The 1,107,105-nt window shown below is 40.9% G+C and overlaps 15 protein-coding genes and 5 long non-coding RNA genes across 67 annotated transcripts; 8 read left to right on the top strand and 12 right to left on the bottom strand.

The window, feature by feature from the left end:
- Positions 1-56,979: 56,979 nt before the first annotated feature.
- Positions 56,980-77,961, bottom strand: DNAJC15 (DnaJ heat shock protein family (Hsp40) member C15). 7 transcript variants are annotated; one of them, XR_008211678.1, is made up of 8 exons: positions 77,296-77,769; positions 71,878-71,929; positions 69,902-69,975; positions 64,362-64,438; positions 60,298-60,368; positions 58,943-59,124; positions 58,034-58,206; positions 56,980-57,267 (listed from the first exon to the last, which is right to left on the bottom strand). XR_008211678.1 is itself a non-coding variant. In XM_052705748.1 (6 exons), exons 1-6 carry the CDS (start codon positions 77,918-77,920, stop codon positions 57,197-57,199), a joined length of 447 nt encoding a protein of 148 aa, XP_052561708.1. In that variant the 5' UTR covers positions 77,921-77,961; the 3' UTR covers positions 56,980-57,196. The 7 variants fall into 7 exon arrangements, 5 of the variants coding, with proteins under 5 accessions (XP_052561708.1, XP_052561707.1, XP_052561705.1 ...); XR_008211679.1 differs by lacking the exon at positions 58,943-59,124 and having other exon boundaries at positions 77,296-77,755; XM_052705748.1 differs by lacking the exons at positions 58,034-58,206; positions 58,943-59,124; positions 77,296-77,769 and adding an exon at positions 77,819-77,961.
- An 11,964-nt stretch (positions 77,962-89,925) lies between these two features.
- On the top strand, positions 89,926-137,106 carry EPSTI1 (epithelial stromal interaction 1). The gene is made up of 13 exons (XM_052705641.1): positions 89,926-90,156; positions 90,410-90,528; positions 100,840-100,898; positions 102,472-102,555; positions 106,189-106,262; positions 106,993-107,076; positions 111,660-111,733; positions 122,046-122,139; positions 125,892-125,975; positions 128,811-128,884; positions 129,866-129,971; positions 134,916-134,956; positions 136,515-137,106. The coding sequence occupies exons 1-12, from the start codon at positions 90,061-90,063 to the stop codon at positions 134,934-134,936; spliced, it is 969 nt and encodes a 322-aa protein (XP_052561601.1). The 5' UTR covers positions 89,926-90,060; the 3' UTR covers positions 134,937-134,956; positions 136,515-137,106.
- A 66,960-nt stretch (positions 137,107-204,066) lies between these two features.
- On the top strand, positions 204,067-209,418 carry LOC128092116 (snaclec bothroinsularin subunit beta-like). The gene is made up of 5 exons (XM_052705651.1): positions 204,067-204,124; positions 205,786-206,000; positions 207,625-207,756; positions 208,758-208,893; positions 209,168-209,418. The coding sequence occupies exons 1-5, from the start codon at positions 204,067-204,069 to the stop codon at positions 209,248-209,250; spliced, it is 624 nt and encodes a 207-aa protein (XP_052561611.1). The 3' UTR covers positions 209,251-209,418.
- Positions 209,419-270,472: 61,054 nt separating this feature from the next.
- Positions 270,473-298,320, bottom strand: TNFSF11 (TNF superfamily member 11). Of its 3 annotated transcripts, XM_052705645.1 has the most exons (6): positions 291,978-292,258; positions 286,470-286,582; positions 284,197-284,364; positions 276,971-277,016; positions 276,787-276,885; positions 270,473-272,142 (listed from the first exon to the last, which is right to left on the bottom strand). In XM_052705645.1, exons 2-6 carry the CDS (start codon positions 286,479-286,481, stop codon positions 271,721-271,723), a joined length of 747 nt encoding a protein of 248 aa, XP_052561605.1. In that variant the 5' UTR covers positions 286,482-286,582; positions 291,978-292,258; the 3' UTR covers positions 270,473-271,720. The 3 variants fall into 3 exon arrangements, with proteins under 3 accessions (XP_052561605.1, XP_052561604.1, XP_052561603.1); XM_052705644.1 differs by lacking the exons at positions 286,470-286,582; positions 291,978-292,258 and adding an exon at positions 298,096-298,320; XM_052705643.1 differs by lacking the exon at positions 286,470-286,582.
- A 67,735-nt stretch (positions 298,321-366,055) lies between these two features.
- Positions 366,056-414,449, bottom strand: AKAP11 (A-kinase anchoring protein 11). 4 transcript variants are annotated; one of them, XM_052705554.1, is made up of 12 exons: positions 414,334-414,449; positions 401,379-401,486; positions 395,714-395,830; positions 390,571-390,618; positions 389,903-390,037; positions 388,311-388,575; positions 383,239-387,889; positions 381,264-381,419; positions 376,417-376,500; positions 375,640-375,686; positions 375,223-375,383; positions 366,056-371,034 (listed from the first exon to the last, which is right to left on the bottom strand). In XM_052705554.1, exons 2-12 carry the CDS (start codon positions 401,436-401,438, stop codon positions 370,888-370,890), a joined length of 5,871 nt encoding a protein of 1,956 aa, XP_052561514.1. In that variant the 5' UTR covers positions 401,439-401,486; positions 414,334-414,449; the 3' UTR covers positions 366,056-370,887. The 4 variants fall into 4 exon arrangements, with proteins under 4 accessions (XP_052561514.1, XP_052561513.1, XP_052561515.1 ...); XM_052705553.1 differs by lacking the exon at positions 414,334-414,449 and adding an exon at positions 405,297-405,442; XM_052705555.1 differs by lacking the exon at positions 414,334-414,449 and adding an exon at positions 404,187-404,267.
- A 6,312-nt stretch (positions 414,450-420,761) lies between these two features.
- Positions 420,762-588,089, bottom strand: DGKH (diacylglycerol kinase eta). Of its 4 annotated transcripts, XM_052705559.1 has the most exons (31): positions 587,964-588,089; positions 582,315-582,500; positions 504,388-504,498; positions 502,193-502,273; positions 483,647-483,751; positions 483,199-483,331; positions 475,876-475,982; positions 474,667-474,792; positions 473,442-473,544; positions 471,624-471,786; positions 469,235-469,343; positions 468,798-468,937; positions 466,982-467,069; positions 464,041-464,126; positions 462,878-462,977; positions 460,613-460,889; positions 460,036-460,164; positions 457,522-457,656; positions 456,342-456,459; positions 455,342-455,452; positions 455,109-455,205; positions 452,203-452,310; positions 449,690-449,803; positions 449,266-449,400; positions 448,140-448,306; positions 445,945-446,050; positions 443,817-443,909; positions 439,413-439,532; positions 438,947-439,055; positions 437,400-437,530; positions 420,762-431,939 (listed from the first exon to the last, which is right to left on the bottom strand). In XM_052705559.1, the coding sequence occupies exons 1-31, from the start codon at positions 588,018-588,020 to the stop codon at positions 431,850-431,852; spliced, it is 3,735 nt and encodes a 1,244-aa protein (XP_052561519.1). In that variant the 5' UTR covers positions 588,021-588,089; the 3' UTR covers positions 420,762-431,849. The 4 variants fall into 4 exon arrangements, with proteins under 4 accessions (XP_052561519.1, XP_052561520.1, XP_052561521.1 ...); XM_052705560.1 differs by lacking the exon at positions 437,400-437,530; XM_052705561.1 differs by lacking the exons at positions 502,193-502,273; positions 504,388-504,498; positions 582,315-582,500; positions 587,964-588,089 and having other exon boundaries at positions 483,199-483,300; positions 483,647-483,757.
- On the bottom strand, positions 542,489-909,119 carry NAA16 (N-alpha-acetyltransferase 16, NatA auxiliary subunit). Of its 9 annotated transcripts, none has more exons than XM_052705573.1 (20): positions 908,813-909,114; positions 897,121-897,205; positions 894,305-894,409; positions 889,860-890,017; positions 888,425-888,559; positions 881,718-881,871; positions 880,533-880,652; positions 878,088-878,183; positions 874,617-874,723; positions 855,438-855,510; positions 855,037-855,206; positions 854,476-854,628; positions 852,469-852,597; positions 851,718-851,931; positions 849,559-849,752; positions 848,785-848,893; positions 848,129-848,242; positions 846,605-846,748; positions 845,450-845,547; positions 843,466-845,224 (listed from the first exon to the last, which is right to left on the bottom strand). In XM_052705573.1, exons 1-20 carry the CDS (start codon positions 908,864-908,866, stop codon positions 845,024-845,026), a joined length of 2,613 nt encoding a protein of 870 aa, XP_052561533.1. In that variant the 5' UTR covers positions 908,867-909,114; the 3' UTR covers positions 843,466-845,023. The 9 variants fall into 9 exon arrangements, 8 of the variants coding, with proteins under 8 accessions (XP_052561539.1, XP_052561533.1, XP_052561534.1 ...); XM_052705574.1 differs by having other exon boundaries at positions 848,144-848,242; positions 908,813-909,113; XM_052705575.1 differs by lacking the exon at positions 878,088-878,183.
- Positions 582,894-586,368, top strand: LOC128092122 (uncharacterized). 2 transcript variants are annotated; one of them, XR_008211634.1, is made up of 3 exons: positions 582,894-583,662; positions 585,251-585,391; positions 585,931-586,368. It is a non-coding gene; the product is annotated as an uncharacterized LOC128092122 (long non-coding RNA). The 2 variants fall into 2 exon arrangements; XR_008211633.1 differs by lacking the exon at positions 582,894-583,662 and adding an exon at positions 583,689-584,002.
- Positions 588,029-596,441, top strand: LOC128092121 (uncharacterized). Of its 2 annotated transcripts, none has more exons than XR_008211632.1 (2): positions 588,029-594,208; positions 595,174-596,441. It is a non-coding gene; the product is annotated as an uncharacterized LOC128092121 (long non-coding RNA). The 2 variants fall into 2 exon arrangements; XR_008211631.1 differs by having other exon boundaries at positions 588,029-594,243.
- Positions 600,555-603,765, bottom strand: LOC128092140 (uncharacterized). The gene is made up of 3 exons (XR_008211655.1): positions 603,715-603,765; positions 602,927-603,070; positions 600,555-600,635 (listed from the first exon to the last, which is right to left on the bottom strand). It is a non-coding gene; the product is annotated as an uncharacterized LOC128092140 (long non-coding RNA).
- Positions 604,044-613,654, bottom strand: LOC128092141 (uncharacterized). Its single transcript, XR_008211656.1, has 3 exons — positions 613,297-613,654; positions 604,906-604,969; positions 604,044-604,082 (listed from the first exon to the last, which is right to left on the bottom strand). It is a non-coding gene; the product is annotated as an uncharacterized LOC128092141 (long non-coding RNA).
- LOC128092126 (uncharacterized) lies at positions 616,358-623,351 on the bottom strand. Of its 2 annotated transcripts, XR_008211639.1 has the most exons (5): positions 623,016-623,351; positions 620,368-620,448; positions 619,081-619,185; positions 618,067-618,216; positions 616,358-617,252 (listed from the first exon to the last, which is right to left on the bottom strand). It is a non-coding gene; the product is annotated as an uncharacterized LOC128092126 (long non-coding RNA). The 2 variants fall into 2 exon arrangements; XR_008211638.1 differs by lacking the exons at positions 619,081-619,185; positions 620,368-620,448 and having other exon boundaries at positions 616,358-616,807; positions 623,016-623,341.
- VWA8 (von Willebrand factor A domain containing 8) lies at positions 622,403-797,367 on the top strand. Of its 3 annotated transcripts, XM_052705550.1 has the most exons (46): positions 622,403-622,811; positions 630,356-630,397; positions 632,941-633,018; positions 644,868-644,998; positions 646,760-646,870; positions 658,525-658,692; positions 660,613-660,777; positions 661,177-661,226; positions 661,563-661,671; positions 664,918-665,022; positions 669,790-669,921; positions 671,805-671,939; positions 672,020-672,097; positions 681,021-681,181; positions 681,796-681,909; positions 689,307-689,475; positions 689,816-689,893; positions 693,326-693,441; positions 694,161-694,267; positions 695,610-695,716; positions 698,774-698,845; positions 707,203-707,279; positions 721,500-721,575; positions 722,237-722,372; positions 723,467-723,586; positions 725,451-725,656; positions 734,903-735,054; positions 739,293-739,401; positions 740,313-740,451; positions 741,964-742,166; positions 749,310-749,426; positions 750,083-750,147; positions 750,248-750,373; positions 750,712-750,821; positions 752,811-752,965; positions 754,402-754,603; positions 760,325-760,406; positions 761,299-761,503; positions 774,130-774,238; positions 775,020-775,176; positions 777,822-777,930; positions 783,557-783,682; positions 785,106-785,264; positions 793,549-793,647; positions 794,726-794,964; positions 796,898-797,367. In XM_052705550.1, the coding sequence occupies exons 1-46, from the start codon at positions 622,418-622,420 to the stop codon at positions 797,004-797,006; spliced, it is 6,009 nt and encodes a 2,002-aa protein (XP_052561510.1). In that variant the 5' UTR covers positions 622,403-622,417; the 3' UTR covers positions 797,007-797,367. The 3 variants fall into 3 exon arrangements, with proteins under 3 accessions (XP_052561510.1, XP_052561511.1, XP_052561512.1); XM_052705551.1 differs by lacking the exon at positions 630,356-630,397; XM_052705552.1 differs by lacking the exons at positions 622,403-622,811; positions 630,356-630,397; positions 632,941-633,018; positions 644,868-644,998 and adding an exon at positions 645,401-645,745.
- Positions 819,808-831,958, bottom strand: RGCC (regulator of cell cycle). Its single transcript, XM_052705652.1, has 5 exons — positions 831,835-831,958; positions 831,537-831,734; positions 823,480-823,587; positions 822,272-822,334; positions 819,808-821,152 (listed from the first exon to the last, which is right to left on the bottom strand). Exons 1-5 carry the CDS (start codon positions 831,869-831,871, stop codon positions 821,145-821,147), a joined length of 414 nt encoding a protein of 137 aa, XP_052561612.1. The 5' UTR covers positions 831,872-831,958; the 3' UTR covers positions 819,808-821,144.
- Positions 908,692-926,250, top strand: MTRF1 (mitochondrial translation release factor 1). Of its 6 annotated transcripts, XM_052705617.1 has the most exons (11): positions 913,778-913,972; positions 914,857-914,900; positions 916,077-916,574; positions 919,910-920,001; positions 920,863-920,944; positions 921,187-921,294; positions 921,386-921,558; positions 922,971-923,088; positions 924,163-924,299; positions 925,582-925,680; positions 926,026-926,250. In XM_052705617.1, the coding sequence occupies exons 3-11, from the start codon at positions 916,139-916,141 to the stop codon at positions 926,146-926,148; spliced, it is 1,368 nt and encodes a 455-aa protein (XP_052561577.1). In that variant the 5' UTR covers positions 913,778-913,972; positions 914,857-914,900; positions 916,077-916,138; the 3' UTR covers positions 926,149-926,250. The 6 variants fall into 6 exon arrangements, with proteins under 6 accessions (XP_052561576.1, XP_052561580.1, XP_052561577.1 ...); XM_052705616.1 differs by lacking the exons at positions 913,778-913,972; positions 914,857-914,900 and adding an exon at positions 908,692-908,830; XM_052705619.1 differs by lacking the exon at positions 914,857-914,900 and having other exon boundaries at positions 916,116-916,574.
- A 4,382-nt stretch (positions 926,251-930,632) lies between these two features.
- WBP4 (WW domain binding protein 4) lies at positions 930,633-952,833 on the bottom strand. 6 transcript variants are annotated; one of them, XM_052705624.1, is made up of 10 exons: positions 952,720-952,833; positions 947,114-947,186; positions 945,572-945,634; positions 945,355-945,478; positions 944,370-944,585; positions 943,430-943,485; positions 940,694-940,760; positions 938,477-938,631; positions 937,052-937,284; positions 930,633-934,772 (listed from the first exon to the last, which is right to left on the bottom strand). In XM_052705624.1, coding segments are annotated over exons 1-10 (1,197 nt in total). In that variant the 5' UTR covers positions 952,722-952,833; the 3' UTR covers positions 930,633-934,564. The 6 variants fall into 6 exon arrangements, with proteins under 6 accessions (XP_052561584.1, XP_052561585.1, XP_052561586.1 ...); XM_052705625.1 differs by having other exon boundaries at positions 937,052-937,281; XM_052705626.1 differs by lacking the exon at positions 945,572-945,634.
- On the top strand, positions 952,819-1,038,555 carry ELF1 (E74 like ETS transcription factor 1). Of its 10 annotated transcripts, none has more exons than XM_052705598.1 (10): positions 997,218-997,463; positions 997,670-997,725; positions 997,853-998,152; positions 1,007,400-1,007,574; positions 1,014,701-1,014,808; positions 1,015,491-1,015,655; positions 1,020,581-1,020,664; positions 1,023,721-1,023,913; positions 1,025,014-1,025,481; positions 1,036,876-1,038,555. In XM_052705598.1, the coding sequence occupies exons 3-10, from the start codon at positions 998,081-998,083 to the stop codon at positions 1,037,489-1,037,491; spliced, it is 1,881 nt and encodes a 626-aa protein (XP_052561558.1). In that variant the 5' UTR covers positions 997,218-997,463; positions 997,670-997,725; positions 997,853-998,080; the 3' UTR covers positions 1,037,492-1,038,555. The 10 variants fall into 10 exon arrangements, with proteins under 10 accessions (XP_052561561.1, XP_052561562.1, XP_052561563.1 ...); XM_052705599.1 differs by having other exon boundaries at positions 997,670-997,748; XM_052705605.1 differs by having other exon boundaries at positions 997,218-997,467.
- Positions 1,038,556-1,040,163: 1,608 nt separating this feature from the next.
- Positions 1,040,164-1,063,581, top strand: SUGT1 (SGT1 homolog, MIS12 kinetochore complex assembly cochaperone). Its single transcript, XM_052705640.1, has 13 exons — positions 1,040,164-1,040,293; positions 1,040,369-1,040,414; positions 1,043,475-1,043,565; positions 1,044,252-1,044,321; positions 1,044,701-1,044,771; positions 1,047,953-1,048,006; positions 1,049,265-1,049,281; positions 1,050,135-1,050,169; positions 1,050,769-1,050,865; positions 1,051,871-1,051,978; positions 1,061,666-1,061,756; positions 1,062,300-1,062,481; positions 1,063,050-1,063,581. The coding sequence occupies exons 1-13, from the start codon at positions 1,040,262-1,040,264 to the stop codon at positions 1,063,149-1,063,151; spliced, it is 996 nt and encodes a 331-aa protein (XP_052561600.1). The 5' UTR covers positions 1,040,164-1,040,261; the 3' UTR covers positions 1,063,152-1,063,581.
- Positions 1,063,582-1,067,995: 4,414 nt separating this feature from the next.
- Positions 1,067,996-1,080,209, bottom strand: CNMD (chondromodulin). Its single transcript, XM_052664793.1, has 7 exons — positions 1,080,138-1,080,209; positions 1,079,160-1,079,297; positions 1,076,926-1,077,066; positions 1,075,005-1,075,118; positions 1,073,231-1,073,384; positions 1,072,152-1,072,360; positions 1,067,996-1,069,797 (listed from the first exon to the last, which is right to left on the bottom strand). The coding sequence occupies exons 1-7, from the start codon at positions 1,080,207-1,080,209 to the stop codon at positions 1,069,582-1,069,584; spliced, it is 1,044 nt and encodes a 347-aa protein (XP_052520753.1). The 3' UTR covers positions 1,067,996-1,069,581.
- Positions 1,080,210-1,097,530: 17,321 nt separating this feature from the next.
- Positions 1,097,531-1,101,753, bottom strand: PCDH8 (protocadherin 8). Of its 2 annotated transcripts, none has more exons than XM_052705570.1 (3): positions 1,099,279-1,101,753; positions 1,098,954-1,099,164; positions 1,097,531-1,098,548 (listed from the first exon to the last, which is right to left on the bottom strand). In XM_052705570.1, the coding sequence occupies exons 1-3, from the start codon at positions 1,101,688-1,101,690 to the stop codon at positions 1,098,175-1,098,177; spliced, it is 2,997 nt and encodes a 998-aa protein (XP_052561530.1). In that variant the 5' UTR covers positions 1,101,691-1,101,753; the 3' UTR covers positions 1,097,531-1,098,174. The 2 variants fall into 2 exon arrangements, with proteins under 2 accessions (XP_052561530.1, XP_052561531.1); XM_052705571.1 differs by having other exon boundaries at positions 1,098,954-1,099,161.
- Positions 1,101,754-1,107,105: the final 5,352 nt, after the last annotated feature.

Here is a 1,107,105-nt window from a genome sequence, read left to right as displayed (position 1 = left end):
CATACAGGCTGGATGGAATGGTCCTTGAAAGCAGTCCTGTGGAGAAGGACCTGGGGGTCCTGATAGATGAAAAACTTAATATGAGCCAACAGTGTGCTCTTGTGGCTTGGAGGGCAAATGGTATCCTGGGGTCCATCAAAAGAGGGGTGGCCAGCAGGGACAGGGAGGTGATTGTCCCACTCTACTCTGCTCTTGTGAGGCCCCATCTGGAATACTGCGTCCAAGTGTGGAGCTCGCAGTACAAAAAAGACAGGGAGCTATTGGAGAGGGTTCAGAGGAGGGCCATTAGGATGATCAGGGGACTGGAGCACCTCCCCTATGAGGACAGGCTGAGGGAGCTGGGCTTGTTCAGCATGGCAAAAAGAAGGCTTCGGGGTGACCTCATTACAGCCTTTCAGTACCTAAAGGGAGCCTGCAGAGGGGAGGGGAATCAGCTCTTTGAAAGGGTTGATACATGTAGGATGAGGGGAAATGGTTTTAAGTTGAGGGAGGGGAGTTTTAGGTCGGACATCAGGGGAAAGTTCTTTACCCAGAGAGTGGTGAGGTGCTGGAACAGGCTGCCCAGAGAGGTTGTGGATGCCCCGTCCTTGGAGGTGTTCAAGGCCAGGTTGGATGGGGTCCTGGGCAGCCTGGTTTACCATTAAACATGGAGGTTGGTGGCCCTGCATGTGGCAGGGGGGTTGGAGATTCATGATCCTTGAGGTCCCTTCCAACCCTGGCCGTTCTGTGATTCTGTGAAAACAAAACAAAAAACAACCCAATTCCTATATGAGAGTTGCTATATTTATAAATTAACCCTCAGGTGTATTTCTGTTTTCATCACTGCTCCTTACTGAATACAGCTGATTAGTTTGTTTCTGTCTGGGGAGGAGGCCGGAAAACTTGTACACTCTGCAGATCTGGCTGCTGACGTTAGAAGCTGACTTGCATTTCACAGGGGGAGACACGCTATGCTTGTGAGAGGAATGGGAGAGAAGCTACAGAGAGCCATAAAATTGGATTAAAGATAGAGACTGGAAGGATTTTGTTAGAATCTGGCACTCAAAAAAAAAAAAAAGACAAATCCCAGAACATCCCAGAAGCTTCTCATAAAGCAAAAGAGGAAGCAGGGAAGAAAAAGAGATTAAAAAAAAATAATAATTAAAGTCGTAGTACAAATCATTGTAAGTAGTTGGGGTATTGCATGAACAAAGGTCTCTGAGTTTCCTAACTTGATTCTGTCCACAGAGTCTGAGTCTTTTAGAAAAAGAACCTTCCTAACTTGTCCTGCTGCCAGCTCTAACCCAAGAATGAGCCACTCTAATCGTACAGTTCAGTGGCAGAGGAGCCCTCATGCAAGAAAAACCCACAGCTCTGCCTGTGCAGTTCACTAGTTGATAAAGCATGAGAACACTAACAGAAAACTTTCCTTGTCCTTAATGACTCAGTGAGGAGATACATTGCTTGTGGAAAGCAAAGATTTGCTGGACAGTCAGAACTTAATTCAGAATCCCATTTCTGACCCCCACCCCCCCACTCTGACCATCACTCCTATGGAATTTGTCACTTAGTTTGATAGGGACAACAAAACTAAAATCTTATTTGAGCAGAACGTACGTTGTTGTCTTCAGAAGACCGATGGTTAACATCGTGCCACCAGTCCAAAGCTGATTTATCTAATAATTGCCAGGCAGGAATGGCTTTATGGGAGGACAGTAGAAGCCTGCTTTGCAATGAAACATACTGATAGAAAAGGAAGCCAGATGGTGTCTCAAAAGCAGATTTCTGAAATGAATTTCCTATCCTTACATGTTCTTGACTTTAAAACCAGACTTTCTATTTGTCCTCAGGACAAGACAGGGAAAGTGTCTAATGTTCCAGCAGAGAACTATGGAAGTTACCTGCCATTTCATTTCCATCCCTATAACATCTTTGCCTCACCTGTGCAAACTGCAAATGAAAGTGACATCTGCAGAATGCACATTTGACCATGACTTGAGGCCACAGAACTTCTGCTCATTCAAAGTTTACTTTCAGAGCTGGATTTGAACTTTTAGTGTATGAAATGGATCCTTATTGTTCTAGTGCAGACATACCCAGTGAGTGAGAAAGGGAAGGCAGCCTTCCTTGAGGTGCAAATGAAGAAACGTCCCCTGCTGACCCATTCTTCCCACTTCACAAAAAGCATAGAAGATCTGGAACTGCAGAGCTTGCAAAGTGGTTCATCTTATTAGAAAGAAGGCAAAAGATCTCACGTTCTGTTCACACATAGTGTTTTGAGTGAACTTTAAGTCTATAGCAAACACTTTAGTTTATAGCTGTGGATGCTCTTAAAACAAAGGTTAGTATGGGGAATTGGAGCAGCTCTGAGATAAAATGTGTTATCGTTTATGAGAACTTCACTTTTTCCTCTTTGAAGGGGTTTCAGAGTGGAGGTTCAGGTTTCTGTTTTTAATGTTTACAGTCAAGAGTAGGAATAACATTGGAATTACAGCCTTTCTTTGTGTTTGTTGTTGTTGTTTTTTGTGGTCTGTGCAGTTAAAAATTTTGAAGCAAAACAGGGACGTGTGCATCCAGGTGAAAAGGAACTCTGTGCTGCTTTGGGAAGAGAACGGTTGCTTTTTTGCAGCAATTAAACAGTGTGATGGTCAGAAGTTGACTGACGTATGTCGATCACGCAACCAGTGAGGAAATTACCCTTTCAAGAGGGATGAGAATACATTTTCTGACATTCACAGACATGATAAAAACAGTGGAGGTAAAAGAGCTGGATCTGTTCAAAGAGCTCTAGTCAAAAAGTTGACTAGTGATGTCACTGCCATACACTGCTGTGCAGAGATCACTGTGCCAATGCAACTTTGGCTACAGAAAACATAACAGCTGTATTTGTATGTCCTCTCTATATCTTGGTGCTCTCTGCTTACTGTTCCTAGTCGAGTAATATGGTAGCATTGGGTGCCTCCTTCTGGACTTCCTTCACCATGGTTTCTTCTTCTGAACAGTTGAATTTGAAATGGTTCCACCATCGTTCCTGTCAGCAATAAGATGTAGTTTCAATAGAAGATTGTAAGTTATCTGCTGCAGCAGCGCATGGGTATTAACTAAAAAGGAGAACCTTAGACACCTTTTCACCTTTTCCTAAATTCACTAAATAGCTTCATTTGCTGATTTCCAAAGTAGATGGAGCAACAAAAAGGTTTCCAGAAATAGGGTTTCAGCTGATAGTTCAGACCTGTTTGAACTTATATCTGTCTCAGGTTCCCCTACTCAAGCACGCAGCAATACTCAGAGGAAAGCAAAAGCTGTTCCAGAGTTCAAGTCACGTGTGTAATTCAAAGCTTGGTGAAGGTTGCAAAAAGGTCCCTTGCGGGCAATCCCAAGATCAATGCTACTGTTCTTCTGTGTAACTAATCTAAAATAAGGTTTTCATTAACTCTTTTTACTTGATGCATTGTGAAACAAACTGAATGAGAATGTTTGGGCTGGCAAACAAAGCTACATGAAATCCCACATGAGCCCAGCTAAACAGCGCACATCAAGAGCTGAGTAACAAAGAAAATAACACTTGGTGTGTGAAGTCTCAGCTTTGCAGCTAAGCAGACGATTGGCAAGTTTAAGGCCATACATGAGTAGCAGGACTTATATCCCATTAAAGATGCTGGGAAATTGTCACTTTGAGCGTGTGTCATAGAAGTATCATGTACTACTAAAAAGTTGTTAATCACAAATGCATTACTCAGCAATGCACAGACTTGAGCTGGGTCATAGGCCCTTTCTGAACCACTGAGCATCTGAGAGTTGTCACTAAAGAAATGCAGAAGAACCATTGACTGTGTGACTGAAACTGATATCAACATTACTCAGCAATGCTCCTAAGCCAGGCAAATGGGTGCATGTTTCCTACCAAGAATTTGCTTTTAAATTCTCAACCATTTACACCAGGATTTTAACCAGAGTGAGGACAGAGGGTGCAAGATGTAAAATATTTTAGTCACTAAAATACACTGAAAATCACAGAATATACTGTGTTTGGAAGTACTTGCCACTTTGTGCTATAGCCCAGAGGACGGATACTAATTTTGCTTGTCCAGGTGAATACTTCATAGGCTGAAGTGCTGGATAAGCATGTTGTCTCAGTGCCCTGTTTTCTGTCACTTTGTGTAAGGCTTTATCCATGCAGCTTGTTTTGAGGATACCTGACTGACTGATCCCTCTGCTGCAGCCATAAGGAGATTGGAAAAGGAAAAACGTCGATCAATGCATGTAATATAAAACATGTAATGACAATCTCATATGTGGTGCAAATTTATATGTAAATGGCAAATTATACAATTTACAGAGAAGGAATGAGTGATTGCAACTGGCACCCCACAAAGATTTAAATAAATGCATAGTGTGAATTGGTCTTGAAAGAGGAAAGGCTACCTACTCAGAGTAATTTAGTCCTCACAGACAAAAAGCCATCTAAAAGCTATTGAAATTTTAGTTCAAATATGAGAAATAAGAAACCCAAGCTATCGTGCTTTACTAAGACTGTGGATTACCTGTTCCTAATGTCAGGCACTAACATTACTGCAACATGTCAGTTCAAGACAGCAAGGTGGGACTCAAGGCACCTGCTGAATGACTGGTTTAGGGAGGTAGCTAGAAAGCCTTAATCTGGTGTTTAGGCAGGTAGGGGCAGAACATCCTTCATTCAGCAGATCCTTTGTGGACAGGGCTGGACCTCCCCTTCATAGTCAACCACACTGGGAGATGTGGAATAGCTCCCATGTTTCAGTCAAGATACTGTGTTTTTCACACATCAAAGCAAGGTGTGCGACATTACAATTAGCGATAGATCACAGAAGATAGTAGATCTTGGCACATCATCTTCTCCAAGCCTTTCAGTTTTAGTGCAGTGAGAGAATTGTCAATAAATATTGCCCCTTTAGACCACCCTGTAGACAGTGGTGAAGAACACAATTGCAATTGCCTGGGGTGCTCCTAAATCTGCAGAGCACCACCATGCTGTTTCTTCTCCCCTAAATGGGTGCTGCTCCCTGAAGGCATCTGTCAGCAGAGAAAGCTGCCACAGCCAACAGACATAAGCAGTGATTTATTGATGACTCTTCCAGAAGAGGCAATTCACACAAAGGTCGTGGCACTGCAGACAAAGCAAATAGCTTGCTGTGAATATTAATTACATGAGGGCTGCTTCAGAAGTAATGCCTCCTATTTTATTATATTGGTCAGTGTTGTTAGAGGTGGATGTTGGTGGTATGGCAATAGAGGTTGAGCCTTCTCACCCGTATTCCATTACACTTTGTTGTTGTAGGATAAGTGGCAGCAGAGGGGTATTGTGAGAAAATGTTGTCTGACGTGGAAGCACGGGTGAAGCAATGGTGTGTCATTGAATTTCTCCGTATGGAAAAAATGGTACCTGCTCACATTTATTGACACTTACTGAACATTTATGGAGACCAGACAGTGGATGTGAGCACAGTGAGGTTATGGGTGGTGCAATTCAGCAGTGGTGACAGCAACAGTGGGTCACCTCCACTGGTACAGAGTTTCACAAGCACAGCACAATTGTTCATGTTCATTGCTAGTGAAAATCCATAGCTAATGGCAGTGACTGTGTTGAAAAAGACTGTTCTGTAGTTTAGAATTTTCTCTATCAAATAGTGTTATTAACCTTTTAGTATCTGTTGTGGTTTCCATGGAAATAATTAGAAGGCATTACTTTTTGGAGAGGAGAGGAGAGGAGAGGAGAGGAGAGGAGAGGAGAGGAGAGGAGAGGAGAGGAGAGGAGAGGAGAGGGGAAATGTGTATTTCTCCTACTGAATATTTATTGAATGATCAGAACCAGGGGAAATGCATTTGAGAGGATGTGAGTGGGAGAATAATTCCTTCTTACTAAGGAAAACTGTCTATCAATCCATGTAGTACAATAAAGACAAATTCACGTGTAAAAGGTAACCTGTCCAATTTACAAAGAGGTAGGGAAAAAGCAGTTAAAAATTTAACTTTCTTCTCCTTTCCTTAACGCTACCTAAAATACAAAATGCATGAGCAAAAACAGTAATGCATACCAGATCAGAAATCCATTAATTTAAATTACAGTGTTTTAGCAGAAACTAACTTTGTCTACAAAAACTTCACAAACTAATTTTCAGATACATGAGTTTTTGTTTGGTTTGCCTACATGTTTTCTGATGTCTGTGCCAAAAAAAGTATATTCCTGTTCTTGCACTGAAATGTAACATTGGCACGTGTTAAAATGCTTCGTTTTTATGGGCTTAAGCATGCTCTCTCTGTGCTTTTTGTAGATTCATACATATTAGACACACATCTTTGGGTTTTAATTATAAAATTAATGTAGACAGGAACCAGAAATAAAGCTGACAAATCTAATTTAGAAAGTAACTCAATATCATCTCAGGATCTCTGAGGAGGAAAAGGAGAAAAAAAAAATGTCCAGGGGGTTACAGGAATTTTTCTGAAGGGACAAATTAAAAAGTAAACAAACAAAAAAGCTGATCAGATTAATGGAGGAGAATTTCCCCAGTGTCAAATTCCATATTTATCACCAGCCAGGAGAATGTGATAGTATTTTAAACATGAAATGACTTTTCGTACTGCTCCCAACCCCAGACACTTAGGGGAAAAAGCTATATAGATCTACATCGTAAATGCATCTTAGAAGAAAATAGTTTCTAAAAATAGTCCTTTAATGACCTTATGCAGTGCTGTATTAGTTCAGAGCACAGAAACTCCCTCCCATTCCCTAGATTTAATCTAGAACTTTTCTTTCAAAATGATTGACCCTTCCAAGGTATTGACAAAAAGAGAAGATTGCTGTAATATAAAGCAGGGAAAATGTTTAAGTGACACAGTCAGGCTGAGACCATGTTGGTGTGGAAGGGACGTAGGTAACTTTTATGTCCTGTGGGAAAAAATGTCACAGATACACAGAGATTATCTTGAGCATACAAAACAAAAAAAACTGACAGAAGAAAAGGCAATCCCTGCCAGCACTTGGTTGTTCGGTCAGGAGGAGGTCAGAAAATACAAAGGAACCTTGAGAGAATAACATCATTTTCTAAACAGAAATCTGAATTCAACTGAATTCAAACTGTGATCTAGGGAGGCTTTTTTTGTTGTTCTTTTCTTTTTCTTTTTTTTCCCTAATTCAGTTGAAGTTTTGTGCTCCTGTGTCCTCCCAGAGAACAATGTGCGATTGGGATCCACGCACACATCCATGCCCCTAGGACAGTGTTTCATCTGTTGAGGAGAAGCTTCCTGCTGATGTGCTGCCAAAAGGAGTAATCACATCTTCCTAAGGCAGGCTGAAGATTAATATATCAAGAGACACGGTCTGGAACAACATCATGGCCTGCAGTATCAGATGCAGAGAGGCTTCAGTCACTTCTGTTCTACTCAATCATCACAGCAAAAGGTTGCTGTGCTTTTCCCAACAATACACAAGCACAGGGATGACCTGTCCCTTTGAGGGTAAGGAGGCCTTCTAACCAATATCAGCGGTGTCATCCCAGCAAATGCAGTCTGATCAATGGCTGTGATTGCAATAAGTCTGAACGTAACTAGACGTGGTGGATCAATATTGTTACACGAGCTGGTTGCACTAACTTCACTGCCAAGTTACTGCCTCCTAATTAGGTTGATCACAAGCAAACCATTATCAATACATTTATTTGAACCAGTCCATAAGTACATGATTGTGTGTTTCCCTTTCTCAAAAAAACAATACACAATCAATTGTAAAACAAACAGTTCTGTTTCAGTTCAATACATTCAAATATGAGGGCCAAATCTCCAGAGTTGCTGTTATCTTTTCCCATTGACCTCACTGGAGAAACCAATAAAAAAAGGCATCGATAGCCTACGCCAACATGGTCTGCAGGGCTCTTCAGCTAGTCAAATGTAGATCCCTGCCTTAAGGAAATGCATGCACTCCTACATCCAGCCAGCTGAGGGGCTCCCCAGGCTCCAACTTAGTCATCCTCATCATAGACACCTGTGAGCTCATTTGCAGCGGATTTAATTTAAGTTAATGTAAACCATATCTGCATTCCAGATCCAAGGTAGAATTCAAGGCCCAGAATTCCTGTTTTGTTCTGCAGTCTATAATAATACTAATTTTAACCCACAGCAGAAAAGAAAAAAGTACTGTGAGTTTCTTGTAGATTTTGGACAATGAGCCTTGATTTCTCAATCACTTCTGTATCTTAAACAGGATAACCATGAGTTGAGTACAAACATTTTTGGGTTCAAAGATGCAAAACTTTTACTAATCTTGTGAAAGCTTTCATTTGGAAGTTGAATTTATGCAAGTGTGTGTTAATAACTTAGCATCTTAAAGAGAGGATGGCAGCTTGTGGCCTAATACTTTGAACCAATTTAAAAATTCCTATGTAGAGAATAGTCCACAATCAAGAGGACATTTCAACAGCAGGGAGCAGTCTTTGGGAGACAAAGAGATGTTTAATATCTTTCCACAATATTGACATTTTCCTGCATATTTTTCTGCATAAAGTGAAGTGGCAATCAAAACTCAAATGGGTCTAAATCAAACAAATACCAAAATCACGTGGTAAAACACAATCTACATAGTCTCATAGTCCTTCATTTATTTATTTTTTTACTGTAATTATTGAAGGTAAAATCTTGCCTTACTCTGGGATGTTTTCAGAAAAAGGAATAAGGAGAAAAAACATATTTAAAGGTGAAACCTTTGTATAATAAAGTATTTTCCTGATTAGAAGAAATCTTATTTTTAAAACCATGATTGTGGGGGCAAAGGGAAATGTAAAGGCAATTCTGATACTTACATGAACGCTATTTTCCTGTCATGCATTCCCACACCTCACAAGGTTTTTGCTAAGCACTGTAGAAGTTATTATGGGATAGGGGACAATTGGTATTACCACTATAAAAACTTCCCCTAAGTTGTTCCCAGCATGAATCAGAAGTATAAATTGCCGTGCCTAAGTGGGAGAGGTAAGAAATAGACTGTTCCCACTGGAAAGATAAGCGATTGGAAATGAGCCCAAAAATTTGTGTTTAGGAGTCTCAGAGCTGGAATACTGCTACAGTGGATTACCAGGGAAACCAGAAATGTGCAGGAACCAGAGCCTAAACATCTGACTGTGTTTGCCAGGCATATATTTTGGAGAGAGATGCAGTGTGCATAAAGAGCTCAGATTTACTTTGCAGCACATCTCAATAAAGAGATATTTTCTCCTAAGTTGCTGTAGGACATAATTTCTCTCTGGTTGAACCTTTGATTTCATAAAAGTAGTGTGCTCTTGTGTGCATCCAATGACCCTGAGTTGCAACAAACAGCAGCTTATCTTTGCCTACCTGAATGTTCTGGTGTACTGAAAGAGGGAGAAAGGAAGCATCTGTGCCAATTTAACTCCTCGAACTTATTCTTTGTGGCACAGGGCCCTCTACATGCTATCTTCTGCCCAGAGATGGAGCAGCCACCCTATATTTCCTTTCAAAAACATTGCCTATGCAACAACTTCCTTGCAGCATGCAGTTATAGCAACAGAATCCTTCTTGCCATCTCCTCCTTTCCATCTTTCCATGCTCTTCCTTTCCATTATTCCATGTTCTCCCCTCCTCCCCCCAAAAAATCTTGCTACAGCTTGCTTAAAATCCCTGGTACATCTTTTGGGTTCTTCAGTTGGCCTTCAGTCCTACTTTCAAGTTTTTTCCCCTTCACATAAAAGAATGGGAAATACATTTAAGTGAAGGATCTCAAAAAAAAGAACACCAAGGACTACTCCTTAGCAGTTCCCTTGTGAGCCCATAGAGCTTCTTAGGGAACTCAAAAGAGTTCCACAGACCCTCTGTGGAGCTCCATAGTCTCCCCATAAAGCTGCAGAGTGACCCCATAACAGTTCCATTATGACCCCTTAGAGCTCCATGGTGTTGCCCTAGAGCTCCATAGAGACCCCGTAGAGCTCCATGGTGACCCCAAAACAGTTCCATTACGACCCCATGGAGCTCCATAGTAATCCCTGAGCTGTTCCATTGTGACCCCATAACAGTTCCCTTGTGACCCCATGGAGCTTCTTAGGGACCTCAGAACAGTTCCATAGACACCCTATGGAGTTCCATAGAGACCCCATAGAGCTTCACAGTGACCCCATAATACTTCCCTTGTGACCCCATAGAGCTTCTTAGGGACCTCAGAACAGTTCCATAGACACCCCACGGAGATCCATAGTGACCCCATAGAGCTGCCTAGTGACCCCATAATAGTTCCCTTGTGACCCCATAGAGCTCCCTAGGTTCCACATAACAGATCTATTATGACTTCAAAGAGCTCCATAGTGACCCCAAAACAGTTCCATTATGACCCCAAGGAGCTCCACGGTGATCCCATGAAAGTTCCCTTGTTACCCCATAACAGTTCCTTTATGACCATAGGAGTTCCATAGTGATGCCATAGAGCTGCACAGTGACACAATAGAGCTCCATAGTGACCCCATAACAGTTCCCTTGTGACCCCATTAAAGTTCCATTCTGTCCCCGGAGGAGCTCCATAGTGACACCATGGAAGTTTCATTGTAAACCCATAATGGTTCCATTATGACCCCATAGAACTTCATAGTGACCGCATGACTGTTCCATTCTGACCCCATGAGAGTTCCATAGTGACCCCATAAGAGTTCCATTGTTACCCCATGGAGCTCAGTAGGTTCCACGTAACAGATTTATTATGACTCCGTAAGCACCACAGTGACCCCATAGAGCTCCATAGTGAGCGTTTAGAGCTCCATACTAAACCTATAGAGGTCCATTGTGACCCCATTAAAGTTCCATTCTGTCCCCAGAAGAGCTGCACAGTGACACCATAAAAGTTTTATTGTAACCCTATAACGGTTCCATTATGACATTTAGGGCTTCATAGTGACCCCAGAACAGTTCCATTATGACCCCATAAGAGCTCCATAGTAATCTTTGAGCTGTTCCATAGTTAGCGCATAAAAGTTCCATTGTGACCCCATAGAGCTCCGTAGGTTCCACATAATAGATCTATTATGACCCCACAGAGTACCATAGTGACCCCATAAAGCTCCATAGTGACCCCATAAAAGTTCCATTGTTACCCTTTAACGGCTTCTTTATGACCATATAGAGCTCCGTAGTGACCCCACAGAGCTCCATGGTGACTGCATTCATGTTCTATTCTTACCCCATAACAGCTCCATTATGACCATAAAAGCTCCATAGTGGCCCCATAACAGTTCCATACTGACCCCATGGAACTTTATATTGACCCCGTTGGAGCTCCATATTTACCCCGTAGAGCTCCACAGTGACCCCATAACAGCTCCATAGTGACAACGCATTGTGACCCCAAAACAGTTCCATACTGACCCCACTGAGCTTGATAGTGACCCCACAACAGTTCCGATAGGAGCCCATAGAGCTCAGGAGCTAGCGGGGCTCATCAATAGAGCTTTAAACTAATTATGACGGGGAAAAGGGACAGTACAGGCCTCACAAGAGAAGAGCCTAGGGGAACGATTTTAGAGCTGGGAGTGAGGCAGATGACTCAGCTCAAGTGCATCCAATGCAACGCAGCATGAGCAACAAGCAGGAGGAACTGGAAGCGATTGTGCACCAGGCTAACTATGATCTAGCTGCTGTTACTGAAACATGGTGGGACTGCTCCCATGACTGGAGTGTTGAGATCGATGGCTATAAGCTCTTCAGAAGGGATAGACAAGGAAGGAAGGGTGGTGGTGTGGCCCTTTATATTAAAGACTGTTTTGATGTTGAAGAGCTTGAGATTGCAAATGATAAAGTGGAGCGTCTATGGGTGAGGATCAGGGGAAAGGCCTGTAGGGGAGACATCGTAGTTGGGGTCTGTTATAGACTGCCGAATCAGGATGAGGAGATGGACGAGGCGTTCTACGAGCAGCTTGCGGAAGTCGTGCGATCGCCAGCACTCATTCTTGTGGGGGATTTCAACTTCCCTGATGTATGTTGGAAATATAATATGACTCAAAAGAAGCAGTCCAAGAGGTTTCTAGAGTGTGTGGAAGATAGCTTCCTTACACAGCTGGTACGAGAGCCTACCAGGGGTGGTGCCCTGCTTGACCTGCTCTTTGCTAACAGAGAAGGACTGGTAGGTGATGTGAAGGTTGGAGACTGTCTAGGGCAGAGTGACCATGAAATTGTAGAGTTCTCTATTCTTGGAGATGTCAGAAGGGTGACTACCAAAAGTGCTATCTTGAACTTCAAGAGAGCAGACTTTAACCTGTTCAGGACGCTCGTAGCACGGGTCCCTTGGGAGTTGCTCCTTTAGAGTAAAGGGGTCCAGGAAGCCTGGACGCTCCTCAAGGTGGAAATCTTAAAGGCGCAAAAACAGGCTGTCCCTGAATACCGTAAGGTGAGCCGTCGGGGGAGAAGACCGGTGTGGATGAGCCGGGAATTGCTGTCAAGACGCAGGAAGAAAAAGAGAGTCTATGTCCTCTGGAAGAGGGGACAGGCTACTAGGGGAGATTACAAGGAAGTTGCTAAGGTATACAGGGAGGAAGTCCGAAAGGTGAAAGCCCATCTTGAACTTAGATTGGCCACTGCAGTAAAGGAGAATAAAGAAGTCCTTTTACAAATATATCAATGGCAAGAGAAGAACTAAGGATAATCTCTATCCTTTAATTGATGTGGCGGGGAATGTGACCACGGAAGACAAGGAGAAGGCTGAGGTCCTCAACATCTTCTTTACATCTGCCTTTAATAGTCAGACCAGTTATCTTCAGGGCACTTTGTGCCCTGATCTGGATATCTGGGCTAATACGCAGAATGTTCCCTCGGAGATTGAGGTGAAGGATGTTAGGGAGCTCCTCCTCCATCTGGACAGTCACAAGTCCATGGGACCGGATGGGCTTCATCCTAGGGTGCTGAGGGAGTTGGCAGGGGTGATTGCTAAGCCGCTCTCGGCTGTCTACCAGCGCTCCTGGTTGTCTGGAGAGGTTCCAGAGGATTGGAGGCTTGCTGATGTGACTCCCATCTACAAGAAGGGCCGTAAGGAGGATCCAGAAACTACAGGCCTGTCAGCCTGACATCAGTGCCAGGGAAGGTCATTGAACAAATCCTCCTGGGAGAGATCACACGGCTCGTGTGCAACGTCCACGGGATCAGGCCCAGCCAGCATGGGTTCATGAAAGGCAGGTCGTGTTTGACCAACCTAATCTCTTTCTACGACTAGGTGACCAGACTGGTAGATGAGGGAAAGGCAGTTGATGTAGTCTACCTAGACTTCAGCAAAGCCTTTGACATGGTCTCACACAGTATCCTTCTGCGGAAACTGGCTGCCCGTGGCTTGGACAGTTTTACCCTCCGTTGGATAAGGAACTGGCTGGAGGGCCGTGCTCAATGGGTGGTGGTCAATGGAGTGAAGTCTAGCTGGAGACCTGTTTCAAGTGGTGTCCCCCAGGGGTCAGTGCTGGGGCCCATCCTCTTTAATATCTTCATTGATGCCTTAGATGAAGGAATTGAGTGTACTCTGAGTAAGTTTGCAGACGACACCAAGTTGGGAGGTAGTGTCGATCTGCCTGAGGGCAGGGAGGCCCTGCAGAGGGATCTGGATAAGCTGGATCGCTGGGCCGAGGTGAATGGGATGAGGTTTAACAAGACCAAGTGCTGGGTCCTGCACTTTGGCCACAACAACCCCATGCAGCGCTACAGGCTTGGGGATGGGTGGCTTGATGACTGTGAAGAGGAAAGGGACCTGGGGGTGTTGGTTGATGCTCGGCTGAACATGAGCCAACAGTGTGCCCAGGTGGCCAAGAGGGCCAGCGGTATCCTGGCCTGCATTAGAAATAGTATGGCCAGCAGGAGCAGGGAGGTGATTGTCCCCCTGTACTCTGCTCTGGTGAGGCCGCACCTTGAGTACTGTGTTCAGTTTTGGGCCCCTCACTACAAGAAAGACATTGAGGTTCTGGAACATGTCCAGAGAAGGGCAATGAAACTGGTAAGGGATCTGCAGCACAAGTCTTATGAGGAGCCGCTGAGGGAGCTGGGATTGTTCAGTCTGGAGAAGAGGAGGCTCAGGGGAGACCTCACTGCACTTTACAACTTCCTGAAGGGAGGTTGTGATATAAAAGGGTCTGGCCTCTTCTCCCAGGCAAATTGTAGGACCCAAGGAAATGGCCAGAAGTTGTACCAGAGGAGGTTTAGGTTGGACATCAGGAGAAACTTTTTCTTTCAGAGTGTGGTCAGGCACTGGAATGGCTGCCCAGGGATGTGGTGGAGTCGCCGTCCCTGGTGGTGTTCAAAGGCGTCTGGATGAGGAGCTAAGAAATATGGTTTAGTAGCTTGTGGTACTAATAGGAATGGGAGGGTGGTTGGACAAGATGATCTTGCAGGTCGTTTCCAACCTTGCGATTCTGTGATTCTGTGACTATGGAGCTCTAAGGGGTCATAATGGAAGTGTTATGGGGTCGCTCTGCAGCTCTATGGGGACACTATGGAGCTCTATGGGGCCACTACGGAGCTCTATGGTGTCACTATGGAGCTCTTATGGTCATAATGGAGCTGTTATGGGGTAAGAATAGAACATGAATGCAATCACCATGGAGCTCTGTGGGGTCACTACGGAGCTCTATATGGTCATAAAGAAGCCGTTAAAGGGTAACAATGGAACTTTTATGGGGTCACTATGGAGCTTTATGGGGTCACTATGGTACTCTGTGGGGTCATAATAGATCTATTATGTGGAACCTACAGAGCTCTATGGGGTCACAAGGGAACTGTGATGGGGACACAATGGGACAGCTCACCTCATGGAGTCATAATGGAACTGTTCTGGGGTCACCATGGAGTACTATGGGGTCTCTATGGAACTCTAAGGCAACACTATGGAGCTCTAAGGCGTCATAATGGAACTGTTACGGGGTCACTCTACAGCTCTATGGGGACACTAAGGAGCTCCACGGGGGATCTGTGGAACTCTTTTGAGGTCCCTAAGAAGCTCTATGGGCTCACAAGGGAACTGCTAAGGAGTCACATGTAGCTCTATGGGCTCCTATCGGAACTGCTGTGGGGTCACTATCAAGCTCAGTGGGGTCAGTATGGAACTGTTTTGGGGTCACTATGCAGCTGTATGGTGTCACTATGGAGCTCTTATGGTGTCACTATGGAGCTCTTATGGGGTCACTATGGAGCTCCAACGGGGTCAATATAAAGTTCCATGGGGTCAGTACGGAACTGTTATGGGGCCACTATGGACCTCTATGGCGTCACTATGGAGCTCTTATGGTCATAATGGAGCTGTTATGGGGTAAGAATAGAACATGAATGGGGTCACCATGGAGCTCTGTAGGGTCACTGTGGAGCTCCGTGGGGTCGCTATGGAGCACGATATGGTCATAAAGAAGCTGTGAAGGGGTAACAATGGAACTTTTATGGGGTCACTGTGGAGCTTTATGGGGTCACTATGGTACTCTGTGAGGTCATAATAGATCTATTATGTGGAACCTACGGAGCTCAATGGGCTCACAGTGGAACTGTTATAGGATGACTATGGAGCTCCATGGGGTCATAATGGAACTGTTTTGGGGTCACTATGGAGCTCTTTGAGGTCATAATAGATCGGTTATGTGGACCATTTACGTGGTCACAAGGGAACAGTTTTCGGGTCACTAGGCAGATCTATGGGGTCACTATGGATCTGTTCTCAGGTCCCAAAGCAGCTCCATGGGGTCACAGAGGAACTGTGATGGGCACACAATGGAACAGCTCAGGGATTAATCTGGGGCTCCATGGGGTCATAATGGAACTGTTTTGGGGTCACTATGGAGCTCTATGGAGTCTCTATGAAACTCTAGGGCAACAATATGGAGCTCTACGGGGTCATAATGGAACTGTTATGGGGACACTCTGCAGCTCTATGGGGACACTAAGGAGCTCCACGGGGGGTCTGTGGAACTCTTTTGAGTTCCCTAAGAAGCTCTATGGGCTCAAAAGGGAACTGCTAAGGAGTCACATGAAGCTCTATGGGCTCCTGTTGGAACTGTTGTGGGGTCACTATCAAGATCATTGGGGTCAGGATGGAAATGTTATGGGGTCAATATGGGGCTCGACAGGGTCACCATGGAGCTGTTATGTGGTCACAATATTCCTGTTAAAGGAGCACCATTGACCTCCATGCAGTCTCCAAAGAATTATTATTCGGTGGCTAAGAAGGTCAATGGGATCAGTGTGGAACTGTTTTGGGGTCACTGTGCAGCTGTATGGTGTCACTATGCAGCTCCATGGGGTCATATTGGAGCTCTAACGGGGTCAGTATAAAGTTCCTTCATGGAGGCCCGGCTGAGGATTCCCAGTGTGCTCTGGATGCCTCCCAGCGTGCTGCAGCACTCACAGGACCTCCCCGTGCACTCCGGGGGACGCTGCATGACCCCACTGGGACGTAGGTTCCCGCTCCAAATGTGCTCTCTCCCCTGGGGCATGGCTGTCTCTAGACACTTCACAGCCACCGATGCCTCTTTTATCCCTGGCCCACCGCCCTTCCTCCCGCCTAGGAACATGCCCCCAGTCCCCGAACAGCAGCGCTGTCCTGCACCAATGCCTTTAGTGCTGCCACTGTCCCGGACGCACTGCCACCACAATGACACAGGCTGTAGAAATGATGATGTTATTAATTTAATGACTGATGGAAAATGGAGGTGATGATCTGGGAGAGGTTGGTGTCCACCCAGTGGAAGATGTTGTTGTCATCGCAGGTGCCTTCAGCGCCACCTTTGGTCCCCATTTGACCCACAGGCTGCCAGATGGACAGAAGCGCCTTGTGGAAATCACTCTGTTCCCGTTCTGAAGCTGAGGCCGTTTATTCCGTTCCCTGGAAATGACACGGCATGTGCTCAGAGAAAGGGATGCAGGCTCGTTTGGCAGAGCATCGCCCTGCAGGGCTCTGATTCTTGCGCCGCTTTTCCAGCATCACAGGACAGCTCGGGGCAGCCCGTAGGGCTCACGGCACCTCCGGCAGGCCCCGTTTTGCATGGGAGTCTCGGCTGGGTGTCAGCCCTACAGCCGGGCAAGTCTCTGGGGAGAGCTGATGGACCTCTGGAGGTCTGCTTTTCTTGGAAGCCCTCACAGACCAGACCTTTGCGGTTCCCTGCTCCCACCCTCAGTCCCTTCTGTGCAGTATGAATCCCGAGCGCTTACCTGTGCCTAACGTCTCCACAAATCTCTGCAGAACTGGTAGGCAAGATTCCCCAGCCGGAACATACACCAGTCTCCCACAAAATCCACAACGATCCAGGCTGCTGGGTATTGGTTAAGGAAGACCAAGAGCTTTCTCAGAGTGTCAGACACGCTGAAGGCCTTTTGCTGGGTGCGCGGGGACTGCTGCTTTGGGCCCACTTGATCAACAGACTCGCTGACCCTGTTTGGGACCCATCTGGGGTGTGGAGAAAGGTGAATCCAGAACGGCCAGATGGAGGCACGGTGCTCAGCCTTAACGGGCAGCCTCTTCTCAGGACGCACGACATTTTTGTCTCCATTCTGAGGACAGGTGTTTAGTCCAATCCAGCAGAGCCAGTTGGAGCGCTGGCCCTTGGTCTCAACGGAGCTCTGCTCCTCGTGAAAGACCTTGTTCTTCTTCCCGTCCTCGGTCTTGGTGGAGCAAGACGTTAGTCCAAGCCTGCAGAGCCAGTAGGAGGGCTGGCTCTTGGACTTAACAAGACGCTGCTCTTCATGAGGGACCTGGTCTTTCTTGCTGTCCTCGATCTTGGTGGAGCAGGACATTAGTCCAAGCCTGCAGAGCCAGTAGGAGGGCTGGCTCTTGGACTTTACAAGACGCTGCTCCTCATGAAGGACCTGGTCTTTCTTGCTGTCCTCGATCTTGGTGGAGCAGGACGTTAGTCCAAGCCTGCAGAGCCAGTAGGAGGGCTGGCTCTTGGCCTCAAACAGGCTCTGCTCCTTGGGAAGTACCTGGTCTTTCTTCCCGTCCTCTGTGTTGGTGGAGCAGGACGTTAGTCCAAACCAGCAGAGCCAGTATGAGGGCTGGCTCTTGGACTTAACAAGACGCTGCTCCTCATGAAGGACCTGGTCTTTCTTCCTGTCCTCGATCGTGGTGGAGCAGGACGTTCGTCCAAACCAGCAGAGCCAGTAGGAGGGCTGGCTCTTGGACTCAGTCGGACGCTGCTCCTCATGAAGGACCTGGTTTTTCTTCCCATCCGCAATCTTTGTAGGGCAGGTGGGTAGGCCAAACCAGCAGAGCCAGTTGGAGGGCTGGCTCTTGGTGTCAGTAGGTCCGTCCTCCTCGTGAAGGACGTGCCTTTTGTTCCCATCCTCGATCTTGGTGGGGCAGGTGGTTAGACCAAACCAGGAGAGCCAGCTGGAGGGCTGGCACTCGGTCTCAAAGGGATGCTGCTCCTCGGGATGGAGCAGCTTTTTGTCCCAATTCCCAACCCAGCTGAGGCAGCTGGACGTGTCAGGAATCAGAGACGTGAAAGCAAGTAAGATGAGGAAGAGAGTCAGGCTGAGCTTCATCCTGCTCTCTCCCAAGGACCGCTCTCAACACACAAGTGGCTGTCACCCAGAGCAGAGCTCCAGCAGTGACCACCAGGACGGAGCGAGTGCTCCAAGTGTCTGAGCTGGGGGAGGCCGCCAGCGTGACTTGATAAAGACTGATGTCACGCCGCGCCCTGTGATGTCACAATGCCTTTCCCCGGTGCGGGTGCAGCCGTGCACCCAGCTCGGGGCTGGGGACCCTACACCCAAATCCCGTCTCCCTGTTCCACCTCCCCTTTTGGCAATCCGTCTGCACTCTGCCATTTTCATGAGCACACGAGGTCATAGAATCACAGAATCATAGCGCGGCCTGGGTTGAGAAGGCCCACAGTGATCCCCTAGTTTCAAGCCACCAGGCAGCCCAGAGCCACATCCAGCCTGGCCTTGAATGCCTGCAGGCATGGGGCATCCACAGCCTCCTTGGGCAACCGGTTCCAGTGTGTCACCACGCTCTGTGTGAAAAACTTTCTCCTACTATCTAACCTAAACCTCTCCTGTCTCAGTTTGAAACCATTTCCCCTTGTCCTATCACTGTCCACTCTTGTAAACAGACGTAAACAGAGGTCCGGTGCTCCTCTCCCATCCTTTTGACCCCTTCACTCCAACAGCAATGAATACTGGATTAATTTCCTTTGTTTATATGTCGGAAAGAAAATAAAACAATAGACCGAGAGATTGGAACCTTTGCTTTGACACCTCCCGTAGCAGCGTCCGTATTTGTCTTCTCCTCCTTGGCAGCACAGTGTTCTCCCTGATGCAGAATCACAGAATTGTGGGGGCTGGAAGGGACCTCTCGAGATGATCGAGTCCAACCTTTTTGCCAAAGCAGGCTCCGTAGACCAGGTTGCACAGGTTGGCGTCCAGGCAGGTCTCGAACATCTCCAGACAAGGAGACTCCACAGCCTCCTTTGGCAGGAGTTGCAGTGCCCTCTCCCCCTCGCCGTGAAGACGTTCTTCTGCACGTCTGTGCAGAACTTCCTACTTTGGCCATTGTCCTATCACCACGCACGGCGGAAAAGAGCTTGGCCTTGTATTTTGGCCGCCGTCACCTTAGATAGAGACATTGATCAGGTCCCCTCTGAGTCTTCTTTTCTCAAGGCTGAACAGACCCAGGTCGCTCAGCCTTTCCTCGTAAGAGAGGTGCTCCAGGCCCTTTATCATCTTTGTGGCCCTCCGCTGGACTCTTTCCAGGAGATCGCGGCCTTTTCTTGTGCCGGGGAGCCCAGAACCGGACGCAATACTCCTGGTGAGGCCTGACCAGGGCAGAGTAGAGGGAGAGGATCGCCTCCCTTGACCTGCTGGCCACGCTCCTTGTAATGCCCTGTAGGATCCCACTGGCCTTCTTGGCCACCAGGGCACCCTGCTGGCTCATGGCCAGCCTGTTGTCCACCTGGAGCCCCAGGTTCCTCACCTCAGAGCTCCTCTCCAGCAGGTCGGGTCCCAGCCTGTACTGATACTTGCGGTCATTCCTTCCAAGGTGCAAGACTCTGTGCTAGCTTTTGGAAAACCTCATCTGTTTTCTTAATCTTGCATTCTGCTGTCATACTCAGAAAATTAGTATTTTCTCCCTTAGCTCGTTCCCGTTGTTTTGTTGTTAGGCCCATCTCCCTACCTTTTCACCACCTCTCTTGCCCCTTTCCTGGTTCGTGGGTTCGTTTGTCCCTCCACCCCATTAGTCACAGCACTGGGCTGCACCGGGCTGGAGCCGAGACACCGCGCCAGTGCCCCAAAGTCCCGTTTGACAGCCCACAGGCTTCTCTCAGCGACTTCATGGCTGCCGGCCTGAGCTACCAGTCAGCAGTAATAAGCAGAGGGACGAAACGGACCAGGCAGTCTGAGCCGCCGTGCCGCAGGGCCTCCCTCCCGTCCCCAGCGGATCTTGCTGCGGTGCTTTGCCGCCGTTTTCCCTTTCTGGGAAGGCTCCCTTGGTGCGAGCCTCCTCTGTGAAGGTGATGCGCACGGGATCCTGGCAGAACTGGCCCGGCTGAGGATTCCCAGTGTGCTCTGGATGCCTCCCAGCGTGCTGCAGCACTCACAGGACCTCCCCGTGCACTCCGGGGGACGCTGCATGACCCCACTGGGACGTAGGTTCCCGCTCCAAATGTGCTCTCTCCCCTGGGGCATGGCTGTCTCTAGACACTTCACAGCCACCGATGCCTCTTTTATCCCTGGCCCACCGCCCTTCCTCCCGCCTAGGAACATGCCCCCAGTCCCCGAACAGCAGCGCTGTCCTGCACCAATGCCTTTAGTGCTGCCACTGTCCCGGACGCACTGCCACCACAATGACACAGGCTGTAGAAATGATGATGTTATTAATTTAATGACTGATGGAAAATGGAGGTGATGATCTGGGAGAGGTTGGTGTCCACCCAGTGGAAGATGTTGTTGTCATCGCAGGTGCCTTCAGCGCCACCTTTGGTCCCCATTTGACCCACAGGCTGCCAGATGGACAGAAGCGCCTTGTGGAAATCACTCTGTTCCCGTTCTGAAGCTGAGGCCGTTTGTTCCGTTCCCTGGAAATGACACGGCATGTGCTCAGAGAAAGGGATGCAGGCTCGTTTGGCAGAGCATCGCCCTGCAGGGCTCTGATTCTTGCGCCGCTTTTCCAGCATCACAGGACAGCTCGGGGCAGCCCGTAGGGCTCACGGCACCTCCGGCAGGCCCCGTTTTGCATGGGAGTCTCGGCTGGGTGTCAGCCCTACAGCCGGGCAAGTCTCTGGGGAGAGCTGATGGACCTCTGGAGGTCTGCTTTTCTTGGAAGCCCTCACAGACCAGACCTTTGCGGTTCCCTGCTCCCACCCTCAGTCCCTTCTGTGCAGTATGAATCCCGAGCGCTTACCTGTGCCTAACGTCTCCACAAATCTCTGCAGAACTGGTAGGCAAGATTCCCCAGCCGGAACATACACCAGTCTCCCACAAAATCCACAACGATCCAGGCTGCTGGGTATTGGTTAAGGAAGACCAAGAGCTTTCTCAGAGTGTCAGACACGCTGAAGGCCTTTTGCTGGGTGCGCGGGGACTGCTGCTTTGAGCCCACTTGATCAACAGACTCGCTGACCCTGTTTGGGACCCATCTGGGGTGTGGAGAAAGGTGAATCCAGAACGGCCAGATGGAGGCACGGTGCTCAGCCTTAACGGGCAGCCTCTTCTCAGGACGCACGACATTTTTGTCTCCATTCTGAGGACAGGTGTTTAGTCCAATCCAGCAGAGCCAGTTGGAGCGCTGGCCCTTGGTCTCAACGGAGCTCTGCTCCTCGTGAAAGACCTTGTTCTTCTTCCCGTCCTCGGTCTTGGTGGAGCAAGACGTTAGTCCAAGCCTGCAGAGCCAGTAGGAGGGCTGGCTCTTGGACTTAACAAGACGCTGCTCTTCATGAGGGACCTGGTCTTTCTTGCTGTCCTCGATCTTGGTGGAGCAGGACATTAGTCCAAGCCTGCAGAGCCAGTAGGAGGGCTGGCTCTTGGACTTTACAAGACGCTGCTCCTCATGAAGGACCTGGTCTTTCTTGCTGTCCTCGATCTTGGTGGAGCAGGACGTTAGTCCAAGCCTGCAGAGCCAGTAGGAGGGCTGGCTCTTGGCCTCAAACAGGCTCTGCTCCTTGGGAAGTACCTGGTCTTTCTTCCCGTCCTCTGTGTTGGTGGAGCAGGACGTTAGTCCAAACCAGCAGAGCCAGTATGAGGGCTGGCTCTTGGACTTAACAAGACGCTGCTCCTCATGAAGGACCTGGTCTTTCTTCCTGTCCTCGATCGTGGTGGAGCAGGACGTTCGTCCAAACCAGCAGAGCCAGTAGGAGGGCTGGCTCTTGGACTCAGTCGGACGCTGCTCCTCATGAAGGACCTGGTTTTTCTTCCCATCCGCAATCTTTGTAGGGCAGGTGGGTAGGCCAAACCAGCAGAGCCAGTTGGAGGGCTGGCTCTTGGTGTCAGTAGGTCCGTCCTCCTCGTGAAGGACGTGCCTTTTGTTCCCATCCTCGATCTTGGTGGGGCAGGTGGTTAGACCAAACCAGGAGAGCCAGCTGGAGGGCTGGCACTCGGTCTCAAAGGGATGCTGCTCCTCGGGATGGAGCAGCTTTTTGTCCCAATTCCCAACCCAGCTGAGGCAGCTGGACGTGTCAGGAATCAGAGACGTGAAAGCAAGTAAGATGAGGAAGAGAGTCAGGCTGAGCTTCATCCTGCTCTCTCCCAAGGACCGCTCTCAACACACAAGTGGCTGTCACCCAGAGCAGAGCTCCAGCAGTGACCACCAGGACGGAGCGAGTGCTCCAAGTGTCTGAGCTGGGGGAGGCCGCCAGCGTGACTTGATAAAGACTGATGTCACGCCGCGCCCTGTGATGTCACAATGCCTTTCCCCGGTGCGGGTGCAGCCGTGCACCCAGCTCGGGGCTGGGGACCCTACACCCAAATCCCGTCTCCCTGTTCCACCTCCCCTTTTGGCAATCCGTCTGCACTCTGCCATTTTCATGAGCACACGAGGTCATAGAATCACAGAATCATAGCGCGGCCTGGGTTGAGAAGGCCCACAGTGATCCCCTAGTTTCAAGCCACCAGGCAGCCCAGAGCCACATCCAGCCTGGCCTTGAATGCCTGCAGGCATGGGGCATCCACAGCCTCCTTGGGCAACCGGTTCCAGTGTGTCACCACGCTCTGTGTGAAAAACTTTCTCCTACTATCTAACCTAAACCTCTCCTGTCTCAGTTTGAAACCATTTCCCCTTGTCCTATCACTGTCCACTCTTGTAAACAGACGTAAACAGAGGTCCGGTGCTCCTCTCCCATCCTTTTGACCCCTTCACTCCAACAGCAATGAATACTGGATTAATTTCCTTTGTTTATATGTCGGAAAGAAAATAAAACAATAGACCGAGAGATTGGAACCTTTGCTTTGACACCTCCCGTAGCAGCGTCCGTATTTGTCTTCTCCTCCTTGGCAGCACAGTGTTCTCCCTGATGCAGAATCACAGAATTGTGGGGGCTGGAAGGGACCTCTCGAGATGATCGAGTCCAACCTTTTTGCCAAAGCAGGCTCCGTAGACCAGGTTGCACAGGTTGGCGTCCAGGCAGGTCTCGAACATCTCCAGACAAGGAGACTCCACAGCCTCCTTTGGCAGGAGTTGCAGTGCCCTCTCCCCCTCGCCGTGAAGACGTTCTTCTGCACGTCTGTGCAGAACTTCCTACTTTGGCCATTGTCCTATCACCACGCACGGCGGAAAAGAGCTTGGCCTTGTATTTTGGCCGCCGTCACCTTAGATAGAGACATTGATCAGGTCCCCTCTGAGTCTTCTTTTCTCAAGGCTGAACAGACCCAGGTCGCTCAGCCTTTCCTCGTAAGAGAGGTGCTCCAGGCCCTTTATCATCTTTGTGGCCCTCCGCTGGACTCTTTCCAGGAGATCGCGGCCTTTTCTTGTGCCGGGGAGCCCAGAACCGGACGCAATACTCCTGGTGAGGCCTGACCAGGGCAGAGTAGAGGGAGAGGATCGCCTCCCTTGACCTGCTGGCCACGCTCCTTGTAATGCCCTGTAGGATCCCACTGGCCTTCTTGGCCACCAGGGCACCCTGCTGGCTCATGGCCAGCCTGTTGTCCACCTGGAGCCCCAGGTTCCTCACCTCAGAGCTCCTCTCCAGCAGGTCGGGTCCCAGCCTGTACTGATACTTGCGGTCATTCCTTCCAAGGTGCAAGACTCTGTGCTAGCTTTTGGAAAACCTCATCTGTTTTCTTAATCTTGCATTCTGCTGTCATACTCAGAAAATTAGTATTTTCTCCCTTAGCTCGTTCCCGTTGTTTTGTTGTTAGGCCCATCTCCCTACCTTTTCACCACCTCTCTTGCCCCTTTCCTGGTTCGTGGGTTCGTTTGTCCCTCCACCCCATTAGTCACAGCACTGGGCTGCACCGGGCTGGAGCCGAGACACCGCGCCAGTGCCCCAAAGTCCCGTTTGACAGCCCACAGGCTTCTCTCAGCGACTTCATGGCTGCCGGCCTGAGCTACCAGTCAGCAGTAATAAGCAGAGGGACGAAACGGACCAGGCAGTCTGAGCCGCCGTGCCGCAGGGCCTCCCTCCCGTCCCCAGCGGATCTTGCTGCGGTGCTTTGCCGCCGTTTTCCCTTTCTGGGAAGGCTCCCTTGGTGCGAGCCTCCTCTGTGAAGGTGATGCGCACGGGATCCTGGCAGAACTGGCCCGGCTGAGGATTCCCAGTGTGCTCTGGATGCCTCCCAGCGTGCTGCAGCACTCACAGGACCTCCCCGTGCACTCCGGGGGACGCTGCATGACCCCACTGGGACGTAGGTTCCCGCTCCAAATGTGCTCTCTCCCCTGGGGCATGGCTGTCTCTAGACACTTCACAGCCACCGATGCCTCTTTTATCCCTGGCCCACCGCCCTTCCTCCCGCCTAGGAACATGCCCCCAGTCCCCGAACAGCAGCGCTGTCCTGCACCAATGCCTTTAGTGCTGCCACTGTCCCGGACGCACTGCCACCACAATGACACAGGCTGTAGAAATGATGATGTTATTAATTTAATGACTGATGGAAAATGGAGGTGATGATCTGGGAGAGGTTGGTGTCCACCCAGTGGAAGATGTTGTTGTCATCGCAGGTGCCTTCAGCGCCACCTTTGGTCCCCATTTGACCCACAGGCTGCCAGATGGACAGAAGCGCCTTGTGGAAATCACTCTGTTCCCGTTCTGAAGCTGAGGCCGTTTGTTCCGTTCCCTGGAAATGACACGGCATGTGCTCAGAGAAAGGGATGCAGGCTCGTTTGGCAGAGCATCGCCCTGCAGGGCTCTGATTCTTGCGCCGCTTTTCCAGCATCACAGGACAGCTCGGGGCAGCCCGTAGGGCTCACGGCACCTCCGGCAGGCCCCGTTTTGCATGGGAGTCTCGGCTGGGTGTCAGCCCTACAGCCGGGCAAGTCTCTGGGGAGAGCTGATGGACCTCTGGAGGTCTGCTTTTCTTGGAAGCCCTCACAGACCAGACCTTTGCGGTTCCCTGCTCCCACCCTCAGTCCCTTCTGTGCAGTATGAATCCCGAGCGCTTACCTGTGCCTAACGTCTCCACAAATCTCTGCAGAACTGGTAGGCAAGATTCCCCAGCCGGAACATACACCAGTCTCCCACAAAATCCACAACGATCCAGGCTGCTGGGTATTGGTTAAGGAAGACCAAGAGCTTTCTCAGAGTGTCAGACACGCTGAAGGCCTTTTGCTGGGTGCGCGGGGACTGCTGCTTTGGGCCCACTTGATCAACAGACTCGCTGACCCTGTTTGGGACCCATCTGGGGTGTGGAGAAAGGTGAATCCAGAACGGCCAGATGGAGGCACGGTGCTCAGCCTTAACGGGCAGCCTCTTCTCAGGACGCACGACATTTTTGTCTCCATTCTGAGGACAGGTGTTTAGTCCAATCCAGCAGAGCCAGTTGGAGCGCTGGCCCTTGGTCTCAACGGGGCTCTGCTCCTCGTGAAAGACCTTGTTCTTCTTCCCGTCCTCGGTCTTGGTGGAGCAAGACGTTAGTCCAAGCCTGCAGAGCCAGTAGGAGGGCTGGCTCTTGGACTTAACAAGACGCTGCTCCTCATGAGGGACCTGGTCTTTCTTGCTGTCCTCGATCTTGGTGGAGCAGGACGTTAGTCCAAGCCTGCAGAGCCAGTAGGAGGGCTGGCTCTTGGACTTTACAAGACGCTGCTCCTCATGAAGGACCTGGTCTTTCTTGCTGTCCTCGATCTTGGTGGAGCAGGACGTTAGTCCAAGCCTGCAGAGCCAGTAGGAGGGCTGGCTCTTGGCCTCAAACAGGCTCTGCTCCTTGGGAAGTACCTGGTCTTTCTTCCCGTCCTCTGTGTTGGTGGAGCAGGACGTTAGTCCAAACCAGCAGAGCCAGTATGAGGGCTGGCTCTTGGACTTAACAAGACGCTGCTCCTCATGAAGGACCTGGTCTTTCTTCCTGTCCTCGATCGTGGTGGAGCCGGACGTTCGTCCAAACCAGCAGAGCCAGTAGGAGGGCTGGCTCTTGGACTCAGTCGGACGCTGCTCCTCATGAAGGACCTGGTTTTTCTTCCCATCCGCAATCTTTGTAGGGCAGGTGGGTAGGCCAAACCAGCAGAGCCAGTTGGAGGGCTGGCTCTTGGTGTCAGTAGGTCCGTCCTCCTCGTGAAGGACGTGCCTTTTGTTCCCATCCTCGATCTTGGTGGGGCAGGTGGTTAGACCAAACCAGGAGAGCCAGCTGGAGGGCTGGCACTCGGTCTCAAAGGGATGCTGCTCCTCGGGATGGAGCAGCTTTTTGTCCCAATTCCCAACCCAGCTGAGGCAGCTGGACGTGTCAGGAATCAGAGACGTGAAAGCAAGTAAGATGAGGAAGAGAGTCAGGCTGAGCTTCATCCTGCTCTCTCCCAAGGACCGCTCTCAACACACAAGTGGCTGTCACCCAGAGCAGAGCTCCAGCAGTGACCACCAGGACGGAGCGAGTGCTCCAAGTGTCTGAGCTGGGGGAGGCCGCCAGCGTGACTTGATAAAGACTGATGTCACGCCGCGCCCTGTGATGTCACAATGCCTTTCCCCGGTGCGGGTGCAGCCGTGCACCCAGCTCGGGGCTGGGGACCCTACACCCAAATCCCGTCTCCCTGTTCCACCTCCCCTTTTGGCAATCCGTCTGCACTCTGCCATTTTCATGAGCACACGAGGTCATAGAATCACAGAATCATAGCGCGGCCTGGGTTGAGAAGGCCCACAGTGATCCCCTAGTTTCAAGCCACCAGGCAGCCCAGAGCCACATCCAGCCTGGCCTTGAATGCCTGCAGGCATGGGGCATCCACAGCCTCCTTGGGCAACCGGTTCCAGTGTGTCACCACGCTCTGTGTGAAAAACTTTCTCCTACTATCTAACCTAAACCTCTCCTGTCTCAGTTTGAAACCATTTCCCCTTGTCCTATCACTGTCCACTCTTGTAAACAGACGTAAACAGAGGTCCGGTGCTCCTCTCCCATCCTTTTGACCCCTTCACTCCAACAGCAATGAATACTGGATTAATTTCCTTTGTTTATATGTCGGAAAGAAAATAAAACAATAGACCGAGAGATTGGAACCTTTGCTTTGACACCTCCCGTAGCAGCGTCCGTATTTGTCTTCTCCTCCTTGGCAGCACAGTGTTCTCCCTGATGCAGAATCACAGAATTGTGGGGGCTGGAAGGGACCTCTCGAGATGATCGAGTCCAACCTTTTTGCCAAAGCAGGCTCCGTAGACCAGGTTGCACAGGTTGGCGTCCAGGCAGGTCTCGAACATCTCCAGACAAGGAGACTCCACAGCCTCCTTTGGCAGGAGTTGCAGTGCCCTCTCCCCCTCGCCGTGAAGACGTTCTTCTGCACGTCTGTGCAGAACTTCCTACTTTGGCCATTGTCCTATCACCACGCACGGCGGAAAAGAGCTTGGCCTTGTATTTTGGCCGCCGTCACCTTAGATAGAGACATTGATCAGGTCCCCTCTGAGTCTTCTTTTCTCAAGGCTGAACAGACCCAGGTCGCTCAGCCTTTCCTCGTAAGAGAGGTGCTCCAGGCCCTTTATCATCTTTGTGGCCCTCCGCTGGACTCTTTCCAGGAGATCGCGGCCTTTTCTTGTGCCGGGGAGCCCAGAACCGGACGCAATACTCCTGGTGAGGCCTGACCAGGGCAGAGTAGAGGGAGAGGATCGCCTCCCTTGACCTGCTGGCCACGCTCCTTGTAATGCCCTGTAGGATCCCACTGGCCTTCTTGGCCACCAGGGCACCCTGCTGGCTCATGGCCAGCCTGTTGTCCACCTGGAGCCCCAGGTTCCTCACCTCAGAGCTCCTCTCCAGCAGGTCGGGTCCCAGCCTGTACTGATACTTGCGGTCATTCCTTCCAAGGTGCAAGACTCTGTGCTAGCTTTTGGAAAACCTCATCTGTTTTCTTAATCTTGCATTCTGCTGTCATACTCAGAAAATTAGTATTTTCTCCCTTAGCTCGTTCCCGTTGTTTTGTTGTTAGGCCCATCTCCCTACCTTTTCACCACCTCTCTTGCCCCTTTCCTGGTTCGTGGGTTCGTTTGTCCCTCCACCCCATTAGTCACAGCACTGGGCTGCACCGGGCTGGAGCCGAGACACCGCGCCAGTGCCCCAAAGTCCCGTTTGACAGCCCACAGGCTTCTCTCAGCGACTTCATGGCTGCCGGCCTGAGCTACCAGTCAGCAGTAATAAGCAGAGGGACGAAACGGACCAGGCAGTCTGAGCCGCCGTGCCGCAGGGCCTCCCTCCCGTCCCCAGCGGATCTTGCTGCGGTGCTTTGCCGCCGTTTTCCCTTTCTGGGAAGGCTCCCTTGGTGCGAGCCTCCTCTGTGAAGGTGATGCGCACGGGATCCTGGCAGAACTGGCCCGGCTGAGGATTCCCAGTGTGCTCTGGATGCCTCCCAGCGTGCTGCAGCACTCACAGGACCTCCCCGTGCACTCCGGGGGACGCTGCATGACCCCACTGGGACGTAGGTTCCCGCTCCAAATGTGCTCTCTCCCCTGGGGCATGGCTGTCTCTAGACACTTCACAGCCACCGATGCCTCTTTTATCCCTGGCCCACCGCCCTTCCTCCCGCCTAGGAACATGCCCCCAGTCCCCGAACAGCAGCGCTGTCCTGCACCAATGCCTTTAGTGCTGCCACTGTCCCGGACGCACTGCCACCACAATGACACAGGCTGTAGAAATGATGATGTTATTAATTTAATGACTGATGGAAAATGGAGGTGATGATCTGGGAGAGGTTGGTGTCCACCCAGTGGAAGATGTTGTTGTCATCGCAGGTGCCTTCAGCGCCACCTTTGGTCCCCATTTGACCCACAGGCTGCCAGATGGACAGAAGCGCCTTGTGGAAATCACTCTGTTCCCGTTCTGAAGCTGAGGCCGTTTGTTCCGTTCCCTGGAAATGACACGGCATGTGCTCAGAGAAAGGGATGCAGGCTCGTTTGGCAGAGCATCGCCCTGCAGGGCTCTGATTCTTGCGCCGCTTTTCCAGCATCACAGGACAGCTCGGGGCAGCCCGTAGGGCTCACGGCACCTCCGGCAGGCCCCGTTTTGCATGGGAGTCTCGGCTGGGTGTCAGCCCTACAGCCGGGCAAGTCTCTGGGGAGAGCTGATGGACCTCTGGAGGTCTGCTTTTCTTGGAAGCCCTCACAGACCAGACCTTTGCGGTTCCCTGCTCCCACCCTCAGTCCCTTCTGTGCAGTATGAATCCCGAGCGCTTACCTGTGCCTAACGTCTCCACAAATCTCTGCAGAACTGGTAGGCAAGATTCCCCAGCCGGAACATACACCAGTCTCCCACAAAATCCACAACGATCCAGGCTGCTGGGTATTGGTTAAGGAAGACCAAGAGCTTTCTCAGAGTGTCAGACACGCTGAAGGCCTTTTGCTGGGTGCGCGGGGACTGCTGCTTTGAGCCCACTTGATCAACAGACTCGCTGACCCTGTTTGGGACCCATCTGGGGTGTGGAGAAAGGTGAATCCAGAACGGCCAGATGGAGGCACGGTGCTCAGCCTTAACGGGCAGCCTCTTCTCAGGACGCACGACATTTTTGTCTCCATTCTGAGGACAGGTGTTTAGTCCAATCCAGCAGAGCCAGTTGGAGCGCTGGCCCTTGGTCTCAACGGAGCTCTGCTCCTCGTGAAAGACCTTGTTCTTCTTCCCGTCCTCGGTCTTGGTGGAGCAAGACGTTAGTCCAAGCCTGCAGAGCCAGTAGGAGGGCTGGCTCTTGGACTTAACAAGACGCTGCTCCTCATGAGGGACCTGGTCTTTCTTGCTGTCCTCGATCTTGGTGGAGCAGGACGTTAGTCCAAGCCTGCAGAGCCAGTAGGAGGGCTGGCTCTTGGACTTTACAAGACGCTGCTCCTCATGAAGGACCTGGTCTTTCTTGCTGTCCTCGATCTTGGTGGAGCAGGACGTTAGTCCAAGCCTGCAGAGCCAGTAGGAGGGCTGGCTCTTGGCCTCAAACAGGCTCTGCTCCTTGGGAAGTACCTGGTCTTTCTTCCCGTCCTCTGTGTTGGTGGAGCAGGACGTTAGTCCAAACCAGCAGAGCCAGTATGAGGGCTGGCTCTTGGACTTAACAAGACGCTGCTCCTCATGAAGGACCTGGTCTTTCTTCCTGTCCTCGATCGTGGTGGAGCAGGACGTTCGTCCAAACCAGCAGAGCCAGTAGGAGGGCTGGCTCTTGGACTCAGTCGGACGCTGCTCCTCATGAAGGACCTGGTTTTTCTTCCCATCCGCAATCTTTGTAGGGCAGGTGGGTAGGCCAAACCAGCAGAGCCAGTTGGAGGGCTGGCTCTTGGTGTCAGTAGGTCCGTCCTCCTCGTGAAGGACGTGCCTTTTGTTCCCATCCTCGATCTTGGTGGGGCAGGTGGTTAGACCAAACCAGGAGAGCCAGCTGGAGGGCTGGCACTCGGTCTCAAAGGGATGCTGCTCCTCGGGATGGAGCAGCTTTTTGTCCCAATTCCCAACCCAGCTGAGGCAGCTGGACGTGTCAGGAATCAGAGACGTGAAAGCAAGTAAGATGAGGAAGAGAGTCAGGCTGAGCTTCATCCTGCTCTCTCCCAAGGACCGCTCTCAACACACAAGTGGCTGTCACCCAGAGCAGAGCTCCAGCAGTGACCACCAGGACGGAGCGAGTGCTCCAAGTGTCTGAGCTGGGGGAGGCCGCCAGCGTGACTTGATAAAGACTGATGTCACGCCGCGCCCTGTGATGTCACAATGCCTTTCCCCGGTGCGGGTGCAGCCGTGCACCCAGCTCGGGGCTGGGGACCCTACACCCAAATCCCGTCTCCCTGTTCCACCTCCCCTTTTGGCAATCCGTCTGCACTCTGCCATTTTCATGAGCACACGAGGTCATAGAATCACAGAATCATAGCGCGGCCTGGGTTGAGAAGGCCCACAGTGATCCCCTAGTTTCAAGCCACCAGGCAGCCCAGAGCCACATCCAGCCTGGCCTTGAATGCCTGCAGGCATGGGGCATCCACAGCCTCCTTGGGCAACCGGTTCCAGTGTGTCACCACGCTCTGTGTGAAAAACTTTCTCCTACTATCTAACCTAAACCTCTCCTGTCTCAGTTTGAAACCATTTCCCCTTGTCCTATCACTGTCCACTCTTGTAAACAGACGTAAACAGAGGTCCGGTGCTCCTCTCCCATCCTTTTGACCCCTTCACTCCAACAGCAATGAATACTGGATTAATTTCCTTTGTTTATATGTCGGAAAGAAAATAAAACAATAGACCGAGAGATTGGAACCTTTGCTTTGACACCTCCCGTAGCAGCGTCCGTATTTGTCTTCTCCTCCTTGGCAGCACAGTGTTCTCCCTGATGCAGAATCACAGAATTGTGGGGGCTGGAAGGGACCTCTCGAGATGATCGAGTCCAACCTTTTTGCCAAAGCAGGCTCCGTAGACCAGGTTGCACAGGTTGGCGTCCAGGCAGGTCTCGAACATCTCCAGACAAGGAGACTCCACAGCCTCCTTTGGCAGGAGTTGCAGTGCCCTCTCCCCCTCGCCGTGAAGACGTTCTTCTGCACGTCTGTGCAGAACTTCCTACTTTGGCCATTGTCCTATCACCACGCACGGCGGAAAAGAGCTTGGCCTTGTATTTTGGCCGCCGTCACCTTAGATAGAGACATTGATCAGGTCCCCTCTGAGTCTTCTTTTCTCAAGGCTGAACAGACCCAGGTCGCTCAGCCTTTCCTCGTAAGAGAGGTGCTCCAGGCCCTTTATCATCTTTGTGGCCCTCCGCTGGACTCTTTCCAGGAGATCGCGGCCTTTTCTTGTGCCGGGGAGCCCAGAACCGGACGCAATACTCCTGGTGAGGCCTGACCAGGGCAGAGTAGAGGGAGAGGATCGCCTCCCTTGACCTGCTGGCCACGCTCCTTGTAATGCCCTGTAGGATCCCACTGGCCTTCTTGGCCACCAGGGCACCCTGCTGGCTCATGGCCAGCCTGTTGTCCACCTGGAGCCCCAGGTTCCTCACCTCAGAGCTCCTCTCCAGCAGGTCGGGTCCCAGCCTGTACTGATACTTGCGGTCATTCCTTCCAAGGTGCAAGACTCTGTGCTAGCTTTTGGAAAACCTCATCTGTTTTCTTAATCTTGCATTCTGCTGTCATACTCAGAAAATTAGTATTTTCTCCCTTAGCTCGTTCCCGTTGTTTTGTTGTTAGGCCCATCTCCCTACCTTTTCACCACCTCTCTTGCCCCTTTCCTGGTTCGTGGGTTCGTTTGTCCCTCCACCCCATTAGTCACAGCACTGGGCTGCACCGGGCTGGAGCCGAGACACCGCGCCAGTGCCCCAAAGTCCCGTTTGACAGCCCACAGGCTTCTCTCAGCGACTTCATGGCTGCCGGCCTGAGCTACCAGTCAGCAGTAATAAGCAGAGGGACGAAACGGACCAGGCAGTCTGAGCCGCCGTGCCGCAGGGCCTCCCTCCCGTCCCCAGCGGATCTTGCTGCGGTGCTTTGCCGCCGTTTTCCCTTTCTGGGAAGGCTCCCTTGGTGCGAGCCTCCTCTGTGAAGGTGATGCGCACGGGATCCTGGCAGAACTGGCCCGGCTGAGGATTCCCAGTGTGCTCTGGATGCCTCCCAGCGTGCTGCAGCACTCACAGGACCTCCCCGTGCACTCCGGGGGACGCTGCATGACCCCACTGGGACGTAGGTTCCCGCTCCAAATGTGCTCTCTCCCCTGGGGCATGGCTGTCTCTAGACACTTCACAGCCACCGATGCCTCTTTTATCCCTGGCCCACCGCCCTTCCTCCCGCCTAGGAACATGCCCCCAGTCCCCGAACAGCAGCGCTGTCCTGCACCAATGCCTTTAGTGCTGCCACTGTCCCGGACGCACTGCCACCACAATGACACAGGCTGTAGAAATGATGATGTTATTAATTTAATGACTGATGGAAAATGGAGGTGATGATCTGGGAGAGGTTGGTGTCCACCCAGTGGAAGATGTTGTTGTCATCGCAGGTGCCTTCAGCGCCACCTTTGGTCCCCATTTGACCCACAGGCTGCCAGATGGACAGAAGCGCCTTGTGGAAATCACTCTGTTCCCGTTCTGAAGCTGAGGCCGTTTGTTCCGTTCCCTGGAAATGACACGGCATGTGCTCAGAGAAAGGGATGCAGGCTCGTTTGGCAGAGCATCGCCCTGCAGGGCTCTGATTCTTGCGCCGCTTTTCCAGCATCACAGGACAGCTCGGGGCAGCCCGTAGGGCTCACGGCACCTCCGGCAGGCCCCGTTTTGCATGGGAGTCTCGGCTGGGTGTCAGCCCTACAGCCGGGCAAGTCTCTGGGGAGAGCTGATGGACCTCTGGAGGTCTGCTTTTCTTGGAAGCCCTCACAGACCAGACCTTTGCGATTCCCTGCTCCCACCCTCAGTCCCTTCTGTGCAGTATGAATCCCGAGCGCTTACCTGTGCCTAACGTCTCCACAAATCTCTGCAGAACTGGTAGGCAAGATTCCCCAGCCGGAACATACACCAGTCTCCCACAAAATCCACAACGATCCAGGCTGCTGGGTATTGGTTAAGGAAGACCAAGAGCTTTCTCAGAGTGTCAGACACGCTGAAGGCCTTTTGCTGGGTGCGCGGGGACTGCTGCTTTGGGCCCACTTGATCAACAGACTCGCTGACCCTGTTTGGGACCCATCTGGGGTGTGGAGAAAGGTGAATCCAGAACGGCCAGATGGAGGCACGGTGCTCAGCCTTAACGGGCAGCCTCTTCTCAGGACGCACGACATTTTTGTCTCCATTCTGAGGACAGGTGTTTAGTCCAATCCAGCAGAGCCAGTTGGAGCGCTGGCCCTTGGTCTCAACGGGGCTCTGCTCCTCGTGAAAGACCTTGTTCTTCTTCCCGTCCTCGATCTTGGTGGAGCAGGACGTTAGTCCAAGCCTGCAGAGCCAGTAGGAGGGCTGGCTCTTGGACTTTACAAGACGCTGCTCCTCATGAAGGACCTGGTCTTTCTTGCTGTCCTCGATCTTGGTGGAGCAGGACGTTAGTCCAAGCCTGCAGAGCCAGTAGGAGGGCTGGCTCTTGGCCTCAAACAGGCTCTGCTCCTTGGGAAGTACCTGGTCTTTCTTCCCGTCCTCTGTGTTGGTGGAGCAGGACGTTAGTCCAAACCAGCAGAGCCAGTATGAGGGCTGGCTCTTGGACTTAACAAGACGCTGCTCCTCATGAAGGACCTGGTCTTTCTTCCTGTCCTCGATCGTGGTGGAGCAGGACGTTCGTCCAAACCAGCAGAGCCAGTAGGAGGGCTGGCTCTTGGACTCAGTCGGACGCTGCTCCTCATGAAGGACCTGGTTTTTCTTCCCATCCGCAATCTTTGTAGGGCAGGTGGGTAGGCCAAACCAGCAGAGCCAGTTGGAGGGCTGGCTCTTGGTGTCAGTAGGTCCGTCCTCCTCGTGAAGGACGTGCCTTTTGTTCCCATCCTCGATCTTGGTGGGGCAGGTGGTTAGACCAAACCAGGAGAGCCAGCTGGAGGGCTGGCACTCGGTCTCAAAGGGATGCTGCTCCTCGGGATGGAGCAGCTTTTTGTCCCAATTCCCAACCCAGCTGAGGCAGCTGGACGTGTCAGGAATCAGAGACGTGAAAGCAAGTAAGATGAGGAAGAGAGTCAGGCTGAGCTTCATCCTGCTCTCTCCCAAGGACCGCTCTCAACACACAAGTGGCTGTCACCCAGAGCAGAGCTCCAGCAGTGACCACCAGGACAGAGCGAGTGCTCCAAGTGTCTGAGCTGGGGGAGGCCGCCAGCGTGACTTGATAAAGACTGATGTCACGCCGCGCCCTGTGATGTCACAATGCCTTTCCCCGGTGCGGGTGCAGCCGTGCACCCAGCTCGGGGCTGGGGACCCTACACCCAAATCCCGTCTCCCTGTTCCACCTCCCCTTTTGGCAATCCGTCTGCACTCTGCCATTTTCATGAGCACACGAGGTCATAGAATCACAGAATCATAGCGCGGCCTGGGTTGAGAAGGCCCACAGTGATCCCCTAGTTTCAAGCCACCAGGCAGCCCAGAGCCACATCCAGCCTGGCCTTGAATGCCTGCAGGCATGGGGCATCCACAGCCTCCTTGGGCAACCGGTTCCAGTGTGTCACCACGCTCTGTGTGAAAAACTTTCTCCTACTATCTAACCTAAACCTCTCCTGTCTCCTGTTACTTGCAGTTATTCCTTTCAACGTGCTAGGCTCTATACTTGTTTTTTGTCTCTAGACTTAAGAATTAAATTTATTTTTCTCCTTTAATCCCTAACTTTATCCTTTTCTTTCTTTTTTTTTTTTTTTTTTTTTTGTTTAACTAGTATGCATCTCTCTCCTGCTGTGTTCTTCCACCTTCTGGAAAGGGCAAACGTCTCCGTGGTACAGTTTTTGCCCAGGGACCAGGATCCACTTGGTGGGTGATGCAGAAGAATGGGGATGTCCATTGTGTACCACAAGGAAATTTGATGCCGGGGGAGTGTAGTTAGTAATTCTATCTGTATGTATATAGCCATGTGTGTGTAATGCATTTTAATCATTTTTTGTTTGTTTGTATATATGTATATATATTTTAAGCATGATGTAACAATGTAGAATAAGGGGTGGAATGTCATGGTTCTATGTTTTTTTGTTTTGGATTTCAGTATTCCACATCAAAACATCATGTAGTGTACAGGGCATTAAAGTGTTAATGCTCCAATTCCAAGTACCTATCCCTGTACATTACAGCAGTCACGGGATCTGGCCCTTCCCCGTGGGGGGCGCTCTCTTGCTGCCTTGCAGTGGGTGCTGGAGGTGCTTTCCTTTCTGTTCCAAGCTTTTCAGGTTTGACTCAGTCTCGGGAACTCTCTCTCTCATCTTGTCTGATTTATTAATCTCAATTTCAATTAAATTGTATCTATTGTGTTATCTTGTATTCCAATATTATAGTAAAATAAGTTTTCCTCCATAAATTGTTGCTGCTGTTTTTTTCCTCCCTTCCTTCCTTCCTTCCCATTTTTGTGAGACTGGGTTGGGGGGGGAGGGCAGAGGCCTGTTGCTCCTGTCACGGACATAGATTGATCTGATTAACTCCGTGACACCCAATAAAAGTTCCATTGTTACCCCTTAACAGCTTCTTTATGACCATATAGTGCTCCGTAGTGACCCCACAGAGCTCCATAGTGACCCTACAGAGCTCCATGGTGACCCCATTCATGTTCTATTCTTACCCCATAACAGCTCCATTATGACCATAAGAGCTCCATAGTGACCCCACAGAGCTCCGTAGTGACCCCACAGAGCTCCATGGTGACCCCATTCATATTCTATTCTTACCCCATAACAGCTCCATTATGACCATAAGAGCTCCATAGTGACCCCACGGAGCTCCACAGTGACCCTACAGAGCTCCATGGTGACCCCATTCATGTTCTATTCTTACCCCATAACAGCTCCATTATGACCATAAGAGCTCCATCATGACGCCATAGAGCTCCATAGTGGCCCCATAACAGTTCTATACTGACCCCATGGAACTTTATATTGACCCCGTTGGAGCTCCATAGTGACCCCATAAGAGCTCCATAGTGACACCATACAGCTGCACAGTGACCCCAAAACAGTTCCATACTGACTCCACAACAGTTCCTCTAGGAGCCCATAGAGCTTCATGTGACTCCTTAGCAGTTCCCTTGTGAGCCCATAGAGCTTCTTAGGGACCTCAAAAGAGTTCCACAGACCCCCCGTGGAGCTCCTTAGTGTCCCCATAGAGCTGCAGAGTGACCCCATAACAGTTCCATTATGACCCCTTAGAGCTCCATGGTGTTGCCCTAGAGTTTCATAGAGACCCCGTAGAGCTCCATGGTGACCCCAAAACAGTTCCATTATGATCCCATGGAGCCCCAGATTAATCCCTGAGCTGTTCCATTGTGTCCCCATCACAGTTCCCTTGTGACCCCATGGAGCTTCTTAGGGACCTGGGAACAGTTCCCTAGACACCCCATGGAGTTCCATAGAGACCCCATAGAGCTGCCTAGTGACCCGAAAACAGTTCCCTTGTTACCCCATATTGTTTCTTAGGGACCTCAGAACAGTTCCATAGACACCCCATGGAGATGGATTAAATCTGGCGAAGGGGATAAAGGATAATATAAAGGCTTTTTTAAGTACTTCAACAGTAAAAGGAAGACTAGGGAGAATGTGGCTCCCCTGCTAAGTGACGGAGGTGTTCTGGTAACGGGGGATGCTGAGAAGGCGGAGATACTGAATGCTTTCTTTGCTTCTGTCTTCTGTGAAAAAAGCTCCCCCTCGGAAATCCAAGACCCTGGAGATTAGTGCGAGGGTCTGGAGAATGGAAGACCTCTCTTCTGTCATGGAAAAAGTGCTCCGAGAGCACCTAGGCAACACCAATGTTCACAAATCCATGGGACCCGATGGGATGCATCCACGGGTGCTGAGGGAGCTGGCAGAGGGGATTGCTGAACCACTTTCTGTCATCTTTGAGAGGTCTTGGAGGACGGGGGAGGTGCCTTAAGTCTGGGGGATAGCCAATGTCACTCTGGTCTTCAAAAAGGGCAAGAAGGAAGATCCAGGCAATTACAGGCCAGTCAGCCTCACCTCTGTCCCTGGAAAGGTGATGGAACAGCTGGTGCTGGATGTCATCTCCAGACAACTGGAAGAAAAGGAGGTTATCAGGAGTAGTCAGCACGGGTTCACCAGGGGGAGGTCGTGCTTGACCAACCTGGTAGCCTTCTATGATGTTGTCTCTGGCTGGGTTGATGGGGGGAGAGCAGTGGATGTAGTCTACCTTGATTTCAGCAGGGCATCTGATACTGTCCCCCACGACATCCTTATAACAAAGTTGAGGAAGTGTGGGATAGAAGAGTGGACAGTGAGGTGGGTTGAGAACTGGCTGACTGGCAGAGCACAGAGGGTCGTCGTTGGTGGTGCAGAGTCCGGTTGGAGGCCAGCGGTGTTCCTCAGAGGTCGGTGCTGGGTCCGGTCTTGTTCAATATCTTCATCAGTGACCTTGATGAGGGGATAGTGGCCACCCTCAGCAAGTTTGCTGATGATACGAAGTTGGGAGGATTGGCTGACATGCCTGAAGGCTGTGCTGCCATTCAGCAAGACCTAGACAGGCTGGAGAGCTGGGCAGAAAAAAACCGGATGAGGTTTATCAAAAGCAAGTGTAGAGTCTTGCATCTAGGGAGGAATAATTGCATGCACCAGTACAGGTTGGGGGATGAGCTGCTGGAGAGGAGCTCTGCGGAAAGGGACCTGGGTGTCCTGGTGGATGACAGGTTGGCCATGAGCCAGCAGTGTGCCCTTGTGGCCAAGAGGGCCAATGGCATCCTGGAGCGCATTAAAAAGAGTGTGGCCAGCAGGTCGAGGGAGGTGATCCTCCCCCTCTACTCTGCCCTGCTGAGGCCTCATCTGGAGCACTGCATCCAGTTCTGGGCTCCCCAGTACAAAAAAGTCAGGGATCTCTTGGAAAGAGTCCAGCGGAGGGCCACAAAGATGGTGAAGGGCCTGGAGCATCTCTCCTATGAGGAAAGGCTGAGTGAAATGGGTCTGTTCAGCCTTGAGAAAAGAAGACTGAGAGGGGACCTGATCCAGGTCTATAAATATCTAAGGTGTGGGGGGCAGAATGGCGAGGCCAGACTGTTTTCAGTGGTGAGTGGAGACAGGACAAGGGGAAACGGCTGGAAACTGCAGCATAGGAAGTTCTGCACAAACATGCGCAAGAACTTCTTTACAGTGAGGGTGACAGGGGGGTTGGACACGATGATCTCTGGAGGTCCCTTCCAACCCCTACAATTCTGTGATTCTGTGACTGAGACGTGGCCTCAACATGCATGCAAACCCATACAAATGTGCACACACAACTTCTCTGCAAGGTCTCCCATCAATGCAGAATTTGCCCTAATTCTGAGGAGCTCACTTCTAGCCCTCCTCCACACTCACACATACTCTAATGCACTCCTGCTTGTATGAATCCACCCTCTCCCACACTGACATATATATTCTCTCTCTCTTTCACCGCTCTGTTTGCCTCTGAGCTAAATTACTCTACTGTGGAAATTGCCATCAGCAGTTTTCACCCTTTGCTGCTCTTCTAAGGAGTGATGCAGTCAACATATGCAATTATCTACTTGATATCTTTTGAGATATCTTCCAACTATTTGCACCCACGTGTTACAGGGCAGCATTGTTTCTAAGGACTTCAGTGTACTTAGAACATGGGCAGGAGTGAATGAGATTCCACTTTTGTGATAATTAGGCTCAAATTGATGTTTTGGAGATTAAACTGGTCCTATTAGAAGGTCTCTGCCTAGCTGCCAAGCACCCACTTGTTAAGTCACATGTGATGCACATTTGCATTTTATAGAGAGGTTAGTTCCGAGGTTGGAGCATTGTCCTAAGAGCTGGAGGCAGTCTCAGACCTTGGTACTGTCGCTAAGGGAACAGATGTCCTTCTGGGATTTTTTGCTAAGTCTGTAACACCATCCAGCTGCTTCTTCCCATCCACGGAGCTCATGGCAAACAGTGAGATGAGTGGGGTGAATGCTTGGAGGCTGCTCCACTGAAGTCAGTTGGGTTATCTTAATTCCTGATACATCCCACAAGGACACTGCATTGTTCCTGGGTCAGACACATGAAAGGTGATGTGACCTATTTTCCTTGTAAGTCTGAAAGGAAGTGAGGAAGTCCCAGTTAAGGCATGGCTTGAGTTTGTCCTCACTTACTGACTTTCCCAGGCCATGAGAAGAGTCTTTTAACTTTTCTGCATCTCAGTTTCTCAGTTATAACAAAACAGCACTTTCTTCAACATGAAGACATTTTGAGGAAAACACATGAAAGACTGTGAACGCTGTCACAATAGAGTAACAGGGGACATACAAGTGCCCAAGAGTGTTTCTTCTTTTTGTTTTTTTTTTTCACATATGAAAATTAGAAACAGGCTAAAATGCTTACATTTAGGATGGAGAGGAGACTGCTGTTAGGTTTGCTTATTTCTGGAGCTCTGACATGCTGTAGAACTGGTTGATGTAAGAATGACACTGTGCTCTATACAGTTTGCTGATGGGCCTAAGCATTCAGTGGATAAAGAAAGAACAGTAGGAATAATCCATTTCTCACCTATGGACACATCAAGAAAGCAGGAATTTAGGTAAACAATAGAAAAGTTACCAATTGTCAGTACCTGCACCTCCATGGATCAAATGAAAGGTTGGGTTGCCACGAACAGCTTTCTGTTCATGAGAAATGCAAGAGGTGTTGCAGTGACATCTCCATCATGGAGGCAGTGCAGTGGGAGGAGGGTCGGGAGGAAAAGGAGCATCCCACCTGTGATATCTCAGTGTCAGCTGAGTCTGCAGGTCTGCACTTCCAAACAAAGCCTGGGAAGGGGCCAAGATGGAAAATCTCCATCACAGTTTGTGCTTATTCCAAGCACAAGGGTTCAGGGCAGAGATACCCGTGTGAAGAAGGAATACAGAATCCCTTCTGCTTGGAAGAATCTGAGGGCTTCTCTCTCCTCCCTGTTCTGTCCTACCAGCCCTAACCCAGCTGAACTGGGGCTTCCCATGCAGGCTGCTAGTAGCAGAGTTGTCTTCTGTTTTACTATGTCTTGTACAGGAATCTGTAACTTTGCAGCAGCATTCATGTGACATGCAGCAAATACACCTTTTCTGCTGAATATTTTCCTCTTCAACACATTTTCTTTCTTTTGCAAAGGAGCACACAGAATGCTTCTAAGGCATCAGGTTTGCTACACAGGATTTTCTTCACTGCCTCCATCCCAAAGCATTTCACACTGGTAAAAATTATGGGGCTGCGTACAGTGAAATTCAAGGAAAGCTGTTGCAGAGCATCACTGCACAGTGTGAGTGGGAGAGGGAAGGAGGAGTCAGTCATGAGCCCAGCAACTGAAAGAGAAATAAATTAAGAGTCATAAAACAAATTGCCATTCAAAACTCCCCTTCCACAGCAAGGCCATTACTGTAGATTCTGACAGCTTTACAAAATGAGTATAATTTGGGAACAGTCCTGAGGATACATCTCTGCTCCTGTCCTGTGGCACGTATTAGATCTCTTCTGTAACCATGCTCTGAAATCCAGCAGAGCGCAGGAGTGGGGAATTCATAAAGATAATGAGAACAGCCGTAGTTCAGAGCAGATGAACAAAAAAACCAGAAAGGAATGTCGGGTTTGGTTGGTTTCCAAAGCAAAGCACTTTGCCAGTGGCTATCCCACTGGAAGCCCATTGCCTGATGCCTCATTTCATAGTGTGTAGGTGTATTGTTGTTGGTACACATGTGCCTCATTGCAGTATCCCATAGATATCCCAGGATATATACGGGTACCCTACTGTCTGGGCATGCAGACCTCTGGCTCTGTTTGGTGGGACAACCATCCTATGAACAATCCGTGTTTCTGCATTCAGGAGCCACTGCTTGGATGCACGAGTTTTCAGGGGTGTCCACCTGCTGACAGATGAGGTAACATCTGGATGAGCTGTGCAGAACATCACTGCAGCAGCATGGAACGTCCCTGCTTATACTGAGGGCAGAGAGCCCTAAAGGAGGAAAGCAAACTGAACTGTAAAACACGTGCTGGGAAACACACACACTATGCTTTTTACTGTCTACTTGCAGATATCAAGGCTGGCTTAGGGACCCCCTGTATCTGTCTGGTTCAAAATGTATGAAGATTGCAGCAGCCCAAAACCATACGTTAACAGCTGTCTAGGTGATTCCCTCACAAAGAGTTCCTGTTTGCTACTGCCAGTGGTGCAGCACAATATAACTCTGTAAAAACATTTTTTTTTTTAATCTTGATTGCACTTGCATATAAAAAAAAAAAGTACACACAAAGTACTAATCATTTCATTTTGCATGAAGAAACTGGCAGTGCTAAGAACAAAATGGAAAAGAGTGGCACTGCAAAAAAAATAGAATGTCTGTGCCGTTAAGTGCTTTCAGAACAAAAGGAGCACACTTCTGTTTACTGACCTTAATCAGACCTTTGTCTTCGAACAGCTCTAGAGACACTGAGCACACAAAACATGGGGTATGCCTCTCATCAAAGCTCGTTTCTTCTGGCTAGCTTCTCACTGAGAAGCTCTGCTCTGCCACAGTCAGGAAAAAGGAAAACACGAAAAGAAAAACTGTAATAACAGTTAGATAATCCTCTTTCTCCTTCAAAAGAAATCTCTTCAGAATAAGATTTTTTTCCTCTCTCACATGATCTTGCTTTATATATATGCATCTCCCCCTCCGCTTCCCACATACCCTGTTGCTGGTTTTGTGTGCTCACCATCTTGGATTGCCATTACTTGTTCTCTCCCCAAAACACTGTGGGTACCAGCAGTGCTGTGATAATAATCTTAGGCCCCATCAGTAACTATGACAGATACAACTTGAGTTCAAAAAATTAACTGCATATTGAAGATACATACACAAAACACAGTGGCACCTAACAAAAAATGATGACTTCTAGAGAGCTGTTCCTGGATTCATTGGATGCAATGGGTGTCCTTCCAGAATTACTGCATCTCCCCATTGCCGTGACACATTTGTACAGACACACAGCTTTTGTGCCCTGTGCCACTTGTGGTGCTTGCTGTATAGCTGCTGCCCCTATCTGCACGGTGTGAAGATGAGGAATGGAAGAACTTCTTCACTCAATCCAGTGGTAATTTTGAATACTTTTATTGTCTTTGCTGTGTACTGGATAACAGAAACGTTTTAAGAATGTATGTTCCTCTGTATCCATCTGTGACAGCAAGGTGTTCTTGAACAACTAAGATCCTTACTCACTCACTGGCTTGATGTCCAGGCTCTTATCCATTTCTCCAATAGATTAAAATACAAAGTCACTTGGGTCTTGAAGCAGGTAACTCACAAATTCAGATGCTGTATCTGAATCTTTGATGCCTCTAGTGCAGCTGTCAGCATGATGACAATTCACTGAAAGCGTGCTTAAAATTAAGGTTCTCCTTTGAAGGGTTGCTGCTGTGTCTTAAGCACACTGTCTTCAGAGTGGAGAACAGATCCTAGGACATTTCATCTTTTTCCTTGACATGTGACATATTCTGTGGGACTTTTCAAAGACATGCAAGAGCTGGGCTTGAATCTTTCTGCAAGGGAAGGGAGCTACACACAAAAAAAGTAAGGTACACTTCCTCTTTCGTTTTGAAACACATCTACACCATGCAGGTGCAAGGTTGTTTGTCGGGATTAACAGATGAAGGTGGGAGGCTACTCCTCTTTCCACTGGTGAGCTGGTGCTGATTCTGACTGCACCTGGATGCATCCTCTCCAGCACTGGAGACCTTCAGTGATGGAAACCTGCTGCATGCAGCCTCCTTGTTCCTGTGGTAGCAGGGTAGAGTTTTCTAGGATCCTCCTTCGGATCGTCTCAGGGCCATTCATCATGTCCATATTGTAGGGACAGATCTTTGCTCACAAGAGTAGCCCTCTGGTATTCTCAGTGCATTGCACAGACTATTATGTCATAGAATCATTAAGGTTGGAAAAAGACTTCTAAGATTATCTAGTCCAGCCACCAACCCATCACCAGCATGCCCTTTAAACATGTCCTTCCTGACCATGTGCCTTGCCTGAAAAGGAAGAGCACTCCTTTTGAGTGTGATATAACCCAGTCTTCTCTAGCAGCTAGTGTAATTTTTGTCTTCCTTCAAACATCCACGTCAGCTGATGCCTGTAAGTCTTTTAATTAACTAACAACAGGCTCTGGTTTAATGACTGGTGACCTGAGAATATTAAAATGCATGTTGGAAAAGGGTATGTTGCAATATTTTGTCACCAAGGGTTTTATGATAGACATTTCCAGAGAGTAACTGAGTCTCCCACAGCCTTTATCAGTGGAATCATACCTGTTCTTTATATTCCTAAAGCTATGCTAACACATACTCACAACTCCCCACCTAGGAGTTTCTGATGATGTCGAACATGAGAGACTTTCTCATAGTCCAGGAAGGCATGTATGTGGATGGTTTTACTGCTTCTGGGTGCCATAACTGCACCAATCTCAGATTTCTTTCCAAAATGTAAAATCATCTTAGCAGGATAGCATATTTAGAAGCCATGCCACACAGAGTAATTAGAAGTTTACAACAAAAATTTCAGCCCATTTCTAATCCCAGACATGCTGTAGTCTCTGATCATAAAACATCATTTCTTCCCTTTCTCTCTAGTTTGACAACTACAGTGAGTTTTTGAATTTGGAAAGCCACTTCCTTTCCTCCTAGTCCTAAATCTTGCAAATGAAAGATATAGTTTGCTCCTCCACCTGAACAGCTCTGTATGAAAGGATGAGGAGATTAAAATTCACACATTGATAATTTTTAACCCGAAGTCTCGAAAGAACTGCAGAATAGATTTTAGGGAGCAGGGGAGGGAAGGCTCTGGGGGATGATATTTCCTCAAGATTCATCTTAACAGCTGCAATTAACTTTCTCAATACCCTCTTGGATAAAAGTTATCAGATAAGAGATCAAGAGAGAGAACATGATTTAGCTGTAGCATGTCTTGATTTACAATCCGTTTTCCCTGATCCGAGTTCATTTTGTGCAACTCCTGTGTCATGTTCTTCTCTTGCAGAGATGGAAGAAAGAGTTTAAGTCAAAATAGATAAGTGTAGAGCCTCCGGAGGCGAAAATGAAATGTTTCTTAATAGCATTTTTATGGCACTCCCAGGATATCTCCATATCCTACAGTGCTATTATGATGGGAATTTCATCAGCTTTCCTCAAAAAAAAAAAAAAATAAAAAAATAAAAAAATAAAAATAAAAGGTTTGGTGACGTATAAAAATGCATAATGCAGCAATTTAAACTAGCTAAAAAAATGTTTGGTTCAAGTTTCCTGGATTTCAGCCCTGGCTGAGAAAAAGTGGTGATAGGATGCAGAAGAGAAAGAGGGGATTAGAAACAACCTTCCTTATTCTTCTCTTGTTGCTCGTTTTTCCCACCACTCCCTGACTTTCAAAATGAACCTGAGGATGCTTCTATTCATAAGCCTTGGCTGCGCAGAGGTCTTATTTTAGTGAGTGAGAGACCTCTCCTTGGTCATGCTTCCAGGTCAGGATTATTAATGGTCCCAGCCTCAGCCCTTTAATTGTTTCCCCTCCCAGTCATGCGTTTTTCAGACTTTCTTCAGCTACTGCATGCTCAGTGCATATTAAGTGACGAGAACACACAATCAAGGCACACGCCTTGCAACTGCTGTTTATACTCAAGGATTTAAAACTGGTAACCGAGGAGGTTAATGTTATTCTGGGGAGATAACACTCGTTGCTATGGAGCAGACATCTCCTGTCACTCACCGTCGGGAAGATGGCGCCTGTGTTATGAACGCTTGACAGTATTTTTGCTTTCAAGATTAGCAGTAGTCATTATTCCAGTGCAGATTCCTGTACAGATGCTGCGTGTTGAAATAGGCTCCTTTCTGTCTTCTTGATGGGCTAAACATACCCGTAGCAATAGCAGGTTTTTAAAACCTGAAGAAACAATGGAAAGCAGCAAGATCTTGCATCCGAAGATAACATTCTTGCAGCATAAAGTAGTAGGAAATTTAATTTTTTTTTTTTTAATTTAATGTACATTACCATTTGGAGCATATCCTGGAAATCCGTCAGCTTTCTGAACTACATAAAATTTCATTAGGCCTGATCTGCTGCTCACAACTTCACGATCTGCACTTCCTTCTGAAATTTGCTCAGGCAGTAACCCACAAGAAATCGGTTGTTTTCAGCAGTTTATGACTTGTTATTTAACAGTTAACAGAATGTCAGTTTATTTGGGTAACAACCAATACTGAAAGGTTTATTTGCCATCGTAAACCATAATCAAACGTTTGTATCATTACTACAAGATGCAACAATGGGCCACTGCACTGGGAAATTGTTTAGCAGCTACACACATTTGCACTGAAGACTACATATGGAGTTATTTCACCCTACAGGTCAAATGTAGAGAGAAACCAGTCACTTCAGTGCATCATATTCAGCCAATTGGTAAAGCCCAATGCCAGAAAGATAACACTGAAGTAATTTCCAGTGATTTCCTAAATTCTGGTCAACAAAAAGGTACCTGTAGGACATAGACAATGCAGAAGATTGCATTTTCTTCATCACAGCATCAGACCAGAGGCCAACACCTTTTGCCTTCTTAGATGCTGCAGCTATTTTGCTGCAGCAAAGTACTATACTGCACTGACAGATTAAACATCAAGGTTTTCTACTTTTTCTATCAGGAAACTGGCCACAAAATTCATAATTGAGATGTTTAGAAAAGTTTGAAAAACTTGCATGCTGACTGGAATAGGCTTCCAATGACAGCACACGTTTTCCAACAGCATATCAGTTCTCCATCTTAAACCATTATTGTGGGCCAAGTCTGCAGCAGAAATAAGTGAGTAATTCACAGTGAATAATTCAAGTGTTCAAATTAGTTTCTATTTCAGCTCTCAAAATACATCTGCAAGCAGACTCCAATTTCCTTTCTTCTATTTATTTCACTACTGCTTTTTTTTTACTCCATATTGTACAAGTAGTTACTGCAGAACATTTGAGCTGAGTTTAATCACAATAGCTCTTCTGTTGCCACTATCTCAGTAGATATATATTTGCACAATTCTTGCAAATGCTGTTATGAATAGTAAAAATATATATATTTCTTTTAACTTGTTCCTGGCTGCAAAGTTCATTTTTCTAGGAAAATGTACTAGGAAAACTTTCACTAAGAACAACCACCATACAGGGAGGAAAAACTGATGAAAAACTTTAAACTTTTAAGCACTTAAGAAGAGATCTTTATGATACTGTGATTTATTTTTAAATTTATGATTAGCGGTGTTCATTCACCTCTTCTCTTCAGAGCTGATTGGAATTTCTGGCAGAAAGCTTTAACTCATTTTCCTCCTTCTTTCCAACATTATGAAACAAATTAATTCTTAATAAAACTCGGTGAATTTAAGGGCATTATAGTAGATTACTTTGGCACTATTTTTCTTGTTTCAAGTGCTTACGCTTTTTATACAGTCAAGAGTGATGGTTGCTGGGTTTCATCATCTGCATTCAAATGAAGTGTAAGAGATGCTTTAACTCTCATCTGATTTTTGTGGTTTTCACTTTCTGTAACTTGGAATGGCTTATTAGGATTTCCGGGTATATGCAGCTGTGGCCACAATGCTTAACCAGAAACAGATTTTTTAAATGCATTTCTACAAAGAGCCCAGCAGCGTAGCGTTGAAAAGAAAATGGAAAAGATGCCTCCACTTTGAAGCATGGTTCACTTTGTCAATCTCTTTTGAAGGGAGAGGGGAATTTCCCTTAAAAAAAATCTGAAAACAAACACTTATTTTTGCTTCCCTCTTAAGCCTAGAAATAATACGTGAGATGAAAGAAAGTCCTCAGGACAGAAAAGCTCTAACACAAACCCAGCACCTCGTCATGTTCAGCCTCCCTTCCAGGCTCTTCAGAATCCTCTTCAGCCCTAGGCGGCGGTGGCAGAAGTGCTGCACTGAGGCTGAGGCAATGCTGTCTGCCAGGCAGAGGCATTAGCAATTTGCTGGTGGCAGAAAACAAAACAAAAAACCCTGAAAACGAAAGCTGAGTATTTCATAAAGCAACAAAAGGAAGGCAGCGTGCTTTTTACTAGGCTGTATCGGTATAGCTGTAGGCTACCAGGTGACGAGCATTTAGACCTGTTTGATGCTTTTTCACAAATACAAGCAGGTATACAAAAGGGGGGTTCAGAGGTTGACAGAACAGCCACATTCTTCCACTTACTTTTATTTGCTGAACTGAAACTAGACATTTGCAATCAGAATCACTATCATCCTCTGCTGGACTGATACAGTAGAGGAATATGTTGAATTAGTGGTAGCTTTTCCAGGTGTGATAGTTATTTAAGTGAAAGGATGCTTCTGTATTTGTGAAGTCATTTCCTCTCCTTGTTTTTAGAAAACACCGAGTCATTCCAAAAATGGAAAGCGTTTCTTATTCACACTTTCTGAATTTCAGGGAATACTATAAATTAACAGCGTTGCATTTTTCCTCCTATCTGTAAGAGAATCAAGGAATATCCCGAGTTGGAAGGCCCCCGCAAGGGCCAATGAGCTCAACAGCTGGATCCACACAGAACTACCCAAAATTCAAATCCCGTGTCTGAGATTGTTGTCCAAACACTTTATGAACTCCAGCAATTTGGGGCCATGACCACTGCCCTAGGGAGCCCGTGCTGGGGCACAGTGTCACTTAAAATAGTTTTTTTCTTCTTTGGTTTAGAAACACAGGGCTGGCAGCTGACATCATTAAGAGCTATTGAATCATTCTGATTTCAACTTCTAAATTGGGCTTCAAATCTAGGCTTGAATTTTTACTAAGGACTATTGCTAGGACCAGCTTGTAGCAGAAGACTCATGTTCAGGGCTGTAAAGGCATGGAATCATAGAGTTGTTTGAGTTGTCAGGGACCCTGAAAGGTCATCCAGTCCAACGCCCCTCAGTGAGCAGGGACACCTACAGCTGGATCAGATGGTTAGAGCCACATCCATCCTGACCTTGAGTGTCTTTGGGAACAGGGCATCCATCACCTCTCAGGGCAACCTGTGCCAGTACCACAAGACTCTAATCTTAAAAAAAAACCATCTTTTCCTTATATTGAATCTAAATCTCTCCTCTTTTAGTTTGAAACCATTTTTTCCTGTCCTGTCACAACAGACACTGCTAAAGACTCTGTCTTCTTTCATATATCCCCGCAGTAGATACTGAAAGGTTGTTTTCAGGTCTCTCCACAGCCATCTCCAGGCTGAACAGCCCCAGCTCTCTCAGCCTGTCTTTGTAGGAGAGCTGTTCCATCCCTTGGATCATTTTTGTGGCCCTCCTCTGGACATGCTCTAAGAAACAGGTCCATGTTTCTCCTGTATGGAGGACTCCACAACTGGATGCAGTACTCCAGGTGAGGCCTTACCAGTGAAGAGTAGAGGGGCAGGATCACCTCCCATGACTGGTTGGCCACACTGCTTTTGATGTGGACCAGGATAAGGTTGGGCTGTCATTTGTTTATAAATTCAGCATCCTCACCTCTGGGGCATTCACTAGGCAGCAAGGACACCTCAACGCACTGGGCGTCTTCCACTTCCTTGCTATTTCTGAACAGCCTCTTGAGATAAAACTTCAACAATATGGAACAAAATGTCATGTCTTCCCTACCTCCACTCCCAAACCAACAAAAACAGAGCATTTGCAGCTAAGCTTCAGCTCGAATAAACAGGTCAGCTTTTCAAAGCACTGGCTGCTCAGCACCTAGCACTGCAGTAGCATAAGCTAATTTATATTCTGTAGGGTTACTTAAACTCTCAAGTGTTAAGCTGAAGTGTCAGACAGGTCCCAGCGGGGTAAGTCTCTACAGTGCTTGGGGGTACTTCTTAGAAAGAGAGCTTCATACCTTATTCAGGTTTATTTTGTGTCCTCCCTCCCTCCTTTCCTTCCTTCTTTCCTTTCAGAACTGAAAGAAGTAATAGTTATCGCTGCTGACACTCAAAATGTTTTTAGAATTGGAGCCCAGTGAAACTAGAAGGGAATTCATATCCATTGTATTAGCTCCTGAAAATCCAGGCATTGTGAGACTGCAGTGGGGTCACCTTTAAAGCTTTGCTCAGCTTCAGCTCCAGCAACCCAGCTTTCATTGCAGACCATGAAGTCAAGGACTGCCTGAACCTTTGCGTTGGCCTTTCTTTGTCCAGATTTTGGAAGAAGCTCTTTAAACGAATAGAAAAAGCCCTGGCAAAGTTTAGTGTTTTGAAGTCTGACCCCTCCTTGCAGTTCTCCCTTTTGCTACCACGTTAACCTTTGCAGTCATTCTTCATTTTTAGCTTTGCTGTATGGCTTTTGTAAGGTACTACTCTGGGTTTTGTCACTCCAGGACTTCAGCTGGACATAAAGAGACACACGTCTGTTGCTCTGGTGGATGGACTCAAGGCAGGAGAGAGATCATACCCCAGCCAAACTGTGGTAAATTACTGACTAAAAGCACATACGTCAGATTGCGATTGGATTTGTGGATCTTACATGTGCCATAGTCAAAAGCTGCTCATTTCCAGCACCTGCGTGTGTGTGCTCCTCTAAATTAACATCAGAGATCATGCAGTTTGGTTTCATTGAAATTGCAGCCCCATCCCAAGCCCTAGCACAGGCGGGAATTACATGCAAGCCAAGGGGGATCTCAGGAGCTACTATTTTGAACTAATATAACAAGTCATGCTACCACAACCAGTGTCCACAGAAAAATACGATAGCAATTCCTAGATGCTCAGGAAAAGGTAAGTCATTTCCATTCCAATCTCAGCGTCTGGTAGAGCCAAAGGAGTTTAGGTTCACATCTTCCAAGCCATATCACTAGGAAAGGAAAATGGAGGGGGTAAGAGAGCCCTTTCCTATGTAACTCTCAGCCTTTGGTAATCTCATCAACTTGCTAACCAGCTTTACATATGCACCTTCAGTGCTTAGCAGCAGAAAGATTCACAAGTGTGAGGAAGGGAAAAAATACCAAAAATAGATCACATTTATAGATTCCAGGCAGACTCCTGTACCAAAATGGAAGCATGGATAAAGTGTCCAGAAGCTTAGGAGAAAAAAAAAAGAAAAAAAAAATTCCCTCTGGCTTGCTGAAAAAGAGTATTGAGGACTCTTCATTACAGTGTAATCCTTCCTTCCATCCCCCAAAACATTTTAAGCTATCTTCTCTGTTCATGATTGCCTTTACATTGTCATTGACATTGCGTTGTGTTAAGTCAGTCTCTAATATTAGATGCAATTAGGATACGTGACATTGAAATCGTGCTTAAAGTAAGATTCCACTTGAAGGAGTCACCTTAGATCTCTGCCTTTGTAGGGCTGTTTATTGCTTTTGTGATTGTGCTATCAAGTATTCTTTGTATACAAGTACCAAGGTGCTAACAGCCACATCCAAAATAGATAAAAAGAGCTGAACATTTGAGTAACTTGCATTCTGATGTCTGCAATCAAACTTGTACTCCAGAAACCCTTCCACAGCTGCTCCCCCACCTCAGCTTCAAAGTGCACTATTTCTTTTTTTTGTTTGTTTGTTTTAACCTCTGATTTCTCAAAACTATGTTATGTCTCTGCACATAGCAAGGAAAAAGTCTGTTAGTGCTAACTACCACAGTGCCCAACAAACATCCAGAAACTTGGAAATTAGATGATATGGATGATACGGAGCCAAAGTAGTTCTGGAGCCACCAGCAGACACGCTGGTACCTCTCCTGTTAAGTCCAGTGGTTTTAAGGTTTAAATTAAGAGATGTTTGGTGGATTTATTTCTGAATTTGCCACTAATGTTTTTTTCCAGACTCATAAATCTGGACCACAGCCTGTTCTTCCAAACACTGAATAAAGTCTTTGTAGTCAGACTGTGCCATGGGTGACACTGGCAAGTGCTTTTTGTCTGAGTGAATGCCTGTACCACTGTCTACCTCACCAAAGCAATGCACAAGTGCAGCTCATTGGTTATTAACCCTGCTAGGACTGGGACCCAGCCAACTCAGGGTTAAAAGCATGACAGCAATACAGTAAACAAGTTTAGAAGGAGAAAAAAAAAAAGGAGCAACAAAAATAGGATGTGACAAGTGCTTATTTACGTAGGCAGTTTTCAGGAGCTGAACTGCACTTCTATACATAAATGCACTGTACCTTTAGCAAAACCTTACTCCTGAATAGCTAATAAGTTCTATTTAAGTGCTTCCACCAATGAACTGACAGACTTTAGTTTCTGTGAAACCATTTTCGTTATCCTTCTGCCCCAAAAAGTTGGAGGTAGCTGGAGTCATTTTGGTGCACCTCCTGCAGGCTTATGAATTATTGAAGACAAAACGTAAACTGGCCGCACCAAGAAAAAGGCCAACAGCAAATGCATTTCCTTTATTACCAAGATTGCTTGAAGGGTCTTGGAAATACCTGCAGATTGTGTACTTAGCAAAAGGAGTGGTGGAAGAGACCTCACCTGACTCAACAAAGGCTGAAATCTCTAATTGTGGACTGTCAGCATATGGAGGTGCCAACTGTGCGCGTAAGCAACATGCAGATGTTGCTCTGTGGCACAGCACCAGGCTTCCAGCTCGCTCTCTCAAGTATTTCAGGCCCCACAGAATCCATTTGCTGCTAAAAGCGATGTTGGTTGGTGGTTAAATAATGTTCTCAGATCAGTAGAAGGTAACAAATAGAAGCTTGATTCCATTTGGCAGAAGAAAATGACTGGTCACGAGCAGTGTCCCCCTATAGGGGTGGCTATTGGGGCTGGCCCTGTTTAATATCTTTATTGATGACGTGGAGGAAAGGATAGAGTGCACATTCAGTAAATTTGCAGATGACATCAAGTTGGCTGAAAGTGTCAATCTGCCTGAGGGAAGGACAGCTGTTCTGGATAGGCTGGATCACTGGTCTGAGGCTAATAGGATGAAGTTCAGCAAGACCAAGTGCCAAGTCCTGCATTTTGGCCACAACCTCAAGCAATGCTAGAGGCTTGGGCAGAGTGGCTGGAATACTGTGTGGAAGAAATGGACCTAGGGGTGTTGGTCGATGCTCGGCTGAATGTGAGCCAGCATGTGCCCAGGTGGCCAAGAAGGCCAATGGCATCCTGGCTTAGGATCTCCACACCAATTCCAATGGTCAGGAAAAACCACTATATCCAGACCGAGGCCTTATGTGATGCTTAAATTATGTCTCTGTTCCAGAAGGATTCATTCTGGAGAGGAAGTTTACTATTATTTAAAATTGGAGTTTATGACATGTAATATCTGCTATAGTTAAAAAACAAAAATAAACAAACAAAAAACCTAATTAACCTCTCCTTGTATAAGTTAGTATACAAATAAGGAAGCTGTAACAGCACAGTAGGTGGTTTTAATGTCACATCAAGTTGTTCAGCGTTTATTGTGCACCATGACTACCCCTAGAAAATCTTAAGCATGTTAATGGGATGAAGCTAACAAGTGATATTCTCATTCTAAATATAGTGTTGTGATTTCTTAGTATTAAAGGAAATAGGTTTATTATTATCCTGGATAATAATTCAAGTTACTCATCAGAGAGGAGTCTCTCACCTCACGGTTTGTGGGTCACCAACAGTCATTAAGGCTGTCCTAAAATTCCCTTTCTCCTATTTGGTGCCCAGAACAAGAAAACAAACTTATAAAATGGAAGAAAATGCAAACAACCTATTTTAAATGTAGTTGAAGTTTTAATTATTTGCAAATCAAAGTTACTTGGGCAACATGCCAAGAAGCTCTAGTTTTGTTTTCGTTAGAACCTTGCAGAAGTACAGTGCGAGAAGTGCCACAATTTCTGTGAAAGACTTAATTACATGAAGTATGTGCTTGCTTTAGAGCTAAATTGGGTATAACTGAAATAAAAAGTGAAAATTTGAGATGTTTTGGGTGATGCCTTCTATTTACTTGTTTGGCTTCTTTATGCAACTATACCCATTAAAGATAAAAGCGACTCAGTTTCTCAGCTTCTAATTGTAATAGCCTGATTAGGAAAATGCAAGGAAAATATTTTATAAAATGCACTCCGCTGTGGAATGGAGCTCAGTTCCTCAGAAAATCTTGAAAAGTGATATCTGCATAAGCAAGTTTGTCTATATGTACATGTACGTACACATTCATTCTGCTTCTTGACAACAAATGTTGCAATTACATAATCTAAAAATCCCAGGATTGTGCTGTCATTGCTGATTCTTGGAAACCTATACCTATAAATTTGCTGTTGATAACCAATGGAGAATGTACCACAATTCAACTAAGTAGTTCTGGAGGCTGTAGATGGAAATTTAGTGCCAGCCCACTGTGCTGCTTGTCAAGGATGGAAAGACAAACAGACCAAGAATGTGAATTAAAGGAAAGACCCTAAAGCCCAACATGCAGAAAATCACACTCCTGAGGAAACTGATGATATCATCTGTGATAAGCTGTGCTGACACTACCTGATTTTTTACACTGTCTCAGGGGTGTGGACTAGTCTCACCAGTCTGCTTCTTGGAGGCTTTTTGCTTCTTCCAGAACTACAGAACTACAGCAGGAAACAGAGCAAATGCCATCATCTCCTTGGCCCAGCCTTACCACCAGCCTCATCTGAGTACCAGGACAGATGTGAGGATTTTCACACCAAGGCTGAAGGACGTTATCTTGTACAGCACTCTACAACCAGACCAGGCTTCTTAGGGAACCTAAGACACCAGGTACCAAATCTGCAGATTAAAGGATATGACTGTTAAGATGGAAACAGTTCTATGTCTTCGAAGCAGTAACAATTTAAATATACAGGAGTAACAATCTTTGCCTCTACAATTTCCAAAGAGAATAAGCAACAATTTTATGAACTGTGCCCTTGTGTCCACATGTTCTGATTGTACCCAAGACCCATTTTAGGACAGCAGAGTTTTTGCAAGCTGCACTTTTGCAGTCAGATGATCAAATGTCATCCAGTCTTTTTGTGAACCTATGTCTAAGTCTGCTGAGATGAGGGCAAGCTCCCAAGGAATAAGAGAAAAACTAGGCAGGTGAGCAAGCTGCTCATCACATCACTAGAAATCACCTGCAGCAATGCCAAACTAATGCATTCAGTCCTCTCTCACTTCCAGTGTAAGGAGAAAGCTAACTGGGAACTCCCAGGCTGGTTGTAAGGTACAGATGAACACCTTCTGAACATTAAAACACACTAAAAATTATTTTACTTGTTGCTGAAATTATGGATGGACATTTGCATCAGAATAAATCAATTTCTACGCTGTTCTCTTACACTGAGGATTTTCGCATCTGACAAATAAATAAAGTAGTTTCCAGAGGCAAAACGTTTGTGAAGTTAGATGAATATGCTGCCAAAGAAATAGTATCTGTTTTTCCCAGTCCAGTTGAGGACTAAAGTACCAAACAGGTGCTGTTCTGCATGGCAGTCTGCGTGAGCGTTCTCCAAAGACAATCCTTAGCCAGCACAATTTGCAACTGGTGACAACAAATTGAACAGTATTTACATGATTTGCTTGACTACATCTTTCCATTTGCTGTCCTGTCTTCATCCTCCCAAGCATCATTTAGTAGACAAAACATAAGCTTTGCCAGTGAACAGACAAGGAAAGAATTAGTTGCTTCCATAGATTCCTACTTATGCTATTGCACATATGATGTTAGAGAACTAGGCACACAACTATTATGCTTTTACAAGCACTGCTCATTAGCTTCACTCATTTCATGGCATTTTCCAGATATATGAATAGCCAAAGTTAATTTGTCAAATTTGTTAATTTGTCATAAGACTCAAAAGAGGACAAAAACTAAAAACATATTCCCTATAAAGATATAGAAAGTTGATTTGTAAGAAAAGAACTAGATTAGCAATCTCCAGTGCTCTGGTTTCAACTGATACTTTAGCTCCCTATACTTCATTTTACCCAACAAAAAGAAAGGCAATCACATGAAAACAACAGCTTGTCAGTTCAAAATTATTAGGAGGAATATTGTGGCTACCTGACACAGACATCAGTTTTCGTTTTGGGCAATGACTCAGATCACACACAGGTTCCACTTCAGAAAATGAGGGATAACTCCACCATCCCAATTCTCTCCTCCCACAATGACAGCCCTCATAGTTTCTTGTTTGTTTTTTTTCCTGCTCATACACAAGTCCTTTTTATTACAGCATTAGTTAAGCAACACAAGTGTGTATGCCCACTACCAAGCAGGATTCTCCACGCATCCTTTTTTGCTTTATCCAGTCTGTTAGTCAGGAAAATGACACTGCAGGTCAGGAAGTCTCTACATCACCCATATTTAGTATTTTCAATCAGAGCCAAATTAAATTTTGTTATCTCTCCCTAATACAAGGAAATTGTGACAAAATGGGAATTATATGATATATTAAAAACAAAACAACAGAAAACCATCATATTCTTTTGTCCTTTCAAGGAAATAACCAAACATGGCTACCTACAACTGGGTGATGTGAGAAGTAACGTAGACCTAACTTGGAAAGTCTACACAAAGCAATAAGCAAAGAAACTGCCATTAAGGGTTTCAGCCACGTTTGCTCCCTGCTGTATCAATCACACCCCAGGCACACGTGGCTAACTTATCTAATAAACAGATTACAAAAACCCATCTGACCCCACACCATGTGGACATGCTTTCTTCACTTCCACTGTATGGAAGGTGATACTGAAAAGTTGCCATGTGAGTCTGCCATCACCCCATGCACTGACTAAATGCGCTATTACACATTTTCTGACAATTATCATCTTCATTAATGAAGGTAAAGTCTATCCAAGACACATTCAATTTTTCAACTCCCAAGTTTCACAAAAGAACTACTTCTGAAGAAAAACATTTTAAGAGAATTCTCTAAGCTTGTAATGTGTCAGAATTCAGTAAAAATGCACTAAAATTGAGACACAGCTGTAAAAGAATCCAGTTTGTTTTTAAATAGTCTTAAATCTTTAATTTCAACAATAAATATAAACATCCAGTGCACTGTTAACCAACTGTGCAGAACAAGTACATATGAAAGCTGTTGCACACTGTATCTGTTGAACCTTCCAGAGAAAGATGCATAAGAAGTGGGGTGTTTTTGTGTGTGTTTTCTGCTGGTTTGTTTTGTTTTGTTTTTCTGCGATGCAAGTCTTAGGATTTCAGTTTTTGGTACTGGATTCCAGCAAGTCTTTTGCTTCATTTATTTTTGTTGCTAAGTAAGGAGATCCACCTGGGAAGAAAAAAAGGCAGAGAAATACCATTTACATGTTTTTGCAGAGCACCAAACAACTTCACTTACAGCATCCCTTTATCATTCACTTTTATTAGCTTTTCCTTCCTAAACAGATGTTTTTCATACAGAAGATTAAAATGTGGCAACGACATAAAGCAAACTAATTGATAAGGTAGCATGAAGAATGTAAACAAAACTGAAGTTGCTTAAGAATAAAGCTAAGCAATTTGTCTTGGAAAGAAGTCTGAGATCTAAAAGCATTTCACACTGGTGTGATTTAGATTTGTACTGCAGCATTACTGCAAATGTATGCAAGGTCAGCTGTCTCAAACACTCATCTAAAGCTGATAGCTATTATGTCAACCCACCTCAAAAACTAAGAGGCAACATTTTATAAATAATTTTGACAAAATCATCAAGCATGTGCACGCATACTCCAAGCCTCTCCTCCTCTAGACACCCAGAATTACCAGGCAGAAACTGTCACATTAAAGCTATTTAAACATGGTACGCCTTCTAACTTCTAGTCCTGAACACTGTTCATTGCTTTACGCTCCATCTAACAATTTGATTACAGTTCAGTGGTCTTTTTGTGTTTGTTTTTTAACTCTCCCCTTGAGTGCCAACCATCTGCCTGCAGTCACTGACAACAGCATTACAAGGTCTGTATCAGTAGCTTACCACTTACAGGCATGCACCTATATATCTTCATTTCTTTTTTACATAAAAACGTGATTGCAGCAATACTACTCAGCACACTAACCAGCCTTTTCCAAGGGGGCTGCTCAATCGTAACTCTTCATTCATCACAGAAGACAGTGATAGAAGACACACAGAAGAACTAGCACTAAACGCTCGTAAACACAAAGACTTCTTCAGGTCACTTTTGCAGGAATCCAAATCATTCTAAAGTCAGTTCATAGCCTAATAAAACAGCTGGAAAAAATAACGGAGTTCAGCTGTCTTGTTCATGCTCTGTTTTGCTTGAATGCAGTCCTAATAGCAAAGACATGTGAGGAAAGTGAGGCAGGGCAAGGACAGAAAATTGTCTACTACACTGAGTACTGCTTCTTTCAAAACCCTGACAAGAAGATAAAACAGTAAGGACTATAAGCTGCAATAAACTATGTATCCCAAGTAATTTTCAACTTTGCCTTCAGTTTCTACATTACTAGAGTGGATCTTAAAGTAAATTCAATTCAGTGAGAAGTGTTTTTACTATGTTCACATCCTGAAACACCCTCAAGTGCCATATTAATTTTGCAGCCCTCCAATGAGAGAAAATTCAATCTCATGATTGCTTAAGTGTTTGTTTATAATTAAAGCAAGTCCAAAAGGCTCATCTCTTCCTCTGTTTCTGTTAGCAAGCATTCTTTCACAGAATAAATAATACATATAAAAAATAACATACAGTATATCAATATAAAAACACTTTCAAACTGAACTGTGCAAAGGTTAATGAGCAACCATTCTAGTACTGCTCACCAGGGATGTTCTTATGCAAACTTCTATTAGTGATTTATTTCTAATCACGGTTTCTTCATTGTTTTGAATCTCAGGTAATACGAGTAACTTTTCAAATCTGTATTTATTGATCTTTCTTCTACCAACGCCAGCTGGTAGAATTACATTCTAATGTTGGATATTGCTTTTAAAAGCACATCTGTGCTACCAGAGCCAGAAGAAATGAAGTTGAAAACATAACCAAGCAAATCTCTCTGCAATGCCACATGTTCAAGATTGTTCTAGGTCTGAACTCTGCAGCTGAAGACATTAGACAACACTTCTCTCTTTGGCCATGACAGAAGAGCTGCAGGGGCAGCATGGAGGCACAAATCCCTTCACCTGGTGCTCCTGCAGAGAAAATGCTCCATCTTAATAGCACACAGGAGGGCTCACTACATCATCAAAAACTACACTGTGCCTAGCTGCAGGTGCATTAAGCTGTAAGAACTGGCCCCAAAAATGATCTTCGTAAGAGGAACAACTGCTTTTTTTAGGGGCAACTCAACATCCACATGGAACTTCACTACTCTGGCTCAATGGCTGCTACAAGAAAACTTTGAAATTCATCACAGAAAACTTGTGACCTCTTAGATACTCTAGTGGTTAAGAGGTCTCTGGCCATAATAATAAACCAGAAAAATCTGCATATATTTTAATGTATGTGTGTGTAACTTCTATTATTACAAAAGTGTAAAAAACAGAAGTGTGACATCAAATAAGCAGGAAAACTTTGAATTAAACCCAAGTGGTAAAGACAGTAAAACAGCATCCACTAAACACTTCACCCAGCCAGTGGTCAGTTACTTTTTCCATTCTTTTAAGATGGGGTAGAAGCAGGGAACCCTGCAATTCTCTCAAAAAGATACAAAAACCCCATGATTTTGCCTTTTGACTTCTGAAATACAGCGTAACTCTTCACCATCTGTTATTTTAAAGTAGAAACAGCAATGAACATATGGGCTTTCTTTCTCAAGCAGCTGTAGTGTAGTTAAAGTTATAATAATAGCCTTTCTATAAGACAAATTTACATTAAAAAACCTGACTAGTAAAGCAACAGTGCCCAGCTTTACATTTTTTTTCCAAGTGAATTCAAGGAAATCCGAAATTATGCAGAAAGTCCAAATTATTTTCCCACAGAAAGTTACCTTCCTCCACGTGAGTGGTCTGTCTCATTTCAAAACAGGAACGGGAGTTTAAGAAAAATATCACAGCTCATTTGTTTCATACTTTGGAGGAAGTTGGTTTTTGGGTTTTTGTTTGTTTGTTTTGTTTTTCCTATGTGTGTGGACCACTGGTAGTCCTACCTGAAGCAGCACCTTAAGAAAACCTTAAAGAATCTGGTTAAAGCTGTAGTTCATAAAGCCTGGAAATCAGCCTGCTTTATCTGATGCACAGAAGCTTAAGTCTATAAATAAACTTCACACAGCACGGTTATTTATATAATCAGTAAACTGAAAGGATCTCATTTAGGGCTCTTCCTTTCCAGCTTTGATTAAAACAAAGAAATAAATAAATATTTACCTTTATCAGGATGATTCAAGATCATGATTCTTCTATGGGCTGCTCTGATTTTGGCCTTGTCAGCAGATGGACTGCAAAAATAAATTGAAGTGCTTACCATAAATTCCACTGCATTCAGGCTATAAATTAGCGGTTTATACTGGCTTCAAAAATAATTAAAACTTGAGATTTTCCCCATCTTGTGGACAAAACGTAAAACTGCATCTTTGAGGAAGCAACACCAACAAAGGGATGTAAGTCACACCGAGGACATTTTTAAAAAGCCTTTGTATTTGACACGTGCAAACATCCTTCTGTTCCTGTTGATTTGTTTCTTTTTCCTTCAAACTCAATAAACCCACAGCCATTTAAAATACATAATTTGGAGGAAAAAAAGGGCTCTGCAATACAGATGGTTGGTATTCTTATCATCAAATGCAGAAAATACATCTTCGCTCCCAGAAAACAGGTATTTATACGACCAATGACAAAACATCAAATATTTAATATTATCATATTTTGTTCTACTGTAAATATTTTTATAGTTGCTATAAATACTTTCTGTTGGGGCCTAGGAAAAAAACAACTATCTGTTATTTTTTGCAAAGCTGTTCAACGTGTTGCATTCAGGGACATGTTGATTTACAAGAGCTACATAATGTTGTTTCCTTCAATGACAGATACATAAAATATGTACTCCAACTAAATTAAATATGTACCTTACCAGACAAACAACCACTTATGGATGCAATATACCGGCACAGTAGGCTCTGGTATGCAAAAGGACAGTTGGAATGACTTGTTTTTTTGTAATTTGTTAGCACACAGAAATGAAGCAGTGTTTTCCACTTCTTCATCAGAAATTACTCACTTCATTTTTCTGTAGGTAGAGTTTGAATGCAAGATATCAGCCTAACTCCCACAGTAAACAACCCCTCATTATTTCACTATCACAGGGAAATGAGGGTATGTTACAAAAATACTTCATAGAACATTTCAAAAGATGTAAAAAACTGCAAAGAAAGAACATTTCAATTGAACAGAGGAAGAATTAACCAGAAGCTTTGAACTATAAACTATAAAAAATGATTTCTTATCAGATAGCTAGAAATAAAATATACCCATATTTTTATTTGTAAATCAGCTGTTTAATAGTATTTTCTCATTGTAACAATAAAACCTGAATATAATAAAGCATTACTTCGAAATTCAGATGGGCAACATTTACCTGGAAAAGTTGCAGCTGCCTATTATGGAAAATCAAGCAGTTTTGTCCTAACAAGCAACTGCAAAGATTCTTTTTTATATAATTTTGATTAGTTAATGACATACTGCTCATCTGGCTCTAAAGACTGCTCTTTAAAACCTTAAATGGCATCATAAAAAAATACCTTCATGTCAAAATCATGCTCTTGTTGAACTGGTACAACCTCACAACCTGAGCCATCTGCGTCCTTGCTGATGGGCTTCTGTCAGCCTCTTCTTAGAGGCTGCCCAGCTCCTCCTGAACATCAGCCCTGCCTTCAGATGCATTGACCATTTCCACAAATGACAGACCTTTCAGTCAGAGGAATGTTGGTGAGGCTGGAAGGGACCATGGTGGTGGGGAGCAGGCTCATCAAAAGCCATAGTGAGGGGCTTGGAACCTGGCTTGTGAGGAGAGTTATCACACCCTTCAGAAATTTAGCATTAGCAATTTTATAGTAGTAAACCATTATTCTTAGCACATCTGTATTTTGCTACTGTAAAGCATTTTTGGTTTAGGTTTAGGAAAAAAACTTAATATTTTCACTTCCCATGTTATCTCAGACACTCCCCCATATTTCGTACCAACACTTCCTCCTACTGAACGTGCAGTTGTTAAAATTAATGCAGGTTGTATTGAATTTCAGCCACCTGTTCTTCACAGAATAAAACTTAAGATTTGGAAGAGAATAGATTTAGACTAATTATTAGAAAGAAATTCTTTACTATGAGGGTGGTGAGACACTGCAACAGGTTGCCCAGTGAGGCTGTGGATGCCCCCTCCCTGGAAGCATTCAAGGCCAGGCTGGATGGGGCTTTGAGCAACCTGGTCTGAAGGGAGGTGTTCCTGCTTACAGCAGGGGGATGGAACTACATGGTCTTAAAGGTGCCTTCCAACACAAACCATTCTGTGATTCTATGATTTGTTAACATTTTTAGTACCACGCTCTTTAGCTTTGGACACCTTTTTCTGCCAAAACCCTTGCAATTTTTGAATATGGTTATTACAGAAGAACATCTGGAATATGTAAAAAGTCAATGTACTTGACATTAAAAAGCCACCATTATATCATCAGAGGATCACAGAATGGCTTGGGTTGGAAGGAATCTCAAGGATCATCAAGTTCCAGTACCCCTGTTGCACACAGGGTTGCCATCCACTACATCAAGTACTAAATCAAGTTGCCCCATTCAAACGTTCACCTTTATCATGTCTCACGGTTATTACTTACAGAGCGTCCATACATATACCTGAAATAATGAATAAAGCCCCTGCTTAAAAATTTAGTATGACTTGGAGGTGATGACAAGACAACAAAGGATAGAATAATAAGATCAATCTCTAGACAACCTAGTTCTGGAGCCTGGCAGCTTTCATAACACTTTTAACACTCTTGGGTTATTTTGGTGGCCCTTCTACACATACACTATAGTAAACTGAGTTAGAATTGCCAGTAAGAGTTCTTTTCAAGCAGTGTGAGAACTTCCCATAAAGATATTAGCCACGCAGCTACACAATTAAAGGTTCAACCCTTCAAACATTAAGGACTTTAGTTGTATCTGATTATGAATGCTAATTGAAAGACTGAGCCCAAACACATCAAGCAGTGTCACTGTTCAGACTCAAGCTATTAAGATAAAAAATTAACAGGGGACTGATTACAGATAAGGGTAAATTTCAGACATGTACATGAGAGTGTTCAGGGTAAGCTGTAAACACACTTTAATGAGCTGCAGTGTGCTGCTACTCTGGAACATGACAGAATGTGCCCTTCCAAAGTAAGTGAAAATATTAATATCAACTCATAGGCCCGAGGATAAATTTCTGTATAACATTCCTATAAATCTGCTGTTCTATGTGCAAGCATGACATATTTGAAGGAAATGTGTGCGACCTGGTGTAGGGAACCTGCTTTGGCAGAGGGGTTGGCCTCGATGATCTCTAGAGGTCCCTTCCAACCCCTACAATTCTGTGATTCTGTGAAAATGTTATCATTTATTTTACAGATTCTTAAAATGAATGCCACATCTGCATATTTCCATTATGTCAGAAGCAAACATAATCTTGTTTGGCTGCTATTTCTAAGCCCCAGTTTTCACCACCTAACTTCCGGAGAGAATTCAAACCATCCTCCTTATTTTTTCCTCATCTTAAAATTAAGAACTAATCTAACTGAGAAAATCCACCACCTCAGGTCAGATCCGCTCTTCTCAGCTGGAGAGCCCTCAAACTCACCATTTGTTTTACAGAAAACACTAAGACATGTGCTACTGTTGGCCATCCATGTTTCTGAAAAATTTCTACTCAAAAATCTATTGATTCTGCAGCTTGGAAATAATTTCCTATACCCAATCAAAATGACAAGTCTCTCAATGCTTGGAATACGCTGCAACTCTTTTAATCCATACAAATCAAAGAGTATAGAAAGGAAAAAATGCATTGTATGAAAAAAAAAAAAAAAAAAAAAGCAAAATTGATCTGTTTTCCTTCTTCATCAGTATAATCTACAGTATTGCTCATTTCAAGGTTTTTATTGGAAACCAAGGCATGTGATTGCACTAATTAGCACAGTATGTGCTATTCTGACTATTTTAAGAGCACCAATTCTCCACTGCAGTATGTTACCAAACCTTCAAGCCAAACACGAGTCACATGTTCTATTAGTATTTTATTGTTTGCTTTCTAGCTTAAGCAGAATATTAAAATGGTTTATAAGCCATTACAAGCCTTTGGAAAGAAAAAAAGAAAGATTTTGGCTGGACTATTCTACGTTCTTGCAATATGCATTTTCTTCATTCCATACTCACCAAACAAAACCATATTAATGCAGCACGCTTACCTTACACCTAAAATAAGACTTGCTTCACGCCTACTCATTTTCTGCTCAAATCCTCCTTTATAGTATAATGAAAGACTCTAGAAAGAAAAAAGGCAAAACAAGCAATAATTAGTTTCATGTACGAGGTGCCATGACCTAAATCATAATTATTCCACCCCACTGAGAGCCTAACATTCATCTGTAACTTACTTTGGAGACATGGAACGAGTAGAAAACAGATAATATGAAAGGACTTCTCCTGGGTGTTAACACATACAAAAGCCAACCTAAAAATAGCTATGTGTGTTTTTACCATCTTCTAGTGCTAATCGGAGGTATTAATAGCTACAATCATTAAAATCCTGCCTTCAGGCAAAACAGTCCAGAATCAAAGTACATGCTAGTATAAAGTGATACCACTGTACGTGTTCGTGAGGGCAGGGAAGAGAAAGGGAAAAAGTGGTTAAAAATAGCTTTGGTGGCACTGAAATGGAAAATGGCAAGAGTGATTATGTTCTGGCATCCAAGAATTAGCAAGTGGTGACTTTAGTCACTGTTTGAACAGGAAAGGAAGAATAGAGACCAGAGATTAGGCTGAAAGTGTATTTGCCAATTATAAATACATCTTTAAATTAAAAAATAACATAAAATAAAGTTAATGAACAATTTTTAATGGTTAGCAACGATCTCCTAAATGCAAATCTTTCTTAGAGAAGAATAAGGGAGTAGTCCATTGCTACTCCCTAATAATAGTCTAAGATGCAAAATTTCCAGTGGCAACAGATGTAGCTCCAAAATGTAGCCTTTGGGAACTGGCACACAGAAATTACTGGACAAGATGGAAGTTTTTTTCTCAATGCAAACATGGGTAGGGGAAAAATAAGCCATCATAAGGAAGTCTAGTCTGAGAAGAGTTGAGACTATTTTTAAATGTTCCTTTTACCCCCAAGCAAAAGTGTGCCTGGCCCTTAATAAAACACTTTTCTCACTAGCTACTAAATATATCCATTCATATCCAGTGAGAATTTTGCATTGCATTTATACAAACTCAAGTAATATCAAAAGCTTTAAAGCATTTACAAGGGTCTCTCTATGATGCCGAAGCAAAGTGCTTAAGGTCAGGAACAACATTCACCCAAAAGCTTCAGAAATAATCAGGAATTGCTACCAATACAGAATGTCTCTGAAGGCAGCAATTCCCCAGAGATTTGTTGTAGTTTGCTACGGTCTGAAGCAAATCTTATTTTTCTTCTTTTCACCCCTGCAAATCATACATGAGATAATCATCTCTGTAATAATTCAGCTACCGTCAAAACTGATCTGACTGCAAACACATTGCACCTACAACAAAAATCTGTTGAGGAACTACTGCTACAGTTGCAGAGTAAAACAAAGCACATCTGTAATAGTACTCAGTAACAGCACAGGCTAGAGCATGGAATACTCAGGGAACGCAAATGGTTTCTCCAGTCCTCCAAGAGGAAACAATTTGGTGATTAAATGACCACCAGGTAATGTCCTTGAAGAGGTAAAACTGCCCAGAAATTTGCAAGGATACTGAACAATTACTACAACCAGGAGAGAAAAGGACGCCTAAATGCCTTGTGAAGTGTTTCCCAGAGCTTCTTCCAACAATCTTAAATACAGATAGATTTCTGAAAAGGTTAATTCCTCTCTGCTCTTCATGCATAGCACACAGCTCTAAAATAAGAGGACACTCTTGGTTCCCTCTTCATGTAGAGAAGAACAATATTTGAATTCTCTCTTAACAAAGTTCCTCTCTGTTCTTGGTAGATATCACTTAAATAGCTCATTTGATATCACGGAATAAGGAGGAATGGCTATAGGCTTAAATTCAGAAATACTTTTTCATGTTTGTAAAGCACTCGTCCTTGAAATTGTTCTAACTTCAGGAAGCTTTCATTCGCTTCGCTTTCAAGAGGAATGAAATAAGAAATTATGGTTTTTTTATGTCCTTTGGCAAATAAACAAATACGAACTTTCGAAGTCAGCCAGGGGAAGTGGTCAACAAAAAACATTTTCTTCTCAGAAGTGAAGCACAGGATAAGGATAATGAATTTCTTACATTAAGATCTTGATCTTCAACAGAATTTAAAGCAAAAATAATTTAGATGTAAAGTCATTGTTCCCCTTGGTTAGAATAGGGGGAAGAAACATCAAGTCTTCATTTTAGGAAATATCTCAGCAAATTTCTAGGTCCAAAATAAAGCAACTTTTCCACGCTATTCAAATTAAAATTGAGAAAAACATGACTTAATTTCTAGTAATGACTGCAGTGAAAAGAAACCACATTCAGATATTTTTCTGCTACAACTTCCTGATTTGCACACAGTTCCAGACACTATTATTTAACTCTGGCTATTGCAAAGAATTTTTGTACTGGAAAAATCATTAGAATGAGCTCTGCATTTCTTGCCATTGCAGAGGGGCAGGGGAGCTACCATTTAATTTGCCTCATTTCCGTGTATGCTGTCACTGTTTAGCAACTTATGTAAGCAAATACTGCTATTTAAAGGGTAAGGGGGAAACAGAAAATGTCTGGACTTGCTCAGCAGATGTGTATTCATTCTTGCAAATTTTAGCATTAGGCAGCCAGCTAAGAAAATCCTGACATCTTCACGATACTTTTTATGGCACAATACAGCAGAGGAGTGACTGTTTCCATGCAAGATAAGTGATATTTGCAACTGAAACCAGACATCACGTCATATTACATAAAGTGGTATTTGTTTCTGATAACCTGTGTGTTGTTTCACTACTGACATGATCAACTGAAGAAGGTAAACAATGCTGGAAGAAAAAAACAAATGCATGTACACACAAAATGAAAGACACGACAAAACACCTATTTAGAAGCTGTGCTATCATGTAATAGTAAAACTTGCTGATATCAACTTTAACTTCCTTAACTTCACTTGGAGAAAAAAAAAAGTAAGATGGACTAGATATTGTAAGAGATGATTGCAACTGTTAGCTCTTAATTCAGAGATCTGTGCATCTGAGCAGAAACAGATCAAATAACAAAAACTGAGTACAAACGTCTCCAGCAAAGCATTAAGAGAGCCTTTCTTCTGGAACTTGGAATTTTCAGGACTGTTGAATTTGGAGTTTTTAACAATTTTGCCTAGAACTGTTGTGGCTGTGGTTGAATTCTAAATACCATTGATTCAACAAAGAAAGGTATAGGTATTAAAATAAAAGGGGAAATAAAAACTAGGAAGTAAGAAATTAGTGTTATGATTGACAGCATTAAGGTCTGTCTGAGGAGAAAAAACAAATGACTGCTGTGACTACGTAACTCCACAGAGAACCAAAACCAAAACTGGAGTTAGTGGCACCAGTAACAAAATCGGGTTCAAGATAAAACTAATTTAGAAAAAGAAGTATTTCTCCAAAAATCAGCAGCATAATGACTAAGTTACAACAGCATTTATTCTTCATCATTAAGAAGTCTATCAATTTAACAGGCGTAAGTTAAAACTGAATGAGAGGTAGGAATTCAGAGCAAAATGTTACTTACTTGCTCTTATTTGCTGTTTTTGGTTATAACTGTTGACTGTGCATGTTAGTTATTTAGCTAAGTAAATAGTGTCAGATACTCAAGATCCAGCAAGTAGACATTTTAAATGTTCACTTCATAATTGCTCAACTTGACCTCATGTAAGTAATTTATTAGTGAGCAGGAGGAAAGGATAAACAGCATCACACTGTGAAACTGCAACTAACAAGAGCTGAAAGCAAGGAAGAAAAAAAAAGTTACTGCAAACAGGAAGAGAGAGTAGGAGCTTACAGAGAGAACCAGTTAGCTTTTAAACAGGCAGCTCGCTTCACAGTCTTCCTAAAAAGGGTGTGATGAGGGACAGAGTTTGATTCTGGAAAGCTAAGGTAAGCACTGAAAAACATAGTGACCAAGTGAGGAACCTTCAAGCACTACAGTGAAGTAGCACTAAGCCCAGACACTGACTGTCACAAATGATTCTTTCTCCTGTAAACATCAGCAGAAGTACTGACTGCTTGATTTTCACTGTCAGCACAGTTTAGAGAACACTATATTGTAAAGAGACATGATGAAACTGCTATCCCACAGTTTATATATAAGCAGCTTCAAATTCCCCCAAACAAAATCACGTGATGCTGCTAAAAGAAGTCTGGAAAATAAATACTTACCCAGGATCTTGGTATATAGAATTTTCACTTTGTATTGTTTTAGTGACAAATGACCAATAGGAAATAACTGATTGCTAAGGGAAAAAAGCATATTCCAAGAAGGTTGACCCGCAGAGTTACAGAACAGACAACCTTTGCTGAGAATTACACAAGAGTCTTAAATGTGAATTTTGATTGTAGAAGAAATAAAAAATTGTCATTACCCTCACAAATATAAAGTTAACAAATATATGTAGGAAGTGGTAAACCAAAAATAAGTTTTTACTCTATCTAGCAGATCTCATGTCTTCTGCTGTTCGCTGTATTTTCAAGTTCAGTAACAGAATATTCTGCTGGAGAGAAACATAGAACTCTGGCCTTCAAGGCAGGATATAAAGGCAGAAATAGATTCAGCTCCACAGACTAGGAACACTGAGAATTCAGAATCTCCTGTTAGTGAATTCTGCAGTACCTTGAAAGTCATCAAGGAAAACAGACTTGTAGTGAGACTGGCTCAGCCAGCAAAATGGTTCAGAGGGGTACAGTCTCCTAGAAACAGACACCTCTCTATGCAGTAGTATGTCATATTTCCATATGTTAAAGAGTCAGTGCCTGAATTCTTACATGCAAATGTCTAAATTTAGATTCTTTAGCCTGTATCTAACAAACGGATAGATGTGTTGGAGTAAAACTTCTGGAGAGGGAAGATGAAGATTGAAGCACTCTCTACTCTGAAGCCACATACCCTTATTGCTTGCTACTTCAAGCCTTTAAGTCAGACTGTATCCACATCACATAAAAGCAATTTAATTCACAGTACCTAAAGTCCCCCCTGTTGTTTTGGCAGGCAACATGGGAACCTCTCCAAAACTGATTTTAGAAAGGGAAAAACGAAATTGCTGTTGGTCTCACAGTAGCAATGCAGTACAGGGACAGGGAGTGAAAACTGATCCAGGAACACTCTAGGGAACCTGCTTTGGTAGGGAGGTTGTACTAGATGATCTCCAGGCATCCCTTCCAATCCCTGTGATTCTGTAACACCATATCTGGCTCATACACACTGCAACTGAGAATAAGTTTGGAACTGCCCCAAGAAAAAGACAACCAATGTGCAAAGAGATGGAAGTGCTTGTTTTCTTGTTCACATGTGAGTTGCAAACAGAGAAAACAAGCTCCTCTATCCTCTTGCAACCCATCCTGGAAGTTTATTAGATCATCTTAAAAATATACGAAATAAATGACAGAACATACAGAATAAGGAGTACTCCAATCCAGGGAAAAAAAATAAAAACTAAATCTAGCTGGCATTTGTGATATTCAACATAAAATGACTTCCTTCTAAATATTTGACATATAAATAGATTTAGCTGGTATCAAGTAACCTCCAAACTTACAGAAGTTGAAATCTTTTTTGCTGTCTCTGTAATTGCCTGCCCCAATGGCTTCCAAAGGTGGAATGCATAACGACCTGAAAAAAATGAAGTCAAAGGAACCATAAGTGCCATTTAAACACACACGTACACAAAATGTCTGACATCTGTTCATTAACTTGAAGCAGAAAGAATTTTGGGTTATAAAACAAAATTATTCTTCACTGTTCACCTTCTCATTCCGTTTATTTTCTGTATGGTACCTTTGCACTTTACTGCTTTTCAAGATATTCCCTCAATGTCTGGTTTTGAATCCTGCCCAGCAGAAGCCCTGGGTAGAAGTCCTGTGACAAACTTGCAGAGGTTTACATTTTTCAGTCTTCATACTGAGAGTGTGTGGGGAGGTAATGCACATAATATAAAAACATAGCCATGGTCTGCAAACATCCATTGTGTTTGTGCACAAAATAAATAAGATTTAAATGCATTTCAATATGACAAATGAAGTTATCAGCATTGTGAACTTTAAGATACAGTGCAGTAAGAACATTAGCTTTGGATATGCATTATTTATTAAATAACATTCAAAGGTTATGTCTTCCAAAAAAATATATATCTACATACTACATGTATCTTGATGTAATGTTGTATGCTCAATCACATATTTCGTACATTCTACATTTTATTTTCTTACAAAGAGAAGACCTGATGGGATTCAGAGACATTCAACTCTCAAATGGCAGTGAACATCTATAGCTAAGAAAGGGTACATGAATCTATATTAGACTTTGTTCTCTGAAGCACAAAGAAGGTCTACCAACTTCAGAATCAAAATTTGTACTGTTACTGGTAGCCTTCCCTGTAGGTTCTAACCCTCCAATTTTTGTTTTGATTAATTATTCATTAGGAATGTAATTTGTTATTAAATGTAATGGGAAAAAACATTTTTATAAGACATGGCTCTCCCTGACTCAAAGAACATCTTGCTTTCAGTCTTAAAATAAAGGATATCTCTGTAAGTTATTGTAGCCATCTACGTCTGTCTTTGCTAACACAGAAGTCAAAACCCCTGTTGGAGTACCATTGCTGAAAAGCTGTCATGTATTAATGACATATTACCTCACCTTCTTAAAGCTTACAATTACCATTTCATTGCTAGTGGTCACTACTAATTCAGCTTAACCAGCAGAAGAAATTCCACTTCTACTGTCTTCTGTTTCTGTATGAGGATATAGACATGAACTGGCTTCTTAATAGATGTGTACCACCAAATATCTTGCCTCTCCTTCCACTAATTAAAATAAAACAGCTGCACTCACAAAATACCTGCTGACTTTTTTTGCATTAGGATGAATCTATATGCATATGTACTTGGCGCATGCATTTGCACACAGCTGAGCACGGCTGAGTTTACATCCTGAAAGTAATGGAAATTGATTCGTGTATTTCAAAACTAGAAGAGACCACACTTATCCCATCTGAATAAATCAGCATGTAAATCACATTAAGCCCACGACCTGTGTTCAGAAAAACAAATCCAGACACAGAGTTCAGGGAACAAACAAGGTACTACAGGAACAGGTTAATATGATGTATAACCGTAACTGCTAAAATCTTTCATTCCACCCTGTTTGAATTTGTCAAGCACCACCTTCACAGCACTAGATCCTGCTGTACTCTTCTGTAATAAGGAGCCTCACCTTGCAACACCCTTTTATATGTGCATCATATAGCATAATCCTTTTGCACTATATTTTGCAGACAGAGAGCATGCAGAACCTTTTCACTGCTGCCCACAAAACAAGTTTCTCTAGCAGTGACTTTTTCAAAAAGAATTTTGGAAAACGTACCAAGGATTCTGAAGTGATGGGAACTGCAAAGGGACATGATTCTCCACAACAGCCACTTCCCAAGCGGTTTTCATAAAAACTTCATTAACCTCATTGGAAACAGCAGTAGGCAGATAAGTGGATCCACAGTCAGCTGGTAATTTAGCTTACCTGCAAATGCAACAGTTGCCACACCGAGTCCAACTGCTATCATAGATCTGGCCTAAAGCAAGAAAATAGGAATCAGAATGAATTGCACATTCTCATTTGGAATATATGCATCTTTAACAGTAAGTATTTTTGATGTCTGCTGTGGACATTTAATATATAATTTATATGAAATATAAAGTATGTATCTTTTTTCCAAAGGCTACATCAAATCTTATAGCACTGCCTCATTAACCTATGGCAGTGCTTCGGGTTTAAGTTGGATTAGCAAATCAGTGAATAAACACTAACAAAGTAACACCCAGTATGAAATAAAAAACACATGGCAGGCTCTGCTCAGGATTACTGGAATTTTTATGCAAAGACCATTTCAACGCAATCTGAAACAACGTTCACCGTAAAAGAAAGTATTAGTTTATCACAAAACCACGGGGAACAAAACAGTCCCATCCCACAGCTGCAGCCACAAACATTAGTGTCTTCCATTGTTCATCCCTTGACTCATGGAAGCCACAGTCAGACACAGAGCCTGGTAATCTCTTCTCATTATTTACTGTCAACCACTGTCTGAATGCTTAAATTACAGTATAAATATTTGTATGACAGTTTTCAGACAGTTTTCGTTATTGGCTTAAATTTGCTGTAGGTCTAAAAGTCTTAAATTTGTTTTAAGTGTCTTGCAACCAGACCCACAAAAAGATTTGAACATCTGATTCAGTAGTAACTCCTAACTCCTGCTAACTCAAAAATCCCAAATAGGGTGGGTATATTTTTCTCTGTGACGCCCTGAAGGTCTGGAAACTTACGAAGGACCATTGGAAATATCTCCTTGAGATGTTGAACAAGAAGCCTCTAAATGATATGCAGCCAAACTGACTTCTCAACCATTTCCAGAATTCAAGGATGAAGAACATTGCAAGCCTGAGTGTCTGGTGTATGGTACTATCTATCCATATCTGATAGTTTAATAACACCTTGAACTTCTCCCCAGGAAGCAAGAGAAATCAGATTAGGCCTGTTTAACTGGATTTCAAAACAAACACCAGTGAATATGTTTTTATCACCAGATTCATTCTCCTCTGGATGGCTTTCTGCTCTGCATTTAACCAATAGCTCATTCACAGATTTTCTGCCAACAAATCTGAGAGCGGAACTGCATGCCCAAATTTTGATGTGCCCCAAAAAGTAGATTTAGTGTCACATAGCTACAGTGGCTAAAACTCTTGTACTCAATCTCATTCCCAGGCAGAGTAAGGGAAGAGTTGAGAAATAGGGATTTTTAAGCTTTCTAGAGCTGCATAGGGGCTAGAGCACAGGTCAACAATCTTTCCTGCACTCAGGTGGCTATGCAAAATGGCGGCATTTCCACCACAGCCAGCAGCTCCTGTCTGGCTGTGAAGGAAGGTGACAGTCACTGCTGCCTGTAGCATTGAGCTCAGAACAGAAGCAGCAGCAGATAGAGATAGGACCATGAGGAATGGTTTTAAACTGAGACAGGGGAGGTTTAGGTTAGATAGCAGGATGAATTTTTTCACTCAGAGGGTGGTGATGCACTGGAACAGGTTGCCCAAGGAGGCTGTGGATGCCCCATCCCTGGAGGCATTCAAGGCCAGGCTGGATGTGGCTCTGGGCAGCCTGGTCTGCTGGTTGGTGACCCTGCACATAGCAGGGGGGTTGAAACCAGATGATCATTGTGGTCCTTTTCAACCCAGGCCATTCTACAATTGGGCTATGCTGACCACGAGCATAACACAGTATTGCAATTGCTGAGAGGCTTCTGGTATGAAAAAAAGAAAACAACAAAACTCTACACACGCTGGGAGTGGAGCTCCAAAGTTAAGACTGAAGGAGTTTTGCCCAGAGGTGCTTTAAAGTCACCTCTCTATTCTATTTTATCATAGACTGAAGTCCTGATATTAGCATTCATGCCTGGATGTAAGCATGTAAAAATAATGCAGTAGTTTAATATCTGTTCTTCCTTCCACTTGCACAGTTTCCCTTCCTCTTCAGGCCATGAGAAATAAAAGTATGCTACCTCAGATGGTAAAGGAAATAAAACAGTGAAGCACACTGTTCATCTCTTCATTAAAGTTTTCTACTTCTTCACACAGATCAGTTTTCGCAGGCTCTCAGTATTCAAATATGAAAACTCGATGAGATTCTTCTAAACCCTCTGTTTAAAGACTAACCCACAACAGCCACAATGCTTCTGGAAATACCAAAACTCTAAAGAAATTATGTATTATTCTGTTCTGTGGCTTGTGATCACGGATTTACGTGCAGTAGAGACTTTCCTTGACTCATTCAGACTGACTGTGAGAATCTTTTACTAAGTGTTTACAGTCAATTAAGAGCCCAACAACGTGTGAAATAGATCATATTGGAAAAAAAAAAAATATTTATTAGCCTGTGCTTGTCAAAATTTATTCTTGCCTTGCCACCAAAAGGTAGATTATGTCAGCTTCAGTACCTTGTCAGTTTACAACAAGGTACACTGCCACTGGTAAGAGACACCTCATCACAGCTAAAGGCAGAACGTTGACGTAAGGCTAATAAATGATACTTGGACTCCATCAGCTCTGCACAGAAGTTGCTTAAGTGTTTTTGCAGAGTGGTCTGTAAGCAGTGTAGATTCCCTGAGCACCGTGTCCACTGGGCTATATTATTTCAGCCTCAGTGGAATGCACAAGCAGTTACAGGAAAGCTAGTGAAAAACAGCACTTAAAAAAAACATAAGTGTTATAGTAGTTCTAGGATAGGAGTGCTAAGAAGGATCAGCAGCAATCTGAAGACCAGGCAGAAAAGTAGCTAACGTGATGGGGTGATCAAGCCACAGAGCCATGAGAGACTGCCCATGTTTACAGTGAGATAAAACTATCCAAAAAGCTGAGAAACATCAAAATAGAGCAACATCCCTTATTTATGTTAGCAGCAGGTTAGAAAAGAGTCACTTGCTATGTATTAGCCACAATGGTAACTTGTCACCTCAAAGCATCCTGAATGTTTGTTATAGTGTTATACTGAATACAGTGTGAAACTGAATTTAAATCAATAGAACCAAGATTGCACAGTTCATCTTTTACTACCACAGAGTCTCTTTTTAAGCTAATGGTAACTTCACTTATGGTGAAGTCCAGTCTGTCCCAGTTTTCTTTTCCATGCTCACTTAACTCAGATGATTATTTAGAAGGAGAAATCAAGGTTAGTCTGGAACTTCAAAATATACAGCAGCAAATTTTATTGTTACGACCATAAAGCTTTAATTACAGGCTCTCTTCTCATCAATATGAAAGGAAAGCAACTCGCTCTCGCATCTACCACCACCATGAGCTTTTTGACCTACACTGCTTTAACATGCATGCTATTTCATATTCAAAGGCTCAAAATATTAATAAACACTCACTGACTTCAACTATGGCAGAATTGACTTTTTTGGAGGGAGGGTGAAGGTGATTTAAAATTTTTTAAATATGTAGGTTTATACAAGAAAATATTCCTTAAGATCCAAGAGGGGAAAATGAAGAAATAGAAGATTAAAAAGCAACATCTGTCCCTTTCTTTATTCAGTGAATCAGCTCCCAAAGGTTAGTCATCAATCCTGTGCTATTGCTGATCTCAGTCTTTTATTATGAAGTTCAGTTTTAGTAACAAACCCTCTAAGATACAGATAACAGTAAAACTAAGTTTTGCTAAATCTGCAAAGTTTTGTTTTTTTCATCTTTAGAGAAATGTCTGTAAGGAAATACATCCACAAGACTTACCAGAGTATTTGGTAAACAAAAGAAGATAAAGCATATTGACAGACAGTATGTCTAAAGGTATATACCAGACACCACTTCATAGAGAGGTCCAAGAACTAATCCTTTAATATGTAAGTTTCCTGTAGCCTTAATCTTTTTAAGCAGAAGAAACTGGGAAGAGTAAGATATTCCTAATCCACAGCACTCTGCTTTACAACTCTCTTCTATAAAGTAGAAAAAAAGAAGTTATAAAAGGCAATTTCAAATGCATAATTCTAAAATTTCAGCACAACACTGTTACATCTAACAACAAGCTACAAGAACAAACTTCATAGTCATTAAAACATACCTGCCTGCACAAGATTTGGATTTTATACTCTGGTTCTTCTACTGCAGTCAGTGGAAACACCCTCCTTGGTCAAACAAAAAGTATTCTGCTTCCCTAATAACTAGATTTAAGATATACTGCTAGGGCTCTATACTTTTTTAGGGCCACAGACAGCTATAGTGAAATGGAATAAAAAGCATGTAGAAAAACAATTATTTGTTCTGATGGACTGGACAGCAGTTTGTTAGCAGTCCATGGTTAATTGTGAATAGGTAAAAATAGGGATGTATGTACCTGAAATAAGTAAATGCACAAATGTAATATGCTTAACTAGAAACTTCGTTATAAAAACATGTTTGTTTTTTAAACAGCTGTATGTATGCTGCTAAAAATTAGAACTCACAAGGATATTAACCAAGCATGCAGAACTATTTCCAAGGCTTTTCTCCCTTATTTAAACATTCTAAACCTCAAACACATGACTGCATCTGGCGTGGAAGTTACAAGAAGGTTGCTATTCCCCAGAAGAGTAGCTACAGTACTAGAAGGCTTCAGAGTTTATTAGAAGGTTTCAGAGCAAACCACCTAATTAGCTGTATATGGAGCTGGATGCACTGGGATTATATTATAAACTACCTGCAACAGATTTGATTTCATAACTTAATGCTTTCTGTCCATTCTCACCTCCCTATGAAGTTTATTTTCCAATAATAAATTAAAACTAGTTTCAGCTAAAAGCTCATCTCCATACACACCCAATTTTCATGTCTATTTACTTCATTTATTTTATAGTAACTTTCTGGTTTTTCATATGAAACTACTACAAACTTAAAAGTTTCTGACAATTTTTCACAGGGGACTCTACCAGAGCAGTAGATTCACTAGCAGAAGTGTTAATGCCAGGCATTCAACCAGCCTTCCTGGATATGTATTCATGATTAATGAATTCTTACAGCTGTCCTCACGGACTCTATGCCTTCACTGTTGTTTTTCTGTCACTCCAAACTTCTGAATGCTTCAGTAAAACAAGTATAGTTATCATCCTGCACAACTTAAAAGCAAAATTCAGTTCGGGAACAGAGCCGTTTCAGCCCTGAAGGTGACGTTTGTTATCCCATTTCATCTCTGCAACCATACCCTGTTACTCTGTAGCAAGATGAGGTATACTGGGCTTACATAGCAAGCCTGTGGGTAGCTGGGGAGCTGCAGCAGTGTCTTCTTGTGAACTCAGCAGCAACAGCCCCATGTCAGATTACTTAGAAGAGATGAAGTCATTTAAATTAATTTATGTTCCCATCTTTTGACAGTAGTCTCTAACCACCACAGAGATGCTACATCTCTACCCATACTAACCATAGATGAGCAGGTATGGCTGTATGTAAAAGAATGTAGTATCTCTACAGCGTCTGGAGCCTCATGGATGGACTTCCTTCCCTTTTTGCTACGTGGCTCATAATTACTGCTGCTCATAATCTCTGAAAAACCCCAGTTGTGAACCCCAACGCTGGTCCTCGCTCAGCTTCTCCCAGATGACGAGCTGCCAGGAGAGAGGGACTTTTTTCGCTGAGACTTCCACAGAACCAGCAGAAATTAGAGCCTGCTCTAATAGAACTCACGCAGTGTGGAAGGGTTTGACATCCCCCGTCTCCCTACGGTAGGGAAGCACAACTTCAGATTTCCCGTGGCTGACAGAACGTCACGTTTAACCCCGCGTTAAACGGGAACAGACTGCGATCCCACCAGGCATGGCCTTGGGCGAGGGGCCAACACCGCTATCCCTGCCCGTGGCGGATGCCGGCCCCGGGGGAACAACGCTGTGAGGGCAGAGCTCACTGCTCTGCCGCCCTGCCGCCTGCCCGGCTCTCAGCGCGCTCACCAGTCTCCGGTCCAGCTCGGTTTGGCCCTTGCCGGCGCCCGTAGGGCCCCTAGCGTACTCGGCGTAGCGCAACGCTTCAGAGGAAGCCCCGGCTCCATCCATGATGGCGGGCGTGACGGCAGCGCTACGGGCCGTACAGAGGGACAAAGCAGCTGAGGAGGCGAAAGGCAAAGCGCCGCCCCCCCGCGCCGCTCAGCTCTGACCCCGCCTCGCGAAGGCGGAGAGTGGGCGGGCGGTACCACAGCGTTTTGTGGGGGGAGGGGGAAACGGTCACCGACGTGACTCGGCCTTCTGGGCTTTGTCGTCGCCTCCCGGGGTTACTGTGAGGATTACTCGCCTCCGACTGTGGTGACTCCCTCCTCATTGAGGGCAGGCGGTTAGATGGACGGGGGATAGTGAGGAGGGCTGGGGATGTGTGTCCTTTTGTCCTCACGGCTTGTATTTTTTGCACCTTACTTGATGTCCGTGTATAGAATCGTAGAACCATAGAATGGCTTGGGTTGGAAGGGACCCCAAGGAGCATCAAGTCCTAACATTCTCGCCACAGCCAGAGCCATCAACCTCCATATCTAATACTAGAACATGTTGCCCATGCCCCCGCCCAACCTGTCCTTGAACACCTCCAGGGACAGGCATCCACAACCTCTCTGGACAGCCTGTTCCAGCACCTCACCACTCTCGTATAAAGAACTTTCCTCTTGCACCCAATCTAAACCTTCCCTGTTGAAGTTTAAAACCATTCCCCCTTGTCCTATCACTATCTACCAGAGTAAAAATTTTATTCTCCTCCTCTTTATGATCCCCTTTTAAATACTGGAAGGCTGCAATGAGGTCTCACAACCTTCTCTAGGCTGAACAAGCCCAACTCCCTGAGCCCTTGTAGAATTCATAGGTAGGTGCTCCAGCCCTCTGATCATCTTTGTGACCTTCCTCTGGGCAGTATCCAACAGCTCCACACCTTTCCTGTACCGGAGGCCTCAGCATGTGACAATGCATTATGATTTCCTGAAAATGCTGCCTGTTGGGATCAAGGTTCATCCTACTGAAGATTTCCAAGTGTTACCTCAAATGCAGTCGTTGGCAGTCGCCATTAGTCCTATATCACTAATTGCAAAATGTTCCATCTCTTCTCAGTAATACAGCATAACTGCTCTTCCTTTGCCCTTCATCTAAGAGGTTTGCCATATGTCTTAACTGGTGGCACTGGAGTTGAATTGTCTGGGGACACTGGGACACAACAAAAAGAATTACTCTCTTTATCTCCTGTTTCAGAGAGTGATTTTTTCTTCCAAGACATCATTCTGAGCACGTATCACAGTTCTGTACATACGATTGATACTTACCAATCTTCTGTAACATTGAAAGGCAACTGCTTTAATTCAACTTTAAGTATCTTCATAAAGTACAGCTATTAGCTCAAAGATGAGTTGACCATATATAGCATTTAATTAATCTTTGGCAGATGTCTAAATTTTACTTGATACAGCACAAAAGCCATTGGAAGTTGTACGATGATCCATCTGGCAAGAAATAAATACCTTCTTACTTCTTCATCCAACATGCAACATTACTATACATGATTAATATTTTATATTTGCAGTGGAATTGAATTTCTTGTAATCTTGAAACCTATTTTCAAGTCCATGAAAATATCCCCAACTCATCATTTTTTGTTCATTCATTTGCATAGAAGTAATGCAGAATAGCATGTCACTTACTACTTTTCAATAGCACGCTCAGAAACTGAAAATACTTTTTTTTTCTCCTTTATTCTCCTTTCTTGCATAGTATAGCAACTTGCTCAGAAAATCTGTGTCTCTCCTAATGAGTTAATGTTCTTTGTCGAAAGATAGTCATCTCTAAAAGAATAAACTTTGTGTTTATTTTGGGGACAAAGCTGAAATGGTAGGAAATAAAAAGAAGCCAAATAAATAAGAGTAGGAGAAAGTAAGAAGCAAATCTCTAAAGTGAAAGATTGTAGAAAATCTTTCCTTTTTTTTTGGTTTCAGTTTCTGCAGAAGTTTTTTTCTTTTTGTATCAAAAAAGTATTCAGACATAAAAGTAGCCCCCTTGAATCCACTGGTTCAGTGATAGTTATGATAGTTATTCATTTTTACTACTGTGTGTGATTAGCTGGGTAAAGGTAAGAAATAGGTGTGGGTGGCTCTGAAAAAGCCTCGCTGCTTCGAAAAGTTCAGTGAACAAGCAACAGCAATGGAAAACAAAACAAAACAAAACAAACACAGCATCAACAATAATGAATTTAAACACTGCTTTGTAGTTTTGAAACTCCTCCCTTCCCCCCCGCCCCTCCCCCCCCGCCCCTCCCCCCCCCTCAAAAAAAAGCCAAATTAGTTTATAAGGGTTCTCATATGCAGGTATACAACTGTAATCTACAAGCGCTAAGTGGTACCATGTTTATTCCCTCTCTCAGATATTATGCATATTGTTAGGATTCCTCCCTCTGAGCCTTCTCAAGGCTAAAAATTCTCAGCTCTGTGAAGCGAGGCCCCTAAACCAGATGTTCCAGTTTCTTCATTATCTTTGTGGCCTTTTTCTGGATTCACTCCAATATGTTCATATTTCTTTTGTACTAGGGAGTCCAGCACTGAACTAACGCCCACCTCAGAGATGTGATCTCATTAGGGATGAACAGACAGGAAGATTCACCTCCCTTGGCAACACTGGCCCTCATGCATCCTAGCAGGCTGTCATCCTACTTTGCTGCAAGGGTGCATTGCTGGCTTATGTTCAACTTGTCTTCCAGGAATTATTTGCTTGGCCACCCTCCCTGGGTTGGGATGAAGTTTACTGACCTGCATTTCCTCAGATCCCTCTCTTTGAAACCTGGGCATTAGTTTTATTTTTCTTCCATCTGCTGCTCTTGCCTGATTTCTGAATGTTGGGCTGGATTGTTCTTAAGCTTTAGAAAGTGATCCTTGAGAATCAAACAGCTCTACTAGACTCTTCAGTTCTGTATCTCAAGGGATCCTGCAAGGCAGATCTCTAAGATTCCTATAAACAGACTGAAGCCTGCTTTCTTTAAGTCCATGATTGTGACCCTGCTAATTGCACTGACATCTCCATGCAACCATCTCCACTGCAACCTTTGTACCCCTTGATACAAGAAAGACAGGGAGCTGTTGGAGAGGGTCCAGAGGAGGTCCACAAAGATGATCAGGGGACTGGAGCACCTCCCCCACAAAGGCTGAGGGAGCTGGGCTTGTTCAGCCTGAAGAAAAGAAGGCTGTGGGATGACCTCATTGCAGCCTTTCAGTACCTAAAGGGAGCCTACAAACAGGAGGGGAATCAACTCTTTGAAAGGGCAGATAATGGCAGGACAAGGGGAAATGGTTTTAAGTTGAAGCAGGGAAGATTTAGATTGGATGTCAGGGGGAAGTTGTTCACTGTGAGAGTGGTGAGGTGCTGGCACAGGCTGCCCAGAGAAGTTGTGGATGCCCCGTCCCTGGAGGTGTTCAAGGCCAGGTTGGATGGGGCCCTGGGCAGCCTGGTGTAAGATAAATGTGGAGGTTGGTGGTTCTGGCTGTGGTGGGGGGTTGGAGCTTGATGATCCTTGGTGTCCCTTCCAATCCAAGCCATTCTGTGATTCTATGATTCTATGACAAAATTTTCTCCATTTGTAAGCATCAGGTCCAGCAGAGCATCTCCCCTTTTCAACTCCTTGATCACCTCTGCAAGGACAGCATCATCAATACACCCCAGTAACATCACTCATCATTGAAATGGTAGCAGAATTTGGCCTTTAAAGACTCTGGGCCACTCTGTAGCCTATCTAAACATCTCTAGCAAATCTAGATGGAAAACATTTATCTGAATGTCTTCCTCATATCACCAGCTATGCTAGTATTATCACTTTCTGAATAGAGACTCAAGAAGAATATAGATTAAGCAGAGACAACCAGCTAATCAACACAAGGAAAACAAATCTTTTGCTGGGAGTGAAAGAAGTCATTTCCTCCTGAAGCAAAGAGGGGAGAAATGAAAGCTGCTGAGTCTTTGATGATGGTTTTCTAACCTAAGCTCCTCACAGCACAGCACAGCTATGTGCTATGCTATGCATAGGGTGATACTGGTAGAGGCAAATTGTTGGTATTTTAATGTAAACCTAAACACCAATATATTCCAGCTTTTTTTTCTTTTTTGCTATGAATGTGTAGCAATATTGTCCATATATGTATACCATTTAAGTTAGTTGCTTATTTCTCCTGTAAATGACTTTCCTAAACAGTCTGCATTACAGTACTCCATTGCAGTCAGGATCAATGTTGACAAGAGTCTCTGGCAGGAATTAAGAAGAATCAAGAAACCAGATCAAAGTTTGCAAAATTGATACCAAGCATTTTGCTTCTATTCTTTACTACTGAGAATTTCCAAAGTACCTGCAAGTGTAGCAGCTGACCAGTGACATTAGAATGGCAAGGACTGAAGTTTCATGCTGAAGATTAAAGTTTCTGAGGTCATGCAGAGAAGGGAGTATAATTGCAAGTTATCAAGAAAATCATAAGGCGTATCATATAAAATTGGTAGAGCCAATACCTAAGCCTTCCTGAATTGTCATGTGCATACAAATGAATAAAGAATAAATCTTTCCAGCCACAGCAGCAGGATTAGGAGTTGGAAGAGTTCATTGCTCCTAAATGCATTGGTATGTTTCTTCAATTACCGTAATACACCATAAAAGCAAAAAAAGGCTCGAGCTAATTCCTTTAAGTAACATATTCTGAAACATTAAACAATAAAGAATGTAATGTTCTCTCTAGATAACATAATAATTGTCTGTGTGACACCTTTGGTTGACTAGGTACCACAGGGAAGTACATTATGCAAAATCCTAAGCTGGAACTAATCATGGCCTTCAGGAATTGTAAGAGTACAATTATTCCTTGAAGAAGTGGTGGAGAAGACGGCGTGTATGGCAAAAGGCTTTGTGAATAGTGTTAAAATAATTTATGTACAAGTGGGTCTCCTCTTTAAAAAACTGCTAAGAAAAATATATATCTATGAATTGTAAAACAGTTACGTTAATATTGCCAGACCTCTCAAGGATTCTTCCTCCTGACCACAGTGCTGCAGAGTTAGGTGTAAGAGCCCTTTGTTTCTGATAGCATTTGTGTTGTTTACCAGTTGATTTTGTAATTGTCTTTTCCAACAGATTTGACAGAGGCAGGCATTTTTTTAATGGTATAAAACACTCATTTATAGTCCTGATGGTTTTTATAACATCAGACCTTTAAAATAGCCCTGCTTTATTATTTAGTATTCTTTTTATAACAATAAAGATATGCACGGCTCTCTCCAGGCATAAGAATACCCTACATGTAATATGTAGCAATAATTTTCAGGCACTACTTCAAGACCTTAATATAGCAAGTTCTGGATATCAGCTCAATTATGTTTTCAATTTCTACTTCCTTTTACTGAAGTAGTATTACAGAGGTCATTTTGAAAGTAATGCCTCTTATTTATTCCCATGGAAACTACAGCAGATACAAAGAGCACAGTAACACTGTTTGATAGAGCAAATTCTCAGATGCAAAATATTATTTTTCAACATAGTCACCATCATTATCCAATTCACATGGATAAGATGATCACAATTCTAATCATTTCATAATGTGACAGCTGTGCATCTAGAACGTGGCTTGTCCTTCACACTGCTGTCACCACTGCTGAAACACACTGCCTCACTGTGCTCACATCCTCTTTTTGGTCTCTGTAAAAATTCAGCAAGCTTCAGCGAATATAAATAGGCATCAGTCTTTTCTGCAGGGAGAAATTCAGTGACATGCTTTGCTTCTCACAAGAACAGAGTAGAGGGGTGATTCTGCCCCTCTTTTACTCTTGTGAGACCTCATCTGGAGTACTGCATCCAGTTCTGGGGCCCCCAACACAAGAAAGATGTGGAGTTGTTGGAGCAGGTCCAGTGCAGGGCCATGAAGATGATCAGAGAACTAGAGCACCTCTCCTACAAGGACAGGCTGAGAGCTGGGCTTTTCAGCCTGGAAAAGAGAAGGCTCTGAGAGGGGGGGACACCTTTTAGCAGCCTTCGAGTAGCTGAAGGAGGCCTACAGGAAAGCTGTGGAGGGATTTTTTATAAGAGCAAGTAGTGACAGGACCAGGGAAAATGGTTTTAAAGTGGAAGAAGGTAGATCTAGACTAGATATTAAGAAGAAATTCTTTACTATAAGGGTGACACTGGAACAGGGTGCCCAGAGAGGTTGTGGATGCCCCCTCCTTGGAGTTGTGCAAGACCAGGCTGGATGGGGCTTTGAGCAACCTGGTCTAGAGGGAGGTGTCCCTGCCTACAGCAGGGGGTTGGAACAAGGTGATCTTAAAGGTATCTTTCAACGCGAACCATTCTGTGATTCTATGATTCATATGCACTTTCATGTCAGACTCCATTTTGTCAGACTGCCCATCTGCTGCCATCTGTCACGTGGCAGCAAAATGTAATGGAATATGGGTGGGAAGGTTCAGCCTCTATTGCTATACCACCAACATCTGCCTCTGACATTTTGGGCCAACATAATAAAATAGAAGGCATTCCTTTCGGAGCAGCTCTGATAGATAAGAGATAGATGGACTTGCTCTAGTACTGGAGGATACTTCAGGGAAAGCAAGGGACAATTTCCTATCAGAGAGTGGAAGATATGTTTTGATAGGTGCTTTCCATTTCAGCTTTTAGCAGTAAAATGGGAAGCGTGTGCAGCATTTTACATCACCTAAATAGATTACCCAAAACAGACACACACACGTCAAAGCAAATGACATTCTTTTTGCTGGGCATGACAAATTCCAGTGCTAGATCCAAACAAGAATAAACCTTGGCCCAATGTAACATTTTGCCCTCTTTCTGGGGCTCTCTCTCCAGGGAACAGTGGAATTTCACTTCTCAGCATCCTGAGCTGTAACAATTAGTGCTATAAACCTTGCAGAACACACTGTCCTCGCAACTGAACAATCTTGCTCCTCACAGAACGTGTTATGTGAAGTGCATAAAACTGCATCCCAAAACCAATGTGATACTACAGCATTCATTCATATTAATATTTTATGGCTTTGGTCTACAGTGAGCTCAAGTATTTTGCTTGCCATAAACGTGTTTCAGTTCAAGTATTTTAGAAGTAGGGCTGAATATTACTATGTTTTTTAGTTTTAAGGTTTTCCATTTGTGACTAATGGTACAAGAAGCTGGAGCACTCAGCCAGCAGAAACCTTGGTAAAGTAAAAAATGCATAGTTAAAAATCCAATTTCCAATTTGCCACCACAGTATAAAAACACTATATGCAATGCTGATTATAGATATGTTTCTGTGGGTATTTGCCATTCCTTTGTCACATCCCTAAAATATAGAACGATATTCCCAGTGATCAATTGCACATAGGTGCTGTGTAGTGCATTTGGCTGCGTGCTGTTTATACTTAACCAAAACATCCAGGTGAAAATATATGTTTGTGAACCCCCAAGCTCTGTATTCAGCTGTAGGAGTAAGTATTTCAGCTGACAGCAAAAGCAAAAGCAATACCACTTGCTGACTTGGGAAAAAAAAAATAGGTGAGCTGGGCTGTAGTAAATCCAGCCTGTGCTGTCGATCATTCTCAGTAGTCCCCTGCAATTGGAAGCTTTTCTTCCAACTTTAGGCTTCTACTCTCTCTGGATTAAATGAAGATCTTAACTCTAAAAGTGCCTATGGTTGTGAGGAAAAAAAAAAAAAAAGACCTTAAAATAGAAAAGCTTTAAATCTGGAAACCAACAATGAAGTAATGAAGAATAAATAGTTGTTTGAAGGGAAGGAGTAGTAGGAACCTGACACAGTTATAAATATTTCTTTTATTTTTCCTTTTTAATACTATTTGTTTTGTAAGTTTTATCTTATCTGGCATTCCTCAAAAAGGATGAAGCTGCTGACCAGGATTGTGAGTATTCTTTATAGAGAGAAAGGATCACTGATATCTCTCATTTTTGGTGTAGTTTGTGGTACTGCTTAAATGCATATAATGGTTCAACACAGAATGTTCCACTGTAGAAATTATCTTGTTGTATTATTGTAATTTCACAACAAGCATAGTTGAGGGAATGAATGTGGTGATTCTTAATGTTTTACATCTCCACTGAAGAAATTTCTCAATTTAAAAGAGATCATTTTCTATCAGAGAGTTTTCTCCTGCAAAGTAGGAAAAAAATGCTAATAGCTGAAGGAAACAGCTTTACAGAAAAAAAAGAAAAAATACAAAATGTTTTTTAGTCATGGTAAATACTAGGAAGCTTATGTAGATTTACTCTCTATTCTTCTGCTCCCTAGAAGGTTCTCATTTTAGTAATCCTTCCTTTCCCTGTTTGCTATCAAGACACTTCTATGCTATTTTTACGCAATTTATGTTAAAAAGTAAAGATGAAAACAAGAAAAGAACGACTCTTTTTGCCCTTCTTTGTTAATTAAGTGCAGTCAGATCATGTGTGCTTGGCTCTGGTGTAAACCATATGCTCTCAAGCCTTCTGTAACTGCCTAAAGACTCTAAAAAGTAAACAGACATTTTCTCTGCCTATTATCAATGGGAGTGCTGTGAAAAGTTGGAGAGAGAAAGCTGATAAAGAAAATTCTGAGAACACTCAGCAGATGGGGTCACAGAGACCTGTTCCAGAATGATACAGAAGTTAGTGAAAGACCTGGCCAGGCCTTGCCATCAAAGGAAACTGCTATCAAAAACCATCGAAGACAGACTGGGAAGTGACCACTATTCACACTTAATTGGCTGATTTTGCTAATGATATTGTATAAGGATTGTCCTACTGTTAGAAGATTGATCAACCATTTGAAGAAGACTGAAGTATTCTGTTTCTTCTAGAATCCAGAAAGCTCAGTAAGTGGAGGTTGGTCATTCATCTGTAAATGCTGCGTGACCAGTAGACTTGGCCTCTATATTTCCCATGGGCAGGATATGCAAAGTGAGAATCTGAAAGAACCAAAAAACAGCAGATGTGACAGAAAGGAAAAGCTACTCTCACTCTGTACCTACTGCAGTTTGTTACTCTGCTGATTATCTACTGATATATCCTGAAAGGACAGCTGACTGAGAGTAAGCCTATAATGGAGAAGGTGCTTCCCAGAGGGAGCGCAGCGTGTGAATGAGGCCACATCAGAGCATGCACAGCCCTAAAGGGATTGCAGCCCATGGAAGATGCAGAAGGGAACATAGGAAACTTGTGAGAAACACAGAATGGCAGAGAGAAACTGCTATGCACAGACCCTGACCTCTTATCTCACTGAATGCACTAGATGTTACCTGCAATAATAAGGAGTGTGGAGAGGTGTGCAGCACAAAGGATTAAGTAGAGACTAGAACAGGAGACAAGAGGACTGTGAAAATTGGAGGAAAAGTGTTTTCTCAAAGCGCTTAAATGTTTTTCTTGGTTTTCCAGTACTCAAATTAGTAATTAAATACTGATGCTAATTAGCAACAAATGAAGTTAAATTCCCCAAGTCAACTCCGTTTTGACTGCAACAATAGCTGATAAGTGTTTCATTTGTCTTTCCTTTGACAAATGAGTTTTCTTCTTTTCCTATTCTCTCCTCTGTCCCTTTAGCAAGGAGGTATCAAGTCGCCCTCCTTGCCCAATTCACTGTAGCATATGACCCAATTAGGGGAATCAGACACCTATAAACATAAACAGTGGAATGTAATGGGCAGCCAGTATTTCTTGGGTCTAGAAAAAATGTAGATGCTCTGTTAAAATTCATACAGAGAATCTGGGAAGGCTACAGGTTTTAGAATGCTGAATGCATTGGCATTCTGATATTCAGGAAGCATGGACTTTTTAGCTTTTATTTATTATCTATAATGCCAAATAAAAGAAGGCCAGAGACTGATACCTTTCCTAAGTCCAGCTATCATGGACATGCTCATATATAGGCCATGTAAGTTTAGCCTTCTCTAGCCTAGAAGGAGCCTACTGGAGTCAGTAGTTCATACTGGAGTCTGTACTCCAGCTCTGAGTGTCCTGAGAGCCCCAGGTGATACTGCTGTGACACTAAAACTTTATTTAGAGAGATGTTTCATCTCAATATGTCTGAAATAGCATGAGGGATGTATTGTGACCCATTAAATGTTCAAGTAGCATGAGGATGCAAGGGCAACTGACTCATGTGACTGAGATGCTGAGATTGGTGGGATGGTGTTGGAGGACTGTGTGGGATGGAGAAATCTAAACCTGGTACCATCATATCTATACAGACTTTGTCTATATAATATATACACACTATAATATCCCTCCTATACAGGGAGTTGTGATGTGTGAACCATCCTCAGAGTCATAGCTAGTTTGCATTGTCCAATACAGAAGAGATAAACTTCCACTGAAACTATGTGAGCAATTTTGGTTCTAGCACTTGGGTTCATTTTATGTCCCTTGCTTTTTGACCAATATACATGTAACCTGTTTAGATTCTGTAGTTATTGCTTGCAGGCAAAACTTTCTCAATGAGGGTCAGAAGATTCAGCAGCAGTGTGTGTTAATTATGATCAATTTTGGTAATTAAATTTGTGTTGTTAAGTCGTAAATCTGCATGGATTAAGAAAAATCCAGATGTTAGATCGGGATTTTTACTAACTAGGATGCTTGTAGACACACTTGTTATCCCACAAATCTTTGCAGTCCTCAGACATGACTTTCCAAACACTTGCTCTGCACCTCATGTGCTTACTCCACAGTCCTACACAGGGACTATTCCTGATGCTTATTTTCATTTGCAGTACCCTGTACAAAAAACAAACAAATGAAAACAAAAACAAACAAACAAACAAATATATATAAGGAGGGGAACCTGGGAACCTGGGTTAAGAAATCTTCCTCAGGGCCTGCATTTAGCTGTACCTGGCAGCACACATGAAGCAGAATAAGCAAGTCTCCAGCCTCCTGACAACCTGAACACCTTCCTGTACGACTAGGGGGATAATTCAAGTTCTCAGCTGCCTTATACCTAGTTTCCCAGTCACTATCCAGGCTGAAATATTTGTGTTCTCCAGAGAGACTTGAAAAGAATAAATCCACACAACTATTCTGAGGCTATGAAGTCCTTTGCTCTTATAGCAATTCCTGAAGTCATCTGGCAGAAGAGACGCTCTTTCCCAGACCAGTGTGGAACATCTTGAAACCTTCTTAATGTTGGCTGTTGGCAATAATAGAAGTTTCACAGCTAAGACCCAGCAATGTTTTACAGATCGGACTTACCTGTCTACAGTATACAGCTTTTAACAACGTGGAGGAAGAAGGACTGTGCCCTCCTCTGGTCTCTCAATTTCCAAAGCAGGACGGCTGTGTCAGCAACCACGGTAAATAATGACCCAGGCATGTGTAAGGGCAACTAGCATCTACCCCCCATCTGTGCCAGATCTGTGACTCACTGTATGGCATTTTATCTTGCTACTCTGTAAGCATGTGTGACCTATAAAACCTTGACAGTTTGGGCAGACAGAAAACCTGGTCACAGAACCGGTTTTTTTAGTGCAGCTTGAGGACAAAAAGTGGCAGCATCTGCATGTATGGAACTGCTGCCAAACATCTTTATTTTATTTTATTTTTATTAGGGTTGGTTCTAGTTTTCACCAGTACTTCAGATTCCACTGTACCTCATCTGATTCATACAACATATTCTAATGGGATCTGCATTTATACCTAAAAGGATTGTATATTTGTTCTTATTTCATGGCTTATAATTAGAAAGGCTAAAGTAAAATCTTCTGACTAAGCAGAACTGAAAGACAGCACTGGAGTCTTGTACAATCATTGCCTTTGGATTTATCAGTTAGATTTTAGTTTCACTTTTGTCTTCCTACATAAAATCCTGCAAAATTTAAGTCAACAAAAAACCTAGGGTTGTTCCCTTGTCTCAGAGGGAATTTGAAGAGCTGGGGTAAAAAAATCATTGTAAATATGGCTATCAGCCAGACTTCCCCTTACTTATGATGAAACAGTCTATTCAAAGATTGCACAGAATCTTACTTGTCTGTTTTATTTGCACAAATCAGTTTTTCAGTCAGCCAGTGACTCCACCTCTAGGCTTACACAGTGCCATGGTTTAGATGATGAAATCAATGTTCAGCTGGAGATCATGCAGAAAGTCCACCAAGGGGTGGGACTTATGAGGAACTGAAACTGAAATAAAGGAACTCTGTTTAGATCTTTGCCCTAGCCTTAGCTGCAGTCCTCCTTTCTGACAAGGATGTCTGGAGTCAGAGGATGGACGGAAGGCAGGTCATATGGGACGGCAGGAGGTACAGGACTACGGCCACTTCCAGCACCCCATTTAGGACAAGAGGTAATGGTCTTAAATTGCACCAGGGGAGGTTAAAGTTTAATATTAGGAAAAAAAAATTCTTATCAGAAAGAGGTATTGGCATAAGTTGCCGAGCGAGGTGGTGGAATCAGCATCTCTGGAGGTGTTCAAGAAACGTATAGATATGACTCTGAGGGACATGGATTAGTGGGCATGGAGGTGATGGATTAATGATTAGACTAGATGATCTTAGTAGTTTTTTCCAACCTTAATGATTCTATGATTTCCCCCTCAGGGTTACCTCAGGGATAAAAGCAATCAAACAGAGGAGGCTGGAAATTCCCGGCAGCTGATGAGGTCTGGAGGAGAGCAAAAGAACCAACCATCAACTTATCAACAACAGCAAGAGCAGCAGTAAGTAGAAAGGAACCTAGCTGGTACGGAGGTGTTGTTTGCATTGGGTGCCTGTTCTCTACCTTACTCAAAGTGTACGCCCATAAATGAGAAATTCTTCATAGAGAGCCTGTGAAAGGGACTGAACACATAAGCAACATGTTCTGCTGCTCCTGGAGAAGCCCACTTATGAGCAATGCTTTCTGATTGGGACCTGAGGTCTTCTAACAGGTTTTATGATATTATGGTTTACCTCTGGGGCTGCTTGAATGCGATGTGTGTGCTGATAGCATTGGCAATACACGTAACAGCAGCAGCTGGTTCTGTATATCTGATATTACTGTACATGGCATCTGTTTCTTGGAATCTTTGTCTAACTAGAATTTCAAATCCGGTTTTACTTTCCTGTTTTCTCTCCACTAATATTTCATCCTGGAAGTCTCAAAATACTTCTTTTTGGCTGAGGAGATGGATGTAGGCTCTGTTCCAGCACTGATCTGAATGCAATCCAAGATACAGAACAGCTTCTCTTCTAACAACTTCATGCTGACAAAAGTAAAACCAAAGCTTCATTTCATTTTTACTGGCATCTGTGTTCCGTCCATCTCTTTTGTGTGTGTGTGTATGTGTGACAATCTCTGATACCTAGTATAAGCATTAATTTACAGATATAGTACAGAATAGAAATTGTCAGTACCATGTGTACTTTGTGAACATGTGCTTAGCCGACTAAAAGTAATTATTTACACTTCTTTTTCCCCAAACAGCTTTTTCTAAGCTGTTAGTAACCATGCTTGTAGTGCTATTATTATGCACTGAGTTTGCTTAGCTTGCTTTTTCCCCCAGTCTTTCAAACTGCAGCTGGTGGAAACTGGCTCCACCTTCTAAAAGCTATTTCAGTTTCCTTTCCTGTCTTTCTGGAAGAAGAAGGTGGAGCCAGGCTTTGCAAAAGCTGTCTGCCTGCTGATCATGAGCTTCAATCAGAAGCTTTCCATGGTAACCTGTGGCGGTCTACTAGGTAGTAATGATACATGGACGATTAAGAGCTAAGCTGCTATGAAATTCTTGGGCATTTTAACACATTACTTTCTGCAAAGTAAACCACCTTTCCTGAATTACAGCCTATATTTATTTTGTGCCACTTCCAAGCATGAAAGTTTCTGTCTTGCCTTTCTTCACATTGCTGTATATCCATAGTACAGTGAGAGCACCTTAGCTACTAGTCCTATATTTTCTTTCTTTCCTTCTGTCTTCCTTTTTCTCCCCCCTTCCTTTTTTTTCCTTACCTTCCTTTCATTCCTTTCATTCCTTTCATTCCTTTCATTCCTTTCATTTCTTCCTTCCTTCCTTCCTGTCCTCCCTTCTGTTTTTCTTTTTCCTGAGGGTGGTGAGTGGAAGTTTTTCCGTGGGCATATCTGTTTTTGCCCAAAATTTGGTCTAGTGTACAACCCTGTGGTAAAAGTTAGATATGTGCTTAATCATTTGGTTAGACTGAGCTCCTTGATAGATCAAATATATTCATATAGATTATGACCAAATGATGGACTCCTCTATAAAACCAGATAAGCTCTTGGGGAAGAATAATTAAAGCCTGTTTCCTGTTTTGTCTTTACATGATGCTTCCAGAGAGAAAACTGCTGCATATTTACTACAAGCATTGCACAAATATTTTTCACTATATGATATGAAAGATTCTCTCTGTGTCTTCATAAGATGAAAGAAAGAATTCATTCTAAAACAGGAATGTACAAATCAAAGTCTGCAATAGTACGAAGGTATTGAGAAAGAGGAAAGAGAAAAAGGCAGGATCAAAGACAATACAAGAGGGAAACAAACACTTAAAAAAGGGTACAAGACTAGGGTTTCTTATCTACAGTTGGGGAGAAGAGCAACAAATTGAGTGAAGGGACTAGAAAATAAGACCTACGAGGAGAAGCTATGGAGATTATTTAGTCTGGAGAAAAAGAGGCTGAGGGGGTCCCTATCAATCTTTACAGCTACCTGAAAGGAGGTAGCAAACAGGCTGTTGGTCTCTGTTCTCAAGTAACAAGTGACAGGACACAAGGTAGTGTCCTCGAGTTGAAACAGGGGTGGTTTAGACTGGAAGTCAGGAAGAATTTCTTCATGGAGAGGGTGGTTAGGCATTGGAATAGGCTGCACAGGGTTGTGGTGCAACCCCTATCCCTGGGTGTATTTAAGAGGCACGGATGTGGCAGTAGGGGACATATATGGTGTAGTTAGTGGGATTTGGTAGGTCAAACAGGTAGTTGGGTTTGATCTTGAAGGTCTTTTCCAACCTACAAGATTCTACAATTCTATGAATGAGATGAAGCTGGATGAAATTAGTAGAAGGTATTGGAAATGCTGAAGCTGACGAGGAGAGACCTCTATTCTTGAAACAAAAACTATAACGTTCATTTTTATTTATTTGTTATTGCTAGTTATATTGCAAGATTTCAGATTAAAATGTCATTCCGGTAATGGCAAAGCTGACTTATCCTGTTGTCACTCAGTCCCTTTGAAAATTAGCCTTGAAACTAAATTACTAACACACTCTCAGAGTAGTCCAGGCTTTTATGCTTTGGGATAGCAAAGAGTTGAACAGAGAAGTTTCAAAGCTTATGTTGTAGGATATCAGCAGAAGAAAAGATCCTTCTAGCATTAACCTTGAAGGCTTTCTGAAATATGTGTAGTAGAGGAAACATGAAGGGCAGAAGAAAGATAACTCTTTGCCAAGAAGTGGCTCTATTCCAATTGATGTGTTGCTCACTGTGTTTTGGAAACAGCCAGAATCTGCTTTTGTTGCCAAAAGAGGAGTCTGAGCCTCTGTCGAAGCTTGTGAGTGACTAGGTTGGGTATGTTGTTTTCCATGAGATGGCTTGGGCTGTGCTTCTGAGTGCTTGGAAGTGAGGAAACACCTTAGTAGTGTTTTAGTGTGGGATTAGGTGATGTTTCATGAAAATTGGACTCATGAAATACATGTGGGACGTAGAATGTTAAAGCCTCACCAAGTAGCTGAGATTCAAATGACTCATTCAAAAAAAGTGCGAGATGGGCAACTGGTATTAGATGGTAATTCTTCTCTTGCTTTAGAAAAGCCCTTGTATAATAAGCTCTTGTATACGGCTGGAAGGTGATAATAAAGTGGTTCTAATTAAGTTATGAAAAATACTTGTTCAAATGAAAAACTGAAATGAAGCTTTGCACATTGGTTCCTCCAGTACTGAACAGGATATGGTTTCAGGCTATGGAGAAAAAGACCATGATGACAAGTGCTTGAATCTGCTTATAATAATATGCTTGCATTTAAGTTACTTCACTTTGTCTGCTAAGTACCATGAAATTAACTCGTAGAAAGTGATTTCCCAAATTATCCCTGTTCATATCTATTCAGAAACAAATGTCTGCACTGAAGAAAAGGTGGAGGAAATTGGGGAAATTAGAAGCTGAACAATAGCTAGCATTTGAAAAAAAAAAATTTGATGGTCCCTGCCCCCACACAGGAACAGCATCCTGTCCTTGGCATCTTTAAACCTGGAAATGATATTGGTTCTGGTAAAATATATTTATTAAAAAAAAATCAAATTCAAAGTAATAGAATGTGGAGATATATTGCCATACAGCTGCTAATAGCCCTTTATCCACCGATGTGAAAGGAGAACTGTTACTAGAATGCTAACTTGAAAAATTTTATTCTATGACTGCAGAAGCCAAATCCATCAGGGCTTTTTTTTCCTTCTCTTTCTAATCTTCATTGTGAATTGAAAAAAAAAAAATCTATAATGTAGTACTTCTCAATCTTTTGCTCATAGTGTGCCTGTCCTTAGCAGTTCTTTTGAAAAAATTTATTTTCTTTCACAATATGGAATTTCTTCTTTTAACAACTCAAAATTAGTCTACTAAACTGGTGGAGGACTCTTCTCAACATTCTTCTTTTACCCATTGGTGGGAGTTGCAGGTGTATAATCTGAATTAGAAACAATTTTGTTTAGAATTCATCACTGCATTTGCTGCATGGAAAAAAGTCTCCCATTTCTATGTAGCCAGCCTTATCTTCAGCCAAGTGTTCAAGGCTGAGGCCAAGTAGGAGAATAACTGCAGTAAGATTTGGAGCTTGCTGTTCTGATCATGTGTGTAGGGCAGTGAGGAAGTCCTCCTAACTTTATATTAGAAGATGTTCTAGGAAGAGCTTAATTTGTGCCAGATTTAACATCCATCACTTGATGAAGAGTTGTGGTAAGACAACTAACACATGGTCAGGGGCAATAAATGGACAACAGGTATGGTACTGAAAGGGAGAGGAAGAGAAAGAATATGATTCTGTGAATATTGTTGAAAATAAAGTGGCGGAGTGGAGGTGAGCATTCCACTGGTTTAGCTCTTAATCTTCCTCTGGTAGAGTCTGACCTGCTCAGCTCTCCAGACATGCTGGCTAACACAAGAAGTGGCACGTGGACACTTCTGCTGTGGTTTGCTCATCTTGGCATTGATGTTTCCATGTCCAGTGCCTGGCCTGTTTTAGTAGGGATGCTCTGTTTTGAATTTCCAGGTGCTCCAGCTGGCTCTGGCATGCTTGCCACAATCCTGGCACTGCACTGCACTAAGGCAACTGAATGGATTTGGGATCTGCAGATGGCATAAACAGAATCCAACTTCATGAACTTTTTGGGCTCCAGTGCTCTCTTTTCTATTTATGTGGGTTGGAAACAACCTTCAAGATTCCCAAGTCCAACTATCAGCCTGACCTACTGAATCCCATCACTAAGCTACGTCCCTTACTGCCATGTTCACACACCTCTTAAATACATACAGGGATAGAGCTGCACCATCTCCTTGGGCAGCCTGATCTAATGCTTGACCACTCTCTCAGAGAAGAAATTCTTCCTAATGTCCAATCTAAGCCACCCCTGGAACAATACGAGGCTGTTACTTCACATCCTATAACTTGTTACCTGAGAACAGGGTCCAACAGCTTCTTCACTGCTAGCTCCTTTCAGGTAATTGTAGAAAGCAATGAGATCTTACCTCAGCCTCCTCCAGACAAAACATCTTCAGTTTCCTCAGCTGCTCCTCATAGATCTTGTTTTCTAGTCTCCTCACCCGATTCATTGCTCAGCCTCACAGTCACAACAGTGTATCTGTGTTGTTTTAATCTGCCCACGAGTGTATGCACACAACAAAGCTGTGCTGCAAGCCAAGTCTAGGCTGAGAGCTACACTTTGGCTGCCTGGCTTGATTCATTGCTGTGACAATTTCCTTGCAGCTTTAGAAGGTGGCTGAGGTAGTCTTGCAGCACTGATGGTTTTGCTGCACCAAATGGGTTGATGGTGAAGCACCTGCGTTCTTCCTGCGATGCTGTTATATGCCAAGCAAGCTGCTGAGTCTAAGCTCCATCTTCACTCTTAGAAGTTCAGTTCTGAGTTTTAGTTCTACTCTTTGGACCAGGAAGTTCTCAGCTCGTGGGTATTACAGTTTTATATATACATGCATGTCTGTAGTTTTAGCGCTTATTTCTGACTCAAGCCTTCTCTTTAATCTTTCCCTGCTTCTTTTTTCCTTCCCATGTATTCCCAGGGCAGGTTCACTTCTGCAGGATATAACCTTTTGTTTTATCCTTAGGCCTCACTATGTCAAAAATGGTGTTTTAATGTTAGCTTTAGCTAAACAGAGGGACCAGATGCAGAACTGAGTTATCCTAACTCAGTAAGCTTCCAGACATCAGCTGAGCAGCAGCTCAATCCTAGCCTGTGGCAACCACAGGACCAAACCCATGGATACAAATTTTTGGTGATAAGCATTTTCTGCTAAGGCAATTTATTTTCAGTCTCTCATACTAAGAGTGCTAGGATTACTCAGGCAGTGTATAATGTTAAGCCTCGGTAATTCACTTTTGCTTCTGAGCTGTAAACTGGTAAGATTCTATTGCTAATAAAATTGGAAAGCCAGAAACCCAAACCTACACATGACAGCTGTACAACTCCTGAGCACCAAGCATGTTACACAACAAATCTGTTGCTGGGGCTGCTGGTTATCATTAGCATCTGGCTGCCCATGTACTGCAAATCACAAATACTAACAGCACAGTTTTTGTCTGCTTGATGGCGTTTGGTGTTCTTGTAGCCTACTGATTTTGCAGCTCCTGTGGTGTTTAGCAGAATATGGCTGTTCCATGAGATATAGCATGGGAACAGGCTTCCCAAGAGGTGGTTGAGTCACCATCCCTGAATGTGTTTAAAAACCATTTGGATGTGGTTCTCAGAGACATGATTTAGTGGAGGGTTGTTAGGATAGTATGGTTAGGTTGCTTTTGGACTTGATGACCTTGAAGATCTTTTCCAACCTGAGCAATTCTATGATTCTATAGTTCTACAGGAGCATCGATGAGAAAGTCTTTGTCTTTGAGGAAGACTGTGATTGTCCTTGGGCAATTTGTTCCTTTTTTTCCTCTAAAAGTCTGTTATTTTTAATATACTATTTGATGTAGTACTTCATCTATACCTTTCCCATAGTAAGTTAAGCATATATATAAAGCACATGTGTTATGGAAAGAGGAAAAGATATGCTCAGAAATGCCCATACAACATGTGAGAGTACATGTCTACATGCCTATGTATTTTTCCCTTGTGATACTTTCTTCACCAATTGCTGAATATAAAGGATCCTTTTCCTTTCAGTAGTTCATATGCAGATAACTGTGCTGGCTCCTTTGAGTCCTTCCTCCAGGCTGAACTTGCCCATTTTTTCCCCAAGCTTTATTCATTTGTGTTGCTCTCCCCTATGCACTCCTTGGTTTCTGGCTCTTAGTGAATGCAGGCAGCATATTGCCCAGCAGAGCGAAATATTTAGCTTTCAACTTTGTGGTATTCGTGTACTGATGCACCAGCAGTATGAAACTCAGTGGAACTGGAAATAGTTTATAACAGCCATTACTTTTTTGTAACTCTTTAAACTATTTCACACTTCATTTGGAAGGTTCCCCCGTGGTAGCTGGAGTGGGCTTGAGGAAAAACTGAAGAGCACAGCTCTGCAAAAAGCATTATTGTTGATCTGCAGTTCTCATGCATTTGTTCAACTTTAGAAACAATCGATTTTATACAAACCTAAAGGAAGGTAGAGCAGAGGCTTCTGTGGTCTGCGCCCTGAAAATATTGGAGACTTAGTCCTTAGGCAGTGTAAATTAAATGTCTTGAGTTACCCATCAGTTTATGAATTTAAGACTGCAGACATAGTGTTCTCTGTGTTGATGACAATTCCAACTGTAAACTATCCTGGCAAATTTTCTGTGTATGATTCTCCTGGCTGAAAGATTTTTCTGTCTATTTGTATATACTATTAAATAGATAATGATCTTTTCATACTCTGCACTGTCTTACTGGGTTATAACTTTTTAAAATTTTAATATTTGCTCAGTCTGAGTCAATACGTTCCCCTTTTCTGTGGAGAAAATAAACCAAAAAAACTCTTATCAAGATAAATATCACCTATAAAGGTAGAAGAGGATTTCTCTTTTATGAATACCTGGTCAGTACGTTCTTCCCATCCCCAGTGACTTCCATATTTTTATTTATCAAACAGTCATACCTCAAAGATAAACTTAAGCCATAGAACAGTAAGAACCAGCATTTGGGAACTGAGAAGTTGAATTCTCTGACATCTTTTCTGCTAGTGGATTATGTAGGACTTCATAACTAACATTCTAACTCTTCCTTCCCCTGATCCCAATACCCAAAGTTATCTATCTTTCCAGAGAGACAAAAGTGAATACTATCAAATTAGATAGGATTAGCAATGCTATGTTCTTTTTTCTTTTTTTTCTTTTTTTTTTTTTAACTTGGACTTAAACAGAATGTGTCATTTAAATACTAGATTTTAAATACTAGAATACAGAAATTTGATATTCTGCTCTTCCTTCCCTTCCCTTCCCTTCCCTTCCCTTCCCTTCCCTTCCCTTCCCTTCCCTTCCCTTCCCTTCCCTTCCCTTCCCTTCCCTTCCCTTCCCTTCCCTTCCCTTCCCTTCCCTAAAAGGAGACTTGAAATCTTCATTTTGTTTGAACTTTCTTTTTTGTTCCAGTAACATGGAAATGAAATGGGTCTTTAAACAAGCACTTTTAACCACAGTGGCTCTTACTTTGCTCTTTGGAAAACAGAGCTGAGCTTTTTCTTTCAGTAAGTGTAGTTGCTGCTCTCACCTCCATCTCTTTCATAAACTGATTAATCTTTACTGTATTTCATGTGCCATCCTTCTGAACTCCTGGATAATGGCCATGTTCTGATATCAGAAAAGTGGCCTCCTGGTCTTGAAGCCTTCCAGCCAAAAAGCAGAAGCAGACAAAGGAAATGAATCATTGCATAAAGGCTTGATTTGATGTCATAATTCTTAAACATGTGCAGACACACAGAGTTGTTGTCTCTTTAATTGGATTTCTTATGTAGAAAAAAAATCTGTTTAAGGTATCAAAGTACATGTGATGACATAAAAACTCTACTGGGCTTTTGTGCTGCAAATCAGTTGGATGTCTTAAATGTGCTGATGTATTTTTGGAGGAAAAGTATGTAGTCTTGTAACTGAACAATTCCGGCCATTTTTTTCAGTGGCAAAGAGAGAACACTGTGAATGTTATGTACATTATTTTGTGTATGAACTGGAGAGAAATGTGGTGTTAATACTAGAAACAACTGAGAAAAAAGCTCGAAGCACTAAAAAATCTTGAATCTGATAAAGTGTATAACAGTTTGCGTGGGTAATTTAAGGTAAATTCTGTAAGCTGCTATTCAGTCAAACAAAGGGAAATCTGAAAAAACCATCATAACGTTATTTAAGTAACAGTTGATTTTGTACAATGAATGCTGTAGGGGTCCTCTGCATGTCTGCAGCTCAGTGGAGATGCCAGTATTGGCCTCACTGGCACCAGAGTAAGTTGGAAAGCAGGGAAGGGACCACATTAAACGGCACCATTTGAAGCTCACAGCTCAATCTTTACTAATTTAATCTCATAAATTAAATTAATCCGCATCATCCTAGAGCAAGTCTTCAAAGAAAAAGAAGTAACTGGATATAAATACTTTCCTCCCCAAACTCTGAATTACAGTGATATGACAGCGGACAGCTTTTGCCCTTTGATCTCTGCATGATTTTCATTCCTGTTTGTAGCCTGTGTCTCAGACCTCCTTCTCTCATTACTTTTCCAGAGCCAACTGAGCTCTCTCTGCTTCCTACCTTGTCCTCTAGCCACCCCCTGTGGCCCTTTTCTCTTTTAAAGAACTTGGTCTTCATCCCTTATTATTCTTTGTTTTCTGCCCTTTTTTCTTCTGCTTTCCTCATGATGGCATGAAATAAAATACCAGTGCAGAGAAAACCATGCTGAATACTGTAGAGATGTGAGTACTCCACGTACTCTGCTACATGGAGCAACCACTGTTCCGTGCATGCCTGGTGAATCTGCACTCTTGAGGTTTTGCTTTTGCTGAACTGGAGCACTGGCAGTGTAAACTTCTGTCCACACAATATACTGTGTAGATAAAAAACATTTCCTCCAAGTGGAACTGACATGCTTTCATCACTCATTTGATCACCTCCAGTCTCTAATACACTCCAAAGCCTGTCCTGTTTCTTTGTTGTCACATTAGATTGATAGCTCTTTGAGTCAGCAACTGTGTTTTGAATTCAGCCTAACGAAACAGGCCCTCTGCCCTTGTTCAGTGAGTTACACCTTAGCTATGACAGTAAAATAAATATGCCCAAGGAATTCCTGGTGCCAGACAAACACAAGTCTGACAAGAAAACTGAGGCTTGATCTGGCAGCAAGTCACCTAAGACCATGACAAAGAACAGGACTTTGTGCACACCTTTAACAACTCTTGGACAGACTGCCTAAATCCGTGAGATCCCAAGTACTTTTGAGGTATGGGATGTGGCAGCCAACACAAATGTTCTTCCCTGCAGACTGTAGTCTTCCTCTGTGCTTGAGCAACCTGTGCTGGAAGGCGCTGATTGCCATGCTGGGGAAGTAGTCCTCTGAAGAACTTCTTAGCTTGAGGAAGTGGTTTGGTTGGTAATGGCTAAGATCTGAAGTCTGCAGTTTATAGTGAGACTTAAATAAGAAAAGTAAAAATTATGCTAAAACTTCCTGAAAATGTTATCTTTGGTATTTGCTGTTAACTCCAAGTATATTCTTGAAGAGCTGAATCAAAGCAAGCCCTGGTGTTGGTATGATGTTGTTTGCTTCAAAAGCAGAGCACCAATCTCAGTGACCAAGGAAACCCCTTACAGTACAGTTGTTGTTTTTTTTTTTGTAAACAAAAATAATAAAAGAATGTTTTCTTTCATTCTAGTTTCAACTCATATGTCTTAATAACTCCGAATGAAAGCAGAAGAAATCGGTTGCAGCAAAGTAAGTTGAGTTGTCTCATGCATTGTGTCTACTTGAATAAGTTGTGTGCTTTATTGCCCTTGCAACTTTTATCCCCAACTTTTCAATTATTTTTGTGTGTGCAGCTGTGAATGTGAAGTCAAGATTATGAGCATCTTCCTGTAGGCTTTTCTTAAGATTAAAGTCTCATCTGACTCAACTGCATGCAAAGTAGGGCTTCTTCAGGAAGAGGTTTTTGGTAATAGCAGTGCTGTAGAGCTACTCAAACTGACTTGTACAATTCTCATCTGGAATTAGATCAAAACAACATTAGCAGGATTGAATTTAGCTTTGAAGACTCGTTAGGTTATAGGGAGGAAGAATCAAAATATATGTATGAAATATTTTTGAAAGCATTCTAATATAGAAGCTAAAGGAACAAGAACCATGCTATCTGTTGATTCTTGAATTCTTGTTTAAATTAGATGAAATGTGTTAAAAAGCTTTCATTGGCCAAAGTTGCAACAAAAGAGCCATGAAAGAAATTCCATGTGCAGACCTGACCAAACACTGCAGTCTTGCACTCCTCACTGTTTATTTGTGCAGAATATGACAGCTAGGGAGTGTCAGTCAGCACTCCTCACATTTTGAGCCCTCGAGGAAATAATGCAATTAAAGCATTTCTTCTTAAACATTGTGAGTTTGCCAGAAGTGATTTATTGGCAGGGCTTCCTTTCATTGCAAGAAAGAAAATGAGCTTCCCCTGAATGAAAACATAACCCCCTGGAAGGAGAAATTAAAGCAGATCATCTTAGGACTGACTTTAAGAGCATAGGTACTGTTGCTTTAATAAAGGTCTGCTTTTACTTTGTGCTGCCAGTGTGCAAGGTCTCAAGCATGCAGAATTCTTCTACCTTAGGGAGTAGTAGAAAATGAGGCCTCACTGAATCCATCTGTACCTACGGCCTTGTTTTAGAGGTAGAATGAGAAGCTGGTGTCAGTCTTGGGCTCTTTAGAGACCTGCCCATGGCCTGGCTTTATCCTTTTAGAGCATTTGTTTGCTGTAGCTTGGCATTAGAAAATATAGTTCATGTTGTTAATAGGACTGAGCAACTGAGGTACTACTCTGAAATACAGATCTTATTTCCATAGCCTTTTTGGGCTTTACTGTTAAAGGAAATTGCCTTTTTCTCTGTCAGTTGATTCTGTACAGCAATTTAATCAACCAGCCATCCCATAGGGCTGACTCCACAAGCCTCCAAACGCTACCAGCTGCACTGACTACGTTCCCACTGACTAGACTGGGAGCTTGCCACTCAGCTTGCTTGTGGACACCTATCTTGACATGTCTTAGTTTGTAACTGAACCATGCATGCTTCCCATTCTTATTTAAGAAACATGATTGGGAAGGAAAAAGTTTTTACCGTATGGTCTTGAGTTAGCAAAAATTTTGCTTCTCCGGTAATTTTGTAACATGCTGCAGGGCTGTCTGCATTCCTTGAGAACAAGAGTGACTGTCCTGGATGAGTTGTAATTGCTCCACGCAGCTAATGCTATCTGCTTTTTAGGATGGCTTCTAACTTCTTTGTATTTGGGTTTTTTTGTACCCACTCAGTTGCTAAGAAAGAACTAGATGACCTGGAGCAGTGGAAGGAAAAGCACAGGCCAGGACCAATTAAGTTGGCTCCACAGAGACTGGGTAAGTTATTACAAATTGCAAAATCAATACTTTTTTTTTTTTCCTGTATAATATATATACCATACATGTATGTCCTTTAGCACGTAAGACATCTTTCACTGTTTTTCTCACATGCTGCTAATTAATGAGATTCAGTGTCAATAAGGGTTGATTTGAGCCTGCTAACTGCTCTCTGTACTTTTTGATGGTCATGGCAATGAAGATGCTTCTGAAGCAAAACAGCATGGAATGTCACTCAAAAAATCTGTCAACATTATTGTAGAAAATCTGTGCTTGATTTTGGGGAAAAAAGGAGATTGACGAGCCTGCCTGCTGGGAACATTGTCTGGTTGATGTCTTGGGGGTGATGCACATATGGCATTAGCATGCAGGTGGACAGCATTTGCTGGAGACCCTCTGGTTATCCATAAAAAATACTCTCTTGGGTTTAGGGCCAATGCGCGTGCTGGCTCCTGAGGAGGCAAAACTGATCCCTGCAGTTTCAGGCTTTTGCAGGCTGCATGTGCACAAAGCTCTCTATTACTGATTTTATTTAAAATAACTACAGAGGTAGGTAAGTGAAAAACAGGATAAAAAGCTGTATGAACTTAGGTCATCTGAATTGAAATGATGCATTTCGTACAACAACCAACTACTTTTTTTCTTGACATGTGAGAGGAACTGTAGTAGATCTTTTTGATTGTAAACACTATAAAGCATTTAATATAGTCCTTTCTGGCAATTAGTTTTTTTTTAACGAATTAAACAACTCACCCCCAGTCTTCTACATGGAATAAGACAGCAGGGTGTGCTGAAGCAGGAAGATTAATAGAAATGCTTTTCAAGTATCTGTGTTCAGACCTATCTTCTCGTAATATCTTTATTTAACGTCTTTAGCATAAAAAGTAGAAGTGGGTTGATGAAATTTACTGACAAGATAAAACTTGAAAGCATCATTTGCACAGAACATGGTGAGGAGTTGGGCAGAAAAAAGGGATGACCTTGAAGGCCTCCCCTAGTAGAAATGGGACAACATTCATTGTGATAAAGTGAATGATTACAGTGATGCCTTTATCAGTTTTGTAACCATAGAGCTCTTCTTCCTTCTCTTGGCTGTCGTAGGGGATTTTGAGAAGTGCAGTACTGACAGACCATTGTCTGGCTTGGCTTCCTGGGAATTAGGTGTGTTCTTTGCCATGCTACCTAAGATCAGTTCAGTGTGATTTTCTGCATGCAAACGTTGATATGAGGTAGGAGTTGAAGAAATTTGAACTGATTCCACAGCACAGTTTTTTTTTCTGTGATCAAGATGACATTAGTCCCACATTTAGTTTACCCTGCAGTGTGAGTCCCAGCTGGCAGTGAGAAGCCTACCTTGCAGGTTGGTGTCATGCTGTGTTCCTCATGCAGTCATGTGGCCAGATGTGGACTTCAGTAATGCATAACAGCTGCTTCCTACCTGTGAGCAATTCCTAGAATATATGTTTGCATCCCAAGAGGACCACAAAGCTTATTGCTGAGGAAAGAGAAATCTGAAAAAAAGAGAGTCTATGTGTAATGTCTGTTCAGAAAGTGTGCAGATTGGCTGTGTGACAGGGGACACAGCAGAAAAGCTTCAGTGGCTAAGGATGTGGGGAGTATTAACTTCCTCTGATTTTACCACATTTGAAAATATTCTGGTGAAAGAAAGCAAAAGGCTTCTGAAAGACTTCAAGGAGGCTATATGAGCTCTTCAGTCACTGTCTAGCTGTCACTTAGAAAGACCCTTAGAGACTGAGACACATGCATTACATTCAGTGCCTCTGGAAAGAGGTAAGGTGCAAAGATTATTAGATGTTAGGATTCCCAGAGGAACAAATCTGGAACAGAGGGGAGCTCAGGGAAAGAAGGAAAAAAAAAGAGTAGCATCTCTAATTTCACAACTGCAGGTACTCATTAAGGTAAAAAATTATGTTATTTACTCAAAGTTATAATACTCATCTAGTTGAAATCACCAGAGTTCTTAAAGTTCAAGTTTCTTAATATTCATGCTTTCCATAGGGAAATAAGTATTCTGGAGTTCACCTGTGTAGTATTTGACTGGCAAACTTTAATGTGCCGTGAAGGGATGAGAGCAATGTGTGATGCAAGTGCTGTCCTCTTCCACAAGCAGTAAGTGGAGAAGGAGATTATGCCTAATAAATGCAATTGCCTCTTCTCCCATTATACAAAGCCAATCATAACATATTCTGACTTCAGTGTCAGAATATGCAGTGTCAGAATATTGCAGTCAAACCAACTTAAAGGAATTAAACTTGTCTGAAAGGCTGTAGGCAATGGCTGATAATCGTAGGTATTTATTTAGAGCTGATGCCCAGCAGTATATGCAGAACCACACAATGAATACAAGTGTGTTTAATGTTGCCAATAACAGGTGAGAAAGAAAGAAATACCGAGCATCCAGAAGATTTCAGAATTTGTATAATAGCAATTTTATTTCCTGTACCTGGGGATGAAACATTCCACAATGGCAACTGTATGCTTGTTGCTACTGTAAGCTTGTTGCTTGCATTCTGCATGGAAAGTCTTTCTAGAATGTGCACTTGTATGTAGTGTGTTGTATGCATAGGAATGTTTCCACACTTAAGGAGTGTGATCTCCCATTTATTGAAATTTACAAGAGCACGTAAGTGGAGAACATTTCTTCTAGTCTGGGATGATCCGTTCTGAAGGATCTAGTGTGGTTTTCTTAATGTTTCAGGACAGATTCTATTGTATTAATAGTTACATAGTGGGGAATTTCACAGGAAATCAGTAAGTGAAAGTACAGCCCTCCATCTCAGAATGAGATGGGGTCTGCTTTTGTTTTTTTTTGTTGTTTGTTTCCAGCAACCTAGGGAATAAATTACTGGCTTTCCTAAAGCAAGAAAATCCTTTGAAAAATAATAAACCAGAATAACTGAAACAAAATCACTCCATCCATCCTTTATGCTTTATCAATTTCTATTTGTTTATTTGTTTGTTTTTAATTTTATAATTGAAGACTGAACATCATGACTAGAGGTCTAGATGCTCTCAGAAGAGAGCACATGCCTTTGGAAAGAGCACCTTCTGTTAAGAACTTATGAATATCAGGTCTGTAAGTAAAGGTTTTGATTTCCATTTTGAAAAGGGGATTCTTCTTCAAGCCCCAAGACATTGCTGAGATATTCAAATGATAGCATCCCATTGCAGTTGTCAGAATCTCCATGCCCCTAAATATGATAAGGAAGAATCTTTTTGGCAATAGAGTTTCTGACTCTATATGCATGCGTGACAAACTGCACAAAGGTGGGGTGAGGCTGAAAATCAAGACTCATCTGCAAAGCAGAAGATAGATCTTCTGCAAGTCAAATAGTTTTTCAGTAAACTGATCATACCTAGAAGGATATATTTGCTAGTAGAGTGGATGACACAGTGGATGCTCTGCAAATAACAAGCTTGTGCTTTTGACGGATGGCTAAAATGATCAAAAAGGTCTCCTGCCTGTTCTCTTTAATGTCAGACAGTGCCTGTAATTATGAAAAATGTTCTGTATATGCATACATTCAATCTGTTATGTTGCTCTGCTCTGAAATGATTGACATTTTAGCTTTAAATACTCATGCAAAATGCAATTTGTACTTTGTTTTTAAGGTGGAAAAGAATCAGAGGCTCAAGCAAGGCAAAAACAGCAAATGATGTTCACACAATCTAAATACCAACAAAAGGTCAGTGAGAATAAATTTGTTTGTTTACTTTAAGAATTAAAAAAAAGCTTTTCATGAGCTGTTTCATATGACTATAAAATTACAGCTACTCAACAAAAGAAAGTCATGAAACCTAAAGAAAGCTGCAGAAAACTAGAAACAATTGATCTGCACGAAAGAAAATGAGAAGTCTGTCCATAAATATGTAGCAAGCCATATCACAGATCATATCTAAAATGATAACCTGTACAATTGCAAAGCCACTTGCTTACCCCACTGTATCTTCCAGCATGTTGCCTGCAATTTCACTTGATTTCAATTAATCAATGCATCTCCCCCAGTCAGTGCTGTAAGTACATAGTAGTTCCTGTTATAAAAGTTATAAATGCTTGAAAGTTACCAGTCATCTGTGTATTCCTTTCATGGATGACCATTTATCAGTGCCAGATTTCTCAGCCTTCCTAAAACCAATATTTGAAGTAATGGTTGCATGGTCTGTCTTATTCAGTGTCTTATTTTAAGAAAAAATTCTGGAAACTTTGATTGAGCACTTTGGAAAGTGTTTCTGGAAACTCTGATCTAGTATTAAATGTGGAGGCTGGTGGCCCTTCCTACGGCAGGGGGTTGGAGCTGGATGATCCCTGAGGTCCCTTCCAATCCAAGCCATTCTATGATTCTATGAATCATGAGAGTCAAGTTACCTTATGTTTTCTTTATATGTTAAATATTTTTTTATGTTTACATCACATAGCACAAGAGAGAAGAATATATGAAAGCAAGAAAAGCAGCTGAAGAAGCCGAAATCCTGAAAAAGAAAGCAATTCAGAGAGAAAAGGTAAAACATAGTTACTAGAGAGTTGGAACCATATAACATATGCTCATTAAATGAAATGATGGGTCCTGTATAGCATCATGCAGTTAGAAAATCCAGTCCTTTTCTTAGTAGCTCAATGAAGAATATTTGAGCTAATGTTCTTTTGGGTCTTTGACTTCCTTTAGCTCTTCAGAAACTCAGCCATTTGGTTGCACTCAACCTGAGGAGTTAGAGAGCACTAGGGTCAGGATAAGTGTTGTGAATATTGATACAGCTTATAAAATGGATTTTAGCATGAACTTTCTCTGCAAGATTTGGCTGTGGCAGGTGGCACATAGTAATCCTTAATTGCCTGCTGTACATATAGGAAGAATAGAGTAAAATTCATCCTGTCATGGTGGGAAATGCATTCAAAGCATGAAAAGGTCATTACATAACTACACTGTGCTGAGCACTCCCTGAAATGCTGACACCTCTCCAGCCTATGTAGATTGCACATTCTGGTGCATTACTAAAATGTAAGATCACTTTTACTGCTAGTATTGGCCATATATTGACACTAGTGACTGCTCACTTCCAATTCTTCAGTTTTATTTACGTTTCTTTGTCTCTGAGTAATTCCCACAATGATTTATTGTCTTGTGCTCTATAAGCCTGTGGAAAAATTCATTCATTACTCCTTGGTGGAGTCCAAGTAGCACTTGGTTGAAAATGTAACATGGAATTTAAATGAAAAAGAGGAGAAGCATGGTACTGATTGTACAGTAGTAATGAGGGAAAGGGAGATTTCAGGTTTGCAAAACAATAAAAATGATATTCTGTGTGGAAGCTGAAGGCTGAGAGTTAATTCCCAAATCATCACTACTAGATTTTGTGCAAGGAGGTACATAAACAAAAATAACCTGAATTGCCTCTGGATGAGGCTCACTCTGTTCCCAGTCTTTTTGTGGTCAGTATTAGTTTTTGGTAATAAGCCCATACACAATAACTCTCATGGGCAATAAGTAGTAACATCTGAAAATGTCATTACCAGTTACCAGTTCATGTATAGCTCCAGAAGCAATGGCAATAGCAATGGTAGAATGGGGATTCGTTATATTTTATTCAGCTATTAAATATATGTTGTTTGCCCATGGGCACTGGACAAGAAGAATGTTGCAAGACTGCAATAATTTGTAGTTATATCTAGAAAATATATTGATGTATCTGTTTTCTTTTCATGCTCTTTAATTTCTTACCTTCACATCCACAGATTATAAAATCTTTATAGATGTTGTAGACAGTAAAACTGTAACTATCAGTTTCTTCTAAAGGAAAGTGCACATCTTTGCCAAACAAACTGTTTAATTTGAACAAATAAACTTACACCCACAAAGCAAGCAAACAAAACTAAGAAGCATGAAATGTCACCATTAACCTTAATTTGTGTATTTGGATTGTCTTCTACAACAGTGATTGAACTGATGACATAATAGTATTTGACTGATGAAATTAGTATATTCCTTCTTAGAATATACTAGTATATTAAAAAGTCAACTTTGTATAAGAGAAGTATGCTAGAAAATCATTAAAAGGTGTTGATTTGGCTATTTGACCCTGCCTCCTGATAAAAGGCTCCAGAGACCTACATATGACAGAAAGTGAATTTTAAACAGCTGGTTCTATAGGCACTATAGGCTTCCAAGAGCAAGTCTTTCTGCAATTCCACAAACCTTCTTCTTGCTGGCCAGTCTTTTTGCTCAACAAAAAACAGTCTGAAAGTAGACAGCGACTAAATGACTTTATTGACAAAGACCCTGAAACTTTCACAACTGGAAAGCTACTTTGCCACCAAACTCAAGCGGTGAAGCCCTACGGACTTAGAGCTGTTTGTGTCATTGCTTAAATACTTGTTTTGCACAGAAAAGCAACGTCTATTCTTCTTTTATCTGTGTGATAAAAAATGAGCATCTGCCAAAGCAGTATTCAAATGTGGAAGGTCTGTGTGACTGTGTGCAAGAGTTCACCTGCCTGTCCTTGGAATTATTTAATTGTCCATGAGGTTAGTTGCTGGAATAACGTTTGGCATTGACTTTGTCTCTCTCCAGCTCCCAGACAGAATATGGATCCTTCCCTCACCATTTTATATTCCATAGGACTAGCCTGTGTGAAATCTGCAAATCTCTGTGTGTAGCAGTGAGTGGAATTCAGGATCGCTTGTGCAGGCATCATCAGGCATCTCATCCTGCAACTGGTTTGATTTGTCTACAGGCTAACCCCAGACTGCATAAATTTGGCTTTCCTTTACCCTTAAGTTAGAGAGCTCTCAGAAATAATTTTACAGAGAGTTTGTAATGTTAGCAAGGGAGTTTCTGTTTCTGTATTTTTCCCTTGTGCTGAGATGTGTGTCTGATCTTCAGAAAATAGGAATACAGGAGAAGCAACATAATTTGCTCATCAGCAGCAGGCATCTGCAGTTTGGTATCTTTTTTTAGCCTTCACATGACAGATCTTGACCAGATTGAGCCATAACTTCCTTTGAGTCTTTTGGATGAAAGAACTTGTCAGAGTTCCCAAAAAAACAAACAAGTGGTTGAGATTTGGTTCCTTGGTTTTTAAACTTCATGTATTTCTGCTGTACATCAAACAGTTTAACTTCAGTGTGCTGCACATTTTTATTTCATTTCATTCAATCTATGTTCCTGTTATCCTGCCTTTGGCATTTCCTCTATATATTTTAAATGTTGGCAACATATGAAAAGATTAGAAGATTTGAAGTGAAAATGCTCAGTGTAGTTTTACCACATGGAACTTTCTCACTTTTGCACTTACATTACATAGTAACAGTTCTGCCATCTTTAGAACCTGTCCTATTTATAACATACTGTAATTTAATTTTATTCTTTATCAAATCATGTGCTCTTTAATTTGGCTTTATTAATCATCATGGATGGCCTTTTTCAGGAATTTGTTAAAACCAGGCACTTTACAGACCTTCTGCTAGTGCTTTTCAACATGTTTACCTTCAATATCACAGCTGTTTCATGCTTGGCTTTGTTTCTGAAAGTTGTGCCAAATGTGGAGTGCTTTGGCAACCTCTACTGATAGATTGTCATTAGTTAGAGAATGTTGCAATCTCATTTCCCATCATTTGTATGTGTCCTAAACAAGGGTCTCAGGGTAAACTTCCACATTAGGAAGCAATTGCACCACCATTTTAATATGCTGGAATTTTCTTCAGGCCACATTTCGATGGGAAGGAAATTTCCTTTTTTTTTTTTTTTTTTTAAATGTAGTGGGAGTTGAGGGTGATACTGTGATACTTGAAAGGATTACATTTGTCCAAGTTAATAACAGTTTTCTATTAAAAGCTGGAGCAGTGATTTTTGGATTTGAGCTTTAAGGGAGGCTTGCAATATGATGGCGGGTCTTGTGTCGAATGCTCTTTCAGGCATAAAGGTATCAGCTTTCATGATTGAGTAGTGATTGAGCAAAGCATGGAAACTATCAGTGCTGCTGTGAGGGTGTCTCTTACTGGCCAATAATGCCTGTGAATTTTTGTCTTTTTTTTCTTCCCTTGTTGAGTTGCACATATAAGTGGGAGTCTTTTGCCTGAAAATGATACATCTCTGACTGGGGAGTTAGGAGCAAAGATGTTCATTCCTTGAACACTGTCAGAATTTACCCAGTTTGTGGAGTGATATGCTTTACACCTAATGCTCCTCACAGAACTCTCCTTGCAACTTCTCACCAACCACAAAGTGGGATCTTGTCCTCATAGTGTATCAGAATTAAAGTCGTGGCTTAGCACTTATGATTTGTTGCTTTTAATACCCAGAACTGTCTTTTGGCTGCTCTCCCACTGGACCTATCTACAGTCTAAAAAGATGTCAAAAAAGAATTTATTTGCCTCCTTTTGACTGAAATTTCACGAGCTACATACTGCTGCTTCTGAGGAGGAGTTCAAGTTGCCCTTCCATTGGAAAATGTTCAGTTTTATATTGAAGGACCTGATTTCTATTGTGATATTTAGATTTTCCCAGGACTATCGTGTGTCAATATTTTCATTGACTCTTCCACTGCATGTGGTACCTGAGGTGGAATAACACTGGATAAGCAAGCATAAACTCTCATTCTCATCAACCTTAGCCTTTACTCAAATTGGCCAGTATGTGATGCTCCTGAAGGCCATATGTCTATGATCTTGAATCATTGTAATTCCAGTACTGCAGGATTATTATCACTTTTTGTGTTCTGATTCTCATACTCTACCTTCTCACTTCTCACTGGAACCAGCATTTCATCAGTCATTGGAAGAGATGGTCCTAACAACAGCACAAGAGCTGAGAAGCTGTGAGGCCCCTGATGAGGGCACACCTGCCTGTCAGGACTATGGTGTATTTTTCTGTTTGATTCTGGTCTTTTGATGAACTTACTAGGAGTTATTTGTCTGGTCATGTTTGAATACTTTAAAATTTGGGGTGGAGTCACTTGTGTACCCAATCACTGCTGAATTTTTTATAATCAAGTATTTTTAGAATCAAGTATTGAAATACTTGAAAAAATCAGTTTGTTTCTTTCTGACTAGAAATCTCAAATATATTTTCTTTTTCATAATGCTGTAGGCAGAGAGACTTGAAGTTAAAAAAAGGCAACAAGAAATGCAAAGAAGAGAGATGTTCCTTGAAGATCAATTTCAGTAAGTGAAATTTGAAAGCTCCTCCTTAAATTCCCTCATTTGCTTATTCTTTTAATTTGGGAGATTTGGGCTAGTTTGTTAGTTTGTTTGTTTGTTTTCTTTTGGATAGACTGAGGATTAAGGGTTTGGCTTCTGTTGTTTTTTCCACTTTTTTGAACTGAAATATTCCAAGCCTACTACATACCTTAATCTGTGAGCTCTGGTTCAGTAAATTTCCCTTAGCTTCTCAAAATATACATTTTCAAATGAAAACTGTAGGACTTAGTGTTTTCTTTCTCTAACTGAGTCAATATGTGATCATTCAATCCAAGACTAATTAACCAAACAGTATCTACATACCCACCCATGTATTTTAGTGACTAGTAAGGAAATCTAATCCACATGGGAAAAAATGAGAACTTCCTATATTTAGCATAGTTCTCCTACAGCTTAGTGCAGAGATATGTTGTGAAAATCTGTTTCCCAATAATCTCTCCTTAATGTAAGAATTAGATACAGCTTAACTCTTTATAATTAATTCTATTGGCAGTAAGGTTCCTGCCTTGTTGGTTCATTCTGCTCTATCTATTTATTTTTAACTGATCCAAACCAACTCTATCACATAATTAACACACCATGCTCTTCAGTCACCTTTACCTTTTTTATCTTCTACTCCTAAAATTACTCACGTTTGTTTCTAGCATGATTGATTGCTCTTTCCTCCTCTGTGACCTTTGGAGGAACAACTTTTGTCCCATGCTAGAAGCTCCAGTTCCTTCATCATTTGCCGAGCCTCTAATCTACAGATGTTTTGGAGCTTTCTCACTGACCACTTTATTGACATCTTTATTTTATTTCTTCCTGTTTATCTTCAGGTAGGGCACTTTCCTAAAATATATTGCCAGTGTTTGTCTACTGGTATTTTGCAGTTTGTCCCTTCTCACAGTATGGATTTCCCCTCAGCACACCTTCATTTATCAGGATCTGTACTCAGCTCTGGTGAGGCTGCACCTCGAGTATTGCGTTCAGTTTTGTGCCTCTCACTGCAAGAAAGACATTGAGGCCCTGGAGTGCATCCAGAGAGAGCAAGGAAGCCGTGAGGGGTCTGGAGCACAAGTCTTATGAGGAGTGGCTGAAGGAGCTGGGAATGTTCAGTCTGGAGAAGAGGAGGCTCAGGAAAGACCTTACTGCTCTCTATAACTGCCTGAAGGGAGGTTGTAGTGAGCTGGGGGTCGGCCTCTTCTCTAGCGTAACTGGTGATAGAACTAGAGGGAATGACCTGAAGGTGTGCTAGGGGAGATTTAGGCTTGACAATAGGAAATACCACTTCTCTGAAAGAGTGGTCAGGCACTGGAATGGGCTGCCCAGGGAGCTGGTGGAGTCACCAACCCTGGAGGTGTTCAAGGAACATTTGGATTTTGTGTTGAGGGACAGGGCTTAGTGAGAACTGTTGGTGATGGGTGGATGGTTGGACTGGATGATCTAGTATGTTTTTCCCAGCCTCAGTCATTCTATGATTCTATGACTTCTGAAGACCATGCACAGCTTTGTATCTCTGTTCCTTTATAAACACCTTCATGCTTTTTAAGCCTAACCCAACCACAAACTCATCAGATCTTTCAGTACAGAATCCTCAATTTTGAGACTCTTTTCTATGGGGATTGTGAGGGTTCTTATCTTCTCATTTAGCCTGTTTTTTGCCTTACGTCTTACTCAATTGCAAATGGAGATATATCCCTTCCTTTCTCTCATCTTCCCCGTCTGTAACTTTTTGTTCCTTATGGTGAAAATAATTCTGCTGGGATGCTTTTTCTGTTGCAAGTAAGCTTGGTCTTGTCAAAAGCAATCTCAAATGATACATCTTCATGTTGCCCATTAGTCTCCAGGTGGCGTAGGGGCTTACACTGACAAGGCACTGGCTGGCAACTTTCTGTCCACTGATGTAAGAGAATCTCATGAGCCTTCAGCTGGAGCTGTCCCAGGAAACTAAACTGACTGATACTTTTGATGTTAAAAAAGGAGTGTGTGCTGCCTTGCAGCACAGCTTGTGTCTGACTATAAAAAGATTATTTGTATACACTGGTTATTAAACTTATATCAGGAGAGTCAATATGGATTTGGATGTAGATATGGAAAGAGGTGAGCTGAAAGCCTACCTACAGTTAATGCAATTTCGGTTAACCAAAAACCTTTCATATTGTAGAGAATAGTATTACTGCCTTCAGTGGTCTAATTAAATCCTCTGGGGGGCAGAGAAAGGAGGGTCTTGGGCAGTGGATTAACCATCAGATATTGTTGAGGTCATATTGCTAAAATACGTTTCTGTTTTGGAATACAGTATCCTGTAGTAACAGGAAAATGCTGTGTGACATCTTGGATCTTGTAAAGTAACTCCATTTATAAACTGCTAGTTATTAGAGACATGTCTGCAGAGAAATGTTAAAGCAGTTGTTGCTTTTGCATACTTTGCAAAATAGAGAGATTCATTACTTCCATCATTTGAGAATTATGTCATTTGAGAATTATATCAGTATGTCTAGCAGCAAAACAAACAAATATGAGGTTGTGCCCCTTTCCTCGCTATCTCTTCTAGGAATAGTTTGATCTCCTTCCCTGCTTGCTCAGAAAGGGGCAAGGAGGGTCATGGGCTGCATATAAAGCAATGACCTCTGCAAAGTCATGGCCTGTGGAGCCATTTCAAAAGGTAAGCTGCCTTATTAGTCTGTCTTCTGTAAGCACTGTAGCAGCAACATCACTGTTTCCTGAGGAGATCAATGCCTAGCAGTGGTCTCATTAGCTGGGAAACCTTTTGAATTGATCAGCACATTCAGTTGTGTCTTCATACGCAGGGTACAGCCAAATGAGTCCCTCTCTGGTATGCAGTGCTACTTCTATTTGATTTGGAAAAGCAGTTAAGGTTCTTGTGTCATTAACATACTCTACCAAGAAAGTATGATACTGGCCAGAAGTTCCTTTTTCAGATGAAATTCCTGTCACTATTAAAAACACGAATTTCTTAGTGAAATGCCCTCTCAAAGAGTAATGTGAAATGAGCAAATGCCAAAAAGAAAAACTGCCCACAGCCTTGTCCCTGCCTGCAAAATACAGGTATTTCCTATCTCCTGAAACCTTTCTTAGCTTCCTTATGTAAAACTGGCCCTTGAAAGTCAGCTGTATGTGTTATTACAGTTGCTTGATGAAGTGTTGGTATCTTGTGAGAATGAGGTCTGGGCACACATGCAGAGTATTATGGAAAAACTGCAAGTCTCACCCTGTTGAGATCAGCAGCTCCTATGTCTCAGGTGAATGCAGGCTCTATCAGGCAACTAAACTGGATAAAACTCACAAAGTATGTCCTAAAGTAGCTTTGTATAAAAAGTCTGAGCTACATGCAGGAGCAGACTTCGGTCTGAGGAGCTGCTGCACAGAAAGACTGCTATGGTTGGTGCTTAAAGAAGAGAAGAACTTGAGGGACTTTTTGGTCATAGCATTGCTTAGTTCTGCCTCTCTGCAGGATATCTCACCACAAGGTTTTAGCACAACTCTCATATGGTGCTTTTGCTTAATTTGGATTTGATTTGCCAGAAGCTGTGGTGTTGGGTGTACACCACCACAAATCTAATACTGATTTATGTAAAGAGAAAAGCAGTCTAGTGCATATGGTTTTGTTAATGGCACGATGGCCTTTGTATCGCTTCATCCTTCTCTTTGTTACATGCTTATCTCCCTGTTTTTATGAAGGTTGTACTCCTGTTGAAATTTCTGGCACTGTTGCACTCTGGTACATGTGTGCACTTGATATACACAGAATTTGGAGCTGGAAACACAGTTTGCCACAGTACCTCTGAGTGCATATTTCCAAACATAGTGCAGGAGTTTCACCAAACCAAGCTGATATACACTTGCCTGCCAAAGCAGTTTTCTCCAAAGTCATAAAATGCAAGAAAATAAAATCTGAATCAAAGCAGAATTTTTATTTATTTCTCTATTTTTACAGGATAAATACTCATGTCCTTGCCAGTTTTCAGTCCTCTATGATGTGTGGTTCAAACAGCAGGCTGGTAACAAATTTTCCCCACAGAAGTGCAAATGTAAACCTGACCAGACTTTTAATATAGGTTGCTAAAGAGAGTGAAAGAGGGCTCACACAAAAAGGTTTGCAGCCTTGAGAATCTTTTGTTTGCTCTTTTCCACCACAATGGTCTCCGTTTTGTTCATTTGCTCCTGATTATTTTAAGCATTGTCAATTATTTAGCTAACAGGCAGAAAACTAGGCTTTTATAGACATCTAAAGGGACTCTCCTGAGTGTAATAATGAAGGCAGTTTATTGAATGCCTGTGAGGTTGCTTTCTAATTGTATACATTAATCTGCCCATGCAAGCTGGCTGAAAATATAGAAGCAGATTGCACATACAGATGGAGCACACAGAATGGAAGATCTATGCAATAGACTTATACAAAACTGCATTTTCCTTAAAACTGGATTTATGCTTATTGCCTCAGATAATAAATGGAAGTTGATGTCTAAAATAACTTCCAAGAACATTGGATGAGTTGGTGGGAGGAAAGAATAGCTTAGCAGTATTATTTCATTCAGTCAGGAAAACAAAAAAAAAGCAAGTAGCTTGACAGGAAAAATTAGTTTTGGGTGTGAGTGGGAAGTGATGAAAATAATTCTGCTGAGAAAGTTCCTATTTTTTTTTAAATTATTTTTATACTTTCTTGAATGTGCCACATTTTTTGTCCTTATCCCCTAAAAGGGGAACTCATGCCCAAGGACTTTGGCTAATAGCCAAAGGTATCTCACTTTTGATCACTGTTATTAGGTTTGTGCAAGTCCTGCTTGGCAAACTTGTACATTACTCCCAGTGAATTCAGTGAATACTTCTTGAAACTTGATATGTAGCTTTTGGAAGAAGCTGGGCTGGAAAGCAAGTGAACAACATAATCAGAGGATGGCCCTTCTTCCCACTAAATGACAATGGGGAAGAGCCATCTATATCATGCAGGAATTTAATGGGTTAGTCATTTCACACTGTAGACATTCATCATGTACCTAACTTCCAGCAGAATAGAATCCCCCTCCACACACTCGCACTAAAACATGTTCATCAACTCATGCTGACAACTTTGCACATAGCTGACATTTACTTTCACTTCTGTCATAGAATCATAGAATGGTTTGGGCTGGGAAGAACCTTTAAGATCATCAAGTTCCAGCCCCTTGCTATAGTCAGGGACACCTCCCTCTAGACCAGGCTGCTCAAAGCCCCATCCAGCCTGGCCTTGAATGCTTCCAGGGAGGGGGCATCCACAGCCTCTCTGGGCAACCTGTTCCAGTGTCTCACCACCATCACAGTAAAGAATTTCTTCCTTATATCTAATCTAAATCTACCCTCTTCCAGCTTAAAGCTATTTCCCCTTGCCTGTTGCTACATGCCCTTAGAAAAGATCTCTTCCCCAGCTTTCCTGTAGGTCTGCTTCAGGTGCTGGAAGTCCACTATAAGGTTCCCCAGAGCCTTCTCTTCTCCAGGCTGAAGAGCCCCAGCTCTCTAAGCCTGTCCTCATAGGTGAGGTGCTCCAGCCTTCTGATCATCTTTGTGTCTTTCCTCCTGACCTGCTCCAACAGCTGTGTCCTTGTGTAATGCTGGAGATCCTGTAGCTTAAGTAAATAAAGAGCTTAGGAGCTATCTTGTTTTCAATAGTAATAAGTGTCCATTATCTTTTAAGAATTGTCAAGAGGTATAAGTTGATTTATGATACACAGAACAATATTGAACTGTTTTTTAAAGCACTGGCATTAAAGTTGGTGTATTTTACTATATCCTGGCATTTCAATATCCATCAATTGTAGCAAAACAATTAACTGCCTCTGGTTTCATTGGGAGGCAGTAATGAAATTACAAGAAGCCCTGTTTAATTGATACATTTTTAATGTTAGTCTGTAAAACAAGCTTAAAGCCAATAACTTTATTTGCAGCTAGAAAAAATATTTTTTTTCTTCATTATAAAAGAAAGTAACTCTCATCAGTGACAAGCTTAGCAAGAAATGGTGTGTAATTCTTATGTGGATGAAGACACTGGGGCCTGCATCCATATTCTCATTCATGTCCCCCAAGGTGAATGCTTTTCAGGACTGCTTCTTTCATGCCTCATCCCTGGAGGAGTTCAAGCCAGGTTGGATGGGGCCCTGGGCAGCCAGATCAAGTGGGTAGCAAACCTGCCTACAATAGGGGGAATGAAACTTGATGATCTTTATGGTCCCTTCCAAGCCAGACCATTCTAAAATTCTGTGATTCTCTTTGCCTTGTATGTATGATGTGAATTAAGATCCAAATAGACAGCAGTGAGATCCCACTTGGCATACTGCATTGAGATGTAGGGCCTCAACATAAGAAAGACGTAGACCTGTTGGAGCAGGTCCAGAGGAGGGACACAAAGATAATCAGAGGACTGGAACACACCTTTCCTATGAAGAGAGCCTGAGAGAGTTGAGGTTGTTCAGCTTGCAGAAGAGGAAGCTCTGTGGAGACCTTGTAGCGGCCTTCCAGTACCTAAATGGGACCTATAAGAAAACTGGATAGGTATTTTTTATCAGTGAGTGTAGTGACAGAACAGGGGATGATTTAGATTAGATGTTAGATAGAAATTCTTCACTGCGGAGGTGATGAGGCATTAGAACACACTGCCCAGAGAAGCTGTGAATGCCCCATCACTGGAAGTGTTCAAGGCCAGATTGGATAGGGCTTGAGTGATCTGATCTACTAGGAGGTGTCCCTGCCCATGACATTGGGCTTGGAATTGTATGGTCTTTAAGGTCCCATCTAAGCCAAGGCACTGTGTAATTCCATGAGTAGTTACGGCCCAAGTGATACAAGAAGTTAAAGTCCTTATTCTGCACATCCTTTCATCCACAATGAGATCAGTGTAGGTCTTCAGATTTTCCACAGTTGCCTTGCTGGAGTCAATTGCAGAACTTTTTGCTTCCCTCCCGTCAAGACTGGGGACCTTGTCAGAGCACGGGAGCTCTTTCCTAGGCCAGAGGAACCTAGGCTTACTCAGACTTTTAGAACCTTGTCTTCTCTTGCCTCATCCCAGTGGGAATGTGGACAGCATTTGCATTTAGTCACCAAAAATATTAAATCCAAGTAGATTCCCTGATTAGATGTAGTTTTTGAGTACAGAGCATACTCCTTTAAGTCCCTAAATTACACCATTCTCAGTGGAACACCTAGCAGATTCATGTTTCTGCGTTTTATATTCATTTGTTGCACTTCAAATACAAGTTTTTAAGTAACAGCTTGTAAAAAATGTGCAATTAAAGACTCTGCTTGAAGAACAGTTGTGAAAAGTAAAGCATTATAGCTAAGGGCCCACGGAAAGCATCTACAATATGAACTGACTTCATGGTCATGCACTGTCCCCTCCTAACATGCTAATCAAAGATCCTGGCAAGAGAGTCATTATTTTTCCATGACAGCTCTTAAGAGTTTTTCAACCCCCAATCTTGACAGTGCTTCACTCCACCACAGCTGCATCTCTACTAATATATTTAACACTGTCAATCACTGTCACTTTTGAGGCCAACAGGGCTAAGAATGCCTGCTGCCATTGCTAGCAAACTTTTTTACTTCCCAGAATGGGGCAATTGCATCCAAAGAGTCTAATGGGAGATATTTATGGTTAATATTCGTTCCTGGACAGCAGCCAGGATTTCTCTGGGAAAGTGCTATATTGAACGGGTCAAAACTATGCCAGGAACTGTTACCACAATACAGATGGCTGAGTTCCCATTGCTAAGAGTATTGCCTGATGCTATTAAACCAGTATGAGCGTAACCTATTTTAATGAGCGTAGTAAAAGTCTTGTTCCCAACTGTGTAACAAGGAACAGGACCACAGAGGAACACAAAATAAGAACACCTCAGCTTAACTAGTGCTTCGAATTAGTGCTCTTCCCTCCAACCTAATGCTTAGGGGCATTAGGAGCTCAGATTAGCAGCCTGTAAGGAGGATATCATCTTCTTGCTTTGTCTAAATTTTGTATTTCCTTCTGCCTAATTATTTTTTGAAGGATACCATTAGGCTGTTGTATAAGGATTAATTTTTGTTAAATTAAACTTTTCTTTCCTGAAAACTGACCATTTTAGAAGACCACATTTTACTAGTATTTTTGATTAGCCTCTAAAGTTTTAGCAAGCGAGAGTGAGATGTTGCTCCACCTATTCAAATGTGAAACACCTCTAGACATTTTGATGTACTGATTTCCTTCTGGAGATAATGCTTTCCTCTCTGGAACATTAATTGAACTGTCATATCTCTGACTTCCCCCTTTCTCTGCAGCATGGCTTACACTAGACTTTGCATTATTATGGCTTTAGGATGGATATTATGAAAAATACATTTCAGACAACGCTTTGACAGTCTAGCAACGCAAGATGCTCTGCTTGGTTTCCATAGAGATGATACACTGTGAATTACCCTATATGACTGTCTTTATTAAGTTAGTCTCCAGTCGTGTTTGGGAACCTGAATCCATTTCTTTTGATAGGAAAATTTTAAAGCTGTGTAACTTCATGTGATGCAGTACACAAAGCAGAACACATTCTTGCTGCAATACTCAATTTGCTTCCACTTTAGTAATCATCTTTTCTAATACTGAAACTGAGTTTGCTCTACATGTGTACGCGTACTGATCTGGAAAGGGCAATGTCTTTTGCTCTCCATTTCCTTTTTATGCAATTACTGAGAACTTTCACATACCCCCAGGTCATTTTTTTGGCCATCCACAAGGAATTAGGACATCCAACTATACCCCCAGTGGCCAGGTACTTCTTTTCAGAGCTACAACCTTCTCATTGTCCAGATTTTCTCTAGGAGTTGCTAGTCTTTCTAGCATAGAAATAAATTGATATTTTATTATAGGTAGAGAAATATAAAGTCTGCAATGTAAAGCTTCAGTTTCCCCATATTCCGTGTAACCTCACCACTCTACCCCTTACCTTACTTGGAAAAAAAAAAAGTGTCTTGTTAAATCTTGAGTAAGAGGAGACTGTTAATTCATTTAACTCTGATGTAGAGGTGCTTTGTAGATCAGGGAATTTTGGGTTTCACTTGGTTCTTTCTGTATTCTGTCTTGGTTAAGATCTATCATAACTTGCCCGGTAGTGAAGGAGAGGGAGTGAACTGTGAATGGTGAAATTCTGAAAGCGTGGCTTGCCACAGCTTGAGCAAGCACTCTGTACTTACATAGGTAACATGTTTTTATATCTATAGAGTAGCACAGAAGAACTTGTGGGCTCTTTTGCTTTTTCTGCACTTCTCTTCCATATACCCTCTGACCAGCAGTCTGTTTCTGCAGTTAGTCATTGTCACTGTTTGACAGACAAAGCTTTTTCTCCAAGGTTAAATAGATGTCTTTCCTATTGGCATCTTCTTCCCCACAGAGCTAGTTGGCTGCCCTGTTAGTAAAGTAAATCCTTGTGTTGAATCCCCCTTGAACTACCTTAATGCTTTCCAAAGATGTATACAGAAATAAAATTGGCTCTTTCCTCTCACTCTGTTCTTTTGATTGAACAGAAACTTCAGTAGATATGCCTGGGTCTACAGGTTAAGAAACTGATTTCAGATCATGTCGCCACAACTCCTGCTTTTAGCATTTATGTTGTTCTTTGTGACTTTGTTTGACTCTGTTGGTTGAATCTGTGAGATAGCAGGTGATATCTTGAAAATATGGTTTATAAAGGATGCAATTGTAAAAAAAAATTGCCCTTGCCAGAATAAGAAATTATAGTGTTGTGCAGTATTTTTTAACTAAAGATACATTTGTGCTTATTTTGCAATGCTACAAAATTGCTCAAAGTCTTTCTACTGGATTAATTAATCTGTTGTAAGGGTGTATTTTATTAACAATGAAGGAAAATGGCCTAAAATAATATTTTAAATTACTTATCTGAGATTTAGGGATTTGGTAGAAAGGTTAGCAACTATTCAGTGAAGCAGTTGCGTTCTGATGAAGTCCAATGGTTTGTGAGTCTGTATTTTAGGAGCTTTGCCATGCTGAAAGAAAGCATAACCTCTGTGGACCCCAAATATGCAAATGACAGTAACTATTTGCTTAAAAATCTCCGCAGCCGATGTTTTATCCACAATGTAGGTTCTGTTTCTCTGTCCCCTTTTATTGTCTGTCCCTGTAGCCTTTTGTTCCATTTGTGATATTTTTCAGTAGTCACATGATGAAATGTCTAGGCTAGATTCTGAGGGTGGTATAAAAATGCTGTATTTATTCTTATGGAAGCACTAACAATTCTATTTGGATTGGATTTCTTTGTAGCAAAACCAATGAATTATTGAACAGATTGGACTTGGGTTTGCCAAAGAATGATTCCTGTCAGACTGCTAATTGTGGCCCAGAATCAACAGCATGGGTAAGCAAAACCATGGAATGTGCAATATTTTTCTGTCAACTTTCCAGGTGCTGTCAATAGTGTGATATTAGAATATTATAATTGAGTTTAATTGCCTATACATAACTCAGCGAATACCAAGGAGTCTTTCTGGGTGAACTGCCTGTGTTGTCTGTGATATACTGGCAGAGTATCTGACATAGTAGGATACTGCCTTTATTACTTGCAGTTCCCCTCCTGATAAATATGAGCCAGATTTATATTCTGTGTTCAGATCAGAATCTTAAATGTGCTGCGTACCCATCAGTTGGAGGCAAGCTTTTATGGAATCCCAACTAGTACCTGTCAGCAGATGCTTTGCTGCATTGAAAATCTAGTCAGAAGAGAAGCTTATTTCTCATTGCATCCTAAAAGTGATTTTGTAGACTGCTTGGGGACTTTGTCCCAGTTTGAATGAGCCTCTTAAGTATCAATGTAATTAGGGAATAGATAAAATATTGCAAAAGTTTCATTATTCTAATTGCCTCAAAAAGCCTTTTGCACTTCTGATTATTCTCTCCATGTCTAACCAAGCATTCCTACTGATATGAAAACTTACACTGAGGAATATTAATCCTGAAGACAGAAATCTCCCCTTTGTAACTTGGGGATGACAATGTAGGCAGAAATTATTGTTATGAACAACAGTCCTGAGTCAGCAGAAAACTGGAAACATCTAATCTGGGTGACAGATACAACCTTGAACACCAACAGCTGTGTAAGAAAATTAAAAATTTTCCTGTATATTTCCTCAGAAGCCTTGGAAATGTGCAAGACCCTCCTTACAGAGAAATTGCTCTGAACAGAATATATGACAGTCCTGTCTTGCCCCTAGTATCTCTTTCTGATTTTCAATTGCTTGAAAAGGGAAGGCGTTACTGAAAGAAGGTTGCTTTCCCCTTTGATTCCTCAGGTCATTTTTTGTCTCTGATAAGCATGAAGAAATCTTAACATGTGAGCAGTGTTGTAACTTTAAGAAGACAACTTCTTTCCAGCAGTGCTGTGTCCGCTAGATTTAATTGTAACACAGTGCCTTTCAGGCTATGTTTTGTAGTCCTGAGTAGACAAGCAATACAGAGGACTATGGGAAGGAAGAAAAGATGTATTGAAACAGTATCTAGTTGCCTCTGAAGCATGCTATGCTCCGAATGGTGAGGAGCTAGGTCTTTGGTAGAGAAGATAGGCTCAACAGACTTCTGTATGCTGTGAGCAGGGAACTATGAACATAAGCGAGCTCATAGCCCCAGTATTGACTTGGATTTCAACATTTTGGTGAGATGTCTGTGTGTAGGTGGGTGGATACCTAAGGTAACACTGAATTCTCTCAGGTAGTCCTACCTTTAACCTTCGCCATTTATTTCACTTACATACTTGTCTCTTTCTCACTGCAGTTTTGGAGGAGTTTCTTAATAAATTATGCCAAATTATTTAAGTTCAACTTTTGCTTAGCCAGTATCCAAGCAGATAGGATACATAGTATTTCTATACTGTTCTTTATTAATACCAGCTTATATTATGCACGTGTGATCCTGAGGAAGATACGCCTGGTCTTTTCCAACCTTAGTGATGTCATGATTCTATCATTCTGTGACAAGGGAGAATGGTTTTAAAATCAAAGAGGGGAGATTTAGATTAGATATTGAGGAAATTTTTCACTGAGAGGGTGATGAGATACTGGAACACTTTGTCCAGGGATGCTGTGGATGCCTCATCCCTGAAGGCATTCAGGGCCAGGTTGGATTGGGCCCTAGGCAGCCTGATCTAGTGCCTGATTTTATGGCTGGCAACCTTACCCATGGCAAAGGGTTGCAAGAGGTTGGAAATAGATCATCTTTAAGATCCCTTCCAATTCAAGCCATTCTATGATTCTATGTCTTTTTTTGCAGCAGTCTTTCTATAGCTCTGTGAATCAATTTATCATTTGCATATAATGCATTTAGTAAGAAGTCTTTTTAACCAACTTGGATGAGATGCAGACTATATATAGGCATACGCAGAACCTCTGTGCTCTTTGTAAAGAATCTGAAGCACATAACCAATAAATTGTTATCTAAATGAACTTGGCATAGTATCAAAAGGCTAAACCTCCAGGGAGTCTTGTACTCTTAATTTTGATGTTATCTTTTATTTTTCCTTTGTCTAGAGTAACTAAACCATTCTGGAACAATATAATTGAAACAGGGAAGTGCGATAAGACTTGGAAGTGCATGATAAGAATGTTAAGGAGCAGGGGGTTTATGCATATTCATATAGGTTTTTTTATTATTTAAAGTTAATGCACTAAAACAAATCTGAGACAATGTTATGTTGATTGAATTCTTTTTCCCATGCAGGACTTATTTGTTCATGATACTAATTCAGTACATCTAGTTCAAATAGCAGTGTCAAACATTACTTGATGCATGTGAACAAATTTGACTTTTTTGGGGTGACTCTGTCATTGGTGGCTTTTTTGGCCCACTTAATTAATTAAGCTCATAATTAATTTTAATCCTGTCTTCAAAGTGTTACCAGTCCGGTATAGAGTCTTATTGTCTTTCAGCTTGATTAACATACACTCCACACAATTCTCCAAGCCGTTAGAGAGAGTAATGAATAATATTGGACCCAGAATGAGTCTCCCTGGACACATGTAACAACTCCTCCTGGCTCAAAATTGAGCTATTAATAATTGCTTTCTCTATTCAGTCTTTTTAGCAAATTATGTGCCTGCCGTTTTAATGGTGTCATTCTGCACACATACATCAAGTTTCAAGAACACCGTGTAGACCTGCAACAAATTCTTCACTAAAGTCAAACCTGCACATTTCTTGTTTTAAATTATATTGGCTCATTATTTAGTGTGCTATGCTCTGTACCTGCTTGAGGACTTTACAGTATAAGTTCCTAAGGATCCTATAAAATCCTAATGGTATGCTGGCCCTTTGAAGACAACTGTAATTTGTAAAAGACCAGAGCTAGTTACTGTAATGGAAACAGGTGAATACTTTCATTGTGATGTCTAGTTTCAGATTTTCTCTTGCCTGACTCCCAACTAAGAAAGCAGTCCTCATCTCTGAGCTTCTCTTGCCCTACCACCACACGTTCCTTTCCAATATTTATATGGAAACAATCATAGAATCACAGAATTCTTAAGGTTGGAAAGGACCTCTGAGATCATCTACTCCAGCCATCAACCCATCACTACCATGTCCACTAAACTTTGATCCTCAGTGCAGCATCTACTTGAAAATCTCCAGGAGAGGTGACTCTTCCGCCTCCCTGTTCTAAAACATTACCACTCTTTCTGAGAAGGAATTTTTCCTACTCCAACCTGAACCTCTACTAGTGTTCCCTCTGCTACCAGGCCTCCCTTCTGTTTTGTTATATTAGTAATGCTTCCAGTGCTTTTCTGTCTTCCCACAACATCCCATCTCACTGTCTTATATCCTGATTGCATTTTTCAGTTACTCAGAATATCTTTATGTATGCCACTGGAACAAGCAATAAAATGTGCTGTGGCTGCTTAGTTGTAATGTGCAGGTGAACATTCAGCTAAATGGAATGCCTGAAAAGTTTTAAGCCACTCCTTGGTTAAACACTAGTCTTCAAACTCATCAGTTTTTTTAATAACTGTAATCCTTCGAACAGTTCTGATTTGTTAATTACTTGTAAGTAGAATTGAGAATAAGGTTTGGCATGTTGATCCTCCCTATACCCACACCAGTATGTCTATGTTTTCTATTGAACAACAGGCTAGAAGCTGTATATACAAGCGAGCTCTTCGAGAGGATGAAAACAGAAGATTGGAGGAAATGAAGCAAGAACAACGGAGGAAGGTAATTATACATTAACAGTTTACATATTGTGTCATTTTTGCATGCTGTGTGATCAAGTAAATGCATTGATTACTTGTAGCCTATGCACAGGGCTTCTCTTTAGGGAAAATGATGTAGTCACTGTTATCAAATGTTGTGAGAGAGATGAGCCAAGTTGTAAAATTTGGACAGACAGAAGTATCTTCTGGGCTCATGGCTATTTGCATCTGGATGAGTAGCTCCTGCTTGCCTCTCCATTTGAACAGTTGCACAAAGCATTTTTTTTGGATTGTGGTGACCAAAATTTCATAGACTAAGGCAACCAGTCTTTCAGGTGGAAGTAACCTTACTGATATATTCACGATCTCAGATTCTGAATATGTTCTTTATAGAGAAACAGTCTGTGTGCCCTGCTGTCTCAAACAAGTATGTGGAAGAACTCAGATTTGCTATCAAGTCTGTGCTCTTCTATGTTCCTTTGCTAACCACATAAATGGAGGGTTTTTATTTGTCCAATTGTACTGTAATTACAACTCCATCTTCTGCATAAGCAACATGCATTGCCTGTAAGGCATGTCAACCACTGCCATCCCTCTGGCATAGTTTTGGGTACTAGATTTATGTAAAGATAATCTCCACAAAGCATAGTTATTACACTGCAGTAAGTTCTTTACCTAGGTCTAACTGTGCAAGTGTGCAGAAGGCAGCATTAACTACAGATCATTTAAAAATACATTAGCAAATAGAACCACAGAATGGTCTAGTTTGGAAGGGTCCTCACCAAGGTTCTTGGATTCTATGATTTTTGGGGGTCTCTTCCAACACAAACCATTCTATGATTCTGTTCACTAATACACTCCCAACCATGGGCAGGGACACTTCCCATGAGATCAGGTTCTTTATTTAGCTTGGTTCGAGGGTATTGTATAGAGCTTTAGATGTCATACTGATTTCTGTAGGACAGCAAGAAAATGTGGACTGCTTCTAGGGCTGCTCTGTCTTGGTACACAACACCATGTGCTCCTTGCATTCAGCATTGCTGCTACATCCTGCACAGAGTGATGTGCTGTGTATAAACCCACTGTAAATAATATGTATTTTAAAGGCTCCAGTAATTGTCCCTCCAATTTATGTTGGCTTATTTCTACTTCAAACTAATATTTATTAAAGTAATTGTGAATTCTGTCCTGTGTGCAAGCTCCTAGTATAGCACAGCTATAAAATGTATAGGTATTGTCAGTTGCTTTTTTTTTTCCTCTCTTCAGAACAGGTTTTAGTATGTATTGCTTGATTTAAAAATATTCAGTACACTTTGAACACAGCATCACATACACGCAGTATATTTCAGAACATTACTCCAAGAGAGGACTCAGCATATTGGAAAGTCAGATACTGGGTTTTAATTTTCAGGTTGAATAGTTATTTAAAACAGTGAAAATAAAGGTTGGCTTTTTTATTTCTTAATCCTGTTTCTTCTTTTAGGGCTAGACAAATATTGATACACAACACATTCACAGTTATTGATTTTCTTCATACATTTATTGCATAGTTTTTATTTAATGTTCCATTTAAATTGATTTTTTTTTTATTTTTTTTTTTTTTTACATTTGTAGTTCCATTCTGTTACTGAAGCTTTTATCTAACCACTTCATTTTGTTTTACTTCCTATTCCTACAGTTTTTATGGAAAATATGAAGTATGAGTCTGTTCCCATCCGTCCCCCCTTTGCCCTACAAGCCAAATTCTCTGCAGAAAAAATCTTCATCTTCAGTCCTTGAGCACATTACAGGGATCAAGAGGCAGACAAACAAGGAAACATGCAATGTTTCCTTAGCAGGTCTAGCTAGAATTGTATAAGCAAACTCTGCTCTTCAGAGAAGTCCCTTTGAGACTGTTTATGTACCTTAAAACTATATAATGTAGGGACTGTAGGCTTCAACATTAGGGCTTGCACATGCTTTCACCACACCAGTAGGTACTGTTTGTCCTTTCCTCACTGTCATAGAATCACAGAATCATAGAATCACAAGGTTGGAAACGACCTGCAAGATCATCTGGTCCAACCATCCTCCCATCACCTCTGCTACCACAAGCACTAAACCAAATCTCACAGCTCCTCATCCAGACGCCTCTTGAACACTGCCAGGGGCGGCGACTCCACCACCTCCGTGGGCAGCCATTCCAGTGCCTGACCACTCTCTGAGAGAAAAAGTCCTTCCTCACATCTAACCTAAACCTTCTGTGATACAACTTGGGACCATTTCCTCAGGTCCTGTTTGTTGCCTGGGAGAAGATGCCAAACCCCTCCTCATTACAACCACCTTTCAGGAAGTTGTAGAATGCAATGAGGTCTCCTCTGAGCCTCCTTTATTCTCCAGACTAGGAGACTGAAGGGACTAGGAAGTTTCTTCACAATACTTTGGAGGGCAGAGGAGCTATGGGCATGCTATTGTTTGGGCAGGGTGCTGCATGCCTCTGCCTTGCTCTGCGTTGACAGATGGAGCTGATGTGTACTGGCTGTGCAGAGGGACTGTTTATCTGGAAGAAGGGGGACTTTGCTAGAGGGACAGAGCTTGCATGCAGGCTGGTGTACTCAAATGTTGGACTGGAGCTGTCTGAATTCACATATCTAATCCTATGCAGTGCTGTACAGAAAAATGAGGTCTGTTCTGAGCTCAGTGCTGCCACATAAGCAAATAAAACGCTACTGGATGAAGTTGCAGAAATTACCCGTGGCTCTAGTTGACATTAACTCCATGTGGAATTAGTTGGATTTTCAACATTGCCATGTTAACTAAAAATAAGTTTTGGGGTTTGTTTGTTTGTTTGTTTGCTTTTCTTTTTTGTCATCCCCAGGCTCAATTAATGGAATCAAAACAAAAGCAGAAGGAAGAAGCCAGGATAAGAGCACATCAAGATGAACAGAGGAGGTATGATGCAAAATCTCAGAATATACATTACTTTACTTTCTATCTGGAATGAGACTCAAAATTGCAAGCATACATGCTTAAGAAGACTATTGCATTGAAGATCCCTGTTATAGCCTCTGGTTTAACTTTGTCTTCAGATAAACCACTAATATCCACCATTACAGCTGCTCACAGTAATGTGTGCCCCAGAGTGCTTCTTTCACTTTATTTATCAGCACAGGGTACAGCACAGGGTAGGAACTATTAGCAGATTCAAGACAATTTAAAGACAGCTGGAGAAAAGTATGTGTAAAATATTATGTGCAGCTATTCATTCAACTGGTTTGCTCTTCTCCTTCTGTCTGGATCGCAGTCTCCAACTAAGAATACTGCTGGGAACTCTACCTGTTCTCCCAGTCCCTTCAACATCTTCACAAGGAACGCAAAGTCTTTTAAAATATTTTATAATTTCCTAATTGCAGCTTCCTATGACCTGCCTTGAAAGAGCACAATCAGATGGTAGTCTTCCAGCTTTATCATACTTGGTAGCCTCTTCCTGATGTCCTGAATGTGAGCCCTGAAGGCAGTACAAGAAAATGCTAGAGGTGCTTTCTGACAGCTTGGCTATATTAGTAACAAGCTTAAGTGGATGTTTCATTAGGGAATCTCTACTTAGAGAAACTTGTTTAAATGAAGGCTGAAAGACTACGTAGGGTGATCAAGTGAGTGGTATGCAGGATGACTTTTTACTCCATTTTTCATAGCAATAGATGTATGCTTTTTAATCATGATGGATTGATTGCAGGATAAGAATGCACCTGGTGAACTGAAAATGGAAGGCATCCTATCTCATGACAGGCTGTGGTTGTTCAGCACTTGAAAAGTATAGAACGATGTATATTTAACTGAGAATAGGGAAAGCACCTTAGAGAATGCTACATTTCAAAAGTTTGAGCTCCTCAGCTACCTTCAATCACTGTTCATTTTTCTTTCTACTTCAAGAGTAAATAATGCTTTTCTGGACCGACTTCAGAAGAAAACACAATCTAATAACATCAGCCAACCTGGATATTCTGGGAGTCTGGACTACTGCAGTGATGGTGCCTGGGTAAGTTTTTTGAGTACAGAGCACTAAAGCAATATGATTGTTTAAAAATTGACTTTTTTTCCATATACTGTTATGTGTCTGTGCACAGTTAGCCTGCATGACAGTCCAGGTTGGCTGCCAGCTACAGCAGCTTTCAAAAAGAAATCCTGTCTTAAATATAATCTGTTCAAATGGGAAGAGGAAGTAACAGCTGTTCTTGCAGCAGAGTTTGGTTGCTTTTCATGGAAGGTAGTACAAGGATCCAAATCCAACATACTTCCTGAAGTTCAGAACAAGAGTAGTGAAATTGTATGGTTTTTTTTTTTAACATCTTTAAATGAGATCTATAAATTCATATTAACATGTTTGGAAAGGCTGTAAACATTTTAATATGATATTGAAAATGGAGGTGGAAAATGCCATGAGAAGTATAGCTGTTCATTCCTTCCTGAATAAACTTATGGCAAGGAAGGAAGACCTGACCATACCCAGTTTAAGTAGGTCGCTCGGAAAGTAATACCTCCTATTTATTTCCATGGAATCTACAACAGATACAAAGAACACAATAACACTACTTGATAGAGCAAATTCTCAGCTACAAAACACTGTTTTTTCAACACAGTCACCACCATAGCTGTGCATTTTCACCAGCAACGAACAAGAGTCTGCATATTGTGCTTGTAAAACTGAGCACCACTGGAGATGACCCACTGTTTCATAGTTGCTTTGATGATGTTGTTGCTAGGAAAATGTTGCCCGTGCAGGTCATCTCTCATCAGCTCAAACAGATGGAAATCAGAAGGCACAAATCCAGACTATACAGTGGGTGTAGTGGTACAGTCCAGCCAAGATTGGCAACGATCTTCAAAATGATATGGGACCTGGCATTACTGAGTTGCAAGAGAAAGTTTGTTTTCTTTGTTCTGACTCTAGAAGTTTGAGCCTTCATCTTAGTCAGCGTTGTGATGTAATGGTCAGAGTTGGTGCAGTTATTTCCATTATGGAAATTTCTATTGGGATGAAATTCCATTGGTGAGAGGACAAAAGTGTAGAAATTAAAAATTGCAAAGACTGAGTAGCAAAATGATACAAGTCTAAATAAATTTAGTGAATATGGCTTTACAGAGGAAACTACCTAGCTTGAGATGGACTGTTCAGTGTGGATTTGTTTCTTGGAAGATGAATGCTACAAAACCTTGGTTTCAAGCATCTACAAAGTCAAAGCATGACAGAGAAGCAGTTAGTTTTGCTCCTAGAGATTTCCAGATACTGAAACTGGAAAAGGAGCCTCTTATTCACTAAAAGCTATGGGCAAGCTTGGTGGAGGGCTCAGAAACCTCAGACTGAAGCCAGAACTGTGCAGAGCAGTTCTCTTGATCTTGCTGAGAGTGGACAGCATCTGTGAGCTCAGTCTCCTGTTGTGTCTGATGGTAGTTGCTGGAAGAACCAGTTGTCTAGGGTCTTGGCTCATGCTGGAAAACTGAACCATAGATATCCAGGCATAGTAAAAGAGTATGAATAAGAGAGTACTCTGTATAGCAGGCCTGAGTGATTTTTTTGAAAATAGCAGTGTTAGTCTTCAGGTAGGACAGAAGCAAATAATGCCTAGAAAGGGGCAAAAAGTAAAGTCTGCTGGATGGTGCCTGCTTAGCCAAGGGTGGAAATTGTTCTTTTTATTTTAGTTTGTATCCTTTATCACAATTTGTAAACTGTTTCATGGTAAAATAAAGTCTGTAACAGCCAACAGCTCCAATCTCTGAACTGCAGCATCTCCATCCATCCACTGTCCCTGCTGAAAGCTTCTCTGGGTATAGAAGGAATGAGGTTGTACCTTTAGTGCTTTACCAAATGTGCTATTCCCCAAGATGCGTGGCAGTACCACTGCACTAGTGCACTCAGCCCAGGCATAGTTTTAATAGCAGACAGCTCTGAAAAGTCTACAGCCAATCTATTTTTTTTTTTTTAATGTGTTTTAATATGTATGCATCAACATAATTACAACAAATCCCTATATAAAGAAGTAATAGATTTCCTACTCTGCATGTTTACTGAATAGTTCCCAAGGAGCCTGCCTTATGTTGGGTAGCACTTAGATTATGTGTTTTTCATATATACCTCACTATGAAATGTTCAGAAGACTGAACAAAGTACGGAAAGAATAAAGTACTTAAGAAGATGCCATAAAGGAGAAGAATTAAAATAAGTATTGGTAACAAGAGCAAGAATCTCTTTTAGACAGGCTGGAGGCTGCAACCTCAGTGTCTTTGATTATATCCAGGCTCTTCTCCCTTCTCTTGGGATTTTAAGCAAAAAGAGCTGAACTCCAAAGGTGCCTTACAAATCATTGCCTGAAACATGGTGTTTTGCATTACAAAAGAGCTAACTGAAGCAGTTCAGATTATAAACTAAGATGAAAAGAAAAGAAAAAGGTTCCCAAAGTTAAGACCTGCAGGTAAGTTTTGAGCCTGCTCCTTCTTTGTAGTGGCACCTAAGAGGAAATATTTGTTCTTTCCTGCTTCTTTTTTCCTGACTGAGCTCTTCACAGTCACAACAGCTCCATGCTTACAGAAGCTGAATGTTGTGCCATTGTTGATGTAACTGCTATATTTTTCATTATTACTTCTATTAGCCTGGTTTCCTATGGAAATGGCTTTTTTGTGATCACTCTGTATACATGTAGTTAGGTCTCCAACCTGCTGGCCAATCTTGACTGAATTTGAAAAGAGTGTAAAAGTCTCACAGATAATTCAGTTTATTTGCATTTTGTGAAAAACAGTGGCTGGTTGTAGCAGTGTTTGAACAGTGGATATCAGGACTGGCGTGGAAAGAGAGGAGAGGGTAAATTTATTGTTGTATGTTTGTCCAGGAGAGAAGAGAGCAGTTGCTGTGCCCTGTTGTTCGCTAGTTGTTAACAAATTAATTTTTGTTATTCCTCTGCCTTCCAGACAGATTTTGTTTTATTAGGAATATTTTGATGTTGTTATTTCACGAAGTATTTTCATGAAAGTAGTTCTTTTCTCACCTTTTGGTTATAAATATCAAGGTGCTCTCCGGGTGGTTGCGTGTTTTGCTTTTTTAATGAGAAGCCAAATTAATGTTTCCACTTCTTTGTGTTGAGCTACTGCACCTTTGGGAAAATCTTGAGTCTTCCTGTATGCTATCAGGAGAATATTGATGTCTTTTGTGCAGCCATTGACTCTAACATAAGTATAAACCTTTTAGGATAGGAGAGGAAAAGATAATGTTTGTCATTTCAACATCAAAGTTTAATCAATAAGATTGAGTCCTTACTCAGCTGGGGCATATAACTGAGGCAATATCTGTTCACTGTGGTGGCATAAATGAACAGTTTTACTTAAATATGAAAACACTTCTATTTTTACAAAAGAATAACTAAAACAGTGACATGTTTTTATATTTACTCCCTTGAGATTTTTCCTTGCTCGAGCACTGCGGCATTTGCAGAGGCCAAGTGCTAATGCATGGCAGGCCTGTAACAGAGCCCTTGTTTGTTTTTTGAGTAGAAAGTGAGCAATGTGAAGGACTCTTTTGTCTACTCTGTTAATGGAGATAGTTCACATGGTGAGTAGATGAAATTTATGTGCCTGCTCTTCTTTAATGAAGTACTGGATGTCATGCTGGAACTCTCTAAGCTCTAGTAAACTCAGAATCTAGAAGACAATGTGACGTATTGCACACTCCTGTTCCATGTCTCTTATAAACCCCATGTCAGGCATATGAGTGAGAAATGCTCTCTCACATGCTGACTCTACTCCTTTAGTTGATACATTAATATAGATATTTAGAAGGGGAAACAACTGTGGCCTGAATACATAGGTGCAGGGCAACGGGACATTCTCTTCCTTTCCCTTACAGAGAACAGAAATTCGATAGATGCTGGACAGAAATAACACAGCTTGAATATACAACTGTTTTAAATGAACATGGTTTGTGGATTAGCACTTGTTTTGTTTCTTCCAACGTGCTCCATGGGAGCATCACTCTAGAGTGTCAAGATTTATGGTATTTGCTACCAATCTGAGAGCATGTTGTTGTGGGGGGTTTCACACCAGTGGGCAACTCAGATTTGCCAAACTACTCTCTCACTCCCCCTCTGCAAAAGAACAAGGGGAGAAAATCTGGTGAAAAAAGACACAAGGGTTGAGATAAGGATAATATTTGCCAATTACTAGAATGCGCAAAACAAACTCAACATATGGAGATAAATGTAATTACTACCTATTGCCAGCAGGCTTGCCATAATGATTAAATATCTTTTTACAAAGAAAAGTTTGCTAATTTAGATTTAGCCTGGTTAGTCTATATGCAGTATGTTTCAGAAAGATTATTTGATTTTTCTCCTAAAACTATTTTTTGTTGTGATAGTTGTTGAGAGTAATATGCTAATCTTTCCAAGCAGAATGATGAAGGAAAATAAAAAACTGTTCAGCAGAAGCATCATCTGAGGGACCTAAGATGAGTAAGTCCAGGTAGATGAGTTAATGACCTGCCTCTGACAAAGCAGTCAATCAGCGTAATCTGATGTGTTCTGTCTGGCTCGACTTTGAGCTCAATCATTCTTTCTTTTGAAAATTTCATCCTGAAAGAGATTATTGGGAGTCTAGGGAGGAGCAAAAGAAACTTCTCGCTCTTTCAAATTGTGTGAGACTGAGAAAGGATCAAGGCATCTAAGATACTTAGAACACTTTTAGATTGACTTGTTTAAGCAAAACCAAGCTTATCTTCGAAGTCAGTACATCCCACTATTCATATGTAGTTCAAATCAAATAAATATTTATTACTGGAACTGGGATCTTCTTACGTAAGAACTTACACTATATTTTAAATAGAGTTTTAAAAGACAGCAAAGGATACCAAGTAATCAGGAAAGACCCACGTAACCTTAGTTCCTAACATAAGTGTCTCATTCTACTATACTGTACTAATGCATTTTTATTCATCTAGGGGTCAGACTACTTGGAATAAAGGATTAATGTTGCCAGAAGGTAAGAATACAAGATTTGTTAGTTGTCAGTACTAATGCTGGTATTAATTTAGATTCATATTTGCTGTTTCATTGTGAAGGCTTTTGTAGTTTAATTCTCAAGTATTATGAGAGGGCATCTTAAAATAATGGCTTTCCAACTGTGTGCATGGAGCTATGCAATGGTGCATACCAAATCTGAAACTTGTTCCTTCATAAAGAACTGCAGAACATGTATTTCAAGTCAAAGGAAGCACTGATGCCATTGAAAGTGTTTGCTCAGGATATTTAGTGCCAAAACCTCAATAAAGTCACATTCTCTGTGTTGTGGACTGTGAGTGGATAAAACTCGGCAGCTGAGGAATATGGTTGGAAATGCAGAAGGTGATTCTGCAACGTAATTATGATTGTAAGTGAAAGACAGTGAAAGGGAAAGGCTTTGTTTTGGGCTGCTTCTTCCTGCTGTTTCCCATGCATGAAAATGGAGATTGTTAGTATCAATAAAGACTGTCAGTGAAACACCAGTATTGCATCAAAGAAATGACCTTTACACAAACCTCAGTGCATGTATGTACTTTTCTGAAAGGGGTTCCATACCCTTATTCCCAGTTCTGATTTAAAGACTTGTGCAAAGCCTTCACTTGTAGTCTTGAGGACTTCTAAGGCAAGGTACTGGCATATGGCACTCGAATTACCTTTGAACTTTGTTTGAAAGCTAGAACTTTGAAAGAGGAATTAAAAAATGAAATAAACTTTTAAAAACCACTTGCTTTTAGCCCTTCTTAAATGTGGAGGTTGGTGGCCCTGCATGTGGCAGGGGGGTTGGAGATTCATGATCCTTCAGGTCCCTTCCAACCCTGGCCATTCTGTGATTCCATGATTCTTCTGTGCAAGGACTGTTCTTAATTTCCTGTACAATTTCTTCCTCATTTTCCACTCCAACACTATTTTAGTGTTTTCGTAGCAGGGTTGTATCCTAAAAATAGTATCTAAATAATGCAATTGGCTTCACATGAGTCATCTTTTCAGTTTTCAGTTGAGGAGTAAAATTGTTATTAAAAAGTAACTTAAATTCAGCATGGAAATTACAATCAATAGATAAATTCAGTTCCCCACAGGGGAAAAAATGACCATCTCTGGCAGCCCACAATACTGTTAGGTTTTGGAAACTGTGGACAGCTGAAGGAGTCGGACATATTGAGTTCTTTGTTGTTTTACACAATATCTACAGTACCAATTATATATTTACATATGAAGTGTAAAAGAATTATGGACGGATGTACTTATTAAATCTTTATTTTAATGTTTTGAAAACACATTTCAGCTTGCTACGTTAATATGTTGCTCAAAGAGTTATTAATACGTCTGCAGATAATTGGGATGTTTTGTGAATTTAATTTACAAAAAAGGTAGAAATCCTTTCATGAGTGCTTTACAGAATTAAAAGCTAAAACCTGTCAGAAAAAAAAAATGGAGACTTTATTTTCCAGTGGACTTAATCCTAGGCTAGTATGACTTTGATTTTTTTTATTTTGCTGCAAAAGATAATTTTTAATTCTGTTTTCTTCCTCTTGTTACAGAATACTAGAGAAACATTCTCTTTTATCTGGCTTTGGCCAAATGACCTTATAAAAGCTCCAAGAAAGCCCTCTTTTATCCGTGTGATTTTTTTCCTAGCCTGATTGCATCTTCACACCCGCTTTGTGAGTAATCTGCAGAGACTGGTTTCTAGCTGTCATTATTCACACATATTTGAGGCAACTGGTTATGAAATTCCTAATTAATTTTTAATAAGTGAATGTGTCTTTTTTTTCCCCCTTCTTAAATTGTTTTGCCTTTTGCAGATTGCAATTATGCTAGCCTTTAGGATCTCACAAAAAGAAGATGTTGCAGAAGCTGCAGAAATATCTGCGTTTACTTTTTTACTGTACCCAGCCACAAATTTCCAGTGACTTGAACAGCAGAAAAAATAATAGTGCTCTCTTGTGGGAGCAAAGTGCTGCTTTTTTGTTGATGTTGCTTTTTGTATTTTGGGGGTTTTGTGGGACTTTTTAATGTATGTTAAACAGTAGAGAGTCAAGGAGAAGCAAGTGTGTGTATTATAGATGGGCTATTTTGAAAATGTGTTTAGAAAAGTACAACATTAAAGAAATAAAACTTTAATACTGGAAACTTTTACACTGCATTCAATATTTTACGCATCATTTTTTCACTTTCCCTATTTTACCTTGTTAACTTCTGTTACACGAATGGGGAGAAGTATTACAATCTCTAGTTATCTCTAGTTTCTTACTCTTCTTTTCTCTCTAGTCTAATGGAACTTTATTTCCATATTCTTGTTTTTGCAAACAGCAACATTTTAATGTTTTCTGAAAGTCAGACTCACGACCTAGATAGTCCTGATGAAAAAGAAGGATCCACAGTGTGTTAGATGGGCCATGCAGACAAGAAGCATCCACTGCATTTACAAGTACATTTTATGCAAAATTAAAAGTTTCCCAAGCAATATTTTTTTCAGTATTCAGGCATGCCACACACACTGGTTTTCCATAGCCCTTGCAACATGGAAATTTCATAATGCATCACTTGAAGTTTTCTTCTGAACCTGTGATGTTGCTGTGTTTTCTTTCTCCTTTGGGATTCTCTGTTGTTGCCCTTGGTTATCTCTGCCTCAGGGAATTACTCTACCCTCTCATACTACTAGTTAGCTGATGTTGATTCAAAGTGCAGGTTTCCCTAATGTTCTGCAGTTTAGCCTTTTTTCAGGTACCTGACACTGGAAACTTCCTTAGAAAAACTTCTGCATACCTAAAGAATGGTTCTCAATTGCAAATGGTACTTCTCCCTGCTATTGGACTTCTGCTTTGAAAATTGAATTCACATCTCACTCCCAAGTACATCCTTCGTCAGTTGTTAGCTCTAGGGCTAGATGGTTGTAGAGTAGGATATATGCATGCACATATATTTTAAAGGACATGCCTCTGCTTAAATCAGATCCTTGTTGTCTGATTAGACTAATATTTATAAGTGGTCTTGTTGAAGTAGTGAACCTGCAGCCTTTCCACACTTGGAGTACCACAGCCCTAGATCTGATTGAGAATTGCTGAGGAAGTCACTGTGGTCACTGAGAAGTTAAAATTCAGTGTGATTATGTTGCTATGTTTCTGTTTCTGAAGAGAAAGAAGAACTTTTTATTCATCTGCTACTTTCACATTCAGGAACAGTAATGGCAAGTCACCTTGTGTAACCTCTTCCATTAAGCTTGTCTGCTTTCTTATGGCTGTCTTCAGAGAAGAAGCTGGATCACAAACTGCGTACCTTATCCAGCATTTCAGTCTCTTATTTGAAATGATATCTACAAACTTTAGCTATAATTTCAGACATTAACTGTTCCAGCTCTTTTTAATGACAAAGTATCTCAATTTTCCCTCTTCTATCTTTCTGAACAAAACAGACAGATCTGTAGGAAGAGTGAAATGTCTTTGACAGCCATGGCCTACAATGGAAATATAAGAAATTACATTTATCCTCAAATTGATATTAACAAGATACCTGGAATCTGCAATTCTTATCCTGTTGGACGGCTTTCGGTATCTCAGAAGTAACACCTTCCCACACATACATCCTAACAAAAACAAATCTGGAAAGTAAATATCTTTTTAAAGGGGTTATAATGAAACAAGAGACTCTAGGCTGGAAAAATGGCACCATGTCAGTCAAGAGTTAGGAAGTAATAGCTGGGTGTGTTTGCTATCAATCTGTCGGAATAAGTCTTTGGTAAAGATTTCAGATGAAAACACTAGATTGTTCTAGTTACAACGTACACTGACAAAATTAATTATCTGTTATGCAGTACAGTAGAAATAAAAGTTATTAGTTTGTAGCAGACAGTAGAAGGTTTTTGTTTGTTTGTTTTGAAAATTGTTGTTGCCTGAAGATAATCTGCACTTTGTTTGATAAATCAGCCTTCCAACAGAGAATGGTGTGATGTTGGAAGTTACAAGATACACTTGCTTTTTCCATGCTGAGACAAATTTATTCAAACAGAATGACTAAACCATTACAATCAGCTGTTCTAAAATTCAATACAAGCTGACAGCAAGATTCCTATGTTTAGATTTTATGGTCTGTCTAAATCAGAAATTACCTTCCCATGAAGAAATGCAATGATTATTTAAGGACCTACAGGACTGATTCTCCGTTTAAGTTTCTAAAAGTTGTTCCAGTGTCCCAGCTGGTAAAAGTATCTACCTGACTCCTAGTTGACACTTGCCAAATTTCAATATTTCATTATTGAATTTTCTTACACAGCTGCCTAGTGCATTAAAGCATTTCCTGTTGTTAGGACTCTGATTTTTTCAGTGTGCACTGAAGTAGGACAGCTTCATTCAACCTTCAGTCTTTGTTCAGCTTTTATTCTAGGATTTGCTATTAAGTGTATCTTTTTGTTTTGAAACTGAGGCAGAGTATTACTCTCTGCTAGAGAGGGAATTAATCTGTAGATTACATCTTATGGTACTCAGTGTTCAAATCACACCTCTTCTTGAATAAATCAAGATCTCTTCTTGGAGAATATCTCAACCATCAGGCCCTTTAGTGTAGTTCTCAGCATTTGTGTTGTGATGTCTTCTTTTTTACATGAAAAAAATAGAAATTCACAGGAAGTTAGAAGACACATGGCCTATCCCAAGAGCTAGATGTTCCTGCTCTTCCCCACGCCACCACTCTGCTCTTCCCTGAGAGCTCCCTTCTCAGTGTTTTATACTTCCACATATTTTTGTCTTCTTGAGAACAAGCTGTCTGGCAGAAATCTCTTTTCCTCCTTCTGTTATGTTTTCCTTCTCCTTTCTCTTCAGTCAAGCCACCTCTCTTGTTAAATCTCTACTTCACCAGATGATTAAATAAGATTCTTCTTTAGCACTCTTGACTCTAGTTACCAGCGGACTCTCTTCACTACACTTTGTCCAAGAACAAATGGACAAAATATGATTGCTGTTTTCTGATTCACGTTATTATTTTATTTTTAATTCTGTCATCATTCCTTTCCCAGAGGCAGGTGCTTTTTCCCGACTCCTCCCTATGTACTCTACTTGTCCCTTCCCCTTCCATCTTGGTATGAGATTGTGTTAGAACATTACCAGCAGAGGTGATCACTCCTCTCTACTCAACAGAGGTGGGACACATCTGGGCTGCTGGAATCTTCAGTAAAAGAAAGACTTACTGAAGTGAGCACAGCAAAGGTCCAAGAAAATGATGGAGAGACTGGAGCATCTTTTATAGGAGGAAAGGCTGAGAGCTGGAAACGTTCAGCCAGGAGAAGAAAAGGCTCAGAGGAATCTTAGCACTGTGTGTAAGTATTGGAAAAAGAGGAGTAAAGAAGACTAGAGGAGAGCTCTTCTCAATGTGCTCAGTGTCAGGATGGGAGATAATGGGCACAAGTTAATCTACAGAAAATTTTACCCGAACAAAAACCAAAAAAACCCACATTTTTAATGTTGGAGTGATCAAATACTGTCACAGTTTGCCCATACAGGCTGTTGAGTTCCCTCCTTGGAGAAATTCGAAATATAGTTGGACAGTCTCAAGAAACTTCATTTAGTAACCGCACTGAGCAGGGGGATTTAAACTAGTTCAGCTCCAAATGATCTCACCTCTCCTATGACTCTGTAAGCTCTTAATTTGTCCATAGCTATTTTCATCTTCTGCATTCCTTTCTTTCCTCATTCCTCATTTTCCACTTGCAACTCATGAACAAAGGAAGAGCTCTGTCATTCTGCAGAGATAATGAAAAAACACCCAAATTAATTTTAACTGCTACCAACATTATTTCATTTTTTCTATCTTATTTAAAGCAATTCTGCATTTCTGAAATTTCTTAATGGTTTCTGTCCCTGCAGTGGATTGAATCAGTATGTCATATTATTTCTTTTGGGCTAAATTTTGGAGTCAACACTTATTCTTCAGCCTCCTTTCTTGTCAGGAACATTCAGTCCTGATCCTCTCCAGTTCTGCACATGGAGGCTCTCCTTTCACTGGGCACTTCTGGGTAGCTTTGCAAAGCCATGGATGCCAGCTTTAGTGCATTAGAGATCTGAACCGCTCATTTTTCTCTCTCACCTGTGGAGGAGGACTCCTTAAGACCCTCACATTACCTGGAATAAACTATTTTTCTTATCCTAGTCTTAAATGAGCCTTCTCAGCAATCCTTGGCATGAGCTCCGTGGGTACTGGCAATGTTGGTATGGTGAGAACTTCACTGTAGCTGGGACTGTATAGTAAAGCAAGCATGAAGATGAGAGTAAATTCGCTTGAGTCCGTACAGTTTCTCATTAAAGGCTTTCCAAATTTCACATCAATGTAGGGATCTTATCTGAACTCTCCAGTCTGTTCTAATTTTAAAAAAGATGGTGTTTTCTTTTTTTCTTGCCAACATTAATTCATTTTTTCTTTCACTTACAGCCCACGTTCCCCATTTCTAGCTGTTTGATCATTGTACCTAGCTCTTTAATTAAAAGAACATAAGCCCAGATTCTTCCACAGTCTGGACATGTCTATAAAAGCCATCTTTATTTCTCATTCATTTAGTGCCAACCGCAGCCTTTACCACAAATTTATCTTGCCTTTGTTCCCAACCCATGAATTCACTAAACTAAATTTGGATAGAAAACTATACCAGAAATGTTCCTTTTTGAAAGATCATTCTTGTTTAATATTTTAAAATCTCGCTAATAAATTTTTAATTTGCTTACCTACATTCTGAATTCTGAATAGTCCTTTTTAATGAGAAAATGATATGGCCTTATGCAACTGCTGTGTTAAAAAAAAAAATCACATCTTGTCAGATTGGAAATCTCACAAAAACTGAATCTGATTTCTGTTTAATGTTTAATCTTTAATTAAGCCATGTTTCTGGCATCAATTATGCTTCTCACTGTTAATTCTTTATTGAGCATCTACATACATTGTGCCCTCCTGAAATTTTGTCTTGGGTAAGCATTGAATTGACAAAGCTATACTTACATTTTCAGCACATTCTCCATTTGAAATATTGAAATATTTGTTTCCTGTCTTCTCTGTTCAATCTTCTGAACAGTCACCATATCTCAGAGGACATAGTCAGTATCCTGCTTTGAAAATAGCAGTTTAACAATCTCATCAGTCAATACTTCTGCAGCCGAATGTTCCAAGTTTTCTACTTTACTAAAGGAATAAAAAATATATATTTCCTAATTCTAAATGGGAAATAGCCATCTGTCACTTTCCAATAAATATATAATAATTTATTTTATTACCAAAAATGAGGATTTTGCACTCTTGCTTCCTCTGTGTTGCCATGTTTACTGTTGAGATAATCTGTGGAGATGTCAGAGTTCCTTTGCTGGTGCTTTTTGTCTTAGGTTCTTTGGTCATTGCATGAAGTAGGGTGTTTCCCTTGAGATAAGCACTGAGCTGCAGTAGCCCTCAGTAATGACTGTGGCCCCTTAACTGGAGACTGTTTTAGACTTCCATGGAAAGGTTTTGAGAGAGAGGAGAGAGACTTGGAAAAAAAAACATCCCTGCAGCCACCAAGATCAGTGGAGAAGGAGATCAGGAGGTGCTCCAGACATGGAGCCAAGCTTCCTGCACTCCAGGAGAGGCCTATGGAGGTGCACGCTGTCCCTCTGCAGCCCATGGGCACCACACTGAGCAGATCATAGAGTCATAGAGTGGCCTGGGTTGAAAAGGACCACAATGATCATCTAGTTTCAACCCTCCTTCTATCTCTCTGTGCATCCGTGGAGAAGCTAGAAGTGGAGAAGCAACAGTGGATGAGGCCCGAAGGAGGCACAGCCCATGGATACCCTGCAGGAGCAGTTTGGGGCCTCAGTGAAACCAAGACATATTACAAAGCCAATGATTCCCAAAACCTCCTGTGTTACGTATGTTCCCAGAGGATGTGTTTGCACAAGCCGTGGTACATGGCCGGTGACCATCTGATAAGCTGAGTATCTCACGTTTGTACAATTTGATCCTAACAACAGATAAGCTTTTAGCATCAACCCTCCGTATCTGCTGTACCAAGGAAAAGGTTAGACCCTTGTTTGCAAAAGTAAAAACAAAGTTACAATAAAGGTGTGTCCCTAACACCAAAGCTGTCTTCCTGTGGTCACTTCAGAGCTTCAAGGAGCACCATGGCCCAGCAGCCGGGAGGAAAACAGTCAGTACTACTGTTCATGAACATCCTCTCTCTTACAGCCAAAAGTTTTCTCATTTACTCATTCCAATACCTTCACTGGGAAAAAAAGGCATCTCCCACCTTGAGAACCTACAATTCTATCCTTAATGCAAGGTACCCTATGCTATTAGTTTTGTTCAGCTCCTGGGGGGGAGCAAACTCTATTGCTATTGATGCACTCTCTTTTTTAAAAATTATGTAAAAGGGTGCTTGTGTCTTAATTTGTATTTGATTTGTTGATCTGCTCAGTAAAGCAGGGACTTCAGCCTTCAATCCCAGGAGTTGCACTGCTTATTCGTATACTTGACCCAGCCCCACTTAAATAAATCAAAAAGACTTGATACATTGAACTAATCAGGATCTTTTAAAGAGGAATAAATTAAACAGACTGAAACTGCAAAGCTGTAAAACATAGGGTAGATTCTTAGGTAAATTCCACCTTTTCTCTCCAATTTCTTTTACCCTGAATAAAATGGAGAGGAAAAAAACCAACAAACTCTTTTTCACTTCCTCCAGAGGGAAAGAAAGGTTGAAGTCTAACAACTAGATAGACTGGAGAATTTTGGGTATTACCCTTTTTTTATGTGACTTTTCAGAAGTTCTGCCTTACCTTGTCATACTGAATCAATTCTGATGAATTATCTGTTCTCTTGAACTTTTATGCTTTCTGTATGTGAGATCAAAACTCTAAGTGCCAATTGCATTACTCTTCAAATCAATGTCTCTCTTAGCTCTCCTTTAAAAAAAAAAAGTGTATGAAGTTGATTCATTTTTCTGCTTCTTCTGGTTAATCTGGGAAAATGCATTGCTTGCTCTTTGTACCCCAGCAATTGTCTCCAGGCAGTAGGAAACACTGGAATTGAAGTAAGTTAAACTGATATGAAAGAAACTCAATCATACAATAGTTGAATAAATAGATTACAAGTGATTCCTGCCTTAGAAGTTGCAGCTCCTGTTGACTTTGAGTAGGACAGGCAGCACCTGGGGCTTCAGAAAGTTACCTCTCAGGTGTTGTCACAAAGTAGACATGCAAAATGGACATCTTTTATGACTTTGGAGATGTGGGCACATAAACAAGTATCAAAACCATGCCACTATGTCAAGATTTTGCAAAACTGATTCACAGGAGAAATCTTTTTGTTTTTTGCTTGTTAAAATTGAATTTTCAGTTTAACGTAGGTAACAGGACTTTTTATAGCAATCTCCTCATGTTGTGAGGCAGAACAAACTGAAAAGGCAGGTAGAACACAAACATGGAATTGGTACAAATTGAATTCGTATTAGGTTTGTGATTTGCATGTGGAGAGGAAAAGAGAAGACAAATCCTACAGATCACCAAGTTCTATAAAAGCAGTGTGTATTACGTCCTTAAGAGCATCTTCACTGAGAGAAGATTTGGTTTCCTACACTTCAGCTGTATGATGAATGGATCTATGGAGCCTTCTGGTAGGGGACTTTTCACACCCAAGATGGACCAGCCTCTCAGAAGGTCTTTCTTTGCTCACTTTAGAGAGAAGTCCAGTGACCACCACGATATTACAAATTTACAGTTGATGTGAATCCCAAACAGAAGAGACTATACACCAAGAAAAGTGATTTATTTGCAGTATATTCCCATAGTATCAACTATAAATCCTGGGGCCTTTTACAAATTTTGCTTTCTCAAACAAGCACAGGGTTTTTCCACAGAGTTACAGTACCTACACTCCACACTTCACTCTGCCAGTTATCACAGATCAGCCTTCAAGGCAAATACGAGAATCACAACTTAAAGTAGAGCTCGCAGTGCTCATTGGTATTGCTTAGCACAACATCCTGCAACCAGCTGAAATGAATCATTGATATTAGTGACAGTGTAGCTTAAGGGTTATTAAAGGGTCAACTGAGTAGAAGCCCATTGTTTCAGCACACAATGCTGTGCATCATTATTCATTAGAGACCTGAGAACATTTTGTTTGAACAGACCAAGCAGAGGGTAAGGGAAAAAGGGATGTAGTATATGAACACAGTGATCACTGGCGAACAACAAGCTAAATCTCCTATGTGATTATTTAATTATTTCATTATTTCAGAGTTAATTAGAGCGGATTAGCTAAACAAAGGAAATATGGGAAAGTGGAGGAAATCCTGGAGTAGAATGAGGATGACTGATGTGGAGAAAACAACAGCACGGGAAAGGCAGAAGCCTGAAGCTGAAGTGAAGTGGTTGTGTGGACAGTATGTGAGCAGCCAGCCAGCTCTAAAGCTTCTCTGGCCCCAGGAAGGTGTCATCATCCTAGAACTGACCTCCACATACTTTGAGTTGTAGAAAGAAATTACTCCGTGGACCAAATGCATTAAAAGAAATGTTCAGGTTATTGTGGTTGTGCTGAAGTTGGAGAAGCACCATCCAGCTGAGTAAGTGGGACTCTGCCAAAGTGACAATTTTGTTTGGCCTGCAGAGATGTCTCTGACACATCTCAGTTACCAGGTATCTTGTCAGGGTCATGCTGGAGAAGACGATGTACACAGACTTTATCATCTCGCAATAACTGAAAGTATTTCTTACCACTGAGCCACCTTTCTTCACTCCAGGCCAGGCATCTGTTTGAAGGAGATGATAACAGTCATAAATATCCACTGCCAGTACTGAGGTTTATGTCACTTGATAGACTATTTCATCCTAAAGGTGATATAGACTACACAGAGCTCTAAGATACCTTGAATCTGACAGCATTTTAAATAAATATATATGTGGTCAGATCGTCATGAGGGGTAAATCAGCATAGCCTCAGTGGAATTGGGTCCTTTAAACTCTACACGAATTATATATCTCAGTGCCAGCAATCCTCAGCAGCTGGGTTGCATCTGACACGAAGGAACCACACACCTGGCTCCAGTTGGGCTGGGGGAATCTGCAGCCACCCTTTTGGCTTATTGGGCTGGCAACAGACTTGATCCAGTGCATCCTTTTGGGAATCATAGGATCATAGAATCATAGAATATCTTGGACTGGAAGGGACCCCAGGGAGAATCAAGTTTCAACCCCCCTGCCACAGGCAGGGCCACTAACCTCCAGATCTGGCACTAGACCAGACTGCCCAGGGCCCCATCCAACCTGTCCTTGCACACCTCCATGGATAGGGCATCCACAGGCCCTCTGGACAGCCTGCTTCAGCACCTCACCACTCATAGTAAAGAACTTTCCCTTGATATCCAACCTAAATCTTCCCTCCTTGAGCTTAAAACCTTTCCCCCTTGTCTTATCACTATCTACCCGAGTAAAGAGTGGATTGACCCCCTTTTCATAATCCCCTTTTACATACTGGAAGGCTGCAATGAGGTCTCCTCACAGCCTTCTCTTCTCCTGACTGAATAGGCCAAGCTCCCTCAGCCTGACTTTGTAGGGGAGGTGCTCCAGGATCCTCTTTGTGGCCCTCTGAACTCTCTCCAACAACTCCACGTTTCCTGTATTGGGGGTCCCTGACATAGACGAAATACTCCAAAAGAAGGCTCACAAGGGCAGAGTAGAGAGGGACAATCACCTCCCTGTCCCTGCTGGCCACCCCTCTTCTGATGGAGCCCGGGATACCATTGGCCTTCCGAGCTGTAAGAGAACACTGCTGGCTCATGTTCAGTTTTTCATCCTCCAGGACCCCCAGGTCCTTCTCCACAGAGATACTCTCAAGGAGCTCTTCTCCCAGTCTTTATACGTATCTGGGGTTACTCCTACCCAAGTGCAAAACCTTGCAATTTGCTGTGTTGAACCTCTTGAGGTTCATGCAGGACCACCATTTGAGTTTGCTGGAACCCTTCTGGATGGCTTCCCTTCCTTCTAATGTGTGAACTGCCCCACTCAGCTTGGTGTCATTGGTTAACTTGCTGAGGGTGCGCTCAAGCCCATCACCAGTGTCATTGATGAAGGTGTTGAAGAGCACTGCTCCCAAAACAGATCCCTGGAGGACGTCGCTCATCACCAGCCTCCACCTGTACATACTGCCGTTCAATATAATCTTCTGTCTACAGCCTTCCAGCCAATTCCTTATCCACTGAATAGTCCACTCCTCAGACCTGTACCTCTCCAATTTAGTGATAAGGATTTGGTGGGGTTCCATGTCAAAGGCCTTGCATAAGTCCAGGTTGATGACACTGGTCACCTTCCCTTTGTCCACCAATGCCGTCACCCCATCATAGAAGGCCACCAGATTGGTCAGGCATGACCTGCTGGCTGTCTCGGGTCACCTGCTTAACCTTCATGTACCTTAACATGTCTTCTAGGAGGATCTGTTCCAGGATCTACCCAGACACAGAGGTGAGGGTCACTGGCCTGTAATTCCCCAGGTCCCATTTCCTTTCTTTCTTGTAAATGGGAGTGATATTTCCTTTTTTTCCAGTCCCTGGGGACTTTACCTGATAGCCATGACTTTTCAAATATGATGGAGAGTGGCTCAGCAATCACATTAGCCATCTCCTTTATGACTTGAGTGTCCTTTATGAGGCTAGGATGCATGTCATCCAGCCCCATAGATTTGTACACATTCATTCTCATGAGGCAGTCTCAGACTTGCTGCCTCCTTACAGCAGGGGGGATTTACTCTCCCACTTCCTGCCGAGAGGCCCAGGGATGTGAGCTTCAGGGACATGAGAAATACAAGAATCCTGGATGCCAGTGAGGACTGAGGCTAAAAAATTCATTTAGTACCTCAGTTTTCTCTGTATCTGTCATAGCCAGTTTTCCTTTCTCATTTACCAAGGGAAGTTTGCTCTCTGTGGCTTGCCTCTTCTGGCCAATGTAGTTATAGAATCCCTCCTTGTTGTTTTTAACATTCCTTGCCAAGTTCAGTTCCATCTGTGCCTTGGCTTTTCTAATCCCCTCTCCTCACACTTCCTAGACACACCAACTGTGCATCTGGTGTGGGTACCAGAGCCAAAGCTGTTGTTGCGCACACCACTGAAGGAGATAATGGAGATGCCCAGCAGGGTCAGTGATCTGCCAAGCCATTGCCTGATCTCAGTTACAGCTAAAGCCCACAGAGGAAGACAACCCACTCACTGTGTTTAATTGCAGAAGGACATTAACTGCAGAGCTATGGAGCCAAATATTTGGCTGTTACATACAACCCTTCCACATGTCAGGGAAAAAGGCCAGCAGCTCTGAATGCTAATGGCTCCCAGCAGTGAAGAGTTACTCTTTTCCTCAGACATTTCCTTGCTAATGACCTATGAACTGTTTTCCCACTACAGTAAGGTACAGTTCACCTGTTAAAGGTGATACTCTGTTCCAAGACTTAGCTAAAGACATCCAAAACATATTTTATTCAGTGGTTTCCCCAAGCTCCCAGCAAATGGTTAATCATTCATTTATCAAAGGTTGCATTCCTCAAGTGTTAAGGGGCTGGTAGAAGTCTGCTATAAAGCTTTATGATGAGCTTCTATACCAAATATCTGTCAGTCTCACTTTCACACGTGTGCGGATCAGACCCAGCCTGCTGCAGAGTGCCCATGTCTGTCTCTTGGAATAGATCACACTGGTATTTATTAATCCACTTTGTTCAGCTCTGCCACTGAGGTCAGCACTGCAGCACTGGTTGTACGCGCTCAGTTCTTCCACTTCTTATTGAGTGATGATTACATCTGTGCAGCAGGGACTGGTGAGTCATCAAAGGGTATAAATTCCAGGCTCTGTTTAAATGTTAAAAAGGTGGTAAATGTGTGATATATGAACTGCTGAAATCTTCTACAGTTGGGAAAGCGGTATGCTATAAACAGAATTTATTTTATATATATATATATATATTTTAGTATTCTGCAGATAAATATCACAAGAAGCAGCATTCATATTGTGCTGTAATTAAAGTGAATGTTGCAACAGTGCCTGCCCCCAGGCTGATAATAATGGCCCTGGAAACAGGTGAGGAAAATAAAAGTTAATGAAACTGGACCAGAGCTAAGAGATGTCACAAAACTGACTTTATTCCATATGTGCACAAGTTCCATTTAGAAATATTTAACAGCAAGTGTATAACCATTATTACAGTCATAAATTCATCTTTGCTGACGGTGAATGGTTCATTACTGGTTGCTGAGGCTTTAACACCAAGAACACAGCTTGTCAAAATCTTTCAGCTCAGAGACAACAATTGTTTTCAGAGATTACAGTGACCAATTTAATACAAGAGGCCTTTAAATACAGCCCTGCCTTCTGAGGGGCAGCTTTTTGGTGGAAGCACAGGTCTTTGTAACCCCATGGGCTCCCCCAAAGCAGGGAAGAGCCTGTGCCATCAGTGAGCCTATGGCTTTGGAATTAGGTCTTCTGCCAGCCCACTCTGCCATTGGGGTAGCTAGAAGGCATCCATATGTCAGGAAACCGAGCCAATCAGGGAGCACTGAATGCTTCTGCCTCTGCTCTTTAAAAAAGGAAAAAAAGAAAAAAAAAACAGCTATTGATTGACTCTTTAGGGCAGAGATTTAACATCAGTTCTTAGTTTGATCTGCAGCACAAGGACCTGGTTGTCTTTGTTCTGGCGCTCTGCAGAAATGCAAGACCAACAGCGTATGGAAGTTTAACCTCAGCTGAAGCAAGGAGCAGCTTTGTGTTGAAATTGTGACAGGGAGGCACCAGATGCATAACCTAGGAAACCTGCTTCCAAACACCTGTATCTTGGGATAAAAGCCATCCGGGAACAGTATCATGAGAAACAAACAAAAAGAAAGAAAAAACAAGCAACCAATTTGATTATATTATTAGACTGCAAAACATCCAGAATAATGAAATAATCAGATTTTTGTGTTTTGTGGTTTGAGTAAAATGCTTAGAAGAAACAAGTGTTCTTCCAACCTACTAATAGAATGAGAAGGAGATCAGGAAGAAGAATATTAAATTTGTCAAGGAAGTTCTAGTAAGAAACAAAGAAATGAAAGTTAAGAACACAAAGGAAAGAAAAAGGAGCCAGTGTAAACAACTAAATAGAGATGAAAATTAAGTGCCCTTCAAGCCCTTAATAACAATAGCTATGAGCAGGATGGCTCAGAGCTTTTGCATGACTTTTCTGTATCCCTGGGAGATAAAACTTTATTCCGAAGCCTATCTTTGGAGATCTTATAAAACGCTTTTAGTGTAACTAAAAGAAGTTGGTCAAAAAAGCCCATATACTTTCACAAGGCATCTCTTCATCTTGTTTTACTTACACACAGCACCAACTAGCAGAATTGCAGTTTTTTACTAAGTTCTGTGATGCAGGTTAAAATGCTGTAGAAAGCTTTACAAAATCATCTGTATGACTTACAGGAGGACAAAGGACAAAGAAAGGAGAAAAAACATATCTGGCAGAGATAGGAGCAGTATTTATATTGGCAGCAAAGAATTGGTACCCAATATAATTTGGAAACCATACCACTAAGCAGAAAAAAGGCAACAGTGAGATTTTCCTTTATGAGTGAAACTTAATGTCCTCGTCTGCTTTTACCAGTTTGACGATATATGGTTCAACTTTATTGCAGAATAAGAGGGAGCAAGCTACTGTTTTTAATAAAATATATTGACATGCACAAATCCCAGTCCCATGACAAGAATTATCCCCGGTTCTTCACTCCATTACAGAAATGTGGAAGAAGGAAGAGATGGAGCTGCTTTGCTATTGCTCAGCTAAGCATCTGTACAGGCAAAAGTGAGAACTATAAGGCATGAAATAGATGATACACCACCAGGAAAACAAATCTCCTATCCTCACCGTAAAACAGAGAAAGATGAGATAAAAGAACTCACTGTTTTAACATGACTGCAGTAAGCTGAAAGTCACTGTAAGTAAATGATATTAAGCGCTAGCCCTAGGTATGTTTTTTCTCTGTAAGAAATGAGACGGGGAACAGAGCTCCTAACTGATTACTGCTTGTTACATACATATTACTCTGATTGTGCACAATACTCATCTCAGTTAAATTCTTTCATAGAAAAAATAAACAAATTGCTTTCCTGACCTATTACTTGAAGAGCTTTTCATCACTGAGGGCATTTTTATTTTGTTAATGCCGGGATTCATAGTAATTCAAACTTAAATTTTATGCTTCTCTGAAACCTTAATTTTATCTCTTTCCACCTGGACTACTGATAGAATTTACCTGCTTCTAAAACCAGGATAGGTAGCTCTCATATTGTCACTCTTGTCTCCTTCTCGTGTAGTAAAAAAGTGAATCTGTTGGGCAGTGAATTTTATCCGAAGATGAGTTTCCAATGCAAACTAGTCTAAATGCTTTCTGGAATACCATGTCTTTTGTTGGTTCTGGAAAGAGTCTCCTGTGATTAGCTAAGCTTGGATGTCCACTGCTAAACAGTGACAGCAGGCAGACATGGATCCATTGAAAATCCTGCGACCTTGATATTTCTCTTCTGTTTATGTGCCAATGGAGAATGATGAAAATGCATCAGAAATGTCAGCAGTATCTAGCAGTCCAGATGCTCCTAGTCCTCTCAGGTCCTCTGTTTTGTCTTCAGTGGGAGCAAGTAGATGACTCCATACTGCTATCCATAAAAGTGAGATTAAGCTTTAGGAAACCTAACTTTGTGAAAATCAAGATGCCTGCTTGGGGTTAGAAAAGGATTTTGTGTGTGTGTGCAGTAATACAAAAATAAAGACAAGCAATGACATTACTTGAGAAGTTGGGTGTATTCATATGTGTGCTTTTGTTAGATTTGATAGGATACAATGGCCATGTCACATCAGGGAAGAGCTTTGCTCAATAGGATCATATCTGTAGAGCAATACAGTTGCTGATCTTGCTATGCTTATTTCAGGAGGTTAGACTACAGGCCTTACAGACTGACAGCCCATTCGTGATTGGAGCATGCTGGAGATACTACAAGAGTGCCTCCTGCATTTTAGCTTCATCACAAAAGAACATGCTCCAAAACCATTATGAAATGTGAGCGGACGTGTGGTGAATGGCACACAGAGATTTGTTTCAAAAGTACAATGCTGATCTGAATTAAAACACTCATGTAAACTCACCCAGAGTTTCAATTGCACTGAAAATCTCAACATCTTGAAAAAAATGTTCATGCAGAGTCAGAATGAAGAGCCAAAGCTTTTTCTTCCTTTTCCTTTGAATTGCAGTTCAACAGTATTTTATGTCAGAAACACTGCGAATGATTTGTTCTTTTTGTAATGATGAAATGAGCTCCCTGGAATTACAGAAGCGGAATATCAAGGCTTCTCAACTGACAGAGCACAGAGGATTCCTTGGAACTAGTAATGGGAATGTGGTCAAGACATCAGATAAATTTCAGGGATGAGTTTCACCACACAAAGAAAGACCACAGCAAATCCTCGAGGCAAGATTTTTCAATGTGCGCTGAAAATTCTCAAATTAATTATTTAAACACTGACAAAGACATCTCTTTAGAAATACAGAACGGAGCCCTAAGAAACAAGACAGTTGTCTTAAACAGCAAGAAGTTCAAGAAGACCTTGTCTGTGTTGGGTAAACAGCAAAGCATTATCCCCTCGAGATGTCCTTATAACTCCTGAGTGGCTGGCTCCTCATGGGGAGACTGATGGATGCCTTGCATAGAGGTGTGGGGAGGTGTTACCACCTCTGTGTCTAGCATTGGAAAAGATGTCATGGATATCTTGTCTGATTGTGGAGTTACTGCGTTTGAGAAAATGAGATTTAAAAAGGTCAAAGCTCAGAGGAACAAAATGTGATAGGCATAAAGTCTGAAAAATTTATTCGTAACAGGCTGATGGTTTACCCTCTTGATTGTTTGTTGAGGAGCTGAGGTGGTGAACTAGTACCCGTTCAACAAGCCCTTTCATAAGGAGAATGTACGTGTGAGCCATCTGGTAAAGTATAAAAAAGAACCAAGGACTAAACATTAGGAAAATTGAAAAAATCACACTGCCAGGGATAGAAGAAAGAAAGGGATAGCCATGATGAAAAAATAAGGAGAAAGAGCCAGCAAATATTGCAAGTCAAGAGCTTTCCCCCTAGTTCCAAAATAATACCTTTGAGGAAAGTTGTGCTCTCAGGAACATGTCTTCTCTGTGTACTCTTCCTTCAAGGTGCTAGCAGATTTCAGGCCTTTTGCCTGTAAGTCACTGTCTCAGATTGATGCCTATTGGAGTAATGCAGAAGAAGGAAATGACAGGACAAATGTGTAAGCTTTCCATCATTTTAAGTCATTATGCATAAGCAAATGGACCTCTAAAAAGAACTATTTCTCACTTCACTGAGGAAAGCAGGATTGGTCTTAAAACAGTAAAAAGTGTTGGGCTAATATTAACAAATTTATATTTGTAGATATTTTATACATGGCAATGCCAACTGGGAGGATTTGGGGCATGACCGATAAATTCCCAGTTCAAACTGCAGCCATCTAATAGAAGTCATAACCCCATAAGTTAGAAAATATAGCCTCGATAACATTACAAATGTTTGCTCTAGATGAGGGAGCACATTGTTCAATGTCATCTTGGGGTTGCTGCTTGTATATAGGAGTTCACATGATCCTGGGTTCCGTACATTTAGGAGTTATTTCAGAAAACTATGATCAACTGGGTTATGTTTGCTGCATTTCTGTAGGAATGTTAATGTGGAAGAAACAGTTGTATGGACTGGAAAACAGCAGATAACCTAAACCATAGCTGTTCTTTGATAGGTGCTCCTTGCCTTCCAAATCCCTGCATTCCTCAGACAAGCGCATGGCAGGGAAATGCTGTGGTGACTCGTAATTCAGTTTCCTTTTAATGTATTCTCTCATACTGATTTACGAACTGGGGATAACTCTCCCTCTCCACAGAAGTTTACACAGCCTTAAGCACCGCGAACAATGCAGAAGAAATAATAAAAAAAACATTAATAAACTCTGCGGGCAGACATTCTACTGTGTTCAGCCTGGCTATAATATACAGCACTCCTGCTCTTGTGCTGTGTGAATAAGTAACGTTAATGCGTGCAGTCTGTATCTAAAAATTCATTAGGGCTTGAGTTAGAACTGCCATATTTTCACATCCCAAAGCAAGCCTTAAATACTCGAGACAATTTTCATTCCTTTTTTTTTTTTTTTCCTTAAAAAACCAAACAAAAACCTCACAACCTGTTTTCCATTCTCTTCCTTTATTTGCGTGTGCATAGAGAAATCACACCTGCTCTCTCACGTGAGTAAATCTGTTGGCACAGTGAGATCACTTTTGAGAGCATTGGGACAACTGGTGCAAAGAAAAGCAAATCTGACATCATTTCAATAATTGTATGACATTACAGCTGCTCTCCTCCTTTGCCTTTTTTGCATCTCCGCAAGCTTGGAGCTCCCTTCCTCAATTATCCTTGCCAGAGAGCTGACTGCCATCTAGTGATCCCTTTAACCACCTTATTCCCTATTGTCACTTTACAATATGCTTGTCTTACAGCTCCAATCTTTTAGTTTATAGCCTGCCCTCTTTCTCTTTTTCCCTTGTGTTATGAGCAATATCAATTATAAAGCTTTGAAACGCAGCCTACCAATCCCAGCAAAGGACAAACTAAATGTGATATTAAGTCATAATTTTAGTCCGCCTAATTTTTTTCCCCTTCCTTCTGTATTTTATAGAAAGGATATTGGATTTCTGCGTTTCACTATAACCTTGCTGTCAAATAAAATCCCTCAGCAAGCAGAAGGTTCTTTAACCCACCAGCAACGAGCCATCGTCTATGGTTGAATATATTTAGCACTTTAATATGCCCATTTACCCTGGTACATGCTAGCCGTGCTTTTTGGCTCTTTCTCTAAGTGACTCGGTGCAGCTGCCTCTGCGCTGAGGGAACAGACCGAGCTCAACTGTTTCCAGCATCCTGCCAAAAAAAAACCCGCTCGGAGCAAAATCTAATGGCTTTGTGCTGCAGAAGGACATATCCTCGCTGCACAGCACCTTAAATGCCAGCCGTCCCCCAGCAGGAACTTCCCCCGGCAGCAACAAAATGAGACGCTGTATGAAGAAACACTGTCTTTTTCGGAGCTGTTTAGTCACCTACTCCAAATTAGATGCAAACTGTCCTTAATTCATTAACATCTGAGCAAGGCTCAGAGGCGGAAAAGAGCTCTCTAACTGCTGAGAATCATGATAATTAATTTCTGAGTCCAATCCAATTAAAAAAGAACTTCAAAGGGACTCAGGCAGGGAAATCTGAGCTGTAAGTTATTTGAAATGTGAGGTATTCAACTCCCTCCCCATACAGTCCCAGATATTTTCACTTAAGCAAGTGAAGCTCTTCCTGTCTCTTTGTGTGTCTGTTTGGAAATGTGTGGAAAAGGAGAAGGAAGATGGCAAATATTTTACAGTGACAGGCAAACAGGGTATTCTCCAGACTGACAGGTAAGCGGCCTACGTAAAAATAAAGCAACTGTGAGACTAATGTTGAGCTGGCAACTTTTTCTGTGTATCAGAATAGCAATCATATTGCAGAGACAGGTGCTTGAAAACACTAGAGAAATCACTGTGATTTATTCAGTGCATTCAGGGAATCCCAGACATGCGCTGATCCTGGAAAAAAAGCTAAAAGCTTAATTTTTCAGTGAGCAGAGAAAGAAGGGAGAATTTGTCTGAAAACCACGAGGACTCTAGAAAATGCAAATAAGCATCAAGATGTTATGAATAAATCTCTTACAGGCACAACTATCATTCACTCTAATATTAACCAGCTAAATGTGCAATTCAACGCACTGTGGCCTGGAGGAGCTGCATTGAGCATCTGGCTCAGCTTGGTAGACTCATAGAATCATAAAATCCTTGGAGTTGGAAGAGAACTTTAAAGCTCATCTAGTCCAACTCCCCTGCAATGAACAGGAACATCCTCAGCTAGGCAGGTCTGGGATTGAGGAAGACAACACAACTAGCTTTGAAAATGTCTCAGGTGAGATCCATCATTTCCTTTCTCTTAGAGCAGATGACTTCCCAGAAGAACTGAAGATACAAACAAGGGCAGACAGTGGGAAACAGTGCACCTGGAAAGCATTTTGCAAATGACCTGGATTCAATTTCAGCCTCTGCATTGTTCTCTTGATAGATCAAAGACAGTCACTACGGTTTCCCTGCCTTAGTTTTCCCATCTGGGAGAAAGGAGAGCTGTGACAGCCTTGGTTAAGCACCTTGAGGCTCATCAAGGACAAATGCTCTTTGAAAACTGTTTCCCGTGTCTAGAGCATACACCAAAGATGTCTACAATAAGGGTAGTGTCAGGCCTGCAGGTCGTGATCATGTCCCTAGCTCAATTCCAAACAACCTTCAAAACTCCTTCCTAAAAGCCAGACACGTGGGGTGAGCCATACACCTCCTATTTCCATAGAAGCACCTACTTTGATGGCAGTATGTCTGCAAAAGCCACAGTCAAAGGATTATGCTCTGAATAAGGCAACCTCTCATGCTAAGCATTTGCAATGCTCGCAAAAAAAGCCTTCATACTGAGTAATTTTCTGCTAAACATAGCAGCGAATAGTGGAGATGTTTCAATCCGGCTGTGGAGGCAGGTGGCTTCACAATAATCAGTCACATTCTTCTCTCTTCGCAGAAATCAATTCATTTCCGCACTACGTCTCCGTGTTGGTCTTATTGATTAGCAAACAACACAGCCTGGAGAAACCATTCCTGGCCAAGTGAAATTGTCAGTAACAGTCAGAAGAATACACCATGAAAATGGACTACACAAGAGAAGGGCCCAAGCAATGCAGAAAGTAGAGGATCCAGCAGACAATTTGATGTGTCCGTGACCCTTTCAATGTATGAGGCTACAGCCACACTACAAAGCCCAGGGCTGCAAGGAAAGCTTCTGTAGTGAGGTATGAGTTGTAGAAACCCAAGGGTTGTGCACCTTGGAGAAGGGCTCTCATACCTATGAGTACTCGAGAGGCTTTGAAAATGCTGGTGTCCACAGGTTTTAATGAAGGAATTTCCTCCTTTGAAACAATAGCCAATACTCCCCCGTGCTTCTGAGAAAGCACCAGAAATTGAAGGGTCACATCAATCGTTTCATGCTTCTTCCAGTGATGATGTTGTAGATTTCTCCTAGCATACAGGCACATTTTGTGACTCACTTGTCTTAGAATCATTGAGTCATACAGAAGTTTGAATTGGAAGGGTCCCTTAACAGCTATCTAGTCCAACTCTCCTGCAATGAATAGGGACACCTACAGCCAGGTGCTCAGAGCCCTTTTCAGCCTGACCTTGAGTGCCCCAGGGATGGGGCATCCACCACTTCTAGGGTCGACCTGTGCCAGTGCCTCAATAACCTTATCATAAAAAAAAAATTAAAAAAATTCTTGTATCCAATCTAAAGCTCCCCATATCCATTGCAAATCTTTGGGCTGTAAAATGTTTGTCTTGAGAAGTTTATTGTTCACTCAATACTTAATTGCTGCACCAGGATGCATTCGAAGGAAAGTACATGCAATTTTTTATTATCAATTGGGTGGTTCTGTTTTTCTTTAGGAAACAAGCAAACAAAATATTTCCTGATGTGTTTCAGTTATCCATCGATCCTTTGGCAAAAATAGAGCAAAAGTTAAGAATTATATGGCTGTTATATAATACACATACAGTTTTATTGTAGAATTGCTTTTGTCCCTTTATGTTTCTGATTAGCTTGTTGGGCAGATGGAAATTAAGCCATAAAGTATAAGTTTCTTTACATGATATTTCATTTCTGGGAGAAATGAGAATGGAAATGTACAGGCTGGGGGCACTGCAATTCATCTTCCTGCTATCCAGAAATGAAATGAAATGTCACATACAGCTGCCCTAGCCCTCCACAGGTTATTTCACTCTAATGTTTCAGTAAACCACGTTATTTAAAGGTACTCCAAAACTTTAACCAATGTCACTTCACACAGCTTCTGTGTGACCCCTTTCATTATCACACAGGTGAAAGCTCTCTGCTTTCCCTCTCAGATTCATAGAATCATGGAATCACAGAATGGCCTGGATTGGAAGGGACATCAAAGACCATCGAAGTCACCACTCACTGAATCAGGTTGCCCAGGGCTCCATCCAACCTGGCGTTGAATGCCTCCAGGCATGGAGATTCCACAGTTAAGTCTGCTTAACTATCTCATCATCTAACCCAGCACCAAATGGTCAACAGCGTGTACTCTCATGGTTTATAAAGTAGTCTGAAATGTTCTCTCTGTGCCAGGGGTACATTAAGAGTCCTGCCTGTTGCACATCTTTGAGCTGGTGTCTAACCAACCACAGCATGACCATACTGTGAGAAATCAAATCAATTCTCTGGTCAGTACTTATGTTCTCTCTTACTTAATTTTCCTTTTTATTTCACAGAATCACAGAGTGGCCTGGGTTGAAAAGGACCACAATGCTCATCCAGTTTCAACCCCCCTGCTATGTGCAGGGTCACCAACCAGCAGACCAGGCTGCCCAGAGCCACATCCAGCCTGGCCTTGAATGCCTCCAGGGATGGGGCATCCACAGCCTCCTTGGGCAACCTGTTCCAGTGCATCACCACCCTCTGGGTGAAAAAATTCCTCCTAATATCTAACCTAAAGCTCCCCTGTCTCAGTTTAAAACCATTCCCCCTTGTCCTATCACTGTCCACCCTTGTAAACATCCATTCCCCCTCCTGTTATATGTTTCCTTCAAATATTGGAAAGACACAATGAGGAAAAGAGTCTTCTCTTTTCCAAAAAGAGCCTTCTCTTTTCCAAGCTAAACAAGCCCAGTTCCCTCAACCTTTCTTCACAGGAGAAGTGCTCCAGCTCTCTGATCATCTTAGTGGTCCTCCTCTGGACCCTTTCCAAGAGCTCTGCATCATTCTTGTCCTGGGGGCTCCAGGCCTCACCACAATACTCCTATGGGGCCTCACCAAGAACTACCAATTAGTAAGACAGAGTAGAAAGGCAGTAAGTCACTTAAAATATCCTATAACTTTAAAAATACCTACTTAAAATGCAGTTTCATAAGTAGCTCATTTATTCTCTTGCAGCCACCTTTGCTTTTTTTCTCCACTGAAAGAGAACATTTTCTTTTCATGGCCACTGGGATGCCAGCAGGGGGTTGACTTCAATGAAAGTTACATTTAGCCATAAATTTAGATGTGGTGCCAAACTGTCATGATTAAAGAATTATATCACTTTGGGTCTTAAGAGGTGAACAGAAATATTATTAAAAAAAAATGGCATTGCACTGCAGAGCGATTCAAAATTTCCTCATATGTATTGTTAGCAGTCACCTCAGTCATTTTTTCCTAGATATAAATTTTTCTCCCTTAATGGATTCATTGCATTGCTGGTCCATTTCTAGTCTCCTTCATGGGATCAGACCAAAGACTCCTGCAGTCTTCAGGGCTCCATCACTTCTCATCATGGGATGCCCCATCCCGAGAGGTTTTCAGGGTCAGATTGGGTGGGGTCCTGGGAAGCCTGGTCTAGTATTAAATGTGGAGGTTGATGGCCCTGCATGTGGCCAGGGGGTTGGAGATTTGTGATCCTCGAGGTCCCTTCCAACCCTGGCCATTCTGTGATTCTGTGTGATTCATCAGCAGGTGCTGAGCAGAGTGGGTTGCAAGCTGACCTGATGGTTCTTGTGCAAGGGAACCAACAGAAGTTCTGTCACTAGCTGAGGAGCAGAACCTGCTGATATGAGGGGGGAAGACAGATTTTTTTTTATCATAAGGGTTCTCAGAACTAATTTCTAAACATTTACAGCCTCAACTTGTGCCAGGGGAGGTTTAGGCTGGTTATCATTGGATAGCACTGGAATAGGCTCCCCAGGGAGGTGGTTGAGTCACCATCCCTGAATGTGTTTAAAAACCGTTTGGATGTGGTGCTCAGGGACATGATTTAGCAGAGGGTTGTTAGGGTAGTATGGTTAGGTTGCAGGTGGACTTGATGATCTTTAAGGTCTTTTCCAACCTGAGCAGATCTATGATTCTATGATTTTTAGTCTGCAGAGCAGCTTCTCCTCTTTTCAGAAGAATATACATACATATATAAATATATATATAACCATAAATCAAAAATAGCTTTTTTTTTTTTTTTTTTTTTTTTTTTTTTTAAGAAACAAACAAAAATCTGCAGTCACATTTTAGGAATCTACTGAGCTTTCACCAATATAGTTAAAGGTTCAAAATAATGTGAGTTTTACTGCAGAAGAATTTTTGTCTTTCTGGATGGATGACTGAATGTGGCTTAATCTTTTGGTTGTTTATTATATTGTGTCTAGTACATACATTTGTGTTTGTGTTATCTTGATTCTTCTGTATCCATGGTTTCTTATACTGTCCTCATTTTCCTTACTACCATCATTACTTAACCTTTGGATACCATTGCCCACCCAAGATTGAGGTGCAGTAGGACAGTTATCACAGGCAAGAGAGTCTCTGTTTGGGGAATCTGACCTTAATTTATTTATCACTGGCCTAACCAAACATTCAGAAGCCAGTCTGGGTATTGAGAAAGAAATATTTGTTTTGTTTTTTTTTTTTAATTTACATTAACATCTGTCAGAATTTATCTTCTCCCTTCCCCAGATTCATGTTACCTCAGACCATGTCCCTCAGAGTGTCCCTGCTGCAGCATGGATCACTCATGACTGCAGTCCATCAAGGGTGTCCCTCTGCTGGCATGATGTCTGTAGCCTTCCTGATCTCATTTATTTTCTCTGTCACACAACAGTTAATTTCTCCATTGTTGTTAACGTGTATCTCAAAGGAGACTGCAAATGATTTCAGCAGTCACGCAGTGGGCCATCACTTCCTCAGCACTGGCTCCTTCATAGGATAGTCCACAGCATGTTCCCTACCCTGAAAGGTGTGAAGATTGCAAGCTCCACCATGATCCCTTCAATTCAGATATTTAAAATGAGATTATAAAGGTTAACATGTGAAAAACAGTCTGAATATAGGATCATTACTCCAGCCAATTGCTTTCTCCAGCCAAGGCTGTGTGCCAGAAACATAGGCTGGGGAACTGTGATGTGTGCTTGGCAGTGAAGAGACCTGCACTCAGCCTTGTTTTTGTGATACACAAGAAATAGGGCAATAGTTTTGGTTCTTGTAGGGTCAAAGCATTAAGCCTACATCTTCAATTATTCATTAGGTGGGGAATTATGAGACATTTTCTAGGTTTGCAGTGAATGCTCTGAAATGAATAGAGCTGGAATTGATATGACTAATGTTCATCTAGCACCTTTGTTTACCATATCTACCTAGGTTGCTCTGAACGTAATGCCTCATATATTTCCATGGAAGCTACAACAGATACGAAGAGCTCAATAACACTATTTGATAGAGCAAATTCTCAGCTACAAAACACTAGTTTTCAACATAGTAATCACTATTAACTATGCATTATCATCAGCAGTGCACAAGCTCTGCACCAGCAGAGGTGACCCACTGTTTCACAGCTGCTAAGACTGTGTAATTGCTGTGTAATTGCTAAATGCTGCTTTTGCAGTCTATCTTCCATTGGCCCAAACAGAAATCAGAGGACACCAAATCCAGACTGAGCAGTAGGTGTTGTAGGAATGTCCAGCCAAGCTTGTCAATGTGCTCAACAGTCTCAACAGCCCCATAGTGATATGGGACCTGACATTGTTTCACAATAGAGAAGTTGTCATCTTCTCTAGCCTTACTCTGGAAGTTTGACCATCCAACTTAGTATTATGATGTAGCGATCAGAGTTGATGGTTTGTCTGTGTTCCAGGAGATCCAAAGGGATCACCCTTTTCCTATCTCAAAAGACTGTGTACATCATTTTACCTGCTGAGGGCTGCATCTTGAACTTGTTTCTTGATGGAGAATTCACATGTTGTCACTCTACAGATTGCAGTTTTGACTCCAGCTCATATTGGTGACATCAGATCTTGTCACTGGTATTATGTGATCCAAGAAACTGTTACCTTCAGTCTCATATTAGTTCATTAGGTCCTGACAAATCTACATACAGTGTTAGTGTTCTTCCTGCGTAAGAACTCATGGGAGTCACTTGACCCAGACTTCATGGTATTCCAAAGTTGCTACGATCATTTCCAATGAAAATTGAAACCAGTATTCACTCCGTACACAGTTCCCTACTTGTAACCCACCAACTTACATGAATGAGCTGATCAAGACGTTTTTCATTTCAGCTGTGTGACATTTATGCATGGCTGTTCAGAACATGTCTTGTCTTGCATGTTGCTGTTGCCCCTGCTGAACCACACCACCCACCACCTCGCTGTGTTCACATCTACTATTAGGTCTCCATGAACACTCAGCAAGTGTTGGTGAATGCCAGTGGGTGCAATTTTTTCTCTATGGAGGAGTTCAATGACACACCTTTCCTCCATACACATTTCCACGTCAGGCACCATTTTGTCAGACTGTCCCTCTGCTGCCATCTGTTGCACAGCAACAGAATGTAATGGAATACTGGTGGGAAGCTTCAACCACTACTGCCAAACCGCCAACATCCTCCTCTGATATCATGCGCCAATTCAATAAAATAGGAGGCATTACTTCTGGAGCAGCAGTTAAACACTGTGTGCTTGGCCAATTGCCCAACAGAAGAAGAAGGTAACAAACAGGGCTCTTCAGGGCTTTAGCCATGGATATGATCTTAAAGTCTTTCTGTTGAAAATGCTGTTTTCTGATCATAGCTCCTGTGTGAGTATGCTCCCAGGAGTCCCCACAGCTCAGTAGAGAACAGAATCATAGTATCATAGAATTGCTCAGGTTGGAAAACACCTTCAAGATCAACAGCTGTGGTCTTTGATATTTCTCACTTTGCAGGTAGGTGGAAGTGATATAATGAATCTGCAATGTGCTCTTGGTATGTCCCTCTATACTATATATACCCCTATCACAATTCCCCACATGCTGTTAAACCATAATTCATGATGCATACTGGCTTGTTTCAGTACTGGTCTCATGCCAGCAAGTAGCACTTCTTGGGCACAGTAAACATCCTTACTTGAATATATTCATCCTGTACTTTACATAATAATAATGTCTTCTGCCTTAATATCTTTGAAATCTGTCCTGTATTGGTGTCTTCAGCCCATGGAGTCTTAACGACCCAGGTATTAAGGGCATTTGGCAACAGCTTCTTCATATCAGACATTCTTATGCTTGGAAGTATTATACTGGCAGCATCATTCTGATTCAAGTAGCAGAGACATCAATTTCTTCTTTCTTTTAATTTTTTTTCTTCTCTGAGCAAGTCCTTTGCTTGTGCCCCTTGGAAAATGAGCTGCTCACTGGTTTGCATCACAGATGCTCCATGCTGGAGTCCCAGACTTCAGCTGTAGCTGCTCCACAGAACTGTAACACTGCAAAAGTGATGTTGACTTGGAATTTCCTTCCATCTTACAGATGCTGTTCCCTCAGTCTCCCCCAGTCATTGTGTGTTTACCATATAAATGGCTCTTGGCCTTCTGACATGATGTGTTCATCCGTGGATGGCAAACCTTTTAGATACTGGCAGCAAATTTAGCTTAAAAAGTACCCCGACTCTCTAATTACTGATGGTGCCAAGACTAATCTCTGTGAGTGTCAATTTTGGCAACAAGGCCAAGGACTTATTTCTTTCCTAATTTGAATTTTAGATCTGTTCTTTACCTCTCAATCCAATCTTGTCTATTTAGTCCTGTTCCCCTGATACTTAACTGTATGCTGAAGAATCCCACTCTCTTCACGGTCTGAGTCAAGACAGGGAGACCTAATCACTGTTAAAATCCTGATCTTGGGGGAGTTACATTTCTTCTTTTCAAGCTGAATCTGATGATGTGGTGAACTTGATCTCTGCTCCCTATTGAGAGGAAACACATTTTGCATTATCTTACCTGTTGTCATGATGTGTCTGTTGTGACCATACAATGTGCAGAAAACTACAGACTTTCAGTAGAAGGAGACTGTAGGCAACACATGCCTGAGAATTACGTGTATCATAGACAACTGACCTTTCTTATTTTTCTCTCTATGCTACAGAGTTTTGCACTGTTATTTCCTACCTACGTTGCAATAAATGTGTGAGAATTAATTGGTAAATGTTTGCAAAATACTACAGACATAAAGCTTCTAGATAAATACTAACTATTATTTTAATTTGAATTAATAACAATAATAGAACTAGATTGAGAGTCTTCCAGGACTATAATGCTCATTTTCAGATGCAGACCTTAAACTGACCTGCATATTTAGCAAGTTACAGCTACACAGTGTAGATAATTAAAAATAAATTACTATCAAGGTTCTAAAAGTAATTGAAAATCATGTTAATAAATTCAGAAGAAAAAAAAGCCCAATGCAAAAAAAAGAAACAACAATAAAATAGCTAAGCGAGACAGCCCAGGAATTTCTGAATAAATGCAGAGCATTGAAGGCTACAGGATGTAGAACAAACCTGTAATTCTCCAAACACCACTGGCAATTTGCATTGCTTGCCTAAAGACCTGACCTCTTAAGAAATGGAGCACAATCAAATGTGGCCAGGTGTGTCTAGCAGGAAGCAAGATGTAACCACCTCTTGGGACAAAATAGAGAGCAAAATATGATGACAGCAGTCAGCAGGTACACCAGGTCATGCTCTATTTGAGTTAAGAGCTGTTGGAAGCTGAAAAAGGCCTTAATTGTGTTCTGTTTCACAGAATCAGAAGTGCTCACATGGTTGATTGTATCAACTCCCACACGCTATAGACAAAGCCTATAGATAAATCTACCCTTTCTATATCTCAAGCAAGGACCCTCCATCCTGAAAGCTCAAATTTTACCATCTGAGCTTAAATCAGGCATAGCTGATGAAGTATGGGTCACATATGTGGACAATGAGGTGGACTACCTGAACTGTCTGAACATCCAGGCCCAGAGGATTGCCATCAGTGACATGAAGTCCTACTGAATGTCAGTCTCTAGTGATGTGTCCAAAGAGTTGATAATAGTCTTCAACATCTTCATTAATGACCTGGTGATGGGACTGAGTGCACACCTAGCAAATTTGCAGATGTCACAAAACTGAGGAGGAGTGATTGGTACACTAAAGTGTTATACTGCTTTCCAAAGGGACCCCTACAGGCTGGAGAAATGGGCTGACAGGAGCCTGATTATCTTCATAATTTCCATAATGTTCATTTCTTCATGAAACACCAGCTCCTACCCCTCGGGACGATCAAAGCTAGGTAGCAGTACAGGCTTGGGGTCAGCTGGCTGCAAAACAGCTTGGCAAAAAAGAATTTTGAGATGTTGGTCAGCAGCAAGCTGACTGTGATTGCTGCAAGCAATGTGTCCTTGCAGCAAAAAAAAAAAAAACAACAACAAAACAACAGCCTCCTAAGATGCATTGCCAGCAGATTGAGAGAGGTGAACCTTCTTTTCTACCCAGCACTGGGGGGACCACACCTGAAGTGCTACATTCAGTTCTGGGCTTTTTGGTGCAAGACAGATGTGGGCATATGGGAGCAAGTCCAGCGAAGTGTCATGAAGATGATGAAAGAACTAGAGCAACTCTCTTATAAGAGAGGTCAGATTTGGAACTGTTCCAATTGGAGAAGACTCTGGGGGTTCTTGTCCATGTGCATAAATACCTGAGTAAAGAAGTAAAGAAGATGGAATCAGACTATTTTTCCTTTTTCTTTTTTTCTTTTTTTCTTTTTTTTTTTTCTCAGTCAAAAGGCAGAGGCTGCCAAACTACAGCTTTCTTCACAGCTCTACACATGCTGTTAAAGGAAGATGCTCAGCTAGAGTGTTAAAGCAGGGGTTCTGCCACTAGATTCAGGATGCAAAGTCTGCAAGTTTTTAGGATTAGTGTGACATAGCATTTTGTTATTCAGCATCTTGTTGGCACTACCAAACGCCAGCAGGAAAATATCTCAAGGTCAGAATGAACTATATCAATCAGATGCAGGAAGAATGAATAAGGAAGAACGAGAGTTAAAATCTTCAACATTGTCTTTGAATGCTTAATAGCTTATTTGGGCTAGCCTTTTGAATTCACAAAGCAGGATAGGAAGTAACAGCCTAGGTACTGCTTGCCTTGTAGAAACGGGTGGTCACTACACTGTCACTGGGTTAAGACCCCAAGAGAAGTTTCCAGATTTTGTTAGAAGAGAGATAACCCTGGACAGGAAGAAAAGATCAGGTACCATACTCAAAAGAAGGCAGAGGTCAAGAAGAGGAGGGATCAAAGAAAAAAAAATCAATATACCCAGTTGTATCAAGGAGATAAAGAAGACAGCATGGTAGGAAAAAAAAATAATCTACTACTTTGGACTAGGTGCTAAGGGAGAAGAAAAATATCAAAGCATCACTCTGTGATGAGGCAGAGATACCAGTACTCCTGCAGCTGTGGATCAGCTACTACAGGGAAGAGAACAAGAAGAGAATGTCTCAGTAGGAAGAAGTGAAAGGAGGTGTTTGGTGATGAAGAGCAGTGCTCAGAAGGTTGGTTTCTCAGTAACTGGAACTGTATGCCAGTCCCACATTAGCGTATCTGTGGTGCCACAGGTACCACTAAAAATTTCTTTCCTCATTTCCTATTTTAGTGGCTTCAGCAGTGCATGAATTATTATTAAGAACAGTGGTGTGATTGCTCGTCATCTGCACAAAGTCCGCTATCCAACTCTTTTCTAATTCCTGCTAGGTTGTTTTACTCCCTAAGCTTGTCAGCCAAGAACTGCTGCACTAACTGTCAGCAAAATGAGAGCCTTGACTGTTCATGGTTTAATCAATAATAGATTTAGGAGATGAAGTCGCCCGTGCTCTTCATTTTTGAATCTCAAGCCCCATCTGCTGCTCACTCACTGATTTGGTCTCTCTCCTGTGAATGCCTCTCTGATGATCTACTGTTGTTTACTCCTAATAAAATACTTGCCACTCAAGAATCCAGTCAAGTACATACTTTTACAGTCTTACCAATTATAGAAAGCATTGGCATTGCCACCATGCACTCTCTTTTGCATAGTAAATGCTGAATGAATGTTTATTTTAGAGCATTTTTCAGCTGAAAAAAAATCCTCAGGCAGAGATTATCTGGATGAGGAAACCCTCCCTCTTCATCTAGTATTTAACTTTCTGCTCATTAATAAGATATAAACTAATCTGCACTTCTAGAAAGTATGTGTGCATAATAGAGTTATTTGCACAGTCCACTGCACTCATGGTCTACAGAACTGGGCCAGAAACAAGACCAAGGACCCACATACACTTCATTTGCTGTCTTTTCTACTCTAGTGCCACAGCTGCATATAGAGTACATACACGAGTATGTGAAGCAGCTCTCATGGCTTTCCTTAGGAACAGCTGGCAGCAGACTATTAATATAGATGCTCCAGTGCTGAAAATTAGGAAGACCCATGGAGTCACATAGGTTGCTGACTCCTATCACCCTATCTGCAAAGCATCTGACTGCTGCTTCTCTCCATAGTGGGCTAAAACTGATCCAGCTGCACCAACTGCTCTCTGGTGAGTGCTGTAATTGCAAACCTCAAACCTACTTCATGCAATGTATTTCCAAAAAAAAAGAAAAAAGAAAAAAGTAAAAGGAAAAAAGAAAAAAGAAAAAAAAGAAAACAAAAACAAAAAAAAAAAACAAAACCAAAAAAAACCCCAAAAAACAGTGATGCCACCATCCAGGCAGATCTTAGAAACAATGCATCCCACTAAGGGCAAGGTAGGAAATCTAAGGAGCTTGGTCGCAGGAGTTTTGCAAGAATCTTCCAATAGTATTTCAGCATGTTGTTATCCCCAGATCAAAGTGGAAACATTCTGCAAAATCTGTTGTCTTGCTGAATCAACAAACTCTCTCCCCAGAATACTAAACTAATACATAGTTTGCACTGAAATATGGAAAGTGTTCATGAGATGCAGACGTGGGGCACCTTCAGTCAGTGGGCCTTGCACACACTGCTAACTCATACGGGGATCAGGCCCAGCCAGCATGGGTTCATGAAAGGCAGGTTTTACTTCATCAGTCTGATCTGCTTCTATATTTGAAAGTCTGGTGGATGAGGGAAAGGCTGTTGGTGTGGTCTACCTAGACTTTAGCAAAGCCTTTGACACTGTCTCCCACAGTATTCTCCTGCAGAAGCTGGTAGCTCGTGGCTTGGACAGGTGCAACTCTTTGCTGGATAAACAGAGGACCAGGCCCAGAGAGTGATGGTGAATGGAGTTAAATCCAGCTGGCAACTGGTCACAAGTGAGGCTTCCCAAGGATTGGTATTGGGGCCTGTCCTCTTGAACTTGTTTATTGATGATCTGGTCAAGGGGATTGAGTGCACCCTCAGTAAGCTTGCAGATGACACCAAGCTGGGAGGAACTGTCGATCTGCTTGGGGCAGGAAGGCTCTACAGAGGGATCTGGACAGGCTGGATGGCTGGACTGAGGCCAATGGGATAAGGTTCAATAAGACCAAGTGCCAGGTCCTGCACTTAGGCCACAACAACCCCAGTCTGCTACAGGCTTGGGGCAGAGTGGCTGGAAGACTGTGTGGAAGAAATGGACAGGGGAGTGCTGGTTGCTGATTGTCTGAACAGCAGCCAGCAGTGTGCCCTGTTAGTCAAAAAGATCAATGGCATCCTAGCTTGTATAAGAAATAACGTTGCCAATAGGAGCCAGGAGGCAATTGTCCCCTGGTACCCAGCTCTGATGAGACTGCAACTTGAGAACCATGTTCAGGTTTGGGCCCCTCACTCCAAGAGGCCCTAGAGTGTATCCAGAGAAGGGCAACAAAGCTGTGAAGGGTTTGGAGCACAATTCTTATGGGGAGAAGCTGAGGGAATTGGTATTGTTCAGTCTAGAGAAGAGAGGCTCGGGGGAGACCTTAAAGCTCTCTATAGCTACCTGAAAAGAGATGGTGAGGTGGGCATTGGTCTCTTCTTCCACATAACTAGCAATAGGACTTAGAGGGAATGGCCTCAGATTTTGCGAGGGGAGGTTCCAGTTGGGTATTAAGGAAAAATTATTCTCCAAAAGAATGGTCAGGCACTGGAATGGGTTGTCCAGGACACAGGTTGAATCACCATCCCTGGGAGTGTTCAAGAAGTATTTAGCTGTTGTACTAAGGGACATGGTATAGTGGAGAAATATTGGTGGTGGGTGGACAGTTGGACTGGATGATCTTGGAGATGTTTTCCAATATTGGTGGTGCCATGATACTAGGATTCTACGCTACTTCATTTCATGCCTGCTGTGGGTGGATCGTTTGTTTTAATGGTATTCTTCTGAGGCAATACTGAGGTGCACTGATAGAAGAGTGCACTCTTTTGCAAACATCTCAGGACGACCCTTGTCCAAACACAGTTCTGTGAGTAACTCTAGAGGACAATCTATTATCTCCAAAGTTGCTCAGTGAAACTCTGCTCATCCAAGAGAGCATTTGTATTGCTTTTACAATATTGGTCCTGTTAAGGGAAAACAGCTTCTGTGTGTGGACTTGAAAATTGAACTCAGTGTCCTAAGTGAAATTGATGCTCGCTGGAAGACCTTCTTGCTGCAGCTGTGAAGAGAAGCTTTTTTTAGCCATCTTTATCTTTTCCTCCCTTGAATGCTGTGTGTTGCTACTCAGTCACTGCTAATTGCAGCATATTGGCATGAATATTAGATGATGATTTGGAGATGCTTAGCACCTCAGGAAAAATAATTGCAGCATGACCTCAGATTTAAGCCACCACCTTATTCTTATGCATGACAGCATCTTTATTCTGTATTTTTTAATAAGGCTAACACCTTATTTCCTCCATTTCATTAACTGGAGCCTGCTGTGTGAATGAGATTGGATATTTTTTTCCTAAGTCCAACAGATTGCTCATCCATCTCTTCAGTGTGCATGCCCTCATTTTGTAGCATTTTAGATTCCACCAAACATGATTACCTGGAGAAAGTGAAGGGAAACTCTGTTTCTGTTGACAGATTTCATTGCCCACGACAGGAAAGACAATGGCTTAGCTCTCCATTTTGCCACATCAGATTTTCTGGCAGCTGCTGATGTAATAGAAGAGCTGTACTTGGACCCTTTAATTTACATTCCCTGATCATCCTTTTCCCCTTACAGAACTTAAGGTACAGCAGCAGTTGTGTTTGTGGAAAATTACACACCATTATGTTTCTTCTGGTTTAACTATCCCATTGGACTGTATTGCATCCCCACAGCATGGGGTGTATTAAAAACAAAACAAACAATAACAAAAAAATCAACAATAATAACAGCCCTGCAACATGGCTCATGCATTGCCAAAACAAACAAATACAGAGAATGCTGAACACAAACAGTTAATTGCCATTTGCTGGTACGTGCCTATACTGGATACAGGTGAAACAGAAGTATCTGAACTAAATCTGATTGTAATATAACAGTGTTCTATTAAGTGTAATACAACAAACTTCCAATAAAATTTTCCGTAAGAGGTCTGTCTTTGTGTCTCTTACATTTCTGTATATCACTAATTGAAATCAAACACAATTCCTTTTCCCCTAACACATACCTGAATTGAAAGATGCGATTGGAATCGGATGCATTTTTATATACGCATCATTTATTCACTAAAGAAAATCATGATCTGGAAGGCCAATACTTGAATTCCTGCCAAAATCCATTCTCTAATGAATGATATCAATCAGATTTATTTTGTTTTTTTATTGGTTTTGGTGAGACATTAATTCTAACAATTGTTACAACTGGAAAATTCAAAGTATTTCAAAATTAGAAATGCATACAGTGTAGTATAGTATAATACAACATAACATAGAATGGTATAGTATAGCTTAACATAGCACAGTATAATATAGTACAGTTATATGCAGCAGATGTGTGGTGACATTCTTCTAGCTGTTTTTAAGACTAAATTCAGTTTAATTTGATTTTTATAATATAAGAAAAATGCACAAAGCAAAAATGAAGTTTCTCGTTTGCAGTTGAAACAAAAGGATTTCCTTCACTTGAAATGTGCTTTCCTAATTATATTTTTGTTTTGCCACCAGTCTAAAAATAAATAAACAGTGCTTTTAGCAAGACCACAGATTGATGCACGTTCACTTCATGGTATTTCTGGAATGGACTGTGAGATAGAGGGTGCTTTGCAGTGTCCTCTGTCAAAGGCAAGGGAAGCAGTGCAGAGAGGACAGCTACCTTAGTGCAGGTGTGCTGCTGCAAGCAAGAACTTTGTTTAATTCTTGAAGCTCCTCCTTGCTACTAGGAAGCAATATGTGCATGCTCTGTAATTCAGCCTTCTGGAGAAAACTATCTGCCACTGCAATCAGTCCAGTTGTAGAAAGGGACTGGCAGCATCTAATAACAGTACCTGTGCTAGCACACAAGGGAAAGAGGGATTAAATGTGTGATGGGTCCCAGGACCACCATGATACCTGCCAGTAATTTCAGGTAAATTAAGAAGGGTCCCCAGACTCCTGAACTCCAGTTCTGGTAGCTAGGAGATAAGATGGAGGCTGCAGAAAGTGACAGCAGTGACGAAATGGATGTCTTACTGACACAGACTGCTGGACAAAGATGAGGGATGGTTTCAGTCTGGCATTCTCCTGCTGTGTAATAGCCCTGGCATTGGCAGGATCCCATTGCAGAATATTGTCCCACTTCAGCATGCAAGTCTTTATTTCAGCTTTCCCAGGAAAGTGCTAAGTCACACTAGTGGTTTTTCTAAGCGCAGAGATTATTTTGTGTCAAACTATTGGGGCTCAAGAGAATTTTTCTGAGCAAAGACTGCAATTGCTGCTGCTGCGTTTATGAGGGAAAAGACACAGAGGAAACTTATCTAAGACTTTATTGTCAGATTTGTCCGGGTACAAGCCAAGGGATTTACACTGAAGAAAGATATGGGTTTTTTTTTCACAGTACATCCTCTATTGGGCACCTTATTTGCGCTCTGTCCTTGCAGTGTTTTCCAGCACACGGACAGCCCAAGGAGATTATCTCAAATGTGTACAGAACCGCAAGGGGTACCACTGGGAGAATGTGTGATTTCCAGACAAATCAGCTCACTTTTGTACATGGTTAGCTTCATTCTTGTTTACTGATGCTTTGGACAGTCAAGGTAATGCACAGACTTTACAGTTAACTGAAGATGAGTGATAGATCATTTTAAGTATCCCTCTGCTAAACAAGAACCCTGCACAGTTTCTGTGCTGTCATCCTCTAAATCTTCAAGACCACTGAGATGGTCCCCTTGGATCTGGATGATGGCTTACATATTTGTTTGAATGTTCTTTCCTAAATCGTGAAGATCACACACTGTAGAATTGTAGTCAGTGGGGAAATTGGTACTATTTATCTAGCATTACAGTAGGCAAGGCCTGGCTCTGTGAGCTAAAACCCATACACCAGCTCTACACAACCATGGCATGTTTTTTTCTTCTTCCTTATTTTTTATTTTTTAACACTTGTAGATTTCTTTGCCCCTGAAAAGCTTTTCAAACAAATTCATATGTTTTCTAAAGGAAAACCAGGCGGGCATTCATGTATACTGCTCCTGATTATCTTCTTCTGTTTGCAACTCATCGTTTCTGGAGAATAAAATTTGGTCAGTGCCAGAATACCAGTTATTATTTCTTCCACCCTCCTTAACTTCATGCCTGACCTCAGATAATATCATTTTGTCCAAAAGGTGGCACTGCATCTTTGAGCATGTACTGAAATTGCTCTGGTGCAGAAGAGGTCTTCCATATAAATAAGAAGAGCTGTTTTGAAGATCAAGTAAATATTTCCACTAGATTTTCAACAATGGATCCTTTCAAAAGTAAGTCCCTCATGTTTTTAAAAATTTAAAGCTTTGATAAAAACAAAAGCTTGACCTTGAATTTTCTGACATAGAATTTTAATGTCATAGCTAAAAGCAGTTTCTCCAGCCAAGCACATCCAGGTAAGAGATAGCTCCTGTTTGGAAATCTCCTTTAAGAAAAGTGGTAATTTTGAGCTTCTAGAAGAGCCCAATCCCTTCTAGGGAAATTTTAGTCCCTTCTGGATGTTCTCCTTCACACTTACCATCTGTGCCATGCTGAGATATAAGCTTGGCTTTAACATAAAAGGTAAAAAACAGTTACTTAAGACAGCCTTTTCTCCTCAAGTTGCCAAGTACCAGCTGCAGCTTGCACAGTTTTTTAGGACCTAGATAGTCTTAGATGTTTGTTGTCAGGAATATAGAAATAACCTTTCCACAACACTCCCCACAAAGCAATTGGACTTGACATCAAACCTAAATGGCATGTCCAAACTGAGCTTCTTTGCTGTTCTACAGTGTCCTTCTCTCAGTTCTCTGATACAACATGGATGGTAGAACCACCACTACCACACTTTACAGCCTTTTGCCAGATTTCCCACAAGGATTTTTTTGACCACTTCTTTATCTCCTTGTTTTTCTAGGTCTTTCTGAGACCTGGATCAAGGCACTTGTCTATTTCTCTCCATCTCTATTTCTCTTTTCTCTTACTTCTCTTTGGAAATCTAACTTCTTGATTCTTCTCTACTTTCCAGAGATTCAGCTTCCTTTTCCCTGGAGTTTGGGTTTTTTTTTGTCACCTTGTTTCAAGTTGTCTCTTCTTTAGGAGACCAGACTTCAGTTTACATGTTGACAGGCAGGCTGACTCTAGTATTTCACTCCTTGAATTTAAATTTCTCTACTGCTGTAGGCTTTCAATTCTTCTACTGATTGCCAGAGTTGCTATCTCTAGTTTCCACTGTCTTTCCACATCCTTCAGTCACTTCTTGCTTTTCTTCCTTATATTTCATTCTTTCCTGTCTTACAAGCACTTGAATGAATTTCAGTCTCCTGGCATGTTCTTTAATCTGTTGTTGTTGGTTTTTTTTTTCTGTCAAGAAGTGTTCAACCCTGATCCCTCCCCGCCTCCTTTCCTGTGATGTTTTTTATTGCTTTATATCTGACTGCAGCCAGTGTGTATCCTTCTATCCTCCATATTTTTTTTCTCTTCTGGCTTTGTTGCTATCATCTTATTACCACTTACAACCCAGTAGAGCAAGAAAACTTATGCAAGGCTAGTTCAATTTCAGGAAGCTATGCTCTACAATTGGAAAGGAAATTGAACTTCTTCAAAGCCTGAAGAATCTCCGTTTTTATATCTGAGGTTGATCCATGCCAGAGGTCCCTAAATTAGAACCCAGCTCTTACCAAACTTTTAAAACAAGCTTGAACTTAAGATGTGTTTCAATAGTATTTACAGGCTATAGGACAGAATTTGAAGCTACACGTATCTTTGTAAGTATTTTATCTTATCTTGTGTTCCTGACAGACTGGCCAAATGAATAATGTAAAATACAGTAATGGTGAGAGTTGCCTAGCTACTTACACATACCGAGAAATATATATGGGCTGTGTAATATGCACTGCTAATCAAAGGTTTATTTTTGAGAATCTACTGTAGCTGGAAAACCTCTTATTATTATTATTAATTTAATCAGCTTCACATTTCACTTTTTCTCTTGTGAGAGGTAACAGTGTTGCGTAAAAGTATCTTTTCCAGTAAAATGATTTTTTAACAATTTGGCCATGATACAAAACCAGATTCCCACCAGAGAAGATTTTTATCTCTAAGCGTATTGCAGCCAATTTCCTTCCTAATTAATACCATATCCACCTCCAAATTCCATTTCAGCTCTCAAATGAAAACTGATGAGGCAGTCAACCACAAATAAGCACAATACACCACTTGCAGTTCAATACACACCAGCGTAGTGCATTACTGAAACTGATTCATGTTTTTATGCTCCTTGGATCTGTCTTGTTTCTAGTTTGTTACTACGATAGCTCAGAATTACACTCAAATAAACATTGAGGACGTTTGATGTAAGAATCAAGCTGTTGTATATGTCAAAAAGAAAGTGGACAAATAGTATGTTTTCTAAGGATTAGAAGTAGGGCCAAGTGGTGATATGCTTGAAAGGAAGACAGCAGCAGCTGGATCAAAAGAAGGTGCATAGACCATGTGAGGTCTTCCCTGGTGTGTTGCACTGTTTGCAGCATCACTCCTGAGGCATCATACACAACTGCAAGTCAATCCAGATGCAAATGGACCCTGCAAAAGAGGGCTTGAAATGACTGTCACCAGGCTGAATGGTAGCACCATGTCTCTGATAGGCTGAGGTGATGACTTTTCTCACACTAATTCTACCAGAGCTACCAGCCAGTGTAATCAGTTCTGCCTGTGGTACTGGTGTTTGCAACGTATTCATTTAACCTTGAAAATGAAACAATGGTAGGTCCTTGCTGGCCATCTTGTAAGACTCTTCTTGAGATCTAACATCAGTGATGTGACAATTAGTATGTTTAAATATTCTGACCACCCTCTTCCAAAGCATATATAAAACGTAAGTGTGTGTAGTGCAATCCTTCTTTTTCCTGGGTGGAGACTGTGTGAAATTATACTCTATCTCCCAGGAAAACAAACGCATTTACCAGATGAACCCAGACCATCAAAATCTGAAAGACAAGAGAGCACTCTGCATTGGTTACCAAACCCATATTCATGAAAATTAACTGCTGCTGTTTCAGTGTAGCACTACGTTTTCTCACCTTGCCTTCCTACAAAAATAATAGAGGAGAAATCCTGTAGGGTATGTTTTCCAGTTGAGAGGATATTTAGAAAATGACACAGAGAAGAAAGTGTCTAAGCTAAATATTGGCAATAGTCTTTTAAAGTAACCGCAGCAACTATGGATGTGTTTCCTTCTGCTGGGGCTTATCCACCAAGCACAGCTGTTGGTTGGTAAATAAAAAGAATCCTTTCATGTAGATGAAAATGCTCTGACTCTAGTGTTTCTAAATCTATTTTCCTAGGTTTAGCAAAGTTTACTTTAAGGGGCAGCTCCTTCTTTAGGGATTTCTCAGTAAATAATGTATTATGCATATTTTGCTGGAGGTATTCTCAAAGCTGTCTGCAAAAGATGCTACAATGCTCCAGAAATAGGAGGAAGCCCAGCCAGAGTAACTGTATGACAAAAAAACTGCCTTAACATTAGCTCTAACTGAATAAGCAGATTAGCAGGTACAATAATAGGGGAAATTGGTGTGGTGGGCATAGTAGATCCCACACTCCTTGCAGACCTCTTTCTCCTAGTACCAAAGGATAGAAACTTCCTTTAGAAAGACCAGTCATTTTTGAGCTTTAACATTTGTGGCTATTACTATTACTACTACTACTACTACTACTACTACTACTACTACTACTAGTGTACAAACAAACATGGTTCTTGTAATGGACATGACTTAAAGACCTGTGGACTTGTGTCCCACAGCAGTTCTTCTTTCTGCAGTGGTGTTAATCCTGATTCATTCAGATGAAAAGATAGAATCAGCACATTTTGGTTTTTTGCCTGAGAGCTCTCCACAGAGCAGAGTGCTAATAATGCCACCATTATTATTATTAATGCCATCTACTGGAGAGCATTGTTTAGGGACCACAGGCAAGCTGGAGTAATAATGTCTTACACAAACTTGTATACCTGATATATTATCATCCTGTAGGAAATTTTAAATAAATAAATAATATCAGGAATACAAATTGACTGGCTTTTGCATGGGTTTGGGAAATGAGCCTGAATACCTTGCTCCAAACAAGCCTTGAGTCATGTTTGTCCTACATTCTTCCTTAAATATATCTGAAGGCATAATGTAGCTAACCTTTTACAGGGGGACATCAGAAAGAGCTGGATCCAAATTATGGGTGGTGAGAAGGCTAGACATTTTTTGCTACATTTCCTCTTGATTTTCATTTGAATGGAAAATAACTTTCACAAAGTTTGCAAGGCTGCTCAATGCATCTGCCATTCATGTGTTGCTGACAAGCCCTTTTGTGTTACCATTGATAGACTAATCTTTCAGACATCAATTTTTCAAATTTAGCAACAATTTACCCTAAGGATATATGTTAGGATAAGGATATATGTTAACTTCCTCTATTTAAAAATAATATGACCAATTTAGTAGATAGATCAACTTCTATCTAAAAATGCACAGCTTCTAAATACTACCTCCTAGTGAATATATTTTCATTTTCTCAGTCTTCTTATCCCTACATTTCTTCTTTTTTTTTCTTTTTTTCTTTTTTTCCTTTTTCATTCTAATTTGGAGGAGGATGCTTTTGTCCTGTGTCACTGTAAAATCTTTCCAGATACTTAAGGAACATGTTCTACTTTCATAAAATGGAGGAAGTTGCTGTTAGAGAGGTCTCTGCCACAGCTACAAGTTCTTATTATATTTTCCCTGGAGAGTAAATGAACTGTAAAGACCACTGCAGTTTTTAGTGTTACACTTCTCTAGGGACCTATCCGATCTTGACTTCATCAGAGGTTGATTTCAATCAGATTTAAATGTGTGGCTGACACGGAGTTAACTTGCATCAGCCTGGAGGTCAGGAGGCACATTCTCCCTGCCTATGTAGTTCATTATATTCTAGCTCTGGTGAATAATGCCTATACCCTTACAATTTATTTCACTATACATTAGAAATCAACAGCACTGCCAAAATAAAACTTGACTGTGTGCTCTCCTTGACTATGGAGCATTTTAGCTGCTAAAAATAATATGTTGCAGCTTGAGAAAGAAAAATTCATGATGTTATTGCAGCCAGACTGTCTAGACTACCTAATAAGATGGAGGTTGTTCTGGGATGGCCTTATATTCTTTTTAATATTGACTATTTGTTTCAGTGATTGCTTTGTTGTAGATATTGGCGATGCTATTTTCATTTCAGGTTGGTAATGGTTTTTGTTTTTTTTTTTTTGAGGGATGAAAAACAGTGTAGATTTCCTATCTATAATAATTGCTCTATAAATATTAGTCTTCTCAGTTCACTTAAGCCTGAGTATGAAAATGTTTTGAACACTTTCTGCCCCCAGAAAATAATGTGATGTGAGTTCCAAGCAGTGACATCAGGGATGACAAGTGATTGTTTAATATTCAAAGCTTTGAACTGGCTAGTCCTCCTTATACACAAGTCAATGTGAATTCCACGCATGAAGGCTTTAAAGGATCAAGTTTGTAGTTTGTAGAGCACTAAAAAGCCAGAGCTCTTTTTTAAAATACCACGGCACATGTGGTCATCAGCACAATGACTCTGCACTGTTTAGGCCATACTTTTTTCTTGACTCCGTGCTAAACGTCTTGTTCTTCCTGAAGAACAACTACCCTCTGAAGAGTGGGATATCTGGCCTTTATTCTGTGAGGGACAAAATACTGTGAGTCTCTTTCAAGCCCACATTGCTTTACAGCAGGCCTTGTGTTTCTTCAGCAAAGGTGTCCTTTTTGTGCTATTTGCACCATGCCAGAAAGAAAGGTGGATCTTAGTAGACTGACTAGTTTGTACAAATACCTTCTGCAGTCAACAATAGTTTACTACCAGGTGAATACAGATAGTGTCTCGTTCTAGATAAGGACTGTTGTGAGTAGTCAGGTGCCTGCTTAATTTGCCCTGTAGATATGACACTGCAACAGTAATTCCTGTTACCTTCCCTCTTTTTACTTTTCATTGTCTTCTTGTTGTTCTGTTGAAGGCACTTGTGTTCACCACAGTATTCTTATATTATTTGAAGGAATTTGCTTAGATGTATGTGGACAAGGGAGTTCAAGAGCTTGACATGGAATTTAGGCAGAATCTAGTGTCACAACTCGATTCTCAATACCTCATCATATTCCCAAGAAAACTGGCAATATATTCGCCTTAAGCTCTATTTCTGCATATGATCTGGTCTGCACCCCTATGATCTCAGTCAGAATAAGCAGTTATTCAAAACCATGGTTTGAACTGGAAGAAGATCTGGAGTATGCATCTATTTTTGTCCAGCAGTTCAGTGGCAAGAGGAGTCAGACTTTCTCAGGAGTGAGATACTCAAGATGGGATCCTAGGACGTTTTCACCTTCAGCTTCTGACTGCATCCCAGGAGAACATCCTAAGCACCAGTGAATGGCTGCTCTACAACCGAAGCATCCTGCTCTCCCCAGTATGCAGCAAAGTACTTTGCAAAATATAATGTAGTTCCATGGATTCAGAAGGAATGAGCACAGAATCATAGAAAAAATGGATTGGGAGAGGCCTTGCCTACCTGTCTACTCCAGCCACCTAGCCTAAGGAAGGATATTCTGACTTTTCAATTGCTCTACTGACCTTTCTGGATAGAGACTGCCAGTCTTCACTAGGCGATCCACGCCAGAGCTTCTCCATACATAGATTTACTAGGTTTTTCCCGTTATTCTTGCTTCTGCTATTCATTATGGGAAGAGAGAACAGATTATTCTCTTCTTTCTCAAAGTGTTTGCAGAATGTTGTCATGTCCCTAATCAAACTTGTTCCAAGTTAAACAATCCCAAGTCATTCAGTTTTTTCTAAAGATCATAATTTCAAAATCTCTTTCTTGTAGAGTAACTCCAGCTTGTCTTTCTGACACCCAGAAATAAACAGCACATCAGATGAACTCTTCTAAAAAGTGGAACAAAATAGTACGTCTTGAAAGCTGTTCTCCTGCATGTGAAACCTTATCTGATGTCTGCCACTTTTATAATGGGAAAATGATGTTGAGTTCAGCTTATAATACTCAATGACAATGCCAGTACCTTTGTATTTCAGTTGTTAGAATTGTAGTTTTGAAGTGATTGAGACTATCCCAACAGAACATGATTTATCTTGCACTGCAGAACGGTCTTGAAGTACATGACATGCTTTCCTTCGGAATGAGAGTAAACTGGAAGACGCTCCTCAAGTCTGCTCTTGCTATTTACTGCTGATGGGTGGTCTGTCCGTAAGACTGAGTAAAGCTAAACTGAAGTAAACCCTTTAAATGTAAACCCAAGACTCCGGATCCTCAGATTGCTGTTACACACCCCTGCTTGCTTACACAGACCCCTTAACTTTCAAAACTTCTCTTAAACAAGTGCTCCTTTCTGACTGTACTACATATGTATAATGGATTACTTTTATCTTAGTGCCATATCTTGCATTTTTCCACTTTTGATTTTACTTGACATCTGCATTTCTGAAGTTCTCTTCAGATTCTAGATGTGTCCTGCAATGCATTTGATGTCCTTCTTGTCTTCAGGCCATCTTCAAATTTAATAATCGTATTTTCTCTTCTATCATTTGGGTCATTAATTAAAATATCAAGTAGAGTGAGATCCAAGACAGATCCCTCTGGCACCCCATTTAGCATCTCTTTCCATCTTAACAGTGAACTACTGGAAATATTCTCAGAAATTTTGTCCCGTGCTGTAGAATTTCTGATAAAGAAATAAAGAAATAAAAGAAATAAGAATGTCAGATGAGGCAGTGTTAAAATCAAAATATGTTGAAGATAAGTGCTTCATCTCTAACTCTGTAGAAGTTAGATTGATTTAATACAGTCCAGTTGTGATGAATTCCAGTAGGCTATTATTTATCTCCTTACTGTCCTTCAGATATTTATAGAGAATTTAGCTGATTATTTGTTCTAGATTTCTTCCAGGAACTGATGTTGACTGATCTTTTACTCATATATGTATAGACACTGTGCTTGCCGTGTGTTACTATTTTCTGGTACATTATTTGACCTCTCTGAGTTCTCAAGGTTTAAATTCTCTAATCGTAAATAAACCAGGGATTGCAAACTTGCACTGAGACCAAGTTGCACAGCACTACTAATGCCCACATGATTAAACCTTCTCCCAGTACCCCAAAAAATATTTTTGCATTCAAAATTCCTCTTATCCAGGTAATTCCTCATCTGCGTCCATCTGGTAAAATATTAATTAGGAAAGAGCAAAAATTATGCCAGAGATCTTTTACTAATAAGCACTTGGGATGATCCTAGACAATGTGTCAGTCCATACCCAGTCTTTTTTTTTTTTAATTACAGCTATAATTTGATATAGTATAAAATGCTCACCGATCCCTCTGAGAAGGCTTCAACCACTTTAGCTTGATCATAACAACAACAATGATCAGTTCAGTGTTTTGGACACTGGCACAGGATGCATAACCCATTTTATCCCCATAAGAACTGCAGTAGCTGTGTGACAAATGGACAAAGATGTTTTTTCAAAGATGTAAGAGAGAGAAAAATGCCAGCTTGTGCAAATTTAGTTTAATTTAGGCATCTAACTTATTATCCCTTTCTCTGCACTCGCTCCATAAAGAATGTTTCCTTTCTGTTCACTGCATCTACTTTTTCTTCTATTGTGTTGCTTACTTATTTGCCCTCATTTTCTAATGCCCTTGTTGTGACTCTGTAATAGTCTCTGGTAGCCATTTAAGCTCAGGCCTTCTTCTTGGTTATCATATTGTTACATTATGCAAGAATCATTATTCCATCCTGACTTAAAGACAGAACTTCTAGCTGCTACATAATGCATGTACAGATTCAATGCATTTCTAATGCTGAGAATTTTTTTCCTTTCCCATTGTTCATATAACCAGAAATATTCTGTGGAAAAACTAAAAATAAATCTTCACCCAGCAGAGTATGGTTTATAATGTTCTCTTGATATGGGCATTATCTCAGATTTAGCTCAGCTCACTTCGTATGGGAGACAGAGAGAGACTCAGCTCTAATTTAATATCTCTGAGATTGATCTGAGCTGTTTGCAGTTTCAGTCACACATAATAAGGTGAAGGTACAGTGTCTGGATGTCTGGCTGAGCTTTTGTGCTGTGCTTATCATGGTAACGTATCTGAGCTGTCTTGAAAAAATGTATATTATGAAAAGCCAGCAAAAATTAATAATGACCTTCCAATATTATTAACCTAACCTGATTCCTTTGTACTTGACACCATTCATTTTCATTCCTTTAACACTGTGTTTCCCCATTCTACAGTCCAAAAAATTACCAGAGTAAGCTCTTCTCAAGGATTGAATGGAAGGCTCTGTCAGGTATCTTTCTGACAGACAGAGACTGGAGTTTAGAGGAGGGCAGCACTTGTGTGTTTGCATCATGGGTTTTGGAGCTAGAAGGGAAAACACTGAAGAATGACCATCAATAGCAGTAGAGTAATTACAGCTGCAGTGCTAAATTTCTCCCTTATGAGTTCTTATCAAAGGTCATAGGCCCAACTAAGGCACATGCAAAATAAAGATGAGGTGGTTGGTGGTAAGCAACATGACTTCATCGAGGGCAAAGGCCAAGATATGCCTGACAAATTTGGTGGCTTTTTATGACCAAGTTACATTGTCAGTGGGTAATCATCTACCTGGGCTTGTGCAAAAGATTTAACAGTGTCCCACATGATGTGCTGCTTGCCAAATTGGAGAAAAATGGATTTGATGGATGGACAAGTCGCTGGATAAGGAATTGGCTGAGTGGTCACACTCAGAAAGTTGCGGTCAATGGCTTAGTGCCCAAGCGGAGACAGGTGACTCAGGGATTGGTGCTGGGACCAGTGTTATTTAACATCTTTGTAGGCAGCAGGGACAGTGGGATTGAGTGTACTGTCAGGAAGTTTGCAGATGACACCAAGCTGACTGGTTCAGTTGAAATGCTAGAGGGAAGGGATGCTATCCAGAGGGACCTGGACAATCTTGAGGGGAGGGCCCATGCCAACCTTATGGAGTTCAACAAGCAAGGTCTTGCACCTGTGTTGGGGCAATCCTAAGCACAGATATAGGTTGAGCAGAGAACAACTTGAGAACAGCCCTGAGGAGAAGATTTGGGAGTGCCCGTTGATGAAAGATTCAATATGAGCAAGCAGTGTGGGCTTGCAGCCCAGAAGGCCAACCGTATCCTAGATTGCATCAGGGAAAGTGTGACCAGCAGATTGAGGAAGGTGATTCTCCCCTCTACTCTGCTCTCGTGAGACTCCACCTGGAGTACTGCGTCCAGATCTGGGGCTCCCCACACAAGAAGGACAAGGAGCTTTTAGAGCAAATCCAGAGGAGAGCCACGAAGATGATCAGAGGGCTGGAGCACCTCACCTATGAGGACAGTCTGAGTGAGCTTGGGCTGTTCAGTGTGGAGAAGAGAAGGCTCTGGGAGGACCTTATAGCAGCCTTCAGAAGGAGGCCTACAGGAAAGCTGAAGAGAGATTTTTCTATGGACATGTAGCAACAGGACAAAGGGAAATGGTTTTAAACTGGTGGAGGGTAGATTTAGGCTAGATATTAGGAAGAAATTCTTTACCGTGAGGGTAATGAGACACTGGAACAGGTTGCCAACAGAGGTTGTGAATGCTCCCTCCCTGGAGACGTTCAAGGCCAGGCTGGATGGGGCTTTGAGCAACCTGGTCTGAAGGGAGGTGTCCGTGTCTATAGCGGGGGGTTGAAACTAGATGATCTTAAAGGTCTCTTCCAACTCAAACCATTCTATGATTTATTCTGTGATTCTATTTGGAATGATGTAATCAAAAATCATAAGTAACTTCTGATACGCTCAAACTATGCAATTCAGCCCAATGCTTTGAATCCTGAATTAGCTCTGGAAGCAGCGCCATTAAACTGCCATGTCATTCTGCCCAAGATCCTTAGTCTTCTTGAGAGGCAGATCTAATTATCCTGGGCTACTAGCAGTAGCCTAGTGCAGCCACAGCACTTCTGGGATGAAGGTTTGGCATCTGCTGACATTGAGTTAGACTGGTCAGCTGGGGGGTAGCTTCGAATTGTCCTCCCAATGCCTCATAGCACACTGAAGGTATGTCTTAGAGCTGTCTGTCAAAGCAGACCCCAGTCACAGAGGAACAGAGTGGGAGGACTTGTAAGCATCAAGCTGTAAAACTCTGTAGTTTCTCAGCTACGTGCTCACCTTCCAGGACAGGGAGAATGCAACGCAAGGATCTTTCATTTTCTTGTCCTCGTCTTGCACCAAGCCAGTGTACTCTGCCTATAGCTTCCTTGGCCCCATGGGGACCTTTCTTTTCTCAGGTCATGCACTCTTCACTCTCAGTATTGTCATACGCTGCAGGAGACAGTAAATAAACATTAATTAAACTTTTCAGTATACCGTGACTGTATCAACACCACTCTTCTGGAGAGCTGCCTGCTCAACCAGGACCAGCCCGGATACCCTGCTCATGCTTGTACAGTCAGCAGTACCAGTAATATCCATTCCACCTTTATTTCATCTGGGGTTTCAAAGAAATCTTGCTCAGCCTGGAGAAGAGAAGGCTGCGGGGTGACCTCATTGCAGCCTATCAATACCTGAAGGGAACCTACACCCAGGAGGGGAGTAAACTCTTCAAAAGGGCTGACAACAGCAGGACTAGGGGAAATGGATCCAAGTTGAAGGAGGAAAGATTTAGGTTGGATGTTAGGGGGAAGTTCTTTACAAGGAGAGTAGTTAGGCCCTGGAACGGGCTGCCCAGGGAGGTTGTGGATGCCCCGTCCTTGGACGTGTTCAAGGCCAGGTTGGACGGGGTCCTGGGCAACCTGATCTGAATGTGTATGTTTGGTGGCCCTGCTAGGCAGGGGGGTTGGAACTACATGATCCTTGAGGTCCCTTCCAACCCGGGTGATTCTGTGATTCTGTGAAATCAAGATCATCAAAGATGACAACAACCAGTTCAGATTTAAAGCATAAGAATCTAACCCATCCTGAGCAAGTTCACAATCCAAAACTCAGTATTGTATAACATCCTTGCATTCCATTCAGACACATTTGAAATATAGAACCATCTGAAGACAGCTTCACAATGTTTCCAGGACGAGGACTGTTTGCTCATCTCTGCACAGTGTTTGGCAGAAAAGGACTCTGAGACTTTGGGGTGCCCTGAAGTACAAAAGAGTGATGGCACTTAAGGGATGGACTGGTCAAAGCCAGGAGCATTTCTACAGTTCTATGTTTCCCAACAAAATCAGTAAACTGTGCTGAACTCAGTGGAAACTCCTCTTGGGGAATCTTGACTCATCTACGTGAAGACAGTGCTCTCAGTCAAGCCCTGACACATTCATGGTTAGACAGACATCATTCCAATAGTGGTCTGCCACTGTGTTTTCCGTTCTATAAAATAAACCGTGCAATTTACTATTTCTTTTCTCCTTTTCAATTTTTGTAATCTAGAAGAACAATAAGCGCATATATTGCTTTTATGAGGGAAAGTTCTGAGAACCTGGCAGCTTGCCTGTTCCCCTCATTTGTTTGTGTTCAGGAACAGACAGGGTATTTTGCTTCAGCAAAAGAGCAAACAGAATTCTGTCCCTCTGAAATCAATTGCAGAGCGGTGCAGGAAAGAGCCAGAGTGTGGTGAGGTCTTCAGGAGGGACAGGGGATAATAAATCACCTCATTATTTCTTGTTTCTCATTGCAGCCAGAGTCAGGAGGAGCATGTCTAATCTCCTTACTGTGTGGTAGTGCTTATGTGTGGGTGTGGGAAGGGTAAACAATGCTCAGTCCCTATTCTGTCAGATTTGTTCTTGCTGTGTAACATCTCCTGCTTGGAGCAGAACTCTAGCGCCTTCATGACACTGGGGAGAGAGTGTGGGATCTAGATGGATTTCGGAGGGAAAGAACAGACACTGAGCCTTGGGAGAAGAGGCAGATGGCAGATGGATAAAGGAAAGATGGGAGATGGCAAATGTGATTTTGGGGCTTGTTACTCTATGTGTGACAAGAGACCCTGGGGCTGCCTAACTAATCACAGGATCGTTTTTCATTTCTGCTAAGGCTCTGTCTGTTGTGGTCTCTAATAACACCTCATCTCTTCTTTCCCCAAAATGCCACTCCAGGTTCTGCTACTGGATTTCAGTGAAGTTGATGATTTTTTTGTCTCTCCTTCCTTAGCTCTCCCAGCCAAGCTCTTTTACCTTTCTTCAATTTCTACTGCCCCTTTGTTTCAGCATGGTTCCTTCACTCGTTGTATAGAAACGAGTTAAAGAATCTTCCCTTAGCTCTTTTAAAATCATACCGATGTACATACAGTTGTATTAAACAGTGCTATAGTGAATTTAGGCTTATGTGATGGGCTCCCAGGAGTAGCCCCCCCTCCAACTCCATTTTTTCCAGCGGTATTATGCATAGATTAGCATCCTACCTGCTCCAAGGAGGTCTAGGAGAATCCAAATGCTCACATTAACTACTGTTGTCAGAAGCTTCCTGGGAAAGGACTTTGGTTTCTTTGTTTGAATAGATGGATGTTTGTTTTTAACATAAGGCTGAATTAGGAGTTTCCTCTTCATGCTATCCCTTGAGTAGCCTCACTAGAACGGCTTGCATCAACAGTTTTATTCTGCTGTAAGAAAGTAGTTCTCCATTCACCTCTTCTTTTAGGATCAGTGAATCTGCTTGTACACATCCAGGACAGAACTGGGGCTAGGTTGACCTGGCTGTGTTCAAAGGAGAGATTGTTCATTGCTACTTTCAATTCTTGGCTGCATCACCACCTATATCTTCATATGAATGCCTATAAAGCAAGTAGGAATGGAAGTGGTTTGAGAAGGTGAAGTGCTGTTTTGAATTTTTGCCTCTATGGCTAAGCTACCTCAGGGATGTCAATTCACAGCTAAAACTGCAGGAGGATTTTCTTTACCTCCAGAGCTAGAAAGTCAACCACTCGCATATTGCATCTGGCAGGGGGGTTGGAGATTCATGATCCTTGAGGTCCCTTCCAACCCTGGCCATTCTGTGATTCTGTGAAGGAACATGCGCCAGTTAGGAAGTGTTGGTGGAACTGCTGTGTTTTCCTCCCTTGGGATTTACCTACAGTTGCCTGGTTAAGGCTTATCTGCACTGATGTCCAAAATAAAGACCTGATCAGGCTTTAAATCAGGCATGTTTGACTGACAAGCCGTGGGCTGCACGTGGCCCAGCTTAGTTTGCACTATGGCCCATGTTGCCTGCATCACATCATCATGGTGTCAGCTCTGTCCCCCAGGGACATGGGGCAGGCACAGTGCAGTGCTGCCAAATAATATCTCAGTGTGCTTAATTTGCAAGGAAATTGTGTCTGTTTTCAAAGATTACAATCTGAAAAAAACTTTATATGCAGAAACATGCTGCAAAATAGATACATATCAAGGAATGCTTTGCAAAGACACAGTAGTGGGACTGGAAAAAATCTATCACCTCAACAGTATATTTTTTTTCAAGTTAAACCTGAAAGAGACTATTATAAAAGCTTGTTACATGATAGTAGATCTGATTGTAAAAAAACTAAAATCATTTCCTGGTGGTGAGTTTGTTAAGCAATGTATGGAAAGCAAGGAAGATGTAACGAGTACTGATTATATATATGTATATATATATATATATACATATATATATACATTTTTCTGAAACCAGTTTGTATCACCAAACTATAGCCAGATGAACTGAAGTAACAGGAAAAAACTATCATAAAAAAATTTGGAGAGTAAAGCTGCTAATTTCAAATTTTTTGCTTTGGTGACAGATGAAAGTACGGATGCTACAGTTATGGTTCTGCTTGCTATTTTCATTAGAGTATTGATAACGAGTATAATGTCACTGAAGAAATGGCTTCTTTGGTGCCAATGAAGGACACAACTAAATCTCTTGATTTGGATGAAGCAATAAAAAAAAATACATTACATTGATTTTCTTTAACCTTTGTCAATGTGTCTGGTATAGCTACTGATAGTGCCCTGCTGATGGTTAGCAAAAAAAAAAAAAAAGTTATAAAGTTAATAGAATAATTAAATTAATAGAATATGACGCAGTTACCACAGGTAATTCCCATCTGATGAAATATCACTGCATCAGACATCAAGAAAATTTATGTGCAACAACTTTAAAATAGGTAATATCGTACAAATAATAAAAAAAAATTGTGGATTTCTAAAAGCCAGGAGACTGAATGATTGCCAATTTTAGGAATACCTTACAAGTATTGTAATGGATGCTGATTATGGGTCATCAGTTACTTTTCTGAAGGAAGGTGGCTAAGCTAGGGCAAAATGTTAAAAAATACTTTATGATTTGCAAAAGGAAATCGATGAAAATTGAAAATTGAAATCAAAATGAAATTTTCTGGATTCAAAAGAAAAATTTGTGCCAGAATGTGACAATTAAAAATGGCTCACAGATTTTGCATTTTTGGTGGATTTCACAGCTCATTTAAATGAGTTAAACATGGGTCTTCAGGGTGAAAATCACCTTATATATGCTATGTTTCAGATAAGAACAGTATTTGAAACAAAACTTAAATTACGACAAGTTCAAGTGTGGCAAATAATTTTAAACATTTTGTTATGCTGGTTGAACACAGTCCTGTGATTAGTGAAAAATATGCAGCCATGCTTTACATTTTGATACAGGAATTTGAGAATAGGCTTCAAGATTTCCAAAAAAAGCCATTATTTTTTTGTATATTTGCAACTCCATTTTCACTTGTCATAAATACGTTACCTGCAAATTTTCACATGGAATGTACAGAGTTGCAATCAGATGTTCAACTCAAGGAAAAAATTGGCTGTGTCTCTTTACCGGAGAAAAATATCCCTCTTCACAGTCACACCTTATTCATGTCATCAGTTTTTGGCTGTACATTTGTGAATAAACATTGTCAAAGATGAAGCACAGGAAGAGTAATATTTTATCGAAAACCTAAAGAATGCACTGGGAGTGGCAACCACTGCCATCAAATCACCCTGATGCATTTGTTTCACAAAAACAAGGTCAGTCATCCCACCAGTTATATGTTATTGTTGCTCTCTGTTTTGGTTTGGTTTGGTTTTTTACATTTTAATAAAAATACATAAAAAATAAGTTTTATTACTTATGTTCATTAAATGTATTACATATTTTATATGCAGCCATAGGCAATACCTGTTCTCCCACTGCAGCCCAGGCAAATCAAAAGGTTGGACAACCGTGCTTTAGATGAATCAATCCAAGTGCCAGTAGCAGATTAGCTGTGATATTTTAGATTTCCTTAGAGCCAGCTCTCTACCTTACTCTTCTTTTTTAATAACTCTGGTAATGATAAGAAGGGAAGAAAGCTTTTTCAGATTCACTCACTCAAGGAACAGCTGTTACCACCAACAATCTTAACAAAATTGCAGCAACCAAAACCTGTGAGTCACTTCCTTCATCTCCTTTAACTCAGAATTAGTTTCACGAATGAATTCATTAGCTCTCTCGCAGTACAGCAAACATCCTCCTGTAAAAGGGAGCAGCTGGGATAAGAAAACATATAGTTCTCATAATGCTAAAAGCAGAAGAGGTCTACAAGGCAGAGACCAGGTTTCCTTTAATGCTTGAGAACTGTTTTACACAACATAACTGTTACTGGAAATATCTTGATTGCATGATGATCTCTATATCAAAATTAAGAGTTGCTACTAAAAACTACAAACCATTTCCTAAGACAGTGTTTTAGAATGCAGACAGATCTGGCCCTTTTTCCTTTTAGAAGCATAATCATAGACCATATTCAGACCATCTACCATGGCACCTAAGCTAGACTGAGATTATACCTGTTAAGACATCCATTATTGTCAGAAGAGCAATGCATGACCCAGGGACACTAGGCAGGGCTGCCACATCCTTTGCAACCAGTAGAGGTAAGAATTTAACAAATGCCCAAAGTGACTATCCATCATAGACAGTGTAAATGTAGGCTTCAGTCCACCAAGCACATAATGAATCAATCTCCAACAACAGGTTACTAATTCAAACTCAGTCACTCTTACCTTGAAGACCAAGATTGCATTTGGCACTTGTGTCCTTCATGATTTTCATTACAACTTGGCCAAAAGCAGTTGCTGCTGACTCTGAAATTGGTGACTGTGGCCAGGTAAGGTGATGAACAAGCATGCAATCCATCAGACATGGGAGAAGCTGTTAATGCCTGCTGTAGTACATGCTGTGCATGTGACATAAGCTCTGCATGAAGCTGTTGTTGTACTACCTAAAGTGAAAAGCAAAGATCATCCTGGACCCCACAGTACAATTTCAGCTTTAATAGTGATGCCCAGATCAAACAGACACAGCTGAATCACTATACAACCATTTGATGTGAAGATTTCAAAACTGCCTCCTCTCATTTTTGCTAAATTCACAAAGCTGCTCATAAAGTTTGTGCTATATTAATGTTACAATGCAGCAGATTGGACAATAATTGCTTTAATATATGAAGCATTTGTCACTACTTTTTATTCTGCTTCATTTTCTTATTTTTTTAAATGTTCCCTTTATTATCAGATCTTCTGCTGGCTTTGATAACTTCAAGAAGGTCTGGTTTATAGGTTCTTCATCTTAAATCATCCATTTTCTCATTTTTCTGAGTGCTGACTAAAGACTTTCCTTTACATTTACTCAAATTTTTATGAGTTTTTAAAATGCCCTTTTTAAAAAAGAAGAGTTTTCTAAAATAAAATGAAATTATTGCCTGCTGCTCCTGCTGGATTGAAACAGTAGTTTCATTGAAACATATTATCCAGTTTAATTGCTTTATTTCAATGCACATTACTGGTTCTCGTGTGGATACCGTGGATCTGATTCGCTACTGCAATCCTTGTGTCAGAGAGGTATGCCACTGTGACTGAGGATGCCTCATGGATCTGTTCACCCTTACCTTTGTCATCTTACAGATCTTACAGATTTACTGAATTATTTTGGAAACAAAGAGCATGAATTCATATGGGGTATTTGTACAGTGCTCATCTGTGCTATGGAGAGGAGAGAGGTTGTTTATTTTTGGTAAACAAAAAGGTGCCACTTGTGAGTTTCTTTATAGAGCAGCATCCTCTCTGGTGATGTTTGCATCTCATCCTTATGGCTTGGGAGCTGTGCTGGAAGCTTATACTCACGACCAAGGGACTAGAAGAGCATTAAAAGGATAGCCCTAAGTGTCTCAGGAACTCTCCTTTTACAGAGTTAGGAAGGTCTGTACCCTCACACCTTACCAGGTTGCACAACTTTCTTTGATATGTGACTGGCATATCAGCAGGGACAGAGCCATGTTCACATTCTGCAGCACCACGTCCTACAAGGTTTGGCTGACAGAAGCTTTCTTGGACCATAGATACCTGCACTAATATACTGTGACCACTTAACTGAAATCTAAAGCATGATGCCACTCAATTACTATATTAACTAGTTCCATATACCAAATAGCTATAGCTATGTTTAACTGGGCTCTACTGAACAACATGTTGTACTGAAATAGTAAAATTTTATTATAGGAATGTTATGCCATGCTTGACAAAGTTTCAGCGTAAGATCCATTAATGCTTCTTGTTAATATTCATTTTTATGTATGTCCAACATAGTCAGCAAGAGAGAAAGTTTGTCAGAATGAATCCATTCTGTGCAACACATTAGATTTTGGAGTGTAGAAAATAATCTATGACAGAGGACAGTAATGTTTTTTTTAATACTATCTACTTTCAAGTCTCTATCTAATAGCTTAGACTGTACTCTCCCAAAGACCTGGCACAAAATATCCAGATGGAGGCTGGTGTTGGGTTGCTGCCTCACACAGTTCTGCTCCACATGATATTTATTATTCCCACAATTTTTCTGTCCCTAGACAAAACATTTCTTCCTCTCTTTAATCATCTCCTCAGGGACCAAGAATTATACATGAAGTAAGTCCGGGATTATTATTTCATGAGGTCACATAGTAGTAGAAAAACTCTTCTGTGTCTTCAGAAGGCATTGGAGACTGTGTATGCAGACTGGCAGAGTGCTGCTCGTTGAAATAAATTTCACTGAGGAATCATTGCATTAAGGAAATTTCCAAGAGTATCTTGACACCTAAATCTATTTGTGAAACAGTAAAAGGATTAAACTACAAAATATAATCTGGTCATATCCAGATGTCTCTTCCCACACACAGCTGATTTTTGCTCTAGCTGTAATTACTTTCTCCCTTCCTAGTGTGAAACTCAGAATAAAGTAATCCCATGTTATATTATAAAAAACTTCTCTGCTGTGTCACTGATGACAGAATATGAGTACTGCTATTCATTTGCCATACCTGCCCAGAGATGGCTGGACTGCAATGGTGAAGGGATTTTATTTACATCCACTCACACAGTATATCATGTGATACCCTGGTATCATAGAATATCCTTTGCAGCAGACCTTTGGACACTCTCTGATAGTCTTGTGTCTTCATGTTGTGGCATCCAGACCTGCACCCAGTACTGAAAGTGAGGCCACATAGCACAGAGCAGAGGGGACAACCCTACCCCTCACCCCATGGCAGTGCTTGGCCTGCTGCACCTCAGGGCATGGTTGGCCCTTCTGGCTGCCAGGGCACACTGCTGACTCACATTCAACCTGCTCTCAACAAAATCGTAACATACATGTTTGCAGAAGATGAATTTGCTTAGCGCTAATTTTGTTTGCTTATTTATGGGGGAGAGGATTTTACTCCTGCATGAGAATTTGGCCCTGAATTAAGAGTGACCCGAAGCCTTTCAGGACACAAATCCCACTGGCGTACCACCCAAACCAGTTGGGAGAGATCTCTGTCTCCGGTCACAACGCGTATTTGGCTCCTTTCTCATGTGCCTCTTCCTGCCAGGCTTTGTGGAAAAGGACAATTGAGGCTTGCAGGGACATGATTGCTGTAAACCATGAAAGTAATGGATTTTTTGAGGAGGATGGAAGGTGTGTTGCCAAAGCACATGGAGGTGAAAGAAGACTTTCTGCTGCTATGATTTACTAGATGGCTGGGTTAATGTGGATGATGCACACTGTGAGGTAGTCACCATATATTTTAATTAATAACTAGGCCACCTAAATCTTTGCAGATGGGTGGGGTTTTTTTAGATTTGAGTAAACGAATAAACACAGCTTTGAGGCTGAAGCCCAACTTTTTCAAGCGCAGTTCAGGGCTGGCAAGGAAAGCTTCCATTTCTGATTAGTGATAAATCTAATTGTGAAGGAATGGCTGACTTTCAGAGCTGGGATTGTGTTACAAGCCATCTGAGGGTAGGACTCAGTCTAAATGAGCTTGATACAATGATTTATTTACAACAACTCTGATACTTTTAGCAATCCATTATAATTGTACAGAGATTTCATTATCCCTTACAAGTCTGTGATTCTTTCAAGTGCTGGAGAGACGCAGAGCAAGCCCATGGAGAGGGGAGCCTTCAGAAGGTCCCATTCTGCAAGGAGCTGAACAGCCTGCACTCCTCGCCAGCCAATATTCAGCTCTTCCCCTCTGTGAGTTATTCAAGTCAGTAGAATTAAATTAAATTAATTTTATTTGGGATCTAATAAAGAAAGGTAGTTAATTTCTGTCAGATAATTAAAATAAATCACTAATTGAATCAAAGTCAATGTAAGTAAATATTTTTATTAGGTTGTTAGCACAGTGTCTGGAGGTATTCCTGTACGTGCTCCCAGATATCTTGGTTTTGGGGGGAGGAGCAGATACAAAATTAATTAAAATTGTTAAGAGCTTATTTTTTCCTCTGGGAACTGTTTATTTTTCATTTTAAAAAGCTGGGCCTCATTTTCAACCCAGTCTTATACATTTCTTGAGAGAAAATCATATGCACAAGCTTTGTCATGTCAAGCCCCAAATGGCTCATTTTCTCTGTATCATAGCAGTATATCATGCAGTGTTCTTCTGCATCAGCTAAGCTATGAGGTGGGAATACACCTCACAAGTCAAAAGATTTTCCTTGGAAAACTGAGGTTTTGGGTTTATTTTTAGTTTAAGCCCCATTTTTATCTGAAAATAATACAGATGGAAAATTTTGACTAGCTGTAGCTGTGTAAGTTCATTTTTCTGAAAAGATGCCATGAGAAAAGGTGCCATTTAGTGCCATCAGCCCTTAGGTACATCCTCCTCATTGTTCAACAACAATATAGCCATCAGCAGTATTGTCTTTGCTTCACTTCAACACATTTCTGCCAGAAACATGTATACCTCATCCTGTTTCATTTGTCTATTGAGGGTACTTGCTAACTGAGAGATAAGGTTTGAAATCTCACCTAAGTATCACATTCCTTTGCTTCATAATCATCCCAATGCACCCTCCCTGGAGGCATCCAAGGGCAGGCTGGATGTGGCTCTGGGAAGCCTAATCTGGTGGTTGGTGACACTGCACATAGAAGGGGGGTTGAAATTAGATGATCATTGTGGTCTTTTTCAACCCAGGCCATTCTATGATTTATGATTAGACAGGCTGTTTTATTGTTCAAGGTGTTCAGGCACTTGGTAACATCACTGAGGCTTCAGAAGCAGGATGGAGATTCCTAATTGTTCTATGTTTTTAGTCCTTTTTTTTAATTTTCTTTTTCTTTTTTTAAAGGTAATCAAAAGACTCCAGGGGAATGGTGCAGCAGAACAGTTAATACATCTCTCTCCCTGCCAAGCCTAAGTAGACTTGCTGACACACACTGAAGACCTTGAAATGAGAGCAAATAGAACAAAGTATTGCTACTGCTACAGATGACTGGGGGAGCTGAGAGAAAGCAAAAACACTAATCTTGTCCAAGTCATTTCCCTTCCAAACAGGAACAAAACTGGTCAGCAAAACACCCAGTAAGTTTGCAGAGTGGAGTATTTCAGATGTGGTGCACGCAGTGGTGCTCTTCATTCCACATTAAAGTTTGGAAATTTGGCAAAGCCTTTTGGTTTTGGGCACATCACTACATCAGGTGCTTTTGAAAATCCCAGCTTAAATCATCAGCATGGCCAGATGGGAGCAGTTTCATGTTGTCTTTGTAAGCCATTTCTGGTCTACTCTTGTAACAAACCTGTTCCCTTTTGCTCATATAAACACACAGTTTAGAAACAGCAATCCAGATTCTATTTGTTTATTTATTTATTTAAGCTGGGGTGTTTTTTAATTATTTAACATGGATCTAAAGGACAAGAATTCACCATGTTCACCTGGTAGCACTTAACCTATACGAGTTCCTAGATGATGGTAGAACAGAGAAAAATAATACAGTTAATACTATTAAGATTACATTCACCAGAGGCAGAATAACCCAACAGAAAGTGATGATCAGAAAGAATTTAGCAGCTGTCAGACATATCTTTACCTCAGATTTCTGTGTCTGTACAATCTGTCTTCTCATTTAGAGCCAGCTGAATTCTTCAATTGAGACATCTTTCTAGATGAGACTTTGCTGGGGGATTTCTCACGAGCTTAGTCCAGGAAGGAGGTATAAAACTTGACTTCTTGGGTAATGTGACTTGGATGACAGGTGGGGGAATATGGAAATTAATCTGTCATCAGATAAATATGCATGTCCTGTGATTGCTGCTGCCCAAGTGGATTGCGAGACCACATGCCCCTAGAACTGCTGCAGAGGTGGGAGCATGTACTGAAGAAGGCTCCTGTAGTGCACTAAAGCCAGCATAGCCACACACACACAGCAGCACTGCTCACAGCAGAAGTCTGTAAGGCCAACTGACCAATTCACCAAGTTTGAATGATGGAGTCTGAAGATACCGTACTCAATTAAAATCTGGAGCTGTTGAGCCTTCTGCTAACAGCCAGCATCTCCTAGTGATGTGGCACTACTCTTGCCATGATTCACGAGAGTAGTAGCAGACTTGTCTAAAATATCAAAGATATGGGCTCAGCTAGGAGAACTAAATGGGCAACATTCCGCATCTCTCTCTTTCTTTCGGTGCACTGTAGACCAACATTCCCTCCTAGAAATCTAAGTAGTGCAACCAGTGTTAGTATTGTCCTAAAGTAATCTTTAATTGTGTGAGACCTAACCATCCCTGGGTGATATCCAATTCTTCAGTATTAGGTAAACTCATGTTATGCATGTTATTGCATGTCTCCAAGAAGGTTCAGCTGACAGTGTTCTCTCAGGAAAAGGTTGCAACGCTACTGTAATGGTTCCTGGAAGACCAAGATTCATAATTTTCATTGAGCTACAGAGCATGGAGAAAAAAGACATAAAGGCATAGGCAACATGGCTATGGAGCAAGTGGATGGACAGGACAAATAGCCCATCTGTGCATTTACTCTCCAGCTGTCTGCATTTAACTTTTCTATGGTTAGTGACAGTGGAAGGGCACAAGAACTTTCACCGTGAAGAAATTCATGTGAAAAGCTGGAAGCACAAAGTCTGGACCTGTTGGTGCTGTCATAATTTCCATCAAGAAGGGTACAGTTCAATAGTCATAAGGTTCCACAAGGCCTTCCTATCCCGTGTGCATTTGTGTGTGCGTATGTGGTGACTACACAGCCCATAAACCTCCTCTCCAACTCCAGCTTTACACTCTAGGCTCCAATAGCTTTCGGTTAGTGATGTACTTAGCAGTGCCAGCAGGCACTTACCCAGTGAGCTCTGTTGCTGGAGACTGAGCACATGGTGGTGGTACACTGTTTTCCCCATAGTCCTGCTATCATTAAGTTTCATGGTGCTGTAGAGATAACACTTCTGCCTTCTTCGCTTCAGATCCTGTCAGAGAAAGGCAGCACACTGCAATCTGTGAACAGTAGGACCAAATTTGCATCTGATTCAAAAGTAATTTCACATGGCTTTGAATGGGATTTTTCTTTCATATTTTTTTCTTCTTTCACTGTTCTCTTGCAGCGGGGTTTTATTAAATGAAGCAGAGAATAAAAACAAGAAAGAAAAATACAGAGTAAAGGATATATTGGAACACTTTTAACCATTTAAAAAATCACTAAGAGCATGTTTCCATGACACAATCCTGGTTAGAGATCCCCTTTGTTAGCTCCAAAATGATGGGCACTTTGAGGTGGCAGATGGCAGCAGGCCAAAAGATAGCAGCTCCATTCACAGTGTATAGTCATGCCAGCATAGCTCATCACTGGCTGGGGACTACAAGTCCAAGAATGAGGACAGGAGGAAGAAGACTTTAAAGTATTTTTGCCATGTTTTGTTGATCTCAGTAAAGCTAGTAAAGCTGAGTATTCCTTAAATTCGGTTGTTGACTTCTACAAGCATGAACAATAATGAGTGAGGCTTACAGTAGTTGGGAACGCTAGCTTGGGAAGCATGCACAGATTTATAAATACTCTGTTAGTCTTGAACACTGAGCACAGACAGCAAAGATGGAAAAGGAGGAGAGGGAGATTGAATTACGCCAATAAAACCCGCCAGCTGGAAAACCCCAAGGAATGTATAGAGATTGCTTGGAGTCGGAAATGAGTTAATTAAAAGATACAGCAGAAGTAATAAGATAATGAAGGGATGAGTTCATCTCATTTTTGCATATGAAAAAAAAATAGGCAAGTAGGTGAAAGAGGAAAGGAGGACTTCTAGAAGGGGCAGGGATCAGCATGTATCTACTCCATTCCAGCAGCAAGGCCCTGCTAGACCTGAGGAATCACAATGGCACCAAGAGATGCCTACCTCCAGTAGTATACCATACCTCCTTCCTGACCACATCCAGTACTTGGGCTACGACCAAAAAGTACACAGTTCTCCCATTTACACTGCATTCAAATCTCTTCCATCTTCTGCCCTTTCTCTAAGTCTCACCCTCAGATTTTCATCTGAGTTGAGACTGACGGCTCTGCAGCCAACAAAGAAATGCAGTTATGCCCAGACTGGGAAAGAGAAAGAGAGTTGACCAGGCTACACAGTTAACTGGGGAAGTGAGCCAGATCAGAGTGATGGCTGTTGTGGTTTGACCTGCCAGCCCAAAGCATCCATCTGTGACTGGCCATCTGTGTTTGATCCTGCAAGCACAGAGCACTTCATTTTCCTCAGATCTGTTGTTATTTTGCCCCCTCTTCCCTTTGTGTTTGCCTATGACTGGCCACAAATGGGGAAAGCAGCACATCAGAAGTAATAGTGGCCTCTTGTTTGATATGCTCTTTGACCAGGTGGAAATATCTATTCACCAGCATGGAGGGCTGCACAGGATTACTTCATAGAATCAAAGAATGGCTTAGGATAGAAGGGACCTTAAAGATCATCGAGCTCCAACCCCCCTGCTGTGGCAGTTGCCACCCACTGGCTGGCTGCCCAGGGCCCCATCCAACCTGACCTTGAATGCCTCCAGGGATGGAGCATATCTCAGTACGTTTGGCTACCAAAAGCTTTCAGCCTACAAACCAGGGAAAAATAACCTTATTGTGAAGTGTGATGTGTCTTACTATTATTTTTTATTTGGTGTAATCCAGCTATCACATGACTGAACTTTGGAAAGACTTCCTTACTGCATGGTAGTCAAGGATGGTACAGTCTCTGGAACTAACACCCCAATTTAGCCCCATTTGTCTGATGTCAAATAGCAGCAAGGTCCTAATAACAGCCTAACGTCTTTCAACTCATATATTTTCTCATAATCAACACAAGGGTCATGTAAATGGTCAAAAAGAGAAGATCAGCTCTATTTCAGATTGAAGTAAAAACTGATAGGGATGGAAGGAGGTGGGAAACAACTGCTGAAGAGAAAAAGGTGGTGAAATGCCTGTCCCTCCTTAAAATGAGACAGAGAAGAAAACAGGACCATGTACACCAGGAACAGGGTCTGATCGTCTGGGAAAAGAAGAACATAAACTCACTAAAAGTAGCACTGTGAAAATGCTTTATCCTATAAGTTACTGACTGCAACCCGTTAAGAACCACCAAAAACCACCATAGGACAGTCTCAGTTCTTAATTCCTTCTAATCCTCTAATTTTGTGGTACTGAGTTGAAAAGAATCATAGTTTGCACCCTAGAGGAAGCTTACAACAGTTTTCAGAGAATACACTAATTTCAATCCAACTAGCAATCTCAGATGCAGATTATGTCATCCTTATTTATTTATACCACCTTTCCCATGGGGAACTGAAGTATGGGAAAGCACCAGCTCCTTATAACAGCATCTGGCAGGATATGGCAGGACATAGCGCAAATACAGTGAGAGATGACAGAAAGGTCTCTGAGGGCAGAGGTAGCTTTCTTACTTGAACAAACAGACAAAGCTGCTTGCTTTGAGCTTTGGACCATCAAATTCTGACATCTCAAATTGTATTAAACCATCTTGTTTGGAAACAAAAAGGGCAATATGGACATAGAGGTCACTGCAGAAGAGAGCAGGAAGCTGCATTTTGAGGAGGAATATAAAGAAACGGGAAGCCACGGAGGCTGGAAAGGCAGAGAGGAAAGCTGGGTCCATTTAACTGAGGTTATCCTACCTGATTTCAGCTCAGTGGGCAGTAAGAGCTCCTTGTGACACTTATATCAAATACTGCCCACAGAGAAATGCTCTGATGAGCATTTCTCCCCTATTTCTTTGTTAGTGAAACTCCTGCTAATGAGACATTACTGCTTAATGCACAAAGCCTGCTGTGTTTGACTACACAGCCACTGGAGTTGGTAACATTAAATTCACAGTGCTGTGCTTTGAGTTACCATGCAGAATGAAAGACTTCGTATATAAAAGAAACTCTATTCATTTTTGACTCACCCTTCACTTTTCTACGGGAGAAAGTATTAATATTAAATTTCATTTCCCCCAGGAACAGTATCATTTCCATTCTGCTGACACACATCCTAGCAACACAGGAGCAGGGGGAGAGAAAAGGAGAGTAGGGGAAGATAGAAAGTGTGACAGAGAGCTCTGGGAACTGATCTAAGTGTTTTGCACAACCTCAGCCATTGCATTGCTGTTTCGGTTGACCACATCTTTGCTGTTTTGCAATGCAGCTGACTGCTCTGACTCTCCCAGTGAAACCCCTGCTCAGCCTTCAAAACTATCTCTGTGTAGATTCATGGGACTGCTGAGAGTTAAACTGCAAATGAGTAGCATCATGCATCCTAACATCGGCCAGTGGTTTTGGGAAACAGAATATGTCCATGCTATGAGAACCAGACAGCAAAGAGGTATCTTCATAAAGGCCGTAAGATTCCAGCTAAGTCCTATGAAAATTCTTTGTAATTCAAGCAAACCAGCTTCATCTTTGAATGATGAAGCTGAAGTAGAGGGAAGAAGTTTCAGATACGTTTTAACGCAGTGGCCAGCTGGTTTATATCAGGGGTTGTGGGCTGTGAAGATCTTGAAAATTTGAAAAGCACATTTTTAGGTGTGACCCTTGAATTCCTGTAACCTTGGATTAGCATTTAAGAGTTATTTCCAACTCAGAGGATTTTATGATTCTGTATAAATTTAGCACAGATATACTATCAAACGAAAAAACGAGACACTAACTTTCCAATAAGTAAGATATTCATAGAAATCAAATGCTAAATTCACAACCTGAAATCTTATTACTGATAATTTCCTTGAGTCAAGAGAACAGCATATAAAGCATGGCTTACATACCTGCATGAACATTTGGAATACAGCTGTTCACGAGGACTATTTGTCAAAAAGATCCAGCAAATAGTACAAGGTAATGAATGTTTAGGGCATGATCACAGTTAATTCATTTACTACTTAAGAATAAAACAAAAAAATGTGATGAAATCTATCAGCATTTGTAGGAGTTATGCATATAGCTGTAGCAAAGAGACTACTGCTTTGTATAAATAACTTCTTTAATATTTAATATTTTATGGAGAGAGTGGATATAAAAATCTGGTCACTTTTTTCCTCTCATACCATAGGATTAGCACAATAATCCTCATCCACAACTGGTCATCATCAAAGACAGAATATATATTACATTGTATTCCTAGCAAGATGAAGCAGCTTTCTGAAGTCAAGTGCAGTTTTGCAGTCAGTACATAAAAAGTTCACCTAAAAAAGTGTTTCCCAATGTGTTTTTAGATCTCATTCTCTTGAGAGAGTTGAGATACCAACTGTACTGAGTGATGAGGCTGAGTGTGGGCTTCCAACAGAGCATTCCAAGAAGCTGCTGGTGTTTGTGGAGCAAGCTCATGAAAACCAACCACGTCACCATTCTAAGAAAGACCTGGATTCCAGCCTGTGGTGTCCATGGAGAATGTCCTCATTGAAATATATTCCACATCTGACAAAGAGTGAAGAACAATTTTAAGGAATGGATTTTTCTGGGCCTAACAGTGGTAAGGCCTGTATTTATGTAGAGGAAGAATGGAGGTCATTTCAACCTCTTTACTAAATATTTGGATTTTATGTAAGTGCATCAGTGCAAATGTGTACTATGCGTCAGGGCTTTTTTTCAGCCACTAGGGAAGATATTTGTTGTACATGAGGATGTTTGAACTGGATTAAAGAAATGGGTAGGAGCCTATGTAAATTTAATAGAGCTTGAAAAGCTTCTCAGCATTGTACCATACAATATTGTTTTACCAGCAGAGCTCAATACCCGCCTTATGTAAAAATACTCCCGCAGGGATAGTTCATGCAAAGTCCCCATTAGGTATTGCCCTGCAGCCAACACAGGGATGAACTGGTACCTGTTCACAAGAGAGCACAAACAGAGCACATGCACACAATTGCTTAAGTGATACTTCCATTCGCACACCTGTCTAGCCACAGAAAACATGTTTACGCACTGGCTAAAGATGCCAAGGCTGATTGCCCTGGTTTTGTCCAGTGATGGTATTTCCACAGAAGCCTCTCAGCCCCTCACTGATTGAGGCACAGCCCCACCGCCTCTGGTGCTGAGATAGGAATTCGCCCTGAGGACCCATGTGACTTCTCACTTAATTGCCCAGATTAAGGGTGTGTTTCAGATTAAGGCCCTAATACACACAGACATTTCAATCAGTGTACACAAAGTATGGTGAGAATCAGATCCCACCCACTCATGTTTGAGGGAAAATACTCCCACAGCAAAAGCTGTCGGGGATAATACTGGAGGTGGTTTCATTTACCAGAGCAAAGAACCATGCTAGCAAAAGCTGCCATAATATAAATACCTCAAAGACAAAGATTTCTCCCCTAAAGAGAAGAGGAGGAAGGAATTAAAGGGAAGAACACACATCCATAAACTGGTATCTTCTTTTCACCATTTTTTCTTAGAACCACCCCAGCTTATCGGCAAAGGTGGTGGGTTTAAATACTCATTTTTAATATCTCTGCATAGCTGTTTTGTATCTTTATGTCTGTATATTTATGCTCATGTAAGTTTACAAATATGCATGCGTGTTCATAGGAGTGTGTACATTATATGAAAATATATTTATACATACCTGCCACTTTCTGTTTTACAGAGGTATCATTCTCATATGTTATCTGCTCCTTACACCTTCTCTATCTCTTTAGCACTACGGATGTAACTTTTCCATGCAATAGGTGTGATTTCAATTTCACAATAGGCATGGTTTCAATCTTCTTTACTCAATTGTCAATCCAGAGCCACCACAACAACTGAAATGAAATCACTCTATGGGTTTTTTATAGCCTAGTGAAGGTCAAAATATGTGCAAACTGGGACTATCTTTGATTTGCTCTGTGTAGGAGTTACTAACCAAATGATTTGTGTTAACTCAATCTGAGGTCCATCAAAATCTCTCTATTTCTCATAGCAATGGCATTTCAGTTCTTTTTGTCCGTACACTGAATGAATGAAGTCCAACCTTCTGCTGCTGCTTTCAGCCCTGCGTCAATTCTGTCCTTATTTGTTTCATCCTTGCTTGTATACACTGCAGTAGCTCTGGAGGTGTTTTTTTGATTCTGCCAAAGCAACTGTGTGACACCTTCCCTACAAGTTATCCCTGACAAATGCCAGGGCTGTTTTACTTTCCGTTCATTCTCCTGCATTCTGCTCATATGCTTCAGAGCTGATTTACTAAAACAAGAAATGTGAAAATTGGTTTTAAAAAAAAAAAATAAAGAGAGAAGATGGATAATAATTTCTTCATGTGTGCGCTAAAGCAAATGAGAAACAGGACAATTTGGAAAGAGAAAATCTATGCTGAAAAATGGGGGGAAAATCTAACAAAAAAACTGATTCTGATCTGAAATTCTGATTGGTGAGCTGAGCAACATTCTGAAGTGATGCAGAGGTAGTGACTTTGCCATAAATGGTGTAAGCAAAGGAGCAGGAAATGCACTACCAGAGTAGGCAGAAAGAAGTAAGGATAAGGTGGATTGAGAGGGAGAATTTACAGCAGGAAGGAGTCAGAAGAATTATAGAATCACAAACTTATAGAATGGTTTGGGTCAGAAGGGACCTTAAAGCCTATCTAGTTCCAACCCCCCTGCTGTAGACATAAGCAGGACTGCCACCCACCAGCTCAAGCTGCCAAGGCCTCATCCAACCTGGCCTGGAATGCCTCCACTGATGGAGCACCCACTGCTTCTCTGGGCAGTCTGCCTCACCACCCTGGGACTAAAATATTTTCTCCTAATACCTACATCTCCCCTCTTTTAGTTTAAAACCATTCCACCTTATCCTATCACTGTTAGAATGTAAAAAAAAAAAAAATCTTTCCTGATTGTAAACTCCCTTTAAATACTAAAAGGCCATAATGAGGTGTCCTCAGAACTTTCTGTTCTCTGGGCTGAACAGTCTCATCTTTCTCATCTCATACGAAAGATGCTTCAGTCAATTTTTCATCACTGTGGCTATTTGCTAGACTCACTCTACTACATTTATATTTATCTCGTACTGGAGAGCCGAGCACTAGAACTAAACAGAGAAGAATTATTACTTCCCTCAATCTGCTAGCTATCTTTTTCCTAATGCAACCCAGGAGGCTATTGTCCTTGTTTTTTAAAGTGCGTGGCTGTCTCATGGTCAGCTTGTTGTCCACCAGCTCCTTCTTCAAAGAGCTGCTTTCTAGTTAGTTGGCTCCCAGCCCGCACTGGTGTCTGGGGTTAGTCCTCACCAGAGACAGGACTTGGTATTTGCACTGTTGAACTCCATGAGCTGCCTGTTTACCCATTTCTCCAGTCCGTTGAGATCCCTCTGAAGGGCAGCACAACCATTTGGCATGTCAACTACTCCTCCTAGTTTTAAATCATCTGCGGAGTTATGGATGGTACACTGTGTTCCATCACAAAGGGCATTAACTAAGATCTTAGCAAGGATTGGCAGCAGTATTGACCCCAGGGACATACACTGCAGGTCACTTGCTGAGCTTTTTCATGCTGGCCACAATGCTATAGGCCCTGCAGTTCTCAGTCCACCTCATGTGCATGCTCTCCCCAGTGCAGTGAAATACACCGCTGCAAGTCTCTTTCATGAGGTGGCAGATCTTTCCTGCTTCCACCAGTGTTTAAGTACCACACTGACCACCTTCTGCTCTTTACAGGTCACAGGCAGGAGGATCACCAGGTCTCCTGACAATGACCCATCTGTTTCTATTTTTCCTTTTTGGAGCCTTAGCTCTCTCTGGCTCAGAAGGTGAGTTTAACGTGATTTGGTTGTATGTATGTATAACATTGTAAATATACATATACATATATATATGTATGTATGTATATAGACATAAAACCTGTCTCCTTGCTTCAACTTTTTGCCTCTGTTGCCAGAACAGGCTTACTTCACAGTCATTAAGGCTGAAGATCTGAGATAGTTTTCTAGATGTAAAATGAGTTTAGTGTCATCTTGACCTTTTCAAAAAAGTACTCAGGAAAAACAGAAGTTAGAGCCATTGCATGTGACCTTGCCACAGTGCAAGCTTCTCTCTTGCAAAGCTCTGCAAACTGTCATTAGTTCCTTGATTTATCTGTCCAGACCAGGTCCTGTGGTTTATCTGACTCTCTCACTCAAACCCAGAAGCCAAGCTCTTTCCACGGCAGGGACTCCCTGCACAGGGATGGGTTACTTTGAAGGTCACAGAGAATGCCAAGAGAAGGTGGAGACTTTCCCTGTGTGTTGCTGAAGTTCTACACAAGGAGAAATGTATGACTGCTAGCCAAGTCAGAGCCAATTGTGCAATCACCTTGGCTTGGCTAGGCTGTGGTGGCATGGCACTATATCAGGGCAAAAGACATGCCCACTGTTTTGTGCCCTGTTGTGTCTTAGAGGAGAAAGACTGCAACATGCTAGGTATTCTGAGAAGGCATGAGCAGCACCTTAGCAAATCTCAGTGCTTGGGATGGCCAGAAATCCAAAAGCACTCAGAGAGTGCTGAAACAGTAATGCTGTGAATCTCCTTTCAGGAAGCAGAAAAGAGGATACGGGAGGAAAATATTTGACATACCTTCCTTTTTCTTTTTTTTTTTTTTTTTTTTTTTCGGTCTGGACTTGTGCCAAGCACATCTGTCCAAAGAGAGGAGAAATGTGGTTTCCACAAGATGAAACTTTGAATGGATACAAGTAGTTTCTAAGCAGACCTGCTCTATAATTGTAGAGGAAATTACAAGCTGTGGTTTGGGGAGAGAAATCAATGATATTTTGTAAGTTGAACCCAACTCTGCTGACTACTCACCAATAAGGAAACTGGAAAGAAATCAATTCCAAGAACTTTCAACAAAATCCATCTTAATTCAGGTCTGACAGATGTATTTTGTTCTCTTCTAAAGCAGTGTGATGAACCAGCCTGAAATCCCTATTACTTTTGCAGAGATAGGCTCTCTCTAGCAAAGAGAGACTAATATACTACAATTCCAGCCAGGCAAGCCACATGCTGATGACTCTTGGGAATCCACAGAGTCTTGCACACCTTTCAGAGCTGGCCTGCTGAACCTGCTGCTTTGTTTCCAGGGGACAGATCCACAAATGTGATGCATTGCACCACACACTGGAATAGATTGCTAAAGTACTGCTGCACCCACTGGACTCTGTAACGACAACAGCAAGTTAATTCTGCTTGTAACCTCAATGGCATCTGAATCCTAAATTAGTGCCCTTCATGTACTGATGTTTTACATTTCTTATTAAAAAAAAAAAAAAAAGGAAAAAAATTGTCTGGGTGCCCTTCGTTTTGTAGTTTCACTTTAGTGGACATGCCTGTGAGATGTTGAACTGGGGTTAGTCGATTCAAGAGGTTACAGGGAAATAATACTTTCTTTTCTGGAAAGATGAGCGAGACTTCTGAGTTTATTCTGTGTTTCTTTCAGGTGCTGGCAACTCCACAGGCAAGCATCGCAATGCTCGGTTCTTGTTTGACTTTTTTGACAAACTTAAGCCTGAACATAACATAATTCCTAACCCGTCTCAACAAGACTCATCTGCAAAGCGGGTCTGTCGAAGTCGATGCCAGAAAGGCTGGATTCGTTACGAAGGCTACTGTTACATGTTTATTCAAGAGAGAATGACATGGCTGGAAGCTGAGGTACTCGGTTGCTCAAAATGGGAGCGTTTATCGTTTCCTCTCTGCTTCCCACAGTTATTTTTTGTGCCTAACTCTTTTTTCCTCCCTTTCTGCTGCTTCTGTCATGTACCAGTGTTGACCAAAAGTACCTGATATTCATACCAGTGTCCTGATGAGACTGGTTATACTCTGCTTCACAAAATAACAGACTTCTACAATTAACCACCTCCTGCTTGGAACACAGACCTGGAGTTGCCATTTCTCCTCTCTTTCTGTATCCCTTTCGAGTTTTTTGAGCTTGGGGTCTATTTTCCTCAAGCCCTAAAATGAAGCATCTATAATAATAGAATGATAGAAGTTAGAAAAGACCTCTAATATCTAGTCCAACCATCCACTTACCACCTACGCTGCCCACTAAACTATGTCCCTCAATGTCATGTCTACACATTTCTTTAAGACCTCCAGGGATGGTGACTCCACCACTTCCCTGGGCACTCTGGGAAAAAAATACACCAGTGAAGAGAAGATGGGGGGATTCTTGGGGATCGCTGATTGTAAGAGGACACCAAACTTACAAGTTATATTTGAGATGGTTCACCCCCTGCTTTTCTTGTGGCGCACAGCTTCATATGTCCTGGCTTTGGCCTTTGACTGATTCATCAAATCCCTTTTCCACTTTGTGATACTTCCTAAAAGACATTCTGACTTCATTTTGCTGCCTGTTTGGATGAAATCAAGTGAGCCCTATAACTTGAAGCCCTGCACTTGATGCTGTATTTTGAAAACTAAACCAAACATTTCCATAAAAGTTTTGGTTGTATTACTCTTAAACCCTGTCTACAAGAGTGCATGCAGTTTAAATGCCTCAGGATGAAGAGAAGAAAACTCTTCTCAGATTTTTCCTCTGAGCCTAAACACCAGCTACAGTGCTCTTGCTTCAAGGTGCAGAAAAAGGTATCCTTCTTTATCAAATGCAAATCAAGCTTTTTGAGTTGAGTTTAGAGAAACTCAAGAATGGAGCAGTGTTCCTGCCTACTCCGTTTCCCATCTGGCTGAGGACATGAGGAAGAAATGTAATAAATAGAATCCATTTTGACCAGCTACTCCAAAATTTCCATTTCTTCTCATCAGTCTTTCTGCATTTATTTTCATTGTACAGTGCATTTTGCCTGAGTTTAGCTATCAAAAATGTGGAGGTACCTATGCTGTGTTGCTCAGTAAACTCTGCCCAGTGATAGCCACTTCATTCTATCTCCCTTCAGTTTCTTTCTTGCAGTTTGGAGAGCAATTTTCACTGACTGTACAAAAAGCCTATACAACTGGTTGCACTACAGACACTACTCACTTGGTTCCTGCTGTTCAGTCCTTTACTTTTACTGAGCATTTCTTCTCTCCATTCCTCTCTTTTTCTCTCTTTGATTTCTCATATTTGAGACTGCAAACTTTCGATGGATTTCCCTGCCACTTCCCATTTTCACTCCTCTTAGATTTCCCTTTCTTGGACTTTCTCTTATTGCCTGTCCCTTTCCATCTCCTAATCATTCATTCTACATTTTTAGCTTGCCCACTCCTTATTCAGAAATCTTGTCATGACAAAGCTGTAGCCATTTTTTATTTTCCGTGTTTCACTCTTTCTACTGTACAGAAAACGTGTTCGGCTATAAGTGCAGGAGGTCACCTAACCAGCATCACCAGCGCAGAACAGAATGAATTCCTTCGTAAGCTTTCTCAGGGACAACAGAATACCCAGTTCTGGACAGGGGGAACTTACCAAAAGGCAAGTATGCCAGGACCAGAAGTGAAAATGAACATCAGTCAAAAGAACTTTAGGACTCAACTGATAAATCTATTATTAAATTTTTTATTTTTTTATTTTTTTCAAGTGGAGATCTTCCCTTTTTTGCCATAGAAAATAATTTCAGTCTCATTGAAACTAAAAGAAGTATTAAATACTTCTGTTATATTCTTTCAATGATTTCAGAAGATGGGAAAAGATAGGAGTTGAAGGGAAAAAATGTTGAAGGGATAAACTCTCATTAACATCATATTCCAATTAAATTCCACCTGAAGAAGAAGAGCTGAGGTACAAATCTCATAGAAGAGGATGGATGGTGGGTACTAATTTCTCTACTTAATCTCAGTTTAGCAGAATACCAGGTCAGTAGACTCAACTTGGTTCTATAAATGAATGTATTCATTCAGATTCTTATAATGAATTTGTTCAGAATGTCCTCCCACCAGTGTTCCAGCCAATGAATCTACCAGTGCTTTTGCTGATATGATGAATTTAAAATTAGCATTTTAGAGTGGCAAAAGCAAGTGAATTTCAGATTTGTAAGTGCCTTTTAGAAGTAGAAACTCAATTCCGTAAGTTTCAGCATGCAACAGGGTGCATGAGTGACCCGTGTGTCCATCCCGAGTGTCTCAAAATCTGAATGTCACCTACCTGCAATGAATTACTCATGAGTGCTATTGTCTGCTCTGAATAACAAATATATTCAAGAAAATTACAATTTATTTGAGGACAATTCACGAACAGAGTATGAGGTGAAATTAATCTAATACGGAATTAAAAATGAATTATTCATGCTGTTCTACAGAACAGTGATATCCCCACAAGCAATAACTCTTTCAGCAACCGTAAGGAGGAAAGTCTCCACTCAGTCCTTTTTCCATATCAGTAAATATGTAACTGTAACAACATCCGAACAACTTTCAGAATTTAAAAGCAACCTGAATTCCCATTAGATTTCTGAAGAATTTCTTTTTTGTCTGCAGGGTTCATTGTTGAGATGGAGTGATGGATCTCTAATAACCTTTGTCCAGAGGCCTCTGTCATCTATTTTCCATGCCATTGGAGGACTAATTAACAACCTGTTTAACATAAAACTTTGCCTGATGGTCAACATTGGAGGTAAGGAAAACTGGAATGATTTATGATTCCTGTAGTTTACTTTGATCTTGAACTTCTGACATTTCAGTGGGATAACTCTTTCCAATATAAGAAAGAAAACACCATCTTATTAAAATATTGCACAAACCTGCAATGTATGTACTATGGAAACACAAATTAAAACAAAAGGAGATTTGCAGAGACTAAGCTGAGATTGAATGATTTCATGTCAGGAGTGAAATGGTTCTCTATCACATCTGATTTTCCTTTGTGATCGCCCTTTGTCTTTTTCCAGGAGGGGCTCAATGGGAAAGCTCCCCTTGCAGCCAGAGGCTGCCATTCATCTGCACTTACAGACCAAGCCTTGTCCACCCTTAACCTATCACTGAACCACTGATGAAACCTGACTGGCTGAAACGGCATTTGGAATTGAGTTCACCTGAAATACATTAGTGCAGAAAAATCTTTTGCATGGAAAAATCAAGGTCTTATACTAAAAAAGAAGAGGTGTTATAGCGAGTGACATTTCTGTTCTGTTTGCGTTATCGTGGTGATGTTCCTGCAGACTATCTTTATAATGATCTTATAAAAATAAATTCTGATTTTATTTGAATGCTTGATGAAATCAGAGTACCGTTTAGCTTTTCCACAGGGTGTTCAAGAATATTCATAAGAGCTCTTTAATTATTAAATAATTACCAATCATGCATAAAAACTTCATTCATTTCACCATTTAATCATGCCAAGTAATACATTTTAAATCCTAGATATTTTTATTTTCTTCGTGTCAGATAGATCCAAGTAAAATAAATTGAATGTTTTTAATATTTCAGTAGATAAATGACTAGTTCAAGAAATAGGAATAGTTACAAGATGAGGCCCAAATCACAGGGTGTGATTAGTGATTCTCCTGGAAAAATGGTACACATGAGTGTACCATTGGGCCCAGGACGTAGTGCATCACTTGTGAACTGAATAGGGTGGCACCCCATTAAATGAAACAAAACCGTGCTCTCATGGTTAGAGTTTTCTAAGCTCTCAATATGATCTACTGTGTGTTTCCCTGCAGAGAGGGACTTGGGGGTCCTGGTGGACAAGAAGGTGGACACGAGCTGGCAATGTGCGCTTGCAGTCCAGAAGGCCAACTTTGTTCTGGGCTGCATTAACAAAGGGGTGGCCAGCATGGAGAGGGAGGTGCTTGTCCCCCTCTACTCGGCTCTTGTGAGGCCCCATCTGCAGTACTGCATCCAGGCCTGGGGTACCCAGCACAGGAAGGACGTGGAGCTCTTAGAGGGGGTCCAGAGGAGGGCACTAAGATGATCAGAGGGCTGGAGCATCTCTACTGTGAGGAAAGGTTGAGGGAACTGGGCTTGTTTAGCTTAGAGAAGAGAAGGCTCCAGGGAGACCTCATTGTGGCCTTCCAGTCCTTGAAGGGAGCATATAAACAGGAGGGGGAATGGCTGTTTGCGAGGCTGTTTGCGAGGACAGTGATAGCACAAGGGGGAATGGTTTTAAACTGAGACAGGGGAGGTTTAGGTTAGATATTAGGAGGAAGTTTTTCACCCAGAGGGTGGTGATGCACTGGAACAGGTTGCCCAAGGAGGCTGTGGATGCCCCATCCCTGGAGGCATTCAAGGCCAGGCTGGATGTGGCTCTGGGCAGCCTGGTCTGCTGGTTGGTGACCCTGCACATAGCAGGGGGTTGAAACTACATGATCATTGTGGTCCTTTTCAATCCAGGCCATTCTATGATTCTATGATTACCTAAGGCAAATTTATTCATTTTCCCTTTCTTAGTTGTAAGTAACTCTATTGCTGACTTCATCAGCTAGTAGCAAGCTCCTATTTCAAAATACTTTCCCTCACTACCTAAAAATATAAAGGAAAAAAGTTTGGGCCAGGAGTGCTTACTTGGCCCATTGAGGTGATAGCAAATCACCTCATCAGTTAGGGAGAATGAGAATGGTAGTCATTTCAGTCATCTCATTATCACTGAAGAATAGTTATGGAGATAAAAACAGCAGCTTCTCTACTTGTGCATTCCCTCCCTATGAGGCTGGTATCAGATTTACTCATGTAGAGTACGCTGAAAATGTGGGCATGACAGAAGAGAGTGCACCAAGGGTTTTCTGAGGATTGGACTGAACTGCTGCTAGAGAAGTAAACATCTAACATGGGTGCACAGATACAGTTCCTTTCCACCCCTGCAAGGGACTGCAGATTCAATATCTGCAGAAATAGTCATGGGAAGACTAAGGAAATATATACCTGTCTTACAAGGTCACTGCACAGTGTGGCCAGCGGTGTTCAGACAGTAAGGCAGTACAGGCCACAAGCCTGCTGTGCCATGGGAATACAGGTCAGAAACACAGAAAATATGCTCCTGTAGTAAAACAGAGGTCTATGCCACCTAGAAACTATAAATATATTAATCAGGATATGATTTTTACTAATTTGTCTTCAACCCAAATATGTACGAGGGTGGTGTAACTAACAGCAGAATAGAAGTATTTTGTAACACTCATGACACATAAGATCCAATATACATGCATTTTACTTCAGTACGTAAGGAACATGACTAATTAAGATGGGTATAGTTGCAGGTAGCAGTCTATGTAACAATTTTTTCCATGCAGAGAATAAGCACGATGGGCTGCAAATCACAGATCACAGAATCACAGAATCACAGAATCACCCGGGTTGGAAGGGACCTCAAGGATCATGTAGTTCCAACCCCCCTGCCTAGCAGGGCCACCAAACACACACATTCAGATCAGGTTGCCCAGGACCCCGTCCAACCTGGCCTTGAACACGTCCAAGGACGGGGCATCCACAACCTCCCTGGGCAGCCCGTTCCAGGGCCTAACCACTCTCCTTGTAAAGAACTTCCCCCTAACATCCAACCTAAATCTTCCCTCCTTCAACTTGGATCCATTTCCCCTAGTCCTGCTGTTGTCAGCCCTTTTGAAGAGTTTACTCCCCTCCTGGGTGTAGGTTCCCTTCAGGTATTGATAGGCTGCAATGAGGTCACCCCGCAGCCTTCTCTTCTCCAGGCTGAACAAGCCCAATTCCCTCAGCCTGTCCTCATAGGGGAGGTGCTCCAGCCCCCTGATCATTTTAGTCGCCCTCCTCTGGACCCTTTCCAAAATCTCCATGTCTTTCTTGTACTGAGGGCTCCACACCTGGACACAGTACTCCAGATGGGGCCTCACAAGAGCCGAGTAGAGAGGGACAATCACCTCCCTCTCCCTGCTGACCACCCCTCTCCTGATGGAGCCCAGGATCCCATTTGCCTTTCGAGCTGCCAGAGCGCACTGCTGGCTCATGTTCAGTCTCTCGTCCATCAGGACCCCCAGGTCCTTCTCTGCCGAGCTGCTCTCAAGGACCACTCCTCCCAGCCTGTACGGGTGCCTGGGATTCTTCTGGCCCAAATGCAAAACCTTGCACTTTGCCGTGTTGAACCTCATTAGGTTCACCCGAGCCCAGCCCTCCAGCCTGTCGAGGTCCCTCTGAATGGCATCCCTTCCTTCCACCGTATGAACCGCACCACTCAGCTTGGTGTCGTCAGCAAACTTGCTGAGGGTGCACTCAATTCCCTCATCGATGTCATTAATAAAGATGTTAAAGAGCACCGGTCCCAAGACAGACCCTTGGGGGACACCACTTGTTACCGGCCTCCACTTGGACATAGAGCCATTGACCACCACCCTCTGTCTGTGGCCTTTCAACCAGTTTTTTATCCATCGGGTCGTCCACCCATCAAATCCACTTCCCTCCAATTTGGAGATGAGGATGTGGTGGGGGACCATGTCAAAGGCCTTGCTCAGGTCCAGGTAAATGACATCGGTCGCCTTCCCTTCGTCCACCAATGCCGTCACTCCATCATAGAAGGCCACAAGATTAGTCAGGCATGACCTTCCCTTGGTGAAGCCGTGCTGGCTGTCTCGGATCACATGCTCATTCTTTATGTGGTCGAGCATGTTGTCCAGGATGATCTGTTCCATGATCTTCCCAGGCACGGAGGTGAGACTCACCGGCCTGTAGTTCCCCGGGTCCTCCCTGCTCCCCTTCTTGTATATGGGAGTGACGTGACCCTTCCTCCAGTCATCCGGGACCTCATCTGACAGCCATGACTTCTCAAATATGATGGAGAGCGGCTCGGCAACCACCTCAGCCAGCTCCTTCAGGACCCTGGGATGCACGCCATCTGGCCCCATAGATTTGTATTCATTCAGTCTAAGGAGGCACTCTCGTGGACATTCAGTGGACATTCTGCCAAACACGTAGGAACCATGACTGTCAAAACTGAAAACATCTAGAAGAGTTAAGTCCTCCACTTTTGGGAGGGGAAATAGCATAAAATCATCAGGCATCAATAAGAAATACCAGAGAAGAAAGAAGACAAGCACACTTGATTACTGTCTCAATCGCCCCAGTGTTGGTGACTGAGGATAACCAAGAACCATGGGAATCTACTTATCAACTGTATGGCATCTCTCTGTAGTGCCATGTCCTCACAGCTGGCTGTGACTGTTAAAGACAGTTCTGTGCACAAAGTGATGATGATGAACATGCGTGGAATTAGCCACGACACAAAAGATGTTGATGATGAATGAATATAGCAGATACTGGAGTTTTAAAGTACCCTGATTTGTCAGTGCTCCCACGCTCTGATAGATATTTTTCAAAATGCAAAGACTTCCCACAGTAAAGGGATGAGAATGAAAAGATTGGAGATTTTGTAAGGTAATTTCTGTATCTTCAGCATCAATACGAACAATAACACAGCCTCCGTAGCCTAATCTGCATTCAGCAGGTCACTGACAAACCGATTTAAACAGAAGCCATTACTTCAGTTAAATTCCTAATAATGTTTGTTCACACCAGAGAAGCCTTATCTCTGTTAGCAGTACCTCACAATGTAGCCTATCAGTGGACAAGGTCAGCAGAAATAGCAAGTCCTTAAACAATGAACTTGAGTCTTGCCCCTGGAATGAACACCTATTGATCTTAAATCACTTTCTAAGAGCATGCAACTCCTTTCAGTCAGTCTGTCTCCTCCCAGAACACGTTTCAGCAACAACTGTCCAGTACCTGTGGGTATCAAAAGATGAAGAAAAACTCCTGGGGGGAGTGCTCGCACCATTAGGCACTTGAATGCTTTCAGAAATATGACCCCCAGACAGACTTGTAAACTTGAAAATGTTCCCACATCCTATTTATTTATGAACAAAAAGCTTCTATTTTCAGGCAATAAACTGAGCATCCTCCCTAAGCTGTACATGTTTGGGAATACTATTTATTAATTCATTTTTAAAAAGCAATTAATTATCGTGTTCCCAAGCTGATACGAAGGAATCTGTTTATGTGCCATGACCATGAATTCGAATAATTTTATTTATTTTTTTATATTATGGTGATTCCTAACAGCCAGAAGAAGGAAGGAAACTTCATTATCCTAGGTGCTTTTCAGGAAGGCTTTCAAGAAGGCATGGACTCTTGTTCTCAAAGTTTATAACTTAATTTATGGAAAAAGAGCATTAAGGCTGATGAAGGAGAAATGTTCTAACAAAGATGTGAGACAATTTGCCTTTCTTGTTTTCTGCGCTTGCTTATGAAGCTCATGACCCTTTTTCAAAATGTCTGGGCTGTTCATTGTTGTGTAGCAAAACGCAGTATGGAGAAAGGAAGAGGAGCACCATTCCCTGCAGAAGACACATTTGATTGACTATTCATTAAATTCCCTCCTTGTACACTGTTAGAATTGACTCTGTTAGAATAGAACAGCCTAGAAGGCCTCGCCAAACCATCTGAACTTTGTGGTAGCCCTGTGTGAATGTTTTATTGCTGACAGTCAATCACTCTACACACTTTGCTTAACTTGTGGGTTCTTTTCCCTCAGGCAATAGATGACATTAGATTGCTGTCTTGTTAACACAGTTTTCTGAGCTATGCAAACTAAAGCTTAGTCCTGATTTGTGCAAGCAGTTACCACAACAAGAAAGCTAAAGGGATAAATGTGAGCAATTAGGCATAAGGTTTTTTCTTGTGATGGAATGGTCCAGAATGACAGACCATAACATGGTTGGGAAAGAAAATTTCAAGTATTCTTTGTATTTGATTGGCAAAAATGCCACTGAATTGGTATTCTAAGCCATCCTTCAGCACACAGCTAACTATGGCTGGACTTGTAACTTCACACTTAAGTCAAGATTCAATATCAGTATGAGAAGATACCAAATAACAGTAAAAGGCACAAAATTCAAAATTAACAAAAGGAAGTTGTTCTTCATATAGCATAATTTTTTGGCAAAGGATGTTTCAGATCCACAAAAAGTAAGCAGATTCCAAGGAAGATTGAAAACATTTGAGACATCAACAAACCTTGATCAGGTTCAGAAAGTCCCGAAAATTTAAAGACACTGAAGGCTGGGAAAGTGTTAAGAGGAAAACATTAGAATTACTTGCCTCCTCTTGTGTTCTTTCCTAAACCTCCACTCCTCAACATTGTAGGAAATAGAATACTAGACCTAAAGAACATTTAGTTTGACCTGCCACTCTCTCATTACATTATATATTCCTAAGAAATGTACAAAGATTTTATTTATATATATAAAAATATATATAATAATATATATATTTTTGTGTGTGTGTGTGTGCTTTTGGAGACAAAAGCCTAGCTCTTTCTGTGAACACATATATAACTGCCTTATTTCACATACAATCATATATGCAGGCTAGATGTCTCTGTAGATACATGCATAAAGTTAAAGACCATCCTTGGATCATAGCAACAACAACAAAAAAAAAAGTAATTTTTTCTGCTGGGTGAGAGCTCTGCCTTCCACTATTGAATGTTAAGGTAAATGCCATAGAATTTTAATAAAAAGCCCACCCGAGTCCACAAATGACACAGATCAAATGCACCTAATCCTGTAGAACCATGCCAAAAGGATGAAAAATCACTTGAATAGTTCTTTCTGCATTTATCCGGTAGGAAATACATAAAATCGTGCTTTTCTTCTTCTAAAGCAAGAAATCCATTTCTGTAGATATGGTTGGTTGCACTGAAGAGGAAAAAGAGGAATAAAAAAGGAAAAAAGGAAAAAAAAGGTAAGTTAATTCAGCTTCCAGACTACTACAGTATACAACAAAACCCTCAAGAGACTCTAACAATTTTTTTCTTGCTTCTAGGTGATGATTAACATAATGCTCCAAATACACCAAGGGCTAATAAAACACCCTATACGATACACACATACTGGAGAGAATTCACCATTCCTCAAAAGTCTTTAAAGTGCTGCCAGAAGCTCTTTCTGGGAAGCAGTAGTTTTTCTCTTGAAATGTTATGTTCTCCTTACAGAGGGGATACCTTTTATAATAAAATTATTGTTATTATTAAAAGGGATACTTTTTAAAATAAAATTAAATAAAAATATAGATAGATGGATCAATATATAAATAGATGGATAGATAGATAGATAACAAATACAGCTTGAACAGTATAGCACCTTCACTGAAGTATCAGTAGCACAAAAATAAAATACTTTCCTGAAAACAATGCTTATTCTTGCTGGACAGGATCTGTGTTATAACAGAGAAATATCTCTTCCAAGATGGTCCAAAGGAAGAGAGGACTGGAAAAACAGACGCAAGGAGACTCCTGTTCATAACTGCACACAAGAAAGACTAGACACCATTCACCTGGGAATTGTACTAGCAGAATCTCACAGATTTTTTTCTTTTACTGTAAGGAAGAATCATAGAATCATACAATTAGCAAGGTTGGAAAAGACCTAAAAGATCATCCAGTCCAACCACCCACCTATCACCAATAGTTCTCACTAAACCATGTCCATCAGTACAACATCTAAATGTTCCTTGAACACCTCCAGGATCAGTGACTACACCACCTCCCTTGGCAGCTCATTCCAGTGCCTGACCATTCTATCAGAAAAGTAGTATTTCCTAACGTCCAGCCTGAATCTCCTCTGATGCAATGTGAGGCCATTTATCACTAGTTACACAAAAGAAAAGGACGACTCCCAGCTCACAACAACCTCCCTTTAGGTAGTTATAGAGAGCGATGAAGTCTCCCCTGTGTCTCCTCTTCTCCAGACTGAGCAATCCTGCTCCCTCAACCTGTTTCCCATAAGACCCTCACAACTTCATTGCCCTTCTCTGGACACACTTCAGGGCCTCAATGTCTTTCTTGCAGTGAGGGGCCAAAAACTGACCATGGTACTCATTGTGTGGTTTCAATACTGCTGAGTACAGAGGTACAATTACTTCCCTGTTCCTGCTAGCAACACTATTTCTTATACAAAGAAGATGATCTACATTTGTGTAAAAGGTTGATATGATAGCAAGGCTATTCTGAGCCACCTCTCCAGGGCTTGCTATGCTGAGCTATCACAAAAGTGTTTTCCATTCTTGCTAAATCTCTGCTGCACTATGTGGGCACCACGGTGAGTCTGAGTGGCCAGAGATCAAGACCTTCTTAAATGGATCACTAGGATCACTGATGACATTAAGAACAAAAGATTTATCTCCTCCCCATCTTGCTAGATGAGCAAGATTTAGCAGTATCTCTAGTATTGGCAAGACTGAGAAATTTAATTTAGAAATGAGAGATGAATCATTCATGAAAATATTATATCTCATGAATTCAGATTTGTAGATCAGCTCCATTCCTCTGTGTCTGTTTCTCTCAACATCATTATCAGAGTTGATGATCTACAGGCTGGTAGTGCTTTGAGAGACCAAGATAGTTAAACACAGCTCCACTGGGCCAAGTTCTATGCAAACAAAAGAACAAATTGGTGGGATTCATTTCCTTGACCCTAGGCATCTACATTGCTGTCATCTATGGAGAGTTGTCCTCATCTACCTCCTTAGGCCTTGGAAAGCAATTGTCATATTCAGGGAGAAATTTCACTGGTCACTGTCAGCCAACTCTTCTGGGGTGAAGTGGATCACAGCTAGGAGTATCCATTTCTCTGCAAAGTCAGTGAACAGAGTTCAGCAAGGCAGAAATTCTTGACAGGAGGCAGAAGACAATGTGCCATTACAAATTAGTGCTTTGGAAGATGCCAAGCCTTTTGGTAAAGACACAAAGCCCTCAAATTGTTCACTTTTCTGACCTCCCCTAAGCAGCTTAATGAATCTGAAATTTCTGCATTGTGCTTTACTTCTGAATATCATAGAGAATATCTGCAACCCAACACTCCTATCTCACCATAATCACAATCTGTGTTTTTCATTCCATACCCACATATCTTCCTCCAAGCTCATCAATTGTGTGTTTAGCTAGTTTTGCTTTTCCTGGTTTAAGCACAATACTAGATTAAAAAAGCAAGGTTCATTTATTGAATGGGTGAAGATGACCAGCAGGATCGGTCTTTGCGTACCCAGAAGATGCTTTCCTTATGTAACAGTGTCCCCAGAATCAGCATCTCAGGTATGGCAGCACCAATTACTAATTACTAGCAGAAATGTTAAGGTTCAGATTGTGTGCTGATTCAGACAAAATGTACTAGTTAGTATCTATTTAGTTAGCTCTACATATACAGCAATGGCAGCTGAAAAGATGTGTCGCACCTTGAGTTTCGGGAGCCTTCACCACAGGTAACCAAATTTTATTATAATGTAGATTTCTGGATTTCTTGGAAAAGTTCTTAATGTAGGACACATTTTTTCATTACTCATCGCCATATCTAAGAAAGAGAGGGTAGAAAGAACTTGAAGAATAAATATTTTAATATATGAAACAAGGAATTATTAATACTCTGCTTCTCATGCAGAATATAAAGTGTATATATAATTTCCAGGAGGAGCTGATTGATGATGCAGCTCAGCTAGAAACTTTCTTCATTAGGTGGAGGCAGACAGGCAATGCATGTGAAGTCACATTGGGCCACTCAGGCCAGGCAACACATGAGGCTTCCTTGGAAAAAAAAATGGGAGAGGAGAGGTAAGGAAGGCTCAAACAGTGCTTTCATTCACTGGTGTGGATTTTGCCTCAGAGACTGATCACTCAGCATGGGAGCCTCCTTTATTTTTATTTTAGTCCAACATAAATTGTATGTAGGCTCCTTAGCTGTCAAGGGCTGGTTTTTTTTTTTCAGTTTGCCAGACTCTTCTTCACAGAGGAAAACAGATACGGAGCCTAAAACTAGCCAACAAGTCTTTGTTTTTCATCTGTAGTACTCAACAGTATCTAGTTGGTCTACAAAAAGCCAACCAAACAAATAGCTAACTAAATAAAAAGGATGCTCAATCCCTAGAGACACACGAGGTCAGGCTGGATGGGGCTCTGAGCAACCTAATTTAGCTGTAGGTGTCCCTGTTCATTGCAGAGGAGCTGGGCTAGATGACCTTTAAAGGTCCCCTCCAACTCAAACAATTCTACGATTCTATGATTAAGAACTATAGAAGTCTGAAAAGAGACATGAAAAAAGTGTTTTTTCTTCTGTTTAGCTTTCCAGAAAGCCTTGATAGACTAAAAAGACTTGATACAAAGAGCCATCTTGCAGGCAGGATGTCCGTTTGTTCCAGTTCATTTTTCTTCTTATTGAGAGAAGAGCCTCTGTTTGGTTGTTTGTTTTTCGTTGTTGTTGTTTTTCCTTTTTCTTTGCTGTGGTTGTTGTTTGTTGGTTGGTTTGTCTTTTTGCTTTTTTTCTTTTTGACATATTACTTTGTAGTGAATTTTCTGGGCTGAAAATACCGCATAAGATAGGGTCCCAGGCTCCAAGTTACACTAATAAAAAGTGACAATCTAGAAAGCCTCTTTTGAAGTCTTCTGTATTGTAACAGGGTAGTGTCTACATAACATGAAATGGGGAGAGCTTATTTCTGTGCAGATTTTCTGTAAATTCTTTCTGTCTAAAACAAAGAGTCAGATAGAGATTTGATATTAATTAATATATCCTAAAACATATAATAAGCAGTTTAGATTCTGCACGCTCATGAAAAGGAAATTGCTTGCCACTTATAAAAACCCTTTCCCTGCCATAAATAGGGCTGTTTGTACTCGAGTCGAGGCTTGAGGCATGAACACAGCTATATCAAGATAAGGAGTGGGAATCAGATTTGTACCCTAAAATTGTACTTGCAGATGAAGCAGGGCAGTGATGTGAGCTGCCAAAAGATGAAACGCCTTCTGCATGCACATACCCTATCACTTCATCACAATCTGGGCTTCAGGCTTAGAAAAAAACACTAAAAAATAAAACCACAAATAGAAAAAGAAATCTCTGGAGTTTTTGCAAAAGCCTGTGCTGGGCTTTCACTCTGGACTTTTGTTTTTTGTTACAGGCAAAACAATGAGTCATCTTTAAAAGCTGTTAATTGATTGGGTTGGGACCATGTGACCCATTAGCATCGTGAGCAGTTTTAATGTATTTTACAGCAAGCAAACAAAAAGAGAAAGAGATAAATTTGCAATAGAGTTAACAGGAGAGTCGTGTTTATCCATTAAAAAAAAGACACAACATTCAAGCAGTCGGCCTAAAATGCCCTCTTCTTTAATATTTAGGTTTTCTGTACTACACATTCAAAAGATCTTGGTATTCCTTTAAAGAAGAAGAGACTCGTCTAGACAGATAAATTGAATATAAACAACACAAGCTCAGAATGGATAAAATACAGCTCAGCCAAACCTGCCACAAGGTTTAGTTGCCCTTTGCAATCATTTTTTTTTTTTTCATTTAAACTGAAACTTTCCTTTTTCTACATCTGCTTCAGGCTATTCTTTTTGCATACATACTATTTCATTGACCAAAGAATAATATTTTTCTCTGAATGGGGCTGGGCAGAGGATGCTGATTTCTTTGCGTGGCTCCTCAAGTTGATTTTGGGCAACTATACTGTAGGTGCTCATACTTGACAGAGAGGCCTCCTCCTGCTCAAAGACTTGCCCTGTGCTGTTGAGATTACCTGTGATGCCCAGGCACCCAAGGAGAGACAGCCAGCAGGAAACAGGTCACAGATTGAAAAGAGAGTCTGAAATGTCGCATGGAAAACTTGGGGGAAGAAGGGACAGAGTTTATTTGGTGCTATAGATACTGTCTGGATCTCAACCCAACCACCTGTGTTACCAACTGTTCATTCCCCCCCTGGTTCTCTTAAGATGACCTCTCTCTAGGACAAATTTACAGTGATGGAGGGATATACCACACAGCAAGGGACAAACCAGGTAGGGAAGGACATAGAGTTTTCACTCAAATCACTTCTTCATTCAATATATAGTGTTTCCACAGCTCTAGTGCTATTGCCATGTCCTTCATAATCCCTGTGATATGAGAAATGGCATTGGTTCACTATTCAAGATCAAGACATATGGTAGAGAGGGGATTAAATAGCAAAGAATATCCATGGATTCGGAGATTTCTTATCTGTGACACCCTGTGATCTGCCACTTTCTCCCTTCAAAGTGCAGCTGCTGGTGGTGTGTACCCACAGCTGTGAACTCTCAAGTATTCTGCAAATCAGACGGGAAGCTCAAGTTGGGCTCTCAAAAGACAAAAATTACATGACAAAGCAGCACTTCAATGGCCTGCCTAGACTTGCTAAGAGGTTTACACTCTGCACCCCCTTCTGCACAGAGAACTCAAGATAGATGCTCTAGTTTCTGTGGTGTCACCCTCAGTACTATTTGAAGACACATTATTTATGGTCTCACAAGGAGTCCTTGTTATAGTATTTCATGGTTGATTGGCAATAAACATGGTTGGCTCTGTGATTAATTTCTCTAGAGCACTTGTCAGACACCTGAACTGGGAGCTGGCTCCTTGCTCCCTATTTACATGCCCAGATCCAAAGCGGTTCAAACGCACCATGACCTACAGGTGATTCCAGAGCCATGGCTGATCTGCTAATATATAAAGATAGATCACTCTCAGATTCTGGGTGACACTTTCCAGGCAGATAAATTCATTAGAGTACTCTGCCTTGCAAAACCACCTCATCCACTAAGCCACAGAACAAATTCTGAAATATCAAATGAAGTGTGACAGCTCTGCTCACACAAGAATACACTGTTATCTCAGGTGAATAAACTGAAAATCTAATGTCTTTCAAAAGGCCTCTTGTGCCATGATGCAATCCAGCACAAAGCCTAACCTACTTAGGTGAAGTACTTGGAGGGGCTAAGGACAGAAACAAATAGTAGGATGTAACTAAACAGTTCTCTCTCTACAGATGGAATAATTCAAAAATGCATAGTTAATCTTCTTTCCCGTTTAAATGTGTTGAAATTATTTTATTTGCTGCATGAAAGGGATATTGATCCAAACATTAGTTATAGCCTAGTTCTCCTTTAGAAACCCACGAGAAGTTCAGTGTTATATCTTAAGCACAGAGTTAAACTGGTACAGAGTTACACCCTTAATCTTTACTTTTGTTTTGGCCTCTATTATTACTTTAAACAGATGGGAACAGAATATTTTCCTCCAATAATCTACCAAAGATTATTGAGTTAAGTCTGAAGAAACCAAAAAAAAAAAAGGGATTTGAATAAGTCATACAATGCTCAGAGAAGTATGCATACAGAATTTGAGTTTAGGTTTCAAATTATTCACTTCTTAACAGGGAGGAATTAGAAGCCCTTCACACAAAAACCAGTGAATTAGCGCTGCTGAGAAGCAGAGGTCAAGCCTGAAGGAGGGCCAGGAGGTAACTAGATGAAACCTTCAGAGCATTTAATGGTAAATACAGCTGAACAAAACCTCTGTAGTGAAAACCTAAACCAAGAAGGTAACTCAGCAGAATTTAGATTTCCTTATACTTGGCCAGTATTCTCCAAAACATCTACCCGGGTTTGGAGACTGTCTCACAACTTTGGGTTGTGGCTTGAGTCAACCAGTGCTGAGTTTCAGCCGAACAGTCTTATTTATAGTTTCCGGCAGACGCAAAGCCAAATTCAGTGGTTTTGCAAGGTTTCCATCTGAAAGCTGGCAAAAAAAACCCCAAAAAACAAAAAACAAACAAACAAACAAAAAGTCAATTTCAGCTGATTTTTGCTTTGGGTTTTTGGGGCAGAGGATAGGAGAGGGAACGTTCATTCAAAAATTGAAGTAATGAACAAAAATAAGTCTACGAACCTCACCATCCAAAGCTACAAAAGGTTGACATAGAGCCTGGGAACAGAAACCACGGCGATTTTCCTGTCTCCCATGGTAAGCAGTGTCTGTGTGGTGAGTGCTAGTGCTGTTGGAAAATGTCTGAGAGGAGCTCCATAAACAGGGGGTGGAATGAGTGGACAAGAAGCCAACTGATTGCTGCTGGCTGGATCCTGTCCTCCTGCATTAAGAAGCTCTTCTGTAAAATCACCAGCTCACCAATCAGCAGCAGCAAGAGCTTTTACAGCCTGCACCTCTCAGCCGAAATCCCAAAGCATGCCAAGAAGAAGCCATGTGGTCTTCTCAGTGGTTAGAATAAAAATATGGGAAGCCTGGAAGTACCAAGCCACTGACTCAGAGTGTGACTGTAAGAAAGTCACTCCACCTTCTTGTGCTTCAGTCATAAAGTCCAAATTAGCTTAAAAAGTAGAAATCACTAAAAAAAGTACCCACTCTGACTAACCTATTTGTTGAATCATCACACATGTGATGTCTCCAGGAGCTTTCTTAGCACATGAAGCACCTTCCAAAATGAATAATCACCCAAGATTTAGACACTGGAAAAGATAATCTTTTGAAAATACACTAGAAAATGTCCAAATGCATAATCTATGGGAGGAAACTTGACCCAGAAATCCAAATGCCGTTTTTCAAATGAATATCTTGAGTGATCATTTTTTTTTACTACTGCTCATTTTAACTGGATTATTTTCTATTTCAGTGTCATTGTAAAGGGGAGGGAAGAAAACAGACCAAAATGAGAAATTACTAAAATCCACTTGCTGAAGATGTCAAGATGTGCCGTTTTTTTTTTTCCCTTTTCTGCAGTTAGAGGGAAAGACATCTAAGCTGGGTTATATTATAATGAGTTTATCTTACATTTCTGTACTGAAGGTACACAGCAATTCAGCAAGCATTAAAAACACTTCAGAAAAACTTTAGTGAAAAAAATTATGTAAATTGGAGCTATTCACACAGAATAATGGCATGAATAGAAAATACATCTAAGGTGTTAAGCTTGTTCTCCTCTGTTCTCAGAAGTATTCTCCCAGAGCCTTGACTCTCTCTCATGTAATGTACAAAGAAATGGGGATGCACACACACACAATATATAGCACAGAAAATGAAAAGGCTGAGAACTGGATTCTGAGCCCTGAACACCAAGACCTTTTGGGATGGCTTTAGCTTACGAGGAACTCAGACACAAAAGATAACTGTGGTGGGCTGAGGAGCAGGCAGACTCCTTGTGGATAAGTGCTGTAGCATGTCTGGTCCTTCCTATGATAGCCTGCTATTACAAACAAAAGTACATGACCACTCCAAGGTGCCATGCCTGTTCATTATCAGTCCATTACACCAAAGAGTGCAAACACATGCAGAACTCTCATGTGCTCTCTCTCACTTCATTCCTTTGACCAGAAATTAATAATGATAAATTTGAGATGGTGCTGAACAAAAAAAGTTTTCATTTGATATAAAAATATAATCACTCTCAAGGAAGCTGGTTACAGCACTGATCAATGAATATAATTGTACTGTGTGGCTGTCAGTCAGGAAGATTATTCAGGGAAAAGAGCAAAAAAGAAATCTCAATTTATTTCTGTATGGATGAAATGTACCAAAACATACTGTACTGCCTGCACTACTGGAACTATGCGTGCTAGTTGAATACACTGTGCTGCCAAAGGGTTAATGACTCACTCCATTAAAATATAGATCTCAGCTGATTCAGATGGAAAAGATATCTGGATGTCATCTAGTCCAATCTCTGATCACTTGATTGCATGAATAAGGGTTATCTCTGAATTAAGGTCACACTCTCCAACTGTGCTTCATGTAATCTTCAAGGATAGAGATTGCACAGCTTCACTGGGCAACTTTTTCCATCTCTTCATCGTGTTGTTAAATCTCTTTTCCCTTGTGCTAAGCTGGAATTTCCCTTTTTGTAACTTGTGTTTGTTGCTCCTTGCCTTTGCACCACTGCAAAATATTTGGCAGGGATCATCACATCCCTGACTAGGTAGGCACTGGCAGTTTGATATTAGCTTCCTCCAAAACCAACTCTTCCCCAGGATGAACAAGTCAAGTTCCTTCACACTGTCCTCATACATGTTATGCCACAGTCCCCAGCCATCCTAGTATCTCCCAGATTCATTTCGTTTTGTCAGCAATCTTGCAAGCAGGGGCCCAATCATCATCAACACTGAAACATGGGAAGATTTAGATTGAAAGAGATGGGACTGTGTGGGTCCTGCTTTAGATTGAAAGAGATGGGACTGTGTGGGTCCTGCTTTCTGCAGCAATAACATGTGGTCAACTGATGTCACTGCTGCTTTTGCTTGTTTGATGGTGTCAGTCTAACGAAGTCTGAGAAACCTTATCCTAGGGAAACTTTTAAAATGTACCCTTATCCCACAAAGTCCTGCAGCTGCTCAAAACCTCCCTGCCTTCATATGCATGCCAGAACACAAGTGGTAGGATCTTCAAATCTAAAGATTTTAGCAGCATACATTTTACCCTGTAGGACCATTTGTAGCTCACTTATGCTAGCAGCACTGGCCTCTTTGCACTGCCTGGCTTCTGCCCAGGACAGTGTTACTGGAAGACAGTGGGTATACTAACTGTGCCTTATGAAGTGGCCAAGGGGCAACTGAATGCAATAGAATGTATACCACGTTCCTTTGCCCTTCCAAATTGTAGGGCAGGCTGGGAAGTAGTCTGGTCCCCTGAGTATTTCTGCTTCCATTTACCTCAGCAAAAAGACATAGCAGAAGGAAATACTTGGTTGAGCACACAGCCAAGCAAGCAGCTCAGCTGGACCTTTCTCCTGACAGGAGCAGAACATCTAGAACTGAACTAAAAGTGCAGATAAAGCAAGGAGCTGCAGCCGCCATGAAGCCTCCCATCAGCTCCTCTGCTGTGAGCTGAGCAAACCAAGGGACCTCAGCTGCTTCATCTTCCCCTCCAGACCCTTCACTATCTCTGTAGCCCTCCTTTGGACATGGTGAGACCCAGCATCACAAAACAGTGCACGTGCCTTGCACCCGTAATGCTAAAACCATTTTCAATCAGCCTTTTTTTTCCAGGGCAAGGTTTCCTACAGCACCTTATGCTGGCATTAATGCAGATCTTAGCTGCCCAAGAAGTACAAAGTGCTTGCACACAGCAATCTTGCCCTATGTATTTATTTAGTAGATCTTATATTTGGTAAAAAGATAGAAGTGCCAAGGGGAGAAAGTGCTGTGCAGCATAACTCTTGGAAATAGCTGGATTCCAATTACTGTAATTATATCTTTCAAAGGTAAGGTATGAAAATTATCACTTAAACAAGGGAACAAGGAAAGCAGAGAGAATGGCACCTTCTTTTTCATCTTATCTTTGTCTCCATGCCATTGTAGTGAATTGCCATGATTACATTTTGTTAAAATCTATTCATTTTTCTCACCGCTCTCTGAAGATGTAAGGCTGGCTGAACAAAGCAGGGTTATCAACCCAAATTCAATTTCACAAACTCTTAAAGGGAAATATTTATGAAAATGCAGACTTCAGAAAGGTGTGATTCCTGTCTAACTTTCCTTTACGTCTTTGATAAGTGCATGAACAAGAGCAAATACTTCAGTGCCAGGATTCTTTTTGCTTTTGGGTCATTGATTTTTGCGTAGCAGAACTAAGGATGTAAAAATCCTCCAGAGGAAGGAAGTTTTGTTTCACAAAACAAGCCCTCTTCTCCAGTTCTCCTCCCATAGGACCTGGTGGCCACTGTCTGATGGGGTTCCCATTTGGACATGCAAATGGTTGAGGGAGGAAAACTAACCCCACGGTCCTGTTTATATCCTCACTATTGAATCTATTTTCCTGATATCACAGATGGATAACCTGCAGGTTGGGAGGAGGCAAATGAAGAGGTTACATGATTTGAGGAGGTCTCAGAAAGAGGTGCTGACAGGAGAACTGGAACACTGTGCGCTCAGGGCAAATGGGTACCCAGTCCCTGATCAGCCTGGAGATATCTAAGTCAGAGAGCCTTGAAGAGGAATGTGCTCACTCCTCCTGCACTGCAAATGATTTTCCATCCATTCAACGTTCTCTGCAAGAAGTGGGATGAGGCCAGACCAGAGGGCATCCTTAACCCCACTCTTGACTGGGCCAGACCAGGTGGTGAGGGAAAGATGAGAGAGGGTCCTCTGCTGATGTATGGTGAGTAGGGAAAGCACTGTTTGTAATGCCACTAAAGCCTATGAGAACATGTCATTTGTATGTTCCCAAATCCTCCATATTAATTCTGGGGTATTTGCAACTACACGTAACCTGATATGGAAATTGGATTGAACTGAGAACAGATGTAGTAAGAAAGCTGTTTTGTTGTGTGAAACCATCTCTACTATATTATTCATACTCTTCTCACTCCAGTGAAATCACTGCAAAGAAAAGGCTTAGTGAGTTAAGACAGCTATATGGATTCAGCTTCCTAATGCAAAGAATTCACAGAACTAGCAATGACAAAGACAGAAGCAAGGCTCTTACTGCTTTGGACTTTGATGGAACAATTTGATGACTGATTCTCAGCCTCTTTTTGAGGTAGAAATTTGTAGTCACAAATGCTGCATTTCAAGATAGCCTCACTTAAACTACACAGCACTGAACTCTCCTTGGAACTTCTTAAATTAATGACAGAAGAATTTAGCAGAGCTTTTTCTTTCCCCTTTTTAAACTGTGCAAAATGTTATATTAGTGCTTTTAGAACAAAAATGCAATTTAACAATTCAAAGTGTGAGCACTTAGCTTCTCCAGTAATGTCAGACAGCTTCTACCTACACCAGGTCAGGGTAATAGAGGTGAAAGATGAAGAAATGCAGATAAATGCTCGGTTATAAGCTAATGACTTGATGTTAAAATAAATGAAAGTTTATATGCAATGGTTAGAATTCATGATAAGAAATGAAGTACATATTTCAACCAGCTATTTGAACAACTTTAGTATGGATTGAGCAGGTTCTCTTTTGCAGTCTTTAAAGAAAGGGCATCTGTCTTTTGTTGAAAGCTATGTTTCAGCACAGCAAGGAATGACGACTTTGACAGAGAAATCTTTAAGTTAAAAATTCTGCTCTTTGTTTGCTGGAACTCAGACTCAAAGATAATTCAGGTACCTTCCAGCCTTTCCAGTCTCTGAATCTTTGCATATGTATGCACAGAATATCTAAAGCTCTCCATCTAGTGGCAGTTGTGAACAGTCTTGTCTTACTCCTTGTATGGCCTACCTTCAGTAAGATAGCATACAATTATTGCATGTGCATATATAGATATGATACAGCACTGCCCATACAGGGCTCACTCAACTACAGTGTCTTTGCCAGATGCTTTCTTCTTGCTGTGATAGGAGCAGATACAGCCCTTTCCTAACACTAATGATAATTACAAGGGAAAAAATAAAAACAAAAAAAAAATCCATCACTTTCCTTACAGCATTCTCAATCTACAGTGCCTTTCCTTTCAGATAAGCAACTTCTCTAAAATTAATATGGGCACCCAGACCCTGGAGTCAGCGCAGGGGAGATGATGGGACACAGCAAAGTGGGGATGAGAGGACCTCCAAAATATTCTCATCCACTGTCAGGATGTGTGTCTCTAAAAACACCTTCATAAGGAGCAATGGTACATATGAGGTGAGAAGAAGAAGGCTGAAGAGTAACAAAAAGCACTTCTCATTCAAACTCTCCTGTGTGTTCACTATAAAGCAAACAAAACCTTTCCACAGTTCCACCATGGTCTCTGAGCTGGTAAGTGCTAGGTCTGGGAACAAATCAGAGAGTGTAGGACTAACATTGCCCCTCATACTTGTTTCCAAAGTGGATTTATACATAGGTGGAGTGTAGCTCTAATTGGTGACCAAAGCTAAGAGTGCTTCCTGCTCTCACAGGAATTACTTGCTTCAGGCACCTGACAAATGTGGCACACACAGCATTACTCTTCACTCTTCCATTCCAGCAGATCTCGTGCTGGAGTGGGTAGGAAACAGTTCCAAACAAGGGGCAAAAGTCCCTGCAAATCCATCTGCAGTCACATGGGCTTTCAGCCAATCTTTATGCAGCTGACTGTTGGCTGGTTTGCAGATTTTCCAGATGTTTGACTGAATTTATTTTTTCCCTCTGCTCTCCAGCCGATGGATGTGCATGCCTGCCAGATGGTCTCAAGCTGGGGCTGGTTAACTTGCCTTTCTCTCTGTTGTTTCTCCAGCAATTAAATCGCCATCTTCTAATCTCTCTTTTCTAAACTCAGTTGTCTTGTGCTTTTTCACATAATCTCATGTCACCTTTATACGCCCCATCACCAGCCTGATGCATAACTGTCTGATATACAACAGCAGCAAAGAAATCTCTTGTGTATGTCAAGGAGCACAATGCAGCCCCTTCTATGCCTTCATTCAGATGCAGAGGGAGCAAAGCCTGACAACTCCGAACAAGGAGAGTTTCTCCATGCTACAGGTGAGATCTATCTACTCAAAATGTTCCCAAATCCACTGTCAAATCAGTGACATGAGCAGGGAAGAGAGAAGCTGTCACTCTGAAAGATCTAACCTATGAGATGAGCAACAACTCTCATGGATTTCCCTGCATTGCTTCTGTTTTTTTTGTGTTTGTGTTCCTTTACATTGACCCTAAAGGGAGACCATATTCCTTTATGCCTGCTTTTGGGCAAATAATCTCAACCTAGTCAAAAACTAGAATGCAGGAACTTTGATCAAAATATTCAGGAAAGATCTCTGGGTGAAAGACTGGTAGATTTCTGCATGCAAAGTTTTTGGTGTGTTCTGGGCAGTAAAATGAAAAAATTTATTCAATGTATTTAGTCTTTTGGCATTTTGTAATTGAAAATCAGTATTTTGTGCTTTCCATAAAAATACTGTCTACAACAATACAAAGTATAGAAACCTATGCTTAAGAACTTAAAGACTCTAAACTTAAGAATGATAAAGAAGCAATAGGACTTCAGATACTGTTTTTAAGTGGAAGAAACAGAAATACTGGGGCAACGTCAACTCAAAGTTACTTGTCTTTTCCTCAACACAAAAAAAAAAAAAAACAAACAGATCATAAATAGGACAAGAGAAGAAATTCATGCAGGTTATTTCAAACAGTTGCCCCGCTCCTCCCTTTCTATTCCTAGAGAAAAATAACAGCTCCTGAGGCAACAACATTTGGATATCCTAAAAAAGGATCACAAGTTACCCTTTACAGAAGTGTGTAGAGTGCATAAACAGGACATAGTTCAGTAGATGGAGGTGACTTTTTGGTGTCCTCAGTCTCTCCCACAGTAAATGCCTAGGCTTTAGGATGGCTATGTGTCTCCACGTTTCTACTCTGATGAAGCAGAAAAGAAGTGATGCTGCCGAGCGGTATTGTCTCCGCACACACACAGTCCTTCCCTTTGAGCTACAAGCACATGCACAAGCAGCAGATAGCTGCTGAGAATCTTATGCAAAACTCACGTTGGCTGCCTGCTGATCCGCTTCCGCTCCCTTTAAACTCAACAGAAAAATTCCCCTCAACTCACTGACCTCCTCCATATGCGTCTCTTGGGTGGCCTTTGTTTTCTTGTTAACTCAGGGGGTTCCCTGGTCATCTTCACTAAGACCCATGGCGGCAACGTTCACTTTTGGTCTTGGAGTTTACAAGAGCTAATAGTAACGCAGATGCTTTCTACAATAAAGAAATGAAATATCAAGCATTTGAGGGGAAGGAAGGAAAGAAGGAAGAGGACCCCTTTAGGTCTTTCAGTTAAATTGGGTGTTTGTTGCTCAGTTTTTCTCCAGGTCTTTCCACCGTCATTTTTTATTTTATTTTACTTTCTCAGTTATTCTGGAGAATCTCTATACATATGTTGCTCATTGACCCTCAAAATATGAGAAGTTAATTTCAATCTGTGAATTAATAAGTTGTTAAAAAAACAAAAAACAAAAAACAAAAAACAACTTTGAAAAAGAGCATTTGTTTTCTTACAGCATCTGTTAGAAACCATCAAGGAAGGAAAAAAATGCCTGGAAGCCTAAAGAGGAAGGGAAGAGGTATAACTATGCCAAATTAGAAAGATTTTGGGGGATAAAAAGAAGTAAACAAATGAAGTTCTCAACTGGCAGGGGATGAGCCAAAAACTTAGGGAAGGCAAAGACAAGTTCTTTATTATGAGAGTGGAGAGGTGCTGGAACAGGCTGCCCAGAGAGGTTGTGGATGCCTCGTCCCTGGAGGTGTTCAAGGCCAGGTTGGATGGGGCCCTGGGCAGCCTGGTTTAGCATTAAACGTGGAGGTTGGTGGCTCTGCATGTGGCAGGGGGGTTGGAGATTCATGATCCTTGAGGTCCCTTCCAACCTTGGCCATTCTGTAATCCGGTGGAAATTCAGCTGTGAAAGTTTATGTGTCAGTTTTAAATGGGGTTGTTCTTCTAAATGTAAAATGTGAAAACAGCTGATTAATTTTACACACAGGTAAATTGATAATGCATAGTAGAAAAAAACTTCAGTTTGCAAATCTGAGTCAGCCCACCAGACGATAAAGAATTTTTGTGGGAAACAAGTGATTGAAAATGGTAATTGTACATGAAAGCAGCTCGTGCGTCTATAAGAAAAAGATAAACATTTACCAAGTGGCCTCTTGAAGCAGACAAACAAAATGTTACTGAGTCAGGCAATATCATAGCGGAAAAGTGTTTGATGTTTTGCTGGCATCTAATAATAGGTCCAATGCCCACCAGTGAAAACCTTTTTACAGTGCTTTGAATATTGGCTGAACATATGGATGGTCTGTGCTCACCTGGGAAAAGGTAGAGTCCCTTCAGGGATGGTATTGTAAAAATAAATAGGAGCAAAAGCTTAGAGTCTAATAAGACATTCTGGACTTTTTTCATACTGGGAATCTCACCACAAAAAGAGCAATTAAAAATATTTATTCAAGCACCTCCCTCTGGATATTGAAACATGAAGGGTTCATTATTCAGTGTTGTAATTTCAGCAAGAGAGGACAATTTAAAGGGAGTGAAAAAATTAATTTTGACACAAATGCAAGATCATTCCCTGACTAGATAATAGTTGTGCGCATGGGAGGGGGAAAAAAAAGACTACTAACTGCATTTGAATCTTCATTGGAAATTAAAAGAAAATAGGATAATGGGCACAGTTTGAATGAGAAACTATCCAAGACTGCAGTGGGCAATTCAATAGAGTTTTTGGTTCAGACAACAAAGCAAACTGAGAAAGGAGTTTGTCTTCAGCGTTGCCATATTAATTCCAGCAGATTACAGAAACTGTTACTGGAAGAAAAAAATAAGGGGCAGTTAGCAATCCCTTACAGTTCTGAAGACACTGAGCCCCTGAAACAGCTCTTATCTTGTGTTGCTTGACCATGACAGTCTGACAACCCAGCATTGCAGGCAGTACCTTGATCCTGGGAACTAAGCACCACATGAGCTGAGACTACTGGAATTTTTAGTTCCAAAAGACTAAAGCTGCTTCATAGAATAGAATCAACACAGAAACATATGAGTTAGAAGAGACCTTAAAAGTCACATAGACCAACTTCTCTGCAATGAACAGGGACACCCGTCTCCAGATCAAGGTGCTCAGAGCCCTGTACAGCCTGAGCTTGAATGAAAGCAAGCTTCTTCAAAGAGATGCCAAAGTCACTTGTTCATCCAAAGAATAAGAAGGCTCCTGGTCCCTGTTCCAGTTGGATCTGTGGGAGGAGACTGTAGCAAACAAACCACTGAAACCTATAGAATACTCTTCTTGAGGAAATGTGAGAAATTACAAGATCCTCCCAAATGTACAAATTTTTAAAAGAATGCTTAATCATTACAGGTGGATTCAGTTGCTTGAACACTGGTGTCCAGGGTCATTTTAGACTCATCACAGAACCAGACACTTCTGCACATGGCTAGCAGATATATCACAGGAACATCTCTCCTTCTTTGCAGCCACAGGAGGACAACAAGCATTGTATATAGACACCTGGTGTGCATGTTTGGACAAGTGAACTCACACTAGTTCTCCATCTGCACACCTGTGGATAAGTTTGATCAATGCTATAAGATAGGAGAAAACCAACAGTTGCTAACAATGTCTGCATGTAAACGATCAGAAAATGAAGTTTTATAACTCAGCAGTGCAGGATCTCAGCTTTCACTTTATTTTATTTTCCTCAGAGCTGCCTTTGAACACCCAGAGTAGAAATGTACTAACTCACAGAGATGTTCATTGATTTCAACATGCTGAGAACTAAGTCCCCTGTACAGCTGTGTGTGTTTTGTGCTTCACATCATTATATAGACAGGTATGAGTTAAAGAACAGAGTCTATTTTGGCCAGGGGGGGGAGGAAAGGAAAAAAAATCTTAACTAAATTTTGCTATACTATAGTAACAATCCTGCAAGCTTCTGTTGTTTGAGCTGGAGATTCCCCAGACGGCAAAGAGGCTTGAGTTCTCCATCTGGGTGTACTTAGAATGCACGTCAATGCTCCATTCACCAACAGATTGAGGTTTTCAAACTTTGCTTGTTCTGTCTGCCTCAGTTCTGTGCATTACCTTTTTGACTTTCTGAAGAGCAATCAAAGAGAATGAAAAAAACTTGTTCCTGGAGTGATCATAGTTGTGATGAATACACCATTTCACCTGGTGTTAAGCTCCAGGCACTTTTTAAAACACACATACAAAACCAATAAAAAGTGGTCAATGTCTTAAAATATGGAAAAAGAAAAAAGCATTTTAATCTATGATTAGTTTTAATCTATGATTAGTTTTTAATCTAATCTCATCTGTATCATGGTCAAAGTTATAAGACAATTGAGAGTTGAACTGTTCATCCAGTAGTTCACTGAAGATTGAGTTTTATGAAAAAAAATCTTCACAGAAAAAATTGCTAAATATTTGTAATCTATCTGTGCTGTAGGAATTTCAAAGGTATTTTCAAAATCCTTTGTAAAAATACATAATTTGATACAGTTTTACTGACAGTAAGGTGTAGGTATGGTTTTCTGGAGGTTTGTTTTCCAATTGCTCGTAATCTTTCTGTTATCTCAGTAACACTCAAGGATCTTTTCCTGTGCCAACAGGTGAAAGCAGTCTCTGAGTGGAAGGATAGAAACAGGAACATATTGAAGAAATCCTTCTAAACATTACCCCTGCCAGAGATTTGCCAGATAACTTCAGCAAATTATATGTTATGAACAGTTACTTTTATTACAGTAACATGCAAAGGCACTAAGCAGGTTGAGAACCTGATGGCATAAACTGCTAGTAAAAATAACACAGCAAAATCTTTTTTTGACCCCAAGAACTTATGGTCTTGCTGGGAAAGCGAGGAAGCTCTCTGGTTCAAGGAAACATTCATCTTTTAACCATCCTACATAAAAAGTGGGTGGAAATTGCATTTTAGAGAAGGAAAGATTTGGGTTATGGGCAAAGTCCTGAAGTAAGGACTGAGCAGAATATTTTGGTGGAAATGCTTATCCAAATTTTTTCATACTATCATGAATTCACCAAGTGCCCCGAAAGATAGTGCCAAATATCATACTCAGTCTTATCAAAGCTTGGCTTTCTTTCTCTGAGACTAATAATCTCTGAGTCACTTGAATCACCTTATTTCAGCTTCCATTATTCAGAACATCACTCCTGTTTCTTCTTCTAAATAACAGCTTTGTTTTCGATGCTATTGATTATATTATATTGCAATGCTCTGTTTGGGCCTGTAATTGCAAAATCACATCTCTGTCTCTTATTGTGTCTCTTATTGTGTTAGCAGCTCTAATTGTAAGTGCAGGAATAGAAGAATGCAGTTCAATGAATTAAAAAATTACTGAAAGCACCTTTATGAGAAAAAAAAAGAACAGCTTTGTTAATCTCATAAATATCAAGCATCATTAGGAAGATGAATACAAAAACATATGCAACATGAAAAAATTGGAATGGATCAAAAATGTAGATTCGAACATCCTCATTAACAAGGATTAAAACCTCTTCCTTTTACTGAATAGTTGAAGAATCCATTCAGTTCATGAATCTGGGTTTGGGTTGATTCTCTGCCCCCAAAATCCTGACCCTTGTATCTTTCTAAGTGAATACTGTGCCGTCTGTATTCCAACTCAAGATATATCTTACTTTCTCCTGCCAAAACTTCACAGTCTTGGCTGAAGTACTTTATTCACCAGTTTGGAAGGAGAAAAAAAAAAATACACCATTCTACGTGACTGAATAAACTTATAACCTGCTACACAAACCACCAAGGAAATAAATAGGGTTTCAGACCTCAATTCTAAGAAAGCGTTCATGCTTATGCAAACAGTACCTGCCTCAATGTGTATGTCAGGGAGTGTTTAAGGCACTCTTCTTGGAGATGGAATTAGCAGATTTAAACCTGTCAGACAATAAATGTATTTCTATTTAGATATACCACAACTTGGGAGAGTGCCGTCACCATTGATCAAGTATGGTGCTAATAACTACCTCTGAGCTTTTTTTGTAGATGAGATTTTGAATTGCTTTGTCTTTTATTAAAAACAACATGAAATAATTTTATTTGTATGAAGCAAAATGAAATAATTTTATTTGTATGAAGCACTGCTTTTTTTTTGCCTCTTTTTCCTTCCCCATCACCCATCCCACATTCTGTTTTAACAGTAAAAACCAGAAGCTTGCTTTTCAGTGTTATGTTAATCAGCTAAGATTCTTGATTTGGGTTTTGGAACAAACTAATTATTCACTCAGATTTTGTCTACACTGGATGAAGCCTTCAGCCTGCGCTGGGACTGGTACATGGTGCCACGGCTGCAGAACAGGGATCTCCTCAGGGAATTCTGGAATAGGGCAGACTTTCTTCCACCATTCTACCTATTTTTTTAGATATTTCCTCGTTGTTTGCTATTTATAACCAAGCAGCTTTCTGTTGCTTGATAAAAACCTGAGTAGGACACTCTTCACAATGCTGATTGAAAAGTATTTGAAGCAGAAGCTACATGGGCTCTCAGCATTGGAGGGAGGGAGGGAAGTGTTTGCTAATCGTTGTGGACTTCTATATAGGGCCAATTTCATTCATTGTGTAGAACAAAATACAACAGAGGAAGACTGCATACCAAATACATTTATTAAATTCTCAGATAACAATTTGCAGTATGTTTTGGTGAAATCTTCCCATTCTGCCCAATATATATGAAGTTCTTCAAAAAACAAGACAGGAAAAGCTGACCTCACTACAGTAAGCAGACTAAACCAGTTATACTTAGTCTCGTTGGTGTTTATAAGAGGTTTTTGCTGGCTTCCTCCCTGGCTGGCTATAATTGGCACAAACAATTTCCTTCTTTGAGAGCAGCTGTCACTGGTACAGTTTCTCTTAGGGCCAGGAATGGAATAAAGCATTTCTCCTCTTGAAGCATAATCCACAGCGCAGAGGCCTATAAACAAAAGGTAATGATAACCAGCCATTTATCAAATTGTGGCAAAGCGATTCATGGGCTGCCTCAAGAATTAGTTTTAAGCCTAAGTATAATTAGCAGCTTCAGTCTTTTCCACAGTCAAATGAAATCTAACTGCTGGAATAACTTTTCAAATATTCAGGCAATTGTCTTATTTCCTTAACTTACGTTCATAGTGCTGAGGTAAAAATCGTTCCACCAACCCTACCAATTATTCTTCACTGTGAATTCTAGTAAACAACCTTGTAAACAGCTAACTTCACAGATGTGCCTGTCCATACTAGAAAGTAGATCAAAGTAGTTTTTAAAATAACATGACAGTGAAAGTAGTGTTGCAATTCAGCACATTTTATAACTTGTAAGCCCCAAAGGGACACTGTGAGCAAGATATGCTATAGAAGAGAGAACGAAGAACCAGATGAGATATGATGAGCTGATTATCCATCTTGGTATTGTGGACAAGTAGACAAAGTAATTCATTTTAAATGATATTATCAACATTGATTTCTGAACAAACTACTTTTCGTCTCCCCACCATTTCTACTGGAAATTGGCTCCAGGATCCCATCGCTCTTCCATTAAGAAATTTTGCAACTTGAATTTATTCCTGTCCAATTTAGGACAGAACATTTGGAGGCTGTCTGTAAGTTTCTGAATTAGTAAAGAGAGGTTTTTGCAAGCGTTTCTTTAGAGGTCAGGTTTTACTTGCCATTCAGACTCTTAAAATCTTTGGGCCAAGCCACAAAGACTTACATTGCATTTTTCACAGGTCCTATTCTGCTAACATTGCTACATTCCCTTAGATGAAATTGGAAGAAGATATCTCTCTATTAAAGTACTCAAAATTTAGTATAGGAAACCTTAAAATATTTGTTTGGCCAATGAAAACAGTATAGCACTGATTTACGCAATTTCATACAGAACAAAACCTGCAATTAAAATTTTAACATTAGGAGGTAAATATGTTTTACATCATCTAAAAGAAAGTGCATATAATAACAATGCTGAAATTTAAAATTTCATAGTTTAATTACCTATGAAATAGACCATAAACTTAATGAAATATAAAATCAGGTTAATGAGTTAATAAGGATAAAAATTAAACAAGATATATATATTTACTTAGTATATATGTTTGCTTAATGTGAATTTTTTTTATATATATAGCAAGTTCACATATAAGGATGGTAATAATTAAATGCTAAACGTTATAATAAAAATCATTCTGAAGAACATTTGGGGTTTTTACATCCTATCCCAATGATTGCTGTTGTTTGAAGTAGCTGTTTGAGCCAAAAAAGCCCCACATGCGTCATTCATGATGTCTTTACCAATGTTTGGCCCAAATGCAGGTATTTTTACGTAACTAACAACTGTCTATTTAGTGGTCTTTCTAAAAACAGGACCTACATAAAATTTGTACAAGTGCATTGCCACCTCTAAAGTATCACAAAAATGTAAACGTTTTAAGCCCAACAGATGATTTGCCAGGCTTAACTTGGACCTCAAATGTTTGTAGATATAGACATAGTTTATAATTGAGGAACAGTATTTACCAATGGTCAAAGGCAAGGCAATGACCAGAGAAACAAATGGCAATAATTTTGGTTAATTATCCACGATGAATGAGAAGAGCAGCCAAAAAGAACATTCCAGTGCAAAGCAAAACCAGCATAGGAGTAACCACCAACATGTGGTAATTAATTGTTAAAAAAAAAAAAGAGAGTGAGAGAAAAAAAAAATAACCTAGATTGTAAGAACTCTACAGCTTCAACTTTGTTTCTGTTGTTATTCACAGAACAAGGCATTCATTATTTTTAAATTTCATAAAAGGCAAAAAATAAAACAAAAAAAAGAAACCATGGAATATTTCTTGAACCATAGAATGGCTTGTGTTGGATGCCAGTTCTAGTTCCAAAAGGTCAGGCTGCCCAAGACCTCCATACAACCGAGTCATGAATGCCTCCAGGGATGGAGCATGCACTGCTTCTTGATAAACATATGTCAGTTCCTCACCACCCTCTGAGTAAAGAATTTCTTCTTGATATCTAATGTAATTTCCCCTCTTTCAGTCTAAAGCCATTCCTCCTTGTCCTATCACTACTAGATCATGTAAAAAGTTGATCCCCTCCTGTTTATAAGCTCTTTAAAAGTACTGGAAGGCTGTAATGAGGTCTTCCTGGAGCCTTTTCTTCTCCAAGAGAAACAAGGCCAACTCTCTCAAAAAATCCCCAATATGTGATAATATATTGTACTGGAATGTTTAGAAGATGGCAAAGATGGTTGACGGTAAGTTTCTAATAGAGGTTAGAAGTCATATCACAAATATATGAGCTATCAGTAAGGTCACTATTTCTCACTATGTTGAAAACACAGAAATAAGATTTGACTTTTGCAATAAAATAGCCAAACTGACTCTGATATGCCTGTAAATAATATGCAATTAATAACAGTTTGGGCATTAACTGACCTATCTATAGACTTTTTGGAGCTTTTCTCAGGGTGATATCTTTGAAATCCATTGATTATCTTGATTTTCCAGGCCAAGAAAGATGTGAGTGCAAGAATGTTAAACAAATTAGAACCATTAATCAATATTTGTTTAATTAAACAATTAAACAATAGAACAAATTAGGATTTTGTTCTATAAGCGTGACTTTTTTTTTGGTAATAAAGAACTTTAGCTCTTGATCTCTTCTCACAAACAGAATTTGCAAAGATTTCTGGAATCCTGGGCAGGGTTGACTAACAAAAGTTTTTAATTCCAAACAAATCTCATGGTTAAATCATTTTATGTCAACACTGTTCCTTTGATGTTCATTGTACTTTTAACTCACTCCTGAAGAAAAACTATATTCCTCATTTTCCTTCAGTAAACTAGTCAAATGCAGTCTTCAATCCTTACTAATGGTAAAATTTTTGTGAGATTTCACTGAGCATTTTAGTAGCCCTTCTTGATTTTATTTAATCCCCCTTGTTTTGAATGTAGCTAATCTCAATTAAAACACAGAAATGGCAGCAGAACTTGTAAAATAACTTCAGAATTTAACCTCTGCAAAGAACATTTTGCATATCATACTCAAGGATGCATTTCTCTTTTTCTTAGCCATATCATAGCGCTTACTTTCGGGACGCAGCTTCAGAATCAGACTCCAAAATCTAGGTGTCTGTATGTATGTGCACCTATATTGCAGACAGTTATTCATCTCATCCTTAAATGAATCTCTGAAGACTCAACTTTCTGTAATAATTTGATCTGTGTCAACTATTGGAGGTTTAGCTATCCAGCTCACACTAGGCATATACACTGTAGATGCTTAGATTTAGGTATCTCAGTCTGTGCCCACATTGTATACCACTTAACTGGTTAATACTTTGAGGTCTTTTACAAAATCATAGAACTGTACAAGTTATAGAATAATTCTGTCTAGAAGAGACTTTAGGAGGTCGTTTGTCCTACCTTCTGCTCAAAATAGAACCTATTTTGAACTGTTATTTGAGCTATTAGAGCACTTCAGACTGCACAGGGCCTTTTCAACCATATTTTCTTCATTTCTAACTGATGAGGTTCTATTTGAGACCAGAAATTCCTGTTATTAGTACCAAAGCGGTGACCTTCACTTTTGTACTTCCAAAGGCAATTCAATTTCTATTTCACCATTTCTATTTCCTTGTATTTCTTCTGGATGACATCCCAGTCTTTCCCTTTGTAGTGCATTCCCAGATTCAATTTCTCTTTGAACTAAAATATAAGTTTCCAATAAATATCCTATCTTCACCCCAAAAATCAAGTCATGAATTCACCACAAGCCTTGCTAAGTTTTTCATTACTTCCTTAAATTTGCTTTGTTTTATCTTCCAACTCTCTATTTTACCATTTATTCAACTGCCAGATTAAGGAGCCTTTGAGAAGCAACTCCCTTTTGAAAACATACATCAATACAGCATATGATGTTATATGTAAATGTAGCATATGATGTCATGTTTTGCAAACAGAAATTCAGTTTGTTGTTATACCACCACTCATTGGAAAGCAACACTTTGAGGTGGTAGCAGTGATCGGGGCTCATTTATCCAGCTACAGCTGAAGAGTGGTCACTCAGTAGGGCATCTCTTGAGCTTTCCTTCACGCTTAATGAACTTCTCTTGTGAAGACAAATTCTTGGACAACAGATGTCATAGCAATGTATATCACTGCAAAAAGTGTCAACAATGATGAATGGTTTGGATGGAAAGATTCATAGTACAAGTCAGAAGGAGTAAACACAAGCATGTAGATTGCTTAAACAACATCTAAGAGAGTCTGCTCTGAAGTTTCATCTGGTTTCTTCCAGTTGCATTGGCTGAATGGCTTTTCTGTGGCAAGCTGGGCCCAAAATAGCCTTTAATATAATGACATTTTTGCTTTTCTGGCAAATGTTTACATATGCAACAATAAAGTATGTGTGCAGGCAGTGACTGGGAGAGATGCAAGAACGACTGTATTTTTCTATTACTGCTTTCACTTACAGCTTTGTTTCAATCAATTCAGGGCTCTGAGGGCACTATCCAGACCTGACTGTTCCTGCTCACCTTCAGAGAACGTCACATCCTGTCCAGGCTGCCATGTTGGACCCAGGGCCAAAAAAGGGAAAAAGGGGAAAAGAATAGAGAGACAGGACTAAAAACAAAATAGCAGCAATGATCTGAGGAGAAAAAAAAAAATAGTTTATTAAATGAGATGTTGGAATGCAAGATCACACATTATAATACAATATAATTAGAATTAAAGTTAATAAATCTAATTAAATGAGAAAGTGTCCAAGAGCCAAAGGCCTTCCTCTAATGCTGTTATCACATCTGCAACAGAGACAAGCCAGACAATAGAAAGGGGCCATCAGGTGACCTACAAAGGCCTTTTATCTTCTCCCCTTCCTCCCTTCCTCCCTTCCTCCCTCCCTCCCTCCCTTCCTCCCTCCCTCCCTTCCTCCCTTCCTCCCTCCCTTCCTCCCTTCCTTCCTTTCCATCTTTCCATCTTTTTCTTCCTTTTCTTCTTTCTTTTTCCTTTTCTTCTTCTCCTTCTTTCTCTTTCTCTTTTCTTCCTATTCATTTTTCCTTTTTTTTTTCTTTTCCTTTTATTTATTTTTTTTCTTTATTCTTTTTCTTTTCTTTATTTCTCTTTTGTTTCCTTCTGACTAATTATGCTGAAATCTGCCCTGACAGGTTGTCTGAAGGGGCACTGAGCCATATCCAATTCAGGATCTTACACAGCAGTGGTGTGGCCACAAGTCTCAAGTACCATATGAACATTGAGTACATGTTCAGTCTGTGCCCCTCGAAAGACATCAAGACCTGGAGCACGCCCATAGAAGGGAAACAAAGCTGTGGGGGATCTGGAGCACAAGTCTTATGAGGAGCAGTTAAGTCTGGAGGAGGCTAAGGGGAGACCTCTTTGCTCTCTACAAGTCTCTGAAAGAAGGTTTTGGTGAGGTGGGAGTTTGTCTCTTCTCTGGTGTAAAAGCGATAGAACTAGATGGAATGGCCTCAAGTTGTGCCAGGGGAGGTTCAGGTTGTATATTAGGAAATTATTCTCCAAAGGAGTGGTAGGTGCTGGAACAAGCTGCCCAGGAAAGTGATTGCATCACTACCCTCAGAAGTATTAAATAAACATTTAGATCTTGTAGAGAAATATTGGTGGTAGGTGGATGGTTGGCATAGAGGATCTTGGATGTCTATTCCAATCTTGATGATTCTATGATATCTTCTTCCAGGGGGTTCACTCCATGACAGAGTCATTGGAAGGCAGAAGCTTACATAGCTCTCATTTGTTCAAAGACTGTCTCACGTGGTCCTGGAGACAGTTCTTCCATGATAAAGAAAAACTTGCCTTTATTAGGAATAAACTGTTATCAACTATATTCTATGGCTTACCTACACAGGCAGTGATTTGTATTTTGACACTTTAGATAAATATGACAAGGTGTTTTTCCATCTGAACCATCTAATTTCTCATCTAATAAGCAATTTTCTGCCACGTTTTTAAATAGGTCTCCAACTGAAAACATTCTCCTTTGTCAGCAAATCATGCAGCATCTGCTTGGTAATATACTTTCCCCTGCTCCATGATCCAGATCAGCAAATGAAACAAATTTTTTAAAACATCAATTTTCTGTCTTCTCAGAAAAAGAAAAGAAAAGAAAAAATGGAAAGGGAAAGGGAAAGAGAGAGGGAAAGGGAGAGGGGAAGAAAAGAAAAGAAAAGAAAAGAAAAGAAAAGAAAAGAAAAGAAAAGAAAAGAAAAGAAAAGAAAAGAAAAGAAAAGAAAAGAAAAGAAAAGAAAAGAAAAGAAAAGAAAAGAAAAGAAAAGAAAAGAAAAGAAAAGAAAAGAAAAGAAAAGAAAAGAAAAGAAAAGAAAAGAAATCCTTCTTCAGTGCTATGTTCTCTGCCTCCCAGATGCATCAGTCATTCCCCCTATTGAATACCAAGGTGCTCTGACTGGTAGGTGACCTGAGAGGAAACTTTTTTGCTTAGAAGAGCAAAAAGAGTTTAAGAACTCTGGAACAGGCTGGCCTTGTTTGCTGCATAGAACTGGCAAGCCTGAGGAGCGAGCCAGTTCCACTCATCACAGGGAGTGCAAAAAATCCACCATACCCAGTGGATGTGAGCCAATCCAGCTGCACTGCCATTCCCTGTGACCCAAACATGCCTGTTCGTACAACCCACAAGGGTCCCATCATAGGGAAAGAAGATTCCAAAAGCGCTCTTGCCCTCTTGAATGCACTTGAAGCAGTTGGACTAACAGGGGGATTCAGAGATTCTGCAATAGTCACATTTTGTCTTCCTAAAAAAATTCTGTTTGGAACAAAACTGTGGAAATTCCCGCACATGAGCTCTTGTTGGTATGTATGGAGAACACAGTGTATCCACAGATGGATTTACACGCATTAAGAATGGGTAAAAATGCAATCCTTTCCTGTATGTGACTGTGATATCTCGGAAATGAAAAGACTGCTTGAACCATCAGACCACCCTACTGCAAGAGACAGCTATGCCTTAACACTACGCTATACACAGAGCTGGCCAATGACTCATGGAAGGGAAAAGTTTCAGCAAGAGGAGTCATCAGGAGCCACACAACCTAGGTTATCTTGATTTATCTTGCATGAGAAGTGTGGGTGTTTGGAGGAATCCCCTGGTCCCTTCTTGTCCCTGCCTGCAGAAACTCTGTCTGCATCGTGTTTCTGTACATCTATCTTAATTACAGCATTTGCCTTAGAGGTTTACATTTCCAAAGCTGCATTCCCAAGACAAAGGTGATAGGCTTCTCTATTTTCTTCTAATCAAGAGCTGAGTCATTCCCTTACAAAGCCCACAGGCTGCATTTGCTACTAATGCCATTGCTCAAAGCCTTACAGTTTCACCAAAAGAGTGCAGACCCAGTTCTGAAAAAATAGCTGTGATTCTTGCATGTCTCTATTTAAATTAACTTGATTCAGCTGTCACATCATTTCTTATGCAAATTTTTCACGTGCAGATCCTTAAGTCCAGGTCCAAGGAGACATGTAAAGGACTAGAGAGAATTATTTCCTATATATCTACAAATTTTCCACCCCCCACAAAAAATAGTATTTTCAATTCAGCATTCAGAACTGTGTATTCAGTAAAAACAAAGGTATTGACCTCACTGGAAAGGTAGGAAGAGACAGAAAATGAAAACTGAATCCCAAATACACACACAGTTATTGCTCACTTCCTCAAAGAATCTTGTCTTCCAACTTTGCCTGAAAAATAGGTTGAGATAAATATCTGAATTTCTTTTTATTGTATCAATAATTTTCATTTGGATATATCTCTTCCCTAGCATAAATCCCAAGCACTACTTGAAAGCAATCTACTCCTCGTCTTGATTTCACAAAAAAGCTATTTTACTGCTGTTTATACACCAGTGAAATGAGGTTTACATCCCAGTGCTATCAGTGTTCCTTTTATATCACAGATGTACATAGAACAAACTTCCTAGTCAACTGCCATTTCTAAAAAGTTTATTACTGAAATTTCAGTCAAATATCATTTCTCCTCATACTTGCCAAGCCCATTTCACTTGGATAACATTTATCTGATACACAGATAGGGGCAAGATGTTTCTGTTATTCACTGAGATAACCAATTCCTCAATTTCTGCTGACAAGGTTGTTTTTCAACTTCTCTGACCCAAAAAGCTGATAAATTTACTAGAAATATAAAACAAGACACAACACCCATGATTAGTAACTGTAACTATGCAAAACATTAATTCTTTTTATTTCTATTTCTAAAGCCTAGAAAAACAGTAGGTGGTGAAACTGCATCTTCTATATTTTATACTGGATATAGTAAAGTAGTAATGTTGTAAGTTGTGTAGTATCAATTTTCTCCTGAATGTTGCATGTAATAAATGGACAGAAACTAACAATTTTTTTGCCTTGGGAATACGTGCTTTGTACTAAATTTTCTGGCAGTTTTAAGATAGTCTCTATAATTAGTGGTCTAATTTTGTTCTGCAGAAATGGCTTTACCCACCCAAGTAGGAACACAAAACTCATATTTGTGAACTCAAATTGGCTGAATGTGTGTCCTCAAACAAACGTGCTGTGAATCTGCTGCATACTTACTATTAAGTGTGGCAGAACCTGAAACTACAGTCAACAAACACTGGAACATTAGTTTGGGGGCAAAACAGGTGAGGCTATGGAACAAACTAGTATGAAAACTTAGAACTTCTTACGCCAGCTCCCATTAAGGTCCTCTGAGCTTGACTAAGTTCTCCCAGGAGACCTGAGAGTAGTCAGAAAAGTGTTCAGTGTCAATGTGCCACCCTATACAGGTGTTAATATTTGGTGTCATGATTTCATCATTGTCTGAGCCTAATACCTTGAGGCCACACATGAACGAAGCCTATGAATCCCCATGAGCCAAGGACCCTACAAAATACCAGACAGAATAGACTACTGATAATTTCATTCATGACCCTCACATACACTTGCACCACAAACATTCACCTCTGGTATTTATGGTCTTGGTTTCTGTGTTCTGTCTGCTTCCGTGTTTTATAAGCTGCCTACCAGTACAACTTAAATGCTGTACTCTTTATTTTACAATTGCCCACTCCTGTATCAAAGGTAGTCCAGTCAGCGTTTCAAATTATGTGTGAATGACCATGGCTGACTTCCACATACACTGTAGTCTCTAATAGCACCATGAGAGGCTTAGATTGGACACTGGAGGTGTTTAAGAGAAGTTTGAACAATCACAAAGTACGTCATGGTTTTGTGATGGGACTTGGTAGACCAGGCTAACAGTTGGATTTGATGATCAAGAATTGGGTCCTGCACTTGGGCCACATTAACCCCAGGCAATGTTACAGGCTTGGGGATGAGTGGCTAGATAACTATGAAGAGGAAAGGGACCTGGGGGTTTTGGTTGATGCTCGGCTGAACAGTGTGCCCAGGTGGCCAAGAAGACCAGTGGCATCCTGGCCTGCATTAGAAATAGTGTGGCCAGCAGGAGCAGGGAGGTGATCATCCCTCTGTACTCAGCACTGGTGAAGGTGCACCTTGAGTACTGTGCTCAGTTTTGGGCCCGTCATTACAAGAAAGACACTGAGTCCCTGGAACGTGTTCAGAGAAGGGCAACGAAACTGGTGAGGTGTCTGAAGCACAAGTCTTATGAGGAGCAGATGAGGGAGCTGGGATTGTTCAGTCTGCAGAAGAGGAGGCTCAGGGGAGACCTCACTGCACTCTACAACTTCCTGAAGGGAGGCTGGGATGAGGAGGGGTTTGGCCTCTTCTTCCAGGCAACAAACAGGACCCAAGGAACTGGCCGCAAGTTGTACCAGGGGAGGTTTAGGTTAGATATAAGGAAGAACTTTTTCTCTCAGAGTGGTCAGGCACTGGAATGGCTGCCCAGGGAGGTGGTGGAGTCGCCATCCCTGGCAGTGTTCAAGAGGCATCTGGATGAGGAGCTATGAGATTTGGTTTAGAGGCTTGTGGCAGCAATGGTGATGGGAGGACGGTTGGACTAGATGATCTTGTAGGTCCCTTCCAACCTTGAAATTCTATCATTCTGTGATTCTATCTCAGCTGTCTTTTCCAACCAAGATGGTTCCAACATTTGATGAATCTATGCCTCTTGCAATGTTCCATAGGGAAGCACAGAGCAGTCACATACTGAATGTGGGGGAGTTATGAACACTTCTGATAAAATACTTTGGTTTTCCTCTTGTCTGCAATCTTTCATGCTATTTTTTCTAAATGTAAGTAGAAGTAAAAAATAGCAATTATTATTATCATAATTAGTAGCACATTTCTTAAATTGAGGGTACTTTGAACTATAGGAAAACAAAAACCATGAAACAGGTAAAATTTTATTTAAAACTCACAAAACAAGTGAATCTCATTTCTTAAAATGCTTGCTTTTGACCTAAAAGCACAGTCAAGTTTAACTCAGCAAATTTCTACAGAATAATTATATATCACTAAATACTGATGTTTTTGATGAAAACTAACTCAATGTGAACTGTAGCAGAACAAATTGTGTCACTATAACTGTAACTTAATGGAACACTGCAGAATATGGACAAACTTTTCTGATCATTGCTTAATTTATCAAAATCATACCATTTACAGCACACTCTAAATGAGGAAAAAGAATTTGCAAGAATGTTGTAGAGATAATTATAAAAAGCACCAGAGCAATGAGTAAGTAAAAGACTAAGTCACAAGAGAAGTATTATTAGCCCCACTATAAAACTGGGATTTCAATGATTTTATCAGCTATCTGCTTGGGAGATGATGGAGGGAAGTGAGGGTTAGATGGAAGGGGTGGTTAGGTGAAGAGAAGGATACAGAACGTGAGTGAAAATGGCTTTGTAACTGGTGGGTATCATCATCTGTGTTGTTTTCTCCTTGAGTTATGGTACAATTACTGTATATGTAGGCATTTTTAATTGGAAGCTTGAGAGGCAATTAAGCAAATGAACAACTGAAACCAAAGGGTCTAAAAATAAAAGAAAGGTTAACAAATTGGCTCTGAAGTAAATAGCACTCATCATTTGTGCAGTATTTTACATTTTCGAAGCATTGTACAAACATTGGCTAATGAAGCGTGGGCGTTTGTTGTTTTTTTTTTATTCTCTCAAGTTAAAGAAATTAAAGTATCCACAAATGAGCAGGACCAAAAGGAATAGTGCACCTACCAAAGGTTATACAGTACAGTAGCTGACAGCTTGATAGATATGTGAACAATACAAACCTACAGAACCCCATTTATCTGGGCATTACCAGCTGCATTAGCTCTGTTCTTCTGCAGGTCCTCCCTCTCAATCAGGCACAGCACTGTGCTGGAACCAACTATTGCTGAAGCACTACACAGTGCACCAAAAGAGTTGCAGACCAAGGAGTGGCACAGGTTGCAAAAAGAACCCACAACAACCACACTGACAGCATTGTTCTTTCCTCTACTTAACTCAACCACAATCCAGGCAAGAATAGCAGAATCATGGAGTGAAAATCACTCTGAAGCCTAAGGCTGATGGAATTCACTTGCTAAGGGAACATCCATGTTCTTGGATGTTAATTTTATGCTTAAAAGTATTAAAATAAAAATGCATAAGCCATTGTGGGAATGGGGAAAGAAACATTTGCTGGTGAAAGCCCTTATCATAAGATGATTTTGCAAGGGTTCCTTCCAGTCTCACAAACCATTCAGTTTCAGCTGTAAAATGACCCAGTTTTAATCCTCCTTGTTTTTCCCTCCCAGAAAAGAACTTCCCACAGTACTAAGCTTTAGCATATCACCATCCTGTGAGCTTGATAAATGAAAATGCAGTAGTGGTTTCTCTGCTTCAAACTGAGACCGGTGTCTCATGAACTCATGGCCAGCATGAATTAGGTATGCCAAGAGAGCAAACCTACTAAACCTGACTGCTCAGTGTATTGGTACAGTCATGCCTTATGGATTCCAAAGGATCAGACCAATCTCACACTCAGCTGAGATAGTAGCACACCTGAAATGCTCTTCAATAGGATTTTAATGTACTGAAAAAACACAAGCACTTATGTCCTCACTTTTGTGGAGTAGCTTGGGTACTTGTGCCTTTCTTCCACCAAGGTAGCATTTGAAGCACCTAAGTGCCTTTTTAGGATCTTGGCATGAATGTTAGAGGTGGCATTAAAAGCACATAGGAGTTTTACACAGCCTGGATGGTCAAGCTCCTAGTCCTCGGTGGCAAATGTGTTCTGAGTCATGAAGGATGGATCACGGAAGGAGATGCTGAAAACTTACAAGTCGTTCTGTAACTGTGTAGAGTTTGCTGCTGCAAAGTATACATTTTCAAGTGTTTCCAGAACTACAGAAGTCTTGCAGCTGGTTCTGAGTCATTCTGAGCACTAGAAAAGGTGATGAACATTATAGGAAATGATCTCCAGTTACTTCTAAATATTATTCTGGAATGGAAACTTCTGTGAGCTATTTGCTCTGGGAGGTATTTTGTGGTTATTACATTCATTTCTGTTCCATTTTTACAGAAATCTGCTGCCTCCTCCTGCCCAGGATTTTTCAGTGACAGGCACAGCTGCACCCCATGAAGACCATCCAAACTATCTCTTAAAGGAAGACAGTAAACAAAGCAACAAACTGATGCTCATTCTGCAGATGTTGAAGATAGCTGCTCATGCTGGCACACAGTGGGGTTCTTGCTCCTTATGCTACTGAGCATTCACCAAAACTCTCACAAATTAGGGACTGTATCACCTAAGAGAATGAGCCCCAGTTACGATGAATTGAGCCAGCAGATCCACGTAGCAGAATCACTACCATTTGCTGGCTGCTGTCAGTTCTCCTGTCTGTCTCAAATGGTTCCAGAAGGATGATGATCTGTTCCTGAAGTGATGTGTTATCTTGGCTGTTCAGCTAAGGGATGATACAATATGAACACATGAGTTCTTTCTGGTGTTGAAGAATGGTGCAGCTGAGACACATAGGCAGGGCTACCTGCTCACAGTAGCACTGAACACACAGTGCACTGAACACCAATCTTGCAAATTTTCAAGGAAAATTTTCTTAACTCTGACTTCTATTCTGTTACAGCCTACATTCTCAAAGGAAAAAGTAGAAGCTCCCTGACTTTAGGCCTTTAAGCCTTAATTGCTGAATAAAACTTAACAGAATAGTCTGTAGTGAGCAGCTTTTCTTTGGCAAGAAGACAGGCTCATCATAAGGGCTTGCCCTCTTGTGCATCTATGATTTCTGACAGATTACAGTTAGCCAAGTAATTAAAGTAAAGAAAGGAGCTTAAATTGGGAACCAGAAACTGTAAGAAAGGAGAATGAATATAAACACTGCAGACTATATTAAAGGATTACAGCAAAAAGAAAAAAAAATGCCTCTGGAGGATTAAAGTGTTAAGCATTAGTTAAATAGCTGAGAGAGAGAGAACACAGTCTAATATCTCTTTTTTCCTTCTTCTTTTTCTTTTTAATCCAGGTTTAGCAGCAATTTTTGGATGTCTGATGCCCCAGCGTGTGAAAATTGGATGCATTTTTTTGAGATAAATTTCCCCAGCAGGGATGAGATCTAGGGAGGGAGTTCTGCAACTTTCCACCACCAGACAGCTACTAAGTACATTGGTGGAGGTCTTTCTCGATGCAGGTGTTATGTCTTGCTTGGCTGAGAGAGAACAGTTGCAGGAAAGATGGTTGTGTTATCTGGCTCAAGGTCAGCAGCAATAAGTACTACTGTTTACTTTGAGGGGGTAAAAGTGGCACAAAACAATGATTCCTTTCAGTATCTGGTGTCCACAGGAAAAAAAAAAAAAAAGAAAAAAGAGCCATAAAAGAAAGAAACATAGAAGATTTGTCCACAAGTGAAGCATAGATTTAACAGAGGGCACTCTGTATGCCTCTGTGGAGTGGTAACCTGAAAAAAGATGGATTTCATCAGAAAGCAATTTAGGAGCACAGCTGATTTACAAGGTGAGTCACTGAAGCACATACTCTAAAAGAAGGCAGAGCCCAGTAAAAATTGAGTACACGTAGCAAACCACACACCAGGCCTGCTTTGGCTTCATCCGTGCTGGCTCCACTCCCAGGCCTGGCCTATAAACCAAGCCTGTCCCAGAGAAAGCTAAGGTTCCTCTCAGGCTTGGCAATGGCTGAGGCAAGATTTTAGCGTAGATTCAACTGATGTATATCAAACTGTTTGCACTCTGTGCCTTTATCAGTTGAGCGAGGAGAAGAGGCCAAGCTGAGATTCTGTGTTTAAATGTAATTTAGCCTGTCAAGCAAGAGTGCTCCCCGGCTGGGGGTGTGTAAATGGGAATCAAAGCGCTTGTTGTGAAACAGCAAGGTCTATGATTCCCCTCTCCAATGTTCATGCCCTCACTCCAGCTCTGTTACAGACCCTGTGGCAACAAGAGAGCCTCAGTGGGGAGAAAGCAAAAGATCACAGAGCCACAGAATCTTAAAATCATAGAACATCCTGAGCTGAAAGGGATCTGTAAGGATCATCGAGTCCAATCCTGGCTCCACACAGCACCACTTAAAAATCAAACCCTGTGTCTGAGAGTATTGTCCAAACACTCCTTGAACTCCAGCAGCTCATGCTGTGCCCACAGCCCTGGGCAGGCTGTTCCATGCCCACCGCCCCCCAGTGCAGACCCTGTCCCCAGCCTCCAGCTGCCCTCCCCTGTCTCAGCTCCATGCCATTCCCTCAGGCCCTGTCGCTGTCACACAGAGCAGAGTTCAGCACTGTCCCTCCATTCCCTGTGAGGAGCTGCAGTCACAATCAGGCCTCCCCTCAGCTCCACTGCTCTGGGCTGTGCAAACAAGGATGCTTCAGCTGCTCCTCACATGTTCCCCTGTAGATACTTCACCATCTTTGTAGCCCTTTGAGGCCAGCAATGCCATATTGATGCATCCCAAGATGCATCCCTGCATCATGGCATGAGAAGGCATTTATCAGCACCTGGATCTTGCCTCCTTTCTTGTTCCTTTCCAGCTGACACCTATCAACCAGCAAGGTTGCCTGCCTGTTCAGTTGCATAACTCCAAATTCAGCCACCTCCAGCAGTTTTTCTCATACTGATCCCCTTGTTTGCTGTCCTGGGGAGGGAGATTTGCTCCCTTGCAGGCACGGGAAAGGCAGCAGTGACACAGCAGCCACCTCTGCACATCCTGCTCACAGCAACCTACCTACGCTACCCCTACAAAAAAAATCATTCCAAGAAAAGCGCCTTCTTAAATTGTGGTGATATGGGTGATTTTAAGCTGTCACCACACTGCCGCACAGATCTTCTCTCTGTGGCTGAAGTTTTCAGTACCGTCTTTCACTTCCTGTTAGTACTGATTCTTGTGGCTCCAGCTCTGTATTACTTTGAAAATTTGCCCGTATGTATCTCCTAAGATCTATCAGCTCAGTTTACCGACACAATCAAATCTTTACTGCTTTCAACGCTGCAGAGCCAATATAGCTAAACAGCAAGTTATGTCTTCTTCTTGCAGCATCATCAAAATTGCCAGCCAAAGTTTGGTTTCTGATGCTTTATTACTGCCAATGAAGATGAACAAAGCCAAAAAAAAAAAAAAAAACAAAAAAAAAAAACACCAAATTTTGTACCAGAGCAGAGAATGAGCATCTGAGAGCAATCTGAATTGGATAAAGTAGAGCCAATATGATGCTTTCTCATTTGAACTCTATGATGGACTAAATTCTCAAACTGTCAGTATTATGATCATAAATTTTGGTACCCATGGCAGTTAATGGCTATTAGTTAAGAGCAATTAAGACCAGTTAATAGGCAGTTTATCCCAGCATGTCTCACGTTTCATCTTGAGTGTATTTAATTGAAAACACAAATAATCACGATGACACTTTTTGCTTGCCAAAGCCATGTGCCCCAACAGTGGGTACAAACTGTATGTAAACAATGTGGGGCAGCATAATAAAGATTTGTTTTTAAAAGTCCTAGTCTAAAAATAAAAAAGAAAACAGATGTTCAATACCAAATGCACACAATACAAGGACCCTTGGAAATGAAGCCTGAAGCATCTAACCTAGAGTCACAGAATAGTCCAAGTTGGAAGGGACCTGTAAGGATCATCAAGTCCAACTTCTGGCACCAAACAGGACCACCCAAAAATCAGACCATATGTCTGGGAGCATTGTCCAGATGCTTCTTGAACTCCAGCAGCTTAGGACAATGACAACTTCCTTGCCTCAAGGTTAGAAGAAAACTGGGCTTTGAGGCAGAGGGTTCACCTGTCTCTGCTGTTGGAGAGTGTCCAGAGGAGGGCCATAAAGATGATCAGGGGACTGGAGCACCTCCCCTACGAAGACAGGCTGAGGGAGCTGTGCTTGTTCAGCCTGGAAAAAAGAAGGCTGCGGGATGATCTCATTGCAGCCTTTCAGTACCTAAAGGGAGTCTACAAACAGGAGGGGAATCAACTCTTTGAAAGGGTAGATAACAGCAGGACAAGGGGAAATGGTTTTAAGTTGAGGGAGGGAAGATTTAGGTTGGATGTCACGGGGAAATTCTTTACTATGAGAGTGGTGAGGTGCTGGAACAGGTTGCCCAGAGAGGTTGTGGATGCCCCATCCCTAGAGGTATTCAAGGCCAGATTGGATGGGGCCCTGGGCAGCCTGGTCTACTATTAAATGTGGAGATTGGTGGCCCTGCGTGTGGCAGGGGGGTTGGAGATTCATGATCCTTGAGGTCCATTCCAACCCTGGCTATTCTGTGATTCTGTGATTCTGTGTTGTAAGCTTGGCTAATTGCCCTCAGCCTACAAAGCAACAGCAACACAGATTTTCCCTGCTTCTGTCTGCACTGATCAAGTCATCCTCCTTATGATCCAGAACAGGATGTGGGAGGCCTAGGCCTGTGGGAGGCTCTGGCAAGAGATAACAGCAGTAGGATTTGTCTTCCCATCAGGCGTCCATGGCTTAGTACCCTTCAATTCTAGGTAGCAGCCACAAGTAATGTAACATAGAGCTGGATGGGGAAAATCAAAAGTCAAAAGCCACTGTAGCCATCTGTTGTGTATTCTTCTACCTGAAGTTTGTTACTGTGGAAATGGCAGGATATCAGTGCTGGGTGAAGCGAATCCTGTGCTGCAATTGTGAAGACCTTTGATTTAATAAAATAAGACATTATGGTCATTGTAATTATCGTTATTATTGTCATTATTATTGTATGTACAGCACATCTTCCTTCCTTTTAAAGGCCTGCAGAAACCTGACAGCTGATATGTGGATTAATGTTGTCATTTGCTATGGTTACCAGCAAACCTTTTATTAAAGTCATTGCTGCAAGTTAAACTGTTTCCACATTCTCACTTGTTTTATGGCTGCAGCAAGCTGTTAAGGTAGGACTTGGCATTTGTCTGTTGAAACAAAAATGTGGGCAACTGGTTCATTGTCGGTTATGCTGTTTGGTGTACTTTCTTTTTTCAGCACTTCAGATAATGCATAAGCAGGTTTGTGCTAACTCTTAGGGCCCTTCAATAGGTAACACTGGTTCTGATCCACTTCTTGTCAACCATTCTTTTTCTTTTCAAGTAGTTTAAGCACGTTCTTCAACAAACAGATATTAAATGAAATGTATGCAATCTAAACATGTAAGTTGAAAGTAAAGGGATGGAAATAAAAGGGCAACTGCATTGCAGTTATAAAATTAAGCCATGTCAGTGTGCCCATTTCCACTAAAATATTGCGCGTTAAAGGTTACCAGAAAGGCCACATTGCAGCAATAGTTTGATTTGTGCCTCTGTTCTCTATACGGTATATAAGTCCTGTCTTCATTTTGTCAGCCAATATGCTAGTCTAAAAGAAGGTATGCAATTAAGAATGAGAAAAGCACAAATAAACAGTGCCATCTTTTGGGCACTGCTTAAATTCCACAATTATTAAATTCCAGATATACGTAATGTGTGAATACTATATAGGAATCCACATATACACCCCATCTTTGTTACAAGTGACCTTAGTGTATTACCTTTACCACTTCTTCATAGGTAGCCACAGGGACTCAAATTGGTAGATGACCTGTTTTCCCCTGTGGCATCCCGGGATCCTGCAGCACAGGGTGCAACACGATGTTTGCTACTGAGGCTGCCTCATGGCGCCTCCATGGTTGGATATAAATCCTGTGAAGAAGTGGATGGATGAATGGGTATTCCTTGTGAATTTCTGTGTTTTGAAACTCAGGGAATAGGAGAATAATGTGAAAATGTGGTGTTCTTGTTTCTCATATAGGCAGAAGAGAGCTCTGTGCTCTCTTCTGATATAACATGAAGTCCAGTGGATTACATGTAATATTGTACTCTGGGACAGGTTTCAAGCTCAAAGAGGGAGATTTAGATTGGACCCAAGGAAGTATTTTACAATAAGGATGGTGACACACAGGAATAGGTTGCCCAGAGAGGTAGTGGTCGCTCTATCCTTTGAGACATTCAAGGTCAGCCTGGATAGGGCTCTGAGCACCTGATTTACCTGTAGATGACCCTGTTCTTTGCAGAGGAGTTGGACAAGACATTTGAAAGTCCCTTCAATCTCAAATGATTCTATGATTCTGTGAATTTCTGAATGCCACAACAAATGCCAAAGCCATATAGAGGTTCTCAGGTGTTTCCTGGTTCTATGTTCGCTCAGCTAGGAGTTAGGCCATGAAAGCTCCTCTGAGAATCTAATTCTACCTTGAAAGGAAACTGACTGTTGAGTCACGCTTTACTAACAAAGTAGCTACAGAAAGAGTTTATGCAAGGCTAGGGGCTAATTACAGAATGTTAGTAAAGTGTTGCACTTACCAGGAATACATGTGTTACAGCAGTCACCACCATAGTAGCAGACAGTATCATGGCTGTCAACACAGTGGATTATAATGAAGGACTAAGCAGTTCCTGAAACACTGAGTAGCTAAATGGACAGAATGGGACTGTATAAGGAGATAAGGCACCTGTACCTCTGCTCCAGTGTAAAAGCAAAATAGTAATTTGTACCTGACTTAGGCAGAGTGCATTTTTTCTCCAGCTTTGATCAAGTTTGTGTTTAGTCCTGAATAACATGACATTTCAGAGACTTAATACTCAGTGTTTCCACGTAACTTCAGTACACTGTGAAGACCAGAAGGCAGAGCCCTAACAAATCCTTCCCTGGTCTCATTTCCTGGAGATAAATCCTTCAGTGATGTACAGGTACTGGCATTCAATTGAGTCCTGTCCCAGACTCCACCAGGATGAGTGCAAACATTATGACACAATATTCAAAGACAGAAATTGTCTTACATTTGAAACAGTAAATGATGCAGTTAGGTGCTGCAGGAATACAGATAGGCAGAAAAAGCATGAGCTCCCAAAGCAAAGAAAAACAAATTATTTTGTGGCACAGATTTTGAAAGATGTTTAGGCTCCTAAATCTTAAGAAATCAGTCAGGGTTGAGTTATCTGTGATGTTCAGCTGTACAAAATTCCACGTGGCTCTTCATCTGCTGTCTCTGTATTCTCTCCTCTTCTTTCTTTTCCTTGTACAGATCTATGATGGACATGTTCTTGTACTCTTATGTTACCAGCTAAAGGTACTATTATTTAACGTCTCTCTCAGGAAGACCAACACAGAAAGAAATAATCTAAGAGAAGGAGAATTAGACTACAAAGCAACATAACTTGGACAAGGATCCAAAACTGAAAGAGTTTCTCTCCAATTTTGACATCTCTAGATCCCCACTGCAATTCTTTACCTGATCTGTGACATAAGTGACGTGTCACTCATCAGGTTATGGAGAATGCCTTAGCTTTCTCTATCTAACGCTGTTCTGCTTTTGGTTTTTCTTTTTAAAGTTCCCAGCTGCTGAATTTGTTAATATTTTCCCAATAGCAGGGAGAATTTTGAAGACGTATGTGCTGTCCTTATTTCTGTAAACTTAATATGCTCTGTTTACTCGGAAGAGTTTGGCAGCAGTAGCCACAGCCCAGTTGCGTATGTCACACAGCGCACGTTGCAGAGAGATCAGCATACAGATACATCTACTCTGCTTACCAAGCATATTGTTTGCTGCTTTACAAACTGTGAAAGGCTTGATTAAATTCAGATACTGTGTGTTTGCCAACCTGGCTTGAGGTCACAGTGGTGGAATCAAAATCTCATTAGAACTGAACTGTACACTGAAGAATAAATCACTGTCTTTCTTCAGCTGCAGACTCTTCACATCTGATGTGCATTGTTTCTGTGTGCAGTGCCTTTTGTTTGGATTGGTCCTTGGTAATAAAGACTGTATCCAGTTGCCTTCTGGTGGCCAAAAGATATTGTTTGACACTGTATAGTTCAAATATATTTCAGGTTGTTCTCATCTATATTGTTGCTATGGTAAAGGCACAGAATCAGCAAGGATGCAACAATGGGGGTCTGCTACACATTTCTTGGTCAAGAGGAAGCAGTGAGTGACACCTTAATAAAGCAACTGCATGAAGAATCCTTGTGTCTGGCCCATGCTCTCAAGGGGAATTTTACCTACTCCAGCCTCTGCTGAAAGGGAAGCATGGTGGGGCTTAGGCAAGCCAGGAGGTTTCTGGGATGTACTGAGGGCAAATTTTATACAGGCACTGTATACAACAACATCTTTGAGAGATTCTCTCCACAAAGAGTTGTTGCTTCAGTTGATTATGTTAACCTTATATCAATAATACAGAGGCAGCTGGAACTATTTTAGTTAGAAAATAATGCTGTTCTCACAAAAAGGCCTTTTTCCATGAGAAAATTTTCAGTTTTGCTCAAAATCATTTTGATTTTCTGTCAAGCAAATGGAGCAGACAGCAGTCCAGCTGCTGACTTGGAAAGCTCTTTCAGCTTTCATGGTGGCAAAAAGACAAATGGACAAAGGCCTGGTGAAGGGGAAGCTAAAGGCCACATACAGACTACTCCAAGATATATGCTATTGTCTGGCCAGAAAAATCCTACAGAGACTTCTGAGCCCTTTCTGCTTTTTTTTTTTGCCACTGCTGAAGGCAATCTCCCTTTTTCTGGGGAATTCCACAGCAGTCCATTTTCCCTTGCCCTCAGCAACTCATCACCATGCCTAGGGAATCATTTAACTGTCTTGGAAGGTGGGGTGACCCCAGAAATGCAGGATCCATCCAGGGTATCACAAGTTGTTCTCACTGAGAACAAACAGGTCCATCTGGATAGCTCTGGGTAGGTGCTTAAGATTCCTAACTGGATGTATCTAAAAATTTGGTATGTAACCGTTAATGTCAAAGTGACCGCAGAGATTCCTTGTGCCAACAGGAAGATACCTCCACAGGGAGCTTCTTTTTACCTTTTACTGTGGGTTCAGTCCCCAGTCAGGATATCAGTTGTCTCTACTGACCATCAGAAGAGACTAGATGGATAATTAAATGTATTAGTCTCATTTGGATGGCTGAAAGAGAGGTGGTCTCAATACTGAGTTGGCATCTTACAACACTTTTCACTCTGTTAAAATACACCTTATTTTATGAGGACAGCCCAAGGCCTCTCTGCCTCTCCACAATTCCTCTTACATCTCTTGATCTTGTTTATGCCTTTACAAAGGATTAAAGCAATATTTCAGAACTCTAACCCTCATGGGAGTAGTACTCAAAAGACCAGGAACAGTTATGTCCTGCTGGTGGTGGTCCATTTTATCTATCCACTTAGTGATAGCATTCTTTTGGCATCTGTAGTGTTGAATCATTTATTAAGTCTTTGTAGTTAGACAACACAAGAACCTTCTTGGACCCTTTGTGTTACTTTGGTTCCAGGGAACCGAAATGAACATTTAGGTTAGAAGCAAAATTTTTCATTTGCCATTATACGTCTACAGAATATGCAGAAGCATATATGTAGCTATGTATATTTCATCATAAACCTACTCTATAGTTTACCTTGATACCTCTGCTTTTCAGCTTTTAGATGAAAGCTAAAAGTGACAATTTGGGGAAATAACCCATGTGCATATCTACACGTTTACTAGGAGAATTAAAATGAATAACTTCTCATCACATCTGTGGTGATTTCAAGGACTGGAAAGCACATGATGAATACTAGCATGTGCTGAGGTTATACCAGGTAACAGCATCACTTGAAATTTTACCAGATAACCCATTTCCTGCTTTGGATATGTATTATGTATTTCAAGTGAAGAGGAAATTCTAGGTAGCTCAGCTGCCTTGCTGTGCTGTATAACTCCAACCTGCCAATGGCTGATTTCTAGCACAATTTTAGCCCTGTGTATTTTGGCTCAGAGTGAGATAACAGCGTAGGTCTTGGTTAATGCAGATACTTCCTTTGGTTCCGCTACTGCAACCAAATCAGATACTGCAAATATCTCAGTATCTATCCCTTGTCTGATGAGAAGTAGCTGCCAGTGCATGAAGAAAGGGAAGGTCCCTAAATTTGTGCCCTTTATAACACACCAAATTTGAAGAACATGGTGCATGTGGGAATGAGATCAATAGGAAACAGGACAATGCCTAGATCTTGGAAGTATTCAGAGCCTGCAGCCAAAACAAGCTTTGGTGGGGGCAAGTAAGGTGCTCAGCAGGTGTAAAAGAAGTCATTGTAGCAAAGCTCATGTTTGTGCCAAATGGATGTATGGCTCCCATGGAGCAGGAAAGGGTAGTGGCTGCAGAGATTCCCCTACACAAAAAAAAACCCAACAATCTGTTGCCATACCATCAAAGAGAATTTCAAGGCCTCAGGAGAGGTCTGAGCACACCAACCAGGGGCAGCAGGTGCAGTACTGTTTGCAGGAGAACGTGGCCCCATTTTCTCTCTTCACAGCAGCCATCCCACTGTTGCTCATTCTCCCTCACAGACAGTATTTGGGATGCCTCCAATTCTACAGAGCAGGCAGAAAGACTTGGTGGAGAAAAGCTTAGTCTGGGTTTTTCTGAGCTACTGAAGGCATTTTAGTTCTCAGCTCTCAGCAAAATGAGCAGCTAAACCCCCGAGTTCAGGTTCTAAAACTTCAGCCAGATTGTGCATTGCTGTTGTTATTCTGTACTCAGATACATTTGACCAGGCATATTCATTATGATTCTAAACAATTAGCGTCCCAGTTACTGTTTGCTGCGACACCGAGGAAGGATGTAGTGGGAATGCTAAGAACATGCAGATAGAAACTATTTCTTGCACAGAAATCTCTGCTCACAGGAATCAGAGATGTCAAAGTGTCAAAAGAGTTAGTTTTGGTCAGTTGATTCCATGGACGTGGTGGGCATCTGAGGCTGCTTTTCCCGTTAATGAGTCTGAAGAGCCCATTGAGTATTCTCACTTTAGCTGTATAATTTCCAAGAGGTACCTCTTTGCTTGATGTTGTGAGGTTTATTAGCACTAAGATGATTTGTTGATGATTTTAGAAAGTGATGTTCTAAATGTCTTCTCTGACCCCTGAAAACTCAAGTGATTTCTGAGTTTGGCACAGAAAACCTCCCCATTACTTATGTAATTTATAGGAATGAACCCAGAAAAGACTGTGTCAAACATTCCTGCTCACAAAACTTTAAATGACTCAGTAGCAGTTCAAACCACATCAATGTTTGCAGCATCAATTATTTTGAAAGGGAAATACATTTCCATTTTCATGAGGCGGAGGAAGATAAAGTGATGTTTTATGAACTTTCTCTTATGTGTCAAGCTGGCTCGGTTGAATTTTGGATAGCACTTAAACACGTCGGGGCTTTTCCAGGAAATGATAATTTACAAGCTTTTGAAACTCATACTCCCCCTCTTCACTAGTCAGAAAGTATGACCTAGTTTATGTTTCAGCATGAAGATGTGACCTAGTTTTACAGGTAGCCTGCACCCATTGTGCTCAGCTCAGCATTGAAAAATTTGGAAAACTCTTCATGAAAAGTGAGCTGGACTGTCTCTTTGAATCATTACTCCTTTTTATCTGGCCCCTGAAAAGGTAACAGTACTGCCTAATTTAGAAAGCTCAGGACATTAAAAAAAAAAAAAAAAAAAGACATCCTTGACTTGTTCTCTCAGCAACGCTTCTTGATCTAGCTCCAATGATTGCAAAAAATCCAACCTGATCTCCTTCTATGATCTAGCGACTCGCCTGGTGGTTGAGGGAAAAGCTGTTGATGCAGCCTACCTTGACTTCAGCACAGTTTTCGACACTGCCTCCCACCGTATTCTCCTGGAGAAACTGGCTGCCTGTGGCTTGGACAGGTACACTCTTGGCTGGATAAAGAACTGGCTAAATGGCCATGTCCACAGGATGGTGGTGAATGGAGTTAAATCCAGCTGGTGACTGGTCTGGAGTGGTGTTCCTCAGGGGTCGGTGCTGGGGCCTGTCCTCTTCAATATCTTCATTGATGACCTGGATGAGGGCATTGAGAGCACCCTCAGTAAATTCGCAGAAGACATGAAGTTTGCTAGAAGAGTTGATTTGACTGGGGGTAGCAAGGCCCTACATAGGGATGTGGATAGGTTGGATTGCTAAGTTGAGGCCAACAGGAAGGGTTCAACAAGACCAAGTGCCAGGTCCTGCACTTAGGCCACTGCAACCCCAGGCAACGCTACAGGCTTGGGGATGAGTGGCTGGAAGACTGTGTAGAGGAAACAGACCAGGGGATGTTGATTGATGCTCAGCTGAACATGAGCCAGCAGTGTGCCCAGGTGGCCAAGAAGGCCAATGGCATCCTGGCTTGTATCAGAGAGAAAGCAGCCAGCAGGAGCAGGGAGGTGATCATCCTTCTGCACCAGTACCCTCTGCACTGGTGAGGACGCACCTTGAGTACTGTGTCCAGTTTTGGGATCCTCACTGCAAGAAAGACATTGAGGTCCTGGAGCATGTTTAGAGAAGGGCAACAAAACTGTGAGGGATCTGGAGCACAGGCCTTATGAGGAGCAGCAGAGGGAGTTAGTATTATTTAGTCTGGAGAAGAGGAGGCTCAGGGGAGACCTCATTGCTCTCTGTAACTACCTGAAGGGAGGTTGTAATGAGCTGAGGGTCGGCCTCTTCTCTTGTGTAACTAGTGATAGGACCAGAGGGAATCACCTCAAGTTGTACTGGGGAGGATTCAGACTGGATGTTAGGAAATACTTCTTTTCCAAAAGGGTGGTCTGACGCTGCAATGGGCTGCCCAGGGAGGTGGTGGAGTCACAAATCTGGAGCTGTTCAGGGAGAATTTAGACATTGTGTTGAGGGACATGGTTTAGTGAGAACTACTGGTGATAGGCGAACAGCTGACTGGATGATCTCGAAGGTCTTTTCGAACCTTGGTGATTCTATGATTCTATGAAAATGTTTGGAGGCTCTGCTGTACATCTCCAGAAAGGATGATCACTGGAGGACCAGTGATCAAGGCCATTTCAACTTTGAATCCAGGGTGCAGTTGCCCAGTGGAGGAGCACAGGAACAGAGAATGGCTGCTGCTGCCAGTAAGGGGCAACACAGGAGAAACACAGTGGATGCATAAGTAAAACACAGCTGTCATTTTTCCTCCTCACACAAAGTATGAAATTACCGAGGAAAACGGTCCTTGTCTGTTCTACTTCATGGCACCTTTAAACACAGAGTAAATGCAAAAAGAGCCTGGACTTGTTAGTGGGCTTGGTATTATTATGATCCTTGGAGACTCTTTCAACCCAAGCCATTCTGTGACTCTATGATTACAGTAATACAGTAAAAGTCTTACTTCCTGTAGGACAAACAGAAGAGTGCTTTCCTCATCTATACCTGAGACAGGTGAGATTTGCTCAGGTGGGCCCAGTGCTAATTAGAAAAGTTTGCTAGAAAACCTTTAGGAGCAAAGACAGACAATGACAATATTTCTAGAGCAGAAATGGTCAGGTGGGTTTTCTGGGTGCACTTTTCCACTCAAATATTTTTATTCTAGTGAATTATGTCAATTCTAGCAAAAGAATCAGAACCTTAATGAACATATCCTGTAGCAGATACCACCTGAGAAATCTCCATGAGATCACTTATTAATTTTCCAGATTTTTCAGTGCACTAGATAAGGATTTGTCTTAAACAGTGCAAATAATGGAGAGCACTGTTTATCATCACACCCAGGCTGGTGAACAAGAAAATAAACAATATTGGAGAGGGAAGTTTTAAAAGTATTGCCTAACCAAGGAAGGAAATAAAATGGAGTTTTCTTTGTGTGGAAAGATGTATGTGGTCACAACCATGGCTTTGGAGCCATGAATCAGAATGTTAAAAAGACATTTCCAGGCTGAACCAACAGCTAGATCAGCAACCTGATCTAGCTGTAGGTGTTCCTGCTTATTGCAGGGGTATTGGACTAGATGGTCTTTAAGGTCCCTTCCAACTCAAATGAATCTAAAAATTCTTGAAATTCTTGACTCAGAAGGTGCTGAGGCACTGGCAAAGAGAAGCTGTGGGTGCCCCATCCCTGGAGGCACTCAAGGCCATGTTGGATGGGGCCCTGGGAAGCCTGAGCTGGTGGATGGCAGCCCTTCCCACAGCAGGGAGTTGGAACTGGATCAGCTTTGAGGATCCTTCCAACGTGAACCATTCAGTGATCTAATAAACAGCTCACTTCTATGGCAGAAGACACATCAAAGTGCACTGCACTGAAGTATAGCAGTGATGTATAATGTGAGCCTTCAGAGGCATGTGCTCAGTTAATTTTCCTCCTAACAAAAGATAAGTGACCTACAAACATGAGTGCTGCGGGGATTCATGGTGATGGTTATGTGTCATCTCTTTTGCACGCAAATAGGAACGGATTAGATGAACAAAGTGTTGCAAGGGTTACTTAAACCACCTAAAACTAGGTCACATTCAGAAATTCAAAGAAAACTTCTGAGTTTACTGATACATTTTTAGCAAGCAACACTCTTCCGAGTATGCAGGAGATATGACAATATGAGAAATACCAGTATTCTGTTCAGCTTGGTCTTTTTTCACTTTAAAATTACACCTGTAATGAACTTTTGGGTAAAGGTTATAGAATGTGAAGCAAATGCAGAGCAAGGGGTTTGTTTGTACCCAAACTTGGCTGCCTGTTTCCATGGCCTGAAGCAGCGTTATGCTCAGTGTCACCTTCAGTCCCCTTTTAGCCTCTGTGAAAACCCGGCTGGCATGTGCAAGGCTCCATGTCCAGTCCAAGCTACTGACTCCAAACAATAGACCACGATGAAAGATAGCTCATCGGTAACCATCGGGCAGCATCAGCTGTAATTACTTTGAAAGGAGGAGCTGGTATTAAACCCATGGTACATTCTTGGTGTTGGTCCTTATTTTAGTGGCTCTTACAGTCTGTTATTTTTTCCTCCCTCTAATGGCCAAGAGGGAGAGGAGATCCTGCCCTGGCAGCAGGAACTTGCTCCAGCAGACTCTTTGGTAACGGGCCCATTCCCATTGTTGATTCAGACTGTCTCATGTTGGGAGAAAAACCCACACTCGTAGGCCTTTTTTGCCTCTGTCAGAACTTAGATTACTTTTCATTGAATGTGTTTGCAGCCTATAGCAGCCATAAAGGCCATCTGGGAGTTTGGCAGAGGGCAGCAGATGCTGACTGGAGCCTCCTCTGCTCTCCGTCTTTCAGTTTCACAAGTGCCAGTGATACCTGGGCAAAACCAAAGAAAATAAAACAAAAAAGCCTCCCTAACACTAACGCTGAATTTGTGCTTGAGTTATGTCTTACAAAATTTGCACAAGCACATACGGTAAGGCAACATGGAAGCCCCTGGAAATCAGGTGTTACCTGTGTTCCCTCCAAGTTAGGATGGAGCAACCAGGTACTCCTGTTCCTGACTGCCAGGCAGGGATGTTGGAAAGAGATGTGTTGTGTTGGACATTGGTAAGCAAAGACAGCGTTGCCTATTCAGTTGTTAGTAATGTTGCCAAAGTCACTTGGCACTGTCCTTTTAACACAGACAACAGAAATGCCAAAAAGAATTATAAACACCGTGGCAGATCTCTCGAGAGGCACAAAAGAAAAATATGACACCACTGAGCAAAATAAAGGGCAATATTATTCCCTGTTACAAGTAGACTACATATGTTTGAAATAGATGCAGCTAGTGAAACTAGCTAGAAGAAGCACCACTTGCGTTGCTGCTAAGTTTTAAAGCAGTTTACACAGCACAGAGTGACAAACACCAGTACACACCGAAATAGCTACCTTTCAAAAAGGCTTAAAAAGAAATTGTCATATGTAATACTAATCTTATTGCTGTCAGCAGAAAAAAAAACGTCCTCTGGTTTCAAAGTGAGATGCTAAGCCCTTTCTTACCGTACAATATTAACTGAGATTAATGAAACTGAATGAATTGTAACAAGCAATTTATGTATTTGGGGGGAATTTTTCGCATTCAGCAAGTCTCACAGCACAGCTGGGCCAATAGAGTTCTCAATTATCTCTTTTTATGCGAGCTGCTTTGTTTCACAATCTCACACATCAGCAAAATCCTGCAGATATACAGATGGCATATACCAGGGAACAAGAGCAAACTTGAGGAAATTTGTTTGGATGTTTCCAATTAAATCATGGGAGCATTTCTGTTCGGCGTTTTTAAAAACGTCTTTTTAAAAAGATGTTTTTTAAATGTCACTTTAAACAAAGCTGAAAAAGTAAAAATAGCCACTTAGCAAAGCAGAAGCAGAATAAAGCACTGCTAATCCACAGGAAGCAAAACACAGGAGTGCAGTTCAAGGCAATCAATTTAGTGTAAACTAATTTAGTGCATTACTTTTTATATTTATAACAAAGCTAATTAGGTTTCAGTAAAGTGACCTTTTCTTATTCATAGGGTATAACAGCCCTTTTAGAGTTGAGATGAAATTCGGAGAAGTGGTGATTCAACAGTACAGTTATAGGTGACAATAGATGGTAGAACAGACAGCTGTTTCAGGGATTAGTAAGCAAACTAAAAATGCTTTCTGCTGCCAGATTATTCCCGAATACAACGTTCTCTATTGAGGGTGATAAATCAAGAAGGCAAGAGTTAGGCCTGGACCTCCATTGCCCACCTGGGCTTGTTTTAGCAATCTCACCAGGTCTTGACCTGTTCTGAGGAGTTCTCCCCACCGAGCCCTATGGTATATTCTCAATTCCATGAAATCAAGAGATAACTTTGTGGATTGAAGTACTGCTCTTGCATTATTTCAAGCTGTTTCAGCTCAGAGACACAGAACAAAAGTGCTCAATGGGGAATCCTATAGAGTCTTGGTAGGACTTGGTAGCATCTTTCAAGTACTAGTGGGGACTGGCTTAAGTTGCAAGGTTGTTCTCTATTCAGTGTCTCCTAATTCCAATCCCCCTCCATTTAGCAGGACAGAAATCATAAAATCACTGAATGGCTTACATTACAAAGGACCTTGAAGACCATCCAGTTCCAACCCCTTGCTGTGGGCAGTGTCATTTGCTGCCCAGGGCCCCATCCAAGTCATTCTTGAATGCCTGCAGGGATGGGGCATCCACAGCTTCTCTGGACACCCTTGCCAGCACCTCACTGCCCTTTGAGCAAAGAATTTCTCCACAACGCATAAACTAAATCTCCCCTCTTTCAGTTTAAAGGCATTTCCCCTTGTCCTATCATTATCAGACCTTGTAAAAAGTCAGTCCCCTCCTGCTTATAAGCTCCCTTCAAGTGCTGGAAGGCCACAATGAGGTCACCCAGGAGCCTGAACAAGCCCAACTGCAAATAGGGCTAGCCTGTCTTCATAGGGAGAGGTGCTCCAGCGCTCAGATCATCTTCATGCCCTGCTCTGGACCCACTCCAACAGCTCCACAGCCTTCTTGTGCGAGAGACCCCAGGTCTGATTGCAGTACGACAGATGGAGCCTCACAAGAGCTGAGTAGAAGGGGACAATCACCTCCCTCTCCCTGATGGCTACCCCTCTTTGATGCAGCCCAGGATACTGCTGGTCTTCTGGGCTGTAAGAACAACATCACTATCCTATTGGTCTTTCTACAGCAAAGATTTGGAGTTGTGATGAACAAACAATCATTAAACCGGAAGGACTTTTTTTTTTTCTTGAAGTTTCATTCGTGCATGTAATATTGCGCAGCAGAGCAGTTGAGTGACACTAACATTGCTGCAGGAAACCAGGAAACTGGTTTAAACCCAAAAAGCAGATCATCTGGGAGATATTTATACAAAAAGGAAAGACAATCTGCAAATAACTGTTTAGTGCCCAGAGAGCAAAATTAGTATGGACAGGTTTTGCCTGTTGCTAGACATTGGTTGCTCTGGATATCAGCAGGGTGGAGAACATACACTTCACTCAGTCTGATGACTACTAAAGAGTAGGTTAAAACCTTTCAAATTGATGGGACATGAGCTAAAAGCATTCAGTACAAAGGAATACGTACACTTCCCAAATAATTACCTTCTGTGCAGACTGTGGCTGTGTCTCAAGTGCTCCAACATTCATACTCTGTGGGGCAGGGGATGCTGTTTGTGAATCCACTCCTTACAGGGTAGGGGCTCCCAGAATTGCCCATCAGAGCAATTACTCACACCTGGCAGTGCAGTTTTTTTGGGCACTATTGGAGCCCAGTACCTATAGAGTGAGGCAGCAGCTCCGTCGCGGCTATAAAGATATGAGAGCACCTGAAATGTGAGTTCAGCTGCCAAAAAAGGATTCTGGCATCCTCTGCTAAATGAACAACTGGGGATCTCTCATGCGGTGAATGCATCGAGAACCAGAAGGTTAGAAAAATGAAAGGAATCTATCATTTTGTGACTTGCAGCTTGTAAGGAGTGGAAAGTAATTGGAGTCTGTGCTTGTCTTCTGTCAGAGCTAAATGTGAATGGTTTGGAGTTTAGTGATGTGCAGTCTGGGGAGAAGCTGCACCTCTCACAGGAGGGGAAAATATTGCATATGGTCACATTTGTGAAGTTTTTTTTTTATTGGAGACTAATTTTGTAATGGAAATGTAAAAGTATGTGATGATTGTTTGGAGTCTTCTGAATCTGAGACATCAAACCATGTTCATTTGCTGTCTGAAGATATAGCAAAGCCACCTGTAAGAGGGCAAAGGAGAGGAATGCTTTGATCTGACCTACAGCTACTACCACCAGGAAAAAGAGCAGTAAGCCAATGAGTGGGGTGAGCAGAATGCCTACAGCTGGAAGGAGCCAGAGAAAGAAAAAGATAAACAGAAAAGGAAACACTCACTGGTTCGAGAGTTTGGGGAGGGATGGGAAGGAGTCCCCAAGCACCAAAATAAGCAGTTGTAAGCCCATCTATGAAAATCTACTTTTTCAGCAAGAATACAAGAAAAGCATACTTAGGAGGAAGTTTTTCACACGAGGGGAGGGTGACACACTGGAACAGGTTGCCCAAGGAGGCTGTGGATACCCCATCCCTGGAGGCATTCAAGGCCAGGCTGGATGTGGCTCTGGGCAGCCTGGTCTGGTGGTTGGCGACCTGCACATAGCAGGGGGTTGGAACTCGATGATCATTGTGGTCCTTTTCAACCCAGGCCATTCTATGATTCTATGATTAATATGAATGATTACATGCAAATACACATAATTCCAGATAAACTATTTCCAAGTATGATTTTTCTAACTTGGAATTTCAGCAAACTATCATTCTCTACCTACAGACCAATATCATTTTTTGAAGATTATAAACTGAAGGTCCCCTTTACTTTTCTTAACCAAGACGACATTATCTTCTCAGTGTAACTCTCTTCATTAATTTATTAGCCAACTCTCTTTGTTAACTGTGTCCCAACAAAGCAATTATTATAAATGAAGCAGACAAACAAACTGCCACTTCTGGAGAAGGCTTGATTGAGCAGGTGGTTCTACTTTCTATGCTTAAACACACAGGCTGCCTTAAATATCCTGTTCAAGCTTTCCAACCTGGGGCTGCTGAGATATAAAAAGCAAAATCAAACATTACTAGTAGCATTACACTGAAATTCATGTTTTGTTTTAAACAAACGTAAGAGGCAGAAGGACCAAGCAAGATGTGCAGATTAGGACCTCCATACAATGCTACAGGCTTGGGAAAGGCTAGAAAGCTATGTGGAGGAAAAGGATCTGAGGCTGTTAGCTGACAGCTGCCTGAACATGAGCCAGCAGTGTGCCCAGGTGGCCAAAAAGGCCAATGGCATCCTTGCTTATATAAGAAACAGTGCAGCCAACAGCAGCAGGGAGGTGATCCGTACCCCGTAACCCTCTATGCTCAGCGCTGGTGAGGCCACACCTCAAATACTGTGTTCAGTTTTGGGCCCCTCATCACAAAAAAGATAGAGGCAGAGAAGGGCAATGAAGCTGGAGAAGAGTCTGGTGCACAAGTCTTATGGGCAGTGGATGAGGGAACTGGGATTGTTCAGTCTGGAGGATGAGGGGAACCATCATTCTCTACAGTGGCCCGAATGGAGGTTGTGGTTAGGTGGGGGTCAACCTCTTCCCCCAGGTAATAGTGATAGGACTAGAGGGAACTGCCTCAACTTGTGCCAGAGGAGGCTCAGGTTGGATACTGGGAAAAATTTCTTCTCAGGAGTGGGGATGTATTGGAACAAGCTGCCCAGTGGAGTGATTGACTGTCCTGTCTCTGAAGGTGTTCAAGAAACACGCAGCTGTGGCACTGAGGGACACAGCGTAGTGAGCAATAGTAGCCCAATCATCAACCAACCACTAAATGACTTCAGTGGTCTTTTCCAACTTCAATTCTATGATTTCCTATTTGCTTATTATTTTGTAGAGAGCACAGCCAGAACAGTGATTCTAATTACAGTTCCTAATTACAATTCCATGGTAGTGCACGCAGCCCCTTGAGGAGTACTTTGTCCCATCCTTCCCACCTGGTTCACAACACAGCTAGACAATTTGCATTCCAAGGACACTTAACTCAAAAAGAAAAAAAAAAATCATTTAGGTCCCAAAGTCATCACACAATGGAAATTTAAAGCCCCATACTGCATTGTAAATTTTATGCACCTGCAATATTACTAATCAGCACTGATGTGCCACAGAGAAGCTTCTTGGAGAGTGACCTGTAGCTCTTAAAAATTTGAAAGAAAAGGCTTTAATTCTTCTGTAAGTTCTGGCTTTGAACTGGTAACTGTATGGTGTGAAACAAAATCGAATCCATCGTTTCCAGTTATATTTCCAACACCTGATCTTACCCTGCTTGAAAGTGATAGATGCATGTGCCAAAGTTTACAATCAAATCAAGAATCCATAGAATTTGGTGCAATTCTCAAAATAGTTGACTTGTGCTTCAGTTTTCTTAAGGAGTCATACCATACCCAGCCTGCATATTATGAAGAAAACTATTAAAGCTGTACATGAAATACAAAAGCACAGAGAAATAAAGAAACCACACAGATTTTTTTTCTTAGAAATATATTTTGTAAGAAAACAATATTAACATTAAAAAGAAATGTTTATTACATTATTACATACACAGTATAAAATAATTGCTTGAATTCAAATCCATTAATTATAAAAAAAAAAAAAAGTCTGAGGATTTGTATGAAGCCTCATTTCTTACAGACGAGCCTTTTGCCTTCTGTGATTCCTACTGCATTGAGGAGCAGTAGGCTTTCCCATCATCCTAAGAGTACCCAAACACTCCTAAATCCTCTCTCATCCCCTCCTCACCAACTGTTGTTCCCTGCCTACATGTGCCCTCAACATCACTGGTAGTATTTGCAGCTCAACCCCTACATTCCCCATACCCACCCTCAGATTCCTACCACCTACCATTTTTAGCCAAGCAACTATACAAGAAACAACACACGTAGCGGCTAGCTAGAAGTTTCCCCATATTAAATTGTTGGCTAATATGAACAGTGGCCAGCCACTGACAAATAATGTAAAATGGCTGAGTTTTTCTCAGCTGTCAGTTCTCACAAAAATCCTGTAAGATTCCCTCTTAACACTGCCATTCATCCGCCACATCTGGCAGAAAGGCACAGAGTTTCAAAAGCTACAAGGGGAGAAAAGGACAGGCAATGCAATGACATAAGCTTCACTTTTTCAGGAAACTAGGCTAAAAAAAAAAATATGTCATTACAGAATTTGTAACTTGCAGAGTTTATTGTAGGAAAACTTGCCTGCTTAGGAACTATAAATACCCCCAATATATTTCTGTGGCTTTTTTTTTTTTAATGTCATGCCAGCTTCATAATGTTAATTACCCTCCAGGTTGGAAAGACACCCAGTGACCAGCATTCTGGTGTGACTACTCTTGATTTTGGTGTGAAATTCCCTCCTCTCCTCCCAGTAATACTGACAAGTTTAACAGAAATCTATTAAGTTAAAAAGAACAAAGATATATTACATTTGCTAATTGCAAACAACCTCTTTTAGCTGCAGTTTTTCCCATTGGGATTAAAAAGTGCACTAGTTTAACATGTCTGTACATTAAAAACAGTATAAAACATTAAATATACAAACAGCAAGAGAATTTAAATATCTCGTATCAAATACTATAGGACAATATAATTTACATTTTTTTTTCTTTACACAAAACATTACACCTGAAATATAACTTTAGATATTACAGAATATAAAAATACATATTTTTTTTTGTCTAAAAAATGTCTTTGCAGGTTCTGGCACAATGTAATACTTTAAAGGCATACTGTACTTTGGCAATCTGTATTTGCAATTAGCTGTGCAACAATAAGAATGACCTGTAATTAACCTTTTAGAACTGCAAGGCCAGATGATCTTCCTCCTTCCTGGAATAGCCCTTTTTAGTCAGATAAAAACTTAATTTGAACTGTTTAGGTGTTGTACAACTCATTTCTGCCAGGGCTTGAAAGCTCCAACCTTAATCCAGCAAAGCAAGAACCTGCTTAACTAAACATGTGAAAAACCACATCAAATGCAATGGAATTAGTCATACGTTCACAATCTTTGCTGTCTCAGGGTCAGAACACCCAGCCCCAAGCAAATCTGAGCACCAAACTCAATCTGGAAGCCAGTTTCTGCCCTGCCCTGTTTGTGCCAACACTTGCAAGAGTAGCACAGGCTATAAAGTACAGTCAGGGTGTGGAAACAGAGTAATATTAATTGCTCTACTTTCAGTTAAATCAATGTAAAATCGTAATTCTACCAAAGCCAATGGAAACATAGGAAGTAAAATTAGCATAACACTGAATCAGGAGATCAATATTATTATATCCTTGATTTATGGAACTGTTGCTAGAATCAGCACAGGGCAAAACATGTCTTTAGAGATATATGTTTTATACAGATACAATTGCGTTGCAAAAGATTTTCATCTCTGTCTTCAAGTTGTGTCTGGACCACAAACCCCCACCCCCCTAAAATTTCAGTACACTTAGAAGATTCAGTCTAAATCCCTTACTTTAAATGCCCCAAAGTAAGTTGCTTCTTGTGATGAATCCAGTAACAATGGGTTTGATACCTGGATACTTATCATATCGCCAGTTTTTAATTTTAAAAATCCTCCAATGTTTACAGAATAAAAATGAAACTCTGAATTCCCTGACCAGTATTTGGTGCTTCCTCCCTTCATCAACACATCAGAGCGCCTTATTTTAAGGTTTGTCTTAGTCATGTACACCATCAGCTGAAGCCCTCTTTTAGTCAGATTTCCTGAAGTTTCATGATGCCTAAAACAAATGTTGGCATAAAGGTAGTAAAATCCATCTTGATTAACAACCAGCTTCCCATCACTGAACGTCATATTTGATAAGTTTGCCTGGCCTTTGTCATGATGCCAAGATGTAAGGTTCACTTTGCGAGTTCCTGAAGAGAGGGGGGGAAAAAAATTATTATTTATAAATATTTCACAAAGCTCAACATTTAAAAACCAAAACCTCTTTTTTTTTTTTTTAATTAACAGTAATAGAAAAGCTTTGTTCTAGACAGCCTGCCTTTCATTGCTTGAGGAAGTTGTGGATGCCCCATCCTTGGATGCATTCAAGGCCAGGCTGGATGTGGCTCTGGGCAGCCTGGTCTGCTGGTTGGTGACCCTGCCTGTGGCAGGGGGTTTGAAACTAGATGATCATTGTGGTCCTTTTCAACCCAGGATTCTATGATGATTCCAGCTAGAAACAATGAATTGATATTCCACATTTAGAGAACAAATCCCCCTCAAATTACCTTAAGCTGGAGAGCCACAAATTAGGAAAGATGATAACCACTGTAATTTCTCCCTCTCTCTCCACATAGCATCACATACATGAGAATCTAAATATACAGTTACTGTTTGATTACCAAAAACAATTAACAGAGCACATCTAAGCAAGCATTACTGAACTACTACATATATAACTCTCTTCTACTCTGCCTCCACGATGAGAGGCTGGTCAACAAGTCCCTTAACTGTTGAAGTGACTGAATGCTCTGTAAAGAGAGTGAAAGAGTAGCTGAGACACTAGAAATGTTTGACTTAGCATTCAGTGACAGTATAGAGCTGACAACTTCACATGAACAGGTGCAAATGTCTTCCAGGAACTCTGGTCTGAAAGGCACCTCCTGTTTGCTGTCCTCAAGTAGCCACACTTGTAAGAGGTTTCAAGTTGGTCAAGTCTCAGAGGTCATTTCATTTAGATCCTACTGAGCTAAGAGATGTCTTGAGGGATTCAGGAGGAGCATTCCTTTCAAACATCATCACATTTGACACCTCAGTTTGGTTTTAGTGTCAGTGTTAAGCAGCAGACTGCAACACCAGCCCAGGCAGCATGGCTACTTCGGCATATGTATTGTGCAGAGACACTGCTCTAATGAGGAACACCTCCCATAGTATAAACCTCACATTCCCTTGCACCTCCTCAGTTCCAGCACCATTCTATTAGCACCCACCTCAGCTCTCAGGAAAAAAAAAAAAAAAAACAGAAACAGGCAATAGGAGGTGTAGAAGATCCATGGACATGTCCACACAGAGGAACACCAGCACCATTCTGGGGAAGACACACAGGCCCTGACTCTTCCTGAGATGCACCACGGAATGGAACAGCCACTACAACTTACTATTCATTCACAAGACATGTAATGCACAGCACAACAGATAGAAGTTGGACAACTTGTTCTCCTAACCACTACTAACCTCCAAACAAAAACCATTTCTGTTTAAACCATAGCAGCAGTTTAAACCATAGCATGCACAGGCATCAGTGAACCGTAAATCTTTGGCTCCCAGTGCATCTACCTGCCTGATAGGAACATTCAGTACCCTATCTTCTCCACATCAAACCAAAGCAATCTATTTCCACTCAAGTTTCCAAGGCCACTTGGTGTGCTCCAAGCATGTACCCAGGCACACCCAGAGAACTGCCAGTGCTCACAAGCATCCTGGGAAACAGCCTCAGGTACATTTGATTAAAGACATTTCCTGGATTTGTTTGTGCATAAATAAGAGAGGGTAAGGAGAGACAGGGGAATTTGAGAGCTACGAGTCTAATTGCCAAGGACAAGTGACTTTTGCGTGCGAATGCAATACTTTAATGGCAGTCCAGAGTAAAAAAAAAAAAGACAACCTTCCAGTATCCCTCCACAAAAAATTCTGCAAAGCACAGGCTTTAATAGCAGAACATAAACAGCTGTTCCCCTATGGCTCCCGTGCAGCCAAGTAGAAATTATCCAAACAAATTCATACAGAGATAAGCCTTATTCCGTGTGGTACTTCTAAAGAATTCTGGAATCAATCAACTAAGTCTCTTATCCTGGAATTATTCAGCTGCAAGAGAATGCTGAGGAAATGGTACTAGAGCCCATCTCAGAAGATCTACTGATAGCTGAAGAAGTTTTGTAGGACTTCTTTTACACAGTGTTAAGCCTATCAGAAAAACTACCCCAAGAAACTTGGGCTACCCTGAAAATGAGGAAGATAGGTCAGAAATTAGGGCCTACATTACTGGAAAAGGACAGACGTACATCAGAGATCTGAACAGGAATGTATACATTCGACCAAGCAGAAAGGCATGCCAGCATACTGTGACTGACTGCTGGCACACCAATAAGTTTACATGCAGATTTCATTTACCTGCCAGTAAACTTTTTAGTTGCCAGACTCGACAACTAAGTAGCAATTCTAAAGAAGTCCTCAGGGAAAATGCATGATTTGCTGAAAGGGGAAGATGGAAAATAGGTGCCTTAGTCACTTGCATTTGTGATGCTGAAGGCAACTATGGGTGAAATTTGGTTCACACTCCAGTGCTGAGAGCAACACATATCATTCATCCACGGTTAGGTGGAAAGGCAGACCAAGACATGATGGAGGATGACCTTGTCTACTGATGTAATTAGACTTGCTTTGAGCAGGAGATCAGTATGGATGACCTCTAGAAGCCTCTTTCAACCTAGATTAAAATGCTAAGACTATGTTAACCAAGGTAGATGGATGTTTTGCAACAATTCAGAGCTCTAAGAGGCTCAGCACAGCCAGTGACAGAGCACAAAGATGCATGCAATTTTTAAGCAGGCTCTCAGGACTTCAGGGAATAACACACCCAAATCTGGAGACACCAAAATAAATATCCCAAAACACAGGCAGAGGAGAAAACCAGGGTGTACAAATGCCAAGTCAGCTGTGACTGAAACTCTAAAACATAATAATCCCATGTTATGGGACAGTCAGAATTGCTGTAACACAGTATGTTTTGAGACAAAACTTACAATGGAGCCATGGAAAAATAACAAGACAAGTTACGTTGACAGAAAAGGCAGAAGTCAAAGATAATAACTAAGGTAACCTTCCAGACAAGGTAGCAAGCATTAAAAAAGATAATTTACAGTCTTTCTGGTTACTCAAAAAAAAATCTAGACAACATCTGAGATGTCAGCAGGCATGAACTGAACCTAACATAATTGAGTTCCAGTAGAATTAATTAGTAAGAAAGATGATGATGGAAGGGCAACGGAAGAACAAAACACAGTATTTATTACTCCTCTTCACTGCAGCAGCATTCAGGTATAAATAAAGCCTGAGGAAAGAGCTAAAGTTCTGTCTACTCTGAAAAACCTTTTCTGGAGGCAAGCAGTAGTGAAGCCAAACCTGTAGCTGTAAATAGCTCAAAATACTACACTGTTTCCTTAGACAGTTAAAGGTACCAATTCACATCCCAAATGATATATTTAACATTTACATCTATTTACATTTGTGCTCTTCTCCTTTAAACTGTGACTAATTTCTATAATCAATTTATAAACCAAAATTCACTGTTGTCCTTTTAAAACTTAGGTAAGGCTTAAAGTAAGCTCTTGGAAAAAGTAACCAGCAAGTAACTAGCTTTAGCCTAAGGCAACACACATTAAAAAATACATGCTGCAAACAAAACCACCATGGCTTCTGCAGTCAAATGATGGGTGGGACACCAAGATCTAAGAAGGGTTATTTCCACTCCCTTCCCTGACATTCCTCAACTGCAAAAGTCCATCTGGGGTTTTTAGTTATTGTGAACCAGGTGGATGGAACACATTCAGTGCTTATTTATGGTGGGTGTTCACTTGCAGGCTACTCAACCCTGTCTGATGGTTACAAATCTGATTCTTTTTCCTGACATTGCTCATTCTGGGTCACTGATGACAACAAAGAACTTAAAATGCTGAAAACCAATCTGCTAAGACTCACAGATGGCATAAAATAATTTAGAAGACATGTAGGGCGAGGAAACGTGGGAACAAAATAGAAATTTGCAGTCAAAGAAAACAGGGTAGGGAAAAACAAAACCTAGTGACCCACAAGCAAATCCTTCATCCTTAATTTCTGTCATGAACCTCTATGCCACCCAATTAAGTGGGTAGTGATAAGTGATAAGACAGCAAAGTGCCTTACAATCAGTAGAAGGTTCGTGGTTCCAGCTATCTATAAGGATGCAGTACCTCACTGATGCAATGCTCACAGCATCAGCAGAAGCTGTCCTCATGATTAATGTCTGGCAACACTCCTCCAACCAAAGGACACAACCCATGTGCCAGATGAGCTCAACTCATTGCACTGGCAAGGGGTCGACTTGCTCAAAGGAGAAACAAAGTAGTTTTACTACTGGCACTATATTTCTAAGAGCTCCTACAGCTTGTGCTGAAAAAAGAAAACAGAGAACAAGAGCAATGCTTCTCCTGCCCTAATGCTAGTTAATTACCTAGAAAGTTAATGCAGCAATGCACATCAGTACAAGTAAAATCAAAATCTAGGCTCCCCATTTATTAAGCTCTAGATTTGAGCAGTGAAAACGCACTTGGAGGGAGAAAGAATCCTATCCTTCCAGGCAAAAAGCTGACTCCTTCAGCTTCCTCTGTTGTCTCCAGAGTAGACTGCTGAAAATCTCAGGTTTCAGGCCTCAGAGCTTCCCCTTTGGTTTGGTTGCATAAAGGAGAAGAGCAACGCACTTAACAAAAAGTAATTGAGTTCATTTATGGTAGCATTAGAAGTATTCACTTTAAACTTACCAGTTGGAATATTCTTATCATCAATAATGAGATGGGCAAAAGGTTGCTTCTCTGGCTTATTTCTCCTGTACAGTTCCATTCCTATTGCCTCCATTGCAGCTGGAATAAAAAGACTTTCATTACATCAGAAAAAAAATAAGCTTAGAATTAAAATCTTATTTCTCATTCATAAACCAACACCTACCTTTTTCTGGTCTTGGTGGCTCTTTTCCCAAAATACGCTGGACTTCCTAAAATGAGAAAAATAGATTGCTTTGATGTTGTCTTTTTTTCCTCTAATATTATGCATTGCAGTTTGTACAATTAGAACACAGTATCATAGGAATGCTGGCTTGCAAGATCACCGCACCATTTATTGGAAGAGCGATTAGAGGATTTACATTTACAACTATTTCCACTTATGGAACTTGAAACGTTTCACTAAATATAATGTAACAATGATTGCTAAGAACATATCCCATAAAACCACAGAGCTTATGAATTGACTTAATTACTCGCAGTTGAAAGGTAATGAAAGAGGCAGCTCTGCATCCAGACTAGTATGTAATCACACCGCTGAGAAAAGCTAAGCACTGCATTTCATTGATGATGAGGTAAATGAAACCTCCACCCTTTATGCTTGACCACTAACAGGAGAGGTTTCAAGACCAGTAGGTTTCGCAGCCAAGTCTCACTTACAACAAGGTACACAGAAATTGAAGAATTAAGCATTTTTCACATTTGTACTGGGCCAAGTTGACTGGGTGCCAGAGTCTGGAAGTGCACATTCTCTAAAATTGCAGATTAATTTTAACATGAATGAAGTCCATGTAACCCAAAACCAAGAACAGCAGAAAATATCAGGCACCACAGAAAGCCTTGCTTTCAACAATCCACCCCTGCTTTCTCCTTGAGAAAACCTACAGCAGTTTTCAAAAATCTAAACAAGCTCTTGTTAGAAGCTTTGCACTGCTAGGTTTATTCCTCAGTACTGTCCCATTTCCCCATGACTCTTCCTATTTGTTTCCTACAAAATAAGGATAATATTCTTTGCTATTGAGACTACCCCATACCATGCAACCACCATGAAGAGGCTTAGTAGAAGGAAACATTTTACTGCAGACAAAAGCAAATCATATTCTTACCACTGAAACCTGTGTGGTCCTGTGTACTGTCTTTGTCTCCTGTACTGTTGGTTATCTAATTCAAAACCACGTATATATAATACACCTCAGATTTGACCAGATCTGCAACATTCCATGTATTCTCTATCACTGCCGTGCTCTAGAATTTGAAACGTTGCTTTGAAAACACCTGAAGTTCTGCTTTTATGTAATTTTAAAGTCACCATGATATCTGTAACAGCTCTGCTGTACCCTTTCTCCTTTCAGTAGGTGTCTAAATGTTAAACCAAAATGGAAAGCCACAGCAGCATGGAAGTTGTAGTATGACTATCAAAGCATACTACCTCAGCAGAGATATGCTGATTTTGTAGATATGAATCATTAAAAATGCTTTTTGCTGTAGAGACAAGAAGAAAAGCAGAAGAATCGCAACTTCAGAAGCAGCAAAACCCACATCCATCTTCCCCCACTTAGATTCACTTCCCCTCTCCGAGCTTCTTACTGCAACATCAGTTCTAGCAGCAAAGCTCAATTCTAGGAGCTGTGCACCAGCATCAGCCTCTAACCACACCTGATCTCTAACTTCTAACGAAGTAGTAAGAAGAAAAAAATCACAAGTACTAAGGTGATAAAAGTCATAGAATCAAAGAATGGCTTAGGTTGGAAAGGATCTTAAAGATCATTCAGATCAAATCCCATGCCAAGAACAGGGTGGTCACTCACTAGGTCAGGCTACCCAGATCCCTATCCAACCTGGCCTTGGAATGCTTCCAGAGATGGAGCATCCACAGCCTCTCCAGGCAACCTGATTCAGTGCCTCACCTCTGAATATGGAATTTCCTGTAATATCTATCCTAAATTTCCTATCTTTTAAAGCCATTCTCCTCTTGGGACTTGTGCTCTTCAGCATCTTTATCAACAAGACAGTGGGCTCAAGCATACCCTCAGAAAGTCTGCTGATGACATCAAGCTGAGTGGTGCAGTTACCACAGCAGAAGGAAGCCATCCAGAGGGACCTGGACAGGCTTAAAAAGTTGTCACAAGAAAACCTAATGAGGTTCAACAAGGCCAAGTGCAAGGTGTTGCACTTCAGTCAAGGCATTCCTAGACTTTGAGAAGAACTCCTTGAGATCAGCCCCACAGAGAAGGATTTAATGATCCTGGTAGACGAGAAACTGGAAATGTGTTGACAGGATGCCCTTTCAGCCTGGAAAGACAGCAGTATCCTAGGCTGCATCAAAAGAAGGGTAGCCAGCAGGGCAAGGGAGATGATTGCTCCCATCTACTGCACCCTTTTAAGACCTCATCTGGAGAAAATAGGATAAAAGATGTGAGATAGACTAGACTCTCAGACATTACAGCTCTATAACTCCCCCCAAACCTTCCCCAGAAAGGGAAGACTTCTTTGTTTTCTTCCTTTCTTAATGGAGACGTTTTGAGTGTGGAATCTACTTAAGGATCCTTTATTTCTAGGAGATGTGATAATGCACTTGTCTGGAGAGATTGTCGTACAGATTCGAGAAGACATATTTTAATCTTCTAGTATCTAAAATAGTACTAAATGAAATCCCATACCTGATAACTGCATAGCCCTTGAAGTCCCTGAATTGGGCAGTTGCTATCTTTCTTGCAACCAATTTTTTTTTTTTTCTTAGGAACTTAAGAGTTCTGTTTCTGCATGTTTCCAAAGATGCTCTGGCTTGAGCAGCTGGTGCTTCTACCCTCTGAGACCTTGCAGTCTGACTCAGCGTATCTTCCATGCAGAAAGGCTGCAGTCCTCACAAAATGTAGTATGAGCTTTTTTTTTTTTTAACTAGTGGTGGTTTTTTTTCATCTGCAATATTACTACTTGGTGAGCAGAACAGCTACCTAGGAAGATACAACTCCACTGTCTTCCTCATCTTGATGGTTTTCAATCTACCTATCACTCTCTTCCTACTTAGGAGCAACTCTGTCACCAAGCTGCAGACTGGACTTGACAGGAACACTCTTGTACTCTTCTTGAATCTAGGCTAATATGCAATGAAAGATGCAAGCATCATCTTGGAATACAGGAAGTTCCATATGAACAAGAACAAAAACTTCTTTAATTTGAGAGTGACAGAACACTAGAAAAAATTGCACAGAAACATCTTAAAAATCTCCTCTGGGCTATTAGAAACCCATCTGGATGCTTTTCTTTGCAAACTACTCTAGTCTCTACTACTCACCATGCATTAGCAGGGAGTTTGGACTAGATGACCTCCTGAGGACCCTTCCAAACCCTACAAATTCCGTGATCATGGCAAAAAAAAGGGGAGAGAAGAATGAGCCCAACATTAATACACTTAAGAACCACCTGAGTCTGGCTCATGTTGAATGAATCTTTTGTGTGCCTTTCAGTGGATTACCAATAGTTAGCCTGTGACCAGAAAACAAATATCCTCCATCAGCAGATTTCTCCAAACCCTGCACTAGTGCCAAGCTTTTTACTTAATTCTGAGCAGCCCCACAAAATTCTAAAATTTTTTCTCTCCAGTTGACTAGGAGTCCAGAAAGAAACTGGGAGAAATGCAGGCACTAGTTAATAAAGAACAAGGATGGAGTTGTGGGTTTCCTCATGAAGAATATATACTTCAAAATTGTTCTTGACTTTCAAAAAAATTTTTTATGGTTCCAAGACACCTGCCTTACACAACCTGCCATAGAAGAACTAAACCTGTACTTGCTTTTCTGATCCTGAAAGACGTAAGGACTGTGCTATCTGAATGTCTACAGATGCCCTCTTAGTGAGCACCTGAATGCCTTTAAGTACCTCATACTTTCTCACAGTGCATACTACCATTAAGAAAGCAGAAACAGCTCAACAAATCTTGTAACTAAGACATAACTGAATGAGCATGAGAACTCTTGACAAAATATTACCAGAGATTCTCTCAAGACTTTGAACCACACAGCAAAGCGTGCTACCAAGCAGTTATTTTTAGAACAAGTGTTTGTAAAACACTCACACCACACATCATCTTCCAATAAGCTGCACTTGTACACCTTTGCGTCATTTGCTCACTGCCCACCGTGTCAACTCTGCTGGTCTGCTTCCCATATCCCAACCTCTTTCATACAATCACTGTGCAAACAACATGCAAGCCGTCTGTCAAATAAAAAATACTTATTCCTTACTTCAAAAAAAATTGTAAGGCCATCAGGGAGCTGCAAACCTTCCGAATTTTGAAAGCTAAAACCATGCTGTAAGCGTCTGAAGTGTCTGGAGCCGCTCTCTCCTCATGCAAAACAGGATGCAGGTTTTAAGCCTCAAGCAACTATCAGACCTATTACCACACCAGCATGTGAGGTCTTCAAAACACAAGTCACAGAATGGCTTGGGTTGGAAGGGACCTTGAGGACCATCAATCTCCAACCTCCCTGCCACAGGTCCTCCCACCAGTTATGTCCAAGGTTGGACCAGGCTACATGAGAACAAGTGAATTGTGAATGGTTTTTTTTCTTCCTCTTTGATTATACAGTATCTCATGATCTACTCTGAGTAGCTACAAGTGGCCTTTTGAGACCAACCACAGGAGACCCTTAATATATTCACAAATTGAGGAAGTTGTGACTAAGGCTAAGGCTCCTTTAGGTGGGTGTTTCTTTTTCTTTTCTCAGTGTTTCAAGTTCAGTTAATATCAAGAAGTAGTATCTTGTCAGAAACTCAGAGGAAGAAAGCTAATCAGAAAGGAAGTGAAATAGAAAGTAAATATTCTTCAGAAGATGGAAATTAGCACTGCAGTGTCTATTCAAATGAGTACTCTACTGCCTGCAGGAAAAAAAGGCATGTAAAAGGTTGTAGTATGGAAATTGAAATTTTGTCAACTTAAAAACAGTCACCCATAAAACCTTCAGTTTGTCCCTAACCACATGCACTTGAAATGTCTGCTAAAAATATATATCTCTTTATAAGTTCTGCCCTGGAGGTCTACCAACAAAGTGCTTTTTTGCCATGGAGGGGACTAGTTTATGCCTGTACTCCCCAAGAAGCTAAAAGCTGGGAAGATAGCCAAAAAAAAGACACTCATGAACTGACCCAATATATGTTTGTAGTCTTTTCTACTTCAGACACATAATAGACTTCATAAGAAATGTGGTTAGTGCATCTGGGTTGCCAAAGGGTTTTTAGGGTTATATACAAAAAAAAAAAAAAAAAGAGCAAACAAAGACTAGGAAAGCATATTATTTGTCTGCTTGAAAGTTTATATGCAATAATATTGAATGTGCATTTTCTACTGAGTAAGCTGCTCCCTAAACAGCTTCTTTTTTCTGGAATGTTTTTTTCAGGAGACATTTCTAGATCTGACCTTGCAAAAAAAACTACACGGTTTTTTTGTAAGAGTATTGGCAACATGAATCTCTGCTTTAAACACTCGTCTACAGGTGTACAAACAAAACAGATGAGAATCAGTGTAGTAAGCTAAAAGCTGTAACCAGACTATAAAATTAAGCAAAAAAAAAAAAGTTGTCTCTTTTCATTTCCTGAACAGTTTGAATTGCAAAAGTCAAACAAAGAAAAAAAAAATCACACAACTATTGAAGTGCTCCACTTCAGTCACCTAATATACTGCCAATGCAAATAAGGATACTTGTTCTTAAAACACAGGTTAGATTCTCCTTCAGGAAAGTGAACTAAATAGAGAAAATAGGAAACATTTTTCCAGTCACATAGGCTACATTCTCACACAAAGGACTAGCCATACTGGAGATAACATTCAGCTACACCTCTGCCTTTCACTATAGCAGAACCAATGAAAGGCATAGCTTACAGAACACCACCAAGGATAATTCTGTTTTAACATTTCTTTCATTTCTGAAGTAAAAATAGAGAAGATGCAAATGCAACCCCAGGCAAACATTTGCCCATCTTTATTTTTCTGTCATCAATGTGTGATGACAAAGCATCCAGAACACTGACCCAGCTACTTAATACATTCTGTTGCATTCAAGAATTCCAGCCCGATTACTTTGGCAGAGAAAACCTTATTGTTCTCGAACTAATGGTCATTGACCAAAAAAAAATTATCCTACTCACTACTTATCTTGGCCACTGACATTGCAGCATTTAACCTCTATGCTGGAAGGCAGGATATGCAGCCTCCACTGAAGTCAATTTTTTTGTTGAGTAACCAGCAGCAAATGACCAGAACACAGAGCTTCCCATTCACTTACAGTAACAAGCTCCTTACTGCCAAGGGAACTGCTTGAAACAGCACTTTAGCATCAGTGCACAGAAAATAAAAGTAGGGGTAGAGTCTGAGTCTCAAAAATGCTGAAAGAATGAACAAATCCTACGAGCTAATCCATTTTTTCTGAGTTTTTAAAGAAAGTGGCATGCACCCATCCTCCTTAAAGTTTTGTTCTGAAGAAGATCTATCACTCGTGGTACTCTATTAAAAGGAAACATCCACAACTAAAGCAGTGTATAACTAACTCAAGTACACTCTGTAAAGTGCATGAGTTCAGCTCAAATCTAATAGAGTATTCTTTATGAAAAAACTGACAGTCATGCAGATGTGTGAAAGTAACAGACCAGGTAAACCAGGAAAACCAAGAATTGTAGCACTTCAGCTTCTTAAATAGCCTACAATAGCCCTACTGCAATAAGAGGTGACTGTGTTAGAGTCAGCTCTCCTAGTTTTTTTTATTAAGGCAAATCTACTTTTATTATTTGAGTTTGGGAAACACTGTCATTCTCTCCTGCTGGGCAGAACCTGCCTACTTATCACAGTATGGCAAAGCAGCTCTTTCATCACCAGGGGAATGTCTGCACGCAATGACTGGGCAAGTGAGCAAAAAAAGGAAAGGAGATACCCCTTCATTCTGAGTAGGCAAAATTATTGCACTCCAGAAAGTTTAAGAAACAAGAGCAAATGAGAACACATACTGTCCTTTCCATCTTCCAGACAATATTTTGCTTGCAAATATTCTTGGCTTGGAGAATCCTCTCAGGAAGAGTCAGGAAGATCAGGTTGGGTGGAAAAAAAAAAGAAGTGGAACTGCCCTTCTTAACAACTACCACACAGACTCCCCCCCAAAAGTCAGAATGGCCAATCAACTGTGATTAGTTTCCTCAGTGTGCATTCAAGACTTTCTCTAGCAAAACTAAAACCTGTTTGAATTGGTTAACCAGCAACAGGTTCATAAGTAAATACATTAGGATCTCACACACAGCATCAGATATCAATCAAATAAAGCAGTCTTACCTCTGTACGCAGAAGATGGACACTGTGCTAGATTTACCAAGAGTACAAAATAAAGGAAAGCATTATCTGCCACTTACCTTCTGCACAGCTCTTTGGAGAGCCTGCTTCATCCTTCTGCATGATTCTGGCATTAACTTTACCTCTTGATTTTCAAAGGGCATGTCTTGCATGTCTATACTCTCTTGAGATCTGAAAAGCATTCTGACACAGTGTGCATCTTCTTTTGAAATTCTACTAGGGTCCATCTGAAACAAAAATATAAGATAGCCAAAGTTTAAACAGTCTGTTCTATAAGCAATAAGAACATTTAAGTCAGGCAGGATTTCCAAACATCCAAAATTCTGGCAATTAGTTCTGTTTATCATCTAACATTTCATTCTAAGAAATGAAGAGAGAAAATGCTTCCCATAGGAAGGTTTACTTCATCCAACAGTCATGTAAGATAGAAGAACAGATTATCTTTCGGAGCGACTCAGCTTATTAGCTTAGACTGGATCCTTGACTTTTCTAAGGTTAAAGAATAGCCCTATCTTTAGAATAAAAATCAATAATAATGAATTCCATGTTTAGTTTAGACCACTGAATGCAACATCAAAATTACTTTAGCAGGCAACATTCACAGCCATCTTCTCTTCAATACCAGTTTGTAAGATGACACACAGATGTCAAGAGCAGCAACCTATGGAATGTATGTGCAATATCTAACTCATCCTTTCCAAGAGGAGAAAGAAGTACAGAAGCCAGCTACCAAAAACTTTTGCAGGCAAGATGTATTGCTGCACGAAGCACTTGCTGAGATGTTACAAATTCAGGAAGATCAAAAGACAATAAAACTACTACAAAATACCTCTATTGGACAAAGTTTAGTAAATCTGAAATAACTGCAAGATGCTTTTAGCAATTAATTTCTGTAACTGAATCAAATATACTTTTAAACTGTGAGTTCAATGCTCCTGAGTCTTACCAGTTAGATGACTGAGAAAGATATTCCAAGGATCAAGACTGTGCCTTGGCAGAGTTCAACTGCACAAACTTTATTAAAGCCATTTCATCCTTTCTCCCCCTTTCCATATACCTTACACTTAAGAGATATTAAGCATTTTCTTTCACAGATAGCTTAAGGCTTTCAGTAATTGGTCTTGGCATGCATCCTGCTTTCACATCAGAAGGGTTTGCACAGTCTAAACTTGCTCTGAGGTCTCTAATTGTATCTGCCAGTCTAATAAGAACGTATAGAACCATAGAATCACAGAATGGCCTGGATTGAAAAGGACCACAATGATCACAGAATGGCCTGGATTGGAAGGGACCTCAAGGATCATGAATCTCCAACCCCCTTGCCACACGCAGGGCCACCAACCTCCACATTTAATAACAGACCAGGCTGCCCAGGGCCCCATCCAACCTGGCCTTGAACACCTCCAGGGATGGGGCATCCACAACCTCTCTGGGCAGCCTGTTCCAGCACCTCACCACTCTCATAGTAAAGAACATCCCCCTGACATCCAGCCTAAGTCTTCCCTCCCTCAACTTAAAACCATTTCCCCTTGTCCTGCTGTTATCTACCCTTTCAAAGAGTTGATTCTACTGTTTTCCGCAATATATGAGCAAAACAATTTACAGCTAAGAATCACAATATTGCAAATAATCATGATGAGGGAATATTATCCATTAAGGATAACATCAAACCAGTGATCACTTCCCTTTAACACAGCACTGAACAAAGCAGAGCTTCAAAAGGAGCTTTTGCAGAATGCAAAACATCCAGAATGAATCAGATTTGTTGTATCAGTTGTTCACATGAACAGGGATTGAATTTCCTAATCCACCCCCAAAAAAAGGAACTGACTTAAAACCATAAGGTGGGATTACAAAGGTAAACTTGAGTCGACAGCATGCAGTCTATCCAACATGCACACATTGCAGAGAAATTTGTTGCACAGGCAGCAACATTCAGAGCAAATTGCCTTCTCTATCACCATCCGCTCACTGAATGCTTCACAAGAGCTGTTTGCCCATTCATTCAAATCAATGCCAGCCTCCATGAGATCATTTAGCTGTCTCACTTATCCCTGCAGATTGGGAAATGAACAGGTCAGTAAAGGCTCCCCTGAAGATCAGCAGTTGCCACAGCTTTGAATACAGTGGTTGAGATGAGTTACACAATGGCCTGGAGGCCTTAACATCTTCCTGGGGTGGCCTGATACAGCTGAATACGAAAGAAAATCTGCTATTACTCTATTATAGAGTTGCTATTACAACTCTACTGAGCACTAACAACTAAGAAAGCAGCTGGTGCAGCCCCATTAACTGTTCAAGTAGATCTAAAAGAGCATCTCTGGGCCCTCACCTTCTTCACCATGAAATCCTGCTTCTGATTCTCAATCTTCTCTTTAAACCAGTACCAGGGATGATTTCCTGCTGATCTAGTTTCCTGAAGGATGAGCACCCAGAAGCCACTTCCTGCAAGTGTCAGAAAAGCATCAGAGCCAATACAGGCACAGGCATGAAGGAGCAGGTAGGCAGCATGAGCTTCAATGACCGTACAAGTGCAACCTAAAACTCTCTCTCCCCATAGGCTCCACAAGTATCCAGAAGCTGAGAGATTCAACTACAAATGGAGCAGGGAGAGGGAAAAAACAGCAGCACACAATGACCACCATCAGCTGTTAAAAGGCAGTCAATGCAGAATGATCTGGGTTGGACAGTAACATAGACAGGTGCAGTCCCTTCTTTGAAGCATGACCAACTTCTAACTTAGGGCAGGCTGTTTGAAGCCTTGCTTAAGTAAAGCTTTATGGCACCTCCCCATTCAATCTCTTCAGGCAAAGTGCTCTACAATTTAACCTCTTGTATTGTGTAAAGCTATAAAACAATGTGCAGCCGAAATTCTCCTTACTGGAGTTTATAGACTGTGCCTCTTGGTTTTGCTGTGCACTTATGGAGACCCTAGCTTCACCATTTATACAACCCCACTTCAGGTAGCCAGAAACAGTGGGTAGACTCCATCTCAGTCTATTCTTTAGGTTGAAAGAATCCAGTTCCACATTTGTGATATGCAACAGCCCCTCCTTATTGCAGTGGTCATCTGATAGACTCTATCCAGTTTGTTGATATGTCACCTATTCACTACTCCAGATGTATCCTCTTCTATTGGTATTATCAAAGACCTGAGGGAATCAGTGCCTTCAACATAATGTTGATATCTAAGTCTTCTCCATTCCACACACACCACTGGACAGCAGAGAGAGCCATAACAGATAACTGACAGCAGAGAGAATCATAGAACTGCTCAGGTTGGAAAAGACCTTGAAGACCATCAAGTCCAAGTGCAAAATAACCATACTACCCTAATTCTAACAACCCACCACTAAATCACTTTTTATACTCACTTTCATCAGTAATACTACTGGTAAGAAACTATTACAACACTTTCTGGATGCATTTAAACACATCTTCTGAAAAGTAGGCAAGAAAACTAGGTTTTAAAGAAGAGATTATGAAAGATCATTTGTCATTAAGGGCATGAACATCCATCATGACATACTGCAGATAGCACAGACATCCAGCTATCACCCATTAGTAATTAAATATGCCTCACAATGCTGCCAGGCTAGCAGTAGCAAGTGCAGAGGCACTTATTCAGATCATAGCTTATCTGCTGAAGGCTTGAGAAAGAAAAACCAACATCTCTGCACCTTCAGTTACAAGACTGAAGGCTTAATGGAAACACTGATGGCTTCGGCATCCTATTTTGAAGCTGTGTAACCCACCCTGATGAACCACAAGCATCCAGAAATTTTGTGCCTGATAAGGCAAAGCTCTGATCATGGAACTAGCTAATCTACCTGCAAGTCCTTGAACATTTTCAAAGAATACTCAAGTCTTCACAACTTAACCATGGAAATTAGCTTGCTATTCTGAACAGATACTCTCAGCAAGCCTGCCACTGAGCTGCCATAGATGTGAACAGCAATACCGAGCACCAAAACCATTGCTGTGGACAACAAGCAACAACAACAAACAAAACTTTCAAGCACACATTCTGAGGAGATATTCCAAAGACTCAAAATGAAATACTGGAATGGTCTACAGAGAGCAGCTTGCCAGCTCACAAGGAACATGAGGGCAGCCCTTGAACAGAGATCTTCAGCACAGAGACCTAAAGATGTCAAACTTGGAAGCATCAAGACACCATCAACAGTATTGGAGAAAGCTTTATGACATGTTAAGGAAGCTCAATATCCTAAATATATTACCCTCTTTAAAGAGAACATCCATTATTTTAACCATGCTAGTATTTGTATGCCCATCTACTGTGTCTGACCTTGAAATGAGATCTCATTCAATGCCCTGCGATACCAACATTTCCCAGGATCTCTAATCATTTTAATTGCACCTCTAAACTCCTTTCAGGTCAATCAAGGCAGTCAAAACAGTAAAAATAAACTCCAATACTGCGGGTGAGACCAGAAGAATTTCTAGAATTAAGAGCCAATTTTATAGCAAAAGTCCACTTCGTTTTCAAAGACAATACAATCCAACCAATCTAATAAGTGAAATATTGCCTTTTTTTTTCCAACAGTACCACATTCTGTACTTTCTCCTTAAAATAAGCCATTTATACTGTCCTTGTTTTCATAACTTAAACCAACTTCCAGTTTAATCATATCAGTTTACACTTCATTATTTTTCTTAACTACCAAGAAAAGGTTCTTCCAGGCTTCCAGAAAGTGCTGGTGACCTCTAGCAAGTGGTTTGCTGTTAGTCACTGCCAACAGATTTTAGATGAAGCCTGAAAGAAGACTGTTTAAAAACACTGCAGCAGAAGTCAGAATACCACAGATGTATGAAATGGTAAAAAAAAATCTGCTTTCCAGATCCCCATTTATCTAAACGTGAATGGTGCAGCAGAATGCTTAACATTTGTACAGACCACTTTCCCAAATGGAGAAAAATAAATAAGCTCAGAATTCCAGGTTAAACTACAAGAGCTTGACACCCGACCTCCAAATCTAGCTTTGAGCGCTTCCAGCTTGTTTCAGGGCCCACTGGTTCAGTCAGCATTAAACCCAGTTCGTATCACTGTACGACCTAAGTACAGTAAGGAAATAGATCAGCATGAAAAACATAGAAGAGCTTCTGAAGACTATTCATTGCTTGGTGACAAAGTAAGTTACGTAAAACACACGGCGCTCCCACCTTGTGCTGTGCCCAAGTCTCCATCATCTCCAGCTGTATGGACTATCTAACTAAATTTTGACTGCGTTCTCATTGACCATGAGCAAACATTTCTCACAAAGCGTCATCAAAAATAAATACCAGGAGCAACACATTTTGTCAGCGTTTAATTCCCTGGGTTCAGAACTTTGCACAAGATGCTCCAAAAAAGAAAAGCCTTTATCTTTTTACAGTTCAGAATGTCACTGTTGGAATATTGGCAGCATTCAACCCCTAGCTTTTTCTTTTTTAAGCAAATATACCAGCTCCTTGTCTCATTCACCGTTGGGCTACGTTATTTCTTGGCCACAAACATGTTTACTCATGAAAATCTGGTGTCAGCCTTAGTTTTGTGTCTTGTGAAATTCCAAATGCTCAAGCCACAACATAAACAAAACTAAGGAAAAACCAAAACCTCAATCATTGTCTCAGCTCATATTGTGTCATGATCCGGCCCAAATGATTTTATGCAAATGAAAATAAAGAAGTGTATGGTAAAACTGAGTCAGAGTTTACTCAGCCTCTTAGAGTTTTATGTATAAGTCACATTTAATCATATAAATTCTCACTATGAACCTACAAAGTCAAATCTTGCTAATTCACATTTGGTTAGCCCACCAACCCATTCATATCTTATGAAGCACTACTTCTACTATTAACTTTCCATTATTTTTTAATCAAATACACCACAGTACTTTAGTTCTGTTATTAAAAAAGTGCAAATTTAGATAATTAAATTTAAGAGCAGATAGATTAATGCAATTAAATTTGACAGCACATTTTTCAAAACTAAGCAGATAGTGCCCCATACAAATAAAACAACTGGCAAGGCAGTTAAATAAGAATCCTCCAAGATCTATAGCACTTTCTCTGCCATCTGTGTTATTACACAGTAAGAAATTGAACAAATATAGATTATCATATCTTATTATTGTGAATCACCCACTTCAAAAGTATGCTTATTAGTCTATTTTTCAGTGGTGGCAAAGACTTTTTTTTTTTTACCATTAGAAAGTTTGCAGGCAAGGTTTCAGTCAAGTCTACATCTAGCTACATCTTTGAGTCTGTTCAGAACTTCACGTTTTCAAATGATCTCATCCAACAACACTACTCCAAACTTATAAGAACCCAAAAGTGGAAAGAGACTGCCAAAAGCAGAATTACACTAGACTATGTAAATTTTAAAATAAAGGAAGCAAAACAAGCATAGTCTTTATGGTATGAAAATTCTTTTTACACTTTGTTGGGCATGTGTGAAGCACTGACACAAACCTATTCGAAAGAATCCAGAATAAGGGCAGCGAGGGGAGAAAGAGAGCAGGAATACAGGGATTCAAAAAGTGTACTTGTGTTAATTATTTTGATTGCAATGGCTCACTAGTATACCAATGTGAAGCTGTGCATTTCCATGAGCCACGTTTTGAAAAAGATGTCTCTGCAAGTTCACGCAGATCTGGAGTGAAAAGCACTTTGCCATGAACTGAAGTAGGCATTAATTTGTGACACTGTCAGGTAAACAAGTAGCTGTAAGCTACTTTACTACAAGTTCCATGAATTAAATGTCACTCTTTTGAAGTGTACGGGATATGATCAATAAGTACCATACTACTGCTCCAAGAGCACATACATTTTGCTTTTGTAAAAGCAGCAAATAAAGGCATAGCAGGTAATGAATATGAGTTAGTCCACATAATAAATGACCAGCATTGTCATTATCTATTTGACAACTGTTCATCTGCTTAAGTGGAGACACGCTCGTGCAACAGCTACTTTCAGAGTGCACTTTGTTAAGAAATCCAGCCTGCCTTCGCCACATCAAGATCAAGCACTTCTACCTAGAAAGTCAACCGGAAGAAACAGGTTTTCACTCCCACTAACTTCAAACAGAAAGCACAAAACAACACCAGCAATAATTCTACGAAGGCCACCAGACCTGCGTTAGCAGAACAAGTGAACAACTGATGAGAAGCCAAGCAGGCATCCACAACCTGGCCCCCAGAAGCAAACATCCTGCAGCCCCCCATTTCCTCTGTGGAGGCCAAGTAGCACAGGGCAAGGGGATGCAGGCAGCCAGCCCAGCTGTTTCCAAGAAGTGGGCTCCTTTACTGTCCAAAACCCAAACCACTCAGCAGCTCTCCACCCTGCAGCAGCATCTCCCTGTGCCCTCTGAGAGGCCGCTTACCTCTGAAACAGACCTGCAGCCTGGCTGTGCTCACATACAGGCACGCAGGGGATCCCACTCCTAGGTGTCTCAGCCCAAGCTAAGAGCTACACCATCCCAGATGTGCTTCTGTTTGCTATCCGCCTCTAAGAAGCTTCTCGCACTGGTGAATCCTGTATGACAGCCGAAGGCCTCAGGAAATCTCCAACCAAAAAGTGATCATCAATAACCAAAGCCTCCCCATGGGCTGGAAGGGAAGCCTTCACAAGCAAAGCTCTCCCAGGGCTGGATGGAGGGGAAGCACAGAGCTGCCATCCACCCTGAGAACGCCTCACACCTACCCACACAACTCTACGCACCCCACCTTTAGCTGAGGTCACCGGGTCAACACACCGCCTCTCTAAGAACCAGACCAAGTCTCTGCCTTCGCTTTACTGCCATCATTCGTATTCTCAGCGAGCCAGAGGCGCCGCTTACCTGAGCTCGGAAATAGAGGAAGAGGGCGACGCTGCAGACCACCTGTCCCAGCCCCAACAGGACGAGGGCGGCCAGAAGCGAGCGCGAGGCGGGCGGCGGGTGCGGGTGTGGCGGCAGCGGAGGCGCTGGCGGCGGCGGCGGGGCGCTCTCGTGGGCGGTGCCGCTGCCCACCTCCTCGGAGCCGCGCAAGTATTTGGTGTAGTCTCGGCTGGCGCGCCGCATGGCGCCGCGGGCACTCCGCTGGGTCGGCTCCACACACGGCTCCACGGAGCACCCCGGCCTCGGCAAACAACCCCGCCGCCCCGGGCCGGGAAGCTCTTATAAACTGGGCGGCCAATCAGCCCCAGGCGGTGCGACCCGCCCTCCCGCCACCGCCGCCGCCGCCGCCACCCTTCCTCACCGCCCCCTTCCCTCCCTAAGCTCGCTATGTACCCGCCCCAACACGGACCCGCGGTCGGTCTCTCTGATGGTCTGTTTGCCCAGTTCAGTGCGTGGAGCAAAGGGCTGTCAGCTTCTACAGTGTCTTAATTCATCCTCCAACAAGGCCAGGTTAAAACGAAACCAAACTGTGTTGGCTCGCTCTGTCCAAAACAGACAAGGAAGTCCTGAAGTTCTCATAATCCTTTTAGAGGTGCTTGTTGTAAAGGGTCTTCAGATACAAGGGCTGCTCCAAAAGTTACTGTGTTATGATGGCCCTCGATGCCAAATGTTGGTAGTGTGGAAGTAGAGGTTGAACCTTCCCACCAATATTCCGTTCTGTTTTGTTGCCGTGTGACAGATGGCAGCGGAGGGGCACTGACAAAATGGTGCCTGACATGGAAACGCAGATGAAGCAGAGGCATGACTCTGAATTCCTCCATGCAAAAGAAATGGCACCCACTGACATTCATGAACGCTTGCTGAGCGCTTACGCAGAGCAAACGTTGGATGTGAGCACTGTGAGGCAGTGGATGGTGCGTTTCAGCTGAGGAGCTGAGGAGCGTGGCATGCAGGCTGTTACTCACAGCTGGCAAAAAAATGCACAGCTAATGGTGGTGACCACATTGAAAAATAACGTTCTATAGCTGAGAATTTGCTCTACCAAATAGTGTTAGTGTGCTCGTTGTATCAGTTGTAGTTTCCATAAAAATACATAGAAGGTACTGCTTTTGGAGCGAGCTACATGTATTTACAGCCCTGTGGCTGGACATAAAAGCAAGTGATTTAAAGTGCAGATCAGGCATTGGTGAACATGGAAGACTAACATAGATCCATGTAAGTCATTCATACTGATAAAAAACAACACAACAACAAAAAAAGCCAGGTTATTTTTTGGCTCTTGCTACATGACAGAATATCCTGTTTAGGGCTGCATGTTAAGAAACTGTGAAACTTCACCTCCGGAAGCAGACATGATTACATGCTCCAAGAAATTAAAGAAAACTGTCCGAAATATACTAAACCACCAAGCAACAAATTACTATCAAAATAAGCTGACATCATTTAACACTGTGTTAAATATTGCAGTAAAAATTACTTCACCAACGATGAGACACATCTGAGAAATGATGGTGACAGCACCTGTTTCCCAACATCACCCCCCCAGGAAGTCATGGAGCAATAGCCCAACCTTGAGTGGCCTCCTCTATCTCTTCTATCTCTTCTTTCCAAATGCTTACACTTCTGGTCAGAAACATTGCTAGCGTTGTGGTCTGTAGGACCACATGAGAAAATGTTTCTCTACGTGTGTCTCAAAGAACTTCCCTGAAAACAAAAGAAAGAACCTATCATCTCCTGGAAAATGACTTTTAAAATAATCTTCAAATTATGCTCCTCTAGACAGCCCATACTGGATGAATGTTGTCTTTGTCTATATTAACTGTTGTTTTGGTTTTTGTTCTTAGTGAGAGGAAATAATAGTGAATTATTATATTTTTTTTTATTTGTACCTTTTTTTTTTTTTTTTAAGAGTCTGTGTTGTTTTTAAGATCCAGTTGCCAATTAGTAAATGGCTGATAAAGTAGAAGTCAGAATAACATGAGTAAAGATGATAGACTATTTTTTTCATGTTTTTCATATGTGAAAGAACTCAGGAAACTTTTCACTTTGGAGCTCAGGTCTCTTCCTAATGAAGAAGAAAAATACTAATTGCTTCTGTTACCACCTTAAGACTTTCATGTGGTTTTCCAGATTATTACAGGAGGAAACTCAAGGAGACTTTGACTGAGAAGCTGTGAGGATCTTCTGACACCAGAGAATCATAGAATGGCCTGGGTTGGAAAGGACCATAGTGATCATCTAGTTTAAAACCCCTGCTGTGTGTAGGGTCGCCAACCACTAGACTAGACTGCCCAGAGCCACAACCTCCTTGGGCAACCTGTTCCAGTGTGACACCACCCACTGTGTGAAAAACTTCCTCCTAATATCTTTAAGTGGATCGTTGCATATGAAAACAGCTTTCTTCAAAAGCACTTCTCCAGGATCACTGTGTCATAATCTTCTTACCAGCACCATGTTTTGTGTTATCATCATAAGCATGCTACAATGGGAAGGTGACTTGGAGTGACAGCAGCCTTCTAACTGTCACAGATATTAATGTCATCTATTTCTTCATCCGCAATGAGTTCATCCTCACCAAACTACAGATGCAAGTGGAAGGAACAAAGTGCTTGTGTCCAAACACGAGGATATCAGGCTATTCATGAGTCACCTCAAGAAAAAGACTTTAAATAACCATCCCACCAAAACAGTGTGGGTTCCTAGGATACACAAAGATACATAGATGACATCTGGACCGAAAACTTGGATTCCCTCATTGATTTCTGCCACAAATTTAACAGCCAGAATTGTCCATCAAACTATCTCTGGAAAACTCTTACATCAGCATCAACTTTCTAGACACCACGGTCAACATAAAAAATAGCAACCTACAAACTACCATATGCAGAAAATCCACAGACCAACACACCTCCTTCCACAAACCAACAGCTATCCAAAACAAAGCAGAAAAACTGTGATATAGTACCAGCCCACAAACATCACCTCATTTGCTCTGAGGAGAACATTCGTAGCACACCCTCAGAAGGCAAAAGCAACAGCTGATGTTCATCCAATAGTGACACTCCTCTGTGATTGCATATTTGAAGAAGCCACCTAAGCCCTCTACAAACTTACTACAATACAGAGAAAATCCCTCACTGGTTATCATGCACCACAATGTGCAAGAAATATATACTGGAAAATATTAACAATCTGCAACTTATATTTTAAGAAAATCATACCTCTAAATGATTTTTCCTAAAACCATCCCCCTTTTCCTTCCAGCAACACTCAGCATCATCAGCTCCAACACTAAGAAAATTTTTGGCAGACCAACATGCACTGGCTAGAACTAGATGACTCCAGAAAATCAGGTCCAAATTTTGCCACAACCTATATAATAAATGCCTGCTACGCCAGAGCTGCCAACATCCATAGATCCTGCATATGCACATCCTGTGATGCATTGTGTGATGCATTCAGTGCTCTCAGGAAGCTGTGGCTGAAACCACACTACCACTGGGTTCTACGTAATTAGGATAGAACAGTGACACTAGTTGGAAAGTAATCTTCCCAAAACAAGTATGGGCATCTCCAAACTTGCTGGCCTGACTCTGAAAGATTAAAGGTAGGCCAGAGAACAAAAGTTTGTAACTCTGTTGGATACCAGATATTATATCAGATGAATTCAAGACAGGCCTGTGATTTTCTCTGTGTTTCAAGACTCAGTGATCTTCATGAGGAATTTCCTACCACTTTCTCTGGTCATCTAAATTTCTGTCACCTCCTGAAGCCTTAGGAGAGCCAGGATCACCTTCCACACCTAAAATAACAAACACTTTTCTCTCAGATGTCTAACTGATTAACACAGTTAAGGGCAATTCAGAGCAATCAGCTAGAAATACCTTCACCTTTTCTCTGTTTCGGACCCAACAGGTTGTTCATCCACCTGAAAGCGTGTATGCTTTACCTAATACCTGCTTTACCCAACTGTATATATTGACCTAATAAAAAATATTTTCTTCCTAAAAAAAAGAAAAAAAAGAAAAGTTGTTTTCTTTGAATAGCAACATGAGGAAAAGCTCCTGTGCCTAAAGCCCTGGCTCTGTAACGCAGGTTCTTGAACACTGAACAGAAAGTAGCTCTGCTATTGTCTGCAAAATCCTTGAGTTGCAGGAGATTTGATTATAAATACCTGTTGTGATAAGACTGCTTAACTGTCAAAATTTCTTTATCATTTTGCTTTGAAGCAAAACAGGAAGTACAATGTTTACATAAAAGACTGTGTTGAAAGTAGGTTCTCACTGCAAAGTTGAAAGTCTTGACAAATCTGCAAGTCAAAGTAAAACAATGAAAAAATACCATGTTTTAGTTTAGTTTGTTCTGCTTCAAAATAAGGAGAACCACTAAAAAAAATTCTCACAGCCTACAATTCCAGTAAGGCAACATTTATTATCTCAAGAGAGACTATAACTGAAATATTCCATTTTAGTAAATCAGTAAGTGCATCCTTCTGACTGCAAAATTTTTTCAGCAGGCATTGTTAAATCAGAGTTGTACTCTTCCAGCAGCTAGCTTTTATTCTGTGGAAAGACGTTCACCATTTTCTTCTTTGCTGGTTGGAATATTGCTGGCAAAATGTTTCATCAGCCAAAGGCTGTTCTGGATGTAACAGAAATATTTCATTTGAGCATGTTTTAGACAGTAGAATCATAGAATGGCTTAGGTTGGAGGGACATTAAAAATCATCTAGCTCCAACCCCCTGCCATCAGCACAGCTGCTACCCACAGCATCCCTCCAACCTGGCCTTGAATACCTCCAAGGATGGGGCACTCACAACCTCCCTGGGCAACCTTTTCAAGCACCTCACCACCCTCTCATTAAAAAATTTCTTCCTAACATCTAACCTAAGTCTCCCCTCTTTTAAAGTCATTCCCCCTTGTTGTATCACCATCAGACCATGTAAAAGGTCAGTCCCCTCTTGCTGGTAAGCTTCATTCAAGTACTGGAAAGCCACAGTGGGATCTCCCTGGAACTTTCTCTTTTCCCAACTAAACAAGCCCAACTGCCAATCTGACCAGCAGGTCCTTGCTCAGCCATGTTGGTCTCCTTCTTTGCCTAATTTCTTATTCTGGAAGATAGAGTACACTTGTGTCCTCAGAAAGGCATCCTTTTAGTGCTGCCAGCCCTGTTTTGTTCCTCTGTCCCTAAGGACAGTTTCCCAGGGGATCTCATCCAGCAGTATCTGCGTGGTTGAAATCTCCCATCAGGATGAGAGCCTGTGAGCACAATGCCTCTTGCAGCTGAAGCTAGAAGGCCTCCTCAGCAGGCTCCCCTTGATCAGGTTGCCTGTAGCAGACTTCAACCATCAAGTGTTTTTTATTGATCCGTTCCCTAATTTTAACTCACAAGATCTTGACCTGTTTCTCAGAGGCACCTCTGAGACCTGTGGCTCCTGATCCCTTCAGCAGATTCCCAAGTGATATCAAGTCTTTTTTGATAATTTTGATTTTCCTAGTTGCAGCCTCTTTTTTTTTTGTTTAGTTTTTTGTTTGTTTTAAAGTCCAGGAGTGGATACTAGTCCTCCAGCTTTATCATACCTGATATTTTGAATGCAGGCCCCTGGCAGACAGCAAGCCTCTACAGAGAGGTTATCCAGGCTGCAGATGGGTGCCTAAGTGCCTCTCAGCACGGTCTCCCATTACCGAGTTCCTTCGCCTTTTTTATTGTGGCACTGGTTGTGACTCAGGTTCTCAGTTGAACCTTCTTAATGTGGTTGCCCTTTTTGGTTTTAAACCATCACACCCGCTTCTCTTTCCATCCCCAGAGGTTTACGGGGGTACTCTGGGGCCAAGGGGGAGGTTTATTCTTCTGCCCTGAGCAGAGACGAGGTTACAGTCTCCCTCATCCTGCACGTGTTTACCCTCTGTCAGGTTGGAAACCTTCTTATCTTTTTCCCCTTGCTGGGACCAAGGACAGGGCTGACAGTCACCTCATGATACCAGGCATCGGTCTCTCCCTCTGCCTTCTGGATTCATCTCAGTCTGATGACTTCCCCTTACAGACTGGTCAGCTGCTTAAAAAGATCATCATGCTTACCTCAGTCCCTCCAGTGACTTCCAGATTCTAGAGCTCCCCACAACCAGAGGTCCGGGCATCTCTTGCTCATCAGAAGATCCATCTGGGAGCATGTGTCAGCCCACAGAGGTTGTGGCCCCTCAGCCCAGCTGTTGTGGCTGGTAAATACCACATTAGTTTTCAGTAGGGTGCCTCAGCCCCAGTTTCCTAGACAAGAGAAGTAGCCAGCCTAACGCCTTCCCTTTCTGAATTGCTGTGCAAACTGACTCGTTGCTTTAGGAGGAAATGAAATTCCACAGCCTCAGAAACTGTAATGAAATGAAGTAACATTTTATTTTTTTTCTTTTACTTCTCCGATTGCTCTGGACAGTGATATTGTGGGTGACAAAGCTGCCCAGGGCAAGGCTTTGGAAGTGGATTAACTTTAAGGTCCCTTCCAACACAAGTCGTTCTATGGTTCTATGACTCTATACAGTGCTGAATATAAGTAAATGTATAAATGTAAAAAGGAGGGTGACAAAATATGACCAGTGGCCTAGAATGCCTCACTGAAAACTTCTGCTTTTATTTAGAACTGTCTGCTAGAAAAGGCTGGGAAACAGCAATTGATATGACAGGAAATAGTTGTTATATTTCAAAACAGTGGAAAAATGTATTAAAACGTCCTTTAAGTTTCCCAGTGAATTGCTGTTCTGCTTCTTTCTAATCTGGTAGATTTGACAAGGTCATAAAAATGAAGCTGATTTTGAAATCTCAACAGAACTAGTATTAATGTCTCATATTACTATGATAAGTTTCATATTATTATGGAAAAAATCTCAAATTAAGGTAATGAAATATATATTTTTTCCTGCTCAGGAAAAATTACTTAAAATTAATTTAGAACAATGTTCTTTCACTGTTTTGGAGGTCAGTAAAAAGATGTGTTGCAAAATACTGGGCAATAAGTAAGAATCAGAATGCCAGGAATTGGAAGGTACCTCAAAAGATCATCTAGTCCAATCCCCCTGCCAGAGCAGGAACACCTGTATTAGGTCCAACAGAATCACAGAATGACTGGGTCTGGAAGGGAGAATGTCAGAGACTGGAAGGGAGAAGAGTTGCTGTCAGTCTACATCAGGTAAAAACAACAACAGAAAAACACGGTGGTTATCAATAGTTATAGCCTGCAGAGGTTGTTAAAAAGCTCAGATAAATTGACAAATATATTTTCAGGATTTTCACAGGTGGTGGACCAGGCATCCCCAGTCTCCAGGCTTGAAGTCACATCATATTAATTTCCACCATTTATTTCTTCACTGTATAGCCTTTACACGCAGGACTGTATCAACTCAAGGTTTCTTGTGCAGAAAAGGAACCTTTTGCATATGTAAACAGAAATGTTCTGCCAGATGTGCAGAAACATTTCTGAACAGAGTCCTTTTGAGGCACTTTTGAGGCTGTCATATCACATCTCTACATCGTGCTGAAGTTCCAAATATCCTCAGTTAGAAAAGATTTGTGACTGAGAGACAGGTGACATGTAAAGCTGTGAGTCCCTGATGCTTCATGAGGTGTCAGAGAGGAAGTCCATCCTGGGGTTATAATCCATCCCAGGAGAGCAGTCACTGAAGCCACTGTGGTCAGAGGAGCTCCATGTTGGAGAAAGTCACTCTGGGTCAAACTATACATTCTAAGTGTTTCAATTTTGATTTTCTAAATAAAACAAAATTAATAGATTAAATCAGTTGCAGAAAAAGTATGTTCAATTAAACCATGTTGTCAGAATTAGATGACTATTGTCTTTCTAGTTTCACAGAGCAGCCTTTCCTTCTCCATGACTTTATGATGAAATGAATGTAGCCCTAAGCTTTTATTAAGACATTCTACCCAAGCTTTATTATTTCAATCTACAATCCAGTTAGAAGCTGTATAATTTTGAATTCTTGTGCCCATCCTCTGAGAAGCAACTACATGTCTACTGCTTTCAGTACTGCCCAGAAATGTTGGAATTACTTCGATGCCAAGGAGAAACCAGTGGCTGGCATTATTATAAATTCAGATTTAGTTAAGATACATGCAATTGAAAACAAATCATTTGTTGATAGCGTTAGAGCAGAGTGTCTGTTTTCTCACACAGGAGAATGAGAGCAGCAGCACTGAGTCAGATGGAGATCCATTGAGCTCACAGTTGTCTGTGTGGGTGGCAGCTGCTACAGAATAGGAGCTGCAATATCCAGCTGTGGAGAGCCATGTGGCTAGCCCAAGCCCTGCTCTTTGGAAACCAGATTGCAGTTCCCTGGGGACTGTACTCCACTTTGTTAATCAAGTGGAGTCTGGAGCTCCAGCTACTGCACTGGCATTTCATAGACTGAGACTCTTGAATTGGATGGAAAAACAGTACCAGGATCATTTCCTAGTACCTCCTGTATTTCACCATCCATGGTGACAGGGGTTAAAATACTTGAGTAACTCATTCAATATCCTGACTCTCATGCTGCCCAAGAAACCAACAGCTGCAAATTCAATTGTGAGTAAATCCTGCTAAGGCAAGAGAATATGTTCTGCTTTCAGAAGTAATAGTGGCCAACAGCGTACGCCTAGGAAAAAAATAAAAGAGCAGGGCAGGCATGTAATTAGACTTCCCAGTACACTTGAGCAGCTTGTGGCTCAGAGCTGCCCTAAGCCTGTGGTGATGTTTTTTATGTTTAAGGCTGTGCCTGAAGATGCCTGAGGATTGTGATGGCGTGTGGACATGTGATGGAGCCTTGGTGGGAGCTGAGTCTTGGATGGGGCACAGGCAAGTGGCCGTGACACAATAAGAAAAGACAAAACACAACAGTAATTACAACAGAGAATATGAATCAGAATCTGCCAGAGACCTAGCAGTGACTGTGGCTCACAAGAGGGACACAGAGTACCAGATGATGTAGCAAAGATCCCTCAGAGATCATACTGAACAGAGAATACCTGGAAACATGAAGAACTGGCTGAAGAGACACAGGGCCAGTGCGAGTCTAAACCTCTAGAGGTCCAGTCAATGTGGAAGCTTTTTCTTAATTTGTAATATGCCATTGTTAATACTATATATAAAGTGGGGATTTGAAAAGAAATCAGCTGAAATAAATTGTCTACTTGATGTAGATCAATTTTTGTCTTACAAAAGAAGCGTGGCATTCCTCGGGCATGTGCAAGGAAGAGAAAAGGTTCTGCCCCTGCCCTTTTCACTTCCCAATTTAGACAGTTTTCTCATCTAATCCCATCAGATTTCACAAACTACACTCGTTCTACCCATCCCACTGGCACCACCATCTGTATGGTGTTCTTCTCTCCCACCACTGGCATCTGTAGGTGGTCTTTGAGCACTACACTGGGTTTGACAAGCAACAGCCATTTGGAGGAGATGCTGGACACTCCCACAGGCACTTGATCTTATCTATTGGGTCATAAACTAGAACACTCCACAGGATGTGGGAGATTTGCCTTTACATTCTTCTTTTGCCAGTGGGATCCAAGCCCACACATATTCCAGAATCCCCAGGAAGAATCCTAACCACATATCTGTGTGCTGTCTGAGGAATGTACTCTCCCACTTTTCATGGCAGTATTAAGAATTTGGAAGTGGAAGAGAAAAGGGAGAAAGAGAATATTTGTCTGTGTGTGTATAAGTGTTCCTATATATAACATAATTTGCCTCTGATAATATCTCTTTCTCTGAGGCATCTGTATTCATCTCTCACTTCCTCTTTTATCCATATATTTCAGTGGTTGGTGCATGAGAAAAGAGCCTACGGATACAATACCACAGAAAGGCACAGAAGCACGTTCCTCTTCCCTGGAGAATGGCACAGACATCATGCTATTCTAGCTTTTGCCCAGTCTCACCTGAGCTGAGTTGCTTGGAATAACTAGAAGAACATCAATTCTTTGTTAGTTGGGAATTTGGTCTTAATTGTAGCTCGAAATGTTTGCTGTATAGATGAGAGGAGAGCAAAGGATGTCGTGCATTTTGATTTTAGCAGAGTTTTTGAACTGTCTGCTATAACATCCTTGTAGATAAGCTTAGCAAGTGTGGGATAGATGAGTGGACAGTGAGGTGGATTGAGAACTGGCTGACTGGCAAAGCTCAGAGGGTTGTGATCATCAGTGCAGAGTCTAGCTGGAGGTCTGTAGATAGTGGTTGCCCCAGTGGCTAGTACTGGATCTTGTTCAAAATGTTCATCAGTGAGCTGGATGAGAGGATGGAATGCACCCTCATCAAATTTGCTGATGATATGAAGCTGGAAGGAGTGCTGACACATCAGAAGACTGTGCTGCCCTTTACCAAGGCCTGGACAGGCTGGAGAGTTGGGTGGAGGGGATGCCAGAAAGGAAAAAGAGCTCATTTAAATTAAAGGATTACAGATAAATAAATGAGTATAAACTAACAAGGAACATATTTAAGCAGGAAATCAAAAGAAAGGTTTTAAACAGTGATGTTCTGAAAAAACCTATCAGAATCAAGGGAGCACTTCTTTAGAAACTTACCTAGATAGACTTTACTCCATTTGTGAAAATAATTATTTAAGCATTTTATTTCGAAACATTCCTACAATAGCAGGGTTTGCCTTGGGTAAGATGTCTATTCCAACCCTTCTGTCGTGTTGAATTCTTCTGGATATCAAAGACTACCTAATCCTTAAAGGGAAGATACTCCTCTGCTAATGTAAGACACACAGCAGACTTACTTGATTTCTGTCTTAGGGGAGCAAAGTGTGTGGATCTACACAATAAAACTGTACTTTATACAAATTTTAAAAGTATAGGAGGAAAAAATTTGAACCAAGGCTCAACATCTAAGCATTGTTACTAACATGAATAGAGAGGTTTAGAGGCAGAAATTACAACACAAGTTCACAATTCAAGCTCTGCACAGCTTTCTTCCCTTGGAGACTAACACTTATTCTGCCTGTAAATGGCACAGAACTGAATCCAACAAAGAAAAGAAGGGCTTACAAATTGTGGCAGTAAAAGGCCAACATCTGTGGCAAGACTTCCAGGTTAATGATCTTGCAAATTAGGAAGGGAGTCTGGAAAGGAGGACAGATGGAATTCTGTGCCATACAAATATGCTGGCATTGGACCCAAGATGTATTGTGTGTCCTTGGACTGTATATGCAGGTGATGTTTTTATCTTGCTCTTACAGAGCAGTGTCTTTCATGGAATCATAGAATGGCCTGAGTTGAAAAGGACCACAATGATCATCTAATTTCAACCCTCCTGCTATGTGCAGGGTTGACAGCCACCAGACCAGGCTGCCCAGAGCCACATCCAGCCTGGCCTTGAATGCCTCCAGGCATGGGGCATCCACAGCCTCCTTGGGCAACCTGTTCCAGTGCGTCACCACCATCTTCGTGAAAAACTTCCTCCTAATATCTAACCTAAACCTCTTCTTTCTCAGTTTAAAACCATTCCTCCTTGTCCTATCATTATCCACACTTGTAAACAGCCATTCCTTCTCCTGCTTATATGCTCCCTTCAAGTACTGGAAGGCCACAATGAGGTCTCCCTGGAGCCTTCTCTTCTCCAAGCTAAACAAGACCAGTTCCCTCAACTTCTCCTTGTAAAAGAGGTGCTCCAGCCTTCTGATCATCTTAGTGGCTCTCCCCTGGGCTTCTGGACTGCAGGCAGACACTGCTGGCTCATGTCCAGCTTCTCGTCCACCAGGACACCCAAGTCCTTCTCCTCAGGGCTGCTTTCAAGATCTTCCCCGAGTTTGTATAAAAACCTGGGATTGTCCCGACCCAAGTGCAGCACCCTGCTCTTGGCCTTATTGAATCTCATCAGGTTTTCATGGGCCCATTTCTTCAGCCTGTCCAGGTCCCTCTGGATGGCTTCCCTTCCTTCCAGTGTATCGACTGCACCACTCAGCTTGGTGTTATCCACAACCTTGTGGAGCTGAGGGTGCACTCGATGCCATCATCTATGTCATTGATGAAGATGTTGAAGAGCATCGGTCCCAAGAGCGACCCCTGAGGGACACCGCTTGTGACTGGCCTCCACCCTGACACAGAACCATTGATCACAACCCTTTGACTATATCTAGCCAGCCAATTCCTAGTCCATTGAACAGTCCATCCTTCAAATCCACACCTCTCCAATTTAAAGAGAAGGGTGTGGTGAGGGACCATGTCGAAGGCTTTGCAGAAGTCCAGGTAGATGATATCCACTGTCCTTCCCCCATTCACCAAAGCTATCATTCTATCATAGAAGGACACCAGATTGGTCAGGCATGATTTGCCCTTGGTTAAGCCATGCTGGTTGTCTCGAATCACCTTTTTATTTCGTATGTGCCTTAACATAGCTTCTAGGAGGATCTGTGCCATGATGTTCCCAGGCACAGAGGTCAGGGTCACCAGCCTGTGGATCCCCAGGTCTTCCTCTCTCCCTTTCTTAAAAATGGGAGAACGTTTTCCTTTTTCCAATCACTAGGGACTTCACCAGACAGCCATGATTTTTCAAATATGATGGAGAGCAACTCGGCAACCACATCAGCCATCTCTTTCAGAACCCTAGGATGGATATCATCTGGCCGCATGGATTTAAACACATTCAATTTCATGAGGAGGCCTCAGACTTGTTCCACTGTTACAGTGGGACAGAAACCACTCCCCACACCCTCACCTAGAGGCTCATGGTCCTGGCAGACACAGGAAGCCTGACCACCACTGTACATTTCCCTCTTTTCCCTCAGTTTAAGCTGCAGGTCCTTGCACAGCTATGACAGTCACCTGCCTTCTCTGCTCAACTTCTTCTGCTGGGGGATGGAGAACCATTGCACTCTCAGAAGGGTGTCCTTAAAGAGCTGCCAACATTGTTCTGTGCCTATTCCCTTAAGGACAGTTTCCCAGAGGATTCCACTCAACAGTTCCTTGAGCAGCTGTAAGTTTGCTCTCCTAAAGCACAGGGTCCTAGCTCTGCATTTGTCAGACCCTCATTGCCCTCTTTCAAGATCACAAATTCCACCAAGGCATGGTCACTAAGCCCAGGCTGCCTCCAATCTTAACCTCTCTACTGTTCTCTTCTGCATTAGGGAGCACCAGCTCCAGTAAGGTTGGTCCATCTATTACCTGGACCGGGAAGATATCCTTGACAGACTCCAGGAATCTCCTGGATTGTCTGCCATCCTCCATGGCGCTATCCCAGCAGATATTGGGGTGGTTGAAATCCCCCATCAGGACAAGAGCCCATGAGCACGACACCTCCTGCAGCTGAAGCAAGAAGGCCTCGTCAACAGGCTCCCACTGATCAGGTGGCCTGTAGCAGACCCCAACCACTAGGTGCCCTTTAGTGGACTGATCCTTGATTTTTACTCACAAGCTCTTGACCTGATCGTAGCTGCTCCTCAGACACAGCTCTTCACAAACTATCCACTTCCTAACATAGAGGGCAACTCCGCCACTCCTCCTACTCTGACTATCCCTTCTGAAGAGCCTATAGTCCTCAATCATGGGATTCATCCCACAATGTTTCCATGATAGCAATTAAGTCATACTTTCCCAATTGGTCCATGGTTTATAGCTCCTCCTGTTTATTTCCCATGTTGTACCCATTGGTATAGAGGCCACTTCAGCTTAACTATTGGCCTTGTTGCTTTCTTGGAGGAGCCCTCCCTAGTACTTCCAGGACAAGTCTGGGGTTTTCCCTTGCTGCATCCCATGGTGACAGCATTCCTACATGCTTCTCTGTCACCCAGTGCACCCCCTTCCCCCACCATATCTAGTTGAAAGCCCTTTTTCTCTTTCCCCAAGATATAGGCAAAATCTTAACTAACCTAGTTCTTTGACTTCCTTTTTTCTCTTCAGACATCTTTTGATGGAAAAAAAAAAAAAACAACCCACTTTGGTCCAAGGTTTGCTTCTAGTTACAAGACTCACCATTAATTAAATGGCAGTTTTTCAATCCCATCGCCACATTTATGGACAGCAGAGTTCAAGAAGTTCATGAACTGGTTCCCCACAGTTATCTTGAACATGAACTCACTGTTTAGTCAATGGCTTAGAAAAACAAGGCTGGACAGCTGGTCTCTGTGCTACTTACCACAGTCTCAGGGCAGGGACAGAGGAAATTTAGAGAATATTTCCAAACACAGTCTGCCAGATTATTCAAATCTACAACATATCCACAAAGATGTTTGCTATTATTTGCTCTCGAATTTAGCATACACTGTAATATGCCCTATTTTATGAGGTGTGAAGGCTGACATCTGAAATGGTTGCTCTGTCCTAGCCTGATATCCAGTTGCTACATCTGGCTGTGTCTTGTAGTCTGGGGAAGTGCCCTACCGCAAGGACTTGACCCGCAGAGGATGGTGAGACAGATGAAGCTAGATAATCTTTTTTATGTCCATGAGGGTCAGTCTTTCAACACCAAGAACTAAAACAAATAAACAGAAGTGGGACACACTGTAATTAATGGCTCCAGAACACAATAAATCCGAACAGCTTCTTTTTTTTTGAACTGTGGCTCACTTCAGGCTAATACAGAAGTTTAGAGGTGGAAAAAGAAACATGACTCAGTCATTTCTTTCTTTTCTTTTTCTTTTCTTTTAATTATTGAATTGGATCCATCTGACAGAACCACTTTCAAACTAAATATGCACATGGATCACTCTCCACATATGTATGTATGCACGTCTGTGCAAGTCATTTGATAGGCATCTTCCTCTTCCAGCATTTCCTCACCTAAAGTAAACACTGTCTCCTCACGCTATAACTGGAGAGCAGCATTTTCAAGGACTTACATACCCAATACAATTTAATCCTGCTTGGGTGTTTTGATCTAAACTGATTTTTGTTTTTAAGTCCTTAAGTGTGAGCCTGAAGGAAGAGATGGAACGCATCTGCAAAGACTATTTTCAGTGTATTTCCAGATTCACACACACATCCACTGCAGGTCTGTAATATGACAAGATTTGTCTTATGGGAAACTAAAGATGAGTTCAAAATCTCATAAATCTTCCTTATCATAAAACTCCGAATCTCACTGTGGTGCATTCAGTTCACTTTTTAATTTGTTAAACACATCAGGCCCAATTCAAAGCACTGAAGCAAATGAAATATTTTCATTTAGAGACAAACTGCCTTCTCTCACACCGCACCTCTGACACCCCAAGGCATCGTCTTCACTCCTCCTCTTTGGTTTAGCTCTGGGGAGAGAAGAGAGGACCAAGGCAAGATGACCAGGATGAAATCCCTGAGGAAGTCCATCATGTGTGCAGGCTTCATGCCTGATGTCTGTTTAGATCAACCCAGTGATTCAGCACTCTCACTGCTATATATATACTGTTCATTTTGAGGAAGAGCTTCCACTTAAATATCATATCTTGAGGCTAGCTCTTTTTTACTACATTTTTAGAAGCTGATTTGGAAGTAGTCTGTCTCTTCTCATTACAAACATTCAGACAGGACCTTTCTGTAAGACACATTCAATCTCTCTTATCCTTTTCTTTTTTTGTTCTTGTTCCCCTTATTTTGAAGTACTCCACACATGTGGACTGTCAGTGTGCCAGCCCTTGTTGCAAATAGCACGCTGTCCTTCTGTGCCCTGGGCCTCCTGGTTGGTCTGGGAAATGCAGTGTGCTAGGAGTTTCTGGCCTCCTTTGGGGTTAGGTATGATGGTCTCCGTTGTGCGTAAGCAAGTGGTTTCAATCTTTAATTGCAATGGGGAAGTGGTCAGACAACATACAGTCCTGGCAGGATAATGGTAAAATGTCTTGGAGGAAAACCAGAAAATAACAAATACATTACATATGAAATGAATATGTATTTCTAACATAACCTGGAAAATGTGTAACATATAGGAAAGCAAAATACACAGTTATTTTTCTTTGTGATGCTTGCTTGATGCTTGAGCACTGTCTCATGCTATTCCTTTTTTCCTCCTTATAGAAATTAAAGTGGACTAAACATTTTATTCTCACCTCATAATTTCACAATTCCAAACACTTATTCTGAAGAAATGGATGTGGGTTTTGACTGTAACTACGAATTTGCAGTGAGCTGTCAGTCATCAGAAGTGAGGCATGGAATTACAGGATTCTGCTGTTCTATGCAATAGGAAGAATTGCTTAATCACAGCAAAACCTGTGAATTAGACAACTCACCTCTTCCAGAGAGACAAAAAATCTTTCTCAATATCAGCTACATCCTTCTCAGATATGTTTTACTTTACTCACTTTACAGAGGATTAAGCAGAGACATGGAAAACTTAGCAGCTCTATGTCTCTCTGTAATTCAACATGACAGCTGGGAATTACTCCCAGGAATCTTGTTTCCCTTGCTTTCTTACAACCACTTTAGTGATTCTCTTGAAGACATGCTAGCTTGGATAAAATTTAGCTCACGCTCCGAGTCTTGTTTGTGAAGCTGATCATCTGAATAAACAGCAGTCATCAGGCACATCCCCAAAGGAAAAAAAGGATTGATCCCCAAGGGACTGATTTTGTGTGGGTATGGATGGATGCTGATTTCAGTTTGTATCCACAATCACTTTACACTCACAGACATTAGGGTGACAGGATATTGTATGTATAAGTTAATGCAGATAATAGCACTGAAGACCTCGGTGTCCATTTCTCAGCTCTTCTCCATGCACCTCTAAGTACATTCCTAAGCACATGAACATTTTGGTACAGACTGAGGAACTGGGGCATGGTCACTTCAGAGCGGTCAGGAGACACTCTCAAATTTACAAAAAAGCGAGGGGATGAGATCACAGAAGGTCATGGAGTCATAGAATCACAAGGTTGGAAAGGACATACAAGATCATCTAATCCAACCATCCTCCTCTATGCACTATCATCCACTAAGCTACTAAACTGTATCTCGTAGCTCCTCATCCAGATGCCTCTTGAACACCACCAGGAACGGCAACTCCGCCACCTCCCTGGGCAGCCATTCCAGTGCCTGACCACTCTCTGAGAGAAAAGGTTTTTCCTCATGTCTAATGTAATCTCCTCTGGTGCAACTTGTGGCCATTTCCTTGGGTCCTGTTTGTTGCCTGGGAGAAGAGGCTGACTCCTTCCTCATCCCAGCCTCCCTTCAGGAAGCTGTAGAGTATGATGAGGTCTCCCCTGAGCCTGCTCTGCAGGTCTCTGCTGCAAAATCCCATACACATTGGGCAGTACTGTCTGCTCTTAGCCAGTGTAGGAGCATTAACGCTATGCCAATGCTATCTCAATACAATGCATCAAGAGCATGTATGCAAATACTAATAAAGCATCAAGACACTAGTTAACCCTCTGAAGTGAAACACATAAGCCTTGTCATTGTCCCACTCCTATCACATGTGGGGTTTTTTGCCTTTGAAAGAGTGGAACTCATAAACACACATGAAAAATTGTACGTCCATGGGAAGCACCGCTGGTTTAGATCTTCCCTGGCTATGTAATAAATCCTCTGTCTTGTTCAGTAAAAGCCAAAGCCTATCACTGGTTTTATGTGGGAAATGCACAAATAATAGTAACACCTACTTGGTTCCAGTCCAAAATGAAATATTGTTTGGAAGATAAGTCTTTAAGACTCTTTACAAAAGCAGAAACGATTCCTTTATTGCCATAGAATATATGCACAGAAGAAAAGCTCTAGGCTACAGCCTTGTTCAGCAAGAAATGTATTAGCTTACATCACCTGAGACGTAGTGGCAGTAATTCTTAGAGAGCTGGTGAAGATCTTCTCCTAAATCATTTCTTACTCAGAAATGAGGCAGTTGGTATCTGGTGCCAGTGGGACTGTGGAGTTGTCTTGCACGTCTATAGGACACGTGTTACCCCCATCTATCTTGATTCTAGTGCACTTGTGTGGATGATGTTTGTAGCTGAAAAAATACTATTAAAAAAAAAAAAAAAAAAAAAAAAAAACAAAAACTGTGTCTATGCCAGTTGCCTGTTTAGCTTTGACAACAAGCACAGCAAATCCTGGTGCACCCGTCAGTGCTCCTGATTTACTCCAAGAGAAGCTGGAGTAAGCAGCTTTCCCTATTTAGCCTGGCACTGGAAAAAGGGTTTTTCTTCTACACTTCCTACAAGTCAACACTAAGATATTGTGTGACCTGGAACCCCTGGAAACAGCTACTGCAGGACAGTTTTGGGGCTTTCTGTATGCACCTACAATTTATGATTCACTTGAAGTACACAAATTTGTTAGCAACTCAGTCACCACTGAGTGAAATAGAGAAGAAATACCCTTCCAAAATTTATTAGGCTTCTTACTGCCAGTCCAAATGATTTTGCTGATATTAAAGATCTTGTAGCTGGAGGCTTCACTCAGTCTGACCGAAGAGTGGCCAATGAATGTATTGTAAATGTGGGTGATGTTTTCTGTATGTTTTATGAGGGAGAGGTGAGCAGAGGAGAGATGAGGAGAGCTGAGCAAACATGAGGAGAGAGAAAGGAAGGAGAGATTGTTATGTTACTCGGGATTCTATTTCTGAATTAAATAAAGAGCATTTCAATGCATATTCTTCTAGAAAAACTATGTACTGGGGAGAAAAAAAGAGTATTTATACTGAGGACCCTGTTTCAGTTGTTCATAATCAGAGCTCTCTTTTCTCACATAGGTTTAACCAAGGACTGTACATAAAAATAACTTGGGGAAATGTCACTGCCATTTTTCAATACATTAGAATGGTTTCAGATGGCTGGAGAAAACTGCAAAGACATTTTCCACTCAAGATGACATTCAGAGCTCTGAAGCATAAGTGAAAACATCAAATTGGTTTGTGCAGTTTCCATTTGCTCTTTTCGCTTGCTTGCAGTACACTATTTTCAGTATTAGACCTCAATACCTGGGGAGTGAGTTATCACGAAACAAGCATAGCTCTCCATTCTGATAAAAGTTTCCCAAAGGTTGAGTGTTGTTCACTGTAAAACTCTGTTAAAACTTAAGTTTCTGGAATGTTTTTTAGAGGTTCCATCATATGATGCAGTGTACTGATAAGTATAGGTGTTACTATAATGTTTTTGAGGGAAGAGTTAGACTAAGCCTGATATTAACCAAGCTCTGCAAGGAAAGTCAAAGTATAAAAAATACTTAAAAATCATAAAAGTAAAGAGAGTGAGTAATTAATATTCTCTGATACATTTTTAATCTCCAAAATGCAGATAACTGACAGCATCCCCCAGGTGTTTTAGAACTCTTCAACAAAGTCGTGCTAGTAGGGGAATATCTTCTTAGTTGGTTTCCCAACCATTTGACCAAAAGAGTGTATGAAAATAATCCTGATAGAAAAATCTAAAGGAAAACTTGAGGTAAAGACATTCACATCATGTTTTATTGGTTTAGTTCTTTGCAACTCTATTTCCTGTTCTGTGATCAATTGCTTACCCTCTTACTAGATTAACATAATTTTCATTACTTACCTTCTCTAGTAAAAACAAAAGCAGTGTGGTAGGAGCAGACAATCTTGCAATACAACTCCAGGAGTCGGTTTAAAAATAGCTGACATCAAGGAGAGATTGTGCAGAGAGAAATTATTTTCCAAGAACAAACTATCACTCTGTGGACAAAAAGAGGGTGGTAAGAATACAGCTGATTGCCTAAAATCCTCATATATAGATTCCTAAAATCCTCATATATGATTTTGCTGGCTTATATGGCAACAGGGAGAAATCAGCGTTGTCTACAGTAGACCACGCAAGCACAGCCAAATACCCAGAGAATGATACATGAAGCCAACTACTCAAGCTGCAATATTCTGGTTCTCCAAATGGAGTAAATGCCAAGTTAGATCTCTGAAATCTGCTTCATTAACACCTTCTCAGTCATGTCTCATTCACTTGAACTCATAAACTGTGATAGTTTCAATACCTAAGTAAGGCAGCTCTACCAAGAAACATGATTATGATCCAGTCTCAATACCAACATCTCTGGAATCTGGTTTTAGATATGTTGCAACAAATAAGAAAGAATTCAAAAGAATAAAAGGTGCAAAGATCAAGAGAAAATAAATGAGATTTTGAGACTGAGATTTTGCACAAAACATCCTTGTGACCTAATCCTAAATTTGGGGATGTATTTGGTTTGTTTTTCTGACCTAAGCAGATCTTGCTCACCAGTTCAAGCTGTAACATTCTAATTTAGCTTCTTAACACTCAGTACTCCTTTAGTTCTCCAGGTTGAAACTGTTGATGAGTGGATTACCTTACATTTGACTCTTTAAAAACATAACCTACTCAAAAACATTCAGTTTGGACATGCTCAGTAACATATTGGTAGCTGGCAGCCAAGAAATCTTCTCTCACTACAGATGTTTCAGTAAAGGGATTTTCCCTGCAATTATGTTGAATTACCCACAAACTCAGTTTCTCCCTTAGTTCAAATTGCAGAAGCCCATGTACTGGATCAAAATGTTACAGCCTCTCAAATTCACATTGCACAATACCGCCAAGCTCTGGAACTTCAATCTTTTCAATTTGCTTGTTTAAAGTTCTAGGAAGGAGATACATAAATGTAGTAAGAGTACAAAAAGATGGCAAAGAAAGTTAGGAAATGTAATATGTTTGTATATAGTTATGATACTTCCTGCATATATCAGATTCATATACTATTTCACATACTATTTTGCAGAGAGATTTTTTAATATTTATTTTCTAGCAAACCTTATTTGAAGATAGAAATGCTTTGGGAAGGCATCAAAGAATTGAGTGTGGTACAGAACCGGCCAAACTCTATCTTCAAAGCCTCAAGCAATTCAAGAATGGCTCCCACAATGAAAGTATGTCCTGTGACCCCTTGGGATTGGGCAGAAATGAGCACCTTCAAGTCTTTTTATCCCCAGAACAATGTGTGTGGGGGGTCCTTTGGGTCACCGCTGTGCCCCCAGCCTAACGCGTGGTAAGGTGCACGATCCCTGAATATCTCCTAGCCCCAAACTCCTAGAGGTCCTGATCTGTCTGTCTTTCTAAGGTCTGTGGTCCTGGTCTGTCTATCTTTCTAGTGTCTGTGGTGAACATCCTGCGGCTGTCAACCTGATGAAGTTTTGGTGTGTGGTTCTGCGTGGGGTCAGGAGTGTCAGCAAACCCCGCTGTAACGCTTGTGCGGCTACAGCAGCAGTGCAGTCAAGGATAACTTGCTGCCCCCACATCGTGACACAGCTGATTACAATAGGAACTTTCACTTTTTTATGATGTTGCTGCAGTGCCCATTTGTGTAGTTGTCCAGCTTGTCAGCTTGCAGGTGAGCTGAAGGAAGCACTCAGAACCAAGCAACCTGGCCAAGATTTCTGACTTTATCTGCCATAGTCCAACATCTCCATATGCGAAAAAAGCCTCAAGGTATCAGTGATAAATGTCTGCAGAAGCCCTAGCTCCTTCACAGGCAAGAGATGCAATGATTTCCCAGCTGCAATACTGAAGGATGAGACAGCCTGGAGCTGCACGCCTGCATCAGCATGGCCAGCAATCAATGCTGGCTCCCACCAGCTCTCTTTTCTCCTATAGAATGGAAGTTGGGTTATCAGCAGCTACAACAGGACGTGCAGACTTCATAGCCCCCAAACAACAGCACAGGACTCATGTTCCATCCCTAACAAGGGTCATCAAAAAGCAAAGATTCCCAATAAAAGGGAATGCATAGTCGTAAAGGATTGTAGGACGGTTTCTGGAACAGCAGTCTTAAAGCTAGCACTAACTCCTGTGCATGGGATTGAAGAGGTTGACTATCTGCTGCATGAAGTCCATGAGTAGAAATTTCTTTTTAAAACATGAATTTTTGTCATTTTCAACATTATTTTTGAACTCTGCCATTTTTTCTTTCTTGGCCTTTGGTGTCTGAGAGGAGTTAGGGGTGAAATGTGAATTTGTTGGTGAATTCTGGAGGTTGTAATGACCAACTTAAATATTTTTCATTATCAGTGGCTTACTTCTTCACTTAAGTGGCTGAAAGTCCTTCTCCTTTTATGTTTTCTACTATATTTTACTTGAAATCAATATAAAGATGGGTTTTGTTTTTACCAATTCTCCTAACACTCATTTTTTTCTCTCAGCATATGTTTTTTCCAAGTGATATGTGATCCCAAGAGAAGAGAGATGAATGGCAAAGGGGAATATATATTCCCATGGCCAGGGGGATAGGATGAAAAACTGAGTGAGGAAAAGAAAAAAAAGTGGAGAATGAGAGTGATAGCATTTGTTTTCTCAGATGAAAAGCTACTGCCCTTTGAGACTGCTTAATGTATTTATCTTTTAGGGAAAGAAAAGAATTCCCACTAGATAGACTGAAAATTTGACAAAGGTCTGAGAAATAGGATCTTCTCAGGCTTTGTCTGTAGGTGGGTAAAGTCATAATAGCTCTGTTTTTCTTGGTTTTCTTTACATGAGAAAAACTGAGTAAGAATGCCTTACTATGCATAATTGTAAGGATATTCATTTCTCTAAGACTTTTTACACTGCATCTCAGTCAACTGAAAGGTCAATTTAGTTATTCTTCCCTCCCTCACTTCCTATACTAAGGAGAAAAAAAAAAACACCAAAACATGTAGACAGGTCTTTCAGATTTCAATGAAAATAACAGATGTTACCCATCAAAACAGCTTCTACCCAGAGCAAGGATGACATAACTACAAAGAGACTGAGATTTTCCTTCCAATAGACAGAGCTCTATCTCAGACAGAGCCAGGCAGCACTCTGCTTGAGAGAAACTGTCATAATTTCACTGTAGAACATCCTCTGCTTTCAGACAAAGGAAACTTTTGATCTAATTGCATCTAGCTAGTTATCATATAGACGATGGAACTTATTGATTGCAAAACTCATCCCACTCAGCATTTGTTTGAGATGGAACATGCAGAGCATATTGTTTTGGTCAGAAGTAGTTTCTGAATTCTTTCCATGTTGCCTGATCCTTCTGCTGGGAAGACCACCAATCATTTGGGTGGGCTCTGAGATAAACCTTTATTTCCCAGTATAATTAAATTCAGGGCATGAAGTTGTTGTAACGCAACCACAAAAGCAGTTGAGTTTACCAACTAGAACCTCTTCTCTGGTGGCTTAGAAGTAGTAACAGCATAACACAAAGAAAGCACACATGGTTTAACAAGGATTTGGTTTCTGCCCTAAATCAGGGAGTAGCTGAGAAGATTGACACTTCACATATGTACCAGACTGCAGGTCAGGCATGGATACAGTGCAGTAGGGATCTCAAATTCAGTCTGACTGAAACTAAGCTCCTGCTCAGCAACACTAGAGCACAACAAAGAAAGGTTGAACAGACTTGCATACTGATCTTGGTCCATTGGCACAAGGCTCATAAGGTAGATGTCAGAATCAAAGAATGACACAGGGCAGAGAAAGTATGGCTCATCCCTGGGTGGGATCTCAGCTGGGTGTGCACCCACAAGGAGCAGCTCATTCATGGAAGCTGGGATGCTTTTGACTGCTCTTATGCTCCATTACTGTAACCATCCACAGAGGGAAATATATTTAATAAGAAGCATTCAACTACAGGATGTGGAGGACACATACTGTGCTTCCAACGACACTCAGACCCATTGTCTCTAGGTCAGAAGAGAGCAATGAATGGTACAAGAACTACAAAAGATATTCAATTTTAGTTAATTAATGGAGTTGAACACTTGAGAAAAAATCTAGCTCTGATTGGACATGCTCAGCGTGCTTGCATTTGGTTTCAAGATTATCAAAACCAAAGTCTTGCTACTTCAGGCTGTTATGATAATAAGGAGATACAAGACCAGCCATGAGAAACAGCTTTTGCCTGTGTTAAAAGGCATCATCAGTGCTAACTTTTTTTCCAGCTGACAGATCGTGACAACTTTTTCGCCCTCAGTGAGCTCCTTGCTCGTTTGGGTGCTGGAGGGTACTGCAGTGCTCTGCCTGTGGCCCTAAGCAGGGCAGATCCCAGCAAAAGTCACTGCAGTGACTGAGCAGCTTCCAGTAATGGGGCTTTACACACGAGGGTTTGGTTTGCAGGGATAATGCTGTGGCTTTTTTACATTGTCTTGGAATATGCAGAGCTGCTGTGTGTTACAAGTACTTCTCAAGAGACCTGTTAGCTACTTTTTAATATTTCAACCTCTGACCTGTGTGTTAATGTGTTGTTAAAATTGGAGAAGTCATTCACCCTTACTCAGCAGTTTAACTCTATGTGTGTGTTCCAAATCCTGCTTGCTGCCTTTATTGACCCGCATAATAAATTTAATACTTCTCCTCTTGCTGAATGCTATTATTGCCAAGTCCCAGGCATGCAATCTTCAGCCCCACTGATGATGCATAAGCCAGAAAGAGACATAGTTTGTTTTTTGTTTTTTGTTTTTTGTCCAGGACAGAAGATGAAAAGGAGTCAGGTAACAAAATGAGGGGTAAGAATGAAATGTTAATCTGGTTCAGTAATCCTGTCAGTACAGCTTGGAAGAATGCTTGTTCTTAGCCTGTCTCTGGCAATGAGAATTATTTGTTCACCATCAGCATAATATCTGCCCATCCCTTGCTTGTTTAATACTGTATTTGAATGTCTGTTTATTTATTCTTTCCAGCTTTGTCCACGGAAGCCGGAAACAGACCTATTCCTTGGTCTGGAGTTAGACCATACTAATTTCTGCTGAAGTGTGGCCAGAGGTACTAACTTGTTTTAGAGCATTTAATTTTAACTGTAAGCTTAAGATGAGCAGAGTTGTCCTAGAGAAAATGACAGATAACCAAAAAAAATAAATAAATAGGGAGAGAGAAGGAGAAATAGCAGAAGAATGGATGGAAAGATTTAGAGCTTTTTCATCAATGGAAAAAGTAGAGATTTTCTTACATCATACAGAGAACACTAATTTGAGAAGGATGGGTTCAGTAATAAGAAACAAAATTAATATAAGAAGTTAGCACATGCTTGTACATGCAACTTAGTACCAATTCTCATCTTCAAATTAATTAAGGTTATTTTTATTTATTTATCTATCTATCTATCTATTTATTTATTTATTTTAGGATGAACACAAAACTACTTCAACATCAGCTTAAGTCTTTCAGCAGAGTATAGAAAGTTGAAGTTTGGGAGTTTGGAGCTGGCAATAGAGATAACGCTTGGACCAGGTCAAGGTCAAGACAATGCTGTCACCCCAAGGGCAGGGAGGACCAGTGCTAAAGGGGCAGAAGTTTGAAAAGTCTTGCATGGATATGCTTGCATGGCATTCAGCACATCAGAGGTTTCTACACATCGTGGCTCAGCAGCATGCATGCCTTTCTGGGACTCTATCAGAGACAGCTGTGAGGAGAACATTGCTTCAGGCAGCTGTTGTCTTTGCCTATGTCTGAAATTAGGCCTGTCCTGCTAAACTGGACATAGCTGGAATCACACCAGAAATGAATCAGCACGAATCTCATTTATCCTCACTGAATACACTCATGGACACCTCTCCCATCTTGTTTTGAGAAATGTGTTTTGGGACTGATTCTCTACCAGCCTGCAGTGATCCATATGTGTTCCCTGTGATCTCTTTGACCTCTGCACTGGTTTGTGAACCATGTCTAGCTGGGACGAACTGTTTTGTTGGGATTTTGTGTGGTTAATTTTTGGTGGGTTGGATTTTAGCTATCTGATCTTCCTGAATCTACTTGATACACATTCACACTCATTAGTGCCAGCAAAGGAAGTAGTTGGGAAGGGATGTTCAGCAAGAGGAGAACTGGACCACATCATTTTCAACTCAAATGAGCTTCAGTTGTTACAGAACCACAGTGTGAGAGCTGTGGTCCAGGAGAAAGCTCTGAGAAGGCTCATGCTTGCATCACCCTCTCCGATTAAATTATCTAGCTGCAAATCTAATCTAATGAGAGAAGTGCTTGCTTAGAGATTATTATGACAAGGCACAACTTTTAAACAACTAATTTCATGCCATGCTCAGCTACAGCGGTAAGAACCTCAAATAACTCTCAGGGTTTCATTTCCTCTGTGTGGTCATGGATTTTCCAGACGAGCTCAGCACCTTTGCGTGCAGACCATTCAAGCAGTCCCATGGCATGAAAATCCCACAGCAGTGATTGACATTGTCAGCTCCCTCAAGTTCAGCTCCCATTTGTACCAATGTTGATTTGAGGTGTTGTTTGTAAACAGTATGTGAGTACTCCAGCTCGCTGTGTCCTTGCATAAACCAGCAGCATAATCGCACACTACAGACAAGTAATGAGTATTGAGTCATCGTAGTACAGCTGCTGCTGTAAAAACATTGTGAGCTTAGATGAATAGCCTGTGGGAGACAGCCATACTACCTTCTGACCGTACGGTTTTGACAATAATAAACGAAAAATATTGGGATATCCTGTGTAAATGTGGATATTTGCTCTCAGACGCGAGTGAATGCAATCACTCACTCCATTCCCTTCATGAGGAATTGCACAAACTGTGTCATTTGTTGATACTGCTTGAAGGGCTGGGGAGTTTTGCTCCTTCAGATCAAATCTTGTGCATAGGAATTTTTCTGTGCAGGTACATACCTTATTATTAAGAATAAATCTACTGGAAAGTGCTATTATTGATTATGGATATTCTTGTGAACTTGAGACATTCCCAAATGGCAACATTTGCTTCTGCAAACCTTGAGAAATGGAAGTATTAGCAAAAACAATAGCACCAGGCTTAAAGCAGTAGGTGCTGGCCTTGAAAAACTGATTCATTTTAATCACCAAAGTATGCCAGATTTTGGATCTTGATCCAGATCCCAGGATATCAGATGGGCATCTGCCTACTCCCTATTCTCAACTGTTGCACAGTAAAAGGAGTAGCACGTCCTCCACTGTTGGCAAGCTGGAGTTTATTGCTAAGCCAGGCAGCACAGAAGTGAAATCGTTTCAGTCATAGAATCATAGAATGGAAGGGACCTTTAAAGCTCACCTAGTCCAACTGCCCTGTGATGAACAGGGACACCTACAGCTAGATCAGGTGCTTAGAGCCCCATCCAGTCTGACCTTGAGTGTCTCCAGGAATGGAGCATCCAACACCTCTGTGGGCAAATTTTCAGTGTCACCACCAGGATGTTGACCTCTCATGCATTCCAGCTTCATTCTGGCACCAAGAGGAGCCTGTATGTCTGGAGAGAACACTTCCACCTCCATGGATGGGACTGAGCACAGCAGGCTCTGCCTCTGAAGAAGGTGTCACAGTTGTCCCCCTAAAGTCTGAAAGTGGTGGCTTGCTGCAAGGAGGAAATGGTCGGAGGAAGCAGAAAACTTTGGGTCAGTGGCTCGTTGCTGGGTGGAGGCTGATGTGTAGGAAGGGGTGATGTTGGTGAAAAACATTTTCCCACTCCTCAGCAGGGAAGTTTCCAGCTAATAAAAGTCATGTTAAGGAAAGTAGCTAGATGGTTCATGTCTCTGGAAGTGTTCTTGGGAATGAGGAATATTTTGCCCTCCCCTTCTGAAGAGCGTAGATGTCCATTGTCCTATTTGCTTCAGGAAAGGGTTCTGTGCTCCCTTGGTGATTTCTTGACGCTGATCCTGATGAAGGTATCAGACATGCCAGCTGCCTGACTAACCTTGTGGGTCTCCCTACAGTAATGAACTCCACCATCCTACTGAGACTTAAGTGTACCATAGGCAGGGGATTGGATATGGCAGCAAAACATAACCATGTTCTCCAGGATGCTGCAGTTTCAACCAAGCAGAAGCAAATCCAGATCCTTCCAATGCTAAGATGGACAGAAGGTTTGTTGGCTTCCATGTTCCTTTGCCTGCCATGGAGCATGACCTAGGAAGTTAAAAATCAGATTCAAAGCCTAGACTTGATCTTCAGTTAGTGAGCTCTAGGCAGTTAGGTGCCTTGACTGTGTTTTGTTTTCTTTACAACTAGGTGCATCAATGAAATAATGCTCTGCACAAGGAGAATTCACACAATATGTTGAGATATTTAATCTGGCACGTTCCAGTTTGCTACCAGGCTAAAAGATGAAGGCATCCTAACAAAGATAATGTGCAGGTGGAAAAATTGTTAAGAAAAAAACAGTCTATCCTTAAAAATACTGTAATACAATGATGCACTGCAGTGATGAGAGAAATCTTTACGTTTTCTGTATTACCAAAGAAGTGGAAAGAGAATCGTAAAGAAGACAAATCTGATCTATCTGCTATCTTATCTCTTGTTTGGAAACAAAATTTCACATTGTGTTTTGGATATGTGTCATCTCAAAAGCTCTAAGCCTCAAGCACAGGCAAGAAATAGGTACACAGATTTTAAGCTGGGTCAAATTCAGGCGTTTTTTTCACTTTCTCTCACTTGTTTGAAGATTAGCTGGCTAAGCAAAACGCTTCTGTATCTCTGGGTAACAAAACGGAGCCTGGCTTTTCTTCAAGGCTGTGGGTGTTTGCTGTTGGTTGTAGTGACACATTCTTGTACATTTCAAGGGGAAAATGTCTTAGTGTGGGATTGTCAGAAAGGGTTTAGAACCCACTGCTGCTGTGCATGATAATATTTTCTTCTCCATTTCATTTTCACTGTGCAGCAAAATTGTTGTTCTGCTCTAATTTGCTAATGAACAGAGCACTGCCATCTTGTGTCCTATTTAGCAAGCACAATTATTTTGTTAAATATTTTGAAGGGAGAGAATAAATGCTATAGAATCATAGAATAATAGAATTGACCGAGTTGGAAGGGATCCTTAAAGGCCATCCAGTCCAACTCCCCTTCAAAGAACAGGGACACCTACAGCTAAATCAGGGTGCTTTCAGCTCCATCCAGCTTGACGTGAATGTCTCCACGGATGGAACACCCAGCTCTTCTTTGGGCAACCTGTTCCAGTGCTCCACTACCTTTATCATAAACAGCCTTTTACTTATATCCAGTCTAAATCTGCCCTCTTTTAGTATGAAACTGTTTTCCCTTGGCCTATCCCAACAGACCCTGCTTAAGAGTTTGTCCCTTTCTTACTTATAGCCCACCTTCAGATACTGAAAGACTGCTAATCTTCATGTTAACCTCTGAGGAAGGGCATTAACTCATGAGCAGGACAGCACTTGCTGTATTATGATCTTATGGGACACCTCTGAGTATCCACGAAGATGATGCCTGAAAATTACATTCCACCTCCATAACTGTGCCTCTGTTCACATTTGTGATCTTTTGGTGTATGGACCTAAAAATGTAACAAATCAGTCTAAATTTAAATTGTAATATAATTTTGAAACCCGATCTGTATAACTTCAATATATACATTCAGATTTGAAGCTTTCTTCCTACCTTTTTTTTTCTAAAGGGGACAGAGAATATCATTATCATGGTAGCTTCACAAGCTGGAGCCTCTCAGTCTCTCTGTAAACTCATAGACCACTTTTGTAGACTGTGAACTCAAAATCCATCAGTTATTCCTGAAGTATATTGACTCATGGGCTTGATGGTAGAAAGGTATTTCTGTGAAGATATCCTAGACCCAAATGTAACAGCTCTTTCTTACAGGTATTAATTCCAGGACTGGCTTTTGGACTCTTCGTGAGGTAACAGATGTGAAATAGCATCGTTTGAAACACTCCAAGATGAAACCAGGAACCAAGGATTGCTTAGCATGGTTCTCCAGAACAGGAAGAGATGCTAATTCTGCCTTTCTGTATAAAAATCTTAGTGTCTTAAAAAGAGAGAGAAAAAGAAAAAACAGTCTGCTTTGCAAACTCCTGTTCTCTAATGAGGAAGTGTCAATATAATAGGATCAAGGCATACCTACATATCAGTGTTGTTAGAAAAGTCAAAACATATTAATTAGTATCAAGAATACCAATCTTGTTAGTTACTTTTGTTAGTTTCTTTTCTCCAAGAGTCACTGAGAGTGCCAGTATGTCTACAGAAGTGTAGATAAAAGTATAGAAAGAAAGAGTACTGGTGAGAAGCCACTTCAGAATATCATAATTAAAGAAAAACTGGGCAATTCAACAATGTGTCAGAGAGATGGGGTTTAAACTGGAAACAAACCAACCAAACAAACCAAATCAAAAGAACAACAACAAACAGAACGTCTGGGAACTTAACCTTCCCTGTACAACTTCTGTTTGGCATCATGAGCAATGTCATCTTTAGCAAAGCCATCAAGGCCAATTTATTATCTACCGTATTGTTTTGCTTTTGTAATATATTAAAGGACATCATGAGAGTAACTAAGCTGGAGTACTATGAAGAGCTTCCCCAGCCCTTAAAACTGAAGCCACTGCTTGAGGCTATCTAGATGGACCCTAATTAGGACTAGCAAAAGTCAAGCCTATCAGCCTATATAGACCCTGGCTATTCCTCTCCAGAGGCTTCAAGGAAGAGCTTGACCTCTATGAGTCAGTGGAAGATGAGAGCTGAGAGACATTACTGTACAACCCTCATCTCCACAGCAGTAAAACACGGGCCAAAAGTAATTCAAAATGGGGAGACAGGGCCACCTCTGACTGGTGCTTCAGGTGGTGTCTTGAGCATTACAAGGAATTAAGGCCATCGTTTTAAAACCTGTTAATCGCCCACAGCCCGGACTGGTAATGGCTTCATCCAAGACAACAACATCTCTTGCCTCTTGCCAGGAATAAAGTGTGTGTCACTTGACGATGAGGGACTTTTCCTCTGACTCAACATCTAAGGGAAAATCTTCAGTGACCAAGGCCCCCTGCTTACAGTCTCTGGATCCAAGAGCTGCCCTCACACCCTTCCTTCTCCCATCTTTTATGGTTGTGCTTAGGCTCCTGAGGACTTAGGCTACAAAATTGTGCTTAGGCTACAAAATCCAAATCATCACCGTGGTCCATGTCCAAGAACAAGAAACCTAGTCTTTAAGTGGAAATTAGGAAGATGGAGGGAGCTCCCCACATTCACCAAGCAGTCCTTCTCCCAGTCTCTGGAGTAAGAGAAGATATGATTGGGTTTAAATATGTATTGCAAGGAAATCAGCCCTGAAGAAATCACTACAGGGCTTTGTCATACTCTTTGTTATACTTCTTATAGTTTAAATGTGCATTGCCTGCAGGATTCTCCTGCAGTGTGAATTTGTAACTGGCAGTTAGGCAAAGGACAGTCCAGCCTACAATTCCATCCTTTGTTCTTGGAAGCAGCCTAGTAAAGCAATGCCAACATGATCGCAGAATGGCTTCTTGTCCTCCATTGAGCCTCCAGTTCTTCCCATTGCTTCAGAAATTCGCCATGTCTCATGAAAACAATTTATGTGATGTCCATGCTTATGTACTTGAACAGGTTTCCCAAAGAATTTGTGAATGTTCCATCCCTGGAGGCAATCAAAGTCTGGTTTGATGGAGCCTTGGGCAGCCTGTTCTGGTGGGTGGCAGCCCTGCTCATGGCAGGCAGTTGGAACTGGATGGGATTTAAAGTCCCTTCCAAACCAACATATTCTGTGATTCTATGATACTGTGTATAGGTAACGGGAGATAGGGAGAGAGAGATATTCACTCCTGCAAAAGATTGATGGTATGAACATTAGTAAGTCTTGTTGTTCTCTACAGTTTTATTTCTTCTTCTGTAAAATGGACTTAATTACACCATTTTTTTAAGGAATATTGAAAACTGCATCTGAGAAGTACCACATGTAAGAGCTAGAAATTATTAACAATCTCTGGTCAAAAAAGTGGAAATTAATTGCTTAGCTAGAAAGTATCATGAGTAGTTTTATTAATGTTTGTAAAGCACTTTGAGGCACTGACATGCACTGTGGAAATAGTATTGTATAAACATGCTATTATTAAATGACCACTCTACTCTGGGAAATGGCATGGGAGTGGTTTTCCATATTTGTTGTGACTCAGTGATTCCAGGTAAAACACATTCATTTCACAAGTTAAAAAAAGAGAGTATGTCTAACTGTCAGCTCTGTCAACACATCGTAGCCAAGCCACGTTGACCTGGCTTGCTGATTAACGCCAACAGCGGTAATGCTACCAGCCAAACACTCTTAGCTGTTGGTTTCCATCCTGTTCCCCAGGATTCCATGTGAGTATGTGAGGACTCTGCTTGGAGACAAAGGGCTGTAGAGAAAGGGTGACAGCCATTGCTTATTTAATGTTGTTATTGATGATCTCTCACCCCGAGAGCCTCCACCTCTCTTTCCCCACACTAGGCTGTTTAAGCACAGTTTCTACATACTAAAAACCTGACACGTTTATTATGATTATTAAATGCAGCATGACTACATTCAAGTAGAGAACAGGTAGTTTCAGTAAGAAATGCTGTTTTCACATTTTCACATCATCACTTTATAGAGTGCAATTTAAAGTATTTAATTATACCATTATTATTTGTCAAAATACCAAAGCCAATTCATCTCCTCCCTGGCATACCAACCCATCAAAACGTCACTTTTGTGTTTTTTTTAGAGTGGCTTCTAATCACCGATATTTAGCACTAATAATTATGCTTCTTCATTTGCAAAGTAGCTAAGCTTTGTAAAGCATGATGCATGAAGCAGTTTTACAAACTGTTTTTCCAGTTCTGAATTTCTGAGCAAGACTGATACATCATGATCCCCTTGCATGACTTCTGGTGGTTTCGTGAAAAGCATCAAGAGGGAAAAGCACTGTTGTATTGTATTTCTACTGTGTTTGGTTTATGGCCCATGTGGGCTCCAACACACCCAGAAGCAAGCTGAAGCTGGCCTTGTGGCCATCAGCACCACTCTGAATATGGCTTATGGAAAAGTTCCATTTTATTTCACACTTGCAATAACATTATCTTTTGCTTGTTTTTTTTTTTTTGTGTGTGTGTGTATGTGTTAGCTGAAAAGCCTATGTTTTGACTTTTCCCATCATTGTAGGAGCAATGGCTTGAATTTTCAGTCATGAGACAGAAAAGAAATAACAAATTCAAGGCTTTCTTTCTAAATTGCACCTACCCAACATTTTTATAAGCATTTTCACAAATCTGCGTAATTGATTTTGTGATTTTGTAAACAATTTTACTAATTGCTACCACTCAGTTTTTATCCAGACTGAACTCTCTACAAGGACATTTTCAAATCCTAGAAGCAAATTTTCTCTACCAGGGTGTACACAAAAATTGTGGATATGTGTAAGATGCATCAAATATATTCCCTTTCTCACTGGTCCATAGTAAATCCCACAAAACCAAGAGCCACAGAAAACTTTTTTTTGCAAGGTGCTCTGACTCCAAAACACTGGATTGCATAATCATATGTCCAAGTAATTACCTATGGACTGATTGCAGCCAACTCATGTCAGATTTTTATGAAGTTTCCAGCAGCCTTCAGTCTCCAAATCATGGTTGCTTGTCAATGTACAACAAACAGAAACTTGATCGCGTGAGTTCATTTGTGAATCAAAACCTACTCAAGCTGGAAAAGGCATAATACCTAGTGCAGGGCATAACTGTTATCTTGTTATTTGCAGGAGTCAAGATACTGTCCATCCAGTAAGTATTAAAAATGCCAGAAATGTACTGTCTTTCTAATGCCAACATGGCAGTTTTTGGAAAAGGATCATTACTGAATGGCTGTATATTTTACTAGCAGAACCACCAGAACTCATATCTCATTACACTGAGTTCTGTTGTGATTATAAAAACAAGCTTGTCTGTGATAGTGGTAAAATCCCCACAAGCTTTCTAATGGAACTAATTCTGGATGTAGAATTAATTTGACAGCCAAGTAAACTCAGCTGATTAGGAGGGAAGGACTTCTAAGCTCATGGGGTTAAAAGGAGTAGGCTAGCATAATTCAGTTTTACTTAGTTAATGAGAACTGCATTCAAAAAAAAAAAAAAAGCCCTAAACTAATTCTTATGTACTGATTGAGGTAACTTTGAAACCCTATCAAGAAGGAATATTTTATCACACATGTCAAACTGAGGTGCCTGCCAAGCCGGGCAGGATAGATCCAACTGAAAATATATTAAGAAGGCATTTTTAAAAAGACATTTACTTGTGCAAATTTACTCTCTTGGTCTGTGCTGAGGACTAACCATGCCCACCTGAAAGATGGAACCTGGTGATCCTTGTAACTTCTGCAAGATGCTCGAGATTTCTTACTTGTGCTGATACAAATGGAAGGAGTCCCAGATTCCTGTGGACAGCCTGATGGTATCAGAGAGTAAAACCCCTGCCAGATGACAACCCTGAGCAAGAGAATTAGACCCAGCTCAGAGCTGACATCCACTTTCATAACATGTGGTTAACACATGACAAGAAGGTGATTGTATATTCAGAATCACTTTATTGTGTCAGTGCACGTTTGATTTTCTGCGATGGAGGTTTTGCCCTTGCTGACTATTGCAAACAGGGCAAACATTAAATTAGACATGGCGATGAGCCAGCTTACAGCAGGGAGCACAGCTATATGTGGCAGCCTCTGAGATCATACAGACACATAATCATCCTTGTCCCATGGATGGAGCTGATGCCAGCCCAGGCTCACAAGTGGACTCAATGCCTGAAGTGCAGGCAAGACATTTCTAGAATCACTTATCCAAAATGAAGATGTCATCACATTCAAATGAAGCAAACTGTGAAATACTGATATTGAAAAAGATTGAGCACTTTACCAAAGCAGAAGGAAACTTTTCTTGGAGAAATCATCCTTTCACAAAACCATATATGCTGAAAATTATACTTACCAGTTAGAATCCTTTATTTTTCTTAAAAGACTGCATATAGAACATATATCCATCTTGGTGACACACCGCATTACATAGAGAAAAGTCAGACATAGTGGTGGTTATCTTGTGGACAATTCCTCATTTCTCTTGGAAGTGTCTCAGAGATGAAGTAACAGTAACCACAGTGAAAAAAAGTCAAATAAACAACACAGTATTATGGCAACTGATTACATCTTGTTTGGAAAAAAAAAAAATAAAAATTAATGGTTCTGTTCTGTCTTCTTTTTTCTTTTTCTTTGCCCTAACTTGAACATATATTTTCCCCCAATCTCCATCTCCCCCAGTCTTCCTGCTGGGATTCGTGTGCGAAGCAAAAATAGCTAAATTAACTATACGGTATGGTTCCCACCGGAGATCAAAAATATGGGATATACACTGTTTTCAAGGCTGCTAGTCAAGTAGTGCATTCAACTGTGAAATTAAATATGGCCCTGGGGATTCCTTTTTTGGTCATACAGAGCAGTAGGGTAAATTCCAATATACAAAATGTAGTATTCACAGCAGGAGGATCACAGAGTCAATAGTTTACACAAATTAATGGTCATTCAAGTTAAAAAAAAAAAAAAAAGATTATCATAATCATATGATTATGAGTTTTTTCTCCTGTACTTCCCAGTCTGTTTTTGCTTCCAATTTTTCTTTATATTGACAAAATATAAGGGGAGGTGGAAAAAAAAGAAAACATTTTTAGAATCATAGAATCTCTTTTGATGCAGCCCAGGATAATGTTGGCCTTCCAGGCACAAGAGCACGCTGCTTGCTCACATCCAGCTTTTTATTCAGCAGAAGCCCCAAGTCCTTCTCCATATGACTGCTCTCAATGAGTTCTTCTCCTAGTCTGTAACACACCTGGGATTGCCCCAACTCAAGCCCAACAATTTGCACTTGGCTTTGTTGAATTTCATTAGATTCATATGGGCCCCCTTTTCAGAGTTATCCAGTCCCTTCTAATATTTTCCCTTCTTTCTATTGTGTCATCTGTGTCACTTAGCTTAACGTCAAGTTGCTGAGGGTACACTCGATCCCATTGTCTGTTGTTGAGAAAGATGATGAAGAGCACCTTCCCCAAGACAGGTCCCTGGTGGACACCTCTTTGTCTTGCGTGTGCCTTAAGATAGCTTCCAGGAGGATCTGTTCCACGATCTTCCGAGGTGCAGATGTGAGGCTCATAGGCATGTAGTTTCCTTGATCTTCCTTTCTAAGGGAGAAAGATGTTCTTAGGAAACATTAAAAATTCTTAGGGAATATCAAAAATTAAATCAGACCAAGAATGAAATCATGCTTGTAGAGAGCCAAGTAAATATTAAAATCAAGGCTAAATACTGCATACAACTACATATTACTTGACCTCAAGCACACATTGGCTTCTGAACTCCTGTAGTTTATAGACACATATAAAAATAATCACTCTAAAACTATTTAAGTTGGAATGAAGAAGATCTATTTTAGAGTACTTTGTAAAGGATACAGTTCTGGAAGCTACACTTCATTGCAGTTAGGTCAGTCCTACAGTCCTGATTAAACACTTCCCATGATTACAAAGCAGCATGACACAAATCAAGAGTCCATTTTTTAATATTGCACTTCAAACCATCAAACCAGAAAGTAAATAAAGCTAAACTGCACTGAAAATCATAGAATCTGGGACAATTGATTGTGAAACATTCATATCACAAGTTAACACTGAATTACACCATAACTCTGCTAGCTTCAGTTTCTGGAAGTGCAGAAGGTATGGTTTTGTGGCAAGAGTTCTGCCTAAGTTCTATGCGATGGAAGTAGACATAACCTCCTACCTACAATGAGAAGACGGGAAGGGGAGGGGAGGGATGGGAGGGGAGGGGAGTGGAGTGGAGTGGAGGGGAGTGGAGGGGAGGGAAAGGAAAAGAAAAGAAAAGAAAAGAAAAGAAAAGAAAAGAAAAGAAAAGAAAAGAAAAGAAAAGAAAAGAAAAGAAAAGAAAAGAAAAGAAAAGAAAAGAAAAGAAAAGAAAAGAAAAGAAAAGAAAAGAAAAGAAAAGAAAAGAAAAGAAAAGAAAAGAAAAGAAAAGAAAAGAAAAGAAAAGAAAAGAAAAGAAAAGGAAGCTACATTTTTAGTTAATCACTTTAGAATGTCAACAACTTAAATAAATTATTGGAATGCTTTCTGACATTTATGCTTAAATCAAATTTCACTTAGAGCAGCAGATTTCTGTATTACTAATATTTTGCTACAGGGTTGGCCACTAAACCAATGGCTGCTTTCCAGCAGACCCCTCACTCTGCCACAAATTGCACAACAACTCAAGCAAACATAAATAATGCATCTGGAGATATATGACATATTTAAAACCAGCAATCAAAGAGAGTACAATGGGGAGCCAAAAACACTGGTACAGGCTCTATGACATGATATAGCATGGACCCTTTGCCCCTGAATACAATCTTCTTGGGACACGCTGGAAAACCTCACTGGGCCAGTACTTTGTTCCTGATTGTCCTCGGCAGGGATCCAGATTTAACCATGCTGGCTTTGGTCAGAGAGATGACTGAGGGAATGAGGGAAGATGGACAAATTCATCCATTGGTCCGAAGGTCAAAAACATCTGCTGGAGTCATGGAGTTGTTGGTTGGCCAAGTCCACAGATAGGAAGCCCCTCTGGGAATCAGTACCCAGCTCTTTCTAGTTTTGAGGGTAGCCCTTTGGAGACCACAGTGTTTTGCTACCTAGGGGCTGCAGAATGTGAAAGCAACCAAGAAATCCTTCTATCTATTAGTGCAACATGACACGGATAAAATGCTCTTCAGGCAAATCAGATAGGTATTAAAATGTGGAACACCTTAAAGAAATCTGTGGGGCAGCACATAGCCCAAAAGCTGAGCTCACACTCAAAATTTAAAGGTTTCAAGTGTGCAAGGATTGGCAGTGCATGTGTGTGAGGAGATGTGGATGTGGATACAGGAGTGCTGAGCAGCAGCCTGTGTGGCAGACAAATTAATTGCAACAGCCTTTTCTAGACTAGCAAGACTGTAGAAGATAGAAAATCAAGAATAAATAGGGGAATAGCTCCTGTGTCAGCAATCTGAAGATGCTGTGTCATTAATGCCACATTTCCTTATCCCTGACACTTGCTAAGTGTTTGAGGTAGTGATTTTTGGTAACAGTATGATGCTAGTTTCATTTGTGTGGTTCACATCATCAGGTTTTAGAAAAACTGAATGACACTGAATTAACCTGCTATTCCACATAATTCTGGATTAAAAAATTCATAGAAATGCCTCAGTTTTCACCTCGTAGATAAGCATGATATTAAAAAGCAAAACACGAAACAATTAAAATAATGATCCCAAAGCTACAGCCTGTGACTCTATATCAAACATTACAAGTTTAGCTTCACTCTGATGACTAAGGAGTTGCAATAAACATTGTCCTTGTGGTTTAAGTACAATTTCCTAGCAGTCTGCTTTATCTGAGTCATCACTAACACTTGGCAGTAGAGACCAGTCCCCAGTCCAAAGACCATCAAAATCAGTGGGAATCTTTCTGCTGAATTACTTAGTTTTGGATGGGACCTAATACTGTTGCAGTGTAATTAATAGAAAGACTTAAAAGTTGTCTCCTTTCATTCCAAAACCCCAGGTATAGAGATGTTTTCTTATAGTTATCATTGTAATTGCTGAAGTATTGGAGGTTAGAAACCCCATTATCACTTGGGAAATGCATAGGGAGACATGAGATAAGAACATCATAACTCGCCTGTAAAAGTGACATTGTGAAAATTTCATCTAAAATCTGTATTTTCATCATGTGTATAAAAGTTACAGGCTTTAAACAAATATCCCTTACTAGTTGGTTCATTATCATTGGATTACAAGTCAAAGAAATGCCAAAACTGCCAGAGATTTTCTGAGTTTTCCATAGGACTAGTTGTGAAGAGCTTGGTCATCTTCTGCTTCTCTTGTCATTCAAATGTGAGATCCTAAGTGAACAGACTGGTATCCATGTGCTCAGAGTTATGGATTATCATCAACCACTCGTCATCTCCCTGTGCCTGCATTTTCACTTGTGTAAAAGTTGGACCACTGCTTATTATCACGGAAGGAGAAGTTAAATGAAAAATTCTTTGTGACTTTTTGAACGTTTTTTACAGAAGAACTTTCAGAATTAGAAGATACTATTCTGTTTGATGTATTGTCTCACACTATGACATAAGTAGCTATATTGATTCACCCAGAAAGTATTAGAAGAAGAGTTATGGATTCTTATTACACATCTATTTAATGGAGGAGACAGAAGATGGGAAGTATGATTTGTCTTCAACAAATTTAATATTTGGCTAACTAATATACGGAGAAACAATCATATTTTAGTAAGCTCATTGGCTAGATATTTAAACAGTAAGCTATTAATTCAACAGCAATTTTTAAGTTACTGTCCATCATATTTCTTTCAGATGTCTCCTAAGAATTATAGTGTTGAATCCTAAAATATTTATTGAAGCAACGCTATGTTTTGCCTGGGTAACAGCTCAGTAATGACTTCAGCATATAATTCATATTATTTAAGTCATATGCAACATCCTTATTTTAAGCAGTAAGTCAGCTCCTTCAAAACTGTAACAACATTGTGTTGTATAACCTTGTGGTAGGAATAGAAGCAGTTTTTGTTTGAAGCTACTATTTAAAATTTCACCATAGAAAGAGAAAGTAGTAATTTATCCATGGAAATAAGATGTTTCTGGATATTACAAAATAACCATTATTTATGGTTAACTGTATCCAGAACCTTTTCTAAACTTGATGTGAACTTGTAGAATTCTTGCATGAAATGGCTTTAGTCAATCTTTTATAAGATCTGTAGCTATAATCAGTGGAAAATAGAGTAACTGGAGACCAATATTTAGTACCAGTAGGATGTACTCTGTCTCTTACTGTTTATCATTTATGTTTGCAATGCCTCAGCAACAGCTGCTTACAATGAAGATACTGATTGCATTCTTGAGAAGAGAGTCTTTTAAATTGTAATACTGGGCTTACAGGCAGCCAGATAATTGAAGAATTGGATGAAGATTAAAGAAGAGGTTTCAGTTGTGATATACAATTATTAAGAAACTCTGTGCAAGTCAAAGGCACAGAAAAGTTACCATCAACATTATCTTTCAAGTACTGAAAGAAGATCATCTGCACCTTTGTTGTATCAAAATCAGAGCTCAAATCTTTTTTTAATTCAGGATGAGAATTTAGGCACAAATGAGATGCTTCTTTTGTCTGCAAAGGCCTCTGAAGGCACCATTCGATGCTATGAGCAGGAATGGATGCATTATTTTTAAGTGTGTGCATGCGCGTCTTTTTCTTGGGCCCAGATTAAAAATAAATCAATCCAGATGCTGTTGACAGGTAAGTCAATAATACAAGGAAAGAAAAATTTTCCTGAAAATAAAAAAAAAAAAAAAAGGTGGGAGATTACATCAGGCTTTCATTTTTAACATGACCATGATTTCATCACTTTGTGGTTGGCTAGACAGATCGTTAACATTTTGGGTAATTAACACTGTTTTTGTCACTTTGTGAAATTGTTTGCAAATCTATATTTACATAATTGCTTCTCCAAACTGCAGCAGAATCTGGCAAAAGCATGCGTCATGGGAGGAGTTGTTTTTAGACCTGCTCATTGTCTAACCTCTCTGATTGCAGAGAAATACAAGGTTTTACCTTCATCATCATAATGAGCTGACCCATGTTATGTTTTTTACATGCTTGAAAGCAACTAGTTTCTGTTTCCTAGTAACCAATCTTAAGCTTTAGAACTGATACACATATGGCAGAAGAGATTTCTCTGAGCTTCAAAATAACATTCATATGAATATTTATCTGCTTATAACAGTAAAAGTATACCTATGTAATGTCAATGGACTGAGCCAATAATCCTGGCCACACTAATATCTACCCGTGTGGCATTACATCAAGGTCAAGATCAAGGTACTAATTGTTTGCGTAGCTTTACTTGCTCTCATAATGAATGCATTTTTATTCAAAGAGACACACTCAGTGTGTGGAACCATGTACTTAGCCACCTCATGGCCTGGAGACAAGTGCTCTGAAGCCCTGGATCCCACAGTGAGACTGCTGATATGGAAGCCTTTGGAAGATCAAAGTTATCTTGTCTACAAAATTGCCCATAGAGTTTCTTATTACGGTTGTGAGCTTTTCACATTTGCCTTTTAAAACCTATTGTGAATGTTGAAATCATGTTCTCCTTTCAGTCCTAATGTTTTTTTTTGAACTGTAGAAAGGAAATTCCTACTGCTTTCTATGTGGACAGAATATTCCTACTGTTCCTACTGTTTCTATGTGGACAGAATATTAAAATGGGAGGAAATAGACACACACACACACACACACAAAAATAAAAGGCATTTAAAAGAAAGGAAAAAAATAAACATATTTTCATGTTTTCAGCCTAACCAAAGTTAACCCACCTGCATGAGTCACTGATGAGCCCATTGCGTATCTAATCATATCTCAGCCTTACAAATCCCTGGCAGTCTTTCCAGTGCCACTACAGAAGACACACAAAGCTTCTTAGTAGACAACTATGTTTTAATTGCTGCTTTCTCTTTTGTGGCAGTTCGCCATAGATCTACCTTTACCCAAGACAGTTTTCAAAGTATGGAAATAAAATCTCCAATTACTCTGAGGAAAGCAAGACATTTGTTGGTGTTCCTCTGCCATAAGAGCGCTTTCCCACCACTCTTATACATCTTTTTCTGGCATTCCTGGAAAGTCTGATATGAGCACAGATTATCAGATTGACCACAGATAATCAGACTCAGCTCAGCCTGCTTGCCCTGCTCCTCCTGTATGAAAAATAACATATGAACGGGTGTACAGGAAAACAGGAAGCATCTGAATAGCTGTCACATTGATATTAAACGTTTTCTCCATCACCAGATGCTGGGGCCCCAGAATAAAGGCCGCTGAGGGGGTAAACTACACATGTGTTTGTTTATTTGTTCAACGTGTTCAATTTATGTCAGCTGCTCAGAGAGCTTTCTCAAACTACTTAAGCAATATTCAGCCTGCTTCCCGCAACTAGTCCCATGGCCGGCACTGATGCAGGCATGTATCAGAAATCTGCCTTAAAACAGCAAGCCAAGTAAATAATTACGGTTTGCTAAAAATTACAGAGCAACTCTTCTTCTAAGCCTTATCATTCCTCATCTGCCTTCTTCTGGCTTCATCTGGGAAGAAAAGGCCAAGAAGACGGACAAGGAAAGGGGCTTCTATTTTCAGGGGCATGAATCAACCATTTTTGGGCCCTTCTAATAAGTGCACTTCAGGTAAAAACAGTTTCAGTGTCTTCTTTGCAGCTGGTCACTGCGCATTCCTGACAAGCACGTGGCCACTTGACATGGAAAATGGGAGATTAAAAACTAAAGATGCCAAAACACACCAGAAGAAGAAATGCGATTGGAAGAAATACGTTAATACAAATGTTTCACTAAGGGCTCAAACCTATTGCCCACACTTAGATATTTAGAGGCATTTGAGGTCCCCTCCAGTCTCCTGCCCAGTCTTCATCTGCTGGGCCACAGCTCCCTGCAGGCTTTGTGTTCTCAGCCCCCCTGGATGTCTCAGACACCACAGGGCATCTATGTTTAGGCAGCTGAATCCCTAAGCCACAAGTGTTTGATATTCAGGTCCAGACTGTAGACATCTAAATATATTTTCTAAATGTGAGCGTCTTCATGTGATCCAGGTGTCTGAGCTCTCTTTATAGACGGTGGAGACTAGTCAATAGGGTTAGAGTAGTCTGGAAGCTATTCTGATCTCCCTAAAGCAGACCCCATGTCTGGCCAACTGAACAGCCCGCATAACCGCATGGATCGATCACACCAGCTCGTTTTTAACATGACAACAGCTTGACTTTGGTTGACCAGTCAGTGCTTAGACTGGAGGTCTAATTGTCTACAAGAACTGAATCCCACCCCGAAAATCCAAATGGTTGCTGTGAGCAACTGTTAACTGCAAGAAACCACACAGTCTTTACTGAATTTCAGAGACATCGACTGTGAAGATTTGGGCCTTTCGTGAGGTCTCCGTACCTACTGTCTGAGAGTTATATACCTGAATGACTTTCTCACATGCCACAGAAGTAAAGCCTGGCAAGAAGTTGTTCTTCTGTACGGAGGAACAAAGCAGCTGTGATGGGACAAGGTATCCATTTTCTACTGAAAGATCCTCAGGCCAAACCAGGCCAACAGAAAGCAACCAGGAGTCTTCACTTGCCATTAACAAAGGGTGATAGAAACAGAACTGCCAATTAACATTATTCTCTTTACAAAAATTTTAAATACCTCCAAGATGTTTTAAAAGAAATTAAACGTTATGGAGAACTCCGTCCAAGTTTTCCATTTAATGACTCCATTTTCCAAAGTTCCTCAAAGGCACTGCTGTCTTCTGTGCTGCTGTAAAAAGATGTATTGAAGTTCTACTAACATCGCAATTAAAGTCCTTTGGATATATTTAATGGGTTATGAAAGCAAACTGTTACTGGGTGTTATCATAGTGCTTGTTTACACAAGGACCAGATAAGCTCCTTCTTCACTCTCCTCCCATTGTTCTGCTGTGTCTGAAAGACTCATTTTGTAAAGTTTGAGATACATTCGAAAACCAGAAGTTGAATTATTCGCCCGTAATCATAAAGTGGAAAATGACTATCACAAATTGAAAGAAATTCAAACCATCTTCTCCTGTGCTCCCAGCTGTGGGACAAGTTCTCCATGTTCAACAAGAGTAGCAGGTGGCTTTAACAGCATCTGAACAGAAAAAAAAAAAGAAAAAGAAAAAAAAGAAGGGGGAAATAAAAAGAAAATGTCCCCCTCTGCTCCTCCACTGCCATGCGGCGTGAAGACCTGATATTGGATCTTACAAGACAAGATGGTCAGAGCCTGCCATTGAATGTGCACAGAACGGAGTAAGTAACCTGTGAGAATGTTTTTTCTTCATTTTCCTTACTCGTTTATATAATTTGCATATTGATGTTGTCACTTGAAACTTGAATTGTGAATGCTAACATGCAGCACCTACGTATGAACAATAAAAATAGACTAAACAATACAAAAAAGCTTCTGAAATTTCTTCACCACTCAAAGGGAAAACATTTTTGCACCTAGGGGAGTAAAATAAATATGTTTATTTAAAATTTATATATATATATTTAGAAAGTTTCTTAGACACTGGTTCTGGGTTTGCCTTCCTTCACTCTGTTAGTTTTTTGTCTTGTGAATTTCATCTCTTCTGCAGAACTTAATGCGCTTTTGTCTTAACTTGATGATATTCCTGATTACTTAATCTGTTTTTTATTTTCTTTTTTATTTTGTTTTTTAAAGTGAGGTACCTTTAATGGAAAGATTGCAATTATTGTTTTCTAATAGGGAAAGGAACTTAGGAATGTTATTTACTTGTTCTACTTCACTTGAAAGTACCTTAATCTTCACATTTGAAAATATAGCACTCACAGATAAAAAAAAGTCTTAAGAATCCAATAGAACATGCTATGCAGACTGGACTATGGCTAATACACCAGCGCAATAAATTCTAATAATGCTTCTACTGTTCAATCTTTTTGCTAACATATGCAAAATATATATATATATATATATATAAGTGAGATGGAAAATGGTCCCTAAACCAGCTTGACAATATGATTTGCCCAATTATTCCAGAACAGATTTGTTTGATGTGCATTCACACTTCTTCAAAACTATGCCCACACATAGAGTCTCATGGCCTTTAGATGGGTTGCTTGGTCTTTTATTTCTCATAAGAAATAATCTAGCCTATTAGAAGGGATTATTTCAAATGGTGCCTGTTTGAAAAAGACCTTTTTGCTTGAGTAAGGTGCTCCTGACAGAGGTGACTTGGGCGCAGAAGAAGAACTGGCCCACTCTCCCATTGCCAATGCAGTGCTGGAATGCCTTTGTACTTGATAGCACACAGATACAGTACAGAAAAATTCTGCACAAACTGCAGAATTTTTTTTTCTTTACTCTGTTTTCCAACAGCACATGTAAAAGCATCAGATTTTAGGAGTATCTGTACTATGACACTGTTTTGTCTTTCATTTGTCAGGTTGGGACTGCAGACAGGACATGAACTTCCACCACCATTCACTGGAGGAGTACACAGCTAGGCTCTCAAACAGGCAAGAGTAACAATTTATTTTTTTTCAACCTTTTTTTGCCTTTTGACCAAAGTAAAGAAAGTGCTGTTCTTCCTCGGAGTCCAGAAGAATAGCCCGTGTTCTTCAAGCTCATCCAAATTACTTGTTCAGTCAGTACTGAAGCAGCTCAATGAATGAATGAAGCCCCCAGTGAAAAAAAAAAGGTATATGATAGTTTATGGCACTGAATATTTAAGTAATTAATATTTATTATGATACTGCAATTCATCCAACATATGGTTTCCAAAACTGTCCATTTCAGCGTTAGTTCTGAATATGCATGCAGCATTCAGTAAGGCAAACATTGAAGCATTGGTATTAAACTGAAAGATGAAAGTGTACCCTGCATACTATTTTTCTTCTGTTTGAACATCCTACATATTCTTATTGACTGTTTACAGTGCTGAATTTCTGACAATGGACTACATAGGTCTGCTTTGCCATAATCACAATTAAATCATAGAATCATAGAATGGCCTGGGTTGAAAAGGACCACAATGATCATCTGGTTTCAACCCCCTGCTATGTGCAGGGTCACCAACCAGCAGACCAGGCTGCCCAGAGCCACATCCAGCCTGGCCTTGAATGCCTCCAGGGATGGGGCATCCACAGCCTCCTTGGGCAACCTGTTCCAGTGCATCACCACCCTCTGTGTGAAAAACTTCCTCCTAATATCTAATCTAAAGCTCCGTTGTCTCAGTTTAAAACCACTTCTCCTCTCTGTGGGATACATTTTCCTATCAACAGAGAGGCCTTTCATTCATCCTAGGAAGTACTGATAATTATTTCAGTTAGATAGTTTTTTAGTCATGCTTAAACCTATCAGAAGGATCAGATAATGAGCAGGAAAGGAAACAAGATTTGAGTAATCTAAGCAAAGTTTTACGTATATTGGTTAAAAATGCATCATTTTAAATTAAAAAAAATAATAAAATTAAAAACAAATCATTTGAAGCACCTCTGCTAATAGTTTGCTGTCTGGTTTGAGGCAGTTTAACCTTAAGGTGTGGTAGGCTCTGAAAACTTACTGTGACTCACTGAGTAATAACCAGCTACAACATATAACATCAGCCTACACGCAATTTTCCAACCTCATTCTATAAATCTCTCACTTGAAAAGAAAAATAAAACAATTATCTCATTTAGTCTGTTTTTGATTTTTATTACAAAAAAGTAGTGCCCTAAAGGAATATTACTCTTTCTTAAAACCGTATTAAAATAGTAAATAAAATTGAAAATATATCCTTGAAAAATTTCACTTGAATATCTACAATCTAAAATGCATTTAATTATTTTAAGTTATTTATAACATCTGCAATATAACATGCAAGTACATACAGCTTAGAAAAAGAAATTAGTTCTGTTATTATGGACCAAAAAAAAAAAAAAAAAAAAAAAGTGGACACATTTCCAAAAACAAACAAGAAGAAACAAATATGAAAAAAATATATTATTTTCATCCTTCCAAGTTGGATAAGTTTTATATCAAGTCCTCATGTGAATAATCTTTGTTCACAGAAATACACTTTGTAAGTCCAAATCAAGGACCAAATGAAGAATGCTATGAGTACTCAATGCCCCCAACACACCCAAGTTTTCTTTTCCCAAATGAAAAACCAAATGTATGGGGAGTGAGAATGTAGAAGAGGAAAGCCAACACCTCACTCCAAAATGGAGTCAGGAGGTGGTTGTGTGCACACCTGGATTTGGGAACTGCAGGATGATCCTAGAGTTCAAGACTCATCTCCATGCACAAATACACACGTTGCTGAACAAGTATGGAAATCAAGTCTGGCTACAGCCACAAGTGTTTTCTGCTTACCAGAATGCAATCACACAGGCGTGACTTCCAGGATATGAGCTTTTCTTCTGCACCTGCTCCAAATGCCTTTGCTGTGACAAGGTTGTTTATAAGCAACCATCACACTTACCGTAAAGTATGAATCTAACTTTGCCTTTCTCTGTGACTACTGCAAAATGCACTTATTTTTAAAGTCTTCAGCCTGTAACACACTGTGGGATTCTTTAGCCCCTTTCCTGATGCCAGGGTGAACGCATCCATTTCCAGTTCTCACTCTTGTATCTCTCCTCTTCCATCACTCTATTCAGACCTATTCTAGATGAACAGGTGTGGTAAAAGACCTTCCAGATAAGGGGCATCCCTCTCTCGGCTTGGCATTCTTGTCTGACAAGACTTTGATTCCTCTGTTGGATGATTTTTTCTGCCAGATTAGACCAAATGGAAGGAATTAATTAGTGGCAGAAAAAAAAAAAAAAAAAAGAGAGAGTTCTCCACAAAGTTTAAGTTCTTTTTAAAAAATAGGAGATTTTAAAGTCCAACACCAACTACCTAATTTTGGTAGGAAGCATGAGGTTACTCCAAAGAGAAGAGGCAATGAACCATGTATTTGTGGCATTCAGATTGGTGATACAATCCTGTAACTCCAAAACAGGAATAATTCCCTCTGCCAAAAGCTACAGAATGATGTGCAATCCAGACTGCAGATGGAGGTGCACAGGCAGAGCAAAATTCTGATCATTTCTACACCATTGTACACAGAGTATCCAGGTAAGGTGCTGTAGGGTCCTACCACTTTTTAGAAAGGTGTATAATAACAAAGTTTGTCTATGTACAGAAGGATATTACACACCCTACGTTGTTACAGCGATCCTTTTAGAATAAACATTGTTAGGTTGTTTTTTTCTTTTTCCAAAATCACCAGGGCTTTTCCAGCTGTGTGTTAAAAGCACGAGTGAAATGACATGCCTAATTCAACAAAATAAGCAGTACCCTTTGTAAGTGTGATCCTGGTGACTGCATGTGCAGAACCCCTAAAGTAGCTGAGAGGCCACAAAGGCAGTCAGCCTACCCCTGTAATTACTTCAACAACACAAGCACATTCTGTGCAAATGGAATTCTGTCCTTTGGTATTTACTTTGTGAGTGCTTAACAATAAAAGAAACGCAGAGACAGAAAACACGCTAGTTTTCCAATCCTGTGGGATGATTTGTATGAGGGTTTGAAGATTGGGCCCCAAATGCAAGTAACAATGTTCTGTTCTGCTTTGTTTTTAAATTAAAAAAAAAAAATCAACTCTACATTTATAGCTGGCACGGGGTTTTGCACTCTGCAGCATCTCACACAAATTTTGCCTGTGGCCCATCTCGAACGCCCACAGGGCCAGAAACACTGTAATTACCCAGCCCGCGTGATGCAGCATGTCTTCCTCTGCCAAGGGGTAGATGTCTCCTCCATACAGTCCTTTCCTGGCTCTATATTCTGCATGCAGTAAAGCCCATGCAGTAGGAATACAACTGGCCAATCCAATAGGAAAGCAATCAATTTGGATGACTTGCATGCTCATAATTTCCCAGGCATACCTAATATAAAGCTTACCAAAATACTGTGAGAAACAAAACTAATCCATTCCCATATATATCTATAAAATCCATGATTTGTGTTTGCTAGAGGCAAGATCACCACATAAACCGCACAATCATTTATGACAGTATTAAAATAAAGCTATTACACATTAAAAATAATTAAAAATTAAACCACTCAAGACTGCGTAAGATAATTAAATACGTTACCAAAACAAAAATTGCTTTGACAAAACATGGTGAGCTCCAAGGATTTTACAGAAGTGATCACAAGAACGGGAAATATGTCCCCAGCAGTCCCCCTTTCTTGAGCCAAAGAAAATACAGACACCAACAAATTGGAGCTACAATACAAAATCAAGAAATATAGAGAAGCCCATGTAAATATTTACTGCTGGCTTTGAAGAACAGCCCTTAGAGATGGCTATTAAACAGCAAAAAGTCTGCCCAAAAGTCCCTTGAGTCTGAATTCTCTAACTCAGCAGGCAAGATTTCCAGTTCAAGAACGTAAACATTTTTAAGCGTAGTTAAAATACCAGTGGTTATATATTTATTTTGATAAATGCCATGCAATTATTGCTTACAACATTAATAAATGCACAGCTAAAAAGGAATGCCCATAATTAAAACTGGGCAGCAGGCCACTTGGTATCACTTGGTGTGTAGCATTAGCTATGCAATTCACACGGGGCCTCACTGTCCACATGGACGCATTCTATTTAAGCATTTCAAACTATTCTTTGTCCAAATTTAATGAATTTAATTTAATGAAACACTAGGAAGAGCTGAAGAGTGAGTAATGTTATAGGCATATGTTTACATTACTAGCAATGGATGCTAAGTACATCTACTCAATCTCAGTAGCAAAGCGATGAGATTATTTTTTGCACATCATTTTAAATTTGTGAGACTCAAGCTACAAAATATTAAGTGAAATTAACAGGTATAGCAGCAAAAAATAGCGACCAAGAAGTGTTTGCAAAAAAATTGAGAATAATTATACCACGTTCATTTGTGTGGGCACAAATGTATGTTAGCATGTGGATGTGGCACTAAGGGAGATGAGTAGGGGGCTTGGTGGTGATGGGCTGATGGGCTGGACTAGATGATCTTAGAGGTCTTCTTCAATCTGAATGATTCTGGGATTCTATGGCAGAAAATGCCCAGCTTAGGTATATGCACTGTTACACCTCTGCTACATCTGCAAAGATGATTTTTTCAAATAAGGAATTGCTTTACGAAGAAACTATAAACATTTTTTTCACAGTTTTGAAATGTTATCTTGTTTGGTTCTTTTTTTCTTTCTTGAAATGGCATCTTTCTTTGAAAAGCCAGAGAGAAACTTGTGATTTTTTAGTGAGTAAAAAGAGTGTGTACTGTATGAAACATTTTAATAGATGCCAAATTATTCATTTATTCGGAAGTTTGTGTTTGAGTGGCAAGCAAAAAAAGAGCAAGAACAAAAGTGCCATCCTTTGCCCAAACTTCCTTTAGATGCACATTTATTTGTCAAATACTTGTTTTGAAAAGCTGTCCCCAGATCCCATCCAAGTGGCATTGTGGCTCAAGGGTTCCTAGAAGTAAGAGATAACAAAACACTCCTTAGATCACCCGGTTCATCTCACTGCTAATGTCAGACAAAATAACAACAAAATAACAACCCTTACTGCCAGGAAGTTTTCCTTCCCAGCTACCAAGGGCATTTGCTTCCACTGTTTCACTCTATTACATCTGCGTTGCACAGTGTTTTCAATTATCCTTTCCTTTTCTGACCTTCCACCTGCCCATGGTGACACTGTAGTCATGCTACTCTCAGTGTACCATGCACTGGGCTCTCCTTGGTCAAACAATTCTCCCATTAACCTCAGGCAATCAAGAATCACGACGCTGGACCCCAAAATAACAACAGCCCTAAATATATAAACAAAAAATATATATGCATTTGAGTTATTCACATTTTCAGGCTTTTGAGGTTCACAGTCTAAAACGTGTTTTCTAGCGGGCTTTTTTTGCATGTTTGTTTCTTACCTTTATGTTAGTGAGAGCTTCTTGCCTTCATTTGTCTAAAGGATTAGAGTTCTAAGTGAAGAATACATACATTTAAAGATCAGCAAAATGGTGGTCAGTTTTGGAGTAGCTTACCCTTTTGGTGCATGGCCTTCAATACTTCTGGTGATAATGAGAAATAATACCCTGACAGACAACAGGACCGAGTTCATGACTACTTCCATAGACTTACTCCATTCCTCTGCATTTCCAAGACACACAGTTGTTGTGAACCTGATTTCCCCACAGTTTCATCTGAGGAAGGACAGAGAAGGTGGCTGCTGACCTGCTGTGGGAGGCACAGACCCGCTCCTTCTCTATGAAGTTCAGATTTCTCCAAGCCAGAGGGGTCATCTGTGCCCGTGTCTGCCCCATCCTGAGCTCTGCACTGGTTGCCAGTCTCTAGACCATAACCAACCACCTCTCATTTTGAAGGAAGACTTTTATTTTCCCGCGGAATGGAAACAATTGAAACCTCAGAAGTTGCCACACAGTGAATTTCTCCAGCAGTTCTGCTCACATGGGAGTTTTCAAAGAGCCTTTAATAGTCTTGAATCCAAAAATATTCCCTGAATTCTGATTTTTATCCGCAATGGTCAATGGTTTCCATGAACTGCAGTGTAGGGGTGAGTCTGTCCATAGAAAGATCACTGCCTGCATTCCCAAACCTTTGAAGGAAGAACTGAAGGAGCCGCCTCTGAGGAGGGTTGCCATCTCTGCTAGTTTCCAACCAATAGAAATCTTATCCCACTCTCTCAGTTACGATGACTCTTTTCTGCTTTTCTGTGAGCATTTCCAACGCGGGTGGGGAAACGCCAAGACGAAACCATGGCTGGGTGCTGTTTTGATCCAGGAATAGCAGCTCGGTGGCAGAAAAAAAGGAACAGAGAGGAGACAGGGAAGTAGCTGGGTAAGAAATGAGGACTGTTGGGGATGTGAGAAGCAAGGAAAGTGAGAGTGCAAGGGAAAGCGTTTGGAGCTCTGACTAGAAGCAAGAGGAACGGCTTGGTAGAGACAACGCAGCCACAGGAACAGAGGAAGAGCGATGTAGGAAGAAATGATAGATTTACAGTCATAATTACTAGCCGTGAATAAGATCATCTTTCCTAGAGAGCTGATGAGATGGCCAGACCAGTGTGGATGTGTTTCCCAAGCCGTCCGTAGGAAGGCAGAACAGCAACGGGACATTTTTGGCCATTTACTTCTAATACCTTACATTTTTAGCTCATAATCTGAATATCTGCAGGAGGTAACAAGGTGATAACAAGACTGAGGATGCCTAAATAGCAGTTTTGGTCTATTTAGAATACCTGTATGCTCACTGCACTTCAGGGGAGCCCTCAAGTGTCGCAGCTGGAAATGTTTCTGAGCCAGGAAAGACAGAGGGAAAACACATTTCCCTTAGAGGAGGAAAATGTATGTATCTCAGACTCTTATAACTACCACGTGAGTCCTTGGATGGGATGCTACGGGTTCCTAGGGTCCAGAAAAGTGCTATCATAAAATACAACGTTCATGTATAAAGGGCTAATCCAGATAGAATGAAGGATCGTACTGCACTGAAAGAAGAAAACTTTCATCGTAACAGAAATGTGAGTACCAATAAAATACTACCGTGCACAGGAAAAGCCTTCTGTGATTGGTTTTTCACCTGGGAATTTCTTTCAGTCAAGAGAGTGACCACCAAGGCTCGAGTAATGATTCTTTGCTATTCCCCACCTTCTGCTAGAAGGGATTGAATCAAGCTAGGAAATTGCACTTCCTTGCATCAGAAAACCTCACATACTGAGATGTCAGAGCGCAACAGAAAACCCTGAATTGCACAAATTGCACAAAGCCACAAGTGGCCCTACTGCGTTTTGTGTTTTTACTACAATGGATTAATACATATTTCTTTCCTGTTCTGCATTATCTTAAAAAAAATAATAATAATACTAGCTTGTTCACTTATGTGACTGGAGGGAATGATCTTGATTTCACTCTCGACAAAATTTGAAGGGAAATAATAGCATAGAGCATGAAGTCAAGCAGCAATATCCTTCTCAAGCATGTCCTTTTCTTCACCTGTGGTTGAAGAAAGAAGTGCAAGAGCCAGAATTTTCCCCATTTTTTTTTTGTAATTTGTCCCTTGTGGCATTCTCAGGATCTAATAACTCAAGGCAATGCAGGGTGATCACAGGAAATACTCCCAACAAAGGTGACTAATTGTGCTTAACTGATGGTGTGCTCAAAGCTTTTAGAAACGATGCAGTGTGACTCATCGTTAGGAGATGGGAGACTTCTCCCCTCTTGGTATATTGGTTGTTATTCTGCAATTTGATTTATGCACCTATGTTTCTAACACTAGGAATTGCCCAAGCAATGGAAGGACTTTAAAGATGCCTTTCTGAACCTTTTGTCCTGTATTAGGAAGCAGGTCCAGTTAGATGAAATCACAACATTTTTCAAAGAGTGGAATTTCTACTCCTAAGTATATGGAAAAACAACTCTGTGAGAGCACATGCTCACTCTTCTTATATTACATATAAAACTATGAATAAGTGTATATGCCACTGAGTCAAGGAGACACTCTTAACAAAGAGCTGTGTTGCTGTTTTTTTAACATTATTTTTCAAAGCTAAATCACACTTTAAGTGAAATGAATTCCCTTGATTATTTTTTTTTTCCAGAATAATCTAAAAAAAAAAAAAAAAAAAGAAGGGAGGAGGAAAATTAATGTGCAGAGTGGTGCGTATTCATCTTCATATGCAAAAAAACCTATTCTTGGCATTCTTAGGTAGGCTGAGAACACATCTTAGCAACAAAGTTCAGATTTATCAGCCAACCCTATAAATTCATGGTCATGAGACAAGGCTGTTTCTGAAGAATATGGAAGAATATGGAAGATGAGTCCCAGCTCAGCAGATACCACACCTCAGTGTCACAAGTGTAGGTCTGGGCTTTTTAAAGCAGCATTGAGTCCCACAACTCCTGACTCAGATCCCTCTGATCAACCAGGGTGCTTCTGGAAACCCCACCCAAAGCCTCCACCCTAAGTTCCTTTCAATAGGATGTTGTTCTTTTAAATCCTGGAAGTGCAGAAGTCACTTCAAGCTATTCCTTCATATATGCAGAACTCAGAAGTGCATCAGACAATGTTTTCAAGTGTGGTGGCAGCCTTAGCCAGTCATTAAGATACGGTTACATCCTTCAGCTGTACATCAGCTCTGGTACTACCAGATCACTCAGCCATTGGAAAGTAGAAACACTGCTAGCAAACTGTTCCACACATGCACTCAGCACTCATAATCATGCTCTTCTTGCTATTATTCATGTAACATCTAATCCACCCAATGACCAATTGGCTCATCCACATGGCACATCTTACTGTTAGCAAAGTTTATAGGGCGAGGGCTGCTTCTGCTCCCCACATGTACTGCACACACAGAAAAATGAGGTCCTGTTTTGATAGCTGCTGCTGAATGTTACAAATAATAGCAAAAATATAACTGCTGCTACTATTTGACGTGACCTATTTCCAGATAGGAAATGGTCTATCATAGAGTAATTGGGAAGATAACCCATTATTAACTCCTGTCTCCTAAACTTCCAAGAAGACTGATTATATGGTTCACCCTGAAACACTGCAATTTCACTAACATATTTGTTGGAGGCAATTATAATCTATACAGTAATTCATAGATCCTGGACTACAATAGTTTTTAAGTGGAGGAAATGGCTCGTATGCCCCAATCTCAAATGAAATGTGACACTATTATATCTTCCGAGGTTACCAACAAATCTCTTTCTCCTGGGTAAACAAAGAAAATCATGAGGAGGAGAGAAAAAGAAAATATTTTGAGAACTTGTGTGCCCAGATACTCTCTGCCAACAGCTGTGCAGACACTGGGGCTGACTTGTTGCCAGAGTCAGCACTCTTGCTAAAAGTCTCACGTTCTGCAGGCAGCAGCCTCACAGTAAAAAAGGAAAAAATGCTTTTCTTCTTTGCCTCCTTCAGCAGATGACCCCAGCCTGCAAGGCAGCCAACCCAAGTGTTTGCAACAGCAATCTGTAAAGCTTTCACTCATTAAGGACTTTGCCAGAGCTTTATTCCATGACCTGAATGAACTGTCTGACTGACTGACTCTTCCCGGACTGAGAAGGTTGAGATGGAGAGATGACACTCTCTCTGTTATACCGTTGGCAAAATGAGTGTTCTTCACTTCTCAGCCAGACAAGGATGCAATGAGAATGGCTACAAGACACCCAGCAGTGAGCCAGGAGGTGACGTTCCACTGACACAGCAGGCAATGCACCACACTGCAACGGGCAGAGAGGGTCCTGATACTGCATCAAGAGACACTTCACTGAAGTTAATGCCCAAGGAAGCCAAGCGTACTGACTTTTTGCTTTAGACACAACAGGAGGCTAAGAATCTGAGAGCAGGAGTGGCAGTAGAGTCTGACCCATTCCTTCCTCTCAGCTGTGCACTCTGCTGCATGGTGGCAGCTTCTGCAAGAATACTCTGGGATGCTGCATGAGCTATTTTGCATGAACCCTCACCAGGCTTCATGGTTATATTTCTGTCCTCTCCCACATCAGTATCTCTATCCTTGGCTTTCATGGCCCTAGCTGTTCAACAGCACTGATGAGGAGGGCTGGGACAGCAGCAGTGCAGCCCTAAGTGGCAGCAAGCCAAAAGAAAGAAGCCTGCCTAGCACAGGTCCTAGGAGAGAAGCTGGCCCTCAGGAAAGGATTTAAGGCTCTGGACTCCAAGCAGGTGGAGCAGTCAGTGCAACCAGTTGATACATGCTTGTTGAGATAACCAGGGTTTGAGTATTATTACTCCATGGAGTTCATTGCCACCGCTGATGGATGGTCTGTTGGCTTAGTCATTCACCCCACCCCTTCTGTTCATGTAATTGGAAAGAACACTGATTTATAAATAAAACACTATTAGGAGTGGGACAGGTCTAAGATACTCTCAGCCTTTCCTCCTTACTGGGTAACTGGTTCCCCAAACGTTATGCTTGCTCCCTGACCCCAGATAATCCCATAACACAGAATGTTCAGAATGTCCATCTCAGGGCCTGGGCCAAAAGCTTGCAGGCATCTAAATCCCTTACTGCTTCCAACTCTGAATGCCTCCCCAGTGAGGAGGCCTCCTCCTTCCCAAGGCTTAAATCTCCAGCTGATGGGAAACTAGCAGTCCCTGCTAGTGAGCCACAGAGGGGGAGGAGGGAATGCATGAAGAGATTATGGCTGTTGCCTGGTGGAAAGAGATAGAAAATGCTCCTCTTTCTCCACAGGGTAGATAGTTCCCCAAATGCATCAAATAAATAAAAGCCAAGCAAATCCTTTTGTCATGCCTCTTTCTGCCTGTCCTCAGAAAGACAAGCCATGTGAGCACTGTGGGGCAGAGTCTGCTAAGAGGAAGCAGGGGAGGATGTGATGCACCGCAGAAAGGCCAGCAGTTTGAGGTTGTTAAGATACACACCCCTGACATCAGTTCCTTGCAGAAAATGACAGCCAAAACACCAAGGTACCTAAGAAGTAATTGAGAGAAACTAGAAGGTCCTCAAAATAACATAAGCATTGCCTCTAATAATATTATACTGAGGAAATCCATTATCGTATTTCCAGTTTGTTTTTCAGGGTCAGAGGGGACATGGTGCTATATATTGTGAACTACAGGTTGTAATGTAGTGACAGTGTGGGTCACCACTGGAGTTTGTCACACTGTCCCCTTCAGATTATTTTAACTGGAGTGTACTCACCAAGTATAAGAATTTGTTGGTAGTTCTAGGAAAGCTTCAGCTTATAAGCATATCATCTCTGCCCAAAAGATAAGTAGGTGTTTATAGCACAACAGTTACCATACCCTCCTTTCTCGCTTGCTTTCAGAGATGGAGAAATGGATACTGAGTGTGCCCTGCATCTTGTCTGACTTTAGGTTGCTGCTGTGTAGCAGTCAGCCTCCTACCGCAGCCACCCACCCTGCCTTTCTGACCTACTTTGCAGATGACCAAGATGAATATCTCCATAAAACTGCTTCTTCATTGACCATAAAAGGAATCACTGGTGATGAAGGCACCTAAGATCTGCTAATAGGAAATTTGCCTCGAGAGACCAAGACTTAACTGTTCAAAAGTTTGGTGGTATCTGTTCCCAGTTACGCAATTTATAGATGATAAAAACTGAGAAATTTCAGTGGCTGTGCTACAAATCCGCTCAGGCCACACACAGTGGTAGAAGAGGGAAACTCTTGGTGATGGTAAACCATGCTGGTAGAAGGGAAACGCACTTGTAGGGAAAGCCAGAATGGCGCAATGTTGCTGCTTAAAAGAAGGCAGAGAAAGCACGGGGAAGATGGATCTTCTCCATCACAGAGTCATAGAATTATTTGAGTCAGAAGAGACATTTAAAGGTCATCTAGTCCAACTCCCTTGCAGTGAACAGGGACACCTACAGCTCGATCAAGTGCTCAGAGCCCGTCCAGTCTGATGTTGAATGTATCCAGGGATGGAATTTTCACCTCTCCGGGCAACCTGTGCCAGTGCCTCGTTATCTTTACTGAAAAAAAATTTTCCTTATACACAATATAAATCTCCCCTCTTTTCATTTGAACTCTTTTCCCCTTGTTCTATCACAACAGATCCTCTTAAAGGATCTGTCCCCTTCCTTCTTACAGCCCCCCTTTAGATACTGAAAGGCCGCTCTCAGGTCTCCTCAGAGACCTTCTCTTCTCCAGGCTGAACAGTCCCAGCTCTTTCAGCCCATCCCTGTAGGAGAGGTGTTCCATCCCTGGGATTATTTTTGTGACCCTCCTCTGGATGTGCTCCAACAGGTTCACGTATCTCCTGTATTGTGGATGCCACATCTGGACTCAGGACTCCAGGTCAGGTTTCACCAGCACAGAGCAGTGGGACACCTCTTTCTGTCATCAGTTTTGGAAGAACTGAATCCAAGGAAGTGCTTTTCAAGAAAAGTATCTCTCTGTCATCTCGGCTGTAAAAGATGTGCAGAAACTGTCTTGTTGCCATATAGGCCTTACCATCTTCCTGGGCAAATGTCCAAGCCACTTGCCAGTAAGCAGTCAGCAAAAAACAAGGCAAGAGAGGGGAGCAGAAAGATGTAGATAAACCCTAGCTGTGGAATAATAAGGAAAGAGATTTGTAAGATGACTGTGATGGGGTATGATCAGTGATGCCCTTCAAAGCTGTGCAGTGTTTTGACAGCTCAAGCTGTCTTCTGAACACAGCACAGCTGAATAATAACAATAACTGTATAGCTATTTACTTCTTAAAATACACACAGCATACACTTCTCATTTTACTCTTGAGAAAACTAGAAATAGAGTGAACTCAGAAACTCCCTTATGTTTGTCTGGTAGAAATGTCCATGCTGGCTCTGCCACCTGCAGCCTGAATTAAAAGGCAGGGCAGAGAGATTTTAGAGGTACAGGTACACAAAAATAAGTGAAGCAATGCAAAGAAGATTCTGTATATTCAGTCATAATACAGACTTAAGAAGTTACGGGCCCAGAGGCAGAACCTAAAGAGAGCAGCCTGCTGAGCACCTGGCCAGAAAAGCTCTGTCACTGCCTTCTGACAACTTGCAAACAATCTCCCAAATGATTGCGCTCCCAAATGGCTGCTGAAGTGCTGCCAGCAGCTGTGGTTTGACGGTTGGATCTAAACATAGTTTGTTTTCTTCAAGTCCTTGTCCTTAGAATCAGGTTATTATCTAAGAATTTCACCTCCTTTCATTTGAAAGACCTTACGATTGCAGTGAGCGTGGGGGGAACTGTGAGGGAATAGAGAGAAAGAAAAGGATGTAGTATAAATAATTTGACAACATGAACTTTAAATATGAAAAAAGAGCAATCCAGAATAAATTATTTGGGAAGTCTTATGATTTTTAAGCCAGAGTCTGACAGGAGTTTGAGGACATGAGGCTACTAGCAACAAGCACGTTTACTAGGAACGTGACATTTCCCAAATTTCTGCCCATCTCCACTACTTGCTTTCAATCTAAGTAAGTTTGTGTGATAATGCAGCTTGGCTGGCTTCAAGTGAAGGCAGAGTGGGATGGGGCAGGATAGGAACTGAGATACCTGGAAACAGAGTGTGATGTTAGCTCATGTCAAAGAGGCCTCGTGCAGCTCAGCTTTGGGATGCAGCATTGCGCTCCTCTGAACCCCCTGGTGCCTGCCTGTAGCTGTTTTGGAATAGAAGTTTCTTGGCATGGGTGGGATATGTTGCAATGTGAAAAAACAGCAGCAGTGTGTTTAATGGTTACCTAAGCAATCTGTTCTTCTATCCATCTGGTTTATTGATAGCTGCCTCCAAGCGTATAAATCCCTTGTTTGCCATTCAAAGCCTCAAAGAAAATAATAACCCTACTCTCTCTCCTGCAGACTTTGTCGCTTTATGCACTGAATGGACATCAGTATCTCAAATGGGCTATCTGTCTTCATAACTGTGTTTCATTGGCAGCTCCACCCGATGCATAAGGAGTAAGAGTTCACACCTTGCCTTAAAAATCCCTACTTGAAAGTTTCTGAGAAATGTTAAAAACTCTGCCTGGCTGTTGGCTTGGATTCCTGTTCTGCTAACAGCAACTTTGCTCTTGCCACGCTACTGGAAGCTTACATTTGTCAGTCCAAAGGTGCTGTTTCTCTTTTGGAACCTCCCTACCCTCCCCATCTCTGACTCCTGTATAGAAGTAAAATGCAGCCCAACTACATGAGGGCATTTGGCCAACACAAAATGCTGCCCATTTAATTTAAAACCATCTGCAAGCACGCTTTGCTGAGGCAAATTGGATTCTTTTCAATTATTTTTCCTAGATGAATTTCCCAGCTGCTAGTCAAAGGAGCCAAGGGTCTGCAAAGAGCTAGAGCCAGCATAAGACATTGTTTGAGGATGCCAAGGTGGGATTTGCAGGAAGGGCAGCAGAGTGCTGGGAGCCAATCCTGACCATGAGATGCCAGCTTTGCAATTAAACAAGCACTCCCCATCCACATGCACCAGTTGTGCATGTCAGCCAGCCTTTTGCTCCAGCAGCTGCCTGGGAATTCCTTTCAGGTGCTTTGAACAGGGGATCTCAGTCTCATCCTTCCACCCTGCTCCTTCTCACAGCCTCAGCCTTTCTCTGTGACTCACATCCCTTCCAAATGTAAATGGGATATTCTTTCAAATTCCAAATGCTGTATGAGGGCTGTGATAGGAAACACTTGCTGCCTGCGATACTGAAGAAATGTTTTCCCCTGACAATTTATCTGCACTACTGTACCCCCAGGTACATCTCTGCTGGTAAATAGGGTGGGCTCAAGGTTGTTCTGTCAGCCTGAAGACAAGAGGCAAAGCACAATTTATCTCTGTGTGAATCACTCTTCCATCCCACAACAGCACATGTTTTTCCATAGTGTCTGTTAGTAACAGACCGTTGCCCACACCACCCTGCAAACAGTGCCAGGGCAGAATGAGTTACATGGCACAGGTGTAGCAAATAGAAAGAACCCAGGTGCCATTTTAAAGCTTTTTTTTCCTTTTGATTTCTACTTTGCCAATAGCTGGTGATGAAAACGAATGCCTAGAATGGTTAGATGGTTGGATTAGATCATCTTAGTGGTCTTTTCCAATCTTAATGATTCTATGGTTCTGTGAAATAGTAAAAGACTCCACACAAAAGCAGTAGATCTTTCCCCGTGGGTTTGTTAATTTCTGTAACTAACCACATGTGGTAATCAGAAACAACAAACTTTTTAAAGTCATTACTGCTCTGTTCAGTAAAGGTGTGAAAATCACTGTTTTTTTCCATTCCCAAGCACGCACTGAGGAAGGAGGCAGATGTATGTCTAGGCTCAGCTAAGAGCATGAACTCAGTCACAGGCTGAGCGGTTGAAGGCTGAAGCTGAGGTCGAAACAAGACCTTCCACTCTTGGTCAAGGAGGCAGAAGTATGGCTAAGCTCTCTTGTGGTGTGTGATGGCACATGTCATAGAATCCTGAAGGCTGAAAAGACCAAAACTCCAAACGTGTCCACGCCATGCAAGATGAGACAGGTCAATGTATGCTGCGATGGTTGCTCGTAGGAGGCACAGGTTGGGATGCAGCTGCTAGTCCTGGGCACCTGTGCCTGTTATCATTTTACTCTTGTGATAAAATGTGTATTTATGAACATTCCCTGATTGTCTGAGTGAAAAATATGTATCAAGGCTTCAATATGATATTCAATTACAGCTACTAGTGCTATTAATGATGTTGGTGAAGGGCCCAGAGCTGGAGAAGATAGTAGGAACACTGCTATTTGGCTACTGTAATTACTCCCAATAGCTGTAAATCTATGCACTATTTTGTGGACAGCACAATATACTTGATGACATTCTACAAAATAAATAAAATAGAGACAGTGAATATTCCCATGAGGCAGAAAATCTAGGAAGCAAATGGAAAAACGAAATAACAAGAAATAAAAAAGTATAGTTGGGAACCATGGAGGCTCCACAGAGAAGGGAAAAGAGAAAGGAGGAGAGGAGAAATGAGGGGAATCTTTCTTCAGACGTAGCCAAAATATTGGCCACTCTGAGCATTAACTCTGTGGAAGAGCAAGATGTTGTGTTTCCTTTGTAGGGGAATAAGAAAGAAACACATCAGTTCTACTTCTGTATTCCTGTTTTAATTTTCATCTGGTTGAGATCCATAAAAAATCCAAAACACTCTCATATTGTTGAAAGCCTAGAAATGCCTCTGGAGTAAGACACATCTCCCAGCTACCATTTAACGTACTGAATAACCTTTTCATCAGCTCTCAGTTTAGTGAGTTTAAAAAACATATTTACTTGAGCCCTGGCATTAGCAGGTGTCTGCCTGCATCAGAGATTTAATGCGTTGGAGTTAAAACGCACCAATAAGTAATAGACTTTCATTGTCCACGCTTCCAAGTAACAGGGTTTGCTCGTATTTAGAAAACATCCTCATATAGCATAAACTTTTTTGGAGAGTTTTCTATTAAAAAAAAAAAAAAAAGAAAAAAAAAAAAAGAATAGGTTATTTATATATAAACCTTGAACCAAATGGTCTCTGAAAGAAAACAAAGAGTCCAATAGACAGCTTGCCTAAGCAAAGAGATGAGCTGCAAGCAACTGCCTGTCCTGATAACATGCCAGGACTTACTGTGCACTGCGGGTCAGAAAACAGGAGACACGGGGAGGATGTCGTGTACCGCAGACAGGGCACGGGGTTTTTAGTGGTTAAGATGACAACAAACGCGCACCTCTGTCATCAGCCCCTAGTAGAGAGCTATATCCATGGAGAAATTTAGAGAAACCAAAAAGGTCCTCACAAACTACTGAGGTTTTGTTTTTTGAATAATGATAATGTACTGAGGAAATCCATTATCCTATTTATGGTTAGTTGTTCAGACTCTCGGCCAACAGTGCACCATACTCTGTGAATATATGCATTCTAATGACATGACAGGGCAGGACGCAGATGTTACGGGTTTGTCACACAGTCCTGCATGGTTTGGCTTAACCAGCATATAATCACCAAGCAACTTTAACGACTGCCAGGCCAGCATCTCCTAACTGCTGCAATGCGATTGTGAAGGACAACTAGAGAGGGGAGTAAGAGGAAAAGATGGAGGGAAGTGTTTGTGGGACCAGTCCAAGGAACAAAAAAACTGACATAAAAAAATTCAAGTTGAAATCATGTAGCAATTTCATATGGAACTGCAACTGATTTGACTGATACAAGAGTTAAAGAACAGTCTTAACTCAAATGATGCCGAAGACAGCCCGCCACATTTTCCTAGGGCTGGCCAGTCAACAGGAGACCTGATAGGTTAGGTTTATCCCTTCGTCTCTTCCCAGAAGAACTTCTGAGGTACAGATGAGTTCATAAATCATTGTTCTTATCCTTATTTCCTCGTTTGCTTTTGCAGCCAATGTGCTGGCATAGTACAGCAGGGATTTGCTTGTGTTTGGGGATGAGTTTTGCAACATTTCAGTGTTGGGTTCACATCTCTTTTGTACAGTTTACTGTCTTATTGGATAAATGAAGTAAAGCCAGGAGCCTACATGGAGATTTGAGATCCAGATGGCTTGTGTCCTCCTCTACCAATCTAAGGCCCCTTTAGAGAAGATCTGCCCTGGAGACAAGCTCCGAGAGAAGTCCAAAGCAGTGCTGGAGAGAAAACCTACCCTTCAGCACTGTGGATGACTAGTTCTCAGTGCTTAAGCTCATTCCCCAGCCCTTTTTTAATTGGCAGTGCAGAGGTACCCTTAGATTCCTTCCATGATCTATGGAAACAGTCAGGAAGAACCAGAAACTGATTCCAAGTTTGGGAAAGTTGCCCGTTCCTCTTACATACACGCCTCTTTCTATTTGGAACAGTGAGAACAGAGGGCTTGGTGACAAAATCCTCTTGCAAATCTGGTCATTTATGATAAAAAGGAACAAGCTGAGATTGCTGTGGGTTTGTAAAATTCTTTTTTCACAAATATTTGAAGAGCCATTGCATATTTATGAAGATGTTGAAAAGTCAATAACATTTCAAGCTTCAACATTTCAACATTTAAGCTCTGGCACATATTAGCTTATCTGAAATTTCCACCATAATATTTATATTATTTGTTATTATCATCTGGTTCAAAGCATTTCTAATCAGGAAAGGAAGCATTTTTGTGTGATTTTGGTGTCAAAGCATATACTGTGAGTAGGAAAAATAATCAGTTTGTCATCAACATTCAAGCAGAAATGTCTTTGTACACACAGTTTCAATGGTACTTACGACCAGAAGGAATTTCTGTCTAGTGAGAAAACTACATATGTCCAAATCTCTGCCCTTTCAACTGGGGAAAGAACTGTGAAAACTGTCTTAATGAAATTACAGCTCACACACCCATCTATACTATCAGATCAGCTTGTAGCCACAGACATCTGTCCTGAATCTCACAGAGAAGACAAACTGTGATGTGCCATGAGCCTTGAATGGCAGCTGGAAAGCTCCACCCTTTGAAAACAACGAGGTTCTAAGAACAAAAATAATCCTCTCAGCATTGCAGAGGTCTGATGAATGAACACCACCATTAATTTAATCAAATTGCTTTCCTTTGGCTTCTGTCAAGCAGCCTACCAAATCATCCTGATTTTTCCTAATCTGAAGCAACAGAAGTTATGTCCTGATGGAAACACTTCAGAAAAAAAAAAAAAAAAAAATTCAACCATTTTCCTGTGGTAAATTTTGATTTCTACAAGAACCACATTTTCCATTTGGAAGGTAGAATTTCCAAGCAACTCTTAACTATGGCCAACAAACAAATCCGTAATCACCAGGAACTGCTGGCTAGCAAATGGAAAGAAATCTCAGGTTCAAAACAAACACTGTGGCTTTGCAACTTTTTGCAGTTTCATTATAGGCATCATGATAACTAACCTTATCCCCCAGCACCAAACAGCATGAATTCATTCACTGTCTCAAAGTCTTACAGAGAAAACAAAAATGTGAGCTCAACCACCGGCAAGCAAATAAAACCAACAAAAAATACATTATTTGTACGTCTCTTGGTTTTGACTGGTTGGGGTCCTGACTCATAAGTGTCGAAAGTCTGGGGTTGCCAAAACTGCTTTTGTTTGTCACTAATAATCACTCATTCCAAGGAACATGTGGTTTACTGCTTCATGCCAGGCCTCCAATGCTTAGGGACTGAGGTTCCTTGGTGAGACAACCTCTCAACAGCTCCAAGACATGTTCTTCCGCATTATCGGAATACTTTATTATTTTTTTAAGCATAAAATGTAAAACAAATAGGTCTTTCCCTTGATAGATACTATGATTTTTATTTTATTTTTTTTAAGAATAACTTCGTTAGCCACAGAAGTTTTGCAATATTTCAAGACCACTGATAACTGAGCAGGATGGAAAAGAACACACGTACATCCAGTCTGCTGGCTGTTTGTTTTTAATTACTTTCTCTGCTATGGCTAGAAACTCCTGTAATTGTCCTCTTGGTGGAAATAAAGTGAAGCAGTTGGCCTTTTCTATCAAAATACTTAGCTGAGTCATAAGGGTTAGGGAAAAAGTAACACAGGATGAGCTGACAGTTGTACTGAATCGAGCTGCTGACCACAACTTCGAGTGCAACCATCCAGGCAACTCCTTATCCACTGAGTGGTTCATTCATCAAATCCACTTTGGAGACAAGGATGTCATATGGAACAGCATTCAATATGTTGGCCATAATCAGTGTCCATTCTCTCCCAATTTCATATCACTGCAAATCTCTTACAAGACTGAGCACCAGAGCCAAAGGGACAAATTTCCTTTAAACATGGGGATTCATCCCCACTAACATAAAATTACTACTATGTAAACATCAACATATGATATAGTGATACAGACTCCTTTACAGTCAAAAGAAAGGAATAACCTTCCCAAATCATTTGATCTATTTTCAAATGCCTACATTACAGTAAGGCAGATTCTTCTTCTTCTTCTTCACGTACTAGTTTATGGAACTTATGGTAGGTAATTCATTCCAACTGCCACATTCCTCCAGTAAGGTGAATCTCTTCTTCCATGCCTATCTTCAGCATTTCATCTTCACTAAGATCTTGGTTTGAAGCTAGGAATTTTCTATCAGAGTAGGGGTTTTACAGTCAGAATATCAGCTATAGCCCAAATCTCTGCTATAGTTCTGTATCAAAGAGGGAAGGGCTCCAAAACCCTACCAAATTCACTAGGGAGGTTGGATCCTGCTTTTCACATACCCACTGCTTGATATGTCTACCGACTACTGGTCCTGTCTCATCTAGATGGGCTTTAAACCTCCAAGATCCTGCAGTCTCAGAGGTGGTCCTTATTGGCACACTGTAAGGTAAAACTAGACTTTCCATTTTTAACAAAGGCTCATCTACTTGTACAATATCCCAAGATTCATGGAGTGAGCACTACAAATAACAAATATGAGCAATTTGACTCTTAACTCCACAAAGTGGAAACTTCCCTAAAGACAGGGACTGTCTTGGCCACTCTTCTAGGCATGCTTAAGCAATTTTACATCTCCATTTAAAGTGTTTTGGAAAAAAATATATAAACAGCTGTAATATGTGCTGCCAAAAGGGGGTCTCCAGCCTACTTCTGAAAACATAACTTAAATGTCAATGCCCCTTCCTTCTAGCAAAAATATCTTAGCCTGACTATTCATCTGGCTGGAGCTTTACTGTTACCAGCTATGTCAATGTGAAATTCTTTTGAGAAAAAAAAATCTATCAGCACATCATGAGTTTTAGGCTCTCTTCCCTTCAGAAATTCATTGCAGCAGTTTTTGATGGGAATGCTTGCATGAAGGGAAACCCTGGCAGATCATCTTGCTCATCAACGTCTCAAGTTGTTTTCATACCTGAGGATAAATGCTAAACTGACAGAGTTAGTCAGCAGAGTGCTTTTGGATAATGGGATAATGCCATTTTTAACAATGAACTGTGCATGCCTCTATAATGTCAAATACTGGTTTTTATACACACACTAAAGACATTGTTCCGGATGTACCTGAAAAGCAATTACGAAGTGCTGTAAAAGTAGCCTCAAGCAGAAGAAAAAGATTCTGTCTACACAAATGTACTGCTCCAAAATTCTGCCAATGAATTTCTCAGCCCCATAAAATAAATCTAATGGTACCTCTGTGTGTTTATTTCCGGCTAAGGACTTCAAAAGAGACAACAATCCAGTAAATAGACATTGCTTTTTTTCCTCAGGGTTATTACCCACTAATGTAATGAAGTTGCCACTTTCTAAACATGCTTTCATTTTGAGAAACACACAACTATTTCACTTTTCTCCATTACACGTGTGAAATACTGGAAGAAATGTCAAATATTTCCAAAATTTCTGCAGAAAATTATCTCACTGTTAATCAGTATTTACACCGAATTTCTTCATGTCAAACATACATGAGTTGTCTTGTCAGATGCACTGACATTTAAGGAAGTTTGGGATAAAAATATCAAGATATTGAGCTGAATACAAGAATGCTGACTTACGATTCAGAGAATGACAAGCTGCATCAGTTCCATTCTGTTCTTGGCAACAGTCAGTAATAAAAGGAGTCATCTTCCCACAGGATTTTAGTACTTCCAAAAATCTTCCTTTATTTATGTAATGCTATCAATCTTCAAAGATTTTCCAACAACTAAGAATGCTGTGACAGCTTAAATGACTGCCTAACTAAAAATCAGTACTAAAATGTTCAGTAACCAATTTTGGCTTTAAAATATGTAGACTACAACCGTTTGTGATGTCTGCTCAAACACATCTCCTCAAATAACTCTAAAGCTTTGTGCAAGCTTGGAAATTCTGTGTAACTTCTTCTCTCCATCTGAAAAAAATCTGACAAAATCTGAAAGTGGTGACCCTGCACACATTCCCTGAAGAGCTGAAAACTGTGAGCTCCCAATCTCCCAGCTGCAGAGTTTATATCCTAAAGTTAATGACACAGAACCGTGTTTACACCATGCACATCTTCAACTGGGCTTAAGCTTATGTCTTTACACATTCATAGCAATTCTGTACCTAAATAAGCATAAGCCTATGCTAATGACAAATTTGAAGAACAAACAGAACACATAAAAGTAAGGGAGGTGATGCCTAGCTTGATGATAATACTATTTGTCATAATACAATTTATACGTTCACCTTCAAAAGTCCGTTACTACTATGGCGTTTCACCAGGCCTGTAGGTTTATCTTAAAGTCTTTGTCTTGACTTTTGTTTCTGGTTCTGCAAACGGTAACATTTATTTTGTTATTTGCCCCATGGCTGGAGGTGTGTGTGTACAAGTTAAAAGATCCATGCTTTTCAATGAAGAGTCATTATCTAACATTGCACCTTACAGCAAAACTACCTGATTACATTTCTGTGTTACAACTGGCCTATTGTTTGCAATCACTTACATTTCCACAGCTCCAACACCTTTTTGTTGTTCCAGTAATCTCTGCCTTTTTGGTGACCCATATCCCTGCAATTTGCCAATTGAAAGCCATATCGGGTGCGTCACTGGAGCCTGTGGGTAACCTCATCCCCCTCACAGCAAACTGCTCTTCTCACCCCATGCAAAACAAACCAAACAGGAAAATCCCCTTTGCAGAAACCCACCTGTGTCATCTTCACAGCTGGGTAAACCTGCGTTTTCTTTCAAGGCTGGCATTGAGATCACCTTAGGCATAGCATTCTCAGTAATTTCCTATAATCTGAAGTTGCTGCTGTTACTGTGGTGAAGAAAAGGAAGGCAGGATTTTAAAGCACAGGAAGGACTGTAAACTTTATAATCAGTTGTGACCCAAGGCTTTACTGTCATTTACAGAGCAGAGTGATTAAAAGAACATGCAGAAGCAGGTAAAGAACTAAAAGTGAGTCAGTATTAAGAAAATATATGGTCCCTGAATATTGCACAAGGGATTTTGCTGAGGCTGAGTCTCTCTGATGCTGCTTTGGCACAGAAATTTTCTTCAAGTTCCAGCAGGCTGTTTATAGCAAGGGGTGGGAGGTGGGCAGAAGACAGAGAAGACTACTTTAGGCTGCCCAGGTACTGACAATAAAGATGGTTCTTCCTCAAAGATAAAAGTTTGTTTGGATTTGAGAGGAAAGGCTTGCTTGTTTAGATGTCAAAAAGCATAACGTCCAGGGCTGTGTATTCATCCTTAGTGTAAGAGATACATACATTTGAATCTTTCTACCTATTAAGCAACCACAATTCTGAGGAAAAATCTGAGTACAGACAATGTTTCTGTAGCATTTTGGAGTCTTAATTGTGAGCAATTCTTCTCCTGAAATGGTTTTTGTAATGGCCAGCGAATGGTGCAAAGCTCAAAAGCTGAAGCAAAAGAATTGGTATAAAACCATCATACAAGTTACAGAGGTACAGAAAAAGAAAGTAATTAAGAAAATAAAAAGTAGACCGGATGTACTCACTCATCACTAGACACGTTACATGATTAATCACTTGTCCTCGTTGTAACAGCGAAGCCAGGAAATCCACAAAACCTCAGTATGTATGTAATAGTGCATTTCTAGCTAACAAATTACAGCTATCAAGCTACAGAAAGAAGCATGCACTACATTTACTATAATTTAACACACTGGCCTTCCCTGAAAACCTGGCAAAGTCTGCAAAGATGCAAGCCCGTAGCATCAAGCTGTATATTTCAATGAGGGTAAAAATTCTAGTGTATAGCATTCGCATGAGATTTGGCTAGAAGACCAAGATGGCTCCGGGCAATTTGAGCAAAGTAGTTAATTGCAAAGGTGCTTACGATGATCCAGCTAAGCCAATGCATCCATTGCTAACCATAAAAACAGAGCAAATGTTATAAACAGGTTGTGGTGGCGTTACCTGGAGCCAAAGCACAAGCCTGGCTGCGTTTCATCTCAAACCACTGACCAGTCCTTGTGTTGTTTGGAAAGTATGGCTGACATCCGACTGCAGGCCGCCCTGTGAGGTTCACCAAACCACCAGCACTAAAGTGGTTACGTTGCTTTCTTCAAGACATTTTTGTGGCTTTCTTGGCAACACAGTGCTTGCCAGGTGAGTAGCTTAGCTGGGATGGTTTTATCTCTTTGCCACCATTTCTTTCAGAAGCACATTTCTTGTGCTTCAGTACCACTTCAGCCCCCCCCCTTCCTCTCAACCCTGTATAAAATACATGAAGAACCATTCTCTAAAGGGGCTGCAAGCATTAAAATAAATTTTCAGCCTAACTAGGAGCATTTTTAGTCTGAACTCCCTTACAACAAGCAGGAAATATCACCTCATTATTTATATAAATCTACTTACAGTACTTTTTATTTGAAACATAACTACCATTTCCACCATTTAAGGTGCAATTCTGTGGCAATTCATAGTGAATAATGTCTTAATAGGAGAAGATCACAATCCTGAAATGCTTTTTTCAGCTCTTCACAAGAAGCGGTTAATTAGCTATTGAATTAACTACGTGCACCTCAATTAATCCATGACCGGCTCCTAACATGCCTGTTAACAACCATCATCTGTTGCTAACAGGTTCTCTTGGTGCTTCATCAGTCAAATTCAGCTCAGGAAGAGACTACTTCATGTGAGGAAGAGGAGACTATTCCTATCAGCTCCCTGCACAAAGGGCTGTAGGTAATGGTCAATTTCCCAGAGATCAAAACTAGGAAGAGTGAGACAGGAGACTTACTCAGAAGATCTTTCAGGGCCCCATGTCGGAGCTGTGTAGGGAAATCCCTCATTCTGTACAAAGCATAGTCTGACAGACATTGTTCCTCATGGCTTAGTAATCTTTATTGCCCTCGTTTTTATGCCAGTGTTATGCCCTTGGAAGAACTACTCAAAGAAGGATAATGTATGGAACCTCACATCCTCTCATTTCTTGTGTTGTCTTTGGAAATTCCTAGACTTCCTGGCCATGTAGTCAGCGTTTGTGCTACCTTGGGGGTAATTCATCATCTAGGACAGTGAGAGACGTGTCCCATCCTTATCAACCACCACAGAAACATTTCAAAAAATGAGTCAGGTACTTGTCCTGACAATGATATCAGCTTCAAAATTTGGAGGGTTTTTCCATACATTACCTGTTTGGGGTTGCCTTTGACTGATTTATGTGTTTGCCAAAAAAGGCAAATAATCTTCAAGTTTTATTAAAAAAGAGAATATACTGAAATTGTAAAATACTCATTGGTTTGGGGGGGACCCTTTAGGAGCAGCATTCAAGCCAAGTTGGAGAAGGGAGGAATTGCAGAAGACGAGTCCCAGGGTACTTTGTGTGATCACAGCAAGGCACAGTCTCCAATGAAAGATTTACTTTGGGAAGGAATGGAGAAGGGCCGACCCTTGTACTACGTGCAATGAAATCACAAACAAGAAATAAGGGAAACTTTGAAACCTTTACTCTTTTCAACATCCCAAGATATTGAAATTGCCATTATAAAAACTGACGTTGCATTTAAGACATGACTGTGTTTGAACACTAAACTTGCAAAGAGAAGCCTGTTGGTATGAAATTAATTTATGTTCAGATCAACTGAGATGCCAGAGAATGATCACAGGTCATATCTCTTTGTAAATAACAAAGATACAAATCGTACCCTTGTTAATTAGATACAATTAAATGAGCTTTAGCTACAGTACACTTCCAATCTTGTCAGCTAAAAAAGGCTGATGTTTTAAGAAAGAAAATTAAAAATGAATGGTGGTAACAAACAACTTTTTCATTGCTGACATGTATTCAGATTAAGGGTTATATCTCTAATTAATCTTGAATACTCACCCCATGTAATCTAAATGACTGCGGAAATGAGGACTTTTCTTCATACCTAAATTTCCTCTTTAACAGTAATGGAAGCTAAAACACAAAGAAAAACAAAATAAGACAAATTTTAAATGCAAGATGGGTATACACCATAAACAGCTGCATTCCAATACTGCAGGAAGAAAAAAAATCTCACAGAATAACTTAAAACAGAAATTACCATTAATCCTTTTCTAAAACCATGTCTCCAAGAGCCTCTCAGAAGCACTTTGATCATACTGATGAAGGCCATCCAGACTCCTTGGGGAATTTCCAACACCCACCTCTTTCATTTTCTCAGGCAGTCACAGGAAAAGAGGTTTTGGGCGAAGATGCCAGCATGTACGAGGCGAGTCAGGATGTCTCAGGCATTACCCTTTCATGACTCTGACCACTCTGCTGACTATCTTCACATGGTACTTCACAGGATTAAGTTGCCTTGAGTTTCAAAGCTCCTAAACTAACAGCATCAAAAAATGAGTATTTTCTGTTGCTACAGTAATATTATCCAAGCAGTCCCACAACTAGTAAGTAGAGACTTCTGTCATGACCAGGCCTTTCAACTCCAATACACTCAGTAAGCTCTCAATCTTTTCTGATATATATATATATATATATATATATATATATATATATATATATATATCACTTCACATTCTACATAGATTTCTGTTTAACAGGACACTTGAGTACTGGGAATTCTCTAACCAATTTGTGATGGGCTTCTTCCACAGTCTGTTTTCCCATAGACTTACGTTCACGTTTCCAAAAGAAACACCATTCATCTCTTCTAAATTTCTGACATCCAGGGTATGGAGGTTCTTTGTTCCATTTCTGTTCGCATCACGTTAGCACTGTTGCAGCAATATGAGTAGTATGACTGATTTCGTATGCTTAATTAGCCCAGTTACAACATCTGCACATAGTACAAAATTAGAGGGCAGTAATTGTAAAGGTACATTCTTCCCATAACCAGACACATCAAGAATCACATCCACTGTTTGTAATTAAATACTATCACTTAAATTTGAGACCTGATGTAGGTGGGCGAGACAACTGTCAGCTTTCCAGAAGAATGCATTCTGCCATGTATCTGGAAGTTGTTGTTATGCAGCAAAGCAAATATGCATCCATACCCATAATGTAGTACACCAGACTTACATTATATTATGCTCGAGTATCAGCTTAAAAGTTACTTTCAGATCAGCATAAAATCCAAGGGTTTTGCAAGCAACAAGTTGGGTTCCAAACCAAAGCAACCACAGATTACTTTCCTACAGGAGTGAAAAACTCAGCCAAAAGCAAGTTTAGTTCTTCTTCACTGCTTGATGATTTCTGGTAGGCAGCTTTATTCCATAACCTCTCAACTACGACTTCCCTTGCTTGTTTTTAACCACTTCCGCCAGCCAAGAATAAGAAGGCCAGAAGTCACATCAGGACAGCTGAGTAGGGTCAGGAAAAAATCTGAACAGCCCTAGTACTGGTTGGAGAAGGGTCGGAAAACAGTAGAAACCAGCTACAGCCACAAGGAAAGTGTGGGAGGAGACTTAGAGCAATAAGAGGAGAAAACTGCAAAAAATAAGACTGGCAACAAATGGGCTACTTGGGCAGATGGAATAAAAAATATATTACCTTGCTTTTGCATCCTGGATATTTGTCTTATTCCTGTCCAAAACATTAAACCTGTGTTTCTCTTTTGACCATTCTCAAATAAAAACAAAAAAACATAGTCTCTCGCATCCACGCACAGCTCCTTACAGGCCTAGAAGCAGCTGCAGTCACTTTTGGAGGACTGGAGGAGACAGGATAGGCTACATGTTTTGACTATGCAAAGGTCTCCATTTCAGTCACTGTAGTTCTTGGGGAAAGATGCTGCATGGCCATGAAGCAAAGAGCCAGCACCTTGATTACAGACATGGCCCTGTGCTTGTCACTGTTAGTTCCCCTACCCCAAGCAGAAACATATCTGTTGGTTGGCCTTAACACCAACTAAAGAGACATTTGATTAACCTGGAGTTCAGTAAGTAGTCAGTAAGGTTAGTGATGAGTGCACATTTCTTTGGCTTTGGCATCACTGGCTTTCCATAGGCACTTTCCAGTCAGAGGCTTGGGGCAGTAACCAGCAAGGAATTAATTCAGGAATTCAGTCACATTAAAAGCTCAAGTCATGGAGTTAGAAGAAAGTAGAAGCAAAGGATTGGGAGATGGGAGCAGCACACGTTGGGCAAAAACTACAGAATAGCTGGAGATGCAATGCTCTATTTAATACACCAAGGTTAAGCAAAGTGCACGGATACTGTTCTGTGGTTGAATAAAGCCAGCCAGAGCAAGACTGCTGAAAGCAAGCAAAATAAAGTCTAGGCAGGAAGAAAAAGAGCAAGCTAATCTTCAAGATGATTCTTTCTCTTCACAAAAATCTGTTTTTATTTCCAAATTTGCCACCCACCTTTTTCCTTTATTTTTTCAATCCTTTTGTCTGCATAGTATTTTACAAACAAGTTAAACATTTACTTGATCAGTTAATACGCATTTTCTAGAAGGTAACTGACTCGTTAGCCAAACTCAAACATCTTTCACACAGATACAGTAATGAAATAAGATAATTTTTTTTTTTTTTTTTGAATAAATCATATAGACACTGAAGAAATCAACTCTAAAAAAAACATTGCAAAAATACAGACTCATGTAAAGCTGGGCATGCTTACTTTAAAGGTAACTTCAGCAAAAAAAACCCCAAAATATATTCTTGAAATGAAATGCTACTGAAATTGTTAGATTTGTAAGATATAAATACAAAACAAACTCCTGTCATCTATTTGCAATAATAGCATCTCTAGAACTTAGAAACCATATCAGTGCACAACAAGTTTGGCCAGCATTTTAATTTTAGGGTACTTAAAAATTTATTCTTTGGTGAGTTTCACAACATATCAAAATGTTTAAATGCTTTCAATAAGCCCACGAAAACTCGTGTTCCACGCATTTTCATCAGCAGCACATTCTTGCATTAAGAAGACTTCAAAGCTGGCTGTTACTCTGGTTCCTCAGAAACTGTGCGTGTGCCAAGACCATCCTCAACCCACATGGAATTATCAGGCCATGCTTCCTGACCTAGCTTTCAGGCTAGATGACACAGACTGGTTATTCATTCAGCTTACATGGAGATATTACAGTTCATTTCTTGCTTAATATCTCCTAACAGAATTCATGCAATGATATACTTTATGTGACTGGAACTTCGGGCTTAGCTCTCAACCCAAAAGACAGCAGAATGGTGCTCTCGAATTCTTTGCAGAGAGCAATTCAATCCTGTAAGAATGATGCCATCTCCTGCTGCATTAGCACTGTTGACTATGCCATTCAAGCACCCTCACACAACACGGAGTAGGACCAATCTTAGCTCTGTAAACTGAAAAGTAACATTGAATGAACTCACAAGAAATGACAGCTCTCTCAAAGCCAGTGAAACGTGTTTTATTTTAAGCCACTGCTAAAACAAGGACAAATTTAGTGCAACCTGGAGCTTATAATCTGAAAACTGAATATAGTTCAATTATTAAAATGGCAAAACTCATCACCGTTATACGAGACCTTCATATTCATTGAGTACAGTTACATAAACACTTATAGTTATTCAAACTGCTTTTGGTGTACAATTGCATCACTAACTGGGCTGCGAATTATCTTAACACTGCACAAATAAGCAGCAGTTCCAGCAAATTATAATAAATTTTAGTATTAAATACTATTCAGACATTACAACAGAACAAAGACCCTCTAAAACTACGACTCCAGCTATACAACAGGAATGTACAAAGATGGTATAAAATAAAGTGACTACAGTGGCTGGGCTCTGTACTTGTCTCTTCAGAGCTAAAGTACTTGACAGTCAAATGCTTGACAGCAGTGGCTCTTGTTGAAAAGCCACTAATTCTTACGTTAAAATCAGTCCCAAATCTTGTCTTTTTCTTTGCAGGTCACCTCTGTAAAGCTAGTTTTTTCCGCTGGTGACAGTGTTTATATTTACTATGTTCCCATCTCCAACAGGATGCAACTCCTAATAGAAAAGGTCCTAGATAAAGTAACATTAAAAAACATAACGTTTAAAATCTGGTACCGTTCTGGGGAGACCTGATCAGTCTCGGAATGTGGGTTGTTAGATTTACGTTTTGGTTGTGTTTTTTTTTTTTAATATTATTTTTTTCTTCAAGTTTACACAGTCGTTTTAAACTCAAGAAGAAAAATACTATGCAAATCACATTCAAATTCGTGGCGTTGACTCATTTTTCACATCCTCAATTTGAAACAGTAGGTCTTCTTTAATTTTAGCATACGGGTTTGGTTTTTGTATGTACTTATGTATTATTTATGTACCCCGCTCCAAATGCTTACATTTGTTTTAAATATGGACACTTTTAATTGTTAATTTATAGAGGGATTATTTTCTCTTTTCTTTTTTTTTTCCTCCCTATGGTATCTCACAAAACATGAAAGCACTTCCATTTTTCAGAACACCACATGTATTTATGTAGCATTTAAGAGAGGGTGCTTTCTGGAATGGTGACAAGAGGGTGCTTTCTGGAATGGTGACATCATTGTGTGTATATATATATATATTTATATATATACATACACACACAATATATATATATGAAGAATATATATATATTCTTCAATTTAAAATTACATTACTGAGTTTCCCATGCAGAAAAATCTGCAAGATGAAACAAACTATATTTCATTGCACATTTGTCTGCTTTAAATGGGCCAAAACGTAGTCCTCTGTATTGTTAGTTTTCACTTACACTTCCGTATTCGTGGTCAGGAGTTTTAAATAAACTCAGTAACAGCATTATATAAGACTCACTGCAGAAAACAACAACTACATATATATCACAAGTAATGTAACAGACAGCACCAGTTAGATATAATCAAAGGAAGAATTCTGCATCAGCTATTAAAATGATTAAATAATAAATTTGCAAGGCTGGTTTGATTTCAATTTCAGTAAAAGGAAAAAAAAAAAGAGCATCCAGAATGCAAATTCAAAACAACTTGTGTAGAAAACTGTGTTTTTACTTTTTTTAAAATTAAAAATGAAGTGTTTTGTAACTTTTCTCCTTGTGTTAATTTGGAAATTGTTCCTTTCCTTGCAGACTAATAAATCAATGCCATCCTTAACATCAGTCAATGAAGCAATGCACTGCATCCGATCCCCTTTGAAACAGACTTAATTTATAGCACAACTGCTGTTCACTTGACTTCTTGAATAGTTGGAAGCTTTGGGAGCTGCATAAACTCTTAATCTTGCATTAAATTTTTTTTTTAAATCATCAATTTTATAAAAGCCAACATACCAAACTGATGAGTTTCCTGTTTTCCTGGATTTTTTTTTCCCCTGTTCTGTGTGTTGAAGTCTACCAACAGGTCTGCACATGTACAACATCTTCAATATCATTTTCAGCTTGGTTTTAGATGTGCTGAAACACTGTACTAGCATTATTGTATCCTCATGTCCTGAAAATTCACTTCTACAGGAATACCAAAAGCCAGAGCAAATTTAGTTCTCAGGCATTGGTTTTTGTGTTTTATTTTCTTGACATTTTAATTTTGCAAGTTCATTATTGCTTTGTTGAAAGGAGGATGTTATGGCCACAGAATGGTTCAAAACTTTTGTCTGGAATGAACCTGAAAGTCAATGTTCTCCAAGTCTGAAAAAAAGAAAGGAAAATGGGGAGAGAGGAAGAACACAAAAATAGAAAGAAAAAATCATATAGCCCTTCACATGTATTCATTACTAGGCCATCTCCCACATAAAGAAATTATAATAGTTTTTTTCTCCCCTCTTTGCATTCTAGAGAAAGCTGACTCCTGTAACTTAGCACTGTATTACCTATAATGGAGCCAAAGAGCCTGTAGTATTTTTTTTGGTCTTTGTCATACGGCACATACAGACCTTTCAGTCAGCGAAATGATGCGGCACATGAGGTAATAAACTCTGAGAATAACACCACTTTAAGTTAACAATAAAAATTTATGCTGTAAATTCATATAAGTGAGATCTAATACATAATATAGATACATCAACATATCTAGCTATGTGTGCATGCACATGTGTGAACACACACATGCATATATAAACCTAACTCAGTTTGAAAGGTAATCTTTGAGATCCAAGACAGGGTCCCTTTTGAAAACCAGATGACAGATGAAAAATAAACTAAACCAGGTCTCTGTAAAAAGATCTATGCTGACTAGTGGAATGCCTTCCTGACACACAAAGACACTGCAAGAAAAGTGGTCTTACCAGTGTGACACTTTATAGCAATTTAGGACACGAGGAATCAGAATTGTACATATTGCACTATAACTCATGAACAGGTTTAAAGACATCCATTGCTTTTCATTTGGGATCACACCCTGAAATGCACGACATACCAACAGTGTATTTTTCCTTGAGAAAGCCATTAAGATTCTTTTGTTCACCCAAACTAAGTGAAACACCACGATTTGCTTTCAAGTGATATGAATGTTGAGGTGGCAGCCTTGTAATTACTACCAAGTGCCTTTTTCTAAAAAAGAATGCATAAAAACAAAAAAGCAAACCCCAAAAGCATTCTCATACGACAGGATATGTAAAGATCCAGACTTTCCTTCTGACAAAAAGGCAAGTCAGCAGTACTGGTAAGAAACATGATTAGATTGCTAAAAAGACTTGATTAAAAGTGCCTTTAAAAAAAATATTCAGCAAAGGTAGTTAAAAAAAAAATGAAAAATCAATTTGCAATAAATTTCTCCTTTATATTTTAATGAGTTTTCCATGCTAACACTTAAGTGCTCAGCAAGTAACAAAATTCTCTTTATTACTGAAAAGAAAACTCATGTATGGAAGGTAAGAAGTAAAGAATTAGACTGGTCAAAAAGATGGCCACAATTCTCAGAGAAAAAAAAAAAAGATTCCATTTGCTACTCTGTATGTGAGACTCTCCCAGCTTTGGCTTGAATTAATTTTCTTCACAGAGGTTTGTATGGTGCTATGTTTTGGACTTGTGATAAAAATAATATTGACAACACATTGATATTTTAGTTGCTGCAGAGCAGTGCTAACAGAGCTGTGGCCATTTCAGCTTCTGAAGATGACCTGCCAGCGAGGAGCAAAGGGGCACAAGATGCTGATCAGGGACATAGCCAGGACAGCTAATACATTAACCAAAGAGATATTCCACACCATGCAGTGTTATGCTCAGCAATGGAAGATGGAATGGCAGGGAGGGTGGCATTTGGTGTTTTCTTGCCAAGCACCCATTACGTATGAGAGAGCCCTGACTTTGCTTTGCTTGCAAGGGCAGCTTTTGCCGCAGCTGTCTTTATCTCAAGCCATGACTTCTTAACACTTTCACCTTTCCAAGTTACTTTGCTGTCACACTGTGAGGGGCAGTGAGCAAGCAGCTGTCTATTAGATTTAAACCATAACAAAGACTAACATACAAATTCTTCAGACATGAAATCAATGTTATACAAGTATTTTGGTACAAGAAACTTCAGTAAGAAATTTAGCAATTTAAACTTGACTGGCAAACTTTAAGAAACTCTGCCTCATTTTTAAGAAGTTATGCTCAGCTGCTCAGACTGTCCTTCTACCTGAACTTACCAGCTCTATAATCAACAAAAGGAAACAAGTATTTGCACTTCAATTTCAGAGCAGACTCTCACATCTTTGAAAATTCAAATTGAGAAAGGCAGCTATGAAGGCAGACTTCAGTAACGGTCTGCCTGGGCAAGTCCATTTTCCTCCTGATATTTCTGCCCTTGTGCACCTAACACTTGATCAAGAATGACAATTCTTCTGGAAAATCCTGCTGCAGACTATGAGAAGAGGTTTTTCCAGAACACAAGTGTTCATAGTCCCACCGTGAATACAGAACAAGCACAAATGGGAAAGAGCCATCCTGGTGCAGTGGGAAACTTCAATGTCATGCCTGAGACTGTCTGCTCTGAACTACTATCATAGACAAGGTACTTTTTCATAACTATCTCAACGGTCTGAACACAGCAGTAAATACAAGTTATGCATGGGTGGACAGTGCTGATTATGGACTGAATAAACATATCATGTGCACAGCATCACAAAGCACAGCACAGATACTTTGACTTTCACCTCAGTCTTTTAAATGCTGACAATTACTTGAACATTCATTAATTGAATTTTACATTATTTATCTACGTTCTTCCTAGCTCCTTTTGAAAGGGGAATGAAGCGAGGAGTGGTGCATCTTTGGACTTTTTCAGACATTATCCAGGAGCCACCCAACCAAAGACTTATTAAAGGCTTGTTCTCCATCGGATGCCTTCTCTAGCATTTCACAGTACTTCAACACTGCTTGCAAGAGATCTCCCACTTTCCAATCTCTTTCACGCAGTCTTCTGGAAAGCTAAAGGGGATATGGGAGAAACACAAAACAAAATATTTTGACCAGCACATCCTGATTAACAGTTACAGAAGTTATTCTTGAAACATTAGCTCATAAGAGATCAGTTGTAACAAGTTCATCATTATTCCCACATCTACAAAAACAAAAACTTCCTCAAGGATCAAGCGCTTTTCACAACAGTTTCTTCTGGAGGGAGTGACATTTTCAAATGATCTGGTGCCATAGGTATGAAGGCTGTGGTTCATCAAGACTGCAGAAAACAGGAAATTCCGAACACAAGGTTAAGACATTTGCCACCCCTCCCATGCCAATAACGCACATAAAAAAAGACAAAACTCAGTCTTAATAAAAGGATGTGGATTTTCCTTTCACAACATATAGTGTGGTTTGGGTGGCACAGATGCTACCCTCAACGGAAACAGCGCCTTCAGAGTTAGGAAATTATAGCATCTTGGAGAAGAGGAAAAGGTGAAGATCAGTGTAGCTGAAAACATTTTTTTTCATCCGGGAGCCCAAGCAAGAAATTTCCTTTGCCTACATGTCAAGATTAGCTAAATATGGAAGAATGCCTACCCCTAAGATGCAGTGAATTTGTCAGCTTGCCCAGAACTAAGAAATCTTTACTTTAAAAAAATATATATTCTTGGTGGCTTTCAGCATAACCGCCAATGCTGCGTTTAACAACAACAATTTAGACATACACTTCACGTATCTCCTGGAGCCACAGAATTTTACTGCTCTCTTACTGCTCTCTATTAAGTTTTAAAAAGTCATTCAGCAAAATATCTTCACGGTTACCAAATTAAAAATTTATAGAGGTTTTTTCTTTTTTTTTTTTTTTTTTTTCTCTGTGACCTGTCAAACTGAAGTATGAAAATTCTAGGAAAAAAAAAAAAAGAAAAGTGAGACAACTTTTCCCTATTTCTTCACCTAAGCGTGATGTTCAGACTGCAAAGAGACAGGTGATAGAACTGTCAGGCAGAGTGTGAATGCTGAACATTTCAGTCTGCATTTTCAGCTGTAATCAGCCCAGCACTAAAAACCTGTACAAAACAGTTAACTTCTGAGTACAGGTTATCTTGAATGAGCAGAACATATACTGAATGCAGAAATTTCTTCAGTTTAAAAAAATAAACTAACACATTCTACATAAGAGGGAGACAGAACTCTGAAGTTATTTCCATGAATTATTTGTAAATTTTAAAATACAGCACAGCAAACAAGAGTTTTATGGGCTACAAGAGGCAATTTTGTAAATGGTTTATAAAAGAAGGATAATTTTTCTTACGCCAGAGAGAAGTTTGGCTGAAGTCCAAAGATGTACTTAGGCAAATACAGTTTAAAGTTTCTGTCTAAGGAAAAATACATCATCACACTAAATATGAGAGCTGTCACCTAGCTTTGCTTATCTTTGTGTTTTAATTGAGTTCAAAGTTCAATCCCATATTTTCTTTATGACTGCTGCTTCCTACTGTCACACATGAGAATGAACTGAGTTGATTCAATACAGACACCAGAAATCATAGAACAGTTAGATATGCTCTGATTAAAAATTATATGCTTTTTTTTTTTTTTTTTTTAATCAAGGCACTTGCACATCCATGCTGTCAGACCTTCTTGAATTTTTTTCCCCCAAGATTTGTCTAATTCACTAGCCTCTCATTATAGCAGCTAACGTATTTTGTTTCATATACAGGTAATCAACTTTTCTGCCTTGCTGAGTATAGTGTGAACTCTCAAGAGTTCATATCCAGTTTCAGCTAGTAACTACCAGCATATAGCAGGCATGGTATATTTTTATCTTTTATACAGCCACAAAACATCAGTGGCTTATTATCCTGCTCTGATCAGCTAACATTTGCCTCTCCTCCCTTCCTGAAACTTCCAACTGCTTAAAGTGAAAATTACTGTTTTCAGTGTGATTTTAAAAGCCCAGGTTTATTCCTTATGTAACTGTGGTACCTTACCAAAGTAGCTCTGAGATTATCAAAACCACAGAGCTGACTTCGAGATTATACATAGAGGTCAATTTAGTTGGGGAAGACATCTGAAAGCAGAAGTCAGTTTAGTTTTCTGCTGGGCTACAGTGCCCTCTGGAGGTGCATCTAGTTCTACCAGTGACAGAACAGAGAATGACTATTTCCAATTTAAGAACCTCAGTTTGGGCCAGATCGTCAACATCAGCCTGAGACTAAGTACAAGACTTCTTGTACTGTACTGCTAAATATCTCGTTTCTATCCAATATAATCCTGAAAGAACACAGGGGCTTTTCAGAAGAACATTCTTATGACATTTACAAGTATCCTTCTAGAAAGGTTTCGTTCTCTGAACTTATAAATTGACAATTAAAAACAAATCGATTTCAAAAACTACGTGTCCTAATCTTTCCTATACTGGACAATTCAAAAAGAGACAATGCTCAGAGTTCTGTATTTTCGTTCCAAACCTAAGAAACAGAGAAGGATGCTGAGTCTGGCTGACGTAACAGGTGACATTCTGGGTTTGGCAATTAGACACAAACCGGACACAAGTCTGTAGATTGACAGCATTACTGAGAAAAGAGACAGAATAAAAACAGGTAACCCTTCCCTGACGAAAGGAAAAACAGTGTTTCAGTTGATCTTAACATAACTACATTTAGAGAACTAATGATGAATATGTAAAACCTAGTGCTTTTAAATAATCAATGATTATTTGCTTTTAAATCATTGATTATTTAAAAGCAAACAAATGTTTTCAGCATTGCATGATGATCGTTTGTCTGAAGATGTTGTAATTTTATCTTTTGGTGTCAGCTAAGTATCACTTGTCAGGAAGCAAAATTTTTACTACAAAAAGACACATTAGACAGTTATTTTCCACAGCACTTTTCTCATCATATTCTCTTAATAGCTATAATATATCTCTTATGCATCTCTAGGCATCAGTTTAAAGATAGCACTGCAACTTTAGCCTCTAGCCAAGTAAAAAGCCTGCAAAAGAAGTAAGAGGAAGAGACACAGAATCACAGAATGCCCATGGGTTGAAAAGGACCACAATGATCATCTAGATTCAACCCTCCTGCTATGTGCAGGGTTGCCAAACACTGGACCAGGCTGCTCAGAGCCACATCTGCCATCTTTTCTTTTTGTTGCTGTTCCACGTGGTATGTTACCATGTAAGGTACAGGACAAAGACATGGAAAATAAGATAACCACCAACACTCGTGGATCTCACCACTACTCTGCCTGTGTTTGCAATGTCATAGCTCACGTTGGTCAAGAATGGATAGATCTTCAGCAAAAGCTATGCAGTAAGTCAGAACAATAGCCACTAAAGCAAAGCTCATTCACATCAAGGAACTAAGTAAATCAACTGGATATAGCTAAAAACAGTTTCTTGGTCGAAAATTAAAAAAAAAAAAAATAGATCATGTAATAAATGCTGGATTATCGAATGCAGTTTAGTGTGTAATCACATGAAGTAAAAAAAAAAAAGATTTTATCAAAATAAAAAGTTTCTGCTGCATTTGTGATGTAAATATCCTCAAGTCATTAGATACACCAAACATTTGTCCCTCCCCTATGAGACGTGCTTTACTGAAGCCTCTCCTATTAAATTCAGCTTTCTCTGTAGTCACATCAATCTCTAAAACCAAAACAGCCACATTCAATGCCTTTTCTTAACAGTTTTGATTGCAGTTGCTTCCAAAAAAAAAATAAAAAAAAAAAAATCTAAACTTCATAACTTAATTCTGATAAGAAAATGTGCATTTGCTGGCATAAAAACTTGAGGATGAACATCACGCTATAACCTTAGAAAACTACTTGCACAAGCAAGTTCTCAAAAATGAGATTTAGTTTGCATACAATTAAACACTACATTTAAAAATGTACATTTAAAAAGTACATTTTTCACTGAACTGAAACTGTACCTTTCTTTGGAATAAGCCGAGTAAAACGACTCGTGAGACAAGGTAACTCAGCTTTGATTAATGCACTGTTATTCACTGTACATGCACAGACTAAACAGCCTGTACCACTTTGAGCAATCAGGATTTAAATAATGATTTTTCTTGCCAGCAAATATCTCTTTATTAGTGGGTGGAAAAGTAGAAAAGGCTGATATAGCAAATAAAAATAAAGCAAACCCCACAAATCTCATCACATTCTTCCCTCTCCCGAAGTCCACCAAGCTCAACAACTTACTAAGACAAATTCCCTTGTAGCAGTGTCGTGGAAGTGCAGATCAGCCACCTCTGTTTCAGAAGCTGCTAGCCACTGGAGTGCTGCTCTGAGCTGGGGGTCCACTAGATTTGGTTCCAGGTCAATATTTAATATGGCTAAAGTCTTTTTTACTTGCTCCAAACCTAATGTTAAAAAAAAAAATATATAGACATTAAATGAATTCATTTTTTTTCTTCAAGTTGAGTACAGAAAAAGAATAATGGTAACTTGCATTTTCTCAACCTCATAGAGAAAGACCAAAACACAGAAGGTAGCGAGTTAATAACCTTTTGTACCTTGCTCAGACTGAACAGGGATAACAGGGTTATTTAGCAGATTGCAAAAGCAAAGAATTAACACAAAAATAAGTACAGCAATAATTTCTGGAATCGAGATTACCTTCTACACCATCCTTGGAATCCTCATCTTTGTCTTCTGTTCCATCACTGTATTTTAAAAGTGTAACAAAAATATTAAAACAATATACACAGAAGAAATATAGTCAATCCTAAGACTGCATTGAAGATCAAACAGCAAAGACAGGAAGATCATAGAAGATTTAAGAAAAGACAATGAAAAGCTTTGCTTCTCACACCATTTCATGTTGGAAATGTATCTGTCATCAAGTTCATCAGATTTACTCTTAGGAGAAGAGAGAAAAGGCAAGAAACTTGTAAAGAGATCTTTTAAAATAGGATGAAAACTAGTTAATATTGAAGAGGACAGGTTTGCTTCATATGCAAAAAAAAAAGTTGAGATATCTTATATCACATGTATGAACAGCTATAGATTATGCAGAGCTGCATGTTAAATTTTCTACAAATATCATTTACCAAGAAATTTTGAAAGTTTCCACAAGCTAAATGAGAAACAGAAATCCTGTAGGAAGCAAGCTCTAGTACAAAAGTAAATCTAAAGACTTGTGAACCGCAAGCAAGAACATGCATAAGTGGGACCTTTCATTTTGCAAGCAGAGCACATTCACCAGTTTAGCACAGCAAAGTTTAACCATTCAGTGTGGATTAATTAATGAAAGAAATCATACTGTGATTAGGCGTGAAAAGAGCAAATAACATAAAAGCATTAAAAAAGTGCCATATTCTTACTTTCCAAAATGATGATTACATGCATTAATTATAAGGATCCCATCTGGTTTATATTCTCAACTCAACCAACCTGTCTGATGTTGGAAAGGATAAATTCTCCTCATACATATCCCCTTCTAAACCAAGACTGCTCCAGCTACTGCTGTTACCATTACTGCCAGGAGAAGAAGAGAACACAGCTGAACTAGAGAAGAACAATAGCTCAATCTTGAACCTTGGTTTTCCTCAGAGCTGTTTTGTCAAGGCATTTAACACAAGAACACTGAAACTTCCTAAATATGCTTACTGGAATAGAGTACAGACATGACTGTCAGAAACATTCAGAGCAACGATTTGTGTTATAATGCAAAACTGGCAAACTTCTGTATACAGGTGAAAGTATTAATTTGTACTCATTAATTTTCCAGATCAGTGCTAATAGTAATTCTGTCTTTAGGCCAAACCAGATTATTTGTCACTTACACAAGCTCAAAAATTTCAGTGATTACATGCTGGAATCTGGATTACAAATACAATGTTTGCTTAAAAGCTAACTAAAAGTTCATAAAATTATACACTGTGGAGACAATTGCACAAATTAATTCCTCTCCTCTCATTCCAAAAGCTCATCCAGCTGTTGGAGTTCACTGCTGAAACAGAATTCTCAGGGGAAAAAAAAAATAAAAATGAGAAAAGCTTTTTTTTTTTAAAATAAATTCTGAATACTGATCTCCAGCTTGCTTTTTATAAGAGGAAATAAGACAAAAAAATTAACTCACAGTTCACAAACAGTGCATTTTTTCCATGACTATGTTCAGTGTGAAGAACTGAAACAACTGAGGGTGTCCTTACACTGATATGTTTTAGGCACTACTGTTAGCAACTCGTTAGCTTTGTGTTTGCATGTAAGATTCAGTTTTCCAATGTCACACCTCTCCTAGAGCATGTCTGGAAGCTTTCTAAGAATAGAATTTCAAGACAATCAGTACCCTGAGAAGCCTGAATTACTTACTACAGATGGCAGAACAAGCCATGAAGCATTTTAGAGAACTACTACTGCAAGAAAATGCACACAGTCACAGAATGGCCAGGGTTGGAAAGGACCTCAAGGATCATGAACCTCCAACCCTGCCTACTGCAGCTCTTCAGCTAAGTTTTGTGGGACTGCTAAAGCTCTTTTCCACGTATTTTGCTGACAACAAATAGTAAAATTTAAAACAATAAATGGTGAAAGGGAACATTTCAAGAGGCAGATATTGATCTCTTTCAAGAAGCTGTCAGTAACAGCATCACCTATCAGTGTCCTTTGCTTCTCAGTGTGGGTGCATTTAAGCACTTTTAAGTATTTAATTTCCACACTGTAATGGCAGGTTAGCAAGCTTGCAGTATGAACACATACTAACTGAGGGAAAAAAAAAAATTAGAGCAGAAGCTTTCAAATAAATCAAAGCAGCCCTAGAGTTGCAAATAAACCTATTAAAATGCACAAATGGAGAGAAAAAAAAAAAAAAAAAAAAAAAAAGCACCAAAGGCAGTTACCAAGATGTTTCAATTACCTGTTAGATTTGGATAGGAGATGCAAATCTGGTCAAGAACATTTTTCAAGCTACTGTTTGAGGCTATCACTGAACAGATTAAGTGTTAATATTAACCTCGGTTCTGAATTACATAGATAGAAACGAGATTTTAAACAGTCTACTGGTATCAACACACTGTGCTCAGTCTCTTTGAAAACTGTAGCTGGTTAACATAAGTGGAAGTAAAAGCTGCCCCAGTTCTCAGACTAAAGGGAAAACTGTTCACAACCTAATTGAACGGCCTCATGCATAGCACTGTTCTGCTAAGATACGTTTATATATTTTACAGGTCAATCTGGGTCTGAAGATACAGTATGTTCAATGTAGTTAACCATGTGATTATAACATCATAGCAACATAAAAGATGGTTTGGTTTGTTTGGTTTTTGTTTTGGTAATGTGACCTTTAGTTCAGCATCTTAAAACATAGTCAGTCTCAAAAATAAAGATCTGCAATGACAGAACAAGCAATAAACAGAAAAAGGCATTATAAATGCTTCCATAAGGCTTCATGCTGCCCCTCAACACAAATCACCGTAAGAATTACCAGAAAGAAAAGCTGTTTATACATATGTCATATCATGTATATAGGAACTGTATCATCCTGCTTCAAGATTTTGTATTACACACACAATATAGTCAAAGGCAGGAGGCTTCTGTTCTGAAGTATAACCTCATCTGAAAGCTCTGATCCACATTCTGGAAAACTCTATGCCTATACCTGTAAATGATCTAGAGAAAAAGCCTAATACTACTGTATTTCTAAACTTAAGCTGCCAGCGTTAAAAAATGCAAAGCAAACAGTATGAACACTCCCCTGAGTAACTCACTTTACCAAGGCCACAGAAGAACTTTAATTGGCATTTCCATTCAAATAAAACTACACAGACTGTGCTTTGATAATTCTTTCCAACCTTGCCTTGCTCCCCTGCTTACAGCTAGCTTAATCCTCTGTAAGTACTGAAACACAGTTTTTATATTGACCTGAGATCATGCAGGAAGAGAGAATGTACCTTGTCAAAAGAGCTTCTATGAAAAAAAATGTCAGTTTTTTCCCACCCTGAAACATGTTACAAGTTGCCTCCTGTTGTTTTCTAAGGAGTCTGATCCTGTGTTCTGCAACTTTAAGCCACCCCCAATGGAATTTCCAGGCTTACTATCAATATAATTTCCAAATTGTTGGCTAAAAGAATCTCAAATATCAGTTTCCATCAAATACTGCCAACAAGCTGGAAAGGGCTTCTGCTCCCTGCAAGAAAAACTTCCTTACTACTCCCAGTTACCCGAATAACTACTCCCTGTATTACCCAATTGTAAGTACTGACACAACAAAATGGCCCAGTAATACCTACTACTTCAAGAAAGGCACAAAGCACAAAGAAGACAAAGAAGGGAGCTTCTCACATATAAGAAAGCCATGCATATTAAGAAATGTTCCCTTTGTCAAGGGAGCAAAGCTACTTGAAGTGTATTATAGAATCATAGAATCCTTAGAGTCTGAAGGGAGCTCTGATGGCCAATCTAGTCCAACTCCCCTGAAGTGAACACCGACATACATTGCTAGACCACAGGTTACCCAGGCCTCTGGGTATTAATTCACGTGCTTCAAATTGGCACTGACATGGCTTACACATAATTAGAGCAATATTTTTAAAATAGATAGACCTAACCACACACACAAAAAAACCCAAAACATTAGAGAAAACCCTACACTTTAAGCTACTGTAATTGCATGATGATGCTCTATAATTGAATGACATTCTTTTGTCATATTAAACAGTCTATGTTGAATATATATATATATGCAAAAGCAATAAATCCTCTGTGCCACGTAACTCCTTATTTCCTAGGATTGAGATACCACTGTTTAATACCATTATTACTGAAGCTTGTTCTGTGATAGAACCCCCCTCCTCACATCTTTTTGCTCACAGCCACAACCCCCAATCCTTTCACATCCACCTGCCAGAACTCAACAGCACAAACACATACAGGTGCCTTTAACAATCCACAGCTGGTCCTGTAAAGCTAGGTGGGCAATTTGTGCATGTCTGTTTCTTCTGTCAACACCTTGCCATCTAAATTATGTCTCCTCTCCCCTGAGTCACATGCTGATTTAGGTCATTCCTCCTCTAATGAACAAAGTGTCTCTAAAATTGCACAAAGTACTTTCTTTCCATTTAAAGCTGTCTTGGGAATGACAGTAAAAACACCATGGGCATAACAGGTTCAGACTTTACATCTTATTTTTCTCCGGCATCAATTAACTCCTATTTTATTCACTGTTTGTAACTGCCAATATGCTGATTCTTCTTTTCTTATATTCCAAATTCCACCATGGAAGTCAAATTTATTTCCACTCATTCAACAGATGATGCATTATTAAAATATCTTTCAGGCAATATTTACTTCCATAGATTTTGTTGTACGAGTAAGAAATTGTAGCATTGGTTTGATTAAAATATTTGCTTAAGCCAGACATGGAAAAAAAAACCTACAGCTTTTTGATCAGTTTCAATTTGGTACCAAACAATCTATGTGCACATTACATGAGTATAAAAAAAAACAAAAACAACACCCATTTCTGCTGTTTTTCATCTGAAGCCTTGAACATTCTACGTAAGTGAATGCAAAACTAAGCTAACTCCTCATATCTTGCCTATAAAGAAGCTGGGGCCACAACTCACTATAATTTTCTCTGGCAACAGAAACGTTGCAGATGTTTAAAATTCCTGTTTTAATTTAGCTGGCTATCAATCAGCCACTGGAATTTCAGCATGAAGCTCTGTGGAAAAAGTTACTATCCTAAACAGGCAAGTTCCTGTACTGCACACCTGTAAGTTCCTGGTTAGTAACACAGGAATACACAAGCAGCATCAGTAAGAATAGCTGATAAATTCAACCCCTAAAAACAGCTGTTTAAAGCTCCTCGTGCAAATGAAGCACATTTGTTCTTCTCAAGAATAAATGAATTTACAGAAAACATATTAATTTTTAATTGCAGAGCTAAATAAACACTACTTTCAAACTGTATTTTACACATGCTATTTTTAAATATCTGCATCTTTTACAAATATTTAAATCATACATACAGAGTGTTACTTGATGCAACTGTAATGCAAGTGACAAAGTAAACAACCTATTTTGCACTTAAGGTATTACAAATATTTGTGAACAAAATATTTTGTAGGAAAACATCAATTCAAAATACAACATTAGAGCCACTTCAACATGAACCACATTGCTTACTGAAGACAAAATAAGCTTCTTTCCCCCATCTCCCCACAGAAAACATGCACTTGATACCACGTTTCTTCATGCCAAGGTAACAGTAATAACTGTGCTAACATATTTATAGTTACCTGTCACTGAGATGAAGAAAACTGCTGCTCTCATCAGGATGTTCATCTTCAAAACTTAAATTTGACCAGCTGCCAGTGCTATCATCACCAATACTAAGGCTCATCTGCTGGCTAACAACAGATTCAACAGAGTGAAATCCTTCTCTTCCAACAGTGCTAAAGAAAAAATTAAAGACAAAAACATCACTGCGTTTCACGTCAAATATGTTTAAATTCATTTACAACAATTTAACACTTATTTCAAGGATATTAATTTCCAATTTCTCAAAAAAAATGGAGCAACCAAATGAATCTGACAGAGGGAATGGCACAAATAATTCTCTCATTCAGAAGACTGTTTGCTATAAAGCATAGCATTACTGTCTATGCATTTTAGTTTATAGACTATAGATCAAGATATAGTTTTCAAGCAGAAGAATTGACATTTTTGAAATTGTTCAACACAGGACACTTTGGCTATTTCCCCTCCCTTACTTTCATTACTGGCAATGCTTCACTCCAGAAAGCACGAGTACTTTTAGGCAAAAACATAGCTTAGAATTGGAATCATAATCCACCCCAACAATAATAAAAGATGAATTTCCCCCCTAGATCTATTCACCAGTGCTAGCAGCCATTCCTTTCACCACACAATGAAGATCTCAAGAGACATACATTAGATGATGCTGTAAGAAGCATTTGAACATTTTTTGTCACGTTAAAATTTTAATATCTCCATGCTGTCATAGACAAAAAATAGTAAAATCCTTAATTTTGCATTTCTAACCAGAAATTTCAATGAACTTTTTTAGAAGCAATTAAAAAAGTCTCAGCTCTGATGCTGTAGGCATCACACAGAATGGCCCGGGTTGGAAGGGACTTCAAGGATCATGAATCTCCCTGATCACAGGCAGGGCCATCGACCTCCATATTTAATACTAGACCAGTAAAAACATGAGAAGAATATAATCATGTTACTTTTTTGTTTGTCACATACAGATTAAGGATCCAGCCCCATTGGTACAGAGTCACGACACACAATTTCTACACTGCTGGAGTTTTTAGTTACATGCCTTCATTGAAAGGCCGTACAAATTAAAACAGAGCTTATGGTTTTCTGCAAACGTTCCCCCCAGCTATCACCTCCAAAACCAAAGAACTTCCCCTGATGTTTATGGGGCAGAAGCTAATCTGCATGTGACACCAAACCCTGAAGAAAGGAATTCAGACCCACAGCAGCCGTAAGCCACACTAAGGTCTCTTTAATTACTTGTCGTGATGCCCTTCTAGAAACCAGGAAAATAAATGATTTGGCATTGCAAACAGCTGCTCCTTGCCCTAAAGTTATGGTGGCACTATTCCCTATCCACAGGCTTACTTAAAGAAACAGTAAAATTGCCTTTGCTAAGTATACAAAAATCTGAACCTCTGTTCTTTGCCTACTGTATCACTATTTTACAGAATAAACTGGTATCTTGTAAGAGGTTCTTTTCTTCCAATAATAAGGATGCTATCACAACATTCTTAAGTAAAATAAACTCTTCATTCTATCAAGTACTGGCTGATCTGGATGCTACCAGATGTGCCTGCTGACAATCAAAAATAAGTTACTTGTATTTTTCAATACAGAAAAGGAAATACAAGAAGGGAACAAATTAGAATTATTTCACGGCTCAAGCATGAATAAACCCTGAAGGGCCTCCTGTAGGTAAAAATAATAGTATTTCAAGTTGAAATAGTAAGCTCCAAATATAAAGCCACCTACTGGAACACATGCACACTGAAACATGCACAAATATGTTTCAAGCTCCCACAGGTGGAAAAATGCTTGGTTTTTTTGTTAAGAATCATTTGTATACCAGTATACGAATAAAACAAAGTACTCAGAACATAAAATTTGTATTTCAACAATGATAAAAAACTTCTAAACACATTAATGTTTGTATTAACAGTCCTCATTCTTCTGGCACAGACTGCAACAAAAGAGAATTATTACCTTATGTTAACTGCCTGACTGATATTAGTCATAGCTGATGTCATTATTTCAGTAGTAAGGCTTTCAGCAAAACTGACTCCATCTTGTCCAATACCACTGTCAGCTGCCACACTTGCATAACTCAGCTCTCCCTCTGCTTTTTCGACAGACGCAGCAACCACCTTATCAGAGAACATTGTCTTCTGTTCTACATCAACATGAATTTTAGGAATATCAAGCTGAAAGACTCTTGGTTTTTGGCAGACACTGTCCAACCTACAATGAAGAAAATGCCTCACTGGAATAGAAGAATCTTGCAGAGGTAAGTGATGAGACACGCTTTCTGTACAGTAATGATGTTCCTTCATACTGCAGCATCTACAGACAGTTCCAGAAAAAGGAGACAGTTTCTCAGTATATGAAAGCCTATCCCCATTTTTTCTGTTTTCAGCAACCTGGAGACCAGCAGATTCTAAACCCATTTCTAGAGTATCATCTGCTACTTTTCTAGCATACTGTTCTATAGCTTGAATTATGCTTTCACTGTAACTATTTTCATTCAAACTGCCCGTGCTATGATACAGTTTATGATTTGGGGAGAAAGGTAGAAGTGTCCTAGGAAATCTTGTTCTAATAAGATCCCCTGCAATTTCCTCAAATTCAGTCTTTTTATATAGACAGGAATCTGTCAGAGATTTTGGCAAACACGCTCCTGATAGTTTCAATTTCTTTCTGACATCATGCGTTATGCTGCAAGCAAGAGATTCTGAAAAGTGCAACAATTCCATGCATTCTGTTCTCTGCATGCTGATACCTCTTTCATGAGTTTGGTCTGCACAGTGATGAATGCCACTTTTCACTTGCTGTACTGCATCTTTATTCACTGTTTTGGTAAGTTCTAGTTTACCATTCATCGGTGCGCTTTGCCCAGGAAATATCTTTCTGTTGCATCTCAATTTAGTTTTCCTAGCAGCTTGCCGTAGGCCTGATTTGATAGCCCTGTAAGCAAGCCTGCTGGCATACTGATCCATTAACAGTTCGGCGTTGCCACCTTCTCTTTTCAAAACATGAATTATATGATCTGCATATTCATCAGTCACGCTTTCACAGCTAGGGTACTTAGATGTCAAACCTATCATGCCTGGACCTTGTGGTAAAGAAAGTACAGATGAATCTCTCTCACCAGGACACTGGTCCTGCACTTGGCCACATTCCTCCTTTGAACTATGATCCTTATCACCTTTTCTCAGATAAAGGCAATCCACTTGGCAGTTAACACGTTTCAACTTTAACAGTTTACAGTGCCTTGATTTCACCATTTTCTTGGCTTCACTGATGACTTTTCCTGCCATATCACCTGCATAATTCCATAAAGAACTGCATGTCTCTTCTGGGGTACTTACAGATGCAGTATATCCACAGTTTTTGTTTTGCATACTCAAATGAACCTGTCTATCAGCTTCTCTTTCATTTGTTTTAGCATCTAAATGGGAAGCTGCCATTTCAGTTGCTATTGAAATTATATGACTAGCTAAGTAATCTGCATACTGAACAGTTTTTTCTGAACGTTCTTCCTTCTCAATGATCATTTCAGAATGATCTTCATCTTCACTACTTTCAACTTCTTCAGAAAGTGATCGCATGAGTTTCAGCATAAATTCCTCATTTTCCAAAGAGTCATGTTCAATTTCAGATGAACCTGCAACAGATGGACTGTAAGGTGTAGATGGTGGTGTTGCAGGTGCAAATTCCTTTGCTAATTCTCCCTTGAGTTTCTTAGACAGTTTTCGTAGGTTTCTTTCAGAACTAGCTTGACGTGGTACTAAAGGAGTTGGTGGGGGGGTGTCAGGTGTTAAACTGTTATTTCCATCTTTGATACTTGACTTATCAACCATCTGCAAAGCATCTTCACTGCCAGACATCACTGATGAAAAGCTATTTGTGTGCAGAAAACAATCAGCTTGCCTGTAAGTCAAGGGTCCTGACGATGGTTTTTGACTCTCGTGTTTTGTTGAGGGCTTGTTTAAGTACGTCATCGAGCAGCTTCCTGCCTCAGTCACGTCCTCTAGAACACGCCTAGCTAAAGTCACAGTGGAGCAAGGTGGTGGTGATTTTGAACATCTGTATCCTTTTTGTTCCTGCCAACAATCTCTAGATTCTGAAAAACACTGAACAGAATTAGTTGGAGTAAGCAATTTACATGGATTATTCAAAGGCATCTGTTGTTCAACAATTACGGAAACATTACTTTGTTTCTCAGCCTCTTGCTTCTTTATTACACATTGCTCTCTTCCACTGATATCTGCATGAGTCTGTGAGCCCACATTACATGATAAATTTTCACTAGCGTTGCGTAACACAGTTTTACTCTCATCCACAGATTGTTTCATGATGTACTTGGCCAGGTGATCCGCAAACACATTCTTGGGGAAATCTTCACCGCTATATTGCACATAAGGTTTCTTATCTACTACTTTTCTTGTTAAAAGACCTGTATACTCTTCCACTGCTTTTGTTACTCTAGATGAGGATATGGTCTCATAAGCTTCATTTACTATCATATCTACCATAGTCCCAGAGAAACTATTAATGTTTTTTGACCCATTTGTTAATTCCGAGTTACTCCTCATTCCAGATCTGTTATTTGTTTGTTTAGTATCATTCTGGTTATGTAAGAGTGACGGATTATTTTCAACACTTTGATTGTGATCCGAAGTCAGGTATATATTCCTGAAGGAAGAGATTTCCTCCTCTCTTTTTCTGCTTGTGAAGAATGGATGACTGCAGCCTTTGTATACTTTCATACTGTCATCAGAAATTGGAGCAGTGCATACTTTTGCTTTACAAGTATCAGAGGAAGCTTGATAATGACAAAGAGCTCTTCCAGCTAAGGGAACAGGTATTGAACTTACAACACCAGAGGTACAAAATAGAGCTTGATGTACTGTATATTCCTTCTTGCAATCTTGGGTTGGATTCTGTCCTACCCTATCATTAAAATTAGGAAGAACTGTGGAGGTCTGTGTTGATTCTAGCATACTTTCTGCACTCACATATTTAACATTGTCCATGGAAACACTAATGGCTGCTTGCGTTGTGAAGGTGACATCAACCTGAGATAGTTCAATAAAAGCCTCCTGAATGACAGACTCAGACAGATCTCTGGCATAGGATCTTACCACTTTATCTTCATAAGAAAATGAAGAAAGCTGTGCAGATGTAGGAGTCGATGGATAGGAAAACTGGCATACTTCCATGATTCCTTCAAACACAAGTTCTTCAGCAAGGTCTGCTGCAAATCTAGCAACAGTATTGGTAAACATCTGTTTTTTTACATGTCGCAGTTCTTTCAAAGCACCAGTTATAGCTTCACTCACCAAAAAGCTTGCTAGCCCATTAATAGCACGCTCCTTCAGGGAGATTGCTCTACGTCTTCCAATTTCATAGAAAGCCATTTGAAAGACTGAAGATGTCAACCTAGCAGCCAAATGACAAAGTGCATTGGTACATGAAGAAACACCTTTCTGCAGGTCCTTAAATGCACTGCCCAAACTTTTTTCAACCAAGTCAGTTGCAAATTTTTGAATGCTATCTCTAATCATTGATGACTTATGTTGAGATTTTGCTTGTTTATCTGGCTCCTTGCCAGTTTTCTTTCTGAGATCTGCAGCTTGATCATCATCTTCTTTCAAAGCAATCCTGTTGCATCTGGAATCATTTCCTCCAAGTTCTGACGAACAGTCAGATTGAAAAACAGAACCCAATATTTCAAATGAAACAGTATCAGCATATTCTGAATAAGTATTATAAAGTGCATCGTGGTGGTTTTGACTCGTCTCATCTCCACCAAGACTGATACGACATAAACATTCAGAAGAACCACAGCCTCCTAGTGGGCTGAATGCTGACGACCTAATAGGGCTGAACAAGCCTCCATTCTCTTCCCCTGATGTTTTAACTGGGCGAGGGGAATCTGGGACATCAAAGACACTGCTATATGGTGATTCTGGTTTACGAGGAGTTGGTTTCTTTACATTGGCCGGAAGAGTAGGACGATCAAACTTGAATTTCTGAGGATTCATTGTAATGTTAGCAGAACACAAATGTTCATGGGCAGTCCTCCTTTTCTGAGAGAGATTCCCTAAGATGGGATCCCTAATAACTTTAACAGATTTTTCTAGGGCTTGTTCTAGTTCATCAAACTGATCAAAACTATCAAAAAATTCACTAACTTCTGAGTCTGAATCCTCAATACCGTCTTTCACTACTGGAATTTTTGGCAGCTGGAGTTTTGCCTTCAAGCTTTTTTGATACCCTTCTTCATCTAAGAAGATAATGGGGCTTGGGCTGGAACAATTTGACTCAGAAGATTCAGCTGGAGAAGAGGAAAACAACGTTTTACATAAAAAATTTACACCTTGATCAGAAGGGTTATATGGCTTATAGAAACTCTTTTGTATCCAAGGATCAGAAATTGAAGTTGTAACTGAATTTTTTACTGAGGACAGTTCCTTAAGTCTCAAAACATCAAACAAAGCAGAAGATCTAGCAGATGATGACTTTTGACATCCAGAACCCAAACGGATCTTCGAGTCCACAGCTTCTGAACACCGACCAGGGATGGTCTGTGAAGCGGCATCTCGATGGCTTCGAGAAGTAGAGTTGCATGGCCCTAAGGAAGAAAAAATAGTTGCTACTTCAAAAACAAGAATTTACACAGAGCAACAGATTTGAACAGCAATGCCTGGACTTGCTTTGTTGCAATATAGTAGCTTACTTTCTTAATTAAAGCGACATTACATTTTTTCCCAAAGCCCCACTATACAACTCCCTGAAATTTATGAATTTGTGTATTTTTTTTTAAGCACATAAAGTAGAAGATTCTGTTTTACCAGCATCTGACGTGAAGATTAGAATCTCTGGTTTATGACTTAATAAGCTGTTGTGAAAAGAACAGCAACAAATTGCATTTAAAGTAGTATAATATCACTTCACAAAAAAACATCACTACTCATTACTTACACTTCTTTTCTTATGAAATCCTGACAGCTTAAACATCAGTTAACAATTTCTATAACTCTGCAAGCACTTACCAACACTTTGCATCTTTGAAGGCTCATCTTCATCTAACTGCTCAAAAGCAGTGACAAAATCATCTTCAATTGAAGAAACTGACTGATTAGTGTCATCATCTTCTGCCCGGGACGTCTCTGTTTGAGGTTTTTGCAGTGAGTTTATTTCAACTGTGTGTCTTACACCCATGGTATACTTGCTCAGCAAGGTAAATACATAATCCGCTTTGATCTTTGGGAATGAAGGAGCCAGTCGCATCACACAAAGCACTTCAGGAAGTTGGCTCTTGAAAAAGAGAAAAAAGAAAACAAAAAAAGTCTTGGAATAATCTCAACTGTTGGGAACGACAAAGGATTCCTTCAACATATTGTTGTGGTTTAATCTGGCAGGTGGCTAAGCACCACACAGTTGTTTGCTCACTCCCACTATTTCCCAGTGGGACAGGGGAGAGAATCAGGAGGGAAAAAAAAGTAGAACTCATGGATTGAGATAAAGCTATTTACTGAGATAAAGAAAAGGAAACAGATGATACTTTTTGTATATAAATATAAAAGTATATGTATGCATACTTACAAACATACATATATATGAATGCATATAACAAGTGCTAAGCAACCAATTGCTCAGCACCCCTTGTGCAGCAGAAGCACACGAGATAAACTCCCGCTCCCTTCATAACTCCTTCTACATGATTTGATATGGTATGGAATACCCTTTTGGCCAGTCAGCTGTCCTAATTCTGCTCCCTCACAGCAGCTTGGGCCCTTCGCTGAGAATGGCCTTAGCTCTGTACAACACTGCTTATCAGCAACTATAAACATCACTGTGTTATCAACACTGCCTTTCTCCTAGAACCAAAACATAGCATCACACCAGATACTCTGAAGAAAATAATTGTGTCCCAGATGAAACTGACATATATTTTAATCAACAATAAGCAATTCAGAATTTTTTTTTAAAGAAAATAAATGTGTAAAGCAATAGTTACAATTACTTATCCATTTTAACGACTTCTCCATTTGAGTACATTTTTACAATAAAACAAAAAAGGCTGTAAAATACAATTCTGACATGTTCTCATGAAACTATTTGAAAAACACAATTTTAAAGCCTGTTTATATTGAACAGTATTTCAACTAATAGGATATTTATTTCCTCAAGATTTTATAATGCAACTTGACTTAAGATGCAAGTCAATATAACTAAAAGCTTTTTGCTTTGACAGCAAACTTGTAACTGGAGAAGAACCCACTGACTTTTATGAGGACCCGATATTCTCATAATTTCTTGGCATCTCTGTTTCAATGAAGAGAGTTTGCAGAGGATAGAAGCCATATTTGAGCAGAGCTGAGATAGGCAATTTGACAAGTTTCATCTTCTTTCCAAATTGGCAGTGAATGAGACAGCAATTGAGCAGAAGGATGCGATCAGCACCATAGTATTTACACTAATAATATTTTCTAACACTCATTTTAAACAAAAAATGCAGATATACAGAACACTAATACTACCATGATCCCAAAATAAAACAAGCTGCAGTATTACCAAACTCTTTAAGAGGCCAAATATAAAGCTTCTGTGCATCAGACATGCAAGACAACAAAAGAATTACCTGGTTTTTCATGACACAGGATCTTGTCAAGGTTTTCTTTACATCTTTTAGAAAAATAACCTCATTTTCTTTTAGTTTGCACAACTGAAGCGATTTCAGAACATCTGGAAGTTCTACAGAAACAGCTGACAGCTCCTGGTTTTAACATAGGAAAAAATTGAGAATACAAAGCGAGAAAAATAAAAGTGAATGAAAATGAACAGTTGTTGTTTGTTGCTTCATTTTAAATCCAACAGCTCCTTCAACAGCTGCTAATTTTGATAAAATTTCTCTTTTTACCCCTTATTTATTAACCCATTTACTCTCTCAAGCTCTAGTATAAAGCTCAATTCCACTAGTAATTTAATAATACAATAATTCAATCCATACATCTAACCCGCTCTTCCAAAGAATTTCCACTGTTTCTCATGAAACAGAAGAGGGTTAAAGGTTACAGAGGAGAATCTTGGAAGCACTGAAAAGCAACTGCACATTGTACAAGGTATGCAACTACAGACAAAAGACTTAGCCAATGATGGTCCTCAGTGGACCTCCAGATGCTCTTAGAGGACTAAGTAAACATATTTCAAACATCAAAATTCCTCTGTCCAAAAATCTACGTAGTACTTACAAGAAATAACCAGTGCTGAAAAACTTTGGATTTTCCAGTCTAGATAGACATACTATACCTGCAAATGAGCAGTACCCATCTCTTCAGCAAAACCTATGAATGTAATCTGTAGAATAAAAACAAGAACATACTGAAATTCAGAAAATAACTCTGTAGTTTTCTGTAAAACTGTTAGCTTGTAACATTTCTACCATAAATCTTCATTCTGCCACAACAAAACTCACACGTTAGGGTAGCACAGCTTGCCTAAAAAATACTGCATATGCACATAGTAACGCTATGGTATTTGACTTTTGAAAGACCAGATCAGACTGAGGTAAACATACAACTTGTAAAACCCACTAAGTTCATTTCTTTCTAGGGTCTATTTGCTTGCTGAAATTTAGCAACACATATACATCCCATTAAGTCTGTTAAAATAAAGATGATTTTGCAAAGACCAGTGCTTCAAGCTGGACACGTATAAACCAGTTCTCATCTGAAATCTGTCCATGCTAACAAACTATGACACGTTTGGATATTCTGAAGAGATCACGACGCTAACACAGACAATTTACCAAGTAAATTGATTAGCCTTAGGCCAAAACACAGCAGATGACTTAAGCTGTGTGTCTGCATGCCATACCCAAGTAGACAGACCCTCTAAAGTAAAAGGATTAGAGCATTCAAGCACTAAGAAGGTCTTGTAAGGCTCAAGAACCTGCTATATGTCTGAAACGTCAACTATATTATGGGTTTGGGGACTTGTGGACAGGGGTATTTTATTGCTTTCTGCTATTCTGCTTACAGGCATCTCATTTCATTCAAGGCTAAAAGATCAAAGGCATTAAGTATTTTGTCTTATCTTCATTCTTTGGCATCAGCTTATGATCTACTTTACATTCAACTATGAAAATTTTGTTTCAGATGTCAGATCTTCTCATTTTCATTTAATATTTCCCTAATGAAAAATCAGTTGGATAACTGCATGCTACTAAAAATACACAGCTTTTATTTTCAAAACAAGGTTGTAAGAACTGGAGCACAAATATTAACACATCCATTGATGTGAGAAGAGTATTAGGAAGCTGCTAGGCTAAGGGATGGGGTCAGGAAAGCCACAGCCCAGCATGAACTAAACTTGGCAGGAGGTGCCAAGAAGAAGAAAGGATTCTACAGATACCTCAACCAGAAAAGGAAGGTCCAGGAAGATGTATTCCCCCTAGTGAGTGATACAGGCAAGGTGGGTAACAACAGACAAGGAGAAGGCTGAGGTACTTTTTGTCATGGTCTTCTCTGATAATTGCCCATCACACAGCCCTAAAATGTTTGGTTTGGAAGGAGGAAACAGGGGAAGTAACGTCCCTCCCACTGTAAGCAAAGATCATGTTTGTGACAACCTGAGGAACCTGAACATCCACAAGTCTACGGGTTCCAATGAGATGCATCCCAGAGTCCTGAGGAAATTAGCTGATGTAGTCACCAAGCCACTCACAATGATATTTGAATAATCATGGCAATAAGGTGAAGACACTGATGAGTGGAAAAAGGCAGCATCGCACCCATTTTTAAGAAGGGTAAAAAGGATGACCCTGGAAACCACCAACCTGTCAGTCTCACCTTTGTCCTGGGAAAGATCACAGAGCAAATCCTTCTAGAAGCTATGCTAAAGCACAAGGAAGACAGGGGGGTGATATGGGAAAACCAGCATGGCTTCACCAAGTGTAAATCCTGCTTGACCAAACTAACAGCCTTTTACGATAGTGCTATTGCATGAACAGACAAGGGAAGAGCTGCCAATGTCACCTGCTTGGACTTCAGTAAGGCCTTTGACATGGTAACCTACAACATCCCCCTCTCCAGATTGGAAAAATATGGATTTAATGGGTGTACTGTTCGAGGGATGAAGAACTGGCTACAGGATCAAGCCCAGAGAGTGGTGGCCAATAATTCAATGTCTGGATGGAGATCAGTGATGAGTACTGTCCCACAGGAGTCAGTGCCTGGACTGATACTCTTCAATCTTGATCAGTGAGACTAACAATGAAGTTGAGTGCAGCCTCGGCAAAGTTTGCTGATGACACCAAACTGTGGGGTGCAGTCAACACACCAGAGGGTCAGAATGCCATTCAGAGGGACTAGACAGGCTCAAGCAGTGGGCCCAGGTGAACCTCATGCAGTTCAGCAAATCCAAATGCAATACCTTGCACCTGGGTCAAGGCAACCTCTCCTACCAATACAAACTGGGGGAGGATGAAAGGACTCAGTAAAGTCCTGCCAAAAAAGACCGTGATGAAAGGAAAGCTGAACACGAGTAAACAGTGTGCCCTTATAGCCCACAAGGCCAAACATATCCTGGGCTGCATCAAAAGAAGTGTGGCCAGCAGGGCAAGGAAGGTGATCCTGCCCCTCTACTCTGTGCTGGTGAGGCCTCACGTGGAGTACTGCATTCAGATGTAGAGTCCTCAGTACAGGAGAGACATGGACATGCTGGAGCATATCAGGAGGAGGGCCACAAAAATGATCCCAGGGATGGACCACCTCTCTTATGAGGACAGCCTGAAAGAGCTAGGACTTTCAGCCTCAGAAAAGGCTCTGAAGCGGACTGGTAGCAGCCATTCAATGTCTAAAGGGGAGGTACAGGAAAGAAGGGGACAGACTCTTTAGCAGAGTCTGTGATGATGGAACAAAGAAAAACGGTTTCAAACTTAAAGAGGGTAGATCTAGGTTCTATATAAGTAAAACCTTCTACAGGGAGGGTGGTGAAGCACAGGAACAGGTTGCCTAGAGATGTGGTTGATATCCCATCCCTGGAGACACTCAAGGTCAGCCTGGATGGGGTCTGAACTCCTGATCTAGCTGTAGGTGTCCCTGTTCATTGCAAGGGAGTTGGACTAGATGACCTCTAGAGGTCCCTTCCAACTCTACAGATTCTATGATTCCCTGTTTGGGGTTGAAGTTGATGCGGCTGGGATTCAATTATGTCAGAGCACTATGCAATTGAGTGAGTGATTTTTAAGTATTCGGGTCACAGTTCACATTAAGACTGTGCTAGTGAGATGCTTCTCATGCCTAAAACCAGCAAAGAACAATTCTGTTTATAATCACTTATTAACTGGATCAGCAACTTACCTGTGCATACAGAGAAACTGTGAAAGAGCTATAAAAATAAATGGCTAAAAAACAATTGTTTTGTACTGCAGCTGAGTTTTGAATGAGCACACATAGGAACAAAAAACCTTTTAAACTGAAATCATGTTAAAATATTAAGAATTCTGACTTATTTCAGGTAGTATCATGCAACTACACTGGCCTCCCACAAAAATCTTCCTGTTTGCATCCACTTATCTTTATCTCAATTACAACAAAATCTTAAATTAACTCTTTTGCAGTAGCATTCTAAATGGCTCTTAGCAAATCACAGTTCTCTAGCATCATGTTCTCTGTGCTATTAAATGATCCTTTTTCAGTGATGTACCCTTAAGCTCCTACATCTTTTTTAAGCATACAGTATCTGAAGATACTTTCAATTCCAACACCTCATCTGCACAACACCTACTGTATGAACAGAAGAAGAGGCCTAGCAGTTTAAAGGCTTGGAGGGAAAACATTTCTCTGAAGAACATTTTGGGAGGCTTTAGTGTTTGCTGAAGTTAGGATGTTTTTTTTAGTGGGCGTATGCTCTTTTGTCTTCCTACAGGTCCTTTCCTCTTCCTCAAAAATAACGATTATGAACCTTTTCCTCTCCCAAAGAATACTTTGCCATCAAAGAAACAGCTGAGTCTACTAATTTCTGTCTCAATTACAACCTCTAGATTTATTATGCTCAATCTCCAGTTTTCACAAAAAAATTAATACCTTTAAGACCTGAAACTAGTACAGATGTTTAAAATGCTGGTGGTTAGGCTGGAAATCCTTCCAGAAGGACTGACAATCAGTAACAGAAGCCTTTCCTTTAGTGTATGTAACACTGTATTTGAAGCTTACCAGAATCCACAGACAGAGATAAGCTCAATTGAAATGGCATAGGAAACCTAAATAAAATGTTTTTAATTTTAAGCAATTGTCTTCACAGACCTAGGAACTTGTTTTTTTTAACATTATTCTGTAAATAGATGTCTTACCCTGTACACTTGAATGAAGAAAAAAAAAAAACAAACACCTGTTTTGTGTTTCTTCCATCAACTCTTACATTTCAACCAGAAAGCTTTCACTTGCTTGAGCTAATAAGGAAATTACATATCATAGTAAGCTATCTTTCTCCCTAGGGACCATCATTGACCATCATTCTAATTGTTGCCAGGTATTTGCTTAAAAAAAAAAAAAAAAAAAGAAGGAAAGTCCAAACACCCTTGGGGTTGTCCAGGTGATCCTAGCTCATTTTCTGCTGGCCCTACAGTCTGCTTCTTTTCCTCCTCCTACTCCTTATCCAATTACTATCCTTCCTTAATAGTTTCCTAAGTCTTTTATTGCTTCATTTTCCCTTCTTTCAGCTTTTCTTCCTAATCAGTTCAGGTCTTGCTGCCCTCCTATAAGGCTCCTTGTCAGGCCTGTCAACTGCTCAGTAGTCTTCTACAGCTCTTAAGAGATACACATTACATAGTGCTTCTTACCTTTTTGGTTTCTATTTGGAGAAATTGATCTTAAATTTTGTAACTCAAACAGATCTAGTTGTCTTCACAGCTCAAAGTTTAATTTACTGAGATACTTCTGAATTCTCTCTGAGTCTACTCTTTCTCCCCCCCCCCCCATCACCAGACTTGGTTCAGCTTTTGGCCCATATGTATTCATGTCACAGAAGTCCTGATCTGCAGTGCTGGAGCTTTACCTTTTAACGCTGAGCACTAGGAAATATAAGCAGTCCACTAGCTTTCATCTTCAGACTTGGACCAAAATGCTACTTCATTAGGGTACTATCCGTACAACTTGAACACAGGAATGCTCACAAATGCTTAGCATCCAGTCACACCATTCCTACAAAACTTACCTACATGTCTTGTTATTTAGTTTCACAACTCCTACAAAGCAGAGAAACATCATCTTGAAATGTTACAGTTATTTTCAGGACTTCAAGGACTGAATACAAGAATAGCAACATGGGGCAAGGAATTAATTGTCAGTAAGTTGCAACACTGTTCACATTTACTATCCTGCATGCTACAAGATAGATCATCTTACATCATAACCAAAAAACATACATAAAAGATTAGGTTATGCCAAACCTCAATGAAGTTATCTTGCTCTTCCCAACTTAAACATTCTTCTGCTGATACACTGCATAACTCTTTTCTGCTGTGCAGCAGTGACTTCATAGAGTGCAGTACACCTTCACCAAAGCTCTGAAAAACAATGGGGAAAAAAAAAGACAAGAAGTTATTTTCAGTTTTGAAGAGGCTTTTCTAGGCCCCTCCTTAATTTCCTTATTCTAAGCACTGTTTCAAACATTGGGCAACCTGTTCCAGTGCATCACCACCCTCTGCGTGAAAAACTTCCTCCTAAAAGATCCTAAACTTTCTCCTAAAAGATCCTAAGATCAAAGAAAGTGCAGATTTGGGAAAAAAAGAAAGATGAATCCAAGAAGAAATTTGAAGGTCCACCCACTCTGTTCATCAGAGCTTGTATACAGAACTTTTCCATCAGGTTTTCCTTAAAAAGCATGAAAAGCTAATTTAGCCATGAAATATTAGAGAGATGGCTTCAGCAGTCACAAGGAAAGAAAACAAGCCAAAGGGAAAAAAAGAAACCCTCTACATATCTTCTTTTCCTATCCTATAAAAATTAAAGAACTTAATTCCTTGTAATTATTTCTTGTAATATTTTCTCCTTTTGGCTTTTAAAATTGCTGTCCCCTAGCAAGAGAAAAGGTTAAGAAGTAAAAATGAGATTATGATTTGGTTATGCATTGTTGACCCAGTTATTTATTCTGCCCTGTTACAAATTAAGTGAGAAATGCATCAAATTTAAGCTATTTCAAATCTGCACAGCTTCTTAAACAACAGCAGAAGTACCAGAGAACCAAATTTAGTCAGGGAAAGCTTTGCATTTCTCACAATCCCACAGCAAAAATAATCCCTTTATGGTAAAAGCTGACGTTACTTACCATAATTAAGGCTCTGGAAAGAGCTGTTTTTCTTAAAAACAATGGTGTTAAGTACTAATACACTGGAAGCCCAACTGATACCATCAGTATCACCATACTTGTGCTCATAACAATATAAAATTAGGAAAGCATTTTTAAACTACTAAGACAGAAACAAAATTCAGGACCCCTGAAATAACCAAAACAGATTTCAAAATGTTAGCAAGCAAGGCTGGGATTACTAGACTTACAGCGAAGGCCAAGTAATATTGAAGCAGTCAAATCAGCCACATCTATGGAAAAGTAAGAACCAGTAACTGAAACATTTTGACATGCATTTAGGGCACCTTGGAGGTCATTCAAATAATCTCTACTTACATCTTTAACTTTGTACCCACGTATTTAATTGCAGTTACTGTAATACATATGAATCTTTATACTTCCCAAGGTATGCAAACAATGTTTCTGATCCTCCAGATCATCCAGATTTACAGGTGGCTGCAATGCTGATACTGCTGACAGGCTCTCCCCCAGCAGATTTAGAAGCAGACTCTCACCCATCCATCTAACAGAAAAAGTCACTTGAGCAGTCAAATCAGCTTGATGAAATAGCTCATTTTCTGCTTATACAACAATTTAATCAGTCTCAGCACTCAAAAGTAAGTAATAAAAAAGTCAGACAATATGACCTGGAAATTCCCTGCAACCCAACAATGACCCAGTCTGATAAAAACTGAAAATTATCCTCTGCTTCTTAGAGTAGGTAATTATTACACACTTCATATATACATATTTTTTTCCTTAGTTTAATATCCTGTAAGAAAACACAGGATAGACAACGAGAAAAAAAGGTATGGTGTTAAGAGTTACTGTAGTTTAAGTTAGAAAATTCAGGATTTTGGAGAATACTGGGTGTAAGAGAGCAAGAAAGAAATGTGCAATAATAAGAAAAAGATCTCCCTCAAGTCTGGTAGAACTGTCATAAAAGGCTATATGAAGGCCTGGCAGTATAGGTTTCTGTTTTTTCAGAAGGTAATAGGTATGGGCTGGCAACACAATAACCAGTGTCCTCATAACTTATCTTGAAACTGAGGTCAAGTATCATCAATATTAATTATTATTATTAAAAAAAAAAGAGTAAAGGTACAGATGAAATCTGATAATACGAAGTGAGCAGGTATCATTGATTGAGACAAGAGCAGCACATACAGGAAGCTCAAAGTGAGAGCAGTATAAAATGCAAACATATGAAGTGCAAGGTTACAGCCTTTAAAACTAATAGCAAGCTTTTAAATAGAACTGTGAAGTCACATCTGGGAAACAAGAGATGTGGCTCCGCCTCTTCGTCACGACAGTGAAGCAAACAATCAGGATGATGCAGCACTGAAAATAGCAAACATGACCCCAGTAAGCATCCTTTAGCAGGATAACTGACATAGTTTGAGTGGCTGAGTGCATCCTCTGTAATTGCAGGTACCATATCATCCTCATGTAGAAAGAAGATTAACTCACAACAAGCACAGATGAAGGATAATCACTGAACACAGAGGCTTTCATACAAAAGCAGACTAAACCTTTAGCTTGCAGTTTCCAAAAAAAAACAAGACTAACAGAGAACATATCTACAACTGTAAATGCATCACAAAGGTGAACATCAGCCAAAGGGAAAAGAACAAGCTGAAGAATAATGATACCTGTGAACAAACAGGTATAAGTTTGGTGTGAGTAGTGGAATTCCTAAGATTTGGAATCATCAAAGCAGTATGCTTCAAAAAGACTTGAAATCTGCAGTAAGGCTTTTTGTTGTGTTTTGTTTTGTGGGGTTTTGTTTTAATTTCCCCTCATTAACTGCGAGACTACATTTGATAGCCTTATTTCTATTATCAAAATCATGCTTTCGACAGAGACTTCACTTCAGAGAAAACTTCCAACCCAACAGGCAATGAAAGCAAGCTTTCTCAACCACACCAAATTAAATTGAAAACTGAAAAGCAGCACGTCCTCAAGATCAGCAGATCAATGTAGGTAAGGACAAGAGGTCATCTTCAACAGAAGGATATTGTTTGTTTTTGTAAACAGTACAACCACTAACAATATACTTCTACATACTGACAAGAGAAACAAAAGAAAACTACTTGATAGGTCCATATACTCCTTCCTCAGATGCCTGACAGGAAAGTCTGCTTTAAGAATGTGTTTGGAATCTGCACTAAGTCAAAGTAGCAGAAAAGAAAAATACCCTAAAAAGCATGCAGAGCAAAACTGACCTGAACAATGAAAATCCTCACCACTCTTCCAGCTCAAAAGAATCATTTGAAGTTTTGCATTGCTCCCTTTGTAGCCAGCAAACCAAGGAGTCATTAGTTACAGATCCTGCACTGTAGAAAAAACTGCACACTACTTAGTCTAATGAACTAAATAACTGCTTTCTAACATTTCAAACAACCTACAAACCTGCAAGACGTTTGCAATACTGGAGAAAACTGCTTTTGGAAAACTAGCAGAAGGAGATTTCCATGATCAATAACAGTACCTGAAAAACTCTCACTTCTTCCACTGCTGACTGAAAAATCAAGTCCAAAGCAGGCAGATCACGTTTACTCTGCACTTAGGTATCAGGAGACTTCTTCCTGATTTCACATAAAATCAGGAAAACTAAATAAAATAAACTGAATATTCTCAAATCATTTTGTGAAAGTGGAAACTTCTGCTTTAAATGCAAATGCCACAACCATGCAGAGCAACATTTTCATTTGAAGTATTACAAAGACAGGAATCAGACTGCAAGCTGAGAACCAGCAGAAGACAGTCTAGTGGTTGATGACCTTGCACACAGCAGGGGATCGAAACTAGGTGATCATTATGATCCTTTTCAACTCAGGCCATTCTGTGATTCTATGAAATATACTGTCATCCTGATCAGACCACTGCCTGGGTCTGTGAAAAAGAACTGAAGAGACAAACTAAAACTTGTTATCCCCCAGGGAAAAATCAAGAGGAAGCAGCTAGAGATAAAAACATCAGAGTTCAGCTGCATGGGAATGTAGAATTCTGCAAGACACCTAAGAACTCGTGTTGCTAGAATCACACAGTCCAGAATGCTTAATGGCAATTAACAGAGCAATTCACAAAACTAGTACTTCAGACGACCATTCCAATCAGAGAAGAATCACTGTAATCATTAAAAAGATGTTTCTGCAGTGCAAAGGCCAAAAAAACTATGGGATTTTTGTCTGACTTTGGTTTTATGTTATGTGTGGGGTTTTTTTCTTAGTTGAAGGAAGAAATTGTCAGGTTGGATGCTAGGGAAAACCTCTCTGAAAGAATAGTCAGGCTGGAATGGGCTGCACAGGAAGGTGGTGGAATCATCGTCCCTGGAGGTATTCAAGAAACATTTAAATGTGGTACTAAAGGACAAGGTTCAGTGGGGAAATACTGGTGATAGCTGGATGGTTGGACTGGATGATCTTAGAGGGCTTTTCCAACTTTGGTAATTCTATGATAAAAACAAATAGGAAATCAACAACATCCTCTAAAAGGCACTTTATGATGAAGTTAAGGATGTAAAGTGACCTGAATGCTGTTAAACAACTTTATTTTAACTTTACATAAGCCAAGAAAAATTGTATACATCATGTCTTAAAGCTAAAAGATAACCCATAATTATAAACTGCTTAATACAAAGCAATTATCATTCTGAATTTGAAACTGATTAACTGCCTGGCACTCACATCATGCACATCCTTGCTCTCAGGCTGTTTCTATAGGATCTATGATGCATATACTGTCTCCTTAAGAAAGAAAAATGTGTTTTATGGAATAAAAGTAATGCAATTTCTAGGCAACAAAACTATTCCTTCCTTAATTTCCCCTCTTCAACGCTGCATACATTTGTAAGTCAGGCAGGAATCAGGGAAGACCCAGGAAAAAACTCATCTGCATTGGACTATTGTGAGAAATACGGAGTCATGGAATAGCTCAGGTTGGAACAGACCTTTAAGATTATCTGATTCCAACCCCCTGCTATAGGCAGGGACACCTCCCTCTAGACCAGACTGCTTAGAGCCCCATCCAGCCTGGCCTTGAATGCTTTTAGGGAGGGGACATCCACAGCCTCACTGGTAACTGGATAAATCAGCTTATTACTTCAGGGTAAACTTCAATGTAATATTTTCACTTGAGGAAGCTGCAGTTTATTTCTCCAAACTGAGGGGAAAAAAATTGAAAAGAATAAATAATTTTTTTTCCAAATGTGTTATCTTTCACAAGTGCTTAAACAGACTATTTTTCACCAAAGCACTGCCCAGAAATTCATGTAAACCTCAGAATAAGCCAGATTAAAAAAAAAAAATCTAAAAATATTGCAGTAAAACCTAACACAGACTTCATTGGGCAGTTGTCACTGACTGCTATATATTTCATACATGTAAATTTGAATGTGTGCTTAAAATAAAAAAGTTGTTCTCCACAAACAAGGCAAAATTTAACATTCAAGTACATCACTTTCATTGTATACACATCAAAACTGAAAAGGAAGAGAGGAAAAAAAGCATGCACAACCCTTCTCTACAGTATTTTGTCTCCCAGGCTGGACTCTGCTGGGATAAATAAGCCAATGCATAAAGCAAGGGCAGTTTTATGCCTCCTTGAAACATCAGCCTGCCAAAATTAAAACTTACAAAAAAAAAAAAAAAAAAAAGGAGGGGAGAAACTCACCATCTAAACCTAAAAGTTTACTTAGTTCATCATCAGACTGCTGCACTAAGGATTGAAAAATCTATGAAATTATTATTATTAAATATAATTACCTTTTTCACTGATATTCTTGGTTTCATTCGACTGCCCTGAGCCCTTGTGTAGATATCCATGATTTTATCAATCTTAGTATTCGATGGCACAAGTCAGCTCAAAGATACCTACAAAAACATTCATAGATTAATTTTCTTTCCCCAATTTGTTAGCATACGTTCTGAAAACACAAGTAGACAAAGCAAGAACTGATAGAAAATACAATAGTTTCAAACTAAGACTAAGCAGCACACTGTCCAGACTGCTGTCCCTGCAAAAGAAAAAAAAAAAGAGCTGCCTTAACATAAAACACTGCACAAAATGTAAAATTAAAAAATGAGAACAGCCCACACATTACAGTCAGTTCCAACACAGTTATTTAACTAGATTTCAATGCTGCACTGGTGGAAAAAAAATGTTGTATTAAGTATTGTTCCACTGTTGTTGATACTGGGGTGAGGTGTACCAGCAGATTCCTGGACCATGCAATGTATTTCATCTTTTTTTCCATGGTCAAACAACACAGGCTATCCAAAACATAAGCTATCCAAAATATACTAAAGAGCAAATGCATGTAAAATTGACTGCAAAATAAAAATAATAATTAAGAAAGCAAAAAAAAAAAAAAAAAGTCCACAACCACAGCAAGCACAGGTTTTCTTTGCAGGGCTGACCAGCTTGGTTTTCTTGATCTCATCTCAAGCACATCTTTAGTCTTTTTACAGAAACAAGCACAGGTTTGTTCTTGAGGACATGTAATGTAAGTAAGAAGAGCAGTACTGACATGTGATCATTATGGTTTTCACCTTCTCTCCACTGTCAACAACTGTAAAAGCTTCCTCAAACATATAACAATGAAGAGCACCCGTATATATTCACATTCCACCTTAATTTCTGCTTTCTTTTGTAAAGATGAACTTGCCTAAACCTTCCACAAAAAAGAAGTTACACTCAAACTGCAACACAATAACAAGAAAGAAGAAAAAAAAAAAAACCTCACTTGTTCCTGCTGCTCTATCTTAATTGGCTAACCCGTTTGGTTAATCTCATCATGCCAGGGAAATACTCTTATACACATCCTTGTCCTCACAACAGCCGTCTGTGGGAAAGCTGGTCTCACACTGGGCTGAAGACCAGCAAGCCATACGAGCTCTGACGCTCTGCCATATGAGGACTGATGCTTACAACAGTTTTAACAAAGCCCAACAGAAAAATCACAAGGATGACTCTATAACCATGCAAGTTTCAGCACTATCTACTCATATAGAGCAGCCTACAGGTACACTATCTTTGGGCAACAGGTTAAGTATTTTCCTGTGGCATCAGCTAGCAAATGCTGAGACCTAAGCACCTGAACTAAGCCACTTGCAGTGTCATCCACCTCATGGAAGCAACGGCTTTGTAAATCACAGCACTAAGATGTGGAAAGATGCTGAGGACCAACCGTAGTGCTTTACCCCTGACTCAACACCACAGCCATTCTATCTTGTCTGCACCCTGTCCTTCACTATCAGTACCATACAGGTTCTCCTCATCACCTGGGGTATGTCACAGCTCCGTGTCATTCATTTCCACTTGTCCAAGAATATAACATAAAGCTGAAAACATAAAGCTGAAGATGTATAAAATTATTTTGTTGGCTAAAGTACCCAAACTTAAGAACTAACCAGAAAGGAAGTGAAAACACTGACAAACAAAACAGTCTGGAAATAGTTGGTATCTTGAGAAAACAAGATGCTTCTTTCTCTTTTCTAATGATTTGCCACTTTCACTAACTGGGTTGGCAGTCTTGAAAAAGTCTATAAAAATGACAAGCTGTCTCAACCATAGCTACATTCACACTAAGCAGAGGGGGGTAAATGCATCTGTCAGGTCTCAAAATTAGTAAAAAGATCAGCTCAGAAAGAGTGGTGAAGCAGTGGCACAGGCTGCAGTCACTGTCCCTGGAAGAGTTCCAAGAAGCATGCAGATGTGGCACTGAGGGACATGGTTAGTGGGCATGGTGGGGACGGGTGGATAGCTGGACTAGATGACCTTAGGGGCCTTTTGCAATCTTAATTTTATGATTCTATGTTACTCCCCAAGCACCAATATCTTCTCAAAGAAGCATTCGTTCTTTTAAAGAGCTTGACCAGAGAATACCTAGCTCAAGAGGTATTGTTTTCAGATTACAAACATGCCAAATGAGGCATCAGATTAAATCAGATTAAATTATTATTCCAGACTGAGTAACACATTCTATCACTACACTTTTTCAACTAAAGAATCCATGGACAACGAAATTTTATGGGGGATGAACTAAGGTGGCAAAATTCAAAATTCAGGCCTCAAAAAAATCACCCTGCCTGCAAATCAAGAAATTCACCCACACTGAACCAATTCTCAATATACTTAATTTTTCGATAATCACTTAGATACTGGTAATGTTTATTGCTAGATTAAAAACTGAAAACTACTGCTTTAACATGGGAGTTGGACCAGGTGATCTCCAGAGGTCCCCTCCAGCCCCAACAACTCTGATTTTGTGAAAGGCTGCCTGCACAAATCTGAAATCATTCATAAATAGGAAGTGATGTAAGGTAATTAGCATTACATGACAGATAGCATGACAGATGAACACGTTACATTAACTGTGATTTTGCTATCGCTGATTGTTTCCAGATACAGCAGAATTTGTATGCAGACTTGAAAAGAAGGATTTGGGGGTGACAGTTGATGAGAAGCTCTATACGAGCCAGCAATGCACACAGAAGGCCAACTGTATCCGGAGTCGCAGCAGGAGAGCGAGGGAGGTGATTCTGCCTCTCTATGTTCTCATGAGACCCCACCTGGAGTACTGTGTCCAGTTCTGGATCTCCTGACACAAGAAGGACGTGGAGCTGTTGGATCAGGTCCAGAGGAGGGCCACAAAGGGCTGGAGCACCTCACCAATGAGGACGGACTGAGAGAGCTGGGGCTGTTCAGCCTGGAGAAGAGAAGGCCCTGGAAGGACCCTATAATGGTCTTCCAGTACCTGAAGGGGGCCTACAGAAAACACGGGGAGGAGCTTTTAATAAGAGTGGGTAACAAAAGGACAAGGGGAAACAGTTTGAAACTGGCAGAGGGCGGATTTAGATTAGATATTAGAAAAAATTCTTGACTGTGAGGGTGGCGAGACTCTGGAACACGTTTGCCAGGTGAGGTTGTGGATGCCCCCTACCTGAAAGCCTTCAAGTCCAGGCTGGATGGGGCTTTGAGTAACCTAGTCCAGAGGGAGGTGTCCCTGTCTTCAGCAGGGGGTTGGAAGCAGATAATCTTAAAGGTCCTTTCCAACTCAAACCTTTGTATGATTTCTCTCCCTAACTGACTCTGATAACATCTCAGAGCCTCATTAAGAATCATAACACCAAAGCAACCGTTCACAACTATGTGATTCCATTTGATACCAAGGAAAACCAGAAAGACAAGAAAAAAAAAAAAAAAAAAAGAAAAAAAAAGCAGCAGCTACTTTGACTTTTTTTTTTTTTTTAATATGTATATAAAGCCCCTCAAAAGAGTCAAGGAAGTAAACAAGCCACATTCCTCCTAAATCTCAGGGCTGGGAAGAAGAGATCGAGGGGCCGCTTTTCGTAAGCCCACCGTATTACAGCCAGGCGCTTCCAGCAGCCACAGCGCAATCCCCGCAGAGCTGCCCGCGAGCCCTGCGCCACCCCCTTTGCAGGCCTCCCCGCCGCCCCCCGCTCCGTTACCGGGCTCTCCCCAGCCGCCGCGCCGCCTCAGGCCACGCAAAGAGCCGCCGGCTCTCCCCCTCCCTCAGGGCAGGGCCGGAGCATCCTCCGGGAGGGAAGGAAGGAGCCACCTGTGGCGGCTACCGGGCCGGGAGGCGGCGCCCCGGCCTCAGTGCAGCCCGCCGGAAGCGGTAGGCCCTGTCTCTCTGCAGAACAGCGGGCGGCCCGTACCTGAGCGCTGTCCTCAGCGTCCGCCGCCCGCCGCCATTTCTCCTCCTGGAGCAGCGGAGCAGCCGCCGCCTATCCAGTCGCCGCCAACCCAGCGCACCGCACCGCAGCGCCCTGCCGCCGCCACGCCACGCCCCCGGCGCGCGCCGTTCTCGCGACGCTTCCCTCTCCGCCTCCGGAGGCGGGCGGGAGTCACGTGACTCTTTCCGCCGCGCTCCCCCTCTTCCCGCCGTTTGTCCCGGCGCGCTCCTCGCCTGTTGTGTGGGATGGGGTGCTGCCCCCCCCAATCCCGGGTGTGAGGGAGTAGACCTGTGTGGTGAGTCGTTCCTGCTCTCTGTCTGGATTGACGCCTGCTTTGCCTTCCAGTGCGCTGGCTGGCTCAGCAGGTTAGAGGACTCAGACAGAAATTTCAGACCCTTTTGTGTTTTCAGACAAAACACCTGTGCCCTTCCTCGTCCCTGTTAAACATAGTAATGTTGCCAAAAGCCACAGTACCTCAAGCGTGTCATTTACCCCATCGCATACGCTTTTTCAAGTCCTCATTAGCTGTAATGTGCATCTGACCTGAGGCCTAGAATCCATCCTGTTTTCTTACTAATTTCATGAGCCTTTCCACATGATTCCATTTCAGCTTCTTCAGTCACTAACCTGCCACACAGATGAGGAAGTTCATTGAATAATATACACCAAATAGGCCAAGTGGCTCACTGTCCTTGCTTCCCCACCTCCCCTGCGCCCCCCATCCCCACCTCCCCAAATAAACAGACTTTCAGATTCCAGATAGGTCTTAGAATCGCAGAACCAAGATCATCTAGCCCATCCCACCATGGTCACTGACCATGTCCCTCTGTGCCACATCCACATGTGTATGGTTCTTGAACACCTGCAGGGATGGTGACTCCACCACCTCCCTGGGCAGCCTTTGCCAGTGCCTAACCGCTCATTCTGAGAAGAAATGTTGCCTAATATCCAACCTGAAGTCTTCCTGAGATGTGGCATACCAGAGTGAAATTAGCTAACTGGGGCAAAAAAAGATTCCTCCTCTTCCCAGGGACTACAAGTCCCTACCGGGTGAGAAAAACTAAGTGAATAATTGAATCAAATTTAACTGGTTTGACATCATTTCTGTGCCCAGTGAGACCATCCTGTTATGGAAACACATTCATCTGAGAAGAAAACACTTCAGTTTTCATTTAAAAAAAACCCTAAAACGTCTGTAAGAGGCTTTTGTTGTTACATGCAGACTTTTGCCAAAACAAAGTAGATCTGGAAGCAATGTAAACATGACAAAGCATGCTTTAAAAACAAATCTGAGCCTTTTATTCCCTTTGTTCTATAATTCCCAGTAGACCATTCAGAATAATGAGTTCCTATGGCTTCCTGCCAAAGCCTTGGAAAAAAATCAGATTTTATCCTTGTCAGGAACCTATGTAACATAGCCCACAGCACATCATTGTTTGTCAAAAAATATGTTTATTGTGCAATGATAAAAATGGAGATGGCTTTGAGATTCCGAATTGTTTCACATAACTTTTTTCACAACTTTTAAGTACTGTGTATGCACAAGAAACTTGGATGGTCAGCCAACGTTGCTTAAAATGTGTATTAAAGATGGAGAAAGAGTGTATCAGTTTTGGAGCTCTAGTATTTTATGCCTTTTACACTGTGCAGTTCCGTTTTCCAGGGCTGTGTCTCTGTCTGTGACCTGTGCCATTGCCCCAACTGAGAAGAGAAGGATTGTGGCCTTCCAATACTTGAAGGGAACATATAAACATCAGGGGGAACGGCTGTTTATGAGGATGGATAGTGATAGGACAAGGGGAAATTGTTTTAAACTGAGACAGGGGAGGCTTATGTTGGATGTTAGGAAGAAGTTTTTCACTCAGAGGGTGGTGAAGCACTGAAACAGGTTGCCTAGTGAGGTTGTGGATGCTCCATCCCTGGAGGCTGGATGTGCACTGGGCAGCTTGGTCTAGTGGCAGGGGTGTCAGTCTGTGTATGGGGTCAGAGTGAGCAGAGCCAGGGTCAGCCACAGCCCCAGGAAAGCATAAGGCCAGGCAGGACTTCAGCCCTCAGGTTAGGATCACACCCCATGAAATCATCAGATGGAGCTGGCTGGAGATGGCTGTGCACTTGCAATGTCTTTTCTGCTCTTTCTGTATCAAAAATGTGTATCTGCAAAATGTTTTTGTGAGAAGCATTACCTGGCTTTGATATTACACTGAGTCACAATCTGCACCTGCCTTGTAAGCTTGACATTTTCAGGATCGCTGGCTTGGAGCAACATTTTGAAAGATTGTCTTGGACTGACTTAGTCATTTTGCTAAGGTATTCCATGCCACTGTTGTAACAGGAAATAAAAAACTAGTTGGAGATTTTATGGCAGCTTTCCATCCATTTTCTTTCTAGTCTCTTAATAAGACTTTTTTCCTCTCTACATGAAACCTACAGAGTTGCATAATTCTGTGTGTTTGTTTTTATTTATGATACTACCTCTGAAAAATGTCCCTCTATAATTAAGGCTTTTTTAAGGCCAGAAAAAACTTGAAATTACATCCCATAAAGTACACTGATGGAATCTGTAATAATACGGATCCCTTCCTCAAAGGCAGATAATTTATAGTCTTCCTATTCTATTCCTACCTTGGACTGGAGACAGCATGCACTTCTTGTCTGAAAACCTGGGTAAGCCTTGTCATTGATACCTTTACTGTACTCTGAAAGGATCTGCCATACTTGATATTATTTTTTCTCAAACAAACAAACAAAAAAAACCACCAAAAACTTTTGGTGGCTCATCCATTTATAACATCAGCTTCTGCCTCTCAGCTCTGCTACCTGCATTTACATCTGCACTGTTTCTGAACCGTGCCAGCATGAACATTTGTGAAATCAAGCAGTAAATGAGATTGAACTGGGAAGACCAGAAAACAACCTGCTTTCCTTCCAACTTGCTGATTCAGTTCACCAACATAATCTGTGTGTCAGCATGACACTGGGGATAGCATAGACACAACTGAGAACAGAAACAGCTTCAATTGGCTTGCTCTGCCACCAAGCACGTACTCATGTGTTGACTTCTGTTGCCATTTAAGCCCTGCTCACTGTCTCCTTGAAAACACTCTTGTCTCACCTACCCACAACAAAACTGGAACTTTTCATCTGAATGCTTTATTTCATTAGTCATCCTGTCAGGAATCTTACACATATGCTAAACCATGACATTTGTCTCTGACAACTGCCTCGTTTATGGCATTATGGCATAGTGTTTTCTTTAGACTGTTTCTCTAATCTGCTGTTTCCAGTGATATGTTTGAGCATCAATTTTTATTTGCGTGCTTGTGGATATTTTATCTTTTTTCTTCTTTTAAGTGAAACTAATTATCTTTGTATATACATAAAACTGTGTTGCTTTCTTATTATTTTTTCTTTCCCGAGAGTTTTGTCTATAACCTATATAAATCATCTTCCAAAACAATATACTTAAAAGTAGTAATCCACAAACTATATTCAGAATTGAATGCTCAGTTCATCAGTTACGTCCTGCTGACAAACATGTTCCCACAGGCAACTTCTTAGGCCTTTTGATACAAAATGGGAAGTGTCACAATATAAGTTTATAAAAAGGAGCACTGTGCTGCACAGAGACTGTTTCAGATGCTCCGAGATTCTTATCCAACACAGTGGAACATGTTGTGGAGTCACATCCTTTCTGTACATTGTGTTTTCTTTAGAGGATGCGATAACACCGTCATTATGTTACACAAGAGTGTACAATAATAACTAGAGCTAGTTAGGAAGTAAAATTTTTATTCTACAGGAAATTCCAGCTTGTCAATATTTTGTTTCATCAAGCACAGGAACAAAATGCATTGGCTTTGCAGCCTTTCTGGCAAAAATGGAACAATCTATTTCTTTGCCAGCTGTCATGCCTGGGGAGCCAAGAAACCAACTGAGCTGTGGGCACATTGCCAGGGGGAGGGAGGGCAGAGAGGGGGGATCAGCTCCGCCAGTCAGCTGAGCTAAAGTAAACAGCCAGCTTGGTTGGGTTGCTGGCCAGCTGCCACAGCCATATCACAGCTTTGGCTTCTGTCAAAAGTTTTGATGGAACCACTACTAGCTAACATTTCCACTGCCAATCTGCTCAATTGGAAAATGTTCAAACAGCCTCCAGATAACTGACTACTGTCAGAAAAGGAGTGCAACTATCCTTCACTTTGGATTACTTATGGATTTCTTCAACTTTGTCTTGTGATTTGTGCACCTCCCCCATCGCACAAGAATGTGAGCTTATGAATGAGTGTGACTTGATGAATGATGAAGTGACTTGAAATGAATGATTTTTTTCCTTAGGGAAGTGATGGTGCTCAAGCCCTTGAGGGATTATTCAGGGTGTTCTTTGTTGCTACATTTGTAGTTAAAATTATTTGAATAATATTGCATGCTAAGAGTACCTACTAATGACTGTTTTTGTATACCTGCTAACCAGAAGATACTGCTACTATGGACAGCCCACTATGAGATTGAGACAAACTCTTCTGACTGTTGTCAGAAACAGGCTGACTCATTGTCTTCTGACTGTTTTTATGGGTGGAACTAAGTTAGGATGAATCTGCTAAAATGCAATAATGGGGAACGTATATCTTCTGAGCTAGGTAAAAGATCATGATCTTTATGCTGTACTGGATGACTGGTAATGTCGAGGTCAGCACTAATATAGGAGGTGTTGATGCTCCCTTCATCTTCAGAACTAGCAGTACTTAAGCGTTACTTTTGCTGAAGATAATCATAGAATCAAAGAATGGTTTGGGTTGGAAAGGACCTTTAAGATCATCTAGTTCCAACCCCCCGCTGTAGGCAGGGACACCTCTCTTTAGACCAGCTTGCTCACAGCCCCATCCAGCCTGGCCTTGAATCCTTCCAGGGAGGGTGTATCCATAGCCTCTCTGGGTAACCTGTTCCAGTGTCTCACCACCCTCACAGTCAATAATTTCTTCCTAATATCTAGTCTAAATCTACCCTCTGCCAGTTTAAAACCATTTTCTCTCATTCTATCAGTACAAGCTCATATAAAATGCACGCTTCCATCATTCCTGCAGGCCCCTTCAGGTGCTGGATGGTCCCCCCCCCAGAGCCTTCTCTTCTTTAGGCTGAAGAGCCGCTGCACTCTCAGTCTGTCCTCATTGGCTCCAGCCCTCTGATTGTCTTCATGGCCTGATCATCTCTGTGGTGGCCCCAAGCCACCTATTTGAGACACGTATGTAATTTCTGTTTCAGGATAAATCTTTTTAAGTTTCTGCAAGAAATCTCTCAGTTTTTTCCAACCACTTGTTGCACATACTTGCTGCTTAAAGTCCAGAGATGTAACAGACTCTTGTATCCCCTCATTCATTCATCTGCAGTGTTGATGCTACAGCAATCTTGGTGAATCCCACTCTGTTACCATCTGGATTCCAAATTATTTTTATTGTGGTTGCTTTGCCTTACATTGACCTTACTCTTTTGTATGTGGGCTCACTTTATTGCTGCTTTTATAGCATATTTTTAAACTGGAAATAATATGCACTGAGAATCTTTTCCCACATTAAAAATAGTCTTAAGTACAATTTGTGGGGTACTACTTTCTTCACTCCTGGTGGAGTTATACAGTTTACTGTGCACTGCTGCAGTATGTCTGAAAATGTGCTCTTTCTCTCAGATGATACAGTAAGTTCAGCACATGTTTAAGGTTTAGGTCAATCTCAGTATGTCCATTTGGATTTCCCACACACAACACGCATTTTATATCCCATACACAAATATCTGCTCTTTTGTGTCACGTCTTTCTGACTGATTATTAAATTCCTCAATTTTGTCACATACTTTGGAATACTTTCTATTTCATCCCTGATTCAGTATATATTAAAAAAGAAACACTCTTTAAAAACCAGTGCATTTTAATGCATTTTTCTGTCAAAATATTGAAGGAAAACTACCAAATTCTACACTGCTTGGTGGCATCTTTGCAGCAATAATAGAATTAGAATTGTGGAATCATAGAATGGCCTGGGTTTGAAAAGATCCACAGTGATCATGTAGTTTCAACCCCCTGCTATGTGCAGGGTTGCCAACCAGCAGACCAGGCTGCCCAGAGCCACATCCAGCCTGGCCTTGAATGCCTCCAGGGATGGGGCATCCACAGCCTCCTTGGGCAACCTGTTCCAGTGCATCACCACCCTCTGAGTGAAAAACTTCCTCCTAATACCTAACCTAAACCTCCCCTGTCTCAGTTTAAAACCATTCCCCCTTGTCCTATCACAGCTCACTCTCATAAACAGCCATTTCCCCTTCTTTCAAATATTGGAAGACCACAATATGATCTCCCTGGAGCTTTCTCTTCTGCAAAATTATCATTAGCTTCTCAAATAAGTATACTCACTCTCTCTCTCTCTCTCTCTATCTCTCTATCTCTCTCTATATATATATATCCCTAGAAGTCTTTTGTCTCAGAAAGAAAACTATTATCCCAGCTGCTGCTATTGTGCAGAATAGCCACTCTCTACAGCTGTGTTCCAAGAACCTCTTTACAAATCGCTGTTTGGAGACTGAACATCTTGTCTAGAATGAGTCAAAGAACAGAAATGCCTGTAAGATATTCTGTGAGTTCTGCCCTACTACAGTAAGATTTCTCAGTAACTGTTTCTGAGCGATCTTTACTGAAGGCTATCTGTCATTTTCCCAATGATGATTTCTCAGGAAAATTCCTGAGCTCAGAAATGCTACATTTACACAGCCTATTTAGAACCAATTTAATTTTTCAGCTGTTGCAGAGGCAAGAAATGACAAATGTAAATAAGCAGTCTGAAACATATCTTCAGAATACATCTAGTTTATCTACAGATTTACAGTGATAGTTATTCCACACGCTCCTGATTTCTAAATACACCTTTATTATATGCACTAACTGTGTGCTGAAATGTTTATGGAATACAAGGTCTGGGTCTGTTGGGCCAGTGGACAGGGTAAACATAAACCCAACTCTACCCAACTCTAAATAAGAATGATTTAAAAAACCTCTGCAAGAAATATGCTTAATGATCACAGTAATGTCTGTAATGTCCTCTAGACAAGTCAAGGTGCAACTTGAAGAAAACCAAATGCAGCAATTTCTAGAAAAAGCAACTCCATCATTTGGCTTCAACAAGTAAAACTGCAGGGGAATGGAACAGACTGTGGCTTCTAATAACAAGCTTCTCCATATTTCTGCGTTGCTAAAATATGATATGCAGTAAATGCAGTCTGGAAAGCTAGTGTAGTAACTTACTTTTAAAATAGCAGGTTGAAGTAATCAAAATACATTTGAAAGTCCCAGATCACCCGTGTTTACTGATGCAACCATGGAGGTAGACTGGAATGGCTGACAGTGATGATGTGTGCTTTAATTGCACTCTGAGAAACTAAGAACTGCAGAACAGTTAATTCCATGAACATATAAGGCCATGGGAACCTATTCTTAAAGCTCAGATGACTGTGACAGCAAATTGTGTTTCTCAAGATTGAAAAATAGCATAAAACAATCGTGATAGGATAAGGGGGACAACGATAGTTATAGGACAAGGGGGACTGGTCTTAAACTGAGACAGGGGAGGTTTAGGTTAGATATTAAGAGGAAGTTTTTCACACAGTGGAAGTAATGGAGAGTGTCTTGTTTTCATTAAGATGAGGAGTTCCAAGGAGGCTTTTGACTTTTAGTGTGGGTGTATTCTATTTCTATTCAGGATAGATAGTGCTGCGCAGTGCAGGTATGGGAGATGTGTCAGAGCTAGGACTGCTGCTGAAGAGAGACAGTATCAACAGATCATTATGGCCCCCCGGGCTTCAGAAGCATTGAAAAATCAGAAAGTAAATTTAAAGCTACTGCAAATGGCACCCTCCCCCTTCTGTACTACAAAGTACTTCTTAGGTGCTTCCCAAACAATGTTCCTTACACCAATCCTGAAGCAATGCTGTATGGCTTTTTGTGAACTATGTCTTGATTTATTAGAAAGAAAAACCTAAGTGAAAACATTCACGTGCTCCTTGTACATAAAGGATCGCTATCTTTTAGACTATATTCGTTACACAAAATCTGACATTCAGCTGAAGTGTAACCATGCACACCTCTCTTTATTCAACCACCTGTCACTATGGATGATTCAAAACTACATCAAAAGTACAGTTCTTCAAACAAGACAAAGAACTGAGGAGCACTGATACAGAGGTTATATCCATCCATGCACAAACGCTTTTAGTAGGGACAAGGTATTCTGTCAGTATCTTCTATCAATACCTTGACAAAAGACATATCTCCTTTGAAGTAGCTGACAAGCAGCTGCACAACATACGCATACAGTAGTATATAGTACGATTTTTTACTCTATAAACATCAGAATTTTTCCATAGTTTTTTAAATTTATGACCTAAAACAGCTCAGATTTACCCTCCTATTAAATTCCTTATCGCAGCAGGAATACCATCATGCTGGTCTAACAGTCCAGCCTGTATTCCATCTTTAGCAGTACTAAACAAAAGATGCGTTAATGAGGGGGCAAAAAAAGCCCATTATCTGATTCAGACCAAGTATAGGAAACGTTTATTTTTAACTTCTGATGCTTAATAATTTTCTGAAGTTTTATAGTCTGAGACACAGGATTTCTGTAGGTGTTGCTGATACGGATCTGATCCCCTAAACAGCATTATGATTTATTTGGTTTGGTTTTAAGTAAAATTTCTGCAGTTCTTAGAAAGCCAGCTATGACAGACTGCTGATCTTTGACACAATGGAAGCAAAGCTGTACCTGAAAGGCTGAACCTGTGCAAAAAGAAAAAGAAAAAAAAAAATAAAAAGAAAAAAGAGAGAAAATGTTGTCAAATGCTCTGGCAGCCATGCAGTGCTGACAGTCAAATGCAAAGTCAGCCATGCTGAGTTTGGCTGTGCTATACCATGTGCAGGGCTGAACTGTTCCGTATTTACAGTCACTACATAGGCACAAAACAAACATACAAACAGACAACACCTCACCTCTCAACTGGGATGACAGAGAGAATTTTGCTAAGGTGGAGAATATCTATCCAGTGCAAAGTGCAGACAGGACTGACCATCGCCCAGAATTTAGGCACGCTCTGAAAAGTGCTGTAGACCTTGAATGGCTACAGGTGGTTGGTTTTTCTGCTTTTGTCCCACTGGGAGGAGGAAGAAGAGCTCCTTTAGAAAGCTGGCAGAAAGTCTCTCCTGGGATACTGGTTACATCAATAGCTATCATCAGGAACTAATCAGGCAGCTACAAAATTAGCCAGCACCATTTCAAGCGAGGCTGTTTGACTTTCTTTGGTGATGTCACGTTCCAGTATGGAAACAGCTTAGCTCATGTTTTTTTAATAGCACTTGTTAAAGGAGTGGGGTTTTTTCTCTCTTGTGATAGCTGCATGATGGCATTCTGGAGAAGGAGAAGTTGCTGGTGTTTCTAACTAAAGCTGATTTAATTCAATTAACCCAGAGGATCCCTATCACACTGCTGTGGTCACTGCCTGTTCTTGACCATGTTAGGGAGTTACAGTAGTTGGCAAAGAGGTCTGACAGAAAACAGTGCTGGAGCTGAGTGAGCAGCAGAGAGCAAGGCAAGGAACAGGCAAGATCAGCTGATGCGAAGTCACAGTCTGAAATTTCTGCTTTTTAGCTTTCATTATAACATAACTCATAGTATGGATTGAATAGTAGCAAGCAGCTTTGTGCTTTAAGGGGAGTGCAGATGAGGGAACAAGTTGCTATAGGTTTTTACCTGTGATGTAGCTCTGTAAGCGCTAGGTGGCCTACTTTGAAAGGAAATTGGAAATCCCTTCTGGTTCAGTATGTAACAAAGGATTAAAAGTGTAATTTGCTCAAGTTGTGTAAGTGTTTTATACATAATGTTATTCTGTGAGGAATTCGGGGAGTATCAATTGTCATTTATTACAGTGCAGTGGAATCACAGGACATTGTACTCACCTCATAAATATTAGAGGTGATTTATCAGGTTGTTTAGACATCAGATCAAGTTAATAAATGAAAATATCTGCATGCAGGCTCTTGCTGTCCCTTAGTTTAAACTTCTTCCGTACTTACTGTGACAGATGCAGAGTTACAATTGCTCAGCTGATGTGGTATCCTATGTGGTGATCATAAACAAGAGACATTTGGGGCAGTATTTTCAACTTAACAAAAGGCACAGCAGTTAAAGACGGATTCTGTACACTACAACACAATCATCTGAGTTTCCAGAAGTTAATTTCCTCATCCCTGGGCTCCATCCCATAAAAAATCTTGGACTTTCTCTAAAAACGCAGTCATAGACTCGCAGGTAGTGTGGTGTTGGATGCCCTCAAAGCTACTGAGAGGAAAGGCAGAGTGGAAGGCGGTGTTACCAACAGCCTTTTTGTTTCAGTGTTATTTTTTACAATCAAAAGGGGAAGATGGGAGAAAACGTAAAGATGAGATTCAGAATTCTGGCAGCTTAACATCCTCATTTTTGTCTGTTTAATATGGGAGATAGGAAGCTACCCGCAACTGCAGCGGGTATGTTAACAATAAGTAAAATGTCATGTAACACCTTTCCAGTGATGGTTCCTGTGGTTTGTTCCAGGCAGATCTCTTCCATCAACCCAGAACCAATTAAAGGATCAGGCTCCCACAAGTCACAAAGCAACTATGTCTACTGAGGATCTTAAATTAATGAATATCTTCTCTCTTTCCACTTCGCCAGGGGTTGATTTGAATATCAAAAGCTAGTTACTAGGTTAAGCTTTGTAAAAGAAACACTAAGTTTGGTGTTCCGGACTTTTCTCCATGTAATCCATCAAGAGAAAATATCTTGAATAAAATCTCAGATCGACCGGCCATCTCAGAACCCACAGGACACTGAATCTTACTTTCAAAATACATGCATTTCAAAATGGAATTTACTTCTGGTAAATAAGACATAACCCACTGTTTATTTTACTGGCAAATAATATGGGTTAATAATTTAATCTCTATTTAAGAAATACCACTTCATCAAACCTTAATTGAGCTTAGTCAGCCATTAATTATGGTTCTTATTGACTGAGAAATAAATGGTGGTGGATCTTCCTGACATAATTAATATTTACAGTATTTTTGAGGAATTTAGGCTCATTTGCCCAGGCTGCCCTATCTACGGTGTTTGGAAAATTTAATTAATATTCCTATCAATATTTTAAATAGGCTCAAGAACCTGGAATCACAGAGTAATCATTTTCATGGCTGAGTGGCCACAGGGAGATGCAATTATATTGAAAATTTCATACTGAAGACATTTGATTTGTAAAGCACTATTTATCTTCCTAATACAACCTGGGGAGGGCTTTACACTGAAACTGTAGAATTTACACTGTTCATTTCTAGATGCTGTGGTGAAGCAGGACTGGCACAAGTACTGTCTACTCCATCTCCCCTTGCTTAACTGATTCTTTAATAAACTCTTCAAGAAACATATTTGATTTTAATTCACATCTAACTCATTCAGTTATTTTCTGTAATAAATAAGATCAAAAATGACATGTTTGACCTTAACTGCCACCAGGAAAAACAATTTCAGGTCTGAACTGGATTTTATGAGGCAGTCAATGCTGTTTGGTGTTATCCCATCTCTTACGTCAAGTATTCCGTGTGTGTAAACATTTCCTTGGATTTATGGCACTCTCCTCTAGACCTGAAATCTGGATCAAATGAGGATTAGATCCCAGAACCCCCCTGCCCCTCTCAGTGCTTTTAAAAGCTGGGAAAATCTATAAGGCACTATCTAGCTAGAAAGCATTACCCACCAAGCTCTTTTTGCAGATAAATAAAAAGTGAAATTACTATGCTTAAATTTGCAGCTTCCCCCACTCCATACAAGCTGCGTTTCAGGAGTAGCTCCATGGAATCTTCAGCCACTCTTGAATTTTCTATCATTTCACTCACCTGAAAATATTCACCTAGTGATTCTCATTGACTGAACCCATGGGGTTAGGTGAACAGCTGGGAAGTAAGTCATCAAGAGTAAGTTAAAAGCACATATTCTGGTGTCAGAGAAGCAGCTGTTTGCAGACTTCAGTACAAAAGCTTGCTGACTTGACCTTCAGAGACCTGAATGCTTCCATAGAGGGACAGTTTTGGCAGCATGTGAGAAAACACGCTGCTTGTTAAGCAGTTACAACATTAGCAGGCTTTTACCAGGGACAGTGTGTGAGGGATTCAGAGGTGTTAAATGTGTGATTTTTAATTAATGAACAGAATTACTCAGAGGACAGCACGACTGCCAGGAGGATGTATATCTGCTGTTACACTAAATAATCAGAAGATTGTTTTGTTTTGTTTTGTTTTGTTTTGTTTTGTTTTCAATGAAATTGAATAAAGGAAATTGCACTTTGCAAACTTTAATTGAGAAATGACAGCAGGCTGAGAACAACTGAAAAGCTCTGAGACATGGAAGAGGAAAATAGCAGCTAAAGGGCACGGTGGAGACATGGGATCAGGCAGTATGTGCAAGCACAGCTCTATGCTGCTGACAGATGAGGGAAATAATATAAAGTAAAGCCCCAGCAGAAATCCTGCTGCTTCAATACGGAAGTGCAGCTGCCACATTCTAGGATGTCCCATTTCATCACTGTGAAATCTATCCATATCTCCCCCTATAAAAAGAAATATGCATTTCCTTGTAGATCCCCTTAGTTCCTGTTCAGAAGAAGAGAACACTGATCAGCTGCTGCTCTCACTCATGTGTTGTGCATTCCGCTGGGAAAGAAAATATTGCACCTCCTTTGTGCTGTAATGCTTGACATGCAAATTTGATCTGTGAAGCCTTCCTGCCATTAGGTGACTGGGGTGAACAAGGTCCTACTTACCATGGGTAATTTTATTTCCTAAAAGTATGCCAACAAATATGATCAGAACTGCAATTACGTAGTTCAAAAACCACCAGTAATTACTCCAGAAGAAACAGTACAAACAAGTAGTTAATTACTCAACCAGTTTGGGTTAACAGCACACTCCGTCATCTGTTTCCAGGACATGGGAACACAAACACAATAAACACAAACTTCCAGTGGCTTGATTGGCATCATCTTGAATTAGTTTTGTTCCTTCTTTTTACCACATACACGTATGTGAAAAGCCAACAAGACTAACAAGAAGTGAGGGAGTTGCTCAAAATGCCACCAGTTTCAATTTTCCTCCTGTATTTTGTCTCTCCGTGCCTACTTAACCTTTTTAAATAGAATCACTGAGGTTGGGAAAGACCTTAAGATCATGAAGTCCAATCATCAACTGTTACTAACAAGAACACCACAAAACCACATCACCAACTTCCATTTCAACATATCTTAGGGACAGTAATTTTGCCACTTCCCTGGGCAGACTGTTTCAATGTCTAACCACTCCTTCTGTGAAAAAAATCTTCCAAATGTCCAATCTAATCCTCTCGTGACACAACTTGAGGCTGCTGCCCTGCATCCTGTCACTTGTCATCTGACAGTGGAGACCAACTTTCTCCTTGCTGCAGCCTCCTGTCGGGTAGCTGTAGAGAGCGATGAGATCTCCCTCATTATCTCCAGGCCAAACCACCTTAGGTCCCTCAGCCACTCCTCAGAGATCTTGTTTCTTAGCTCTTTCATCAGTTTTGTTGCTCTTTGCACTTAGGCAAATTACTGTCCTTGTAGTGAATGGTCCCAAAATGAACACAGTGCTCAAGGTGCGGCCTCACCAAGTGCCATGTACAAGTGCCATGTTCCATGATGCTGTTGGCCACACTCTTTCTGATGCAGACCAGGAGGTCATTGGCCTTTTTGGCCACCAGTGTACACTGTTGGCTCATGTTCCGTTGGCTATTGACCAGTAGTACCTCCAGCTCCTATTCTGCAGGGCGATCTTCCAGCCACTCTTCCCCAAGCCTGTATAACTGCATGGGATTGCTGTGGTCCAAGCTGTCCGTTACATGCTATGTGATGGCAGTCATGATGATCTGCTTCATGACCTTTGCTGGCACTGAGGGGATCTCTCTTCAGTTTCTTCTTCCTACATGACTCTTTTTGATAAACTGAACAGGCAAGAATTCCTGTACACTTTCTTCTAGGGGTTTCATGCATTCAGGAGATCGAATATGAACTCTTTCATGACTCCCATCTCTTGTTTTCAGATTTTAATGAGTTCTGTCATGGGAGTTAAAAGTTAACAATTTCAAAGTCTTTATCATCAAGAATTCACTGTCACTGGCATTAATGAAATGATTACATGGCACAACAACTAAAATATATGCTGAAGTATGAAGCTCACCCATTTAACTAGGATTTTTTTTTAACTATCTGACACAAGGACACAAGCCAGCAGTGTGTGTTTGCAGCCAAAAAGGCCAGTCATGGCCTTTTGATGGGCTCCATCAAAAGAGGGGTTGTCAGCAGAGTTAGGGAGGGGATTATCTCCCTCTGTTCTGCCCTTGTGGGGCTCTATCTGGAGTCCTGCATCCAGGCCTGGGGCCCCAGCACAAGATGGATGCAGAGCTGCTGGAGTGGGTCCAGAGGAGGTCACATGGATAATCAGAGGGCTGGAGCATCTCTCCTATGAAGAAAGGTTTTTCAGCTTGGAGAAAAGAAGGCTCTGGGGAGACCTTATTGCTGCCTTCTGGTACTTAAAGGGAGCTCAAAAACAGGTGGAAGACCAACTTTTTGCATGGTCTACATTAAAGAAATGGAATACACACAAGAAGCGCTCAGAATTAAAGTACAGGCTTCAGTGCTACAAGATTTGTAAGCACCTGGAATTCACTGTGCATTAAAACTTCCAGCTCTGACCTTTAAACAATCCAGATTATCCATAAACATGCCTCTCACACATGCATTCACGTCAGGACAACAGGATCTCAGCTCCAGGACTTGCCCCAAACAACCAGCTTAAGCTCACGTACGCTGGACTTCGTCTTCTGCCATCCACCATCACAGTTACTCTCACGTCATGCCTTGAGCTAAGTGCTAACCTAATAGCTTACTGACCCACAACATGGTAGTTGATCGTTGCCTGCAGAATCACCTTCTGTCTTCAGGTCTTAGCATGGAATAAGCTCCAGTGACTGTTTACCTGGATTGGTGTTACAGAGGTTCAGCATACACCGCTGGGGAAAATGTGTTTGCTTTACTGCTGCTGACCTTGGAGAAATGGGCACTACTGTATATTATGTTTTAATGGCTGTTGTTACTATGGATGCAAATGTAAGTCTATTTTTACATTTAATATGGTGTATGCCAGCAAGACCTAGCGGAAGATCCGTGCAAATGTAAACACCTACATGCAGAGTGACCTACTTACAAGTTACATGTGGCCTTGCACGTAGCCATATAAAGTGTTTTCAAAGGCTGCATTCAAAGCCTGCAATTTAAAACAATTTCAGTGCAGCATGTGGCAGACTGAACAGAAATGATGCTTGGTAGTCATTCATCCACATTTTATTTAGTTTTAACATACACAGTTTTTTCTTTTAAATTACAAAGGCTTACATTGTGCCAAGAAATTACTTTTGTATTGATTTCAGTGGGGAATTTTGTTTTAGATTTGATGACGTCGTTGCTGGCCCACATTTTGAGCGGATAACATTTAAAATTCAGTGTAATGATCAAGGATCTCCATCAATTTCCAGACACAGAAAGAATTCAAAGACTTACGTACATTGAATGCATTCTGTTTATTTGAGAAGGAAGATCTCGTATGAGTGCCCAATATGGAAGGCATCTTTTATCATGTACAATAAAATCAACCATTGCTTCCAGCAGAATACAAAAATACACATCTCAGTGACTTCCATACAATAATAAATATGTAATCATGCATCCAACAATAAAAAGGCACGGAAAACTGGTCACTTAGTAGTCATAAAAATTACTAACTATATTAACAAAGCCACCCAAATTATCTGTACAAGGAAATGTAACAATATATTCCAAAGGTGAAAACACATAAAACATCTTTAAAATAGTATATGCAATAAATACCTCAATTGTTTTTATATATTAAAAATAAAACTGTGCCATTGTAAACAGTATGTAAACAAACAAAATTCACTGTTCCTTACCATTATTACAAGTAAATAAAGCCGAAAGTTACACCCCTGCTCTGTTAGATATACTTAATTGGCAAGTTTTGTCAGGCAGTTTAAAGTTTTACTCTTTTCTGCAGCAAACAGAGCCCGCTATGTGTGTAATTGCAGCGCCATAGCAATTGCTAAGCTTCAAAACTGACTACTCAGAATGTAGTAGGTCATCAAATAGTCAGAGCTGAAACCAGAAAAAAAGCAATCTTTGCAGTGTTGTGGACGAAATTATTTATGCTACATAGAACAGCGTCAGTAAAACTTAGCCACTTGTATACCACTGCTCTTCTATAGGCATCCGGGGCTGTACCAAGTGGTGAGCATCCCCCCTCCCACAGGCAGAGAAAGAGAGGCACACAGAGGTAACCCACCTGCCCCAGTCCTCAGCACATGAAGCCAAAAGCAGAACCTGTGGCCCTCGACTGCCCACCCTCCTCATTCCCTCTGATATCCTGTACCCATCACGGCCCTTCTGACAAATAACACTGAGCCCTGAAACCCATTCCTGATTAGAATTACAGAAAGACAAAGAGCATGCAAAAGGAAAGCTGTCAGCTCACTTGAGCACCCACCTGCTCCCACTAATGCCCATGTCAGATTGACATTAGCACAGCAGTGAGCCCAGGCAGAGCCCTGTGCATCCTCCAGGAGCTCACTGCTTGCCACCACTGCTGCTTCTTTTGGAATTTCTATAGCTAACAAACTCCCAGAAAGTTCAACCAGCTTCCTTCCACATTAGCAACAGGATGAGTGTGAATTGAAATATTATCCTTTCTTAAACAAAGATATAGAAAAAGATGCCTGGGAGTGGTGGGTGTTCTGTACAGAGGTCTTCAGAATGAGTCTTACAGGGTAATACGATAAAATATTGATAATGTTGTTGGTAAATACATCATTTTACAAATCCTGCTCTGTCCTTGGGATGACTCCCTATGATGATAGGTAAGAGGAAGTTTTAGAAGGAAATTTTTCACACAGAGGGTGGTGAAGCACTGGAACAGGTTGCCCAAGGAGGCTGTGGATGCCCCATTCCTGGAGGCATTCAAGGCCAGGCTGGATGTGGCTCTGGGCAGCCTGGTCCAGTGGTTGGTGCCCTGCACTCAGCAGGGGGGTTGAAACCAGATGATCATTGTGGTCCTTTTCAACCCAGGCCATTCTATGATTCTGTGATTACCAACTTACCTGTCCTGGACACATATTTTTCAGTGCATGACAGCTCTTGTTTGAAAACAATATTTTTAGCCTTAGACAAAGAAATGAATTTGTGTTTATGCAGCTGTTTCACAGCCTTCCGTCTTTCTACTGGAGGAATAAACTCATAGCATCCACAATTAAAAAATACCCTGTAAAGGGATTTAGGAAGCACTGCATTACAGTAATTTTCCTCCCTGCCACTGCTGAAGAACTGATCCTTCTGTCTCTAAACAAGCCATTTCTCTAATATCAAGCAGTTGTCTGATTTACTCTCCTACTTAATATTTGCATAATTTTATTCACTTGTGAAACATTACAAGAGTCATCCTTCAGACTAGCTCTGAAGTTACCTCCACATCTCAAGAAGTTTAAAGCTGTACAGAATATAAAGGATGTTTTCAGATAAGGAACTTTTGGATAAGGTACTTAAAGTGACTCACTCCAGGTCTACAGAGCCAGGCGAGCTGTAGGAAATCAGTAGGTGTAGAAAAGAGAAGGGACATCTTTCTATTCACCAATAAATATTTCTTCATTTTCGCTTACCACACTACATGCCAACTTTGTAGAGAGGTGTGAAACACGATCTACTTTTAGAAGATTCCGTATTAAATCTTACAAAAGGTCTTTTAGAAGCAATTTTCATAGACATATTCAAGGACCAGAACAATGAAAAAGTCTGTACATTCGATGAGGCATATATTCCCACGTGTTGTATTTCGCAGGTTCTCTAGAAAAATCCAAACAGCAACTGCAAATTTCACATTGGGAAAAATAAATACATTTCACTCATTCCAAAACAAATAATAATAATATCACAGTAGGAAAACAGCCAGTAAACAACGGATTCAGAGGGGTTTAATCTTGGCCGCTGTGAGATCGATGGGAGTTTTGGCAAGGATTTGTACAAAGCCAAAATTTCACCCAGAATCTTGTACAATTCTTCAGCTGACAACAACCATAGACATCCTGCCACACTGCTGTATAAGTTAAATATTAACAAGCGTCTGTAAACATCCTGCCATTCATCTCATATAAAAAATATTATCATAAAAACAATGCAGCATCTCAAGCATTGTATACATTTAAGTTTTTTGGCTCTGCACACAAGCTGGTGTCCTTACATTGGGCAAAACCAGGGTGTATATATATATATATATATATATGTACAAGTGTGCATGCACACACACACACACTACTAACTACATACTGCATATATACAGGCATGCACATACAATACTGGCAAGAGAACAACATTCATAGGTACAGCATTCAGAAATTCATCACTGATCAATCTGAAGACAACTTTCACATGAGGAACAACTTCTACCTACCCAAATCTGGAGGTTTACATATAAATGCTAAAACAAAGAAGGACTAAAGTGCTGTTTGAAGCCAAGCGCGTGCATTAAGTGCCAACAGATCCGTGGCCTTACTCTGCATATTTGCAAAAACAACAAATCTCCTTGTAGAGTGAACGGGACCAAGTGAAAATGAACAGTAGAAGCTACAGAGTGTGCTGGTAGGACCAGATGACCTCCGCTGGTCACTTTCAAGCTAAATCACCCAGTGAGCCTGTGATTGTTTTTTATTTATCTAAAACAGAGCAAATTACGTTGAATATTTTCCCTTCCTCATTGGTATTTCTTTAAAATAGGTGGAAAAGTTGCATTTCAGCTTTTTGCTTCAGAACTTAATTCAAACCCAAACATATGAGTTGTGCATAAGATGACAGTGTTGCATTTCTGAATGCAGTGCATTCTGCACCACTTGCCTGTGTGCTTTATGCAGTCACTCATGCAAATAAGTGAATGCTATTACAGTATTGGCTCACCCCTGTATCATGAATACAAGCTGAATGCTCACTGAAGAGAAAAGCCTGGCTAAAAAGAGCACCTCTCTAACACACTTAGAAGAAATCAGCTACCTTTTCTACATGCCAAAACACACACTGCAAACAAATTCATGCAATTCAGTAGCATTCCTCGTTTAAAGATACCATCTCTGTACATACTAGGGAAACTTTCTATCTTTTCGGAGCAAAGAATAATAACGGATGTATTCTGAAAAAATAACCATCAGTGGAGAGCTATAACTAAGTGCTGACTTAGCTTCTGGATTTTACTGGTGTTTAAGACATTATTTGTTTATTAAGATAGTTGATGTGTATCTAAGTTACAAATCAGGAGGTTTTTTGGGAGGTATAAAGGGTGTGCCATAGATATTCAGCAGCTGCTAGTATAAGATGTCATTAAATTACTTGGGTGTGAGGACAGTGATGAAAAAACATCAAATCTCTGTTGCAAAGATCAGGCTCTCTTCTCCTCCTGCAAGTCCCCAATGGTTTGTACTCTTTATGTACAAACAACATTTGCAGCACATCTAATCTGCTGTGAATCCTGCCCTACGATGAGAAAAAGGCCCTACTGACATACAAACAGCAGCAAATTAAATTACTGGCTATGTGTTTGGCAGCTCTAGGGAAGCCCCTCTTTTAGGATTCAAAGGACAGGATAGAACACAGCGCCTGACGGAGGGAAATATTTCAAGGCAAGTTCGGAAACTGCCCTTTTTCCTGCTTGACAGGAAAAATGGTAATTTTGTCCTAAATGGATGATGGTGTTTTCCTAAGTGCACATTTTAAATACACAGAAATCTAAGTGAGGAAGTAGGTCCACAAGTGACAGATGCCTGTAGAAAATCCAGTCAAGTCTGACTAAGCAGTATAGCGGTCCTTTTCAACCCAGGCCATTCGGTGATTCTATGATTCTAAAAACAATCATTTTAATGTCACTGTTAGGTTATTAATTAATAACTAAACAGTTTTCCAATCTAATTAGTTGTTTCAAAGTAGAACTCCCTGGGTTAATTCCCTTTAAATCTTCACAGTAGGCATTTGGGGCACTGTAGAGGTTTGTATTTATTAACAAAAAAAAATAAAAAATCAAATGGCTTAGCACTTTGTATCATACTGCTTTTCCTTTCATTATCTTTTCAAATGCAGCTTTCGGTGGAGATTGCAAGTGTGTAACTTGGAGGATTTTAGGCCCCATGGGTTCAAAATCTGATCCAGGTGCTTATATAAAAAACGTGGTGTCAATTGGGAGAGAAGTTTTTTGATTATTTGCAATAGATTTTTATCAGTAAAGCACATAAATATACACATTTTCTGCTGATTGCTCTGAAGGTGGAAGCTCTTTAACCACTGCAGCTTAATTGATTGCAATTTGACCAAGAATAGTCTCAGGACTATAGCTGCCAGAATTTTGCTGGTTTGCCAATGTCTTAATAGTGCTAATATTTTATTATTATTATTATTATTATTATTAGTGATAATAAAGGATGATATGTCCCTGTTCACTGCAGGAGAGTTGGGCTAACTGATCTTCAAAGGTCCCCTCCATCTCAAATAATTTTATGAGTCCACGATTCTATGATAGAATTTTAAGTTTAGTTCCAAAGACTTCAAAAATGCAACTTTCAAAAACATTCCCTTTGCTTATGAACTTGAGGGCAAACACATTAAGCCTAGGAAAGTCACAATAAACATTGGTATTAGCTCTAAATGGTTGTAAGCCTCCTGGAACTCTCCAGATGGCTTCCAAATGGAATACTTTGGACTGCTTTGTGAGAGCAGTCTGGGCTTCTGTGTGGCAGAAATGAGCATCTCAAGTACATAAGCTACCCATTAACAGAGCTTTTTAACCTAATGCAACAGTAGTAAGAAGTAGAAATTGTTTTCTCCTTTTGTAAAAAAGATTGAGTTGCACACTATGTTCTCAATATAAATAAAGGACTTTATGTAACCAGTGAAGTTTTTCAGCTGATAATTACCACTCTATGCTCTATCAATCCTGCTGACACTACCATTCTACCATTCAAGAGGCAGCAGGAAGAGTTTAAGTCTTGTCCAAACTCCTCGGTTTCCTAAGGTGATCAAAAACTCCTTTTGCTTAAGACAAACATACAATCATGTACAGTTCCTGCAAACGTTAGATCTTAGTAGTGAGCATAAGCAGCATCACAATTGATGATATGAAAATCATACCACAAAACACAGAATCTAAGAAAACAACCAAAAAATGGGAGAGCCCGTGGCACGAATGTGACACTCAGAGCAATGCAGTTGAGAGGTACATTGGGGTGAAAAAATAAAAGAAAAACTTCATACAGTTTGCTGTGGCTCTCACTTACACAAGTGACAGATGATCTCCTAGTTGTAAGCAGAATATATTCCTCCAGCACTGTTTTCCTCAACAACATGCATTGCTTGTAACATTAACTTTCACAAACAGACTTTACACTGCTAATTATTAGTTACTAGAACTGTCAAACTTGTATGCAATAAATTAATACTCAGGGGCATGGGGAGAGCAAAGGAAAAAGAGCACTAAACATTAGTAATGCAATCATTAATAGCAAACATTGAGCAAAATGGAATCACTGGGGTCTGGAGGTTTTTTTCTTACATATCCACTGTGGAATTATCTATGCCTAATATAGAGTTCTAAACTTATTTTAAAGGCAACGTTGCTGCATTTCATCTCCTATTTGTTTTATACTTTACTTTTATATTATGTGTGGAAAGGTTCCAGTCTTCTACAAAAGAAAACTAGATGCAATAAGAAATATGGATTATTTAACCCCATAGTAAGATGCATTATCAAGGCATTATGACTTTTTCATTAAGTGAATTAGTATCAGTGAGTTCAATTAAAGAGTAAAAACTGGCAGGTTTTGTATTACCATACAAAGAGCACAGGAAAATACAAAATATGCCATAATAAAAAAGAAAAATCAATTCCTCTTGCCTGAATTACAATTATACATTTCAGTCTGAATTTCTTTGGGCAGGGATGGAGAAAGAAGGATGTGTTCTATTTATTATTTAGAGGACCCAAAGGTATTTACTCCAGTCCCAAAGTAAGGAATCCTTAGGAATAGTCGTGGAGGGTTTTTGAACACCTGCTTTCCATTCTGTTCTTCCATAAGTTTAATATATTTTTCGTTGACAGAAGCTGGTGTTTGGGAGAAAAAATGTTGTTTAAGGGCAAATACATAAAAATATATCATGAATAAAATTTTCAATTGCCATCTTATAAAAAAAAATTTGCACAAGCTTTTCTTTAAAGTACCGTAAAACAAAAATAAACACCAAAAACCTAGAAACACACAGTTGGCTGATGTGATCCAGTTTCTAAAAAAAAGGCATTATGTACTACAAGGCAATATTTGTATCACCCAAATAAGAAGCTGCTAAGACACCTGAATGCAATTAGATGGAAAAAACTATAGGAAAATGATGAAAAACAAAAGCACTCTGAGCAATGCGCTGCCATTTTACAACTTGCTTCTCCTCTTCTTTTTGAAGTGGAGCACATTCATCTACATGAAACTAAATGATCATTGTGGTCCTTTTCAGCCTAGGCCATTCTATGGTTCTATGAATACCATCCACTTCAAAAAAATGCTGATTGCTTGGCATTGCTTTCATAGATTTTAAGGTACACTGACAGACAGTAGAGTTGTGTTAGACTACAGAAAAAAATGAATCCAGTGAGTACTGGATAGTGATTTTTGTCTTGAATCTAGCAAGTTGAATTAGCCTCCACAAAAGCTACTGGGATAACTAGTTTTCCAGAAAATTAACTACTTCAAGGGAAGTTGCTTACCTTCTTTGGAAGGCTTTGAGGAGACCTCATTGTGGCCTTCCAGTACTTGAAGGGAGTTTATGAACAGGAGGGGGAACGACTGTTTACAAGGATCGATAGAGAAAGGACAAGGAGGAATGGTTTTAAACTGAGACAGAGGAAGTTTAGGTTAGATATTAGGAGGAAGTTTTTCACACAGGGGGTGGTGACGCACTGGAACAGGTTGCCCAAGGAGGCTGTGGATGCCCCATCCCTGGAGGCATTCAAGGCCAGGCTGGATGTGGCTCTGGGCAGCCTGGTCTGCTGGTTGGCGACCCTGCACATAGCAGGGGGTTGAAACGAGATGATCACAGAATCATAGAATGGCCTGGGTTGAAAAGGCTCTCAAAGATCACCTCGTTTCAATCCCCCTCCCACAGACAGGGTTGCCAACCACTAGACCAGGCTGCCCAGAGCCACATCTTTATGGTCCTTTTCAACCCAGGCCGTTCTATGATTCTATGATGATTCTATGAAATGTTAGAAAGTATGCTTTGAAATGCCTTAAGCATCGAGATTAAATTATAAAGAATTCTGTATGTTAAAAATGAAACTGTGTGTGTCCTCAGTTCTGGGAGCTGGGACTTTGAGAGCAGTAGGGAAAAAAAACATACTTGTAAATCTACAATAATCACGAGATAGTAACATTGCATTCGAAAATCAATCTTGACAAAAGCCACATCTCATAACACAGATACAAAACACGACCTCAACAGAGAAATCCTGTAAGATATTTTGAGCCTCCTTGTCCAACGCATTTGGAACTGATATTCAAAACTATTCTAAGGCATAGAGTTGCATGAAACGTGCTCTCTTGAACGTCTATTATATAAAACATAACTGTTGCCTAAACTACTTTTTCTACTTGCACTTTTTTAAAAAACCCTCTGCTTTAGGACAATCAAAATTGAATTCTTTGGTGATCATTTAAAATAATGGAACTTCGTAAAGACAAGTTGTCCTACACTGAGGTAATTTGAAGAGTGTCATAAGAAAGCTGCATTCCAAAACAACACTTTGTCATTCTTCCTGCCTAAAAGCATCTCCTTTTTTTTTTTTTAATACTGTGTAGGCCTTTATAGCTGTCATCACATGGCCTTAACTCAATCCTGTTCCAGAGCCCATCTTACTGCAGTGCAGATAGCAAGACTGAAAGCTATGGGGAGAGTGAATCAGGAAAGCAAAGAAAATAATATCATGAATTATATCCTCAACTTGACCAGGTGGACTAACTACATCATCAACCACAACACTGACACATCAGAATTGCGCCACACATTAAAATATAGCTTAGCTTACAAGGAAACAAAGAGAAAAGGACACGTAACTTGTGAAGACTCGGCAGATGACATTTGGTCATCATTAAAGGGGTCAACGTCAAGTACACGAAAGAAAAAACCTTTCCATTGTTTGCATATGCTTTTAATACAACAGCATGAAAATAATGTCACTTGGTGAATGGCTTTTGTTTCTTTCTGAACCAAAAAACTAATGGAGCATTGCCTTTTACTTTTGTTTGTTGACCAGAACAATGAATTATGTCCACAAAGCTCCCAGAGCGGTGACGGTTTAAGCTACAGCAGCAAGAACGTGCAGTACTATAAATGGATATAAACAAAGCTTGCCTTCCTCCTTTTTAACTTTACTTGCAATAGAACAATGAGGGGAGCACATCTGACTTCCCAAGGGATGAATCTCGCCAACCTCCTGAGAAATGGAGGACAAAATCTGGCTGTGGTACTTGGCGTTGTCCCCTTTAAGTAAGGAAAAGCTTTCGGCAAAACAAATGAAACCTTATTCTGCTGTCTACTAGGAAAACAGAAATAGATATTAACATGGTTGTTAACTTGTAAGAATTGACAAAGATACTCAATAAAGCATAAATCAAGAGTTCCTGGGGTGGGAAAGCTGCACTGATCAGAACAGCAAGACAAGCAGTTCTGTGCAAGTTCTCTGGCGTGTGATGCAGTATCATCTCATCTCAGCCACTGAAGCAGGTTCTGTGTGTCTTAACCCCTAGATATTATGTATGTTATTTTTCTACTAGATTAATACTTTGTGAGAAATTAACCAGAAATTCAATTATGAAGCTATGTTTTGTTTAAGTAAATTGTAAATAGCCTTATAAACTCTAGTCTAATGCAATTACTAAACAAAGATGGCTTTCATTTTTAACCTTATAACACTCACAGATTACTAGTTTGCATGTGAATCGTATTTGCATGCATAGTGTAAAACTTCAGATTCTCTTAATTTTTTTATGATCTACTGATGTAGGAGTGCTGACAAATAAATTGATGCCTCTGTAAAGAAATGCATACAGACAATTTTTTAAATTAATAGTATATTAGTAATGAGTATAAGCTGACCCCACAAAAATCAAATCAGCTGCTACATTTTAACACTTTCCTTATTTATGCGTGATAAATAAATCGAATTTTCCTGTAAGAAATTTTCGTTAATCTTTCAACCTGCTTTTTGCACAGCAGAATAAATAAAACCATTAGTTCCTAAAAGCTCCGATATGCTACGGATGTTTAAGATAACTGGATAACTACATTTAATGCACCATGAGAAAATTCCTTATCATTTTCCATGCAGGAAGCCAACTGATATTTTTGTGAGGTACTGATCTTTCAAAAATACTCATAAGTTAGTTACCTGATACACCTTCTGTACATGGTATATTTAAAAATCTAACTGTACAACGTCCCAATCATATATAATGCATACAACTTGCTGAATATGGCACAAATGCTCAAGTTTCCACACCCACACATCCTTTGCCATAGAACTCATTTAGGAATAACACAACACTGAAGAATAGAAAAGTGCCTGGAACCGAAAAAGGACACTCAAGTAGTAATAAATTAATTCTCATTCAAACCGATATAAAAGTTGTTCAAGTGTTTAAAGTATCAGATATGTCATGCAAACGGAATGACAGACAAGTCAGGCAGGCACACCATGCATTATAGTTGGCATTCAGAGTACAAGAAGGTATCTTTCCCCATCCTGCGTGGCCCGTGAGCGCCTGGTACCTGAGGCATTGCCAGACCCGCGTGTGGAACCTCGGAAGCGGCCACCTCTCAGGCTCCTGCACAGGAAGCTGTAGGGGATCTGTGCCCAGGAAGGGCAACCAGACAACCTCGTGCTGTACGGCGGCATCTTGCTGCGTTGTAAGAGAGAGGCATACTGAGCTGCATGTAAGCAAAGCGATCGTTTCTTGATATATTTTCCAGTCAGTGCAGTTCACCATCAACTGATTTACCAAAATGTGCTTATCTGAACTGGCCAAGTGTGAACACCGAGAAAACTCCTTCACAGAACACATAACCATTTCTTTTTTTTTTTTTTTTTTTCTTTTGGCACAAATTCTCTTATGCTCTTGCAACAAGCTCTTCGCCACACAAGTACTGGGCAATGCTAGCCTGTACGAACACGCTAGCGCTTATTCTTCCATACAATAAACTACAAAGACAGCCAAGTGCCTGCAACGGCTTCGCTTCTCCAGCAATGTTCCCTTTCTTCCGAGAGCACCAGCACAATTACACTTCAAACAAAGGGGTGTTCTTGCTGAGCTCCTTAATTCCCTGGAGAATTCGCTTCATATGACCCACTTTCGTTATCCCCAGGTCCTACAGAAATCAAGAAAAAAAGGGAGAGAAAAAGAAGAAAAGTCATTTACTTTTTTTTTCTTGTTTTTAAAGGCCATGATTATTATCTAACCGTGCAAAAGATGTCTAGAAATGCGCTAACTGCAATCAACATTAACTTGAAAATAATCTATGGCTCTAGCAAATGTCACCTAAAAAAATGCTTACAGCACACAGTGTATCTCTGTTCGAAAATTACTTACCTGCAATAACCATATAACCGAAAGTATTACAGTCTTTCAAAAACATCTTTTGCTTGACTTTTAAGTACAAGTCTCTTCGTAATTTCTAGAAAAATGAACAATCTCCCCCTCCTCTCTAATGCAGTAATCAAATGCTTGGTAGGATGAGATGGATTAGAGCTTCTGTCCAGCTCTGTTACTTGATCTGTGGGCCTATGATGTCTGTCTGAAGCAAGTAGCACACACATCCCCAGTTTCTCAAGTGAAGGTGGATGTAATGACATGTAGGACAACTTCCCTTCAGAGAGCAATAGAAAAGGTAAGCATTTGTTTTTCATTCTAAAATGGTTCAGCCTCCTAACGTGGACTGCCTTGATGATTAGAGAGCTGGAAAAAATTTTCTCATAGACATGATTGTCACATCCCAAAGGAAATGGTAAAAACACAAATGCAGATCTCTTTCAGGCACCACTCACACAAACATATCAGTTGAAGTATTTCTAATATCAGTTTCTTGGACCCATCTTTGCCTAAGTGACAACAGGCAAGAAATTCTTGCAGCAAAACTCTTCCAGCATTAGTAACAGCTTAGAGAACATTCTTCTCCTATTTTTACTTGGTCCGATAGTCAGAGAAACAGAACAGAATGCCCAGCTGTGTTAATGATCCCCAACTGCACTAATGAATTTTCATCTGATGTTGGTGAAAACCTGCTTCTGTTGTCTGTCAAACCCAGCCTTGAAAAACTCTTTAAAATCCTTGTGTTGGTCATGTTGAGCTAGTGGTGAATTCAAACAGTATAGTAATTTGTAGAATAAACCTTACCTAAACAGACCATGATTAAAGAAAAGTCTGAACAAATTTCTCTACCTATCCCTCTGAAATAAAAATCCTTTCATTTTAGTAGGAGACTTTTCCATTATGAAGACATAAAAAGGAATGGAGTTGAATTAATGGCTTGAAATAATTGTTTTCATACAGAATAAAAGATGAAACTATATGGAACGTTCTTTGAAAAGCTTACATAAAGGCTGCATCTACCCTTCTACAGTCACAGAAACCTCAGAAAACCTGCAGTGCACATTATTTAAAAGTGTGCAATTCACTTTGCATTTGCATTTCATCAAAGCAAGAAAAGGTTGGCATGAATTAATTATTTTGGGGTAAAAGCATAGATTAAACAGGCGCATTAATTTTCAGAGTCAAGGCTGAACTCTTGTTATGTTAGAGATAAAAAAAAAACCTGGTTGTTATTTCAGAAGAAAAGTGTAAATAACTTCAATACACCAACATTTGTTACAGCACTTTGGCACAAAGGTGTCAATATTAAAGAGTTCACAATGTGCTCGAGTCCCCAAACCAAGTGCTGTTCATAAAGCTATCAGAAAAAAAATACTTGATTTTTCCATATTGCATTTATATTTTGTTTCCACTAATGCATATTCACATCAGTTTGTGGAGAAAAATAAAATAAACAGTTAACTATAAAGTAGCACTGATTTTTAAGCTAAGAGAGCTGGCAAACTTGTTAAACTCATCCAACAATGACATTAACCTTTTTCATCATGAATTTGGTGCTGGAGAATGTTTTCTTATTTATGCTAAATTTAATTTTCCAAAGACTCAAAAGCATGCAAGAGCATTGAAACTACTGAAATTCCCCTGCTGCTCTGTGGCAGAAATTCCATCCAATTTAAAACCTGTAGGACACATTCCAAACTGCAAGAAGCCACATATACGTAAGTTTAAGAACTTCCAAATCTTTCAGAACAGTTCTCATAAGTAGAACTATTGGATAAGCAACATTGCAACATATTGTCAGACTTCAAAGATCAGAAAAAAGATCTGATAGTATAAAATTCCCAGAAAACCAAGCCACTTTTTCCACCAGCCTTCACAAAGTGTCATCAACAATGCCTATGCTATAGTGAGTAGAGATTTTAGTTTTGTTTCTGTCTTAGTTGAACGTGCTATAATGTAGATGAGACCAGCAAATCTCAAAAGATTTACCACAATTTATGCTAAATTATGTCACAAAAAAAAAAAAAAAAAAAAAAAAAAACCCACAACCAAACCAAACCCCCCAATCTCTGAATTTCCATGTCTGTGTAATAGACTGGTTTGAAGGAAATTAGGAGTTACATATTCTTGACACTAGAAGCTATCTCAGTTTACTACTGATCTGGGGAAGTCTGCAGAAATTCTCTTATCTCAGGCTAGAAAGGTCTGCTACAAAAGCCTTCCATGCATCTCCCAAAAAATGATCTCCAAGGATATCTTGCCAGAGTATGAGAAAGAAAACAGCCTGTTTTTTGTTTATTTTTTTTTCCTAGCTATGGCCTTAAAACTAAGGGATAACCTCTCCATATGCTCTCCCAACCCAATTTGACCGTCTCGATTGTCTTCAGCAGGGAAAGATCAAAATATCTTCAAAAACAAAAAACAAAAAAACCAACAAAACAAAACAAAACCACAAAAACGTTGGGAAAGAAAAAGGTGATAAAAACTATTGCAACATCTTGATGGAGTTTTTCATCTGCATTACATAATAGTGATTAGCCCTCTGTCTGCTTAGCCAACAACCGTTTATTCCAGGTTTGCCCCACAGATGTTGCTGGTAGAACATACCACCAGTGTAGAGCTACCAAGCATTTTATATAAGTAGGGCTTACTATTGACATCTTCTAGATTAGAACCTACCCTAGTGGCACAATCAGTGTCAAAGGACATCACAAGTTCCTACAGTCTAGTAAATCTTACCATTTTCCATGCAAGAACTTCTCTTTAAAGTGATACTATAAAAGACATAGATGAGATTTCCCAGTCCTCAGCATACTCTTAGCCTTCCACTCCTCATTAAACTGACAAAAGACATGGAAAACCTTAATGGAAGACAACACTGCTGTAGAGTTCTAAGGAAACATCACCCTAGTCCAAGCAAATGTGTTGCAGTTCTGATTATTACTAAGTTGTACATATAGAGACAAGCTGTCAATGTTAAGAATGACAACATCTACTTTAGAGTCTAGTTTCCAATGAATTTAATCATGAAAGAAGGCTAAAAATAATCACAATGAGCCTCTTGCTGTATTTTCTACAGCACATTTCACAATTTCCAGGCCTTCTTCAATGGAAAGAAAATCAAATATTGCAAAAGTCTAAGCTTGCCCTAACTAAAATCATGAATACGAGACTAGAGAAAGGGTATTATTGGAGGGAATAGATGGACAGAGGTATCCAGTTCCTCGTTTTCAAACATTTGCTATCTGCCACACATACAGTAACTTGGAATAGGTCCACAAGCTATGCAGGAATATGAAGACAGACATCCTACCCAATTCTTCAGCTAAAGTATCGATCTATTTCAGTGACACTTGCAAAGGAAGAGAGTTTCATCAACTCCTTTTCCTTACTGCTTTTCATTTCTACTTCTGACACAGATAGAAAGGTGAGCCCAAGGGATTGAATTAATATGAGCAGCTATTTTTCCTGTCATAGACCTGAAAGGTCACTGGGGTAAATGCTGCACTTGGATTGAGAGACTGTCAATCGATGACTATGCCAATTAATCTGGCAAGAAAGCACAAGCCTTGCACTGGAGGAGAGGCTGTAGGTAGAGTATTGCTCACAGAAGCACTGAAGACTCATCTGCACATCTCAATAAAAAAATGGAGAAAAATTTTGCAGGGCAGCTGGTGACCTCTTGAGCTCTTGTTCTACATACCACATTCTACCTTGATGCTAGTCCAGGTCACTGGTCAGAAAAACGCAGGACTCCTGAGCAACCCTTAATTATCTACCTGCAGAGATCAGGATCCAGATGTAATGAGCAGGATGAGTGCTATATTCTGTTATTTAAGTTCAGTTGAGCTTAACATTGGTCTTAACCACCATCTTTGGCAGTTGAACTTGATTATCTTAACTTGATTACCAACTGAACTATTCTATTTGTTTCATTTCAACAAACTTGATATTGTATTTTTATAAACATTCCTTAACATTTTAGCAGAATTTTGCATTGTATGATGCTAAATTTCCCAGTTAAACTTTAAGTGTAATATCCATCACTGGAGCATTACAGTTGCTTGCCTGGAGGGACTGCCATGCAGTATTCTGCATTAAGGGGTTATCTTGTACAATCCTGAAAGAAAGGAATTTAGCTTCCACAGAAAGAAGCTTATGTGATCTAGAACCAACAGGAGAAATAATATGCAACAACTAAACACATATCAGACACATCAGCAGCTGCATTCTACTGCAACTCTCACAGAATGCAAGCACTACCTTATAGTGTCAGGACTGCCAACTATGTAAGAAACTTTACAAAAAATGGCTAATCTGCCTGAAGGTATTGCCCACATCTGGAGACTACAGCACTGTGCCTAGAAGGATGACCTGCACTCTAAATGTAAATGTTTGCCATTTATACAGTATCCTATTTCCTCTCTGATATGCTAAAAGCAGTTGCAAAACACATTATCAAGAACTCATTACCACTGAGTTCCAGGAAAAACTAATGTAATGAATCCCCAAAGATATGGCCACTATTACATACAATGGATGCACTTAAATCACTCTTGAAAAAGACCAGCAGGCTCAAATAACCATCTCAGATTGCTAGGTAATATTTCTCTCTGCTAAACTCTGAGGCAATCAGAAAGACAAAAGAAAACATTCTTTTTTAAATCTATATAGCTAAAAGCAGGAAGAGGTTGGTTGGGAATGAGAAATGCTACTGTGAAAGTCAACTGTGATGCACAAATGCCAATGTCATGTACGTCCAATGCCATCATTTATTAATTTACTTTATCCAGTTTATGCACAACAAACCACTTGAAGCAGGTCAGCTGCTTGCAGCTGCTGACCTTGCAGGAGATATATTCAAAATCATCACACCAGCTTAAGAAACTGATCCATACTGATCCTGATTAGTGGAAACAGTGATCTCTTGAAGATAACTTTGTATTACACTGATGTCAGTAAGATATCAACACGCTTTTCCTGTGACATAAATTATAATGCTGTCATTCTACATAAGGTGTAAAAAGGAAATCTCTCATAACACAGGTATTTCTGGTTACAAATTACAACTCAGCACTAAGAAATTCAGGCCAAAGGACAGCGCATATTAGTTTATTGCATATTTGCACAGTGTAAGCCAAGCTAAAAGCATATAAAAAGTGCAGGGAAAGAAGAAAAGTTGGTTGTCGTTTTGTCAAAGAAAATGGTCAATAGCAGAAAAGTAGCACAAAGGAAATACCTTAAGATCTCGCCTTTCCAGATGTAAAAGCTCAGAGCCTCGGATGTCATGGCTGATGAAGATTTCTTTGTACTCTCCCAAACTGAGCAGATCCAGCCAAGCAGCAACTTCATCTGTGCCCCATTTTTGAACTACCAAAGTTAAGAGCAAAACCCCCTTAATTTCTACATGCTCAAATGCATTACAAGCAAAGGTTAGGCCAAAGAGAATGGAAAACAGAGTAGAATTGCCGTGCTAGCGAAGGGAAAGGTTAGAAGTGTCATTTCCAGAAAAAAAAACGACAATTTCCTTTTTACATGCAGGTTACAGGTTAGCAGTTAACATGAGAAAGTATCTAAACAAAGTTGGGGCTCTTTGCTTTGCAGCCATGCTTTCAGCTTTACTACAGTTTCTTCAGTAAAGCCTTTAAAACCTCATGTCTCCACAAATTCACATCAAACCATCTTAGGATCAGTGACGCAAAATCTAATGTCGTTCTTCTTTATGCCATTAATGTATTAGTTATCATCCAGGGAGAGGAGAAAGCCTTCAAAAGCTAATCAACAGATAAAATTAATACATAAAACATACTTCATATATAGCAATGGCAGCAAGCAAGTTCAGTTTTAATTAACACTTTATAGTACTAATTAATGCTACAAGTATTCTTTAAGCTACTGTGTTACACAGGCCACGAATAAGCTCTCTGTATAACATTGTTCTCTAAGGTTAGTTGCCCACATTAGTCCTAAAAAACAGCTATGCTACTTATTGGTAAAATTTTGCCACATCATCCAATGCTGATTTAGTTTTGCAGAGAAATGAATCTGAAGTCTAATCTGAAATCTAGAAGACTAATCAACAATGGTAAAATTTTGCAAATTTTGCAGATTGTCCATTAAAAACACAAAGATGTAGAAACAATTGTAGGATCATTTGATCACTGATTAACTCCTGGACATAATATTAAAGAATTAAGTTCATGGATAACAGAGGAAAGAGAGGAGAGTGGAGTTTGTTCAGCTTCCACTAATTAAAAGATCAATATTGGCTATCATGGCTTTTTGTTTGACTTGCCCAACTTACTGAACTCAAATTCATCTGAAATTTAAGAATAACTGGTTAATTAAACCAGTGTGATAAAGGCATCACACAGCTCCTGAAATTTACCTGAAAAACCTGAATTGAAGCTTCATGGGGAAATGATGTGTTTATGTATGGCTTGTATTACTTTTAGTTAATCAACCGTAACCATCAGTGAAGACACAGGTCCTGTTTCATGACAAAAATAGCTGCTATCTAAATATTTGTGCAATAGTTCTTTGGCTCATCTGAAAGTCTTAGGATGCTACTGAATGCTTTCTAAACTCACTGAAGGAAATCTTCATCCTAATGAAAATAGAAGTTAGTTCAGCTGCCTTTTAATTTATCAGGGTCAAGAGTTTTCAGTTTGATGGAGTACAGCATTTCAATTTTTACCAAAAAAAAGGAAGAAAATAGCCCACCTAAACACAAAATTACATATTGCTCAAATGCAACTATTTTTGTTGTAATTTCAGAACACATACCAGGCTGAGGGCTGGTCTTATGCTTCTGAACTTTTTCTTTTTTAAACTTTGGCACTATGCGAAACACTGTACTTCTGTTGTTTCTTTTAGCATAATCCAGAGGGGGATCCTACATGAAAGAATAGACATAGTTACTTTTAATTAACTTTTAACTTTAAATTAAATAGCATACTTGAGAAAGTAATTCATAGTTAATCTCAAAAACTAAGACAAAATTTTACTTCTGTAAAGCATTATATCAGGATTTATTTCCATACCCGTTTCATTTCCAAAATAACCATTCAAAACATTTTCAAGGAGGGAGAGAAATATGTAATAAAAATATGCCCTATGCTTAGAAACTTGCTCACAGCAGACAGCATCATTACTGAAACTACATCTCTAGATTATGAGGAGTCTAATCTGCTCTTTCCTCTTGACAGAAAAATAATTCCAATTAGAAACAGGAAGTATTAATCAAACTCACCTCATCATCATTTGGCTGAAAAACATAATAAAGCCAAGGTATCTCAGCAAGTTTTCTCAACTCTGTTTCCACGCTGTGCAAAGCATCAGACAACAGCTCTTCATGGGGAGCTTCCAACTGCTGTTTATAAGCAGGCCAGAAAAACAGTACTTTTAGTTTTGTTAATATATGACATTTAAAGCTAGGTATGTTGTTACTACACACAAACCAATGCAAATAAACAGTGAAATAAAAGTCTTCGTACGAAAAGGGCTGTAGAAAAATTGAGTACATGGTAGTAGGCCCAAGTTATTATTTGCAAAATATGATGGATCACTTTGTCACAGATAAGAGGAAATGGACAGCATCACACAATCTGGGTCGAAAAGGACCACAATGATCATCTAATTTCAACCTCCCGCTATGTGCAGGGTCACCAACCTCCAGACCAGGCTGCCCAGAGCCACATCCAGCCTGGCCTTGAATGCCTCTAGGGATGGGGCATCCACAGCCTCCTTGGGCAACCTGTTCCAGTGTGTACCACCCTCTGAGTGATCTTGTGCCTTAGCTACGACACTCCATCTCTGAAGAGGTGATAAAGATCTATCTGCACTATGCCTTCTTAACCCGTGACAGAGTGACAGCCACTGCTGCTGGCTGAGGGTGGCAGGAGAAGGTATCACACACGGAAAAGGGACAGGACTGCAGCCCCAGAGGGGAGACAAAAAGCCAAAGTTATCAGTAAAAAACCAAAGAGGAAAAGTAGTGACAGTGTGAAAAGCTTGGGACTTCCTGGCCTACAGGAATTTGGCTCTATCAACAAACACTTTGAGAACCTCACACTCATCCAAAAGCTGCGTTCTTCAGCTGTTGCATGAGTCAAACCTGTGAGGAAGAGGTAAGGCAAACAGCTCATCCACGTCAAAGCTGCTCCAGGCTTATATGGTGTTGGCAAAGCACCATTATGAGGAAAGGAAATGAATCCTGAATCACCCGGAATCACTAATAAAGCAATCTGAACACCAGTTTTTCACTTTGAAGTAAAAGCAGGCCCAAAGCAGTTCAAAATATCCTTTTGAAAAGGGCAGTGATGTTACATACAGGTTGATGTATTTTTCAAAAGTGATATATAAGAGAATCTTCAATCTCCAGCTCTGGAAAAACATTTTGACTTTTTAGGAGTTCAGTGATAAATTAGCAGTCTGCATTCATTTATCTTACCTAACAGAAACTTCTTTCCTTTGCTTCAGTAGTTGGCACATATTACACTTTTCAGAGTAGGGACTACAAAGGTATTGCCATTTAGTATAGCTATATTGGAAATATCAGCCCCATCCTGCTGTGGTGTTTTTTTCTCTTCTAAGGCTAACAGAATTTAGGGAAAGAATTCAGTGCTCATAAACAGACTCTGATCTTTATTTAACCTTCCATTTCTTCAAATTGAACAGTCTTTTATCTTTATACAAATCAATGAAGCAAGCATTTCTTTCTCACTTATCTAATTGCTTGATTTTCAAAGCAAAATATTTTGCTTGAGGACAAAAAACTCTCATCTGATGGTAAGAACGTGTATGCATTACAATTGCTGCTCCTGAAAAATAAAACCAATAGAAACATATAGCACACTTCTGGCAAAAGCTAGCAAATCAGCAAATTTAGGGTAAATTCTCCTCTTACAACACCTAGAAAAAGATTTTTATATCTAAGATAAAATTTAACACTACAAATGAAGCATTTAAAATAATGGATTTTTTAATTTTATAGCCAAACAAAATTTCTCATATGAAAATATTTTATTTCAGTGAGCTCAGATTATTTCACTCAGTTGAAATGAAGCATATTGCCATCCTTCTCCCTCAGTATATGGGAAAATCGTGCTCTGTTTCAGATTGGAAATGTTTTTGTAAAAAGTAAAAATTGAAATGGTGTGTTTGGAAAATATCTAGAAAATCATAATAACATTTTACATTTTTTCCAAGCTGTATTCCAGCCATAATATCTGGGATATTCCACAAATTTTTTCTAGCTAATTCACTATTCAGTGTTACCTAGCTAATACCATGCAATTTATTAATCTTATAGAAGGTGAAAGACTGTATATGTATTTACATTTCTCTTCAGAAGCCATAATGGAAAGACTTGGAGCTGGTAAATGGCAACCAAAGAAAAAAATTATCAAGTATATAAGTAACAAACGCACCAATTTACAGCTAGAGAGGGGAATGAGGGAAAATTGAAGAGGCATAAAATTAAAAAAGAAGAAAATTACAGAAACAATGTTTGCCACAGGAGAAAGACTGGAGAACTGTGTATGAAGGTAGCAGCTGACACTTCAAGAAAACACCCTACATTTCATATATCTCTGATTTAATAGTGTGATTTAATAGTTTAAAGTAGCCTCAGCAATTATAAAATAATGCCAATAAGGCTACAAGAATGCCTTGATATTGTGGACTGTGGGTACTATTCTAACTATAAATGCTGTCAAATGAGTGCAACAGACATCTCAGGAAAACAACTTCCAAGCAATTTTTTATTACAAAAATATCTTTGACCCACGAAGACATATGCACAGACCACAATGAGAAGCAGAACTACAGTATGTAAAAACAGTAGATGGATAAATCAATTAAATTAAATTTTAGAGCCTGTACATAGGACAGCTCAACATGTTGAGAAGTAATGTTTCAACTGAAAACTTTCCATAGTAATGCTATTTCTAGACTACCTCGGCAAGTTACTTAGTCTTAGTGTTGCAATACCAACTTATAACTTTTTATCTAATTCCTCTTCTCAAACCGCTTTAAAAACTAAAAACTTTTCTCTATTGATTCCTCATTCAATCTGAAATGGGGGATTAATATTAACAACCTAACAAAACAAAAAACTAACAAACAAAAAAACCCACAATAGATACACTTAAATTTCCTTGGACAAAACCAATTAATTAATTTTTTTTCCCTTCTAAAACTTCATAAAATAGATCATATGAGCCCAGTCTTTATAACCTGAGATGCACACTCAGATCATTACTCTCTCGAAGGACAAGAGACCTTGCAGAGGGATCTAGATAGATTGGAGCATTGGGAAATCATTGATGGCATGAAACTCAATAAAGGAAAATGAAGGGTTCAAGACCTGAAATGGCTTAATGCTGGACAACAGGCTGGAGAGAAGTTCAGCAGAAAGGAACTCAGTGTGTTGGTGACAGCAGGCTCAGTATGAGCCAGTAATGTGCCCTGGCAGCTAAAAGAGCAAACTGCCCTTTGGGATGCCTTAAAAACAACATCGCAAGAAAGTCGAGGAAGGAGATTTTTTCACTGCGTTTAGTACTGGTGCAGTCTCACCTTGAATCCTGTGTACAGTTCTGGGCCCAACAATATAAAAAGGATATAAATTGAATGTTTCTAGAGAAGGGCAACATATCTGGTAAAAAGGTGGTTAGGTAGTTGAACTTAATGGTCTTTGTAGGAACCTTCAAACTGAACTGTTCTGTTCTATTCTACTTATTCTACTCCATTCCATTCTTAGAACTTAAGTGTTTACTGTAGAACAGACTTATACCATTTTCACTTGTAAAAAGGTATCTGAACCTGCCCCAATAAGTTTCATAGTCTACTTGAGTCCAATTTAAACATTCCTTTTAACTAATAAACTCAACAGTAAGTTAAATACATTTGTTTCTGAATCCAAAGAAAATATAACTTTTACTATTGAGTATATTGATACTCTAAAACTGGACCAGCATAGAAAACCCGACCCCTTTTTTTCTTTTCATAATGTCAGATAAAGGTATTTTCTAATTATACATGCAGGTACAACAATTCCTAAGCAGCCTTCATCATTGTAAGGAGAGAAACACTAGCCAAAGGAGAAGATGAAAAGTCTGTAAGTATCATCAGAAGTTTCTTGAATACTTACCAGTTAGAGGTTACAAAATAATTCCTACTAGATATTAAAATAAAGTTGAGATTTACTTGCCCAAATTAGATCTGTAGAAGTTGGATGTATGTGTCTGAATAGTTCTCACTCCAGGCTCTATTTAAACTCTGAAGGTGGTCACATAATAGAAGTTTTCTGAAATGTTAAGCCTCCAGAAGATGATTTATCTTTTTCTAAGATATGCCTCTATGGCAACAGGGGGCGAATTCAGGCTCAACAGGGATATTATTTTTCTCCACTGACTAATAAAAAGGGCAGCCCAGGCAATGAGTTATAGATATCTGGAGTGAGGGAAGATGCACACTAACCTTGGACAAGAATTTATAACTCATTCTGATTCCAGGCATAAATGCAGTGTAGAATCTTCAACCTGGCCTTACAGAGCTGCTTACTGCACATCATAAATTCTGTGCTACTATTCTAAATCAAAGAACAAATCACACCAAGTATGAGGGAATAAAATCATGTATTTTGTCAACTTACCAAAGGAACTCTTCCTACTAGCAGAGATTCAGTTTCATTATGTAAGGCCTTCACGTTGACAGCTATCTCCATGGCAGTGTTTCTGGTTAGGCTCTGGGGAATGAGAAGCATAAAAATTATTTGATGGGATGCTAGTTGGACTGAGAATAAGCACTTTGTGCTTACTGCATTCACCATGTATTCTTCTAGGAGAAATATATCAATTTATAATGCTACAGTGACAACTTCTTCAGCACTGAGATCACAAAAAAGAAAAATGTATTATCTATTTACTGTCTTTCCTCAACTTTATTTAATATGACCTTATACAATCTTGAAGAGACAGTGAGCAGGCCCTGTGAGATGAATTCATGATTTTCATGGATGGCAAAGGCCAGCAGAAAAGTTGTGGTTCTCATTTAATGGACTGTCGATCTGAATCACCCACCTTATTCTTAGAATAAGTTAGCTGCTAGGCATATTTTAAGAACCAAAGGTTAGCTAACGTAGTTACCATAAATAAGCTTAGGTTAGTTAAAACTCTGTAGAAAGACTCTATCTAATTATTCATCTTTGGGTCCAACCCCTGAAAACAGCATTGCCCATTGTAAAGGAGACTCAGCCCTCTGCTCCCTTTGCATTCTGTGCATAACATTTGAATAACAACAAAGCATGAACATTTCTATGAACACATTCACAAGAATTGACCTGTATGTAGTAATATAATTTGTTGAGCCTTTATCATGCCTCTAATTGTCTGGAGACACATCAAAATGATTGCCTGCAAGCAGATGTCAGCTTACTCTGCGTACTGTTTTTGCTCTTTGCTGATATGAGTCTGGTTTACTCCTGCTTAGAACTATATTAGCACAGCACCTTGCTTGATCTAATATGCACTCTTGCACAACTTCAGGATGAACACCCTGTGTATCTCCTCTACAGATGGATTGAATTCTTCACTGCTTCCTAAAGACAACAGACATATTTTCTTTATGCCTCCAATCCAACTTTCCTTTTGGGTATTTCCCCACCACAACAAAACTCAGATGTTCCACATATTCAGTCATCAAAGTGCCTTTTGAACATCCAGCACTCACAAAAGGGAACATCAGCTGAGTGGGATAATGATGAACGCAGAAACTATATCTTTTGCTTTCTAAGATGCCATATAGATCAGGAGGGAACTCTTCGCCTTCTTTTGTAGATGGATTTTTCCAATTCACATTCACATGAAGAAATTTCAGAATCTTTGAACGTGATTTCTACCAAGTTGATCAGCTATTAGTTGTTCCCCTACTCATGCACAGAGCTGAGACTTCCAGCTGCTACACAATCCAGCACCTTCACAACTGGAAGTACAAAGGCTGCTCCAACTGCCAAGCTTCCTGTTCCATTATATCAGCCCTAAAATCAGAGGTGGATGTCAGTGGCACGGCTGTAGAGCTGAACCTTCCTGCCAATATCCCATTGCATGTTTTTGCCGTGTGACAGATGGCAGCAGAGGAGCAGTCTGACAGAATGGTGCCTGACATGAAACGAAGGTGTGCCATGGAATTCCTCCAAGAAGAAAAAATGGCGCCCATCAACATTCACTGACGCTTGGAGAATGCTTATGAAGACCTAACATAGGATGTGAGCACAGTGAGGCAGTGGGTGATGTGTTTCAGCAGTGGCAGCAGTGGGTCAGCCCTGCTGGTGCAGGCTGTTATGAGCACAGCATGCATAGCTACTGGTAGTAACCATGATAAAGAACAGTGTTTTGTAGCTGAGAATTTGCTCTATCAAACAGTGTTATTGTATCTGTTTGTATCTGATGTAGTTTCTATGGAAATAAAAAGGAGAGGCAATACTTTAGGAGTGATCTGTGAGTATCTCCGTTCACTTTCACCTTAGAAGGAGTGACAAAAAAAAAAAAAAGAGGATACAGCATCCATTCATCTGTTAAGCAATTTCATTTTAAACTTGAGTATGGTAAGTATATTTATGAGCCTTGTTTATAAAAACGTCATTAACTATCACCCAACATGTTGCAATATGTCAACTGGGAGTACAAACTGATTCTATGTCACAACTTCACACATATATTTACTTGTAATGCATTCACTTAAACATAACAAAAACTTAATGTAAACGTCTGTTCTTCCTTTACCTCAGGAAACCTTGGGTTGGCTTTATTTAATGCATGTGAACACGCATTAACAGCATGAGCAAGCTCCTGCTCCAAGAGGCCATGTATTTTTGCTGCTTCACAGATTCTAAAAAACAAAACAAAACAAAAAACAAAACAAAACAAAACAGAAAAATATTTCTTATCTCCCTTAAAGAGCAATTTTTAACAGTATGCAGTATTATCATGGGAAAAAACATACAAAAGTCATGACATACTTAAGAAATACAGTTCTCTGTAACAGAAGTTCAATTGCAAGTATCACTTGAAGCAACTCAGCATCTCATATAAATGACATCCATAAGACTGGAGACTTATTCTGCTACAACATAGCAAAAATTGTACCCAGAAATGTGGGGATCTTTACTCAAACAAAGTGCAAAGGAAAACCATCACTTATTAAGTGAACTTATTTGAAGGTATCTTAAAAAGCATTAAATATTCTTCTTAAAGAATACCCACCAGTATTCCATTACATGCTTTTACCATGTGAAAATGCAGAGCTAATCACAGTGACTATGTTGAAAAAGAGTGTTTCATGGCTGACAATTTGCTCTTTTTTGTTGTATCTACCGTTGCTTCCACGGAATTAATTAGGAAGCATTACTTTCAGAGCAACTTAAGTAGATGCAGCTCTAGACAATTCCTGTTCACTCACTGCAGACCAGAGAAGCCAGAAGGCTGGAAAACCCGTGATCTACATTGTTTTTCTATGTCTATGTAAGTCACCAGCACAGCACAGAAAGAGTATGCACTTTTTCATATTACCAGTGCACTTCAAGAATCACTTCTGATGCTTATGACAGATTATCATTATGATGAATTTAACAGCAGCTTCATAAAACGTTTCAATTAAATTGTTTTTTAAATAAGTTTTTATGTGAAAATTGTTGCATCTTCTTTATTAAAATACCTTCTGAAACAAGCAGTTCTTGAAAACAAGTAAGGCAATGGATCAGTTCTGTACCAGTAGCTCATCATCACCTCAACCCATATATACAAATAAACTGAGATAGGGGAAGTTTAGATTAGATATTAGGAGGAAGTTTTTCACCCAGAGGGTGGTGATGCACTGGAACAGGTTGCCCAAGGAGGCTGTGGATGCCCCATCCCTGGAGGCATTCAAGGCCAGGCTGGATGTGGCTCTGGGCAGCCTGGTCTGCTGGTTGGTGACCCTGCACTCAGCAGGGGGTTGAAACAAGGTTATCATTGTGGTCCTTTTCAACCCAGGCCACTCTATGATTCTAGATTGGTTCAGTCATATTATTGAAGTTAAACACTTCACTTAAGGTCACAGGGATAAGGATTTTGAGTATTAAGAATGAAATGAAAAGCTACAATAACTATGAATGAGTGGATAAATGCAAAAAGGTATGAAGATATGGCAACTTGGGCTCCTTGAATATTAGTGCGTTAATTGTTTACTTGTAAAATATTTTACAAGAACTTTCATGTTTATTGAAAAGTGCTTATATTTAATAAAATGTGAATAAATGGACTTGAAGGAGAAATAAAAGTGGATGAGGAAGAAGTAATGGTGGAATAAAAAGTCAACAGAAGAAAATGTTTGGCTGGTCAGAAGCTGCTGGAACAGGAAAATATTTTATGTTATTTAAAAAAAACACAGAGTCAAACACCTGAGATTGATCTGTCCACAGTATGAATTATCAGGAATGTAAATGCCTATACCTGTTATAGCCAAGATTCCCTCTATAACCAATGGAGAAATATTCCAGGACAAAGGCTCCTCTTGTAAAATGTGCATCAAAAAAGTAAATCAGATGTATAAAGTTCTATAAATACCAGTTAATTGACTATCAAGGTAACACGGCGTTACTAGATAAGATGGGTGCATTCACATTATTCACTTCTAATGTTGATTTTCAGGGTTTTCTTTTTCCCAGTAAATACATTTTTGCTTTTGATTAACATGAGATGCTTCAATCAAAAGTCTCTCCGTAAAGAAGCTTTTCAGGTATCTGTATCTACTGCTCCTTTAAAAAGTCAGTTCTCTAGAGACTGATAATTCTGACCACTTACATACACAAACCAGTTGAGCCTCAAAAAACAACAAAATAACAATAAAATACACACTACGAAGTCTACACATGCACTTGTATGAATGATTCAATCTCGGTATACAGGTTGCCAAATTGAGTTTTCTTATTTTAGTGTACCTTGTAATAAGTTCTTCTGCAGCTTGTGAGCACAGCTGGACCTGTGTGACTTCTTCTTCTGTAGCCAACTCAACAGCCTGTTGAGGGTATAAGGGAGATCGAATGACAGATTTGCAGGAATCGTACTTTTGTTTGTCTTCCCAAGACTTCAGGGTGTTTTCAAAGGCCTGATCAAAACAAATTACACATTCAGTTCACAGCATTTGCAGCACTTTTGTTTATAGACGTAAAAGCATGTGGAATTGCACATAATTTTATATAAATAATATAAGCTCTCTAAATCCTTAAATTACTTTTCTTTTTTAAACTTAGTACAGAGAATGAGTCACTCCTGAAAGTGTCACTTCTCTCTCTTCCTCTCTCCCTCTCATGCCCTCAACAAGTCCCTTCAAAAGTTGTAAGAATGCAAAGGCCCTAATTATACAATTTCATTTTGTGAGGACAGTAAGATCAGATCTGAAAGAAAAGCAAGGTTCAAACCTAAAGAAAAATTGTTAACATTTTAAGAATACATTTTAATAATTCTAATAATAGTTGGAATACAGTTCCAATGCCATTAATTCCACACTAAATTCAAGATTCAGGTAGAGGACAGAGAACTGAGGGACAGCTAAGCCTTTAGCATGGTAATCTTAGATAAGTATGAACTTTAGTGGCTTTGTGACTAGGGACTCGTGTCCCTTCTTTCTGAACTGTCATATAGGATGCAGGGTTAGCAGGACAGAGAGACTGGAGAGAAATCTGAAAAGCTATCATGGAAAACAGACATTATAGAACGCTGCTATTTCTGCAATTTGCTAAACTTCTAATATGTGATTGTCCATATACCTAGGGCCTCAAAATGAAAATATATGAAATTTTGACCATTCTTCTTAGTATGTATTAATAAGAACACAGGAATAGCACTAACATAACTGATAAAGACCAACAGAGAGCTGTGTCACTCATACAAAAGAATGATTATCTAGCTTATTATGGAAGTGACACAACTACAAGTAATTATATGTTACATAAATTGTTACAAAACATTCTTTTAAGCACTGTTTTTTCCTGTTATAAATAAATCAAATTACTGTGGAAAATAATATTAGCAAAGGTGCATCGTAACACACTTTCTGTCACATACTCTGTCTCGTGTTAGCATCTGAGCTCTGTTTTTATGTACAATTTTAATAACTCCTGGGGGCTGGATCCATGCCTCTCCATCGACTTGCACTGGAACCCCTTCATCACCAAGTATGGTGATCTTCACTGACCGACACTGGAAAAGAACAAACACGTTATTTTACTGAGCCATAAATATTAATCAAGCTGACAGGCCACCTGAAATATGTTGATTATGAGGAGCTGTGGCATCTCTCCAGATTGGGCTCAAGGGTGTAGCACTTTCATACTTCATCCATCATTTAAGACGATTTGTTATCCACTAAAATTAAAACACTTTCAGTGCTTTATTAATGCGTGGGGCAGTGGTCATCTAGAGTACCCCCACACTTCAGCATCCCAAACTGATGACAACTATACCATGTCCTTTCAAGCAAGAAACAGACCTGAGCTATCCGGTGGTGCTGCAGTTTGATAACTCTTGAAACTGCCATCTGCATGCTACCAAATACGGCCACAACTTCTAGGATTTTATCATCAAAAGATGGGGCCCCAAATATCTGAAAGGAAAAGAAAATATTCCGTTTTCCATGGTTAACCCAGTGCATGTTAAATGATAAACAAACTCAGCCTTCTTTTCTGCAGGTTCACTTACAGATTCAATTTCAACATTCATTTAAATGTCTTAAAATAACTATACCATCCCTACAAATGCCATACGAGTGAAATATCATCGACAGAAGGCAACTACTATCTTCAAAAAGCAATGACAACAACATTTCAAGTATCTGAATGATATCCCTAGATATAAAAGGTGGCACAGTTCAGTATGCAGACTAAGGAATGTTTTTCAACACAAGATGAAGGGCTAGTTCAAACCTCCACTCAGCTAAGGTATTTAATATCTAAGAGGTTCTTGAAGTTGAGATGAGTAATAGTGTGGGTTTTTTTCCTCAGAAATGCTTATCTTCCTATATTCTGTATTCTCTGGAAACCAGTGTCTGAGCCCACTCTCAGCTTTGATAAATGCTGCTTTAATAGCGAGAAGAATCTTGTTTTCAGTGTAAATAATTATCTGCAGTAAAAGTGAAAACTGCTTTTGCGTGGAACAAACATCCTGATCCAGTCAAGGCTTTGAATTTCCATGAGTTAGCAAAAGTGCACAAAGCCAAGTGTGTGTCACTGGCAGCTGGTGTCCTGCAGCAAAACTCAGACGTGTATCCCAGGCTGGAGTTCAACTCATTCAAGAGAGATAGGGTCTAACCCTACCCCTAAGGCACCTGAAGATTGAGCATTTCATATTGACATGGAACTGGGAGCAACAAGGGAGAAAAATGAGCAGATATGACTCCAGTAAGATTACAGGGGGTAAAGAGACCATTTCTGAATGGCACTCAGGCAAACTTAATTGGCACCATGTGCAAAGTAAGCTGCTTTGATGACACCAGAAGCCATACAAGAGAAAACCCTCAAAAGGAGCCCAAAGCCAAAACTAGTCAGGTTTCGCCCCTTGGAAGTGGATTTCCTGGAGGTGAAGAATAAGAGAATGAAGATCCAGGACTGAACAAACCATCTAATCACTGCAGCAATGTCTTAGGGAGGGTGAGGTTGGGAAACAAGGAAGAACTTTGGTCCCTATTGCTCCCCTCTCCAATGGGAGTCTTCACCCCAGTGCAGTGATGTGGCTTTGGCCTAGGGACTGAGGAAATCCTCTCAGGCAAAAGGCTGCACAGTTGCCATCATTTAGTACCCCATCCAGGTGTCGACTGTCCTCAGAGCATCCCAGGATGGCACTGAAGTAAGTCTAGAACAGACAAGTGTCAAAGAATGAAAACGCAACTGTACTGAGCCTGGAGTCACAGCCATCAAGGCAACATCTTCCTTTTGTCCAGCTAAGCAGAACTGGCAGCATTTCAGATCATCACCATCAATGACATCAGTCACTCAGGACTGCAGTAAAAGCAGTGAATTACGTTCCTAACTTTGTCCAGAATAAACATGTCACTTTTCTGGCAACAGACAACCACAAATATCAATAAAACTGCTCTGAGACATACACACTTGCTGTATGCCAGTATGAAAGCTAGGACAGATCTCTCTCAGTGAAACGGCCAAGAGAGAACAAGATCTCCTGAATAGGAGCTGAGTAGATATTAGAGATGCTTCAAGGCTATGAATGTGAACACAAAGAATATCAAAACATTAGACACCCATAGCCAAATATAAATGTAACTGCCATTCTCTGACACATACCAAAAATAATAAAAGGACATTGAAACGCATTCAGCATTTTGTGTGTGTGTGTGTGTGTGTGTGACTTTTATGTATGTATTAACCAGAGAATCGTAAGTCACAAGAAAGCAAAAGCATTCTGGTGAAAAAAAAAGTCCTGGATTATTGATATTAAAACGCTCTAATTTGCAAGTACAGTTTTAGGGGAGTCAGATCTCACAGTAAATTGGGACATTCAGAATCGGGATAATCTGCTAGCAATTACAACGGCTGCACTGGGCATGAAGCACAGAGCAGCAGTCAGACTGCTTCACACTGGAAAACATTCAGATATCTGAGTAGTGCAACATCTCTTAAGAGATTTGAAGCACAAGGGAAAAAAGCTCAATGAAAATAGTACTTAAAAAGCAGATTACTATCCCCACTTAATTACCAATCAGTAAGTACCGTCCACACTTCTGAATGACCACCCATTAGCTGAAAGCTGTTGGAAAAGGAGGAGGAAAATTTGGATATAAACTCTGTGATCATCTTTGCCCATTTTCCTCATTGTTAGACTGTAACAGAGGAATGTATGCATTGAGAAACCTCATTTACAACAGAACATGACAAAAGACAATGCAAAGTCATGGCATATGTATTCTCAATTAAAAAATCAAACATAAGACAATATGGTTTAAACTCAAGTAGACTCCCTAGAAGGTCACTTCTGTTCAATATTACTCACATCATCTTCCTTGGTTCCTCCCCAGAAATTGGTCCCACCAGCATAGCTGGGAATGTTTAGCACAGCTATGCCCTGCAGGCTTGGAAGAGGGATGTACTGTCCATCACACTGTAATGGATAAAAGCTCATTCAGTACATAAATAACGTGGTAACAGCAGTTGGCTGTTTTAATACATGAATAATCACTAGAGCTGTCACAGAGGACAGACTCATTAATAGGTTGACAGCAGCCTATTCCACCCACACTGCGGAGCAGCTCTAATAATCTTTTCCTCATCGATTTCAGAAACAATTTTTGCAGAGATGATGAGTCTCTACAGCAGAGGTGTTCTATGATTCTTCCAAGCAGCATTTTAACACTCCTAACTGCTAAATTTCTCATACATTTTAACCATGTGCTGTCTATCAAGGATTACAAATCTCTGTGCAATTAGGAAAGCTAATTCTTTGAGTGTACACGGTAAGACAGTAATGCCCACTGACATTACAAAAGCTTTATTCACCCATCCAGTATCTGCACTGCCAAAATTGCAATTTGCTTGTTGGTTAGGTAATCTCATTAAGTGGGGAAAAAAAAAACCCAAAACCCAACACAAAACAAATTGTAAAATATAAAAAACACATTGTGGCATGGCCATAAACATGATAAACGAGAACACCATTAGGACTGTTTAGAGTGGCCAGGCACTGGAATGGACTGCCCAGGGAGGTGGTGGAGTCACCAACCTTGGAGGTGTTCAAGGAACATTTGGATGTTGTGTTGAGAGACATGGTTTAGTGAGAACTATTGGTGATAGGTGGATGGTTGGTCTTGCAGGTCTCTTCCAACCTTGATGTTTCTGTGATTCTGTGATTCTGTGACTTGTATGCATGGCTTCCTGCACAAATAACTCACTGTCCTCCCAAAAGTGTAAAGACAAATCTAGGACTGACTCCAGATTTGTCACCTTGGCTGTGTGCAGGAGTTTGGTGGCGAGGGGTTGCAGGTAAAAGGTTGGTCCTCTTTATCCTCTAAAAATCAAAAGCAACAACAAGGACTACACAATATAATCACAGAATCATGTCTGTCAGGTCAATCTCACTTTACTTGTGATCAGAGGACATTAACAGTGAAAAAATCTTTGGCTACAAGTGCTGTCCTGCAGCAGCACCACCAGCGTGTATTTAAAGTGAACAGGACATCTAAGAATCTACATGCTGGATTCAGTGTCACTTTGGAGATAATGAATTTGCAGGTAAAGTTTCTTTTAAAGAAGATTGCTAAATTACCAAGTTACTAATGCCATGGAAATAGAATTATACAAGTGAAGTAGAAATCCCTAGAAAATAAGGAGGAAATCTTCAGCAATTGTATCAAGAGGAGAAAGAGATGCAGAATATTTCCAGAATATGATTAGCATTTTCTTTTCATGCTTTAATGTCAGCAACAAGACACAGTTAAACATTTCCATCAAAATGTGTCAGTAGCCAACATATGCTCTGATATTAACAGATGCTGCATAGCCATTTGTACTGCAGTAGAAGTTTGCCTCCGATTCCTGAAACTGATATTTTTAATTTTCCAAAGCTGAGCACCTCATCACAAGCTTTAACATAAGGCTGATATTATGCAAGCCAATAATAGATGTGAGTTTTCTACTTGCTGTTTTACTTGCAGATATATTCAAAAATAATTATGGAGAGGTCAGACATGAATGCCTTTTTGAATCTTATTCAAATATCGTTAAATTAGAATTCTATCTGCAGCATATATAATGCTCCTGGTTGTCATTATATTCACTAACTACTGCATAATTCCTTGATAATTATTCAATTGTTAGGTAACAACAAGCTGACTCTACCATAAAATATCCTCCTAAAGCTCAGTGAGAGAAAGAGTTCCTAGGTGTTCAAGAAACATGGGGATGTACTGAGGTTTTCTGGGGAAATATGGGTGGTAGGTGGATGGTTGGACTGGATGATCTAGGAGATCTTCACCAACCTTAATGATTCTGTGAACTTACAATGATATATGTTATAACAGAACATAAATTTATGATGTTTATCTCCATATAAACATCATGAAATTCCACTTAAAATAGTTAGCATGAAGAAAAAAAAGACACTGCTTATTTTCTCTGTCAACCTCCAGCCTAAGTATTCTTTGAGTGAACGCAACCATGACTGTCCCACAGCCATTCTGTGCATTTGGTGACTATTTATATCATCTCCTGTAAAGTGCTGGGATTGTGAATAAGACTTAGATTTGGTGCTACAACCTAAAAAAATAATGATGTTCAGATAATTTATACCTCATTTGTTGTTGCTGTGATAATACCTTTCTCTTGCTCTGTGTGGTTACCACAAACACCTATTTGAGAAAGTCTCTGTAGGTGTAGCTGTGCTTCTTGTGATGCTCACTCGGAATCTTTCCTCTTCTGTCAGGATTTTTTTTCCTAAGGCCATCTGTGTGCTCTCTCTATATGTGTAATCAAGCTGTCAGATAGTTTAAAATGAACCTGAAGCATTAAAATTTGGCAAACTTTTCCTTCTGTTTAGTGTATGCACCCTTCTGTTATTGTCCTTAAAACCCGACCTCTCAACCTAAGGCAGTGCACATTAAAAAACATCCTTTATTATGTATGTATTACCTGTGCAACACATTTTAAACGTTTTTTAAAAAGCATTTACAACAAACATGAAACCAGATACCTAGAGATATTTAAATACTGACATTTAAATCCAATAAATCATCTGGGGAATTGCCTCTTACATAGAATGTTTTTAGACAGTGTGTTTGAAGGAAGGATTTTACAAGCCTGGGCTGACGCAGGAACTCTGGAAGTTTTCAAGGGGAATCAGATTCATCACTACATGTTGCAGAAGGAAAAAAAAAAAGATCATTCTACCTACGAACAAAAAATTACCTCAAGTTGAACTTTTTGTTCTAAGTTCTTGTAAGTTCTCTGCAGTAGCTCTTTTGTGCCAAGAACTCCATACCACATCATGTTTTTTGTCCGACTTCTGCAAAAAGGTAAAATAACAAATTGAAATACACATATTATGTCTTGTACTCGTAGGAGAAAGGAAAAAACAAAGAACTCAATTACAGAGATAAGGAAATGTATAGAAATGTCTCAGCTCTGTTACTGACAATTACCTGCATTTTTCAGGGTGCTCTTCTCGCTTGTTATTAAATTCAAGTGAAATTTTTGCATCTAACCCAATTCCAAAATAGTTGTTCATGACACATTTTTCTGAATATCCCTCCCTTTTAGAAGAAAAGAGATAATTAGTTGCACATTTTTACAGTTCCCAAGCACACAGAACTATGACCAAAACACTGGAAGGTATCAGAGCAGACACATCAACAGGGATACATCACACAACAGTTCCTCTGAACCTCCCCAAGGGAGCCTAATGGTTGTCAAAGAGACAGATTGGCTGCTGCCTCCTTTGCAAGTGCAATTAGCTTCTGGTAAGAGAAAGAAGAAACTGTAACATACCCCAGTATCTTCACCAAACCCAAAATAACAGTGGAATAGGAGGAAAGATCTGCCTTGTACACAGCTCTGAGGCAGCAGCGCCAAAGTGGGCTGAGCACCAAGGCTGCATTTAGACATGCTGGTGGTACTGGCACAGCAGTGCTTTGTTTTAGATTTTCCATGCGGAGCCACAGCCCACAGCTCAGATGCCATCCGTAAGGCTCTGTCAGTGCTACATCCAATTCTGGGAAGCAGAGACAATTTAGGACACAAAATTCCTGCCTTACTGTCCCAACCCTTAGGCAGGCACTTCTTCCTCCACCCCAAGGCCCTACTTCAGTGTTTTGCTGGCAGCAGAGCTTGTGCGCAGACCAGCAGTTTAGGCAAGAGAATCCATTTCTGCTGTACTGATGTTCCTGTTCTCTCAGAGACCGTGCAAGGAGTAAGTGAGCAAATGTTATCCATTATTTCTGCTGTTACAAGACAATCCTGGGCTACTCATAACTAAGGGCACAATGGCACAATCCAGCATGTTTTCAGACCTTCAGGTCTACAGAAAATAGATAGCAAAACAGAATTTCATAGTGAAAAAAACAAATTACGACAAGCTAAAAGGTTTAAGTGATGCTAAGTAAAGTGAAACAGTAAATTTTGAAGAAAAAAAAGATTGCTTACAATGAATCTGGATCCGGGTCAATAAATGGTGTAGCACCAAATGGATCAATGTTAGCCAATAACATTTTGCTAATAATTGAACTTCCTGCAATAGAAGCAGCTAGGCCAGCCCTTAAACCTGATAAAAAGAAATATAAATATCAAGAAAATAGCTAAACAATTTTGATTTATTAAATAGAGAAACATACGTTGTCATAATGCGATATAATTCTGAGACAAAATATTCATCAAATCCTTGTACAGAGGGGTTAAGATTCTATCTTAATTTTTATCTATATTGATTATCTTTTCAGGATTCTAGTTGTCTTGAACAGAAAGTCAGTTATGCTGAGGTTTGGCTAAATCTTCAGGTACCACCATTGAAAAAGATAAAAGAGAAAATCCAAGATTTCAGGCCAACATTGAATGCTTGGCATACAACCAAATCATCCATCTAACACTGAGAAATATCATTAGTTTTCACTCAGTCTAATTTTCATCCCCAAACTCATCACAATTTCCTTTTTGTCCTGTCCTTTGGAAGGCAACTGTCGTAAGATCAACATTCATGTGGTTGGTTCTGGAACCAGCAAGTATGCTTCAGTGAATGCTTACATGTTTAGCTTGGTAAGCATAAGCTGAGTGAGAGGCTCCTGAAGACTTGATGACCTCTCTATGCCTACTTTGATCACTGAGCACAACACAAAATACTATGCAATGCAAATAAATAGAGGGAAATACTTTCTAAAAGCTTTTGCTTAAATTGACCTGAAGAAAAATGTGAGCTCATATCCATCATTCATTAAATGCATTAATTAAGTTAGTTAAAACAGTGATTTATTGGTGCCCCCTACTATTAATTGCATTCGGGTAGGAACAGATTTGTTTCAGCTGTGCAGGAGATCAGACCCTTAAGATGAATGATGGAAGATCCTGCATTCCAATTTTTCATCATTCAGAATCAAATACAACACTTCTGCTACATCTGGTGTTGTGCCGAATGACCAGGAGTATCCTACATTCCTTTGCACTTCCTACTAAACGATACAACACGAAGGAGTGTTTGTCAGTTCAGATGAATTTGGAGGGTTCTATTTCCACGTAGAGCACCAGGCGTGAAGTATTATTTGACAGCAAGAAGGAGAACAGTAGGCAATATTAACACAGAGTGAGGAACACCAGATTTTAAAATCACAATTACCTGGGCAGATAATCCTAGTGTTAAGGACAGGGAGGTTCTCTTTGCTGGCAGCCAAAGCTGGAGCAGAGAAAGAGCCTGTCTGAGAATGGATACCTCGACTTGTACGTCGATCAGGAGATCTTGGTGCAGTTTTACCTGTTCAGAGGTAAAAGAAAGAGAACTTACTAGAGCAATTGTGGTAAACACACTGTTTTTAAAGCCTTGAAAGTAATTCAAAAGCATTTATCTGCTATGCTTCAGTGAGAAACTTCCTTGTCTCTCACACAATATTTTTGCTTCTAAATACCAGGAAGAAAACTCAGAACAGGAGAGGGTACGACTGTTTACATGGGTGGATAGTGATAGGACAAGGAGGAATAGTTTTAAACTGAGACAGGGGAGCTTTAGGTTAGATATTAGGAGGAAGTTTTTCACTCAGAGGGTGGTGAAGCACTGGAACAGGTTGCCCAAGGAGGCTGTGGATGCCCCATCCCTGCAGGCATTCAAGGCCAGGCTGGATGTGGCTCTGGGCAGCCTGGTCTGGTGGCTGGTGACCCTGCACATAGCAGGGGGTTGGAACTGGATGAGCATTGTGGACTTTTTCAACCCAGGCCATTCTGTGATTCTATGACCAAGTTTAACAAAAATGCAGACTTCGGAAAGAAAAAAAAATCAATTATTATTATTAAAGGATAAATGTCAATGAATTAATATGAATTTGAACTTAAATTTCACATGCATTTACTTATAAATATACCCATATTATATATTAAATATAATATAAGAGAAACCAAGATATTACATATTTATAGTAATTCTGTTATAGATAGCTATTATAAAACCCAGGCTGAAATTAAGCCACCTGATGAACAGCAATAATCCTTGCTTTAAGCAGCTAACATTGACCTCCTTCCTGCATCAGGTTTCTGAAAACATCAACCAAAACTTTGATATCTTTATCTACAACCAAACTGAAAACTGCAAGGGGCGGAAAAGCCACATTCAGATGTTATCTTCTGCAGTTACAGAGATCACAAAGGAGATCAGTTTGCCATCATTTCTTTTTCACAAATAGCAGGAATTCTCCAAATAATTGAAGACATTTATGTGTTAAAAATTTTACAGAATATAGATGAAGAAAATCTTGCAACATGTAAATTTGGCAGCTGGTCAAATTGTTGGTGACAAAGGCAAGTAACAGTCCAGGAAAAAGAACGGGAAGAAAATCAAGGGGAAAGTGAAGATATGATAAAAACAGGAGTCAGTGTGCTCAGGTGGCCAAGAAGGTCAGTAATGCAGTCTAACTATTTGTATATGGGCATGATAAAACACTGTACTATAATGATAAAAAATGAAACAGAAACGGCAAGCTGTATCTAACAGGAGTTATGAAATACTTAAATGAAGTTAATTAACATATGGAAAAATATTACCTTCATCAAGTGACCAGAAATAATCTCAGAGGGTAAAATATGATATTTAGAACACAATTAACTTATATTTTTCTTAACACTACTGAAAAATTCACAGTGCTATTCACGCAGTCTGTTCTCTCTGTACTTGGGAACAAGGCAGTTACATTAAATAGGAAAATCAACAGAACAGCTGCTCTTTATTTGACAGATGAGGCTCATGGGGATAACTACAATAAAGATAAACTTTTGCTGTTCATGCTCTGATAAAAACAACAGAGCCCTAATGAGTAGAACTGATGTTTCATTGCAGATAATTGAATCCATGTTTCATACTTTCTCCCTAAGCAGCTATCTCCCACTGACAACATTAATATGCACTCTATTTCACATATTTCAGATGGATGAAGAATAACATATTTCTGCAACAGGCACAGAAACTGTACTACCAAGAAACCAGGGGTTTTAATTTTATTTTGCATCAGTGGCATTAGGACCAGGTCATTCTTAGTGCCAGCATCCTCTGTGAGCTGGAACTGCTGAAACAGGACAACCAATATGCATTGTGTTGGCTAGGGGTTAGAGGTTGGTTCATGGTTAGAGGGGATAATGGAGAGACAATCATTGCACAAAGTCTGATATCCACTCCTGGAGAAAAAGACGTGTGAGATCCTTAATCAACAGAAGTCCCAAGGATCTAATGGTGCATTTCTAAAGCAGGAACACTGGCAGAGACACCAACAGAACCTCAGGAGGACAGCATCTCGTGAAGATTTGCTGTGTCTTAGGGTAAAGTGAGGGTCTCTCACAGACAGACCTTTCACTGCAGCCACTTGCTGCCAGATTTTGTAATGGACACTTGGAGGAGAGATTTTACTCTATCATTTGAATGTGTGAATTAGTACTATTCTGTGTCAGAACACAAGTTGGCAATACTATTCCATAAATACTACTTTACACGCAGTAAACAAACACTTGAATAGCCAAAAGGAAACATAGACAAAGAAGATGTTTCTCAGAGAGTAATAAAAACAATGCAAATAATCAAACCTTATTTAACTGTGCAACCAACTATGTAGGAAGACTGCACACTTTAAAATGATTTTATTACTATTTTACTCACTTGTCTGGGATTCATATTCCTTTGTATCTTCCTCTTTTTCCTCTTCTTTGGATTCATCCAACTCCTTGCTGTATTCTACAGGGGACTGGTTCACTTGTTCTTCACTATGAGCATTTTGCTCATCCACAACTGCTTATTTCAAAAAATAAAATAAAATAAAAATAAGAAAAACTTTAAAGATCTCTACCAAAAATACACATAAACAGAAATCTAGCATTAGGCTTTTTTTTTCCTGTAGCTGCAAGTTAAAAAATATTAACAAGAGATTTCTATTTTGCCTCTCCAGTGAAAATGATTCTATAGCAATCCTTTGCCCATTGATATAATTCCATCAGAAACTGCCATTTTCTGAAGGTTAATAATTACAAAAGACATGTATACACGCACACACATGCATAAACATGTATTCATATATACAACAGACCATCATCAACTTCTAAACATGCTGCATTTCTTGTCCTTGAAGCTCACAATAAGCATATGCATGTAAGAATAAAAATTTCAAGCTTCAATATTAAAATTTATGCTAGCTTTAAGGAAAAAAAAAGCATCCTTATCAGTAAAGATGAATGTGCACCTTTTTCTGCTTGTTCAATGATCTGCCTCACAGCCTTCTTTAAGCTGTTTGCCCGGAGCATCAACTGTTCTCTTGGTTTGAAGAGTTTCTGGGTGGAAGACTTTGCAACACATTCCACTAATTGCTCTTTACTTTCAGACAGGGATTCCTCACTTGAAAACTCCTCTCCTTCTTCTTCAACAATGGGGGGAGTGACGCCTGGGAGAATAGGAGCAGCCTGGGCTTCTGTGTGAAGCGCTTGGAGCAACAGGTCGAGCTTTTCATTTAGCTCTGAACACTAAGAAAAGGGGGAAAGAATACACATACGCTAAAAAGCAACGAAGGTGGACATCTTGAGGAAATTAAGCATGATATTAGAGAGAGATATCTATGTTCTCCATGTGGTATGAACTAAAATTGTGCCTAGATCTCTATGAAATTATCGATGTAAAATCTAAAAATGGGTTCAACGTTTTGTACTATCAGATTATGAGTAGGTTTGCACGGACTGTTGGGAGACAGACCCTGCAACATTCAACTTGCTTGAAGCAACTATAAACAAAAAAAGCTACATTCTGACTAAAACAACACATAGTGCTAAACTCAGCCTGCCATTTAAGTAGGATACTTGCCCAGAGAAGCTTTGGATGCCCCATTCCTGGAGGCACTCAAGGCCAGGCTGGATGGGACCCTGGGCAGTCTGATCTGGTGGCTGGCACTGCACATAGCAAGGGGTTGCAACTGGATGATTCATGATGTCCCTTTCAACTAAAGCCATTCTACTATTCTACTGTATAGATTAGATCCTACTCTTCTTCTGACGGTCAGCAACATAGGCAGGGCTACCAGATTTGTCCACACCACACAGTATAATTAATGATGGGCAGTCAGCATCCCAATTCAGAGGAACAATCTATGGAGACATGTCAGCCATTAGACTAAAAACACGTGGTGTTATTTTTTACAAGACAGCTGTACATTTAAGCAAGTGAATTGGCACTGAGGAAGCACTGTCAAACATCTCTTTTGCCCTAATCGAGCAGTTGCCCTCTCTAGATACACTGGAAAAGAGGCAAATTGCTGTGTTTAATAGAAACAGGGCTGTTTTGCCCTGGAACAGTGAAAAAAGCTGGACATAAGCCTTGCAGCTTGGAGGACTAACAGGCTGCATCCAAAGGGTGGTGATCAGCAAGGAGATGGAGGGGACTGTACCCCTCTGCTCTGCTCTCGTGAGGCCCCATTTAGAACACTGCATTCGGGTCTGGGGCTCCAGGAAAGGAAGGATGTAGAGCTGTTGGAGAGGATCCAGAGGAGGGCCAGGAAGATTATCATGAGCTGGAACATCTCTCCTGTGAAGAAAGGCTGAGGGAGTGGAGCTTGTTTAGTCTGGAGAAGTGTCCAGGAAGACCTCATTATGGCCTTCCAGTACTTCAAGGGAACTTACAAGCAGGAGGAGGAAAGAGTTTTTACACAGTCTGTTAGTGATAGGACAAGGGGGAATGGCTTGAAACAAAAAGATTTAGGTTACATGTTAGAAAGTTTTTTACTCAGAGGGCAGTGAGGTGCCAGCACAGGTTGTCCAGAGAAGCTGTAGATGTCCCATCCCTGGAAGCATTCAAGGTCGGGTTGGATGACCAGCCTGATCTGGTAGGTGGCAGCCCTGCCCATGGCAAGGGAGCTGGAAGTAAATGATCTTTAAAGTCCTCCCCAAACTAAGCCACTCAATGATTCAATGAAACGTGAATCATGAAGTAATTGCAATTTGTCAATCTTTGGACTCTGGGACTGTTGACAATTTTGTTTACTTAATTTCAGTTCATGAAATTTTGTTGGTCAGACAAAATCCTCCTGTCTTTTTCAATGTTTCTGCAACTTGACCTCTACAGTTTGTTAAGCTTTTATTTTTAATGCTGTAATTTCTCTTCCCTTCATTCTTCCATTATGCTCTCTCACTAGTTCATTGTTTTCCTGTAGCTAAAGTGATCACCTTCAGACAAAAGTATAAATACTAATGCAAATTAACTCAATCTCTACGTATATTCTGTGTTTTATCTTTTGCAAAGGAAAAAATGTGTAGAGTTTGTAGGGATCTCACAGTGCAAAGATGGTCTAAGCACTCAGAAGAGCAGAATTCGAAAGTCATTGCATGAAATGGAAGCCAAAATGGGCATCCTGAAGCCATTTGAAAATTAAACACCCATGTGCTAAAAACTTAAAAAAATAAAAAGAAAGAAAAAGAAAAGAGAAAAGAAAAAAACTTAACCCAGAAAATAGTCATAGTCTTACTTTAATGGCCATGGCATCAGCTTCATCTGCATTTTCCACTGGTTTTTCGTAAGTCTTCCCTATTTTGGCAACAAAGTCCTTTACAGTTTCACACAATATTCTTGGTAATAATAGAAAAGAGGAGAAATAAAATAAAATAAAATAAACATGTTTTGTATAAAAAACTCTTATGGCAAGTGATTTATATGCATACTGTCACACACTATTTTTGTTGCCAAATGAGTTTTGCAAATGGTATTTTTCTTCATGGTTTGCAAAATTCAAGTGAAAATCTATTAAAAAAAACATTCTCTTTTTCTTCTTTCATTTAAGCCATTGCATGCATCTTATTTCTAAGAACTTATATCAACATGACCAATATTAATTTATTTTACATGAACTAAACAGATTTGACAAGATACAGATACAATCTAGAGTTTTGAGTAAATAATATATATATATTATTTATAAATATGTAAATATATTTTTATATATATTTTATTTATAAATAAATAAAATTCCGCGGTTTCATTTTCAACATGCACTACGTATGCTTTAAAAATGAAATGCTGTTAACTTGCTTTTAGCAGAAGACAATGAGATGTAATGACAGACAGATGTATTTCTGAATATTCTGTGAGAAGGTATACACAGAATACTTATTTCAGATATGTCCATGATGTGTAGAGCAATTCTTTCACTTTTAAGTTTCTGTTTGCAGAAAGAGAAAATACCCGGTTGTCGGAGACCGCTGTTTATAGAACTGCCACAAACAGCTGTAACAAAGCCACTGATCTGAAATTCCGCTTCACTGCAGTGAAGCTTTTTGTCCTCTTAATGGTACAGGCATGCATAAAACAAAGCAGAATAGATGTGATGTGAAGTAGGTCACATAGTTACATTAGCAACTGCATGTTTCATATGTAATCCGTGTGAACTGTGAGTGAATTAAAAGCATTTTATAATAATATTACGTGATTTGTTTCAAAATGCTGCTGCTTTCGTTATTATCTATTTCCAATTGTAATGCATAAAACCTTTGCAGAACAAACATCTGCTCTAAGGTGTTAAGTCAAACCAGCTGGGCCTACCATAAGCAAACTGAGCTTAGACAGAAAGTTACCATGGTTGTAACATTACACAGAGGATTTATCCTATGCAGTACGTAAAAATGTCCGACTCACTTGGCAGAAGATATGACAACTGAGTGCTGATCAGAATTGAGAATTTTTGCAAGATGAGCAGCAACTGAATCCTCATAAGCCGAGATCTGAAAACAGAGAGGAAAGAAGACTTCAATTTCCAGACTTTTCAGTATTTTAACACCCACTTGTGTTTCAAAACATCTTAAACACAGCAGGATTTCCATAGCAAGGTCAAGCAGCTGGCAATGCTGCTCCTATCTACATACTAAATTTCACATAATGAATTTTTAATATTCAAAATAACACTGTATCTGAGAACTTGACCCTTGAACAGTTCTTTTCCTCCTTCTTCTAAAAAAGCTAAAAGTAGCCCATGTGGTAGAAACAATCTACCATCTTTTCAGATTTGTTACATACTAAACAATCATAATTTAATTTCTTCTATTTCCAAAACAAGAAAAGTTTCCATGAAGCTAAGCAGCTTGACTAAGAATAAGTCAAATGCCTGTGGTTATAATCTTGATTTTCCTTTTGCTGTCAAACGGTATCTTACTGCCCAAGTATTCCTACTGACAAAGGCTGTAAAACTCGGTATAATGGTATCAAAGAAAATCCTTTGTGATTCCTCATTAATTAGATTTCATAAAAAGTGTTTGGAGGAAAAATGTGCACTCTCCTACTTTTCCAGCCAAGAAGAATTCCTGAGTGTTACGATAGTTACAAAAGACTCAGTAGAGATCAGAATCATGTTCTCACACTGTTCTGCCTCAAAACAGGCATAGATCCAGATCTCATTTTTAAGAGAAAATTCTAACCACATTCCAGACTTAAAGCTAAAAATAACTGCAGTTTGACATTTTCTGATGGCTTCCTTTAGGAATCTCTTAAGATGCCTCATCGTGTTTTTGTCCTTGACATGGATGTACCTACCACTCTTTTTTTAATATTCATTTGTATATTTAATATTTACCAGATATATCACCTTTTTAATTTCTAAAACCCAACCTTAATTGTAGAGCTCTGATAGTAAATCAACTGTGTGCGCTTGTAGCTCAGAAGGCCAACTGCATCCTGAGTGCATCAAGAGAAGTGTGACCAACAGGGTGAGGGAGGTGTTTCTGCCCCTCTGCTCTACCCTTGTGAAACCCCACCTGTGTCCAGTTCTGGAGCCCCCAGCACAAGAAAGACATGGAGATGTTGGAGACGGACCAGAGGAGGGCCATGAAGATGATCAGAGGGCTGGAGCACCTCCCCTGTAAGAACAGGCTGAGAGCTGGGGCTCTTCACCCTGGAGAAGGCTCTGGGGGGACATTATAGCAGCCTCCAGAACCTGAAGGGGGCCTACAGGAAAGCTGAGGAAGGACTTTTTTTAAGGACATGTAGCAACAGAAGAAGACAAAATAGCTTTAAATTGAAAGGGGTTTGATTTAGATTAGATATTAGGAAGAAATTCCTTACTGTGAGAGTGGTGAGAAGGTTTTTCTTTACTGTGAGGGTTGCCCAGAGAGGCTGTGGATGCTCTCTCCCTGGAGGCATTCAAGGCCAGGCTGGATGGGGCTGGATGGGGCTGTGAGCAACCTGATCTAAAGAGAGGTGTCCCTGCCTACAGCAGGGGGTTGGAACTTGATGATCTTAAAGGTCCTTTCCAACCCAAACCATTCTATGAATTTTAATTTCAAGGGAAGAAAACAATACCTACATTTAATCTGTAAGAATGAACAACTGTTTGAACAATAGTAAAGTCTTCTGGAGCCAAACCAAGTGAAATAGTTCTCTTGAAACCCAAAGAAAAAAAATCAGCTATGTACTTACAGTTAATTTTGGCACTGCACTTGAACACATTAATTACTGTAAGATTAGTTATCTGCTCCAAAATACCATAACTCAATAAAATACACACAAAGAAATTAAACAGTGTGCTCAAAAGAAAATGGCTTTCTCCAAATCAGAGTAATAGACTGCAGAACTGATTTTCCAAAAAAGAGGTTTTGTATAACTACTGAGTTATACAAAATACACAAAGATTTTCCAAAAAAAGAGGTTTTGTATAACTACTTAGTTATATTTTCAGGAGAGGCTAAACATTACTTCAAAGCCAGAACAAACAAGAAGAACATGTATTTACAAGGTGAAGATAAACTTGAAAATGTTAAGAATCTTGCAAAATTAGAGACAACAAAACCTCAAATTTGCATTGCTGACACTGGAAACAACTACATTAGAATTACAGTCAGAGCAGCCCCAGTATCTCTGTATCTCCATATCCAGCAAGCTGTCAAAGGTTATAACCTCCTTGCCAATTAAGACAGCCTGAATCATTAAATCATTCAAGAACCTCCTGATTAATTATTGCTTCTCAAGTACTTTTGAGCTAAAGTTGACATGCATTAACTTCCTTAGGAATACATTACTTTGTCATCTTAATCAATCTTTTCATGTCAATTAATTTGATTTAAGCATCTCATTCTCCAACAAAATCAAATCCTCATCAGACAGTATGAACACACATCTAGCTTTAAAGATAGACTACACTTTCCTTGTTCTGAAGTCACTTATGATTTCAAGCTCTCTGAAAGGACAACAGGTGGTATCACCCAACCTAACTGACTTCTACAAGCTCCAACAGCTTCTCTCTTTCAGAAGACAACCATCACCTTCAAAATGTTTTTCTCAATGCTTATTCCAAATTCAAGGTAAGTAGAAAACATTTCTTCAGTATACATTTATAGAACCAGAATTTATTTCTACAGCTCTGCTGAAGATTCTTTAGCTTCACTCATTTTTGGTAAGTAACACAGAACTTGAAACCATGATTGTCTGATATACACACAGTGAGCAAGGTATTAACTGCAGTGAATTAGCAGATCAGAAAACATCTGCTTCTATTTTGCACAGAAGTGTTGTAATGATATTCCAAACTCTGTCATTCCAGTGGCCCAAAGTTAAGCCTGTGAAAAAGAAATCAAAAATGAAGCTTCACCTGGCATTCCTCTGACTCTTCTTCAACAGTGACTGAAGGAATTGAAGGCTTTGCTGGTAATTTTAGTTCATATGACATTATACTCCACCTAAAAGAAACACAGTGGCTTTTATGTTTCCAGATTATCAGAGTATTATCTTTTCTTAGGCATATCAACAAAAAGAAAATACACCATCACACAGAATAACCTCTTTCAAAAAGCTTAAATTTTAATCATAGCACAGCTGAATACGAGTGAAGTACTTGAAATGAAAGACATTTTATTACTCATATTTTTTGTTTTATCATCCAAAGGAGGGCTACAAAGATGGGGCAGAGCATGGAGGGGAAGATGTATGAAGGGTGGCTTAGGTCCCTGGGGTTGCTCAGCCCAGAGCAGAGGAGCTGAGGCGAGGTCTGATGGTGGCTTGAGCTCTTCACAGGGAGTGGAGGGGAAGCACTGGGCTCTGCTCTGTGTGACAGCACTATGGAACAGCATGGAGCTGCGTCATGGGAGGGCAGCTGGGGGCTGGGGACAGGGTCTGCAAAAGAGGGAGGTAGGCATGGAACAGCCTGCCCAGGGCAGTGGGTACAGCCCCGAGCTGCTGGACTTTAAGGAGTGTTTGGACAGTGCTCTCAGACATACAGTCTGCTTTTTGGGTTGTCCTGTGTGGAACCAGGAGTTGGATTCTATGATCCTTATGGGTTCCTTCCAACTCATGATATTCTATGACTCTGTGACTCTACAAAAAAGCTCTAGCTTCATATTTCCATGTATGGAGGCATGAGAACAAAGCAAATTCTGAAGTTTTCATTGCCATATATATTTTCCCTAGTAAAGGACAGTAAAGCATAGGAAGTATGAAATTGCTAATATCAACACCCCTCACACCTGCTGAAAAGAACAAGAGATCACTGAAGATGGCCTTGAGAGCAACTCAGTTGAAATTAGAGCAAAAATGAACTAAGTTCTTCTCAGTACAGAAGAAGAATATATGATTTAATCTGAATATTTCAGGAAGCCCAGATTAGCAATTATTTCTCAAGATCAGTAACAAGTACTTCTATATACACATTTCTGTAGAATGATCTAATAGTTTGCAATCAGGATTGTTCTTTTGCTTTATGTATAGAAGCATCTAGCCAGCAACTCGCATAGAAAACCAAGGGTGGAAAGGTTGCTTGGTTTTGACTAAGGAAATGCCATTGCATACCGAAAGAGCAATACTGGATCAAACCAAAGAAGCACTTCGCCTGGCATCTTGCCTACAGTTGCTGATGTCTCAGGCAAGAGCAAAGGCACAACATGCAAATTCTTCCCACTCTTGAGGATACAGAATTCAGGTATTTCCTAAATAACAATGCTACCTTTAATGGTATTTAATAGCACACAGGGAGTCTGTGAAATTGCCCAGAATGGTTTTGAATCTATGCAATTTCTTAATGTTTATAACTTCCAACAGACAGTTATGCAGCTTCATCAGTTATGTAAGGAAATATCTCCTCCTAATCATTTGTGTAAAATAATTCTCATCAACTGCCTTCCCCTCTGACTCTTTGGTTTGAAGCACACAGTGAAGATCTGTCTCAGTTACTATCTTGACTTTCCTCATGAGTAGGATCTTTACAGACATTGACATTTTAACATGGTCCAAGGTACACTTTTGTGGGTGTCCCTGCTGGAGCAAAGGCTGAACCAGATGGACCCAGAGGTCCCTGCCAACTTCAATCATACCATAATTCTGTGATTAAGTTTCTATGATGGATTTAGGCCACAAGAAACCCAAATACAATTTGAATCTCGTGATAAATCAGGTATATACACACGTCAGTTTACCTGTCTAACATTTTTGTGCTGGCTCTTTCCAATTTCTCCAAAATCTGAGGAAGCTGCGTATCATCATCACAGGATCCTCCCCAACCAAGGACACGAGCAAGGTCATTTCCAGTACCAAGGGGTAACACTCCTAACTGACACTGAAACACAACACAGGAGCAAATCTACTATTGAAAACTAGAAAGCACAATCTATTACAAATACTTGTTATTTCAATAACGTCAGTTATTTTAGCTGGTGTCAAAAGCTTGCAAATCAAATAGTGTAATTATAGTACAACTTTCCCCGCTTATTTCACAAAAGAGTCTCATTTAATGGAGTTTGGACTATATAGGCATGTAAGACAAGGCATAAATGAGAAAGAACCAAACTTGAGGAAGACTAAACTCACAAAAGTATAGTGAGGATAGCAAAGAAAAGTAAATATACACACTTGCCTGTTTGTGCAAGCTGAGTTTATCGATTTCTGACAACACCCAACCCACACTTCCATCTCCACCACATACAAGAATCCGGAAGTTGTCAAACTTCTGAAATAGCCTCAAACTGGAGAGAAAATGCAACCTGTTAGAGCCACTTTCATCACTAAGACAACAGTCACACTTGTGAGCAGACATGACAGGTATATGTGGTATCCAGCACCTCAACGGTGAGTCTGTTATTGTTATGAGGTATGTGGATGCAACCAGCTACTGTAGTAAAGCTATCTGCATACCCCATCTGTTGCTGTATATTTCACTTGTACAGACATTTCCGATAAATAACATGCAGAGTTTTATTTTAAAGGAATTCCCTTGATATTGTTTTCAGGATTTTATTGTTATTATTCAAAAAATGTCTAAGCTTTGAAATTACAGCTGTTCTGTGCTTCCCACTAAGGCCAGAAGCACAGGGAATTTTTTCACAAGTAGTTAAGATGTAACAACAGGATATCTTTCAGAACACCAGTGGGCTTTTGCCAACTTGTGGCTGATTAAACGCAAGGACAGTTGGAGGCAATTATTACAAGCAAGGTGATGACAACAGAAAACAAATATTGTATTTCATATTACATACTCAAAGCAATATCCTGATCTTACTTCCTATAGTTCCCCATTCTGTTTTACACAATATAATATCCTTCACCAGCTTTAAAAAAGGAGAACAAGAAAGAATAAGCAGAACAACTGACAGAACAAGGGGCAGTGGGCACACATTGGAACCCAAGTTCCATATGAACATGAGGAAAAACTTCTTTACTTGGAAGGTTACAGAGCACTGGAACAGGCTGCCCAGAGAGGTTTTGGAGTGTCTTTCTCTAGAGACATTCAAAACCTGCCTGGACTCTTTCCTGTGCAACATACTAAAGAGAACCTGCTTTAGCAGGGTGCTTGGGCTAGTGGTCTGTAGAGGTTCCTTCCAACCCCAAAGTTCTGTGATTGTGTGATTCGGTGAATTATGAGACAGAGAGGAAAGGGGAATGAGATATGGAGAAACAACCAAGAGGTAAGAACAACAGGGATTTAAAAGCAAACTAAGTAAATCTAAAATGAATGAATTAAAAAATGTTAGCTTTTAAAATAAAAGAAATAAATATGTTCACCTTAATGCATGTTATTTTCCAGAATATGTATAATCTGAGAACTATTTCTAAAAAGCAACACATTAAGATCACAATTATTTGAAGCTTTTATATTTTTCTAAAGTAAATAATGTCATTTGTACATGATAGGCAGTTTCAGAACAAAAGATACATTTATTTGAGGGAAGAATGCAGCTAAGCTTTTTAGATCAACTAGAAAAAAAGTAAACATCATTACTTCCTGATAGAATAATTTCTAAGAACCTCTCTTTGGAAACTGTTTGAGGAAAAATATTTAAGAGCAACCAATCTGACCTACAATTACTGCACAAAATGCAAAGTGAACCTCTTGAATCTTGGTGTTGATAAATAAAGGAAAAGAAGAAAGAGAACTTTCAAACAGGTGTATTTCTCAGATTGTCTCAAAATTCTCTCCAGTTAAAGAGAGCCTTCCTTACTTTTATGTTATGATTGCTATAATAATGTGCAAAATGTTAGCTGAAAGTGACATAGATTAAAAAGATTACAATAAAAAGATATTACAAGTTAAATAGTTAATATATTTTAAAAACACAGTACTAACTATAAAAATACAAGTTGTATTCAATTGCATTTGTATTATTTGCCCATTATTAAGTTTTTCATTTGCTATGGTTTAAATCTTATCATGCAAGCACAACTCTCCATCTTTAAGATTACAAAAAATAATGTTTTCAGTGGCTTTAACTGATCTTAGTAGGCCACTGAACCACAAAGCTACATCTGAGCAGAATTAAGTTTAAGAATTAAGGCAACAGAAAAATGTGCATGAATTTAATCTTTATGAATATGCAAAGATGCTTGAGTTGTGGCCATCACTATTCAAACCTCATCTCTATCTCTTCAACAATTAACCTTTAGATTATGTAGATGCCTGGTGATTTTAATCGTGGGCTGGCTCCAAATTTATGTGAGATGCTCATATTCATGTCCTCTTGCATTTGTTATCTAAGTCACACTTTGGACATATTTCTACAATGATGGAAGTTTTAGTGTACTTAATCACACACTGCAGATGAGGTTTACTAAGATGAAAATATCAACCTGTAATCCCTTCACCCACCAGAATTCACACTGAAACTCTGTTATCTACTGTAAATCTTAAATAGGAAGTCACATGCTGGATATTGGCAATAGAATTACTGCAATGAGGGGACAACACAATACTGTGCTTTGCACTAAATTCTCTCGCAGAAAGGATGGCTCAAGATTTCCAAGGTCATTACCCTAAGTGAGGTCCTCCATTCATTAAATCGAACACCTGAGCTGGATTTAACGACTGTTTGAATCGACGAAGAAACTTTACTCCCTGATTGTCTCCACTCTTTGAGTTAACAAAAACTAAAAGAGGACTGGCACAGGATGGCGGGCATGTGGCTTTCCAGAAACCTGCAAACATAGTTAGAAAGAATGAAATAAATAAGGCTTTCTAATATGAACAACACAAAAAGAAATCATGGGAAAGAGGAAGAAAGGAATGAAAGACAAAAGAAGTACATTTTATCATGCATTGTGTAAATGCTAAACTGAATATTAGCCCTGCAAGGAATTGCTCAAGATTTACCAGCTCGTTTTTTCTCTCTAATACTTTCAGTGTCTGTATTCAGTAAAATCCTGAAGACAATAGCTTTATTTTGTTTCGCAGCAAACAAGATTTGAGCATACTGCTCAAATCTCTCCACTGGTTATCATAGAATTAAATACATACTTCAGCTGGAAATGTTTGGTTTTTCATCTCATTTTTTTTTAGTGGCTTGAACTGGATCATCCAAGCCTGAGTTTTGTAAGAATGCTCACAGATTTTAAAGCTTATCATATTCAGTTTCTCTTCACATGAGAACTTTTTGGGGGGCTGAAGTTAGATTATTAATTATAACAGGCTCATTGAACAGCAGACCTTCAGTTGTGATTACAGGTTACTAATATCAACATAGGTCTTAAATGATTACAGCAGACTCTCAATAAGAGTCTCAATAGGCACTAATGGACACTTCTTGATACTTCTTGATAACATAAACATTCCATGGATGTAGTGCTTTCTCAGCAACACTTCAAAATCAAACATCACAGGTGTAGGTGTTGACATTTATTTCACGCAATATTAAAATAACTGTGCCATTTTTATTGCCTAAAATAAATACTAAAGCTATACATTAAAAAATGCCATTAAAGGATGCTACTATAATTCCACATTATCATAATGTATACTTCTAAATAAAATTTGTCTATTTTATTATAGTGCCAAGAAAAATAATTTCAAATATAGAACAATCTTGTTATCATGAATAACAGATAGCAGAATGGTGCTCTGATCTGGAGACCAAATAGCAAATAAATAGCAAAGAGTGATCATAGACAGCATAAACAATGACTTATATTATCTTCATACAGTAAAAATCATTAAACTGTATTAAATTTGCTGATCTCATTCAGCATCAACATGAGTTATAGAAAGAAAGCGGTTGGATTTCATGACAGTTTGTATTCATTCAATTCCCTGCCTTTAAGGACAGTCTCCCACTGCTTATATATTCCAAGACATCAAAGAACACCTCTAAATGTTTGCTGAGTTTCTTTATCAGTGTGTTGCAGGATTCTCACTTTTATTTGAAAGATGTTTAGAGGGACCACATAAGTCATTCTGCTCGTTAGCCTGATAAGGCAACTGTTGCATTGGAGCCATTCAGCTAGCTTACATTCAGTAGTATCAAGCAAAGTTATCTGAATTTGAGAGCTCATTCTACAAGGGTTGCATGTCAGGCAGGCATTGGATTGCTTTAACTAAGGACTATTCAGTTGAAAAATTTCTAAGAGTCATAAATTAAAATGGAGAAAATTTCTATCAGGGTAACTTTTAAAACTTTTTAAAAATTTTCTGTATAAATAACCCTCTAAAAACCTACATGGAAAACTGCACTGTTCTCTAACTGTGAAGACAACATTCGCTCGTTCAACTGAGAGATTTTAACCTTGCTTAGTCAAACAGAATGCAGTAGTCATTGCAAGTCCAGAGCTACCACTGAACACTCTACAATACTACGTACCATCAGAGTCTATACTGTTTAGTGCTGTTGGAGGTATGATCGATACCTTACATTGGCCAAGTGGACATTTACGAGGGTACAGATCCTTACACGCAGTGTGAACCTAGAAAACAAACAAAAAATGATTTCCCTAATCTACAGTGGTGGAACTACAACAGATAAGAGTATCTGTGGAACAAAACCAGACTAAAATTTAACGATTTGGTGAAGAGAGACCGTACAAAAACACGCGAGTCTTTAACCACAAAAGCTGGTTACACATTCCACAAAATGTAAGTTTGGAGAACTTCATCTCTGACTATTCCTATGGCAGGTATAAATTGTCCTTTCAATCGAATGGCTTACCTCCATCCCCTAGCAAGTTAGGACCAAATTCCCAGCAGCCAGCATCTATACTGAGGGGAGCAGGCACACTCTGAACACGCAAAGCTATTGCTCTGTACTTGCAGTTCACTTGAATATTCTGGAAGATGAACAAGCCAGCCAAACCAGCTGAAAACATATCCAGTGTCCCATAAAATATATGCTATATTGTCTTCTTCCATAGCTATTGGAAAATCACACATATGGAAGGTACTGTAATTCATCTAATTTCAAATCACCTCCGGAGATGCCAAGCACTTTCCACTGCCAACACACAGAGCCTTAGACATGTATATGCTGAGAGCCTTAAGAATAAAAAAATCTGCTGACTTCTCAGTTCTATAATTTAGCATATATATAGATTCTAACACACACAGCATTCTTTTTAGACAGGCTAAAAAAAAAAAGAAAAAATTATATTATGGGGGAGAAAGCAATTGCATTGTCATAGAATTTCAGTCAGCAGTTTACCAAGTATATTAAAGAAGAGAACTTCAAGAGTCTTGCAGTAAAATTGTTGAAGATAAATGCAAATTAGCTGTTATGAAAGAGACAAAAAAGTTAACATATGTTTATTACGCATACAGAACAGGCATCTGAACCTCCACAGTTATCAGTCAGGAGTAGACAGAGAAATCACACTGGATAACACCTATTAAAGAAAACTGCATTTGTGGGCGTATTAAATATTAAGCAAAAGAAGTAGGATAGTCATGAGAAATGTTGAATGTTAGAAAGACCTGAGTTTGCATAAGCTGCCTCTCCCTACTTAATCTAAAAGCGCAGTAATGAAATGAAAAAGTAAAAATAATGGCAAGTAACAGAGCTGGCAAAATCTTAGGCACTTGGATGTGGTACCTACCATAGCTTTACACCAAAGGCACTTCCAATCTTGTAGGCGTAAAACACTGCCACAGGTCTTGTCGCAGACTGCGCATTTGGCACTGACGGGCAAATTACCCTCTAACCATTGGTGAGGCATAGCTATCTGTGAAGAAGTAGCCATACAAGTTAAACATCCAGATGCAGAAATCACAGCTTTTGTCTTTCAATTACAGGTGAACTATAAGTACTTCCACAGCTCTATCTTTTCATCAAAAAAATGGCAAAGTAAGCGAAGTGACATTGAGCCTTGGTAGGCAACTGCTATCAAAATGGGCTGTGCTGCTGTTTCATAGGTTAGGCTACGAAATAGCCTAGGATAGGTAGAAAGTGTGGCAGCTGAATCATAGAATCATAGAATCACAAGATTGGAAAGGACCTACATGATCATCCAGTCCAACCGTCCTCCTATCACCATTACTACCACTAAGCTACTAAACCACATCTTGTAGTAAAAGAAAGGAAACACTTCTCACTCAACTATTCGTGACACTATGCTACAACTAGCACAAAACAATGAGGCAGTTAAATCTAGAGATTCTCTAAAACAAGTATGTACCCAGTCATTTAATACAGACTACGTAGCACAAACCCATCACAATAACTAAAATTCAGAAGAACAGGCAGGAGAGCAGAGTACGTATCTGGCTTTATGTACCACCTCAGTTATACAAGACTGGTAAGTCACAGCTCTATAAGCAGCCTCCGGGTTGAGGACAAAGCTGTTCTCTGTGCGCTCGCTGTCCCAGTAATAATAACTTGTGCATTAAAAGAAATTCCTAGGTGTGCAATTTAGTATTAATTCCAAACAGACTTCCTGGGGAACAGCTATCAGTAAGGAGGACACAAAATAGATTGCCAAAACAGCTTGGTAATGGTGTGAAATACCACTCTTGCTTAAGAGCAGTAGGAAATCCTCAGAGCAATCCTTCACCTTCAGTTTCTCTGCATGTGGTCTTTAAAATCTTGTACCACGCATTCAATCTGGTGTCCACAGACATTAAGCTTCTCTTGTAAGAAAGAAATACAACGCTTTGTTTTAAATACCATGATAATCTTCGAAAAGTGTTTGGAAATATGGCCACGTACCATTAGTTCAATGAGTCTCGTGACAACATTTCTATGCTTAGCCATTTTTTCCATTAAGAACCAGCTACTGGAAAGTACTGTAAATAAGAATAATACTTACACCATCTTCATCTTCTATGATATCTTTTCCAATGGAGGCTAATGTAGTCCATTTGCAGTTATTTGTTGCTCTGACAGCGCATCTTTTATGTGCTTTAAACTTACACACTGCAAGACACACATGAAGATGTAAACAGGGTTATTTGTTGCATTTCACTGATACATGTCCTAAAAAACCTTAACAGAGATATTCCATAAGACAGCCAAATACATGTCATTTACTGTTGCGCACGACAGAAACTAACAAAAAAGAAAATTCAGTTTATAATCACACCAGCTGTAACTCACTAAACTGGATTTAGAAGCAACAGATCCTGTATGCAGCCTTGGTCGTTTTTCAGACACGCTTTGAAAGACCTCAACATATCATAGAATCAGAGAATCATAGAATGGCCTGAGTTGAAAAGGACCACAGTGATCATCTAGTTTCAACCCCCCTGCTGTGTGCAGGGTTGCCAACCACCAGACCAGGCTGCCCAGAGCCACATCCAGCCTGGCCTTGGATGCCTCCAGGGATGGGGCATTTTTCATGTACAATGCAATGCACTGAAGTACTAACGTACTTCTAACACACCTCTATGTTTTTCCTGTTGTTACAGAGGCACAAATCACATACGTGTTTTAAATCTTTAAGATGTGGTGAAAATGCATTTGGGAATAGTTTTTTCTTCAGGAACTCTGTTTCTTTGGTGAAAGGATCCCTTTTACACACTGCAGTGTGCCGGCTTTCCCAGGAGCTGAGAAGGGGAAGAATTAAGTGATGATATATTTATTCAGGCAACCAGTGGTTACAGTATTTCTGAGAGGTTGCTGTAAGAGAGGCCTGACTTCTTACTGGATTATGTATAAAAAATACACTAACTGTAATAACTCAGCACAAATGTCTAATACAGTCAGACAAACTAATAACTATTTGTATTTCATTCCACTTAATTAGTATCACTAACTAACAATATCCTTCTACCCCAAACACAGTGACGCATAAAACTGTGTGTATTTCTTTTTACTGTAAGTATATGAGATCATTCTGTTTAGAGTGCATTATATAAATTATTTTAGCAAAGACCATTAAGGGTTTATGAGAACTAGCCAGCAGACCAGAAGAAGTAGTCTCTTTGGAACAAATATTTGACAGGAAACAATCAAAAGTTTTGGCCCATCACTTGTCCACCATTAAAAACATTAAGCCATGGCACAAATGGTCTTGTGAATCATAAATTTCTCATTTTAATTCCACTGATCTTTTGCCAGATCAATTTTAAAAGTGAATGCAAACTAGGTAAGCGACATTTGAGTTTGAGAGCCATCATCCCTATGCTGGGAGACATGTGACAGTATGTGTTTAGATCAAAGAAAGAAATGGAAACAGAAGTTGCTTTGTTGCTTTACAGCAGCTCCTCTGGCCATTTCAAAAAGCAGCATTCACAGCTCCCAACCAACAGGATAGGCTTGCATTTTCAGAATAGTTCAGCATCATAATGTGTGTTTGCCAACGCAAGCTGGTTCCATTTGCCTCAAATCTCAGCTGCCAGAGAAGTGCAGAAACTAAGGCTGCATTTCCAACGTGTTGGGCCTTAGCAGTTTTGCCTCTTGAATATTTTGAAGAAGACGTGCCATCAAATTCAGCTTCTAACTCACAAATGACACATATGTCAGATCTGTGTAGATCTGGGTACAACATATCAGGGATGAGGGGCAGTAGGAAATTCCAAATGACTAAGGCATAAGAAAATAACAATTTTCAAGCCCTATTCATCTACCACCTAGATCTCAGGGCCTTATATTCACCCTTTGCTCTCTCAGCCAAGCAGGAACAAATTCACACCAAGAATCCGAAGAGCTGCAGAAAGCCACACCATGGACAATATTCCAGCAAGCTATAATGGAAGTTTGATTTGTGGGCACAGTATAATTCAAATCTGAGACCAGATTTTCTGCAAATCATCCCATTGCAGCCCCAATATCATCAAAAAATTCATGTGATTTTGAGCAATGAACAAACATTTCTAGAAACAGTGATCTTAAGGCACGTGTGGAAATTTCAAGAAAAACACATCACTGTGCAGGAAAGAGGGGTATAAAAAGGGACATTTCAAATCAAATCTCAACAGCTACTCTCTAATTTCTTTTATCTCAGGAGATACTGGATTACATTCATGGATTAATCTGATATCTGAAATCTTCTGGAAACATGCAGGCATGTTGCTAAGCACCAGTTGCCATTACTTTGCCACTGAAATTTAAATGATGAGAAAAGGAGAAAAATAGCCCATCAGAATCTAGACTATTTGTAGAACACCATTTCACTTTTTAATTTCCTGTGTAAATATTTCTAGCTGGAACATGAAGCCAATCTCTCTGAAAACCAACCGAAAGAACCACTTAATTAGCGAACAGTTGTCACAGTTGCACCAACATCTGCTGTCAGACAGTGATTAAATCTGCAGCTATTATTATCTATAATGAAGAAAAGTCAACATTACTGAATGTCATCATAGAATCTCTTGCATTCAAAATAGAGATCTTTGCTATCAAACAAACACTTCTGTCTCAAAGGCCTTCCATTCTGTCCACCCATCAATTAATTCAGTTACACTGGGGAAAAGGCATTGCGTGTCCTGCCAAAGTTACCACTCTGCCACCTATTTTATGATGAGTTTTCTAATCTGTATTCTTCAAAAACCAAGAAGCTCTGACTGTACTTTTCCAGCTTCAAAAGCTAAAGCTCAAGTCTTGAAACTGATCTGAAGAACCGTGAGCTGGTATTTGTACATTGTTGAGTCGGAAGGATTTATCTTGGAGAGCAGTACATGAAACCTGATGTTTTGTTTCCAAAACTGTGATCACATGGAGGACTGAAAAACCTCAGGGAAAATGGAGAGATTCATACGAGAACAGCAACTTAACTTCACTCCTAGTTGCAGACTATGCTTCTGTTATAAAGGATAAAATTCAATAGGTTCTTGATAGCTTTTACTATTTTCATGCCAGTAACTAAATTGATTTATTTTACAAAGACATCACTAAAAGAATATTCATATTAAAAACTCGAGGACCACAAAATTCAGTTAGTCATGCAACTTTAATTTAGCTTCCATATGCAGGTGTGAAGCCTTTGGTTATATGATCATTCAATTCACGGAATGGATGATTCTTGTCAAGTATGCAGCTGTACCACACTCTTGTTCATAGCAGCCTTCAACAGGTATTTGTCTTATTTAACAAAAGCTAATTAAGCACTGTTTTTAGACATAAACATTCATTTCTTTCTAGCCTTTCTGTTTAATAATTATGTTCAGTACTACATTTTTTGAGTGCTGAAAAACGCACATTTATTTTCTCAGTGTACTGCCAAAATATGGGTTTGGTTTTGTACCTATTTAAATAAAGGAGTAAGTGAAGCCAGCAGAGTTTAAGGACAATGGCGTTCACTAATTTTTGTTATCAAGAATGAAATGAAGACCTATTTTTTCAATTTTATCTATCTTGTATGCACTTCTTCAAAACACAGCTTCAATTGATTTCTGCAGCTACTCAACATTCAACACTGATGTCATATAGGTCCCGGATTATCAACTGAGGTGTCCAGAAAATAAAAAACATACAGCTACTGATTTGATCCAAAATATCATTTACGTGATTTTCCCAGGATTAAAGAGGGATATAGTGTGATGCAAAGGCATAGAATACAGAATACAGAATAAAAGTTTTTTATTATAGCTTAATTCTTTATGAATGTCCTTTCTCTTCTGGGTAGTTTTACTCACTATTCACTCTACAGTCTTTAGAAAATGTGGCAAAAATCCTGGAAATGATGAACATCCAACTAGCATATGTGCAATGCCCTGTGCAGTGGGTAAGAAGAAAAGAGTTCTGTCAACAAAAGAAGACCAAGTGCACGAAGTGCAATTACTGAGATAATTTAATCCTCGTGTTTTATTATTGCTTGAATCATGATCCTCAAGTGTTCTTTCAACATTGCTTTGTCTGTGCAATTCATCATAGTAGAAAGCATCTCATTTAAACTGCAGTCTTCAGCTTATTACATATATTCTGCAATCAAGATTCAGTCACGACAATTAAACAATACAAAGAAAATACATATAAAAAACCTGCAATCCACTAACAAAGACTTGGGCAGAAAAGTGGTGTTAATACAGAGTAATTGAGGCTTAAAAGCATTTCTGTAGATAGTGATCTAGACCAAAAGACCAATAGACCAAAGCATTACATGTATTCATAACTTTACCTGATGACCTCTTAGACTCCTGAGCCTACAAGCAAGCTAAGCTCTAAATAACAGAAACATTTGTGGAGCATAAAGAACAAAAGCCATACTTGATTCAGCTTGCTTGGGACAATTTCAAAAGCAAATATTTAATCTCCTTGTCCTAGTATAGACTGTGGATGAACGTAGAGGAAGATCATTTCTTTAGATAGCTAGAGGAAAATCTTTGTTCATCAACATCACACACAGACAACACTTGAAAAGTACATTTTCTTTTGAGAAGACATGGAAAAAGAGATTGGTGGGAGAAACAGCACTGTACAACTGTGGACAAATAATTCTTTTTTTTTTTTTTAACAGTTAAAGGAATGTAGCCTAGTTTGATAGTTTGATATGAATTTACAACTTCAGTTTGACAGAAGTATCAATTCTTTGCCTTCTGAAGAGGCGTAAGTTCACACTATATTCAGTCCCCACACTAAAGGCATTAAAGCACTCTGCTTCCCAACACTGGCTTACATCAAACTTACAGGGGTGTCCTCAGAGTGGCCTGCAATTATTTTGGTCAACTTTTGCCAGAGGTTGTTGGAAGGGAAGAGGTGCTGAAAAAAGAAGGCACGCACCTTATTTCCAAAAGAAATGAGGCTTGTGCAGTCAGGTTTGAAAAAGCATTTGGGTAGTGCTGCTGGAGACCAGCAGATCTAAGAGAATAAAATATCAGAGGACTAATCTTCGAAAGTATCATAAACTGCAAAACATTAGAATGAAACTGGTTTTTATTTTTACCAATAGCTAGTAGTCAAGAGTCAGGCCAAAAGAGTACAAAGTCTCCAAGCTACTTTCACAATAGCTTGGTGTGCCAGTAACCCAAACCACTGAAAGGAGGAAGAGTTTCAATATCTCTCAAGAAGAAGCCTCTCATGCTTTTCAACACATGAGATAATAGAGAGGCTCGGGATCAATGACCACACATATAATTGAATTTAGTATAGATATAAATGGATTCCCAGAGTAAAGCAACATTGGAGGCTTCAGACGTCAGGCATGAATATTTAAACAGGTTTATTTCAAAGACGCAATGAGAAAAAGTAGAACAGAACATGTCAGGGGAATATTAAGTCTCAATACCTACTACATCATTTTTTCAGACAATATATATTTGCTAGCACTGGACAAGTGAAAAATAGATGGTCAACTGCATCAGAAGTGCACAGGACAGAAGCAAGTAAACACGATCTCAAGTCACCTAACATTTTCAGAGGAAGAACTAGCATCAAACTGAAGTACCTTTTTACATGAACAGGTTTCCATGGAACTGGGGGAGAAGTAAGAGTATTCCAAGACAAAAGCCAACCATCAACTGATTTAGATTAGATGGATAATTAAGGTACTTCTTTTATTTTTAAAAATACTGGGGTGAAAAAAAGATAAAATAGATACTAACTAGTAGCTAAGAAGAAAGTGGAGGTAAACTTCTTAACAGACAGATGAGTATCATAATATCTATATTTAAAACAACCCAGGACAAAAATGTTTATGAAACTGAGGGCAAAGGAGAAGCCAATCCAATCTATCATTAAGAGTCATTGGTAAGAACTGATGAAAGATCAATTGGCACCAGAAAAGTGAATAAATGTATGTTTGTAAAAATTTATGCAGACAGGTGACGGAGTCCAAATCTAGAAATTTCCTTCAAGTTAACATCAACCCCTTGGAAATAAGAACTATACTTAGAAGCACTAAAACCACACTTTGAAAACATTTAGAAAAATGATGAGCTACGACCATTAGTATTGATGATCTTATAAGAATAACTCCCACTAATCAACCTTCTAAAATAGCTATAATATTAACTTACAAAAGGATAAATACATTATGAAGGGAAAGGAGCCTTTCTTTTCCTTTTCCTGATTAAATATAGGTGTACTTGCACATAGAGGCAATACAACTGCATTTTAGCTAAGCATACAATACTTCCATCTGCCAGTATCAGACATGGGAAATACCATACTTGCTTCAAAATTGTCCAAATGACTTACACACAGCAGAAAACATATACCAGAGAAGCTGGATGTAACTATGCTACTTCTAATTTCTATGAAATGAGTCTCTACAGTTCCTTGATAACTGCACCATTAGTTACCTAGAGGTATTTGATAATATTAATGCACATCATCATACGCAGACCTTCAGTATCATAACAGCATTGACAAAAGAAATCTATTTGCAGTATGCTGACATGGACCCAACAATGAAGCCTTGAATGCAGTAATAACAGTTACTCCTTTCTGAATAGTTAGCTATTTGTAATTAAGTATTTCATACATAGCAAAAAAAGTGACACTAAAACTTGCCTCTGCATTTCGTATACATCATAAGGTCACAATTATGCTTTCTTTTCTCCTGTATTTTAACACTACCAGACTTACCACAGCTTTTTCAGAGTACTTGCAGCAGGAAATACATAAGCTGTTTCAGGTTTATTACAAATACTTGTTTGCAAAAGATCATTTCTCCAGATCAGCTTAAATCTGAAGTTTTAGTCACACCTCCTGTTTGTTTCTCCTGGATTTGTTTAACCATAACCTGCAAAGGCATTTAACATCCCTACCCCCTCATTGCATGACAGAATTTTTAAAGCAATAAACTTCTCCTCAGTGCAGAGCTAAGCGTTAATAATTTTTATAGACGTGGGGCAGAAAGTACCATTATGACTTTTTTTTTCCTGAGGAATGCTGATTCTGCACACCAGTAAGACTATTTTGCAACACATCTGCATTTTTCAAGTGCAAATCAAAGAAATCCTATCTTTCCTTGCAAACTATCCACCCAGGCAAGCACATTTCAAACTGGTAGCTGCAGCAGAAGGAAATATTTTATTGAAATGAGTCAGAAAAAGGCACCTGGAGCACAAAGAGGGTGAACCATATCATTAGTAGCCACTCTCCCCAAGAGAGAGTCACTCTACTGAACAGATTTCTCCCTTTGGGCTTTTTGCTAACTCATTATTTTCAGAATCATTATTTGTCTTAAGCTGTCGGTAATTTAGATGTGTACACAGCATTATAAAAGGAGGGAAGAAAGCATTCATTTTACCTTCGCAGGACAGGCCGTGAGAAGTGACTCCAGAGAGGCTCTCTCTGCACACGTTGCAGAAGGTGGGTCGGGCATGGGAGCAGGCGTACCAGTTATGCATCCCTGAGAAATGTTCCACATTAAACTGTGCCGTCTAGTAAAGGAGAAGTTAAGACAAATTTGCAAGTACAGAACACAGCTACGGTGACTGAAATTACCTACCGTTCCACATTACAGGGGACAGTGCAATGTTAGCAATAAGATTTTCACAGGGATACTTAGCTCGCTCTACCTCCAAACTTCTAGACAAAAGCATCACAAGAATCCCGTAGCAAGCTCTTAATGTGAAGCTTTATCCTGACACTACATAGACTTTTCACACCAAGAAAGGTGAGCTACTCTAGCTCTGTGTCCTGTTGCTTGATCTGTTCAGCTGGAGCAGGTAGCACCAACAGGGAGCTCAACTTACCTCATAGTGTTCCCGGGACTGTACGGACTTCAGAGAGCTTATCCAGTCCTCCATTTCTTTTCTGTTCTCAGCACACAGTATCAGCCTCCTAAACGGAGTGATTATCTGGAAAAGATTGGCATTCTGGTGATTCCAGATGGCAAAACCCATGACAGAATACAGTACCTAATGCAACATTTTCCATGAGATGATGCAAAAGGAAGACACACCCCAGACCACAAGACGTTCAGCACTTAACAGTAATGTTTTCGTTACTACTCTACCAATCACAAAAGAGTTTGTTTTTCCTTCTGCAGTTCCTAAGCTTCTCATCAGGCTTCAATATAGGCTTTTACAACATCTATTGATCGTGCCTCCTTCTCAGCTCTTTGTGCACTGGTGCTTAAGTACTCAAACAGAAGGCACTGAAACCAATAAAAGAACTGTTCTAGAAATCAGTAATTGATTAAGATTGCAATCCTAGTTCATAACAGTTACAGAAACTGCAAGATCCAGTCAAATTACGGGACACCAAACAAACAAATACATACTTAAAAGCCAAAAGCCCGGAAGACTTAAGACAACAACAATAAAAGCTTTCATTGTACTTCCCAATATCAAATATTGACAATAAACTCACACAGTTTTACACATACGAACAGTTAAACCAGAACTTTATATATAAAGTCTAGGAACACATACAAATCTCTATAGAGAGACACAGAGAACAAATGCAAACATCTGAAATCAAATCCTACAATCCTACTGGAGCAGTCGAATAAATTCCTGGAGCAAGTTGATGCTGAAGAGATTTCAGTGGTCTGGCTTTAGATACTAGAATTCTGAAAATGCTCTATCTAGGAGGTTTATTCAAAGCAGAAGCTGTTTCTTCCTTTCCCTCACCAGTAGGAAAATAATAAAAATACCAGCAAGGCATCAGAAACTATCATCAGCAAACTCCCACTGAAATTATTTTCAGCATTGCACAAAAATAGATTAAGCAGTTACTTTCACAGCAAAGAATTTAAAACAAAACAGGTACACGAAATTAGAGGGAAGTTATTTGTAGTTGGCTTTTTTTTTTTTTTTTTTTTTTGTAGGATGTCTGAAAAAATTAAGTGTAATCTCTATCACACCTAAACCCACTGCATAGCACCTACAACCCACACTTGCAGATTACTTAAATAAAACAAAGAAAGGACCACCAAAAAATGCCATCCCTCAGCGCTGCTTGAAATGCTACAGGCTATGGATAATAACATTTGCACAACATTAGCAAGCACTCACCTACATCTGCATTTACTTACCCAGTGTCTGCTGCAAATAGTCTCTAGCCTTGATTTGTTCTATCCACTTCTTCATTAAACTGAGCTGCACTTAACGTATCTCAGAGGCAATGCAACTGAAGTGCAGCAAGCTGCAAGTCACATGGAATAGAGGCAAAACCCTTTGGGTTTGCTTTCTTTTCCTCTTTTTTTTTTTTTAAACGTATATACTTCAAATGGAAGGGAATAGTTTCTCCGTTTTCTATTTCGTTCAATCTTGCTTAAGCTTTTTAATAAGGTTTATTAGTAGCTATCTGTGACTCTTCCTAAAGAACAGTTAATGCAAAGAGCAATGCTTCTCTCATTAGTTTGGAGCCAAACAGACGCTTTATTACTTCAAAATGTTTTTCTAGGCCAGGTCATCAAATGAAGCCCAGAAAAGCCATTAAATCATAATATAACCCTGGCTCCAACAACAATCAGCATTCTTCAGGAATTTCCAGGTTTCAGCAGACTCAGAAATCTTATTTGCGCAAATTCAGCCACCAGATTATTTCTTATTATCTAGCATGACATTATACGCAGATTAAGCAAGGAAAAAGCCCACCCAAAATGCTGAGTTTCAAATCTGTTCTCATTCCTAGTTCAACCGTGTAACCAGGTGTTGCAGAATGCCATTAAGCAACAACAACTGCATTGATTACCAGTGACTACTGAAAATCTTGATATTTTCAAGTAACATCTATTTATGCTGCTCTTGTCTTTAGCAGTATCAATTGTGGAAATCCCCTAGGTACTCTCTCACTCTCCTCTCTCAAAATCAAGACTTCAGTTCAGTTTCTCACAAAGAATTATCTGCTGCCAGCTGAGATCAGAGCATCATAAAATCATAGAATGGCCTGGACTGGAAGGGACCTCAAGGACCTGGACACAGTACTCCAAATTGGGCCTCACAAGGGCAGAGTAGAGAGGGATAATCACTTCCCTGTCCCTGATGGTTACCCCTACCAAGATGCCCTCTGGTAATCCAAAGCATCAGCAGAGGGCTGGTAAATATGACAGAAGACAACAGCACCTACAGAAACAACTATAAAGGAGTCTGGTGGGCACACAAATGTCCTGGCTACAAAATTATGGCACCAAACATCACTAATTAATGCATACAAACAGCAGAAATTCCTACATCCCAAGTTCTTATTAATTATCCACTCCGAGTACTTCAAGATCCAAAGAGTTAAATTATATACTGATGGTCATATGAATGATCAGTGCTACAAAAACAAAGTTGGAAGGTACGTATATGTACGTATTTGCATGATTATTAATCTATATATTCTCTTTACATGTTTCTAGCAACAAACTTCAAGAAAGAATATGACACATGAAAGAAGACAAAATGCATTATATGCTAAAATACTGGCAAGATTGGGTGGCAGAGAGAGAGAGAGAAGCCACAATATGCTCTCATTTATTAGGTACAAATGTTGCTCTGAAAGTAATGCCTCTTACTTACTTCTTTGGAAACTACAACAAAGAGCTCAAGAACACTTTGATAGAGCAAATTCTCATTTACAAAACAGTTTTTCATCACAGTTACCACCAGAAGCTATGCATTCTCTCCAGCAATGAACAAGAGCCTAAATGCCATGCTCGTAACAATCTGCACTAGTGGAGATGACCACTGTTGCTGTTGCCACTGCTGAAATGCACCACCCACCACCTCACTCTGCTCACATCCACTGTTCAGTTTCCATAAATGTTGACTGAGGGTCGATAAATGTCAGTGTGTGTCATGTTTTTTTCACATGGAGGAATTCATAGACACTATCTTTGTTTCATACGTACTTCCACATAAGACATCATTCTGTCAGACTGCCCCTCTGCTGCCATCTGTCACACAGCAACAGAATGGAACAAGATACTGGTGGGAAGGTTCAGCTTCTATTACCATACCACCAACATCTGCCTCTGTTGTCATGGGCTAATAATAAAACAGGAGGCATTACGTTCAGAGCAGCTCTCATAATTTACGTAGTATGAGAACTCAAGGAACTAAGGAAATGATTATCAAGCAAAAAGTGGTCATTGGGTTTTTTTTGTAACTGACTTGGAAAGTATTTCCAAAGGCTGTGTAGGAGACTGAGGTATTAATGTCTAAAAAGGTATCTAACAATTTCATCAAGAACAGATGTGCCATGTACTGTAAAACACAACATCTCCAGTCCTTCAACTTAGGAAGTCTATAAAGTCCAAAAATTACTAAGTATTATGAAGTTATGAAAGAGGAAGAATTACTGTATATGTCCTGCTTCTTAAACTCCTTTCATGAACAACTGCTACTGCTGTTATAGCACTCTGATTCAGTAGTTTTATGTGCTTTACAATGACTCAGTATCTTACTTGTCCTAAACTCAGAATGATTTCATAGATCATCTTACTTGCATTTATACAGAAGACATTCTTATAAATGCTCATGGAACGCTATGATAAATTAACCTCAGTAGAATGTTTGGAGTGCATTTATTCCACAGAATTAAAGACAGTTAAACCTGCATGCAGGCATAATCAAAATTAAAATGGTTATAATTGTTTTTAAAGTTAATTTGTGACCATGTAAACTTGGTAATCTCATTTTATTGCATGCAGCCGTATTCATACTCCTGTTATCTTGTATCCTTTCTTCTATTACATATACCACTTTTTTCATGATTAATATTCACTGCCCCAAATATTATTATTTATAGATCATTCCTATAATATTTTTAATATTTTATATATATATATATTATATAATCAGAGAAAAGAAGAATTCGTATAATACAATGGCAAAGGAAGTACCACAGAAACCACTGGAAGATCACAGGAGGAACAAAATAATAAAAAAAATTCTTAAATCTTGGGGGAAGTACAGTGCTAATGGTTCACCTGCTGACAAAGCAGCAGACAAATCAAGAAGAATGAAGACAGACAAAAGGCTTTAAAATAAGTAGATTTAATTTAGAAGATTAAGTTGCTTTGAAAATTTTCACCCTTGTCAGGTAGCCAGTAAGAAGTCATTCCTGGTTTGGGGAGAGAAAATTACCAAAGCCAGATTCTTCAGTATACTGTAAAGTAATGAAATTGAAGTAGTAGGAATAAAAAACACGCTTAATGCAGAAGGTATAGGGAAAGAGAGAGGGTGTACAGTCTGAAAAGCCAAAGGGAAACAATACAAATCCTGAAATATCAGAAGGAATAAAGAATCTCTGTATAGAAAGAAAAATGGCCCACTGTTGTGACAACATTACTGTTCTGTTCAGAAAAATAAGGGTTTTTTTCACTGGAAATAAAGGGCAGATGAAGAGGACATTTCTCAGACTGTAACCATACAGGATTTGCCATAAATTTGGATTTTCTGACATAATGAAAGAAAGATAATTTGGCTTCTAAAAAAAGCATGCGTGCTCATACATATATACACACAACTAGAAATTGTACTGATGAAAATGACAAGTTTTGCACCATTACTGCAACTTTTACTTCAAAGACCACTTATAGGGAAAAAGCTCAACACTCAAAAAGAAATAAAGTTACCATTAAATTCACTGCAGATTTGAAATAATCTTTTGCTCTCAAGAGGGCTCACTTCATCAATAACACTCTTCTATGTCTTCAACCCCATGGGCTTATATTTGGGGAATGACTAAGAGGGTGGACAGTGATAGGACAAGGGGGAATGGATTTAAACTGAGACAGGGGAGGTTTAGGTTAGATATTAGGAGGAAGTTTTTCACTCAGAGGGTGGTGATGCACTGGAACAGGTTGCCCAAGGAGGCTGTGGATGCCCCATCCCTGGAGCCTGGTCTGCTGGTTGGCGACCCTGCACATAGCAGGGGGTTGAAACTGGATGATCTTTAAGGTCCCTTTCTATGATTATATTCCAGGCCATTCTATGATTCTGTGATTTAAGACCTGCAAAATGAAATCATATAGAACCAGAGTTCAGACGGAGCACATTTCCAAAACTTTGAAATTTTTCATATCAGCAGTATTTCAGAATCCCACAGGTCCCACAGGTTGGCAGCTACAGTTGTGGGTGCTTTTATATGAAAGTCCTATACACTACAAAGAGCAGGCTAATTTAGGCAGGCAACACAGCTTTGAATTCATCACTGCCACACAGAATAAAGAGACTGATATAAACATCTCCCTTGCACATGCGTGAGTTAAGACACTTAATTTCTCTTCCAAACAATAACTCTTCATCTTACCATCAAGTCAAAGAAAGATCAGTCAAATATAAATTAACATAAGGGTGTTCTAAGTAAGTATTCTTAGAATAAGGACTACATTACTTACTGATAGATACATCAATTAACACTGATATGGAGCACTGTCTGGAATACTTCTATGTATTCAAAAAGAAAACAGGAGTGCGATATTACAAAATCACTGCTGTCAACAGTGCAATAAAATGGCAACTCCTGTGGATCTTCTGGAATACACCTCCTCTGCTTCCCTTCTCATTATAACTATATTTTTAAAAAACAAGTCCTTACGTTTTATTTGTGCATGTGTGAATGTCCCTGAAGTCACAAATTCACCTTTAAAAAGTACATTAATTCTTTGGGAAAACTAGTATTTCACAAGTGCTGAACAACACTGTAATCTGCTATCCAAAAACCAAGCCAAAACAGCAATTCAAAGAAAATGCACACATTACATTTCCTAATCAAGAAAATAATGGTCCGCATCTAGGCAGCAATTGCAAAGTACCCTCCTTCCTGCAACATGATATTTGCATTAAAGCACCTTGTGCTGCTCTGAACTATTATCAAGCATTAGACTAATAGCACTTTCTATAACAGGTCTTGAATGGGCTTAGTAATGTAGAAACATCACTTAGAACAAGAAGCAGGTGGGGGAATAGTTTTCCTCTTCTTCGAACAGATATAATAAAAATATATTTCTGGAACTAATGAAGAGAAGGCAATTTAACCAAGAGGGCACACCCACACCTTTCCACTCAAGGACAGCACCTAATGCCTGAACGTAAGAGAATGATTGCTTTGTGACTTCTCTGTCCTACAAATTGTTGGGGAGTGAGTTCTGGGAAATACCACTGTGTCAGGACAACGATTCCTTCCTGCTCACTGTCTGCCCCTCCATTTCTCCTGTGAGGAGCTGACCTTGTTTAGCTTGGAGAAGAGAAGGCTCCAGGGAGACCTCATTGTGACTTTCCAGTACTTGAAGGGAGCAGATAAACAGGAGGGGGTATGACTGTTTGTAAGGGTGCATAGTGATAGGATGAGGGGGAATGGTTTTAAATTAAGACAGGGGAGGTTTAGGTTAGATATTAGGAGGAAGTTTTTCATACAGAGGGTGGTGATGCACTGGAACAGGTTGCCCAAGGAGGTTGTGGATGCCCCATATCACAGAATCACAGGAATCACAGAATGGCCAGAGTTGGAAGGAACCTCAAGGATCATGAGTCTCCAACCCTGCTGCCACATGCAGGACCACCAACCTCCCCATTTAATACTAGACCAGGCTGCCCTGGGTCCCATCCAATCTGGCCTTGAACACCTCCAGGGATGAACAGGGCATCCACAACATCTCTGGGCAGCCTGTTCCAGCACCTCACCACTCTCTGTAAAGAATTGCCCCCTGACATCCAACCTAAATCTCCCTTCCCTCAATTTAAAACCATTTCCCCTTGTTCTGTTGTTAACCCTTTCAAAGAGTTAATTTTCCCTCCTATCTGTAGGGTCTCTTTTGGTATTGAAATGCTGCAATGAGGTCACCCCACAGCCTTCTTTTCTCCAGGCTAAACAAGCCCAGCTTTCTCAGCCTGTCTTCATAGGTGAGGTGCTCCAGTCCCCTGATCATCTTCGTTCTCTATCCCTGGAGGCATTCAAGGCCAGGCTGGATGTGGCTCTGGGCAGCCTGATCTGGTGGTTGGCGACCCTGCACACAGCAGGGGGGTTGGAACTAGAGGATCATTGTGGTCCTTTTCAACCCAGGCCATTCTATGATTCTATGATTATGATTTCCCTGTCCTCATAGAAATAAGGACCATGTCACATTCACATGGACCTTGTAGGGTGAAGAAATGCATCTCTGTCTTAGGTGCTAGGGGTAGGCTGCTAGGGTTATTGATGCATGTCAATCTACAACAGCTTGTCTGCAAACATCCCAATCATAACAGTTGGGCAGCTTTCTGCCCAACTTTCAATTCCTCTGGGTTAAGGATACTAAATTAATAATACAGTGCTACATACCAAATGTGTAGTAGGTACTTTACAGCGAATTGTCAGTATTATTTTATGAGATGAGCCAAGCCAGGCAAAAGTACAAATTACCAAACAGAAAGAGCTGAGCATTTAAAAGCAAGGTGAGTAATGAATGGCTATTATATTTGCTTAAGTACAATACAGAATTTGTAATCAGATCAATTATCTGTCTATTCCACTAAAAAAAGTTGTTTCCCTCTTTTTGCTGGTCTTCTCCTATTTTAATTGTTCCCAATCTCACAAGTAATGAAACAATGTGTGGTTTCAGACCCCACAGTTAGAAATCTTAGGAGGGGAAAGAAAAGATGCCATGCAGCATCTCCCACACCATAACCAAAAGGCAGGACAAACACGGATAGCCTCACCAGCTTCATTTTGCAGAATAATCTAGCCCAAGTAATTTAGGTGGCTTTGCTTGACCACATCCCCAGCAAAAATGAATAGGAGCACATCCCCATGCAAAAAAAAACCATCCAGGCAGGTGAAGGACAAGCAGGTGACAAAGACTGGTTAATATGCATTCACCAAAAGGAAGTCATGCTTGACAAACCTGACAGCCTTCTATGATGAAATGATTGTCTTGGTGGATGAGGAGAAAGATGTTTCGGTATTTCTCCAACTTGACCTCAGTAAGGCTTTAGGCACTATCCCATAAGCTGCTCGTATGGAAGTTGATGAAGTTAGGATTGTAAATATGGGCTGGATAAACACACAGTGAAGCTGACTGTAAACAGGATGAATGTCTCTGTCTGTGTCGCAGAGTTTAGCTAGAGGCCAATAACTAGCAATGCACCACAGGGGGTAAGTACTGGGTTCAGTCCTGTTTAATATCTTAATTAATGATCTAGATGATGGGGCATAGTATACCCTCAGCAAGTTTGTAGATGACAGAAAACTGAGAGTAGTGGCCAATGCACCAGAAGGCTGACATCCAGAGGGACCGTGACAAATGACAGAAATGGACTGATGGGGAACCACACAGACTAGGAGTGCAAAAACCTGCATCTGAGGGTAAATAACTTTCGGCATCAGTATATGTTGGGAACTGCCCAGCTGGAAAACAGCTTTGCAGAAAAGAACCATGATTCAGCAACATGCCCTTGCAGCAAAGCATCCAGCACAATGCTGGGCTGCATTAGGTAGAGTATCACCAGCAGGTCAAAAGAGATGATCCTTCCTCTCTACTCCCAGTACAAGAGAGACTTGAACATGCTGGAAGGAGTCCAACAGAGGACCATGGAGATGATGAAGGGCCTGGAGCACCTCTCCTGCAAGAGAGGCCAAGAGAGCTGGAGCTGCTCAGCTGGAGAAGAAGAGACTCAAAGGGACCTCATCAATGTCCATCAAGACCTGAAGGAAAGTGCCAAGATGACAGAGCCAGGCTTTGTTCAGTGGTGCCCAGTATCAGGATATGAGACAATGGGCACAAACTGGAGCAGAGAAGGATCCATCCAAACATCAGCAAACTGTGTTTTTGACTAGAATTGACAAGAATTGGCACAAGTTGCCCAGAGATGTTGTGTAGTTTCCCTTCTTGGAGACATTAAAAAGCCATCTGGACACAGTCCTCAACAGTCAGCTCTGCATGGCTCTGCTGAAGAAAGGGAATTGGACCAGATGGCCTTCAGAGCTCTCTTCGAAGCTCAGCCATTCAGTGATTCTGTGAAAACAGAATCCAGGTATATCAAGAACTCCAGCTGCAACATAGAACAATAAAGCTGTAGACTGGAAACCATTCTATATAATCCAAGGTCTGCACATTTCTTTAAATTTCATATATAAAGTTTTGTTTTGTATGTCAGCATGCTGTGCTCTTAGTGCCTGCTTCACAAGCTCATTACACAACAGCAGATGGGACGGCTTCAGTGCTTAAAGGAAAACACTGAGTTATGCATTCAATGGCATTAGGTGCAAAGTTACATAAAATAGAAGAGCAGCTATTTTCTTCCTCTGTAATACCAGATTCCTGTTTAAACATAATCCAGCTGTTTAAAGTTAAGGATATTTGCTCAGGAGAAGCAGGAAATTTATTCAGTTTACACCAACAGCACTGCTTATGAAACTGTTTTGTATACAGGAACTGCACCAAAGGATACTTTTTAAGGTTTCTTCAGGTGTTTTACTTAATTCTAAAGCAAAGAGAGAAAGCTAAAACAGAACAGTGAAGTGCAAAATTGCAGGAAGAATGAAAGCTGGCAATCCTCTTTCGCTAATTCCTGGAGCACTGCTTGCTCTCCAGACACATCCGTTACACTGGTGTCACACTATGAGTTCAGAGAAGGAAATAAAAGAAATCTTCAATTCATTTGGTCATTTTGTTGTGTTTCAAAAACAATAATAGTAATAATAATAATAAAACTCTTAGAAAACTAAAGGAAGAAAATGAAACTTGCATTTCCCTGACCTACTTAAGAAAAACTTCTGCTTAAAATCAAAATTGTGCAAAACCAGCTCCAGGTAAACACAACCAGAACCAAAATATACAACACAGAGCACAATGTTCACATTTTAATGACCCCATTTTTTCTCTTCTGAAAATTGTTCAGCTTTATTGTAATAGTTCAACCCCAAGTGATTTATCTATGGATTTTAGCTTCATAGCTGAAATGCTTTATTGCTTTTTCATAATGAAATATAAAGCTTCAACGTTTCCAGACACTCCAGGGAAAGGGAGACAGTGCATCATTCACAAATAAGGAGTTTAAAACTTGAAAGTCACACCCAAAGCTTTCCAAAGAGCTCTCAGCTTCATTACTTCTTGTCACTGTCAGAGGCTGGGAGAAAATGAGCAAATGCTAAGTGGAGGAAAGAATCTAAGTGCATTGCAACTGCACACTAATTGCTTTTGTCTCTCCTTTTTTTTTCATACAGCATAATTAATTTGCTATATCAGTATTTGTTTTGTTTCTAAGCCGCCTGAATACAGAAAAAAAAAAATGGACTAGAAAATTGAACAAAATGGAATAAAAAGCACTTTCCCTCTGTTTCTGTGGTTTGAATATTGCTTAGGCTGGGAGCATCAAAAAGCCTTCTGTCATTCAGAGGCTAATCAGTATCTATATGGAACAGCAGATAGCTCACAATTGGGGAAAAGCTGAATCCACCCAAATAGAAGTCCACTCAAGGCTGAGTCACATGGGGGAGGCCAACAGCACAGGAACCTGAACTGTTTCCAGCCGTTCTGCCCCTCCCTGAGATATCAAGAGGATCTGAAATATTTAGGGATGTTACTGCAGGACTTCTGTTTACCTTGCTCTAAACTGCAAATGGGGCAGAATAGGCGAATGTCTGCTTGTGCCATCCATGTCTTGAAGCTGTGGTGTGCACCTTCCCTTCTGATGACACCAAGTGCAGCGTTTAAAATGCAGTGTTGCTGGGAAGGGGATCCAGCTTAAGCAAAAGCACTTTAAATAAAGGCACCTTCAAAAGTATTTGAGCTCCCATTACCAGTGTATGCTGTTAAGACATTGTAACTGAACTTGAACTCAAAGGAAACGTAAGTTTGCCCAAACCCAGGAAACTGTTATGCAACTATTACTATTTATTTTAAATCATTATGCAATTGACATGGGAGGATACAATGAGGATGAAGCCAGGCTCTTTTCAATGGTTCCCAGCATTAGGAAAAGCACTGACACAGGCTGCCCAGAAGTATGGCATCTCCTCCTTGGGGATCTCCCAGAGCCACCTGGATGTGGTCCTGGGCACCCTGCTCTGGGTGCCCTTGCTGGGGCAGGGGGATGGAACAGAGGAACCCAGAGAGCCCTGCCAGCTTCATCTGTGCTGGGGTTCCGAGTTGAGGCTGTCCAAGGAGTGTTCATACAAGACTGAATTTACTAAGGTTAACGTGTAAACTATTTGAAATCTGTGGTTTAGGTAAGTTTATCAAGAAGCAGAAACATGTTTCAAACACAGATTCATTCTTACCAAACACGTTTTTCACAAAGAAATAAAATTTCAGATAGATGTACTCCAGAGTATTCCTACAGAGAGAAGTTCAAAGGTTAATCATCTAGCTAAGAACAAGGCAGCAATACAGAATTGATTCAATTCTTCACGTCTTAAAAGCACAGAGAGCAGTAACCTTAAATCCCATTACTATGGAAACTCTCCAGCCAGATCCAGAAAAGGAAGCAAACAGACAATGACAGCAACTGAGGGAAGTCAACCGGAAGGACAACATGTCCCATCACTGGAAGTGTCCAAAGTCATGTTGGATGCAATTTTAATCAAACTGATCTATTGAAAGACGTCTCTGCCCACATCAGGGGAGCTGGACTGGATAATCTTTAAAGGCTGCTTACAATAGGAACCACTTTGTGATTAGAGTTGTGAGTTGATTTCACTTAACTACACAAAAATAACAACTACAATAACAACAACAACAACAACAACAACAAAAAGAGAAGCACTAGAAAGACCAGAAAAGGTCAACACACCCTTTAGGTCATTGGACAGAAGAAAAAGCCTAAAAAAGTTACTGAGGTAGAATACTGTCTGAAAGAGGCTTGAGGCTATTATCAAAGAAACAATCTAATGTTCATTGAGACTAAGCTGCAGCAAATTGAGTTTTGTAAGCAATAAGGACAGCATCAGAGACATAACTCCACTGTCATCCATAAGCACTTCTGCACTTTATAAATAAATAAAGCTTCCAACCCAAGCTATTCTAAGATTCTATGATTCCATGACCCTAAACCTTGGGCTAATCACTTGCAACGATCTCCAACAATAAAATCAAAATGGTGCTATATTATCCAAATAGGAAAAGAAACAAGGATAATTATGCCCAACTCGGAGACTTTCTCTGTTTATCTCTTATTTCTCTGTTATTCAAAAAGACAGAAATCTACTGTGCCCAAACTAGAGACAAGGTGAAAGGTTTGAAACTCCTTTGAGAAAATGCTCTTCACATTTCCCCTTGATACAACTTAGGGAAAGTTAAGCCTTTCTCCTGTTCCCCAAAGAGTTCCCTGAAGCTTTCCATCTCTGAAAAAAAGCCTCATTTGGAACTCAGTATGGGTGATAAGACAGGAAGCAAAACCTGTCCAAGTCTCTAAGAAATTTTCACACCACTACTCAACATATTGCAAAGGTCTGGCAACGCATTGTTTTAAAAGCCCATAGTTAATATTAAAATTTAATTTTCTAAAATCAATTAGAAGCAGCTAATCTCGACAGTGGGCACAGAGCTGACTGATGACAGAAGAAGCAGCACTGAAATAAACTGCTAAAAAGCAATATGCCTTCAGGCCCCTGTTATAATATTCAACTTTAAATTCTGCTGAATGTCATGAATAAAGTGGTTGAGTTTCTAGTACAACTGGGCAGTCTCCCATTAAAACCAGCAAGTGTACAGGCAGATTCCAAGATGAGTAGAACTGGTTTATATTTTGAGTTTGTTCCACGCAATTTACACATTGGTAACCTTTACACCTATGGTCAAGATGAAGGATCAATCAAAAATATAGATAGGGTAGTCAGAATTCTAGAGGAAAATATGATTAACTTCAGCCAATGGAGTTGCTGCAATGGATTATTTGGTCTCTCTAATCTATGTAGATAGCTCTGAAAGTAATGACTCCTATTTATTTCCATGGAAACTCCAACAGATACAAAGAACACAGTAGCACTAATTGATAGAGAAACTTCTCAAAAAAACAAGGGAAATATAGAGAACCAGTAAGTATATCTGAATTGCAGAGAGCATCAAATTAACAGAAAAAAAGGACCTTGGTGTTGTCCCCACTGGACAAAAAATGCATAATGTGTGGCTGCTGCAGCAAACAGGCAGAATGTGGAATCCAACAGGAATGCAAGGGAGTATAATTTAGAACACATTATCAACCTCAAATGTTTATGACCTGTATTCACTTGGAACCCTTAGTGTCAATCTGGTCACTTCATTTACAAAATGACATTACAGAAAGAGAGCCAGAAGAAGAGCAAGAATGTAAGAGTACAAAAGAATATTTATAAAGATTATTTATCTCGGATAACAGGCAAATCCCCAAAAGAGGCAACAAAAAGGATAAAAGAAAGAAGCATTTATGTGCTTCCATTGGCTTTGCACAGCATTAGGTGAGAATACTTAAAGCCCAGGTTTCTACCTGAGGAAATATTTTTTCACAGAATGTAAAATTGGACTCCCATATGGTCTTTAGCATTACTAAAATAAAGAAAACAGCAGAAAGAAAAAGAAAAAAGATATCAGACATTTCTGCAAGCGTACCCAGAATCACTGTAATCAAAGTAATTGGCTGGAATACAAATCTTCATTTCCAGCCAGTTTCTGATTACTAGGAACTGCAATAGGCTTTCCAGGGCAGCCAATCTGTCTACTGTAGCTTCCACTCCCTCAAGATGACCATTCTCTGAAGCTGCATATTCAGTCAACGGATTTGATTCAGAAAGCTGGAAGTCAGAGTCTCCATTTTCAGTTGCCTGGATGACAAAGCTCCTATCACAGCTACTGGAGATTTAGTTAATTATCAGTGGAATCTTTATTTAATTGAGCAAATACTGGAATCTTCTTTAAATGGTTGTTAATCTTACTGTTGTCACATAGATTTGAGGGTCTCTAAACCCAACACTGAATCCCAATTTGAAGATATGGCAAGCTGAAGCCCTAATCCAAGTATTATCTGGTGCATTAATTACCATATTCCTAGAGGGCACCTTCCAGAAAAACAGTCAAATTATTTCCTCTGTTACTGCTAGACAGAATTTGATAAAATTTTAATCCAATCAGAATTTTCACTTTTCAGAATATAAGAAATAAGATGTAAGTAAGAAATTGCACATCCATGGTTCTGTGTAAAATTCTTATATGAACTAGAAGTTGCTTAAAACAAATGCATAAAGGCTACTGTACAATGTAATACCTCAAAGCTAGAAATTCTACCCTGAAACTAGTATTTGCTATCATATTTATCACAGAGGAGCATAATTAAATGTTTTAAACATTAATTTGGATGAACTTAATACAGATGCAGCCACAGAATGTCTGCACATTTTATGCAAAACTAAGTTGGATTTATAATTACAAAGGGCATTTAAATCATGAATGTGGCTGAGCCATTGAAAGGCATCATGGTCAACATCTATAGATTTTTTCTTGTTGATGTACTTTAAAAGTTCCTCACTGTAAAAAGCAGGACACATGTAGATATCTAGTCCAAAAATTAACCTGTCGAGACCTATTTAGGAAGAAATTACTTGCTCAAAGAATGATGAGGCACTGGTTCAGGCTGCCCAGAGAACCTGTGGTTGCCCCAACTCTGGAGGCATTCAAGGGCAGGTTAGATGGGTCCCTGGGCCGTCTGAGCTGGTGGGTGGAGGCCCTGCCAGAGGGTTGCAACTGCATGGTCTTTAAGGTTCATTCCAACCCGAGCCATTTTGTGATTCTAAGGTGTTTCATAATTGCCTTTCTTGCCCTGAAGAATTTAATTATTTGAATAAACCTGTTCAAGAATCATTATTTAGTTAAAAAATCCAATTTCTCATGCCCACTAGAACATAAGTATACCACTAACATTGCACTTGCCTAAGACTCCATGCTTGCACACTAGAGACCATTATTTAGTCTCATTCAGTCTCAGTCTTGTTTAGTGAACAGTGAAAATACTTTCCTAAAGGCACTTGAAATATTAGCAATTCATCTGCCATCCCTACAAACCAAGACATGTGAGGAATTACAGCTCTGGGCAAAACTGGTCATTGCCCCATTTGTTCTCATGCAATAATAGGGGATGCTGATTCATCCTAATACTGTTCCCAAGAGGCAATATGTTGTGCAGCTACACTCCTCAGGATGTGCAGAGAGAAGATAAACAATCCATCGAGGCAGAAGCAAAGCAAAGTGGATAAAATGTTCAGCAGAGCACTCAAAAACATCAGTAAGGACTCAGCATACACTGATCCCACCAAACTGTAGGCTCAGGTAGAGCACAAGCCCCAGTAGACTCCTTTGTGGCTGATGGGGCAGGCAATGTGAATCTCTGATGGGCTGAATCAACTTCTTCAGCTGGGTTTCTCTCTTCCTATGGACTAACGTGCCAGTGAAAAGAATCCAGTCATTAGGGGCTGATTTAAAGCCTGCTGAAGCCATAGGACATCATTTCCTCTGTGTGTGAGGGGAGACAGAAATATGAAATGCATGTAATCTATTAGAAGCTACCCTAACACACTCTTGCTCACTAGGAACAATTTGCTGGAAATGATTTAGCTGTTCACTGAAAAATATAAAGAAAAAAGTAATAAAGAAAAAGTAATTGAAAAATACAGGCTGTTTTAAGTTTAGTAGCTCCTGATTTTCATTAGGATCTATTTATTTACCTTAACATTCCCCTCAGCTTCAATTTGTTTGTAGCAAGAAAGGAAAAGTAATTCTGGTGAATAAACACTGATATTTAGTTACATAAAATATTCTACAAGCACGCACATCACAAATAAACTCAATCTTAAATGTGTGTTCAATTACTAATTTTAGGACTTGAGTTTTATCCAAAAAAGAGCATGGAAAATCTTGACACTTCTGTCCCCAAATAGACAAATTGGAAGGGGCAAAAGAAGGCAAAACAGAAGCTTCCACAAGATGTGGAGTAGCAGCTTAAAGTATATTTCTTAAAAGTGTGTTTTTCTTTAAATACCACTGTACATCCTATGGTGGATATTAATTGTAGAATCACAGAATTACAAGGTTGGAAAGGACCTACAAGATCATCTAGTCCAACCACATCCCCTCTAATGAAGTCTATATCTGCTATTAGGCCAAAGAAAAAGAAGGAATACATTAACTACAGAAGGCAAGAGCTCAGGATTATTTTTTTTACTTTTTTAACACCCTCCAAAAAAATGCTAAGAGATCACTTACAACATAATTAAGTGACATAACACTTGTAAAACAGAACATAAAGGAAAAGGAACTTTAAGAAAGGTCAGGTTATGCTTTTAAAGACAGAAGAACAAAACATTTATTTTTATTTGTAAGGAGTACTGCAGGAAAGTACCACCACCTCCCCCTCAAAACTAGTGTAGGCAAGGCCAGAGGCATCTTACTTTACCAAGTCATGTTGCTGGGGGACCAAGTTCAGCAAACACAAAGGAAGAAGCCAAAAGATTAAGTGAGATGATGACTATTACCATATTTCACAGTCGAGTCAGATGGCACTTCAGTCCTGAATTCAACACACCAGTTATTTTTCAAAATGAATTTCAGCACTCCTTAGAGAGAGCACTGTTTGTTCCAAATTACCCAGGACATGAAAATAAATTGGTTTCTGAGTTTGTTCAAGCTGTAGGCCCCAAGATTTCTTTTTCACCGCAGTCTTCCCCAGAAACCTTGATGCTGGTTACAAAGCATGACTTTGGTGAACAGTGGATGGATTTAAAGGACACAACTTGAAATTGAAACACCAAACACTTGCTTTAAGAAACAGCAAGGAAAAAAAAGCCAAAACCATAACACCTCACTCTGTCAAAATTTCACCAAGAAGAGTATCTTATTTTGTGATGCAATAACTTCAATGCCACAGACTTCTTTTTCCCATTGAAGAAACTACAGTGAGTGAAGTTTAGAACATCAGGGGATGCTGAGTCTTACGTGTTGAGTATTCCTGAATAACAAGTTACAGTCATAGTTATTGGGATTGTCAGCTCATGATCTTTGCACATCTCCTGATTCCTCAGCTTTCCTTATACCTGCCTGACAGCTGTAATTCTGTACAGGGACAGACAGAAGCAGCTTCCCAGCAGTGAGAAGGACCTTTTTGCAAGGTGAGCTAGTACATCACCCCATCACCCCTTATCAGAGACCTTCAGTCAAATTAGGCTTTCTAATTAACACTAAATTAATCTTTTTAATTGTCATCAAAGAAACTAATACTGACATAACAGTTTTGTCTGGATTTCAGAATGTCCTCTCTCTGTCCTGGGAGGTGATGGATGCCCTGTCCCTGGAAACACTCCAGATCAGGCTGGATGGGGCTCTGAGCAACCTGATCAAGGTGTAGATGTCCCTGTTCATTGCAGGGAAGTTGGACTAGATGGCCTTTAAAGGTTCCCTCCATCTCAAACAGTTCTATGATTCTGTAACACGCTGGGCTGCCCAGGCTGATGTGAACACATCTTTTAAGTTCTCTGAATGCTTCAGTGGCTGTCTGGTAAGTACTAGCACAAGGAAGAGCTGACAAATCTTCGAGGAGCCCTGCACTGCACCACCTTGAATTATAATGCTGACAGCACCGACCATCTGTGATAATACAAATCCTCAGGAAAAAAGAAAATCTGCTTTTTAATAGAGAATAAGGGATATGTAAGGATATGTAGTTTAAGAGAAATTATATTGCTGCAGTTACTGCTATAATTTGCTTCCCCATTGCTTTTTCTTGTTCAAAGAATTTACCTTCCCAGCATAGAAAGCGTGTCCAACATTTTCATTTAATTCCAGACATGCACTTAAACAATAGATGGCAAGACCTCTGTTCAGAACACTCTTGTGAACTTACAAAACTAGGGATTTATGAAGACTCTTATTTCTTATACCACTATCAGATTCAGTGTACAGTTGTGAGGCCATTTTTTTCACGTAACTTAGAAATTGTTAAAATAAGGATATCATCAGTAGTGAAAAAATTATAGAATAGACTTCAATATGATAGAATAGCAAAAATATTACGGGAAATTAAAGCAATAACATAATTACATTTGAATCAATCTACCACGCCACTTCAAAGACAAACTACAGGATAAAACCAAAAGTACTAATATCAAAGCCTGATAAATTTTTAATGCCTTGTACCAGCATCTTTTGATGTAAATGTTACCTAATAGATAGATATCTAACCTTCCAAATTCCATTTAAAAAATTCATCTGCAAAGCTATCAATAGCTGATGAAATATGTCATTTTCAAATAAAGGACATTTCATTTCCACACAGAGGACAACGAGAAGGTATTCAGAGGATTACTGTTTTACTGATAATGTTCTATCTGCAGCTTTCAAGACCAATATTATAATGGTTCCATACCGTGAAGCTGTTGTTGACATTTTTTGTGCTCGACTCAGCCACGCTGGCATCAGACAGGTCAACTTCATCAAATATTAGAGACTGTGAATGGAAAAGAACACAGAAATGTTAAATATAGCTTGGGTCCAATGTGAAGCATGCTTACACTCTCTGCTTTCATTTCCTCATGTCCACTCCAATTAGAAGATAAAAACAAAATAAAAGCAAAAAAGAAAACACAGAAAACACTATTGAGGTGATAGAACTTCCTACCTCACCACCAAATACGTTTCTATTTGCTAACTAAGAGAATACAAAACAGTGACTCCCAAAATGCATACTGTACTTAGGTTTGAGGCAACTCCAGATATGAGTACATGCTAGGAGAAGAAATCATTGAGAACAGCCATGACGAGAAGGACTTGGGAGTCTTGATGGACAAAAAGCTGGACATGAGTCAGCAGCGCATGTCTGCAGGTTGAAAGGCCAACAGTTTCCTGGGCTGCATCAAAAAGAGGGGTGGCCAGCAAGGGAGGGGATTGTCCCCTTCTACTCAGTCCTCGTGTGGCCCCGTCTGGAGTACTGCATCCAGGCCTGGGGGTCCAGTACAGGAGGAATGTGGTCCTCCAGAGAAAGGCCATGAAAATGATCAGAAGGCTGGACAACCTCCCCTGTGGAGAAAGACTGAGGGAGTCGGGCTTGTTTAGCTTGGAGAAGAGAAAGATCTGAGGAGACCTCACTGCAGCCTTCCAGTACTTGAAGGGGGAAATTAATTTTTTACATGGTCTGATACTGATAGGAAAAAGGGGAATGGCTTTAACTAAAAGAAGGGAGATTTAAGTTAGATGATAGGAAGAAATTTTTTAGTCGGAGAGCGGTGAGGTGCTGGCACAGACTGCCCAGAGAGGTTCTGGATGCCCCATTCCTGGAGACATCGAAGGTCAGATTGGATGGGGCCCTGGGCAGCCTGAGATGGTGGGTGGCCACACTGTCCATGGCAGGGGGTTGGAGCTAGATATCTCTAAGGTCTCCTCCCACCTAAGTAAATCTGTGATTCTGTGACTAACAGAATCGCCTTGCTCTTTTTTAATCATACCCCACTCTTTCTCTTTTATGCTATAGGAAGTAGAAATAAAATAATTGCTTGCTCTACGATCCAGCATGCAATCAGTGTTTGGTGAGACTTAGCAAGTTTGGGGAGTCAGTGCTGCAGGGTATTCATGCAGCTGCCTACTCATTACTCCTCCTTTTCTCATCTTTATGACACAGATAACACTGCCATTCTCACAGCTCATATCTGTGGTGCTTTTTAAGACTTACAAACTGCTTGGGGTAGCAACAAATGCAGAAAAGTGTAATAGCACATGTACTTCAGTGCTAGACTCCCTGCAGAGACTACATCTTCCTTGATTCATCACAGCCATACAAGTGTGTAGTATGTACCCATAGTCAAGAGTCATAGAAAGAGAGGTTTTAGTGCCTCAGTTATAGAATATTATTAAGAGGATTGGCTAGAGAAGTTGATGGAGACCTGAAGCACGTCACCTACATCTCCAGTCAGATGCTGCAACACCACAGGATACAGAAAAAGCAATGACCGTTGCTATGGAACAGCACGATCTGAGCCTCTTCAGCAAGGCAAAATGCTCTCATTCCAGTCATGAGGTGGAGGAAGGAAATGCCTTCAAGATAGGACAGAAGCATTCCTCTCTGCCCACCCCAGAATTTTCCACTACAAATTTCAATTGATAGGAAACACCTTTTCCCCACATAAATAAGTTTTGGCAGAAAAACTTCCTATTTCAATTTTGTGTAACCACTTTGACCCCTTTAAGAGCAATATGGACATCAAAACTGAAGAGCTTTGATGCAGTTTATGAGATAGTTTCTAAGCATTATTCGATTTTTACTTTTTTTGAAGTCATGGATTTGTTTGAGACCAACCACCCTCTAAGAACAATTGCAGAAGATGAATTAATAGTTGGTTTGAATAACCCAAGAAGTTAAAAGAACAGTGATAAACTTGACTTCCAAACATAAAAATCATGACATATCATGTCTTCCTTAATCAAAGCTAATTGAGCATACCGCTCCTTATGCACAATACTACTATTACGGAAATAATCATTAATAAATCATTAAATTATTGATATACTAATTATAAACCTAAGCAAAATTGAAGTACGTGGCATTAGATGCTAGCATCACTGAATTACCTTTGAATCCTTAGCATAGTAAAGGGTACGACCTCGAAGCTTGAAGTAACGCTTTTTCCACCTCTGAAAAGAACTGGTTTGCTTCAGTAGTAATCCTTCTTTTATACTTGTCTGAAAAACATTAAAATACAGTAGACAAGGTAAGTACATATCTAAATAGCTAAGCATATAGATCAAAGTTATTAGGTTTTTTTTCTGTTATTTATGTTACACATATTGTATAGATTTCTAACCATTCACATTAAATCGAGAGTAACTCTCCGGGCAACCAAAAAGCACAGCTATTTTTTCAACAATGCTAATTTTGCATTGAAAACAGAAAGGCAATCAAGAGGCATATAATTGTTGTGAAGATCACCAGAACACAATTCAAGTGTTTGGATAGCTACAAAACCACAAATTAAAGCAAGAGCCAACTGGTGGTGGCACAATGCAGACAAATGCTAAAACCAACCTACGTGAGGTCATTTCCAATGCCAGAATTTGATTCCATTGAGCAGAGAAACGATCACCACATGGGCCATAATTCAACAAGGTGCTTAAAAGTTTCTCATTCAAGCACAGGAATTATGCAAGTTGTGCATGACTCCAAGTACCTTGCTGAACTAAGGTCTTCAGCACGCACCCAGCGTACAAATACAATTACAGAATCACAGAATCACAAGGTTGGAAAGGACCTACAGGATATAGTCCAACCGTCCTTCCATCACCATTGCTACCACAAGCACTAAACCATATTTCGTAGCTCCGCATCCAGGCGCCTCTTGAACACTGCCAGGAACGGCGACTCCACCACCTCCCTGGGCAGCCATTCCAGTGCCTGACCACTCTGAGAGAAAAAGTTCTTCCTCAAGTCTAGCCTAAACCTCCTCTGATACAACTTGTGGCCATTTCCTTGGAATCCTGTTTGTTGTTTGGGAGAAGAGGCCAAACCCCTCCTCATCCCAGCCTCCCTTCAGGCAGTTGTAGAGTGCAATGAGGTCTCCCTGAGCCTTCTCTTCTCCAAAATCAATCCCAGCTCCCTCAGCCGCTCCTCATAAGACTTGTGCTTCAGATCCAAACCATTCCATTCCAAACTGAACCCTGCATATGTACAGCCCATGCCTTGAAATTCAGAAAGTGCAAATTACTGCATTTTAGATGTGCACACAGCTTTAGCCACCATGTGTGAGATTCATCAACCTGATGACATAATTCTCCACTTAATCAGACAAAATGACACCACACAGCTAGTTAATGGCATGAATCCTGCAATCCATTTTCTTCAGCTTTCAAGCTTGCAAAGAGTATGAGAAATCGTAAGTGCATTTGGATATTATATTCCAAAATGGTCCCTAATGCATAAGATTTCCAATTTGTACTGCAGAAATGCGATGCAAATCTTGTAATACAATTTCTAGACAATATGATATAAATATCATCTGAAGTTATTCTAGACTTTTCGAGGCTTAATCTGACCTGATTTAAAGTTCATAAACATTTTTGTCTGATATGATGTATAAAATTGCCCTAAACTTCAATGAAAGTTAATAACAATACAGAAAACCCAGAAAGCACTGAAACGTTCCTATCATTTCCTTTGAATGAGAGGCATCATTGCTATGAATATCGCAGCCTTCATTTAGATATTTCTAATGCAATAAACTCTGAATACAGCCCAATGACCACAAAGCAATGGAATTAACGCTCTTAAAAGGCAGTCCCCTCAGAGGAGATACTGTGGATGAAAGTTTTGCTGCATTTACATGTCACTGGTTCAGAACATGGCATCCTGTCAGCCATTCCTTTTGAGCTAAAGAGTAGCAATTCCCAACTGAAAAGGAATGGAGAGCATGCTTGACACTCACAACTTCATACTGCCTGCAATTTTCTGACCAAGCCCAAAGATCAGCTATTTTTACATGACATAAATAGATTTAATCAGTTAGCAAGCATCCAGTTGCAAGCACATATTCAAAGCTGTTTAGTGTAGCCATGCAGCACTTGAGTTTTGCAGTGCTCCTTGAGATTTCCAAAGTTATCACACAGGATGGGATTAGATGGCTTCCGTGTTTGTCAAGGGAAACAATAATTCACCTGCATAGTAAGCACCGTTTTAGGGAAAAAGCTTTCCAAATGGAAGGAAATCCATGTTCACTGAAACACACTAAACATTCTAAGAAAATCAGAACATAAATATTACATTGCATACTATCAGGGATTTTAAAAATCTGGTCAAAGAATATTAAACCTCTTTAGACCTTGATTTATTACTTGCTAAAAATGAAATTTATTCTTTCCTGCCATTTTTGCACTTACGAAAGGTGTAAAAAATAAAGAGAAATGCCTATTTCTCCTTATTTCTATTCATCTCTTAGAACACTTCTATCCCTAAATTCAAACCAAGAGCTTCTACATTAAATCCATTTTGCATTTAGCCCCTTGAAATTAACTCATCACAATCAAATAACTGTGCAGGCTCTGTAGAATGTATTTTTGTATTGAAGTGCTAGAAAAATACCAGATTGATAAATATTTCCCTGAGGAATGTAAGCACTTCATGAAACATACATCTGAAGTCTACATTTTACCACAAATATGTATTCTGGACTCAAACTTAAGCATGTCAAATAGCCAATTCCACAGCTGCAGACTCCAAATTTGAGCCTAAAGCTTTGGCCCAGTATCTTTAATTAACTTTATTTAGCTTTTAAAATGTGCAGAAAACCCCCAGCTGCTGACTGAGTCGTTAGTTAATCTGCTAATAAGGCTTTCCTGCATCTACATAAAAGCCACAACACTTACAGGAATTTAAGACTGGATGGGGCCTCCCAGGGTACTGAATTTGAATATGTACAGCCAGGTCATGTAAAGTTTTTTAAAAACATTCATCAGGATATCAGAAGAAAGCATTCAGTACCTTCTCTCTCACAATTGCAGGTAGAGCAGTGCTCCAAGATCCCACTGTTCTGAGAAACCTTCTTCAAATTAATCTCAGCTGGACATTAAATCTGAAGCATAAGCAATAATCGTTGCCAATTATATTAACTGCTTGCCTACTGCAATGTAGAAGAAACAAAAAGGTGCACATCCCACAGTTCTATACCACTTATCACATTTAGAGAATCACTGCTCATCTGCTTGCCAGTCTCCAGCTTCCCCATTCAGCTAGTTGTACAACCCAGTAATACAACATCCCTCCAGAGGTATGCAGCTATAATAAAAGCACACGGTTAATGAGTACAACAAAGGCTCACAGTTAATATGAACGACATCACAGTACGGTTTCCCTTAGTTACCAATGAGCTTGGACATGCTTCAATGTAAGGCTGAATTAACAGCTAACAATCTCTACTACTTTAGCCATTAACAATTGGAAAAATGATGCACAGTATTACAGTCACATCACAGTACTCCACAGTTGCGTATTTTCCTAAAGAAATGTAATTATCATATTACATTTTATACAGCTAAGAAGGTTTAAATTTATAGCCAACAAATCCGCGAGATGCAACTCTGCATCACAATAATCTGAATGATAATAATAAATGGGATTTGTGCACATCTAGATCTTGAAAAGACTTTGAGGCATCTTCTTTCATATCAGCAGATTTTTAAGTCTTCCATATCTAATATTTGAATATTCAGAAACAACTGGTTTTGTTTCAAAGAGACTCAACTACACCGCCTTACTCCTGATTCACTCATTTTGTGATGTCCTGCATTTGTGCCAAAATCAAAATTTGTAATTCTGTTGCTTCAAGAAAGATCCTATGAAAGGAGAAAACATTTTGAACTTAGAAAATACTGAACTGTCTATAGTAACTAACAGTGAACTTTCTGTTGCAGTTTACTGGCAACTGCAAGTGAAAACACTGAATAATTAAGCATAAAACTCTGCCCTTGTTTTAGTGTATGTAACAGCATGTGCTATTCAGAATATGTCAGGAGACTGCAGAAGACAACATCAGGAAATGCCTGAAAATGAACAGAATGAAAAAGGGAACTGGAAAGGCCATAAAACAAGGCAGGTTAAATGTAAACAGGAAATTAAGAGGATGAAGAAGAATTTTAAGACCACCTTGCAACAGATGCACACGCTGAGACTAAAACATTCTTTAAATACTTTGAGAGATGAAAGGCAGCCAAGCAGTTGCCAGGATCATTTTCCAACAGAAGCATGAAAAGAGTACTAAAGAAAGGGAAGATCACAGCAAAGAAGTTTAGCAAATTGTTGGCATCCATCATCACTGATGAAGATGATGAGTCGGCTTCTCACACAACACCTCTTTCTAACATCAGAGTAGCTACATCAACATTGCATAGAAAATACTGGACCTGCTGAATCACAAAGTCACGTGCCTCAGATGGCACTGACCCTTGAGTTCTGAAGATCCTGAAAGGACTACTAATAGTAAATTCCATTGCTGGTAACATAGAAGAGTCCAAGTGGAAGAATAATATTGCTGAGCCCACACATATCTGGGGGGAAAAATCAATGCGCCTTTGCAAAGGAAAATATTGCCTTGTTACTGGCAGGAACTCAGAGTGGCATGGAAGCATGTGGGTAAATGAAGATCCAGTTGACTTGTGTTTTCAGAACAAGGCATCCCAATATAGATTACTGAAGAAAGTAACAGAATGGAATTGAAAAAAGGGGATTTTTATGGACCTAAAGCGATAGGAAGCACAAGTATGACTTAAAAGTCACTTTTTGCTGGAAAAAGTCTTAACAATAGGTTTCCCACAAAATCAGGACTAGGACCAAGTCTGTTCAACTTCATTGACCCAAAGAAGGACCACACAGAAAAATCTTAAGATCTGTGGTTAAATTTCATGTAAATGGTAAAGATCTTAAAGTTTTAAAACTGAACAGGTGGTCTAATGTGTAGAAGATAACCTTCAGTCCAAGTCAGTATAAGATTATTTGATTAGGGAAGAATAATCTGATCCTCACTAACATTCTCACATGAACTTTGAGTGGAGAAAAGACTTCTTCAAGTCATAGTTGATAGTTCTCTAAAATCCTCAGTTCAGTGTTCAACCACAGCCATAAATGCCAACTAAATGCTGGGTGTCATTGTGAAAGGTGACAAGTAAAGACCAGCTTAACAAAGATAATAAGCAGGAATGAAACTTGCTGTCAGAGGGGACTGCAGAGGCAGACAGTGTCAGCAATTATTAAAAAAAAAGAACTATATAATGTCAAAAACAACACCTTCATAGAGTCCCTTTTAATATTTTGTGGGAAAGTACCAGGAGAATGGGTCACCAAAGGGACAAACTTGCATGCTGCTCCTACAGACTTTCCTGTATCACTGTTGAAGATGGCATATGGTCTGACTCCACAGTAAAAATTTATAAGGATCTATTCTTCCTGCCACACTGAAAGCATCTCTTTTGCTTTGAAGTCTGATGTTTGCATTTGAAAGCGTATTTAAACCTCCATTTACAAAAAAAAAAAAAAAAATTAGTGCTTGGGTTGTTGACAGACCAGAATATTAAAGGATAAAAAAGACAGCATTTGTTTATTATCCCCCTGTGGCACTTCCCATTTCTATGACCTCTCAAAGTTAGGTACAGAAATAAAATCATCCCTCTCCCTTTCAGTGTCATGGAGGTACACTTTCACAGTCTGCACAGGTTTGGCTGCAGGCAGATATAATAATCATTATGTTGCAAGGTAAAGACTCACAGCTCCGATTTACTCAGAGCCCCTTAAAATATTCCAAGTGTTCAGTAGATCAAAAATGACTTTTATTATTACCAAAACTTGGCAATGAGACTCTTAATTTTGATTTAAATTATGACCTGATTATTCTAGGCTTTTGGTTTTCCTGACAATCTCAGCACAGCAGCTTCTATTACTGTCATTTATCCTGACACATATTTCATTAATTATGTCAAAATAAAGAGAAAATTTATCTACAGAGAATAAAAACTTAATCAGCCGCTCAGATCGAGGTTGCATTTTTATTGAGGATTTTGATTTTATTGAGGATTCCCTATCATACAGTCTCACATATGAAATTTAGAACCAAACCTAGAACTACGTAATGGCTAACAGTATATACAACTAAAAATGACCAAAGTAAAAATGAAATTAAAAACTAATATAATCGTATTGACTACAAAACACAGCTGTAATTTCAAGAGTATCTTGATAAAATAAGCATCATCAAGAACTGAACGCTAACAACTGATCAAGCAAATGCAATCAGTGGCTGAGAAATCACAGAAGTGTCAAGTTGCATATGGTCCACCTGACATTGTTGACGAATTATCTCAACAGAATGTCTGGATACCTTTGAGAAACCATTTCTCCACAAGCTCAGAAGGAAAGCTGGTCACACTCCCCCCCTCTTCCTACCGCAAGACTAGTCTGTGATTAAGCAACACAATTTTTGTGTAATAACAAAACAGGATGTTCTTCCAAAGTTATTTTATATAACGTATTTCTGGGGCTCCTTTATGTGAATGGATTCTAGCCTAAGTGAAACTGTAATACAAATGAAAGCAATCATACAGCTCATGCAGTTCCTCAAACTTGTTTTTCCCCCATGTTCCCTTCCAGCCTATGTTGAGGACACAGATTTTCCATTACTGTTAAGCTAAACAAAAATCTGACTTTTAGATTCCTCTATTTGGCAATAAAAAATGAACCAACATCAAATTGTGGATAAACTGCCATAGTAAGAATATATTGGAAACAAGGTGAAGTTGAATTAGCAAGCTGATTTAAAAACAGTGGTTGGAGAATATATTAAAAATTAACAGGATATTGCCATGCCAGGATGAATAACTACACTAAGAATTAAAAAAATAAAATAAAAAGAAGTCTCTTAGTTATAAACAATATCAGGCTGAAAATCAGAGAACAAACTTTAGCTGCTGTTGAAGTGTTTACGCTCATAATTTCCATCCCAATACAGCATGTTGATTTCAGTCTGTCTACTCATTAATCAGGGAATGAAAAAGATTTAATACACAGAAAAAGGGTAAAGCAATTCATAGACTCATGACTTGAGGGCAAATATCTAAGGATCTGGATTTTATTTCACAGCAGAGCTAAGAGAGTAATATTTTACAGCTACTGTTTGGAGCTTCATAGGTGCTCCTTTTAAAGCACACATACTCTGAAGGGAAAAATTTTAAACAGCTATATTTCAATGGTTATGAGACAAAAGAATATAAATGGCAGATATCTTACAGAAAAAGAAAGGAAAAATACAAAACATAACAAACAGTCAAAGCACTCAGCTGGCAAGATCTTCTTCACCACAGTTATTTAGATCTTGGTCTTGGTTTCAACTAAATAGGAGTGGCAATCGATTCATTGGCCAGTCTGTGAAGTCTGTGTAGAACAAGTCCAAAATAAACCATTAGAAATGAATTTCCCTATGGAAATGCTTTATTTCAATAGAGAAGAAAGAGAAAACTCTTCCTCTAGCTCTGTCTAGTGCTAGTATGCAAATAGCTGTTGATCAATCACTTGAGGAAATTACAGAAGCATCATATAACAAAAATATATTAAACGTTGCTACAAACTTCAAGTGATCCTTTCTTGCAAACAACATACAAGTTAATCTTGTCATAACAAACCCTCTGTGTTTTACTTACTGCACTTTTAATTTTTTCCCCTTGGAGAACATTTAAATAAATTCCAGTGATGAGGTCAGACTTCCTAGGAGCTCCGTTTGGTAGAACAGAGCCTACACAGAACAAGTTAAAGCTTGTGACTGTAGGGAAAGCTGGGGAACAATTCACACCAGGTCACGAAGCTGTAAACATGCATTTTCAGGAAATATCAGTATTACACAAACGTGTTCACAAAGAGCAAGTTCTTAGAATCCTTACATTTATCCCCTTCTTTGAGGAGGTGAAAAGCCTAAAAATGCCACTCCCTCCACTCTTAAACTTTTTCTAAATTACTAGTTATTTTAGAAAGTGATCAGTTATTGCAGGAATACTCAAGCCTGTACAGACATATAGCAACAATTTCACAGATGCTGCAGATTCTGCATAGTACAGCATTATAAACCCAGAAACTTATTAACTGAATATCCAAGCATTCCTGTTTTTTTATAGCATTTCCTATTGCTGCAGATATAGAGAGTACATGCTTTAATCTAATTCAGTAGTTGCACTACATTTCAAGTTTATATTGGCCTCAATTTTGTTTTACTGGATGGCACACAAAATCCTGGATGCACATTAATCATGTTTTGAATTACATTTTCTAGGTGTTTTTTTTTTTTTTTTTTCCTTTAACAGTCTTATTTTAACCATCTATTTCTAGAACAGTTAACTAAACCTTTAATTCCATAATTCACAAGTAAGGATCTCATGCTTACCTATAGATCTCTTGAGGCTTAGGGAGAAAAAAAGTAATATACTTTCAATTACTGAGAAAGCCATCTTTAAGTAAGTAGACTGAGAAGCTCACTTGAACAACCAAAGTACAATCCACGGGTAAGGATCACCACCCTAAATCTGCTGACAAGTCTTTGTAATACAGCTGGGAAAGCTGCTGGCATTCTTTGCTGCAAGGGCATTTGTGGACTAATGGTCAGCCTGCTAAGGTTGTTTCTTCTCAGGGGCACAACATGACAATTGCTTTTGTTAGCTATCAGGTTATTCAGGGATTACTACCCCTTCATAAATCCATGCTGACTACTCCCAACACGTTTTTGCCCTTCACATGTTTGGAAATGGTTTTTAGGATTATTTGCTCCATCACCTTCCCAATGACTAAAGTAAGACTAACTGGCCAGATCCTCCTTCTTGCTGTCCATGAAAATGACTTTCTCCTTTCTTCCAGTCCATAGTAGCTATGATCTTTGAAAGGTAATGGTGAATGGCTTTGCAATACCACCAACCCAAAGATATGTAACACATCACCTCCAGGGAACATCTATGCTATTTATACCAAAATTGGTTGCTAAAGAATGGTCTTCCTGATAAAGACCAAGGTGAAGAAGGCATTGACTCTTTGCCACAAGGTCCCCCACTTCAGCCAAAACAGACATGCATGTGCTCTATTCTTCCTTTTCTTGCTGATATACTTGCAGGAGACCTTCTTGTTATCCTTCAAATCCATTGCTAGATTCAGCTTTAGATTTGACTTTCCTAAACCCTGTCCCTACATGACTGAATTCTTTCCACTTACCCCCGTCTACAGCTTTTACATGCTTCCTTCTTATATCTGAAATGTTTCCAAAGCATCTTGATCACCCATGCAGTAGACTGCTCTGAATGTTGCAGGACTGCCACAGATTCGCACTCTCTTTCACTCTATCTTTCTGTTAGTTCTAAGAGTGAAATTCTTCATAGCAAAATACACCTTTTTTTCTATTTTTCTTATAATTCTTTACAAATGTTATTGAGTTATCCCTGCACCATTTCAACCAATCAAGAATCATACACAACTCCAGCAGTCTAGACAATGTCTGGAGTTCAAATTGGCATCAAAATTCCCAGTTTCAGTTACTATATTTTATATAATGTGGAGTTATTAAATTTAGTGTGTAAGTATTTTATGGTTTGGTGTACTTTGGAGGAAAATAAAGAACAGTCTGTGATGGAGTACAGAATAAGTGCCAAGTAGATCTGAAGTTTACTGTCTGGGCAATGACAATCCTCTGTATCCTCTGGTAGGCTGCTTATTCATTGCCCCTTGTCTGTAAATATGCAGAAAGGAATATTTTTTTCATGTCAAAGAGGGGCTATGTTGATACATTCAGTTGTTTGCATTTGTGCAGCTACATCTAACAATTATACGTGTACCTACAGAATATGTATGTAGGGAAGAGATTATTAGTGCAAGAGTACTGGTGAATTCCCTAGAAGAGCAAAACACTTCATAAAGGACAAAGTCTGAAATGGTTCTAGCTTTTTCCAGCATTTCCCATGGTAAAATTGTAATTTACTCAGCAGCCCCTAGCAGAAGTCACAGTGGAAGCAGAGCTCTCATATTACAACCAAAGGAGGAAACTCTCCCTTAAGCCCATGAGACTGGAAAGCAGAATAACATGCATTGGATCCTCCCTTCTCCTCTGTTTACCAATGGGAAACACAGGCCTGTAATTACTTGTGAATCCACATTCCCTCAGTGCTGAGGCTCATTCATGTATGTGCTATTTTCTCTCATTCAGTAAACACAATAAGGCAGCTTCTCCCAAAACACACATCTCTGGAAAGGGGCAAATCAGTACTTTGCAAAGCTACGTACAGCAGCACAGCCCTGCTCACCTGTCCAACAAAGAACACAAGCTCATGCTCTTACTCTGTGTCAAAGCATTGAGGTGTGAAACTCAACGCAGTGCCTCCTTCAGTCACACAGAAAATCAAGGGGAGTCCTCTTGAAACATATTCGTGGGCACACAAAAGAGTAGGTGATGACTTTGAATCGCTGGTATGGACTTACCAAAGGCAAATCATGCCTAAACACAAGGGAATCTTTTCTAACATCCTTGCATCAGAAAATCATATAGCACCCCCTGCTTGATATTTAACGGCTCTGATGGCTAAAATATACCAGCAGCAGTCACTCACTTTTTTTTCTTTCAACGAGTTAAGCAGTTAAGTATGGATTTTGCCTTTTCAGTTTTAAACAGCTCAATGGTCATTTTTTTTCCACTTAATTCAAACTGCTATTAAAAATAGCCCTAGCATAAAAGCAAATGAAACTACAACCATGGAACTACATGCACTAGAATAAAACTAAATTAAACTTCAACTTGAATACACGCGTTCCTTTCGGTTTTGGTTTTTCTTCTGTTCTTCTTATTATTATTATTGAGGAAAATGCTTCCAGATAAATAAGTCCTCAGTTTTATAAAACCTGTCACTTTGCATATCCATTGTGTAAGAGGACTTGGAGCTTTCAAGGTAAGAGCACAGATGTATTTCACATTGTGCTTGCTTGCAGATTGTTATGCAAAAGCTGCTTTTCAGGGAAGCTAAAAAAAGGCAAAGTCTATTTCAGCTTTAATAAAACCTCAAATATATTCTTAAATCTTCATTTAACAGCATATCCACTAACAAAATCAGAGGTTCATTAAAGAGCTGGCAGAGGCATAATAAAGATCTTTTAGTCCCTATTCTTCTCAAAGTCAGGACAGACTGTGTAAAGATTTGCAAAAACAGGTTACCTACCATTTTATTCAGGGGCCCCATTTTCTCACTTGGCTCAAAAGCAATTCCTTATTCATAATACCTCACAAGAAAAAGAACAGGGAAAACAACAATCCCTTGATGATTGCTATTACAATTCACTTGGCATGTCATAATTGTCTTTTGTTCAAATCACAAAGTTTTCAACAAGAGAAAATATTACATGAGACACAAGGTTGCTTTGCTTTTTTGACCAAATTAATAAATTTACATCTAGGTAAACAGAAAAAAAAATTACACTGAACAAAAACAGAGAATTGCAGATGGGTTTCCACTGAAGATATAGGTTATGAAAGTCTTACATCCTGTCATGCACCAGGCTTAGCATGCTGCCCGTGCAGTATGAAACCTTTCAATGAAGAGTCATCTTCAAGAGCTTTATGCGTGAGAAGCTCTGATCTCCTCTGGGATGTGAAACGAGTGTGAGTCCTATTTTTTTCACTGGCCTTTCACACAGAAGTGGAAAGCATGGAAAATGTTTGTTTTTAAAATAGATGCGGTTAGTCAGATTTCTTCTTATGTTTCCTCATCACGTTTTTCTGCTATTGACTTTCGTCTTCTTAAAATACTTGTCTTCGCATTATTGCTTACTTGTGTTTAATACATGCACTATAAACTTTTGAGAGTCATCCAATTTCTAAGTAATTAAGTACTTGAGGAATGTCTGAAGTCTATCTTTTCCCTGCGAAGTTTGGCAGATAAACATTAGAAAATCGTGCCAGTGCTGCCTGCCTTTCCCCTTTGCTAAGACACTCTGGCAGCCACCCTTTGGGCCACTGTGCATCATCTGGCCTTGCACATTTCAGGGCCAGTACTACGGAGTAGAAAGTCAGAGCAGTTGCTCCTTGACACTGAAATCACCAAATCTACCAATATGCCTGAGATAGAGCAACTCATTTTCTTTGCATGTTTGTGCTGGAAGCTGAGGTTTGTCTACGCACAGAGAAATTCAAAGAGAACAAGCCAAAAATTGTTAAAAATCTATTAATCAGATCTAAGCTGCTTGATGAAAATGTAAAATGTCTAGGATGATCTCCCATCTCCTTTCAAACTCATGAGGTTTTGAAGAAATGCTATGAAAGTGTGATGTTAGGATGTCTTAATGCCAAGTAATTCTAGCTATCCCAAATATTTGGAATATTTTAACAAAAAATCATTAGTACAAAATCTCACTTGCACAAAGATACTGTTTGTTTATTAACTGGTTCAGGACTGTACTTAGAGGTGCTGATCAGAAGGGACTTGGATAAGGGAACAGAACAAACCCTTCTTTATATGTATGATATTCATAGAATCATAGAATGGCCTTGGTTTAAAAGGACCTCAAAGATCATCTAGTTTCAACCCCCCTGCTATGTAAAGAGTCGCCAACCACCAGACCAGGCTGCCCAGAGCCACATCCAGCCTGGCCTTGAATGCCTGCAGGGATGGGGCATCCACAACCTCGTTGGGCAACCTGTTCCAGTGTGACACCACCCACTGATATTATATTGCTTAATCTGGGTTGAAATTACCATCATTAGCCATTCTAGAGACACAGCAGTTAGCTCCCCCAAAAAAGAATATCTTCTACAAGCTAAAACAAGCTTAAAATCAGTTGTATTGAATTTATAGCTACTCTATTGATTTATTCCAGCAGCTGCAGAAGCTGTAACTGCTCTCCGCTAATCTACCAAAGATTTCTCAGGTTGCACACTGAAAAGTGAGCAATCAGTCAAACTGATTAATGGCAGCTGGATCAGGCTTTGTTGAGCAGCAAACTCTGAGCTGATTATTTTCATGAAAGTCGCCCAAAGTGGAAGAGGATTTTTACTCTGATGATGTTGTACGTGTTTCTACAACCTCATATTGGTTTTCCATACATAATATGAGCATACAGCAAAAGCATTGGGTGTTTTAATTACAAATCAGAAACTATGACTCACCAGGCTTTCCTCTCTAAACTACGGATCAGAATTGCTGAACGCTCAGAAAGGCTTTTGCTCATACATCAACACACGGCTCCCCTGCTCTCAGAAGGACTGGGCCTACGCTTCCTTTCATTAGCTGACATGGTATATGGCCAACGAACATATGTGCTGTCAGCACAATGTATGAGGTGCAGACACAGCATCCTTAAGCCCATTTATTCTTCACAGGAAGTCACAGTTTAATTTATATACCTGTTAGTTAATGTAGGTCTTAAACTCGCAAGAGATGCCTGCAGGGAAGAAAGCATGGACTGCTCCTGACAAGCTAATACGCAACAAGAATAGCAGGGAGCCTTGAATGGGTTGGTGATGGAGGCCTAAGGGGCTCCTCCATCCTCCCTGTGACCACGCCATCCATCTGCAGAGCAGCACCAAGCCACAGAAGCCCACTTGATTAATGGGTCTTGCTAGGCAGCAGGCTTTTTGCTTCTCGTCTGCATTAGAGACTGGCTGGGTTATCATTCAGAATGAGCAGGCAGGTGGTCTCTTCTTTCTTGAATTTTATTTTAAGACTAATGGAATCACAATATTCATTTTCTGTATGTAAAAAAAAAAAAATCTGTCCAAGTTTGAGACAAAGTCAGGGATGCCTTTCTTACATTCCCAAGGCAGACAGTCTTTTTATTCTATACTCTTCCATTTTAATACTTGGCTTCAGTAGTAGAAGGTCAATGAAAAGCATAACAAAAATAAATATTTTGACACATACAGCACAACAAATGGAAGTGGGAAAGTGCTTTATTTGAAGGTTTTGAAAATTTTTTCAAGAAGTTTTAGAGTAATTTTACTTTCTGCTTTCTCAATCACATGTTGAACCTGTTGTGCCTTGGAGAATCCCTTTGGTGCTATTTTTATTTGGTCCAAACGTGGGCTGAATATGGCCCAAGGTACAAAACAAAAAGTTACTGCCCCAAGGAGCCTGCAGCTATAAACACTGAAATGCAAAAAAGATGCACTATGACCCCTATGGAAGAAATGCATCAGTTTTTAACTAAGCAAAATTATATTGCTATTTGAATATCAAAAGGAGATGAGAGAATTTCAATGAATAGAGATAAATGGTGCGCATGAAATGAGAAGGAAGGTCATGATAGCAGCAGTGGCACAGCAGAAAGGACAAAAAAAAAAAAAAGACAGGATTATAAATTCTAACATGCTGGGAAAAGCCACCCGCAAAACAGCAAGGGTCTCCTGTAGTGTGAGCATACAGCTTCTGATTTATAGTAACCATTCACATTTTGTGAATAATCAGGTACTGAGAACAATGACACTTTGGTGTTTCAGCTTACTTTTGTTAATAACATTTACTGCATTTCATATGCTGTGCCATTGATATCATACAATTGAGTTTAGCTGCTTAATTCACCTATCTGGAGACGAGTTCAATGAGCAAACAGAATCAATATTGAAGCATAAACCTACGTGGAAAGAATATGCATCAATACTGCTATCAAGAGAGTTGAAATCTTTCTGGATAAGAAAGCCCCAGCAGTATTAAAAAGAAGAGTGATATCAAATACACATCCACATCTGTCAATACACAAACACTGCTGTTTGTGAAACTGGTTCTCATCACTTAAAAGAGCCACAAAAAATAAATAAATATAAATAGAGCCAATTTTAAAACCGCACTAACGTTTGTCTGGTATGGAAGGGAAATGAAGAGAGCCCGATCAGAGTATAATCGGATACATTAACAACAAAAATTGAAAATCAAAGTAAAAATGTGGAAACCACCATCTATTCCAAAAGAGTTGTTAACACAGATTTCTTACGCCTTATAAGAAAACTTCATGTATTATGACTTGAGTAATAAACGACAACCAGCAACTTCTCTTCTGTGCATTTAGAGAAGACTGAGGCAGGTGGAAGAAAAAGCACTATTCATCACAAATCATGCCAGCATATTTCATGGTGCTAAATTACAGATACCAGACGTAGCAGGATTACTCTGGGTCTTGAAGGCTAGGAAAGATTGCCATTAAACAACCCTGGAAACGGTGTGCTATAGTTGCACCAAGGGTGAGGAGGAAGATGTGATGGGAACTATCCATATGCAGGAATGAGATACATGAAAACCCCAAGGGTGTACAACCCAGCATCAAGTGAGTTAGTTTGCAGGGCAAGATGCAAAGACTGCTCTACTACCAGCTTGACACTAATTGTAAGTAATTGTGATGAAATTCATCAACGGTAGTGATAATTTTGATTTTAAAAGTATATTATTAACCGCTATTAATGAAGTTTAATCCTCTGTAAATTTTAAGAGAAATAATTACGAAGCAATAAATCGTTATGAGTCAAAAGTTTCCTGCATTGTTTCAATTAATACATCGTAATTATTCCTACAAATTAATTGCATATTGAAATGATTAAAAAAATACGTAAAAGTAAAAATGACTTTTTAATCTAGCGTGAGCATTTTATACTCATGTACTCCGTATAATTAATACCAACGTCCCAGGAAGAGATAATAAAACTTGTTTGTAACTACTAATTTTGCTTTCTACAGTGAACAGAGAAATCACACAAACAAACAGCATTTGCACACCTTCTTAGAGGTTATCCTTTCTTCTGAAAAACAAAATCATTTTATTAACATCTCCTTATATTCTTCTGAGCACATCTGTTCTTTGCGTTGCTCTTTTACATTGCAGGACATCATGGGCATTTCTAATGGGTGCACTGCTTCTGGGTGTCACAACTACCTTGGAGGTAAATATTGTACCTAATATTTTAGTGCAGTAAAATAGCTGCACTAAAATCTCATGTTAAACTTCTTCATTTCATTTAATTTCCTTACATTTTATTAAGACGCTTTTATAAATTCTGTCTCTGAAATTCGTCGATTGTATTTCTCTAATCAATCCCTAAAAGTTGTTGGAAAAGCCAACTCTTACTGCAACTTCATAAGTAACACTGACTCTGTGACAGTGTGATGTGAAACTAAGAGAATCACAAAATCATAGAATGGCCTGCATTGAAAAGGACCTCAAAGATCACCTAGTTTCAACCCCCCTGATATGTGCAAGGTCGCCAACCACCAGATCAGGCTGCCCAGAGCCACATCCAGCCTGGATGTGCCCATGCGAGCCCATGCTGATTTTGATCACCTCCCATTAATCTCGAAAGAGTAGTAAAAACGAATAGTAAAGTAAAAAAAAAAACAAACAAGCAGCATCTTTCAAAAAAAAAACATTAACTCCTAAATGAAAAGAATCCACAGCTGAAGTTTTTATTCCGTTCCATGCGATGGAATGCCCACTCCTGGCCACAGGGGGGTAGCAGCGTGATAGCAACGTTCATGCACAGTGAGCAAGCTCTTGCTTGGGAAAGCTTCATTGCTACAGGTTTTGGACATCTTGGATTCTTTACAGCACATGTACTTTACCTGCAGGGCATACCTGCATGTGGCTGACTGCATTACCAAAATACAAACTCTGGGAGAATCAGGGGAAAAATGGGGCATGTTATCCCTTCCTTCTATAGAGAAGTTACTATGGAAAAATAAAACAGTCATAAATTTACATTGAGTGAGGAAATATGTAAAAGTGCTTGGCAATCATGGCACTCACATTTTCAATCACTAAGTAACAAAAGGGTAAACATCTTTTGCTAAGACAAATTGGTAAGTAAGCAGTGGTAAACTATTTATGGGCCTAAATATTGATTTAAATCTTCTGTATATAATAGAGAATGCTTGTGCTTTACTCTCATGAAAATAAAGGTTAACTACAATTCTCTTTCAATGTAAATAGGGTCCATCTATTTTTTTGTTAGATATATTAGCTTGTATTATGCATAAAATGCATAAAAGAGTCAGTCTTGTGAAAGTCACTTACCTTTTTAAGATAAGTGTATAAATATTTATTAGATCTACACTGCAAGCAATCAAAATAGAGGAAAAAAGGCAAAAGTTGTTACCTCCTATATAAATAGCTATATGTACATAGAAGATCATACAAATGTAGCTAAGCATTGTAACAAATTGGTTGTGCATTATGAGTTGTCCTTATCCAGCTATGCTGATTCAACTTTTTATTATTTGACTCTATGATTCTGTATTGTAATGTATATTGTTATACATACAAATACATATCATTTTTACCAGCATAATAGCCCCAAACTCATTTGGTAGTGTTGCCATACATGCTCAGAGACAGATTGCCTATAAAGGCAAGAAAATAAAAAAGCCTTTCAGTTGGCAAACCAAGCTGGGCCACCCTGTACTGATTTGTTCCTCTCCAATCTTTCTTTCTATTGCAAAGTCAATGAACACCAGCCTCGCTATAAGCTACGTACTGGCTGTGTTTGTACTAAAATCTAAATAGGTATTGTTAAGGGCTTGCCCAGGCTTGAAAGTGAATGCAGATTATGGGAGTGTTTGACACTAATGCGCAATAGCTGCTCCATAACCCAACATGCAGTCATTCCTACCCACAAGCAAAGGCATCACATTCCTGTTTTGCCTAATCCCCAGCTCAAAAACGTCTTCTTTCCTGACAGGATGATTCAGTAAATCAACAGCTACATCTGAAATATTTCCTCCTCAAAAGCAATTCAGCTCTGACAAACCATAAAAAAAAAAAAAAAAAACGGTCAGAATGGGGCAAGGCATTTTGTGGTAAAAACAGAAAAAAAACATGATGGACAAGTGAGGGCTGTATCATCGCCAGCACTTACTGTGAAACCTGACACAGTTCAAGAGCACACAACTTCCTTCACCCTGCCACTGCTCTCCAGGGAAGATGAAGTTGCTTTTGAATAGGAATTTCAACTCCCTGGTTCAGCATGGTGTCATCCTGCTTTATCTGAATGATTTTACTTTTCATTGCAATACTTACAGGCATCATTTGGCAGTTTTCCCTTTTCCCTGACCCAGACAAGGCTGAACAATCTGTGCCGGCAAAACTATGTTGGCAACTGAAATGCCTGCTTTAGTTGGGCTTAAAATGACCATAATCAAAGGAGATTAGAAAAGTTATTCTTGTTTTTACTTTTCATGCTTGCTAAATCATTTATAAAACTGTCACTTGAATTCAGTTCTTCCCGTTGGTAAAGCTTTCCACAGAGAAGCAGCTTAAGACATTGCAAAACAGCAAGAAAAATGGGGAAAAAGCCACTTCAAAAAAAAGGAATGTGTTAAGAATATGACAAGTATTGAAATTTTGTTAAATTTGTATTCCTGCCCTTTGATTTGCAACAATCAAAGCCATCAGGCAGAAAAGAAGGTAAGAAGAGTAGCGTATTTTTAGGCTGAGCTGCTGATCTGTAGAAAACCAAAATGACTTGCATAAGGTTGTGGTGAGTCAGCACCAACAGAAAGGCAAACCTAAAGCCTAATCCCATTCTCAAACTACTGGATTGACTCATTTCCCACATCTAAGTTGCTCTGCTTTTACTTTATGCAATACATCACTCAGACCATGAAGTTACTTTTGTAAATGGAATTTTTCATGTTGCAGTCCCCCCACGTAAATCAAAGAAACGTTTCATTACTTTTCAATGAACTTTTGTGATCTCACTTCCCATGTCATGCTGTATATCCTTGCTTTAATGCTAGATAAATGAGTCAAGTTCAACATTCCAGATGACTGATTTTAAATACTTTTGAGGCATTTTCTTAAGAATGTGTACAGGAATATGTCTCTGCAAAACCCCCTGATGATGAACTGAATGAGCTACAACTCAGATGTCATGATATCTGCAAATCAACACAGAACAGTCTTCAGAAATCAACTGTTCTGGGCTAGAGAAAGAATTAACATGAGAGGACTTAATCATCTCCAAAAGCCAAAACATTCTAATAAAACATCACAAGAAAGCTTGCTCTCCCAACTCTCATGATAGGTCCCCTAAAGAAAGAAGAGAAAAAAAAAAAAAAAGACAATGAAAAGCAGCTTAGCCTGCAGCTGATCACTGAATTTCTAGCACTATATGCTGAAAAGAGAGCAGTGTGTAACTCATGCTGTCTCCAACTGTTATGGACAACATGGATAAAACTCTGTGTAAATACCATGGGCTTTTTCTCTGCACTTCATCCACATCTGTAAACATGCAATTTTCAGACTTCATTGACAAGAGTAAAAGCTGCTTTCCTTGTCAGAAGTGAAAGCTTTGATGGAGTCAGAGTGTGTCATAACTGCATTTGATCCATTCCTATACAGCAGAAATCCCATAGGTCTCAGGAGTAAGTGAACACAGCTCGAACTGGTTGTTAGGTACTCACAGTATTTCACCAGTCATGTTAAAGAACCCCAAACCTCACCCTGAAGAGTTAAGTGGAATCAGAATTACTTCTAATGTTGGCGTTTTCCAGCTACATTCCAACTTCAAAATTGTCTTTCATTTCTTCATCTGATAGCAAACCAAAAGGAACTTGGTTGCTGTTATATTAAACTATTGCACATAGGAAATAGTTGAATTTCTTTTCATTCTGTTGCAATTTCCCCATACCTTTCGAGTTTGCAGCAGCACAGACTATCAGTCACATAATGGGAAGTGGGAAAGATGTGACATCCTGCCCAGAGACTGTCATCAAGCAAAAATTCCTTAGGCCATGTGTTCTCTTTCCAAAGCAAAACTCAGTTGCATGATACACCTGGTTTGAGAAGCTGTCTAGAGACTGTCTAGAGATCAGGTAGTTCACTGACCCAATTTAAAGAGTGTCCTTGTCATTGTACTGAAGTACATAAAGTAAGGTTCTAAAGTGCCTGAGAGATCACAATAAAATGTTTGTTACATATTTTTTTAAACACCCTGCAAAAAAATTTAAAGCAAAGGTAACTGAGAAAATTCTAAAATAGAAATACAGAAAGGTAAATAACACAAAATTTCAAAGAGAAAAGAGTAGACTGGTTATGGAGCCCCTACAACATGCATTTCTTGCTCATCATCTTTCAACTGAAATGTTCTGTTACCAGTTGTTCAAGTGAAAAATGATGCATTAGCTGCACACAAGGTATTATGGACTACTCATACTCGCAACGCTGTAAACACATGGTACTACTTTAGAAGAAAACCACAGAATTATAGAATCATTAAGGTTGGAAAAGACCTCTAACATCATCTAGTCCAATGTCAGCCTATCACCGCCATGCCCAGTGACCATGTCCCTAAATGCTACATCCACACATTTCTTGATTACCTTCAGGGATGGTGACTCCACCACCTGCCTGGGCAGCCTATTCCAATACCTCACCACTCTTTCTGAAAGGAACCTTTTTCCCCAGTATCCAACTTGAGCCTCCCTTGTGTGACTTATGGCCATTCCTTCTCATCCTATCACTAGTTACTTGGGAGTAGTGGCCAACCCCCACACTGCTACAGCCTGTTTTCAGGTTATTATAGAGAGCAGTATGGTCTCTTGTGATCCTTCTCTTCTCCAGACTGAACAATCCCAGTTCTCTCAGCCACTCCCCATGAGACTTGTACTCCTCACCTCTCACAGCTTCATTGCCCTTCTCTGAACACATTCCAGGGCCTCAATGTCATTCCTGTAGTAAGGGACCCAAAACTGAATACAGTATTCAAGGTGATGTGTACATTCAATGCTCAGAATAAAAAAGTAGAAGTGAAAAAATAAAAATAAAAATCTACAGACAGCTTACAGCAAGGTTTTAAGATGGATCTCTCCAAAACACTGCATTTTAACTACATGAGAAATACCACTTCAATAAAGCTGTAATGGCCCAGAGCTCAGAATGATCAGAATGCACACTCCAATTGCTTCACCATTTTAAAGCTGGACAGAACAAAGAGTTTCATTTAGTTGGAGCTAGGGTCCACATTCAAGATCTTTGCATTCAGTTTTCCAAGAGAACAATTTAAGTATCAGCCAGCCCCAAAGCTTTACCAAACTCCATGTACGTAAGATGAGAACGTGAAAATAACAAACTCAGTAGAATTCCAGCACAGACTGCACTCTCCCATGCTGCATGCTGACACACAGATAGAAAATATTTCTGAATTAAACAGGAAAACTTGAAAAAGTCAAGAGCACAACAGCAAATAAAGAAAGCTCCTCTGGTCAGTATCACACTTTTGGAAATAAAATGAAGTTCATGAAGACTATCATTATTTAATATACTGCTAAGAGCACTTCCATCCATCAGAAAATATATAACTGTTTTAAAAAATGAAGTGGCTCAGAGCATAAAACACTATAATAGATCAGTAAAAAGAACAGTGACTGGTTCTGATTGTTACATTATTTATTGGTTGGACAGGTGTGATTTTGAAACAAAGCTAAAAAAAACCACTTTATTTCCAAATATTTACCTTGGAATAAAGAAATAGTATTTTTAGACAAACAAGACTGGGATTAAGTTTTCCAGATTCAAAACCCCTCCCTTCTGACTCACTAAATAACCTTGGGAAGCCTTTACTGTTTTCTAGCACTCCAGATTCCCAGGATATGAAGTGCGTGCCTCTGCCATAAGAGAAGACAAGGAATTATTTTGTCTTTGGACGCATTTTGATCTCCAAGCATCTTACAGATCCACAATTTAACAAAATATGAGCATCATCCATGCTGGTTAAAACTATTTATGATAAAATGTTTTAAAAATGGGTCTACTCTTTACTGTGAGGATGATGAGACACTGGAACAGGTTGCCCAGAGAGGCTGTGGATGCCCCCTCTCTGTAAGCATTCAAGGCCAGGCTGGATGGGGCTGTGAGCAACCTGGTCCAGAGGGAGGTGTCCTTGCCTGCAGCAGGGGGTTGGAACTGGGTGATTGTAAAGGTCCCTTCCAACCCAAACCGTTCTGTGATTCTATGATGATATGAATCTTACCACAAGACTGTTTCACAAACGTCAATGGAAAATCAGTTTCATATGTAGAAAAGATCTGAAAACATTATGAGAAGCATGTTTGTTTTTCTTTTAATCTGAGAAGTAATAATTTGCAGAGTGCAGAGGTACAACACAGTCAACACTGAATAATTTCAGTATGTCCCTTGGACAAAATCTATATGTTCTGGCATATATGAAGGAGCAGGCTTTTGCACTTTTTTTTTTTTTCTCTACTACCTAATAAATAGGGGCTGGTCAAAGCTTTCAAGCATGTAGAGAACAGGTGTTTTTCCACTGATTTGTCAGATCTCTAATGGAATATATAAATCAGCCTATTCTAGTTACTGCCATCCAAAATTTGCATCTCCATAGCCACAACAAATATAGGGGTGCAGCAGCTTTATCATGATTTTCTGCAGTGCTGCTTGATCCATAGCAGAGCAGAGTCTACTGAAAGAACGTATTTACAGTTTATCCATCCTCCCCTTCTGAAAGTAAAAGCAATGCTGGTTGCAAGGGGAGGATAGAGGATAGCTCAAAGTAAATCACTCCTTATGAGGCATTTTTGAGTGATTTGCTGAGAGTATTTTTCAGCAAAGAAAATCCAAGAAAGGAAAGAAGAGGATGAAGTCCATTTGAAGCAATACCATTTTCTCATAATGCTACATTACTCATATAATATATGTGCTCCAATAATTTGGAAGAACTGTTCTCTAAGGCTGCTTTTTGCAACTGAGGAGGGCCACTAAGATGATCAGAGGGCTGGAGCACCTCTCCTATGGAGAAAGGGTGAGGGAACTGGGTTTGTTTAGCTTGGAGAAGAGAAACCTCATTGTGGCCTTCCAGTATTTGAAAGGAGAATATAAACAGGAGGGGAAGGACTGTTTGTGAGGGTGACAGTGATAGGACAAGAGGGAATGGTTTCAGACTCAGACAGGGGAGGTTTAGGTTAGATATCAGGAGGAAGTTTTTCACTCAGAGGGTGGTGATGCACTGGAACAGGTTGCCCAAGGAGGCTGTGGATGCCCCATCCCTGGAGGCATTCAAGGCCAGGCTGGATGTGGCTCTGGGCAGCCTGGTCTGGTGGTTGGCAACCCTGCACACAGCAGGGGGTTGAAATTAGATGATCATTGTAGTCCTTTTAAACCAAGGCCATTCTATGATTCTATGAACTGTATACATATATTAGCCCATCTCTCTGCCTATAGCACAGGAGGAATCTGAAGAAAGCCTCTACATGTGCCTACAAATTACAATCACCGTGATGCAAAATCCACTCAGTCATCACACCCTCTAAGCCTGGGTGCCTTCTTTCAACTCCTAAAAGAAAAAAAAAAAAAAAGAAAAAGAAAAAAAAAAGAAAAAAAAAGAAAAAAAAGCAAGCAGTCTCTTTCCTCACACAAAATGTCACAGGGAACCCCTCCTTGTTTTACAAACATTTTTTTTCTGCTTAGTTTAGACAGAGCACACCCGGAGCAGCCAGTCTCCCCACAGCATGACCTCCCACAACCTTCCTGCCAGGCTTATGCAACCAGGAAACCAAAAGCAGTTCTCTGCAACTTGGCTAATTGCAACCAATCAGGCCCTTTTAAATTAAGAAAAGAAAAAAATTCACCCAATTTAGATTCACTGGTAAAACAAAAAGATGCCAGGTGGGTGTTTTTGTGACAATTTCAAATGTACCTTCCACCCTAAATCTGCATTAGTCAGATGATTAATGGCAAAGTTTTCCTGTAATAAAAACTCCATACACTGCATTTTATAAGTTTTACTTCAGCTTAACAATACCCTTCTCTAGAAGACCATTTAAAAATAAATGATACAGTGGCTTTCTAAGGAAATAATAGAGTCTCTTTGAACATTTACACTCATTCTAAAAGGCTAATAAAAAATTTATACGTGTGCATGTACAGAGAGAATAGTGTCCACTGTTACCAAACCATGGGAGAAGTAGGTGACACCTACTGTAGGTGACACCAAGTTACTGGATTTTTTCTGTTGTGCCAGCAGAGTATCATCTGGTGAAAGAAGATATTCCTCCTGGTCTTCGGGATCAGTACATTCAAACCAACGAACAATAAAGATAACTTTGTGGGAATGTTATGCAACTACAAACATGCACACCCCGCTTCTCAAAGAGATTCCTAGGGAAGGGATAAAGGCAAAACCAGAGCCAGTGCTCACTGCATCCCACACACTGATCTCTCTTCCAAAAATGTGGCTGAAGTAGCAGGCAAGGACAGTGAGTTTTCTACTCTTCTACTCCGACAGAGAGGATGACCACAGACCATCATCTAATTGATTCTAAGTGATCTCACCACAGCAAAAGATCAAATCCCTAGCAAGCAGCTACATTTTCAAGCTGTAGCTTGAAAAATAGCTGCTCCTCTGAAACAACAGCCAGCTGAAAATGAGTTTTTCTTAAGGGTAGGTGACCGTGTGTAGGTGACTCCAAATGCAAGAAACTTAGCTTCCACAGTCTGTCTGTCTCCATCTGCTGGTACATCACATTGCCAGAGTAGAGAATTATTTATTTTAAAAATCATTTTAAACATCTTGAATACATAATAAGATTGTGCAGCTTCTGTTATCAGTGAAATTACAGCTGGAAGCTGGTGAGAAACCAAACCTACCCAAAGGTTCACCTCTGCAACCGCATCCAACTTCACTTTGAGTAGGACACACAATGATGGATGCACTGGAGCTGAAACAAATACAGTGCCCAAGTAACTCATCACATTTAAATAATGATTTACTTTAAAAAGGGTAATGAATACTATTTCCTTTGGTCTTAAGAAAAGCCTTCCATTTCACCATCATTACTAGGCTACGCTCTTTTTTTCATAACTAAAAATGATGTCAAGAAAATCCTCAAGTTTATACATAGAATTTTCAAATAATAAACTTTTATACACACATGTAAAGTGATCGTTTGAAGAGTGATTACAAAGTGCTGCTGCTCACCTCTTTTCCATCACTTTAGTATCCAAGGACTAATAGAAATGACTGGCTGATCCTCAAATTGGTCTGTACTCCAACTCAGACATTTCAAGATAAAACCTGGGTCATAAACCTGCTCATAAGCTCCTGATTATGTTACATTAACCCTAGGCTCATTGCATCTAAGTTTACTGAGTACCTATTTTTGTCACAACCATGCTTGGTAATAATGGGAGGTTATGGGAGGACAATACAGCAGGGTAAAAAAAAAAAAAAAAAAAAAAAAAAAAAAGAAATCAATATGCTCAATAGATACATATTAATATATCCAAGGTAGCCACTGGAAGAGATCCTAGCTTGCCATAACCTTTCACTTGAAGCTGCAACCACAAAGTTACTAAAAATAATTTTTTCCTTCAGAAAAATTGATCTTCATTTGCAGGACAGACATTGCACTTCTGCATTAATCCAATCATTTCAGTTCAAATTACTGAAAGTCAACACAGGAGGATAACTATTGGGAAGCAGATATGAAGCTAGGCAATTTGTGCTTAATATAGTGAAATAATTGCAAATTAAAAAAAAAATTACCAAAATTTGCTTTATCTATATTCTGCTTCTTGTCGGGGTGTGAGACTTGGTTCAGTACTCTTCATGTTAAAAAAGAACTGCTGAGAGGGATAAAAATTTAAAAGCCTTCATCCTTTTAAAGTAAAAAGAAACATCTGGTAAAGACAATTACACACAATCATTTCTAGCAACACTAAGTAACAAAGAAATTAACAAATACTGACTCTGTAATCCTGACAGAACAAGCAAAGCATCCCTTCTTATATTTTAAAATAGAATGCTTCATTTTAGCTTCTCTTCAAATATCTGGTGAAGGTGAAGTCTTTCAAAACTCCACTACAATTTCCTTGAGTGTATTCTTCTCAAAGAATTCAGGACCAAAGAGAGAAGGATGTGAAAAAAAGGTTTCTTCTGTCACTTAATAGCATTTTAAAAGAAAATACATTTCTTAGCTGTCTGGGTGTCCTCAGCTTGTAAGACTGAACACCATGAGAAAGCAATGGGTTGTGGCTACCTCTGCCCAACATCAGAGAATCACAGACTCATAGAATGGTTTGGGTTGGAAGGGACTTTAAAGCCAGTTCCACCCCCTTGCCATGAGCAGGGCTGCCACCCACCAGGCCAGGCTATCCAAAGCCCCATTCAACCTAGCCTTGAATGCCTCAAGGGATGGTGCACCCACAGCTTCTCTGGGTAGCTATGCCAGTGCCTCACCATCCTCTGAGCAAAGAATTTCCTCCTCACATCTAATCTGATCTCCCCTCTTTTCGTTTAAAACCATTCCCCCTCATCCTATTATCAGACTGTGTAAAACGTCGGTCTCCCTCTTGTTTATATGCTCCCTTTAAATATTGGAAGGCCATGACATACAACGACCCTGTCCCCAGAGCCTTCTGTTTTCCAAGCTAAACAAACTCAGCTCCCTCAGACTTTCTTCGTAGGATTGATGCTCCAGCCCTTTGGTCATCTTCATTGCCCTCTCTGTGTTGGGGACCCCAGACCTCCAGATGGGGCATCATGAGGGCAGCACAGAGAGGGACAGTCACCTCTCTCACCCTGCTGGCCACCCCTTTTTGAGTATCCCCTCAGGATACAGTTGGCTTTCCGAGCATACTGCTGGCACAGTGGTGGCATATTTCTGACTTATATGTCAGACAGAAGGAGGCTTCTGAAGACTACGTGTGTTGGCAGTTGGACTAGATAATCTCAGTAGTCTTTTCCAACCTTACTGATTCCACGATACTAAACGCCTTCCTCATTCAACGCTGCCAGAGCTGAAAGCTGGGCTAAAGCTCCCTTCACAAGTAGATACAATTTTACTGAATTTTTGCAATGTATATTTTTTCATTTTGGATCAACATACCCAGGGAAAATAGCCCCTAAGGAAATGATGGCAGTACCACGTTTATGCAGCCTTCAGCTGTACAAATTCACATCAGATGGTCAGCAACCTTCCACCCTTCTGCATGTGACAGGAAATGTGTCACCTGCTTTTCACTACCTATATCTGAATTCAGAGGTCTTTGCTTAGCGTGAGCTAGAAAAAAATGTGCTGTAGAAAAAATAACACAGAAAGGAGTACCGTTCCATCAGTTCCTACCTATCTCAAATGGGTTCCCCTCGGTAGTTTTACATTAAAAATGAGTGATGCAAGGACACACATAGAACCTATGTAATTCTTCAAACCTGACTTCTTCTTTTGCAGATATATCTGAGAACACAGAAAATTCACATTTTTCATGACTGCAGTATTATAGAGACAAAAATATCAGGCTTATTTTTTGTTTAAAAGCAGAGAATTAAAGCATCACACACTGAGAGGCTTGGGGGAAAATGCAAACATTTTCAAGTAATTTCTGAAGAGATTCTCAAAAGCAATAACACTGGAAAATAAAGCACTACCCCTGAGTAAGCATAATGATTTGGTAAAATTACTTTCCCTTTTAACCCTTTAATCATCTGGCTTTCATTCTGGAGGAAGCACAGAGTTGCATCTGCTTTTGTACTGCAACATCAAGCCAACAAAATTGCCAGTGGCAAAACAAACATCATAATGCTTCGTGTAAAGTTTCCAAGATTCTGGTGGGAGCTCTGCACAGAAGTATTTCTGTTCTCTGGGTTACGACATTCTGTTATTTCAATATTAATAAAAGAGTGATGTAAACCACATTAGAAAAGAAAACAAATCTTTTCAATTAAGCTTATTTTTAGAACAAGTCCCAGGATTCCGAACGCAGCAGCGTTTTCTGAACACAGTGTTTTTCCCTTAAGATTTTCTAACTGGCAAGGTTCCATAATCTGCTCAGTGGTGGGAGGTGAACTTCTGTAGGCAGAACAGAGGCAGTTTAAAGGGCACCTCCGAACACTTCCAAGTGGACGGGCAGCACAAGGAATCGCTGCCACAAGTGTTAAACACTCTATTCAGGTGAGGACTTAAAGCAATCAGATTGCTTTTCCACGAGAAGTCAGCAAACTGAACCCTGAGGGATTCAACAGAGAATATTAACTCGCTGCATAAGAGAAACAGGGCTAAGCAGTGCTACAACAAACCTAATTTATTCACCAGACTGATGCAATCTGGCCTCGACCAGATTGTATTGTCACATCTACACACGGAAAAAAATATATATATATTTCAAAAGCTGTTATTTTTAGGGGAAAAAATATTTCTTTAATGTTGCTGGACAAAAGCCAGCAGCACAGGGCCATGTCAAGATGATGGAATAACTCAGCCGTACATCTCTAAGCATCATGGTCACAGGAAACAGAGGCCAAGGCTAAAATGTGACCTGTGGTGGGAGGATTTAGTTAATCTCAGGCTTTAAGAAGAGCGATTTCTTATGAAAGGAGAAGAGGAGAGGAGAGGAGAGGAGAGGAGAGGAGAGGAGAGGAGAGGAGAGGAGAGGAGAGGAGAGGAGAGGAGAGGAGAGGAGAGGAGAGGAGAGGAGAGGAGAGGAGAGGAGAGGAGAGGAGAGGAGAGGAGAGGAGAGGAGAGGAGAGGAGAGGAGAGGAGAGGAGAGGAGAGGAGAGGAGAGGAGAGGAGAGAAAAAAAGAAAAAGAAAAAGAAAAAGAAAAAGAAAAAGAAAAAGAAAAAGAAAAAGAAAAAGAAAAAGAAAAAGAAAAAGAAAAAGAAAAAGAAAAAGAAAAAGAAAAAGAAAAAGAAAAAGAAAAAGAAAAAGAAAAAGAAAAAGAAAAAGAAAAAGAAAAAAGACCCAAGTAGTTAAGTACCCAGGTCATGCTACATTTGTTTAGCAACCATAAAAATAACCACTTGCACTCTCCCTGCCACAATTCCATGAGGGAGACAATGTGTAACTCTACGTATTCTCAAAAGGTCAGCCAGAAACAAGACCAAGCTTTGAATCTTGATTTCATTCCCCATAGCAAAAACTACCATAAACCATTGCTCATCCCATGGCCAAGCATATGTAGATACAAACAATCAGTAACTCTATTATTTCAGTAAATCCCCAGTGTGTATTTTCCCATACAAATGTATCTGGAAGCATCACATCAGTAAATAGCCAATGTATTTCACCAGAAGCATGGCAATGACAGTAGGATTTACTAAAGATCAAATCACACTGGGATAAATGTAAAAAATAATCATAATAAAGGCTTAGCTTTTACTCACAGGAACTGTAATAGAAGCACTAGGATATGGGCTGTAAATTCATGCACCTCTCAAAGAGAAATCAAGATAGAAGCAAATGTGATACCAGACTTCATTATAGGTCTGGAAAATAATCATAACCCTCCCATTAGGAGGAAGTTTTTTACCCAGAGGGTGGTGATGCACTGGAACAGGTTGTCCAAGGAGGCTGTGGATGCCCCATCCCTGGAGGCATTCAAGGCCAGGCTGGATGTGGCTCTGGGCAGCCTGGTCTGGTGGTTGGCGACCCTGCACATAGCAGAGGGGTTGAAACCAAGTGATCTTTGAGGTCCTTTTAAACCAAGGCCATTCTATGATTGTATGATAAGTGAACAACTAACAGTCATGTACACACACATGAAGGAAGGAAAAGTAATTAAAAAAATAAATAAATTGCCCAAAAGCAAGAGCACACTAAGAGAAAACTCATGTACACGTGCCTCCTATATATGAAAAACTTCAGTAAAATCACAGACTTTCAGCAATGAGCCAACTTCAAGAGATCCCCACAGTAACTTTCTGCATAATAATACCTCTGAAATTAACATATCAAAACTGCCAGTGTAGATCTGCCCCTGTGTCAGTTGAGCAAGCCTGTGAAATGTGAAAAGGTTCCATAGGAGTGGAGGAAAGAAAGAGTAGAGAAGGATTTAAGTCCACTGTAAGGACTCTACTGCTGCCCGGTATGATGATGCCTTATTACTCACTAGTCTGAGAGCAGTTAATGGGGTCGTGAAAACCCAGCAGCTTCACAACAAACTTGGGAATCATTCTGTAAGGCAAAGAGGTTATGTTCCAAAAGTTTTATCTATGCATTGTTCTTTCTAGATTTCTACTGTCCATGAAAGTATATACCCACTACCTTATTCTGAAGTACCAGAGTTGATGCAGTTTCTGCTTGGTATTTTTCAAAATACCCTGACTAATTTCAGTTCACCCATCCCATCAGCCCTGAGGATAACTAACTACAGATTTTTAATCTTTGCATCCTGTGTACCATGTATTTCTAAATTTTATATTCATTAAAATATGCTATCCAACATGTTTTAACGCCAGACATGGAGAGGGCCATAAAAAGGCAAACTTTTCTCAACAGAAACTCCGCTGTGCCCCTTCTTACACTGTAACACAGTTGGGATTCTCAGCATACCCTAGAGGTATATGATCTAGCAGGTGTTGCCAACATAAACGTGCACAGAACCTGCACAGAGAAAGAGGTTTGCACAAAAGAGCAATCACAATCACTTCTATTCAGGGGTGTACAAAAGGACTGATGGTCCAGTAGCTTCCCATTTAGCCTATGGCTCCACGAAAGCTGATTGCACTCCATTCTTCAGCTGAGGGAGCTCAAAGCCCTGTGTCCCTCTGGAAGACAATAACTCCACTAGAAGCTGCCTAGCTCTGAAGCTGTATCATACTCACCCTGCTGAAACTGTGCCACTTTGCGAAGAATAATTAGCAACATTCAAAGGGCTTCCAAAAAGCAGCACAACTCCGTGTGCTGACAGATCCTTTCCCAAAAAGCAGAAAACCTAGCTTCTGACCTCAGCTCCAACAGCTGTTCATGCAAGTACATCTTAACAAAGTCACTGGAAACTCAGTTGTAATTGTGGAGTTTTTCACTTGGATCCATCACCGTGGGGTTTTAATACTATGATTTTTCATCCATAAAGTCACAATGACATCTTTGCAACTCAACTCTTGGAAGGTGTGCATAATATCTAAACCAAAATGAGAGTGATCTTTTATCCGAAATCTACATCTCTGAAGAATGCCAACACTTTCTGCTTGCCTTTTTTTCCTACTATTTCTGCAAAAATATGGTTTCTACCTTGGACTGTATTTCACACCCAGAAGTGGTAGGTATAGGACATCCAGAAATGCTAATTGACCCATATAGAGTCCACAAACTTTGACTGAATCTACAAAAACTGAAATAAAATAAAAAATAAAGAGCAAGGTTTTATTTTCAGAATGAAACAATAAACATCTGGTTTCACGGGTGTATTTAGACCACAGAAATTTGTAAATGTTTAGATTACCATCTCAGTTTTATGTCTGTACCTTTTCAAGTCCCCGACAATAAGATTTTTCTCTATCAGCAAGCCAATTACCTTGATCACCTGTACCTCAGAACAGCTCCTTTTGAATGTGATGTGCTATATTTGACATTCCTCTGCCGATTAACATTCTGGTTTAGCAAGTGAGTTTACAACTTGCCACATCTATTTTAATCTCTAAGAATACTTCGGTTGCTGAAATTTTCATTTGTTTAAACGAACATCACAGGAAAAAACACAACATCCTTCTAGCACATTAACACCCCAATGTCTACGCCTGTGGACAATCACCAAATGGATGTTTGCAAGAGTTACTGAGCCATTTCGAGTGAAAGCAAGTGAGAGGATTAAATTTAAGGCGCAAGAAAAACACATGATTTCCTGTTCTATGCCTACTGAGAGTACTGTTGCTAGTTACGTGTATAGGGAAGTACTTCTAAATACTGGCTGCTAAATTGCTTTTCTTCCAGCATGCTCTCTCAACAGGCAGCACAGTTTCCTCCTTTTTGCATTGATTCAGGCAGTCCCAGGGGCAGACTTAGCAACCTGCAATGTTGTGTGATTCAAGGTCCCCCTCAAAGTCAACAGCAAAATTTGTTTTGTTTTCTATAAGAGGAGGTTTATCTTCTCCAAGAACTCACAGTTCAGAAACTCTTGCAAGTACCTTTCACACCCTGGGCCCTATGTGGATTTTCACTGCATCTTCCCTATTCTCAGCTCAGCTGTACAAACAGAAAATCTCCATGCATGCTTGTAATCAAATAAGATGCATATTTCATTTAGATGCAAATTTCAGAGCACTCCAGAACTTAATGCTAACTCAGACACGCGTCTGTGCTGCCCCATCTGTTCCTACTGTACTTTAGATCAGTATCTATAACATAGTTTGGCATGTTTCATTTTCTTGCCACCTGAAGTCAGAAGGATTTCTTGTTATGAAAAAGGATGCATTAAACTAAAATCATACATCCTTCTGTACTTTGGGACTGCTGTTTCAGACAACATAACAAACGTTTTCTTTGGCAACTGACAGGTTTGCTACTTGTGTTCATTAAAGTATATGTAGCAACCAAGACTGCAATGTCAATTGTAAATAACGAGTATACACAATTACACATTATGTTATTTCATTAACATTTCTGTCAGAAAATAAATAAGCACTGAAACGTGGTAATACCAAGTCTTGGCTTACACTTATGCTGTAGATAACAAAATACTGATGCATTTACAGAAAATTTATCTCAGTAGAATCAGATCTGCTCCAAGAACCCATGTGAATTTCAAGTGTTGATTTTCTATGACATTTTGTCTTAAAGAACAAAAATTTCAGAACCAGCCTGTGCAATCTTCATCAATATTTAAAGTTTTGCACCAAAAACCAACTGCAAGTACAAGAACATACCTTCAGCTTTCCACATCTTTTCTTTTTCTTTTTTTTTTCCCAGCTTATATTTACCACAGTGTTTCTAAAAATCAGCACCTCTTATGAACACTCACTTGGGCAAATGTGTCAGAGTCAGCTTATAGGTCTGATGGTGATTCTTATGTCAGCTCAGAGGAGGAGCCTCAGAGACACAGGGGATGGAAATATATTTTGTATCCCCTCCTGTTTCGTGTCACACCTAAAAGTAAATTTTCAAGTACAGATTTCTCATGGAATATAGACAGTACTGAGAATTTAGTTATACCAAATACTATAAGAAGCCCTGGAAAAACAGTGTGGCAAAGGCATTACTTGTGAATCAGGGACAGAGACTCAATTTCCACCTGTCTCAGGCTTCCTTATTACTGCATTAGGCAACCTTTCGCTTTTCGTTTTTACTTCATTTCACAGTTGGAAATAGCAAAAATACTTTCTTATTCAGGGAAGAGGGAAAAGATAAATTTAGTTATTTTTATGATTCATTCAGACACAATAGCAGTGGGAGTCATTCTAATATCCAGAATAAGAAAGGCAGGCATTACTGACTGATGTTTCAAGTAATCCTCATGCAATGTGATATTATACTGCAGTCTGTCGAAGATTCAGAAGTGAGCCTTCTATTATTCTATAAACCATTCATACAGGATTTCCAGAGAAGTGAAAAGACTGTACAGCGTGATTAATTTTACACTGAATTAAAGCAGTGTTAAATAGTAGTTTGTCCTATTAGGTGTTTTTAATATTCGTAGGTCCTTCCAGAAGTAATGCCTCCTATTTATTTTCATGGAAACTACACAGATACAAACAACACAATTACGCTATTTTATAGAGCAAATTCTCAACTACAAAACACTGTTTTTTCAACACAGTCACCACAATAGCTAGCCATCTTTGCCAGTGATGAACAAGAGCCTGCATGCTGTGCTCATAAAAATCTGTACCAGCACCAGTGATCCACTGTTTCACAGCTGCTATGATGGCATCACTGCTAAGAAAACGTTGTCCATGCAGTCCACCTTTCCTCGGAACAGATGGAAGTCAGAAGGTGCCAAATCTGGACTATACAGTGGGTGTAGTAGCAGAGTCCTGCCAAGATTGGCACTATGCTCCCCGGTCTTCAAATTGCTACGGGGCCTGGCATCACTCTGTTGCAAGAGCAAGGTTGTCTTCTTCTCTGGCCTCACTCTGAAAGTTCGAGCCTTCAGCTCAGTCATAGACATGATGTACTGGTCAGAGTTAATGGTTTGTACAGGTTCCCGAAAATCCAGAAGGATCACCCATTTCCTACTCCCAAAAGACAGTGCACATCATTTTACCCACTGCAGGCTGCATCTTGAACTTGTTCTTTGATGAGGCATTCATATACTGTCACTCCATGGTTGACTCTGGCTCTTAGTGGTGACACCACATCTTGTCACAATAATGATGCAATTCAGGAAGCTGTCACCTTCAGCCTTGCCTTGGTTCAATAGGTCCTGATAAACTTGCATACAGTGGTCTTTCTGTTCCTCTATGAGCACTCATGGGACTTACCTGGTGTAAACTTTGCAGTATTCCACAACTGCCACCACCACTTCCATTGCAGTGAAGATGATATTAAGCTCTGTACACAGTTCCCTGGTTGTAATCTGCCAATCTGTACAAATGAGCTGATAGAGATACTCTTCATTTCGTGGTGTGACAGTTGTGCATGACTATCCAGAACATGGCTTGACTTTCACATTGCTGTTGCCACTGCTCAAACACACCACCCACCATCTCACTGTGCTCACATTCACTGTTTGGTCTCCACAAACATTCAGCAAGAGTCAGTGAATGTCTTGGGTGCCAATTTCTTCTGCATGGAGGAATTCAGTGACACGTCTCTGCTTCATACGCACTTCCATATCACATGTCATTCTGTCAGTCTGCCTTTCTGTTACATGGCAACAGAATTTAATAGAATATTGGCAGGAAAGTTCAACTTCTACTGCCATACCATCAAGATGCATTAATGATGTCATGGGTCAACATAATAAAATAGGAGGCATTACTTTCAGAGCAGCCCTTCTACATCTTCTGAGGCAGTGGCTTTGTAACTGTATTTTCCAGAAGCATCCACAGTCAGTCCAGTCCCTGCATAAACTGTAAAAGCTTCTTAATTTACTTCAGAAGCCTATTTGGAAGCATTGCCTACCTTTACACAAGGAAGAAAGTTTGACTCTAACTGGGGACACAGAATACACAGCTTATTTCTAAATATAAAACTTTTCTCTCTGCGTGTTTAAAAACCTTTACACAAAGCAGACAATTTTTATCTAAAGTGTTTAGACGAAGAGGATGATTTTAGCTGCAGGAATCCTAGGAAGAATGTTTTGAGAGCGTTCAGATTAAATATGCAAAGTTGTTAAAATCTAGTCAGAAATCAAAAACAGACAGAATATCAAACCTGATTTTTTATTCAGATCAATGCATCAAGTATCAACTTAGAGATATTTCCAGTACTACTTAATGTCTTAAGTTATAGCTGTCTTCACTTCAAGAAGTAAAATAACTCAAGCTCAGAAACAGAGATCTGAATGTATTCTTTTTTTTTTTACTAGGAAGTATCTGATGTTTTAGATTCGTCAGTGTATCAATTCTAGAAGTGACTGTATTTTGACACAGGAATGGAATATTGGTAGGAAGGTTCAGCTTCTACAGCCATACAACTAACATCCATCTCTGATGTCATGGGCCAACATAATAAAAGAGGAGGCATTACTTTCTGCACAACCCTCAAAATATATTGAGTAGAATTTCAGGCAAACATTCCAGCTTTGCACAATGCAGACCAGCACAGGCAGCACTGCTAGTAAGGCTTCACACAAGCAAAGCAAGATGTTTCCTGACAAACAATCCTTAGAACGAGTCCCTCCAGCAGTTTAAAACGTTCATGAAACAGCTCGTCAGGTTACCCACCTCTCCCCATATCCACAGGCTTGGATTCCTTGTTCTCAGAAGAGTCTTACCAAACAAAACAAACGGCAACAAAAACCCAGAAGACATCCAGAGAGGACCAACATTTTCCCTCTCCTCAGAGCATGGCCATCAGATACTTAAATACACCTTTTGTTTTACCAAATGCACATTCCATTCTAATTCTGTAACAACCCAGACAATAGCTGCTGCAGCTTTCTTTCACCCATGCACCCATCCAAAAATACCGCAGAAACAGAATTTTCTTTGTCACTACAAAAACAGATTCGATCATTAAAGGAGTTTCATATTGAGATTCAAGGAAAAGACATGCCAATGGTGCCAGTATAAGTGGAAAGCTCAGCTTCTATTACCTGCCAGTCAAACTGCCTCTGTAATACTCCACTTTCTGACTAGGAAAGAATAGCACTCCTTGAGCAGCACAAACCTCTCCAATACAGTAGCTCTGAAATTCCACCCACCCACATCGACTTGGTCAGCTACTCACCAGAAGAACACAAGAAGCAAACTAGACATTCAAAGGAGAAAAGCCTTATGGATTATGGATTTGTTTGATGTGTTGAAGCTTTGATCAGAATATTCATACAAATACAAAAACACAACATGCTGGATGCCCATGGGGAGCTGTAAGAGTGGCTACTCTCCCTGAACAACTCAAGCCCTTCTGAGTCAGAGCAAATTGAGTATTGTCCCACAGAGAGAAAAAGTAGTAATCAAGGAGGAAACAGGCATTAGTTATTTCTAAAGTCTATAGAATGGAATCATAGAATCACAAAATGGCTTGGGTTGGAAGGGACTTCCAGGACCTCAAGCTCCAACCTTCCTGCTGCAGGCAGGTCTGCCAACTTCCATATTTAATACTAGACCAGAGCCCCATCCAACCTGGCCTTGAACACGTCCAGGGACAGAGCTTTCTATTTTCCAGGCTTCTCCTGGCCTACGGCCGTTCCACCCTGGTAACGCCCAATCTTGTCTGATCGAAGTCTAGTCCAGAGCAATATCTGAAATTAGCTTGGGCCTCTTGGTATACATAATTTATCACAACTTCAAAATGTCAGAACATTGTCGGCATCCTACAGTAATCATGATACATAAATCTTTCCTCCCCAGACCCAAATCTAGCAAGCGAACTGTGGAAATGTGTGTCAGATTTACACTACCAACAACTCTTTCTTGCTACTCAGAGCCAGACAATTTCAAAGCTCTATTTGGAGTCTACACAATGACATAATCGAGAACTTTACGTAAAAAAAGTGTGATAATTTCAGAGTTCAGCATTATCAACACAAAATCAATTACAAGAGAGGCATTCCATGTATATTGAAGTCATTTGTTCCAAACTCAATTAAGCTACCACTATCTCCATTTTCAAATATTTGCTTGTCGTTACCCTTTTTTTATGCACTTCTGAGGACAATCTATTTTAGTGATATTTATCCTAGCTAAAAATAAGTGAGCACTTATTTCTCAGCTATCTCAACCTCTAATTAAAACCAGTTCTACAGCCAGACGCAGATACTATGCTAAAAAGAAACACCCTTAAGTAATGCAATTTTCATTGTTAAAGAAAGTGGCTCATAAGCAATTATATCTTGTCAGCTCTAACAGTTAACCTAACCTCTTCAGTGACACCCTGTTATTTTCACACTGAACATCCTGCCACAAACCAGTAATTATAGCCCATACTTGCTAGCTCTGCTGACACTGATTTCCAGACTAGAGAGACATAGGCAAACGAGCTTATAACCTTAAGATAACCAAAGGACACTGAAGAGGTTATTTTCTGCAACATTACATTTATTCCTGAAATTGTTTGCCCATTAAACAACAATCGTCTCATCATTTAATCTGATTCTAACAGACTGCTACAAATGGAAAGCTTTTCCACTCTATCATTTTTTACACTTGCAGCAAGTTATTAAAACAAAATTAATACATGATGAATATAGTGTAATGAAGGAAAAAAAATCTGTAGGTCTTATTTTGCTTCCAGGAGACTGAGATTTCTTTGCTGGAGAAGGGTAAGGAGGGAGAATGAATGCTGTCAAGCAGCAGTTGCACAAGCAGAGACTCTAACCTCCTTCTCACACCTTCCCAGAAATGGCAAAATACATAAATTCTCAGTGCTTGTAGCTCACATCTGACAGAAGTGATGTCAGAACATCAGCAATAACCTTTGAGAAGTTACGAAGCTGGGGAAGTACTGCTCAAGAAGACCAAAAGGAAAAATGCTGTCCTTTTCTATAAAAAAAGGAGAATAGAAGAACTAAAAAATAATTGCTGAATTATTTTCTTAGGAAAATGATGAAAAATATGTGAAATCAAATTAATTTCCTCATATGATGATAAACTTGTGGATATAGCAAAAACATTTTCTATACCTTTACATTCACAAGAATTTTGACAATCGCTGACATTCTCAAGGAAAGGTAAGAAGTCAGTCTTGGGTGGTTGTGAAAGTGCCTCGGGCAGCTTCATTTGTGGAAAACAAATATAGAAACAAAACATTTGAAAAGGTAAGGTGGGTTACTTTCAAACTTCATGAGCTTCAAGGCCATACAGGAAAGAGATGCACTCATAATAGCAAGTATGAACATACATTTGAATAGATTTTACAATTAAACATTGCAGTTAATAGTAAGCATAAGTACACAAATAGAATAATAGTAAGCAAAATAGAATATAGGCTATCGTTCTACATATTGGCATAAAATACAAGCTGGTCCTGTAGTTTGCAAGCAAATTTAAGGATACTAAGCATTAAAAGAAGGAACTGAAGAGATGACATGATCTTGTTCCCCTGCTATGAACAGCTGATTGTTAAAATGCAGAGACACTGTGTTACACCAACAAAATGTGATGAATTGTCTGTGATTTATGCTGTTTTCTTCAATACCTTCTCTTATTTACAGCTGATAACCAAAGCTATAATACAACTGATTTTAAAACAAATTATCCTTTCAATTCTGGAACAGACCTTCTAGATCTAATTGGAAATAAATTCTCTCTTTACTTTTTTTTTTTTTTTTTTTTTAAGAGTTTAGTGATTTGAACAAGGGCTACAGTTAGTTTAATTTTCTGATATAGACTACACAAGGATTCAGGTTGTTAAGGAAAGAATGAAAACATGTAATATTACTGAATAAAAGGACACCAGTGTTACCCACGACATATTAACGTAGTTCATTTTCTCTGGCTCTGTGTTCATGTCATCAAAAGTTCCATCTCAAAGAACCAGCTGCTCTTTTGGCTACCAAACTGAAAGATTCAAAACTTATATTTCTTCTTTTTTTTTTTTTTTTTAAATTCTTTATCACTTTTACACTCCGTAGTTTGCCAACTGTCCTTCAGTGCCCAAACGTCCACTGAAAGAAAGTTCTAACTCCGTCAAGAAAATCAAGAGTCTGGAGGCTGCACAGATGGAAAAGCATTAGAAGAAAACCACTAAGGGCAAAGACATTAAATGCTGTCTCACTTCTTACAGTGATTAACTCTTCAAATGTTCATTTAAGGTGCCATAGATAAGGGCATATCTAAAGAATCAAATCAGATTTTAAAACAGATCAAAATTCATTTATCCTTTTAACACTACTTCTTTTATAAAATAAAAATCACCAGGGAATTCAAGAGACCTAAGGAAAATATCCTTTTGCCATGGCATCTTCAGGCTTTAGGAGCATTCTTCTTGTACAACAAGTTACCAAATCGTTGATATATAAATTTGGTCTCATCAAACAATAAATGGTGATTGAACAGCCAAATGGGTTTGGACATCCATATACAGCTTCACACACTGGGGGAATGCTCCTTTACAGTGCAACATCCCGCACATGGAGATTTCACTGTAAGAGCAGATACTAACTGAAACTGGAGCATTATTTTAACATCTCTTCCATATAATTATTTTATCTTGTCCAGGGTAAGACTTATTTTCTAAGATTGAACTGAGTATTGAGAAAAAGAGATGGCAGCGCAACCCTTTGGTGAGTCACTCACTCCCCCCATTTTCATGTCATCCATGAATCTCCTGAGGGTGCACTCCATCGTTAATGAAGACATTAAACAAGACTAGATCCAATTATACTCCACTCTTTAGTGGCCTCCAATCCGATGCTGAAACACTGACCCCTGGGTCCAGCCATTCAGACAGTTTTCATCAGCCTCACTGCCTCCTCATCCAACCCGTATTTCAACAGCTTCTCTATGAAGATCTTATGGAGGATAGTGTCAGAAATCTTACTGAAGTCCAGGAAGATAATATTCACTGCTCTTCACTCATCCAGGCTGGGAATTTTATTACAGATGATTACTGGGTTAGGTCAGGAATGACTTTCCCATGACAAATTCATGCTGACTGCTCCTGATGGTTTTCTTCTCCTTAATATGCCTCGATATCGTTTCTAGAATTAGCTGCTCCATCATCTTCCCAGAGACTGAGAAGAGGCTGACTGGCCTGTAGTTCCTCTAGTCCCCTTTCTTTCACTTATTGAAGATAGAAGCAACATTTGCTTTCCCCTAGTCTGTAGGCACCTCCCTCAGCATTATCATGATTGCATCCCATCACAGTCCATGGATTGAGAATGTCCACTTTGCTCCAGTATTCCCTGACTTGGTCCTCTTCCACCAAAAGGTATTTCTTCCTTGTTCCAGACTTTCAGCCTGGCCTCTGGGACCTGGGATTTCTGAAGGGCAGTTTTGCTGGCAGAGACCTTGTCCTTTTCGCTGTCCCACATAACCTGGTCTTCTTTCTCCATATGGAGAGCCCATCATTTTCCCCAGACTTCCTTTTGTCACTGAGGTACCTGTAGAAGTCCCTCTCATTGTCCTTATCCAGATTAAATTCTATCAGGGCTTCAGCTTTCCTAGCTTGATTCCTAGCTGCTCGGATAATGTGTATTCTGATATTAAATACCAATATTAATTAATAAATAACGCTAATCTAACTATTGTAATACTAAATACTAATATTAAACTTATGATGCTAGTCACATTCTCAACAAAAATAAGAGTAGCTAAGCCATGAATTTGTGTCTGGAAGCTAGCAACAGATAGTGCTTTTTTTTTCTACTGCATTCTTGCTTCAGAACAGGTAATGTCAAGTTCTCAAAACAAGAACATTCCCCATATTGTATGTAGCACATTAATAAGCTTGTATAAGGAATACTTTAGTAAATGTACTTTCTTTTGTTCCTACAGCACTCTAGGAACATAACAACAAAAACCACAGGAGTACAAACAGAGAGCTGAGCTATAAATAGATTTTTTTTCCTACTAAAATTATTATTAGAATTTCTTGGTAAACAGTTTTAGTCTAAAGAAGCCTGAGAGAAAGTCTCATAAGATCCCTTTGCAACCTGCAAAATTTCCACTTCTATCTAGAATTTATACAAAACCAAACCTTTGTTTGGTTTATATAAAACCAATTTATACAAAACCAATACTGCCTGGAATAAGACAGGCCATCAGAGACATCTAATTATACTTCATTTGCTATTTACATAAAACAGCAACAAGCAAAATAAAAACCACTCCCATTTTTCATACAGGAAATTAAAAACCCTAATTATACAATCATCATTATCAACTCAAATGTTACTATTTGGAGCCACAGAAGCATTTTACAGTCACTGGAAAGAAGAGAAACAAAGAAACAGGTATTTATACAGGCTCTATCTTTATTTCAAAAGTATGATCACATTACGCTTATTAAAACCTTTTTACATGACAAAGATGAACACTGAGAAGCTGACTAAATTCAGATTAATTTGGCTCAGCCGTCGTCATTTAGATATGTGAAGAACATATGTATACATTTACAGTCCTGTAATTACAAAGTGACATGCTATTTCTTCCCACTGGAGCCTCACTCAAGTCACTGAGCAACATCCAAGATGTTCAAAAAAGGAAGAAAATGTTGTATTTTGTCCTCATCATCTGGAGATGCAATGCTACCCAGTCTTTATATTGGATACAGAGTTGTTAATTTCAGTAAGACACTTCTCACCATCATGCTATTCAATCAGTGTAGGTTATCTTCTTATCTGCCCTATGGATCAAGAATATGCTACTCTTCTCCTTTTATAATTACAGAGAGTAAATCACTGATAAAGCTGAGGGCAGAACTTCAAAACTTGTCTCCAGTCACTTCAGACTGCTCATTTCTGTTGATCAAAGATGTATTTAGCATTTAATGTTTCCACAGACCTCAGGAGAAGTGGTAAGAACCCAGTTCTTCCATTACAGCATCTAAAACCAGATGATTTGCAGTTTTAGATGCCATCCATCCCAAAATAACCGTAAGTCATCCTTTAAAGTCAAGGAGGAAGTAAGACTTACATACAGAGTCAGTTGTATGTCAGTTCTCTTTCAAGAACAGCCTACCTTCCTTGTTATCTCCAGCTTCATTCCCCACACTCGTAAAACCACACAACCACAGAATCATTAAAGTTGGAAAAGACCACTGAGATCATCCAGTTTGACCATTTAATCCATGTGATGATCTATCAGGTGTTACGGGACCTACAGACTTCAGTCCCAAAAGCTAGCTCTCACACTTGCTGAGCATCTTGAGCACTGCACATATTCTGTTAGCCATTTCTTATTGTATTCCTACATTTCTTATTGTATACCTATTCCTCTTGCAGTTTCTTCTTTCCAGTGTTACCATTCCCTCCCTCTCTCCCTCCCTGTAGTGTACCATGTGCTGCTGACAGCAGTGTGGGACTAGATTTTGATAAGAATATTTGTGCTCAGGCATTATTTTGACAAGCTGCCAAAATTCTGCAGGCAACAAAAGCAACAAGAGAAAAAAGAATCTGTTTTCAGTCTTTTGTAACTGAGCTAAAATAACACTATAGGATTTCAGGCAACAAAGAAAAAGTACTTTTCTGGCTTTGTGGTTATCTCTGCTGAATTCCAAAGACCTACAATAAACAACAGAGTTAATAGAACACTCTTCTTAAAAATAACAAAGTACATAAAGCTTTTATAATGAAAAGTATGAGACAACCTAACCTGAAATAAAAGGACGTCAACTGCAGAATACTGGTGTCCTTGAAAAATAATTAGAAGTGTAGTTCATCAGACAGCAGCAGTAGCCAAAGGCCAGACAAATGTGCAAATCTCAAATTTACCTCAGTGAGATGATAATTCTGCATCTGTGTAGTGTTGACCTCATTTCTTCCTTTTCAGTCCCACACACTTCCTGGTCTAACATCTATGTGCAATCAAAATAATGTTGGCCCAAGGCTGTATCACTCCTTTCATAGATTCTTTTTTTCCAAGTATATAGAATGGAAACCAGAGGGATCCAGCGAGAAGCTGGAGAGAAGAGAGAAAAGCTCTGACTCGGTAGCTACCAAAAGCACAGCCCCTGTTACAGAAAACCACCCCAATTTTGATCTTAAGTACTGAACTATAAAGTAAGCTATACACAGAAATCTTTACTGTAGTTTCTACAGAAAACATCCTACAATGCAGCTTTAAACAGCCATAGGGGTAAAATGTCCACAAATAATCTAACTTGCAACAATGAAATCTTGTTCTATCACAGAATCACAGAATGGCCAGGGTTGGAAGGGAACTCAAGGATCATAAATCTCCAACCATCCTGACACATGCAGGGCCACCAACCTCCACATTTAATACTAGACCAGGCTGCCCAGGGCCCCATCCATCCTGGCCTTGAACACCTCCAGGGACGGGGCATCCACAACCTCTCTGGGCAGCCTGTTCCAGCACCTCACCACTCTCATAGTAAAGAATTTCCTCCTGACATCCTACCTAAATCTTCCCTCCTTCAACTTAAAAGCATTTCCCCTTGTCTTGCTATTATCTACTCTTTCAAAGAGCTGGCTCCCCTCCTTCCAGCACTCAAAATATTAAACTCAGTCAAAAAGCAGCCCTCCTTCTTCCACAGAATGACATCCAGAGTGTTTGGAAAGTCTAAAATACAGGCTGTACAGGATCATGAGTAATTTTTTCGAAGCTGTGTGACTGATTTTGTTTTCACTGATCTTGCCAAATCATTTAGCATTCATAAAATGTCCACACAGAGGCGTATTTCTTCAAAACATTCATTGTTTAAATGCATTCAACAGGTTTGATTTGGGTCTTAATTGCAGCAGATTAATTGCTCTGAAACATCAATACGCCGTTAGATTGCCCTAAAACATCCAGTGCTGTACTGTTAATGACTCAACAAGGAATGTGCATCCGTCTTCTCTTTGAACTAGGACAACATGCACATCATAAGCCTAGAAAGACCTGCTTGAAATTCAAACACTTTTCCCCAGTATCCCATCAGCTGCAGGAATGAAATTATTTTTCTAAGGACAGAAGGCAGTCTGTGATACAGCTATGTCTTGGCCCACTAATGCCTCTGAAGACAGCAATTAAGCTCTTACATGTCACTAAAAAGCAACCTGGGATGTAATAGAAAGTGCACATGTGACACATCTGGATGCAGATACAGTGTGGAGATTCAGCACTGATACACAGCTGATCACCTGTATGTGCTAACAAGGCCAAAACAGGGAACTTGGATGTTCATTGTCCTCCTTATAAACCTGTCCCAGCACAGCTGAATGCAGTGCAAGAGTAAACCACCTCCAGGCTTTCAAACCCAGAATGATTTAATCATGGGAAAAGTGTGGAATCTTTCTCCAGTATAACACACACACACAAAAAAAAAGTGCCTAAAGTTGAACTGTGCTTTCAGCACAGGCTTGGTAAACACATGGAAGAGTACAGCTGGATCCTCTTCTGGAATGAACTCTACAAACAAGATGAAGTTGGAAAATGTTATTTCATTTTCTGTCATCACTTCATTAGGTTTCTCCCTATTGTTTGTAGGCTAGAAGACTTTTTCCTCTAATGAGTTTCGTTTTGTGAGTCATTAGGCTGCTTCCTTCATAATTCAGAGTCCTATCTGCAATTACACTACAAGCTCAACTTTATAATACAGTAAAAATCTTCTATGAGGAAAGCATCTTTTCTAACAACGTTCTGTTATCCTTATAGGCTGACGCAGGTAGCAGGCACCACTGGGGGATTCATCTCACCAGTTCCTTGCCCACCTGTGCAGACAGTGGAGAAAAGGCTCTTTTTACCAGTCAGTGTACTTTATCTTCGTGGTCTTTATCATTGTGGTTGGACTCGATGATCTTTAAGACCTTTTCCAACCTGAATGATTGATTCTATGATTCTATGATCTTCAAGTAGGCTAGACATCACACTACAGGTGTCTGCTTCTCTCCATTTTAAAGTACAAAAGACCAGCTCATTATTAGGTAAGATGAATGTTACCTCTCCAAAATATATTTTCCACTAGTGCAGGCTCACTTTTAAGCAAATTCCAGGTTAATTTTCTGCATGCAAAACACTATCTTAGTTGGGAAAAGAAAAAGAAATAAATCCACTTATGAACGCAAAAGCTAATTATAAATGTAACATTTCAATCCATAGTTTTGGTTACAGGCAAACTTAGGACTTAACTTTGATCAAAGCAGATTAAAGTCAACCCTGACAGCAAAAACCAAGCAGGTGCTTTGTTTTTACAGAATTCTGCCTGCATGCAAACTGCAGGAGGCTTGGCTGCATTCGTGCAGAGATGAGATACACTGAAGAAGGGACTGAATACAAACCTAGGCTACATCTATTACTACCTACTATCATTTTTCATAATTATTTTTCATACTCCTGGGATTTTTGCATATGTACATTAATATATTAATATAGCCATTTCTCCTTTGCTTCTAACTTTCCCAGCTGGTTTCTCCCTATGGACAAGAATAAGGAGTGTACTCCACAGTCTAAATAAGGAACAGCAGGCTCAAATCACTTAATTTCTCACATTCTGCTTCTTTAAAGTGCTTTAAGATTGGGACTCAAGCTGCTGAAAAAGTACTCAAATATATCTCAGCAGAAAGGTCTAAGCAGATGGCCAACAACATCTATAAGTTGCTTTTCCTGTGCTTCAGTGCTTAAATCAATTAATTCTGAATTATATTTAAGGAAAAAAGCATTGTTAACATTTATCTAGCATATATAAAAATGTCAACATCGATTAACTCTGAAGAGCTGGAAATCTCAGATCAACTCAATCAGCAGCAACAAAAACAGATCTACATTCTCATGGAATCACAGAATGGCCTGGGTTTGAAAAGGATCACAATGATCATCTGGTTTCAAACCCCCTGCTATGTGCAGGGTTGCCAACCAGCAGACCAGGCTGCCCAGAGCCACATCCAGCCTGGCCTTGAATGCCTCCAGGGATGGGGCATCCACAACCTCCTTGGACAACCTGTTCCAGTGCTTCACCACCCTCTGTGTGAAAAACTTCCTCCTGATATCTAACCTGAACCTCTCCTGTCTCAATTTAAAACCATTCCCCCTTGTCCTATCACTATCCACCCTTGTAAACAGCCATTCTCTCTCTGTTTCTATGCTCCCTTCAAGTACTGGAAGGCCACAATGAGGTCTCCCTGGAGCCCTCTCTTCTCCAAGCTACACAAGCCCAATTCCCTCAACATTTCTTCAGAGGGGAGGTGCTCCAGCCCTCTGATGATCTCAGTGGCTTGTGCTTTTTCTTCACTAGAAATATGACACGGGCAGAACAAGTAAGCTGATGGATCGACTATTTAAAGCAGCACAATTTTAAACTCTTTTCAAAATGTAAAATCCTCAGTCATACATCTAACGAAGCCAAGAAAGTCAAATGCTACTCCAGTCAGAGACACTCAGCCTTTAATCTCATGCTCCGAATCACTTCAGGCAGGTTTATGAAATACATCAGCCTTCACACATCCTCACAGCCTAGAAATACGGTTGTGTGCTGTACAGAGAAGGTATGCAGACAGTCAGATGCACAAGCAGTGAGCAGATGCAAGAAAGGGTCACAGTGCAGCTCACTCGGAAGAGCTGCATTGAGCAGGATGTCTAAAAATGATGTGTTTGTTCCTCAAAGTCAGTCACTGAAACATTAAAGAAATGCTTTAAAAATAGCTCTTCTATCGTTCTATTTGCATCTTTTTGTCTCTCTATATCTACACACAGCTCCTCTACCCAAAATTCAATTTCACATTTAGAAAAAGCGCACGTATCAGAAGAATAACATGCAAAATGATCACTGACCGTCAGTGAGCAGCAATGAATTTTTAAGAATAAGCCCATTTAAACGGATTATTTCAGCAATTGAAATGTACTTTTTCTGAGGAAAAAAAAGAAAAGTCACATTAATATTACATGGGTGGCTTTCCTGCAGATGCTACCATTTGTTAGGTTGAAATATTTGGTGCTGATATAAATGTCGCATAAAAGACCAGACAAAAATTCTTACATGAAGAAATTTACAGCGAACAGTTTAGGTTTAATTCTTCAATTTTTTTAATAGTAAATTCAGGTAATCTGCTAATTAATAACAAGAAGAAATTTTACGTTGAACTGTTTTTGATGAGCTGGTTTTCCTTCTATACAAAAGAGAATGTTAAGGGAGATGTTAATGTTCAGTTTTCAGTTTGTTTTCTACAGGCTTTGGAATATGCCCTGTGATGAAGGAGCAGAAATAACAGACTGATGGCTGAACTTTCGTATTAAGGTATCCTAAAGCCTGGCTCAGGTAGTGTCACCACCCAATAACGAAGCACTTCAATTCCTAGATATAGGAAATTAAAGTTACATCCCAGCAACACATTTCAATTTAAATAAGGGAGTACACTGAAAAATAAATCGTAGGGCAATATATCATTTCAAAATTTATGATTATTAAAGATACTACTCTTTTTTACTTAAGACTAATATGCCTTAATTGCAGTCTCAGTTTATAAAGATGTTCCAACAAGCTAAACAAAGAATTATATAACTCCATTTGCTTTCCAGCAGAAACTTAAATCAAATACAGGTCAGATATAAGTTGCAAAAACAAGGTGAACCACCTCTGACTACTGCTAAAGCCTTAGAATTCCTAACACGGCACCACCAAAATCAAACATTAACATGCACATATGAAACAGTGATTTTATTTTTTTCTCTCTGCGAATTATCAGTGCAACAGTTCAGTAAATTATGAGCAAAACACAATTAAATTAGATGATGGGAAATGTACAACAGAAATTATCAGCAATTTTAAATCTAAAAAAAAAAATCCCCAAAGCAAATGATTGCAGCAGTCAGATCACATTTTGCATGTTTTTTAACTTTGCACACAACCAGTGTTGGAAAGGATTGAGGGCTGGAGGTAAAGGCATTTTAGATGGAAAGCAAGCACAACACAAAACTATGAGTAACAACAAAGTGGCATGGATTAATGTGGAACACTGCACTAACAATCAGTCAAATATACTATATTAAAGGTTTCTAAAATCATATGCCATTAAATGGTTTGAGATACCTAATCAAGTAGCTATATGAAAAGGAAATATCCTCTTAACAGTCTGATTATTCCACTGACTCCTTCACTGGATCTTGTATAGGCATTTATCAGCAGTCTGTTTAAGAACAGGTATTTGCTCTCAGAACCTCTTCAGTGGTTTTAATATAGCCTTACGTTGAATTGATAACATCACACTTCTCACAATAACACCACTTAACCCATGATTCTGTTTACACTTTCCCTACCAGACTCAAGGGAAGAGTTATCCCTATGCTCTCACACCATCATAAGTAACTAGATATATCCCTACACACAAATCAGATAAATAAAATAAAACAAAAACAGAATGGGAGGTGGGAAAGTAGAAGAATAATGACCAAAATACATGCATCTCCAAGCAAAACTAAGAAACTTAGGGGACAGCCATATTGCTAATAACTCAGCCCTAACCACACACACAAAAAGACAAATTAAATTAAATGAGAAGATGCTGGAAATGGATAATTAGAAAACAACTATGATGCAGAAGATACTGCCAGCTAGCAGCTGGAGTGACTAACAGAGTATTGACAGAAAGCAGCCAGCCCCATCCACCAATTACATGGCTGTTTACAACCTTCAGTGAACACGTGGTCTTTAAAACCAACATTAATGTCCAAACAATTTTCTCCTCTTTGAAATAAAACAGGGTTTCCTCTGCATATTGATTCACTTCAGAGACTTTGGGGGTGAAAAAGGAGGAATGGGAAAAAGACAGTGAAAATTCCAACTTGTGTATGCACCCCTGAAGAGGAAAATGTACCCAAAATCACTAAAAATGCCCATATGAGATACATCCATGTAGCATTTATAGCTATACGTGTATTCATGTATGTCCAAAACAAGGGCCACAAGCGAGGGCTACAAAGGAAAGTCTGAAAGGTAAGACTTATGAGGAGAGGTTGAGGCCCTTTGATTTGTTCAGCCCGGAGCAGAGGAGGCTGGGGGGAGGCCACATGACAGCCTACACGTAGATTTGTATACATATTTTGTATATATGGACATGGATACACATATATATATGTGTATATGTGTACTCAAAATCTCAGCCATGCATTTTTCACCAAATTTGGTCAAAGAAAATGTACCTCCCAGATGATCCCCCTGCATCACAGTACCCAACTTATCCTTTGAAATCACCTGGCTTTTGAAACTGTGTTTTTTACTCTGCCTGTCATGGGCTTTCAACAGTGAACTACTGTTCATCATGGACAGACAACAGCCTGTTGTACAAGGAGTGCTCCAAAAAATAACACCTCCTATTTTATTAAGTTGGCCCACGATGTCAGAAGCGGATGATGGTGGCACAGCAGTGGAGGTTGAACCTTCCCACAACAACCTGTTACATTTTGTCGCCGTGTGACAGATGGCATGGAAATGCATATGAAGCACAGGTGTGACACTGAACTCCTCCATGTGGAAAACATGGCACACGCTGACGTTCACTGATGCTTGCTAAAAATTTATGGAGATCAAACAGTGCATGTGAGCACAACGAGGTGGTGTGTGGTGCATTTCAGTAGTGGTGACAGTGACTTGGAAGACAAGCCAAGTTCTAGAGAGCCATGCACTTTCTTAAAAGCACAGCATGCAGTCTTTTGTTCATCACTGGCAAAAACCCATAGCTAATGGTGGTGACTATGTAGAAGAAGTGTTTTGTAGCTGAGAATTTGATGTAATAGTGTTATTGTGCTCTTTCTTGTAGTTTGGCTGCACTGGGACTTAAAAACGCCGAGCAAAAAAACTGCAAGAGAACCAGCAAAACATAACAATGGGTTATTTCTCCCATCTTAACATCTGTTGTCTGAATTAACATGGAAACAGTCAATTATTAAACCAGAGTAATCACAACAAATAGCAGGAGCTCCCTGTGTCTGACTTGACTTCCTACAAGTTATTGTTTCATGCTACCATCCACTTAGCTCATTTATTACAAACGGTAAACACTCTCATTTCTATCCCAAGTAGTTTCTCTCCTGTTTTTTGTAATTTATTTATTATTGATCAGTGCTATCAAAGACTTGAGTTCTGCCCATCAGGATCTGATAAACTGGAAAATGCCACGACACAAAGCAAATTTTAACGTACAGTTGTGATATATAAGGTGCTGTGCAGGTATTCCCCTTTTGCATGAATAATCAAACAGTTCTTGGTAATCTGGTTAGTACTGATTTCAAATTTAAGAAATAAATAAATAAATAAATAAATAAATAAAAATAATTTTAAAAAAAATTAGAATTAAAACATTCCTGTGCTCAAACACCTTCTACCCAATGTATAACAGTTTTCCAATCCGCAGGGCTTTTTTTCTCAATTTACAAAATACATTTCCCTGTATGCTTTATGTCACATAATATGCTTTATGTCACACACAAACTGCAAATGTTGCACTGAAAGTATGTGAACTATATTATGGAAAATGGAAGAAGGAAAACTTCAAAAATAGGTTTCTGTTAGAATCAGATACTGAAGCTGTCAGCAAAAATTGTTATCCTTTGTATTTCCAAAACTGACTTGTCAGTACTTGTACAAAACGAACCAAACCTAGTGATGAAAATTGCTTATACAGTCAAGAAACTCAAAATAAGGAGGCATGCTTATTAAATCACATATTACTTAACAACAAAATTCAAGACATTGGAATCTGTACCATTGCCTAGACACTGTATCATTCTGATGGAAATTTTAACCTCATCCTTGCTCAAGTGATAGAATAGTTAAACCAGGCCTTTGTAGAGATCTCAGTGCATGGAATAAATGAAGCAGAAAGATTGGACTTTATTCCTCTTCTCACACAATTCATGCTCTCCAAATAATAGTTTGTAACTTCCTGGTGCACCGTGTTTCTGTCAGCACTCGCTCAGCTGCAATAACCAACGGTGCTAAGTCAGCTCATGCCTTTCCCTCTTCCCTCTTACTTTTACTAAGCAAGCCCCTGCCTTTTTTAACACCATTTGCCCGCTTTCACCTACTCTGTTCCACAATCTCATTTCAAAACAGATGATTTCCTGATCTGACCATATCTAACTAGACTTAATAACCCAAAAATTTCTCTTTCACATGAGCAGGCCCCCCTCAAAAAAAAAAAACAAATTCTATATGTAGATGAAAATATGTAGACCTGAAAAATAAAAGGACCAAAAAAAGTGTGAAAAAAGCTTAAGAAGAGGAATTAAAGTATTTGTTTTGATGATACAGTTGTACAGGCATCGTGAAATCTTCAAGTTCTCTCCCATGCCAATATCCCAAATTCCAGTCATTCAACTACGTGAGCTACGCACTTTGTGCTAAGACATCATGAAAAGGAGAGTTCCTCATAGAATCATAGAATGGCTCAGGTTGGAAGGGACCTCAAGGATCATCCAGCTCCAACCCTCCTGCACAGGCAGGGCCGACAACCTTCACTTTCAGTATTAGACCAGGAGTTATGGAGAGTTATACACAAACAGCCAACGGGGCTTACAAAATCTGCCAGTGGAACATCATGCACTTTATTTGCTCACTTCTTTCTGTTTTCCCAAACTTTCTCAGATCAGTTTTGAGCCAGATCAAGCTCACCATGCGGGCTGCACAAACCTCCCTTTTCCTTTCCTGATTTCCTTTCTAGTTTTAGGACGAACAGGCTGACGTCGCTCCCCTCCTCAGTTAAAAGGCTGTGTTTATCCCCAATTTAACTTCTTCTTTTTTTTTTATGTAAAATTAATCTTCAGCATGCTCAACGGATGTTTTCCACATGTTCTATTTGGATGAGCGTGTATTAGTTAGTGGTTCCTATTTTTAGCTGTTTTGCCTTACTTTACAGTTTATTTCCTTAAATAGCAATCTGGATATCGACACAGAGCTGCGCAGATAAAAAATAAAACATATTCCCTGTTTCGCATACATTTAGGGACATGGAATTTGGAGTTTATAAATAGGAATATCTAAGTTTGAGAAGCGGTGAAATACAGCATCATACCGTTGAATTAGATATTTAATTTTTAGGACTTGGTAACTTATACCAATTTTTCACAGGAAATTGATTCACTTAATTTTAGACACTTTGTTTTGTTTTTTTTTTTTACGATAATGATGCTACAAAATTCAATGGCAGTACTGCTTGTATTACAAACTTTATTGTGAATTTCCTTTAAAGTTGAGGTACCTAAACTTAGGTGGGTAGTATCTCCCTCTGGAGGCCTTCAGAGGCATCTTCCTCTTTCTCTTGCCAAGGCAGGAAACTTTCCTCTCACAGCAGGCTGGCTTCAGCATGCCAACTCAGCATAAGATGCTAATCTCTCCCAACCAATCACTGCTCTGTATTGTGCCCTCCTGTCAACTATGCTGATGTGTTACAGCTTGTATCAATGAAGTTATTCAGGTCAGGTTATTCTTATTTTATTTTGAAAGTAGTTATTTTCAGCTGAGATGTCTTTAAAAGTCTCACTTACACCAGCATAACCAAGAGGAGCAAATAGCAATACAAAACCAAGGAGCCACTGAAAAGGACCTTGATGGGAGACGTACATTTCTTAATGGAATTTCATCAATGAATGGTGATATGAATGATGTGATATGAACAGCAACAGTATGGTTTCACCATAGTGGCAGCTCGGGTGCAAAAAACTGCAATAAAAACACAGGAAAAAAAAATAGCTTGCAAAATCTCACTACAAAACAGAGGAAGGTGCAATTCCCAACAGTGGTACAAAGCTCTGTCCGCTTTAGGGAAAAAATAAAGCATTGTGATTAAAGCATTCTGTTCAACAAAGTTGAGAAGAAGGAAAACCAGATGTATTTTCAGACATGGTAACGAGTCACGTAATCAGGTTAGTTAGCAACAGTGGAGCAGGCACTTCTGAACAACAGACATATCAAACACAGGAGCAGGAGGGGAAAAAAGAGCTCCCTTTTCATGCAGTGGAGTTTGCTGTTTTTCATAACTTTCATCTGAATTTGAATTAACCCAAATCCCTTCCTGCAAGTAATGCAGTGTGTTTACCAATGATCTTTTTTGGCTGATTCCTTTCAGGTTTTTCCCCTTCTTTTATCTGCATGTTCACTGAACACCCTAGGAAGGCAATTGTTCCTAACCACCTACGCAGCTTAGTGACAACCTTTGCATTTTACCTACCTCAAACTTGGAGAAATCAGTCACACCTTCTATATAACATAGAACATTATATGCTAATATATAATAACCTCTTTCTCCTGTGGGGATACTTCTGGGCTGCCAGCAACTTGAGAACATAGTTACTGTCTCCAAATTTTCATACTACTTTTCATAATACCAAAGTTGGAAACTCATTTAGTCATGACTAAGATTGGAATTTTTTCATACTTATTTTTAGCATTTTACAGCTTTTCATTAAAACAATGCAATGAAAGGAACAGTTTAAAGAAGATACTTTTGTGATGATGATCTTACCACAGCACACCTCTGTTCCATAGCAACGCAGACAGTGCAATACAGATGATAACAGAAACATCAATAAAACCAGTAAATGAAATTGTTTAATACTACGCAACGATAAAAGTTGCCATTTTGCAAATAACTGAAGTAAAAGAAAGCAGCCGTGTTCAGCAGGCAAACATTACCTCGCCTCTCTGTGCTTTGGAAATAAAGCAGTATGAAATATCACTTTATCTACTAGTACACATCGGTAAGCGTGCAGCAGCACAATATAATGCTCTCCTTGATAGGTTCTAAACACCTGTGTTCCTGCAGTGCCAAGTATGTACTTATTTCAGTAAAGTAAGAAGACAAATAGTTTGGAATCCGAGTAAAAAGCTTCAAGAGGAAGCTGATCAGTCAGCTCTGACAAAATGTGCTTTTCAAAATTGACGTTATTATTAAGAAAATTAGTATGAAGGCAGTCACAAACTGAGCGTTTCTATTGTAATGACTCATTCATTATGCAGTGTTTTACACCCAGTGTTCATAACTAATCATTTTCGTCTTCACAGCAATGGGGATCAAAATAAACCTAGGATAATATTTTTGTACCTCCAGCAGCAATACAAAGCCACCGTTCCAATTCCTGCACAACAATACCTCAGCTCCTTGTTCTTGTCAGTGAACACGAAAATCTTGAGGAGAAAATGTTATGAGAGATACAGTTTCATGTAAGTGAAATTTACATACCCCAAATTAAAGAAAATTTAACAAGACAAATGCTGCACAGAAGAACTGTGTATCCACTGCATATTACATATTAAACCAGTTGTAGGTAACCGCATATATTGCAAAGAGAAAGAAAGGTATCTATAAATGAATAAAATTATCATTAGAATGGAAATGAAACAGCAGAGAAAGCACACACAGATGCAGGACCGGGAAGATCTAACAAATACTACGACCAACCTAATTTCCTCCTGTATACTGATGATTATATCACAAATCTATTTTAGAAGAAACAGTGCTCAGTCCACAAGTTTACTGAACATAACGACTACTACTGAAATAAGCTCAGTTAAAATATGCTATCCTTAGTCTGCTTTTCCACATACAGGCTTGCAATTCCAGTCTTAATTTCCTTGCAATACTTACTGCTTCACTGATTCCCTAGAACCATGTCTTCTACGACACCAAGGGTCTAGCCCAAGCCTGCTTGCCAGGAGTATCCTCACAAACCTGCTAAGCACAAGATCTCCAGTACGTGCTGTGGATCCTAAGTCTCTCAAGGTTTTTATACGCCACTACCCTCAGTTATATTTATTACTCCCAACATAATCTAATATAGAAAGAATTCATCCGATTGGCTAAAGCGCACAGCTGGGCTGGGAGTGGAATGCTTCTATATAAAGCAATATTTTGAGCTTCCAGTTTTGGACGTTCCATGAGCACAAAACTTTGAAGGAAAAGAAAATTCCCATCTACAAGTAAATAAGGAGCTGCAATCAAAACATTTCAAGCTATTTAAGATATTTTTAAACATCTGCATTTCTTATCAGCACCCGTTGCTTTCAATCTGAAGAGCAATGGGAGGCTGCAGCAGTGCATGGCTCGAAGCACAGTGCAGGCACTCCTTCCACCCCTCCGTGCCACACTGCCTCCTAAGACACAGGGAAGACACAGGGGCTAGAAGATAGGAGGCACAAAGAGGGAAATGCTCACCTTCCAGCTTAATTTGTGTTCCCACAAAAGCTTCCTTGCATGGAATGGCCTCATTCCTATGGGTAAATTACGGACTGAAATACGAAAAGCACAAGTGATGCAGGGCATGAGCTCAGGATACAAGAATGGAGGCAAAAATAAAGAGATGTAGACACAGTGAAACAGAAGGTCCAAGTTTGAAAGAAATGTAATGAGATCTGGGGGAGAGTAAGCATGAAAAACACACAAAGAAGTGCCAATACTGCAACTTTCGCTAAACCAAAGCCCCCTGCCTCCAAGGTCACCTCATCAGTTGACATCCTGATTAGTCTACACACTTTAAAACCTTTTATTAACATCTTTCCACTCTTTTTAAAATCCTTTTGAGATTAAAGAAGTGTTCCAATAAAGTAGAAGCTGTTATTTATATTCCAGCAGAGTTGCACTTGCTTTGTTCTCAAGAAACGTGCCTGATCTACTTATATCATCTACTTACTTATCTATAAAGTAAGTTAAAATGTTTAGGTGCTCATTACAAGAAGCATTTCTCCTGTTTTGCAAGCATTTGCAGTACTGTACTAGTTAGCCGAGCTCCTAAGCCCTGTGCAAATTCAATCCACCAACATACTCAGTGAATTAAAATACAATTCTATTTCCCATGCCATTTTGATTCATACTTTCCATAAAGATATTAACACAATCAATCACAAAACACTTGACACTTTGCACTTCTACAGAGCAGTCTTACACTGCCCTACCGAAAGTCATTTTCATGCAGTGGGAAAGGGCATGGGAAAGATTAGATCTGTGCAGCCTAGATTTGCCTTGAACAGCAAGTGAAATCATCAGCGGGAGCACTGAGAAAGTTATTTGTGAGTGAATTGTTCCTGTTACCCAAACACTGCTACCTTGTTCAGGTTTCTCATTTAACCTACTCTTTGAGGGTAATTAGTACAGCTTCTCACACATGACCTAAATGCTAGCTGTGACTTGTAACTCCCTCCCTGCCAAGCTCCAACACAATTGCCTCATTGGGATCACAGCAGCTCACCTCAACCTATCCAGATGAGTTACGTACATTAGAGCAGAAGAGAATTAGCATACCCGAGAATGGCTAATGCACAGATGAAAACTGAATTACTTGGGAAGATGGAGGCAAAGGAAAGAATAACATTCTACAGAAATCTCTGGCATCAATACCAAACTGTTCCATTGTTGCTCAAGGAGGCTGTGGATGCCCCATCCTTGGAGGCATTCGAGGCCAGGCTGGATGTGGCTCTGGGCAGCCTGGTCTGGTGGTTGGTGACCCTGCACACAGCAGGGGGTTGAAAATAGATGATCACTGTGGTCCTTTTCAACCCAGGCCATTCTATGATTTTACGATTAGACTCTATGTTAGAAAATACCACTTTATGTACATCGCGGGAGCAAAGTAAAATCTGACTGCATAACAGTGATGAAAAAAAGGGACACACAAAAGACAAAGGGAAATGAGATAAATGATTTTTAAAGGCATTTTTTAAAGATGGTATTACTGAAACTAAGTGAAATTAATCCTATCTTACACGCCCCCCTTAGAGTTCATAAAGAAAAGGTTCTATATTCACTACCTGAAGGCTGAATTTCCCTCTGTCTCCCTTAGTAGCTATGTTTATTTCCTATTTTTTTGGTAAAACAGTTTAGTTCAGCAAAGTGGTTTTTTAATCAATTTTTCATACCGCTTTTCCTACTTAATCTATTTTTACTTGGAAAAGCACTATGGTCACATTCAAACAGATGGTTAAATGTATTTCTGATGACAGATATCATCCATATTTATTTGCATCACTAAGAGGTTTCTTGAAGGCAAGGTACGACAAAAGGAGACAAATACTCTATTGAGAGAGATACAAATATTTGAATTTAGGAAATTGTGAGTATTTAAGAGTACTCAGAGATTTCTTGAGAAATGTTATATGAACATTCTATGTGGATGACGTTAACCTGAATGGAAAGATACAGCTAAAAGATTATATGGACACAGCTAAAAGATTACACAGATGCTAAAAAAGATGCCTTTTCCTCAAAAAATAAATTGGTTTAGACTCTTCCAATGTTGTCTGTAACACAACAGATGAAGATCGGCCCATTATAACCAGACACTATTCCAGATACATCTGCTGTACCTCAGCTTTGAAGTTTATTAGTTCGTGACTTTATTAGAAAGGCCTAGGAGTAAGCAGGTAAATGGAACGTAGTTCATTAGCAGCTATGAACAGAATACACTCTAATTCAGTGTTGCAACATGCAAAGTGAATGGAATTAGGAAAAGCAATTTTAGATAATGAAATTTCAAATACTTTATATTCTATTAAGTCGCTTCCAGACTCCATCAGACAAAAGACAGACAGACAGAATCAGTAAGAGAGTTAATTATCCCTCTTTCAGATCTTTCTAGCGCAATAGCCTGTTCTATTGATAAACTGATTCACCAAACTAATACTGAGGTTTAAAACGAAGAAGTTTATTGAGCTGCTAACTTACGGTTGCATACAGGTTTCATTTTCAGAGAAAACTTACTATATTGGCTTTGATAACACCGCCGCACCTAACAGCTGCAATGTGTGACAAACAAATGTGGTGCAACTGTTAAAAACACGCATCTTGTTTTGAGATCATACATGAGGTTTTTATTTCCATCCGCCCTCCGCAACTATTGACATGTTCACTGGAAAAAAGTGCTCAGCGCTGCCAAGGTATATTGTTTATTGGCAGACACACCAAGCACTCAAATGAGCAGTTACATCAGGTATGCATTCAGCATAAACCAAACATCAGTCGCAGAGATGATGCAACAAATTTAAAACTTAAAAAAAAAAAAAAAAATGCTGTGAAAGAGAAGCGAGTGCCATGTTCCCAGCAACCCTGCAATGGGAGCAGGGCACTAAGGCAGGACACAGCAATAAAATACCAATTGTGAGCAGGCTGCTGCTCCTGGAGTCATTATTTTTTGACAGTGTGGAAGGTTGGCTGACAGATGCCATTAACAGGTGCAGGGCCGCAGCAACAGATGCCAGCCAAGCCCTGCTGACACACTGTGGCAGGTGCTGCCCATCAGTTCACCCGGGGGGGGACTGGGGGGCAAGGGAAGGTGACCCCTCCAGTCGTGCTACCTAGAACCAGCAAACAGAGCGAAACAGTGAGAGCAAACCCAGGCTGTATCCAAATGCTGTTCTCTGGGCTTACCTTCCTTACCTTCCATGGCTTTCCTCTTCTTCTAGTTCAGTACGTGTGTGCCAGGCAGTAGTAGGAGGAGGTACCTGTGAATGCATAACTGGGACTGCCAGCACTTGACAAGCCTCATGGTAAAGAACTGCTTCAGAAACTGAAAATAAGCTTGGAAACAGGATGACAAGTTCCTACTCCGGTTCAATAAAATGTCTAATTCTACCAGCTTTGCTTGTAAAATCAAAGTTCTCTCAGAGGCAGTTGCACTCATATAATAGATGTGATCTCTTTTTATTGGTTGCTAAGGCTTTCCTCATTTCCTGCTTGTATAAAAGGGCCATATTCTCTAACCCTGCATTAACTCCCCAGTTTTTGCATAGTTTGAAATCATTGCTTGCATTTTGCTCAGAAAAAGCCCTCCCATTTACTCCATTCACCAACCCCAAGAGCAGCTGTTTCTGAGCAAGGATGAAAGTTTCAGAGTTGGAATCACAGAGGTAGATCCCCTGAGGTCTCGCTCAGGAGCTCAAAACAGAACAGAAATCACCCTGACACCTTTCCCGGCAAGAAGCCATTTCATCTCCCTTTGGTGGAGCAGCTCAGGGCAGAGGGGACTTCTGTTTACCTCACTTCAAAATATACATACATTTGACTACCTCACATCATCTCAAGGGCTTCTAGCCTGCCTCTAGCATCCTTCACAAACCATCAGACAAGCTAGTCTTGTCTGTGCACTTCTTCCGTGCAATGACTTCGTAACAGCCTCTCCAGACACACTACTCTTGTTCTGGAGAATACATTTCTCTGTAGAAGGAGATCCAAGTGGTCCTTAGGAGCTCCCAAGTCTGTCACAGCTGCTTCCTTTTTCTGGAAACGGTGAAGCCTTTCATCTCAGCCTTCACAGCTATAAACTGAGGTTAGCCTCCACCCTCCATCCCTCGATGTACACACAGCCAAAAGACAACAAACAGTTCCAACCCTGCAGCTAACATTTTATGACAACAAATAATTAATAATCTATACCAATTCAATCAATAGCAAAAATGCAGAACTGCAAAGTGAATCATAGAATGGCCTGGGTTGCAAAGGACTTCAAAGATCATCGAAGATAGTTTCAACCCCTGCTATGTGCAGGGTCACCAACCACCAGACCAGGCTGCCCAGAGCCACATCCAGCCTGGCCTTGAATGCTTCCAGGGATGTAAAACATCTATCAACAAGTGAAACATTTAACAACCACATGCAAACTCTCCCTGACTACCCATGGGACTACGAAGACCCTTCTTCGAACTCTTCCTTGCAGACTGGCAACTCTGAGGGCTTTCTTCAATTAAGCCTGCTCTGGGCTTCTAAAAACTGTCTGCCTCAATCTCCTTCCATCACTTCTATGGCTCCCCTGTTTTCCTGCAAATTCCCAAAAGTAAAGGTGCAAAAACTCCTCTTTCCTTCTTTCAGAACAGCATAGGGCAGAAAACAGTAAGAAAGCTATCTTTCACCCCCCTTCCCACACTTGCGTTTCTCTGAGCAAAATCTACACAACTTGTAGAGTTAACTGTGAGTAAATAAGTTTAAACACTTCTATCATCTGTTAGGGTCAGTGTTTACATTGAAACCTAGTAAGAAGAAAAGCTGGATGTACTGGGAAGTCCAGAAATTACTCACGAGGTCCGAAAAGAGAGCATGCAGAAGAGGTGTTAACATGGATGTTAACCCTCTCAAAGCAATAAGACCCATAGTTTGATTTTCACAGCCACCAAAACCTCAGCTCCTAAGAAACTGCTGAGTTTTGGCAGCCTACATATTAGCAGGATGTGTACAGTGGCTTCATCCTTGAATTCAGGTTTCTGTGCAACAGAAAATAAAGTTACCTCGGTCCTTTTTTTCATGCTCTTACTTCAGCTATATTCCTAACAGAGCACCTTAAGAATCATCTGGTTTTCAAGAACATTCAGTATTAATGACTCTAGCTTAGACACATAAGTCACGTTGGATTTTCTGGGTGCTGAGTGCTCCGAAAGAGCTGCCCCATCTATTGCTCCAGTATCACTGTCCCACTCCATGTACCAATCTGCTATGTTTGAAAACAAACAGCACGCTACTCAGGAGTAACTTTATTCTTTCTGCTCACAAGGAAAACGGTTTTTTATGTGTTACAGAATTGAATTTCATAACAATACGCTACCCCTTACATCCCTGACCTTAAACACTTCAAATAACATACTTGGTACAGATGTTAACGCTGCAAATAAAGGGAACTTCCCACGAACTTCACTTGTCAAACACTTGCGCAATTCACACTAGGTTGTAGCAGCTGACCGTGAAACAAAGGCTCACTCACTCTTCTCTCAGTACACATGGATACATATAGTTTTTTTCTTTTGCTACTTTGATGCTGAAGCACTTGGGAGAGCCCATAATTTAAGGGCTGAAGGGAAACCAGCTCAATTAAAACTGCGCAGCTTTTTCTTCCAGGGATTTCATCAGGAAGGTAAGAATTCATACCCTTCTGAAAACTAAAAGGAGGCATGGACATTCCCAGTTGTTGTCATGGATACAGCTGCTGAGAAAAATGTCATTGTACCCCTGCAGATAAATGCATGTGCCAACTGCTTTGAATATGTGGTGGTAAAACCACTGCAGATGTTAAACATTCTCACATGGTGATCGGCTTCCTCTCAAAACATGCACTAAACACAAAGAAAAATAAGTTATTTTTAAGCATAAAGGTTATGGCACGAAGGAAGAAAAGGCTAGGCAGCTTGAAAAAAAAAAAAAAAGTGTTGGCACTTTCATAGTTCATGATGTCATGGAGGAAAAAATATTATGGAACAATAGTATGAGTAAAGGATCAAGTGTCAGCCCAACTTTGAGTTATCTGGATTTTGTCAGCGCGTGTTATAACAGTATTGTTAACTACAATAACTATATTTCTTAGGTCAATGAGCGATTTAAAAACCCAAACAAATAAAGAAAGCAACAAACACACATTGGAAAATTCTGAAATGGGGAAGCTCTGCTACTGATTAGACCACCTCACCACGTAGGCATTTTTATTTGGACTAGGGCAGGTCCAATCTCTTTCTGCTACAGCTTCACATAACTTTTCACTGGGAAAAAAATGAAGGTGTTGAAAACATCAGACAGTTCTTCCTCATGCCATTTTTTATATCCCCTAATCTAGGTCCTTACGTGAAGACAGCACCCAAGATTCCCCTGGAGTTTGAATGCATGCAGGTACTACACTGCTAGCCGTATTTCACTGCACCATTCAGATGAGAAAAGGGAAACAATGTCTATACCGAGAACAGAAGGAAGGTTTTGGATTCTCCTCTCCTTTACCATAGGAAGCATACAACTCCCCCTCTCCTCTTACAGTTCTTCGAACATCATGCCACTAAATAAGCTCACAGGACCTGGCAGGCTGCTCCTAGAGCCACTGTTACCTTGAGCAGGTGAAGCACTGAGGGCTGCTCCAGGTGCAGAGTGGTGAGTTTGGTGATGAGCCACACAAAGACAAAAAGGAAGAGAGAGAGAAGAATTGCTCCCTCTGTGCAAAAAGAGATTTTCAGCAGAATGGAAGAAATCATCCTGAACTGAGGAGCTAATTCACCTCAGTACAAAGAACGAAGAAATAAGGAAGTAGGATTGAGCTCCCTGCCATAAATCTCTCCTCGTATTTTGGGACAGGCCTGAACAATACAACGCAGTGTTTTGCAGAGATATGTGAGCTATCGCTAAGTGAAGTGCATTGGAACTGGAAGCAAGATAACCACTGTAGCATGATGTAACACCCCAGCTAATTAGCTCCTTTGGGAACAAAGCACAACATGGCTATGCAGGAACCAAAAGGCAAGCAAGTTCATTTGGGGCTGGTGAGGGCATCTCTATGCAGCACCACCATCTTCCAGACAGGCATGTCATCAGTATGACAACTGAAAATAAAGCTGATACAAAAGAGAAAAAAAAAAAAAAAAAAAAGAAAGAAAAGAAAGAAAACAACTCACAGGAAGAGGCATGTTACATGTATTTTTCTGATAAAGTACTCCTGAAGAGCACACTGTGAAAAAGAAAGCTCAGAACATATAATTACACCCAACAGTTTGATTGTTTTTCCAAAGTACAAGAGGTCTCCTATGTTTGACACACGGACAAGCAGTGCATGGACCCCACTTCAGCGCAAATTCAGAGAATTACAGAATCCTCAGAGTTGGAAGGGATCTTCAAAGGTCATCTAGTTGAACTCCCCTGCAATGCACAGACACATCTACACCTCAATCAGGTGCTCAGAGCCTGATCCAGCCTGGCCTTGAATGTCTCCAGGGATGGAGAATCAACCACTTCAACCTGTGCCTCACCACCCTTACTATAAAAAATTTCTTCCCTACATTCAGTCCAAATCTCCCCCATTTTTAGTTTGAAAACATTTCCCCTTGTCCTATCACAATGGATCCTACTAAAGAGTCCATCCCCTTCATCCCATCTCCTCAGAGCATTCTCTTCTCCATGCTGAACAGCCCCAGCTCTCTTAGCCTGTCCTTATTGGAGGGTGTTCCTTCCCTTTTGAATCATTTTTGAGGCCCTCTTCTGGATGCATTCCAGCAGGTCCATGTTCCTCCTGCACTGAGGACTCCACATGTGGACACAGTGCTCCACGTGAGGTCTCACAACACAGAGCAGGAGGGGGCAGGACCAGCTCCCTTGCCCTGCTGGCCACACTGTTTTTGATGCAGCCCAGGATTCCTATATGGCTGCTTTCACAACAGGTAATCACAAGTAACCCAGCCAAGAATACAGCTTATAACCGCTGTTCTGCCATATCAGATTGATACTATGGCCCAATACCCAGCCCCAAGGTCCACTGATACACTTAAGTCCTTTGAACCCAATTCAGTTATTTTAGAAGAGAAAAACATGAGAACAGAAAATGACTTAAACTGAACTAAACATTTCTGGCCATTCCCCCCTTCTCTCCAGAGCAACCAATAGACCTCACAGATGTGCCATGACAGCTCAGAAGTACACAGTTCAACTGAAGAGAAAATTAAAAGGCTTTGTAAACAAATGTTCAATAAATTCTATAGTATCTGTCTCAGCTTAGGAGTTGCAATTTTCTCCTCGGAAATTAAAATGTTTTCTGAAGAATCCCCAAGATCACTCTGGCTAGTGGTGCTGAGAGGAAGCAGAATATGGCCTGTCTAGCTTGACAGACAGAATTCAAAATATAACACAATGCCACAGGTACATTCATCAGCAGCCTCACAGGTAACTGCAGCAGGGGAATACCCATTTCAGAAGACACACATATCTGTGAAATTAAAAGTTTATACATACAGAAGGATTTCCAATACTGGCAACCACATCCCAGTCCTTTGATCCCACTAGCGTACACAACCTTCACATCTGTCTAGCACCAACCAAGGAAAAAAAAAAACTGTCCTCAAATTAGAACAAGTTCTTATCCTCAGAAGACATAAAAGGCTTCGGAAATCTTCATTCCACTCTATAAAAAGGGAACAGGTTGGCTGCATTTCTAAGAAGACAGCCAGTCATGTTTTTACTATTTGGGCTCAGATAACAGCAATTAAAAATGCACTCTTAACTGAAATAACATCACAAATTCATGGGTAGGGACCCACCTGAGGAGAAGTAAGGCAAAAAAAGAAAAAAACTGAGTGCCTCAGGAGCTACAGATTGTAGAAAAATAATGAGCACTTTCATAGGCTGAATATGCCCTCCAGGCAACATCTTCCCTTTTAAGATCCACCCACAGAATTAAGCTTATCCCATAAGCACCAAGTAGTCACGTACAAAAATTTGTGGGAGAAAAGCTGTTAAAACCCACTACTACGTGCAATAGCAGATATGGTGCAGCAGATCTAAGGCCCTCAGATTACCTTACTGACCATGTTGCCCCCTGGTAATTTTAGGGGTACAGGCGCAGCAGCAAGCACAACCCACAGGCACTTAAATCCTGTTTCATGTTTGCTATAGACTTCCTCAGTGTGAATTGAGAAGGTAAGGTGTGTAGGAAGCACTGTGCACAAAGTAGTAAGTCACACCTGCTCCAGTGTTACTCCGTATTTCTTTATATCTGGCTCAAGTAGATGGAGTACTACACCCTCCTGACTGATGCACTGCACTCACTCTCCTCCACTTAGCTTCCATTCAAGCTTCTGCTGGCCATGATGACAGGGGAAGACACCCTAAAAGCTAAAAGAAAATAAATAAATAATCCATTCATCAGCAACATTATGTCCATGTTTAGGCCAAAAAAGAGAAAAGAAGAAAAAAAAAAGAGAGAAAGACTATCAGGTCACTGAAAGAGACAGACAAGTTCAGCATTTGCTGTGATGCGATAGTTCCAGATGTCCAAGACGCCACCCAAAATGCAGTTCCCAAGTTTGCATGCAAACAGCAAAGTATCTTCCACCTATGCTTTTATTTGTTTCAGAAGGAAGCTGTCCCACACATCACATTGCATTCAAATCGCACTGTGGAATCATGCTGGTTGCCCTCTCCATTCTTTTCCACAGAAGCTTTTATAGGAATGCCAAGCATATCCAACCTCATTGTCCAAATCCCAGGATGCTGACATTTCAAATTGTACTCTTCTCTATGCAACTTGTGAAAATAACAACAAAGACAAAAAACCTCCCACCAACACTCCGGCAGCCACTTGCCTGTGTGCAATGAACCCAGCCTAAGTTGCCAAGAGAGATTGCAATCAGGAGCAGCACTTATTCTTGAATACTCTCAGATGGCCTTGCACCATATATTAACTCTAAGTAATAAAACATCAAGACTACATTCTTGTTTCAGTTTAGAATTAGTTTTTATAGCCAACATATAAAAGGCAAAAGTTGTAATAGACATGCTATGATGTTCTTAACTGGAGCAATATAAACAGTGTTTCTATAATGGGCACAACTCTGAACTTCGTCAGCGAACTGCCTGAACTTCAGACTTCACCCTGGCACTGCTTTTCTCAAATGTTGAACCTGAAAGAAACATCTGTAAAGAGAAGGGCAGTCAAGCTATATACAGTGCTTAACTACATATACAATATATACACAGAGACACACGTAGTTTGCTCTGAAAGTAATGCCTCTGATTTACTTCCATGGAAAATACAACAGGTTCAAAGAGCACAGTAACAGTATTTAATAGAGCGAATTCTCAGCCACAAAACACTATTTTTCAATACAGTCATCACTGTCAGCTATACATTTTCACCAAAGAAGAACAAGAGCCTGCATGTCATTTTCATAAAAACCTGCACTGATGGATGTTAATGGATGTAACTGCTTTCAGCATGGAGGAATTCAGTGCCACATTTTTGTTTCATCCACACTTCCATGTCAGACACCATTCTGTCAGACTGCCCCTCTGCTGCCATCTGTCACATGCAACAAAATGTAATGGGATATTGGTGGGAAGGTTCAACCTCTACTGCTGTACCATCAAGACCTACCTCTGATGTCATGGGCCAACATAGTACAATAAGAGGCATTACTTTTGGAGCAGTTCTCATATATATCGCAAATATTTTCACATAGAATGCATTGAAATTCTCACTGCAAGCCCCATTTGCTAGCATAAAAATTAAGTGCAGATTCAGTCACATTTCCAGTGTAAACCTACTCTAGGGAACCTGATTTAGCAGAGGGTTGGACTAGATTGTCCCATACAGCCTCTACAGTTCTGCCATTCTGTAATAAAGCAAAGAAAACCTCAGGCTATCACACAATTTAACAAGATACTGCTCAGGATTTTCAACCTCTCCTCTAAAAAGTTAAGATAATTTTGCAATTAAAACAAAGGCCATCATTAAATTCAGCATGATCAACAACTTTTTTTTTTTCCCCTGTGGATATTATGTATTGATTTTGTCATAGAGGCTAGTATAGTTCATTTTTCTATAAACTACATTGCATACCACTCCAATGAAAGAAAACATAAATGCTTTTTTGTATACTACAAAATCACACACAGAAAGAATCAGAAGCTCAGTCTCGCGTAACACCTTGTGGAGAAGAGCTGACATTGCTATTCTTCCATAACCATGTGTCTTAGCATAACTGATTAGTGGCATTAACAACTCAAGACCCACAGAGTTTAAGTGGTTCGAGGTCAAGTAGAAGGGAAGATCGAGTAGAGGCTCAAAGAGGAGACAGACAGCCTTGCTGCTAAACTACACCATCAGAGATGTTTCATAATCACAAAATTTAGCAGAAAGAAAACACTTAAGTATACCCAGGACACAAAAAAGGGTCAGAAAGCCTACTGTCACCAAGGCTCCACACCAAGCATCTCTTTGCTGTCTTTGGTGGGTCCTACCCTGTGCCAGACTCGTGATCTCTGAGTCACCCTTTAGCACCTCCAAGAAGTGCGCAGTCACCTCTGTTGGTAGATCTGTGATATGAGAGGAACTGTGGAGATGGTGCAGCATGAAACCAGCCACCCTCAGTGGCAGTGTACTGCATCTTGGTCAAAACCTGGGTCATCTAAAATGATGCAGAACAGCAACGTAGAAATAATTTCAGTTTTTGTCATTTCCTTTTGTCACAGAGCAGTTTAATTTCCAGCTCCCAGGAGTGTCCATTCAAATTTTAATTTGAATCAGTCTTGTGGCAAATCAGCCAGTGCTAAAATAGTACTAAAATAGACAGAAATCTGTCTAGAGAGGTTTAGAGAGAGGAGAACAGTTTTAGAACTTGACAGGACATGACATGATTCCATACCACTGATCTGCATTCAAACACTTATCTGTAATGCAAACAGAAAGCTATTTAAAGCACTCCAAATTAGGTACGCTAAGTGTACTCTGGCACCTCACACTCATGCTATAAGGCAGTAGAGAGAGGGAAGTAAAGGTGCTTTTTACCTTCTACAATCTTTCCCAAACTCGTACCATTGAAAATAATTTTTTTTCTTTCTATATATATATTTTTTTTTGCTTCTGAAGGTATCTAAACAAGCCTTTACCTGCTGACAAATCTTCCTTAGCAGACACAGGTTATCCTCAGCATGGTGTGTGAAGAAAACAGAGGATGCCTAATATAAAATGTATCAGGAGCCAGACACATTCTGATGGTGTGTAAAACATTATTTGCAAAAGAATGGCTCTGAGCAACCTTATGTTGCTTTGAAAGCGTCCCTTCTCTAAGCATGGAGGTGGCACTCCAGAAGTCCTTTCCAATCCAAATAATTATTTTGCTTCTGTACCAAACCCCATAAATACTTTTTACCTACAAAAAGCCCCTTTCTGTATTCTCTCACACCTACTCATGGTAATTTCAACTGCGGATGAGCTATAAATAACCCTGGTGTGTATTTCAAAGAAAAGGTATAATCATCCTTAGCACAAAACCCAGCAGAAGCTCGTTTACCTGCAGGTTTTGGGGGGGTTTTTTTGTAGCTCAAATAGAAAAATATAAAATTTCCCACTCGTTTCCAACTGCTGGCTGTGAGGCAGGGACACAGGTTTATCACAGGCTCAAAGGGTAATCTGAAATAGCAGCCCTTTGTAAAACTGCTGAGGAAGGGTGGGGAAGGAGCAGAACCTGTGATGTTAACTCCTTTCGTCTCCTCCACTCACCGACCAAGTGCAAAACTGACTTGATGCACTGGTGCTTTTTGTTTTTTTCCTGCCCTAAATAATGCAAGCAAAAAGGATTAAAAAAAATAATAATTAACATTAGTACTTATTCATACACACACAGAGACTGAAGTGCTGATGGTATTGTGCAAGAATTAAGATCGTCTGAAGTGTACGTGTAATCAGAACCACACAAAGGTTAAAGAAACTGGAACAGAGATTATGCATTCTTTTCAGACCCACAGCTACGCACTGCTATCACGTTCACCTGGGAACGCCAGGTAACGTGAGATAATATGCAAAAGTAGCATGGATTTAACCATGCAGCTTGATGTCAACCAGCACATTTAATAGCTTGCTTTTGACAAGAGCTCATCAGAAGTTCTGCATTTCTTGTTATCTCCTTTTCCTTTGAAATGCTGCAGAAGCAGCAGAACACAGTTTTTCAGTGAAGCCTCAGGGACATGGGTACGAAACTGACAACCTTCTGAAGCCCACAGCACTTTTATTTAGGGATTTTGTAACATTAGCAAGTGGGGCAAGGGAGAAAGGATGCAAGCACAGGCCCTAACATGCTAACCAATACAGGTAAAGTCCCCTTTTTTCCCAGAAGCAGACAAATAGCATACAGGTATTCACATTAACCCAGGATTCAGCATAGTTCATTCTTTATAAAAGAAATATAAAACCCAAGCTGCAGTTAACTGAGCTACATAAGAAACCTATCTCAAGTTCTTTCCCTCAACAAAAGCATTATAATGCAAACTTCCAGACTACATGCACAGTTTGCTTAGGCAGGTTAACTCATTTGAGAGAAAAAAAAAAAGAAAAAAGGAGGTTAACAGCATTGGATAGGAGCTCAGGCTTCACAGCTCTTTTTGTTTGTTTTGCCTTTAATGAGAAGTTGTGTAAACAATAAAAACATTTTGTATTTCTTTCTTTAAAAGCTTAATCAGAACCATTTGCTCTACATCTCAGACCCAAGTAATTCAGTTATATCAGTTCCCCACTGCAGACCTATACCCTCTCAGCATTCATCACAGGAAGAATTTGTGTGTTACAAATGCAGCAAGTTAACACGAAGGAATTACTGCATGCACCGTGAACAACACCATACAGGAGCTGTATTCCATCATCATTATGAGTCCCTTCCAAGTCAGTGTATTCTATGCTATTCTTACAGTGATGGGGTGCTTGACTCATCACAACCACTTTTTGGACTCTCTTTTACACTTTTACTCAACTAGAAAGCTGAGACAGAGGCAAACAATGTTTGTCAATACAATAACTCACAGGAAGCCTTCCAAGATATCAAGCAAAAAATGACAATAACAGATAAAAATCCATCACAAAAGGTACACTGGCTTTCAAGCCCACAGTTCCTCAGTGAATGTCTGCTCCCAGAACAGATGAGAGCCCCCAAAACAGGCAGCATGGAGTGAAGCTATCCAGAGGAGCGATCTCATAGATTTGCACCTTCTCTGATACTCCACACCCAACCAAAGTTTGGGGTTTGGAAACTCCTCCCTTCATTGGCATTACTGGGAGAGAGAAACCTGCAGAGTCGCAGGCTGAAAGGGACAGGGATGCTGCCCTTTCTCAGCTGCAGCTCTGAAGAAACAGGGACAGCAGCAGGAAGGAAAGGAGGAGATGATCAGCAAGATGTCTCTATGGGAGCATTAAAACAAACACAGAAGCATGTGCCTGTTCTCACGACCAACACAAAGCGTGCACAGTGAGGGAAGAAGTCTGCCTGTTGGCTTCTGGTGAGCTTCGTGGACGTCCTGAGCCTCTTATGCCACCGGGAGCTGGGAGCCCACTGACCTCCCTCCTCCTCCCCAGTACTACAGCAGCTCGCAGGACTACCAGCTGTCAGACCGAAGACAGCTAAACGGAGTTGCTAAATTTAAGCAGCCACACAACAGGACATAACTGACCAGAGCAGCATGACAGCCCTTTAGATCCACTTAATTCTCCACATGCACGAAAGACAGAGGCAGATCTTCCCAGCACGAAGCTGTGCCAGAAGCACAAAGCAACTCCAGCAGCACGGCCAGCTTCCTTCAGCACAGACATCTCTAAAAGCCCTGCAATCGGCTGCAAGCAGCCTCTGGCAGCTACCACTGAGGGGTTCATCCTCCTTCTCAGCCAGCAAAAGCAAGGGGAGGCTCACCGGCAGTGTGCTGCTCCTCGGCTCCAAAACCCTATTAAGGTTGCTTAGTGACAACAACGCAGAGCTCTCTCACACCATTTACAAGACCCAAACATTTAAAGGCAAGGAAATGAATGGTTCAGATCATCATAAATCTCACACCGCTCCTGTAATAAACAAATCAATTCCCATCAATTAGGAAGCCTTGCCGATTTCATTACAATAATCTTAAACGTCCCAGGAGCACAGACCAGTTATCGTGCCTTTAGTATCTAAGCACTGAAATATTTCCAAGCAAGAACATTAGTCAAATGAAAAATAATAATAATAATAATAGCTGAAGAAAAATTATTTGCCATTTCTTCATAATTGTGCAATATATCAGGATAATTCCTACATGGTAAAACTTTTAAGTCAACCACGTTCTGACTTTGCGTACAAAATTTCTATGGCCCACATCCAACAAGCACTTAAGCGCCGGCTTAATTTTAAGAAGTAATTAATCATGTAAAAGTGTACAGGACAACTGAAGTGTTTCAGCATCTGCTTAACTGTTTTAGTAGAATAAATCTCTTATTGCATTTTAAATACCCTCTAATTCAGTGTTCTTACTTTTAGCACATCAGTGAAATAGTATTCTTTTTGGGTCAGCGTGAAGCTCGTTTGTAAATGCTGTATTCATCACAACATTAAGAAAGAATGGCACTTCTTTTTATTGTAACAGGAGGAATATAAGTTATGGATGCCACCCAACGTGGCTACTACACCATTGCTAGCAAACTGAGCATTGTAGCTTGAACTCACTTTAACAGAGCTATGGCTACTGCACTGTTATTCAGTAGCCTGGCCCTTGGTTTTTAAAGACTTTGGACAAGGCAACTTATGCTTTGAAGACAAGATAAGAAGGGATAAAAAGGTAATGTAAAAAGGTGGCAAATGCAAAGTTTAAAGGAAGAATGTTTTGTTTTTTCTTTTGAGATGAGATCCAAGCATCAGCATAAAACTGAAAGAAATGACCAAAGCTAGCTATGCTGTCAGCAGCATTCCAGCATCACATTCACCTGTATTAGAAATAAGAATAGAGAACATCACGTGGGAAGAAAAAAAAAAAATAATCTCAAAAAGAAGTAATAATGGCCAAGCAGAACAAAATGCATTTCCTGTGGTTCCTCCGCTAGCATCACTCATGGTAAGCTCCTGAACTACCTTCACAAGACACAGAGTCCTGCATTAATCACCCCTACCAGAAGAGAAAAGAAAACCAGAATGTCAAAACTACCACAGAAGCATGATCTTACACCCAAAACTCTGTATTCTGAACTTCAGTGAATCCACACATAAATACACAACACAATATTACCTTCTAGCTAAGCCTGCAGACTACACATGCTGTTTGTAGAAGGACAAGTTGGCCAAAGAAAATGAAAGTAACATAATTAAACAGAAAACCCTTGGCCCTTTGTAATGTCCCAGAGCAAGAGCACTGGTCTAAGTTGCCTTTTATCATCTTCAGCTAGTCAAGAGGATTTGATACTTCCTTTCATATGAAGGCTCTGTGATAGCCAAACGAACTATTCTTTTGATCATTACTTCAATTACAAAATCACTGTCATTCTGTGTGTTCTGTTACAAATACAAAGCTAAGCTGGATAGCCCAGCTACTCATATAGCAATCATACAGCAAGCCCTGTGGCATTTTAGATCCTGATGTAGCTACTGGAAAGAAATAAAAACGTACACAAATTATCTATATAGCCTCACATGGATAAAGACCCAGCTATAGAACAGTTCTTTCTTGAGCTCTGGAACAACTGCTACATGTCTTCAGGACTGTGCACATGAAGTTCACTAGATAAGACACCTCAGAAGAGATTCCCAGTTGTCATTTGTTCTTGAAATAGTCTCTTCTTGTGCTTCTTAAAACCAGAAATTTTCCCTAAATTGCAGAACAAGCTCAATGTGTTCCACCTGATCTTTTTGGCATTCCCTTGGAACAAAACACAAAACAAAATCAGTGCCTCTTATATTAAAGATGGGAGTGTGATTATCTTGTCTTTCTTTTTCCCACATTCACAGTTCACTGTATGTCTGAGGAAAAAAAAAAAAAAGTGTAATTCATGTTATTTTTCTACACAAAATTGCATTAATCCTTTTAAGGAAAACAAAGCAAACGAAAGGCAAAAGCAGCAACATTTTCTTTGAAGACCTGCTTGCAAATATCCACTGAAAAAAAAAACGTTACAAACTCTTCCTATCTGGTAGCTCACTAGTAATTTAAACTTTGCCAATACATGCATCATTGAAATGCCTTAGCAGATTTCATTTCAGTTTTATACAAACATGTATCAGAATTTGGAGGGGTAATGACCACTCTGCCAGGCTAATCCTACTCCCTTCTGTATAGAGCACATTTAGTCATTTTTAACTTTCCAGAACTACTGTGTCTTTGACTGAAACTTCCCATTAATGGACACTTTTTTGAAAGAGTACATGGAGATGCACCATGTAGGAAAAGCAAGAAATTACATAACATTACATGCTAAAAATGATTTTGCCTCTCTCAGATGTGCTCTACAACCCTCACCTAGAGAAGCTGTGGGTGCCCCAACCCTGGAGGTGCTCAAGGCCAGGTTGGATGGGGCTCTGGGCAGCCTAAGCAGGTGGGTGGCACTGCCCACTGCAGGGAGTTGGGAGCAGGTGGGCTTTAAGGTCCCTTCCAGCCCAACCATTCTGTGCTTATATGAATATACACATCTGCATAAAAAACTGATAAATGATTCTGAACATATAACTTAGAAATGACGTTAAAGCTACCACATAATATGAGGAGGGAATCAAATTTGCCAGGGATTTTACAACAGTTGTAAAAAAAAAAAAACTGCTGGTGGGACACCTTGCTATAATGGATATACAGAGCATACAGCAGGCATCTGATTTAACTGTAGAATGAAAATTATGGAAAACATAATAGTGCAGACAATACCCTGCAGCACTCTTGGATCTTTTGAGTAGGTGCTATCAGGTGCCAAGAAGTCAAAGATGATTGCTATGCACTGGGTCATTCCAGTCCCGCCCCACGCTGTACAAACACAGTGATATAGTTTAGCAACACTACTTCTGTTAATGCAGTTGTAAAATAAATTGCAAATTGCAATGCATTTTGAAGCCATGCAGATTCAGACAATCCTAATGCACATACAGAATCCAGATTAGGGTTACATTTGCTACCGTGGCATTCTCGTGACAACTTCTGGTACATAAGTCATGTTTCCTTAATCAGAAAGAAATCGACCACGACTTAGCTGAGTAAATCAGCACCTACCAGATAATAAAAGCTAAATAAAGCAGATGACATTGCAGAGAATGACGTTCATGAGGTCTAGCATCAACACCAACAATAGCAATTATGTTTAGGGGAATTAACAAGCTATAGTAATCGAATAGAAACGTATACCAGAAACAAACAGGAAGTGACTACTGGGATTTGGCACTGTGAAATGTCACCATATGGAAGAGTTTAGAAACTTTCTGAAGGCTCAGCTCCTAAATGGCTGGTGTTATCCACTAAGAGCAATAAAAACACAGTGGGAATTTAATTAATTCACTTTTATTACTCCATAATGATTTAAGGTATCTAAAAAATAATATATAAAGACCTAAGATAAGATAATTCCAGTAATAACTCTTGCAATTTAGTTAAATAATACTATTACCTCCCCTAATTATAACATAGCCATAATTCAGAAATTCCCCCACATCATAGTAATTCCATGATTTAACAAGCAAACAAACAACACTAAATATTTTGGGTGAAGGAAGTGAAGACAGCATTCTCCTTGATGTGTTACAGGTGAGTTTCTCTCAATAACTAAACCTTATTTTCTCACATTTCCAAATTCATACTCCCTGCTCCAGAATGTCTGCTTTATCTAAAAACAAGCACAGGTGAGATACCCAATAGCAAATTGGAGAGAAAAACACACATCCAACATAGCTTTCCCATTAACAGCACATGGAGCCATTACAGTGGGAAGTCAGGTCAGCAATGAAAGTGCTATTTTCCATATCCACTTCCTAGCACAGAGTACTCAAGACATGAGCAGAAACTACCACCAGGCTCATCTCACTATTCTACTTCCAAGCATCCAGGCATCACTTCATCTATTTTCTCATGCTTGCCCCCAAGCTGGATAAAAAAAAAAACCAACACTGTCAGTTCTAATCTGAGCCTTCCTTTCTCAACAGGTTCCAGCTATAAACGACTAAAACAAGACCATCTTTGTGAGGAATGTACTTCGCACTACAGCAATTAACTTTAAAGAAAGTAGGACCCAGCTGATGACAGGCAGAGTTTTCATGCTGCAACCCCGAAGAAATGAAATCATCTGCTTTGTTTAAGAAAGGCACGAGCACTGACTGTTTTAACCAGCGTCTTTGAAAGTGAAGAAGCTGAATTTGATGCAGATGCAAGAGCTTTGCATGATTTAATTCCCCAGTACAACACTGCTGGTACATCATCATACACACTGCTTCAAAACTGAATACAGATTTTTAAATATCTTCACCGAAGATAAATAAATAAAACACATATATCATAGAATGGCTTGGGTTGAAAAGGACCATAAAATGACCATCTAGTTTCAACCCACCTGCTACAGGCAGGGTCACCAGCCACTAGATCGGGCTGCCCAGAGCCACATCCAGCCTGGCCTTGTCTTTTCCAAAAAACAATTTTACCAGGACACTTTTTACATACCAGATACTGAGGTCTCAGAGACAGGGAAAAACTGCCAGTAAACATCATGAAGTCAAGAATGGTTTCAACACTTCCCATTTGGGATTTCAGCCCTGAGCAGCTCAGACTTCACAGGGTACTTGCCACCTGTTTGTTCTGCTGCGTTTCCTCCGGGAACACATATGTGCTCCACAATTCAACAGCTTCCAGGACAAGGATGAAAGATGCTGTCTTTAGTCTCGTAGAAGTGCTAAATAATTTCAGTCCTGGCTCCTCTACTGCCACGGCATCACCCTATAAACAAGCATGCAGCTTGAGTGAACAGCTCCCAGACACAGGCAAGGTGTTGTCCCACTGAATACTTGTTTATTCCTCGTTTTGCAGAAACTAGAGCGTGCTGATCTTCAGGTTTTCTGTACCAGGGAAATAAATAGTGGCCATATTTCAGCACAAGGCAAGCCTTCCGTATACTCTAAAAACATGAGAAGTAAGTATGTGCAATTCACAAGTAGATCAAGACTAAAAGTTACAGAGATGTTCAGCCCTACCACCCATCCACTTCAAGTATCACAATGCTGTTAAAGCAGTTCCACTAAACTCAGCCAAGCCATTCACAGAGGAAGTTACTACTCAATGTGAGTAAGCAAAACTGGACTACAGATTTCTAAGCAGAGCAGTGAGCTTGTGATCAGCATATGAAAAGCAATGAACTTCAGTGTAATTACTTCTTCCAGTATAGTATTCTTTCCTTTCACTTTCCTTCCCATTCTGATTTTCGCCCGTGGTCAAGTAATCGTTTATTCAGATGTAAGAGCAAGAGGACGAGGCTTAAAAATACACTCTGAGCACTACAGGTGTTAGAAATCATCAAAACTGTGTTTATGCCAGGGAAAAGGTTTTGCTATTATACGTATGTTTGCTAAATCTTATTATATAGACGCTAGAAAAATCCACCACTGAAGGGCTCTGTCTGCAAAGAATCGCCATATGGGAGCTTTCACAAATGATCAACTGTACCAAAACATCTAAAAATAACATCTTCCTTAAGTAAAATAAAAACAATTGCCAGCAGAGACTTTCGGGTGCAGCTGCATGCTAAGGCATCAACGCCACACTGCTGAAATGTCTCGAGTAAGTATATAAGCAACCTCCAGAGAAAAACAGCACAGTGTTAAATGGCCCATGAACATCAATGATAAATGTAACGTGCATGTTTCAGGTTCTTTCAAAAGTCTATTCTTAGCTGTAAGACAAACCCCATCCACTTAATTAAAACCTTAGCTTACAAACACATTCACAGAGTAAGTGAAGCTTAACAAATCTAATTTGAATGAAAGGGACTGGCTGGGTGAAAGAGCAGCTCCCTGACGTTCCTTGCTCTCGTGGTTTCGTGTAACCACTGATCACCAACTACTGCAACAGCAAACATGAAACACCCTCAAACTAAATGGGAGTTGTCAGTCTAAATACAGCTACTTTTAAATAATGCATCCTGAGTTATAAAATAAAGTGCATCTGAATTATTGAACGCGGGTCTCATCCATAACACAGATGTATCACTTTTACTTAAATGAAAAGTTATTTATATTCTCAGTTGCATGTTACTGTAAATTTTAACAAGTAAAGCAACGTTTTATCATAGAATCATAGAACGGCCTGGGTTGAAAAGGACCACAATGATCATCTGGTTTCAACCCCCTGCTATGTGCAGGGTCACCAACCAGCAGACCAGGCTGCCCAGAGCCACATCCAGCCTGGTTTTAAATGCCTTCAGGGATGGGGCATCCACAGCCTCCTTGGGCAACCTGTTCCAGTGCGTCACCACCCTCTGAGTGAAAAACTTTCTCCTAATATCTAACCTCAACCTCCTCCGTCCAAGTTTAAAACCATTCCCTCTTGTAGTCAGCGTTTCCCATATAAATCCAATTCACAGAAATATAACTGGGATGCAAACTAAGATAAGAGAAAGTATCACATTCAGAATTGCCTTAAAAGAAGACCATCTTGACATTCATTTGCAGCCCTCAGTATCCCACCAAACCACAACGCTGGGTAAGAACTCACTGGGATCCCATGCCCACAAAACTGTTTCAAGAGAACAGAATCCTCACATCTTCTTTACACAAGCACCATCCGCTAAGGACAGCAAAGCCTTGCACACACCTAGCCCCAGCAGAGATGACACAGCACCAGTTCTGCCTTTTTGAAGATCACCACAGAGGAGTGATGTTAAAGCTGGAAGTTTGTATGCAACTTACAGCGCAGTGTAACAGCAGATAGGCCTGGCCGAAGGGTTATACTAGCAGGTAACATAAATCACAACTGCAAAGTTACATTTAGCAACAAAAGGCAGTGACAACAAGAAGGTTTTTGGAAAAAAGGGCTTAACACCTTACACATAAGCGAGATAATGCCAATGCTAAGCAACGAGTGCTTCTTGCAGAGAGGCACTTTGGCTGTAGTGTGTGGAGCTGAAGGGATGAAGGGCACAAACCCACACAAACACGATAGCAGATCCTCACAAACTTGGCTAGGCAAAGGGAGTAACACACGAGTCGTGGTGCAGAACCCAAGCCCTACGTGCCATCTGCCTGAGGATGACCTCAGCCGGGCTTTGTGCATCCATGGAACTTGGACCGTGTTTTGCAAGAGATCCTTCTACTTGGCTTAAGTCTCAGTAGAAAAGCAACCTTCAACACGTGCTCGCCGAAGTTCATTTTACAGGAAAAATCGTGATGCAAGTGCACCATCCATCACCAAGTTAAGCCAGCAATCCCACCGGGGCGGCTCCGCAGCCCGAGCTGGCCGAAAAAAACGCGCTGCCCCGAAACTTTGACAGCCGCTTTACAGACCCACAGCCACCGGCGGGGCCGCACAACTCCTCGCGGAGCTCCTCGGGGCCGGGGCAGGAGAAGCGAGCGGGGCCGGGCGGGATGCGGCTGAGGAAGAGGAGCAGAGGGAGGTTGCTTCCCCCACACCCAGGACGCGGGCAGGGCAGGGCGGCTGCCGGCTACGGGCAGGCGGCTTCCCCTCCGGCCCCGCCGCCCCGGGGGGCTTCCTGCCAGCGGGGACAGATGTGGACGCAGCAGCTGGCCGGGAGGAGGGGAGGGGAGGAAGGAAGAGGCACGGCTGCCTCCCCCTCAGCCGGGGGGCAGCGGGATGCGACCGCGGGCCGCGCCGTCGGGTGCCGGGGCGGAGGCGGCGGGCTCCTGTCCCCTCGCCCCTTACCTTGCTGCGGATCTGGCCCGAGGTGGACACTTTCCGGATGAGTTTCTGGGGGCCCTCGTGCTCCCCTTCGCTGTCCGACGACTCGTCCGCCGCCGCCGCCGCCGGGTGCTGGGGCTGCTGCTGGGGCTGCTGCTGGATCCCGGCGCCGCTCATCCCTGCCTCGGCCCCGGCCATCTTCCCGGACTCCTGCCGAGAGAGAGCACACGAGCCCGGCTCAGCCCGGGCAGCCGCTGCCGCTCCCCTCCCCGGGGAGGAGGGAGGAGGCGGCCGCGAGAGGGTGGGGAAAGGGGCGGCGCGGGGGGGAGGGACGGAGGCGAGGAAGAGCCGGGCGCTGGTGGGGCCGACCGCTTGGCCGCCATCTTCCGCCGCCCCCTCCGACGGCCCGGCCCGCCGGCAGCCGTTCCCGGCTCGGAACGGGCAGGTCCGGCCCCCGAGCCCTCATCGCCGCGGGGAGCGCCGAGCGCGGCTTAGGATGGAGCGGGCGGGCGGCGAGAGCTGAGGGGCCGAGCGGGCGGCATCCCCGGGGACGCGGAGGGGAACGGGCCCCAGCCCGCAGCCACGCGTGGGCACTGTGCGGGGGGCTCAGCCCAGCGGCCTGGCACGGGGATGGGGCACCTGTGCAGGTGCAGAGGGGAGGTGTGCGGCTGTGCTCCGCGCGTCCGGCACTTAAAAGCAAGAAGGCAGCGTGCCTAACGGGATGCATCGACTCGAAACGGGACGTGGTTGTTCTCCCACATCCGTTTAATTTTTGTATTGCTTTGCTCGAAGTTATTGTCTTCACATAAGAGCGGTCCTCTGGTGGCTTTTCCCTTCTCGTCGCAGATCTGGCAGCTCCCGTGATCTCGAAATGTCACCACATGTTCTGAATTGTGGGGCTCTGAAATGACTGTGGCTTTGCGTGTAGTCAGTGTTCCAAATAAGCATTCAGTCTCAGCAATACCAAATAAAACACACGGCTCCCAACTGCACGGAGTGGATTAAAGATGAGAAAGCGACCAATACTTGCGGCTTCTCTGTTCCCACAATTCTATTTATATTTCTTAAAAGGGAACTTCCATCTCTCAATGAGCTAATACAAGTGCCCCAGTACCGAAATACAGAGCAACAAATGAGAAACAAAAGCGAAACCATAACACAGAGCGCATCCTATGCTGTGAATACCGTGCTGTGAGCTGGATTTCATACACTGGAATATCCTATTTCCTTCATTGGGACTTTCATTTGCAGTAGGTGAAATGAAAGATCTGCATGAAGCCACACAGGTGTTGTATCCCACATAAGTGTCACCAAATCAGGCACTTCCATGAGGTTCTACTGCTCTTCTCTATGTAGGATCACTTCTTTTAGGGTATGTTTTAAAGGAATTGTGAGTACCTGTGTTTCTTATTACAGTAATAACTGGGCCTAAGTCCTGCCACCAGTACCACATCTGAAACTAGATGAAGTTCTCACGTAGCTCCTTTTCCTCACTCGTCTCGTTCTTTCCCTGAAAGAGTTCTGCCTCAAAAATGTAAGATAAAACTTGGGCAAGAGCAAGTGTGCACTGAATTCACTTAGGACACAGATAAGAGCAAGAGAGAAGCTTACAGACACTTTGTCACCCCTTCCTTCCTCTTCCTCCTCCCCAGCAACTTCAGAACAACAAATTACCCCAGAACATGGCTCACAGCTAGCAGAGCTTTCTGAAGGTAAATGACAACTGAATACTGCAACTAGGTGACAAGACAGTGTGCTAATTAATGCTAATGCAGTTTGCATAGGGCTGGGACTGCGATTTGAGGAACATTGGGTGCTAACAGAATACAACGCTTGCTGACTCCATTTAATTCAACTGAATTAAGCAGCGCTTAGATGAACAACACTATTACTGTTAAATTTGTTCCCATGCTAAAAAAGCATTCAAAATATCAGTACATGTGACAGCTGTGTCTCTACCACATGACTGGGATCCTGTGCAAAGCTGAGTGCAAAACTGTTTACAAGCAGGCGTTTCACCCACCTTCCAGAATTAAGGTGAAAAGGAGAAACATTATTTGCAGCTCCGGATGAACGCCTTTGAATTTAGGGAGGTCACAAAGTTGGCTCAATTGGTGACCTGAGGTTTGCACGTTGGGAGATTTTTTTTTCTAAAGCATAAAATGTAACTTGTCTGCTGCAGATCTCCTTAGGTATCTGCATAGACAGCTCAGGTTTCCTTCACTGTGCTTCACTTCAAATGCTGTTCAATGAGTGGTTGTAGGTGAAATGGGCAATGCGAATGGACGATAAACATGGCTCTCCAGCTTCTGTTCACATTCAGAGCTTAACTATGAGCCCTAGCTCCTGCACAGTGCATCATGCAAAGCGTGTCATCCATCCCCACATGGACGTCCCCATTGCCATCCTCCTCTTCACTGGCTGCCCAAACCCAAAAAACACTGAATCATGGAATGGGCTTAGGTTAGAAGGAACCTTAAAGGCCATCCAGTTCCAGTGACAAGGGAGAGGGCACCGGGTGCTTGTCACTTTGACTCAGATCTCTTCCACTTTGTCTTGATTCAGAACTGAAACACTAAAAGTGTTTTCTCACTTAAGGCGGAGAGTTCAGTGGGAGCAACAGTACTCAGCAAATAACAAATGCCCCCCAAGTACAGTCTGAGGTGAATACGGGATCTACAAAGTACGCATTTGTAAAATCATAAGTGCTAAAATCCACCACCATCTAAAGTTTTCAGTGTTCCTCAAAACAGAGAAAACCAAACGAGTTTGGTGTTAACACCAGCCAAACGCTGTGCTGTATAAAGTATAAAAGAGTTATTCATTTGCAGTCATGCATAAAGTTGTTATACATATTTTCCATGCACAAGGAAAGTTTTCAAGTTCTCAGTGCTCCTCACTTGTTCTGTTTTTCAAAGGAGTTAAAACATGCTTATGATCCAGCTCTGGTCTTTGCCCAGGTAATGCTGCCTGAGGTGTCGCTGGGACTTCCTTTGGATGAGGACTGCCAGCTGACTCTATCTTTACATCTTACCCAACTGGCTGAAGCCAGACTTAATATGAGAAGCACCTTATAGCAGATTTCATCTTGAAGAACACAGGTATGGATGCCGTGGTATGAGTGGCACCACTGAAATCCTCCAGACTAATCCTCCAGTCAGGCTCCTGAAGAGCACATGTGATATGTGTGTGAATTATGTCTTTCACATACTCAATTTCACATTTCTTAATAATTCCCTTAAATTGCTTCATAAAGGAAGCTGGTGGAAAGAGTAAAGAAAGGTTGGCACTGAAAGAGAGATTCTCAACTGACACAAAACAGCCCCACTGACATCATTTGTGTCACGGCAATTAACATCAGCTGATGGTCTGCCCTTTATATTCAAAGAATTCCAAAGTGCTGGGTAAATATGTGCACTGTAAGAATCTTTCCACCAAACAGCTTCCAGTGCTGATAACAGAGTACACATCACTAAAAAGCATATGCGAGGTACCAAAAACCCAAATACACACTCCAGCTGCTCTGCAGATTATGGCTTATAATGCAGATTAACGCATCATTTGATTCCAGGAACAGAAATGCTTCCAGCTCTAATATTGATTCCCACCATAATAGGCGTATTTACCTCTTTTTCTCTAGGTCACTTTGGCATCTGTCAGCTGGAGGATAAGAAGTTTTTCTCCCCCACCTCAAAAGGTGAAGGTAAGGCTGGGGTCCCATATGAGATGTGGAAGAAAGGTATAGGACTCTGTAGCCTAGATTGCGTGTGTCTGGAGTGCAGTGCCCCTGAATGTCCCTTTGAAAGGCAGAGGATGAGCCTGATGCTGATACTTCTGTTTGGCTCTTACTGAAGTGGGAAGATGTTCTCCATTCAACAGTGAGCTGGGAATTAAGGTCAGGATTTTATAGATATCCTAAATTTCACATGGTCAAGCTCAGCCCTGACAGCACTCCTCACCAACACCTGACAACTCACAGAGGTAATCACTGTGCACAGATTCCAAACCTGCAATGGTTTCTCTCACCCTGTTGCTCCTTTTCTATGTTAAGGGAGAGAAGGACAGTTCTGGGCACATTTTTCCTACCCCATGCAGTTCCTCATCTAAATCTCCCTTTGTCCTTATTTCTAGACAAAGCCCATGTCGAAGAAGGTGATTGATATGATCTATATGAAGAAGAACGATGTAGTTTTGCCTCAAAGATGCAGTGTTTTACCAGCAGGTTACCAGGTAGAGGACTGAGTGCTTGGACTGAAATTGGAGACTTGTAGAAGGAAACGAATGCAGTGGTTAGCCTTAAAACTGCATTCATGTGTGTACCCTGAACAAATGCAGACACAGAATGATAAACATGACCCAAATCCGCTCCTTTATGGGGGGGGAAAAGGGGGGGGGACGAAGAAAGGAAGTTCTCTGTGTTTATCTGCACCCAGAAGGGAGCAGGCTGGGCTGCTCCAGCCATACGGAGGGGCTGCTATCTGTCTGCCTCCTGACTTTCAGCTGAGTTTGGCAGCCAATGTAAATGTCACTGTTCAGTAGGACAACACGTTCAGGGGAACGGGATTCGCTGTTTTCCTCCCACAGCATTTTCATCTCTCCAGGCAAAATCTAGGGTCTGCCTTTGTGCGCTGTCTGTGGATGTCAGCTCCATGTTGCTGGAACGTCTCGCATCCAGCTGTGCTCCCTATCACAGCTGCATCTGCGGCCACGTCTTCAGCTGAGGACCACGGAGGGCAGCAAAGGGTTCAACTTCACGAAAAGAAAACGAGGCCAGTCAAAAACGTATTTGGGAATGTACAGGGTTGCAAATCCTGGTAGGGTGGCAGCAGGTCAACAGCAGGTATCTCCAGGGAGATTCCTGGGAGTGTGCAGACTGGGACAGGCAAAGTGTGGCTCTCCCACTCCACTGTTAAAAAATGCCTTTAGAAATAGAACCAGAGGCTGCACCCGTGCAGGCTGGCAAAAAAAAAAAAAGAAAAAAAGAAAAGAAAAAAAAAGGCACAGCCACCTGAAGGGAAGCGTGGCCGTGTTACGGGTGCATGCTTCCATCGCCCCACAGAGTTCATGGCCAGGGACAGCCCAGCCCTGACCTCTCGGGCAGCCCGAGACCTCAAGAGCGGCGACCCAGGGGCTATTAATAGCCCTCCCCGTCCGCCGTGCGTGTGCGTGTGTTTGCACAATGGAGAAAAGCCCTACGGCGGGATGCCGACAGGGGAAATCTGATGTTATCGCCGGCGGAGGATGCCGGTGACACGATTTCCTTCGCTGGGAGGAGAGTCTCCCAGCGGCTTCAGCATACCGAAGCGGCAGCCCTTCTAGGGGAACCCACTCTGGAGGCACCCGAACCCCGGCTCGGCTCCACCACGGGGAGAGCTTGGAGGCGATTCCCAGCCCGGCTGCGGAAATTAAATAGGAACAAATAACAATAGGAAAAGTCTATCTCCCTGGAAGAGTATCTCTCCCGTTCTCCGGACGCTACGGCGGCATTCCGTACCCCCATCCCGTTCCGCTCCTCTCGGCAAAGTTGGCGGCGGGGCTCCGAGTGCCGCTCAGGTCAGGACGCCCAACTCCGGCCCCGGGGACGCGCCGCGGGATGACAGCCCGAACCGCACAGCAGGGAGCAGGAAGGAAAGGAGGAAATGCCCGCGCGCGGCGAGGCACGCATGTACCTACCAGCTCCTCCCAGGCGGGGCTGCGGCCGCTGTAAGACGGCTCCCCGTGCTCCTCCATCGCCCGACCTTCGGCCCACGGAGCCGAGCGCGTTCCACCGCCTCCTCCTTCTTTCCCTCCCTCCCTCCGCCGCTCGGGAGCGTAGCGCTTCCCCACGCCGCTCTTCCTTCCCTCCACCCCCTGCCGCTCCTCCCTTTTCTCCCCCTGCCCGCTCCGGGCCCCCTCCTCCCTCCCCGCCCGGCTTCGCTCCCTCCCCCGTCTCCCGGGGGTCTAACCGAGCTGCCCCCCCTCCACACCCCGGCACCGCGCCCCTTTCCCCGGGCCGTGCCGGGGATTACGCGCAAATCGCCTCGGCCTTAAGCCTGTTTGCGGCCGCTCGGGCTGTCGGGGAGCTCCCGGGGAGTGCGGACGGCCCTTCACGCCGCTTCCCAGCTGCCGCGGACCGCACCGGCCCGCGACCCCCGGCCCTCATCGAACGAGCTTCGAGCTCTCTACCCTCGCAGGAGGGGCCCGAGGAGGTGAGAGCATAAGGGGCAGCCCTACTGAGCAACCCCTTATTGGGGGATCTGGGCGCAGCAGCTGGTCCCGAGTGTAGGGCAAGGACTGCGACGTAGTCCTTCGAGGCATGGGTCGGGACGCGATCCGTGGCTGGGACGTGGGCTGGGACATGGGCCCTGCATTAAAGGCAGAGCAAAGGTGGACACCGTGTGCATCCATTTCTGGGGGCACCACGCCTTAAGGAGCAGCACATTTCTCTGCCCTCCAACCAAGCCTTTTATTAACATACAGTGTTCACTTGGAGGCTTCTCAGTTTACGAGTTACCAGCATACCCTTGAACACCAGCCAGCGTCTCATGGCTCTTCAAGTGGATCTCGTGTCTCCTACAAACTCAACACTTTCACTGATTATTTTTTTTTCCTCTTGCTGTACAGTAGGGTATGTGAAAGAGCAGAATTTCAGAGGAGATAGGAAAAGAAGCTCCATCACCATGTGAAGCCACACTGTTCTTTTCTCCAGCTTTTCTGTGTTACTTTCATTCCAGCCCTCCCTTTTGAGTTCGCAGCTGCCAGGTTTGATCTCAGAAAGCAACCTTTGGGTTGTCTACTTGGTAAGTGCAAACATCGAGTTGGAATTCACAAGAACAGAAGAAAGGAAATTGCATTGCTGATATTTAAAGATACGTTCATTTTCTTTGTGGTTTTAGGCTTTCATGCAGAGCATTGGGATACTGCAAACTGAGAGTAGGTTACAAAAAGTAGCGTGTGTACTATTGCCTCTCCTGCCCTCCCACTCAATAAAAAGGTGAAATGCCTTCTGTATTTTACTAAGCCTACAGAGTATCTTACTAAGTTAAAATGGTCCACCACTAACTCGAGCCCAAAGAAGTGCTGCAGTGGCATAGATCATCGGGGGACTGAAACTGCTGCAGCTCTTCCAGCGGTAGAAAAATGAACGATTTTTGTTGAATGTAAGTTTATGAGTGGTCTGTTGATGAATTGCTTTTGCTGTAAGGCTGTAACCTCAGAAGGGAGCAAACCAGATGACTGACAGCCGGTTACTTTTTTGATGATGGTGAGAAATTGCATGTGGTTGTCCAAGGATGTCTGGTCTCCTTCCTTTTACCCCCAGGTGAGAGACACTGCTAAGGAATGCCATCCTACAAAGGGCTGTAGACTAAGAATTGGTGTCAGAGTCATATTAGCTCCTCTACTTACCACGTGATGCACTGAAGGACCACACATGACTGCTGTTTTGTACCCTTTGACATCATCCAGCCTCTTTAGCCATGGCCATGCTTTGTGGCAGAAGTGGTCTGCTATTAAGTATTTGTCATCCTTGTACCTTGCTGAACCACAAAAACCAAAAACAAGAAACAAGACTCTTATTTAAGTTACTTCTTCAGATCCAGCCCTACACATATTCTGCTACCTTGAAGTTCAAACAGGTTCTTGGTGTCCCTTTTGCACCATTTTTTTGTTTCATATGCCCTAAATCTTACAGCTGTGACTAGATAGATACACAATTTTGTTCACCTCATTTCATCCCCTGGAGTTCAAAACTTGGTTTCCATTAGTGGAAAGCTAGTATAGGCCCCCGAAGAATACAACAACCTACTTAAGCTTAAGGTGTGTTTCAAGGTCGTGTTGGATAAGGAGGAAAGAAATCAGCTCCTACTAGCTAATGAAAACTGCAATGTCATTTCAGATCAGACCTGCCAGTTTGGGCTCCAAAATGCCAAATTTGTTTTTTCACTTCTTTCTGTTCAGGGGATGGATTCAAACCTGCTGACAAGCCTGCCCTTAGTGATTTCCCCTCATGTGAGCTTTTCTCACCCTATCTGAGAGCCCCATTTTACAGAGACCAAGGTCTGTGAACTGTTTGACAGAACTAATGGAAAATCACAGGCCGAGTACTCCTCCAAAAAATGTAATTCTGTCAAAGCAGACATGGAATTTGAGGACAAGTGTCAAAACCACAGGATTTTTTAATTTTATTTTGATTTTATTTTATTTTTTTTTTTTTAGGGGCATGCTGCTATGTTTTCAGAGGGGCAAGAGAACTGAAGACAAGGGAACTTAGGTCGAGGAGGTGCTGCCCACTAAAATAAACCGTGGCACCTGTCCCCTGGAGGAAGGGGGGTGGTGGTTTGGGAGGAAACCTTCCCAGAGGTCTACGGTTCAACCAGATGGTTGAATGGCCTTTTCCTACCTTAACGATTCTATGAGTCCATAATTCAGAGAGCGATCTTCACAGCTGGCCTGGGAGCAGGAAGTGAGCATATAGCTGATCTGCCAAACTGCATCAAAACATCTCCAACGCAGCCTGGGGGTTTGTTTCATTTCATCCTGTTTTTTTGACTTCGTTCCAAGTTGTGTTTCTGTGTGTTGTTTTTATTTTCTTTTCCTTCAAGTTTTTTTGCACTTAGTCTAGACGTTTGGGTTTGAATTTCTCAGTAGTCCGCTGTATATGCTGCGTTCAAAGATGTCTCATATCCTTCTGTCTCTTCTGTTCCCTGCCCTTAATGACTCAGTGAGAACTGGATCAACAAAGCGAACGCTTCATTACTGACTTTTGTTTTTAACATGAAACGCATTGAAAATAGTAACACATGCCTGCTTTCTCTAAGCAAAATATTTTGGCTGTGTTGGACATGCTGAAACATACAGATTTTGAAATCAGTGCAAATGTTGTGTTTAGACATTCACAAGAAAACCCCCATCTCTTGAAGTATTTCCATTCTTCATGGGGAAAAGAAAAAAAAAAAATTTCAATTGAAGAACTTGTCATTTTCTCTCCCTAAATTGAGGCAGAAAGACCTTAAAACAATGATTTTTTCATGGTTTTTTTTTCCTGCATGTTTTTGCCAGCATTGCCTTTAGCGTGTACCACATAAAGAATATATGCTAATGTTCATCAACTGATGCTAGCATCAAATTTCCTTCTTTTCTTGGCACATAACACACACGCCTACTTTGAGTAAATTCTTCAAGGAAATGTTGCTCATTCTCCTCATAGGAGATATGCCAGTTGGATTCTTTTCTGTTAAGCAATTTTGGATAACATCCAAAGGTAAGGTTTGATCAACGTGGTAACTGGGTAGTTCCTGCCAGACAGATAGGTGCTAATAACAGCCCACAGGAAATGGATTACAAGCAGAGAAAAAAGCACTTAGTTTTCAACCCTTCAGATAGAGCCAAAGTGACACAGCGGGTTAAGAAACACATTTAAAACTAAAGGTATATTTTATTATTGGCAAAATCCTGATACCTGTCTTGAAGCCCACTGCTTTCTCTTTGCGAGGGCGTTCAGACAAAATGCTGTAGAAGTTCTGGATTTCTCCCACTTCGCAGTGTCTGTTGCTTGGGAATATTTCATGCTAGGAACCTGAAAAAATGCTTTCGCCCACACTTCCTTCACAGACTTTTTCCACCTTGTGCTTTTTCTTGTTATTATTATTCCTCTTGTTACTGTAATTGCTGCTTCTGTGTGTATCTGTACAAGACAGGACGCTTTTAAACAGTTCCCCAGTGTTTTCGGTGTCACAAGGTGGAAGTTATTAATGCAGCTGGCAGGAATGTGTCTATTGCCTTAGGGAAGGGCTGCAGGAAGAAATCTCAGGCAGAAGAAAGCCCTGCCCTCGGAAAAGCATTTTAGTGAAGGACCAGCAGAGGTATGGAGGGACAATCCACCTGCCACTTCATTGCCTTCTTCTCATTTTATTTCCCCTTCTCAGTATTTTTTTGCAGATGCTAGCATCTCCTACTTGCTTTGTGGTTCTATTGACTTTATTCAGAGATATCTAGCAGGAGGTTGATGTGTTTCTCATTCAGTATTATCAGGTGCATTAGGAAAAGTGTTAACACCAGGTTGCATGTTTACGGCCTCAAGTTGTGCCAGGAGAGATTCAGATTGGACGTTAGGAAAAATTTCTTCTTCAAAGGTGTGGCTAGATGTTGGAATGGGCTGCCCAATGGTGGAGTCACCCTCCCTGGAGGCGTTCAAAAAACATTTAGATGTCGTACTGAGGGACATGGTTTAGTGGGGAAATACTGGTGGTAGGTGGACGGTTGGACTGATGATTTTGGAGGTTTTTTCCAACCTTGATGATTTCATGATTCTGTCATTGAAGAGAGACAATCTTTCCCTTCTAGTCAACACTGGTGAGGATGCACTTCGTGTTCTGGGTCCCTCAGACATGCATGGACGTACTGAAGAGTGTTCAAGAGAAGGACACCAAAATGGCAAGTGCCAGGAGTACTCCTGCTATGAGGAAGGGCTGAGAGAGCCAGGGCTGCTCGGCTGGAGAAGAGGGGATGTCATCAATGTCCATAAATGTCTGAAGGAAAGGTGCCAAGAGGCTACAGCCAGGCTCTGTCAGTGGTGCCCGGTGCCAGACCCAGAGGCCATGGGCACAAACTGGAGCACAGAAGGTTCCCTCTGAACACCAGGAGCCCTCCTGTGTTGTGCATTGGCAGAGCACTGGCACAGGCTGCACAGAGGCTGTGGGGTCTCTGCCTTGGGGATCTCCCAAAGCTGCCTGGACGTGGCCCTGGGCACCCTGCTCTGGGTGTCCCTACAAGGGCTGGAGCAGAGGGACCCAGAAGTCCTGCTAGCCTCAGCTGTGCTGCAGTTCTGTGATCCTGTAATTCCACCCCTTTGACTCCCTGAAAATCAGCAGATAAAAAACACATTGAAGCGTGGACAGCTGCAGGTGGTGATTTATTCAACTGCCACTGACATTCACTAATTACTCTACTGGTGGCACTGTTTTTGGACATGATAACTTAAGTGAAGTGAGTAGAATCACTTGTGTTCATATTAATACATTGTTGATTCAAGGTTTTCCACAAATGATTTCATAAAAATACCACTGGAAAGGTATAAGAATGTCCATATGAAAATGAGAAGTCGTTCTCTCCATCCTTGTAGCCAAGGCAGCTCCAACTGCATCTGTACCATCCTGAAGTGGCATTGCCTGTTCAAACATTCACAACTGAGACTTTCTGTCCTTCTGGAGAATGTAATCAGTGAACGACTTAAATCTGCAGGGCTGAAATTTTCATCTCATTCCTGTGAATACAGAAAAGGGCCCATTCCTTGCCTCTTTATTAATAATTCTGTGGGCCTCTTGAGGCTACTATGACACATTTCTTCCCTGGAGAAAACCACCCCCATTCTCCTCTCACCACTGAACTCCCAGTGTATGCTTCCAGAGCTGACACCTGTGTCTCACTTGACTTGAGAGTTTCATGGGATCATTATCCAGCTCAGTCCTCCCATTTAATCTCTTAAACCTGAGTGGGCTTGCAGGTGTAATTACCATGAATTATGACTGGTCATCCTTACTGCTGATAGGGATGTTGAACCATTCCTCCAGTTCACATGTGAGCCAGAACTAACCCTAATCAGTTGTCATCTGTTCCGTGAGTTCTTTGGAATACTTCAGGTGAAACATGGGTTCCTGGGAAAATGGCACATCATTATCAAAAGCTTTTGTAAATTGATGTACACAGTGAGTAGCCAATCTACTGGTCTGTTCCGTCATCACAGAAAGAAGTTGGGTTAGTTTGACTTTATTTGTCCTTCAACAAGCCATGTTTGCTGTTCCTTTCCATGTTGTAAGTACTCACGAACATTTTATTTTCATTTCAAGGAGTGCTGAAGCTTATTTAATGGATCAGTTCTTCCTTTTGCTCCTATTTTTTAAGTTTCACTTCACGATACAAGAACAACAAGCTGAAAGGAGGTAATAGCGAGGTGGAAGTTGGCCTCTTCTCCCAGGTAACAGCAATAGGATGAGAGATAATGTCCTTGGGTTGCACCAGGGGAAGTTCAGGTTGGGTATTAGGAAGAATTTCTTCTCAGAAATAGTGGTGAGGCGTTGGAACAGGCTGCACAGGGATGTGGTGGAGTCGAAGTCTGTGGAGGTGTTCAAGAACCATGTAAATGTGGCACTGAGGGATGTGGTCAGTGGGAATGGTGCAGATTGACTGTTGGTTGGACTAGATGATATTAGAGATCTTCTCCAGCCTTAATGGTTCTAGGGTTCTATTCTGTTCCATTCTTAGAACTGATTAAACACAAGCAGTATCTTCTCATCTCTACCAATGAGCCCATCACCACAAACAAGGTTTTGTATTTGTGGTTACAGAGTTTGGGAAGCCTGGCTCAAATGTCAGCATTTCCTTCTGTCAGTTCATTCAGATTCAGCAGATGCATCTTTCTGATAAACATTTATTCTAAAAGAAAGAGAAAACAGAAACAAATAGCAAATCATGCCAGTTGACAAAGGTGATACTTTAAAGTCGCATCTAAATTAATAGAGAATTTTATTGCTTCTGAACCATCCAGAACAAAAATAAACATTTAATTTGAAGAACCTATAAAATACAAACAGTTTATAGAAGAAAACTGGGGAGGAGGAAAAGAGCTTTGCCTCCCTCGTAACACTTGAAAAGGAGAGAACAGGTGGCAAATTGATTTGTTTTGAAAATGGAAAGAATTTAGCCCACCCAACAACTTGGCTCCAAGCAGAGCCATTCCTTTTATCTTTTTATGTATTGCACTAGAATGCAATATGTAGGAGCTTTCCAATTACAGCAAATCAATATGTAAAATTCCTATTTTGGTCAGTTCGCTTTTTGCAATCTATCATGGTATATGTTCAAACAAAAATTAAAGCAGGTCTCTTTTTTGTTTGTTTTCCGAAAGCAAACAAACTATAAGGCTTCTCTGGCTATTGAGCAGAAGAAACATATGGAGACAGAATTATCCCAGTGGAGTTTTCTTTGCTAGCAGAAGTGAGAGGAAGAAGCCACAAGATGAGTGTATAAAAACAGCCATAGCGTCATCTAGAACAAGTAAGAGGAACTCGTAGCCAGGGTTCTGTTTTCTTTTAAGGCAAGTTAGAGCATATTGAATCAAATACTATTGTCATAGAAAAAAGTAGAAAACTTTTTCACAGCGTTCATGGTCATAGCTTTGTATACTGAGAGGTGTATTCTTACTTCTAAGCACACCGTTTGTCCCATTTATTTCACTTCCAGCACATGCTGAAAGCATATACTCTCAGTGGGGAACCCTGCAAACTGACAGATTTGAGAAGAGAAATGTTTGATGTATAGAGAAAGCATGGAAGGAAGGAAGAGGGACAGCTATGTGAAACAGAAAAGAATGAAGGATGTGTCTGTTTGCTTTTCTAAGATGCATTTTTTCTGACACCAGCAAATGACATTTCATAACCCCAGAAATACCAACACTAAGTAAAAACCATGTTTTAAGTGACTGAAAGAAGTACAACAAGATTGAGTTCAACTGATAATGTAATTCCTGTGGTTTCAGTTCAGTTATTTTAGGGACAAAATGGTCTGCAAAGTTTTTTTTGTTGTTGTTGTTTTTTTCTTTTAATTTAATGAGAAGTTGAAATTGCCATTGCTTTAATAGTGTCACCACAGTACTTTCAAGGGAACCCATCGGGTGGCTCGTACAGCTATTTTTACTTGTTAATAAAGAGAAGATGTCACATGATTTGCCAGAAAAGCAAATATATTCTTGATGCTTTAACCTTGTTTAAGTTACTTAATTTGCATTCAACACTTAAAGAAACAGCCTCGATCCGTGGAACGAGCAGAGTGTATGTGAGAGTGCCCCATTTAAATTGGCTAGACATGGGCAAAGCTGGTTCAGATGAACAAAAAAGCAAGTAGAAGTGTCATCGCTTCTATATATTTCAGATCAATAAAGCAGAAGAGTGCAGGGGTGAATTCAGAAACACTCCAATGAAGTAGCCATTGAACATGCACAAAATAATGTTTTCATCTTTGTGTACAGAAAATTTGCAGAGTTGAACTTTTCATACTATTAGTATTTCAGTAAGTTGTGATGAATGTGAGTGGGCTTTGTAGACATACGTAGTTTATGACCTGAATTGATTGATCTACACTATTGCTGCTGAATAAAAACATACCTGGGCGTGCAAACCTCTCCCTTTTCCTTGCTATTTCGAGAACAACTAGATTCTAAGAAAATGTAGCCAGAAGTCTTCTCCTCAATCCCAACTTTTGCACTTCATGAGATTTGTCCTTTGAAAAGTGACACCAGCACTTCATGGTAAGATTTGTAGTGCTTCATACACGCTGAAGAAAAGCCAGTGGCACAGGTTCATTTCTGAGAAACACAGTTCCCTCTATGCTTATTATTGATGCTAACAGTCTCTTTTTGAGTACCTGGGAGAAGGTGTAACAGTGAAAGAGGTGGTCAGTTTGCTAACATAGTAACCTGGCACTGACCTCCAATGGAGGTAAGGTAAGACATGTGACACTTTCCCCATAGTAGTGGAAATCCTTCATTGGAGGGTGGAATCAACTGTTAGATGAGATCTGCCCGGCCCATGCATGGTGATCATTGGATGGTGGGGAAGATGCCTAGGTTGTCTGGAAGCATTGTCTAACTGGGATCCTGTTTTCACACGTGTATCTGTCAGTCTGTGAAATACCTCAGAGGTTAATTCTTCCCTTGACAGGATGTGTAGAACAAGGCAATTCAGGACTAGCAAATGTGTTTGACCAGATAAATAGCAATAAATTAAGTTTAGGACAAAGCTTGGAGATACTTTTTGCTTCATGTATTTCTACAGTCACACAGAGTAGGAACAGGGATATGAGTTGCAACCAATCTTTTTTTCCATATGAGTTTTAGGAAACCTAGAGGGTATTTTCATTCTGTGACTTGTGGGTAAAGCTATACCAGAAGGAAAAAGTTCTAATTTAAGTGGAAATACATCAACCTGATACACCCAAAAACTAATGAGTAGTCCCTGGTCAGCCAGATTTGTTAGCTACCAGATTCTAAGATAAGCGTGCCCTTGCAGCTCGGAAAACAAATGGTATCCTGGGCTCCATCAGAAGAGGGGTGGCCAGCAGGGATAAGGAGGTGATTGTCCTTCTCTACTCTGCTCTTGTGAGGCCATATCTGGAGTACTGTGTCCAGGTCTGGAGCCCCCAGTACAAGAAAGACAGAGAGCTATTGGAGAGGGTTCAGAGGAGAGCCACAAAAATGAGCAGGAAGCTGGAATACCTCCCCTAGAAGAAGACAGGTTGAGGGAGCTGTGCTTGTTCAGCCTGGAGAAAAGAAGGCTGTGGGGTGACCTCATTGCAGCCTTTCAGTGCCTAAAGGGAGCCTACAAAGAGGAGAGGAATCAACTCTTTGAAAAGGTAGATAATAGCAGGACAAAGGGAAATGGTTTAAGGGGAAATGGTTTTATGGAGAAAAGGTTTTAAGGGGAAATGCTTTTAAGCTGAAGGAAGGAAGATTTAGGTTGGATGTCAGGAGGAACTTCTTTACAGAGAGAATGGTGAGGAGCTGGAACAGGCTTCCCAGAGAGGCTGTGGATACCCCGTCCATGGAGGTGTTCAAGGCCAGGTTGGATGGGGTCCTGGGCAGCCTTGTCTAGTACTAAATGTGGAGGTTGGTGGCCCTGGCTGTGTCAGGGGTGTTGGAGATTCATGATCCTTGAGGTCCCTTCCAACCCTGGCCATTCTGTGATTCTGTGATGAAAGCAGCTGAATCCCATGGAAACAAGCAGAAGAGAAATCAGAGATAACTGACAGTACTTACAGGTGTCAGAAAGACTGAGGGAATCATAAATCATGAAAAGGGCAAACCATTGAAATCATTTGGATTGTCTGCGAGAGGAATATAAGCAAATATGTAACTTAACTGCCAAATGCAAAGCTATGCTCTTGAAGTCTGCAGGAAGCATGCTTTGATTTTTAAAAGGTCTTTAGGGTCACGGTGATTAATCATCTGTCTAAGTGCTGCAACCAGAATTAAAATGGCAAATTAGATTTCCAAATAGAATTGGATTCGTAGGCGGAAGAATTTCTGGAAGTAGTAAGAGAATTATGTTGCCTGTGTGTGTGGTACTGGGGTAAATGCTGTGGTATCGCCCCTAGTGCAGTTGTCCACAGTTCAAGACAGATTATTATTGTTTAGGAAAGGTGCAGGTAAGCACCTGTAAAGCACCTGAAAGACCAGAGAAGATCAAGTTTAAACATTGAGTTAATACTGAATTGATGACTCAAGAAGTTTGTTTTGACTTACAAGAGAAGTTAGGAGCTGACTTCAAGCTTCTAAATCCTAAAATAGGAAAGAGAGGAATATTCTTCATGCTACATATAAGCTGTCAGGTCTATCTTCTATAATTTTAGAATTAGAAAAGAACCATTGGAACAGCATGCTAAAGTTTGTGGTATTCACCAAATACTTCAGTAGTTCAACATTTTTATTCTAAAGACTGGGTGATCTTTTAAGAAAAGTTTTAATTCAGACTCTCTCTGCTTGGATTTTATCTTCTGGCTTGCTCTATTCAGGATTAAATAATCAACTACCAATACTCTGTACATGTAAAATTATAGATAGTATATATATGCCATGTAGTTTCTACTGACTAGATAGACAATCTGACTAGATAGACAATCTCTAGGGAACCTTATGAGTTTATAATTACAGAACTGTAGTACATCTGTAGATGAGAGAAAATACTGATTTGATTAGAACACATAGGGGCATACCAATACACTCACCCTGCCCAAAAAGCAATATTTTTTTTGTTACTTGGGGAGGTCTGGGTCACTATAAAAATAGCATTAAAAATACTGCAGCTGAGGCACATCATCTTCATCTTCCATCTTGTGCTCCTGATGACATCCTAGATGGTAATGATTGAAACTGTCTATTTATTAGATATGACAGCTTCCACAGATGGGGGTGTTTCTAATTCTAAGAGCAGAGCAGATGCTATGATGAAATGCCTTTAATCTTCTAACCACAGAGTTGTTGCTTTGGTAGACTACCAAGACAGTGGCTCTGTAATCATTTAACACAAGCTCTATGCGGTTATACACCATGTTGTGGTACAAATTTGATCAAAATCAGGCAAGAGCGTATCGACTCATTTCTGCTGTTTTAGCCAGAGCACACAGTGTGGCATTTATGTTCACTTTACAGTTTGGGGCTGGCAGGAAGACTGCATGGAGTTAGAGATGCCTAGACAAAGAATTCTTGCTCTATATTAAATCTACTAGGACAAAATCTCTTCAAAACAATGTTAAAATTCTGAATCAGTTGAGAGACTCTCTACCAGTGTGCATTCTTATGATTACAGAACCTTTGACATCTTGACACTATGTGGACTGAAAAACAGACTCCGTCTTGTCAAACCACAGCTTGAGAGTCAAGCTGAACTTAGAACAGAAGCAGTGACACCAAAGAATGATCTCACTGTGCCTGCTCTCCAAACTCAGCTTGCGGTACTGTCAAGCTCTGTGATACCTTTGAAAAGAAAAAGCAAACGAAGTCTCCAGCCAAAATAGGAACACTTTCAGTAAAATAGCTGGAGGAAAGGGCTGTTTACTTTGAAACTCCTATTTCAAAATCAAGTTTTGTCTCTTTAGATGTAGGCCATTATTTGGAAGAGGTTAAATTCCCTCGTATTTGACCTACATTGAGTTCTGGAATTTGGGAAGGTGCTGTATGAGCTGGACATGCCAATTAAGCATGGTAGTAGTAGTAGTAAATGAATGATCTGCAAGTGTAAATTGCTTCTTTGACATTAGAATGATTCATTTTGGAAACCATAAAGGTGAGTTGGCCATAAGGGAGGTTAGGTCACAGTGGTTACATTTTTCAAATACGGAAGGAGGCATATGACAAAGAACTTTGACATTAACTTAGAAGCAAATATTCCATTTAAAAAACCAACACAATAATACAGGCATCAGTTTGGTCAGTATAGGAAGGGGCTGTGGTAGACTGAATTTTAAGGATTAATGCTTTTCACTGTCTTTTCACAGTCGATTACTGTAGCAAAATTTACAGTGTATATAACAGGACGAACAAGGACTTCACGAAGTCTGGACCGACAGCAGGCTCAGTCTTTGCAGTAGAAATCTGGAATTGCTGACCTTTATGCTGGTAGATGAACTTGCCTTGAGAAAGCATGATCAGGATCTATTTCATTACTCTACGCTTTAGGGGATGGAACAGCCAATCTTCCCAGGCAAGACAGGGTAGACAGGGTCACCTTCTGATCTGCTGAATTTCGCATGACTTTTCTTGCGTGAATCCACAAAGGCTCAAGCCTTCATGTAGCCAGGTCAGTACTGTGCCAACCCCTCAAAGCAGAAAAAAAGACATTATCACTGAGTAGTATTTAGAAAATCATTTTTAGACAACATGAAAGTATTTCTCACAAATATTCTGTAAGTCTGGTGGTCTTTTTCTTCTTCTAGAATGAGATCTCATTCTTGAGTGGTTTTAGAACCAAGTCTCTCATACAGGCATACATAGTATGTATGTACATGGCATATATGCAGCCTGATTTTTTGCTTCTTTTCATAACAGATTGAGAAAATACATAGCAAAAAATACTTCGGGATGTTTTCCATGACATAACACCCATGGTTCCCTCAAGATGTTCCTCTTTAACGTTCTTTAACCCACATGGCATTCAGTGTTTCCAATGACAGACTATTCCTTCATTAATAAAGTGCATAAGTTCCTAGTATGTGCTGTGCATTGCATACAGTGGAATAATCGCCTTCAAACAATGTTGAGGCTACAAAAGCAAGCAATCATAGAGGTAAGAAATGCCAAAATTAAGGTAATGTATGGGAACTTAGGACGACTGTGCAAATGCCCAGACTGAGCTAGTCTCATTATGTGACAGCCTATTTTTTTTCCCTCCTGATTCACTCCAATGAGTGTACCTGGTGCATATACAAGATGGGAAGCTACTCAATATTTCTTCGTATCCATCATTTGTTGAAAGCATTCTTTGTGGCTGACATATTACTCTTTACTTGTCATTTATAGCACTAAAATATAGCAGTCATTCAGCCTGAATGTTGCTTAGTTGAACAATCACATTGACTCCAATCCTCTGATCTTCTCTGCATACCTTCCCTCCCTGGCATGGCAAACCTGTGTTCAGAACTTCGAGGGACAAGTCACGCTCATGCACGTGAATTAACTCATCTCAATTTTAGGGCATTTCCCTGTCGAGTTTCCAAACACCTTTCAAACAACAAGGGCCCAATATCTCTAATAATGGCAAGTGTTATGCAAGCCAAGCCTTGAGATTGCTGTCAGCTTTTTTTTCAACTCCAAACTGCCGGAGAAAGGGGTAATTTGTCTGTACCTCATCAGTATCTGTTCAAGAGCCTTATACCATTGAACTACTGCATGGAGTTATTTTCTCAAGGGAAGTATGAAATCAAGCTTCCCTATGCACTTCAGTTTGAATCCCTCCTTCCATTGTCCTTGGTTTCACAAGACTGAATCCCATAGCATTGTTCTCAGAGAGTGGCAGACTTTCAGCCAACTGCAAGATCTGTATTTTCTCTATGAGCAACCACCTGTCCATACCAGGCTGCAGGTAGAATTCTTTGAGCATGGAAGACAACTCTTTCTGCTTAGTATTGCTATAGCTAGTTATGATGCAGTGATTAAGGATGTCAAGTATTTGACGTGCAGTTAATCACTTTCATAAGGTGATCTCTAGATACGTAAGTCGAACCCGTAATTCACAAATTCTGACTTCTTCTTAAGAGCCACACAAATTGCTTATTTTGCATTGAGTTACAACAACAGAGTCAGGGATAAATAGGATGCTGACATGCAGAACTTTGCAGAACTTCCCTTCCCTCCTAGTAAAAAAAAAAACCAAAAACACAAAACAACAACAACAACAAAAAAAAACAAAGCAGAACAAAACCACCACACCTTGCTAAGCTAATGGGAACAAACAAAGCACCATACCTCAGAGCAGCCCTCAGGCACTCTGCTTGTGCAGAAATCTTTCTGACAAGCCTGTTTGGCCTCTAGGGATGACGTTTGAGCACTTAGACCTTCCAGGAAGGAATGAAGGAAACAAGCCCTAGCAGGTTTCTCCAAATCCAGTGCCTCAATGAGTGGGAGGGAAGTGAATGAGAATGGCCATCTTTGCCCTGAGCCAGTGTTTTCTATGTCAGGATATCAACAGAGCCTCGGTAATCCTTGTCTCCAGGGATAAGATCGATTCCCTCCTAGATCATGGAATGAAAACGTGCACAGCCTGCCTAGTGCTGATAGCGATATTACACATTGATTTGTTGAAGGTGAGGAAACTGCAGCTGCCAGAAAAATGGGAACATCTTTAAATTAAGGCACCACATGGGCCAGGGAAAGTTCTTGCTTAGGGAATGAATTGAGGACAAACAGCAAGAGAGGTACTTCATTACTGATTTTGACAGCTAATTTTCCTCAAGGGTACATTAAAACTTCAGTCCTCCTTTCAAAGCTGGTTCACACCACAGGTGTGCATGGAGAGATTAGCTCCAGCACAGCAAAAACTGTGGTGACCCTCCCCCTCCCCCATCCCAATCCCTATTTTGCTGTGGGAAAGAAGATTTTGGCAGCTCTTCACCTGCTGTACTTGAGCAGAGTGGCATCTCCTTTCACACCTCCCATTGCTTACATGTAGCCAACAGTTCCCAAGAGCAAAGTTTATGTTCAAGCCGGTGAGACTTCTCAGAGGATGTGGAACTCAGTGTTACTCAGCTGTATTTATCTGTTATGGGGAAGGAAGTGGAAGTAATAAAGTGGTGGAGCAGAGCAGCAGAATGGAGATGACATTTCAAAGGAGTGAAAATGCAAATAGGAATCTAACGAAGGCTAGTTATAGGGTTGAAGAGAGGAGGAGTGCATTTTCAGTAGTCATCACGCTGTCTACTCACATTAGAATTGTAGCTATTTTCTATATGCCTGCGTATAGCCTTCCTATCAGCAAAGAAATGAAAAAAGTGTAATGGTTTCTCTTGCACATGTACCTTTCAAATTCCCTCAGCCCCACCAATTACATATTCTTTTCCACCTCATATAAGCGAGGGAATACGAGAAGACAGAAATAAATGAGAATGTAAGACACACTCTTTCATACTCTTTGAATCATCAGACTCAAATGTATAATTTCTGCAGCTCCACAGAAGGCAGTGAAGCTGAAATTAGTTCTTCATGCATGGATTATGGTATTGCGTAGTGATTTTTAGGCTTCCAGAAAACTCAGTATAAATAGTTTATCGTTAAGGGTGAGGTGTTCCATTTTGTTTACTTCTGTTAGAACAAGATATATCAACAGCTGAAGAACATATTTCAATTTCAGTACAAATGAATTATTTTGAAAAAAAGTGTGGAAAAGAGTCAAAAGGTACCAACCTTAGAAGAAAGCAGAAGTCTGGAAAATACAGTAGGGGTGAGGAAGAATCTGCAGTAAAAGAAACAAACAAAAAACAATAGAACATATAAACAAAACAAAAACACACACACACACAAAAAAAAAAAAATCAGCAACCCACTAAGCAAATTAATTACATCTATTTTTATTTGTTAAAACCAAGAGGAAATAAGATATGAAAGGCAGTAGGGGCACCATAAGAGATAACTTTCTGATGGACAATGGCCGATCCAAACTTGCTAATTTGTGTTCTTTGCTCATGTTCAAGTGTTCATCCACTTGTCTTTGCTGTACTTCACATCCATGTCTTAAAGCAAAATCAGGTGGGCTGAATTCTTAGATTCTCTTCCTAAAGGAATAGAAAGTTCAGTGAGGTAGGGGAGAATTGAAAGTCAGTAACCTTTAATTTAGAACAGACTCCAAATTCAGGTGGTTTCATTAAAACGAAAACAAAGCGAACAGATCTGAAAAATCGGATTAGTGGGATAGAAACAAAAACATTGAAACACAGTAATAACTTATTTAAATTAAACGCAGGTACCTAACTGGGCTAAGCTTTTCAGCCACAATCTGTTGTATCAGTGTGCAGATCTGCAGACTGGAGAATTCTGCTGGTTCTAGTGCTTCAAGAATAAATGTCACTTTGTGTCTGCTGACTGCGTCTGAAGTCAATAAATCCAGCTGCTGCCTTTCATGCATGTAGAATGCATTTACATCCTCTCCAAGCCATTGGCTAGCTTGATATAATTAAATGGCTGCATGACACATTCAGATTCTGTTGAATCCAAGCTATCAATTTAAGTATTTATATTGCAGTCTCTCCCTGTTAAAGGAGGAAAGCATAAACAGAAGTATTTCTGAGATGAGTCCCTTGCCATTCTAGATTGTCAAATGTGATGGTAAGATATGTGCCAAATAATAAAAGAAGATAGCAGCTAATTGCAACAAATCCAAATTATTTTAACTTGTTTTGGGAAAATCCCTTATGGGTGTTCTTGGTAGTATCTCTGTGGACCGAGAGGATTGTGGAGAGTAACTTCTATCCTTCCATTAAATGACTGTAACACCTTCATTAAATGGTAATATGTTAGCTTGTCAAAAGTCATCATTCTCATGCTACACAAAAAAACATTCCTTAATGTAATGCAGCACTATGCTGTTATATAGCTCACCTAGAAGGAAGACTCCATATAAACTGTTTGGTGCCATCTATTGCTTTGCATCAGCAAGTTTTCCCTTTTTATAAAAAAAAGAACACCTTGTAAGATGGTTAACATCATCTTTGGAAGAAGTCATAGAATGATAGAACCATTAGGACTGGAAAAGACCACCAAGACTATCTAGTCCAACCTTCAGCCCATTCCCACCGCGCCCATTGACCACATCCCTCAGTGCTACATCTACACGGTTCTTGAGCATCTCCAGAGACAGTGACTCCACAGCCTCCCTGGGCAGCCTGTGCCAGTGCCTCACTGCTCTTTCTGAGAGGTAATTTTTCCTAATATCCAACCTGAACCTCCCTTGGCACAACCTGAGGCCATTCCCACTTGTCCTATCGCTGTTACCTGGGAGAAGAGGCCAACCCCCACCTCACCACAATGTCCTTTCAGGCAGTTATAGAGAACGATAAGGTCACTCCTGAACCTCCTCTTCCTCAGATTGAAGAATGCTGATTCCTTCAGCCACTCCCCATAAGACTTGTGCTCAGATCCCTCGCAGCTTCGTTGCCCTTCTCTGGACAATCTGCAGTGCCTCAATGTCTTTCTCATAGTGAGAAGCCCAAAACTGAACACAGACCTCAAGGTGTGGCCTCACCAGTGCCAAGTACAGAAGGAAAAGTCTGAACAAACCTCTTGCATTGAACGAGTCTTAACATACTAAAGCACTTTTATTTTTCCTCATCTACACACTTCTTTTAACCTAAAGCATGTTTTTCTCTTTTTTTTTCCTCAGCAAAACTTGAATTTCCTTATGATTTTGGGAGGAATGCAGTAAACTGTCTGTCAATAATGACTGTCTCATCTTCATAGTGATGAAAAGTAAGCAGAATTACCTGTCTTTGATTGTGCTCCAACAAATGCTATGGTTTCTTTTCATTGCTGAGTGTGGACATGAATCCTTTTTCTGAGTAACTCCATTGAAGAAGTATCTGCACAACCACGCTTCTAACATGCTGATCCATAACTTATGTCAGATTGTTTGTCGTAGAAGTCGGATGAAAAGTCTTTGGAAGAGGAAATGTTTTTTAGAGAAAATGAATTTTTCTCAGTCACACAAAGAAAAGCAGCATAGATAAATTTGTACTACATGACTGAAGTTTCATCTCATGGTTCACATTTTCTTTTTTTTTTCTAGATTTGACATGATCCTCACAAGAAAGAAAAAGGGAAGATATTGCAATCTACTGCTCACCCGGATATTACAAAATTATCCCTCATGTGTCACGCGGTAGAATGTGGGTGGTATAATTTAGTATTATCTTCCATGGCTATTCTTCTTAAAAACTCTTTCTGCCATTAGTATGGTGTCTAAGCACAAATTGAGTGCCCTTTTTAGCTTGCTATAAAACCAGATTTCTAAGTGCTAGAAGCTTATTTATAAACCATTACATATATTCTCATTTAAAATGGGATTTCCAAGTTTTAGTTTTCTACAAGTTGTAGAAAGAGACATTTCTATTTTACAGGGTTTCTTTTGTTACTCAAAATAATGAGATTGCAACTCTTTGGAACAAGGATTTAAAGCAAAACCATGCACTAACACATAGCTGAATTCTGAAGTTTAAATTAGATTATCAGCACAATTATTTTACAATCCACTTGGGAAAGTAATAGGCAAAAAAAGCTTTCATGGCATTTCACCTTTACATGACTGATGTGGCAATCTGGGTTCTGATTACTTGGGCAACTGATCGACAACTTCACATTAGCCATAACAGAAATGCTGGAAAGAGTTTACAAAAAAAGGAAAGACAAAGGAATAGTGGTAATTTGAATAGAAAAAGAAAAAAATCCAGAACCATGACCAGGAAGTAGTTTTGGAACTTTATTACTAAGTACAAGAAAAAGAAAAGCTGAGCACTGGCCAGCCATTAATTCTTACACTGTGACAGTACAAAGTTGGCACTTAAACAAGAAATGGAACAAACTGATGTCGAGGAAATTTCAGAGCCCTTACCACTAAATCTTATAAAAAGTGCCAGATTCTAGTTGTAGGGAGTTCAAAGAACAGGTGAAAAACATGCAAATATTATTCTCTTCTCACAGTGGGGACGCCTAGAGCTTAAGAAGTTCGTCATGTCTTACCTGAGGCACACCTTACTACTGTGAAAATATATAGTATACACAGTATTTATTCTAAAGCTACTTGATAGTTCTGGCCTAACACCTGGATTTTTCCAATCTTGTAACAGCAATACGATTCGAAGACACTAAATATACATCTATTTCATATTTATGTTGAATGTAATCAAAATTACATTAACTAAGAATATAATTTTCCCTGATTTGAAATTCTGTTTTATATACAGTCTACATAATCTGGGTCCTTCCTTCCTCCCTTCCTCCCTTCCTCCCTTCCTCTCTTCCTCTCTCTCTTTCTCTCTCTCTTTCTTACTTACTTACTTACTTTTCTTCAGTTAAAAATCACTGAAATCTGAAGAACTGAACTAAAATCAGTTTTAGGAAATACTACTTCTCTGAAAGAGTGTTCAGGCACTGGAATGGGCTGCCCAGGGAGGTGGTGGAGTCACCGACCCTGGAGGTGTTCAAGGAATGTTTGGATTTTGTGTTGAGGGACATGGTTACTGAGAACTGTTGGCGATGGGTGGATGGTTGAACCAGATGATCTTGTAGGTCTTTTCCTACTTTGGTGATTCTGTGATTCTTTCCTCCCTTCCTTTCCTTCCTCCCTCCTTTTATTGTTTTTTGGGGGGGAGGGCAGGAGGATGGCATTGCTTTTCAACAAAATCTTGAGAAACTGTTTTTCACCTTGCACCTCTGAGCATCTTTGACCAGAAGGCACAGAACTCTAATTCTAGCAAGTGCATCAGGTCAGTATGAAACCAAGTTTCCATCCCTCTCATGTACTTCCAGTCAGATTGTGATAGAAAACAAAGTAATGGATAGAATTGCATTAGATGCAGTTTTCAAACAGAAAGCTCATATGTAAAGTGTGGATACTCCTTAAGGCATCTGATCGGATACCTCTTGGCAATGTGGCTGAGAATTTAGAGCGGACAGAAATTAAGATACTAATCAGTGGATTAAAAATCCTCTAACCGAGAGATGCCTTATTGCCATTAAAATGTTGCACCTTTTTTGATCCTAAAGGAATTTTCTCTTTTTCTACAGTATAATATTATCATCAGTAATTCCAAAGAAAACGTATACCGTATTACAACTGTTTCCAGATGAACGTGTTTTGTGGAGTAGCAAATAATGAAGAACACAGATGGCCAGGCCCTCTCCATCATTTGATAAGCTAACAATGAAACTTTTAGGGCACCTACAGACAGAATTTGATGAAGAACAAAGAATGGTCAGGCGCTGGGATACACTGTCCAGGGAAGTAGTGGGGTCACCAAGCTTGGAGGTGCTCAGGAGCTGTTTAGATGTTGTACTAAGGGACATGTTTTAGTAGGGAATTGTTGCTGATAAGGAAATGGTTGCACTGGATGATCTTGTAGGTCTTTTCCAACCTTAGTGATTCTGTGATTCTAAAGCAAATTATCTGAGGTCATGGAAGCTGGAGAGCTTGTACAAGTCTATGGGGCCAGATGGCGTGCATCCCAGGTTCTGAAGGAGCTGGCTGAGGTGGCTGCTGAGCTGCTCTCCATCATATTAGAAAATTCATGGCTGTGAGGTGAGTCCCGGATGACTGGAGGAAGGGTCACGTCACTCCCATTTACAAGAAAGGGAGCAAGGAGGACCCCGGGAACTGCAGGCCAGTGGGTCTCACCTCTGTGCCTGGAAAGATCATGAACAGATCATCCTAGATGACATGCTCGACCACATGAGGAATGGGTGTGTGATCCAAGACAGCCAGCACGGCTTCACCAGAGGAAGGTCATGCTTGACCAACCTGGTGGCCTTCAATGATGGATATAGCTCCTGCTATATGCTTTGTTTTTATGGGGGCTGAAAGAGTTGAGTTGAAGGTTCCTTTCTATTCTTGTAGTATTTGTTCTTTATCTATGCTTACTCCTCTCCAAACTCAGAAGCTACTCAGAACTCCTCCAGTTCTGAGTGAGAAGGAACACAGACAGTTCCTAATATCTGGGACAAAAAAGTTGATGCCTATTGCTGAAGATACTATTTCTCTCCATTGAAAATACTGACATTAACATTTAAAAGCACTCAATATCTCAATTTTATCCCTTCTGTGAAGACCACTTACAAAGTTTTTCTTCATTTTACCTATTTGTTTTGTTTAATTTGCAACTAATTTGCACCTAAGCAGTGAAGACAAACGTCACTCCTCTGAGGAGCCCAAAGCATGGAATTTATTTGTTGATCACAGTTAGAAAGTTGAAGAAACTTCACTGTATGAACAGAAAGCTTTTTCATCTTCAAGCTCATCTGCAGGATTCTCTCTTCTTCGTATCTTTGCTTAATATTGTGACTGAAGTAAGGACAACAGTGTCTTTTTTTTTTTTAATATGGAATTTATAATCATTGGAGTTCAGTAACTGAGTTCTTGTGAGATACAACAATATAGAATTACAAGCTTACTTAGAGTCTGTCTTACAAATCAGTGTCATGTTGCTGCTTTTTAAAAGTCTGTGCTGTTGAACACTAACAAAACACAGGAAATATATCCTTTTTCAGGAAATGCTTGCAGTATTGAGTCGATAAAACTATTTCTGTTTAAGAGAATCAGATTTAAATACTCCATTCAAACATGCGTAACATTGCAGCAATAAATGTGATGAGTATATTAATTGACCACTTAAATTCTGAAGGTAGCAGATGAACTAACTATGCTATCTTTCCTCTTCCTGTACATACCGTAATAAAACAGCTTGATGAAGCATTTGCTACTACAAAAATTTCTGAGAAGATTTTCAAGAGATGCACTTACTGTACAATATACCAATTGTAAGCCTTGTGCCATATTGCATAGAATATTGCTATTTTTCTTTGTATATTAAATATACCAATTGTTAGTCAAAAGAAGGGAAATGGATTTAACTGGGCTTCTTTACGGAGCATAATAGGCATAAATTATGCTTTTACTCATTCACTAACAGAATTGCTGCTGTACAATTTTGAATCCTGAAACATTTCATTTTAAATTCAAATTTAAGTCAAAAGTATTGTTACTAAACTGATGAAACTTTCAATCATAACACTACATTTCCTCTTTTTTCCTCATTTCCTCTCTTCTCTTGTCATATAATTGAGTACAATGCAGGCTGGATTCCTCATTACAGCTCAGCCTTGATGAAGGGAAGATAAAGGGAATGTCATACTTCTATCTCCTGTTGTTAAGCCTGTGTGTTATTTACTGTAGCCATTCTTCTTGCTTCATCTTTCTTGGCTTGTTCTGAAGGATGGTTCTGGTCCCACTTACCGCTGCCTGCACTCAGCAAGCTATGAGAAAAAGAAATGAAGAGCAAAGGCATCAGATCTATGGCAGCCAGGGAGCTTTCCTTTTGCTCCAGCTACTCTTTGCTGATCAGTGCAATCACCTGTATTGCCCCTGCAGGGCTTTTCCAAAGTTAACTCCAAACATCCTCTTGCTTTGGAGAACCTCAACTTCCAAGCAATATTTTCTGCTTGCGTCTGTCTTCTGTTTTGCTTCTCTCCCTTTCACTCTGTTTTACGTATTCTGACACAATCCAAGAAAACAACAGATGGCAACTTCATCCAAGTGGGTGTTATCCACTAGGGACTGCGAAACAAGAGTTCATTTTCAGTTAACTTCCTGCTTTCAGGTTAAAAGCAGTAAAAAGATGAACCTACTACAGTCCTCTGACCAACACGAGTCTCAAAAATAAGTTAGAACAGAGTAGCTGGTTTTGTCATGGGAAGATCTGCCTTTCACTTCAGTAAATTGGGACTGATGTCTGCCCTTAAACAAAATTTTAGTTCTAATCTTTATTGACTAGATTTGGATTTGGGATTTCTAAGGAGCAATGCATGAGTAGTAGCAGTGATAATATGCTCCACCACGAGAAACAGATGGTGTAAAAGAAAAGCAGCTGAAGGAGAAGGTAGGAAAAATCTGATAAAAAACAGTTCATGGATTCAAAGCCTTGGGAAAGAGGAAAGGAAGATTTAAGGAGAGAAAGATCAGAAAGTAAGTGTAAAGAGGAAGAAAGGAGAGTAAAAAGAAGGAAGGAAGGAGGAAAGGAGGGTACAGAGTGTAGGAGGGAGTACTCAGTACTCAGTCACATGCTGGTTTTGGTGAGTTTCTATTCCTGATACCATTTGCACTCCTTAAAAATGTCAGGGCTTCCAGTTCTACAGGAGGAAAAAAAAAAAAAGAAGTGCTGTAGAAGAGTTACAAACAATAGCACAGACTTTTACTAAACTTCTTTGAGCGGAACTGGGACAATATCAGTACACTGTCTTTACAAGAATATAGGGAAAAATTTTCCTTTCATTCCTTGGCAAAAAGTAACCTTTTAATGAGTGAAGTAAGAGTAAGTACTTCAGTATAAATGTGGTAATTAGCTGTGAAACGAGGAAGTAAGCACATGAAGCACCTGAAAATTTAGCATGTCACTAATGATGTTTCAACCTTTTCGTATTTTGTTAGATCTGCTCAGCCTACAGCTTTATCAGTACAGAATGTTACAACTGACGTAATGAATGGCTGTTACTGAACAAAAGGGGTACATACTATCAGAAATAATATCATAACACAGTAAAAATGCTGACAAAAAAAGCAAAAGTAAATGATAATGCAGGGATAAAGAGGAAACTCAACTGAACTGCAACACAGAACATTTATGTTGACTCCATTGAAAAGGTATCAAAAACCATACAAAAAGGAACAATTCAAATCAGATAAAGAAGAAAGTAATGTCTGGGTCTGAAAGGACTGTGTTGGGTTGACCCCAGCCAACAGCCAAACGTGTTGGTCAACCTTGTTGAAGTAGTACATTGCTAAATAATTGTTTGCAAACCTCTGAAGATATAAAAGCAATCTGAAATACTTCTGTAATTAAACTTGTTTTACATTGCACATTCTTTCTGTCAAGAAACAGTAGGAATCTAAATGATGGCTCTTTCACATGGACTTGTTAATAATGAGAAATGCTTCCAGAACCAAGAAATAGGCTTCATGAATTACAGATGTCACACTTTCAGTAGAATCACTTTTCTTACCCAACATAATTAGCAGGAAATCTAAAAATTAAAAGAGATATTTGGATTTCCTGACACTGGCAAGAAAGAAAGATAAGTAAGAAAGCTGAGTAAATTAATGATAAAAATATATAAATTGTTGTGTTTAATTTTGCACAATTCTTCTTTCTTCCACTTCATTGATTAACGTGACTTCAGTGCAACGGTTTCTTCAGTTTGTCTCCCTCTGGTGGATTACCTGTTCTGTGTATCAACAGAACCTGTAATCTTGATTCTTTCTTTTTCTTCCTCATTTTTATCATGGTGCTACATTGTTATCACTATAATTCAATAATCCATATATAGTAACACCCCTATTCCAGCCCTAATTACTTCACTATTCAAGCCTGTGTTTGTTCCTGTTCCCCTGTGTATCAGTTGTCTGGGCTATAAGTCATGCAGTGTTCTCAGACCTCCTCACTTGAAATAAATATCATTATACCATATTGTTTTTCATTGATTCTTCTGTCTCCCAGATAAGCTCAAAGAGGGGCTTAGCATGGGGTCAGTGTACAGCAGATTTTTCGGTGTTCTGATTTGGGATCTGGTTGAAAAAAATTAGGCTGAGTAGACTTAAAGTCAGGGACAGTAAAATCATGTCACAAATTTGGAACACCTTTTCTGAGCGATTATAATCTTTCAGTGGCATAGATATATTCTAGTGGTTGATGGACAAAAGATAACATGGCCTACTCCATTTTTTAAAATGATTCCTCTGTAATTTAGGTAAAAATAAATGCATATTGAATTATAAGAATGGAATCTCTCCTGGACCTGATGGTACTGACAGTGGCCGCTGAATATTTTTAGTATTAATGCCAAACATATTTGTGACTTTATTTTATAGGCGAGGGAAATTTTTCAGGTTCTCAGATGAAGATCTGAAGGAGGAAAAGCCCATCACTATAGTGGCTTTGGCACTTCCATGGCACAATTTTTTTTCCTTAGAATATGTGCAAACTGTACTGCTGATTTTCCTTTCTTTTGTTCTATTGAAGTGGGACATTAAATAGATTCTGTTATAATTAAGCAATTAGCTGCACAGTTAAGTCTTCAAGTTAGATAAATGCTGTGAGCTGCACTCAATAGCTGCTATTGAAGTGACACTCAGGTCGCTCATTTCCTGTTCGTTAGGACCCCACCTTCTCTTCTTCAAGTGCCCTCTACTACAAATGGGAATAATAATTAAGAGTAACAACTAAAACTCACAGTTGAGTTCCTGCATGCTGAGTGACTGAGCCAAAGTCCTTTTACTTGGGCATTTTGGTTTCCAAGGCAGTGAGATGCTTCATATCCCAATTCAGAACAAACAGAGGAGCTCACCTGTGTTGACACAGGAAGGGATTTCAGATGCTGATTTACTGTGAGGAATAGCACTATCACTACCTACCATACCATCTTCTCCCATACAACACAAATTAACTGGCTAGACTGTCAAATGACCTTGCACAATATGTATCAAGGCCAACCACTCTCAGTTCTTACAAAACAAATCCTTCTTCCCATCAGATGATTTATTGTGCTGCATGGACCAGTTCTGCTAACACCTACTCACATGAGTAATTGTATTTATTCTTTGAAATCAAAGTTTGACTGACTAGTTGTATGCAAACTGGGTTAAGCTCTCGAATTCTGAGTTTTTGAAGGCATAACTGCATTTGACATGCTTTCAGACTACTTTGCTGTACTGTGAAGTGAGAAAATAAATGAAGGTAAGGCATTAGAGAAGTCCTTATATTGACCTTTGGGCAAAACTAATGCTGAACACTGAGAAAGGAATGGTGACTGAAGAATAGTGTCCCCAGTGTGAATGAAAGCTCCACAATCCCATTTAAGCACCCTTAGAACATTAAGCCATTTAAGATATTAGCACAGCAAAACACCATTGTTCAGAAGAGCAAGTGAAAGCTGAGATGGGCTGGGTTACTCCTTCCAACACAGATAGATGCTTTATTTCAATTTTGAAGACTTATTTACAGATATTTGAGATCTTCTATTATTTAGGAGGCTCCATCAGGGACTTTAAAGGTGTTTGCTTTAAAAAGAAAATAATCCTACAGCCACTTAGAAAAGAAAGAAAAAATCCAGCTCCATACTAGCTGAATTTGTACTGCGTTACTTTAATCTCCTCATAATTACCATCTTCACATTTCTTTCACTTTTCATAAAATTGAATCTTTCCAGACTGATAAAATTACGTAGTTAGCTACAGTACATCAAAAGACAGCAGCTGAAAGCAAGTTGCGTATTCACTGAGTGTAACTCTGGTTGATCTAAAAAGAAAGAGATCTTTGTACTTCATGCATTTTCTTTTGGAAGCTCTCCTCACTTCACAGAATCAGAGAACTGTGGAAGGTTGGAAGAGACCTCAAGAGATCATTGAGTCCAAGCCCCTGCTAAAGCAGATACCCTACAATAGGTCACACAGGTAGGTGTCCAGACAGATCTGGAGTATCTCCAGAGAAGGAGACTTCACCACCTCTCTGGTCAGCCTGTTCCAGTGCTCCATCACCCAGGAGTAACCCAGCTCATCTCAGCTGTCACTTGTTCTTCTGAACAATGCAAAGGTACCCACAGTTAGCGTGGTTAACATTTCTAGTTTTTAATTTAAAAGGTTGCATTTGAACTGAGAGGCACCACAAATAGGTGAAGCAATCAGTTTCTGTAAGGTTTGTCCAGTTTGTAAGTGGTATTCCCGCTTCTCTGCAAGCACGAAGAGAATTCCTATCAACTCAGAGTTTCCCTGCAGGATCTGTGTTAAATAGTCTTGTCTAGAGAAAGCAAAGATTGGACTTCTCTTCAGATATGTACTTTATTAGTATAACATATGAAGGCTGGTGGCCTTGCTTGCAGAAGGGGGGTTGGAACTTGATGATCCTTGAGTTCCCTTCCAAGGCAAGCCATTCTATGATTTTATGATTCTTTATGAGAGACGAATCAAACTTGTTTATGACCTTTTCTTTTAGAAAGAAAACCACATCATAGCCTCATGACAGCTGGTTTTGTATTCTTTTGTTTGTTTGTTTTCTTAAAGTTGATTCTTTAAATACAGATTTAATCAATGTTCTGTTTAAAATTCCTGGAAAAAAATGATCATCTTATTCACCTTAATTTATATTAAAAACAAGAGATTTATATTCAAACAGGAGATTATATCAATGCAGCTCTGTGCAGCATTTCAAATCTCAGACCAGGTCACAGAGCCATTTTAAATCTGTATTTCTGTGCATGCAGAGTCTGAAGATTTTCATTCAGTATTTATGCAGTGTTAATGCAATGGTGATGTGCAGGCTTTTCCCAGATGACAGCACAGCAGACATAATTTTGTGCATTTTTTTCACTTTCACGAGGTCAAGATGTCAGGCAGTTGATTACAAACCCTCCTGTTGGTTGGGCCCAGAACATATACCAGCAGAGTATTTGCTGGCAGCTCCTTCCAGCAAAGATTTAGGATATTTGTGTGGAAATGGAATAGTTGGGTGCTCACCTCAGCCTTTGCTCAGGGCTAAATCTGTCATTGTATGTCACCCACAGCTCTACTCTGTGACCAAGCCAGGCAGGTTGATGACTTATTTTGTGAAAATAATGCCTGCAGAGAGTTCAAAGGTTTGGGAATAAGGCAGCAAGTATTTACATCTTTTGGGAACGTGTAACCCCCACAAGTGGCCTCGGTTCCTTCTGAAGTCACGTTGCAAGTTCCACAGCCAGAGTAAAGCTGATTTTTGTTCTTTAAGGGCAAACGTGAACCTGTGAGATTGCCTCACAACTCTGGTTAATTTAAATGACCTTTGTGATGCACAGAATTAGCCTGACAAGGACAATGCTGAATTATAGGGGATAAGATTAATCCTGCCATCAGGAACTTTGGCATTTATGATGATGTTATCTCAGCAGCTCTTGCTGCCTGTGACCCTTCCCAGATTATTCTGTGCAATATCTCATAGATAGCAAAATGCAATTTATCAAGACATAAATATTTGGAAAAAAAACACAGTGTTCATAACTTAAGAAAAAAAGGCAAACATCATTTCAATATGAAAATGGATCAAGATTTACTTCAGGTAATCTGAGATCAAATATTTTGCTTAACTCTTAAGGTAATTGCCAGAAATTTGGGTCTACTCTTGAGCTGTGGACTTAGGAATTTTTTTAGGATATGGATAGATGGCACTCTGGGGGAACTACTGAATTTTACCAAGCTACTCCCCATCCACCAGACTAACCCACTTTGTGTACAGTTGGAGCTTCTCCTAAGGACAAAATGAAATACTAAGGACAAACCAGTGGAGTTTATTCAGCTGATATTTTGTATCAGTGTTTGAAGCCAGCTGTCACAAAAGTTGGCTTATGGTAAGAAGGCAACATGAAGGACATGAGGAAGGACATTGGAAATGTCTGCCAACAAGCATATGTTTGATGCAAGTGCAGCTAAACAGATTAAGCCACAAATGATCTTATACCCTATGTTGGTAATTAGCACACACATCAGTGAGTTCCCTGAGGTGTAGTAGTCAGTGCTTAAGTTGCTCTTGAACAGGAGAGACAGGATCTTGACGAGTGGTTCTTCCAGCTCCCTCTTTCTGAAGTGGTCATTACCTTTTCCCATGTTAGCCCTGTGCTACATACTCGGTCAGTCCATCAGCTCTCTCTCTCTCTCTCACACACACACACACACACACACATAAGTAATGCTTGCTAGACTTTCCCAGGTTACATATATCTGTGAAGACAATGAAATCAAGATTTCTGATCATCTCACTGATTTTGTACAAAAGCTTTCATATCAACAGTAGCTTAATTTCAATAACCAGTAATATACTTCAATACTACGTGTCAGCAAAAGATCTGCACCTAGCTGCAACTGCCAACAAAGAGAAAGCTTTAAATAACAGATAAATACTGAGGAGCGTGTGCTGTATCTATCAGCAGCAGAACACTGAAGGCTCCAGTACCTGCAGACTGTGATGGCCACAGTGCTTTCAGCCTGTTTTAACCTCATCCTTCACAACTTTAGTTCATGTCCCATTTTGCTCTCATCCTACCTAGTACATAACATTTTCTAGTGCTTTCACATGCTCTCTTTCCCCTTAGAGCTCCTTGTGCTCAACTCATCACTCTTTAACAGTCCTTTCAGGCCTGGCTCCTCATCCCTCTGCTTCCCCAACCTAGGGAGAGAAGGAGGAAGACTACTGAAAGCACATGAATCTCTTTGCCTGCAGTGCTCTCTGGCTTTGAAGGAGAAGTAAGAGGGGTAAGTCTGGCTCAGCCCATGCAGTCAAACCCTACATCTGACTTCTTTCAATCAGAATAAGACAAGTTAATTGCTGAACTGTAATGAATTGTGTTTCTCTGATTTTCAGAAGCTCACGATTCAGCAAAAAATGGGGTCATCAAAATCAGCTTTCTGAAACCAGAATTGCTCTCTTAGCAAAACTCTAATTTCTGTTCTAAAGCACAGAAATGGTGAAGCTTTTAGTATAAGAGCTATTTTCACATAGGTAAAACCAGATGCAGATTTATCAGCTAGGATGGAGATTTCATTCTTTCCAGTCTCTTCCTTGCCCTTTAATAGGATCAGAAAGGTTGTATGCATTTCCCTCAAGTGATGGGGCTGCTGATTTGTATAGCCTTCCCAGTAATATAGGGGTTACAGCTGCTATTGAGAAAAATGTTTTTTTTTTCTTTCCTGAAAAGTGGCTAAGCTATTTTTGTTCAAATTTTCAAAAAAAGCCTTCAGCCTGAGGCAGAAATTCAGCATGAGAAATTTCTGTGCAAATTATTAAAGAATGGTGGAGTTACAATCTACTGAAAACAGATGAGTTTGGCATAAGAAATTACAGATGCCTTCACTTACGGCCTTCATCCTCTGTGCATTTGTACAGTACACATATATGGATATATATCTGTGGTATATGGTATATATATATATGTGCATATGGTATATGCAGTACCATTCAACATGGTACTTGCTTTTCTTACCTTCTTTGTTGCTTTTAAAAATATGAACAGGTTTTATGACTGCAGTAATGTTCTGTGAGGAACGTACTTCTAAGTATCTTGAGGCTGCTAGGTCAACCTGAGGTGTTTCTAGTGAGCAATCAGATGGCAAGAAGCTCCTCACCTCGATGTCTTACAAAAAAAAATATATATATATTAATAATGCCCTTCTCCTTACTGGTTGTAGTTCAGTGTAGCAGTGCAAACAGCACAGCATAACGTGCAAAGAGATGGCTCTGAACAGACACTGAGAAAGCTAATGGAGTGAATGTTAATTCCTTGAAAGATGTTGTCGTACAAACAGAGCAAAAATCTTTCAACACTTAACCGAAGAGGTGGTAATTATGCATTCTTCATCAGTGGAAAATCTGTGATAAACACTATTTGTGGTACATAACCTAGCTTTCACTCATGCCTATTTTTTAATAGTGCAGAAGAAAAAGGTTAATGTACTAATAATCAAGAGATGCACAGAAAGAAATTGCCAGTGAAAGCCAGTTTAGCAAGAATCAGGAGATAAGAAGAGAGTTTACAATAGTCTTAGTATGGCAATGTTGATTCATTCTTAAAACCAACTTAGATTAAAACAGAGGACAAATTTAGGGTTCAAGTCAACACAGGAACAGCTGTGCACAACAAATTTCATTCGATTTATATTGTTCCAAATTGATTCCATACAAGAGAAGCACCTTCTGGTGTTAGAAATACTCTCACTATTGTAAATCAAAGTGGTTCCATGGAAATTGGTACTTAGATTTGTTCAAAACTGAGATAAGCCAAAAGAAAACAAGCCAGCCTCTCTCTCTCTCTCTCTGTTATCTAACACAAGCCAGCAATGATTGAACACAGCTCGGGAAAACAACTACAAGTTTTAAACTAAGGAAATGAATTCTGCCTGACTAAAAAGAGATACAAGGTTACCTCTTGAGCTAGGGAATGAAAATTTTTGGTGGGTGAGGCCTGTCTCTATGGTTTGCCTCTCTCTCTTAACATTACCAGATGGAACCCACAGCACTGGAGAATGGTATGGACTCTAATAGACTTCTTTCTTTGCCTCTTTCTGGCCATAGTTTTCAAGGAGTTTAATGACAGACCTATATTCTAGACAAAGAGATAACAATAAATAAAAACTGGTTGACTTACTCACATTCTTTCAGTTCATCCATGTCACTTAGGTAAAAATCAGGCCTCACAACCTTCAAAAGATTTCCTACAAACTTCAGAGAAAGCCATGGTTTCATCTCACTTGTGTTCTATCTGGTTGTGTAGGAGAAGTGACTATAAGTAGGAAAAGATGATGCATTGTTCTTTACAGCCTGCACCTGTGTCTAATTTTGTCTTGCAGCTACAGATCTGCACCAAATGACAGCTACTGCAGAGAAGAGTCTGGAAGCTGTCAACTCATAGAGATACTTTCTGAGCTCTTGCTCCTTGGAATAAGTTCTTTTCTGTTTAATCAAAGGAAAATTATTTTTGTTCAGAAACTTCACGTTCCAAATAAGAATGCTGTTAAGCCAGGGAATGAAAATATGAAATAGCTGTTTGTTACCAGTGTTGTAAATCATCTGGGAAAGCCTTGCCAGCACACCAGATGCAGACTGCTAAATCCTTCCACTTCATGACAGGACTGAACTACTTATGGAATCGTGCTTTCAGGAAAAAGGAGGGAGCAAGTACCATGTATGTAAAGCATATACATTTGCACAGAACTTTCAGTTATGGTTTGCAAGTGAAGCAGATGCTATGTTCAAGCAATAATGTAACATTGTGGAGCAGGATAAAATTTCACACGTGGATGTATACATATATATAAAAGAAAAGGCAGCTTCTATACTCTCATTTTATTAATTTGTACTGATTTTTTAGTGGTTAATAACTGACAATATGGCATAAAAACAATGCAACATTCAAGTTACACATCTGATTGCTTGCGTGTGTATGTATATATATATATATACACACATATACACACATACACTCAATAAAATATCTGCTCATAATTATGCAGAGAGATGGCAATGTTCCCCTTATAACTTTTTCAGCAATAGCTTGACAATCAGTAAAGATAGTTTTCTTATGCTAAAATGGAAAGTCAAGGCTGTACTTAAAGCTGAATTTAAAGTTTTGGAAAAGCTGACTAATTTAGAATCTTAAGATAATGTTTTAAAAGGCAAAACATTTCACAGATACGTGACTCAGAAAGAGCTGAAATGTAAAGCATTTAGCTTGACAGGTGTATATATGTACAAATACAGTGAGGATTTTTAAAAAGGCTGAAAGTACCTGTACAAAATGTGGAGAAATCTTTTTGTTTCATAGAATCGAGTTGGAAAGGACCTTTAAGGGTCATCTAGTTGAACTCTCCTGCAATGAACAGAGACACCTACAGCCCAGTTAGGTTGCTCAGAGCCCTGTTCGGCCTGGCCTTGATTGTCTCCAGAGATGAGGCATCCACCACCTCTCTGGGCAACCTGGACCAGTGCCTCATCATTCTTAGTGTAAACAAAAACAGAAACAAAACAAAACACAAAAGAAAGGGCATTGATGAGATCCCCCCTGAGACTCTTCCAGCTGAGCAGGCCAGACTCTACCATCCTCTCCCCTCAGAAGAGGTGCTCCAGGCCCTTCATCATCTTGGTGGCCCTCTATTAGACTCCTTCCCATATCTGCTCATCATCTCTCCTGTCCTGGGGGGCCTGGAACTGAACACAGTAGCTCACATGCTATCTCTGACCTTCAGCATTCAAGATTTCAGTTTACAAGAAATTAGGACAATGTCTATAAAAGGATGTTTCAATTTAGTTTAACATGTCTTAGACCCAGAAAGGAGGTTCAAAAACCTACATTAGGTACTAAGAAAAGAATTTATACACAGACAACATGCTAGCCAATGGGAAACACTCATGTTTCCCATCTCACCTCATCTCATCATTCTGAAGTGTTTAGAGCATAATGTTGAGCTGCAGAAATGTGTATAGGACTAAATACTGGTAACTCAAATCATCATTTTTCAGGGCTTAGAAGTCTAACTCGTCTATGTTTAAACAGATTATCAAGTTATTCTTCAGCAGTTGTCCTTTGGGATAACTGTTCAGTGCTTAAAACAGGCAAGAAATGGGAAATTTATTGGAGAAATAAATCCGAGATATCTAAAAAACTGAGATACAGATAAAAAACCTGGTGATTTGACTCCAGTTTCAACCTTTGGTTGGGCTCCCTCATTATCTATCTTCTTTTTTATTAGTGCCAAGATCCAAGACGCAAGTGGATTTTCCTTGAAATTAGTATTTTTTGTTGACACTGGAGCCTAATGAAAGTTTCAGGCTGTAATGAATTATTCTATTTTACTCTCAATCTTTTAAATATATTCAATGTGTAACTTCAGTTAAAATAAGAATAATTTGATCTAAATTTTCATACCACATTATGAAAATCTCAAACCTAAACTGTGTATAAAATATCACTTTCCAAGAATTTGTCTTAAATGATAAAATTAAAAACAATACAATTTTTTTTTCTACTAATATATCAAATATGTGGTCCTGGGACAACAGAGCATATTAATACAGCATGTTGTGACAGAATTTAAGAAATTAAAATTAGAAAATATCTATTACATGTAAATTTATTTCAGCAGCTGCTGCCCATACTTTGTTTTCTGGGGGGTTTTAAGCTTCTCCAGTCACGGGGTTCAGTCACTTTCATATAAAAATTGTGTCTTTCTTACAGATAGCACTCCAACCATCCTTACTGAACTTAAACCTGCCAGCTGATACGGCAATAAGTTTGGTGAGGTTTTTTTTACCCCTTTTATCACATAAATTCTCACTTTTCCTGCTTAAAAGCTTCAAACTTTAAACTGTTCCTCTATGAAACGGTAAGATGTGGTCAGCTGCTTAGAAGCAAAAACATAGGTTATGTCCTCAGACTAGCCTTGTCCAGTGTTTTATGGACTGCAGTTCTGTGTTCTGAGTTTTTACACACAGGAAGGCCTCTTAAAAGAAGTTCCTTTCCAATGGGACACAGAGAAGTGAATACACCTCAAATATGAGGAGAGGCTGAGTGACACTGGGCTGCTCGGCTGCAGTAGAGGAGGCTCGGGGGGGGTCTCATCAATGCCCATAAACGCCTGAGGGACGGTGCCAGAGGCTACAGCCAGACTCTGTCAGTGATGCCCGGTGCCGGGACCAGAAGCCATGGGCACAAACTGGAGCACAGAAGGTTCCCTCTGAACACCAGGAGCCCTTCTGTGTGTGCACTAACAGAGCACTGGCACAGGCTGCACAGAGGCTGTGGGGTCTCCTCCCTGGGGATCTCCCAGAGCCACCTGGACATGGCCCTGGGCACCCTGCTCTGGGTGTCCCTGCTGGGGCAGGGGCTGGAGCAGAGGGACGCTGAGGTCCATGCCAGCTTCAGCCGTGCTGCGAGGAGTGGAAGGACGGTGATGGCACAGCTCCCCAGCCGCTCAGCTCCCCGCAGGCTCTGCCCGCCCCGGCCGCCGCCCGGCCCGGCTGCAGTTTCCGGTGGGACTTTGTACGGCGGCGCTTCCCTTCCCCGCCTCGGCCCGGCGCTGCCCGCGGCCATGCAGTCGCGGGTTCTGTGCCTGGGCGGCGGGGCCGGGGCTCCTGCTGCGCGCAGGGTCCGCCTGCTCCTGCGGCAGGTGCTGGCCGGCGGGGCGGCCGCGGCTCGGCCCGGCCGCCTGGAGGTGCGGGCGCTGCACGGCTCAGGTAACCACCCCGCCGACACCCGTCCCCGGCTCCCCTCGGCCTTCTCCCCGTGCCGGGCGCGGTGCCGCGGGGTTCCTCCGTGCGTGCGCTCAGGGATCGGCGCTGCGGTGCTCAGCCCCGACCAGCGGGGAGCCACGGAGGCTGCCGGTGGCCCTTTGGGCCCGCAGCTGTCCCGGCTGCGGTATGGGCCCTGCTTGCCCTTACGTTACTGGGTGCCGTATGAGATGAAGGGCTCGGTGTTCTCTTCCAAAACGTCTCGCCCGCAGAGACTCAGCCCCTGCTTGGGAGCATCGCTCTCCTCAGTCAAGTTAGTTCTTGCAGAGCCGCCGTTTCTGTGCTTTGTGGCTGGTGTCAGGGCTGCCGAGGCAGGTGGTTCAAAAAAGGATTCCCATCAGCGGTGGCAGTGAGCGTGCAGCTGACCTTGAGCAGTGTGTGTGCTGGGAAGATGACCCGGGCTGCCCCGGAGTGTCCTCTGATGCCCTTTGGGCCTGAGCAGAGCAGAACTGCCTCTCAGAAGTGGTGACATATGCCCATGGTAGCTGGCACTTCTCGGGATGAAAGCCAGAAGCATCAAACTGCTAAATATAGAGTCTACAGTGAGCAGCTATGAATTAAGGAAACAGAATGCTGCCAAGGGATTCTGGTGAGGGGTGCATTCTGAAGGCCCCTTCAATGCCATTTACTTCCATTTCTGTTGTTTGACTTTGTTCGTGCCTGGTATATGTATTTGCTTCCTTCACGAGGAGCCTTTGAAGAATAGATAACTGTGAAGTTCTTGAAAGAATTATTGAATGGAAAGTATTTAACTTTTAAAAAATACAGAAAGAAAGCTGGGGTTATTTATTTTTAAAAACAGGAATGAAAAGGAACAAAGTAACAGTTTGTGAAACAAGTGCCTGATGATGAGAGGTCAGTTGTGGTGACTGACTTGGCGAACAAGAAGTTCAGTGAAATGGAAGTGCGTCAATAGCAGAATTACTGAAAGCACTTCCTAAAATTCAGTGTTATGGGATATAACTGGATGTGAGCATGCTGTATGAATAATGAAAATATTCCCCGTTACACTTAATAGTGGTAGTAGTTTTGTTAGGAAGATTTAAATCTCTTGCTTCGAAACTCCAGACAATCTCATAGCTGTTAGAGACAGGAAAATGGATGCTATCAGGATTGTTTGCTCACTCAGATACTGACCCCATTTATTCTTAATTTTCTGGGTTTTCTTTTCTTAATTTTTATTTTTTAAATCTTATTTAAAATATGCTTGCCTGTCATCTTACAGGCCCTGCTGCTCCTCTTGGCTTACTGAGATCTGAAGAGCTGATCTGAACTTATGTATGCAATATGGATTTCTGATATTTCTGTGGGGCTGCACTAATAGCAAGACTTGATGTTGCATGTCTCTTTGCTACTGAAAAGTAAACTATTTCTGTAAGGGCTGGAAGCTGTTAACAGTCATGCAAAGAGCAAATTGTAGAGTGTGCAGTAATTTGGATCTGACATCCCTGCCAGATCTGATTTACTCTCTGTGATGGTAGTTTTTAAGCGTAAGGGAGGAACTGTTGTCTGTTTTGTCCTGTTTTATGTGAAAGAGTCATGCTCAGCAATTTTAACTCTGCCTTTATAAAACAGATTTGTCTTGCTGGTGCACAGAAGGCCACAGAAGAACTGCTAGAGCTATTCAGTGGTAAAGTTTGAGAGAAATCTGAAAGGCAGTGTTCATGCTGTTGTTGGTTGCATCCTTAATTGTATTTATGGACTTTGTGATGGCTGCAATTACTCCAGTGATCTAATTTACTGCAAGGCCTTATGCTTGTTGCATCGGTGCAGCTGAGAAGGCAGAAAAAGTAGATGGGAACTTTTAAAGCCAACTGTCCCTGGAAGTGTATAGAGTTATGCCTGAGTTATGTAAAACTATTCTAACATTTAAGAAAGGAAGGTGGCAAAAACCCCGATGTCTTTTATTAGACTCACAGATACGGCTGGAAGAAGGGGATGAGCTGCCAGGCAGATAAGTTTCTGAGTATTTGTGGTCTTCAATAGGGTTTCACAGTTGCTCCCATGAGTAAATGTCAGTAAATAGCTTCCAAGTTTTTCTGTTTGGCAGGCATTCAAAATTTAAGCTTTCCTGTTTAGCAACTGTTACAGTCAAGGCACCTGTTGATGCCCATTGTAATTGATGAGGCCGAAGTCAAACCTGCTTAGCAAACTCAGAATGGTTGCACAGGAAATGCCACAGTGAATTTTGAAGGCTGTTTCATCTGCGTTATTATCTTTTAAAAGATAATCTTTTAAAAGAAGTTTCAGTATTTAAGAACTTTTCAAAACAACTCACTATTTATTTTAAGTCATAGTTTCTTTTTAATTGAAACACATTATTGACATTTTACTTGATATCTGTGCTCTGTTTAGATTAGTTTGATAGCCTGGCTTTTCTGAACTGAGCAAATTGTACTTTAAGAATCTTTGTACGGTTTTAAAATGTTGTGAGCTGGTGTTCAGAGAGCTAGCAGAAGCTTCCCATTCCTGGGCCCTCACACTAGTGGGGGATTTCAACCATCCAGACATCTGCTGGGAGGGCAGTCTGGTATTTGCATGAGTTTTTAGTAATTTCTAGACAGTGCTGGTAACAGTTTTGCAGTATATATGCCAGAGAGCCTAGCCAAGGGTAACATTTTGTCTGCTGCTCACAAGTAGAGGAGAACTGACTGATTTGGTTATAGATGGTAGCCTGTATCTCTGGGGCCATAAAATGACTGAGCTCAGAAGCTGGAGCAAGGCTGGGGAAGGTGAGCAGCAGAATTCAGATTCTAGGCTTGGAGAGCACAGACTTCTGCTTTTTCAGGAGACCTGCAGGTAAAATCCTTTGATAACAGCCAAATGCCCAGGAGAGGGGGACCATTTTTAAAGAAAACTTAAAGGCAGCTCACAAACAGATAATCCCGTGGTGTAGGATATATCCCAAATAGGAAACACTTATTTGGTGTTTCAGTAAGAGGCCTGGTTGGTCAAGCGGAAAACCTCACAATGAGCTAAAACACGAAAAAGGAGCATACAGAAATGAAATAAGGACAGGCAACAGAAAAGGACTGTAGGAAGTACCATGTGCTATGTAGGGATGAAATCACTGTGCTCTGCAAACTGCAGGTCTTAAGTCCGGAAAGGCCTTAAACTTGAGGTTTGGGTCCAGAGAAACCTCCAAAAGTTCAAGGAGTAGTGTGAAGTTCTGCCAGTTCTACTTCAGTTTTACTGTGTTATAGCACTACAGGCTGGGAAGGGATTGGCTGAGGAGCAGCTTTGCTGAAGAGATTGAAGGGTTGTGGTGGATGTGCGGTTGAATGTGAGCCAACATTACCCTCATAGCATGAAGCAAACGACAGGCTTGGCTGGATCAGGAGGAGCAAGGGTGGGCTCATCTCCAGAATGCTCTACAGAGGTTCCACCTGGAATGCTGTGTCCAGTTGTGAGTTCCCTTTCTAGGGCAATACTGAGAAACTGAAGTCTGTTTCAGGGCTATCAAAACTATTAGGGACCTGGAGCACCAGATGGTGAGTAGAAGTTGAGGGAGCTAGGTTTGATAGTCTTGCAAGGAAGGGAGAGGAAAAGAGGAGAAGTCTGCTTGCAACTTGCAGTTAGGGTTACAAAGATGAAGTCTAACTACCTAATAGTGGCAAATAATATAGCAAGAGGCAGTGCTTACAAATTGAGGCTTATAAGGTTCAAGCTGAACAGCAGAACAAACCTTTTTGCTAGTAGAGTAGTGCAGCAGGGCAAGAGGCTAAGTGGAGAGACTGTGGAATCTCCATCCTTGAAGGTTTCTGAGACCAAGACAGGGCCTTGGACAATGTGATCTAGCCTTGGTTATAAGCTGAAGTTGAGCAGGAAGCTGGAGAAGATTATATTCAGAGTGCCTTCCAGCCAGTATTTCAAAGATTGTTTGGTAATTGATTTTAGCATTTAGGTTAGCATTTTTCTGATACAGTAAGCAAGTTACTAAGATATATTCTGAAATTTGTATTTCAGGTATGTGAGAGCATCGTAGCATTAGGCGTTTTAAAAACTGAATAATGTATTCACGGAAGTTGAGGAAAAAGAATTTGAAAGCTTAATTTTTGTTTCATAAAGAAAAAAGTTGGCACTTTGAGGATGGGCCACCCGTGTGCTCAGGTGCTGGATAAATGTCAGATGAAAGCCTTTTTCTTTTCTTTTTTTTTCTTTTTTTCCTTCATAATGTATTGAAATTAAAACCTGGAAATACGCAGTTGAATATAATTTAGAAATCAAACTGTTTCATTCTAACAGATGTGATCTAATCCCACAGAAATTAATGTTAGTGGAGCTTAGCACCTTCACGGTTTTAATGTGCTTTTGCTGTTTTTGGCTTTTGAGTCCAGATGGATGGTCTGCATACAAGTGGATGTGTAATACGTTAAGACTGCTGTTGGACTGTGGTAATCTCACATATGTTCAGGACTAAAGAGGCCAAAAGGCAGTCGTCTTAGCTGTCTAAAAGCTCAGCATTCCTCAAGCTTTGTTGTAGCATCTTGTAAAAACCTTGATTACAGAAAGGATTTCCCAAGAGGTTGGAACTGTTTTGTGCAGAATTCTTATCCAAAGTCTAAATACATATGTACAGCTATGTAGTGTGTTCTCATTTGCTGTGAGTTTCTTTATTTAATACATTAATATATTTCCCCTGTACTCAGCTCTGGTGAGGCCGCACCTCGAGTACTGTGTTCAGTTTTGGGCCCCTCACTGCAAGAAAGACAGTGAGGCCCTGGAGCGGGTTCAAAGGAGGGCAACAAAGCTGGTGAGGGGTCTGGAGCACAGGACTTATGAGGAGTGGCTGAAGGAGCTGGGAATATTCAGTCTGGAGAAGAGGAGGCTCAGGGGAGACCTCATTGCTCTCTGTAACTGCCTGAAGGGAGCTTGTAGTGAGCTGGGGGTCGGCCTCTTCTCCCATGTAACTGGTGATAGAACTAGAGGGAATGGCTTCAAGCTGTGCTAGGGGAGATTTAGGCTGGATGTTAGGAAATACTACTTCTCTGAAAGAGTGGTCAGGCACTGGAATGGGCTGCCCAGGGAGGTGGTGGAGTCACCGACCCTGGAGGTGTTCAAGGAACATTTGGATTTTGTGTTGAGGGACATGGCTTAGTGAGAACTGTTGGTGATGGGTGGATGGTTGGACTGGATGATCTTGTAGGCCTTTTCCAACCTTGTTGCTTCTGTGATTCTGTGATTTGAAAGGGCTATTTATTATTTTCTTTCTTATTATTAAATAGTAATTGAGATGTAATCAGTCTCTCTTCAAATATGGGCAGTGTCGCTGTAAATAATTTCAATTAAACAACAATATCTTTTTCTTCTCACCACATAGAAAAAGACAGTACGAGTAGAGAATGTTCCTTGTCTTGGGAAGAGAAGAGGAGAAGAAGGATAGTTGATACTTGCTGAAGCTAGTGTTACCATTTAAGTGTTTTTTGACCAGAACTTTGGCCTTGGAAGCCAAAAGGGCCAACCTTGCCTTGAGGTGCAGCAGGTCCAGCATTGCCATAGGGTGAGGGGAGGGATTATCTGTTCTGCTCTTTGTTGTGCGGCATCACTTGCAGCACCGGGTGCATCTGGGTGCCACAACATAAGAAGGACATAAAACTGTTATTATCTGAATGAGGGCAACAAGTATAGTGAAGGGTCTACAACGTAGGACATATGAGGAGATGTGGATGTTCTTGGTTTATTCAGTGTGGAGGAGGCTGAGGGGAGGCCTGATGGCAGCTGCAGCTCCTTACAGGGAGCAGAGGGGCAACACTGTGCTTTGCTCTCCGTGACAGCAACAGGGCCTGAGGGAACAGCATGGAGCTGTGTCAGGGGAGGGTCAGGTTGGGCTTTAAGGAAAGGTTCTTTACTAGAGGGTGGTGGGCATGGAACAGCCTGCCCAGGGCAGTGGGCATGGCCCCAGCTGCTGGCGTTCAAGGAGCATCTGGGCAGTGCTCTTAGATAAAGAATTTTGGGTGAAGCCAGGAGTTGGACTCAGTGATCTTTTCGGATCCTTTCCAATATGGACTGTTCAACGATTTTGTGATTCTGCTTTTCTGTGCCTGGCTGCAGTCAATAGGAGGAGCCAGGGAGGATAAAAAGCACAGGGCATTCATCAGTGGTGCTCTACCAAAGCGCTTGGCCAGCCTCCAGCTGCATGGCAGGGCTTGGAGCAAGAGCTCCAAGGGGAGCTCTCAAGGGAGGGTCTCCCTTCCCTTCAGAAGCCCTCAGTAGACTGTGGAAGACATAGGCCTGCTCACCTGAAGAGCTCTTGTCTTTTTTTTTATGGGAAAAAGCAGATGTGTATATTATTATCTACACTGTGGCTCTGGAGAATAGATACATCATAATCAGTGCATTGTGGTTACTGGCTGACTGGATATGCATGTTAACTCCTGTCTCACAGCAAGTCAGATCTGTCCAAGCAGTATGTTCTAGGAAGAGTTCACTGCATGTATTGAGGCTGTTTTCATAACTTTTTCAGAGAGTCTCTTGCAGTTCCTATTATTGGGTCACTGTATTTATGTGCCCTGAATTTCTGACCCGTATCACATGGGGCTCTGCCTGCTGCCACTGTATATTGACCAGTCCTTGAATGGGATGTCCCACTTACCTTTAGATTCTGGCTTATTTGGCAACTGCTTTATGTTAGCTGGCATATCTCTGTACATCAGGCACTGACTGTATCCTACTGTTTTCCCTGAAGACTGTGATAGCTAAGATTGCTATTTTCTATGTGAGAGATAAGAAACCAGGGCACATCTCCACCTCTTCACCTCTGTAGCTTTTGTGCATGGTAGTACAGCAGTAGCTAGTGAACTGAAGTATTTATAGAGTATTCTATAATTTGCAATGGAGAAAAATTGTTTGGGATTCATATTCTCAAATGACAAGCCCAGCTGATTTAACACCACATTTCTACCAGGCAGGCTGTTGTCAGCTCCTTGCCAGCTGGTGTAATGTTGGAGAGAGCCTATCTGGGCTGACAACTCTGCTCAGAGAGTTTGGAAATGCAGTGGAAATGGCATAACCAAACATGAGATTTTAAATGAATGTAGGAGAAATGAATTAGACAAGAAAATATAGCCCAGGTGGAAGTGTGTGATAAGATTAACGTACTAATCCCTCTTGTGCTCATTTAGCTAGGAAAACAGACAGTGCTGTTTTGGTTTGATATTGCTTGTACTTCTATTAAACACGGCTAATATTTTTGCTTTGTGGACAGATGGGAGTTTGAGGCAATGTTTGTCTCCAGGCAGCGACAAAACCTAAAAGACAAATGTATTTAGCTTGCGTTAGGGATTTGGTGTGCTTAGCTCTCTCCACTGCTTTCATATAGTTCCCTCCTACCTTACTTTGCAGGGTCCATTTATGGCTGGAATACTTGTTGAATTTTTGGAAATGGTAAGATCAGTTGTTAGCATCTTAGGGTCTGAAGTAAATTCTGCCAGAAGAGATGCAAATTAACTTACTTTTTATTTATCTATTTATTTATGTATTCTTAACTTTAGATTCTGGAAAATCAACTGGGGTTTTCAATGCCAATAAAACAGGTAATTAAAGCATTCTTATGTAGATGATATCATCATTCCAACGTGCTAAAGAAGTCTGACACTTTGTTGTCTCAGCATCTGGCATCTTGTCCCTGCTATGTTTTGGAAGACTGTATATGTATGGAAGAGTATTTACAACTTGAGCTGAGGTGATTTCAGCTAGAAGCTCATTAGTCATGTACTCCTGTCTCTTTGCATGTTGGCTGATGAACGGTGAGAAGAAGAAAAAAACCCTGGCAGTGGTTTCCTAAGGATATATCAGGCAACCAGCTCTTTTTAGAATGATCAAATTCTTCCTAGCTGAGCTAATGAGAGAGGTGTCAATTTTTGCAGGAAGCAGTGGGCCTGCAGGATGTTTTCGTAAACTTGGAGGCATTTTGGTAAACTCTTTAGCTGTTTCCCAGTGAGAAGGGGTGGTTGGAGCTACTGCAGAGGAAAGGGAACAGGAGACAACGGCTGTGCAGTAAAACAGTTTTTCTAGTTTTAATCTTAGAGAAGACAGAAAAATCCTGGGAGCTTCAAAGCCTGCAGTGTCTTCCTTCTGTAAGTGGTTGTTTTTCATTTGTCAGCTCTTTAAAAATACTTAACTGTTCTCACAACAGGCACAATACCCCTGACCTGTTGCTGGACTTTTGGAGTGACTGAACACGTCACGCTGAAGAGGGCATAGTACTCTGATTTGCAGAGTGCAAATACCAATCCTGCGGTTCAAGGAGAGCCAGGAGATGTTCTGAAGCCTTGGACTGCTGCTTAATAGTTAGCTTAGCCCCTGCTGTTTTGGACCATTGTGCTTCCTGGTTCCTGCATGAGTCTGGAAGAGAAGGGTGCTCAGCTCTAGGCAGGGAGAGTGGGAGCTGCCTGGTGACACTTGGGCTCGGGACCAGGAATGAACCCTTGGCCACCTTCTAAATAGCAGTATTGCTGTTGTCTCCCACTTTCTGGAAAGCCATTTAAGTGCTGTATTGTTGCATAAAATGTAAGAGCAACCATCATCATATGTCATCTGCTGATATTTTAAGGAAAAACGTTTTGGGGTGATTATTTGTGCTTCAGGAGGAACATGAAGGCCCAAGAGTGGGCATATATGTGAGGCTGGGAATCCCAGGCTCAGGGCGTTGGTAAGCATTTCAATTTGAAAGGAAATGATCTGTAATCCTTTCATCATTGCCTCCTGGTTGTTGCTGTAGGTGATTCCTCACTGGCTGCTGTGAATCCAGTTCTAAATGTGTAGCATTTCCTATGGTTCATTTGAATAACATCAGAATTTGTGAATTCTCAGTGCTGTGAGATCTACAGTTACATCTGGGTGTGCCAGTAATAGGCCACATTGGAGTGCAAAATAGAAAAGGAGAGCTGCTGTATGTGTGGGAGCCATTTTGATTGCCTTTGTCAGTTTGGACAAACTTCCTCTTCAGCATTCTCCTTTCCAATTCCAACATCAGCCTTCTGAACTCGTTTATTCCTTACGCATCCCCCTGGTTGCTGTCGGGCAAACCAAAAAAACAGTTTTTGGAGTTAGATCTCGTTCATGAGCTGTGTCTTTTCTGTATCTCATTTCTCAAACAAACACAAGCATAAATGGTTCTAAAATGGTTGGCCCCAGTTCATGGAAAGGTGGTGTAATCAGAGTGCTGCACCATGGGGCAGTCATTGCAATCCTCTCCAGCTACACACTGTTAGGCAGCGAAGGTGATGTGATCTTCACCAACTATAATGGCAAAAACAACATTTTACTTAGCTCTGTGGTCTTTATACTTCTGAATTTGTGTTAGCGTGGTCACAGGAAAAATTCCCCTTTGAGTTTGTTAGCAGTCTGCAGCTTGTTCTCTTGGCCTCCCGGGTTTTGGCTTACCCATTTCCTGGCTCAAGCTAGATTTCAGTTCTGATTTCAGTGAGAAAGTACACAGGGCATGCCCTGCAATTTAACTCAAGCTTGCCAGTGCAGAAGGACAGACAAGACAGGTCTTAGGAATTAACTAGTAAATTTCATGGCAGGTGCTTTAGTTTTACTGAAATCCAGAGCAAGAAATGTGCAAGACTTCTCTAACCTTGAAAAGGTAGCAAATTCTTCAGCTGCAAGCTGGGGAGTGCAGGTAGAGAGCATTGGCATGAGTATAAAGTTTTGTACCTCCAAGAGACTCCATTTCAGGCTACCTGAAAATGAGGAAGTCATTATCCCTATAAATGGGAGTGATGTGGCCCTTCCTGCATGGTCTACCTACAAGTATTTCTCACTGCTGTTTCTGCAGACAAACAAGCTAAGGATTTCATTTGAAGAAACAAGCAGTGTATCTGGAACAGGGTTTTATAGTGAGCTTGACTTCCATAGCTCCCAACAAAGTTAGCTGTGGAAGGAAGAAGGTGAGGAATATTTATTGGATATAAATTTAGCTGATAACTGACCTACTGAAAAGCATCAGAGCCTGACTGGTAAACTAATAGCTCTCAATTACCACTGCAGGCCTGTGATGTAAACTTAATATGAACATATTCTACACAACAAAAGTATACAGGAACTAAAAGACTCTTTTCTCTTTTTTCAGGTGATACTGTCACTATTGGAGATGTGTCTTTTAAACTCAAAACACCGAAGAACCCAGAACTTGTTCCACAGAACTACAGTAAGAATCTGCTTTCCTTGTGAATTGACATTGAGGTTTTGTTCTAAAAACTTTACTTCCTCTAGTAGCTCTACTGATTTTACTGAAATTATTTAAGAAATGTGGTTTGAAAAATAATGTACGCTGGGGAAGGCTCTCTTTACTGAGCTCTTTAAGATACCTCAGGTTCAGCAGATTATACTGGAATGTCCTAACTTTGACCGTATCTTGTCACTGTAATATATGGGAAGGTACAGGGATACATGTATGTTTACATATTTTGGCTGCTTCATTAATTGCTTTTCATGAAGCTCAAATTGTTTGACCGTTGAGCTGTACCTGTTTATCATTCAATTGCAGTATGTCCTAGAAGTTTTCTACTATATGGCAAATGTGTGAGGTTTTTCTACTGTGCTATTTACCATTTCTAGGTTATCATATTATTGTTGTAAGCAGACTTTCAAAATTCATCAAGTTAATGAGAAATCAATTGCACAATGATAAAAAGTACTATCAAATACTTAGCAAAGTCACTGGCAACTCTGCAGATTAACAGTGTGCATATGTATATATGCAATTAGTTCACATTACGTTTTGGTACCTTATTAAAAATGCCACACATTTGTAGCCACCCATATTTCCTGCATTTCCTCCTTTTTATTGAGGCTACGTGCTTCCCAACTTTTCCTTTTGGATCAGCAAGGAAATCACAGTTTTGTTGTGGCATTTCCTAGGGCAGTTCAGGCCAGTTCTTTCCTGTGGATCTAGAATGGTCACTTGCTACTTGTTCAGTGCTTCCACATAGCTGTAAAGGCTACTGGATATCCAAAACTTAAAAACAAACAAACAAACAAAGAAAACAACAACAACAACAAAAAACACCTGATTTTTCCACACAGACAAAATTTCAGATTAAAACCAAACACATATACTGTTCTAAAAGGGTATGTAGTCCTTAGGCTATGCTTAGATGTGGCCATGCATTGAGAACTCCCAGTCACTGTCCTCCCTAGACTTGCAAGGTCCTACAGCTGGAATATGAGTGAAGAAAACTGCAGATTTATTTGGGTGGGATGAGAGGTTATTTTGAGACTGGAGGGATCACAAAGAGAATTGGAGGAACTACAGACCTGTCACCCCAATCTCGGTACTGGGGTCAGTCATGGAGCAGATCATCTTGAGTGCAATCACATGGCATGTGCATCCAGGAGATGAGGCCCAGCCAGCATGAGCTCATGAAAGGCAGATCCTGCTTAGCAAAACTGATCTTCTATGATTGTCTATATAGACTTCAGTAAAGCCTTTGACTCTGTCTCCCATACTATTCCCCTGGAGAAGCTGGCGGCTCATGGCTTGGACAACTGTACTCTTACCTGGGTAGAAAACTGTCTGGAGGCCCAGGCCCAGAGAGTGCTGAAGATTGGCTGCTCAGGAAGGTGATGAAGTCACCATCCCTGGAAGTTTTTAAGAAGCATGTAGATACAGCACTGAGGGACATGGTTTAGTGGGAATGGTGGTCACGATCCGATGGTTGGACTAGGGGATCTTGGAGGTCTTTTCCAACCTTAGTCTTTCTTCGGTTCTGTGGTTCTTTTCGGTTTACAGAGGTGGTGTCGATAATACCAAGAGTAGACTTGCCACTGTGTAGCTGGCAGAATGGCAGATAACTGCTGTGAGAGATGCTCACCAAGTGTGTTACAGGCATACAGTATTGGAAAAGGTAGAAACTGCTGTGTGAAGGTTTATATTGTAGCATTCTTAGGTAATAGTATTTGGGTTTGTCAGGCCTTCCTTATTTTTAGTAACTGTGGGATAGTAGACCTCTGTTACAGTTGCCATATTTAGCTAAGTTTCTTAACCCTCCTCTTTTTTGAAACGCAGCCTTTCTTCTGTGATATAAAACATTTCTGCAACTCCTTTGCATTTAATATAAACGTTAGATGCATAAAAAATTAACATGTATTGATCTGTTTGTCCTTCAAGAAATGTAGCAGGAACAGAGAAAGAGAGATTTTATCTGCTTTCGGCCAGTGATTAGTTTTGAGGTCTGCCAGCAGGTTGGTATGCCAGGCTGATGCTCGGCATCTGGATTATGGACTGCTCAGTTCCTGTGCCCCATTAAGCATGACACTGTGACACCTTTCTTCAAGGTGATGGAAGTTACCAAAGCTATCCTATGCCACGTGTCAATCCTTGCTGTTATGGGGTTGCCCATTGAGAAAGGATTCCCGTTTCTGAGTGTAACAGCGCTTCCCACACCTTGTGAGCTCTCTGGGAACGCGGCCAAGCAGTTGAGAAATGCTGCTCTGTGTTATTTCTTTACGTTGCTTCTTAGAGGATGGATTTTTGTGTTTCACTTTTTCCTATGCTTTCTCATTTGATCATGAGATACATTAGTTATCTGTATCCATGACTAATGCGATCAGTTTCACTTATTGAAGTTTCTTGTAGATGGATTTATTTTCTTGTTTTCTGTGCTGTACCAAAAGCATTAATTTTAACAATGCCTCCATACCTTCCACTTCTCCTAACTGTGGCAGGCACTATTACAAGTTTTGGTACATAAGCACTTTTCAGCAACATTTATGTTAACTCTGTTGCAACAACAGAATGTCTTTCAGGTCTTTGGACTGATGAGAGGTGGGAGAGTATGAGAATGCTTGATAAAGAAGAATGTTGTTTTAGTTAGTGATTTTAAAGGAAGAAGAAGCTGAAAACTAGTGAAAGCAGGTAGTACAGTGGAACTGTACAGAGCTGTGGGATCTTAGCTAGAATCTGATTCTACAACCAAAAGTAAAATTTACTAACAATTATTACATTGCTAATAATTACATATTATTGTATCTTATTAGTTGCTTCTCTTTTTGAATGATCATAACTGGCATGCTTGAGATACTGCTGTTCATTAGTATTCATTTATTGAACAGAAGGGTTATTTAAGGTACATGATTTTGCTTGTGAATTTGAATAGTAAATTAATTATAATTAAATAAGGTAGAATATTCATGTGCTTATAGCAGGAAATCTCTCTCTAATACTTGAATACATATTTTTTCATATAGTTCTAATGTAGGAAATTTTTATGCCATGATTTTTAAGTTCTGTGGTTATATCACCACGGAGAACAAGGTTATATTCCCTTATTGAAATTAAGTTGATTATATTGGCTCCACGTCTATTATAGCTTTGTTGTGAGGCATTTGTAGAGAACGGGCATCACTTACTGAGTGTATTTGTCCCTAAGAGAGTTTTTGTTTTGCGGTATGAAAGACTGTGCTGTAGATATTTGGTGTAAAATATATGAATGTAGTTGCATGCTTACACTCATCTGTAAGCTTAGATGCCATATCTTTTAAAATTTTGCTATAGGGACTGATACTGCATTTGAATTGTTCGAGTTTCTCACCACATTTCCTTTAAGCTAAGACTAGAAATAGTTTGATCACCCAGTTCACTGGGTTTTGAAAAGGTCTGGAGTCACTTCACCATTGTGATGTTTGCAGTGGAGTAAGAGCTAAGAGGAGGGAATTAAAGCAGTGACAGTTCATTTACTAGCACTGCAAATAATGCAGTTTTCTAGCTTACCATCTGTGTAGGATAGAATGCTCTTGTTATTCTGCCAGATAATAATCATGGTAAAATGCAGTAACGTTGGAAGTGCGTATCTATAATGTACAGAAAGTTTTAAGGAAGTTACAACTTATTCTAAACTCTACATTATTATTCTAGGCTTAAAAATAGCCTTAGGAACCTTGAGGAAAAATTGTAACACAATAAAGAATGTAAACGTATTAAGTACCTACAAAATCTTGGCTTTGTCATTTTATCCTTAATTAATACCAGGTAACTTCATTCTTTCTATTACTACATTAAACTGATCAAATTTTAAGTCTTTCTTTGAATGTCATTACATTTTGCTGAAACACACAGGATGTGTGCTGCTGGTTACCTTCTGATTTGATGTTTGGCTTTTTGGCTTTTTGCTAGGTACGTTGCAACCTCGCTATGTAGCACTCCATTTTGTGTGCTAATATAAAATACTGTTTTGCTGTTGTTGGCAAATGGCTTTTTCTTGGAAGATGATAATTAAAGGTACATAAAATCTGAATTGTTTTAAATTTTTCTAAGTGACAAGTAAAAATGAGTCATACGCAAGGGAATTTTGTTAATGGGGTTTCTGTCTGACACGTTCTAGAAGGCAGGCACTTAGTTTTGCACTGCTTGTTCTTTTATCAGCAAAAACAAAACCTACATTTTTAAAATCCCACCATGCCTGAAAAGTGTGATCTTATCTGTAATTATTCTTTGGAGAAACTTTGTGTGGCTTTTTGTGTTACTTTGTGTTTATTAATCTTGACCAAAAATTTCCTGATGTAGGCTTTGTATAATGACAGAGAATCCTCATTAAGACAGGAAATGTGATGTTCAGTGGTCATGCCACGTAGGTGCTGCTGTGTGAAGGTGCAAATGCATTTGGGAATTTGCCTATATTCCTATTACAGGTAACTGTTGCATTTGGAAAAGTTAGTTTCAAACACTTTGTGGTTTTATGCCACCCTCCCCTCAGAAGTGAAATGCATATATACCTCTGGGGTTCAGTGTGTCTCTGTTAAGTTGTATAGGTTGTTAGTTAGACCGGTTGAGACATATGAGGATGAAATAGAGAAGGAAAACTAAATGAAGCACTAAATGAAATTATGTTGTTGAAGGGGAATTCTTCTGATGCTGGGGAAATCAGAGCTATTTTTGTGTAGTGGGATCAGTGGTGTCAGCAGCTTCTTTTTCTTATTAATCAGTATTGCCTTAACAGTAAGATGCCTCTGTGTTCTTGTCCTGGAATGGTATGCAGCATTTGCAGAAGAGGAGAACAAGTGTGTGCATTCAGTTCTTGCTCAAAGAGGGTTCAGATTTGTGCTGGAACATGTGTTCCTTCATTTTAGTTTACATCAAATCCACAAGTTTACCGAATGCAACACACTACTGAGACAGGTTGGATTGCAAGATGACTGTAATTTCATGTTAACAAAGGTTTTTGTCATACATTTCTTTTTCTCCTAGCATAAAGATGTCTCCTGTCAGAGTTTGTGATTATTTCAGTACTTAGTTTTCTTGTAGCCTTGCAGCTGTAATGTTGCTTGGCTATTATCTCCTAACCAAGAATTTTCAGTGGTGTTTCTTTGTCTGTAAGGCTGTCAGCATTTTACATCATTATCCCCATTATTTTGTTTATACCAAGGCTGGAGCAGAGGGTGGCACACTGTCATAGAAATCTTCAGGAAGAGTCTGGGTGCTGAAGACTGTCCCTGGTGCTTCATAGCAAAGTCAGCTGAATCCTAACTATAGATAAAGGTAGATGTTTACCGTCTGTGTTCTTTAAATGTGTCAGTGATGTAGATTCCAGACCCAATCTCTTCCAATAATTAATGATTATTTTGTGTGTGGGGGGAAAAAGCTTTGCCACATTTAGATCTTTACGGATATATTTCTGATTCATAATAACCATGATGTACAAATTGGTTTGGTTTTCTTTTTTAACTGTAATTATGTCTTGCATATTGGAAATACAGTTGTTAAGATTTTAACAAGATTTTAAGGCTCAGGGATGATCTTATCTCTTGTCAGCTACCTGAAAGGAGGCTGTGGTGAAGTGAGAGTTGGTCTCTTTTCCCATGTGACTAGCAATAGGATTAGAGAGAATGGTCTCAAGTTGTGCCAGGGGAACTTCAGGTTGGATGTTAGGAAATACTTTTCCTCTGAGAGAGTGATTAGATGCTGGAGCAAACTGGCCAGGGTGGTGGTGGAGTCACTGCCTCTGGAGGTGTTCAAGAAATGTTTAGATGTTGTACTGAGGGACATGTTTTAGTAGGAAATATTGGTGGTAGGTGGATGGTTGGACTGGATCTTAAAAGTCTTTTCCAACCTTGGTGATTCTGTGATTTTATGATTCTGTAATTCATTTTTTCTCTAGTCCGAATTCCAGTATCTTTTTCCATGTCTTCTAGATTTTTGATCATTCTTCTTGGTCATTTCTTGAATCTCATGAATGTGTTTGTACTGGATGGAGCTCTTGTGCTCAAAAGCAGGAACAATATGGCCCACCAGTCGGACGCTGATCTGACTGCTCTGGCTATATATTTTCCTATGAGTTACACATCCAGCTAATAACAGTTTCATTTACTCCATATTTGTAGGTTAATAACAGAATCTTAGTCTCTTGAATCCCATTCAGTGTTCCTTCCAAAAAGCTGTTTGATTTGACATGATTACTTTATGTTCTCATTTATATTCAAATGGAGTCAGTGATCTATCTGTGTACATCTTATCCCTTCCTGTGAAGCAGACGGCTTGGAGGAATTAATGATAAATAGATTTACAGTCTAATCCAAGGAGGTAACTTCCCCCTTTTTAAGCCCATGCAAAGATACACTAATTGTTGCCCTACCGCTGCAAGAACAAAAATTGTTGGAATGAAGGCTGTTTCCATGAAAATTTTATGAGGAAAAATAGTGTTCCAATGAAAACTGACTGTGATGCAACCACATTGTGAGTCTTTGAATACTCTTTGGGTTCCGTGATCCTCCTGGACAACATGCTCGATCACATAAAGAATGAGATGTGATCCGAGACAGCCAGCACGGCTTCACCAAAGGAAGGCCATGCCTAACTAATCTTGTGGCCTTCTATGATGGAGTGACGGCATTGGTGGATGAAGGGAAGGCAACCGATGTCATTTACCTGGACCTGAGCAAGGCCTTTGACATGGTCCCCCACCACATCCTCACCTCCAAATTGGAGGGAAGTGGATTTGATGAGTGGACGACCCGATGGATAAAAAACTGGTTGAAAGGCCGCAGACAGAGGGTGGTGGTGGGAGTTGGCCTTATTCAGCCTGGAGAAGAGAAGGCTGCGGGGTGACCTCATTGCAGCCTATCAATACCTGAAGGGAACCTACACCCAAGAGGGGAGTAAACTCTTCAAAAGGGCTGACAACAGCAGGACTAGGGGAAATGGATCCAAGTTGAAGGAGGGAAGATTTAGGTTGGATGTTAGGGGGAAGTTCTTCACAAGGAGAGTAGTTAGGCCCTGGAACAGGCTGCCCAGGGAGGTTGTGGATGCCCCGTCCTTGGACGTGTTCAAGGCCAGATTGGACGGGGTCCTGGGCAACCTGATCTGAATGTGTATGTTTGGTGGCCCTGCTAGGCAGGGGGGTTGGAACTACATGATCCTTGAGGTCCCTTCCAACCCAAGTGATTCTGTGTTTCTGTGATCTGTGCATCAGTGTAAAATTGGAAGAGCAACAGTTTTTTCCTTGTAAAATGCTAAATGAAAGCAGCTGAAAGCAGTCTGCATGTAAGGGCCTTCCTCTTCAGCTCAGATGCCCTGCCTTCCCCCTAACGCACAAAAGCTGTGAAATGTGTCCTGGTGAGCTCAGTTGTTTTGAACATTTTTTAAAGATATGTTTGTGTCTATAGACAAAGACCTCTCTCTTTACCCCCTCCTTCCTGTTATAGAGTTGCCACCCCTACACTGGCTGTGCAGCAAATGGTATGTAAACTGAAGGAACCCTTGGTAACTATACAAAAGGGAGATCATTTTTCCCTCACAGATTTTTGCCTCACCTGGAAAAAAAGGAGTCGTTTTCAAACTCTAAACAAGTGCTGTAACAAAGGTGTGAGTATGCAGTAGTCTTTTTCATTTTGTTTGAATGACACACAGTGGTACGTTCTAAGTGGTAAGTGGTTTAGTGGGCATGTAAGTGGTGGGTTGGCAGTTGGACTAAATGACCTTAGAGGTCTTTGCAACCTTACAGATTCTATGATTTTAAGTGCCTGCTGGTTTTTGTTTGATTAACCAAACCAGAGTTATACAGAGACTGTGATATATTTTATACCACATCTGGATTAGATATTCTTGGAAATTGGTTTATTTGTCTGTTTGCATCTGAACAGTGGGAAGAGGTATCTGTCATTTATGGGATTTCTTCTGTAGATGGGCTACAACTTGCCAACAGCAAGTCTGCTATCTCCACTGAATGTTACTTCTTCATGAGTGTAGCATATGCCACGAATTCAAGTATGAGTGAACTGGAAAATTTCAGAGGCTAACATATCCATTTCCATCTTGGTTTTATCAAAAGCTGATTTGTGGATCAAACAGCAGTGGCTGCTGCATTTGCTTCAGAATCGGTCTACAATGTTTTCTTCTTTGGAGGATTTCTCCATTCTGCTTTAATTGCTCACTTTACAAAACGTTTGCAAAGATTCTGCTAGGTGTTTTCCCACTTGCAACATATTCAAAAGAGGTCTAAGGCAATTTCTTTCTCTGGCTGTCGTCAATAAACAGGAACAGCAAACTGTAGCACTGGCTACTCTTCTGCATGTGCCAGATGGTGTCTTTGAGAATACACGGCGGAGGCTTCCAATGCACCACCCTGCAGATTAAGAATATTGGGCCAGCTACTCAACTAGTGCAAATCAGCAGAGTGCCACTGAACAGCTTGTGTAAACCCAGTTTGCATTAGGTGTTATCTGACTCATGGGATAATTAATAAAAACTGCTGCATTATACATGCTGATGCTTTTGCAGCTAATTTGCCTTGTCTTCTAAATGTCACAGAAAATGATTATGTGCCTCTTGGAGTCAAGTCAATATATAATACTTGAATAGTGAGAATTTTTTTTTCAAGTTTTGGTAGGCACAAGAAGTTTGCTGTGCAGATACCACAGTAAAAGTAGTCTTAATATATAGAAATAATATACAATATAATATACTGCATCTGAAGTTTCTTTTGAAAAGTATAATGTGCTGTGGGAGCAGTGTGTTCAATGTAGACTTCATATGCATAGAAAATTTCATATTTTTCTGATTTTTAGAAGGAAACTGAAGTAGGGTTACTATATGGAGAGATGTACAAGTATTACACATTAAAATAGAAGGAACTGAAAAGTGGAAGCTGTTGGCATGACAGTTCACCTAAGGGAACACTTTCTTTGAATTCTCAGCATTATTTATAACGGGCTTCCTTTGAGTGAGTTTGCAGATGGTCAGTGTGGTGACTGGGACTTAAAAATGCATTATAATTGCTCCAGCTGTAACCCGTATGTGGGAAGAGTTATTTGAATGATGAAGCAATGAAACCACTTTCTAGTAACTTTAAATCAGTATGAAACGGTGTGTTTTTGTGACCCTTTCTCCAAAAGCAAAGTTAGGAAATTAGAGGAACATAAGCATCCTGAAATGCCTTAAGGTTTGCATGGGAGGGGGAGGCGGTCATGTTCCAAAGGCTGTTAGATTTCAAATGCTCATGTTCCCATTTAAATGACAGTTTGTCTTACAGATGCTGCTGAACATTCTAAAATCCTGTTTCTATTTATGGTGCTGCTTTTAAGTCTGACCTGAGGTTTTTTTTTTTTTTTTTTCTTGAGGCCATCCTAAAAATAAAAAAGATAGCTACACATGTTAAGTGAAATACACCAGAGGCGCCTGCAGTCATGCTGTGTCGATGCTTCAAATGTGTGACTTTTGATGTGAAAAGAATTCAGTGTTCCAGCAAGATTTGCAAGGTTATTTCTCCAATTTAGGGAATGTACCTTTTTTCCTTAATTTTATTTAATTTTTTTTTGGTAGCAGTTCCTAAAGAAATGCACTAATGATGCACACAGTGCATTCATACAACAGGTGGAAGTTATAATGAATGTGTCTGTATCTTTGTCTGTATCTTGGAATTTTAGTGGTACCTTTCATAAAACACTGTGTGATGCTTTTCAAATTAGCATACTTTTAAAGCAGCAGAATTTGGACAGCTAGGGTCTGGTGTGCTTCATTAGCCCTTATTTCATGAGAATTATATCTAATGTGAATTTTGTTTTCTCCTGAAAGTCTCATAGAAATGAATACGTTCTCTGAAGGACCAATTTGCATTTGCCTGTGGTGTGTGGTACGTGTGATGTGCATTGCTTTTGGATAAAAACAGTATTGCAGTAAAGAGGAATGTATGCCTTCATTCATATGATCTTACCACACCAACACTTGAGAGAGCAGTATATGCAGTAATCCCAGGAACATTAATGACAGCTGTTTAAAAACAGAACCAATCCCTGAGATGTTTGTTTACAGTTAATCTGATGATCCTAACACAAAGGTTACTTGTTTAATTCACGACCACGCCACTCTGGGAATGCCCAAGCTCATCTGATTTCAGTAACTAAGCAGGGTTGGGCCTGGTTAGTACATGGATACTTGGATGAGGGACCTCCTGGGAATACTGGGTGCTGCAGGCTGCTTGCTTTAGGAGGAAGCTTTTCACACACAGGGTGGTGAAACACCGGAACAGGCTGCCTGAGGAGGTTGTAGATGCTCCATCCCTGGAGGCATTCAAGGCCAGGCTGGATGTGGCTGTGGGCAGCCTGGGGGGTCGAACCCTGGGGAGTTTTCAACCCAGGTCATTCTATGATTATTTATGTGTGCATGTTACTCTTGCTCATATTGGTGGTGAGGTTATAGCAGATTTCACTGGAAATGGGAGATTTCTGATTGTTTTCTTTAGTGATAGATCTAAGTCTTCACTTAAAATTTTAATAAAGTTTTCATTAGTCACCCTTATACCCTCTTCCTAGAATCTCGCAGGATCATTTTCTGCTGTTTCTATTGTTTTACAAAAAGGAATTGTCTTTCTGATACACAAAGATACAAAGGCAAATTGGAAGCCCTGAGAATTGAGGGATATTACTGCTTGCTTTCCTTGAACTCTCCTTATTTCAGCCTCAGGAAAGCTAAAGTAGAAACAGGACTTGTTTCTTAAAATTTTGGTTTCTAATTGAGTCCAGTAAACATGCTAAAAAAAGGGTAAATAAACAACTAATAATGTGAGGATTTTGTCTTCTCACACTCCTTTCTTACTGCACTTCGGATGCATCTCCAGCATTGCATCCACCTCCCTCGAGGCCCTCGCTTCAAACCCTCTCATTGGTCTTGTCACATTATTCTGAAAGCAACCATATACACACAAGCATAAATAAACCTCCGTCCTGACTTGCTTGTGCTCTTGCTCTCCTTTTTGCCCATTTCTGAGGAAGGGCTGTGCTGTGCTGCGGGCTACATGAAGGTATGGGCTGTGGGTGATGTATGGCAGCAGGAACGGTGCCCCCCTCTCAGAGCACACGATGCTCTCCAGTAGTGCCAGCAGTTGAATGAATGTGGTAAATATTAAATACAATCAGTGGCATTCTTTACAGGGATATGTGGATCTGCTTTGATTTGGTTTTCATTATGATTTTGGAAGCTACTTGGTATTGATAAGTCATGTAGTGTTACTATGAGTCTTGCTTTTCTGTGATAGTTGGTGTGTGCTACTGTGTGAAAACATAAGCAGGACTGTAGTTGGCTTTTAAGAAAGTACCAAATAAAATATATTCTGAAAATGAATCTACTTATGGCGGTACAAGCAGAGTGTTCATTTATTTAAAGTTCATGATTTACAGAAGAATTGGGATGTAGGCTGGATTAGTCTTTTACAAATGAAAATCAACTTGTCTTTCCCATATCAAGCTGATGCTGAGAAGTCTTTTCATTAATGAGCTCAGTGTGAAATTAAGATCATCAGCTTTTTTCTGTTTTTGTTTTGTTTTACTTGTTTTAAAAGAGCAATTTTCAAAGAGGGAAAGGCAGTGGGTAAGATATAAACTATTGTATAAAGTAAGTAGCCTAAGAGAAATTGTGTAGAATTCTCTGCATTTCTGTTACCTGGCTTTAGGACACATCTTTATGTCTTTGTTTTAGTTTTTGAGAAAAGAACAAAAAAATGCATGGATGACCAGCTATCTAACACTTTTTAGACTTATTGTGTTCTTGTCTTTATTTTTCTTTCAAAGTGACAGATTCTTTTGCCCAGTCTGTAGTACAGCATTTAAGATGGATAATGCAGAAAGATCTTCTCGGCCAGGATGTCTTTCTTATTGGACCTCCTGGGCCCTTGCGACGGTCTATTGCCATGCAGTATCTGGTATGTATGTTGATTTAAGTTCTTGGAGAAAGAGACATTAGTTAGCCATCAGTTAGATATTCCTCTACTAGCCAAACTGAGGAAAGTATTACTGTAAAATTTCACAGCAAGCAACTTGAGGAGGTAAATAAGTTTTTCCATAAAGGTTCTTTCCAGACTTCAGTTTGTTTTAGATGAATAAAGAGTGCAGGCATTTTAATATGTTCTTCTGCCTAAGCTCCAGGGAAAAAGAAAGTTGGAAGACTATGTTACCATATGCTATCACAAATGGAGAAACAGTTTGTTCTAGGCATTATGTATGTTGGAAGATTAAGATATCTGCCTACTGTTACAGACAACAAATCGTTTTTGCTTCTTTTTATAGAAAAAGATATGAAGTAAAGGATTTGGGAAAGAAGTGTTCTAAATAACTTTTGGGAACAGTTATCATGAGTGATCAGAAAGTGGAGATGTGCGTGTGATCCACACTTAGAATGTGGGAAGAACTTGCCTACATCCATCTGCATGAACCATGGCAGCACTGTGTGCAAGATTTTGCATTAAAGGCATTTGTGTTTTTAAATGATCAGGATGGGGGATGAGTGGCTGCTCCAAAAGAAAATGTGCATAGGGTTTTGTCTGCCATGGATTCTACCCAAGATCTGGTTGTGCAGAAGGATCACCAATGGAGGTGTGTAACAATTGTCATGAAGATCAGCCATTTCTTTTCAAATCAAAAGAAAGGAATTCAAAGACTGGCTCTCAGAGGTAAAGCTCTCAGAGGAAAGCTGTATGATTTTGAATTTTGGAAAGGAGAAAAAAGATTTAATGCTCTAATAGACCAGATATGCTACTTGATAGCTCAGTGCATTCCTTAGAAGAGATGAGGAGAGTTTGGTATAACCTAAAAAGAGGAGACACCTGATAGCAAGGCATGGGACATAGGCTGTATCCTTGTTTACACCAGTGTGTATACACCTGAGCTTCATTAGAAAGATTGCTGCTTATTGTTTCAATGCTTTCCATGAGTGACAAGGGCTAGGGGTAGTTCAGCATCAATCTGTTTCCTAGCAGAATGCGTAATATCTCAGATAAAGAAGTAGCAGGAGCATCAGGTATAAGTACACTTATTTTTTGTTTTGGTTTTCTTTTTTCCTTTAAGATGGAAATTTCTAAGTAGAACTCCTGAATTTTTTATTTTTATTTTTTTTTAAAAACAAACCTAAAGATTTTTCTTTTTGAAGTAGTATATAATTTTACAGAAGTAAACTGCAACTTGTGTTAATATTGGCAGAGGTGGTGAGAAAAATATAGTTCATCAGTATATTCACAAAGTATGTGCAGGTAATAATTGCAGCTGTGTCACACTGTGTTACTGAGCAGTGACAGAATTGAAGCTTTCAAATAATTTATGGAAAAGTTGGATTTCTATCCATGATTTGTGGATGTTGATTGTTTCTTGGTGTCCAAAACCAGAAAATTAGCCATAAAGAAGACTTTATGGATGCTCAGTTGAACATCTTTATTGCTGGTTATTATGTTTTTAGAATAGATTGGGAGAAAATAAAACTTTATTGAGCAGAAATTCAAACCATTTTGTTTGAGGCAGAACACACTGTAAACGTTTTAAAAATAAGATATATTAGATCTGAAAGTTATTTCAGATCACTGTGCTTTGTCTGGAGCTCTTTTGTGCAATTATACCATTGGACTTATTGTTAGAAGTTCACTTACTGGAGTTGTGGTTTTATTTTTGTAATAACCTCAGTTTGTTGTCCACAGGAACTGACAAAGAGAGAGGTAGAATATATTGCTCTATCAAGGGACACCACTGAGACAGACCTGAAACAGCGACGAGAGATCCGAGATGGCAGTGCTTTTTATCTTGATCAGGCAAGTTACAGTCACACACCACCTCATTCCTGTTTACAACTGCTTTGAAGACAATCATGGTTTAAATGATGAAAACTCAATATGTGGCATACAGAATGACTGGTATGTTTCTGATGGTTAGAAGATTTCCTAAAACACTCCTGATTTTGTTATTACTGAAAATGTTGTCTTTTCCCAAATCCAAGATTGCTCCCTCTATTACCCTTTTACCCTTTTGTTTGGACTCTATTAGGGAGACAATTTATTCTGTTTATTATAATGATGAGAAGTGAAATTCATTCAGTGCAGGTAGACTGTAGTTTCACAAGCACTTCTCTAGATATTGCTCTTGCCTAACCAATGTAGCACGTTAGATGTATTTTCGAAATGAGTCCTTTGATCTAATGTCACTGAAAAAGAGTCTAGTTCATTTATGTTAGTACTGCTCTGTGTATTTAAACCCAAGCACAGTAAATGGAGACAATTGGGAGATTTGGTTCAGAAGATCACTTCTGATCAGAATTAAAATTATGATCTAAACACTCCTGTCATCAGTATTTGCCAACACATTAAGTAAAACTGTAGAGTGACTTAGGTTAGGAAAAATTTATTGTAAGATATCAAGGACATGTCTACAGGTAAAATATATACTTTGTTTAGAATGTCTGTTTTGATTTATATACAAGTTAGATGCCTAAATAAATAGAGTGGGTCAGTTTCTCTGATGTGGTATGAATTTAAATGTTATATCTAAAGCAGTTTTCAGTTGTTAGTATGATAGAGGTTAATGATAGCACCATCCTGTGAGTAATTTGTGGGTGGAAAGTAGAAAGGGAATAGGAGAAGAAAGAAAGCCTAAATGTTTTATTCTCTACATTAAAGAAATAATTTACTATTTTTAAAATAAGAAAAGAAGAAGTACAATTAATCTCTTTTTCAGCACTACCAACCTTCAAAATATATTTTCTTGAAATCATGGTAAATGATGGTGATAGATTCTCAGATTTGAAATTATTTACTGGTTATCCATAAATATGAGAGTTGTACAATATGAGATAATTTAAAGGATAAATCCTATGTGGATTAGGGCTGTAAATGACTTCTTGCTTACCAGAGGATGAAAGCATTTGTGCAGACTATAGAGCTCACTTATTAACTCGTGAGCTCCATTGCTAACTGTTGTTATAGACAGTCTTATCCTTGCGCTTACTGCAGAGTAAAGAGAAGTTCTCTCTCAGTGTAGAAGCATTAGTTAATTAACATTTATAAAACCCAAGTATTAGGGGCTGTATGAATCTCAGCAAGATGTGAGAATAATCTGTTAATTGTATTTGTGTGAAGACTGTGATCCCAGTATAAATACAAAGCAGCTTGTTTCACTTTGCACAAGCTATTTTGAGTGATCTCGCTTCAGTAAGAGTATTCTGTGAAGATTACCTTTCTAAAGTAAAGGTCTCAGATTACCTATCTTCTTCCATCTGTTGGAAATTTTCAGTTGAAAGGCTTTTACCAGAGTCCAACATAGCAGTATTTCAGACCCGGGTTTTCCTTTAGCAAGATATTCAAGTGAATCATACTCAAGTTGACTACATATGCTTAAGTTTTGTGGGAAAGATGATAAAACAAATAACTGCTATTTAGATGTGTACTGAAAACATGAAAGATGAACCTATTAGATAGTGATGTTCTACCCAAAGTTTTCTTGCACTGTATTTTAATTATAGGCACTTAAAGGATGATAGATAGCTAATGTTTTCAGTGCAAAACATTGCAAAAGCTAGATTCTAGTCTTCTTTAAACCTCAGTCTATGAACTGTTTCAAGACAGAGAAGGCAACAGTAGGTAGCCTTAAGAAAATATTTCTGGTAGAGCTTGATACAATAGCTTCCATTGCCATAGGTGAGCTAAAGAAAAGATGAACTTATATGAGAAACTGAAGATATAAGCTATACTTTTTGGATTTACATACTGTTTCCTTTTCTGTGGAACATTACGCTTGCTGTTCATGACACTATATAGAAGACAGCAAAGCTCAGAAGTCTTCTTTTCCAGAACATCCACTGGGTGAATTCTGTGGGTCAAATAAAACTTACCTGTCAGTTGTCTAGGAGGCTCTTTGCAAGTCACAGTATAATAATGTAGTTATCTAACACCTTGAATGATAGTATACTGTGATGGCAACTGGCATCTTATTAGTAGAAATAAATTTCATGTAATCAGGTTCGTAAAATTGTCTCTGAGTGATTGTTAATGTATTATAGCTGCTTATAGCTCTACATTTAATAATGACAAAATAAATACTGTAAGTGGATATCTCAATATCTCAGATACTTCAAAGCATCTGATTTATTTTAACAAGAAGTTGCTGAGTATGATGGCAGATAGTTATTTTATATAGACCTGGGAAAAGTAACTGGTAGGCATTGACTGAAGTTCTGCGTTGTCATGTCATTGAAAGGTCAGCATGTGTCTTAACCAATTCTCATTTCTTAATGCTAGAGTGAATCATATGGGAGGAGACGTAGAGTTACAAAGTAAGAAGAGAGATCTGATGAGGAAAAAAATTGAAACATTTTAAAATCAGGAATGGGGAAAACAAAATGAATGACTAGGAACCATTAATATAAAGGCAAACCTTGAATTATCAAATAAATTCCCAGTTACAATTGTGTAAAACAAAGGCACTATGGTGAATTATTTGTTTTCATTCAAGTACTGGCAGCAGGAACTTGTCTTCTTGACTTTACCTTGAGCCAGTAACTTTGGTTTTGAGCTGTTAATTGACAGAAGTTTCAGAAGTGTCATCACTGAAATTACTGAAACAATTAAGTAACCTCTTGGATCTTGTTCTGTAATTTATTGCATGGGTTAATTAAGTTATGCATCAAGTGGCTGGTTAGATTTACTCCTTATTACATAGATATTTAACTGGAAAATTCAGCTGTTATTGATTGAAGAGCCAATCTTGCAGCATCTTTCTGTTTCTTTAAATCTTTGTACCTGAGCCACTTAATTGAACCAATATTGACATTCTTATTTCAGTTTCAAAATGTTTTCAAAATCCTGTTTTCAAAAATTATGTAGTTAGATGTAATATTTTTGACACTTTTGCCATTTCTGATGCAATTTTTCTTTACATCGTCTGCATGCCTCTGATCTAAATTTTTATTTCTGCAGCCTCCTATGCTTTTTAATTGTTACATCTAAGGAAATCCTACATTAAAATTTTGTAGTGTGTGCAACTGGGAGAGCAGCTAAGCTAATTTCTGCTTAAGAAGTGTATCACTCCTATGTTGCCTAGAGCACCTGGTTTTGTTACCACTGCATCTTCCAGGTTTAGTATTAAATTGAAACACTTCCCAAACACTGAACTCCTGATCATGTGAACAATCTTTTCCCTTTAGCATAAGCAAACTGAAGATGGAATAAATAGAACAATATTATATGGGTGTATGCTGAGAAACTACAAATATAAGATAATTTTTGAACATTTGCTAATTAAGCTGTGGATGGATGAGTATGTAAATCATAGCTATTGCTGTGTATGCAGAAAGTTAGTGTATCTTTGAATTGTGTGAATCATAGAAACATAGAATGGCTTGGGTTGGAAAGGACCTTGAAGATCATCAAGTTTCAACCCCCCCGCCACAGGCAGGGCTGCCAACCCCCACATTTAATACTAGGCCAGGCTGCCCAGGGCCCCATCTGGAAATGGGGCATTTGCAACCTCTCTGGGCAGCCTGTTCCAGCACCTCACCAATCATAAATAATCAGTAAAGAACTTCCCCTGATATCCAGCCTGTAACTTCCCTCCTTCAACTTAAAACCATTTCCCCTTGTCCTGCTGTTATCTACCCTTGTAAAGAGTTGGCTCCTCTCCTGTTTATAGGCTCCCCTTAGGTACTGGAAGGATGCAATGAGGTCTTTTCTCCAACCTGAACAAGCCCAGCTCTCTCAGCTTGTCTTCACAGGGGAGGTACTCCATCCCTCTAATCATCTTTGTGGCCCTCCTCTGGCTACTCTCCAACAGTTTCAATGCTCCATGTGAGCATGCTTGTTTTAACAGAATATCTTTGATGATGGAGTTAGGAATATACAGATTGTACAGTGATAAAATTTCAAATTGTTTGTCAAGGTAACAAAAAAATGACCTGCTCTGGTTTGAATGACTTCATGTAGTAACCTGTTGAACTTGAAGAGTGATGAAATGACAGCTTAAACTGTCCTGTCTGTAAAACAGATGTGACACAAAACCCCCGAGCAGCTTAGCACTACATAGAATTACATTTATTTTCTTTTATTCAAAAGAGATTAGGAAGTTTTTGTTTTTTTTTTTAAAGTGAAGATGTGAGATTAATTGAATAAAATGCTCGTATTTAAGCCTGTGTATGTGTATACATATATAAATAAGTACATATATACCACAAAAACTTGTTATAAACTAGCAAAGAGGTGAGCAAGAATAATTCAGCTGTTAAAAAAAAGTATACAGTGAATGCAAACTGTGTAGTTCTGTGATTTATTATTACTATGTTGGAGGTCACAGTGAGTTTTTGATGAACTGGTAAGTTAGCCAAATAAAGGCATCATCAAAACAGTGTGATGTATTTTAATGACTGTTCCACACTGCAGTATCTGTCTATTTGGTATAGGCAGCTAGATAAGAAAGTCTGTAGAAAGCAGAGGTATGCAGTCCAGAAGTACAAAAGTGAACTATTGATTTTCTGGTTCTGCCTAACATTGCACAGAAAGAAGAATGCTATATGGAAATAGGTAGAAAGCAGTAGTATTTGGTTGAAGTTAATCTTCACTGACATCAACACAGTATTTCTTGTCTATTAAGAAAAAAAAAAGCATGATAAAGACCTCTGTATAATCTCTCTTAACTCTTTGTATTTTAATCCTTTGCAACACTGCTTTATGTTCCTAAAATTGTCATCGTTTAACTGGGCTTGTTAAGAGTCTGGTATCCTGATTTGATGTAGAAGACATATGAGATGAGTAGTTGTGATGTAATGAGAGGAGTACTACAACTGCAAATTTAGAATTCCTTATAGATTAAAATTAAACTGATTTCACCTGATCCAATGGGTGGCAACCCTGCCCGTGGCAGGGGGATTGCAACTAGATGATCTTTAAGTTCCCTCCCAACCCAAGGCGTTCTATGAACACTGTTTCAGACATCTGAAGTCTTTTTGGTTACTGAATATCCCATCTGACAGTGCCATCATATACTGTGAATTGTGTCTCCCTTTCCTTTTGCTTACAGTATTACCCAAAACAAATGCAATCTGCCTTTTAATTTTCTAGCATCGATGGAGAAAATTAGCTATGAAACCCACCCAGAAAACATTTGATTGTCTCAGCAAGGGAGGTGGGCTGAAGTATGAAGGTATACTCCCCTCCATTACAGAGGATTAAAAAGGTTTAAACATTTGCTTTCTCTCATGCTTTAAAAAAAATATATTAATTAACCAAAATTACTAATTTATTGCTTTTAATAAAACCTGAACATCAAGCTTGAAAGTGATATAACTTATTTTGTTGTGGCCTAGCTTGTAAAGTTAAAAAAAATAGTTTATCTACAAAAATTGTTATAAAAAATAGAATAGACACTCTCAGATGAATAGTAGTATTTAACTGATGAAAGTAGTTTTAAATCTCATCTTTAAATGGCATTGTGCATTTGAAAGCATTTTTTTTCATTAAATGTTACTGAAAAGAATGAGCAACATCTTACAAATACTGAAAGATAATACTAAGTTTTTTAATAAGTTTGGCATTGCTGCTTTGAAATTGTTTGAACGTTGTTTTTATTAGCCCTTCAAATTACTACAAAATATTTGACTATTTTTATTTGAGAGGTAATATGTTATCACTTTCATTCATTAACTAATCATTCACTCCAGTATTCCGCAGCTGCTTTCCTCTGCTGATCTCTCAAGGGAAATCAATAAGAAAGGACTTGAGCATTGTAAAAATTGAACAAATATATTAAATGTTATTGTTTGGTAGCTATATAGACATGCTGCCTGACTGGCAGATATTTTTAAATTCTAGTAAAGTAGATTATCCCATTTGGTGACAGCCTTATGTGCTTCATTGATCTCAGCGTGTCTGTACATCTATCTTTAGACTCCCTCTAAATTTTTAGGTAATTTCTATTTCCATACAAGTATTACAGAAAATGTGATGGTCTGATTATTTCAGTTATATCTTCTTGAAAGTATAACCTGAGAAAATTGCAAGTTTTGGTCAATATCCTCCTTATTCCCCAGTAAAGTGAGGAGGAAAACCTCACTGCATACTCCATTCTGCATCTCTGCCCTTTATTTATATGTTATTATAGAATCATAGAATGATTTGGGTTGGAAGAGACCTTAAAGCCCACCAAGTTCCAGCCCCCTGCAGGACTGCCACCTAGCAGCTCAGGCTGCCCAGGGCCCCATCCAACCTGGCCTTCATTACTGCCAGGGATGGAGCACCCACAGCTCCTCTGGGCAGGTGTGCCAACGCCTCACCACCCTCTGAGTGAATAACTTTCCCCTGACATCTAATCTGAATTTCCCTTTGATTTTAGAACATTTTCCCCGTGTCCCATCACTGTCTACCTGTGTAAAAAGCTGCTTTCCCTCCTGTTTATAATCTCCTTTTAAATATTGGAAGGCCACAATGAGCCTTCTCTGCTCCAGGCTGAACAAGCCAAACCCTTTAGCCTGTCTTCATAGAAAAGGTGCTCCAGCCCTCTGATCATCCTCTTAGCCCTCCTCTGGACCTGCTCCCAAGAGCTCCATGCCTTTCTTGTGCTGGGAGCTCCAGTCCTGAATGCAGTACTCCAGATGGGTCCTCACAAGAGCAGAGTAGAGGGGGACAGTCACCTCCCTTGACCTGTTGACCAATCCTCTTCCTTTACCTGCTGGTTAGTTTAAATGATTTACTTTTGATAAAATTGCTTCTACTTGACCCCATGGAAAGTAATTCAGAAATTAGCAATTTCACCTGAGCTTTGTGACATTTGATGGCTACAGGGACTCAAATCAATGTGTTCCCCCCCCCAGTCGCTGCAGCATGAGTTTATGTTTTTAAGTTCTGTTATCCTCTTGCAGGCACACACGATCGTGGTAACTCAAAAACAGCCAAACTTTTGTTTTATCTTTACCAGATGATTTCTCAAGTCTCCAGGTATCTCCTGAAAAAGAGACGGTTTAATTAATAATTAATGTTCAGCAATTTTTGGAGCATTTTTTACCATTTGGAAACATAGCCTGTACATGATATTCACAGTGATGCGCAAGTTGAAAAAAATAAGGCTATTTATGGTTTGTAATATACCTCAAAATCACAGAATTTTTTGGTTTTATTTTATTCATTCTGCTGAGAAAACCAAATTAGATTCCAGTGGTGGCGTTTCAGACAACACTGTTCAAATTCTTATGCTCTTGCAAACTACTTTGCTTAGCTTTATAAAAACGTCCTTCCTCTGGTGTTTGCACTTAGGCATGTGCATTATGTCAAGCTATTTTCTGCCCCCTCTTTCTGTTGCTGTGTAAGTTTATTTATGTGACTTTTTTCATGAGTGGGGTTTTATTGTTCCTGCAGTTGTTGTGCTTTGCTCTGCTCAAGTGCAGGGGCCCTGTTGTGCAAAAGACTGTGAATACCTTTTATGTGTTGTGTACTTAATAAGGTGTTTATGCCTTTGAAGAAAGAAATATATTTTTGTAGGTGAATTATGAAAGCAGAGTAAGCAATCCACACTACATATTTGTTGCCTAAGTCTATTGCAATGGGAGTAATACTGTGTTAAGGGTTTCTACTCTTGGGGAAGAAACTCAGCCTGTTTTAAGTTCGTGTATTCCCTGGAGCAGGTATCCAGGTAACCATTCTTTCAGATCTGTGGGGGCACAGGTGGGAGGCAATGAGCTTGGTTCTGCATTTGATGAGCAAAATAGTCCCTAGCTAGAGTTAAAATAAACCTGAAGATAAGCATTTAACAAATCCCTCTCTGCCTTTTAACAAGAATTAATACCTTTAATCTCAGGTTTACCATCAAGGTTGCATAATATAACACCCTCTGTCAAATTATATTTTATATTAAACACTTTAAACAAATGAGGCTGGTGAGAGAGTGAGACAGCACAGCTATTTTGGGGTTTTCATTATAGAATTATGAAGATGAGTTTCTTGGAAACATCTTTTAAAAAACGATTTTCAGTGACAGATTGCAAACTTGCTTGCCTTTCTCTTATTTGTTACGCTTTTTAGTTTCCAAAACAACCCGTCACAGATATGACTGAAATAATGATTCAGAAGATACCTCGCAGTGTGCAAAGCTTATTGCAGAAATTTATTACTTGTTACCAAACAGGTTGCATAAATATCACAGTTCAGCCAGGGATACACAGCTGTTTAAGAGCAGACATTATGCTGTCTGATGTTAGTACTACTCGCAAGCCTTAGAGTGAGGTGAATTGTTTGTATATTTCATTGTATTTTGGAGAATAGTTTACTGTATTTTAGAAATGCTTTAAAAATATCCAAGGAGCACAATTTGTTTAAAGAAAAAAAAATAAATCAGAGTAAATTAGAACCCAGATGATGATGTTATTATTGTTGTTATGGGGATTCTTTGATTAAGAAGTGAAAAAAACATAGTTGAGCACTCAGACATTCCTGAAGCTGATCATCTTTGGCTACCTATACATACTTCTTAAAATATGTAGCATCCATTTTGAAATATTGTACTGAGCAACATAACCTTGGATAAAAATTTTGAATGGTTTTTTAGCTCAGAAAAATTGCTTTCTTTTTAAATTGTGATCTTCTGAATTGATCTGCGTGCTTTAATAGGCACTTCTCAAGATTGTACTGTCAGTAGAGAACATTTTTTTGAAGTTCACAGTATACTTCTGGATAATCTAAACCTATACCAGATTGTGCAAGTCCAAAAGAGAGGCTTATTGGTACCAGTGCCTGGTCAGAAGCTACAGGCACAAACTGGAGCACAGGAGGTTCCCTCTGAACACCAGGAGCCCTTCTGTGCTGTGCAGTGGCGGAGCACTGGCACAGCCTGCCCAGAACTGTGGCATCTCCTCCTTAGGGACCTCCCAAAGCTGCCCTTGGATGTGGCCCTGGGCACCCTGCTCTGGGTGTCCCTGCTGAGGCAGGGGCTGGAGCAGAGGGACCCAGAGGGCCCTGGCAGCCTCAGTTATGTTGTGATATTTGTAATACTGGAAGACTGTTAATTCAGCAAGCCTTCATTCATAGTGTGCATGTCTCAACATGAGTCAACAAGATTCTATGGATACTGACAATATTTTGACATATGAACAAGATGTGTATTTTCCTCTGGCTAGTAAAATATGGTCATAAAGTCTTCATAGACATATAATATGCAGAATCCAACTAACCTGGCAAATAAAATGTTTGTTGAAATGTATTCTGGCTGTATCTCCAAAGTGCATTTGGAGAATATAGCATTTTGTTCATGCCAGGTATTGGACTGGTTGCTGGAGACTCAGATTTTCTATTTAAACAGGTTGAAGCAGATTTTTTACTTGACCAGTGACCTTCCTAGAGAACAATGTTAGTACAAAATTTGCCTTTCTTACAGATTTTCTGGAATGGAGGGAGTGAAATTTTTTTATTGCTTGTTAAAGCATAATATTTTGAATTAGCCTATAATTCACTTGCTGATTGCTTTTGGAAGGAATTAGTGATTCAGTGCAAGGGAAATAGTCTTAGGACTACACTTGGTTAATGGGATTATCATGGGTTCCTCAGATATTGATTTTGAGATTAGATCCTAAAAATGTCAGGGAAGGGAAATTAATACACGGATGCGTACTGAGATTTGTGAGCTTAGGTAAAGTAGTTATTGCTATTTTAATAAAGATGTTAAAATCTTACATCATGGCTTATTTTCCCATAGTTGTTGTTTATGCTTCTACTTCACTATAGGATAGAAGTATAGAAGTATACTTCTATGGCGTGCATAAGAAACAACTAAATTAGTTAGGGTGCCATTTAGTGTTATTTTTAGTGTTATCTTTAGTGTTATCAGATGGATCTCTGATTCTGTCGTATGCTTTGTACCATGCATCAGTTTGGTTGCACTGAATTGTTCTTTGTCTCTAGCTTAGATTTATCCAGCTGTCCTTTGAACTTTTTTTTCTTTTTTGAATATTTTTTTCCATGTGAAATTCTTATTTTATTCTTTTCTATCTTCATATTTTTTCCTTGTTCTTTCTCATTTCCTCCTTCTTTCTCTTTGTCTCAGTTTTTGACATCTGTTGTATTCATCAGAGATTTCCATCTAGTGTCATATGAAATGTTTGTCTGTAGGAGTTCATAGGAGACAAGCTGGGAATAGATTTCAATCATACTCCCTTTGCCACTGTGCTTGTGTCTAAAATTGTTCAAATGCAGTCGGAATGGAAGCAAAACTCTTTGGTGCTTCTTGATATTGGGTACATCTACACATTCCCTGTTACTATCTGGTTAAGCTATCTGGAAATAGACAAGAAAGCATTAAATTTCAGTTTGTCTTTCATTGGGCAGTAATTGTGAATAATAGTTATGAAGTGAATTTAGCTAATTTCTCTGAGCCCACAGCATTGACTGAGAAGAAGCTGCGCAAAATTACCAATGCAGAGCTTAGTTTTATGTTTTGGATAGACATTAGGCTCATATAAACAGTAAGAATTCACAAATAAGCAATGAGGAGAAATATAGAAATGAAATAAAGTCCCACCCCAAATGCTCCAAAGTGTTCACAAGTGAAAGTCTGTGCTTTTATTCTGTTTTTATAGAAGACGGTGTTCAGTCTGGGAATATAATTACAAACATTTCTAATTTTATCACATAGATAAAATCTGATTATTGATAGCATTGTTTTGTTTTTATCTCCCACACCTGGTTTTACCAGATTGTTGTTCTCTTCAGGTCAGACTAAAACACTGTACTGGTAATGGAATTACACTGGTGCATAACCAGAATAATCCCAAGGAATATCTGACCTTTGGTTTCTAAATATTTTAATATGGTTGTAAACATGTACAACCACTTCTAAACTGTGTATTCTATATAAATAGCTGTGCCATAATTGTCATATCTGAAAAGTGTTATGCAACATCAAAAAGAAAACATGCTGATTATTATCATGTACTGGGTATACGCTAAAATGTTAACACGATTTTACACTTTATTCTGTTGATACAAGAGACTAGAATACCTTTTGTTATTATTGATATTGTTATTTCTTTTTCAGTACCTTTTGTTATTATTTATATTATTATTTCTTTTTCAGTCCCTGTAACAGTTATAAAAGTCCAACTTACGAACATGTTAATACAATCAGTTGTCACTCTTTGTAGAATCATATTGTAGAGTGGCCTGGGTTAAAAAGGACCACAGTGATCATCTAGTTTCAACCCCCCTGCTGTGTGGTTGGGTTGCCAACCAGTAGACCAGGCTGCCCAGAGCCACATCCAGCCTGGCCTTGAATGCCTCCAGGGATTGGGCATCCACAACCTCCTTGGGCAACCCGTTCCAATCTTACTGATAATTATTGAAATAAATACTGTTCTGGAAATCATCTGTGGATTCTTTTTCAGTGGGATTTCATGAGATATTTGATGTTTATTTCTCTCCCAATATTGCTTGTTACTTTTGAAAAGTGTGCAGTTCGTGCAGCTACAGAAGGACGAATCCTTGTGTTGGAAGGTTTGGAGAAGGCTGAGCGCAATGTCTTACCTGTGTTAAACAATTTGCTGGAGAACAGGGAAATGCAACTTGAAGATGGACGTTTTCTCATGTCCGCAGAACGTTATGACAAACTTCTACAGGTAGGGAAATACCATTTGGATTTTCCATTCTTTTTTTCCTGTTCTTGGTAGTGCTTGAATACTGTTATGAAGAGGATAGTAGTTAGAAGCCAAATGCTTGGATTCGAACACAGTGTGTATGTGAGATGTTAGACAGGTTGAAATTTTAGGGTGGAAGTTAGCTGAGATGCATAACATTCCACTTCAATTAAAACACTGTTTTAACCTATATCCCTCTGCCCCCATTAAAAAAAAAAAAAAGACAGTTGCTCATGCCAGTTTTATATGCTGCTTGTATGTAAATTGTGGAAGCTGTTGAGGTTAAACAAAATGTATTTGTGAGAAGAGATTACAGTTGAAAGTGTCCCCGTGAAGTTCAGATAGTGCTTCAGCATTGTAGTAGTCCTGTTGATAAGCTTTTAAAATAGGATGCCAAACAAAGAGGTCAAGATTGGTGACACAGTATTTCTCAGTACTGTCTCACCTTTAATTTAGTAAAATATGTGTGAGGAGCCAATCCAAATGATAAGAAATGGATAGTGAGTTTACTTTTGATAGGCAATGGGATCATATCTGCTACTGTTACTACTTCAACCATTTTCATTTTCTTCAAGGTTTGAGTCCCATTGCTTACATTTGAGTTGGGCACTCTTGGGCCTTTTGGGGACCTTAGTAAATTTAATCTCAGTTTCCACCAGTACTCTGTTTCATGCTTTCGTGTGCTGTAGTGTCCACTCACATTCCTATTGGTCTCTTGTCTGATCTCACTCATGTTTCTGTCTATTGTGCCTGTTGATAAGTATATGATTTGGACCTATATGAAAAAAGGAAATGTGCAGTAAGCCTTCTAGTTGATCCCAATTAAGTGAGCTTGCCTTCTATATTCTTAGTACCATAGCAAATTTCTGAAAATATATTGATATTTCTTCAGTTTCTTATCTCTGCTTTGAAATCTTCTAATTTGTGCTTTTTCCAAAAATCTTTTTATGGTATTTAATAGGAAGATACAATTGTTGGGAGAATTATTACCAAATTTGAAAAGTAAGCTTTTAAATTTGTGATTGTATTTCAAAACTGAAAGTGAGAATTCAGACTCGGACAAGATCTCATTGCAAAGTAAAGCATCTTCTCTTTTCTTTTTTCCTTTTTAAAGAGGATTCTAATGATAAAACACTTCAGAATGAGTGCCTCGGGTGTACTGTTAATAGTTGATGAACTAAATAAATCTCCTGCTATAATACTAAATCTAATATTGTTGTTTGGCAGATATTACATCATATAAGCTAATGTTCATTTTCTCTTCTTCAGTGTGAATAATCATATATTGTATAACTAGGTCAAGGAAGACAAAACTGTGATGTGTGAAGATTTAACAGTGTATATTGCTTTGTGTGCACTGAATCTTTTACAGGACAGCAGCTGTAATACACAACATAGATGTTCTTGTGAAGGAGTCCAGTGATAGCTCTGTTTTGGTATTGCTTGTAATAAAGCATGTTTTGTAAATGAAAATTTTAAAGCAATAATGGTCTCTTTTACATTTACAAGAAGAAGGGAAAAGAAAAAAAAAGTACTCACAGTACCATACTTGTAGTGCTACAGGTTAAAATGAATTTTGTCATCTGTTTATTTTCTGTTCTTTTTGAAAGCAAGGTTCTGAACATGTAGTTCTGAACCATGACTGTCTGTGGGGCCTCTAATCAAATTGCCTGACAGCTGTACGTAATCAAATGTTCTATCTCCTTTTGTTTTGGAAAACCTTGCTTTTATGATCAGCAAATTGGAATAGATCAATGCTTTTTAGCATTTCTGAATGAAAGATGGGAATAATACCATATTTATAGCTAGACAAACAAGGATTATTAGTCTGTCTGCAGCTTAGTCTGGAGGAGTATTTAGTGATGTAACTTTTTTTTTCCTGCTTTATGTTGGTTAATTTAGGATCATACGAAGTCAGAGTTGGATGCATGGAGGATTGTTCGAGTTAGTGAAGATTTTCGTGTAATAGCATTGGGTTTGCCAGTACCTAAATATTCTGGTAACCCTTTGGATCCTCCCCTTCGCTCTAGATTTCAAGCTAGAGATATTTATCATCTGCCTTTTAAGGTAAGCACTTTAACAGAAGAGTTGGACTATCTGTACTGAGTAGAGCTATTATTTTGACATTGTTTTACTTAGCTCACCTCTGGAATCAATACCTGAACAATACATTTATCTTAAATGGCATTTTTTCATACTGCTCTCTAATAAATTCCTGAAAGGCAGGCTTAGAGTTGTCAAGGAATGTTGCAGCAGAAAAATAATTTCCATTAGACAATATAGCCCTAGAAGAAAGATTTGATAATATTTCCTTCCGTTCATAAAATTAAATCTGTGTTCAGGACTGAGTAGACTCTTCATGTCTAAATTAGCAGAAAAAATAGAAAGTGTCTCTCCATCATGTGCTGTGACCTACAGTATGACCCAAAAATGAATTTACTTTATGATTTCATGTTCTATTTTCAGGACCATCTTCAGCTATTATATTCAATTGGATCAAACATTTCTGCAGAGAGGTAATTTTTCATAATTAAAAGAAAAATCAAAATTAATGAAGAAATGTGGTGTCATTTCAGGTTTCCTTGCTATTTTTATAACTTGTGTCTCTACATGGAGACCAGAACTGAAGAAGCTTTTAATATGTGTGGGTGTATGCTCAAACAGCTTTTTATATGCAGCCTTCGTAGTGAATCCTTAATGCTTTAGAACTTCAATCACACATTATTTTTTTTCTGCTCAGATAGAGTTTCAGCATCTTATACTGATCTTAAACTGTAATTAACTGTTTAGGCTTTAGTATTTTAAGTACAGATGGAATATGTAAAACTCTGTACTTATTTTTTTCTATGCAGAATTTCTCAGATCCTGTCTTTTGCTACAACTCTCTGCTCTCAAGAATCCTCTACACTGGGACTTCCAGATTTTCCTTTAGACAGCTTATCTGCTGCAGTTCAGATTTTGGTAAGTGTATACACATGTGCTGTGAAACTGTACAAGCTTAAAATTTCTTAGAATTAGACCTGTATTTTTCGTGTGTCTGGAAGAAGATGAACAAGAACATTTTGGGGAAATAACTTAAAAATCCGAAGATGGTTTGAATAACAATACTTCAACCAAGCATAATATGGAAGGGCAAGGAAAGGCACAATGCAATATTTTTAAAATAGTTGAATGTATCTGTGTGTTTTCAAAATAATGTTCCTACTCTGCTTAATCAACTTCTGTGACTTCAGATACAGCGTATGTGATGACAGTGAGGTTGTCGTGGACCTCTTTGTATTATCAGTGTAGAGAAATAAGCATTTTTGTAGGTTGTGATTTTTCTGTTTTAATGCTGCATTACAAAGACACTACTCTCCTTTAACAACAAAAAGTTCAAATGCAGGTGCAGAGACTGTTAATGCAATAAATAATAATATGCTTAAATGCAATGTCAGAGACCGGTAAGTTGTATTAGATGAATCCCATATTAGATCTTTGGGATCTTTGGGATGGCTGGTGAATTTAGAATAAACTTAAGGGAGTTATCAGCAGATGCAGGCTGAGCATATTTGAAGGTACAGTAGTTCTCCTGACAGCTACAATCCATAGTGGAGAAGTCTAGTAGAATAATTCTCCACTGTATCTTCCATGCAATCATCTCACCAGTGGTATTGCTCAGTGACAATAAGTTTTATTGGATTGTACATATTAAAAGGTGTCAGTTATTTGTGTCACTGTTGTGCTCAGTCCCTTCAACTATAAGCTAGAAAGTCATTGTGCCTGATATTTAGAGATGGAATTTTGGGTCTGAATTAGTGGTATTACATCAGATAGTATGAAGTGATTAAGATTCAGGTTTAGAGAACTGAAAGAGCACATAAAGGGCTTTGGAAAGAAATACATGATGGGTTTTAAAATAAATTACAACTTTTTATTCTTTAAGCCCTGTATGAAGAATTATTTTTAAATGACTGCCAGATAGCTTTCAGAGAGATGGAAAGAAAATGAGATGTAAGCCATTATCTAAACCGTGGAATGAAGGAAGCGTTTTATTTTACATTAGAGAATGTGAAAATGTTACCATTGTATGACAGCATCTTTTTTGGATAGGCCAGAACTGTTTCTTTTAGAATTAGTTTTAATCACTCAGTTTTCTAAGCCAACTGTTCTCACTGTTTCTAGCTGGAACATTTCTCCTTCACACACTGGGTCATCATCCTCTACTTTGATTTAACCATTTTTTTGGTTTTGGATTGATTTACAATTGTAGAATCATAGAATCCTTAGAGTTAAAAGGGACCTTTAAAGGTCATCTAGTCCAACTCGCCTGCAATGAACAGGGACACCTACAGCTAGATCAGGTTGCCCAGGGCCTGATCCAGCCTTGCCATGAAAGTCTCCAGGAACAGGGCATCAGGCCCATCTCTGGGCAATCTCTTCCTGTGCCTCACCATCCTCAATGTAGAAGGTTTGTTTTTGTTTCTTATTATATCCAACCTAGATCTACCTTCTTTGAGCTTGAAGCCACCTCCCCTTGTTCTGTCACCACAGACCCTTCTAGAGAGTCTGTCCCCTTCTTTCCCGGAGCTCCCCTTTAGATACTGAAAGGCTGCTATCAGGTCACCTTGCAGCATTCTCCAGACTGAAGAGCCCCAGCTCTCTCAGCCTGTCCTTGCAGGAAAGGTGTTCCATCCTTTGGATAATTTCTGTGGCCCTCCTCTGGACATGTTCCAACAGCTCCATGTTTCTCCTGTACTGAGGACTCCACATCTGGATGCAGTACTCCAGGTGAGGTCTTACCAGCACAGAGCAGGAGGGCAGGATCACCTCCCTTACCCTGCTGGCCATGCTTGTTTTGGTGCAGCCTGAGATATGGTTGGCTTTCTGGCCTGTAAGGCTCCTGTCCAGCTTCCATTCACCAGTACACCCAAACAATAGAGCAGTGTAGAATGTATATATCATAAAGACTGTCTCCCTGTCTTCTACATAGATTAATGTAGTTTCAAAAATGTGTTTCTTAGTTTGAAAACTCATTTCTCCAAATTTTTTTGTAGTATGCTGTTCTGAAGAGGCTAATTTTGGATATGCCACTGTAATTATTATTAATTTGAGATAGTGTGTGCAAATTATATGTTACATCTTTATTTATAGAGGGCTTTTAAAATGCAGTAATGGGCTTTGTGATCCTTTAGGCAGCATATTTACTACAATGCTCTTAAGTTGTTTATTTTTACTGATGTTTTTTTAATATGGAACATTATAAATGCTACTGATTATAAGTATGAATTGAATTATGCATTTCATAAAATATGCATCTCCTGATCTCATTTCTGAGCAACTCTTCTCTTTAGTTGGATCTCTGCATAATCCAAGTCTGTAACTGAGAACTGATCCATTTTATTTAAATTATATTAGAGCATGTAAAAAAAGTAGTAGCAGTCCACTAATTGTTAATAACAACAGTTACTCAGGATCAATCCTTAATAACGTGCATGTCTTTTGTGAAGCAATTGAGCATTATTTTAGGATTTTTTGAAACACTTTTTCTACCATGGCGAAAGTTGTGTGCTTGTCTTTTAACTATTCTCAGAAGTACTTCTATTTCTTTCTCTGTTGCTGTGGCAAAATGACTGGAACAATTGCTAGTTCAGATAACAGCTGACAGAATAATTAATACTTATAATTAGCAAGGAAGTGTAAAACATTGTTTACAGTTTTGTTTGGGAAGTGCAAACATCCTTGGTAACGCATTTCAAAGCAAAACAAATTTTGTTCAGCTGTTCCAAACTTTCTAAAAATTAGTTAAGTAAAACCTGTACAATATAATAGAATTAGAAGTAAATATTAGAAATTGCTATGAAATAGTAGGCTGTTATTGTACAGATTCTTGTCATAGTGTGAAACACGGTTTCCACTGGTGGAATTTGTCTCATCTAACCTCAAGTGATGTTAAGATTCTGAGACAGTCCCTGTGGCTTCCATTTATGCACGGGAGAAGAAGTGCTTGTTTTGGCATAATTTATCTAACTTGCTTGGGATACTTTCATTGTAATGAACTGCATGTTCAAAATGCCTGTTTTGACATCTGACCAACTGCTGGATGAGTTGGTCATTTGTTTATTGCCATTAATTTTTTTATTTCAAGTTTAGCACTATTTTGGATTTAACACCTGATGAATGATGAACCAATCATTTTATTTCATCTGTATTTTTAATTTGAATTAGGATTCATTTCCTATGATGTCAGTCCAGCATGTTATTGACCGGCTTTATCCCTATAATGTTTTCCTTGGAAAGGAAGGCAGAACTGCTGTCAAAGATGCACTAAAAGTAAGTATTGCATGTTGTAATTCAAGGGAGCAATGGATGTTGACTAATGCTACATCATTATTTCAGTTTTTAAAAAGAATAAAAAATCTTAAGTGAGTGAGGTGGTTACATTATTGCTGGTATGAATACAGTCTTTCAAAAGCACTTAGATGTTCATGGATTCCCTTAGAGTGCTCATAGATTCCATTAGAGTGAAAAGCAAAACTTGTTTTCTATAGAATTCTTAGACCTGACTTCAAGACTGCACAAAACTCGTTACTATAGAAATGTTTGCTTGAGAGTAGTTTATTATGTGGCTAAAGTAGTTAAATGCTTAAAAATACCTTTGGCACCTGACCTTTTAGAGGAGATATTGAAATAAAAACAGATCACATGTCACAAGATGCATTTGATAAAGTATACTTAAAGAATGTATTCGTTTTCTGGCTTTAGTCTGTATTAGCCTTTTCTTGTTTGTTTTTGACCAGATCTGTTCTGTTGTTATGATTGTGTTTAATAACAGCTTATCAAGCTTGTAATTGTACTGGGTTATTCTATTAATCCTTTTAAAACTTTAGCACAGTATTAGCTTGCTTTCTTCTTCGAATGTAGGAGATATTGCAAATAAACATTTGCAGCCTAAACCATCTCACCCAGCTCTTTCAGTCCTGAAAAATGGAAGTCATTTGTACCTGCCTATTTAGGAATATTCAATGTAGTGGTTAGGGAATGGTCCTGAACCATGTCTGTGTGTCAGGGAATGACAGTTATCTGTCCTTGCTGCCACTTCCCAAATTTGCACAGGAGCTTGGTCCTGAACTCCCTAGTTTAGCTAGGCTATCAGCTTGTTTTCATGAGTTTTTGCTTTTGAAGGAGGTCCTGCTAGTGTTCACAGGCCTTCAGAACTTCCTGCTCTGGGATCCTGTCTGTTACTTCTCTGAATGAGCCACTCTGGTCCCATGAAATGCGAGATCTGTACTCTGTTACTTGGCTTCATTGCTTCTCCTCAGAATTTTGACCTCCATTATTTCATGGTTGCTGCAACCAAGGCTGCTGTCTGTTGCTGCACCCCCTTCCTACTGTTCCTTGTTTGTGAACAGCAGAGCCACTGTACATCACTCCAGCACAGCACCTGTGGTAAGAATTTATTCCAGACAACCTTCCAAAAAAGGTAGATTGATTGTGTCATGCTGTGTTTCCCTTCCAGCACACATCAGCATGATTGAAATTGCCAGTAAGAACCAGGATCTAGATGGAAATAGAAATTTCTGTTAACTCTGTTAACAGAGCAGAGACAGTCACTTCTGTTCTTAATGTGCTTTTATTGTTATCTTGTCCTTTTTTTTTTTGCTATCAGTATGCATAGCAGGAATCTTTACATTCTGTACTATTAGCTTTCTTCATTTGCTATTTCTTTTAATAAACTTTCTGCTATGTATGCTTTTTCTTCTTATATGAGGGTTGACTTTCTTTCTTAGTGACTGTCTACTTTTAAATCTTCTTTATCATTTAAACTTTTCTGTGTTAGTTTTTCTTATTTTGATATTCTTTGTCAGCATGACTTTCATAAGCTTGTCTCTCTAGGTTAGCAGATATGTATAATCCTATTAGGAATTTTATTCTGTTTGCATGCAACAAAGCAGACAATCTTATAAAATATATTAAACAACTGGTTGTACTGAGGAACTCCTGTTTATAATTGTACTTTAGTAGTAGCATTGCAAGAACTGAATACAAAATTATTTTTGCCATCCCATAAGAAATGTGAAGGAGAGGAGTCTTGCAAAGCAATGTGCTTGATTATTCTGCCCTTCTCCAGACATTAAGAGTATGTCTAGCTATGTTTGCTACTGAAAATTATGTAACAGAATACAGTTAAGGAATATTAATTTCAGCAAGGAAAGATTGAGTTGAAAAAAGTATTCCTGACATATATTTGGAGTTGATTAATTAATTTGTGAGGATTTAATCACCTTTTAACATCAGCTAATGTTTAAAGAAAACAGAAACAAATTCCTTGTCATAAATGTAAAGTTTAATGATCAGAGTTGGAGACAGATATGGGCAAGTAGTGCACTAGCTTTTAATGTATCTTACTTTCATGAGCTGTTTCAGTCAGCTGTTGGAGGTGAGAAATGAGGTAGATAGCTGGCTGAACAGCTGGTTTTGGCAGCTGTTAGAACCTGTGCATATTTCTAGAGGCCATCACATTCCCTGGATACTGTCTTCCCAACCGTAATCCTCAGCTTGGGTGTATCTTTTCCAAATGTGCCTTCTTTCTCAATAGGACTCCACTATGTCTTAGGTATTCCTCTTAATTCTTGCTCTTGATAATCAATGAAATGAGCTACTGACTTACATCTTCCCTGCAAATGAAATTAGTTACTGTGTTAGTCTTAGATATGTAAAGATGCTTTGAAATGCAGATCTCATGTTGAGTGAACCTATTAAATCTAGCCTTAGTTTTATCTCTATCTGTCTGAGAACTGTTTTGTAGGGTATAAAATGTGGCTCCTTGTGTCAGCCTAGCCAACACTGAGTGGAATCTTCCTTGATTGCACACCGAACCACTGTTGATGCTTTGTTAGAGAGCTGGTTATCATACAGGGCACTGGTACAAGGAATGCAGTTTCCAGTATTCCTTAGTTCATTACATCATTAGCTTGCGACAGACAGAAGTACCAATGAAAACTTGAGAATGATCTATCTTTGTGTACCTATATTTGAAGTTGCTTCATTTGAGAAACTGTCATTTTCTGTTTTGAATCTTAAATATTTTAAATGTAAGTGATCTTGCAAAGCAAGTTATGGCTTGGCTTGAATTCTGGGCTTTGTACTTGGATTAAGTATTTGCATGAGAAATTATTTTTGAATGGCAGATGAATATTTGAAATATGCTTGTAAAAAGTTATTTAACTTGAGCATTTCGTTTATACAGTTTAGATGTAGACAAATGACTGCTTTCAACCAAAACAGTCTCCAGTGAAACATTTCCAAACGATTAGCTTAAATATGTATGATGTCTTCCACAGTAATGAAGTTTTCTTTCCTATGTACTATTGATGGGCATTTATAAAACTGGCCATTGATATTCAGTTATGTTTGTGGCTCACAAGAGATTGTAGCTAATTCCTTCATTGTTCCATAAGCTTTCAGTTGTTTCAGATTCATCGCAGATTTGGGCTTTGCTTTTTAAATTCTTACGTGCCATTTGCATGCTTGATTTTTTTTTTATGGTATTGGAAACATCCGCTGTTTCATTTTTGTTTGTTGCTTACTTTTTTTTTGCATTATTTGTTCATCCTCTTTAATGTTGCCTGACCTCCTCCTCTGACCTCCTCCTCTATTTTGCTGCTTCTCAGTAGGAAGCCTCATTGAACCACAGAAGCACTCTCTTACAGAGTGGGCTAATATTACAGAAAATTGGATTCATCTTGCTTAGATATCTTGTTTAGATAATTCTATTATTCTGGTTACTTCTGAGATCTTTCTATTACAAACTGTAGTCTAAGGCAGAATTTGCTTCTCTTTCATCCCTTCCCACAAAGTCATTTATAAACTTTGTGTTTTTTGCATTAATGCCAATTTGCAGTTCTTATTTTGCTTCTTGTACAATTTTAATCCTCTTATTCCTTGTAAAATTATCTTTCCCTCCTGTGCAGAGAATCAGGGAATCATAGAATCATGGAATGGCCTGGGTTGAAAAGGACCACAGTGATCATCTAGTTTCAACCCCCTGCTATGTGCAGGGTCACCAACCAGCAGACCAGGCTGCCCAGAGCCACATCCAGCCTGGCCTTGAATGCCTCCAGGGATGGGGCATCCACAGCCTCCTTGGGCAACCTGTTCCAGTGCATCACCACCCTCTGGGTGAAAAACTTCCTCCTAATACCTAACCTAAACCTCCCCTGTCTCAGTTTAAAGCCATTCCTCCTTGTCCTGTCAAAATCCACTCTCGTAAACAGTTGTTCCCCTTCTGTTCATACGCTCCCTTCAAATACTGGAAGGCCACAGTGAGGTCTCCCCAGAGCCTTCTTTTCTCCAATCTAAACAAGCCCAGTTCCCTCAACCTTTCCCTCTTTTTTCTCTTGATTACTCAGCTTTCAACTTTGAAAATATTACTGCAGCTTTTCTTATACTTAAGCCCTTTGATAACGACTTCTCTTTGTACGACAAAGCAATCATTTTCATGATATCTGTATAAAGCATAAACTAGAATATAATGCTCAAAAGTGGATTGGGAATACAGAAGCCCATTACTTTCTGATATATCCAGAATGTGCTGAAGGCTTGATAGGTAGAGGTCTTTCTCAGTTTTCATCGTGTGATAAGACTGTGGAGCTACATAAACATAACGTTTGGTGGTCATTTTTACTGGTAGTCAGATATTTAAATCTGCAGTTTTTTATAATTGCCTGCAAAGATAGGTGGTCTATTACTGAACTGCTAAAGGCTATCGTCCATTTATTTTATTATTTCAGTCTGTCCAAGTAAGTATCTGCAAAGTAACAATATGACAATTAAATTGCGTTTGTCTTTAGTTGGAATAAATAGATAAGTAGGTCTTTTTGGTTTGGTTCAAAAGAGTATATGAAATATATAGGCCATCAAGACTGTAAACACAGTTGTGTAAAGTGAAATGAAGTTTAAATAAATGAAATGAGTTCAAGACTTCACAAGTAATTAATCTTGGATATGCTTCTGGCCGTGTTATCAGAACAAACAATTCTAAAAAAGAGATCTATATTTAATAAATATAATAATTCCCCCAACCCTCTAATTCTGCAGCGTTTTGAGCTCCAAGACTCAAACAAACAATTGCGTCCAAGACGGATTACAAAAGTTGAAAGTGTATCAGGAAACAAACCCTTCAAGGCTGATGTAACTGTACAGATTGGTGAAAGTGAAGTGACATTCCAGGTAATTACATATTCCTAAAACTATACGTACTTACTGTTAAGTTACTTTCGTGTAATCAAGAATTTGACTCTTATCTTTGATCCCGAAACACATTTGTGTTGAGTGTTTGCTTTTTGTTATTTTTTCAAAAGCACGTAGATACAGGATTATTGGATTACGGATAAGCAATATTTTAGATAAATTAATTGTATGTAGGAAACTACAGGTGTATCAAGTGCTGAAAAATATATGAAAGGAAAATCTATAATGCAGTAAAACATCCAGAAATTTTGAATAAAAATGCTTGTGATGTTCTTGATGCTGCTTTCCCTTTTTCTTAGAATAAAGAAATGGTCTGTGTGTATCTGTACTTCAAATAAAATCTGATGAGTGTTTGGTGGTATTCTGACATGGGATGTTGGGAAAGTGGAACAAAAATAATTGCATTAAATGTGATTGGTCTGAGAAGTTTGTGACCTGCTAGGTAGTGAAAGAAGATCATGTTCAGGGAAGAGGCGGTGATGTGAGGATTTGAAGTTAATTTTGAGTTTGGACGTTTGATAGTCTCAAAAGATGGAGAGTTAGTGGGAGTCAGAGACAGTTTTAATACAGATGAAGGTTATCCTCAGAGACTCTGCACTGTGACAGTGCAAAAATGGGAACAGCAGCAAACAGGAATTTGTCAGACAAAGGTAAATCTATAAGGACTTGATAGGACTTTTTTTCTGAGGAGGTGGATTTTTGCATTCATTTGACCCTATAGGTAGATGATACCTGCTCAAAATATGCCTGCAGGATGCATTTTTTTCAAGGAAAGAGGACATGAGAAGTTTGCTGATGAAACAGTTCCAGACTAGAACAGAAAATGGAAATAGTGCAAGCATCCTAATGTGGAGGATGACTGAATATTTTTAGTCTCCGAAGTTCTGATCAAAGTGTCCCCTGCAGATTTTTGCAAGACACATTGTTTGTTTGTTTGTTTTTGTCTTAGTAATAAACACTTTTCATATTTTGATTTCTGCATGACCAGTCTCAAGTTCTTTTTGTATCCCAATGCCATAATTCACAGAAATCATAGAAACACCAAGGTTGGAAAAGACCTGCAAGATCATCCAGTCCAACCATCACCAACAGTTCTCACTTAACCATGTTGCTCAACACAAAATCCAAACATTCCTTGAAAAGCCTCCAAGGTCGGTGACTCCACCACCTCCCTGGGCAGCCCATTCAGTGCCTGACCACTCTTTCAGAGAAGTAGTATTTCCTAATGTCCAGCCTAAATCTCCCCTGGCACAGCTTGAAGCCATTCCCCCTGGTCCTATCACTAATGACACGAGAGAAGAGGCCGACCCCCAGCTCACTACAACCTCCCTGCAGGCGGTTATAGAGAGCAATGAGGTCTCCCCTGAGCCTCCTCTTCTCCAGGCTGAACAATCCCAGTTCCCTCAGCCGTTCCTCATAAGGCCTGTGCTCCAGACCCTGCACCAGCACTAATTGAATTGGTTTACATTTCTTAATTTTTTTTTTCCATTAGGAATGGGAAAAGAAAGTGTGGAGGAAGTTGTCTATAAAAAAATCAGAATCATAGAATGTCTTGGATTGGAAAGATCCCTAAGGATCATGAAGTTCCAGCCCCCATTTGCCATAGGCAAAGCTGCCAGCCTCTAGATCTGATACTAGACCAGGTTGACCAGGGCCCCATCCAACTTGGTCTTGAATTCTCCAGGGACAGATTATACAGTGTTAATTTTATTCAGTGTAAGATTTGGGTTTGATAATTACATCCACAAAACATTACAGTATTATTTGGAGAAGTGTAACCCAGCCCATACGAAGTTTAGAGCTATCACAATATGTCTTATTAAGTGTTTTGTTTTGTTTTCTTTTGCCTTGTTTCCTTTTAGGTTCCAGCTGGGACTGGGCTATTAAAACAGCATTCTCAATCAGACAAATTCATAAGAACTTCCAGTCATGATCAGCTGTTGGCAGAAATGATGCAATCTCATATGGTTAAAGATATGTGTTTGATTGGAGGAAAAGTAAGAATTTTAATTTCTCGTTTCCCTCCTTCCCCATGTTCCTTACAATGTAATTTAGTTATTATTTTCTAACTTTTTAGGGCTGTGGAAAAACAGTTATTGCTAAGGAGTTTGCTGATATGCTAGGATACAGCATAGAACCTATCATGCTGTATCAGGTAAGTAAACGATCTACTGATGATCATGCTTTAAATATGATCCAAAATACAGCACACAGGCAGGTTCTCCATGTAAGGCAGCCTTTATGTACAGCAGCAGCTTCTATAATCAGTAATAATAATCACCAGTGTATGTTTTAAAATAAAGGATACTAAAAATAGCTTTATGGTAATTATGGAGTGTTTTTTTACTTTCTGTTATGGAATACTCATCTAAAATCTTGTCTCACTGCAGACCTGAACAAAGGGGGTAGTATACAGCAATATAGATAGTTTGATGTTATTACTTATAAGTTAGCCCTGGTAGTGCTTTACTTTCATTTTACTGCCTTCATTGAGAATGTGAGAGATAGATAACTTAAATAAGCAAAATGTAAGCATTCACTGCATCTTTCTGTTAGCCACAGAGAATGGACAATTTGTTTTGTGATTTGACATAACTGAGCATCATAAAGAAAATGATGTCTTCCATGCCTTTCCAGACTTTCTCTCTACTTTTGAAGTATGTTTCCTTTTGGTCAGAGTGGTGACTTCTTGTAATTCATGCATATTGAAGACCTTTTCTCTTTCCTTTTCTTTGTTTGTCCCTATGCTGTTTCATTTTATAATCAATCAGCAGTATTAATGTTATTTTTCACTGGTATGGAAGAGGTTTCTTAAGTATACTGAGAATAGATAATGTTATTAAAGCTTATTGAGGATGTTCTCAAGTTATTTTTCACTTTCTATAGGCTTACAGTTTCATTTTTTTTTTACTTCTGTCAAGATCTTTCAGTGTCCTCTTACAGCTTATTTTTTCTGATGCCTGTCTCATGGGATTTTAAATAATGCTATTGATTCTCTTGATTTACTTTTTTCCCTTATTTATTTATTTATTCATTTATTTTTACATTTCTCTTTACTCTGATGGTTACAGTGGTGGTGGGACTGCATTAAAAAAGGAAAAGTTCTATATTCAAAAATGTTGGATTCTAGAAATAAAGAATGAGGATTGGTATTTATATGTGATAAATGCATATTACATTCAATTGATATTAATGCTGCTCATTTTTTTTTAGGTGCTATCGCTCTTAGCCGAACTGTTGCTAATTTATTTCAAATTTGGCTGGGATCTTAATAGAGATGTGGCTTTAAAAATAAATTTGGGGAGACCTGTGTGTTTTTTGTGAGGCTTACAGGTAGCTGACTTAACTGTCTTAGAATGACACTTAGGGATAAAGTGAAAGGAAGAACTAGAGAAGTCATAAGGGCTTCAATGTGTTTTGCAGGTGGTGTCGAGGAGCTGTAGGTATCATCAAGACTGTGTTTCTAGTGAGCTGGGGGAAAAAATCTGCCATAGTTTAAAGTAGCAATGGTTCCAGACAGGTTAGATGTACAGAAAAATCAAATTAAGGAGATGTCAGTTGTCTCAGAGTATGATAAATGTGAAGCAGTGGCCCTGCTATCTGTTTAGGTTTTTTTCTGTTGATTTCATCCTGACAGTGCAGCAGCCTGTCTCACAGCACTATAGATTGTTTGTTTTTTAAACCCTGAGGTCTGTCCTGCTTAACAGTGATCTCCTGTAGGCAGTGTTCACTTGGTACTTGTTTGGAGAATATTGTCAGTCTTAGATCTTGATCAACTATGACCTCATGCCATAGTCTGAAAAATATTGAGGTTAAAAATAGAGTGACTGAATTTGCTTATTACATGTAAGGTTTTCTCCATAGCCTTTAGGAATGAAAACACTCTCAAATGAAATACGAAGCTAAGGCTGTTCCATGACCTTGTAAGCCAAAGCATACCAAATATCACAAATTTTGTGGTCATAAGTGATAATTGGCAATATTGTAGGGGAAGATTAGCATCAGATTTAACACTGTATATTCTCAACACAGTATATTCTTTAACACTGTATAATCTTCCCCTTCCGTTGCTTATTTAAATCTTTCCCAGACAGCATGGAAACCTTCAAAGGAAGGAAAAGACAGTGGCAGCTGGTTTGGATGCATGTGAGGAGTGAAGAGATGCAGACAAAAATGGGTGGTATCATTGAAGGGTTGAAACAGACAAAAGAAAAAAAAAAAAGGAAAAAAAATTATGATTATGAAAGAAAAAGTCCATTTTATGTTTTTCTGCATTGACACGAGCTTCTTCAAACACGATCCCACTGTTCTGCTCTTCCTTCCCCCAGTATGCCTTTAGCTAATGGCTCTTTTCCCGAGTTTTAACCTGTCCAGTTATGACAGGTTTGGTTTTCAAAGTTACACAGCCCTATCAATGCAATATGATGTTCCTAGTGATATACCTGGCTTTTCCAGAAGTATCTGTTATCCTGTATACAGTCATATAGTAAGATAGGTGCATAGATTCTGGGCTAGAATTCTGTCATACTTCTCTCTGCACTTGTCCATATAAATGTATTTTTAAATCATCCCAAGAAAGATTACTTTTACTGCCTTGACAAATGAACATAAAGGCAGACTCACTCACACTTTTATTGTATGAGGTACAGTGATCCTTGTGATGGCTGATCCTTGTGGATCTCTTCTAACTCAGGATAGCCTATGACTTTTACTCACCAGCAAAATCAGAGAATTATTTAATTCAGCAAGCTTAAAAACATAACCACTGTTTTTCAATAGCCTAACTTTAATTAGTATGGCTTCACTGAATAGGAACAGACAACTTCCTTTTTTGAGATGCATGAATGGAGGAGCTGATGAAGAAATCAGTTACTTGCTGGACACTGTTCTTTCAGAAGGACCTGTGCTTACTGCTGAAATAAAATCTAGGCTAAGAGTTTGAAGTATTTCACATTAGAGTGAACCATTCCTTTGGTTTCACCAGGATTTGATCAAGTTAAAAGGGAACAGGGTTTTTGTAGAGCGGCATTTATGGTAACAGGGAATGTTGTTAAAGCAAAAAAAGCCCACAACTGTGAGCTCATTGTTCGGAATAAATTCACTCGTGGACATGTCTACCTAACATCCAGGAATATATGTATGTATATATATGTGGTGCTGTTGCCAGAACCTTTTTGAGAACTAAATGGTTTGCATGACACCGAGTTTGTCGGCACCGAATGGGGTTTGCCTTTCTTTACAGGGGAGAAGGGTCCTTGGGGAAAAGCTAGTAGAAGTCATTGGGAGGGCTTTAAACTAGGTCTGAACAGGGATGGGGGTGACAGTGAGCCTTCCTGTGGTACGGTGTGGGATGGCATAGCTGTATTAGAAGGACAGGGTGCTAGCAGGGGCCTTGAAAGACTAACTTCCTTGAGAGATGCTGGCAACATTGCAGCATGTACAAAATCCTGTGATGATAAGGCAGTGACTGCTGGGAAAGATCATGGAATACATCCTCATGGAAATTATGCTAAGGAAGACAGGGAGGTGATAGGGGAAAACCAGCATGGCTCCACCGAGGGTAAATCCTTTTCGACCAACCTAATGGCCTTTTATGATGGTGTCAGTGCATCAATGGACAAGGGAAGAGCCACTGACATCATCCATCTGGACTTCAGTAAGGACATGGCACCCCACAACATCCTTCACTCCAAACTGTAAAGACATGATTTGATGGGTGGACTGTTCAATGGACAAACTAGCTGCAGAATGGAGTCGAGAGAGTGGTGGTCAATGGCTCGGTGCCTGGAAGGAGATCAGTGATGAGGGGTATCTCACAGGAGTTGGTGCTGGGGCTGATGCTCTTTAGTATCTTCATCAATTACGTTGACAGTGAGGTTGAGTACATCCTCAGCAAGTTTGCTGATGACACCAAGCTGTGTGGTGTACTCAGTACACTAGAGGTATGGGATGCCATCCAGAGGGACCTAGACAGGCTTGAGTAGTGGGCCCAGGTGAACCTTACAGGATTCAACAAATCCAAGTGCAAGGTCTTGCACCTGGGTTGAGGCAGCATCCACTACCAAATACAAGCTGGGGGATGACAGGATTGAGCACAGCCCTGCTAAAAAAGACCTGAGTATACTGGTGGATCAGAAACTGGACATGAGCCAGCAATGTGCCCTTACAGCATAGAAAGCCAACTGTATCCTAGGCTGCATCAAAGGCAGTGTGGCCAGCAGGGAAGTGATCCTACCCCTCTGCTCTGCACTGGTGCGGCCTCACCTAGAGTACTGCGTCCAGATGTGGAGTTCTTAGTACAAAAGAGACATGGACCTGTTGGAGCACGTCCAGAAGAGGACCATAAAAATGATTCAAGGAATGGAACATCTCTCCTGAGGACAAGCTGAGAGAGCTGGGAGCATGGAGAAGGCTGCGAGATAATCTGATAGCAGCCTTTCAATATCCAAAGAGGGAGCTACAAGAAAGAAGGGGACAGAATCTTTAGTAGAATCCATGGTGATAGAAATGGTTTCAAGCTTAAAGAGGGTAGATTTAGGTTATATATATAGGGAAAAGAACTTTACAGTGAGGGTGGTGTGACACTGGCACAGGTTGTGCATGTCCCTGTTCATTGCTAAGGAGTTGGAGTAGATGACCTTTAAAGGTCCTTTCCAACTCTAAGGGTTCTCTGATTCTGTATTTCACGTGTAAAATATCTCAGAAAATCTTAAAAACCTTTACAGGAAGCAAGACATAAAAAATGATTGAATGCTGCTGAGCTATGCATCTTTTGATATATTTTAAGAATGCATTTGTTTTTTTACACATCAGTAGCTTTGCACAGCAAAGTAATAACATAGTTTAATGACTGGAAAAATGTTAAATATTAATTCATGCAGTAGTTGGGCAATGAAGGCTCTGAAAAGTTTGATAAAGCATACTTAATAGGTTTCTGTATTTTTCTTCAAAAAGTATCTTTTTGGTTTTCTGGGAGAGAGATTATATTGTCCTAAATCATTTCTAAAATGAAAGAGGTTCATATCTGTGCTGTAGTTCATGTTATTTTTCCGATCATTTCTACTGGCACTGAGAAATTAGATGAAGCTCTTCTCTTTGGTCTGAACAAACAGCAGTATTTTCATTCAGGCTCTGTGAAGAATTGTGTTCTTGGATGTTTGTGTATAATGTTTACTTTTATTTTAAATATTTGCTTCATCCTTCTTTCCATCTGAAGTTGATATAAGGACTTGAATAGTGTGAAGTCCTTAGCTGCCTATATTGTTTTCACAGAAATAAACTCTACAAGCTTTTATGTTGTGAGTTGAGAATCAAACATATCCAAACATATCAATCAACATATCCCAAACCTTTTAAGCATATGGATAATTTCTTACGGTAACACTTGTCTCACGGAACAATTACTGTTTAATTTATGGTCTCTGACATTGTACACATTTCTGACTATATTCAGTTCTAAGTAGGCAGATTCTTGACAGAGGAAACTTAGATCCTGATTAGGAAGGATTTGTTTTTCAGGGGTTTTTTTTGTGTGTGTTTAAAAAGCAGCAAATGAGAATCACTGCATCCTAGGAATGGGAAAGAACCTCTGGAGATCATCTAGTCCAGCCCCATATTTAAAGCAGGTTCCCTGGAGTAGGTCCAGGTGGGTTTTCAGTATCTCCAGAAAAGGAGACGCCACCATTTCTCTGGGCAGCCTGTTCCAGTGCTGTCATCTCAAAGTAGAGGTGTTCTTTCTCATGTTCAGAGAGAACTTCCTGGGTTCCAGTTTGTGCCCGTTGCCTCTTGTCCTGTGGCGGGGTGCCACCAAAAGGAGCCTGACTCCATCCTCTTGACACCCATCCTTCAGATATTTCTAAGAGTTCCTGTGGAATTTGGCTACACTACATTGCTATGTCCACAGTAAGTGGCAGCATGATTTAAATCATTTTAGGTGATATAATAAATGTGAATTTCTTTCCATGCTCTGTGGAGCATGGATTAAGTTCATACAATATTGTTGCGTCTACTTCTTCGTGTACATATTGTATCTGAAATGTCTGCGTGCATTCTGATGCAATGTTTATTTTGGTCCTGGTAGGGAAAAAAATAATCAATACATAGCATCTCCTGTGGGAAAGCTGTTCTTGCAGGGAAAATAGAATGTGCACATATTTGTCCAACTTAGGATAAAGAATAGAATGCACCAGAAGGAAGTACTCAGCTTTAGCAATAAAATAAAAAGATGTAACCATTAGGCATGGTAAATCTAACTGAAAAAGCCTGGCCCCATATAGTTGACACCCACCCTTTAGATATTTACAAGTGTTGATAAGATCCACTGTCGGTCTTCTCTTCTGCAAGAAGCAGCAGCCAGCTGGTTTTTGTGTACTGTAGCTAGGGAACTTTTGGTTGTGATTGTTCAAAATAAAACATTTCACTTCTATTTTTATCTTTCCCTGTAAATTTTCAGGTGAAAAAAAAAAAAACCAGCAATATTCAAAGTGACGTTACAACAAATTTCCTGCAACTTGTTCCTCCTTCTCTTGCACAGCAAAAACAATCTTTTAAGCACATCCCTACTGTTTGTGTACTGTGATGTTTTTGTTTCTAGGATTTCTTTTTTTTTTTTTTTTTTTTTTCATGATCTCATAGTTTTCCTTCTAAACTCCTTCCAGTTCTTTGAGAATTATTAACAAAATGCAAGTCCAAATTGGCATGAATGCAGGAAGCATAGATTTTTTTTCACCTTGTAATTGCCAAGAACACAATTCGTGCGGAGAACCGTAAAAATGGCTGAATTGGAGATTTGTATTGCGGTGGCTGCAAAGGGGAGGAAAGGAAACAAGTATTTTCTCTGCTCAACTTCATTATTTTTTTTCCTAACCTACAAGATACTTTAGCTTGTATTGCATTGTTTATTTTCTAAGTTACAATGACTGTGACCAATACAAATCAAAATGTTTCAGAAGGCAATTGCTTTGCCCAAAGTAGTGTGTGTGGGAAGAGGGATTAATTAGGACCTTTCTGTTGTCCCCCCTCCAAAAGGAGGAATTTTTAGTGACAGAGTATTATCGTCATGGAACAGGCTGCCCAGGGGGTTGAGGATTCTCCTTCTCTGGAGATATTCAAGAGCCAGCTGGATGCCTACCTGTGCAGCCTGCTGTAGGAGGCCTGCTTTGCAGGGGGTTGGCCTTGATGATCTCTGGAGGTCCCTTCCAACTCCTACAATTCTGTGATTCTGTGATCATGCAGTTCATAACATTATAATTTTAATATTATGTATTAAAAATTGATTTAGTGTAAAGAAATAGAAGCAATAAATCACTAAGCAGGGACTTTGCCGTAACAAATCACAGAATCACAGAATGGCCAAGGTTGGAAGGGAACTCAAGGATCATGAATCTCCAACCCTCCTGCCACATGCAGGGCCACCAACCTCCATATTTCATACTAGACCAGGCTGCCCAGGGCCCAGCAAACCTCTTACTGACTTTGGGTAGATGTTAATGAATGATGCTTCATTTGAATGCGTCGTTTAATTAATACAATTCAGTCATTTAAATTATGATATGAAGTTCATTTCAGAAAATATTTTTCAAGAAAATACACCTCTGATTGTTGTTCTTTTTCTTCTCATGAAAACAGAAGTGTATTTCTCAAGTTGCTGGAATTACAGCTGTGTAACAGTATATATAGCATACTGAGCTCCTGATTAATTCCTGTTCTATATTGTTTCCCTCCTTTAGGTGTGAAGTGTCAGAAAGTGTGTTAGTTGAACGCATGCACTTGCTAACTATACAGTGCACCCTTATGATGCAAATCCTGAAAATACTTGCACTTTTTTTTATGACCTTGCTTAAAAATTGTTTTAGGCTAATTCTTTAATAGAATACTAGCAATGAGCAAACTGCATTGAAAAGCAGAAGGACGGCAATAAAAATAATGGCTGTTTTGGTACATCTGAATGTGAGGTTTTGGGTTATAAAATGGGGAAGCACTGAATGAACCGGACTTTGTCCTGTTATTTTAAGGCTTTTAAGGAAATTTAGAAAGAGGAAATGATTCAGGCCATATGATGTAATGTGTTCTATTTTTATTCTTGAAAGTTCAAAAGGCTTGTAGTTGTGAAGAGGACATTTGCAAAAGCTGCAGCTACAATAGAAAATATTTTTCTCATCTGATTTTAGGTTAAATTCTGTTCACAGCGTAGCCTAAAGAAGGAATTTCATCTTTCAAGTCACAAAATGCCATTATGTCTTTGTTGCCCCAGTGTGCATCTGTTGGAAAGTAACAAAATATGTATACTGGACACTGTTGACTAGATTTCGCCTTTATCTGTGTTTTATTCCCTATGTAGTATTCTATGATACTCTATATACTTTTGATATAACCACCAACAACCAAACTTCTGGTTTAGCTTCAGAAAGGTTATACTGGCAAGTCTGGTACTTACCTAGGCTGTATGGCACAGTGCCTGTCCATGTGGGTGTTATTTAAAGGTTGCTCCAAGAGCGATGCCTCCTATCTATTTTCGTGGAAACTACAATAGATGCAAAGAATACAATACTATTTGATAGAGCAAACTCTCAACTACAAAACTCTGTTTTTCAAAATAGTCCCCACTGTTAGCAGAAATGTACCAGCCAATGCCTCACTGTGCTGACATCTACTGTTTGGTCTCTATAAATGTTCAACAAGCATCAGTGAATGTCAGTGGGTGCCATTTTTTCCACATGAAGGGATTCAGTGACACACCTTTGCTTCATATGTACTTCCATGTCAGACGCCACTTTGTCAGACCATCTCACAGCTGCTATCTGCCACACAGCAACAACTCTGACAGAATTTGGGTGAGAAGCTTTAATCTCTACTGCTGTACCACCAACATCCGCCTCTGGTGTCATGGGGCAACATAATAAAATAGGAGGCATTACTTTCAGAGCAGCCCTCTTTCAAAAAGTAAGTGAAAAATTGCTGCTAATCCTCTTTGGTTGTAGCCCCAGGAAAAACAGAATGGAGTTTTCTAAGGAGAAAGCAGATACTTGTAGATGAATAAAATGCAGCAGAACTCAATTCTGATGAATTGACACTTACAGGACATGACAGCTAGAGACCTGCTGCAGCAGAGGTATACTCTTCCTAATGGGGACACTGCGTGGAGACCATCGCCACTTGTTACTGCGGCCCTGGAAGGAAAACTTGTTATTCTTGATGGCATTCATCGAATTAACCCTGGCACTCTAGCTGTATTGCAAAGGTCAGCTTATGAGCACAGCTGGGTAGTGTGCGTGTGATCTGTTTGCTGGGCACGTATGTACTGATAAATTAAGGTTTTTCTGGTGAATATGACTTTGTAACTTCAACAGTGCTGTGAAGATCAAGCTGAATGTTGAAGCTCTGTGGAACATGTATCGTTCTGTCTTTACATACTTGAAAGCAGAAGCAATTCTTTCAAGTTCCTTAGAAGTCTTTAATAGCACAGGAAATTTCAGTTCTTTGTAAAGACAGTGTGTAAGCCTAAAGAATGAACTAGATTTTACTGTAAATTTACATAATAATTTACATACTAATAATACATTAGTAATGTTTGAACAATGATCTGAAAATAGAAAATGCCAGAAAATAGTTTAAATAATTCTCATTATTTTCTATTAAAAGTAAGTAGCTTGGCTAAGTGTCTTTATGCTGAAACTATTTACTTGGGCAAATTGCATAACCTTCACACCTGGATGCATCTTAGAGTGCTGTAACTTTTTCCAATGGACTGTGTTGACTGAGACAGCTTTTTAAAAGGAAAGTGTTAGTTGAAATAAGTACTGCAAAAAGAAATCAAAAGCTACATAAAGTTTGCTTATTTTTATTTTCAAACAGGCTGATACATGACAGAGAATTGACCCTTTATGACGGCACCAGATTATTAAGGGAGGATAGGTATCAGAACTTAAAAGAAGAATTGAAGATCCCTGATGAGAAACTACAGGAAAGGTAAAGTGTCCACTATGACTTCAGAATGCAAACACTATTTCATCCTGTAAAGCACCTAATCTCCTTTATTTTATTGTGAAGATATCATGCAAAAGTGCTTCCCTCTTAAACTGATACCTTTTAATCATCAGGAGAATGTATTTTAATCATCAATTTCCTCATGGTTTTTTTTCTTTTTATTGAATGAGAAAATTATATCCTGTTCAGAATGCTTAAGCTAAAAGAAAATCATTAAATAACTTTAACATGAAGGAGTAAGAAATTGAAGATAAATGGTGCATGCATAAAGGCACAGATATGTGAGTCATACTTAATTTTGGAAGAATTTATTAAGACCATCTTAAACAAAAATAAAGCCATATTGAAATTTAATATGACTTGCTACTTTCTTTTTCTTCATTATCTAGAGAGCTGTTTTTTTAATTTCCAACTGATATGGAGCAGGAAATCGGAAGGATAGGTTGGGATCCATTTTGCTTATTCTTTTTGTTTATTCACTTCCACTTGTCTGTTAGAAACATTCTGCAACTCGTAGCATTTTTCTCATTCACTGCTGACTGTACATGATGGGTGGTCAAACACTGCTGATAAATTGTAATTAGCAGAAGATGTATTGTTGAGTGTGCTCCAAGACAAACACAATTTAATATGCAGTTATATATTAAATAAGCCATGTATAAAGAACTAAACATGCTGTTTATCTCAAATAGATCTAATCTCTCTGAAGACATTTGAACTTAGATGTCAAATGTCTCATGTTTATGCTGAGACTTGCACTGCAGGATGTGTGTGTTTCTAAACTTTGAGAGAGACCTCAGTTCTGGTAGGGATGCAATGTGCCACCTCTTCATATGTACCACTCCTCTTTCTCTCAGTGGTCTTGCTAAATATGGTTTTTGTTTGTTCTTTTTGTTTTTCCTTTAACCTCCTTCATAGTTTATACTTTCAGAAAGTTGTTCATCTGGTTTTCTTTGTTGTTTTTTTCTAGTTCGCTTTTTATCTAAAATACTACACCACCATTTTTGTTGTTAAAAAGGCTTAATTTTAAGCCTTTTATAGCATTTACTTATGTAAGTAAATATAAGATCTTAAGAGATTTAAGACTACATCTTAAATAAGATGTAGTCTAAGAGTGGTTGTTGCTAATTGGCTGTTGAGTCAATACAGCCAGCTAGATGGGCATTTCCTGCATTTATATTGTCTGAGTAAAGAACAAAGAAATGCTTGTAAGGATTTTGTAAATATTTTAAGCCCAGAATTTGAGAAGAGAGGCAAAGAAGCTCCAAGGATCTATCTTAGATTGTATTCTGACTTCACATTCAATTTTGTACTTCAGTATAAAATCTAGTTAATCATGTTGCCCTGCTTTTGACTGCTTTGGAAGCACCAAAAGTCTTTTTTGGTTTTCCTCAGAAGAGTGTCTCTTTTGCCTTCAGATCACAATGCATGGCTTTCATCTAGCCACTTCAATATTTTGCAATAGAGAGCTTATTAAGCACTGAATGTTCTACTTGATTGACAATGGCTTTTACCCTAAATGAAGGGTGTCTCTTACAACAATCCTGACCAATGTTTGATCTTATAAAAAGTAAACAAAAAAATCCCACTACATGGGTTCTCTCATATCTGGAAGCTCATTGTGATCATTTAGCACCACCTTTGTTACAACTGAAAATCCTTGCTACTTTGTGAGGAAGGGCTGAGACATCCACCTTCTGGGTGAAATGTTCAATCTAGCCCTATTTCAGCTTTTTGCTGTATTGGCTCAGTCAGAGGAAGTTAAGGTAAATTAGTATAAAAATCTGCTAGCTTCTTTGGTTTTTATATGATCTTCTTCAGTGTCAGTGGGCCACTCATCTGTTCACAGGGTGCTGTTTTGGTTACCCCTTGAGATGCTGGAGATGTTCCAGGTCCTCATCTTGAACTTTTTGGTTTACCTTTCACTGTCTCCCAGCTATTATGTCACTAGTTGTTCTTTGATTCCAGTACTGCTTTCCTCACTGTTAGTCTTCCTTTTCAACAGCAGTGACCTGTCACTGTAATCTCCAGTACCTTACAGTGTTGCAGAATGGCTATGCAGAACTAGGTGTTCTTTCCAGACAGCTTCTCATCCAATGTTATCTCACTACTGACAGCTGATTTAATCACAGTGTAGATGCGAGCCGTCCATCATTCACCTGCATAGACTGTTTTGTGAAGGGAGCACATAGTACACTGTACCTTGAGTTTTATTTTAGCAGATCATCTAGGACAACTCTTGCTTCTAAATCATGTCTAAATAAAGCCAGGCATTGAGCTTCATTTATTCTGATTTTCTGAGTTTAGCTAAAGTAATTTCAGTGTAGTTGCTCTTTGAAAGGCCTGCAGAATACGCATTCTTATTTCTGCAGGGACTTAATCTGGTATTTGCTGAGTGACATGTGAAGGCTACTGTTAGTTTTCCAAAAGGAAAGTTCCCTATAGAAAGCAGGTTCAAGTTTTATTTAAAACAGGATTATTTTATTTTCTTTTTATCTTTTTTTTTTTCTCCTAAATCTCACTAATTCCGAGGCTTCAGTTTTCATTTGTATATTGGAAATCAATATACATTAAATTGGAACCTAAGATTCATATTATACAGTTAGTGAAATTAAATTTTTGCTTTGTTCTTAGCCTTTTAATTATCTACCCAATCTCACATATTAATGTAGTTCTTATGGGAAATGGTAGAAGAGGAAAGCACATATTGAGAGGCATATCAGTGATGCAGTGGGAAGCACATGACAGTTTTAAGTCTCTAAGCAGTCAAATGGGGCCTGAATGAAGTATCTGAAGGGAGATGAAAGAACAAGATAAAAAGGAATATTTCTGAAGGACCAGAATTTGAAGGGAAGAAACAAATGCTTCATTAGGAAATTATTAGACTGGGAGAGGGCATGACTGTCTTCAGAATGTGAATAAGAACATGAGATGGAGACTAGAAGGCAGCTGTGATGAAGAAGAACTGATAGCTTATTCCTGTCTTCAGGAAAAACCAAGTAGATGAGGTAGATATTCTCTCTTTTTCTTTCTTTCTTTTTTTTTTTTTAAGTCATGGTCAGCTTTTGTTCATGAGTGTTCTTGATTGTAGTGACTATTCAAAATGTGGCTTGAAGTTTCTTCTGCAGTGCTTCTAGTCATTCATGAAATAATAAAAAAAAATCCCTAACTGTTCCTCTGTATTGCCTTCATTTAAAACTCACTAATGAGGTGGACAGGTGCTGTTGTAAGATACATATAAAATATATATATAATCATATTATAGAATTGTAGAATAGCTTGGGTTGAAAGGAACCTTAAAGATCATCCAGTTCCAACATGCCTGCTGCAGGCAGAGTTGCCAACCACTAAACCAGGCACTAGGTCATGATACCCAGAGCCTCATCCAACCTGATCTTGAACAGCTCCAGGGATGGAGCACCCACAACCTCTCTGGGCAGTTTATGTCAGTGTCTCAGCGTGCTCTCAGTGAAAAATTTCCCCCTGACAATGTAAATCTTTCCTCTTTTAATTTAAAACCATTTCCCCTTGTCCTGTCACAATCTACCCATTAGAAAGTTGATTTCCCTTCTGTTTATAAGCTCCATTTAAGCATTAGAAGGCTGCAGTGAGGGTCTCTGCAGCCTTCTCTACTCCAGACAGAACAAGCTGTTTCTTCAGCCTGTCTTCAAAGTAATGTTGTTCCAGTCCTCTGATAATCTTCATGGCCTCCTCTGGACCCCAGCTCCACAGCTTTCTTGATCTGGGTGCCCTAGACTTGGGTGTAGATCTCCAGATGGAGCATATCTTTTGTAATCTAAAAGGGCAAGTGATCATGCTTTTCTCTAGATGACTAGAATTCAGATTTTCATCTAAATTCTGTTTACAAATTCCATTTACAAAATACTATTTCATGATAGATAAAAGGAGTGCTGCTCTTAACCAATGAGCTGATAATTCTGTATTCTTTCTTTAGTCTGTAAGAGGATTTGAAACACCTGAAGATTCTGGGAAAGTATGGCTTTTACAAGCAGTGAAGTGCTGGTTTATTTTAACAGGCATTCTTCTAACCTGTTGGAGTGGATATACTCCGCAGTGTTCACACATACATGATAAGTATTGGGTATGGTGAGCAGAAAAGTTTCTATTAGAAGATAATCTAGAAGGATGTATGTAGTAGGATTGTTCAGAAGCTAGAAGTTACTCATGCATGCACAGGTTTAATGCCTTGCAGACTGTGGATGATTTTCCACATGATTAGGTTGAAAGGTAACAGATAGATGAGAGAAATATAAAATGTGGCAGAAAATGAATTTTGCAACAGTGAAAATTTTTCTATTTGCTGTTTTCTTTTTTCAGCTTGGTGGATTTATAGATACAGTAATTTGCTAAATTGAGAATATTGTGAAATTCAGTAAAAACTGCTAGGAAAGAAAAAATAGGTCATTTGTGGTCCTAATATTATAACAATTCCCAACTCATAAAATTTTGATGGAAAGTGGGATTTATGAAGCCATGCTACAGGGAAAGAGAACCAAGCCCAGTTTGGTTTTGCAGAGTAGCATTAGGAATGCAATTCTGCATTTTATTTATTTATTTGTTTGTTTGTTTATTTGTTTATTAAACTTCATTTATTAAACTTTATTAAGCTTCAGTTGCTTTGAACCATGTGTTGATAAAAGGAAAATCTTTCCCTAAAATCACCCTGAGCAGACTGCATTCTGATCCTCTTGACAAAGACGGTGCTGGTAATCCTTGGTTGGAATTAAGCACTGATGTCAAAAGGATGTAGACATTAGTACAAGAGAGTGCTCTCTGGCTCTGTTGTCAGTGAACATTTAATAGAAAGAGAAAGGAATGGGGATTCTCTCCACTAATCTGACAGCACCAAATCTTCCCACTGTGTTTGAATGTCATGTTTTTAGCAAAATGCATTTATTTGGCATTTGTCTGCAAAGAATACAAGATGTCAAAGATCTCTGTTTCATAAAGTGTAACTCCATGTAGTATCTCTGTATTGTATTCCTTTAGACACCTGCTCTGTAATACCTCAGAATAACATAGAAGCTCATCAGTTGCTAACATGGAAACTGGGAACTTTCTCAGCATTGCAGGCTCATGTCATGTGTGGCATTTGTTTTAATAATACACTTAGCTTGACATTTTTTAATATTTCAAACATCATTCCAAACAATGGGCTTCTGAAGTAGCCATATAGTTTTTTATTCATGTTTAGGAACTGGAAAACTACAGCAGAGGTGTTGTAATCTGTCCAAGTCACAGAATCATAGAATGATTTGTGTTGGAAGGAACTTTTAAGATCATCTGGTTCCAACCCCCTGCTATATGCAGGGACACCTTCTTCTAGACCAGGTTGCTCAAAGCCCCATCCAGCCTGGCCTTGAGTGCTTCCAGGAAGAGAGCATTCACAACCTTTAAAGGAGGTTGTCTAGAGGATCGAGAAGTCTAGAAGATACATCAGTAATTTCTAGCTGGCATACTGATGTTAACTTGCCCCAGTTATCCACCTCCAGCTTCTCTTGTGTTACAGAAGGACTGGAATTAGTCCTTGGAATTCAGGTGATTATGGAAGGGCGGTTGTTTTTCTCCTTAGTAATGGGAGTAAAGGAAACATTTTCTTTTATGATAATGTTTGCTAATGTTCCCTGATTTTCATTTATGCTTAGTGACAGTGACATTACCATTGGTTCCTCTTTCATATGATGTTTTCAGACATCTATTTCTATTTTTATCAGTCAGGGAGTAGCTCCTAGGCTTCTGGCTTTCAGCTAAGAATAACTCATGCCCACCCCCTGTGTTTACCTTTGATCAAGAGTCTGTTTGCTACAATCACTGTGGTGTGTCACAGTTTTACTGTGCCAACCACACAGTTAGTTTTGATAATTTGTGTTTAATGGTCATATTCTGTCTTCAGATTTTCTTACTTATGCTGTCATTTTCCCACTGGTATCCAAATGTTCTGATTTCAGATTTTCTGACTTATAAATCACACATGATAACAGGCATATCTAACAGTATAAGCTATTTCAATTTCACTTCTTTTTCCAAATTAACATCTGCTGTTTTAATAAATGTACTGAAAAGTTGTTGAGAACAATTCTTGCATAATTTGACTAGCTTTTGTATCCAACTCTTCTGTCTGTTACCTCTAGAAACTGTGTAGTTGTGCTGTTCAATGAGTACCGGTGCATTCCAAATCCAGAGATGTGATGATGTTATATAGGTAAGATAGACAAAAGATGTGAAGAAGGCAAAACCACCCAAGACAGAGGCAATGCCCTTCTACTGTTGTAACACATGCATCTAGAAGTTCTGTATTTAAGCTTGTATTGGTCACAGTAAGCTTCTGTTATCTGCAGTGGAGTGAAATACACAGGCATTTAAGACTTTTTCGCCAAATCCTGCAATATGAACTTTATACAGTGAATAGTGGATGTCTTGATACATGAAGCTGCAGAGGCAGATAGGATGATGTAGTTCAGAAAGAGATTAGACAAAGTTTTGGATAAAGAGACATCAAAGCCAATAAGGATAAGCCCTTGCATCCCTTGAATGAATGATTGTAAGTACTGGGAGAAGGTGAGGGAAATAGGCTGATGATAGCAATCTCTCACATAAGTCTTGAGAATGGCTTATGTACCTTCCCCAGGAAGCATCTGCAGCTGCTACTATCAGAGAAGGAACTTCTAGCTGGATGCTTGGATTGAAAGACTCAGTGGGGTGTTTATTAAACTCTTCTAAGTCTTAAGCAGCCATTAAAGGGACCTGTTTTCCCCCATGGTGACTTGAAAATGAGTCAAGGTATGAAGTATAACTAACTTTCAGGGGTATTATGAAGTTAGGTGCATTAATCCCATCCTTAGAGACTAGGTGATTTTGCAGAGGCTGCAGAAAACATCAGTGGTGCTAAATCCAGCTCTTGGCATTATCTAGGCCAATCTCCACAGTGTCATCCTTTCTGTCAATCTAATAGAGGAACTGCAGGACCAGTAGATCCTGCTCCCTCCTTGATTCGCCTGTTAGACATACTGCTTTAGGTAAAGCACTTCTAAAAATCTGTCTAATTGGTGAGATGTGTCCTTTCAAAACATACAGACCAGTAAACAATAGCTTACCTGCTGGTGTTTGCTCATCTTGAGGCATGTGGGTCATATTGCAGATGAGAAATGGATGCCATTCTCGGTGTGAAAAATGAGGAGCAATTTATGTAAGTGCAAGTCATATTATGCAGTTTTTGTCTTTTTTAATAAAGTTGCATTGCAAATATCTGAGTAGGTATTGTGATATGATACAGTAATATAATTTTTTTTTCATCTAGTATGAAAAAATGAATGTGATATTCACTGCAGATAATGCATTTTTGAAACCTTTTTTGGTAGGTCTATCTTTCCTATCCACCCCTCATTCAGAATAGTCGTCCTAGCAGAACCTCCTGTCATTGGAAGTAGTACCCAACAGTGGCTTGGTCCAGAGTTTCTGACACTGTTTCTTTTTCATCATGTTCGATCTTTAAGCAAGAATGAAGAAATTCAAGTTATTAAAGAAATGGTAAGTATGTTCAATATTTTAGGCTGGTAATTGTTTATTGATTTTTTTTTAAAAAAAATATGAAAATATTTTGCTATTCCTGATGATGTTTGAATGTAGCACAAATGAAACTTCATTTTCAAAACTTGTTTGTCTCTTAATGGTATTAGAATAAATTTGCATTCTTATGATATTAAATGATGACATAATAAAAAAAAACAATGTCAAAACTGTATTTCTTTTTCAGTGATGTGGAGCAACCATATACGCAATGTACCTGTGTGTAGCTGTACATGTGTGGCTGTATATGGAACTTCAATCTGTCTTGCATTCAGATTAATACTATTTTTGTTTCAAGCAGATTCCAAATGTACCCAGTGTTGCTGTGGAGCAGTTGCTGTCATTAACACATAAGCTTCGGGAGACAAATGACACCACAGTGAGTCAGTTTTCTTGGTTTGTTTTTTGTTTATTTCAAATCTGCTTTCTACTATGACACTTTGTTTTCAGAGAGGCTGGCTAAGGCATACTAAGCAAGCATTGGTGTGATTTTAGAGGCTGCCTGATTGAAAAACTAATCCCAGGAAGTGATTACTGGTAATTACTGCACCATATACTGTAGTTTCTTTGATTTTTGTTGCATGTTGTTAAAATCTGACTAAGTAAAGCTTTCAGGAAATTGGCCAAATTTCAGGGGCAGTGTAAACTACCAAGCCATATAATGGTCTGGATTGAAAGGGGCCTCAAGCATCATCAAGTTCCAACCCCCTTGCTGTATGCAGGGCCACCAACCTCCATATGTAATACTAGACCAGGCTGCTCAGGGCCCCATCCAACCTGGCCTTGAACACCTCCAAGGATGGGGCATCCACAACGTCTCTGGGCAGCCTGTTCCAGCACCTCACCACTCTCATAGTAAAGAACTTCCCCCTGATATCTAACCTAAATCTTCAACTTAAAATCATTTCCCCTTGTCCTGCCATTATCTACCCTTGTAAAGAGTTGACTCCCCTCCTGTTTATAGGCTCCCTTTAGGTGCTGAAAGGCTGCAGTGAGGTCACCCCGCAGCCTTCTCCAGACATTATAAAATGCTAGCGGGCAACAGCAAAGATTAGGAATGGAAAGGGAAAGCTACAGAATTTTTAGCTGTGTTACTGCTACAGGCTCTTCTGTTGAAGTAGTCTTATCAAGAAAAATAAGTTCTGCAGACATAGTAAGCACAAAATTCTTTTAAAAAGATAGTCAAATGTTGGTGAAAAGTAGAAGGAATCATTGCTATGGCAACTAACACTCTAGATGTTTTTAATGTAAATAATGCAAAACATTTTTGGTGGAATCCCTAGTTCAACTGATGTGCAAATGTAATCTGCTCTTAATTTTCATCATTTTGACATGGGCAATAGTTTCACAGCATTTCTGTATAGGAAGTTGAGGGTTGTTGAAAGGCCTTTGTGCTGTTCTGAGATTAAAAACAAGAAAAAAAGGAGTAAAAAGGCTGAATTCTATTTACAGTGTTGGAACAGTGTTGTTGCTAATATGTATTTAGCTCCCTACAACTAATCTTTGACAACTGCAGACTGATAAATACATCATTTGTAATGTATTTGGATACATACCATGCTTGAATAGAACATTATAATAGTCATTTTCAAATGAGTGGATATCTGTAGCATTGTGAAATATCTAAATGAAATACATGATGTTGGATAAGATGTGAGTCATAGTGCAGACTGAGGGAAGTTTCTTGTAGATGAGCAGTGACATTCGACATGTCAGGAATAGCATGCCTGTGTGCAGAGCAGAAATGTTTGCCTAAGGTATGTCAGGCTATATATAGAGTTGCCTGAGTAAGTAATCCTCAGCCAGAGATTATCTTGGCATATTAACCATTGTTTAGAGTGATTTTTGTGAACAATAGAATACCTGTAGAATATTCAGCTTGTGGTTGTGTTCTGCATCATTGCAATTGTTTGTTTGATTTACAATAGAACCTAGAGACCACAGTCTAGATCCTGTTGAATTAGATGCCTCATAGATATATATTACAAAGACAGTAGCCTACTTCTGAGTTTACAGCTGTCGCAGGTAAGAAGGAAAGAGGAGATTTTAGTCAAGATCTTAAGTTCCCAGTTGCAAATATACAGAGGATACAACACGGTTTCTCCTCTATGGACCGATATGCTGTTTTGTTTGTTATACCATTTTGACTTTAAACTGCCTGTGCCCTTGGAGATCGGACTTGTCTAGGTGTGAAATAGGAGGCAAGAGTTGCCTCCTTCTTCCCACCTAGTGCAATGGATAAAGTACTGCGTTAGTATTCTCTGTTGCCAGTATGTATCAATGCAGTCCTTTTGGTTGTGAGGCATGAGGATTGCTTTCCTTAAGAAAATTACTTTGGTTGAGAACATTTCAGCTGTTTTAGAGTACTTTACCAGATGGAATATGATATCCAGAGGCTGTAAGAGTTATGGCTAGTGAGCTGAAATAGCAGATACAGCACTCACTCCTCTCACTGATGAGTAGATCTTGAGATAGCACTAGAAAAGCCCTCATGTATGACACCATCTTTGTAATGCTGAGTGGTATACCGTGATGATTCAGAAGATGCTTCACAGTCTTCCATCAATGAAAACAGCAGGATCAGGTGTAGCAGTATTAGCACTTAGCCCAATCCAAACCACTTTTGCTCATTGCTAAGCTAAAAAATACTACCCTTTGCCTTCTCAGCATTTGAGAGGAATACGTACAACCTCATAGAACTGTTCTTTTTTCCTTCCCCCCAAGATAACATCTGTTTGTTGAAATTAGTTTTCCAGAGGAAAGAGTTGATGATTTGACATTTCTCATGCTTGAAAGTTATTAGGAGAGAAAAAAGATTCTGCAATTCCTAACACTCTGGGTTTTTTTTTCTACTTTTTCCTCGTTGGCAAACTTCAGAATTTTTTTACCAGTTGAAGAATTATGTTATAGTCAGAAATCATTTATATGACCCAAATTAAAATGTTTTGAAATTACCTTATTACAACATTTCATTTAACACAGGCAAAGTATGATACAACTTATCAGATCACACTCATTGTTGTGTGCTTCTTGATAAAACAGGGAACCTGTTTGTATTAGATACCTTCATCCAGTAGATGGTAATTATAGAATGATTTCTTGCTTGATATTTTTATCTCTATCTAAATACATAGCCACTTATTTGGGGGGCTCTGTTTGTTTGTTTATTTTTCAGTGATGCTGTGTTTGTTCTAGGTTGGCCTTCACAAGCATTGAATCACTTCTGTAACTCTTCACTCAATTATGTGCAGTTTTTAGCATTTACTTTAACATGTGGACAGCAGAAAGGGACACAGTGTTCCAGTAATAGCCTGCCCAAATGCATGCACAGAGGTGATACAATCTCCTTACTTCTGCCCACTGTTGTTTTTTGTACATCTGTGAATCCTGCCAGTCTCTTTTGCCAAAGCATTACATGTGGAGCTCATATTCAGTTTGTGAAAAGAAGACTAGATTTTACAACATCAATCCTTTTACAATGGCTAACCTGCTTGTTATTAGTACTCTGTAGTATTTGGTTTTATGTAGCACAGAAAATTAAGATCAGCATATTTTTTCTTTCTGTTGCTTATCAAGTGAAATCATAAAGCACATCTTTAGATGACATAATTTTCATGACAGTGAAGTACTGCAACAAACAAAGAATTAAAAAATTGCAAATGCAATAGCACCAGCCATTACAGGAGGCAGAAAGCACTTGTGAATTAGGAGAAAAGTTGAAATAATTGCTTTTGGATTACGCTTTTTTCCTGACTTGTTCAGTTGAAGTCTCAGAGATCAAGTAATTAAGCTACCTTGTATTTTTTGACAGGCACAGTCCCTGGCTTCATCTTTATCTACTCGACAGCTATTGCGAATTTGTCGTCGACTGTCACAACATCCAGATGAAAGCCTTTACTATGCTGTTAATAAAGCCTGCCTTTCCAGGTAGAAGTGCTAGTTTGGTAGAAGTTCAAGAGTTTATCGGTCTATTGCTAGCATGCAAGATATCTGTTAGTGCATTTCTATAATTAGTGCTATTAATTTCTTCAGAATAGTTTCTCTGTTATTTTTAAATATAGGAGGTGAGTAGAAATGGCTTTGTAGTGTTTTCTTATCTTTATGATGGTGTTTAATGACATCGTATAAATTTTGTCACCATTATCAACATAACTTCGCTGTCTCAAAGCACTCAAAACAGAATTCTATTAATGTCTTGTTTGATGAAACTTTGATTTCAGTTCTAAAAATGGTATGGTTTTGTTGGTTTTTTTTCTTTCACTTGAGGACCAAAGCTCTGAGAGAACAGCATCAAGAGAAGTTCTTGCTACTGAACATTGTTTCTATATTGCATCTGTTAATGGCAGTGGAAAAAGATTACAGACTTCCAGCTCTACTTCACTCCTCTTTGCATCTCTGTTGCAATATTCTGTAACACTGAACCCTTTCATAAGCAGTGTGCAACTATTAGTGTAGTTAGTTACCTATGGGAGAAGTTGAACTTCTCTCCTTCAGGTGGAACGCTGAAGATTGAGCATTAAGGCCATAGAGGTTCAATGTTTGGAGATACAAGTAAAGCTTCATACTGATTTTATGTTGTGAAAATACAGAAGATGTTAAAGAAAACTTCCTAAAGAAATAACCTGCCTATTTATTTCTTTATTTAGATTTTTACCAAACCTTGCCAGATTGGCTTTACATAAAAATCTACAGGATTCTGGGATTGAAGCAAATCCGGATAACATAAAGAAACTAGAGGAGAAGGATTACAGTTGTAAGTTTGTGTCATCTTTTGTCCTTTTATTTATGTTACTTAGATGGTTCTCCATTTAAGGCTGAACTAAATGACTTCACAACTAAACGTAGTTTGCTTCAGTTACATCCCTTTGGCTTTGTTCTGTCAGGATGTACTGATGCTCTTAGTGTGTTGGTATTTTGTAATGTCTGCTGCACTCCCTGCTCATGGAATTTTGTTTGAGGGTTTCCAAAGCCTGAATGACTGCAGTGACTGCATAGGTGTACGGATTTGCACATGTTTGGGTATGTATGACTGCTGAAATAAAAATAATACTATGTGGAGAATACATGTAAATAGTGCATGAACACCTACATATGTATACACACATGTATGGTTGAATACATAGTATTACATCATAATATAAATCATGCAAGCATTATTTTATTTGTATTTGCATTGCATGTATTTTTATATATGTAAAAACTTATTTATAAAATAAACTAGAATTACTACCACTTGCATGATGCTACCTGCTTACCTTTTTTTTTTTTTCATCCTGATGCATTGTGTTTCACTGTTCCCCTTTGTGAAACATGCAGGAAAAAAATAAAGGTAGAACCATATATGATAATAGGAGAACAAATAAAAGTATCTGCCCAGAAACTGTTCACGTTCCAACCCAGCCAGATTAAGAAATTAGGGACAAATAATTTTGAAGAAGGCAGAAAAGAGAGATTCATATCATTTTATTATTTACACTTAGCTGTTATTTTCCTGAGAAGGAATATATGGTTCTTTTAATGTAGGAAATTTTTACTTTTTTCTTTTTCAAGCTGTAGTGGAAAGTTATACCTCCAAGTGTAAATTCAGCAAGTTTTCGCTAACGTTTTTGGCATTCACAAATTTTATCAAAAGAAGTAACTCAAGAGAAAAGTCAGCAGCGACTCTCAGCTTCAGCTCTCACTCCTGTCCACACCATAGCCCCAGTGGGGCAGGGATAGAAAATAAGAAGAGAATGAGAAACCTTGGGGGATAAGGAAATGTGGTCTGATAGTGTTAATGATATTCCAACAACAGAACAAGGCAACTGTCACTGCTCCTAATGTTCTGTATGATATTTTTACGTAAGATCAATTATTTGTCATTTATTGTAGTAGACGTCTTTGAAATTTTATTGTAAGAAGTCAAAGTCAATATAGAACAATCACATGTTAAAAAACACTCTTTCAAGTATTCACTTTGTTGAGGTAGGAATTATTTAGAGCAACCCACAGCCTTTTAAAATTTGCACATCTTCACTTGTAAGCATTGGGAATTGATCGCTTAGAGGATGCTCTAAGTAATGCATGTGCTTCTTTGTTTCCTGAAAAATGTCCAGGTGAAATAAACAATGGGATTCTGAAAATAGGATCTGTGACTATGCCAGTTTATAACCCAAGTGAGAAAATGAAAGTGCCTGATGTTTTGTTCTATGAAAATGCTCAAGTAAGTAGAATTCTCTGGCTTCTCTTGCACAAAGTTTGTTACATGTTTATTAATGTACATGTTCTCAAATATGACATAAAACGTTAACTCAATTTTAAGGTTCGAGTTTTGAAATAGTTTCTTTAGACTAAAAATTTTTCTGTAGTGATTTGATGCTTCTCTGGACAACCTGGTCCACCACCTCCTCTCCTAAAGAAATCCAGTGGCTTGATTACTCATCTTGAAAGAGGGTTTTACAGAGAATTTTTTCCTGGGGAAGCTTTGCAGGTTGACAGCCTTAACACTGTTAAGTTTGAGAAGCTAGATGATGAGTAATTAGTATTATTAATCAGCCATTAGTTAATCATTATTTTTATTTTACAGAATAATATATAGATAAAAATATTTATTTTATAGAACTTGAGTTATTAATTAGTTATTTAGTTAGTTGTTACTGTTATTGGCAGTAATTAATTCATGGTAGCAAAGAGTAAGAGCAATTAGTGTGGACAATTACAGGAAAGGGCTTGGTGACTTGTTTTTGTTTGTTTGTTTTTCCACCCCTCCCACCTTCCTTTTACAGGGGTAGGTGTACTGCAGCTGTTTTTGTTATCTAGCACAGAGACCTCAAAATTCTCAGACAAGTGTATCTTTAACCGGAGAATTACCCTCTGGGTGACTGTTGGAACCCTGGTAGCTGGTGTGAGATACTGTAGTATTTCACTGAGCTTGTGAAATGTTTTTCTTTCAGGATCTTGGTGTGGGCCTCCTGCCTTTGTGAATTTATTTTTCTCTCTTCTCTTGTTCTATTTTTTTCATCTTTTTCTGGTTGGAATTTCTGTCCAGAAAGGCTATCCTTTCTACTACATGATTGTCACCTACTGAAGGTGATGACTGGGAGGACAGATCACAGTCATCTTCAACTTCCCCAGTAACATTTCATGTGAGAACTGGTTCTGTGTTGCCATTTCTAGGATTTGTATCTGCATTGCTTTTTCCATCTTCTTGCATGTAGTTTCAGTAATTACAGTTGAACACACTGCATAAAAACGTGCACAACTGTGAGCAGATATTATCACAGAATTGTAGGGATTGGGGGGAAGTCTGGAAGTCATTGAGACCAGCCTCCTGCTTAAGCAGGTTCCACAGGAAAGAATCCAGGTGGGTTTTGAATATCTCCAGAGAAGGAGACACCACAATTCCCTGGAAGGCCTGTTCCAGGTGCTCTGTCACCTTCAAAGTAAGGAAAGTGTTTCTCATGTTCAGATGGAACTTCCTGGGTTCCAGTTTGTGTCAGTTGCCTCCTGTGCTGTGACTGAGCACCACTAAAAAGAGCTTGGCCCAATTCTCTCGACACCTGCCCTTTAGATACTTGTAAGTGTCCCAGTGGAATTCAACATTACCACAGCACATTGCTCTCTGTCCACAAGTGGCAGCATCACGTTAATGATTTTTAGGTGATACGATAGATTTGAGTCTCCAGGCTCTGTGGAGCTTGGATTAAGTTCATACAATATTGTTGTGTCTTCTTCTTCATGTAAATATTGTATCTGAAACGTATGTATGCATTTTAATACAATGTAAATTTTGGTCCTCATAAAGAAAAAAATCAATATGTAGCATCTCTTGCAGAAAAGCAGTTCTGCATGGAAACTAGAATGTGTGCATATCTGTCCAATTTGGGATAAAAATAGAATACATCAGAAGGAAGTACTCAGCTTTAGCAGCCAAATAATAATAATAAAAAAATGTAACCACTAAATGATTTGCCTTCAGGTCTTCCCTTGAATTATGCATGGGGTATTCATTAGTCCTTCGACATGCCTGGTTAGGATTTTGTTGTATTAAGCTGTTTACATGAATTTCTTCCCCCTGCCCCCAGCCTCCGTCTGGAGAGATTTGGACATTTAAAATATCTTTCACACAGTTATAAATGGTATATTTCTATATAGTCAGAAATTACCTGTGAGGTACTGTGGTTTGTTTCTTTTTTGTTTTTGTTTTTTTCTCCCAAAATTAAGTACTAGAGATAGAACAATATTGTGAAAAACTTTGTTTCTATATATGTTTAATCTAAAGACAAACATTCATTCCTCTAAGTAGCTTGTCTGACCTACTTTCAGATGACCTATTTTCACTAGGTACAGTGGAGAAATATACAAGACTATTGCTAGAGTAAAGTAGTCAACATTGCCACATAATCCATAAATCCTTTGGATCCTTTTAAACAAATTATTCGTGAGGAGCATGATGTGGTTGAATTTTGTATCATTTGTGTTACCTTTTGCAATACTGGACGTGTGTGTAAAATACACATCATATTCTTTTTCTTCATCTAGGCAATCTACTTTAGATGTTATTAGAAACATAAACTTGAGCTTGTGTTTTCATATTATCCTATTATTATTTTCTTTGAAATTAAAGCTTAATTACAGTAGGAAAGTGTATTTGTTACCAATTTAGACCTGGTGTTTAATGTAAAAAAGCAAACAAATGAAAAACCAGCCATGTTTATAAGTGAACACATTCTCCCTGTGTTTTGTTTCTATACTGTTCTACCAGGATACATTTTACTTCCTCCTAGTAGTGTTGCTGGAAAGTTGTCCTATGTGTGTGAACAGAAGTTCTTATGCACTGCATTATATATATAATAAACATATTATTATATATATATGTTTATGTTTAAATATATTTACATATATTTAATATATGTATATTATATATATATATATGATATATATATATATATATATAAACATTCATCTACGCTAAGAAGGAAAGGCATGATGAATGAATACTGAGAGTAATGTAAATTTAGGGAAATCAAACACCCAGAATCAATTGGAGCAAAGGAAATACATAAGTGAAGTTAGTGATTGTGTTTCATTGTTTTAGTCAGCTAAATTGCCTCTGCTATTATTGATTGAGAGACTCTTGCTATAAAGTGAGTAGTTCTAAGTACAGTGTTCAATAAAACATGGCCTAGATGCTGGTAGTTCTGTGTACTTCTGTTATTAGTGAATACATAAACTAGATAGTGTAAAAACAGGAGTGAAAATCATGTTTTTCTTTCTCTAGCACATGATGGTAATGGAAGATATGCTAAAAGACTTTCTGCTGGGAGAACATCTTCTTTTAGTTGGCAATCAGGTGAGTTAAATGTTTCTTATAATGCATAGGACAGACTTGTTATTTAATAATGAAATCAAATCTTTGTTTTGCTTTGTTGAAATTGCACCTATTGGTACTGCTAAGGTAATTTACCCAGTTTTGGTTCTTCATCTACTGATGTGCACGTATTGGTGGAGTAAAGACTTCTAACATTGGGGATATTTTTCTACATTGTTATTGCAGTGGAAAGATAACATCTTAGTAGTTACACGTAACATCAATACCACTGAAATCTTCAATCAGCTGCATTCTCTACCCTTGATGCCCATGCATCATACTTCTCTTTTAAGATGTTTCAGTAGAGGACAAGAAATGAACAAATAAGTTGTATTAAAATTTTACTTATTGATTTCAAAATATTAGTCTTCTTGAAAGAGGTACAGATCCACTTTATTTTGCATGTTTTTGTTGATGAACATTAGGAAGTATTACTTTTCAGAAAGGGTGGTCAGGCACTGGAATGGACTGCCCAGGGAGGTGGTGGAGTCACCGAGCCTGGGGGTGTTCAAGGAAAGGCTGGATGTTGTGTTGAGGGACATGGTTTAGTGGGAGCTATTGGGAATAGGTGAACGGTTGGACTGGGTGATCTTTTAGGTCTTTTCCAACCTTGGTGATTCTATGATTCTATGATTCTATGATTCTTGTCTTCACCTGTGCTTCCAGGGCTGACTCAGTCGTTGCCTCAATCAGTGGTTCAGGCCGTGACTCAACAGTTGCCATACAGATGTATATTAAGGACTACTTTTCTTTAATGAAACCAAGGAGAAATTGAAGACAATTTTTGGGCATTAGCAAATCTTTAGGAGTTCAACTTCACAAGCAAACTACTTTATTCACATGTAGTCCTTGAAGAGTATATGGCCCAGGGTTTTGTATCTTTAATACATTATGCAAAATAAGGGTTTTACTAAATGTTTACGCTGGTTATTTTGGATACTGCCTGGAACGTGCTTCAATTTAATGTACAAGCAAACAGGTTTCTTTGGGTCCTTGGGAAACACAGTGAATAGATAAGAATTTTCAGCTGTGGAATAGTTTCTGATAAAAGGAAATGCCAATGCTTTAAATATAGCTTCTGATATTGCTTCCTGAGAGACTCTGAAGTCTGAGTGTGAATGAGACCATCCATAGTTTCTCAAAGCAAGTATGAAGCAGTTTCTTCCTTAGCTGAGAGTAAGCAGCTATTTATTGCTCTCAAAGCAACAAGTAGGCAACCACAAGAATCCTGTTTAGTAAAGGTTACTTATTCTTTGCAGTGACTGTTTACGTGGCTGTTACCATATAGCTGTTACGTTGCAGCCATTCTCTGGGCTTCGTGGGGCAGAGTGAACTACTTATTCTTATTATCAAGAAAAACTTTCAGGCTGTTTTGTTGTGAATTTTTTTTTCTAATGGACATCGTACAGTTTGGTCTACAGTAGGTCTTTACTTGATATCTTGAATTTCTGTTTTTTGGCCATGAGGAGATAAATTATACTCATGCATAATTGGTTATATGGAAAAAAATTGTTAAGTAACAGTGGTGAAATATATTTTTGAAGTTTTACATGTAATATTTGCCAGAGACGTATCTCAAAAATCTCGCATCTAGAGGTTGTGTCAAGAGAGAGATGCTGGGTGCTTCACCTTTAATGGTCCTAAGCGAAGTAAAACATCGGCTGTCTTGAAGAGACCAAATGAAATATTCATCATTTTAAAGAGTTTCTGACTTTCTGGGGAGAGAAGGCTCGCAGCCTTCTCACTTCTGAAGTATTTTATAACCCTGAAGTACTAAAACACTTAACCTTATGTTAAACAAAATAGAAGTATTTTATTTGACCTTAGTCTTTTGCTGTAATTTGTAGTACGAGCTGTTCAGATAACTGATCTCATAAATTGAAGAGGTTCTGTCATAGCAGTGAGTCCTGAATATTTCTGCTCTCAGGGCACAGTTTTCATGCTAAAGGTATTTCATAACAAATTGTGTTTATTTTGGCCCTTATAGTTACTCTATTTTATTAACTGTATACATAAAGTGTAAATGTTATAGATGTGAATGTATTATATAAATATCTATACAATACACTTTTAGTATGATCTACGGTGGGTTAACCTAAAACAACCCAATTGCGATTCTGTGTAGCATGACAGATGCAGCTTGTATCAGGCCCTGGAGTTCTGCCATGCCTTGAGAACTGCACATAATCCCTAAGGTTAATGCCTCATTAACCCTTATCCATTCCATAATGTGTCTGTTAAATAATAGACACTTTTAAAAATTCATCTCAGTAGATACAGATAATATTTGTATGTACATCTGAGGCACCTTCTGCCCTTCTGTTTGATTGCACCCCACCAGCTTTGGCACAGTGCTTTGCCTTGTGCAATTAGATCAACTGCTGTAGGCCTTGTACCATTCTTGTACCAAGGATAGGTCATAGGAATGAAGTATCTGAGAAAATATTACTGTCACTATTGTATGGACATTACCAAAGCTGAGGAATATCCTCTGTCAGTCTTCCTTAAGAGTAGACAGAGGAAAATATGGTGTACATCAGTACAGCCTCAGTGTTCATCCAGACCATTCCCTATTAGTCATCTTCTTATTGCTTTCTTCTTTCCAGAACTCCCAGCTGTTCTTTTGTCTTGTAGTTCTCTTCATTACCAATGTTTATCTTTTTCATGGATTTGGTATTTGCCAGACTCTTCTTGAAATATCTGTTACCAGTATAAAAAGAAACCACCAAGTTGATAATAAGAATAATAAGAAATGCCGTAAGTTACTGTTTCAATTACTGTTGAATACTAGGAGCAATTACATTTTGTGCTTCTTCGTTGATGGTGTGAAAATTTGGATTTTGACTTTGCCTTTGTACTTGTTCAGAGTGGCTCCCCACTAATTCTCCGTTGTATGAGGAGAGAAAACTTTGCAAGTCAAGGAAATAAATTAACATGATTAGATCTTGTTTTCTGCTTTTCTTCAAGTCAGACATGAATGTAAATGGACTCTCGTTACCTTGAAGAATTTAGTGAGACAAATGATTGAGGCTTTCTTAAAAATGCTTAAAAGAATGTGCTTTAATAGATCGTTCCATCTAGGGTAATGTTATTCTTATATCTTTGTGAAATTGGATTAAATAGATACTGAGAGCATATAACATTATCAGTCACCAACAAAACTTAAAATACCGAATGCTTAGCATCTTAACTCCTCTAGAAGAAATTTTTACTTGCTTCGACTTGTAAAGGTGGACAACTTCCTCTGCAAGGCAAAAACGTGCTATCCTAAAGCAACTTTATTCCTGTCCTTTGAACACGAACAAAACAGAGCTCTAAATGAGCTAAATTGGGCAAACTGTTGTGGAAATTTTTGCCTAAGGAATTTTTTGTGACAGTTCCGGAAAACTCAGAAAATATTTGTCTTTTACTTCTACAGTCACGCACATATGTGAACATGCATTCTCTTTAAATGTCTGTCTGCTTAAATTATCACTTTCTGCCTTTGCAAGTTATGTTGTGAAGGATCAGAATAGAAAAAGAATCAACTAATTGATTTTCTTCAGGATTTATCTACCACAGTTCTTTTTATTTTGATTTTTTCATATCTTCCCCTCTGCAGAACTCACAGTATCTCACATCACTGAAAATACAAGTACAACGGTGCCCCAGTAGGGCACTGAGTGGATTTTTGTACTAAATCCAGGAAAAAAAAGTAAGATATCTGCAAGCTTGCCTACATTTGTAGTTGGGAATGTATCCAAAACGTTCAATTCATGACTTTTGATAATGGTGAAATTTTAATTTGTTAATCTTCTGTTGTTGTTGTTGTTTGTCCCAGCTTCTGAATTTGTAATAAAATAATGAGCTCATAAACTAGAAGGTGCTCATGTGCAATGCTCCGCTGTGACCAACATATAGATCACACTTGGGGCAAGACGTAATCACTGCTGATTTATTCACATTTATTCCAAGCGAAGCTTATAACACCAGGAGTATTTGAGAGAGCTGTGTAGGTGCTGCTTGTTGCTCTGGTGATAGAACTTTTTCTCTCTATTTTTTAATTTAAATCAGAACTATGGTTCTGGTTTTATGTCCTCTGGTGTAAAAATAGCAGCCTCAATCAAAATGCTTGCACTCTTGCAAATGTTTTTGTTGGCAGATGCAGGCAAGTTACAGACATGGAAGATGGTTCAGTGCCAAGCCCAGTGTTAGAAACCATTCATTAGCAAAAGCGTCCTCATTTTCTTCATTTGGGAAAGTGAAAAACCATAAGCTTCTGTGACAATGATGCTATCAATATGATTATTGTATATCTAGTAACAAACTGAGGACTTTTACATGAGGATTCTTTATATTCCGTGTCAAAATTTAATAAAAAGGTTTTGTCCTTTTTTTTCCCCTAATAATGCGACTTTAAGATTACAAAATGTTGTTATGGGCCAAGATGAACAGTAGCAAACTGTTTTTCTCCCTAGTTTTAAAAAATTGTTTTGTCCTTCAGTAATGAGACAGGTGCTCTGCTGAAGGTGATTTAAGCTGTGCAGGATGGTTGCGTGCTGAAACGCAAAAGCTGTGATTGCATTGCTTCTGCTGATGGACATCACTGGTCTTTAACTGCTTTGGTTACGACCAGCAAATTATTTAAAAGGAAATGAAAATGAGGCAGCATTTTTAGATTTATTTTTCCTAAGAGGCAAACTGTTAATTTAAAAAACATGGGCACAATTCTCTTGGACTCTAATTTTATTAACATAAGTTGGACTATGCAGGGGAGAATTTTGTCCCACTACTGTAATAGCTGCATCCTGAATTGCAAAACACCTCCCGGGACCTGTAAAAACCTTGTTTATATTTGAAACTACAGTTACTGCTTGAAGATTAAGTCATTTTATCCTTGGCAACAAGTGTTTACAGTGTCAGGAGAATTTTTAACTAAGGGTTTGTTTTGCCTTCTAATTGCATAATCTCCTTTTTGTTATTCATTAGCATAGATACTTACCTACCATTTTCCTATTTCACTTGTCCCATATGTCTGACAGAAGAAAAATTGCCTGTAACTTGCTTTCTGAAATGCTTTTATTCAGTTTAGCTGAAACACCAACAAAGATGCTTTTTTTCCTCTGGTTAGCATATTTTCATATTCCTGATACATTAAGTAACTGCAATAGTATGTCTATATATAACACACAGAAAGTGTTATAAAGTGTTGGAATGTTACATTAGGCTGCAGTAATTGCAAATTATGTGAGATTGCATTCTGAATTTGACCCGAGATCACCAGCATTTTACTGTGTTCCTGCGACACGTGTAGTTCTGATTCCTTCATAGCTGACTGCACGCAGTGTGGGTTGCTCCTTGGCACTGCATATCGTTTGAAAAGAAAGGAGGGTAATTTTGTTGCCATTACGATCATGCCAGTAACTCATTTCAGAAGTTTTTTCCTAAAATGAAATAGCCTTTTCCACTCTTCATATTTACCTGAAGGAGAAAGACCACCAGATGTATTTTTCCCATGAGGTTCCAGTGAGTTTGAAATAAACCTGGTTTCCTTGGCCTTGTGCTAACGAGTAGTATTTAAGGAAAGAACTCCCCCGAGCTCTTCTTTTCTGCAGTTTTTAATGGTGTAAAAGAGCCCTCTAAATATCTTTGGAGTCTTCCTTACTCTCTAATATGTCATGGGGTAAAGGAGACAAAGAGAAATGGCAACATGTCATGAAGTAAGAATGTGGAGGAAGAGAATCGAGGAGCTTTCACTTGAACTTTGCTCTAGCTGCTGTTGCCAACCAAGGATTTTCTGTGGTACACCACAACCTCTAAGAAGGCACATCATGTACTCTCTGAAGAAGTTCAGTCTAGAAATTGGGCAATGTTAATGTGTTTATAATAGCTAAAATGTGGTGGGAATGCCTTTTGAATAATGCATGCACCTTTTAAAAATGTATTATGTTCTAGAATCAAGGTATCCTTAAAATGGAATGAAAGCAGGTGCGTATGGAATCTGGTGAGAGGCCCAAACACAAACAAGGAAAGGGTGCGGTGTGGTGATGGCACAACTCCCACTGACTTCACTGTGCTGCTTGGCTAAGAGTGCTCTCTGCCTTCCTCCATGGTGGTCCCCCACCAGGCTTGTGTCTTCTGAACATCCATTCAGAAGTGAGCTGCATTCCTGTTAATAACCTTGGTGACAACAGCATGGATAGAACTGTGCAAAACCAGCTATGCGTGTTCTCTTCCTGTGGGAAAGGGAGGGAAGTTAGCTGTCATTTTGTAGGTGTGAAAATATTATTTTCAAGTATGATTTGAAGAATCCACAGACCATACATTAATGTGCATGGAAGTTCTTTTTTTTTTAAATTATGGTAACCATTTTGTTTAGTTGTGAGTATGCCTTACACTGATTCGATATATTGATCTGTTTCTTCATCTTTGTACTTGCAGTAGCTGTCTAGAGTCTCCATCTGCAGAGATAAAGATGTGCAAACCACTAGGAATAGGTACAGAAAACCATGCAGGCGTCTGCCCAGTTTTCTTTAGCTCTCTTCATAAAAGAAAAAGCAGCTGCTTTCAGTATGGGTATGTGATCTTGACATTAGAGGAATACCCACTTATTCACCTATTTATGACTTTAACTATCTGACTGCAAGAATAAGAGAATAAAACTGTCCATGTGCACTACTAGAGGATTCTTAGCCTGTTTCTGGTTAGTTTTGATGCTTCTGATGTAGTTCCTGAAGTTGTGTGTTTCCACATCTCTGAGTTTCTAGAAGAACTGACATCACGGTGTCATCCCGTTTTTCAAAGCGGTGGAGAACTGTGTTTCAGGTGACAATTTTCAGCAATATCTAGTGACAAGTATTGTGTTGTAGTTTCTTATTACAGCTATGCATGAAGCTGTAGATTCTTCTGAAGGACCAGATGGAGGAAGATTCATGAGAAGGCGTGAGCAGATCACTGATTTGACTTAGCTTTCCTATGTTCCAGTTGAGTCTACAGTAGGGTAGTTCTATTTCTGTCAATTCTGCTGTATTTTTTTTTCCTCTGCTCTTGTGCTGAGAACTTTCCTTTCGTGGTTTCAACTTCTACACATATGTGTGTGATTCTCTATTCTCATAAATGCAGCCATATGAGCCTGTGGTCGCTTTTTGAGAAGCTTCAGTGTTGCAATTCTGCAACTGTCAGTTGCCATCTTTGAGATAGAATTTAGTCGTAAATGTATAACTCACAGTTATGAATGCTCCTATTCTGTTTCAGTGCCAAGTGAAACAGATTAGCTGGTCTCAAGTTGGTTTAATCTAATCTCTTTAATCTGTCTGTGGGTTATATTTATCTGCTTTAGTTTACAGTGGCATGGACTAATGATGCATTCACGAAGTCAGTGTGAATCTCGGTAGAGGGACGGAATCTTCTCAAACTGTTCTTGGCAGGTTTACAACTGAACTTTTCTTTCTGCTCATTCGTCTTGTTCCTTTTTTTCCCTTGGCAGGGATTTCCCTTTCCACTTTCTTACAGGAGGAATAAGATTTTTTTAACTGAAGCTCATTAGTGCAGTTTGGTACATGTCAAGGAACATATGACCTGGATTCCCTTAGGATGAGACTGACTTGGAATGTGTTCCAGCAGCACACCTTATACCTTCAGCATACTTCCTTCCATGCAAACAAGCCAGGGCAGGGGTGAAGTGCCAGCTCCTGAAACACTTGTACAGAGGACGAAGTGGTGTTTGCTACATCTCATTCACTCCATAAGCTCACTGTCACTGTTCTGCACACTTTGCTAATGTAGAGCTTCTGTAGTATAGCAGTGTTGTAGATCAATTAATTTCCAACCCAATTCTGATTCTCTGGGCCTTTTTTCTAATGCCCAGTGGAAGGTGATTAGCAAATATTAACAAAGGTGACGTCTAAGAGATAAATGCAGTGTGTTTCCTATGGCCACAAAAATTACCTTTTCATCCTTAGTGCAAGCTAACTTTGTGGTATTCAGAGGTTTGCAATACCTTTGTGAAACGCGAGGCTTATAAACAAATGGAGATAGTTAAAGTGATTCACACTTGATATAATGGTGATATAATTCTAGGGAATCAATCCTTTTTCTGATTACTCCAGTAAAACAGATAATGGTTTTGCAAATACATACATATGTAAAATAATATTGAATTGCAGTCAGAGCTCTTTTATGTGAATTGAAATTGTATTTGCTTATAAAGAAATTTGGAGAGTATTTGAACAGCTTTAGAAAGTTACATTTTTTTTTTTAACTTTTAAATGTGTCATAAAAACTCTTAAATGAAATTTTATCACTCTTAATTGTGTCTTCATGTTATAATAATGTCTTTGTGTTACATTTATTTGCTGCAGGGTGTTGGGAAGAACAAGATTGTTGACAGATTCCTTCACCTTTTAAACAGGCCCAGAGAGTACTTACAGCTGCACAGGTAAGAACTTGTTACATTTTCATACTTTGCAGTCTGATTTTGCACGTTTTAAAACTCGCATTTCTGAAGTTTAATTTGCTCTTATTGTTTGAATAAATACTCCATTATTTTGGGTGCCACACAGACCACAGAAATGTATCCCTTTTGTAGGCATAAGCAGTAAGGCTGATGAGAGGGTCCAGGAATCTAGTGGAATCGCTTTGCTTAGCATAACAGGAAGTAAAGCTTGGAGTTTACTGATGTCAAACTAAGAAAGTCCTACTATATTATCATTTCTGGAGAGATTTCCTTAAGCATGAGGTACTGTGTGAGGGAAGAATTTCAAAGGCTCTTACTGGAATGTATCATTCATAAGATAAGAAATACTCTTAAGTATTTGTTTTTTTCTTTGTCATTCCTACTAAGCACATGTATTTGTCATCTATAAGCATGTTTAGATTAGGAAAAGATATTTTTTTCTGCAAGCTAAGAAAAGATTTTCAGTACAACAAACCAGTTGAGAACTATTCAAAAGCTGAAATAAACAACAAATTATGATTGTGTACTGATTTAATACCAATTTGTCTGCCTGCTCTTTATGGCATGTGGATCAGTAAATTGAAACAAAGACTGAATAGGTATGGAAGAATTATTTTCAGTTGAATTGCATTGTATTTCTGCTTCATTCCTACTATTTACCTTTCTCTCTTGAACTTCCTAGCTTTATTACTCTTTCTACAACCAGTGTTCTTTAAATAATTAATAAAAATGATCATCTTTGGTATTTAGCCCTTTAACAGCATGGTCTCTTTAGCATTTTCTCTCTCTTCTCCTCTAGCTTTTTGTCTTCAAATATCTTATCCTTGTGTTCCTGATGCTAGGATAACTCTACCTCATCACTTTTCTACTGCTGTTTGCTTACATACTTTTTCTCTTAAAGTATGCTTTTCTAAATACTACTTTCTAAATTCTAAATCATTGCTTTTCTAAATACTACTTTTGTGACCTGCTACTCTGAGCTTTGCATTAACTTTCATGTCATCATCTCTGCCTGAAATAGACATCCCCTCCTTTTCACATATAATCACTTTTTGCACATCTCATTTGGATTAACGAAGTGCTACAGTATTCCTATCACTCCGTGTATGTGACCTTTGAAAATTTGTAGTGAGGTGTGGTCAAGAAGAACAGCATAAATTAATATTGAGATAACTCAGGGGAGTGCTGTATAAAAAAAGATGTTTGGGATAACAATGGACCCATAGAATGTATTAGGTACAACATTCTAGATTATGTATCTCCAGAAAGATAAGGTGCCTTTGCTATAGACTCTTACAAGGTTGCTTATTGTTTTACAGTGTTTAAGAGATAGATAGAAATAACAAATGATGAACCTGAGCAGTTCTAGAAGAACAATTCCAGAGTATGGAGAAACCAGAAATTTCTACTTCCTGGGTGGCATTCTGATACCTTGTGAGGATCTTAGTCTATATGGTACCTTGGTAAACTTTATAAAACCTTTATAAAAGGATTATGATATTGTTAGCCACACTTTTGGATTATAAAACAAAATAGGAAAAAGTTTGCCCTCAAAACATTTTACTATTACAATTTTAGACATTTTGTAGGGGAAATACAGTTAGGAGCTTACTTACAGCATATAAATGCTTTATAGGAAATATGCTAGATTGTACACTTCATCTGGATGTTTCTGTAGATTCTGTAGGTAGCTGGCATCAGAACCATTAACTGTGCTAGCAGGAAATTATTTCTAAATTTAATACTTTAAATGGTGCTCATATACCTGAGTTATAACTCTAGAGCAATTGAATGTTGTAAGCATGCATTTTAGTTGACAACATTTCAAGGGAAAGAAGAATATTATTGTTTTTCTTTTCAAGGAAAAAATGCAATACATTAAATAAAAATTGAAGGGAATTCAGTACCTGGTGAAGATGGGAATTCTTGACCCTTTCAGAAATGTATCTGACATTGCTCATCATTAGTTCTTGGAATTTAGGTTGAAGACTCTCTTTAGATTGCTGTAACAACTCTTTCTAGAAATGAGCATGCAGCTGTCAGCTGCATATCCTGAGGCTCTGAGTTTCCAGTGAGGTATCAAATCTGTAGGAAGATGGCTGATGACATCACCAGTTCTCAAACATGCCCATGTCAAGTGTCACTTTCTATGATTAGCTATAAAACATGTACTTACAATAATTCTAAAATGGAATTGCTGTCTCAGCTGAACAGTATGCCTTGCAATTGAATAGCATCTGTTATGTTCTGGAGTATGTAGATATAAATCCTTAGGTAAGAAATAGCCTTGCTGATGACTCTAACAAAGGTTGGAGAAATTGTCGGAGTGGAGAAAACTGTAAGAGCTTTAAAATTAATGTAATGAGGGTCTTTAATAACATGTATCATTACGTAGTAAATAAAGAAGCAAATAAATAACAGGCAAAAGTAAGTGAAGGTGATCCTGGATGAAATTTCCTGATATCTAAGCAATTTGTTAATGTTATTGCCATTTTTCAAAACTGAATTTTAATTAAGTTTAAGTATCAAACCCATGAAGACATTCCAGAAATATTTACATTCAATGGCTTGTGATGTAAATAAGGGATAAACATGCAGCCATGTAACGTAACACACTGTGTTATGCAGTATAGTCACTGTAGGTGTCATTTATAAAAGATCTCACCCCTTGCACCTTTTGCCAGTAGAAATAAAATAACTAGATATGCTATTCAAATATGTTTTGATTTTGATTGTTTTGGGAAGGGGTGTTTTTTGGTTTCATTTAGTTTGTATTTTCTTTTTTTTTCTCTTTTTTTTTTTTTTAACTTTCTTGATAGTATAGTGCAGCATCCACATACACGCTGTTGCACTTGGGTCAGGGTAATCCCAGGTGTGAGTACAAACTGAGAAAGGAACTCCTTGAGAGCAGAGAAGGACTTGGGGGCCTTGGTGGACAAAAAGTTTGACATGAGCCAGCAGTGTGCACTTGCAGCCTGGAAAACCAACTTTATCCTGAGCTACGTCAACAGAGGGGTGGCCAGCAGAGAAAGGGAGGGGATTGTCCCCCTCTACTCAGACCTTGTGAGGCTCCTTCTGGGGTGCTGTGTCCAGGCCTGGGACCCCCAGCACAGAAAGGTTGTAGGGATAGTGGAGTGAGTCCAGAGGAGATCCACAAAGATGATGAAAGGGCTAGAGCACCTCTCCTGTGAAGAGAGAGCTGGGCTTGTTCAGCCTGGAGAAGAGAAGGCTTCAGGGAGACCTCGTTGTGACGTTCCAGTACTTAAAGGAAGCTTACAAACAGGAGGGAGACCAACTTTCTGCATGGGCAGACAGTGATGGGACAAGAGGGAATGGCTGTATAATTTAAAGGGGGGGAAATGAGGTTAGATGTTAGGAAGAAATTCTTTACCTAAAGGGTGGGGAGGCATGGGAGCAGGTTGCCCAAAGAAGCCGTGGGGGCACCATCCCTGCTGGCATTCAAGACCGGGTTGGATGGGGCCCTGGGCAGCCTGAGCTGGTGGGTGGCAGCCCTGTCCACAGCAGAGGGTTGCAACTGGATGGTCTTAAAGGTCCATTCCAACCCAATCAATTCTATATAAGTTCTGATCTAAAACTTCCAGTATTCCAAAAGATTCACTTGGCAAGTGTGCTTCTTTTGGTCAATGAGCTGATAGAAGGGGTAATTTTCAAACCTCAAAATTAGTATCTTTAACCTCAGAATTAGTGTCACTGGAAGATGGTGAGAGGAGATAGTAGACAGAAAAGAGAGTGTTTTTCCTTAAGCATCTTTTCTAACATCTGTATTTACTTGCTTTATCACTGATTCATATGTAAGGGTCAGTCTGACCTTAAGAATTAGATTGTTTATGGAGATTATAAATCTTTCTCTTAGGCTTGCTTACCTCATTGAGAGATTTTCTTTTCTTGAGTATAATTTACATATATTTATATACATCTATGTGTGTGTATATATATACAGACATGTTTAGAGAGTAATATATATACATATATATTCAGTCACACATACATATGTGTGTATATATATATATATATGTACACCACCCTGTTGATAAACATTCTTTGGAACCACCCTGATAGCAGGTTGGCCTGTTAGTAACTGAGCACTTCTGTTTCCAAGCAATTCTTGGAAAAAAAGCCAACCTGAAAACCAACACACTAGACTTTACTTAACTTTAAGTTTTATAAATTATTTTGGGATCAAGAAACTAAACATAAAATAACTGAAATAAAGCTGTGATTAAAATTTAATAAGGAAAGAAATTAAGAAAAATGCTTGCTTATAAATTATTCAGAAAGTTGACTGCCCTTGCTTACATGCTTCCTAATATAAGAAGTTGATCAGGACACAAAAAAGAATAACTGCAAAAAGGCAGATCTCTTTTATCATATATGGCTGGGTTTATAGGACTCCATCTGAAACTGACAGTTTGGGTTAGGGTCTGCATAGCCTCTGTCTAGGGTTGCACTTACAAAGCATCTTGCTTCTTTTCCATGCTGAATCAGAAGTTTCACCTACTGAGATTTCCCAATTGATCCCTTTCTTTTAAGAATAACTTCTGGGAGATAAACCCTCAAATTTTGTTTATTTGTGAGGGATGACTGTGGCCACGATACTGGCTTCACATTATGAAACATACAACAGCATTATTTTGCCTAATGTTAATCTTTAAGATCTTTCTGCTTTCGCCTTGAATGATGCATTCACCTTCATGATGCTGCTGGGAAGGTGAAAATCTGAGGCAGCTGCAGGCCGAGCAGAGATCTGTTTAGAAATTAGATGCAATATTGGATGACTTTATTACAAACTTTTATGTCCTCCAAATAAATGTAACAGAGCATTGAATACTTGCTTTATTCCTAAATGTGTGAAACCTGGAAAAGCTCATAATTTTATGGACCTTGCCATTACTACTTTTGTAGTCCCTTGTGTGAGTCACATGGAAAGGAATCACCTGTGGTTCTTCAGAAGAATGTGAAACCAAACTTTGTACAAATTGTGGATCTGTAAAACAGGTTTCACTGAATCAGGAAAAAAGTTTTTCATTAGAACTGATAACATCTTCTTTTAAAGTTTCTTGAAAGAAGATTCCACAGAAGGAAAATACAAAGCAAATGAAAAAAAAACAACAACAAAAACAACAGTAAAGCCTTAGAAAAGACTTAGGCAAGAATATGTGCCCTATTCAGGTTATAAAATCTTTTTTATCACTAATGAGAGAGTAGTACATAAAATACAAACTCACACCTCTCCTGTGTAAAAGCCTCAGAACAAAAGTGCTGTAGACTTAAAACTGTTGGCTCCTTTGATGAAGAAAAAAAGTTAATTTTACCCCTCTCACCATCAAATTAGTAACTAATTGCATGTAAAGAATGGTTTTGCCAGATTGACGATATCCTTTATCTGCCATTTAAACAATTATGCGTCTGTTTGGAATTCAGTCTCACCATCAGGCTGTTTTTTTAAGTTAAAATGACAATGATTTCTTCTTGGAGTTCCTATTTTTGTGTGGACTGGTATTATATAAACACAATATTTTCCCTTTTGTTTCCAACGCAGACTTGATTTATGGCTCAGAGTTTTTTGTTTGATTGTGTTTGGATTGTGAAGAGACTGCAAAAATAAAAAAAAGGTTTTCAAAAGGTGATGTTCTGCCTAGGAAGGGAAAAAATTCAGTGACCTACAGTTCACATTGGTTTCTTTTAGAATAAATAATGGATTATTTTTACATGCTGAAGACATTTGAATACATCAAGTTTCTGGAGTCATATAATTTTATCTGTTCTTAGTATTCATTAAGTAATCTCCTAGTCTTAAACATAATGATTTTAAAAAGGGAAAATATTGGCAAATAAATCATTCTCTAGGTTTATTGCTCCTGAAATTTCATTTTAGACAGCTAAATAGAACTGGAGAAATTCTGTGGAGATTATGTAGTGTCGACTCTAAGATTTGATGCTGTACGACTTCTGAAAGCTGCCATCTCTGTTCTGTTGGTGTTGGATTGGTTTTATATTATGTAGCCAAAAGGAGCAGCTGGCAGTAGGAGCCTTACGAAATTATCTGACATCTTGTGTTGTGCTTCAAACTGCTCTACTAGCAAACAAACAAAAGCCTATTTCTCTGTGTAGTACCTTGAAGAAAATTTGAATGTGTAAAGAAGGCCTGTGTTCCAAGCAGCACAGTGGATTTGGTTCAGGACAGCATAATTGACATTATTATGTGTCAGTACTTCTTTGTAAAGTTTGGTATGCATTGCATTTGTTGATGTTCTGAGATTCTCAAAAGCCTTGGGCACATAGTCCTTGGCAAACTGCTCTAGGTGACCCTGCTTGAGCAACATGTGTTGGATTAGCTGACCTCCAGAGGCCCTTTCCAACTTCAAGCACTCTGATTCTGTTATGTACCAACAACTTTTGCAAGCCAGAAGATAGAGGACACCAGTGAGTTCTTATTTTCGGTTAAATCAAAATTGTTCAGTAGGAAAAAAATTAAAGTAAAAAATTAATTTATCTTCATAAAATTGGATGATCCGGCAGTGATGTTCCATGCAGGGAGTCCATTAAAAAGGTCCTTGGCTTTTGTGCAAATATGTCTGTGCGAAAGAACTGTTAAAAGCTGAGGAAATTAAGAAGCAGTTTCAAATCGTTTTTGGAACAAGAAAAATAGGAATATTTTTTGTAATGTCATTAAGTTTGATAACTTGTAGAACATTTGTTTATTGTTATGATATGAATGTAAATAACAAGCAGAAATTTCTCTGAGATGTTTGTTGGCTTCATGCTGTTTCCACATTGATCAGCCATGGGAAACACAATTGCAGCTCACCATCTCCATCTCTGCAGTGTGTGCCACAGGCAGTCCTTTACTCAATTAAAAGCTTTCAGAATTGAAAACTATCAGTCCTTTCAATTGCTATGGGAAATTGGTTGCTCTCAGCTAGTGGGAGAGCTAGATTTCCTCTGAGCTACTACACACAGGTGGCAGCTGATGTCATGGTAAGTAAAACTTGTCAACCTCTACTCTGACATCTTGTGTTTGTAGAATTGCAGTCGTTTAATTGGGTAAGAATGTTGTGGTCATTTACAAAAACAGAAGCTTTTGATGAGCATCCTGCAGTGCAGTCTACATCAATAATTTATTGATGGATTATGATGGTTTTTCTGCTTCTCGGTGCTTCAGTGAGTCTACAGGAGATGTGAACCAAGTAGTTCAAGCATTCTCTTTCTGTGTATCAAGAAAACATTCATCTTAAACCATTTTTTGTGCAAAAAGAGAATACAAATCTTTATATCGTGTAACAAAAAAGAGGAAAGTTTTTTGGTGCAGAAGAGTTGTTCTTGTAATGTCTGAAAAGTTGAAGCTGCTTGATATGGTTTGATGCCTTTTTGTGATACAAGAGAATTTATGACGTTCCCTTCTTTAGCTTTGATAAAAAAGAAAAAAGCTTTTATAAAACGTAGTGCTTGCTTTGCAGTTCATGCCCTTAAGTTAGCCATACTATGCATAGTTCTCTGTGTTCAGAAAGCTTTTTTGTCTCCTTTCTTATCATTAATATAGGCCTCATCTAAAGCATTTTGACTTTCTTTGCGATTGTTGTCTTAGAATACTAATTCCTATAAAAATTCTATTTGTTAATCTTGCTGCTATTTTAGATGATCATGCACTACCTTGTTCTGGTTATCTCCATGTTACATTTTATTTCAAAGAATTTCCATATGATGTTGCATCTTCCTGTCAAAGTCACTGTGTTTGTTCATGTGACTGATGATTTGAAAGTGTGGTACAAGGTTCACTTTAAGTATCTGCTACATCCTGGCTTTTTCTAATTCCATAATAAATCACAGTAATCTTTTCTTCCAAAAATTACATGAGTTTACATACGTTATCCTTTTCAAAATAAAGGTAATTTTGCTGTGATCTTTAACAATCAAATTAATTGAGAGGTTTGGGGTAGGAAAATGAGCGTATAGCGTCCCTACAAGCAATACTTACTACAAACTGTGCATTAATCTTTTGATGTTAATTTTCTTTCTCTCTTTTCCAGCACATGTAATCAGTATAAAATCTAATTACCTGTTTCCCCTTCTGAGATCATTTAAATCTACCCTTTGAGCTTTATTGACTTCGGATTTTTAAATTGTAATTAGAAAAAGTTTTTGCAAGAAGGAATTACTTATTTCACTCGAGATGTTGCTACTCAAGCTATAGATACCTAATACTGTAGAGCTATAGCGCACTTGATCCCAGAATTACCTTTGAAAGAAGACAGGACTGTGTAAGACGATTTAAATGACAGTGCAGCTCTGCAGGTCTGTTTTTCAAAGTGAATAACCACAGAGAAGTTATGTCTGTAGACAAATTGCTCTTAAGCTTCAGTGGTTTGTTAGAGGAATCCATTGAGCTCAGTGAAAATGCGTGTGTGTGTGTGTCTTATATGCACACAAAAAAGCTGGCTAATTTGCTCTGCTTGACTTCAAGTCCTGAATTTTTACAATGTGTATGTCTAGAATATTTTCTTCTCATTTTAACAAAGTAAACTTACAGTGCATCCTTTATTTTTCATACAGCCTTAGTTTGAAAATAAGTAATAAGGACATATTGCTGTTGTGGAAGTTTATGCTGTGAGGCATTCAGTGTGCTAGCTAGTATCCAGTACATTGTAATGAAAGCTTGCAGAAGTTCACATAAGCTAGTGGTCTCTTCTTTCCAGTGTTAGCTTTTTATAAACTGTCTGACCAGCTCTGCTATTGTCACATTTCAGGTATTAGAGAGCTACTTCATTTATCTTTTTGTAGGAATTCAATTCAGCTTCAGTATCCTGCTGGGTGGCTGCTGTGGAGAAATAACTTAGGTTAGAAAACCAAGTTGTTTCATTTTCATCTAAAGGTAAAGTAGCAGTTTCTAGCTGTTTACTCAGTGAAAGGTATTCTTATATGCAATCAGGGGAGCTGTAGGATGTCGTATTTCTTCATTTGTGGATTTTGCAATTTGAGCGAATTTCTCATGTTGGAACACATTATGTGCAAGTGTTGCATCTTGTTTTAAAAGATGGATTTTGTAACTTGATTTAAGCATATAACCTGAATCAAACATGTAATTGCCTTTGGCCTTTGTTCTGCCACCCACAGTTATACTGAGTAATAAGCACCTTTATATTCCAAATAATTGTTTGGATTTTAAACAAGCATCTGTCTTGCTGAGTAGTTACAATGGTCTTAGCAGAAGAAATGTAGAGATATAATTATCCATACACGTAGGGAAAGTCAAAAAGGCTTTACACTGTCATTTTAAGAGAGAAATACGAAAGCTGTTTGACTTTTTAGGCATTTCAGAATTTCCTGAGCATAGTGGTTGTGTCATGCAATGATACCGTGTATAATAGGTTGGCTAGAGAAGTTTATTTGTAAATGTCAGAGTCGCGCAGATTGCCTGCTTTTCATCAGGATAGTCCATGAGTGGATTAACTTAGCAATTAACAACTTCACATGGCTCTTGGCTTAATTATTTTTCAAATACTCTTGAAATTAGGTCACACCAGCTGGATATATTCTGATTGGAATGTAATCAAGGAGTTATATGTACATCTGTTTATGTAGATAATTAGATAGATGTATACAGCTCCCAGATGTGAAGAACAATTATTATAGCGTATGTTCTGGGTGTTTGATTTTTCCTTTCAACCACTGTGAAGTTTAACTTGGGGAATAAGACAAAGGCCAATCTGGTTTATCAATGTTTGTTACTATGAACCCTAAAAATACAAGGTTACTTATAAGATATTCTCTTACTCTGTCAGCCTCGGTAAACACACAAAAAGCCAGGGCAGCTTTTTTCAGGCTTGCCACAATGTAGTAATTACAGTGAAAACTGAGGTTTGTAATGTTAAGTGAGGTCCTGATGCTGAGTCCTGCATTTGAGCAGAAGCTTCCCTGGTGAATCATGTTGTACAGTAAAGCAGCACAGTGCATTTGGCTTTTCTTAAGTTAGAAGACAACATGTTGGTTATGGAGTGGATCAAACCCTGTTTTGGCATTCACACCTTGATGTTTTGGGAAGGACAAATGTCAGCACATGCAGTGAACTTTTGCAGATTTGTTGTATGGACAGCATTAACATTTTTAATGAAGAATTCCCTGCGTTGATGTAATTTTTCTAAAGAAACATATTTCAGCCATCTGTTCCTTAAGATAAACTAACATGAATTTTAAATAGAAAAACATCGTTCTCATTGCTGCCTAACTTCTTCTTTTGTCTAGTTTCAACTCCTCTTTCTCACCAGTGGATATTCAAAATGTCTGGACATTTAATTGCTTTCCACCTTTCCACCTCTCCCATCCTGCCCTATGTCAAGGTCTACTGATAGAACTGTTTATGCAAAAGAAATGCAGAACTCATTGAATTTGTGTAGAGGAGAATTTTATTTTAAATGGCAAAGTAGGTATGGTTTGCAGTTCCTCTCCTCTCTTTGGAGTTATTTTTCAACTGTTGTTTAAGAAGATTTGGATAAATATTGTAACTTGACAGGGACAGAATGGAGTCTTTTCTACTCTGATTGAGGTATTTGAATTATAAGCCTTGTTAGCAGTAAGAAATTGTGTATAACCTGGGTGGACAGTAGTTTTGATTCACTTTTGTAGTGAAGACTTGTAGATATATGTAATAACATATATATGTTATTAATTTAAATGGAAATAATTTTTAAAATATGCTGTCATCCATAGTCACTGCCATCTGGCTGGCCTCTGTTCAAATCAGAAGTTTGCTTTTCCTTCAGGCAAGAGCACCACAATAGCAAACACAAGTATATTGCAGGAAGAGCATCCCTCTGTAGCTTGCATTGCTTTGTGAGGATGGGTCAAGGTCCAGCAGGATTGTCACTTACCTCACATCTGCTCTGCCCTTGTTTTCTGTGGTCAATAGAAATTTCTCCTGATGCATTTCGTAGCTCTCCCCTGGAGAGAAGGTATTGCTGTCAAAGGAATAGTAGCTGTCAAAGACTGGTGTGTATTGAGTAAATTTATAGATCTCAGAAAAAGCTGCCTTTGGGCTATAGAATGCACCAGTAACAAAGAGTAAATAAGAGACAGAGATGTGAGCCAACAACAACAAAAAAATAAACATCAAAAGAAGTCCCAGAAGTGCTGCTACGAATGGATTGGTACTGTCAGAAGAGTTGCTGAGTTTAGGTACCAGGTATTTTTATTTTTTTGTTTTTTTAGTGTAGAGTTTCTGAGAAGAGTTTCCATGATAATAACATGTTCTTATGAAAGACATTTGTGAGCTTTTCGTATTTTTTCTTTTACATTCAGGGGAAACTAAATTAATTCAGTTGAACAGGATTGACAGTATGTCAGACAGCTTTTCTCATCCACTTGTATATTCCCACAGTTTTGCCTCTGTGTGTCAGAACTATTTTCATCTTGGGTGCCAGGTGTGATGAAATTATGAGGGTTTTGTATTCTTGTCTTTGTTAGAGCCTAGTTAATACTTAGATGCTAATATTAATAGGTAAACATGAAATAGTTTTTAGATCTCTGCTGTGGGAATGAAATTCTGCACTCAAATGTTTTGAGTGCCAGACATAATTTACACTTCAGAAAATCTGCATGCCACGTTGTTCAGAAATATTTCAGATGTAACATATATTTGTTATTGTCTTCCAGTGTCTTTCCATTTATAAAGGTCATTACAAAGCAGAAATTCAAGAAAAAAAGCCTAAGACAAAAAAGTATTTGTAGTTGTTTTTTACTCTGTTTAGTTAGTTTCTGGAAAACAGAAAATAATGTCATCTAATTGCATAGCTTGCAATTCTGAAAGGAGTACTTATCTGTGGTACCCATAACAACATCATTCTTATGTACTGAATGTAACATCAGTTCAGAATTGTGCTCACTTACATCACCAAACCAACAGAATTAATGTTTGACTGTATACTTAGCTTATAGAATACACTGAAAACCTCCTGGAATATTTCCTTAAAGAATTAGGCCTGAATAACAAGAAAGCAGAAGAAAAGTGATAAGATAGATAAATAACCACAGAAAAAAAATAGTTGGAAATTGGATTTAGGATGTTGACATGTCAATTGTTCCTTGATCTTGATTCCTTCTACAGTTTTTATTGATCGATGCAGCTTTCATACCAGCCCTTAAGTAAACACGTAAACTCCTTTAGCATTCCCACCAGAGTTATCATTATTTTGTCTTCTCTAAAAACTGAGATCGTCCAAATGATTTATGCAATCTGGTAGTAATCACAAGTTAGTGTTCTGTATCTGGGAGCTGTGAGTTACCTGTGCAGAGCCAGAGCATTCACAAGCTCTGCAAAAACAAAATACATGATGTTTTGTGATGCAGAAAAACCCCACGATTTTACATTTGTGTCTTTCCTTCTCATGGCACCAGTCCCCATCCATAACACCCTGGGAAGTCATCTTTTATTCTCCTAAATTTAATACCGTGTTGTTCTGTGAATTATTTCTATCTAATAAGCAACCTGTGACTGTGCCTTCATGGGCTGGGGGGTTTGGTTTATATGTGATAACATCTGCAGCTATTTAAGCTTGAACCAGAAATATCAACTGTTGCTGGAGGTAGTCTGATATGTGCATTCTGAGAACTTAGTCCCTAAGTAATGTGTTCAAGAAACATTGGTTTGTTGCTCTTTTTGTATGATCTGTTATTTTTTTTGCCCTGTGTAGAAATGGGCAAAGAGGAAGGATAATTGATAGAAGCTTTGCTTTTATTTCCATGACAGGATTTCTGAGAAAAAGGTTTAGTTCTACAGCTTATTTCAGTGATTTTAAAAATGCATGTAGAGTTGGATTTGTTTCATATTACACAATATGAATATAACCGTGTTTTGGTGGAGTTTTACAGTTTGTAAGTTGATGGATTTGAACAAAATAGAGGTAGCATCACCTCTTCTACATTTCCTCTCCTGGATTAAAGTTCAGATGAGCAGGCAAATAATAAGAAAGCTCTGCTTCTACCCTGTTCCTTATTGTAGTGTGTAGGAGGCATTGGGATAAATCAGTCATGAGTAAAGCCAAACAAGAAAGTATCAGTTGTTAGGGACAGAAAGCCTGCTGACAGCAGTTTCAAATAAAGGAAATTTGCGTGTTATGCTGTCAGCTCTGAGTTGTAATTGGAAGCTGGCCATTTAATATTTTACTGCAAACAGTACTGTGTTTGATATCCTGTACCCATGGAGCTTATCAGTATATTGTTGGGTTTTTTGCAAGGTGTTAGAAAATTAAAGATTGAACTAAGGTGGATATTTGGAACAGTGAGTCAGCCTAGCTTAAGCAAACACTTGCTGTATTGCGTGGTTGTGAAAGGTAAGAGATTTTTGTTGCATCGAATCTCGCACCTATGACATAAGGTATATGGGTAAATCCAGTGTGGTGATACATGTTGCTGGACAATTCTGAACTGCAACAGTTCTTTTATCTGTACATTCAGTAGAGATTGAAATTGATTATTATAATGAAAACTAAGGAATATTATCATCGCAGATTTTGATTAACTGTGTAAGAATTGTGAAACTGTAAAAATTGATTGAGTGACTGAAAAAAAAATAGAATCCCAAAAGGAAAATATTTTGTTATCATAGCCTCTGTCCCATCTAAGAGCTCACACTGTTTGTGATGTAAAATGTAGCAGTTGCTATTGAAAATTGTTCATAGAATCACAGAATGGCCTGGGTTGAAAAGGACCACAATGCTCATCTAGTTTCAACCCCCTGCTGTGTGCAGGGTCACCAACCAGCAGACCAGGCTGCCCAGAGCCACATCCAGCCTGGCCTTGAATGCCTCCAGGGATGGGGCATCCACAGCCTCCTTGGGCAACCTGTTCCAGTGCCTCACCACCCTCTGTGTGAAAAACTTCCTCCTAATATCTAACCTAAACCTCTCCTCTCTCAGTTTAAAACCATTCCCCTTTGTCCAGTCACTATCATCCCATGTTGATAGTGAATGAGTTCTATCTGAATAATCTGTAGCAGAGATTAGGAGACTCATCTTCTAGCACTGAGCTACTACAGCGTTCTCAGATCATGCTGGAGAATTCTGAAAAGTAGAGATGTTTGTTCCTCTTAGAAAAGAGATCGTTTATGTTCTCATTCAGTTGTTTTGCACTTCATCGTAACTCAGTTTCCTCTGTGTTTCAGTTAATGTTGCCTGTTTTTCCACATTTCAGGGACACCACTGTACAAAGCCTCACCCTACAGCCTTCTGTTAAAGATGGCCTTATTACATATGAAGATTCACCGCTGGTCAGTAGCAACGTTTGAATTGTATATTTGGAAATGTTTAATCCAAGTAGTTAAGCATGATGACTTTTCAGACAAAATGCCTTATGATTTAATCGTTTGTATAGGATAGTCAGTGAATGTGGTAACAATTCATCAACTTTTACCTTGGTTCCACTTGCTGTGTTTTCTATGCCAAATGCAGCAGGTCTGCACACAGCCAAAATGAGCATGGAAAGTAAATAGTAAACCTGACACATTCTAACTGATGCAGTGGTATTTTGCTGCTTCTCTTTTACAGTATCTAAAATGCCTCACACCTACCTGCAAAATATTACTCCAAACAGCTCTTTCAGTTATTCTTCAGTTCTTTCAGCTTCATGCTGACTGTTTAGATGTGAGCTATTGCTTACTTTACTGTCATTCCTGGTCTAAGTCAGGCTCCTCCCTCCTCCCTAGGGCAACTTCCATTCATATCCTGAGTTAACAGAAGCACCTTCCTTTCTTGTCTCAGCTTCTTTCCCTTCTCTCTCTGCTAAAATTTGGTCATATATTATCCCTGTTCTGATGCCCTTTCTTATATCACTTGCACTGGAATGTTCCTACTACTGACTGGCACACAACTAATCAGTTTCTCACAGTTATTTTTGGATAGTTGTGATGGTTGGATTCTTTTCTCTTCCAGGTAAAGGCAGTGAAGTTTGGACATATTTTGGTCGTTGATGAAGCAGACAAAGCACCAACAAATGTTACCTGTATCTTAAAAACCTTAGTAGAAAGTGGAGAGATGGTTTTGTCAGATGGAAGGCGAATTGTTGCCAGTAAGTGGGTACAAAACATTTTAATAACTTATATTAAACTTTATCATGTTCCTGTTTTTCATCATTTACATTACTAAGCGCAGCCCTAGGAGTCCAAATGTAAAAAGCACTTGATGCTAAAAGCTTAGTAGTTAAAGAAATTACAGTGTCTTTTTTTTCAGTAGAGAACAATCTGAAATATGCCATGTCAATTTCTGTTTTTAAAAACTAGAGCTACTTTTGCCATAACCACAAAGGCTTTCTTAAATCAGCGTTCTTGTGAATCGAATTCTCAGGAATTAAAAACAAAACAGTAACCTGACCTCTTTATTTCCTCCTCACAATGAGAAGTAAGGATCTATTTGACCAAATTATGAACTTGGCTTTACCCATCTGGATAGTTGGCATAAAACTCAATCAGATCCAGTAGTAAAAATAAGAGTATAGCTAAGGTTGAATTGTTAAAGTCTTCATCTAAAATAACGGTGTGCTATTATTACTTAAAGATATGTTGCAAGATGGATACTTTGTAATTAGCTGGAGCTAATTCACAAGAATTGCAAGAACTAAGTATTTTTTATGATTTTTTTTTTAAAGTCCTCTTTAAAATACCCTCTTGAACTTAGTAGACACTGTAGTTTGGTAATAAAGATATGTGAGTGGAGCAATCTGTTCAGCACTCACGTGGTATAACACAGGTTTTGCTTGTGATTATGAATTACAGATGTGCATTTTTTTTAAATAACTTGCTAGTTCGTTTCAGTTTTTACTGTAGTACTTTAGAGGAGGGAAAAGGATTCCCAAAGTCCATGTGCCAATGGAGACATATTTGCTGGGAACAGGCAAGGGCAATCTGACTCATTTTGGTGAGGACTCAGCCTTCACATGGGTGACATTATGTGATTCTGGCTTTGCACAGATTTTTGAAATAGCCAGGGGGACTTTGAGTCCTGTGTTCAGATGTTATAAACATAGAAAAAGTACTTTTTTTTTTTTCACCCTTTACATCACCATTTTGGTAAAGTTAAACATAAAATCTTCTAATCATTTTTTTCTAATTCAATAATAATTGCAAAGCTTAAATATGCAATTAATAAATTATATTTCTTTTCTAGATCCTGCTCGTGTAGAGGGGAGAGAAAATGTCATAGCAATTCATCCTGATTTTAGAATGATAGTTCTAGCAAATAGACCTGGATTTCCTTTCTTGGGTAATGACTTTTTTGGCACATTAGGTAAGTGATTCACATTAAATGCTGAAGTGCAATAGAACTCATTAATACAATTACTATCTTTATTTTATTTGATTTCATTGGAGCAGGGATTCCCCATGCATATTAATACTCTGTTTTACTTATGATGCTTGGGGTTATATTCAGCTTGAAGACAAAAATGTGAATTTGGATCTATTAATAAAAGTGCTGAAACTTGCCCTGAGGTTAACAACTATACATAGTCATCTTTGTACAACTAGAATTGTTTTACTGGATCAGGACTAACATAAAATACGGACAAAGGCAGTAGAAATTTTTGTTAATGAACGTATCTGTAAATGTAGCAATAATATGAGCTGTAAGCTGTTGATAGCTGACATCAATGGTTAACACAAAAGTTCAGAGTTTTCTTTCCTTTACTGCAAGCCACTGGCCAGATGTTGTCTTGTTTCATACAAGTATTAGGAGCCTGATGGATGTTGTTTTTTTCTCTCTCTAAAGATGGGAGCAATTAACTTTATAGTGTTAATACTATTGGTATCTACTTCTTAATCCTCATTAGCTTCTCCGTGCGTGTAGTTTTATAGTCAGAACATTTGATAAAATACTAAAATTATCACCGTTTTAGGTAACCCTCTCCAAATTTCACATCCAAGTTTTTGTTCTAAAAACACACTCGTTTTAAAAAAAAACCTCCTGGTAGTTCCTAAAAACCTTTTGTGTCATCATGTGATACATAAGATTTGTGAGATTCATCACAGCTTCATCTGACAGTAAATGCAGGAATTTAAGCTTTCATGTCACCTAAAGGTGAACAGTGAAGAATTTATTGTCTGAAGTATAGTCCAATGTTAGTCTAAGTGGGCCTCTGCAGTGCTTTGGTGGTGTTGCCAACTAGATTATCAGTTAAATTGCCTTCCAGACCACAGTACCAATGTAGCCTAAATTCTAGGCAGGGACCTTAATTTATGTGTTTTTATCTGTCAACTCTAGCTGTAATACTTGTTCAGTAAGAAATAATGATACCATCAAAAAAAGCAGGAGGAAGCCCAGTCTTGTTCTGTATGATAGCTTTTTGTTTTTCAGAAGCCGTGTGAGTGGGCATTCCATGGCAGAGACCCACTGGCTCTGATTTTCACCAAGCTACACTGCCCCAAGATGTCCTTATTATAGCCTATTTATTTTCTATGACCTAATCTCTCTCCCTGTATTGACCCTTTAAACAAAACCAATTATCCTAGTATTGTATTTGCCCTACGTGGTAGAGGCTTAATGAAGATTTTGGGATGGATTTCGCTTTTCAAGCATAGGGACCCTTCTGCTTTTAACTCAAGTTCTTTTTCAGCAGAATCTGATCAAGCTTCTGCTGAGTTTTTTTACAAATCAATTCAGTTCTGTAGATTAGGTGGCTGGGATCAACATAATGCAAATACGTGTGGAGGACAGCTTGCTGTATTTCTTATCGTACTTCAAGGTAGGCAGAGGGAAAAGATAAATCCAGTACTTCATCTAAACCTCCCGTTTGGGTTTATGCTGTGGTATGTATCCCTGGATATCAAGAATTCTCTGCCTTCTGTGGTATTTTGAAGGTGCTCACAAATTTCTTCAGGCTTTTTTTTTTTCTTTTCTTTTGCATTTGATTTGTATTTCGTCTTGAAGTGAATTTCTCCCTTGTTATCACATATATTATAATAGCAGGAGAAATCTCCATGTTCCTGAAACCTCAATGTTCTTTACAGCAAGTTGATCCTTCACTTTTTTCAAAGTGTCTCCTCTCGATATGTTGCTTTCCCATTTAAGCTCCTGTACGAAATGCAGTGGAGCTGCTGCATCTCAAGTCTTTATAAAAACACCATAAATGTGTGTTGTTTATTTTTTCTATTAGGGGACATCTTTAGTTGCCATGCTGTTGATAATCCTAAGCCGCAGTCTGAGCTGGCTATGCTTCGACAGTATGGTCCTGATGTTCCAGAGCCCATTCTTCAGAAATTAGTGGCTGCTTTTGGAGAGCTGAGGAGTTTAGCTGACCAAGGAATTATCAACTATCCCTATTCAACTAGAGAAGTTGTGAATATTGTGAAGCATTTGCAGGTACAGTACATCAGAACTTGTTGACTTTATCACTATTAAATTTCTAATACTTGTAGAAAAAGATACCAGTATTGTTCATGGATTTATAATTCATTTAAGAGAAGGCTTGCATTTTGAAAGCTTAGTAATGCTAGGATGTTCAGGATAAGGATCATAAATGTACTAAGCATATATAGACGTACAGAATACCTGTGATTCTGTTTTTGTTATGTTTGATGTAAGAAAATGTTAAGTGAATATAGTACACAGCTTCATACTAGCCTGTATTATGCCAGCTTAGCATAGAATACTTGAAAAAGAATGTAGCTGTGCACTTTATGCTATATGGGATTTTTGTTTTTATTCATTTCCCAAGTTGGAAACAAGACTCTGTTGCACAACAGTAATATGCGACAGATGGAATTTGTCTAAGGAAGACATTACATGAATAATGACTTTGCTGACAGATACTTAGGAACTGTGATAGCTTCCTACACGCATTTTAAATGCAAAATCTTAAATTCTAATGTAATTATTATTATTTTATTATTTTTAAGTTTATGGTAGATTCTGACTTGTATCTTTATGAATTGAAGGATAGATTTTGACTGTATTTGAACTATAAAATATCTCAGTGACCTCTTAAATGGTAGTGCTGTTATTTTCTGTTTGTAATCAAAAAGCAGATAACTTGGTGGTTTATAGAGTATTTCCTGAATTACTGAATCCTAGATTTAAAAAGCATAGTGGAAATGTTAATGGATTTAGTGCAAATAGAAAATATATCATGCATTCTTTGACCAACTGTTCCTTTGTTTAACACTGGTATAGTATGGTTGAATTCTGCTTTTGTGTTTGTTAAGAACTAACAAAGAATTCTGAGATACTCAGCAGCTTTTTTGCCTTTATAGGCAAATGCTTTAGCCATAACATCCAACTCACAGCATCCAAAGGCAGGGACTGGGAGAAGAACAGCCCACTGTAGAGGTACATCAAGTTCAAGACCATCTAAGGAAACTCAGGGTGCACAAGTCCTTGGGATCTGACGGGCTTACATCTCAGAAAGCCAATTGTATCCTGGGCTACATGAAAAGAGAGATGGCCAGCAGGGTGAGGAAACTGGATATGAGCAAGAAATGTATGCTTGCAGCCCAGAAGACCAACATGATCCGGGGCTGCATCGAAAGAGGGGTGGCCAGCAAGGCAAAGGAGTGATTGTTCTCCTCTGCTCTGCCTTCATGAGGTCCCATTTGCAGCACTACGTTTGGACCTGGAGCCCCCAGCACAAGGAAGATGCGGAGTTGTTGGAGTGAAGTCCATGGCTTCAGGCCATGAAGATGATCAGAGGTCTGGAGCACCTCTCCTATGAAAAAAGGCTGAGGCAGCTGGGCTTGTTCAGCCTGGGAAGAAAAGGCTCCAAGGAGAACTCATTGCGTCCTTTCAGTACTTAAAGGGAACTTATAAACAGGAGGGAGACCAGCTTTTTACACTAAAAGCGAGTAGTCCATCCAAATAAGTATGTAAGCAAAATACTTTATGAGGCTCCAATAGCAATTGATAGGTATTTTCTTTCCAAACTGATAGGAGTGCGTGTTGGTAGTATTACTGATGTCCGTTACACACTTACATCTGAAATAAGAACAGAAGTGAGAATGGAAAAATTACACTCATGAGGAAGAGTAAGAGGGCTGCTGAAAAGCTTATGTTAAATGAACTCTTTGTTGTGCTTTCCAGCGTTCCATCCATCCATCTTCTATCTTCAAGTAATCTAGAGTTGCCAACTGACGCTGAAACATATGGGCTTAATTATTTTTTCTTTCTCATATTGTTGAAGAATGGAAGAGCTGCACTGCTGATTGTCTTAAGGACAATTATTCTCTGCTTCTGTCACCTTCAACTAAGTAGATAAATGTGGACATATCAAACTGGGCATTGGGCACAGATCAGTGAGGAAGATCCCTGTTTGCTGGTTTTTACTTCACTCAAAGTCAAGTGTAAATGTCCAAATAAATCTTCATCTTGCAGCTTTGATTTTTTTCTATGGCATTAGTTTTCAAGATCCTGGTCTCTTTGAAAGGTTGCAAAATTCTGTTTACTGTAACTTGTTTTTCAGTCTGCATGACAAAAAGGTTGGGGCTAGCCAAATGTAAGCAGTGAATATAAACATACTGTTTATTCCAAGTAAAAAGCTTTTAGGTCTTCAGGTAGAGAAGAAAGAGGAAGGAGGGAAATGAGTCAATGAAATTGCTGGTCCGAAGGAAGGAAGGAGGGAAGTTAGTCATGTTGTTACAACCGTTCCACAGTCACAATTTTATTGTACTATTGTGTTGGTTTCTTTCACATAATTTTAGGGTGGTATTTTTTTTTTCTTTCATCTGGTAAAAAAGAATTGGATATTTCAGAGAAAAAAATTATGGTTGATTACTGTTATCTGAGTGGGCATCATAGCATCAGAACTTGTTGATTAAGAGAACATTCTGATTGCTGTGACATCAATATGTAAACATTAGGCTAATCTGATGGGCCTTCAACATACAGGATTGTTTCTACAGTGTAGTTTACAAGGGCATTTTCCTGTAAATATTATGCAAATAGGTAACCCATAGTAATTTAGTTGTAGTCTAGATTGCATTCATATGCATTGCTTCTATGCTAATTTTTTTCTTAAGAAATGGCTTGATTTTTTTTTATTTGTTTTTGTGGAGTCTTTTTGTGAAGGTTGAGATATCAAGCTATCTGAAGACCTGTAACTGCAGACTGTCTACTCCAACTGCCTGTCTTGGTTATTGCACCTATTTCTTCCTGCTAATTGTATAGAGAATTTGAGTCTTGTAGCTCTAGATGGCAGGTAGCCTAAAGATACCTTTTTTGTCTCACTCACTTGCAACTGTCAGCACGTGTCAAATGTCAGAATTGTTGATGCTAATAGTGGCTTATGGGCAAACCCAGAAGCTCCATATGCTGCCCTTAACTGCTAGTGTTATATACTATGACTGCTTCTGCACCAACTGATCTACAGGCTTTCACTAGATCTTTTGTATGTTCTTATGCAGAGTCCAGTCACCCGATGTCTCTGGTAGATGTTAATCAAGCAACTCATATTTGTCCAAATAGTAAAGTAGAAATGGCTTTTCTACCAAGTCTATTGAGATTTTTCTCAATTTGAGGTATTTAGTTAGTTAGTTTTTCTTACTTTGCCTTCTTTCTTGTTTGTATCTGAGATTGATTTCTGTTCGCAGACAATAGAGTAACAGTTTTTGAGTGGTAAATGTGTAAGGTGCCTTCTGACCCTGAAGCCTACATTAGTCTTTTAAGCCTCTCCAGTAAGCTCTTGTGCTAAGATAGCAGGTGCTTAATACATTTTTTTCTGTTCATCTGATCTCAGATGGAAGCCAGGTTTATCACATCCACTTACATCCTTTTCTGTCTGTGCAGCTCTACACACAACACATGCTTTTTATCCTTTTGGCCAACTACATTGAATCTTAGTTACCAGTTACCAAAGATAATGAGGTTTCCGCTGGCTTAATCAGAATCAGTAGCTATGTGGCAGAGAGAAACAGTCTGAAATTTATGTCTCTGTGAATGAAAAGGCAAGCTGCTTTTCCTGGCAGTAGATGATGCCTACTGTAAAAGGGAGAGCAGTGGATGTAGTCTCCTTGATTTCAGCAGGGCATTTGATACTGTCCCCCACGACATCCTTATAACAAAGTTGAGGAAGTGTGGGATAGATGAGTGGACAGTGAGGTGGGTTGAGAACTGGCTGACTGGCAGAGCACAGAGGGTCGTCGTTGGTGGTGCAGAGTCTGGTTGGAGGCCTGTAACCAGCGGTGTTCCTCAGGGGTCGGTGATGGGTCCGGTCTTGTTCAACATCTTCATCAGTGACCTTGATGAGGGGATAGTGGCCACCCTCAGCAAGTTTGCTGATGATACGAAGTTGGGAGGATTGGCTGACAGCCTGAAGGCTGTGCTGCCATTCAGCAAGACCTGGACAGGCTGGAGAGCTGGGCAGAAAAAAACCGGATGAGGTTTAACAAAAGCAAGTGTAGAGTCTTGCATCTGGGGAGGAATAATTGCATGCACCAGTACAGGTTGGGGGATGAGCTGCTGGAGGGGAGCCCTGCGGAAAGGGACCTGGGTGTCCTGGTGGATGACAGGTTGGCCATGAGCCAGCAGTGTGCCCTTGTGGCCAAGAGGGCCAATGGCATCCTGGGGTGCATTAAAAAGAGCGTGGCCAGCAGGTCGAGGGAGGTGATCCTCCCCCTCTACTCTGCCCTGGTGAGGCCTCATCTGGAGCACTGCATCCAGTTCTGGGCTCCCCAGTACAAAAAAGACAGGGATCTCTTGGAAAGAGTCCAGCGGAGGGCCACAAAGATGGTGAAGGGCCTGGAGCATCTCTCCTATGAGGAAAGGCTGAGTGAAATGGGTCTGTTCAGCCTTGAGAAAAGAAGACTGAGAGGGGACCTGATCCAGGTCTATAAATATCTAAGGTGTGGGGGGCAGAGTGGTGAGGCCAGACTGTTTTCAGCAATGTGTGGTGACAGGACAAGGGGAAATGGCTGGAAACTGCAGCATAGGAAGTTCCGCACAAATGTGCACAAGAACTTCTTTACAGTGAGGTGACGGAGCACTGGAACAGGCTGCCCAGGGAGGTGGTGGAGTCTCCTTCTCTGGAGATGTTCAAGACCTGCCTGGATGCCTACCTGTGTGACCTGCTGTAGGGAACCTGCTTTGGCAGGGGGTTGGACTCGATGATCTCTGGAGGTCCCTTCCAACCCCTACAATTCTGTGATTCTGTGAGGCCTGTGTCATGATGCTGTCAGTACAGGACACGCACAGCCATCTGAAGCCTTTGCAACACATACAGAGGCAAGTAGTAGTCGCACGAAATAGACATCTGAAAAAAATAATCTGGATTTGTTACAGTCTGCATACCAGACACTTGTTGCTTTATTTTCAGAGTAGTGGTAGAAGTGCTGTAGAATAAGATTACCTGCTTGTACCAGTAAACTACTTTTTTATTGACGCTTGTGAGTCAACAATAGCAATATATGTGGTTGAAAAAGGTTGGATCCACAAAAAAATTATCTTTCACCCAAATTCTGTCACAGCTTTGTATGAAATAAAGCATTACGTATATAAATTAAATGAAAAAATGTTAAGAATTATTTCACTTAATATTTTTAAAAATAGAAAAGAATCCAAACCGTAAAAATACTCAAAGGAACGCTCAGAAGTGTTAGTCGAAGGGAAGGAACCAATGAACGAGAACCAGACAGACTGATGAGAGATCGATATTTTCTCCAGTAATCTTGTTTTAAAAATCAATAGAAACCAAATGATTTTTTTTTTTTTTAAATGTTAAACCCAAATGTTCAGACTTCAGTTTCTTCAAGTGAGCTGTCATTGCCTTTCTTCAGTAATCAGTTATCCAGGCAGTTATTAAAAAGGGGTTGAATTTGATCTGATTGGAACAAGAGAGTTACAATTTTTTAATAACTGAAGTGGAGGGCCTTTTTACAAGTGCTTGTGTTCAGAACGGGTTTTTTGGCAGCAGCAATCAGCTGTACTGATGAAATAAATTGTACTTGATGTCCTACTGGAAAACACAGGACTGTTGGTTTAATTCACTGATACTGATATTGATGATGATACAAGGGTGGATAGTGATAGGACAAGAGGGAATGGTTTTAAACTGAGGCAGGAGAGGTTTAGGTTAGATATTAAGAGGAAGTTTTCAACACAGAGGGTGGTGATGCACTGGAGCAGGTTGCCCAAGGAGGTTGTGGATCACAGAAATCACAGAAGCACCAAGGTTGGAAAAGGCCTACAAAATCATCCAGTCCAACCATTCACCCATCACCAACAGTTCTCACTTAACCATGTTCCTCAACACAAAATCCAAACATTCCTTGAAAGCCTCCAAGATCGGTGACTCCACCACCTCCCTGGGCATCCCATTCCAGTGCCTGACCACTCTTCCAGAGAAGCAGTATTTCCTAACGTCCAGCCTAAATCTCCCCTGGCACAGCTTGAAGCCATTCCCTCTGGTCCGATCACCAGTTACATGAGAGCAGAGGCCGACCCCCAGCTCACTACAGCCTCCCTTCAGGAAGTTATAGAGAGCAATGAGGTCTCCCCTGAGCCTCCTCTTCTCCAGGCTGAACATTCCCAGCTCCTTCAGCCGCTCCTCATAAGCCCTGTGCTCCAGACCCCTCACCAGCTTTGCTGCCCTTCTTTGAACCCGCTTCAGGGCCTCACTGTCTTTCCTGCAGTGAGGGGCCCAAAACTGGATGCAGTACTTGACGTGCAGCCTCACCAGAGCTGAGTACAGGGGGACAATCACTGCCCTGCTCCTGCTGGCAACAGCAGTTCCTGATGCAAGCCAGGATGCCATTGGCCTTCTTGGCCACGTGGGCACACTGCTGGCTCATGTTCAGCCGAGCATCAATCAATATCCCCAGGTCTGTTTCCTCTACACAGTCTTCCAAGCCACTCTGCCCCAAGCCTGTAGCGCTGCCTGGGGTTGTTGTAGCCTTTGGCATTGCCTGGGGTTGTTGTGGCCAAAGTGCAGGACCCGGCACTTGGTCTTGTTGAACCTCATCCCGTTGGCTTCAGCTCAACTATCCAGCCTGTCCAGATCCCTCTGCAGGGCCTTGCTACCCCCAGGCAGATTGACACTTCCAGCCAACTTGGTGTCATCTGCAAACTTACTGAGGGTGCACTCAATGTCCTCATCCAGCTCATCAATAAAGATATTGAAGAGGACAGGCCCCAGCACCAACCCTTGGGGAGCACAACTTGTGACCAGTCACCGGCTGGATTTAACTCCATTCATGACCGCTCTCTGGGCCCGGCCTTCCAGCCAGTTCCTTATTCAGCCAAGAGTGCATCTGTCCAAGCCACGGGCTGTCAGATTCTATAGGAGAATGCTGTGGGTGACAGTGTCAAAGGCTTTGCTGAAGTCTAGGTAGACTACATCAAGCAGCCTTTCCCTTGTCTACCAAGTGGGTCACTAGATCATAGAAGATCAGGTTGGTCACACAGGACCTGCCCTTTGTGAACCCGTGCTGGTTGGGCCTGAATCCCCCTGTTGTCCTGCACATGCCACGTGATCTCCCTCAAGACAATCTGCTCCATAAGATGCCCCATCCCTGGAGGCCTTCAGGGCCAGGCTGGATGTGGCTCTGGGCAGCCTGGTCTGATGGTTGGCGACCCTGCACATAGCAGGGCGGTTGAAACTACATGATCATTGTGGTCTTTTTCTATGGTTCTATGATACTGATGTCAGAATTTTACACAGTGATTCAGAGAAATACAGAAACATTTGGAGGCTGCTATTTGAGGCATGTCACCTAGGCTTCTTCATCATCTTGTGCAGGGCAGGTGAAAGGGTGGGTGGTGAGTAAACAAGGTATCTTGGTGTGAGGTTGTTGGTTCTGCTCTGCAATGAGAAGAGAATAACAAAGAAACCACAGCATTGGTCATAATCCGAGAATCTGTCTTGTTTGGTAAGGAATGAACATTTTAAACATTATCATATACCAACTGTATTTTGCTAAGCTGTGATAATGCAGAACTTCTAATAGCTTCCTCATGGGTAGGATTAAAAAGCAGCATATAGTTCAGTATACTTTTGTACCAGTGCTAGTAACTGAAATATTCTGTGGCATGTATACCATAGATTAAAAAAAAGGTTTTGTACAAGCCTATTTCTAGCAGTGGTATTCAGTTGTACCACAATAGCTAGCTAAATTTAGTGTTGCTTGACTCTGATATTTAAGAAGTCATGTATTTCTTCATTTGGGAAAATATTAAAATCCCCAGTAATGATGAGGTATGATTAAGAGTTCATGAAAAAAATCTGTTCTTCTGTTTTAGTTTTTATTTCTTTTAGGACTCAGCAGCTTTTATTAAAATGCTGTTATACATTTCAGTGATGTGTGTTATAACATTTTTTTTCAAGTTGCTTTTGTAGCAGCCATTGCTTGCCGATGGGAAAAAAACAATCAAGATTTCAGCTGCATATACCTAGAAATAAAGCTGTTAGGAGGTAAAGTTCTAGGAGATATAGTAGTTCAGGTGTTTTTTTTAATTCTTTTAAATTGATTTGTTCCATTTGCATCCTACATGAATAAGAACGTGTGTGAAAGGCTCAGTGATTTAGATGTGTTAATGTGTACAGCTTAAACAGCAGCTGTTTTTGTCAATGATAGATGAAATCTAAATTTTGGATAATTTGTATTCTGTTTAAAATACCTTCATGTGCCTTTAAAAATAAGGTTATTTAAGCTTGAAATTATGGCAGCATGCATAAAAATATACGTTTACTTCAAGCTGCCTTAATTTATTGGCGAACAGGTACGTGTGTGCTATAGGAGTTTCAAAAACCAGTGCAAGTACAGATGAAGCATTTGGTAACAATTTTCAGAAGTGCTAAGCTGCCTATAGGGCCTTCTGAAGGCCCTGAAAAAGCTTTCTGCTTTTCAGTGTGTTCCTGCTACATGAGTTCAATCAGTGAAGAAGTCTTACTGGATTCTAGGTCTTGGTGGGAAATGGGAGCAGAAAAATGTGTTTTCTTCTGGCAGAACGGCAATAATTAAAAGGTGTGAGGGGCAGTTCTTAAACCTGGAAGAGAACACTGTCCTTAAATCAAAAGTGCCGTTCAGTCGCAATAGTTAGCACTTTCTCTGTTGGAAATCCTAAATAAAATTTGATAGAACTGTTTTCTTTCTGTATACATTTCAGGTAGGATTTTCCATAATTAAATAAAAGCTTGTCCATCTTCAGTGTCTATTTCCACTGACATCCATCACAACCTAAGGTTATCTTTAGTAAGCAAGCAATGCATCTTCTGCTTTTCCATATTCAACACCGAGAATCAGAATTCTTAAATAAATTATACAGTTGAGTGCATGAATATATGTATTTGTGTCAGAACTTTCCAGTTAGCAGTTCCAAATTTAAAAATACATGCTGTGTTTAATTTTGTATTTGAACAATTAGGCCACCTTGTGATGTGTGTAACAAAAATGATTCTTCAAAACATGAGTGCAAATGATTATCTAACTAACTGTCTCCTATCTCTTTGTTTAATTCAGGTTTAGTATCATGAACTTCACTCTGACTTGAAGCAACGTACCTTCTTTTATTCCAGAAATTTATTGAAAATATTTCTTGATCCTTTGCATAAGTTAAGCAGAGTTTCTGTTAGAACTATTAACAAAGTATTCAGTAAAATAAATCTGGGACTTTGCTCCTTTACAGAAATTCCCAACTGAAGGACTGGCAAACGTTGTTCGAAATGTGTTTGACTTCGACTCCTACAACAACGAAATGCGTGAAATTTTAACCAGCACTTTGCACAAACATGGGATACCTATTGGAGCAAAACCAACCAATGTACAGCTGGCCAAGGAGTAAGAGTAACATAAGATACATTTTAAGAAGACATGTCTCTCATGATCACTTGTTCTGTCGTGTTAACTTGCTGCTGCTAACTGATTTTAAACCAACCTGAAATACTTGAAGTACTCCTCTGCTTTAAGTTTCTATGTCTACAGTAATTGAAATTTCTTCATGATAGACTGTTTGCTTTTTACTAATATTTAGTCTTTACTTAATGTCCATGTACGTATTCATAGTTTGTGTGGCAAACAGACATATATTAATAAAGGGAAATATTTGTTTCTTCTCCTGTGTTTTTAATTGAATGGCAACAAGCTTCAGAGGGATGGAGCACCTCTCCTACGAAAAAAAGCTTGAGGAATCTGGGCTTGTTTAGCTTGGAGAAGAGAAGGCTCCTGGGAGACCTTCCAGTACTTGAAGGGAGTGTATAAACAGGACCAGGAACCGACTGTTTACAAGGGTGGATAGTGATAGGACAAGGGGGAATGGTTTTAAACTGAGACAGGAGAGATTTAGGTTAGATATTAGGATGAATTTTTTCACTCAGAGGGTGGTGATGCACTGGAACAGGTTGCCCAAGAGGTTGTGGATGCCCCATCCCTGGAGGCATTCAAGACCAGGCTGGATGTGGCTCTGGGCAGCCTGGTCTGGAGGTTGGTGACCCTGCACACAGCAGGGAGTTGAAACCAGATGATCACTGTGGTCCTTTTCAACCCAGGCCATTCTGTGATTCTGATAAGCTTTTGTCCTGTTACTTATCCCCTAAATCAGTATAAAAAATAATGGGTTGTCTTCAGTGTTGTTGGGATTTTGTTTTTGATACTCATAAATGGATCTACAAAAATACATATGTAGTGTGTGCAAGCAAATGCCCAAGCTCTAGGAATCATTCTATACGTGTGCATGTCGCTATCACTTTAATTATATTGGTACTTTGAGAAGTTTTCCTGCATCAGAGGTTGCCCAAGAATAATCTTTTGACAGTTTGTCTCCCCTCAGACTGCTGTGTATGAACAAAATCAAGTTAAATAATAGTTTTATGTAGAATTGTCACATCAACCATAAGTCCTGTGCCCCTCACCCTTTCTAAACTGTCTTCGTATGTAACCATTTCATGGACAGCAGCGATCTTAAAGAAAACCAGGATGTAAAACCAGGAGCAAATAAACATCAGAATATTTCTAGCTTTTCCTTAACCTACAAACATCGACCAGAACCATAATGAAAGAAGTGTCTAGGAATAATTCATTAGAACATGGCTTCCTAACAACATTACTGCAGCCTGTCGTGTGTTTTTTCTGCTCTATAAACTTTCTAGCTTTTGTGGAAAGCATAAATTGAGGGTTGTTCTGTACATTACTGGAAATAGCAGTGGTGTTTCAGTGCAGTTCTTAATGATCCACTGCATTTTTGTACACCCATCAGATCTCTGTTTCTCTGCTTTTTGCCACTGGTGCCGTTTCCATAGTTTTCTGTCCGCCCTTTATATAAGAAACATTTGGTTCATTTAATTCATTTGAAAAACTGCAGAGGGGCAGAAGTGCCTTATGAATCTTTTTATTAGCACTGTCGCTTCAAGTTATTTTCAAAACTTAGTCATTACCTGCAAGTCCTGGGAAAAGAAAATAGTCTCCCTACTTCAACGCATATCATAGCATCACAGAATGGCCTGGGTTGGAAGGGAGCTCAAGGATCATGAAGTTCCAACCCCCCTGCTGCAGGCAGGGCCACCAACCTTTCCATTTAATACTAGACCAGGCTGCCCAGGGCCCCATCCAACCTGGCCTTGAACATCACAACAACATATCATGTATGTTCAGTAGAGGATAACTGTTCAGATGTGCCCACGTCTCTAGTGTGGTTGTGTTGCCCCAGCCCTTCTGTACCCTCACTTCTGAAAACCATCAGAAAGCAGACAGGCTCTAAGACCTTTTGTGCCACCAGCTTCTTCTAGATTTTCTTAGACCAGTTTTCTGTGCAGTGAGATGGAATGAAGTAGCGTTGTCAGGCCCTATTTTTCTTGACAGAGGAACTTTGTTTTATGAGTTCTGTTTTATGTTTTATTCCTAAATTCTGATCTACCTCTCCCTTCTCTTTGCTGTTCGTGATGGCTTGGGCTGCTCTCCAGAGAAGCTAAATCATTCAGGAGCAGGGAAGAGAGCAAAACCTCAAAAATCTGGGAGAAAGGAGAAATAAATTTTCCTCAGGGAAGAAAACCATTAGCAAAGCGAATCTCCAGGAAGCTGAAACAGAATGGAAATGTTTTATTTCTTTGAGAATGCAATCTGTAATTCTGTTGCTGTATAAAACAGAGTATTCAGTTAGAGCTGGTTATTAACATCTGTTTTGTTTTAAAATGTAATAAGTGCTCACAATTATTAGTGAACCTGTTGATTTCTAGGATGTTGTACATGAGAGTAATGTATAAGGAATTAAAAACTGAATCCATATTCTTGCGGAAGCTGATATTCCATTGAGATAACAGGAAGGAGCTATTGCTGATTGCAACACAAATAAAATCAATGTTTAAACATTGCTACCCATTAATATTCATAAATCCTATGATTCTATAAATAGGCCACAAACAGGCAGTGAATATTCTGCTGGGTCTTTGACTGAATGAGGGAAATAATTAAATACCCTTTCCTCATTACGTGCCCCAGTGGTATGTTGCTGGCAGCTGAGTGTTTATATGATCTGTAACATCCAAGCCATTTTCTGTTTCCAAATAATGCAATGTCTTTGGCTATCTAACTGCCTTGGCACATTGTCCATGCTCAGAATGGGGATGGAGATGGAGTGACTGCCTCCCTGTGGGTGCTGCCTTATCCAGGTTGCTTGAGGTTTGCTGTATGCCAGTCAGAAATGTTAATGCGTCTTTCCTGCGTGAGTTGGAATGAATAGAGGATATTAATGTTCATTCCTTCACTTTTTCCTTACGTTCTCAGTGAAAAAAATAGTACCAAAATTGGCCAGGATTCAGATGTCATCCTAAAAAATTTTTTTGAGATTTCTCCTTGTTCTGGAAAGAGTATCAAGGGGAAGAAAAACTAATGACTTATGTTTAGAGTGGCCAGGTTGGAGGGGAGAGGGGAAATAATTTTAACAGTAGGAACAAGCATCATCAAATGGGGCATAGGAGACCAAGCACAGGCTTTTAACAGTCTAAGTGAACTTCCTTAAAATAGACTTCAGAGATATTTATAGCAAGGGAGAGGGAATGTCTTCTGTTCTCTTGCCAAGTTATGTAGCTGTACAATAATGTGCGAGTGCTTGTAATACAGAATGCAGTTTTGATAGGTCTCTTTAGGAGCAACAGATCCTAAATAAAAGAAACCAAAAGCGATAAGTTCACTAGCTTGAATGCATTCATGCCTATCAACAAAGTCAAACTGCTTTTAGTGGCTGCAAATCACTAGAGAAAATGTCCCTGTTCAGCTGTCAAGCTACTTTGTCGTATGCCAGCATTTTCTTTTCCTTTATAAATGATTTTGCTGTAGCCTGTGTGTTTCTTCCCTAAGTAAAATGCAGAGAAATAAAGAACTTAGACCAGGGAAACCAACAGAGGCTCTCAAAGAAGGGTATGCCAATCCTGTAGGCTGCTGAAGGCAGTGGCATGCTCTCACGTTTGTATTACATTGCCTATGTCCATGTGAGCAGTGGCAAAACTGCATTTATTGCATTTAATATGCATTTATTGCATAGTTAACTTTTCACAGTGTTTACTCTGCTTAGTTTACTGTTTTTAGAGGGGCGTGTTACTTGCAATAGTCCCTTGAAGCAGTACTATCACATCCTGCCTGACTCGAGTACAGCAAAGCAAGAGATGGCTTGGATGTATTTTGCTACATGCCCTAGATAATTCAGAATGGAAGAGTGTTTCATCTGAGACCATATTATGTGAAAGATTCCTTCTTTTATCATGCTGTTCAGGTTGTGACGTTATTAGTATTCCAGAAGGCTAAATTCTCTGGGCAGCCTGGTCTGGTGGTTGGTGACCCTGCACATAGCAGGGGGGTTGAAATGGGAGGGTCATTACAGTCCTTTTCAACCCAGGCCATTCTATGATTCTATGATTTTTGTGATTTAAAACATGAAAGAAATGACATGTTTTAGTGAGGAAGCATTTTGTGCAGGAAAACCTTCAAATATGACAAGTTGGAAGAATGCTGTTATTTAAATGATTTATTCCATATCAGTTGCTGGTTAATGAATATAAAAATACGTTTGTTCCTACATTGTTTGACAGACTGCCATTACCAGATCATAAATTTATGGGCTACTGGAAAATTGATCAGCCGGGGAATGCACAACAGAAACTGCTGTGTCCCACAGAAACTCAAAAAATAGATGTAAAGGTTTGTCTCTTTCTTCTTTCTTTTTATTTTTTTATACAGCACTCTTTTTATGTATTGGGATGTGAAGAATCTCAAGTGTAGTTTCTTTAGGAAAAAGAGCATATGCAAAGTTTGATCCTTGTTACCTGCTGATGCTTTTTAATGCTGACTTGAAAAATGAACTGTTATGTGTACCTCACCCTCAGAGTGTAGGCTGCCCTTTAAAAATCGCTACGTTTGCTCAGAAGTTCTTGAAAAGAGCTACTTATAAGGACAGTGAAAATATCATATTTGAAAGAACTCTGCAGTTGGTTTGGATGCTTGGAGGTGGTTGCCTTCAGCCCCCAGACCTCAGTTTTTTGGATAAGATCAGAGACTGAAAAGAAAGCTTCTTTCTGCATTTATTTTACACACAGCTGAATTCTTAAAGGTCTTTGGCATTGCCAGGATTGAATCTGAAACTTTGGTACAATTTGGCCTGCAGCCGAAGCTTTAAAGTCCTTTTCAGCTTTGAGCACTTGGCATAACTTCAGTAATTACTGCAACAGTAAGGGAAAACCCCAAACTACTAATTCGATGTGGAATTTATAAAACAAGAAGTTGCCATTGAACTTCTTTGGGACAAAAAATATATTCTGATGTCTTTTTCCCTTGTATGGTTGAATTTTATCAGAATGTGATACTGCCCTCAGACCGTTCAGCAATAATGGTTGCAAACCAACCTACTAAAAAGGGAGGCGTGACGGTTGCTATACTGCAAAGAAAATGACAGCATGAACATTCAGATAGCTTGCAGAAAAGCATTTCTCCTTCCCTGCCATTAATCTGTTTCTGATGTTATTTGTATTAATGGTTTTGAAGAAGGCTTCTAGATTTTAATACCAAATAGTAAGCAAATTATTTTAGCAAGCCCTCATTACTGTTTGTTTCAGGGCCCTGTGTACTTAAATATTCAAGGATTTCCACTGGAACGACATGAAGCCCGGTCACTCATCTTCACAGAAGAACTTGCTTATTGGGCACTGCCTTTGGATGAAACTAACCTTGTTTGCGATGTCACTGTCACAAAAGGTGAAGTAAGAAATACAATTAACTATTGTAATGGTCCCCAGTGTCACAGATACAGGAAATATCCTGGAGATGAAGAAGAGTTGGACTGTTGACATCATAAATGCCTGCTGATGGCCAGTGACAGAATGAAGAACAATAAAATGTGATTCTAAGGGTAAAAACAACAATTCAGTGTATGTTCAGTAGTTAATATTTATGGGTTTGTTTGCAAATGACTACAGGAATAATACTAGGACTTGGAGTATAGAAAAGACCTGGGACAGTTCAGCCTGGAGAAGACTGAGAGGGGATCTTATCAATGCTTATAAATATCTAAATGGTGGGAGTCAAGTGGATAGGGCCAAGCTCTTCTCAGTGATGTGAAGTAACTGGATAAGTGGCATAAGAAACACAGTGGATAAATGGATAAGAAACACAGAAAGTACCATAAAAATGTGTGGAAGAATTCCTTTACTTTGAGGGTAACAGAGCACTGGGACAAGCTGCCCAGAGAGGTCGTGGAGTCCCTCTGAGATACTCAAAACCAGTCTGGATGCCTACCTGTGCAACCTGCTAAATGGAACTGCTTTAGCAGTGGGGTTGGACTAGGTGATCTCCAGAAATCCCTTCCAACCTTTATGATTCTGTGATTCTGTGAAAAATAATCTATCTTTTTCCACTTTTTTTTCCCTTTTTTTTTCTTTTTTTTTTTTTTTTAGCAGTAGTTGAAATAAAAAAATAATCAGTCATTGGAAAGCGAGCATAATTTCAGTGATACACTGTGCTCTTTGTAAGGATATGCATGCTTCTCAAACCAGGAGAAGGATATTTAAAGTAGAGCACAGCCACAAAATTGCAAGTCTGTCTAGTTTTTATGTTCTACACTGTAATGCTTCAGAAAATGATGCTTTGGCTTTTTTTCTTTCTCTGGGTCAGTTCAGTCTTAAAGCAAATCTTACGACTTGCAGAGTGCTGTGCTTAAAACGATTTTAATTCTTTCCCTCTGAATCAAGCCTGCTTTAGTTATCTATATTAATGTACCAAAGTGAGTTGCTTCATTGGCAATATTCATAAACTTCTTTAGAGTTTATCCTTCAGTGTCTGAGCTTCGTAATGTATTATAAACAGATTGCTGGTGATCAGTAATGGAGTGCTGCTAGTTCTGCTTGTAGCCTGAGTTCCAAATACATTCGCAAGCTTTCATGACTGTTAAAGAGAAACCATGTAACTTTGGTTTGGTTTTGAGCTTTGTCTGAAAGCCAGCATGAAGTGCTCTTTGTGAAGTCTGCTTTCATCCCTTGTGTATATTAATTGTATTAATTGAAAGAGAGAATGAGCTAAAGAAGGAGGGAGAAACAAAATTATAAACAAAGAAGAAGATCCTGGCACATTTTGCGTATGCTGGCAGGCCTTATCTAGGCGAACGTGTCTTGGACTACTTGTTTAAAGAGTTCACAGTGTTGTGGCAAGAGCCTCCTTAAGAGGGATTTGCAATGTCCGTTGCCTTCTCTTATCGTTACTTTCTTATTTCAGAAGAGGAAACTGACAATGTTCTTTATGTTACTACCTGCAATCCTGTTTCCTTGTACTTCATGAATGTCTCTAGTAAGAATGGATACTTTGTGGATTTGTATGACATCTTCCCAAGGACAGTTGGACATGTCTGGCAGCCTTTTGTGACTGTGGCACCACTGGGAAATCCACTCAAAGGTCAAGTGATTCTGCATGAAGAGGAGGTAAGAAAAATGAAAAAGCAACGAAGACCAACACACAATCATAAAGCTGCAGCTAAATGTTTAGTTATGAACAGAAGGCAGAGTCACTAAGGTGTCTCCTTTACAGACAGAAATAGGCTGGATAAGTCTAGCTGCTTCTGAGTGCTCTATTTCTCATTACACTTGCAGCCTGAGACTTGACTCAGCTTTAGCTTTTATGTGGAGATTTTTCTCTTGCACTTTGTGGATGATTTACTAGAACCTTTTATGTCCTTTTGCATTATTGAAACTGAGTTCTACTTACTTCTTTCTGTCACTGATGGAGGAAGGTTGGCCTTTATGAAGGAAGGGAAGCTGAATTGAGTTCAGGAGTGTCAGTCAAGCAGCATGTATTTGAAAAGTATAGACTAAGCTGTTTTATGCTGTGAATTTAAGTTCTTGATCTCTTTTTAATTTTTTGAGCAGTATATGAAGGAGACATTTCCTGAGTCACAAAGTGAAGTGCTATTTATGTCTGCTTCATGCCACTGTTTTTGCTTTGTTTTGTGAATCCTGTTGCGTTCCGTAACATCTAAAATACAGATACTTGAAAGGCTATGTAAGCCTTGATATTTAGTGTATCAGCAATGAAAATTTAGAACCACTGAAGAATTCAGGGTTGGTTTGACTTAAATTCTTTTTTTCAGAGTCAGTTAATGCGTACTTTCCACAGATTTTTGACTTTCTAGTACTGTTGAGTTGAACAATTCCAATTTAAAATCTTTTTGCCCAAGAGTAAGAAGAGACAAGAGTTGACAAAATGCGGCTGATTAGTATTTGTATTTTATTGTTATTAATCATTACTCATGTAATGTGACCTACCAGTCACAGTGATTTTGTGTTTAATCTAGTCGTTATCATTGATTAATTTTTCCTTTTCCTTTTGTTTCAAATTTCGTCTTCCCATTTTTCAATAGGGGAGAGATACCCATTTAGCAGAGCTTTTTGTACGCTGAATTGGGGTTTAAGTAGTTTTCAGTCATTCCATAACTAGTATTAGAAGGACAAGAAGGACGTGGAGTTGTTGGAGCAGGCCCAGGAGAGAGCCTGCTCTCTCAAAGATGATCAGAGGGCTGGAGCACCTCCACTATGAGGACAGGCTGACAGACCTGGGGCTGTTCAGCCTGGAGAAGAGAAGGCTGCAAGGAGACCTTATAGCGGCCCTCCAGCTCCTGAAGGGGGCCTACAGGAAAGCTGGGGAGGGACTTTTTATATGGGCATACAGCAACAGGATGAGGGAAAATGGTTTTAGAGTGGAAGATATAGACCTGATATTAGGAAGAAATTCTTCACTGTGAGAGTGGTGAGACACTGGAACAGGTTGCCCAGAAAGGCTGTGGATGCCCCCTCCCTGGAAGCATTCAAGGCCAGGCTGGATGGAGCTTTGAGCAACCTGGTGTAGAGGGAGGTGTCCCTGCCTACAGCAGGGAGTTGGAACCAGATGGCCTTAAAGGCCCCTTCCAACCCAAACCATTCTGTAATTTTAGTAGCTCTGTGATAGCATTGTTCCAGAAAAATTTTTCAAGCGTTGATTCCTTTTTCTGGTCTCAAACATAGCAATCAAATTTAATACCTTACAAGAAACATAATTCTGCCTTTGGTAGAGCTGTATATGCCTTCTTTAGATTTGCCTTGGACAGTAAAGATGGCCAACAGTAAAGATGCGATTCTGAAGATACCTTTTATTGAGATTGCTTGTACAGTTATCTTGAACAGTTATAGCTGTATGATTTGGGTTATTTTGGGATGGCCATAACAAATTTGTACAATTCTAAACAATACTTGGCCTTTCTTTTTTGGCAAAGTCAATGCAGGAAACTGTAAAACAGATGGCAGTCTATCTTGTGTCTAAGAATGTTTAGAATGTCTCACACTTTTTAATATAAAACCCAGCAATATTCTTTGCTTTCTGAGTGTCTGAGATTCCCACCATGAAAAAAATTGCCAGGCTATATTGGTTTTTAACCAAATGACAGGAGGATTCTCTTTCAGCAGCAAGGTTTTAATCAGAGATCTGTCCGTAAAGCTTTGGATTGTTAATTAAGTCTGTGACTGGCTTTGCCTATCTTTATGGCATGTATTTTTCAACAGCAGTGTGACTGAGCTCTGAAATAAAGGTTGCTCTGTAGTAGCTCATTGTCCCTTTCCAGCTGACTTCCACTAAGCTGTAACCTCTTAGTTTTTTTCCCTGACAATGCTTAAATATTGCCAGTTTCCAGTCTTGCCTTTCTTAGCAAGTGCTAAATTGAACAAATCCTGTCTGAAAATAAACCCACTTATACTGCTGGAAAGTAATACTGAATTACAATGTACTGAATGCTTTGCATTAATTTAGGACTTGCTACGCAGAGTTAATATTAAGGTAGACCTTACTGAGTGTGAATGTGTGTTCCAATAAACTACACATTTGCTTGCAAACAGTCATTGTGTACTTAGGACACCATTCAAAAGTTATTTTAGACTCCCTGGGTAACTTAAGTAACCATCTTACACAGGAAAAAAAAAAGAAAAAAAGAAAAAAAAAAAAGATGAAAAATGCTTCTTTTGTGTATAGCATGTTTGTATCCATGGACTACATGAATAATTTATTTAGGATTGCTTTTCAAGCGAGGTACCAAAACACAACCATGTGCAGCTGTTGTAGTCTTCACAGCCACTGCCATCCTTCCTTATATTAGGGCTTGTGATGAGATCTCTGGATTTGTAGTTCCCCCTTAATCAAAAGATCTATTCTCAAATAGTTTAATTTTTCCCCTGAGAGCTTTGGTTCCTAACTCTTCCTGAGGTGGAGCCACGGAAAAGTCATGTGCCTTCACAGTACACCTATGAAATGAGGTGGATGTTACCGTACATGAAATTAAGTAAGATACTATTTATGATATTAGCAAGGAAGTGTATAGTCTGTGCTAATTATCTGAGTGCCTGTATCTGTTGAGTGGATAAAGGTGATCTGAAAGAAGATTCGTCCTGGCTAAGCTAGAGCACAGATAATTGCCCTCCGGAAATGCCTGTCTACTTGAAGAGTAGAGTCTTCCTTTGGGTGTACCAAGGTCTCTGGCAGCCTTAATCTCAAAATTTGCAGCATTCACATGTTAATACAAGTGGATCAGTGGCACGTTTGTATTTGGGGCACGGCTCCAAGGATCGCCTGCTTGTGCTAAGGATGCATCAAACAGGTTTGCTAAAAAGACCAATAACGTAAATTGTATGTGTGATGCTTTAGAGATTGGTCTATGTATACTTACAAAAAGACAGAAATATGAACAGTATTTGCAGAAATCAGAAGCTATACTTACAAAAATAAAAATAAAAAATCACTTGACAGCTGGTATTGCCTAATTAGTGGTTTTATGAAATATCAAAAGCTATAAAATTTTTCCAAGTTTCTTGTTTAATCAACGTCTTTGAAAATGAATGTTTATAACTAAGTTTTAAAAAGAACCATTTAAATGGTTGATAACTGCTGGAAAGGATGAGGTGATGATATTGTAGCTCTTAGAATAAGCTTGTAATTTATTTCTCAGATAACATCCATCTGGATTCAGTAGAGCCCTCCAGTGAAATAAAATGAAAAATCACCATTCCTCCTTGTCCCTTTGAATAAAATTTTACTAGAGCTGAACTTCTTCAGGATTTAGTTTTATTGTATAAATCAGACATTTATCTGGTTTTAAGGCATCTCTACATCTTCTTGGAAGAAAGGGTAGATTATTCTATTCTATGAAGCGGCCAGTAGGCTCAATGAGCCCATTTGACTCTTTGTTTAATCTGAGCTGACAGTCTTCTGAAAGCTCAGATCATTTACTTGCAAAGTGGAAATTGCAACATAGAGGGGAAACATGCATCTTTTTAAAGCCTCTGCCCCATCCTCCCCACAAGTATTAAGGGCATACCCCTTTTTCCTAAAGCCACAAGTGTGCCTATCTCCTGTAACTTTTTCTTAATGCATTCCTAATATATTTAGCAGTTGGAAGAATAGCAAGTGAAAAGAATTTTGAAAAGCTCTGTTATGATTTCATATTGGATGCATATAGGAAGAAAATACACATTGAGCATTGATTCACATATAAATTAACTGCGTACTTCATTATTTTCTTGCAAGCTGAAAGGCTGCAACCAAACTGAGTAACCTACAGCCTGCCTCAGTGAGCACAATGAACTTTGTCCAAGCAGTGTCAGCCAGCTTCCTTTAACTCTGCTTTTATCTTTCTCTGTCAGGAACTGGGATAGGAAGGGAAGGAAGTGCTTTTCCTTGTCCCACGTGCTGCTGGGGCTTTGTCAGAGCTCCCACATAGCATGTAGTGAGAGGAAGTATGTGACATAGGAGTTGACGTGGGGATCCACCTTGCTCACTACTTGGAAACATCCTTTAAAAGAAGATAGTTTTTAACATGTTGTGATCTAGACAGACACGTGGGGATCTGGGAATGGAAGCATAAAAACATAGAATCATGAAAATATAGAATGGCCTGGGTTGAAAAGGACCACAATGATCATCTAGTTCCAACCCCCTGCTATGTGCAGGGTCACCAACCAGCAGACCAGGCTGCCCAGATCCACATCCAGCCTGGCCTTGAATGCCTGCAGGGATGGGGCATCCACAGCATCCTTGGGCAACCTGTTCCAGTGTGTCACCACCCTCTGTGTGAAGGAATGACTTGCAGCCTCCCAGCACTAGCATCTGAAACCTCTGTGTAACATTCTGATGTATGCACTCAGAAGAAAGATCTACACCAGCAGTATTGCCACTTGTGCATCACTCCAGAGGTTGTGGAGTGGCACTAATAGAAAAGATGCTTGTGGACATGAGACAAGGTGAGTGTGCACTGTTCAGAGCTGTGAATCACTCATCTGAAGCTCACAGCAAAGGAGAGTGTTTGCAGGCTTGCGTGAGCACTGAGGGCAGAAAAGAATGAAGCAGCAAAAGTAAGCATGGGGAGAAGAATACAAGAGGGTTAAGCTGAATTGTTTATACTGTCTTACTCTGAATTTGAAATTTATTCCTTCCCGTAGCTCTGCTCTGTCTGCAAGACCATAAGAAACAGCTTCCCATACCAGCAAAGTGAAATCACAGCCCTGCTTGGTTTCAGGACTTTTAAGAGGAAAATGCTTGCTAAAATAAAAACAGCAGTAAGGAAAGGGAAACTTTGCAGTAACTAAAAATAAAGGCCCAGCACTTCATGGGATTGGTTATTTCATCTGTCCAAAGTTTGGAATTCCAGACACTGGGGTCGTGAGGTCGCCCAAAGGTTACTTTTCTCCCAGTCAAGAACAAACATAGCAGAATTGCACACCAGCCTCTTTTCCCAGCCCACTTGAGGAGTTGCCAAAGCTGCTTTTGGACGTGTTTGCAGTGACGCAAAAATCTATTCTTAAACACAGACAGAATATACATCAGTCACTTAGCACAGAAGGAAACCATTAACATCAAAAGGGGTGGAGTAGAGAGGTTTTTTATGTTACCAACTGCTCTCATAAATTTAACGCTAAGTGGAAGAATGTAATTGATTCGTATGTGCTCTTTATCTTATGTGGAAGGCGAATGCGTTCAGCGTGCTGCTGAACCATATAAATAAAACATGGCAGAAAACCAAAATCCAAAGCAAATGCCCTATTTGTTTCCTGAACCACGTTTCTGTAATTTTGGTTTGTAATACATAAGCAAACTTCTTTTTTCAGACGTATTCAACTCCAGCTGAAATTCCCAAATGCTCCAAATAACATGGTAATATTTTACGTGCTTTACCATATTTAGCTTCGAATGACTGTCATCACTGAATGAAGTTAATTCTCCCAAATAATCCTAGTGAAAGTATGAAGCATACCCAAACGGAACAGAAACACTGTGACTCAGATTGTTTGTACTTGTTTTATTTAGGACAATTTTGTGGGAATTTATGTTTTACTCCCTTAACGTCTGTCGTGCGTTATTGCAGATGTTGTACGTGGACAGTTTACTTTTAGTAAGCCCTTGCAGAACCTCATGTCCTTAATGCTTCCTTAAATGGCAAACAAAAAATTAAAGCCAAGGCTTCATTAACGTGTTCTTTTGTACCTTTTCAATTTCATTTGATGCAGGTAAGGCTGCCTCTGAATGATTGTTCCCTTGAACTGTTAGTTAAAGAAGTTAGGAGCAGCTACAATACTTTGTAAAAAGGCATGTTTAAAATGACCCTGCAAAAAAGCTAATCCTTCAAGCTGTGTCTTTTCTGTGTCAGGTGCATTCATTTGTATCATGCACTCCTGACTTGGCTGCAGCACCTGAGACACGTTAGGTCCATGTGGCACGTGGATCACAGCAGTGGAGACAGCTGTGGCACTGTGCAGCAGGCAGGGAAAAAGCTTCACCCACACTGCACTCCCTGCCCCATGTGTGACCTGGAGGTGGCAAGGGGAAATGTTGGTCCCCCTCCCCATCATTTGACATCGATGAGGCATTGAGTAACAGTCTGAGGAATCTGAAGTTGTTCAAAAGTTAGCATACCATATCTTCGCATGTTTTATGTGGAGGATGCTTGCAGTACTGTTCAGAATCCTGTCTTAGTTTTAATCCTCTGGAGCCATCCTGCTGTCCTCTGGCAGCATTCTCCCCCTGACACTAAGCTCACTGAGCACCCAAGTCACAGGATTTTCACACACTGGGGTTTTTAATAGGCTTCAAGGAATCAGAAGCTTGAAGTGTGACATTGACAGAAAATACTAAGCCATTTGTAAGTTGTAAGTTAGGCAGTCGGTACTTCAGAGTAATGCTAAGGAAACAAAAAAACTGAAAGCAAATATTTTAGTGGTTTGACAGAGCAAAACTGGTATGTCTTGCACATGTAGCTGGCTGCAGCTTAGACATGCTAGTCTAGTTTCTGGAGCTTATGCAGGAATGGAGGTGAGCTGTATAAGAAAAACACCATGGAAAAGCTGAAATACTCAAGCCATTTTACAGTTACTTAGCTTGCACAGGTTACATTTCTCCTTGGGCACTGAAATGGACCAAGAATATTCAGCCTGTATCCAATGAAGCCTAGATAATCATTTCAAAAAGCTGCTTGAGTTTCAAGAGTGCTTCAAACAGATTTATTGTAGATTCTTAAATGGGTTTGAGATGTATGCAGATCTGCTTTTCTTTTACAGAGCAATGTTGTGTTGTTGTTGGATACAAACAATGGTGCCATTCGTCGGCTTTTGCTCTTGCCAGATGCTCAAGATTCTCCCCGGAGAACACGCTGGTGGAGCAGCAAGGAAGAGACGGTGAGAAATAGCACTTGCCTCTATTATCATAGAATCATAGAATGGCTTGGGTTGGAAGGGACCTCAAGGATCAAGAATCTCCAACCCCCCTGCCACAGGGAGGGCCACCAACCTCCACATTCAATACTACACCAGGCTGCCCAGAGCCCCATCCAACCTGGCCTTGAACACCTCCAGGGATGGGGCATCCACACCTCTCTGGGCAGCCTGTTCCAGCACCTCACCAGTCTTATAGTAAAAAACATAATATACTCTCTCTGTTGGAAATCATAGCTTAATATGGCAAAAACAGCCCCAGGATTGTCTCTTTTACTGTTGGGGGGACCCAAGCACTGAATTGTTTACTCTTGCAGCAAAGATATAAATGTCGTATTGTCAGAGGATGTGTGTATTTAATATCTTCCTCCTTGGAGCTAGAGCTGGGAATAACAGAACGTTTTGTTACAAGAGATTATGTCCAAGTAATGAACTAAATTATGATGCAGTTATATGATTTAGGACAAGACAGTCTAGATAGTATTTTGGGAGGTAATTAATGCAGTGAGTTAGTCTCAATGCAGGGAAAAAAAAGTGTTGTATGCTTTGAGGGGGGTCAGGGAAACTCACTGGAAATAACCTAACAAACCCTAATTGCTGTACAATATATTTCTGTACAGAGCAGCTACAAAATGTGCCGAGAGTTTTCACACAAAAACTGGCTGGTGTTCTACAAGGAAAAAGGGTGAGATTTAAATCATATGCTTGCATTTTATTGATCTATAATGATTCACCTCACATACATGCCTGTCTAATTATTCTTCTTGTGGCTTCTGATTTGACAGAAACTGTCTTATTGTACTCGATGCATTAGAGGGCCAAACTCACACCATCTCACTGCCAATCAATCTGGAATCTGTCTTCCTGGTGGCTGAAGACCGGTGGCTCTTGGTGGAAAGTGAAACAAATCAGTCAGTTAAAACTAATTTTCTTAATGCCATTATTTCTTGTTTGTCCCTGGTTGATGTTCACTCTTGGTCTCAGAGTTGTTTTTTAACCCTGTAGGATGACACATAAAAAGATATGAACGTGCAGCGGGTAGAAGTGGGTAAATAGTCATCAGCAGACAAATGTGCCTCTGGCTGCCTTACCCTTTCCTATCTCACAGATGTTTGATAAATCACCTGGTTTTACAACAAGGTGTTGATAGCCTTGTTTATATAAATGTAGAAAGTTTTCAGAAAATTGAAGTCCTTGTTTAGAGTTACAAGCTTAATCCGGAATTATTATAAATATGCGTCCTTTACAGGAAATTTCTTTTAACGAAGCGTGTCCATATGGAGGCTGAAGACAGTGAGGCTTGCCAGCTGTATGCATTGAATGAAGAGCCAGCTGACATGGGATTTGGCTTAACAACGGGTATTGAATGCAAGCTTGGCTTGTTCTTCTTTTTTTCTTTTTTTTAATCATTTCTGTGTTTGCAGCTGCACAAACAAGGCTCTTTTGCTTTAAAGGCCCGGATAACCTTCCCTCTGATTCTCTTTTTGTCCTCCCCTGGTCACGTGTGGGTAACAACTTTTCACAAAGCATGGCAAATTCCATGCTCAAACTTCAGGTTGTTTACATAAAGCATTTAAGGCCTTCAGTCATGGACTTTCAGGAAATGTAGAAGCATACAGAAAGGAAAAGGAAAAAAGATTACGGGGCAGTCAGTAGCACATAGAAGGAATCACATCAATTGGTGAATGCAGTCTGTACACTCTTGCAAATCTATTATACACACTCAGTTGAGCTAGAATACATTCCCTAATGCTTTTAAAAATAAAAAGGTCTGAAAGGAAGTCACTATTCATAAAGATCTGCAGAAAGTGTGCAGGAGGGCACTGGGGCGTTAGGAGCTAGGGAAAATTTGTGCTTTAAAAGTCCCAGATGGTGCTGGGAAGTGAAGCATGTCTTCTGCTACAGAATAAGGCAGAAATCTCCAGTGGCCATCGTTCTGCTTGGGAAGGTCTGCTTGTCTTCAGATCTGATGACATGGTCAACCCTGAGCATTTGATCAGGTTTAGTAACGCTAGAAGTCTATGTTTATCCCACCTAACAGTTAATGGGTTTTGACCTCTCTCCAGTGTCCAAGAGAGACAAAGGGAAAAAGAAAGCACTATATTTATATTCATTAAAGAAAAAGTCTACCTGGTCCTTGTGGCTAGCCTAAATATGAAGAATGAGATAAACACAGTGTAAACATCATAGATTCATAGAGGCAAACATTGCTGACAAACAACAAATAAGGCTTATTTTACACGAACAGCAACAAATTTGATACTAAGTACTCTTTCCATAGCTGAAATATCTGGGATCTTTTTTATCTTTTGGGCAGTTTTTCAAGTTATCAAGCTCCATCAGAGCACAGTTTCCTTCCCCTTACTACCATATTTAGAAGCGATTATAAAGTATCATTCCTTAGATGGGTATAAGCCCTATTAAAATTTCCAGTCTCAAAGTATTTGTGGACAGTGATCTCCTGCATGCTTTTTCTGCTGTATTTATCCTTTGTTATCTTTTATTTTTTTATTTGCCCCAATATCAGAGGTTATTACATCCCCTTTCCTCTATTTTTCCTAATCATTCAGCAAACCCAGAATATAGCATCTTCAGCCTGCTGTCATTCTTTGAGGCAGAACCTGTGCCAGGAAAACTAAGAAAAGGTAGACCAGTGGGGGTTTTCCAGTGACTCAAGCTTGTAGTCCATTCATCCTCTGAGGGAGGAAAGATTTCCTCCTGCTGACAGGTGAACTAGATAGTCTGTCAATTGAAGTGGAAACAGAGTATACTGCTGAACTGAAGGTAGGAGGTTCTGACTGTGTTGGTATTTTGAGGGAAGGTAAAGTACATGTACAGTTACACAGAATAAAACTTAGTTTTCCTTAAGTTAAAGAAAACTAGACCATTATGTACCAGAAGTGTGTTGCAAATAGCAGTGTTTAATTTACAAAGACAGAAAGACAGCCACCGAGCAGTTTCACACTGACACCTGTACAAACCTACGTTTTGCCTTTTTGTGTGTGTGCATTAAACAAATCTTTAATGAGATCACATGCTGCTACATTCTGTAGGCTTCCCGCCACGTTTGCACAGCAGAGGGCAAAATTCAGTAGTATAAGCAAATATTTCCTAGCTGGTATTTCCTGATTTTAAGTGCCCTACTCTACAAAACTACTATTATTTCCTGCTTTCTTTTTTATCTGCTTTATATCATAGCGTAATCAGATCTTTGTTCATAAGTTTATGCACAAAAATCACAAAACCATGACAGGCAGTGATTGGTGCTCAGCACTCATACGGTTAATGGTGTTTCCTATTACACATCTGGATTAAACGGCGTTCATTTTGTTTGATTTCCCTGTTTAGCATCAGAACTGTGTGTACCGCATGCAGTTGCAAGCGCCCAGCTATCGTCAGAAAACCTCAGTGCAGCTGTGGGACTAAAGATCAGCTCCCCCAACAGGATTTTCTCAGATCAACATAACTATGCTACTGTTGTTATTGGCTTCCCAGACCTCATGGTAAACACCCGACATTATTATATTGTGAAGTAGTATGATCTCATTTGTTCTCTGACCAATTAAGTACCTGTTTACCAAATGATATGGAAAAAGAAGGAATGAAAGTAAATGGTGCATTCGTGTCGAGTGCATCTTTCTCTATGACAGCCTAATCTAAAAGGTTTCCAGTGGCATTTGAAATAATAACCAACTGGGCAAGATAATGTGTCACACAGCCAAACTTCACTGAAGATGAGTTCTGGATAGTGCTGGCTGGAGACCGTGGAATCATAGAATCATAGAATGGCCTGGGTTGTAAAAGACCACAATAATCATCTAGTTTCAACCCCCAGCCATGGGGAGGGCCACCAATCACTAGATCAGGCTGCCCAGAGCCACATGGATTTTACCTATCTTGTGTTTTTTAATTAAATATTACTGGAAAAAAAGTATATCAGTACCATTTTGAACTGTGAGCTTTTTGCTCCGTGTGCAGCAGCTAACAAACCTCTACATTTAAGAAGAAAATGAAGAAAACAATAACTAAATTATGCTCCCCTTCACTACTTAATGATGTGATCAAGTATAAATCATGTATGCAATTCTGTCCACTCTGTATCCAACAATCCTGTGGCACAAACAGAAAAGGACTAGTAAAGAAAGTGAAACTTAGCAGTGTAATGACTAATGCTGCTGCAAAGACTGGAGGCAAACATGGGAAATATAAAAGTGGTATGCTTATTTCTTTATTTGTATTTGCTGCCCGTTGATGCACAAAGGAGGTACTGTTTGTGTAATAAATCCTTTGTGATATTTGCTTAATAAATTGGGGCAAAAAAGAAAATTTAGCCGTAATCGTGCATGAATGTTGTGAAAAGACAAATGATGGAAGAAAATACTTTGAAAACCAATATGATTCAAAAATGTGTCTTTGTCAGTAAAATATTCCCTATGTCTTTGCAGTTTGCTTCTGAATTTTACCTGATTTGGATTTATGCTATTGTCACTGCACTAGCTTTTCATAATATGAGAAGTGTAAGCATTATGTATAGTATATTCATGATAAATATATTCCTGTAGTCATTTTAAGTAGATATGAGTTAACTATGGAACACGTGAAATAGCATAGAAGGGGAAGTGCCCAAGATGCTACACACTGCTGCACTAACGTTGGTGATGAAACACTTTGTTCTCCTTGACACAGACTGGAGCCCTGTATTTCAGTGTACATGCCCATGTGAATGTGAATGTGAGGATGGTGAAACACTTCACATTCAGATCTATAGCTTCAGGTGCTAATGGTGTTGGTGTTTATATATGAGCAAGGTATCTAAGCTCTTGTTTATAACAGTGATGTTATATAACTGGCAAGTGTAGAGACCTTCAAGATGGGATGGTTTTCTCTCTAGGCTCAGTAGTAGTACCTCTGCTTTTCATTACAATCTTCTCTCTTGCAGTCTCCCAGTGAAGTGTACAGTTGGAAAAGAAACTCTTCTCTGAGTTGCAAACATGCTTCTCCTTCTGAATCATTTTATTATGGAGCCCGAAGGAAAAGAGGAGCTGCAAAACAAACCAATTGTGTAACTTTAGTGGCTTCTAATCAAATAGCCAGAATTTTAGCACCTGGAGATGTGCCTTTGAAAGACATTTACCCAAAAGGTAAGAGGTTCATATACTTGTACTGCAACAACTGTATGTGCTTGGCTTTGTTTTGTAAACTGCATAGCTTGTGAATTTTTACAAAAGGTTTTTAAAGAATCGCAAAGCAAGCATTTGAGGAGAAATGAGAGTAGTTATACTAATTTTGCCAGTTTTAAAATCAATTTGGATCTTAGTAACATGCTTAAGTGTACTTCAGAGAAATTAAAGACGCTGCCTACATGAATATTCCAGTAGATAGCATCTCACTTTGCCTGGATTGGGGACCAGCTAGAGGAATGTGATTGTTCCAGTTTAGCAGTCAGTCTTCACCAGTATTTCCAGCCTCTGCTCAGATGTACCCAACAGATGCACCATTATAAGGCATGCCTTATTTGCCAAACCAGTTGTCCATGCATCTCAGTTTGAAAACAAGCCATGGCTCTGTTTCCAACAGGAACAGCAGATGAGTTGTTTAGAGAATGCATGTAGCTCTAGCACTTCTGTGTCTTTGCTTTCATACTTGAGATCTCAACATTTGTCACTGTTTTCTCAGGGATACTGCAGGGTACATTTCAGCTTCACATTTTAAATCTATGTTTATGGACCTGTTGTGCTCAAATTTGTCTGGTCCCTTTTTGTACTTGTGTCTCTACAGAAAGTTCACAAGTTCACTACTCTCTTTCATGAACCAATCTCTTACAAGGTTTATCAAATGCCTCTTGTTCAAGCATTGAGGGTTGGGTGAATAACAGTTCTTCATTCATCTTGACCAGCACCCACATGGCTTGGTAAACTACAATCACATCTGCCTTCTCTCCAGACTGAAGAGACCCAGGCTTCTTACTTCTCTTTTCCAAGATGGTGGGCAACATTTACCATATAGCAAAACCATCGTCCTCTTGCATGCTAATAAAACAGGCATAGGCAACTTTCAGACATTCAGACTCTTCTGTACTGTCATGCCATGTTCTCTGTTCTTGTATCTTTAGCTTCTTCAGCCAATAACTGAAAACGTGCCTCTTAGTGATAAGCAGAATTTGTGAGTTTTCCACCTCTCCAAGGAAAAAGGACTCTCTAAAGAGAGCCCAAAAGTCTTGTATGTGATAGAAGGGCAGGTGAAGCACAGTGAGGCAGTGGGCGGCATGTTTCAGCGATGTCAACAGTGAAAGTGGGTCACCTCTGCTGGTGCTGATATTTATGAGCACAGCATGCATGCTCTTGTTTATCACTGGTAGAAGTGCACAGCTAATGGCAGTGACTGTGTTGAAAAATATTGTTTTGTAGCTGAGAATTTACTCTATCAAACTGTGTACCTGTTGTAGTTTGCATGAAATAAATAGGAGGCACGTTACTTTCAGAATAACCTATGTATATTAAACTAATGTTAAGCAGTGCTAACGTACCACAGAAACTTTGCTTCATACACAGTTCCATGTTGGATGCTTTTCTGTCAAACTGCCCCTCTGCTGCCATCTGTTGCACAGCAACAAAATGTAATGGAATATATTGATGAGAAGGTTCAGCTCCTACTGCCACACCACCATACTTCATGAAGACTGGGTACAAATGACCTGAGCAAATTCTCTGTCTGAGAATTGGCTTTTCTGTGACTGAGCAATTTCATTTATACTAGCTGAACAGGATGTTAACTTTTTATCCCTCAACTTTAGTGCTCATGAATAGTGACAGCTTTAAATGTATTGAAACGTTATGAGGTATATTTTGTAAAGTATGTTTGGCCATTTAAGTTCAAAATTCAAGGCCTTCTTGAAGATCGTTACCATTGATTTTTCTTTTCTAAGTCATGTTTGAATTTATGTAATAGCCAGACTGATCGTAAGTGAATCATATTTAATATGACCTTACTGGTACGATTAAACTAGACTCTACGTTTTCTATTCCATTAACATTTTTCAGGGCTTTAGACATTTTCTATTTAAGAGTTAATGGACTGTTTTTCTAGTGGAAAGGGAGCTATGAGTGGAGTCCTTCAAAGACCTGTACTAGTACAATACTGACAATGTTGTAAAAATGGCAGATGACATCTAGTTTTAATATGATGTACATGGATGAGGAAAAGAAGTCTAAATTCTATATCTAAAATGATGGGCTAATCGTTACATCTGAAGTGGTGATGAGCTGATCGTTGCATCTCAAGAGCATGATTTTGGAATTATGAGACATGGTCTCATTAAAATAGTTCAAATCTCAGCAAGCACATCGAATTCTAAGAATTACCAGGGGAAAAATAGAATTACCAAAGGGAAATTGAATCTTTGTGCTGTTGTGTAAATCTATACATCCTAAAGAAAGTGCAGAAGAGGCCAACAAAAATGAGCAGTATTGCTTCAGCCAGATCTCCTAAACCGGGAGACAAGAGCAATAAAGGGAAATTTGGTGGAGATCTAAAGAGTGTGTATGGCATGATGGCATGGAGATGTGGAAAATGCAGTAGTTTTATTCCTGGTACCAGAATTAGGGGCAGCCAGCAAGGGCAATAGGAGCTTCATCAAGGCAAACCAGAAGAGGTGGTTCTTCCCAGAGCGGAGAAACAACCTGTAAAACTGTTTGCCAAAGGATGTTGTAAATGGTGAAACATGGATCCAAGGGAAAAACGAATAAACTCATGGGGTGTTAGTAAGTATGTAGACATAAAAACACCATCCAAAGGCACCATGTCCAGCTCAAGAAGCCTCTGGATTGGAACTTGTTTGAGTCTTGAGGAAAATGCTGTGTACTCTTGCCACTACTTCTTAGACTTTTCAATTATCTAACTTAGAGTCAGGACTCTAATTGAAAGACCTAGTACTGTCATTGTTAAGGCATGTATCCAAAATCTGTCCACTGAAAAACGGGTTACAGAGAAAAGAGACACACATGCATGTACTCATTTGGCAGTTGAGATTGTTAGGTCTGACTCCTTAGTGTGCAAATTTGATGTCCAGCATTTGCAGAACCCTCTGTTGGGCTACACTTCTCTTCTGGAGTTTGGCTCTTACTGACTGATATAATATTTAATTGAGTGTAAACTTAATGGCTGCCAATAGTTGCTAACATATAGTTTGGGACCTGTGGGTATTCCATGTTGCTTATTCTTGGGTGTTCTGCACAATTTATGGACAGCCTTTGGGCATTTGGTGATTCTCCTGTCATGGATGACTATATAGTGAAACAAAGGAACCCTATCACACAGAATTGAGCAGCATGACACTCCCTTGAAGTTTTTGCACTGTTTCCTCTAATGGCTTGTTTTGTATTCTTGCTTCTGTTTGCTTATCTATCAAGCTTTCTTTCTCATCTTCTTGGACAACCAGTCAGTTCTGGCACACAGCTTTCCATTTCTATTAATAATTCAAAGTACTCAGCCAAAGTCTGGTGTGCTTCAATATGTATTACCAAAACTCTTCTAGGAACAACAAGGAAAGAAATCATTTCCTTTGTTTTATCAAAACAGTAAACTAGAGTAATAGTTATGTTTGAAAAGTAACTATAACAAGAATTAATTTCCTCAAAGACTGCCAAATAGATGTATGGCCACAAAATGTAAACTCAGACAAGAGTTCATGGCAGAAACCCACAAATAAGAATTAATGTTTATTCTAAAAACAAGGCTATAGAAATGAGGGCTGCTTGAGGGTAAATATTTACTTGGATTCTCAGCACTTTCCATATATGAATATAAAATAACAATCTGTTTCTAAGTGCATATCTCTATTAGTGTGACTGGAATGACATGTAACGCAACACACGGTTACAGGAATAACCCCAACACGTCATCTGGCCCACCTGTTTGTGTAGGGACAGGATGTCACATGTTTACACTCTTCTTGACTGTTGTTTTTCAAACATTCATCTTAAGAAACTTAAAGTGATTCTAAGGCTTTCCTGGCTGGTCTGTTGCAATGCTTCACTTTCCTTGTACAATAAAAGGTTTTCCTAGTATCCATCCTGTTTTGTTGTAAATTAATATAAAAACATTGTGTTGCCTCCACTCGATCAGAATTACACTTCTCTAAGAATTTTTAAGATATTATGGTAAATGTGGTTTATTTCCTGTGGCCTTCTCTTCTTGGACAAAAGAAAAAAAAAAAAAAGAAGAAGAAGAAAAAAATCAAATTGATTCCTTAAATTTGTCCTTCTCACCCACCTGTTCTAACCTCTTTGCCAGGTCCTCTTACCCAGGACTTGGGTGTCTACATTTTCTTCTGTTCAATGTCTTGAGCTGGGCATGACTATTTTTCTCCCTCAGACTTCAACTGAAGAAGGACAAACTATATATTTTAGATCTGATGTTCATATTAATATAAAACCTGCATTTTGTTTTCCTGCTCTGACAGCAGCATAGCATCTATTGGCTTTGTATGTTCATTGCAAGATCGTTGACTGCAGTTCTAAGGCCCAGACAGTTATTCCTGTATTGCACTTAAACATTTGGTTGCCTTTTCTTCAGCTTCCTATTTTGCAGTCCCTTTTCATTTTGTAATTTAATCTGATTGATTTTTCTTTCAAGTATATCAACCACTCTTTAATTACAATTCTACCTCTTCCAGTTCAGTACTTCTAAGTCTGTCTACATGTTTCAGATCTTCTACTGGAATTTTTCAAGGATGTCTTACTCTCCATTAGTATCCAAAGAGAGAGCACATTTTTAAGCATTAGCAAGATCTAGGCAGAACAGAAAATGCTCTGTGGCCTACAAACGTGTATTTTACCAGATTTTTTTGTCACTTCTAGTTGTTTTGTATTTACATTCTTAAAGAATGACAATAAATACAGCCAATAAAATACTGTAAATGTGCATCCTGTAGATATGTAGATACTGACAATTGGGATGAGGGGAGAGAATCATGGAATGGCCTGGATTGAAAAGGACCACAATGATCATCTGGTTTCAACCCCCTGCTATGTGCAGGGTCACCAACCAGCAGACCAGGCTGCCCAGAGCCACATCCAGCCTGGCCTCGAATGCCTGCAGGGATGGGGCATCCACAGCCTCCTTGGGCAACCTGTTCCAGTGCTTCACCACCCTCTGGGTGAAAAACTTCCTCCTAATATCTAACCTACACCTCCCCTGTCTCAGTTTGAAACCATTCCCCATTGTCCGGTTCTTGTGCTGTGGATATGCACTTTGTGCACCTGTGGGTTATTCTTTACTTACTTGAATGTTGGGTCCCTTTATATTACTAGTCCTGCTGGTCTTTCTTTGTGCTATACGCATGCACCAACACTTCTGCAAGTAATGTCAGTCTCTCCATTTCAAGGAGACTTTCAAGAAATGCTGTTCAATTAAATTGGCAATTAAAAAGCAACAACATTTACTTTGATGTAACTGGAAAATTTTCCAGTGAGAACTGGAAGTAGAGTATTTTGAAACATCCTTCAGTATGCTTTTAGAATCAGTTGCACAATTGATGTTATCTTCAGTAACAGATAAATACAGTAAGTTAGGGATTGCAGTAATGCCTGATCACTGCTTCTGTGAGTAAGGCTGTATTTATGTGTAATTTTGACATTTACTGTGCAAGCACGTTGTTCTTGTATAATTGTGCCTATCTATTTGCTCACAATCGTAGTAGTAAAACATTTCAGTGTTTGCAAGTTATAGTCCTGAGATGAATGTAAAGGTTCATCACTTTATGACAGGTATTGTATGACGAAATGTTTCAATTTAATCTCCTACATGCAAATGCAATAACCAGTTAATCATGCAGCAGGAAAATAAAATTTGTTTGTTTTCAGATGTTGCTCCTCCACAAGCTGCTGGGTATTTGGAAGTAACAGATCTGAACTCGAAGAAAATCAAATACATTGCTATTCCTAGGTAAGTTGTTTTATTGATTAGAGCAGCCTCTGCCTCACAGGAAGAGCAAACAGAATTTAATGTGTGTTATTAGTTCCAGACAAGCAAATATTTCTTTTGGTGTGGAAAGTGAAAGTAAATGATACTCTGTATGACACTTTTCCTCCTTCTGGCACAGTTAGCTTGGTCAAATGCTAACACAAATCTTCTTCAGTTGAATTAGTACATGCCAATTTCAGTCTTAGAGGTATACGTGTCACAGCTTCCTTGCTCTTCTAAATTATGAACTGTAGTATTAATTAATGTAAGTTGCAAATCATTGTACAAGTGATTAATAGCACTAAGAAAGTGCAAAGAGTCTTTCCTATTTTAACTAAATTTTCCTTCGTATTACACAGTTGTTAGATCCCCATTTCAGCAGTAAATTTTCATCTGCAAATTGAGTGCTTGTTTATAACAGTACTAAGATTCTATACACGTAAAGCTGTGCCATCTTTAAATGAGTGTTTAAATGAGTCACCTCCTGCTCATATAGTGGGGATCTTATTTAAAGTTGATGGGAGAAACTTTCCTCAGTGCTCAGATTATGTTTTCTCATATTCCTTTCATAGTTTCATGTTTTTCAACAGCACATTTTTAATTTTTTCATATTCTTTATGGTATTTTTTGTAAGGACTGATCTTCAGGTAATTAGGATAAAGCAGTGGACTGGACTGTCATGAATAGATGTTTGGTCATAGCAAGTTTCAGTAGCTGAAATCTTCCAGATAAAATAGTAAATCTGGGGGGCTTAATTATGGTCTCTCAAGGAACGAGAGTGTGATTTCATGTAATTGCCACCTTAGCTACAGAATTATTCGTCTTCTTTTTGATTGCAGCTTTGAGATCAATCACACCCACTCTTGTTTTTCAGCCCACGTTCCCTCTCTCCGTATACATCTTGGCTCTCCATGATCTCAGATGCTGATGCCCTCTTGGCACCACTGGGCAAAGTAGGCTTGGTTAGTGTGGACATGGGAGGTGGTGTGAGGCTCTGGGAGACTGGGCTGGAAAGCCTGCAGAGTTCTCTGCAGGACTGGAGGAACATGATTGGGCAGGAGGATGGTCGGCCTGTGCAGGTAGGAATGCCCAATCTGAAGTGAAAAACATTTAGTAAACTGATGGAAATGACTTTTTTTTTTTTCAGATGAGAGAAGGGTCAGGGAAGAGATGTATTGAAAAACGTTAAGAAGTGGAAATATGCCTGCAGGAAAAATTGAGTAGATGTCTTACCTGAAAAATAATCACACACAATAGCTTAATTACCAAGCTGATTTGTGACTCCTGTAATTATGGTTACTGACATTTCCCTTTGTCTTTCAGTGTTAGGGTTATGGTTGTTGCCAAATTTCAGTACATTAGCATGTAAATTAATTCTGTATCTCATGCTGATTTTTAACTGCAGCTTTCCAAATGTGAAATAGTGAAATCAGTGTTTAAGGGAAGCATATGGAATCATAGAATCATAGAATGGCTTGGTGTGGAAAGGATCTCAAGGATCATCAAACTCCAACCTCCCTTAATGTATTGAATAGTTTGTAGGGACAGTAGGGCAACACAAATGGAAATTTCAGAACTTTTCAGTTGCATCTTTAATTTTTGTTAGTATCATTCTTACTTTGGGAACTTAAGTGTGCTTTAGGAAGGACTTTTGACTAGGGAGATCCTACAGCTGCAATTATTTCTTCTTTGTGAGTTTCTGTAATCACTTTCACAGTATGTTAAAATGGGAAAACAAAATGAATCACCTCTAAATTAGATCTCTCTATATTATTGTTTACAAAGAGCCCAGGTATTCCAAGCGTGAATGAGATTTATTAGGCAGAAAGCAGCTCTCCTTTCCCATCCTAGTTCCCTTTCCACAGGACAATTATATAAACTCATGCAAGAACTGACATTTTCTTGTCATTGGATTGTAGCAAATGCCTTTTGTAGAAGTCATGAGAGAGGAAAACTGTTACCCAGTAGCACATTTGTGTGGTTTCATGTTGCTGTACCAGTGCTGTTTTTGTTGCCTATGTAGTAGCACTATCGCCATCTTATGGTCAGATATCATCAACTTACATCAGCCCAATTTAACCTACTAATAAAGTTGTCTGGAGGGAATGGAAGGAGCCAGCAGGAGCAGTTATTTTAATTGCTTTAAAGTTTTTTTTTTTCCTTCTTTTTTAAAATCTTTTTTAGTAACTGTTGTAATCTTATTTAGCAGCATTATTGTAGTGTCCATCATAGTCGACTGAATATTAGAGAATGCTGTCTTGGAAAGTTAAGCATCATCAGAGAATTTTGAGTCATTAACTACTGATGTCAACTAGCCACTTTACAAAAAGGTTCAGAGTTTTTCCTGCAGTCATAAAGCAGTTTTCCAGATCTGTTCCAGAATTCCTCTCTCCTGACAATCTACGTATCTATATTGTAGGCACACTACAGGGATAGCTCTTCTTAGCATACCTGTTTTCCTTCCTCTGTCAACACAGAATATTCAGCTCAAGCTGGTGGTTTGTCAGAATTCGAAGTGGCATGCTGTTTGATTTGGACTTGAGGGCTGAAACAAAGCCTCATATGCTCTTTGAACCAGCATGTTATCACTAACTTCTGTTTCTCAACTGCACATGGTTTGCTTTAAATGGAAAGATCATGAGACCTAAGAAGCTTTCTTTACCATTACAGAGTAGTAATCAAGAGAAATCTTACCTTTTATTTTATGTACATCTCAGGTAAGATAGTACATACATAGATGTTGTGAGAACTCTATACTCTGTTATTTGGGATGAAGGCCTTCCCCTTTCCCACTTAACTCCATTTTTTCAATGGATATAGACATAGAATCAGTACTTCATTAAAGCATTCATTTCTGGAAATGAATGGATGCTATTAGCTTGAAAATACACTCATGTAGATTCCTTCCATCAGATGAGCTTAGCAAGAACTCAAATGTTTCCGGTTCAAGAGATAACTGCTTTGCTAAGACTGCAACTTAATGTTACCCCATGCTCATGTTTACAAAATTATCTTTCAGCCACATGCTGATCTGCTTATTTATCAGTCACATTCTCCTGTATAATGTTTCATGCTCAGATACATATTAAGTATCTCTAAGTCTAAAGAGGCATCTTCAATTCCTTAAGAAAATCCATCATTCCCAATCTTGTAGCAGAAGCTTGCTTAAGAAAATTGTCAGTGTTCCACTTATTGCTAGAATTCATTCCCTCTGCCAATTTACTATTCCCTGTTATTGATGCATCCCACAAAGCTAGTACAGGCTTTGCAAAGCTTCATAGCCCAACGTCCACACCTTCAGAGTGCTGTTCCTTCACCAGCTCATGTTCCCTATCTTGATGATTGGGAGCCACGGTTCTGGAAAGTCACACAGAACCTCTGCAAAGCTTTCCCAGCCTTTGAAAAAAAAGAAGGAATTACAATACTTTCAATATAGGTAGAGATTCAAAGGAATGGAAAGAAATCCTCAATCAGATTTCAGTTTGAACTATTGATACTGTCCATCTTCTAGGGTTGCTTTTTGGCTTTCAGAAACGCATTAGATCTCAGAAACAGTCTGTATGTGCATAAGCAATGAAACAGAGGAAAACAAACAACTGTTCCAGGGATATTCAGTAATTAGACTCCTATGATTTAATGTCATGGCAATCAACATTTGTTTTGTATTGTTGATACTCTCAGCAGAGTTCAAGCTGCTGAAGTCTTGAGGCAACAAAAATAGTTTCTGGAAACAGGGCTTATGTGTATATTAATTTTCACTTGTATGGTCAGGCCAGAAATTGTCTTCATTTTTTGAAGTTTTAAACTCAGAACATGAGTGCAGTATTCAGAAATGATTAAATTGGAGTGCCTAGCATAGAATTCTAAATAAAACTGGGTTCTCTGAAGTTATAAACTCAACTTGAAATCCAGTAATTGTTGAGCTTTTTCCCTTTTTTTAAATACAGAAAACGTTGACGAAGTTCTGATATACCTTGTTTGTGTTTTTTTAGTAAGCTTGGTTTACTGTTGTGTTTCTCTCGGTAGAGTACAATGCTTACATAAAGGTAATTGTAGAATGCATCATTTTGAGATATTGAAAAGCACTGTGCTCCTTAGGGACCTGAAATCTCTACAACTAAATCTTTATTCATTTGTATGTGACTACTAGCAAGACCATTTCTTTCTGTATTCATTCCACTTAATTCTCTTTTACTGTAAATTGTTGCCCAGAATGTTTTGTGCTGTGTAAGTACTAAGAATGTCATTATTTTTAAAAGTCTCAGGACAAACCCAAACCATTTGAGTGCATAAAAATGTTCAAAAAATATAGAAAAGTTAGTTTGTAATGCATGATACAATATGCATTGCAATATGCAATATACAACCTCGAAGCACAATCACAGCTTCATTGGCAATCAAATGTGAATCAAGATCACATACTGTAGGACTGAAGAGAGAACCTAATGACAAAAGTGAATAATGGCCACCAAACATGTTAGTATCAGTGGTTTAAAAATCAAGTTCTTGGCATTGATAGCTACCAGAAGTTTCTTCTGCTTCACACTCAAGCCTGATGTGCATCGCTTAGTTTGAAAAATCATGTACCACTTTGTAGGTGGGTCAGTCCAAAGGAATAACATAAGAAAAACAGCAAGGCTGTTTTGAGCAAGGCAGCTCAAAACTTCTAGACAGCCTGTGTCACTGAAGACAGCTCGCATAGTGCTTATTAACATTCCTTGCAGTTTGACTTCTCCCTTGTATGGTCAGAACAAGGGCCAGGGGAAATGGCTGAAGTGTAATGGTGCTTGTTGTCCTGAGTTAGCATCACATCATTTTTTGAAGGACTGGTAGATTTGGTTCTTTCATTCCTTCATAGTGATACTACAGAGCAAAAGAAAGGTTGCATAATTGGTTTTGAGTTTTCATAAATGATATAGGTGCCTTCCATAGATTTTTTTGGAAATCACTCATACTGTTGTGGAAATGAATAACAAAATGATCCCAAGTGTCTTGCCAAGGTTGCTTCAAGTTCCACTAAATTGTAGGGCTTTCTCATTAAAATCTTAGATCTTAGATTTACAAATCATCTGTTTTTCTTTCTCATGATTTTTCACCTGAATGTATGTTCACGATGCCTAAACGTAATGCAACCTTCTGCAAGCCTTAGTGATATATCAGCAGATAAAGAATTCCAGAGAAGGAAGTGTTCCAGAGAAGGATGCATGTGGTCCACTATGCCCTTTACCCTGCTGTGTTTCTTGAATGTGTTTCATTAGATGGAAAGAAGCACCAAATATACTTTTTACTGGTGAAAGCAGTTCCAATTCATTGCTTTAAACAGTGTTTGCATGTACTTATTTATACACAAACAGCTCAAGTGGATTTGTTCTGGGTGTGCTTGGGAATACTGAGAAGTAACAGAAAGGAGATGAAACAGGATCCAGTTTCAGATCTGCAGGCATTTCGGTGTCTGTTTATGAGCTAAGCACAGGAGTTCTCATTATAACCAAGAGAGCCCGAAGAGCTCACCCTGAAGGAGGCACCTACACATGTCTAACTGTATGGATATTCATACACAACCAACTGTAATGCTAAATGCAGACACCTGGCTTACCTGGGACATCCCTGCCTTGAGCTGTCTGCAGTCTGGATCCAAATCCCATCCTCAGTATGCAAACTATCACTTAACGACTCAAGGAAATAGATAGATACTTAGAAATGGGAGGAGATTTCCTTTGTGCCTATTTCTCTGCTTTGAGCTGATCCCAGAAGATCTGTAGTAGTTTGATTGTCTGCCATGTTTGGGCAGTGAACATCTTCATGGCTTTCTCAGACAGCCTCATTTATTTTATTTGTACTCCACTCAACTATTTGTGCAACTGTGTGATGTGTTATTCCCCTTCTAAGAAGTTAATATTTTTGCTGTTATCCAAATCATTCCTTTTTTTTTCCTTTTGGTTTTCTGAGGCTTCAGTTTGTACATGAAAGTTTAGAATACTTATTTTTGAGGTTCAGTATTTCTCTTAAGTATAATTGATTCTGGCATTTCAGTGTTACAAACTTGTTTGTATTCACTGCTCAGGATCGACTTTGATTTATACTGGCATTTTTTGAAGTGTTTCTATCTCTTTTCCATCGTACTTCAGAATGTTTTAACAAAAATCCAGCCTTTTCCTGATGTTAAGACTGAATCATCGAAGCATAGAATTGATCAGGTTGGAAAAGACCTTAAAGATCATCAAGTTCAACTGCAAAGCGGGCAAGTAAAAATGGGCAAAGCTGCAGTTCCTGATCTGTAATTAGAGCATGACCTTCAGCAAGCATGGCTCGTCCTTTCCCTCCACCTCACCTGCAGTTCTTATTTTCCCACTGCGGACCAGGTGACTGTTCTGACCACATGAGGGCCTCAATGAGCTAATAACAGTGATTTTGGTCATCTCTTAGGTCCTTTTGGTACAAAAGCCATGAATTATGAAAATCGTTTGCAGTGGCATGATTTCATAAGTTTGGAATAACCATATGAGAGCATTCTGCAATCCTATACAAGACCTTGGGAAACTTGAAATATTGCAGGGAACAGCGTTGCCTCGTCAGTGTCTGGATTGCAAGGTTTGGTAGCACTTCCAGTGCTGAGATCCGTAAGCCCCACACACTCTGACCCAAATTGTTCATTGCCCTCTATCAGCTCTCAGTGGGATGGTGTTTTGGGCTTCTCTGCCAAGCGTGGGGCACAGTGTGGGTTTAGCTCTGTGACATTCCTGGATAGCGTGATTCATTCTAGCAAAGTGGGAACAAGGCCCTGAGTGTGGGGTAACACAAGACTAGACAGTCAGGAACCTGTAGAGCTTGAGAAGTTCACATTACCAAAATTTTCTGCTGGGTAAAGCAACTCAGATAAAGATCATCAGTTCTCTGCCAGCTACTTTTTCTCATATAAATGTCATCAGTTGTAATGAGGCGCTTGTCAGAAGCACTATGCAAACACTTTCAAAATACGTTCCATTTCCTAAAGCTCTTCCAGCCTAATTAGAGTGGACAGACAAAGAGTGGGAGTGGAAATAACCTTAACTTTCTGTTAGAGAAGGTCGATCCAGCATAAAGTTCTTCTTTCTTCCCCTGAGCCTCCTCTGAAAGACCACAGTCCTCATGGGAGAAAATGGAATACCTCGGCACGGCAACCTTCAAACCTCAGAGTCTGCAGCAGTGCACGTTGCTGACTTACATGCTAGAGCTGCTAACACAAGTGAAACGCTGCCAGCTGAACAAGGGAATGTGCACTGGTGGTTCTGCTCCTATGAAACTTGTTCTCTAATTAATGACAGAACAAATGCAGAGATAATGTAAGTCATCTGAAGAAAGCATATAAACAGGAGGGGGAACAACTGTTTACATGGGTTGATAGAGATAGGACAAGGGGGAATGGTTTTAAACTGAGACAGGAGAGATTTAGGTTAGATATTAGGAGGAAGCTTTTCACACAGAGGGTGGTGACGCACTGGAACAGGTTGCCCAAGGAGGCTGTGGATGCCCCATGCCTGGAGGCACTGAAGGCCAGGCTGGATGTGGCTCTGGGCAGCCTGGTCTGCTGGTTGGTGACCCTGCACATAGCAGGGGGTTGAAACGAGATGATCATTGTGGTCCTTTTCAACCCAGGCGATTTTATGATCCTATGGTCAGGTGATCTGTTATGGTAATGCTGAACATAGGGGGTTTTCCTATAGAACCCAAAGCATAGTTGATCTGTAATAACTTTCATCTGTGATTCATAAGAACAGATTAGACAAGGTCCTAGATGTGTAGAAAATACAGCTTTTCTGCTTTCATTTGTAGGTGTTTTGTTTTTTTTTTCTACTTGGTTTTAACTGTGTGATGTCCTGCAGTTTTCTGTCCAAAATACTTCTTATTGTCATAGTATGTCCACATACCTCTTCTTTCTTTCAATCTGTGGATTGGCTGGGGTACTCCAGAAGATACTCAATTCAGTTTATTGATGTTAGGAGGTATGGAATAGTAACGATAAATAACCAAGCTGGACAGTATCTGTTTTGATCACATGTGGTAGGGGGTGACCTGACATCTCCTAGCTGAAAATAATTGACATGGAAATTTTCATTAACACAAAATAACAATGGAATTTCCGTAGGGTTTTAACACAATGGAGGATCTGCTAGATGGAAGAAAATATATGACATTCTGTCGTTGCTCCATTTCGTTTATCCAGCTTTTAAGCCACAGAATCTGTAGTTATGGACAATAGGTTCTAATGCATTTACTGCTGCAAAACTTCTGGGTTGATTGTTAGAGTGACAGCAGTTAGTTCAAGTGAAAATCTACACCAGCAATGGCTACATTTTGTGTAGTGGGATTTTTGGAGTTGGTGTATAAAGACTCCTTTTCATTGCAAGCTAAATTCGCTCTTCTGTGTGTTTCAGTCCAAATCTCTCCTCTTCTTTCCCCACATGAATTAAACCTATCTGTGATTTCACTTTTATTTTACATATCTAAAATTGCTTTAAAGCTATGATGCTTTAAATGGTTTTGCCATTTGAGTTCAAATAGTGGTGTTCATGGACGTCAGATAACGTGTGAAGCCTCGTTAGTTCATTGTGAATTCTTGAAAAGTTTGGCAGACAAGACAGAAAAGCAGAATGAATCAAAATGAATGACACAAACCTATAAAATTATTTTATACTGCAGTGTCATTAATGTTTGGGTTTTTTTCACTTCAGGACAAAGCTGAAGACAGAGTATTGCATACATGATTATGCAATATTGTCTGCAGGGGGGTTGAAACTAAATGATCTTTGAGATCCTTTTCAGCCCAGGCCATTCTATGATCCTATGATTGTATTTTTACCTAATACTGAATATTCCTTTGTGTGGAAAAAAAGACTTCTTGTCTCCAATTTGAAGCTTTCGTATACTCTTTGAGAAAATAATACATACACTCGTGCTACAGATAAAATATGGTAGTGGGGAAAGGATGTTTTTGTGTTTTTGTGCCTTGTTAAATGCAGTCTAGGGTAACACTGAGGTTTTAGGATGTCTGATGGGGCTTGGGAAGGGAGCTAAAATGAATCAATAGTTTCGTTTCAGGGAAAACCAATCTTTTGTGCATCTGCTAAATTACATTCTGCATGCTGTGGGAAATATTTTCTAATGCTTTGTGCTGCTGTGGGGTGGATTATTTAGTGCCTTGTTCACCTAGAGACTAGTCATGTTCCATTACAGCCAAAGTCAGTCTACTTTCATAATAACATGTGGTTGTGATGAAGAACTTTCCAGATTTTGATGAGCAAGTTAATGTCTCTTAAATCACATGTAGGCCAAAGTTTAAGATTTGTTCAGATTTTTCCCCTGCATGATCTCCTGACATCTTTGCCCAATGTACTAATGAAGGAAGAAAGCTATTTAAGAAAATGTTAATGATTTAATTGCTTTATAGAATGGCCAGGTCTGTTTTAAAATGAGATAAGAAAAACTTAATTTGAGAATGTTTGAAGATGCAACTGTAGTCTATATTCTTAAGTACAAATTACATCCCTTTATACCTGTGGGATGTTAGCCTGGAATTAGAGTATTTTTCCTGGTTTTCCACTTCTTGTAAGATGTATCAAACTACTAAAATAAGCATTGTATAATATAAGCATAAGAATACTAGATACAAGTTACTACTGGCAGGACCAGCTGCATTAAAACTAATAGGGGAAAGTTCAGTTTCCCTGAGCATGGGGCAGACCTCCTCCATTAGAAGCCTGAGCTTTTTCACCAGTCCTCAAGCTGAAACAAGCTTTTGTTGCTGAGAGCACTGCAAAGGAGCTTTTCTGGCAAGCACTGCAGAATGGGAAGCACTGGCACATCTTGTGCCTTTCAGGAATTTTAATGAAGTTAGCCAGATCAGAATGCTGAAGTAAGCTGATGTATTAAAAGACCATTTACTCTGTAGCCAACTTACTGTGTTGAACGGAAGCGTGTCGTATGCAGGGTAAAGTGACAGGAACGGTTCCAGCCAAAAAAGATCCACCTCAGAGACGCATCTCAGATGCATCAGGGGAAAAACTGAAAGCTGCCCCTCATTTATCATTTTTCTATTCAAAGTTAGAAAGATTTTCAACCTTCTTTAACCTCTGCTCGCAAACTCTAAATGAAATTTCCTTACTGGTAGCCATGATTTCTTTTTCTGCCTTTCTCTTAATCACAGAATAATAGAATCATAGAATCACCAAGGTTGGAAAAGACCTAAAAGATCACCCAGTCCAACCGTTCACCTATCCCCAATAGCTCCCACTAAACCATGTCCCTCAACACAACATCCAGCCTTTCCTTGAACACCCCCAGGCTCGGTGACTCCACCACCTCCCTGGGCAGTCCATTCAAGTGCCTGATCACCCTTTCTGAAAAGTAATACTTCCTAATGTCCAGCCTGAATCTCCCCTGCTATAGCTTGAAACCATTCCCATTAGTTATTAAGTTTAGTTTATTAAGTCTTAGTTTATTTAGTTTTTAATTCCCATTAGTCATTAAGTACATGGTCTACCCCTCCCTCTTAGGGAGTATGCTACGTACAGCTGTATAATGGAGCTATGGGCATCAAAGATAGCAAGAGTTCTTAATTCTATCTATCTCCTGCATGAAACTCTCAGAGAGAATTTCAAGTGTGAAAAGAGGAGATGAGATTCCCTGTTTCCCTGTCTCTTCAATAAAGATAACTTCTGGTAGTTAAAACTTCAGTTTTGTTTTAACAGACTTGAACAATAAGGAGCTGATGTATGGATTTAAAAAGCAGGAGTGAAAAGATGGCAGTCTTCAAAGTTATGAATCCTCTGCAACTTGAATGACTGAAAGATAGGCATACTAAAATGCTCCTCTCAGTTGACTTTGCTAAATATATTTTACTGACTACATTGGACAAATGCTATTATAAGCATGTTCATAATAGAGAAATTAGAACATTAAGACATATTCAGTCTCAGTGTACTGAATAGTTCACTGAAAATATCTCATAAGAAGTCAGACAATAGAATTATTTTATTTCCATCAGAAACATAAATATGACTTGCTGAAGGCTGGCTGTTACCTCTTGTATTATGTTTATTTTCTTGACACAAGCAAGTGGAGGGTAACGAACACTTGCTGAGATACAGAAATGCACAGTTGGGCTACTTGAAACTGTCTTTGAGGTGTTAAGCTTCTATTTAAAGACTTTTTTTTCCATTTTCATTTCAGTTCAGTGGGTGCTAAAATGCTAAGTTCACTCATACAAAAACAGCTCAAGCTAAATATGATAGTTTGATCTGTTTTACTCATATCACCTGGTGGGTTTATTTGTAAGCTGTCAGAAAAAAATGAATTGTGAGCTCACAATGAAAGTACTGTAATTGTGAAAGCAATGTGTATGTTAGAGTTGATGTAAATGTGGAATGTTTTACATGGATCACTTTGAAAGTAGTGTCTCCTTTTTATTTTCATGGAAAGTACAACGAAGAGCACAATAGCACTGTTTGATAGAGCAAATTCTCAGCTACAAAGTTTTCTTTTTCAGTGTAGTCACCACCATTAGCTCTGCATTTTTACCAGTGATGAACAAGATCCCGTATGTTGTGCGTGTAAAACTGCACAGCAGAGGTGACCCACTGTGAAGAATTCACAGAATCACAGAATTGTAGGGGCTGGAAGGGACCTCCAGTGGTCATCAAATCCAGAGGGCTGGAGCACCTCTCCTATGTAGAAAGATTGAGGGAACTGGACTTGTTTAGTTTGGAGAAGAGAAGGCTCCAGGGAGACCTCATTGTGGCCTCCCAGTACTTGAAGGGAGCGTATGAACAGGAGGGGAATGGCTATTTACAAGGATGGATAGTGATAGGACAAGGGGGAATGGTATTAAACTGAGAGAGGGGAGGTTTAGGTTAGATATTAGGAGGAAGTTTTTCACTCGGAGGGTGGTGACGCACTGGAACAGGTTGCCCAAGGAGGCTGTGGATGCCCCATGCCTGGAGGCATTCAAGGCCAGGCTGGATGTGGCTCTGGGCAGCCTGGTCTGGTGGTTGGCGAGCCTGCACACAGCAGGGGGTTGAAACTACATGATCATTGTGGGCCTTTTCAACCCAAGCCATTCTATGATTCTATGAATTTGAAAGTGAGAAATTTATGTGAGCAGCAAAGCATTTCTGTATAGAGAACTTTTCACTGCTAAAATTTAAATGATAGTTGTATTTCAAAAGTAGTATTTTTTTTTTCAGTAGAAAAACTTGACAAAAACAGAATATTATATCTAGGTCACCCGTTATGTTTGGAGCTTCCTTTTGCTGAACTTTGTGCGCTTTTTATATAAAGAATCCAGAAGAATGAAAATGTCCTCCTGTTTTTTCTTTTCACAGAATATTCTGTTTTAATTCATGATGCTGACAGTATCGTTTTGGTTTCAGATTTTAGTATAAACTACGTTCAGTGGCTTTTGTTTTCCTTGGTGTTTCTGATAGTTCTGAAATCTGCCTGTTGTATGGGAAAAAGAGCTGTTTATTTCCAAAGAAATTTCTTAAACCAAAAAAGTAGAAGCCCCCAAGGGCAACATGTTGTTGTGGTTAAGTGTCTTTCTTCCTTTACAAATGTTAAATTAATGCAATTTAACAGATTAGATCTTGATTTTACACTAATGACATGGTTCACAGAGGATGCATTGTACCTCTTTGAATTAATATCAATACCATAAAGAGGAAGTAAATACTATTTTGAACAGTTGCCAAGACACTGTTGTTAGAGCACATGTTTTCAGTTCAAAAACATGTATGGAATTCATGTCAGTACTAAGTTAAGTCTGCAAGACAGTGAATTCAAGCATTAAATACTGTACAGTTTGGGTGAAAATCTTTGTAATGCCAGTGAACTTCTGAAAAGTCAGTAAATTGTCATTACTGGGACAGAGGAATTCATCAGAGAGATGAATGTATCATGGTTCACGAAAAAAAGACTAATTTATAGGGTATAGATTTAAAGACACTGTTTTTATATGTCATTGAGTTTCATATAATAGTAAATTGATATTAAGTTGTGGAAGATTAGTAATTGAAGGGCATTTTACACGTGAATCATTGACTCACTGCATGACTCAGAGTTCATAACAGGGAGAAGTATTTTTACCTTCACTCACCCATTTAAATCCAACCTCAGCCTAAAGTGATTCAGTCCCAAACATCTGACAGCTGTTGGGTCTTCAGCTCTACAGTAAGTCAGTGGGGAACATGCAGTCACTAGATGGGCATTTGCAGTAGAAAACTCACCGCTATAGACTTTTGTAGTCAAGACTGGAAGTCAAGGATTACATGAGTACAATGTGAGAGGAACATGCTATTTATTTAGTCACTGCTCATGAAAAGAAAATCAGTCTGCCCATCAGTAGAGCATGTGAAGCTGTAGTTGGGCGTTCATGCAGTTTGTAAAGGGAATATACAGCCAGATATCAGTACCACAAGAGGCATTCAAACTGTGGATGGCCCTGTCTACAGTGGAATTTTAAATTCTATTGGCTATCATCAATAAATGCTTATTTTTGTAGCATGATTAACATCTGAACACGCTGCACGGTTTAAATATGATGGCCCTCTTAGATCTGATGTGGGTCTAACGTGCCGCTCAGCAGCAGAGTGTAAGATCTAATAGTTATTGGGTTGTAAGAGTGATTTTACTTGGTATAAGCAAGATTTTCAGCTCTATTTTTATTTTACAGATAACCATTCAGAGGGACAGTGGTTTGGACGTCAGTTCCCCCAAACATGGGAAAGTGGATCCAGACAACATGCCTCATGTTGGTGGAAATACTTGGGCTGGTGGAACAGGTTTTCATTCATTACTTTTTTTATGCATCTTGGAAGGATGTTTGCAAAAACTGCTGTACCAGATGCTGTACCAGATGAAAGTAGACATATACAAACCCACTCTTTCTGTCTAGGACTATTTTACTCAGTGCCTTTATTGTCTATGAGATGTAGTTACAGTGCCTAGTGCCTGACTTAAACTCTGTATAGCAGATCTTCACTTAAATGACATTTTGTAGTTTTTACTCTTCATTGCCCATATAGGGAACCAGCACCTTGCAGCTACGAAAGCTAGGCCTGAGTCACTTGCCATTCTCTTAGACTTGTGTAGCAGCAGAATTTTAGGTGACGTAGACATATACAATAGGCAAAAGTGCCTTCTAATTCTAAAGGACACAACAGTGATCACTTGATAAAGTGGTTTGGAAGCAATGTAAAAGAGCAGTCTTGGGAAAAGACAAAGTCTGAATAAGTTGTTTTATTCAATTTCAATTTTATTCAAGGACTGAGAGCTTTGAGTATATGTTCTATACTTAATTTACAGTCCCCTTTATACATGGTGGTCACTGTTACTAATCTGTTCTCAGAGTGCTATAGACACAAGTATTCCATCGGGGTTCTCCTGTTCCATGATAACTATTTGGTTTTGAATGTTGTTAGCAATAAATATTTATTTTCAGAATTGGGAAATTTTTCTGAATATCATCTATAGATATGGCAATGGAAGCAATAAGGAAAATGTTTTCTTATTTATTACTGAATGCATATTCTATAATTTGTTTTTCTATTTCAACCATTCTAGGTGGGAGAGACACTGCTGGGCTAGGTGGCAAGGGTGGGCCGTATCGTCTGGATGCTGGCCATAAGGTTTACCAAATATCTCAAGCTGAAAAGGATGCTGTTCCTGAGGAAGTTAAGAGAGCTGCTCGAGAGATGGGTGAAAAAGCCTTTAAACAGAGGTAATGTAAAGGAAAAACAAAAAACAACAATTGTCTTTACTGACTTCACTTACTAAGTGAGTAGGTTAGATTTTAGGAGGAAGTTGAGGAAATGGACCTGGGGGTGTTGATTGATGTTTGGCTGAACATGAGCCAGCAGTGTGCCCAGGTGGCCAAGAAGGCCAATGGCATCCTGGCTTGCATCAGGAACTGCTGTTGCCAGCAGGAACAGGGAAGTGATTGTGTTCAGCCCTGTGCTCAGCTCTGGTGAGGCTGCACCTCAAGTACTGCGTCCAATTTTGGGCCCCTCACTGCAAGAAAGTCATTGAGGCCCTGGAGTGGGTTCAAAGAAGGGCAGCAAAGCTGGTGAGGGGTCCAGAGCACCCATCATAAAAATAGCTAAGTGCACTGACAGTTATACTGACAGCTTTATGTTTCAACCCAAGCCATACTGCAGTGTGAATGTCTGCCTGAAAGAAGAGTACTGGGGAGATTAAAACACTGGAACGAATAAATTTAGAAGCAGCTTTGTCACTTCACATTTTGCCACTGTTAACAGTGACTCCTAATCAAGGGGGCATATCTGGGTGCTAAAAGTAACAGGAAAGGAGACTGCCATTTGCTTCAACTGCTGTGTAAATATAGATGGTTTAGCACAAAGCACACTCTGTATGGGAACCACTGTATTTAAATTTATCTACTGCATTCAGACCAAGTTTCTGTTTTAATCTTTTTTTTATTACTAGATTTCCTCAGGCATTTAATGTATTCATTAGAGCATTTGTGATTAATAAAGACAAGGAAAGTGTACTGATTATATCAGAACTTCACAGGAAAAGGTTCAGAAAAGAAAAATACTTTTCAATAGCTACTTAATTTACACAAGCAACATCCAGATATTTAAATTAAAAATAATCAGTTCAGGGTTTGCTCTCAGGGGGAAGACATGGCTTGATTTGCCTGTATTTCTTTACTGGTGTTTTGTGGGCTGTGCAAAGAAAGACTACTTTTAACTGTCTTTCTGTGTCTCCACTCTGCAAAATTCCCTGTCAGTTTTTCCATAATACAAATAGCTCTTAGATAGTGTACGTCTACTTATGTGTAAGCAAACATGGCATGCTTTGATGCTCTGTGATGCTCTACAAAGTTCATGATGGGGGGAAATTCCTAGATAGTGCTGCATGTTGTGGGAGCAGTGCAGCTGAGTCCTGTATAATCTGAGTGTCTGCACATGAGATAACAATTCATATCCTGCTAAAACCAGTAAACTACCATGTACCAGCAATAGATGTAGTCTGTTCTGAAACAACATTTGACACGGATTATTATTCTATACCACTTGGGTAGCTGTGGGAACTAAGAGATGAAAGTTAGGAATAGGAAGGTTGGAGTCCTTAAAGTGAAGAAAAAAATGAAGGGATCTGCAAATTTTACTGTTTTGTTTATATGCTATTGTATGGAAGGAAGAATTTTAATCCGAATGATATTGATTGCTTTCCCAACTAGATGATACTGCTAGTGGAAAGCATTTTGAATTACCCCAGTTCAGTAGAATGGAGTTAGCAACTACTCTTGGATAGATGCAGTGTATTGCTAGCCTATATGTACTTTGCTAATAATTTATAATTCATTTTAAAATCCTTATTTTCAGTCTGAGTGAGATTATGCTGTTATAAAGTGCTTGTGTTTGAAATAAGCTGCTCATGGATAGAATCATGGAGTCATAGAATAATAAGGGTTAAAATAGGTCACTAAGATCATCTAGTCTGACCCATAGCAGGTAGGTCATATATTTTAGCTGAATCCAGTCAGGATGGTTGGATGGGCAGATATAAGATTGCAGCCTCACTACATGAATTTGAGTTACTGAAAATATTGAGCAGTGCATAAATGCAGCGTATTCATCTGTCCCTCAGCTCATACTTCACTGTAATTATGTTCCAGTTGTGAGTTTCACCATCTTAAGACTATCTGCTCAGATATGATGTTGAGAAGAGTAAAGAACTTTTAAGTGGAGACACAAGTTATGGAAGGTGCTTGTATTAGTTTTTATAGTGCAGATGTTGATCTTTGTTGTGTGTCTGGACAGAAGAGAGTTCGGTGACGTGACTCATTTTTTGTAGGGGAGCACGTTTTTACTGACATACATCTAAAGCTCCTTTGTTTCAAGATTTCCTCATTTTATGAAGCACTAAGATAGGTACTGGAGACACAGTGACTGGCTGTAAATCTTCAACAACAGATTTGAGAGTATGTCTGTACTTAACCTTTGCGTTAGAGCGTGGATCGCGATACGCTTAAAATACTCCGACAGTGAAGTAATGGATAGGCGCTCGTGTGTGTACATATAGCAACACCTAAGCCAATAAAATTCAATCACGTTTTACAGAACATCTGATTCACTTCCCAAACTTTAAAGCAGATTAGGAGAGAGCCAAGGGATGAGTAATTTTAGTAGGTTCTGATGTGAGGCAATCCTTGTAGGCACTGGTGATCTTTTGAACAATTCACAAAAGCGGCTGCCAATTCTTTGATTTGTCTCTTGTTTGTGATCACTGTTGTCTCAATTTACGTGTTACCAAGTAAGTATGTTTCTAATTTATATATGCTAAAGGATGATGTGGTTGTTTCTGAAGCAGTTCTGAGCTGCCTGTTGTTTGCTCTAGATTGAAAGAGATTCAGATGAGTGAGTACGACGCATCTACTTATGAAAGATTCTCTGGAGCAGTACGACGTCAGGTTCAGTCGCTCCGCATCATCTTAGACAATCTGCAGGTAATCTTAGATTCGCTGATAAAGCAACACGGTGAGCTCGTTACATTTCCCTTAAAACACTGTCCTGCTTATATTGTTGCCATCTGATATATTTGAGAGTTAAAAGCAGATTCAGGTTATAATCGTGTTTAGGAAAAACAGTCTCGTATCACTATTTCAAAGTCAGCTTTTAAGTGGATCTCAGTGCTCATCTTTACAAGTTACATTACTCCCATCACACAGCTTGCAGAGATTACTTATTCAGGAGCACAGTTTTGAGAAAGAAAATACTGTATATTATTAAAAGAGTATGTGATGGTGTGTAGATCACAGTCTTTCTTTTTGCCCTCTGTCCAAAAGACTTTTAAACATGGAAATATTATGTGTGTTAAAAGACTTTCATAGTTTTGCTGCCTGTGCACTTGAAAACAATTCTTCCTCAGGATTTATTTTGGGTCTGACTAATTAAAATAGGCGTGGCTCAAGTCACTAAGTGGAAGCTAACCAAATATACCTCTTTACTTTTCTTCTGTTAATTAGTTCCATGGTTGCTTGAGGTTTTATTAATGCTAGTGTTCACCTACAGTGTAATTAAAATAAAAAGTGCGCTGTTTCAAGGAAGAACCTGATAGTCATTGAAAATGAAAGAAAAATAAATTTATTCCTTATAAGACATCTCTCTGATTAAAAGCATTTCTGTTGAAGGCTCAGATGCCTCCTCATATAGACCATTTGGAATGGTCTTGTAGTAATATACTTTGATTCATACAGGCACCCAGTATGTATTCCAGCTCAGGAACTTAGGCTTTTGGTTCATAAAGAGAGGATTCAGTTGAAAAGCTGTAGGTATAAATCTCAGTTTTTCCTGCATTGTTTTTATCCAAGTGCTTGTTTTTACTGTGTTTGTGTCAGATATGCATTTTGAAGCAAGGTTTATGACAAGAAGTGAATAAAAGAATCTTCAGTTTAAAGTCTTTTTAAAATCTCCCTTATCTATTCCTTGGGGCCAGAATTGTTATGTTCAGAGGTCACATTAATCATAGACAAAATAGAATGTATTTTAATAAAAGGAGACATATCCTGTGACTTTGTTAAAAAGGTCATTTTAATATCAAGGCAAACACTTATAAGCCTTGGTATTTTATGAGACTGCCAACATCCTGGGCAAATTCATAACAGCTAACCACAGAGATGATAAACTTACCATATGATGAAAATAAACAAACTCGCTGAGTTCAGAAAAACTAGCTCTTAGAATAAAAGCAATATTGAAAGCAAATTTTGAACTCTGTACACATTGTGGTAGATATTTTATTAGAAGATCCACTAGGAAAATGAAGGCAAATGATAACAAGGGTTACTTAGAATCCAAGAATATTTCATTTTTTTATTAGAGAACTCTTTTAGCTTTTTAAAAATGTTTGAGTTTGCCTTGTTTTGAACTTTCTATGTTCTTGTAATGAAAATATATTGTCCACACTCATGTCACCAGGATTTCCTTTTCAACATATGCCTTTTAATCACTGGGTTTTGTGGGTTTGTTTTAAAAAATGTGTTCCTTCGATTAAATTTTACACCCCAAGGATTTGAAGCCTGGAATTCTGGTCCAGTTGTTGACACCTCAAAAATCAGTAGCAGCAGCAAGTCGGAAGTAGCGCGTGAATATTGAGAAAAATTACTGAGAATGTAATTTTATGACTCATTTTACTTTATGTAACTCACTAATCTTTGTCAATGATTTGAACAAAACTGGTGAGGCATTGCAAGTTGTTCTTGATCTTCTCTAGAAGTAGCAAGGCCTGGACTCCAGAGTCCAGTCAATGACGAGCTTTCTTCTCTCTGCTAGTGCTGACCAATCTCTGTATAAGGCTTACACATCTGAAGTCCAAATTTAATAACTTATGATTAATCAGAGACTCAGGAAGACCTGAGATTTTAGATTACTTGCCCTCTGGAAGTACTTCTCTTTTTATTAATTATAGGGGGAGTCTGGAGCAACTGACCCTGTAGCTTCTGAGCATCCTTTATGCACTTACACTTGAACTGGGCAAACCTGGACCTAAGTCACAAAGCCTAATGGGGTTGACTGGTTTGGACTGTGTGGGAATTGTCAGGTCATAGCAGCAAAAGCAGTGACAATAGGGTGATAAAGACAGTTGGGAGGGCTGACAGTGGGAAAAACCCCATTCCTTCTCAGTAGTAGTTTTCTGCTTTCAACAACTATGTTTTTTCTGGGAACACGCACACAAAGTTTTCCCAGAAACAAATGCAGACCACAACTGGAAGTATTTCATACAACCCTATAGCATTACATATTTAAATGCAAGCATTTCATATGTGCAGCTTTTTCTGTGTTAATTACAGACATATAAAGTGGTTATATTTTCTAAAATTTCTTCAAAATATGCCTTTGATATCTTTGAGTGAGAAGAATTATTGCAGTGGTGGCAGTGTTGCAGATGTAATGGACTGTTTGCCCTTTCTAGAAAAGGAGACTGTTTTTATCCTTCAAGCATTCCTGTCATTTGTTTAAGTTTATGAAAATTACATATTGAAATTACTTTGAAACTTACCAGCAATATGTGTGTGCATTTTATAACACAAATACTTAAGAAGAAGGTTTTTTTTTTTCTGTAAAGAAATGCCTAGAAATTCATAGAATCATAGAAACATAGAATGGCCTGGGTTGAAAAGGACCACAGTGATCATCTGGTTTCAACCCCCTGCTGTGTGCAGGGTCACCAACCAGCAGACCAGGCTGCCCAGAGCCACATCCAGCCTGGCCTTGAATGCCTCCAGGCATGGGGCATCCACAGCCTCCTTGGGCAACCTGTTCCAGTGCTTCACCACCCTCTGTGTGAAAAACTTCCTCCTAATATCTAATCTAAATCTCTTCTGTCTCAGTTTAAAACCATTCCCCCTTGTCCTATCATTATCCATCCTCATAAACAGCCATTCCCCCTCCTGTTCATATGCTCCCTTCAAGTACTGGTAGGCCACAATGAGGTCTCCCCTGGGCCTTCTCTTCTCCAAGCTAAATAAACAAAGTTCCATCAGCCTGTCTTCATAGGAGAGGTGCTCCAGCCCTCTGATCATCTTAGTGGCCTTTCTCTAAATTCTGCACTGAATAGGCTGATGCTAAGTAGTCTAAATAATTTTAGTATTATTTGGGTAAGATTTTAAGTCGGATTTTGTCAGCGTCCTTTCCTGTATTAGGAGAAGAATGTAAACTCTGTGTTCCTCTAATAACATTTCAGTTTTGTTTTCTTTTTTTTTATTATTTTTTTTCATCAGCTGAACGTTGCATAAGCTTTATAATGTGGTAAACAGTCATGGATTTTTAATTATGGTCATCATTAAAAAGTATATTCTTCCCACTCTGTTCCTTGAACACCAAATAGCTCCAAAGCTAAATCTTTTTCAGTGAAAACTGTAGTGAGACTAGTTAAGAATTTCCTCATCTACGTGAACCTTTGTAGTCTTCTGTTGTTTCTCCCTCCTATCTACTGAAAGGAAGCAAATAAAAACCATTTGACAAAGCTAAAGACCTCAGGAAGTCTTAAGACTGTATCTGTGTCCCAGTATGGTGGTGACTAAGATTATTAAGAACAAAATCTTCTCATCTACATCATCCTGGAAGTGTCATGATTCACTTTAGACAGGCTCTGCTCACTGAACACGTTGTCTGTAGGAGCACATTAAAGAAATCATTAGTTGGGATGTTGAAATTTGCCATGTGTTATCCTACTGTGATTTTCACAGCAAGAAAACACCTATGGTGTGGCAATTCAGTGGAGCATGGAAGGATCATCTAGAATCAGGGCAGCCTGATCTAGTATTAGATATGAAGGTTGCCAGCCCTGCCTGTGGCAGGGAGGTTGGAGCTTGATGATTCTTAAGTTCACTTCCAACCCAAGCCATTCTATGATTTTGTGATATGATTCTATGAATTTACAGGTCTCTTCTTGCAATGTTACACAGTTCCCAGGACAACAAGGGAATCAATAAGCCTATGGAAGAGGGGATTTCAAACTCTATCCCAAGGATAGTTAATGATAGTGGAGACTACTAAGCTAGGGCAGAAGCAAATTCCTGGATGCCCAACTGCAAAACGTGGTTAGACCCCGGCTAGCCATAGCACCACTGAAATCTATCAGAGAGAACAAGTGATTGAATTCATAACTTAAGAAATCTTTTGCCCTTTAGCCTCATGTGATTTACTAAGAGGCTGAGGTTTCCATGTACTGCAAGAATCTGTAAAGCTTTTGACATAACGTAATTAAAAAGACCTGTGCTTGTCACAGCTACGTTAACTCGATACTGTAAAATGAATTAATCAAAACGTTTTCCCTGTGGCTTTGTGTTCTTTCTGCACACTTATTTTCATAGATAACTAGTCCATTACTTTTGAATAGCTATTGGCAATAGGCAGTAATCCAAAATGCCTTTTTCCATGTGCGCTAAAAAGAAAAACCTCATAAATTTTGACCAAAGCAATTTCAAAGATTCTCTTAGCCTTAGGAAACCATCATCTTACTGCTCAGACTGTACAAAATTACAATGATTTGTCCTCTCAAATCCCAGGCCTGCCGTTTGCTGGGGATTTGTAATGTAGCACTTCCTGCTTCTCAAAGAGCAACTGATTTTCATTCCTGAGATCCAATGTCTCAGGCAGTTTGTGTCCTTCTGGATATTTGATTTACCTCCAGCTGCTAACCAGCAATTTTGCTGAGCATGCAAATGCATTATACATATATAAATTTAAAATCGTATTTCCAGGCTGGCTTTACTACAGGGATAAACAACTTCAAACTCAACATTTGAGCAGAAATGAAATAAGGCTTAGAACACATGTATGTACTCTTTGCCATCTTTAGATGACCTTGTGACATGAGGACTATGATGAAGCTATCCATTTAAAGTATTCCTAAATAGATTTTTTTTAATCTGAAATATTTGAATCTCTAATCTTCTGTGGTTGTTTATACATACTAAAGTTCCATAAACACTTGAGTTACTGGACTGTAAGGCATTTCCAACAAGCAGGTTGTAAATAAGTGATGTTCTTTCAAATAAACTGAAAAAAAAAAATAATTAATTGAAATATCTCTTGAGTATCGCAATTTTCAAGGTTTTTATTCTAAAATAGAACAATAATGTATTACAAATGTTGGTTTAAAAGAAGCCACTTACTATTACATAAGCTTAATGCAGCTTAGTTTTACCTTGAAGGCTGCCACCTTTTTTTTTCTTGTGTTACTTGAATGGAGAGTGTGAAATAAATTGCCAGTTATGCACGTCCCTCTGGTTGTATATAGTTTTGCACAGATTTGTTACTCAAATTTCCAGCACATTTGCAAGAAAAAAGGTTAATATTTCCACAGTCTACAGGTAAACTCCCACATATCAGATGTTAAGGAGGACAAAATTACAGAGGAATGTATTCTTTGTCAGTATTGACTTTTCTTTCATAGAAGGAGAGGAAAGGAGCTATGAAAATGTGTTCAGGTTTCATTAGCTTTTGCCAAAAATGTCATGTAACAACAAAGAAAGTTCATATGCCTGTCACGTACAGTAGGTCTTAAATTGCTTGAAATACCTTCAAATCACTGAGTGAATTAAGGTTTGGGTTTTTTTTCTATTGTAGGCCAAGGGTAAGGAAAGACAATGGATGAGACACCAAGCTGTTGGAGAACTAGATGATACCAAAATCATTGATGGGCTGACAGGAGAGAAAGCCATTTATAAACGGCGGGGAGAGCTTGAGCCGCAAGTAAGTATCCAACAGGTAGTAGGGAAAAGTAGGGGAGGGCCTAAAAGAATTGATGATTTCTTAGTGGCTGTACTGGTATAGACATGAGAAACTCAGAAGAACTATCTCTGGATCAGGATTTCGCTGAGACAGCCTCAAAATGGAAGATTTGCTTCACCTCTTCCTATGATCTTCCATGTATTTGCTGTTGGCCATCCTCAGAGAGGTGCTGGTCTAAGCAGTCCTTTGCTTTGATCCAGTGCAACAGGTTTAGTCCTCTTGTTTTCTATTTTATATGTATGTGCTGAAGTTGATTATCAGAAAACTGCTTGTTCATCTAAAAAATAGAAGGAAAAGATTTTCTCACTAATGTAACTTTTTTTTTTTGCTATTGTAGACCACAACATCATTGAAAATGTTATAAAAACAAAGCATTGTATGAATCTATTATTTTTCCATGATATGCAAGGTATTCTGTCTCCCAGTGCAGGAGAAGTGATTAGATTCTCATTTCTGATCTTTTCTCAAAGTGCATTTTCTCAGTGTAGACAGTTCAGTTATAATGTATAGTTAGTTATAACAGTAAATGTATATATATATATATATATATACATTTAAATTTTGCTTTAAAAAAAAGAGTAGGATTTAACGGATCCTCTCAGCCCCCCTGTTTTGTGAGGGTACAGCAGTCCATTGAGAAAATAATGAAAGAGTAAAGCACCCAAATGCTGGCAGCTCTTTCGACTTCATAGAAGTGTTTTAAGTATCTGTTTTTTAACGTGGCTGTTTTTAGACAAATCGTATTTAACAACCATTAACTTGTATCCAGACTGATGTCAGTGCACACTGTATAAAGTCTCTCCTTGGAATGTACTGTGCCAGTAATTGTTAAAACAGATGGAGGTTGTTTTCAGGAAAAAATAATGGTTTGGGAATGAGAATGAAGAGAAGTCTAGTAGTTAAACAGAGCAAGATTTCAAACATTTTTAAAATATTATAAACCTCAGCAGATCAGATTTTCTTCTAGGGGTCTCTGTTAGTATTGTAAGCCAAGGAAGAACATTTCCATTATGAGCTTTGGCAGACTGAGAAAAGTTGAGAATATTCTTTCTGAGATGAGAAGAATAACAAATGAGACCAGAAAAAGTATTTTCCTGACAAGCATGTGTGGAATTTTTGAAGCTATGTTGTTTCCAGTCATTGAAGGTGAAGTGAAAGAATGAATTGAGGTATCTGTCGGCAACTTTGAAACATAGGAAAAAAAGAAAAAAAGTTAACATATTTTTGTTCTTTTTTTAAGAAAAATCATCATTTCTTGCTGGAGAAATGTTTTGTGCTTTGCTCAGTCTGGTGGGTTCTTTTTCCACAGCGTGTTATCCGTAGTGATGTTTAGGTTTCCCACTTGTAGTGTGTAATTTTCTTTTCTGCTGTGTTTGCTTGCCAGCCTGGGAGCCCCCAGCAGAAGCCTAAACGCTTGCGCTTGGTGGTGGATGTTTCTGGAAGCATGTACCGCTTCAACGGGGTCGACGGACGGCTGGAGCGCTCCATGGAGGCTGTCTGCATGGTCTTGGAAGCTTTTGAGAATTATGAGCACAAATTCAAGGTAATTACAGCTTTGCTAGGAGGTCTGTGGTTATTGCACAGGCTATATGGAACAGCGGAAAAAGTGTTTCAGCGGTCAGTCTAGCCAAAGGACATTATTCATTCTTGCAAGGAAATAAAGGCACTAATCTGTTTCTGGCAAACTGAAAAACAATACTAGTGAATGGATGAGAAACATTACATGCTTCAGCAGGGGAGAATTCAATTTAAGACTCCAATTTTTGCTGAAATATGCTGCCTTCTTCTGCATTTATCGATTAATTTGTTTCTTGGAACAGAAATACTTAAGACTGTAGAACAGAGATAAATATAAGCTTAGGGACATGCAGAAATGACCAGCCTTTCCATCTCATCCAGAGTACAGACAGTAGTGCTTGGTGATGGAGAAAGACCAAACTTATTTGTCCATCAGTTGTGAAAGCAAGAAAACCATTTACTGTGCTGAAAGACACTGGGTCCAGAATGTTATTTAACGGCAGCCTGCAAAGGAAATGTCAATAAATTTTGTGCTCTTTTTTGTCTGTGTAAACCTAAACAATGCCTCAGGCATTTTTCTTTATCTTTAAAAATGGCAGAAATGGACAATCGAATTTATTCTCAACAAACTCAGTGTTTTATGGAAAAATACAGATGTCTTTACTGAAGAGCATCTCAATCATGAGACATAAAATGCATCAGAACAAAATGTAAAATCTTCTAAGTAAAGATTAGTGTAATGCTTAGTCCAAATTCAGTTCAGTCAGGTTTGTCTTGTTCCTCTGATAGCATAATCTTACTGTTCTTCCATAGAATCTCCTCTGAAGAACACAACATATAGAGTTATCCTCCTAGAATATCTTCTAAAAATGATCATTCAGTCTTGCAATTGTAAGAGAAGAGGCTGTAAGATGAGACAAGCACTATGTCTTTAGCCCACTTTCCTAAGTAAAATCTCGTGCTGTCGTACTATGTCAGTCATGCTTTTTTGCCCTTCAACTTCAGAACACATTGTCCAACTTCTAACAAATCTGAAACAGTGGTTGAGTTCCCAAAAATATTAAATTCCTGCCAATGTCATGAAAATGGGCAGGGGAGAGAGTGAGCTTCTGTTTGCATTCCTATTTGAGAAAAAATGCTGTAACTGTAAGTTTGTACAGTAGCCTAGAGAGGTTATGTGGGAACTTCAACTGTAATTAAGAAGGAAATGGGAAAGGAGTCAGCTGCTCATATAGGTCCTGCTTGCTGATAACAGCAATGTTAATAACAAATGCTAATGGGGGAAGTGCAATTATACAAAGTGATTGTATTTGTTAAATCAGGAGTACCTGAACGATATGCATATTAGTATTATTAAATGCAGGATCATCCACGAAAGCAGTGGATGCATGGATAAGTATAATATTTTGGAGCAGAGTCAACATGGCTTTTAAAAGGAAAGTGAAGCATCTGAAGCATCTATATGTATGTGACAGGCAAGGTTTGTTGACTGTCTCCTTGGCCAAAAGCATTTGCCAAAAGGTCCCTCCCTCACCATCAGTTCATACAGAAATAGGAATGCTTTAGAAGTAAAGGGGAAAGCTCTCAGAGAAATGAACACAGCTTAAACTAATGAAAACAGACAACTGTAAGTGGCCATTTTTCAGAGTATGGAAGTAAAGGAAGGTCACTGGTGAAACTGCATTAGAATTTGTGCCACTCCCAGTGATGTTCTGTATGTTTGTAAGTGATTTGGAAAAGAGGATGGATAGTCAAGTGACAGAAGTTACTATTTGTATGAAATTATTTGGGAAAAAAAGGGCAGAAAGTAGAGAAAAAGACCTGGCAGTAAGTAGTGACTGGGAAATAAAATGGCAGATGATGTTTGGGCTATCAAATGTAAAGTACTGTAAATAGAAAAAGACAATCTTGATTTTAAATGCAGAGTGAGGAACTCTAAGCTGTCCACTGATCACTCTGAGTGATTTATTAGGGCTCTGAAAAGAACCTTTGTAATTATGTTGCATGGTTTTTTGAACACAGAGACCACCAGCGATCAAAAAGTTAATTGTATGCTAAAAATAATTAGCAAAAGAGCAGAGAACAACACAGAAATCATCAGAATGCCACTGTAAACATCCGTAGAGCATCCACTTCAGAATTAAAAAAGAAAACCAGAACAATGTTATCCACACAATCTATGAGTCAAGAGAGCTGTAAGGCTAATTTGTTACTTAAAACTGAGCACGGAGTGTTATAGCAAGGTGAAAAAGTTGTTTGCAGCTTCAACATCTGTTCAACTTCAGTCAGCTCTAAGCAACCTCTCTTTCATTTAAACGCTCTTCGCGCTAGAGAGAAGACTTTGGCGGGCCAGTAACAGCAGCTCGATTTGGGGCTGGCCAGGTTTACTATGAGCTCTGTCAACCTCAGAGCTGCTTTTGCTCAAGGGAAGAAAAGTATTTTTCTTCCTCCATATCTCTCTTTGCTGTCCCGTTGGGATTTCATTCACTCAAAGCATATCTACACAAATATTACAAGGCTCACTGAAGATGATGAGAATACTAAAGAGGATGTGGCCTTAAATTTCACTGGCTGTTAAAATTGCCCCCAAAAATGAGTACAAATCAAGCTGTTTATTATGTTGTCAGATTTGTCTTTACATGATCCAATGATTAGGCAGATTTTAACCAAAATTGCATGATTCACTTGTGTCTCTAAAATATAAATCTCTAAAATATATCTCTAAAATATAGCTTTTCTCATGTCTAGTCTGCTATGGCAGTTACTACACCTGGGATAACCGGAATACACACCAGAATAACCAGAACACCAGAATGCCAGTTCCTCTGTTTCTAATGAATGTAATTAGGTCTTCAGAGAGTAAGGTGCAGTGATCTTTTTTAAATACCAGTAACTCCAGTCTTTAACAACTTCTCTGGACAACCTATTCCAGTGCCTCCCACTCTCATAATGAAAAATTTATTCATAAAATCTAATCTAAATCTACTACAGACTCAGCCTGTGATTATTCTTTGCATTGGTTCAACCCAGATGCAGCACCTTGCATTTCATGTGGGCCCACCTCTTTAAGCCATTTAAGATCCCTCTGGATGACATCACTTCCCTCTAGCATGTCAACCACACCACTCAACTTGGTGCCGTGCAAAAACCTGCTGAGGGTGCACTCAATCCCACTGTCACCAACAAGGAGTTTGAGGGATTTCTTGCATAATAAGTGTTGAATCTGGGGAACCATCAGGTTTGTTAAGTGGAACATTCAAAGGAGATTTTCACAGTAATATTCCCTACTCCAATTATCTAAGCACCGTGCAAACTCTTGAAACCAATTCTTTGCCCTCGTTCAAGATCACTTTTCTACTGGTACCTGGTTTGTTCTCCACTAAATAAGGTCGTGAATGTGTGAGGTGGGTTGATTTGTCCTGCCAGCTGAGCTTTGCCCATGCATAATATCCCTTGGTAATACTGATGATGATTGTCTGTCTGATTGGTAGAGAAGAGGGTAGAGAGAGAAAAAAAACTCATCCTTTCTAGAGAAGCTAAATATTGGGTATCTGACTGTACCAAGCAGGTGATGATGTGATAGAATCATAGAGTTGTTTAAGTTGGAAGGAACACTCACAGGTTAGCTATGTCCAACTCCCCTGAAATGAACAGGGACATCTACAGCTAAAGCCAGAATGGTGCCAGCAGGTACTTGTCAGCTTTATATGCTTGTGCAGAACAAACTGCCTCTTTCCATTTCCCATAAGTGCAGGCAGTGAATCATTCCTTGTCAAGGGGGAAATGGGAGGCTCATCCTACAGTCAGGAAATCCACTTAAATTAAGAGCCATGTTTCAAAGCCCTCCTTCATTGTCATCTCGTCCACGCTTCCCCTGAACTACTTTAATAAAGAAAAGAGTGGGAGTGATTGAGGTAAGAGAAGCCACGTTCCCAATCTCATGCTAGTGGTGGAGGTTAAATATGTTGCTACAAATGCACCTGACCCCGTCAGATGTGTGGGTACATATCCTACTTGTCTGTAAGTTATAATAAGCAAGTTGCTTTGCAGGACTAAAGTTCTGACGTCTTTTGTGTGCCTCATTGTACATGTCAGTTATTTGAAAATGTACAGAGGGGCAGCTCATTCTTTGTTACAGCGGGGAGAGTGTAATGTCTGTCATGTAAACCATCTGGTTCTATATCATCCCTAATTACTGTCATTTACGCGCACGACGGCAGATTTAGGAGGCATGTCCAGTAAATTGCACAGTGGCAATTTTATGAAGCCTTTAGAAAATGGTAAGTGGTTCAATGAATGGCATGTTACATAACTGGTAGGAAAAGCTTGAAATCGTATTTGTAGTGGTATGAAAGGAAAAAATGCAGATTTTATAAGCCAAGTTCAGCATTCTCCATTTGGAGAATTTACCTATAATTTCTTGTTACTGTTATTACCTCATATCTTATTACTCCTAATTACCTCATTACTCTTAATTCAGGAAAAGAAAAAATGTTTCACATGCTTGGCAGAGTAGTTTCCTTTAAATAACAAACAGAGGACTTGAAATAAAATTTTAAAAATGTTCAATGTTGTCCAAAGAAGAGATCAGTTTGTAAAGATGTGGCCCTCCAGGAGAGGCCTGTCTAATTCCCACTGCCTTTTACATCCAGCATGCATCTTCTTTCAGCTTTCAGTACGGCAGCTGCAGAAGACACAGTCTTCCATGTTATCCAGCAGCAGCCATCTATTCAGTGCCAAATGTAGCCACGGAGCAGGGCTTGTTTTAACCAGTGAGAAAGAATGGTCAAATTAAGGTACTTGCAGATACAGTGTGTTTACATGTTGGGTACCCAGAGCTGAACGGAGCAGTTATTGGCTCAGTGTACCTGAGGCTATCAGAAAACAAGCCACTGTATACAACAATATATTAATTCAATTAAGCTTGCCCTGTAGCAAACAAATATTTTGCTGCTAGATTTGTCCTGAGAGCCTGTACTTGCCCTGTTTTGTGAAAAACAAACAAAGCAAAACAAAATAAAATTCTGTTCCATTCAGCTCATATCACAGCTCATCTCTCACTTTTAAATTTATCCTTGTAAATTCTCCAAGGAGATTTATGAGAAAACTGCAGTGGATCTTTGCTTCTCAGAGGTCCTTTCTCTGTGCTTCTCTTTAGCTGTGTTCTGGCCCCACTGCAAGTGCAAGGAAAAGTGCCTCTGGTTTTAAGAAAGCATGCACGCGCCCTTAGTAGTTGAGGTTCCCAGCTGGCCAGGGCTCTGTAGCTGTCCTTTCACAGCAGGAGAGCACTGAACACTAAGGGTTTGTTTTATTAGAACACAAGTTAGAAGGAGAAAGAAAGCCTGGATGAATACTCATCAGGCTTCACAGCTCCCCAGAGCTCTTATTGAGCTTTTGGCCACTTCTGGTCCCTGAGTTGACTTTCAGGAAGATGAGAGCGGTGCGAAGGGCAGCACAAGGTAGGGCTGATGACTACAGCACAGCATAGGCAAGGTAGGATTTGACTCTGCTTTTGGGGAGGCTCCACTTGACCCAGCCTGCAGCAGCCAGGAGGAAGTGAGAAAGTACTTCTTTCCTGCTGCCTGACTGCACACTTCTGTAACAAATCATAAACAGCTTGGTGAACTGTTGGCAAAGAAACAAGAAAACAGATAACATCTGTTAAATATATGTACTCGCATGCATGGGCACACACAGAAAACAATGAATGGGTGGCCAAGGTCAGAGCAGACAGGACCTGATGTTCCCGGGTGAACAGCTGTGCACACCTGAAATAGTTTGCATTATAGTATCCAGCCTCTGCATTCCCTCCTTGTGCAGAAATGCAGAGGGGGTAAATCCATGGATTTGTAAATCCATGAGGGTAAATCCTGGATTTGAACCAGGAGTTGGAATCCCAGAATCATAGAAGGTTGAAAAGGACCTCAAAGATCATCTGGTTTCAACCCCTCTGCTATATGCAGGGTCGCCAACCACTAAACCAGGCTGCCCAGAGCCACATCCAGAGTTAGAGCCGTCCCTTTCGCACAGACTGTCAGACCAAGTTCAAACCCAACCTTCTCAAGATGAAATCCGCCCATCATGGTGTGCCAACGACCAAAATGGTGTTCCCAAGTAGCAAAGCACTGCCTGCTCCCATGAGCTCTGCCTGACTACAAGGACCTTGGGGATGAAGCCCATGAAATGTTGGGCAGGATCCCACTATAAAGCAGTCAAACTTCTTCTTTGCAAGGGAGAAAGACAGCACTTGGGTTTCCATAATCACATTGTTGATTTTAAGGGTAATAAAGAACTGTTCAGCAAAGGATGTGTGGGGTTTCATAATTTAAGAGCCTACCCTGAAGATCTGTGGACGTTACATAAGAACCACATTAGTGCTGTATATTTTCTGCTCCATTGAGCCAGTGCTTTATTTAGTTCCTCTGATTTCAATACTGTTGTAAAACAATACACGTGCGTGCTCCGTGTGCTCTTTTAAGTTCTTGGTTTAGTCTTGTATTCTTTGCAAAGAGAGCTGAATGTAATCCTAACAATCTTCTCAAAATTGGTGTCTTTTCATTTACTATTATCTTTTCTCTGGAAAGACTCCAGTTTGGGGACAACAGAAACACTATTCATCAGGAAAGAGAGTCTGAAGAGTTAATGGTGAGGAAAGGGTGTACAAGCAAATGGACATTTTGAAGAGAAAGTGTGTGGCAGACAGGAAGGTTTACGTGAGGCTGGGTGGCAAATACAAGATATGGACAAGCTGAGAACAGGAGCTGGAGCCAATGGAACAGAATGATGTGGGAACACCTGGAAACTATATTGTATAAAGGTTTTTATGGTGACACACTGGAACAGGTTGCCCAAGGAAGTTGTGGATGCCCCATCCCTGGAGGCATTCAAGGCCAGGCTGGATGTGGCTCTGGGCAGCCTGTTCTGGTAGTTGGTGACCCTGCACACAGCAGGGGGGTTGAAACCAGATGATCACTGTGGTCCTTTTCAACCCAGGCCATTCTGTGATTCGGTGATTTTCAGAGGAAGAAAGTCTGGGTTGTGTGAGGCTGTACTGAAACAGTTTGACCCTGGGTGAAGCACACCTATAGTGTGTGGCATGTGTGTTGCTTTGCAGAGGGAGGTGTCATGTTTAGAAATATTACATCTGCTATAGCTTTCTTTTAATCTTGATATATTTTCAAGTAAATTCGCAAAACGGAAACAAATTGAAAGAGCTTTTGAATGCTGTTTCTCTAATCTCCACAACCTGACTTGCACCAAATAAAATTATCTTCAATGGGAAAGAAAAGGCAGAATGACTTTGAGGACAAGACCTTTCACCACATGATTATGTAGAAATTAGGGATAGTGAACCTGCCAGGGACCTCCAAGCACTGCATGAATAGAAGGTAACAAAAAGGCAAAATATTGCATAAGAGCTCCTTGAGAGACAGCTCAGCACCCGCTGGTCAGGGGGGAGAAAAGGCATGTCCATGCTCCAGGGGCAGGTCACACTAGCTGTGGGACACTGAGGGTTTCTCCAGGCTCAGGATCCATGCACTGTGCTCCATCACTTGGTGCAGACAGCTCTTAAATCCACTTTTGTCCTGCAGCTGAATTCTCCCCTGGGGTGATTGCCACATTCACAACACAAAGGGTAGGGCAGGACCTTGCCATAACTCAGCTTGTCTTGGTTTTCTTGTAGCTCTCACATAAAGCAAAAGCCTTCCAACTATAACATTGTTTGTTCAATGAGATATTTGAATTAGCACAGCTCTACATGCAGCCTCTTTCTGGAGGGAATGCTGTACACACAGCAGAGCCTCTTAGAATTCACTGCTCTACATACATTTAGCAATGGTTCTGATCAGTAACACACAACTATAGGGAATGCTGATTTACAAAAAAAGAAGGCTGGTAGTGCTTTTTTTTTTTCAGAGCAGAATGAGGTCACGAAAACAATTAATCTGACATTTGAGCTGCTCTCAAACAATGCACTGTTTGTTGGGCCCAAGAGAAAGAACATGGCTGCTTAAAAAGAAAAGAGTGGACAGTATGAGAGGGCATCACCGCTCTGCAGTTGGTGGAGTGAGGTAAAAAGAACGGGCCATAGAAATAAGTAGCTGTTCCATTATTTTGTGATTCTCTCCCATGTTTTCATGTCAGTGAGAAACTGCAAGGAGTTCCCTTCAGCAGCTCATAAACGTGAGCAGTAAAGAGCATTCAGGTTTTCTTGTTGAAAGGAAATCACCTCTGATCTATCTTGTATCATTGTGACCCACAGACCAAGTGAGACTAACAGATAACTGATGAAATTTTCTTTCTTGCAGTATGATATTGTTGGACATTCAGGAGATGGCTACAACATCACCTTGGTTGAGAGTGGGAAAATTCCCAAGAACAATAAGCAAAGATTAGAGATTCTTAAGGTAAATCCTACTAACAACCTATGCTGGGATTTTATGACTACAAAGCATTAGAGTGAGATAAAAGACAGATAAGAAGGCAGCAAGCTGAAGCAGAGCCTGTCAGAGATTGTGCCAAAATAATGGAGCTTAGATTTGCCTTATTCTCATCTGCTATGTCATAAATGTATCATTTTGACTGCTTATCAAGGGGAATTGGAAGTTCCAAACATTATACAGTGATATACATAGTCCTACCTAAAGAATATGGGGGGATGCTACTAGCATGGATAATTTGAACCATAAAGGGATGCCAGGTCATTAGTTTAGCCTTGTACCTTCAGGAATTAGCATGTCACAGTAGCAGTGGGAAAGTGTATCCTGCTGCTACTGTGGTACATGGCAGACTGAAAACATGGTAAATCACAATTGCAAAATGAGGGTATTTATCAACATTTTACTGCAATAGTATGAAAAAAAAAAATAAAAATAAAAATCAAGTGTATTGCAGGATTTAGCTATTTTGGCAGCTTGATACATTTTAACTGTGAGCTTCCTTCAAAAAATATTTGTAAAATATTTGGGTTAGAAGGGCTGGATTTTCTAGTACCTAAAATTCCTTGCTCTCTGCATAGGTAGCAGCTTCATCAGTGCAGTGTATTTTTGTCATAAAACCTCAAACAAAGTGTTTCAGCATTTGTGAAACTTGCTGCCACTGTTAGGAGTCAGATATTTGATACTAACCGTGACACTGTTAGAACTTGAAAGTCCAGTGCAAATTATAAACAGGTGGGAGCAGAATTAAGGAACTAAGCCCTCTTTTCTTTCTGAAATATATAGCAATAAAAGTACTCAGACTGCAGCTTATCAAAGTATTTTGCACTCCTTTGAGTGCTAATTCTGTCTGTGTGTGATTCACCATGTAATACAGCATATTACATAAAAAAGCTGCATCTTCTGTGGTACCTGATGCAGTGCCATAATTCTGAACGTGCATCCCTTAATACATCACAAACCAATATTTGCTTCCTTCCATGCCAAAATAAATGTTTATTCATGAAGTCCTCTTACATATTTGCATTTGGCTATGTTGTGCACACAGGTCATGCATGCTCATGCTCAGTTCTGCATGAGTGGAGATCATACCTTGGAAGGCACTGAGCACGCCATTCGGGAAATTGCCAAGGAGGATGCTGATGAGTATTTTGTTATCGTCTTGAGTGATGCAAATCTGGAGCGATACGGCATTGAACCATCAAGATTTGCCCAGGTCTTGACCACCAACACACAAGTCAATGCTTTTGCCATATTTATAGGGTCTTTAGGAGACCAGGCAGATAGGTAAGGTTTTTTTTTACTATATTCCTAATATAACTGTTTCCATTCATCATAAAGCTAAACTGTGCTAGAAGAAAACAGCATGTGGGAAGCACTTCTGCGCTGGACGGGTCATGGAGCACTGGCACAGGCTGCCCAGAGGCTGTGGGTCTCCTCCTTGGGGATCTCCCAGAGCCATCTGGATGTGGCCCTTGGCATCCTGCTCTGGGTGTCCCTGCTGGGGCAGGGGATGGAGCAGAGGGACCCAGAGGGTCCCTCTGCCAGCTTCAGCTGTGCTGAGATGCTTTTAATACAGTGAAGGTAGGTATAGTTGTCCGTGCTGGTGCTCTCCACTGTAGTTTTTGATGTGTTAGAAAGAAGCAAAGCTTGTGTCAAGGAGGAGATTGGGTCGTGGGTCCTTGCAACCCTCCTTTGTGGCCTGCTGGTTCAGAGCATTCTGAGCATCTGAAGGGACACCTGAGTCTTTCCTCCTGGAGGATTTGGCAGAGACATCATTCCTTTGTAAGTGACCGTGGTGTAAGGTGTGAATGGATATTGGCCTAGCAGGAGTCATGCAAGCAAGAAAAGCTGGAGTTCAGAAGTCTTTAAAACTTCCAAAAAATTGACACAGATACTCCCCTTGTGTTAGAGACCTAAATTCTTTGGAGGGTCTGAGCCAATACGCTTGCACTTAGTGCTATTACATAATTCTACTTGAAACTCTCAGGGTACAGGGAAAATAAGGAAATTCTGCCCAAGCTGATGTTCCACGTCCACTGAGGAGCAGTACACACAACAGGAAGCTGCAGCCACAAAGAATAACTCTGCTCTTTCTGCTTCTGATCACATTTTTGACAGGGGGAGAGTGAGGCATGCCCCAGAGGGAACTGGCCCTCAGTATGTAGTTTCAATCAGCAAAGGTTTGAAGGAGTTTGAAAGTTACAGCTGCACTGCCAGCACTAAACCAGTCTGCAGGTCTGTGCATCAGAGCTGCATTGTGCACTATAAAATACCACCATTCTGGCAGATTACAGTTACAGAATGCCCTTATACATCTGCTAGTAATAAATGAAAAAAAAAGCATTGACCATATCCTGCTGTGTAAGGAGAGATCTTGTAATTGCCGAGTTCACTGGGAATGGAAAATGCACACAATGCTGTCACTAAGATGCATCTGTGTATGTGTAAGGGCAGCATTAGACAAAGCCTTCCTGTAACTGCTGTGGGGGAAGGACAAGCAAATTCTTTGTAGCAGCTTTTTAAAAACTCACTTTAAAAGTTTGGCTTAACTTATCATTGGAGTAATGGTGCAGAGCATAAACTAAAACCTGTTTAAAAAGCAGTGAGAAAATCACTTCCAAGCCTGCTGGCTGGACACGAGGGAGATGGATTTAGTGAAGTACGTCTTGTTTAGTTTTTTTGTTAAGGGAGGTTAAGCTGTGAATAAGAATGTGTCAGGCTAATATTTGCAGAGAAATATCTGTCCATCTAATCTGCTGTGGTCTAGAAGAGGAAATACAAAGAGCGCATTTAGAATCACTCGATGTGTTGAATTGAAAGAGCTGTGAGTTCAATCAAACCAGGGTGTTTAGAGTAAGTAAATATCTGCCTTTCTGGAGAATGTGCCTTGCTGCCATCAGAACACAGGGTGGGTTAATACCTTGTCGAGACACTTGGTACCTTAATCAAAATGAATGTTATGCATGTCAGAAAGAGGATGTGAATAAAAACTAGAAATAGCTTTGTCTTGCTGGAAGGACCTGTGACCCAACTGCATTCAGTCCTTCCTCCCACTGCTGCTTTCCCAAGCCTTTAATTGCACAGTGACAGCAGCACAAATGACATGTGCTGGCAAGGTATTCAGGAGGAAAACGTTCCTTCTGAAGGAGCTCCTGCTTGTAGTAGGGGATGTAATTGGAAATGGTAATTCTGTTTCGTCCCTCCTTCTGCATTGCAGGCTGCAGAGGACTCTGCCAGCAGGACGCTCCTTTATTGCCATGGATACCAAAGACATCCCTCAGATTTTACAGCAGATCTTCACATCAACCATGCTGTCAAGTGCCTAACCAGTGCCAATGCCATGGCACAGGAATTCAAAGAAAGAATCCACTCCTGCTGAAGATACGAACTCTACAGCTAAGGACGACCAGCTGTTAATAAAATACATCCTGTTCTGCGATCAGCAAACCAGCCCCAATCTTCATTAGAGCTCCACCAACTTTGTGTGTTCAAAGAACTGCAGTGAGGCTGAGGTAAACCTCAGGCTGGCAACAGAGTGGATGTTCTTCCAGAGGGACAAAAGATAAAGTACAGTTTGTGATCATTACTCTGGCTGATGGGTTGCCAGCACTGCAGCATCATCTGGCACGGTTTGACTAACATGGTTCTTTGGGATTAGATAATATTACACAATGCAGAGCCAGACAATCTGTTTCAGTGTTTTGTGTGTATATGTTTGAATGGGTAGTTAACCCCATCTCCAATTTAATCAGGGCTGTTCTCATCAGGAAGGAAACTCTTCCTTCCTCTGCTGTTGCTCTCTTGTCCCAATGGGCACTGGGGCTTCACCACTGGAGGCTGGGAACAATGGGGCAGTTTGCAAACACTGACTGTCACATGTAAACATTCATTATCTGATCAGGCTCGGTGCTCAGAGATGTCAGATCTAGAGAAAGTGGCTGCTGAGTAGGGAAATAAATGCCTCTTTCAGTTCTGCCTGTGAAAAGAAAGGGGAAGGGCTCAAAACGGTCTTGAGAGCCCATCTGCCAGCATGTCCAAGGAAGAGGCGACTACAGCATCTCCTTTGCATGATGGATGATGAAATCCTATTTTCCTTTTGCCCGGAGTCCTTGAGATGGCCTCAGTACCTTGTGACTGGGAGACAAAAAATTGTTAGCACTTTGCTAGAGCTCCTTCGTGATCTGCATTGCTTGGATCCTTTGGAGATGAAAGTGAAGGACAGATCTAGGCATGAGAAAATAAGTTATTTTTTTATAAAGGAAAAAAAAGCTCTTTTCACTTTAGCAAGGTATCTGTGTTGGCATATAGTTCTTGAATATCCAGGATATTTGTAAAGATACTTTATAATTCAGCTGGCTGGTGTTTGGCTTGTCCTATGAGGTGATAATCTCCACATACTAAAGAACAGAGATCTTGCAGTGCATCAAGAACAAAGGAATACCTGAAGAATTCAATTTATCATTTAACTCAGCTGGGGTTCCACAGCACCCACAGTTTTTCTTGGCAGCTTTACCCTGTGTGCCCCAAAATGTCCTGAAAGGAGGATGTGTGAGGATGATAGAAGGCCTTTTTCAGAGGTTTCTGGGATTGTTATGGTAAGCATGTACACAAGAACAAAGAGGTTAAAGACGTAATTCCTGTTTGCAGGGAGTTAGGAGGGGAGTGCTGGGTTGATCCTGGCTGGGGCAAATGCACACACATAGACATGCTCACGTACACACAGGCTGCTTAGGGGAAGCACACATCAAAACATAAATATCCTGGTCCCATAAACATGGCTTGAGATACTACATGCAGTAAAGAGCTGGCATATTAGGAATCCTGTTAGTAAACATGATTATAGTGGAAATTCCTTTAGTGCCTTCAGGCAGGAAGCATTGCTGGACAGTAATTAGCACATGGGCTGTACACCTCCTAGGTTACTGTTAGCATTATCATAAAAATTAATGTTGTTTCAGAGAGGCTCTACAATAAATTCCATTTGTTTGGGTAACCCCATAAATCACTTTTAGTGTCACAGTATGTAGGCCATCTTTCAAAGCTTTATTCTTTGTCAGGACATTCTGTTATGTTTGGGTTCACATTTCATAGGATATGGCCATAGGCAGGCTCTGTAGAGAGCTGGGGGCAGTGGGAAAGCTGCTCTTGGTGCTTTCTGAGGGGAGAAGGGATGAATGAACACTTAACGCTTATTGCAGGCCGTGTTTGACCTGAGAGCAGCTTTCTGAGCTGTTCCAGTACAGTGGGAGATTTCCCTGGGGTAAGCAACTCTTACCTGCTCTGGCGAGATTTTAAAGTGTTTAAGAAATGTGTAGATGTGGCACTGAGGGATGTGGCTAGTGGGCATGATGATGATGGACTGATGGTTGGACTAGCTGATCTTAGTGGTCTTTTCCAATTGTAATGATGATTCTATGATTCACACAGCAGCAGGGTGGCTTCTTTGACTGGCAGTGTGACTCACTGTTCAGCTTACAGGAACATCCAGCCAACACTGTCCTTTCATGGCCCTGAGACCAGTGGTTTTTAATATGCATTTATTTGTTCATTAGTAACATACTTAGGAGTAATGTGATGACCGTGAATTCTCATTGCAGTGCAGGCACCAGTGCCTTTTCCTTTGCAGGTACATGGAGATGTTTTCTCTCACTGCTTATTATGGCTTTTTTTATGCTAATCTAATCCTACAGGACCATCCATTGGAGTGTCACTGTCACTACTGCCTTCATTGCTCCAGTCAAATCATTAACAATTTTAACTACCTCTTATAATGCAATTTTGTCTAGTTCTATGTATGTATGTCATGTTTATTCTTACTAAATATTCACTTAGTAGGAGTATACAGTCATTTGGGATTACTGTTTAACCCAGGAGCAAACATATATTTTTCACACAGAGGGTGGTGAGGCACTGGAACAGGTTGCCCAAGGAGGCTGTGGATGCCCCATCCCTGGAGGCATTCAAGGCCAGGCTGGATGTGGCTCTGGGCAGCCTGGTCTGCTGGTTGGCGACCCTGCACATAGCAGGAGGTTGAAACTAGAAGATCATTGTGGTCCTTTTCAACCCAGGCCATTCTGTGATTCCATGATTCTGTGATTCTATGATATATACATACAGCTACATTACACATATATACATATATCTATATATATAGATACAGCCCAGGCATATGTGCTTCCAGTCAGAGCCAGGCACATCCTCCATGTAAGAAGGTGAGCAGCCCGAGGTGCCTCTGTGTGGACACAGGGTGTGAGCAGAGATGTGGGAGGGATGGAAGCCTGGGCTCCAGCAGTTGCTTTTCCCCTTTCGATCTTTTTGCAGACATCAAATGTTAAGCATGGTTGTAGCTGTCATGATAAAATTAAGAGCAAAGGTCATAATTGCTGATCAAATACACTGATGTATTATTCACGCAAACAGTGTACAACAGGAGATTTAGATACTGTATTTAAAAATTAAAACCAACCTGATGCCCAGCTGGGAGTACAGGTGGGAGACACAAAAAAGCCAGAGCTCTTCTTCTACGAAAAACCTTCATTTTTATTAGTGATTATAAAACAATTAATGAAAATGGTTCAGAAAACAGGAAAAAAACCTTGCTGTTGTGCTGGACTACTGCACATTATCGTGTTGATTAATAAATAATGTGCTTGTAGAAGTGAGCATGTTCAAGCTATTGGCTGAAAAATAAATATGAAATTTCTAGCTGTGGACTGAACCCAGAATGCTGGCTTGAAAATGTGATTGTTGTACAGAAGCTCTATATTAGAAAAGGCTGAAAGTGCATTCAAAACCGTTTGAGTGTGAATAGGTCTGTCTGCTGTAGGTGGGAAGGAAGTTCTTGTTTAGCTCCTATCTACTTCTGCTTCTGTAATTGGAATGTTGACCTCTTTTTTTGCATTTTATCATTTACTGTTCTTTCTGTCAGCACCAAGGAGAGCAAACAGAACTTGAAGGGAGCTCATGGCTCCCCCTTATCCTGTTATTTCCCTTCCTGCTTGTAAACTCCCTTCAAATACTGGAAGGCTGCAGTGAGGTCTCTCCAGAGCCTTCTCTTCTCCAAGCTAAACAAGCCCAACTCCCTCTGCCTTTCTTCATAGGAGAGGTACTCTAGCATGGATTTCATCGTCTAGGGGCTGGGCTTTGCACCAGGCATTTTAACCTTTGAAGGCAGAAAAGATCTCCCTTTTTCACCATTCATGCATCAATTCAGAAGCAGATACAGTGTCATCAAAGTAAACAAACAACAAATTCCCTTAGCAAGAAAAAGTGCCTTTGCTTCTGAGGTTGTTGTGACAACATGAGCAATATCAGTGCTGAGTAAAATGTTTTAAAGTCAGTTGAATTTTCTGGAAAATAAGTGCATGTTGGAAGATCTGAAAATTCAGTGTTCTTCAGGATGAGGATGGTGGGTTAGTGTTCCTCTTGAAGGTGAGGATTATGATGCCAGGTGCCCCTATGGACACATGAGGACGAGCTGAGCAGTGCAAGGCTGAAGCATCCCCGTCAGCAGTGGAGAGTGAATAAACTTCTTCTCTAACCCAGGCACGTGCTCAGGATGAATTGAGGTTTGTTCATATCAATAAGTGATGGAGGGAACTGGACTGGAAGAAGGCTGCCCCCTGAATACCACATTTGTTGTGTATTTTTCAAATGCATACGAGTTAGTTATTGCCTTTTGGTGCAGGCCAAAATTTTAATGTGCCTGGAACCCCTTAATGAAACATTCACAGGGAACCAAAAACGTAATGCAGCTCACAAATACAAAAAAATAAAATAAAAATAAAAATAATAAAAAACATTTTATACCAGGACTTGATATAAAACCCATTCTTGGCAATGGACTTTTCAAAATCATTCAATGAGTATTTTATGGCAACTTCTCTGAATGGTCTGTCTGGCTAAGATGACAGTGTTATAAGCAAAAGGTTTGGGAAAGGTCCAAAACCATCATTATTTGGTTAGGAAAATGTTAGAGGGAGAGCGATGCAATGGATGGCCTTGCGGATCTTTTTTCTTTTATCTACACTAAATCACGCTCTGTGCACCATACCAACATCTGCATTTCAGCTTGGGTTGGTTTTATATCCTTAGGATCACCTACTAGATTTTCACAGCTGAGGGTTATGGAATCAGGTTTTGGTTTTGGAGACACGCAATTGAGGATAGGAATGTAGGGATGCTCCTGTTGGTTTTTGCATGAGCTGCACAGCGAGAATCTTGCCTTTCCGTGTGTGTGTGATGCTGCAGATGCTGTCCTGCTCCAGCAGTGGTCAGTGTCTGGAAGAGCTGAAATGGCTCTACGCATCCCTCCCTCTGCCCACAGCCCCATTCCTCCCAGCGGAGGAACAGGGAGAGGAACAGGGAAGGCTGAACCCCAGTGTCATGGGAGGAGATGGGGCTCACAGCCTCATTGTGTCCTTCCTCAAGCCATGAGCTGAAGCTGGCATACCCAGGCATGGGCTTTGGAAGCTGGGAATCGAGCATGCCTTTAACTAGGATTTTAATATGTGATATTATAGCTCCTAAGAAGTTAGTAAGTTTTATGATGCCAAGAAAACATAAACAGCAGTCTTTACTCCTCTGTTTTAATTATGAGATCAGCTGTGAATTTTCATCCATGTGCTAATGAGTAGGCAAAACAACTCAGCAGGAGAAGAATATTGCCAATGGGCAAGATAGCATTTTAAATGATACTTCATGCAGTTAATCCAGTACTTGGGATGACAAAATAATAGAAACAAAATGTCTGCATGAATCAAGCTGGAAGGCTCTGGCGCTGTAACTTACTGACAGCAGCTCGGAGCCTGTCAGCCTTTAGCTCCGTAATCATCCTCTCCCCTCAGTGCCCCATCCTTCCAGCAGTCCTGGGTAAATGGGTTATTGCTTCGTGCAGAGCTTAAATCCCCATCATCAGTGCATACAAGTCCCCTAAATGCCCCTGTTCATTGCAGGGGAATTGAACTAGATGACTTTTAAAGGTCCCTTCCTTTAACTCAAATGAACTCAAACGATTCTATGATTCCATAGTTCTATTCTAAACGATACCCTTGCTCCTTCCTCAGGATCATCCAGATGCACAGCTCACCTGTGGTTAAACCTGTTAACAAACTGTCAGTGGCATGTGGTATTCAGAAGCATCCTTTGTCTGTGGCAGCGGTTATGCTCATGTAAAGTGAGCCTTGGGAGTGGGGTTTCCTAGCTGAAATATAAAAAGGAAGCAGCAATTCCTATAGCTTTATGTAAGACCTTGTTGTGGCTTTTCAATACTTAAAGAGGGTTTGCAAGAAAGATAGATAAAGACTTCTTACCAGGGCCTGTTGTGATAGGACAAGGGGGAATGACTTTAAAATAAAAGAGTGGAGATTTAAATGAGGTATGAGAAGGAAATTCTTCACCATGAGGGTGGTGAGGCACTGGCATTGCTGTCCAGAGAGGTTGTGGTGCTCCATCCCTGGAGGTATTCAAGGCCAGGTTGGATGGGGCCCTGGGCATCCTGAGCCGGTGGGTAGCAGCCCTGCTCACGTGATTCTGGGGTTCTCTGGAAAAAAAACAATGCACAAGAAAGAGGGGAAGCAAGAGAAGAAAATTCATTTTGATAAGTGAGAGACAACATAAACGAAAGAAGGTTGGAAGAAAAGAAATGGGGGTTGATGGAAAGACAAAGACAAAAGCAAATAGCCAAGAATGCCTGTGTCCAAGCATGCAGGTTGAAAGACATCCTAAAAGATCCCTTCCAGCTCTGGCTCTGGCCTCATCCTGCTCAGCATATGCTCCATGAACCAAATGCACCTCTGCAGAGCACTGACAGGCATCCTGTCCACCACCCCAATCCAGAATGAGATGGAGCTAGATGGCAGGCATCACAACTAAAGGTCACCAAGCTTTTTCCGTTCCCATGGAGGAGGCTGAAAGCAGCATTAACTAGCTTAACTGGCTGCCCTGAACAAAGGGCACATTGTTTCTCTGGACAGTTTTCTTCTAGCAAAAGCATGTGTGTGAATGTGAGAAATTCACTCTGGCTAAGTAGTGAATGTCAAAGTTTAGTCTTTTTTTTCTCAAAACTGGAATCAATGATCTGATGGCTTAAAAAAAAACCCCTTTTGAAATACCAAGTTTCCATCTTGATGGATGCATGTCATTCACTTGGTCCATCTATTCCTCTTCATATCTGGCAATTGGGATGGACCTGGACCACGTGGGAAGGGGCTGATTGCCATGTGCTGGGTCTCCACTTCCCTTGATGCTGCCAGCGTTCCACCAATCACTGCATTGAACCACTTGTGGTTCTAATAGTCATTAATTTAGAACTCACTTGATGATCAGTAAAGGCAGCATGGCCCTCAGCCACCTTGCATTAAGTGGATGGTCTGAGCTGTGCAGCTCTGAGCTTCAAGATGAGACATCAGCCATCCAGACAGCAGACAGGGAGGTAGGATATGGTGCACCAGGTTAAATGTAACAGGCTTCTAACAATGTCTTCTGAGTGTTTGGGATCAGTTTGGCCATCATTTCCTAGTTGATACCTTTGGGAAGTTACACCTTGCTTGTGATTTGCCCTTCCTGACGTTGGGTGGCACAAGGATCTGCACTATCATCTCCATCAGCTTCTTCGGCTGCTCTTGTAGCTGAATGGCCCAAAGCAGGCACCAAAATGCTGTTTTCAGGATTGGTAGACAATGCAGAGGTGGCTGCCTGAAGACCTCAGTTGCCACTGTCCCACTGTGGTGGCATGGGTGGCAACAGCACTGGGAGACCAAGCCATCCTTCAAGAGAAAGAACTGGGATTTCTTTACCCCTCCTGAGATGACACAGCAATGTACCCTTCATGGCTCTCAGATAATTTTTCCCTTCTGAATTTCATTTGCAGACCTGGTCTTCTCCATACCTCTCCTCAGAAAATCATTGCCCCATTGAGCCCAGCAGGTCAAAGGACTCAGATCTTCCTTGGCACCCGCTCGCAGCCCATCACTGTTTCCATTTCATCCCAAATTAGCAGCACAAGCAAAGCTGGGAGTTGTGCTCCTAGTCCACCAGCTGTGGGATAATCAGATGCGAACAAAGAAATGCCGTGTTTTCTGGGCTGGCATCTCCAGCAGTTCAGCCCGCTCTTTGTGGGGTTAGAAAGCACAGTGCTATTTAAGGCACTTTAATTTCTATTCTTCAGTAATGTAATGTTCATTGGAAAACAACTTTCTAATTTTGTAACGCCACACAAAAAGCACAGACGGAACAGATTTGACAGCTGCTCTGTTGGACAGCCTGTCAAAAGCAGGAAAAAGCAATAATTTTACCACTGAGTCTCCCGTTTGTGTTGTGCTCTCCATTCCTCAGCACAGATCTTTCCCATCAAGGAGATTTTTGAGGCTCTATCCTTGCAGGTGGACAAGCACCTCCACTCCTCCACTGCAGTGATGGATCATGTCATGGGCGAATCAGGACGCAAAGTGTGGGGCAGGACTAATGGAAGTTCACTTAAAAGGAAATGCTACTAAATGGTCAAAATGCTACCGAAGTCTTATTAGGCAAAGTAGACATCTGATCTCTGAAATCAGTTTCAAGGCAGTTTGGCATCCCATTGATGTATTTTAAATACTCGTCATAGCTTTAAGTATCTTAAAAACTTCATGTCTAGGGAAGGCAGACAGAAACACAGATGACAATTTGACCTGAATGAATCAGGTGAAACAGAGTCACTGTTCTTAAAGTTAGCCTGATTTTTGGTTTAAGTATGTGCGTTCCTGGTGCTTTGCCATTCAACCTTTCTCACCCAACAGTACTTCTTTGGTAGAAATCAGAGGTATTTCCCAGGCACTTTTAGGACAACTTCCTCATGATCAAATATTTGGATAGCTCTCCTTTGATTTTCTACCCAGATTTCATATTATCCACCACGACTGCTTGCTTTTGCTCAGTCAGGCATGCCCTCAAAGACCTCGAAGACCTTGAGGTGGTCTGAATGTCACTACAATTGAGAGACAGGTGTTGGACCGCCTGTTTCTAAGTGTTTCCTAGCCTTGTAAAACCAGTAGAAACTGGTTCCAGATGGGGAATTTAACAGTTGGGTTGCTGGGAAGGTCTGGAAAGCTTTTTCTCCATTTTGCTTTGAAGTTCCAAGCAGCCATTAGGCTGACTGGAGAAGGTGCTGGAGGATTTCTGTGCATAGAAGGGGAAGAGGAGGCTGAATATGCCACGGCTTTGTTTCCAAGGACAGAACATCATTTATATTTGATTCAGGAGATGTAAGACAATATCAGCTTTCATAAGAGATAATTTGGGATTCTGGTGTAAAAGAACAAGCATCTAGTTGTCAGGTCAGTTTATCAGGCAGGGACTTGCATGTCAGAAGATAAAAAACAAGGGAACAAACTCAGCACGAAAAGCTCATCAAAGGCAGCAAGATATGCCATAAATTAACATACCAGATTACTTATCCAGTAAGAGGCATAATTACTTAAAGTCACACAAGCATACAGGAAATGGGATAGCAAAATACTGGTGCAACTCATCTGTATACGGTGAAATGGGGATGATCAGGCTCTCCATTAGAATCATAGAATGGTTAAAATTGGAGAGGACCTTAAAGACCATCCATTTCCAACCCCCTGCCATGGGCAGTGCCACCCAGCAGCTCATGTTGCCCGGGGTCCCATCCAACCTGGCCTTGAACGCCTCCACAGATGGGGGATCCACATTTTCTCTGGGCAGCTGTGCCAGTGTCTCACCACACCTCTGAGCAAAGAATTTCTCCCCAATATTTAACTTAAATTTCCCCCTTTTAGTGAAAACCATCCCTCCTTGTCCTATTACTGTCAAACTGTATAAAAAGTCGGTCCCCCTCCTGCTTATAAGCTGCTGTCAAGTGCTGTAAGGCTGCAGTGAGGTCTCCCCAGAGCTTTCTCCATGCGGAACAAGTTCATCCATTAGATGGAGTCCCCTTCCTGTGTTCTCTCTACGCTGCCAAAAACCCTCTCAGAGCAGGATATCTAATTTAGTATTGAGCTATGCTAGGTTCATTTTTACTCCTGACTGATGCTACTGCAATTTTTGTGCAGTTAAACCGCGAATGTAAATGAGGGAGCAATGAGCTGAGTCGAACCGGTACCACTCACAGACTCCTTTGGGACTCAGTGTCAAAGCTCAGCTTCATTACTCTTCTCTTTCCACAGCCTGAAGAAGAAGAAAAAGCTCTTCACCCTCTTCAACACCTTTCATTTTTTCCTAGTCAAGGACAAAGTCCCGCATGAGCTAGTGGTGCTGGCTGAAGAAAATGAGACAGTTTATCCTTCCTGCCAGAGCTATTTCAGGTTGTAAAGTCACAGCCCGTGGCTTCTGCTGCTTCTGTGGTTGCACTTCATCTGAAAACAGCTTCAAATGTTTAAATGTGATTTAAACAATTCGCAGAGTGGTTAGCTCTCACCTCACCTTTGATTCAGATGGGGCTATGTAAAATGTAAGTAAGAGAGAGTAAAATGGCCCCTAAAATGGTCCTACTTTCATCTGATGTGTACCAAGCAAGGAGGGTGAGCAGCCCTCCTTGCAGCCCCATTTACCTGCTGTGTCCCTTCTGAAAGCAGCTCAGGGTTTGCCCAGGGCTGCCAGCAGTCACTGCTGCAGAACTGAGCTAACCCAGCAGAAATGCAGCCATGAAGAAAGCTCCTACAGTCAGTGATGCTGATCCAAGGCCTGGAGGGGAGTGAAGGATGGAGAGAGAGCAGCCACCTTTTGCAGCTACACCAGATTCCAGAGGGATGTGGAATCATTCCTTCCTTCCACCACATCTTTGAGGATCCACTGGCCTATTAGAATCCAACAGGATTGTGCTTGTGAATCTCTAAGATAAAATATTCAACAGCTACTTTTTCCATCTGGGGGCAATCTAAAGCTAAACCTTCTGTTCCTATTTCAGCATGCAGAGGATTAGCTCATGGATACCATTAACAGTGGTAAAATTGGACTGGAAAGACACCCAGACAAACCACTGTGTGTGTGTCAGGATGAGATTTCTCTCTGGCCGCAGTTTACTGCTAAGTCATAGAATCATAGAATCATAGAGTGCCTTGGGTTGGAAGAGACCTCAAGGATCATCAAGTTCCAACCCCCCTGCCACATACAGGGCCATATCTAATACTAGACCAGACTGCCCAGATCCCCATCCAACCTGGCCTTGAGCACGTCCAAGGACGGGGCATCCACAACCTCTCTGGGCAGCCTGTTCTTAAAGAAGTCTCCATTCTTGCAAGCAAATGAAATAAGTAGGAGTAATGACCTTTCTGCCATTATTAAGCATCATTTTATAGAATCACAGAATCACAGAATCACCAAGGTTGGAAAAGACCTAAAAGATCATCCAGTCCAACCGTTCACCTATTCCCAATAGCTCCTACTAAACCATGTCCCTCAACACAACATCCAGCCTTTCCTTGAACACCCCCAGGCTCGGTGACTCCACCACCTCCCTGGGCAGTCCGTTCCAGTGCCTGACCACCCTTTCTGAAAAGTAATACTTCCTAACATCCAGCCTGAATCTCCCCTGCCGTAGCTTGAAGCCATTCCCCCTGGTCCTATCACTAATGACACGAGAGAAGAGGCCGACCCCCAGCTCACTACAGCCTCCCTTCAGGAAGTTATAGAGAGCAACGAGGTCTCCCCTGAGGCTCCTCTTCTCCAGGCTGAACATTCCCAGCTCCTTCAGCCTCTCCTCATATGGCCTGTGCTCCAGACCCCTCACCAGCTTTGTTGCCCTCAATGGTCTTAAATCAACAATTGCCTTTATGGTGTTAAATCAACATTTTAAGCACCAGTTTTCATTTATTCATATACACTTCTGCACTGCAGTGCTTAGCTTCGAAATGCTCTGTGGCTGTGGGCATCTTTCAGTGTCAAGGAGGGCCTGTGTGCAATAGCAGGATCCTGAGAAGGGAGCCTCAGAGGGCAGTGCAGAGAAAGGAGCTTTTAAGGGGAGAAGGGGTGTATTGGGAAACAGAACTGGGTTTGGATGATGACCTCCAGCAAAGGCTTTGAGCAGAAATTCTGGAGGAGATCCTAGGGTGTCCATTATGTGCAGAAAATCAGAGTTAAGACCCCATGGCAGTGCCTTTAATCTTTGCCTGCCATGTAGACTCGATCTGAAATGAAGAATTTGGCTGTGCCCTACAGGGGACCAAGGAAAAAGACTTGACCCACATATAACCCACAATGACAGCATCTGGTCTAAGGTGTCTTAAATAAGGTGTTTAAAATGAGTATTTTGGGGTGAAGGGAGTAAAGCAACCCTGGGTGCTTCCCAAAACCTCTTCCTGCTGCCCAGTGCTCTGCTATAACCAACCAGCTGCTGGGATTGGGCTCCAGAGGAGAGGACAGGGGGCTGCCCCACAGTGAGGCAGCACATCTCAAGGAGCTGGCTGGTGATTCACATCTTCTAGAAGGGGAAGGCTTGCTGTAAAAGGCGTCTGTGTCTCCAGCAGAGTCAGTCACTCCTGAGTCACGCAGAAGCAACACCAGAGGGGTGGAAAAAAATGTTCATGCAGCCATTCCCAAGCAGGGCGGGTGGCAAATGCTGTCATCTGTTGGAGGGCGGAGGACGGGGAGAAAGGGAGAAGATGGATGAGGGCGGAGAGAGAAAGAACAGAAAAAGGTTGTCTCCTGAGAAAGCCAAAAGAAGTACCTCTGTGTGCTACATAAATAAATCCTAGTTTTCTATCCCTAATGGTTTGCTATGTGAAAATAAGAGCCTTTTGCTGTGCCTGGCTGATGGACCCAGGGGGTTCTCAGTGCCTGTAAGGGATCCAGAGCAGCAAATGCTCACTAGAGGCATCCTCTGTGCCAGGACAAAGGCTGGGAGACCTGCAGTGGCCACATCCACCCATGGCCCCCTTCTCCTGCCCAGTGCAGAACCAAATCTTCCTGCCCAACAGCTGAAAACCCCAGATATTGGGCAACCTTAGCATCAGCAGGGAAAGGGCAGAACTCCTCCCCTCATATATATTGAGATTCCTCTTCGCATGGGAGGAGAAACCATCCACTCCAGCTCACTTTCACAGGAAAGTTACCAGTTTGAAGACTATTATTTCGTACTTGCCCTACTTCAGCAGAATTGCTAGAGGCTGGTTGATTTGGCTTGCAAACTGGGGTGGCTAGCAGACATATGGGGTCATGCATAGGAGCTCGGGGTCCTTTGAACTTCACTACACAACAGATTGGTGCAGCATTGGCCTGAGAGCAGCCTCTCTGCTCTCTCTGCATAGCTGCAGGTCTGCACTGGGTGGATGATGTTTTCCAGCACAGTCAGCAGCTTTCTTAGTGCTGGTTAAAGCAAGCAGTGAGCTAAAGGAGAAAAATGGTCTGAATCCAAGCTTTGGAGAGCTGTGGATTACATGCAGTCCACCACTAAAGTAAATCTTGCCTTTCATTGCACTCACTGGCTTGTATCTGTGTTCACGGTGTTTCCAAAACACATTGGGCTGAGTGTCACATTGTGAGTTGTTCACAGCATGGATCACCACTGGTTTTACAGTGGAGTGAGAGAGTAAGTCAGGTAGAGTCAAACTTGCCATGCAACAACAGTTGGGTGTCAGCATTTAGGTGCTGCTTTGGCAAGCTTCTGTTAGAGGCCTATTTTTCCCCAAACTTCAGCTGGGAACTAGATGAGCTGAGAAAGCCCAAGAGGTGCAAGACTTACTCCTCTTGCACCTTTTCTCTGCAGTGCTGAATACAAAATGGCACATCTGAATGGGATTCAGGACCCACATCCGCCAGCCTTGCCCCAGTGGTGCCAAATGAAGGCACAAAGACTTTAGAGGGCTTCATTCTACCACTACTGCCACATCTTGAGCTTCCCTTTCCCTGCTTCCGAAGGAAGAAGGATGGTTTGCTTCAGTTGGTGGATTTGGGATCAAAATTCCTTTAAACCAAGAAGTTGACTTCCAAAAGATCTGCTCAATTTATCCAACATCTTTATGAGAACTTAGAAGTCATTGCATTGCTTGCCAGAATCTTCAAGGAGTTTGTACAGCAGCCCACAACTGTAAGCTCCCATATAAAGGTATTTTTTTCTCCCTTTAGATGTAACCCAGTACCCTGGGGCTGCTCTTCTCAGAGCCTAAAAGAGGATGGAATCACCCAGGCAAGATCCTATGGGGACCACAGACAGGAGCAGCAGAGAAATGCTGACCTGGTGAACACAGACACAGGCACATACCATATAAATGTACACTTTTTTCCCGCTTCTCCAGTTTCATGACATTAGATAAAGGCACCAAACATGGCTCTGCAGGTAGGCTAGCAAATCCCACACCACAGGAAATGGGGATGTCTGGAGGTTTGACATCTTTTTTCCATTAGGATTGTTGTAATTCTGGCACTGAGATGAGCTAAGGGCATCAGTTTCTTGATCATGGAGAAAATACAGGTTAGAGAGTACAGTAGTTGGAGAAAAATCCAGCAGTAGTCCTTGTCTGAGGAGAGATTTGTTTTCCTCCCTGCTCCCATTAGCACAGTTGGTTTGCAACCCCACACTGCTACTACTTATCAGGGCTCCTTCTTGATAAAAAGTTGACATTTGCAAGACTGGCAGGTTTGTTCCTTTGCCATTTGGAGCTCACAAAAGCCAAGGGAAATTAATATTTATCTTGAAAGTATTTATTACTCTGGGATATGGTCCACAAACTGTGGAGGAAACCATCTGAAATAATAACAGACAGGTATTGCAAACGGATTTTTACTTTCATGTGTAAAGCATGAACTGTGAGGGGCTCAGGGAGAGAGGAGCAGCGGCTGAGAAAGGAAAGCAGCCCTGCACCCTCAATATCCCACCCATCACTTCCCTGCTACTGCAGCTTCACCTCTGCTACCAGCCCTGGCTGTAAGGATTGTCATCATCATGACTGACAGGAAGTGGTTTCAAATTCAGTGAGTAGTGATTTAGGTTGGATATAAGGAAGACTTCTACAGAGAGGGTGGTGAGGCACTGACACAGATTGCCCAGAGGTGTGGTGGATGCCATTCCCTGGAGATATTCAAGGTCAGGCTGGACTGGGCTCTGAGCAACCTGATCTGGGTGTGCTTATCCCTGTTCATTGCAGGGGAGTTGGACTGGATGACCTTTAACGGTCCCACCCAACTCCAAGGATTCTATGAATCAATGATTCTATGCCAAGCTGCAGTCCGAGCTTTTGTATGTGCATATGCAAGGATACATGCATGCAAACCCCACAGATCAAGGCTAAGGAGGAACTGGATCCATTCGGAGCGTTTCCCAGTTTGAATACCATCTTTACACCATCTGCTTGGAACGGAGTGAAAAAAGCAAAGAAGTTCACCTGAAAATTTCACAACAAGCTGGATGGGAAGTTACAGGCTTGACATGGAGGCACATCAAAAGTGAAAATTTTTGCATTAAAAATATCTCAAGGAAGCTTCACAGAAATGTTCGGGTGTTTTTCTTCCTGCCCTCCCCAAACTTGTTTCACGGAGTGCACATCACAGGACAGCACAGAAGCTCCACTGTCCTATTGTATTTTGAGTATCAGCCAATATTCAGTACTGAATTGAAGCACCTTTTTTAACGTCAAGCTTTCACTACGCAAAAGCCAAGAGACATTTCAAAACAATGATGTTATTCACAGTGCCTGGGGAAGTCTGTCTCTTTGGCTTGGAAACGTAACATTTATTTTTAGGCAAAAAGGCTGCTGTTTTTGGAAAGGTCAAGAGAAAGCACAACTGGCAGATGCTGAGGTTGGCTGAACGGCTCCTTCTTGCTGAGCCACCCAGCTGTGAGGATGGGGCAGAAAGGCAGATGGCTCGGTCCCTGCTAGGAGAAAAGCTTGGTTTAGCCCTCTAAACAAGGCCAGAAATGGACTCTGGGAATGAAATTGGAAAGACTGAGCCACTTCATATTAAATAAATACTAAAATGGATCTGACATTTTAAATACTTTTCCAGTTGAGAGTGCCCATTATTTTGGTGTGCGTTCCTGCCTCATTTGTCCCCATCTCCATGGAGACATATATGTGGGACCTATCCTGTAAATTTGGGCCATCTAAACACAAAGAAAAAAAGTAACAGGCAGCAAATTCCAATAACCTGGTGTCCGTGCCCTTAATTGTAGAAATGTGTGTGGGAGAAAATACTCTCATAGGTGAAGACTGAGCGGTGGATATTGCTGGAGATTTTCTTTCCACAAGGGATTTAAGGAAAACAAAAAGCCCAGTAAGGATAAATGCTGTCATCCAGCTGTCTTCATGTGCACAGTCAATGTGATTGTTAGGAGAATTTAAGGGTCTGGGGGGGAAAGAATGGTCTTTCCCTACCACACAATTCCTTTGGATCTTTTCCTGAGAATTTCAGAAGAAATGTCCAGAAGAGATTACAAGAGAAGCACAGAACGCTGAGTACCACAGGAGTTTAACAAACCAGTTCCTATGCATCCATGTGCTCTTGCTCTACTCAAGGTCATTGAAGTCCTGTTCCTTCTTAAGCCATGGACAATACTCTGATTTGCATCTTCGGGCTGGAGAGATGTAAAAGTGAAATATGTGAGAGCACTGAGATTTTTAAACAAAATTTTCTGGTGTCTTCTTCTAGCAGCCCCACTGAGTGGCTGGTGTTGGTCTTTGCTGGAGCTGAAGTAAGTCTTCATCAGCATTCAGCCTGCAGTTCTGCTTTGGTTGCAACTGAAAAAGAATAATTTGTGCCATCTTCTCCAAAACCCAGAATGAACATTTGTCAAGGGCTGGGAAGACTCATCAAGTCAGAGAGGTCACCCAAGCACACAGCTGCAAGGGACTGCAGGGACATGTACACAGAAAGGAAGTCCAAAAACACTAGGATAACCTGAGGCAAAAATGTTAATTCTCTGGGTACAATTGCATCTTCCTTCCATGATAGGCTAATTTCAGCATGACCAAGCTGCCTCTCCCCAACAAAATCACTTTTACAAAGACTCTTTGCAATTCATGTAACTCTCGTTAATTCTGGCATAGGTGGCATGAAAGACTAAAAAAGCTGTCATAAAGTCGTGTGTGATGATGAATTTCCAAGGGACTTTCTGGTAACTAAAAGTGTGGTCTCATCTGCTGGGCAATGCTGGGCAGCCATGCCATGGCTCAGCCTTGAATATAGCGACTAAAAGCTGGGGTTGGTGAAGCAGATGAGATTCTCAGCACCAGTAAGGGTTGTTCACCTCCACATTGATTTTAAAATACTGAAACTTGCAAAGGACCCCACCAAACAGAAAGAGGGAGACTACAAGCTAGAACATCTGAAAGTGGTCTCAAAAACCCTGAGATATACAGCCCCTTTCTTACGTCAGTGCTTGATGCTGCTCTGGTGCCTCTGAACGTTTGGGAAGGCAAGAATTCAGGAAACAAGATGTAAAAGTCTTGTTATACACATTATGTAGCCCTGCACACTTCCTAGTGCTCTGTATGTTGATCCAGGAAGAGGAGAAGTATGCAGCCTCTGGGTCTCCCCTCTTGCCTTTCTACAGCACTGAAGAGGTTGTGATGCAATTTGGCTTAATGTGAGAAGGGACACTGGAGGGAATGCTTTTGACTACCTATACAATAAAGCTGGGGCCGACGAAGAGCTCATGGGAAGCATTTTGTGCTAAGAGATAACTTGCACAGATGGTAAAAGTATGAAGAACCGCAGCATCCCTGGTGAGATGCATGACTGAAATGCAAGGATACGGGTGTTTTTTGGATGAGTTTCTGGAGAAGCACTGAACTCTGCAGCTTCCACTGCAGTCAACAGGGCTGGAGCTGCCCTATAGCAAGCTTGGAAAAAACACCCATCTGCTTTTTGTGCAGTGAGAGCTGGCAGGTACCAGAGACACTTGCCAGGGCAGGGATTTCCTTTGAGATCGTTTAAGACTGCAGAAGTGCTGTGAGCAACACACACAAACAGCTCTGAGAGGAGCTCTTGGAGTCCCTAATCCCAAACTCGGCTCCAGTTCAGACCACCAGCTTCCTTTGGATGAGCCATGGGGTGACAGCCAAGCTCTCATCAGCTCCCTCTGAGTTTGAGTTGAGGCACACTGGAGAAATTTGCCTTGTTCTTTAAGTGGAATTTAACAGAGCGTGCCAAGAAGCTTTGAGACAGCTGATGTGTGGCTACTAACGCCTAATAACCCAGTGGTGTATTAGTAGCACATTGTGCCAGCTGTCAACACAATAAATGAGCAGGGATGCTGTTTAGAAAGAGCTGAGCCCTCTAAGCAAAATGTGCATTCTTTTTTCCTATAATAAACTCTGCAGATAAGCAAAGCTACTGCTCATAAATCAGTTTTCCAAGTGCATAAAACTATTAAAATACACACAGCGTTAAGAAGCCAACTATGAACAAAGACTGCCCAGATCAGTGCTTGGTGCTGCAGGAAAGCCTAAGACACTCAGAGCTTGAAACACTGCAGCCATGGGTCAGCTCTTGGTATAACCGTGCTTTCAGGGGACAGCAGTAAGACATGCTGGCTTTTGGGCTGTCCTTACATTAACTCTGCTGTTTTCAGAAATGGAGTGGAAAAACAGGGGAGAATATGATCATCCACTTGAATCTAACCTCGGTGTTCAGATAGTGGTCTCCTGAGATGTTCTAAATAATGTCCAGAAACTTGTATTTATGCTGTATAATAAAGCTGACACTCTCAAGCCTTTCTGGAGCACCAACCAAGCCACTAGCCCAGCCATGTCCTGGCACAGTTAAATCCCAGCCCACTGGGGTCAACAGAAACTTTTACTACAGCTTTCAGTAGTATCCATTTGGTCCATGAAGTCATTGATTATAAACCCAGAAATGATCTGCGATTGAAATAGCCACTTGCTATGAAACATTTCCTTACCTGGTGCCTTTACAATACACACTGTAGCACAGGGACATCTTCTGGGGACTCCCTCCCCTTGTAAAGGCTAAGGAAGGAGCCAAGGACAGCACCCTTACTGCAGTGTTTTACATCAGCACTTGGGTCAGGAGCGCCAAACTGATCAATACTTCAGTTTCCAAAACAGAAGTGAAAGAACAAAAGCAGCCAAATCTGTAATCAAGTGGCCTGTTTTAATCCCCAGGGCATTTAACTGGTGACTCAGAGCCTGTAAGAAGAAAAGGGTCCTGATGTGATCTGTTCTACAGCTCTAAACCCTTGAGATACAACAGTCGGTATGCTCTTACATGAACGTGAAGCTACTGAGACAGCTAGAACTGTTAGCCAAGCTGCAGTGAAGTCAGTAATGTAGAATGCCTGTTAAAGTAACACAGAAAACAGGAGATCTCCCCACTGAGGATATAGTGTTTGCAATATTAGTGTGCAGAGCTGGATTTGGCTCAGGAGCTGTTGCTGTCACACTGGCTTTAGGACAATTATTCTGCTTCCAAGCACAGCAAGCTGTAAAGTTGGAAGTTTCTCCCTAGCAGATGTGATGTCTAGCATATTTTAAGCACCTTCACATAAATTACTCTCATGCAAAACAGGCTCCAGTGTGGCAAAAATAACTCTTGGGCAGTAAACTGAGTTTCTGTGAGCTGATGGAATCTGAGTTCACCTACAGAGACCCACATGAGGTGGGTTTTTCCCCCTTCAGAGTGGTTGAAGCAGCAGGCTGATAGCCTAAAAGCAGCAATAAGAACTAAGAAAATCTGTATATGCAGACACAGACGTTTCACACCAGGAAGACGCAGTCCCTGTGTGTTCTCTCTTTGCAGATGTTTGATACTGAAAACAAAGCTGAAATACAGCCACCAAGCAAGTATCCGTGATGGAGATGAGGGGAAAGCATGGGCTCTAGAAACAGGCAGAGGTTGCAGCCTTTCAAGGCAGAGCCTGATTTTCCATTTGCAGTCACTGACAGCACTACTCTTTTCCTACCTCACAAGGCCTCACCTGGCTGTAGGTGCACCAACAGCAGCTCACAGGGGAGAAAAATCCTTCCTTCAGCTCTTCTCTCCCTGCTATAAAAGGCTCGGAAAAATGAGTATGTTAGCAAGCTTAATGAGTTACCACATATCAGCTGAGCCTGGGTGACCGCACTGAGGACACAGTCAACAGCAAACTCAAGATAAGACATATTAGCTCAAGCCTCAGCAATAGAGATTTAAACTAATCCATTTAACCTTGAATTTGCAGCAGGTAAGGAGCATACTTGTAAATAATTGTGTGCCTCATCCTATGCATGTTAAACTGGGGCAGTATGTCTGCTTAGCCTAAACCTCTCACTTGGAATTCAGAAAGAGTGCTGTTGGTTGAGAGACTGCTCTGAGTCCAAATTCTGCCTCACAGTTCAAGAAGGTCAAAACAAGGATTAAAAAGTCAGGATGGCCCACAAGGACAGTACAGCCTCCAGCAATACAGATAGAGTATCACAAGAACTTTTCTCAGCAGCACATTGTTCAGTGACACGTGTAATTAGATGATGAACTTAAATTGTAAGTATACTCCAGTGAAATGACATCTATAGTAGTGCCTTTGTTCTGACACAATAAGGCTTTCGAAATAGAGCATAAACCGAAAGGAATTCAGATCATCAGCTTCACCAAAGACACTCCCATATTTTGTAGCTGATGGCCTCCAGAGCTGCTGTATAAGTAGGCAGAAATCACCACCTGTTTATGCATAAATAAGATTTAAAAAAACAAGCAGATGGTGATTTAATCCCCAACTCCATCCCTAGTTGACCTCACATTACACAAAATGAGGAACATGGCCTGCTTTAAACCTTTGCTTATATGGGAAAAGGCTTCAGGATTGGGTGTCTACAAGGACCAAGCACTGCTCTTCCCCAAAAACTGACAGTAGTTGAACGACATCACTCTGTGAAGGGAAACAGTCAGCTTTAAGTACTGCCTACAACATAGCTTCACTAAGGGCAAGTCCTGCCTGATCAACCTAGGAGCTTTCTGTGATGGAACAACTGTGCCATTGGTCAATGGAAGAGCCATTGACATCATCTAGCTGGATTTCATTAAGGCCTTTGACAACAGTCCCCCACTACATCCTCCTCTCCAAATTGGAAAGGTATGGATGTGATGGATGAACTGTTCAATGGATGAGGAACCGGCTGTGAGACTGTAGCCAGAGATCAGTGGTCAATGGCTCAATGTCCAGACGGACACAGTGACGTCCTTCAGGAGTCAGTACTGCCACCAGCAATGTTTAGTATCTTCATCGATATCAACAGCGGGACTGAGTGCACCCTTAGCAAGTCTGTGGACAACACCAAGCTGTGTGGTCTGGTTTACATGCCTGGGATGCCATTCACAGAGGCCTAGACAGGCTCGAGTAGTGGGTCCAGGTGCAACTCATGTGGTTCAATAGATGCAATTGCAAGCTCTTGCACCTGGGTTGTGGCAACCCCCACTCTCAGTACAAGATGGAAAGTGTAAGGATACAGCACAGCCCTGCCAAAGTGGAATTCAGGTACTGGTGAATGGCAGACTGGACACAAGCCAGTAATGTGCCCTCACAGCCCACAAAACCAACCGTACCCTGAGCTGCATCCAAGGAAGTGTGGCCTGCAGGTCAAGGGGAGGTGATCCTGCTCCTCTACTCTGTGCTGGTGAGACTTCACTTGCAGTAACATGTCCACATGTGGAGTCCTCAGCACAGAAGAGATGTGGATACAGTGGAGCACATCCAGAGGAGGACCACAAAAAGAATCCAAGGGATGGAACACCTCCCCTGCAAGGAAAGGTTGACAGAGTGGGGCTACTTGGTCTGGAGAAGGCTTGGAAGAGACCTGACAGCAGCCTTTCAGTATATAAAGGGACTTTGTAAAAGAAGGGAACAGGCTCTAGCAGGGTTTGTTGCAATAAGACAAGGCTAAATGATTTCAATCTAAAGGAGCAGAGATTTAAACCGGGAGATTTAAATTGGCTATCAGTAAAAAAGCTTTGCAGTAACAGTGGTAAAGCACTGGAACAGATTGCCCAGTCCCTGGAGACATTCAAGGTCAGGCTGAGAAGGGCTTTGAGCACCTGATTTAGCTTGTAGGTATCCCTGTTCCTTGCAGGGGAGTTGGACTACATGACCTTCAAAGCTCTCTTTCAACTCAAAATGATTTTGTGATTTGATGGTCACAGGTCAGGCATTCAGCTGTGTCAAGCAGCAACTGAATGAGCACGGGGAAAGTGGAACACTCATGCTCAGTACCTCAAGCCATCTGACTTGAGTGATGAAGAAGCAAACAGCTGCTCATTCCCCTTCACCCAGCCATCATTTGAGTTGGCCTCCTCTGAAACACGTGGCTTACCTAACACACTGAGTTTGGTTATTGTGCTTTTGGAGCAGTAATATCCGTGACCCACAGCCACATCTCTCACCTTACCAAACAGTTCAAAAGAAGAAGAGAGACAAAACTTAAGATGCTATTCAAGTAGCTTTAAAAACATGCCTTATGCTAGCAATATTTCTCAAGCATGAGCCAAGTTCTCTCCCAGGCATTCCCTTTTCTGAAAGGCAGCATCCCACCCACCCCACATAGCAGCAAGTCCTACAGCAGATAAGGGAATTCCCCTCAGTGGCTTTGTACAGCAAAGTATGTCTTCATATGTAGGACCAGCAAGAAGAGACAGATTCCCCTGTTTCACAGAGGGATCAAAAGGAAAATTTGCTCCTATGTGGAAAGTGTAGTAGGATTGAATTTCTACACGGCTCTTTGCCACAACAAACCTACCTTGCTGCTCAAAGGTTTTCTACTGTGGAAGAATCTCAGTAAGGTCCTAGAACACACAGAAGCACATCACTAGGACTTCCCCATGTTCCTGTAACACAAATTATTACAGTTCTTCCAGAACAGCAAGAAACCTCACTTTCTTAATCTTTTTAATTTTATCACCAGTATTCTGCATTTATACTCTTATTATAGCATCATCTGCTATTCCAAGTGTCCTGGTCTTTAGCAGAAAGCCAGCTCACACCATTTCTATTCCAAGTGTCAAGTTAGCAACTAAATCTGCCATAGGAAACAAAGGAATTTTTCTTGTTCAGGAAAATACTCCTTCTGGTTGAAAGAAGGAACAGCTCAAACAAGTATTTTAAGAGTGTTTCAGTCTTATTGGCATGGACGCCATTTCCATTTTCTTATCTGTGAAGAAAACCAGAAAGAAAAAAAATCCAAACACATTACACTTAACACAATCCAAGTTCTTGATTATTTGTTTGAAAATCCAAAGCAGAGGGGTGGATTTGATCGTGCTGCTTCCATTATCAAAGAACACAGACTATGCTCCCCCTAGGTTGCAGAAGACAGGTCCAAATCCACCTGCTAAGCCCCTAAGCAACTGGTCACTGTGCCATTGGTGCAGATGCATCCTTTTCCAGCCATGGCCACATTTTTAAAGATAACAGCTCCAAGGGGCACAATACTTGAACCATTTCTGTGACTGTTCACTAGCCTGCTACAATCAAAATAAGACCTGCAGCTTAAACAAGTCTAGCTCACTTTGCCTGAAAGGATTAGAGGCAATCACATGAGCAGCTTGGACAGCAGAGCTGAGTGTAATGCCTGCAGCAGCTGAAGGAGAGCTCACACATTATCTTCAGTGCTTAATGCATATGGAAAGAATCAGGTTCTTTATACAAAACAAAAGAATACAGCTTCACCTTCCACTCTTGCAGCAAGACAGCAATGGTCAGGCAATCCTTTTAAATGGATGGAGACTATTTTGGACACAAGTGTTCAGGTTTTTCTGACTCTGGACATTTGAGCATTTTCTCGATGCTGCAGTATCTCTTTAAACTCCTAGGCCTAAATTCCTAACCTCCTAATTAGTACTTAATAGAGAATGACATGTAACTTTAAAGACAGCTTTTAGACAGGGTTCAAACTAGGTGTTATTGTTCAAATCTGTACTAAGTCAATGTTATTTCAGATTACCTTTAATATAATTAAAAACTAACTTTATCTTCCTGACTGTAGTAAAGTTTTACAGAGTAAAAAATACTTACTCAAGCAATTTGATAGGAACAGTATGAAGTCCTGTATGAAGACAGTGTAATACATTTTGCCTAATAAAAAATACAGTCTTATCAGATATTTTCAAGCTCCATGTTTTCAGTAAGTGCATAATTTGTACTGATGTTTCACAGCTCACGTGTTCATATGAAAGTTTCAGAGATCTGGATTCCAGTTCAGGGTTTATTTGTATAAAAATATATTATAATGGAAAAAAGCATTAAAAGTTCTCAACTATATAAAATTACAAATATATTTTCATAAAAGCAACTTTAAATTAAAATTCAAGCTATATTTTAAGGTAAAATATAGCTGGAAAATTTAAGTTATCTGATTCCAGCTGCTGCAAAGTAACAACACTGATGTTTGCCAGTTAAATACTTGTAGGAGTTTACAAAGGTTGTGTTCACAAGGTGAATATCTTGGGTAGCAAAGTTATCAGACAAAGGCAGCAGTTCTCCTCCACTGATGTCACTTATCCTTTAGATGACATCCACAGGCAAGCAGTGCCAAAGATTCATTTCACATACCTGGAAATACAAAACAAGAGCAACTATGAAGTCTGTATTAGTAAGACTGCTAGCTGCCTGACAGGCACAACTATTGGCTTTTTTAAATGTTTTTTAAGAAGTAATATGAAAGGCAAAAGGTTAACATAAGAACTCAGGTCTGTTATTATTCTAATAGTTGTATTACGCTTCAAGAAGCTGCTACAAAAGTCTGTGTAACCTCAAAGCATGTAAATAGTGACTCCTCAGAAAAAAAAAAGTGAAATATCAGATGGAAATTAGACTTTCCTAGAACTTCAACGTATGAAAAAAATGGCACATCACTGTAAAACTAATGACCCTATAAATGAGAATCTGCTGAGGTAGCCAAAGGTTTCTTTGTTGGTAAGAACTAGCACAGCAAGTAGCAATTCCTAGCCTCACTTCAGCTGTGCTCTGCAAGGAGGCAGTGAAGTCAGTGCACTACCAGCCCCTTCACAGTTAGCTGCAAGACAGCTGTGCAAGACAACAGCTAAGTCAAATTTGAAGATTTATAGAGAACAAAAATCCCCAAACTTGCAAACTCAGAAGTTTCTCAGAAGACCAATCTGTCAATTAAGTTGGAGTGGTAAGGACAGTTGGCTCAAGCATGCATATAAGACAATAAATAAACAAATAATCAGGAAGCTAGAAATATCTTGATCCTTGTTTCACTTCTGAGATAGGGAAGTGGGAAGCTTGTAAGGACAGCTCTCTTGAGTTAAAACCAAGACAGATGGTTGTGGCTTCAAGAACTATGGGGAAAGGAAAATACCTCCACAAATACAAAAACACCCAGCTCACAGCTTTTGGACATGTGGCTCTGTAGATCTAGTCCTATGTTTTGTTGTTTTGGGTTCTACGCCATGGTCCATGGGGAAAAAAATCACCCAGTATCACACCTCAAACAGCACAGGAAGAAAAAGAATAGGCAGAATACGTGCTGGGGAACATGGTATTGGGTTGCCTTCTTTATTTTGTTTACCCACACTCCTCTCAAATCTTAATGAAGAACTCAGTAGACAACTGGAATATACAACTTCCACCAATACACTGGCTTTCATCACCCCATGACTGTAATCAGAGACAAAGCAATAAGCAGTCTCCTAAAAACTTACTTACTTGCTAGTGTCCTGTCAAGATCAGCTATGAATTCTTCCAGTTCTTTTGTGTCTCCAAGTTTTGCTGCAGATTAGGAAGGGATAGTCAGTATTAAGACGTGACAAAAGAAACCACTGGAACCACACAATCCTTCAAATCATTTTTAGTGGTATCAAATCTGATCTGGGTTGCTTTTGGAGAAGTTGATGGTTGCTGCAGTGTCCAAATGCATTCTTAGAGAAGAAGGTAAATAACTGAAAACTAAAGCTTTTGATCATTTTGACAAAGGCAAGCCAAGCCTGTTTAGCTTCCTTTAAAAGAACACACAGAAGATGTGGGGAAAAAAAGCTGTAGGTCAAGTTTACTTGGAATAGCAAGGTCAACCTTGCTAATGTGGAATTTTTATTACTGCATTCAGATATTGCATTCATGTCCTTACCCTACTCAATTAGCTCCTAGTCCTGCCCAAATCCAAACCTCATCTATTTGTGGTTTGCTAGATGTTAGATCGTCTGATCAAGATCCACACACGTTCAGTTTACATCCAAGCATTTACTCAAATTTCCACTGCTGAGAACATCACTGGTTCCATTCAACCTAGGTTTATTTCAAGTGGCTTCCTTATCTCACTTCCAAGGTCTATTGCAGGGTGGTCCCAACTATTTCTACCTTTGCATCAGGAAAAAGGTCTTGATCTCATGTGCAACTCCTGGCCAAGTATTAACTGAGTAGTACCAGTTTAACTGAAATACTTAACTCCCTACTTCTCATTAACTATGACACATTTCTGCCTAGCATCTTGGTAATTAGTAAAAGAACTTTTTTATTTGTTACTTGCAACCAGTCAGACATTGCAGCCCCACAGCTAAGCATTTCTGTGCACAGATAGGATACTAAGGCTACTTAGTTGCTTAAGTTAGACTTGTTAATTCTAAAGTGAGTATTCTGTAAGCAGTTTTGTAACAGATTTGACTAACCAAAGAACTTTCTGTAGCTGGGCAATTCAAAACCAAAAGCTACTGAGTAACCTGTGAAGAAGCATGGATGCCTCATGACATTGTGTTGACCATAAGCAGCAATAATTCTTGCACTTGTAGTGTGCTTATCAGTAATCCTTATTTTTGAATGAAAGCAAAACTGAGAGTTTATGCATAAATGTGTATCTTTGCCCAAAGGGAGAAGCCTATATAGTTGAGAATTCAGGAGAAACACTGAGGATTTAAGTTTACCTTTACAAGGAGTTACTGATGGAGATGGCAAGCTTGGAGTAGATGCAGTTGGAGAGTTAAGTTTTTCATCACTGAGGCTGAAACTACTCCTGTAGAGTGAATCTGCACCTGTTAAAACAAAAAAAAAAAAACAAGCAAAAAAATCATTTCAAGTTAAAAATAGCACTGTCTCAAATTTTGCAATAGGATTAAATGAAAAAACAGAATGTTTCTCACATGGGTTTCAAAGTCTGGAGAAATGAAGTTTACCAACTTGAAAGCCAGAGAGATGAGTAAATAACTTATTGTTTGGAGGCTATTGTTCCTACACCTACTGTTTAAAAGGAAGAAGTCCTGGGTCCTTTCCTTGTCTCCTGGAAAGGAAAGCATCCCCTGCACTTAGCATCATCTAGGGAGTATTACAGCAATCATCCTATCAACCTAAGTTAATCAACCTAAGTTAAATCTCACAAGGCCAGAATGATTCACAGTATTCTGGGAAATTTCAGTAACCAGAATTCTTCAGAAGTTATTTTAAAAGTGAATTAAGAGCTCTGGGAGAGAAACAGTTCCTCAGAAGCATTGTTTTTATATGAGGTATAATTATATCACTTGCTGTGGCAATAACATACAGAAAAAGGCAGTGCCTCGTTAAGGACAGAAATGCTGACCTGCCCAACTGTCTGCTGCATCACACAACTGCAAATGCTTACGTGAGGTGCTTCACCTGGCAGATCTTTTCTCTTGTACATATGTATATTGGGCTATCACAGTATCATCACACCTCATCATACAGTTCCCTCTGCTATTAGCTCAGCTCCTGCTACAAGTGCACGTGCTACTCACAGCACTGTGCAAACAAAATGGCATCTGATATCTGAAATGATGGCTTGGCCAAGTCAGCTGCTGGTACTTCTGGTGCAGAAGTGGGATGATGCTTCATACTAACTTTTCATCACGATCTCTGCAGCTTCAGTCTTAAATGCCTGTTCTGTCTAAACCTGAGGGGATCAGAACTAGTCTACTTGAAACTTCTGGCAGATTTGGGGAATACAGAGCAGAATTGAGAGCTTCAGAAAGAAAAAGCATTGAAAAAAGACATAATTGTTTTTTGAAGCAGCTCCTAAAAAGATTAACTAATCCTCATAAGAAGTGAGAGAAGGAATCTGACTTTGCTCTGCATCATCATCTTCTCAGCAGCATTGTACAATGAAATGAACCCTAGCACATTAGTGGGTTTCAAGTCATAGTTAAAGATATGACAAATCTCTTCCTGAAATTGAGCAACTTCCAACTAAAACCACATTAGTTTTTAGCCAAGATGCAAACCCTATTGAACAAGGAACTCAGAATGGAAAATTTTAACTGGGATAAAAGCCCTGCCATTATGAAAAAGCCAAATAACACCTCACACAAACAGGGCAATAGCCAAGGATACAACCCAATGAAACACCAACAGAACAGACCAATGATGAAACATATGTCTGAGGTAACATTTGGGAAGAACAGGCTGTAAATTCTCAAGGGATTTATTTTAAAAGTTTGGTGAATTCATAAGAAGTAATCCAGAGAACAAAAGCTATGAAGTTGAGCACACTTTTACTGCAAGGCCCATGCTACTGGTATCCAGGCACCAGATGTAACGATGCTGGGAAGCTATTACAAACCTGTGCTTCTCATGCATTACATCCAGAGCTCCTGTTGCTTTTACCCATGGCCGAAATAAAGGCTTCTTTTTGAGAACCCTTGTGAAGGCAACTCAGATTTCAGAAGACTACTGTGCCATTTAAATTGACCTCAATCTATTTGTGCATTTTTATGTACATCCACACACACATGCCTGAATTCTTCATCATCCTGATTCCTGTTGTATTTTTCCCTGTAGTCCTTCTACGAGCACTTGGAAGTACTGACCACTGACCTCACAATGTATTAAAAGCAGGGAAAGGTGAAAAGCTTTCACAGAACAGAGGTACCCTCTGATGGGCTGTAAAATTAAACCATTTCAAGCATGTATGGCTATTTATCTTTCACAAGAAGCAGAGTGGTGTTTTAGGAAGTGCCTTTGGCTTATGCTTGCCACCAAGCAACAGTGATTTTGGTGCTGGGAAGATCAACTTTGCAAATAAAAACTGAAAACAAAGCACTGTTGAATTCCTGTGGTCCCCACAGCGCAAAACCACCACCTTCGTAAGTGATGTAAGCTCTGGGGCAGGCAGCTCTGGGAAAAAGGACACTCCAGTCCTGCCACAGCCCAGGCTCACTGACTTGCCTTCAATAAGGGGCCATGGAAGACTTCCACTGCCATGCAAATATAACATCCCCTGCAACTTAATAGCTGGAGGCTGATGCCAAGGATCTCATTGCTGCTGCCCTTCTTCATCCAACCCCTTCCCTCTCTGTGATGCAAGTTCATCTTGCATCCATTAATGGTTTTGGCTTTGCAGTTGGATTCTTCTGCAGTTGGATTTTGGAGAGGGTCCAGAGGAGAGCCACAAAGATGATCAGGGGACTGGAGCACCTCCCCTAAGAAGCCAGGCTGAGGGTGCTGGGCTTGTTCAGCCTGAAGAAAAGAAGGCTGTGGGGTGACTTCATTGCAGCCTTTCAGTACCTAAAGGGAGCCTACAAACAGGAGGGGAATCAACTCTTTGAAAGGGTAGATAACAGCAGGACAAGGGGAAATTGTTTTAAGTTGAGGGAGGGAAGATTTAGGTTGGATATCAGGGGGAAATTCTTTACAGAGAGAGTGGTGAGGTGCTGAACAGGCTGCCCAGAGAGATTGTGGATGCCCCATCCCTGGAGGTGTTCAAGGCCAGATTGGATGGGGCCCTGGGCAGCCTGGTCTGGTATTAAATGGGGAGGTTGGTGGCCCTGCATGCATCAGGGAAGTTGGATCCTTGAGGTCCCTTCCAACCCTGGCCATTCTGTGATTCTACTGCCTGTGTGCCATGTACAAACTATGTCTCTTAGAACTGTCTTCAAAAAAAAAAAAAAAACTTAAAATCTGATAGTTAAGCAACTGAGCTAAACAAAGCCAATAGAGGCAAAATTAGGGGGTTGCAACAGATATGGGTGTATTTTACTTTGGCAATGTAATCTGTAGTTAGCATTGACCTTTGGTGTTCCAGTATATAAATAAACCACAAAAAGAGCAACACTGCAGTACCATGAAAGTATAAGCATGTTCCCACGACGTGAACAACTGGAAGGTTCTGGACAGTAACTAACTGAAGGAGGAAAGCCTCCAAGGCTGTCTGTTTTAAAATGAAACAGAAGAGACCAGCTGTCTGACTTCTTTATTATTATGTTATTTATAGAACCATAGCACAGCACATGGTACGAAGAAGAACTGGAATCAGTAAAAGCTTTGACTATAATTTGCAATGAGTGAAGTTGAAGAAAAATATCTCATTCCCAAAGTCTTCAGAGAAAAAGGTCTGCAATTCCACTTAAGTCTGCAAATTGTGAGTTCATTATGTAACAATATTCAGCACTTAATGAATAGACTGCATAATTAATTGCAAGTCAGAACACAGATACGTGCTACAAATAAAACATCTGGGTTTGAATGCAACCCACAGAAGTGAGAAATACTCACCACCCAGAGCTCACTTCACAACACGCATGTTGTGGCCCTCAAGGAGAAGGCTTGGTTCATCACAATCACACTTGCATTTCATTGCATTGTTTCGCTGCTTTTGCCCAGCCATCAACCATCTGTTACAGCACAGCCACTGGAATCTCACACCTCTCACCACTGGCATGTGTAGGCTGAACAGTGTAAGAGATTTGAGATCACACAGCTAATAGTCACAAGGAAGTGATCTTGGACATCTGAAACTCAGATGTGCAAGATCAACTTCTCATTATTTCAAAGCTTATCATCTTATTCCTCCATCATGCCTACTACTGGTGAGGCAGCATTGCCAGCTCCAGTCATCCCCTTCCCTAAGGTTTTCTTTCTGAAGGACAGGAAAGAAATAAGTACGCCAGAGAGGCAAGAACAAGAAACCTTACCAAAAAGCACAGTTCTCATTAAACTGCAACACCTGGCAAGAAGCATCTGTACCTGACACCCCTTGGCTTTCTTTCCCTTAAGTGTATCAGTAACCTAAAACATTATTCAGATCATTTTTGCCCAGAGAGGTTGTGGATGCCCACCCCTAAAGGTGTTCAAGGCCAGGCTGGATGGGGTCCTGGGCAGCCTGGTCTAGTGTTAAATGTGGAGGTTGGTGGCCCTGCATGTGGCAGGGTGGAGTGGAGATTCATGATCCTTGAGGTCCCTTCCAACCCTGGCCATTCTCTGATTCCGTGATTATTTGAGTCTTGCTGGCTTAATTTTATTTTCTTATACTGGGCGAGGTCGCAGTCACTTTCCTGATGTCATTTGGGATGTTCTGGAAGACAGCTTGTCCCCACCCAAGCCATCTCATCTCTAGGCTGGCAGCTCAGTCTAGTCAGTCATTTGGAAACTATTTCATCTCTTCACTCATTTCTGTCGTCCCTCTGCAACTTCCCTACATACTGCAATAGATCACATACGTAAACTGGCTTTTCAGGACGAGTGCTGCAGTGGCTGAAGCTTCAGAGAGGCATCAGCCCAACCCCACAGACTTCCATGCATGTAACTATGACTCCTTGCAGCATGCCTGGCACTGCACATTAACCAGTGATTCAGCCCCTGAAACTTGCACCTGCTCGGCTTTGAATTAAAGAATTAAGAGCTCCAGATGCACTCGTGGTCTTTCATTGTGTTTAAAAGCCAGGAGGTATTGGTCAGAAAGCATTTACATGCCCCTAAAAATAGCTATGCACTGCAGGCTACATCAGTGCAAGAACTGAATTGACATATTTTATTTTGCAGCGCTGTTTAAGAGGCAGACTGGAAGCCAAACCTGTTCCAGAAAAAAAAAATGCATCTGTAGCTGATGTCTAAACAATTCAGAGTATACCATCAAGTTATGGTAATTGGCTTCTAGATGTTATTGAAGCTTTGGTAGAATGCTAAAGCATTTTTCTTCTCTATCTCTTGTAGTATTCCTCTCTGTTCATTATTGTAAGCCTAAACTCGATTGTCCTGACATTAATATATGTACTGTAAAACAAAATACATCAAGTGAACACAGAATTTGCACAGGCAAGCCTCTACTCTTCCACAGGATCAAATTAGTTGGAAGGAACTCCCAAGGACCATTAACTCCAACTCCTGGCTCCACACGAGGCCACCCAGACATCAAACCCTGTGTCTGAGAGCAGCATCCAAACACTCCTTGAACACCAGCAGCTTGGGATTTTGCCCACTGCCCAGAGCAGCCTCTTCCATGCCAACCACCCTCTATGAAGAACCTTCCCTTAAGGCCGAACCTAACACTCCCTAAAACAGCTCCAGGCCCTTTCCCTCAGGTCTTAAGCTTATTCCAACACACCAGCAGCAAATGATAGCTGTAAAGTCTATAAATTCTGCTGCATTTACGCTAGCAGAATCTAACTAGACCGCACTCTCTAATCCAAATCCTATTTTATCACAATGAACATACACAGTGAAAAACAAAGATATCCCTCAACTCAGAGGCTTCTGCGCAATCAATAACCTGGAGCATGAAGCTGCTATTCTTTCAGTTGAATTCATCAAAATCAAAACAGAATTGGTATTCATCCAAGAATGCCTGTTGGACTGAACCCCCAACTGCATCATGGTTTCCAGCAGTGACTCAATCAGCTGTTGTGGTTAATGTAACACTTGTGTGCCAAGCACTAACATCATCATGAACATCTGCACATGCTAGCATTTTCATTACCTTAAGCTCTAGAGTCTAGTGTGTTAGATGTAATGCTTAACCACAGCCAAGACAGACCTGGTCCAAAGATCATCAAATCAAACATCAGGTTGAGAAGTGGGAGAGCCAAGCACTATCACATCCACTTTCCAAAGTAGCATCTTCAATCTTTTTTTTTTTTTTTCCTTAAGAGGTCAGAATACGTCATAGAAATTTTTCCATTAGTGCTGTTGGTGCCATCTTCCCCAAGAAGAGATTTTTAAACTGAGGAAAAAAAGAAAAGCAACAAAACCCCCACAAAGCACTATTTGCTGGTTTAACTGCACTGAAAACAATCTTTTGTAAATCCTTCTGTTTAAATTAAATGGAATCACCCTCACGGCAGAAGCCCCAGGTGAGTCCTTTCCTTACCACACTGTAAAACAGTATTTTTATCACCATTTGCTATCGGTTACTAGCTTCTAGAAAAGTAAATTGTAGACCAATTGAAGTGCCCTGAAATTGAGTTACAGCTTAAAACATCCCCCCTCCTCTCCTCCCCTCCCCCCACACACACCCTCCAGTCAAAGATACCACCACAGGAGTGGCAGAAATCCTAACCTTCAGCTACTTCACATCAGCAGAGATGAGATCAGTACTTTATCTTCTTGATGGGAAACTAAAACGTAACAGTCGGAACTGCTCTGTAAATATATGACAAGATATTCTTAGAACAGTCTGCAGCAATGCAAAATAAGACTTTGCAGAGACAGAGCCTTCATGAGCAAGACCATAAACCAAACCATCTGCAGATAACCTTGCTGGCATTTCTTTCGCCTTGTTACACTGCAATTACTTGCTCTTTCAGCCCAGCTTCTCCTTGATCCTGAAGTGATGTTTAACCCACGTGTTACCAAGAGAATAGTGAGGTCATGAATTTAGCACTGCACTTGTGCTGCAGGACAGAGACCAAGTGAAAGGCAGCCCTAGGGAGAAAACTTCAATCTGAATGGAAAGAGCCTGGGTAAGTAGAAAACTCCCTACACCTATTCTTGAAATAGCTACAGGGAGCATTGCTGGATTACATCAGACACCGGAGCCTGTTTTGTACAAGGAGCTCTTCATAAATCCACAGTCCCTCTCCAACCCTACTCTCTCTTCAAAAGAAAAAGTTGCCTGCCCTGAATGAAGCCTTTTGCAAGTGTTTTACTAGGACTTTTCTAAGAAAGGAGGAAAGCAGACTGATGTTCTTTTCCTTTTCCTGTAAATATACCCTTGTATGGTTGAGGCAGCTGGATCCTAATAGGACTCTTAGTGCACACATGAGCACCCTGAAAACTTCTAATTCTTCCATAGCCATCCCCTTTAGACATGAGTAAGGGAGAAACTCAATTACATACCTGGACTGGGCATTAGACAAGATCCTAAGAGAAGATCCTTTAGGACTTTGCACAGAGCCAACTCTTTTCTACTGTGCTATTCCATTGATGTATTCAGTCTAAATCAGCTCACCCTTGTGATAAGTTATTATTTTCCAGATCTTCCTGAAGATCCCACCTGCTGATTTACGAGAACATGCAGTCTCTCACTAGATCTTCTGCCCCAATCAGAAGAACACCTTTGTTTTCCCCAAAATGCCTTTCATTTCAGCCCTAACAGAGCAAGTAAAAGCACTTGTTCATGACACAAGTCCCATGAGTCTCCCCAGGACAAGGGGAAATGGTTTTAAGTTGAGGGAGGGAAGATTTAGGTTGGATGACAGGGGGAAATTCTTTACAGAGAGAGTGGTGAGGTGCTGGAACAGGCTGCCCAGAGAGGTTGTGGATGCCCCGTCCTTGGAGGCCAGGTTGGATGGGGCCCTGGGCAGCCTGGTCTAGTATTAAAAGGGGAGGTTGGTGGCCCTGCCTGTAGCAGAGGGTTGGAGATTCATGATCCATGAGGTCCCTTCCAACCCTGGCCATTCTATGACTGTGAGTCAGAGCAGACATGCCAAGTAACCACAGACAGCGGTCTATCTTCTTCCATAGACACAACTTAAGTTCCTGATGCTGTTTTCTTGGAGTTTTCTGCTGTTTGTTTGCATTTCACCCCCTCCCTTTCCCAATAGGAGAGCATTTCCCTAGTCGGAGACTCTCAAAGCGATCAATTGAAGCGCCTCTTGTTTTGCACCAGAGCGCCAGACCCATTACGTGATCATCCATCGCATCTTCACTTGAACGAAGGCAAAATCCAAAGCAACTCTAAGAAAGTTTTCTGCGCGCTCTGCCCGCAAGCACAGACGCACAGACAGACAGACAGACCGACCGACCGACCCGCACTCACTCTCGGAGTCGCTGAGGCCGCTGCCGTCGCTGACGCTGGCGCTGCTCCGCCGCTTCATGCGCTCCAGGTGCTCCCCGTAGTGGAAGCGGCTCCGGCCGGCGGGGCAGGCGAAGTCCTCCAGCACCGCTTCGAACTCTCCCAGAGCCTCCGCCAAGCCGCCCGCCTCCTCCTGCAACGCCGCGGGACGCCGGCCGCCGGCTGAGGGGGAAAAGAAAGCGGAGGCTGAGCGAACCGCTGCGCCGTGAGACCAGAACCCTTCCTCCTCCCACTGGATCCCGCCGCCATCCCTCACTCCTACCTTGGCTCGCCGCACGCTGCGCTTGAGGCGGCTTCATGGCGGCCACCCCGCCACTGCCGGCCCCGCCGCCGCCGCCGCCGCCTCTTATAGCGCGCCCGGGTCGGGGGCTGAGGGGGGGGAGCGGGAGGCGGTGCTGCCCGCTGCGGCGGGGAAGGCGGGCGGTGCAGGTGCGCCTTGCTGGGGTATTGCGCCTCAGCCTGAGTGGGTTTCGCAGCCAGGAGCTGGAAGAGCTGCGTGGGAAGGAGCAGCGATTCCTCCTTGCTCGGCGATAAAGGTGCTTTGTGTTGCTGGAGCTTCAAGGATGAGCCCGGCACATCCTTTAATCACTCTACAAATACTGGGTGCTTGCTCTGAGGCCGGGGTTTGGAGAGCACTTGGGTACGTCCCCGAGTTCGCTGCTATCCCAAATAAAAAGATCACCTCTTTTCCCCTGATAGCCACCATCCAGAGGGCCCCGGGCAGGCTGGAGAGGTGGGCCCGTGTGAAGCCAATGAGTTTTAACAAGGCCAAGCACAGGGTGCTGTCCTCGGGTCAGGGCAATCCTAGATATGTGTGCAGACTGGGAGAAAAACTCATTGAGAAGAACCCTGCAGAGAAGGACGTGGGTGTTCTGGTGGATGAAAAGCTCGATGCAAGCCAACAGTGTGCATTTGCAGCCCAGAAAACCAACTGCATCAAAAAAAAAAGGGGTGGCAGCAGGGCCAGGGAGGTGGTTGTGCCTTTCTGCTCTGCTCTCGTGAGGCTCCATCCAGGTGTGGGGCTGCCAGCACAAGAAGACCCTCTCCACACTGTTGGAGAGGGTCCAGAGGAGGCCATGAGGATGAGCAGAGGGCTGGAGCACCTCTCCTATGAAAACAAGGTGAGAGCTGGGCTTGTTCAGCCTGCACAAAGGGAAAGCTCCGGGGATACCTCACCACAGCCTTCCAGTAATCAAAGGGAGATTATAAATGGGAGGAGGACTGACTTTTTACACAGACTTACAGTGATAAGACAAGCTGTCCAGAACAGTTATGGGTGCCCCATCTCTGGAAGCACTGAAAGCCAGGTTGGATGGGACCCTGGGAATCCTGAGCTCCTGGGTGGCAACCCTGATAATTGCAAGGGATTGCAATTGGATGGGCTTTAATACATCTCTTCCAACCCAAGACATTCTGATTTTCCAAAGAGGCAACGTCCTGTGTTTTATTGCTGTGTGATGCACTGTGAGCTTCACGTGTGGCTGTGGCACATCACTACACTTCAGCTCACTGCCCACACTTACCTGAATCTGCCCATGCTGTCCTGTGGTTGTTTCTTGGCTCGATCCATCACTGAGCTGTGAATACAGCCAAGGGGCAGCTGGATTAGAGCATCACTGTGATGACGTGAGCACAGGAGCAGGTGGAGAGCGAGGCACAGGGAGCTGCTAAACACATAGAGCCAGGGTACTCTACAGTGGAGGGGTTTCTTTAATCAGAGCTGAACAATATTAGTTTGTCCTGAAGTCAGGTTAACATGATGTTTATACGTGCCACAGCTGCCACTGGTCTTGTGCTGCCTCTCAGTCTTTTAAAATAAAAGCTGGCTGAGCAGCTAAAATATCTGTTCTGTAAAATGCCTGTTGGGCAAGATGCTGTCACATTTTGTTACAACCAGTGGTACTGAAAACAGACATCAGGTGCTATTCCATGCATATGCGTCAGGAGCTATGATTATGTTTGTGTGTTGATGAGGATATCTGGAGCTAAAATAGAGGTGTTGGGAACAGGGAGAGGGAAGGAAAATTATCTCTGAGACTTCTCGAATGTGAAGCTGTAACAACATTTTGAGACATATTGTCACTGCTCCTCAAAGACGTACAATGAGAAAAACAATGTTCCAGACAACAAATAATCTGTATTTAGCAGGTTTGTTCACCTTTCCTTACCAGCTGACATGGAAGCGCTTATTTATTTTTTCTGTGGATCAAAAGAAGTTCTCATGGTAATGTTCAATTCTTATTTATTCTGTGGTTTCCTCCTTTCTTGTGGTCTTCCTCTGTTTTCCTTTCTGCTAATAGAAGTGGTTACAAACAATCTTTTTTGAAGACCATAGTGAGCAAATGAGGTTAAAAAGCGGAGAAGAAGAGATAAGAATATGACGTCAAGAGCATGAGAAGGATGAAAGACAACAGGAACAATGGAGAACTGTAGGGCATGTGGCTAGGAAGAACTCATAGCCTCAGAATACAAGGACTTGGTCCCATAGCTGGCCTCAGTTCTCTCTTGCCCAAGAACCTACTTAGGCCACATCACAAAGAGTGAAGGCTGAGGCAATACAGCAAGGCTGGAGTTGTTCAACAGAATCTCTGCCACAGAACAGAGAACAGCTTCTCCTCCTTCTTCCTTTCCATATGCTAAATTCTCTGCATGCCATGTGTAATGGGTTTGTCTCACCTTATGCTGAGCCAGTTCAACACACTGGAAGAACGGAAGGCTAATCAAGAAAGAAATCGAGCAGCTTTCTATTGGATTGGGCTGAACTGTCTCAGGTGAGCCAGGTGAGCTCCAGAGCTGATAAAAGCAGAGAGCAGAGGGTTGCGGGCAGGGAACTGCTTCCCAGTAACAACATAAGAGCTTTTCCCTGGCCTTCTCCTTAATTGCTGCTTTACACACAGATTTTCTATTTTTGTAATCATTTCTAGGCATGCTGAAGAAACAGCTCCCTGAACTTCCTTTCTTTTCTGTTTTGTGCTTGGGGATTTTCTTTTCCTAAGAAATCCTTGGTTATGCTCCATAGGCAAGTGTCAAAGCATTTCTTCCACTAGATATTCATATCACCTACTGCAGCTCTTTCTGTCTCCTAAGCAACTGTGGATTCCACTGATTGCAGCAGATATACAGCTGGTGAATTTTAATTTTCTGCATAAGCACTTAGCTTATGCGTGTGGAATTAAAGGCTGTCTTTTATGCCTTTTTTGTTCTATGTTACAGTGCACGTGTATCCACAGGTCACTGTAAGTATCACTGAAGGATGCTCCAGCTGAGCCTGATGCATTTTTGCCATCGATGCCAAGAGGAGCAGCCAACATCTGGCAAAAGGGAAAAGTCCCTTCTAAGCACAGTGCCCTGAAATGCTGCAGACAGACACGTCTGCCTGCTCTTGTTTGTTGGTGGAAGCCTCCAACACAGCCTGTAATGTAAACTTCAGCTACTGAATCCCTCCCTTCTTCTAGGCAGCAGTCCAAGGTGTATTTAAAGTGAGCGTCTTCTTGACCATTCGACACAGTGTCTCCAGACCTTCCTCAGCTGGTGCTGCAATGTTGACAGTGGTTTCCTATTGCATTTTTGACCCGACAAACTTGCGAGCCACACAGCTATTTAAACCAATAAATCCGTTCTGTAAATATTCTTCACGGAAATACTTTTACAGCACCAACAGATACTCTGGCACTGCTGGGCTGCCACGCTTATAAGGTGCTAGTCTTCTCAGTGAAACACCAATACTGGACACAAAACCTTGTCTTGATGTGCAAGAAGGGAAATCTAGGACTCATTTACACAGACACGGATGCTTCTGCTGGAGTGATACGGTGGTTTTCTAACCCAGGGATACCTGCAGGTTCATAGATAACTTATGAAGCATTGGTGTAAAAAAAGGAAAGAAAAAATAAATTTACTGCAAGCAGGGCACGTGCAGCTCCATTGGAAACTGGAGCTGTAGAAGGGGGATGGGTTGCGTGTCAGAGGCGGTTGAAAACTTCTGGTCTAATCCATCACTTCCTTTCCCTACCTCAAAGATCAGGAGTACCCCAAGGTATTGATCCTGTTGAGTAAGTACCATGTGCTCACAATTAAAAGCAGATGTTTGGTGAAATTTCATCCTGTGTTCTCACTGGTATTCATCTCAGACAAAAGCTAAGGTGTCAGATCCCTGCCTGTAGAAGCAGTCTACAGCTCTTCACATATAACATCCGAGAATCTTCTAATAGATTGCAGCCTGTTAAAATAATAGTTATTTTAAAAAGTAGCATTGCTAGGTAGTTGAAGTAGATATTGCATTTAAAACCCGGGAAAGACTGAGAGAAATCCAATGTTGTCAAAATTACAGCCGAAGGAAAGTCAGGGAACCCAACATTTAGACAGCCATGAAGGAGAAAAAAATGAAAACTATCACAGGATGAAAAGACACAGCCAGACTGACAGCTGGGGAAACCTAAATCCTTGAGCCACAAAGCAGGAATAGCCCAAGCATCATAGGTACAAGTTGTCCCCCAGCTCTGAGCATCACAGCCCTGCGCTCAGTGACCCCAGCCAGTCATTAACCAACAGTCTTTATTAATACATCAATCTATTTTATCCTTCACGCTGCAACTGCGATTGAATGTTTGGGGAAATTGCTAAACTTGTTCTTTAATGAAGGCAGCTGCCTAATTAAAACTTGGTGGACATCACCCATGCATTTTACACAGGCTACCTAGCTGCCAACAGTGGCACAACCATAGCTAATGGTTGGGCTAAATACATGCCAATGACCTGCAGCTCCATCCATGACAACAGTGGGGAGCATGCATGACTCACAGCAGTATAAATAATCTGAGAAACCACAAAGAAAATCTTCTGCCAGAAGTTTCCTCTCCTTCCTCTCCTCCCAGCCTTTCCTGGCTTTCCTTAAACCTGAACCTGGACCACAAACCAGCACAGTTCCTTACGTTTTTCTCTCTTGCTCTGATTAACAGTGCTGCAAACTCATGGACCAGCTTACTGACACCCACAGCCACAACCAAAGCAAACACCTTATTGCTAACTTCTGCCAAAACCAGAACTTTCCTTCTGCAGCCCATTACTCTTATAAACTTCCTGCTTGTTTACCTCTTAAATGGGAATATAATATCATCGTTTTCCTCTGCCTTTTAGTAACTTGAGACAGCAGCTCTAGGAATTTTGAACGGATGTATTTAAATAAGTTATTTACTCTGAAATGTGCCTCTGGTGGTTTAGATGTAACCACAATTGTTCCAATTGGGTTAAAAGTCACTGAAACAGAATGGTGTAATAATCATCCGTATCAAAATCACCAGAAGGGACAGTTCAGTGTAAGCTTCTGTCCACAGCCAAAAGATATGCAAAATTGCTGAAGAATTTGGAATTTCTGGGTCGAGGGACTTTGAGTATTGCATGGAATGGGAGTAGAGTTCAAGTGAGGAGAAGGGTGGTGGAGAGCAAACAAGATAAGAAAAGTTTATAACAATGTGACCAGACTCAGTTTGGTGCCTTCTTGAAAGATGAAAGGAATAACGTCACTTAATGAAAGCTCTGCTGCTCTATGAGAGAGATGGCTTCAGTGTAGAGGAAACCAACCAAGCAAAACACTGCTTGAAAGCTGCCCTAGTGTTTCTGAATCTCAATGCAGGGGGAAGGATGCTGTCTCGTAGACTTTCCTCTATCAGTACAAAGAAATAACCAGTGACCAAGCAGAGAAGAAAGGTCAAAAAGACAAGAAGTCAGCAAGAGAATGTAAGCAATAGGATGCTGATAAGGTCTGTGCTGTGCCACGAGCTGGAGAAGAGCAATCAATACCTTCCTGCCAGTTTTGCTTCTAAACCGTTCATGAATATCACTACACCATGATTCAAATATGAATGAGAAACTGTTTTCCACGTGTTTTTTTTTCTCTGAATTGTTGAGAAACTGAGGAGCCAAGATTGCTGAATGCTGTGTTACTTAAAAACAACCAACAAAACAGCAGTTTTGTCAAGAAGGAATGTTGACTCAACAGCAGATAATGACATGCAGGAAACAAATGGGAATTTATGCCACAAGAGGCCTGTATTATATGAAAAGGATCTAACACACAAACCGCTCTGGAAACAAACTGTAAGTCTTGTGAACTGAAACACGTAAGGCAGCTCTTTGTATTAAAATAATGAGACATCTCCCCTAATTCATCTCCTTTCTAAGCAAAGTAAAAGAAATAAGGATCATAAATTGAACTGATTGATAAATACTGTGGTAAAAAGTATACTTGTGACCAAAATACTGGTCTGAAAACATATTAACCACACACAAGCAAAACATTTCTTAGATTTCCCTAGAGACACTGAATTCTCTCCAAGCCTCAAGTTTATTTTTTTTTTCTTTCTAAAATCTACTTGGGGTTCTATTTTGTTCATCTTGTTCCTGTATGACTAGACCAATGCTTTGTCTTTCCTATGGTCCAAAAGCATCATTGTCTTGTATTGAACCAATCTCAAGTTAACTCAGAGCAGTATGGTCACAATAGAGGTATTCAGGAATTACAGGGGGTGCTGGATGCCATTCCCATCCATCCTACTGCAGCAAGCTCAGAAAAATTGAGTTTAACTTCCCCTTCTCTGCTCTGTTGGCACTGGGGCAGTAGGAGGCAGAGAATAAGCAGGAGCACTTGTTTGCTGAAGGCATGTGGCTGCGTATGTCAGAACAGAAGTGCAGCTCTTCATGCATTTGTGTTGCTGGAGTGCCAATCAAGGGCCGGGACCCCATTGAGCCTGTCACCATACAAAAGTGGAACAAAAGCTGTAAGCCTTGCGCTTCAGTTAGCCAGTAAATCACCCTCCTTTAAGGGACTGGGATTTGCATATTTATGGTTGGGAAATAACCATGCTTTAGGAGGTTGGAGCCTCTCCTGTTAGGAGCGCACAGGGGGTTGTGTAGTTGGGAAGAAAAGGATCAGTGTTACAGGCAGAAACCACGTACCGCATCCAGCTCTTTCCACTGAGACAGTTGCTTTTCAGTTTAAGAATCCTTCTTAAAGGTCTTGGGTTCTTTCCCTTTTCCTCAGCCTTGAATAATTTTTGTGACAAGCTATGGCAGCATCCTGTCTTCCTCACAAATGAAAGTTAAACAAACCATGCTCTAATTCTCCCAGCCAGGGGGATGATCTGTGACAGCAACTTCTTCCATATGCTCATTTTCTATTTTTCACAATTATTCCATAAATAACAGGATTTCAAAATTGCCTACTGCCCAGTACCCATTTATTAGTGTGTGTTTTTTTTTCCCTGTGGTAGGGGATTTGCATATTAAACTAGTCAGAGTATTCATTAAAAAGTATTAAGAAATAATAGAAATGAAATACTGCTGGAAAAAACACAGAATGGCCTGGATTGAAAAGGAACCACAATGATCATCTAGTTTCAACCCCCTGCCATGGGCAGGGTCGCCAACCACCAGACCAGGCTGCCCACAGCCATGTCCAGCCTGGCTTTGCCACTGCAGAGACCCGAAAACAGCAGCTCTGTACATCCAGATCTATCCTGCTATGGTACTGAAAAACGTGTATTGTATCCAGGATTACTGAAGCCACAAGCAAACTCCAAAGCTCACATGCCAAATTAGAGCATGTACTACCACTTAAATAGGGTTGTATTTGGCCTAGCACTTGATCCAAAGATAAATCTCTTGTTATGAAGAGCAGGGTTATGAGCTTTCAGCATGAAGGATGAGACAAGAGAAGGAAAGAGAAGGGAAAAAAGCCACATCTCCCCAGCCAACCTGTGAAGCAGTGGGTCATGAATCCAATAGTCAGGCTTGCACCACAGCCCTCTGTCCTAAGGAAGACCAGGGTTGCTCTCAAGATGGACAACACTGAGGAGAAGTTGGCTGAAAACAGATTTACACAGAGGTACCTTTCCTTCAATGAGTTATTTGTTGCTGCCATTTCCCCAGTACCTTTCACCCCTCAGAGATGGGAGAGCTGTGATCTTTCCATTAGAAAGAAACATGCATGGCCACAGCCAGGGCTCTGCCTCAATAACCCTAGCAGGAGCATGGCTTCCTCCCAAAAAACATGCTTTCTATGTTTGGAAGCAAGGGAGAGGAATTTTTACCTTCCCTGAATGGAAGGCTACAAACAAAGCATTCACATCCCGATTCACCTGTGTGTGGGCATCTCCTCAAGTATTTGATCAGACATCACTGCCTGCACTATTACTGCCAGTTACTGACAGACAACCAACCCACGTTTGCTGGGTTAGGTACCTGACAAGCTGTTGATCTGATCTCACTCACAGAAGTGAACAGCAAGTGCCAAGGCCCCTGTAGCAGGGGGAGAGGCTGGAGGAGGGATGCCGCAGGGAGAAGACAACCTGCTGCTCAGCTTTTCGAAATGAAGAAATCCCCAGGGAGGCTGAAGTATCGTGTGGTTGTGCATCTTTCAGCGCAGTACGTTACAGAGGAGCCTGCACGTCACAAGCAAACAGGATTTCAGCCTTACACATCCTGGTATCAAAATAATAAGTAGGCTGCCTACAGTCCAAGCCAGTTCACGTGCAGGCGCACTGCCCAAGCTGACTAACTAGATCATCTCTGAGGTCTCTTCCAACCCGAGCCATCCCAAGACTCTATGACGAGGCACTCTGTGCTTGTATGAAATACAGTCATGTGTGGATTAGGTAAAACTTGATTAGACTTCTCCAGTGACAACAGACTCCGTTGATATCTCCCACACTGCAATTCACAGAGCCAGGACTCACGCAGTTAGTCTGCTGTTCATGGGCAGGCTTTAAGGCATACTGGTGAGCCAGGTCTGCCTCGTGCCTTTGTGCAGAGAACAGCAGGCAGCTCCTGCTCTGAGCATCACCTCCTGGTTACTTTAGGTTGAATCACTTATCATACACAAACCATTCTGGAAACACCACGTTTCCTACTCCTCACACCTGAAATACCTCTGCAAACCTCTCAAAACCTGAACCTCCTCCTGAACCTTACCAGCATGCTCTCAAAAACTTTGTCTAGGCTTGAAGTATGTTTAATAGGAAAAAAAAGTGTGAGCAGTGAACAGGCAATATATTTAGTCCATGACTAAATGCTAATCCTCAAGGCTGTTCTGCCTCTCTTCCAAGGCCCAGGGGTTAAGGCAGGAACTAGGCTGCTCATATGCATATGAAGTGAGGTCTCCCAGGTTATTCTGACCGGACGGGGGCTCAGATATCCTCTACAGTGCCCTCTGTTCTCCATCAGTTGGCACATATGGCCAGGCTCCCAGCCTCAAAACTCCAAGTCAAGACCTATGGATGCCTGGGCTACGTGAATGCGAATCTGATTCAGCCATTTAAGCAAACGACCTCTCTCTGCTGCCTGAAGGAAATAAAGACATTAAACATTTCCTTGTGTTTGTCCAACAATATCAGAAAACACCTGAAAACAGACAGATGGCTGCAGGCTTTCATTACTATAAAATCATTCTAGATGCAAGACTTCCCTCTAGTGGAAACGCTACGAGCTGACAGCTTTGCATTGAAACCTGCGTATAGACAGGAAAAAGCAGTGCCAACAATACTTAAAATCATGGTGAAACAGTAAATGCTAAGTTGCACGGTTTCAGGCTGAAAAGAACCCTAGGGTTCGAGCTTCCACGTGCATTCATTTTCATTTACCACGCAGACATTTTCGTTTATCACAAATTACCACAAGACCTGCCCAGACAAGCAGGTTCTGTGTTCTGCAGGCAGCCTCTCACTGCATTTGCATGTTCTCATCCTGCCTGGACAGAAAATCCCATCTCCAAGTAGTTCTAGGCTGCTAAAGCAGTCATCACATCATGCCCACCTGGACCACAGATTAGATTTGAAGGATGTAAGAATGCACCTCAAGATCTTAAAGTGTTTGCATGTACTATTACTAGCGTGCATAGTTTTTAGTGCTATATGTAATGTTATTGATATGATTAAAAATGTTTCTTGTTATTCTATCAAACCTTGCCTATACAGAAATGTCAATTTGCCAGAACAAAACAGTATTATTTATTTGATTAGCCAAAGCCTTTAAAAAATGATAATAATTGAGTATTTTCAGAGGAATAGGTGGTGGTGAAAATAAGAAACACCTGGAGTCTCAGCTCTTACCTATTCCTTCTGGCTTGCCTCCTTTTAGAACTGATAACCAGACTTAGATCTGAGATCAGACAATAGGGAGAGTCCCCTGGGGTGAAGGAGATCTAAGGCTGTTCAACTTGCAGGTTACCTCCACAAACTGACTGGATCTGGGTTGTCCACAGATTCTTGATGCATTCAAGCAATTATTTCAATGCCAGCAGACTGATAAGAAAAGATCAGCTACCTCCTGGCATATCACATCTGCTACAAGAACTCAGTATGTTGGAATGTAAAATACTGATTAGACATATATGCACTGTTAGCATTTATATAATATGGCATGCTTCCTCTTGGAAGGCTTATCAGGGCTGCTCAGCTTGATGCCTTTTCTAAATTCAGATTTACTGAGGACACCAAATCATTCCATAGTATTTTAAAGAAAAACACATTTGTTTATCATTTGCTGTTCTTCCTTACTTTTGTTATTCATGCCATACTACCTTACACTTCCTCTGCAACGATTTCTACCTGTAAAGACAGCCCCAAAACTCAGCAGCTTACGCCTCCAGACCTTCCACAGGAAAAACAGCCACACACTGGGTCACAGAAGAATGAATCCCTATTTTCAGGATTCTCAGAACAGGACCTACAATTCTAGAAGTCCAGAAGTCAAGACTATCAGTTTTCTCATGCAGTAAACTGCTAAAAGAGAAGCCAAGTATTTTTGTTTGAGTTTTTGGCTTGCATCAGAAACAGCATTGCAAGCAGGAGCAGAGAGGTGATTGTTCCCCTGTATTCAGCACTGGTGAGGCCGCACCTCGAGTGCTGTGTCCACTTTTGGGCCCCTCACTGCAAGAAAGACATTGAGGCCCTGGAACGTGTTCAAAGGAGGGCAACAAAGCTGGTGAGGGGTCTGGAGCACAGGGCTTATGAGGAGAGGCTGAAGGAGCTGGGAATGTTCAGCCTGGAGAAGAGGAGGCTCAGGGGAGACCTCATTGCTCTCTATAACTTCCTGAAGGGAGGCTGTAGTGAGCTGGGGGTCGGCCTCTTCTCTCGTGTCATTAGTGATAGGACCAGGGGGAATGGCTTCAAGCTACGGCAGGGGAGATTCAGGCTGGACATGAGGAAGTATTACTTTTCAGAAAGGGTGGTCAGGCACTGGAATGGACTGCCCAGGGAGGTGGTGGAATCACCGACCCTGGGGGTGTTCAAGGAAAGGCTGGATGTTGTGTTGAGGGACATGGTTTAGTGGGAGCCATTGGGAATAGGTGAACGGTTGGACTGGGTGATCTTTTAGGTCTTTTCCAACCTTGGTGATTCTATGATTCTATGATCCGAAAAAAATGCAAGCTTAACAGATGCTGGAGGACTGGAATAGCAGCCTTACCTTCCCATCCATACTGCTGCAGCTTTCTTTTGAACATCTGAATTACATTTCTAGCACTGTGTCATCACGCTAAGACAGGAAGGACTGCACCAACGTCTCCACTGTATGCAGGCTGATAGGTGGTGCCAGGGGCCAGCTGAGCCAAAACAACTCCATCATGGTCAGTTACCATTCCCTGCCTGAGACACAAGCTGTTCAACAGCGAAACGGCATGGGGAATACGTAACATAAAGATGTCCTGCTGCATTTCTAAGGGTAGCATATTACCATATATGAATTATACATCAATACGATAAATACAGCCATTACTTTTCAACTATTTCGAGAGTTTGGGTTAAACCAGTGAACATGCAACTGAAAACAAATTAACAAATGTGTGCTGGGCTGATGTTTGATGTCCATAAATACACAAGAATTCCAAAGCAAAGGCAAGTGTGTACAAAATAATTTATTACAGCATAACATATGTTGGCAATATTTTACAGTGAGTCTTCCATTCAACAGTTTTGAATCTAAATAGATGACACACAAAAGAGAATTTTAATTAGAACAGTTTATTTGTCTTAATAAAATCCCCTCTTCGTGAATTCATATTTGCCTTAGAGGGGCTAGTTAATATTACTGAAATTATTTACACTGCAGTGGAATAAAAACAAAACTGACTGAATGATTCCATTACAGTTTCCAGAAAATGGATTTTCTGTACAAGCCACAGTATAGTTATATTTTGATAGCAGTTCTTTATAGAATGTAAAGCTGTCATATGTAGCCATTTTGTCCAGCATTATGCTTTAAATAGGTATATTAGATTCAAACTTCCATTTTCATGTCGTGTATTTAATAGTTAATGCACCAGAATAAAGAAAAAGATTCATTGTGATTTGTAGTCATCCTCTTCGTGCTCCCTTGAACAGTTTTTAACTATAAAACACACTCCTCACATACTGCTTGCTTTGCAGCACCTACAGCAATAGTGTTTAGGCAGGAGAAGTGCTGATATATTGGCCATAAATTCACAACTAAGACTTCTAATGGAGGTAATACAGTAAACTTAGCAGTGAATTTGTAGGATGTAGAGGGGAACTGCATCCCCCTTTACTGTACCTTATGCATTTACCCAATATCGGAGCAGCTTTTTTAACTTAAGTGTCAGTAAGTGAACAGATGGGGAGAAATCAGAAGCGAGAGAAAGAAGGGGAAGATGGAACAACAACAATAAAAAACCAAAACAGACAACAGTATTAAATTCATTGCATTTTCAGGGAGTTGCTTGAGAATACTCAAACAGAAAACGTTAAACTGATCATAAACTTAAGAAATAATAGTTATGGAACACAAGGCAGATAGAATACAGTTTTCAAAACCCCTTAGTTTTCATACAAACCTAATCTTCATATCCATCAACACCGGTTCCATGAGACACACACCTTACAAAAACATGCAAACCGCCAACATCCACTGTGCTTCAAAAGAAACCAAACTGAGCAAAGGTTAAAAAATAAAAGGTAAAAAAAAATAAAATCCCAAGAACAAGAGTAGAAGATGAAGAGGGTCATTCAAGCAGCACTTCTGTCTTAATCTGCTAAAGATGCTCAAAAGATCATTTCTTAACAGGATATGATCACATTCATATGTATATGCAATGACACTTGTGAAAGCAGTCTAACATCCATCATTTTCCTTTTTGTGAGGGAGGGCTGATGGATTATTAAAAGACTTAAAACTGTACAAGTATAAACATGAAAAATGCTGATTAAAGATCATGTTTACATAAATATTGGCAGTTTTTGTTGGGAGGAAAAAAAGTAACTAACAGGATACTCCATTTCATTCAGCTAACCAAATATTTCATTTTAGACCTGTTAAAGATATTAAAATGCAACCTGGAAAAGTAACCCTGATCCGTATCCAGCCAGCATGTAATGACAGTCAGAGTTTTGTATGTGTGTGTGGGTATGTAGGCACACACACACGGGCTTGCATATGCTACTTCATATTTCATTAGACAGTAAGTCGTGGTTAATGGCTGTATGATTCACAGATGCAATGCTGCTATCATCTTCGTTTGTGGCAGGCATAAAGGCAGATGTAAAAGGAAACAGTTTATGACAGGCTGCTTGATATTCTTCACATTGAGTGTGGCAACTTCCAAAACTGCCGTCAAGCAGTGCCTCAAAAACCTTGGTTAATGTCTACAGAAAGAAAAGGAACAGTTAATAACTGTTAATGCCTTTAAATTTTACTAATCTGAACAAACACAGGTATTGTGTTGGTATTTAGATATAATTAACTTTTTCCGAAGTTCAAAAACCTCACTCTTCTGAATATTAATTTATCATGACAAATAAAGCATGTATATTATCATTCAGTTAAGTACACATTCTTTTACACACTTCTCTCAATACTGCATTTTTTACCTTCACATTTTTGTCTCTCATGTTTTTATCCAATCTAGTAGCCACAGCAATTGCTTTTTCTTGCCTCGATTTGTCCAGAAAATACATCATTTTTGCACCTTATCACAAAAAAAAAAGCACAACATTGAGATAATAGCATTACTAAATGCAGTGCTGCATATACAGACACATTGAATGCTGTAGAATTACTAGGACAAAATAAACATATTTCCATAATAAAATGCAAAGAGAAAGTAGAACCTGGAAAACATCCAGTAAGACGCCTAACGATGCAAAGAGTAGAACACCACATCTGAAAGAATCAGGAGCAAACATCTGCTGAGACACCTGTACTTGACTTCCCAACACCTGAACCTGCTCAAAGGGAAAAGGGTGATAGTATTTCTCCCAAGGTGCTGTTCTGAAACAGAGCTCTTCTAAGCTTGGGATGACTTACCCCAAACTCCTCCTCTAAGCCAGGCCATTGGCCCTCTGGAGCTAACTTTCTCCAGTGAACCCTGGCAGAGCTTGGATAACTTTTGCAAACTAAGTGAGATTAGTACTGGAAATTGAAGAAAAAAAAAAAATAATCAAGTTTTCTCAAATCCAGCAGCTGCTCATAACTTTTCTACAGAAGTAATATGAATTTGTCATGTTTGCATGTTTTCACTGTTGCCTAGTGAGCAGAAAAAGAAGTTTGTCCTTCTATTTTTATTCATGCTATTGCTACTTGACAAAGTTGTGACAATATCCCTGAGACATTCCAGTTGAACAGAAAAGAGGAGGAAAAACACTGCTTTTGACATGTAAGATTTTTATAATTACATTTGCTAGACGTTCTTGTTTTGCTTTATATTTTCTAATTATTTCAACATTAAAAGCTGAAACAGAAGAGATGACATTGCTTCCATGCTTAAGCTATCAAATCCACTACAGGTGTTCTGCTACTTCAGAGAGGTAAGCAGCAGGTTCCTTATGCATCTAAGGCACAAAGTGAGTAAGTTGTGTGGGGTTTTGTTTTGTTTTGTTTGCTTTAAGTGGTACAAGCAGGCAGAGAAAAAAAGTAAACAGGCAAGTTTCTGTCTCTTTCCAACTGATGTATAATGAAGAAATTGATTGGTAACATGAATCACTGAAATCAACATGTTTGCAAAAGCATTGGAAAGTTAAACAAACCTGAAAGTTGGTGCTGAATGGAGGTAGCATTGTGTTTGAGAAACTCCTCATTAAAACTTTCCAAATTTTTATTGACAAAGATTTTCTGCATTTCTTGAGTTAGGACCTTGCTCACAATTTCTGGGAGGTTACTGTGGTCAGAAACTGGAAAGGGGCAGGGTAAGAGGGAGAGGTGGGAAAAAAAAATACTATTAGACAACTGTAGAAAACAATGTGAAACAACACACATCACTGCAAAACTTTCTTTTCTAATTCACAAATCTGTGCCCAGAAACAAATCTCAGATCAACAGCATTGTAAGTCAGCACTTCGGTATACAGAAAACAAATCTGTCAGAATGATTACATTTTGAAACATGTTTGTTGCAAACACATACATGTTCTGATGAAAACATATGCTACTAGTCAGAGTGATTTTCAATCACCTATCTGTGAATGAAGTCAGCAAGAAATATTCAACCAGTTTGTCTTTATAGCCTTACGTATAGTTTATCATCCTAGAACATTTAAGACTTCACATTTAAATCTGATAAGCTGATATATACGACAAAAGGAAACACTTGGTTTGTTAGTGCTTCTTCTGGGGAGATCTCATTGTGGCCTTCCAATATTTGAAGGGAGTGTATGAACAGGAGGAAGAAAGACTGTTTACAAGGGTGGATACTGATGGGACAAGGGGGAATGGCTTTTAACAGAGACAAGGGAGGTTTAGGTTGGATATTAGGAGGAAGTTTTTTCACCCAGAGGGTGGTGACGCACTGGAACAGGTTGCCCAAGAGGTTGTGGATGCCCCATCCCTGGAGGCATTCAAGGCCAGGCTGGATGTGGCTCTGGGCAGCCTGGTCTGCTGGTTGACAACTCTGCACATAGCAGGGGGTTGAAACCAGATGATCATTGTGGTCCTTTTCAACCCAGGCCATTCTATGATTCTGTGATTTAAGAAATTTATAAACTCTATAGTGCTTGTTCAGTTTCTATTCTTCATAATTTGTTTTTTATATTATTTATTAATAGGCTTCTAAAAATCAAAGTAGTTGCACGTAAAAAGAAAAACATGCATTTGCACAATTTCATTTTAGCTCTATAAATGCATTACAGATGCATTTATATATGAATTACTCATACAAGCTCTCTGCTACGTGTATTTTCTGCTACCTAACACACAAAGCTCACAGCACATACTTCACTTAGTCAGAATCTCTCTCTCATATTTGATACTTGCTTTGTTAAAACGTTTAGGAATTTCAAGGGACTCTGGAACACCTACTTCTCTGTGAAATCTAACCAGTGACTTACTGGGTCCACCTGCTGGATTAATGCAGAAAGAAGTACGTAAAATTCATCTATATTTTACCCTGCACAGCACAGCCTGTGCTTTCTTAGGTATTGCCTAGAAAAACAAACCATTCATTTTTGTCTTGACTTTAGTTTGTGTTTCAAGAGTATATTTACACATGACAAAAACATGTATTTATGTATTCATTCACATTACCTCCTATATCCTTATACATACATATGTACGTACTTCCTATACACATACCAGCTTTAGAGAATTTAATCAAGCACTCATGAAGCCATGGATTATTACTGTTGATAGCAAAAGCTCTTTTGACAGACTGTAACATTAACAGAAACTTTCCTGTGGGAAGGGAAAAAAAACAAAACCACGTTGAGATTGAAAACATGCAACTTCTTTTAGTTCTCTGTGTTAGCTACTGTTTTATTTAGTAAATCTGGTAAAAACATTAGAAATATCAAGATCTACAGAGAAATCAGAAAGATTTACTTTTTGCACTTAACCTTCTTAAGGATACAGAAATTCCTAAAGATCAAACTGACAAAACTGATAATGCTTCTGTTTGCTTTTGTGTTCCCCTAAGGACTACACTACAGATATATTCCTATAGCATTCATCAGGGTATGCTAACACTTATTTTCCTCTTAGCATTTTGTATTGTATATGCCCCACAGTTTCTGGATATCACATAGGTCCCTGCTTCAGTCAGTTAAGGAATTATCTGTTTCAGGATATTTTAGACAACAGTCAACAGGGGAATTGGACCAGGTGGCCCTCAGAGGCTCCTTCCAACTCTAAGGATTCTGTGATTCTGTAACAGTCAAATAACATAGGTCACAGTGAAGAATTAAAAATGTGTAGAGCAAAAATAAGTGATACTTTACCTTTTCTAAAGTATATTTCAAATGCTAATAAATGGGTGTCTATGTTATCTCCAATAAGATTCTTAAGTGGAATAAGGAATTTAATGGCTTCTTCTAATGGATTTTCTGCCTGTTAACAAACACACAATGAAAGTAAAGAATACAAATAAAGGTCTGACACAATCTACCAATAATAGTTTGTTCTTCGGAGCATTTAAACAATCAGAGGCCAAAGGTGAAGTGTGCAAGCACTATTCAAACAAAATTCAGAAAGCTAAGATTTCAAAGTGTGTACTCATGACTTCATATTGACAAAGGCAACAGCAGTGCTAACTCTGGCACCACTCATGTAGTGCAATAGGTTATGGTCTAAGTTAGCAGTTAAAAAGAAAATATGACCACCTCAGGCAAAAAGTTTAAGCTTCTGAAGTTACTTTGATAAAGGGAAATTCTTTGTGCTTAAGGAAATACTGGCTTTGTTTTCATACTCTGTGGACTGCAGTCATTTCTGTTAACTTCTTTCTTTTCGCTGTATGAAAACTAACAGTGCTTTGGGCAAGAATCATCTTTTTGGTCAGAATCTTTTGGAAGAATCAAGATTTAAAGCAATAATATAAACATAGAATTTCAATTTATCAGAAAAAAATTATCACTCTTCAGTATAAGTAGCCTATAAATAAAAGGCATCTTTGCACACATAAATTGATGGACTATTTTAGAAAAACTGTATCAATCTATCTGTATTATAGGTTTGTTAAGATAATGACCCAAAGGTAACAAAGACTCCATGCTAACCCTTTCCAGTTTTTCAGGAACTAGTTCTTCCCTAGGTCCACTAGTTTCCTCTTCCTCTTCATCTCGCTTTTTCTTTTGATTCTTTTGCTGTCTCTCTCTTTCTGCATGCTTTCTTTCCTCTTCAAGTTTTGCTTTCTTCTGTGCTCTTCTTTGCTTGCTAAGCATCTTCTTCAGTTCTTTGGCTGAGAGATTTTCTACAGATGAAGTAACAAACACAGTAATTGTTTCATTAAGATGTGTGTCTCAATCAGCCCTCAGGAATGCCACTATGCTCTTCCATCCATTTCAATGTACTTTTATTTGCCAGGGCATCATATCACTGCAGCATCCAACTTTACTACTGGGTTACAACACAACACTTGATCTTGTTTATTTACCCTACGAAAATTGTTAAAAAAAAGCCTCAGCTACTTGAAAGATTAACTACAGGAAGTTGTTAAATCCACGTGACAGATTTTGTCATAGAAAATGAATAATGACTTTGAAAGGTAATACTGAGCTCATGTGTTGACTCTGGCTCAGCTTCTTTCCAACTTTCTGACTAAAGCATCCTGACTGATTTGCATTTCAAATTCAAACAAGCCTGCTACCTTTCATTACGTGCCTGATCCATATACAGCCTTGATAACAGCCTTCGTTTTCTACATATCATCATTATAGCTAAATGGATGCAAGCAACCAGTGCAGTTTCGAGGTAGAATTTCTGGTATGTGTTAAATACTGCCATTATAGGAGACTTCATGCTGTTTGATGGGTTCAGATTTAAAAATGAAGAATACACAAAAAACATGATTTCCTACAGGCTCATACAGAAGCGAGAAGCCTTCACTCTTCCCCACTCCCACTTCAGCTGGAATTACACTCATTTCCACTTGGCCTTCTGTCATATTTCACAGACAACAGGATTTGCACAAATAATGTGGCAAGGAACAGAAGAACAAGCTACTGAGGGACATGCATGTTTTTTGTGGCAATGGCATCACATCTACTGGGCCCATCCTGGGGCCAGCCACCACTAAGATGGTGGAGCAAGGAGAAAAATGTTTTGTCTCTTTTTTTTCTTCCCCTGTGGATAAGTCTACTAAATTGCAACACGAATATTAACTACGTGATTTAACAATCTTCCTCACTTTAATTTTTATTAAATACTGCTATATTATATACAGAATCAAAATTAAAGGCAGAGTGGAAAATGATGCAAGTTGAACTGTGCTGTGAGGTGTGACTCTTTTTGTGTGTGCTTCATACACATAAATAAAGAGGGAAAGAACTCATTCACCTCAGTAAAAGAAAAGACTCAATAAAAGGCAACATAAAAGGCTTTTGGGTTTAACTCCACATTGTTGTTGTTGTTGTTTTTTAATTTCCATGTCAAATATCCTTCCCTTTGCAAAAAGTAAGTGTTAATTTAATCTCTTTTGTCTACTACTGCAGAGTTGACAGTCATAAAGACTCCACAAAAGAACAAGCAACTACTTTCTTAAGATAAAAAAAAAAAATCCTCATAAATCACTTGTCACTGAATACTCTGACATTCATGCCATGCACAACTGATTTCCAAAGGGAATCCGCATCCTCATTACAGACTAGTTTCAAATGAATTCACAAGTGTATTGCTTGTGCTAATACACACTTGTCCATGTATTTTTTGGCCCCAAAATTACATGAAAAATGATACATGTAATGCAATGCTAACTAGTATCACTATAATGTAACACTACCAAATCTATAAAGATTAAATACATGTTAAAATATAATTCTTACAGCAAGTCAGACTGCTTTCCCACCATATCTACCCATTATGTTTCATAATTCACCAGTTATTGACACTTATCTTCTGTTTAAATGCATAAATGGCTGAATTCAATTTGATTTTCCTCTTATGGTTCTGAAATACTATTCCTCTCTGAAATACTCTAGCTGCAGCTAGGTTCATTCACACACTGGTTTTACAATATGATGTGGGGAGAATAGAGGGGAAAAAAAAAGCTGTACTATGTTATCTATGATTTCTTTCCAGTTACTGATCAAATAATAAGCAACAGAAATGGAACAAGGCATTTATGTTACAACTCACTGATTCTATAGCACATAACTTATATAGCTTAAAAAGCTTTTACTTTTCATACACATATGAGCCTCCGTTATAGTCTAGATACCTGAATTCACTTCTTGTTCTTTGCTTTCATTGGTAAGAGGATTATCATGAAGCTTCAAGTAGATTTCAATTGCTGATCGAGCAGCTTTGAAGTAGAAGGCATGTTTCCTGAGCACATCTTCTAATCTCAAAAGGTCTACATAGGCACGAAGAGTCATCTTTCTCATGCAGTATGTGTGGAAGTCAAATTGATCATCCGTTATCTCAAAAAAATGCTTCAAGGAGGGGAAAAAAAGGAAACCAAGTCTAAGGCATTTCCCTGGCTTACTCTATTTTTAATATAAATGGAGATAAAATTATAACTGATACTATAGGCATTATTTAACAAGCATAGAACTATTCTTACAATACTGACCATCCAAGAGAATCTGTCAGTAGGAAGAATAAACCCAGGAAAATCTCATTTTGTTTGCAAAAACTATAATGATAATGTTCAAAGGCTTAGGCACTCTTTAAAAGCCAATTGAAATATGATTGCTCTCATTAAAAAACAATTAGCAAAAAGACAGCATGAAGTTAGTGCAGAAGTAGTAGGTAAGAGACAACATTTTATACTGAATCCTTTTCACTATTCCACAATAGTTTTACACATAACAGATAACAGATGCCATCCTTAGCTATTACAATAAATCACCAAGAATTAACCTGCGTTAGAAACTTTTAGAAAACTTGTATGCAAAGAAAATTGTGCTGTTTACAGCTGCAAATATCTTTATTAACAGGAATAAAATAAAGTGTTTTTACCTACTTACCCTTTCTACTTCGTGACACTTTTTCAAGGCTTCACCGTATTTCCCTAGCCTTTGATAAGCTGCAGCACATTCAGTCTGGAACCACATACACTGCATCTCATTTAGGTTTTCCATAGCAGAAGTCCCTTCCTGAAATAAGTGCTATTATCACTTTTTGCCATTAGAGTTTACCATCTTTTTTCAAACACGACTAGAACTTGTTAGCCCGACAAAACCTGTTTGGATTCATACTTCATGCTTTTTCATGGGAAGCATTCTTTATATATTTAATATTCAAGATTGAGAACAAACTGGAAGCACAATCCAAATATCAAGAATTCCAGTCACTGAAATCAGAACATTTATGACAACACAAAGAAAATCCCATTCAATTCATTATGTTTAAATATTTAGGAACAGATCTATCCTATCTTACTACTGGTATCTACTCACTTCTTGCCCTTGCCTTCACACAATCATATACAGTGACTTCACAGAATGCCAGAATGGCTTGGGTTGGAAGGGTCCTGTAAGACCTAGTTTTAATCCTCTTACTGTGGACAGGGTTGCATCCCATTATATCTGGCTAACCAGGGCCTCATCCAACCTAGTTTTGAATGCATCCAAGGATGGGGAATCCACAACTTCTCTAGGCAACTCGTCCCAGTTCTTCATCCCATTCTCAGTGAAAAATTTCATCCTAATATAACATTTAATCTAAATCTCCCTTTTTTTCTTTTTTTTCTAAATTTTAAAACTATTCCCATTGTCCTACTGGTATCAGACCATGTAAGAAGTCAGTCTCCTCCCTGTTCATAAGCTCCCTTTAAATTCTAGGAGGGAGCCTGAGCCTGTCTTCATAGGAGAGGTGCTCCGATCCTCTCAATCATCTCTGTGGCTCTCCTCTGGACCTCCAACATCTCCATATCTTTCTTGTGCTGGGGACCCCAGGCCTGAATGCAGTACTCCAGGGGGGTCCTCACAAGGGCAGACTGGAGGGAGACAACCCGTCCCATCATCCTGCTGGCCACCCCTCTTTTGATGCAGTCCAGGATACAGTTGGCTTTTTGGGCTGCAAGTGCACAATGTTTGTATCAAGTTTATCACCACCAGAACTCCCAAGTCCTCGAGAGCACCCTTGCAGGGAAGGAATTCTCTCAGTCTGTACACAACTGGGATTACTGCGACTCACGTGCAACACCTTGCTCATGGCCTTGTTGAACCTCATTAGGTTCACGTGGGCCCACTTTTCAAGCTTGGATCTCATCCCTTGTATCAAGAGCATCACTCAGCTTAGTGTTGTCAAGCTTGCAGGGAGCATACTCAATCCCACTGAGCTTTAGCAGTCAAGTTTCAAATGGCTCCCAAAAATACCAAGGAAGCTTGGATTCACATTCAAGTTTTTTCACACTTAAGAAGAATTAAAGAGCCTAACTTGCATACGTGTTTTAGGAAACCCCACCAAGTAGCTGTCTTTCATAGTCAGTTACACAAATAATATGGAAACCCAGACTTGATGAACCTGAATTTTATATGAATATAAAAAACTATTACCACATTTAAACTGTTTGCCCTGCTTTTTATAAATGGAACTGCCTTATAAAACTGTAGTCTGTAGCACTAGTTTCAATGAAATGTTCAAGTCCAAATTACATCTATGTAATATAATTGAGTCATAATGAATGTAATAGCTTGCACATTCCTGTGCAGTTAGCTCAAATTATAAAATGGCAGATTTTGCAAACAAGGTATTCACCAGGGCCATTTTCAGAGAGGTACTTCAGAAGTATGTCACTACAGAAGTACTTCTGGACAAGTACCTCTGAATAACCATTTTCTCACAATTTACTGGCTCTTGACAGTTATTTATCACTAAGTGCAAGCTATGACACGCATTATTTTAAAAACGGACACTTGAAAAAAGATAACTTCCTGATCTTAGTAAAAAATTAAGACTTACATTAGCAAAGTTAAACAAGAACTGCCAAAAGCAAACAAAACCTCCCTTCATTATAACAGGAAACTTACCCTAGTGAATTTAGAACACATCTCTTCTGCATCCTTCACCATATTGGCTCGCAGCATGTATTTAGCACATTTAGAATTGATAAATCTGTCAGCAGTATCCAAAGATTGTGCTTCATCCATCCATTTGGCAGCTTCCTTCAGGTTACCTACATGCTGTTGGAAGAAAGTAGTTATGGAGAAATTTAATAACTAAATTTCAAGATAAACTTTATATTGACCAACTCTTGAAATCTACAATTACTGGCATCTCTCTTTCAGAAGTAACAGAGACAATATTCCTCTGCTTGTCCCCCTTCATTCTCAACCACATTTATAAATATTTTTTAAGAACATCAACGATTTGCTTTAAGCTGCGACTCACTTTCGCAAATCTCAGCAGAGAAGAGGGGTTTTCATTTTCTGACTGACTGCTCAGTGCACAAGGAGAAACCTACATGAAAGTCAATACTCACTGTGCTATCCACACATTCACACCAGTTTCATGGGACTTCTTTGTTTTTCTTTTTTTCTTTTTTTTAATTTAAAAGCTGTATACTCCACATGTCCAAATTCACTTTTTACCTTGTAAATTTTTGCTTTTAAGTAGAATAGTTCTATTAATGTTGGAGTGCTTGCAATTGCAGCATTAATGTAATCCAAGGCCAAAGAACACTGGCCAAGTTTGTCAAAGTGCTGTGCCAGGAAATACCGAACCCAGAGCAGCGTCGTTGGGGGCTCTCTCTCTCCATTTTCTGGAACAAAACAGAAACAAATTAAGACTGAACACAGCACTTGAAAAACATACAAAAAAAAAATCGTAGCAAATTCATCAGGTATTTCCTATAATGCTTTCATTTACTAAACATTAATTTATTACATCCTTCTCTTGCAAAATAAGTTTCAGCGTTACAACAATTCTTCTTAGCTGCCATAAACAGTAATTACATCATCATGAAGACAAGAATCAATACATAGAAACTTACCACATGGACCAAAAAGGTCACATGTTCTCAAAGAGGCTTCGTAACCAGTAACAAGTTCTTGGATTGTAGAGACCTGCATATAAAAATAGCAACTTAACTTCAGCTTTACTGCTGTTTATATGTACATTAACACACTGAAAAAATACCTGGGCAAAATTTGAGAAGCTATTCTAAAAGAATTTCTCAATTAAAAAAAAAAACAAACAACTGTAGATATCATCATATAACTTAATTTCACTTTCACAGAGTATCTTTGATCACGTTTTAACTGGGGATATTGCAGAAAGCAGGTGTAATCTTTGGCAGCATATTTGCAGGGGGAAGTGTATTTGATCAGTATCCTTCACAAGTTACACTTTAAAAGTAGTATTTATTAAGAACCAACTGAAACAAGGTGCTTTGGAAAAGGATGGGCACAATAATGAAGATACGGGCCAGGCTGCTTTAGTTTTCTAGCAAATGACAGGTACTACTAAAGAACTATTATTTTATTATTAAGAAGGCATTGCTGCTTGGAATACTGAGTGCATCCCTTTTATGTACCCTCTAAAGATTAAGGCAAACACCTTCTGAAACCATACCTTGTCCACAGTATCATTACTCATTCCAAAGCTAAAGACTCAAAGTTCATTCTTAGTTTTAGTCTCGCACTACTAAAGATTGAAATTTACAAGTGTCAGTATCTATCTTATTTATATTATCTTTTCATGACAAAGAACTATTCCAGAAGCAAATCCATGGCTTACAAGTGTCACTTTGGATTTTTAAGCATTTTATCATTCAGCCTGTTTTGTTGCAACATCTGAGACGTGCCTGCCACACTTAGCGAGCAGATAAAGCCTCTTAATGAAACAAGAACAGTACTAACAAAGGAAGAACTATGACCCATGTTCATCTACCCAAAACGCTGAAGGGAAAATGAGATCTTGAAAAATGAGATCTGGCTGTAAACGTAATAGGATAACAGCTACATTAACCAATCAAGTCAAACTTACAGGTTGTAAAAACCTAAATCAAGAGGTAAAAAAGATGAAAAATAAGACGATCCTAATTAAAAATATGTGGTTACAAGAGTAAAATGTGGAGAGAGCAGAATTACAGAAGTAGGATTTGTCAAAGCAGCACTTCATGATGCACTTGGGGAGGAGCAGGAAGGAGAAAGAAATCAACTTTGTTCCAGAAGACCAAAGCAGCACCATAGGCAAGAAATGGTGTTTGAAAGAGCAGAGGTGCCAGGCTCAAGTCACATGCAGCCAATGTAAATGTCTCAAAAAACATAATAAAATGTATAAGCAGATATACACGTTCTAGAAAACTCTGGGCAAACCTCATGAGAGTTTTCTGGTAACAAAAATCTCATCAAATACAATAAAAAATTACTAGACTTCAAATCATTGCCAGATTATAAAGAAACAGTAAGAAATCACAAGTACATGGACAGAGGCAAATAACTGCATTAAGCTGTTCCCTGGCCTCAGATGTGTTTTCTACAAGAAACCTCCAGCACTCTCAGAATGTCTTTGAAGACTGTCTTCCCTGAAATGAACTTACATGCTGAAGTCAGCAGCCACTGCAGCAGGGCTCTAGTACACACACAGAGTGCTGTTTCCTTGCTGCTTTTCACCACAACTTCAGAGTATTCCCACACTTATCTTCATCTGACTGTTAACAAACTTAAGTATCTCTCCGTTTCGCTAGATCTCAAGTGAGCTGTGTGAAGGGAGAAAAAGACCCCTTCACCTTTAGAAGCCAGATTGCCAAGTGTTAAGTACCAGTTTTTCTTCTACTGCAAGCAAATTGAGTGTACAACTGGATAGAGACCATGCTACCCCTAAAAAGAACATTTCCTGACTTCTAGGTACACATGCAGCCAGACTCTGCCTTGGGTCAGAGCTGGTGGCTGTTTCCAGGCTTACAAATGATTTTACTCCCTGTTTTGTCCCCGTGTAGTGATGACCCACTGCCAGCAGTGGGCAAAGGACAGGCAGTACCATACAGAAGGGTCACAAGTCAGCGTACAGCAGAAGTGAAAGGAAAACCTCTAATCTTGAGGTGACTGACAATACCAAGTGACACCAAGTCTTCACAAACGCCAAGATCTTCCACATTCAGAAATCTCTTGTGGTTTTGGGTTCTACGCTCCAGTGCTGGAGTTTGTTTTTTTTTTTTTATGAGGAAAGCTGGTTTGAGAAAACACTGCAAGGATCTGAAAAACACTGCAAGGATTCAGTAAAAGCAACAACTATAAAACTGCGAGACCGGTGATTAAAGTATTATAGGTATTCTTGATGAAAACAGTATCATGTTTCTCATGATTCACAAAATTTTTTATTTTCTTTTTTATTTTGATGCTGTTTTGCCTCAGTCTCTTCCTAGCAACTTAGGAAGATGCTTTCTGGTCCATAGGCTGCTTCATAGAACTAATCTGTATGCTAAAATCATCACTTCCATCGTAAAGTATTCCATCATTTCGAAGCAACGCATCATTCTTCATAAAAATCATGTTAGAATTCCTGAAGAACAGAAGTCAAACTGAAATACTTGGAAATAACACAGTACTCATCCTGATTAATTTCAAACAGCACTCTCACAGAAAAAAAAATTCACATTTGTCCTTCCCATGCATCTGAGAAAATATAAGTCATTATGAAAAGTATCTTAAGTCTGGTCCATAGGCTGCTTCATAGAACTAATCAACAAATCTCCTGTTCTGCTATGACAAGGATGGATCTAGTTGTACAGCTGGGCCCAAATACTGGAGAGACTACACCTACTTATTACTGGTGGAAATGCATCTTTACTCACCAAAGAAGCCTTCGGATACAATCAAAACTCAAACCTCACACTTTTCCATTGGTTGCTACCTGCTACTTTAGCATCATCACAGAAGAACAGTGAACTAAGAAGCATGAATCCAAAAATTAGAAAAACTTGTTTGCCTTTCTGCAGCTTATGTCTGTATTAAATCTGCATGTGCTCCCAAAGCAGTATAGATTTTGCAAGAATCCTGAAAGTTCCACACACCGACTTGAAACAAAGATTCCATGAGGGTCAGAGTGGCCTCTCAGTTCAGTTCCATGCAATTTATTTCCATTTGTGAGCATTTTTTCCACTAGCAAAACTGGAGTCAATTTCTTCAATTAAGTACTTAAGGAAGAGTGAGACTGCACTAAATACCTACTTATCAATAATTTAAATTAAATGTTAAAATGTGAGCAACAAGAACACAACTCGCTCTAACACCAATTCTGAATTACCTTCCTGTGAGCACTAGCTTTTGTATTTTTTCTATTTTGTCCCCTCTTTTGTAACAGACTACAAGGCCTAAGGGAAAATTCTTTTCCAAATAAATGGCTGATGGCTAGAATTCTTCCACTGTCACTTGCAACTATTACGGTGGTACCTTTGGCCAGCCATTAAGTGGAAATCTGTGCCATGCATTATATAATTTTCCTTTAGGCAGAGCAAGAGAGGACTATCACACACAGGAACAATGATACGGGGATGAAAAATGCAATGTTAGGGCTATAGTAGCTTAAATTTTATTTTCTAATTATTTTTTCTTCACATTAAGTTGAATGAAATGACAAATAGAAGTAAAGAGGAACATGTTAAGGAACGATTTTTAAGAGGCAAACATATAGAACAAAGGTGAAGTGATGTATGCAATGGGAGATGATAAAACAACCCACTACAAACAGCAAATACTTAAATCACTAATGCAAAACATTAATTTTTCAAATAAAACTAAGCCATTTTCTATGGTTCATTACTAAAAAAGTCAGATTACTAAATTAATTGCATATCCTCTTATTGCAGCAGCCAGGTAAGATAGTTTAATAGACTTCTGTTTCAACAAAAATCTTCAAAAGATTAACTCTATTTCATTCTTCAATGAAGTAACTGTAAGAAAAGGAACTGAATATAATTACCAGTACAAATAACACAGTTTCAGTTACTGCCACTGTAAGTCAGTATAAACTTAGCAGCACTTCTAGTGCACAGATCAGAAGCTGCTTCAGGCAGTTTCAGAAGCAACCCAGACATTTCACATTTGGCACTGGCTTGCATCCCTGTCATTTGAATTCCTTAGAACATGTTTTACTCTACTGTTCTCAAGAGATTTCCTCCTTTTGTATTTCTAGAATTATACATCTTTTTTGCTTCTGCAAAAGTTTTGTTACTTGATAAATGTTACTTGGCTGTGAGTTAGCGTGCTTATGTAGGAGATTCCTCAAGCACACACTCTCAGGTATATTTCAAGAGAGAGAACTGGGAAATGCCTTCTGCATGCTTAGGTCGAAGATTGAATTATCCAGTGATTTTAATGAGGTTAGCTTTGTCTTCTCCTTCAAGCAGCTGCACACTGCACTGCAATCAAGTAGCAAGTAGCAGCTTTAAGAAGATGCTGCCTTCCTAGAGACAAGTCCAATCTTGCCTCTGTGTCAAATGCACAAGCATCTGAAATTTCAGTGTTTCAAATAGAATGTGATGGATGCTACAATTCTGAGACCCCACAACAGGGCCAGAAACTTCTACATATGGGAAGGCTCTGGCTAGACCATTCAAATATTGTCATGAAGAGCTAAAGAAGGAAAAATTAACCAACAATTCTTCAGCTTCCAGTCACTGATCCAGCACGGCTTAAGAATTTGCTCTATTTTTCCACCTCAGCAGTTACAGCAGAAAGGCTTGCTTAAAAAAGCTTCACTAGAATCTCTCCTACTCTTGGACTCACCTGCCTCAAGAAACTCAAATTATGCTGTAAGAAAAAGACGAGTTTCTCTATTCAAATAGAATTCTGTAGCAGTACTTCAAATGGAAGAAGAGCCAGAAGTGTGGGCACTTCTCATTCCTTATCTACAAGAACAAACATGCGCCCACTGCCTTCAAGGCACTCAACTCAGATGAATTGCACAAAACCTTAGGTAGCAAGTAAAACAGTAGGAATATCCCGGAATCAGAATTGTCTTAGCATTACCAAGCATTTTTCAAATAGTTAGCAGCCCAAAAGGTCAAACACTGTATTCTGGCACAAGTATTGTATTTCCAAGCAGAAATTCCTTTCACGTCAGAGGCAGGTGTTACACAGATTAGGGTTTCTGAACACTGGTGCAGAGACAATTTAAGTCAACTGTAAGCCCTCATGACGAAGGGGATGGGCTGCTGCCTATCAAAATGAGGGAGTAATTTCAAAGAATAATCTTCCCCAATACTGACAAAGCACTCTGCTTTAGCAAGAAGATTTCCACTGCAGAAGGACCTGCGAAAGAGGGAAAAGGGGAGGTAGAAACGGATAGAGAAACGAATTGTGGAATTGTTCATCATCATCATAGGATGAAGACAGTCTTCTTTGCTTGAAATGAACTAGGACGTTTCCCAAGACAGAACCTCACAATTTGGCTCGTATGTCAAACTGTGACAACTCCTTATGACTTAAGATGTCAACATGAGTGGTTTTCATCACCAGAAAGGTTGTTTTTCACAGCTCATTCTGAAGACCCACAGAGGGAGGACTGCATAATCAACTAACAAGAACCACATTCTTGTATCTTGCATTTTCTTTTAATGTGAAAGATACATATAAGAAAGAAACATGCGTCATATCCAAAGACTATGTTATCTGTGAACTTGGAGTTCTGGAAATCTGTCCTGTAAACTTGGAATTGATCGACTTTTCCTCTTACAAAGGTCTCCATAGCAGTTTCTACTACCTAAAACAAACAAACAAAAAAAACGCAAGCAACCCTTGTTGCTTTTTTTTGTTGTTGTTTGGGTTTTTTTAGTCAGCAATAGAAACAGATCCCGAACAGCCACAGGACCTTGCCATCTAAAAAGAAAACTTCTCTTCAATCATAGTACTACTTAAAACCAGCTCCAAGAAATGTGGAAACTCCGTCTTACTAGCAGAAGTATATCCCAAAGCTGAATAAAGTAAACTCCTTGTTGTCACCTCCAAATGAAGCTGAATTTTCAAGGTATTTCCCATTACCAACACTGCATATGGTAGCACTTGAAAAAAAGTGTTCAGGCTGTGAGTAAAATCTGTCAGAGCATAACTGGGTTTGATGCTACTTTTCCAACACAGCAGAAGAGATATTCACTCAACTTGCTAAGTATACTGATGTCTATGTGAAAAACCAAAAAAGTTGCATCTTTCAAAGTATGTAAAACCATCTGCAAGTTGTTCAGCTACAGAGTATACAAAGGTGGAAACCACTGTAGTACAAAACTTCAAAACAGACCTCACCATCTCCAAAAGCTGGGATAACTAAAGACCAAATGGCAAGCTAACTTTGCAACAGTAGCACTGGCATTTTCCTTGGGCCAAAGGAAAGTTATGTTGGCATTAACAGATAAATACCTGCAGCCAAATTTATGGGAGTATTTTCATACACACTTTAATCTTCCACAAGACAGAAAGTATCCACTGTGTAGCCTGAAGCAATACTCTAAATTCTCGTGGGAAATGGAGGAACAATAGAGAGAAACTACATCAAAACTTCCAAGTCTTTCTACAATGAGATAAAGTGTTTATAGCATGCAGAAACAGTATCAGCATACCTTGAAAAATATTTCAGAAATTAGTACCTATGAAGTTCAGGCAAAAACAGAAAGCAGCTGCTAACAAAGGCTTTGGATGATTGCTTTTTGAACAGGCTTTGTGGCTGGTCTGTGGTGTACAAATAAAAGCTGAGCTAAACCACCTCGTTCTTGAGTTGTCTCCTTTATCAGTCCATCTTTGAGATGGTGGTGATTATTTACACATGTAAACAAAAACCAGTCAAAACTATGGAACTGAAAACCGAGGAGTTTAACCACAAAATAATGAAAGGGAATACAGTAAAGCGTGGTTTGCAGCTTTTATTTTGATGCTATGTACCATTCTGAACAGCTTTCTTTAGATACAACTTGCACTAAAAAAAAGCTCTGATACGAAGAACATCTTCTAAAGTGACATTTCTTGAAAATTCATTTCTAAACTCCATTTGCTCACAGCAGCATATTCACGGCCTCAATGAAAATCGTTACTTCATTTGTGATGGACAGAAGAGACATACAGATTGGAAGGAACATGCATCCTCTCCTGTAAGTTCCTAAAGGTAATTGAAAGGAGAATCCTGGGTTTAAAGCCAGCCAGACTGTACCCAAAAGGTAAATTTCCAACCCAGAGTCTCACCTCTACAGATACGTAGTCATAGATCTGAACATTCAGGCCTCCAAAATATTTAAGAATGAAAATATTTCAAAGCAGCAGATGATACCCAGCACAGACACATCATGTGAGTAATAGTATTTCAGTCCAAGGGATGCTGAACATACCTTACTGGAGAGATATACTGGAGAGTGAATACTGTGATTCTGTGATACTGGAGTGATACACAGAGATTAAAGAAGCTTCAAATAAAGAAGCTACTAATCAACTCAAAAAACAACAAAGAACTCAATTAACAAAACAGAACAGGTCCACAGACAAAAAAACAAAGGTTTTGGTAAAGCCAACAAAGACAAGAAGCATCTTCATCTATAGCCAAGAAGTGGTTGGCATGAACTGAGATGTGCTTTTCATCGAGGCAGCAAAGAACAGAGCATGCCAAATATGAGCCAGCTGGCACACAGGCACTGTACAAAAGGTCTGAGTTCAGGCTCTTATGGGATATCCATACAGAAAGATGTACATAGGCAGCTACTTGAATAAGAAATTCCATTTCCTGTGGCTTCCTACTATAAATTCGTCTAAAGGAATATCCAAGATGAGAGCATGTATAAGTTCACAGAGAAACCAAAAAATGATTTCAGCAAGAGCCACAGCGCTTGATTTTTTTTTAATACCTTCTATAAAAGCAGTAAAGAATCCACATTTACCAGTGCAAAAAGGAAAGGTATGGGGTATGCACATAAATGAGCATCTCCGGTTATATCCAAGGCAGCTACACACTGACTGCACTACTTGCAACCAACTTGCTTTGACTCTCTTGAAAAGTTTCTGTTCCATACCTTGTTACATATAAAATTGACAAGCTCCTTTGAAGCTGAGGAACAGTAACTGGTATAAGATCAGTTTCACATTAAACAAAAACTTGAAGATGACTATACGAGGGTGAGCCATGAATTTAAAGTGCCTCAAATCTAAGAGAATAAAAATTAAAACTAAATGTAAGGATTTGTTTTAAAGCAACACTCTTTGAATACCTTTCTTACACTGTCACGGCATCTGAATAACAGTGCTGCTGTTAAGGTAACATTTGGAATGGAAAAATGCAGGATTCAGCAGCACTTGAAAATGAACTCATAAATTCCATATTGCTGGGAAAATTCTGTAACAACGGAGTCTTTTTCATTAAAACTTCTATTTGTTAACAAAATCAAACATGAGGTGGGGTGGCCAGCAGGGACAGGGAGGTGACTGTGCCCTTCTACTCTGCTCTTGTGAGGCCCCATCTGGAATACTGCGTCCAGGTCTGGAACCCCCAGTACAAGAAAGACAGAGAGCTGTTGGAGAGGGTCCAGAGGAGAGCCACAAAGATGATCAGGGGACTGGAGCACCTCCCCTAAGAAGACAGGCTGAGGGTGCTGGGCTTGTTCAGCCTAGAGAAAAGAAGGTTGTGGGGTGACCTCATTGCAGCCTTTCAGTACCTAAAGGGAGCCTACAAACAGGAGGGGAATCAACTCTTTGAAACAGTAGATAACAGCAGGACAAGGGGAAATGGTTTGAAGTTGAGGGAGGGAAGATTTAGGTTGGATGTCAGGGGGAAATTCTTTATAGAGAGAGTGGTGAGGTGCTGGAACAGGCTGCCCAGAGAGGTTGTGGATGCCTCATCCCTGGAGGTGTTCAAGGCCAGGTTGGATGGGGCCCTGGGCAGCCTGGTCTAGTACTAAATGTGGAGGTTGGTGGCCCTGGCTGTGGCAGGGGGGTTGGAGACTCACGATCCTTGAGGTCCCTTCCAGTCCTGGCCATTCTGTGATTCTGTGATGACTAGGTTATTTACATTGTTTCAAATTCAACTGCACATCTAGCTATTATTATTTATAGTCTAACTTGTCTCAAAAACCTCGTACTAACTTCAAAGAAAATTATCCAACATGAACAGGTTTAAGAATACTCATGCTCACTAAAATGGGAGCATCCTATTCTGGCATTACCTGAAACAGTTTATTTCCTCTCCTCTCCATTTATTTTAAAATTTCCCTTATTTAGCATACACTGATACTGCAGAAGTAATGTCTTCCACTATGAACGTATCAGATATTAACCAGATTCTGAGCGAGTCCACATACCAGACTTCGACTCCTATAATTTTAACTCAGCCATCTTACTTTTCTATCTACAGTTAAACTGGCAGTCAGCAGAAACATGGAAGTATTCCTTGGTTGACTGGACCTTCATCTCAGAGTTACTTCATCTTAAAATGTAGAGAGATTCAGAGCAAAACTAACATTTTTCTTACACAAACCACCAATAGTTCAGAGGGCAACTACAAAAATGGTTGCAACTCGTTTAAGTCCTTTAGCTCACTGTATCAAGGAGGGAAGGTGCTGTCTTTCTTGTAAGAGGCAAAGAAAAATCTTTAGATTTTTCTAAAGACTGCTGTTTCTGATGTTTCTTCCAGCCATGCATTCTCTCATCCAGTATTTCCTCACAGTCTCCATGTTTTAAGCTACCCTGAAAAAGGGCACATGCTCTAATGTCGAGCTTCAGTGGAATCAATGCACCTGCAACACAATCGACGCAAACCTTGATGTTGACTAATTGAAGACCTTTACTCTTGGGATTTTTATCTCGTGGATATAGAAATCAAAGTGTGTGGAGAACTAAGGAGCGCTTGTGAATAACGCTCAAGTACAAAGAGAATGACTGTTGTGGGGAAGGGGGGTGTTAGTACTTCAAAATCTCCTGTGAGGAACAGTAAGGAATAAGGCTGTTTGTAGTTATTTGTGATACAGACAGTAGTTTTACAGAGTATGAAAGCAGCTACATCTCATGTCTTCACACACGCTTAAGGTAATTAGCTTCCAGCAGAACAATTCTGTCAAGGGCCACAGCTACAATAGCCATGAATAGTAGCTTAGCATGAAAAACAGAACTCAATTCTGTTGTGGGCACTCCTAAACACAAATTTTTGTTTCTTGACTATGCAAGAGACTACAGCTTCATCTCAATACAGCACACATTGTGTCAACTGTGTAAGCTGACAGGCACTCAAATCAGCATATGTAGTTTAAATTATTTAAAAACTAAAAGCCTAACAGATAAAAGTTTAATAAGACTCCATAGTATATAGCAGGCTTTTGAAAATAAAAGTCTAGGGTAATAGAAAACTTGATAATTGACCACTTAGCTTAAACTTTTCTTTTAAAACTTCAGAAACTGAAGCGCCAGACAGAGTAAAAAACTGTAAAAGTGCTTACAGTATAAAACAGCCTTGCAACTGAACAGCAGGTCTGCTACACCAGCAAAAAGAATAAGACATCCATATCAAAATACTTAACATACATGCTGTATCATACTGAAATGTTCTTCTTGTAAATGTTCCATGGTTCCTTCAAATTTCTCACTCGCATATCAGTTCTTTAAAAGGTTATTGCAAAAAACCTTACAAATCCTGAAAACACAACTCAATACTACTCCAAAAATATCAGCCATCTACAAAAATCCCATCTTATTCACATTTAAAGACAAGCTTTATTTGTATATTCCAAAGTTCTAGTGGAAAACAGAGTACCCTGGTTAGAGGGGGGAAAAAACCCACAAAGGCACAAGTTTCTTTATGTAGAATGGTGCTGCCCTTTCATTATAGTCTTCTGTCTGCCATGCCTATAAATGACTCTTTTTATTTAGTTATCTACAGTTCCCATCATTTTTAACCATTGACTAAGTAATAGAGACAACAAATTCACTTTGATATGCAAGTTACCTTTATGGTGTACTTATCAATCAGTGATACAGAAATTCAGTATTTTGTGGCAAGATCAAGAAAATCAAATGAATAAATAATTTCCAGAAGCAGCACAAGTATGTTTTAAATGATATTCTTCTGAAGTAAAATGAACTGTCTTTTCTAGAAATAAGTACAGTTCCTCAAAGCTTGCTATCAACAACAGCCCTGCTATACAGAAACATCTCCCTCAAAGCATGTGAACTTCATTTATTTTAACCATGCAATAGGATCTTTCAAATGGGAATAGTTCATTTTCACATCTTTGATCCAACCATCCTAGAGAGATTGACACTGCAGCAATGGTTCGATTGCTTAGAAACATAAAGCTAAATAGTAAAAACAAAGAAAAACAAACATGAGAACAAATTGAAATAAACTGCTGCTTCCACAAACACCTGAGCAGTTCCTTCAACAACAAAAAAAAACAAACAAAACACAATTAAAAGACCTGGGCAGAATGAACAAGTGGGAATAGGAACCACTCTGTCCGTAAGTCTGGGTCCTTACATGAATCAAATCCCTCAGCAGCAGTATCTGCTGGAGTCACAAAAACTCCGTGCTTGTTACTCTCTCTGTCAGCATACAGAGCATGCAGTGATCACAGTATTTTCTAGGGTAGAGCTCACATTAATTAAAAAAACAAGATGAAGACGACAAAGTTTGGGAGTTGTGTTACCACCTTCTCAAAGAACAGGTTGGTTTAGGGTAAAAGACAGTTTTCTCTTTAACTGCATGTCATTGCATACTGTACTACAAAGTACTGCATAACTTCTGAAAGTAAATGCCATTGCCACTGTAGACTGTAGAAGGCAAAAGTTACTTAGCATAGTGAGTATGAGTTAGAGATAAAAGTCAAAGGCACTGGACACCCAAGTCCACTCATCTCCATAACACAGAATCTAATTTAATTGCTGAAAGCTTAGGATATGGTATTTGTCAAGCATTGCAGAGAACTGCTCTGCTGAGCATCCCAACAGTTGTTGTGTATTAACACAATTAACACACCACACAATGACCCATTGCAATACTGTACCAATCATTCCTGCTGTATACATTACAAACACCAGCAGGTTTGCCCAAACAAATTGTCTTCATCTGCAGGCAGCTCACAGTAAGCATGAGCTATTTGACCTGGGAAACAATTCCTGGGATAATTATGACTCAGGGCCAAAAAGATGATCAAAGAGCTGGAGTACCTCTCCTATGAAGAAAGGTTGAGGAACTTAGGCCTGTTTAGCTTGGAGAAAAGAAAGCTACGAGGAGACCTCACTGTGGTCTTCCAGTACTTGAAAGGCACAAGCAGGAAGAGACCAATTTTTTACACACTCTCATAGTGACACAACAAGGAGGGGATGGCTTTAAACTAAAACAGATGAGATTTTGGTTAGATGTGAGGAAGAAAGGATCAGGTTGCCCAGAGAAGCTATGGAAGTGTACAAAGCCAGGTTGGATGGGACCCTGAGCTGGCTGATCTAGTGGGGGTCAATCCTACCCATGGCAGAGGGGTTGGAGCTAGATATCTTTAAGGTCTAAACCATTATATGATATGATTTTAATGACTTCACTGGAATTTTACTGGCATCTCTCCTCCACTTTTCCTTCAATACAATGAGAGCAAATTCAGCATCGGTGAACAACTCCATCAACAAAGCAGCTAATCGACTGATTTCTAACAAGGGCAGGACATCTTTATACAGCTCTTTACCGAAAAGAACAGGAAGATAATCACTGATAAAACATCAAATGCACAATTATTACACTATCTGTTAGAATGTGCACTGTGGAAAATCACAGAAATAAAATGGGATGCCATATATGGCATTTTGAGGATTCCAAAATCCAGAATGATGAATGGAGGACTGTACTGAAACAACAAGGAGGTTCCTTTCTATCAACAGCACCCTCAGCATAACCAGATCACACACTTGAATAAGCAACCTACTCTTCTGTGAAGTGCCTACCCTGCAGCAGTAGTTACAGATGCTTCACTTGCCATGTGGCAAACCATGCATGTTCTCACATTTAACCTAACACTAATGCAAATCTGCAGCTATTCACCTGTATTTGAAGTGAACCCATTTCTAAAAAAGCAGGTTCTGTGGAAAGTGCTTATTTAACTCTTCATGAATGATCTGAGAAAGGAGAAGCAAGAAACATTAGGAACTGACTGGGACCTTTGCTGACAAACAGATATAAAACCACTAAGACTCCAAATCACAACATGCCAATTGGTTACCTCAATGCTCCTGCCTACATGCATTCAAGGCAAGCCCATCTTTCTTTTACACTTTTGCACTGTTTACTCTAAGATCTTAATGTTGCCAGGCTTGTGCAAAAAGCATTAACTCCAGTACTGAAGTACAGTTCATGGAGTAGCTTGCACTCCAGCAAGTCAAAAGCTACAAGCTCATCTTAAACTTGAAGGTAAGACTCTGTACGGAAGTACTTACACAGAACCATTAAGGCTAGAGAGGACCTCTGCAGACCACCCAGTCCATCTCCTCCCTTTACAGAACAGGGCCAGCTGAAGTCAGTTACTCAGGGCTAGGTCCAGTCACATTCTGACTGTCACCAGGGACAAGGGACTCTCTCACTCTGCTCTTGTCATTGACAGTTGTCATGAACCAGTGAGCTCAGAACTACACCCAGCACTCCAGATGCACCTCATGAAGGGACTGAGCAGGACTGGCCTCCCTCAACATCGTGGTGCTTTTCCTCGGGCAGCTCAAGGTGCTGTTGGCCTTCTTTGTCACAGGGGCATGCCACTGGGTTATGTTCAGTTTGCTATCTGAACCTCCATGTCCTTTTCTGCAAAGCTGCTTTCCAGGGTGAATAACCACTTCAGTAACCTCTACTGAAACACACGTATAGGTGAACTACACTATTTTGATTAAAGCAAATACTTGTGAAAAGATTAACTGAATGAAATAATGTAAAGAAATGTGTTATATCCTTTACTATAAACTACATAAAGAATTCTGTGTATAGTTTTAGTATTCCTGGAAATATCGGAGTAGCAAAAACACTCTCTGCCTTTAACATCCTTTGTTTAGACATCGCATCCAGTGATGCATCAGGCAAAAGGATTTCAAACAACAGTTCAAACAAAAAAACTCAATTAAGGATTTGAACAAGGCATTATTCTGCCCAAGGTGTACATAAGATATAAGCACTATATCCTTAACTATATCCTTTCTTATTGCCTCATCATGATTGCATGCTTTAGAAATGTTTGCACTGACTCCAACGCATTAAAAAAATATTTCATTAATCTCCACAGAGATTGTCAACAGATGTTCAGTGAGAAGCCAGAAACTAAATGCCAAAACACCTTTGGATCTGCTACAATCTAGGTAAGAAAAACGCTGTTTCTAAATCTCAGCATGCAAATTAAAGCATCTTCTTGATTTACAATACCTGAAGCATGATCCTAAGATGCACTTAATGTACATACTTAACCTAGTGACTTATTCCTTTCCGTACTGAGTCATGTAGTAAAGATTCCAGTGTCATAACAAACAGGTTTCAAAGCGCCAGAGTTGGATGTGAAAAATCCAAGGCAACAACTTACCATCTCCTGAGATATAAAAAAAAAATAAATCTCAGCCTAACACAGGTTTTGCATATTTCTATACTAAATTCGAGAAACAATGGCACAATGGCTATGGATACAGGCACGCAATTGACAGCAACATGAACTGCCTCCTATGCTTCCTGGTCAGATGAGTTCTAAGTGGTAACGCGGATGTCTTAGCTGGGTTTAGATGACAAAGCCACCATGCCTTTGTACAATTTGAAGTCTGTGCTGCTGTGAGCCCTGTCTTGATTCAACAACTCTGGCACGCTGTTTGTGTATTCACCTGTAATATTTACTGTCCTTCACAAACCTAGCGAGAACACGCAGAAAAGTGATCACACTAATGCAAAGGATTTGTTTGCAGATGGATTGACCCTGAAGCAGCTCAGTGAGCCGTGTACTGATGTGAAGAGAAAGAAAATTGCATGACCAAAGGGGCAGTTGAGCAAGCAGCTGTAAAATGATGTTCTGTTACTTAAACAAGGTGGGTAACAATTATGAAGGTATACAAGGGATAGTTATTGACTTAAAGAAAACACAGCTTGACTGAATTTCTTCCATCTTCAATAACTTACAGTATTATTACTGTAAATAAGGCGACTAGCAGATAAAAACAAAAACCATCTACTGCACACTAAGACATCAAGATTTTACACTTCTGAAGTATATGGACTTATCTGAGGTGTGCCAAAATTGATGCAAGTTCCTACACTACAACAGTGTCATCACAGCCCACCCCCACCTTGATCCCTTAAAAAGTAAAACAATGATAACAAAATAAACAAACCCACAAAAAACACTTTTTTTTCCTTCCTTTAAAGAAAAAAAAAAAAGCTTTGTAAACAACCAAATGGATGAAGTCTGGCTTCCTATGTTTTAATCTGCATACTCCAGGCTGTTCCTTAAAATTGTTACAGCCTGAAAAGACAGCAGCATTTAGTACTTGCTTTGAGCAGCCTGCTGAGTGCTAACTCATGACTTAGTTTAGGAATTCATACTTACTGCCCTTCTAACAGAATAAGCATCCTTGAATCACACTTAAACACATTCTCTATAGAACAATTCAAAGAGTACAGCAGACAGTACCAGGAAGGATTTATCTCTGCTATGAAGAAAGATTGGGGGAAGGCTTGTTTAGCTTAGAGAAGAGAAAGCTCCAGGAAGACATCATTGTGGCCTTCCAACATTTGAAGGGAGCATATAAACAAGAGGGGGAACGACTGTTTACAAGGGTGGATAGCGATAGGACAAGGGAGAAGATTTTTAAATTAAGAAAGAAAGGGGAGGTTTAGGTTAGATTCTAGGAGGAAGTTTTGTACTCAGAGGGTGGCATTCAAGGCCAGGCTGGATGTGGCTCTGGGCAGCCTGGTCCAGTGGTTGGCAACTCTGCCCATAGCAGGGGGATTGAAATTAGATAATCTTTGAGGTCCTTTTCAACTCAGGCCATTCTATGATTTTGTCAATCAATTCTCAGAACACCAATATAGTGTTTGGGGAACTTGTGAATTAAAAATTACTCGAGTATTCTTGGATTTGGTTACTCACTTGTTCAGCACTTACCTTTAAGCCTTCAGTTACTCAAAGAATCTTTGATCAATAAAAAATAAAATACTAAAACACCACTAATTGATCATCAGTCAAACGTTATAAAAGAACATTTGAACTTTAACTCTGTAAGCAGCCCCCCCAGAAAGTGGGAATTTCTACTGTTTTCTGATATCATTTCCACAACTGCCACAAATACAGCAAACCTGTTTTAGATCTTTATAACAACGTGTCTGTTGGAAACTAAAGCATAATTTCCAACCTTGGTATTTGTGGTCTAAGCAGAGTAAGTACAGAAGAGTTTCTAGAATTTCCTTGAGTAAGCTTCACTCTAATCCTGGTGCATCCTGGAGATCTGCAGCACAGTGTAGCTGGAGTACCTAAATTACTACTAAGTGCTAGCAGAATATAATCTGGTTTGAAATTGAAATATACCAGTAATCTTTATGTAAATCATTTAGTGAAGAACCACCTTCAGTCAATTAAATACCAAACAACATTTTCCTCAACAATTCAGCAAACATTTACTTTTCACATAACCACTTTTCCTCTATACCCTACAAACAGGCAGAGAGAGATAGACATTGGATATCTAGAACCAGCCACTCTCTACATTTTAGATTCCTCACTCAGGTTTAAGAGGTGTTAATGTCACAATGTTCAAAGATACAGAAATCTAATCCTCCTCCCAGCTGAGCAAATCAAGTTACATTTCTTCCCCATTATTCATCTATATTATTGCAGGCATTTAAACTCCTTTCCCACCTGTGACACTGGCACAATTTTGTCTGATACAACCTGAAGGCTTCTATTAGTCTAAGCATCGCTTATTTTACCCTTTTTCCTGAAACCACGCTATGTCAAAGACTCTGGACATCCCTGGAGTTCATGGAAGAACCTTCTAGGCTTACATAGAAACTCTTTAATAAAATCATCTTATCTGTATGGTCTCAGACTGAAATTGCAGATTAGAACTGCTTCTGAAAATCAGAGGACAAAATGTACATTTCCAACACTTTTAGAGAACTTATTTCCTAATTATCTATAAGGTACAACATGATCTTGAGTACAATTCTTTCAGTTTTCAGTGAAAAATATACCAATAACTTAAGTTAGAAACTAGCATTAAGCATCACCTTAGTTAAGTTAGATACCAAGGTGCATTTTCCTAAAAAGCACACATTAGCTTTTCACACTTTTCCTTCCCATAACCCCTGAACTTTATAATGGCTAAAACTGTCAAACATGAAAATTTCTGTTTCAAACTGTTGTGTTACATGAATATTCAACCACGTGAAATGCAAAACAGACTCATTTTGAGGAAGAGAAGCAACAGAAGGAAAAGGAGGATGTTTTTGCAGAAGACAGCACTGCACACAGATCTGAAAATATCTGTCAAATATGAGGCGAAAATCAGTATTTAGAATCAAGCTCCTCAAGTCCTAATAGGCAGTGATCTTATGTGATCAGACCAGTGATCTCACTGAAGATAACTAGCAAGAAATCAACTACTCTGAGTGAATCTGTCCCCAGACATGCTAGTGATCTTTTTACTCACAAAACAGGTGTCAAAATATTTTTCCAAGCACAATGAGACTATCTTTTACATACATCATTATCAGATGTACAACTTCCGCAGTACTTATTTTCTTCTGTCTAGGTACTCAATGTGTTGACATTTTAAAAAATTCAATCCAGTTTCTAAAGTTTACATTGAAAGCATGCATTACCAGTATGCATTGTGGAAAAAGCTTGTACTGCACAGCATGCCAGAATTCCTTAACGATTATGTCAACTTACAGGAAAAAAGCACAGATAATATTGAGCTGTTAGAGCAGGTCCAGAGGAGGCCAGGAAGATGATCAGAGGGCTGGAGCACCTCTCCTACAAGACAGGCTGAGGGAGCTGGACTTGTTCAGCCTGGAGAAGACTGTGAGGAAACCTCATTGCAGCCTTCTAGTATTTAAAAGGGGATTATAGAAAGGAGGAGAAAATACTATCCCAGATAGATACTGATAGGACAAGGGGAAATGGTTTTTAGTTGAAGGAGGGAAGATTTAGGTTGGATATTGGGGAAAGTTCTTCACAGAGAAAATGGTGAGGTGCTGGAACAGGCTGCCCAGAGAGGTTGTGGATGCTCTGTCCCTGGAGGTGCTCAAGGCCAGGTTGCATGGGGCCCTGGGCAGCCTGGTCTAGTACCAAATCTGGAGGTCAGTGGCCCTGCATGTAGCAGAGGGGCTGGAACTTGATGATCCTTGGAGTTCCTTCCAACCCAAGCTGTTCTATAATTCTATGAATAATTCTATGAATATTCTCAAAACAGAAGCATTTTGAAAATGATAGGAGATTCTCAAAGTCAAGAATAGCCAAAGTTGGTTGATAAGCATCCTATATTGAAGTTTTTCTTCAAGCTATAAAAGCTGTTCCCAACTGGAATACCAAGTGTTCTTATTGCCTGTAGCAAAAACTGAACATCTGAATCAATTTTTTTTATTTGCTGCACATTTTATTAACCTTAATTTGAAGCACTTACTGCACCTTTTGAAAGCTTGGAACAAATAACTCAATCTGAAATAACAGTTCCAGTGTGACACAATTTTTCCAAATCTAGGAGAATTTAAAAGTGTAGAAATTGAACACTAAGATTATCCAGAGACTGAAACGGGAAACAAGCCTTTGTGGTAAATAGTAACAATTACGTATTGATGCAACTCAAATATATGTAGAATATTAGACATCTGTACGATATTTTAAAATCATTACTTCTGGTGACATCATAAACCATAAGCTGAATGAATCCTGACACACTTGCAGAGCACACATATTTACTGGTTACCTTTGAGCTTCAAAAAATAAAAAATGAATAAAGATCAGTGCAACCTGCAACCAGGCTTCAAGTATTTTCAAATCAATTATCAACAGAAGTAAAAATCTTGTCACAGATTAAGTATCACCCAATGATGATTCACATAGGACAAAACAGCAACATTAGGGAGAAAAGTGTTCAGCAGAGGTTGTTTGTAAGAAATAGTAAAATCTAAGAACAAACATTTGGATTAACTTTTAGAAATTCAATACGGAAGACTTCATTAAAGCAAAGTAAGTACTAAACTTTACCTTTTCTGGATTGTAATATAAAGATTTCAAAGTGGTAAACAAGGGTGGGCAGCCTTTACTGAAGTTAACCCTCAGGAACTTATCCAATAGTTCTCTAAATTTTTCACCTAGAAACAAAAGTGTATTTGGTTATATGTCAGTGATTGCAAGTGTTATATAAATATTAGCACTACTCCGTGTACAGTTCTGGATAATAGAGCAACTGAAAAACTGTAGTTAAGGGTTTTTATCTTTTAATTAAGAATGAGGTGCAAATATGCTCTGGATTAATTAAAATAATAAAAAAAAAAAAACAGAAAGGAAAGTGCCTAACTTGCTAGCATTTAGGAGACCGATGACTAGAAGACATGGTAACAGTCTCCAAATCTGTAACAGCTGTTAAAAAGGGAAGGTATTAAAAGTTTTAATACTGCACATAACAAGGGCATTCAAATAAACACTGGAAAAAACACAGCGGTAAGAGTAACTAAGCACTGGAATAAATTACCTTGGAGATCTTGTAAAAGCTTCATCACTAACTTTTTATGATTGAATTACACGAATGTGAGTTAGCAATAGCACAAAAATTATCCTGCACTGAGGAAGAAGGATGGATAAAATGAGTTCTGCACCTCTCTTCCAGTCTTTTTTGTTTTAATGAGTAGGACACAACTTCAAATACAATGATTGTTTCTGGAATCAGAAACAGGAGATGTGTTCAGCAGCACCGTATCCACAATACTTAGTAAACTTAATGAACTTTTCATTACATTTTCAGGTTAATAAAAGTCGTAGTACTTGCAGTTTCATGTTCCTGAGAAATGCTGTTTGTGAAACAAAGCTAGACTTCAAAGAGAAGGCATCCAATGAAAAATAACAATACAGCTGCTCTTCATGTTTGTATCCCTATGGAAAACAATGATTGTTTCCAATTGTTTCAATTTATTGGTTTTTGCTTCACTTTGCTTTGAATAGAGATGAGGCTATTACACTTCACTGATTACTCTTGTGGACTTCTCAATCTTTAAACATAATGCTAACATATGCTCATAAGACTGTTGAAATAAGCTTCAATTCATTAAGAACACATTAACAAAATTTGATTAACACATGGCTTTAAATATCCAGGAAAAAAAGGTCCTACTGCTCTGCATGTAACATTTCTAATGTACTTCTACCAATTCTAAACTGTCCTCAACTTGTAATTGGCAATGTTACTGACACGAAGTTATAACAGAAGCTCTTTAGTAAAACAAACTGCTAAATAAAGGAGCTTCTACCTGTGGATGAGGGATCCATAACTTGACCATAAGCCCAGGCTTTATGACAGGTGGTTTAATTAAAAAGTTTCCTCACTCTACAAGGAACTGCTCATTGGCAACCAACCAACCAGACAAAACACTTCATTCTTAATTTCTTCTGTTGCAATATTCTTGATGGAATTGTAACTGAGAACCTAACAAAGCGAGGTTCAAGTTTCCATTAAGAATGTGGGTGGGTTTGTTTTTTTTTTTTGTATAGAAAACAGAACAGCTTTGAAAAAGAATAAGAAACATTTTAAAAAAAGATGCACCCTACCTACAACATAAAGTTCAGCATTCACTCTTCAACTGATACACAAAAGAGACTTGACAGACAGACAGAGACAGGAACAATGAATCTACAGCAATTAAACAGATCTAAAACTGGATTGCCAGACTCCATTTCCCCATCTTTGACTGCCCCCAAGCTCCCAGAAGGTGGTTTCCAGCAGAATCAAGGATCTGATTTGCACCAATTACAAGGTTATTGTGATGGGATGCAAGGTAAGCATCTGGTCACTGAACACACAGGGACAGCAACTTCAACCAAATATTTTCCTCTCTTTGAAATTTGAAAGCACATTTCCAAAGAAGTTTGTCTCTACATCTTAACATTTTCATTATTAACTTCAGCCAACAACATTTCTTATCTGCTCAATTTACAACACGAGGCATTTGGAACAGAAATGCAGACCTATCAGGTGATTTTCTGCAGGCTCAAAAACAGCCTTATTCAATCTGACCAAAGCAGACCTAAAGGATCGACAGAGAAGTTTTAAATCAGGGAAATTCTTATTTATTATGAAAACCACAGAGTCAAATTCGCTGAGAGATTTCTCTCAAATTTAGTTTAATTGTAAAATTAGATTTAATTGTTAATTATTTGGCTTTTAAAACAGCAGGAACAACTGATGCCTATAACAAAACTCATTTCTACTTGAATGAACACCAGCTGTAAAACCACACTGTACAATGAGAGAGTAACCCAGAACAAAACATACAGTGAAGAAGTCAACACAAAGCACACTACTAATAAAGATATGGAAAATCATTTTGAAAGATACTAATCATTTGCTATGTATTGGTGTAAACAACTGGGTAACAAAAGAAAAAATTCTGTCATGTGGCTTTTTAATAAAATCTAGCTAAACTGTCGTGACATTTTGCCTTTGTAGCTCCAAGAAATGTAAGATATCCGGGATTAACTAAGGCACCAGGTGTTAATTTCAGGGCTAACCTCTTATGAAGTGTCTTGTGCATTTATACAAGACTGGTGTATGCACATTTAGACTCCTAAGCAGACAAGTGTACTAGTTATGTTTGGCAGTATTTGAAGGTACAGTGTATGCAGTGCTCAGTAAATGAATGAAACCAAAAGCAAACCTTAGTTTCCTTCCTCCTCTCTTGGAACAGTACAGTTTTGTGTTGTTTTTGTTTTGTCTTTCAACTATATTCCTTGCAGAGCTGAGGGTAGTTGGAGCTTTATTTCAATACAACTTGTAAAAGGATATAATCACTGAAAAGAACTTTGTTATAAAACTAAAAATACAACAACCCATTACGAAACACTGCACATCTGCTTTTTGTTCCTGTTCTTCTTAAATTACCAGCAACAAGTTGATAGATTTTGGATAAAAATGGCTCTAGACAAAAATGCTGCAAAAACGCTGTCAGATTCACAAAAGTGACTTGGTGTTTTCTGGTACATTAACAGTATTAAAAAGGTCATGAAATTCATGCTTCTTGATTATAATATGCATCTTTGAGAACTGCTTTCTGTGGTTATAAATTAGAATGTAGGTTAGCCCACATGCCTGTGCACGTGTACAGAGACACAGAGCCCTGCCTCCAAGTGCAGCAAACTCCTTGCCTTTTAATTGATGCTCTTTAAGTTGATGATGGAGAAAAGCAATACGCAATCATTCACAAAAAAGCTGGACACCATTCTGTCCTGTAATTTCATCAATGAAAACAGCATTACATAGTTAGTACCACCATATTAGAGTGTGTGAACGTTTCCTATCAAATCCTAAAACGTAACAAAGACTGTCTAATCCAGAAAAAAAAAAGCATTTGTCTAATTTGTGTACATGCAAAAGTAGTTATTAAATGCACATCTAACAGCCTACCAAAAATTAAGAAAAAAAAGCAAAAAAAAAAATTATTATGGAACAGATATGCAACGTGTTACCTGAAACAAAGTTTAAAGGTAATCTTCTAGGTGAAACTGCTCTGGGATGCCTTTTACTAACTTCTTCATAAATCTGAAGCCTCTCTTCTAAAGTGCCTATTATCAGTAAATACAATAGATATAAGTAACAGATCAAAATCTATTCTTCTAAAGGTTTAAAACGTTGAAATTGTTAAGATTCAGTATATATTTTGGACTTTGAACCATTTTAAACATTTCAAGCTCTTTTTTTCCCCCAACTAATCAAAAACACTGTGAAACAGTGCACTGAAATCACTAAGTCAGAAGTACCAGCATAATCACTGTAGGGGTAAACTGCAAAAAAAACCCCAAACAACCCAATTACCACTCATGTTCAATCAAACATTAATATTTGTTTTCTTTCACTGTGCAGACCCATTCATACAGTATTTTGTTATTGATAGCTTCAAAACATGTTTTTCAGTATGCATTCAGGAAAATACACTGTGTATGTTATTTGTATACCTCCAATTTAGAAACTATACAAGCACGTCCTTATCATAAAGTCCTTTGGTGGCAGCAAAATTAGAGCACAACACTGCCAGCACAGACACTGGGCACAACAAGTGTCAATACCTTAACATTTAAAATAACTTTATTTTTCTTAAAGATTTTCTTCCCACTCCTCCCCTTTCCCCCATAATATGCTTTGGAGCTCCAATGTGGTCAGAACTTTAAATTAATCTGGTTTTTGAGATGCCATTTTCATACAACTACGATCAATTTTGCTTCAATGTTTTTCAAATTCATCAAGCAACTTCAATAAAAATGAATGTTTTTCACATCAAGACTATGGCACAACAGATGTTTAATGAATATTTCCAGTTTCTTTTCTAAGAAAAACGATTTCTGTGGTCTCTGAGCTCTGATATTGGGGAAGGGGGGGAAAAAAATATATTACCCAGCGGCTCCAAGAGATGCGCAGTTCTAATAGCAACACTGAAGTAATGTTTGAATTGGAACTAAAGCATATAAAAAGCCTAATTGAAGTCACAAGTTGGAGCTCCAGAACTTACCATGGGGGAGGAAATAGTCCTAAGACCACCTAAAAAATAAAGTAGCATTATTAGTTTTATAAATTAGTGAAGTTTTATGCTATAACCAATTTTAATATGTCAAATAATCTACTGTATTGGTTACTTGTTAAAAACCATTCATATCAACATATTCTATCAAGCAGAATAATCAATTTTGGATGATTAATTTTGAAATATTAACAATTACCATCTTTTCACCTCTAGAGATACACTAGGAAAAACATTCAAAGGGCAATGGTAGTCTCTACATAAATGCAACAAATATAATCATCTTCAATTCCCAATCACAAGCTGCAATTCCAGACATTATTAAACCCAAAACATAAAACTTTCTGGAAGCTGGTTGAGAAATACAATGCAGATCTCATATCTACAAACAACATGCTTGTGGGCTTATGATTTATGATGTCATCAGAATTATTCCAATAAAACTTCCATTAATTAGTCAACAGTGAAATACAAGGAATGCATTCTAGTGTAAAAGTAGACACTTGGCAAAGTTATTATTGTGAAGTATTTATTATAGTATACATGATTGCAATATTGTGGGATTATTTTTTTTTTAAATCCAATTTAGGTAATGTCTTGATAAGACAGACCAGCAGTAACATGAAATAGCCCTGGGAGCAGAAAAAAAAGCACACAACAAACAAAACCAAAAGGCTTTGTCACATTTATCACTTCTTTTTCCAAAGAACAGTCAGCTTTTAACAAAACTTTCTTATTGTTAAGAGGATATCTGGATTAGAGGTTTATTAATTATTTCCCTATACGTCAAAGTGGTGCCACTCAAACAAGTTTCACAATGATAATTTTACTTCCTGGAGTATAAATAATACTCTGACAATCAGTTGATAAGAACAAATTGCAATTTGGTTTCCAAGCTCACGCTCAGAAAAGGTCCTTCAAATTCTGAAGTAATTCTGAAATTACTTTTCAGAAAGGGTGGTCAGGCACTGGAATGGACTGCCCAGGGAGGTGGTGGAGTCACCGAGCCTGGGGGTGTTCAAGGAAAGACTGGATGTTGTGTTGAGGGACATGGTTTAGTGGGAGCTATTGGGAATAGGTGAACGGTTGGACTGGATGATCTTTTAGGTCTTTTCCAACCTTGGTGATTCTATGATTCTATGAAATGAGCATGTTAAACCAATGGCAGCTTCAGCTCCAAGAAGAAAAAGACTTGCTGCTGCTGATGTCATGCATGCAAGTGTTTATTCACTTCTTAAACGTTCAATGGAAAGCAACTATACCAAATTTAAAATCAGACAGTAAATGTTCTTCTGCTGAGTAAAGCCTTTTGAACTCTATTTGCAATACATCACGCAGAAGGTTTTGAGTATGTCCTGGATTGTAGGTATTTTCATTGTACCAGTACATTTTAACTTACTAGGTTGCAGGGACTTTTCCAGGCCTTCATAATAATACCAGTTTTCTGCATTGCGCTCAATTAACTCTTTGTATACTTCACCAGCTTCTTTTAGTCTTCCCAACTTCAATAGCATTTCTCCTAAAAACAAAGCAGTAAAGAGCTATGAATTATGCGAGCAAACACAGCGCGGCAGTGAAATCTACAAAACTAAGTGAAAACAAATCAGGATTTATCATAGATATTGAAAAAAAATATTTTACAGAGGCATTTACAGAAATGACAAGTGCTACTTGAAGTCGTCATACCTACAGCTCAACACAATTTGGAGCATTAAGCACTGGTGAAAAACAAGATTTGCATGTCTTTAACTACATATTTAAACCAGTTATTCGGTTTATTGCAAAGAAACAAAGAAACTTCCTTTCAGAACTGCATAATATCATGCTTAGTAATAAAAAAAATATGGAGAAAGTTTGTTTGGGCAGATGGTCATTGCTTGAAGACTAGCTGGCAATCACTCTGCTTCTGGAAGTGCTGTGTAATTGCCTATGTACTTCCATTTTGTTAGTTCTTCTTCTTTTTTCCTTCATTTAAGTTAACTTGATCTAACGCATAAGTTTTCTCCACTTCTCTCTCCTGCCTGATGAAGGGGACTGCAAGGCATGGGAATGAGCAAGCAGCCAAAGAATACATGCTATTACACTACATAATTGTGCACATTCAGAACCCAGTACTTCAAACCCAGAGAACAACTATGGGTGGTTTTAATTAAAAAAGTCAACTTCAGTATTCACTGAAGGCAAAGAATACAAAATAAATGCATTGGAAGGCTCACAAAGGAAACATTTTGTTATTTCAGTTCCAGAAAAAAAGAAAATAAGTGTTTGTACTACAAACAATATTCTTCATTGGAGTAAAACTGGATTATAATAGCTTTGATTAACAAAGCCACTTATGCAAACACTAACACCACCACCTTCAAGATCTTTGTTCCACTGTAAACCCAAATTAAGCTACCTGTATCCACATGGTTTTCCATAGGGAAAACTACCGAGCACAGCACTGTAGATCCTGTATTAACAGTTTCCCAATATTAGTTGTTCAAAATTAAAGATTTCACATTTATTTTTTGAACACATTACCGTATCTGAAAGCTGGTAGCAAAAGTTTAGAACAAAACTGGCTGAGACAAGAACAACTTACCTTTGATTTCTTCTACTATTAGTTTATCACATATTTGCTTTTCGTATGTCTCTATATGTTCCAGAGACTCCTGAAACAGATCTGCCTCTCTCATCACTTGATTTTGATATAAAATCAGTTCACTATATTCATAATCTATTTTATTTGGAGGAATCTAGGGAAAAAAAGCAATCGATTAGTTACCACATGCCATCTGCCTGTATCTCAACTATATGCAATGTTACAGAACACATGATTCAGACAACACAATGTATCATGTCTATATACACCCTCCCAGGCATTCAAAAATGTGAAAATCTCTATATTCACAAACAAATTAAGCACATTCAGGATACCCACTGTTGTTATTTCTCTACTTCACTTTTCTCTACCACTGTGGCCAGGTCAATAAAAACAGAATACTTGCATTCCCTCAGAGGAAGGTCTCAGCAATCTCGCTCCTTTTGAAGGACTCAGGTACAGCACAGTAATTTTGACCTAAGCTCTGCAGCAGGTTCCTTAGATTTCACAATACTGCATTTCAATATAACGCAAATTCTGCAATGAATTATTTCCAAAGAACAAAGAACCACTCAAACATTGGCCTCAGATTGAAAAACTTGCAGTTTTTTCATGTAAGAAACCTGAATTCTTTTCTAGCTAAACACTCTGTACTACACTTGAATTCCATTGAAAGTAACAGTTCACAAGCAATGCAGTGTCTTCAAACAACAGCTAATTCTTTTGAGGTGTGCATACATACAGTAAAACTAGTGTGCCACCCACTTTCCACTAATGCATCAGCCACTGAAAAAGGATGACACATTCAAAAGTATTTCCTTCTCCCTTAAATACATTCAGGCAGTCATAAGTCTTCCTAGAGTCGTGATAATTTCATTACAAATGGTCTTTGCTAATATGCACAGAAGTTGTAAATTGCAAGGATTTCAGAGAGCAAACATAGAAGCAATGGACAAGGTCCAGCACACCTTCACAGCAGTTCATTATTATTATGAAATCGAAGAAGAAAAGGCAATCACAGTCTCTATACGTAGGAGATTTTGTTACTTTTTGTTCCACTGTAATAAAAATAGACAAACAGCAGCTCAGCTTGAAAAACTGTTATCAATTTTCTTTCCTGTGACACCATATACACTGTTTATTCCTCAGCAAACAAGACTTCTCAGTCACACTGGTCACCAAATGCTTTACAATTACTGTTCCCTGAGTAGGACTTTTCTACCAGCTTCATTGAAAAAAACAAAGAATTTACTAAACAACAATAAACAAAAGACATTTAGCTGGTTGAAATTAGCATTTATATTAAAAGAATATTGTCCTCAACTCTTCCTTCCAGCTCTTCTAAGTACGATCCAGATTTGAGATTTAACACTGCTGCTTAAATATTCCTTGAAAAAGCAGCCCAGAGAAAAATTTATAGTATGGTATATTTTTAAGAAGGAAGGACAGCATAAGTAAATACAGTGTTGTAAAGAAGCACGTATCTGACCATGAACATCAGGTTTGGGGCTGAAAGTAGCAGCATCCTTTTATTTATTTATAACTGTTGACATATAGCAAAAGATGGCTAATGGAACGAAGGTGATTAGGCCTTGCACCCACTAGAGTCAGCAGCTAGATAGAATCCTATTCTTTTCTTATATTTCCTCCATCTGCATTTCCATTTCTGCTTCTACTTTCGCTCATTTTTCACCCCTATTAAACATCAACAAAAACAGCATTACCTGGAGAGCATTATCTACTTCCAAAAACAGCCACACACAATAAGCATTCACACGAGCTTTTCTGGTTATCAGCACTGCAATACCACAGAATTGAAGAACTGCAGAGCATCCGTTCTTTTTCCTTCACTTCCTTTATAAAAATACTGTGCCTCCAATTCAATACACTTATGTTTAAGTTACTCAGGTAGCAGAGTTTTCTGGCACATTATCAATCATCTTTAAATGGCCTTTAAAATAAACAGAGATGACCCCAACAACCTTAAAAAAAATACAGGGTAGATTTAGAGTAGATATTAGGAAGAAATTCTTGACTGTGAGGGTGGTGAGACACTGGAACAGGTTGCCCAGAGAAACAGAGGATGCTCCCACCTGAAAGCATTCAAGGCCAGGCTGGATGGGGCTTTGAGCAACATGGTGTAGAGGGGGGTGTCCCTGCCTACAGCAGGGGGTTGGAGCTGGATGATCTTAAATGTCCCTTCCAACCCAAACCATTCTAATGTGCTGTGATATCAAAGATGAGAAGTAGGTATCAACTAAACTTTCACTGTCCTGGCTTGGCAGGACTAATAGGAAAGAAACTGTGAAACAACAAAGAATCACTGACTTCCTTCCTTCTCAAATATAGGACAAATCCACTGGAAACTTACTGTGCTTTCTGTCTCCCAGAGCGATTACAGATAAGATTTCAAAATTCTCTCTAAAAAGAAACCTTTCTGAAAATCTATCAGGTTAAAGATTGCTTAAACATGCAATTCATCAGAAGACAAACAGCTTAAGACCTCAGTGCTTAATCTGAACAATAGACTGTCCCAACTGATTCTATAAAAAGTTCCTCCTCATACACACTCCATTGCAATTGCCAAACAACACATCTTTATTCCTCCCTCCACCCAGGAAAATTACGAGCCTTGCTGTATATGAGATGCTCGACTTTCTCTGGAGCTCAATTCTGCTCTTTCAAGAGAAAATTCTTCCTCTCCTCAAGACCAACAATAAAAAAAAAAAAATCTGTTTTACAACTGCAGCCACCCTACCACAACTATCACCGAAAGAATGTGACAAGATGCAGCCAAAACATACCTAAGAGCAAACCCCCAGAACTCCAGAGGTTTTCTGTCTGTATCTGTAACTGTGGGCCTGATGCAGAAATTAGGAATAAAATAAAAATGAAGAGTATAAATTCTGCTCTGGAAAGGAAAAATGGGATATAGAACAGTAAAACAAATTGCATAATTGTTTTAAACTTTTGTTCCTAAAGTTCAGATTCCAAAGCAATTCTTAAATCATTCATTTAATTTGTACAGCACAGGCTCTTGTATTTCCTGTAGTGATCTCTGCACCCCACCTCATCACCTGTTTTTGGCTGAAATCTTGTGCATCTGGCTAATTTACAACTTCCAAATGGCAAGCAGCACTGATCTAGATCTTGAAAGACTAAGATAGAAAATTCACCATTCTTAATGTTAACTTAACCACTAGAATAAAACGGTCACTGATAAAAAGTGATTTATCATTCAAATTTGTTCAGCCTCCAGCCACTATCTATCCTTGGTTTTCTCCTTTCTCAGTAACCTCCCTGATTATCATTCTTCCCAAAATCCCCCCAGATCAGTACAGACCAGAATCACCTTTTTTTTTTCCCTGCCTGCAGGAAACCAATGGGGTCCCCACCTTTCATCAAACAGCACTTTCTCTAGTGCTCTCATCTTTCCATATAGCTTTTCATTTTCTAATATCATCAGAAAGCCATGATCTCCCAGTAATCAGACCTCAATAGAGCAAACCCCTGTTTCTTCTCAGAAATGAAGGTCTTTCCTGCTTATCACCCAGAAGCAAGCACTGAGAGACAATTTTACAGTAAACTAAGCCAACCCAACCATAGCCTGGATCAACAGAGGCAGTCCATTTCCCTCCATTATTTCCCTTCCTTTTCCCCTCTCACCTCACAGTTCAGCCAATGACTCCTTCTGAAAAGTGATTACATCTCTGTCTTTTTGCTTCCTGAACCACACAAGCCGAACAGTGCTGCACAAAGAAGCAGTGGGAGCACACTGGACATCAGATTGCTGGTTTTGGCAATGGCTTGCAGTTAATCAGCTCTGTTATTCCATAATACTGCATCTTAACATATTCACTATCCATCTACAATCAGTAAAATGTCTGTTCCTTCATTTTCTTAGTTTTAGTGCTTGATTTTGGCCGCATTAACTCACATTTCAATGGACAAAGTCGCCTGAGTAATCCAAGGAAATGGCTATGATCACCAACATTGCTATTATTTATCAATTATTGTGACAGCAGTATTTCACATTTATTCCTTTTTTATTCATTAACAGAACTGGTAAACAGTATCAAACCTAACACAAATTGCCATAACACTCCTCTAAAACATCAGTCTGCCCATGACTCCCATTCACTAGTGACTTAGAAACCCTTCAGTTTCAAACACTGAATACCAGCACCATTTGAAAGTGATACACAACACTCCAAGTCAGTCACAAAAACACATACGTTAGGCTCAAGTAAATACAAAGCGTGAGGCAAGGGGAGAGATTTATCAATTAAGGCTAACAAGAAACACAATTCCTCAAATTCACAACTATACTGAGCTAAATCATGTTAAGCACACAACTTAAATATCCAGAGACTGCACCAGCAGCACACTTGGGAACTACAGAAGAGCCAATGTGTAGCAAAACTGAGCTGTGATTTTGCTAAGGCTCTCTTGAGTGCAGAGAACTGAAACTCTCCTCTCTTCTAGCAGCTGGACTGTATGTGGGTTTGCACTTCTCAGAAAGCTTCTACAGCAAAGCACAAAAGCACAAGGCACAAAACTTTTTCTGTTTGCAAGACACATGGAAACTAATGTGGTCAACTGTAATGACGTAGAGGAGAAAACAGAATTCATCACATAACCATATCTATCAATCACAAAACGCTTGACATAACTGATTTTCTACAAACTCATACTGTCCAGCACTTATGGTATATTTCTGTCCTCTAATGCCTAAACATCTGCTGTTGGTCTGGCAAGTATTATGCTAAGCAACAGTAAAAATAGTTCATGTTGCTTGTATTATTGAAGTATGAAGCCTTGTCTTATTCACTGACATTTCCCAAATATCTCCAGTCTTGCAAAAAAAAAAAAATGGCAGCAGAATGACACATCTCAAGATTTATTCATTTCTTCTTTTTCTTTTAAGGATTCTGATAAATTCCACAGACTCAACTGATTTAAAATTATCTGTGGCAGATGGTATTCAAATCTGGCTTGGTTACTACACTGAAGAGTATATCACCATGACTGCCCTCAGATAAACATATTTACACACAGTCTTTAAGAAAAGGCAACAGCATTAGCAGCATCACTTCCACTCTCTCCAGAGAGTCAAAACTAATTTTAAGTGCTATTTGATATTAAGAAAGCCTCAACTTCTTACAATTTGTCATTTGCAGTTTTTACATCCATTACACGTTATTTTCAATTACAAAATTCATTTCAACACTGAGCTCAGATAGGGCTCTGCTGATTCATTAGTGAGCCATAACTTCCTGGCTATCAAACACCCAAAAAATGACCCAATTTTTATTTAAATAGATTATTTTCAGCTTTTATTCAACACTGGAATGACAGCTCTCCAGTAATATCAAGCTATGTATCCCTGGCATACAAAGCCTTCTACTTGACCATGATACATGATCAACACACAAACACTGGACTCTCTCCTAGCAACTGCTGATTTTCTTTTGCTAAGTTAGTCCACTTCTGGCAGCACGATAGGATCTCAAATGCATTTATCTCAGACCAGATGCCACATCTTTGTTAACACAAAACAACAATCACAACCTATAGATCAGGTAATATCTTAGCACCCGTGCAAGAAGTTCTCAAAAAACATGGTTTAAATTTCTACATTACAGATTAATCCACTGTTCTCATTCATCCAACGCTCTGTTAATTCAAACTTTACAATTCCAAGTCACTAATAATACAAATAAATCGACCCTCCTTTTAAAAAAAAAAAAAGTTTTACTCGGGAATCTTGGCATTGATTTATTCAAACAAGTTTCAGTAACACCAGATCTTCTGGGCTGCACCAGAAGAGGAGCCACGGGAAAGAAAGGTACAGACTCTTCAGCAGGGTCTGCGGTGATAGAACAAGGAGAAATGGCTTCAAGCTCAAAGAGCATAGATTTAGGTTAGATATAAGGAAAAAAATCTTTTACAGTGAGGGTGGTGAGGCACTGGAACAAGTTACCTAGTGATGTGGTTAACGTCCCAGCCCTGAAGACTTTCAAGATAAGGTTGGATCAGGCCCTGGGCAAACTGATCTATTTGTGGTGTCCCTGATCATTGCAGGGGAGCTACAGTAGATGCCTTCAAAGGACCCTTCCAACTAAGGATTCTATGATCTTCTCAAACATAAGGCTTTCTAACTCTGCTTTCTTGCAACCCTGATACCAAGGACTGATTACAAGTCAATAGTATACAGATGTACATAAAACAACAGCAGTTTCTTTTCCTGATATCTGTAGAGGTGCAATGAAATCCAGGTTATGATAGAAGAGACAGAATGTGTGTGCACACATCCAATGTTAAATGGTGCTTTCTGAAGTTTTACCCACTATAATGAGACAAGATCAACAGTGGTTTTCTTTGGCTACAGGCCTCAGAGACATTAAGTTATTTCACATCAATCTACCTGACAGCTTACTGCCAGGGAACAAGTGATCCTGTATAATCTGCATCAGCTGCTAGCTCTTTGAGATATCTAAATGTTCAAAGCAAAAAGTTCCAGAAATAATAGAAATGTCTTCCTAATTCTTAAATGGTTCATAATTTGGTTTTCCTAACTATGAAAAACTAATTCACAAAGTGGCTTGGGTTAGAAGAGACCTTAAAGATCATCTAGTTCCAGCTGCCAGTTCTTCGGATTCTCTCTTATCTGTAAAGAATTTCCTGAATAGAATAGCAAGTCTTACCTGTTGGGTTTTTCTAAACTCTTCAAGTAGTTTTAAGGCCATATCATAATCTTTAAGTAAGTGGTATGCAATTGCATATCCGATCCAGGAAGCTCGTTGTGTGGGGCGCAGCTGAAGTAACTGGTATCTCGTCTCCTTGAGTAAAAAGAAAGACATTAAAAAGAAAAAGAGAGGTTAAATTACTACATTATTACCACAAACTATCATATAAATCTACATTTTAACATAGTAGTCATGGCACAAAAAGAAAAAACAACACTTTTTGGGTACATAAGAAGTGTCATTTTAAGAAGCCTCTCTTAGGGCCTGCCTTATTCCCAAAGCTAGAACACTGAAACCTCAGAGGTGTGTCACTAATAAACACTAGCTCACTGCCACTGGAAAAGCTGTCCCACCCTTCTCATGCCCATGCACAAAGTCCTGCTACTTATATTAAGCACTGCTTCTCTAATCTCCCTTACTGAGCCACGCCACAGCTTTAAGTCAGCTATCCACTCTTCCTCTATTTGAGAATTCAACACAATCAGTGAAGGAAACCACCAAATGCTAAAATCCACAGTCCAGTCCTCTAACACTTTGGTAGCCAAACGCATTCAGCCACTTTGAAATCACTGACTCAGTTCTTACAGAAATTTAAAGCTGTTATTCATGATAAAATCTGTATTTGAATTCAAGAAAGCAATTAGCACAGGGCAAGTTTCCCACATACTCAATAAAACAGAGTGCATTTTTCTGAAGGGAGAAGGAATCGCTACCTAATAACGCTCTCAAAACAGAATAAAAGCATTTTCATGATTCCATAAGTGATACCAGTACCAAAAATATTGTAACATCCTTTTTTTTCCTACTCTGCTTTGAAAAATCATGACTGGCACAAGTTTCTACAGACTTTCAGAGTAACCTGGAATTATTTCTGTGTGATTCTGTGATTTGTTTTTTTGCAAAAGCCCTTCTTGTAGGTTAGGCATCATCTCTAACATAATTCCTTTGACTTAGAGATATTTCATTTCCTTGCTCATTTACAACATTTTAAAAAGTTCACTGGAGTGAGAATGTATTTCTCACAAAAAAACACCCTCAGTACTTACAACCAAAACATTGCTTGCAGTACCTTCCAGTAACACAATAAATACACGTTAAGCTTTAGGTCTTATACTTTTTATTTTAGTAAAAAATGGTGGATAGCCTGAATTTTAAAAGGTGATTCACTAGTCAAGTTTTAAAGAGTAAATGTACTTCTGGGGGTGTGTTCTCAATAGAGAATAACAGAGCTCTACTGCAATTCATTTTCATACACAAACAAGAACTTAAAACACTTCCTACTTTGAAATATCAAAAACAAGTAGTAACAGAATGACTACCAATAAAAGAATTAAAAAATGGAACATAAGAGAATACAAACAGCAATAAATAGGAGTTTAAATAGAATACTTACTCTATATCCTTCTAAATCCCTCATTTGAATCTGCAACAGTGAGAGATCTCTCAGGATCTGCAGATTATCCTTATCTAACTTGAGTGCATTCCGGTAGCACTTGATGGCTTCATCATATTTCTTATCAGAACGCTGCAAAAGACCATAGACGTGCCAACCTAATACATGTTAAGGAAGACACGTCCACAATTTACACAGAGTAACTACAGTGCACTTGTGTTACAGAACAAATAACTCTGCAGCTTCCTTGAAGATCAGTACCCTTGTAAATTAAGTTTGATTACTGCAATCAGACTTTACTGTCAGAAGTTAAATTAAACGCTTCCAAATACGTAAAACACATCATAAAATCTTCCATTAAATCACATTCATAACATACCTCCCCACCAAACTTTGCTATACAGACTAAACAATTCAAAGTCTTAAAGGCACCCTAGAGAAGTATTGTTTAAAAGCACACTACTGTAACCAAAATGGGACTTTTCACCCCAAGAATTATCTCTGCCTACAAATACAACTGGTGCACAAGTTTCACCCTTCCATCCCTGCCAATCTGCAACCTTAGTGTCCAGGTTTTACAGTAAGGGATAAAAACAGATCTACCCTTTATTAATTGAGAAGAGGATATTTCAATATTTCTGGGCACTGAAGTATTTACCAGATTCACAGGATCTCAGACTTCCATCACTGTATCATTTCACATTTCAATAGACTTCTCTCCCCAAGCATCTGTTTAAATAACTTTTTCTTAGGGAAAAAAAAAAAAAAACAAAACAACAAACAACTGAAAAATTGGAAAGGTTTTGAATTAAAAACATGAAACCAAGTGGTACCATAGCAACACATTATCTATCCTGTGTGTTTACAACAGTTTCCTAGAGTTACATTAACAAAGATATTGCTCGATATACTACTTGCTACTTCAGGATATTAGTAGCTCATCGGGGCAGCACTAGTAAGTCTGCACTAGTAACTCAACACATTCAAATCAAAAGTGGCTCTTAAGTTCTCTCACGAGGCTCTCCAATGTGCTTCAGAACCAGCTGAATCCAGTTGGCAAGAGCTATAGGCATCCTTAACCCATTTTCAGTTTAAAAGACATAAAAATAGCTCACAGAGCTAACAGAGAAAAAAAAAACATTTAAGATGTCTCATTATACTGAGGTGAAAATGAAGCAACTGTTCCCCCTAAAGATGCTATTGTTTGGAAACTACTGAGAAAGCATAGCAAGAAAATTCAAAGCACTAACACGGACAAATAAGTAGAAAGGTAAGTTCCTCCTTACTTAGAAAGGCCTTAAGACATTAAGAAAGGCAGTTTGTAATTATGAATCACAAAGGACAAGTCTCCAAAAGTGTTTTAATAATCAACAGTCTGAAGGAAGCAGATAATGCACAAGCAAGAGATCCTGGCTTCCGTCCCTACTGGAACACGAGCCATTGACAAACTCAGTATTCATCCTTGAGCCTGCTAGCAGAGCTGCTGTTGCTGCCACAAGACTAAAGGGAACAAACAATTTTGGATACAGTGAGAGCAGCTGGCCTAATGCTGTAGCTACTGTCTATTGATGATCCTTGTCTCTTAGAGACAAGTATTAAGGACATGGATCAGACTTAAATGCAGCCTCAAGCCTGCATATCAGCCTCAAGAACAAACTACTGATAATTTAGATTCTTGCCCAGAGCAAGACCAATCAGTGCAAGAGAATTTGTAGCCTAATGAAGATAAGGCTTCAAGTAACTTATGGGGTATTGCTGTTATTCCCAGATCCAAGAGGTATTCTGTTTCAAATCTCCATTAACCACATTCCTTACCAAACAATCAAGTAAAGAAAGGCAAAAACTCCTTTGGAAATAGGTCTGCACAATGGCAGAAATCACGCACAAGAAAATACAACAGCCATACTAAGAAATCATAGTAGACAGCTTGGGCCAGCCTTGCATGTGTTCCCGTAGTGCACTGAAACAATAACACATCACTTCCTGATGCACTAAATACCAAAGTAAGCATATAGCTCTGACCAAACCATGATTCAAATTACATTCAAAATGGGTCAGAGCTCATCTGTAGCTTAACAACAAAATTTCACAGAATCACAGAATGGCCAGGGTTAGAAGGGACCTCAAGGATCATGAATCTCCACCCCCCCCCAACACATGCAGGGCCACCAACCTCCACATTTAATGCTAGGCCAGGCTGCCCAGGGCCCCATCCAACCTGGCCTCCAGGGATGAGGCATCAACAGCCTCTTTGGGCAGCCTGTAATGTTTCCACATTTCTGAACAGTTTACAGTTTTATTTTCTTCCAGAACCTCAAAGTGGGAAACTATGTGAAATGGCAGAGGAATTAAAACTTTCTTCCATTATTCCATAAACAAATCAAAACTCCAAGGTGACCAGTCATACTTTAATAATCATCTGCCATATGTTTTTAAAAAGCACAGAGGACAAAATACATCAAAAACGTTTTCAAACATTACTGCTAGAAATAAAATATAGATAGATTGCTCCTCCTTGAAACCAGCTTCTCAAAAGACATGATTTTAGTGGCTAGTCCCAGCTTCTCTGTCTAATCAAACTGACAGGCATTAAGATGTCAGTGCTTCATTTCAGAGGGAATGTAAATACTATTTTAGAGATCTTCCCAAGCTCTGCTTAGGTGGTACAGAGCGTCAGTTTATTATCAAGCTTCCATCAGAACATCAGGGCTGGTCACAAGCCCTTACAAATTATGCAGAACAGACCTTTATTATTAGAAAGCTGAGCTTCAAACTGAGTTTCTCATGGGACAGAATACAGTCTCTTCTCTTGACTTTGTACACACTGAAGCCTCACCATCAGAGGAAACATATTTGGGCAGTGGCACTGTGATTGGCAGCTGCTCTTTAAGCATGGTACTAAAAGACATTTGCCAGTTCTTAATAACATCATAAGATGACAACTGAAATACCGTGTCAAACTTTCCATATCTGATGGAAATTAATTTGTTATTGGTAAGCTTCTGCTCAGTAGAAATGTAATTCTACAGGCCAATTGCTCAAGACATGAAGGGAAACTTTGGAGAGCTACATAACATCTGAGTGCAAGAGGTGGTGGTAGGTTTAGTGATAATGCTATGGATACAGCTTTTAAAAAAAAAAAAAAAAAAAAAAAAAGGAAAAGAGGTAAACAAGGGAATGCATACCTAAGTGGATTCAGATGGGTCTACACTACTTGAAGTCAGAATAAGAAAGAATACCTTGTGATCATCTTGTGGTAAGAGAAATACCTGAAGTCAGTAAAACAGTGAAAAACTCACAGAAACTCCCTTATGGAGTTGTTTGGTTTTTGTATGAGTACTTTGCCAGGAAGCATCTCTTTGGCTCCAACCCTTGAAATAAAACCCAATTCTTGCAGTGAGCCCTCCCAGCATTTGAAAACAAGGGTTCTACATGGTTTACAGATAGTCTTGCAGGTAAGAATGGAGGTTGCTGATAAATCCCACGCTGGAATTTTTACTGGAAGAACAAAAACACTTCCTTTACTCAACCACATTATTTTGCTCCCCAACTTAATCTGTGAGAAGTCTTCCACAGAAGAAAGTTGCTTTGGTATTTCTGAGCTGTTCAACCCTTTAGATTGGGAAGGTACAAGTTGTATTTGCTTGTTCTATGGGTTGTCCTCTCTCTACAAACTGAAGACTTCTCTGTGCTTAGAAGTGTTTCTTAGCCTTGTTATGTTTTCCCATAACCTCCAGCTTCCCGGGAGTTTAAAACAGGAGTAAACAGCAACTGCACTGTGATAACCACACAGCACTTCAAGTATGATAGTAAGGACAATTTTATCTTTTTTATGGTTAAAAAAAGACAATTGGAAACTCATCCCTGAGTAAGCTTGATATGTATGCAAATGTATACAGCAAAGCTGAAGCAGCCGCCTGCCTGTAGCATGACAAAAGACAGCTACCCCCAAAACTACTGAGTATTTGGCATGTCTCTAAGTTGCAGATTTTTGGAAGATAAGCTGAGAAGAGAATGGCAGTCATCAAGCCAGTAGCCCCAAAATCACTACTCAAAATTCAGATTTCCAAATAACAAAATATATATTTTCACAGTACTTCTAGACAAGATTTCTTACACTCTCATTAAGATAAACTCCAGAAATGAGCCACATTTTACACACAGTTTCCTGCAGAAAGCAAGCACCTGCCTTTGTGTAAGAAACTTAAACATAAAAGGCATTTTGTTTTTCTTAAAGATTCTGTATGATTGTATAAACGAAACTGAAGTTCTACTTGAAGTACTTGATTGCAAATTAATAATCATCACACACACCTCACTTCCAACTTCCTTTTATATGTAGACCACATTGTATACTTCAAAAGTAAAGGCTGATGCAGCACCAAAATCATGCACACAAGTGAGAAGAAAGCAAAAGAGATCAGGTTTTGTATTACAAAGGATACAGACGTGACTCTTTACATCATTACGGAGTCCTTTACGAACAAATTCATATGCTTCTTCCTTCTTCCCTAAACAGTTCAAAGTCAATCCTTTCATAGCCAGCGTCTCTGTAAGAAATATCATATACTTATGCTCTTGATTTCCCATATGCCAGTTTCACAATACAGATATCCTTTGAAGTTGCTACACAGTGAAGTTCCCCATTAAATGATAAATTTAGATCAGGATAGCTGCCTAGCACAGCTGAAGACTGTTATATGGAGGCATTTCCTTTCTTGAAACTGAGTTTGAAGTCTTTTGCAGAGCTTAATACAGATGTGACGAATGCAGACAACACAAATTTTATTAGCAAAAAATGCATTTATCTAAGTGAGCTAACAATTAGCTACAGCAGTTTTAAAGTGCTTTTCATTATATGTTAAGGTTTCACATAGGCAGAACAACAAATTATTTAGGTTGTGTCACACCATAAGAAACAAAAATCTTTGTCACAGTCTGTTTATTTACTGCAGATTGCCTCAAAATCATAAGTTAAGAGGACCATTTTTCCTGCTATAGCACTTGGGGGAAGAAAGTCTCTCTAAGTAGGATTTTAGTCAGTACTCTGAGAAGCAAAAGATTCCAAATACGTTGATATGACTATCGCTCTTCTTCCTCCGTCCTTCAAGTAACACTAAAAAACAAGCTGTATGTAAGCATGTGCTGTGCCAGAAAAGCTGTTGCAGATTCGTGGGTGGTTTCTTTTAGATCATCTTCCCTACTAAATAGGAGACCGCTTATTTTTGCCCACTGCCAGACAACAGTCTCATTTTCATCCACGTATTTCATTTTCCCTCAAACTACAAAGTGTGTTAATGGAAAGGGCTTGTGATCAAATTTAGTTGTAACACTCATTTTAACTTCATTAGTAGGCCTGTCTCTAGGTGTACTTTTAAAGAAGTGAACAATTATTCAAAGACAACTTATTTTTTTTTAAATAGATTGCCCTATACCCATACTCTAAGTTAATCACTGAAAGACAGAATGATACCTTTCAGTAATATAAGGAAGGCTGAAAAAGCACATCTCTACTGTGCGAATCACAGAATTACAGAGTGGTTTGGGTTGGAAGGGACCTTTAAGATCATCCAGCTCCAACCCCCTGCTGTAGGCAGGGACACCTCCCTCTATACCAGGTTGCTCAAAGCCCCATCCAGCCTGGCCTTGCTTACAGGTGGGAGCATCCTCTGTTTCTCTGGGCAACCTGTTCCAGTGTCTCACCACCATCACAGCCAAGAATTTCTTCCTAATATCTACTCTAAATCTATTATTTTCCAATTTAAGACCATTTTCCCTCATCCTGTTGATACATGCCCTTCTAACAAGTCCCTCCCCAGCTTTCTTGTAGGCCCCCTTCAGGTACTGGAAGGCCACTATGAGATCTACTTGGAGCCTTCTCCTCTCCAGGCTGAACAGCCCCAGCTGTCTCAGCATGTCCTCATAGTGGAGGTGCTCCAGCCTTCTGATCATCTTTGTGGCCCTCTTCTGGACCTGCACCAACCATGTCATTCTTGTGTTGGGGGCTCCAAAACTGGACACTATACTGCAGGTGGGGTCTCATGAGGACAAGCTACTGCTACCTGCCCGCACCAGGGAGATAGCTGTCCAGTCACAGCAATCCATGTTTATCACCTCACTCAATTCTTTATAATCCCTCATCTCTGAGGCTAAGTGCGACAACAGCACAGCTTCCCATCAGATCATTTCGCTGGCTTAGTTCTGCTTCAGCTGTTCATTTCAGGCTTTGCTCCCAAGCTCCAAAGCCACTCATGGCTTAGAGCCCATGCAGTATGTGGACTGCCAAGGCAGCTAGCTGTTCTGAAGAAGTTTAAGACAGCAAGAGCAGGAAAGATACAGAAACACGTACTAGGAGGTTATAAAAACACAAGTGCTAGCAGAGACAAGTGATGAGGTCTCAGAGGCAGAGACCACTCCCTAATTTTGAGACAAGAAAAAAAATCTGTTCTTTTATCTCTAGGAAATTAACGAAGACAACCAAGAAACACCAGGCACAGACAAAAGAATGACTAGTCAAACATTTTGCCAAGATTTGATGAGGTCAAACAGCAAAATAATTTTGACTCAGTACATGCACAGTCTGTGTTAAATTGCTCCAACAGCAGACAAACAAAAAATGCCTGTATCAAAAGTATTCCTTGAACCATGCAACAGAAATCCTGTAATGCAGCAGCACTTGAGTATCTTACTGAGGATTAAGTTCTGAGAGACGTAAATAGAACCAACACTTTCCTGTCCAATTTCCTGCAGTATTTATCGGAACAGGCCAGCCTTAACACCAAGACTCTTACACTTCACCCTGTTTGTCTTAAGTAGCAATTTGATCTGCAGTACAAGAAATTCAAAATATCTAGTTGACAAAAAAAGCAAGATTTAACTCCTTGGCAAAATACCTTAGTGTAGTGCTCAAAAGAAGGTAGGGCTTGCAGTTAAATAGAGATGTAAGAAAAAAAAATAAAACAGTACACGCTCACATTCTAACCTGGAAATCTAGAAAGGCAAATTGAGTGGAAGCTTCACTCAAGTGTGCTTCACTGAATCATTTGATCCTCATGCCACAGAATGTTCCTGACTATAAGCTAGTGTGGAAATTTGGTATGAATGTGCTACATTTGAAAAAAAAAAATCAAGAGTATTATTCACTTGCAAGGACAGAACAAAACTCAGTGACAGGCTACATTCTCTCTCAACAGTACAGAATAGAATGACTAAAACTCAGGACAAGAAAAGAAAAACAAAAACTTGTGAGTTGAGCAGTTACCTCCATGTTCAGCAAATTTGGGGTTAGAAAGGATCATCTTGCAGAACTTGAGTCCATTTTTGTACTGCTTTTGTTCATAGCATTTCTGGAGGGGAAAAAAAAAAAAGAGGTGAATTACACATTGAAAGGCATTTAAATAATATCTTAACATACTACTACAAATGCAGTAGTAAGTTCAGTGAGGTAATGAGGTCATAAACAAGCTCTAGTTGAATATGACTATCCACAACACAATACCTTTTTTCCAGGATTCAGAACAATATCTGCCTTCATTTGCATGCAGCCAGTGCTCTGCCTCATGGTCTCCACTGAAACTGAACTGCTGGTACCAAGTTAGCTATTCCTTTTCAACAGAAACAGGAAAGGCAAAGAGGAGTGCTTGCACTTTGATGAAGAAATTCTTAAAATGGAGAGCCAAGTTACAGACCTTGACTCCACAGAACTTTTGAGAAGAGTCACGCGCAAAGAATCCAAACACTTCTTTCAATATCTTATTTCCCCAGCTTAGCAACCTCTCTGAGTGAGATCTCAGAAAGAAACCTTTGGTTGTCACTAATCTAGACTTTGGGGAAGAAGAGAGAAAACCATGCAGCAGGACAGACCTGCTGTCATCTCTAAAGAGAGGCATACAGAGAACTTACCTGGGGATTAAAATATTTAACCAGTAGTTGGAATAGCACAACTAAAGGCTACTTTTACCTTTGCTGTAGGGTACTTTGTAACCTACAATTACATAAACTGACAAATAATTCCACAGTGGAAATGGGAAAAAATAAACAACTTCAGTTCCTCTTATTCTAAGCAAGGACACTGCCTCACAATAATGAGTCAATGAGATTTTAGTCATTTAGATCACTACAGCTGATTACTGTGTAAGCCGGTTAAAAGCATGCTTATATCAGTAAGCATGAAAGTGAATTAAGGTCAGCTAAGTTATACTCATGATTTCTTAAGTTGGAAGAAAAAAAACCTCAACAGGCTGAACTTGGCACCATTCTGTTAATAAGGTGTATTGTGCTGCTCCAATTTAGACAGGAGAAGTTACGTAAGATCAGTTACATACTTTAGATCTTTAACTGTCTGTAAAAGACCTCTCCCGTTCCACCAGCCTTCCAGCACAGAGAGAAAGAAAAAAGATATACGTAAAGTAAATGCACTGTGCAGTAACTCTTTGGAGTCAGAATCCACCATACTACTTCTCAAAGTACAGGCAATAAAAAAAGCATGTCTAAGCTCACTTTGGTAATGAGCTGAGATGCTAAACACAAGTCCTCCCCAAGTCTGCGTGAAGGAGCTTCACTGCAATCAGTTTTTAGACTTGCTGTCTGAAATTCAAGACAGTTGTAGTTTATCATAATTAAGTGGAAACTAAATCATGCAATAACTTTGACAGGTAGAAACCTTCAGAGGTCACCTAAATTGCCTCTCAAGGCAAAGGTGGGCTCACTTGGCATTTGATGAGGTTTTTCTGCCTGGCTGACTTCTGGCAGGACGGCCATGGAGTTCCCATCAGAGGCAAATGATGATACGATGGCAATTAGCATTTAAACAACAGCAAAATCACTCTGAGATCTTTTAAGCTAAGAAACCAGTTTCCAAATCATTATTTGAAATAACCCAGGCTGCAGCAAACTTTCAAGTCCCCTCACAGGACTTTTGTTCCTTTTTTCTCAACATAAAATGTTTAGTCTCTTTTATAAAGACTCGTAAGAAAATATCAGCAATGCTTTAAGTGTGCTTTCTGAAGTTATTCAGGTATACCTAAAAAACATAATAGAACACTGAACATTCATCCGTGATACTACAACAACTCTTATTGAATAAAATGTCAAATAGTAATGCTTAAACACCAAACAGGAGCTATTTGAGCCAAGAGTGCCCTTACAACAGATTAACTACTTGAAATACATATCTATTATTCTCATTCTAATGTTTGCATTTTTTTCCTCCTACAGAGCTCAGGCATAGAACAAGACCTGAAGCCAGATAATCAGTGCCAAATTTCACATTTCTAAAAGACAAACAAGATCATGTTTTCCAAAGACTAATGGATGGACGGAAGTCAATGCTTTCCAACCAGCAGGGAAGCACAAGCTCATCATTCCCATAGGCTTACAGATCATAGAATAAATTAAGTTGGAAAAGACCTTAAAGATCACCCAGTTTCAAATCCCTGCCATGGGCAGTGCTGCTACTCAGATGCTCAGGCTGCCCAGGGCCCCATCCAACCTGGCCTTGAATGCCCCCCAGGATGGGGCACCCACAACTTCTCTGGTCAATGCAGTCAATCCTCTCACCACCCTGTAACAATTTATTTCCTAACAACTAAACTAAACTAAACCTCTCCTCTTTTAGTTTAAAGTCATTATCTCTTGCCCTATCACTATGACACCCTGTAAAAAGTCAGTTCTCTCCTGCCTATAAGCTTTCGTCCAGTACTCGAAAGCCACATGGAAGTACCTCTGGAGCTTTCTCTTCTCCAAGCTAAACGAGCCCAACTGCCTCAAACTTGCTTCATAAGAGAGGTGCTCCAGCAGTTTGATCATCTTGTTGGAGTGGTCCCTCCTCAGAACCTCCACAACTTTCTTATACTGGAGGTCCCAAGCCTGGATGCAGTACTCCACACGGGGCCTCACAAGAGCAGAGCAGAGGGGGACAATCTCCTCCTTCTCCCTGCTGGCCACCCCTCTTTTGATGCAATCGACCTTCCAGGCTGCAAGCACATACTGCTGGCTCATGTCCAGCCTTTCATGCATCAGGACTCCTAAATCCTTCTATGCAGGGCTGCTTTCAAGTTCTTCTCCTAGTTTGTACACGTATCTGCGATTGCTTTGACCCAGGTGCAACACTTCACACTTGGCTTTGTTAAACATCACTAGATTCTCGCATGCCCACTTTGCAGGCCTGTCTAGGTCCCTCTGGATGGTGTAATTCCCTTCTAGTGTGTCAACTGCACCACTCAGTGCCAACAACTCCCAGATAAATATAACTTATTTACAAACACATATGTAAAATATAAGAGAAAAGAGACCTTATTCAGCAATCCAAGTTATTTAAAGCTTTTCAACGTACACAGATATCCCAAAAGCCTTGCAGATTTAGTTACACTGACAAGCCTGAGGCTTTGAAGTATCCAACCTTTCTTTGTGAATGAACTGCTTTTAGACTTCCACTTCTCAGAACTGTGAATGAGCACACCATGCTCCACCTGGAACTTGTTTACAGGACACAGTATCAGATGGCATCAAACTCCAGTCTTATCTCATTTCCTACTACAGATGGGAATTTCATAGATGAGAAACTTGATGTCTCCACGCACATTCGAGTTCGGTACTTCCCAGGACCAATATAACTGCAGCATGTTCATTAGGATGCCTCCCATTGAATCAAGCCTTTTGATACATCAAAAGCTCAAGCTAATATGCTGGCTCTAAAATAAAAAAAAAGAAAGAAAAAAAGAAAAACAGCCTGATGTGCTGTGCTTCATGTGAGGTCTCCATCACCCGTTCATGGCAATGATTTCCTGCTAAAAACTAAAGCCAAATCACAAATGTTTACACGCCTGGAAACCTCAAAGGGAGATTCTGGCAAGGCCAAAGCGATACCCAGAACTTCTGCTACCAGATGTTCCTTTAAGGATGTTACCTCCTCTGGCAGCTCTCTCATCCTGGTTTATTCCCTTTGTCAGCACTAACTCAGATATAACCAACTTGCAGAATTTGCTACGCAGCCAGACCAGACATCACTGTGTGCTTCCAGCTAAATACAAGTGCCACTATCTAGAGGTTGAACTGCACAGCACCCAGGAAATAACTGGACATTTAAAGATTAAAAGAAAACAGTAACAAGTATACAACACATATGGCAAGAGAAGACTAATACTATACTAGAGTGCTTTGCTTCTTTTACTCAAGGAATCAGCATTTACAAATTATGTTTTAATTATTGTATTATACCATCTTTTTTTAAAGACAAAACCTTCCTACTCTATCAACAGCCAAAATCCCTTGTACTGTTCATTATTAACAGAATCACAGATCTGAACAGCTCACTAAAGCTACTTACAAAGCAGCAACTTCATGCAGAACTAATCAATTGCATATATTATATATATATATGGGTAAATCAAACTCCTTGCAACACACTACACCACACCAGACAACACAATCGCCACTTCTAGTCAAAATGGTCTTGTATTGATGGAACAGCTACATTTTGAACATACTGAAGATGAAGTTAAACACCCAGATCAGCAACTGTACAGCTGAAGAACACCTCATTCTGTTCCTCAAGCATTAGCACTTCTGAGAACTGTCTAAACAAGAAGCTGCAGTTGTCATAACCAATTCCTTGCCCTTCCTTACCCCCCGTCCCGAGGGCTCATGAACATATTGAAGTGATACCATACTACTTCATACACCATTTTCAAGTGAAGGCCAAATAAACCAGAAGATTGCATTCAAAGAATCAGGACAACTATCACATCAACCCAAACAGCTTGTGTTAAGAATAGCAACAAGATTCTTAGCCAAAAGTAGCTCAACCCAAATGAAACAGGCTGACCAGGCTTACGGTGAGCATTTGACATTTTATTTAACAACAATCATGCAATTCAAAACTTGATTCTGCTGTTTCTTGACAATATCTAAAGGTAAAGATGCCATGTATCAAAGCCTATGGAAAGAATGCTAAAAGTAGTGCTGGAAGCATGTCCAAGCCATAGTGCTGGTTAAGACCAATGGTAATTAATCAGCAATAGAGATTTTGAGCAGCGTCTTTTCCTGGGAGCTGACGGGTATTTAGTTGCTGTTCAAATTATTAATAGACATTTCTGACCAGTACCAAGAACAATCAATATAAGGACATCAGTACTCTTCTAGACTGACTCAACAGTTGGACCTCTTACGGTCCATTCTGTTTCACTGCACTTCTACAGAAGGTCATCTTATGCTTCTAACAGGGAAACTAGTGCTCCTCAGTGCAGCTGATGAGCTCAGTCAACTAAATACCTCACTTAGATTTGGGGCAGAACTTACAATACACTGTTCCTATGATGACAAATAATGACTAGAATATTCATCAGTTCGATAGCAAGATCTAACACCATCTTCTTTGAGAAATAAACAGTTAAATTATGAGAGTTCACTACTTGTACTGCAAGTGCTCCTTGCATCATGAAAATGTGGACACTTGGTAAGATTGATATAGCAAAAAAGATCACAACACTCTTCAGTTAGAGGGACCTCTGCATGATTTTCCATACAGCAGTCCTCTCCACATCGATTTTTAAGTTCTTTACAAAGAGAGTGGTGAGGTGCTGCAACAGGCTGCCCAGAGAGGCTATGTGTGCCCCATCCCTAAAGGTGTTCAAGGCCAGGTTGGATGGGGCCCTGGGCAGCCTGGTCTAGCGTTAAATGTGGAGGTTGGTGGCCCTGCATGTGGCAGGGGGGCTGGAAATTCATGATCCTTGAGGTCTCTTCCAACCCTGGCCGTTCTGTGTTGATTCTATGATTTCAGTTCACTGTTTTGAGAGAACAAAAGAAACAAACTGGGGAAAGGGAGATAGTGCAGAAGAGGCTTCAGCTCATAGAGGCCAAGAAAAAGATTCATTACTACTTGTCCATTCTCACAGTGTTCCACACTCCTAGTCCCAGGACAACCTTTTTGTAGTATCAGCACGTTCTTCAGTCCTTTCCTCCAAGCCCTACCAGCAAGCTGCATATAGAATCATAGAATGGTTTGGGCTAGAAGGGACCTTTACGATCATCCAGCTCCAACCCCATGCTATAAGCAGGAACACCTCCCTCCGGACCAGGTTGCTCAAAGCCCCATCCAGCCTGGCCTTGAATGCTTCCAGGCATCTACAGCCTCTCTGGGCAACCTGTTCCAGCTTCTCACCACCCTCACAGTCAAGAATTTCTTCCTAATACTGAGTCTAAATCTACCCTCTTCCAGTTTAAAACCATTTCCAGTTGTCCTGTTGCTACACACTCTTATAAAAAGTCCCTCTCCAGCTTTTCTGTATGCCCCCCATCAGGTATTGGAGGGTTGCTATAAGGTCTCCTCGGAGCCTTCTCTTCTCCAGGCTGAAGAGCCCCAGCTCTCTTAGCCTGCCATCAGAGGGCAGATGGTCCAGCCCTCCGATCATCTTCATGGCCCTTCTCTGGACCATGCAGGATCAATTCTGCTTTCCACACAAAAGAGCAGTTTACCTCAGGAATTGAAAGGAAGATGAAGACAACCTACCCCCAGCCCCTCTCGCCTCAGCTTGGTCAGGCCACACTGGTTCATTCCTGCCCATAGCCATGGGCTCGGCAACACAGAAGCTGAGTCAGGCCACAGATGGCAGCGTGCAATAGAACAAATGGCCAGCATCAGGCAGAGTGGAAATATTTGGTCACCAAGGAACTAATGTCATAGTTGTATTTTAAGCTTTCACTATCATGATTCTTCATAAACAACAGAATTTTTTCCCCCCCTTTAACCAGCTTTTTCCATTTGAAGTTGCCACAGAGCATCATACTTTCACCTGCATTCTGTGCAACAACCATTGTGATCATTCTTATTCGTATTCTATGCTGTTGGCAGAACAAAGTTGATATTGCATTTACTATCAGGATGAATACATGTAATAGGAGAACAATGTTTCAGTGTTTTCTAAGAATCATCTTTCAACGGCCCTATAAACCACTCCCGTTCAAGTGTGAAACTACTTAAAAATAATTGTCTTAACTTATAATGAGGTCTCACTCAGTGAGATACACCAACATTCAACACAATTGGAGTTGTTGGGATATCCCTGGCTTCAAACAAAGGAGAAGAAACAAGAGAACATTTGGTAAAAAGCTCTTAAAAGTGCTGTGTGGAAGCTACGGCTGTTCAGTTGAGTTGCTAGAGCTACTCTGCATTTTATGAACATGTGTATGCCTCTCCAAAACAAGCCATAATAGCACACTAAAAATTAGACAAGTCACAGCCCTATCACATATTTTATAATAGTTTTTAATCTGCATTTTATGTAGGATTGGAGAGAGCAATCTGCCGCTTCTGGGACAGAACTGCAGCGTGACCAGCAAGAACTGAGGCTGAGCAGGTGCTGCACAAGCCTGTGGGACTGCATCTGTGAGCAATAAAGCAAATGAAACCACCAACATCAGCAGTGCTTTAAAAAAAAAAAATAATAATAATAAAGCTCTCGGGCTTTAATGAAAGTTATGTTTTTAATCAGAAATCCTAAAACAAGCTTAAGGCAAATAGCGATATCAGCCTAAAACCTTAAACCCATCTCAACATTCTCTGTAAGATTTCACAGTGATTCAGACAAAAAAATAGCATGAATCATAACAGATCACATGCCAGAGCAATCAGACCCACCTGGCCCATGTCACTGGAAACAAGATACAAGTGGTACATCCCTCCAGAGCGTCCTCAGCCTCCACTTACTTGTGGCTCACCCATTCCTGGAGCCAAAGGGTAAACCTTTACGCAAGAATTTACAAGGACTTGCACCCCATGAACCCATGCATGACTATAACTTCCAGCAGGTGTTGCACTTTGTTGTACACTGCACTGGAAACATGGACTTGAGTGGTGCCACAGCAGCTCCTACGATTTGCTGGCTTTCAACATCCTGTACAAGGAAATTGGTTTTAACAGAACCCCTTCAGATCCCCAAAAACCTCCTCTCTTCAGAGTAATCCAGCTCACAGCCAATAACACAGTAGAGTTCCTTAACGTAATACATTCATTCACACGATCAATTTTACCCACTATGAGCCAACTGAATCCAGAATTCCTCCTGCAGGCCTTCTTATTTCTGCCTTGAATAGCTTACAACAACTGAACTCACCTTGCTACTCTTTTTTTTTTTTTTTCTATTTAATGAAACTGTAAGCAATTAAGAAAAAGTTCCAGCACAAAACACAAGAAAAAGTTACTCAGAACATTTATTTATCCACACAGGAACACTAAGAAATCCCGTGTGAATAAACAACCAGCATCACTCCAAGTAAGCCCAGCTTATGAGCCTTTCAGGATGGCATTCAATTCCTTTTGAAAATTAAACCAGGAATTTGTATTTGGGATACAGACTTCTCCAGACCCAACTTGCTCAAGTCGCTAACAAGTGAGAAGCATGGCCTTACCTTACAAAAGCTTTACTGACTCTTATCAGTAGTCTGTGATATACCCTTGGCAGTTCTATCATCTCAGAAGCCTGCAGTTTGACCAGGAACCCTTGTCACCTCTTGTGAAAGTTAATATCAAGGAAACAGCCTGCATTTTTCCTATGCTGCCCTCCACAACAGTACAAGCAACAGTTGCATTGCAATTCAGTCCAATGAGCTACACCAGGAGCCTGGTCTGGTGGTTGGTGACTCTGTACATGGCAGAGGGGGGGTTGAAACTAGATGATCATCGTAGTCCTTTTCAACCCAGGCCTTTCTATGATTCGATGAACTTTGCTGGCAGCTCTGTTCTCCTCTCTTTGAGCGAGAGGATCTTTAAGAGACACTTTCATCATCCCCTGCTCCAGTGGTGGATTACAATGGCTATCTTATGTTATTCATCCGGTTTAGGAGGCATTAATTAGCATACTATCATAGCTTCCTAATTACCAAGTTTAATGGTTCGTGGTAAATCCCCATCATTACTAGGAAATGAACCAGTTGCATGCCCATAATCCATTATTATCTCACATACTATAGTTCTAGCATTTAATGAATAATAATTAATCTAACTCCTAACAAATACATGCATATTTATCTTTTATCATACTTAGGAGAAGTAGCCTAAGACAGCCATAAAATCCAGAGAGCAAAAGATAATACAGAGTTGAGCAATTCCTCAGGCAAAGGCACTTCAGATAGAATCTGAGTTTTCTTCCCCCAAAAAGAGGCATGCCTGCATGAATTAAGCAGTAACAAGGCACTGCTACAAAGTGATACACCTGCTTTTGTGTTCCCTTGCTCCAGATCAAACAAGTAGGTGGCTAAACAGTTCTTAGAAAGAGTAATGCCTTGTCAGAAGGGGGACTAGTATGTAGGCCTTTCTAAGGGAAACATTAACAAGGTAGCACTTCAATTAAATTTTGCTTGTTGCAATTAAAGCAACAATCCTTATTTCATGCAACATTATGGTCAATTCACACATTCAAATGCATGGCAGTATCCACAGACACTGCCTGCTGTTTCTCTCATACCTCATGCTTCATACTAGCTGATAACAAGGCAGACACCAATAGCTATTACGCGACACTTCCCAGTTCTTAGAAACAGGACCAGTTCAGCAAGTAAGCCCTGAAGATACAACAATCCCACAGCCTTCCTCTAAAACACCTACAAGGACCATGGCCACACCCAGGTAGAGCTGATTTGATCCCATAAAGCCAAAACTCAAACCTCATTTTAAGAGGCACAGTTTATTGTCTGGGCTCTCAATCTGAGAGGATCAAACTTGCTTAAACTAAAACACACTTTGAAGGTAAATGACACTTCGTTTTAAATATGTGAAATAAAAACCGCCTACGTTTACCGTAAGCAAGCTTCAAATGCGCATTACTGAACTCCAATGTTAACAGAAAGCATTTTTAAGTTACCACACTTGCATGTTTATTTTAGATTGCATCTGCCCCACTTAAAGTGTCACAGGAGCTGAAGACTGATTTTATGCTGCAAGAGACACACCAGAGTTCCTGCGTTAATTCTTCCTTATGGATGCCTCCCTCCCTTCCCATAAAAGGGAGAGCCAGGAAGCCTTCGAACGCTTCCTCCACGCCTTCTGCGAGACTGAGAAGCACAGCACAGAGGAGCCTCAAGTCGCCCAGCCCCTCCCTCCCAGGCAATGTCTCACCTCTAAGTGGAGGAAGAGCACTGTCCAAGAGTGAAAGCAAGGCTTAAGTGACCGAACAGCCCTGGAAGTCAGGACAGAAATGAGCTATGGCACTACATCTTACAGCAGTTACGGAGAAATGAGGTCTGTTACCTACATGCTAACATTTTACCTATGTTGCAATTGCTGTTGGTTATGCAATCACATCACACCTGGTTTTGAGCGAGCTTGCTCAAGCACTGCTAAGCATGCAGCATAGACTCCTAAACTAATTATCAGGTTCTCCAGATAAGTTTCTCATTTCACAACTGTTAATTCTCTGTCAAACGTTTATAAAGTCACTTAATACACAAGTAGTTACCTTTTGCTCTGTTCCAAGTGGTTAAATCAATCTCTGTATGCTTGTGCGACCTTATTATACAGCCTTCCGTACAAATGATTTCATTCATTTTCATTTCTAAAATGCCCACGGCAGCACCAGCAATTTCAAGATTTCTAGCAGTGCTGAAAGCTCCCTCCATTATAGAAGAGCAATCTGTAGCGTCACTATACTGAAATACTGTTCAGTGCCAACAAAAGGGTCAGCTTAGACTATCAAGGTTTTACTCTTCCAGGAAAAGGAACCCTTGAAAAAGTTAAAGCTACCTATAAAGAAGAGTGAGAAACTGAACTTCAAGAAGTATTAATATGTAAATCGACAAACTAACATCATAAAGCTCAGTGGTTTCCCTGCCTAAGAACTTGTTTAGTTCATTATTTAGTAGATTGAGAGTTTTTCTGAAGTCCAATTTTTAAGAAATTCAGAAGTGATCGCTACTGTGAGCTTGTTTGCTACTAGTAAGAATAATCACTTAACTGTTCTAATATTAGTGACTTATTTTTAGCAGCGAGGAGTGCTAGAATGACTTACTAAGATGCATACCATAGGCATGCAGTAAGCAACAAATCACCCTTAAGCACCATTAAGTCTCACAAAAAAAAAAAAAAAAAAAAAAAAAAAAAAAACCTACGAACTACCTAAAACAAGCAAAAGAAAACACTCAGAAACTCTTGCTGAAACGCACCAGTCACAGAGCATGGAGGCTTACACACTGTGTTTGCTCTGAGATGAGCTTCCTGAGGCTGAACCACACAAAATCACTGCATTTAACCCAACAAGCTCGGTTAAAACCAAAGAAACTCGCACTGCCAGCTGTGCTCTGCCTGCAGAAGGCCGAACGGCACCGGGAGCCTTAACTTCTCTGAGGCCGCAGCTCCCCTGCTGTCACACCGAAGAGCTCCTGAGGAACGGATTTTACCCAGGGAGAGGAGCGATCCTCCAGAAGCTTTAACAGCGTAGAAAACGAAGCTGTTCGAACGGAAGTTAAACGACTTGTTTCTTTAAAACCACCACGAAGTCTCAAAGGGACGCGGATAGCAATTCAGACAGAGCTCTGCAGCTCGGCACGTGGAAACCTACGGCATTTCGGAGCCAGGATGCTTTTCCTCGCCGTCTCCCGGCGGCACCGACCCGGGGCTGACAGCTCTCCGCCTCCGCCGCCCCCCGCTCCAGGGCCGCTGCCGCCCGCTTGCGGCGGGAGGAGAGGGGAGAGACGGAGCGGCGGCCCGAGAGCGGCCCGGAGTTACCGCCGCGGGCGGAGAGCCGCGAAGCCGGGGAGCGGCGGCGACGACTGCGCGTCCCTCCCCGCCTCTCGCCCGCCCTCCCCTCCCGGCCGCCGCACGGCCTGTTCGGCGGCCGCAGACAAAGGGAGGAAGCGGGGACGAGCCGGGACAAGGAGGCGGCGGCGACCCCGACAGCCGCATCCTTCCCCGCTGAGCAGGAGCCGGCGGCGCGCGGCGGGAGGAGGACGGGCCGGGGGCTCACCAGGATCCGCTTGAAAAGGTTGCTCTCCTTGGGCGGCAGCGGCACGGACGGCATGATGCGGGCGGGCGGCCGCGGGGCAACGCGGCTCGAGGTTGCGAGGAGCGGCTGTCGCTGCAAGAAAGGGAAAGGAGGCGGGGGAAAGGAAAAGGCGATCCCCAACTCGGCTCACGGGCGAGCGGCGGCGACTCTTCAACTCATTGGCCTGCACCGCCCGCCCCGCCGGCTCCCCTCGGGCGCAGCGCGCGAGCGCGGCTCCTCTGCGCAGCTGCCGGGGAGGCCTCGCCGCCCGACTGACGCTGCAAAATGGCGGCCGGGGTCCCCCGCCGCGCATGCGCACCGCAGCCTGGCGCGGGGTGGGGGGGGGGCGGGTGGCGCCGGGTGTTTGCTTCCCGCCCGCTCCTTGTTGTGTGGAGGGGTTGGTTGGGTCGGGGTTTGCTTTTTTCGTTTTGAGGGCAGTGCTTGGTAGTTTTTTGCTAGCTTCGACCGCACACTGAGGCGAGGGGTCCTCGAAAGCGCCCCGAGTGGGGGAGGAGGAGGAGGATGGGGAGGAAGGGGAGGATGGGGAGGAAGGGGACTGCCGCCCTCAGAAGGTGTAAAAATAACTCCGGCTCGCTGAAGCCCTGAGTCATGGCTATTTCAAAGCCTTCGAAACTGGATGCTTTTTTTTTTTGTCCTTTCAGCGCTCGGCCTCGCCCGGCCGTGCTGAGATAAGGCAGAAAATCTCTTTGTCCCCTGCAGCCTCCCCCTCTCCTCCGGCCCTCATTGCCCGCTGTTGGTGCCCGCTGTCAAGCTGGGCTCTGGGTGAGCCGCCAGCCCGGCCTTTGGGATGTCATCTATGGCATCAGCTCTTTGTTCAGTTGCTTACACAAAGCTTCCCAGCATTACCGTGCGTGCTTAGAGCAGTGTTTTGTCGTGGCTTGGCTCCTCCGACAAGGGAGGCTTAAGGTCTTTTGCAAAATGATTTTTTCCTTGTCATTTGCAGAAATAGCTTTTAAATGGATCTTTGCAAAGCTAAAGAACAAGCCAGCAGCACTGAAACCACACAGCATGGGGTGCTTCCTTGGGAGGGAAACTGGTTAAGCCATCAGAGTTGCAATCAATTAAAAAGATCGTGCTGGGGAAGGAATGGTGGGGCGGAAATTAAGCAGCTTCAATTAGAGTCCCTGTTAACCACTTTTTAAATACATTAGTTGTGTTTTAAAATAATATTATTCCTATAATAACATGGTTATCACCTACTTACTTTTATAAGGGCGTATAGCAACAGGAGATGAGGGGAAATGGTTTTAAATTGACCGAGGGCAGATTTAGACTAGATATTAGGAAGAAATTCTTTGCTGTGAGGGTGGTGAGACACTGGAACAGGTTGTCCAGAGAGGCTGTGGATGCCCCCTCCCTGGAAGCGTTTAAGGCCAGTCTGGATGGGGCTTTGAACAACCTGGTCTGGAGGGAGGTGTCCCTGCCTACAGCAGGGAGTTGGAACCAGATGATCTTAAAAGTTCCTTCCAAATCATTCTGAGATTTCTGCTGCTCAGGTGATGAGCTTAGTGGATGTGCATAGCAAAGCAAGCATGTGGAGATAACAATTAGGAAGGCTGTGCACTTAACAGGCTGTATTTGGTTACACAAAGCAAGCAGTGGTATGGCTGAGGCAGCAAATCCCAAGCAGCGTGTCCTTTGACTTCTCAGAAGCCTTGCTAAACTCCATGGACATTGGTCCTTCCTTTCGTGTTGGAGGGACGGAAAGTGGGCATGGTTTTGGAATAGTAAACTGTAAGGCTAAGCCTAATTCAGGGTCTCAGAGTCTGAATTTTTTTTATGAGCAGGTGTACTGTTGACAAGGACAGCTCTGCTGCATCATTTTCAAGGTCTGCACCACAGCACTGAATTAGCACTGATTGTAACTAGTTGGAGCCATGGCTTCATGAACTCAGATTTTCTGTCCTTGCAGTAGGCTTTATGCCTTTGGTTGGTTTCTGTGGTAAACACCTCCAAGATGGTCAGGTGAATACTGTGCTCAGTGAACTTTTGGTCTGAGACAGTAAGGCTGTTCTTTATACCGAAGTGTCAGTTCCCTGCTAGTCCAAATACTGGAACAAACGCCATCTGAAAACAGGCAAAACTGCAAATGAGAGGCAGGCATTTGATCTGCATTTCAACATGTGTCTGTATTACAAATCCGTGTTGAAAGCAGCAAGAAAAGGAGAGCAAGCTGGCAGTAAAGAAACAATTTTAGACTAGCTGAGAGAGACTAAAGATAGAAATGAGCATTGGGGGGGCAGAGGGCTGGTTGAAAGTGAGGTTTGGAAGTACAATCAGGAAAACTTCTTGTCATTTAATCCCACTGCGCTTGGCCAAACAAAGCGCTTTCTACAGGCTTTGTTAATAAACAGGGCTGTATTCAAGGCATGTGTGATTCTGTCACCAGTTTTCCCTACAAACAGAAAGAATTCAGAAGTCTGTCAACAGATTATTTAGGTCAAAAGCGGGAAGAAACATCCAAGCACAACTCTTATGAGGAGCGATTGAGGGAACTAAGATTGTTTGGTCTGGAGAAGAGGAGGCTCAGGAGAGACCTTATCGCTCTCTATAAATACCTGAAGGGAGGTTGTGGGGGGGTGGGGGTCAGCCTGTTCTGTGTAACTAGCAATAGGGCTAGAGGGAATGGCCTCAAGTCGTGCCAGGGGAGATTCATATTGGATATTAAGGGAAATTTCTTCTCTGAAAGAATGGTTAGGTACTCGAATGGGCTGCCCGGGGAGGTGGTTGAGTCATCGTCCCTGACATCTAATCTAAATCTCCCCTCTTTTAGTACAGCCCCCCGCAACCCCCCTTGTCCTTTTACTATCCGACCATGTGACTGTGTGAAAAGTTGGTCCCTCTCCTGCTTATAAGCTCCCCTCAAGTACTGGAAGGCCTCAATGAGGTCTCCCCAGAGCCTTCTCTTCTCCAAGCTAAACAAGCCTGGCTCCCTCAGCCTGTTTTCATAGGAGAGGTGCTCCAGCCCTCTGATCATCTTCATGGCCCTTCTCTGGACTTACTCCAACAGTTCCTCATCCTTCTTCTGCTGGGGGCCCCAGGCCTGAATGCAGTACTCCAGATGGGGCCTCACAAGGGCAGAGCAGATATGGACAATCCCCCCCCTCCCCTTGTCCTGCTGTCCATCCTTTTGAAATCAAGTTGGCAGCTTAAAGTTGCCAGATTTGAATTTAAAAGCACATCCCAAGTGCCATGTCCTGTTCTCTGGAGCCTGGGAACCTGCTGCTGTCACTTCCCCACTCTGCCTGCTGGCCGAGGGCAGCAGCACCCTGCCCTGAGCACCACCTGCAAGCCGCAGGCCTCCGTAGGCCAAAGTGAACCATAAGGGAGGTGGAAGCACAGACAGAAATGGAATTTCCCATCTTTTATACTCAATTCCCTTATTCCATTTCAAACATCATCCTGGAAATGGAAGGAAAGAGTGTTTCTATTCGCTGGTATTATGAGATATGAGGAATATGTCCCCTGAGTCCAGCCTGTGTCCAGTCTGCTGGCTGCTGGGCAGTGCTGAGAATCTGTTAGCCTGTACTGTCATGCATAGAGTTAAGATAAAGAACTGCCAACAAGGATAGTGAAAACTGAATCACGATTGCTTTTAATCAGAGGGTTTAATGTAATAGCTGTTTCTGGCTGCACTAGGAACTGATGTGATTTTTCTTGGCCTACCCTCTTCTTTTTCATTCTGTTTTGTAATTTTGAGTGCATGGCCTGCCTTTAGTTTTCATGTTCTTATTAGCTTTTTGGTTGATTGCCCATAGATCATCTTTTCAAGATTTTTAAGTGTCAGATTGAAGGCTCCTGGAAGACTGCAGGGAGCTGTTTGCTGTGGCCTCTTTGTAAGTTGGATGGGCTCTGGGATGGCTCCTGGTTTCTGAAGCTGTTTTATAGTCTCTTCCCTTTGCCTCCTGTCCTCCTGAGGGGCTGAGCAGAGCCAGGAGCAGCCCTGAGAGTGAAACAAGAGGCTGGTTATCGTTTGTATGCTGGTGAGGTTTGGTACAAATCTTCCCATCGTTTCATTTTCAGCCTTTTAGGTGTATTTACCTCGCCAAAACTTGTTGATGTTATATGTGCCAAATACAGTGTTTTATATATATATATATTTAATCCTCTTGAATGACAGCAGCTAAGAAGAAAGAAACCTAAAACCCAGTGTTCTCTAAGGCATTTACAGTGAAGTTGGATTTGCTAAAACATAAAAAAGATAGGGAAAGTTCTTGTAAAAGAAGCAAACTTTGGAAGAGAGAAGGACTTCTTAGTGCAAGCTGTGCACCTAGGGAGAACATAAGACAGTTCCAGGGAGTTTTTCATCTGAGGTTTGAATACATTTTCCTTCTATGACATGCATAGGAGTAAATTGGCCTTTAGGGTGATTATAGGTATAAAAAACATTGTTACGTAAAGTCTTTTTAGAACGTGAATATAATGAGGGGTATAGATAATATCAAACAGATTATACAACTGCCTGTTAGCTGAATGATGAGAACGGTTGTGTTGAGTAGCATTTTGTGAGTGGTGTTTGCCTTGTGTAGTGTAGTCCTAATTCATATGGAGTATAATTACAGCCAGCCCTGACATGAAGTGGAACTTTGATTTGAGTAAAGTTTACGTAAAACAACAATCTCTGCATAACCGGATTTGAAACTCGGGGTATTTTCAGCCCATGTTTTGGGAACATACACAGGAAAGTCCACTTATGTCACAGCACAGAACTTGGAAGCAGGACTATTCCCACTTGTTGGTGCGCTTGTCATTTTAGACAAAGCGTGTGCAGCTGTGCAGCTGTGAAGAAAATATTGAGAATGTGGATCGAGATTTACTTGTAAGATCTTTTAAAAATGATTTCGGAGCCAGCATTTCACAATTTATTTGTAAAGCTGTTAAAGCCGTGCTTGCAAATCTGCGATCGCTGCCCCCAGGGTGATCGCATCCGCGGGCTGGAGGAGAGCAATGTGCTGGATGGACAGACGGAGGGACGGCCGGAGACAGGCGGCTGCTGCGGCACGCCGAGAGTCGTGTCTGTGAGCAGGCATGCTGGGAGTGCGAGTCTTTCCACTTCACTTCCTGTCTGCAATGGCCTCGTGATGTAAGGCAGGACCTGTCTGGCGCTTCCATTTGGGAAGGGTGAGTCTGTAGGCTCTGTGTGCGACACGGAGCCCGCTCTCTGCCCGCTCTGGGTTGCAGGGGCTGAGCCCAGCCAAGCCAAGGCAATTACTGGCGGCTGCCTGCCGGCCTCTGGCTCACAGGGCTGCCTTCCTGCTCTCCCAGTGAGCCCTGCGCTGGGGAGGGCTGCACGGGGTTCTGTGCCTGCCTTTTGCAGGAGGGCTGCTTGGTGTAGCTGAGGTGGGATGCAGAGGGCTGTGAAAAGGGGGCTGAGGGCCCATGAAGCCTTGAAGGCACCTCTCTGTGGCTGCATCACTGAAACCCTTCCCTTATGCATAGGTATTCTTATGCATCTCAGCGGAATCGGTTTCACTGAGTTAATAGTATCCTTGATCATTAGAAGTGATTTTTAAAGGCTTTTAAATGAGTTACAGCGTTGATAGTTGTCCCTTAACTAGAAATGAGCTGATCTATTTATTTTTGTAATGAGACAATCGCAGCTGTCGTTGTTACAGACCCGTTTTGATTTGTGATGTGTTTATGTTGCCCACTGGGTAATTTTGTCATGTTCAGAAAGTCGCTAAGAACTAGTTTGAGAAGCAGTTAATAGGCAGTCTGCTGTACGTGGCTCTGTAAAAGCTTTATGTGGGCTTATTTCTGCACAAATGCAGGGTGACAGCATCTCTCTAAGGAGGAAACAACTTTGTTTTGTCAAAATAAGAATAAAACAAATCTATTTCAAAATCTCTGACTCTCTCGAGGATTGGTGTCATGCAGTTGCTTAGTTCTCTAGGCATTTGAAAGTGAGTATTTTACTTCTGAAAGCTCAGGCAAAACTCTACAATGAATTAGTTCTTATTTTCACACGTTGTTAGCTCTAACTACAGCAGCATTTCTCTTAACAGTGGTTACCACTTGACTGGACGATGAGTGGCCATTCTGACTTGCAGTAAATAGAGGCAACACCACTTCATCAGCAAGATTAAATGTTTTGAAGTTAAGTCCAACATGTGCCCCGAGGAATTAAGTCCAGGAGTGCAGATGCTGAGTCTGACTTGTGTATTCTGACTTATTCTGGGTGAAGGAAGTGGTGTCCCTCTACTACTCAGTCACTGGAACAATCCATAAGGATTACTGTTGGTTTTCTGTAAATCCAATTGTCCTTAAAAGTGCTGCTGTGAGTTTGGTAGTGCCTGCCAGCTCTGGGGAATGTGCAGAAGCAGAATAGAGGCCCTTCCCTCTCTTTCTAGCTTTTCCAGTTTGTATAGGCAGTGAAATAGATGGCTGGGCAAGCAAGATGCAATACCTTTTTTTCTGTACATTGCTGTCACAGGGCAGTCCTTTGTTACAGGACCCATGGATGAAAGTAAGTAGGATGAGCAAAGCAGCAGTGACACTAAGGGTAGCCTGTGTCCTGCAAAACCGTGCATCAAGTACCATGCAAAAATAAAGGGGCTGGATTTCAGAGTACCATCTTTGTACTCTCCCTTCTGATAGAAAATATGTCTGTCCCTTACCTGCAAGTGTATTGTGGGAAGGAAATAAAGCACCGTTCCCATATCTGACGTAAGACTCACACGGATAAGTAATTTCATGCAAGTATGTTGTAGCCCCATTGACTAACCTTTTGCAAAATCACCCTGATGTTGCTGATGTCCACCTGCCAAAGTTGTATTCTCTGATGGTAGTGGGTCTGATATTGCATATACTGCACATTTTGTACCTTCTTCATATAGAATTTGATGTCTGCACTGTAGATGTGTTTTCTCACAGCAGCATTTTTGTTTTGCCAGTAAGGCAGGAAATGGTTCAGTTTCTCCAGTGAGAAGTATGGCAAATGAAGCTGTTGTCTCTAAAGCAGCATCTAGAGTAGATCTTCTACAGCATAAACACTGAGAAGGTGAGGGAAAAGATTTTTCCAAGCCTTTGCTGGTACAATGTTGCTGATAAGAGTTTCTAGTTTAAACTAAGACTGAAAGGAATAGTTCTGTCCATAACGATTCAATCTGTGTTGGTGTAGTCAAGAACAGAATTGATACAGGTTGGATTTTTATTATTATTACTTTATTATTACTTTATTATTATTATTACTTTATTATTACTTTAACCAAATGCTTTTCTATAGATGGTGAAAGTGCTCCGTGTCTCATACTGCTAATTTCAGGCGGTGGAAGAATAAGAAACGATATGAAACCTCCACAAAGTGTCTGTTTTTTCAAGAACCTGCTTTCTGGTTTCTACTGTTACGGTCAGCTTCACAATTCCCCTCTTCCTTCTGTTGCAAAGAAGATGAGTTGTGTGATGAGGCTGCACAGCCGTGGATTTTGGAGGCCAGACTCTTTGCTGGACACGGCTGGATTCACTCTGTCATCTCACAGTCAGCTTAGGAAGAAGCATCAGGACTCTCGAGCATTGTGGAAGCATGAGGCTGTGCAGAAGTATCTGGACACTCTGAGCAAGGAATACCAGCAGGTTAATAGTCTGCTAAATGCTGATTCAAAAAATGAATTTGAGCAAAGGACCCTGAGGAGAAGACGTGCAGATCTGTCCCCAGTTGCAACTGCATTTCAAGAAATCAAAGAGGCTGAAGGCGAGCTCCGGGAATTAGAAACCATGTGTAGAGGTAAGGAGTGCACATCTGCTTAGTCATTTTGAAAGAGTGGCTTTGCCTGTGATAAACCTCATTGCTCAGCCTTCATGGAGAGCTTTTAAATGAATTAAGCCAGCTCTGGAACGCTCTCTGGTATTGTCTGTTCCTGGGAGCTTGGGTCCCTTTAAGGCTTTCTAGACCCACACATTTCCTTTTATTTTTATGCTATCTCTCTTAATACAGGTCTTAATGCAGCCAACTTGGGAAGGTAGGGGCTGTTTGGACTCTGAGGGCTATGCATCTTGCAGAAATAGTTTGGAAATGTTTGCTTTAGGTTCTTTTTTGGTAGAGCCAAGAGCAGTACAAACTGCAGGATAAACATCAGCAAGTCTTGCCTGTTGAATAGACACTGACTACATTTATGCCACTTAAAATGGGATTCCAACTAGCCAGTTTGATGCTTATTAGGCAAGCTATGTGGACTGCCATAATTAGGTCCTGAATTGGCAGCTTCCAATGTAAATGGCAACATTTAATAGGTCTTGGAGGATATTTGAGAAGTCCTATGGGGAAAGCTGATGGTTATCCAAAAAGCTGCTGCTTTTCAATACTATGTTGCAGTAAAGTTGGGTTAAAAAAAAAAAAAAAAAAAAAGGAAAAAAAAGAGCTTGACCCTCTTTTTGATACTATTCAGGAAGAAGAAAGTAGGTGGGCAGTAAAAGGACTTGTGGTGCAACATTTTGAAAAGATACACTAACACACTGTGAGAAGAGTGAGGCACTGTGTACAGCAGGAAGGAAGAATGTGGGGCATTCTGCTACACCAAAACAGACATTAAGATAAGATACAGTGACCTGGAAAAAATGGGACTTGCAGTAACACAGTTAAGGAAGGGAAAAGCAAAGAAGGGGAGAAATGGATACTTAGCAGTTTAAGAGGAGGAGGATTGAAGTTCCTGGTAATTCTGGGAGAAAGAACCATGGAATGTTGACACATCAGTAAAAGCCATGTTGAAATAAAGCTTGTAGAAACATAGCTGGTAACATTTCCTGCCTGCTTAAGAAAGATAGAAAATACCTGTGTTCCTCAGTTTTGGAAATAAGTGGGTATGTTTGTGCTTTAGAAACAGTGGCTATAGAAAACACTTTACAGAATCACAGAATCACAGAATGGCCAGGGTTGGAAGGGACCTCAAGGATCATGAATATCCAACCCCCCTGCCACATGCAGGGCCACCAACCTCCCCATTTCATACCAGACCAGGCTGCCCAGGGCCCCATCCAACCTGGCCTTGAACACCTCCAGGGTCGGGGCATCCACAACCCCTCTGGTTTCAGTACCTCAGGCAGGGGGATTGAAGATTCATGATCCTTGAGGTCTCTTCCAATCCTGGCCATTACATGATTCTGTAATTCTATGTGAATTGATAAAGGTCAGGGAGGAGGTAGGAATGGGACAGCAGTCATTTGTACCTCAAACTTCTTGCCACCAGCCCATTCTTCCATCTCTGCTGACAATGCCTCATCTGATACTTTCTATTCAACCAATCCATAAGGATGCTTTTCAGACCACCTAGAAGCCTCCTGTTCAGTGCCATCTTTTGGTGGAGCTGTGACATACAGGTAGGGTTACCTATGTAGTTCCTGCATTAAGTACAGAGGATGCCAGGCTCACGTGTTGATCTGCCATATTTTATTTAAAGAAAAACAAAACCAACCGACAAACCAAAATGGAATGTAAATTATAAAGCAGAATATGAAGGAGCTGCCACTATCCTTATCCAGGATACAAGGCTGGTTCAACATCTCAGCCCTCTCCGTTCTTGGGACTTGCTGCTGAGGAGAAAAAAATGAAGGGGTGCTCCCTATTCTGGCGTGTTGGTTTTGACTCCAGCCATCTTTTAACAGTCTGTTTAGTGCACGATCTCGTGCATTGGCATCTTCCATTACTCTAAACTGGAGTCTCTGTAGTAGAAAAGATTTGGAGCTTCTGTTAGCTTTGTTTGAGAATGTTTTGCAGCTCTAAAATGTAGGAGAGCACAACTGAGTCACAGAACTGTAGGACTGATTAGGTTGAAGGAGACTTTTGGAGGTGATTTTGACTGATGTTCTACTCAAAGCAGGACTGCTTAGAGCAGCCCGACTGAGGTCTTGTCCAGTTGAATAGATCCAAGAACAGAGATCCTGCAGCTTCCCCAGGCCCATTTCAGTGTCTGACAACCTTTAGAGTCAAAATAATTTTCCTAATACCTGATCAGAATTCCCCATGCTCCAGCTTCTGTCTTGTTTTATGACAATATACTTTGAAAAGACTTTGTCTTGAACTTTTCAGTATCTTTCTGTGAGTCAGTTGTACACAGCAATAAAAACTCCCCTCAGTCTGCTCTTCTTAAGGCTGAACAAACCCAGTTTCATAGCATCATAGCTTGGGCCTGGGTTGAAAAGGACCTCAAAGATCATCTAGTTTCAATTCCCCTCCCACAGGCAGGGTCACCAACTACTAGACCAGGCTGTCCAGAGCCACATCCAGCCTGGCCTTCAATGCATCCAGGGACGGTTTTCTTGACCTCTCCTATTATTTTATTTGTTTCCATCCTGGACTATCTCTGTGGCTCTTAGCTAGACTCATTCCAGTATCTCCATGCCTTATCTGTACTGGGGAGCTCAAAACTGGACAAAATACCTAGGATGAGCAGATGGGAAGGGAATCTCTTCAAGCAAAGGAAAGAGTTAAAGTGAGGTCTTCCACATCCTGATGGCTGAAGCCATAATACTCATATCTCATTGATTGCTTGATTAGCAGGAGGCAGAAGGTTAGAACCTGTGTAATTGTCATCATACTTACATTTTTAATGCTTGTCCTAATGAGCTGGCTGCAAAGTACTGCACAGATAGCAGTTTCTATGCTAGTCTAGAAATGGAAAGTCTTGTTGCATGTGAAATAGTGGTAAAGAAAACTGAGGCACTCTTTTCTCCAAGCGTGTTTTTGACATATTTTGTTAAATCTCTTGGTGGGTTTGCCTCTGCACTGTCAGTCTCTGTCACATAACTGTGAGTATACTATAATTGGCAGCAAGTAACTGTCAGGTGGGACTGGCATTTGTGTGATGCTGACTTGGAGTCATAGCCAGGAGGCTGGGAAGTAATATATCTCAGCTCCTTCCAGCACCTCTGGAAAATGCAGTCATTTAGTTAGCAATATACATCCTGGCTTCAACTGCTCTTCTTTGATGTTTCTTGCTGGCACAGTGAAACTGCATGCACTGCAAGCTTTTAAATGCTGTAAAGTGTGTCTTTTGACAGCTGTATTAGGATCTGCTGTAAGCTAAGTAAGACTGGCTAACATTTATTCCTATTGTTGGAATTCAGAGCTGGGTAGCAGAGAAGAGAAGCAACTGCTAGAGCTTGCCTTAGAAGAGAAGGAAACCCTCGATAAAAAAATCAACACGCTGTGCAGAAAGGTGAGCCTGAGGTAAAAATACACAGCTTCATAAATAAATGTCAGGAAAATGTTCCTTTGTGATCTTGCCAATAGACTCTGACACTTGCATTTAATGAAACAGAAGGCCAGCTTCTCTATTTTCCCTGAGAAGACATGGCAACATTAATTACTGGTAAGCTTCTTACTGACAAATGCATCTTGGAAGCTGATTATTTTAGGCATTTCTGCTTGCTTGCTTGTCCATCCGGAGATGCTGAAGGGGATGTGAAGCTGTCTGTGCTGTTGAGACCTTGCGTGACATCCAAGTAACTCTTGTGGCAGCAGAGCGTGCATTCTTGAAAAGGTTTCTGATTGGAACCTTCAGTATTTCATTTTCTCTTCAGCTGGCAGCTCCCCACGAGCAGGAACATAAATTATAAGCAGGGAAGCTGAAAAAGTGTGGTAGAAAGCTCTGTGTTTGGGCTCATTTCTGTGTTGAGATTGAGAAAATGGGAAATAGAACCTTCTGAAACGTAAGCTTCGTGTTTGTGTGAAGAGTGGCTGGGCAATAGCTGCTGACTTTGTGCTCCAAGGTAGTTGGGGCTGCAGTGGGTGACCAGGCACCTGACGCTGTGGGATCGAATTTTCAGCTAGCTTTCCTGTGGATGCACCAACGTATCCCATTTCCACACCAACTGCACTGAGCTGCAACAGCCTTTGGACTTGGACAGTTTTTAGTCCTACTTATTCATTTGCCAATAGAAATCCGTGGCTGTGCGTGCTCAAGCCGTGGCATTTGTGAAGGCTGGCTGTAAACTTCATTAAGAGGAGATAGAGTCATGAAAGAGATAGTGACATTCTCTTTTTTTTTTTTTTCTTTCCCCTTCTTTTCTCTTTTCAGCTTTTCCAGCTTCTAGTGCCAAAGGAGAAGTATGATAAAAGTCACGTTATATTAGAAGTGACAGCTGGCAGAACAACTGGAGGTCAGCAAACTCTCCACTAAAGATTACTCCGAACCTTCATCCAACATTTTAAGTCTCTTACGGGTTATTCTTAATGCGTTTTTACACTTCAGTGGCATAAAGCCATACTTCCTTAATCTGTATGATTTATTATCAGCATTAATCTGTTTTATGAGCGCGAACACAGTTGCAGTGAAATCTTCAAACCCGTGGCTGCCGTTTTGCAAACTGCTATTTATGTTGTAGCGCCTTTATATTTATAGGTGACATCTGCCAACAGTTCACTAAAGAAATGTTTGAGATGTACCAGAACTATGCGGGCTATAAATGCTGGACCTTTGACATTCTGAACTACGTGCCAGCTGAGATAGGTACAGTAGTTCTCCAGACGTCCCATCCAGACAACGACATTGAAGGCTGTGTTTGTGGGCTGTGCTTTCCACGCCTTGTTTGTCTCTATAGGTGGGTTGCATCACGCGGCTGCTCACATTTCAGGAGATGATGTCTACAGGCATCTGAAATATGAAGGAGGGACTCACAGAGTCCAGCGAATCCCCGAGACCGGGCTGTCATCGAGAATGCAGCGCATTCATACGGGGACAATGTCAGTTATTGTGCTCCCTCAGCCAGAGGAGGTAACTGTCTGTTCATCTCAGCAACAAGGAAGTGTGTTGCTGGCACTGGAGTGGGTGTTATTTAAAACCACGGTACTGTTAGGGGATTTTATTGAAACCCAAGTGCTTTGAGCAAGTCTCAGCGAGTAAAACCACAGGCTCTGTGGTTCTGGAAGGCAGCAGGACTTGGCTGTGTACCTTACATTTTTAAATGGGTTGTCAGAAGCGACTTCACAAATGTTTGCTACTGCCTGAAAAAGCGAGCGCATCGGTGGTCATTTCAATGAGTGTTCCAGCCCCAGTGCCTGCAAAACTGGAGCGAGCCAGCTTTGAATTAAGTCACATATTAAGACTGGGGGATATATCCGAGAAAATATTCAGTGTTGCCTAGGAAAGTGACTCAGCAAGTCCTTTACTACGTTTTTGTTCATTTAAATTGTCGGTGTTCAATCAAGGACTGTATGCTTTGCATTTGAATGAGCGTGTTGGGTGGTCTTCCTGAGATTTTTCTGATACCACCAGATCTCTCTAAAACTAGCAAGTTATGCAAAGAATAACCAAAACCAGATCTTGTAGACTTTTCCTGCAAATTCTCCTGCTTCCTTGTAGTGCTTTCCTTGCAACACTGGTCAGATCTGAATGTTGCTTTCGTATCCACTGAGCTCAAACTTGGTCCACGTCATCATGGACTCCTATCCTTAGCTGGATCTGGATACACCTAATGTTTCCCCAGGTAGATGTTTTTAACCAGTGTTGCAAAAATCCCTCAGGCTTGACTCATGGAACTCATTCTTTTAGCTTCCCATGCAGACGTACCTGGTTTTCTGAGGGATCTGGAGCAAGAGCAGGTCCAGATGAGGGCCACAAAGATGATCAGAGGGCTGGAGCACCTCCACTATGAGGACAGGCTGAGACAACTGGGGCTGTTCAGCCTGGAGAGGAGAAGGCTCCAAGAAGATCTCATAGTGGCCTTCCAGTACCTGAAGGGGGCCTACAGGAAAGCTGGGGAGGGACTTGTTAGAAGGGCATGTATCAACAGGATGAGGGAAAATGGTTTTAAACTGGAAAAGAGTAGATTTAGACTAGAGAGTAGGAAGAAATTCTTGGCTGTGATGGTGGTGAGACACTGGAACAGGTTGCCCAGAGAGGCTGTGGATTCCCCTCTCTGTAAGCATTCAAGGCCAGGCTGGATGGGGCTGTGAGCAACCTGGTCCAGAGGGAGGTGTCCCTGCCTACAGCAGGGGGTTGGAGCTGGATGATCTTAAAGGTCCCTCCCAACCCAAACCATTCTATGTTTCTATGATAATGATTGTAGCTGATACTCAAGCACAGTTGAAAATTAGTGGGTTTTTAATAAGTGATTTCTTTATCACTGAAAAGGCAGTCAAAATAATTTAGGAAGAGCAGAAAACAGTAGTTTTCTTTGCTTTTAGGTTGATGTTAAAGTGGATCCCAAAGATCTGCGTATAGACACATTCCGGGCCAAAGGAGCAGGAGGGCAACACGTCAACAAAACTGACAGTGCTGTGAGGGTTGTACATCTTCCCACAGGTGAGTCTGGTTGTGGTTGGCAATTCTAAGCACTCTGCATTCTGGAATGAAAGCTTGTGACTCTGTAAGTCTGCAGGGTTGTGCCATCTACCAAGAAGTCAGTAGCCCCTTTTTGTTCTGTCGTCTTCTAACAAAGCAGCATGGGGGAAGAGGAACTTGAGGAGTGGTACGAGGACCAACATGCTGCTGTTATGCTTAATGAACACACTGTCTTTGAAGGATGAAAGAATAAATGGAGGATCATGGGGATGGGGTGGAAAATGTAAATAATTTGTGCTGAAATGGCCATTGTCAGCTAAGGGTGAACTTTGCCTAGCTGCAGCAGGCAGAAAGAGGAGCTTGAAGATTTCCATTTAGTACTAGATAATGCTATCCAAAGTTAAGTAGGAAAGAAAATGTGCTGATAGGAAGTTAACATAGGTACTGAACCACTGTCTTTCTTAGGATTTGCTTGTACTGAAGTTCAGTGGGCCTGTATCTGTCCAACCTGAAAAAAAGCCTTTGGGCTTTTCATTTTGGAAATCAGACAGGAAGTAAAAAAACAAAAAATCAGACCTTTTAATCTTATTTCATTATTTATAATTCAGCTTAAGGCTCTCTAGTATGGCTCTGATGCTCTCCTCTTCTAAAATAAGGAACTTTCCAGTTTCCAAGAGCTCGTGTAGACGAAGACATTCAAAACCCACAATACATTTTTTTAAGCATGCTCTTGTAGATTCAGCAACTTCACTTTTGCAACGTGTGACAGCTACCTGGAGTAAACCTGTCCTCTGGAGGCAGTGTTTAGAGAATGATAATTCCAATGAGAACTGTTTGCTTTATGGAATCTCACAGTACCCCTAGCTTTTCTGTAGCACCAAACAAATCTCCTGGTGCAGCTGTGAGGAGTTTAAAAACATGCTAATGGCTTGAGACATTGTGTTAAAATGACTTTTTATCCTGCAGCTGAAAGGCCCTAAAAATGAGCACTCCTAGAAGGTGTCATTTGCCTAATGTGATTGAATTAATTTAGCTTGTTTGTTCTGTGTTTGAATGGGCTTTTTGCTCTGCTCTATCTGATATTCTACTGTGAAGGGGTGGTGGTTGAGTGCCAGCAGGAGAGATCGCAGCAGAAGAACAAGGAAATAGCTCTGAGGATGCTGAGAGCTAAGCTGTACCAGCAGATCATTGAAAAACAACTGAGTCAAGAGCAGAGCGCCAGGAAACTGCAGGTGAGAAGGGATGACTGATGACCTTGGGAAGGGTGCTTTGTTGTAGGGGTGTTTCTCCGAGTGTCTGTGTCTGACAAGTTGTGCTTACGAAGGAGAATCCTGGGTGTCAAGATGCTAACTCTGCTTTGAAACTGCACATCCGTTGTTTGCTTATCCCAGTTCAGCCCTAGCGTAGAATTTTCAGGTAATGAAAGAGCCACAGACTGTGGGTGGAAAGAAGAGAATCATAAGAATGTAGCTGCAATGACCCAAAAAGCAGTACTCGGCACCCGACGTTGTGCTACACAGCTAGAGCAGCAGCCAAAATTCAGATCAGAAGTTCTTGGGGTTGTATTTTAGGCCTTTTCTAAAGCACGGTGTTTGACAAGCTGGTGTAGCTTCTGGGAGAAACAAGTACACAGAGGAGCCTGCCATTTCACAGCTCTGTTTGCTGTGGGTTAAGTAACCTCTGAAAGAAGAAACTTCAAATCCGAGTTGCCTCAAGTTGTGCTGCAGGCTGTACTTTCCTCTTAAGTGTGCCAACATTCTTTTCCCATTCTTTGAGTATTTTGCTGTTTGCAGTGCAAACTTCAATAGCGACCAACAAGAATAAAATACTTGGCAAGACCAGAATTCTTCAGCGTTCCTCCGCTTCCAGCTTAGCCATTTAATTGCTCACTTCAGGCTGTGTGTCAGTGTGTTGTTCCTGCAGATTATTAACTCTGTCTCTGTAATCGGTGAGCCATTTATCTGCTGTTAATCATTTTTGCTCGAGAGTTCTCAAGGCTGCATTAAAGGACTTGAGATTTACATTTATGTTAATGCTGTAGAAAATCAGGCTACAGTGAATTAGCTTTTATAGTGATTCAGAATATATAAAATCCCTTTGTTTTCTTGAAACACAAATGTGAGTGCAGGTGGAATTTAAAAGAAAAAAGCAGCTCGTACAAGTAGACACTCATTTCTCTAAGTAGTTTTCAGCGTGTAGTTCTCCTTTTTAATACAATGCTTAACCGTGCAACCAAGCTACACTTGGAGTTGAGCATGAAGTCTTCGAACTGATTGCACTGCTTTACTTCACCACCAGAGGACTCCTCTGTGTCCGCTCGATTTACTCTCCGCTCGTTTCTGACGGCCTGATGTTAGCAAACCCCTTTGCCACCCTCTGTGAAGCAGACATCGGTTGTGCTGCTACTGTTATGAATGGCTCCCACTCACTGCCTTTTGTGGGAATGCCTTCTGCCTTCCATGGCTTTTGAGACTGACGTAATTCTTGTTCTATTCCTGTGGTGCTCTTCTACAGTTGGGAACAAGAGCCCAGTCAGAGAGAATTCGTACTTACAACTTCACCCAGGACAGAGTCACTGACCACAGGATCTCGTATGATGCACGCAATATCAAGGTAATGGTTGCTTAGGGGGGTTTTAAGACTTGGATACTTAACTGTGCCACGTAAAGCAAACTGCAAGCTTGTGAAAAGAATTTAAAATATATGGGGAAATCACATGGCTATTCACATCCTAATAGAACACGACTAATTCAAGAAGCCTACGCTTCTCTGCCTTTCTTCAGGAAATAAGGAGCTGACCTAGGGCTCTGTGTATTTCTCTCTAGCTGTACGAATGAACGATGCTCAATATGTAGTCCTCCTTAGTGAGCTCTGTGAGAACTCCTGGAGTGGTCCCCACTGCAGAATGGTACTGAAGTATCCTCTGTAATGCTTTGGTCTGCTGTTATTTTCCCATAGGAAATTCTGAGTGGGAAAGAGGAACTGGATAAGCTAATAAACAGGCTGCTGGAGTTTGCGGAGATGGAGGCTCTCACAGAGTATCTAGAAAACCTTCAGTCCATGGGAGGAGAAGGATGCTGAAGATCTTGTGTGGAGCTAAAGCAGAACTGGGTTTGTAACTAAATAAAATGGGCACACTTATTGGATGACAGATTGATTAAAATCTATGCCTCTGTTTTTCAATATGTGCTACTGCTCTTTTCATGCCTTGGCACAAATGAATTTTATGGGTTGAATTTACTACATCTCCCCCAGCAGAAAAGAAGAGTCACTGATTACTGTGTGCACATACCTTCTGTCTTGGCAGCAGGGCTTTTTGAAGCCAGTTCTTCTCTCGACCATATTGCAACTGGACACATGTAGAATTGTGGTGATGGAGAAGAAGAATTACCACATACTGCACATTTTGCTCTGGAGGTAGGAGATGTCCATCCCAGGCTGGATGTGGCTCTGGGCAGCCTGGTCTGCTGGTTGGTGACCCTGCACATAGCAGGCGGGTTGAAACCAGATGATCACTGTGGTCCTTTTCAACCCAGGCCATTCTGTGATTCTGTGGTTCTGTGATTTCTGTGATCCAGGTGAAAGAACCTAAGCTCCCCTTACATAGCTTAGAATCTGACTTTGTCAATAGCACTTATTTGTATCATTTTTATCTACCAGTTGAGGTGGATAAACTCATGCAATGAGCCTGCAGGGGGCTGCAAACTCTGTGTAGGTGCCTTGCACCTTTTTTTGGCCTCGGTCCATTCCTCACTTCCAAGGAAGTGTGAGTAGGCTCTGTCCCACAGGAAAATTCCTCTCCAGAGATGATCCTCCTGTCTGTAGCCAAGGCAGTAGCTTTGCTGTAGAACTTCCTAAATGGAGTCCTTTCAAAAATCACTCCATGTTAGGATGCTTTATTTTGTTCCAGGACACGTACAAAGTCAAAGCTACTTTGACAAGGGGCAGCTGTGCCCATCAGTGCTCTTGCAGGCATTCTTGGGTCAGCTGAGGGTGGGTGTGGAGCACGTGCTGTGCTGGGTGCAAAAGTGCTTGCTGGAGAATCAGATGAAGGTGACAACACTTTGGAAGGAGTTCGATGATGACAGCGGGCAGCTTTCTGCTTGTTGACAGAAAGTGAGTTCACACCGTCGATGTATTTTAGTAGATAAGGTGCACCTGGAATTCAGCTTCTGCACTGATGTCTTTGGGAATGTGTGCCTGGCTCTGAGGGCAAACCAGGCATCTGTAGAGAGCTCAGCTTTAGCAGGGCCTGCGTTCATGTTTTCCCCTCAGCACGCATCGTGCAATGTGCTCAACACGCACTGGTGCGTAGGCAGGCAGCAGGCAGAAGCAGACGTGCTCACTTCTTACACAGCACCCAAAATTACACAAGTGTGGCACTGAACCAGGCTGGCTGCTCAATCAATGCATCCCTTTCTTTATCCTGCTCTTCCCAAAGTGTGCTTTTCAATGGCTCTGCACTGTGTTTTGGATGTGAAGAGTCCATTCATTGTTACGACTTAAATTACACTTAAGCCAACCACAATATCTGCACGTCCACTTTGTAATCAAGAATGATACAAGAACTGAGAAAATATCAATTATTTCAAGAAAAAAACAATATTTCAATACTGAATCTTCTGGATTTTATAGTATATATAGTACAGTATATATATAGTATATATAATAACAGTTTTAAATTTAGATAGAATCAGAATTAATTTTTCAATTTGTGTGTTTCTGCACAGTCTTCAAGTTTTGTTTGCAAATTCTTGACATGCTTTCAACGCTTTGAATTACAAAATCTTTGGTTTTTTTCATTTGTAGCTCTATAAATCAAGAGTGAGCTCATTATCGTGTGACTTAAGAGTTGTTGGCGCGTCGACTGCCTGCAGGTACATCACACCTCAGCTCTCAGTTCTGCAGTACTGTCAAACCAGTGATAACACACGCAATGAGTGAGTTGGGGCTGGGGCTGCAAACTCTGTGTACGTGCCTTGCACCTTTCTTTGGCTTCAGTCCACTCCTCACTTCCAAGGAAGTTTAAGTAGGCTCCGTCCCACAGGAAAATTCCTGTCCAGAGATGATCCTCCTGTCTGCAGCCAAGGATGTAGCTTTGCTGCAGTTTTATTCTTTTTCAAGGTAAGATTCTTCAGGCAAGGAGTTAAGTTTTGTGCCTTTTTTATCTTGGGTGCTAGCATAGTATAAATAAATGACTTCTTGGGAGACAGGTAAACTCCATTCATACAAATAAGCCTGTTTCACTGGAACAGGCTGCCCAGGGAGGTGGTGGAGTCTCCTCTGGAGATGTTCAAGACCTGCCTGGATGCCAACCTGTGTGACCTGCTGTAGGGAACCTGCTTTGGCAGGGGGTTGGACTCGATGATCTCTGGAGGTTCCTTCCAACCCCTACAGTTCTGTGATTCTGTGAAATAAGCTGGAGAACTGTTTTCTTTTACTTCTCGAGGTAAAAGAATTTGGCTTTTCTAATATAGGTTTCACTTGGACACCTATAAAACTTCCTTACCTTTAATGCAGTGGTTGTCAAAACGTCAAGGAGAAAGAAGTTTTCAAATGAAAAAGATTGTATTTGCCGCCTACCCGACCCCTGGAACTCTATGTCTCTCAGCTGTTGTTTCCAAGACCTAGCTACAGCTGTGTGCAGGTACCTGAGACCTCTAGCACTGGCTACACAAATAGCATCATCTTCTTGCTCTGGCCACAAAACCCAGCTTGTTTCACACGACAGAAGATGGATCAGAACTCACATACAGAGTGCCTCTGCTGCCAGGGCCGGGATGCCCAATGGGTCAACCAGAAATGCTTCTTGTGATGCGAGGTCGTCCTCGTGGGCTGTGGCTTGGTACAACCTGCACTTCATCACTCAGATCCTGGTACCTGTGCTACCTATTGAAGGTTTTCCTCTCGGTGTTAGAATGACCATGATTCCTTTTGTAGCCAAGAGTTGTCTCTGATTCAGCTGAAAGGCAGGGCTAGTGGAACGTGATGCTGTCTACATAGGCACAGGTGTACTTACAGTGCTCTGCTGAATTATGCATACGTGTTATCTGTATTATTTTGAATAAACAAAACTATAATGAAATACTCATAGAATCACAAAACGGCTTGGATTCAAAGGAACCTCAAAGCCCAGCCAGCTTCAACCCTGTGGCCAGTGCCACCCATCAGATCCTGCTGCCCAGAGCCCCATCCAACCAACCTGGCTTTGAGTGCCTGAAGGGACGGAGAAAAAGAAAAGTGTAAGGTGTTGTGATGGAGGAAAGACGGATTCTTATCTTCTATACATAAATAGACCAGCACTGCTACCTTGTTCTGATGACTTTCAGTGAATCATCAGCAGAATGCAGAAGGGAAAGTAGCAGAGATCCTGGCCCTGCAGACGGGTGTATTCCCATGATGCAGTGAGCTGCTCACTATCATTGAGCCCCATTCCCAGATGCCCCATCCCTGCAGGCATTCAAGGCCAGGCTGGATGTGGCTCTGGGCAGCCTGGTCTGCTGGTTGGCGACCCTGCACATAGCAGGGGGTTGGAACCAGATGATCACTGTGGGCCTTTTCAACCCAGACCATTCTGTGATTCTATGATTTACTTAAAAGGAGAGACGTTGCTAGCTATAAAACTGAATATTTCATATTCTGGTAGCCCTATGTCACCCAATTTCATGCTAGCTGCTTAGTGTTGCTGCATAGTTATTTTTAACTTTATGTAAAAAAATAATAATAATAATAAGCTGCCAAATGATCATATTGACAGGAAGATTTTTTATCAGGAAAGGCATTATTGAATAATCTGCACACATTGCCACCTCTCTGAAGTGCACATCTTTAACTCTCTGTTGCTTCTCATTCTTGAGACCAACAGCTGCAAAGGCTGCTGAGTAACCGTGTGTTACCATCAAGAAATTTATATACTTAGATACAGTCTGAATGAATAAATCCATTGCCAGCAACTGCACAGTGCACTGCTGGGAAGCACTGCAGTGCTGACCACAGACTAAACAGCATTTTTTTTAATGAGCACCTCCCTATTTACACCTCCAGTTTATATTCCCATTTTGAACAGAACATGCACCCATAAATCATACAGTCATAGAATCACCAAAGTTGGAAGAGACCTCCAAACCCGTTGAGTCCAACCATCTACCTACCACCAGTGTTTCCCCACTAAACTACGTCCCTTAGTACAACATCTAGGACCAAGCACTGACCAACACCCCCAGGTTCATTTCTTCCAGTCCTCCAGCCACTGCCCCAAGCCTGTAGCGTCGCCTGGGGTTGTTGTAGCCTAAGTGCAGGACCTGGCACTTGGTCTTGTTGAACTCCATCCCATTGGCCCCAGCCCAGCAACCCAGCCTGTCCAGATCCCTCTGTAGAGCCTTCCTGCCCCCAGGCAGATCTACAGTTCCTCCCAGCCTGGTGTCATCTGCAAGCTTACTGAGGGTGCACCCACTGCCTTCGTCCAGGTCGTCAATGAGATACAGGACAGGCCCCAGTACTGCAAATGACCAGTAAATGTTAGATTATCTAAAACACCTTGAATATGTGAGCAACAGCAATACAGATCATTTCAGTAAAAGCTTTATTTGGTATTTCTGTATAAATTCCACTTCAAAGGCTTGCAGTATTTTGTCATTCCAACAGAGAATTCTTACAGAGAACAACTGCTCAGCTTTACAGATAACACAAAAGAAAATGAGGGCTTCGAACGACTCCATGTTTCACACCACTCCTGTAAAACAAATGATGAAAACCCCAAACAAAATCCCAAAGCTTGGTTGGTTGGTCACAGCAGTGACTCTCGTGGTTCATAGGACAAACAGCAGGTAGAAGGTGAGACAATCTGACAGGTGGTTCCAACAGAGACGGCACAGAGGTACCTGGCAGGCCATGAGCAAAGGGCTGCAGCAGCAACGGAAGGGATACAGACAGCTTGGAACCTAAAAGCTCAAGGATGGAAGGTATGCAAGCCCTGTATGAGGAGTGGAATGAATTCTGTCTCAGGAAAACAAATTCTTGAGAAAATCCAAGAGCTGGGCACAGGAGGAGGCGTTCACTGGCACTGCGGCACAGCGATGACACAGAGATTTGCATATATTGGAATACTGGAGGAAGACAGTTTGAGGAAGACACCAATAATTTAGAAAAGTGCTGAAAAGGGGTGGCACGACTTGGGAAAAAAACAAACAACAAATCAAGGATGCCAAGCAGCATCAAATCGTTTTTTACTCCTTTTCTGAGATGCCAAAATATGCATCTGAATAACATTATTTTCAGGGGGAAAAAGGAGCGAGCCATTTATAAATGCACAGGCAGTGAATTGAAACTCAGACCCACACTGCGACCAACTCTCCCTGTTCACAACCTGAGCATTGCATTCAAGTGGTACCGTGGCAAAGATTTTGTCTACGAGGGTCAAACAACAACAACAAACATTTACCAAATTGGGAAAGTCTGGATTTCCATCTACGCCTTCCTGTGTGGAGGGTTAAAATGTGGCTTCCAGGCACGAGGATAATTCCAGAGCAGGTGGTCTCTGCACAGCTCCTGTCATGCTGATTTCCATGCCAAACACAACCACTTTTTTTTAGCAGATGCAACGTGCTTCCTTCTAAAAGCACTGTCAGCTCCAGGCAAGCCCTGCTGTAACACACACAGCAGAAATGGGCTGCGAAGCTCCACTTCCACTCCACTTCCAGTACAAGACATGATGCAAGAAAGAGAAAATACAGCGCAGTGCAGTGACTTGCCCACGTTCAGACATCAGACTGCAGTGAATCCCCTTTATCTCTTTCTCTCTGCCTACCCTCCCCCAATGCAGAGCCAAGGTGCAGCCCTAGCTGAAGAGGCGTGCAGTAAAAGCAGGCAAGCAGACCTACAGTGCTGAGTGATTGGAAAGGAATTAGTCAGAAAACAAAAACGCTCTTCTTCTGAAACAGCAAAAGCAACATTCCTTTGTCAGAAGGCAGTCCAGCCCAGGGGAGGATTAGCAGATGAGGAGTGTAACTAAGATAATACCTATAGGATTCCTATAGCAAATTCCAAAGGCAGATTTTGCAGGGAGATAGCACGGAAGGGAGAGATATCTCTGCAGAACAGATGATTTGGAACACCAGTGTCTGCAGTGATTCTTACTCAAGACAGTGTTTTGGTATACAAGTGAAAGCATTTGGTTTAGAGACGTGGTGAGGTTGTCAACAGCACAGTGCAAAGCTAAGCAGGGACTCTAAGCACCACCTGTGTATCAGCAGGCTGTCAGTACCTTTGGGGGCCAACCTCTGAATTTCAGAGGCAGCAGGGAGGGAAATGCTGCATTTGTGAGATGCCAGCATCAGAAGTCACATCAGCAAAGGCTGGGATACGCGTCTGACCCTGACGAACGACAAACAAAGAAGACATGGAATCCTTTCTCCTAATGCAAACTCTTGCTTTGGCTTATTGATGAAACGCAGCTCTTTATGAAGACCTTTGGTTTGCATTGCTGCTAACAGCGGCTCAAGGAGGCCAAGTTTTGAACACTTGTATTTTCAGATGTTTTTCAACATCTGCTTAAGGAGTTGAACTGCAGGTACCACAAATCACTGCCCATGACCGCTTCAACAGGACAAAACATTGCTGAGAACAGATGATAATATTTTTGGGAACCTCACTAAAGAAAGGAAAGGAGTCTTCTTCGGAGGACTCATGCCTACAGAAGAGCACTGATAAGAAAATCATTGAATATACGTCAGGCTTGCAGTAACACAAGTACTGCAGGGCGAAGGAAAGAGCACAGAATGAGTACAGCAGGAAAAAAACCTCATAAGAAAACAAAAAGTGTTCTCAAAGGCAAAGCCTGATCAGCTGCTACCTCAGCAGTTGGCAGCAGCAGAGGAGCAAGAAAGAGCTGCTTGTAGTGGTCAGTCACAGGGCACCTGCAGCACACAGCACAATGCGATCATGTGGAAGGCAGATGTGGTTGGGGGATGTATCAGGAATCACTCACAATACTCTACAGAAGTACTGGTGGCATCACGTGTGGCCTTGACCTGCCAGCAGTGTGCAGCCGAGACAGGAGAAAAGGAGAAGGGAGATCTCTGTTCCAGCCTCTCATGTGGAGAAGAAGTACATGTTCTCGCATCTACGACAGTGAGAGCAGCCAGCAGTCATCCTGCGCCTCTGAGCGAAAATGCAGAGCTGGACACGAGAGAAAATAGTTGGATTTCTCTAAATAAGCATCAGAAAAAATACAACCTTGACAAAGAAGCCGAAGAAACCCAGAGGATTAAATTCAATACTTAGTTCTCTTACACACACACACACACACAAAACATCACAAAGAAGAAAAAAATTAAGGATCTCAGCTTCCTTTGCAATATATGATAGATCAGCTGATCTGACAGATGGAATCATTTTCTCAAGGAAATCAACTTCAGCAGTTTCCAACTGTATTTTGCTGTAGCTGGACTGTGCCAACTGCCTTAACTCTGCTTTCTGACTGAGGTTCCACTGAGCAAAGAGCTGTGAGCTTTACAAATGGAGACCCGTATTTGAATGGCTGCATGATTGGAACCTTTGTGGTCACTGTTTGGTACCCAGAGAAGCAGGATGCAGTGGTGTCTTCTCACGCAGCCAATGAATCTTGATGATGCTAGTGAAGACCTGTGAAATCAAACTTAGTCTCCTTAAGGTAATCAACTGCTACAAACCTGAGCAGCCAGCTGGGACATTTCAGCCATCAGCCCCACGTGTTGATCTTTTGTTTTCCTCTCTTATGGCACTCAGAGTAACGAAGCTTCGATATGCTTAGCCCTTCTCATCGTAGCTAACACTGTCTGTAACTGCTCAGCTCATTGCTCTTGCAAAAGAGGAAAACCATCAGCCTCAAAAAGGTTGCTGTACGCTGCAGCAGGGATAAATCTTTTGAGTATTTTTTCGTGACAATATCCAGCAATTTTTTAATAGAGAGACAAAAAGGAAACGAGGCTAAAAAGAAAGAAAATCTGATGTGTAAAAAGAAAATTCAAGTAGAGACAACAAAGCAAAATACACCAGGATGAAAGCATAGAAAAATTTACTGCAACAGAGGTGGTTCCAGATAAATAATGCTGAGAGATGATTTTACTCTCTAGACCACGCCATTGAGCCAGTTCCTGTGTAAAAATAAAAGGTCTGCATTATTTTCCCCAGATTAAGCACTACTACATTGTCCTGTACTTAGAAAAGGAGTAAAAAAACCCAACACAATGTATCTAAAACAGCACACGTGGAGCAAACTGAGAGTAGATGGCGTGGTTAAAATAAAAAAATACATCTATTTACAATATTGCATAATGAATATGACACAAACTTCCATTCCAAAAGCAGTCACATCAAAATAAAAAAATATTACAACTCACGTCTGTTTCAATACCTATAAATCCTTAATTTCTACCCAACATTTTCTTTATAAAAGCCTGTTTAAAATATTAAACTTCTGATTCTCTCCAGCTTCAGCAGTATCTAAAAGGTTGAAGTGTTACTGATCGTCCAGTCTTTGCCTTAAGTTTCTGGATTTTCCATTTTCGAATTTCCTCTTCTTAAACGTCGGCAGCCCTTCTGTCAGGTCTCCCAGGGAGGTCACTGTCTTCTCCTTAAAGATCACTGTGGCATCTTCTGCAACATCCAGCACCGGAGGCGGCACGCTGTCACTCTCTGTACTGGGAAGCTCCAGGTCCACTTTTTCGCTGTGAGGAGAGAGGGAAACACAAGAGGGTTGATCGACGTGGGGAAGAAACATGGTGTGCTACAGACAGTAACATCTATATTTAATGATCAAAGCGGCTTTGAGCCAGAGGCAAAGCCTTCTAGCCAAGATGATCATCATTACAGGGATCAAGAAGAATGTTCTCTCTTTCTTCTGCGTGAGCTGGCACACAAAAAAAGACCTGTTTTGCAGTGCTTATGGCATGGCCCAAGTGCTCACCACGCAAATGCTCCTATAAAAGACAGCAGGCTTGCATGTGTGTAAAGTGAACAACGCTGAAAGACAGTGGCCAGTGAGTAACTAACAGCAGTTCAATGCCAAAATGCTAAAGCTGGGAGAAGATTCAGAGGACAGGATCACAGCTGGAAATCAAAGACATCGTCTAAAAACCACCCATCAGTTTTAGAGGGTCATTGGCAAAAGCTGAGCTGTGCAGGGATAACCTGAGGCACGAACATAGAATGGGGAACAGCTGAATGGTTGGCAAACAATGGCTCAGCTCGCAGGTCTACCACAGCACTGCTGCAGAGAGGCACTCTTACAGGACACAAATCTTTCAGCACTGCTGTGTGTTTGTCTGGAGTCAGCTCCTATACTGCCCAGTTTTGGGTTCTGTGTTTCAAAGATCAGCTCAAGCACACGAACCAGAGCCGTGGGAATGACTTCAAGTCATGAAAAGTGTGACTGCTGCAGTATCAAACAGTGACAAAACTGCATCTGCTGAATAATTTAGAGCTAAAATGCTGCAGAATGGGGTGAGTATGAAGGGAAAGATTGGTGTCCTTCTCCCAAAACTGACCATAAAAGACAGCGCTCTTAAAAAGAAACTGAGCAACCTCAGCCACCATGCAATACAACAACAGAGCAAAAAACCACAGACAAGAAAAAATCCCTGGTCAGATGCATGTCATGAAAACATCTGCTGTGAATCAGCTGGGCATGAGAGACACCATCCAGATTGAATACATTGGCTTTAGCAGATTACGTGTTTTGTCCTTCATCTCCTGACTTAAATTATTACAGAAAGTGTTTGAGAGTATCAAGCACTTATCCATAATGACAGCAGAAAAGAGTTTCAGTGGATTTTGCCTTTCTTGCTTGCTTGCTTGCTTGCTTAACTGTACTGGGAAATTAGGGAGCAAGAAAGATAACAGCTCAAACAGAAATCTTCTAAGAGACGTTTTCTGAAATCTTCTTCTTTTGCTCAGGGATGATTTAGCAGAGGGCTGTTAGTTGGGGTAGTATGGTTAAGTCATGGTTGGACTTGATGATCTTTAAAGTCTTTTCCAACCTGAGTGATTCTATGATTCTGTGATTCTAATACAGCGCTGGGTGAAAGTAAAACACAAAAACCTGCTGTTATAAAGGCTTGTGTCCTTCAAGTGAACAATCAGAGCCAGCAGAGCACCTGGAATTAAGCAATAACTCACTGCCTGTATAAGCAACTCAGCCAACATCCTGGCAATCATGTCAGCAAGTAGTGATTCCACAGGGAAGGAACTCAAAGCAATACTAACGAAGGATGATCAAGATCAGGTTGTTGCTGGTCCTAGAAGATCGAGGCAGCTCTTGAACTGCAGGCAGATTTAGCCTGACCAACTCATTGTTCACCAGACAGAAACAGAATCTAGCATAGAAGCCTCTAGAAGCTCCTGAGAAAACTGCCTATGTGGTTCCAAGGCTGGAAGCAGTTGGAAAAAAAAACAGTTACAAGAGCTGAACCAGACTGTTGGAAGGAAACGATGATAAGAAACATAAGCTCAGTGTAACTGCATTTAAATTGTTGCTACTTATCCTCTGAGAAAAATGATGGATGACAATTATCCTCTACATCACTTCACTTTTCTTTGCACTTGTGGAGGACTTCTACACTGAAAACGAAATGCCACTGCTGTCCTCTATGGAGATCTATTACTTAAAGAAATCACCAAGCATTGGATTGACACTGGAATGGCTGCCCAGAGAGGTGATGGAGTCGCCGTCCCTGGCAGTGTTCAAGAGGTGTCTGATGAGGAGCTGTGAGACATGGTTTAGTACTAAGTGGTAGTAATGGTAATGGAAGGATGGTGGTATTAGAAGATCCTGTAGGTCCTTTCCAACCTTTTGATTCTATGATTCTAGGAAAAGAATTGTGCCTGGGTTACGTTCCCAATCGCTGCTGTGCTCATTCTGCCAGAAGTCAGAAGGAAAAGCTTCAGCTCTTGAAAAGATTCTGGAAACAAAACCTTATGAAAATTACTATGGTAAAAAGATACTTACTCAGGTTCTTCTTCTTCTTCATTTTTAATTGCTTTCCATTTTCCATAAGAGTCAGTCTTAGACTCATCACTGGAGGCTTGCTTGGAAGCCAATGCAATCTTCTCTTTATCGACGGCTTCTTCCTGCCATTTAACTTCCTGCCATTTAACTTCCCGCCACTTCCCGTAAGAGCTTAACTTTTTAGCTTTGGGAGATTTCTCTTTCTCTGATTCTTCATCATTTTCTCCTTTCTTCTAAAGAGGAAAAAACCCACCGTAAGCAAAAAAGCCTCAATAAAAACATAACGTAGCTTTATTTTATCTTTTATTTATTATCCGCCATTCATCATTTTCAACCAAGAGTAATTTTAAACAACGATTTCACAGAACAGCCAGGGTTGGAAGGGACCTGAAGGATCATGAAGTTCCAACCCCCCTGCCACATGCAGGGCCACCAACCTCCACATTTCATACTAGACCAGGCTGCCCAGGGCCCCATCCAACCTGGCCTTGAACACCTCCAGGGATGGGGCATCCACAACCTCTCTGGGCAGCCTGTTCAGCACCTCTCCACTCTCTCTGTAATGAACTTGATTTCTTTGCATTTTTCTGCTTGAGTTTTCATCCCATACATTGTTGAAAAAAACCTTAGATATCACAAAAAAGCTGCAAAATCCTGTTTGTCGTGGCTGAAATTAACAAGGAGTAGCAACACCAACTTACTTTAAAACAAAATCTGGTGTGTTAAAATCAAGTGGCAAGAAAATCACACGCAACTTTCAGCGTGTGCACATACACACATCATAGCTAACGCGTGGTACTGCTTTATAGTGATGCACGGTGATATGTAAACATGTATTTTGGAATTAACACCTATTAATACATTTTACAATTAAATCATCTTCATTTGTTTTGAACTACCAGTTTCAGAAAACCATCTGACCCAACCAAAGCCATAATCATGCTCTTTATCTGCAGTTTTCAATCTGATGAGAAAAATATGACTGATTAAAAATATGTACTTGTCAAAATAATGTTTTTTTCTGAATTAAAACAGATATTAAAACCAGCTTTCTTTTCCCTCACAGCCTCTTTATAGTCATCTCTACCAATGGAGGTTGGAAGTCAGCCCGACACTGAAATCCACATCATTTCTTGGATTGTTTCAGAGAGATGACAGCTTTCTCTCTCTGAGCACATCACACTTGTTGTAGAATTCTACTTGAGATTGGCTGGAGGATACCAACCTCATGCTCTGCATTCCAGAACGGTGCCACTGACATTGCAAACAATTGAATAAATGCTCATTTCATTATTCAAAAAAGCGTGAGCTTCTGTTTTCAGCCACGATGTTTAACTTCATCACAGTGAGTATAGCATATAAAGAATATAGCATACAAAGGAAAATGAATATTACACATCAAACAAATCTAAAGAGAGAATTTACCTTTAAATTTGTTCCTGGACTTTGTCCTTCACTTTCACTGTCTTCCTGTTCGGAGTCTGATTCAGAAGCTCTGGAATCTGCTTCAGAATGCTTGCCACGCTGACTGTTCTCATTTGAAGATGAAACAAAACCATCAGGTTTCTCCCATGTGGACACTGTCCAAGATATTTGAATAATCACATTATGTACGTATCTAATTCTGTCTGTTTTTGCTTTGATGGCATCAGCTTTCAGAAGCAACGTTACCTTATGCAAGATATACAGCAAATAATTTGGCACAAGGCTTCTGCCTTTCCTCAGTTCATTGCTCCCAGCAAAGATACTGTCCTAACAGCTGACTTCACTGCAAGATCACTGCAATCAGTGCTGAAGAAAAATAGCACAGGTAGCAAATCGTGGCCTGCAAGACTCTGGCCCTAAGAGAGGACAGACCCTAAGAGAGGTGCCTATTTGATTTGGGTTACCCATTGATGACAAAGAAAAGACGAGGGATGGAAAGCTAACTGTGAGTCTCCTAGCTTTCGGGATGGACAAATCCTTCCCCTCTGCATCTTGTCTCACTAAGATTATGCCTTTATTAAAACTGCTGTCAAGCAAGCAAATGAAAACGTGACTCTGAAAAGACACAAAAGAATCTGTAGAACATGACCTCATTTTAGCATTCCTTGATCAGAAGAATTCCAGCAAATGATCAAATAAAAGTGGACTCAGTGGTCAAAAAGCTGTTTTTAGTAACAGTAAGGTAAAAGTAATAATAATTTGCTATATATAATTTTATATAAGCTCCCAAATGCAACAGAACTGCTAGTTTTCCAATTATTTTATCTGTTTCCAAAGAAATCAGCAGCTGAAAACAGCACTTAACAGGCATGTTCCTGGGCATATCCTGAGAAGGAAAGGTGTAAGAAACTGACGATGAGTAGCTTTTGACTAACAAAAAAGTCTCCTAAGGGTATTTCTGTCATCTTGTTTTACACCAATAACTGAGAAAGTTCACTTTCTTAGATGTCCCTTAAAGCCAACGGATCAAGGCGCAGCCTCCTGGAGCATATCGCAGGAGCTCAACCTAGAGATGCTGGGCTGCTGAGTTACATGCCTGAGATGAGACATTACAGATATTCTCCTTGGTTAAAAATCTGCCTTTCCTTAGAGGATAGGATTAGTGCTGACAGAACTGACAAGCAGTTTTCAAGTCAAAATTTTACCTAAAACGATGACATTCTTCAGAAATGTGATGTGTGCCTGAAGAGCTTACATCCAAGGGCATACAAGTACACCTGAACTCAGAAGGCAATGTTTAGAAATAACCAGCAACTCCTTCCTTTCAGAAAAGCAAACCACAAACCATTTGAAAAAAGAGGTTGGTATGCTGAAAAACTGTGGGTTTTTTTCCCTATTCTTGGCATCATTAGGAATTCTGCTTCATACCCAACATCAGAAGGAAAACTCATAGGTGGCCTCTTGCCCTCCAGAGAGGCACTACTGACCTTATGTGATTCAAACAGATTTAGAAAGTAGGTGCCTGTTCTGGGGGAGTTACCACAAAGTTCCCTATGCAGGGAAAAATGGGGAGAAGTGGAGGCTCTGATTCTGGTCTCTCATATCAGTCCTTTGTCAATGACAGGAAAGGATCATAGAATCACAGAATGGCCTGGGTTGAAAAGGCCCACAATGACCATCTGGTTTCAACCCCCTGCTATGTGCAGGGTCACCAACCAGCAGACCAGGCTGCCCAGAGCCACATCCAGCCTGGCCTTGAATGCCTCCAGGGATGGGGCATCCACAGCCTCCTTGGGCAACCTGTTCCAGTGCTTCACCACCCTCTGTGTGAAAAACTTCCTCCTAAGGAAAGAGAAGGATCACGAGCTTCTAATTCTGTCCTACATACCTGTCAAAATAAAATCCTATCCCTTCTAGTTTTCCAAGCTAAAAACTTCAATACATGTGTGCAGAAATGAGGCAGCCATATTTTAAAGCTGTAAGTTGAAGGTAAGAAAAAAAAACAACAGTGAACTACGAAGCACGAATGCACAGAATGTGACAGGACAGGTACAAAGCCAACACAAAGTTAAGCAGCAAGTACATTTCGACTGAGTAACAGCTTTAAAAATGTGAAACATAATAATGGCCTTAAAACAGCTATTTGCAAAGTAAAACGTTGCCCTGAAAACTCTCACTTCTGAAACAGAGATTAACTGGCAACCCAGCTCGCCTTACCTCCCGTCTGTGTGTTGTAATAATAGGTATGACCATCTTCACTGACACCTTCTACCCACACTGCTCCCTGAGAAAAAGATAAAGGAGTCAATCAAAACAGAAAAAGAGAAAAAAAAAAAGACTTATAAGGATCGACAAAAGCATCGCTTAGAAAACCTCACTCCTTTTTTTTTTGTTGAAGAACACATTCACAGAAATAACTGAATAATTAAACTTTGCAGGAATGCATCCCAACGGATCTGTGTGATTTGGAAAAGCAGCAATTTCAACTAAGCACTGATTTTTCCCACTGATTACTGAATGCATGTGAAATGTGACAAAAGTTGCTGCTGGTATGACTTTGTGGCTAAGTAATGAAAATAGAGATGCTTTGCAGAACAGAGGAACACACATTTCGTGTGGCTTAACATCTTCCATAAGAACTTGATTTCACGAATGGCAGTAAGACATACAACTTTCATTGCTCCTTGAACACTAATATGACTTGTTTCCTTTTACTGGGTAGGATTTCTACGCAGCTTTATCATACATTATTTCTGTTATTTAGATTCTGAGCATCTTAGAGCTTGTCTCTTTGAGGTTTTCAGCACGTATTTGACATTGGGCACACTAAGCATCCTACTGCATACGTGCTGTCAAGCATGACACCACTCTAACTGGTAGCCCTTGATGCACCTAAATACTGCTCAGTTCTGAGCACCTCTTGTGAAGCCTGAGGGGAGAGCTAACCTGCTGTAAAAGAAGGAAGAATTTGTGAATCTCACTTGCACAGCATACTGCAAGCATGCCCTTCAATTTGTGGGAAATGCGAGCCCTTGCTAGAGATCTGGAACCTTCCCAATTTCTTTAGCTCAGACTAAATAAAGGAGCAATTAAATGCTTGCTTTTAGCAGTAGCTGAGCCAACTAAAGATACCACAGAGTCACAGGTCGGGGTGAGGGAGGAATGGCAAAACACAGCCATGTGGCTTAGGAGAGATATCGGAGGGTGAGGGTGTGTATTCATGATAGAGCTGAAACGAGCTAACTTCAAATCGTTGCCAAGAAGCTCCTTCTCTCCTCCATCTGGGCTTTCTGAAGTAGCATTTCTCTGTCTGCCCAGAAGGCTGACTCACAGAAACAAGCCTGTGAAGCACTGACTGGAACTCTGATGTCCTCACTCCCCGAATGAGTTCACTGTCAGGACAAATACACAGCAGGGACCGCACAAGATCACTCACAGGACCTCTCTCAGTGGAAGGCTACAGTAAGGCTGGCTTAAAAACACTGCAAAGCCATGACTTGACAGAAAAGATAAAGCACTGCTTCGCAAGTTGCGCAAAACTGTGGGGGAAAGGAATCAGAAAGCCAAGGCAGCACGAGCTGGGAACAGGAAGCGTGCAGCCTCCTGGGAATAAACACTGGCTGAAAAAAGTCTGCATTTCTGAAGTAAATTCTCTTTTAACAAGAGATGGAATAAAGACAAGGGAATTCATGGACATAAATTGATGCAGTTGCCTAAAAATATAAACAACTATAAATATTTTCTACTCTGTAAGTACTCCAGTGCCCAGCAAAGGCTACTTTCTGAGATACAACACATGGTGACAGACAGTTAAGCACTCTGACAAGGCCAGTTTTTTTTGCTCTCCAACAGAATATCCAATATTATTAGCAAACAATACTGGCTTTAAATCACACTGTACCTGTGACACCTATATTAGAAACGTGGAAAACTTCACACAGCTCCGTAGGAGTGTTGTAAAAATAGTGTTTTTAATGTTAGGAAGCACTAGGCTCCTGCAGTGATAAACCACAGAATCACAGAATGGCCTGGGTTGAAAAGGCCCACAGTGATCATCTGGTTTCAACCCCCTGCTGTGTGCAGGGTCACCAACCAGCAGACCAGGCTGCCCAGAGCCACATCCAGCCTGGCCTTGAATGCCTGCAGGGATGGGGCATCCACAGCCTCCTTGGGCAACCTGTTCCAGTGCATCACCACCCTCTGGGTAAAAAACTCCCTTCCAATATCAGGAGAGAGTCCACTGATAATCAACTTTCTGGTTTTGGACTATTTAGCAAGTCTGCTTGTCCTTTAAATAAGGAAGACAGCAGAATGATAAAAAGTTGCTTCTACATAGGTTCCATGGCTCTAAGAAACTTACAAAAACAGACCAATTATCACATAACTGTATCCTAAAGCAAGCACAAAAAAAGCAATTCATATTTCTTTAACTACTAGACACCACAATCTCAATGTTTTCTAAGCCGTGCTTTGCAGTCATTAAGAACCAGAACACATGAGGACAAATGTGCTCCTTCATACACATAAAGAGCAGCAATTTCTCACTGAGCACTGGTCAAGAAGTGTTAAGATTTCTACATCACTGCGGTGCAAAAGAAACTCATGAGCTGCAGTTCAGACCTGAAGTCTCTTCAATGCTTCTATTCTATCCTACTGTAAAAAGAGGTACAAGAAGCTGAAGAGAATCCATGCAGCTTACAGAAAGCTTTCAGTTTTATGGGCTAAGGAATTAAAGCAGCATATTCTGTAAATATCACTATCACTTCTCTTCCGCTGATAATCAGCCAAATTATATGTTTGTAGAAGAAAGTTTCATCACGTATGTCAGAAATGATCCTATGCATTCAAACGATGTTACGTTTTGCCAAGTTTATGAAGTGAACAATTGTTCAGCTCATTTCTGCTAAGTGCTTGCAAAGACAAAGGAAAACACGAATAACAGCGTTCCATTACCGTGTGTGAATTTTTAGAGCTGTCTTGGAATCCTTTTGGTTTCTCCCACTGTGATTCTTAAAAAACAAAAACACATTGCATCCATCATTCAGTCCTGCTCACGATCCATGATGTTGAGAAAGGAAACAGATCTAAGAGTTATATGACACTGGTCTGTGCACACACACAAAGTGCAGAATAGATTTATACATTATCCTTTATCAAACTACAGTATGGACAATAAAGCAAAGCGTCTTAATTACAGTTGGCTTTACCAGGATTAATCAGACCCTGTGAAACACTGGTTGATACACAGATATGGGGAATTTGGTTAAACAAACCAACAAAAAAAGCTAGTACAGGCCACAAGAAATTTTTTACCTTCTGGAAGTTACCTTGTAGAAAGAAAGACTGAGGTAAACATCAAAGTCATTTCTAAATCGATAGGAAAGGTTTGAGGTGTTCTCATTAATCATTCTCATTAATCACACACAGTACACAAAGGGATTGCTTTTATACTCTAAAGTAGACCACAACACATTGCTCCTCAACTGACGTTGTCAGTTAGGCAAAGAATACATATATATACATAATATATAACTGCCCTTATTTATTTGGGCAAAACTGATGCTGAGGTAATTGCCCAATTAATTTCCTGGTAAGATATTTAGAAAAGGAATAATTATGTTTTGCATCCTTTAGTCTTTGAGAGTCTAAAAATTTCCAGAAACAGTGAGACTACTGCATTATCTCATTACTATCTTATTAACAAAATGCAAACAAAATTAACAGTCTGATGCTCTGATGCCTAAGTCTTGAATATAAAATATCAAAACTGCATCTACTCATTCAGATTTTAATAATCAGCTTAGTACTGAGATGGCAGAAGGGTAAATGCAGGTGGTCTTCACTCATTTGTATGCAACAAGTTTATCTGCTTTTGCTCCTTGCTGTTTTTTACCTCCTGTTTTTGTATTGTAGTAGTAAGTGTAGCCTTCAGGAGAAAGTCCTTGCACCCATTCCTTTGGTTCAGTTTTTGGTGACTCTGAGTTGCCCTCACGTGTCTTTTTTTTCTTCTCCTTCTTTTCCTTTTTCTCTTTCTTTTCTTTCTTCCCCTTACCTTCCGCTGCTGCGTTACTCTGTGCTTTATTCTGTGTGGAACTGGGACCTACATCATCTTAAAGGAGATGATACTTAGTTTTAAAAGAAAGAGCCGTAATCTGAGTTTAAACATTTGACACTTACTAACAGCAAGTACAAATAGGAAACTTTGTGCTACCCATCAGTATTACACTCATTGTAGCCAAACTGAAAAGACTACATTCAAAGAACCTTTCATTTTAGCAACACTACACTGTTTCAAGGCCCAAGTATCCAAAGACGAGTAGCAACACGAAGAGAAGGGCCACAAGGACCAAAGAGCTCTGACTGAAGCAAAATAAACTGCAGGAGTTCTGAAAAGACAGCCTCTACAGAAGCTTAACAGTACAACTTTAGAGAAGTGATTACGTTCTCACATGGGCTGAACAAAGGTTCTCACTGAACTGCAAGATGAGAAAGTGATTCTAATCCTTACCTGGTACCACTGGGAGTCCAAGCTTTCCTATTTGATACAAACCTGCCTCCAACTGGCACAAGTGAAACACGAAATCAACTAAGGGAAGCTGCACCTCTCAACTACAGTATCTACATTCTTTGCTGTTGCTCTAAGTGTTCTACCCCAGATCAGATTGTTCCACGCACCCAAGGACACCTTAGCTAAAAACATTCTGGACAGCAACTTCTGCTACTGGCAATCTGCAGGCTTTTTCTTTTTCTTTTTAATAAGCAAACACAGTTCTGGAGGCCAACTCTCATATTGCTAAATCCTAATTTCAGAAAAAAAGCGTTTCTATTCAATATTCTTTCAATTCTGCCTTTAATCCTTTGGCAACTATATGAGCTACCTGGCTTAATTCCAAGCCTTTTCAAATCCTCTTGATACGCTTTCATTGCAGCCTCCTCCATTGCTGCAAATTCCTTTGACATGTTTTCTTCTTCTTTTGCTTTTTCCATGCTTTTCTTCCTAATCTAAAAGAAAACACAATAAGGATAAATTTCAACACAGCTGGTAATGAAAGTGATGAAATACATGTATCTGTGAAAAGAAGGTGTTTGAATTACCTCGCTAATTCTTTTGGCCACATTTTCCTTATGATTCTTTCCTCTCTCATGAAAGTCTATGCTCTTAAGAAAGCAAGAAAAAAAACCCAAGGAAAACAGGAAAAATTAGTAAGTACATTTATAAAAGTTGCTCACATTGCAGATAGACTAAACTTTGTCAGACATGTTTAAATGCAACGTGCTTTGAAAACATTTAAAGCAAAGTCTATAGCTAGAAAGCATTTGCTCATAATCAGTTCAGGAACATTTTGAGACATTAAACATAGAAGTTTTGAGAAGCCAGTGAAGGTCCAAAATGATATTTATGATCCAATTATAAACTTCCATATCCAATATTTATGAGATTTATAACTTAAAGTAATACTATTCAGCACAGGTATTAGAGACAATCTGGATTCCCTCCCTGTGCTGTCCTTCTGAGTAGCAGCCCGTGGTTTTTTCTACTCACTTCACTGGCTTTCCTGCAAACCTTCCAAAACTATGTGGCTTATTTAGTGTTACAAATATTAGCTCTGGTCCTTAATGACAATATTCCCAATTGCACAAATATCCCATGGCCTCCTGGTCCAAAAATTTGAGAGCTGACAGAAAAGCTAAGAAGGGAGAGCTGAGTAACTAAGGGACAACAAGAGAGTCTGCAAGCCACAAAGCTGCCAGGAAAAAAAGCCATCAGAAACTGGAAGGAGTTGAGAAGCTCTGCAGGTGTCACAGCTGAGGCTCTCACGTGGTTTGAACACTGAGGTGTAGAAAAGTCAGGTGCCTAAATCTGACCTAGTAACCTCAGGAGTTCTCTGCACAAACAGATGTGCAGAGGATGCACATCCAGATGATGATTAATCTCATTTAAAGACAGGTTTGTAGGTTACCCAACCTGACCCCCAATCATGCATGACTCTTGGCTGAAAGTATGATGGAAACCTAAACCAATCAGCTCAGATCTGTGCTTCTGAATTACAGGTGTGTAACTGTAAACCAGATGAAGTTCAGCTCCAGAAGTACGTTTGGCATTGAATCAGGAGTGCAAAACTCATTTTTGAAGTGAGAAACCAATGGGTCTCATAGCCTGCAGAAGGTGTCTGCAAGTCAGCAACACCTTTCTGTAACCCAGTAACATTTCTGTGGGCTGTGTGAAATGAGAGAAACTTCCTTGAAGTGCTCTGAGCACTGGATGTACCAGGCCTGACATATAAAACAGCATGTATGCCAGGCTTTGCCTCCCACTTGCATACTGAAGAATGGGCATGGACAAAGCTTCAAGTCAGACTGGATGTTAAGTTACAAAACCTGAAGAAAAAGAAGGGTCAGATATGCCAGTTCTCGTCCTGCACTGCCAAGTCAAATAGCACAGCACACCATCTCGTGTTCATGTATCTGCCTCTCACGTATCATGATTTGATGATCACAAGTCAGTATCAGAAAGGCAGTTTCAGACAACCCTTTTTCATGCATCAATAAATCAGTTAAAAAAAGTGATTTTAATAGCCTGTAGTAGAAATCCCTGGTATTTCAGAATCAGTGGTATAGCACAGCAGGTGATCATACAGGTCTGTTGTCTGCTATCCAGCACTTGCAATAATCGCAGAACTTTTTTGGCTGAGACTTCCAGTAATCGGCCCTGGGGAGGAGGAGAAAAAGAAATAAATGACATGCAGTGTGAAACAATAACCAAAGGCACGGGTCATCATGCATGTAACCTCAGAAGCTCAACTTAGGCATCGTCTCTGGGTTTGGATTAACGTCTGTTTTGGATACAGCCAGCAGTGAGCTCAGTAAAATAAATGCTGGACGATGTGGAGGAATCCAAGAACAGATCCTGAGCTGTGCTGTCCCAGACAAAACAGCACAGTGCTTTGGGTGTTTCAGTACAACAGTGTGAGTATTTCTGAAGGTGTAATTTGGATAAGAAGTTGCCCAAGTGTGAGAAGACATGCAGAAAACTCTTCAGATCCACTACGTAAAAGTATTTAACAGCAAAACAAACAACACCAATGATTAGGTAAAGGCTGCTTCTTCATTATTTAAAATTATAAGCATGATGGATGCACTCTACAAATACTTATCAGCCTTTAAGCAATGGTGCGTTTGCAAGATGCAGCTTTTCAAGCAATTTTCTGAAAAGCTTGAAAGCAGCTGGGCTTCCTCCAGTATAAACAGAAATCTGCTCATCCCTGCATGGTAAACCTTAAACCTGGGAGGTTACTCAGTTGCACATTTAATTAGAAGGCTTTTGAGATTCATGTTCCAAAACACACTGAGGCCAAAGACTGGGAAGTCTAACACTGGTTGATATCCAGCTGGGTGGGGAAGAGCTCAGAGCTCAGAAATATACCTCGTGTCCCTTTTCCTCATTTGACCTGTAGCTCCTGAACTGCCCCCAAGCCCTTTGACATCATCTAAGATGAATTTCCAGCTAAAAGCCACATCAACCTTCCTAAGGCTTACGTCCAATTCTAGCAGAAAGCCTCAGTACACACTTCAGAGGTGCAAGAACATCTGTGGATTTCCATCTTTAAACTAATGGGACTCGTGTTTTGTCTTCAGAAGAACCCAGTGTGAGTAATACTAAGACTGTGCAGCTGCACTCACTGAAAGTCAAGATGTGAGAGTTTGCCAAGATGCATTTTCATAGCTCATTTTTCTACTGCTTTCTTTCCTGAACACCGTTAGTCATCACACCTGTCACAAAACACTGCAGCTGCACATACAGTAATCACACTGGAAAATCTGAGGGCACACCTGGGGCTTAAACACAAAAATGGAGGCCTTGGCAATGCCAGGTTTTTGTCTTCCATCTCTGGTTGTTTTTGCTAAAGATTGGAGCTAGCTCACTAATGGTAAATACAACACTGTGCAGTAGACCTGATATCGTGGGAACCTAAAATCCTGCTAACAGAGTTAACTGTGTAACTTGCAGTTCTGCTTCTACAATTTAGGAGCGCTATGAGTTTTACAATGCTGAGATTTGCAACTTCAGTTTGTACCATTCAAAAAAAGAGCAAGCACGTCTGATGTTATTCAGTGATGGAGCCTGCAAGGCACCAACAGCACTGCTCTGAGGAAACCAGAGGTGAGGATTCAAGAGCTGCAACTGCATTTCAGTGGGAACCTGCAGTGCTTCACAGGCTCTGGTCACAAGCCTGAAAGTTAATAAAGCATGATGAGAATGTTTAAGTATGTGATTACTTTTCTTTAATCAAATGCAGACATGTGAATAGATGCAGTTAAAGTGGTACAAAAGTCTTCTATACCTGAGCTCTGTGCTGCGTGGCCTCACCTCCGGTACTGCATGAACCACAGCATCAAAGGACATAAAACTATTTGAGAACGTCCAAAGATGGGGAAGGGTCTGCAGGGGGTGATGCATAAGAAGCAGCTGGAGTCTCTGGGTTTGCACAGCCCAGAGCAGAGGAGCTGAGGGGAGGCCTGATGGCGGCCGCAGCTCCTCACAGGGAGTGGAAGGGCAGCGCTGAGCTCTGCTCTGTGTGACAGCGCCATGGAACGGCATGGAGCTGCGTCAGGGGAAGGGTGGCTGGGGGTTTGGGACAGGGTCTGCACCTGGCAGTGGGCATGGAGCAGCCTGCCCAGGGCTGTGGGCACGGCTCCAAGCTGCCAGAGTTCAAGCAGTTTTTTGGACAGTGCTCTCAGACACGGGGTCTGATTTTTGGGTGGTCCTGTGTGGAGCCAGGAGTTGAACCAATGATCCACGTCTCACGGGTTCCTTCCATCTTGGGATATTCTATGTTTCTAAGGTTGATTCTAGTCTTCAGCTTTAGAACAGGTACAGCCTGCTGAGAGCCGGAGAGGTACCAGACTCACCGTCACAACTGCAGCCACCTCTCTTCATTTCACTCAAGTGAAAGGACTGTTGAGAATGCATTCAGTTGAATGCATGAAAAGTCATGTTTTCAGGGCTGAGTTGTTAGCAGACAAAGGGGAATGCAAACACTTAGGTTATGCTGATCACAGGATGTGAGCAAGTATAACTGGGAATCTCACTTCCCAGAGAGGTTTGACAGGTGCTGCTGGGACCCCAGGTACCAGGTGCTGTGTTTGGGAGAACCCATGGGAACAGGCTCTGCTGACAACATACAGGCAGCAACCTGAGGAGGAACTCCAGCAGTGTTGGAGTGCAAAGCCCTGAGCTCTCAAGTCGAAGCTCCACATCAATACACGAATCTTCTCCCAGCAATGTTTTCACAAAAACAGCAATTGGTTTTCTTTAGGAAGCTTTAAGAAACCTTAACAAATAAGCTAGGTTCAGTTCAGAAATTTTGCCAAACTTTGTTTTGAGGCTGTGCTGGAGGTTTTGGTTCCTACAACAAGCAAGAGAGTGGGGAGACATAAGAAATATTTCAGGTGGTTCTGAACACGAGAAAATTTGGCAATACAAACAAAATCTGGCAGTATTTGCTATGAATGGCTTTGCTGTAGAACACCAGGCTTGAAATCTGGTGGGGTGCAAGGAGTTCTTCTCAGGGCTGTATCTGCCCAAATTCTAAGCCTTTGGGAGGAAAAACACCACACACACACTCACTCAGCAGTCATCTTTGGTTTTCATGTCTACAAATACTGAAGATTTTGCACGCGGATAATATCTTCCAGCTTTGTACAGGCTGAGCACAGAACACCCTATGAATGCATCATCTTAAATACAGGAGTGTGAAGGGAGCAAGATGCAGATCCCAGCTCTTGACTATGCAAAGAAATAAATTCAAACTGGCTATTGCAGCTGTAAGCAATCATTCGACAGAACACGGTATTCAGAAATACCAATACATTCTGCTGAGGAACACTTCTGAATATTGGGGAATACTTCTAAGGCAAAGTAATAGTTGTGTAATGGAACAAAGTAGAAGACAAAGAAAAAATGACTACATATTTCACAGCAGGCATTCCACGCGGGAAGCCATCCCAGAAGAGCTAGGTCTAATTCAAATATCCCAGCCAATCTTTCTGTATATTGGCTAGTTCTAAAAATGCAACATTAAAATGATCACAGAACCACACCAAAACAGCAAAGTGCCTTCTTATAATGTGAATTAAGGCCCAGTGCAGTAGCCCTCACAACCTGTACTCTCAAGAACTCTCACAGCAATTCCATTCATTCCTGGGGCACTAATCCTACTCCCTAAAGGTCTTCTTCGATACATCTCCTTAACTTTTATCAAAAATACACACTTTTAAAAAGCTGTTTAAAAATAAGGATTTCAGAAAATGCCATCCCTGACGCATTTTTCTTGGTGGCCTTCTGCTATGCCACAGAATACACTCATATACATGGTAATGGGTGGGAATTTAATCTGCATGACACAGGCTGGTTCTGTGAAGGCTACAGCCCTTCTGGCCTTCAAGTCAATTGCCTTCTGGCAACCCCTCAGTAAATTCCAGTTTACAACCTAACCTCATTTTACTACTGTAATCACCCTCACTAAACACACAGGTCATGTGCCTGCAAGGCAACCTAAGCAGAATCTGTATGAGCTGCTCGACTCAACTCTGTACTGGTGCTGAAGCTCATTTGCATGTATCTGCTTTGCCAGGTTGTTTCCTATGCTTACTTGAAAGGCAACACCATGAAGAGCTGTAACAATATACAAGGATGCACAGGAGTATCAGAGCAGCGAGACCTCTGCATGCTCAGAGCATCCATGGAAATCACCTTGTCTAACAGCAGTTGTCTGAAAAGTGAGGTAATGAGGTACCTAAGTTGGGGATAGACATAGATGGTCATAGAATGGCCTGGGTTGAAAAGGCCCACAGTGATCATCTGGTTTCAACCCCCTGCTATGTGCAAGGTCACCAACCAGCAGACCAGGCTGCCCAGAGCCACATCCAGCCTGGCCTTGAATGCCTCCAGTGATGGGGCATCCACAGCCTCCTTGGGCAAATTGTTCCCCTCCTGTTTATATGCTGCCTTCAAGTACTGGAAGGTCGCAATGAGGTCTCCCCAAAGTCTTCTCTTCTCCAAACTAAACAAGCCCAGTTCCCTCAACCTTTCCTTATAAGTTCTCCTATCCAATGGAAGGAGATCAGCACCATCCAAAGGGCCATCACTGCCATTCCAAAATTGGCACCTGAGATGGAAACTGCATGGCAGGGGCGTGTGTTTCTTCCTTGTCACAGAATCATTAAATTGGAACAGACCATCAAGATTAATATAGTCCAACCATCAGCCCATCCCACTGTGCCTACTGACCACGTCCCTCAGCACCACATCCACACGGTTCCTGAACACCTGCACGGATGGTGACTCCACCACCTCCCTGTGCAGCCTGTGCCAGTGCCTCACCACTTTTTCTGAGAAGAAATGTTTCCTAGTACCCATCCTGAATGTACAGAAAGCCTAAAGCAAACAACCTAAGCGAACCTTCAGAAGGTAAATACATGAGGTCAGAGATATCTGCTGAGAGCAGAAGTCTGCTGCTGTGGATGAACACAGACAAGGGCTGCGTCAGGGAGAATATGATAAGAGGAAAAAAAAAAAAATCAACATAAACTGGGTCAAGAAGCTGCTGAGGTATAATTTTAGCAACAACTAAAATTAAGAGCACTGCAACGAGTCTGCAAGACAGGCTCACACAGCCTACCCACCAAAAGATTTCAACTCCATGAGTTGAAACTCTGCTTTGGACAGTTTTTAAGCAGGAAAGCCAGGCTAATGTGACAAATAGCAGAGGGGAGCAAATGTAATCCATGTGATATTCTTGCTTGGACTTGACTCGATTAAGACTAGAGCCATTTTGCTCCCAGAAGCGGGCGGGCATTAATCACAGAACGGTTCGGGTTGGAAGGGACCTTAAAGCCCGCGCAGTTCCAGCTCGGTCTGCCCGCGTCCCATCCAACCTCGAGCGCCCGCAGGGATGGGCCCAACGCAGGTTTCCCACACAGTTCTTTCAAAGACTCGAAAAACAACGGCGACAGCAGCAAAGCGAAGACACAGAGGCTTTCTCGGTGCGCCCCTCGCAGAAGGAGAGGCACCGGGGGAGGCCGTACCCCCCCGCCAGCAGCAAGACGCCGACCTGCCCGGCCTGTCTAGCCGAGATAAGGCTCGGGACCGGCCCGCCGCCCCCCGCCTGTGCTCCCTTCCGCCCCGTCCCTGCCTTCAGAGCCCCCAGCCCAGCCGCCGGCCCGCTACCCCCAGCACTCACATATCCGCCGCCTCAAAACACCGCCGTCTTCAGCTCGCCGCCGCTGGAGCGGGGCGGGGCGAGACGCGAGCGGGGCGTGGGGAGAGCGCGGCGACGGCGGCCGGCGGGGCTCAGTCCGCGTTCTCCTCCCCCGCCCCGTCCCCACCTCCTCCTCCCTCCGCCCGCTCCTCCTTCCCCGCCCCGGGAGCGGCGAGCGCTCAGCGGGGAGCAGCGCGCCGAGGGAGTCGCCGCCGGTAAGTGCCGCCGCGCTCCGAGCACGAGGGGAGACGGGAGCCGCCGGGGACGCGGGTTCGAACCGCGCCGCCGCCGGCAGTTCACCGGAGGCTGGAGGTGTGAAGGGAGAACGGGGCTGGGGAAGCGGCGGGGAGCCCGCTGGCTGCTCCTGCCAACTTTCCGCGGAGTTGAGGGGTGAGGGCGGGCGAGGACGCGCGCACGGAGAGCGGGCGGGCTGCGTATCGCCCTCCCTTCCCGCCGCCGCCCCGCCGGTGTCGGGCAGCGCCGGCTCCGTGCTGCCGCCGGGGCGGAGGCGCGCGCGGGACGGTTGGAGGCCGCGGCGCGTGCGTGTCCGTGAGGGAAAGGGAGGCGGCCGGGGCCGCTCCGTGACGGGCAGGGGTCGCTCAACGACGCTCCGGAGAGAGGGAGCGGGGTTCGAGTCCCGCTCGTGTCGTCTCGCTGCCTACTTGTTGGGCGCCGAGTTCCCTCTCGGTTGTTGGACTTCAATAAAAGTCGTGCTGGTGTTGTGTTCTGACCGCGTTATTTGTTTCCCAGCGCTACCACAAGCTGGGGAAAAAAAAAAAAAAGAAAAAGATATCTATACATGTCTTAATTCACGGGCTGCAGCTGGCAACCCCTTTGCTAACATCACACCGAGGGTGGGGAGAAGCCTGTGGGGTGAGTCACGGACTGAAGAGGCCCTGTGCCTGGTTGCTGCGAGAGCAAGGGGGGGGGGTGATTCTCCATGTGAGAATAGGAGAAAAAGCGCCTGCATTGGTGACAAGCAGAGATAACCCGGAGGTACTGAGCCCCCGGCCCAGGCTGCTGAGCTGTGTGACAAGGAGGGGGAAGCAGCCTGGCTGGTTCCCCAAGGGGAGGGCCTGCGGTCGGGCTGTCATAGCGCCCTGCGGGAGTTATGCGTTTGTCAGCATTTCCATTCTGAGTGTAGTTTTCATGTAGTTTACAGCTCGGTTATACAAATATGCGCTGGGTTGAAGCTTGGTCAACGTCCTCTTCTCCAGAAACGTCTCTGAGGCAAACTTTGAAATGGTTCTGAGCGAATGTTCATGGAACGTCCATGGCTTTGTGTCTTTGCTGGACTTCACAACTTCGCTTCTCACGCACGCTGATTTACAGCTGTTAGTCCCCAACCTTTTTCGCTTTTCTCCTGCTGAGTTCCTTAAATGAGTAAAGGATTTAAAGGCTTGCCCTCTGTGGCTGCTGTCTATATGTTATTACTGTGCTTTGGGTCTTTTTTGTTTTGTTTTGGTTTTTTTTTGACTGTCTATTTGGTTGCTGCTTCTGAGCTGGAGCGCAAACTGCGGTATTGAAGATGTTTTCGTGTGTATACCTCTGCATGTATATACGTCGATTGTGTGAAACGTGCCTGCCACCCAGTGGATGCAGCTGATCTGTGTATGCTCTGTGCTCTATACATCACCACCACTCTCCTCTTGAACGTTTGCCAGCTGAGGTGTTGGAACCATGAGGTGAGAGGCTGCGCTGAGTCTGTGTGCCAGGAGGTGACCATCAGCCATGAGGTACCAGCCCTGCTCCTCCTGCCCTGCTCAGTGGAACCAGGGGTAATGGAGGCAATGGGTAGGGCCTCACAGCTGGGCAGAAGTGAGGAGATGTGATATGAACCAGGCCTTGCAAAGAGGGAGGGGCATTTTCATGCCTAAGATAGTTGGAGAACTGAATTCTGCAGCCCCTGTCTTCCCGTAGGATTTCCATGTTTTCGTGTTTTCACACACAGTTGTTTTTCTGGTGCTTAACCTGAGTCTGGAGTAGGACTTGCAGTTGGGCTGAACTCGCTCATCTGGAACAGAAGTCAATAGCTGTTTGTTCTTGACATGCAGAAGATCCTTTGCAGGCCTAAGCGTGTTAGAAATACAAGTCTTGTTCATCAGAATCACTCACAGCTTTTTACTTTAATTTTTTCACATCTTAGTTTCCCATCTTCAAGAGATCATGCATAAGTGTCCTTTGCCTTATGGTTTAACACAGTGATGAGAACAGTGGAGAAAAAACAAACAAACAAACAAAAAAACAACCTGAGAGGAAAGTAAATCATCCTCTGGTCGGATAGAACAGTAGTGCTCTAAAGAACAAGGGCAGAAAGAAAATGTGTGTGCTAATTGTGTGCTAATAATTCTCTGTGTAACAGAGAAAAGAATATGACCAGGTCAGTCACAATTGGAGACTGACCTCCATGCATATGAGCATTAGGAGATGGCTTTAATTACCATAGGCCACTTAGTACTAATAAGTCCTAAATTCTGCCGAGTTAGTCACGTTTTTTCATGCTGCTTTTTTGAGTGTCATTTCCTAGGTTTTCTTTCAGTTAGGAGAAGATAAGATAAGCAGACAGGCATCCTGAGGCAATGTGTGTGTGTGTTGCTGTCCCTTCTCAGCTGATGCAACACATGGGATGGTTGTCTGAGGTCTCCACTGGGCACCAGCTATCCGGACAGATCTTGGCTGCAAGTAGGCTGGTAGGAGATGGTTTGTTGTACTCTCTCAGTTTGGCCCACAGTTGTTTACAGGCAGGGAGGGAATGGCTCAGAAACCCTGGTCTGTGTTCTGAAGTCTGCCATAGAGATCTTGGATTTCTCTGGTCTGGCTGTGTCCTTCTGTGCCATTCCTCATCTTGGTGCTGGTTCATTCTCTCACTGTCTGCTTGCATCTGCTTTCATTCTCTTCTCCTTTGCTTCTGTACTTCCTATCTCCCTTTTTCTTGCACGAAGCATCTTTCCTGAATGAAACATCTTCCTTGGTCTGCCCACGTGGTGCTCTGCAGCCGTGTGTTGCTGTGAAGACCCACAGGATGGGGCAGTGAGCGGGCATGAGAAGCAGGATGCCAGCTCTGTCCCAAGTGCTTGGTGCCACATTGGCCTCAGCTGGCTGCTACACAAAAAACCTGGAGCCCGTTATCTGCTTTAGAGAAGATTTTCCAAGCTGCAGTCCTGTTCTGGACAGGAAACAGGAGAGAAGTTGTCTCTTGTAGTGGGGATGACCTCTGCAGTGTGATCGACGTGAGAAGTTGTGAAGAATGTGACCTAGTGAATATCCACTGAAAATGTGCCATATGCAATTAATCTTAATTAGTTGGACCAAATCGAGGTGGATTTTTCATTGGAACAGCAAAATGTGCAAGTGCTACCCTAACCCTAACAGCTTCAACTCTTGTGTCGGATTTCACATCTGTTGTCCACAGCTGAAAGGCCATTGTAACCTTCCAACGAGTTTGCCAGTGTTTTCTGTTAGCACTGAAAGATAGAATTTTCCCTGATCTTGTCTGAAAACAGCTGAGCTATTTTGGCTGAGATATTCTAGTCTCAGTCTACCTCTTTCTTCACCCCTCCCTCAGAAGCAATCTCTACGCACATGGAATAAAATTTAGCCCAAGGCAGACGTTCAGCTCGGAAAATTTCAACCCAAATAAAGTCTGGCCAAGCTACAAGTGGCTGAACACAGCATCTCACACTGGGAGTGTTCAGCATCAAACCTCATCGATACTAGTGTGTGTTTATGTACATTGAAACACACTGCTGAAATACAATATCAGTAGCTTCCCCAGCTGACTAATTGGCACCCAATTGGTCCTGAAGTGTTTTTTAATCAGGAACAAGCCTAGAATTTTTACAGTTAATTATATCAATGCTTTTACTGAATAACATCATTAATTATTGTTTTCCTGGATGAAAAATTGCAAGCTTTAAAATGGAGCCTCTGAAATAAATAACTTGTGGCTTACTCATTCTGAATCTTAACATTGTTAGAGACCAATTTACAGCAGAACCGGAGCAAATTGCATCCCAGGCTTCTGAACTGTAAAAAAAAACCCCACATCTCCCAAATTCCTGAGCGATTCATCAGCGTTGTATTGTAGCGGACTTACCCAATGTTGTGTCCCTGATATATCTATTAACTCTGCAGTGAAGTGTGAGTTTAAAACAATTGTGCCATGGAGTCACTGTGGATTAAATACTACAAACACTGGCAAAGCTTCTTCATAAATCTTCCTTAGAGAGGGACTTAGGCGTGTCTTTCTTTCTGAGTGCAGCTGTTCCTTGTGGGCTCCCCCAGGGGCTGGATCTTGGTGAAATGCTGTTTAACATCATTATATTCACTGTTTTGCAATGATATCTCATCATTACTAATTATTATGTGCAGGTTTTTGTGTGTGCATGTATGGAACAAGTTGCTAGTGCCATATACTTCAAATCACAAGGGGGAATGGTTTTAAACTGAGACAGGGGAAGTTCAGGTTAGATATTAGGGGGAGATTTTTCACACAGAGGGTGGTGACGCACTGGAACAGGTTGCCCAAGGAGGCTGTGGATGCCCCATCCCTGGAGGCATTCAAGGCCAGGCTGGATGTGGCTCTGGGCTGCCTGGTCTGCTGGTTGGCGACCCTGCACATAATAGGGGGGTTGAAACCAGATGATCATTGAGGTCTTTTTCAACACAGGCCAACCTATGATTCTATGATCGCATTTTTAAATGGTTCTCATCCAGCTGAATCCATTTTTCATGTAGCTGGATACAAAGGCAATAGGAATGCAGTTACACCAGCAGGATAGAAGGCTGTCTTCAAACTGGCAATTTGGAGGAGTGTTTAAGGGTTTGTTTGGAGAATCATCTCAACAGGAGTTTTCGTTGTAATGCTGTGAGCAAAGTGTGATCTTTGGCTATAAAGCAATACAAATAGTGCACAGAATTAGGAACATACATGACATTAGTAAGATGGCTGGAATGCTGAGTCTGTGTCCGGTGTTGCTGTTCACATGAGGAAGGATGTGAAATATTAGTAAGAGCGTGGCGACAAAAAGTGATCCAGGGTTTAGAAAAGAAGCTTCATAACGTGGTTCATCAGATCAGAGGAAACTGGGAGGTGAAATGATGCCTGCATATGTCTTATGTATGTGAAAGGAAGATATACGATGTTTGCTTGACCCTACTGAGACATCCGATGTCTGGGAGCTGAGGTTAGGTATGTTGTACTATGAAACAATTAGTGATGAGGGCAATTAAACATTGAATGCTGGAGTGTTGAGAATGAGGTAGTATTTCCTTCTGCAAGATGTGCTTCCAGCTGGTTTTGTGGAGAGCTTCTTTGGTGTGTGCAGCCTGTGCTTTGTTCACCTGCGTTCTTCACTGTCACTTTCCTCCCCAGCATTAACATCTGGCTGCAGCTGGAGATAGGGGTACCTCCTTCCTCTCTCACCGCTTTCTGTCAGCACAGAGAATCCTTTGTATTCACAGGTCGGTGTGCCTCTTTTATTTGCTCAGGAGTCAGTACTGATAGCTATATTTAGGGACGGGGAAAATCCCTCTGCCATGGAACAGACACTTTTTACAACTACCTTAATGGCCACCATCCCCTGCAGCACCTCGCTGCCCTTGGCATAGCCTCTCCTGCTGCTAGATCTGCAGCTGCAAGCAGATGGGCACAGTGGAGATGAGGATGTGGATGCACGTGTGTGTGTGGCTTGGCAGTGCTTAGGACCAGCAAGCAGTTGCTAGAACAAAGCAGTTATGGCAGTGAATTCAGTTTGTAACCTGAAATGCACTACGGATGGCTCAAGTCAAGTGAAGTGTTAGCCAATGAGTTTCTTTTCTGATGGCTTCACAACAAAAAAAATAATAATAAAAAAATCATTCTGTGATAAAACTGAGAGCTGAATTTGGCCTGGGAATTGCACTTGAGCCTAGATAGTTATGAGATGATGTTTTATGATCCCATCATTCTTTTTAATGAACAGACACTTTTTTTTTTCCCCTCTGGCATCTATCTGAACCAGAATAAATGTACTTGAAGTATGAAAGTATTTCTTTCCTTAGAAATATTGTTGTGTCTGCTATGGGGTGAACGGTACATAAAAGCACACCGGGTTCTGATATTCAGTGTTTCACACAGTGGTCTTAATTTGGGCTTTTCCATGCACGCTTTTAAGTGTTCTCTAAATGCTGTATGTAACAAATAGAACTTTCTGTACAGAATGTCATTACTGGACAGTTTCCTATTGACAAGAACTGAAACTTGAGAAGCCTAAGTTCTTGTAAATCAGTATCTCTACTGAAAGACACGCATGCAAGTATTTCCACTTGCTTGGAAATACTTAAGTACTAAGGTAGTCATCTCAGATGTGATTTCTAAAAACACCATCCTTGGCTGCTGTATCGAGATGCGTTTGTGTGAAAAGAATTCAAATAAATTCATCTGTGCTTTGGCCCCTGTGCTTATTGCTAACGTTCACTGAAGGTAATGATGATGCTCTATTGGCCTCCAGTTGGCACAGTCTCACTCACTAAGAAAGGAACAACCAGGTGGGAAGAGCCCAGTGTTTAGGAGTTCTACTTCAGTCACTTGATAGATTTCTTTATGAAATAAAAAAGAAAAGCAAAGAATCAAAAGTAAATTTTGAATCCCACTTCAGTGGGCCGGCAGTTTGTTATAAATTGTGTCATTATGGCAATAATAATGAATCTCATCACATGGTGTCTGTTCTCAATTGCAGTCATGGACTGTAGCTCGCTGTCTCTTGATGTCTTATCGTGTCCTGTAATGTTTAGTGAGTTTTATTCCCTTGCTAGTTGTAAAATAAAACAGTATTTTAGTCAGAGGCTGAACAGTTAAGTGACTTATGTCTGTCTGAAGGACATATCAAAACTGAACGTAAAGCATTTAAATAGACGAGCTGCCTAACTGGCTAGTTGGCACCTAATAGAGCAAACTGTTGGTACACCTTGATAACCAAATTAAAAAATGAGTGTAGTAGTAGTAGAACTGAGTTCTTTGCAAGGTTTTTTCCCTTTGCCAGCCCTCAAGGTGACCATAATCAGGATAGTGAAGGGTTGGGTGTTTCTATTAAACATATTATTCTGTGTGACATATGTGAAGACTTCCTTCTCAGCCTGTCGTCTGGCACAGCTGTGGCAGTGAAGACGTCATTCTGCCTGCTCCCTTGAATTAATTTCCTTTTCTTCTTTATGCACATCTACAGCACTTTTCGTTCCTCTTGTTTCACTGCTTCAGATTCACTGCGTGCTCTGGGCAGTGTGACATCCCTGTCTTTCTTCTCCATTAATATAATAGTGATGTTAAGCAGTTGGTGTCTCATATACCTGGTCATACTGGCATTGATGAAATTCAATGAGGTGTTTCAATCTGCTTGACCTTGTTGTGTAACTTGTTTATGCCTAATGCATTCAAATAGGAAAACTGAACGTACTGAGTCCTGGTAGAAGGTTGTTCACATGGTAGCTGCTGCTGCAGCTTCTCTTTTGACATCTGTTGCTGCCTGAAGAGCAGCTGCCACTCTATCATTTTAAGGAGCTCATGCATTAAGCTTGTATCAGGTGCTTGTGGGGCATGCTTGGGATCTTCATAGATGGACGTGAGGTTGGTTTACTGCCTTGAGAATTGGAACTGCTGGTGGGAAAGTGGTAGGATTCCACACCCTGCTGCAGGTTGTTAAAACAGGGTTGAATAGCATCCTGGTACCTGTTTTTCTTTATTTTTTTTCTTTTTGTTTTATTTTTCAACTTTTGTTAAAAGATGCTGCGTAAATGGGGAAATTCAATGGGAAGTGACCAGGTCTCTCAATGTTGATGGAGAGAATGGCAACAGATACATCAGTTTTGCAGGAAACTGAAAGAGCCCACTGCCACCAGTCTGAATTATCAAAGAGGTGAGAAAAGGTCATGCTGCCCTGTGGCATAGGGTTTGCTGTTCTTAAAATATATGGCAGAGGAAGCGGTTACTGTCTGTAAAAGGACACAAAAGTAGTCACAAAAAGCATGGAGACAGCACTCAGCATTTATATACCAGTGCAGGAGCACTGATGTAAGGTAGTGTGATAATGATGTGTGATATAAGCAGCAGGGTTTCTGTTTCTTTCCTAAAAAGAACATAGCCCAGCGAGATTTAAAACTCCCAATTTTTTAGGGGGAATCAACTAATTTAAACATTAAACGTGCGCAAACTGAGTAACTGAATACAGACAGCTGAGTGCATTCAAGCATCTGTAGATTATCTTTCTCCTTCAAGACTAAGGAAGATTGTTCCTTATCATTTGCACTGAGTGAAATGGCAGTGAGAGGCAGAGCTCCAGCACCTTCTCAACCTCGATTCTGAGCCTGTGCCTTCTCTCCTGTTTTGCTTTGTGGCTCCCATGTTCCAGAAGCACGTCCTGAGCCTGGATACTTCCAGCCCTGACTTCTTCAAACAGATACAGTGTGTCAGAAAAATACCCTCGTTGCAAATCTGCCTTCAGCCAGTTCTTCTGCTTGCTCTTCTCCTCCAGTGAGCTGTGCAGCTTAGGTGGCAAAGCTGAGGTGGGTTCTGGTAAACCCACTGAAAAGCTGGTGATGGGTTGGGGGAGGAAATTAGTGGTGTATTGGTGTAAGTAGTGGAGATCAGATGTGTTCACCAGCCTACTCAACCATAGGCCTTCCTCCAGTTTTAAACTCACAGATTTGTGCCATTTTTATTATTATTATTGTTTTTTACTTCCATGTTTCCTTCAAAAAATAGGGGTCCCCAGCACCTGCTTACCTACATGCAACTGTCTTTCTCTGGAGGCCTTAAGCATCCATCCAAAACCTTTAGGAGATGGTTTTGTAGTCATGGAAATTAAATGTGTGAACAGGTTTAGTCTTTAGGGTTTATAAAAATTGGACTGAGGCTTTACCAAATTTAGTTTTCAAATGTTAATGATACAGGGTAACAGGTACTTCCCTACTGTTACAAGTGTGGTGCTTGAATAAGTGAATGGATGAGCTGGCTTCTCACCAGAAATGTACTGTAGTCAAGATAGCGAGAGCCGGAAATCTAGTATTCTTTTCTTGGCAAATGGCCATTTGTGAGATCGATCCAGCAGACATCTATTGATGTTAAACGTTTTTCATTTCCTTGTGATCAGATTTACTTTTATTGTTATCATAGTTTTTCAGGGAGGATGTGATTGCATCGTTATGTACCGCATCCTAGGTGAGTTGTTGCAAACCTGCAAACAAGAGTTTTTTTGGGCATTCTAAAACCAAAACCAGAGAATTGTCACAGCGTGTTTTCAGGGAGTCGTTTGCTTGAGAGGTCAACCTATTTCTGTGAGAAAGCATCAGCTTTTGTATGTGTTGTGTTTTGTCCCTTGCAAGTGGAAGTTGGTAGTCTGTTGCTTTTGTCAGTAGTGTGTGACTAAGAGCTGGAAGGTCAAATCATAGAGTGGGCTTTTATTATTAGCCCCCTCATTTTCAGGTTTGGTAGCATGTATGTTAAATTTGGTGTACATTACAAACCTATATATATACACAGCCATGTACTGTATGTACATATACACTACATATACAGGTACAACCTGTGCAGTAATTGTGGGAAAATACTTTCAGGCACCCGAAAACCCATGGTGACAACTGACAGGGCAGCATTTTCACACCGTGCTGTTTTGAATATAAGGGTAAGGGGAACGGCCTCGGATTAGTGAATGTCATTGCCTTATTTAAGGCTTGCCTGGTTAATGAGCCAGTGTCGTATGATGTTGGACGAGGTGGAAGGTTGATATGTGAAACACTGAGAGCCTGGTTATAATTTTCTTTAGTTAGGTGGAACTAACAAGGAGAAAGCAATGCATTTACACACACATTATTCCCTGCTCACCCTGGCCGCGTACACTCGCGTGTCTCTTGATGGTGCTGGTGGCATTGCTGTTGGATGTGCAGAGGCTGGTGCATATTTCCTGTTTGCAGCCTGGGCTGCTAGCTGACATTAAATGGTACAAGTGAGTTTTCCAGTGTGTTCTATAAATTGTTTCATAACTCCTGTTCCTCCAGATGTGACTTCTGCCAAAATGTGCACATATGACATACACATGTAGCTTTAAAAACACTCACTGGGTAATGACTCTTGCTTGAATGGGATGGATGGAAATCATATTTTCAGAAAGCAGAGTCAAACCCTGGGATCAAACTCAGGTTATTTGGGATCTGCTAGGATGGCATCAGTCTGCTGCAAGCAATTCAAGATTAGTAATAAAGGAATTAAAGGATGCTTGTTTGGGGCAGTTGGTTTTCTCCCAGAATAGAGACTAGCAGAGAGAAAACTTGTGCAAAGCAGCAGATGCTCAGCAGGCCTGAGGACGTGCAATTAACTAAAAAAACAACAACCAAAAGTCATTTTCTTTTCCCTTTATCTTTCCTCAATGAGTTCATTGACAGCTGCCTGAAGAAAAGCTATTTGTTTAGTCTGATGCTACTCTTCACTAGAGGTAGAAATATAGATTTCTGTGACACAGCCACAAGTAGTGTGTTTTTGTCTGATAGGCAAAGCTGGAAAACATTTCTAATGTGTCTTGCTAAAAAGGAGGAACATCAAAGGTAAAAGAAAGAGAAGGTAAGAGAAATAAAGTTGGCTGCAAAGAAGGAGTGGGTAAAACTCTTGACATCTGAGTGCTCTGTCAGCTAATATAGGTCTTGCCTGTCATTCCAGTATGCCTGGTGGGATGGTTTTACTGCTTTAAAGTTGATGAATCCTCAGTAAATGAATGGATTCTAAGGTTAAACGTTATGTACTGAGAAGCTAAATTCATAGTGCTGAGCTAAAATAATAACCACTAATGTATAGTAGTGATTGTACAGTGCTCTGGGTGGAGCTCTGGGGATACTTAGTGTTTTATAAGTCTTGGGGAGATGCTGGGTTACTCGAGGAAACTTCTGAGCTCCCACCATTAAGTAAATGACCTCTGTTAGTGGAAAGCAGGAGACAAATCGCATACGTGAAATCATGCCTGGTGTAAGATCCTCTCATTCTCTTGGGCTCTGGTTTTTGATGTTGCTTTCGTGGCTGAAACCACAGACTAAAGACAGAGGATTCCTGTGAGGCTTTTGGAAAAGTTTTCGTGGTAGCAGCAATTTTCTCTGAAATGGAGCCCGTATGCATGTATGCAACACTGTCTTCCAGGAGATGTCTGCACCCCGTACTTCATTTTTATGGGCAGATAACAATCACAGAGGTGAAGGCTTGGTGTGACCTGTGATTTCCTTTAGGACTGCTCACCGGGACAAAGATCAGCATCAATGCAAGGCTTCTGTTTGTGCGAGCAGCTCAAAATGTAGCTGAGAGATCACAGTGTTGGCCTTCCAGCTGTCAGTTCCCCTTATCTGGAGCACCAAGCTCCCTGGCATCTTCCTTTTGCTTTCCTGTAATCTCTCTCTCTCTATGTATGTATTTACCTCTTCTCTCTTCTCCATGATTTATGTATTTGTCGATTGACTAATGTAGCATCTATTTGGATAGGTAAGCCTCATACTGAAAGTATTGATTATTTCCTGAACAAGTAAGTAATCAGCTCATGTTTCTAACTGAATGCTCTTTAATAGCCAGTTCTCTACCTGAATGGTTTGCAATGGAAAATGTATTTATTTTGGTGAGCTTACTTTTTTGCACAGCTCATGCTTTTTTCTCCAGCCTCTTCAAGATAGCAGTCTTTTTCCACTAATTACAGCAGCTGGAAGAGTAGTAATAAACACACTTTTCCTTTGTGTTCACGTCCTCAGTGTTGCCACAGTATTCTGTATTATCCTCGTAGCTATCTGAACATATTTGTGAAGCTTGACCTTTTCTAAAAGGTAGTGCTTATGTATATTTGCCTTAAATCATAGAAACATAGGATGGTTTGGGTTGGAAGGGACCTTTGAGATCATCAAGTTTCAACCCCCTGCTATAGGCAGGGACACCTCCCTCTAGACCAGGTTGCTCACAGCCCCATCCAGCCTGGCCTTGAATGCTTCCAGGGAGGGGGCATCCACAGCCTCTCTGGGCAACCTGTTCCAGTGCATCACCACCATCACAATAAAGAACTTCTTCCCACTCTGTAGCCTAAATCTACTCTCTACCGGTTTAAAATCATTTCCAGTCGTCCTGTTGCTACGTGTCCTTATAAAATGTCTTCCCCTAGCTTTCCTGTAGGCCACCTTCAGGTACTGGAAGTCTGCTATAAGGTTCCCTTTTAATTCTATAAATGAAGCTTCCTTCTGCGCAGGGTGTCAGCAACGATGCCTTGCCTACAGTTGCAGAACAAAGGACAACAGCAGTTGGAAGAGATGCTAACAGTTCTTCATTAGACTAGAGCTGTGGAAAATGTACCAACCACTCCTGTGTGTGCATATGCTGGATGCTATTTGTTACTGTCTGAAACACAAATGTGGATAAATAGTTCCATGGTACTTACTTGAGATATCAACAATAATTTCCTGTAGCACGGCTGACTTTCTGGGGCTATGCAGTCTCCACAGCCTAATTCCCTTGCCTTCAAAAAAAAATAATGAAAAAGGCAGCTGGAAAAGCACAGCGTTGGGTTCAGAAGTGCCTGGCTAAGGGCGGTGCCTGGCTGCTCTCCCTTATGAGCGAGTTGGATGGGGAACATTACGAACCCTCCCCCTGTCCTCTCTGTCTGTATAAAGGCCAAACAATAATAGTAGTACTAACATTGTCATGCTCTAACCTCTGTGCCTGTATGCTTGTCTCGGGCTACACCAAATACTTTGTCTGTGAATAACAACATTCCTTGCATAGAAACTTTTTTCAACTCTAGACCTCATTCTTGATTTGATTTTTATGCTGATAAATATAGACATGAAAAAAATCCAGTGTTCAACACTGGGTTGCTTTTTTTTTCCTAGTATGTGTTTATTATTCATGACTGTGTTGCAACATCCGAAAATGTAATAAGTGACTCACAGTATGAAAAAAAGGAAAAATAGAGTTATGGCTTTTTAATGGGGATTCCTCAGTGGACTACAGAGTGTTCCAGTTAAGAGGCCGCTGTTTGATGGTACCAAACTCATCCAGTCCTTGTTTTTGTGTTCCTTCTGTGTGCATTTGTAATGCAGTTTGGTATATGTTCACCTTCCTTCACTTGTCTGATTATTATTTTTTGTCTTATGTTAAGAGTGAGAAGATTCCAACATTGAAATCAGCAAGAAACAAAAGATGATGATTAGAAATGGTTATTTGGTTGTGAGGTTTGGTTGGTTTTTGTTCTTTTTTTTTTTCTTTTAGTTTTAGTTTTGTCTGAAAAAGAAAAGAACAAAGGCTAAGCTTACTTTAGCTGGCATAGTTGCATCTCTGACAGTTGTAGGTCATGTTTGTATTGGTACAGATTATCGTTGCAAGGACTCCTGAGCAAACGTAACTGTTGTGTTAAAGCAAGAGCTCAGGGGGAGTATAACCATGAGGGATGGGAAGCTCACCTTGTGCGATGCCTACTGATCCATTCAAGAATCAGTATTGACTTCTTCTGGAAAGATTGATTCGTATTCTTGGCAGCTTGAACATTTTCTTTCACTTGCATGGTTTTGAATGGTATCAGTTTCATTTCAGCTTGGTATCCCCTCACCTCTGTGTCTTGCACAATAGCAGAGATCTTACATTTGCTTACAAGCAAGCTGAGTACGAACCCATAGGTAGATGACCTCATGCTTGTCTTTCAAACTGGCTGTATACACAAGTGATAGTTGCCTTTGGAAAACCACAGATTTAGTATGATCTTACTGCAGTCAGGATTGTGTGGCTTTGTATAATAATAAAGGACATTTTAAAAGGTTTTCCAGGGCTGTTACACATACCTCCTGAGAATTCAGCATAAAAGCACAGTACTTCTGTGCCCCTGTGGTCCTCTTGGGATTGTCAGTGATTGTTACCATGCAAAAATGAGGTCATTTTGGCTTTGCTTATTGCAAATATTAAGTAATGAGGAGTTGTAGAGAGGTGTTCTGTGTATAAAATGGCATTACTGTCACAATCTGTAATTACATTTGAGCGCTGTATGGAAATGCAGTGCCTTCCACCTTGTTTCTACTTGAGACTGAAACTGTGGTTCCTCCGTTTTTTTTTTCAAGGAGTGCTCTTCTGAATAAAAATAATAATAATAAAAAAAGACTCAGAATTACCCATTTCTTTTCATAAAATAATTTCTTATTTCTTTATTTCTCAGTCTTTCCATTAGATGGCTTATTTACTGTATGGCTCACAATGAGACAGGGGCTAGAGATGGTGTTTAAAGATAAAAGGGATACTTTTAACATCCCAGAATGAAGGACTGGGAAGTAGTGAACTAGAAGTGAGCTGTACTTAAAAATGTAGCACTCTTATTTGTCTGACTGGGATTAGTGAGAACAGTAGATGAGGCACAGTGATTTCTGCCATTGAAGAAAGTCAAGTAGTGTCACTTAGAATTTAAAAACATTTAAGATTGTGGTTTAATTTTTTCTGTTTAACATTTCTGACGGATCTGAATTCTGCTGAGAGAAGTAGTGGGGGCTGTAAATTTGTTCTGACATTCTGATTTGCTTTGTTCTGACATTCTGATTTGCTTTGTTCTGACATTCTGATTTGCTTGTGTGATTGCTTCTCCGTGGATTTTGAAGTGTAACTGACACCTGTGTATGTGTGATGGTGTCTATCTGCACTTTGCAAAACAAGTGTACAGGCAGCATGAAGAGGAGTGATGGGAGAGAGTTGGATCGGGTCAGAGAGCCATAGGTTAAGTGCCACAGTTCTTTCTCTCTGCCTGCATCGTCCTCTGGATAAAATGCCTCCATTTTATTTTTTATTTTTTTTTCAGTGTGATTCTTAAGGTGAAAAATAACCTTTTGGGTGCTTCTCTACCACCCACAGAAAGGAGGTCCTGTATCTTTTGCTGGCTCTGCTCATCATAGCCTTTTCTGAGCTGTTTCAGCTTGCCAACCACAGAGAGCTGCTGCTGCTCCCCACCCACTTGTCAGCTTCCTGCCACATTAATGGGTTAAATTGGGTTGGTGGAAGGTTTAATGGGTACCGATTGGAGCAGAACCAGAGCAGGGAGAGGATGGGGAGAGAAAAGTGTGGCTGGGGGTTGGTGCAGAGAGGCTGTAGCATGTAACTTCTGACTGAGATTGGATCAGACATTATCTTCTGTCAGAGCTGTATTTACTGCCTGGATTTTTGCAATTCTTTCCCTCCTAAGTGTTTATCAGTTGAAAGGAGGGTACAACCACGTTTTGAGCCATTCTCAGAAATACTGATAAGTAATGCTTCTCAGCAGAGGCAAGCCCGTAACAAAAGGAGGAAGGAAGGGACTGAAGAGAGCAAAGAAAAATGACTATACAAGAAGATTTTCCTAAAGGCTTGTCATCTCTGGGATGTGACCTTGGAATACCTTAGAGGTAATCCAAGAAGACTTATTGCAAGGCTGTGCAAGGTCGGGGGTTTCTAGCTGTGTGGGGTGCTGCTGAGCTGCTGGCAGAGGTACTTTGCCAAATCTGTGTTCATTGGGAGACACTGGAGGCAAACTTGGAAGGGCAAAATGGGTGAGGTTAAAGCTCTCTGGTGCTTGGCTGTGAATCTGTTGCAGTCCAAGTGCTTCTCTCACCCCTTCTGCCACTTAGGCGTAATTTCTGGAGACTTGGAGTTTCCTGACCAGAGTTGCAAAAGGCTCTCTTGTGTATTTTGAAAGATGACAACATTTATTATCTGAAGGATTCTGATCAAGCTTAGGATGACCACAATGCCTTCCCTCCCAACCTGTGAGAGAAGTAATGGCCTGTTCATGTGTGTTTTGTTTACTCTCACTTTTCCTTTCCTACAACGCAGCCAAAGTTTAGAAGACCACTACAGTGAAGAAGTATTTTCCTTCAAATTTATTGCGTCCTGTATTCAACGTGCACTGGAACCATACCTTTAAATTGCAAATTAAGAACTGATGGCTGTGTGTGCTGCACACTGAGTATCCAAAACTCTGAGTTCTGAATTTCTCCTTCGAGATTATTTTATTTTAATGAAATCTTTGAAAAATGCAGGAGGTTTGTAGGTAGTGATGAGAACTGTGTATCTGAGGTCCTGTAGCAGAGGCTTCTTCTGTGGATAGGAACAAATTACATCACAAGCAATGCAGTTTCTCCATGTGTAAATATTTAGGTCATTATGCATTTGGCAGTGAAAGCATTGGGGGTTTCTATGTTTTGTGTGGCACCTACCCCAGAGTGAAGTGCCTATCTACAAATTCCAGCTAAGGACAGAGATGCTGTAGTGTTAAAACATTGCAGGATTAACAGTACAGGTTCTTGGTGCTATATACAAGGAGAAAGGAGAGTGCAGGAGATAGGGTGTGAGCTTCACATTTGGGTGAAGGCTGGTTCAAACACACACACATAGTTGATCTTGGGCATATGGCTCAGGTTTTCGTGCCAGGTGTGTAAATGGGATTATTGGTGCTTCCTTCCTCCAGGGGCACTTGAGATACTCAGGTCCTACAAAACTGAACAAATGGAAGTTTGTTAAATCCTGTTCTTATCCAGCATTGAGCAGGAGTTTTCCCTTCAGCCTCAAGAAGCCCTGGGCCAGTGCTGAGGGTGGGGAAGAGGTCTGTCCCCTCAGTTGCTGGTGCAGAGTTGCAGCATCTCAAGGCAGGATCGTGGGTCACTGCTGTATGTGAAACAGCGGCAAAATAGAAATCCTTAAATCTCAAGTCTCAGTCTCTTTTTTCATCTAAGTAATATTTTCACCTCATCCACTCTCCATCTGAAAATGAAGGCTGGGAACAGGAACAAACCTCTCATTAGGCTCCTTCTTATGAGACTAAGATGTCTTTCATTTCAGGTGGGTCAGCAGACCTCCAGAGCACTGTCTTGGGCCCTGCCCCGGCCCAAGAGGTTTTACAGCACCGTCTCCCTCGTGCAGACCTGTAGCTTTCAAAGCTGGATGAGGAGGGGAGCAATCACCCACCTGGGATATGAGGAGAGTAGAGGCTTCCCTGGAGGCCCAGCTGGCAAAAGATGTCCAGGCCCGCTCAGCCATGCTGCTTCCCTTCAGTGTGCGTGGCTGTGGGAGCCAGGGCCAACGAAAGCTTGACAATTTGATTGCACGTTATTTATTTATTTGTGCAGCGTTAACTTTTTCTGCTGGTCGCTTCCACTGCCCGCTTCGCTGTGTGGCTGCACAAATATTTGCACTGGGAAACAGCGGGGGGAGTCGCTTGGTGCGAGGAATATGCAGCCAGGACAGAGTGGAGAGTGAAGGCTGTTTGAATTGGCTTCAGCCATGCTGTTGGTCAGTGTCTAGCTATGTCTTCTGGGCAAATGGTGATCTGAATTTCGTAGAGATACTCATCCCAGCAATGGGCAAAGTTGCTTCTCTAAGCCAAGATTCTGCTTAGGAAAAAAAACTGACCAGTTCCGAGGTTGAACGCTCACTTGCATTATCTCTCACAAAATATTTTTACATTTTATATATGCTTAAGAAAATATAGTCCTTCCAGATTCAGCTTAGAAATGGCAAAATGTTTGCATAGCTTGTGGCCGTACTTCACTATGGAATGATCTTTCAATTTGGCTGATTGCTTGGCTAAGACTGTTGCGTTGTTTTTTCCTGTAAAGTATAACTATTAGTCTGTCTTTAATAATTAAAATGGTGCTTTCCCTGTGTCCATGTTACAGTTTCCTTGAAACTGCTGTGCTACAGGGTTAGATTTCTCCCCAAAGTGCTCCAAAGGGTTTTGCAATGCAAGAAACAAATGTTTTCAGATGTAAGATTGTATTAGAATGAAGTTGCTGGAGAGGTGCAAAAGTACATCTGTCATAAGAGGTGGAAAATACAGTGTTAAAATAATGAGGCGTTTCTTCCACATGGTCTCTTCTCTCAACTGAGAAATACAAACGGGGATACATTTTGATAAAGAGCTGTAGTGAAGCTATCTAAGTAGTGACTTAACTGAGAACTGCTCAGCAAATAATGAAAAACTGATGCTGCTCTCTTGCTGTTATTTTTCTCAGGCCTTCCTCTACAGTAGGCTACGAAATAGCATGATAAAGTACATCTGATAAAGATGTACTGCGTTCTGCCTCCCAACCTTGCCTCTTGCTCTTTGGTTACACTCCTGTGTGCAGGATTTAGGTCCTTGTTCCATGCCACCACTATGGCTAGCATGGTCTCCAGAGCAGAACGTTGGACTCTGTCCTTCTGGAAATGAGCTTCAGTAGAAAATGGCATGCATGCATCCTTCCCACCGAGACACAATGGAAGGAAGTCTGTGCCCATCCTCCATGTGTGGTGCTTTTGGAACTGAATTTCTGCCAGGCCTTTTAATGTTGTCCATCAGTCCAAGTCGTGTGGATGGGGTTCCTCTGTGGGTTGGGTGGCTGGGAGCACGGGTGCGTTGGTTGGGTGCGTAATTGGCACCGTGTTTCAATTCAGAATGTGAGGAGCATGTTGGGAGTTTAGTGGGGGATTCTCGGAAGCCTTGTGTGACATGCATGACTTTCCCTGACTAAGGGGTTAAGTTTCCCTTGGCAACTTGGGCCCTTCAGCTTTCTTTTTTTGGAGTTAACCAGTTTAGCATGAACAATACAGCAGGTAGGAAATAGCAGATGTTCTGCAGAAGTGTATTTATTAGCCATAAATGTGGCTGGGCACTGACACAGCCGGGCCGTCACCCTCTACCGAGGGACGTGCCGAGCACTGAAAGGAGCCAGGGAAGGGTACGCCAGGCGGGTCCTCTGCTGCTGGGGATGGAAGAGAAGGGCCTTTCGCAGTGGTTTCCTGGAGGAAGAGGGGTGCGAAGGCTGCACCTGCACCGTACCAACAGCAGGGGAAAAAAAAATAAAATAAATAAAAAGCCCCCCAGAAGGGAAAGAGGAGAATAAAAAGGCTCAGGTGGCAGCCGAGGCTCGCGGCGGGGCCGTGCCAGCACCACCTGCAGCCCGAGCCGGCCCGAGCGCAGCCTCCGCCCGGGGCGTGCCGAGCTGAGCTCCGCCGCGCCGCCCGGCCCCGCGGTGAGTCACCGGCCGGAGCCCGGGCACCACTTCCCCCTCGTCAGGAGCCATTTTAACTGCATGAAGCTGCGGGGCGGCCGGGGGCGCGGCGCCGCAGGCCCCGCTGCGAGGCGGCCCGGGAGCGGCGTGCAGGGCGGTACGTGCTGTCCTGGGGCGGCTGGAGGGCGGGCGGAGGGACCGAGCAGCTCCTCCGAGGGTGTGGGGCGAGGCAGGACCCATGCCGAGATGTTGCGGGGAGAACTGAGCCGCGAGTTAAAGCGCCGCTCGGCACACGAGAGCTGTGAGCGCAGTGCGCGTCGCTTGGGGCGAAGCTCTGCGGCCGCTTGTTGACAGCAGCGCGCTTTAAAAAGCGCTCGCAGTTCGGCTGCGCTTCGGGCACGCTGTCGATTTTGAGACGTGTCAGTATCTGCGGCACGCTGCTGCCGCTCGTACTGCCTGGGTGGCAGCTCAGCCGCCTATACAGCGCATAGTATATTTCATCTATTGTGCGAATAGCTTTCAGAACTCCGCACGGCCCGGCACAGCTGGAGCCAGGCGCTGCTCCCACTGAGCACCTTTGCTGTGCCAACCCTAAGATGGCAGGACCGGGCTGCCGAGGGCTCACCTCACACCTCGCCCCGCTGCTCTGCTTGCTGCCAAAACGGCCGAATTTGGCTGCAGCTGCCTCGGGCTGGTTTTAAAATAGAGGAAGTTGAAATGTTCAGTACATAAAAACGGAGCGGTGCTCTCCTTTCCTGAGAAAAGAGATGATGAAAGTGGGGGTTGTGGATATGACAGAGGGACAGAGCAATTGTAAAAACGGGGTTAGCGGTGGTTGGAGCAGAAGAGTCCTTGAGTTGGTGCTCTGTCAAATTACTTTTCAGCTTTAGATGCAGGAAAAGTGCCTCGATGCCCTTAACTGTGTAGTTCTGAACTGGAGCACAGTACCTTGAAAAACAAACGAGTGTTTCCACCTTGTTTGTAGTTGGATAGAAACGTGCACTAATAGCTTTAGAAATTTGGGCCGGGTAAGTAGCTTTGGACCCCGTGCTCAGGGCTTTCAGTTCAGCTGAACGTCTTCTGCTTGGAAATGAGTGACAGGGAACTCCAACTATTACACAGAGGGGAGTGCTTTGCAGTTTCATTTGCTGTTTGAAGCCGATACGTGACAGTATAATGGAGTCTTGCTTAATGCTGTGATCGGTTTCAGGGAAGGGAGGGAACGAAGGAGGGAGGCAACCATTAAGTACATGGTCATGTTTTGGGTGAGGCTGCTTTTGCTGCTTTCCACAATTCGCTCGTATCTTCCTTCTGCACCTTATGGTACGGTGTGTTTTTCCTGTCTTTGATTTTACGTTTTGCCCTTTTTTCTATCTTAAATCAACATTTATTTTTTTTTTTTTGTATGGGCTGTGGGAATTTGCTTGGCGCGTTGTTTCACTCTGACAAATCCACAGAGGAATTGATAAAGCGACAGAGGAACCACTTGGAAAGAAACCGTTTTGAGGAGGTGGTAGAAGTTTCTTTCTGAAGGGCTCTTTAACGGATTTGCATCTTCCGTTTTTGTCGTGTGTTTTATTTTCGGCTCTTAGGGCTGAGCTAACAATTGCCTGTCGCGCTGGCAGCCAACAGCACAAGCCTCGCTTTCTTCACCTCTTTCCTTCACTTCTTGTTCGTGCACCAGATCCTATCAGGACATCCAGCCTTAAAATTTCAAGCTATCCCGTCCTTAGCTCCCAAGCCTCCACACCTTCTCTTGGGCAGAAGGGTAAGTGCTGCTGCTTTCCCTCGAGCAGGGCTTTGTGAAGGGGCAGTTCCTCTTTGAAGGCAAAGCTGCCATGTCTGTGCTGCTTGGCTGCGGAGCGAGGATGGCGCAAGGACCACGGAGGCTTCTTGGGAACAGTGGTAGGAAAGGTGATCTGAAATCCCTCTGAGCCTGATGGATACTGTCTTGAACAGGTCTTGTAGGAGGCAGATACGTGGGTTAGAAGTGAAAGAGAGATGGCATTTTTAAATTTTTTTTTTATTTTTTTGTGGCTGAAGCCTCAATCTTAAGGAATCCCCTATTTTTTTTCCCTCTCCCTAAGGCAGGGATCTTTCTCTTTGGATAGTGTTTGGGTTTGTTGAGAGATGAGCCTTGGAAGTGGTATCATTAGATGCCAGTTAATTTGGACTCTAGCTCCAGACCCAGGCTTTTGCAGAAATGCTGTTTTTTAATGTTTTCTTTTTTTCATCTGTTGACTGATAGAATTGCTAAGTCTGTGATCTTGGCATTCAAGCAAGAAAAAAAAAAATTGTGTGTACAGATTTTAAGAATGTTGTTGGCCTGGTAGAGCCTGATGTTTCAGTGTTTTTTTTACTCTTTGGACAATTGTGTGCTTAGAAAAACACAGGAGGTGTATATTCTCTTATTTCTTTTCAGCAGAGCTGCATTTGAGGGTGGGGAGACTCCAGGCTCTCTGTGCTGTGAGCTGCTAGAAGAGGCTGCGGAACATAAATGCAAGATTTGGCTTTATATCAGTGAAGAAGCTTATGTCTCTGAACCAACTTTTACTCCTTGAAAGCATTAGTAAAATTTTCTCAGATTTCACTGGCAGATTGTGTTGTTTGCACTGACAGTTTGCTAACTTTTACGTTTTGTTGAGTGGTGAAGAGCAGCAAAGACTTTTCCTCCTGGAGTGATTCAGTCGAGGAGTGGCAGGAGGTGGTGGTGATGTTTCCAGCCGTGGTTGTGCTCCTCTGTGTGAGCTGAAGCTTTGCTACCATGCACCAATGATTTATCGTGCTTATCCTTTTAATGCCACTGATGTGCTTTAGAGATTATTTGCTTTCTCAAATTGTATTTAAGTGTTCCTTCCCAGATAAAGTGTTTGACAGACTACACGTGCTGAAATTAGAAGTCTTTGCTTATCATAAATCTGCAGCAGCAATATGAAGTGCTGTAGACTCTTTCCCTCTCTTGATATGAAGTGCTGATCTCTGAAGAGGTAAAAAATAAAAAAGATTTATTCTTTAGTATGGATCTGTCTGCAGAGCTTCCAGCTGTGTCAGTCTTTGTGCTGAAGGGATCCCATTAGATAGGGAGCTAAGTTTATGCATTCTTACCTTGATGTGTTTTAGGCCTTGACTACCTAATGGCTGTCTTTAGTGAGGAATTGTGTGGCTAGAGCTCAGGTCGTTTATCTGTCCTTAAAGAGATCAGTCATCATGGGTCACATGTGACTGTGTTCTCAGCTAGGGTTTGAATGTGAAAATGATACCCATTTTGTTACCCTCCAGAGAACTTTCAGCTCTCAAACCTGTATGTAAAAGTTATTTTTACATATTGTGGAAAAATGTTTTGCAGTTAAGATAATTTGCTAGGAATAGGAATACCAAATATATAGGTTGGACACTGTGGGAAAGTGTTGTTTGTAGAAGCAGGCAGTGACACTCAATCCATCTATAATTAGACATTTTAGGCTATTTCTAGAATCCTCTATATTTAGCTAATCATCAACATTTCTGTGTGAATATATCAGATTTTTTTTTATTATTTTTTTTTTTTGAGGGATGTTTTGCACTTCCTGAGTGGTTACTGTTAGTGCCCAACTGTCTCATGGCTTCATTTGAGGGCTCCTAATTTGGGTTTACTTTATCCTCTCACAAGGTGGGGGTTCAAAGTGGGCTCGGCATAAATGTCTTCCCACATTCGTTCAGAATTGGAAGAAGGGGGTCAGCTTGATTCAGATTGTTGTCTGCTGTTGAAACAAGGAGAATGTGTTAATATATATCATGGCTGCGTGCACCGTTTCATCATCCTGCATGTTTTTCTAGATGTACTTTTGTTTTACGTGGGACATTTTGACACTTAATGAAAGCAGCAGGTCAGGAGAAGGCCACTGTGCTTTTGTGAGCTTTGTATCAGGTCACTTGTGCTGTTTTCCATTTTCAAGCTATCTCAGTTGTTTGTTCAGTTTTGTATTACAGTTAGGGAAAGAAACGGCAAAATGTGATTGTGAAACTACGGTAACAACTTGTGATTCCTGGGGCTGACCACTGTCAGGCAATTAATGTTTAACTTGCTCTTCCAACCAGACTCAATTTCAAGTTAAAAGCAAGTTGATAAGGATACTTAAAGTTTTCTCCTCTTTGTGTGTGCCACACGGAATAGTTTAGGAGCTAGAGAGTGATTTCCCAAGGATGTAATGGCATGAATTGTTTGTGGACGTTGTCTCTCCAACCAGAAGAGGCCCCTCTTTGGAACAGCCTTCCTGAAAGCACGAGGAGTTGCTTGCTGCCTGCTGAAGGCACAATCTGGCCCTGGTTCTCGGAGGTGGCTGTTGCATTATCCACTCCCACTCTCTCGTTGTGTTTGCTGTGCTGTGCTGTTATTTTTTCCCCTCTCCAGAACCTCTGTAAACTATTTGCTCTCCTTGGCTCTTCAAAAATTGTAACAGTGCTGCAAATGAAGCGTGGGAGCTGAATAAGATTAGCTATCAAGAAAATAATGTACAAGTTTACATGCTCTGGTGGGGAGACTGCAGCAAGGCTACACAATTGGAAAGAATTCACTTCGCTGGGTGTGTGTGCCTCAGAATGAGCTTGTAGAGAACCGTGAGCCCAGCAAGGTGCTCCAGGTGCTTTCCCTGATAAGTTATAAAAGAGTGAAATCCTATGGTGGTGTTTTTTATTTTTTTATTTTTAGTTTGTTTCTTTGTTCCAATACTTTAATTTCAAAAAGAGAAAAGAAGGAACTGCAGAGAGGAAGTTTCTGTTGGGGGACTTTTTTTCTCTGCAAAGGTGGTTTCAGACATACAAAAGTGAAACTTTCTGTGTTGAGAAGCGGTCTTGAGTTTGCTTGACTGCAAGGTAACCTGTGTAGCATTTGTAAAAGCGTTGGATCTCTTCTACTGGAAAAAGTGTATTTCTTCCAGTATCAGCTAAAAGCAACATTAAAATAAGTTGCTTCAGAAGCAACTAAGAGAACTATAATTTTAATTTGTCTGAAGGGGCAACAATGTTGGAAGCCAATAATTTGGACTGATTAGAAATGGATCTTGGGGGTGTCTTCTGAGAGGAGAACTGAGAAGGAAAGCACTATTGGTTGAAGACATTCCTAAATGTGTACTTCTGGTAACTATGTGTTTTTTTCCATGTAATAGGATATGCGACCATTTGTTTTTATGAGAAGCAAATTATCTTTTAATATGATCCTTCGAATGAGCTCTATTAAATGTTTCAGCAGTAATGGAGTAGAAATAATTCAGGACAGTAACAAATGTCAGAAAGCTTTTGCTAAACTGCAAAATAAGAACCCCGTATCACAAATGTTTTGATTAGAAATAACAGGGCTATTTAGAGAAAAGATGTCATAGTTTTGAAGCCATGCAGCTAGAAAGGATGTGTTCTGTGTTGTAATGTATATAATGTTTAAAGCTTCTCTTACGTGTGCCTTATCTTCCAGGGAGCTGAAGAAGCGTTTTGTTAGCTGTCAGATTTTGTAAACATCTGAAAAGAGCTGTGACGTGATTATGTTGATCAACTGGGATTTAAAATACATACCTTTGAGGAGGACAGTAGCAGTTACTAGCAGCACCAAGTAAGCTGAGTGAAATAAACACTGCCTTGTGAGGGGAGGCCGTGGGTCCATGTGAGATGCACAGGTGTGAACAGGAGGGAAAGAAAAAAAAAAAAGAAAAAGAAAAAAAAAACCAGTTGGAAGTTTTGTTGGTTCATTTTTTTTGTTGCTTTATGTAAGAAGCTCAAGATGACAAGAAATCAGGAAAAAAGTTGACTGTGTTGTGAAAGCAGCTTGTGATTTGAAGGTTGGCAGAAGTCATGTTTGAAGAACGTGTTGTCGCACCGTCTGTCAGGACCAAGCTTGGTGCTTGTAGACAGGGTACGAAGTTGCTGCTAGTGCTCGATGCTGTCTCTGGTATCTTCACTGCTGGTGTGCAAGCTGAATGTGCTGGGACCTCACTGCAGCTGCTTGTTTTTACTCAGAACTGAAGGTTGCCTGCCTAACCACCCCCTTCGCAGCGCGGCCCATTAAACAGACAAGGCAGTGGTTTGAGTGGATGTGCCCTGAGGCCCAGAAGGGAGCTGTGGAACCAAGCAAGTTTTATTCAGGTAGCGAACTGGCCTGGAGGTGATGGGTTGTAAAGCCTTACACCTCTCGTTTAGCAAAGTGGCGTCTACCCAGGCCCTTACTTGCCCTTGGGTTCTTGACTCAACGATAAATTGTACATTGAGCTCAAGTTGTGATTTTTAACTCTAGACATGTCTGCATACAAGCTAAACATATGTATATCAGTTTCATTTAATTGTTTTAAATTTACTATTAGCTAAACTGCTAGAGGTGAGCGTGATCATGTCTGCATGTTTCTGTGGAGAGCATAATCATGTCTAGATGTTTTCGTGGTGGAGGCTTTGGGGGTACCCATTCAGCTGCACCCATGCTGCTTGGGTGTACCACCTTCATTTTTCCTCTCTGATACCATAGTTTTCACCTTACGTTTTATTGCCTTCCCCTCCCATCCACAGTCTGAACTGTTTGTGTGTGCAATCCCTTATCTGGTTCAGCTGAAGCCAACCACGTTAGCAAATGAGGTGTTCAGGCCATGGGAAGGTGCCTGGCTCTTTGGCTGGGACTGATTTATGAGCGGTGGAGCTGGGGAGTTTGTGGGAACAGAAATCATAAGCTGGGGCTGAAAGGTTAGGGGAAGGACAAAGTAGCACAGTTGTCCTTGGGACAAGTCAATTGTCTACAGCCAAAGCTTCGATGAAGAAATAATTTAGACAGTTAACTGTAGTAGTATATTTTAAACTATTAAAAAGCAGTTTTACAAATGAATTGTTTGAACCCTATGGTTGTGAGGCAGTTGTTAAACGATAAATTAGGCTTTGGCCAGGATTACCTACTGAGGTAAGTCTTGATAATATAAACTAGAAGGAAAAGGTGTTTGTGCGTGAGTTAGTTAGGGAATATATGCAAACAAAAGTCTGCAGTGTTTTTTGTGGTGGGTGAAGCTTGGGCTTATTTGTCTGTTTTCTTCGGCCAGAAAGGGAAGGAAACACGGGGATGAGAACTGTACTGCAGCTTTCTGAAAGAATGTTGTTAACGTCTCACTTTGTCAAAAAGTATTCTGGTAATTCCTGTCTGCTGAATTAGATTATTGAAACGAGATGATGACCTTTGCTCTGAGCCTGAACAATATGTGAGGAAAGCAGGTGTTGGGAAAGATTAAAGCTTTTACCTTTACCAGAACGTGCAGATAGAGTTCTGAATCTGTTAGGATGCTGTGTTATTGCTAGGACTATGAGAACTAGGAAGAATTTGAAAAGTTGATAATGGTCAGTTGCTAAGAGCAATGCTGAGATAAATTATTAACTCATTGTACTGTACTGCCTCGTAGTGCAAACAGTTAGAAGCTGGTTACCATGCTCTGCATGGTAAGTCAACACTGTAAAAAATTCTTCGGTTATCAGGAAAATGTCTTCTTTAGGGTGTTTATTAAAGGGACACCATGGGTTTAACAATCCTCTGTTCAAGGAGGAGGTAGAAATACATGCATCAGTTCATTCCTTGTTGGCTGGAGAAGCCTGGCCAGCGGATGTCAGTTTGCTCAGTTTCACTTTTGCTCCTCTTCCTACGTGGTATTTTCGGATGTAATTCCTTCTGCCTCCCTGCAAAAGCTTGGTGGGAGCAAGGCCAGCAGGTTCCTGGTTTTGGAGGCACAAAACAAGTCAATTCGTAGCTGTTCTGAAGGATAAGCAGTTCTGTGGAGACCACCCCTCCCTTGTTAGCTGTAACCAAGTTCGATGAGAACATGTCGAAGCAGACTGTTTGGAGCATGCTGGTGCCTCGCTGCCACTGCCCCACAGCAGCTTCTTGAAGCAATTCATTTTCAGTATTGTAAGAATTGAGAAATCCTGATTTCTGCTTACCTTTCTTAGCTTTTATAAACGTAAATAGCTAAACATTTTCCTTTCTATTTTTGGCTAAAATGTACAGAGCTTGAAAACTTAAGATGGTCTTTAGGTGCCTCAGAATGAAGATTAATTTATAAAAGAACACTCTCACAATTACCCTAGCCCTATGTGTGTATAACGTTAATTTTTGGCTAATTTAATACTGCATACACAATCTACTACAGATAACTATGCTTGTGAATATAACTTCTTTTTGTTATGCTTAAGGCTAGTACAACTGTAATACTTTGAAGATAATGGCAAATGAAAGTTATGTGTATGGGAATCTTGAAATGTTTGCTGTAATAAAATCTGTTCGTTAGCAGAATGCAGATGAACTTTCAGGGTTTAAAAAGAATACCCAATTTGAGAATAAACCATTTCTGGATCAGTGTCAGCATCTGCCACCCCAGTTTTCATAGGAAAACGTTGAATCGTGCCAGGACATGTTGCAAGATATGACCAACGTGACTTACGAACTAAGAAGCAAATCTATAAAATGCTGTTGGCTACATAGCATTGTTGGAATCTGAGACGGAAAATAATTCTTTTTCAGTCCTCTTCTAAGTCCCTTTGCCAATCCAGCAAAATTTAGCAAGGCTCAGATCATGCTGCAAGGCTTTTTAGTTCAGAAATGCTTTTGAGCAACTATTGCTTTTTATCTTCTCTAATTTGTTGACTGTTGAGGGTTACTAGAATGTTTGTCAAGGGTGAGACTTGTGTCATAAATGGACTTCAGAAATGCTGCAGAAGCAAGCATCTGCTACGAGTTCTTCCAGAGGCTTCATTTTAGTGTCTGATGAGTTCTGTTTAGAACTTTCTTCAGACTTCTGGAGGCATGGATGGATCAGGGTTCTGACGTGGAGGGGTGTACTCTTGCCTTTTGGAGCAGTGGCCAGCTGTTCTTGGAAATAACTCAGGTGGTCACAGAGCTCAGGTGGCAAAGTGTGAAATCTGGGATGAATACTGCTCTGTCAGAGGTACCTAGAGTTACAGATCAGTCTTCTAGTTAGAAATAGGGAGAGCATGGAGCCCGATCTTTGTTAAGAAATAGCGAAGTACTGCCTTTGAGACTGCTCTTCTACTACAGGTACCATCTGAATGGGATTTTATTCCCAAACTGTTCTGGGATAAGAGTTGAGAGTACCTCTGGGGGTGGAGAACCTTGCTTCCACAGAGGGTGAAATACCAGGACTCCATGAAATCCAATTATTAATTTTTTTATGTATTTATTTATTTATTTTGCCGCTTCCGAATTTATACAGAAAACATTTCCTGCACTGTAGTAGGAGGTGATAGTTAGATCTACTAGATACCTACCAGCTGTTTTATGCCTCGGTGTAATACACAAGTGATATTTTCTACTGCTTTAGTGGACAACCCTACAGATACAGCACAAAATTGGTTTTGGTCAGCTTTATACTGCAATAACAAAAAGAGTGGCTACTCATGGAGGAAGAATGTGAGGCGTGAGAAGATTCCTTGCCATGCCTGGAAGTAAAATTTTTTCTCTTGGCAATGGAGATGATGTCTGGCTGCACTGGGGCTATCTGGGACTTACCAGAGGGCTGTATAGCGAGGCAGAGTGTAGCGTATTGCTTCTCATATATGTGCACTGCTAAAACTAGACAGTTGTAGAAAAAACTGCGCTGGAGTTTCGCTTTTCACTGTGATTTTGCCATGTCTAGCAGTTGATTTTTTGCTTTCTTAAGCCGCGTTAACTGCTGCGCTTGTGTTGTTGCTACTACATGCCTCAGCATTTGAACTCTGTGGTGGAGTAGGCAGCGTTGTTGGAGCTGTTAGTGGTAGAAGAGTCCCGTGGATCACCCAGCTTGTCTCCTGCTGTAGGACAGGGCGCTCCCCCCAAGCAGAGGTGCCAGTGCCGTGTGGCAGAGCGGTTTCTGCCATTGGCTGTGGTTTGTTTCTGAAGACTTCTGCTTGTTTGCTTGTTCATTTCAAAAGTCAAGTTTCTTGGTGGCTTTAAAACCTGTTTGAGGAAGACCAAGCACCTCCCAAGAACCAAGAACATCCCGAGCTGGTCATGTGCTTTCCTGGGCTGTGGAGGGCGAGGACCGCCATTTTACACCGTGCTTCAGCAGCCTTCTGGAGCCATGTTTCTGTAGGCGTGACCTGATTCCCTTCCATCCTCCAGCTGACCGGCGTCTTGTGTGTGGGCACAGCTTATTTCACTCTTTTTTGAACAGGGTGAGGCTTCAGGCCTGGTGGGGCCGGGCTGTGGGGCAGATGGAGCCACACGGGCAGGAAGCGCCATCGCTCGGCCCCACTATCGCTGTCTGTGCTTCCTGTCAGTTAAACCGCCGGCGGCGGAGCAGATGCACCATGAGATGACTCCGGTTGCTGACACGAACAGCCATTGTGCAACACAACTGCCTCCTCAAAATAACACTCCCGGCTGTGTGCTTGTGATATTATTATCCAGTCAGACCCTTCCTTAGATACCTGAGCATAAAGATCAGAGCTTAATTAGTTGAAGAGAAAGCAGCACTTGAACTCTTGTAGCATAACCTGTAAAACAGTAACCAGGGAAGTGTCTGGGGAGCAGGGGTCCAGTATGTCCGTTTCTGCTCCTACTGATATGGCAGTCCCTAAATGCATATGAGAAACAGAAGGTCGGGGCATGAAGTCGTGCGCTTCCAGGAGTGTCCTTCCTAGCAGATAATCGCCATGGTTCTCAGCCTCGCCAGGTGTTACTGTAAGATACAATAATCTTGGCAATGATCTTCTGTCCTTTCTAATTCACTCGAGGGTCCGTTTCTGAGAAACTCCTGGCTTTCAGTTAAACCAGTCATTACATGCGTACTCTGAAATGTATTAAAAACAAACAAACAAACAAACACAGAAAAAGCACATTAAAATTTCTGTTTTAAAAGATGCAATGTCTTTTTTTTTAATATCTACATCTCACGATTTCAAGATAGGTGTGTTACAGCACACTTACTTTACTGAAGATAGAAAGCCAGCAGTTATCTTCCTCTGCATCAGGTTTTAGAGAACTGATCCTCTCCACACATCAAAACTAAATTGGAACTGAAACTGGGCAGATTTCAGCCATTTTGAGTGGTTTGGTGCTCTTTTCTTCCTCATATGACAGCGTAACAGCCAGAGTTTCTTTCTATTGTTTCTTTTTTCTTTTTCTTTTTTTAACTGTTTGTGTGCTGGTTAGCCAGCAGTGAGTGGAGAGAGGCTTCTTCACCATGTGACAGTGTTGCTGTTTGCCTGCTCTTGACAATAGAGGTTTTTACTCTGAGGGCTGTATCTTCGGGATGGAGAGGATTGCAGGGGCAGTGAGATCAGGTGAGCAAGGGCTTTTTTTGGTGTTCCTGGCTTCTTTTTTTTTCCCCTTATTTTTCTCAGATTATCAGTCAGCGGGCTCCAGTCAGAGGTGTCTTGATTCTAAGGGCTCCTGGTTCCTTGAGTTCCTGCAGGACGAGCAGCTGAGACCACAAGCTAAAATCTGAATTTTGCCTCCGTGAAGGGCCTGCTCCTGCATTTCTGACCCCATCGTGCTGGGAGACTTTCTCAGCAGTAGGTTACTTGTGCTGATCTGTTTCTTTCAATTTTAAGCACTGTTTATCCTGTTTGAGAGGTGAGGTGGCAATGGGGCACACAGCCCTAGAGAGGGGACACGTAGGAAAACCTCCTAAAACCTTGCTTGAAGCTTATAGCACCTTGACAAAAGGCAGGACATTGTGTGTATATTTTTTCCCACCCACCCACCCACCCACAATTGTGAAATTAGTGCACTGTATCTGTGATCACAGCAAACCACGCTTGGTTGGAAACTGAGACTTTACTATCAGAGACATCAGTTAGCAGTCACCATTAGATCAAATATTAGGTGTCAGAAAAAGAAAAGAGGCTAGAGGACAGTGATGGGATGGATTGGAAACATTACCTGGTTTATGGTACCAGTTAACCTTCCACTTTAACCTCTGCTTCCCCCCCCCCCCTTTTTTTTTTCCTCTCCCCTGCTGACTCAGTACAAGTTGAACACTAATGGGAGAGGAAAAGGTAGGGTGGGGGTGGTAGATAAAATGTTATTTTCTTCTCTGGTTTCTGTGATAATTTGAAGTTTTCGTGCTGTGGCTGAGTTCTACTGAGAAGCTGCATGCATGGTGAGGCTAAAGGAATGACCTTAAGCCTGTGTTTCTGGCCCATAGGCAGTGGAAAAAACTGGACTCAACGGAGGAGGCAGCCTGCATTCTGTCCCATAGGCTACAAGGAGAATTTAGAGCAACCAAGGGCCTTTCTTGTGGAGATATTTGAGTTTTTTGGAAACCATCTGAATTCAGAGGATTTGAATGCAGAGAAAAGTCCTTCATACGCAAACATCTGTGTGCTGTACAAATGTGAAATATGGGTGCCTTTGCTTTTGAAGCCCATATAACAAGAGTGGGTGTTGGCAGTCCTGCATACTGCATAGCAATGTCTTTTTGAACTTGGCTGTCATAATATCCGTTTCACTCATTCTCTGGAGCTGAGGTGAGGTGAAACAGGGCTCCAGGAACCCTTCAGAAGCTGGAGGCTGCTGTCAGGTTGCACAGCTTTAGGTTGGAGGATGAAAGTGAGTTGGGTACGTGGCCTGTCACGGACTGACCATTGGTTCTGTGCTTCCCCCGGGTGGTTTGGTTCCCCCAGCACTGCAGCCTGCCTTCCCTCTGCAGCTGGGGCAGTGCAGCATCCCGTGGCAGGGGCTGTGGCTGGGCTGTGAGGGTTGCATGCAGCAGCCTCTCTCAGTTGAGTTCTGCAAAGGACACAGGAACTTGAGTGATGAAATGAGGAAGAGGTGAAGCTTGAATTTCTCCCCACCTGCTCTGCGGGGTCTCTAAAACTTTCCAAAATACCCAATTTTTGTAGGTCTTCTCGTGTCACGCTCATAAATTTCTGCATCTAGTTCATTAGCAGTGAATTCCTGCGTCTCCACAGAGCAGGTGTTTGCTCATACAGGAGGGACTTGGGCTTCACAGCCAACTTTTCCCCAGACGTTACGAAATGAGAAATACTGGCCTGTCCAGACACTGCCTTCCCTGGAGGGACCTTTGCAGACTTCGCTCCTTTTCCACATAGCTTTTAAGAGAAATCTTTTTGCTTTTTTATATTCTTGTTGGTCTTTGACTCGCGTTTTGTCACTGTTTGAAACCCCGCAGTGGGAATTGTTAGTCTAGCAACGAGTCATGAGATAATTTATCTTCTTTAATAGCCAAGTTCACTGCTTTTAAATTCCCCAGACAAAAAGTCTCCCTTCCTAATCCCACCCTATCCAAGTACTTAAAAATGTAACATTTAAGCTACGCTGGTCTATAAAAGGAAAAATCCTCAAATGGCATGAGAATTTTAGTTTGTCTTATACTACATAGTTGCAAGTTAATATAAATATATATATATATTAATTAGCCTGTGCACACATTTTCTCACTCACTCACAGAATGATGTGAGTGGTTACGTGGCATTTTAAAGCATACTAAAAAATGGGTAATTTGAGGATTTTTCTGCAGACATTTCAATGAATCAGATCTGCCATGTGCTGCATCCCGTGTAGGCTTTCATTGGAGCAGAAATGCCTGTGCTCTTCATCCTGTTGATGCTCCTTCTCCCTCTGCTCCAGTTTAGGCAGCCTGGTTGATCCAGCCCTGCAGCAGTTTTGGGGAAGCAGCAGTACTGAGTGAGTAGGTTGTCTCCAAGAACAGTGCAAGTGTTCAGTGAGTGTGTGACAGAGCAAATGCCTGAAAGTATCTGATTACCTTGTGAAATACTGGCTGAAATGAGACCAATGTACAGAAGTGATCCAAGGGATGGAAAACCACTCCTACGAGGACAGACTGAGTGCTGGGACCGTTGAGCTCAGAGAAGAGAAGGTTATGGGAAGAGCTGCGAGCAGCCTTTCAGTATCTGAAGGGAGGCTATAAGGAAGAAGGGTACGGACGCTTTTGCAGGGTCTGCTGTGATAGGGAAAATGGTTTCAAACTAAAAGAGGGGAGATTTAGGTTGTGTGTAAAGGAATATTTCTTTTACGATCGGAGTAGTGAAGCACTGGAACCGGGTGCCAGAGAAGTAGTGGGTGCCCCATCCTTGGAGGCATTCAAGATCAGGCTGGATGTGACTCTGAGCACCTGATTGAGCTGTAGGTGTTCCCTGTTCATTGCAGGGGAGTTGGACTGGATGACCTTTAAGAGTCCCTTCCAATTCAGATGGTTCTGTGATTCTGTGATTATTCTGTGATTAAGTGGGAGATCGGAGCAACATAATGTTTGTCTCTTAAAAATAACGTTTCTAACAAAGTACGTCAAGAGAGTTAATGTTGAAGATGTTAGTAGTGGAAAGAAGAGGTTGTGGTGAAGATTGTAGGTGATAAAAGAATTGCTTTCCTCTCTGCAGGAAAGAGAAGAAAGTCTAAGGAAGTTTGTGAGAGGCAAAATAATTCTGGCAATTTGCTGGGTACAATGGTGACATGCATATTCATTATATCTAAACTGGATGGGGTTGTTGGGCTAACCTGCACACAGAGCCCTTTGTGCCTGCTGTGCTCTCCACACCCTTAAGTAGCTGGCTGGCTGGTCGCAGGCTGGCTTGTGTACCAAACAAGTCACAGTGAGAGCCTGGGGTTTTTGTTTTGTTTTTGAAAGCCCTCTGGCTATGTAATACTTATCCTCTCTAACGAGGCTGTGTCCTTCCCTCTTTTTTTCTCCATACCTGTGCGTGCACTGATACTTTTTCATGGTTACTTCCAATTCCAAGTTCAGTTTTCAACTAACATTTCTGAGAGCATTCCTTGAGTTAAGAGCAAACTGCTTGGCGGGTGACTTTGCTCCCTTCCCTGCATATTGTGGGAGAGTCTACTAATTGTGTTTACTTGAGCATATCTGGAGTATTTTCTTACTTCTTACCTCCTTCCGGGGGGAGCTGTGGCCAGGAACGCAAGCACTGGTTAGCCATGCAGAGAGCACGTACAAATTCAGGGCCGTGACTCATTGTGCAAAGGAAAAACCTACGGTTTCAGCCTTGTAATCAAAGCCTATCTGAGCCCTTCAGCTTAGGAGTTTAAAAGCTCAGCTCTCTCATTTTACCGTTTTCACTTATTTTAAATAGTTTTTAATAACTCAGATATGAGTTGCAGCTATGGTGATCCATGTGACAGACAAGAACTCAGCCAGAAGTGCTTGCCTTACTGAGGTAATAGTGAGCCTGATGCCTTGATTTAGACAACCATTCTGGAAACGCATTTTTTGGTGTCCCACTTCAAAGAATGGGGCAGTCATGGTGTGAATTCTTCCTGATGAATGCTATCTAAGCAAGGGATGCAGTTGAGCAAAAGCTGAAGTAGAATGCACTCATGCTCAAAGAGAACCAAAGTTACATTAAAAAAGACAAATGGTGTGGGGCGTGTGAGGGGGAAAAGCTTTTCAAAACCAGGCTTGTTCATCCTGGAGTTCATTGTGAGGATAGGATATTCCTGAAGTCTGGCTGAAATCTCTTACCCCTGTTTACAGCTGTCTCTTATCAATTTACCTGACTGCGGGTGCAATTAGGTACTTTGCACCTCTTCTTTCACTCATGTTTCTACAGGCTTACCGAATCAAGTATTTCTACTTGTGAAGTGTTAAGAGGTGTTGCCGGTAACTCCTGGGTGGATTCGTTTGTTTGTTTTTGAACTCATATGAAAGCTCAGTGCAAACATCAGCTTTGTGATTTCTGACAAAGTGGGACACTTGGCTTGTGAGAGATTTGCTGACTGAGGTGTCTTTCTGGTCCCAGCCTCATAAGTATCTCCATCGCTGTGCTAGAGCTGGGTTCATGGTTAGTGCTGCATTCCGAGCCCTTAAAAACAAGACTGTCGTGGTTACTACCTGTGTTATTTCACTCATCCAAAGCTTTCAGAAAGATCTGATATGAAGAACCAACCTTGATGGCTGTGACGGGGTGGGTGAAAGCAGGGTCTTGTGGGGGTGCACGATGAGCATGTTTCTCCTGACCGCCTCTTACTCTGTGCAGACACCTTCACCTCGTAGTTCCCATGATATAATCATTGTGAATACATCGCAGAGTACTTGATGTGTTTTGAAAAAAAGTTCAGTGAGGATCTTTGTGACGAATAGATAAAGAAGCTTCATACAGTTTGCAAAAAATGTGCTTCAGCTGATAAGTCCTTAAATCGGATGCTTCTATATTTTACCCGTGTGCCAACCACAAGGCTAGCTTAAAAATAAATATAAGTGGTCTTCTAAACCTGGAGCCAGAAGCTCCTGGGGACAGAAGTGCTTGTTGAACACCTTGGTAAGAAGGGAGCTGGTGTAAGTGTTGGCAGTGCTGCTTTGTGATGTGTGGTGCGCTGTTTACCATTGTGAGCTCTGTTTTGTTTTGCTCTCCATTGGGTCTGTGGTTCTTGTCGGTAAGGTTAAGAAGCTGCTTAAGTAAATAAAGACTTTCGTTAAAGGGACAAGCAAATAATGCTCTTGCTTGAGCATGTCATTCATTGTTGTGTAGGGCTGTGGAGGCGTTGCGGAAACGTGTAGATGATGGAATCATTACGGTTGGTAAAGACCACAGTCCAACCATCAGCCCATCACTCTTTCTGAGAAGAAATTTTTCCTAATATCCAACCTGAACCTTCCCTGGCGCAGCTTGAGGTCATTACCTCTCATCCTATCGGTGTAACCTGAGAGAAAAACATTACAACCAGATTTATGAAACATCTAATCTACGACTATCGCTCACAGCTACGACAGTGGCTCAAATTTCGTGCTTGTAAAGAAAACTGCTTAAGCTAATGGAGCCCCCAGGATTTGCAAGGAGGATAAGAAAACTGATGGGTTTACGCTCTGACATGGTGCAGTTAACATACATATTTACCTGACAATTCTGAAATGTGTGATGTTTGTACACAGAAGCAAACGTGTATTGATTATACGCTCCTGTGCAGCCCTCTGAAGCCTCTGCACCATCACTGATGCTCGCAGGATCAGCCGGGCTGAGCCCACATCCTCGCGGGCAGAGGGCTGTGTGCAGTGCAGTGCTGCAGGCTGGAGGTGCCATCTGCTCACAGCCGGCCAGTCACGTGCTGGATGCCAGCTCCTGCAGCAGGGGTTGAAGGGGAGGAAGAATGAGTGTAATTAGATTATCTCGAACCCCAAGCGAGTCATCTAGGGGTTCTGTGAGGGATGTTTCCTGAGATGATAGGAACTACTGAAGTAAGTAGCAAGTGCTTGTGGGATGCGCCCTCGTTTGAGGTAGGATGTATCTCTACGCTGTTTGGTTTCTAAGCTTGCAGGTGCTTTGGAGCCTTTGCTCTCAGAACAGCCCTCCTGTGTCACAGAGTTCCTAATGGAAATCTGACGCCGTCCTTTAGCTGTCAGGTGAGAAGGAAAAATGGCTCCTCCGATGCAGATATGTTTTTGAAATGATACGTTTGAGAATGAGGGCTGTACCTATTGGTAGCAAGGGTTAACCACTGAGAGCAACAGGTATAGGCAGACTCAGGTATGTGATATGTCGGGCTGTTTTGCAAGGTGCTATAAATGTTGGCTCCATGTAATCTGATACCAGGGTAGGACAGGCTAACTTAATGAAGGAAAATAGACAGCAATGTAAAAGAACTGGAAATTCAAGTCTAGCTGACTAATAACAGCCTGCTCCAGAGGGTTTCTGACTGTTGATACTGCTGACAGCTGACAGCAAATAAAAGCAAACAGCAGAAATACTGCCTAATGTGCTCTTTACAGATTCTTTGTAGGCACTGCAAAAGGTAAGGTTTATGTTTCTGAACCTGACAGATCTGCTGGGTGCAGCCATGAACAGATACACATTGCTGGGAGTGAAGCACCGCACTGGGGCTTGAAGGCATGTCTGTGTTGGGAAAGGAGAGGCTGCAGTGAGCTCTGCACCGCTCAGTTTGTGCCCCTCTTTGGCTGGTGCACAGCAGTTAAGTCAAACTTGGATTTCTGAAATGGCTCTAGTGCTCGAAACACACAGAGGTGAATCAGAGCCTTTCTGTGGCTTTTTGAAATTATTGACGTGTTCTGTTTATTGTGTTAGACTGTACAAACTGGAGCCATTAACTGGAAGGGAAAAAACCCCACTAAATGCTAAGGTCTGTGCTAGGGAAATTTGAACAGAGATCATTACTGAGCTTGAACTTGATGCATCTTCTGCAGAACGCACAAAGTCCAGTGGGAGTTTCACGTATGGAGCTAAAATTACCAACACCAGACTGGAAAAGGTCACCTAGATTGAGATTTGCAGCTCATCTCTGCTGGCCTCTTATCAGTTCTCTCCCTTCAATGTATATGTTTTGTGTTACGTTTCAGGGTTGTCTTTGTGTTCCACCCACAGACAGCTGAAACAGGATTTTTGTTTAGTAAACAGAACTTCTTTTCCTGCAGGTGATCTGAAAATAACGACAGCATTACTAATTTGTGGGGAAAGTGTTTTTTAGAGGCTGACTGGCAGTTTTGTGCCCTTATTTGCTACAAACTGGCAGCTGGTAATTTGTGAAGCTTGGCACCTGGCCGAGTTAATTATCTCCCATTTCCCCTGGTCCTTCTTCCTCCCACTGCCACCTTTGCTCTCTTGCATGCCTCCCTTAATCAGCGTAGCCAAATCTCTCCGGGTCAGGCAGCTCTTCCCTCCCACACCCCTTTGACATGTTCTCCTCATATCCTGTGTAAGCAGTCTTGGAGCTCAGCCTTTCAACTTTCTCTTCTCTGAGACAGTTTCCCCTTGAAATCAGTGAGATTTGACTTATCTGAAGCTTATGTTATGGTTGCTTCGGGACTGTGGTCCTAATTCTCTTTCAAAGGTGCTACTAAATGCTAGAAAATGACTGAGAATGCCTTTTAAAATATTTATTCTGTCACCAGAATGATTCCCTTGGTTTACAGAAATTTCAGAACCAAATTTTATCTTTTTTTTTAACCTCCTTTTTGAGATTTTTGTGCATTACAAAAATTAGCGTGCAGTCTTTCTTACTCGTGTTATTTATTAATATTGGTGATTTGGTTATCGTAGGGCAATGCAAAAACAATCCCATCCCTGCAAATTTTCTGTTGGATAAAATAACCTGCACTGAATGCTACAGGAGAGGAAGTAATTAGAGATCTTGTGTTTTCCTTTGTCTCCGTGTTCAGTATCGTTTACCTCTTGGTGAGATGGACTCTGCATGCACCAGCAGTGCCATCTCAAACTTGTATTCATCTATTCTAGTTTTGAAGTGCTTCATTTCATTTTATGTTGTGTCTGTAGAGAGAAATTTGACCAAGTACATCTAAGCTCATATATTTTTAATTGCTTTCCTTTCATCTGTTCAAAACCCATTGCATCTTGACTAAACGGCTTGTCTTCTTGTTCCCATTTCATCAAGCAGGAGATGTGAGCACCTGATTATTTTTTTTTGTTGTTCTTTCCCTCTCTTTACCAATCTTGGTGAATTGACAGCAAAGAGTCAAAAGGATCCCCAAGTATTTGGGGCCAACAAACCATAGTCGTCAGCCTCTGCATCTACTGGAGGTTACCATGCAGATGTAGCATTATGCCTCAGCAACAAGAGGAGCAGATGGACACTATGAACATTACTGTCTGAAGCTGGTTCCTGGATCCACACTGCATTAGTTTAGCAGTGTCACACTTCTGCAAGCATTCTTCCTAACAAAAGTCTGTGGCTGCTGGTAAAACTATGAGATAACCCATTGCTCTTGGTTTTTAAAAAGCCCAGTGTTCCATCAGTGGCCAGGAAACACACTGCTACAGCCCACTCTTGGCCAGCATTTTTCAAGCAGCGAAGACCTCACTTGTACATCTGCTCTTTCCCCTTATGACAGTAATTACACAGATGTGAGTCTTTGCAGGACTGAGCTTCTCTGCCCCCTAAGCACATGGTCTGCACGCTGAGACCTTGCAGGCTTGGCAACTGCAACTCCTGTGCGTATGCCTGCATCCTTGCAGGCTGTGCTCGGACTTGGTGCTGTGCAGTGAAGCAGTGCTGCCTGCTTTTTGTCCATGTGTAGCTGAAGTGACACAACTTATTGTTGAGCTGTGGTTTTAATAATCAAATCCAGTTTGCAAACTTTCGGAGCCCTGCGGAGCCAAAGCTGCTGTACATCCACCCTCATCCTCTATGCGTTGGACATGTCAAAAAGCACCATCTGAGAGATTGCAGTATGCTGCTTTGTGTGGAGGGCTGGTGTTTAGCAGCTGAGTTAGGTACATATGCTAAATAAAAGGGACTCGACATGTTACAAATATCAGGTCCATTTCTTAAGAAAAAGGGAAGGTTTTCAGGAGTGGGGTAATCTGTAGTCGTTGCTGGTAGTAGTCCGGAAAGGAATCTTGCTTGATGTTAAATATTCAGGCTAACAAAGGTTGCTGCCAAAAAAAAAAACCCCAAAGAAAATCAAACTTGATGATCATTGCACAAGTGATTTGTTGTGACTGCAAAGAGCTTGCCGGATGTGTTTCTGCTTTCTGCCCTCTGTGGCTTAACAGTCTGCTTTTATTTGACATTTAAGGGAGGAGAGGGTCCATTTCATGTACTCTCTGATCAAACTATGTGCCTGTGTTTCTCTTTTTTTATGAGCAATTGTGTGTAACAGATGAACCCTCTTACTCCATGACCTCTCTTCTGTATGTGCTCCGAGAGCCCATAATGACATAGGCTTGTTTCCAGCCTGGCTGCAGACCAGGGACTAGTTGATATTGAAGATTTCTTTGTCCTTAACTGAAGCTCAGAAAAGGTCACTCTGTTGACTTACTATGTCAGCTGCTTTTTGCACAGTTTCCCTGAGGCAGTGTGGCTACCTTAAGAAGATCACAGAATGTGCCTTGTTTCTTTCCTTCCTCCATGATAGCCTTAGCACGTTGTTTTCTATCTTCGATTTGTACGAGCAGCTGAAGTACTGTGCCTTTAGAAATCTCTTGTGCCGAGTAACATCTGTTGTTCTTCTTGCTTGTCATTTTGCTGGCTAAGGATGCAAGGTGTCTCAGTTCAGAGCCCCAGTGCTGCTACATTTGTTAGTGTTACTGCACAGAGATAGCCATGCTGTGAAGAATGCTACTGCAGACTAGCATTCACATTCACTTCTGGGTAATGGAGGTCATCATGGGTATGGGATTCCTGTGTTGTTAGAACTGAACCATTCAGCTTTCTTTCCTTTTTATGCAAGTCAGACCCTACAGTCTTGCATAGTGTTTTAAGAAGGTACAGTTCTACAGGGAACTGGCTGGCTGTGGTATAATCCATCCTTAACCTCTACCAGCAGAAAGCAGTTAGAAACTTGAGTGAATTGGTGTAATTACCCCTGGTAGTTTTCAGTCTATGCATCCAAAATTTCCAGTGATACCTTTATTCTTCTCTTTCATTGATTCTCTTCTTTCTCCTGCATCCACAAGGTTGTTCAGAAAAGGGTTCAGCATTTCTGTGAGGTCCCAACTTTGCTACTTGCAGACTGGAGCTGACGTTGCAGACTGTCTTTGTAATTAATTGGGAAATTTCCGCCATTTGTCCTTTTGCTGAGATTATTTTTAGTATCAAGCCCCGAGTCTTCCAGACTTCTGAGCTTCTTCAGCAAACATTTGAGTTTGTTGCTGACACCTTCGGTGAAGGGTAAATGTGGTGAAGAGGGTTGGGGAGAGATGATGTGATGTCCAGCCAGGAAGTCCTACAAGGCATCGTCTGCTGGGCTGTCAGAATAGGAGTGTAAGGGTTAAAGTGTCTGAAAGTGCTTTTGTTGGGCTGATTGAAGAGGTTGCTTCTAGATGTTGTAATCAGTAGAGGGAGGGGAATTTCCAGAGAGATAGAGATAATTTATTCATGCGTTCATTTTTAAGGATTAAACAAAATTAGGGCATGCATTAATATAATATGTTTTAATTTACTATTTGTTAACACTGTTTAATTTAGTATAACATGTTTCTGCAACAGTAAGTTAGTAAAAGCAAAAGTAAAAGCTTATTTATTCTCTGATTCTGAAAACCTGATGCAAATTTTATGATAATATATACTGGGTCCCCTTTCTCCTAGGACTAATTGTATGTAGTCAGGCTCATTGTGCATGTGAGCACAATTTATACATTTTGTGCTGTTTGCAAATAACTTGCTCTCTGTTCACAGATGTACGTAAAATCAGACAGGGAGGTAAGTAGCATTATATAGCAAAGACAATAGTCATGTTTGTGTTAGCCTATGGACAGCAGGATCTTGTGATACTTGGAATAATGAAAGCACAGTTTATAAAAATAGATGTGGAGGAAAATATGGCTGGTTTGGAACTGTGCTGCCTTCTGTGAAAAGCTGCTGTTGTTCTCTGTTTGCCTGAGAAGGTGATACGGGTTAAAGGAAAGTGCTTTGCATCATATTGCCATGCTGTTATTTCCCAGCAGATCATTTGTTGCTATTTACCTCCAAATAAAGAATCAGAGATGCCCCCTAAGCAATAATAGTTTGAGTGCCTAAACTTTGTGATGGTCGCAAGGTTATGGACAAAAACCCACTAAAGCTTGTTTTCTCATTTGCCTTCTACTTTGATCGTAGTGCTGTGCTTACATGGCACTTTTCTGTGTTGATCACTCTAGTCATAGGTTCCTTGGTAGCTCTAATCTTGAGGTGGTGGAGGAACGAGCAGCCTCCTGCATTGTCTTATTGCACTGGGTCAGATTGGAGAAAGTCCTTACAGCAGTGCTTGAATGTGTTCCTCAAAGGAACAGCTTCCTGTCACCTCAAAGTGTAACAATTCAAAGGATCGCTTGCCTGGATCCCATTGGGATCATGCATTACAAGGTTGCAATCTCCTCAATGATGTCAAATGAGGTTGCTTAATTTTGCATTGAGGTGCTTGGGTTAGCAGAGTTATTGGTTGGTTGATTTGAGTTTTAAACTACGAAGTATGAAACAATACCTTTGTAGCTCTTAGTGATTTGCTGTCACAGCTTCTGAATCACGTGTCATTGCACGTCTTATGGAGAGTGACTGAGGGAACAGAGATTGTTCAGGCTGGAGAAGAGGAGGCTCAGGAGAGACCATACTGCTCTCTCTAATTGCCTGAAAGGAGGTTGTAGTGAGATGGGAGTTAACCTCTACTCCTGCATAACTAGTGATATGATGAGAGAGAATGGCCTCGAGTTGCACCGATGGAGGTTCAAGGTGGATGTTAGGAAAAATTTCTTCTTTGAAAGAGTGGTCAGGTGCTGGGACAGGCTGCCCAGGGAGGTGTTCAAGAAATGTTTAGATGTTGTACTAAAGGACGTGGTTTAGTGGGGAATTTTTGTTGGTGGATGGATGGTTGGACTGGATGACCCTGGAGGTCTTTTATTGTGCATCTTGGTGTAGTATCTTCTGTAAGATGTTAATATTTTACTATACAGTGACTTGGCACTAATGGAAGAACATGCCAGCTTCCAGTGAACTTCTAAAATCTATCTTATGTTGGCTGTTCCCCCAGTTTTGTCTTACCAGCTTTCTTGGTAGTCTGCATTTCTGAGGAAGTGACACACCTGTGTAATTGAGAGGACTTGTTTTTTTTCCTTTGGAAGAAAGAGTAGGAATGGAAAATTGTGTAAGTATAATTCATATTTTGGTTAGTGCTTAGAAATGAATTATAACTCTCTAATACTAATAGTTGAAGTCATTCCCACTGGTCAATGAAAAGAGACTTCACTCCAAAGAATCCCAGGCAAATACAGAAATCCTCTCAGCTTCCCAGTGCAGACTTATTTAAAAATGAGCATTAAGCTAATTGCACAGAGAGGACCAGAGTACAGAAAGTGCTTGCAAATCCTCTCCATTACACAGGTTGAATCCACGTGTCTGAACAAAGAGTGTAAATGCCTCAAGCCTAGTAATTTTTTAAGGCCAACAGCAATTAACATAAAGGCAGGACAAATGCTGTGTCAGAGATACAGTGTGTTGGAAATGTTAAGTTATATAGTATGTACTTTGTTTTTAGGCAAACATGTGGGATGGTATAACACAAGGAGAGACTGTCCTAGCAGGAGAGACTGAAGGAACTGGGGCTGTTTAATCTGGGGAAAAGGAGGGTGAGGGGAAACCTTATTGCTCTCTTCCAATATCTGAAAGGTGCTTACAACGAGAGTGGGGCTGGTGTCTTCTCACTGGTGGCAGTGGCAGGACGAGGGGAAACGGCCTCAAGTTGCACCAGGTTAAGTTTAAGTTGGATATCAGGAAAAACTTACAGAAAGCACTGGAATAGGCTCCCCAGGAGGTGATTGAATCACCATCCCTGGATGTGTTTAAAAATCATCTGAATGTGGTGCTCAGGGACATGATTTAGCAGAGGGTTGTTAGAGTTAGGGTAGTATGGTTAGGTTATGGTTGGACTCATGATCTTTAAGGTATTTTCCAACCTGAGCAATTCTATAATTCTATGTTGGTGTTGTATGCACCTTCCTCCTGACACTTCTGTTTTCTAAGAAGTGAGCCCAAGTGCTTCAATTGAGGGAAGTTAACCCAAGACAATAAGGTTGCATGTAACACTGTCAGTGCCCTGCCCTGCTGATATGCAGGGAAAACTTTGGAACTATTCAAGTCAGCCTGCAAGGTGGGAAGGGCTGAGGCTATGCAGCCATGACTGCTAAAGCATTTTCTTTTCATGCATTTGGCTCCTGTTAGTGCAAATGTTCCCCAGTTATGGTTGTGGCTGCTCTTAAAAGCAGTTCAGGAGCTCGTCAGAGCAAGCAGTGGAAATTGGGGAGGTTCTCCTGGCTCTGTGAATTTGGTTTTCCTGATTTCTTAGAAAGGTAGGATGCAGTGACCTCAATGAGGCTCCCCAAAGGTGCTGTCATCACTGCTTAGGAATTTGGGAATACCACAATCTATATGGGAAAAACAGCTGCTACATTTCTTAGAGTGAGAGTGTGTGACTCGGTCCTTCCTAGTTAAGCTGCTTGGCACCAAGGAGAGGAAGGTGCCCTTCATTTTTAACCTGCTGAAGAAACAAGGGGAAGTCAACAGCAGCGCATGAGCAGGAGGTGGCATCTTGCAAGCAGCAGCAACACCCAGAGCTCTGTGGTCTCAAGTGAGGCCCACGTGCATTGCTGGCAGAGGGGATGTGCCAGGCCTCTGCCTCAGGATCTTCTGTCCCCACAGCACTTTGACGCACGCAGCTTAAAGAGTTTGATCCAAGTCACCTCCCGTCTTGCTTTCTTAAGAACACGTGGCTTTAAATTAATTCATAGGTACCCGCATACTCCCTTAGGTTCCTGATTTTGGACATCAGATTCTGTTATTCTTCGGAAACAGAAGCTTATTAACATCTGGGTCATCGTAACGGTATAAAGAAGATCACAGATTGTGCTTGCTTTTCCTCCAGAAGCGATACAGCGCATCTCTGTCCAAACTGAACTCAACCATGTTTAGCTTTAGCACTGATGAGTAAGTGAAAATGCAGGAGATGTGAGCACGCATCTGTCCAGTGAAACTGTTTACATTCCATAGTTGGGGATTCTTTTATTTTTTCTTTGCTATTGTGCTGTGCAGTTCTTTTGCCTGTTCTAATTTGCCGTGACGTGGTCAGTTTCCTTCCGGCTGCTCGCAAGCCTGTGGTCGAGATAAGGATACATTTGCAGCACATTTTTAAAAAGAAGCTGAAGATCTGCTTCACGTAGAGACTTGGGGACTCTGGCCTGCGTGAGGAATTTATTGGCTGTTTTTCTGTTGTGCACTGTGGGAATCAAGATCAAGGGCATTTCTTTTGCTAAAGAACAGCCCTGCAGAATTGGAACTGTGTGTGAGGCAGAAAGGTGATACGCCTGAGGTATCCTGCAGCTCGGTAGGTCAGTCTGTGTTCTGTGTTTTGTTTTCAGTATAACCTGAAGATAATGAGTTAAAACTGCATCAGGTGCAAAGATGGATTTTCTTTTTGTTAGCTTTCGTAACTTCTTTGTGTTGGTCGAATGCTTTTAAAGTGAAACACTTTGAAACTTGTGTCTTGCTTCCTGAAACAGTCCCTTTTTTTTTTTTTTTTTTTTTTTAAAGGGAATGAACATTTGCACGTGTTGATTAGTGGAAGTAATACCTTTGGGGATCAGAAGGTATCCAGCTTTCCTAGAGCCTGGTAAAACACTCGTAGATACGACCAAGCTTTATAGTGAGAGCTGTTCTTTCAGATAGCTAAAGCAATCAGTTCCTAATTTGTATTTCTTTTTTTTCCTTCCTCAGAGATAAACAGCTGTCCACGTGGGAGAAACAACTCAGGAAAGAATTGTCCTTGGTTTCTTTGAGAAGGACCCAGGAACGCTGATGATCTAAGAACTACTGAAACTGCCACTTGGCTCATTCTGTGATCCTGCCTTTCTGCCCTGCTGCACCCTGGTGACACTGTCCATTTTTTTCCATTTGAGAACACTTTTCTTCTTATGTGGAGCTGAGAGCTGGGAATGCGTTATTATGGCAGCAGTTGTACAGCAGAATGAGCTTGTGTTTGAATTTGCCAGCAACGTCATGGAGGATGAGCAGCAGGTATGGGATGGTGGAAGAAGTGGCATTTGTTTGAATTTGAGCAAAGAATGTTAGGAAAACATGAGGAAACAGTGTTGTGTAAAACACGAGAAAGCAAACACTGAGATCATTATGGTTGCAGCAGATCTCTGCAGTTTCAAAAGCTTCCTGTTGCTTCCTGTAACTTGCACGAGCAGAGCAGAAATTGGTTGAAATGTTGTAACTTCTGCAGTCTTGCAGAGACCTCCTCTGAAGATGTTTTTCCTTTGTCACTGATTTGTGCCAGTAGAATCCATTCATGCTGTAAAATTCCTGACATTTTGGTATTTGACAGTCGCTTTAAGTTTTGTGGTGTGCTAGGATAAAATCCAGGACAAAGCAACTGTCACACTGCAGATGACTAGAAGGAGCAGTAAGTGTCTGCCCTCTGCTCTTTGCAAATTGCTTTGTGAGTTGCATTACTGTGTGCATGTCAGCTATTCAGAACTGAGCTTCACAATAACTTACATGGGTTTCTTTCACGCTGAGGAGATGCTACCTGTTTCTGTCTCATAAAACTATTAGGTAGTTTTAGATTATCAAAACCACATCCTCAGACTCCTGAGGTTTCAGCAGAGAAATCCTATCGTAAAACTCGAGCAGCTCTTGTATAGGTGGTGGTTCATGGTGGGGCTTTGGGTTGGTTAACGATAAGTTAGGCATCTTACTATTATGGAGCGGTACTTCTGAGTCTTGTGGAGATTTTAAGGCTTCTTAGTCTTATAGAGGAGCAGCTGAGAAGCGTTGCTGTAAATTGTTCCTCTTTTTGTGAATGTGAAAAGTATTTGTCCTCTGCTTCAAAAATACTTTTGGCTTCGTAACCTTGTCTCTGGGTTTTTTCTGTGGCCACATGTTTGGCTGGGTCAGTGTCCCGTTTCTGCTGTCAGACTCGTGTGATCGTTTGAATGAACTGAGTGTTGTCTGTCTGAAGTGCTAACTCAGTTTTGGGTGGAACTAGTAATGTAACTTCCTTCCCTGTATTTTTCCAGAGCCTGTGGCAGTCTGGGGATTTAGATATGGGAATTGCACAAACACAGTGGAAAATGAGCTGTATTTATTACTTCTGTATGTTGCTTGTTGTTGTTTTTACTTTACAAGCCAATGGGAGAAATGAAAAGAGGAGGGCTGCTTCATTGTGATTTCTTGGAGGAGCAGTGCAAGAAACGGGTCTGTCTTTGTTTAGCTACACATTTTGTCTCTTGTGGTTTCTTCAGATGCTCACCTGAAAAACTTACAAAAAAAAATTAATAAGAAAAAATACATGGAGCACTAAAGAGTAAAACCTCCCTAAATGGAGCTCTCCTAAATGGAGGCCAAACTTGTCCTTGGCATAACCTGGATAAATCCTACTCCAAATTAAGCCTAAGGAAAAAAGGCATCCTGGAGCGTACCCTACAGGAGATGTAATCAAAGATGTGGAAGGCCATAGCAAAGCATTTCTTGCAGCAAAGACTTGGATGGAAGCTCTGTTTTAAATCAGTAGGTTGACTTTGTTCCTATATCAAAGATTCAGGTAGCCAGCTAGATGTCTGCCTGAGGGTAGATACAAAATTTGCAGTTGTGGAAAAGAAGCCTGAAGTAGGCAAAGATGTGGGAAGTTGAAACAAGATTTAACTCAGATCAAGGTGGATAATATGGTATTAACACAAAAAGGTTGATTATGTGTATAACTCATTGATCTGCTTCTTACAATGTAGAAGCTATTGGTACAGATACTATGAAGTTTTTCAGCTCAGTTTGCATTTTGGGATATATACTGATACATATATTGTGTACTTGGAGCGTTTTAGTTCTAGAAGTGCTCTGTGTTGATCAAAAACATTTTTTGAGCTTTGTCAGGATACAAAATCATAGAATCATAGGATTGCTCAGGTTGGAAAAGACCTGAAAGACCAACCATGACCTAACCATACTATCCTAACTAACAACCCTCTGCTAAACCATGTCCCTGAGCACCACATCCAAACAGTTTTTAAACACACCTAGGGATGGTGATTCAACCACCTCCCTGGGGAGCCATCTTTATATACAGATGCCAGGTAACTGATCTGTGGGTAATAATTTTTGCTATTTTCTCAAAAGCAGGAGTTGAAGATACTTTGATACTCATGTTCTTGTCGAGGCTTTGTCTGGAGCTCTTTTGTGCCAAGAACTGATAGGGCATGGAACAGCTGTGGGGAAAGGTTCAGAGCCTAGATGGCAGCTATATTCTGTGTTTCAGGGAAGTCATAATTCATGGCCTTTTATTTATTTTCTTTTAAGTCTCAGTTAAACAACTATAAATTATGAACAGTCTATTTGCAAATCTAAGCATTCAACCAGTGGCAGATGCCAGGCTTGGTCATGTGGCCCTGTGTGAACAGGAAGGGCTCTTTTCTATCAGATTTATCCCTTTCTGTTTAGAAAGTTATGTTTTGTTTGTTCTTTTCTCTTTATCCTCGGAGGGCTCACTTGTAACGTTGTGCTTACATGGTGAAGAAGAAATGTGGTAAAAATATCTTCATGATTTTGAGAAGGGAACCAAATGGCGAATGCTAAAGGTATTGAAAAACTGGGCAGGAGCTCCTACAGGTTTTGGCTGAGTCAGCACTGCTGTCCAGAACTGCTTTTCGTAACGTCTGCACCTTAGAATCATAGAGTCATAGGATTGTTAGAGTTGGGAGGGACCTTTAAATGTCATTCAGCCCAACTTCCCTGCAGCGAACAGGGACGTGCCTTATCCAGCCTCACCTTGGAAGTATCCAGGATTGGGCATCAACCGTATCTCTGAGCAACCTTTTCCAGTGTCTCACCACCCTCACTGTGAAAGACTTTTTCCTTATATCCAACCTAAAGCTACCCTCTTTAAGCTTGAAGCCATGTCACCACAGACCCTGCTAAAGAGCGCGTTCCCTTCTTTCCTGTAGTTCTCCTTTAGATACTAAAGATCTGTTATCAGGTCACCTCAGAGCCTTTTCTTCCTGAGGCTGAGCAGCCCCTGCTCTCTCAGCCTGTAACTGGAGTCTGTGCCCTTAGGTTGGACAACGACTTCTGCCCCTCCTTCTCAGGCCTTGATTTGCTCTTCCATGTTCCCTGATGCTCTGTAATATGAAGTCACCTCAGGAGAACTGGTGGCACCAGAGCTGAAAGCCACAGTCGAGGCCAAGTTCTACACTTTTGTCTATTTCCAGCTTCTGCAGGAAGTCCCCACTTTTCAACTTAGTGTTTTATGAAGACTCAGGAAGTGGTTGTGAGATCCATACTGAGGTACTCCTAAGCAGTATTTATCTTCTTCCAGAATCCCTCTGTGAAACTTGGTCGTGTCTCCATTCCCGTCCGTGGGAACGCCTGGAAAGTTGAGAGGCTGCTTCAGTGTTTGGCGCAGGGACATCTGTGAGAAAAAGCTGAAGCCCATTTTCCAGTCACCAAGATCCCTTTGCCTAGTTTTTATTAGTGTTTTCTCTTGTTTGTGCCTCTTGATTTTATGATTTTCCCAAAATAAATGGCTAACAGTATCTTAAATATGAATACTACTGTTTTTTTACAAAGCCAGTTTTTTGCATGGAGGCTTCTTTCTTTAATCCCCGTGTAACTTTTCCTTCTTAATATCTGTTGCATGCTTTTCTTGCAACTGATCACTCATAAATTTTCTTCTAAGCCACTTGGAAGCTACTCACTGTATTCTTGGGACAATGTTTTCCAGTAAAACTAAACATTTGTTTCTTAGATTGGATCTGGATTGTCTCATAAAGTGATACCAGCAGAGAAGAAGAAATCCCCTTTATTGTTCTCAGTTTTTGCAGGAAGTTTTAGTTTTTCCCCTCATAGAGAGTGGCCAATGCTTTGCAGAGACCTGTTCATGGGCCACTGAAGGAACACCTGTCTGAAGTTTCATGCTCTTCCACATAGTTATAGGTCCATGTACAGGGTTGGCCTGCAGAAAAAAATTACACTGTGAGGGATTTAATGCATAAGACTTGCGAAGATTTGAACATAAGCTGAAGTCCTTTATTTGCCCAGCAGATGGGGAAGACGTGTTGAAGCCAAACCAAAGCTTTGGTGCAGCTACAATGCCGTGTTTTAACTGTGTCATGGTGATAGTAGGAGAAAGGTGAAGCAGGAAAAGTAGGCAAAGTAAAAAAAGAAATATATATATGTATATGAAGTGCTCTTTCTGTTGGTTTATTTGATTTCTTGAACACTGCTAATGCTTCAGTAGGGCTTCTCTTTAAAAGATTTTTGGAATGGGAATGTCATTTTGCCTTTGTTAGTGCACATAGAGGAGCCTTTTTGTTAGAAATAAGTTTTTGTGGTCTTGATTTAGAGAAGTAATAAAATCTAATTATTCAGAGGGTTATGTTCAGTGGTGCAGAGTCTAGTTGGAGGCTGTATCTAGCAGTGTTCTGCAGGGGTAAGTACTGATCTGGTCTTGTTTAACTGCCATTGATGGCCTGGATGAAGGGATAGAGTGCACTCTCAGCAAGTTTGCTGATATTAGAAAGCTGGAAGGGTTGATTGACACACTGGAAGGCTGTGGTGCCATTCAGAAAAGGGTGGACAGTCTGGAAAGTTGGGCAGAGAGGAACCTGATGAGATTCAACAAGGATAAATGTAGAGTCCTGCTCCTTGGGAGGAATAACCACAAGCATCAGTGCGGGTTAGGGGCTGACCCTGCTGGAAATGAGCTCTGCAGTGAAGGATGTGGGTGTCCTTGTGGACAACAGGTTGGCCGTGAGCTAGCGGAGTGCCCTAGAGGCCCAGAAGGCTGATGGTATCCTGAGGTGCATTAAAAAGAGCGTGGTCAGCAGGTGGAGGGAGGTGATCCTTCCCCTCTACTCTGCCCTGGTGAGGCCACATCTGGAGTGCTGTGTCCAGTTCTGGGCTCCTCAGTTCAAAAGGAGAGGGATCTCTTAGAGGGAGTCCAGCAGAGGGCCACGGAGATGATGATGAAGTGCTTGGAGCTTCTCCTCTATGTGGAAAAACTGAGAGACCTGGGCCTGTTCAGCCTAGAGAAGAATGAGAGGGGAATCTTATCCATTCTTATAAATATCTGAATGGTAGATGTCAAGTGAATGGGGCCAAGCTTTCTCAGTGGTGCATAGAACCACAGTGGCAAAACAGGGGGCAATGGGCACAAATTGGAACAGAAGAAGTTCTGTATGAAAATGAGGAAAAAATTCTTTACTTTGAGGGAGACAGAGCACTGCATCAGGCTGCCCAGAGAGGCTGTGGATTCTCCTTCTTTGGAAATGTTTGAAACCTGCCTGGAGATTTTCCTGTAAGGGCATCTAATATAGGGAATGTGCTGTAGCTGAGGGCTGGACTAGATGATCTCCGGAGACCCCTTCCAACCCTTACAGTTCTGTGTGATTCTGTAATTAATAATAAGTAGTAGTCTTTAATTGAGCAGTGTTTTCCCGTTATGGAATTATACAGAACCATCATATGGAGCTGCAGTGATCATGGTCACTTTCGCCATTTGAAATACGTACAAAATTGTTCCTCTGTTTTGAGAGCTACAAGAAATTTGAGCTTGCCCCATAGTTGGGATTCAGGTACTTTCAATGAAATCAAGAACATTACAGAAGTGCTAAGGTGGGATTTTTGTCTTTCAATCGTTTTGCATGTTTCAGTATTAATTAGTAGTAGCACTTAAAACTGAACGAGCTGCTTGTGAAAGGAATCATAACCAATTGCAAACATACAATTTTTTATTCTTTTTATTCAATTTTTTATTCAGAAATGTCCTTTGAATTCGATTTGTTTGCAGCTGCATTCATGTTTTCCTCACTGAAGATGTTTATTGGTATCTGATCCAGCTTCCCCTTTTCATATTCATGGCGAGTTTGAAGATCCGTGCTTTGTACAGCAGCAATAAATGATTGGGAAAAGATCTATTAATGATTTAAAAAATAGGCCTCAAGAAGTGATACTTAATGACTTCAGTTTAAAGCTATTACTAGTTTAAAGAAAATCCCACTTGGTGTCCTGGCATCAGCAAATGCTCTTCTGCACCACTCTTAGTTGCTTCTCTGTCTTTTGTCTTTTTCAAGTGCAGCATCAGCAAGCTCCTTGAATTGGCCAATGCTAATTTGGGTGCCCAAGTATTTCCCTGCAAGATGGATTTCTGTACCTGTATAGAGGGACACGCATTGGCTGTGTCAGAATGTGTTCATAGCAATTGTTTCCTGACATAATCAAGATTCAGCTGAGCCTTGCAGAGTAGACCATGCTTGATCATACTGATCAGACCTACTGCTACATGGTGGTGAAGGATGGTACCTTAATGAATGGATGATTGGGCTGTTGTAATTAGATTTCACAGCAGAGTGACTAATAGTGCTGGAGATAAATAGAATTTTGGGAAATGGAGATCAAAGTGATGAAGAATCAGTTTGTTCTGTGTTTCCTTTCTTATTCTGAAACAGAAGACTGAAGAATAACTGTGGTGTTGGAGGTTTTTTTGCCTCTTCGAGACAGCTGGTGGTATGAACTTCAGTCATTAGAGAAGGACGGTGCTAAGCCAGAGTCAGTTTCCATGCAGAAGGAACTAACAAGAGGCTCATCCTAAGCACAAATGACCCCTTGAGAGACTATCCCCTGCAAACGTTGCAAGCCCTGCATATCAAACTAGTGCAAGCACAGCAACAGGAAGGAAAGACAGACCGCCTCACTGCAGGAAGGCAGCTGACCAGTTTCAGATCATAGAATCATAGAACGGCTTGGGTTGGAAGGGGCCTCAAGCATCATCAAGTTCCCATGCCCCTGCCAAGGCTGCCAACCTCCACATTTAATCCTAGACCAGGCTGCCCAGGGCCCCATCCAACCTGGCCTTGAACACCTCCAGGGACGGGGCATCCACAATCTCGTTGAGCAGCTTATTGCAGCACCTCACCACTCTCTCTGTGAAGAACTTCCTCCTGATATCCAACCTAAATCTTCCTTCCCTCAAATGGCAGTTTTCATCCTGCCATTGTAGATGTCTTCAAGCTGGATGTTTACACCAGGATTAGGCACCTTGACACCTTTTTATAGTCAGTGGAGAGAAATAGGCAGAAATAGTTTTTACAGGGCCTGATTCATCCCGGTGACACAGGAGCCTAAAGCTGATGAGGGAGATTGTGCTCTATAAAAACCGCTCTGTTGACTCTGAAGGAAACCTAGGCTCAGTGGATCAAGTCTTAGTATCTTGCTTGTGCTTGAAGTCAGATGCTATGAACATCACCCCTAGTGTCTATAAGCTAGAAAAGGATGAGAATATCAAAATGTTCATATTTGTGTCTTCTCCATCTAAAATCCATACTTTTCTCACCTTTGTAGTCGACTACTGAACAGATGCTTGCAGAACATGTGCTCTTCTTGCTTGCAGGTGACACAAACCTGACTGCATAATGTGGTTACATATACACGTGCACAGTATATGTAAATGGCACGTCATGACTTACAAACTGTGGCATATTTCTAAAATTGGGATGCTTCAGCTGCTTAGTACCATGAATTGCATCACAGCAACATGGCTATAATGGACCACCTTCCTTCTAGTTTGTAGAACTTACTCTTGAAAATCTTCCAAATGCAGACAGTATTCTATTTTTCATCTCATTACACTGCTCTCTTTTTTGCTTAATTTGCTTGTATTTGGTTTTGTAGGCTTTTAATTTGTTAGCAGAACATTTGTGATAGAAGCCCCTAGAAATATTAGCTTTGTTTCTGAACTCTTCATTTTTTTTCTAATTGCTCTTTACCACAGTTGTTGAGGCATGTTTTACAAAACACAGAACAATTTCAGATGGTAATTACTTCCTCATAAAGATCCTAATTGCACTTTCTCCTTTCAGCATGTATGTTCCATTCCCTTCCGTGGGAGACGATGACTCCCACTGGGAGACAGCAGCTCTGAGACCATTTTCTGCTGCTGGTGTCCTGTGCAGTGGAAAGACTGAGACATGAGCAATGCCCAAATAAGCGTTATTACCTATATTGTTGTTTTTCTTCTTGCATGGTTAAATTGAAAAAAAAAAAAATACTGCTCGATTTTTGCGTATTGTAGAATGGCTTGGGTTGAAAAGGCCCACAGTGATCATGTAGTTTCAACCCCCTGCTATGTGCAGGGTCTCCAGCCACCAGACCAGGCTGCCCAGAGCCACATCCAGCCTGGCCTTGAATGCCTCCAGGGATGGGGCATCCACAACCTCCTTGGCCAACCTGTTCCAGTGCCTCACCACCCTCCATGTGAATATCTGTTCTTTTGTGGAGTGAGGCCAAATGTACACACATGGATTTTCTCATAGGAATGCTTCGGAGCAATGTTTGGTTTGTTTTCTTGTTTTTAAGTGTGCCGAACTCAGAGTGTGGCTTATTTTTATAGTGAGAGAGCCATAGAGTTACACAAGACTTCCTTTGAGCCTCCTATGCTGCCATCCACTGACTTTTTTTTCCTGCCAGTGGCGTTTGGAAATCACACAGAATCTTTTTGGAAAATACTTTCTCTATCATAAATGGCATTTTCTGCAAACCTCTTCCAGTTGAATGGTTGCTCTTTTGGAGAATGTGCATCTTGTTATTACAACTGGCCAGCTTGATTTTGCTTTTGCAAGTGCCCTTTTTCTGTTGTATCTTATGGAAAACAACTGTTGAGAGAGAAGGATGATGGCTGAAAGCAGGCTTTAAAGCAAAGTAGGGGAGCAGTGGCAAGTGAAGAAACCACAAGAATTAGAGGTACACGTATAAAGCACTCCTTGTTTCACTTGTTACCCTCATGGTAAGTGACCCCTAAGCTACTATCTCACAGTAAACTCAGTGCTGGTGAGACCTTCCTGCAGTGCTCGCAGCCACACCACCCTCTGCCTGCAGCTGGACAGGAAGAGCTTGCAGCAAGTTGTTTGCTGCTGTCATTGCCAGCAGAGTTCGACTTCTACTGCACTGCTCCATTCCTCTGTTCTGTCAGCCTTTTAGCTGCAAAATGCTGCTGTGGGAGTCTTGTATAACCTCCTGCGACCATGTCAGTGTATTATACACTATCTGTAGTGATATTCAGCCTCTGGCCCATGGCAGGACACTGCTGCTCTTTTTGTTTTGTGTGCTAAAAATCATCTTGTTTTTCGGTACTCTCTCCTGATCACTTAATATTTAGGTGATATGCTGTGGGTTTGTTGAAGTAAATGCTTAAAGTGGGAATGTTCTAACTGCCATTACTTTAATTTTCCTTTTTTGTTGTTTTTTTTTTGTTTTTTTGTTTGTTTTTCTACAGCTTGGTGATCCATCCATCTTCCCTGCTGTCATTGTGGAACATGTCCCTAGTGGAGATCTCCTAAACAACTATTCTGGCTTAACCTGTGTGGATGAGCCCAGTGACATGATCACTGAGAATTCCCTAGATGTTGCAGAGGAACAAATCATTGAAGATGATGATATCCCCCTCACAGGTTCGCAATACAATTTTTTATCTGCCATGCTTTTGCAACAAGGTGGTTGTGGCTGGCAGTGAGGAAAAGCTGAGTGACAAAAATGAATAAGAAACAAAGTTATAACGATACTGAATGCTGTCAATCCTGTGCTGCAAGATGGAGAAGATGGTATTAATTCCAGTACCAGGTGGCTTGCGATTCCAGCTGCACAGCTGGTACGGTGACCTGTCATCCATCAATACAGATTAAGATAGGGTTCTATTCAGAGTACCAAAACGGTTGTGCATTGCTCTTAATGTTATTTTTTTGCCCCTTTTTTTTAGTGGTTGGTATGTACTTGAGTAAACGTGATGTACCAAAAAAGCAGCAACATACAACATGTGTAGATGTAGTATTTTGATTTCTGGAGGGTATGCAAATGGCCAACTGTAAAATGTGCATGTCAGCGCGATGCTGATATTGGTGTGCTCAGCATAGTGTTCGTTTTAGACCTCTAATAATCAATGTTTAAAGTACAAATGTTCTGCATAACTTCTATTAGGAAGGATAGTGTAAAAGAGAAAGCTCAAGGATATATCTGATTAAAGAAACTTATTAAAAACAAAAACAAAAAAGCCCCCACAGCAAACAGCACCTTGCTGAAAGTAGATATTTGGAGCATCTTTGCAGACTAAGTCTGGAAGGTGAGGTGGATGCTTTACAAAGCTGAGATCTGGTTGTGCCATCTTTCACTGATGAGGTTTTTCCAGCTGAGCTGTCCTCAGGGTTGCAGACAGCTTGCTGGTTTCAGTCACAGCTCTGGCACTACTTCTAAAGGCTCTGTTACAGCCTTTTACCACCAAAAGCCAAACTCAGCAAAACTGGACATGAGGTGTAGTTCATAGAGTAAATTGGCACAAACCATTCCCAATACATGGTTTTATCTGATATATGTGGCCCCTTTTTCTTTAGCCATGAATTATCTGTGAACAGACTGTGACTGTACAAATAATTTAACTGATTATTCAAGAAAGTCTTACGTGCCTAAACGTTACTTCAAGTTGAGACCTCTTGCCAACTATTCACTTGCTATTCATTTTAATTATTCACACTGTAACTGGCATTTCCTCAGTGTGTTATTTAAGCACCACTTAACGTGACTGTGTGAATATTTTGTCGTTGATGAATTTCATAGTTTTCGTGCATACGTATTCACTGCAATACATACTGTTATAATACAGTGTGAATTGACAGTTGCATGAGTAATTGTGAAACTCTGCTTTTGTGACTATTCTTGTTAAGATTTTTCGTTGCTAACGTAAATAGTCACATGAGAAGGGTTTGCTGCCAGAGAGTGAAAATATGTAATCCTTGTAACCGATGGTGTCCAAGGGATACTTTGGAGGCAGACAAGCACTGCATTGTTAACATCTTCCATTGTAGCTGAGGCAATCTGTTTTTCTTTAAAGGCCAAGTCCTTAGAAAACTAGAGCTGTGACTTTGTAGAGATTGCTGTAATGAAGGAGATGCTAACTAATTATCTGGTTCACACTGCAGCATCTGTGCTGCGGGTTTCTTTGGCCACTGGAAACTGAGTGCTTGGCTTTGTACAAAGAGATGACTCCAAGCTGACCAGCACCACCGCTCAGGGCTCCTGTGGGGAGGGTGCCTCAGCAGTTTGTGTGTATCAAGGAGCCCCTGCCAGTCCCTATCAGGGCAGGGTTACAGGGCCAGGTAGGACACGAGCCTCCCATGGAAGTGTGCAGAGAGCACAGAGAAGGAGCATGGCTTCATCACCTCTCTGTCCAGGTTTCAGGTACACAGCCCAACCAAACCACCAGCGCAGGTGCAAGTGCATTTTTCAGTGGGCTGCTTGTGAAGTGGGACTGATTGCAGCTAACGTTTCCCACCTACTTGGTTTTCTGGTTATTTCCTATCTTTGAGGCTCCCATCTTGATTTTAATTTGTGTGTGTTTGGCCTCAGCAGTGAAATGCGTTGTTTTGCTCTTGGAAGTTTGTACAAATCTTTTCACTTTCACGTTATGCCTCTGAGAGAGAATCAGACCTTGTAAAGACTGTACTAATTCCAATTTAAAATATTCAGAGGACTGAAGTTCACAGCAAAATGAAACTGAAAATGCCAACATTACTCAGAAATGGTTTCTAAATATGCATGAATTTTTTTTTTTTTGAAGCTACGGGTTTTTCAGTGCTGATTTTTTTTTTTTCTTCTGTTATACATTAAGCTTTCATTTTCCCCTAAACTACAAGTAAATTAAGTCTGCTGAAACTGCAGGAATTACTGTTGAATGTTGTATCTGCAGAAGTATGGACTCTGGTAAGCTTCTCTGCCTCTAGGATCTAGTTTAAGCCATGCAAAACTAGCTATTACACTGCCCTGATTACTATCTGTAGTATAAATTATGACCTGCAGAAAACTACACCTATAAGAACAGCATCTGTTTTACTTGAAACCCTGATGAAAGATAGCCAACAGCCAGTTTTCTAGCTACGTTATGCACACCATAATCTTTTTATAATTAATAGACAGACTTGCCTTATCACTCTCTAAATTTACCAACACATTTCATTGGAAAAACTGTGATAGCAATTTGCAGGTCGGTTTGTTGCTGGTATAATGTGATCCCAAGCGATTAACTGTCATGTAGTAAAAGATGATCAAGAAAATAGATTGGAGCATTTGGCTTTGGATGAAGTTTTATCACTGAAGAGAATATTGAGTTGTGTGGTGTTGTTTTTTTTTCCTCTCTGAAAAATACAGGGGATAGTTTTGCATACAATAAACTGTAGGCCATCTTGTCAGATGGTATGATTTAGTACACTTTATTTATCTTATTAGTGTAATTAATTAGAGTTGTAAAATGCACAGGAAGGAGGAACTAATTGGATTATGCAACTTCCTGAATTATTTTTTTCTTAAAGCTGACACACGTAATGTAGAAAAACAGCAGGTAATCAAACTCTGCCATTTTGTGGTTCACCTGTGCCTCCTCACTGAAACAGTGAGAAAGTTTGTGTAAGAGGGGAGAGACAAAAAAAATGGGCACTTTGATTCACTGTGCCCTGATCTGAATCCAGAGCACAGAAATACAGGTTCTCATAGAACAGCAATGAAGCTTAGCAACCAATTCAGAAGTTATTTTACAGTCTGTCCAAGTTAGGTAGCATTTGGCTTGTGCATTTGGTGAACCTCTAGAACTGATGGCACGAGCCAAACTGTTCAAGTAAGTGAATGAAGGGAAAGTGCTACGTGTTGTAAGCCAGCACAACCCCAGCATGTTCCGTGGATGTAATCATTTATAATGATTGCAAAGAAATCCAAAAGGCTGCTGAGTTGGAAACAGAATTTCACAGTCTTAATCCATGAGGATTTTCAATTGACAAGATGCTAGTTGTAAAAAAAAAACAAAACACAAAAAGATGAGATCTGTTGCTTTGTAGAGAAGTTACTCAATACTGCTTATACCATCTGGATAGAAATGAGGAGTGTTTTTCCATGCAGCTCCCCGGTGAGATAATTTCACTTATAAATTTTAAAGCCGTGTTTCAAAAGAAAAGGAAGTGTGATGTATAGGTCTCCTTGAATCACGTGCATTCTTAAAGTGGCACTTGGTTTTCCAGCATTACTTAACAGTTGGTGCAGAATTTCTATTAAAAAGCAATCGCTTAAATTTAACAGTCAGTTATTCTGAAAAAAAGGTCTCAGTCTGTATGTGAGGAATCTCTTCATTAAATTCATGGAGCATCTCTCCTATGAAGAAAGGTTGAGGGAACTGGGCTCGTTTAGCTTGGAAAAGAGAAGGCTTTAGGGAGACCTCATGGTGGCCTTCCAGTACTTGAAGGAAGTGTATAAACAGGAGGGAGAACGGCTGTTTTTAAGGGTGGATAGAGATAGGACAAGGGGGAATGGTCTTAAACTGAGACAGGGGAGGTTTAGGTTGGATATTAGGAGGAAGTTTTTCACTCAGAGGGTGGTGATGCACTGGAACAGGTTGCCCAAGGAGGCTGTGGATGCCCCATCCCTGGAGGCATTCAAGGCCAGGCTGGATGTGGCTCTGGGCAGCCTGGTCTGCTGGTTGGTGACCCTGCACATAGCAGGGGGTTGAAACCAGATGATCACTGTGGTCCTTTTCAACCCAGGTATTTCTAGATTCTTCCTTCTTTCAGCAACTTTACATTTCTTCCAGCATTACTCTGAGACCTTGATCCCTTTAGTTGGTGTATTTAAATACAGCTGTGACTAGCACAGGCTGTATCTAGTCTGGGCAAAGCCCCCATCGTTGGCCTTTTGGGGCTGATGATTGGTTTGAGAGGTGTGTGACAGAGGGAGTGGGATGGGATCCCTGAGCAGAGCGATGGGAAGTGAGCAGCCACCTTGTCAGGAGGTGTCAAGTAGGAAGGTGTAAAGCATTCAAAAGTATGCTAGGTGGGAATTTGGGCTGAAGGAGGGAGCTTCAGGCTAGATGTGGAGTTTCTTTTTCCACCAGGTGAGAAGACAGCCTTGTCTGGGCAGGCCACTGCTAGCTGTGAGCTCTGCTGATTCATTGCAAACACGCATCCACAGTAATTGGGTTGTAATTGGCATACACAGAGGCTTAAATTTGTGGCTTGCTGAGATAATCGGGAGCTTGTTGAGTACCCTGGGAAAAAAATGTTACTTTTGGGTGTGGTTTTGTTTTCCTTTATTTTTTTTTTTTCTTAAGTTGCGACCTATTTAAAATAGGTACTTTGAAATGAAAATGCACAGCATTTTTGTAGCTGTGACTTTGAAGTGTAACAAATACTGTTGTCTCAATCCTTCTTTAGTTTGTGACTGTGTCATAACTGCCATTGTCATTGGTGATTTCAGTTGTGATCGGAATATATACTGGCAGCGTTAAGAAACTGAAGTAACAGACTGGCTTGCTCTTATTTGTTGGGTTGGTTAGACCTGAGAGCTATCTCAAGCTGCGTGCTGCTGCTAATAGGACAGGGAGGTTGTGATTACATTGCTGTGTGGCACCTCACAGCTTGCTTGTGTTGGCACTTGAGTTCCTGTAATTCAATTTGCTAATCCAGCAGAACCCCTCAGATTTATGTTCAGCCATTGCACAGGACTCAGTTGCCTCACTGTGATCAAAACAGTGTGAAGCCTGGCTTGTGCTGATAAGGAGTCTGGATCATGAACCAGCGGTAGTGGAGAATCAGAACCACATCCCTGTTTTCTTTCAGCAACAGGGCAATGAGTTTGGCTCAATCCTGCAAAGTCACCTTCTAAGAATCATGCAACTGCTCAGGTCAGAAAAGGCCTTAAAGACCATCAGGTCCAACCACAACCTAACCATGCTATCCTAAGGAGGCTCCTGCAGAGCTGCCTGCTGTAGGCTGTGAGCTGCCCGTAAGCACAGCGGGGTGTGGGAGGCAGGGCTGGTGCACGAATACCCGCGCTTATCTTGGTCCTCTCCCAGTGATAGGATTGCAGAAGCTGTAAGCATTTGGAGTGAAACTTTCTGTTTGTTTTCTGAAATTTAGTGTGATTGCTGGTGGGCTGGGTGCTTTGTTGTTACCGTCGTTTAAGGAACGCGGTACAGAGGTTGTATTTCTTGGTGTAAATCTATGGCTTTAATGCGAAGAAGAAATGCTCTGAGGTTGTGCCTGGTATGGCTGGCAAAGGAGTCAGGCTCCTTTTTTTTTTCCTTTTTTCTTTTATTGTGTGTGTGTGTGTGGCTGCCGCACCCCAAATTCCTCAAAGTTAAACAGGCAGGGTGTGAAGCTGACTCATTACAGGGCTTAAGAAAGTAGCTAAGGTTGGTCTGTGCCCTGTGCAGGGGACTCACTAATGCAGACCTTTGCACTGCTTTGAGAAACTTATGTAAAATACCGAACGCGGGTTCAAATTCATGGCAAAAGATAAGGAAACCTGACCTGAGCATTTCTATCCAACAAAGCAATTGCTTAAATAACCTTTTTTTGGAGAACATTTCTAAAGGCTTATGGTACCCAAAAGTGAAACTGATGTACCTTGTTTGTTATACTACATTTATTTTGCAAACAATCCTCTGGTAAAGATACTCCTCTAGTCAAACTGAATTATCTTCTTGGACTGCTACTATTTCCAAATCTGCTTTCTGTGTCAGAAAAGAACTATTTTTATCATATTTTTTTTTGTGTGTGCTTCACATGGCCTTAATTATAAATTACAAATTATAAAGATCCAAGCGCTTTTGATTTGTCTGATGGTCACCAGTATAAGACAAATGAGGGATTGTCTAGTAGTTAAAACTTTTGGAAAGCATACCAGCCCTTTCTATTGGGTTTTATGATAATAATAATAATTTTTAATACTGCTTCCCTGGAGCATGCTCTGTTAGCCACTCCTATCATCCCTATAGATTTAGTGTTCAATTGTACCTATAGGTAATAAGCTGTCTGATGGAAGTTTGCCTATCTGTTCTCTAGGCTAAAAGAGCATCTCTTAAGTACAGAATTCTCTTTCTTAGGACAACCATAAGAAGAAAGCAGCAATTTTTTTTTAAGGGTAGTGTACAGAGTATTGTTTGGGACAGTGGCTTTTTCTCAAGGATTATGGGCATGGTGTTTTATTGCATGTATTTGATCAGCACATGGAGGGGTTAGAAAGATGAGGCAGAAATTAAAGTCTTTTTTGTTTTAGTGCACTACACTTTTAAAACTAAACGTGTACTTTTTCTCCGCAGACAAACCATTACTGCACAGTTAGTTGAGACCACTTTTCATTTTCTTTTTGGAAATGATATAGAAGTAAATTTGCAGCTGTTTACAAGGGTGGACAGTGATAGGACATGGGAGAATGGTCTTAAACTGAGACTGGGGAGGTTTAGGTTAGATATTAGGAGGAAGTTTTTCACACAGAGGGTGGTGATGCACTGGAACAGGTTGCCCAAGGAGGCTGTGGATGCCCCATCCCTGGAGGCATTCAAGGCCAGGCTGGATGTGGCTCTGGGCAGCCTGGTCTGCTGGTTGGTGACCCTGCACACAGCAGGGGGGTTGAACCTACATGATCACTGTGGTCCTTTTCAACCTATGCCGTTCTATGATTCTGTTATTCTGTGATTTTATGATTAATAACATGCTTTAAATCTACTTTGTAGCTTGTTTGGAATTAATTATTTTCTTTTGCTTTTAGTTGAAACGTCGTGTCATAATGGAGATGAAACTATGGAAACAATTGAGGCTGCTGAAGCACTTCTCAATATGGACTCCCCTGGTCCTATGTTGGATGAAAAAAGAATAAGTGAGTGTTTTTTTTTTTTAAGAAAGTGAATCTAGTCTGTGTTTGACTTGTTTGTGACAAGGAGAGGTTCAGTGTTGTGTGACTGACTGGAAGGAGTAGGAATATTTTGCTTCCAAGTAGATTTTAGATGCGTAGTTTGGGTACCAGAAATCTAGTGTTATATGCAGTGAGGAGTTTCACTTCCTTGAGAACATGTTGATCCCAGAGTTGAACATCGATAGATAAGGAAAAAATTAAGAATTGAAGGGAAAATATGAATTAAGTGGAACTGTTTAGGCTGTTCTGTTTTGTTCCTCTGATAGAGGATGAATTCTATTTATGTTTGACTGAGAAATGTGGTGGATGCTTGGAAGTGTTCAAGGCCAGGTTGGATGTGACTCTGGGCAAGCTGATATAGTGGAAGGTGTCCCTGCACAGAGCAGGAGGTTGGAACCAGGCAATGTTTAAGGTCTCTCCCAACCCAAATAGTTCTGTGATTCTGCACTGGCAAGATAGAAGAACATATGCTTACCTCTGCAAATTCTGTTAACTGCGAATAAAAATGTGTGAACACACACCACAACAGTGCTTTTTAGGAGAGTAGGCTATGTCACTGCACTTGTCTGTTTTAATGCTACTTCTGATGGTGGATGGACATATTCAGTTATGAACTGATCTCCTCCCATTATCCCTTTCCCTTAAGCAACTATGTTTGGCTCAGCTGAAGATGAAGATATAGTGGCTCCTATTACACATGTATCAGTCAGTCTTGATGGGATCCCCGAGGTTGTGGAAGTTCACCAAGCCCCAGACCCTTACGCTGAGTCACCAGAGACTCCGGAATTTGAACAACCAAAGAAGAAAAAGGGTAAGATGCTATTGCAGAGCAGTCTTGTGCAGTAGAGAGCAGTCTGTGGCATGCTTACCTCCTCTCATGGGTCTGTGGAGCCATCCTGGCTGACAAGTCAAAAGAATCAAGTGTCCTCTGCTGCAGGAGGTAACCTGACGTGGCCGAGGCCTCGTCTGTCGTGTCATGTTCCTCTGTAGTCACTGCCATACCGAAGGGCAATGAAGTTATGTGATGTTAGTCAGACCTTCTGCTCCTGTCTTCCTGCTCTGCTTCAGTGCAGGCACCATCTGAGGCCCTGATGCTAATGTCTACTTTGGAAAAGCGTCGTGTAGCGCAGGCAGATGTAAGGTGATGTTGCAACAAATTAAAAATAATATTTATAATAATAAAAATGAAATAAAACAGAAGAGTTATGTTTCTGGAACTAAAACATAGGTCTGAATCAGAGCTTTAGGACATAAGATTTTGTCACATTCCCCTATGGGGAAAATAAGTCATCCAGAAGAGGGCTTTTGCTGCCTACCCAGTTATGCTTCCGATGCAAGAGTGTGCATTTTGTTGCTAATGCCATCATACTTCTGAATGTTGGGGGTAGTTATGTGTGAAGGGCAACATACAGACCTCTGGAAATGCTGTGGGAGCTTCCTTAGTCCCATGTGTGTCACAGGGTCTGGTAGAGATGGGTGTTGGTCAGGAGCTCTCTGGTTGTTGTAAGAAAACTGAACTGAAACTGCTGTGGAGAGGAGTCTGACCAGCAGCTGCCCAAGAGTGCTGCTGGGGAAACCACCGTGCTGCATCATAAACCAACTGTAAGGGGACTTCAGCTGGTTTGGTTTCTTTTGTTTCTTCTTGATGTCTGCTGCTGTGTGGGTCAAAACAAGGAGCCTCAATCTGCCCGACATTTAACTTCTTTGGCTTGACGCTTTCATACCCTGTTAGTGCTGTGCTTCTGCTTACTCCCACTCCTTCCTCCTTTCTAACTGTAGGCTAAAAAGTCAGTTGCTCCACAGTGAATGTGACTGGCTTTGATCATTACATCAGATACAAGAAAAGCTAGAAAAGATGCATCAGCTTAACTACCAGTGTTGAGTGAAATTGAGGCAGATGGTCTGATCTGAGCATTGCTGAAGTGTTATTGCAAAGTGTGCTGGGATTTATAAGGCATTGACTTACAAGCATTACTGCAAAACATTACTCGTTTTATAGTGCATTTCAGGATGACATGCAGGGTTTGTATTTTTTGTTCTGGTTTTTATAAGGGCAATCTGTTTGCCCTAGTTGAGTCAGTTTTGTGGCAGTGTGAAGGACTAAGGTCATTTTGCCACGTGTGTTGTAGCCACAATCTATTCACAGAGTAGCAGCACATGTAACCCAATAGCTGTATTTGTAGGGTTGCATTGCACAGAGCATTGCCTTGCTAATTGAGTTGGGATGGTGCTGCTGAAAAGAGCTGCTACAAGAAAATGTTCTCCAGAAGTGATAGGATGATTTTAATCACTTTCCTTGCCAGCCTCAATGCTGCATCTCATTTTATTAATATCTAATTAATTTGTAGCAGGAATTTCTGAGCTGTTTTTACAACCTCAAAAATAGAAAAGTGGAAGAAAACCAAAACAATCATACAAGCAGTTAGTATGAGATTGCAGCAGATCCTCATGAGTCTTAGCCTCCTGCACGTTCTTCATCCTTCCTCTTTATAAAATTCTCTCCTAAAAAGGAATGTAGTAACGTACTCTGAAAGGTAACAAATTCATGCTCTATTGGACCAGAGGAGGAAGTGTGCTAATGTTTAATATACTTTCAGTAAATAGTTTCTTTTAAGCAAAGATTTCTTGTGTCTCTCCTGCCTGTTCTTTTGATGCTATCAGCATCTGGAGGTTATAGCTCACAGTGTAGTCAAAACCCACCTTCACTCATTTCTAGCCCAGTTTTAGAGCAGTAAGATCAATACCTCTCTGTAAACAAGTTTCACAATTGTTCACTGATTTCCAGTTTGGGATAGCTTTGTGGTAGAGGATTGTCCAGATAGGCTGCCTTCAAGTAGTCCAGTTTTGAGGTAAGAGAACCTAGAATAGCTGCAGCAGTTGTATTTATGTTTAGTAGGCCAGGTTATCTGTTACCAAAAGTGCGTGAATTGTATGTGGATCAGTGCTTGCATTTCCTGAAGATGACCTGCAGTAGTTGAGTCATGAGATCTAATCCACTTCTTTTGCTTTTGAGACCTCATCTTACTTGGATGTTGGTAATTAACTACATCCAAATAACAATCTCTACTCCTTAATTATGGAGAGTAGAATTAATATTACTCCTGAACATGTATGTACAAGATGGGTAATATGAGCACTGAACAGTTATCCCATAAAGCAGCTAGGAGGAGAGAAAAGCCTTTACCCAAAGCTACCATGTGGAACTTCTTGTGCAATAATAGCTGACCTATAGAAGCGTGGTTCTGTCCAAATGTTTTACAGAAGAAGAAAATAAAGAAGACTTTTTTCTTTTTGCAACCAGTAATGGTTAGTGGTATAAAACTGCTAGAAACATGCTCCAGAGATTCCTACTGTTTTGTCTTACAGTCCCTTGAAAGCCAGTGTTGTAGGATTTCTTTCCTTCCGTCTTCATTGAAATCACGGAAGACATTAATGGCCAAGGAGATGGCTGAGCTTTGTGTCCCATCCTCAGTCATGAATCCTCTGTAAACTAAAGCAATTAAATGAGAGGACTTCATGCATTACTGGTCTTTCCTCACTGCAGCTCTCATCTAGCAATCCTTCCTCTTGTTCCTGTTTGGGAAGAAAAAAGAAAAAAAAAAGGGAGAGAGAAAGAAAATTGAAAGTGCAGAGGGGATTTATCAAGACTGCCACTGTTGAAAGTGCTCAAACCAGGCTTTCTAATGACTTCTTAATGGATATCTGAAGGTCTATAACAAATCAGGCAGTCCAGGCTGGCCTTGACATTCTTGTTCAGAGCCGGTGAAACTCCCTAACCCATATTCTTTGATTCTGTGATTATTCTGCAGTTTTGTCTCTTGTACTAAGAAAACCTCTAAAAATAAAACCAAAAGAGGAATGGCATTGCACAGACCTGTTTGTCTTGCTTCAGTTGAACTTAAATGCCTTTGGAAATGCAATAAAGAGAGAAAAAGACAAATACTTTTCTTTACCTCTTTATTTATGACAGCAGGTTACTTGGATTGGAATTATATTTCTCTCAGTCCTGTCTGCTTGCTCTGTTCTGCCTCTCAAAAGAACAGAGGCAGTACATGAAAAATTTAGGTACTGATAATATGCACTCTGAAAGTAACACCTCTTATTTATTTCCATTGAAACTATAACAGATAAAAGAGCACCATAACACTATTTGATAGAGCAAACTCTCAGCTACAAAACATTTCTTCAACACAATCACCAACGTTAGCTCTGCATTTTTTGCCAGCGATGAACAAGAGCCTGCACACCATTCTTGTAAAAGTCTGCGTGGCTGTCTGGAACGTGGTTTGTGTTCCACTTCACTGTTGCCACTGCTGAAATGCACCACCCACTGTCTCACTGTGCTCACATCCACTGTTCAGTCTCCATAAGTGTTCAGCAAGTGTTGATGAATGTCAATGGGTGCCATTTTTTCTAGGTGAAGGAGTTCAGTGATACACTTCTGTGTCAGATGCCATTCTGTCAGACTGCATCTCTTCTTCCATCTGTCACACAGTAACAGCATGTAATGGAATACTGTCAGGAAGGTTCAACCTCTGTTGCCATACCATCATAGCATCTTCTGAGTTGGTGTCAACAGTTTACAGGCTGGTTCAACCTGGTTTTATGACTAATGGGGAGGGGGGACCCACGGACCCATGCCTTGAGAAAGGGGGAAGGAGGAAAAGGAGCCCTTAAAAAGTTGTCCGGTCCAGCTCCCCTGCAGTGAACAGGAACACCTACAGCTGGATCAAGTTGCATAGAGCCTCGTCCAGCCTGACCTTGAATGTCTCCAGGTACAAGGCACCCATCAACGTCCACCTCTGACATCATGGGCCAACATAATGAAGTAGGAGGCATTGCTTTTAGGACAGTTTCGTACTAAAGGGTCATTGCAAAACCTAATAAGAGGAGTATTTTTTTCATAAGTATGTTTTGAAGATTCCTGATTAATTACAGTATTGGTAAAGCTGATATTGAGTGAGAGCCAATGAAGGAGTAAGTTCAAGATTTGATATTGAAAAAGAATTCAATACAACTTAATTTTTTTTATTCCACTTATGATTAGTTGTTTCTTCAACATTTTCAAATGAATGCTCTTCACTCTTGTCATCACTTGTAATTAACTTCTGTCTAAGTCTTCCTCACCAGACACAGCAACCATGTTTATAACTTCAAACAGTGGTGTTTCTGTTAATGGTTCTCCCAGTCTTAGAAAAACAACCAACTTTCTTTCCAGCATTGGGAAAGATATAAGATAAAACAGAACTGAAAAATATTTTCTTCATGTGACAGTACAGTTTGCTGTTATCAGTGGGGACTTCCAGACAAATAAGAAGTCGACCTTGTGTTATCCCTGAAAATTCCATTTTGGTGATGCCTGAACAAGATAGTGCTCTGTATTTTGTTGAGCCTTTTCCATTGAAACACTTCTGTTCACAGTTAATAGCCTATTCTTCTTATCTCTCCTGTATTAAGTGCTGTTAAGAGTACCTAAAAAGCCACAGAGATTTCCAAGGCAGGTGAGCTTTGGAAAATCTTTACTAGAAAAAGATCTTTACACTAATATCATAAGGGTGTCAATCTTCTTGTAGAAATGGAAAAAGCTCAGAATAGAACAAAAATCCTAAATGAATAAAAATTGGAATTCCTCTGAATTAAGAAAAAAAATATCATTCTTTTTTAGGTCCTTGTTCTTTTTTACTTACATCCATTTTTTTTCTAAGCTGAATTTCATTTACTGGTGGTTTATTTCAGGGAAGAAGCCAAAACCCTCTCGTCCTGAGTCCCCTGCAACAACTCCAAACATATCTGTGAAAAAGAAAAACAAAGATGGAAAGGGTAAGTCACATAGTTGTCACTGAAGTTTTTAATAAAGCATATTGCTTCTGATTGACACGTGAAAAGAGAAGAGTTTGCAGTGATAGAGCAACAGATCTTGTACTCAAAGGTAGTTACCATTTTCATCATAAATTATGTAAAAAAAAATCAGTGCAGGAAACTCCTTTGTGAATTACCCAGTTCCTGGGAAGAAGGATGCATTTGTCATTTCAGTTGCAAGGGCTCTTGGAAAATCCTCAAGCCCCCACAGAGGCTGCTGTGTTTCTGTAGAAGTCCTGGGGAGTGCCTTGCATTGTATGAAGCTTTCGTGGGATGCGATTGTTTTGACAGATGATCTTTGAAAACATTTTCCATCTGCATGTGTCTAATTCTGCACAGAGGGATGATCAAGGCTGCCAGCTGCCAGTGGGAAGCACCAGTGCCTTAAATTTGAGGGAAGTTAGCTTGAAGGCTTGGGCAGAACGCTTAGGTTTTCAGTACTTCATTCCTTTCATGGTTAAAATAGGGAAAGAAAAAAAAAAAAGAAAGAGAAGAGGCCACGTTACTGATACAAATAAATAATTTCCCCTTTTGTGAACTGTTCAGCAGTGCCTGTCAGTTTGGTCAGCTTGCTTCACTGTTGATCCAGTGCCCACACTGAAACCTGGCTGGCTTGTGAATTGCAGCCTGACCACTGCCTGCCACCAACTGCTGTGCACAGGGGAAGCTCTTCTGTGTCACCTCAAGTGCCACCACGTGTGCTTTTATCACCTGAACTGCTCTCGTATTTTGCAGTGCTCACCAGGAGACAAGCTCTGCAAAACCAGGGGGTGTTAGTCTCTTTTGAAACTCTAAAAATTACTACATTTGATCAAATAATGTATTTTCTTTTTGAATAAAATTTTTCAACCGTAACAGGAAAAAAAAGATCTGTTTGCATGTAATAAATATTTTAAAAGCTATTGCTGGCAGTTTTGAATATGCACTGTTGTGGTTGGTTTGTTTGCTTTTAATTAAGACCTGATTTTTAAATTAAAGAAAAGCATCAGAGTAACCTCACAGCAGTACTTAAATGAAATAATGGGAAATATAAAAGCAGCTATCCATCCTCCAAGTTAAAAAGCAGAAGCATCTAACTTTCTGTTGATGATAAGAAGGATATACTATAATATTTCACATTTGTCCCTACTTACAAAATTGCTAACTCAGAAGGAATTACAGTGTGTTGCCTGAAGCCACTATTATGAAAAAAACTGCCATACAAGCACTTGTTTATTATATTTTTGAGGAACATAGAGTCACAGCAGAAGAGATGATAATATATGTGGCCATGGCACAGAAGCAACTAGAGAATCCTGGGAGTTGCTCATCTCTCAGTATCTGCACTGTTCCCTCTTAGGAGAGCATGTGTGCTAAAATACTGAATTCTCCATTATTTAATGCAGTGTGTGGAGCAAATAGTGAGTTTTCTTTGCATTTCTTATGCTGTAACTCACAGGAGGTTAGAAATCCTGCCTGTGAGTAAAACAGGCAGTGCTTTCACAGGCAGTCCTCTTCATAGTGATTTTTCATTGGCTAAACAGTGACAGATTTTTCAGTCTGCCTTGATGCTGCTAAGTTTTTTAGTCTAGACTACAACAAAAGCACCCTGGATTAGTGGTAATTGGCTGGGAATGCTGTCATTCCTGACTGACACGGTGTCTTGCCTAAACAATCTTAACCTTTGCCTTCAGGTGTCTGGAGGCAGACAGGCTGATATTTTCCACTAGGCTGGAAGAGATTTGTAGCAAAGCCAGGGGTTTTTCTCCAGAGATGCTCACTTTTCAGGTTTCTACCTTCTGAAGGGGTGTTTTGTACTGTCAGGGCTGAATGGTGACACTGCTGAATATTTGCAAGTACCTTATAATGGGGACTTGCTGGGTTAATCACCAAAATTTCAGTCAAACCTGTTGGTTCATCACTAGAGCTGACCAACCCAGGATGCCGCTATGGACAATAATGTATTTGTAGAAATACAACAGGGTAGTTTCAGAGTCTGAAGAATTTATAAGATACCTCTTCTAGTTAACAAAAAGTCCAGACTGGTGGCCACGGAAGTTGAGAAGACAGCAGAATGAAGCTGCATCTAAGAGATCCTGTTACGTTCTCATTCACTGGCCATCTTTTTGTATTTTTTTTTTGGTGAAGCTGCAGGAATCTGCATATGCTGACCTTTGTGTGGTATTACATGGCTGCTTGTGTGAGGAGATAATTTCACACAAGAGGTTTTCCTCCTTCATCAGTCTGACAGCATCTCACTAAAAAAGCTTTTCTGCAGCTGTGACTATCCAAAGGAACATCAAACACAAATAGCCTTAGAAAAAGCAGGCAAAAAGATCTCCTCAGTTATACCAGCTTAGACTCCTTCAATGTGTTTTCTGGACACAGATTTGGTGGTAATTTTTTCACAATCTGTGATTATAATGTGTGGAAAACAGCAAACAGGCATGTTGGATTTCCAGATGTAGGTGTGCTTGTATCTTCTGCTACATAAAATGCAGTTTGAATGTTGTCTACAAGCAAGACATTGAGTTTAGGAGAAAGAGGTGTTTTCTAAACTTTATCTCCAAGGTTTGCTTCCCTTGGCATTATCTCTGAGTATCTCCCCCTTCTCCCACCCCCCAAAAAAAATCTTGTTGTTAAAGCAGGGATTCTGTGCTTCATTTCCAGTTGCTTCAGAGGATGGACCTGAACGTGTTCCTGTTCAATTGAAGTTACTGCTTCTGTGGCTGGGTTAGGCATGAAGGAAGCATGTGAATGGGAAGAGAATGCTGTCTGATCTTGATGCTGGGTTGTGATGTTTGTAGTTTGATGCTCAATCTGTTGGTTACAGACCACAGCTAGACTGGGCACCCCGATTAAAATAACTAACAAGATTCCCTTCCCATGCCTCTCTGTCACTGTTTCCTAATCTCGACGTTATATTGCAGTGTGTTCATAAAGATACCAACTTCTTAATTTTTAGGTTTACATTGAGAATAAAATGTTGTCAACTAATTTATTTATTTTTTTTCTTTCCTGAAATACTTCTGTTTTAGGAAACACAATTTATCTCTGGGAGTTTTTACTAGCACTGCTTCAGGACAAAGCTACATGTCCTAAGTACATCAAATGGACTCAAAGAGAGAAGGGCATTTTCAAACTGGTAGATTCTAAGGCTGTGTCCAGACTATGGGGAAAACACAAAAACAAACCTGACATGAATTATGAAACAATGGGTAGAGCTCTCAGGTATGTGCATTTTTAATAATAGGCTGTCTTTGTTGCCATGGTGTTTGCATGCGTTAAATGCCTCATCTAATTTGTGTAACAACTGTAAAGGGGTTCTGTTAGCTTGGTAAACAAAGGACTTATTCCAGCAAAATAAATCAGCTAACTAAAAGTAACCCTTGCTAACCTAAACCCCAAATCAATCACCTTCAGTTTCAGCTTGCATGTTTTCGGTGCCGCCACCAAACCTGTATCTCACAGTCACCCCCAAAACTGGAGATAGGGGATTCCAGAAGTGGCTTTTCTGTAAAGTTTGACTCTCCTTCCTCCAAGAAGTCCTGAATTTATCTATAGTAGAATTTAAGAAAATTTTTGTTCCCATAGCAAACGATCCAGTTCTCAGTGGAAAATACAGTTTTAGAATTAAGACCTGCATGCGATTCTATGAACTTGTGTGTACAGTTTTAAAACATCTTTTTCTATGGGGGTTTATTCCACATACAGAAAAGACTGTGCTAAATAAGTGTAATCCTGTGAGTGTGAGTGATGCAAACTTCAGTCTTACTTGCTGATTGATCATTGTCTAGCTGAGCAGCTGTGCTTGTCTTTCCTTTCATCTTTCATCTCAATATGTCTAATTTTATGTATTTGTAAATATAACAGAAGTAGAGCTCTCCTGTCCTGTTCCCTGTCCTTCCTTGTAGCTGAAGCATCTGTAGGCACTTACTGAGAAGTGAGCATAATTAAGACTGGGTAAAAAAGGCCTGGATGTCTGGAGGAGACCTGCAAGTTTTGCGTGACTCTTAAGTAGTGTCAGTTTGTAGCAGCGTTGCTAAGTGGCAGAGTTCTTCTTGCTGTTCAGTGTTACCTGAGGTTGAAATTAAAAGGCCATAAGACATACCACTAAAGAGTTCTTTGAATTGAAAATGTGCTACTAATTTGGCCACTCCTTCGTAGTCAAGAAATGAAGCGTGTAAAATATTATTTTAAGCCTCTTTTTCTTGCTCATGCTGGTCTTATTCACTGTTCTTGTGTTGGTAAGGGTTTCTCTTTTTCAGCTTGCTTTTTTCTTTTTATGTCAGAAAGCACTCTGTAACTTGATGTACATATGCTTTAAACAGATATTATTACCAAAGAGGAATACTGGCTAAAGTAGAAGGTCAGCGCCTAGTGTATCAGTTTAAGGAAATGCCAAAAGATCTCGTCTATATAGATGATGAAGATGCAAGTCCTAGCACTGAAACATCAGATTCAAGTTTGCTCTCAACTCCTGTGGCCAGTAGAAACCAGTCGAGCAGATCTAGAGCGTCTGCAAACACAGGAACAAAGGGAGGATCCACCACAGTTCTAAAAACAGGAAATTCAAAGCCTGCTAAGCTTAAGGAGCACGTAGAAGTTGTACAGCAGCAGACACCTGGCTTGACTTCAGAAGTTTTGAGGACAATGCAGTCTACACAGCCAGTACATCCCACTCAGCTTTTTCGGACAGTTCACGTAATGCAGCCATTGCATACCCTCACAGAAGGACACGCAGCTGTAACCAGTAACGTTCCAGAAGAAACATTAAGTCCCTCAGTTCAGAATATAAGGTAAGAAAATGTAAATTAATGTATGAATAAGAATAACTTCATTGGGTGGTGAGTAGGTAGACTACGTTCTTTATTGTGCTTCAAAAAGCTTGCTCCTGGCCTGGATTTCAGTGAAAGGGTGACCCTGGGAATTAATTGGGAGTTTCTACAGCACTCTTGAATGTCTGCACTCCTAAGCTCTGTTGTTGGCAAAGGGAAGCACTTATTTCCTCCAGGTAAGGCCTGGTGCAAATCCCTTAAAGAGGAAAAATATATAAGTTCTATTTAAAATTTCCTATTGTTGGTTCTGTCTTGCAGCAGAGAGTATTTTCTTGGCTCTGGTTTTTCACTGTTTGGTGTCTTTGCTTTTGAATTACGTGTGGTATGATTAGAATAATCCATCAGAAAGATTTGCCTTCTTCCTTCTTAATTCTTTGTATTATAAATTTTGTCATCTCTTTCATCTTTTCTGTTGTCCCCAGTTAAAAGGGGAAAGCTCAGTTTATTGCTGCTAAAAGAGCTTGTTCTTCTCCCCTTCATGGAATGCTGAAATTGCATGTCGTAATTCTGGACCTTCGTTGTTTCACAAAAGCCTCGGGATATAATTCAGGAGCTGCACATTTTTAATGAATTACACACATTAGTTGTTGTTTGTTGTTCTTTTTTCCACTTGAGATTTGTGTTGTTAGAGCTGCTGTTTGAATGGTTATCATTTTATACTACAAAAAGTCAATAATGTTTTTTCCTGCTCCCTTCCTGTGTTATTTCCTTTGAAAATTGCATCCAGAGCCACCGGTAGATCTGTGAGTATCTGGGGTTAACCATAGAATGTTGTCAGATGGAAATAACTAATGATGTTAATGAGATCAAATAATCGTTTAGCTTCGAAAGAATACCTTTAGCTCTCTCATCTCTGCTACTGGAGACTGTAAAAGCTGGTCAGTTATTAGAACTGCATTTGTAAATGAAAGGAAGATCGATTCAGGAAAATCCAGAATAGCAATACCAGCTAGGTTTTTAAGCTACAGGAGCTGAAGCTGCCCAGATCAGCCTGCAGTGGCTGATAGAACTGATAAGAAGTGTTTTAGGAGGTAACCAAGTAGCCGAAACTGAAATTTCCATTTACGTGGAGGAGATGACAACACAAGACTTCAGCTTCAATCAAGAAATATGTGTATAATAAACTTTCTTCTTTCTTTGAGGTTAAAAAAAGAAAAAAAAAGCCTGGTGAATTGGTGTTTTTTTCCTTGAAAACTAGGAAATGGTTTTCATTCATGTAGCAGTGCGAAAAATTCACACTGAAAAGTGAAATTCATTGCTTCATAAAGGTTATAAGGGAATAAATATATTGAGCAATGTAATTACTGATGAGGGCTGTAAAATGGACTGGAAGGAGTCGTCGTTTTTAAGTAAGCAGTATCTGTTTTCATTTGTTTTCTGCTGTGGAAATCAAATTGTGTTTCGCTTATAATTCTAATCAACTAAAATTAGCCCAAGAAAGGAAAGGTTGCAATTGATCAGATGGTTAGGTGGAAGTCACTCTCTAATTATGAAGAATTTGACACACACAAAAAAAAAAAAGTTTTGAAATTCCTTTCGGAAAACAAAAATCTGTGTCAGTGTGATGTGTGCACTTGAATTTTGAAGCCTAGGAATGGAGCTGACAAGCCTGTAATTTCAAGGCTGATGAAGGATTTAATTACCTGCAAGTTGTAAAAACGTAGGTAGGTAACTAGTAGTGAAAGGAGATGAGTACAGGCATTACTGAAGCTATGCAGTACCATAGAAGAAAATGGGAGAAAATTGCTATTAAGCATCAGTAGGGCAGAGAGTGTGGCAGTTTGCAGAGTTAAATAGCTCTGGGTTACATCTATGTTAGATTATCCATCAAAAACAATTCCAACTGGATGGGCTGTTATGTAGATACTGCTATTTATGTAGTTACATGGATAGCTAAAAAAAATGATAGCAGTAAACAGAATGAAGACATTTAGACCCAGTTAGATAGGCAGGCAAGCGTTGTTAAGATTTGGAAAGCTGCAGAATGGTGTGATTGCAATCTATTGCATTACAGCACTTCACAGTGTGTTTTTGGGCAGTAAGCAAAAGGCCATGGGGGAAGGTAGTAGATGATGCATGTGTGAAGTTTGAATGAAATAAAAGCTGTGGAATCCTTAGAGTTTTGTATCAACTTCAGTTGTGTTTCTGCTGTGTTGATAACTTTTTTCCATAAGTCCTTCAGTTGTGTGTTTCCTAGCCACGATGACAGTTTCTCAGTTGAAGGGGGGAGGGGGTGAAGAGACCCATTGACTGGATCTTTCCAGTGCAATTAAATTACTGAATGTTATAGAAATATTGTTCATTAGGAGTGCAAGAATGCAAACATGCAAAGGTGTTTAAGCAGTGAGACTGAAAAATAAGAAATTGTTTCTGTCCACACTTTTAGCCAGGATAAACCAAGGTGCTGATAAGTCCAGTCTCCAAAAAACGCAGTCTGTAACTTAAATTTTTGCTCAGTTTCAGACTGCAAACTTAAAAATCATTTGGCCAGATGGAAAGGCATATTAAAAAATTTAGGAGGTGACATATTAGGCTTTGTTTTATTGTAAAATTACAGAGTAACTATCTTTTGTTTGCGCATGCAACCGTAAACCTCTGGCAGTTGAATGTGTTTGTGTGCATGTTCTGAAGAGCTTCAGTGGACCTACCATGAGGGGCAGGATGATGTTTAAGAGTTCAAGATCTTGAGTGGAAGCAGCAAAGCAAAAAGTAGGATTGCTACCCTGGACTTTAGGAGAGCCAACTTTGATCTCTTGCGGGATCTGCTTGGAGCTGTCCTGCGGGTGTTGGGTGTTAGAAGGTAAGGGGGGCTCTGAGAGCTGGTCGGCATTTAAGCAGCTCTTCTTCCAAGCTCAGGATCGATGCGTCCCTGTGAGCAAGAAATCAGGAAAGGGTTGCAGGAGACCTGTGTGGATGAGCAAGGAGCTCGTGTGCAAACTCAAAGGAAAGAAGAAGGCCCATGAAATGTGGAAAAAGGGTCTGACTACTTGGGAAGAATATAGAAATGTTGTCAGGGCATGCAGGGTGTGATGAGAAAGGCTAAAGCCCACCTGGAATTGAATATGACAAATATGATAAAGGATAATAAAAAAGACTTTTTAAAGTAAGTTAACAGTAAAAGGAAGACTAGGGAGAATGTGGCTCCCCTGCTAAGTGAGGGGTGTGTTTTCTGGTAACACAGGATGCTGAGAAGGCATTGCCTTCTTTGCTTCTGTCTTCAGTGAAAAAGCTTTCCTTCGGGAATCCCAGACCCTGGAGGTTTGTGAGAGGGTCTGGGGGATGGAAGACTTCCCTTCTGTCAGGGAAGAGGCAGCCCAAGGGCGCCTAGGCAACACCAATGTTCACAAATCCATGGGACCCGATGGGATTCATACACGGGTGCTGAGGGAGCTGGCAGAGGTGATTGCTGAACCGCTTTCTGTCATCTTTGAGAGGTCTTGGAGGACGGGGGAGGTGCCTGAAGACTGGAAGATAGCCAACGTCACCCCGGTCTTCAAAAAAGGCAAGAAGGAAGACCCAGGCAATTATAGGCCAGTCAGCCTCACCTCTGTCCCTGGAAAGGTGATGGAACAGCTGGTGCTGGATGCCATCTCCAGACAACTGGAAGAAGAGGAGGTTATCAGGAGTAGTCAGCACGGGTTCACTAGGGGGAGGTCGTGCTTGACCAACCTGGTAGCCTTCTATGATATTGTCTCTGGCTGGGTGGATAGGGGGAGAGCAGTGGATGTAGTCTACCTTGATTTCAGCAAGGCATTTGATACTGTCCCCCACGACATCCTTATAACAAAGCTGAGGAAGTGTGGGATAGATGAGTGGACAGTGAGGTGGGTTGAGAACTGGCTGACTGGCAGAGCACAGAGGGTTGTTGTTGGTGGTGCAGAGTCTGGTTGGAGGCCAGCGGTGTTCCTCAGAGGTCGGTGCTGGGTCCAGTCTTGTTCAACATCTTCATCAGTGACCTTGATGAGGGGATAGTGGCCACCCTCAGCAAGTTTGCTGATGATACGAAGTTGGGAGGATTGGCTGACAGCCTGAAGGCTGTGCTGCCATTCAGCAAGACCTGGATAGGCTGGAGAGCTGGGCAGAAAAAAAACGGATGAGGTTTAACAAAAGCAAGTGTAGAGTCTTGCATCTGGGGAGGAATAATTGCATGCACCAGTACAGGTTGGGGGATGAGCTGCTGGAGAGGGGCTCTGCGGAAAGGGACCTGGGTGTCCTGGTGGACGACAGGTTGGCCATGAGCCAGCAGTGTGCCCTTGTGGCCAAGAGGGCCAATGGCTTACTGGGGTGCATTAAAAAGAGCGTGTCCAGCAGGTCAAAGGAGGTGATCCTCCCCCTCTACTCTGCCCTGGTGAGGCCTCATCTGGAGTACTGTGTCCAGTTCTGGGCTCCCCAGTACAAAAAAGACAGGGATCTCTTGGAAAGAGTCCAGCGGAGGGCCACAAAGATGGTGAAGGGCCTGGAGCATCTCTCCTATGAAGAAAGGCTGAGTGAACTGGGTCTGTTCAGCCTTGAGAAAAGAAGACTGAGAGGGGACCTGATCCAGGTCTATAAATATCTAAGGTGTGGGGGGCAGAGTGGTGAGGCCGGACTGTTTTCAGCAAGGTGTGGAGACAGGACAAGGGGAAATGGACAGAAACTGGAGTACAGGAAGTTCCGCACAAACATGCGCAAGAACTTCTTTACAGTGAGGTGACGGAGCACTGGAACAGGCTGCCCAGGGAGGTGGTGGAGTCTCCTTCTCTGGAGATGTTCAAGACCTGCCTGGACGCCTACCTGTGCGACCTGCTGTAGGGAACCTGCTTTGGCAGGGGGTTGGACTCGATGATCTCTGGAGGTCCCTTCCAACCCCTACAATTCTGTGATTCTGTGATGGGTCTGCTTGATTTAAAATGCACAGCACAAGTGAGCACCATTGTAAAAAAGGGGGCAGACAAACCTTGTGATGTATGCACACTGCTTATAGGAAAGTGCTTGGAGTCACTTTACTGTCAATTTACAAGGAAACTGGAGGAGCAATAGCAGCAGCCACTGCTTTGTGCTTTTTGGAGGGTGAGGCACATGGATAGTTGAGGTCCTCATGGGAGAACAGGAGAGCAAGCTTGGGAATGTTCCCTAGGAGCTTTTCCTGATTAGTGGTCAGGCTCTGCTGTGAGACTCAAACATCTTGGGCCCATATAATTTGTCTCCTGTAATGTAGCCTCCAGAGTTTTATTCATATGAACGCTCTTTTCTTCATTTAAATAAATGTTCTTCCCTCTGCAGCAATTTGCTTCTGTCATGTTGAGTAGGGAAACGAAATTTATGATTAACCACATACTGTAGAGAATATATTGAGGGCTTTTGAGGTTAAAACAATTGGCTTCTTAACAAGTAACCATACCCTTCAGAGAAGAAGTCTGAACATGCATCTTCTCTGGTAAGGGACTTGTTAAAAGATTTATGTTTGAAGAATGCTGTGCAGGATTTGCGTCCTCATCCCTCTGTGTGCCAGCTGGCATTGCCTGTCACAGAGCTGGCAGAGCAGGGCAGTAAGTCCCCAGGGCTGCTGTGTATTTCTGAAAGAAATTGGAATGCCAATGAAGCAAGCAGGTTCTTTGTGGGATGCAGGCAGTGCCTTCGTTTACAGCTGCTCAGAGCTCTTGCGGAGTTCTGTGTAATTTGAGCACAGAAAGGCTACGAAGTAGTGCTAACTCAAGCTTGGAAGATAGGGTCAGGTTTTGCAAACGAGGTTTTCCTGATCAGGATGGACACTGAGTATCTCAGATAAGAATATTTAACATTACAGACTCGCAGCTCTTCTGCTTTTCTTGGTGGATGCAAGTGCAGTTACAGAAGCTTCCAGTTGTGTCACTGGGAACTGAGTTTGGCACCACACGTTTCCAGTGACAAGATGAAAAATAAAATGCCTCTCTGGATGAGTATTCTGTTTCCAAACCCAAACTTTTCCAGTGCCCTGGCTTTTGAAGGCAGAAGAAAGGCTCTCTGAATGTTGTGCTTGTAGAATTGCTCTGTTTAAAACTGAGTAACTCGCACAGGTTGTTTGTTTTGCAGGGATGTGTTATTGGAGGAATTCTGTTTTAGCTTGGAATTTAGTGGCACTAAAGCAGGCTTGGGATTCAACTTCACGTTCATAGGGTTGTTCTGAGTGTAAAGAGCATTCTGCTGCTACTCCAAAAGCTGTATGTCTCCTGAAAGACTGAGTCCTTACCTTCTCTGCATAGTCTAGGACATCATGAGGGCTATAAGGCACCTAGGTTTGAGCCGTTGAATTGCACTTTTATATGACTATGGCTGTAAACAGATACACATTTCCATCTACCTTTAATCTAGCATAGCAGTGATTTAAGGTGGGGTGTCTTCTATGTAGTGAAGAGAGGTTGTTTCATTACTAGCAGTACAGAGAGGATTCAAGTTGTCTTTGTGATAGCTTGGGCAGAGCGTGTTAGAAGACCAGCATCCTGACTCTGTTGTGTAACTTGGGGAAAAGCTAATACAGACCACAGAGGATCAGTGGGATACGGTCTGTGTGTTCCCTTCTGAACTGGAGAACTGCTGCTACAGGATGAATCAGCCACAGCTTTCATCTTGACCTTTTGCCAACCTTTGGGGTAGAAAATGTTGCAGTAATTCATCCTGAAGGTGACACAAGCACAGACCACAGTGGCAAGATCCTTATTCAAGAGGAGGAGGAAGTAGCTGAAGGGGAATTGTGTTTTTTCTGGCTGTGAGCATGCTGTATAAGAACAGTGATGAAGCCATCAATATGCCAACACGGTGGATTGTCCCGATAAGCAGAGGGAATTACCTTTGAAAGTCATGTCTACGCCAGGCAAACACATGCTTGGTGCTATTGTTCCATAGTCTGTTTCTGTGTCCAGGCTGTGATGTAAACTAACTATTGTTGATCTGACTTGCAGCTATGCTGATGCTGATAAAATACACAGATTGGTCTCGCACAAACTTTTGAACGCAGCAAATGCAATTATGGCTGCTAATCAAACAAAATGTTTTTGTTATCTTGTCTCATCTATAGATGTTAACTTGTATAAATTGTGCAGTGAATGTCACTGTTACGTTCTCTAACAGTACTTTGCATCCTATCTTTATTCAGTGTGCTAACCATAGAGGCACAGAGAGGCAGTCTGGCAACACCTTGCTGAGATTTTGTCTTCACAGTCTGCATTCCTGTAATCAATCCTTTTCCCCAAATAAGAATGCAATTCAAATCTGCATGTCAGCTACTGTTATAGCCCACCAATCTTTTGCAATTCTTAGAGGTCTGCAGAATCAAAACCATCACAAGTGTCAACGCTTGGTAAAAAGTTTGCTAGAGGTCTGGTATTTGATGGGAAACAAGAGAAAAGGGATGTGATAACTGAAAACATCTCCTGCAATTGTGTGGGAGGCCTTTCTTTGTTTAACCAAAGTCAGTGCACATGCTTTGCCTCTATTTGCAGTTGGATTGAATGTCTATAGGAAACCCATGTAGTTGAGAGGGCAGAATATTTTTATAATAGAGTCAACATGGCAAAGACTTTGGTTATCGCTTTCCATTTTGATTTGTATTTCCTGCAGCTGAGAAGACTTAATAAAATTTCTGTTACGATTCCAGTGGTAGAAGGAAGAGGGCTGCTTATGTCAGATGGGACTTAAAAGGTCACCTCGACTAATTTTGTTTCAGCACAATGAGAAGCTGTCTGCAGAAGCTCTTTTTATGTGTATTTGGCACTGTCAAAAGAGGTGGAGTTGCTACAGGTTTCTGGTAGTGGGAACATTTCTGAATTTCAATTCAGTTGAGTTAGGTCTTCTGCCCTCATGATGTAACAGATTGCCTTGTCCAGACAAAGAGCTAGACAAGAACAGGCAAGCTCTGCCCTCCTTCAGGAGAAGGATCTGTAAAGATTTTGCATTAAGACATCAGGTACCTTATTACCTCTCATGGACTTCTGTACCTTGATTGGTGAGCGGCTCCCATCTGCACGGCACTGGAAGAAGGCCAGTGGCTACGTCTGAGATGCTTTGGGATGAGGTATTTATAAGGCTCTTTGACTATCATATAACTGAGTGCAGCTGCAGAAGGGTTTGCACGAAGGTAGTGCTCCTGAATTGATTTGGCCAAGATTGCCTGTATTCACGTAGAAGAGATTGCCTCTTGGCTCAGGCACTTGCAGTGGTTCTAACAAGCACACCGCACCCCTTTGCCTCCCTCCTCTTCCTAGGCTGATTGAATGAGTTGTTTGTAACCAGTGAGTTGAACAAATGAGGAAAGTCCCTGGAAATTGGCCCATTTATCTCAAGGCCATCGTTCCCCCCATATCCATCCATACACTGAGTAATATGTATGCTAGGAAGGGAATTATTTTCTTACTTCTTCTGTGCATTTCTTAATGTTGCCTTGTTTCCTTTCTTTTTTGTTGTTGTTGTACTGTGAAATACTTTGTTTAGCTTGGCTTGTAGCTTCAGTTTTGTTTCGTATCTTCTTTCTTTCTCCATTTCATATTTTTTTTCATAAATTACCATGAATAAACTTGTTTTTCCTTCTTGTCATTTAGTGTTTGCTTTTTTTGCTATTCAGCCCTTGATAATCTAATGTGATCTTGCACAACTCCAGACTGTTACCAGTACAAAATGAACCAAGAGGTAGATTCTCATTTTCAGCCCAGATAAAATAACTTCAGCATGCTGAGAAAATGCTTTGTTTCTGTCATTTCACAGCTGTTGTTCCTAGTGCTTTGCAGAATACCCCCAGCATTGGTTAGATCCAGTTCCCTGTTTTTGAGGTCATCCTTTGCAACCAGTTAACAGTTGGACCCCTTTATTTCAACTATTTTATTTCTACTGTTTTGCTTCAAAAGAAAACAGCTTAAGAACAAGGAAGTAGCTCCAAAGCACTACTTGCATGGTACACCAGCACAGGCTCCCAGCATCAGCTGCTGCTTTTCAAAGTTGTAACTGCTGATTTGACTGTAAGGGTACTTAATTCTTCAGGCTCACATAGGTTGCATCATGGATTAAGAAGCTGGTATGGTATCCATGGTCTTAGTCAAATACTTTCAGTGTTTTTCTGATGGCAAATACCAGTTCTTAACAGTTCTGCCTGCGTTGCTGCTTCCTCTAGACCTTGATGGATTTTTATTTATGTGACATTCTGATTTTGCTGCAAGCTCGTATAACTTTGGTAGTTTAGATAGCGTTTAAAGAAGGCAGTGAGTGCCCTCCTCCTGTTACTGCTTCTGACTTGGATATTTCTGTTTTTTTTTCCCTGTCATGCTTCCAGGGGAATTAATTAAAATAGTTAGCACTGTGGCCCTCTGCAGACATGGTGAACCTTAATGATGTAGTTTAATGAAGCTCAGTTGCATGCATTTGCTGCATGGAACCACATCGGAAAGAAAGAAAATATCACTTTGGTTGGGTGCTTCATCTCCTAGCCAGCTCCTTTTCATTAGCATCTTCTTTGGCTTGTCTCCAGTTGTACGAAACAGGAGCTTAAGGTTGGGCTTATTGACTGCCCCTCTGCACTCCAGTGTCAGTAACGTTGAATTTAGTGCCCTGCATACGTAGTCTGTGTGATGAGACGTGCATGGGAGCCTTGTGGGCTACCATTTGTTTTTATTCTGCTATAGCAGCAGTCCTGGCTACTTCTAACTTCCTCATCATTTTTTGAGGAAGAGAAAGCTACAGTTAGAGATTTTCTTTCTTTTATTTATGAAGCCACACAGGAGGTGGGGAGAGGCTGGTCTGCAGCAGGGTGCTAAGGGAAGAGTGAGATGCATTGAGCCTGTGCAGCTGCTCTTGCTGGGGGCACACTTTGGAGCCTTTCCCAGAGGGCTGAGATGAGGGGGACCTGGGAAGTCCTCTGCAGATGTTTCTTCACCTGCCTCTGCTGCTGCGCTGAGGAAGTGCAGCTCCACGTGCAGCTGGAATAGCAAACAGTACAGTCTCAAGCAGTGCTATCTGCAGCCTGTAGTTTCAGCATCCCGGAGGTCCAGCCTGTTCTGGTGAGCTCTTGTTTATAACTGTGATAGTTAGAACATTGTTTTAAACTGAATACACTCGGCCTGATCTGACAGGTCAGTGGCTAAATGCTGGAAAGAAGGATTTCATGGAGCTGTAAACAAAAAACAGGCACTACATGGGCAGAAGGGCTACAGAAAGGAGGACATTCCGTGGTGTTTGTAGGCATTTATCTACAGCACAACGTGTTGTTAATGGACGTGAAAGTACAAATGTTGAAAGTGTGTTTTTCAATCTAAAGTGATTTCAGCAGAGGTAGAAATAAGCTAGGAGGTGGTTATTTTTGCTTTCAGTCTGTGTCAGGTATGTTCCAGAAAAGACAGATAAGATTAAAGGGGAGGAGGACATGCAGGAGAAAACATTGAAGAGCAGCAGGAATGTTGGAACTTTGCAGGACAAGCAGAAAGAAAGAAAAAAAAAATGGTTGAAGGCAGAATGGTGGATTGGAACAAGTTGTGGTTGGATTTCAAAGCAATTACACCCTTAGCTTCCTTATTCCCTCCCTTCACTGGAAATTATTTGCTTCACAGGGAGCGTGTTGTGGCTTTTAGATATTTTTTGGATTTTTTAAACCCAGGTATGTTGCATGACTGAAGTGTGTGTGTTTCAGCCACGTCTCTAAATCATCATTTCCCACTGAAGTGTTTGTATACGTCGGTGATATTGCTGTTCATCATCTGACTTTGCTCTCAGCATAAATACGGAAAGCAATGTGGCACACAGATCTGCCAGCCTGAAACTGATGGAAGGATTCCCAATTTAAACTTATATTTTGGAAGCAAATTTTGTTCAGCTGCTTTAACCAGGAGTACACGAGTCTGGCAGGCAGTGAGCTGTGTGTCCTTGGAGTCTGAGGAGATCCTGATGAGCATCACCATTGCAGTGTAAATAATTCTGCATATAAGTGAGCACACAGAAGGAGGTTTGGAGAACTGAGGGCTGACTTATGGATAGTTTGGATACACACTGGGTACTGTGTGAAGTTGATGGCAGAGGTATGTTCAGTCATGCTTGTCATGTTTGTTGATACTGGAGAAAGAGATCCTGGATACAGTTTCCAGGTTTTCTCATGACCTTCCAGCAATCTCAGAGGCAGGCTGTGCAGTTCAGTTATGGTTGTATCACACATACAAGATACCTTCACTTTGGCAATTGTGTCGGTGAATTCAGGGGTCAAAACCATTTTGTCTTTTAGTAGGAAAGTGACTGTTCCCTTTTTGCAGTCCTTAGAGAAATGAAATGTTTCTGATGTCGAGTGATTTTTCAACAGTTAATCTGTATTCTTAAAAACTCCTCACAGACGTGTTCTGACCCTGTAATCTTCTCTAATCTTACTAGGACTTTACAGACTCCAACCCAAGTTCCAGTGGTTGTTTCTCCTGGAAATCAGCAGCTGCATACTGTAACACTCCAGACGGTGCCTCTTACTACAGTGATAGCCAGCACAGATCCAGCCTCAGCAGCAACGCCCCAAAAATTTATTTTACAAGCCATTCCTACTTCACAGCCCATGACAGTTCTTAAAGAAAATGTCATGCTACAGTCTCAGAAGCCAGTTTCACCTCCTTCCTCCATTGTGCTGAGCCCAGCACAAGTTCAGCAGGTTCTCACCAGCAGCGTGCAGACAATTTGCAATGGAACAGTTAATGTGTCTTCATCTCCATCCTTCACTGCCACCACCCCAGTGGTAACTTTTTCTCCCAGCAGTTCACAGGTGGTTGCTCATCCATCTGGCACAGTGATCACTTCAGTTATTAAAGCAACAGAAGCCAAACAGATTGGGGTACAAGGAGTGCTAAAAGAAGATGACGGTGACAAATTAGATGATGCTGAGCAGTCAGAGCAGAGATTCCAGCAGCAGCCGTTTGTGATGGTAGTATCCAGTTCAAATAGTTTCCCATCTAACATACAAGCAAAGCAAGAAAATGAGCCATTGGAACCCAGTTCATATTAATAAGTTAAAAAAAAAAAAAAAAAGACCCTGTGGATGATTATTTTCATAAATGTGATGGGACCTTTTCAGTTTTGTATATATATATAATTTGATTCAGAAGCAAGACGTTAAAAAAGCTACTTAATTTCTGCATTTAATTGTTAGAATTCATGCTTTAGAACAGATTTTGATTTTCTGTTAATTGCTAAATGTTATCGTAATTAAAACTGCGTATTACTTAATGTTCCAAAATACAGGCATGAAGAAACGTGCTTTTTATGTTATGAAGACGTTATTTTGAGGTCGTTGGCCAAAGTTCCAAACTTCTTTCTTGCTGTATGTTTTCAGTCTGTTGCTGATTTACATTGCAATAAGATTATTATAACCTTTTTCTGTTTAATCTGTACGTGTATCACTTAGCTTTTGAAGCAACAGTTACTTTTCATTGGACGTTTTCATTCCATGTGTATGAATGTTTATGAATATCTTTCATACCAGTGAATTACATCCACTTTACATGTTGATAACCAGATCTCCTCTTGTATTTTTTTGCAGCACAAGCTCTTGTGTGTGCAAAACGGAATATACACTCCTATTGAGAGTACACGAAACATTTATTTCAGTAATGGACAATGCCATGTCAATATTTTATAAGAAAACATCAGATATATTTAATTACAGAAGCTAACAGCATCACTACAGGTGCAAAAGTTTCATGCCATTTTGTGACTATGAAGCTTAACAATCTTGCTTTCTACTTCAAATTATTTTGTAGGGGGGAGGGAGAAAAAATATATACAATTTATGCAGATATTCTGAGATTAATACTGCTAAGAGTTCTTTTTGATTGTAAATAATGTACATTCGATAAGGAAGTTTTTTCAGCTAATTTGTTTCCATACAAATTTTTGATAGAAGAAAATAAGATCATTATGTTTAGAGGTTTAATATTATATGTATTCATATTACAGAGTGAATTTGTATTTAAAGACAAATTTTTAAATGATGGAGCCCTCTGAACCTTTGGTTCTTGTCTTTTGTATTTTTAATTGGTTTATTATGAAAATAAATCAAATGGAAAAACATTTTTTTTCTGTACTTATTCTGAAACGCTTTTGGATTATTACGGTGTTTTGATGATCGTTGTGTGCATAACCAAAATACACTGAGAAACAGGACAACATGATGAATCGACGTGCGTCTGTGGTGGGACATGAGCAAATGAGCAATTCATGAATCACTTTGAACAGACTGGAACACACCCTGTGTGCTGCGGGCATGTGATGACATGGTGTCCTTTGAAACAGCAGCGCTGTGTGCTTTTGGGGCTCACATGAAAGCTGAGCCATGTCGGAGAAGTGGCCTTCAACTCCTCCTTTTCTGTCGCTTCCTAATATGTTATAAACAGCCCCAAATTTTCATTGTAATTTTGGGATGTCATTTAGCTCAGGGAGCCTAATGGCTTGTGTATTGGCTGTTGGCTCAAACTACTGTCAAAACCTGGCTGTATTTCAACAGAAGGCGGATTAAAAATAAGTATGGTGAGATGCATAGGGTGTAAAAAATGAAGGAAATATTCTATAAATGTACGTAGGAGACGTAGCAATTGTCTCACAGGGTTAATTTTAAATACATTGGTACTAGAAAAACTAATGTTGTCAGTGGAGGTGACTTGAATGGCGACAGACCTTAGCCTAGTTGAATGGAGGTAATCGAAACTATCTCACAAGCACTTCTCAGCCACAGCAGCCCCGTTTGGCAGTTGAAGCTGCCTCGCTTGGTTCAATGCATGGCTCTTTCCCCTGCCTTCCATGTGGTTATGTTTTGACCTGCAAACCCACAGACGTAATCCCGTTTTCGGGAAGGCCGGCCGTACCCAAACTGGCGGCTGACGCCAGCTGACTGCTGGAGGTTTGTCTGGCAGCACTCCCTGCAGCTGGGCCCTGCTGGCACCGCTACCGGAACATGAGTAAGCACTGCAAAGTACATCTCTCACAGCTCTCATCCTGAGGACTTTCTATTTCAGATTGACGAAATCCCTGGGAGGGGCAGGCTCGCCTTTTCATCAGGCTAAGAAATAGGGATGTTTTTCTGCAGCATAAGGCCCTTTGTAGTTCTGGGAAGCCTGAGGTGAGGATACCTGCGGCGGTGAAGGCTTTGACTGACGGAGGCGGTGCAGCCACATCCCCAGAGGGGTTCGGGACGAGACCAGCAGGCACGGTGCGGCTGCTGGATTATTGGCTCGGTGGTTGACGAGACGACCTTGGTGGTCTTTTCCACCCTTAACGATTCGATGGCAGTGGGGCGGGGGGAGAGAGGGAGGGAGTTGTTTTGCTGGTCTGTTTGTTAGATACATGAAAAAACACAGCACGAGGCTAATAACAGCTTTGTCGGCGAAACTTTACGTCACACAAAGGAAAAAAAAAACAAAACAAAATGATTTTATTATTAGCTCAGTCGGTGGGCTGGAACCAAAACTCCGACACACCAGCACCCGCCACAGCGCAACCAACTCCCTCACAGCGCCCGCCCCGCGCATGCGCCCCGCGCTGCCCTCCCTCTCGTGCGCCGCTCTATCCCGGCGGTCCTCCAACTCTATGGAAGGGGCGGGAAGGGCGCTTGCCTCTCTAGCGATGGCCGCCCCGGCCCGTCACGCGGAGGGCGGGAGGAGCCTGCGGGGCCGCTCGGTCCCGGCGCATCCCGTCAGGCCACGCGCGCGTGGCTGCGGCCTTGGAGCGTGCTGCGCGGGCGCCGCGGCGGCTCCAGAAGTTTCTTGGGGACGGCGGGCGGTATGGCGGCGGCGGCCGCAGAAACGGCAGCGCGGTGAGCGCCGCGTTCCTTCTTCCCTACCCGCGCGTCCCCGCTTCGCCGCCTCACGGCGTTGTGTTTCTTCGGCAGGTTCTCGGACGCGGATATCGACCGAGATCCGACGGCGGCGGCGCGGGTGAGCAGCGGGACTGCGGAGGGCTGTGGGAGGGACTGTGGGCCCTCACGGGCAGCGCTGTGTGCAGGGGGTGGATCTCCACGCTCCTCACGGTGGGCTGCCCTTTGTGTTGGGCCTGACTCGATACGGGGCTCTTCCGTCACAGCACTCGTGCTGATTAAGGAAAAGCAGAAGTAAAAATCCCCCTCTGTGTGCCGTGTGGATGAAGCAGTTGTCACTTGCGGTTAAATAAACAAGCTTGTCAGAGAAAGGTATTCAGTGTGTTAGCCTTTATTCTGCCGGTGAGTCCCATAATGCAGCGTAGCGTTCTGATGACTTACGTACAGCTTGGAGCTGTACGTGGTGCACCAGGTTTGCTTGCTCTTGGAATCATAGAATGGCCTGGGTTGAAAAAGACCATGGTAATCATCTAGTTTCAACTCCCCCCTGCTATGTGCAGGGTTGCCAACAACCAGACAAGGCTGCCAGAGCCACATCCAGCCTGGCCTTGAATGCCTGAAGGGATGGGGCGTCCGCAACCTCCTTGGGCAACTGGTCTTTCAGCTCATATGATTAATGTTAATAATCTGGATCTTGGCACCCTGTAAGTGGTGCTGTGTCCTACCTGCACGCTTGACAGGACATATGTCCAGTCAGCATGGCATTCCCATGGTGTTCTCACAGCTTGTGATTCCTTTAATTCCTGATGTGCATGCTTTGGCTTCCTGCACCTGGGTCTGATACAACTGGGAGGTCATCATCTGTGTTTAAACAGTGAATTATGTGACTCTGGGCAGCCTGGTCTAGTGGTTGGCAATCCTGCACGTGGCAGGGAGTCGAAACTAGATGATCTTTGAGGTCCTTTTCAACCCAGGCCATTCTATGACTCTTTTATGATTCTGTGATAAAGCCATGAACTTCTTAATGGCTTTTTATGTCATCTTAAAGAAGTACTCTGCTGTGTGGAATAATGCTCTGCAGTGTAAGTAGTGGTGGCTTAGGAGAGAATCAGAAGTGCCTGCTGAAACAAGCTGTCATGTCTTTGTTTTGGTGAAGTGCTCTGTCAAAAGGATGGTGATCCCCTTAAATTCAGGCACGAGTGAGACAGGAGGCTGAGAACACTTTTAATTCATACCAGCTTTTACCATTATTGTAGTCATATATTTGTGGATTTATTGATCACACAGTAAGGGCCTGGAGTGAAGGTAACGTGGCGGCGTCTATTTGAGTCTTTGGGAAGACAGGTCCTGAGCTTGTGTAAGTAACTGCAGCTGATGTCCACCATCTGGAATTCTTAGTGCCAGTCAGCTGTCCTTTGGCTGACTTCTCAAGTCGCTGTGCTGTATGATTTGTTTTGAGGAGAAGTGTCTCGGTAGTTGAACAAGATGTGGTGATTGACAAAAAAGCCAAGCAATGTAAGTTCACCCAGCTGAAAATGCTTGCCTTTGCTTTCCATGAGTGAAGGCTAGTTCTGCAGCTTTTCCTTTGAGGAATTTGTTCCTGCACTGAGTGCTGGTTTTGATCAGTGTTCTTGTTTTCAGAGCAGATCATGGGAGGTTACGTTTAGTCACAGAATGGGTTCTGCTTGTCAGGCACCTGTAGTGTTCAGTGTCAGACTCCTGCTTGGTTTTGAGAGTCAGAAGTAGTACTTCACTTCGCAGTGCTATGTGATCCTGTTGGGTTTCCTCATACTTCTCCTGTCTAGAGTATCTGTATACCATGAATATTTACATAATGATGTCTGTTCTTGAGTGCATTCTTAAACTTAGGGGCCTGTCTGTACAGTTAAATCTAGCGTTGCTTTTTATTGTGCCTGTTTCTGCCTCCTGCTTCTTCAGAGACCTCTGAGGTTTTAGATTTTTGTGCTGTACTTGCACAGAGGTTTGTACATTTTCCATGACACTGATGGAAGTACATTGGAGGAAGCTGTCGTGGCCATGTAGTTCCTAGATGGTGTAAGCGTATAAATGAAAGAGAGCAGGGTACCAGTCTGAATTAAAACAGGCCCTGCTGCTCTTCCTTTTTTCTCTGGCTTGGTGAGATTGAGTTCTAGCAGCTGTGTTGTATCAACATTTATGCAGGCTTGAAGTCTGTATCTTAGCCACCCTCATGCTTGCCAAATTCTGAATAGTGAATTCAGTGAAGTTAGCAAACATAGTAACTGTACTATGGTGACGTAGTGAATTAGATTCAGAAGACCTGCCTTTTGTTCTTGCAAAGACAAGAGCTTTGCTTTCTGCTAGTAGGAGAGCTGGAGACATTCTTTCCAAGTGTGTGTGCGTTGCGTCATTGTGCTTTCATTCTGTTATGCAAAAATAATAAATTCTTCTCTCAGGGAGTATGGTATAACTATTTCAGTCTGCATACCCAGTGATTTTCCTAGCAAGGAACTACATGTTTTCCCGTTGTGCAACAGCGTATCCTGTGAGCCCTGTGCTGCCTGAGTCTTTTGTCCTTGTACTTTTCTTGCTCAGCATGCTTCAGAACAATCTCCCATTCTCAATAGTATCTTATAACATACAATTTCATCACATTACAATGCTTTGAACGTATTATTCCTGCACAGGCATATTGACTAATATATTGATTTCAAATCCCTGGTATTGCAGTGCTTCCCCATCAGAGTTGTGTACAAATCACCATATCACAGAATGGTTGAGGTTGGAAGGGACCACTTAAGGATCATTTAGTCTAAACAAAGCTCTGCTTCAAGCAGGGTCACCTGGAGCACATTGCCCAGGGTGTCACACACACAGCCAGGCATGTCACACAGTGAGGGACTTTTTTCTCAGATGTGCTGAGAATTATAGGAAGGCTTGGGGAACGTACAGCATCACCTGTGCATTAGAATTCCTATTTAAGGCATTGATAATCCCTCCTCTGCAAGGAATGGGTATAACTGGCAGGTTCCTTGTACCCCAAGCTCTGATGTTTAAGCTTTATGGATGAAAACTGATCAGTAGGTAAACACTCATGCTGGTCCAGGACGTTTTTTCTGACATCTTATTGACAGAGCTCAGTAATATATCTTCATGGGGATTTCCAAAGTGCCATTTCATGTTTTTCTGTGTTTCTTCACAGGAACTGACAAGAGCTTTGGAAAAGAGTCCAGATGATGCTGAATATTATTGTCAACGAGCTTATGCCCATATTCTTCTACAGAACTACACTGGTAACATCTTCAGGCAACACTGACAGTCCTCTTACAAGTGTATTATGACACATTCTTTATAGAAGATGACACATCACTAATAACAAAGCTAATTACAAAACTTAGTTTGCTGGTTCTGCAGTTAGGACATGCTTGAAAGTTTTCCTCATCTTTATTTTCTATCTGCAAAACTTGTAGTGAATCTGATACTCTGCAATCCCAGTTTTCTATGTGAGTTTAGCACAGTACTATCTTGGAACATTATTTTCAATAGACTTCTTAGGCAGGTTTTAAGCTTTGTGTTGTAAGCTCTTCCAACCTTATGTGCTTTTTTTGGTAGACACTGAATCCAGCTGTGGTAGGAAGGTGATAATCTGCCACCCAGGTGTCATTTGGTTAACTGAATTAACTCAACAGTTAGCCCAAATTTCCTGTCAATAATCAAACAAAGTAAATAGATAAATGATGGTGATTCACAGTTCAAACCTAAGGATTTGACTAAATGAAAGTCGCTGCTTCATCTTTTGTGGAGCTCTAGAGCTGCTTGAAGACTTTCTCAAGCTGTTATTCAGCCAGTTTGATTTGTGTGCAGGCTAAGGAAGCTGAGGTAGTCCTGATTACATTTTTGAGGCGTACTGAAAGACCTGCATTTCACTGCTTTTTCATCATGTTATAACGATCTTCACCTGTAAACTGACTTTCAACAGATGCAGTTGCAGATGCAAAGAAGTCCCTAGAGCTCAACCCCAGTAATGCTGTAGCACTTCTTAGGAAAGGGTATGTATCGTTTCTGCTGCTCTGACAGTGTTCTGGTGATCTTTAGGACAGTGATAGCATTTGGATTATTGCTCTGTGCAAACTTCTTGCAAGACTGTGAATGAGTAAATTCCATGCCATGCTGCTTGTAACTCCTTTGTAATAAAGCTGTGGTTATAAGATAAAATAGATCTTTTGGTGTGGTTTCTTGTTCCTTTTTTTTTTTTTTTTTTTTTTTTTTGGAGGGAGGGGTGATTATGTTAACATCCAACTATTTAAAAAACAGATTTCATAGTTGATTTAAATTCCAACACGTGGGGATATGGTAATCTTCAGAATGTGGATTAGATTAGAAAGTAATTGCAGTTTCCTTGTGGTTTTTTTTCTTTCTTTGTGTCAGGTTAGGAGAATACCATATCAAAAACTATGCATCTGCTTTAGAGTCTTTCAAAGAGGGACAGAAGTTGGACAGTAAGTATTAAAATTTCCTGTGTGCACAGCTCTCCTTTGCTAATAAGAAATGAAATTAACATTTTTAACTGAAAGCAGAGACCACATTTGTTGTTGCTTTTTATTTTTCTTAAGGCTTAGGAACTAGGTGCCTGATTTGAGATATGTGGACCAGGTCTGGCTTTTGGAGACACTTGTGCAGTTGCTATGTGGAAGTGTAAAACTGCTTAAAAATGCATGTGGAATTCTTAGCCGGTAGTGTGTAGTTTTCTTGCCTTACAAAAGGAGGGTGTTTCCCTGCTTCCCAGAAGTCTTGCAGGTAAATAATGGCAGTGGTGTGGCACTAATTGTCACAGGAAAGTTTCTGAACAGAGTTAGGTGTAGTTGGTATTTTTAGTGGTTAAACTACTGATGGGCTGGCCTTCAGAAGAGCCTGCAGCTTAGTGGGCATTCAGGCTGACAGAATGGATTTCAGCTCTCACTGCTTGACAGAAGCGTGCGTGAGCTCTCTTTATCCTTAAAGTGTTGGCAGTTGGAACTGCACACATGTCATCTGGGGGAGAATTAGAGCTTTCTAATAATATGACTTCCTTCTAGAAGCAGGAAAGAAATAATTCAATGTGGAAAACTTTGGTAGAAAACCCCAGGAAGCATATAACAAAATAATTTCTAAATGATTATAATTCCTTTATCTTTCCTTCTATTCTTCACATCAAGTAAAACTCACCTCATTCAATTCCCTTTTTCAACAGCAGAAGGAAATCTTAAAAGCATCTTGAAAGGTTACACAGAGCAAAGTGCACTACTCTGATAAGCATTGTCATCATCTGGGATCCTTCAGTTATATTATCCATAACAATGGCTGAGACTGAAAGCTTTAGCAAAGATGTAATTACCTTACCTCTCCCAAACAAGTGATCTGCTCCTCTGATCTTAAAGTGCAGTTTGATGGGAGCATAAGCTATTATGGTTCTTCCTGCCAAGTGATTGTACCCTCTGCCACTCTTATGCATTTGTGGAAAACTAAAGAAAAAAGCATATCCATAATAGACATAAAGCCTGCCTGTTTGTTTGGCATTGTTTCGCTGCTTGCCCGATTGAAATGTTTCTGAAGCTTCCCAGCATTTCCTGATTGCTTCCTCCTCTGAAGCTTGCTTCTAATGTCTTCAGCATCACAAAATTCTGTGACCTGTTGTGAGATGAGGGGATTCTTGGAGCCTTTCTTTAAAACACGGATTTTTAGCTTCTGTGTTCTCCAGCTTGCTGGCAAATTCATGCCAGTAACAGAATTTGCTTTTGACGTTCTGTGGAAACGTTTGATGGGTCCCAGGTGAAAATAATTGTGGACATAAGCATTTTGGCAAAACAGTTAACTTCTAGTTAAATGTAGCAAGCATAAAATGAGCAAAGCACAATGGGAAAATTAGCCACGTATGAGTAAGCTGGTGATAAAGAGAGAAGATGTGAGGTGCTGCTGCCAGATAGAGAATTGCTGCAGCAGGGAATTCTGTGCTGGCAAGGCTGGTTTCTTTGCCACACACAAGGGGGCAGAAGTACACCATCACATGCCTCTGTTCCTTGCTGATGGAAGGTCTGCTTTACGTCTTGGGAATGCTAAGGAACACTAATGCTCACTACTTGTGCTTATTGCTGCTCTGGGCCTGTCAGTGCTGCACTGTTCACCTACAGCAAAGATTAATAGGATGTGGTGTGTTACTGAATGTGTGGAATTTTTCTTTCTTAGTTAGGAAGCAGGATCTCAGCCATGAGATTAGATGCATGGGGAGTTGTGGAGTTTGCTGATTTGCCTCATATTGAAAAAGCAATGTGATCTGCAACTCTTCAGCACATGGTGAGGGTTTAGGACAAATCCACATGAGAAATTTCCTTTTTGCTCTGGCCACCTGATTAATTTAGTAAAGATGGAACGTGCCAACTTTGTAAAGAAAATGTCTTCTTATGTGCAAGTGAAGACTAAGTTAGGCTTTCTGAACTGAAAGTTATTCATAATGTTGTTGCTAAGTTGTTGGTGTGAATAATTACTGAGAAGAAAAGAAGTTCTTGCCTCAATTTATGGTGTGTTGGAATGCAGGAAAAGAGGCAGATCCAGGACAGCAGGGCAGGTAACTCTGGATCTTTTTATTGCGTGGCAATCTTGTCATAGGCTGTAGTTAATAAAGAGAATTCTTCAGTTGCTGCCAAGTGCAGATTTGACTCTGTTTCCCTTTGCAGTGGGTGGCAGATGTATAAGGCACACCTGAAAATGTATGCAAGCTGAAAGGGTTGAGGTGTAGAACTGCAATGGAGCCACATTCCATCTTGTGTGCATTTCTCCTGGAACGTCGTGTGGGTTTTCCTTAAGCCCTCTGCAGGGAGGTTGGTTGTGTGAAGTCCCTCAATGTGGATTCCAGCTGTTGTAGAAAGATAGAAGTTGAGCTGTGCTTAGTGGTTGGTCAGTAATGCTGCAGCTATTTATTTTGGGTTTTTTGCATTCCTGACTGTGAAGGGTTTTTCTGGGAATTGTGCTGAATTGATGCACGCTCTGCTGCCTTTTTAGTTGTTTTCCAATGAATTCATTTCTCTGGAGAGCTTCTTCCTAGAATCCTCATGATCTTAACTCTGCTGTGCTTCTGATTTGTGCAGTGAAATTGGCACCTGCTTATTTCCAACATCCCTGAAACTGTAGATGTGCATGTAAAGTATGTGTGAAACCAGCAGGAGAAAATGCCTGGTGTTTGTGCAAACTCACACCAACTGTGGGCTCTCCACAGAACAGAAGGGCCTTTTTTGGTATTTCTCTGGAAAGGCAGCGTGTGATTGTTTGGGAAAAGTAATTTTGAGAGAAGGGAGAAGTGCTTAAATCAGTACTTCTTGCTCTCCGACACGTGGAGTTCAGTTGGAAAGCAATATCATATATGGGTCAGTTGAGAGAGAGGGGAAAAAAAAAAGCCTAGTGTCTTAGAAATTAATTTGAAATTAATTAAGTTGATCAGAGTTAAGTAGTGGAGCTGTATAAAGTACTTAAAAATGAACTGAAATGAATGAGTTTACGTGGAAGTAGTTGGAAATAATACTGTGATTTAATAAATTGGTATGAATTTGGGATGAATTTATTCCTGCTTGGAGTTGAAAGGAACTGTTCTTTATGCAATGTGTGCATTACTTGAAGAGTTGTAATGCTGATGTGTTTGATCTCTTCTAGATGTAGATGACACCTTTACAGTTTGGATTAAAAGATGTGAGGAAACGTTAAACGGTGAGAAAGCACATTTACTTGAGACAGGATTTGATGTGCCCTGTTATTTAAAGCTTGTTTCATTTCTCTCTGAAGGGGTTACAGTTTACTTTGTACTGAAACCAAAGTTTTTATGTTTAAAAGAAGTCATGTTTTCTTATGCCTTGTTTCCCTTGACTATTTATCCTGAACTCTTTAGACTTAGAGGAGTATGTAGTTAAAGTTCAGACAACTGATTTGAACTGTGTCAGCTTGCTTTCTAAATTCAACATTATTTTCTTCGAGAATTGAGAATTTAAGTGGGAAAGAGCAATGAAAATCTGGTGGTTTTCCTCTTTGATTTCATGTGGAGAGTGCCTTTGGGTACTAATTGCTGCTCTGCTGTCTTATGGTGGTATTCAGTGAGTGTGCACACGGCTTCCTTTTATATGTTTCTACAGACTGACACCTCTGGCAGTGAACTTACCTGCAGTGCTTAACTGCCTGCTGGTTTTAATGGGCTGTAGCAGAAGAGCTGCCTCTTTTTTTCCTCCACCTGTTGTGATTTCTCCTCTCTTTCTGTTACTTACTGGAGAATGGGGCAGCAGAAAGGTCAGGTTGCCTAAAAACCAATTGCAGGAGAAACAATTTTCCAAAGATTTTTATCTTTTTAGCAGTGTGCATTACAAGGGAAACAAAGGGAGTTTTTCTTTGGAAAGGCTTGATCTGGGTATTTTAAGAGAAACATTTAGAAGAGGAAATACTGAGCTGCTGTTTACATTCAAGTGTTACAGTGTGTTTAAGGTCATGCCAGTGAATTTGTCTGCTAGGATTCCATCTCACTCACTAGCTGTAGCTACCTGGCATGACATACAGATTTGATGAGAAGTTTGTTCTATATAAGGGATGGTCAAGCTAGCACAGACTTGCAGGAAGTGATTTCCATTCTATTTTTTGCCATGGTGTTGATTTCATTAAATGAAGGTCCATATCCTTTTCTTGTAAGGAAAGGGAAGCAATGCAAAGCTTGTTACTCCTGTTAATTGGAGCATGTTTTGTATTACAGTTGTATCTTTGCACAAGTTGTTTGTTTAAGTGGGTAGCAGGAAGAAAACCTAATTAAAAATAGAGGGTCCTTAAGGCAGCAGATGAAAGGTAGAGCTGGTATGTTTTTAACTTCTGTACTATTGAGGCTGCATAAATGCAGATCGAGTGGAGCCAGTGAAGAAAGGTAAAGTAAAAGTTGGGTTCACTTTGTTCTGACCATGCATCTTTTTTTGCTTCTTTTTTTTTCCTGCAGGATCACAGACAGAAGTGGTAAGGTGTTTTCCTTAATGTTGTTTTGAATTTTGTCTCAAACGTGCTTGTAGAATTCAGTGGCTTCTTACAGCTTGAAAAACGTAGGAATGACATACAAGTCTGGAAATTATTGTGCACTCACTCCAGTTTTAACTTGCAGTCTGTGGCCTAATAAAAAAATCAGCTCATCTTGTCAATGCTAACTCACTTATGACTGCTAGATGTTTTCTCTGGTAGCTCACAAGTGGATTTTGCAGACTTTGTTTTCAGCTTGCTTTTTTTTTTTTTTTTTCAGACAAGTATATTTCCCCTTTTAATTGGCAATCTTCAAAAGAAATGTCAAAATGGACTTTTTGAAAGAAAAATAGTCTTTGTGCCATTGTTTTTTAATACCTGAGTAATAGGATAGGGGGAGAAAATGTACAAAAATAAGGTGGGTGTATATAAAGACATATGATTTAAAGGGATTTTATGTTTAAAAACTGTGCCATTCGTTCTCAGACCTATTTCAGGCTTCCTTTGTGACTCATAGATGAGCAACACAGCTGCTGTGTGTCTTTCAGGTGTACTTTTTAGCCAGGAAAGAAAGAAATTAAGGCTGATCTGGTTGTTAGCTATCAAACGTGTGGCCTGTGTGTTGTGAGATGCACTGAGTGTGTGCACTGTCAGTCTGTAAATTGTAACTCTTAAAGTCTGGCACAAACATAGAGGGAAGAATCTCATCTTCCTTTCATCAGTTAATGCACACACAGAAGAAAAGCCATCAGTATGGAAGTGCTTTGTATCTTTGTTCTTGTCTATGTCTGGTACACTGATGTCTGTTCTTTTACACTGATGCCACTTTCTTCCCAATGCAATATGCTTCGTCTAGAATACACAACAGCAGCCTCTGTCAGCCAAGATCAAGTAAGTTGACTTCAGCTTTGCTGTGAGAACCAAAATAATTGTCTTAACTGTTCTTTGCTGGCTTGGGGATTGGAGATGCAAGATAATGACTGCAAAAATTCTGTAGACTGCCCCTTTGTGAAGTTCCTAAGTGAACTGTTTCTCAAACAATGTCATTGATTTTGTTCTTGCTGGGGGAGCGTGGAATGGAGTAGACATTTTAGCTTCTGTTTCTGATTTTTCATTATCAGCTTAATTCAAAGACTTGCTCATGGTGCCTAGTGTAAGTAATGATTTTGAGATGCTTTTCAGATCCTGGAGTAAAAAATGCTATTTAATTTATTGAAGGCAGAGCTATAATGTGAATTGGTTAAGGTGACCCAATTTTCATAAATTCCTCAATTAACCATTTTTCTGTTCTTTAAGTACATGTCAAACCTGTGACTGCTGTGTGGAAGGACACTGTTCTCCTCCCTGCCTTGAGCTATGCAGTATAATATTCCAGCTTTTGTGGGAACTGTGTATTCCAGGGGAGTTCTGGGGTTTTTTTTTTAGCTTGTTTTTGCTTTTAAACATCTCCTTAGAGGCATTTTTTCCTTTTTTTTTTTTTTCTTTTTAAGGTATGACTGGTACCAAACAGAATCTCAAGTAATTGTGACTGTAATGATCAAGAATGCTCAGAAGGATGGTGTCAGAGTGCAGTTCTCAGAGAAAGAGGTGATTTATGTTGATTATTGAGAAGCATCCCTAGATTCCACGAGATGTGTTTCTACCAAATGGTGTTCACTTCTATGAAAAGCATGAAGAAATGCCAGAAGCTGTCTTCAGCTTGGGCATTTTTACATAGTTACACTGTAGTTATCTGTGTGCAGAATCAAGTGAACTGGGTGCTCTTGCTACAGTGAGGTCCTTAGGACTTGCACACAACTTGCAGTGTGACACAGGTGCTGCAGAGGGAGCATCTGCTTTTCAGCTGCTTGCCTGTTGGAGGAAGTGATCTGGAGTTCATGTGTTTGAGTGTATCTCTGTCCATTCCTATTCCAGATGCACGAGAGTAGTTGTGAATAAATAATTTTAGGATGATAACAGAAAAGCAACATCTTGGTGGGTTCATTTTGATTATTTTTTTTTTTTTGGTATTTCTGAAACTGTCCATTGTAGCAAAGCATGCATTTCATGGAAGAGTGGTGATCTCTGTAATGCCATACTCAGTACGATGACATTTGTGTTTAATTAAGGGTAAGCACTGAAGAGATAGGTTCTTCTTCCCAGCTAAGTTGGTGCTTGGTGAACCATAGAAGTATTTGGTTGCTGCTGTAGTCTTTAATGCGTGGCAAGTGCTCACACAGTTTTAACATTGCTTGCATGAATTAGAAGGGAAGTTGCAAATTGCTTCATGTTCCATTGTTAATATGTTGATACTTCGTTTGCTATAATTCTTTCCCTAAAAAATGCAGATCAAGCTGACAAGATAATAGGCTTTTTAAGTACTTGCTGGCTAAAACAAATGAATAGATTTCAATTCTGTAGTGTACTTTCGAACACCTTGTTGAATAATGCAGTAATGTAGGGGTGTTGTCTGAAATTTTGATGCCTTATGTTTTAAGTATCGTAGTAAAGGATCATTAATCACTTGATCTTGATGTCAAAAGACAATTCTTTACTCCAAAATGAATAACTGCTCTCAAAGGTGACCAGAGATGTGTTTCCAACTGTTGACAGATGAATGCATCGGTGAGGCTTCCATCAGGTGAAGACTACAACTTAAAGCTTGTTCTTCTTCATTCTATAGTGCCAGAGCAAAGTACGTTTAAAGTGCTTTCAACAAAGGTAAGCTCTTAATGTTACTTATTTCTGTTCCTGATCCCTTGTCATGGCTCATTGCAACAGCTGTAACATTTTGCTCTTCCCATAGGATTACCTTTCTTTCAGGGGTGCTTTTTGGTCGGTAGAAGGTGTTCTAAACTCGTGCAAATGTTAGAAATAGTGATGTGATGGTACTTAGTGAAATGCAAATCAGTTATGTTGAGGATGCTTTTGACAGTTGCTGTTAAAAGATGCCTGTGGCCCTAACCTGTACAATTCAGGTATTTAGAAAGTATGAACTGCTTGTTACTAAACTTCTAGGAATCCATATTTTGTTACAGAGTACTGTCATCTTTTTCTGCCTAAGAAATAAATGTCAGAGCTTGAGAACTGCAGTGTTGAAATAATTCTTGACCCTTTCATGATCTCTCCTGCTGGTAGGATTTACACATAGTGTTAAGTTGTTCTTGGCCTTTCATGAGCCTGTATATACTCAGTGCTATTTCTGGCAGCAGTGCTTGCTAGACACCTGGAAGTTGCATGAGGAGGGAGAAGGCTTTCACCTGAGCTTTTTTCCTCTGTACTACAGGTAACATAAGAAGCTGGCAGATTTTGTATAACATATATTGTTGGTATATTACATATACATTGTCCACAGAGCCAAGTCTGAACCTCTGAAGCACGAAAGTATCAAAACCATGTATTCCTTCTGTATCAGCAGTGGCTCTACAAAGCTTTTTAAAGTTTCATGGCTTTCTCGTGTTCTGTTTTACCTGCTCCCTGCTGAAAAAGGTACCTGCAGTAACTTTGCATGCTCTCAGGAAGAGGAACATCGAGGCAATAACAAAGCTTTGTGGAAATCCTGGCCTGGTTTCTCTGCTCATCACACTAAGGAAGCTGAGCAGGCTGTGTGGTTGAATCACATGAGCTCTTATGCCGAGGGAAATGAACAGGGAGCTCAAAGTATGTAGAAAGTCTGTTATTTCATTATTATGTATATAAACTGAAGTAGAATGGATACAGACCCTGTTCATATGAGTAATTGTGAGGTTCTATTTGCCTTGTATTCCTATCTAGTTTCTGTTATACTTTTCATGTGTCTTGAAATTTGCCACTGCTTTTGTGAAGTGTCAGGCATGCATTTCAGCACTCTTGGGAGCAAATATGATTTTGTCTTCCTGTGCTGCCATCTCTAGCCTGGATTAGTTGTTCTGGAGCTGAATAACCTCTGATTGTCTCAAGTCTGGCTCAGACCATTATTCTCAAAGTGGTATAAAAGCTTTTGTTGTTCAAACAGTGTCTGAATTTTTCTGCATTTATGTCCCAGTATTGCTGTTCCTATGTAATTTGGAGTGAGTGGTTTTAAGGCAGAGCAGGATAAGAGCAAATGCAGGAGGTGTTCCTACAGGTGAAGTCTACACTTTAAGATGTACTTCCTCTCCTGGCAAAGGATAGCATTGGGAAAAGTACAGTGAAGGAATACAGGCTTGAGTGATACCTCTGATAGTTCTGGTTCTGACCAGCAGGTGGAGTCTGAATTAAAAACGTTCAAAGCAGATCTGCATTAAAGATGCTTAAGCATGCCAGGTCTTCTTTAAAGGCTTAAAATATTTTGCTTTAACAAACATCAAATGCTTTAAGAGAACAATGCAGCATCAGTGCTTGTCTGAGTACTGGAAATGGAGATTTTGTTGCAGCAGTTTCGTGTATGTACTTTGTTCTTGTGGGCAGCATGGAAAATACATAGCAGTTACTTTGAATAATGCAAACACTGTACTACATCCGATTCTTTGTTAGTTAATATTATTCCTCAAAGTTGTTAATAAACTGGAGATGTCGAACCTGCAGTGTAGACGTATGAAGGCTGCTGATTTGCAAGATCTTACATACTTGAATCCTCCTGCATCACTGATATTATCTGAAGCTGTCGTGGTTTTCCATTTTGAAGTGATGTGTGAGTTATAGCAGAGGCTGGGAGACTGGCCTGCGAGACATCAGGGTGTGTGGAATTTAGAGATAACACTCGACATACATCTGAACAGCCAGGATGAAAGAGATAGCTGATCATGAAAAGTTATCAGCAATTTAGGTGGATGTTTAAAGACTATTAAACATGCTTCCTTCTTCCAAGTGAGCTCAGAGCAATGGGATCTGTTGCAGCCACCTCAGCTTTATGTACATTGATTCCTTTGTAGTGTGGTGTACTGAACCAAGCAGCTTGGCTGTAGACAAGGGATTAGTTCAGTCAGAATCGTCTCTGATCTCATGGACCGAGGCCTCGTTAGCAATGGGAGCAAGTTAGGAATGCTCCTGGAACAGGTCTTCTGGTTTTCACCTGGGAGGAGTTCTGGTCACATACTCCTAGCTGGTTTTCCAGCATGAATCAAGATGGTAAAGGAATATGAAGAGAAACTCACTTCAAAAGCATGTTCTCCATTGCACTGAAAATCAGAATCTTTCCTCTTTCCCTGGGAGTTCCTGTCCTATCTTTTTTCTTTCTCATTCCAAATGAAAACCTGTCACCAAACTGAAACAAAATCCCACCCGGTAATATTCTCCAGACTGAGCCAAGAGTGGAAGGAGTACCCCAGAGTGTATGCTAGCACATGTATATCACAGCTAAATGTGACTGAAAAGACTCTCAGGAGGAATGGCATTAGAAGGCTGTATTTTGGAGGACTGTCATGTCTTGATGACAGTTACAAACGTAGTGAAGTCTCTTCATCTTGCTGCATGCTTGAAGGCTAGCTGATGAGTAGAGAGGGATGAGGTTATTTTTAGTGCTGCTGATAACATGCCTGAGAGATGGATACTGAAGCCAGAAGGGTAAGTGTAGATAGTGATTAAGATGCTGCTGGAAAAAAAATCATTCTTGTGTTTGCAGCCCCTTTCAGCAGTGGCTTCTTTGCACTCCCACAACTGTTGGGAGCCTGAGTCCAGCAGGATCCTGCTGAGATGGTTTTATGACTTACAGTGGTCAATGGCTTCACCTTTTCAATGAGCTTAACCTTGCCACAGCTTTCTCATAGTAATTTTGTGATCTACTTTGTATCAGGAAGAATCCTGTGCACTTGGAATAGATTGTGGCTCCTTCCTGCCTCTCCCAGTCTAGATTGCTGCAGGACAGTGACTGCAGGATTGCTCCACCAATGTCTTGCTCTCTGATTTGTCTGTAACCATAGCATGTGAGATTCTGGTTAAATCAAGTGAGTAGAAGCTTCTGAGGAAGTTGTGCTTTCATGGAGTAGAAGCAGTTTTCCTGTAGTTTAATAATTTCAGATAATCATAGAATGGCCTGGGTTGAAAAGGACAACAATGATCATCTAGTTTCAACCCCCTGCTATGTGGGGGTTGAAATGCAGGGTCACCAACCAGCAGACCAGGCTGCCCAGAGCCACATCCAGCCTGGCCTTGAATGCCTCCAGGGATGGAGCATCCACAGCCTCCTTGGGCTCCTGTTCCAGTGCTTCACCACTTTCTGTGTGAAAAACTTCCTCCTCAAAGGAAGAATACCTGGATGTGTTCACAGTGCTTTATTTTGTATCACTGCTTTGAATGTGAGCCACATTGCCACTAGGATATTGAAAGTCTTCACTGGGCAATGAACAATCAGCTCTTTTCAGCTAAATGAGGAATACACAGTCAGGTTTAACAGTGGGTAGACTTACCAACTTTGAGTTTCACTTAACCTGTTAGAACTAATAAACGTAATGGGTAGAGTTTGAAACGATGAAACTGGCAAATGGTAAAGCCATCCTGCATGTTTTGGTAGCTTAGGGAAGCTGGAAGTGGATCTCTCAATGCTGATTAAAATTCAGCATTGCTTGGCAAAAAAAGCATGTAGGTAGGTCTGTTTTAATCACTGTCTTCGGTCGTGTTCAGGTGTTGGCTGAGGTGGCAAGAACTGTAAACTGTACCTGCATGCTGCGGTCAGCGTCTGACAAAGGTACACTGGTGGTGCTACTTGGCTTTTTAACTTATTTCCAGCAGAGGGAGCCAAAATGTAAAGGCTGGAACGAGTCTGCTCTTAATAAGTGTGTGCAGCTATCCTCATGTTCCCTTCATAAAAGGAAAACAACATAAAAACTGGAAATGATGGATTGAATATATTGAAAGTGAAGTTAGCTGATTTATCTCTGTCCAGCAAAATGACAGGGAAGTATAAATGCACAAATAGTGCAAAGGAGGACAAATATGTGCTTTTAGCATGTGTCCCTGTGCTCCTGAAGGAAACTGTTGCTGTCTGTTCTTCACCTTTGTCTTGCATCTGCAAGTAGTCTCAGCGCAACTTCTGTATATCATTTAATTTTTAGTGGTTTGGACTCTGTGCAAACAATGGCCTGCAGCAGTTTAGAAACATTTGAAAAAAGTGGTAAGAATCAGTTTCTTGACCCCAAAACTTTCCTTTAATTGGACATCAAAGATCTGCTGCAAGCACAGGAGGGGTTACAAACCCTCAGCATTTTTTCACAGTTGACATTTGCGACTTAATAGAGAGGTCTGAGGTAGGAGCATGCTCTCAGCTGCTTCATGCCAAGAATATGGTTCTGTGCATCAGTGGAATTTTTCTTTTCCTCAAATCAGCATTTTGCAATGCAAACCTTGAAATACCCCGAGCAGCTTTACTGAAAAAGGACGCTGCCTTGTGTGTAGAGGAAAGGGCAAAAATGAAACATCCTTGTGAATGCAGATGGGTGTGGGGCAGATCTAAACTTCTTCATGTTGAGGAATGTATTTTAAACAAGCATGTAAGTCAATGTCCATGCTTTATGTAAGTGTATAAAGAGAAGGTTTATGTAAGAAATTTTCCTCTTGTCTTGAGAGAAGGTAGGTATAAGACCAACAGGCATATGAATGGTTATGTACATGTACGTGGACGTGGCAAAGAGCTTTGGGCTACAGATGTTCTGGGCTGCATTAGAAGAGGGGTGGCCAGCAGGGAGAGGGAGGTGTTTGTTCCCCTCTACTCAGCTCTTGTGAGGCCCCACCTGAAGTACTGCATCCAGGCCTGGGGCCCCAGTACAGGAAGGACGTGGAGCTCTTGGAGCAGGTCCAGAGGAGGGCACGAAGATGATCAGAGGGCTGGAGCATCTCTACTGTGAGGAAAGGTTGAGAGAACTGGGATTATTTAGTCTGGAAACGAGAGGCTCTGGAGAGACTTTGTTGTGGCTTTCTTCAATACTTAAAGGGAGCATATAAACAGGAAAGGGAACGGCTGTTTATGAGGGTGGGTAGTGATAAGACAAGGGGGAATGGTTTTAAACTAGGACAGAGGAGGTTTGGGTTAGATGTTAGCAGGAAGTTTTTCACACAGAGGGTGGTGACGCACTGGAACAGGTTGCCCAAGGAGGCTGTGGATGCCCCATCCCTGGAGGCATTCAAGGCCAGGCTGGATGTGGCTCTGGGCAGCCTGGTCTGCTGGTTGGCGACCCTGCCCATAGCAGGGGGTTGAAACCAGATGAGCATTGTGGGCCTTTTCAACCCAGGCCATTCTATGATTCTGTGATATGATTTAAAACTCACAGCTAGAGCAAAACAATCAGTAGTTCAGTAATAAACATCAGGAGTTAATAACTAAGGAGTTGATTGGAATAACTAGCTCCAATAACTAGGGAGTTGATTGGAAAGCCTGATTTCTTATTTTCGTGTGTTAAATATAGAAAACATCAGAATTTAAAAAGATATTTTTCATACATTTTAAAATCAGTGTCTGAGCTGTTGCTCTAGCTCTGCCAGGTTTGATTTCCTTCATCCGTCTGATCAGAGCTCGACACAAATTTTCCAAGCAAACTTTTCCTTAGCATGAATTGTAGAATAGAAGATGCTTTAAAAGTTAGAATAAATCTCTCACAACTTGTCAGCACGTACCAGAATTTTCTTTTTAAAAGAATTTTGGTCATTTTTACGTATGTCATCTGAACTGGTGAAGAAGGACACTGTTGTAGTAGAGCTATCAGGGTGGTCAGTGGCTGCAAGCCGTGAGCTACAAGGAGAGGCTGTTCAACCTGAAGCAGAAAAGCTGAGGGGAGGAAATCTTCCTGCCTAGAAGGACAGCATAAAGAAGATGGGGCCAGACTTCTTTCAGAGCTCTGTGGTTATAAGAGGGAGGGTGGGTGGCTGCAGATGGGTGTAAGGCTTCATTCTTTTTGCATTGTCCTTTGCTTTGTATTTCTGACAAATGCACCTTCGGAGCTTCTTTGCTTCTGTTGCATTCATTGACTGACTTTCAGTAAGGATTAACTATGAAAACAGGATGTGGGCTCAGTGTAGCTGTGCATTGTATCGTAAATGTATAGTGAGCTTGAATTTGTAGCATAACCAGGACCTGTGTATAACTTAAGCTTTGTGCACTTAAAGGTTTTGAACCTTTTTTTGCGTTCTATTTGGTTACAGGTTTTTAAAGCAGCATTTGATTAAGTGGTTAACAACCAGAGCCAGCTTCTTAAACTGACGTGCAAAGCATTTAATTTATGGTGAATTTTTCCTGTCTTATTCTAAAGCTGGCATGAGGCGCACAGGCATATGTTTAATGAAATATAAATGTTAAATCAAAGGAGCTGGCAAAACACTGAGATGTATTTCTCTTGCCTGGGTGCTGAATCTTTTTCAAGGGAGCAAAAAAAGCTAACAGTACCTATGTGGTAGGTGTGACACAAATGATGTTACTTGTCTATGTGAAAGCTATCAATATCTGCTTGCAAACGTTCATGAAAATGCATATGTTGCCATTTGTGCACATAATTGGGACTCACAAAGTTGTTTCTCCTTAGATCAAGTAAAGCAGAAATAGGCATCTTCACAAGCAGGATTTTATAGCTTTATTTTTGAAAGACCTGGTTGTATAATGGCATACAGCTAATGATCCCTAGTTTTGCTCCTGCCTGCCACTTCCCCTAATGGGTGAGTTGAATGGAAGTAGATGGAGTAGACGAGAAAAGGCTTAGGTCATAAAAGTCTTCTGTCTCAGTCTTTCAGCTCAATACACTTAGTTTGGCAGTGTTGAAATGGTTTAGATTTAAGGAATCTGTATCTTACACTGGGAATTAGTTTGTAGCATTTCTCTTCCTTGGGGATGTTTGCCATACAGTACTGACTCAGGGCCGCTTTCAGAGAGGAAAGTGTACCAAGGAGCAGATTAAAAAAGGAGAGAGGGATTATTGGAACAGCAGAAGTATAAAGATTTTTTCTTAAATGTGTGGGCAGAGTCCTCTGAGTAGCCAAAGGGATCTTTGAGGAGGGCTGTACTCTGCAAAGTCTGTATTTAGAGGTCTGTGTTCAGTATTTTGCTGCATTCGAAATCGTTCTTGGTACAGATGATGTAGCCTGTGTTTGAAATATTGAAATATGTTGATGAAACCCCGAAACACAAGGATAAGATGAGATAGCAAAAGAGGAAGCAGACAGAAGGAAAGTGGAAGTGGCATAGGTTTGAGCAGGTTCAGTACTGAAAATGTGCTGGGTTTTGTTCTTGTCATCACAGGCTGTTCAGTGGAGATGTGCTGGTAGTCAGAATATAAAAATCTTGCTGTTAAGGCCTCCTCAGCATAAATGTGCAGCTGAGTTGATAATGGCTTGTGCAACTTGAGAAGAGTTGTGTAGGAAGTGGAGGATAGACAGGTGGTTTTAAATTAAGACTTAGTGTCTCACTGCTAACCAATTAGTGCCTTTGTAAGTGGCTAATTAGCTTAAATGTTGGATTTGTAAGATCCAAATCCAATAAAAAAAACAACCAAACAAGCTGGTAGTTCCGGTGTGGAGCTACTAATCTTACATGTAGATCCATAAAAATATTTTAGCTTCCTTGTGTTAATTGCAGAGAATTAAATTTGTGAGTATCAGAGATGAGCTTCACAGTTGTAATTTCCAAAGTGGTTTTAGAAGAGTCCAGTGAAGGAAGCTTTGCTGGCTCTGTTTAATGAAGAGTAATCATTGGCACAGCCTGAGTGCTGCTTCTGCACAGTTACAACAGGAATCTGTGTTCATACAGATTGCAGTATGACACACTGGAATGTGGGATTTCTTCAGGTATAGAATCATGGAATGGCCTGGGTTGAAAAGGACCACAATGATCATCTGGTTTCAACCCCCCTGCTGCGTGCAGGGTTGCCAACCAGCAGACCAGGCTGCCCAGAGCCACATCCAGCCTGGCCTTGTATGGCAGGTTGATCAAATAGAGTAATACATTATGTTTATTTGTTGGTTTATTTCAGTTCTGTGACATATTTCACTGTTTTTAAGATCAATATCACGATGCTTAATTTGCAACATCACTGAAAACGTTTGAAATTCAGACAGGAGGAGTGAGGAACTCAGCTCTGTGTTGTTGTTGTTGGACTTATATAAAAGCAAAACAAAAAAACCCACCACAACTGGAACTCCATCCTATTTTGAAGGGCGTTCATCCTATGCTTTATGTCTTCTTGTTGTTCTCAGTGCAAGGTAGTGGTAGGAAATGCGTACTTAAACTTGACAAGGAATTGGTAGCTTCCCAAATTAAAAAAAAATGGAGCAACAGCAATGAAAAAATGCAGCATGATTGCAAATATGACAGTTTGGAAGTGAAAATAGCTCTTTATTTTTATAAGGCGTCTTGGGCTGTGGCTTATCAGTGACTGATTTGAGGAATGGATGACGTGCAGTTCACATTTCAGATGAACGTGCTGCTGTGCCGCTGGGATCCTTCGGGTTAGCTTTTACAGAGCTGCCTTTGTTCTTGGGTCTGCAGGGATCTCCAGGTTACAGTGGCTTTAGGAAGAGCTAAGAGTTCTCTTATGGTAAGCTGTGCAGAAATGAGGAGCTGCTGAGGTTTAGCAGACGCAGATTTAAGTCAATTGATAACGACGTAGGAACTTTGATGTTGTCTGAAGTGAGTTTGCCACCTGAAAGTGACACTACAGAGTCCTTCTTTTGCAGAGTTTGTTTTGCAGCTGTTATCCTATGACTGAAGGTTAAGGATAATTGTGGAAGGACTGTTTCCATGTGGTCGTCTAAAGGGGTTGTGCGTAGTTGTGAATAGAGGCATGGCATGCTTCACTGAATTGTGTTTCTTCTGTGATAATTACAACCACATCCACTTTTAATTACCTGTCTGTCAATGAATACTAGTCAGTTTTCTCTTGCAGCAGTGTGTTCATTGAACCAAATGAATACAGCTTCTGCACATCTCTACTGGAAGGATCAGCACAGTTCCTGGGTGTTTCTCTGGCTTGTATAGTATACAACAAATACAGTATACATACTTTTTTTGGAGGGTGAAAATTAAACCTAGCACTTGGATTTTACAATCATTCGAAAGTTCTGCTTAATTACTAGAGCTGATTGGTAATAAACAGATACTGAAATGTACTTTGGTGCCTGGCAGTGTAGAGATGTTGTGATCTATCATTACTTCTGGGGTGCCATAATTTAGAGAAAGAATCGAGCAAATTGTAAGCATCAGAAAGTAATGCTGAAAAAAAAAAGAAAGGGTGAAATTCTGATGTGGCTGCTTAGTTCTTGTATCAGAGCTTAGTTGACAAGTCATTTAAGTCTCACAACTTCATCTGGTATGGTAAGCCTATCTTTTTTTGCAATGCAGGCTTTGCAATAGACATTGTTTCTAAACCAAATGTAATTATTTTCTTACTGTTACAAAATCCAACTAATTTGGAATCATCTGTCTAATCAGTTTGTCATCTGGATGAATTTTCTTCATTATTTCATGTTATGTAGGTTGAAATAAAAATGAAGAAACCAGAAGCTATAAGATGGGAAAAACTGGAGGGACAGGGAGATTCTCTGAAGTTAAAGCAGTTTATACCAGGTTTGTTATCTGAATTTAGCATTAAGAGTTTTATTTTTGTGAAGTTATTTTCAGATATGAACAACTGGTGTGTTAAAAGTTTTCAGTAAAATTTGTCCCATATTTACAATGAAAAGCCTCACAGTCTTGTTTTTACTGGAAGAAAATGACAGAAATAGTCTGCAGGGCATTACTAAAATTCATTTATGGAATTTAGTCATAACTTCTGTTAATCTGATGAATTGTTGAGGATGTATGCTTGTCCTTAATTCCTCTAGGCTTTTACCTGTTCGGATGTTTATTCCTGTCACTGTTTAGAAGTTCTTTGTGTTGTTGTGCTTATATTATTACTTAAATAATTAGCATTATTTACCAAAGTATTCTGCCTCTCTAGAAAAGTAACCCTTGTGCAGTGTTTCAAAACTGATTAATAGCCCATCTTGGAATGAATCACATTCAACTTTATTATGTCAGACTCACTTGATGCGCACACGTCTGTTCTGCAAACTGCAGCTTTAAAAGTCTGTAGAAAATGCTTAGTTAACTGACACTTCCATTTTTCAGACACCCAGCACTTATATCCATCATCCTCTCACTACACGAGGAACTGGGACAAACTGGTAGTCGAAATCAAAGAAGAAGAAAAGAATGAAAAGCTAGAAGGAGATGCTGCTTTAAATAAACTTTTCCAGCAGATCTATTCAGATGGTACTGATGAAGTGAAACGTGCCATGAACAAATCGTTTGTAAGTCTTCACCCTTTTTCTCTGAAGAAATGTGTGTGTTTTGCACAGTGTCACGTTGTACTGAGCTTTGCATGCATCAGAAAAGGCTTCTATTCAGCAAGACCCTGAGCCTGCAATAAATGGCACTGGTTCAGTGGGAGATGTTGATGTAACAGGTTTCAATGGAAGATTGTGCTTTGTTGTTGGTTTCTTTGTTTCAGTTACTGTTAGTAGAGGGAATGTAGTTTTTGGTTCCTAGAGAGCTTTTCTTGTTACTCAGGATGAAAGAATCAAATTTCTCTTAGTTCTTTGTATGTACAGTTTGCAAGAATGTGAGCAACCCTCTGAAAGCGTCCTGTTAATTAATTTCTCCTTATATCCAGTACTGATAACAAGTACTTTTTAGGCTGAAGATTATGGACTGATGACTGTCAGACTTCATTCAACAAAAATGTACAAAATTTCAGTGTAAATTGCTTCTACATCAAGTTTAAACTCTTCAGGTTTCTTCAGAGTTTGAAATCTGCTGTGACTTGTGTATTCATAGAATTCCTGTAGCAAACTAAACAAATGTTTTCTCGTGTTGCAGATGGAGTCTGGAGGCACAGTTCTGAGCACCAACTGGTCAGATGTTGGTAAAAGGAAGGTAGAAGTAAATCCTCCTGATGATATGGAATGGAAGAAATACTAATCCTGTTTTTAATCTTTTACCATCTGTGTTGCCATAGTCCTGTACTGGCCACTGTATATGAACATAGCATTCTTGGATCCGAAGCACTGAAATGTTCCCTTGGGAACAGGAATTGTCTTTACAATTTGCGTGCTTTACAAATTTCTTCATCTGCAGATGTTAAAGATGTGTTCAAGAGTGGAATCCTGTTTTCATCACCTCTGTCAAATTTTTGGAAATTGAGTCAAATGCAATCTAAATTTTCTACCACCTTTATCAGCTCTTCTCTTTGGGGATGGGATGATCTCTAATGGGCTGTTGAGGATCGCTGCCTTACGCCTGATATTTCTGTTCAATAACTTATTAGATCTTGGCAACTTTGGGTAAAAATACAACAACAATGTTAAAATTGTTTGCTCTTTAACTCTGCTAAATAAAACTGTAAATACAACTTTATATAAGAAGCTTCTTCATTTTTTTTTTTTGTATTCTTGGTTTTTGATGAATGGGAATCTTAGCAGATAGCTAAGAAAGTAAATACAGTACTTAAAAAAAAAATAGCTTGTAGGAGACCAAACTCCTAATTTTGTAAGAACAAAATTGTTGTTCTTGGTGCAGATAAAAATTAAAGAATATTAAATCCACCTGGGTGAGTAGATTGGACTGCAGGCCAATGTGATACAAGTCAGCTGGAAATTAGTATGCTCAGGATCCTTCACATTTTAGAGAGGAGTGTATGCATCTATCAGCGTGCAGTAATGAGTTGTTTCTACCAGTGCAGTTTCCTCCTAATTGGTTATCAGAGTTTGAATAATGGCATTTCCAAACAAGAGAGCTAAGAAACTTAAGTATTTCTCTGTCTTTACCTCCTGGATGCAGGTTTACAATGGCCTGCTTATTTGGAGATGGTCAAAAACCTGTTGGACAGCTGGATTTAGGTGTCCCTGGTTGAGCAGGGGTCGGACTGGGTGACCTCCAGAGCCTCTTTCAGCATCAGTCATGCTGTGGTTCTTTGAAAGCAGGGGATATGGGTTACAAAACTGTGGTAGTGATGCTTGTTCTACATCCCACTGTTGGGAGTTCAGGAACACGAATATTCTGGTATTCCAGAAGTAGATGTCACTTGCTAATATTGGCAGCTATGTGAAAGCCACCTCATTCCTTGCTCTAATCATTGGTGCTGGTTTAAATTCATGGCTGTTTTTCCTTGCATTCCTGATAATGTGTGTGTGTGTGTGTGTATAGAGAGAGACACAGTTGTTTTAATAGAATGAGTAAAGCTTATGGCTGTTCAAGTAATAAATGGATGTAAAAGTTAACCTAAAACTAACTGAGGCAGTAAGAAAGGATGTATTCTGTTTTCCCTGAGAACCAGGAGTCTTGGTTTAGCAGTGGCACTGTAGAAGTGCAGTACTTTTTTTTTTTTTCCCCTCCTTTAGCTGGTACTGTTCCTATGCCTGTGCCAGGATTTTAAAAGCACAGATATTCAAAGAGGGCTTGTTTTTTGGGTGTATACCTTTGCTATGAGCTTCAGAGCGTTGTAACTGGTGGCAGTAGACTTTGACTGCAATCTTGATGTATCTGCGGTTTCTTGATGCGCTCAGATTTTATCCTGTAGTGCAGGCTGGACAGAGATTTCTTTTTAAATTACTCCTAGCTTCAGAGTTGATTCATATTTTCCAAGGCCTGCATTTGATGACCTTCAGAACTGAACGTTATCCTTGTCGTTGAATATGATGAAGGGAGGTGGATTGAATTTGGGAAGGCTTTTGTGTCCCTTATCCTTGTTGGCTCCTGCTGGGTAATACCTGCTTCTTGGTTGGGTTTCTCAAAGGGCACATATGTGACATGTTTCAGTGAAGATCTTTGTGGGTTTTTTTAGACTTCACAGGGAAAATTCTTCCCTTTAGGGAATTCTGAGCAACCAGTTGCCCAGTATTGAAAGCATTTGCTACCTGTGTGGCAGCTTGATTTGATTTGGGACAAGGACTTGAACTTGTTTCTCCTAGATGAGTGCCTTGCTTTTGAGTTATGCGCTGGAAGGCACCTCTTCCATTTCTCCTTAACGTAGGAGGAAAACAAATGTCTGAGCTTTACTTTGTCATGAAATTGAGTTCTTGTCTCCTGGCCACCCTTGCTTTATGAATGTCATTCAGAGCATTTAACAGTGCTTAGTGAGGACTTGCTATGGGGAAAAACCTAGATAAAAATCTCTTAAGTAAAAAGGAAAAGGTAATTTGAAGATGTTTTCTGTCGAACAAGTGGCTTTTACTTACTGTAGAGAATGCGGTAGAGGCTCCTCTGTCTACTTTCACTTGCTAAAAGTCCATGGGAATATTTTGTTAGATAAGCACAGTATATTCTTGTATTAAGTGGGTACTGTTTCACTGCTTTGGGATTCCATTCACTTAGCTTAAGGCATAAAGTAAAATAAAATGCATTGCTACTTAGGTACTCTTGAGGCATGTGTAATGCAAATATAATGCTTTAGCTTCGGGCTAAAACTTGTAGCAATCAAATAGGAGACCTCCTTGTCCATCTCAATCCTGTGAGCAAAGCTTGCAGGTCTGAATGTAATGCCAGCATATTTCTGAGCACGGTCAGGGTGCGTGTGTTCCACTTTTAAAATTTAGTTGAACCAGAAATGGCAGCTTTTGTTGCATTGTTGGGAGGTGGTTTGGTTTTGTTTGTTTGTTTTTAGTGAAGGATTGGGTTAAAGCAGTGAGAATTTTCTTGTAAAGATGAAAGGGAATGGGGAAGGTGCTTCATGGGCTTTGTGGACAGTGTGTGTTTTGTTCCTGACAAAGCACAGAAACGCAGAAAAGGATTCCAGAAGCTGTAAGTCAAGGGAAAAGGGCCTGGGAGCTTGCAGCTAGCCTGAGTGGAGATGATGAAGGGTACCAGTGTCAAAGAGATCTTCCTGTGGCACCAGAGAGGACGAGGAAGTTGGTGCAGCACTGGCAATCGACTGGCTGTCTTGTTTTTTCTTATTCTAGTGATATTTTACTTGTTCAGACTCCTGAGATTTTTCACAAGCCTTTTTGCCATCTCTAGATGCCCTTCTTAGAACACCTGGAGAATCTGACCTCCGAGCACTGATTTATAACCCTGTTGCAAATGGGGGAACAGGACTGCAGAAGGTAACAGTAGCTTTGCAATTCAGTGCCACAGGTGGGATTACTCTGTGCTGCTGTTTTGAGGTTATAGAAGATACCTGACTGTTGTACCTTAAGGCAGTCTTTGTCATGCAGGGTATGTGTGCAGTGCTTGTAAAAAATCAGTTGAGCCTCTCAGAAGTGGAAGATAGATCAATTTGCATTTTGCTCTTTCTGAGCAGAGATTCAGTCCATCCTGATGTGCAAATCCATTATTTGACAACTGTAGTTTTATGCCTGTGCACTGATAAAATCCTGCCCTGAAAATGAGAATTCTGAATTTATTTGTGCTGAGACAAGGATGTATTGTTATGAGAGACAGATCTCTTCCAATTCCAGCCTCTTTCTCAATGCAGACACAGGTGGAGGATGACTCCCTCATGAAAAAAATGAATGGGGGAAGAGACTGGTTCATTTCTTCTCAACGCTGGGGAGAAAGCATGCTATAGATGGATAAAAGAGGAGACTTCTGCCATCACATCTCTTCAGTCTTTTTGTTGTTGTTTAAACTCTATTTTCATGGTGCCAAGGTGAAACTATCTTCAACAGTAGTGGTAAATGCTGTTGGGCAGTCTGAGCCTCCACAGTTGGGCACACTGCTGCATCTCTTCATGCTGTTGAAGCATTGGTCTCTGCCACTGCTGTGCTGCCTCAGAACTTATTTAAGCACGTGATTCATTTTTAAGAATAAGATTATTTTTTTTTTTGCAACCTTTCTGTAGCAGGAGACCATCTTTGAATATGTTAATATAGACAAATACTAATTTGCTTACTTGAAGCACGAGCTAGGGGAGGGGGTTTTGCTGTGTAGCTTCTGGAGATGGATTAAATCATAGAATCACAGTAGCTTGGGTTGGAAGGGACTCCAAGGCTCACCAAGCTCCAACACCCTGCTGCATGCAGGGCCACCAACCTCCACATTTCATACTAGACCAGGCTGCCCAGGGCCCCATCCAACCTGGTCTTGAACACCTCCAGTCTCTCTGGAGGCATCCACAGTCTCTCTGGGCAGCCTGTTCCAGCACCTCACCACTCTCTTGGTGAGAAGATTATCTATGCAAATCTGAGACATCTGTGATTTTTGTGTAATAATTATGCAATATTGTAACTGTGGAAATTTTATTGGTCACAACTATGTCAGTAATGTATTTGTCTGTCTTACAGTCACTGGAGCTTTCTTGGCTGCCTGCAGAGGAGCCTAAGATACGTGTGACAGTGAGGCACCCATGAAAGATGCTTTTTGACTTTTCACATGTTTAGTCTGCCTATAGAAAACTGATGTGCACCTTTTGGTTAGGAAGTTAATTTTAAGGCTGTGCAGACGTGGAAATAACATGTGGATTTTTTTCTGACTGGAGAAAGTCTTTAAATGGCAGGAGCAGGTAATGAGTTGCTTCAGGATGATGACCCTACCTACAAAAGTTAGCAGCAATGTAGTTCATATATATATATGAACTATATATATATATATATATATATATAAACACTTTTCTTTCTCTTTCCCTTAACTGTTTTCACTTACTAATTGCCTTGTTTTCCTCTCCAGACAGTTCTTCAATGTCTACTTGAAGGTACCGCTGCACTTTTTGATCCAAAAAAAGCTACAGGAAACAATTGCCATTTTTAATGTATTTGTTTAATCAGCAGTTAAAAAAAAAAAAAAAAAAATTAGAAAAAAGAAAAAAAAAAAGATTTTTCTAAGCATATGAATGGCATGCTTCTAAAATAACGTAATGATCAAGGTCATTTTCTTTCAAAAGAGCGAAAACCTCAAATGTAACAGGCCTTGAAATCCCACTCTAAGAAGTTTCCAGTTTAAATATTTCAAAGCAAGTTTGTTCTGGAGATTAAGGGAAGGTGAAGATTATTTATAATAATAATAGAACAAAATACTGAATTCTATTCTCATCTTCCCTCGCTTAACACTTTGCTTTTTAGATACGCTGTTTAGCATTCTGCGTGAGGTTGTCTTTATTTTCTTTAAGCCACGATTATGTCAAATTAATTCCTTTTTTTGGTGTGTGATGCTGTGCTAATAACATTGCTTTGGCTTGCAACATCTCGGGAGCTGTTTAGTCACAAAAACGAATGCTTCAGAAAGTGAGCTTTGAAAGGTTGGACCCTTCTTTTTATAAAGCCTGTGTCGATGGCTCCGTGAACTCAGGGGTGGAGTTTAAGATGTGGTGTGGATGAAGGCAGTGCAATGCTTCCATTTTTGTTCAAAGGCTAGGAATCCTAAGTCATCCCATCCTGGGTGAGTACTGCAGTGCAGTACCTTCCGTAGAGATGTAATACGTAAAGGGATCAATCCCTCTAACTGCACAGTTTGCCTGAGCAGCAAGGCTGAGGTTAAAATCTTTTTTTCCTCCCATTTACCAGTAAGCAATTTCTCTTGTAGGGAACAGAGGTTAGCTCCAGCGAAGGCCGTGAACAACCGCTGTCCATGTAGAATAAGGAGGGGGTTGTAATCTTGTGTCCAAAGTGTCTAGTTCAAGGGTTTATAAATAACAGTGGCTCTTGTAGATTCAGAAGGGTCTTGAGACTCTTTGGCCTACAGTTGGGTGTAAATACTCTAGCTGCAGTCTCTGGATGGCAGATATTTGTCAGACACTGCAGTGGTATCATGGATACAAGACTCTTGATGCCGGGGTAGCTTTGATGTTGGGATGTGCGAAGGGTTTTGATTCTGCAGCCACACAAATTCCATCCCACAGCCCCTCTTCCTGCCGTTTGTTTCTGATTAAACACGATGTGAGCTTTCCCATGTCCCCTGGAGCAGCTTTGTGGGAAAGGTATGCTGTAATTGGTTTATAACCATTCATAATGACCTGGCAGCCCTGTACGGATAGCAACGGGGTACGACTTAACTTGTGATTTATTTAGGTAAGCTACGTGGATGAAAGGTACTCCCAAGTGTACAAGTTTAGCCAGTTGCCTAATTGGACATAAATTTTCACGTCTAGCTCAGAGAGAGGTTTTTGTTATGAAAGTCTGAATTTGGATTTATGAACAAGCTTTCTAGACTGCTAAACCAGCTTGTGAGCAAAGTTAGTGTTGTCTGTTTTGAGGCTTCTTAGTTTGGAATTCAGTGCCTGCTAGCATAGCATGCTCTTTGTCATCGGTAAAGCTAATGGCGCCTTAATTTAAGGGTTTATTTACACTTAGAATATCTGCCCTTGCTTTTAGCACTGTTTGGATTTAGAAGCCAGGATTGGCCACGCTGCTTCGGTCGTAGTCTTCCATCGGTTTGGCGTTGTCAGACTCCTGCTGGCTTCTTCCAGGAGCCCAAAGCTTTCTCACACAACGCCCATGATGCGAGCGACCCACCAGCTGCAGGGCATGATGATACGGCAGGCGGTGCGGCAGCCCTGGTAGTTGTATGGCCACGGGTAGTAGCCCAGCAGAGGCTCACAGATCCTCTGACACTGCGTGTAACTTCGCCTGCACTCGATGCAGCACACGCCTAGGTGGTCCAGCATGGGGTCAAAAGCCATCCCTTCACCTTCCAGTTGCTGAAACGCAAAACGTTGGTGTTATCAGCTCTGAAACCTTGGCCTTGAACTGCACAGCACTCCTGCTAGCTGACCAGCGGACCTTGCTTTGTTCCCTTTTGCTTGGCAGGGATGTAGAATTGGTGCAGTCACCCGTGTAAAAATGGTAAGAAAAGGAAAGAACTCTAACGAAATACATTATTATTCTTCAGCCTGCAAAAGATCCAGCAGCGGTAAAACCCCCAAGGTAGGAATGTTACTGATGGAAAAGACTTGAATGTAGTCATATGGGTCTTTCATGTAGATGACCATGTCTGAAGCTTATGCTGTACTTTTAATGTTTTTTTAATGTTTTAATGTTTTTGTCTTTTTTTTTTTTAACTCAGAAAACTTCTCTCTCGTCTTTCTTTCAGCTTTTTTTTCCTGAGTGCCACACTGAGTTGCTTTGTGGACAGTGGGATTTCTACCTGTTCTGTACCTAACAGTATGCAGTTGCATGGAACACAGTGTGTGTGAAATATTTAAAAGCAAGCTTTTGCTTTTGCTTTCTCCCTTCAGAATCATTTTCCTATTTTGGGGGGAAAACAAAAAACAACAAAACAACAAACAAACCAAACCACCAAACAAACTGAATATTCTAATTTTGAAGCTGAATTGTTCTTTTTTCAAGAACGCTTTGAGAAAAGCAGCAGCAAACAGCAGATGCTGGCATCTAAGTTGGCCCTGAGTGTTTTTCACTTGGAAACCAGCAGCACACTGCAGCAGCGGGGCACAGAGGATGCGTTCTCCTCTCCAGGCTGGTGTGTGCTGCTGGGGACCACTTGGCTGAGCTCAGGCCTTTGGAGTCTCCTTCCCCAACCTGATAGCAAGGGGGAGGGATGTTGGGATGTTGGTTCCCTTGAGTTTTCTTCCTTGGGTTTAGATGGCAGCAGTGTGAGCTTCTGCATGAGAGCTCATTGTCCAGAGTCCCTTTATGCAGTGGGTGAGGAGGAATAGTTGTAAGCATGATTCCTTCTATCCTGGGGGAAAGAGCTACAACGTAATTAATGGTCCTTTGGAATTAGACAAATCTGCCTCTAGGGAAAGCTTGGCTAAAGGCATCTATGGGGTAACTGCTAATGATGGTGAGTCCTGCCCTGCAGGATGGAAGAAGTGTGGGGAGCTGGAAGCTGTGGCTCTGGCATGTATCCTTCTGGCTGGGAGAATGAAGCTGCTGCAACTGCCCTGCTGCTGCTCCCAGAGAAAAAGGGAAGTGGGGCCTCATGGACTTCACGCTAGTGGATGCAAAGAGAAGCTGAATTCCACAGCCATTGCTATTCTACTGACCTCATGAGAGTCAGTTTAGATCCACTTTATTTGGAGTGATTAATTTGAGTTTAATTAAGGGATGTCAACTCGGCAGAATGCTGTCACAGCATAATGATCTCCTGCTGTTGCATAAATGTCAAAGCTGGGACTTATTTCCAAAGCAGGAGGCATTAATCTTGTAACAGTATTGTATTAAAGTGACTTACTCCTGCTGCACCAAATGGTGAGTGTAAATTCTCTGGCACTGGTGCACTGGACTACAGGCTGCCTACTGTATGGCTGCTGCACGCTGCCTCATCTCAGAGAGCAGCAACAAATGTCCCAATGGTCACCTTCCATGTGCTACTGCTGCCTCTGAGCAGCTTGCAAGAGATCCTGTCTTCCAGATGGAGAGAGCAGGTTGAAGGAGTAGATCTCCATTTAGGAGGAAACTCTTTGCTATGAGCACTGGCACAGCTGTCCAGAGAAGCTGTAGGGCCCCATCCATGGAGGCACTCAAGGCCAGTTTGTACAGGGCCCTGGGCAGCCTGAGCTGCTGGGTGGCACTGCCCACGGCATGGACTTGGAGCTGGATGGGCTTTAAAGTCCATTCCAACCCATAACATTCCATGTTTTGGCTTAACCCCTAATATCTTTGAAATCAGACATAAACTACCACTTTCTTCTTCTCTAGGGGTCTGATGCTGGTTTGTATATTTAAGAGCATGATGTAAGTCCTAGCTACTAGGTTCATGCTTTACCTTTGTTGGGGTACAGCTAGGTGATTAAGGCTAGCTTCCAGTTTATCATCATCTAGTACTTCTTAGTGGGCCTTGGAGCCCTTCAAAAGCAACTTTTCATCAGCTTCTCTTGATCTTACCACCTCAAGCACTTCATCTTGCTGAGGCTTAGTTTAAAACTAGGGCTGGGAGAGGGAGAAGACCTTTTTGGACTTGTATGTAGACATGTTTCGTGGAGAAAAACTGAATGAGCCGAGTGCAGATTGAAATAACTAAAAGATAAGCCCGACCGTGTCATTAGCATTACCTGTGCACCACAGTCTTGTGCTCTGTGGTGCAAATACTCACATTGTATGGGTTGTCTGGGTTAAGTGTTTGGTCGCTTTCTTGCTGCATTGGCCTGGTTTCATTAGGCTGGGGGCCAAGCTCTTGAATCAGCTGGGTGGGGGTGGACCTGGTGTTCACTTCTTTAACAGCAGCTGCTGTGTCTTCTGCATCGAAGTTTGACTCGGACTGGCGTTTATTTCTCTTCATTTCTCTCCTTTCTCTTTGTTTATCTGAAGAAGTAGTCACATTTTGAATATATCTTTGTATTTATCCACACATCCAGACTGCAATGGTGTGTTTAATAAAAGCTAGGAAAACCAGTGAGGGAAGAGCAAACAGCAAAATGGAAAACTTGATAAGCACCCCAGTGGGAACTCCTTGCTTTCCTGTGCATTATAAGGAACTGATATCATTCCAAAGTGGGGGTGAAGCTTTTTCTCCCTCTTTCTTCCCTTGAAGCTAAGCAGGTGTAAGAAGATGCTTTTGGCTTCCAGCGTAGTCACTGATGTTACCTCAGCAGCAGCTGCCAGCACTCACAAGGGCCATTGTATGTGCTGTTGTGGCAGGCTGATGCCCTCTTCCCAAGTCCAGGTGGTGAACCTGGTGGGAGCTGCTTTGATGCTGCTCTTTTGTTACCCGGTAGGAAGTGCAAGATCATAAGAAAAATGGAAGATAATGGCAGCTTGCTTGGATCCCCAGGTGCTCTCATGGGTATTTTTTTCTTTCCCCCCCCCCAGTGTTTTAAAACTAGATGGTGCAAGGAGGAATAAATCCTTTCAAGCCCTCTCTTCTCCTTCCAGGCCTGGGATGTACCTGGAGAAGTTACTATCAGCCTGGTTACTCCTGAACACCTTTGCTAGGAGTGGCTGTGTTTGATGACCACACTTCCACCCAGGGTTGACCTCCAGGGCCTCACAAACTTCATCTATCAAGTTGCCCATCTGATCCCTCCACCGAAATCTACTGGAGAAGCATTGGGAAACATGGCAGGGCATGATCTCGGACCAGTCGTTTGCTGGTTCCCAGCCCTTGGCCAGTTATGGCATTCCAGCTGCCTGAGCAGTTTGGTTCTAACGCTTTTGAAATACAAGAAATGTTACCTTTGGGATATGTAGGTCGAAGCCAGAAAATCGGAAGATCCCCACAAAGCTCTAAAATTTTGGGGCTTAGGAAACCGTTGTGCTTGATGGGCTCGTCTGCAGCCACCCAGATAAGAGAGTTTTCATCAAATCTAACAGGCATGATTTCATCTTCCTGCAAACAGAAGAGCACAAATCCTTTGCTAGTTCAGTGAGTAGCCTTCTGCCTGCCTGCTGCTAACTCTTGGGCATCAAACTGTGTAATCATCAGCTGCAACTAACGCTGCGCATCCTTTATTTCATGAATGCCAGCTGATTGTAGTGAGCCAACCTGCTGTCAGGTTTTGCTGGGGTTGTGGTTTCACCCTCTTCTCTTTAGAATACTTTTGCCCTATGTATGAGAGATCTCCCAGGCCCAAGTGCCAGGATTTCAGTGGTAAAAACCTGTGAACGTCCACCAGCTTCAAGAGATGAGCAGTGAATTAGGCCAGCCAAAAATGAGACCCCATTCCTCTGTTATGCCTGCTCTCATCTCATGTTCTCCTACGCTCTACAGCTCTGCTTACAACAGATGTTTAAAAAAGAAAAGAAGTCTTGCTTGCAAATTTTGCAGAGGATTACGGTACGAGAACTGGTGCAGCTTCCAGTTTCAAGTCAACGTGATGGCTCTGATTAAAGGTCTTGTTCAGTAAAAGCAATTCAATTGACCAAAAGCTTGAAGTGCGAGTTAAAGGAGCCTGCCTTTTTGAAGTGTACCCTGCAGGTTTTTGGTTTGTATCTTCAAAGTAACGTAGGCAAATGCCAGTGATTGATTCTTTAAAGTCGTTAGTTCAAAGTATTATTTTACATAAAATGTGTAAGTATTTTATAGCAACAGTGAAATATTAAAAGAAAACCAACTTGTGAATCCTGAAAACCAGTACGATTTCAAAGTTAAAATTCTAAATTGCTTCCATAAAAGTCATCGAAACTCGTTACATAACTGACTAGATCAATTTATTCTGTCAAGTTGTTGTTCCTTTAATGTGTTTATTGATTTCTTTGTAGGTCTCGAGCCATTGAAGTTCACCATCCAATCTGTCTACTGAGAGCTCTTGATTTTTGTTTTTTTTTCTTCCCCTTAAGTTTCCATCAGCATCAGAAATAAGAGAATCCACTTTGCCAATATAAAAAATATCCTTTGTTTCTGCTTTGAAATTACCATGGCTTATGAGCAGGCAGACTTCGGGGGTCTACGCAAGCTTATTTCCATCAGCCATTTTTATGGGCAAAGTTGGCTACATGTGCTGTAAGGATGCACTGTCAGTACTCAGATGTATGTGCTTATCAGAGGGAGAATTCCTGTAAGTAGGAAAATAAATACTGCTTTGCCACACCGGTCATTCATCTAACTGCAAAAGTCAAGCAATGGGGGAGGGCCTGAAACAATTTATATGAATGGGATGGGAGTGGTTTTCATGGTAGCTGGGTGAGTATTGCAGCTTGTGTGATGCAGGATCTGTGAAATTTAGTCAACGCAGTGTTCTAAAATGAAGACCGATGCGGGCTAATTAGGTAAATTCTTAATGTTTACTGTTATTTCTTCTGAGTTAGCTGAAATTTTGCAGTAACATTCAGTATTTCCCAAGCCTTGATAAGTGGAGTTGCTCTAGTTTGGTAAGCATTCCCTTGGGTTCTATCCCTGTGGCTGTCTGCATTGCTTCCTCCATGCTTCCCCAGCACAGCCTCCTGCCCAGCCTTTTCTCATGCCACCAATGCCCCCTGCTCATCCCCCCCTCATACCAGTAGCCCTTACCAGGTCAGAGGACAGGCTGGCCTTGGTCATGGCATCCACCTCAGGCACGCGAGCTTTGGGCTGGGCCTTGATGTAACACTTCTCTCCTCCAGCAAATCGGATGCCGGTGATGCCCTAAGGAATAGGACACACATTTGGGTGCAGCCCTCTGTGTCCCCCTGCCCCATAGACCCCTCGTGCTACCCCAGCCAACACTGTCTCTGAGCTTCTAGTCTGAACACTGAGTCTTATTTAAAAACAGACACACCAGCACACTCTGGGACTTGTTCTAGAGCATGGTAGGAGCAGCTCAGCCTTGCATAACCACAGGATCATGAAGGTTGGAGAAGGCCACTAAGATCACCTAGTCCAACCGTAGGTGCATCACCACCATGCCCACTGAACCATGTCCCTCTGCACCACATCTACCCTTATATCCAAGTCTTTGCTGGGCACGCAGTCATCCGAGCTGTGTCAATCAATCTAAGGATGCTAATGTAAACGGTTGGCCTTTGGAAGTGCCTTTCTTTCTCCCTTATGTCCATTCTCAGCTCAAAACCTGACTGGCAGCGTCCCTTTGCTCTCGCTGAGCCTTGGGACTGTGATCAGGCACAACCCTGATAGGTAGCAGCCACACTTGGGTAGTTGATCTGACCTGGCTCTTAGGTCAGCCAGCAGCATGCCTGGCAGTGCTGTGACTTCAGCATCTTTCTGTTGAGCTGGAGCCTTTGTGCAGATGTGGAATAATGAAGAGGAACAATGAGAGCTTGCTGCAGATGCCCTTATTCAGCTGCTGTTAATGTTGCTATGGTGATGTTTGCTAGAGATTGGTAAAAGCTGAACTCCAGCTGTTGGGCAAGCTGGGTTCCCAGTCTCCTGGCTTGGATTTGCTTGTATTTGTAGAGAAGTCAAGGCGCTGGATTTCCTCTGCTTTCTAGAATAGAAAGCAGTCCTCCTGACACCTGCTGCTGTCCTTTGCTTTAGATGCTGCTTTGACTTAGGGAGGACTTTGAAGTTAAGTGTTTTGCACCTGAGAACATGAACTACAGCATCTTGGTCCTGTAAAAAATTTTTGCACAGGACAGGCGTTGCCCAGACAGACCTTTCATAGAATCACAGGGTGGCTTGGGTTGGAAGGGATCTTAAAGCCCATTCAGTTTCAACCCCTTGCTGTAAGTAGGTAGGGGTGTCACACATTAAAACAGGCTGCCCGGGGTCCCACACATCCTGACCTTTATTAGCTTGGGTATGGTGCAGCTCTGTGAGCAGCTCACCTGGTTATTATGCTGAGATTTGTCACCCATGAGCCCAGGCTGGCTGCTGAGCCACCATTCTCAAGAACTTGGGTACCCAAATATATTTGCTGCTGGATCAAATCACTAAACAGAGCACATCTGACACATGGATGCAAAGTTGTGCTGCATTCCTCTGTCCCCTCCCCTAAGCTTGGCCCCAGGCTCCCATCCTTGATCTCAGTGCAGAGAGCGCTATAGAAGTTTGTCCCTGGTGTCTGCTTGGCTTAAGGTGTTGATCTTGTGTTCCTCAAGTGCTGACATTTTGGATACGAAGGTGTGTTTCTCCAGTTCAAATCCTACAAAGTCACACAAGGGCTGTGGCACAGCCTGCCAGAGAGTTTTCCTAGCATGATCCTGAGGGCACACGTTGCAGCTCTATTTTAATGATTTGAAAGCGTGCTTGGAGCCAAATCTGATGCAGCCTAATCCATGTTGGAGAGGACCTTGGCAAGAATTACCCCTAAAGGATACGTGGACTCCATTTTGGAGGAAACTGCTGGCCTTGCTGTGAGAGCAAGCCAGGGGAGCGTGGATGTCTGTGTGGGCAGCAAGGGCACAGAAACCTCCCACAAGCCGAGCTGAGAGCTGGGACAGTGGGGTGTAGGCATTGGAGAGAAGGGTGTGAGGGACCCAGTGGCAGCACTTACAATCTGGAAATCATGAACTTCAACAGCCTCTTCACTGCCGCTTCCTGTTTTGAATGTCTCCAAGTTGTTTCCGGCATCTATTTCCATCGATCCGTCCTGCACTTTTCCATTAATGCTCATGGTGTAGTGAACGTTGTACACCTGCAATAAATAACAGAGCAGTAATGCACTAACGCTGTGCGTTGTCTTCTTCCTGAACCAGGTGATGGATCAACCTGGTGGTCATGACCCTACTCACAGAACCACAGCACTGCTGAGGCTGGCAGGGCCCTCTGGGTCCCTCTCCTCCATCCCCTGCCCCAGCAGGGACACCCAGAGCAGGGTGCCCAGGGCCACGTCCAGGCGGCTCTGGGAGATCCCCAAGGAGGAGACCCTACAGCCTCTGTGCAGCAGAGGGTTTATTTGATTCTCTTGTGCAGTCCAGATAAAAGTGCTGCATGAGCAGCTCACTTTCAGTCTCAAAACAAAACAAACAAAATGCCTTGCAGCAGCACTGTAACGAAAAATTCACACTGACAGCTAGAGACAAATTTCTTCTTCCCTCACCCTCACTCAGGGAAGTTGAGGGTGCTAAAGATTTATGGTTCCCCAATTACACACGTGCAGGCCCACGTTCTCTACTATCTCAGGCTCCAATTGAACGAGGTGCACACACCCAGACCTATGCCTGCAGCATTCCCTCCTAGGGGCTGAGCCAGATTTGAAGCCAGATTTGAGACCTTTTATTATTGCTGTCAGTTAAGAGAGCTTACAATAGGGATTTACAATAAATAAGTTTACCTTAAGCTATTTTATGAATGTGATTTGTAGAGTTGCTTCCTAAGCACTTTCAAGTCCCAAGCTTGGAGGCACCTTGGAAAAATGCCTCCCACTTTTCCCAGTCAACCTGGAATTTGACTGTGAATCTTAATGACAGCTCTGGATATGACAGGAGTTGAACTCAACGATCATTATGGGTTCTTTCCAACTTGGGGTGTTCGATGGTTCTATGTTTTGCAAACTAGGATTCAGATGGATGGAGCAATACATAGGGGGAAATTTTCCTGCTGATTCACTGTGTCCCTGCCAGCCTATGTACCCATGGATGTCATAGAATCATAGAACGGCCTGGGTTGAAAAGGACCACAATGATCATTTAGTTTCAACCCCCCTGCTATGTGCAGGGTCACCAACCAGCAGACCAGGCTGCCCAGAGCCACATCCAGCCTGGCCTTGAATGCCTCCAGGGATGGGGCATCCACAGCCTCCTTTATCCTTTCAAGAGCCTAGAGGATGGCATTTGCAGCCTGGCTTAGAGGTCAGCAATGTGTCTTGTCTCTTTGTTTGGTGTTTAACCTTGTACTTTCTCTGACTATCTATATTATTGCTACGTGCATGCATGTATCTCCCAGGGAGCTCTGCTCTGCTGCTGGGACTTGCACAAGGACCTCCTTGATGGGACTGCAGCATGGCTGGAAGTTGTGCAAATCCTTTTCCAAAGTAAACCCAAAGATCCGAACTGTGCTAACAGAGCAACCTAAATTCAGGTGGGCACCGTCATGCTTAACATATGTTTTAAACCAAAACTTAGCTGAGTAGAAAGTGAAATTTATGTATTAACACAGCATAACGCTCATGATGCTTCTGAAAGTAGATTCTTAAAGTGGTCAGCAACTTCTTAGTTTTGTTCTTTGCGTGCAGTGTCTTTTATCTACCCCAGAAAATGTAAATAAGAAAACGTACCGAGGCTTGAAAAGTTGTTCCACAGCTGTTAACCATAAATGCCTCCATGCATGCACAACCCACCAATGGGCCAGCTGTTCATGGGTTAAATATAGCACTGCACACATCGGGGTCCAGGTGGGACTTGGTCTGAGCATGCTGTGGTGTGGGGAAGGAATGTATGCGTTTCAATGCTGGTTTTGTCCTGAGGGCTGGAGTTTGCCCAGGATGTGAATCCCTGGGGAGGGACCGTGCTTGGAGTTTGCTAAGAACGTGTGAGCAGAAATCAATGTAGTGTCTGTGCTCCTGGAGATACGTTGCACAGTCAGTAAGAAATGTACTTCCAGGAGTCTCCATTCCTACAACTAATAAAGATAATTATTATATTTTTGGTGGGTTTATTTTATTTTTTTTTTTTTGGATTATGAGAAAAAAAAAGACCTGCTAAAAGACCTCTTTATCGATCCTGTAATGCAAGTTCCCAGCCTGTGCCCTGTGTTACTTGCAGCCTGTACCAGGCTGGCCGTGCTCACCTGCCTCTCGGTGGCTTTCCAGAAGTAGAAGGCGCCAATGGCCCCAGCCAGCAGCAGAAGGGCCCCAGCGATGAGCACTGTGGCCCCTGCCTTCAGCAGCCGCCCTGGCCCTGGAGGGGGCACTGCTGCCGTGTACGCCTGCAGGGAGCACAGTGCTGGAATGGGAAGCCTGACCTGGTGGAACCAGTTGAGGTCCCTGTCCTGAGCCAGCTGTGATGGCTGTCATGTCCCAGCCCAACCCATCACTTCTCACCCATCCGCCCCTTCCATTTGTGACCAAGCACATCCTGACCTGACCCAATCTGTCTCATCCCATCCTAACCCAGCCGGTCCCATCCCAACTCATCCCATCCCAACCCATCCCACCTTGTCTAAACCCATCAATTCAGTCCTGATCTGGTGAATTCCATGTCATCCTAACCTTGTCTGACCCACTGCATCCTGACTCGTTCCAATCTAGTCCCAACCCATCCCAACCTGACATTTTCTGTTCTATCTTAATCTGTCCACTCTGAACCCAACCCATCCCGTCTCATCTCATTCTGACTCATCTCTTTCCAAACAATCCCATCCCAATCTGATCTGACCCATCCCAATCCAATCCATTTTATTCTATCCTGACCCATCCCATATCGATCTAGCAGACCCATCCTGACCCATCCCATTTCATACCATCCCAATTCGACACATCTCATCCCAACCCCCTCACCCCATTTCTGATCCAATCTGTTGTGTCCCTTCCCTTCCCTTCCCTTCCCTTCCCTTCCCTTCCCTTCCCTTCCCTTCCCTTCCCTTCCCTTCCCTTCCCTTCCCTTCCCTTCCCTTCCCTTCCCTTCCCTTCCCTTCCCTTCCCTTCCCTTCCCTTCCCTTCCCTTCCCTTCCCTTCCCTTCCCTTCCCTTCCCTTCCCTTCCCTTCCCTTCCCTTCCCATCGCACCCCTCCCAGCCCGTCTCATTCAGCCCATCCCAGTGGCACTCACGGGCGGCAGGCCCTGCTCCACGTCTTCGGGCCCCGCTCGGGCGATGGGTACCTTCTCCGAGCCCTCGGCCATGGCTGCGGCAGCGGCTGCCCCAGGCTCCCCGCTCCCCGCCGGGCAGCACCGCCCCGGCCCGGCCTCCGCACCGCCCCTGCCTGGACAGAGAACGCTCCTCTCCCTCCGGGCCGCACCCCCGGGAGGAGGGGAGTGGGGATTTGGGGCCCAGGGGCAGCGTTGGAGAGAGGAGAGGGGGAGTGATGGAGGGGGAATGTCCATGCAGTGAGTACCGCGCTGGGCTGCTGTGGAGAGGTGCCCTTACAGACAGCCGTAGTAAAAACTGATTTTTATATATATATATATAAATATAATAGCTTTTAAGCTACATTAACAAGCTTGCCAAAGAAATCAGCAGAGTGCATTTGGACTGAGGTGTGGGCACAGCGCATTTGATGGCTGCCCCATGGAGCATCCCAACACGGCACGGGCTGAGCTGCCACCAAGGCTCTGGGGACAAGCAGAGAATGGTGGCGGGGGGGGGGGGGGAGGGAAGTCATCCTTTGGTTTGATACGGCCACAAGTCCTCATTGCCCTCAGAGGCAGGTCTGACCGCTGGACTGGAAACCACTGTGAAGCAGCACAGAAGTCAGACGTGGCTCTCCCTTGCCAAGCACTTTGCCTTTTCATGGTTGAGGAGCAAATTCCGGGGATACCCACCTGCATTTTCTATCCTTAAGCCCAGCCCCATCTATCCTGTTGATTTCCATCATTAGCCATCAGATCCTGGTCAAAAATGAACGGGCATGATTGCTGCTGAAAATAAACACAATCACAGCTCGTTAAATGCAAAGAGAAGCACTGTGCAACTTGCTAAAGTAGGGCACATTCTAGCCCGCTCCTGAATGACACACTGTTGTAGGTTGGGGCTAATAATAAGATTATGATTCTCTTCATTAGCAAGTATTTTGTTACACCGCAATCTTGTGAATGGATATGTCTATCTTGGCAAAATGTGAGAATCCCAGCCTTTGATCTCAAACCTCCATTTCACGTCTCTGCTTTAGAAAGACAGATTTATTTTAAGGCCCCTGCGCTCATCTCTGGTGCAGGGGAGGTTTGCCACGGAGCCCCCCATTAACCCTTGCTTTCATGCCTTACCCTGTGCGCGTGCACGGAGCAGCTCGTGAGACTGCAACCCTCACGGTTGCAGTCAAGGGGGGCAACCCTTGCCATTGTGATGGATGGGGTGGCAGTGGGGCAAACGGGGCTGGGGGCAGATGCACACCCGTGCAAACAGACCCACATTGAGTCACCGCAGAGCCGGTGTTTGTAGGGCTGAGGACAAAAACGCAGCTTTCACCAGCTGAATTCTTCCTTTGCAATGAAGATAACGCCGATAGTCGCGTCTGAGCGCCGTCTCCTCTCTAAATAACATGTGTGTGCTCAGCTGGATTAAGCCAACTTCTGAGGCTGGAAATCATAATAACAGTCTTTTACAGGACAGCTTTTCTGGTCGTCTGATACCATTATCCTCTGGGCTGAAAAGCATTCCAGAGTACTTGGAGAGCTGCAGTGAATGTGAGGTTGCTTAGCTGATAGCGCGGGCTTGTCTCAAGGAAGCACATTTTCTCATTATTTTCCGCAGCTCTGAAAAAAAGTTTAGAAGGGGAAATGGAAATATTAAAAATGAGAACACTTTGGTCCGGCTGCTCACTGCACCCTGCCTTTTGGTAAAGTCTCTTCTGCTTCCTTATATGCTTTTATCTGCTTTTTCTAAGTGTCCCAAAAAGCTTTTTGAACTCTGCCATGGCCTGAGTGGAAATTCATGAGGCTGGGCACTTTCCCATACTTTTTTTTTTACACCAGCACGGCCATAACCTGGTTAGTGACTCGGGTCCCAGCTACTCGATGTCTCTACTTGACCTCTCTTAAGAATAACCAGAATCCTCTGGAGGGAACAAATCCTATAGAGAAGAGAAAGGAGATGTAGGCTTTCATATTTAACCCATCACAACCTGAGGTTTTGGAGAAAGTTTAAGGATTCTTCCCCGCAGTGGGGCCAACAGCTGAACTAACTGGCATGAACATCCTCACCAAGGTCCCTGTGGTAACCCAGGATGTAGCCCCCCCTCGAGGGCTCACTTTTCCTCCTTACCCCCTCACTCCATGCTGGCGTTGTGCTCCTTTCCTTGCCTAGTGTGGCAATGTGAAATGCCAGACGCCAAAGCCACTGTTTGTTCTGTGCAGGGTTCTCAGAAAGCTCTCGGAAAACCAAACCAAACCAAGTCTCCTTTGCCATGAGACTCTGGGAGAAGCTGGCATCCCCCATTGCCCTGATTGGGCACGTCTCCAGCAAGACCACAGTGAAGGGATGCACAGAGATGCACTGGGGCGGAACCCTGCTCTCAGCTCACATCTTCCCCATCCATCCCACATATGGCCCATCACGCTTGGTTCCTCCTCACCCCAGGACACAAAAGGCAGATTTGTTTTTCCCCAGGGCCAGATTTCCTCTATCCATATGTCTTCATCATATTCTTCCTAATTTAGCCAGTGGCTGTGCCTTCTGTTTGCCTTGAATCAGAGAAATAAAATAAAAATAACTAGCTTTCATTATGTGCTTTCCTTCCTACCTTTAACAATGTGGTCTCTTCTGTAGATATCCTCTGTAAATTGCTCATAGGCTACTTCCTTTCCTAACCTCAAATCAGGGCTTCTGCTTTGGAGGTAGTTATTATCTTAAACAACTTAGTAGTGTCAATCTCCTTTCTTTTTCCCAGAGGCTTCTTTCCACTTTGATGAGAGCTCTGATAATTTTCTTTTTGTTTCGTTGCAAAGGCCAAGCTTTATTTTCTCATCCAAGAGCTCCCATGAATCAATTATATTTCTCTTTTCTGATCTGTGCACCATTCCACTAATAATTCCATGATCTGACTCAAGAGAATACTTCCAATGAGATAACCTCAGAGTCATCTCCAGTGCCAGAATACTTTCCAGAAATACTGCCTCCTGAAACACGCGTTTTACTCACCCTTCTGAAAACACATGAAGCACCTTTATTATCTTTTTTTTTTTTGGCCTTTGTTACCTTTTTGGGATGTTTGTGTGGATTGGTTCCAGAAAGTATAATCACCTACTCACCTGTGCTCTGTCCTTTCATTTCGTTCCTTGCATCAGGCTTTTCTGGTCTGTTCAATAATGATAGAATCATAGAATGACAAAGGTGGGAAAAGATCCTCAAGAGCATCCAGTCCAACCATTTACCTACTGCCAATATTTCCCCACTAAACCATGTCCCTTACTACAACATCTCAATGTTTCTAATACTTCTCCCCCTGCATTGAAATCCTTATAAAGCAACAAAAACAAACAAGCAAAAAACCCCAACTGAATAGGTAATAAAAGAGAATAGTTTCTTACAAAATAAACTCATCAGATTAAAGAAACCAAACCCATGGGTGAGAAAGAACCATTGAAAAGCAGCATCCCTACCCTTGAGTTGGCTTCTCCTCAAGAACGTGTATGGAGAGCATGACATATCATCTCACAGAACCACATCATGGCTGAGGCCTCTACGTTTGGTGAATCTGGCCTTCGCCAGCAGCTCTTTGCACATCAGGACATAGCTGTTGCCCCAGTGCTGCTTGGGAAGACACTACTGTGCTCCCTGCTCCAGCAGCCCTGAGCCCAGGTCTGCCCTGAATTCATAGAATCATAGCATCATAGAATGGCTTGGGTTGGAAGGGACCTCAAGGATCACCAAGCTCACGGATCACAAGCAGGGCTGCCAACCTTCTTATCTAATCCTAGACCAGGCTGCCCAGGGCCCCATCCAACCTGGCCTTGAACACATCCAAGAAAGAGGCATCCCCAACCTCTCTGGGCAGCCTGGTCCAGCACCTCCCCACTCTCACAGTAAAGAACTTCCTTCCCCCTGTCATCCAACCTAAACCTTCCCTCCTTCAACTTAAAACCATTTCCCCTTGTCCTGCCATTATCTACCCTTGTAAAGAATTGATTCCCCTCCTGTTTGTGGGCTCCCTTCAAGTACTGGAGGTCTCCCCACAGCCTTCCCTTCTCCAGGCCTTGTTTTCAAAAACCCACAGATTGTTCCTCTTTTTCTCATTGCCAGAAGCTGAGCAGGGAGCAATAAGGAAGAACAATATAATTTCTGCCGGTAGGCCCTCTTTAATTGGGAAAATGCATCTGTTATCCATGTATTAGCATGGAACAGCATGGAACCGCTGTTGTCATACCACTACAAACAGCAAATAGCAGCAGCAATAATAATACATTTGGCTCAGTTAGGATCCTCGTGCTTGTCCAGTGTGGAGAGCTGAAGGGTGAAAATGCTTGAAGAACAGCATGACAAAAGCCGGGGACCTTATTCCCTGCACAGCCCTATTTCCAAGGGCTTTTTCCATGACTCCATGGTCAGTGATTTCCGTGACATTCCCTAATTGTTAAAGGGCAAACTGTCAAATACTTTAAGCTCCACACTTTATGGCCTGTCTATATGGGGCCGCAGCACTGCATGGGGCAGAGCTGAGGAGCGTGAAACCAGACTAGCTGGAGGGGGGCAGAGGTGGCCTCCATGGCCTCGCCAGCAAGATATTTTCCTCTAGCTGACAGTGTTGTGTTGCTGCCTTGAGGAGCTCACCTGCCCTTGCACAGGCTGAAAGAGGCAGCAATCACATCTCTAAAGAAATGTTGGGGTTGTTTGGGAGAAAAAAAAAAAAGAATTTGCAGAGAGGTCTCACTTAGGTGAATCATCCACAGTATTACGCTACCTGAGGTGAACAGGACCACCTCTATCTTCCTCCCCTTGAGGTGCAAATGGTCTTGGTGTCCAAGAGAAGATGCTTAAGTTGCTTTCCTTGTCTCTGCCCGTGGAAAGCAGCCCCAGAGCTACATCGCCCAAAGCAAAATCCGTTCTTCATGGCTGGAAGCTGTTCTGTGGGGATGCTGGGCATCTGGCAAGGTTGGCCTGATGAAAGGAGCTTTGTTCCCTGATGCATGTGCTTGTTTGCTCTGAAGGAACGTGGCTTCCAGCTGCAGTAATGCTCGTTTTAGGGACAGAGGAGACTGATGAAGCCTCCACTCTGCGGTTGAGGTGCAGCCGGGTGGTCCCTCATGCAATGAATTAGTTAATGTGTGAAGAGACTGGAGGAAGGTGTAAAGTGCTGAGCATTTCTTTCTACTTCTTAGGATAATGTGTTTTAAAGATCAGCTTTGGGTTTGCCTGCGATGTGATTTGTTTAATTATTTAAGCCTGTTAGCATATTTTCCTCGGGGGATGGAAAATCCTCAGTGAAGGATCTTTACAGGAGGACAGAGATCTCTGTTATACGCTGAGGGGCTCACACCCAGCCGCCCGCATCGACCCCAGCATAGGGCATGGTGGAAAGGCTGTGCAAATACCACCTTCCTGACCCCAAAGGATGACTCATGACAACCTCTCCTCCAGAGCTACCAGATATCAGACACTAAATGGCGCTCTGTAGGTTGTCTGGGATTGTGAGTGGTAGGCATTTGGTGTGGAGAAGGCTTTATAAGACAGCTCTCAACACCAGGCCCTCCCCAGCCCAAGCTTGGCTGGGTATGACTGCATGGGGCTGCAGTACTGCTGGGGATGTTAATGTTTCTGGAGGAGCTTTCTGATTCAGGATTCTCATCTCTGAGTGACTGCATGATGGACAATTTCCAGATGAGGTGCTGAAAAGGTGTGGAAGCCAATGGCTCTGCCATGGCAGTGGAATGGATGGGATCCCATGTAATACTCTTGCTGTGCCTGAAAGCCATCTCTTATTCCATTGTACTAAGCCTACCACTGCATCAACATGTGCAAGGCTGACTTTCCACCAGACAAACCCAAAGGAATGGTGCCTCTCCTTTTCCTCAATTCCTCTCCTCTTCCTTGATGCCTCTCCTATTCCTTGCTACCTCCCCCATGAAGTCTCAGCTTAGCAGCTCTGGCTCTTCTATGAACCTAATTCAACTTAAAAGGAAAAGATCTTGGTTGTTCTAAACTTTGAGAGCCACAACAGCATCTCACAGAATCAGACAAGTGGGCATGATTTCTCTTCAGCATCCTCTCATCTGCGAAATTATCTGCAGCACCTTTTGTTATCCACAGCACAAATCTAAGCTGCTGCTTAGATTTGCTCTGACATTTAGTAGGAGAACCCCAGAGATCAGCACCGTTGATGCAGGCAGAGCCTGACATCCCAGTGACATTTGAGCTGGGGTTGCCACACATTCAAATCACTGTTGATTTTTATTTTGTGTTTACTCACTAAATCTGAACTCGAGGCTCAACTGCAGCCAGTTCCATGAGGTCCACCCTTCAGCTGCTTTCACAACTGAGCAGAGAGAGGTGCAGAGAGGTCGAGAGCCCCAGGAAATCGTCTGTGGCCGTGCAGCTCATTAAGGGCTGAGCGCCGTGTCCCCATCCCTCTGCTCTGATCATCCTGCATGGCACAGCCTCATGGGGATGGCACTGAGGAAAGAAGAGTCGACAGCCTCGTTTCATAGCTTGATTCGGAAAGTCAAGCAAAGCCACTCTGCTGGACTACTGCTGAATCAGTCATCTTTGGTGCAGTTCCACACGGGGATTCCCAGCAATTTAACCAGAAGGCTGAACAATAAAATACATTAGGTCTGAACTGGCTAAGCAGAGGCAAGGAGGGAAGGAAGGCGTCTAATTGGAGAGGGTTCAGCAGGAGCCTACCCTGGGGACTCTGTCCCTTGAGATTAGGAGCTTGTTGACATCTGGGTTGCATGCCATTGCTGCCTTACCCTGCGTCCCACCAGGGCTAATGGCAGGGAGGCAGAGAGCAAAAGCCCTGAAACTCACACCAAAGGGAAGAGGAAGGTTTTCTGCCGTCAGCATATAGGCCCTTGGGAGAAAGGAGATGGCAGCTCCTACCTAGAGGCATACAGTAGTGACTTCTCTTGACTGGAGACAGGGAAATGCATTCTTCTGTCATTAGGGGTTGTCTGCAAGAGAGATTCCCTTCTGCCTTGTTCTATCCTGTCCTAAAGGCCCTTACAGAATCACAGAATCCTTAGGGTTGGAAAAGCCATCCGAAGGCCATCTAATCCAACTCCCCTGAAATGAACAAGGACATCTGGAAGTACATCAGGTGTTCAGAGCCCCATCCAGCCTTACCTTGAGTGTCTCAAGGGATGGAGCATCCAGCACAGTGCTTCACCACTCTTATTGTAAAAGGTTTTCTCTCTGTCTAGCCTAACTTTCTTGTAGTATGAAACCATTTCCCCTTGTCTCAGGATGACTCCTTCATAGTACACAAGTGCCTTGGACATTTTGTGCATTCCCTGTTCTAGTGAAGCGTCCTCTTTGTCCAAGGTGCACCTACGTTTGTGCTGTGCCAGGGTCTGGAGAGAGCTCCTGCTTCTGCCTATGTCCCCTCCTGGCTGCAGGCAGTGACAAACCCTTGGCTGCTGCCAAGGACTGCCCAGCATAGATTCATGCACCTTTAAAAGGTGCACAAAATAGTCAGCAGCCAGAAGCAGGAGGGATTGCTAGGAATTTCTAGAGGAAAGGAAATAGGCACCTGTTTCTTTCCCTCTAGAACTGACTAGTTCAGATGCAGGCCCACCACCTTTGGTGGTCAGCAGGCAGGTGATCAGCTTGTTGTCATCCCTCTGGCAGCTCATCAAGATAAAGCCAAAGCCAAGTTACCTACTTGCTCTTGTCCTTCTGCTTCTCCCTCCCGCTGCGATCCTACCAGAGCCTGTTGCTGATGCAGATGAAAAACAGAACATGGAAAAGTTAACAAAAAAAAAAAAGCCTCCAAACATGCCAGAGCCAAGGGACTGAATTAGACCTGTGCCGTGCAGCACACCATCCCTCTAAGCGAAGCGTGGAGCCTGACACAGTGCTCAACGCCTGCCTGAAACCCAACCACGGCTCTCAGCCTGTTTTGAAATCCACCCACAGCCTTACTTTCTACAAACTCAGGGAGAAAACGGCAAATTAATCCTTTTTTTAAAAAAGGATGAGCCGGTTTCTTGTCACTCCCTGCACAGCTCAGGATATGATAGCTCCTTCTGCATAAATACAGATTGTTTCTTTTCACAACTTCTCTTTCATCAAACTGCTAGGAAGGCCTGGGGGTTGTTAGAAATGTGAAAGAAACTTGCTTCCCAATTAAGGTCAATCTCTTTTATCAGAGTCTTTGCATATAAACCTCAGTTTCAGAGGGATTTCTACAAACTCCATCCCCGTCTCTGACAAACCAGGAGATGCCCAAACCTCAGAAGGCGCGGGGAGGCGGCTGCCTTCCCTCCCAGCTTGCAGTGCAAAGCAGGGAGCTGATCTGTCATGATGACTGAGAACATGTCACAACAATCTGTTTGCGTTCTTCAGGAAATAAAAACATCTTTCTCTCCTGGAGCTGTAAGCTAATTTGGAGATTTTGCAAGCTGACATGCAACCTGATTAAAATGACCTCGGGCCAACAGCTCTTCTCAAGCAGCTCGACAATTAAAGTCCAGACCTATCTGTAGCCCAGTTTTTTTCCTCAAATCCCTTTCAGGGAGGAAAAAGCTCGGTGTTTTTATTTTTAAATCTACATATTTGGAATTTTTCCTTTACACTTCACTTCTACTGTAGCAGGATGCGCTGAGGGGATCTCTGTTTTTTCACATTTGGAGCAGATGAAACTTGCACACAGAAGCCCTGATTTCTTGCCTCTTGGAACAAATACACCGAATATCCAACCAAGGAAATAATACATGAATAAAATTGAGGACTATAAGAAATACCCAAGGCGCTTTGTGGCCTACATAAAGCTGCCCTCCCAGGTTCCTAGGCAAAAATGTTGTTGCCCTCAATTTCCCAGACTCGGTGGATATTTTTGCAGTGACCATCATATGGCTTAAATCACTCTTTTTTTTAGCTTCTCGTAATTAGCAAAGGAGAGAGATCAATTTATTAATCTGCTGAGTGTTGTGGAAGCAGGGATTTGTTAAGCAGTGAGCTGTGAAAAATAAATGGGCATCTCTTTGCAGAGTATTTCATGGAAGCACAGAACCATTTGAGTTGGGAGAGATCCTTAAAGGCCATCACATCCAACTCCTCTGCAATGAACAGGGATGCCTACAGCTCGACTGGGTTGCTCTGGAAGACCACTGTCAGACCATGAGCAACCCCTCAACTTAATTAGGGCCACTAAAATGATCAGAGAGGGCTGAAGCACCTCTCCTGTGAAGAAAGGTTGAGGGAACTGGGCTTGGAGAAGACAAGGCTGTGGGGAGACCTCATTGTGGCCTTCCAATACTTGAAGGTGAGTACAAACAGGAGGAGGAACAGCTGTTTACAGGGATGAATAGTGATAGGACAAGGGAGAATAGATTTAAACTGAGACAGGGGAGGTTTAGGTTGGATATTAGGAGGAAGTTTTTCACACAGAGGGTGGTGATGCACTGGAACAGGTTGCCCAAGGAGGCTGTGGATGCCCCATCCCTGGAGGCATTCAAGGCCAGGCTGGATGTGGCTCTGGGCAGCCTGGTCTGCTGGTTGACAACTCTGCACATAGCAGGGGGTTGAAACCAGATGATCACTGTGGTCCTTTTCAACCCAGGCCATTCTGTCATTCTATGATTCTATGATTCTGTGATTCCGTGATTCTGTGATTAATTCACTAGTCTGGGGAGACTTGTTGACTTGATCATGAATACTTTGATGATTTTTTTCTTTCAAAACCACTGCTGCAATCACTCATCTGAGGTAAATCTGGAGGAGACTTGTCTTCTGCTTTGTTGATTTGGCTTTTGCAACTGCTTTCTAGCTCATCAGCTGGCTAAACTGATTGACAGGTTGTGTTTTGGTATTGACCTTCACAGTGTGACTATATCCTTTGAAGGCCTCTATTTATTAATTCTAGCCATATACGTTATTTAACTGCGTACTAAACTGGGCTAGCTTGCAGATTACCTTCTCAGCATCACCACAATACCCCATACAGTTCACATCACTTCCAGACCACAGGGCAGTGCGGAGTTCTTCTGGGCATTGGTGGCTTTACACGGGGGCCCATGTCCTTCTGCGCCTGTCCTCGAAGGCAGGAATTCTCCCCTGTGCAGCTGTGTGCCTGTATGATGTGGGTTCCCCACACCCTATTCTTGAGGTCTGGCTACAGAGGGGTTGTGGGAGGTATCTTCTGAGGGTACAGATCATGGGGGTACAGGGGGGTATCTCCTAGGGGTGCAGGGAACCTCAGATGGAGGTTGGAAGAGGTGGTGGTGGAGTCTTTGGGAGATGCCCCAGAGACATCTGCTGTATCCTCTTGCCCTGCTCTCCCCATTCCCCGGTGTGACCCTGGTACTGGTGGGACTTGTCTGTCCCCTAGCATACCTGTAAACCCTCCATTAACTGGGGAGCTTCTATATCACAGAAGAGAATCACAGAATCATAGAATCCTTTGAGTTGGAAGAATCATAGAATCTTTTGAGTTGGAATGTCACCTAGCCCAAGTCCCCTGCAATGAACCAGGGACACCTACAGCTCAATCAGGTGCTCAGAGCCCCATCCAGGCTGACCTTGAGTGTCCCCAGGGATATGGCACACACCAACCTTCTGTGCAACCCTTGCCAGTGCCTCACTACCCTGATTGTAAAACACTTCTTCCTTACGTCCAATCCAAATCTCCTCTCAGTTTGAAACCTTTTCCCCTTGTCCTGTCACAACAGACCCTGCTAAAGAGTTTGTCCCCCTCTTCCTTACAAGCCCCCCTTTAGATACCAAAATCTTGCAAGAAGTCACCATTTCCAGCTTTCAGGTTGGAGGACGCTGGATTCGTCGCGTCCATCTCTCGCTGCTCAGTTAAAAATCATCCTCCCCTACATTCCCCCACCCCTCCTCGGCTGTTCAGCGGCCGGACCTGCACCCCCACCTAGCGGCAGCCCCAGGGCAGGGGGCAGCGCTGCTCCCGGCTCTCGGCCACCGCCAGCAGCCACATCCACCCCGTGCTTCATTCGAAACGTGTGATTGTGGCACTTAGGGATGTGTTGCTGATGGGTCCAGAAGAAAGCAAACTCTGACTCGTGGAAGCAGAAAGAAACACATAGGCACGGCCTCTATGTTTTATTTGGGGGGAGTGGGGGGGGGTTGTGTTGGAGCAAATGCTCTCGGGGGCTAAGCGTGGTTGGGTTGAGTGGATGTGCTGTGATTAATTTGTGTGTGAGCTGCTGGTGACAAGGCGACTGCAGAGCTCCACCAGCTGCAGCTCCGGTGCAGCTTACCAGAGGAGGCAGCTCCCTCCACTATCTCATTTATCATCATTGCTTCCAGTCCCGTTTTGTTCACGCCTTACATTTTTTGATTGTCTTGGATTAAACATTACCAGAGGAAATAATACTAATAGCCTTTCACTGCCAAAAAAAAAAAAAAAAAAAAAATCAACTTCTAAGGCATTTGTTATGGAAAGGATTATAATAAATTAAATGCTTAAACTAGTACTGTGCAAGCATTTTTGTCTTGGATCAAAATGTTTGCACTGGCTGTTTAAACATTTAATTTATTATAATGAGAAATATCATTGTAAAAATAAGCATGTTAATTAAACTTGAGTTTTGCAAATGTGAGTCATCCCATGTGGACACAGTATAATGAATATAGACAGGTAGAGTCTGCGTGCCCTTTTTTTTTTTCCCCCATTAACAAAATGAACATTTACATCTTTAAACCCTGCAGCTATTAGTTATTTTTAATGAACTGTGTTGCCATTTCAAAGTTAAGCTCTATATATGATGCAATCAGATAGTGCTAGGTCAGGGAAGAACTTTACTAATTAAGTTGCAGAGAAGTTCTTTGCCGCAGATAATTGATTAAAGCTGTTAAATAGATGATCAGTTTAGGTGGTTAAATAAATAAAAATAAATAACTGCTAATAAAACCCAGGTCGTGTGAGGGTGGTAATATGATGCTGAACCCTGGCCACTCCGGGTCCAAAGCACCCACAGGTTTGTTTTGTTACCACCTGATGGAGAAGCGAGGGGCAGCGGGATCTCTGCAAAGGCCTTCATAGAACCATGGAATTATAGGATGGCTTTAGGTTGAAAAGTGCCTTGAAGGTCACCAAGCTCCAAGCCCTCTGCCATGAGCACGGTTGCCACCCACTAAATCAGGCTGCCCATGGGCATTTGGGCAGTGATGGTTTGGTGCTGGTACGAGTGAGGGAAGATGGAGACAGGATGCTCTTTTCTTTTGAGACAATGTCACTGAAAGGAATTTTTCTGCCTTCTCGTGCCCCTGGTCTCTGGTTCATGCTAGTCTTGTCCTGCATTCATGGAATCATAGAAGCATAGAGGCTGGAAAAGATCACAAAGACCATCTGGTTCAACCATCAGCCTATCCCCACCATGCCCACTGAGCATGTCCCTTAGTGCACATCCACATGGTTCTTGAACACCTCCAGGGATGATGACCCCACCACCTCTCTGGGCAGCCTGTTTAGTGCGTTACCACTCTTATTGAGAAGAAAATTTCCTTAATATCCAATCTTAACCTTCCCTGGAGCAACTGGAGACCATTCCCCCTAGTCCTGTCACCGTTACCTGGGAGAAGAGGTCAACACCCACCTCACCACAACCTCCCTTCAGGTTTTTATAGAGAGTGATAAGGTCTTCCCTAGCCTCCTCCAGACTGAACAACCCCATTGTATTGTATGGTTGTACGGTGCTATGGAACAAAAAACATTCGGATTTAGTTCCAGCTCTCTCACAGATGTGTTGTTTTGCCTTGAACAAATTTCTCAACATCCTGGGCCTTCAAAAAGTGCTCTGAGATACAGACCTGAAAGTGTCCAAGGTGGTGCTACCAAGGATTTCTGATCTCTTGTCATCGCACATCACCCAACCAGAGAAGGTCACAGCAGGCTGCCAGCCTGGGCTGAATCCCATTCCTGCAGTGGTCCAGCCTTCAGGTGAAGAAAGAGAAACATCTTTGGCAGAGCAGCAAAATTAAACCCCGTGGAGGGAAGAAAGTTGCTGCATACAATAAATCTGAATACTTTACTGGAGATAGTCCTCTAAAAACATTGTGTGTCTGTAACCTCTAAACTTCTTATTTCCATAGTGTGGGTCACTTTTTCCTGTACCACTAAAGGCTTGGTTTTTCTCTTCTTGTAGCATGTGAGTGGGAGAAGAGTTATCTATGTTAAAGAAGGAAGTGGTTGCCTGTCGTTACTCTTTTTTGTGTGCCTCCTTATCCCCTTGACAATGTTTTTCAGGACTGTCCATCTTCTGGATGTATCTGAAGAAGTCACCCAGGAAGGCGGGAGGCATCCTTCACTTCTGGCCGGTAGCTAATTCACCCAGGTTGTACCAGCTGGATTGAGGCAGGGAGGAAATGAAGACTTTAAGTAGGGACCTCACATCTGGATGATGTAGTTACCACAAAAGCATCCACATCCCTTGAGCAGCATTTGATGATGCGGTCACTTCCCCGCCTTACATGTGAGGACATTGAGAGCCCTGAGAGTGATGGGGGTCCCACTTCCATAGACATCGTGGGCAAGGAGTGCCAAACTGGCTTTGTGCATCCATTGGGAAGGATAGCTGAGTGGAGGGATCCTTATGGCTACTTCAGAACGGGGAATCCAACTCTGGGGAGCTTCTCTAAAGCACCTTCCTAAATAAAGAACACCTGAAGACCTCAGCATATACGGAAGGAAGCAGCACTTCTCAGTCACCAATCACATTTTTGGTCTTTGGGGAGACTCCTCACGTGGGGAGTGAGCTGGCTTTATCACTACTGCTGCTCTGCCTTCAAAGCATCTAAGAGGAATGAGGCATTAGGACTGAAATTGTCTATAAACCTCCAGAGGTTTTACACTACATAGAGGTTGACCTTACTGTTGGCTGCTGCCCAAAAGCACAGCCCTGCCTTCCAGCAGTGGAGACCTCCCCTACATCACCCTCTCTCTGCCTTCTTCTGGCATTCATCTGACCTCTTGGTGAGTTAATCTGCAGAAATCAGCCCAGTTTTGCTGCTTTTGTGCAGGCATTCTGAACCTTCCCCAAAGCAGGAGAGCTGCCTGGATGCTGGTGGCAAAGCAGCCATGGAAATACAGAGCTGGAGATGAAAACGATCCCTTCTGGTAACAGCATTCCCTTAGAGAGTCTGGCTGTCCTGGGAAACCCAGCCCAAGAACTGCAGCAGCCCAGGGTTAATTTCTGCATCCACACGTGAGCCCATGTGCAAGGCAGGTGCTTAATCTACCTTTACATGCAAAGGCAAGGTGGTTGGTGCAGTTAGGGAGATTAGGGAGTGATTTTGATGTGGGAGATGAGCTGGACAGCCTCCTGCACACTCCTGCCCAGCTCTCCATTGTCTGTCATGTAGGCACCTCGCATGTAGACATCTCCATTTTGGACTGAAATGGCATGTCTGCTTGAGTTTTCAGCAGTATTCCACCCTGATGTTTCTTTGCCTTTGGAGCTGGCCTAAGCCGCATTTTCCATGCATCTCCAGCACTTACTGAGGTGATGAGATTAAACCTCCCAGCCCAGAGCTCGAAGCTGCATCTACTCACAAGCATGAGTGCTGCCATCCCAACTGCCTAGTAGCCCTGCAACTAGAGAGTGTGCTGCAGAAAGCAGAATGAGGCACCTCGTAGTGGAGGGCTCCATCAAACATTATTAAAGGCAGAACATCCTGTTGAAAGCAGTCAAGAGTCATAGGAGAGTCGTCCACAGTGCAACATCCCTGCTGCCTGAGGGACGGATGGGAAGGAGCAGAATCTCCTCCATGACCTCTATGTTAGCCCCCACTTTAGGAGGAGATGATTAATGTCCCAGAATTGCCTCTTTCTTTCCACTGACTCAGTCATAGGTGGCTATCAGTGACTTCTGTGGGAGTCAGCTCAGAGTTAGAGCTGATGCCACACCATGCTTGGCATATATATGGAGTTACTGATCGATCTGCTTTAATTTCTGAAGTATGTGAGCAAAAACCTTATTACACTGACTGAAAAATAAAATACAAGAACCAGGGCATACTCAGTGAAAGAGCATCATCAAAGCCAACACTTGATTCGAGGGCCTCGCCTTGAGCTAAGCCTCGGGCTCCCATCCCCACTTGGTTGCACTTTGGATGACTTGTAGTGCTATCTGGGGGAGCCTGCAGACTTCTCCCACCTCATTTAGGCATCTAAATATTAAAGGAGCTTGAGCAGGCAAAAGGAAGTGCCGGTGCCTCAGTGGCTCCTGCAAGCTGCTCCATTGCTCCTCTCCAAGCTGTGATGTGAAGCTCTCAGGAAGAAGTCCCTTTAACCCTGGGGGACCCTACATTTTACTCACAGGACCTGGGACCTCAGGCCTGCCAAACCTGGGCTGTAGCTATCTGATACTCAAGGCTGCTTTGGGAGCAGGTGGCTTTTTTCTCCTTCACTGAAACTGCTTGATGCTGAGATGCCCCCAACTCATTGTAAGACGGGAGGGACACTAAATCATGCAGTAAGAGTGCACAGGGTCTATTGCAGACACCAGTGTGAGTTGGTCACTCCAACCCAAGGTGGGGAACTGCCCTTTGGCAGCTGCTGCCTCCCACCCAGCAGGAGCAGGGGACTTGCCTTGGAGGCACTGCAGTACATAACACAGAATCACAGAATGGCTGAGTTGAAAAGGACCACAGTGATCATCTGGTTTCAACCCCCTGCTATGTGCAGGGTCGCCAACCACCAGACCAGGCTGCCCAGAGCCACATCCAGCCTGGCCTTGAATGCCTCCAGGGATGGGGCATCCACAGCATCCTTGGGCAACCTGTTCCAGTGCATCACCACCTTCTGTGTGAAAAACTTCCTCCTAATATCTAACCTAAACCTCCCCTGTCTCAGTTTAAATCCATTCCCCCTTGTCCTATCACTATTCAGACTCGATCATGAGGATCTAGCTTATCAGACTGCCCTCCCTTATTGGCAGAGAGCCTTTTCCTCTCCGCTTTAAGAGTTATGACTAATTACTTCCCATGCAGTCTCACTGCTCTGAATCACTGTTGATTAGCCGGCAGAGAGGCTCCAAGCTCCCTTCTCAGCACCCACCCTTCAGCCTCAGCTCTAAATTTAACCAAGACAGCCCTGTTGGTTATTTAGATGCATCCTGACTTTTACTACCAGGTTTCCATCAATCACCAGAGCCTCTCACCCATTCTCCTGATTGTAAAAGCTGTATCACTGACATTGCATCCCAATCCAGTCTGGCATCAGCGTGATATCAATTCCCTTCAAACGTGTGCACTGACACTGTGCCCACCATCAATCTCCATGCAAAGTCTTTTATGAAGCCCCTGTTAAATCTCAGAGTATGTGCACAAAGACTTGGTCACACTCAGCTTGACAAAGCTGGTAGTCAGGGATGAGAGGGAATTTCTCTGTTAAGGAATACAGAAGCAGGATATTGTTTCCTGCTTATATAGTCTGATGGGACTTTGTTTATGTCTATGAAGGCCTTATATTTTCTTTGTGAGTCACCCTTTCTCTATATACACTACACTAATTTGGCATATGACTGAAGAATTCATGACAAAACCAAAGCTTTGTCACATACAGATTTATAGATTATTGGTTTGTATGTGAAGTTACATATTCAACATAAAGATCCATTCTTCCTTTCAGAAAAGTCAGAGCTATTATTAAACCTCCAATCTAAGTACTATCTCTGGTACAAGCATTTTTGAGCACATGGCTTCATGTTCTTTCACCAAATGCTATTCCAAATGTGATTTCAGCAGTAGGATTTGAGATTTGGGATTGTGATTTCACCTGAGGATTTGAGGGGAGGGAATTTCAAAGCTGGGTACGATTACTTTGCTCAGGTCTTTGTCACTTGTAGAAAGAGGCAAAATGTGTATCAGAGATGATCGCAATGTAATGGACTTCTTTCTCTGCTCGATGTGCAAATGTAGTGTATAAATAGGTGCATGTACTCAAACACACTTCAACACAGCTGCTTCAGCAGTGTATAAACCTACCAGCACATACCTATGCAGCTTTACCCCAACCAGTTCCAGCCCTATCAGAAAGCAAAGCACGCCAGTGGTTGCTGATATAAAGATATTTTTACATCACGAGCACTTCAGCTGACTGATGTAGCTTCACTGGAGTTAATCTGATTTCCACCAGCAAAGGGTCTGTCTGGAGGAGCTTACAGAGGCAGTGAGCAGCACACAGCTATCACACAGCTTTCCTTGTCCCCCATGTCCCAGCATTACCAACTCCAGAGCTGCATCTCCAGTGCAGGAGATGAGGAATGGGTGAGATAGGATGCAGCACTGCTCATGCTCCTCCCATTCATTTTTTTTTTTTTGCACAAAACTTCATTGACCTGTGAGGACTCAAAAGTCATGAAGCACAAAAACCACAGATAGATCCCTCCAACACATCACAAAACCTTTATTAGTGTTTATCAGTGACACAGATTACAGGAACCAAAGGCAATTAAATAACATTTAACTTCAAACTGACCACAGATTCAAGAGATACAAGTCACATTTGGCAAGGCAAACATCTCTGCACACTGCGTTGCTTGGGTTACTATTACACTATGAAAGAGGAATTTCCCTTACAAGATTCTACATACTCAGGATATTATTAATAATATTGTGTCTTTCAGACAATTCCTTTGGCAAGAATTCCCATTTTTTAAGCTTTTATTATATAAAAATATAACCAATTTTCATTATGTACAAACATTACATTACACACTGTACAGGTTAAAAACACTACAAAAAATGGCAGGCCATGGGCAAACCAAACACAAAGAAAACCATGTAGAAAACAAAGGAAAAAAAAAAAATTAAATACTGCACATTTCATAAAAATTACATGAACTACAAACAATTTTTGTTGTTGCTGTTGTTTGCAAATACCAAACAGTACCGATGGGAAATCTTTCCCAACACCTTCATGTTTTAAGGCACATCTTGCATATTTACACATACAACACCGGGTCTGGTCAATAACTTAAAGGCTCCTGGGAGCGACCGAGTCGTGTGGATGGGGACGGAGGGGAAGGGGGGTTATGCTTTCTCAGTGACATCAGTCTGGGGGCCCAGGAATCTGTTTGAAGGGGCCGAGTAGAGGGGCACCCCGATCTCCTGGAGGTCAGGGAGCCGCGCGGGACGCGGAGGGGACAGCAGCGTGATCGTCCGGTCAAAGTCTCTGTGCAACACCTTCTCATAGACGCTCTGCAGCCCCACCGTCTTTGGCAGCTGGGCCTGGTAAAAGTTGTCCCTGCGGAGAGGGTCCCGGGGCAAGGATGTGCTTTTGCAGAAGGTGGAGAGAGGCGCTGGAGGATGGGGAGAGGGGTGCGGGTTGGCTCGGCCGCAGGAGGGGCTCCAGCAGCGGTCTGAGTGGCCCAGGATCTTGCACTCGGCTGTACAAGCCCACAGACCTAGAGAGGGAAGGAGGAACCTGTTGTTGCTGCAGACACAACCACCACTCGCAGCCCACAGCTATCAGTCACGAGAGGACAGCGTGCGGATGGCGGCGCTGGGAAGCGCTGCTCTGTGGCACGCTCAGGGAACTAGGGTTACATCATTTAGCTCACAGGATGAAATGAGAGGGTTTTGAAAAGAGGGGGTAAAACACACCCACAGCTCTAAAGTAATGCATTCAGTGCTCAGTATGGGCAGAAGCCAGCACTTAACAGCCTGCTGGGAAGAGACCCATGCAGCTCTGGAGGCAAGTATCACGTTTCCCTGCTCTGTGTGTGATGCATCCCTCCTAGCAGCACGCTGTCCATCTATCCAGCTGCACAGAGGGACACAGAGCACTGAGAACGGGATGCAGCCCTTACCGTTCTGCATGTGTGTGATGAGGTCCTTCTTCAGGGCATCCCCGCTGATGTCTGAGTCACTGTCGTTGAAATCGCTGTCGCCTTTGCCGCTGTCCTTGCCGCTGAACTTCTCTGCCTCCCGGCCCGAGATGGTATTGAAGGAATGCCCCTTCCAAATGGCCACGGGGGGAGCAGGCTCTTTGCCGAAGCTTGGAGTGGCGGTGAAACCCTGCTGGGGTGGGGGAAGTAGTAAAGGGTCAATTAGCATCTTAATTGCATCCCTGTGATTTGCACCCTGCGATCCTCCCCTTCTACCCTCTGCTTTCCAGGATGCACAGGACCTTACCTCACCGCCGGCTCCTCTGAGCCGCTTCTGACCCTCATAGAGGCAGGTGCTGTCGCTGCTGCTCTCCGCAGTGGAGATCTCCTCAGCTGCTGGAGAAGGGTCAGGGCCGCTGAAAGAGGTTTTACTGGGGAAGGTTCGTACCTCGAACACGTTTCCCCTCTGGCTGCTGTCCTCCTGCCGACCCTTTTCCAGGTGGGAGATGTCGATCTGCTCCTTCAGGGGACTGTTGTTTTTGATCTCATTCCCTTTCTTGCGCCTGTTGCAGGTGGTGGCAATGGTGATGATGGCCACCAGGAGGAGGGTGCAGCTGCCCGCCAGGACAATGATCACAATCAGAGGAATGTCCCACTGCAAGGCCTTCCCTTGCCAGGAGCTGGGCTTGGCTACCTCCTGGATGCTGGAAGGAGCAGTGGCAGTCACCAGAAAGTTGACAGTGGCAGTTGTGGCCAGAGGGGGCCTCCCATTGTCTGTGACAGTGAGGATGACCTTGAACAGCTGCCCCAGCTCTTCAGAGAGGTCGCCCCTCAGCACAATATCTCCTGTGCTTGGGTTGATAGCAAAAAGGTCCTGCTGGGGTTCTTCCAGGAAGGCAAAGGTAAGCTCAGCGTTGGCCCCGTCATCTGCATCGCGAGCTTTGATCTGGGCCACCAAGGCATCACGGGAGGTCTTGCTGGAGACACTGATTTCCACCGACCCATTGGTGAGCACCGGGTGGATGATGATTGGAGGGTTGTCGTTCTGGTCCACCATCCTCACTTTGACAAGCGTGCTGCTGGAGAGCTGTGGGGAGCCTCCATCAGTGGCCTGGATCCTCAGGTCAAGCTGCTTGAGGATCTCATAGTTGAACGTTCTCAAGGCATAGATGGCTCCAGTGGCAGGGTCAACTGAGACGTAGGTAGAGATCGGGGCCCCCATGACTTGGGTCTCCAGCAGCCGATAGGTGACCTTCCCATTGTGGCCAAGATCAGGGTCACGGGCCACCACAGTGGTGATGTAGGCGCCTGGCGGGTTGTTCTCTGGCACAGCCACCTCATAGAGGGGCTTGGCAAAGAGCGGCGCGTTGTCGTTCTCGTCGCTCACCCGCACCGTGTACTGGCGGACGGTCTTGAAGGGTGGGGAGCCCAGGTCCTCGGCCACCACGGTGAGATTGTACTCAGGGATGCGCTCGCGATCCAGTGCCGCCGTGGTGACTATCATGTAGCTGTCCTCGTAAGCCCGCTGCAAGGCAAAGTGGTCGTGGCCTCGCAGGCTGCAGCGCACCTGCCCGTTGGTGCCAGAGTCGCGGTCAGAAGCGCTGACGAGGGCTACGAAGCTCTCACTGGCAGCTGCCTCGCTGACGTAAGCCACGCCGGCGGCACTGCCAGCACCACGCAGGGCGCTGATGCTGATGCGCGGCGCGTTGTCGTTGACGTCGGTAAGGCGCACCACCACGGTGCAGGTGGCCGCCCTGGGGCTGGCACCGCGATCCTGGGCCCGCACGTCCAGCTCGTAAGTGCGAGTACGCTCGTAGTCCACAGCGGCTTCCAGAGTCAGGCGGCCAGAACGCGGGTCGAGGCGGAAGAGCCGCCGCGCCTCAGGGGGCACCTGACTGCCAAAAGCATAGACGACCTCTCCGTTGGGGCCCTCGTCGGGGTCCTCGGCATCCAGGTCAAGCAGCAGGGAGCCAGGCGGCGCGTCTTCGGGCAGTTCCACTGTCACGGAGCTCCGGGCGAAAGTGGGGCTGTTGTCGTTGGCATCAAGGACGCGGACGTGCACGGTGGCTGTGCCTGAGCGTGCAGGGCTGCCGCCGTCCTTGGCCACCAGCTCCAGGGTGTAGGAAGGCTGGCGCTCACGGTCCAGCTCCTGCAGCAGCACCAGATCTGCGCAGCGCGCTCCATCCGCCCGCGTCTGCGCCTCCACACCAAAGTGGCTGTTGAGGGAGACCTGGAAGCTCTGGATGGAGTTGGAGCCCACGTCCTCGTCCACGGCCACCTCCAGTGGGAGGCGAGTGCCAGGAGCAGCGCTCTCGGACACCTCCAGCGCCATCTGGGCACGGGGGAAGCGGGGCGCGTTGTCGTTGATGTCGCGCACCTCCAGCTCCACGTGCACCAGGCGGTAGCGCTCCCTCCAGCAGCTCACCACGTCGAAGGCCAGCACGCACTGCGGAGCCTGCCCGCAAAGCCGCTCCCGGTCCAGCCCCGCCTCGCCGATGCTCAGCTGCCCGTCCTCCTCCCGCACCCGCACCAGCGAGCTGTTGCTGAACTGCCTCATCAGTCGGAAGCTCATCTCCCCCGGAGCTTTCACCGGCATCTCGTCGGCCAGCGTGCCGATTACCGTGCCCGGCGCCCCTTCCTCGTCGGTGCGGTAGCGCACCGTCTTGCAGCGGGACAGGGCCAGCAGGCAGCCGGCGGCCAGCAGCCGCAGGGGACTCATGGCACCTGCGCGGGACTGACAGAAGGGACGCGGCGCGGGAACTGCGCGCAACACCTCACACCCTCAACCGCCGTCTGCGCCCGTCCGCGCCTCAGCGCCGCCTTTAATAGACGGCGTATGCAAATGAGGCGGCGGCGGAGCCAATGGGAAGCGGGCGGCTCCCGACAATCCTCTGAGCCGGGGCGGCTCAGGCAGCCGGCGGGAGCGGGGCGCGAGGGGCGCCCGCCTTTGTCTCCTTTAACTCCCCAGGCCTGGGGGGCTGCTTCTCGCTTTTTTTATACCTTTCTTTTTTTTCCCTTCTTCTTCCTCCCTTTTTTTCAAACGCTTTTTTTTTCCTTTCTTTTTTCTTTTCCCCCTCCTTTTTCACCTTTTTTCCCTCCGGGTTTGGCAAAGGGGAGCGGCATGGTTCGTGCATGCTGTGCTGCGCTCTCACCCCGCGGCCGGACAGGGGCCGTGCCCGGCTGATCCGCGGGGGGGGGTCCGGCATCCCTTCACCCCCGCACCCGCAGCGCCGTGTTCCTCGCGTGAGAGCCTGTGATCAGCGCCGTAAGTCGCCTTTCAGGAGCTGTCCCCGCATGCGTTAGTATGCATGTCACCGCCCGGGTTTCTTAAGCCTGGGGCACTAGCAGGCGAAAGGAAAGGAAAAAAAAAAAAAAAGAAAAAAGAAAGGGGAGAAAAAAAAAAAAAAAAAAAAAAAGTTCCAAATAGGATTTAGCATAAGCTTGAGGAGATTTGGAAAGGTTTCAAAGATCAGGCTGTATCAAAGGCTTATGAAGCCCTCGTTAGCTGTAGAAATATAATAGCATGGCAGGCTATCCCATTTGAGGAACCAATGTCTGTATTATTTCACTGTGACAGGCTAAAGGGAGAGAAAGTTGAACAGTTTCCACAGAGGAGTTGGACTAAGTTGAATATAATGAGCAAACGCCACATGTATCCATTATGTCCCTCTATTCATTCCCAATCACTGCCATAACTCTTTGACTAAACGATGATGAGCGCTGAATTACACACAATGCCCGGCTCATATTAAAATACATTTAAGACCGATCCCTCCTGGTGCCCTGTTACGCCTATTCACGGGATTTTCTTTTTGTCCTAATAGGGCCTCTCTGGGAAGCAACACCAGTCTCGTTCCAGAAGAACAAAATAACAGCGTGAGGCTGAAACCTGGCACGGACCGGGGGAACGCGGCCATCTGCCCCGCACCGCACGGAGCCCCGCGGCCGCGGAGCGGGCGGAGGGCGCAGAGCTCCAGTGCCACCCTCCTCCTTCTCCTCTCCTCCCTCCCTCTCTCCTTTCCCGGTTGAAAGGAGAAAGGCAGAAGAGCACGAATGGGTGCCCTCCCCACGCTGAGTTGCCGGGGCTCTGGCGCTCCGGGGTACCCACGGAGCCTCTCGCCTGCGCAGGGCGCTGCGCTTGTTTTTGCGAGTGCTTTTGCGCGTGTTTTTGCGCGTGGCGCTGTGCTGAGAGCTGTGCTGAGCGTTGCGCGGGGCACCGCGGGTGCTTTTGCTCGGGGTGTTACGCGGGGAGCTGCGCGTGTTTTGCGCGGTTTTTTTTCTTTTTGTTTTTTGTTTTTTGGGGTTTTTTTTGCGCGGGGCGGCACGCGAGCGCAGCGGGCGAGGGCGGCGGCGGCTTGCCCGCAGCGGCGGCTTATGGAAATGGGATTTAAATAGCGCATCAGCGCTCGCTGCGGGGATAGGAGGGAGCGGGGTGAAGGGGGGGAGACGCGCAGTGCCACCGACAAAAGCTCCCCTAGCTCCTGGTTTCTAAAGGCTCCGCGCAACGCTGCGCTGCGCTCCTGCACGTAGGAGCTCCGCAGACGGCTGTCGGGGTGGACAAGGAGCAGCTTTGGACCGGACCGGATTGTGCCTTGTCGGACCGGGGGCTGCGCGTATGGGAACGGGACCGCTGGGCAGTAGCGGGCAGCGGGCAGCGAGGCGGCCCCTCGCGTGTAACAGGATTATCGTGGCCATTTCAAGTTCCATGCAGCATGTAATTTATTTTTAATTAGGATTAGGATCGAGAAGGGAAGGAGACCAGACCGTGTCCCCCTCCCCTCCCGCCCCCACATCCCCCGTCCCCGTGAAGGCACGGCTGTGGCTGTTCCAAGATTCCTAAAAAAATCAATCAATCAATACAACGGCCCCGCGTTCGCCTCCCACACGCTTTGCAGGAGAAAAGGGTGCAAAGAAATGTATTTTCAATGTGTGCTCGTATATTCTGCTTGGAAAGTTACCCCCCCCCACTCCCCCCTCAATTCCCACCTCCCTCATCTCAGACATTTCTGATCAAAACCCTTTTTAAAGAGGGTCCCAGTGGGATCCTGCTCCTCTTTGCTTTTTTTTCTTTTTCTTTTTCTTTTTCTTTTTTTTTTTTTTGAGGGCAAAATGCACTTTCTGTCTGCCGAGCTATGCTTTTTCCACAGCTGTGATTCTGAGTTAAAAAAAAAAAGTAAATGTATCAGTTGCTCCGCTGGAGCAAAGCCCTCTTCCCAATAGTTTGGATAAAGTCCATTACAGAGATGTTCTGAAAGGCTGCTGAAGAATCTTGTTTTACAGCTCAAAAAATAAACATACGGATCAGCTGCGTTAAAAGCACTTCTTTGAAATATTGTGGTTAAACAGCCCAGATTGGTTGATTGCTCCATGCGGGGACATATGTTCTTGCAAACTGTGCGTATTGTTACTAATGGGGATTCTCACACCGCAGCCTTCCCTTTGAATCCGAGGCACAGGAGGTTTCTCTGGAGATGTTGCAAGGTTGTTTTAATAATTCACCAGCTCCCGTGCACTTAGTGTTTTTGTGAAGGAGTTCATGCAGGAGGGGAGCACTTTGTGCTTCCGGAGTTCTTGTTTCCATCCCATGCTCCTTCCCATACCTCCTAACATGGAAAGCAGAACTCTGGGAGACAGATGCCAGGGAATGGGAAAAGCGAAGAGCTCCTCCATCTCTGTAATGTGCTGCTCGCAGGGACTGAAAGCCTCAGCAGCAGACATGGTGGCCAGTAGCAAATCAGGATCTCCTTCTTTCATTTTGGATGAGAAGTAACGGCCTCAAGTTGCATCAGGGGGAGTTCAGGTTGGATATTAGGGAAAATCTCTCCTAGAAAAAGCAGTGAGGATTTGGAATAGCCTGCGCAGGAAGGTGGTGGAGTCACTGTCCGTGGAGGTGTTCAGGAACTGTCTAAATGTGGCACTTGGGAACATGGTCAGTGGGTGTGGTAGAGAGGGGCTGATGGTTTTAGTGGCCTTTTCCAGCCTTAATGATTCTATGATTATATGACTCCACACACGCCTCCAGCTGAAGGTGAGCACTGAGGTCTCTGGCCTTTCCCACTGTTACCTATGGCACAATGTGTCTGCTTGTGTCCCAGGTTGGTAGCATCCCCATGCAACTTTATGTGCAGGTGGCTGTAGTGCCTGCACTTTCCCTTTCCCAGAAGATCTCTGGAAGCACCAAGTTGTGGCTATTGAAAATCTGTAGCCCTGATCCCCCTTAGCCCGTGCTGCATTATGACTGCATGCTGCTGTGGGGCTGTGGGGTGGGATGTCCTGGTAGCATCCCTGGGATGCTGCAGCTTCACTAGGGCTCTGCTGAGCGTAGTAGGGCGAGGTGCTGTTGGGACATGATGCCCAACTGGTCCTGCCACCAGTGGGCCTGGTTGACATCTCTCCAGCCCTGAAGCATAAACACAACACGTCCCCCATGGCTCATCCTTGAGCCTGCAGAGCTGATGGCATCAGATCCCTCCCAGGAATCCATCTCCTCAGGCCTCATCTCTTTCTTCTTGGGCATCCCGCCTCTACTGCCTTTGAGTGATCTACAAAAACAAAGGAACTTCTGCTTCCCAGCCTAAACAATCCCCCTGTTTAACCACTTCTGCAGCAACCCAGAAGTGTGGGTTAACCTGTCAAGCTCCACAAACCCATGCTGACCAAAACTCTGGAAAACAAAAGAGTGGAACGAAGCGGCAAAGGGTTTTGCTGCTCTAGGACTGTTTGTGTAGGGGGGTATTGTCTCTGGCCATGTAGGCTACAGAGGAGGGAGCTGCCATCCTCCCGCAAGCTGCAGTTGGATACTGGGGTTATAAATCATTTGTTTGTTACATTTGCTTCAAATGCTTCCCTGCCTGCATCTCCCCTCTGTGAAACGTGAGCTGTAAAAGGAGAGCTTGTTCTGCGGGATAAAGGAATCGCGTGCCCGTACACCCCACCCGGCACGCCGTTCTGATCCCACAGGGAATTTATTTTTTAATTGGATTAATTTCTAGCCTCTCCTGGAGTAGCAGCTGGGGCCTTTGATTCGAGAGGTTAAAACAAAGGGGAGAGAAACAAAAGACCAGTTCTCGCATTCCCCTCACAGCGTGGGCCTCGTGCAGCCGCCCGGAGGTATCCCCAGGGCAGTGCATTCCTCTGGGCCTGCAGACGCTGCAGGGTGATTTCTGGGGTGTCCCCTGGTCTCATCTTTGAGGTGGTGGCAGGGTGCTGGGAAAATCCTCAAAGCTTGAAGTTTTCTCTCCCATCACTCCTTCCAGGCTGTGGTCCTACATAACCCTATCTCATGATGCAAAAGGAATCAAGCAAGCACTTACTGGCACTCCTGTCCTCCCCCCCTTCCAGCTTTCTGTGCATTTTCTGCAGGAAAAGAGACAGATGAGGCTTTGTGGCTGTCAGACCATGAAGCATGCACCCATGTCTAGTTCCCTACTCCATGAGAGACACGGACCTGTTGGAGTGCATCCAGAGGAGGGCCACAAAAAGGATCCAAGGGATGGAATACCTCTCCTACGGTGATAGACTGAGAGCTGGGGCTGTTCAGCCTGGAGAAGAGAAGGCTCCAGGAGACTTGAGAGTGGCCTTTCAGTATCTAAATCTGTCTCCCTCAGGTGCTGTGTCTGTCACTCCTGTGCACCTGTTTGGGATGGATACCTTTCACGCTGCTTTGAAGGTGTCTGTACTGGCACATTTGGCTCTCCTCCAGCCTCTCTCTATTTCCTCCTGGGCCTCGTTCATGCTCTCCTCCTTGAAGGACTGTTTGGGATTTTAGACTCTTACAGATGATGAATGGATGGAAGAAATCCACCTTTTAGTTCCCAGGAAGATGTACAGCCCTCTGTGTATGCTTATGTGCAGCTACAGGGATAGGCTCTGCTAACTTATTGAGGCAGCTCATTTGCCATTAGGCTGATATCTGGGAAGGACATGCCCCTGGCCAGGAAGCTTCATACCACTCTGAACAGCCACTGCCATGTCCCTCCATGGGCCTGCTTGCTTCCTACCATGTTTTAAGCCATGAGTGTCCAACCTTTTGGCTTGCCTGGGCCAGTCTGGATGAAGAATTGTCAAGGGCCATATCTATGAAGGTTGCTCTGAAATTAATGCCTCCTGTTTATTTCTATGGAAACAACAGACC

The sequence above is a fragment of the Tympanuchus pallidicinctus genome, unplaced genomic scaffold (genome assembly GCF_026119805.1).
Source record: "Tympanuchus pallidicinctus isolate F22 unplaced genomic scaffold, pur_lepc_1.0 scaffold6, whole genome shotgun sequence".
NCBI classification, from domain to species: Eukaryota; Metazoa; Chordata; class Aves; order Galliformes; family Phasianidae; genus Tympanuchus; species Tympanuchus pallidicinctus.
This window is presented reverse-complemented; position numbering and strand designations above follow the sequence as displayed.

What these genes read in the sequence shown, in the direction of transcription:
- CNMD (XM_052664793.1), bottom strand. Translation starts at nt 1,080,209, where the DNA reads ATGGCCGAGGGCTCGGAGAAGGTACCCATCGCCCGAGCGGGGCCCGAA. An exon ending in GGAAAGCCACCGAGAGGCAG is followed by an intron (nt 1,077,067 to 1,079,159) that starts GTGAGCACGGCC and finishes TATTTATTGCAG; the next exon opens with GTGTACAACGTTCACTACAC. An exon ending in AAGTTCATGATTTCCAGATT is followed by an intron (nt 1,075,119 to 1,076,925) that starts GTAAGTGCTGCC and finishes CCTATTCCTTAG; the next exon opens with GGCATCACCGGCATCCGATT.
- NAA16 (XM_052705573.1), bottom strand. Translation starts at nt 908,866, where the DNA reads ATGCCGTCCGTGCCGCTGCCGCCCAAGGAGAGCAACCTTTTCAAGCGG. An exon ending in TGATGTAAAGAGTCACGTCT is followed by an intron (nt 890,018 to 894,304) that starts GTATCCTTTGTA and finishes AACATGTATTAG; the next exon opens with GTTGGCACGTCTATGGTCTT. An exon ending in TGAGAGACAAAAATGTGAAG is followed by an intron (nt 845,225 to 845,449) that starts GTAAAAAATGCA and finishes TTCTTTCTGTAG; the next exon opens with ACATTAACCAAGGTTTTTGA.
- EPSTI1 (XM_052705641.1), top strand. Translation starts at nt 90,061, where the DNA reads ATGTCTGGAGTCAGAGGATGGACGGAAGGCAGGTCATATGGGACGGCA. An exon ending in GCCCAGAATCAACAGCATGG is followed by an intron (nt 122,140 to 125,891) that starts GTAAGCAAAACC and finishes ATTGAACAACAG; the next exon opens with GCTAGAAGCTGTATATACAA. An exon ending in AGCAAGAACAACGGAGGAAG is followed by an intron (nt 125,976 to 128,810) that starts GTAATTATACAT and finishes TGTCATCCCCAG; the next exon opens with GCTCAATTAATGGAATCAAA.
- SUGT1 (XM_052705640.1), top strand. Translation starts at nt 1,040,262, where the DNA reads ATGGCGGCGGCGGCCGCAGAAACGGCAGCGCG. An exon ending in GTAGCACTTCTTAGGAAAGG is followed by an intron (nt 1,044,322 to 1,044,700) that starts GTATGTATCGTT and finishes TCTTTGTGTCAG; the next exon opens with GTTAGGAGAATACCATATCA. An exon ending in GTGCCATGAACAAATCGTTT is followed by an intron (nt 1,062,482 to 1,063,049) that starts GTAAGTCTTCAC and finishes CTCGTGTTGCAG; the next exon opens with ATGGAGTCTGGAGGCACAGT.
- PCDH8 (XM_052705570.1), bottom strand. Translation starts at nt 1,101,690, where the DNA reads ATGAGTCCCCTGCGGCTGCTGGCCGCCGGCTGCCTGCTGGCCCTGTCC. An exon ending in TCAGAGGAGCCGGCGGTGAG is followed by an intron (nt 1,099,165 to 1,099,278) that starts GTAAGGTCCTGT and finishes CCCCCACCCCAG; the next exon opens with CAGGGTTTCACCGCCACTCC. An exon ending in CATCACACACATGCAGAACG is followed by an intron (nt 1,098,549 to 1,098,953) that starts GTAAGGGCTGCA and finishes TTCCCTCTCTAG; the next exon opens with GTCTGTGGGCTTGTACAGCC.
- DNAJC15 (XM_052705744.1), bottom strand. Translation starts at nt 77,412, where the DNA reads ATGAGCAGCAGTAATTATGAGCCACGTAGCAAAAAGGGAAGGAAGTCC. An exon ending in CAAAAAAGATTTCAACTTCT is followed by an intron (nt 64,439 to 69,901) that starts GTAAGTTTGGAG and finishes TTTTCTTTCTAG; the next exon opens with AGTCTTTCATTATACTATAA. An exon ending in AGTCTTATTTTAGGTGTAAG is followed by an intron (nt 60,369 to 64,361) that starts GTAAGCGTGCTG and finishes TTATTTTTGCAG; the next exon opens with TCCATCTGCTGACAAGGCCA.
- MTRF1 (XM_052705616.1), top strand. Translation starts at nt 916,139, where the DNA reads ATGAAACCTCCACAAAGTGTCTGTTTTTTCAAGAACCTGCTTTCTGGT. An exon ending in CTACGTGCCAGCTGAGATAG is followed by an intron (nt 921,295 to 921,385) that starts GTACAGTAGTTC and finishes TTGTCTCTATAG; the next exon opens with GTGGGTTGCATCACGCGGCT. An exon ending in GGTTGTACATCTTCCCACAG is followed by an intron (nt 923,089 to 924,162) that starts GTGAGTCTGGTT and finishes TCTACTGTGAAG; the next exon opens with GGGTGGTGGTTGAGTGCCAG.
- LOC128092116 (XM_052705651.1), top strand. Translation starts at nt 204,067, where the DNA reads ATGACCCATCTGTTTCTATTTTTCCTTTTTGGAGCCTTAGCTCTCTCT. An exon ending in TGACATGGCTGGAAGCTGAG is followed by an intron (nt 206,001 to 207,624) that starts GTACTCGGTTGC and finishes TCTACTGTACAG; the next exon opens with AAAACGTGTTCGGCTATAAG. An exon ending in CCTGATGGTCAACATTGGAG is followed by an intron (nt 208,894 to 209,167) that starts GTAAGGAAAACT and finishes GTCTTTTTCCAG; the next exon opens with GAGGGGCTCAATGGGAAAGC.
- WBP4 (XM_052705624.1), bottom strand. An exon ending in TGGCCAAAAGAATTAGCGAG is followed by an intron (nt 945,479 to 945,571) that starts GTAATTCAAACA and finishes GTTTTCTTTTAG; the next exon opens with ATTAGGAAGAAAAGCATGGA. An exon ending in TTACAACACACAGACGGGAG is followed by an intron (nt 938,632 to 940,693) that starts GTAAGGCGAGCT and finishes TATCTTGGACAG; the next exon opens with TGTCCACATGGGAGAAACCT.
- VWA8 (XM_052705550.1), top strand. Translation starts at nt 622,418, where the DNA reads ATGGCCCTGGGCACCCTGCTCTGGGTGTCCCTGCTGGGGCAGGGGCTG. An exon ending in GATGAGAAACTACAGGAAAG is followed by an intron (nt 681,910 to 689,306) that starts GTAAAGTGTCCA and finishes CTTTTTTGGTAG; the next exon opens with GTCTATCTTTCCTATCCACC. An exon ending in AATGTACAGCTGGCCAAGGA is followed by an intron (nt 735,055 to 739,292) that starts GTAAGAGTAACA and finishes ATTGTTTGACAG; the next exon opens with ACTGCCATTACCAGATCATA.
- ELF1 (XM_052705601.1), top strand. Translation starts at nt 998,081, where the DNA reads ATGGCAGCAGTTGTACAGCAGAATGAGCTTGTGTTTGAATTTGCCAGC. An exon ending in ACAACCAAAGAAGAAAAAGG is followed by an intron (nt 1,015,656 to 1,020,580) that starts GTAAGATGCTAT and finishes GGTTTATTTCAG; the next exon opens with GGAAGAAGCCAAAACCCTCT. An exon ending in CCCTCAGTTCAGAATATAAG is followed by an intron (nt 1,025,482 to 1,036,875) that starts GTAAGAAAATGT and finishes TAATCTTACTAG; the next exon opens with GACTTTACAGACTCCAACCC.
- TNFSF11 (XM_052705643.1), bottom strand. Translation starts at nt 292,199, where the DNA reads ATGCGGCGCGCCAGCCGAGACTACACCAAATACTTGCGCGGCTCCGAG. An exon ending in GCCACCAAGACCAGAAAAAG is followed by an intron (nt 276,886 to 276,970) that starts GTAGGTGTTGGT and finishes TTTTTATTCCAG; the next exon opens with CTGCAATGGAGGCAATAGGA. An exon ending in TGATAAGAATATTCCAACTG is followed by an intron (nt 272,143 to 276,786) that starts GTAAGTTTAAAG and finishes CCCTCTCTTCAG; the next exon opens with GAACTCGCAAAGTGAACCTT.
- RGCC (XM_052705652.1), bottom strand. Translation starts at nt 831,871, where the DNA reads ATGAAGCCGCCTCAAGCGCAGCGTGCGGCGAGCCAAG. An exon ending in GCAGCGTGCGGCGAGCCAAG is followed by an intron (nt 831,735 to 831,834) that starts GTAGGAGTGAGG and finishes TTTCCCCCTCAG; the next exon opens with CCGGCGGCCGGCGTCCCGCG. An exon ending in ATCAGTAACTCCTTGTAAAG is followed by an intron (nt 822,335 to 823,479) that starts GTAAACTTAAAT and finishes CCTAATCTGCAG; the next exon opens with CAAAACTTGGAGACACAAAA.
- DGKH (XM_052705559.1), bottom strand. Translation starts at nt 588,020, where the DNA reads ATGGAGGAGCACGGGGAGCCGTCTTACAGCGGCCGCAGCCCCGCCTGG. An exon ending in CGGGCCAGATCCGCAGCAAG is followed by an intron (nt 504,499 to 582,314) that starts GTAAGGGGCGAG and finishes AATGTTTTTCAG; the next exon opens with ACAAGTATAAAAGAAGGATT. An exon ending in CATTGAACAAGCAGAAAAAG is followed by an intron (nt 460,165 to 460,612) that starts GTGCACATTCAT and finishes TGAAATAAGCAG; the next exon opens with TTGTGGATGAGCAAAATGCT.
- AKAP11 (XM_052705554.1), bottom strand. Translation starts at nt 401,438, where the DNA reads ATGGATATCTACACAAGGGCTCAGGGCAGTCGAATGAAACCAAGAATA. An exon ending in CCTGTGTCATGAAAAACCAG is followed by an intron (nt 388,576 to 389,902) that starts GTAATTCTTTTG and finishes CTCTTTTTCAAG; the next exon opens with AGCCAACTTCCTGAAGTGCT. An exon ending in TTTCTTCATCTCAGTGACAG is followed by an intron (nt 376,501 to 381,263) that starts GTAACTATAAAT and finishes TTCTCCTGGCAG; the next exon opens with TAATGGTAACAGCAGTAGCT.